This window comes from Festucalex cinctus, chromosome 11 (genome assembly GCF_051991245.1).
Source record: "Festucalex cinctus isolate MCC-2025b chromosome 11, RoL_Fcin_1.0, whole genome shotgun sequence".
Classification (NCBI taxonomy): domain Eukaryota; kingdom Metazoa; phylum Chordata; class Actinopteri; order Syngnathiformes; family Syngnathidae; genus Festucalex; species Festucalex cinctus.
The window spans coordinates 24,745,027-25,847,390 of record NC_135421.1 but is presented as its reverse complement, the minus strand read 5'-3'; the positions used below and the strand labels follow the sequence as shown (position 1 = coordinate 25,847,390).

Sequence of the window (1,102,364 nt, the reverse complement as noted above, 5' to 3'; positions counted from 1 at the left end):
TTTGGTCATGTCTGAGCAACAGCAAAATGGCTGCCCCGAGATGGACAAAAACAGGCAGATTTTGCTTATTGTTGTTGTGCAACTGAGACAAAATGAATCCTGTTGATTCAGCATTGACTATTTTCCATAGAAGAACAACATAATGTCAGCTATGGGGAGTTGCGCAACATTCATACGACCGATATTGAGATCAACAATTTACCAAACGAACCGCTGATCCCCTCGTTACAGTAAGTAATGTTCCATATTTATTTAAACCTCGTTTTAGCTCATCATTCAGACTTTTCTTGATTGAAGAATCGTGGAAAGATTCTCCGCCCACAAACCTGTTGTTTAAATTAGCACAGTAATGTGAAGCAGCTGTTGGTCGACCACAGTGATGTTTTTTTTTCTGAAACGTTTACAAGTTTGCCGCCATTTACGAAGTTTATGTGCCATATGTTCATTAGACACTGGAATTGGTTTTAAGACTGAACGGCACACAACAATCAGGCACAAACACGCCGTTCAATTAGCTCAATTACGTCCTCATTTGCCAACCCCTGCTTGTATATTAGTACGTATTTTTGGAGAACTACAATATTTCTTTGACAACTGAGCATTAGCTCTGCATTCGAGCGCTTGCGTGAATCTCTTAATGATCATCTTTGTCCATTCTGCATGGTTAGGGTTACAAATCAATATTTCTTTGCCTCTTCTGTTTGCATGTTGAAGAAAAACATGCATGCATGCATGTTGGATACTTCATCACCAATACAAAATGGGTGCCGCATGTTAAAGTCCTTATAGATGAGATTTCTTTTGAACAACAGTGGATGGTTATTTTATCAATTTATTAGTTTTTATTTCTATTTACATTATGTTTTGCATTCAATTTTTAAATTATTTTTTTTATATCCATTTTATTGTCACTTTATTTTTCTTTTTTGTCCTCCATACATACTTTTAAAAGGTGGCTGGTGTGGAATGACTCCAATATGACTTTGAATATGTGACGGTCATTTTAAACAGAGCCATATCCCAGTTATATGGGGGTGTGCACATTTCTGCAACCACATTATCCACGTTGTTTATTTTTGTTTCCCCCTGTCAATAGGATTTAAAACCAATATTCAATTGTGTTGTACAGGTTATAGATCATATTAATAGTGGAAAAAGTTGAACATATATATATATATATATATATATATATATATATATATATATATATATATATATATATATATATATATCGTTTGAACTGTAAAGTGAGATTTATTTGTGCAGAGGCTTTAATTGCATTTCATAAATAGCTCTGGAAACAGAAAGCGTTTTTCCCCATTTACCATGCCAAACATTACATATTTATTAGTGCATTTGTAAAGACACATCACGTCATTTTGCATTCTACAGCACAGCATGTGGACAGTGTGTGTTGCTGGAGGTGGGTGGGGGGACGGGGAGGGGAAGGGGAAGGGGGGCAGTTGTCTGGCAAATGCAGATCCCTAATGATCCTTTCTGGTTAATCTGTGAAGAGTCGAACATAGTGCAGCCTACACGCTTTTCTCTCTGGGAGCATGAACAGCTGCTTGCTCATAATTACGTTGTCATTCATTGTTTGGAAGTGGAAACTGCTTGTGACGGCTTGTATTATATTTACTATACTATGTATGTATTTATTTTTTATTTTTTTATTCTGACCAACAAAGGTGCCTCCTCGTGGAGAAAATGAACTTTACAGCCTAGTTTTTGTTGTTGGAAACCTTTCAGCTTTACTTTCTAAATGCATGCTGGAGCGATAAGCGACGTATATAACATCAGACAAACGCAAAAAAAAAAAAAAAAAAAAGATGTAAGATATGGATCGAGGTGGATATGTAGCGGCCTGATTACAAGGTGTCAAAATTGCCAGGAGCGAGAAGGTGAAAGCAATCAGGGGTGAGAAGATTGCGGCATTCGTGAGGGGCAACTAATTATCCCAGTCATTTGTGGAGGGAAGCGTCGGAGGCCCACCGACTGGCGACAGATTGGTGCGGAGGAGAAGGGGAGGTGTTAGAACAATGCGGCCCAGCTCCCCGTCATTACTGCAACGCTAATCGGCACTGCCGCCTGTCGGTGCTGGGAGGGCGACGGGGAAGTCAGCCAGAGGGGTTGGAGGGTGGAACGTGACGCACTACTGGCGCTCAGCTTGTTTAGTGCACAGAAAAACGCCTGTAAGTGTGTCGTCACACACGACACAGCATTTTTTTTGCTTTGATGGTCCAGTCATGAAATAACAAATTGTGAGCAATAAAAGTGTTTTGTGCTGAGGTTGAATCCCAAACACGCAGACACAAATAAGATTTTAACTCGTGGAATAAACATGACTAGACGAGAAACAACGAGAGCTGCACAGAGGAACAGAGGTAACAGAAGTAATAATCCGACAAAAGCACATTTCTCAGACAGTATATAGTTATACAGTTATAAAGACAGTGAATCGATCTGATTGGTTGTGGCTAGACATGTGGGTAACAGGACCGACATGGAATTATCTGATTGGCTGTTGACTAGATAGGGTGGCACGGTGGAAGACTGGTTAGCACGTCGCTTTGCGCTTTTGAAACCAACATATTTCGCATTATACCCACCATGAATGTTTTGACGTCTATAGCCGTGAATGAGTTCATCTAAAATGCTATTTGTATTGATGCGAATCGTTTTCAGGTCTGCAATATGGCCAAGTTTTACTAATCATTACTTTAAGTCACAGTTTGATTTTAACATGTTAAAATTGTCCAGAAAGGTTCCTGAAACGATACAAATGAATACATTCGGTATAGAATACTGTTTAAAAAAAAATAAACATAAATGAAATACAGGAGGTGAATTTATTCTACATGTTCTTTTTTGCCTCTATAAATGCAAACGCAAGTTTGCAATTGGTAAAGTAATAATAGTTTAGTATTTTTTTTTAAATCACAGTTTTTGTTTTAGTTTTCACTTTTTTTCTGACTCTGCCTTTTCTAAAACTCCTTTAAATGTAAAATCCGTCTTACATTTCTTTTAAAACGATTTAATTGCCTCAGATGTTGACAATTGACGCACCACTAACGGTTTGCTTTTTGCAACTAAGCCTCAACATGCACGAGTTCAGCGAGAATGTTGAAAGCAAACGGCGAGCTAGCAAGTGGATTGGGCGGGGGGGGTCACCTGACTCGAGTGCCCTCTTCACATCGGTGTCATCGAGATGATTAACAAGTTAGGAGGGAAGCATATTCCCTCTGTCTGTGCCCGGGTCACCGTTGGCATGAGCGGGTGCCAAGTCGCGTTGGCGACGCCAGCCCAGAGCGGGCGACGGCGAGCTCCTTGGTGTTCGAAAGAAACGTGTTGACGCCATCTTTGCCTCTGTTAAGTCTCACAACATCCACCAACCCCCCTCAGCCACCATTGTGGAGCGTGTTGCTCTCACATGAGGCTTGGGGCAAAAGATTTGGCAGTCACAGCTTACTGATGACAGAGGCAGTGGTGCGATCGCACCCACAACCCCAAAGGACGCTCACGTTTCAGGCGGGTGGCTGTTCAGTACGCATGCATTGCAAAGACATTGCTCATTGCAGGTCACACGATTCGCATTTGTTGAGAGCCACAACTGTTTTTTCTTTTTTTTTAAGCTTTGTCTTGGACGTGCACACCTATCAGCCGTGTTTGTAGCCGCTAACTCTTGATTATCGGTGCCGACATTTAACATTTTGATGAATGGCAACATCGTCCTTTTTTTTTTTTTTTAAATGAAATCTAAAAGCCGAACTAAGATTAAAAAAAAAAAAAAAAAAACTAATTATAGGGATAGACCGATTATCGGCTGGGCTGATTATCGGTGCCGACATTTAACATTTTGATGAATGGCAGCATCGGCCTTTTGTGTGTATTCAAGAATTAGCTCTTCCTTTCAAAGAGGTTGGTAACCCCTGGTTAAGGGTTTTTATTAAATAAATTATATTAGCAATTTCCCCCCTTATTAAGACCTCCACTACATTTGCACCCTTTTAAAATGAAACCTGATTGTGCTCCTTTTAGATGAAAATATTCTTCTTGAATAAGCTTCTTTCAATTGTTTTCGTTCAGGCTCAGCCATAGAAAATGTAAGCTTTTTTTTTTTGCTTTTTTTTTGGGCAATCTCAGCTATGAATGTTGCCGCCAATAGAATATTATCTAAATCAGGGGTGTCAAACTCATATTAGTTCAGGGGCTGCATGGAGGAAAATGTATTACTAAGTGGCCGAATCAGTAAAATAATGGTACATAACTTAAAAACAATTGCCTTCAATTATTCGCAGATTTTTGCAATTTTTATTCTTTTTTGCAGCCCTTTTTTTTAACAAACCATAACTTTAAGTTGTGTGTAAAATAATTACTTCCACGGCGATTCCGTGTAAAAGTTACATTACTCACCCGAGGACTGCTTGTGAAATTACAAATTTATATATTTGATTGTGACTGGCTGATTAACGCTTTGACCGCCAAAAACGTTTAATAACGATCAGTAAAATCACAACGTATATTGCCATAAACGTTAAATAACGTCAACAATTTAAAAAAAAAAAAAATTCTCAGTGCAACGTCTAAGTGCAGCACTGCCTGGTCAATGGGTTGTGGAATCTAAAACACTCGGATCATACCCCTTTGCGGGCCAGATCTGGCCCGCGGGCCTTATGTTTGACACCCCTGATCTAAATGATATTTCGAAAAATCATCTGTGTCTGGCCTCAACGTTTTCATTAACTCCGTTATAAGAAATATTATCAGCATAGTGCAATTCTACCTTCAAAACTGAAGCCTTTATTTGTTTGAATATCGTATTCCAACGATGGTCTTGTGCTGCACATAACGACGCGTCCAACGAGAGACATTTAGCTGCCAATTTTAGCACTCTTCGAAGCTTGTCTCAAGATGTCAGCAGGCCGCCATTTCTTTCGCGCGCACGCGGATGTTTGTTCGCTATTCTCGGCTTAGAAGGAAAGAATCCATTCTCGGTTTAATGACCTCGCCTCGCCGGGCGGGGCCGACAGGGAACGCGCTCTTGACTTGTACTAAATTTGCCAATTAACACCTCTGATAAGAGGCAGCCTCCAAACAGCGCCAGAGCCGTTTGTTGTCGAGATTTTTAATGACGAGCCTTGCGACGTCCCCGCCACGTCTTGCCGGATTTTTTTGCTTTGTGGCGATACGAGCCGCGGCGCGATTGATAATCAGGCTGGCCGTGATGTTGGACATATTTTCCTTCTCCGCATGCCGCTTGAATCCTTATGCGCTGGTTGGGCAGGCGATTTTTTATTTTTATTTTTGCACCCATATGTGCACGTGCAGCTTTGATGAAGCACATGTGCGGGACGGCCACGCTCAATTTGCGGCATCCTCTCTTATTGTTGTCACGCTTTGAGAAAAATACAACATAACAGCACCGTCCTCAATAAATCAGTCCTAAAAACGATCGTCCCTTTTCAAAAGACCCCCCTCTCCACCGCCTCCCATTGCAGTCACCCCTCTGGTGCCGCACATGCTTATCAGCCTCCCAAACAACACCTAGTGCAGGTGTGAATATTCAAATCCCCAGTGAAAAATCACCGTGAGCTTTCTTTGGTTGTCCTCAGAGTCCCCTTTACGTGCTGCAGCCTTGGGGGCCGCCATGCTGTTGGCTAACGGCAACTTGCAGAAACACCTTTGGCGAAGTGTAAGGTGGACGTCCGCTTACCAAATGCGCTTAATGACTGACGAAACCGTTCTCAATTGAAAATCAGAGTCTAATTGAAAAACAAACAAACGGGGGCTTCCTGCGTTGTCCGATTAAATTGCACTGAGCTGTCAAAATTATTCGATTAATGGACAAGTAATCGACAGCTATTTATTTATTTATTTATTTAATTGTCCAAATCCCCTGATATTCACCACATCAACAGTAGGCCTAATTGTAACTGATTTCTGTAGAACTTCATAAAAAAATATTATCTTCTGTGTTTCATCAAAACAAGACATTTGCAAACACCGTTTTTTACGTCGACCTTTTATTAAATCAATATACGAATATACAAAGTATGAAATAAACACCAATCACCAGTTAATAAACTGTAATCAGGGGAAAAAAAATCTTTTGCAATACATTTTATTGTAAAATTTAAATAAATCAGATTAGTCGATAGATTAATTTATTAAAAAATAATCAATATTGACGGCACTATACATTTTCATTAAATACACAACATATTAAAAAGCTGCATTATTGATGAGATTGAGTCATTTAGTTGATAACTCATTCGAATGCACATCCTAATTTCGTAGCACCTTCTTAGATGCATTCATTTTACATTTGCATTATTAATTAATCATGGTTGAACGCAAAATTTCAAGGCAACAAACTGATAAAATCTTAAATTGGGCAATTCAACAAAAAGATGTAAGTTTTGCTGCTGTGAAATTTGGTTTTCTCACATTTCACAATAAAGAAATAAGAATTTACTGAACTAATTATCCCTAGTATTGTCTCCCAACCTAAAGATAAAAGTAAAAACAAATCAGCAAATTATCCTGGAGCAAACAACTTGCTTATTTTTTGTTGTTTTGCCAAAAATGTCAACAATTTAGATCTTAAATTAAATGACCATTTTAGCCCCCAAAAATACAAGTGGTGGTGTTTTTTGTTTGTTTTTTTTCCTCCAGTGTGAGGAGACTCACAGCGTTCTTGCATCCTTTTCCTCTGAAGCCGACCACCTCGGTGTCACATCTTAATAGCGATGTGAGATGTGTTCTACTCAAATATTCAGTGTTAAGAAACCATCTGGCTTGACTGGAGCTGAATGTCATCCTGGCAGGCCACTTTTATCTGACTGACACCTCCAAGAATGAAGTGGGAGGACCACTTTCCCGTCCGATGACACGACGTAGCTCGGCATATTACCACAACCAACGCTGGAATATGACTACATTCGGCTGCGTTGCGATGAGTTCATCCTATTTACGCCGTTTGGTGTCACTTTTTGTGTTATTCCGTTGGAAGCCGTGAAAATGGCACGCCATATGTATAATACTCACTTGCTGTTGGTCTTGCCAATCCCCAGTAAATGAGTTCATTCCGTGCCAATGCTCCTCTCTTTGTCTTTGGGATTTAATTGCGGATTTTGCGATATTGCGGGATGTAGCAGGTGCCCAGTGCTTGATTTGACTCGTCTTGTGCATCTAATAAGAACTATATGAAAATTCTTTGCACATTTCATACTCATTTTTGACAAACTAAACTCAAGCGACAAATAGTGAATGCTTGTTTTTCTTTCCTTCTTCTTCTTGTGCGCAAAAACAAATTGGCAGCATATTTTGTTCACACCTTGGGTAACCTGGGGATCGCTGGTGCGGTTGTCTCTCGTCTTACCTATGACAACAAGCTGCAAAGTGCTCCCTGTGCCCTAATCTGCAATGTACTGTTGAGACCTGCTGCTGATGCTGCATGTTCATGTTGTTTTCTCTTTCCTTAATGCTGCCAATGAAAAATCCATTTAATGTCCAATATTCTTGAATCTTTATATCCGGTTTCAGAGGTGGCAAATCCAGGTCCAGAAAGTAAAAATCCTGCCACAGTTTGGCTTTAGCCGCTTGTGCTAGCTAGCTAGCTCCCTAGCAGGTAGCCGAACACCCGGGGAGCTAGCTAGGGAGCGTGCTAGCTAGCACATGGACCTGGATTTGCCACCCCTGTAATATGTTGTGTATTTAATGTCATTTCTAGCGTAATCCTTAAACTCCGAATTTTGTAGTCCTGTCACTATGCTGTTAGCGAGCTCCCTAGCTAGCTCCCCAGTGCTCAGATACCTACTAGTGAGCTAGCTAGCACACAAGTAGATGAGATGTCCACGTCTGTGTAATGCACTGAAGTTTTTTAACCTCAAGACGAAGTCTTTTTGTAATCTGACATTATCTGATAGACAGCTGACATTAACTCTGACATTAACTGCAGGCAATTACTCTCGAATGTCATACAGTAGTGGAAGGCATATATCAGGAAAAAAAAAAAACATTACTCAGTCTGAGAACAAAGAGTAGTAGTACATGGACTATAAAATGGATATCAAGGATATTGAATAAATGCTCAAAAGGCTCTCAATAGCTGTCTTTATGTTTACTCCTACCAGAATTCCCCCCCCCGACACACACATACTCCAAAAACAGCACATTGGCTTTCAAACGGAACCAAGAAAGGCCCACTGATCTCGAAATGGCAGTCAGATTGGGATTTTAGCATCAACAGATGGTCAGTGGATGCTTTTAAATGACTAACACCACTGCCTGCTTTTGGAGTGGGCACAAGCTAGCGTCCGAGTAGTACGCTACTCGACTGTCTCATCAGATCTGCCCGTGTGAATGATGTCACCATGAGAGCCATCCTCAGTGCTACTCACTCGTCCCGCCGGCCGTGGGACATCCCCGTCCGCTTGCATTATTCAACGGTACTCCTTACCTCTCCAAAGCACGAGGGACTGTTGAATATTTGAAATATATATTTGATTTGTTGTTGTTGTTGTTGTTTTTATTTAACGTGTATGGATGAATGCAGTGATGGTGGTGGTGGGTGGAGACGTTGCCAGCTGGTGTAGCCTGGACGGTCACCAAGGCAATTTGCCGAGTCTGTCGAACTGATCCGCTGGACTTGGCAGGCTCACGAGGGGACGTCGTGGACGAGCGGGCTTCCTCGAGCGCCTTTTAGTTTCGAGGAATTGATGGATCATTGATCGTTTTCGCTCTCAGCGCAATGCAATGAGCGCATTTGACGTTTGACGCGTCATTCGGGCGGACATGGACGGTGAACCCATGCTATGTTGCGTTATAGACCAAATTTTTAAATAACTGTTTTATACAGATTGAGTTATTGCTTATGTTTGTTAAAAATGGACAATTCCAAATGTTTCCGCAGTGCAACGCTTCATTTCTATGGGGTATTGCATTGCCTTGCCTGTGACTATACAAACCAAGCATAATGTTATAGTTGTCGTTTTATCACATTTTCAAAACAAAATAATCCTCACAAATGAAATTACAACGATCCAAAGTCCAATGCTTTAAAATGAGGAAAGTAGGAAACCGGATTCTTCCCATTCGGATTGTGTCAGTTCTGACCTCAAATTTAGACGATATTCTTGATACCCAGCGTAGAATTTATCGGAATCAGCCATCTTTCCTGTTTACATTTGATTTAAACGCTTTGAGGGGGGGGGGGGTACTGAGACACCTCAAGTGGGATAAATCCGACTTCAAATCCTCCTTGAATGCAGCATAAGACCGCCATTTTGACTTGCATATTTCTAAACAACTATTTATCCAGGTTATTTTATTGCTTTTGTTTATTAAAAAAAAAATACCCGAGAAGAGAACCTTAAAAAACTAACCTTTGTAAACATTGAAGGAGGAAAAAAACAGTTTTGTTTTTTTTAATTGTTCAGCTCTAGATTTCGATGCACGAATAGCCTTCGTGATAGTTTTACCACTACGCAATATAACAAGGCACACTCATTTATCAACACAATTAATGTTGTTTTTTTCAGCCAATTACCCCCCTGTTTATAAATAACACCACATCTTAAGCTAAACATTTTCTAATTAACTTGGTATACAGTTGTACAAGGACTGCTCCCATCATAACATTAGCATTGATGCTAAAGCTAACAAAACAAAAGATGGTCTGGCCGATGAAACAATGGCAAACATGCGTTCCTCTTTTTATTTCAAGATTATAATGATTTCAAAGTTGTCAACCAGAGGTTAAGTTTTTGGAAAATTCTCTTGGTCTGATCTGAGTATCATTTTTAGCCAAATTATTTTTTTTAATCTGCTGATTGGTAACATCTGCCAGCTAGTGCCAGCTCCTTTCAAAAATGCTAACAAAGCGTCATCAAATAAAACAAAAATAAAAACCCAAATGACTCCAGAAGCACAAACCAGGCGCCGTATCGATCCGGCAGCCTCTGATGACACCGTCATGTCACTTTTGTGTTTAAGTGTTATCTTGTTATTGTCAAATTATCAAGCTGTCAGGTCTGGACGAGGCCCGTACATGTGATGTTGCTTTGTCTCTTGTGTCACTCCAGCTGTTGCCACAGCTATCTGCTTCGGATGCAGCTTCTCGCTGCAAAATCTGATTAAACTTTATCTAAACAGTCATTTACAACAGGCATTAGCATTAGCGGAGTAGTTTTGGAGACCTTTACTGGTTTTGTGTAGCGTTGGTCCGATCTTCTTGGAGATGCTGCAGAATTCTGGGAACGGCGCACGCGTCAGCCAGAAGTTCACACGTACTGGCGTGGCTGTGAATTGATTGGCCTGTCCCGTCGTCTTTCCAATCAAATCGCCACTCGCGTTGTCGTTACGACGAGGCGCGCAAGTTTGTCAGGACACAACTTGGGTTTGTTTGCCAGTGACTCATGTCACATTTATTTCTTTTCTCGACTTGGAACGCCGTCCTGCTCCCAGTAGAATTGCGCACTGATCATTAACCTTTCCTTGCGTTTCCTCCCTTGCCTGGTCACATTTCCTCGCGATTTGCTTCCTGGCCCCCATATGCCACTTTCCGATTTCCTGCCTGCAGACAGCAGGGAGTAGCTCTATTATCACCTTCCTCGAGCTGTCTTTGTATGTGAGAGGCAATTCCATTTCACTCAGACATGGGGAGGAGGAGGAGGAGGAGGAGGAGGGGGAGGAGAAGAAAGAAACACATATAGAGTACTCAGAAATTGGTAGATGGTCACTTCTTTATATTTGAACGCGGCACTACTTGGCTTTTTTTGTTTTGTTTTGTGTTTTGTTTCAGGAGTTAAATTCAATGTGGTTGAGCTTTTTGCTTGAAAAGAATATACAGATACCCGTAAAAGGTAAAAACCTGCGACAAAAACTTTTTTTTTTTTTTTTGTTTTTTTTTTTTACACACGCTGAAGTTTACTATAAAATTGACACAAAAAGTGAAATAAACTTGGTGTATTTAAACACCAAAATTGTCAACCAAACTTTGTCTGATTAAAGTCTGTTAGCTTAATGCTAGCATGTCAAGTGATTCCCTGGGATATGAGTGACCAAACTCTGTTGTTCCGGCAACTATTTTGCTTTGACTTGAGAGCAAAAAATTGATATGTTAGCCCTCTCGTGGCAGTGATGTCAACTCAACAGCTATTCGTTACCTTAAAACCCGCTAGCTTAATGCTAACACATAATGGGAGATGCCATGTGCTCGCTAACGATGTTGTAGTCCCTTAAGCAATGGATATTCGAACACTTAAGGTGCACACTGAAGGTACACGACAATTTTTTTTCAGTAAACTGTAAAAATCACCAAAACAAATGATAGCTTAAAAATCTCTGATATAGCCCGGTGCAAACATTGGCTTTGTCCTTCCAAATAAGAGAAAAGTACGAAAGCATGGAACTGCCGATGTTCAGTGTTTTTGACTGGCGAGTACGTTTGAATTTGTTTAGAAATATGTTTGAACGTACTCGCGAGTACGGTCGAGCGTATTGTAGACTAAATGCTACTAGCGTATCAATACCCCGTCGCATTATGGGGGACAACCCGAACCGAAATCATGCACTGTTAACAGGTTTGAATTTATTGGTATAATGTGAGCCAAATACTTTTTTTTTTTTTTTCACTCGCTCATGCGCAAGTAATACCTCGAGGCATTATGGGACAATATGCCATGTTTGTAGTGTTTAACGTACTCGCAAATACGTTTGAACATACTCACCAGTCAAAAAAGTTCACTCCACATTGGCAGTTGAACGCTTCCGTAGAAAAGCTGCACTTTTCGCCAGGTTGTTTATCGTCAACTCTATTCAAAGTCGCCCTCTGAAATATTTACAGTGCCCAAGCAGCTACATTACACTGCTGTGAAGCTGTGCTAAACATGTTGAGGATGTCTCTAATGCTCCCATTCTCAAGTGTGTTCGCTCCATTTTGCGGCATTTGACTCCGAGCTCATGTTATTTTTGGGGGCTTTCCCTATTTGGTCTTATCTTTTCCTTGCTTTTATCGGCATCTTGTTCTTCGGGAGCACTCGGGCTTCTCGACAATATTGCCGCGGCATAAATTAAACATGCGCTACGCGGAGTGATAATCTGCAGGCCTCTCTATTTTCACGCTGCATTCCCAATGAGCTGCGGGTTGGCCTGGTGTTGTTGCCTGTGATTTTAATGACTATTATTCTCGCAATGCGACAGCCGCCTGCTTGCTCCTGCTCTCCTTTCAATATTTCCCTTTTTTTTTTTTTTTTTTTTTTTTTTTTTTTTTGAACCAGTTATTTTAAGAACTGGGCGCTTTGTCATTGACGTAATGAAGATATAAAGAAGCTACTGATCCAAGAAGACAACATGTGATAATACCTTGTTTTATTTTAGCATTACTGTGTATAGAATACTCAAAATAATGATAGTAGAGTAGTATCTTGACTAGTTGAATTCATTCGGTATCCAAGCGCTTACTTTACGTGCTAATCACGAGGCACTCTAAAGTTGACACGCCAGCAGACTGTTTCGAAAGGAAGATGTATTTTCAGGGAGTATGCATAGCCAGCAAGTGCGCTGGAAAAAAAGTGATTCAGTTCTGGCACCCTCTGATGGCTAGTTTTTTTTTAGTGCAATTTAATTTTCATTAGGGATGTTTTGGCCCTTCTATGTTTAAAATCAATACTAATTGTCAGATGAAGGGGAACGTAATATGCCCGTCAAGTCAATATGTGGAGGAACTCCATGTGTGCGTGCATTAACACGTAAGCAACTCAATAGGTGTTATTAGACATTGTAGATGGTTTATATGCATTGCTGTTATATACAAAAGTACGATATTGTGCTTTTTTTTTTTTAGTATGAGCTCTTTTTTTTTTCAATATTGTGACCTTTTGTATCGCCAACCTCCTCACAATAGCGTGATAATTATCATATCGTGAGCTTCATATTGTGATCATATCGTATCGTGATATTTTGATATCATTACATCCCTATACAATGGGAAAAGCAGAGTGAAAATACACCATGCAACTAATAGAGCACCCAGAAAATAAAATTGAGTCCATCGAATTGGTTGCAAAATTACAAAACCATTACAGTAATCCAGTTTGAACACTTAAATGACAAACTGGCAAATTCAAATTCACCATTGAAGGTGAGACTACATTCATATTCAAGAACAAAAAAAAAAAGTTTCTATTGTTTGTCACTTTGAGCAGTGATGTTGCATGGGAAACCTCAGAGGAGTCCCGAGGCAGTAAGTGCACACACTTCATGGCATGGCTACTCTTAAAATGCAACCGATGTCACTGCTAAATAATTCCAACGTTACAAACATCAGCCCCCGCAATCACGACGATCCGCCGATATTCATTTGGCATAAGTCAGTTTCATTCCGGCGCGCTTTTCATCAGAAATGGCCTGAAAAGAAGAGTCGGTGTGAATTTTTCATGGCCGGGGGCTTACTGGGGACAGTTGGCCGTGTTCTTCACTCGCAGACGTCTGACGGCGCATGGCAGCAGAAATAACAAAATGGTCACAAACCCCGGCCGAGCTCGCCGGGTCACACGGCCTCGTTAATTTTTCAAGGGGGACGGCAACAATCCCAACACTTGATAAAAGGTCAGGAGACGGCGATAAAAAGACGTTTTTAAGGCACATTGGGTCCACGTTGGAACTGTGAGTGATCCTGCGATTGTAGCTCGTCCTTTTTTTTTTTTTTTCTTTTTTTTTAAAGATGTATAATCTGCAAATCAGTTTTGGCTTTGGGCTGGTAGACGCCACATTGCGGCGTTTCACACGTGTTACTTCGCTGTAGTTGGTGAGAGACAAAATTCACACAGGTCTCAGTGTGTGTCTGTTAATGGGATTCTCCAGATGAAGAAACGCTACTACCAAGTCTCCGTTCAAAATCGGGTCAGATGACATTCATATGAACCCATGACTGCTGAGCTTCATTTTAGTAAGACATATTTCTTTTTGGCCCCAATGTTCGAATGACAATTTGTGTCTAACTGTTCAGTGTTCTTCTATGCCTTTCTGTTACTCTTCCAGTCTCTCTTCTGTAGCTGTGTTGCAACTTGCTGACGACACAAAGAGCTCAGCCGCCACTTTCCCCCAGTTTGATCAATTGTTAGGCATCGCCTTGGTCTCGTGATGTCACGTGATGAAGAGGACCGACTGTAAGGCAAGACAGCTTTATTTATATAGCACTGTTCATACGCATTGTAGAATTTAAAACGTTTAAAATAAAATGAAAAACAGAAACAGAAGAGTTTTTAAGATATTTAAAAGCAAAGTAAAGAGGAAAAAAGTAGTAAAAGAGTGTACAAGAAAAAGATTTTTGGGGAAAAAAAATATTCTAGAAAGATCTTGATCATGGGTATGGGAGGGGAAAGCACATTTTTTATTTTATTTTTTTTGTTTTTACCTGGCTTTAAAAGCATTCACACTAGTTTCAGTTCTTTTAGTAGCTTATTCCATTTGTGTGCAGCACAACAGCTAAATGCTGCATCACCATGTTTGCTTTGAACTCTAGGAACTACTAATTGACCCGAGACTGCGCTCTACTCAACTGGCATTTCTTTATTTACAAACCAATTTAATTTTTTTTTTTTTTTTAAGGAAATATATGGACATATGAGGATTCAGTCTAATAAGTAAATGCTCAGTGGGCTCAAGAACAGAGTGAGCCCTATGTTGCACAGAACGTTCATCTATATATTTTTTTTCAGCACACCTGAATTCTCACCACAATCACCTGCGCTGAGGTTAATTTGTGAGAGCTTTGCGGTGAAGCGCTGGCAGCGCCATTGGCCTGCGTCCTTTCAGGACACGACTCTAATGAGCAGGTGTAGGAGGGCACTCGCGCGTACGGACGCGTGTCGCCGCGTGTCCGGGGAGGCCGGCTAATGAGACTTTAAAAGCCACAACTGCCCACTCCGCCCCTTCGCCGGCCCCCAGCTGTCTTTTCTGTCACAGAGCAACGCCGAATCCCATTGACGCTCATATTAGCATAGTGACGGGATTAGCCAAACAACTTAATTAAACACTTGACATGCATCGTCTTGGAATCAAAGTTAAGGGGGTGGGGGGGATATTTCTTTCCTTTCACTTTGATTTATTGACGGAAATTGCAATGTGACATGTGGCAAACAACATATAAATAACTTAAGGGCCATCTTAAATGCATTCCCATGAAATTTTTAGTGCCACTGTAATATAAGCCACTACCTGTCATGAATTCCAAATAACCTTGGCTCTATCCTCTTAGTCCAGGCCCAGTGCGCCTCATTCCTTATTACTGGCCTGACAAGGAAATGTTTACCCATCCGACAAGAGACATGCCATTCCGTGGTTGCAAAAAAAAAAGAAAAAAAAAAAAGAGGCAATTTCACCTGACTGGAGTAGCGTGCGCGCCGTGTGTCCCCTCGCTGTATCCTTGCTGGCTATAATTTTGTTGTCATTTGCTGTGCTGTGATCATATCATTGAAGTGACAGTAGTGGGCATTAGGTAAAGTCCCCGAGCTGGTGCTCACTTTGGGCCCTTTTTCTCTCCTTGTCATTCACATTGATTAGATTAGACCCAGGTGGCCCGCACACATTCCTTTGGCACAACAGCAATCGGAATAATACAAGGAAGAAGTGATGCAGCTTGTAATGTAAAAAGGACACTTTAAATTAATATTTGAAATCTCTACGTGAGTTTATCTCTCTTTTCACAACACCCTAACGACATCCAATGCAAAAGCTGAATCCAAAAGCCCACTTTTAACTAACAGGATTAAACATACAGCAGAGAGACATGCGGTGCTTGTTTTAGACGTTCTATTATGTGGGTGCATGTCTTTATTTCTATAGGAACTAGCCGAAAAGCAATAATAAACATATTGATGATAAATTAATTACATCTCCGACAGTGTCAATCCGAACTGAGCCATTTTATTAGAGTGGCAAGGAATGTATTGCTGATACAGCTCTGCTAGCTTGTCCGCGTGTACCAGATGAAGCCACGTTGTTTACAGCTAGCAAGATTTGAATGTAGCATTGTATCACAAATCCCACCCTTGAGTCTAAACATAATGGCACGCGGTTAAGAAAGTGTGTAGTTGTAATATATTAGAACAAGTATCAATCCAGCTTTGACAAAATGGCAGCGCTAGCAATACTACACTAGCATTAGCGTTGTAAATAAGACGATGTTAGCCATGGCTGCTACGTTGTTAGCATGACATATTTGTAATGGAGTCACACAAAATGCTTTCGTTTTGAAGTGTATTTTGGGGTTGAATAATCAATTTTTAAAAAATGAGGCGTTAACTTAGATGTTAACAAAAAATGTTGCTAATTCTCTGTTAGCTGCCTCTCCATACCTCTAAAAAGGAAATTTATTCATTCATGTTTGTTTGATCTCAGGATCTGTCCAATTCCTTGTTAGCTTGTTGATAAATGATAGATGGGCACAACCCCCCCCCCCCCCCCCCCACCCCCCACCCCCCCCCCCCCCATTTATTTTTGGGAGGTGGCTATTACACCATGGAGCCAGTTTTTGTTGCATATAATGACTTTTCAAATTTTTTTTTTTTTTTTAGAAGATGCTGTAACACACACACACACACACACACACACATTTTGTTGGTGAGCATCTCGATTCTCTGGGCCAGTGGAATGAGATGAGCAACTCCCGGAGGCATCCAGGTGAGTTCTTCTTCCCCATTGGTCGGTTCCAGCCCGTTCATTGTGCTGATTAAAGATCAGAATTGGAAGTGAACCATAATCCTGTAATTAAGCGATCCGAGAGTAGCCTCCTCTCGGGTCCGCTCAGGTCCGGACAAGCCCGTGCTTGCACCTTTCACAGCAATAGATTACTGGACCCTTCAGCCTTACTGTATAATGACCTCTCGTTAGCGTCGAGCCACGTTCATTAGAGGCACACGCTCTGTACACCACCGTGCAGCCGCCAAGCCTCCTTCCTTCCCTTTTCCTGTTGAGAGTGCACTGACTGCCAATTACAGTGCTGTTGTTTTTATCGAACTGAAGTGAAAGTCTCTGAAAATCCCCAATGTAAGAGCGACTATAGAACAAAACAACAAAGTGAAGTATTTTTAACCCTCTCATATACATTGAAACTTACTGACTATAAATTGACTAATAAAACAAAATGGAGCTATAAACATTGTATATTTATTAAACAGCAAAATGTTCAACCAATCCAAACATAATGAAAGTCAGCTTGCTTAATGCTGAGATACAAAAATGTAACACAATCGACTGGCTAGCAGAAATTAGCATTGACATTACAGTAATGACAAACAATCAAGGAATGAAATGGAAAGTAAATGTTGTGTATTTTAAACAAAAAATATTCAAAGTACAATGTTACTCACAGACATGTATAGGCCAGCTATGGCGTTTCACATTATTTGTTAGCATTAAGCTAACATTCTTTTTTTATTTAGACAAAAGTACATGATTAGGTCGGACATTTCAGAGTTTAAATATAGTGTTTAGTTCTATATTGAAGTGAATTTCAAGAGGAAGTGATCAATAAACAACTTGAAGCAAGCACAATGTGCCTATTCTTATTTGGAAAAGGGTTCGGCAAGAGCCTTTTCCATTTTCTCTGGGGTTTTTTGGGGGGGGGGGGGGTTTCTGCAAGAAAGAAAAAAAAAAGCTTTAAGTAATTCATACTTTGAAAAAGTGTGTTTTGACATGTTTAAAAGTGCTTAGAGTGTATGAAGGTGTTTGTTTATTTCTTTATTTAGCTTGTTTTTGGTTTCTTATTACAGGTATGAAACGTAACCCTGCAATTAACTGCTGTTGACATATTTTGATTATACTCCTCTCACCACCGGACCCCAAACGTGCAACATTTCTGTCTCCCACAATCTGCATACACATTTGTTATAACAATACTTTCATCAATATCGTGCAATTTTATCATCTCTGCTGATTTCTAACTACTACTGCTTGATTTTATGCGTCCTAGTATAGTATGGGGGCGGGAATTTATCAGCTTTATGCTTCTTCCTGCCAGCCCTTTTTCTTTTCGGTTATTATATGTTATAATTGTATGAGGAAATGTCTGATTGTCACAATGCTGTCCGAAAGGAAAAATGAACAAATAAATCAAATCAAATCAAATCAAATCAAATCAAATCAAATCAATCAATATCGTGCAATCGAGCCAACCCAAAGAAAGAGCTGTATAAAAGTGTGTATGACATCATATCACCACGAGCACCCCCAAACAGCAGCGTGCGTTACCTTGGTAAGAAGCTTATTAGGCCGGAGAGCAAAGTGTTCACTTGTGCAGCCGCGGCTGCAGCTGCTCCCAATGAACTGTGACTTTGTCACCTCGACTACTGTTGCTTCTTTCTTTTTTTTCTTTTTTTTTTTAAATAACATGAATCATCCAGATGATAACTTTTTTTTGTTTTGTTTTTTACTTAAAGCTACTGCATTGACGACTGCTGTCGTCATATCTTGATTGCTTGGAATAAGTTTTTTTTAGGATGCTAAATTTGAGAGGTAGGACCCATGCACAATTGGTGACAACCTCACAACCATCAACTTAAAACAAAAACCACTATGTGATAAAAAAAGATCTGTTCAATTGTGCATGTGTACCTAAAGAAATGGCCGGTGAGTGTCCACTCAAACAAAATCAATGTGATTATCTTTCCTTTCAAATATTCAAAAGTCAACAGCCACCCCTCCGATGTGGAGCGTTTCCCTCGGATTAGTGTGCCATGTCCCCGATATCAGTGCACGGGCTCATAACTTCGGGGCCCATGAAATATTAAGCAGCCCTGAGACTCATAAACACAATCTTCAGTGCGACGCCGTGATTTCACGCTATATCACAAACATTTTAAGGCATCCCATGCACTAAGCTGTCATGGGCTGTCTGTCATTGATGTGAATAATAAATCCCCTCATGTCCGCGGCAGACATACTTTGGCACTCATGCCGCATAAATAGGTAAATAACGCGGGTAAAATAGCTAAACACTCAGATAAATAACCAACAGCTGAGTGGAAAATAACCCAATTATGGATCACAAAAGGCGTGACTGATACTGGGGTCAATTTGGTCCAACTTTTTCTTCTTTTTTTTTTGTATTTTTTTTTTTTTTACTTCACAAAACAACCTCTGAAATTGGATTGTTTTGTGTGTGTGTGTTTTTTTCCGCAAAATAAGCCTTGTTTTGTCATTGATTTGTGAGCTACTCATTTGGTTCAAATGAATAACCCAAAAAGTTGGGTCAGTTCATTTTTTTTTTTTAACCGGTTTGATGTTTGAATCAAATGCATATAGTCACAGATTTTGGGGGGTAACCAATTCAGCTCTTACAAGGGTTACATGGTGGTAGCGTGGTTGTCTCCCAACCAGGAGCGTGTGGGTTCATTCCTTATGATCGTTCGGAAGTGTCCTTGACCAAGACACTGAACCCGAATTTACTCCCAATGGATCTGACAGTGTTCTACCTGGCAACAGCTGACCACTGGTATGTGAATCAGTGACTGTGGAAAGCACTTTGAGCACCATATAGTGTAGATAAAGCACTATAAAAAGCAGCTCATTTATTTGTGGTCATTTTTTTCGGAATTATCATATTGTCTTTTTTTTTTTTTTTACCCAATCCCCTGGTGTACTGTACACTCTGAAAAAAAAGAAGTAAAAAATAACCCAATTTTGGTCAACAATTGAACTGACTGACCTGCTTCTTTCCAACTTTTTTTGTACAAAAACAAATCGTGTTTTTTTGTTTTGTTTTGTTTTTTTTTGTACAAAACAATCCATAGTTTGGGTCAATAGAGGATTTATTTATTTATGTATTTATTTATTTATTGATTGATTGATTGATATTGTGTTTTTTTTGTTTTTTTTTTCATTGCCCTTTGTCAACTGTGGTCATGTGAAGCTCTTTGAGACTTTTGTGTGATTAAGGACTATATAAATGAACTTGACTTGACTATTTATTTGTTTATTTTTACAAAATTGTGTTAATTAAAACTCATCAGGGGTCAAATGAAGAACCCAAAACTGCTGGGTTAAAAATAGCCCAATTTTGGTGAGCAATTTGACCCAACTTTTTTTTTTTTTTAATTTTTTTTTTTTTTTTTTAGATTATATACACAAAATTAGGTCAAAATGACCTAATTTGTGGGTCAGTCGAATTTGTCACCAATAATAGGTTATTTTTTACCCAGCAGTTCTAAGACTTAAAAATAAATAAATAAATACATACATACATACATAAAAAATAACTGGTCAAAAAGTATAACCCAAGAGTTGGGTGAAATGATGAACCCACAAAACAATTTTTGGATCCAGCTTTTTGTAGGCCTAACCTAAAAAGTCGGGTCAGTTCCCTTTTAACCTTATTTGGGTTATTTTTTTTATTTTTAGAGTAATATTCAAAGATGATTACACTATAGCCCTATACTGTTCAAGAGCTTGAGTTATTCGCGGATTTTGGCTTTGTGGCGGCCCGATCCCGATGCACATCTTGCCTAATCCTTAATTAAGAAGCTCCTAATTAAATTCCAAGCAGCTTCAGCCAATCAGCGTGCTGCTTTCATTAGAGGCAGTGACAGAGATGCGCGCGTTCCCGTGCTTGCATGCTGAATTGCTTCAAGTCGTCATCCTTTTTTTCCACTGCGTTGCATTGTGGGAGTCGTATGCTAATAGCAACAAATATATAGAAAGAGGAGACTATAAGGGGATCTATAAGTTGAGTGATGCAAGTGCAGATCTCGCCTCAGCCGAGTGACCCGTCCGGGAAGCGCGTGCACGCGAGCGGCGCACTTTCGGGCTGCGATGGAATGGACGCGCATCTTTCGTCCATCGTCTCCAAGCGCGCGGAGGGAAGTTCAGCCGTGAAAAAAAGCCCCCGGGAGATGACGAATGAGTCGGAGGCAGACACTTTCCCCGACCCCAAGGACGCGCGCGGGGGCAAACTCTCCCCTCCCGGCGGCGGCGCAGCGCACGGAGACGCCGTCGACGCCCGTCACGGTCACACCCTCCATGGAGCGGGAGACAAGTGCAACTTCTCTCCGCCGTCCGCCTCCGCAGGAGCCAACATGTTCCCCTACCCGAGCCAGCACGCCGCCTTCTCCATCGGCAGCCCCGGCCGCTACGTGGCCCACCACCCGGTGCTGGCCAACGGAGCCTACAACGGCCTGCTGAGCAACTCGTCGGCGGCGCCCGGCTACCCTCCTCCGCATCCGCATCCGCATCCGCATCCTCCGCCGCCGCCGCCGCCGCCCGCCGCCGGCTACCCGTACGCGCAGCAGTACGGAGCCGCGTACCAGGGAGGCGCCTTCTACCAGTTCTCCTGCACGGCCAATGCTGCCGGGCTGGTGCCGGGGAAGGCGCAGGTGTATCTGTGCAACAGGGCCCTGTGGCTCAAGTTCCACAGGCACCAGACGGAGATGATCATCACCAAGCAGGGACGGTGAGGAGCACTTCCAAAAATGAATAATAACAATGAAATAAAATCAGAAATAAAAGACTCTTTCACATGCTTGGCCCTTCTTTGTGTTTGATTAGGAGGATGTTCCCGTTTTTAAGCTTCAACATTTCAGGCCTGGACCCAACTGCTCACTACAACATTTTTGTGGATGTTATCTTGGCTGATCCAAATCATTGGAGGTTCCAGGGAGGCAAGTGGGTGCCCTGCGGGAAGGCCGACACCAACGTCGTAGGTAAGGTGCACTTTAGTCATAATAATGACGATAATAATATTTTTTAGTGCCTAATTTTTCCATTAGGATAAATTCATGTATTGAAGAGCTTTGCGACATTCTGTCTGTGAAAGGCGCAATACAAATGAAGGTTTCTTACTTGCTTACTTACGACAAAAAATAAAAATATTTTATAAGTACTTCAACGTCGGATTACATGTATTTTATTTCACATTTTAGTGCAATAACATGCAAATGATGATAAATAAATATTTTCAAATGTGCTCTTTGAATTTAACACACGAATTCAATTTAATGCAGTTAAATTGAGCAGTATTTGTGTTATTTCGTGCTGCATACAAATTCTACGATAATACATAGTTTTACAAATGCCATATTTTTAATTTTTTATTTTATTTATTTTTTTAAATAAAAGATGTTTTTCTTCCATTGAATTGGCACTTTTAATTGGTCGAGTTTTAAAATCGATGTTTAAAGTCATAATTTATTTTAATTCAAATTTGTCAGTGTAATCAAATAACTTGTAATTTTAAGTCAATATTGTTCTTCCACTGTTCAGTTTTAATTGAGAGAATTCAAACTATTTATTTTTATGATGCTTGTGAAACGACAAATATCGACAGAATAAGCCTCATTTAAAATAAGAATTTCAAAATGATCATTTTCTTTCTCAGAGTTGCATTGTTTCTCGTTTGAATTTCGAAGATTTTTGTTCTTAGGTAATCGAGTTTACATGCACCCGGATTCGCCGAACACGGGTGCACATTGGATGCGTCAAGAGATCTCTTTCGGCAAATTAAAGCTGACAAACAACAAAGGGGCATCCAACAACACGGGGCAGGTATAAGACGGCGTCTCGGGCAAAGCTGTTTTCCTGAAAAAAAAATTTTTTCAGCATGCACGACTCATGCATTTTTTCTCGCCATGTTGCATGCATGCGCGCGCTTGTGTGCTTTTTGGTGCAGATGGTGGTCCTGCAGTCTCTGCACAAGTACCAGCCGAGGCTGCACGTGGTGGAAGTGAACGAAGACGGCACGGAGGACGGCAACCAGCCGGGCAGGGTGCAAACGTTCACCTTCAGCGAGACGCAGTTCATCGCCGTCACCGCCTACCAGAACACCGACGTAAGAGCACAAAAAAAAAACAAAAAAAACATTTATTTCCATTTACTGAATGCACTGTGACAACCAAGCCTGCCTGCACGTTTGCCTCCAACAGATTACGCAACTGAAAATTGACCACAACCCTTTTGCCAAAGGATTTCGGGACAACTATGACACGTAAGATTTGCACAAAGTGTCCTTATTTATTGTAATCATATAGCTTGGATTTGTTTATTATCGGATATTTTTGTAACGATGCGTTTCTTACATGATGACGTCACTGTGAAACTCAAAAATGTGACTCTATCAATGCAATTCTTGACCATTTTATTTCTTTTATTTCCATCGCCTGCACCATATTTCTGCACACTTCATTGAATACAACCATACTAATTTTATTTTAAAAATCTAATGGCACCGATTATTATTATAAAAAAGCGCGCATTCTCGTTATTTTAAGGTTAAATTGTGGTGTATTGATGTGTGGGTGTGCCTAATCAAGTGGCCAGTGGTTGCATCTTTATACACTGTTGTATAGAAAGATGTTCATGCACAGTTTGTTAAAAATGAAACATTGTTAATGCCATGTGTATATAGCTCATGAATGGAAAACTATATAAAGATAAACAATTAGATGTTTTATTATTTAATTATTTTAGTGCAGCTGATGGTATGTGTGTGTTGGTGTACCTAATCAAGTGGCCAGTGGGTGCTTCTTGAGAGACCTGATGCAACGCTAAATATATTAGCATGATTTATTAAAAAAAAAAAATAAAGAAAGAAAAACAGATTCAGAAAACTGAAAAATATTGTGAGTAGCTAATAATGACTATAATGAGCTTTAAATAAAAATATACTAAAAGTAATAATTGAACTAATGATAAAATAATGTAAAAAGACAATTTAACTTGATTTAAAAAAAATATAAACTTGGTTTAGAAAACAGTGAAAATATTGTCTAGTCAATGTGTATAAAATAGATTAAATAAAATATTGTTTATTTTTTTAAATAATAAAACAGAATAATGCTATTTTTATTTTAGTGCAATTTTATTTAAAATATATTGTATTAAAAATATATTATTGATAAAATTGTACTACTAGTTTTAAAAATAACAACTGTAATAAAGTGCAACAAATATAATGAAAATGACAACCAAATAAATACATAAATAAATTAATAATAATAATAAGAGGTTAAAAATTAAATTAAGTGTGATTGCGGGGTAATATTTAATTTCTTTGAAAATAATTTTAAATGTTGTGTGTACCTATAACGAATTGTCCATTACACGCATTTTATTGCCGTGAACTTGTTGCATGCTATAGCCGGCATCAACCGTTCCGTCATGTAGTTTCTCTGCACGATTGTTTGTTTCCAGTGTGTACACAGGCTGCGACATCGACCGCCTCACTCCGTCCCCGGGCGAGTCCCCCCGCTCGCAGCTCATGGCCGGGCCCCGCTACGCCGTGCACAGTCCCTTCCTCCAGGAGCAGTTCGTCAGCTCCTACGCCAAATCTCGCTTCCATCCCGGCGTGGCGGCGGCGGCGGCGGCGGCGGCGGCGGCTGCTGGCGCGGACCGCGGCCTGCCCCTCGGCAACAGCTTGCAGAGCGACGAGCCCCCGGTGGGCGGCGCCCCGCAGCGCTGGTTCGTCTCCCCTGCCAACAACCGACTGGACTTCGCCGCCTCGGCGTACGAGGCCGCCGACTTCGCCGGCAACGCCGCCACCCTGCTGTCGTACGCCGCGGCCGGCGTCAAGGCGCTGCCCTTGCCCACCGCGGGCTGCTCCAACCGGGCCCTCGGCTATTACGCGGACCCTTCCGGGTGGGGGGGACGCACCCCTCCGCAGTACTGCGGGGGAGTCGGCGGCAAAGCGAGCTCCGTGTTCCCCTGCTGGCCCGCCAACTCCATCGGGGGGAGGAGCAACTGTCTGGCGGAGGAGGGCGACTCGGTCCCCACGCAGCGCTCGCCCGTCGGCTCGGAGGAGGCGAAAGTCAAAGACGTGACCTCCGAGTCGGCCTGGATCGAGACGCCGTCGTCCATCAAGTCGATCGACTCCAGCGACTCGGGCATCTTCGAGGCCGTCAAACGGAGGCGGATGTCGCCCTCCTCCACCCCGGTACCGGATGCGGTGTCGCCGCTCAAGTCGGACCTCCTCAGGGACGACAAGACCTGCTCCAAGGACATTGGCTACTACAGCTTCTACCCGACCAGCTAAATCAATCAATCAATCAATCAATCAATCAATCAATCAATCTATCTATCTATCTATCTATCTATCTATCTATCTATCTATCTATCTATCTATCTATCTATCTATCTATCTATCTATCTATCTATCTATCTATCTATCTATCTATCTATCTATCTATCTATCTTCATATCTTCATCCTTCAATCTTTCTCTCCATATCCTTATCCCTTATTCCTTTCTTCCCTTCATCCATTTACCATTGGACTCTATCCTCCCTTCAATCGCATTCATTCTAACATCACTATCCTGCTCCATCTATCATTCCATACAATGGGTATTAAAAAGTCTACACACCCTTGTTCAATTTTTTCATGATGTTAAAGGCCATGAGTCACTTCAAAAAGTTTTCCGCCATGATACATCGTAGCTGAAAAATTTCGAGTTCAAGTAAAAATAAACTGACTGATAACGTTGAAAAAGTGTTCACACCCGCTTGTTACTAGCATGTGGCTGTTTTCACAATTAGCCAGTCACATCCAAATGCATATTAAGCGAGTGTCAGCACACCCCTGCCACCGATTAAACCCCCTCTGATTAGCCCAAATAAAGTTCAGCTGTTCAAGTAGGCTTTTCCTGACATTTTCTTCCCCCCAGAAACTTGGAGGGTTTGTGCTAACACTGAATGCTGCTTCGAACTGTTCACAATTCCTTTAAACTGAAAATCAGAGGCACTTGAGATGATGGCAGGTGTGTACTTTCTCACTTTAACATGAATTTGGATGTTATTGGTTCATTCTGAACATACATGATCTATTATATTAAATAGCATAGATTACATTCATGGTGGATTTTTAAAAAATGATTTGTCTTAGTCTCAATTTTGATATCAACATAACCTGGCATTTGAACAGAGGTGTGTTTATTTTATTTTAATCCACTCTATCCATGTCTCCATCAATATAAATTTTGACAGTTCACTTCCACTGTTAATAGCCAAAAAGTGTACATTATCCACCATTCACTTCTTACAATCAGGGCCACTGTAAATAGGAATATAATTTATATATATATTAATATTGATTATTGGTGCTAGTGATTGGATGTACACTTCAAATAAGATATGTAGTGCCGAGTAAATATTCTGTTAAGTAGCCTCATGTGATATTGATCTATCTATATATACACACTGCATATACACGTATTAAGAATATGTACATGACATGTTTTTTGTGTAGCAAAACAATCGTATTTTGTACTCAATTCCAAATCGTAGTCTACCAAATGTGTACGATGTTAAACGGATCACTGCTACATTTGTGAGACGTGCTTGAAAACAACTTATACGTGTTTAATGTGATTTTAAAATAGAGGCTGTTTTTGTTGTTGTGAAGAGATCAGTCTCTGTTGGAATGTCATAGAAGAAGAATAAATCATAATCAGGCTATCACCAGGTTATGTATATGGTATCCCTAAACGCATCATCAATTTAAGGCACAGATCTTATTTTTTATTTACCAATTGATTATTTTGATTTTCTTTTCCTGTTGATGAGGGGTGGTTCCAAAAATTTGGCAAATAATTTAACAGATACAAAAATGTAATTTTAGAAGCCCTTCAAGTGTGGAGATCTGACACCAAATGAACAAGTGCTAATGCAGGCAGATGTTTACATGAATTTTATATCATCCAAACTAACAGGCCACTGTTGTTCAAATTATGAACAAACGAGGTCACATTTGGTTACGTGATAAGTTTTGGAATATTAACTTTTTTTTTTTTATTTGTTTCCAATAATATGTTCTATGTGCCTTGACTAATCAGTGGAATAAGAATTAATCAGAATACCGCTTTTTAGGCGGTGGCCATTTTTTTTTTTTTTTTTTTTTTTTTTTTTTTAACCACTCACTCACACACAAGCTTACTTCAGGTAAGCCACATGGGGTCTCCCAGGTGGAGGAGCGAACCCGCGCCAACCGGCACTAAAGACAGGTGACGGTTCAACTCCTCCACCTGGAGCCCGGCCGTTTTGGCTTTACCACCTACTGATGACTGAAAATGACGTCACAGGGCCAACGGGCTCAACTGTTTTGGATCACGTGACGTTTGCAAAGTGAGCCAAGGGCACTTTGACGTCACTTCCGTCGGTAGCAGGTGGATACAAAAAAAGGGGCGATTATTCTGCTAATATGCTAGTCCACAGAATCGTGTTAAAACAAGACAGAACTACTTTATCCTAGGTAAGTGATTTCTCAAATAAGTACTCGAATAACAGCAAGAAGTATTAGAACTGCTTTCAGTTGGCATTTAATGCTATTTCGTTGTCAAAAGTGATTTTCAACGGCGTGTGTGTGCCTATTTGAAGGAATGGAAGGAAGGACAATGGAGAAGTTCCCACGATCAAGCAGCAGATGGCGACAGCTGCACAGACGCTGCCGTGCCTCGGTGGGGTGGTGGACAACAACGGGTCAAATAAATGCATAACACGGTCATTTCGATTCATATATTAGGTGTAAATTGAGGATTAGCCTTTTTTTAAATTATTATTTTGCTTTACAAAGAGTCATATGGCATAATTGGTTAGCGTGTCTGCTTCACAGTTGAGAGGTCTGGGTTGTTAAACATTTTGTGCTTAATGTTATGACTACTAACAGAGGTTAAAATGTGTGTTCAAATCATGTTATTTCAAGAAAGGTTCTGTTAGAGCCACTTTTAACTAGCGTTGTTGTTGTTGTTGTTGTTTTTAATGACGTAAAGGCACCTTTAAGAATGAGTACTGGTCCAAAGGTTTAGTTCCAATTGTATTTATTGCACTTAGCAATTTTTCTGATTTGTCAGTGCAAAACTGGGCCAACTTCCAAGAAACTGAGCTTCACGTCCTGTAAAAACATTCTAAAATTAAGGTTCAGAGATTATTAGAAGATTTCGAAGGTTATTTATATGTATCTATGCAGTATATATTTGGATTTAAACCACTATTTTACCCTTCCCTAAATCCGATCCCCCCTTTTAGGCAACTTAGATGATACTGACCAGGATCCAACCTTAAAAAATTGAAGATAATGACCGTACCTTAGTTGTGGATAAAAGTAGTATTATATCTTATCAAAATCATTATTTTGAGAAAAAAAACAACACAATTATATATAGGCCCTATTTATTTGTAAGCAGAGTTATCCGGATATAAATCTCAGCCTTGAAACGTTAAATCACTTCCTGCAAAATGACATACATGGAATTAACCCACTCGAGTTCTTGAGCTCAAATTAACTGTATTCCTATAATAGGATTTTATATTCTTGAAACCCCAACAAATGTGATTGCTCACTATATTGACACCGGGAGTCAATGAATTAAAAAATAATCTAGCATTCAGAGCTGATGATTTCATCCGCAGATGTCCATGAATGAAAGGAGTAAATAAATGGTCAGCATGAACACGTAACCGCCTTGGACTTTCTCTCCTGCTTCCATTCACTGGATTACACGCTGGCCGGGCTCAGGATCATCATCATCATCATCATCATCATCGCCATCATCGCCATCGTCTCCATCGCCACCCACGACACGGCAGCATGGACATGCAGGACCAGGGAGTACACATGGAGCCGCTGCTACCCGCTGTAAGGAATTGAACATTTCTTTTTAGACAAAACAGGATTTGACAGACGCTCATGTTGAAAGTGCGAAAAAGGTAAAACGGGGACTCTGTAATGGGAACTATCAGGACATGGCAACAGAAAAATATTATCAGGGAGTAGAAAAGGAGTCTGAAACTAACTAGTTAATTTTTGTGCTATTGAATTGGAATAAAAAAATTTGTCTCCATTATTATTTCTATTGTTTTATATTTAATTACAAGGTAAGATATTCCTTCATTTGCAGCACATAGGGAACTGTACAGCATTTCCCCACCAGATGGTGCTGTTTTTCATTTTGTAACATACATTTTATAGTCAATACAGAGCTTTGATTAATTTTCTGAATTTTTATGCGTCAACTAATAATTTTCATACAGATTTTTGAGGACTAATTTCCTAGCCAATTATGAATTCTGTTGAGCAACAAGTAAGAAAATTTTACTAACAGTGAAATCCATATGCAAATTCACATTTTTTTTTTTAACCTATCCCTCGTTATTTTTTTGAAAATCTCCCCCATTCACTTTTTTTTGTGCTCAGGCCAACAAATTTAAACTATTGTCGCAATCTGGTGGAATTGTAATGTTTTTAGGATTATTGATTAATTGGTTTGTCAAAAGTGAATGTAACTACTGTCATTTTCTACAGCCTATTTTGCTGTTACAATTTCCTCAGATTTATTATTGCGCGTAAATGCAAAACAATGCAACTTATTGCAATTTGTCTAATGCGAGTTTGGTAATTTTGTTTGACTATGCGTGCTCACATCAGTTTGTGATCATTTATTTATTTTTTAATAATTTAAGCTGAAGCTGTGTCAGATAAATAATGTAACTACTGAATCCACTTTATGTATCATGAGTTGATGATTGCATACATGTGTTGATGGTTTATGATCCTCCACATTTGAAGTGTTTTACTGCCAGATTGTGGCATCTATACAAAGTTACAAAACCTTTTTATTCAATTATTCGCAGATTTGTGGGCGTGTAGCACTTTTCACAGAAAGAACTCACAAAGTTCTGTTCTCAATTACTTTTTAAAATTAAAAATAACCTTTTAATCATGCAAACATTGACAAAAAATGACTTTCTGCTAAGTAAAAAAAAAAATGCTGAATTTATAACTTTCTGCATTGACATAGAGGTTGCTTCAATTAATATTTACTGCAATGTATTTCCTAAATGAAGACCATGTTGTAGGTCATGAACTTTTGGCCAGTCCTGTTTGATCATTTTGATGGAGATTTGTTGTTATCAGCTCTTTGCCATTTACAGCCAAGCAGCTTTTTTTCCCCCTCCCATTTAGCCCAAGGTTTTAAGCGCCTGGCTTTTTGGCCGCAGAGCTTCTATGCTCTTCTCTAGAGCTGCGTTTGTGTGTATTTTTTTTGTGTGTGTGTGGATTTGGCGCAAAACGAAAGGTCAACTAAAAATAACATTTTACAGTTAATATGTCATGTGAAACTAAAATAAAACAAGGGCCTTAAACTAACCGTAAGGTTGTTTTGTCTTGCAGGTCAACTCCGCCTTTGACTCATCCGTTGGCCGTCGAAGTTTGGTGAGTTTAATGACACGTTTAACATTCGTGTGTTTGACATTTACAAGGACAACACAGTGGAGCAGAAATTGTTCAGATCACTTACTGTATCTATCCATCCATTTACTATCTATACTATCTCCAATTGACCTCTCCCATGTGTCAATTTTCAAAATCAAATGTGCTATATAGAAATCATCTGCCAAAAATGTGTCAGTCTGCATGGGAAGATATAGGCACCTCGTTTAAAGGCTGAACTGCCTTTTTGCGTCCCGCGTCGCCATCGAGTGTGCCTCCGCCATCTGCAGGGACGCCGGCCAAGTGTGTGCCACATCCTGTCATGTCACCTAAGCTGGGTGGCTTGCCAGCACTTTGACAACATTTTGTCACTCTAGTTGTAGTCATCCAACCTTGTTTGGTGCCAGTTATCCCATTTGGATAGTTGCAATGTCCTCGCGTCTCTTTTGGTCCATTAATGCTTGTATTAAAACTCAAGCTTTGTGCTTGTGCGTTTTAATAGTTTTACCCTACTCAGTCTCTTTAAACACACAAACTAAAAAATGCTGGCTTGTTTTCCTAATTTCCTAATTTCCACCCACTAGGTAGCTGTGAATTTTGAGCCAGGTTACTTTTACACAAGGTTGGGTTAAATATTTTTGACCCATAAGATTGGGTTGAGCCTGGGTTGGATTTGGGCGGGCTGAAGAGGTGAAGCCGTTCACTATTTTGGATAGTTTTATGCAAAAACTGTTCAACCATATCATGTGAGTGACAGAGGAAAATTTCTTCTTATTCTACTTCTTCTACAGTACTTCTTCTTCTACTTCTACTTTCTCTTCAATGTTAGTTAGTTAGTCAATTAATGGCTGGTCAAAAGTACTGATGCAATTTCAATTAAAGGGAGCTATTAAGTGTGCTGTATTATTATTATTATTATTATTATTATTACAAGTAGAGGCAGTGTAATCTGTCTATGCACTATGCAGTCAGTGCGTATTTGTAAACAGATTAACATTAAACTGTCTAGGCCGCCAGGCGACAGCCGCTTAAAAAAAAAACAAAAAAGTTCATTATGGAAATGCCTCGATAGTCAGCTGCAGGTCAAGATGGCTGGGGAGGCGGGGCAGCGGGTGGGTGTAGCTGACCGACTCCCAGCAGCAGGCTTTAAGGATTAAAAATCCCTTCTCTATTAAGTGCTTTGAATGTGTGTGTGGTTGCGTTGAGAATGCGCTCAGGACTATTTCGCGCCTTGCTCGGATTCACAGGAAATGACAGAGTTAAATGAGTTGACTTCCCAAACTTATTTCCGCTGATCACAGAGCTAATTAACTTGAATTAGGAATCAAGATCTTTATTTCTCACGCATTGTTGAACAAACAATTGTAGCCAAATCTCTCTTTGAACGTACGCAAACATTTAAAGACCCTGTGAAGTGAATTCAGAGACGTGTTTGTTCTTGAACGTGTGTTTGCGTGATTTTTTATTTATTTTTTTGGTTTTTAGAGGAGTGACGATGAAGCGGTAGTGGACAGAGGAGGAACACGCTCGCAGCAAAGCACCAACTTCGAGCCGGAAGATCTTGAAGGTAACACATGACAACACTTGGGTTCACAGTCTAATTACATCTAATACAGTAAAACATTACACAGATAATGACAATGATCAGCTTTAAGCTTCTCATTTATAAAAATGTGACTATAGTGGGAGTTATAGAGAGTGAGAGAATATCTGATATTAGTTAAGTAATCAAAATGCTCAGGAATGAGCAGAAATATTACAATACAACAATTTAATGGACTACCACAAAGAGGTTGTACTCATCCATGATGATTTTCTGTAAAGTTGCTCAACATCAATTGTCACATGTACATTAAGGACATTCCACTCAATCACCCCTGTCGGAATGCGTTTGCAGGCCACCGGACGCTGTACATCGGCGTTCACGTCCCTTTGGGCAGCATCAGACAGCGCAGCCATCGCAGGCACCGTCACCATGGAAACAAACACAAACGGAGGAGCAGGGAGCGGGCCCTCCCATTGGTGGAGGGGAGAGAGTCTCCCATCTACGGTACGACACATAATACCTTACGTATGAGTTTTATTTGATAAAATGTATTGAGACGGAGCCCTTCATTCAAGTTTGTTGAGTAATATTACATCTCCAGATTGCTCAAAGCAGACCAGGCGAAGTATGGACTTGATTATCGGAATGGTTTTCTGACTGGGTCACACAGCTGCAGCCCAATCAGAACGCTGCAATTCGGGAGAACCGTCCCAGTCCAGACCACTCGCTGTCATTTTTTGTCGTTTGTGTTCCCAGACACGCCCTCCCAGAGGGTCCAGTTCCTCCTCGGGACGGAAGATGAGGACGAGGAGCACATTCCTCACGACCTCTTTACGGAGATGGATGAGATTTTCGTGAGGGAGGGCGAGGATTCTGAGTGGCGGGAGAGTGCCAGGTAACTACATTATTTTCTTCCTGTTGGTCGCAGGTTAGCTGATTTTTTTATTTTTTTATTTTTTACCCTCAAGTGGTTGACTGCCAATCACATGGCACATGTAAGACAAACCATTCCCACTTTTATTCACACCTATGTGCAACCTACGTGGAGCCTTTAATGAACCTATGCATGTTTTTTTTTTTTTTTTTGCTGTCGTTTATGTTGTTGATTAAGATGATTATGATAAAAACATGGTTTGATTTCCGTCCATTTACTCAAAAACAGAATTGACAGTGCAGAAGAGGCACAAAATGTGAATTATGATTCAGGTACCGTTTCGGGCCGATACAGCATTATTTTAAGGTATTGAGTACTCGTGGAGGATGCCGATAGCCCCCGATACTCAAGGCAAAAAATAAAGAAATAAATCTAAAATCGAGTAAGTCCTCCTCAGCAGTAGTTGGCGCTATACTGTGGCAGTTTGACACAATTTTTTGGTCAGCGTTAAATGCAATTCGATATAGCAAAAGTACTAGAGTTATTGGTACTTGGTATTGGTGAGTACGCAGAGTCATTACTCGTACTGGTATTGGTCTGAAAAAAATTATATTGAACGGCCCTAAAATATGTGTATAGTTGCAGTCGTGGAGCAAACAGTGAATAGGCAGAGGAATGCTGTGTTATTGGAATGTCCTTTATCCATCCATCCATCCATTTTCTTTTACCGCTTATTCCTCGCAAGGGTCGCGGGGGATGCTGGCGCCTATCTCAGCTGGCTCTGGGCAGTAGGCGGGGGGGAATGTCCTTTAAATTAAAATATTCAAAGGCAACAATGCTCAATATCCATGCTTGAGAGCTTGAGCTGAGATTCAAACCCCGGGATCACTCAACTATGAAACAAACATGCTAACTACTAGTCTACTGTGCTACACCATTAGCAACTTCATACAAAAAAGGTTAGTTAGCCTTTTGTAAAGTCATAATTTTTGGGTGAAAACTTAGTCTCAAGATTGCTTTATAGCATGCATTTATCCACCAAACTGAGACATACTGTATTTACAGCTACGCCGTGACAAAAGGCAATACGTTGCTTCGCTAAATGAGTCCATGTGAGAGAAGGAGCAATCAAAGCGAAACGCGCGGCGCCTCGAGCAGATGGCACGTCACTTCGCGCCCGTCTGCCGGCGCCTTATCTGCGCGACTGTCGCGGCAGGTGGCTGAAGTTTGAGGAGGACGTGGAGGACGGGGGAGAGCGCTGGAGTAAACCCTACGTGGCCACGCTGTCGCTGCACAGCCTGTTTGAGCTACGCAGCTGCATCATCAACGGCACCGTGCTGCTCGACATGAGGGCCGCCACCATCGAGGAGATCGCAGGTAAGATATGGAGGAACAAAACTGCCAAAATTAAAAAAAAATTAATACTGATGTAAAAATATCATTCAAAAATCAAATACAACAAATATAAATGTATAAATAAATAAATAAATACATGTGGTAATAAATATAAAAAATAAAATTAAATATCAATCAATAAATAAAAACGCTCTGCTCTCACATTTATTAATTTCATGCTGCAGACGCTCTGTCAGCACAAAATGTTATTGAAATGAGGGGGCGGGCCTAAGCACGTCTTGGGTTGGACCCCGCCCTTTCAATGGTCGAGTGAGCGGGTTGGTGAACAAGGAAGTCTCGCCGGCTTGCATGGAGAGCTCCAGCAATGGACGATTATGTTGTCCACTGTCACCACAACTGAGAAGTCGAGCAAGTTGATATATGCAATTATGTATATATACATATTTTGTTAATACATAATACATTTATATTATTTTCTTTGTATTTAATTTTGGAATAATATTTTTTATATTCGTTTTTATTGTCACTTTTATTTATTTATGTATTTATTTATTTATTTATTTATTTTTATTTTGGCAGTTTTGATCCTCCATAATATAAAACTGTCCGGATACCCTCAGACCAGTTTGAATGTTTGAAGCAAAAACTTTGATGGACGTGACTACTGACATGCATGGAATAAGTTAAATGGATTAATAAGGGGAGCCGCTTCGCTTGACCGGGAGTCGGCTGCGTTCCCGCTCACAACAATGTATTCTATCTGCGCTAATATGAACATGATAATCTGGAAGTTAAAAGACGAGGGCAGTCAACCCTGCAGTTTCAAGAAAGGCATCCCTTTTTTCTCCTTGGAGTAGATATGGTACTGGACCACCAGGAACTGTACTCGCCGCTGGGCGACAAGCTCCGAAAGAAAGTGCACGAAGCGCTGTTGAAGCGACACCATCACCAGAACCAGAAGAAGCTGGCCAATCGCTTGCCCATCGTGCGCTCGCTCGCCGACATTGGCCGACGGACGTCAGACGTTCACCTGGACAAGAACGGTGAGGACGACACGAGACTTGATGTCTCTCCACAATAAGGGAGACTAATGCGTTCTTTGCGTCTTCTTCCAGGTCAGATGACATCTTCGCAGTCTCATTTGGCAGGTCCAGATGGAAAAGGGGACATCACCAGAGAAAACAGCTCTGTCGATTTAAGCAAGGTGTTCTTAGGACACTGCAATGATAAACTAATACACATCTCACTGGGGAATTAAAAAAGCTTGCTTCAAGCTCAGAGTTGAAGTTTTCTTACTCATCTTTATTTATATCGTGACCCACAAATGAAAGCGAAGCATTGTATAGTTAAACACAAAAATGTTCAAACTAATCATATCATGTTTTAATAACTAACATACAGTAGTAATCATCCTCCTCATTGTTAACTTTCTTGCATAATAGGCTTCATAAACAAAACATGATAAAACCTTGTCGATTGTTGTGCAACTTTGATTGCAATGAAGGAACAAGCAACACTCCAGTTACTGCTTGTTACTGCCACATAATTCTCGCTGAAAAATCAACACCTTCACTCTGCCAACATTTGTTGCATCATTTATTTGCAAGGCATTGAAAACCGGACAGTGGATTTTTTTTTTTAAGTGTGCTATTATAAAAGGAACCTTCATATTTCAGACATTATGTAACACGTCCCAAAAGAACATATTTTGATAGATGGTCCAAAATAGCTGTTTGTGCTAAATGTGAGGATTAACTCTAGAAATGTCGGATGGCCAAAGATTCATATGGAAAACAGTTTTAGTGTGATTTATTATTAATCTTTGAGGCTGTTATGTCTTCTTAAGCCACGTCATCAGTGGATTTTTAGCATGATTCTGGATCTTAAAATATTCCAATAAAGTTGGGATGTTGTATAAAACGTAAAATAATCAATAAAAACAAAACACACTGATTTTCAAATCATTTTCAATCGAATACACTACAAAGACACGATACCGAATAGGACTGCTTGATTATTAAGAAAATATTCATCATGATTATACTTTAATAATTGAAATCACAATTAGGGACTAAACTTTCTTTTTTATTCCAAAACAAGGAAACGGTTAAATGTAAAAAATATATTAAGACACATACAATTCTTTGAAACACTATAATTATGCAAGTTCAACAAAATTGATTACATTTGTTATTGTAAAACAAAATAAAACTGCAAATGTATCAATTTAAACAACTCAAAATTAGTATTAATATTTTTTTACGATTATGCTGATTTTGTAATTGTGAAGTGTAATAATTGAAATTGTAATTGAATTTCAATTAATTGCACAGCCCTAGTATCTAATATCCCAAACGATACCTGAAATTAAAAAAGGAAGAAGATCGTGCCTTGTGGGACACCTTGTATAATTGCTTGTCTTTACCGACACTGGTGCATCAATTTTTGGTGAATAAAATAGAAGAATGTCAAAGTGGCCCTTTGTTTTTTTATATATGTGGCCTTTGGTAGAAAGACTTTCAACATCTCCTGCTGTCCTGTTCATCCTCTTTCAGATGGACCTTCATTTCATGAAGAAGATCCCACCAGGCGCTGAGGCGTGCAACGTGTTAATAGGAGAGTTGGACTTCCTCAACAAGCCCGTGGTGGCTTTTGTGCGTCTCTCACCAGCCGTTCTTCTCAGCGGGCTGGCCGAGGTCCCCATCGCCACCAGGTGAGGTTGCAAACACGCCGCCTAATTTCCATCCAATCTTCAACGGCATGTTTTTGTCTTAGGTTTCTGTTTATTCTCCTGGGGCCTGTTGGAAGAGGCCCTCAATATCACGAGATTGGACGGTCCATCGCTACGCTCATGACAGACGAGGTAAGGAAGGAAGCGCACCAAGCAACCACATGTCACGTTTGCATGAATTCACAGTTGAGCAGAACTCCACAAGCTCCCAAAGCGATGGAACATTTCTCAGCATGACGCACAGATCAGAGCTTTTATGACAAGCTTTTGGGGATTAGTCATCACATTCTGCCCAGGATTTAGGCTCCTGTCCATCATCAGAGAGCATAAAATGGATTTGACGGATTCACAACTCTTTAATTCTTGACTGAATGTAAAAAAAGGGTACTTATAAGGGCGTGAGAGGTTTCGGTAAGTGACCTGGAGTGAAGGTCAATAAAGGATCACAGATGATCACTTAACAAGACGAGGTGAGACAAGAAAGAAACGAGACTGGACTGCCTCAATAACACTTGTTGCCTATCAGCGCCATCACTATTCTGTGTATGTACATGGCAGTACTTTGATTTACAAGGTCACTTTATTGAATGTCCTAGCTTGTAACTTAATTTACACGTGCAGTAAAGCCCCCATCACAGTCTCTCTATTTTGCAATTTTTTTGTGAAGTAATAACTATTTTGTTGTAGCCCGTGTTAGTTTTGCATGTAATTCCACTGTTGTCTTACAAAAAAATATTCAACGTTAAATCCTCTGTAATCCTGCTTTTTATATTTACAGAAAGCAATGGCTGTAGATCAATTTATAATGAACATCTTTGGACATGATTATGATGTGTAATGTGAGATGATAAGTTAGTTTAGACAATCGGGATGTATGTCTACTGTGAAATACATACTGTACAGTGTAACAATGTGCAATATTTGTGCTCATCTTTTGCTCTCTCCATCATTAATGCTACAAAAACATACCTAGAGAGTCTTAAATAAGGTAAAATAATAGATTTTTTAAAATAACGTATTTGACATATTATGGGGTTTACTGTATACCTTTATGGAATGAATTTTCTCAGTTGAAAAGAATTGAAATGCTATGAATCGGTTCCAGCCCCCATTTTAATAAAGGTAAAATAAGGCGGTATTATTCATATATTGGGTTCTTGCCTTAAGGGGCGTGAAACTTCTGCAAGAGGGTTATGGAGAAGATGCAATGTTGTGGCCAAACAATTAGGAAATAAGAATTTTAAATGGATTCTTTATCCATTTCTGTGCACCCTCTAGTTGCGTAACAAAGTAGGGAAACAGTGTGATTTAAAAAAAAAAAAAATTAGCATTGATATTACTGCAGAATAGTGGAGGAGAATGAGCTGGAGTTAATTACCATTCAATTTTTATTTTTTTTTATTTTTTTTTCTTCCAGGTTTTTCATGATGTCGCATATAAAGCCAAGGACCGAAACGACCTGATTGCCGGGATTGACGAATTTCTCGATCAAGTGACAGTTTTGCCACCAGGAGAGTGGGATCCATCCATTAGGATAGAACCACCTAAAAATGTTCCTTCTCAGGTAAGTACCATTTTTGGTTGTTTTATTTGTTGTTGGAGGATTGTGTTGTAGTCATGGCAAATCAACAATCTGCAGGTCACAACTTTCCATTTTCCACCAATCTTCAAATGTGCTAAATTATTGTTTTTGTTGGGACTACATTCCTTCTCAGATGTACGTGTACATTTTTTTTTTTTTTCCACTTACAAATCTGGTCAAACAATGAGCATTGTTTTACTTCATTCATACATGGAGCCCCAGCTGACCAGAATTAGTACCTCGTAACATGAAATTTAGTTCCTATAAATCCAGTGTATGTCTTTGTTAAACAGGAAAAGAGGAAGAAAAACACCAATCTACCAAACGATTTATCTGAAGCGAATGAAGAAGAGCATGAAGGCCACGGAGGTCCTGAACTGCAGCGCACGGGGAAGTAAGTCAGTGAACAAAGACTGCAGCTATTATTCTTTTTCTTTTTTGGTATTTCAATTTCCGTACATTCTTGTATATGCCCAGATGGTTTGGTGGTCTCGTTCTCGACATCAAGCGCAAAGCCCCCCACTACCTGTCCGACTACACGGATGCATTCAGTTTGCAGTGTGTGGCCTCGTTCCTCTTCCTCTATTGTGCCTGCATGTCCCCTGTCATCACTTTTGGAGGACTTTTGGGCGAGGCGACTGAAGGACGCATAGTAAGGCTCTCGCTATTTGGATCTTTGTGTTATATAACGATACACGGCAGAACGAGGGATCAGCATTTGACTCAAAGACTTTGATCAACTATGATGAAAATTGTTGATCAATTGTTCGGCCAATCTGTCCAAATATTTTGACGTTTCTAAACTTGTGTTTGACAAAAGGCTAGCATTATGGCTATTCTTGGTTCAAGCTCTGATTTATTGTAAATACAGAATAATTTACTGATTGTGTTTAAAAAAAAAATACATTGGAAGAATACCTTAAAAATATCACATATTAAAGGGGATGTCAACCCCCCGAAAAAAATAAATAAATCTTGGAAATAATATGTTCTTTGCAGCCCTACTAGTCTAAATGTGATATTCTGGTTAATATTGCGTTAGTGAAATATGAGTTAAATACAGCCGTTTTTATCAATATCAGAAGGCGGCCATTTTGCCACCTGCAATCAAGTGAAAATGACATCACTGTTGCTCGTGTCTCAGGTAACAACCAATCACAGCTCGTCTTCAAAAAAACAGGTGAGCTCGGATTGGTTGTTGACTGTCCTTCAACACTGATGTCATCTTCAGTCGACAGCAAGTGTCAAAATGGCCGCCCCCTGAGATGGATAAAATTGGCTGGATTTTGCTGCTTGACTCCAAAAGCTGCTTGATTCCAAAAGTGTAAGAATATTAATCAGAATGTCAACTGGTAAGGTCACATATAACATTTTATTGTCAAACTATGTTGAAGGTTGACTTCTACTTTAAATCTCAATTTGCAATATTGAGGGGGGAAATGGTAATTAGCTTATTTTTCAAAATCATTCAGCCCTAGCTGGTAGGAGCCCACCTCTCGGGCCAAAATCAGCTGAAGTCCCAGTGTTGCCACCTTCCCAGTAAGAAAAGTAGCTTTTGGTTGTCCTAAAAGTCTCGAGAAGTTGCTGAATGATGTCATGGTATAATTTGCATAATTGGTCATTTGCATGTAATAGTAAAGGATCCTGAGAGGATTAATGTCGTGGGAGAGGCAAAAAGTGAGTTAAAAAAAAAAAAAAACACCAGAAAAAGTCGCTAGATTGGTTGCTAGTCACTTTTGACAAAAAAATAAATAAATATAAATAAATAAATAAAATAGTTACTTGTAATCTAATTAGTTACTTTTAAAATCAGGTAATCAGTAAAGTAACTAGGTAAAATTTTTCAGCTAACTAGCAAGATTGTTTATATGATGCATATCCACTGTCCTTTCCCCTTTCCTAGAGTGCAATTGAGTCGCTGTTTGGTGCCTCGTTGACGGGAATCGCCTACTCCTTGTTCGCCGGTCAGCCGCTCACCATTCTGGGCAGCACCGGGCCTGTTCTTGTTTTTGAAAAGATACTCTTCAAATTCTGCAAGTACGTTTTTTTTTGTTTGTTTGTTTGTTTTTTTCTCAATTGAATGCAAGCAAACTCGCCCAATATCCACCCGGTGATTTTTTGCGGCCGGCAGGGAGTACGACCTGTCCTACCTGTCCCTGCGGACGTGCATCGGCCTGTGGACGGCGTTCCTCTGCATCGCGCTGGTGGCCACCGACGCCAGTTGCCTGGTGTGTTACATCACTCGTTTCACGGAGGAAGCCTTCGCCTCGCTCATCTGCATCATCTTCATTTACGAGGCCTTGGAGAAACTGCTCTACTTGGGGGACTACTATCCCATTAACAAGAACAACAACCTGGATAAGCTCTCCTTGTACTCGTAGGTGGACAGCTACTCACACACAAACACAAACAAAAGAGCAAGAGGACAGTGTCATTACGGTGCACTTCTTGGAGGACTTGTAAATCCGGCACAGATGTGGGGATTATTTGGACACCCAGATGTGTATGTGCGTCCGCAGATGTTCATGCGTTGAGCCTTCTGACCCCACCAACGGCACCCTGAAGTACTGGGAGATCAATAACATCACTGCGTCCGAGATCTACTGGGAAGCGTTGGAGGTCAAGGTACAAGTTTGTCCTGATTTGGGGTTAAAAAAAAAAAAAAAAAAGCATAAATTATGAAATTACAGAACACACTTTGATATTTTTTTCCCACCTTAAAGTGGCATGCTCTCCCAGATTGAGAACAGAGGAGATTAAGGGCATGTGGACAGGATTATATTGGATTATTCACTGCAAATCACCACCAAATTGCATCTTTTTTTTTTTTTTTTTTTTAAACTTCTATTTCCCGCGGAAATGGATGCTCGTAAATCCGACGCGTGGAAACTCAACTTCCGATTCCTTGCTAATCATAACATCCTGCACGATCTGCTTATCCTTTTGCAGGACTGCGTTGAAAAGCGCGGCGAGTTTGTGGGCAGGGCCTGCGGTCCCAACGGGCCTTACGTCCCCGACGTTCTCTTCTGGTGCGTCATTCTCTTCTTTTCCACCGTTTTCATGTCGTCCTTCCTGAAGGAGTTCCGCTTCAGCAGTTACTTCCCCACAAAGGTACAACACGTCATGGAAGGTCAGCACGTGAATGAATTCCGCATTGCTTTTTAACACACGTTGCATGAGATGGTGCAATGTTGCTTCCTGGTGGATTCTTGCTAGTACTACATTTTTCTGGTCACAGGCAGTGACGAGAACTTTTAACTCTCCTTTTCATCGTGGGGGTTACGTTCCAAATATATCCATGGCAATTATGCAAAGTGATTACATGTATACCAACTATCTTAGTTCTACGTTTCCTAAATGAATGGTAGGTACTGCATGCCTAGGTGGCGCTATTACGTGAATTTTATTGTTTTGCATTTTTTCCATTGGATATCATTCATTCCATTTTTCCATCTAAATGGATGGAGGGTACTTTCAGATAACACTTTTGCATATAAATAGGCCATTAGCCATGATTTTCAACAAGCCAAGTTGGCTCACATGTTAAATAATTACCTTCAAATCTTCAAATCTCGCTTGGGAAATATTTTATTAGCATTCAGCTTTCAGCATTCCCACGGAATTTCTGAAGAAATGTCATTTTCTCTAGTTTCTTAAAAAAAAAACAAAAAAAAAACCTCCAAACCTCCAAATGTTTTTTGTTTTGTTTTTTTTACACATTTTTTCTAGCTTGAGGGCTAACTTTTTTTTTTTTTCCCCCACTGTCTCATGTCCGAATTCAAAACAAATATGTGTACAAAGGTGGGTCAAAACGACACACAATAGCAACATATCTGATAAGTTTTCATTCCGATTTTGAACATAACTTTCTCCCAACAGGTGAGGTCCATCATTAGTGATTTTGCTGTTTTCATCACCATCTTCACCATGGTCCTGGTTGACTACTCCTTAGGGATCCCCTCTCCAAAACTGAAAGTTCCAAGTGTGTTTAAGGTGAGTGAGGATGATTGTTGTTTAAACAACCCGCCTCGATAGAAGGCCGGATTCCTCCCCGACAACCAGCAAACGTCAACATGAAACATGAAAGTGCGGAAAAAAAATGTCAAACTAATAAAAATCTGTCCGCATCTTTTAGTTATTGATACAGCATTTTCATAATAATTCCTAAATTTGAGTTAAAAAACAAAACAAAAGCAAAACTGTACTGTAAAAAAGCAAGTGATATTGATTTGTGTTGAGGTAATGTTTCTGCCACTAGATGGCATAATTGCATTAGCTCAGTGCATTTTTCTTTTCATATTAACAGCTATTTAATCTTTAACATGAAGTAACTTGTGAAATTCTGCACATTTTTAAAATACAAAAAAAATATAAAATTAAATAAAAAATACAAATTGATTGCAGTCTCCACAAGTATATGCATTATTATTAAATGTATTGCTGCTAAATTTCTCTGCGTTGGGACTGGGGTTCCCCCAGTACAGGCTTTCCAAGGAAGGGCTGGTCATTAAGCGTGCATTAAAAAAAAATAATAATAATAATTTTAAAAAATTAGTGTCATTAAAGGAACTTTAAATTAACTCAAAATTAACACACTAATTTTGACACCCCTAAAATAGACACATGAGCCTCCCTGCAGTTAAGCAAGAAAACATTTCTGGGCACTCCATGAGGAAAAACAGTATAAAAGTAAATTCAAGAAAGACAAATGGCTCCTGATGATTTTCTGATGTGCACTCGCCCATCCCGAGCGCTCCAGAAAACGGATGTATGGAAGAACCACGTGAGCATGATTTTATTTCTGATGCCTTCACAATTCCAGCCAACCAGAGACGATCGAGGCTGGTTCATCAACCCGCTGGGTCCAAACCCCTGGTGGACCGTCGTCATCACGCTGTTTCCAGCTCTGCTGTGCACCATCCTCATCTTCATGGATCAGCAGATTACAGCTGTCATCATAAACAGGAAGGAGCACAAGCTTAAGGTTCTTCCTTGCCTTGGCTGATGATTACGTTCCATTTGTGACCCAACAAGAATGACTTTGGCCAAAAAAAAATAAAAATCTTTATTTTTACTGACTTTGTAGAAAGGCTGCGGCTACCACCTGGATCTGTTCATGGTGGGTCTGATGCTCGGCGTGTGCTCCCTGATGGGCTTGCCGTGGTTCGTGGCGGCCACCGTCCTCTCCATCACGCACGTCAACAGCCTCAAGCTGGAATCGCAGTGCTCAGCGCCCGGCGAGCAGCCCAAGTTCTTGGGCATCAGGGAGCAACGTTTCACCGGCCTCATGATCTTCGTCCTCATGGGCTGCTCCGTCTTCATGACCTCCGTGCTCAAGGTCACATAGTATACAAAATATTTACAGGACTGTCTCAGAAAATGAGAATATTGTGATAAAGTCCATTATTTTCTGCAATGCAATTAAGTAAGTAAAAATGCCATACGTTCGGGATTCATTACAAATCAACTGAAATATTGCAAGCCTTTTATGATTTCCTCAGACCAAGTAAAAAAAAAAAAAAAAGCCATCATCAGCAATATTAAAACAATAAATGGTTTGCAATATTTCAGTTGATTTGTAATGAATCCAGAATGTATGACATTTTTGCTTATTTAATTTGCATTACAGAAAATAATGGACTTTATCACAAAATTCTCATTTTCTGAGAGTCCTGTAAATATGTTCTATTTTAAATATTGCCATGGTCCCAAAGACGTATTTATACATTTTTATATTTATTTATTTTTTTAATGCTAGAGCATACAGAAGGCTTCGATGCAGCTTCTGAACTGAAGAGAATGATTAAAGCAATGGTGGTTATCACAAAACCGGCCACCAGGTGGCAGCACAGTATAAGAGATCAACCAGTGCCATGTTGCAACAAGCTCTTTTTGCCAGTTTTTTAAACAGATTCGTGAATAATGATGAAACTTAGCTGTATTCTAATGCCATTTGATGCAAAATGGAAAAACATAAAAATACACATTTTTTTTTCTTGATGAAAGAAGGGATTCTTTTGGTGGGTTCCATATTTTTATATCAAAAGAACGCAATATTCTGTGGGCCTTACAAAATCAGTCAAAATCCAGTAAAACAGTCGGGAACGAAGGGGGTTGCTTCAGTGAAAATGGCTGCGAGTCAATGAGTTAATGTCGTTGTTATAAAGTATGTAGTTCAGCATCCAGTGTGATGTGGTCCAATGCAAAATTATTGTAAGTCTACAACAAAGTCGAAGCAGAGATTTGTTCAAAGCAAACATGGTGAATCAGCATTTAGCTGTTATGCTGCACACAAATGGAATAAGCTGCCAACAAAACTTCAGTCAGCCCCAAGTGTAAATGTTTTACAATCCATGTTAAAAACTATAATTGTGCAGGTGTATGTCATGAAATGTGGATTCCAAGTACAAAATGTGTTTTTTGTTGTCCTTCAGTTCATTCCCATGCCCGTGTTGTATGGCGTCTTTCTCTATATGGGAGCGTCCTCTCTCCGAGGAATACAGGTACGTCCACCAGTTTCACAAACATTTCACATAAACACTATTGCTATTTTCTACCATTTTTTCCATAGTTTCTTAAAACATCATTTGCAATGTTACCGCCTCCATATTCACATGCAAATGGGTAATAAGTCGTTCACGGCTGCAACTCCTCACACAGTTGTGTCCTTCCCCTCCCAGTTCTTTGACCGTCTCACACTGATCGGAATGCCGGCCAAGCACCAGCCAGATTTCATCTACCTGCGTCACGTACCCCTGAGGAAGGTGCATCTGTTCACTTTCATCCAGCTCAGCTGTTTGATTCTTCTCTGGGTCATCAAGACCTCCAAGGCCGCCATCGTCTTCCCCATGATGGTGCGAACATGAAAAGTACCATGAAATGTCCGCGAAATTGCTGAAAATGTCAGAGAATTGAACATAAAAGCTAGAAAAGAAAACATTTAAAAAGTAAACCATAAAATGTCCAAAACAAAAGAAGAAAGCTGGAAAATTACCATAAAATGTCTTTGTATTAGCCAGAAAAGAAAATGTTCAAAAAGGAAGAGATAAGCATAAAATTGACATAAAAGGTCCACAAAATTTCTGAAAATGTCAGATTAAACATAAAAACCAGAAAAGAAAATGTTCAAAAAGTAATCACAAAATATCCAAAAACAAAAGAAGAAATCCCGAAAATTACCATAAAATGTCTTTGGAATTGCTAAAAGTCTGAAATTTTTTTAAAGGCAGAAAAGAAAATGTTTTAAAAGTAACTATAAAATGTTCAAAAACAAAAGAATTTTTGAATATTACCATAAACATGTCAGAACATTTAAAAAGCAAACAAAAAGGCAGAAAAAAAAAGTCAAAAATAGCTATAAAATATCCAAAAAAGGAAGAAGAGAGGCAGAAAATGACCAAAAGATGTCTGGAAAGTTTGTGATATTTTGGTGTTGTTGTGCAGCTCTAATTAGCTCTTGGGCCATCAGTACCCGAGACTAACACAAACACATTTTTGCTTATTTATTTGGCCAAAAATGTCTCTTTTGGCAGGAAAGGTTGCTGACCCCTGACCTCCACCATCCGGCACTTCCTGTCAATCATTTTGAAAGTTTCCCGAAGCGCAGCGCACATCTTCAACATAATTGTGTCACTTCCTCAGGTGTTGGCTCTGGTGTTCATCAGGAAACTGTTGGACTGCATCTTCTCCAAGAGAGAGCTGAGCTGGTTGGATGACCTCATGCCCGAGAGCAAGAAGAAGAAGCTGGAGGATGCCGAGGAGGTTTTGTGCCGTTTTCCTCGTTTGCCTGCATGAAATTGCTAATTGCGTCGCTCGGCAAAACGGCTTCTACTCAATCTTCAGGAGGAAGAGCAGAGCATCCTGGCTGAGGAAGATGGCGCAGTGCAAGTGCCGCTGGAGGGATGCAAGTAAGCGATCGTCTGCCTGTTGTCGGCTCATTCGGAACCGATTTGAGCGTCTTTTGCAGGTTGATCGCTTTTCTTTTGCAGAGGATTACCCGTCATCAACATCACAGATGAGATGTCCAAAGGCTCTTTTGGAAACACTTGGAGCGTCACAAGCTAGGAGATTTGCAGCAAAATCAACGTGTATATATATCGTGGGAAATTTCATTTATTGCAGTACTGTAGTTCACCTGGAAAAATGGAACTTAACAAAGTGAAATATTTTTATTTTATTTTAAATAAAGCCTCCAAATTTGCCACTTCCAATTGACGTTTCCTGTCAAGTAAAAGATAAAGATAAAAATTGTCATGACAATACAATTGTTAAAATTAGGGGTGTCAGGCGATTAAAATTTTTAATCGTAGTTAATTGCATGTCTTCAATAGTTAACTCACGATTAATCCACAATTTTATATCTGTTCTAAAAGTAAAAAAAAAAAAAAAGATTTCCGGGGGCGCGCGTTGAAAAAAAATTAGTGGCGTTAAATTAACGCACTCATTTTGACGCTCCTAATTAAAATATGCGATATTAATGTGTCTTATTTCCTATGCTGTCAGGTGAGCACAACATTGCAGATTGTCCCACAAATGATTAGAAAGTGCGATGAGGAAACACTCGGTAGGGAAAGTCACTATACTGTCTCTATACTGCATCATTTATTTATTTGTTTTTGTAATTATTATTATTATTATTATTATTATTATTATCCCTTCAAATCACCTTGTAATCTAAGTGAATAACCGCACGAAACCATGTTAAATGCTTTGTTGAAATCAATCTTATTATAAGGGCACTTGCTTTGTATTTCTTTTGTAATATATTTTTGTTGTTTGCTTCAAGCTGTTTGTCTTAGTTGTCCTCATTTATTCAAAGGGAGAAAAGCCATAACGCAACGTGAAAGTGATGACAACAGTTACTGTATGTGCATGCTATTGTAACTTGTCATACTTTTCATACCTAAATTATATTTTGTGTGGTGTAATTTATATATTTGCTAAATGTATTCAATAATTGAATGTAAATAATCCTTTGTTATAGTTTGATGTTAGTTCAAAGATTTTGTGTCATAAATGTGTCATTGAATTAACCATCAGTCGGCTCCACTTGTTACAATCTATAAACTGATGAACAAACTTGACTTAATGTGGTGTCATTTTTGCTGGATACATTAGATGGCACGGTTGTTTGTTTTTTTGGACTTTAAAAATGTCCAATCTGAAATATTGCCACATGAACATTGTGTTTTAAGTTGAATTCTACCTTTTTCTATTCTCTACTTATCGACATTACAACATAAGTATTGTGAATCCGGAGAAAAATAGCTTTTGTGCAGACAAAACATATCAATCAAAACAAGGACTTTGACACATTTTTCCTTTAGTAGCACTGCTGCTAACATCTTAACAGTGGTTTCATTCTATAAAATCATTTATCTCAATTTTTTGGAATGTCTTAATATAGAGGCGTAGGTTGACATTAGGCAAGGCAGGCAATTGCTTGCGGCCCCTGAGCCAGCAGGGGCCCCCAAAGGGCCAACTTACTATACATGGTCGTTTTTTGTTTTTGTTTTTTTCAATAAAAATACATGGTCGTTTAAAAACTTACTATACATAGTCGTCTAGAAAAACGCCTTACTATACATGGTCATTTAAAAAAAAAAAAAAAAAACCTTACTATACTTGGTCGTCTAAAAAAAAAACGCCTTACTATACATGGTCGTTTTTTTTTGTTTTTTTTCCCCCAATAAAAGTACATGGTCGTTTAAAATAAAAACTTATTATACATGGTCGTCTAGAAAAAAAACAAAAAAAAAAACAACTTACTATACTTGGTCGTCTAAAAAAACAAAAAAAAAACGGCTTACTATACATGGTCGTTTTTTTTTTTGTTTTTTTTTCAATAAAAATACATGGTCGTTTAAAATAAAAACTTACTATACATGGTCGTCTAGAAAAACGCCTTACTATACATGGTCATTAAAAAAAAACAAAAAAAAAACAAAAAAAACGCCTTACTATACATGGTCGTTTTTTGTTTGTTTTTTTTCAATAAAAATACATGGTCATTTAAAATAAAAACTTACTATACATGGTCGTCAAGAAAAACGCCTTACTATACATGGTCATTTAAAAAAAAACAAAAAAAAACCTTACTATACTTGGTCGTCTTAAAAAAAAACAAAAAAACCCCCGCCTGACTATACATGTTTTTTTTTTTTTTCTTTTCCCCCCCAATAAAAGTACATGGTCGCTTAAAATAAAAAACTTACTATACATGGTCGTCTGGAAAAAAAACCTTACTATCCTTGGTCGTCTAAAAAACCCCCCCAAAAAAAACGCCTTACTATTCATGGTCATTAAAAAAAAAACAAAAAAAAACCTTACTATACTTGGTCGTCTTAAAAAAAAAACGCCTTACTATACATGGTCGTTTTTTTGTTTTTGTTTTCCCCCAATAAAAGTACATGGTCGTTTAAAATAAAAACTTATTATACATGGTCGTCTAGAAAAACAAAACAAAAAACAACTTACTATACTTGGTCGTCTAAAAAAAAAACGCCTTACTATACATGGTCGTTTTTTTTTGTTTTTTTTCCCCCAATAAAAGTACATGGTCGTTTAAAATAAAAACTTATTATACATGGTCGTCTAGAAAAAAAACAAAAAAAAAAACAACTTACTATACTTGGTCGTCTAAAAAAACAAAAAAAAAAACGGCTTACTATACATGGTCGGTTTTTTTTGTTTTGTTTTTTTCAATAAAAATACATGGTCGTTTAAAATAAAAACTTACTATACATGGTCGTCTAGAAAAACGCCTTACTATACATGGTCATTAAAAAAAATAAAAAAAATAAAACGCCTTACTATACATGGTCGTTTTTTGTTTTTGTTTTTTTTTTCAATAAAAATACATGGTCATTTAAAATAAAAACTTACTATACATGGTCGTCAAGAAAAACGCCTTACTATACATGGTCATTTAAAAAAAAAAACAAAAAAAAACCTTACTATACTTGGTCGTCTTAAAAAAAACCAAAAAAAAACCCGCCGGACTATACGTTTTTTTTTTTTTTTCTTTTCCCCCCCAATAAAAGTACATGGTCGCTTAAAATAAAACACTTACTATACATGGTCGTCTGGAAAAACCCCCCCAAAAAAACCGCCTTACTATACATGGTCGTTTTTTTTTTGTTTTTTTTCAATAAAACTACATGGTCGTTTAAAATAAAAACTTACGATACATGGTCGTCAAGAAAAACGCCTTACTATACATGGTCATTTAAAAAACAAAAAACGCCTTACTATACATGGTCATTAAAAAAAAACAAAAAAAACGCCTTACTATATACATGGTCGGTTTTTTTTTGGTTTTGTTTAGTTTTTTTTCAATAAAAATACATGGTCGTTTAAAATAAAAACTTACTGTATGGTCGTCTAGAAAAACGCCTTACTATACATGGTCATTTTTTTTGTTTTTTAAAATTCTTTAAAAAAAAAATAAAAATCCATGGTCGTTTAAAAAAATAAACTTACTATACATGGTCGTCTAGAAAAACCCTTACTTTACATGGTCGTTTAAAAAAAAAAAAAAAAAAAAAAACTTACTATACTTGGTCGTCTAAAAAAATGGGAAAAAAAACGCCTTTCTATACATGGTCGTTTTTTTTTTTTTTTTTTTTTTTTTCAATAAAAATACATGGTCATTTAAAATAAAAACTTACTATACATGGTCGTCAAGAAAAACACCTTACTATACATGGTCATTTAAAAAAAACAAAAAACAAAAACCTTACTATACTTGGTCGTCTTAAAAAAAAACAAAAAAAAACCCGCCTGACTATACATGTTTTTTTTTTTTTTTTCTTTTCCCCCCCAATAAAAGTACATGGTCGCTTAAAATAAAAAACTTACTATACATGGTCGTCTGGAAAAAAAACCTTACTATCCTTGGTCGTCTAAAAAAAAAAAACCCAAAAAAAACGCCTTACTATACATGGTCGTTTTTTGTTTTGTTTTTTTAAATAAAACTACATGGTCGTTTAAAATAAAAACTTACGATACATGGTCGTCAAGAAAAACGCCTTACTATACATGGTCATTAAAAAAAACAAAAAAAAAACCTTACTATACTTGGTCGTCTTAAAAACCCCCCCCCAAAAAACCGCCTTACTATACATGGTCGTTTTTTTTTTGGTTTTGTTTAGTTTTTTTTCAATAAAAATACATGGTCGTTTAAAATAAAAACTTACTGTATGGTCGTCTAGAAAAACGCCTTACTATACATGGTCATTTTTTTTGTTTTTTAAAATTCTTTTAAAAAAAAATAAAAATCCATGGTCGTTTAAAAAAATAAACTTACTATACATGGTCGTCTAGAAAAACCCTTACTTTACATGGTCGTTTAAAAAAAAAAAAAAATAAAAAACTTACTATACATGGTCGTCTGGAAAAAAAACCTTACTATCCTTGGTCGTCTAAAAAAAAAAAACCCAAAAAAAACGCCTTACTATACATGGTCGTTTTTTGTTTTGTTTTTTTAAATAAAACTACATGGTCGTTTAAAATAAAAACTTACGATACATGGTCGTCAAGAAAAACGCCTTACTATACATGGTCATTAAAAAAAACAAAAAAAAAACCTTACTATACTTGGTCGTCTTAAAAACCCCCCCCCAAAAAACCGCCTTACTATACATGGTCGTTTTTTTTTTGGTTTTGTTTAGTTTTTTTTCAATAAAAATACATGGTCGTTTAAAATAAAAACTTACTGTATGGTCGTCTAGAAAAACGCCTTACTATACATGGTCATTTTTTTTGTTTTTTAAAATTCTTTTAAAAAAAAATAAAAATCCATGGTCGTTTAAAAAAATAAACTTACTATACATGGTCGTCTAGAAAAACCCTTACTTTACATGGTCGTTTAAAAAAAAAAAAAAAAAAAAAACTTACTATACTTGGTCGTCTAAAAAAATGGGAAAAAAACGCCTTTCTATACATGGTCGTTTTTTTTTTTGTTTTTTTTTTTCAATAAAAATACATGGTCATTTAAAATAAAAACTTACTATACATGGTCGTCAAGAAAAACGCCTTACTATACATGGTCATTTAAAAAAAACAAAAAACAAAAACCTTACTATACTTGGTCGTCTTAAAAAAACCCAAAAAAAAACCCGCCTGACTATACATGTTTTTTTTTTTTTTTTCTTTTCCCCCCCAATAAAAGTACATGGTCGCTTAAAATAAAAAACTTACTATACATGGTCGTCTGGAAAAAAAACCTTACTATCCTTGGTCGTCTAAAAAAAAAACCCCAAAAAAAACGCCTTACTATACATGGTCGTTTTTTGTTTGTTTTTTTTAAATAAAACTACATGGTCGTTTAAAATAAAAACTTACGATACATGGTCGTCAAGAAAAACGCCTTACTATACATGGTCATTAAAAAAAACAAAAAAAAAACCTTACTATACTTGGTCGTCTTAAAACCCCCCCCCAAAAAACCGCCTTACTATACATGGTCGTTTTTTTTTTGGTTTTGTTTAGTTTTTTTTCAATAAAAATACATGGTCGTTTAAAATAAAAACTTACTGTATGGTCGTCTAGAAAAACGCCTTACTATACATGGTCATTTTTTTTGTTTTTTTTAATTCTTTTTAAAAAAAATAAAAATACATGGTCGTTTAAAAAAATAAACTTACTATACATGGTCGTCTAGAAAAACCCTTACTTTACATGGTCGTTTAAAAAAAAAAAAAAAAAAAAAACTTACTATACTTGGTCGTCTAAAAAAATGGGAAAAAAACGCCTTTCTATACATGGTCGTTTTTGTTTTGTTTTTTTTTTTCAATAAAAATACATGGTCATTTAAAATAAAAACTTACTATACATGGTCGTCAAGAAAAACGCCTTACTATACATGGTCATTTAAAAAACAAAAAACGCCTTACTATACATGGTCATTTTTTTGTTTTTTTTAATTCTTTTTAAAAAAAATAAAAATACATGGTCGTTTAAAAAAATAAACTTACTATACATGGTCGTCTAGAAAAACCCTTACTTTACATGGTCGTTTAAAAAAAAAACTTACTGTACTTGGTCGTCAAAAAAAAACAACCCAAAAACGCCTTGGTCATTTTTTTTTTTTTCAATAAAAATACATGGTCGTTTAAAATAAAAACTTACTATACATGGTCGTTAAAAAACAAAAAACGCCTTACGATACATGTTCATTTTTCAACAGCTTACCCTACTATACAGTTATCTTAAAAAAAAAACAACAACAAAAAAACCTTACAATACATGGTCTTTTTTTAATTTTTATTTTTTTAAATAAACGTTCTATTTCGTCCCTCCCGACCGCCAGAAGGCGGTGCTTTAAGCACTGAATGTTCCTTTCGCGCATGCGCAGTTCGAGTAATGCATACCAAATTAGTCACCTGTGACCCCTTGGTGACCCTAGAAGGGTATAAGTTCCGGTGTCACCCAAGGTTCGTTTCCTCTTTTCTTCTCGCGTGGCGTATGCATACGACACATTTTCGAAGAGTGTAAGAATTGGGATTTGTATTTATCCTCTTGACCGCGCCGCTTGGAGCCTTGTGACCGGATCGGTCGGAGCTGCGTAGTTCGCCCTCCAAAGGCTGCGGCGACGGTGTTTTTCTTTCCTTCGTTCGTGACCCGACGTGGTCGCGTATTCTAACCTCCCGTGGGGTAAGGTTATTGACTACTTGTTGTCTACTTTGCCGTCTAATTTCCGCGTCTACTGCGGTGTTTTGAGTTTTTTTGTGTGGCTAGCCTCGCGTTAGCGCCCTGGCTACCACGGCTCGTGGTTTACCCTATTTTCCTCCGCTGGCTTTGGCAGCGTTAGCGCTTCTCTCGGTTTATTAGCGCCGCTTTCTCCGACGGTGTTGCCGTTTGGTTGTTGCTTTTCTTTTTGTGCCTTTGCTGGTGAGGGCAGCGTCAGCGTCCCCGCTCCCAGCTTACGGCGTCGCGCTTCTCGCTCGATTGTTTGTCTTACTTACTTTTGTGCGTGCCCCGCCTGCGGTGCGCACCTGGCTTCAGCTGTACAGGTGGCGTTCGCGCCCCTTCTCTCAGCTTGTCGCCGCTTTCGCGACTGCTGTCTGCCCCTCCCGCCCGTCGGCCGCTCCGTGTGCGTCTGCTGCGCAGGTGGCGTTCGCGCGCCTTCCCTCAGCTTATCGCTACTGTTAACGACTAACTGTCTTCCCCGGCCCTCCGTCGGCTTCTCGGTGTACGTCTGCTGCGCAGGTGGCGTTCGCGCGCCTTCCCTCAGCTTATCGCTACTATTGACAACTGGCTGTCTGCCCCCGCCCTCCGTCGGCTGCTCGGTGTGCGTCTGCTGTGCAGGTGGCGTTCGCGCCCCCTTCCCTCGGCTTATCGCTGCTTTACCGGCTTACTGTTTGCCCCGACCCACGCGTCGGCTGCTCGGTGTCTGTCTGCTGTGCAGGTGGCGCTCGCGCCCCCTTCCCTCAGCTTCCCGCTCATCGCTGTTTGGGCCTCTTTGTGTTCACAATGGAGGACTCCCGTTGCTGCGTGGACTGTGGTATCCTCTTTGAGGCCTCCGATGTCCTGGACGATCGCTGCCCGAGGTGTCTTGTTTCTGACCGTGCCGGTGATGGCCGGGCCTGCAGTCCTGGTGTCAGTGACCCCAGTCCACTGGGTCATCTGTCGTCCTCCCAACCGAGGCGCCGGAAACGTCTCGGTGTGTCCTCTGCTGTACATGCCCCCCCCAGGAAAAGGGCGGCGCAGCGACGACTCGCTTCGGAGGTTGGGCACCTTCAGGCTGAACTGGCAGAGGTGAGATCTCTTCTGCAGGACCGTCACCCTCCCACACTTACGGGGGGGCCGGGACCACCTGCCCTGCCCATGCCGCGACCATCCACCCCGCCCATGCCAGTGCTTCCTCCTGAGGAGGACGCCATTTCCTTGGCAGCTTCGGCTTCCTTTTTTCATGACGACGACCGTGACCCGGGGTCTGTGGTTTTGGGACCAAACTCTCCAGCGTCCGCTCAGAGTTCGTCCAGTGAGGCGGGGGATGGTTCTATACGGGCTGTCCTGCGCAATGCCTTGGACCTCCTGCATTTGGAGGTGCCTCCACAGGCTCAATCGGCGTCTGAGAGCGCTTTCTTCCGGCGCAGGCGCCCTTCCTCGGCCTTTTCTGTCCCCGCATCTGAGGACTATCTGCGGGAACTGCATGCTTGCTGGAGGGATCCTGGGGCTCTCTCCCGCCCTTCGGCTGGTGGCCGTGATTTAGCATCGATGCACGATGCTGCTAGTGTTGGCTTGGACCGGATGCCTGCTGTGGAGCCAGCTGTCGCGTCCCTCATTGTGTCCCCGGAGGAGACCCTTCGGCCATCTGTGCGATGTCCTCGACCCCAATGTCGTGTGACTGACGACCTTCTCACACGGGCCTATGGCGCTGGTGCACGTGCTGGTCGCATTGGGAACTCTTTGGCTTACCTCATGCTTGCTCTCTCTACATCCCTGCAAGCGGACGGCGTGGAGGCTGCTGTGTCCTTCAGTGATGCAGCCCTCCAGGCTTTTGCCCTCATGACTAGGGAACACGGCCGACTCATGTCCTTCCTAGTGCAGGCGCGCCGCCAGGTGTGGCTAGCGCAGTCCCCCTTGTCGGAGGCCTCTAGGAGGGCCCTCCGTGGTGTTCCTGTGGAGCCGGGGGAGCTTTTTGGTTCTGCCGCTGTGGGTGTACTGGAAAGGACGGTTAAGGCTCATAAGACCAGGAAGCAGCTTTCCTGCCTCAATAGGACCCTGCCTCCCCAACAGGGTAGGCCTGGGGCACGCTCTGCTTTTCATCGCTTTCCTCAGCCCCGGCCTGCCGAGGCTTATGGCACCCGGCGACCCCCGCAGAGGCCCACTGGGGACTTTCACTCCTCTGCCCGCTTGCCTTCAGGGCAACCACGGGCTGCAGGCCCCACCCACCGTCCCTCTCGGGCCCCTAGGGGCCGGAGGGCCAGGGACTGTGGCCTTGGGGCCGGCCGTCGGACATTTTTCCCACCAGCAGCTCAGTTACTGGCCTGCTCGTGCCTCGGACCCATGGGTGGTCTCCATCTTGACCCACGGGTACGAGCTGCAGTTCCGACGCCGGCCTCCTGCTTCCTGGCGGGTCAGGGTGACTCATCGCCGACCCGGCAAAAGCCTCAGCTCTGGACCAGGAGCTGTCCGCCCTCCTGGCCAAGGACGCGATCGAGGCCGTGGACCCCCTGGCACAGCCCGGGGGCTTCTACTCGACATACTTCCTTGTCCCAAAGAAGACCGGTGCTCCCTCGCTCCGCGGGTCTTCACTCGGTTTGTGGAGGCTGCTCTGGCGCCCCTGCAGTCTGTGGGCATGAAGGTGCTGCCGTACCTCGACGACTGGCTCCTCTGCGCGCCGTCGCGGGCTCAGGTGATCCAGGACACCTCCGATCTCCTGTCTCATGTGGCCCGGTTGGGTATCAGGGTCAATTTGCCCAAGTCCTCTCTGGTCCCCTCTCAGCGGACGGACTTCATTGGTGTGACGTTGGACACCACGGTTATGAGAGCCCACCCATCTCCTCACCGAGTCGACGATGTTCTTCGCCTCCTTGCGCTCTTTCGAGGGGGCAGGCTGTTGCCTTACGTCGCCTGCTTGCGGCTTTTGGGCAAGCTGACGTCCATGACGGCTGTGGTCCCATTGGGTCTGCTGACACTGCGCCCACTACAGAGGTGGCTGAACGGCTTCCACTTGGATGCCAAGTGGCACCGCCACCGGAGGCTCAGGGTGTCCCGTCGGTGCCTCCTCGCCCTGGCACCTTGGAGGGAGAGGGCTTTTCTATTGAGCGGAGTCCCGCTGGGTGTGGCCCCGGCCCGCCGCGAAACAATCACCACGGATGCCAGCCTCACGGGCTGGGGTGCTGTCTGGCAGCACAGGACGGCTCAGGGAAGTTGGTCTGTGCGCGACAGGGTCGATCACATCAATGTGCTGGAGCTTCGGGCGGTGTACTTGGCACTCATGCACTTCTTGCCATACCTGAGCGGACGGCATGTGCTCATACGGTCGGACAACACCACGACCGTGTTTCAAATAAACCGTCAGGGCGGCGTCAGGTCCGCCCCTCTGTTGGAGACCTCCCAGCACCTTCTCAGGTGGGCTGCTCCCCGTCTGGCCAGTCTACGGGCCACCTATCTGCCGGGGGTTCGGAACCAGCTCGCGGACTCTCTCTCCCGTCGGGGTCCTCCTCCGGGAGAGTGGCGCCTCCACCCAGAGGTGGTGCGCATGATTTGGAGCAGCTTCGGCACGGCGGAGGTCGATCTCTTTGCCTCCGAGGACTCAACCCACTGCCCACTTTGGTTTTCCCTGAGCGAGGCCACCAGCCCTCTGGGTCTGGATGCTCTGGCGCAGCCGTGGCCGGAGTGCCTTCTCTACGCCTTTCCGCCGCTCCCTCTGATATGGCTGAGGCTTCAGAGAGTTCTTCAGGAGGGGCACACGCTGTTGCTGATGGCCCCCTTCTGGCCGGCCCGGACGTGGTTCCCCCTGCTCCGTCAACTGTGCTCCGGCGAGCCGTGGCGTCTCCCCGACAGGGAGGACCTGTTGTCTCAACAGGGAGGTCGGGGTTGGCATCCCGACCCTCGGCGCCTTCGCGTATGTGTTTGGCCACTGAGGGGCCCCAACCGCTGCTGACCGGCTGTACAGAGTCTGTCACGCGGACCATTCTTAATGCGAGGGCACCGTCCACTCGGCAACAGTATGCCAACAGGTGGAAATTGTTTGTGACGTGGTGCGGAGAACGCGGGGTGGACCCTGTTTCGTGTTCCATCCCCACCATCCTGGATTTCTTGCAGTCCCTCCTGGATAAGGGCAGGTCTCAGTCGACTCTGAAGGTGTATGTGGCAGCTATTTCTGCCCGGCATGTTGGTGCTGATGGCGGCTCCGTGGGGCGCCATGAGCTGGTGTCCTTGTTCCTCAGAGGGGCTCTGCGTCTTTGTCCCCGCCCGGCTCCTCGGGTTCCGGCGTGGGATCTGCAGTTGGTGCTGGACGGCCTGTGCAGGCCTCCCTTCGAGCCCCTGGCGGGGGCGGACCTTCTATGGGTGTCGCGCAAGACTGCACTCTTGCTCGCCGTTGCCTCCGCCAAGCGCGTCAGCGACCTACACGCTTTATCGGTTAGCCCTGAATGCCTGCGATGGCACCCGGATGGCGCCGGCGTCACTCTGTGGCCGAACACTGCCTTCATTCCCAAGGTGTTGTCTGGCTCTCGTTCTAACCAGCCTCTACGGCTTAAACGTTATGTACCCACTCCTGCTGATGGCGGGGACAGGCCGGAGCTCTTGTGTCCGGTGAGAGCCTTGCAGTGTTACATCGACGCTACGGCGGGCATTCGTACGTCTGCCCAGCTTTTTGTTTGTTATGGTGGTCCTACCAAGGGCTCCGCTCTCTCCAAGCAACGCTTGTCTCACTGGGTCGGGGATGCCATTCGCCATTCCTACCTGCTGTCTGGCCGCCCCCTGCCGTCAGGGGTGCGCTGTCACTCCACCAGGAGCGTTGCCACGTCTTGGGCCGCCCTGAGGGGTGTTTCCCTGGAGGATATCTGTGCTGCTGCCTCATGGGCGACGCCTTGCACCTTCTCCAGGTTTTATAGCGTGGATGTCGCCTCTCCCCATCCGCTTGGCGTGATCTTGGGTCCTGCTGGGGCTTCTCAGTGAGGTTTGTGTCTGAGATCCCTCGCGACTACGCCGGTATTAGTCATTCAGTGCTTAAAGCACCGCCTTCTGGCGGTCGGGAGGGACGAAATAGAACGAAAGTTACAACTGTAACTACGGTTCTATGAGTCCCGGACGACCGCCAGGGCGTCCTGTCGCTCGGAATCCTCGTGTTCACGCGAGAAGATTCCGTAGGAAACGAACCTTGGGTGACACCGGAACTTATACCCTTCTAGGGTCACCAAGGGGTCACAGGTGACTAATTTGGTATGCATTACTCGAACTGCGCATGCGCGAAAGGAACATTCAGTGCTTAAAGCACCGCCTTCTGGCGGTCGTCCGGGACTCATAGAACCGTAGTTACAGTTGTAACTTTCGCTTTAAATAAAGCTTTCACTTCATGATCAAAGTCGTGGTGAAAGTTTAGACAAGAGGAAAAGGGAGAAGCAACTGACATACGATGCAATACTGCCCTCCTTTGGATGACTGGAGTAACTACATTCAGGGTGGGAATAGGGTTGACTTGTTCGTGAGATGTTAACGTTGTATTCTTAGATTACATAGCGGACTACCAGGATGTGTATGTGGGAATTGAAAGTAATACCCATTAAAAAAAATAAAATAAAAAAATAAATTCATAACTAAAAGAAAGAAGTATCTGATCATGGGGGAGGGGTGAAGGCTGGGGGTGCACCTGAGCAAACCATCCGATTTTGGATTTCAAGAAGTGTCCACATCAGTGTACACATCACCTTACACAGCCCTAACCCCTGTACCGGTGGTACCGGGTTCGATCCCCGCTCTCTCCCTTATTTTCAATAATTTGAGAAACAATCCCATAAAAGCAAAATAGACCTGGAGTGCAAAAGTTCTAATCAAGTGAGCATGTTGTAGAATGATTTAATGGACAGTCAAAAGCAAACTGTCTGAAGCGCTTCACACTGAGATATCCTGTCCAAATGCAATATGAAAAACATTACCGACCGGGTTCAATCCATCTCACAAAAATCAGATTTCATGTGCTTACTGGATGGGCTTTTAGCCCCCCCAAAAAGGATTCCTTTTTTTAAAAAATGACTCATTTCGCACAGTATAGGATTGAATACAATTTTGTCGAATTTGCAGTTAAAAATCCATTCAAATCCTGCCAATTGTCCATCCTTTAGCACCTGTGAAGAAATGGAAGAGTTGAGTTTTATGGCAGAAGGACAATTTGAACAATTGTCTTATACATCATAGATAAAATGAGTACAATAAGCCTCCTATTAATAAATTATCTACTATTATTCGCTGAAATTGTAGCCTTAGTTCACAAAAAACACCTGTTGCATTGTTTCGAGTTGCTATCGTTATTCTAATTGGCCTATTAATAGAAATTATGACTGCGGTGCGGCAGATGTTCAACAAGCTTTCAGATGACAGCTAAAGCGGCGACGCGTCCCAAATGGCATCACGCACGTTATTATTTCCGAGCAGGCGCTGGAGTGTGACGACCTGCCGCTTGTTGGCCGGCCAGTTGGGAGATGATTGACAGGATTTCGCTTTTCTTTGCCTTTCCTGACGTCCCAGTGACAAATGCTGAAAACGCGTCATCATCCTGTCAACTGATTGTGTGATTTTATCACAATTCATGTAAACGTTGGAAGAAAAGATGCATGTCCATTTATATAAAAGTTACAATTGCTGTCTGTAATGAAAAATATTTATATTTTGATGTTTTTATTCTTAAAAAAAAAAATAGTAAAATGTACCTAATGCATTCAACGAGTCCTACCTACCTCGTATAAATATCCTTGACCCCACAAAAAGGTTTGTAAATGCCTATAAATTCCACAAGAAACCAAATCACTACTTTTATACTAACCAGGGATTTGCCTTGTCTCATATAGACGCTCCACCGCATGTGAACCTGGTTCCTTTGCACCAAGAAGCCACAAGATGGCGCCAAGTTCCAACTTACTTCAACGTCGTTCTTTTGGCACTGAGATGCCATGAGACGGAGCTCCTCAACTCAATTGAACATAATTCCTTGACAGCAAGATGCCACAAGATGGCAGCAAAGCACTACTTTTTTTTTTCATATACATTGTATTTATCTGTATAATCAGCATAACATACTTGAAAAAAAAATCTGCACAACAGATATTGAACTCAATCTGTTTTGTAGGTGGGAAAGATACAATAAAATATTTGAGCATGAGCGAATCCGACATTTCACTGACAGGATCACTCCTTACCCCATTTGTAAATCATGACAAATAATAATGATAATAATAATAATAATAATAATAATAATAAGACCACCAAGGGAAAACGTTGGTACACTTTGTGAAACATTTAATGATTGCACAGAGTCAGTTTGGCGGGGCGCGACGTCGTCGCGTCGGCGTCTACTGCCGTCTGCCTCGGCCGGCCTTGAGCCAGCTCACGAACTCCTTGGCTGCCTGGTCCTGCAGGTAGGCGCTCATGTCGCTGGTGTAGGTGCCGTCTGCGTGGCGCCGAATTACACTTCTGCTAAACATGACCACACACCGTCACTCAACTGACCTTCCAATTTTCACTTAGGAAAAAAAATGTAGATTTGGTCTGATGTGACATCAGACGCCCGGATGACGGTAAATAGGTTCTAGTTTCCATAATTCAGTAAACTTATTAGTAGTCTTAGTAAGTCAAAGTTACCCTTTACTCAGGATTTGACAATGCACTTGTGAAGGTTAAAAACATTCAGGAGGAAATAAACCTTAAGTTGTTTTCATAAAAATACATATACGCAGTAGATCCATCTGGAAACATCTGTACATCGCAGTTTCAAGGTTCACAGTGCCTCTATTTTACTTCTTTTTTGTACAGTTACTTAAACTTTTGGTTTAATGCTTGTTTGTATTGGATGTAATTCCACTATCGACCACCAGGTGGCAGCACACTTTAATGTGAGACGGTCTAAATTAGAACGAAGAACAAACGTTTTTGTTGAAAACATGAGGCTGTAGGTTCTTTTTTATAATGTACATATTTTTGACGTTTTTTATTAAAAGTGTCAAATAAGTTTGTTAGTTTGAATAAAACAGTAAAACATAATGTGAAACAGACTGAACATTGTTACACTAGAAAAAAAAAGTATTATCTATTGCGCTTGCCTCTCTAAATATTTTTATGTGTGTATAAAGACCTTAAAAAATAATTAAAAGTTCCATTAATGCTATTAAAAAACATGCATACATTTGAATAGGCATAACTTGGACTTCACCTAATGTAGGGATGTTGTGGTACGGAATTTACTAACAAATTCTGCCTCGGGAAGGTCTGGAAAATTCCAATCCTGATTTAAATTTGGTCACAAACATTCCTCTTACAACATGGCAACTGTCGCACATGTTGCAAAGACGACACTCACCCGTTTCGTTTTGAATTCTTGAGCCACTGAACAAAGTCTTGAGCTCTTCTCGTTTCCAGATATTTACTGTAGTCGTTGGAAAACGTTCCCTCGGAATGTCTCTTCATGCTGGAAGGCTCCACAGGTCCACTCGAAATGGAGTTCTCACTCAAGAGCCTTGAAAAAGGAAGATCAAGCAATTAACTCAACTTAGGTGGTATTTTACACTGAAATGTTCTTGATATTTCTTGATATTAATAATTGTACATCTTTTATTCAGATGGAAAAAACAGCAAAAACAAGTTAAGTACCTGTTAAATATTTAATATTTATTGTACAACATGACCATTTAAATGGTCCTCTCTCTCTTTTAATGTTTCCGTTACATGATGATTAGAGGACTACAGATGAAAACTAGCCATTGGGCTAATTCTGGCTTTTTAAACCATGTTTCATCATGTGTTTTGTGAAACCGCACTGTTTCCTTTCAAATAAACCAATCTCAATTTCAATCTTAATTTAGATATCATGTGACTTGTATCAGCCAATGACTGAAGTACAACATCTATAAGGAAAACAGTTACTGTACATTTACATAGAATGGTAAAAGTATGTTATTTGTATACTGGTAGCATTGTGTATATAGTATCAATTAATGTAAGCGCAAATTTACACATTTAAATTACTCCAGTTAAAAAAATATATATATCGACAAGATGTTACATTAAGTAATAATGATAGTATTATCTGTCATACGATTTTATATTATCTACAATAGATTGAATAAAATGTCTTTAAAAGTCAACATTTTTAATGTCGAAGAAGTTGAAATTGAATTGAGTGCAATTTGAGTGGTCCTTACATTGCGTTTGTGTCGTGGTCAGGCACCTGCCAGCTGCTTTGGATGATGATGAGGAGCAGGAGTCCGGCCAAAAAGTGAGCGTGTTCCATCCTTCAGGCTTCTGTCACAAGAGAACTCACAGGTTAAAAAAACAAAAAACAAAACCCCACCAAACCCATTGATATAAACGACATAAGTCTCACCAGTGGTCTTAATGTGTGACGGGGTTTTAATAGTTGCGGGGATGGCAGGCAGGCCTCCTTCTTCTTGCGGCGTCCTGATGCGTTTCATGGCCGATTCTTGGTGCGCTCGGTCTTATATAGCGGAGAGCAGGCGCACTCTCCCAGGTGACTCCTCCGTCACTGGAACCTCAACATCCTCGCTTTCACGCTCGGTCCATTAATCAGCTTCTGTCTCATTGGATCTATTTGACTCCAGCAAACATCACAGGAGCAATAAGAGGTCAGGAAAAAGCTCCGATACTCGCGTGTCATTTATTTGGACCTCAAAATGCGTTGTTTCGCTGTCAAGAATTACAATCATGTTCATATTATTTAGGTAAGCGCATTGTGTCATCGTAATGCAACATACTTCAAGATGTTTGTCCAATCATGAAAGACAGGAAACAAAAAAAAAAAAGTAGTCGAGCAAGAGCAAGAGCCCATTAAGCAGATTAATCTCAGGGTTGCCATTTTGGCATTATGTTGCCCTCTGCTGTTGACCAAAAGTGGCGGAAAAGCGCCTTCGGGCTCGTATTACTAAAGTCAAGGCTAAATCCACAAAGCAGGAGGAGATGTTATGAAATCAAATGAAAATTCTCCCGTTTTAGGTCAGGATTAGCAAAATTTTTTCAAAACGTTACTCAAATCTGATTGGCTGGAGCGAATTGGCACATATTTTATGAAAAATCAGCGATAACTGAATGGTCATCATTGTGGAATAAAACATTACAACAATCTTGTTCACTCCAGGTTTCACAAGACAGTGGGCTTTTTTTTTTCTTTTCTTCATTTTTATAATATTTTCAAATAATTTTTGGGGGAGGAGGTCATTATTTGGTTTTAGCATTTTTGTACCAGTTTTTAGGATTTATTTTTCTTCCCAATGCATTTCAATGGACGCCACCAATCTTCCCTCAGATCAAATCGCTGATCATTTTTAACTCAAATCTCAATCACACAAAGCCTAATTATTTCCTTTTGCTAAATGCCACAATAGAATTTTTTTTTCATAACTTTCTTGAAAAAGAAAATGTCGGCACTAATCCATAATCATGATAATCATCACTTCAATAACTCGAAGTCACCGAGTCTTAAAATTTCATTTATTCAAAATGTAAAATCACAAAACAATCCTCACAAACAAGCGTGTAAAATGTACATTAGTCAACAGAATGTTCCAAATATATGCATTCTTCTCATTTTTGGTCATCAACGAGACATTGCTGTAGGAATTGAGTCATGCGGGTGTACACGTGACGCCGGACGCCAGTCAGAGCGTGGTCCTTGTCCACGTACCACTGAAACCACAACAAGGAACGAACGCCGTCATTTGCAGACCAGCGAGAAAAGAAACAGCTTTCGCCACTTTTCCATCCATCCGCTTCCATTCATTCATGAAACCAAACATTGACGAGGTCAATATGACCTCATCGGCGCCACCATTTCCCTGCATGCGAATATTTACCATGGACTCGAAGATCACCTGCTCACTGGTCAGAGCACTGGTGAGCTGCGCAGCGTGCTGCAAGTGGACATTGTCTACGGGAAACACACGGATGATGTTATTTGCTCGTCCATTTTCCGTCCCGGTAAACAAGAGTCCATTTACTCAGATCCGAGAGCCTCGCAAGGGATGTTGTCAAAAAACAAGATCAGATCAACTCACCGTCCGCTGTGCCTTGGATAAGCAGAAACTTTGGACCCTTCTTGAAGTTCTTTGCTCGTCTTAATACTGAGGAATTCTGTTAAATTAAAACAACATTGACACCAGTATAAACTAGCACACCGTCTTATTTTCTACCAGAATTTTTCCATCTTTTAGTCGGAGTGAGTCATAATCCCGGCGGGATAACCAGTACATTCACATTTCACATCATTTTTTTACCTCATAACCAATTTTATTGTCAGCGAGTGTGCCCATGTAGCGTTCAGTGTACACGGCATCTGTGGGCAGAACGGTCAATGTTAATTCGGAACTTCTCGCCAAAAACATGCACGCATCGCTGACACAACAAATGCAAATCGACCAGAGTAGGTTTTACATTAGGTGAACTAATGCTGCATTCGAGGATGGTCGGAAAGTCGGAGTTTTCCGAGTTCAAATCAGGAAGTGTCTACGGGAACTTTAACTCGGAAGTCCCACTTGTGAATTTTGACACTTGCTGTCGACTGAAGATGACATCACAGCTGCTCAGGGTTCAGGCAATGACCAATCACAGCGCACCTGTTTTCTGGAACTGGAGCTGTGATTGGTTGGTGCCATCTGAGCAATTTTGATATCATTTTCACTTGACAGCAAGGGGCAAAATGGCCGCCTTCTGATAGTGATAAAAGTTGCTGGATTTCGCTGCTACTAAAATATTAACCAGAATAACATTTTTAGACTAGTAGTGTCAAGAAGTTATAGTCCCCTTTAAAAAACATTTCATTTCCTTATTTTTGTTTTCATTATCATTTGAGTGCTAAATATGGCAACTAATTTTTAGACATGATTACCAGGAAACTTGCCCAAAATGTCAACCTTAACTCCATACTGTTGCAACGTCAAATACGACACAGCACACAAAACAGGTGTTCCTCGAATGGAAAATGAGTGCTCTGCCAAGCAAAGTGGCAGACGCAAGTTGGCACCCTGCACCAATCAGCAGATGTCCAACAGCAGTTCAGCCCAATTGGCACCATTCACTTTCTTTATGGAAGAAAAAAAAAAAAAAAAAAAAAATGCATCTGGTTTGGGGTGGCGAAGCAATCCCGTTCGCTCCCGGCTGTTTCACTGGATTTTGACTGATTTTGCTAGGCCCACAGAATATTGTGTTATTTTGCTATAAAAGCATGGAACCTATCAAAAGAAAGATTAAAGTCTCTTCTTTCATCAGGAAAAAAAGTATGTTTCTATCTGTTTTCGTTTCGCAGCAATTAGCATTAGAAGAGAGCTAAGTTTCATCAGTTTTCACAAATCTATTCAAAATTGTAATTTAGCTTTTTTTCTACATGGCCCTGGTTGATCTCCTTTGCTCTGCTGCCACCTGCTGGCCGTTTGTGTAATAACTACAATTTCTGCAACCGTTCTTTGCAATTGAGAGGCTGCATCAAAGCCTTCTGTATGCTTTAGCATAAAAAAAAACAAAACAAAAAAACGTATAAATACGTCTTTGGGACACATAAAACAAAAAAAAAAGTTTTTACACGTTAATGGGAGCAAACGAGTTAATGGCTTTTTGTGAGATACTGTAGAAATACTGTATGTTATATACCCACCATAATATTGCCACTTGACGACTGGGGCAACTGCAATTCCACACTTGAAAAGACCAGTTCCAGCACCCAGCGCCATCGCGGTAACGTAACCGCCGTAAGACTGAAAATCAATGAGGGAAAGTAAGCCAAAAAAAAAAAAAACGAACTAAAACCAGGTAAAATTTCGTGTTGAACTTACCCAACCCCAAATGGCAATCCGGTCTTTGTCGACATAACGCTTGGCGGCAAAATGCCTAAAAAAACAAAACAAGTGAGTTTGCAGTGAGTTTGGACTCCAGTCACAAGTCGTGTTTTTTTTTTTTTTTTTTACCTGACGATCATGATCTGATCCTCCACCTCAAACGTTCCTAGACGCCGATAGATGGAGTGCATGACCTTGTCGCCTTGGTAACCGCTTCCTCTTCCGTCAAACCTGACGACGATGACCCCGTGGGTACTGGCCAGGAAGGTGCTCCAGCTCAGCTTGAAACGATTGTCCACCCTCTGACTACCGGGCCCGCCGTACCTGCACGGCGGCGCAACGCCGTCGGTCAAAATCCCTTTTTTTTTTTTTTTTGGATCCACGTCAGAGCCATTTTGTCCACTTACACGTCAAGGAGAAGAGGGTAGCTTCTGGATTGACGAAAATTAGGCGGGTGCAGCTCCTCATACCAGAGGGCTGTTATGAGGGGTGGAAAAAAAAAAGATCAAAAAATGTTCCGCCTCTCAGTGACTTTGATTGATCACCAAATTGGGGATCATCTTACCAAACTCTCGAGACTCTATTTTCATTTTGACAGAGTTGTACTCAGCTTTTGGCATTTGCAACTGACTGAGAATTCCCCCAATTTCTTTGTTTTCTTCAAGAATGGTACGCACTACAAAGAACAATGAAAAGTTAGACAGGGTACATAGCAGCTAGCTACTCAGACAAAAGATATTTACGTGTATATTAGCAAAAGAACAAGCCGTGTGTTTGCTCCAATTAAGTTTATTAGCGATTTGGACATGGATTGGTTCATGTGCATTCCCAACATTCCCCAGTGGTAACGATTAGTGTTTAATATTGTAATTTTTTATATAGACAAGAATGAAAACTCATTTGAAAAAATATTCTAAACGAGATGCGAAATATTTTTTTTCTGGTTCAGGGGCATTAAAGTCATCTTATTTTCACTCCCACAAAATATTGACTTTCTTGTTAACCCGTTTCACGTACGTAATTGTTATTTTGTTGCATTATCCTGACATATTTGTGATGTTGATGCAAAAAAAAAAAAAAAAAAAGAGTGAACCCAATGTGATTCATTTGTAATGGCTGATCTGCCAATGAGCATGCGGCTGGTAGACGTGCGCGTGCGTATACGTACATGGTTTTGCACCTGGGTTTTCATATGTATTGGCAACGAGCCAGAACTTGGGCAAATCCGGACCTGATCACACACACACGCACACACACTGAGGCTTAGATCAGATTGGGGAAAAAAAAACAAACAAAAAAAAAAAGTGTCAGAAATCCACGCTGTTGTTCACAGACCGCAGCATCTGCACGCAACAGGTGACGGTACGTGTCAAACGCGCGTCACTGACCGTAACAGTCCAGGCGGTAAAACGAGGCGTCGGTGCTGAAGTAAGCCGCCGAGTTCTCACACTTGGGGTCAAGTTTGCAGGTGAGGCACTCGAGCTTTTTGGCTCCGATCTCCAACCTGATACAAACGCAACGAATGAACCGACACGGGAAGAGGTTCACTTGATTTAAAAATAAAGGAAATCGCTTACCTGTAAACATGTCTCCTCCCAGGCTTACCGTCTTTATTACTGACAAAATATCTGTGAAAAAGGAGGTTACTTTTTTCCCCCTTTAATGATGCACAGGTAACTGAATGGAAATCTCAACTCACATGGCCTCGTTGGTCAGCTTGGTTATGTAGATGACTTCCCAATCGCCAGAAGTATTCGATGTGGCCACGCCCTTTATAAGATGGCTCAAGTCAGGTCAACATCTATAAAACGTAGACTGCTCGCTCACGTGAAAACAAGGATTTATTCTGTCCTTTGGTTTTGGTTTCTGAGCACACACGATGCCATTTTCAGCAAGTGGAAAAATGTATTTTTAAACGGTATTAATTGTACATGAAAAATAAGTTATCAAATTAATTCGATATAAAATATTAACTTCTTACTGCTAAAAATGTCTATATGGTTCAAGTATCCCCTTATGGGCATGAGCATCCTGTTTTTTATTTTTTTTAAATTTTGTATTGCTTTTTTTTTTTTTTCTTTCTTTTAACATTTGTTTAGAAGGAAGGTCGGTTGTTTGAGAGTTGTAGTTTACTATACAATACTTAGGTGACTTTTTTTTGACTTCATTAAAAAACTAAATACTTAAAACCCCCCAAAAATGGAGAGCTGTTGTAGAATTTTTTTGTTGTAGGAACTGTCTGAAGCGGCCAGTCTTTTTTTTTTTTTTTTTTTTTTTATAATTTCCTAACTCTCAAAATCAAAGCAGATGGTGAAAACCACAGACATTGCTTACATTGTTGATGAGATGAATATGTTTGTAGTCATTCTTGGTGTGACTTTGCACTTTGTAGAAACTGAGATTATCTTCTGCAAAGAAAAGCGGTGACGGTCCATACTGCAATGGGCGAAAAACAAAACAAAACAAGTTTTTACCTCAGTCTGCACAATAGTTACTGTTATGCTACTCGTAAAACTTACACGTCCAATCCAGCCATTTGTCATTATTTGCTCAAATTTCTACACAGAACGGAGACAAAAGTTGGATTTACTCAGAATGAAATCATCTTCAAATCACATCTTGTGACGGGAACGCAAATGTGACCTGCGAACTTTTCCAGTTGCTTCCATCGAAGTCGTAAATCTGCACCAGCACGTAATTCTGCTTCCTGGTGAGCCACTGCACCGCGATGCGCTCGTCGGTCACCCAGGTGACCGAGCTCAAAATGTGATCGCTGAACACAAGGAGACAAGAAATGAAATCACGCCAGAGCGACCGCCGCTCCTCAAGTCGGAAGATACAGACCTGGTTTGAAGTTTTCCAGGGGGCGGGATCAGTTTTGCGGCGAGGGATTTCTCGTTCATATTAACCACAAACAGTTTGACCTTGGTCAGTTTTGTGCCCATCTGCAAGAAATGGCACATTAATTAGCGACATTCCAAAAAAATGAAGCGTGATATTCTTAGGTGAGAGCGCGCCAGCGCACCTTTGGGTATGGAATGGCCACAGTTTCGGGGTACTGCCCTTCCCCGAACCAGGAAAAGTTCACTTTTTCAACTTGGGCCACATTAAACTCCACGTAGGCCAAGTGTTGTCCCGATGGAGACCACCACAAAGCACCATTTGAGGCAAACACCTCCTCTGCATTTACACACACATAAAAAAAAAAACGAGACGAAAATGATAATTTTGTAAGATCTTGTCTCTGCTAATCTGTCACTGTGACACACCCCCTTTCAAATCTGCAGCTTGCGAGAGCAGCATGCACAAACACATGGGGACAGACAGGAAGTGGATTCACAGTGTAAGGTTAAAAAGAAAAGGAAATGATATATGATAATTATATTAAATTTATTAATGAAAGTAAACTAACATAACTATATAACATAACAGCAATTTAACGCTTTAATGCTAATCTTACTGCTAACTAATGCTGGCTAACTTACTAGCTAGCTCGTAGCATGGTGTCAAAGTAGCCACTGTAATTATGCGTGAATTGTTTTTTCATCAAAAAAATGAGAACATTTTGTGTGAATTGGTTTTAGATCTGAAATTTTCAATGTAATCTGCTGACAAAAAAAAAAAAAATACAGATATCAAGATTCAGCACAAAATCGGAAGTGCTGAACGTTCCTCACCCTCATACACCCAGTCGGGCACTCCATTCAGGATCTGATCCTTCTTCCCATTGCTGGTCACTTGTACAGCTTCTTCCATGACGTTACTTTTGTAAAAGATGTTGTAGTTGTGCACGTAAGCCTGCAACGACAACAACACGCGGAAGAAACGCACGCGCGAACAGTTTGTTGCTGAAGTCGCTTCGCGCACCCACAAAAGTCGGGAGGTGAAGGCGCAAACTCACCATTTTGTTTCCCACCGGCGCCCAGCTCATGTACTGCACCGTCGTCGGCAGCGCCGCTTTTTCATTTTCAAGAAATGCGCTGCAGTCAAACATCAAGTGGAATTTGTTACTTTTGCTCTATCCAGCCATTTTATCTTTAGGGTAAGTCGAACCTATAAAAGCATTCACGTATAATACATCTGATAGAATTTATTATAATACAGATTAATTTATTGCTTGTTTGTTAAAAGAAAATAGATGGGAAGAGGACCTTAAAAAATCATAATAAATAATATAAATTAATTATATATATATATATATATATATATAATTTAAAAAATTAAAGAGTATTTGCAATATCAAGCTGAATGGCAAAATTCTCAATCAGTCAATCAATCAGTCACAGAAAGGCATAGAATGGGATGTTCTTGTAAATTAAAAAAAAAAATAAAAAATCAGCTGCAAACACTTACCAGTTGGCTATGCATATTTAAACAACTCAGAGGTACATTTTAGGTTCATACTAATTTCAACCAAAAGCCCAACATACCAAAAGACTACTGTATGTTATGCTTCATTATGATTACAAAGCAATGCAAGCATTTATTTCTTGGCACAATAAAAGATGGCTACTCACGAACTGATCACGTTGAAGATGCTGTAAGATGCTGTGTACGAGTGTCTCCATTGCTGGTGAATTGTAAACAGTAATTATTATATAATGAGCATATTGATGGATTATTTTCTATAGATTTCACATTGCAACGCTCGGTAACTTCCTTTTTTCTATATGAATATAAAACGGAAACTTGTAAAACTATCAAACCCATTCTGAAAAGTAAAACTACATAAAATAAATAAATAAATAAATAAATAAACTAGTGAAAATTCAAGGGCTGCAGCTAAGCAACATTTTGGTATTCAAATCTTTTTTTCTTCAGCATTTATGAATAACATCAAAGGCAAACTTAAAAATGAACAATCAATATTTTCCTCTCTGGAAACATTTGTGAGATTTTAGACAAATCCCTTGCAGAATAAATGCCTCGAGCGGATTTACTTGAGTGCGATAAAATTAAAAAATTATAACCCTGATCACGTGACATTCACAATGCGAGCCCGAGGGCACTGGGAAGTCAAAACAAAATGGCGGCGCCCTGAGATTGCTTCTTTGATAGATAATTGTAACTCACCAATTACTAAACGATAGCATGTACATGTAAAATTGTTGCTCTTTTTTCAAATGATTATTTTTTATTGCTAACAATAATAATCCAATAATGCATTATCTGAGGAGGTAAATCTGTGGTCTGCAAGTGAGGGAGCAGAACAACTAGTAGCATGCTGGCTCCCTCTAGTGGTAGGGATCTAACGCTATTCACACATCCCGATGCGATACTATCATGATATGAACGTCACAATATAATAATTATCACGATATTGTGGGGAGGTTGGCGATATAAAAAAGGTCACAATATTGTAAAAAAAGCAGCTCATACTAAAAAAACAAAAAACAATTATTATTTTTTTATACATTACAGCAATGCATATAAACAACCTACTATCTCTAATAACACTTAATATTGAGGCACTTGCTAATGCGCGCACACATTTGAGTTCCTCCACATATTGACTTATATTCCCCTTCATCCATTGGCGTGGATTTGAAACATAGAAGGGCCAAAACATGCCTCGTGAAAATTAAACTGCACTAAACAACTAGCCACCAGAGGGTGCTAGAACTGCACAAATGGAAATCAACCTGACGTTTTTTTAAACAGATGTTCTGCTTTGAATATAACGACATTGATATAGTGTGGCAGTTTTAATATCGCGATATCACGATATTGCCGATTTCGTTACATCCCTATCCAGTGGTAAGCAAAACAATCATTGCCGACAGTTCACAGTATTTTTTTTAGAAATACTGATTTAGTTTAGTAATTAAGTAATTAGATTGATAATTAAAAAACATCTTAATGAATGCAACAAACATCATAGGTCTCCTGATAAGTCGTGCTTTACCCACCCCCTGCATTAGTCAGATGTGAGCTGGCTCACCTTTTTGAAATTGCTTTCTAACGCAACATACGTGTGATCTCCTGACAACAGGTAGCCTGTGGCGCCCACGCTTTCCTATAAGAAACAGACAATGTTCAAAAAAGCCAGCAATGTTTGATGACAAATGTTCTTGTTGAAATAATAATAATAATACAAAAGTTGAATTGCTCAGGAATAGCGACTCCTCCTTTGTTTGCGCATTGTAGCGGAAGATATTCCCGTCCCTTGCTTTGTGTAGATACTCAGTATCTGCAGGTGTAAAATTACGCACTGATCAGGGTTTTGTTGTGACACATGGGGCTGACCTGGAAATGTTCTCAATCTCAATACCTGTTATCCAGTACATATTGTAGGATCTCCACGTGATTGTTTCATTCAAATAGTCTTCAAGGGTGAAAGGCCTTTTGGGACCTTCGGATTCTGAAAGAAAATGAAGTGAGGGGGAAGGAAAAAAAATGCATTGTTATCTTTGCGTCACATGGGGGCGCTGTTTGGGCTGCAGCTGCATGACTTTCAAGTCAGGGGTGTCCACACTTTTTCTTACAAGGGTATACATACAAAAAATCTAAGTATACAAGGCCCGGTTTGATATTAAACTTTTAATTAGATGAAATCAAATCAAAGCATTTTGATATGCATTGGTCAATCTATTTTATTTTATTTTTTAATAAAATGTGGACATTTTCTGTACTGCCTAATCATTCCTCACTATGGCCACAGGTGTGCTAGTATATACATTTTTGAAAAACATGGATAAACCTTACATAATCATTGTCAACAACTGTTGGTTGCCCACCAAATAACAAAAAAATACTTTAAAAAACATATTGGAGAAAAAAAAAAAAAAAGAAGCGCACATAAAAAAAAAAATTCTGACGGATGAACAGTTTTTTATATTACACATTAACGTTTTTGAGTTTGTGCTGGTAAAAAAAAAAAGACGCTAAAAATGCTCAGGTATCGGCTCAAAATCACGTGATCTCGTAAGACAATTTTAACACTAAGCTATTAAATTACTCTTTTTGCATAAAGAAAAACTTCTATGTTTTCTGTAATTGTTGCTGGACCATTTCTGTTCAAATAGTTAGCATTAAGCTAGCATGAAGTGGGAAATACGTAACATTTGTTGCTATAGCAACAACTTACAGCGAAGTAGCCTGAATCTTTAACCGGTTGCCCGCAATGAGTGCGAAATAAAGCATCAGAACATGAAGGCATCAAGGTCGCCGGCTGCGCATGCGTATGACGCAGAAACAACAACATTGCAATCATTCAATTAAACTCGGAAGATGGATTCCAAATGGACTTACTGTTCAACAAAACCGCCGTCAAGGTGACTACCGTGATGAAGGCAGACGCCCCCACCAGCGCCCACACCAACTGGCCCATGCAGCCCTGGAGATGGTCACACCATAAGTGCACTTTTCCCCCCTCACTAAAAAAAATACAATAAAAAGTACAAAAGTTTCCAATTAGTAACAAGTGACGCACTCGTACTGCCCACGAAGTTGATCAAGTCGACGCGCGCCTTTTAATGGATCCTCCGTGCTCCAAACTTGACAGCCTAGCTGACACTCTTCAAATATTCCCCCCCCCCAAATTCAATACATGTACAAAGCGAGCCCCCAAAACAAACGCAAAAGTGAGCTCCGTCCCGCGTGCGTCAAGTGGAAGCAGACTTTCTGACTTGCCGCCGCATTCCTGAGGAGAATCTTCATCACCCAGGCGGACGCATCGCATTGCCTTTTCTGCAACGCCGCTCTGTCAACACAAGGACACGCTCGCGCTCGCGCACGCCCCCCCCCCCCAGTAAACTCGTCAGATGCGTCAATCTGTGTCGAGTCACTTTGGGCTAAAAGAGAGCGAGCAAACGTGTATCTATAACTTTGTGGTTTTGCGTAACATACTTTGCACCTTTCACTCGAGTTAGTTCCTTGAAAAAAAAAAAAAAAAAAAAAAAAAAAAAGTCTATATGAACCGCTCTGACTCAAAACGTTTTATGTAGCCCATTTTTTGGAGCAAGGAACATGACTATAAAAGCAATTTTGATTAGGGAGAACAACTAATTAAATATCATGAAAGAAAAGTCTACAATTGAAAATATACAGCGGACCCCCGGCTATTCGCTGTAACAGTGCCGACCTGCGAATAGCGAAACTCCGCGTACAATTGACGCCTATTCGAAATACATTTTCTAGTATTTTCCATGAAAAATGGTAGTTAGTTGCCCCACACACCAATAATAATAATAATAATAATAATAAGTCAATTTCTGGCACCCTTAATCTGACAGTGTTGTTGATGGACGTTAGGCCTCATCAAGGTAGCAAACGCCTCAATAAAGTAACTTGTTTTCTCCGCTCAATTCGCTTTCCAGTTTCCTAGAAAATGAGGCAAGCCTCCATCAATCATTGTCATGAGCTTTCCATAAATATTTGTGGGCATAAACGTCAATACGTATGTTATCATCTTGCACGGCTCCCTTACAGTGATGCTAACCAGTAACCACTTATCTTCCAGCCTGTCAACATCCAGCCTTAACAAATACCACGCTAATTATTGATGATTTATTATGAACCCTCTGGTGCATCGCGGTTATAGTAGTGGGCAGCTGATTACTTTTTTGTGTGAAAAAAAACAAGTCGCTTTGATTAGACAAGGCAGCTTTATTTATATACGTAGTGCATCTCATATGCAATGTGCTTTACCTAATTAAAAGTGCAACACTTCAAATCCATCCCTTTCTTAAAACCCCCCCAAAAGAACTAAAGACATTTAAAAATGAAGTACAGAACCTACTAAAAGAACATTTTAGGTATTTGTATACCAGATATTCCATCAGACACCAACAACACCCAAATCTTGGGGAGCGAAAATGTGCCTGAGGTCAACGACCTCTGGTTTGATGTGTACCAGGGCTCTTTGCTAATACGAAGTTGAGGTGTCGCGTCTGCGCGTTGACATAAAACACAAACAGCACAAAGTGTAGTTTACTGCTTTGACGCTTGCTAGCTTTCATATCGCCTCGGATGTTGGTTAGCGTCAAGGAAAGCTTCACAGCTGTGGGCGCTGTCTCTTTATACTTATAGGACTAAATAATAGTCTTACAATGTTTTTCAAATTCTCCACAGATTTATCATAAAACTCAAATGAGTTAATTCTTTCATTTAGTTTCCATTGAGTGACACGACATGCCAGGAGTTTTGCATCCACAAACAGATTCGGTCAACAAACTGTTTGGACACGAGCAGGCACTTCTCGATGACATTCATGACACTCAAACACATTTCATTCTCACCTGGAAGAAGACAGGATGACCTGTTCCGATAAAACTAGAACTTCCTGTTCCTCTTTTGAATTGTAAACGACTCAAGGCAATTTGTGTGCTGCCATCTAGTGGTTATTACATCCCAATAGAGGAGAGTTACACCAAACTAGAGTACCGATCTGCGAACACACTGAATCGGCGATGGATCTAGAATGGAAAGGAAAGCAGTTTGAGCAAAGGAATCCCACTGAAGAGTTTGGTGTAATTGTTTCACGACTAAAAACGTGCAAAGTGTTGCAGTTCACTTCAGGCCTCTTCGTCATCGGAATCCTGAACCAAGTTGTTGGCGTGCTCGATATAGTCGAAATCCTGGAACTTGGTGGGAATCTCGTGCCACTTGGTGTATTTGCTGAACTTGTCTTCTTTGATCGTTACCACAAAGTTCTTCACATCCAGGCAGGGGCACTTGATTCCTCGGTACATCATCATCGTGCCCCATTTCTGCAAAACAAGGTTGGATGGGAGTTTTCGGAGCTGCTTGAGTCGGGTTTTTTCTTTCTTTTTTTTCTTTTTTTTTAAAATAACACTATATTTAAATTTGTTCAGAACGCAGAGTAGACTTCGGTAAAAGGTGTCAAATGCTGCTGCATGCTTGGAATGGGAAAAAATAGCACCATCTGGTGGATAAATGCAAAACTGAAGTGCATTTTTTGGGCTATTTTAAGGAACAGAGATGAAAATTCTGACAAATCACAGCAATAGTGTTTCAACACATCTTAAAAAAAAAAAGATGAATGGCACTAAATATCAGAAGGATCTCTAAAGTCAACTCATTTGCTCCCAAAAATGTATAAAAACGTTCTATTTTAAATATTGCCATAGTCCCAAAAACATATTTATACGTTTTTTTTGTTTTTTTTAAATATACTAGTAATAAATAATGCTTTGATGCAACCTCTGACCTGAAGAGGTCACTTAAAGAAATGGTAGTTATTACAAAAAATGGCCAGCAGGTGGCAGCAGAGTAAAACACATCAACCAGGGCCATGTTGCAACAAGCTCTTTTGCCCAGGTTTTAACAGGTTTGTGAATAATGGTGAATGGAGTATTCGAATGCCAATTGCTGCAAAACGGAAACAGATACAAACATACTTTTTTTTTTTTTTTTCCCCCCCGGTGAAAGAAGAGACTAATCTTTCATTTGGTAGGTTCCATGTTCTGATAGCAATAGAACACAATATTCTGTGGGCCTTGCAAAATGAGTAAAACAGCCGGGAGCGAAGGGGGTTGCTCCAGTGAAAATGGCTGGGAGTGAATGAGTTAAATGAGAGTTCATGCACACCATCAGGTCCGCAATGAACTGCATGGCATTTGTCAGGAATTCAAAACACTTGCTTGAGAGCACCTCAAATACAACATCTTTTCTTCAAGTTTGCTAAAAACACCTTTTCAAACAGGAAACAAAAAAAAAGTCAAATAGATTTTACCTCTCCACAGTTCTTGCATGCTATGGAGCCATTCGTTTCATATTCAAGAAGTCGTTCCTGAAGAGAAGGGTTTTCTTTCTCGAGGAAAAGTTCTCTGTAAAGAAATTGTACACATATCTAGGTCATCTCAGTGAGCTCTTAAATAATCTCGTAGTTTTTGTCTTTTGAAAAAATGGAAAATATTAAGAGTGTCACTATGTAGCCAGTAGACACGAGCCGATTACCGGTTTAAAAAGTCAAGGTTTCAGTAACCGCTACCACAGGCTATCACCACTCGTCTTTTTTGGGGGGGTCGACTAAGCAATATGATTGGCTGCTTGCAAAGTTGAGTAAATGTTACCTATGTTAAGCTAATTGACTCCAATTAAATTTTCCCCTTCCTTTCTGTGGAGGAGGGAGCGAGCAAGACAAGATACTTTAAACACAGATGCCTTTTTGCTCTGATGAATGTGCATTGTTCTAAAGAAATAAATACATAAACAAATAATTAAATAAATAAATAAAGACAAAACTAATTAAAAAAAAAAAAAGTGCCAGCTGATGGGACACTGACTTACCAAAAAGAATTATTTAAGCTTAATAAGATATTTTTTTTCTGTACTAAATATTCTAAATAAATTTAAAAAATATTTAATATTCTTTATTAAATATTATACAAAAATATAATTTAAATAATATTCTAAACGGGGCGGCACGGTAGTCGAGTGGTTAGCACGTCAGCTTCCCAGTTCTGAGGTCTCCGGTTCGAGTCCAGGCTCGGACCTTCCTGGGTGGAGTTTGCATGTTCTCCCCGTGCCCGCGTGGGTCTTCTCCGGGTACTCCGGTCTCCTCCCACATTCCAAAGACATGCATGGCAGGTTAATTGGGCGCTCCGAATTGTCCCTAGGTATGCGTGTGAGTGTGGATGGTTGTTCGTCTCCGTGTGCCCTGCGATTGGTTGGCAACCAGTCCAGGGTGTCCCCCGCCTACTGCCCAGAGCCAGCTGAGATAGGCGCCAGCAGCCCCCGCGACCCTTGTGAGGAATAAGCGGTCAAGAAAATGGATGGATGGATAATATTCTAAACAATTGAGAAAAACATTCTGTTTTTACTCACCCAAATTAATAGGTCATATTAGTGCTGTAATTTTAAGACTATAATAGTAATATTTGCTCACGTTGATCATACTGTCAGAATATCGGCTCACGCCATGTAACCACTTCAGGATCATTTGCAATTCCACAACAATTTCTACCTAAATTGTGGTGAAACGTTGACGTGGTGCATGCCTTCGATGATCTGGATGTCGTCACAAGTGCAGACAAACTTGGGGCATTTTCGGCAACTTAACTTCACCTCTGACGGAGGCTCAGGCTTCGTAGACTTCTTGTTTGTCATTTTTACCTTGTCCTCAAGAATTGCCTGTATTTGAAATCCTTCAATCTACAGTGAAAGGGGGTGGGGGTTTGGGGGGTAAACGTTATCTCATTGCGATGTCGGGGAGCGACAAATTAGTTAAAAGGAGACATCTGTACCTGTTTGTTATATTCCACAGGATCGAATGCTCGGATTCTAGCAATGGCTTTGGTCATTAAGTTCACGCGGTATTCATTGACACTTTCCTTCTCGGTCACCCCAGAGCCTTTCACCTCAATCACAATGTAAATGCTGTTCTTTGCTCGAGCTCTGCCTCGAGCCTGCAGAAGGTGACAAAATGGAGCTTTCTCAAGGCGACACATTTTACACAGTAACGAGTAAACAGTAAATATATATATATATATATATATATATATATATAAAATGCATATATTTGTGGAGACGGGGGTCAAGTTGTATTTTTTATTTCTTTTTTTTTGCATTTTAAAAATGTGCAGAATTTCACAAGTTACTTCATGTTAAAAATTTAGATGGCTCTTAATATGAAAAGAAAAACGCACTGAGCAGTCACCAATGTCTTAGAAATGCAATTATGCCATCTAGTGGCAGAAAATGACCTCAACACAAATAAATATCACACTTTTTTTTTTTTTTTTTTTTTACATACAGTAGGCCTACATCTTTTTAATTTTAACTCAATTTTATAAATAATTTTGGAATGAATATATCAGAGACTAAAAGATACAGACATATTTATTACTTTAACATATTTCCCACTTATGTTAACAAGAGAATGAAAGCTTAGAAAAAAATATTTTCTTGTACTTTTTGAAGATATAAAATTTGCGATTAATCATGTTGACTATTGAAGACATACAATTAATTACGATTAAAAACATGTAAATGCCTGACACCCCTAATATATATCTTTTTCATAGAGCACTTTATAGCTGCGTATTAGCTGACCAATTGGAAACATGTACATCTTAAACAAAATAGGTGACCCTAGATTGACCCTTGGGGAACCCCATAGCTCATAGCCACTTGGTCTGAATTTCAACAAAATACACGACAAGACCACTAACCTGTATCATGGCAATCTCATTGTTCACAAGGCCGTAGCAGATGATAAAGTTGCATGCCGGAACGTCCAAACCTTCCTGTACCACTGAGGTGGCAATCAGCAAGTTGACAGCACCGCTGCGGAATTTGTTCAACACATCCTTCTGCTCGGCCTGATTGATTCACACAAAACAGTTACAAATCAACAGGATTGGTGCGGTGCTCACGTTGTGCGACGTAATGTACTCTCACAGGCGTCATTGGTTTGACGACACTCTGGTTTCCACCTCCGATGACATACGACGCTTTCACGCCCACGTCGGCAAACTTGGGGTTCTCCTGAATCCAGTGACTGAGAGCGATGGCGCTTTGGCGCATTTTGGTGAAAATGATCCCCCTGGCCTCTTCCCTGGTGGTAAACTGCTGCAGAACATTTGTTTGTAGTTTTGACAAGCTGTCGTTTTCATATGATTGGTTCTCGGAAAGCGTCTCAAGTTCCTCCTTGTTGTCTGTAAGAAACGGTTTGTAAACAGTCGGTATGGACATGAAGATCTTGTAAAGTGTTTTATGTGCGGCTACCTTTGTAGAAATGCTTAATTCATTGCCAGCCCAGTTAATTTGCTCTTTAACGTCTATAGCCGTCAATGGCAGTGAATGATGAATCTCACATTATTGTCATTTTATGATGGGACCTTCTTAACTTTGTTACACTTGAGCAACAATTCCTCTGGTACCTTGAAATAAATTGAAGAGGACACGCTCAGTGTCCGTAATGTTTATGACGTGTTCGTCATCCGGGCTGTTTTTACTCTTCAACTCCTCATCGTGTTTTTTCTTCAGGAAATTGAAGGCATCGCGCATGCGAATGGTGTTGCTGACTATCAGCGCGTCGTTGTATCGTCGAAGGTGCTCCACGCAAATCCGCACATCCTGAGCTTCGTCTTTGGCGGCTAAAAATGAGTCACGGCGTTACCAGAGAGTGCAGAAGGGGGGAGGGGGGTGGGGGGTGTATTGGGGAAGCACAGAGATAGAGAGTTGCTCACCTTGTTGCTCGTACTGAACCACCCACTGCTCATAGGTCTGAGAGCCAAGCTCACAAGTGGGGCTCAGCTTGGCATAAATTTGAATAACGTTCATGATATTCTTGATGACATCACCAAACGGATTCTGTCAAATTGATGTGGTATGGCGCAAACATTAGGCTCGTAATTACACAGAAAAAAAAAATATATATATTTTTTGCTAACAAACCTTTTTTTTGTCTTGAACAAGAACAATCTTTTTGTCTGGCTCATTGCTATAATGGCCAAGATTCCCGGTCTGGATTTCAGAAGCATCCAAGTTGGCACAAATCTACAAAAGAATCACCGCGTTGGAGTGTAAATCATTTTGATTGATGGTATCTGAAGCACTATTATGCGCCAACATAAGCCAAAGAGGTGTTTTCAGTTTTGACTGGTATGTCAGTGAGGCACTTTATGGGTGCACATGTCAAGGTGGAACATTAGAAACAGCTCGTCGGACAAGGCACAGTTGAAGAACGACTAAAGTTTGTAAGTTAAAAGTTTGAATTCAACCAGTTTTCTGGATTAAAAAAACAAAAAACAAAAAAAAATCACACAAAACTTGCACAATATTATGCTTTTGCATATCTTGGAGGAATTGTGAAAACAAATCTACATATCTATAACGTAAGCAAGATAATGAACTGTAACAGTCGTTACTTACTCTACCCGTATGGCACAAATCAGCAAATTAATTTCCGGTTAGCCTCATCCATTTCAAATGGACAGAAAAATGTGAGTGCTTTAGCTACCAAAAATAAGTAAGTTTAATATGAGGTCTGCACTAGGTGGCTCAAAAGAGCATTCCTGTGTGCTTCTTTGACCCAATCGAGTTACTACAATAGCGAAATTGTCTTCATGTCATTTCTTGCCCTTTTGACACTCCACACAAATTTATGATATGGAAAACAAGTTAATATAAGTATTCTTCTCTTGCGCTGTTGAACTATCAAAACATATGTTGCCACTGGTGTAGTTCTTCCATTTAAATTCCAAAGCCAGAAGGTGACGCTGCAGACCCGTCCGTGCTTGTTAGCTAGCAAGCTAGCTGCTGGCTAGCGCCACTTGCCATGATTTGGAAATGACGAAAATATGAACATTTATTTTCGTGGCGAAAAATGTAGGAACGTGTAGGCATAAGAAAGTTGCTAGTTGAAGTCACTTTATTTTAGATGAACTAACATTTTTCAACAGCATGTGGTACATTTGGGAGCAGAGACAAAGATTGATTTTTTTATTATTATTTTTTCTCCATGATTTTCAAGCCTCATTTTATATACCTGTTTTTTTTTTTTTTTGTCATTCCGAATTTGGCAGGGTTTTTAACAACACTTCTCTCAAGTTCTCTGTGGTATGGCATTAATTTTCACTTTCCAAGGAAAAGAAACATTTAATCTAGATATTTGCACATCTCATTAAAATGTGAGATCATCTAAACAAGAACGTTTTTTTCTTTCTTATTAGACAATGAATTGTCCTTTTGTGACATTATTTTATTTATTTGTTTTGTCCTTACCTGCAAAATGTTTTTCTCTGCTTTCTTCAGATTGGTGGCGTCGCCTACCCCGAGTGAGGCAGTCATCCCCAGGATCTGAGGCAGCGGCACCGTCTCCTTCTGCTCCTTTTTCAATCTCTTGTTCCGGTTCTTTTGCTTCAAGTAACGCATCATCACTCGGTTGTAAACTTCACCCTTCTTAGTGTGATGGCACTCGTCTATTATAATCAGGGTGATATCTGGGAATAAAAGACAAAAGAAAAACAAACAAACACAGAAATGAATGCATTCAGAATGCTAAAGACCATTTTCATTTTTGGAAATAATAAATGCCAGGATACTTTCAGGTGGTAGAAAATTAATTGCCTATCAGTTGTAGCCACAATGAAAACATATCCTCGGAGGAAACAACGAGCGGCGGCTTGATGTTTTGTAGGTGATAGATGTTCTCATGTGAATTTCGTCAGCCACACACTGTTGGCTTTAACAAGCGAGGGAAGTGGATACCAGCAGGAGAGAAAAAAAAAAGGATTAAAAATAAACAAATAAATAGAAGAGCACAAGCTTTCAGGCGTTTTGACAAACAGCATATGTTCCACTTAGGTGGCTATTCCACCTTGGACTGTTGAGTGCCAACAAAAGCCAGAAGACTTTGACAAGATCCTGTCAGGTATCGTCATGGGAGGGGCTTTGCGTCCTCTGGGTGGCTAAATATATCCATTTTTGCACTTTTGAGTCTGGACACATTTTAGGTAAATGTTTTACTGAATGTAGTGGATCGAATTCTGTTTTGTACCAACCAAATTTGCTGTAATAAGATGAATGAGACAAAGGAAAGTCTTACTAACTCAATTGTAGATTGATTCAAATGCTCCATGGGCCTTACGGGACATCTTGTTGAGTAGTACAGTTTTCTCTCTAGATTTCTCATTAGCATCATCAATGCGTTGCTCTTTTTAGCATCAAATAGCTTTTCAGCAATAAAGTTACATTCATGATAAAGTAGTGATGGCGCGGTAGGGTTTACAGAGGTTACATTACATTTATGGATTATGGAATGTGTGCATGTCTGGATACAAATGCCCGAGAAGGGGACAGAGGTACAGTGTGTGCATTTAGGCTATATGCTAACAAATTCATGCTACTTACAGCGTCCTGTATGAAAACATACGTTCTGGTGTTTACAGTGCAATTCTGAAAAGAAGATTGTCTCAACCTTCAAGACATCCGGTACAAATTTAAGGACAGTACACACATTCATTTATGTCCTAAAATTAACACAACAATTGCCAGCTAAGAAACTTCTCATGACTCGGCAAACATCAACGGCTAACGTAGCACTGTGACTAGCTAGAGCACAACTTTTACATTTTATAATTCAGTGTTCATCTATAGCTATTTTTTTTTTCCATTTTAGAGACGCCACCCAACTAAGGTGGTGACGATGTAGTTTAGCTACTTTTGTCATTTTGTTGTAGCTTAGCTAGCTACATTTGTTTCATTGTTAGCATCAGCGTGGTTAAGCTCCATTCAATGTAAAATAGCTGAGTTAGCTTACTGCATTTTCCAACTAAGGTGTAACATTTGTTTCCCCCTCAAGAGTCATGCAAAAGTAAATTCAGAGATGCTGTAATTGTTTTGTTGAACAAATCTTATCACATAGCAAAGCATATGTTATTTAAAAAATTGGGGAATGCCCAGTGACATACCGTGCATTGGCTTTCTCGTTTGTTAAACAGCTGCCTCACAATCCTACTTTGAGATTAAAATTGTGGAATTCCTTACACAACAGCGGAGGCAAGCTCATTAAGACAGCAGTTTCAAATCCTACCCTTCAGATGCACTCCCTCGTCCTCTCCTTTGACCGATGACCTCTCCAAGTAATTTTCCAGAATCTGGGCTGTGCAAATGATGACGTCGTTTTTCTTCACAATCTCTGTGAAAGTGATTTTGAGCTCGGATTTTCCACTGACTCGCTCCACTTTGTACGCGTGCTTCAGAAAGCGATGGAACTCTGTGGCATAATGCTGCTCAACCAGAGGAACCTGTGGACCGCCAAGAAAAAGGACATTTTTTTGCAAGTTTCAACAAGAGTCTTAAAAACAAAATGAAGATGATTCACATTTTCATTTGGTTAGCAAGAAAGGAAGTGGAATTGCATACAAACACAATTCCCAAGGTGGTTTGTGAGTGAGAAAGCTATTCATCTGAAAAGGACAAAGTAGGGATTTTCTTCAATCATTTTTTCCAAAGTACAACACTTCCCACACATGCCAGACAGGAAAAGCGTGCAGGGAAACCTTACGGCATGTCATTTGTGGTCAGCTGACCCACATGTGCGCACCGACTGAAAGATTGAATGTTTTCTTTGGATAGGAGAATAGGAGGGGAAAGTGGGTCAATGATATAATGTTGTGAAGATGGAAATGGAATATTCGATACTTCAATATACAATATTTTCATACCATGTTCACCAGGATGATCACTTTGCCTGCTTTGCCCTCCGCCCGCCTGTGGTCCAGATGCTCACGGGTAATATAAACCGCTACCCGGGTTTTACCGCTTCCGGTCGGGAGGCAAATGATAATGTTTTTCCCCTCCAAGGCAGGTTTTGCCACGTCCATCTGATAGTCTCGAAGAACAATATCAGCATCATCGGGGCCTCCAGCAGCTGGGCCCGGGTCAGGCAGGTCTGTCATGCAGACAGACGCAATCATTTGGTCAATATTTACAGGCATAATAAATGCTCAGAAAAAACATGCAATTGTTTTGTTTTGATCAGATTGCTGCCTCCTTGCCACGTTGGAAAGATTAAAGTCAAGTGTAAAATGAATGTTTAAAAATGTGTGCTCTCAAATGCTGCGGCCGTGTCCACTGATAACGCAACTGTCAACTATCAATCAGATAGCAATTCTGTGGCCTAAAGAAATTATATTACTTCATCAAGCATCTTTCTTGCCTACACATAACCACATGTTTGAGCTGTGAAAAAAATTACACTGTATCTCACCATGTCATTTCAGGGCCTTCTCATTCCGAAACGACGAGGCGCTCTAAAGCGGCCACGCCAGCATGAAGTCCCTGCCCACGTGTTGGTTGTCACCTAATACTTTAAATTTACCAGTATTTTTTTTTTTTTACCTCACTTTTACACTTTCTCACCATGATGACATGGCTGACAACGAGGCGCTCTAAAGCCCCTATTCAAACGATGGCTATCAAGTCGGACTTGGACTAAGGAGAAATGCATTTACGCAGAGCTAGCTAGCTAACTCTGTCACAATAAAGTCCCTGTGAGCCACACCCCAAAAATCCGATAAAATTAATTGAAGTACTATATAGTACTTGGTCAAGTATCTTCAAACAATGCATCTATAAACACATTTCTGTATTCACTTTAAAGAGTCTTTCATTCTGCAAACAGGAAGAAAATATGTAACAAAGTAATATTTAGAGAAAGTTAAAAAGTGTGTTGAGGATTTTACATCATAAATTAAGCTGTGAAAGTGCATTTTGGATTAATTTCTTTTTTTGCTATTATTAAGAAATTAGCCACTTTAATCGTTATTCAAAAGTAAAATTTCATCGAGTAACTGTGTAAAAAAAAAAAATCTGATTGGGGGGGGAGACCGAACTGACATTATTATTTTTGTTTTATTCTTACACAGTTTGGTTTGGAATCACTGTCCTAAATGAAAGCACATTGCGGGTATGTCAAATACGGAGCACTCCTGAGACGCACCACTTGTCCATATACACCTTTGATGTGCACCAAAGCATGTCAATGTGTAGAACAGATGTTGCCTAAGCACAAATACGAAGGCTTTCACTATTCCAGGACGTTCGACACAAGCACCTCAAATGTTCCAGCAAAAGTGAGGCACCGCATTTTTCTGCAAAGCTTCCCATCTGCATGTGATTAATTAATGGAATCGATCGGGATTGTATGACTTCATCGCAATTTCATAATGTTGCCATGTAGTCAGATGGTTGTAATTCTTCTGCTTTGTTAAGTCGACGGTGGATAGCGAATGCAACTTGTGCCACGCACGACTTGTTCTCTTTCAGCTCGAAATGTTCACAAACAGGTTTGCGGCTGAGTCTAATTGAACTTGTCCATTCAGAAATGCCATTTAGCTGCTTGTTAGAGAACAAATTGTACAAAAATTACACAGCAAAAATGTAAGTGTTAAAATTTCAGGGTTAAATTTTTTGGGAGTTGATTTTAATTCCTGAACTGTAATTTTTAACATTTCAGAGGTAAATGGTGTCCAGAGTATGTGCTATTTTACAGAATTGGTCACCTAGTATTAGATCAGGAGTGATTTAATATTATTAATATTATTATTAATGACTTGTTTTGAGGGCTAAAAAATACAACACTATATGGAGTAATGTAGCGTAAAATCAACACTGACCATTGTTGGAATTAGTGTTAAATTTCCTAGACACTTTTGAAGCATTAAATTTAACTTTGTATGTGTTGAAATAATACTGCCGATTTTGCTGTGTACAGAAAAAAAAACAAAAAAAAACAAAAACAAACATGTTGGACATGTTTATAGAAGGTCAAATTATGTTCAGGTTTTTAGGTTTTGCATTTTTCACCCCTTTTAGGTTCAACCTGAAATTTCATCCGAAAGTCCACACTAGCCCCAACATTTTTTGGACTAAAAAGTGAAGGCATGATATTGGCAGCAGTAATATATAAAATAATCTTCCAATGGGCAGTAATCTATCGATATTGAGCCAACATATGCTTTTCATTTGATGTGCTGACGCTGTGTGCTTCATCACTTACACACATGAAACATTATTTGCTAGTAGTAGAGACCACCGGAATATTTAGCTCTCCCAGAAAGTCTACATTGGTTACTGTTCACAAAACCAATTTACAGTCTAACTACTTTGATTTTGGTTCATGTGTGTGGGCAAACAAACACCCAGTATAGGTTGTGTATTTAATTAAAAACCTTGCAGTCGAGGAAGTGAGTGTGAATTGTTCCCACCTGGTGGTAAGTGTTCTAAACTGCCGTTTAACTGTTGTGCGGCGTCTTCACCTGAACATTCACCTTGGTACAGGTCTGAGGAGATGACATAGCAGACGCGAGTGAGGAAGTTATTATATTTATATTGACTGCCAGCCCAGTTGAAATGGATCTACTTGGACTTCTACAGCTGTCAATGGCGGTGAAAGAGTTTTAAAGAGGGTTACCTGTGACGTCATCTTCATCAGCGTCCTCGTGATCCAAACGCTGACATGTAGAACTTTCTGGACTCTCCTTCACCGGGTCACTATTTGTAGTTTCATCTTTTACTAAGGAAGATAAAAGTCACATTAAAATGATATGGTAAAAGAGCCATTTGCCCAGTTATGGTTCGCTTTTAGTGTTGGGCGTTTTTTCTTCACGGTTTACTATACAGTATTAGGTGATGCGTGCGCACTCCTAGTGGTTACCTGCGGCATCGCAGCTCGAGGACCCTCCCATCAGTTCGTATAATTTCTTGTGTTTAGTGTCAAGCAGAATTTGGACAAAATCAGAGTACCATCCAGGTGGGCACCTGACTATTGTTTTCAGAAGTTCACGAGCCGCATCTCTGGATCCTTGATTGTTTGCTATGTGATGGATCTGGAGGATGAACAAGGATGATGGCGTGTTTGTCTGCCATCTTGTGGTTATGACTGAAACTCGCTGTTTTTTTATTATTATTATTAAAAGTCACACAGTGCAATCACAAAAAAATAAAATTACAAAGTGTACTCACTTTGTCTTTGTCATCCTGGGTGATGAGCTTGCGTGAAAAACAGCACGTGCACACCTCTTCCGTGCTCATGTCCACCAGACTGGGCACCAGGATGTCAATCATTCGCATGCAGTAGTCGTTTTCAGCCTCCACTTCGGGCTCGGGCAGTTTTCCCTGCACGTAGTTCGCCGCTTGACGACATTTCGCGTTGGACAAGGCGTCCACGAAGGCCTGGAAGAAGCCCTCCGGCTGCGGATCGCGCAGGACGGCGTCGAGCAGCAAGTCCACCGCCGCCGAGTTGCCGTCGGTCGTGGCCCTTTGTCGGATACGTTCCTTCTGCTCGGGTTCGAGGAAGTGAAGATGGTCCAGAACAGGCACCACCGCCACGTACGTCCGGAGCCTCGGCCGAAAGCTTTCGATAAGATTCTTTTTGGTAATTAGGTCGATCCCGTCGGCCTCCATAGTTAAGCCTCCTCACCCTAAAAGCGGATCCAGTTCAAGTGTTTCTTTTCTGACAAAACGAAAGTAAAATGTATCACTTTCGTTTTGCCACAGTTCAGCAACCAGTACCTTATTCGGCCGTGTGATGGCAGTATTGCACAGTAGACGTTCACGCAATGTAAACTACTGTAACTTTCAGCATAGTAAAGTACTCACACTGTGCTTTTGTAATGTGCTAAAGTAGTTGTGTGTTTTTTTTTAAACTGTCAATTACATTACATTACATTACCCGTTTTGATACCCCCTCTTTTTTAATTGCATAGTGACAACAATGGAAATCCTATATATTCACCATATTCATAGATGATTTTTTTGTATTTTAGAAAAATATCTATCTATCTATCTATCTATCTATCTATCTATCAACGCTACATTAGTTAATATCGATGCTTGCTTTACAGTGGCGCTTAAAGTCAGAACAGACCCAAATACAGAATTCCTTAAATACAGTATTTATAAAGGATTTGTCTGTTGCTTACATGCCATTAAAGCATTTACTGAAAAAAAAAAAAAAAAGTCATTCGCTCCAGTTTTTTTAAGTGTCTCCTTTTATTGCCTCTCCCAGTTTGAAAACAAACATGCTACTTTTTAAAATAATTAAGAGTAGCAGTAAAAAAAATAGATTTTTTTTTTTAAACATCTGGCAATATGACAATCTTCATTTTTAGTTTCTAGCAATATTTTAATGTACGTCACCAAAATTGTGCTGGGAAATAAAAGGACTTATTGATATGTCAAGAATATGTAGTCTGACGTAGCATTTGTATTTACGGTATAGGCACGAGACCCTATTTGGGGGCTGTTTATGTGCAAACACTAACTTTCTATCTGGTAAAAGAGACAAGTGTGCTGACATCATTATAATATGTGCTACTTTGGGCTAGCAAGTGGTGCAAAAACAATGACTATACAGATTAAAAAAACAAACAAAACAAAACATGCTTTTGTCTACAAATGATAGTGTCATGTACAGTCGGTGCACACCAGTGACCTAAGTAATAATGCACATTGTATAAAGAGGATTATTACAGTATTGTGGATACTGTAAACTGCAGTGCAATTGTCCGTAACCCCTGAGTCACACTTCAGAGAAGACAGGCATACAGCCAAGGATACAGAAACAGTTCTCATACCTCCGTGTAAATGCTGTATTACACCGATAACGTGCAAAAAAAATAAATAAAAAATACTTGGATGGGCTTACAAATTCTGGTTAAGTGTCATCCAAATGAATTAGAACCAAAATTATTATTATTATTATTATTATTATTATTTTTCTTTCTTTGTGACTCGTAGTACAGCATGCAAAAGTTTGGTTCTGTTATTGTATGCTAAATATGAGAAGAAAGATGTTTGGAATCCTGGACCTGCAGGATAAGTTGGATTTGATGAGCTCATCACGTTTGTGGCTAAACAACATTTTGAGAAGTTCAGATCCGTCTCCCCATCAGTCACAAAAAAAAAAAAATCCGAATTTAGTTGGAAATGCTACAAAATAAATAAATAAATTAAATAAAGCACTACATGAGTGACTGGGGTCTGTTGGGTGAAACACAAGTGACAGAAGAAACTTACTTCAGAATAGACTCTTTGACATTATATCATTTTTATAATTTGGGTTCCATGTAAGATATAAAAGTCTACACACCCTTGTTCAAATTGTTGTGATACAAAGAAATGAGACCAAGATAGGCCTATATCATTTCAAACGTATTTTTTTTCACCATTTATGTGACTTATAACCTGTACAAGTGACACCCCGCCACCCCAATAACTATAATATAGTGGTTGCAAAAGTGTGCACACCCCCTAACTGGGACGTGGCTGCGTACAGTATATGTGACCAATCATATGACGTGTCTCTCATGAACCCCAAAATAAAGTTCAGATGTTCTTGTAGGGTTTTCCTGACTTTTTTTTTGTTCTTTTTAGCAGAAGTTTGAAGTTTTTGTGCTAACACTGACTGATATTTGGAACCGTTCCTAATTCCCACCAAAACACATTTTGGAATTAGGGCCAAAAAGTTCAAACGTGGTTTTGACAACGTTCTCCAAACACATAAAAATGTCATGTCAATGTTCATGAGCGGCACATTCAATGATGGCAGGTGCTACCAACTCCCATTTCACGTGCGTTCTGAATATCACAAAAACGTCACATTTGAAGAGGGAGTGTAGACTTTTTTTTTTTTTTTTTTTTTTTTTTAAATATATCCACTAACAAATTCCACTTTCCATAAAATGGCAGAAATGTTGTACTAAAAAACACTATTAGCTCATTTCCATCCACATTTCTGCTCATTTCACAGCAGTGAGGCAATAACATTTCCATAACATTCATTTACAGTCTACTTATGGTGCATTATCTTTTGTAGAAAATTCTGCTAAATTCTCATGAGAACAGCTTGGAGGCGACTGCTGGTGAATATGTCATCTTAATTATCGCGTTTCAATCCTATCCTACTAGCTTTTTCATTTATCAAGCAATAATATTTATTTTACTCACCTTTATGGTTAAAACACGAGCATACCTCTATTTTTTTTTGTATTTTATAATTTTGTATTATACAGTACTGTACGTGTGAGGTTTTGCATATAACAGAATGGCTATTGGTGGTCTGTTGTGGCCTTGGTGGTGGTTTGCGCTCTCCAAGTGCATTTATATTAGAAATACATAAAGATGCCAGCGGTACTATAGCACCGCACGAACAGTATTTTATCCAAATGCATGAGAACAAACATTAAATATACTACCAACCAAGCAACTGCAAATCAAGAATATATATTTGTCTGTTGCAGCATGCTGATAAAAAGTGGCTACTATGTAATTACAGCATTACGACCCAGAGGTTAGAACACAAATGCTGAAAAGGTTTATGGCCTTGGTAGCTCCGGGTCCGAGTCAGGTCTGTGGAGTCCGGTGGTGTTGAGGTTGCAGTCGGATGGGGGCGAGGACGAGGAGGATGTTGGAATAAGGATCAACGGCAACTGTTGATCCTTGCTAATCTCTTGTTGTGGTTTTGCTTGTCTCTGTAAAAGCAAAGTTGAAAGGTTGTCCTCGACCGGCACCTTCAAGCTGGCCAAGCTCGGCACTGAGTCTTTGGATTCTCGAAAGGCCCTTTTCACTTTGTGGTTAGGACCCTGGGTGGGAGGATGTACAGGATAGAGAGGTTAACAATGGCACCGAGTGGGTGTGTGAATGCAGTTCTATATATCATTGCTAGGGTAGAAAAAAATGGACAATTTACACTCACACAAGTACATGTTTGATTTTCCTCACTGTGACAACGAGGCGCTCTAAAGTGGCCAAGCCAGCGAGAAGCTTCGTCCACACTCTGGCTGTCAAATCGGACCTTTTTTTTTTTTTTTCTCTCTCCGTATTTTTCTGCTTGACATGCATGCACTCACAACCAACAACGAGGCACTCTAAAGCGGCCACGCCAGACTTCAGTCCCGGTCCACACACTAGCTGTCAAGTCAGACTTTTTTCTCTTATTCCTTGCGCTTCCATCTTTCTATACGTGATGTGCGTGCACTCATGACTGACAACGGGGCACTCTAGAGCGCAATCTGCAGCCTGAGTATCCAAAGGGGAAATGCATCTTTGGGTTGAAGGCAAGACTCAAAAGTACACCACACCCAGAAAATCAGGAAAAATGAACAGTGTAATGACAGATCTTCACAATTCAGTACAACAAAGTTCTCGGCTTTTTAAATTTTTTTTTTTAATGTATTAATATTACAGTGACTAAAATATTTTTATCATTGTATGTCCAATTTAAGAGTCATAAAATGTTACTTCAAATAGCTGTTGATAATGCCTTGGCGACCTAAATTGACTAAGGTAAGTTAAATGACAGTCACAGAAGTGTTTAACCTTTTCTGGAGGAAAAAGCCAGCATCATTATCAATATAATTTGTCATCAGGCAGCACCAATATCAATATGTGATGCTATACGATTTGAACACATAACTTCAACATCAATATTTTTCCCCAGCTCAGTCAAATGATTTCCAAACAAGAACTGCATTAAAGGTTATCTAACCCAAGGAGGGGGAAGCGTCCGTTCAATCATCATCACGGCAATGGAGGCGACCTTTCGACTTTGACAGTCTTCACTTACTTGACTTTGCGTATGGCTGAAAAAATGGCTCGCTGTCAGGGCAGCGGGCTGAATCTTCACGGCAGATCCGTGATAGTCTGGACTGGCGGTCACAGTGCTGTAAGCTGGAGGACCCAACGTGGGCTGTCTCTGCAACAGCTGCAGGATGGTCTGAATGTCTGACGTTAGCTGAGACTCCAACCTGAAACACAACGTGCACCGTCAGAGCGCGCAGGCGGCACAATTAGTGCAGTGCATTTAGTTGTCCTACTAGTATGCCAAATTGTCCAACTAACAAACTGTGCTTGTGTGTATTTATTTATGTGAGGCTGATGAATATGGTCAGTAAAACAACATCTACGACGTTTACCTTCATCTATAAGCTAGCTGTTTGAAGCTAACTGTGAAGCTAAGCTAGCTAGGTTAGCTTGGCAGTTTAGCTTGCCAATTACTGGTCAAATATTAACCAAACTTGTCTGTTAAGTATTTAATTGACAAGACAATAAAGTGATAGAGACACCACAGATATTGTAATTATGGAATTTGCCATAAAAATATTGTGATCTAAGCATAGACATGTAAACATAGACACATTCATTTATTTGCCTATACTTTTTTATTCTACTACATATAGACCTTAAGATGGATATCAACAATATCGTATAAACGTTTAAACTGCTTTCCATACACTCAGAATATTAAATTACAACATAAAAAAAAACACACGCTATGATTCAATTTGCTTACTGGCCACTAGAGGGGGCTTTTGATCCATGATAGTGGACAGAGGTTTCTTTTATGGAAACAGTGAGCCAGTTAAGATGGTGTTTTTACCAGGGGTGATAATTAGCTTATGCATGGGAGGTGTGAATCTATTGTTTACTGCGAATAAGTACATAATTTCCATGAATGTAACTATGACTACATTTAATCAGGACACCTTGTTTAAAACCTACAGCCAAAAATTTGCCTACAGTTCCTTTGTGCAGGGATTGAAATAAGAAGTCATGTGCTTGCAGGTTTTAATCAATAATGGATATGGCACAATATTGAAAGTGGACTTGATGCTATTTTTTTTGTTTTACATGAACAACTAAAAAGCACATCCAGTCAGTTCACATCAGGATAAAAAAAAAAACAAAAAACGGGATTGATTGTATTGCAGGGTACAACATGACTTATTTGTGCGAAAATGAAACGAGCCAGACACATGGTGCTGATGCCCGTGTCATTCCCCAGCCAAAAATACCACCTGCTGTTCATTTATGCGTCACTCTCTCGTTGCCTGCTGGCTACAGTTGTGCTGTTAAAACTTTGCCTCTTGTGAAAATGACATCAAAACTACATCTGCTCACGCATTAATATCTGTTTTGTCACTACAAACAAAGCTGTTGTAGCAATTCATTATTGCCTTTTTGGATGAGTTATGGTTCTATCACCTTGAATCCCACCTACAGTATATTTAGTCCAACAATATAATATCTTTTGCCAGGTAGAATTTCTTCCTCCACCTTCTATATTTGTCTGAGCAAAATGAGACAAATCCTGGCAGGGATCTTGGTGTAAGTGTAGCTTACTTTCATTTGTGTGGGAGGTGACATTTTTTTTTTTTTTTTTTTTAAATCACACACGAATCATTAGCATCTACAAACAGTATATGGGTGGTTGGATTGGATTCTGAATCAAAATAATAATCACAATGTTTCTTCTGTAAAACGTTGGAAGATGATTTGGCTGTTTGCCTTATGCTTCATTTTAATTCTAGAAAAAAAAAAATGTCCTCAAGCTTACACAGCTCCAGCGTTTACGACCAATTAAAAGTGCTTTAAGGTGCTCGAGAATATTGCACTGATGCGGGGTCAATAAAAAATTTACTACATCAGTAGTTCTCAAACTTTTTACTATCTAAATAATAAACGATAAAAAAAAAAAAAAAACAACAACTCTCCAAATATTACCATCATGACCAACAACGGTAGCATAGTGAGCCTTAGCAGTCGTCAAAAATATTTTATTCTTAAAAAGTACATTAAATAGCATTATTCACAGTTTGGACATAAACACTGTATTGAAATATATTGGACAAAAGAATATTGACCTATCATTCGATGATTCTGACAAACCCACAACTTTTTTTTTAATGTATTTTGCACATCTGTGGTCTATTCACTAGTATCCAGCGATCACTTTACAAGGGAGATATTTATCCATGGGCAACCTCATCACTTAAAACACACTTAAACATAACAAGCACAAAGCCCTTTTCACACTGCACTTGGTTTTCTTGGTGTTCATTGCAAGGGCATTGTGTAGGGACGACGGCGCCCCAGCGCAAGCTTGCCCATATTTGGCAGTAATTGCTTAGCAGCCTACCAAGAAGGCTTTTCTACGCTAATTTGGTCGTGACAACTCATGACGTATTTATTACTCGGGCACGGCTGATTAATTGGCTGATATTAGCTCTTTTTAAAATAGGGAAAAAAAAAAAAAAACGTTTTGAAATTTTTTTTAAATTTATTTTCAAATTGTTCTCTTTTTTTCACATTTTTCTCAAATACTAAAAGACAAAGAATTAAAAAAAAAACAAATGTTCTGCCAGTAATTAATTTTTATTAATTGGTTATCAGAATTTTATCCTGCTAAATATCAGAATTGGCATCAGCCTAAAAAAATAAAAAAATAAATAAAAAATAAAAATAAAAATCCACATTGTTTAGGCCTATATTATTTATTATTATTGCCTTTATTGTCTCCAAGCCATTTACTGTATACTATTCTGCTACACTCTTTTGCTGGTAGCACGTTGAAGTCACTCTGCCAGCACTTCTCTGATTGGATGTGCCTTCTGACGTCACTGCACAGCCGCTTCTGAATAAACATATTTAAATTGGTGGTGGGGAATGATCGCACTGCTAAGTGCAGTGTGAAAAGGCCCTTAACATAACCAGTATTTATTTATTTTTAATTTTATCTAAAATATTCCCGACATGTTTCATATAAAGTCAATTATAAGCAAATGAAAACTGATTAAAATTGAATTTAATATTCATACAGTCGCTAGTGAGAAATGCTGGGATGACAGATTTATTTGCTGACACGACACAATCATATCAGCGCTTTTAATTGGCCACCCACAAAAGCAAAAACCATACCTGTTTAAATGCTCTTGAAGCTGATTTAAGCGCTGTTCCACCTCTCCGTAGGTAAGCTCGCTGGCCGAATTATCGTCTCCTTTCAGCTCGTGGAAGTGTGCTGACTCATCCAGGTAGTCTGTCGGCTTCTTGCACACCCATTTGTCACAGCACAGATCTGCAGAGAGCGCAAAAGTAACATGCATCCTTTACACGCACACATGTGGGGCAGATCAGCGTCGCCGCTGAAAAAAACAAAACAAAACAAAAAAATAAAAAAATAACCTTGCTCGTTAAAATAGTCTGTCATTAATCTGAAAAGGTTTGCTGAGTGTGGTGTCTCTGTTGTAATTCATCAGGCCTTTGTCCCAGTGGAATTACTACAGCACTGCTTTCAAGTGGCAAACGAATCCCCTTGTTATCACAGCTGGACACCTGCTATCATTGCATTTGCTTTGCAATCACGTGTGTCAGGAGCCCTTTTTGGAATAAAATAAATAAATAAAAAAAACTGGCCACTTGTATGGTTTGTCTATCTGTGGACGCAGTGTGCGCAGGTGGCTTTGTACCAGCACGATGAGCCATAAAGATACGAGGAAACCTGTTCTCTGTCGTGTGTCCCTTTTCTATGCGCTTTGTCCTCACACGGCCTCAGCATCCACTGAGCAAGCCAAAGGAACAATAGAAGGAAGAACAACACTGTTTTGTTAGAGTAGTTGAAGTAGAAGTAACATCATGTTTGAACTTAAAGCCCTGTCTAACATTGGGGACGTCACGGGACTAAATTTAGTTTGATTTTGGTCATCATTTTAAAGTTTGAGATTATTATTAACTATTTTTAACTCACCATAGTTACACCTCTGTACTATAAGTTAATGTGGATTTTATTTTATTTTTTTATATGCATTATTTTTTTTTTTTATTTAGGGTAAGTCAACCACCCTAAAAAAATTTTTTTGACAATATAATATGTTCTATGCAGCCCCACTGGTCTAAATATGGTATTCAGGTTTATATTTCATATACAATTATCCATCCATTTTCTTAACCACTCATTCCTCACAAGGGTCGCGGGGGGTGCTGGAGCCTATCCCAGCTGGCTTTGGGCACTAGGCAGGGTACACCCTGAACTGGTTGCCAGCCAATCACAGCATGTACAATTAATACCTTTAAAAAATATTTTTCCCACTTGCTGTCGACTGAAGATGACATCACCTGTGCTGAGGAAGTAGGTAACAACCAATCATGGCTCACCTGTTTTCTGGGTTTGGTCAACTGAGCCATGATTGTTCTTTACCTACTTCCTCAACACAGGTGATGTCATCTTCAGTCGACAGAATATGGAACAAAAAGGAAAAGTTTTTTAAAGGTATTAAATGTAGATGAAAATGAAGTTATCAAATAAATTCTGGAAAAAATATTAACTATTTACTGCTGAAAATGGCTCAATGAGTCAAGTATCCCTTTAGGCATCAAGAAAAGCCTGAATTCATTTTCTACACCAGTGATCCGTAATAGGTGAGCTGGCGCTTATCCAAGCTAACTTGGGGCCAGAAGCGGCATACTACCTGGACAGTTCACCTGTTAATCGTATGACACATAATTATTATATTTCATACATTTTATTCAACACATTTCTATGCAAGCAACATTTTATGAATGATCACTACTTTTTGAGAGCAAATACTGAATAGCAAGCAATCTAATCAAATCTTTTTTATTGCAATTCGTTCGAGTGAAACTTTGTGAGCAGTTGTAAAGTCACGCAGCAGAATCCCTGTCAGGTTATTTGGGAAAAAGTTGTAAAAGTGCACAGACAAAGTGAGGTGTTGCATACTGAAGCCGAGCCATCAAACCGCTACGGACGTGCATGCCAGCCTTTAAAAGGTACGTCATTGATGCACTCATTTGTTGCAGCCGCGTCCGGTTACAGCTGCTATTTACAGCGCCTCGGATCGTTAGCATCGGCGTGTGGCGCTTTTTTTGCTTGCTGCCTGTCCAAAGCCAGTTCTGAGGAGTCAGGTTCGAGTCCAGGCTCGGGCCTTCCTGGGTGGAGTTTGCATGTTATCCCTGTGCCTGCGTGGGTCTTCTCCGGGTACTCCGGTCTCCTTCCACATTCCAAAGACATGCAGGGCAGGTTAATTGGGCGCTCCGAATTGTCCCCAAGTGTGCTTGTGAGTGAGGATGGTTGTTCGTCTCTGTGTGCCCTGCGATTGGCTGGCAACCGGTCCAGGGTGTCCCCCGTCTACTGCCCAAAGCCAGCTGAGATAGGCTCCAGCACCCCCTGCGACCCTTGTGAGGTATAAGCGGTCAAGAAAATGGATAGATGGATAATTTTAGCCCTCGCACATATTTAAACACAGCTCATTAAAATACTTAAATACACATTTTAAACACATTGCATTTGAGACACGGGGACAAACTGCGAATATGAGGGGGCAACTTGATATGGGCTCGGCACGAACACGTCCACAGTGACGTTTTATGTCATTTGTACCGCAAGAGATCAGAATCAGCAGCGTGGAAGACTGCATGTATTGTGATGTATTTCTCACTCAAACCTTCTCTGTTGAATGCTACCGCAAAGAATTGATGTCGGCTGCGTGTTATAATTGGATTCTTCGCACCTTGCTTTTACAATGGCTGGCTCGCACAACAAGTTCAGGTACCGCCACTATCTCGATTTCAAGAAAGAGTAATTCCCTTTTTTTTTCTTTTTTTTTTCCAAAGGGAAACAAACGTGTTACCTTGAAAAGATGGACTTCTCCTCAAGCCGTGTGTGACCTCGTTGTGTCCGAGAAGATTAGAGTCGAGAACAGGGCTGCCGGGTGCCGATGGACCCCGGACTTCGGAACATCTCTTTAGGCACAGGTTTGACTCCCCATTTTCCAGTTCTGTACTGACTTCATTGTTTTCCGCTGGGGAACAGCAAAAATAACAATGCTTGTCCACTAAGCATGATTGGGGATGTTGTTGTTGTGTATTGATTCTCGATTGAAGACGTACCTTTGGGCGGCTCTGGCGTGAAGGAAATCCGTCTTTTAATACTCCTGGTGCCCTCGCCATCGGAATCACAGCCCTCGGGACTGGGAGGCTGCGTTAATATAAATATTACCGTACATGTTAAGAGCTCTATCACTGTGGAAAGTCATTTGTCTCGCATAGTTGAAGACCACATTTGGAGAGAGCAAAAGCCAATATGGCTAACAACTATGCTATAGCATTGTTTACTTAATTCATCACGCTTCAATTGAATAAAAATACTTGACATGTTGTAAATTCCAAACATTTTTGCCGATGAATACAAAAAAAAAAAGTTACAAAATGTATTGCCGTTCCACTGAGGTCCTGTAGACGACTCCAGTGCACTTTCACACTGTCGCTGACTGTCAAAATTGATCAAGGAGGCAGCATGCAATGTGCTTCTCTTAAATGTGTGCGCCTTCATCTGTGGCTGAGACAACAGGCGCATATCGACACTTCGGAACAAGACTTTAGCCGGCAGGCACAAATTGGGGACATCCAGTCCCTGCTTCAACTGTACAAGATCACTGTCTGGCCCGACCAAGTTTCTCTGCCTCTCAAACTCGTTACTGAGACAATTATCGATATAAATATAAAATTGTCTACCTTCGCAGACTCATCTCTGAGATTGAAGGTCAGCTCCAGGTTGGCAAAGAAGTAGTCTGCAAATTCTGGGTACATGTCCAACACCTCCAAAAGGTCCTCCCTTTGGATGGTGCTCAGGTCGCAGTAACTCAGAGCCCGCACGTCAGCGTTGGACTTTCCAGGTTTGGCAAAAAGATGGATCATTTCACCAAAGATGTCATTTTTCCCTGGTTTTGACCAACACCAAACACAAAAGATCAACATGTGAGCTCTAATTACATTGCATGTGTACTTTGTTAAACAGTTTTACGATGAATTTTGATGGCTCTGTATCCTCCTGACTACCAGCAATTCAAATTTGTCCACTGCAGTGGACCTTTTTAAACCTGAATATCTTCCACCAAGTGCATATGATTGAATTAACTCATTTTTGTGTTCTATAGAGGACATTCAGAGATTTCCAATGATAGCAAATATGTAGGGGTGTGGCTTTGCTACCTTTGATTGCGTCATAAAAGAAAATGGCTTCCCTCGTTGCAAGCACTTTTTAGGGAAGAGGAAAAGTAAATGTAAAACACTTTTTATTGAATAAATTTAGGCTTTAAATGTTGTTAGCATGTTTTTCACAAGACTCTTAAGAACACATTAAAGTATTGTTTGAATTATTTTAACTGTATTTGAGCCTAGTATTTAAGTTTTAAAAAATGTCCTCTGAAGTGGACACATCATAGCTTGAAAATAAAAACTTTTTTTTTTCTCAAAAATTTCTTTTGCAGTATTCTAGTTACTTCACAAAGATTGGGGAATATCAAAATAAACATGATTGGACAATATCTTTTTTTTCCCCCTGGTAGTCAGGAGGATAAAGGAACTTGAGCATCTTTTTGTTCATATAAATGGTTAACCGGAGCATGGTGATATGCAGTTAGCTCGCTTTTTATGCCTATATGGTAAAAGCAAAGTCAGCTGGGTTTGAGCTCCAGTTCACTTGTGAGTCGTGACCCTAGTAAGGACAAGCACTATAGAAAATGAGATTGATGGAAGTTACACTGTAGTGCAATGAAGCAAAAAGATTCAGATACAGGTCTTTTTCGACCTTTCTATTGAGTTAATCCAAAATGATTTCTTGGGCTCATGCATGAATGAGCATGGAAAAGTAGCCAATGATTGAATTTATGCATTGGTGCTGAAGTTGATCTATATCAGTAGCAAATGAACTGCTCATGGGCCATAGTTGAAGATGTTATTGTATACCTGCGCCGTGAGCACAATGTACAGTCTCGTTTGGCTGCAGGTGAGCCTCATACCTCATGCGTGGCATTGTGCTAAAATGCAGGTTTTCCCCCAAAGAAATGGAGCAAAGCGGTGCTGATCAAGCATGTTGTTGGCGTCACACTGTACGCTGTAGCTACTCTAAGTAGACTGATCAATGGGATCGGTGACATTTTCGCTGGGGATGTTAATAATGAGCGTGTGTGATTCAGCAGCCCGTGCTTAAGCCTCATTGTGTCAGGTTTGGCTTTAGGGAGCATTCATCTCGTGGACAAATGCACTTTTAATCCGAGCTCACCTGGCTTTACCTCGCCCATGAAAGGCATTATTAGAACGTGTGCAATATGCAATAACAAAATACGACAAATTCAGCTCAGGTGAAAAATGTTCACGACATATTGATATTTTTCTAAAATAATCCCTCGTCCTCCTGTGCTGTCAAGAATCGGCCGACAGTTGCCCATGCTCTTTTAACAACCTTTTATGGATCCACTTAATAGAAATGCCAGCGCCTCGCTCTCGCCCCTGTTGGCCAGAGGGCACAAATGGTGAGGGCGCCCGTCTTGTCAAAATGTGTTGACGTGAGGTGTTACAATTACTCAAAAAAAAGAAAAGAAAAGAAAAAGCTCTTTCTTTAGCCTATTGAAAATTCAAATTGAACCCTTTTCCACCTGATAATGTCATTGGGTGTATGCTTTTTGCAATTTACACTAATAGTAGCATTTCAAATTCACAATTTAATGGGATTGACGCTTTATTAAGATGATAATACTGAACAAAGGTTTGACTGACACTCACAGAGAGCAATTATCCATGTTGTGTCAGTATTATGATAAAGTGTCTTTGGTGTCCTAATCAAAATCACAAAAACGTAGCAGATTAAAGAAACTTAAACGAAACGAAATGGAACGAAACGAATCGAAAAGAAACGAAAAGGAACGAAAAGGAACGAAGACAAGAAAAGGAACAAAATGAAATGAAACGGAACGAAACGGAACGAAACGAAAGGAAACGTAAAGGAACGAAACGAAACGGAACGGAACGAAACGAAACGGAACGAAACGAAACATTATGTTTCAGTGACATTAAGACCATCCTTTTGCCTTTCTTCAATGGGGTATATGCCACGGAAGAGGCGGGACTGTTTTTGCACATCAGCTTTGGTTCTGCATCGGTTTGCGACGTGTGGACTGCGTCAAAATACTTGTGCTTCCGACTTTGTGCCCCTCAGTTGCGGGTTCGCAACCCGGACCGGAACCAAACTTGTGCAAAATCACGGAAGTCCCGCCTCTTCCATTGCATATACCCCATAGAGGCTGAAACAATGGTTAGCTACAGACAAGCTAATTACCCTTAACATTTTGTAGTAATGATATTATGTGTATAGATGTGTCCGTCATAGTAAAATATCAATAGTTATAAAAAGCTTCCAGAAATTAAAAATATATTTGTTAAACATTACACAGTTATCTTACTAAGTGAATTATGTTGCCAAGCGCATAATTTGGGTACCTATCCCTGCTGACTTGGCGAGAGGTGTGGTCCACCTTGCACTGGCCGCCATTCGAACACAGGGCACATATAGACAAACAACCATTCACACCTACTGACAATTTTAACATCTCCAATGAACCTCACGTACATGTTTCATGGGGAGAGCATGTAAATGCCACACAGGCATGAAGGCCTGAAGCTGAGATTCAAACCCTGGACACTAAGACTATGAGGCAGATGTGTTAACCACTAGGTCAGAACGCTGCCCAATAAGAAACAACGAGTTAAAAGTTTGAATGAATACTTTGCTTAGACTGTGAGTCAGAATGTGTGTGTGTGTGTGTGTGTGTGTGTGAATGACAGCACAAGCTGCTTGTACGGGATGTCAGCAGATTATCCAGTTATTACATAATGTGGCCAGTGAGTTTATCACGAACGTGGATGTCTGCCAACGCATCCCTAATGCACATGCTGCACCGTGAAATGTCAAAATGTCAAACAAAAACGGACCTTTCAGTGTACGTTTATCTGGGATATGACAAGTCATACGTATCCACTTGACAATAACACAATTTGGGGACCATTTTGTTGAGGGCAACAAAGTAAACAAGGTGAAAAAGAGATACAATTTACCCAAAATGGCCACCACAATGTCATCTTTCAGGATCTCAATAGAGCCGCGGGACAGGAAGTAGAGGGCAGTGAGTACGTCGCCACTGTGGACCAGAGTGTCCCCAGGTGGGGCGTGAGTGGTCTTGAAGTGCATCGCCAAGGCCCTCAGGCAGCCTTTGGTGGCTCCTTGGAACACTTTGCAGTTGTGAAGGAGGTTATTATTGAGATGAAGACAGATATCTGCCTGCAGGCACTCCGGAAAACCTTTGAGCACCTATGAGGAGGTCGAAGAAATGAGCGCACAATTCAAATCAATCACGAGCCCATGTGAAGTGCATTTTAAAATTCAAGTGAGAAGAATGTCAAGTTGGAATGTTGTCTAGCAGGGGTGACAGACAAGGTGCAGGCGATCATTGACTGTCCACATAGATGAATAACATTAATAACGTGTAGCTAATTGTAGTGATAGGCCGATATTCGGCACAGATATTGGGCATTTTGACGAACATCAGTATCAGCCTTTTTTCAAAATCTCACGGCTCAGGAAACTATTCAGTATAAGTTATTCTGTGGACACTGGAAACCATTTGAACCTTTTGTTTGTGTTCAACATTAAAACAAAGACATGTGAAAGTTTAAGATTTCTTTTTTTTTTTTTAATGTAGGGAAAAAAAGACCAATGTTATTTACTTCTTTAAGGGTCCATGTCAGTTACTAACGTATGGATAAACTTGGAAGTTCCCTAAACATTTTTTTTAAAGATATTTAAAATGAAGTATATTGTCTAAGATAAAAAAATATATACATTTTGAAAAGTAAAAAAAAAAAAAGTTCAATAAGCATTAATATTTTAAGACATTACAACCAAGTCAAGATTGGCATTTGTACTTTTCAAACAATTTTGACACTAATGCAACCCCCCCCCCCCCCCCCCCCCCCATTTTTTTTTAAACTGAATTTTACTGGAAAAAAAAATATATGGCTTCAAATATTGGTTATGGGCCTCCTTGACTACTAATAAACGTTATCGTCCCCAAATAAAACAACAACAACAACAACAACAAAACATATCAGTCTATCTATGATGTGTATGCAACTGGTAGCCCTTCCCATGTATTTCTAAAGCAACAGGTGTTTGATTTTAGAGGAAAACAATAGCTCACATTTTCTGCTGCACATTTACATTTTGTTCAAATTCAATCCTGTTCAGCATTAAGAATCCTATTGGTTGAACATTAGTATGACTACATGGACCATTCACCCCCAGTAATATAGAACGACATGTCTTGCCATAAGTACAAATACAATATGGCACTTCAGCTCAACTTGCACCCCCCCACTTGTTTCTATACCACAGCTATGGGGGTTGGGGATGTTTATTTCAAACCGTGCTGACACAGTGACCCACTTGGCTCTTGAATTAGACAAGATAATAAAATGGAATACGCACCTCCTGCTCTTGCCAAAGAAAAGACATCAAGTCCACAATGTAAAGCAGACAAAAAGAGAAAACACTTGGCCTTTAGATTTACGCATAAAATGCGACGAGTGGTTTTGTGCGCTTTTTACGTACCGTGTTCATGTCAATGCCGTTGGTGTAGGCCCAGGAGTGTTGGAAATACTCCTCCAGCCTCTGCCTCAGCGGATTGGGTATCTGATGAAAACGGATGAACTCTTTGACCCGTAACATTTGCGCGTGGTAGCGTGCCGTACCCGAGTACAACCTCTGGATGATGGCTGAGACGTTCCCGAAGATGCTGGCGTACATCAGGGCTGAAATACAGAAATTGCATTTTATTAACTCACTCAAACCCAAAAACGTATAAATACGTTTTGTATTACTCTGTCCTTCTCTCCCCAAAACGTATTTATATGCTTTTTTTTATGCTAGAGCTTTGATACAGCTTATGACATGAAGATGTCACTTAAAGCGGTAATTATTACATAAAAATGGCCAGCAGGTGGTAGCAGAGTACAAGAGATCAGCCAGGACCATGTTGCAACAAGCCCTTTTTGCCAGTGTTTTCAACAGGTTTGTGAATTATGATGAAACTTAACTATATTCTAATGCTAATTGCTGCAAAATGGAAACAGATAGAAATTACTTTTTTTTTTTCCTGATGAAAGAAGAGACTAATCTTTGTTTTGGTAGGTTCCATGTTTTTATAGCAATAGAACAGTATCTTCTTTGGACCTTGCAAAATCAGTCAAAATCCAGTAAAACAACTAGGAGCGAAGGGGGCTGCTTCACTGAAAATGGCTGCGAGTGAATGAGTTAATTGTGATTGAAAATCCTGTTGGGCGTTTGTACTCACATCCGATCAGCATGACACAAATAGAAAAGATCTTCTCCGAGTTTGTGTTTGGGGAAACGTTGCCAAATCCCACGCTGGTTAGACTGCTGAAGGTGAAGTAAAGTGCGGTGACGTACTTGTCCTTGATGGAGGGACCAGAATTGGGATCACTGTAGTTGTATTTCTTCCCTATGGACACTCCCAGATTGTCCAGCCAGCCAATCTTGTGCTCCAAGTAAGGCTTTTCCACATTGCCAATGGCGTACCAGATGCAGGCCAGCCAGTGGGCGATGAGGGCAAAGATGCACATTAACAGCATCAATACGGCGGCGCCGTACTCCGAGTAGCGGTCCAGCTTCCTGGCTACTCGGACCAGACGAAGCAGCCTCGCCGTCTTCAGCAGGCCAATCAGAGTGGTCGTCTAAACACATGGTGAGGGTTGGGGTTAGTTGGTTTTCATGAACGAGGTTCAGGTTCATAAAAGTAGAGAGTATATTGTGCGGTGTTTTCCAACCTTTACTGCGCCAAGAAATATATTCTGCATTCGAAAAATTCTCACGGGACACACCGCTAAACAAACGGGTCACAAAAAGTCTATGTATCAGCTACAGTAAAATCCTGTGAATAACACGTACCCGTGTATAATACGCCACCCTGAAAATGCAGGAAAAAAAATCTGCATATTAAGTAGGCCTGTGCAATTATTGGAAATTCAATTACAATTTCAATTACATTGCACTTCACAATTTCAAAATCAGCATAATTGTAAAAAAAAAAAAAAGAAAAAAAAGAAAAAGAAAAAAAAGATTAATACAAATTATTTTAGTTGTTTAAATTTATACATCTACACCTGTTTTTAAATTTTAAAATAACTAATTTAATAAATTTTGTTCCAAAAGGAACTTGCATAATTATAGTGTTTTAAAGAATTAATTTGTCTTAATATTTTTTACATTGAAACGTTTTCTTGTTTTGTACCAAAAAAGAAATGATCATCATAATTGTGATTTCAATTATTACCAAAATAATCATGATTAATATGTTCTTCATAATCGAGCAACCCTAATATTAAGTTGCGTTCATTAATAAACACACAGGGCTCTATTTTCAATGACTATTTAGTGCCAGGTCTGAATTTATACCTTCTCAGACCATGTCTAAATATTAGCACAGCTGGTCTCACACGATTTTGGTGAGGAATGTTCGGGGGAACACAGTCAATTTGGGGTGGGGATAGACACAGTACATGAGATCTCCAGACATATTTGAGTTGTTAGCGGTGATCACCTGACCCTTCTGTATTTAATGAGGGCCACCTCTTATGTTGTTGTGTTGCCACACCAGCAGAGATGTGACAACTCTCCAGTCAAGCCACTACTTTGATGGGACGAATGGAGTCAGCTGTGTTCACGCCATCAACGGTGCACATCTGCGGAATCACAAACACCTGGTCTAACATGCCTCTGCGTGGATTTACGCCACATGTCATGCCGAACTTGTGCCTTGGTGATGGCGTGGCCTATCGCCTATACATAAGCTACAATGAATGACAAGTTTAGTTATTATTTTTAAAATATTTTTCTTTCAGAAAGTTATATAGGCCACAACAGCTTGCCTTGTTGTCCTTCATCCAATTATTAGACTAAACTACACAGCTCTTCATCTACACGTGAGCCTTCCAGATGGTGCTGCTGACAACGAAGAAAATGTTATGTAGTAATATATTGTGAGTGATGAATGTACAGTAAGTAATCTGTTGTATTCTAACGATGTCACAAGGTTCCATGATGCGCTGATGACGGAAAACCCCATTCCCCAAGGGGGACAATAAACAACTGATATGAGACTACAGTACAGTACCTCTACGTGCCACAATCTATTAATTTCGCTGCACTTCACTGAGCTGACTTTTGTTGTGCAAACTGCTGCAATGAGTAGTAATGCATAGCAAGCATTACGGAATTGCATATAGTCATTATGCAGTATGACAGCAAACATACTTTGTGAGTTAATTCCAAGAAATGCAGCGAGGGCATTTGTGGCTCTGCAAAACAAAATTACACTGAGATTATTTTGTATTTCTAAGCCAACGTGGAATGCAGACAGTCAGCGTACTGTATCGTATGCACATACAGCTGAATTTGACCAGAACTAGTGCGCCTTTGGAATTATGGCCTGCTTTACTAGTATCCAGGACAGGTACACGTTTGAAGTTAAACGCATAAGCCATGACAGATGTAACACGAGTTCATTCACGTTTATCTGCACGAGGGATTACATCATGTAGTAGCTGAAGAGCTTCTCACTTGGGGAAAACAAACAGCTTCATGCATCAGTTTTCGATAACGCTTGTCCTCATTAGGGAGGCAGTGGAGCTGCGGCCCATCACAGCAGGAAAAAAGGCAGCGTTACCTCAGGACCAAGGTTATTATTGTTATTATAGAATAAATACAACTAAAATTGAATACAGCATTTCCGTTAATTAAGTGAAATAAAAATGAAACTGCTTTTTAAAAAAGTAAAACTAACCAATGTAAATAATAATATGATTACAGTGAAAATGTCCTTCGTTTTTGTCTTTGTCAATAATATCATAGATGAGCTTCTGGCCCCCCCGAATATGGGGTTCATTTAAAAATAATTTCTTTCGGTATTGCTGTCTATGCAGAAGAAGGAACGTTTGTGAATTGTAATTTACTGTAATTTATTTAAAAAAAAACTTTGTGACTTTGTTTGTTTGTTTATGAAAAAAAATAAAAAAGGTCAAGGCAAGATAAACTGAAGCTTAACCCTACACCTAATTGGTTAACTTCACCGTTGTTTTCTTCCTGCCGTTTCTGAAAATTAGAATTTAACTATAAAGCAGCCATCTTGTGACATATATGGGCATTTACAATACAGTCTAAAACTTTTTAGGGAGGTGTAAAATGACTGCTTTTCACTATTTGCGGCAGGGCTCAGTCACACACGACTATCATGACTGTTCCAGAAAAGTTGCCAAAGTATCAATGCTGCTTCGTCCACTCCAGGGTGTACCTGGCCTCTCGCTAAAAGTCAGCCGGGAAAGGCTCCAGCTCACCCGTGACCTTAGTAAGGATAAGCTGTATAGAAAATGGAAACAGCGCCATATAATCTGTTTGCATTAAAAGACAAATGATTCGCTGGCTGCCACCATCACGTGCACTCAATTTTCTTTAGGTGGGTAAGAAAAACATGGCAATTGAGATTTAACGAGACTCGCGTAGCTGACTCAGCAGTAGCAGCGTCGGCAGTGGTCAAAAAAAGATGATTATGGTTTATAATCAGGAGCTTTTCTGGTGTAATGGAGTGCCTACAAAGCACGATCAAGCACTGAAGTGGATCCAGAGCCATCAAACAAGCCGGCGAGCCTGGCAGCCAGCCTCCCAATGACTATCTAACATCTGCATGTAAGCTGTGCACACGGCGCTGTTGCCCCCCCCCCCCCCCCCTCGTCACATAAATGCATCAATGATTGCCATTTGGTAAGCCATTAATCCTTGTAAATGGATTCTAGAATGAGGACCATTCAAAAAACAAAACAAAACATGCAATTTAAAGTAATCCTTCCATCGCTGAGACAGAAAGACTTAGGCTTTAAGTAGTGGCTTGGGTGCCCAAGTCTGGACTCAATAAAGAGATGACTGTGCAGGGATGACTGAGGCTCTATGCAGTAATACTCGACTCCCTTAGGAAAGAGCGGGCAAAAAAAGAAAAAAAAAAGAAAAAAAGAGATAACAAACCTCATCTGATCCTGAGCCGAAGATAAGCAGGTCAAAGGGAATAGCCGCCACCATGTCTATTAGGAACCAGCCTTTAAAGTAATGGATGGCTATCTTGGCCGCATGGCTGACCACCTCCTCGTTCTGGTTCACGTACGTGGTCCTGAAGTTGATGAGGATGTCGATGATGAACATGATGTCCACGATGAGGTCCACCACGTTGAGAGGGCTGCAGGAGTATCCGCATTCACGCCTCCTCTGCTCCTCCTGGTCGTTGAGAAGAAAGGCGGCGGAGTAAGGCGTGAGGATGGCCGTGTAGATGACCAGCAGCAAGATCAGCCAGTCCCACACAGCTTTGAAGGGGCTGTAATGCAGAATGGTGAACTTGTCGATGCGGTTCGTCTGAAGCTTGTACTCTGGCAGAACATCGGCTCCCAGCGATAAGACCTGAAAAAGACAGAAAAGGATTGTTAAGTTTTTTTTGTTTTTTTTTCTTCCCTCAATGTGTATCTATTTTTAGGTGTGCAGCACTACAGCAAATCCCCTACACAGCGGGAATTATGTTCCAGACCACCACGATTAGTGAAATTCATAATACAGAAATACCCTAATTTAAATTCTCCTAACGCACATTTTTATAGCATTTATTGCACTTATTAAATGTTTTTAAACTCACATTAAAATAATATGACAAAATATCAAAAACATTTAATATATTGAGAGGACAAATCTTTTTTTTCCCAAACAAACTTATCATCTTACACTATACATGAAAAAAAATCGTGCAATCCAAAGATGTACGTCATAAAATGAGCCTAAAGCAGTTGCTTTCTGTAGGCACAAAATGCAGGATGATAGAGGATTGAGTCATTCAATGTCTTTTCTCATCGCTTCAGCAAAAATAAGGCTGATCTTGAAACACTTCCTGTTTTCTCTTCTTATATAAAATTTGTACAGTGTTAAACACAATTGCAAATTACACCACATTATGATCGACCACAAACAATTTTAGTCGATCAACCCCTAAAACAAAACGTACCTTGTTGGAACAAAACTTTTACGAGAATAAAGTCGGACTTTTCCAAAGTAATGTCATAATATTATGACACCAAAGTGAAAATTAACAAAGGAATTAAGTAATATTTTCAATAAGTAAATTTTAAAAATATAATTTACTCACATATTATTACACTTAGATGCCTTTGTTCTCATAATAATAAGACTTTATCATAAAAAATATCTTTTACACTAAAAAAATATGACTTATTTGGCTTTGCTAAATAATCACTCATGCAATAAAGTCAGATTTATATGACTTAAATAACAACCATACAAGTTTTTAATTGGTTTATTAGATTAATTGTTTGTGTTACTGATGTGCACAGTAGGTACGTACAGTAGCTGTCTGTCTTCAATGATATGAGATTATAATTGATTACAAATGATTTTGTGCATCAGGGATTCCTGTTTGAGAACTGCTGACGTACACAAAAAGCAAACTCATGCAGTTGCCGTGTGCAATCCTCGTTAATTAAAAAGTGGAATTGCAAGCTTTGGTAATACTTCTTTACCTAATTGTCCTCCCTGAGAGACTCTGACAAATAGATCAATGAGGGAAAAGCCAATGTGAGTGATGAAGCCTTCTGTGCAGCCGTCCACATTAGCAGCAACAATGGGCCGGCTTGGAAACGACTGTGGCGCTCCCGACGTACGCGCTCGACAATCCAAAAACAATTAGAGATGAGGGCGGAATGTTCGCCTGCGCTGTACAACTCGACACTGGCATTTATATATCAGTCCAAAATCTCTTCTGTCTGCTGCTGCTGGGTCCCAATTGTTGACTACCCTTATGTTAAAGCAGTGCTTCTCAAATAGTTTTTTACTGTCCTAGAATAAAGTGCAATTGCACCTCCACTACATTAGGGGGCAGTGGCGCTCTCATTATTGGCAGAGTATGCGCAGGGGGCATTCGCTCGGTGGTGTATGGGGTTTTGTTTGCACTGAGCATGTGTGCTTTGCACACAGAAAAAAAAAAATCAGCACAAATTATTTTATATATTTTTGTTTTGCAGGTTAAAGTTCTTTTTTTTTTAGATATTGTGCTCCTGAGTTAATGTTGGTTATCAGTTTGAATGCATTATTATTTATGGATTTTATGTAATTTTATTTTTTCCGTATCATATGGTTTTGACATGGTCAGTCAAAAAATGTTTTTAGTTTAATTAAAGATTTCATTTTATTTTTGAATTTCAGATGCACTTTAATTCATTTCTGTTACAATTAATAAAGCTATTCTTTGAAGTAAGTTGGTCCTTATTTTTTTCGTTTTTTATTCTCTTATACGTTAATAAGGATACAGTGTTATGCAGAGGTGTGCTTATAACGATTTTACAGACAAATGATACTATTTATAGTGCGTGCGGGGAGGGGGTGGGGGCGCGAGATGTTTTCTTCTTACTGGGGGGCATGACAGAAAATAATTGAGAAGCACTGGGTTAAAGTAACCAAATGTGCTCAAAATGCACACTACTCAGCGAGTGGGTTCGGAAAACAACCCAGCATTTTGTTGTGTGTAGTTTGCGGATTCCATGAAAGATAACTTTGGAGAGAAAAAACTCCAATAAAACTAAGCAAACATTAGTTTTAATTTGTCCCCACAAATACATTCTGTCTGGATCGTAAATTATTCAGTGTCCTGAGTCATCCCGTTTTTGGCCTAATAAGCCGTGGATGACAAAGACTCTCCTGTGCCATAAAAAAAAAAAAAAAAAAAGTGCAAAAGTGAAGCTGTGGGCAGCAGCGGGGTCTTTCTAGTCACTGCACATTCCCCTATGTTCAAGACATGAATTATACAACACACTCAAGAGGAAGACTCAGCGCTCATGTCTTGGTGGCGTCTCCTAACACTAAACTAAGGTCAACAGGGAGGAAGAGCGTTTAATCACGATGATGGTTTGTTCATTTATAGATGAGGGATGCTTGTTGTTTCGATATAAATGCTTTCCTCTGCTGACATCGGCCATCGCACCGAGCAGGATGACATCTCTGTTCAGCTGGATCCTTCAAAGTGCTTTTACATTCTGTGCAGTGGAGGGAATAATTATTTTGATCCTGTGCTGAATTTGTAAGTTTGCTCACTCGCAAAGAAAATAACTGGCCCCAATATTTATGGCTGTTCACTGGGCATGGTAACAGACAGAATATCAGTCAAAAAAAAAATGCGTAAGAAACACACAATATAAAAGTTATACGTTTTATTTAAACAAAATGATCATTGAACTTCTCAAGCAAAAGTTAAGAAACTTTAATGAGTGCAAACACTAAAAACAACAAAAACAAAAAACTTAACCCACTTATGAATAACCACACCACCAAAAAACTTTGGACACTCACCAAAAATACTTAACATTCATCAAAAAAAATTATAAAAATAAAGAAAATATCATAATCCTCAAACACCAAAAAGGGCTCATATTACAAAAATTCCGAATGACTCAAAAACTCTCACATAGCAGAAAAATCCCTTGATAAAAACTCAAGACATTTCTCGCACTCGCAAAAAACTCCCATAACCCTGAAAAAAAAAAAACACTAAAAAACCTTGCTTTAAAAAACCTCTCAGAAGAAGAATCATTCACCAATAAACTCTCACAAACTCACGCATGGTAACCTCTCACACAAAAAAAACTTACTCTGCGAAATCCTCCAGAATTTTCTAAAAATCTCAGCTCACAAAACACTCTTACAAACAAACAAAAATTCTCACAGTCACAAAAAAACTCTCACTATACAAAAACTCCCATTTGACCCCAACATTCACAAGGCAATAAAAACTCACCACATTTCAGGCAACAAAAAAATCTCACATATTCCGAATTTCTCTCACTTACGAAACAAACTCTCGCAATCCACCCAAGACCTCTCACGCTACAAAAACCTTCAACTTGCTCAAAAAAGTAAGCCAACAAAAAAACTCACATTCACCAAAAAACCCTCCCCTAACACCAAAATTTATCTCAATCACTAATAATCTCACATGCACCAATAAGCTTCTCTCACTTTACTTAAACCATAAGGTTTTTTTTTCTGGTAGGATGAGAGTTTTTTTTTGTTTGTTTTTTTACGTTATGGCACCTCAAATGTACTCCACTAAGTCCTAATTTATGTGTTGCTTGGGAATCATACAACTATTTAACTCATAAAATACAACAAGACAACAATATGTTATTTCCATATTGTATGTTTCCTATATTGTGCTTTTTTTTCTGTGCATTTTGACTGATATTTTGTCTATTACAATAATCAATTATCAAGCACAAAAAACTCAAGACTGTTATTATTTTTTTGCAACAGCAAATTTACAAAATAAGCAGGGGCGTTGTCCATTTATCTTGTCTTCTATGTATTAGTGCTGTATATAGTTATATGGATAAGTAGCGGCTGTAACCTTGCGGTTTAGCTTACAAGTCAAAATCAATTTGATTACATTGGACTTTTCTATATTAACCCCCCGCCTAAAGCACTGAATTGAAATGAGAATGCAAGTTTGAAATAAAAAAAAAAGTTTTTTTCAACTCATTATTATTCCTGTGCTTTCCAGGAACGACCCCTCTCTCTTCCTGAATGTCAGAGCTCCACCGCTGGGGCTTTGGCAGCTTCCCAAGCCCACAAACAAAGCGCCGCTAAGCCAGAGGCCCTGACTATTCTTTTCCAGGAAAGCTGTGAATTACCATCGAAGAGCTTTTTCAATAAAAGGTCGCTCGGGGGTTGATATTTCGCCATCAAAAATAATACACCACGAAGGGCTCACCTGTGTCACTTTTTCTGTGACGTTGTGTGTCCTGTCTTTGACCTTTGGCGCGATGATGGTTTTCTCCGATGTCGGAGGAGAGTGAGTCTTCTTGTCGTTTCCTTCCGAGAAGGTGAGGGCGATCAGGGGGATCTTGTTGATGGTGCTGTACTTGTTGATGTTGGAATCAGACGTGGAGCCGAGCAGGCTGGACTTCACGTGGTTAAATGGACCTGGTGATTAGGAACCAATCGCGTGAGGTTGTGAACAGACAGTTAAAATATTATTCTGTGTAGTGCGTTTGTGACTGGACAGACTGATATGGATTTGTGCATGTTAACTCATTTGCTCCCAAAAACGTATAAATACGTTCTATTTCAAATATTACCTGTGTCCCAAAGACGTACTTATACGTTTTTATATGTTAGAGCATGCAGAAGGCTTTGATGCAGCTTCTCAACTGCAGAGAACGGTTGAAGCAATGGTAGTTATTACAAAAATGGCCAGCAGGTGGCAGCAGAGTATAAGAGATCAACCAGGGCCATGTTGCAAAAACTTCTTTTCCCCATTGTTTTAAATAGTGAATAATGATGAAACTTAGATATATTCTAATGCTAATTGCTGCAAAATGGAAACAGAAATAGATTTTTTTTAACAACACAATATTCTGTGGGCCTTGCAAAATCAAAATCAGTCAAAATCCAGTAAAACAGTCTGTAGCGATGGAGATTGCTTCAGTGAAAATGGCTGGGAGTGGATGAGTTAATGGACAGACAATTGGATAGAAATGCATACCTTCATTTGTATGACGGTCCCTGAAAATGCTTTTGGAATTGGAACTGTAGCCTTCAATCTCGTGGACGGAGGACGCCCGCCTCATGCTCGTGACGCTTCCTCTCGGAAAGGTATTAGACAGGGAGGTAGAGGACTGGTGCACCTCCGTCTGGTAAAGCTTGTCCCACAGCAGTTTGGGGGACGAATGGTCGAGTGGTTCGGGAGCCACGCTGGCCGGGGAGGAGTGGTGGCTGGAGCTGATGAGGGCGTGGGTGTCGTTGGCCTCAATGGGACTGCAGATGCTCTTGGTGGGTGAGGGGAAACTCTGTAGGGCTACCGAGTCTTCGTTGTCTTTGGGCGAGTCCACCATCACGGCATCGGGGTCCTCTTGTGGAAGCGACTGCTTGTTGGTATTCATCAGGCTCAAGGCAGCCTGGCGGAAGCGGAAAAATCGGCCCCCTAAAAATGGGCAGGGATTTACAGGAAATCTTAAGTTATGTGGCAGAAAAAAAAGTTTAAGTTAAGTCTAAGTGAAGCTCCTCACAATAATAATGTGAAATGAATACTTCCCTGTCCGAGTCGATTAAAATTGAAAATGAATCCTATTCATTTCTATCATTTATTTGATCATGCTAATTGAAGTCAGATATGAGAATTTTGCTTGCCATTCCAAGTGAAACATTTGACTCATTACCAATGCAATAGTACAGGAATAAAAGAGAACCTCTCTCAGCATCCTCCTTACACACATAAATATCTTTCCATCTGTTTCAAAACCCTAAAGGCACTCATGTTACCACCCCTAAAAGTGTCTAACAGCGCTTGGAATTCCTGGAGACAGACTGATAGATTTTCGAGTCTGTGCTGCAGGAGATGAACCACTTGCACGGTCCCACCGGCCACGGCTACTTTGGATCTCTTAACGGGGGGTTTTGGAGGAACAATATACAGTAGAAAGTCAATTATTAGCTTGGATCTGGATCTTTAGCTTCTGACCATGTGCTTGTTGGTTATTAAATACTCATTTAACGCTGTTGGTTTGTTGTTATTTACTACAGTAATGTAAAGGTAAAACACAATACACAATTTATTCCGATTCTTGCTTTAAAACTATGTTGTTGCCCCACCTCTTGCCTGAAGTAAACTGGGATCGACTACAGCTCACCAGCCGATCGTAATGAGGATACTGAAAAAAGATGGATGGCATTTGGTCTTCACTCACTTGTCCACTAAGCTAATAGAGTCATGCGTAGAGTGTTTCGGTTCGCCTACAAACACCGCACTACATTTCCTTACATAGTGTCTATAGTAGAGAGACAACAAGGATACACAACACTATGGTGTGAGCTATATGTAACAGAACCATCAGCTAGCTATCAAAAAGGTAACGATTTATCTTGCTCTAGCTAGCTCAGAGCTACAGCTAGCTAGCTTCAATCGATCTGCTTATACTGTATAGCTAAATCTTGTTTTTCTTAATGATACATCTGTAAGTGTTTTCTATCTATCTATCTATCTATCCATCCATCCATCCATCCATTCTAATAAACTGCTCAACAGTGTCTGTGTGCAAACAATTGCGTCCATGAAATGAGGTGACTAATTACAGTTAAAATCAGGGAAATAAGCCATCTTTGCAGTAAACACTCATTTCTTAATGTCTTTCTGAATGAGCAATTAATCAACCACACGTATTAAAATAACGTTTGCCTTTAATTCTGCCAATTTACGAAGGATAGCAAAAACAAAGCTTTCGTACAGTATGCCCAATGGATACTCATTTAATCCGCCAATGCAATCTTTTACTTTGTGATCTTGCACTTTCCCCACATTCCAATCCTTAAAATTACATTTTGCTGCAGTTGGAAAAAAAAAAAAAAAAAAAAAGTATGAAAAATGATGCTAATGTTAGTGAACAACATTAATATGCAACTCCAAAGACACCTTGAGTGTATGCTAAACACATCATTTTGCATCAGAAGCTGTCCCGTCATCAACCCACAGATCCCCATTGCTGAAGTGCGCTCACAAGCAATCAAATGTGATTAGTCATGTTAGCTTTGCGTGCAAAAAAAACACGGCACGCACGCACGCCTATTTACATTCACAAGGCACAGCACAAACTGAATGCCAGAGGAGTTCACGCTGAATGAAGAGGATGGCTGAGATTCAGTCAGAGAGGAGATGCTGAGTGCCTCCAATCAAAAGAGAAGCTGGAGAAGGGTGCTCATTGATATTTAAACCTCCTGACATTCATCCAAGCAAATAATAAATACATAAAAAAATAAACAAGGGCTACAGAAGCTCCCATAAGACATACACTTGCAGATGGTATCATTAAGAAAAACACGATTTGGCTATATAAGCAGATCATTTCCTCCCTTATGTGCACACTTTGCATCTTTTCTATACAACATTCACAAACAGGATAAATAATGTAATGAGTTTTGTGAATAATTGATGCGAGATCATTAAAAAGCACTATTATGCTGTATATTTTTAGGGCAAGCAAAAACAAACAATGATGTGGCATTTTTATGATTTTTTTTTCAAGAATTAAATAATCATTTTAGTATAGCAGCCATTATGCTTATGAGGGAAGATTTTTTTTTTTTTTTAAAGTTGTCCAAGGGGACAAAATAAGAACTAATTATATCATTTCACAGTGGATCCTCAAAAGGCAAATCCCCCGTCAGCAGCTCCTTGTTGCTTTTCCTTTGGATATTTTTTGGACACAATAGTATATTGTATCTTACTACAAGTCAAGTCACAATACGCTTCAGTTTTTCTATTTCTTCTCAGGCATCATTCAGACAGACGTGAGGTCATCAACATTTGACCGCTTAGGCTTTGCCGTTTTGATAAGCATATCATTTCCTTGCCCATGGCTCACCACTTGACATTGGAGGAGCTTTTCAAAATTGACACCGTTTTTCTGTCCTCGACGGCAGTTTGAGCTTCACGGCTGTCAACCTGCTCCGACGCGTAATACGATTTATGATATCCATATCCATGACATCACAGTTGCTCAGGTCTCAGGTAACAACCAATCACAGCTCAGCTTCAGAAAACAGGTAAGCTGTGATTGGTCGTTGCCTGAGCCCCAGCAAAATGTGATGTCATCTTTGGTCGACAGCAAATGGCAAAATGGCCACCTTCTGATATTGATAAAAACTGATGGATTTTGCTGCTTAACTCATATTCCACTAACACAATATTAACCAAAATATCGCATTTAGAGTAGTGGGGCTGCATAGAACATATTATTGTCAGATTTTTGGGGGGTTGACTTCAAGTACACTATGTGAAATTCCCTTTTTAATGTTTAGTTTGAGACAGCTTGAAGCCTCTTTTTGATAATTGCTGCTTTTTGTAATTTACACTACCACCATACTGCGCCATCTTGTGGCGTCTTAGCATTATTATACAGCAAATAAGACAGACCGGGATCTGAAAACAGGTGAATTCGAGACTAGGCGGGGCTCCAGTCCGCCTCCTTGAAACATTGCATGTCACGAAGGCTTTAGGTGGCGACAGTTTGACACTGGAACGGATTACCACCGTTTTTTGGAGGTCAAAAGACCAGGATGGCGAAACAGATTGTATTCGACCTTAAACGTTCGGCTGTATCTTTTTTTTTTTTTTTTTTGGCCTGGGCTGGAATGTTTTGAAGGTGTTTCAGGATTATATCACAGTGGAGAGTTGACTGAATACTCACTTTGATCAGACTTTGTGGGCGATGCGGGGCTTATCTTCTCTGCGGAGTTGTCACTCCCCTCATCCAAAACGTAATCAAAATTCAGGATGAACATCATCACCACACCCTCTTCATTCTTCACCGGGATGATGTGAATGTTACACTGGAAGTCTGACCCTGGAAAAAAAAAAAAAAAGGAGAGAGAGGATAATGCTGACACCAAACACTTGGGGAAAAAAAAAATCCCTCCGGTTTCCTGTGGATCTTTGAGAAAAAAAAATGAGAAGTACTTGAACTGATTTAAAGGTCAACGCCTGCATGTCAGAGCCCGCGAAAATAGCCGAGCTAACCCCTTGGGGGTTAACCCATATGCATCTATACATATTTGGTGGCTGATAAGGCGTATAGAAATTTGGTGATTAAGACTTCATCCGGCGCAGATGATTAGGATTGATCACGAGCCAAAGGATCGGAGCCAATCTGGAGGGTTACAATGTGCTCAAAGGAACAATCACGACAAGTGAGCATCACGCCAGCCAGTGGAGCAGAAAAGCATCCGGCGTCTAAACTTAGACTTGAACCCGGAATATCCTCAATTCTCAACTCTGCTGTTACTATCCGGGGAAGCGAGGGCTTCTGATGCCGGCTGACGTGTCATCCAGCCAATCGACTCCCTGGAGCCTGAAAACAACAACAACAACAACAACACGATAGCTCCAGTGACACAGTGACACCTGACTTAATGAAGGAAGCCATTTTGTTTGAATTCAACCCATTTTTTAACTCTACTATCTGTATCGTAATAATTTGAATTGGCAGCTTTCAAAAAACACAAAGAAAAACGGTATATCATGTCAAACTCTGCTTTGTTGTAGCTCTCGGTCTCTCTTGTTTTGGCTCTCTGACCCAAAGAGGACACACACACACAAACGCACACGCGCACACGCATATTACCAGTGTTCTCTGTAATCTCCTCGGGGCTCAACAGACACCCTGCCAGTAGCATTCATTAGCAGTAGACTTGCTGTCTGACTAAATATAACAAGCTCGGTCTCCCGCTACATGCCAGAGTTGCGTTGGAAGGATTTTTGCCGTCGAAACTCCCAGAAGTGATGTCCTCACTGACAGTATGATAATGTGATTTGAAAGCGTGTGCACTAACAAAGTATTTTTGGAGATGCAGCCACAACCCGGCTTATTCATTTGAGTCCGTAGCCGTGTGTATCAGGGCGCAGACTGCGGGTGCAGTTGGGGTGCAATATTTCGCGCTATTACCGGACGCAGCACATTCTTAGTGAATATACCCCTTAGTTGCTTGGCACCAAGATTGCACGACATTGTGGAAAAGCACTACTTTTGTCCAAATGGAGATCCTCAACTCAATTCAGCTTAGTTTCTTAGCAACAGGAAGCTATATAAGGTGGCGTCAAAGTGCTACATTTGTCCAAATGATGCTCCACAACTCATTTCGACATTGTACCCAAGCACCAACCTGCCACACAATGGTGGCAAAGACCTATTTTTGTCTAAATGATGAGCTTCAACTAAATTCCTTGGCACCAAGATGCCATATAGGTGGCAAAGCAATATTTTTGCCCAACTAAAGATAATCAACTCATTACATCCTTGGTACCAAGATGTCACAAGATGGCGACAAAACACTTTTGTTTAAATGACACTCATCAGCTGACTTCAACATAATTCCTTGGCACAAACATGCCACATAAGATTTAATTTTGTCTAAATGATGAGCCTCAACTCAATTCGGTGCAATTCCTTGGCACCAAGATTCCAAAAGATGGCGTCAAAAGTGTACATTTGTCGAAGTGACGCTCCTGAACTCATTATGACATAGCAAAAATGCCACACTATAACAATAAAAACTGCTTTAATCGAAATGAAGCGCTTCAACATCACACAAGATGGAACCCAAGCAAAACTTTAGGTTCATATGTGAGTTTTTCAGCATATTAGACAGGATTTGCTACAAAAAAAAAAGTGAATTCCCAAATACCAGACCACCTATTGAATCTCATTAGAATGTGCAGGTGTACCTAATGAGACGCTGTTCTTGTTTTGTCTAACAACAAAAGCAACATTCGCAAATCGTCGTCGTTGAACACAATCTCGACATGTCGCCTGCACACGTGGGAAAAACAGATGCAGACGCTTCCCTTAGCACTGTTTTTCTGGCGTACACATGTAGCAGAAGTCTAAATATTGCAATCTGTCGAGGAGAACTCAAGATGACCCTGCGATGATGTCAAAATATCGTCAGTTATATACAGTAGGAAACGCATCCACATGCCCTTGATTGGCCTCAGACAGCCGTGACCGTGAGGGAAAATATTAAAAAAAAAAACAATCGTACGTTCTCACCGCAGCATTAAGCAATCGACATTAGAAATAATCTTTGCTTATCCAGCAATAAATGCCCTGTGCTATATCATGATTTACAAAGGTATTACAGTTGACTAGCCACTTGTGATATAAAATGCACCACTTTTCTATTAGCCAACGCGGCTGACTGTGCGGCGAATTAGTCATAATTATACACAATGCCATAACGCTTGTCATTATGCAGCCAAAGTGAAAATTGTGTTTGCTTGTTTTCTTTCCAGAAGAGGAAACAACAGTGCTGCTTAAAGGCTTAGCGACGGGGGGTCCCCACTCATCTGGTGTCCTGCTGAACGTCATCTCTGCCAAAATGCTTCAAAGCGACGCCTCTTTCGAGCTGCGAGAACTGAACAATCAGCGGTGCATCTGATCGCATAATATGTTGGGAAAAGGCACGGGGGTCGTTTAGTGTTTGCTCGTCTTCTATCGTTTTGTCAGCTTACATGTTATCATTGTGATTTCATGACCACGGTAGTCAATTCATTCCACGTATTCATACTTTTCCAAAGGATCTCAGCCAGTTTGTTATGGCTTGTATGAACATGAATATTTCACATAAAAATGGGAGTTGAATTAATGAAGCTAGCATCATCGCTATGGCAACCTTAGATCAACCTACTTTATTTGTCTTTAATGATGGTGATGTTTTTGTTCATTTATTTATTTAGTTATAAATAGCAGACTATTTATTCCAAGTTATGATGTAACACGAGGACTGGTTACAGTGGGTTTGAAAAGTCTACACACCCCTGTTGAAATGCCAGGTTGCTGTTATATAAGAACTGATATTAGTTTTAGCTCTAAAATGTACAAATCAATTGAATAAAAAAAAAAAAAATTCTTTCCAAGATGAGGGAAAAAAAATAACAGAGATAGTGTGGTTGCAAAAGTGTGCACACCCTCTTAACTAGGATGCGGCTGTGTCCAGCATTAACCAGATGGGAGTCAGCACACGTGACACCATTTAAGTGCCTCTGATTTACCCTAAACCTATTTCAGATGTTCTAGTAGGCTTTTCCTGCCATTTGTTTTCTTTCTTGAGGTCTGATGTTTTTGTGCTAACACTGACTGCTTTTGTGGCACATTGAAGTGATTGAGGCTTTTTTACTCGCAAGCAAAGAAAAATGTAAGTAAAAAGCCAAATAGAACATCTGAAATCTATTCTCGATTAACCAGAGGTACTTTAAAAAGTGATACGTGTGTGCTTAACTCCCATTTAAACACGAGTTTTTGATATGTTATTGGCTAATTTTGACCATGGCTACAATTCGAAAAAAGTGCCTTAATGGTGTCCGTAAGAGGGAACACTTAACCCCTATTCTGGCCTCTCTTCACTGGTTGCCCGTGACATTTAAAATCCACTTTAAGATTCTTCTATTTGTTTTCAAATCTCTCAATGGTCTTGCCCCACCTTATCTCACCAAGCTCTTGCACCCCTACACACCTGCCCGGTGACTCAGGTCAGCAGACCGGACTCAATTGGAGGTACCGAGGGCCAAGCAGAGGCTTAGAGGGGATCGAGCCTTTACTGTTGCCGGTCCCTCCCTTTGGAACGACCTTCCACTAAATATTAGGCAATCCTCCTCTTTTAAAACACATCTGTATTCTTTGGCTTTTGCCGCACCATGAGACTTCTTCCTGGTGTTTTGTGGTGTGTATGAGTTTGATGTTTAGTCTACTTATTTATGTATTTATTTATCTCTTTATTCACTACTTCTTATTTATTTACTGATGTAAAATGTATTTACTTGTAAAAAAATAAATAAAAATGTATTCCCACTTCAAAATGTTTGCTTTGTTCTTGTTTACTACAAAACTGATATTTATGTACAGCACTTTATATATAGCAATGCCTGTTCTTAAAGCGCTTTATAAATAAAGTTGAGTTGAGTACAGTGTGCACACGAGTGCAACCACATTATTTAAGTGGTTGATTTTTACTAACCCTCTCAAAAAGATTTTAAAATGCGTCTCAGTTGAGTAAAAGGCCACAAAAATGGTGGAACAGTTTTGAACTGAATCATCACTAGTCTCATATTTTCATATCACAGAAATCTGGTGTTTGAACAGATGTGTGTAAACTTTATATCAACTGTATGTTAGCGATGTTGGGAATATGTCTTAATATTGCAGTCGATAATAACCTCATCAGCAATGCTGACTTGTCAACTTATAATTGTCTCAGCCGACGTGGCAGCCGAAGTGTAACTGTTTAAATTCAATACTTTCTTCTAAATGGCTGACACTGCTGCATGCTGCACTTGCACATCGCACACAGAGTGGGAGGGAAAGTAATGAGATAATCAATTCATTGTGCAGTCTAATTGTGTTTACAACTGCTGGAAAGGTTCATATCATTGACAAATATACAAGCCCCAAAAAGAAAGAAAGAAAGACCAAGCCAAGCAAACGAAAACAAGACATTTTCCACCTGCCTGAGTCAACGCGGTGCATTGGCTTCCTTTTTCATGATGGACATTTCATTACTGTCGATTCTATTTCCATCATCAATTATTTAAAATGCCGCTGCGACATGAAGGGATCTTTTAGACAATGACTCACAGGCCCAAATAATGCCGTTGTCTTTGAACGAAGCTACTTTTAATTAATAATCAATACACTTGGGAATTCATTCCAATATTGCATTGAGCCCCCTCTTCCGGAATTTCAGAACAATTATTGTTTTTTTACATGATGAATAATACTGACAATTTTCCATATATTCCTGACCAAATCTTCATCGCAGTTCATTTTTGCTCTCCCCTCATTAGACCGTGATGTATCGTGGTCTCTTATTAATCTGCATAAGATGATACGCTTCAGGTAGAAACATGAGTAATAATGTTGAGCCTGCTTCTTGTTTATTCCGCTTAGTCCTCTTCTACGAAGGTTCGACCCAAAACGTGCCTGGACGAATTTAATGAATTATTATTATCCCGCTTAAGACAATACGCAATGTTCCCGAGGCGTGAAGGGTGTTGGTGGGGGGCGGGGCATGCAAGCTAGCACTTTGTATTGAGTCTTTGGGCCTTGTGGCTACATCTAACGTGCTCGCAGCTACACACACTGGCCTAATTTCATCTTCAATCAGTGTCACCGCGGCCATCGGGGGATAACTAGCAGCTCAATCCACATTACGTTTGTGGTCGCATTTATTGAATCATGATTTTTTATTTTTTTGCCATGCCATCTTTTATTCTGCTTAATTTAGCTCAAATGTTGGCAAGCCAAATGGCATGAATGGTAAAAATTTAAATGGGCGCGCAGCAACTGATTAAGGAGAAAAAAGACAGATGGTATGAAGGGGAATATTAGATTACTTCTTGCAATGCAAGCATCCCTGGAGATGAAAATTACTGTGGGTGAACATTCCAATCCAATAAAATGCAAGGACCTGTGTTGTTACATTTCCCAAAGCAAATAATTTTCTTTTTTTTGTGGGTAAAGACAGTAAAAAAATAGAACACCTTTTCCATTTTTCAAGCAGATAATTTTACATTCACACCTTATTTACTCAAATTTAAGCATTGAATAGTGGTTGAATCGATCAGTCCACACTATCACTGCACATTGACATTCAAAGTTACATTGTGAAGAGACATTCATTCGTGTTTCTAATTATTTGTTTATATTTATTTATTTATATAACGACAAAAAAATCTTGCAATTTTACCAGAATAAAGTTGGAATTTTACAAGACAACATTTTAATATAGTATTATGATATTAAAGTCAAAAGATTGCCCTGCGATTGGCTGGCAACCAGTCCAGGGTGTAGATAGGCTCCAGCACCCCCCGTGACCCTTGCGAGGAATAAGCAGTCAAGAAAATGCTTGGATGGATGGAAGTCAAAATTTAATGAGAGAATCAAAAAATAGTTTGTCTTTATTCAAAAAAAAACCCCCCAACCTTTTGTTCCAAAAACAATAGAACTTTATTCGTATGCCTTTTGCGTTTTGTTACTTTATGCTACAGTTATTAAAAGCTTTTACATAATCATGACTTCCATCAAATTACAACTGGCTGCAAATTTATTTCCCGGGAAATGTGCAATTTACAAGAATAAAGTTGGATTGACAACATTATGATATTAAAATTAAGTCAAGTTTAACGATGGAAGGAAGTTCCATTTAAATAGTAAATTTCAAAAATACAATTTTTTTGTAACATAATATTACACCTAAAGATGCCTTTTATTCTCTGTAAAATAGGACTTCATTCTAAAAAAAAATGTTAACACCTAAAAAATAATATCTCATAACTGCACAAACCAAACTTTTTATGGCACAAACAAAACACATGACTGTATTTCCATCAAATTTTGCGTTGGGGTAGAGGACCAACTTCATGCGCGCACTATTTGCAGCAAAACAAAAACAAAAAGTAATTTTTGTGTAAATAAATAAATATATAAAAAAATATTCATACAGGGATGTCAGACCGTATAGCATAGCATCATCTGACTGCTTTCTAAATTCCCGGTAATAACAAATGCTGTGCATGTGCTTCAGTGACACCGAAGAGGGCAGAGGGCGATGAAAAATAGATGCGCTCTTTTTGCATCTGAGGCATCCAAGTGTCTTGCAGCACACCTTGTGCTTCCTCCCGATTCTGTGCGCGGGCGTGCAGCGGACCCGCGCTCCAAACAAGACCCCTCGGCTGGCGACCCCCTCGGTGGGAAGTCACCTATGAAACCCTGCACCCACGCGTGCCGCATGTCCCAGTTGATTCAGCGCGGTTAGCTAAGCTGCCGCTGTTATGTAGTCATTATCCATTTAACTTCTCTCCGCCGCTCGGTGTCAGCTTCCTTTTGTTAAGACTTGCTGCGGCGCAAAGTATTATTACACCCGCTGGAATCGGATAACTTTATAAGGCCATCAAGGGAAAGCATTTATCTCATTGATTATGCATCGTCATTGGAAGAAGTCGGCGTATTTTCTGGATTGTCCGCGGAGAGGCAGAGCGAAACGAAAGCAAAATGCCTCCGAGGGCCCCGATGCTACTTTTTTTATTTGGAGGGCGTAAGCGGCTTAACATTTTGCCTCCTCATTGAGAAGAATCAAGGCTTTGTTGCCGCCGATATCGCATCGCTTCGTCAAATCCCGACATCACGTTTTCCTGAGGATTTCCCACAGCAAGCACTTAGTGAGCAGCGAATGAAAACGAGCGGCACAAAGCGGCGCTGCCTGCATGTTACACTGTGACATTTCAAGCAACAGGATGTAATTTGACCTTAACACAACACTGGTCCACTGGCTTGGAATAAAGAGAATAATGTAGTATCTACAGAATGTCATTGCCATGGTACATGAAGATCACTGACTTTATGATTATTCTGTCGTAGGGGTTAAATGGCTTTTAAGATGATTTGTAGTCGACTACCCTGTGGTGTGGTGAAAGTCGAGTTGAAGTCGAATAATCGTTGACGTCATTGATACATTTTTTTTTTTTTTAGCACTGGACAGCGATCCGATCTTTATTTGCACTCAAACTGTTCTTTTAATTGATTGATGACTGAATTATTGAAATTGGTGGGAGCCTTGCGCATGTTTTTCCCTTAGACTAGTCGACTAGTCTCATGTTGTGTTCAGTAAATAGCATTTTGTAGCCAAACTCAAAAGAAGTACCGGATTTTCTGCACTATAAGCCTTCAATTTTTTCAAAAGCTGACCATGCGCCTTATAATCCAGTGCGCCTTATATATGGATCAATATTGAGCCGCAACAGGTCTCGCTGTCAAGACGCTATCGGTGACGCGCATGCACAGAAGATCCCGCCATCTTGGATTGCTAGCTAATACTAATACTTTACCTCAGAGAAAATAATAAAACAGCTGTTTATTCATTTTGGGAGTGAATGGAGTTGTCAGAAAGCTGGTTTGTCATCTATTCATAAAGTTTGACTGACCTATCGGACTGTTTTGTTGACATTCCCTTTAGCGCAGCACCATCTAATGGATGCATAAAGTAAGACAAAATACATGAACCTGTAGCTCTTAATGCAAAACAATGTTATAAATTTATCTGAAAATATAAGCAACAAATATGAGAAACGGACTTGTATATTTGACAATATTGGTCGTTAAGCAGGCAAACCTATTCCTGTCCAAGTTCTATAATCAACAATATATAATCAGAGACCGTATTTTGAATTTTGGTCTTGAGTTGAAAAAGTGTGGGAAAACTCATTCGATGGTCCAATGAGGACACCCGGTCCTAACATCACTGCTTTAGAGTGGAAGCTTTCAATGTATTTACAGTATTAAAAAAAAAGAAATCAGATACATAATGACAAAAATCGAGCATTTTTTTTGCATCCGGTCATGAAGGAAAGACTGAAAATGGATTTCCATTTACCTCAGAGTCAAAAGTTATTGCCATGGAATGCTGGCTTGTAAATTTGATAGTAGCGTTAAAAATTACAGCCAATAGAGCATCCCCAGGGTAAAAAAAAAAAGACATCCATCTTACATAAATCCTCCACGAAACAGGAAGCACCTTTCTAAAAAAGAGACACAAACACAACGCAATAACCCCACCCCTTTAATCAAAGGTTGCGGGTTCATGGCCTCTCTAGTTTCACGGATTTCTTATTTACAGTTTCTATTTTGTTCTGCCTCCTGTTTATTTTGGGGTATGATTCCATTGTCATTCACTAGTTGGTGGCGTGCAATTTTGTAATTTTGAAAGAATGAAAAGAGGAAGTATTTCATCTCAGGACGTACCATCCTCTTCAATCCTGCTTTTTACGCCTACAGACTACAGAGAGTGATGTCTGTTAGGCTCATGTATGTCTTTGTGCATGAATATTGATATATCTATCTATGCTCCCGATCGCTCTTAATATTTTAAATAGTGTTCAAATTGTCTTTAAAGACCTTTAAAAATATTGAGCCATAAATGACTTTTCTATACCGCAGATTTCACTTATGACTTTTGTTAACAACCCGTCCTTGGCAGAGGTCCGTGCTCTAATCTAGTTTGATGTGCATTGTGCCGTGTCCGTGTGTGTGATTCGTGACAAGCATTAGGTGCAGGGTACACGAGGGGGGCTTTGGTACAAAAAAGATTAACTGATTTGAATGCGAAGTGATTGCTGGAAATGCGTTTGCGAGCGGGAAAACACGTTCAAAACCGTCGAGCGACTTGAATCAATAGGGTCGGAGGCCATGAATCTTTTATCGCCTTATAGTATGGCACCGTACCAGTTTAATGCATTTGCTCTGTAAGCTGCTCATTCCCAGTCAGTGCGCTGTCAGGCCTGCCATCTTTATTCATGAGCACACATGCGCCGTCTCAACTCCTCTGAGAAGTATTAAGAGTTGTGTCTTGAAGCCGAGGATTGCGAAGCGACAGCGAGCGCTGGTTTCCCAGGCTCTTCTTATCCTCCATGCTCATAGGCGCATGATGTTAAGATGGAGCAGGGCTCATGCATGACGGATTGGAGGACGATGGGTGGGGGGGTGGGGGGATTTTGAGGAGAAGTTGCTTGAAAATCCCGCTCGCCAAAAAAAAAAAAAAAACAACCTCCGAGACGTTCGTGCCTTCGCGAACAGGCCCTTGAGCGTTTTGTTTAATTGTCTCGCGTGTTTCCGAGACAATCTATTTCTGCTGCGTGGAGCAGCTGGCTCTTGGTTTTCCTTCCTCCCGTTTAACAAGAAGTGGGGAAAAGGCAATGCTGGTGGCGGTGGATGGTAGATTAAACATGTATCCATGGCCTAGAATCTAATCAAACTCACAATTAAAAATTGAAAGATCTGCCTTTGTATGATTAAATAAAATATCACTGCATTTTCGCCGTCATACATCACTCTTTGGGATACAAATTCACAGTGGCGGTATCTAGGGCTGAACAATTAATCATATTCAGATCAGCTTTATTTTGGTCGGTCCGACTCGGAAGGCTTTAAATTAGACTTTACACCGATCTGATCGGCTGGATTGGGATCAGACGATATGTTGCATTTTATGCAAAATCGGTGATCGGCTATTATGGCTTCACTTTCCCAATAGATCAATGACATCTAGTGCTGTCACTGTCGAATATTTTTAGAGTTGATTAATCTATCAATTATTCAATTGATTAATTGACTAATCTGATTAATTAAAATTTTGCATTAAAGTGTATTGCAAAAGCATTTTTTCCTTGATTATTGTTTATTAACCAGTTATTAGTGCTTATTTTGTACTTCATATTTGTATAGTGATTTAAAAAAAAAGGGGGATTAATGTTGTACTATGTTACCGGTTTGGTCATTGTTTTCCAAAGTAAAAACAGATATATATAAATGTCTTATTTTGACGAAACAGAGAAGATAATCAATCGATCTTCTTTCATGAAGGACTACAGAAATCAGTCAACAATTACTGTTAACATGCTGAAATCAGAGGATGTGGACAATTTTGAATTGGAAAACGATTAAAACGAAATCCAAACGATTACACGATTGTTAAAATAGTTGTCGATTAATTTGATAATTGATTACTTGTCGATTAATCGATTAATTTTGACAGCTCTAATGACGTCATTGATCGGCTCCACAAAATAAGACATTACATGTTATATTTAATGTTTATTAGCGTTTTTTGAGGAATTATTGAATTAGATGTTTCCACCTACCAACACACGTGATACTAAAGATCAGGACTGATATCAGGCATGCTAATCAGCTGATTATAGGAATCAGGTTTGCTAGTAGGCGGAAACATCTAAAACCTGCAGGACTCCGGACCTTGAGGACCGGAATTGGTGAAACCTGGTTTAGAAGGTTACCAACTTTAATTGAAGTAGATAAATAATATCCATATTGATTAATAGTTAATTTGCCTATGTTAGCATCAATCTAATCTATGAAACCAAAATATTCATATAAAATAAATCTGACGTTGTTTGTAATAATACAGATTCATCTATTGTTTGTGATTGTTTAAAAAAAAAAGAAAAAAAGAGATAGCAAGCGACTTTGTGAAAATGATGTTAAATCGTATTTGCATTATTGTGGGGGGATCGCCATAACACAAATGCATAAAACAAATGAAAAAGCATGTGGGTCCTATGTTATGCTGACCACAAAAAAAGCTGAAGCGAGAGCACGCCAGGAGGTGGTCAATATGCGGATTGGTGCCACTGAGCGGCAACACGGCATTAATTCGTCTCTGCGGTGCGCCATTCATGGGGCGGCTGGAATACGCGGCGAATGAATGACAAGCCGCCGCCGCCGTTACTGTCGGAGCCAAAAACACGTTTGCATTAACCGAGGGCATTTCTATGCAAAGCTGCCAGAGCTGGAGCCATCACATGCACGGCAATATTACAGATTAGTCAACTGATCCATGCTCTAATAAAGCTACTGTGCGCACTGGCTGAAAACAACATGGCTTAAACCATGGATGCTTTTGAAAAGCTCCATGGATGGATCCTGTTTGAGGTGTAAAAGGCAAAACAATGAACTGATGTGGAGACACTTGGCCTGTTTTCCTCATCTAAGGCATTTTTTATTTTTTTTTAAAACGTCAATCAAATCAAGAGTGCAAAATGATTTAAAAAAAAAAACAATCTCAGCATGTTCTCGCATTACCATTCATACACAGCAGGAGCAAACCTCTTAGGACATGAATGGGAGCATCCATATACCATATTCCACTTAGAGTAACATCCACTACTGCTGTGTGAAAATGTCTTCCTTTTACAAAGACAATACTCAGTTTCAGTTTGGCCAGAGAGGAATTCTTTGAACAAAACAGTACTGTTATTGCAGTGCTTCTCAAATAGTGGGGCGGGCCCCCCCAGGGGGGCGCAAGGCTCCATCAAGGGGGGCGCGTTTGACCTCGGTGAACATGCTTTTTTATGTTTTTATTTGGATTTTTATTTATTTTATTTTTTTACTGTCCTAGAATAAAGTGCAATTGCACCTCCACTACATTAGGGGGCAGTGGCGCTCTCATTATTGGCAGAGTGTGCGCAGGGAGCATTAAAAAAAAAAAAAAGGGGGGCATGACAGAAAAAATAAATAAATAAATAAATAAATAAATATATATATATATATATATATATATATATATATATATGATGATGTTTGACACCGCTGTGCTAGCGCATACAGAAGTAATTGATGCAGCTTCTCAACAGCAAAGAACGGTTGCAGAAATGGTAGTTATTACACAAACGGCCAGCAGATGGCAGCAGAGTATAAAAGATCAACCAGGGCCATGTTGAAAAAAAGCTCAATTACTTACAATTTTAAATAGATTTGTGAAAACTGATGAAACTCAGCTCTCTTCTAATGCTAATTGCTGCAAAACGGAAACAGATAGAAACATACTTTTTTTTTTCCCCCTTATGAAAGAAGAGACTTTAATCTTTCTTTTGGTAGGTTTCATGTTTTCATAGCCTGGCAAAATCAGTCAAAATCCAGTAAAACAGCCGGGATGGCTTCTGTGAAAATGGCTGGGAGTGAATGAGATAAACACGTTTGGTGATATTTGTCATTATGGCTTGACAGTAGTACTTGATGAATACCATCTATAAAAAAAAAACCCAAAAAAACAAAATCCCTGCACCTCTAATTTGGAATACATGAAACCAGCACACCTGAGAAAAACAACCAATCAGCGACAGAAGGCGTGACTTACGAGTTGTCACTCAAAGCAAGGTCAGGTCAGGTCAAGTGTGAGAGAATTATTTACTGATCTATTTTCATTATTATTTTTCATATTATTATTATTATTATTATTGTTATTATATACTTTTCCTAATGTAAATGGCTCAACAGAAGCGCACGAGATTGTGTACCCAATGTTGTGAGGACAGGCGAGTGTATGTCAGGACAACGGCCTGATACCAGGGCTTTGCCTATCTCGGTGATATCAATGTTCCCGCGGGACGTCATCAATGTTTGGGTTCGGGGTGAGAGTAAGCGATACGCGTCTTAATAGCGACACTCCGCTAACAGCGGCAATATCAGATCACTCACGCAGGGGACACCCTGTGCCTCTTGTTACTCATTCGGGACCGCGTCTCGTCCCGGCCCGACTGACAAAAGCCCGCGCTTGGGTTGCGTGCCCTGCGCAAAAAAAAAAAAAAGGTCAGTGACTCACCGTCCTTGCGGTAGTAGGTGAGCTCCACCTTGCGCTCCTCGGAGCCCCTGAGAGCCAGTTCCACCTGGCCGATGGCCTCCTTATCCGTGTGCTGGCCGTGGAGGAAGTCGCAGGTGCACGGCTTCTGCATGATGTCGGGCCTGGAGAAGCCGGTCATCTCGCAGAAGCCGTCGTTGCAGTATATGATGGCACAGTTTTCCACCCTGGCGTTGGCTATCACAAATTTACGGTCTGGTGGGGTGGGGGTGGGGGGTGAAAAGAAACATGAGAGCACTCCTGACCTTGGCAAATAACAGCCATTAAGGTGATACTTTCACCCTCAGACAAAACTACAGTGAAACATCCAAAACAAAAAAATATAACATTTCGAAAACATTCTATTCCTTATAACATTGCTCGTCATTTAACATTCCAAATGATACTTACTCTGCCCCTCGAATTTCCGGATAATTATCCCAAGAAATGTGTTTTGTGGAGCGACGTGTCCTCTTCTCACCGGCATGTTTACTCGCGGACAAAATCTCCCGGGGAGAACTTACAGATGTTGCCAGTTTGCGCTGCCCTCTCCCTCCGCAAGCATGCTCCGCTCCAGCTCCGGCTCCGCGCAGCCTCCCTTCCCTTCCCTTCCCTTCCTACCTTCACTTTAAATGACCTTCCCCACTTGTTTTATCCGGCTTGGATGCAGGAGCAGGTGAACGCTTCCTCTCCGACAAGGCGCGCGTACTCGCTCGGCTTTGCTCGATTTAATTGCATTTGGCCGAGCATCTCGCATTTAGGGAGGGAGGGAGGAGGGGGTGGGGTGGGGTGGGGGGAGAAGGAGAAGAAAGCGATCCTGACGTCCGCGGCGCGGCGGAGTGTGGGCGCGCGTTTCGAGGAGACTGGTCGATGATGCGTCCCAGCCTGGTGACGTCTCTCCCAGGGGGGCTTAGTTGCCTCCACCTCGCCTAGACGACTCCCACCCTGGTTGGTGCCGAGGCAGGATTATCTGCGTCTGCATATGCATTCCTAAGGAAAACAAAAAAAAAAACACTGAAATAAAAACAATTACATTTTAAATTGTTTGCATTTGTTCAGCATGTTATACATATCAGCGGTCCTCAAACTTTTGACACCATCTACAAAAAAATTAAGTAGCTCTCCATGTACTATGTAAAGACCAACATTAACTTACGGTTTCATGGTAGGCATCATTTGTCAAAAACAAAGATTACACTTGCATTTATTTTTGTAAGCGCTTAAATATAAAGGGGCGAAAAAACAGAAAATACTCTCAAAAATCATTCAGTTAAAATTTAGTACACATAAAAGTTAATTAAAAAAACGCATCAAATAATTCTTAAAAATTAAATGCGCATGCGTTGCACTTAAAAGTTAAATACTGAGCTTCAGATGTAAAAAAAAAAACATTAAAAAGAAAGTTTTAACCGGCTTTATGCATGACTACAAGCTTCATTCTAATATTGTTAGCCTAATAGCATAATTGCCCGAGCGCGTTCAAAGTATCCGTAATCGACGTATGCTTCAATTCATGGTAGTTGTTCTTAATTTTTTTAATCGAAAGATTAATATAGCTCTTTGCATAAATGGCTGCCTTTTATGTTGTTTACATAGTTCGTGGTGGCAAAAGTCACATTCGACAGTTCAGTCAATCATCATTGACAAAACAGTCAGATAGGTCAGTCAAACTTTATTAATAGATTACAAACCAGCTTTCTGACAACTGTATTTACTCCCAAAATGAATAAACAGCTGTTTTATTATTTTCTCTGAGGTAAAGTATTAGCATTAGCTAGCGATCCAAAATGGCGGGATCTTCTGCGCATGCGCGTCAACTATCGTGCAGGGTCACCGATAGCGTCTTGACAGCGAGACCTGTTGCGGCTCAATATTGATCCATATATAAGGCGCACCGGATTATAAGGCGCATGGTCAGCTTTTGAAAAAATTGAAGGCTTTTAGGTGCGCCTTATAGTGCGGAAAATACGGTAGCAAATAAAAATTAAAAACCTATTTGTCATGTCAGCAGAAGAGAACTGTGGCTGACTTTTTCAGACCTCTAAGGAGGGACATGAGATCGGTGAAATGATCAGTTTATTTTTTAAGGGATCGGACGATCGATCAGCCGATCGATCGGTTCACCCCTAATTACGATATTTTCTATACTAAAGCAGAATTAGTCAATAAATGCCAGCTGAGATGTGAACGTACGATTTCCTAACTGCATAACTGTTTGAAAGGTTCCCTTGAATCTATTAACAGCAACTTTAATCAAGTAAAGATCGTAAAATTAGGGATACAATGTCTTGTCAGCAATCATTTTCGATAACAGCTTTCTTAATGTCCGTTTCCTGGCCAGATGTATGCAGTTTTCCATCCATGCAAGGTTGAGTGTTGCGAGAAATCGATTGGAATGTTTGGCTATCCAGATTAATCACATGAAAGCCGCACGGGGCGTAAAGATAGCACAGTTGATTCTCAGCTACATATCGCAATAGTAATTCTCTAATGAGCGTTCCGCAGTCATCATATAACCTTCAAATGAGGTCATTCCCAGCTATGTGACTCATTAACTGTTTGATCTTCGTGCACATATGCCAACATCCTCCCGCCTTTAATGTTGGACTTTATGCATGTACAAGCCTTTATGCCCTCAAACTTGACGTAAATACATTTCTTTAAGTGCTAAACAGGTTGACACAAATTTAAGTGGTTGATTTATGCGCTTGCTCTCTCTGCTGATTGTGATTCGGGATCAGTTCATTAAGTTCCCCGACTGCTTTCAAATGCAAAACAAAAGTGCACTACGGTGTACGTGCTGTGGATTTTAAACGGCAGCTCTGATATTGCAGTCTTGAAGTTGTTCTTCAAATCGGGGTGCACACGTAAAAGGCAAACAGTCTGGACAGTCTTTGAACTTGATCGCACCCTCTGTTATTGATTAAATCCATGAACGCCATGTTGCCAACCAGCAGCTCTAGTCCCGCTATGTTAAAGTATAGGCTTGTATAGTACCTTTGGTTAGTTTAAATGAATTTCAGATTTTTTTTTTTCTTCAGAATTGTTCTGTTTTGTGGCTGCAGGCTGTTCCATTCACAAACACAGCATGTTTCTCAAAAAACAGGTAGAAAACACCTGTGCAAGATAAATGAAGAAATAAAGGTGTCACTACTTGCTTCCCCCCCCCCCCCCCTTTTTTTTTCCACTGCAAAAACACATCTGCCTAATATGAGATCAAATACACTTGTTCTTATCTTAAAATAAGCAGAATTATATCTGACAATCTTATTTTAAGTAAAAATAACTTGTCAGACTTTTACAGCATTTTAGCTTATTGTGCATAAAAATTAACCAATTTTAAGATTTACAAACTAAGTGAGAATTAAAAGACAAATAATCTTAAAACAAGATTAATAATATTGGAAATTCTGCTCTATATAATTCTCAAAACAAGACAAAGAAGTCTATGGCTTGATATAAGCGTTTCAGTCTAGGTTAGAGTTCAGATTTTTTTTTTTTTTTTTGTGTGTGAAGATTTTAGCTTATTATGCATGAAAATGAACTAAATTTAGGAAGAAATAAAAGACAAATAATCTTAAAACAAGATTAATAATCTTAGATATTCTGCTCTTGCATAGTAAATAATTCTCATAACAAGATCAATAAGACTTTATGGCTTGCTATAAGCGTTTAAGTCGACATTAGATAGTTTCAATTTGCCGTGTTCTTACTATTTTCATCTGTGCGAGCAATTTGAGTCACTGTCCATGGTCCTGTAATTTTTATTTTTATATTTTCTGCTTCCTCAGGCAGCAGGCGAACAGCTGGCATACTCCCCAGCAGAATGCAAGCAACACATGATCATCGCAGTGTAACTCCAATCACACTTTCAGGATATCACTCAGTCCAGCTAAGTGATAATGATTGCGGATCAATTCCACCTGCTGCCGTGCAAATGGGGAAAACAACAGGTGGAAAGTGGAAGCAAGACAGACACACTCCGGATTATTGCTCTCATCCTTCATCCTTGCATTTTTCAGTGGCTCCTCCAGGGTGTCCACAAGATTTACTGTGTTAAGAGCGTGGAAGAGATACCAGGAAACAGGTTCATTGGGGCGAAAGGCAGACTATGCCCTGGTATTGGCCGCCAGTCAATCACAGTAACATTTAATGAGTGGAAAGTGAATGCCTGTTGGCCGTACTTCATCAGGTGAGTGAACCACTACTCTAGCCATCGACACAATTCCACATTTTTCACCCAAAAATTCCCCACTCATTGCCTTTCAACATAACATATCATATCATTCCCAATCTAGAAGCTCACCACATTCGATTCACCTTGGAAACGACTTTAAACATCCCCGCGATTCTCACATAACAAAAAAAATACCAACATTTTCACCAATATATAGCCACATCATTTAGTATCATTCCACATCATTCTACTGTACATCTTTCAATATAAATCCTTATCATTCAATTTAATTCCACTCAACATATTGCACATTTTCACCAGTATCATCAAACATCATGATACAATATTATCATGACATGAAGGTCACGATATGATAATTATCACGATATTGTGGGGGTGGGGGTTTAGGACGAAATCCCCACCAAAGATTAACATAAACTCAGATGTGTTAGACTGAGAGAAAGTTTAAGTGTGTACATCATGTATTTAAAAAGTGCATTTTCCTGAGTGAATCCGGCAGACAGCCCCTTTAACACATTTATGTCGGTGTATGATTTAAATAATAATAATAATAATAATAACAATAAAACAAACCGTAACTTTAAGTTCTGTGTGAAATAATGACATCCAGGACGATTCCCCCGGACAAGTTGCATTGCTCATCTGAGGACTGCTTGTGAATGTACAAATTTATTATGTTTCGATTGTGGACGGCTGATTACTTAGTCCGACTTTACAATTTGAATTTTTTTTTAACTTTACGAAATCATGTCGCGGGCCGGATTAAACCCCTTGCGGGCCTGATCCGGCCCGCGTGCCGTATGTTTGACACCCCTGTTCTACATCATTCATTATCATTCTACATTATTTCACATTTTCGTCATTCAGCGTTCCAGCATTCACATGCAATACTGTATCCCCAGAAATCTCCATTTTTGTGGTGATTATTGTTATTGTGCAAGTGCACGACTTGTAAAACCAATCAAACCAACTAATAAGAAATTTGAAAGAAAGAAAGAAAGAATAATCACATCTGAGTGAACTACAGTAAACTGGCAACGTAATGCATCGTTCTTTCATGGATTTTGTCTGCCACCTGATCCACTTGGGTAACATCGTAAATAAATCAAGAATGAACTTTAGAATAAATTATGGAAAAATGTGGCATTTTTAGTGCAGCACGCCAGCCGTGTTTAAGAGGTGTTTTCTCCGGGACTCTCGTTTTGTTGCTGCAAGGGCTGTGCATAAATAATGCAGTTTGATTGTAGAATAGAGCTTATTTTGCTTTTTGAAGGCGGGAACTATGACCATGTACATTCATGAATATATTGACATCAAAATTAATACTGATTAATTTTGGACTTTAACATGAATGTAAAGCTGTTCTTTAAAATGTGACATTTTGTCCTCCTGCTTCTTCTCAGGAGCTTGACGGAATTGTAAACGTGTGCTACATAAATTAAATACAAATATGGTTTCACCTTTTTTCATAAACGTACAGTAGTGATTCACAAAGTGGGGCCCAGTGAGCTCACTAGTAGTACGTGGTTCCTCCCACATTCCCAAAACACAATGGGGTCTATTTTCCTGTCCAGCGCAAGTCCTGTGCGGTGTAACCCTGCGCGGAGGCAGGTTAGACCTGATACTGGTAATTTTGCAGATGGGAGCAGACTGGCGGATGCACAATCAAAGTGGCTCCTATAGTTCGCCATTGTTGTGCCACCTAATGTGATGATTTAAAAAAAAAATGTATTACAATAATTCAAAGGGTTTGATGCCAGATGTTCACATATTTAAGAATGAAATACGTTCAATTAGTTATGCATAGTCTGACGAGGCATAAAGTTTATTTATGATAAAAGAGCCCATTAGGTTTGTTTTTAAATTGACGCTTTACTTATTTAGCCATTCTTGGCAGTCAAACATTAATATTTTGCCTATAATATAAATTTGATATTTACATTATTTTTCATGTACAATTAGTACTTTTAAAAACACATTTTGCAACTTGCTGTCGACTGAAAATGACATCACAAGGGCTCAGGTAACCAATCACAGCTCAGCTTGTGAAGGTCACATGACCAAACCTAGAAAACAGGAGAGCTGTGATTGGTTACCTGAACCCTTGTGATGTCATTTTCAGGCGACAGCAAGTTGCAAAATGTGTTTTTAAAGGTACTAATTGTATGTGAAAAATAATGAAAGTATCAAATTAATTATAGACAAAATATTAACTCATTTATTGCTATAATGGGCTAAATAAGTGAAGTATCTCTTTAAAAAATATTAAGCCATTACTCAGTATAGATTTAGTCAGGATATCATGCCATGTTTTGTTTTGTTTTTTTCAATTTTGAACCTTAAAGATGGGAAGTCCGACTGTTACTTGAGTTATTATGACCAATGCGAGAAATATCGTTGTGAGTTTCTCACTTGTGGAAACATTCCTGATTCGGGATGGCAGATATGCTGACTGGTCAAAGTGAAGCGTGGCACTGCGTTGAGTTGAGGGCTGATATCTACTGAGAGCTGCACACGAGGGACAAGCAAACCTCCCCGTGGAGAGTTGCGTGCCCTGCGGTAAACACATCCTGTCCGCTTAGTCCAGCGTGGTTGCTCATTTCACTGTTGTCCCCTCCAATTCGCGTGAACCTTATGTCTTGTTTTTGGCTGCCAGAGCGTTTTACTTTAAAAAAAAAAAAAAAAGTCTGTCGGGTTAGAGATGCGAAAAGGAGAAAATGTGTGGTGTATTGCGGACATTTTTATTTTTTTTTTTAAACAGGCAGAATACAAAAAACATTAATTAGCTGCTTAATTCACACTTAATTGGCTGGCAAGCACTCCAGAAAACTATTTGTATGCAAGCCATTAAAAAAAAGTCAATTTTCCATGTTATTTCTTCATTAATGCCCCCATGTGCTTTGTGGGTGTTTAACCGCCCATATGCTCAATGATGTAATGTTTAGAGCGAGCTTTAAGTACAATATCTGCAATTTACAATCAAGAGGATAGGAATTTGGGATCCGCCCCCTGAAGAGCCGGGAATGAATTTTACTCCAAACCTATAACATGCTGGCGTTTTTATGCTGATGTTCAGAGAGCATTTAGCCACATTCAATTCCACCTTTATCCTTCAAATGAAACAAGATGCAAGACAATCTGCAGTCTTTTGTCTCCAACGGGAAGCTTCGCAATGATGACAGCATTTGCTATTCTGTGCATCCATTAGTAGTAATTACTGTGTTGGGTTGTCCTATTTTTGAGTAGTCATAAAAGGATGGTGCTTTAATGAAGTAAACTCACATTTTTTCGGATTGATGGGAAGGGAGGAATGCATTACATTCTGCATAATGTTGCATTTTTGAAATCTTAATGGTGTGTTTGTATTGCTTCTTGTAAATTACAGTGGTATCTCAAACTTTGAATGCACCACAGAGGATTTGGAGAAATCTACAGTGTTGAGAAATGTATTCATGTTTATATTTTACCATAGGTAATTAACAAAAGAAGTTTTATATGTGTCTGTATATGTCTTCTCCAGGTACTATTATTATTATTATTATTATTAATTCAATCTCTGGTGTAATAACCTTATTTATTGATTGATTGAATTTTTACTTTTTATTTTATTTTTATTTTTATTATTATTATTAATTCAATCTCTGGTGTAATAACAATGGAATCATTTACAAAGTGCGCCAGTTAGCTTCAATTACACAAAAGTAGTGCTTTTGCACCATGTTGTGGCACATCGGTGTTAAGGAACTATGTTGAAGTGAGTTGAGTACATTCTGTGAGAAAAGTGTATTGCTTTGGCGCTATTCTACAACGTTTCGGTGCTTCGGAACTATGTTAAAGTGAGCTTAGGAGCTTTGATTAGACACAAAGTAGTACTTTGGCACCATGCTGTGGCCTATTGGTACCAGCGAACTTTGTTGAAGTGAGTTGAACAGCTTCATTTAGACTAAAGTTGCACTTTGCCACCATCTTGTGCATCGTTTTTTCTGCAACACAACTTATACTACTCCGTCCTCAATGAGGATTTACAGTAAATGGAGAGTGCAAAAGTCATTCCATTTCTTCTCATTGTGATGAGTAGATCAGAGGCTGACATGCCAGAAAAATTGCGTTTGAGCTTTAAGGATCCACCAGCCTATGCTGAAAGTCTGGCTTACTGTATGTTTGTTTTGAAGAAAAAAAAAAAAACACTGGTGCTCATTCATTCATTCACTCAGTCATTCATTCACGGCGCATAATCTCTGGGAATCTAGAGCAATTTGAAAAACAGCAGCAGCCAGCAGCGGCAAACACAGCGCGAGGTCTAATCCGGGTCTCACGACAGTCGCTCGCTCGCTCACTCTGTCTGTCTGTTTGTCTGTCTCTCGTTCTGTCTTTCACTCCTTCAGCTCACCCCGTGCAACTGCAAGCTGCGCTCCGCGTCCGTCAATGCACACGGGCCTTACTTATTGTCCATTACAGGCCGGTCTCACCCAATAATCCAGCAACGTGAAACACTCGAGTGCTATTGCTGCCTTTGCTGCTGCTGCTGCTGCTGCGCCTTACCCCATATGCCACTGTACACGTTTTTCCACCATCTGCCCTCAGTGAGAAAAAATAGAGCAAAAAAAAAAAAAAAAGGGGCCATCCAGCACTTTTGGCTTAGTGACTTAACTATATCATTTAATCTGCAGGAGAGGTCAGTGCTTTGTCCCAACTGAAAACAACACAACTGTGTTGCAAAATGTCTGGAAATAGCGTCTTGAAATTACATAAAACAACCGTCACGTGAAAGGCAGGGGCGGACTTAACATTAAGCAAACAAGCAAATTCCTCAGCTGAAATTTCCAGGGCCCTGAAGTGCCTCGTGAAATCTGATGAATAAAGTTTTCTTTCATTTAAAAGTAATTATTATTGTTTTAATCTTAAATCACACACTTAAAACCACCTCAAAATGCATGCGCAACCTTGAGGGAGATGGTTTCAAGCTACAGTCTTGCTGAAGAAATTAGAATACTGGAATATATTCAAAAAAATAATAATTTTGTAAAAAATGCTTCTGAAGTATTATGTACTGTATTGTTTTATTTTCACAGCGAGGAGTCAAGGTACTTTTTATATACAAATAGATATACCATAGTTGTGCTAAATAAATAAATAAGAATATATGTCCTGTACATATTCAAAAGAATATATATTCTTGTAATTATTTAATAATTGTAATAATTATGTAATTATTTATTTTGTAATATATATTCTTGTATTAATTTGTTGAGTATGTTTGGCTATACAGTGCACAAAAAAAACAACAACTTTTAAATGCTTTTTAAAAAAAGGTTTTGAGGATTACAATAATGTATCATTTTATGTTTGATAGCAAGTTATTGTGTATACGGTTACAAAAAAATCGAATTTATAATAATAATAATTTTTTTTTTAGTATGACAATCTATACAATATACCATCCTAAACAAATAGAATGTATCAAGAGTATATAATAGAATAGTATGACTGGAACAGCATTACAAAAATACTGCAATATCGGTCAATACAAAATCCTCAACACAGACTTATGTATTTTATTTAGCTCAACAAATAGGGAAATTAAATTAGTCACATTTTTTAGTTGTTGATAATTTTGGGTGGGTGGGTGAATCCCAAATGACAAAATCCACCCTTTGTTGCACGGCGAGTGTTTTGAGCTACGTAGCACCCCGACGCCACTCTTTTTTTTCTTTTTTTTTGCAAGGTCGTAGATCTTGCAGCACAAACAGCAGCGAATGCAGCTGCAGTTTGTCGGAACGAGCAACATATGTTACCACCCACAAATAGGCTTGCGCAGTCACCTGACACTGAACCGTCCCCTCGTGTGGACGGCTTTGCCAATTTGTCCCTTTGTCCCCAGTTGTGATTCATTGCCGAGCCCCGCGCCAGCTGCAGGACATCCATCCATTGTTTATATGTTGAGGGGCAAATGAGTGTGAAAGAAACTCAACTGCAGGCAAAATGTATTTATAGCTTACACACTCTTGGGGTTGTACAACGAGTCACGAGGCGCAGTTGAGGAGAATTCTCCGTGATGGCATTTGTGTGTTTTTACGCATAACGATTACACAAAATTAAATGTAGGCTTCCTTCTGTTCACTTTTCAGTTGTCAACTTATTGTTGACTGAGCCCTACTGTATTGACTGAGCAGTAAGGGATGGGCGAGTACCGATACCAGGTATCGGTATCGGGCCGACACCAGCCTTTTTTCAAGTACTTGTGCAGTTCTAGCACCCTCTAGTGGCTAGTTTATTAGTGCAATTTCATTTTTATTAGGGATGTTTTGGCCTTCTATGTTTATGTCTATGTTGTATGCTAATTTTCAGATGAAGGGGAACCTAATTTGCTTGTGAAGCGATCAATATGTGCTTGCATTAGCAAGTAAGTGCCTCAATATTGTTATTAGAGATTGTAGGTGGTTTATATGCATTACTGTTATGTACAAATTCACAATATTGTACTTTTTTTTTTTTTAGTATGAGCTCTCTTTTTTTTCTACAATATTCTGATCTTTTTAAATATCGCCAACGCCCCACAATATCGTGATAATTATCGTATCGTGACCTTCATATCGTGATGATATCGTATCGTGATGTTTGGATATCGTTACATCCCTAATAAATAGTAAGTTGTTATTTGAAGGTGAATGGAAGAATATGAATGACTTTTTTTTTTTGTTGCTTCAAAGTTGATATTATGCTCTTCTTTTCCTCCACAACTGCAAACAGTTGTCTGAGCCTATGGCAAAACATTCCTATGCGCCAATTACTTATTCAGGGGCGCCATGCAAACGGCACCATCGGTGAACCTTTCGCCTGAGTAACACACATCACCAATATGAATTATTAAAATGTTGCCAATTAAAAGCCAAAGCTTTCTAACAGCACGACCATTTTGTATCATCTTGATGACCTTCTGATTTGACTGCGGTTTCATCGCCGGCAGCTCTCCGTTGTTCTGCGCTCCTACTACTGCTGCTGATGAAATTTGAGTCTTGGGACGTAATTGCTTTTAGAAGAAAAAAATACATTGCTTGTTATTAATAGCACTTGAATTACCACCAGTTACACATGAGTCACAATCCCCAGACAGTTCTCCAAGCATGGAAATGTCTCCATTGCCTTTAATCACCTTCCTTTGTTCCACAATGTGGGGAGATTACGGTAGAAGGAGGAGACTGATGTACATCATTTTTCATATATTCATCCCTATAGGAGCACTAGTATGTAATATCCTGTATGTATCAGTGGGGAACACTGATATACACCACCAACAAGTCATTCGAACTCTTGACTCGTTGAGTGAGGCTCAATGCAGTGAGTAGCTCATTTTATGTTGTCCTCCTTGTGATCTGTTGCCATGGAAACTGATGTACCCTATTGGTGTGCAACTGGCTCCAACTCCTGGTAGACTCCTTTTAATTGTTCTTTGTTGCACATTTGCTTTTGTGTTATGATTATATGGCAAGCAGATAGATCCAAGCCATAATATCATTTATATTATTTTAGTATGTTTATCTCACGGGCTTCACCAGATCATGAGAAAATCAACCTAAGAATTTTCCTTACAATAAAACGTTGTATGTGCCCCCACCAATCTAAACAACTAAGTCAACTTTAAACATTTCTTGACAATAATAATGTGACCTCATTAGTCTAAACATTACATTGATTAATATTACATTTGTGGAATATGAGTTAGAAGCAAAATCCAGCCATTTTTATCCATCTCAGTGAGCGGCCATTTTGCCACTTGCTGTCGACTGAAGATGACATCACAGTTGCTCAGAGCACAGGCAACGAGCAATCACAGCTCACCCTTTTTCTGAGGATGAACTGATTGGTTGTTACCTGAGACCTGAGCAACATTGACGTCATCTTCAGTCAACAGCGAGTGGCAAAATGGCCGCTCACTGAGATGGATAAAAACGGCTGGATTTTTCTGCTTAACTCATATTCCACTAACGCAATATTAACCAGAATACCATATTTTGACCAGTGGGACTGCATAGAAGACCTTTTGGGGGGGAAAAAAACAAAACACCTTTTTGGCGGGTTGACTCCCTCTTTATTAATATTTCATCTATTGCGGCCATTTTGTCACTTGCTGTGGACTCAATCACAGTTGCCCAGGGCTCAGGTAACGACCAATAACGGCTCACTATTTACTGAAGCTGAGTCGTGATTGGTTGTTACGTGATGCCTGGCAACTGTGATGTCATTTTCAGTCGACAACAAGTGACAAAATGGCCGCCTCTAAGATGGACAAAAAACACGTGGATTTTGCTGTTTAACTGAAATTCCACAAACACAATATTAACCAGAATACCGTGTCTAGACTAGTGAACGAAAACTTAGTAAAACTGCACTGTCGTTTCTCAGAAGCTAATTTAGGCTACTCAAATATTAGCAACAGCTCCCAGTATGATCCAGTGCTGTTTTAATCGATGCTGCTGCACACTACAACTGCAATGATCTTGTGTTTGACTGAACATCTCTAGGACAAGGTCAGTCAAAGGTCATCGTTGTTATCTTCACAGGGAAAATAGTCGATAACTGCTGTTAGATGGGATATCTCATTACATTGTTTAGCTGGTTCTAATGTTGTGGCTGAGAAGTCCAGTAGAGCAATGACTGAGGAGTGTGTTTTATCCCTGAGCTGATTAGGAGAGACTAACCTCAATTATTGCTCTTCGCTGTCTTCCAGCTCGTGTGAGAAACTCACACAAGGACATACATCAACTCTCTAGAGGGCGGCCGATACAGAAATGTGCAAAGTAAGCAAGCCTTGCACAAGCTGTCATGTAACTCATGCTCTACATTCGCACGGAATGTTTAATGACAAGAACAGCGGTGGGGTTGGGAGCTTCTTGTTATTATCATTAAGGCTCTCCTCACATGTATATTTACCACCAAAGCCTCCACTTTCAGCAAAAGGGTCAAGGTTTGTCTGTTTACCTCCATTCCCGCTGACGAAGCATTTTTTTTCCTAATGACTATCCCCCCCGTGCTCTTTCTCTCTGATCTGCGTGATCAACCATCGGTCTTATCAGGGGACGATGATGCACCAAAAATAAAACGGAGCCCTTTTAATTATTTAAGGTAAAGGAAAGACGAGGAAGCCCTAATTACCCGGAGGACAGCGCGCACGGAGCGTCTCAGTCCAGCCAATCGGGGTCATACGCGGAGTTCAAAACGAGGGTGATTCAATGTGAATGTGAAACGGCCGCGCAATCAAGATCATAATTGTGTTTCACTTTCATGCTGTGCTCGCTAAGAAGTGTTTGAGCCTTGTTTGGTCCAATATTGACCCTATGATTGCTACTTTTCAGCTATGTCAACAAGGTTAACCTCTGAGGTGTCAAGCCGGTCGACACTTTATTTTATTTTTTTATTTTTGCACATGCTGCAATTTTAGGTACGCCTGCACAGTTAAATAAGAGCTGTATCAGAAATTCTGCTCACCAAGAGGTGTTTCCAATATTTGACTGACTGTACCTAATGAGGGCTGTGTGACTCACACAGCACTCCAGAAATGTACAAGTACTGTTACACCATGTGACAAGTGCAAAGGATGAATGGGCTATTCCTACTCAACTGGTATGACGGCTCACCCAAATGGTGATATTGTCACAAAATAAATCATGCAATGTTTATTGCTTTGTTATCAGTGTACATGAGTTAGATGACACTAAATCTAAAAGCATTAGATTTTTTTTGTTATATGTTCAGAAAGTAAACGGTAATATGTCAAAAATAGATCTTTGCTGACATCTGGTGGTCGGTAAGGAAAATTACACTATTCATTCCATAACTGGCTCATAATTATCATCCATCCATCCATCCATTTTCTTGACCGCTTTTTCCTCACAAAAGGTCGCGGGGGTGCTGGAGCCTATCTCAGCTGGCTTTGGGCAGGAGGCCGGGTACACCCTGGACTGGTTGCCAGCCAATCGCAGGGCTCATAATTATCAGAATGTGCTTAATATTAAATATATTGGTTTGTCAGTCAATGTTATTTTTTGTATCATATAATACGGTAGCAGTAATAAATTAGTTCTAATTATTAGTTATTAACATTTTAACAAAAACATTTTAATTTACATTTGTAACCTGTATAAAAATATTTTCTAATAAAATATTATTATTATTATTATTATTATTATTATTACTATCATGCCTGAGGTTCTACACATGACTGACAAAAAACAAATATATACTGTACTATGATAATACATGAGTAAAATAATAGAGTATTAAAATATTAAGATATGAATAATTAGCATAATCTCCTTTATTTAAACATTCATTAGTCAAAATAATAATTATTAAACATTTATTATTATCATTGTTAATATTATGGAATTTCTTTTATCATTTCTTTAAATTAAAATGTTTGTTTTATTTGTTTTTTTTATTTTGCTTTCTTCACCTTGTTGATGGTGTTTAGATTTACAAAGTATCGGTACATACTGACATGTAATGTTGATGTTGAAAACTAAAACTCTAGCAATGAGTAATATTTTGTTCTCTTTTTAAAAGTATATTTTAAAATCCATGCACAACTTGGTTGATGGTGACCAGAGACATCTGATAGATAAAAACGTCTGATAACGTCTCCTGCATGATCCTGATTGCACGTCCCTCAATGATAAGAGTTGCTTAAATAAGTGAAATGGAAAATACATATTTATGACGGCAGATATAGCGTTATTGTACCGGAAGTGGCTGGCTCCAAGGAAGCAGGAGATTGAAAACAATGCCTGGTTGAAGCAGTCAGATTGTAACCAGAAGGGGTCAGTGTTGACCAAGTTATGGCACACCAAACGTTTTGATGTCTCTATTAATGCCTCACATTCAATTGACTGCCCTCTTGAAAGTGCAATTATGGAATATCAAATTGGAATTTTCTTTAGACATTTTTCTAACCCACAAATCTCACCATCAACAAGAATCTTGTATATTAGTTTACATTAATAATGCCAAAAATAGAGGGGAAAAAAGTCCAACTTAGACAATAAGGGTTTTGACAATTTTTTTTTTTTGTACAGATGATTTTTTTTTTCTTTTAACCACTGATTTCTGTGGTTCGAAATTATAAAAGTACAAACCCTGGTATCTGTGTATATTTTTATATTTGTGGATTTTTAGTCTACTTTGCTGTTACAATTTGACTAGCTAACAATTAAATTTACCGCCTAATGCCAAACGGTCAATTCAATGACTTAATATCTTGGTGCGCACATTTTATTTTATTTTTTTTGCCAATGTGTGATGTCATGTTAGCTTGTACTAGCGTATTATTTGGGCTAGTATGCTAGCTAATACTATTGGGGGGTCTCATGTGAAGATGGTTTGTATTGAATGATTCATCTACTGAATACAGTCGTTTATGTGACACGGGTTCATGTTTGTGTACATGCATGTTATTGATACTTTATATCCACATATGAAAGAGGCCTGAGTCAGATTTAAAAAAAAGAAAAGAAAAAAAAAGCAGAATTGCGCTGTTTGCATTAACATGAATGAAATAATCAGTACATGTCACATATGGGCAAAAAAAAAAAAAAAAAAGAAGAAAGAAACAGACCTGCAGTATGAACATTCCCTTAGCAAACTAAGAACCATAAGAATGGACTACTTAAGGGGACAATATAACAAAAAATGTGAGAGCAAGGTCAATAGTTTTATTTCTGTTTTTCATTTATACTGTAGCCTACACAATTCCCTCAAGCATTTTTGACAAAATTGTAGATGTGGAAAATTGATTTGTCTTCAGACAGCGTGAGAGTACATTGCTGGCTCCAGGATAGATTTGTGTGTCAACTTCAGTTGGAATCGGCAATCGCTTCAAATGAGCAAATAGGAGAAATTGAAGCAATTGAGGATGATGAGTGTTTGCTTTCAAAAATAACACAGGCGCGATCGCACTTGTGGGACAGTCTGTAAGGGCCGTTTGACCAAATAGTTCTTCACTGTCAAAGGGTTTAAAAGACAGATGGACGGACAAGACAGATAAATATTGAATATTGACGAATGGATGGACTAACTGTCAGTTGAATAGAAAAATGTGTATTAGGCTAGAGATTTTTTACAGGGCTGATACAATTAGTAGTCAAGGACGCAGATAACTATTTGTAGACAATATTCATTTTGTAAAAGGGAAAATATCAGCATCAAAATTTAAAAAAATACAAACTCCAGCTTTTAATTTTTTATTTTTTTATTCAACAACTTTCAAGGTTCGTTAAAAAAAGTTTAAAAAAAAATCTTATTCAATAGACATGTTTGTTTTAAAAATCTAACAACAATTTCAAAATAATTTAAAAAATACAAACTTCAGCTTTTATGTATTTATTTATTTATTTATTTATTTATTTAATTCAACAACTTTCAAGGTTCGTTAAAAAAAGTTTTAAAAAAAAATGTTATTCGTGTTTGTTTTAAAAATCAAACAAAAATTTCAAGTATCTGCCAGGGGCAGTAGCACGTTTTCAAAAGTTAAATAAAAACTTAATAGCTCCCTATTGTTTTCTACAGTAAAAAAGTTTTCCAAAATTTAAAAATATTTGAAGTACTGTATTAAAATTGTACTTATCTTAGTTTTCATTTCAAATAAAATGTCAGCATTATCTCTAGAAATGTAAATTAGATCTGTGAAAATGGATTGTGTAATCGGGCAGATGATTATTCAAAATGGCCGATGCCGATATTCGTCAAAACGCTAAATATTGGCACCGATAGTCGGCCCAGCCGATAATCAGTCTATCCCTAGCAGATGGACTGACAAATGTGAGGACAGAATGTCAATTGACAGACGTCTGGTTGGACAAGCCACCAGACGGCCGGACAGAAAGACGGACGGCTAGCGAGACGACGATCCTTGAAGCTCGTCTGCGATGAGGGAAGGCGGACAGTGTTAAAAGTCATCCTTAAGTGTGGCAGGGGCTGGGGGAAAAGTAGTTCTTGGCGCCACACCTATGTAACATTCATACCGCCTAAATTATGAATCACAGTAAGGAGAGCTGTGTTCAAAGTTGATGAATATTTAAAGGATGGAGTATACAGATCATCATATTGACAGAGCGGGAATATTAATGTCCTCCTCCCTGAGTCTGATTAGGGGTTAAGGCGAATGCAAACTGCATAATTCATTCTCATTCTCGCGCTTTTCTACCTTCTGATTGGGCTCATCGTCTCAGGTGTCGCAATTTTGTTGGGAGCCGTCGGACTTGGTGGACATTTGGATTTGCTGACCGTGAATCCTGAGCGCGGCGGCCCGTTTCGGTTAGCTAGCTGGTTAGCCGGTCTAGCCTGTGCAGGTGAGAATGTCTCACAGCGAAGAAATCAATATGATGTAAATTATTAAGAGCTCAGGAATGCATCTGACCCCTACTGTCTTGCAGCAGGCTGGGCTCTGAAGGCTGGCAGGTGGACGCGAGCGCCGGCTCCCCCCCCCTCTAACACTCATTAGTGGCTGGGAGCCGAGGCTCCTTGCGAGTGGAAAGGCAAGGATCACAGCGGGGAAGTGATGGCCCAGGCCTCTCGCAGCCCGGCTCAGCCTTCGCTCAGACTCTGCCAGCCTCTCCCTGGAAGCTCATTAGTAAGTGCACTGATGCATAAGAGCTCGTCATTAGCGGCGTATCCCCACCCCACCCCAACCCGTATTTCATCTACGTCCCCCCGCCGACACCGTGTCTGATCCTCAAGACCGGTGGCAGTGCTGGTCTGAAAAAGAGAAATCCACTTTACCGCCGTCTCGACATATGCTTATGTTACCGTTTCTTTAAAAGGTGCCTTCCCCGTCATAATCCATTTTTCCTTCCCCCCCACTGTTTTATGCATAACGTGTCAAAATGAGCCTGTGTGACGTTTATGCAGTTTGTGGAGTGGATGCAACAGGCTTGCAAAATTCTCTGAGTGGAATTCGTCACCATTGTGACGTCAGATCATTACCATGGTCAACAACAAATTTATTGTCCAAGGTTTTTTTTTTTTTTTTTTTGGATGATCCATTGGTTGTGCTCAGTCAGGTCAATTTTATGAACAAGGACTACGGTTGTTTGTTTTGCATGTTTATACACGTATTTTTATTTTCATTTTGTTGAACCTGTCAGATGAAAAACATTAGCAAAAATCAACCGTAGCGTCGCAAAAGTGTAATCGACTTAGTAAGAAAATAAAAACTTAGCATAAAAACCTAACCTGAACAAGACAAATCGAGGTCACTTTGGATTCAGCAATGCAAAATTGTCCTCAATAAGCAGGAAAAACATGATCAACTTACACTTTTTTTTTCTTTTTTTTTTTGGGGGGGGGTATGTTAACCATTGTTATTCAAATACGCATGTTACGACAATATGAGTCACGAAGGGTACATTTGGAGTCGGTTCAATTCAGCGCGATTACGAGTTGATTCGATTTGGTACGGTTGTAGCTTTTTGTCATGTTTAATGTGTAACAACATAAAATATCTCCAAAGCTCAAACTAGTCAAGTAAATTAATTTCAAAGAAACACAAAAAACACGAGCAACATCAAACCGATTTATACTTGGTGTGCATCTCGAATAAAAAACGATTCAATGTCTATCTCAATTTATGGGGTATTCAGGAACGGTATATTTAAAAAAAAATAAAATATATATATAGTTATGTAATTTTATTTTATGAGGACTACAGATGGAAACTAGCATTGTGCTAAATCTGGTGCAGCCATCTTTTTAATGTTACTGCACACTGTCCGTTTAATAAACTAAACTTCAAACTTCAAACAATTCCATTCAGTTCAGTTAAATGCTGATTTTCCAAATTCCGAAACACCCCTAATATATATGTATGATATACATTGAGACTCAGCATAACCATTGAGGTGGTGCAAGTGTTGCTGGGTAGAATTCCGTGATTTTTCAAAGGAACCAACACAAGTTGCCCACATATCGGGAACGAACAAATCAGAGGAAAGATGTTTCCCATAAGGAGAATCGAGACCCAATCGGAGTAAACCTTATTTACATATTGAACTTTTTTTTTTTAGGAAAGGCCGTTCAAAATAATATTTATTTCTGACCAATGCAAATTACTTGGAAAAAGGGGCATCATTCTCATTTCCAATCCAAATTATCTTGCAAACCCGATAAAAGGATATCATAGATGACATAAATATCTATTTTTAAATGATAAAGGAGACCTTTAATAAAAAAGGTGGCGGGATGAGGAAGTGTTGTGTCAATTTGGAGTCCTCGAAATTGAGTCCACATATAGCTTTGCAAACCACAGAGTAAACATTAGTTCTTGACCAAGACTTTGGCTCAGTGCCCCTTTTCCTTCCACCGTGCTTGGGTTTGATCTGGGGTATTTGCTTTTGCTGGCGGCCAGATCCCCTCAGCACCTGATAGCCGCCCAAGCTCGGAGTAAATAAGATCCCGGGCCCAGGTCTCTTTTGGGGCTGCTGGGTAAATAAGCTCTCTGGTGTGTGTTAGCGTGCCTGGCAGCAGGGTGAGCACTGGTGTGGAGGCCTCCAGAGACATCCCTTCTACACTTCTATATCTGCTTTATTCACACTGCTATCACACATTCGCTCGCGCACACACTCACAGTATATGATCAGATTTAACCGCGAATCAATTTTTTACAAAATCAAAAAAATAAATAAAACGACTCACGCTGGCTACAACATTAGGTACATAGTTGAGGTTGTAGTTTTCAGTGCTGTACTGTCACAATATATTGGACCTGTAGCTAAATGAATGGTTTTTTTTTTTGGTAGAATTCGGTTTCAGTTGTTTTATTATTGTTACTCGAGGGCCTTGAAAGGTTTGGGGTTCGAATCTGGGCTCTGGCTTTCTGTTTTATCTAAACCAGGGGTGTCAAACATACGGCCCGCGGGCTGGATCAGGCCCGCAAATGGGTTTAATCCGGCCCGCGAGATGATTTTGTAAAGTAAAAAGAACAAAACAAAACACATTATAATGTCAGACTAATTAATCAGCCAACCACACCCAAAACATACAGATTTGTAATTTCACAAGCAGTCCTCAGATGAGCAATGCAACTTGTACGGGGAATCGTCGTCCTGGATGTCATTATTTTACACTCAACTTAAACTGCGGTTTGGTTAGTTATTATTATTTTTTAACATATACATTAAAATTGTATTTAACACATATAGTAAATGTGTTAAATATGACACAAATTCAATTACTGGTAACACAAATAGATATGACAAGGATTAACGTCCTTATACCATCATTAACTGCGCCATGCAATGCATTCTGGGAACAATATATATGCAAAACAGGTAGATTTAACACGTCCGGAAGGTATACAAGCAAAGTGTTGCCACATTCCATTTGCATTCGTGTTATTTTTCGGAACAATATGATGACAGTTGAGCTCCGTAATTTAGGGCTGGTCCACAAAAATATGCGTATAAATTACGGCAATTGTTTTTAAGTTATATACCGCTATTTTCCCAATACGGCCCACTTGATAATATATTTGCAGCCCCTGAGCTAACATGAGTTTGACACCCCTGTTCTCAACTACTCTCACACTACAAAAGCACTGTTCAATATTTTAATGCTGTTGTACCTAATAAAGTGTCTTGCAAGATGCTCACGCTCATTCATTCATTTTTTTTTTCACGTGCGGGTGGACATGAACCACTAATAGAATGCAAAGTAATTAAAAGTGTTGGAACATCACGTAGGACAAAGCTCTCGTCTCGGAGGAACACTTTGGCATTTAGTACGTCTCTTAATGTCAGAAAGATAAATGATAATGATAGCACCTGTAATGACGTGATTGTGTTGCTGATGGTAATCTTCCAAGCCCACAAACAAATGGATTTCATATACGACGGAAAGATTAAACAATTTACCACCTGATGTCTCCATGACTTATTAAAACAAAGAGTGGTCACGGGGGACCAGCAAAATATTGTTGTGTTTATATTGCTCAAGGTACATAATGTGTTGCAACCACAACAGTGTACTGTGAGTGTTCCTATAACGTTTTACAGCAAAACAGTATCATTCTGTCGAAACCGATTTCATGGATTGTAGAGTGACAAAATCCACGTTTGAGTATTTATTCAATATGACTGATGGCCACCTTCCAGGCATTGTACTACTTATTTCTATTACTACTGACACTTTTGATGATATATGATATATGATATATGATATGATATATGATATATGATATATGATATATGATATGATACATGGCGGGAATCTGACTATTGCACAATTCGATTCAGATTTTTGGGTCTGCAATTCGCTTCAGACTCAATTTTCGATTCAAAACAATTTGATTGACAATGTTTACAGATTTAATCTATGGATGCAAGGAATCGTCATGATCTACTCCAGTCTGCTTGCAAAACAGAATGACAAATGGAGACAATAGTGTCTTCTTTTTTTTTTTTAATTTACATTTATTAAGTTTTGAAATGTAAGGAAAGTGCCTCATAACTGCTATTCTGTAGCTAGCTATGTATTTTATAGCTTATATAGTATAAAAATGAATAAAATCGAATTTTTGATCATTTTACTGATTCTGAATCATAGTAAATGAGAATCTTCCTCAAAAAATAAATAAACACACACACACACACACACATACATATATATATATATATATATATATATATACATATATATACATATATATATATATATATATATATATATATATATATATATATATATATATATATATATGATTGTATTGTTGTACCTAATGTTGTGGCCGAGTGGATCAACTGTTGACATAACAGATAAGCAGATTGGTCCCACGGTGTCACTCAGCCACCGTAACGAGGGATTTGCCTTTGTGAAAGTTGACTGAGTCAAATCTCGTCATCTTAATGTGATGTGGCGCAAGCCATGCTGGATGCACTGCTGCCAATTAATCCAGGTTGCAACTCTCAGACTCCTGCTGGACCGATTCACATCCACTGTTGATAGTTTTTGGCTCTGGGAACCTACAACCTTCCTTGTTCGAGCCAAAACCCCCCCACAAGAAACCCACCACCTCTTCCTGCCCCATCATATTGTTTCTTGATTGCCGGCAATTAGCTAAAGCAGGCGGGCCGAGAAACGACAAGACGGGGGCACGGCTATTGCAAACGCACGTGCGTTATTGGCTCACACGCCCGCTGAAAGCCCCTACAATGTTTGTTAACCCTGAGGGTCAACACTGATTCACTAGCGCAGGAAGGAAAACAAGATTTATGTAGCACAAATCAATAGCCGCTCCGACTTTTACCACTGCGGAGTGCAAAAAGCAGGCACTTCTCCCTATCCGTCTAACGTGACACTAATGTGTTTTTATTTCTGTTTAACCCGGCAAATGATGAATCGGTCGGAGGCAGACAGTGAGAGGCAGGCCGGCCCTTGATTGGTGGGGGAACACGAGGCAACACGCGGAGGCTGACGCGGCGGCGTGTCGCGAAGGCAATGGCCGATCAGTCTTTAGGCATCCTGCTGGGAGTTGTTTATCCGCCCTTTGAATGCAAACAGCAATTTACGTCCCAGCGTCTGACAGTGAATCAAATAAACTAATGACGGCGTTCTTAAGTGCTGATCCCATTCAGCGCCGCCTTAAGTAAATTAGACCCAATTCACTTCGCTCGAGTTCTTTTCCTCCAGGCGGTTCATTCACTAAGGTCCCTCTTTATTCTCTGGCGTTATGGTGTGAATGCTGAAAGGCAAGCATTCACGCTAACGCTGTTGTGCATCAATTCACAAAAAGGAGTAAATGCCGGCAGTCAAGCATTTACGCTACGACTATTGTGTGATTTTTTTTTTTGTCTTTAAGAATTTGCACATTCACAATAACATTAGTGTGAATGCTAATGGTGCTGCACACAATTAGTAAGCACACAATTCCACATTAAAAATTGATGAATTGGCTAATGATAAGTAAAATAACACACTTTACATGGAGGGCTGGGCGATAATGATTATTTTGATTTATATTGTAATCATGATTAATTAACATGATTATCGGTATTCATTCATTTCAAAACGTCAACAACCAGAAAATAAATCAATAACATAGTTAAATGATTATATACTGTATTAAAAAAAATAGCTATTTAAAAAATAAATAAATAAATGTTCCTGTTGTGCACACCTTGGTTTCTTAGGGGCAGTGTGCTGCAACACAATTCAACAATAATAAAAGTAGTAATATATACAAGTATAGACTTGGCGGGACAAGGTACTAGTTGTAATTTACAAAAAAAAAAATGGGCAGGAGTTAATGAGTTGCTAATGAAATGCTTTGCATTTTTTAATTAATTTACTCTTATTTTGAAAAGAAAATATACCGTTACTGTCACCATCCAACATGAAATGCTAATGCCACCTACTGGCAGAAAAATGACCTCAAAACAACTCAATGTTTTACTCTGTATAGTATATATTTTTAACTTCAAATAACGTCATGAATTACTACAAAATTATGGTATCAATGACCAACAGATACCATATTTGTATTAGGTAAACATATTTGGCCACTTTTATGTTAACGAGTGTATACATTTTTTTTAATTATTATTCTTCATTGAGAACAAATATAAAATGTGTGATTCATTTGCAATTAATCGTGAGTTAACTATAAAAATTATACAATTAATTACGATTAAAAAAAAGGAATCATCTGACGGCCCTAAAGTGCTACTTTAAATACTATATTCATTTGAGGTAATATTATCAAGAACACAATGAAAAAGTAATTCCATGTTATTAAATTATACGGAACAAGTATCGTTCAAGCATATTTCAGAAACCGTGGATCACATTTGCTTGAACTGTTAAAGACATATTTTGAAATGCTATTGAAAAACTTCTGTGGCATTTATTTAGTTACATCATCACTGCCAATTTGAGTCACCTAGTATTCTAAAATGGGAAACGTTCTGAGTGCTACTTCAGTATCACAAAATGTGTGTCTCGGATCGGTCGATACCAGCTTAATTTTTTGGATTGGTCAGGAAATAAATTGGTAGCTTCAATCTTCACTAGTAACAAATCTATTTTTTCCAAGTAAGGAGTAGTAATGACAGATTAAATGCAACACAGACGTCTGAAAAATCTACTCGAGTTCAGTTAGTTCTCTAGCCAGTAACAAGCTCCTTCAGTCCTGTGTTTGATGTCAGCATGGCTTGCGATTTCAGTTTCCTTGTCAGCCCAACACTAAAGGACGCACACCTGGCGGGAACACGCTGCCCAGTTAATGCACGTACAGTCGGGAGCCTCCTTTTACAAGCTGGCAGGCCAATAATGTAAAAAGTGTTTCATGTCTCCCCTGCTTACGCTGCTTAGAGGAGCAAATTGGAAAGTGACGAGAGTGACAAGTCGTGTTGCGCGAGCATTGAGCAGCAGCCACAATAGACGAGCCGAGCCGGCTGCCAAGCTCTATTTCAAGGGTTGCGTTCCAATTGATTAGGGTGCTTGTGAAACAAACGGCGCCGACACAAGCGCGACGACGGCCATGGCAACTGCCGGGCACCGTGCCAGCGACTCGGTCTTTTGCTCGCAGCGCTCTCACTTACTCTCTAATTCACACATTAGTGACACATTAAGGACACCCACAATGTGGCCACCGGGAGTACCATTGCCCGTGATGTGTGTGAGTGTGTTTGTATGCGCGTGTGTATTTGCATGTTTGACTTATAATCAATTCCAGGACCCACCAAACCTTCTTTGCAAAATTCTTGGCATTTCAAGGTATTCCTGGAGGAATACTTGATCCAGTGCCAGCATGTACTCAGTAACACGACACGGACGTTTGACAATGTGGAACACAGGAGAGGCGACAAGTCCAATATGATCGTCTGTTTGTATTATAAAAGGGTGGCACGGTGTACTTTTCGGATTATACGTCGCTCCGGATTATAAGTCGCACCAGCCAAAAAATGCATAATTAAAAAGGAAAAAACATATATAAGTCGCACTGGAGTATAATTCGCATTTTTCTGGCTAATTTATATGGTAAAATCCAACACCAAAAACATACGCCATCTTGAAAGGCAATTTAAAATAAAAATAAAATAGAGAACAACAGGCTGAATAAGTGTACGGTATACTAACGTTACATGCCTGACATGCCTGGTAATGTCAGTAACGACGTAACATATTAAGAGTTGGAGGCGGAGTGTTGAAGCACGGAGCCAAAGGCTGGCTGCCGTTTTATTGACATCAGCTTCTGAGGTCTTAACAGCAACTCCCCACTCAGCTAGAAGCTAACAGGCTAACTCCCCTTTTCCACATAACAAAACCAAAACGAAATCAAAAATGGATGTTTAAAAATCGATTCGGCTGCCCATTGAATCGATTCGAGAATTGCGAGCTGTAGTATCGCGATATATTGCCGAATAGATTTTTTTTTAACACCCCTAGTATATATACTGCATTATATATAAATACAGTGTATACAGGATAACTTCTGTGCGTAAATGTTATAGTTTTGGATTTTTCATTATAGTTAGTTTTTATTTCATGTTGATTTTATTTTATTTTTTTTAAATTGTGTTACTTTTAATTGGTTTTAAGCAGATTTGTTAGTTTTCATTAGAATAGATTTGGTCAAAAAAGCTTTAATTTAATTTCTTAGTTTTAGTATTAACTGTATTTGTATTATTATGAATATTTGTACTGTATTTTGTTAGTTTTCATTAACTATAATAACCTTACTACACACAAACACACTTACCTAATTAAACAGTATATTGTGTGACGACAAGTGTACCAAATGTTGTGTCTGGTATGTTAACGTGCATGCGCGTTAACGGTGTCATATTGTCTGTGTCGATCACCCAGCAATCCCCCCCCCCCCCTTTACCACAAGGTGAAGATGACGATCGCTTGAACAGTCTGAGTGCGGGTCATTGTTGTGGAAAAATGAAAGCATATGCACAATTTGCATTTTAATGAGCGAGCCAGCGCGTATAAAACAAACTGTTGAACAGCAACTCTCACAAATAAAGCTTAATTAAAGCAATCGGATGTATCATCAACACGTACTCAGCCGCATTCGTAGATCATTTATTTCATCAGAAACACTTGAAGGTGCTTTTATTTTGGCGGTGCTTGTTCGTAATATGCAGGGACGCACCATTCCGTTATTTTGCAGATAAGCTTTGATTGTGACATACTTGCGTAAGTCAGTCAAGCGTAAAATGTATGCATGGCCGATTGCGAAGGCCTGTGCCAAACAAAATGCTGTTCAATTAAAAGGGAAGTCATGCTATACTATATAATGGAGGATAACTGTGCATATATAAAGTGACAGAAAGGCATGATGGCTCATTCAGTCCTGCTATGTAATTTACTTAATGCGTTTCCCCGTGCTCTTTAAAACACTTGCCCATTCAAATTTGCCATCATAATCTCCGTGACAGAGGACATTAATTATGTTGGTTGGCTGATTGCTGTTTCTTCACAACATCTTTGATTAAAATTTCACACGTTGTAATGATGTGCTTCAGCGTTAGAAGCTGTGAAATATACTAAGCTTGTGAGTGCGTCTGCGTTATTGTTTGGAGGTTTCGCCAGCATGGGCAGAATGGAAGGAATTAGTGATTACGATTTTAAAACACGTATATATATGTTTTTGTATTCTATTGGGTAATGGTTAATAAACCAATAGAGTGGTGCCCTCAGTTGCTAGTTTGACTAGGTATCTTTCCCCATTGAAATGTATTGCAATGCCATTAATTCTCTCCAAAAAACCTTAACAATTTTGTCGTGTAATTGCACGTGAATGCTGGAATGCTGAATGAAAAACATGAACCAGAATAATGTGGAAAGATTTAGAACGATGTGGAACGATATTGGCGAAAATTTGTGATGTGGGAATTTTTGGAATGTTAAAAAATTGTTCCCAATGTGATTTGAATGCGCTGAACAATTTGAATTTCAAAATGGAAGGACTATGCTATGTTGTGTGTGTAATTAGGAATAAATGTTTTGGGTGAAAATGTGGAATTGGGGATTTAATCACCATTTTGTACCACCTTTTTATGACACACTGTGACTATTTCAAGAAATACAAATAGCACGAAGAAGACATATTAAGGGGCTTGAAGAAATGCTTTACTGTATTTACATTTACATAGCAATATATTTTAGCTAGTTGTTCATTAGCATTCTGTGCAAATGAGGGCTGCAACAAATGCAGTAACTTCTCTCTAGACATGTGGGCTTAAATTTCATGTTTGGGAAGTTTAATTAAGCAATAGATTATGTTTTGAAAGGAACGTTCACTTTAATGAATCCCAAAAGAGCACAGATAAACACTGCGATGGTATCAAAGCATTCATCTCTTTAATGGATGTGAAAATTGGGGATGCAAATAGCTTGGTGCCTTAGTTTTACTGCTCGTGGGAATAGTAACGTGACACTTATGTAACCTACATGATACATAAACTTTTAATTTTTCACTAATGGCTGGCCAATTTAAGGACACAACATGAAATACTGTAAACTTTCATTTTAATTAAACTTGATCAGCAGCAATAAATACGGCTATTTTAAAGCAACACTGTTGTAATTAAAGCCTAAAATTCAGCTTTGCAATCTTGTCAATATGGCAAGTAATAAGTAGAACGGCATTTCTGCTGTTGCCATGGAGACCCCAGATTGCCTTCTGGAGGAGTATATAATATTGTTAGGCTAGCCTGGACATCTCTCATTTGGTGTTATATGTAATAAAATGAAATTAATAATAAACTAAAAAAAGAAAGAAGGTGTGGCAGAGCACTATTTGATCTCAATGAAGCCCCTCAACTCACTTCAACATAGTTCCTTGGCAACAAGATGCCACTACAAGGTACGTCAAATGACCATTGTCTAAATGAAGCTCCTCAACTCACTTCCTCATAAATCCTTGTGGCACCAACAAGCTACTGTATGTCAAGCAGTACTTTGACTGCTTCGGCTTGAGCATAAAAATGCCGAATAACGGAGGATGGGTTCCAAAAAAAAAAAAAAAAAAAAAAAAAAAAGATTTGTCAAATGTGTGAAGTTGCAAATGTCAAACGGTAAATATGCAGGGGTTCACTATACGCACATTTCAAACGGATTCAAAACATCTTTTCCGATTCCCATCTTACGATAGAGCGAGCCAAGTTTGAAGGTAAATATATGGCAGTCTGTCCTGTGAGCTTTTTTTTTTTTTTTCGAAAGGATGTTTGGCCGTGCCTCTCTATTGTGCAGCGGTGAAAGCACTCCAGAGCCAGTGAACCCTGGCGCACGGTGTGATGGAGGAGTGCTACGTGCCCGACTCTCCCCTCCGCAAAGCCGGCTGTTGTTTATCCCCGTAATGTCCATTTTATTGGGAATCTCAGCGAGCCTTCACACTACCCGCTGTGCTCAGCAGTGTGGAGAAGCCAGCGCCGGCAGAGTGGTGGTCAGTGCCTGTCAATCACCATCACAAGGATCAGTTGGCAGCCATCAAGACGGAGACGCCGCACCAATATGTTGCCCGTCTTCCATCTTTTTGTGTTTGCGCTAACCCAACAGGACGCCGTACTGCCGGCTAGCCGTTCCCTTTTGATCATATTTAACATATTGTCGAGAACCTGAGGAACAGATGCAACGCTGGTGTTCGAAATGAGGACAAAATGCATTATTTTGATGCCCAAGGGAGACCGCATGCCGTTGTCTTTGTATTGGAGCCTATAAAGAGGAGGCCGGCGCCGGTGAAGAGAGCAGTCAGGGGTGATCAAACGAAACATGACAATACACTGCCGTCGCTGTAAAACAAACACCAGACATTGATTTTATCACCTTTACCGACACCCACGGATCAACATGCGTCGTGTTTACCCGACGCGGAGTAAACAGCACTTGGGCCGGACACTTCTTATCTGCATTTCATTTGCCGCCTTGCCCCCGGTATATGTTCGTCTCTGACCCGTTCCCGCGGATAATTTCCTCCATCGCATTCAGAGCGGAGCCTCCGACAGTCGGCTTCATTACAGCCAATATCTTAAATCACCTCTCGTGTGTTTCCCAACAGTTTGGGGCCCGGTCTCCTCTGAACGGCGGTCATTTAGATGTTCCTGCGCTGATTGCGAGTGCAGGTGGTAATACATTAAGGGACTGAGACAGCCAGTGGCACAGCGCTTGAAAGACCTTTAGCCATTTGCGCTAAGTTTCCACTCATATTCGGAGGCATGCCTTCTAATTAGGGAAATGGTTTTGACTATGGCCATATTCATATGGGACGGCTCACTTTAAGTTGTCCAACAAGGTTATTTTACATCACATATACTCTAGCGGGTCAATAGATGATGGCGAGGTCGAGGGAATTTCAAGAAGAAATTGTACATTAATGAAAGCAGAGAATGGCTACGCCGAAGATTTGCGATGGGGTTACTGCTTCAACCCCCCCTTCTCTCATAGTTTTTAGGTGGACCTCACGAGAGGTGACACATAAAATATAATCGAACATGCACCACTTTGTGACACGGGCTGATTTTTGACTAAGTACAAAAAAAAAAATAATAATAATAATTTTTACTCATTTGAAAGGCTTATTATTGAATGTAAAAGACTTGCTCTGGCCAAACTGGCCCTGTCAGGCAAATTTGAAATCTGAATGGTTAAAGAAACAGTCCTGTTGTTGGCCAGCATTCCTGACTTTGAAGGCCTTGGGCACATTACATTGACATGGCAACACAGAGACTGAAATCTGATTGGATGAAAACACAATAAATATGCATGCACCAGAAAGAGTGCAGCAAAGAGAAACACTACAAAAATGAAGACAGTTGACTGTTGGGAATAAATTGCTAAAAATGCACAGAACAAATATTAGCATTTAGGTTGTAAATGTTGGTCAGTGCATGTATCAAAAGCTATTATCTTGGTCCAAATGGAACCAAATGGAGCAGCAGAATGTTAAGACACAAAATGAAGAAAACTGCCGCATGTCAAAAAATATCAAACTCATCAGCAAATGTGCAAAACGGTTTTAGATTGGATATGAAGACCTATTGTGAGAGATAACAGCAACATTTTTAGCCCATCCCAAATTGACACTACAGAGCAACTGATTCTCTTTCTTTCAAAGAAGAAGAAGAAAAAAAGTCACTCTATTTGAATCACAGTGAGTTTTACCACTCGATGATGAGCTCTTCTTGCAGGTAAAGCTTCAAAAAGCCCCCTGGTCCATTTCCATTCTAGCTTCCAGCGGTGTGAGTGCTATGACAGCCTCTTGGGGCGAAGGGATTATCAAGATCAGGCCTCCCCCAGCTCTACGCCTCTGGCCTAGCCCGTCAAGCTGGCCCAGTCGGTGCCACAAGCGCCCCCCCCCCCCCCCCCCAACCCCCCAACCCCCCCTGGTGCCTTACAGAAGAGCCCACCAGGCGCACAGAGAGCAAAGAGGCACCGGGGACCCCTCTAATTGTCCATGCTCTGGGCAGCTCTCGGGCAAGCCAGCTTAAAGAAGGCTGCACGGTCTCCAGGCTGTTCCATCGCTCGGCGTTCCGAGATGCTACGGACGATACATCTGCTCTCGGGCTTTATGTTTCGAAAGCTGCCTCACACTGAAGATGGAAATGGGAGGAATGTTTTTGTATTCATGAAACGGTGCCCAGTTTAGCCAAGGCTAAAGCTACAGCAGGGTCACGTTTCCTATGTGTTAAATGAGTTTATTAGATAAGTGACTTAAATGTGAGGTGATACATGTTTTAAAATCCTTTTCAGACACAGCCTGCTTTTAAATGAAACACATTTACTTTGTTGATAAATCTTTGTATGTTTTAGGGCTCAAACTCCCAAAATCTTGATTTGCTATCCGTGCTAACGGCAGCGAATGACTTCCAAATGAATTCAAATCTAGTCCAACAAATGAATCCAATTTGATCAAAATGGTAAATAGAGAGCACTTATATCGCGCACGGTGCCTAAAGCCTTTTACAAAGCCTGACGAAACTTATCTACTGAACCGGAGAGTACAGCGACTGAAACTCTGGGAAAGTTTTGCTTTTGTAGTTTAAAATGGCCTATTCTATCCTGGATGCCACCAAAGGTAGAATCCAGTCCAATTGGTGTTGGGAAGAATAAATAATAAAACCTCGTTGCCGCGAACAAACTGCATCAGATAGCTAAGCTAGCAAGCTAGCTGGGCAGATGGTATTTGATGGGCTGATGCTAGCTTCCCACGCTCTTCGTTTGTTTCCATGCGTGATGGATGGATAGATGATGGCTGGATGGATGGATGGATAGATAGAGAGATGGATGGATGGATGGATGGATGGATAGATAGATAGATAGATAGATGGATGGATAGATAGAGAGATGGATGGATGGATGGCTAGATAGATAGATAGAGAGATGGATGGATAGATAGAGAGATGGATGGATGGATGGCTAGATAGATAGATAGAGTTGTCTTAACAAAGGTACAATGTATGATACAGGTCTCATACCGGATACCATAAAATTGTGTACCTAATGTTGTGGCCTGCAAGTGTATATAATCTATAATCGTGCGCATGTAAAATTAGCATAATAATTGGTACATTAGTGCTGTAAGTACAGCCTGTAATGAAAGCGTTTTAAGCCTTCACGCGTGCTTTGTCATTGCAATGTATTCTCTATACAGGGAGTCTTGGAGCTGGTGAAATGAGGCTGCGTTTAGCCTAGCAATGGATGCTGGATGAGGACTGACAAGGCCAACCATACAAAGGAAGGGCCAGACGCTTGTCTTGCAACAGGAGGAGGGGGGGGAGGGAGGAAAAAAAAAAAAAGTGGAGCCGCACCAGGATTCCCATTCATCCTTGGATTGCCGTCCGCCGCTTGTTGCACCTGTCTTTCTTCAACTCGCCTGCATACGAGCTATCCCCGAGGATGCGCAGGCGAGGTGGCCATCACGCTTGACAAGCGCATGGAATGATTTCAAGAAAGAATGATATCGTTTATAGAGTTGAAAATCACGAGGCGGCGGCGTGACAAGACAGCTGCGGCAATCTGAATGCATGATCAGCCAAATGGAACTAAAAGCAATTATGCACCACAATAACATTTATGTATGCATAAAGTTTTAAAGATTGACAAATGATTGTAATTACCGCGTACGCTTCAGCTCGGCATTAGCGACATCGTATTGCGCAAGCTCCTTAGCCATCCAATTAAAGTCATTTCCTTTTTCCCAAAGCAACATTGACAACGTTATGTGCAATACATGAGTGTGTTTTTGTGTGCGTGCGAGATTTTAACAATTTATAGGTGAAAAAAAGACGTATGAAAAAAAAAATAGGCAATGAGCTGTTTTTGCAATATAAGGTTTCACTTAACTGTTTACTCTCAGAAATAAGATCTTTTGTGAGCTTTTTTTTTTTTTTTAGTAAAACTGATCTGCGATGAGTGAGGTGAGGGTTGTTTTGTGTCAGATTTTAGGGTGAGTCTTTTTTTTTTTTTTTGGTGTTTCTGTGTGAGTGTGATTTAGAGTTTCTTTCTTTTGTGAGACAGTTTTATTGGGGTCCTGTGAGAGATGTTTTCGGTTTTATTGGGGTCTGCGTGTGAGAGAGCTTTTTGGTTCAAGTAGAAGTGTGTGAGAATTTTTTATTTTTTTTTTTGCGTAAGAGTTTTTGTTTTAGTTTTTTGATGTAATTTTTTGTGCGTAAAGAGAAGTTTCTGTGATTGTGAGATTTTTTTTTGTGTGTGTGAGAGATTTCTGGTGCGTATATATTTTAGGTGAGTGGGTTTTTTGTGGGAGAGGTATATGTAACAGAATTTTTAGTGTGTGAAGGTTTTTTGGGGGGGTGTTTGTGAGCGGTTTATTGCTGTGTGCGTGCATGTGTGAGAGAGTTTGATGTGTTGCACAGAGACTTCTTTTGTTGTTGAGAAAAATAAACTGTCTTTTAGTGTATGTGAGAGTTGTCTCTATTTTTCTGTGAGAGGTGTTTATTATGTATTTAAATGTGTTGTATAAGAGTTTTTGTAGTGTATGAGAGTCATTTTTTACCTGTGAGAGATGCTCTTTGGTATGAGTGAGATGTTTTGCAATGTGAGTTTTTTGGTAAGTGTGAGTTGTATGAGAGGGTTTTTTGTTGTGGATTTTTTTTGGTGTGTGAGAGTTTTTATGTTGAGAGGTTTTGCAAATGTGATTTTTGCTGGAAGTGTGAATTGTTGTTACATGTGAGAGATTATCTGTTGTGTGCGAGTTTTTGGTACTTTTTTTTTCTGTTGCAGGAAAGTTGTTTTTAGTTGCGTGTGAGTTATTTTGTGTGAGATGTTTTTGTATTTCTGTCATGGGAGGGCTTTTTTGTGAGTTTGGCATGTGAGAGGATTTATTGTGCGTGCGAGAGGTAAATATTACCTTTGTCTTCTGGGGCGTATTGTTGAGGAACCTGCTTCTGATTGAAACGTGTCTTTGTTAATTGTTGCAAAACGCTTAAAAAAAAAAGAAAGGATAATCTCAGTTATTGGCGCGGTTATCCAATAGCAAGGAGAGTCAGACACTCGCACCTTACTCGATGAGGCACGGCAATTATTGCGCGGACATAATAAAAATCTCTTTTCATAAGGTCACTCCTAAAGTGTAATTAAAAACGGCATTATAGATTATTTTGACGGACGCAATTAAATGCAAAATGTAATTAAACCGGGCGCGAATAACCGTGTTGGTCAACAGCATTTGTTTTGAAAAGGGGATTTGCAAGTCCACCCCTCCAATGTGCAAAAGTGAAAATATGCTTTCATTTTTTCTTTTTTTTTTCCACTGCTCTTACTGAGTGAAAGTTTGAATGGGATTTAATGAAATCTTTATCAAGAGTGATAATTGTTAGTAAGAGCTTGATTTGAATTATTATCTTTCTCCATGTGCCGAATTAATGAATGGCTAGCATCGGCAATGAGCGGTTTGTAATTTTGTTAAATTGGCCGCCTTATCAGCAGTCAAAGACTCGGGATTATCAGCGTCCTGACCACTGTGCCAAATTCCTTGTGGATGTACGTCTGTTCCCTGCACAAAGCCAAAATGAGAGATAATAACGCAAGGTTAAACTCCACAATTTTCTCTTCAAAGATGTAAAGGAGAGCTCGCGCGCGAATGTGCCGCCGCTTTATGAGGGAAATCAGACCGGCGGGTCTGCGGGGCATTAACATCCACTTGACTTTGAGAGCAGCCAACACATACATGTGGCTGACACATCAACTGCGCTGATCTCTGCAATTGTGTCAGCTAGCTGAATTCAGATGATATGCTAATGACCGCGGAAAATATGTTGCCCTAGTTAGCGCGCAGGCCACTTGCATTTCGCAAATTCCATTTTCGGAGGTGCGCTGGCGTATTTCTGAAAATCACATTCATAATGTAATTGTCAAGAGGGGGGAAAGGCTACACTCAGGTAAAAGGTAAGAAAAAAAATGAAGGAAGACATTCTTTTGTAAATCAAATATGGGTGAGTGACACTGTAAAAAGGTGCTCTCTTGAGTGTGCATGTCATTAATCAACATGTGCTCCTGGGAATTTAGTAGGAAATCGTACTATAAAAAAAAAAAAAAAGAAAAGTGCAGCATTAGCTTAGTTCCGAATGGAATATTTTCAAGCTTGACTGTGCCTGGTTGCGCTCGGTGCGCACCAACAAACCCCCGCGGCAGTGCACTGGAAAGAAATGGGGAGATCTGTGGCAACGCACGCCGCAAACGGCGCACATGCTGAGCTGAAAGCATCCCGTCAGGCCGGAAAAAGAAGAAACGGCATTTGTCATGTTGGAGAGACGCTGTCTGCAGACTACTTTCAAAAAATCAATACAAAAGTACAACATTGTATCTTGAATCCAACAAACAAGCCAGTTTTGTATGAATCGTGACGCAATTATACTAAAACCTTGCTACATTCCTTTTAGAATGTTATTTTTGAATGTTTTCTGTATAAAATCATACCAAATCATCCTTTTTGATCGAACACTTTTAAATACGAACACCCCAAAAATTTTGTTTCAAATGACAACACTTACAATACCACACTAAATTGTTATTCTTACAACATATTTAAACACCTCACGTCATTTTTTTTTTTTTTTAACAAATGAAACTAAATCTTTGAGGCAGCATATGACTTTTAGAGTACATTTACAATAATTTTAAGTCAACAAATCATCGAAAATTTATGTAAGAGCATGTTATCTTCTTCGATGAGAAATAAACTAAATTATTGTAAGAGCAAATGTGAGAGAGCATGTTTTCTTAAAAATATATTTTAAAGTCAGTTTTCAAGCAATTTTAGCACATTTTTTTTTTTTTACAAATTCATACTCAATCCCACAGATGGCATGTGATTTGCATAAAGTACATTTAAAACCATTTTAAAGAAACTGCAAGCAGATGTAATTTCTCTCGTAATTACACCACATTTTTTGCGATGTTTGTAAAAAAAATAAAAATAAAAAAAATAAATGCAAAAACATTTTTAAGTAACCCTAAAAAATGATAAATTTCTACTACCATAATCTCTAGAATGACCCACCACCACCACTTTTTTTTTATTTTTTTTTTTTTTTTACAAAATCACACTAAATGTATATGTGCAAGCATGTAGTTCTTAAAATACTGCTGACAATTTAATTTTCTACTAATTGCTATATTTTTATTCTCCAAATTAATATTAAGACGTAATGTGAGTTTCATAAAGTACATGTTTTTGTTATCCCCAAAATATGTAAATTTTCTTCTAATTACAACAGTTACTTAATTTGAACAAAATATAAACTTAAATGAAAAATTAAAACACAAAGTAAGTCAATATAGCTACTAATTAGAGTTTGTTTTTGTTTGTTTCTTTTTAAATAAAAATGGAACAATAACAGTTTCAAAGTAGTTCATTTTGGGTTTATTTTCATGAAATCAATTTTTAAGCATTTAATTTAAAGTAATGAAAAAATAAGTGTGAGTAATTTTACCATTTTTTAAATAAAATGCAAGGGTAGATTGATGGATGGATAAATAGATAAGCATTATTATATTTAGATGTATTTGAGTACAATAAATAAATAAACCGTATACTCTTCACATTAAAATTAATCTCTTCTTCGTGCTGTCAGTGTTTTAAAGGAAAACATGCTTATATTGTCTGTAAAGACATAAAGTCAAGGGAAAAGACAAGCAAATAGAATCAATTAATCTTACATTCCATCAAAGGCCAGCCCATTTTGCATCCTCCAGACTTGGGAGGAGGAGGAGGAGGAGGGGGTGAGGATGTGGTGGGGGGGCCAGTTGAGGTTTGACATCCAAATGTGCGATTTCCTTTTGTTCCACAGTCTGCCATTGGGCCTGTGAACAGCAGAGGGCAGCTTGAATACATAAATAAAAATGGGATACGTGCATCTCTCTATCATCTAAAGTGTGCCTTCATTTACATGTGCGGCTTCCGAGCCCGCCCGCCTGTCAGTTTCAGGCCCCTGGGCACCGTGATCGCCATCAGCGCTATCAGAGAGAGTACACCAATGTAAAAAGAAGCGCACGTCATTGACGAACAACAAGCCTTGTACTGTTTGATGGGCCGCTGTCACTTCTGAAAGTCCGCCAAAAGCGAAACTCTTTTGTCATTTTTGCGTCGCACCGAGTCAAAAACCTCAAAGACAAACGCTCTGCTGTTTTTATTGTTAAACCTGTGTTCAGCCACCCCCCTACCCCCCTTCGTCTTTCCCCCTCCCTCCCCTTCGCCGCGGCTCAAGACGAATCTGCCAGCGTGTGCCCGTGCTCTTCATCACTGTCAGATGCCCCATGGTGGTCCTCCTCCTCCCTCTCAAAGTGGGCACCGACTGCTGGCTGGAATTATTCCTCACCTCCAAAAACTCTCCCCGCCGTTTCCAGATAAATGTGGCTGTAGTGGCCGAGGAGTGTTGCTCATCCATCTTTGCACTGTGGAGTGTTTGCTGAAGTAGACACGGGCTCTAATAAGCTACACAGTCAGTGTCAGGATGGCTGCTATTGACTGCACCGCCGCAGTGGAAAAATGGGAGACATGAGCATTTTTTTCTTTTTGGCTGTTTTTTTTTTTTTTTTATAAGCGCAATGCTCCTCAGCTCTGTACAAGATGCAATACGATTGAATAGACCACCAAAGTGAAAGCATAACTCAATTTTGCTTTGGTTAGCACGCAAGTGGACATAATTAAAGTCTACACACCCATGTTTAAAAGTTTTTATGATGACATTGAAATTACTAGCTTGAAATGCTAATACAGTATTTGCTAATACTTGCTTGGCTTTATAGTTCACATAAAACTATCTGACTAATTAGGGAGAAAAAAACAAACCATACACTCGACATAAAAAGTATATAATGCCGTTCAAATATGTCAGGTTTTGTGCTAAATCATTTCAACACATCAATGTGACCTACAACTAAGCCTGACCGATTAATTGGTCTGCCAATTTAATCTGCAAAAAAAAAAAAAATCAGCCCATTTTCTTTTTGAACACACAAGCACATTACATCATACGACAAAGATAATGACATTTAAAAATCTATCCATGCATTATCCATAACGCTCATCCTTCCCCTCAAAATATATAATCCGATTTTTGTAAATTTATCCATCACTTGTAATGCTAAACCAAATTCTGCTAAATTCATGTGAGAAAAATCTTTTTTTTTCAAAAGTAGTTAATTTTAAACAAATAAATAATTAATTACTATATCAATATTTAAGATCAGCATATAAAGGTGCTAAATGACTTCCTTCCTGTAAGTCTCCTCACACTAACAAAAAACAGCTGACATTTTGTATTATTTTTGCCAAATTGTTGCCGCTTTAGCTATATTGCACTTAGCAGCCAAGACATTCCTCGCTTACAGGGTCCACCCTCCCATCATTTTGTGTTTTATTTTTTTTTTCAAAATGTTGGTCACTTTCCAGATTCAATAATCTCACATCACTGACACAATAGAGAGACCCGATTATTCATGAAGCATGAATACATCAACACCGCGTGCAAATTACAAAACAAGTCTTTCCCTGTTGCACTTGCTCATTAGCTGTTGTTTGGCTAGTTCAATTAGTTGCGTTAAGAGGGCTCTCTTGATTAATAAGGCGCTATTTTGGTCACCACCAGGCCGACTGTTGATGTTAAAGGCTTACAAAGCATCGCCCGTATGACTTGTGTGTCTGCTGGGTGGATAACGCTATCGTCTGAGATTTACGTCAACACCTGCTGCTCAACAAGTTGTGCAGTCTTGTCAATTAAACAGGATGCATTGTTTGTTTGTTTGTTTGTTTGGCTTCACATTTATTGTCCTTAACTTCCAGGCCTGGTTTGAGCTTATTTTGTGGCCGTTGTCGGCCAAATATAGGCTGCAGTTTTTTGTTTTTTTTTAATCATTTCTTAATTCATTAAAATCACATTCCAGCCCCACACTGTGTTCCTTCTCATGGCTTGGCCACCAGGGAGCAGTATTATACAGACACACGAAAGAGAGCTTCACAACTCATTGATGAGATGCTGTAGTAGTCGTTTTTTTGGCAGAGGATAAAGAATATATGCCTGTGAGTATGATATTTTTATATTTTTATATTTTCTGCCTACTGCATCATTTGGATTCAAATATCTGTTATACTGTCCCCCCGCCTACTGCCCAGAGCCAGCTGAGATAGGCTCCAGCACCCCCCGCAACCGTTGTGAGGAATAAGCGGTCAAGAAAATGGATGGATGGATATCTGTTATAGCACCGCAACATCATTGCTATTCATTAGCCCATGGTGATTTCGATTTGCATTGATTATTAGCATTATGCTAACATACTTTCCAAAAGCAAAAGTTACATGGTTGTTTTAGCGTTGCGCAATTAATCACATTTTAATCCTGATCGTGATGACGGTTAAATTAACCTGATTGTTCGTAGGTAATATTTACGTTCATACGTATAGTGTAGTTTCTTAACCAGAAGTCATCTAGCCACCAGGGGGCGAGCACATGTTAAGGCTTGATTAAGATTTACTCAGTTAGCCCTTGGCAAATTTTTTATTAAAATCTGAAAACAGAAAATCACATTTTTTAAATGTTAAATCCAACCTATTTTAACAAAATGTTATGTTTCAATCCAATAAATAAGATATAATTCATGCGTTTTTAAAAAGGCACCACAATAGCACCAATAGGTCTGATAGCAAGCCACAAATTTATTGTTGATATATTTCAAGTTTTGAAGTTGGAAATCCCCAAATCAGACAAAAATCATCACCCTTCGGTAGTTACACCACATTTGCAATAACATAGCTTAACTGTTTCAAAAAAAAAAAAAAAAAGGATGTGATGTGTAAATAAATGGCCAACATGGAAGCTAGGTCATTAAATTAAATATCATTTTCATTCACTATGGAAAATGAATCAAATTAAAGGAACAGTAAGAAATATACCGTTTGATTTGCTCCTCAGCTCCTCCAGCAGTTGTTCGTTAACATGTTTTTATTGACAAGACAATTAAGCGTAAATTGCTGACCAGTAATTTAAGCGCGAGATGCTAATGCTAGCACAACATAACGTGTCACAGCTGCCATAGCAACAAAAAGCTTGTTCCCCTTTTTAAAATGTAATTCAAATACACCTGAGGCTGTTGCATTAAGGTACCATATTGTCACTACAAAGTTCATTAAATGAGAATAAGCACCTGCAATACAACTTGATTAGCTACAAAATGGAACGGTCTTCAATTATATGAAAAGCTTCTGTTGATCACGGGCGATATTCGTCTTCCCCTTTTCAGAGCAAAATCTTAGCCAGTCACGATTAATATGCATTTTCTTTAACTTGGCCAACTTCATTTTTGAAAATGGTTTTGTAATTAACAAGTACTGTAAGCCAAGCTTTAAGATGTCACATTTATTGTATTTTCATATCTCTGAAATTCAGTCCCTGAAACAGAATGATGTGTGTTTTATAGCAGCTGTGATAAGAGGCTTACGCCGCCAAAATCTCTATATAGATCATTTGACCAACGTCTTTGGTGGCCGCTCGTTAAATTGGTTTCACCCGCATATTTGGGCCTTATTTAAAAGATATCTTTGAATAATGGTAAGCAGTTTAGCTCATCTGAAAAGAGAAGGGTGATGCAAATGAACTCCATTTCACTCGCTTTTGTTTAATCTATGATATTGTACATTTTCCGCTGCCATTTTATTTCCGACAGAGTTTATAGCTTTTACATTCTCGCGTGGATTAATACAGCTTAGGCGCACCTATCTCGAATTTAAGTCAGCCTAGAACTCCTTGTTGCACTACAAGGACATATGAGAGGACTCTTTATTAAGTACACCTGCACAATCTGATGAGCTCGGATATAATAAATTTGACCGACAAAAAGGCTCATAAAAAAATAAAATGAAATAATGATGCTGAGTTTGTTTGTTTCTAAATGTGCGATATGTTTGAAGATAATTGGTGAAAATATGAAACTGCGTTCAGACTGCGGTTAGATCCGATTCTAATCGGATTCCTCTTCAAATCTGTTTTTTTTTTTTTTTGCCTGTCTTTCCACACTGTTTTTAAACAAGTGTCAAATATCATCTGTGGCCCAGTTCAGCCACATTATTGACCCCATCCGACAGGTTGCTGTAGCAACGACGTCAGAACGGAGGCGTCGTCCAGCGCATGTAGTGTTTGACATCATAACTGCGACATTTTTTTTACTGCTCCGCATTTTCTTGTCTGACGCATTGGGTCTGAAACTAACTTCCGAATGTGCTTTCAATCCGTCTCGCAAAAATTGGATTTCATGTGACCGTAGAGATTCAATCTGGATTGGCTAAAAAAAAAAAAAAAAAAAAAAAAAAAAGGATTTTGGCTGAAAGTCTGAAACAAGGCCCGAGAACTAGGCACTACTGAATTGTGTGAACCGATTCTATGTTCCTAATTTTTGGGGTGTGGCTAAAACAGGCATTTGTGTGTGTGTTTTTGTTCCTCCTATCACATTACAAAACATTTTTAATAAAGGTCATTTGGCTGAGAGGAGCTCTGGTAGCTTGTTAGCTCGTGAGCTAGCTGGTGGCTAGCGCCTTTTGTTGGGACGCGTAAAGCTCCACAATGACCTGGCGGGCTACATTCCAGCCCCTTGGAAGCTTTATGCGACTGTACAGTAAATATTTTTATGGCTCAAACATGTGTCATAGCATAAGAAAGTTTTAATGAAGCAACCTTTATTTTTCAGCAAGGGACTTGAACGATATGTTTATTATTGTGGTTTTAGGTTGCAGCAGGGGTGTTTGAATGTGAAAGAGACAACATATCCTCTCAGTATGATGCAATGCACAGCAACCACAATACTAAACATTGTAGAAGTAATAACTCCCTGATAGTATGTTATTGACATACCTGTAAAAGCATGTCTTGGATCAGATTACATTGTGGCTAATTGAGTGTGCCCATTTCTTGGATTTACACCTCAATGAATAAAATATGATCAAGTGTTCCTCTCAGAAACTCATTAAGCTACTACTAATGCCATTAATATTTATTCAGCTAAAATATTTAAACAAACGTCTCATTAAACTAGAAGTCTCTCTGAAACGGTTGCTGTAAATACGCAAATGTGGGAACAATTGAGTTTTTTTTTTTTTTTTTTTTTTTTTTTTTTTTAACTCAGCCCAATCAAGATGTTAGCAGTCGTAGTGGTGGGCAGGTGAGATTTAAATGGCACCGACACTCTCCTGTGTTTAAGCTTGTCACACTCACATCTGTTTGGAATAACAATGTGCGTCTGCTGACAATCACTATATGTGAAGCAGCTGGATTTTGCTCACACACAGAACACCCGAGAAGAAAATGTCTTGAAAATGTAAACAGTCAATCACAGACAAAGAGCAGGATTGCGTAGTTTGAAAAAGTCCTACTAGAAAAAACAAAAAAATCTCCTAGAAAGTTTCTTATGCTAAGTTCAACTTAAAGTTCAAGTTTTTTTTCTTCAAAAACAACCATGCTTACAAACCAATCCTTGTTTTCATGAAAATACCATAAACAATTGACTCAATTATGATCTGAAACTGACTTCATAGGGAGTTTGGGTGGCTCATGCTCTGCTTCAGTAAATCACCATACATTTTGGCATTCATGGTTCCCTCAGTAAACTGTAGCTGCCCAAATACCGGCAGCACTCCCACCACCATGCTTGACTGTAAGCAAAAACACACTTGGTTGTCGCCACACACACATGACACCACCTGAACCAAATACATTTATCTTAGTCTCGTCAGACCACAGGACATGGTTCCACTATTACGGTAAACTAACTAAACTTATTAACACACAATTTACAGCAATAATGCCCAAACATGTACATACATCATATACCTATTGGCATGGCTTTCTGTAGGCTAAAAAAGCAGGATTAAATATGTTACATTGAATAATCTTCAGGAAAAACTAGGATAAGCTTGAAGCACTTCCTGTTTTCACTCTTGTTTCAAATTTACAATGTAATAGTGTGCCACGAACTAGTGGCCGTCAGTGGAATTACATCCAAGAACAAACGGGAGGCAAAACTAAATCGTTATAATCTGTAAAAATAAATAAAGGCGCCGGCCTTCCTGGGTGGAGTTTGCATGTTCTCCCCGTGCCTGCATGGGTCTTCTCCGGGTACTCCGGTCTCCTCCCACATCCCAAAGACATGCATGGCAGGTTAATTGGGCACACCGTATCGTCCCTAGGTGTGCTTGTGTGCGTGGACGGTTGTTCGACTCTGTGTGACCTGCGATTGGCTGGCAACCAGTTAGGGTGTACCCCGCCTACTGCCCGAAGCCGGCTGGGATAGGCTCCAGCACCCCTTGTGCGACCCTTGTGAGGAGTAAGCGGTCAAGAAAATGGATGGATGGATGGATGGATGGATGGATGGATGGATCGTGTGCCACCATTAGGGGTGGGAACCTCTGGATACCTCACGATACGATATGATCTGCGATACAAGGCTCACGATAACGCTTATCTCTCGATATGACGATACCGCGATTCAAGACTTCCCTACATTACCCCACCACTCTTATGAGGTGCTCCCCCTAGTGGCCCGTCAATGAATTGCTCAATAAGTAATGAACAATGGAGCCGTTATAGTGGCTAAATATTAACGACAAATATCGCGATACTTGTGTAGGCGTATCGACAACCTATCGGGAGGCAAAGTATCACGATTTATCGCGATAGCGATATATCATCACACTCCTAGCCACCATGTAGTGGCCGTCTGTGGAATTACATCCAAAGACAAACGGGACTACATTGTTATAAAGTAAACTGTATAAAATGAATAAATACATAAATAAATAAATAAATAAATAAATAAATAAATACATTAATTAATTAATTAAATCTGTGAACTAGTAGGACCACAAACCAATAACCTATGATGGACTGGAACATCTTCTATTGTTCTTTTTTTTTTTTTGTCAAATTTTACAATAAAATACAATTAAACTGAGAAAGGGGAATATTACTACAACATATTCTTCTATACTTGACATTCTCATTCTAAGTGGGCAGATCCTAAAATGGTTCCTGTTTTGTCAGTATAAGTGCACGTTTTAATGCATTCCTTTAACAAGTGACCTATTCAGTTAAATTTGTTGTGAAAGAACCTCAATTCCAAGCATCCACATCCAAATGTCACTTTTTAAAACCTTCAAAATATAACACTGACATTCAACATATTTGTAAGCATTTCAAGCACCTTAACACAGAATACATTACATAAATCTATTGCTGCTTGTTGTTGAACATCTCAAATCTGTGTCCAAATATTTTGCATTGGGGGGTTGGGGGGGGTTCGAGCGGGAAGCATTTTAGCCCCGCCGAAACGCTGGCTGTCAACAGAGTTCCCGTCATAAGCGGCAGTACCATCCAGTGCCCGGAGCGTGTGGCTGTGTACTCTCTTTTTTTTTTTTTTCCCCCTCAGCCAGAGCACATTCTGGCAGCCGCACGCATGCACACTGGCTGAGGTCAAAGCTGTCACTTCAGAGGGCATCGTGGAATCTCAGCCGGTGCTGGATAATGTGGGAGTGCTCCCTACAATCGCCCAGATGCTTCCAATCGGCCTCACCCCGAAAAATTCACAGGGCCACCGGAAAGCCTCCGTTAAAAAGTAGGCGTGGACGGCTGATTAATTGAAACCTCTGCTGACACCTTCACCTGGAACTATTAGCCTCAACTCGTCTCCTCGCATTTGCATTTTTTTTTTCCCCCTCGAATTAAATACGAAAAAACGCTCTGCCGATAATGAACCATTTGTGTGCGATGAAACTGATTTTGACTGTTTTACTGCAGGTTTCAAGGACATCATGTTATAACTTTCACACCTTTTCCAGTGCTAATTAGAAGAATTCTCTCAATTAGCAGAAAAAGAGGTTGCGAGTGAGTAAAAGTTTTCGACCACTGTTGATTTTAATGGCCTTTTTCCACAGCAGTCATTCTGACACAGGAAAACATTTAGCATAAAACACATATAAAGAAAAGATTGATGATTACTATCAAACTTTGAAGAGTGTGGGGTTGAGTAAAAATACTGTGATCGATTTTTAGAGCTTGTGTGAAACTTTTTGGTTGTGATAATTTTGTTCTAGTTGCTTTATTTGTTATGTTATTTAAAGTTATGAATAAAATTTCATCATTGATCTTAATACAGTAAATTAAAGAAATACTTAACTTATTTAGCCCATTATAGCAATAAAAAGTTAATATTTTGTCGATAATTAATTTGATACTTTCATTATTTTTCACGTACAATTAGTACCTTTAAAATAATTTTTGATTCAGTTCATCAAATCAAAAACAATTTTCCGATTTAAATTGTTTGTTTTGGTAAATTTTTTTTAGTTAAGACATTTTCAACACTCATTGATTGATTTTTTTTTTGTATCCTAGCCATGTGTGACGTTGACAACAAAACTGCTTAAAAAAAAAAAAAATTAAAAATCGCTTAAAATATCAGTGCTGTGTAATTTTTTTTAAGCGTGCAAAAACTGTGTTCAATAGAAATAAATCCATTGTTTGTGTTTAAATATCCATTCATTTCAGCAAGACATGAACTGGGTTTGTTCAAGTTGATCCTTGGCGTAGTTTGATATAAGCATATTACAAAACAAAATATCAAAACACATGAGAAATGTTTGCAATTGTGAAAAAAGTGCCCTACGTCTGTGCTTCCACAATTCTTTTGCGCTTTCTGCCATCACCTGAGTCGAGTTGTGGAATTGTATTGGCTGTACATAACGACACAACCTGAGGTGCACCCACAAAGCCGGAGGTTGCATAGCAGCAGGTGAAGGGTCAATCGGAACACTTTTTTTGGCCAGCAGCCCTCGATGGCGTTAATCCTTCCATACTAGCGGCGCCATTGTTTCCAAAGAGGGCATGAAAGTCAAATTTTTTTTTCTCCTCTTCCACTGGTCAGTCGCTCCGAAACTCAAGATAAATGCTACTTTTTCACCGTTGTGGAAATTCCAGCTCCACGTGAAAAGAAATAAATAAAGCAAATGTGATGGATGACAATATTTAATTCTATATACTTGCACTTCACAGAGCATAAATGAATCATCCTTGACTTCACCACAGCGAGACAAGGCGTGCCTTTTCCGCCGAATGCAAATGACTACAATTTGGAGTGTTGTATTCAGCGGGAGACCGCCGCTAAATGGTCATACAAGCTCGTCACAGATATTAAAATAAATTATGTCTGATTTGAATTTTAGTCACGCCACATTAACTAATAGAAAGTTATTAACATTTCAAAAGAGGAAGGGAGAAAAAAAAAAAAAAAAAGCTTTTGCCTGCAAAATTAACGCTGGCTGGGCTGACCTGCGTGCCATGCAGCCTGATCGGCGTAATGACGGCATAATGGCATATTTACATTAAAATCTGGCCAGCTAATATGGGATTCAGAATGGGCGGCTCAGTCAAGGATTATTTAGTGTGGCCCGGTGGCCTCTCGCTCAGTGTTTCAGTCTTAACTTCAATACAAAGTAGAAAGTTCTCATTTCATGACTATTTATGTGCTTGGTCTTCTGTGGCTTGTTGCCCCTGTGCGATCAGCCCCCTCAACCCCACCCCACATTACGCCCCTCAAAGTTCTCTTTAGTTTCAACCGTTTATCTTTCATCTCCTCTCGCTTTTCCCCGCCTGGCTCTTTCTTGGCAATTATCTTGACACTTCACAAATGTCATAATCCGACTTCAGCTATATCTCGATGAGCCTTGTTGGGATGAATGAAATTTCTCACCGCAAAGATGAGCAGCTGAAGTGCTAATCTTCTGACAGAGCGCTCTTTGAAACAAGGCAACCGTTTCCTTGAATCACATACGTTGCTTATTCACCGCTTAGATAATTTTTATTTGTATTTATTTTTTTATACTTCCATCCATCCATTCATTTTCCAGAGCGCTTGTCCTCATTAAGGGTCGCTGGTGGTGCTGGAGTCCAGTACAGTTTGCTTTGAGCAAGAGGATGGGTACACCCCGAACTGGTTGCCAGTAGGGATGTAACAATAAGTGCAATATCGTGATATCGTGATATTAAAACTGCCACAATATCGTCATCCTCATATTAAAAAGCAGCACATCTGTTAAAAAAAAGTCTGGTTGGTCTGGTTCCATTTGTGCAGTTCTAGCACCCTCTTGTGGCTAGTTTTTTTTAATGTAATTTAATTTTTATTAGGGATGTTTGGACCCTTCTACGTTTCAAATGTATACCAATTGTCAGATGAAGGGGAACGTAATATGCTTGTGAACCGTGTCAATAAGTGAAGGAACTCAATGTGTGCTTGTATTAACAAGTATGCACCTTAATAGGTAATAGAGATTATATGCATTGCTGTAATGTACAAAAGCACAATATTGTGCTTTTTTTGCTTTTTTTTTTTAGTTTGAGCTCATTTTTTTTTTACAATATTGTGACCTTTTTTAAATTTCACCGAACTCCCCACAATATCGTGAAAATTATCGTATCGTGTGCTTCATATCGTGCTAATATCGTATCGTGATGTTTGGATATCGTTACATCCCTAGTGGCAGGACCGTGCTCGGCCCACGGGCCTCGAATTTGACACCTGTGCATTACAGCCAATGTTTTTGGAAAGCATTTTCTTTTCTTTTAGATCTATTATTGTCACACTGCCTCTACTTGACATTCTGCAGGTGGGAGTCGGCTCGTCTTTTAAAAAAAAAAAAAAAAAAGCAAAATGACATCTTCTGTTGAGCATTGCCGCTTGTTTCCCAGACCCGGCCGGGTTCGACCTGACCATCTGCTCCCCTGCTCTGATGGAGCTCCGCTTTTGGCAGCGCTCGGACTTGCTCCATTGGGCTCCATCTCAAAGGACAAGCTCTATCATCAGATTTCTGTCGGCCACTCAAAGCCAAAAGCCGATAGCGGCTCGCTAAGAATACGCCGGGAGGAGGAGGGAGGAGGGCTTGCGGGGACAACGATAAACGCGCCGTCTCGCCGGCAGCCAGCTACTGTCACGTTACAGATGGAATCACTTCACAAACGCCGAGAATTAATATCCTAATGAAGCTTGGAGTGGCCATTAGGTTTGTGTAATGTGGCTCCGGGGGCCTGGGATGGATGTCAGGCAGCTCGGGGCCCTTATTTGTGCACAGTCACCTCCGTGGTGCCTTTTATTAGGGGGGGCATTAGAGGAAAAGCAAGGCAACAGACAGATAGCGCTTTATTACTCTTGTTCCCAGGGAGCCATGCTCTACCTGTCACGGGTACACAAAGCATGCTGTGTTAGTTCATTTTACAGCTAAATATCTCTTTTACAAATGTCTCTGTCCATGTAATCCGGTCAGGCGGCCCCACGCGACGCCCGCAGAGGGCCCGGCCAATTACATGGGGGCCTCCGTGCCTACCCCAAGTGTCAAAACAGGTGTCACTGGCGGCAGGCTGGTGTTGACAAAAAAAAAATAAAAATCAATATTTGCACACAAATAAATGAGAGTGAGGTGCAGAGTACATTATGTTCATAAAGCAGACTTTTGTTGTTGTTGTTGTCGTTTTTTTTTCCCCCTGCGGACATGGTGATTACTTTTACATGAAGATGAAAGGGGCGGGCTGGCGGGAGTTAAATAATCTAATTAGAAAAAAAAAAATAATGATTGGAATGTAATATAACATCTTAAACAATACGTAAAATGCAAAAGAAAAATAAATCTTTAATATGTGTTTTTCTTTTTTTCTTTTTTTTGTTTTTTTTTAAGGAGAAGCTAAATAGTGTATGTTATTGCCATGGCAACATCTAATTACCTGCCTTATAATATCGGTGGACCAAAAATGTACTGAAAGACATGTTGGAGCACAGGTATGTCCAACTTAAAAGCTGGAGGGGGACACACTTCCTAAACAGATGTATGATTTAAAAAAAAAAATCCACTTTAAATTGGCATTGCTCTTTATATATTTAATATTTGTTTAGTATTTGATAATACATTTCTTCATCCATATGCTTATTTATGTAGTATAGGGCAGTATAAGACAAAAGTCTGCCATCTTGTGGTGAATGGTGATATTACAACTTAAAACGACTGCATATTTGTGGAGCTGCACCCATGGATTCACATATTCATCCATCCATCCATTTTCTTGACCGCTTATTCCTCACAAGGGTCGCGGGGGCTGCTGGCGCCTATCTCAGCTGGCTCTGGGCAGTAGGCGGGGGACACCCTGGACTGGTTGCCAACCAATCGCAGGGCACACAGAGACGAACAACCATCCACACTCACACGCACACGCACACCTAGGGACAATTCGGAACGTCCAATTAACCTGCCATGCATGTCTTTGGAATGTGGGAGGAGACCGGAGTACCTGGAGAAGACCCACACGGGCACGGGGAGAACATGCAAACTCCACCCAGGAAGGTCCGAACCTGGACTCGAACCGGAGACCTCAGAACTGGGAAGCGGACGTGCTAACCACTCGTCTACCGTGCCGCCCGGATTCACATATTGTCTGACTTATTTTTCTTCTTTTATTTCAATATTTATTAATATTCATCATCATTCTTTGAAGAATTGTACGTGTTGTGGGAAAAAAAATTGGGGTGGGGGGGGGCTTTGATTTGTTGAAATATATTATAATAAAATACTATATAAATTAAAAATTCTAAAACAAATTACAAACATTAAAATATATATATATATATATATACACATACACATACACATATATTAGGGGTGCACTGATCAATCACTTGAATGACTTTACATCTATGCAGCAATGTTCTTTAAATGAAAGAATATTAAATAAATGTTGATTATGAATCAATACGCAATAAAAGGGGATCCTAAAAATTATTGGTGAATTATGATTGTTATTTTTTTTTTTTTAAACAATCCATTACATAGATGTGAATTTGTTTTAAAATGACTTTTTTTTTTTTTTTTGCATTAAGTATCACATTGGATCGCGAATGACAATACCAACTTGAATTTCGCTTTGCATCATATCAGAAAGCATCATGACCGGTTTCAGATCGTGAGAAGGACGATCAGGACCAGTTTTTGGACAAACACCCGACTTGTCTGCTCCAGCAGCGATCGTAGATGGCTTCATTTGTGTAATGGCGCAAAATTGATGTAATCGTCTTTCACGTGCAACTGATCTTACACTGCGAATTAATACACTACACGTTCATCCCATTTTCCATCTCCACTTGCGCTGACAGGCGTGCGCCTGCCTCTGCTTTTAATCTCGAAACAGTTTCGGGGTATGATTCGCTCTCCTCTGTCACTTGGCTGCGGCCGAGAATTCATTTTCAGTGGGTCAACTGTTTCAGAATGTCATCTTTGACAGGACGCAGCCAGCGCAATGAATACCAGAGAAGACATGGGCTGCCTTTTGTGCGTGTGTGTGTCTGCGCGCACAGTCACACCATCTCCATGCACAACAAGGCACACAGTGTCCATGTTAAAATCAATACTTAATCAAAACACTCCTCACTCATGAATAACAACAACAGAAGTGTTAAAAAATTGTATTGGCGAGGGAGGGGGCAAGAAAGGGGGGGGGGGGCTGGGGTGCTGCTGCCACAGTCAACTAATGAAGGTTATGTAGCATGGCAGAATTCAGTAATTGCAGCGCACACGTGAGGTATTAGACAGGATGTGGCTAATGGAAAACAATCACATTTAACATGGCTCCTTGGTTGGAGCTGCTCAATAAGTGAGCAGCAGGCTGGCTCATAGCAAGCGGGAGGTGGCCATGTGGGGGGAGCGAGGGAGGGGGTGGTTTTAATGTGATCGGACTATAACAGACAATCTATTTACAGTGTGCTCTGGGGAGCTAATAAACAAATGTTGAGTAATTTCAGCCAGCAGTAATTACCCTTGCAGCTGACAAGGAGAGCGCGCTACTCTCTCCTTCACCTCCGCCTCAGTCCAGGAGGTGCGGGGCTCCTCCGAGCGCTCCGGCGGCGTGTGGCTGGCGGCCAGCAGTCAAAAAGCAGAGTCGTGCGATTCCACCGCTTCGCTTCGGCCTGAGCGGAAACATAACAAATGGTTAAATGCATGGGATTTGCCAGTTGAAAGGCTTTTTTTTTTTTCCTTTTTTTTTTCCCTCCGCAAAGTGTTTGAACATTTCCCACATAATCCAATTAAACAGAAACTCAGGCAGCAGAAGTTTAACTGCCTTTATGCTAATTAATATGTGTGCACATCTTGGCTCCCTTCAGCCACGTGCTTTTGAACTCTAACCCCATTTATAAATCAGTGGAAAGCAAAGAACAAATATGAAGTTTCTGGGGGGGAGCAGAAGAAATTAGGCGGCGGTTTGGATAGGCAAAGAGGGGCCGCAGACATCTTTATCCGAGGAGCTCAGCCGTGATCCTTCAGTTCCGGTCAAATAGATTTTTATGCAAATATGTGCCTATCGATCGTTGAGCCTTTCCTTTCACGGAACAGGTCGCACAGGACCTCATTTAATTAGTTAGAGGTAATCATTACAAAATAATCAGTGTTTACATCAGGAAAAAAAAATGACGAGAGACCAACACCATTTCTGTTTACATATTACTCTAATCATGTCAATTTGAATGTTTGGGTATTAGTGACCACCGCCGTATCGCGGTTCATCATCTGTGACCCTTCTTTATCGCATGTTTAAGTAATTTAGAAAATTAATCCAATTATGATTTGTTTCCTCAATATTGCAATTTAATATGCAATTATTTTTCCAAGGTGTATTTTTTTTAAACAAACACAAGCAATAAATTGACCTGTATTACAATAAACAACGCCATATTTATTATGAGGGATTTCAATACCAGTTTTTTCAGGCCGATGCCAGCACGAGTACTCAACTCTTGAGTAGTACCAAGTACCAATGCCACTGGTACTTTTGATAGATAAAATCTAAGAAAAAAAAAATTACAGATAATTTTTCCCTCAAAATTGGATGAAATTAAAGTCAATTTTCTATCTTCTAATTTCTCATTTTAAGTTCCTAACTGTAAAACCAGCACAAGAGGGCAAGCTGACATCACAAGTACCTTGAAATAAGGCGAAGTTTCAGCCAAAAACCAAATTAATATAAAATGCAGTTCATCTACTTAGATAACAGTTGTTAACTCACTAAATACGTTCACTTGCAGTCTTTTAAGAATTCACTATGACAACAAATTTATTCAAAACAAGTGTGGTGTAATCATACTAATCAGAAATCAGTAAGTAATAAATCAGATAAAAACAATAAGGCACACAAATCTGTGGGTTTATTACTTTAACTTTTTAAGTGGTGAACTTACTGAATCAAGACGCACAATAAATAGATAACATGCATATGAAGCCAAAATAGGGCAGTTTGTTTTCCTCCAAATTGTAGCCTTTGCGTTGTGAAAATTGACTTCTACTACATCACAATTTTGAATTGAATTCGATTAATTGTCCAGCCCTAGTATAAAGGCAAGTCTTAAATTGGAGTTGCGCAGTGTAAATTAAAAAGTAAATGAAAAATGAAATGAAAATAGATGAACAGCAATCCAAACTTTAAGTCGTGTGAATTAATGACTACTTAAAATATTATCTAGTGATACTGCAAAGAGCACTTAAGAATAAAATATAACTAACACAATATAAGAATTTAAAATACAGAGATATAAACGTCTAACAGCTAGCATAAACATAACTTGTAAAGTACATCTTATTTCCCAACTCACAAACTTACCTTCTCACAATATACATAAAAAATCATCCCCAAAGATGCAACGTATAAAATAAACTAACATTTGTTGCTTTCTGTAGGCGTAAAAAGCAACATTTTTAAAGGATTGACATTCAATAATCTTCAGGGGGGAAAAAAGCTAGGCACGAAACTGTGAAGGACTTCCTGTATTACTTCTTCTTTAGTCCAATTTACAGCGTCTTACAAAATAGTTTGGCGCCTTTTAGTGGTCGACTGTTGAATTACACTTCCACCCAAAACGGGAGGGGGAAAAAATTGAGTAAGAAACAGTACAAAATAAGCTTGTTTAATATATTTGAGATGTTTAAATCTCAATGTGGGGATATAAAACTATTTTTTAAAGTGTTTTATATGATCTTGGCCTACATAAATCTTATTGAATCTCAACAATCAAAACAATTTGAAACTAAACCACAAAAGGTAAACAACCTTTATGAATGATGTCACTCCAGACGTTAGCATACCTCGCAAGACTTTTACTTCAGCGTATCAGTAGGCCTATGTGGTTGGCTTTTCTTTTTCTTTTTTTTTGTGGCATTTTATGACACTTGCTCTAGATTTTTGGTTAAGCATGGGTGAAAAATGATTTGATTTGACCTGCATATTAAATCATATCATTAGCAGTGTCCCGTACCGGCCTCAGCAACAGAGACGCGGCCTGTGCAATGTATACAGTATAGGCAGGTACTATTCTGCTGCTAATGCGTGCCGAGAAGCGTCACGGTCCAGCGGTGTTATGCTCTGTCGCAGCTTCCAGTGCATTAGCCTCAGTCCAGCCGGCCACCCACCCATCCCCCATCTTTTTCTGACCGGTATGGCACAAACAATGCCACACATCACATCCCCGCGTCCTCCCCAGAATAACAAGGAGGGGAGTGCAGGGAGTGCACGGGCGTGAGGGTACTGACAGACGGACGGTGAGCCAGCCTGTCCCTTCCACTCAGACGGGCAGATGTCCCTCTTTCCCATGCAGCGTGGCCGGCTGCTGACCAGGGGGGAGCCAGGCGGCTGCTGAAATGAAGAAACTTGAGAGCTCCTCAGGGGGGTGAGCTGGTCATTTGATGTCCAGCACCAGGGCAGGGTGAGATACTGAATGAGCTGAGGGAGAGAGAGGTAGCCTCTGCAGTCTGTCACAAAAGGCCCGGCCTGACGGCTGGGAAGGAGGGAAAAATACTGAGCACAGGCAGATCATTACTGCATCACCTTTTTTTTCTGTGAGAGGAAGTGATTGTGAAGCTCATGTAGCCTGAGAAAAACAAGAGATGGGGGTGTCACAATACACAAATTTGATAGCAAAGTACCTGTTGAAGACACACACATATATTAGGGATGTACGAAAACTCATACAGCATATACTCTGTGTGTATATTAGGGATGTAACGATATCCAAACATCACGATACGATATCATGATATGAAGGTCACGATGCGATAATCATCACGATAATGTGATCATATCATTATTATATCATACTAAAAAAAAAAAAAAGGACAATATTGTGCTTTTGTACATAACAGCAATACATATAAACCACCTACAATCTCTAATAACAATATTGAGGCACTTGCTTGCTAATGTAAGCGCACATTGATTGCTCCACAAGCAAATTAGGTTCCCCTTCATCTGACAATTAGCATAGATTTTGAACATAGAAGGCCAAAACATCCCTAATGAAAGTGAAATTGCACTCATAAACTAGGCATTAGTCCACCAGCTAGCTAGGTAACTATCATCCATCCATCCATCTTCATTTTGTTGTTTTATACAAAATGTTATTTTATGACCAAATGAGGGGGGGGGGGGGGGGGGGGAGGATAGAAAATGACCATTTATTTCAAACAATTGTACATATATCAACTCCTCAAGAGTTGGTCTGAAAAAAGTGACATCCAACCCTTTCTTCAGGTTCCAGCGATTATCCTGTAACAAAAAAAAAGAAAAGAAAGTTGCTCCCCAATTGAAGTCACTGAAAAACTTCAAAAAAAATAAAAAATAAAAATAAAAAATTAGGCCTGCCTACACTACTATTAATGCTTACCTGCTCCAAATTCCGTCTAGCAGCTAGTGGAGAGTCCTCTGCAGGCTAAATAAAGCTGGAGATCAACCACTCCAAAGTGCCAGTGCCTGAGTGTTGTAATTAATAACCGGCCATGTGTCACACGTCCGTCCTGCAGCCCTGCCCCTCGTCTCCCCGGCGACAAAAGCCGGCGGTCACCAGACGTGGGACAGCGCCGAGCGCTTGTTTCCATTTCTTTTTTTCTTTTTTCTTTTCTGAGAAGCGGCGGTGGCGGCGTGTGCATGCGTGTGTGCATGAGGATGGGGTGCTTAGGGTGCATAAGCCATCGCTATGTACCTTTCATCTTGGAGGAGATTTGGAGAGGTTTCAGACCACAGAGACTTCTTAATTCTCACTAATTCATTTGCGTTCCAGATTCCCTGGGCCCGGGATAACCTGAGAATGATAATGAACCCGCAAGGGGAGTGCGTGCGTGGTCCCTTGCCTTTGAATGTGCTCGGAATAGATTCACATAATCTTTACCGCTCAATCTTTTCTGGAGAAGACTCTTATTAAGAGTGATTTTTTTTTTTTTTTGTCTTGAGGTGTCCTACAAGTTGGAGAGCTTTAACTTTGTCGGCGTCCGCCTGACACATGGCTAGCATGAAATTGCAGCCATGCAATGCAATATTGATGTAACCGCAAGAAAATAGGTGCAAGCATGTTTTCTATTCGGACTTTAGAATGAATATTTATCTGAGAGGTGGACAACGAGCATCAATCAATAAATTCGACTTCGGGAAAATTGAGCTTGATCCAAACAATATATTATCATCCAAAATGAGATTTACATGCGATTTACATTTATGGATTCAAATGACCCATGAAGTCATTAATTGTACGATTCATAAGATCTTGTTTGAAGTTGCGGAAAACCAATATGTCCGCGCACAAGATGTCAGTTTTAAAAACAGCAGTTGTTTGTTTTAAAGTTTGTTGAATAACGTTTTAAGATTGTCACTGTATGTTTGTTGTTGGTTTTTTTTTCGTAAATTTTGTAACCTATTTTCATTTATTTTTTTTCCCTCTAAATGTTAACTATTGTTTGTTGACGCTTATGTGTTGCCTTTCCTTGTGTAAAGCACATTGAGTTGCCTTGTGTATGAAATGTGCTATACAAATAAACTTGCCTTGTCTTGCCTGTATTTGACTTGTTGATGGTTGTTCATCTGCTTGATATTTTTAAAAATATTATCTTTTGCTGAGAATACGTACTGTGACAAAAAAAGAATAAGTAAATAAATAAATAAATAAATAAAAGCTAATACTAAAACTAATAAAAACTAAACTAAAATGAAGCATTCTTTAAAAAATAAAAATGATTAAAAACTTGCTTTAAAATCTAATAAAAGCTACCTGAATTTGAAAAACAAAAATAAAAATAACTACATTGTAATGAAAAATCCCAAATTATTATGAGTCAAACCTGTAACCTCGAACTGACATGCTACATGCTAAGAACTAGCTCACAGCGCTGTGTACAAAAACAAAAAACATTGTATGATGCTGCCATGTAGCCTACATATTTCTCAAACTGTAGCGCTCGGAGCTTCCGCCGTCCTGTGTTGGCAACAAATCAATCGCGCGGTTACAGTGAGTGGCTGTCAATTGCTGACCATTTTACAACCGTTGTGTCCCTTGTTGACTTATCATCAGCAACTCTTTTCTTCTTTTAAGGGATTTTCTGGAGGTTTACGGGTCTGAGGGGTAGACTGCAAACTCCTGTGTGAGAAAAGGCAGGAGAAAAGCCGCCGCGCTTCCCGGCCGGTCTCATCTTTGGTCAAACAGAAGTGAGCTTAATTCGGGGGGTCTGCCTTTGGGAATTTCAAAGGAGAAAAAAGCTTTGAGTGACGCCGAGCTTGAGCTCCCTGATGTTGGTGAGATGAATGAAAGCGGGGTCTAGAGGCGAGCGGCCTTCTCACACTCCCACATCAGTGGAGGTCTTTTAAGATCTCATCAAGATAATTATATATAGCTTGCTGGAATACTGTATGTATGGCAGCGTTTTAGGCCAGTCAGGAAGTCGATCGATTTCGTTCGATGTTGTTTATAGTCGCATCAAAATTATGTTGATGGCATGCTGATGTCTTAAAAATTTTTTTTTTTTAAAATACATCAGTAATCTGCATTATGGTTGTGCTCAGTTCTGTTCTAAAAATAGCCAATCAGTTAGGGGGACATTGTGATTTCCTAGGAATGTTGTCAAAGAGATCATTAGAAAATGTAAAGAGTGGCAGAGATTCATAGAATGGGATCAAGGTTATTAATTTAGTTCACGAAAAAAACAAAAACTCAAAAAAAAATAGAGTTAAAGAAATAAAATAAAAATGAAAATGCTTTAAAAAAAAAAAAGAAAAAAGAAAACTAACTATAAATTATAGCAAAAATGTCCTTCGTTTTAGTCTTTGGTAATTAATTTAATACATAAACCTTTAGGGATGATTTTAAATGTGATTTTAGGTACATTTAGTTCAATATGAACCGGAATAAAGACGTTTGAAAATGTGACACAGGGAAGTGATCTAGCAGCAGCTAAACAGAAAAGCACTTTCGCTCGGTAAGAAATGCGTTACTGTTTTCATTTTCCATGGTGTTTATTAAATATTGTGCACGAATAATACATTAAAAAAAATAATAAAACTGAACATAAAAAAAATAGAAATAATAAAAACTAACCGAACCACCCTGAAAACTAATTAAAACGAACTAAAAAAACAAACAAACAAACAAAAACAACTCAAAACTAAATACAAACTAACTAAAATGAAAATTCCATAACTATAATAACACTGAATGGGATTACTGGTGTTGATACAAAAGTGTGGATCAAACTAATCACACTGATAACTAACATGAAAAAGCTCTTATTTTTCAAAAAAAAAGTTGAATCCCGAGCTTTCATTTTGGTGGACCAGCCAGGACACTTTGCCTGTTATGTTCCAGCTAGCATCGGTTGCTAATGTTACTGTCGACTTGTGTAAAGTGTGAAAACAATGCTGCAGGCCAACAACGAAAATGATAACCTTTGCCAAGGAGGTTATATTGTTTCCACTATTCTTTTTGCTTTGTTTGCAGGATTACGCAAAAACTGCTTAAGTTATTTGTTGAAAACTTTGTGGAAGTGAGGGCCATGGGCCAAGGGAGAATCCAATAGAAAACATCTCCTTGACGAAAAACGGACCAATCTTAATAATAAAATTCAGGCATCTGCAGGAGTTGGCATGTATGAAGGTGTTCAGTTTGGTCCTGGTCCAATGTAGGATTTTTTTTTTCCTCTTTTTTTTTTTTTTTTTTTTTTACCTTTTGACTTTTACAAGAAAGACTTGAGAGAAGAAATCATCCCAAGAAGACTCAACCGCCTGCAATTGGCTGGCGACCAGTCCAGGGTGTAACCCGCCTCTTGTCCAAAGTCAGTTGGGATAGGCTCCAGCTCACCCACAACACTCTTGAGGACAGGAAGGACGATAGAACACGAAAAAAGTCATTTGAAACTGTTGAAAAGACTGGGCAGCACCGAGTCTGCTTCACATATACAGTATATATATCATGCCTTGCAAAAGTATTAGCCCCCTTGAACTTACTGACCTTTAGCCACCTTAAAGACATAAAGATACAAAATTTGTTAGTATGTTCTTTTGGTGATGAATTAAAACCAAGTGGGACACAATCATGAAATAGAACAAAAATTACACATTATAAACATAGGGCAGTTGGGTGTGTGAAATTATTCACCCCCTTTTCTCCCATCTATCTATCTATCTATCATCCATCCATCTATCCATCCATCTGCATCCCTATCCATCCATCCATCCATCCATCCATCCATCCATCCACCCATCCATCCATCCATCCACCCATCTATCCATCATAGAAAGGAGTCTCTTACTAAATAAAAAAAAGGAACAAATATTCCTTCCTCCACATTTTTCTTCAACAAAAGACATATGCTTTTGTACAAAACAATCTAGCCTTGCAAAAGAAAAGAATGTGTTGATATGTTTACAAGATTTCTTATCAAAGACTCTTTATTCACAAACAATTCAACAATTTTAACATGCCGACTACTTTAATCAATAGAAATGTTTGTGTTTATGATATATCCTCTTTATGTTTCTACAACCAAGAATGGGACGAGCTGCCTTTTCTTTGCCACCCTCCTCGCCCACAATTGAGTGTTATCAGTGCGCTGGTTGTTGCAGTGCGTACTAACAAGCCCTATCTGATCAGCCTCTCAAGCCAGACACATGATTAGGTACGGCAAACAAGCCTGAAATTGATGACTCGGCCCCGGGTGACAGGCGAGTCTGTTTGTATGGCGACAGTATCCGTCGAATGTGACTTATTTCCCTCGTTTAAAGACAGCCATTTGTAATCTGATTACATTTCCCGATCTGGCTTGGCTCACATCTGGCAATCAGCCATGCGAGTGAAGGCGGGTGAAGGGACACGCACGCAGGACGGCAACGCAAGAAGAAGGAGGAGGAGGGAGAAAAAAGAATGCTCGGGGCAAATCATTCCTGCCAGTGTGCTGGCAGCTGCACTGTTGCTGTCATTTCAATATGTTTTTGTGCACCTCAAGCTCGCCGACAATAACACCACGCCTTGCTGATGTCATCACATTTTGCCAAACTTCACAATTGCTTCTGACCTTGATTTAACCATCTGCTTTCTAATGTCTTTTTTTTCCTTTTCCGTATAGTGAAACGGCGCTCAGATGCAATCATTCAGAACTTCAATCAAAGTTTTCGCTTTTTCTTTGGCTTCCTAAACAACTAAAAGAAGAAAAAGCCTGTGTAATAATGATTTCTAATCATCCAATTTCACTTAAGATGTCCCAAAATTATTTAATGACCCTACAAATAATTTATCTATTCATCTATCTATGCCAGCAATATATAATGACATTCACCTAACAAATATTGGCCCCAGATTGAAATCTAGTCCCAAGTAAATTTGTGAGTAAATTGTGATGAGCGAGTTACTTTTCAATCAATTTTAATTAGCATATATACATTTTTATAATATTTACAGTATGTTACAGTATGTGGTGTTGTGCCGTGAGTTTCTTGTGCTTTTGTTTAATAAATATTGGGAAACAATGCTATAGAATTAGAATAACCATCTATCACAAGTAGCCGGAGCAATTTACACCACACCAGCTAGCTAGCAACGAACTTCGGCTGGCTACTAGCGCGGCTAAACACATTATGGAGTCATTAGCAATCAATGATCGCCTTTGTGGAAGAAAATAAGCTAAACTTCTGAAAATAATCGTTCTAAATAAGAGATTACGAGGAAAGATGGGGAAACCATGCTAATTCTTGTGCTAACCAACATTTGACATGGCTAGCGTATTTGAAATTAATGCTGCATTTTAGGAAGATTAGCTTAGCAATTAGCATGGCTTCCCCGTCTTTCCTCGTCATCTCTTATGCTGCATTCGAGGAATGTTTGAAGTCGAACTTTTCTTACTTCAAACCAGGAAGTATAGCTGAATTTGAGGAAGGTGTGAAGTCAGACATATTCCACTTGAATTCTCCCAAGCGTTCGAGGAAAATGAAAAACAAAGATGGCTGATTCCGATGCATTGTTTGTTGTTCTGGTTAACACAGTCAGTCGAAATTACGTTGGGTTACGTAAAGTTACTTTTTGAATCACTAAATTAAAGTTCTAATAACAAATATATAAATATTTTTATAATTGTGCAATTGATTATAAAATTATGACTTGACATTCATTCATTGTGTCATCGGGGTTCGCCAATGTCCAGTGACATCAGATTGAAATTGGTCGATGAAGTCATATTTGCAAAACTGCTCCGCAAAAAAATATACATATTTCAAGCTTTGTAACTTTATTTCTACTTAGTCCTCTTAGTTGCCACCTGTGCCAAATACTAAGCTATCATAATATATTCTCTGCAAGTAGTCAATGTGACATTAAGAAGTATCTTGTTTCACACATCGTGATGAATAAACAACCCTCTCCGGTGAATATAAACCCTCCACAGTTTGACATTTGTCTCTGATTTTCCTATCTGTGCTGGAAACGACAGTCCATGGAACACGTAAAAATGCCATGGCAGATGTGAAATCAATTTGCATTTCCCCCAGTGCCGGGATAACATGGCCCCTGTCAGAGGACTCCGCCGATCTGCCGGCGATAATGACGTTATAGAGGGCGGCGTGCGCGCCGGCAAGGATGAAAGTGAAAAAGAGTGACGTTCCGTGTTTCCCATCATTGCCTTGACTGGGCGGCGAGCGGCCAAGGAGCATGTGCTCGTCTATCTTTGCTCCCCATTAGCTCCTCTTGTTCCCTGCCAGGAGGGTGAAGACACGCATCTGACCAGTCAGCTCTTTCCTTTCTCACAGATGCCATGTTTCCACCCCCTACCCAAATAACTAATTAATTAAATCCCCCCTACAGGTCACTCGATTGAAGCCTCTAAATTTGCAACGACCTGTGTTAGGGCTTCAAATATGACCATTAATTAGATATTTCATAATTAATGTACTAATGAAATATCTGGTATCAAACAATTATGCAACTTTTGATGCTAACCAATAATTGCAGACGCTAATTAATACACTGATTAAAGGGAAGATAAAAGCAATTAATAGAAAAAAAGCGAACAAACGGTCTTACTTAGCATACATTTACTGAAGTAACTTTTTGGATAAATTAGACATACGTTTTATTTTATTTTATTATTTTTTTTATTAAAAGTGAAGTCAAATTTAAAAAAAAAAAAATCTTTACAATAATATGTAAAACAGTATTCTAATTAATATTGTTTTTGTGGAATATGAATTAAGAGAAAAATCCATCTCAGGGTGCGGCCAGTTTGAATTTTACCGCCACTTATTGTCGACTGAAAATGACATCACACTGCATCACATGATACCAAAAAAAAACAAAAAAAAAAAACAAAAAAACAGGTGAGCCATGATTGGACGTTACCTGAGCCCTTAGGGGCTGTGATGTCATCGTTGACGAGAAGTGGCAGTACAAGAGAAAATGCCCGCCTCCTGAGATGGATAAAATTATAATTTTGTTGCTTAATTCATATTCCACATACGCAATATTAATCAGAATGCCTTGTTTGGACTCGTGGGGGCACATTGTAAAGGATATTTTTGACGATTTCCCCTTTTTACATAAGTCGTATTTTTCCATTGTGACCCTCGTGAGGATTCAGAAAATTGATGGATGGATACATATTAGTTTAAAGTAACAATACTCTTACTCGAGTACAAGTTTTGGTTTCTCTGTCCACCATGAGCAGGCGTCGCCATGACGACTGACATCCTATCATCTTGTTTCAAAGACCGCACACAATAATGGCTGCCTTTGCAGTATTTTGTGAAAATGTGGCAAGGAATTATGGGAATAGCAGCGATCACACGCTGCATTTGTGTTAAAACGCACAACCCAGAATGATTGTGGATAAAAAAAAAGGGGGGGCGGGTTCAAAAATACACAACACAAATCTAAACGACATGGTTCCGTCATTTCGGTTTATTGGATCCACTTAGCGCACGTCAGATGGTGTCAAGCTGAAAATATACACTTGGATGTCTGAAAGGAAAATGGCGCCTTCCGTTTGACCTGAAGACAGACAATTTCACTTTCTGTATTGGCTCAAATAACGGCCCCCGCTCTGATAAATCCAAATTAGCCACTGCGTGCATCATTGACTGACCTTTTTTTTTTTTTTTTTTTTTAGCTGTAAATAATCTTGTCACGTTTCTAGTCCGGTTTGGTTCACTTTGTGTGGGAACCCTATCTGATTTTGTTCGTTTCCACTGCAGGTGTTGTTATGGTCCATGTAAAATTAGCAGAAATAAACAAAATTGGATCATACTTTACGACAACAAAACCATGAGAACAGAAAAAGAAACAACTCATTCAGTTAATAAAAACTTTTCAAAATCAGCCGTTTACGACTGAGATCGACTGTGCACTTTTGCATGCCACGATATGGGGTTGCATCTTAAACATGTTGGGTTTCAAAATTGTCGATGACATCATAATTTTCGCATCCCCTGATTGGTTGGTGGTTAGAGTGGGGGGGGAGGGCCGGGTGAACGTGTCAGCTGCGTGATGTCACTGCCGCAGCAATTTGAAAGCACGCATGGATTATTATTTTATTTTTTTTCACTCACTCACTCACTCACTCACTCACAGAAGCTTACATGTGTGAATGAGTGAGTGAAAAAAAAAAATCCGTGCGTGCTTTCAAATTGCTGCGGGAGTGACGTCACGCAGCTGACACGTTCGCCCGGCCCCGTTTGCGACACGCCCCCCCGCTCTGCGATTGGCTGGAGGGGTGTAAACACTGTCTTTCCACAGAAACGTCCCGCTGTTTACAAAACAAACACAAAATGGTAAAATACAGGCAGGGGGTGTGGGGGTTTAGAACAAAATCACCCCCACACGTTATGAAAAGCCCATATCTATAAATTGAGAAGTAGTTTGTTTTTTTTAATCCTGTATTTAAAAATTGCATTTTCCTGAGTGAAACCGGCAGACAGCCCCAAGCACAATATTACTCATAATGCCGCGTTTCGACCAGTGGGGGCGCATATCGTAAAGCGAACGTTTGACTTGACTTCCTTTTCAACATTTCCATGCGATTTGCTCGTCAATTCTCCCGAGAACGGGTTGAACAGTGCATTAGGACAAGCCAGTCACGTAAATTACGGGGTCACACTTGGAATATATGAAGGAGACAGTCAGATAATGAGATTTCCCGGATCTAATCAACCTTTTAAATACCTGAAGAGGCGCAGCGATGCGTCGACGGCCTCAATAACAAGTCTCAATTTGTCCAAAAAACATCACTTGATCGGCTTCTTCTTCGGAATTACGCTCGTCTGTCGGGTTTGTTAGCACTCGAGAGATAAAACTTTACATGTTGCTCCCAATTAGCACGGCAGTGACCATGCGCCGTCTCCCGCGCGCGGCTTTTTCTTCTGAAGAGGGCCAATTTATGTGAAGGCTCATGAGAACGCGAGAAGGGAGGGAGATATGGACTTGCCAGATAGCGCGCGCGAGGCAAGCGGGGGAGTGAACGCCGGCGATAGAGGGAGAGAAAGGCGGAATGGGGAATGGCTTAAGCCTCCATTCTGAGCGGACAGACAGGTCCTATTAACATTTAACAGCATTTGTGCAACTTGCTGCCGAGGTTATGATGCAAATGAGGAGAAATTAAAAGTGGCCAGAGGTTTGTCATTGATGGATTGCAGGCTGGCAGCGCTCGCACTTCCTCGTGTCCATCAGAAGAGATTACTGTGTAATTAAACCTTATTTCTGGACTCTCCGGCGCATAATTACTTTGTGAATGTAACCATCATCTAAAAAGCGGCCAAAATGCTTTAGCATTTAGCGGCGCAGTCAGTAGCGCGGCTTGTGTCAGATATAGCCATCAGACGCCGCAAAAAGAACTGTCACTTTTAATAAGAGGAAAAACATTAAATGAAACAGTATGCTTATTATGGGGGGGGGGGGAATTAGGCTTTAAAAGTCCTTTCTGCCATTTGCATAATTTATGCCCCCGCCAACCCCCCGTCATTCACACGCGAGCTGCGAGCTTTGGACAATTTCCCCTCGCATTTAAATAGATTGCACATTTAAGGCTACTTAAGGAAAATTATCACTTTGCATATTTTAATTGTTACGAAGGAAGTGATTTGAGAGAGGTCTGTGGCTCATCCTCTTGAGCCATGCGGTTTTGCGAAGCCGTCTGATTCGGCGGCTCGGCGCTGCGGCTCGCCAGATAACCTCCGAGTTCACGCACATCCACTCCAGTTTCATCAGAATGCAAATGAAGCGCAGGCCGCCGTGGCGTGCGGATCTTTTGATATTTACAAAATAGCCACTAATAACTCCCGTGTAATTTGTTGGACTCAACTTTACTTTTTCTCTTATCGCTCCTGATTGGCTTTTCAAGTCCAATCGCTCTTGTTTAAAGGCCACGTTCGCTTCCAGCCTTTCCCAGATATGCCGAATGTGGTCCACACAAAAATAAAGAAATGACTACTGTTAAATTCCCATTTTCAGTCAAGTGTATTTTTTTTTGTCCGGCACAGATGTCATCCTGAAAACAGATGATCAATAATACATGCCCTGGTATTGATGTTCAACAATATGGGTTAGCATCTCTGTTGCATGATGCTGCACTCTTCAAACAATTGGGTTAGAAGCAGCTCAAATTGCATAAAGCGCTAGGACTGATGCTGGGTTATTTTACCCAGCGCATTGCGTTGAGGATTTGGGGCAAGATTTTTATCTTGAGATAAATAGCTAGCATACTGATTAAAGCTAGCAAGGAATGGGTTACCGGAGTTATCAGAATAACTGTGGTTAAAACAAAAAACAAACGAACAAAAAATTCTTAAAACTTTTTGGGGCAGAATTAACCCAATTTTGGTTAAAAAAAAAAACAAAAAAAAACCCAAATGAACAAACCTGCTTCTTGGGTCAATTTGACCCAATTGTGTTATATCAAAATAATGCCTTGGAATCCGCTATACTAAAAAAACTGGGTTATTTTGATAAAAAAAAAAAAAAGTTGGGTCCAATTGATCTGTGAAGCAAATTGCCCCAATGGGTCAAATTGACCTAACTGAATAAAAAAAATTGTTATTTTGATTATCAAATGGACCCAATGGACGGATCCGTTACTTGGGTCACTTTGAAACAACTTTGGGTTTTCTATCAAAATATTTTTTTGTGTTGGGTCAAATTGACCCGGGTAGAAAATCAGCCAATGGGTAAATTTGACCCAACAGAAAATAATTGGGTTATTTTGATTATCAAATGGATCCTTTTTTATTTTTTATTTTTTTTGGGGGGGGGTCAAATTGACCCAAGTAATGGATCAGTCCAATGGGTCAATTTGACCCAATTGAAAAAAAAAATAGGGTTATTTTAATTATCAATTTTTTATTTTTATTTTTTTTTATCAAAATAACCCTTTTATTTTTAGTTGGGTCAAAAAATATAAAATAAAATTGGTTTTCTTTGTGGAAAACACAATGTTGGGTCAAATTGACCCGGGTAGTGGATCCGCCCAATGGATCAATTTGACCCAACTCAAAAAATTGGGTTATTTTGATATAAAAGAACCCAAAGTTGGATGAAATTGACCCAAGTGGCGGGTCGGTCCAATTTCTTAACAAAATTGGGCGTATTAGGTTATTTTCGAGGACGAAGCAACTTTTCCCTGTCAGAAGCTGTGACACTCACTCACATATGTTTGGCACCATTTTTACACCTGGTGCCCTTCCTGACACAACCCAGCCATGGTTACACTTAAAAACAGTTGAATAAAAAAGAACCAATTTGGGGGAAACAAAGGGACCAATCCACAACTTGAGGGTCTCTGGGTTGATTTGCACAAAATATCCCCAGAATTCAATTATTTTTGTCCAAAATGTCCCCCAAAATTGGGCTGTTTTGTACAAAAGCACTGAAATGACAAAACTTGATTGAAAACAATCAATTGTGGTCTTACCTTAGATGTGCTTGATGTGAATGTCGTCATTCTTCTTCTACTATTGAAATGCGCTTCTGTTATGCTCCCATACAAACAAACAGAATTTTTATGCAACATTACAAATTTCTCATACGATCTGGCTCGCTTTCACTAAAGGTGATTTTTTTTTTTTTTTTTTAAAAGAGTAGTTTGCATAAAGTACTGTATTTAGCCAGATTCTTTGTTGCGTAAATGCCAGCCTGTAGCATTAGATCAGCGAACACACACAGAGAACAAAACCCCAACTCATTATTATGTCTTAATTAACATGACATAACATTTAAAGAGCCGCACACGTTTTTATGTCTTGGACTGAAATATCATTATTGACTCGCCTCTTTCACAGCGTACTGACATCGTGTTTTTCATCCAAAGGATAAAGTCATAAAAGCGTAATTGGGAAATCTATTAAGTGGCTTTAAACAACATTTATAGGCGCTGTGTGGTTATGCTGGTTAAAGTGTAAAACTGCAATTAGTCTCCGAGATTAGCTGCATTTATTCCATATCAGTGCTTTATTTGGTCATAATAATAATACTGATAATAACGAGCCAGCTTTATATGGCATTGATTAGATGTTGTAGATTTACAATGTTGCATTATTTTGATGCAAATTTGATTTATCCACTTATCCATTCCGACCACAAAAAATCAACAAAAATGGTTACAATTTATTTATAATGTGGGAAATAGCGCTCCATAATCTCGTAGAATAAAACCAGAAATAAATACAATCTTCTGGTGTGCATGAATTGGCCACCAGGAGGCAGTATGGCACAGTTATGAAGACACAGACGAAGACGACTCTCACAACTACTGGAAGTGACTCATTGTTAAGTCGTTTTTTCACAGAGGCTAAAGAAAATATGCCTGGAAGTATATCGACTGTCTGTCTACATTAAATATTAAATGACATAGCCATTGCTTAATTTGAAAGGTTATAACAATGCAAAAGCTATCAATGTCTTACTTTGGCGTTTAGCATTAAGCTAGCTGCTTGTTTTAAATATTCAGCAGATAGTTCTCTTTGTAAACTTTCACAACCATATTATATATATTATTTATTAATTTGTTACTTCATTAATATTAAATTGACCAATTATTCGGTTATCATAATTAAATACTGCCAAAAATCAGAATAGGCATCAGCCCCCCAAAAAATCCTATTAGCCGGGCGGAGTCATCAGTTATGTAACAATCTGATGTACTAAAATAAATACATCAATTAACTCATTAATTAAAAAATATTTGTAAATATCAGTTATCCTAACTTAAGTCTGCCAAATATCAGAATAGGCATCAGAACCCCTAAAAATCATATTGGCCGGGCCATAGTCAACATTTAATGTATTAATCTGACAAACTCAAATACTGTAAATAAATTAATTAAAAATATTTTTTTAAATCCTCTGGATGCAAATTTGATTCCTTAAGTGTGTATGTGATTTTCTTAAAAAAATAAAAAAAAAAAATAAAAAAAATAAAAAAGAACCAGATCTTCAGGGAAAAAAATGAGACGTTTTTATTTAGTATTTCAAAAGCCTCCATAAAATTAAAATACATTTAAGTCACTGTATTATGGCAATACATACACACGTATAAACATGTATGTGGTGCTTTTCATGTACTGTCGGCCGAAAGCAAAATGTACAATAGGTACAGCTATGTGCAACTTGGTTGTACTGTACAAGGATAAGAAAAGTCCAAATGTGGCCCCTCCCTCTACATTGGCACACCCATATACACTGACATGACAATAGTTCACATTGGAGTGGATTTTTTTTTTTTTTTTTTTTAAGGGTTGTTCACATTTCACTCCAAAAACACTTTTGAATCCAATTCTGCGTTTCTCCTCAGTGATTTGCGCTTATCAGTGTAAAATAAAGACAGTCTTTACTAGGTAGATTGTTCACTTGCGAGGGCACACTTTGCTTATTTTTTGTGTGTTTTTTTTGTGTTGCTATTTTCCCACAAAAGCATGACAATAATCATAAAAAAAAAAAAAAAAAAAAAGACAATCTACAACACGTAGCGATATGAGGTAGAAATGCATTTAAACAAAATCACCAGCTCCAACGACATAACCGGAACGGATGGAAGGCAAAAAAAATATTAAGTGGAGGGGGAAAAAAAAAAAAAAAAAAAAAGCGTCAGCGTGGAGGGATTGATGTGCTTTATCAAAGATTCCGCTCAAGTACCGGCGGTGACCACGGGCCCTTCTCGGCGCGTCACCCTTAATAATGAATGACAAATTATTAATTCCAACATTGACAGCAGGTGAGAAACGCGCACGGCCCCCGTTTGAATCAACGCAGAACCGATCTGACTGTCCTCGTTTTGAGAAGCGAAAACAATTAAAGCCGCACAAATGCGACTCCTTAGCCTTGTGCCGTACTTGAGAAATATTTAAAAAATAAGAAAAAAAAAAAACACTTTTGAGATTATTTGGCTTACAATATTTTCTTGAAGCTTTTGATCCCTTTCTAATGGCACTTTGGGCTTCTCGTCACCAATAATAGATTTTTACATCAATGCTCTGGAAATGCAGCCAAATATTTCCCATCCCATGACAAAAAAAAAAAGAAAAAGAAAAGATAAATATAATAAAAGTGTCAATTTGAAAATATCTACACGCTCCACAGCTGTTTTGAGCCTGTCAAAAAAAAGCTGTTTTACTTTGGCCTCAATCAAGAAAAGTGCAATTATTCCTTACATTGTACTTTTATGTTTCAATTCAATTTTTTTCTTTAACTGCAAAGGAAAATTAGAGCTGCACTGAAAAATACACAAGTGAATAATGGATACATTAGGAAAACATAGTAACAATGTACCATTTCTTTTCAATGCAACTTTAATAATCCTTGTTGGTAGTTGGTAAGACATACAAATTGTATTCATGATTTTTTTTTTTTTTTTTTTTTTTTTTTAATGAAAAATGCATACAATATATATTTTGACATTATGTGTTCCTGTTAAATGAAGAAATAACAGCAGTGAAATACAAACACTAATATACATTCTATTCAAGTGAACTAAAATAATAAAAATAAGTGATGCCCACAATTGCCAACTTGGTCACCATCTGGACTATTTTGTGCATTTCAGAATGCATCTTTAAGTACACACGTAGCTTGCTGTGTCGTTATGTGGCCACTAGGGATGGACAATCGTCTCCTGCTACTCTCAGTCCTGTTAGTCAGTGTCAGTAGATCCAAACAATGGCGTCAAAAAAAATAAAATTGAACACATGCTGAGTAGTTCAATGTGTATTAACAGATTTGGAGTTGAAAAAAAAAAAGACAAAAATTTGAATTTATTTTTAGAGAGTTACAACAAGCTAAAGGCACCGATTCAGTAAACTGGCCCATATATATATATTTTTTGTATCAGGGACAGTACACCTTAATAAATATTTCAGTAAATATGCCAGAATTAGCCAAAAGGCTATTATAAATGTTATTACATTGTTATTACATATACCGCTCAACTAATTGTTCAAATTAGTGAAGTCAATTTGCAATTTTAATGGGGCCTTGAGTTTTACATCTGTGATCTAAAAGGATTTAACACTAAGACCATCGAGGGAAATGGAACAACGCAAAACAACATAACATCCCTAGTAGCCACACTTACTTATGCTCTGAGATCCAATACAAGTTCTGCAAAAACCTCTCTTGGATTTAATGCAATTTCACACAAGACACTTTGAATGTTTTTTTTCTGACAGACTCCATCAAAACTGAGCTCTTGTATTCAATCTCATTTGTGCATAATGATGCCGCATGTATGCAAGTTGAACTATATAATGATAATCAACTTCTAACGGTAAATAGTAACAAAAAAACAAACAATGGGACCTCTGAAAATAAGTTTAGTGCAACAAAACAACAGTGCTATCTACTTCAGTGCCTTTCTTTCTTTTTTTTTTTTTAAATCACTGTGCGAGTGTTTGAGGCCAGAGGGCATCATACATTCAAATGTGCCAAACTCACCTGTCAGCTTGCTTTTTAAAAAACAAAAAACACAACCTTGTTTGGATTATGTAGCGATTAATAACAACAAACAGGTATAAATAAACGTCTAAAAATAACACGTTTGTCACATCTTGCCACTTGGCCTCAAGTCAAAGGAGTGCCACTCAACTCATGGATGTTACAGTTATAGACTGAGACAGTGTCACAGCACGTCTTCCATAAACATTCGGATTTTTTTTTGTGTTGTTTTTTCTTTTCAAAGTAACTACGCATTTTAAAGCGGGAATAGATCAACATTGTGTGGTATCGTGATATGTTGGAGCAACCATGATCAGTGGTATTCCCCTTTTGGAGTGTTATCACATTGTAAAGCCCATATACAGTGGTTATTAAACGTCTACACACCCATGCTTGATGCCATGTGATATGAAAAAAAATGCTAATCATTCCAAGAAGTTTTGTTTATGTAGCCTAAAATGTGTGCCAGCTAGATAAAAAATCTTTGACGTCTATAGTCGTCTATGGCAGTGAATGACTTTCAAAGAAAATTACCTTTTGAGGGGCTAGTAAAAGTGAAATAATATGGTTGCTCAACTGAGCACAAAATCTCCCCAAAACATTGGAAATTTTTGGGCCATTGTTCAAAATTAGGGATAGGCGAGTACCGATACAGATATCTGCCACCCTCTTGTGGCCGTTTTACAATCAGGAACTAGAAATTAGAAGAATAGAAAATTACCATGAGCTTCATGCAATTAAAAAAAAAAAAAAAAAAAAAAAAAAAAAAGTCAGGAAAAGCCTACTAGAACAGCGTAAATGTATTTGTGGTTAATCAAATGTGTGTTGACCATTTAACAAGAATGTGATTGGTTAATTCTCAACCGAGCCAAATCCCTAATATAAGAGGGTGTGCACACTTATGCAAACACTGCCTATTTTTACTTCCCCATTTGAAATTAATATTCACTCCCAGCCATTTTCACAGAAACAATCCCGTTCGTTCCCGGCTGTTTTACTGAATTTTGACTGATTTTGCAAGGCCCACAGAATATTGTGTTCTATTGCTATAAAGGCATGGAACCTACCAAAAGAAAGATTAAAGTCTCTTCTTTCAGCAGGAAAAAAGTACGTTTCTATCTGTTTCCGTTTTGCAGCAATTAGCATTAGAATTTAGCTACGTTTCATCAGTTTTCACAAATCTATTTAAAATTGTAAGTAATTGAGCTTTTTTTCCTACATGGCCCTGGTTGATATCCTTTGCTCTGCTGCCACCTGCTGGCCGTTTGTGTAATAACTACCATTTCTGCAACTGTTCTTTGCAGTTGAGAGGCTGCGTCAAAAGCCTTCTGTATGCTTTAGCATAAAAAAAAACAAAAAACAAAAACGTATAAATACGTCTTTGGGACACTTAAAACATTTTTAAAAAAAGCGTATTTACACGTTATTGGAAGCAAATGAGTTAAAAACGCACACTAAACCATTTGAACAGAGGTGTGTAGACTTTTTATAGCCACCATATTTTGCACATAGCCAAAAAAATAAAATAAAATAAAATCAAACATCCCGGCGTTCCATCCAAAACATTTGCCGGCGTCGTTAAAACTTTTGCCTTTGAGAGTTAACGAACAAACTGAGGTAGAAACGCAACTGAGGAGACACGTAATCCTTCGCTTTCATTAATGATAAAACAGCAGCAGGATGGAATGAAATGGCTCCAGGCAGTTTTTCCTCGCTCAACCCCAAGATGTTTGTCGGCACCTTTTTCAAATTCTACGCGGCTCCTCGCGCCAGATGTACAGCTGAGCCTCCGAACGGGGCGACTCGAAAGAGCAGAATCACCGCCGATGATTTTCGGCGCGATAGCGCCTTGAAAAAAATAAAAAATAACGACGGAATTAGCCGCAGGCAACAATTCAAGATAAATAACGCTTCCGTTCTCTTCAAAGGCAAATCTCTCATCAGGATACAACGTTGTTCCATTTCAAGGAAACACCAAAAAAATCAGATTACTGTTTGTCTCGCAAATAAATCAAAATGAATTATATACATTCATTGGAGAAACCATTGCTGAGGTATTATAGCCGTATATGGTCGCTTGATACAATTTCAGATGTAAGTCTTCTTGTGGTGTGGCGGGATGGAAACGTACAATTGAGCCCAAAATTATGCATGCCCTTGCAAAATGTTGCAGTAAAGCCGATTGTTGTTTTTTGAGGGGCCATCTTTTAGCGGGAAATAAGCCAAAAAGACGTAAAACAATCATTGAATATTTTATCAATCAAAATATCAACGTTACCTTAAAAAAAAATATGTTATATAATTGCTGGAAGCATTACAAAGACCCCCCCAGCAAAAAAAAAGTTTTAATTTATTATATATTTTTTAAATTAATTGGATGAATAATCCATTATCAATTTTTTTCTGCCAAATATGAAAATAAAAAAAATCTGAGCATTTTAATCAACTTTATTTTTTATGTCGATGATATAAGAGTCTTACGCAATGTTTTTGCATCATTTTCAGCTTAAAGGGATACTTTATTTATTTAGCCATTTTTTGGCAGTCAAAATTAATATTTTGCCTATAATAAATTTGATATTTTCATTATTTTTCATGTACAATTAGTATCTTTAAAAACACATTTTGCAACTTGCTGTCGATTGAAAATGACATCACAAGGGCTCAGGTAACCAATCACAGCTCACCTGTTTTCGAGGTTTGATCATGTGATATTCACAAGCTGAGCTGTGATTGGTTACCTAAGCCCTTGTGATGTCATATTCAGTCGATAGCAAGTTGCAAAATGTGTTTTTAAAGGTACTAATTGTACTTGAAAAATAATGAAAATATCAAATTAATTATAGACAAAATATTAACTTTTTATTGCTATAATGGGCTAAATAAGTGAAGTATCCCTTTAGAGATCATTATTTTAATTGACGGCTGAAATCGAAAAACCTCCGCCTCAAAGATTCGCAGTGATCGTTTTTTCCACGTGGATTAAGTTACTGCCGACTCACGCGCCACTCTGTGCACAAGTAAGTTGCCGTGAAGGCGGCGAGTCACAAGGAAAAAGTGCATCATTGTGATCATTTCAAACTTAAGAGGGCAAAAGGGTATGAATAATATCAGGCTTAACTGTATTTGATTATTATACTGTTATAATTTTCCTGAGTATTGAAAATAAAGAACATTGGATGGTGTCATTTTACATGTAGGTCAAACACTGAATTACAACTAACGACGATTACATAGTAATTTACTGGGTGAAGCCACACTGTAAAACAATATTCACCCTTTAAGTCGTATCTACATCGGAGGAGTGAAAAAAAAAATCACCTTGCTAGAATCTTACTGGACAAAGTGAATATGCAAAGTATGAGTATGTAAATGTTTTAGTTTTTCCCCCCCTGTAACTAAATCATTTACATATAGAAAATATGCCAGAAAATGAAGCTGAAATTATGCCCATAAAATTTAATTTAGCTCAAAAAAAGTGTTCACAAAGAGCACACAGACACAGCTGTTCTAATGGAAAAGAGAATGTCTCATTTTAAAGCTTTTTTTTTTGTTTGTTTGTTTTTTTTTTAAACGCACTATTAGCACATGTCACCAATGAAGATTGTGAGGCAAAAAAGAAAAACTTAAAGAGCACCACCTCAGGCACTTGATAGCAACTAAATCTCAAAATCAGCAGTAGAGTATAGTCATATATATGTATGTATATACAAAAACAAGAAGGGGGAGTGGCTATCCTTTACAAGTCTTTTAGTGAGCTCATTACTCCTCCCATGTAGCAATTTATCAAATGACGAACGGGTTGGTCATTTGACATCGAAAGCACTCAATGCCAAACCCTTAACCACATGACGTGTTCACGTTTGTGATGCTCACAGCCCAGTGCACGATGACACGACCACCCAAAAACTTTTTGAGGAATCATCAATTTCATTGACTGCAACCAAACGTTTTATTCCATTCCGTGTACGTGTCGAGTTCTTTTTGTGAGATGCTAGGCTGGAATTTACAAAAGACGTTGTCAAAGTCTTGAAAAGAAACGGGTCTCATTTGTCTCGGGTGGATACTGGACAGGTCAGAGCCGGGGACGCCGTGAAGCGCGCCCACCGCGGCCTCTTGACAAAGCTGAACCACGTCCAGTCCTGAAAAACCTTCTGTCCTCTGAACCAGGAGCGACATCTCTTTGTCACTAAGACAGTAGTTGTGCGGGGAGAGCACTTGGTTGATTATCTGGTGGCGTGCCGTCCCGTCGGGTAAGGGGATGAGCAACCGTTTGGTAAAGTACCTCCTCAGGGACTCGGGGATCTCTTCGGGTTTACTGGTGGAGCAGACAACGAGGACGTGGTCCTCGGCGGAGGACGAAATGCTATCGAGCTGCATGAGGAGTTCCGCCTTCAGTCGGCTCACGGGGCTGTCCTCGCTGAGCTGGGCCGACAGGAGTAGGTCCACCTCGCTGATGAAGACCACCGCCGGCTGGCGACACCGAGCCACCAGGAAGGAAGCCTGGATGATCTTGTCGCCCTCGACCAACCACTTGGTCACCAGCGCCGAGCTGCTGAGTCGCAAGAAGGCGGCCCCCAGCTGGCTGGCCATGCAGCGAGCCATCAGCGTTCGGCCCGTTCCCTGAGGTCCGAATAAAAGAAGGTGACGAGGTAATGCGTGAAGTCCGCTGAACATATCCGGCCGTAAAATGGGCCATAGTATCTCCTCCTTGATGGCCGCTTTGGCCATATCCAGTCCGGCGATGTCGCTCCAATCCACCGGAGGGCACTGCTGAAGGATTTCTGCCGTCACCATGTCCACCAGGTTGGGGTCGCTGCTCTTCAGTTGCTCCTCCGCGGCGAGGATGGACGAGGTAGGCGTACCGACATCGGGACCCGTTAGGGAATGAGGCAGGTGCTGTCTGTGCTCTTCGCTTGGTTCGCTCAAAATCGGAGAGCCAAACTTGCCGTACGTCTCGCCGGCTCGGAGATCGTCCACAGAGCTTTTGGACGATCCGAAGGACGGGGGAGTTAGAGCCCCGCTGGAGTGTATGCTAAATTTTCTTTGCTGATCCGAAGATATTGTCTGTTTGGTCGTCTTGAATGCCAAGGAGGAGGCCTCGGCAGTTCTGTCAAAGCCATTGCCCCTGTTGGAGTCTGGCACGCTGCTGTCTGCTAGTCTGTACATGGGACTCTGAGAAGAGCGCTGCTGGTTGTAGTTGAAGTCACCGTAGCTGGAGTCCACTTCGCCGTGCCCGCTCATGTAGAAAGCCTTCCGTTTTAACGAGTTGGACGTGCTGCCGTTCAAAGGCGCCGGGGCAATCGGCGTATGATTGTGGGACTGGTAGGTGTAGCCAGGCAGAGTGGAGGGAGGGATCGGCGTGGGCGCCGCGATCCCGGACGGCAGATAAGCAGAAGGAGGCGGCGCTCCCCCGGGGCTATAACCGGGGCCGACGGCCGTTTGAGAGGGATACCCTGTTGGCGGATAATTGTAGTTGGGGAGGTTTGGAGACGCGCCGTTGTAGCTGGGCACTAAGGTAGGGGGAGGGGGTGGCGGCGGGGGCTGCAGGAGCCCGGCGCTGTGCAACGGAGAGGGATGAGGGGAAGGGAGGGCCGGGGTGGTCTGGCCACTGTAGCTCGAATGCAGGTAGGAGCCGTTGTAGCCGGCGCTGTATTCCTGAGAGGGAAGGCTCGAGTGGAGAGTCGTGGCCGTGTGGCTCCCGCAGTTACTGCTGGAATAGCTCGGCTCAGACAAGCTGCTCGCCACCCCCGGGGAGCTGCCGATGCTAGCTGACGCATCTGTAGGGGGTAGGGCAGCTGTCATTCCAGCTTTGCTCACAGATATAACATCTGGAGCACAGTTCATCGGGTAAATCCCCTCCTGCCAGGGCTCGTTCTCCGACTTGCGTCCGTTCAAGAGTCCGGCGGTGCCTTCCGAGTAGGAACAGAGGAGGGCTCGTTCGTTGGGGCCTTCGAGGATCCCCGAGTACTTCTCGGCGTACTTCTTAAGCAGGTTGGAGGCAGTGAGCGCCGAGATATCGTCGTTTGCCCACGCGTACTGGTACGTTCGCTGTAGGTGTCCCCGGTAGGCCTCGACTTTGTGCGCTGGAGAGCGGGTAGTGGATGAGATGTCAAAGTGTTGTTCTGCCCATTGTGTGTGCTCTGGGGTCCACTGCATCTTTAGACCTGGGTATCACGCATAAGGGAAACACATGTCAAAACAAGCAGTCACTAGGATAAGTCATGAACTGAACTGAAAACAATGCGGTTGTTTTAAATTCTACACGACTTGAAAATGTTCAAATATGACCAGTTTTGTTTGATTCAGTGTGTTCATGAAACATGATTATCAAAGGTGGGCAATTTTGAGAACCCTTGAGTCATTATTAGTCCATCATTTTGTTCAAGCTGAACCAAGCTTCAATCGTCAGTCTGTCGTTTTATTTTACTTACGCTTCTGTCATTACCTTGCCACCGCTATTTTAGAACTGACAGAAAATCGTGGGCATTACGTCAGTCCGTAATTCATCAGTTGTCAACAAAGCGCCTGTACGAAGAACCACTTCTGTCAGTGCTTAGTTCATCACTTTTTTGAAGTTTCTCGTCATTCGTCAGCAAAACGGGAGTCCGTCACCGTCAGTACCCAAGTCTGATGATTATGTAAATTGATGAACACTTTCAAGGGTATTATATGCATACATACACAAATATATCGCTGGCGTTAGGCTGAAACATCCTGTTACAATTTGGTAAATTTCATAGGCTTTCACAAATCTATTCTATTGGTCAGTCTACATGTGTGGGTGGTTTTTTTTTTTCCCCCCCGCAAATTATTGACCAATCTCAAATGTTGAAAATGTTTTTTCCTAAAGCAATGTTAATGGTTGAACAGGCCATTTTTGGGTTCTCCTGAAAAGTGATGATTTTGGAGGCATGACAATTCAATCCGATGCCATTATATATACCATACCGTATACACCGTATATACACATACATACATGCATACATATACGGTATATGCATATATACATACACATTCTGTATACATATATATTTAGATGTGTATTAATATATATATATATATATATATATATATATATATATATATATATATATATATATATATATATATACACTTATATACATATGATTTATGTATACTGACAATATATATCTATATATCTACATATACATGTATACATATATACTTATATATAGACATAGAGAAACATTATATATATATACACACGTTACGCAGGTGTACATGTATATGTACATACATACATATACGCATATTTACATACATACGTATACGTATAATATATGTGTATATACTCGTTTACATATATACGTATGCAGTATATACTGTATGTAGAGAGAGAGAGAAAGAAATGTTTTCATTTAACTACAACTGTAACCATAATAAATGTTTTTCCATGTTAATTTCATCTTTTGAGTCCAATTGGCTTGGCGTAATCCCACTGCCCCGTTTAAGTTACAAATACGGTTCCTTGCCCAATAGAGGGTTAAATACTGGCAGCGCGGCGTTCACACGTGTCCCACGCGGCCAACAAACAACACGACAGTCAGACGAGATGCATTGATGAGGATGTGAGACGCGCTTGCGCTGTAATCCAGCCAACACGGAGCGGAATGACACAGACGGACATGGCGGGTCAGTCCATAATCCAACTCTCATCTGAAGCATTTCGGAGACAGTTTCAAATCTGCTCGGAGGAGCGCAGCAAAGCAATCTTCCTTGGCAGCGCTCCGTTGCTTTCATCACACAAACCCCTCAGCCCAGCAGGAATTACATCCACATCAAGTCTGCCCACTGCTTCCCATCCAGAGCGAGGGGGGGGGAGAAAAAAAAAAAAAACACATGCTTGACTGCGAACGTCACCCGGCCTATTCAGCCTTGAGATGTGAATGACATCAAGGATCAAGTTAAACCCCGACGTCAATGCGCAAATAAATGTTTTCATGCATGTGGTAATTTCTGATTTTGTTGACGGATTATCAGACGATTTATACCCTCAAAGAATGTTTCATAGACAGCTGCTCAAAACAGGCACCGGAGGACGCATCCAAGCAGATGTTTTACTTCCAAATGCAATTATTGCGCCTTGGCCGAGCAGGTATTGCAGTGCTGCTTTCCAGTATTGCAGTATTTGCACACATGATTGAAGAAGCGCCGGGCGGCTGCAGCGCCAGGCGCGCGCGCACCAACAAGAGCGGTTATTGTCTGGAAAGAATAACGGATGATTCCCTTCCCCGTCTGACTCCATCTCCATCATTGGCCCACCCACCACACCAGGAGCTAATTAGCAGGATTACGCTGCACTAATTGTGTTAATTTACAAGGTTTTAGTCAAAGAGATCCATGCTATGCCTTACATGCTTGTCAACCATCCAAGCTAATGATGAAGGGGGAGAAAAGCCCAAGGCAAAAAAAAAAAAACAACCCTGGCAGACAAATTTAGGCACAAGCTACTGAGGAGGACAAATGTTCAAATACATATATAAATACTTGGACTGCAACTACCAATTATTTTAGTCATTGATTATTTTGGCAATTTAATTGAGGAATCAGATTTACATGCATTGAAATACGTAAAAATGTTTTCAATCTGCTTTTATGGCGGAGAACTCAAAGAATATTTACTATCGAGATGCTGGAATTACAAGTCCTTAGAAAATGTAAAATTAAACAAGGTCTCTAAACGAGTAATTGATAATCAAAATATTACTTGATTAACCGCTGCACATTTTTATAATACAAAAAAATATGACAACAAATGTGGATGATGAAAATAATGCACTACCTTTGAAATAGCAAAAACAGACTATGATATAACTATTTTTGCACGTATATAACCAAAAGTACAAATCAGGTGAGCCATAACTATAAAAATTTAAAATAGGAATGGAACACTTCAATAAACACATTCAATAAGAGAGAACCGTCATATTCTTCCACAATGTTAAATGCTTGTTGCACTGGATATACGGCTTAAAGTCTGCTGCAAATCCAACTCTTCCTTTCTCGAAAAATATTCCCCAACCGGCTTTTCCATTCTGTATCACATTGTAATGATTTCAAATAGCAGAAACAAGTCATTTCGACTTCAAGCATTGTCTGCTGCAAAACCCTCCAGAGTGAAACATTCCTGCCATCATCCACTTCAAGTAAATGCTCGGCGCAGATTTGGCCAATTCTGTTGTGTCGCAACGGAACCACGTGCGTCCGCATTGATGTAAATATTACGTTCTTGATAGCGTTCGAGTGTTTATCTCAACACGAGTTGTCGCAGCGACAATTAACTGCGCTATGTCGGATCGTTTCAAATATTCTCCCACGGATGAGGCGGAACGTGGCGGGCGGCAAGCGGCACTCCGTGAACCGGGAGAACCGGCGATGGATTTGGTCAAAATGGTTCATTAACACTCAAGCCGCGTTTTGTCAATGGCAAAATTGCATGGGGGCTTATTGAGTGCGATTCCTCTGTTATTGTTAATGGCCTCTGAACAATGTGCCACTTAAGGCAATCAAAGAGGTGCTACTTTGCAAAGTGTACTTGTCGTCCACGAGCATCCCGGTTTTCATATAATGAACCATCCAAGATGATTACCTGAAGCCATCGCGCCGTCAACGCTCTCCGTGTAGGACACAAGCAGCACACAAAGGATTTTGATTTGCGGACCAAGATGATATTTTAGATTGAATGAAATGAAAATAAGATTTCATGTCTGGGTGCAATGAGTGAAATCACTTACTTTAATGAATAACCTTTTTTTGCAAAATAAATCTTAATGAGAAATGAAAAATTTTCACATTGTTTTTTTGATGTTGATATAATCACTGATTTATTGTGCATTTTATAAACAACTTAACTAAATATGCTTCACATACTGTAATTAGTGCAACATTTAAAAGCAGCTAGAGTTATAGAGATTTAAAAGCGTAGTAAAGATAGAGAAACTAGCTGACTAATAGTTCTAAAAGGGCCTACAATTTGGGAAAACATGATTGTTTTTTTTTTTTATTCATTCATATGATTCACTCTGACAATAAAGGAGAACTGCAAATTGCCAGGGGTGTTTGTGACGTATTATACACAGGTACAGAGGGGAAAAACATGGCCTTTTATGGTGATTTATTTATTTATTTATTTATTTTTTATTATACACGGGTCCAGGGGGAAAAAAAAACGTCTTTTTAAGCTGGATTTTTTTTTTGGCTGGGGGGGGGGTTGTATTATACACAGGTCCAGAAAAATCAAAACAACGGCTTTTTATTTATTTAATGGGGAGGAGGGTGTAAGCTTGGGTACAAAGAAATGGCTTTTTAATGGTGATTTTGGGAGGCATATAATGTGATTGTGATATAAGAGAAAATATCCGTAGTTTATACGGGTACAGAAGAGAAAAAAGAAAAAATTAAGCACGATTTATTTTTGGCGTGTGGGGTATTATACATGAGTAACAAAAGGGGGGGAAGGCTTTTAAGGGGAATTTTTGTTTAGGGGGCATTTTGCACACAAATATATAGAAAAAAAAAAACATGACTTTTGGGAGCGTATTATATACGGGTACAGCGGAAAAAAAACAACGGCTTTTTAAGCATGATTTGGGGACATATCATACATTAGGTAAAGAGAAGAAAATTGCTTTTTTAGGGTGGATTGAGAGGAAGTATACATGGATGTATGTTGTTCATGGGATTTTACAGTACTTTGCTGTTATTAATCAAGTCTACGATTAAGACAACATGATAACATTTCTTTCATAAAAGGCTCCGAGTAGTAAATGTATAACTCACCACACGCACGCGTACGTTTTTATGTCAACGGTTCCCAGAGCTGCCAAATTCGACATCCACAGGTTCCTTTGTTTTATGCGAGGAGCTCTAATTAGATGCAACTTGTTTGATTATTGCAGATAGCCCGAGGGTTGAAGATCACATTCCACTGATCGGCCCACATCAAATGCAGCCTTTGTTTGCCAATCATGGTTGACAATTTCAAGCTTTCAGACAACAATGTTACAAGAGAATGTGTTGGGGGTTTTTTTCTCCCCATCTCATGGATGAAACTGTGGCGATGCGTCATAAAGCGACACGCTGGTGGGTCAAAACGAGCATTTGACACCGCGATGGCACGCCGATACGCGACGTTACGGTGTTTAATTTCCAAGTTCAGTGATCAGCACGGATGAAACAGAAATGTTGACCTTTTTGGGAACTATTAATCTGGTCGCCAGCACCGTTTTTTAAGCAAACAAGAGTGGGCCTTCCACTCTGTCCATCCAATTTCCCAGTGTGTAAATTGGACCGCCGCTTGGACAATTCTCTATTCATTACAGTGCGGCTGAAAGGAAGCACCGAGGTGGCGGCACCGTTTTCTTTTTCCTTTTTCTGTGTGTGCGCGCGTGTGTGCGTAAGCGAGAGAGCGAGCGCATAAAGAGCTGGACTTTCCTTCCTCTGTTTTTGGCTTGGGGGAAGGGAGCATTGAGGGAGACGGGGGGAGGGAAAGCTGTCATAATTGAAACGTGGCCTAATCAGAGTCATTACCATTTTTACCAATTTGCACCACCCAAGATGCTTATTAGGTAACTGTGTTTAATAAGCGCCTCTTTAGAAAACTAACTGTAATGAGCTCTTTAAAGGCAGACTGGAGCGTGATTATGCACTGGAAGCCAAAGCAGACTTCTTGGTAAAAAAAAAAAAAAAAAAACAGTCCACATTTAGTGGCGCACAATGTCATTATTAAGCCGCACAAACTGTGGACTTCACAGCGCACAATAGCCTCCAGTGAGGCTGCAGACATGCTGAGAAATATTTATAATTACTGATCATTACAATCCTGGGATATTCATCTCTGGATGTAAACATAATTACGCGAGCTTTTGCTTTTATTCCGCGCACACGGGCCACACTTGACAGGCGTGCAAATATTGCCGACAGACAGTAATTACGTCGATGGTTAAAAAACAAGCTCCTATTCAAATCGACTGGAGGGAATGGGAAGAAAGGGCGGGGCCAAGCGTTGTGGCAAATCATCCGGTTCTCATTCATGCCACAAATGAAGTTAAGATGACTCCAACGCCAACGGATGGCTCCATGAGGCAGTAATTCCAAATCTTTCGATGGCAGGCTGCCGTTTAACCCCTCATTTGGAAAAGAGATGTCTTCTTCATTGCGAGTATTCGCACGCCTACTGTCCATAAATTTCACAGTCTGACCACCAGGCTGATTAATGACTAAACGTTCGCACGCTATCAAGCGCATTGATCCCAAAGGGCTGTCCGCACCGAGATGCCGACGATAACCATAATGACCACGACTACATCATCTTCAAAATCGCTCTGCAGGCATAATGGACAAGGGGATGGCGGGATTTGGACAATGGATTGCAGAAATAAATGGGATATGTTAGAGCAAGGTTCACTGGAATGCAAAAACATTTTTATTTTAATTCTTAAAGGGATACTTCATTTATTTAGCCCATTATAGCAATAAAACATGAATATTTTGTCTATAATTAATTTGATACTTTCATTATTTTTCACATACAATTAGTACCTTTAAAAACACATTTTGCAACTTGCTGTCGACTGAAAATGACATCATAAGGATCTCAGGTGACCAATCACAGCTCACCTGCTTTCATGTGACATTCACAAACTGAGCTGTGATTGGTCACCTGAGCCCTTGTGATGTCATTTTCAGTCGACAGCAAGTTGCAAAATGTGTTTTTAAAGGTTCTAATTGTACGAGAAAAATAATGAAAATATCATATTTATTATAGGCAATATATTAATGTTTGACTGCCAAAAAAATAAATGGCTAAATAAGTAAAGTATCCCTTTAAACTTGTTTTGAATTGTATTCAATTCATCTCAGCAAGTTATATCTATTTATACTGTACATTTATACAGTCATGAAAATCATAATAAAGTATGTCATAGTCATCAATATTTATTATATTATTGACTTGTACCTGTATATTAACTACAGGTGCAAGGATTAGTCGTCAACTAATCAATTATGAAATTTAGGGATAATTATTTAAATAATCAATGTTTAATTTAAAATGGCCTCAGAATTTCAGCCTTTAAACAGAAAATAAAACAAAAACTGTTACGTGTGTATTTTTTTGTATTATTATTAATATTATCTTACAAAAGTTGAATCAAGGCAAATTGACTTTTGTCTGTTGAGTTTATTTACAAATTACTTTTGGCATTTATGCTAGTAGGCTAACGCTATTCCTGTTGAACAATTATTCACTTTTCTGGAAGAAAAAAATAATACCGTACATTATATTTATTGTCATTATTCTAATTCTTATCGTCACCATCATTATTATTATTATTATTACTTCATGAATTTACATTTTCATTCTATTACCTTAGTGGCAAGTAGCCAATATGGTTCGATGGTCCGTGATAATACAAGTCTACATAACTTAATAATATCGCCCGTTGTTATGGATGCTCTCATTATTATTGGAAGTCTTTTTGGTGAGCCAGTCAATTTGACAACTTCCTGCGACATGAGCTCTGATGGACACTCATCTGACACGTACTGCATTGCAGCAATTGCGGGGCGCCATTTTGCTGTGGAAAAAGAAAATGGTCAGCTAGCCAAGGGAAGTTGAGCAACATCCACGCTGACCTCAGCGCTGACACGTCCTAAGGGCAACATTATTCTCCTTAAGACAAGACTGGCATCAAAAAAACACGTTGAGAACATTCGGGGAGATTCTCCCAAGCCATTAAAATAACATTCAGCCATTTTAAAACCCATTGTCTCACCTCATCAAGTAAATTTAGTCGTATGCCAGTTTCTAGTTTCAAGTAATAACACGAATGATCTTTCTCAGTTCTACAAACCGATATAAACAAAGTAACAGCTCATAACGGCACCTGTTATATGTTCGTAAGTAGCACAGAAAATAACAGTCAATGCTAATATTGAGGTAAAAAATAATCACAATTCCATCCCAATAAATGAAAGTCCAGTACAGTAACAATGAGGAATGTATTTTCCACCCTCACTTGTAAAGTGTTATTTACTTTTCAGCGTGAGCGAACAGCAACATGTCTGATCATTTCAGCCTGCAGCAAACTATGTACAACTCTTAAAAGTAACATTGGCAAGGAGGCAACCATTAACACAACATGACAGGAGTCTTGGCTGGTTCGCAGCTAAAGTAAGTGATCCGTGGTCACCATAGCAACGCAATCTTTTTTTTTTTTTCTTAACTCATCTCCACCCACTGACATGATATTGAGGCTGTTCATTTCGAGTAAAATCAACACAATGTGACATTGATGGCCACTGTATTAGTATTACACTCAAAAATTACAAATTACATTACGAACACTATTAAATAAATTATCAATAATAATCATTAAAAATGCAAAAAAAATTAAACCGTTCATAATCTTGATAATTCAGTGGGCATGGTGCTATCCCTTCTGGTGTGTGCATCTTGGCCACCAGGGGCACTATAACATAACCAGACGTACTACACGTAGTTTGATGATGGAACACAAAAGAAGATTCAAGATGCAATAATATTGGTCGTTTTTCGCACCACTATGTCAATCAATGCAAGTTTCATTAGCTTGTGCAATTCTATGTGTTATGTTTAGATGTCAATCAAGCAAACATCGTCCACGTCCATTGCCATCATAGCTAAGATAGCATTTTTGTAGGCTAGAACAATATAAAAAAAAATAATTGCAGTTTTTAACTTTATATATATATTTTTTTAAATTTTATATTCATAATTTTAAATAATATAAGAAATACTGTTATATAATAGAAACATATATTTAGAAAATGCATATATAAATAATATTAATAAATATTTTTAAATATTTTGTATTTATAATTAATTTAATTTGAAGTTTTTTTTTCAATACTGCAATCTAATATGTAACTATTTTTTTCAAGGCCCTCTTACAATTTATTTATTTTGGACAAACAAGCAATAAATTCTGTATTTCACGAAACAATATCAGACTAATCGGCTAATGCTAGCAACAGAGGAAAGGGATATGCCAGAGCTGAGTTAGCTTGGCGCTAACTCGGATAAACCTCGTACCAACATAGATAGATTTAAAATGGGACCAAAGAGAAAACACATTCTTCGTTCTGTTGTTGGAGAGAATCCGGTGCGGGATTGCGGCAGTTAAAATAAGTTATACTAAAGTATAAAGTTTAAACTTTCCGTGTGTTGCTACACTGAGATGAGCGCTACACTCTGATACGGTATGATACGAATGAGTTAAGTAAAAACGACTTTGTAAACAATCTAAAGCGCTATACAAGTGAACTTCATTTACCATTATGATTAAATTGGATTTTTCATTTGGTGGACTATGATGAGGGTTTTCAGCTGCAGTACATTGAGTAACCCATTCCGAAAAAATTAAACTAACCTACCAACAGGGCAAAATGAAGCAATTTTTGTTTGTTTAAATTCTATTCCATTCATTTATTTCTAATACAGACAAGCTACACTGTGGAAAAACTTGCTGATACATAGCAAATTCGTGATTGATTTTTAATGTACCGGTACATAAAACCACAGGTGCCTTTTAATTTTTTATATGTATAAATCTTAGGTCTTAGTAAAATCCCCTGGATATTTTTACTCCCCGTGAGGTTTCATATGTGGAGGTAATAGTTACGTCTAATGGCTAGAGGGGATCATGTATTTCTCAATTTTCCCTTTAATACAGTAAATCAGGAGGTTGAGAGAGTCGGTGAGCTGTCATTTCTCAGTTTCAGTGATGCTCATTAAAGCATGACTCTCCGGGCCAAGAGGCCCCCGAGGCTACGTCTCCCATTACAACCCTCCGTGTGGCTAAATCCACACAAACGCTCAAAGAACAGCCCTTGACACACAAGTTCACCCCACGCAACCATAAGACAATTGGAGGAGGCGGGACTCATAATGTTCTGTTGTGCATGCTACGGATGACAACTCAAATGTCTCGTCGGTTAAGACAAAACAGCCGTTGGAGTCAAGTAGTCGGGGTTTAATGGTGGAAAGTCCAGTAGAAGCAATGATTATTATTTTTTTTTTTTTTGTAGACCTTTGTGGTTAATCTGCCTCTCGAGGGGTTAAATACTCACACAAGGGGTTAACTTACTGCACACACCAAAATTTGAGAGGCGCTTTGTGACTAAGGATGTAACGTTATCCAAACGTCACGATATAATAAATATTAGGGGTGTTAAAAAAAAAAAAATCAATTCGGCAATATATTGTGATATTACATCACGCAATTCTCGAATCGATTCAATAGGCGGCCGAATCGATTTTTAAACGTCCATTTTTTATGTAAAAATGTTCTTACTTAGGGTTAGGGTTCACACCATAATCATGGAAAAATGTTATATTAATGAATGGAACATTAAGACAGATTACAGAAACAGATTACAACATGTTTGTTAAATACAGTGCTCACAGTTATGACTGAAGTTTCAGATAAATAAATAATACATTTTCATACAAATCTTACAGTGTACATGTACAAGTTTCCTAGTTAGTATTTTCTAAATGTGAGTAAAAAAATAATAATAATAAAAAAATCGCAACAATCAACTTCTAAATTCATATCGGGAGTAATCAGTATTGAATCGAATTGTGACATATGAATCGTGATACGAATCAAATCATCAGGTACTTGGCAATTCACACCCTTAATAAATATCACGATATGAATCTCACAATACAATAATTGATGATGACGATGTATGCCGCCATACATGTTAAATGACGTCAACTAAGTTTTTTATCAATGGGAAGGGCAACATCTAAGTGCAGCGCTGCCTGGTCAATGGGTTGTGGAATCAAAAACAGTCACTAACGATGGCCAGCAGAGGGCAGCATTGTATCTCTTTTCAATGGGCTGCTTGGTGGGTACATACAGTTGTCGGGACAGTTTTAAACTCCCTCTTGATCAAAATGGTATTTTTATATTCATATTTGTGTATTCTGGATAATTTTATCACTATTAAAATCAGAATGTGTCAAATTTGCCACAAATCGTATTTAAAGTTTAGAATCTACTCATTGTGTTGACTCCTAATTCATTCAATGCCCAGCCCAGTTCAAATGAATCGTTAGACGTCTATAGCCGTCAATGGCAGTCAATGAGTTAATATCTTGACATGATGATGACGATATCATGGCAATTTTAATATCGCCCTTATAACCAAATGCTACTCTGAACTCACTAACATCTTTATCCCCAAATGTCCTGTTATCCTTAAAAAAAAAAAACCCTAATCACTCATCACATATGCAAACTGTAAACAGCAGGGGATGGAAAAAAAAAAAAAAAAGAGCATTTTATGTGTTTTTGCGGAGTTCTATTCTATTTAGCAAGTGCTGACGTTTACTGTAATGAAGCAATTTAATGGCGCTGGGAGGCAGTCGTCTGGTGCACAAACCAACAGGGCCAAGCCTCATTGGAAAGGAACAGGTTATCTTATTCACTGATCCCATTCCCAACCATTACTTTTTATAGCCGCGTTAACCTGGTTAGGATAGCGGGATATCGCATTGTAAAGGAAGCTCATCCTTCACGGTGTGATCACGGGACGTACATCGGGCTGATATAAAAAAAAAAAAAAAAAAAAAGTGTTTTCACAGCCTCTCTTATTACCTCAACCTTCATGTTACTGAGGCCGACTTTATAGGCATTAAAGGATTGTAAGGGTTGGACAGTATAGCTCCGACCACATTTGATATGTCTGCGACTGCATTCATACAGCGGCAAGCAAATAAGAAATAAATATAAAAGGACGACGCGATGAAAAAGTCGGGGACATAAAAGAGGATGTTTACGTGTAGCTGCTGGCAGCTTTTGCGCCACAAGGATCTGAAACAGTTCACGTCTCAGAGAAGGTCGTTTGTCCAACACAGGCAGGACAAAAGGTGAAATGAGACAAGTGAGGCAATCTTAGATCAATATGACATGGGCATCTCGCTGCTAGATTTGTCAGAAACTTGCTGGAGACAAGTTATGGGAACCAAAAAATGGGAACTTCGACATGAAAAACAGAGTTGAAGGAAGTGCCGCCGAATAGTTATAAGGCATCTGCATCACTGAACAGGATTTACTCAAATTTACGGTTGACGTAAAATCCCGTGAATAACACAAACGTGTATAATACCAAAATCAACTTTTGAAAGCAGGATTTTTTTAATCAGCTTAATTTTTTCCATTTTTTTTAATTTATTTGTTATTTTTTTAATCAGATTAATCAGCTGATTAATTTAAAAATATATATAATGTGTAACATATTTTTGTCCCCAATGTATTTCAATGGTTGTCAAATATAGGTGGATTTGAAAAGTTTGACATGTTTAAGGATACAAGGTTATTGTGTATTTAGATTTGGTTTATTTGTTTTGAACATATACAGTAAACAAAATCACATTACAAGTGTAAAATAATTTGTCAATAATAAATTCCATAATTTACATGTTCAGAGGAGTAGGACGAAGTACAAGTACTTACGTAGTCCTACTCATTATTTCTATCATGTTAATACACGAATAAGGTATTTCCCGTATGTGTAATCAAAAATGACAAAAAATGAGTGTTATTCACATGATTTTACAGTACTAATTTGATATTTAAGTGTATCAAACACCGAAACAATACTTGAACCAATCTAAAAGACATATTTCATTTGTGTCATTTAATCTGCCATGTTTGAAGTCCACCCATCGACCTTGTATGCATTTTCACGAGTGAGAGAAAGGCTTTGAAAGCGAGCGGAAAGTGTTAATTAGAATTATCTGTACAACAACGTGAAGAAAGGATGGTGGGCGCGAACCTTCAAAGAGCGGAATTGAAATGAGAAAAGGAAAGGGGAGGTTGCCGGGAAAATGATGGCCGAGCATTTCTTAAAGGCTATGAATAGCAGGAAATGTTAACCCGTGTCAAATATGAAATGAGTGGGAGGGAAAGTACCGAGACTTGCCGCATTCAATGTTGTTTTTTAACAATGTGATAATGATCAGGACTAGAATTCATTCTGTAGAGGGTAGCGATCCGCCAAGGCCAAAATGTTAATAAAGTGAAAAACATTTGTGGGGCAATCTAGATTTTTTATTTTTTTTTATAATTAGATGGGCTGTAACAATACACCACAGATAAAATTCAATGAACATCAATCGGATTTGTAATACTTAAATTAATTTTGGGAGGCGCATGAACATATTCGATGTGACTCGGGGAATTTCATAGAAGCAAGTCTTGTTTCCATCTCAAATGCTAACAGGATGCTGACCGAAGTGCGGTTGGAGGGTTTGCAATTTCAGGGTTCTCCAGTCCGCTCTCCTCATGTAGACAGAGCAGAACTAGCGTTAGCATTAGCATCAACTGAACGCCACTAAACATGTAGTTAATAGAAAATAGAAAAGTGTGATGCCATTTCTCAAAATAACTAGACTAAGCGCAATTTCTGGAGAAATTGCGTGGGAATGCTGAATGCTGAACGCTAAGATTTGAATGCATGTGGAATGCTTAGGAAGCCAATTGAGAGATAAATTATTAAATTATAACCTTCTGGTTACTGGACAATGCACTTTACCAATTGTGCCACCGAGCAGTATCAGACACCTGGTAATGATGATAAGTTATACGTATGGAAGTGGGCGTGGAAAGTGATACTTTAAAAAAAGTTCAATGTCTGTCCCAGTGAAAATGAATGGGGAAAAGGTTGATATTAAATGTTAAATTGTGCAAATACTGTAAGTAATGTGGAATCAGACAATATATACGGGAGGGATGAATTTTTGAAGCTAGTTGAAATTTGAACAATGTAAATTGGGAAGTATTATGTGGGAGTTGTTAGGCGGCAAAAAAGTGTGGAGAATAAAAATCACAATAACATATGTGGGAATGCTGAAGCATTCCCAAATTTCCCACATATGTTATTGTGATTTTCTACAACAACAAACTAAAATGGCACATTTGTCTAGTTTTTGTTCTCATAGTGGTGATCCAAATAATGCGCGGGACGGATCTTCTCTGGTGGGTTACATGGCTTCGGACAACACCCCCCCCACCCCCAAAAAATAATTTTTAAATTCTGGAATGGACTTGATGACGTACTGAGGTTGTCTACTTCTCTGTTGTGGTTTAAGAAAAATGTAAAATAATGTTATTAATTTGTTCAAAAGGGTGTTTATGGTATTTTTGCTGTGTTATGTATGGAGCCAATTGTCGAAATAAAACCAAAAACAATTCATTCCTATATACATACTTCTATTCTTCTGTATGCAGCCCTCGGAGGAAAAAGTTTGGACGCCCCTGCTAAATGAATAGATAAATCAAATATACATAATATACAAACAAAGCCAACAAGCAGTTTTTTTGCTGTTTTTTTTCAAATTGCATTTTTTTTCCGCCCGATTTGAAAATTACATTCTACTACACCGCGATGTCGATTTGAATTCGATTAACTGTTCAACCCTAGTGAGAGTATGTAAAAGGTCCTAGTGGGGCAGACCGGTTCAAAGAATCTTCCTGTGGCTGATGCGAGCTCCCTTGATCAAGTGTGAAAAGCTGTCAGTGAAGAATCGAAATCTACCGGCCCACTTTGCACGGGGCAATTTGTACCGTCTGGCTCATTTGGGTATGCGTGTAATAACAATATTCTGTTGGGAACATTGAGAGTTTCAATCACTGGGGGTCAACTACACAACAAGCGGATTCCATCCGCGTGGCCATCCAGGTTTGGAATCTACCTCCCTCCTGGCCGGGTGACGTTGCATGTTCTATTTCCAGACCGAGGGTTGAAGAAAGGCTGCGGGGAGTGTAACACTGACCCGCGTGACCTGTGGCCTAGAAAAGCCGCCTCGAGCGCCGCGCAACTCCTTGCCCATTTGCGGCTCGCCTTTTCAAAGCCAAACAAAAACGCTCTCGCGCAGAGTATGTCTTGTCTTGCCAAATGATTTGCATCCGTTGTTTTTGTGTTTTTTTTTGTATCCGCGCCTTTGACTTGTTGTCAATGTATTCGCGGCTGCCGCTGCCTGGTCTCAAGTGGGTACGAGACGGGAAGCGGGGCGGGCGAGAAGTGCTTTCCTTTCAGGCCCCCCCGTGTCTGCGGGCCGCACGTCTGCAGTCATCTGTCACGAGTTTACATACGTGCGATGACACTTTCTCTCTCGCTGGGAAGCCATTGTCACCACTTGGCCGCCAGCGGAGGCTGACTGGGTGCTAGATGGGTCTCCCCCAGGTACCTCCAGGGAGCCGCGTTAGGCCTAACTGACAGCCTGACAGCGCTCACATGCCTGGCCCGGGCGGGCGCCAGCAACTCTAACAGCACATCAACTGGCAAGGTCCCAAGGCATGGCACGCTTTGCATAAAGCAGCGTCTTTGCCATGCACCACCACTTTTTTTTTTTTTTTTTTTGGTATTATTATTTTTCACCCCTCTAGCCTCTTTGTGCTCTGTGTACGTTTAGAAATGAATAATGGAAACAACGGAGCTGACGACTCATGGGATGCATTTAAAGATGTGGAAGAGGTAGACAATGGCTAAATGAATGTACTATTGTTCTCTAGCTTACTGATATTTTGCTATAAAATGCTAATTTCCGATGATATTTGAGGCTACAAATACATAAATGAGAAGCAACAATGACTTTTTTTTTGAAAGTGCCAGGACATTGTCAAGCAGTTCGGAGGTCAAACTGGCACCAAGCAGCTGGCACAGGCAAAAAAAAATTTTTAATTTTTTTTTTAATTTATTTATTTATTGATTTATTTTTTTAACTTGGGCAACGTTGGAGTTGTGTTTTTTTTTCTTTGCAAACCAGTGAAGGGAAATTCCACCTACTCTGTGTCATTTGCATCCCCAGGAAATCAAATGAATAAAAATCAATTATTAATATTAAACAAAGTATCCTGCAATTGTGCTTCCTAAAATTAGACTTCAGCATGAAATATGAAAAAGTAAAATTATTTAAATTTAAATTTACACTTTAGTCATATCCCTGGCTTTTCACTCAGGCCTTTTCCCCCTCAGACAAAAAAAAACAAAAAAAAACTGGAATATTCCACAACTCACTAGTCCACACAAAATTGCATCATTCAATCTGCTGCAGGCAATGTGGAGGCCAAAAATGAAAGTTCTCTTTTTTTTTCTTTTTCTTTTTTTTTTATTATTCTGTATGTTTTACAGACATTTAAACTAGGGGTTAAAATCTCCTACTGTTACCTACATATTTTTTTTTTTAGGCCTTAAGTGATCATGATTTTTCGGCCAATCACCAAATAATGAGTTAAAAACAAAAAAACAGTCATCGATTTGATCAGAAAAAGAAGCAATATATCTATTTAAAAAAGTTTTATATTTAGTCTACAGTCAACCGTTGCTGTTCGCAGTGGATTGGGATTGGCCCGGCACACGAATAGCGAAATGAAATTGAAATGCACGGGTGGGGGCACGGGGGTGTGGAAATAACCCTCCAAAATATTCCAAAAAAACCTGATAAACAATGACATGTAATATCTTCGTGGAGCCAATCACATGAGGTCATTGATCAAGCGGCCAAATTAAGACATGAGAGCTGATCACTGATATTGCGTAAAATGCAAAATATCATCCGATCCAGACCCAGACGATCAGATCGGAAGCCTACTTTTTTTTTTTTTTTAATTACTTGTTTTTGAAATATATTTTTCTTTTTAAATCACTGTAATCTGCTTTGTGTCAACAAGCTATTAGCATAAATGCCATTTGACTATATTGTATGTACTATTATTATTATTTTGTATCAAAGCATGAAATGCAATGATGACCACAGCGGGAAATAAAAAAAAACATGGTGCACGCTTGTCCTGGCTACTCAACAGAATATGAGTAAAGTGACAATACGTTGGCATGAAGAGAAAAAGAAGAATGAAATATACAGTGCAAAATCAGCGGTGTTTACTGTTTTTGCATAGAAAATGACCTTCCAGCCAGACACAGCAGCCTTCTAGGATCCCCTGTCTACACTGTGGTATACGCTAAGCAACTGCCACTTGGAATAAAAAAACAAACAAACAAAAAACAAAACAAAAAAAAAGAGTGCAAGATTATTTTACAATTGTATGTATAACAGAATGTTAACGATGTTCCTTATGATGTATATATACAGTATTGTGTTCAATGTTAGAAGCACGACTGTAGTGTACAGACAAGCCAATGGCTGTATTCCAACCGTGTTCGGCTTTTCTCAGCAAAATCTTAGCTCGGCATATCCGCCCTTCGTCACATGATGCTCCTCCGTGTGGAAGTGAGCGAGCAGGCAATAGGGCGATGTAACCGTAACAGCTATTTCAGAGCGTGCAGTCAACATAACTCCCAAAGGTGATTTCCTGTTAATGAACACAAAAGGAGCTTCAGCCCTCTACAAGCTCTCGGATGATACGGAACTCTTGAGTGCTCATTTTTTCTTACATGTTTTCTCTTCTTGTTAAATTAATTGAATTCCGGGTGGACTTTGAAAGGCACAGTCAAATAGGCCACACGCATGACTAATAATAGTGACAATAAAAATACAGCGGTGCCTTGAGATACGAGTGAGCCGACTTTTTCTGAGCTGTCGTTTGGCGGATTTTTTCACAACAGGGAGCAGTTTGGCACATACTGAACAGTTTTTTCATTTATTGCCACTCCCGGTTGAAGAGTACAAACTAAACATAAAAAATGACTTGTTGTGTTTTTATAAAACAACACAGCTTCACCTTTGGCTAATAAGTCTGTTTAAACCTGATGCTAATAAGAGATACAAAATTCCGTAGCTAGCAAATAGAATCTGTGCCTGGCTGTTATAACCCTTTAAGCAATAGATATTTGAAGACAACACATGCAGAAAAATACTCAGAGTCGAACTGCACAATCAAATTGGAAGTATTTAATTTGAATTAATATTTAGTCGGCTACATATCTAATCAAGCAGATTCTTAACCAGTAGTTAGCCAACCAACAATGAACCCTTTGTTAGAGCTTCATTAAGCTGCCTAAAAATCAAAAGAGTAGACTCGGTAGTCTGACATAATGCGAGCATGTCAACACAAGAAAGTACAGTTAAAAAAAAAAGATTATTCAGTAAATGCTTGGTAAGTTTTAAATTCTTGGATCAATTCTAAATTTATAAATTGTTTATTATTTATTCATTAGTTTAATTTTGCACTGAAACTGTTTATCTATTCTTTGTTGAAAAGTAGAGCAATAAAAATACATTTTTTAAGAATTGTGAATAATAATCGTGATTTCAATATCGATCAAAACAATTGTGACTATCTTTACCAAAACTGTGCAGCCCTAACTCACACGAATATATTCTTTATCCTCTGCAAAGAACTGCTAATATTACCACGACAACACAATGCCCATTTAATAAAGCTAATAAGAATAATTGTGATTACAATATTGATCAAAATAATACTGATTATCATTTTCACCACAATCAATCAGCCCTAACAACCATTCTTTATCATCTGCGAAGAGCAGCTCATATTAACACAGCTTACTGAGTACTGACTGTTTTGATATATATATATATGTTTTGGTCTGTATTACACTGCCCCCAAGTGGCCAAGACATGAACACCAGAAGGAGCAGCACAATGTCTACTGAATGTAGCAAAAAAATAAAATAGAAATGTGGCAAAAACTGTACGATTCTTGAGGATGAACATTCCTATTAAGTTACAAGCGTGGTCATGTCACTAAATGACATCCGTACGTAGCTGCATGACTTAACTGAAAGGAGATATTTGCGATCCTAGCAGTTGACTAACACAGCCTGCCTGCAGCCTGATAAGCTGGTCGGTGTAAGGAGCCGAGCGACAGTGCTGGCTGCTGTAGTCATGTCACAGTGTCACTGCAGATACCCGCTGCCTGGCTGCAGTCGAACGCCTTAAAACTACACGACAGCAAATACGAGCCTGGCCGCCCCCCCCCCTCTCATCCCCCTCCCCCTTCCCTCCTCCGCTCATCACATTCCTCGTCTCCTCTCCACTCCGTCAGGCAGCATACAAGCCCTCCACCCCCCTCCTGCCCTTCCCATCCTTGGCACCAAGCCCCCGCCCCCCCCCCACCCCGCCAGCGTCTGGCATTCTGCCGACCCGGCGTCAGGTGATCTGCTCTGCGCACGATGAATGAATTGTTAAGGACCTCCTTTGCTGCCATCTTTCCTGACCACGAGGAGTGTAATTTCAAGTGAATAGTCATACATACGTCTGGATGCATAACAAAATTATCACATACAGTATATGTATATTTACAGCATTAGAGTGCATATTTGTCGATGCATATTTGAGTGTATCTGTCAATATATTAACGATTTGATGGTTTATTAAATCGGCACAGCAATGAAGAAGACTGCCATTTTCAAATTGGGAGATAAAAAGGTTCATTTTGGTCAGCCAGTAGGCTTGATCTCTTAAATATGTATTTATATTTACATAGAGACATGTTTACATATTGACACCTTCTTAAAACAATCACTCGTCATTTTTTTTACAGATTTTTCAGGGAAACAAAAAAAATTAACAAACCATTTGTATCATGAGGAGATGACTTACGCAAAAAAAAAAAGAAGGAAAAAAAGACGCAATTATTTTAAGAGGGTGACGATATTGTTCCATGAAAATATGAAAAGCTGAAGTGAGAAAGCCACAGATTTGTTTGCATTGCTAAATTCTTACGTATGCCACACTTATTTGGTAGAATTTTGTGAAGATATTATAATGAACGCTAAAAACAAAACAAAACTGTAATTCAAGTAGATAAATCAACTGTCAGTCATGTTAATTCATGGTTCATTTGCATAACCTGTAAGACATAAACATTTATGTATAATAAATCTGATACTGTTTATTGTAACAGATGAATGTATTGCTTGTGTTAGTTGAAAAGTGCATGGGAGGAGGACCTTGAAAAAATAATCACATATTAAAATCGCAAACAGGGTTGAAATTGCAGTTACATTATTTTTAAAAATAATTCAGCCTTAGTACCAATACCCTGAAAACAGAAAAATGAATTTTGATAAACACTTTTCAACTGCAATAGTCAAGCCGTTATCAAAGAATGTAAAATTAATGTCATTTATTAAATTAATAATGAAACGAATGAAAAGAAAAATAATGTGGACATTGCTATGCCGGCAATGTTATGATTCACAGTAATGGCTGAATTTTTTAATCAGTGATGGTCAAGGTTTTCAGCTATAAATTTCTATGACCACTCTTTAATGAAATTAAAAAGGCTTGAGTACATACAGTACAGTACATGCTTTAAAAAAAAAGACATTAATTACTTTTTCCCAATGAAATTCTTATGAGAGCCACTTCTGCAACATAAATGCTTAGATTGGCTTGTAAAAAAATGTCAAAACGGACTCGTTAAATTCAATTTGACAAATAACGAAGAAACATGAGGCCAGTGATGGTCGCTTCACTCGTGCTTGCATATGCACCAAATATCAGCATTATTCAATAAACAAGTTAATACTTGCATATATGTTTCGTAATCACTGAGTTGCATATTCCAATATGCAAACGACGACATATTGTGCTAGAGCAAGATAAAAACGAGTGACATTGATGCTACATTAAGTCCGCCGCACCCTTCGTCTGCAAAAAATTAATTCAAAGTGAATTTCCAACCAAAGTTGAGCTTCTATTCAATTTGTCGACGTGAAGCCAGGGGTATCGCTCTCAGGCTTGCGGCTTGTTGAAAAAGAGTTCCAAACACATGCTAGCAGGACTTGCATATAATGAAGCTGACAAGTGTGGTGAAATAGTGATGTAATAGCCTCCGCTGGCGCACGAGCTTTTCAGTCCGGCTCCGAACGGCGGCCTCGATTGCCAGATTAGTCCGAAACCATATTGTGAAAACACAGGAGGAATTTCAATACGGCCAAATATTGAGTTTTCTCTTATCCACTTGTGAAAGGCTTACTGCATTCTCCCAATACAAAACTCCCCAACAGCATGCAATAATGAAACACCTTGGAAGAAGGACAGAGGAGGAGAGGAGGGGAGAAAAAAAAAAAAAAAAAGGAAAAAAAAAAGCCTCCCTTCACCAAGGTTACTCAATGATAAGCAACTCAGGCGCACAATGATGGCAAAAAGAGCTGGCTATTATCAAAAGTCACTCAAGTGCGGATTCTGAGCGACTGTAAATAATTTGGACAAATACCTTAACCTCTTTTTTTTTTTTTTTTATGCGCGTCTTTATAATGCGTTCAAAACATTCTTCATTCAGCGCACAATTATTATTGTATTCCATTTGAAGCACACGTTTCAAACTCGGCCTCGTCGCGCGCCGTGTAAACATCGAACAAAAGCGCACCGAGGTGACGAAACAGACGATTTCGGAAGGGGAGGAGACAAATGAAACCTGGCTGGCTTGCACCGAGGAGATGATAATTACCACCTTTATGAATGCACATGAATCTCCCCCATTAGAAGCCTCAATGCTAAACCTACTTTGGCACACCTGGGGGATTTGTCTATTCTGGCCAATCCCCAGAAGACATTCCGCTACCTTGACTCCTTCTGAGACGAAGAAACATCTCGAGTAAAAGGCAAAGCGCCAATGTGGTGACAATAAAGCAACTCGGAGCATGTTGCTCTCACGCACCAGCCCGCCATGTGCAAGCACGCTACACATCACGGCGCGGATGGCAATAACATCATGGAACGTGCGCGGCAAAGATTAGCCGCTCATAAAAACAAATAGAAGGAGACAGAAAGGGAACAAGACATTCGGTGCACCCTCAAGGTGCTTGTGTGGGGGAGTGGTCGGCGGCGGCGGGGGGGGGGTGACGAGCACAAAGAGAAACAGACGCACTCGGGCTCGTAAAGTGCATGCAAACACATTATCAATGACGGGATCATGTGCGATTAAAATGGAATAAAAGGGAGGGAGACGGTGAAATATCACGGAAGTCAAACAGCTTGGAGACATTTTCAGTCAGCGTGTATTACAATTTCCTTCTCAAATGTTTCATAGTTTTACATAGCAACAGTTTAGGACACCGGGTTTTTTGGGGTTTTTTTTTTTGGGAAAATGCATTAAAAATTAAAACAAAAAAACAAAAAAACATGGGTGCCGGGTGAAATTAACCAATTTCATGATATTTGTCTGAAAATTACTGTAAAATCTCATGATAAACACAATTTTATTTTTTTATGGCACAATAAAAAACTAACAAAAAAACAAACAAACAAAAATGGAAAAAAAAAAAACAGACTTAATACATAACCGGATGAAATTAACCAATTTCATTATAGTTGACTTATAGTTGACTGAAAATTACTGTAAAAATCCCATAATTAACACTCAATTTAAAAAAAAAAAAAAAACGCAACAAAAAAAAGGGGGCTTAATACAGTACCGAGTGAAATTAACCAATTTCACTTTGTTTAAAAAAAAAAAAAAAAACATACAAAAAAAAAACAGAGGGCTTAATACAGTACCTATAGGCACTACCTAGGCATTAAAAAAAATTATATATATATATATATATATATATATATATATATATATACATACACACACACACACACACACACAAACGTAACTCAGTGATTCACATACTATAATTAAAAGTACATTTAAAAGTATTTACAAATAGTTGCAAAGTAAAAAAATACAAAAAAAGATAAAATTATTTAAAAAGACTACAATTTAAACCTGGATTTATCACATTTCCACTTTATTGGTATGTTTCAAATCTTTTTTTTTTTTTTTCCCATTTATATTATTCACTTTAAGTATACTAGCAAATCGGGGGACCATATTATACTCAAGTACAGAGAAAACAAATAAGGGTTTATAAGGGTGACTTTGTGGGCACCTATTATACATGGGATTTTGCAGTATTATTTCTCAACTACAGTTATATTTTTGTTCAAATATCAATTCCAGCAATGTATAGGAATAGCCAAGAGGTGCAATAAACCTGCTTCTCCACCTGTTGCCATTCATACGCGTACAACCGAAGAAGTCATGGCTTCCTGTGAGTATATTCATCTTTGTGTTCAATTAAACAGGCCAAATGAAACATTTTTCCACCGACTGAATCAATCTGTGAGAAGATTGAGAAGGCGTCATTTCAGTATTCCATCTTTATGTGACATTTGTGTTGGTTTTCTATTGCAAACATGAACATAACACACGAGAACAAAGCAGATTTTACGTGACTTCAGACGAGAGGGAAATGCCAAAGATTTACTCTTACAAACTGTTGTCAATGTTAGCAAAGTGGCAAGAATACTATCCAATCAGCAATGGAATTGATTGCGACATCCATAAGCAGTGTACACATCTCTGTCCTGGCTGCTCAGCACAATCTGGTCAACGCGACTTGGAAGTCCTTTTAACAAGCAGAAGCCAACTAAATAAGATGAAAGCATAATCGCTCATGACTAGCACAAACATGAGCAGAGAAGAATGCATTTGGCAAACAACAATATGCAGTAACAACCTTCTCCAACAGTGCATATGTTATAAATTTGATCAACAATATAGTTTTGAACTCTACCGCTCTACCGTGGTAACAACATCATATCTGCCTCGGTCGGTGTGAAAATGCCTCCAAGCACGTCGGACCACAAAGCTGGAGAAGCTGCCAGCACCATTTTTTTTTATTTTTTTTTATTTATTTATTTATTTTTGCCAGCTCCGAGCTGTATATACAATCGGATCGCAAAACACCAGTACACTTTTAACTGGCTGGAACAGAGCTACAATGGAGAGTAACCATCTATAAACAACACATTAACACCTAAATTACTGTAATAAGTGAGAAAATAATAAAAGACAGTAAGCACACGGCAGGTCCAAAAATTGAGAGCAATGTTTTTTTTTTTGCTTTGTTTTTTTTTTTTTTTTTTTTTTTTTTTGCACCATTGAATTGATTAAAATTTTAAACTTAAGTTTATAGTACAGTATGATACACACAGTAACTGTTTTATGATTTTTAGGCACACATCTCGAAAGAGCTATCAGTTACAGACACACAAATTATTCTAGCAATAGCTATAAACTAAAAAAAATCCAAAGTATTATGTAGTTTTGTTACCACATATCTCAAACCACTGCCTGAACGGTTATTAAAAGGTTTTACGACGGCGACGCGTGAACTCAATTTACATTGTTTCCTAAGAGTCCCAGAATGGATTGTGCGTCGACAAAACGATGCAGCGAGAATGACTAATTAGGCAACCTGGTTTGTTTTGTCTGCCTAAATCTAAAAAATCAAATGCCGCTCCTCTGAGAGAGAATATAACACGGAGACATACAAAACGGATGCAGTTTAGACCCTATGCTGTCACTCAGAAGACAAATAAAAGAGTGGGGTGGGGGACAAAAAAAAAGTGAGTGGACAGTTGCATGTGTCTAAATGAGATGGTGGGAGGGGGAGGGGGAGGACGGGGAGGAAGGGGGGGTTAGAAAGAGAGGATGTCAAGGATTCACGGTCCTTCATCTTCGCAGTAGAGCAAACACATCCCTCAGTGTAGCAACAGACAGCTGCCTCCACTTTCCGACGCGGCCCAACTTTAGATCACCGCAGGAATTGTCAGCGTGCGCGCACATAACACGGCGAGCGGCCACCGGGGAGGAAACGAGCGGCCATGTCGAAAGAAAGCAGGAGGAAAAGGCGGCGAGGAATACGTTGATGTGTGGAGTGTCACGCTCCCACCGGGGACCTTTCTTTGCGCTTTTTTTTTTGTATAGTCAAGCCGGCCGTTTAACATCTTTAAGACGACAATCCAGCACTGATCTCACAACCATGCAGTCAAAGGGCTTCATGTCAAACAGATCCATCTCCAAAGATGAACATTGTATTGATTTACAACAGCAACAACGACATCCCAGGGGCTGTGCTTGCTTTTCTTTTCTTTTTTTTTTTTAAATTACACCACAAGGTAATCACAAGCTTGTCACCATTAGTGCACATCCATGGAGTGTCAGTGTTGATGTTTACAGCTCCCTTATAGCGACGCTGTGGGCCGGCGCTTGTCAATTTACACCATCACTAATGGTGTTACACGCTGCCCATTATGGGCTGATCGTTCAGAGGGGGCTCAGACGCCGCACGGGAAACACGTGTGGCAATCAAGTCTGAGGTGGAATCAAACGCGCATATAATACAGTAATTCGTCTATGATCACGTCACATATGCTGGGTACACCTACACAACACAAAAAAATGGCCTTATAGGTAATCGTTTGCAATATATTTCTGTTCCTTTTCAGTTAACATCGAAGAATATTGTTTTATATTATATTGTCTTTTTTTTTTCTTTTACAAATGAATGTAATAAATATTTTTCTATATTATTTTTATTTTACTTTATTTACTTTTTTATTTTTCATTTTTGCCATTTAGTTTATCTTTGACAATTTTCTACATTAAAGTAAAAAAAAATGGCAGTAGTAATATTGTATTGAATTGTAATATTGTAGTAGTAAAATTGTAGTCATTGGATGAACATTTAATCCAATTATACTTTTTTTTTTTTTTTTTTTTTTTTTTTTTTGCTGCTGCATTGGATCTCAGTTGCACTTAACACTGGGGACAGTGAGTCCATTTTGTACATAACAGATTTTAAATGAGAAATATTTTCTAGTACTGTACCTCAATTTCCACACATACAATATTTGTTTATTTAGCTACACAAGAGTGGCAAAAAAAAAAAAAAAAGTAAAAAAAAAAGAAACACTTCCATACTTGATATAACACACTTGTGTGATTACATGTTGTGGCCACAAGTGTAATTGCATTCATTAAAAGCATTTCAGGGAATTTAAATTGCAGCAAACTGCAGGTTTTGCACATAAATAATAAATATGTTAATAAAGCATGGAGAGAAAATGACATTTCTTCTCTCCTCCACAAAGGTGCATCCTCTATTTTCTCCAAGCGGTTCGCGTCAGCTTCTTGTTTCTCGTTTAGCTGCAGCGTTTGAAAGTGTGAACGCGTGTGACATTCAGCAGAGTGGGGGAGATGAAAACAAGGGGCGAGCGCTCTGTCATCGCGTTACGCCGCCGAGCTTCACATCAAGCAACAACTTGGATTAATATCTTCATTTCAGATGTGACGCGGCTGTCATGCACACTGGAGGTGCCTTGAGCGAGGTTAAGTAAGGACCTGTCACCTCTAAACACTACAGGGACCCTCGTAACCCCCCCCCCCCCCCCCCCCCCACCCCCACCCAGTACTTGTGGGCTGGCTGGACACTTCATTAGGTACACATGGGCGCTCTAATTGCACCCAACACGAGAGCTGAATTGACAATGATGCCTGTATAAAAAAAACAATCATTTATTAATAAATGCTACCGTGGCTGTAGTTTGCAGTGGTGTGGAACTGCACTCTATAAATAAATAAAAGGTATAACAATACCAAAAAAAAAAAAAAAAAAGTCACGTCCAATACAGTGCAGTTGTACACCACAACAAAAATGAATATATTGTTGGACAGCAGCAATCTAAATTGAGCATTATAATCTCTTTTGAAAAGGTGGAATTTGATATTATGCTTAATACCGTGGCCGCTAAGTGTATTATGAGGTACTCAATAATTGGGATATTAAAAAAAAAATAATTGCCATACAATGCACTACTATTTTGGATTACCTTACATTTTGTATTATATTCAACATTCTATGCGCATTTCCAATTACAAATGCAGGTAAAAATTACTGGAGAGAAAAAAACAAGTATGATTTAAAAAAAAAAAAAAAGAAGAAGAATCAAGTACAGCCTCAATAAAAACTGAACAACAAATTTAAAACCCACTTTACAACAACACATTAGAACTAAACACTCCAACATAATGGATGTACATTTTTTTTTTTTTTTTTCACGTCCTCACTGAATGACGGGTGCTGGAATGCTGTTTTTGTTTTTTCAAGAGGAATGAAAACATACTTGAGCTCATTGCTGATGATGCTAATTTCCTCTGCAGAAGCAGGCGGAAACATGCAAATGAAATGTTGGAATACAATTAAGTGCTTTTGGTCGATGGAGGTGGACGTGGTTGACTTTGGACAGACTGCTTGCTAAAGCACACAACTTTGTGCTCACTTTACGTGCATTTACTGGTTTGCCGTAAACACTTTACAGTCAAATCAGCAAAATATGCTTGTGTCTTTTTTAAATTATGTATCTTTGCAAAACTCTTTCATTTAAATATGTAAAAAGTATGGATGTATAATTCATGCATCAGTGTCAAAAATAATACATGAGCACTCGATACCTTTGGTTGTAAACTTAATTTTAAGCTAGCTTTCTGTTGTATGTTTTGAATTCGGAAACTCATATCATGCATGCAGAGCACCTGTAATATTATAAAGGTAATTAATTTCCCCACAAACTCAAGCATCTGTTTGAATTACACCAAATACAAAGTGTCCTTCAAAGCCTATTTGTTTTTTGAAACACACGTTAAAAACGTCCCCTATAAATGATTTCATATTAATTCTACATACGTGACAGTAAGTGATTTGCGAGCAAAAATGAGAAAGGAAAAGTTGAATTGCAGCAAGAGCAGAAATATAATTAAACGTGGTTCTAGTCCTTTAGTCTTCCTAATGAGCTGTACTTGGGTTCTAATTGATAGTGTCACATCTATTGATTAGAAATGGAACATGACTTTCCACAAAAGGTCTCAACTGACACATTTACGTGGGGGGGGGGAAACTTTGAATGCACACGTACACAAATGCAATCCTCTTTTTTTTTTTTTTAAGGCTATAAAGATGAAATAATAGCACAGATAATAGATGTGAATTTCAAAAGAGGGACATACCATAAAAGCTGGTGCTCGTAATCATGTCTTCACGCCTGGAAACGAGAGGAGAAGGAAGACAGCAGATTCGCAACGTTCACCAGGTGGAATTCCAACGGCTTGCTTCTCATTGCAGCCACACGAGATCTCCTTTCACAACTTTCACACAAACACACACACACACACGAATGATTTTTTTTTTTTTTTCGGCTCCCTGTTGTGTCCACGCAAATCAGCGTGCATGCATGCGAGGAGGAAGAGGAGGACAACGAGGATTTTTTTTTTTTTTTTTTTTAAAGGAAGAGGGCTGCACAGGAGTGTGACACTTCTTGCAAGAGCCTGACGAGACACACTGAGGATGACATGAGACACACACACGTTCCTCATGCCGCCCATTCGAGGAAGCGCCCCCCCCCCCCCTCCTCTCCCTCCTCCCCTTTACTTTTTTTTTTTTGCAAATAGATAACCGTACTTGCAAACAGTTGATCTCGCGAGTCATCGCGTCCCGACGCCTTTAAATGCGTCAAGTTTTTCGTCCGCTTCCCCCCCCCCCGTCTTTCTTTCAAATCAACGTGCGAAAACTTGTTGTTTCAACTTATTCAAATGCAGACGTGCGTCATCATCCTGCAAGCCGCGTCGTCTTGTCATGCTTTTTTCTTTTTCTTTTTTTTTTGGAGGCGATGAAAGCTGCATTCGAATAGATGGCAACGGGGAAGGAGACTCGCGTGTGGAGCGTGTCATAATAAAAAAAAAAAATATATATATAAATATCACACGGAGGGAGGATGGAGGCTTACCTGTGTAGGTGACAGGGCGGCTGCGGGCTTTTACGCGAGCATCGATCCGAGTGCGGAGGTCTGGTCGCTGTCGCGGGGCGTTAGAGGCTGCCCGAGCCGCGGCTCGACAGCGGAGAGCATTCCAAGTTGCTCGTGCGAGCGAGACTGACCACTGCCTCTGCCATGTTGGAATTCCAAGCCCTTGGACAGCTGCTCGGCCGACTGGAGGGGAGGCAGGCGCGCTGCACACTGCGCATGACCGCTGCAGGAGAGAGCCAAATTCAAAGAAGAGCCCCTCTAATGAGCTGCGCGTTCACGAGGAGACTCGCTCGCCGCAACATTTGTTATTGGCCCGAAAGCCGTTTTCACATATTGATATTCTAATTACTAGGGGTGTGAATTGCCTAGTACCTGACGATTCGATTCGTATCACGATTCACAGGTCACGATTCGATTCGATACCGATTAATCCCGATACGAATTTATAAGTCGATTGTTGCGATTTTTTTTCATTCAAATTTAGAAAATACTAATCAGTAAGCTTGTAGAGTGTAAGATTTATATGAAAATGTATGATTTATTTATCTGAAATTTCAGTCTTATAGAGGTTGTAATCTGTTTCATGTTTGAACAGCATTAAAATAAAATATTAAGGCTTAATGTTCCGTTCATATAACATTCTTCCATGCTCAAGGTGTGAATCCTAACCCGAAGTTAGACGTTTTGTTGAATATTTTTCCATTAAAAATGGAAGTTTAAAAATCGATTCTCACACACACACACACACACACACACACACACACACACACACACACACACACACACACACAAAAAAGAAAAAAAAAAGGCAATGATGATAAGACGTTGAATCGGTAAGACTACCGAATGAACAATTCAGAGCTCTTACAAAAAAACAAAAAAAAAAAAAACGATTTTTTTTTTTATTGAATCAATTCGAGAATCGCGCGATGTAGTATCGCGATATATCGGCGAATCGATTTTTTTTAACACCCCTACTAATTACTATTGTATGCACACATTGCACTGGACTTTAACTGTCTCTGTATCACATAGGGATAATTGTGCATTTACGGCTGTCAGAACAACATTGATTACCAAATGAGACCAAAATAAATCATTTCAAAACATTTCCCACCATGAATGTGCCCTATAATCTGTAAAGTTCAAATGTTAAAAAAAAAATAAAAATAAATCTACCTGCAAAAGTGTGCACACCCTCTTAAAACTGGCAATGTGGCACTGTTCAGAATTTAGCAGTAACATTCCAACTCAGAAGGTTAAATGTGAATCTGCACACACCTGCGACCATTTAAAGTGCATCTGACTAAACCCAAGCAAAGTTGAAATGTTCTAGTAGGCTTTTCTTGACATTTTTGTGGTTACAAGCCGGCTCTCAAGAGCATCAGATGGATCTCATTGTTCAAAAGTATCAGTCAGGAGAAGGGTGAAAAGGAATTCATATGGCATAAAACAAAACGTGGAACACAATTGAGACAGTCATCAAGTGGGGTGGGCGGAGGGGGCGTTGAAGACAATAATGACATTACCTGGACATCTCTCGAAAATGTACGAAAAGATGAGAAGAAAATTGGTCAGGGAAGCTGCAACATTTGAAAGAGCTCCAACAACCACACCTAGCTACATTTTGCAAAACCATTTAAAATCTCTCAAATCAGGTGGGGAAAAAACTTTCAGACACCTGCTATAGTAAGCAAGACAATTTTTAGGAAAGCTTACCAGAACATCTAAAGTTTTTTGGGGTTAATCAGTCACTTTAGATGGTGACTTTTCTTTTTAAAAATAAAGTGATACGATCAACATATAATGTGACAATTAAGTCCCACATGTTAACATTAATTATCACATTTTAACATGAAAAGTTTCACGTTTTAATGTGGTAGGCCTAAGTTTTGTGCCACACATGAACAATTCTACGTTAACGTGGTAGGTTTCACGTTATAAATATCACATAACATGACAAGTTTTCACATTTTAATGTGATAAGTTTCACATTTTAATGTCATGTTAGCATGTTACAACTTAAAACATAATATGCCAGCGCATTAATTCTCCTCTATAGATGTCAAAAATACATTTTAGCTGGGTAGGCAGTTGAATGAGTTAAGTTTCACATAAAAACACCAAGTTTGACTTGCAGTTGAAGTCACTGTTGATGTTCTTTTTGTGGTATAAATCGACGTTACGAGCTGCATTACTAGGCTGCTCTTCTGCTATGCTGACAAGTGTTGAAAAAATACTTAAAAGAAGACATTTAGCGCTAGCTAGCTAGCTTAAACTACGCTGCTCTCCTGCTATGCTGACAAGTGTTGAAAAAATACTTAAAAGAAGACATTTAGCGCTAGCTAGCTAGCTTAAACTACGCTGCTCTTCTGCTATGCTGACAAGTGTTGAAAAAATACTTAAAAGAAGACATTTAGCGCTAGCTAGCTAGCTTAAACTACGCTGCTCTCCTGCTATGCTGACAAGTGTTGAAAAAATACTGACAAGTGTTGAAAAAATACTTAAAGACATTTAGCGCTAGCTAGCTAGCTTAAACTACGCTGCTCTCCTGCTATGCAGACAAGTGTTGAAAAAATACTTAAAAGAAGACATTTAGCGCTAGCTAGCTAGCTTAAACTACGCTGCTCTCCTGCTATGCTGACAAGTGTTGAAAAAATACTTAAAAGAAGACATTTAGCGCTAGCTAGCTAGCTTAAACTACGCTGCTCTCCTGCTATGCAGACAAGTGTTGAAAAAATACTTAAAAGAAGACATTTAGCGCTAGCTAGCTAGCTTAAACTACGCTGCTCTCCTGCTATGCTGACAAGTGTTGAAAAAATACTTAAAAGAAGACATTTAGCGCTAGCTAGCTAGCTTAAACTACGCTTCTCTCCTGCTATGCTGACAAGTGTTGAAAAAATACTTAAAAGAAGACATTTAGCGCTAGCTAGCTAGCTTAAACTACGCTGCTCTCCTGCTATGCTGACAAGTGTTGAAAAAATACTTAAAAGAAGACATTTAGCGCTAGCTAGCTAGCTTAAACTACGCTGCTCTCCTGCTATGCTGACAAGTGTTGAAAAAATACTTAAAAGAAGACATTTAGCGCTAGCTAGCTAGCTTAAACTACGCTGCTCTCCTGCTATGCTGACAAGTGTTGAAAAAATACTTAAAAGAAGACATTTAGCGCTAGCTAGCTAGCTTAAACTACGCTGCTCTCCTGCTATGCTGACAAGTGTTGAAAAAATACTTAAAAGAAGACATTTAGCGCTAGCTAGCTAGCTTAAACTACGCTGCTCTCCTGCTATGCTGACAAGTGTTGAAAAATACATTTAATAGAAGACATTTATAGCTAGCTAGCTAGCTAGGTCTCTTGCCAGTGACCTGAACCAAAAAGAATTGCTTTGTCTCGTTCTGCTGAATACATAAGCCAAACATATGTTTCTAGTGTGGCAGCAATAAGCGTCTAACATTGTCGAATTCACATGCATAACACATTCCCAGTACAAGCAGTGAACTGAAAATTGTGCTGAAATATATTTTTAATACACTTCCACAGATAGGTGGCCACGATTTTACATATGACTAAAAGGCACTATATTATTATTCAATATTTATTTCATTCCTACATTAGAGTGGGACATTGCACTGGCTGCACCTCTTCATTATGTGTCCGTGGCCTTGACAGAGGGAGGTAATCTCTTCTCCTTTGGGGAAGCAATGCAGGGAGACCCTGGTTAGACACATGATATGAGCATCGGCACCAAAAGTCCCATTATGCCTTCTCATATCCATAGCCAAGGCCCTAAGAGTGATGCATTGATTCAACCTCCACCACTCCCCTGGCTGCACCATGCTAATTCAAACTCGATGAGGTCTTCGGAGAAATCCGACGCCGCTCGTTCGGCTACTCCAGATAAAGAGCTGTCCGGCGGTAGGTTCTATGTTACTAAAATATTCTACGTCACTTCTTCAGTGAGCGTTTTGACGTCAGCGGCAGATTGTAAAAACAGAAATCATTACATTGTGCTTCTGCAATAATGGGCCAAGTGAACCGTCGGCACGTGCGAGAGCAGCCTGTGGAAATCTCGGCGTGCTTTTTAGAGGTCACGGTGAAAAACAACAGCAGTGCATTTCCAGGTGTAGCCACAGCCATTGTCTGCTTCCTCATATGGGCATGTTGAGACGGTGCCTTTGTCCTTGTGTCAGCAGGCAGGACATTCTAAATTATTTTGCTCAGCTGCCTCCCTGAACCCTTGCTACAGCACGTCAACGCACACATCACGCCGACACCCGCACATACCGATTCCGAGATCACAGTTCATGTCCATCACGAGCTGAAATCCTGCCCGGGAACACGTCAAAAGCTTGACGATTTGAAGGAGGATATTAGTAATTGTTGTTTTTCGGAGGCACAATTATGCTTCCGACCAATCTGACTGATGTCAAAATTGACCGTTTAAGTGAGTAACGCTCAGTGTTTTATAACATTTAATTTAAAGGATGGGCATAATAATCGATTAGTTGATTAAGTGACCGTTAAGAATTGTGCTAATTGTGTGGAAGTGATCGCCTCTTGAAGCAATTGAGGCAAAAATGAAGTCTACTACTTGGATGCAACCAACCAAAGCGCTGATGATTTCACAGTAGAATAGAAGCCTCAGTTCAGAACATTTTTATACAAAACACACATCAGGAGGTAAGACACATTTGTTTTTATTTACGTTTCCTTGTTCCTCGACTCGTTTCGGGAAAAATTCACTCATGAAGCCGTCGTGATTGTTGGTGAGCAACAAAATTTATGTTATTGTGATGTGGTATTCTTCTCAAAACCACAAGAGGCTCAAAGGATAAACAACAAAATAACCCGGGAGATGGTATGCCAAAAGCATACTATGTGGAAAAAACTAATTAATGTGATGGGAATTATTTAAAAACAAACAAACAAAATCACTTAACAAAATACTTAACAATATTCACAATTCTATTTATCAGCCTACCAGTGGCTGAGTAGAGAGGTTTGTAGTCTTAAATAGGGCTTGGGTGTCGATTCTAATTTCCTCAATCAATTCGATTCCGATTCACAAGAGATCACTTCGATTCATTTTGATTTTTTTCCAATGCAATTCGCTTCACTTCAATTCAATCTGATATCGATTCATGATAGCACATCAATTCGTCTGAAATGACATGATAAAAACTCTACAAACATTAAATTCCAAAGTACATTTTGCGGAGGCAGTAACTGGTCAAATGATTTAATTTATTATTAATAAAAGTAACGTGTTATCATCACTTATGGGGCATATGCCACGGAAGAGGCGGGACTGTTTTTGCACATCAGGTGAGGTTCCGATTCGGTTTGCGACGCGTGGGCTGCGCAACCCAGACCGGAACCAAACTCACGTGCAAACTCACGGAGGTCGGAAGTCCCGCCTCTTACGTGGCATATACCGCATTGTGTTACACAAACGTTGACATCAGCAAGGATGAGATGAAAATATTTTCATAATCTAATTCAATAATTGTACACATCAATTTAAAACATTCTGAATTGTCTTAAAATGCAATAATAAGTCAGGTCTTTCATAAATGCAAGAAAATACTTTTAAATTCATGTCAACAATAAAATTTAAGAAAACAGTAAGATACAACAAACTTCTTAAGAATTTAGAAAAACAGACATAAAATAATTGATTCATGGGTTTATGAATCAATTTCAGGCTTGAAAGGGAAAATCGATTCAATATCAATTATTATTATTATTTTTTATTTATTTTTTAATACCCAGCAAGTACGTCACATCACTGGCTGATCGCCGCTTAAAATAATATCCACACCCACGGCCCAATATATGTTGTGATTTAAAACAATAGTTAACATCATTTACATATGTATGAAATGGCACATAACTACTCAATTGAAATAGATAAAACTCAGTTAAACGACTACACATTTTGACAATTTTTTTTGTCATAATTGTGTATAATACTATTTGAAAAATCAATTATTATTAAAAGAAATTGTGTTACTTTTGCCATAATTTTGCACCTTGTACAACGTGTGTACAATAAGTGCATATTGTTGTTATGTAAAGTGTTTGTTGCTATAAAAGTAGAGTGAAAGCAACTCTTGGCCATGAAATCCCTTGCATGTTTTTAAAATATGAGGCAAATGAATATGATCCTAACTCTCTCTATGATTTAGTCCTGAAAAAGACTCATTTCTCACATTATTTCAAGATGCGTATCCAAGTGCGCCCATCTACCCGGACTTGAAGTCTTAATAGGGCCAAGCTTTGCAGTGAATAGAGCCCACGGAGGATAAGCTACTAAATCTCGCAATAAAAGCAATGTGATTTACAGTAAATTCCACAAGGCTGACAGTGCCACAGCTGAGGGCATAAACATTCCTTTCAGTGCCTGTGCCTCAATTCTGTCCGCCGTGAACTACAATCACGCAGGCACGCCGCTCGGCGCCGCTGACTTTGATAAATCGCCAGGAAGTCTTACTGTTGGCACAAAACTACAACTTGTTCGCTCGCATTTCTGCATTTGTCGCCCCCCCTTTTTAAGCGCACGTGCAAGTGCAGTCATCTGTCATTGATTGATTAGCTACGGCCAAATCTCATTTTGACTCACATTTCACAGCGACTGTATTATTTATAGGCGCTCTATCTCAAGGAATGGGCTGGGTTTTGAGTCAACGTGGTTCCCTATTTACCTGCAGCACAGGTATGCAAGTCCATTCCATTACTTGACCTGACCACCAGTAAACGAGATTAGAAGTGGAAAGCTTTTTGTAGGATTTCACTCGTAAAAGCAACAATGTGTAACAATTTTACCTGTAAATAGCTTCAAAATCATTTTGGTGTCCACTTGTCACTCTGCCGCTTCCATGAAAATATCTATGTAAACAGCGACGTTTTGCTGAATTTAATCTACTAGATAATGCCATTTTTGTTTCCCATTGCTTTGCTTATGCTGCACTTCGATGTTATGTGTTAGCTAGCTAACAGCCAATCAGATCCGACACCGTTTTGCTTACTGCGATTAACTCCTTTGCTCCCAATAACGTGCGAATACGTTTTTTTTTTGTTTTAAGTGTCCCAAAGACGTATTTATACGTTGTTGTTTTTTTGGTGTGTGTGTGTGTTTTTTTTTATGCTAGAGCATACAGAAGGCTTTGATGCAGCCTCTCAACTGCAAAGAACGGTTGCAGAAATGGTAGTTATTACACAAACGGCCAGCAGGTGGCAGCAGAGCAAAGGAGATCAACCAGGACCATCTAGGAAAAAAAACTAAATTACTTACAATTTTGAATAGATTTGTGAAAACTGTTGAAACTTAGCTATATTCTAATGCTAATTGCTGCAAAACGGAAACAGATAGAAACATACTTTTTTCCTGATGAAAGAAGAGACTTTAATCTTTCTTTTGATAGGTTCCATGTTTTTATAGCAATAGAACACAATATTCTGTGGGCCTTGCAAAATCAGATATGATATCATATGCCAGATGAGCAGTCCTGTCCTGCCTATAAGCGGAGCAAAATTTAGACTTAGGACACCTTCTATGTTAGCATGGTGCTATCAGTGCTGTTGGGTCAGTGTAATACATATTTTTTAATATATCTAGAGACATAATGGGATAGAATAGATGAGTTTTTTTTACCCCCATTTGACGTCGTTAGACTCTGACCAAATGACGTTTATACAGTAGAACCCGTGAATTTGTCCAAGTCAGAAGTTGACCAAAATTGACATTAGCATATCGTTCAAAACATCAAAGATATTATTTCTGGGCATATTGCCAATTCTTCAACATGTTTTGTTACTCCAGTTAATGTCTTTTGTTGCTTTTACAGAGGGTCAACATCTTTTTACACTTATGTGATAACCAAGAATGTTAAATGACTGAAATCATCGCCGCAAAACAACCTTTGTCATTTGCAATGAGAGTAAAAGCAGACTGTTTTTGCATTTGTGACAGTTTTTTAACTGTCAAGATTGTTTTAAACGTGACTGACATTGACAGTGTTGCCTGTAAAGTTCATGAAGTTTTTATAATAGTGACCCTGGAAGGAAACATTTCTAATTAATTCCTTTTGTGAAAAATGCATTGAAATGAAAAAAAAGAAATGAAACCGAAGAGGTTGCGCTGCATTCAGAAGTGAATGTGTGCAATCATTAAAACGCATCTATTTTGAATGTGATAGAATTGGTTGACAAATCAATATGGAAAAAGTGGTTTGTATTGATTAGTCTTTTGGGTAGATCCATTTTAATTAAAATGTAAGAGTGCATGGCACTGATAGCAACTGTTCCTTTTTTTTATTCTGTTATTTTTAAAGGCACGGCTGAGTAATGCTTGCATGGTATTATACCTTGAGTACTGAATTAAAGCTGGGGATACATATGATGCATTTTGTATTTCAATAATGGACATAAATAATAATTTAGTTACGTATTTAAAAAAAAAATGGTGTGAATATGAACAACCGTGCATGCATTTTAATCGAGGCACTTAAATGGTAATTATTCCACTCAGCCTCAAACGTAGGTAACAAATGGAATTCAATCAGTGTCCGTGCATAATGATGGTCATTAGGAGAAGGAAAATAATAATGACATCCTCTCTGCATTAAACCTGGAGACACTTTACACAATGATCCCGCCGCCGTTATTGATCTCCATGGAGATCGGCAATTGTCACTTTTCTGCATTATGCTTGAATGTTAAATACAGCTCATTTTGTTTTCCCGCAAAGTGTTTCAGCCCGGCGTTAAATGTTTCGTTCCATTGACTTGAAATCCTTGCTCTCATTTGACATGATTTTAATTTGGCACATTGTTAAAGCTGCCTCTCTGGTTCTCACATATTTTTTGTTTAAAAAAAAAAAAAAAAAAGTAAATAAACACCACTTCTGCTTTAGTTATAGTACAATGCAACAGTTGAGAAATTTATGCGACTATGAATTTAGCAGCGACTGTTGCCACCCCCTCGTCAACACCTTCATTATGGTATCAACATAAAACTTAGCAGTGATATGCCAAATGGTTGAATCAACACTATTTGCTAATTAAGGCTCAGGGCTGTATCCCTGTGCCAGATTTTTAATGCAAAACCTAAATCCATTTTTATCAACAACTATACGTGAAATTCCAGTCATCGTGTTTTGTCGATTATCCCAACAGTTGCTTACACTTATCGTGCACGAGACGGCATGAATTGAGGCTTCTCCGAGACAGCCACTTGGTCGAATAATTAAATAAGATCTCCAATCAAATGATCCATGATTTGCATGCCGTCTGCTGCCAACGAGCTCCATCTGTTTGGCTCCGAGAGCTCTGACACTCTTGCTCTTACGAGTGAGACAGCAATAACGTAATTGTGGACGTGACAGCTACACCAGATGATGCAGGGACTGTTCAAAAGTCTGGTCCAAGACATACTGTACAAGCTCTGTGTCATATGGTCGGCAAGCATGACAAAAAAAATAATAATAAAATAAATGGCGCAATGTCGAGCTCCTCTTAACGGCTACGTTGTTTCTTTCTGCACACGCATGCAACATCAACTACCTTTGCAACACAAAGTTAGTGTAAATAATTGAATAGCAGGAAAGCGAGCGTGGAACGGGAGGTGGGAGTGAAGGACAATAGTACTTGTGCCAGTTTGGCCGGGCGCCAGTGGGCAAGGCAGTGCTGGACTCAGCTCTCGGAAGCAGGCGCAACTCAAGGCTGAGTCAGTCAAGACAGGCGTCCCCGCTTTGATGGGTCTGTCATAGCAGGCGGGGTCTGCCTTCACTGAGGGTTCAGGTGTTCTCCATCAATACATGCTGTCAGGGTGAACCTTAATGAGATCCAGTACAAGAGCCGCATCAAGGATAATCAGAGAGTGAAGCGCCTCTGTTCGCGGGGTAAAGCGAACGAGCCCGACTGCCAAAAATGAATTTATGTGCATCACTGACATGTGATATACTAATTGCCGATTAATACAGTCGTCCTGATTTGATCGGTATCAGGTGAAAAAAATAATCCTGAAGAATAAAGATACTGAGAAAAGGAACAGCAATAGCTTAGTTTTATGTTACACAATGTACTATTTCGGGATTGTGTGGTGGTGAGAAAAAGATGAGAGGCACAGAAAATTAACTGTTGTATCGGATCAGGACTCGGTAAACACTCAAAATCATGTTACTTGGACTCGAATGCAAAAAAAAAAAAAAAAAAAAAAAAAATGTAGTCAGGACATCATTAACCAAAAATATTTATTTACTACAGTAGCTATCTTATCCTATCTATCTATCTATCTATCTACGTACATATCTATGTATATAGCTATATCTACAGACAGTATCTACCTACTGTCTATTATCTACGTATCGACCCAACTATAACCGTTTGAAATATCTATCTGAAGTATCTATGTATTTATCTATTTGCAGCATCCATCCATCATTAGTATCTATTTATAGTACCTAGATTGTCTACAGTATCAATTTCCATCCATCCATCCATAGCCTGTCATGTGTTATGAGGAATTTAACTCAAACCTAAGGCAGAAATTAAATTAACAGTGATGTTGTAAATACCGATACATTTGTTTAAATGAAACTAAATAAATAACATTAACTTGCACAACAATCTTTTTTTTTTTAAGTTTACCAGCAGCATCTAGTCTAAAAATCAGTGATTATAATCCAATATACCTCATATCAAATTTGATGAACATTCTATTTAGCTTTCATTTCTATACGGATGCAAACACAACAAAATCCAGACTTCACCCCTGGTTGTGGATGTGAAACGTACAAGTAATTTAAAAAGACAACCAAGTTGCCCCAACAACAACATTTTCCGTCAGGCACTCTCACTCGTCCAGGATATCGCCAGAGCAACACGGTGATATGAATTAAATGTGAATAACATCGGAGATGCTACCATGCCAACCCTGTGTAAATAAAAAATAAAAAAATCCACTTGTTATGGAAAAACTTCAGATTCTCTGTTTGTGCTTGTCTACTTTACTTTTCACCAACATTGGGCATCCTATTCTCGCAAAATGTCAAAAGAGTTTCGACAAACAGCAATATAATACAATTAGTATTACACTGGCATATTGTTTGGAGTAACATGGAAGTGAGACAAGATGGGGAATATACTTATATAAAAAAAAGAAATATAAATGTTGACACTGCATTAAATAAACAACAACGCAAACAATGAGCTAACAACACTCCATTCACACCCCGCTTTGCCATATGCTTACTTATTGAAACTCTTACATGGCAAAGAAGAGAGCACCACTGTATTTCTTCAACCAACATATGCAAAAGAATCACTTCAGGACAAGAAAAAGAAAAAGTTTATTGAAATTGGCTAGTGGCCAAAGTGGTTTTCCCTCTTCACCACACAACTAAAGTAATGTTTAAAACAACTTGTTTTTTTTTTTTTTTGTGAAATTTCTAAAGTAGGAGAGCAAGCATTCTATGTAGCTCAGCTTTGTCGCAAACTTTGAATATGTTGTTTGTTGCTCATTTCCAAAGCAGTAGGAGCAGGCAGGAGAAACATATGTAGACAAACCCACACAAGTCGCAACTGGTGCGCAGGCCCTGCGGAAGATTCTCTTCCATCGGTAATGGCAGAAGTATAGAAAATTCAAGATGCCGCCGACGCACTTTCATCCGTTTACTGAACGGGACATACAATCAAAAAATGAATACACTCGTAAGATGCTGCTGTAGGCCACAACTAACACTCGGACGTTCACACTAAACGGTCAAGCCAACTCCAGCTCATAAAGTCACTCACAAGGCCACGCCCCTTACGGCATGCACCTAAAACACAAATACAACAGGAAGTACAATAATGGCAAGTTTTTTTTTTTATACTTTCATTATATTTTTTACACAATACAGTGATGTTTTATTTAATTGCTGTGATTAATATAAATAGCATTACAATGGAAAATATTGATCTAATATACAAATAAATTCTTTTCTGGTCTTCTTCGCAGAACAAACTAAACTCAGGTATCGCTGTATTCACATTTCATTGAGCAGTTGTTTTTTTTTTGGCATTCAACAGTACAGTTGTTGAATCTGTTTGATCAAACTTTGAGTCAAGTGAGAATGTGAATAGTAATAAAAACAAAACAAATATAGATAACAACATGAAGACAAAACGCATGAGTAGTTAATAGCCTGCGGAGAGTTCCACTCTTATTATTTCTTGATTTTTGAGAAGCCTACAATAATTTAGTAAGGACCTTCGTCTCGTAAAAAGTTTCAACACTCCAGGAGCATTCAGTGCCTTTATTTTATTTTATTTGGTGTCTGCCTTTGAGTACCATCCTGACCACAATGGCCAAGGTAGATTTTGTTTTGTACAAAATGAAAACGTTGCAATGCCTTGAGCTTGGTAACTGTTCGCAAGTCTCTTGAGCTTGTTGAATCCGATTCAAAGCAACCGCTTCTGCCAACAAAATTGAGAAAAAAAAAAGAAAAAAAGAATCCCGGATCTATCGTTTTTCTTTGCAACATGGTAACAGAATGCAACAAAATGAAATGTTTTCAATAACTTTATCTTAAACGTCTTATGATGAAACTACCAAATTTCAAGGACAATTTGATACGTTTTTGTAACAAGAGCTAGTTCAAAAATCACCTTTATAAAATGGCAAAAATTGGCGCACAACTCCAAAATAAATGTAACATTTAAAAATTAATTTCATTATTTTAAAAAAGTCTTTTATGGGTTTTCACAATATAGTTACTGACTTAAATGACCTTGCATGCGGGAAAGGCAAGTCACAGTATTTAATGCAGTTTTTAGACGTTAATGAACGCCAGCAGAAGAGCAACAAAGATCATGCGCACGCAGAAGCTGCTGTGAACTCAGCTCACGCCCAGAAATTCACATGCAGGTCCAGATCCCGCCTTTTAAAGGTACATACACAAATATTACAAGATAATCTTTTGTAATACATTTTATGTTTTTGTTTGTTTGTTTGTTCAACTGATTTTTAATACTATATTAATTATTTTAACTATTTTAAAAGTGTGTGAGATGGGCAAAACTTTATTATTAAAAATTCATACATCTATGGTGGATTGAGAGGTTACACTCAACCACAATTAAGCATCGTTAACTTGTCACGGTAGAATTTTTCAAACCACTTTTCTGTGTCTACGAATCAGGCAAGCAATGCAACAAAAAGTGTGAACGCCTCGCAAGCTTTTATTATCCAAATCAAATGCTGATTGTGGGAATCCTCAACATGTCTCCCAGGATCCACTCACAGCCGGCCGACATAAGGAAACCGGACTCCTCCACGATTCAAGTTGCCTTCATTTTGCCAGGCTTTCGCCTTTCCAAACAGCGCCAAGACTTCCTGATCGGCTGTAATCCGCCGCTTTCGCACACGCGCGAGTCATCGAGAGCGATGGAGTCCCTTCTGTTTACTCACTCCAAACCAAATGATCTTTCACAAGGAGACCACTTCAGTTGTGAAATGGAATTTGCCAGGGTGTTCTATTCCAAGTCTATTTCTCCCTTGGCTTTACCAATTCCCAAACCGGGTTCAGTCGCTCACAGATAATGTCTGTGAGGATTGAGCCGGGCTCCTCTGCTGTTTTAATGGCTCGAGGGAAAAGGCATTTGACAGAAGTGCGCAAAAAAAAAAGAAAAGTCCCAGCACATACACACAATCCCATTTCTATTTAGTCAACACAATATATTAGTGAGACAGTCTTATGTCAGCATGCTATTCATTTAACATAATTGTACTAATATGGTGATATAAACTATAGTGCAGACTGTAAAAACACATATAATTTACTTCATAAAACAGCAACTTACTCAGTCGCATGTTGGAATTACAAGGGAATAAACGGGCTGATGGCTTTATCTCCTTAGCGGGTGACAGTGTTACTGCTTTGCTTCGTAGTTATGATAAATGGTTGTTGTAGGAGGGCTGCATTTACTTTGTAGAGTCATTATGAGAATATTATGTATGAGAAAACAGCCATTAATATTCATTATAATTGCAAACCACCGAGCTGAATGCTGATGCGCTCAGATGCCGACACAGGACACACGACTTTTTCCCCGGCCTGTAGTCCTTCTTACATCCGTGCATCAATACGTGCGGCAGAAAAGTCATGGCGATAGACAGTAAACGCCCCTCTCCATTGTTATGTTCCAGACCACCCCCGCAATAAGTGAAATCTGTGATATGGAATCACCCTATATACTGTAAAATACTCTCCAGGCATATTTTTATAGAACTTACAGCACTTCCTATTTTTAAGGTCTTTTAAAATAATACAAAACAAGATTTAAATACCTAATATATTGAGAGAGAGAGAGAGAGAGAGAGAGAGAAATGGATTGCACAAAAATATCGATCAAGCAGTGTAACAGTGTGCCAATCCCTCTTGTGTTTATAGTAAATCCCTGTTTTCCAAACTAACGAAACCTATCTCACAATATACATCACTAATCGTGCCCAAAGATGTACATTGTGAAATAAACATCAACTGTCACTTTCTGTAGGCTTAAAAAACAGGATTACAGAGGATAAGGTTCAACTATTTTAAACAAAAACTAGGCTGAAATCCAGTACTTCCGGTTTCGTTCTTCTTCTTTGAAACGTCTCAAACTAAATAAGTGTGCCGCCATCTATTGGTTGGACGTGAAATGTGCATCCAATGTACAGGAGAGTTAGACCAAAAAAGTGGAGAGGATTTTACGCTAATCCAGTTTTTACCTTGACTACGGAGCGGTCATTTACTCCTCAGGAACAGAAGTGTATTTGACCCACTTTTGTCGAGTCTGGTTCATAAGCTGAACTTTTATTCTCTAAAGGATAAACTGTTCTTATTGCAATACATAAGAGCCGTGATTTTGTTGGTGTCTGGTAATTGGAGCCTTTGTGAAGGAAGGATCACTGATACATTTCCCAGTCTACGTGTGAATGAGGCTGTAAAGGTCAGCGCCTGTTCGAGCCTCCATCCCCCAAGGGCCCTCAGCAGTAGGGGCCAGAGAACACCACAAACAATTAAACGTGTTGCTCCTCGGCGTAGAGCAGCCGGACTCTTGTCGGCTGGTGAAGTTTTTTTGTTTTTTTTCCCCTCTCGCTACCTCCGTGAGCTGCTGTTGGTCACTCTTCACAGCAATAATCTGTAGGTCTGAGCAATCAATACGAGCGCGACAGCCTCAGCCTCCATTAGCGCGGACATCCCTGGAGTGCGTGATGTATTCAAGCTCATGCACACATTCGCACGGGAGGGCACCAAAACGTGGAAGGCGAATAAATCGACACATTAAATACTCCAAATGTACTCACAAAACATATTGTGATTAAAAGGAACAGCATAGTGATTGCACCTACAAAAAAAAAAAAAAAAAAAAAAAAAAATCAATGTGAAAAATAAAATTGCCCATTTACACTAACCTACTTTTAGTGCCCTGTAAAACTGTGGCGAGCCCACGCGCTCTTGTGTTAGCTTTAGCGCCAATGTCATTTATAAAAAGCGTTTAGCATGTTAGCAACGGTATTTTGTAACATGATTAACTTAAAACCATAACAAAAATAGATACAGAGAACATAGGTTAGAATTAATGAGTTGTTTGGCAAATGGTGAACAATTCTTCAAAAAAAAAAGAGGCTTCAAGTTATTTATTGACACTCCCAGTTAAAGTTTATTATCAAACTAAATGACCAAACCAAAACAAATGTGTCAATTAGATGAATGAACCTAGCGGGCTCTAGGTGGAGGAGTGGTACCGTCGCTTGCTTTTGGTGCAGGCGGTGTGGGTTCACTTTCCTGCCTGGGAGACCATGTTTGTATGTGTGCGTGCTTGTGTGAGCGAGTGAAAAAAACAAACAAAAACAAAACATGCTAGCACAAAATGGAAACACACCATCGACGGGCTAAAACTTAGCATCGGTGGAGTGATACCGACACATATACAGTATATCTTTAGCCTCTGAGAAAAACTAGAAATATTAGCACCTTACTGAGGCACAATAGTTAGTTGACATACTATTTTTCATTTGTGCCTGTCTGTATTATACTGCCCTCCGGTGGCCAAGTCAAGCACATCAGAGGGAGCAGCACAATGAATTGAAGTCTTAAATCATGATGCCCAAACTGCATAACTCTTCACATTATTTTAAATTAAGTTATTACTTTATATGTGTATAAAGTACAATATTATTGTGTTATTGTCCTTGAAAAAAAAAAGTATTTTTTGCAGGGCTAGAGGAGAATGGAATGGATTAATGTAATTTCCATTCTTTTCAATGGGGGAAAAAATTATTTGAGATAGGTGTGAGCGTGCACACAAAAATTTAAATTGCAGCTCAAGAAGGCATGTAATAAAATATAAAAATATTCTATTTTTTTCTGGGGTTAAATTTTTTTATTTTCATTGAATGAGTGTCCAATAAAGAATTGTTTAAATGTTATATCACTTTGTAGGTTGTAAAGGGGCCAACTTTTTGGGGTAAAAATAAATGTGAACTAAGAGTGTGATAGTAGTGAAAAATGTGAAATTTTGACCTGAACAGATTCCATAGTGCATGTGTTTTTATTTGTTCTTCCCCCACTGTTAACATGCACATTACATTCCACTGTGAGATGAATAAAGCATGATCTTTTCTATCAAACATGACTGAATGCTTCCATTTAATATTTTTCCCCCTTCCAATAGAAACTTGTCTTGACCTACTGTTAAGTGTCGTATTGGATTTTCTGTACCATAGGTGAATGGAACTAAATAAAGACCGGGTTTTATCATATTATCCCATGTTTAAGTGGAAAATTCATTACTAGTTTGTTTTGACAATATTACTTGTAAGGCCACTGAGCACTATGCAGCCAAAGTTCCTCCTTTTCGTGTTTGAGTAGGGCTTAAAAACGACTGAATTGCGTCCTCTGCAAAGACGGCGGATTAATAAAAGGAGAGCAATTGTGAATGTGAAAAGAACTCAAGGTTGGCGTAGAAGCCGCTGTTTTTCTTTGACATTTTCATCATCACTAACGTGATCACTGTATTGAAAACGAGGAATTGAATGGCGCCGTGAGGGTGAGCAGGATACACGCCGCGCCATTACACGTTTCTGCACCAAGCGGATAATACTTAACAAATGCTTCCGCATGGTTAAACTGCGGCCAGTAATATTTTACATTACTATACCACTCCACTAATATCTTTGCTAAACTTTGTTGGTATTCTATGCGACCAGTACATTCAGGTGAGACTGTACTTTTCATTTGCCATCCACGAAGTAATCCAGTGAGCCTCTGCACGCACTCGCCTGCAGGTTGAGCTACTTTAAATTGTCGAGCGACCTTCCTATACCGCAATTAGCTGATGAGTTTCATCGCAGTGCCGATCAGTATCATTAGGTTGCAATCACCGCAAACACAGGGAAGCTTTTCAGAAGAGCATCTAGCTTGATGTTCAAGCACCCTTACCTTATTGGACAAATTATAATCATCAAAAGGTTTTTTTTAACGAATATCACAAGGCAATTTTCACAAGTCTGGGATGGTGAAGGAGTGAACTGGAACACGAGTTGTATCAAAAAATGAGATGAAGTGTACGGTAATATTCTACAACTGAAATCAAAGAGTTTACTGCCACCGATGTATAATGTGTATATACGTCAAGTTTTTCAACTGGTAGGTGTGAAAGGGGGCATTGCTTTGGATTTGACAGCAGCACAGCGATTAATTGGAAGTCGGACAAGTTGAGGCACATCACACTCAAACTAAGTACAAATATGTACGTATAAACAGTTTGCGTCACAGTACGGGAGTACAGTGTTGTGATCAAGGTTGAACTGGTAAAAAAATTAATTAAAAAAATCGGCCCTGGCAATTTGATTTAGACCGGCCAGTTATATTGTAAATCGATTAACGGGTCTTCTCCCTCTCTTGGGGTAAAATAAAATTAAATATCACCGTATCAACCGTATAAGACATCGGCCCACTGGACATCTGCCCTGTATGCCAGATGGCCAGTCCAGTCCTGGTTGTGATCATGAGAAGAAAAAAAATGACGCATTTCATGTAGTGAATGACGAACGGCTAGTAAAAAAGCCAATGACTTGAACCATGTGTTGAATCACAAAACATAATTACATAATAACATGGTTAGAAAGATATTTACGATTTATTTATTAAAACATCAATGTAGTTATTAAAAAAAAAAAAAGGAACCACTCATAACCCGATGTAATTTGGATTCACTCCGTTAAACAGAACAAACATTTTTTATTTTATTTTTTTGTTTACATTTGCCGCAGACGCTTTGAGGTCGGAAGTGGTAGAATCCAAATGGGAGATATCCGCCTTCCCATCGTCCTTGAATGCAGCATGATTCCACGCCAATTTTTCCATAACGAGCTAACTGCCAAGCTTGTCTCCATTTTGAACACACATTTTGGGGACAAAGATGCCACCAACACAAAGCACTGTATCAAAATGTTGTCTGTGCTGCTATGTGTTATCTTATTAAATAATATCTTATTAGATTGTGTGCCAAATGTTTTGGTCCTATATTGTAAATGTCAACAGTAACAGTAGACCAAAACACATTTCAAGATGATTTTATGTTTGTTAAGCTCTACTAGGGCAGCTTTAACAAAGACATTAGTGGAGCTAATGTAACATGTCATAGCTTTAAGCAACTAAAGCAAGACAGTAAGGGCTTGACTCAGACAGTATTTACCAACTAAAAGCCTCCATTTGCTCAAATCATAAAAACCAAAATGTGCTGTTGGCTGCATGCTGCCGAGAAGGGAGTGGGTTCGATCATGGGGTTTAGGTTAAAATTATTGTTATTCTGCAAAGAAATACACTTTGTCTCACTGGTGGAAAAGTGAAAATCTCTCCAACTCGCTGCTGACCCACGGCTGAAATTAGCAGTCACACAACAGCCTGACACCGGGAAGGCACTCTTGCCAATCATCTGCCAATCATTGGCAACAAACCAACACAGTTTTAAAACAAAGTTTTAAAACAAATTGCTGCACAGTAGATGGTGTGGCGATCCAATTAGTCGCTAATGAGTGATTTTTTTTTTCAAATAAATTTGCCTCTAAATAGAATCATTCCATGTAACTCAAAGCATACACATATTTTAAACATAAGAATCCAACTAATGACTTAAATAAGTGGTCATAATTACACTTGCTTTTGTGTTTTGACTTGTAGCCTTGGCCTCGGGGTTTAGAGAGTGAGACAAACAACAGGGTGCTCTCATTACTGACCGAAACAACATTACGACTAGTGTTTGTGCAGTTATGAAGGTTACCATCTTTATTTACGGGACCGATTGGGCAGGAGAATTTTTGCTGCTAATAGATTTTGTGCAGACATATTTTCATGATGCCGCTATCAGACGGGTGACACATGTGTAACCTCGGTCTCCAGCCTGGTCCACTTAGGGGCAACCCTATTGGGGGGGGCGGCGGCGCTAAACAACCCCAATGTGCTGTTTTTCCAGCCAGCGAGGCTGTCATTACTGCGTTACCATGGAAAAGATGTGTCACAAATACAGTTTTAACAAGGGTGGTTAGCTCCGAACGGCTCGAAATGGGCTAACTGGGCCTTGCTCCGCCGCTTGTGTAATGAATTCCATATCGGCTCCTTTCCACAGTATATAGGACATATCTAATTGTTCTCGTGATGTGGCGACTGGCAGAAGCTAATGGACAAAGCGCATCACGTCCGCCCACTGTTCTCTCCCCCACCCCGCCCGCCCGGGTTGTGTTCGTCTTTTAAAACCGCAATTATCAGGCGATTAACACGTTGATTCTGCCGCAACAGGGTGTGCTGTGAAAACGCATGTTGTTTCCAAAGGCGCTTGGCTGCTTACCATCTCTCAAGGTGACAGAAATATTGCAGATCTTGCACGACAGTGAAGGGCGCCGGACAGGCCGGGCTGTGTGTGGCTTATGAATGTGAAAGTCACTGCAGTTTGGCCTTCCTCTCTGTTTTTACTGCCCCACGCCGGCAGATCAGCTTTACTCAGCAGATTCCTCTCCGGTGGGAAACACAGGCGGGCTGCAGGTGGCTGAAAACAGTCTCACATGGCTAAATCCCTACTGTCCTAATGTTAATTATTGATCAGTTGATCAAGAGAGATGAAGAGATTTTTTTTTTTTTGTAAGTGAGAGCTCTGACTTGTCTTGTGAGAGCTGCCAAAAGATCAATACTTTCAATCATGCCAGAGAGCTCTTGTGTCAGTCACGCTGAGTAAGGTGATTACAATTGAGTCTTAAGACAATGAAGAACTTCACGGGGCTTCCTCAGGCACACTCAGCCTCCTCTCAGGGAGCCTGATGAAGTCAGAGCGGCTAAATAGACCTGCAAACCACTTAAACGCGCACACTGAGAGGCTGACACCAGCCAAACTGTCTGGTTCAAGCCTGTGCGCAAACACAATGTTGCACACGAACCCGTAAGAGACACGAGAACAAGATGTGGGTCGATATCGCGATCACGCAATCATCATGAAAATGCAGCTGGATAAATAAGCTCTGAGGCCAAACAATTACACACGTAGGAATTAGGGCTGCACAATATATCGAAAAAACATCAATACCGCGATATTGGCCTATGCAATATGTATATGGCAAAGACATGCAATAAGTTTGAAATGGAATTTTATGCTTTAATCTGAATTTGACCGTCAGACTGGCAGGTTTACCCGTTTGACATTTATTAAACATGACAAAAAGGAGAGAAAAAAAACATTCATAAATTTTTTATGGATTGCTAAACCATACAGAACGCTTTGATGCAGCCTCTGAACTGAGGAGAACGATTGATTACGATTACGATTACGATTACAAAAACAGCCAGCGGGTGGCAGCAGAGTATAAGAGATCAACCAGGACCATATTGCAACAAGCTGTTTTCCCCACAGTTTTAAACAGATTTGTGAATAATGATGAAACTTAGCTATATTCTAATGCTAATTGCTGCAAAGAGGAAACAGATAGAAATATACTTTTTTTTTTCCTGATGAAAGAAGAGACTAATCTTTCTATCGGTAGGTTTCAAATATTTATAGCAATATTACACAATATTCTGTGGGCCGTGCAAAAATCAGTTAAAATCCAGTAAAAGAGCCCGGAGCGAAGGGGGTCGCTTCAGTGAAAATGGCTGGGAGTGAATGAGTTAATACGTCTTTGCGAAATTGCGTCTAAGCGCAGCATTTCTCGCACTGGATCGAATCGTACCATTTGTGATTAAAGTAAAAACTACAAGCCCACGTACTGGACATCAACAATCATCAACCCAAACGACAATGAGAGGATGCCTCGTCTCTCCTTGTAAGCGAGGAAACAAAGATGCACTAATAGCTTTGTGTTGCGCATGGTTGTGTGTCTTTAGCGTTGCGCTGTGTGTGTGACACCAGCCTTTCACGGAGCAGGTGACTTGTTAGTACTCTAAGCAACAACGGGAACAGATGTGTCCCTGACAGTGGATGGATGGTCAGGGTCCATCTGGTCAGTGCAGCCCTGGACAGGAATGATGAATACAGCTTCATCAGTGAATAGCTGTCATCAATCGCGGGGCCGTGGCGACGGCCGCTGACAGCCGCGCGCCAGCGCCGGGCCCCAGGTGTGGCGACGGGAGAGCGGACGGGCTCTGGAATGCGGGTCAATCAGCCCAGTTATATATATATCGCAATGTAAAGCAAGTGAAGAGCATTCCTTTGTATGGCGGGTGGGCTTGTTGGTCGACAGAAGCGCAGATTCGGTCTTAGATTTATTTCAATGAAGGGGCTGTTAGCGCGCTAAGGACGAGCACCGGGCGTCTAGACAAGTCATGGCTCCACATTGTCTTCGCCGGCGGTCCCAAATGAAATGTGCTGCATCCTTGTCTGCCTCGGTGCATAGACATGAAGAGGTACTAAAACGGCGACCTTGCACAACGCCATTCTGAATATGTTATGGCCCCCGCTTTCCTTGAACTGTCACAACTTTAAATCGACCACTTCTAATGGTTTCATACACTGCGTGCTCATCTTTATGCAGGACAGCCCACCTGCTCTTAGCCTTGAAGGAATGCTACATTAACACACTGTACATACTTCCAAATGTTGTTGAGAAAAGACAAATAGCCTAAATAATTGCGGCAAATATCTTCTACCCATATGGCCGGGAACCTTGTGGTGGGTGTGTTGTATGCCCTCGATGTCAATGAGAAAAACAAAATGTACTGAATTTTTCCCAGGAAACTACAGCTAAAACGGGGAGAAATACAGCAAATTCATGGTCTTAAAGTTGCAATTCTACGGACGCGTTATAAGCGCATTTGAAAATTGGAAAATTGTTCATTGTTTATTCGTAACTTTTATGATTTATTATTATGTCTGCAATGCATGATTTATGTTCAGCATTTTTTTTCCCATAATGCAACGGGGTATCATTGACTTGCGCAAGTAATAGCTGATGGGAAAATATGGTATGTTTGTAGCATTTAGCATAGAAGTACAATCAAACGTACTTGTACGTTCTCAAACGTATTTAAATAGGTTCAAACGTACTCGCAAATGCGTTCAAACGTACTGGCCAGCCAAAAATGTTTACTCCACATAGGCAGTTCCATGCCTCCGTACAATTCAGTAGGATCTTTATATATATATATATATATATATATATATATATATATATATATATATATATATATATATATATATATATATATATATATATATATACTAGGGGTGTGAATTGCCTAGTACCTGACGATTCGATTCGTATCACGATTCACAGGTCACGATTCGATTCGATACCGATTAATCCCGATACGAATTTATAAGTCGATTGTTGCGATTTTTTTTCATTAAAATTTAGAAAATACTAATCAGTAAGCTTGTTGGGTGTAAGATTTATATGAAAATGTATTATTTATTTATCTGAAATTTCAGTCTTATAGAGGTTGTAATTTGTTTCATGTTTGAACAGCATTGAAATAAAATATTAAGGCTTAATGTTCCGTTCATATAACATTCTTCCATGCTTAAGGTGTGAATCCTAAAAAAAATAAATAAAAAAAAAATAAAAAAAAAATATAAAAAAATCGATTTTGCCGATTATTGAATCGATTCGAGAATCGCGCGATGTAGTATCGCGATATATCGCCGAATCGATTTTTTTTAACACCCCTAATATATACATTTTAAATTGATTTAATATCGGCTGTCAGATATTTCCAAAAAGACCAATGTCATTATTCATCAAAATGCTGGGAATTTCGGGAGTTTGCAAACGGCCGGCCCATTCCAGGCCGGAATTTTCTTTCGCGCATCAAGCTTGCAGTACAACATTACTTCCTCTCATGTGGCATGGCTTAATTAAATGCGGGAATATATATTCTTTGCATCGCAGCTCAAATAATTATAAATTGCAGATATTTTTATTACCCAATACAGTATATTGATTTTAATACATTTTAAATGCTACCATCATCTCCAAATACAAGCAAATATTTTGATGAATTCACTCTTCAAGTGATCAAAAACGTAAGTATGGGTTAATTTGCTTCAGTTGCACTCTACATAATGAGTACACACATTAAAGTTATGTAGAGTGCGTACCGTACATAAACAAACGCAGCCGCAATCTTTCTGACAATATATGTTGCCTTTCTATGCGACCAAGTAACGGCATAGAAATAGCTCAACTTATATTAAACTCTTATTGCAAACCTTGATCAAACATCCACTTAAAGATGTGCCTGTAGGTCAGCGCGTGCATGTATAGGCGGATTTATACTTTGTGACAGCCCCAGTTTAGTTGATGTGCTGCTGTGTGACGTTTCTCTTATAATGGGCTTGCTGGGGGTCGCCGGTGTTTACATTAAGCAGCACTACTGGCTCTAATTAGAGTTAATTCCAGAAGCATTTGTAGGAAGTGCTCGTGAATGACAAGCAAGCCCATTTTACACGTGTTTACAAATACAACTGATGGGATTAAGGAATAGATTGTGTACGACCACCATTAGGTTATAATAATCCTTTGTTGGGGTGTAATTCGAAAGCGGGATGCAATGCAAACACATTTTAAATCTGTTTTGTTTTTTTACCTTTAAAATGACCATTGTGACATTTTTTTTCCTTGGTATTGAATGCTAGCAGCAATATTGATACACCTACATTTGAATGACGTCCAACTCAAGAGCTGAATCAAAAGCTCTGCACTGACAAAGATAGTTAAAATGGCAGCATTGAGCTCCACCAAGGTTGAACCGCCAACAAAAGCGATTTGTGTTAACAGCTCACTTCCTGGTTCACCAAAGAGATGGCAAATCGATAGAACCAAGCTGTTTTTTTACATTCTGAGATAAGTGTTACTGCTCCATAATGACTCTAACCTCAAAAAGACAACATTAGGTAGCAATGTGTATTTTTCGCTTTATTATCCTATACCTCCTGGTTGGCGGAGAATGAATTAGGGCAGTGACTCTCAGAACTCAAAAGAATTCAATGTTCAAAAATGTGTATAATGTAAAAGAGTTTGAACTTTTTTTTTTTTTAAATCTAGGATAGTACATTTGTTCGATTCAGTTCAATTGTTTTTATATTTAATACACATTTGCGTACATTTCTGAAAAAAAATTAAGTGCAGTTTTTATTCAACTTTAATGTGCAATTTAGTTTTAATTGCATCATCATCTAAGAACATTTTTCCCCTAAAATATAGCACAAAGTACATTTTCAAACTGTGCATAATGCTACAGTGGCTTGCAATAGTATTAAACTTTCTTTTTTCTTTTGAAGAATAAAACATCCACCTTGTTTTTTTTTTATGCAAAACGCATGACACACTGTAAACGCGGATGCATTTTAGCTCTGTTGATTAATGTGCACTGTGCTAAAAAAAAAAAAAAAAAAAAAAAAAGGATGCCAATGGGTAATAGTTAGCCCCAAGGACGAGTAGCCCATAGATCTATTTTACAAATATCTCACTCGTGACTTACTAAGAATAATTAAAACAGAAGAAGATTTATGTATGTATGTATTTATTTATTTGTTTATTTATTTCCACATAACTTGGTGCATGTTTCTTAATGTTCCAAATAGTCTGTATTTTGTTGAAAATTTGTTTTTTATTGTGTTCAATGGGGGGGGGAATACTGTTATATTATGCATATAATTTCAAAAAAGGACATTTTGGAGCTGTAATTTTAATGCCGCAACATTTTTGCTCACAGTTATCATACAGTGAAACTGTAATATCGACCCATGCCTTTGTGCAAGTGCGTTTTACTGTTCTTGTGCAAAAAATGTATGAAAAGTGGATCAGGGACGTGACTCTCCTTTCCCACATGTGAGGGCATTGCATGAAGTAAGTTTGCTGTAAAGCTCCATTCAAACGGCGCAAACGCTGACAGAATCTGCAACGTGTGATTGGGGAAAAATAATGACAACGGAATAGATGATAGTTTGTGGCATTACCTAACCTAATTAGCATCACAGTGAGGATTAATAAAGCGACTGTTTTACCACTGTGCGCTACTTCAGCAAAGAGAGGCTGTGTAAGCCGGCAGAGAGGCGGTTTTGTACATTTCTGCTGCCCTGTCGTTTTCTCTGCGGGGTGTCTCCTGGGAAAATCAAGGGAAGGGGGGAGGTCGCGGGGGCGGGGGGGTGGCCGCTCGCTCTGCAAACACACATGCACAGGCATCGCATCTCTAAAAGGCATCGCAATGTCGGCACGCTGATGCTGCTTATGTGTGATTAAGCATCTGCCTCCAAACAGCCCATACGTCTGATGACCCTGTTTGGTGTGTATCTCTGAGGCGTTGTAGCACTCTCTCTCTCTCTCCCTCTCCTGCAACCTTCACCCCCCCCCTCCAGCATGTTTTTCCCCCCGCACCCCTCCCAGATGCCACGGACGACTGTCTCAACAAGAATCGCTCCCATGTAAGAGGCGAGGCATTGCAGGCATTGCTTTGTGAGGCTGCCAGAAACTGACATTAATCCACTTTTTCTTCAATAGACTGACAAGAGCATGGGATGGGAGGTGTCACACTTTGACAGTGCGGAGGGAAACTTGGGCTCTGACAGGCCTGCTAAAGCGCCGCCGCCGCCGCCTGTAACAGTCAGAGAAACACAAATTGGAGATCCAGGGGAGATGATCTGTAAAGAACGTACGCGGCCGTAGTGTTAAAGTACAGCTGACTCAGAGAGTTGGGAGAAATATAAACCCAAGCGCTGGTGTGTTATATTTGTCCTTAAACACTCAACGACGCTCTTTATGTGACATTATTAAACCAGGATTTCTGGTGGTGAAGGAATTTATTTCAGTGAAATTAAGGATAGAATTACAACACATTTTGAAGTTAACGAATATTCATTGTATCGGACCAGCATAATATCAATAAATGAACCCAGTATGGCTTTACAATTACATGTTACAAATTTTAGCATTACTTTAAAGGGATACTTGACTCATTTAGCCATTTTCGGCAATAAGACATTAATTTTTTTATATAATTTGATATCTTCATTGTTTTTCATGCACAATTAATACCTTTAAAAAGACATTTGCCACTAGCCGTCAACTGGAAATGAGATCACATCCAATCATGGCTCAGTTTGTCATGATTGGTCGTTACCAGAGCTCCGAGCACCTATGATGTCATTTTCAGTTGACAGCAAGTGGCAAAATGTGTTTTTAAAGGTTTTAATTATATATGGAAAAATAATGTTATAAAACTAATTCTAGATAAAATAATAACTTTTTATTGCTAAAACTTAACTTCTCTGCTAATTTCCCATGGCCTGTCTATGGAGTTTTGAACTATTTGTTAGCATTACGCCGGCAGAGTTTCGTTTTACGGATTTACATGGTTTGCTTGAAAATTTATGTTTAATTCTCATATGTTTTATCTGTCAGTTTTTACTTCAACTCGGAGTGATGCATAAGAGCATTTGAAGAGCCGAGCGTGCGAGTCTTTTCTTCTTTTCCTCAAAGTGACATTTTATGATAGTAACCCATTTCTTGCAAAGTGCCAAGGTGCTAAGGAATACTTTAGAACTGTTTTAATTGTGTTTCAACAAGTTTAAATGTGTGTAAAGCACGTGCGAGTGGTCAAACTTTTTTTTAAAGTTTTTTTTTTTTTTTTACGGTCTCTCTATATCATAAATTTTCAGCTATCAGAGATTGTTGTGGAACATAACACACTGTGTTCTTTTTCGTAATAAACCCATCACTTTACAGCCTTGAAAGATGAATTAGATGTGAGTGTTGCAAAGCTCTAAACACCAAAAGTGGGACACAACATGAAGTTGAAAATATGTTGGTGATGTTTCAAACAAGCAGATCAACACCTAAGATCCACACAGTAAATAATACTATTACAATATCTTCATTGTTGCTATTGGATCTGAATTGTGGCAATATAATATATAAATGTATACTATGTCTTCCCCACCTCTTCATTTGCGACATTTAAAAGGTTAGAAAAAGGATGAAACTGTTGTTCTGAATAAGATTCTTAGAATTAAATGTATTAATTAGTTATTGGCAAATGAGGCCCATTTTCTGCCATTCAAGCAAAATTTCCAGGGTGAAGATTCCAAACTGTTTCTGTTTATAATTATCCAATGAAGGATGTAAGACGTTGGAGGTAATGTGCTGTGTAATCTGAAGCCACTCAGCTGTTTGTCAAGCGAGAGTGTGTCACATCTTGGTTGGCTTCAAACAAAAAACGCTCCATCTCGCTGACATGTGCAGGAATGTTGAGTTTCACCAGGAGCCCTTCAATATGTATTAGACCATGTGGGGACAATTGCTTTATTAAGAGGAATTTGACCAGGTCAGATGCAAAGATTAATTACATGCGCTATATGAGCAATTTTCCTCAGACAACCACATTATGCAGCAACATAACTCAATTTTCACAACACCTGTGCAGCTGCCGGGCTGTAATGATGCAGGACTCCTGTTTTTTTAAAACATGGACGTTTACTCGATTACTTTAAAATCCATCATTCGATTAGGCCACAACATTAGGTACATGCCGGTTATCTAATCTAATAAGTCATGTAAAAAGTGTGCCTACATTAAAAATAATAAAGCTGCTAATAGTGTGAGTATGAGTGGCTTGAATTAATTGAATTGATCAACTATGTGGAAATGAGTGATTCATTCATTCATTCATTTAAAATTTTTAATGGGATGGACCACAGGGGAGATCTTACGTCATCTTGCTCACAAACTATAGTTGCAACTGAACAACAACAGTCAAGTAGTGTGCTCGATTTTTCCTCAATTGTTTCAAGACATCATTAATTAATCAATAATTCCTTATAATCGACAAGATTCTGTGCCAAGACAGAGCACATGGATGTCTTCACTTTGCTGCTTACAGCCCGTAGGGGACATATTGGCACCGTATCTGGGGAATGCTGTGATTAATTCATTGGCATTGCAGCTCTTAATTATTTTCCTTGGTTTGAGCTTTGCCACATTTCTTAGCATTCGCGCAATTCGGACGGAACGGTAAATTCTAGGGCTGGGCATGAATGACAAATTGTGTAGCTAATTAGCTGGTCAAAATGTGTCATAACATGTTCAGAGACAACTGTTTGGATGGTCCTTAAGTCTCCATACGTATGGCATACCGAACACGGTTCATTCGAGCGAAAAACCGAAAGTAGTTATGGGAATATTTAGCCGGCTAACATTGTGCTAGCAACAAACAAAAGCGAGTTTTGCAAATTTGGGCACCAGTCAAGCTAGCTTAGCGCTAGCTACGATGAAGTCAGCAGCAACATACTGTAGCTGGATTCAAATTGTGACAAAGAGAAAAAGCATCCTTTGTTCTATCGTTAGCCAGCAAAAAGACAAAAAATGTAAGTTGTTAAACTAAATTGGTTAACTTTTCTATGTAGGCTACACTCCAATACGTTTCAATGAGATGAGTGAATACAGCTTTGTCAACATATGATCAAGATAAAGTGCTCTATAAGTTTCATTTACTATTTTGACAAACTGAATTGTTCCATTTGGGGACTATGATGGCTAATGGCACTAAATTCCCTTCAAGCTAGGACCATCAGCGATTTCACTTTTGATACCAATATTGTGGTGGTTCAAGCAAATATTTGGAATTGTCATGCGTCATTAATTGAATTAAAATGAATACGCGAGCACCCCTGCTGCTGATTTGAACTGTTATATATTTTCCATTGTTGCCTTATTCTCCGTACCCTGTGGGACACCAAGAACGTTCCTCGCTGCACAAAGACCAACTCGACGCCGATGGCTCGAATCAGTTGAGTCATTTGGAGGCTTTGCTTATCTAATGGTCGGGCGATGGCAGATGCCTTCATCCTGCATTAAAGTCACCCTATGAGAACGAGTGGCTGGCTCGAGACGACTACAGTAAAACCGACAATGGCAGCTCCGTTTTTTTTTTTTTTTTTCCTTCAACATTTATAGCGCCCAGCAGGTGTCAGCCACAGCAGTCGCTCTGCCCCCAATGACACCCCATGGCTGGCCATCTCTGACGCATGAAAGAGAAGCGAGGAGAGGGATGGGGCTGGGCGGGGGGTGTTAGCTGCCGCCTGGGATTAGGTACCTGAGTCTAATCTTGAGGGGCAGTGGGCTCCAGTGGCGGTAAAGTGTTTTCTGGGGGAAATTTCTCGCCGTCTCCACCAGCTGATTATTTCCAGATTTTAGTTCTGCCTGAGCGGAGATGAGATCTGCACAGTTTTTGCCAGGCGTGGTTAAGAGTTACACTCAGATGAGTTGCAAGCAGCCGTTCGCACTAGCCGTTTTCTAAATGTTAGCATCTTAAATTCTAAAGTGTTGGGGTTAAACGCGGTATGGAAAAAAATAGGCATTCAGCTCTATATGCCTTCCCCCTTCCACCCGTGTCAGCACTGCTCTGTCTACTCTTGCTCATTAACCTTGCTTGTTCTTCCACTTCATAGAACTGCTAATATGCCCGCCACCCCCAACGCTTAGAAGTCTCAGGAATCCTTTGAATGAGGGTAATACATGCAGGCACTCAAATACTGGGGAGATATTTGCCTCCACCAGAAATCACCGACATATGAACCGACGCTCACCAGTCACTTCATTAGGTACACCTACGCAAGAGTTGGATAAATAAGTCTCCTTACAAATATTTAAATAACAGTGTAAAAGTTGACTTTGAGTAGCAAGTAATTAACTTGTTTACTAAAGTAGTTTAGGAACGAGATAATTGTGGGTGCAGTGCAATTATAAAAAGTGTGATTTAAGCTATTTTTAAAATTCCATTTGATATTAAATTTAAGACTATCATCCCAATATCCAGTGTTGTCACTGTTTTGTTATCACAAGACTCAATTGGTAAATTATCTTTAAGAATCTTAATTTTGAGATTTCAGACTATTAAAATCCTGCTTACCATGTGTTAACATTTTTTTTATAGACTTTTGAAATCTTGAGTTAAGACATTTTTATGCCAGTTAAGGCTGTGTTTCACGGACGAGCAAAATCTCTCACAAGATGATCAAGACGAGAACTGGACACTCTCACTTTGTTAAATAATTACGTGCCAACAACCTTGGATAACGGATGAAGTGATTTGAGCAGCTGACTGACAATAAAATTATCATTTCACTGATCACAGTCTGATTGAGGCATTTGGATAAAATGAGGACAATAAATGAACCAATACATGATCCATTTAGCTTATTTTAATGTAAAATATATCTGATGCAAATACAGTGGTGCCTTGACAAACAAGCTGATTTTTTTTTCCTTTTTTCAACATCGTCATCTTTTATACAAACTGAGAAAAGCACCAAGTGCAGAAACAAGCCAGCTGCTGGTGCTCAACCTGTCTAAATAACAGTCAGTTTGAAATTGAAATGTGACATAGAAAATTTATATTGCACATTAATGGAAAATACATTTTGCTTCTTTCACACACAAAAAACAAAACAGTGTACTGCGCACACAATGCGGGAAAATCGCTAATCTCACAAAGGTACAAAACATGCAACTGCTAGTTACCATAGGAACTAGACTAACTATATTCATGCCCTGTTATTACAATTAACCCCTTTCAGGTCTTTGACTGTTATTTATGTAACGATTTGGATCTTGGAGTGAATTAAAATGGTAAATTTGAAGCCTCAATTGATGAGTCTGGTTTTCAAAATGTTGAGCAGATTCTTTTTTCTTATTGATTTCTAAATTACCCTTAATTATTATCATTACAATTATTTATCCCGACGCCTCACAAACCTTTTAACCACGTGTTCCCCCCTGTTTGTTCTCCAATTTGTGTCATTCTGAGCCAATCAGCTAACTAGGTTGAAATTAAGTTACAGCAAAGTCCAAATACCAATTTAGTGAGTTATAGAATGATATGGACCTTTAATTACAGTTTTTTTCAAATGTCTTAATTACATTTTGTGCAACAGTGTTCAAGATGTAGAAATATGAAATACCAATAGCCACTTGAAGGGGCGATTACTGTAACCATGACAACAAAGGAAAGGTCCTATAACTTTATTAAACTGGGAATATTAACGCCACAATCCCTCACAGCCCAACAAAGGACATATTTGATTGTAAATCATGCTAACTTTAACCAACCCACATTTGCGTCTAGTAAATTATGTTAGCTCCCTTTGGGAATGGGGGCTTAAAGTAGATTGTATATACAGTACGATGTCTTGGTCTACATGGACGTTTTAATCACATCATTTGCAGAAGATGTCGTGTTACTACGAACGCACATTTCAGGGTAGGGTCAGTTTATTTTAAGATTGCGTCAACATCGACGGGGACGAATTCAAACGTTTAAATCAACAGGAGAATGCTGGGCTTGTCTCAGAGGTCTGAAACTCATTAATTAAGCATTCAACTACTATCAATTCATTAATTTTCTATTAAAATAATAATAATAATAATAGTAGATATATATATTATACATTTACAGTATTTGAAAAACATTTTTCTATAGCTTTGCAAACAAGGAAGTAAAAACAAATTTGATAATGTGGTTGCCAAAGTGTGCACACCCTGCTAATTCTTTTAAATCATTTATTTCATTCATTTGTAAAAGGAGAAAAAAAAAACAATATAAAGCAATATTCTTCATTGTTGAATAAAAAGGAGCAGAAAGAAAACAAGTCATAAAAGGATGTGGCTCTGTTAAGAATTAAGCCAACCACATTCAAACTCATGTTCAATGGGAGTCAGCCACAATTTGTAGCCTCACCCCAAATAAAGTTCTGGTGTGCTAGGAGGCTTTTCTTTTTTTGCTGAAGTGTGAAGGTTTCCATGCTAATTGTGGCTGCCATTTCCAACTCATTCCAACTATTGGCCCAGATTTCCTAAATTTCCGGGGATTGGTGACCATCCGATCCCTGAAAAATAAACCGATCTTTCCCACCGATCCAATCTCCCTCTCAGAGGTCTGAAATAGTCAGCCACTGTCCTCTTCTGCTGAGATAATTAATTTCAAAGCTTTTTTATTATTATTCATGTGCAGTTAAAACAACCTGTTTGTATTATTTCACAGATTTTGTTCAATGTTTTCTAATGAAAAAAGATTGGAACACTGAAGGTGCATGCTGCTTGTTATGAAAAACAGAAAAAACAAATTCGAGATCGACTTTTTAAAAGATCAGGGATCGGTGATCAGATGGCAAACTGTGATAGATGCACCCCTAGTGATTCGATTTTTTAATATCAAACATACATTTTGGAATCAACATCGGCCTAAAAAAAATCCTTAACAGACGGGCCTTAATAATTTACAATATTATTACGTACAAAGGAAGATATTCTGCTGCAGCGATTTATTTTCCAACACTACTAATCACTAATAACCAAAGTTTGGGTCACACGTTGAGTACAAAGATTCTTGCTTGATTTTTCTAAGGACATCGTTTTGTTCTGTCTCCACACAATGCCCACAGTGTGTGACCATGGGTATTGTTCATAATGATTTGCTCACTGAAACACATACGGCTAACTGACTTGAGTGGGTGCCCAGACAAAAGAATCTAATTAGTAGGTGCAGAAAGAAACAGAAGGAAATCAGAATGACCCTACAATCATCGGACAAATACGCCTCCCGAAGCTTCAATTCTCCCCTTACTTAAGCATCAAGAGTATATCAAAGCTCTTTGTTGTCTCTATTCATCGCCATTTGATGGCACGTTCAACACTGTAAAACCCTCAGCGCTCGCTCTAATGATGACAAAGGAGGCCAACGTGGCAGCGAGATCCAGGGGAATTTAACAAAATCCTCATTTAAAGGTCTAATAATTAAGATATTGATTAATTAGTACTACATTGATTTACAGTCACACTTTATCAAACCATGACGCTCTAATTACAGTGCCATTATGCCACAGGCTGACCTACTCCCTTTTTTTTTTTTGTCACATGTAATGAAAAAGCATTTCTTTAACAGCCTTTTAAATTTTTGACCTGTAAAATTTTAATGGGGACTACGGTGGGTGTTGAATGTGGATTGGCAGTAAAGTCATGGGTGGCTAATGTCTGTGAGGCTGGTTAAGTGGCTGTACACACACCGGGGGCTGAAGAACCTCTCGAGAGGGATTGGTCAGGATTGCGCTGCTTCAACAAATTAGTATCCGCAAAAATACATTTCATGGTCATAACAAATCCTGCCTTTTGTAGTGTTTACGTTTCAAAAGGATGAAAACAGTAATGGGTGTACCTGCAACATGTTTTGAAGATGCGCCGCTTGCGAAAGTTATCTCAAACATGGTGAGTGGTGGGTAGTTAATGAAGAGGTGTTGAGCAGGAATTGAATATGAGGCTCCACTCCAGTGTCATAAAATGGCACTTCACCCACTCAGGAAACCACATTTTCCTCCTGAAATTCCAATGGGGACATGAGAGTGTGGTAAAAACCATCAACGCAGTTTTGCCTAAACATTGGAAAGGATCAGGGAGGGACAATCTGGGAATGTTGCACTTTTCGTGATGCCCGCTTGGCCTGCTAAGTATCAGGGAGGGACATTTTCGTCAACCCTCCTGCTGTCTGTAGGCGGAAACAAAGAGACAACCTGACTACAGGATGTATTCTTAATTTTTCCTCAACGTGGTTAACTAATTGAACGGGAATGTACAGATTTTCCATTTTCCAAAGATTTGCCTTTGCTCTTTTTGTCCGAAATACTATATAAAATGACCACAAACTAATATCAGTATTTTTTTTTTCAAGGAGCATTTTCTTTTGACTCACATTTCCATTTAAATCAAGTCCCCAAGGTAAATTTTAAGTTTCAAATAAATATATTTGCAATTTAAATGTAAATGAATAAAACTGGAGATGAGTTGCTGGTTAGATTTAATTAAAGCACAATGTGTTAGTATGTCATAGTTTTGCCCTCCAAGGTAAAAATAAATAAATAAATAAATTACTTAATTTCAAAAAATAAATAAATAAATAAATAATAATAATAATAATAATAATAATAGTTCCCATTAATCCAGATTATGGATGTGATATCACTCTTTTTGAGACCTTGAGAGCCCCATGTCAGTCTGTTTTGGAAGTTTCCCTCCTCCAACACACCTGATTCATATAATCAGGATCATCATCAGGTTTCTGCAAAGCTTGCTGCTGAGCTGATCATTTGATTCAGGTGTGTTGGAGGAGGGAGACATCTGCAACAGGCCGGTTATGGGCTCTTGAGGGCGGGACTCAGGCACCCCTGTGCTAATAATTATAATAAAAGTAAATTGAGGTTTTTAAAAATAAATATATATAACTTGTTTGGTATCTGTGCTCAGATCTTTTTTGTCATTTGTGACCAGACAGCAAACAAAAATTTCCTGTAGTGTTAGCGTACAGCTTCTGATAAGCAGGATTTAAACACCATAATCAATAACTGACATCGTGACATGAACACGAACCAATGAAGTTGGCCAATAAATCATCTCTAGGGTCAGAACATACAACAAGGGGGAAAATGCCCTTCAGGAAAATTATGTTGGTGCTGTTTATGTCTCTGTTTTCAGAATGTGCATACGTTAGCAACAGGGCGGCTAGCTTAGCATGACAAAACTCAAAACATTTGTCAGTACTCACCTTGAAGATGTAACATGGTTTCAGCACAGCTTCACACAACACGCTCACACCTTGCGCTGGAGCAAATGTATGTTATTATGAGCAATGTAAAATCCCACCTGGTATTTTAAAACAGAGAGAAATAAGTTACCTTGTGTGGAACTTGACAGCTAGACTTTTTCTTCAGTGGACGGCTGTAGGAGAGTATTTAATACTTCCGTTGTGCTAGGCGCCATCTAGTGGCGTGGATCGCGACTGATTTGTACTTCCCAAAAGCAGAATGAAATAAAATAGAAATTGGGCTAATTGATTAAAATACTTTTTTTATGTTTAGAAAATCAAATTGTTGTTGTTGCACATTGATGCAAATACATTTAATGAGAAAGAAATGTGAGGTGAATGTGCTAACCGCTTGTCTACTGTGCCACCCTGAGTAAGTAAGTAAATTTGATTTACTCTATATTGTTATTCGGACAGAGAGGACTCACAGAGTGCTTTACAAGGTTATAATAAAATAATACAGTTAAAGCTATATGAGGTCGTGTCAACAAACACGCACTAACCATTTATTGCTTGGTGGACCAAAATACGCAGAAACTTGGACTGGATGTTGGCCATATGCGAGTTTACTACTTTCTGTACATTTTTTGATAGTTCTTATGTTTTAATAACATGTCTGTGACGTGCATGTATCCAAATCCCCCAAGGATCAAGAATTATAGCCACTTTACATCCTTTTTTTTTTTTTTTGTCTTGCTGAAATCAATCCATTTTCAGGGGCTCTAACTATTTTCCAGCCTCAGAAGTCGCTCACAGTCATGTGTTTTTAATGGCAAGATTTTTACCCAAAACTCACCCGAGCATGCTTTGATGAATCTTGTTTACTGCACTGGAGCTCCATCCTGTTGGAACAAAGCAAAACCAAAAAAAAAAAAAAAAAGAAGCATACGATTGTGCAACAACAATAAAAAACCAAGATGAGGCCACACTTTTAAACAAGTTTGGCACGTTCCACTTTAAGTTGTGCCCTCTTGAGTTCACAAAACTCTCTGGTGTAAATGGAAACCCTTCAAAGACCGTATTTATTGACATTAATATAACATGAGGGAAAACCTTTACAGGTTAAAACATAATGGAGCACTTTCACATAAATATTCTTCACTTAAAGCCACCCACGTAGTTTTAAATGCTTTCCAAATGCATATTACATGATCTATTGTGTAGATAGATAGATAGATAGATAGATAGATAGACAGCATTTAAAAAGCTTGAAGCTGATATCGTTTCATATTTTAACGAGCATGATTTTGCTGCATCAGAACCTATATCCACCCCACCTTTGTTTGCACCCCGTATTTGCATTTCAAAGGCTGCCCCTGGGAAGCCGCTTTGCATATTTACATCTGATTAGCGACTTTAAATGAACATGTCAGAAAGCGAAAAGTGTTCACGGCTGACATAAAGAGGTGCCCGTGCCGGTTCCGTACCACAGGCTGCGGGAATGCTGAAACGCAAGGTGGGATTCATTATAGGATATCAAATTACACATCTTGGAGTAACAGTTTTATAACAAAAGCTCAAGTAGTAATGTAAAAAAAAAAAATGTCCTCTTATACCTTAAGAAGTGCAAAGTGCCATATTTCCTCCTGGCCTTTTTTCTGCTTCTGAAGACATACGAGACGTTTGAAGTTGAAGTAAAGCATCCGAGGAAGGTTTTACTTGAACAAATGCTTGTGTAAGAGTGGAGCTCGACGCCGATGGGAATCGAATGTCTAACTGCCTTCACAGCATCGTCTATCGCTTATTGTGTCATATTATTCTTGATTCCCATCAATAATGCATCACGCTCGGGGCGGTACTAATTGTTTCCTGCTCGTTCCGTTACTGTCAAATATTAGAGCAAGCGCCCCGGCCAAATTACGTTTATGAGTTGGCCGGGAGACCGCGATCGTGCGTGTTTTGTTTGACGTATGTTTTATTAAGTGGGTGGTCAAATAAATCAATCAATAAATAAAATGCTGGTATTCTAAGAGTTCTAGGGATAATTCCAGAGTCATTAAATTTTATTATTATTATTTTTTCCAGATTATTTCCACATTCGCTATAGGCTATCGTTATAATGTGTAAAGGGTTACTTATAATAATGTGTTCTATGTGCCTCCACTAGTCAAAAGACCGTATTCTGGTCAATATTGTGTTTGTGGAATAAGAATGAAACATATTAACTCATTTGCTCCCAATAACGTGCAAATACGTTGTTTTTTTTTATGTAAGTGTCCCAAAGACGTATTTATACGTTTATTTTATTATTATTTTTATGCTAGCGCATACAGAAGGCTTTGATGCAGCCTCTCAAATGCAAAGAACGGTTGAATTTTGGCTTTACACCGGCCTCTACTGTCAACTGAAATTGATGTCATAGTGTCTTCGGGCTCGCATTGTGGACGTCACAAGACCAAACCCAGAAAACAGGTGAGCAGTCAACACTGTGTTAGAAAGTGTTTTAGGCTCTTAACACATTATGAAGGTGTACATATTGTGGCCATTTTGTGGCACATTTAAATTTGAAATATCTGTATTTCTATTGATGGTTGTCTGTCTGTGTGTGCCCTGCGATTGGCTGGCGACCAGTTCAGGGTGTACCCCGCCTACTGCCCATAACCAGCTGGGATAGGCTCCAGCACCAGCATGGATGGATGGATTTCTATTGACTTAAATCCAAATGAAAACATAAATATTATAATAAAAGAAAATGTTATCGTAACAATACCCTCCCATTGTTAAGCGGAAGTATTTCCTGTCGATTCCTTTGTTCTGCTGAGCTCCCTACTTGGTATAAAATATGAAATAACTATGTGATTATTAATTGGGTCCATTGTAATTTGAGGGTTGTGGCTTGCATATTGTTGGCAGCTCTCCACGGGCTCTGTCTGCGCAGGAACGTGTCGAGGGGGTACCAGCCGCGATGCCTCAGCCATTTAGAGAGCAGCTCGCCACTCGCCCATCGGCATACCAATGAGCGGGGTTAAAAAGGCACGGCTCCTCTCAGAGACAGCCTTCCTTCGCTAGCTCGGCTCCAAAGGGTCTCCACGGACTAATTTCCAAAACCACCTCTTAATGTGGGCTTGTGTCAATCACCTGAACAGACAGCTTCATCCCCTGATGTGGAGTACTCACACAGTGCAGCCCGGACCACCAAATGCACCCGGCGCTTCTTTGACAGCGCAAAACCATATGGAAACATAAAGCTCTTTAATGGTATCAACGCTTGCAACGCAGCGGCTTTGCTCGCATTTCCATTTTGTCATTTGCATCACTGTGATAATGGACTTTGAGTAGAACGCGCGTGGACGTTAAAACTTTTAATCCTCGATCAAACAATTATTTCTGGCTGACTCTACAATGTTGGTACTTGGAATTGAATTATAAACACTTCTATTTGCATTTTAATAGATGGAAGTGTAGAAAGATTTACTACAAGTCCATTGTTTATTAGGTTAAAGCTGTTGATGGGACTGAAACATATTTTGGATTTTTTATTTTTTTTTTTTTTAAAGGAACGAAGCTGTTAAAAATATGTGAGCATCACTCTCAAATACATCAATTAGCCAAAAATATTGTTGAAGCATTAAAAACGTTTGTTAAATGCTAAAGTAAAATTTACCGATCAGCTCAATTGCAATTTACAGAAGCTAGCAAAAATTTACAGAAACAGTTTGTGAGTTATGTTACAATTACTCGAACCATTTCTACCACTATTTATACCACCACTAACATGCTAGCTAACAAGCTAAGTTTACAGAAGCTAGCAAATTTTACAGAACAGCTTGTGAGTTGTTTAGTTATAATTACTTGAACCATTTCTACCGCTACAACATGAGGTTAGATACAAGCTAAATTTACAGAAGCTAGCAAAAATTTAAGAACAGCTTGCAAGTTAGTTACAAATATTTGGACTATTTCTCTCACTAGCGCGCGGTCGTTTAACATCATTTAAATTTTCAGCTGAGGAGCTGAACCTACAGCCGATGCTTTCTAATAAGGATTAGAGTGGGTGATATTCACTTCCCCGTTTTTTTTTCCTTCCTCTCTCTCTCTCTCTCTCTCTCTCTCTCTCAAATTTAGACAATCTAAAAAAATAATATGCTACCATCTAGTGGTCAATTTTGGAATTAGACTTCAAAAATAGGCAAGAATTGGGTATATGCCACGGAGGAGGCGGGAATTCCGACTTCCTGGATTTCACACATCAGTTTTGTTTCCATTTCCTGTTTGCACGTGTGGGCCGCGTCCCAGTTCTTGCGCATCTGTCCTTGTGCCCCTCGGTTGCGCGTTCCTGTCGACCGGTGCGAGTGTGTAATGTATCTGTCTCGGTTGTCCGAAGTATTTCAGAAAGCTGAGATGCCCTCCGTGCTCATGCGTTTTGGAGGGGGGGTCTTCGAGTGGGGGAACACGGCCGGAAATGGTGCTGATGTGTAAAAGCCGGAAGTTGGAAGTCCGTGGCATCTATCCCATTGGAACAACACAGAGTTATTTAAAAAAAAACAAAAACAGCAAAACGGTATACTGTATTTAGGATTTAAAGCTAAACAGTCAAATGTACAGTAGCATAGCAGTGAAGCATTTTCCAAAATAAAGCTGTCACAAACACAAAGTCCTCAACTTATCTCACACTTCACGCTTCTGTGGCTTTCCGGCGCATTGAATAGCGGCCGAAACCATCCCTCATACCGAGTTTTACCTTTTTGTGTTCCCATCGAAGATGACATACGACACGCGAGATGATGAGAAAACCGCGGGGAGGCTTCCAGTAGATTGATTCTCCCATCGCTTCATTCTTTTCTAGTTAGTCTTTTATTGGTTACAAAGGTAGAGGCGTTGCGAAGCGGCGTGAGAGACGAGTGAACTGGTCTGCCCTGTTTAATCCACGGGGGTATTGAAGGAGGGTGATCACTTCTTAAGAGCACAAAGGCCTACAAGGAAATCATTGGCGTCCGTGAGATCCCAAAGCTGATTTAAAGCAGAGATGTCCCAGCTTGGGCTCGAGGCCTTTAGCGGGAATAAGGCCATTCTGTAGCATAACAATCTAAGACCCCAGAGGAAAGCTTTATTCATGGTCAAATAAAGTCTCAGGTTTGGATGTCCTTTATAGAAATAAAGACCTCTTACAGGAAGAAAAAGAGCCGCTGGAATTATTGTCCGCTTACAGGCAGATCAAGTCCATCTTTACTCAATGCTGGATGGATGAATAGCAGACAAGCTGCTTGGAAATGAAATCCCCGCTATCTTGTATTTAACAGTAAATAGGAAGCCGAAAATGTTATATTAGTTAACAAAAACTAATATAATAACTAAAACTAAAATTGGGAAAAAAAATTGTCTTTAAAAAAAAAACATATGATGTATTGGGGCTACATATTTAAAAAAAAAAAAAAAAAAAAAAAAAAAAAAAATCAGCAATGGGGGGTAATAATGCAAAAAAAAAAATTAAGTTTTTCTCAGAAATTTGTGATTTTTTTTCTCATAAATTTGCACCTTTATAATATCGCAAATATTCCCATTTATTTTCTCATAAATGTGTGATCTTTTTTCTCTGAATATTACCGCTCTCTCTATATATATATATATTTAGATGTGGCCCTAATACACCATTGTGAAAACGACATTGCTTAAAAAAAAAAAAAAAAAACCCTGAAACTACATTTTACGTTTAAGAAAACTAACAAAAACTCACTATAACTCTAGTGAAAATGTGCAAAAATTGAGAATTTTTACTGCAAAATACTTTTTTTTAAATCTTACAAGAAATACATTTTTAAAATTTAAAACTAAAACTAAAAAAAAATCTAAAATGAAACCAAGCATTTTTTGCAAACGAAAAAATACATAAATAAAACCAAACAAACCCGCTCTGAAAACAAATCAAAGCTAACTAATTTTAAAAAACAAAACTCAAAATTTATTTTCTTTAACTTTTGTATCCAGCTATAATCAAAAATTGCGAAACTATAATAGCCCTGGTTTACACATGCATTGGTTGCAAAAGAGTTTGTCAGATAATCAGCGTGCTGCTTTTTTTTTTTTTGCTTTTTTTTTTCAGGCCGTTTCAATTCAAAGCTATTGATTGCACTTAGGAGCTTTTTATCTCCCTGATGATGTGCATTCAGTCAAACAATGTTAACATTATTCCACACTGATAGTTCCCTTTATAACTTTTATTGAAAATAACCCTCTGTGCACAGGCAGAAAACTCCAGCTCTACATTTCCGAGTTTTAAAGACGGAGTGCATAATTAATAAGAGGGAACTCTGACTTTAAGTCAATGAAAATATGTCATTAATGTTATTATTCATTCACCTCTGTGGTGCAGAATTTATATCACAGAGAGCTCATGTGTTGAATTCTGATTGCATATATTTCCATTTTTCCGACATCGGGGGACCCGAGAGCGGGTAGGGGGACATCTGGGATGTTCTGGATGAGAAAGGCTTGAGTGACGTTGGTGTAAATGAGTCTGGAATATTTTCATTTCCTTTGTGCTTTACTTTACACATTTAAGATGTTCATCTACATGTGACCTGGTTTTTTTTTTTTTTTGGCCAACTATTAATTTGGTTTATGCATCGTATTTCCTTGTATACACTAAATGGTCACACCAATAGGTGTAACCACAAATTCTAATGAGTATAAAAATAAATAAATAATTACCACCGTAAAGATAATGCTCACTTTTGACTGACAGTGTCGGCGAGGCATACCTTGAATAATAATAATCAACAGTATGTATATTAAAGCAGTGCGAAGGCCATCTTGGAATTACTGTTTATTATCATTCCTCCGATGAACTAATCGCCTTTTAGGGGGCTTTAACATGCCTGAAATTATTATTATTATTATTATTTTTTTGTAAAAGCGTACATACAAAAACCTCATTCAAGGCACAGTAAGGAATGTTAAAAAAAAATCATAAAAGTAATAAACATACTGGTCAAAAGTAGGCAAAATGCTATAAAAAAAATAATAATAATCATAATAAAATACATAATGTGGGATTTTTAGTATTTGGCCTACATTTTACATTCAAACAACTTTACCAAGACATTCTAACGATTTTACAAAACGTTCAAACTACTTTATCAAGACGTCCAAATGGCATTGTGAAACGAGAGCAAGACATTTTTAACACCACTGAGCCATGCCAAAAAAAAAAAGAAAAGACATTTTTAACACATTAGATAAGCCCCACCCACACCCACACAGTATCTATTTGTTTAAAAAATATATGAAATTGGCCAAATTTGAACATAGGAGGCATCTGGCAGGAAATGGCGATATATAAAAGAGAGAATTTCAACCTATTACAGTTAATGCAAAAACCCCCAAAACAAAACAAAACAAAACACGGTAATCAAAAGAGATAAAAACCAAAACAAATCAAGGACAAGTCTAAATGGAAAGCTTGCATAAACTTTATTTTGTCTTGTATGAGTAACATTAAGTAAAAGGCTGCAAACTGCTTGCTGAGCAAGGACGAATATTGGTGTCCCTTGATGATGTTAGTCAAAAAGTAGGAATTACAGTATCAACTCTGCCAAGTGTAAATGCAGGAGTTATTTTGTTTGTTGGTTGGTTGGCTTGCAGGCATAAACAACACAACCGATATCCACTGCTGAGGTTGGAGAAGTATCCATAAAAAAAATTAAAAAAATAAAATAAAATAAAAACTGGTGTAAATCTGGATCAAAATCCAGATTGGGCAATTCACTACATTTACACTATTTTTTTATTGTCTTACGCCATTTTCCAAAGCAGCCTGTGCGGACAAGTCAAACTCTTAATCCAGAATGTTCTGTGCAACTCACTATGCTGCTTACATTGCAAAATGCAGCGTTATACCATCAAGATTTGAGCACTGCTCAATTTTTAAGCCGTGATGCCTTTGAGAGCAAACTGATGGAGTTGAAGATGTACTTCAAAGCTATATGCCGCTGTAGTGGCTATAGAATGCACTGTTTAAAAAATAAATAAATAATAAAAAAAAAAACAATTTAAATGATAAGAGCTATTCTCCATGTATAGTATTTTATGTGGCTTGCTACTGTTTACAAGCTTACATGCACAGTATGAACCTGGCTATTATTTACTGTAAAGATATATTGATATGAGGTTTAAAATATAGTACAGACCATTTTCTTTATAATAATGTATTCTGTGCACCCCCACTAGTCTAAACACGATATTCTGATCAATATAAGCAGTAAAATCCACCCGTTTCTATGCATCTCAGAAGGGCGGCCATTTTGTCACTTGCTGTTGGCTGAAAATGACATCACAGTGCCTCAGGTTCAGGTAACGACCAATCATGGCTCAGCTGTTTTTTTTGGGTTTAGACATTTGACACAAGCTGAGTCATGATTGGTTCTGATTGCAACTTAATTGTGGGAAAATATGTACTAAGCAGTCAAATCCACTTTTTTTTTTTTTTTTTTTCTTTTAATCTATCTCAGGGGGTGGCCATTTTGTCACATGCTGTTGGCTGAAAGTGACATCACAGTGCTCAGGTAACGACCAGTCATGGCTCAGCTGTTTTCTGGGTTTAGTCACGTGACACAAGCTGAGCCGTGATTGGTTCCGATTGAACTGTGATGTCATCTTCCGTTGACAAAATGGCTGCCCCCTGTGATGGATAAAAAAGGGGTGGATTTTGCTGATTAATTCAAGGCAATATTAATTATAATGTGTTTAGACGAGTGGGGGTGCATAGACCATATTATCGTAATGACATTTTAAATTGTATCGATTGCTAAAAGACATATTTATGAAACTTTTGGGTAAAGATCCAAAGGGTGATAAAAAGCTGCTTTTAAGGAAGCGGCGCATTTCACACGAAAGTCGTAAAGAACGTAGCAGATTTATTTATTTATTTTTTACTTTCAAATCTTATTTTCTGTATAGCTTAGCAACCAGTCGACATTCGCACACAAAAAAAAGTGGAGGGTCCATAAGCGCCTCTCGCCCGCGTTTCAGTCTTTGCGGAAACATGACAGCAATTACTCCGGCAGCTCTGCGAGTTGACAACCTCTGCAAAGCATTACACGTGAATATGTTGTGATCCCCCATGTTCAGCAACGTGTTACGGACAAAGATGAATTCCTTTCCTTTTAGCGTGCAGACATTTCTGAGGTCAGGGCCGTTGTGTCCATATCCGATTTCCCGGTGTATATTTAGCCAGCCAAGCAAGCGGCGGGCCGCAGCCGAGTCTGAAGTCTTCCTCTGTTGTCGGCTGCATATGACGGGTCAAAGAGGAATCTTTTGAAAACACACAGATAGGAATATCGTCCGGCGCTAAATGAAAAGGGGTTTACAAAGCTGTGACTATTCTCCTAAATGTCTGACCAGAGCAGAGACATATTCAGGCGAAATACTCAAATCATTCTTACATACACCTACTCCATCGCTTTTGTACCTTTTAGAAATATGGAAGCATCTGGAAGTCAGTCAGTACACAGAGATTCAATTAACTTGTTTTATAATAAGGGGCACAGACCGGGAGTAAGCCGTGCACATCAGAGGGCCAAAAGGTACGACCGACGCTAGTTTGCAATCAGACTCAAAGTAAACATGAAAAAATAAATAAATAAAAGCACATACCTGTATAGAATAGTACCAAAAAAAAAAAAAAAAAAAGCGTCTCGGAGACTTGAAATGGTGTTGGGCCACTTTTATAAACTGCCGGCCACATCGCGACGTGTGCGCACGCATTGTGGAGCGGCTGATAAATTGAATAAGCTCGTGTGCTGTAAATCTCCCAGATGAAGGACGAGCTGTAGCTCATACTTGCCACTATCTGAAGGAGGGGAAAGCTTCAGCGTGATGATAGAGAGTGAAAGCACATTGAATTCAATGTTTCCTTTCTTTATATATTCATGTCAAAATGGAGATGAATGCAAACTGTTTTGTATTATTTTTCTTTGTCAGCGTTCGAGTGTGCCTGCGTGTTTTGCGGTTGCAGATAATAGCGGTTGCTTCCAAACAGGTTGTTGTTGAATACATCACAGTGTGACATCTCGTCCTTTTTCAAGTTTTACATGACAGAGCGGTGTGCAACAGATGGATATGTTGTGTTAAGTGCATGCTTATGTTATATGAGTGTAATCTCATTATTAATTTGTTCATTCCCGACTGCGTGTTGGGAATTAATATGCAGTACAATGCACAGTGGAGACTCCAAAGGTAAGCTAAATATCCCTCAGGTTGGATGAATCGGAAATCAAGCAACGTTTTTGAGGAAAAATAAGATTATATATTGACCTCCTCGCAAGTGTTAATCATGGTGGAGTGTTGGAGTTTTTCCTGCAACATTTATGATCCCGCCATGAATCTGATGCAGACTTTCCAAAAATAAACAAAATATATAACAATGTAATAACACAAATATACTATACAGTTTGCCACATTTTCAATTCAATGGACATTATGTTGTGCACATCTTGGCCACGTGAGGGCAGTACAGACACAACGTTAGTAGCTCTTCACAGATGATAAAGAAATTATGCGTATCCTCCTGACTACCAGCGATTCAAATTTGTCCTCTGTAGTGGACCTTTTTAAACCTGAATATCTCCCACCCAGTGCATACGATTGAATTAACTATAGAGGACATTCAGAGCTTCCCAATGCTACCAAATGTGTAGGGGTGGGGCTTTGCTACCTTTGATTGCATCATAAACGAAAATGGCTTCCCTCAGAGCAAGCACTTTTTAGGGAAGAGGAAAAGTAAGTGTATAACACTTTTTATTGAACAAATTTAGGCTTAAGTGTTGTTAGCATGTTTTCTATAAGGCCCCTAAGAACACATTAAAGTATTGTTTGAATTATTTTAACTGTATTTGAGCCTAGCATTTAAGTTTTAAAAAATGTCCGCTGTAGTGGACAAATCATAGCTTAAAAATAAAAGCTTTTTTTTTTCCCAAAAATTTATTTTGCAGTATTCCATTTACTTCACAAAGATTGGGAAATATCAAAATAAACATGAGTGAACAATTTTTTTTTTTCTAGGTAGTCACGAGTCAGGAGGCAATGAGTAGTGCTGAACCATTTTGAAAAATAATCTAAATGTGATTTTGTCATTCCCCTCAAAATTGCAATACCCCCCCCCCCCCCATGCTCCTCTTTCCATGTATTTTTGAACAAAAAAACAACAACAATATTTGTTTGTCATCTCTGTACATGTTTACATTTTCAAATATAGAGGTTGCTATAAGTGAATTCTACCATATAAAAAAATATCCTACTTCAAAACTGTTAAAAATACAAAAAATATTTCTATTTTTTACAGTAAAAAAAATTTTTTTTTCCCCCAAACTAACAACCTTAAATCATTATCTCATAGTATACATAAATAATCATGCCCAAATATATATCAATCTCTTTTGTTACATTGTGTTGGCGTAAAAAGCAGGATTATATAAGATGACAATCAAGAGCCTTTAGCAAACTGTACTTGAGTACTTCCTGTTATATTCTTCTTCTTTCATCTTCACACCATCACAAACTAAGTATGTGTGTTGCCATCTAGTGGTTGTCAGTGGAATTACATGCAATAAAAACAAGCTAGGCCAAATAGACTATATCAACTGTACAAAATAATTGCGGTCAAGTGATCACTTTTATAGCATTTCCAGGATATCCCAATGTCCCATCACTGTGAGCCATTTTTGGTGATCCTGCTCTACATTGTCAATAGCACCTGATAGGCTTCCAATCAAATTTCTCCGATCTAATCCTGGACATTTTCATGGTACTACATGTGATGATGCATTACCCGGTATTATGCACCACTAATACTTAATTCATGAAGTTTTTTTTTCCCCAATCGAAGCCCTACCCCAGCATTTCCCCGCATTATCCAAAGAAATGGAGCTGGAACCAGTGTGATTTTAATTTGAACGAATGTTTCCTGAGCAGCGTCGTTTGTAACAGCGCGGCGGCGCAATGAAGCTGCGGGAGTACGCGTGTTGGATAACCACATGGCCTCACCTCTCGGCGTGAAACAGCCACTCCCCGCGGTTGCCGCGTTGGGCCGTGCCATTAATGTGTCACCGCGCGGGAACGAATGGCTGATCAGCAGCTCGTGTAATATGATTGCGCTGTGTTGATGCCCCCCCCCCCCCCCCCCCCCGGCCAGCATCAGTCACTGATACGTGTGATTAGTCAGCAAAAGTCTTAACATGCAATAGAACGATTGTTTACAAAAATGTGGATGATGTGCTTAGTTCGCCATTGCTTTAAACATTTTCATTCATGGTCACATAGCGTGTATGCTTACGTTGGTTTACAGTTGACAATAAAAGTTGATTAATTAGTTATCACTGTCACTTTATAAGTTATTGTGTGGCGAAGAAACAATGCTCACTCACATAGTTAGTTATTGAACATTAATAATTATGATAATATGAGCCATTCCACCAGATAGATTTATAAATAGAAGATAGATTTATAGATAGATAGATAGATAGATAGATAGAAAGATAGATAGATAAAAGTTGCATGTTTGTATGCACTAAGTAATAAATATAGGATGGATGGATGGATAGAAAGATAGAAAGATAGCACCAGATTCCATTTGCATCCTTAGGAAATAAAATGTATAAACGTACGACAAAATTAACTCATTCACTGCCAGTCATTATAGAAATTTTTTACATTTCCAATACTCGCGTGATATTACATTCAATAATTATATATAAACCGAATCTACCAAATAACAGAATAGACTCCCTACTTTTTGTCCCGTCCCGTTCTTTTATAATTGACAGCAGAAAAATGTAGGTTTGCCAAAATACAGCCATTTCTCCCATGGACTCTGAAACTGTGTTTATTTCCTATAAAATGGGGCAATGATGTCATCTACCGGTGGTTGGGCATCAGTAAAGTTGTTTCCAAGTTTGATATTTACAGTGGAGCATGCTCAGATTCGCCCCCATTTAGCACCGCTCTAAAAAATACAATTGACAAGTATACTTGTCAAAGGCAGTGAATTAACTGCGTCTACATATTTTTTTTTAATCAAAGTGACCTGGACATTGACCCTTAAAGATGAATTAAAACTATCTTGAAGATTGGAATTTTTCAATTTAATTGGATGTTTATGTAGTCAACAAACCAAGTTGGTGCCGATCGCTTCCCCGGCAAATAAAATGCTTAGAATGCTTACTAAAATGAACTGTGAAATACATATTTTACAAAGTAAACTGCCCTAAAAAACTACCTTGAACACTGTCAAAAAATATATAGTGCCTAAAATTAGACTCTAACATGAAATATGATCATTTAAATCCTTCAGAAATGTTATATTTTTCTACATATGGAATGTTGTAAACTACAGTTGAGGCTACTTCTCATCCCAATTATATTTTATGTTGACCTAAAATAATTTCATTCATATCATTCTGTCTTTTCACAACACATGCCAAATTTGGAATAGTCCACGAGTCACATGGTCCACAGGAAGTTGCATCACAGATCATCTGCAGGCTATGGGAAGACCAAAGTAACTCATTTATTTTTTCTGAATTTTTGATGATGAATGTTTTAAAAAATAACTTGGCTGAAAATCTTGGCACAGTCCTATTACCATTTTTTTTTATATATATTTTTTTAGAACATTTTTTTGTGTTGATTCACAACAATATGCTTAGTGTCAGCATGCTATGTGGCAGTATTTAAAAAGATCATTATTTATTTTTATTATTAAATATTATATTTTATATATATATATATATATATATATATATATATATATATATATATATATATATATATATATATATATATATATATATATGTATGTATTATTATTATTGTATTTATTTATTTATTTTAAGGAATTGGCACCGATTTGCTGAAATGAACAAGTACTGCTTGCATGTTACAACGTACACAACTACAAGTACCTGATTGAATCAAATTGAATTTATTATATTTTTTAATCTTTTCACTCTTGCGCCAGCCAATCGCAGGGCACGAATGGGCAAACAGCCACTCACACTCACACCTATGGACAATTTAGAGACTTGGCTTAACCTAAGAAAATTTTTTTTTGGAATGTGGGAGGAAGCCAGAGTACCAAGAGAAAACCCACGCAAAAGCACAGGGAGAACATGCAAACACCACACAGGAAGCCCCAAACCAAAATTCAAACCCTTGCAGGTAATCAAATATTTATCAAATGTGCGTTTGTTTGTTTTCTTGTAAACATGACAAATATGTCAATTTAAGAGCGTGCATATTTGAATATTCTGTGCCCTCTTGTGGCAGCGTTTGTAGTCTGAAAATCCTGGAAGAATTCCTTCCGTCCTCAGTGAAAACATCTGAAAGGATTTGCATCAAATAATGCCTGGAGGCAACGATCAGAAATGAATGACAGTCAAAAAGGTGATTTCCAGAATGTACTGTTAGAATATAAATCTGGTATTAATGACAAAACTATGAAACATGTACATTCCAGCTGAATGATTAAAGGGATACTTCACTTAGTTAGCCCATTATAGCAATAAAAAGTGAATATTTTGTCTATAATTAATTTGATACTTTCATTATTTTTCACATACATCACAAGGGCTCAGGTAACCAATCACAACTCACCTGTTTTCTCTGTTTGATCATGTGACATTCACAAGCTGAGCTGTGATTGGTTATCTGAGCCCTTGTGATGTCATTTTCAGTTTACAGCAAGTTGCAAAATGTGTTTTTAAAAGGTATTAATTGTACATGAAAAATAATGAAAATATCAAATTTATTATAGGAAAAATATTCATGTTTGACTGCCAAAAATGGCTAAATAAGTGAAGTATCGCTTTAATTGAATTCAAATCAACATCACAGAAGACACTCGGCAAGTTAGCTTTATTGTTTATATATTTATTGTATTATTTGTATGTTTACATGACATTGTTTCATGAAACATGAAAAGTTGAAGTGATAGGGCCACAGATTTGTTTGCATTATTATTGTAATCTATCTTTTTTTTTTTTTTTTACTTACATTTACATATCATTTGTTTGGTAGAATTTTGTGAAGTTGTCGCAAACATTTAGAAGACAAGTCAAAGTGTTTATTTAGTAAGTTGCCATTTCTTATTGAAATATATAAATAAACTTTCATGTAAATTCCTGATTCATTTGCCTTTACTTGTATTGATTAGCGTAAATGTCTGTGTGTAATAAATAGGGATGTAACGATAAGCGCAATATCGTGATATTAAAACTGCCACAATAGCGTCGTCGTCGTCATGTTCACGATATTTAAATGCAACAAATCTGTTTTAAAAAAAAAAAAAAAAAAAAAAAAAAGTCAGGTTGATTTCCATTTGTGCAGTTCTAGCGCCCTCTGGTGGCTAGTTTTGTAGTGCAATTAAATTTTTATTAGGGATGTTTTGGCCCTTCTATGTTTAAATTCGACAATAATTGTCAGATAATAATAACAATATTATTATTATTATTATTATTATTATTAATATATATATATATATATATATATATATATATATATATATATATATATATATATATAAATAAAAATATGGGAATTTTGAATTTTCTTAATTTCTTAAGTCAAGAATAAAATAATTTGTTTACTTGATTTGAACCTTTGCTGACGTACAAACATACAAAAAAGCTATCATGTTGGGAAGAAAAAAAAATGGATGTTTCGTAATGCATTGCCAATGTATTGGATCAAAACAAACAAATGATTAGGACTTGCGGGGAAAAAAAAAGAAAATGCAATCAGATCATCTCTAGTAATAAATCTAATATTGTGTATTGTAATTCAGATGAATTTATTGCCTGTATTTGTTCAAAAATGCACGGGAAGTCCTTTAAAAAAAAAATAATCGCAATTTTGAGAGGGGTGAAAATTCGCAAATAGATTCTTTTTGAAAAGTACTAATGTACATATCGTATGAAGTACAACGCAAACATCTGCATCTCAATCGAGCCCCCTTTTGACTGCTAAACTGGAAACAAAAGAGTCGAATAGAGACATCAAAGTATGTACACAAGCAAGAATAGATTACCATAATTTAGAATCAACAGCATTCAACACGAACACAGATTTTGACTCTGAGCCAGATTATATGGAAAGTGAATCTGTTCGCAAATGCCCAGCAAAAGGTCACCATGGTATTGGATTTTTTTTTTTTTTTTTTTTCCCTCCACATATCTTTCAAAAATACCTCCTGGCATTGCAAATACTTTTGACCACTGTGTAATTCTACGGGGAAGGATGAATCCCCACTCTTCCATGCCCCCATCCCTTTCTCTCTCTCTCTCTCTCCTCTTCACACACGCACACACACACACAATGGCTGCCAATCTGCAGTGAAAAACATCGCTCTGGGTTATTCATCGATTGGCGAATGAAATGCCAACATAGGCTGCTCTGCTTCTACTTCAGTGTGCTCTCAAAAATGGACCATTTCCTCATTCTTCCACAAGGCTTCCCACTCTGTTCAGGAGTCACTCGCACACAATGTAAATGAGAGTGGGAAAGGGAGAAGAAGAAAAAAAAAAAAAAAGCAGGTGAAGCGATCCAGTATGTGTGCAAATGCGCTCATGCCCATCTAATTCTGCGGGAAAAATACATCTTAAGATTTGCTCTTTGACCCCGGCGCATTTCTTTTCACGCGATATAGAGAGCATCCCTGAAGTTATAGCCGACCACGTTCCAGCAAACGCCGCACTCGCTTGGAGGATGCGGCGAGTTGTGCTGAATGCTGGGAGACAAGCGCGTTCGTGGCATGCCAAAAAATATTGGCTGGATTAGGGTTGAACCATTTTGAAAAATAATCTTGTTGCGGTTTGATTTCTTCGATATTGCGATTGCAATTTATATGTCATTTTTTCAAGGGCATTTTCGCTTGTTTGTGTTTCTTTTTAAACAAACGAGCAATAAATTAATCAAGAAACGCAAGGTGAACTTAGTTTTCTAAAAACTACACAGCCAGCTTCCAATGCCTACAGAAACATATTGCATTGACTTGGAATTTTTTCCTTTTTTTTTTTTTTAATAAACTGTCTCACTAATTTTTTTTGTGGGACCTTTTGTTTGTTTTGCGTATTTTTTTTTTGTTTTAATTTTCTGTTTTTCTGAATTTTCCCCGCCATTTTAGTGATTTTTTTTTGTTTCAGGAAAAAATATTCAGAAAAACATCAGGAAAAAAAAATACTGCTATACGGTTCCGTACAATGCCGATCAAAAATTGTTGGATAATAATGAGTAGGGATGTAACGATATTCAAACACCACCATAGAATATTATCACAATATGAAGCTCACGATATGATAATTATCACAATATTGTGGGGAGATTGGCAATATTAAAAAAAAAAGGTCACAGTATTGTAAAAAAAATAAGGTCATACTAAATAAAAAAAACAAAAAAAAAAAACAATATTGTTCTTTTGTACAGAACAGCAATGCAAATAAATCACCTAGATTCTCTAATAAGACTTAATATTGAGGCACTTACTTGCTAATGCACGCACACATTGAGTTCCTCATACTGACTCGGTTCAAAAGCATATTACGTTCCCCTTCACCTGATGATTAGCATGGATTTTAAACATACAGAAGGGCCAAAACATGTCTTGTGAAAATTAAAGTGCTCTTAAAAAAAAAAAAAAAATAGCTACCAGAGAGTGCTAGAACTGTCCATCCATCCATTTTCTGAACCCCTTGTTCCTCACAAGGGTCGCGGGGGGTGCTGGAGCCTATCTCAGCTGACTGTGGCGGGGTACACCCTGGATTGGTTGCCAGCCAATCGCAGGGCACACAGAGACGAACAATCATCCTCACGCACAAGCACACTTAGGGACAATTCGGAACGCCCAATTAACCTGCCACGCATGTCTTTGGAATGTGGGAGCAGACCGGAGTACCCGGAGAAGACCCACGCGGGCACGGGAGAGAACATGCAAACTCCACCCAGGAAGGTCCGAGCCTGGACTCGAACCTGAGTCCTCAGTACTGGGAGGCGGACGTGCTAACCACTCGTCCACTGTGCCACCCAGTGTTTGAACTGCTCAAATGGAAATCAACCTGACTTTTTTTTAATATCGTGACATGACAACGACATTGTGGCAGTTTTAACATCGTGATATCACGATATTGTTGTTATCGTCACATCCCTAATAATGAGTGAGTGCCTTGTTGTACTGTCACCCAAGCTAGCATTTAGCATTAGCTAAAGCACCGGCCATCACCTGTTGGCCAAGATTGAGCGTCCAAGTTTGTGAAAATTTGCTCACCCTAACTACATCTTTATCACGGTACTTGGATAAGCAGGTTTTTTTTTTCTCCAGTGTCCTAATACATCGAACAGACTTTGGCCGTAAACTGCAATTTGTTGTTCTTCCAGCAATCTCCTTCCCAAGTGTTACACTGTCAAACATCTCAGCTTAACTTTGTGTTTTTGTCTTGTTTTTTCCCCATGTCTGGCTACCTTTCAAGTCAGAAAAAGTTTCTCTTCTCCGAATGAGACCCCCTCCTGGTTTTACCCCTGTCGTTTTCCTTTCCCAAGCCGGCCGTTTGATGGCCTAAAACATCAGTCCATCACCACCAGGAGCTGCGGTTTACGTCTCCCCGCTGTCCATCGCTCACTGTCTGCCTTCCAGTGTGAGCTCCTCCCCGCTGAGCCGCGAGAAGTGAGCAGGGTTTTTTTTTTTTTTTTTCTCCCCCCCACTCTTCTTTTTCTGGTTTTTGCACGGAGGAGTGCCCAGTTGCTGGGAGGCCACACAGGCTGCTGCGCTTCACAACCGCTGTTTGTTCATCTGCGCGTGGCCTAACTCATCCGGCTCACTCCCACGACCGCGCGCATCGTTTCCAACTCAACAATTTGAATCAAACGACAATTGCGCACGTCTTCATAAATGTCCGGATATGCCGGCCCGTCATGTCAACAACGTTCGGCCCGCTGGGCTGCGGCTGCCTCGGTCTGGCCAGTGGAGGTATGTCTTTCATATGAGGATTATGGGTAGGGGGGTAAGGGGGGGGCGTGGCCTCAATAGGGCTCCCTCGGAGCCAAGCCAGTCCTCCCATGTTAATTTTTTCAAGGACATGAAGAAGCTGTGCAGTGTTTCAGCTTTGAAGGTGGGCCCGACAATACAATAACAGGAACCCCGCTGAAGAAGGAGAATGCACACAGGGATTCAATAGCGCTTCATCTACCTGTTGCTAGGATCACAGAGGACAGTTGGAAGGTGTTTTTTTTTTTTTTTTTTTTTTTTTTTTAAGAACAGCAGACAAAAGGAATACAGTCCTGTGAGCAAGCTTGCAACTCAAAGCTCGTATTTTAAATACTTCCTCACTGAAATGATTGGAAATGCCATTAATCAAACCATGTGGGAAAAAAACACGTATCCATTTGTATTTTATTCTATCAAAAGCATTAGTACGTTCCCACTTCATCTGATGATTAGCATGGATTTTAAACATATAGAAGGGCCAAAATATATCTTGTGAAAATTAACATTATTTTAATGTTTTGGAGACGACACTGAATGCAGCCAAAAATGTAAAAAAAATAATAAAAAAATGAAGAAACAAAATGTACGTATGTGTTTTTCAGATATCCCAAAAAAGTAAAAAAAAATAAAAAATAAAAAAAAAATAGCAGCGACAATAATTAACTCATTTGCTCCCAAAAATGTATAAATATGTTTTATTTTAAATACTACCAGTGTCCCAAAGACGTATTTAGATGTTTGTTTGTTTTTTATGCTAGGGCATACAGAAGTCTGATGCAGTTTTGAACTGAAGAGAATGACTGAAGCAATGGTGGTTATTACAAAAACGGCCAGCAGGTGGCATCAGAGTATAAGAGATCAACCAGGGCCATGTTGCAATAAGCTGTTTTCTCCAGTTATAAACTGTGAATAATGATGAAGCTTAGCTAGATTCTAATGCTAATTGCTGCAAAACGAAAACAAATAGAAATATATTTTTTTTCCTGGTGAAAGAAGAGACTCAAATCTTTCTTTTGGTAGGTTCCATGTTTTTATAGCAATAGAACACAATATTCTGTGGCCCTTGCAAAATCAGTCAAAATCCAGTAAAACAGCCTGGACCAAAAAATGGCTGGGAGTGAATGAGTTAAATAGAATATAAAAAATAAAATAAACTACGGACCTTTTTTCCCCTTCTAACAAAAGCTGGGTCAAAATTAACCCAAATGTCAATTAGGTGAAATAACTAACCCAACACTGGGCCCAAATGGTACCGATCCAATGCTAGGTTATTTATAACCAGTGCATTGGGTTGAGGATTTGACCCAACATGTTGGGTCAAGATTGTGATCCAATATTGGGTCAAAAATGACCCATTCTGATGAGTTATTAAAAATGTGGTTAAAAATATTACTAATGTTACTACCAACATTTTCCAAGAATGTTACATTTAGCACACAACAAAACAGTCCAAAATGGCCACCAGTTTCATCTCTACTGCCCGCCCAAATGCATTCGTCAACCCAAAATGCTGGGTCAAAAACAACCCAATTTGGGTTAAAAATTGGACCGACCTGCTAACTTGGGTCAATTTGACCAAATTGTCTGGGTTGGTATGTGCAGTACAACCTTTTATTTTTCTCCTTGTACAAAACAAGCCACAAAATTGGGTTATGAAAAATTGACACAAGTTAATGGGACGATGCCCAGTGACTGGGTTAGCAAAACAACCCAGCATTTTAATATTGTATCGATAAGTTAAACATAAAGAGGTTGTACTTTGCACCATACGGCATCTTATGTTGATGTTTTCTAATAATTATTGTGAAAAAATTGTGTATATACACACTCAAAAATAATTATTTACATGTAAATAAGACGGCCAAGTTTGTCTTCTTTGTATGAGCCGACGTGGATGTTTCATAATAATAATAATCATGAATAAAAAATAATGTTAGGACGAAAAGATGATCTGCATTTCTGCTGTAACGTCGTCTTTCTTGCCGTTCCCGCACGGTTCGCATGAAATATGAGCGTTCATCACTCTCTGTCTGAAACAGTTATTTCACAAGCCGCACTGTCTCGCTCTAATTGAGCCACTTTACATTCTAATAAGGCATCAAAATGCACAGGATCAGGTCAGACTCGCTTCCCTTTATGTATTCGCAAAACAGGGCTGTGGATTTGAAAAGACGAGGAAACGAAAAAAAAAACAAAAAAACCACAGCGAGACTCCACAGAGACTTGAACGCCGGTGATTGATTATCAAAACTGGAAATTGCAAAGCCACATCCATTATTTGATGAGTGGAAATGTTGTCGGTGTAATTAACAACGCTCGCTGTGCGCCCATTTACAGCAATTCAGAGGACTCTCCGAAAAATATATCAGGGTCTTCAGACAGGCAGTTTATAGAGCAAGAACTGTCTGGGCAATTATCTGAGACATAATAAATCTGCCGGGCTCGCAGTGGAAGAGCCCTCGCGCACCTTCTGCACTGCTTAAGTGTTTATGAAAAGCATTAAGAGAAACCTCTACGCTTTTATTTATTTTATTTAAAACAGCATCTAACCCAGAAATTTCAAACTGATGAATAACACTTTCGCAAGCGCGCATTTTTCTGACCAATTACCCTGCATAGTTGAGCTTAGATTACTGTAGTTGGGGGAAAAAAAATAAAAAATAAATAAATAAGTGTGACGTGGATAGTGAGCGTCACAAATATGCCTCTCGGTATTCATTCCTTCAAAGAATGACAGTGAAGAAGCAAGGAGAACACGTTTGTGTGCGCGCGACCTCATCGTGACCGCAGCGATGATGTCTTTAAACAACATGATTGTTTAGCCAATAGCTATTAAAAAAAAAAAAAAAAAAAGCCAATAATCGTAATTGGCAAATAAAAAGCACTTGAACCGCACGCTATTGGCAGCAGTAGCAATAGTCGTAAGAATGCAATCAATGCCGTTGAATGTGCGTTTCCATTGCAATCGCAAACTTCAGAGAATATATTGCAATGTACTGCTGGATTCTTTGTAATTTGACATCATTACCATTGCGGCTTAGGAGTGAACTGCAAATGTCAAATAGGAGTTCATGGTAGTAGTAGTACAAGTAGTAGTATTTGCAACAGATCTGATAGACTTAAAAATATCCCAATTATGGGTGAAAACTGGACCGACAACTTGGGTCAATTTGACACAAATGAAACAAAAACAGTAGTGTTTTTTTTGTTTTTTTGTTTTTTAACACATTCACTGTCAGCCCAGCAAAAATCACTTGACGTATTTTTCCGTCAATGGCAGTGAATGAGTTAAACAAAACAGGCAAAGTTTGAGGGTTGTTCATTGGCTCCAACATTTCAATGAATAACCCAATAAGTTGGATCAAACTAGCCCAGTGCTTCTCAAATAGTGGGGGGGCGCCCCGCCCCCCCCCCCCCCCCCCCCCCCCCCCCCCCCCCCAGGGGGGCGTGAGGCTCCATCTAGGGGGGCGCGTTTGACCTCGGGGAACATGCTTTTTTATTTTTATTTTTATTTTATTTTTTTACTGTCCTAGAATAAAGTGCAATTGCACCTTCGCTCCATTAGGAGGCAGTGGCGCTCTCATTATTGGCAGAGTGTGCGCAGGGAGCATTCCCTCTGTGGTGTAGGGGTTTTGTTTGCACTGAACATGCGTGCTTTGCACACAGCAAAAAATCAAAAAACAGCACAAATTATTTTATATTTTTGTTTTGCAGGTAAAGTTTTATTTTTTATTATTATTATTGTTTTTAATATTGTGCTCCTGAGCTAATGTTGGTGATCAGTTTGAATGCATTATTATTTATTGATTTTATGTAATTTTATTTTACGGTATCATATGGTTTGACAGGGTCAGTCAAAAAAAATGTTATAGTTTAATTAAGGATTTAATTTTATTTTTGAATTTCAGATGCACTTTAAATCTTTTCCTGTTACAGTTAATAAAGCTATTCTTTGTTGTAAGTTGGTTGGGGGGGGGGATGTTTTCTTCTTAATAGGGGAGGCATGACAGAAAATAATTGAGAAGCACTGAAGTAGCCCAAGTACTGATATTCGAGTTGTCAACTTACTGAACATTTTTGATTTGCAGTATTTTAAGCATTTACAATAATAGCTTCTCAAAATGATACCAAACGAGTGTGATTTATCACTTCAACTTTTCACGAAACAATGTAAACAAATAAAATATACATCTAGAAATAAAGCCTACAGAGTGGCCACGTTTTTTTCCTTGAGAGAGAGAGAGAGAGAGAGAGAGAGAGAGAGAGAGAGAAGGCTTTCTTAGCTGGAAGAAATGCAGTGTCCACAGGCCGTTGGTGCTGGATGAATTCATTAAAGGAAGCGCCTTCTCTCCCAGCTGCCATCTCTCCCCCTGCAGCCAGGCGCCGATCAATGGCAGGAATACATCCAAAACAACATTTAGCACAAGACCTAAGAAGCAGGGGTACATTTAAGACTTGTGTGTTTGTGCACGTCTCCCCTGGATGCGAGCGCTCCCTTTCAAAAAAAAAGAAAAGAAAAAAAAGAAGAAAAAAAACTGCTATTGAAGTGGAGCAGGAGAGGCGTCGGGGCACTGCATTTAGATCACAACAAAGAAGCTTGTTTAACACGGAACGTTTCCACACCAGACGTTTTTGCCCGTTTGCGCCGGGGAATCATTTGCGCCGTTTACTCAAAGCGGATGGGAAAAGAAAGAAAGAAAAAAGAAAAAAAAAATCACACTTAAGTGGAAGGATGACTCATTACTTGCACTTGTAAAAATTGTACACATCCTTCGAGAAAGGGAAATACGTGCAAGGCCTTTTTAGGGGTTGAGAAAGTGAATAATAGGAAAAATAGTAGAAAAAATCTCAAATTATTTGACTGTTATGTTTATTATTATGAATCATATCCACATATACCTAATTTTGTGGCTAGAAAAGTAACCTCACACTGTGTATTGTCAGCAATCACCAATGTTAAATGCCGCAACTTTCGTCAACATGAACTTCAACTGATGAGTTGACTTGAAACGTCCAACTGGAACAGAGCCAACAAAATGCTTTTACTACCATCTAGTGGTCACAAGATGACCTGCACCCTGGACGCCGCCATATTCATACCTTGTGTTGAGCTCCACATATGTTATGAATGCTGCATATAGAATATAGTAAATCACATTTGGCAGACTGGGTTAATACGTAGTATTCGCATGCAATATGGAGCAACTAAATTTAACTATAAGGGCAGGCCGTTAAATAATAAACTGTTTTCACTATAAATAAGTGAACAAAGGAGCGAGCAAGTGTGTCAGGTGAAGGTAACGAGAAATGTATAATGCAATTCAATGCACTGGGTGAAGTCTGAATTTAAAATGTCCACTTCAAAATAAAATTAGATTATACATGATTTATTCTGATCTTTTTTGTTTTTTCCCTTGGTCTTTTTCAATTCTTAAAAAATAAATCTTACATGCCATTTGATGCACAGTACTTGAGAATATTTGACGAGGAAACTTGAAATGGAAGTGTGATTCACAAAATGAAATTCATACGATATACACATAAATAATATAGAAAAATATTTTGCAGAAGGCAAGTTCTTACCTAATTTCCACATGGAAAATAATTTGCTTGTTTGTTATGTAATATTTAAATTTCTTGAGATTTTGCGTTTTTGTTAGAAGATAAAAAAAAATTGAAAAAAAGAATTATTTCACTCTGTGTAGGGAATATAATATCATATCCACATTTTGCTTTTGAATATAAGTGCAGACATTCTAATTTATTAACATGCACCTGTACTTTTTAAAATATATATATAGTTTTATACAGAACCACATATTTAAATATATTGATATATCTATACAATATATGAATAATTTTGTTGCATTTGATTACATTTTATTATCTGATGAAAGGCCACAATAGAGCTGAAAAAAAAAAAATTCCTACCTTGCACCTGTAACAATATTTTAAACAGTTGACGTTCACTGAAAAAAAATAAAAAATAAGTGATGGACAATAAACAATTATTCAAAGATATGTTATATATATATATATATATTTTTTTTTTTTTTTTTTATAAAAGATTTTTTTTATCCACAGATAATGAATATAAAATAGAGTGGGGTGAACCTTTGCAAACCATTGCAAAATGCATACCTGAATACGTAATAATAAAATACAATCATTTGATGTAATACAGTGAGTGGCGACAGTCACATAAACGGCGTCTCATTTTGTTTCGTTGACGCACCTTGCAAGCCTGTCCAGTCTTTGCATAATTTGGCATTCACTGTGGGCGAGCGTGCAGGGAGGAGGCCTCCGAGCGGGTTTGGCCGCCGGTGGTCTGGCTCGCTCGTCACAGGGTGGTCCCGGTACAGTGTTGTTTGAGTCTGCAGGGCAGCACGCCGCGGTTCAGTTGATAAAACTCCACCAGCTGAATCAAGTCGGAGAAGCGCGTGTGACCGTCGTCCAGGCTGTAGGACAACTCCCCGGCGTCATCCACCTGCCGGGATCAACATGACAATCAGTGAGCAGGAAGTCAGAAAATGAAAGATTCATAAATTCTTTTATAAATGAAGTTCATTTCAATTCGTTTTTAGAGCAGGTTTGTTGTATTATTGTTACAAAATTGCTACATTTTAGTTGGTGTTTTTTTTGGTTATTTTTTTTTAAATATGATTTATTTTTACAGTAATACCGAAATAAATGCTTATAACCTCCTGATTACCAGCAATTAAAATTTGTCCACTGTAGTGGACCTTTTTAAACCTGAATATCTCCCACCCAGTGCATACGATTAAATGAACTCCTTTTGTGCGCTATCGAGCACATGCCGAGGTTTCGTGTAGGGGTGGGGCTTTGCTACCTTTGATTGCATCATAAAAGAAAATGGCTTCCCTCAGCGCAAGCACTTTTTAGGGAAGAGTAAAAGTAAGTGTACTGTATAACACTTTTCATTGAACAAAATAAGGCTTTAAATGTTGTTAGCATGTGTTCTATAAGACTCTTAAGAACACATTAAAGTATTGTTTGAATTATTTTAACTGTATTTGAGCCTAGCATTTAAGTTTGTCCTCTGTAGTGGACACATCATAGCTTAAAAAAAACAAACTTGTTTTTCAAAAATTTCCTTTGAAAAGCTGAGCTGTGATTGGTTACCTGAGCGACAGATCATAACTCGAAAAGGAGGATTTTGTGCATATTGGGTTATGTTTACCCAAGGTTGGGTTCATTATTTTGACCCAGCAGATTGGTTTGAAAATTGGATTCAGAGCCCTTTGTTGAATCCAAATCTTGACCCAAGCCGCTGGGGTCAAATCCTCAACCCAACATGGCTCAGTTCCTTTATAACCCAACGCCGGGTTGGCTAGTTCACCTAATTCGGTTTACTTTGAACCGAGAGCGTACGTCGAGGCACTCGTGATCGACACCACTGCATGTGTATGCTGCTCAAGTTTGCAAGCAGACCCCAAGTGGACTTGACTGAACCCGACAGTTCAACCTGAACGAGCGTCATAAAAGTCCGTCCACGGTACTCACGGGTAAGATTTGGAAGTGTTTGACTTTTTGCATGTGGCACAGTGACAGCACAAATGTCTTGGGGTTGCTCTGGCTGTCCCTCAGAAGAAATAACCTGAGAACAAAAGGATTTTTTTCTTTTTAAACAGTTGTTGTGACAGCGAGCCATAAAGTGCTTTCTTACCCATCAATGGGACCCTGCTGAGTGATCAGACGCTGAGCTTCATCCCGTGACAGCTTGCCGTGGAACCAGGGCTGAGCTAAATGGAGAGCTGAAACAAGACGCTCAGATCATGGCTGGTTGGTGGTTGGTGGAAACAAAATTAAGAAAATGATGTAAACCCAACCGATATTTAGCGAACTCTGCGACGCAGAAGGGCTTCCATGTGCACTCAGGCGGTGGCAGCTTTTCCTCTAAAAAGAAAGAAAAAAAAAATAGCATAATTCAGATGGCATCTCTTTTTTTTTTTTTTTTTTTTTTTTTATTAACACATTTGGAATGTTTAGTGGTGGACTGCAACTGACCCTCCACGCCAGGCCTTCCTGCACGGCCACGGAGAGAACCTCCGACGGGTTTTCGATCACTCGGCTCTTCTGGCCCGAGAAGTCCATGGCCACCAGGGAGTTCTCGGAGATGCTCCGCTGAAACGACTCACCAGGTTTCATTTCAACACTTTTGAAACAAGTATGCTGAATGTTACATCAGTTGCTGTCTCCATTCATTTGTTGGGGTTTGAACTGGATGCTGTTTTTACACAGATGCTAACCCTCCAGGCGTGGAGGCTCATCATGGGGATATTTGTGGCTACTGGGCATTGGTTATTTTATGTGTATTAGTGTCTGGACTCACAGCCCAAATCAGCCATTGCAATTTGTTTACCATTTAACCACCAAATCTCAAATCAATTTGAATGGATGAATCAAGTCAAGTCAAGTCAAGTCAAGTCAAGTCAAGTCACTAATTGCAATGAAAATCCAATTTGATCATAATGGTAAATGGAGAGCACTTACATAACGCTTCATCTACGCCAGTGGTGTCCAAACTACGGCCGGGGGCCATTTGTTGGCCCGCCGTCCATTTTTCAGTGGCCCGCGACATATGCTAAAAAATGGCATTTGACTCAGTTCAAATAAAATAAACAAAAAAACAAAAAATGTTTGGAGATGGTCAAAGTAAGAAGGGAGGGTATCGAAAAACAGGTTAAAGGTTATTTTAGTTAACTAAAACTAATGAAAAAAAACTAAAATTCAAAAAAACAATATTGTTTCAATAAAATAAAAACCAAAACTAACTGAAATTACATTTTATGTTTACAAAACTAACTAAAAATAACTATGATTATAGCAAACATGTCCTATGTTTACTCTTTGGTAATTAATTTAATGCATGAGCTTCTGGGGATGATTTTAAATGTCATTTTTAGTAGATTTATTTTGATATAAACCAGAATAATGACGTTTGAAAGTATGTCACACAGAAGTGACGTCATCCAGCAGCAGCCAATAGAAAAGCACCAAAAGATGATGTTGCGCCCATGGTGTTTTTTAAATATTGCGCACAAGTAATACACAGTTAAAAAAATAAATAAATAAATAAAATAAAAAAATAAATAAAAAAATAATACTAATACTGAAAGTAACAAACTAAGCTAAAACTAAGCATTTTTTTTAAGAACTAAACTAATAAAAACTAAGAGAACCACCCTGAAAACTACTAAAAACTAACAAAATCGAAAAATTCCAAAACTATAGTAACACTACTGCCATATTACAAATAAATTTTTTTATATACTGTAGCATTTCTCTAAGTATGCTAAAGCACAAATAAATTATTTGTACAATTTTTAGGACTAAACACAATTTCTCTTCATAAAATTATGTGGCCCTTGCGTCTTTTTGATTTTCTGTATGTGGCCCTCAAATGAAAAACTTTGGACTCCCCTGAACTACGCCACACGTTGTCCAAAGCGCTTTTACCAAGCTTCATATTCAGCTTTTTGAAAATCATAGTGTAGCCCCAGTCCCATTTAGTTTAGCATTTACTGTTTGCGGCCAATGTGCTAACACATCCGCGTCAAACTGTTTTACCAAAGTTTTTAGTTTAAAATTAACTTGTTTATTTTATTTATATATATATTTTTATTTTTATTTGTATTAATTTTCTTTTGGTAACATTTTAAATCCATCCATGTCGTGTTTGTCATACCAGCTCGCTAGCACTAAGCTAACATAGGCTTCAGTTAGCAAAACCGGGAGTCGCACACGTTGCCAATACAATACAAACATTTCTTTGACAATATTACAGCTATGATTGCTTCTGTCTCGAACCTGAAACTTCTGATTCGACCAATTGGCATCTCAATAAGAGTCACCACCAATTTGTGAACACCCGTAACATATACACATATATGCACATGATTTGGGAGGAGAGGTGACGAGCTGTCCGATTAGAGAGCATCTGATTATTATTTTTAGAAGGCGGAGGGTTCATGAACATACTGTATCTGTATGCTATAAATAGACTACGTTCACTCGCGCCAGCTGGGTCTAAAAGCTATTCTGAGATATCATTAACTTGAAGGTGCCTTTGGCCTAACTATTTATACCAGTACAACAACTACTACTACACTGCGTCGCTAATACTTATTTGCACTTCTAAGCATATTCCCCATGATATTTTATTTGGCACAAGTGACACGATAACATGTTTGAAAAGTTCATGTTGGGAGATAAACGTTGGTGAATGCTGTAAAACAGATTTAAAAAAAACAACAACAAACATTGATACAATTAAAATCAATGAGAAAATCAGCTTACCATTGGAGAAGCTTTTTGTTTTTGGTGTGGCTGCATGAAGTTTTGGTACAGTTGCATCCCATACTGAAAAAGAAATGTGTGTCCGTGAATATGATCGATATCCTAAAAGCCATTTCTTTCAAAAAATTATACGCCGTTAATTCATCGTACTGAAAAGAGCTGTAAGAACCAATGAGGAGTACTCGGTAATAGCAATTAGATACTTGAGCAGTGCATTTCGTCACGCAAGAGTGGCAAAAATGTTTTTTATTTTAATCAAATATTGCTCAAAATAACAAAAGACAAACGTTTTGTTATGAAGTAAAAAATGTAAAACACAACTTGTCATTCCTGACATTTTAACATCCAACTGCATGTTTTTCCCAGCTAAATTATGTCACATTGTAAACACTAGGGGGCACTATGTAAATAGTACATATAGTACAGTGGACATTAGTACCTATCCAGAAGTAGTCGTAGTAGTAAAGTGCTATTGAACAAACATCTTAACATATCTAATAGCTATTTGTTACACATTAGATTAGCCACTAATTCACTAGCTAGCTCACTTCACTTGAGTTAAAAAAAATAAATAAAAAAAAGAAAAAGAAAAAAACCTTGAACAATCGCACAGCTGTGATCCAACACGTCCTGGTCTGCTCATCATCGGCACACAACAGCTTCATATCCCGGGATGAAGTGCACTTCATGGACTGGAAAGACAATTTTATGACAAAAAGATCATCATTTATTTTTTCTTTTTTAAAACCAAGAAAGCAAATGGCCACGTATGACTCAAAACGATACCTTGACGCAGAAGCCAAAGTCAGTCGGAGCCCCGTGCGCTTTTTTGGCTGCCAACAGCGTGTAGACGTTCGAGTCGGTCAAGTCGGCGATGAACTGAAGATGCCATGGCTCCTGTGATTAGCATTCGAAATGTTGACATTCATTTACATCCAATTAAAGGCAAGTGTATGATCACAATCGTTCATTATATAATAAATATCTATTGTTTTTATTTATTAGTCATTATTTATTACGACGGCGTATTAGGGCCACGTGCAAATATATATATATATATATTTTTTTTTAGAGGGCGGGGTCAATATGACGAGAAAAAAAAGTGGCAAATTTGCCACTTTTTTTCTCGTCATATTAAAAAGTGGCAAATTTGCCACTTTTTTTTCTAGTCATTTTGACCCTCTAAAAAAAAAAATATATATATATTTGTACGTGGCCCTAATACGCTGTCGTAATGAATAATGACTAATAAATAAAAATAGATATTTATTATATAATGGCAAATTTGCTACTTTTTAATATGACGAGAAAAAAAAGTGGCAAATTTGCCACTTTTTTTCTCGTCATATTAAAAAGTGGCAAATTTGCCACTTTATTTTTTATCATATTGACCCCGCCCTCTAAAAAAAGAAAATATTTGTACGTGGCCCTAATACGCTGTCATAATAAAAAATGACTAATAAATAAAAACAATAGCTATTTATTATATAATGGCAAATTTTCCACTTTTTAATATGACGAGAAAAAAAAGTGGCAAATTTGCTACTTTTTTCTCATCGTATTGCCCCCGCCCCCTAAAAAAAAAAAAAAATTTGTACGTGGCCCAAATACGCCGTCGTAATTTATCGTGCTCTATATATATATATATATATATATATATATATATATATATATATATATATATATATATATATATATATATATATATATAATATATATATATATATATATATATATATATATATATATATATATATATATATATATAAAAGTTGAGCTGAATTAAAATAAATGAAGTTAGATTTAAACATGTAGTAGTAGAGTACAGTATTAAACTGCGACAGACTCATCATTGGCCAACACTTCCAAAGATGAATCTGTACAGAAAAAAACCACACACTCACAAAGACTCCCATTGTTCAGCTTTCATGTGACACATTCATGTGTTTCCCCTCCCTCCCTTTTCAAGTAATAGCGCAGCATTTTAGTGTTTGCGCTCGCACAAGAGCGATAAACTGGCACTGACAACAAAGGTCCACTGTAGCAGGTTAAACGATTTGTAGGCATTTTTTTTTTTTTTTAATGACCTTATCGTGACCTGCTGTGAAATTCTTAATGTCAATGCCTTTTATGAGCACGCTGTGGTCAGATGACTACACATAAGCAGAAACACAACATCAGATGCACGTGCACAATCAAATAAGGTCCCAGTTGATTGTCAGAGAGGTATTTATTTTACACTGTTTTTTTCTTATTGTGGTTGTAGAACTGCACTGTATCATACTGACATAAGCTTCTAATATTTTGATGATCTTTTTTAAACAACAAGGGGAAATAGACACATATAATGAATCATCATTATTTTCTGAAGCTGACGAGGCGAGTCAAGCGGATATAGTAAATTCATTTTGCCACATTGTAAGTATTTCATGTTGTTAACATGTTTCATTTTAATAAGGAAAAATGTGAAACTGCCCATGTGGAGTAAACATTTTTGACTGGCAAATACAAACGTATTTTAAAGTACGTTGAAATGTATTTTAACGCATGCTCAAAAGTATTTGCAAGTACGTTTGAACATACGACCCATAAGAATAATTTTCCCATAATGCCACTGGGCATGCATATGCACAAGTCAATACCCCGAGGCATTATGTGAAAAAAAGTAATTAGCATTTAGCCTACAAGTACGTTCAAACGTATTTAGAAATATGCTCCAATGTATATGCAAAAATAACGTCTTTACAGGTATGTTTAACTTCAAACATACTACCCATAGTAGTAGTAATAATAATAATAATAATTATTATTATTATTATTATTATTATTTTCCCATAATGCCACTGGGTATGCATATGTGCAAGTCAATACCCAGTGGCATTATGGTGGAAATGCCATCGCTAAATTAGCATTTAGCCTTCAGAAATATGGCACTTTACTGTACTGTACTGTATTTAATTTAATTTGATTTATTTAATTTAATCTCCGGTGGAATAACCTTATTTATTGATTGAATTTATTATTATTATTATTATTATTGCAATCTCCGGTGTAATAACCTTATTTATTGATTGATTGAATTTTTATTTTATTACCTGTTCTTATTGCTGCTGGAAATGTAAATTTCCCAGAGGGAGTCAGCCCAAAGGGATCAATAAAGTCAAATCTAAGTCTAAGTCTAAGTCTAAGTATTTACGAGTACGTTCAACCATACTACTCATAAAAATAATTTTCCCATAATGCCACTGGGTATGCATATGTGCAAGTCAATACTCCTTGGCGTTATGGAAAAATATGCTAAGCATGTACTATGTTCAAACATATTTATTTGCAAGGACGCTCTAATGTATTTTTTACAAGTATGTTTGAACATACTTGTAAATACTTTTTATTTGCGAGTCAAAGATGTTTACTCCACATTAGCATTTCCCTGCTTCCATATTTTACCACCATTTATGTAATTGTGTATTTTTATTTCCAATCAAAAAATTTCTCGGCCTTGCTATTTTACACTTCCTTTCCATGTTTCCAGCCGCATTAAAAAAGAAAAAAAAAAAAGCCTGTCGAGAAGTCATCAGCAGCATTCCGTCTCTTCTTAATGCCTTTAGGCTGCTGCGAGGCAAATCAAGTTCAGCCCGTTCCACTACTCCCTTGAAACATGACCGATAGAACACCAGATGAACTGCTGACCTTTTGTGTCGACAAACTAGAACAACTAGAACAAATCTACCCAGATAAAAAGGAAGATGTTTTTTTTTTGTTTTTTTTTCTATTCCTGTCCCAATGTTTGGTCTATGAGCAGCCGGTAATGTGCTATCTCCTCAATACAAACGCTTGAGTGATAATGATGAGGCATTCATTTAAAAAAAAAAAAAAAAAAAATGCACTATAACATACTGAGAAGTATTTTTGCTGTCCTTGTGGCGCACCAAAATATTAGAAACGGCTCTCGGGATGATGCTAGCGCCGCAATAAACATAATCAAGTCAGCGTTATCTCCGTCCACGTTGGCTCACTGACCTTAGAAGTTCCCTTACTGGAGACGTAAAGCCCTGACCTCCGCAAGATAAAGTACAACTTCTTCCAGGACTTCTTGCTTGGCTCCTTGGCGTGGAGATGTCCGTGAATTTCTGGGCAGGTGCTGGAGCTGAGAAAGATCTGGTGGCGCGGACAGAAATTATATTTGTACCTTAAATGAAGGCTGAGAACGTCAAGATAAAGAATGACTACGTACGTACGGTTCCGGTTAAGTTTGAGCCATTTTGACGACAATAAATTCACATTGAAATGAATGGAAATGGCATTCGTCTGTTCAAGCATCACAAATATATACATAAATCATTTGAATAATACATTTAATTTAAAAAATAAATGTAAATAATTTTAAAATAAAATAATTTAAATAATAAATTTAAATTTATTAAATTACATTAATTTTTTTATTTTAAATTTAAATTGTAATTTTTTTTACATGAAAAAAATAGTACCCTAATATTGTACTGTCATAGGTAAATAAATACCAATACACTGCCACAATATTAGTCATTTGTCACAAGATAAGCTATTCAGCTAAGACTGAAATTGGAAAAACATTTTTGTTAAAGAAATAACATAAAAACAAAAATGCTTAAAAAAAGAAAACTAACAAACTCATTGATTAACCACCAAAAAAATATGGCATTGATCACGTATTAATACACTATTAATTTTGACTGCAGATAATCCTTTCGTTTAGACAGCGGATGGTTACGTTAAAGGTAGCGCAGGTCGAGTTTGAACAATAAACAATTACATGCAAGAAAAGCATTTAATAAATGTTTGCCTATGATAATCAGAATATTATTTGTTCTAGTCACACTACTCGGGTCGTTTGTTTTTTCATTTTAAATTATGCAAGTAATTAATTTATCAGAAGAGGATGAGAGTGCATGGATCAAAAAATGTTGACGACGTCATAACATTAAATAGAGAAAGAATTAAAAATTTGGTGGGCAAAAAATGTTGATAATTACGTGATTTATTATGATTAATCAAAATTCAAAGATGTGTTTAATCTGATTTAAAAAAAAAAAAAAATCATTTGACAGTGTAAAACCAAAGAAAATGGTGGAAATCTTAAAGCTGTAATACTGTAATACTGTATATGCCATAAATATGTATATATATATTTTTTATTTATTTTTTTTTGGGGGGGGGGGGGGGCAGTGGTGACTGAACCCTTCGAGCAGGCATTCATGCAAAGCCTGTGAAAGTCTATCTGCAGCTCAGCAGCATGCTCGGCGGATGTTTTTTGAGAGTGATAAAGCTGCACCTGTAGACTTTCCTTCTTGCTGAAATGTTGATTAGTCAGCCAAGCTATTAACTCATTCACTCCCAGCTGTTTTACTGCATTTTGACTGATTTTGCAAGGCCCACAGAATATTGTGTTCTATTTGTTATAAAAACATGGAACCCACCAAAAGAAGATTTAGCATCTCTTCTTTCATTAGGAAAAAAAAAAAAGTATATTTTTATGTTTCCGTTTTGCAGCAATTAGCATTGGAATGTAGCTAAGTTTAACCATTATTCACGAATCTGTTTAATACAGTGGGGAAAAGAGTTTTTTGCAACATGGCCCCGGTTGATCTCTTATACTCTGCTGCCACCTGCTGGCTGTTTTTGTAATAACTACCTTTGATTCAAGCATTCTTTTCAGTTCAGAGACTGCATCAAAGCCTCCTATATGCTCTAGCACAAAAAAAAACAAACAATAAACAAAAAACGTATAAATACGTCTTTGGGAGCAAATTAGTTAATACACTTTGCATAGATCTGCAGTTCTTACAAGTGAGTAACATGTGAGGGATAACGTAAGAGTTGATACCTCTACAAGTTGAGAGTAATCCACCACCCCATTGTTTTCACCGGATAAGGACACCATGTGGTCAGGGAAGAAGTCCTACAAACATTTGCGCAGCTGTTAATATTGGGACAGACGCAAAGTGATGGAAATGTCACAAACTCACCAAGGGTTTGCGGAAAAACTCATATTTTGCATAATTCTTCCGAAAATGTAGCCGGTTGTCTTCGTCCATCCCCCAGCTGGAGATCACCTCCATAATCGACTCGTGGTCCTCAATGGTTCGCTCTAATCAGGACAAGATGGAGTCACGTCATCAATTGTTTGTTTGTTTGTTTGTTTTTTTCTCTTTCAACTATACATATAATGCACAAAATAAACATAACCAACTGAAATGTCAGATTTGCTAAGACTTCCCACCAATAGTTTTATTGGATGATTATCCTTTTTTTTTTTTTTTAGCCTTGGTGTAATTTCCACATAAAACATCACCTTTAAGTCAAGGAACTCTGCATGATTTATTATTTGATCATCTATTCAAAACATTTGGTTAAGAGTTTTATTTATTTATTTTTTGAATGTTCACACATCCTTGCTTCATGTCGTCAGTAACTAATTAAGATGCCTCATATAACATTGATATTAGGGGGCCTCCATTCAAATATATTATGAATGAATTAATTCATTCTATTTAGTAAAAGAGATATATAAATATAGTCAGTTGAATCGGAATTGCTTAAAAAAAAAAAAAGGACTATCACGATTTGAACCGCATGCAGTAATTGTACTGTTTAGAATGTGAACATAAAGCAAAAAATAAAAAAATTAAAAAAATCCCAGCGCATAATAGTGACCAAATTTCTCAGCCAATGACTTCGCATTCGGCTTGGTGAAGATCCATGTTTAAGCACAAACATTGTGTGAAATTATGCAGAATCGCTCACATCTTCCACAGGTGCAACACCCAAAAACCAAAAGGTAAGCAAAGCTGCAATGGCTTTCATTTGAAAACACGGATTAGCCTTAGCTAAACTTGATTGATCCATAAAGGCACTATAAACAGTAGTAAATGAAGTGCTGCCTCCACGAGTGAAAATTCTTTTATCATGTTTATTAACGCTAACCCCCCCCCAACTATGCACTCGGCTCTTCCAAGTCAACTCTCCGCCCCTTGTCGTCATGGCAACAAAAGCCGGACCCGACATTGCCGAAGAATTATACGTAAACGTTGTGCGGTTTTCCGTGCGGTCAAGTCTCACCAATTCCCAGATGGGAAAGATGCTCGTAAAGAGTCAAGCTGTGTTCATCGATGCAGTGGCTCTTCAAGGCAAACAGCTGACATATGTCCCGGGCGACAATGTCACTGGGGACCTCCACCGCCCTGCTGGTGTTGTCTTCATTATAAATCTTAATTACCTGCAAACACAAGCAGTGGAAAACACGTTTTTTGTTGCACAGGAGCTTTTCTTGTGGATGGATGGATGGATGGATGGATGGATGAATGATTGATGGGTGGATGGATGGATGGATGGGTGAGTGGATGGGTGGGTTGGGATGGATGGATGATAGATAGATAGATAGATAGATAGATAGATAGATAGATAGATAGATAGATAGATAGATAGATAGATAGATAGATAGATAGATAGATGGATGGATGGATGGATGGATGGATGGATGGATGGATGGTTTAACATCCTCTGTCCAATCAACTTGCGGCTTCGACCTTCTAAAGTCACACTAAGAGCTTTTAAGCTGCTCTGAGGGACAGCAGACATGATTAAAAAAACAAAGAAAAAAAAATTCAGGCAAGGACAAGTAGTCATACGTGCATGTAAAAGAGAAGCGACATAAGTGAAGTGGAACAAACGATTTTGATGGAAATACACTTGAAGCAAGGCGAAAAAGTGGTGAAACGAAACCAACGATAGATTCCCTCAGGTGGTGGCCTTCACTTTAATAGGCAGGTAATTATTTGTTCCGGTGGATCGACCACTTGAACAAATAAACGTCCGCTCCTCTAATCGATGCCTCTTTTATCCCTCCCACCACCAATGGCGTCTGCAAAGCCGCCATTGTGTTGGAGTGGAGTTGAAAGAGAAGGTGGAGAATTCCAGAACAAAAGTTGCCTCGCTTGAGGGAGGCCAAAGAGATTTTCAAGTGGATTTATTTTTTGTGGGATGAACACTACCAAGTCATGTCCAGAAAAATGATTTAAAAAAAAAAAAAATAGAGGACTACCTTCACTGAGTGAAAAAAGGTCATGATTGATTTCATCCATGTGTTACTGTTTTGTTTTTTTTTGTTTTTTTTGTTGGATGAATTGCCTTTTGGAGTCCTCACATGAATGGAAATCGAATCATTTTTACAAATCGCATGTTTCTTGGTGGACATGTATGTTTTTTTTTAGGGATCCAAAACATGACCCAACAAAACTACCTCAGTTGTGCACCCTGGAAAGTCAGAGAATAATTTGGGTTTTACACCATGCCAGCACATTTCTAAAATGAAACAAGGATGTCATTATTACAGCATCAAATGTATATAGCTTAAATTGGGTTACTTTTAATCAAAATAGTTTTTTTTGTTTTTTTTACCATATGGTAATTATTTTGAGTAGATTGGGTTGAAGATTGGATTCAACAAGGTTGTGATTATTACAATATGAAGCTATACATAGCTATGAATTTTGATCAGCTTGGGTTACCTTTTACCAAATGTTGGGTTAATTATTTTGACCGAGCAGATTGGGTTGAAGATTTGATTTGACAAGTTCGTGATTATTACATACCGTCGCTGTGGATTTTGAGCAGATTGATTTATATTACCCAAAGTTGGGTTCATTATTTTTGACCACAACATTTTGGGTCGAAAATTGGATTTGACAGTCATCATCGCAGCAGTGGCGAGCGGTCATAATAAAGCTATTAATGCGCTGGGATACTTTTGACCCAGCTGTTTTAAGTTACTACCTACATAAACCGTGCTTTTAAAAAAAAGAGCATTATTGCATTACAATGGCAGAATTGTTGAAATACCAAACAGTGCAAAGCGGCGCGTGGTGTCAACCGGAGGAAAACAGTCGGCGCGCCAGCTAGCAAAGCGTAAATCTCCACATTGCGAGCGCGCGCGGCTGAATGGTCTCGTTGACCTTATCTCAAGGATGGGACAGTGTGAGCCACTTGGCCAATTAGACTCGTCTGCTTTCACCTTGAACCGCACCCCCCCCACAGCTGCAGCTCTATCTGAGTGATGGCGAGGAGGTGGCCTCCAGCTTTGTCTAGCCGCACAAGCAACTGCGAGCGAGTCGCCGCAAAGACGCTGGGAAAGCAAATAACCTTTTGCTTAACTGCCCCTTTTCGCTTTAATGTCGCCTATTTTTTTTTTTTTTTTTTTTTTTTTTTTTAGCGCCATCAGTCAACCACAGCTAAGTCACACTCCTGACATTCAAGCCAATTACATAGAAACGTGCATACTGGTACCTTGACATGCGAGTATGATTTGTTTCAGCCACCACCCCAAGAAAACAAAAAAAAAAATATTGCAATGTGATTTTGACAAGCAAAATAACACTCATCTCAAATAGGATACAACGTTGCAGATCTGTCCCGACATATCCCATTTGTATGTAATAAATGGTGTGACTACGATGGCAGACCAAAACAAAAAAACAAAACAAAAAAAATCCTAGTTGTGAATGTACATTTCACTGAATAAAATCAATTGTGATTCATTTTTTGCCAAAGTTAGCACATCATTTGCCACCTGAGATCCTTGTCATGTCATTTTCAGTCGACAGCAAGTTCCAAAATGTGGTTTTAAAGGTACTAATTGTACGTGAAAAAAAATGAAAGTATCAAGTTAATTATAGACAAGATTTATTGCTATAATGGGCTAAATAATTGAAGTATGCCTTTAAGTAAATTGCTGGTTTATTCCTCTAGGAAATTTTACATTTTAAAACTTTCCAAGAATTTTTTTTAACAGAACATTATATAACTGTATACACAGTAGTATATTTATTTATTTATTTATTTGTTGTTGTTTTTTTGACAGTTTGGCAAATAATCAAACCATTAAATGACTGCTTTATTCTAACTTAGCAAATTTTTTGACACTTTGGCAGCATGGGAGGGGGGAGGAAAAAAGTTTTGATGGCTGAAGTGAATATTTTCATGATTACCTAATATAAAATCATTCAAAATGTAAACAAACAGGTCAGCTAGCATTGCAGAATTCAATTGCGTTGTTTATTATTGTGCTGTGTAGACGTGCATTGCATCATAGTAATATAACATGCGCACACATTGCACAACAGTACTGGATCTTACGTCTTTCTGTTATAATAATATAATATAATATAATATAATATAATATAATATAATATAATAACAGGAATCCCCAAATATGACAATTGGAATTACGGCCTTCATTGTCAGTCTCAAAAAGCATTTGGAAAATTGTCATAATTAAATATTAAATTAAATATAACTGAGATGACTGAAGTTTGGTGCATGAATGAATTTGATTTCATACAGTAACTACCTAATGACTTTGATGATATATTTACTCAACTATATGTCCGACAAAAAATAAAAATAAATAAATGAACCTCACATGATAAATATTGAGGTTACTCATCAAGTCAAAAGTTTCGGTTCCTACCCGCTTCTGCAGACTAAGAGGTGTGATGGCAGGCAAGGTTACTCTTCTTGCACGGAAGTTCATGCTGCAGTCTTCAAGGACAATCCCACAAAACATCCAGACATAGTCACGATTTCCGATGATTTTCGTTATCGACTACGTGCAAACGGTTCTTACGATCCTCCCTGTGCACTCGAGCGGCGCTACATTCAAATGGGAGTGAGATGTGTTGCAATTTAAGTGTGAGAAACAAGTGATGTTTCCTCCCCAAAACACAAACTCCTCCTTTGCCCTTGGAAAGCAAAAGCTTCCCATTCGCAAGTCTTTCTTTTTTTTTTTTTTTTTTGGAAGCCTGACGCAAACATCTTTTTTATTTTCATTTTATGTAAGCATACAAGGCCACGGAGGGCAAAAGAAATTTGATGATCGTTCGTACACGCTTTAGTGACAAGTCTGCATAATGGAAAGTGACGAGTGACGTCGACTAGTTTTCGAAAAGTCATCAAGTGAGCGATACTAGTCACTGTCGCATCGTATACTCACTGGCCATTTCATTAGGTAAACAATGTCATGAAAAGCCCCACGAGAGCTGTACGGTCGAGAACCTAACAAAATTAACAAGCCTGCTTCACAAAGAACAAAAAAAAAAAAAGTAGATCTTATCAGAGCAAGCGAACCGTATCCATGATAAGTACAAATATACACACAGAGAACTAAACCCTAAATGACCCTTTCCAACCCTTTATTAAATTAAGTCCTGAAAAACAAAACAAAACAGGCACTCACAACATAATTTGTAATGTTTTGACAAGTTTGCCCAAAGCAAAAGATAACAACATTATGTTCAGCGCCCCAAAAAGCAAGTTTTAATGCAGGAAGTTGGAATGAAATGTAGTCAGTCTTTACAGAGGATGAAGAAAATATGCCAAGTGAGTATTGTTATGAAGTCTGTCAACGCTTTTAGCACACGTTTGTGTTCAGGTAGCCGTTGCTTAAGCAGCGACTCTCAACTGGGTCACGGACGCAAAATAAAAAATTATGTACAGACAGACGACTTACTGATTTTTCATTAAATTGTTTAATATCCTTTTTTTTTTTCTTTTTTTTTTTTTTTTTAAATACAAATACTGTATTTATTGTCATTGTGACTTTACTACTGTGTTAGCATGTGCAGTATGCGTAAAATATATTTTTTTAATATTAATTTTTTTTCATTAATTGTTCCTAATTTATATAAAATTTATTCGTAAACTTTAACAAATAGGAAAACGTTGGTCCCAGCGTGACGACACTTGAGAACCACTGCTATTACTATATATGCTAATTGTTAGTTTGCGTGCTTATGCTGCCATCTAGTGGTGGGAGTCTGAAGCATATTTCACATTTTCAGTCAAATGTTTGTCCCTAACCCAATTTTTCAATGTTAAAAATGACAACTATTGTTGCACAAATAAATTGTCAATATTTTTTGACATACAAAACATCTCTAAAGATAATTCAAAATAGGTCTGCTCCATTATGAAGAAAATATTAACTCATTCACTCCCAGTCATTTTCATTAAAGCAACCCCCTTCGCTCCTGGCTGTTTTCCTGGATTTTGATTGATTTTGCAAGTCCCACAGAATATTGAGTTCTATTGCTATAAAAAACATGGAACCTACTAAAAGAAAGCTGAGAGTCTCTTCTTTCATCAGGAATAAAGTATATTTCCATCTGTTTCCGTTTTGCAGCAATTAGCATTAGAATATAGCTACATTTCATCATTATTCACAAATCTGCTTAGAACTGTGGGAAAATCAGCTTGTTTTAACATGACCCTGGTTGATCTCTTATACTCTGTTGCCATCTACTGGCCGTTTTTTTTTTTTTTTTTTTTTGCAATAACTACATTGCTTTAAGCCACCTCTTCAAGGTCAGAGGCTGCATCAAAGCCTTTTGTATGCCCTAGCATAAAACAATAAATAAATAAAATAAAATAAAAACGTATAAATACGTCTTTAGGGTTCAAAACATTTAAAATAGAACATTTCTACATTTTTGGGAGCGAATCAGTTAACCACGATTATTTTGATAATAAATAAAATCACGATTAGGACGATTAAATATTTTTTGGTACAAAACAAGAAAATGTTTAAATGTAAAAAAACAAAAACAAAAAAAAACTAATTTCGCAAGTTCCTTTTGGAGGAAACAAAATGTATTAAATTAGTTATTTTAAAATTAATAATAGATGCAAATGTATACATTTTAACAACTCAAAATTAGTTTTAATAATCTTTTTTGACGACTATGCTGATATTGCATTTTTGTCACCAGACCCCCGAAATGCACTTGAATCTATTTTTTAGCATGATCCTCCCTCCTTGCACCCAAATATAGCACACGTCATATATTTAACCCCGTGAACGTTTGGCACCAATCATGGTCCACCCTCATCACTCATAAGACTTGCAAGCAGCAGCAGCAGCAGCAGAAGAAAGTGGAAGGAGCAACCTTCCTTCCCATAACAGGACTGACTTTTATCTCCCGACGCAGCACCCGGACTGGTGAGAGTCCAGACAGGCAGACGCTGCCACTTATCACAGCAGCTCAAATGAATTGGAATTAATGGAGCCCACATGATAACAAAGTCGCCACTACTCCCATAACACGGGCGGTCCGAGACGCTTTGTCCTTGACCGGTCTTGATCCAACCCAGATCCCTGGGCGGGGTCAATTAGCAAGACCGTCACTGACATGTATATATGCCTTTTCATTTTGAGATGTTTGCAGTTCCAGGGATTACGATTTACTATAAATAGCCTCCTAAAAATAGTTGAACTACAATTTAAGCTGCCGCAACAATATTGCTTCAGTTCAGCCAAACAGTGCCGAAGAATGTGATGTAGCATCCATTTTAATACGATATTTAATGTCAAACAAGACTTGACAGCAGACTGATTTACATCAAGTATGTATGGTCGCTCCAAAATTAGAAAGACATATTGCATGGAATCAGCATCTAATTGCAGTTCATGTGCAGTAGCGTGACAGATTCGAGCTTAGTACAACATTTACAACCCTGGGAAATGACATACAGCAAGCGGCATTTAAACTGTCAGAGAGAAACATACGTAGTGAGAGTGAGGCTGGTTGTGAGTTATGGCTTACAATATTCCTCTATTGTTGGCACATTTGTTTTATTTTTATTCGCAATATAAATTTGATTGTAGCTGTGAGTTTGGCCTTAAACTGACCCAAACTCAAACTCGTGTACAGTAAACGCCCTGACGCTAATTTGTATTTGCACAAGAATGTAGAAACATACATTGAACTTTTTTTTTTTTTTTTTTTGGTACAAATGTATCACCTTATGACAACTTGGCAGTCTGAGTGTAACTGCTCGACCTAGTGGGGAAATGGGTCAATTACAGCATCCCCAAGCATTCAACCTTTTGGCCAACATTAAAAATAAATAAATAAATAAATAAATAAATAAATAAATAAATAAATAAATAAATAAATAAAATAAAAATTCATCCAGTTTAGAAAAAAAACATAAAAAAGTGAAGAAATAAAAAAGTAACAAATTAATAAATAATAATAATAATAATAAATATTTAAAAACATGACAAATTTTCATTACCATCCCCAACACAACTTCTTACACTTTATTGCTATCCTCGTGTCATTGCCAGCCAGAAGATGCACAATAAAACAACAAGCTAGAAACTATTAACAAGCAGCAAAAACTCCCCCCCCCCAGAAAAAAATAAAATAAAATAAATAAATAAATAAATAACTGCGGAAGTAGTCAGGCAAATAACTACAATCTCAGTGTATCTAAATGGGATACAATTATTTCCCTCAAACACTCTTGATTTTGTAATGAATGGCAACTACAACTTTAGATAATATAATAATTTGTTTTCACTGAACCCAATATTTTGGGAAAATGTTGGAGGAAGCCAGAGTAACCAATTAATTAAAGGATGAAACAGTTCTTACCTGAGTTGCACTCGTCTTGCTCCAAGGTAATACAGCGTCAGGGGCGGAGTGCGAGAGAGTCGGCGCAACCCGTTCAGGAAGAGAAGGTGGACCAGGTGACACTTCTCTGGACTCGTTTTTCAACCTGGTCAGCACAACCACAGAGACCAAGAAATACAATCACGTGGGTCTAAAACAGTTGCAATATTTCAGTCATTTAAACACACAAAAAAATCATAGCTTCATTTTGCTCAGTCAGTAGGTGTTATTTATTGTATTTATTTATTTACGTAATGTCTAGTTAAGTCAAGTGCTTAACAGGTGTCGTCCACGTTTCCATATAATCACAAACCATGAAAAGTTTGAAGTGATAAAGCCACAAATTTGTTTGCATGATTTTACCGACTCATGTTTAGGCGACGCTTATGTGGTGGAATTTTGTGAAGTTGTCATAGTGAACACTTATAAGAGTACAAGTAAAAATGTTGAAGTTATTAAGTTAACAACGCTTATTGAAATAGATCAATAAACTGTCTCATATTCCTAATTCCTAATTCATTTTTGCATAATAATGTAATTATTTAGTCCAGAGGTAGTGAACGCGCTGGTCCTCGAGAGCCGTTGGTTTCCATGTCTCCCTCCTACGACACAGCTGACTCATGTTATCAGCTCAGCAAGCTCTGTCAAAGCCTGCTAACGATCCTGTTCATCAAATCAAGCTGTGTTGGTGGAGGGAGACATGGAAGACGGGCATGTCAGTGGTTCTCGAGAACACCTGTAAGAGAATTAAAGTCGTTTTTATTGTAACTTTTGGCTTTTTGTAGCTTGGGTACAAAAATTGGCTAACTATTATATGAATTGACTTTTTGTTTTGTTTTTTAACTCTAGCTGTCAAACGATAACGTGTTTTAATCAGATTAATCACATCTTGGAATTTTGATTAATCATGATTAATCGCTTAATTAAAAAGGCTTTTTATCAACATTTTTTGCCCGCCAAATTTAAAATGCACCCGTTATGTGTTCAACTTCTTCGGCATTTAATGTTAAGAGGACGTCGTCAAAAATTTTTTGATCCACTGCACATGCTCATCCTCCTCTTTTTCTAATCAGTTAATTACTTGCATAATTTAAAGTTGGAAAAAATGACCCCAATAATTTGACATGAACAAATATTCTGAATGTCACACGCAAACATTTATGAAATGCTTCACTTTAATGCACGTTATGTTTATTGTTCAAACACAACCTGTGCTACCTTTAACGTAGCCATCCGCTGTCAAGCTAAAGGATCATCTGCAGTCAAAATTAATTGTGCGATTAATCTGCGCTAATACATGATTAATGCGATAATTTTTTTGTGATTAATGAATTAGTTAACAATAGGGGTGTTAAAAAAAAAAATCGATTCGGCGATATATCGCGATACTACATCGCGCGATTCTCGAATCGATTCAATAATCGGCAAAATCGATTTTTTTTTTTTTTTTTTTTTTTTTTTTTTAGGATTCACACCTTAAGCATGGAAGAATGTTATATGAACGGAACATTAAGCCTTAATATTTTATTTCAATGCTGTTCAAACATGAAACAAATTACAACCTCTATAAGACTGAAATTTCAGATAAATAAATAATAAAATTTTCATATAAATCTTACACTCTACAAGCTTACTGATTAGTATTTTCTAAATTCAAATGAAAAAAAATCGCAACAATCGACTTATAAATTCGTATCGGGATTAATCGGTATCGAATCGAATAGTGACCTGTGAATCGTGATACGAATCGAATCGTCAGGTACTAGGCAATTCACACCCCTAGTTAACAAGTTAACTTTGACAGCACTATTTTTTAACGCAACATGTTCCTCTCGACTCTGCTGGCCGCTCTGCAAACAGCGCCGTTACTGAGTAACTCATTATCTCCCGCTGAGCAACAGCTGGTGCCAGCTTTGTTTCCAACACGGTCAACGTTCGCTGTTGAAATAATTCCTTGATATTATCCGAGTGCATGACAGGTGCAACATCTTCAGCGTCCGTATTGGACTTCAAACCATCAACAGTCAAGTGATGATGTCATACCTGTTGCATTCGCAGGATGTTCTCGTGACACTCGATGTCAGCAAAGGCTCTCGCGAGGAGACGACTTCTGCGCTCCCATTACTTCGCCCGCTCTGGTAAATCTCCGCGTTGGCTCCAAGGCTTCCAGATAAGTCATCCGGTGCGTTATTCATATCACCACTCTTAAATCCAAGGCATCACCATCTATGGAGGGGAGGGGGGGGGGGGTGGGGGGCGAAACAGGGTCAGGCGGGGCGGTCAGACGAGACCAGCGGTTAGCAGCGGAGTGACTGAGTGCGCTGTAAGTGATTGTGCAAGGGCGCTCCTCCACTCACGCATACTGTATACATGAGTCATGTGGCTCATCTGCCGCCACACAAGGCGGCCTCAGTAGGGCAAGCCGACCCCTCCCACGCAAATGTGATCCGTCCATTACAATCAAGATATTTTAGACAGAGCGCCCACTGTGACAAAGCAAACCAGTGAAATTAACTTCATTTATATTTTTCTTTTTGCACACAGTGAATAAACAATTGCACAATTTAATGCAGAGTGCCAACCATTTAAAGTACTAAAAGTCATGGAATATTATTTATTTATCTTACCCGTAGGCAGTATTGTGACCCGTTTTGGGCTTTTTGATGGTTCTGACTTATTTCAAAATAAGATACTGCCTCCGGGATACATAATATATGAAGCATTCTCACATATGTTATTGTGATTTTTATTCTCCACACTTTTTTGCCGCATAACAACTCCCACATAATACTTCCAATTACACTCTTCAAATTTCAACTAGCTTAAAAAATTCACGTACTTACAGTATTTGCACAATTTTACGTTATATATGAACTTTTCTCATTAATTTTCAATGGGAAAGACATTGAATTTGGTCCAAGAATCACTTTCCACGCCCACTTCCATACATATAACTTAACATCATTACCAGGTGTCTGATACTGCTTGGTGGCACAGTTGATAACGTCCATTGCCCAGGAACCAGGAGGTCATCATTTCATAATTTATCTCTCAATTTACTTCATAAGCATTCCATGTGCATTCAAAATCTTAGCATTCCCACGCAATTTCTCCAGAAATTGCACTTAGTCTAGTTGGTTCAATTCAACTGAATTATATATTTTTTTCTTTCAACATTAAAATCAATTACAAATGTAACATGTCGTTCAAAAGTTCCTTTTTTTTTTTTAAATTAAAATTCTAATTCACGTTTCCAGATTTTTGTTTTATTTATTTGTTTTTTTTTTATTGGAATCTGTGCTTGTGTAATTGCTGAAGACCACACCCATTTGTGGATTTGAGCTCAGGTTAAATTAATAAAAGTATTGCTTTGCCGCCATCTTATGGTATCGTGGTGCTAAGGCATTACAGTGGCTATATTAAGTCTACACACCCCTGTTCAAATGAAAGGAAAAATTAGACCAAGCTAAATGATTTAAAAAAAAAAACAATGTGACTTATTACCTGTGCAGCTCAATTATTTATTTATTTTTTTAATCTTGACAGTGCAAGTAAGTATAAATGACCCGCCAAAAAAAATGGTTGCACAAGCATCATTCTTCAGCTGGAAGTGAACTGGGGCTGTAGCGAAGGTGGTGGGAATTATGAACAGTTTGAAATAGTCTCACGATTAACACAAAACCTTCAGGCTTTTCTGATTCAAGATAAAAAATAAAAAGTAAAAAGTCATGAAAAGCCTACTCGAACATCCGAACTTTTTCGGTCAATCAGGAGCACTTTAAATGTTGCCAGGTGTGTTCCGACTCCTCCTTTAACATGCGAATGAACGTGATTGGTTAATGCTGACGACAGTCATAGACCAATTTATTAATAAGAGGGTGTGCACACTTGTGAAACCGCAAATATTTTACTTCCATATTTAGCCTTTTTTTTTCGGTTTCAAATCAATCAAGTTATGGGGTCATGTTAATGGCTGAAAAGTTTTTAAATGGTCACTTGCATTTGAACAGGGGTGTGTAGACTTTTTAATATCCATGTAACTGGCACACAAACTCTCAGTATGATGCAGTGCACTGTACAAACTAGTGTACTGTAATCCCTTTCTGTGCTGGACTTTGCACAAGGATTCAAATTGCCCTTTATGCCTACAGTATACTTATGAGGTAGTATAAAAATAACCAGCTCAGCAGACAGCCTGTGTTTTGGGGGGGGGGGTTAGTTTGCAGTAGGACAGGATATTTACAAAAAGTAATGTTTTACAGGACAGACCAGCTTTTTTTTTTTTTTGGTCTAATGTCTAATGATTAATCAGTCTGGATTGACGAATCAATAAACGTTAACCAGTGCATTGCATGTGTACCTATTAGCTTTAAATGCTAATCATGACACTGCACAGAACATGTTGACAAGCGCTACGATCACGCAGCAAAAATTAATAAGAGCATTATCAACTTATATAAACAGACAGTTGGCTATAAAAGTATTGGAACAGCAAGGTCAATTCCTTTGGAGACATTCGGGGTTTCAAATCAAAACATGAATATCAGACAAAAGTTCAGAATTCCAGCTTTTATTTCATGGTTTTTCATGTCAACTCAGGACAGAGAAACTTTTTTTTTTTTTTGGCAAACGTATAAGAACATGACTGATGGATGGAATGTGCAGAAAAAGGGAAAAAAAACAAACTGACATTGCTAATGTCACAGCTCACCTGTTTTCTGTTTGGTCACATGACTTCGGAAAAATCAGGGAAAATGTAAAGTTTTTCAAAATAAAAGCAAATGTTTGTGAATATCTTTTGTTGTTTAATACAAAAATATTCACTCTTCTTTCATGGAGGACTTCAAAAATTGGATATTTACAGTGCGAGGCTGAAATTTAGACTATTTCAAATTAATTTGATAGTCAATTAGCAATTTTGTTGGACGTCTACTACTGTAAACTTATTGTCACATGACAACTCTTCTTTTTGGACTTGTGGTTTTGTTTCCAGTCCAGTACCCCCCCAAAAAATGAAAAGGTGACATATCTTGTCCCTCTTTAAGTGGTGTTTCCCGTAGGAAGTCACATCACCTCGTCGGCGGTGGAGAATGACCCCCCCGATTGAGTTGTCAGGTGCTTTGACCGCAACGCGAAATGAGTCACACGCCTTGCTGAGTGTACACTCGATTGTTTGCAGTGTCCGATTTCAGCGATTGGTGCAGGAAAAACCTGTCGCCTTGTACACACATGCACCAAGGACTTCCATGGGAGCTGTTGAAATGATAAAAGCTTTATTGCTTACAACACTGCGCGACTACAGCGACGAGTGTAGTTCGGCTTTATTAACATCAACATATGAAAACTCAAGACTTTTTAAATATTAACAATGCAAACTAGGGGCATTTAGTACCACAAGTCAAACCTGGTCTTTTCCCAAAAATCATAAATCAATATGTAGATACGACACAAAATAAAAGATCATAAAATGATATTATTACATCTTTATAATTTATAGAATTGCTCGTATTTCATATCCTGGTCCAGGCCAAACAGTAATGCATTTAATGCAAGACAGCATGTCACACAAAATAAGAGATACTGAATATTAAATTATGAAAGAGGCTGTTATTGAAATGTGAGAAAATAAAAACAAAATACAGCAATTATTAATTGTCAAAATACATTACATCTAACTGTATGTACACCTGCCAATCAAAAGAGGTAAAACAAAAAGACTGTTTGGCTCTCGTGCCGAAAAGGTTTCAGGAACAAAAAAACAAAAACAGGATGTTCCCCTCCTGCAAGAAAGAGAATTGACAAATTTAGGAGTGTGATGTGATTTGCCAACATTTTGAGTTAAGTCACACAGAAATAAAAAAAATAAAAAGTTCCTTACAGTAGATCATATTTCGTCATAAGGCACTGCTACGGTTGACTCTGTCCTTTCGTCTATCTGCACCTGCTCACTCGCTGACGTCTGTTGCACTTCCACTCCTTTTTCATTCACCACCTCATCGGCCTGCGTTGAGAAAAACACCTTGACGTCAAGATTTAATTACACGAATGAAGTCCTAATATTAAAATATTTTAATGAAAAATAAGAATGACTTTTGTAACAGCATCAATTTTATTTGGATTTTGGCACTAATGACTTGCTTTGTTTTGTCCTGAAAAAAAGTCATTCCAGGAAGCCTTTTTGTTTTTCCAAAAAAATAAATATTTACAATTTTTCAGCATAATTCATTTATAGCTTTACACAAATACAAACTACACCACAAATGATACAAAAGCCTTTTTTTTCCCTCCTACACAAGTGATTTCACCCTTCTAATTATGAAGGCAATTCCAATTATAAATAAAAACAAAAATCACAATGGAATGACAATGATAAAAGTAATGTAAATGTAAAACATTTCTGGGGTTAAAAACAAGGAGTGATTGATGCCCCCAAAAGGCTTATATTATGCATATATATGCCACAAGATGGCAGCAGTGCTTTCTTTAGTAAAGAGCACTCCTGCATCAGATACAGTCCACACATACTCTGTAATTCCTTAGCACCAAGATGCCACAAGCTGGCAGCAAAGCACTACTTTTTGTCTCAATGAAGCTCACTTCAACATAGTTCATTGGCACCAAGATATGGCAATGCAGTGGTGCCTTGAGGTGCGACTTTAACTGTTCGGTGGCAACACTCAAATCATGTTTCCCCACTGAAACACAACGAAATGTCAATCCCTTCCAGTGACCAAAAATAAATGTTTGCAATGTGTTTTTAAAACAAAAAAAATAGCACTTTGTAATTTATTTTCATTCTATATAATTATGCCATTACTGTACATTTTAGTTGTAGGATATAAACATTATAGAGTACATGGAGACAGTTTTAACTCCTCACGTAAGATGCGGTAATAGTTCTTTGCAGAGGACATATGAGAATCTATGGATGTGTGACCTTGTTGATCTATTCTACAGATATTGCTCTACTGTTCGCCACTTGGATCTCAAGGCAACACTGCTACTTTTCATAAAAATAACAAAAAGAAATCAGTGAATCTGCGAGTGTCAAATGGTGAATATGCGATGAATGCGGTCCCTAATACTCACCTTGAAGTTGATCCCTGCGTTTTGCCCGACGAGCGAGTAGCGATTTGCAGCAGGAGAACAGGGCGACGCCGGAGGGCTGGATGATTTGGGGTTGTGGGACAGCGAGTTGCTCCGTTTGACGGCCGAGGACACGGCCTGGGCGAAGCGGGACGGCGTGGTGGGGGAATAAGGCCTGGGGGCCGCAAAGCTCCTCAGCTTCTCTAAACTTAAGCCCAAGTTCAGCTCTTTGGCCGGCAGACTGCCCTGCCTCGTCATGTGCGTCAACCGTATGGCGGTCGCTTCAGCGTCGCCCTGCACGGGAGGGACGGGAGGAGGCGGCGGCAACGTTGCTCTGTCTACTTGATCCCCCGTGTGGCCGGAAGAGGAACTGCCACCTGGGCTCTTCTCTGCTGCCGACGTGACGTAATACCCGGGTGTCTTTTTGTGCATTGACAAGCGGAAAGATCCGGGTTTCGGTCGCGTTGCGGGCGGGATTTTAGTGGCCTTGACCTCTCCTGGCGAACCTGCTTGAGAGGAGGGCAACGTGTCATCTGCTTTCGGCGAGCTGCTTGGTGATGAGGCGTGAGTGGCTTCGGCGAGGCATCCGTTGACAGTGTTTCGTGCGGTAGTAGTCGTGCTGCTCAGCATTTGCTCCCTGGGCGGATGCGAGGACTCGCCGACGTCGCCCGTGGCAACGGGGGGCGTCTCCAGTGTCAGTGCCACTTCAAAATATCGCAGCTTGTCGCTGGATTTGGGAGGCACGATGGTGTACGTCGTCATCCCCACTTTGGGGATGTAGTCCCTGGTTAACTCGTTGGAAGGCTTCGGCTTCAAATCGGGGGACGAGGCGGCGGCGGGCGCGGATTTCGGGGCGGCGGGCGGCGGCGACGATGGCGTCTCGGAGGTTTGGCTGCATTTGAGCGGCTCCTCCGTTGACGTGGCGATATCCTCCTCGCCATCAGTCGATTCCAAACAAGGATCCTTGGCAGAGGGCGGAATTTGATCTTGTTCCTGTTGTTGATGGGGCGGCTCAGGGAGAGGCTGGAAATCAGTTTGCACTGGAGCGTCCTCGCCAGTTGGACAGGACGCGGCGATAATCTCCGAGCTCGTCGACTCCTCTTGGGGGGCGCTGATGGTTTCCTGAACACAAGCCGTCTGGAATTCGTCTGCATCGGGCCGGAGCGCCTGGAGGTCATTTGTTACATCGCCACCGTCGACTTTTATACTCTCGGTCGCAGGCGCTTCGCTTGTGGACTCAATGAGCTCACTTTCAACTTGACCCGAGACGCTCTCTGTGTAAAGCAGAAACATTCACCACGTGAGACGGCTTATAGAAACCGAAAAGCAGATCACTTATTTTTGGAATTCTTCTATTTTTATTCACTACTGGTTCTTTTGTATTTATTATCACTGACATGTCATCATCTAAGAGACATGTATTATTATTATTACTTTTTTTTAATGGATATTCCAGAACTTTCAAACCGACTTTCAAACCATTCCAGTGTCAAAATGTTTGTTGCATTAAATTTCAAAGAGGTGGCTCATTTTGCTTACAAGTCCACTTATGAAAAGAAAATCTCATTATTGATGACAAATATTATTCACGGTTATTGAAACCTTGACTTTTGAAAACTGTCAAACTTGTAATGCTTGTTTAAATCATCGGTTCAACTACGGTATTTTTCATTTCAATTTTGACCAGCCCAGGGTAGTACACTTTATTTAAAAAAAATATAAAAAATTCTATTAACTACCTTGAGCATTTGCAATAGAAAGGTCATTAAATTACAATAAACACACAAGTGAATTGACAAAAAAAAAAAAAAAAAATCCAAACTAGTCTAATAATAAGTACAATAAAAGCCATACCAGCCAGTTGAGATGCGTCTCCGCCACCCGGTGTCCTCTCATCAGTCTGAATAATCGAATCACTTGTGGTGCTCTGTGACTGACTGCCAAAATCAAGCACATTTTAACAATTAAAAGTATTCTCAAAAATGACTTGGGAAAAAAAAAACAGCTAAGTTTTGCTTTGAAAAGTTCGTACGTGCCATCTGATGATAGATCACAAGACGGATCTTCCACACAGCCGTTGTCAGACATTGAGCTGACACTAGGATCTTCTTTCTGGATTTCACTTGCAGCTGCTGATGTCTCCTCCATGATCTCCTCCAGCGTTTTCGCTCCTGCGGAGTCTGTGAAAACGCATCCTGTGTGTGAACGCACGAAAACAGCTGTGTGAACTTGTTTCAGCCGATAAGTACCAACTGTTAAGCCAATTTGCTTGAATTTGTTAACAAAAGAGGACTCGGATCAAATTTACATGCAGCCATCTGTGTGCATAATGCATATAAACAAAAAACTCACATTTGCACCTATATGCATATCGATTCCAATTTGTATGCATTTAAGTTTCATCAGTACAGTAGTGAGGGGTCGACAGGTTGATTCATTTGTTTAGTGTTTCCTTCTTTATGAGCCTGTGCATACTCTTCCATGTGATCTCAAATTAGCATTTTGATGAACGGGATAAGAAAAGATCATAAGCGCAGAAGCAATTTCAGGACAACTAGAACAAAAGCAGAATGTAACCACCATTTTTGCAGCACAAAACTAAGTCATAAACATCAGAGGAGGAGACATAAGGACAAGTTGAGGAATGTCATTTCGGTGCAGTGAGGTCAAACTTCCTCTAGGTTAATTCAGGGTGGCGACATCGTTTCCCCCCCCCCCCCCCGATGTAAACACACCAAGTTTGTTTGAAAAGATCCAGGCTGAAGCGTTAAATAGAGTCTTATTGTTGCGTTAAATTGCTTTGTGTTCAGTCCGGGGTGGAACTTCCCTCACAGGACTATACAATAATGGTAAAATGTGTGTGGACAATTACCGGAAAGTAACTCCAAAGGTGGCCAATTCCACCTCGGAAAGATACAACGGTTTGAAAACACGCTGTCCTTTGAAATTCAAGGACAAAAACTGGCTTCAAGAAATTCCTTATTTTTTGCCATCTTCCATTAAGTTGCTTTTAATATTCAACATTTTGTATTTTCATCAAATTCTCTTTCAGTGAACTAAATGATACAGACATTTTCATCAAGGCTCCTTATCAAAATGTGATTAAATTACATTTTTTATGGGTTACCATAAAAATCTAATTTATTAAAAGGTCAAATTAACTGTTGAATAACGTCCACCAGGGGGCACAAGAGTCACATAAAGAATCCAAACAAATGAGCTGCAGGTAAACATTTTAGAAGATTCATTAGTGGGCAACAGAAAATTTTATTTAAAAGGCTGTATGCATACCCCAACATATTTTTGACACCAATATAAAAAATGTATCAATTTTGTTCCCAGTACATCGTTTTGTTTTGTTTTTTTACACATATTTTCATTTTTTGTTTTTAAATTTTGACCCATAAAACTTTTGCAATATTAATTCTACCATTCATTGTAATTTATTGCTATGATGTTTCAAGGGGGGAAAAAATTTCCACCAGTTGTTGAACCTAATCTTAATTCACTAATATTACTAAAAACTACTGTTATTATGAAAACTTGATTTTCTAGAGAATAAAACGAGGGCAGAGTTTGGAGCAAAAAAATTTTTTTTTTTAAATTAAAAAATAAATAAAAAACATCTAGAAATGATAACTACCATCTCTGATTGAAAAAAAAAAATATATATATTAAAAATTGGTTGACCACTGTTAATAAGTAATGGATAGATACAGTACACAATACAACAAAGACAAACCTTGCACATTTTCTTGAGAAGGAACCGGTTCTGGGGTAGTATTACTTGGGGATGTCGGAGGTTGAGGAGCCTTGCGCTTGGTTCTCTTCAGTGAAGACTCTGCTGAGGAGCCACGACTTAAACCAGAAACCTAAAACACATTGAAATAATAAATAATAATAATAGTATTGCGTTAATATTTGAAAATTGGGTTGACCAACCTCACAGTCCGCTAGTGTAGCCGGTTCAGAGTAAAACCTCTGGCGAGTGCTGATGTCTGCGTGGCAGCTTTGAGACACGACGATGGGGGGCTGAGGCGCCCGTCTCTTCTTGGGCGCGTCACCGGCGGGCGACGTCGGAGACGTCAGCGGGGGCGAGGAGGCGCTGGGCAAGGCCATGCTGAGCGGTCGAGGCTTGCTCACCAGCACCGGAGAAGCCGGGGCACTGGCCACCGTGGACTTTAAAGAGCAAACATCCAATCAGGACATGATAAGACCTCTGCTCCAAAACCACATGGTCCACCAATGGAAAAGCTAAGTCAACAAACCTCCCTCTCAATGTTTACATTTAACTAACTCCTATTGCGGAATCGTAACCTATTGCTGGTGCGTATGTGCACGTCACAGTCACAAGACCCAATTTTAACAAGCCTAAAAGAAAAGAGTGCTACTTGGGACAACTTGTTTCACTAATACTGCCCTGAAAATGTCACCAAATGAGCATTAACTTTGTATCAAAGCCTTGTTTAGGTGTACCTAATGTAGAGGCCAACGAGTGTATAGAATACTTGCATACCTGCTCAGATGGTTTCTTGCTTTTCCTAAACTTGCTGAAGAGGCCCTTGTTTTCTTTTTCTTTCTGATTTTTATCTTTTCCAGGCGTCACTGCAACTGGAAGAAGACATTTGTGACGGGGAGGAGTTTCAAGTCGGAAAATAGAAACAGAATCGAGAAAATGATTAAAACAGATTTCCCCCCCTACCTGCTTGTGTGGGTGAGGCTGGACACGCAGGAGAGTCGGTGTGTCCTGCAAGTGAATAAGGACACGGTTACTAAACAAAAGCGAGATGGCGTCAATACATGTATGACAAATCCCCAAAAAGTCATGACAAAATATGTTGCAAAGTTTGCTAGGTTTACCTCTTGTATCTCTTGCGTAAACCTCCCTGATTGCATAATCGTTTAGGGAGCATGACAAGTCCAAAGGGGCCAGTGATTGCACATCTCTCAACAGAATAGTCGTCTCCTCTGCAAATTCACATTTCTCACAGATTGCGGGTAAGAGTTCAGTCAGGGGAATCTGAGGATTGACTCTTAAAATAGCTTTCTGGGTTTTCTTGTAGTTGATCACCATCCGAACAGTGGCCTGAAGAACACAGAATATTTCATTAAGTGGAAGTACAAAAACATAAGTGTGATCGGGGTGGTTAGATGTACCTCAGGCTTTTGAGGACCTGTCTTCTTATTTTTATCATCCCCTTCCCCTTTAGGTTTTAGTAAGATCTTCTCGGCATCCAAGGTCCCGATGAGAGCGCTGGGCTTGAGTTTGACGTTGTGCCGGCCAGCCGTAATCAGTTCCAAGGTGTAACTTGACGGGTTGAGGTGATACCTCGCACAGAGAGTCACTAACAGATCCATTAGAGGCTTGCTGAAAGACACGCACAGAACACAACATTTGCATGGCGTATCGGAAAGACAAGTGCTGAAACCTCCTATACCAGTTATAACATGCAAAATTGTGCGACAAAAGCAAATGTGGTCTGTGAGTGATAATCTTTCACTCTGGGCCCGCTATGCCGAAGATTAATTTGAATCTTCATTTGAAAAGAAAAAAAAAAGAAAGAAAAGAAAAAAAAACACCGCTCTTTTCTTAAAATGGAACAGCAGATTATGATACAATGAAAAGAGCATATGCCCTAGAATTGAACCCTGTGGAACACCTTTTTTTTTTTTTTTTTGGCTTGCTGAGCTTGACATAGTATGAGCGTTAAAGGAACATTAATAACTCAAAATTAATGCCCTAATTTTGACACCCCTATTTTTATTTTCTTAACTGCTGCATCACACACAAAATATCTTTGAACGCAATCCACAAAATCGCAATCCTCTAAACTCTGTGAGGGTGCTAAGAGCAGCTTTTAGAGGGAGAAAAGAAGGCAAGGAATTTGATGGGTAATCCCTTTTTTTTTATTTTTATTTTTTTATTTTATTTTTTTTAAATCGGGATTGGTGTGATGTTTCTTAAGAGGTCGAGGAGCAAGTGATATATCTCGGAAAGGTTTATAAACAAAGTGAGGGAGATAGTGAAACTGTGGGAAGACAAACGGTGTATTGACATAGTAATGCTGTTAGCTCACAGTTAGGAGATGCTCAGTCTAAACTTGACTGGAGAAACTTTGGCCATCTTGTGTCAGACTATCAGGTTATTGATTTGATCTTTCACAAAACGGTTGAAAACTGCATGTGTAATGTTTGTAAATGTTTTTTTGCAATGCATTTACCTCCCATGCACCGTGGTCATCTTTTCCACACCATCCGGCAAAACAACCACTAAAGAGAGATCTTTATCGACCAGCTTGTCCTTGTGGTCCATGGTGAAAGGAGCGTTTCCTGGATACCACTGCGAGAAATCAGAGGAATCCAAATTCTTCAGTCCCGGCGGGGATGGGGCTTTGCTTTTGGTCGACACCCTGTTGTTGAACAAAAACGGGTTTAGTTTTGAGTCTTAAAATTAGGAAGCATTCTGGTAATTGCTTCAAGGCAGCCAACACAACAACATATTTTGGAAAAATTAATAAAGGCTGGGGCTCCATCACAAGACAGACCACTGAGGTTAACGTAGCAAAAGTAGTCACAAGGCATCAAGAGGAAATATTTACTGTAGTTACTCATTCAGCCTGAAGACAAATGGCCACGTGACCGACACTATAGAGGCATGATAGATATGAAGAACTGAGAATGGCTCCATGTGCATTATATGTCTGTAATAAACTGCCAGAACTGGCCAAGATGCACACCAGAAGGTGCACTGAAGCAAGAATTGTGTCAAAAACTGTATTTAAAACTTTGTATGAGTAAATATAAAACTTGAATCTCCAATGTCATTATGCAATTTGAAAATTTGCAGTGTTAAAACATACTAATAGATAAATTGTACTTTAAAAGGGATACTTCACTTATTTAGCCCATTATAGCAATAAAAAGTTAATATTTTGTCTATAATTAATTTGATACTTTCATTATTTTTCACACACAATTAGTACCTTTAAAAACACATTTTGCAACTTGCTGTCGACTGAAAATGACACCACAAGGGCTTGGGTAACCAATCACAGCTCACCTGTTTTCTAGGTGTGGTCATGTGACATTCACAAGCTGAGCTGTGATTGGTTACAAAAATAATTTAAGTACCAGATTGATTATAGACAAAATATTAACGTTTGACTGCCAAAAGTGGCAAAATAAGTAAAAAAAATAAATAAATAAATTAAAAAAATGCCGAAAGATTAAATGCAAATATATAACAAGTGTGACCAACTGTGACAAACGTCACAGGAAAAAAAATGAAGTAAATCATTGCTCATCTGGTCACATCAGTCAATTATAACCAGGACACTTTTTGTAAGAGATTTTTAATCTGTTGCTGTTTTCTTCCCGGCTAAATAAATGTTAAATAAAATTATCACAAATAAAACTAATTACAGCTTTTTTCCTATCGTGATTTTGTCACTCCTCATTTACATACAATAAAATTGCATTTGATGGAAATCTAATTGTTCCCATTGTAAAACCTTTTATTAATAACTGTACAGGGAGTAAACAATAAATGATAGTAGCATAAAACTCCAGTTGAACCTCATTTAATTTCTTTCTACTGCAGGCAGCAGTAGAAATTATCGACAGTGCTGACACATCTAAACATCTCTAGTAAAAAATAAATAAAATAAACAAAAAAAAACTAATACTAATACTAATAATGCTAACTTACTGCCAATTAAGACGCACAATTTCATATCCTTTCAGTATCCTCTCATGGCCCCTGCGGTAGGAAATTGGACTAGCCGAGCATGTAGTGAGTGCAGCCACAGATGAAACAGGTTTTTGCAGACCTCTTGCCCTGAATTATAGCCCGTTCAAGTCTCATGTGGGGGTACGGAGGAATCCGAGCAATGCGAGGTCACAGGCTGTACTGAGGCATGTCTAGCGAGGGATTATTAGCCTTGCTATGGGGGTCAACAGTCCTTAAACACTATCATGTACACGAAATCACTCACTGCACTCAATCACCAAGGGATGTGGTCATGTGCATATGCCAATGTGACAACAAACTATATCTTATCCGTTCATCCCTGAGTGACTCAGGACTGACGGGCATTTTGTACACTAAAATAAAAGGATAGAGATCAACCACGATGAATACGTGCACATCACAGGATTAAGAAAGTCTGAGTATTGTCTGTGGAAATATCCATTGATTAAAGTGTAAATAACGCAGCAATATTGATGCTAGTTTCCTTCGCTCGTCTACTGCGTTCTGTATTGTGTTTTAGCATTAAGCTAGCTCATATTGGGCAAAGTTATTATTATTGGATTGATTTAAATAGTATGTAATTCTCCTTTTTCATCTTTATTTTGACAATTAACTAACTGGGCGTGGCAATAAAGCGAGGAAGGCCTTGGCTTGTGCGACAAGCACATCTGCAACTTTATTTTCCCATTGGAAAACAATTATCGACCTTGTTCATTTAAATAAGGAAAGTTATTAACTCATTCACTCCCAGCCATTTTCACAGAAGCAATCCCGTTCGCTCCCGGCTGTTTTACTTTGCTCTGCTGCCACCTGCTGGCCGTTTGTGTAATAAATACCATTTCTGCAACTGTTCTTTGCAGTTGAGAGGCTGCATCAAAGCCTTCTGTATGCTCTAGCATAAAAAAACAAAACAAAAAAAACGTATAAATACGTCTTTGGGACACTTAAAACATAAAAAAAACATTTACACGTTATTGGGAGCAAATGAGTTAAAGACTTTAAAATGCAGTTCAGAAGAACTAACTAACCTAAAGTAGTCAAATTTACATTTCTTTTGAACATTCTGCCAAATATAATTCAAAACCCAATATTTACTTCCTGTTACTAATATTTTTCTGATGAACTTATTTTAACCTAGGTTGCACTTGTGCGACTCAGGAAATTATGTGATCCTTTGGGTGTTTTACAAGGGCGCCCTCAAAAAATAAATATGTTTTCCGACATAATGAAAGTCTTTCACGTCGCTCTAGGGCGACAGACACAATCAGATCTGGGTTGAAGCATGTGCCTCTCACAACTGCGGCAACAATACTAGCTAACTGTTAGCACACAAAAGCAGCAAAGTTTAACAGGCGTGAAGTAAGAAAACTGGGCCTTGTGCAAATGTACACAGTGCTTAAGGTTTCTTCATAGCAAGCAATGAGTTTAATAAGTCAACTAAATATCCTGGAGTATAATAGTCTCTCTGACTGTGTCCCATTAAAGGATTAAGTTTAATTATTTCACATAGTTAACAGCAAAGTACTCCACAGCCACTTCAATGTATTACTGACCAAACAGGACAAACGAAAACAGCCAATGCGGAATTTATTTTAATTACTGCCTACTTTACTAATAAAAATTAAATATACAGCTTGCAGGCCAAAAAAAGAGCAAACACAAGAAGTACTGTTGCAAACATTTCAAATAGAGCCGCATCAGCATTTCTGTGCACTTCAATTCAACTAATGCAGTTGAGCCATTTTCATGCATCGCATCACGCTAGATGTCAACATACTCCTCAGGACTTTACGACATCTCGAGAGAGCACACTTCAGCCAGCACTGAAGGATTAATTGATTGATTGATTGATTGATTTTTTTTAAACACGGACTTATTCCAAAATAAGAACAGATATAAACCAGGCGAGTTAAAGAATTTGTCAACACCATTTACAAAGTCCCTTAAGGGTTTATCCACAAATGAATATGGAGCGCTAATGATGTCATGGCTCAACTTAGCAAATATGGTTGTTTCCATTTGCCAACAAAAAACTGGAATGTTCAGAAAAGTTAGGTGCGGTTGGGAAGCATCACAATATGTTGGTGAGGAATCACTAAATATGAAGAATGACAGGAAATTGAAAAGAGAAGAGACAGTAGCACAACACAGCAAATATTTCCGCCCTGAAAACATCTCGTCTAGTGCAAAGTCCTAATTTCAAGGCCCTACTTGTTCATTTGACATTGGCTTTGGAATTATTTGTTGAGTGGTTAGCACTTTTGTCCCCCAGTTCTGAGGTCGGGGGTTCGAATCCATGCTGTGGCTTTCGCATGATCAACATGCTGGTGTAAGTTTTCTCCGGCCATGTTGAGGTGTGAAAATTAGTGTGAATCTGCGACGGTGTATCAGGGCCACGTATATATATTTTTAAACAAATAGTTGTGACATTATAAAGTGGAAAATGTGCGAGAAAAAAAAAAAAAATCACAAAATTACGAGAAATAAACTTGCAGATTTGCAACATTATAAAGTGGCAAATTTGTGAGATGGTGACATGATGGCGTAGTTTGAGCACTGCCAAAAAGTGTGAATGTTTAATATTATATGGTTTATCTCTGCTAAAGTAATTACTATCTCCGTATTTGAAAACCTGACCAAAAAGTATATTTTAATGACTTCTTCCACCGTATGCATTTTGCACACTTGGGAATTGTGTCTTGGCACAAACATCCGAGTAGGGTACTTGTACTTGTACTTCTCACAACTTTCTGAGTTTTTTTTTTTTTTCTTGCACACTTGCAAGTTTATTTCTTGTAAATTTTTAAATTTTGTAAATATCGGAGTGTGTTGACTAGAATTTTTTTATTTTTTTATTTTTTTAACAATGTAAGTGAATTTCCGTGACATCTTGAGCAGGTGACAGCCGTTTAGATGAGGGCATGAGCAATTTAATGCTCCTGTATGGTTTTTTGTTTTGTTTTTTTGTTTTTTTTAGCAGGCAAGACATGTCACAGCTTGACTGGGCTGATGCCTCCTTGAAAAGGGCCTCCCATGCTCGCAAGCAAGTCTGTTCAATAGCATGTAGAACATGGACTTGACTACATACCAGGAAGTCGTACGCCTCCTGTCATTGTGTCGCCCTGTTGCTTTCATCACTCAAGGATCTGCTACGCTTCAGTAGTGCAAACAATATGAAAACAAACATGCTGGTCGACCACACCAAAGAATACAAGAGTTGTCGAAGAAAAAATGCTGCAACTGAAAAATTAAAGTGAATTATTGTAGATAAAAGTTTGGATCGTTTGTAAATCATCATAGAGATGTGTATGGTTTATGTATGTATGGAAGCCTAAATTGGGTAAGAGGAGCTTTTGGAGTCTTCATCCAAAGTCCTCACATTCCAAACATTTGGTTCCAGCTGGCATGATCCAGTCTAGTCAGTGTTTTTATTTAAAAATAACAAAATATTAAGAAATAATAAAGATTCTAAACCTCTCATTTTCCCCATCATTCACACCTTTAGACAGCATTTTGTTTTCAAACAGGATAATAGAGTACACCAAAGCTGCTAAACTACACAGCACAGGCTCCAACACGTCACAGTCTGAGTCAAAACAAAATTCAAGCTCTCCTGCAACTTGAGGAACGGTTGCGTGACTGCCGAGCCGCAGCATTTCAGACATAACGTGCAAAAAAATGTGGACAGCAGGTGTGAGCGACCTTCTTTTCCCCCTGACTCTGCCAACATTTCATTCCAATCTCTTACCTCACGCTGCCTCTGCTCGGATAACCTCCATGATGTCGCTTAACTCCCGCGAGCTGTCAGATGGACCGAAGGCGATCGAGCGGAGCCTCAGAAGGCCCACCTTAATGCCACGCCTGAGCCGCGCTATCACAAAACGCGTCTCCTCCGCCTAAATCCTGCTAGGCGGGCTTGGGAAAAGCTGCGAGCGCATGTATGTTGATAGCACTCCCCCGCGGTCACGACAAGAAAAGGTGTAAGCAGCTTTGTGCAGGCATGAACCTGTGGGCGGGGCCACCGGAGCACTGTACATTCCAAGCACGTGGCTCTGGATAAATACTATGTTCATTTGACCACGGCACTCTTTTCTAATCATTACTGACCTAATCAGGTCAGAGATGATTACGTTAAATCGGGCAAAGGGGACTGAAGGTTTAAAAGAAAACTTCACCTCCCTCCAATTTAATTGAATCAGAGGTTGTTTAGAATTTTTCATTGAGAAACAATTTTTTTTTTAAAAAGCCACACCTAATTGCTGAACAGTGACTCACTCCGAAATCATGTCGAGGGCTTGTCTATTGAGCAAAGACTGGCACAAAAAAAAAAAAAAAAAAAAACACATATATGAAATTATGATCCAAATACACTCAAAACAAACGCTTACAAAGTATGATTTAACTAAAAAGCAGCAACTAGCTAACTACTAGAGATGTTCGATACCCCTTTTTTCAGAGAATATTTACTCTCGAGCACTAACAGATACCACTAATACTTTTGACACATACAATTTCAATTAACATAATGACATGTTATTGAGAACAAAGACCTCTTTCTTTCTTTCTTTCTTTCTGACTGGTCTCGTCTCACCAGTGTTTAAGTTACCCAATACCCAGTCAGTTAAAAACAGTTCAATAAAGCTGCAATAAAGCTTCCAGCTGAAGTTGAACATTCTACTGAAACACAGTGCGAACGTGACACAAAATATCGGCGCTGTACATACAGTACAAAAAAAGTAAGCCACGTATATCGCTCTGTACAGTACACACAGCTAAATTAAAAAAAAATATAAAATAAAATAAAAATTATGAATGTACTGAATAATACTAACAATATGTTATTCAAAGTTGAATCAAATGCAGGTAAATGTTTAAATATATGCATAAATACATAACGCAGAAGCTAGTCATAACAACCAATTTTTGGTAGCAGCATACTAAAAAAAAAAAAAAAAAAAAAAAAAAATGCACTAAGCACGACTATAAACCTTATAAACAAATGCAGGCAACATTAGGGTACGTCTGAATGTGACTATGACGAGATGGAAAAGGATGCAATTCACACAAGAAAACATCAGCCATGCATGTACAGGTATGTTATTTAAAGAATGCAATGCGATCTTTAATGTGGTTGTAAATGTAGTAAAAGTACATGATATTCTGTTTGACTTGAAAGATGGGTTAAAATGCTCGAAATCTGCTCTGGCACTTATGGTTTTTTTTGATAACGTGGCAGTAGAAGACTTAAAACTGAACATTGAAAAAAAATTATGTACGGTGAACCCCTTGCAATTTGTTGTTTTTGTTTACAAGCAATACTTTTGTTGTTTGGGCGCCAATTTGTGTCATTTTGGTGCCAAGGAAGTATGCCGACGTAGTGCTTTGACGCAACCAACTATTATCGCAACAATCACTATTTGCAGGGCTCGGTCCTTTTCCCTCACCAATAGTGGTGGCTCACTGTATTTCAAATAGGATGTGCATGTTTTTCCACACTTGCCACAAATGATCATTGGCAAAGCCTTGACTAGGCAGAGTGAGAACTTGATCTTGATCAATCACGACTTGCGAATGGCCTCCTGACAGATGACCGCGTGTGCTTGTGAGAAATTGGGGCCGGAGGTGGCAACGCGTGAGGTACAACAGTGTGGGGTTAAGATAATTCAATTTGGATTAAAGATGGATTAAGTTGCCCGTGAGCACAGCAAGAGGAGGACATCGGTATGCAAGCTCACATCTACAGGCAAAAGTGTGTGTGTGGGGGGGTCTTAAAATAATAAAAGTCAACCTGGGCTGGACCAATCAGAGTGCAGATGACTTGATGGGATATGTTTGATCGCTGAAAAGCAGTCTTTTTTTTTTTCTTTTTTTTTTTTAAGGGTTACGATTACGAAGTAAGGAATACTTGAGAAATATAACCCATTTCCAAATTTGATTTAAAGGCCTATATCTTAAATACTTCTATCAAATGGCATCAAATGAAAGGAGAGTAAGTGTTGAGAGGGGAGTGTGGGAGTGGGTCAATGGGGCGGAGCTTAAGAGTCACTCACACACAGCGACTGGCAGGAAGGTGGTTGATCCCTGAGGAAAGACACAACACAGCGGGACCATGAGCGGCAGCTGGTAAATTGGTGAGAGGTCACTCACAGTAAACACAAGCTTTTTAAAAAAAAAGAGGTCTGCAAAGGCCATCACTTCATAAATTGTGGAGGGCGGAAGAAGATTAGTGAGGCGGGAATCAAGGGACCAAGGAACTCTGGAGGAACTTGAGACTTCCTGTGAACTGTTTTTGCTCTCACAGTCTTTTTGTTCCGTTAAGAATGGATGAAATCTTTAAAAAAAAAAAAAAAAAAAAAAAAAAAAAAAGAATGGATGAAATCAATAACACAATATGAGCTATGATCACTAAGCAAGAGACCTAAAGATACATTACACCTCTCAGAGCAGGACCAAGGTTATTTTCGTTAACGAATTATTTATAAATTAAAATGATTTAAAAATAGTAAAACTAAATGAAACTGCATGTGATGTTTGCAAAAATGTACTAGAAATAAAATTAGGGATGCACGATAATATCGGTGGCCGATAAATATTGGCAATTATCGGCCAAAATTTGACGTCAAACAGATGAACCAGATAATAGAGAAATCTGCCGATAATTATCGGCAATTTGAATTCAAATGTCCATGTTCACCTGTTATCATACATGGGCTTCATTTTAAATCGATTGATTTCCGTGTACATCTGCACATAGAAGGAATGTCAGTTGTTTGAGAATTATAGTTTACTGCACTTTATTACACCATATTTGGTGACCATTTTTTTATTTTAATTTTTTTTACCTTCAACAAATATGCCAAACAGAAAACTAAAACTAATGCTAAATCTAATAAGTAAACCAAAATGATGCATTTCGAAATAATAAAAAATATATGATAAACTAAATAAAACTACCTGAATTAAAAAAAAAAAAAAAAAAAAAAAAAAGTACAATCAAAAGTAAATGAACAAAAGAATTAACTATACTGAAAAATCCACAACTACTATTATAACCCCACTTGGTGAAGTCATCCTAATCGAGCCTTATTTAAGTCTGCTCATCGACTCATTGGTTCAACCCCTACAGGTTACATCAACTAACTACCTATAGTTTAAATCAATAACTAGAATAGTGCTAATCCAACAACTAAAGGGTGGCTGTTAGGTGTTCAAATCTTTGAGTGCTCTTCCTCACGTTATCTATTTTACTAAGAAAACTGCATCAACAAAAATGGCTGAACTAAAAAAAATAAATAAAATTAAAAATTAAAAAAAAAAAGTCACGTTTGACCAACAAGTGCACAGAAAAGATTGTGATTACATTGTCCCTTTAGCTACTGGTGATTTGGACATAGCTTAGCTTTTGGAAAGTTGGATGATATTATGAAATGTCCTTTCACCAGGAATAATGCAATATTGCTTACAACACATCTCAGGGTGCCTTTTTCTCCCCCAATGCTTATCACATGAAATGAGGTTAGTTCAAGCTAAACTTTGACTAAAAATCGTATTCACGCCGAGCTCAAATCCACAGCTCAGGGGTTCACAAAGTTTGTGAACCTGACCCCAAAAGACAACAATCAAGTCTCCTAGTACTGAAAACGGGACAATTACAGAGTCTCTGACAGCACGACAAATCAAATAGCAAAGAATGTTAAGTGGAAAGGTTTACATCCCATTTAATGGCAGAGTTCTGCATTTCACTCAACCCGAGCCATGACTGACACGTTTATCTGCATAAATATCTCCTCTACACACCGATAATGAAGGTCAAATCAATTCTGATAAATGTGTTGTGTGAAGTGCTGGAATGTTATTGCAGATAAGTGAACATGTATATTAGCAGCGCACAAAGGACCAATTCATGCTGCATTGTTCACAGGCCCGAGAGTGGGAGGAATTTAACTGTCGCGCCCTGGAAGAGATTTGTTCCAGAAGTCGGATTGTGCCAGCGTTCAACATCGATCTGTGCAGCGGGTCAAAAGGATCATGGGCAAAGTTGGAGTATTTAGAAGGAGAGAAAAAACATTTTGATCACAGGCAAAAAAAAAAAAAAAAACTGCTGTCTTGATAGCGTGTGATTGTGAACGCCACACAAATAAGTATTTACGGTCAATGCGTTGGCTTCAGCGTGGTGACAAAGGCGAGCCATTATTCCCAGTCTGTTGGCTCACTGCCATGTTGTCTGTTTAAGTCCTGTGAGGCAGAATGCGCCCCTGACATCAAACAACCCTCCTTTCACTTACTGTACTCTCAAAGCTGAATGTGCCTTTTAGGAACAATGGTTTTAACAGCCTCAAAAAAAATATATATATATATTTTCAATTGTATATTTGCTTATAAAAAGGAAAACAATGGAATGGCAACTTTGGATCACCTCCTTTAATGGTGTGTAATATTAGCGGACCGGCCTGGACAGCTCTCATGCGTGATACCGCGAGCTAATGTCAACGTTACTGTTCAATGGTTTGTGCAAGGCTTGTACAAACTTTGCTGTGCACTACAATTATCAGTCAGATCCTGGTTCAAGATGTACCTTATGTTCATTGGTTTGGCTTCTTTTTTTTTTTTTTTTAGCTACTACTAAATAAAAATAAATAAATACAAATAAATAAATTAAAAATGTGATTTTTCTGCCTGTCACTACTATTATTCAGTAATTATAGTAAAATCATTTTTGGCCCAAATTAAGTGCAATTGGATTTAAAAAAAAAAATCTGCAGCACATCTAATGATCTCTTAAGAGTCTAGACAGAGTTGAGAATGGTATAGTAATATGTTTCTGAATATTGTGTCTCATCTCTTAAAAAAAAAAAAAACAAAACAGCAGAGAACTGTCATTCGTCAATAAAAGGGAAGTCTACCAAAAATTTTCTTTACAATAATATGTTGTAGGGGTCCCCACAATGTGATTAATATTGCTTTTGTGGAATATGATTAAGCAGCAAAACCCACCCGTTTTTATCCATTTCAGGGGGTGGCCAATTTCCCACTTTCTGTCGATTGAAAGTGATGTCACAATTAAGCCTCATGTAATAACCAATCAGGACTCAGCTTGTGAATGTCACATGACAAACTCAGAAAACAAATGAAGCCGTGATTGCTTTTTACCTGAGAAACTGTGATGTCAATTTCAGTTAACGGCAAGTTTAAAAAAAAAACAAAAAAAATAACACACAAAAAAAAAACTAAAAATTATCCCCAAAATGCTAATAAACATTAAATGCATGGAAAATGAAAAAGGGAAAAATTACCAAAATTGATTTAAAAAAAATATTTAAAAAATAATAATAATCCAACTGTATATGCTGGGAAATCTTGGATTATAAACAATTGCAGCCCAAAACATCCGAGGAGTTAATGCAACTGTGTTTGTTGCAAGGTCTTATTTTGCAGGTTCAAATAATCGATCAGCAAAGTATGACATTAACACCAATTACTAATTTTGCATAAAATGCAAAATATTTGACGATCCAATCCAGTCGATAGAATCTGTGCAAAATCGAAATGTTTCATAGCATTTCATTTCGATAACCAACATCTCTGACCAAACACGGACATTCGACTGTAAACTAAAGTGAATTTGAAATCCGACTCATTAAAAACATCGCCATTCCAAGTACACTGTTGAAGTAACACTGGCCAACAGCACTACTAATTTTGAAGGTCATGGGTAGATGTGATTGACAAGGCTGAAATCTGACTGGACCAACTTACAAAAAAATGCAAACATCCACATTCACTTATTAGAAGCAATGAATTAAGAACCACGACGAAATAAAGAGAATAGACTGTTAGCGATAAACGTTCGCATAAAAACAGGTTCAAGTGCAGACAAGGCACAGCTGGTCGAACACGAGGACAGGTAAGGAACTGATTAGCGGCACATGACAACACCAGGTGAAGCTAATCACAGAAAATGAGGAGTGCAAAACCGACACAGGAAAATCTAATTACCAACTGTGGTAAATAAGGTCTAACAGAAAATAGCACTGCAAATTCAATGATACGCTTTAAATTTAACACTAGCGAGAATAATGTTTGCGATATGAAGTCATCGCCGTCTCTTAAAACAAGCCAAGTCGAGCTTGAATCTTGTCTCTTACCACGAAATGCCCACAAGCTTTTGCCCGCCTCTGTTTGGCATAACGCACGTCATGTGGGCAGCTGTGCGCTCGGACCGCCCGCGCGTCTCCAAACAGCTGTGAGGATTCAAAATCCCTTAACGAATTCCACGTTCTGCCCTGAGGAGAACGAACCGGCGCTAGTATGTGAGATCATGCTTTAGTTTAAGGTTCGTCCAATTAGCTCGTGCCAAGCCGTCAACAGAGACTTTTGGACGGAGGAGTTACAGTGATGGCAGACAGTCATAGCGTCACACTCAATAAATAGCACAAGCGTCAAATGAGGCTTTCACAGGGATGATGGTTGTCACTTGCGCAGAAAGACATCTTGAAATAACTAGACCTACATATTCCATTTAATTTTATTTCTTTCTTTTTTTTTCCCAATCACATATCCGCCACTACGTGTTGTCATGTCAATCCAATCTGCCCAGTGCCTTCAGCATTAGTAAACTCTTCCTTCTAAGGCTAGCGATCTCGCTGTTGATGACATCAGTGTGAATACTCATACAGGTATCTGTCTGGAAAAAAAAAAAAAGTGTTATCGGACATTTCTAATAATTTTTAGTTTTTTTTTTGCTTACTTTTGAGTAGTCGTCCATAGTATCGATACTTGATAATACCGTTATCTCTTGAAATTGTGATGAAAATTAGTTCTACAAACTTTTTAGGCTAGTATTGACTAGGGATGTAACGATAAGGGCAATGTTGTGATATTAAAACTGCCATAATATCGTCATCGTCATGTTCACGATATTTAAAAGGAACACATCTGTTAAAAAAAAAAAAAAAAGTCAGGTTGATTTCTATTTGTGCAGTTCTAGCACCCTCTGGTGGAGAGTTTTTTTTTTTTTTTTTAGTGCAATTTAATTTTCATTTGGGATGTTTTGGTCCTTCTATGTTTAATTAATAGAATATGTCTGTGAACTGATTCAATATGTGGAGGAACTCAATGTGTGCGTGCATTAACAAGTAAGCTCCTCAGTATTGTTTTTAGCGATTGTAGGTGGTTTATTATGCATTCCTGTTATGTACAAAAGCATGTGCTTTTTTTTGTTGGTTTGAGCTCTTTTTTTTTTTAACAATATTGTGACCTTTTTCAAATATCGTCAACCTCACCACAATATCCTGATAATTATGGTATCGTGAGCTTCATCTCGTGATGTTTGGATATTGTTACATCCCTAATATTGACTTGCCAGTTTGCAAAATTACAATTTGTATGCCCCCCACTGGGGGCCCAAGTACCAAAACGCACGTCCCGCCACTGCCCCTCTTACATAACACGTACAAGCGCGAACGTGCTAGCGATTAATGCGCCCTGGAGTTGAGCCAACCCGGTGGTTCTGGTTGGCCGTGTTCACTATTTGGACAATAAATGAAGAGTAACTTTGGAGGATGCATGCAGTCTTAACTTGACGGCCATCCACAAAATATTGGCTTCAAGTTCGGCGACCACAGAACATGTGCCATCCCGTTTATAGAAAAGGGTGGCTAACTTCTCTAAATAAACCGCAGATTTTGCCTCTCTACCATTCCTCGCTGATCTGAACGGACTGTGCGAGCAGAAATCAAACTGAGAAATGATTTTAGTCAACTGTAACACTTTCATTGTATTTTTTCTGCATGTTGTCACGAGACTTGACAAATTAAGAGAGACTGTTAACGCTTCAAAAGGATTGTTTCCTCTGGGTCTGTTTTGCTATTTTAAAAGACGGATCGCTGACAGGGCGTCAAACGAAACCTCAGCATGCTTCATGGCGCGTGTTTTTCTTTTTCTTTGGCTTTCTGTGCCTTTCAATGACAGCCACTTGACTTCAAAAGTTGCCCAAATATAATGATGCCAGTTATCCTGGAACAAATTATGTACTTCTCCATTATTTCCTCTGGGGAAAATAGTGTTTTTAAATCCAAAGAAAATGGATGTGGACTAATAATCCCACAATGGCTTGTGTTTCTTCGAGGATCCACTGTGTGAGACATACAGTATGTGAATGGAAGATCCTGTATTCTTAGGCATGGAAAGTTTGCATCAGTCAAAACCTCCTACTCTCACCTTCAATTTAAACACACACAAAAAAAGCTGCTATATCTTCCAGTTGCCAAAAGAGCAAGTAACAAGCTCTGGAAAGTCACTCCTTTTTTCTTTTTTTTTTTTTTTAATGATTTCAACCGCTGGAATACAGGCGGCTGACATCATCTCCCTGAACCAGAACTAATGGGAAATTCCATCATGTCCTCTGCTAAAACTATCGCATGTGACAATTTGGGATTTTGTTTAAGGATACACAAGTAAGCATATAATTTATACAAGCAAGGTGGTGGGGTGGTGGGGGGGATCATCCGGTTTATCGCGGTGACAGAGGAGGCAAGAGTGTTGTGCCTGCTAAATATTTCCCATGACCTCAACATATGGTCAAGGCAAATTCTCACTCAAACTGGGAGAGCAGGAAATGGGGGGGTGGTGGCGCTAGGGAAGGGGTTGTTCAAAGATTGTTGAAAACATCTACAACAACTGTGATTTCGCCGAGATGCGCTGTGTGGAAGGAATGTTAGTCGTGTCAGTGACCTTTTACTGACAAAGGTTGCATTGTGAAGGCGCGCGCGGCTGAGGATGGCTCAGTGGGGGTTTGCAGGGACACACCTATGCACTTCTCATTTCGTCATAAATAAACCGGGCCGCGACAGGAATGACAAATCTCTGCTGATGCTTACCTCTTAGCGGAGTTGCGTAGATGGGGCTGTGATAAACGATCATCCATGACTAAACTCATCGGCTTGACGAGATTTACTGGACTGGGGGGGGGGGGGGGGGGGGAGAAACAGAACAAGTCATGTCCAAAAAGAGAAAAAATTGAGGCACTCAAAGGGTTTGCACCTGAAAGGCCTTTATTACAAGATGGCCAGTTGATTGTAATAACGGCCTTTCACGTGCAAACCTGTGACATGCTTTGTGGATCCCTTTACTGTGAAGAGCACCAAAAAGACATTTTTTCAACAAATCCAGGACATCCTAGAAGTGCTCCTGCTTGCTCTGATTGTTTGACAGAACAAGTCATGCTTAATTTTCAGTTTTGATGTTGCAATAAGACCCACTTTTTCCCCACAATAGACCGATAATGAGGGATATATAGTAGGGAAGAGATACTGTATATGTTGAGATGGAGAGAGAAAGTGAAAGTTGGAAAGAGTTAGATACTGTAGAGATACGAAAGATACTGTAGAGATACGAAAGATACTGTAGAGATAGATAGATAGATAGAAAAGAAACGCTTACCATAAATGCATACGTTTTCCGTGGCGTTTCCCCACATCCATGAGTGGTCACAAGGATGCGAGTTTGCTGTCGCCGCCACCAACATCAATTTGGGGAGGGAAAAAAGGAGCCTCATTCGTCCTAGTTCGGCGTTTTTCGCCTCTTTAAACAAGCCATCCCTCTTTTGTTGTTCACAGTGTGAAGTCTGACATTCGGAAATTCAACCAGTACTGTTGTACTCGACTCAGTCAACTTTTTTTTTTTTTTTTTTTATTACTGCAACTTACATGATCCAGACGAGGCTGCCTGCCTTGCCACACCGCAATGTTAGGCTGTAAAACAAGGAGTGGGGCGTCCCTCCGTGCGGTTTGCGTCCATCCTGACGGGGTGTTTTCATCAAATCGTGAGTGTTGCGAGGAACTCACAAAAAAAAAGCGGGGCGTCGCGCAACTTTGGAAATGTTCACGCGAAAAGAACAAAACGTGACGTTAAAGAAGATAAACAAACACACGAACAGTCGAACAGCAAGTCTTCTTTGCTGGTTTCCTTTTTATGAGCGCGTTTGTGTGTCAACAGTGACTCCTTGTGGCAAGTACTGGAACTAATATATCACTCCCCCTCAGTTTACTGTCAATAAATGTTCCCCAACCTTTATTGAGAAAGTAAGTGAAATTTCACGATAAACTAAAATCAATTACATTTACTGATGACTTAATTTATCTTAACTTTAATTTATCTCGAACTTTTTTTTGCCAACTTCAAAAATACACTTTAGTCTCCAAGTACTACCGTAACCCGAATGATCAACAATTAAAAAAAAAAAAAAAAAGTCATTTAGCCCAAGTAGTATAGTAGCATAAAAAGGCAATGGATTCATTCCTGATAATTATATTTATTATCATTGTAACATTGTGCATAGTTTTAACATTAATGAATATAGCATGGGGAAAAATACTTAAAGATTCAAATAAATAATAAAATAAAAAGTATTTCACAGTTAAATAAAATGGTACCTAAATAAATGTGTGAAAACAACATCCTAAGATATTAAATGCAGATGTATTGCACTCAAAATGGTTAAATACAACTGACTGTCATGTACTGTACCGGATTAAAATAAATTTAATCAACTGTATCATTCAGTTTAAACATTTAATTCAGCAATTCTTTTGTGTACCACTAGAGATTTTAGTACAACAATTTGGAAATCACTAGCTTGCAACAGAGAAACAGACTTGAAAAGTCACGGAAAGACATAATAATTCATTACATTATATTACACATAGAAGTGGACATTCTTGGAAATAATTTGAAAACACCGGTTGTAAATTTTGCTGTTTAGCTCCTTGTTGGAGAACAGCAAGTTGTGTAAAAAGGTACTGAAACATTCATATTACACCCAAAATCCCAATATCTCTAAGTATTTGTGATCATTGTGTATTGTACAGTAAAAACATCCAAAGCATACCACCAAACAAAAATGTCACGAAAGTATATGTACAGAACTTATAATCTCATCTCAGTTTACTGACACATTCACTTTGTATGAAATGTGGGCCTGGTCACTAAAAAATAAAAAATAAAAAAAAATAAAAATAACTATCATTGTATTCTACTGTGTGAATGGCAAAAGATGGATCCACATGTTAATTGTACTGCCTATCATCCGGTGCAAGAGCATTTACTAGGAAACCAAAAAGCAGTCCAATCATACAATTAGTGTGTTAAGTGTCCTCATAAGTTGCCATCATGCAGGCGGGAGAGTGGCGGAGACGTTGGCATCGGCGCAGTAGAACATCTCCACACCGTGTGAACAGTCTTGAGGGTTGAGGCCCATCATCGTCAATCCGGTTATCATGACGAACACCCCGACAACGATCAAAAAGGTGGGCATCAGGTTTTCACTGTGATACCAGCGTCCAGGGGAGAGTTTGAGGAAGCAAGCGGAAGGGATGATGAAGATCAGGGGTGTGGCGCTCAGAACACCCTGTTTGGTTGAGCAGAACAACAATGAGATTTAAAAAAAAAAAAAAAATCTAACAAAAAATAAAATAAAATAAAGCTTCATAGAAAAATTGGGAGTCATTCATGACTTACATTCAATTCCAGAACAATTCCCAGACAGTCGTAGGCCAAAGATATCGCTGTACAAACTGTAACTATGATCACCGTTACAGACATATGTTCCACTTTTGAAAGCTCCCGATCACAAATTGAATTTGAAATCACCTGAGAAGAAATGTGGATACACATGAATAGCAAGGAAGCATTTCTACTACTTCTCATTTGTTGCTAAATCAGCGTGTTCCTCTCATTTCACATAAAATCTGTAAGCCTGCCAAAATTGCACTTGATCTTTTTGTACTTTAATAATCCCTTCTTAACATACACACTTAAAGCTGCTCGGTTAAAAGTAACCCAAGTGAAATAGCTAACCCAGCACTGGCTCCAAAAAAGGTGAGAAAGTTGGGTTATTTATACTCAATGCATTGGGTTAAGGATTTGAGCCAGCACACTGGGTCAAGATTTTAGTAACATGAGAGAAAAAAAAATATTAATATAATATTTAATTAAAAAAAAAAAAAAACTATACTACCCTCTTAAAACTACTGCTTTAAAAGTAATCCAAACTGAGTAAAAAAAAATAAAAATAAAAATAACAAATAAGGATTTGACCCACCATGTTGGGTCAAGAATCTGCTCCAACAAGAGGTAAAAAAAAAATAATAATTACCCCTATTGCACTCATAAAACTGCTAAGTAACAATTAACAAAACAAATTGAGTAAAATAGCTGACACCAAAAAAGTGAGCCAATGCTGGGTTATTTATTGGGTTGAGGATTTGACCCAACACTTTGGGTCAAGCTTGTGATCCAACAAGTGGTTAAAAGAAAAACTACACATATTGCACACTTGAAACTACTGGGTTAAAATGAACTGAAATTAGTTAAATAGTAAACCCGCTGGGTCCAAACAGGACAGAGTTAGGTGATTTATGACCTGCACATAGGTGGAGGATTTGACCCAGCAATTTTGGTCAACTGCCCATTTTTATCCAGGCTGGTGTAAATTTTTGAAAGACACTGTTGTGGACAATTACCAATATAAATATACATATAAATGTCAAATTTCTAAATTGAATATGAATATAAGTGCAAAATTTAAATAGAAATGTTAAATCAAAATTCAAGCTAAATGTTAAATATAAATAAAAATGCATCAATTCCTCTGTAATAGTACGGCTTACCTCTCGAGCAACAAAACATTCCAGCGGAAACGTTGTGATGATGCTGAGGCCAAAACAGAAGCGAGCGAATGTTGCCAAGTTATCATTTCTGCAGTAGTTCTCAAATATGTCTCCTAGCCACACCAGGACAAAAGGCATTCAGCGCGCGGCATCGAGAGCAATCTACCCGATATCCCGATGTTCATACACACCTTGCGTGTAGCCCGTAAAAGTGACATACCCTGCCAACGCAAACGTGGCGCTGATTATTAGCGCTGAGCCAACCGAAATGTGAGTGACTCGAGTCCAGTTGGTTAGCGTGGGCTGCTCCAGAGAGCCGTAGATCAGAAAACTGTTGTGGTGACATATGAAGGCTGAGGAGAAACACGGGAGCAGAAAATCACAACTTCAAATAGCCAGCAGAATTCAAACAAAAACAAAAACATATGGTGCTCAGTGTGGGAAGTAGCAAGGTGCAAAGAGTTTGTTCGTCAACTTAACTCATTTGCGCCCGATAACGTGTAAATAATTTTTTTTTATGTTGTAAGTGTCCCAAAGACATATTTATACGTTTTTTTGTTTTGTTTTTTACGCTAGAGCATACAGAAGACTTTGATGCAGCTTCTCAGCTGCAAAGAACGGTTGCAGAAATGGTAGTTATTACACAAACGGCCAGCAGGTGGCAGCAGAACAAAGGAGATCAACCAGGGACATCTAGAAAAAAAGCTAAATTACTCACAATTTTAAATAGATTTTTGAAAACTGATGAAACTTAGCTCACTTCTAATGCTAATTGCTGCAAAACGGAAACAGATAGAAACAAACAAGTGTGCCACTGGGCCCCCTTTTAGCAAAAAAATAAAATAAAATAAAAGGGTTTACGCTATTTCTCCACAATTGACTATTTTTGCTTATATGTGTCCATAATTAGTCTTTCATATCCATAATGCAAAACAGTTTGATGCCTAAAAGGATTTAGCACATGTTTTTGAAATCTTGTGTCTTGTTGACGTATAAATTGCTATCTGTCAAAGCGTGTTTTTTCTTAGGGCAGCCTCAGGACGAAGAGAACTATTCCTGCCTCTGTATTCTTTGCAGGAATTTGTTGTTTTCTCTTTGCTGCAGGCAGATCCCATACTTAATGTTTTACCATCAATGCATTTGTTTCATGGTCGTTATTCTCCTTGAGGCTCAAGTGGCGATAGCAGAATTTGCAATGAAAAATAATAGTGAATGAAACTCTCTGTAAGGGAAAAACGTGTTGTTTTTTTTGGTCTCGAGTTTTATTTATTGCAATTTGCCATTGGCGATTTCAAATTGGTAACATGGTTTTGTTTCTTTGCAAAACATTTGATGTTTTTACAATAGCAATGCATTGGATTTTTTTTTTTTCTACAAATCCCAAATATTCCTCAAAAAATTGCTGACAATCAGTCGATATGTGTTTTCAACGAAACATGGGGGGAAATGGAGATGGAAAAAAAAAAAATGTTGCAGGGAAACTCACCAAAAGACATGACGCCGACTGCTTGAATTGCATTCCATTTTGCAAAAAGCCACGCATCCTTTGTCGGGGGACTATAATAGGAATCCACATTTGTGTTTAGTCGTCATCATATTCTCATATTGCATTTTGGCTAACAAATGGGACCATTTGTGTAATCATACATTTGAGGTCCCAGTGTGGCTGCTCTGATGATGACAACGACGAGGATGATTACTGTCAATATCATAGACAGGAAGGACACCTAATGACAGACATGGCAACTAAAATATGTACATAACACTTGGAATTGTGCTCTAAATGCACTCACCTTTCCCAGGCGCTCGATATTTCGATAAAGTGAGAGAGGCAGCGTGCATAAGACGGTGGACATCACAATGACAAAATGGCGGTCGGCGATGACGTGATCTGGTCCAACTGCAGGCAGAAGATATTTTAAGCACGTTTGGAGTTGGGTACAAAGTCTAAATTGGATCAACTGGAATATTGGGCGGTGTACCTCCAGGAATTCTCTGGAATACTTTGGTCAGTGTGTCCCCTGTTGTTATGTTGTAGCTGATCATAGCTGGGGGAAAGAAAAGAGAAAATTAGTCATATGTAGATATTGAACTTCTTTTAGTTTTTTTAGTAAACGTTTTTTAAAATGTCTTTACTTTGCTTTTAAATGTCTTAAATTTGTTTGTAAATGTCTTTTAATGTTACATTTAGAACTATGTGAAGCACATTAAGCTAAATGTGCTGTGTAAATAAAGTTGCCTAGCCTACAGTGGGCTCATCTATGTTTTCATAATTTGTCGTACAGTATTTACATCTGGCTGGCTAACGTTTTCCTGCTGTCAACCAACATGTGATTATATCTTCTTTTTTTTTTAATACTATGTTCTTTATGTAAAAAATAAATAAATACTTTGCTTTCACAGTTCGTGGTCGTGCATTCACATTATTTCTGGATTTTTTTAGTTTTTTTTATTCCACATTTTTTAATATATTTAATTTAATATTTTTAATTTAATATTTTATTTATTTAATTTTATTTAATTTTTATTTTGTTTTGGGGATTTGGGTCCGCCTCCCATCTCCCACCCTAATTTAGGGGGAATGTCAAAAGATAATTTTGGGGGTTTCATTTTTTTATTTTTTATTTTTTTATTTTATGAATGACGTATGCGCAAAGCAACCACTGGATAATATAACAAGATAGAATCAATCAGCATCTCAGAAGAGATAGCGTTTGACGCTTGGTTCCACTGGACAAAGAATTATTTGGTCTGAACTTACCAATGAACGGATAAAGGAACTGCAGCACTGATAAAACCAGAAATCCCGGAAAACCAAATGTGCTTCGGACAAGCGACTGATAGCTGTTTGTCCCTGACAGATTGCCTCCTTTAACGAGTAGGATGATTGTGTAATCTGCAAGGATACACACAAGCATACCGTCGCTATATAGTTTAATCAAAATGATGATTTTAATGGCGGAAATGCTGCATTCACTCACCTGTGATGAACCCAACAATTATCAGGAGCAAAAAGCCTAAAGGGAGCCCTGCTTGGTTCAACGCGTACGGTAAACCTGGTTTGAAATTAAAATACACGAGTTACAAAAAAAATATATTCTGTTATATTGAGCTGATCAACTTTCATAGCAATTGCAAATAGTTGTGTGTGACTAACTAAATATGTACAAACAAGCCTTTGTGGTCACTTTTAATGATTCCCTGCTTCCAGTGTTGATTTGCCTCCTTTAAAACTGTTTTTGAGGATTGTTATTACTGTGTCAGAATGGGGAAAATCACATTTTTCAGAGTTTAAAAAGTGGTTTGAACCACATTATTACAATGCATACGTTAAATCAAATCTCAGTGCTGCTGCTTATTTGGCTTAAACTGGGGCCACGGAGATTGTGTGACTCAGCAGTAATTCAGCACTTTTTTTTTTTTTATTCTTTTTTTTTTTTGGGTGCAGCCGCGGGTCATATGATCAGCAGCTTTTACCGCTGCACAGCCTAAATGTTATGCAAGCTTGTTTTTACAAACCTAGTTAGTATACTGGATATTTAAAAAAAAATGCATCACAGACATAACTAGTAAAAACAACATAAATGAAGTTGTGAAATACATTTTTACCTATTACCCCAGACCCGATGATGGAATTGACAAAATTGAAGCATGCAGATATCATGGAATATCTCGCTTCCCTTGTGGCTTTTTGTGAGGAAATTAAAGTGATTCCTTGTTCATCACTTAACTGGAAAGTGGAGAAACAAAAGCAGTGATTAAGACAGAAAGCACCCTTGTGTATTTTGTCGTATATTTAATTTAAGCTTACCTGCTGAGCCATTGGGAGCACCTGCTGTTTCCGTGATGGCGCTTTTCTTGCTTGTCTGAGTCTCTCCGGTGAGGAAAATGTCACATTCATGCTGGGAAAACTTCCCTTTTAACGCCGCTGGAGATTTTTCGAAAACGTCTCTACAGCGCCCCCAGCAGGCCGCGAGCGGAGTCAAAATGTAAACCGAGGTCAAACAAGACGTCACCTCGCAGCCGCTGCATTTTGCAACCTTTTAGGAAATCAAGGAAATCTGGCATTACATGATTAATAATATAAGTGTATTGCAAATTTGACAACGACTTGTTTCAGCTCAGAAACGGGGAAATAATTGGATCAAATCGAGGACTAATGGGACAAAGGGGAAGTGTTTCCCCGCTGAGAGAATTATTATGTGAATGCTGAGAGGATCAGCATGCACACTAACATCATTCTGCTATATCTCGACATTTGACATGATGAGCTTATGGATACACGAAGCACTGTTGTTACAATGATGTCATGGTTTTACTGATTATTTGCTAGAAGCCAGGGATTAGTCCAAAAAATGTATTGATTTTTGTAGAAATAATATATCATGTGTTCATCTATCTATGCCAGTGATGTATGGTGAACAAATAAACACTTTTCCACAACATTGCAAATGGTAACGTGTAGCCCACCTGTTGCCATGTGTACATTCTTTTCGTATATTGTGCAAATTAAGTTACCAAATAGGCATTGTATCCCTTTAAAGCAACACTCGTTTAATTTTAAATTGTTTCGAATGAACATAATGAGGTCATTTAATTGTGTTTTTCAGGGGAGTTGCATCTACAATTTCAACCAGGTACAGTATACTTACATTTATTGTCACTTAGTTATACTTCACAACTGTTTTGAAACGGGAAAATAGTTACAAAACTGTAATAAATAAATAAATAAATAAATAAAATTGAGGCATGCAGGTTTAAATAATCAACGTAGCATGTTGAAAACACATTTTCATCTCCCAACAATTATTAACAACTGAATTCAAAAATTAAATATAGAAGGAGGGATTGAGTTAATTAATGTCACGTGATTTATTTTATAAAGGCCAGAGAGTGCTAAAAAATAATCAGGTCATTTTATATTGTGTATCCACTTTTATTTATTTATTTATTTTTCAAAATGTGAACTGTGCCTTATTAAGTGGTAGGAGGCTCCCTCTAGTGGTCTTCAAAAGAATCACTGAATTCATTGTTCAACCACTGTTATTTATTTTAAATCTAGTCTATACAGCCATTGAGTACATTTCAGTTGTTTTTTAACTTTAAGTGCATTTACCTACTTAGAAATGTATTATTAGTATGCATTATTTATATAGATTTATTTTATTTCACTTTTATGTGCAATATATTTTAATTGGACCATTATTTAAGTACAGTTCATAATGTCAATTATCAAGCTGCATACTGTCAGTGGCTACAAAAAACATGACATCTGCTTTTAGGTACCAACACCTCGTTTTTGTATGAACACTTGAGCCCTACTGCATTTTAATTTATTGGTGGTAGAGTATTTTTTTTGTGTGTGTTAACACCAGCTGTCACCACCAGATGGCGACAAAATCACTGACGACGCCTTGAGGAGATGAGCATCCAAATTATAAAAGTGCTGCAAAAGCGCCCGTTGTGCAACAAATGTTCAACTTTCTTGTCTTACACTCCTTGATTTGGTCGCCTTTCAGGCAAAATCAAGTACCGTTCACTGTTACATGATATTCTGATCTTTAAAAAAAAAAATTATAATAATAAGATGAGAAATGTTTTTCTTGATTATGTCTATATTTTGTCTTGTACTCACACATGGTCAAATATTACGTAGTAGTCTATTGGAGTAGAACGCGAGGAGTCGTGCTGGTGTCTCTGCCCTCTTTTGGTACCCAGAAAGCTGAGAGGTCCAGCAGTCAGACAGGCGCACGGAGGGCGGATGAGAGGCTCTCTCTGGCTCTCTCTCTCTCTCTCTCTCCTTCTTTTTTTTAATAGGCTCTTTTCCTCTTGGCAACCATTGAAAGCAAACGTGCTACCTCCCACCAACACGGGACTTATTTGTTTCTTTTAAAAAACGACTTTATTTTTCTTCTTCTTCTTCTTTTTTTTGTGGATCTCTGAAGTTCTAAATAGGGCATTTTCTGGAATGTTGGTCATTTGGAAATGATGGGAAACTAATGGTGAGTACATGTCAATTTGTTTGAGTTGATTCTATCTATCTATCTATCTATCTATCTATCTATCTATCTATCTATCTATCTATCTATCTATCTATCTATCTATCTATCTATCTATCTAAATTTATCAATATATATACATTTGTATTATACAGTATTATATTGTTTATTACTTTACAATATATATGCAGTATATAATAAAGAAAAAAAAAAAGCTGTTTGACCGAGCCCTTCCTACATTAATTTTTTTTGGTCACTGTTTACTTATCCTGCTTGGTGGACAGAAATAAAAAATAAAAATAAAAAAGTGACAAATTAGTCTCGCCTCCAAATTCTTAATTCTTGTCCAACCATGAAGAGTATAGTGCAGTTGTTAATGGGCATGGCAGCAGTTCTAAGGCCACACTCCAGCTCGGAGCACTTCCTGTTTGCATGGCTGTCAACAGCCTTATTAGATTGCCGTCAATTACAGCTTGTCCTGTTTGCTTCCTTGCCAGACTGTAGACATCTGTGCGCGCCGTTGCCGCCTATGGAAGCTGGCACGTCAGACATCTACGCGTAGGGAAGCGCGTGTTGGCGCTTCCCCGTCGCCAACGCCCTAAATGAGCCCCGTCTTAATCGTGTTGTCTGCAACGAGGCAAAGCATTGGTGGGCAGCACTTAAGAGAAGTCCCGCAGGAGGTTACAGATTCAATACAGTGATCATCCTGGACGGGGTTTGTCATAAAAAAGCGCATTATTTCATACTTTTGTAGATAAATGTCAAGACTAGCTGCCACCCAAAGCAAGAGGGGTGCACGGAAGGTCATTTGCGCATTTATTTCATATTTATGTAGTAGTACGCTCTTTGGCTTCACTAGTAAGACAATCATCTTACTACATCTAATAATCTTAATTTTTGTATACTAGTAAAACAGCTTTGGCATACTAGTTACTATACACTACTAGTACTACTATTTAAGCAGTAGATGTTGACTAGCAGAATTTTATATCAAAAGTAGTACTAGTAGCATGCAGTTATCAGCTTATGAAGTTTTGCCTACTAGTAGTAAGACCGTTGTTTACTAGTGCACTGAATTGCCTTATTAGTGAAGAAAAAAAGCCTACTAGTACATTGATATTAAGCTGGATATCCAATAAAGTGGGAGGCCAACTTTGGCATACTAGTGCAAAACTAAATTCTACCAGTAAGGGAAAACTGTGCACTAGTGCCACCAGTGGCATTATTAAATTCTACTAGTCAACATCAAGCGTGTCAAATCGTAGTCGTACTTGTAGCACACAGATGTCAACTAGTACATAGTAGTAATACAGTTGTTTACTAGTGCATTGAATTGCCTTATTAGTGGGGAAAAAAAGTCTACTAGTACATTGATCTTAAGCTGCATATCGAATAAAGTAGGAGAACAACTTTGGCATACTAGTACAAAACTAAATTCTACCAGTAAGGCAAAACTGTGCACTAGTGCCACCAGTGACATTATTAAATTCTACTAGTCAACATCAAGCGTGTCAAATCGTAGTCGTACTTGTAGCACACAGATGTCAACTAGTACATAAGAGTAATACAGTTGTTTACTAGTGCACTGAATTGCCTTATTAGTGAAGAAAAAAAGCCTACTAGTACATTGATCTTAAGCTGCATATCGAATAAAGTAGGAGGCCAACTTTGGCATACTAGTGCAAAACTAAATTCTACTAGTAAGGCAAAACTGTGCACTAGTGCCACCAGTGACATTATTAATTTCTACTAGTCAACATCAAGCGTGTCAAATCGGAGTCGTACTAGTAGCACACAGATGTCAACTAGTACAGTTTTGCCTCATTAGTAATGTAGTTGTCGTAATTTTCCAAAGTGAGCTAAAATGTCATACAGTAGTGGAAAAAAATATTACCAGTAAGACAATGCCATTCTACTAGTCCGTTTGAATTTTATAAGTGAGGACAAAGAGCATACTAGTAGCTTTCTATGCATGCCTACTGAGCTTAGTCATGTTTTTAAAGTAGAGCAGTTGTGAGGTTTGTAATAGTAGGCTAAAAGTGGCACTAGTAGTAGAAAAAAAAATTCTATTAAGACAGATGCTCTCTGGTTGTGAACTGAATTGTCATATTAATGAGGACAAAAAGCACACTAGTAGATGGGCCTTAAGCTGGATATCATACAAGCTTTCATTTGACCACTCTACTAGCATGCTAGTGCATGTATACTGTCTTACTCTCTTACTTGGCAAACAAAGAGCATACTAGTACATGACCATAAGATTACACACTAGCTGGGCCTGGTAGTTTTTCTAGTGCAGCACGATAGTTTACTTGTAAGGTTTAATTCCATGTTGTGCTAGTAGGCCAAAAGTGGCACTAGACAGCCGTTCTACTAGTTCCCTAGTGTGGAGTTGTCATAGTGAATGTTAAATGTTAACAAAACTAATTGAAGAAGACAAACTTTCATATTAATTCATGGTTCATTTTCCCCCTATAGGCTAAGACCAGATATAATATTTTATGTATAATGAATCTAATACTCTGCCCGAAGCCAGCTGGGATAGGCTCCAGCACCCCTTGCGCTCCGAAAATGGATGGATGGATGGAGTCTAGTACTGTTTGTTGGAAAAACAAACAAACATCATAAATAAAACACGGTAAGTTGACCTTGAAAAAGTAACCGCATATTAGATCATAATTGTAAACATTGAGTGTTTAAAAAAAATAAAAATAAATAAAAATCTCATTAGATTGCTTTTCAAAATCACTCATCCCTTGTTAAGGCGTCATTGTAATGGATCGTATTGCTGTTCCTAATAAATCGGGTGGTGGGTGTATACAGAATCAAACTATAATTTCCAATTGATCCATGCAGATACGTCGTAACTCTCCTGTTGTATACTCTGCTCTTAACATTCAATTTCAGACCCTGCCGAGTGCAAACAAACCTCGCAGGAAGGTCCGAAAACTACACTAACATTAATTTCATCTCATTAAATAGACGTGTGTTCCTTGTCAACAATAATTTGCCGGTGTTGACACAGGCCACAGCGACAGTCTTCAGTAACTGACATTCTCCTTACTTCTTCTCACTACAGTCTCCAAAATAATTTTGATCATCCATTTCATGGGTCAATTTGCCCGTCAAATGAGTGATTTGTTTTAAATATTCAACACTTGCACTGCATGTTTTATATTCTAGCAGGCTGGGGGAATTTTTAAGAGGGTAAGTTTAAAAAAGGCATATACAGTACATTGTGATATATATATATATATATATATATATATATATATATATATATATATATATATATATATATATACATGCTTAAAACAATTGAAAAGTGTCAGGTGAAGTTCTGTACATTGCGCTGTGATGATTGTTGAACGTACGGTAATGCTTGGTCAAGTCGGTGATGCCGACAAGTTGCCGATAAAGCGGAGTGGCTCTATTTGAAGCTTCAAAGCGTCAGCGCGTATCTCAAGTGGAGTGTAATGAGTTGCTAGCGGACGAATGATGCATGCGTCCTGTCAAGGTTGACCCCGCTTTTGCTCTTTTGAAATGTAATCAGACGGCTTCAATTGACGCTTTTCCCGCTCTGTCAAGTCACTTGCAGGGGTATTTATTAGTAGTCGTGTCTACGCTGTTGGCCAGAATTGTATATCCAAATTCACTGCTTTTCAGGGAAACAAAAAACAATCTTGTTTGTGTTAACAAATAACATTACAGCATATTTAGTTAAATATTTTTTTAAAATAACGCATACTCAAATGTATCTACCATACATATTTTCCTCATTATTGTTTGGTAAAAATAAAAAATAAAAATAAAATGGAGTCTTTCAATCTTGAGATGACATAATACTGCACAGCTCCCGTGGAGTGAGGAAGGGGTGGAGTTTTACAATAAAGTGTCTAAAAAGTTAATAGACTTCTTCTCGTGCTATTTTCAACACTAATTGGTTAATAATAAGTTCGATTATAGATTGATAGATAGTAAATAATAAAATAAAGTTCTATTCTATTCTGATGAGTAAAAATAACAGACAACATACGGAAAAATAAAAAGTATTAACTTGAATATGAAATTGACCATAGTTGGTGAACAATTATGCAGACCCATCCATCCATCCATCCATCCATCCATCCATCCATCCATTTTCTGAACCGCTTGCTCCTCACAAGGGTCGCGGGGGGTGCTGGCGCCTATCTCAGCTGGCTCTGGGCAGTAGGCGGGGGACACCCTGGACTGGTTGCCAGCCAATCGCAGGGCACACAGAGACGAACAACCATTCACACGCACAAGCACACCTAGGGACAATTCGGAGCGCCCAATTAACCTGCCATGCATGCCTTTGGAATGTGGGAGGAGACCGGAGTACCCGGAGAAGACCCACGCGGGCACGGGGAGAACATGCAAACTCCGGCCTTCCGGACTCGAACCCGAGTCCTCAGTACTGTGAGGCGGACGTGGTAACTACTCAACTGGCAGATCCAAAACTGTATTATTATTACGTTTGTCAAATGGTGTCCGTTTCGTTGACATTCACTGACATTTTGCCTCTCTCATGTAGCTAAATAGCTAATCATGAAATGCTGTTTGTATGTAACATAATACAAACTTCAACAAATATCTACTTTATGATTTTTGACCCTTTTTACAAGGATAAACTCCTGACTTTGTTTCTGAGAGGGCCCCACAATAACATACACAACACAAATTACTTAAAATACAATGTACAGGACAACCAATGAAAACACAGTAGTTAAATATAGTATACAATCCAGATAAAAAACATTTTCTAAATGAGTCACAAGTTAATATCGTTGTTATCCACTTTGACAAACACTACAATACATATTGAAAGTTTTCATCTCTCACTCTGCTGCTGCGATTATGTCACACATGTGCAGTCCACTGCTGTGGGCACTTGATTGACCAGCTTTGTTTGTGATTGATTTCTTGCTTCGCGATGCAAAGTGTGGAAGTATACTATTACACTATTAAACCGAAGGCAAAAGCTCTCAGTGGCAGAGCGCTGCAGTCTGAAGTGCATTCATATTTAATAGAGCAATGGGCTCCCTCACACATCACAGCAGTCAAGCCTATTAGGAGGATGAATCTTTTTCATGCTGCTAAGGGAGGGAAGTCTCACCTGCGATCCATCATAGTCATGTCAAATCTTAATTTTATCCACTGAGAGGGGGTGGGGGGATATAATTAGGTCTAATTTTACCTCCCTTGGTCGGAATTTGGATGTGCCCTCTCTGGATCATGGCTACTTAAGACGATAGCCTCTGATAAAGGAATTGAAGGCATCATGCCTCTGGTTTGATCAATTATTTTTTGTCTTATTAAGAGGTGTTTGAACATGTTCCTAATCAGATATGTTTTTGCTTTTGGAATATTTAGAAGATTTGCTAAATGTAGCAGACACAAAAGCGGGCTAGTGGTTAGCATGTTACACAGTTCACAGTTCTGATGTTGTGTATTTTCGGGAAGATAAGTTAGGCTTGAAACGGGGGGAAAAACAAGTAGATCTACTCTTATTTTTTTCATTTGTTTGTTTTCCTGTATAACGCTAATCTGTTCAAATCGTATGTTAAATGAGCCAATCGCTGTGCTAAAATGATAGCTAACAAATGTATGGTATGGATTAACTTTGGATCTAGTATAAACATTATAAACAGCTACTTAAATTTTAACCTAATTCTTTGTTGACAACTTAGCTTACTCTAGCTAAAACAGTACTTTCCTAATTAATATTGGCCTCAAGGCTAGTTAGCGCTTAGCATTTTAGGAGTCAGTTGTCATTCTGTTATTAAAGAATCCTTTATTTCTGACACGAATGTACGTTTTATATGACACCACCGCAACAGTTGATCGGCATCCAACATAGGATAAATATTTTATAAATCTCTGTATAGTAGGCTACTCAACTAAAACTGATATGTGCACTGTACATTTTTTAATATTGCTAGATGTTTAAACTTGCCTTCAATAAAGTGTTCATAGCAAACAGCAATGTATGGACAACTATAGCCTGAGTGAGTCTTTTTCATGACAAAAGCGCAATCTTTTCTCAGTGATTGAAAACTGGCGCTGATAAAGGATGAAAAGCCAGTTCGTCACTCCCACCTGTACTTTTGTAGTCAAACGCCGCACAGTGATTCACCAGTGTTGATGTTAGCTACCCAAACACTCAAAAAGCACCATAACAAAACAATGTGTTGACCTCCAACATGGCGGCTGCCGGCCTGGGACAGCATGGGAACTCGGATGGATGGATGGATGGATGGATGGACGGACGGCTGGACGGACATTAACCAGGAACAAATCCCAACTGTCCTTAGATTTGAGCGGTGTGGGCCGATATTGTCTTTGTTATCATTCAGCAACAATTGGATTCTTGTTTTGGCACAGACAAAATACTCACCTAAAAGCAAGATTATTCTAAATTTGAGCCACTGAGAACTCGAGTGTGCTGGCTCCATATATGTCAGTTTGCAAGAGAGTGATTTAAAGTTTTATAGCTGCAGTTAAATCTGGAGGATTTATATTTTGGTGATTTATATGACAATGTCTGGAGTTGGGCATGATTTGCCATGGGCTACAGGGGAGAGAAAGAGAGAGAAGTGTGAGGCAGACTCATGAGAGTCGTGTCGGGTGAGTTGGCTGTTGAGAGGTGTGACCACTTTAGTTGATTGCACTCAGTTTTTACTCATGCAGTAGGGTGTTGGCCTCCAGTGTTGGTTTGTGACACAAAACGTGAATGTTTGTTGTCAACTTAATAGAGACTGGCAAGCCTGCAGTGACTTTTCTGTGACGGCCATTTTGCTTTTTTTTGTTATGAAGCAGATGATTACTTAAAAATACTACCTGCGTGTCTGTGCGAGGCAAACTCATGGAGCTAGCGAAACAGTTCTGGTTACTTCTTCTGGATACTTGTTTTGACAGAACATGAGTTGTTGTTTTTTCTCTCAGATTTTAGTTAATTCCTCTTTCAAATTGGTGAATATTTCATAAAGACAAACAATAACATTCAATTCTACTAGCATGCTGTTGCACTGGCACCCAAGCTAAAGCACTATGTACCACAGTACTTTATTTTGTCAATCTCTGAATTTCACTTTTTGGGATGTTTTGATGGGAGGATTTCGGTTACATCTGCTTGGCCATCTTATTTATTTATGAATGCCTCTGGTGGCTGGAATATATCCCACTTGGTCATTACAGAGCTTTGCCTGCCAAGATGAGAGGAGATAGCTACAAGCTAGCTTGTGAAGCTAACAGGCTTGGGACTAGCAAGAAGAGGGAAATAACTCACAATTGTGCTAAAAACCACTGATACAAATGAAGGCACTTAAGTTATTATTGGTTTTTCCCAGTTCCGACCAGAAAGCGTTCGAGGTGAAAGTAAAAAACCAAAATGGCGGACAGTGGTAATTTAAAAAAAAAAAATTATTTTGGTTCTTAAATCTCCAGCAAACTTACCTTCTCGCAATTTTACTTCATTTATTGTTTTTATCTTATTTGATAAGCATACCATACAGTTCAGTAGTTCACCGTATAATTTCATGCAGGGAGATTACATGATTACGTGAAGTTATGTCGAATATTTATGAATGAAGAAAGCTATTTAGTTTTACACTCAAGTAAATTCACAGTCTGTGTTTCTAAAGGGGTCACCATTGTAGAGTGACGTCACTTGTAGTCCGTGGGTGAAGTCGGTGTCCTTTTTTTTTTTTTCCGACTTCGCAAGTCTTCAAGGGGGTGTTCCCGTACACACTTCCGGGTTTGAACTCGGAAAAGTGCGACTTCCGACCATCCTCGAATGCAGCAATAGATGGCGTAGGAAGGCAGACCCATGCCCAATGCCCAAGTGTGTCACTGGTCTCCTATTTAGCCACACCCCAGAAATCAGAAAGTTTTTGCTTGGAAGTTTTGATGGATAAAACACCTGTTGGGAATTGTGTTCACCTGTAGGCCTAAAAATTTCACCGGTAAGCACAGTATCCCAAACATTTTGTATATAATGCATATATAGTATGTATCAATCAGCTGTATAGGATATTTCAAAATGCTGCTACTGGTCCACAAATGACAGAATGGTTTGGGTCTTGCATACATTAAAGAACTGCTGATTGATTATAAACTCATAGCACTCTGAGATCTGCAGACTTTGACCCAGAGTTTAATGTAAACATGGTGAAGCTGCATTTAGCAGTTATGCTGCACGAAAATAAGTTGTCAACAGAAATGAAGTCAGCCCCAAGTGTAAATTCTCGATTTCTTTAGTTTTTTTTTTCTTTTTGATGTATTTTAACGTTGTCAGTGTATGTTCTTTTAGTAATTTTTGTAAGCTACTTTTGTTTTCTCTGCTTTGGCTGCTTCTAGGTGTTGCCTTTGCTTTTGTGAAGCACATTGAGTTGCCTTGTGTATAAAATGTGCCTATCAGTCGGCCTATCATTATCAGAATTGAAGGAGATGAAAATCAACTGGGTTAAAACAAAATGTAAAGTTCTTCTGTTTTAAAGAAACAACACTTTCCGTTCCAGGCCTTTTTCTTGCGGGAGGCTAGCTGTGCGCTCTGAAGGTACAGGATGAAAAGATGGCGCAGCTACTTGTACCGCCAGGACCAGGAAGCTTCCGCCGCTTTAGTCGCGATTCCCTCGCCGCCATCGAGAAGCGGATCGCCGAGGAGAACGCCAAAAAGCCAAAGGGAGAGAAGAGGAAGCGCAGCGACGAGGATGAACCCAAGCCCAGTAGCGACTTGGAGGCGGGAAAGTCCGTCCCCCTGGTGTACGGGGAGGTCCCCAAAGGAATGGTCTCCACACCGGTGGAAGACCTGGATCCCTTCTACAGTAATCAGAAGGTAGGTTTGTTCAAACAACATACTTAATTCTGGTTTTGGCTGGAGGAAAGTAGTAGTCAGGACCGATGTGCCTTGACAAGAAGACCAGTAAAAACGAGACATGAATCAGCAGTCTCCAAAATGTGATTAGCGATTTGTTGAGTCTGTTCAGTGAACCACAGCGCCGAGTGCTCGTAAATTAGCTGCAAAGTGCTGATATGATTGGTCGACTGTCTTTTGTTTCCCAGACGTTTATAGTAATAAACAAAGGAAATTTCATCTTCCGGTTCAACGCTGCTCCCGCCTTGTACCTCCTGAGCCCCTTCAACCCCCTTAGAAGAATATCTATTTGGATTTTGGTCCATTCATATCCTTTTGATAATACTAACTTGCCTATATTTCTATGGTAGATTGTGTGAGTGTAGCTTGAGTGTTGATTCTATGACGTGCTTTTCCTTAACGCCTGTTTGCAAATTGTTCAGCTTGGTGATCATGTGCACGATCATCACCAACTGTGTATTTATGACGCTGAACCGGCCGCCTGACTGGGCAAAAATTGTCGAGTATGTCGTTTCCCTGGTCACACATTTAATCTAATGTTGGAAAGTGCTGATAAACTTGAGATGAAACCTTCTTTGTTTCCAACAGATACACATTTACTGCAATCTACACGTTTGAATCCCTCGTTAAAATTTTAGCCCGAGGGTTTTGCATAGGGAAGTTCACCTTTCTTAGAGATCCATGGAACTGGCTGGACTTCTCTGTCATTGTCATGGCGTAAGTATGTATGTACGTACAGTGCATCTAAGCCCCAGCATTTTTAGAGTGCCTCGTAGTTGACCATGAGTGTGCGCGCATCTCGCAGAGGAAGATGGAAAAGCCAGGACATTTTGTTTTGAAAGTCCGACTTGACAGCCAGCGTATAGACTCAAGTTCTGGGAGGCGTGGCCCCTTTAGAGCGCCTCGTTGTTGATGAGTGCGGGCATGGCATGCAGAGAAAGACAAAATTAAGAGGGGCATTTTTTTTATTTTTTTATTTTATTTTATTTTTTTTTTAAGGCTGACTTTACAGCCAACGTGTGGATTGGAGCTTCGGGATGGGATGGCCACTTAACTCATTTACTCCCAATAACGTATAAATATGTTTTTTAAGTGTCCCAAAGACTTATTTATACGTTTTTTTGTTGTTGTTTTTTTTAATGCTAGAGCATACAGAAGGCTTTGATGCAGCCTCTCAACTGCAAAGAACGGTTGCAGAAATGGTAGTTATTACACAAACGGCCAGCAGGTGGCAGCAGAGCAAAGGAGATCAACCAGGGCTATGGAGAAAAAAAATTACCGCTAATTACCGCAAAACGGAAACAGATAGAAACATACTTTTTTTTTTTCCTGATGAAAGAAGAGACTTTAATCTTTCTTTTGATAGGTTCCATGCTTTTATAGCAGTAGAACACAATATTCTGTGGGCCTTGCAAAATCAGTCAAAATCCAGTAAAACAACCGGGAGCGAACGGGATTTCTTCTGTGAAAATGGCTGGGAGTCAATGAGTTAAGAGCGCCTCATTGTCAGCTCTGAGTGTGCGTCACAGAGAGAAAGGAGGAAAAAGGCTTTTCATACTTGGCATTCTTTTTAATAATTCAAATTTGGCAGAGCTGTTAACACCCTTTCTCTGTGGTGTTTCTTTTTACATACTTTACGGGGCTTTTCATACTGATTGCATGTTGTTCTGCTCGTTCTTTCTCAGTTTTTAATTCTAAGTTCCCCGGCAGGTATGTGACAGAGTTTGTAAATCTTGGCAGTTTCTCAGCTCTGCGCACATTCAGAGTCCTGAGAGCTTTAAAGGCAATTTCAGTGATCCCAGGTAAGCTGTGAAGGCAATATACATTCACTTACCTGCATGATATGTTTACTGCCACTGTTTACACTAGAATGCACATTTTGCTAGCTGACATGATCTAACAACGTCACTGCATTTGGTAGGATTGAAGACCATCGTCGGTGCGCTGTTCCAGTCAGTAAAGAAGCTTTCTGATGTGATGATCCTCACTGTCTTCTGCTTGAGCGTCTTCGCCCTCATAGGGTTGCAACTGTTCATGGGCCATTTAAAGCAAAAGTGTGTGTTCATGCCGGTACACAATAATTCTGCCATCAATGGCACATTCCTTAATGAGACCTACATGTACGGCATGGACAACAGTACCCAGGAAGAGACTTTCAACTGGACTGAATACTCACTTGATGATCGTGAGTATTTGAAGCTACTCTTTCAATCATTCTACTCGATCAGGTGTCCAAACGTTTTCATTTGAGGGCCACATCCAGAAAATCAGAAGGACACAAGGGCCACATAATGTTATGAACAGAAATTGTGTTTAGTCCTAAAAATTGTACAAATAATTTATTTGTGCTTTAGCATACTTAAAAAAAAAAAATGCAACAGTATATAAACCAATTTATTTGTAAAATGGCAGTAGTGTTATTATAGTTTTGGAATTTTTCATTTGAGTTAGTTTTTATTAATTTTCAGGGTGGTTGTGTTAGTTTTTATTTGTTTAGTTTTTAAAAAAATGCTTAGTTTTGAGTTTAGTTTGTTAGTTACAGTATTAGTATTATTATTTTTTGTGTATTACTTGTGTGCAATATTAAAAAAAAAAAAACACCATGGGAGCAACGTCATCTTTTGGTGCTTTTCTATTGGCTGCTGCTAGATGACGTCACTTCTGTGTGACATACTTTCAAACGTCATTATTCCGGTTTATATCAAAATAAATTGACTAAAAATCACATTTAAAATCATCCCCAAAGGCTCATGCATTAAATTACTTACCAAAGACTAAAACGAAGGACGTTTACTCTTAATTATAGTTAGTTTTAGTTAAAATGTAGTTTCAGTTACTTTTCTTTTTTTAAAAAAGCATTTTAAAGCCTTTTTTATTTTATTTCATAACAATATTGTTTTCTGAATTGTAGTTTTTGCATTAGTTTTAGTTAACTAAAATAACGATACCCTCCCTTCTTACTTTGACCATCTCCAAACATTTTTGTTTTGTTTATTTTATTTGAACTGAGTCAAATGCCATTTTTAGCATATGTCGCGGGCCACTGAAACATGGACGGCGGGCCAGCAAATGGCCCCCGGGCCGTAGTTTGGACACCCCTGTACTAGATTAAAAACACACATATGAACTCTGTTATGTGGATGTGAATATTGTATTGGACATTGTATAGGTACAGGTTGGCTAACCTAGAATCTAGCTAGCTTAGCCGCAGGTAGCAGCTATTGGATTTGACCCAGTGTTTTGTCCTCTTTATAGATAGATCATGACAAACTATGGTTACCAACAATAACAATGTGTGACATAAACATTAATTATTTATCAAAAGCGTCTTGCACTGCAACCACTCTACTTGTAAGCTGCAATTATTGTCTCTCCCAGGAAATTACTATTACCTGTCAGGCAAACGGGATCCATTGCTTTGCGGAAACGGCAGTGAGGCTGGGTAAGTTGATCTCAAAGTCACACCCGAAGGAGCATCACAATGAATTGAATTGAAGCATTAAATCATGACGCTTGGGTTGATATTCTATTTTTTTTTCGAAGAGCAATATGATAGAGTGCTGTTTTTCCTTTTTCTTGTCTTTTGATGCAGGCAGTGTCCGGAAGGGTTTTCATGCATCAAAGTGGGAAAGAACCCAGACTATGGTTACACCAGTTTTGACTCATTTGGATGGGCCTTCCTTTCTCTCTTTAGACTCATGACTCAGGATTTTTGGGAAAACCTATACCAGCAGGTAAAATGTAATATCTGACTATGACAACAAAACATTTGATTTAATCTAATTTTGATTGGGACACTGCAATTTTATATAAGATTGATGTGACTGCACAAAGAGTCCAAGTATATATTAAATACATCGAGCCCTTTTCAGAGCAGCTCTGTTTTTGATCCAAGCCAACGCTTAACCTTTTGGGTGAAGGATTTTATATCTAAAATAATTTGATTTCATTTGGCAATGATTTCCAAAGCCTCTCACAGAGAAGGTTGATTGCTCAAATGAAGAACTTATTGCTTCATTTTAATGTTTATGGTTCATAGGTTAATGGATGAGCAGTATTTGCTCTTTCTGTTTGTTTAAATACAACAACAGCACAGGTTGTCCTCTGTCAAAGCCCTCTCACGTTACACTATTTGAAAAATACATTTCGAAGATGTTGCTCAAACAAAGCTCGACATGATGCGCAGGTGTGTCTTAACCAGAATGAATAAAAACGAGTCAATGCTTGTTTTGTTTAATTTCACAACGGAGATAAAAATTCTGCCATTATAGGGGTGTTTGAACATCATTATCTATGACTTATGTTGTGTTAATGTGTAAAAAAAAAATAAAATATATATATATATATATATATATATATATATATATATATATATATATATATATATATATATATATATCTTAAAAAAAATAGTAATAATTGGCAATAAATTCGGCTGATTTTTGCCAATTATAATTGAGATAATACTGGCAAATTATTATGCAATGTATTCATTAAACAGTACAGTCAGCTAAGTGAAGGTCCACCATGTCATTTAAATTAAATGCTGACATCAGCCAAAAATGTCCACGCTGTCAGCAAGCTCACACATTAATAATGCTGTTTGTATGTACTGTATTTTATTTTGTTTTGTTTTTTTTCTGCTCAAAAGTCTCAGGTCTCAAAAGCACCAGTAACTGTAATTCTCGTGGCATTGGCAAAATGACAATTTACCTATAATTCATCGTAAATTGCCTAATATGACATTAGTCATTTGTTTGCTCCTCGTAGACATTACGCGCCTCTGGAAAGCCCTACATGGTGTTCTTTGTGCTGGTTATATTCCTTGGCTCCTTCTACCTAATTAACCTGATCTTGGCTGTGGTGGCGATGGCGTACGAGGAGCAGAGCCAGGCCACCATTAAGGAGGCTCAGGAGAAGGAGGAGGAGTTTCAGGCCATGTTGGAGCAACTCAAACGACAGCAAGAAGATTCTCAGGTGGGTCCAGTGTTGGGAGTGAGGAATTACAAAAGAGTTGTAAAAAATGCAGTGGTGCCTTGACTAACAATTGCCCCAATTTATGAGTTTGTCTAGTTATGAGCTATTACCGTATTTTCCGCAGTATAAGGCGCACATAAGTGCCTTCAATTTTTTCAAAAGCTGACCATGCGCCTTATATATGGCTCAATATTGAGCCGCAACAGGTCTGCTGTCAAGACGCTATCGGTGACCCTGCACGATCGGTGACGAAGATCCCGCCATCTTGGATCGCTAGCTAATACTAATACTTTACCTCAGAGAAAATAATAAAACAGCTGTTTATTCATTTTGGAGGTGAATGGAGTTGTCAGAAAGCTGGTTTGTAATCTATTCATAAAGTTTGACTGACCTATCTGACTGTTTTGTTGACATTCCCTTTAGCGCAGCACCATCTAATGGATGCATAACCTAACCCCAGCCTCTACTTTAGCGACTTTATATGGAAAAAGTTTTAAAATATGTCATTCATTGAAGGTGCACCTTATAGTGCGGAAAATACGGTACTTTATCTTTATTTTGTTGCGAGTCGAAATTGGACTTTTCAGCACACTTCAGTAAAATATCGCTGATGCACTTTCAGCCACTTGTTGAATGAGATGCGGAGGAAGAGAGAGGGAGAGAGAGAGAGAGAGAGAGAGAGAGAGAGAGAGAGAGAGAGAGAGAGAGAGAGAGAGAGAGAGAGAGATCGAACCGGGTTACCGAGGTCAATGGCAAAATCTTTCATGCGGCGTCTGTATTAAATAAATTAAATAAGAGGCTAATTAGCAGATGTCGACAAAAAATTTCGGGCAGCATAATCATGCGCTCACCAAGCTTTGTGCGCCCATGATAATCAAGATGCCACTTTTTTTTTTTTTCTTTTTTTTTTTTGGTGAAACTAAAGTAAACAATTTTCATCGAAAGTACGCCTGTTAAGACTGTTCCCATTTCTACTGTGTTGTCTTGTCGTCTTGTTAAAGGCCATCAATCTGTTCATGCTAAATGTCATAACATATAATCCAATAACAAAGATCCGTTATTGTGTTACTCGAGATGAAATTGCTTTTCCAAACTGATGTCAAACGCGCCGTTTGAAAATCTGACATTTCTCCAGGCCGCAGCGGTGGCGTCTGGAGAGCACGGTGAGGTCAGCGACCACGCCGGTGGCACGGAGAGCTCCTCGGAAACCTCCAAGCTGAGCTCCAAAAGTGCTAAAGAGCGAAGCAACAGGCGGAGAAAAAGAAAAGACGAGGGCAAGGTCCCAAAGTCCGAGTCTCAGGAGAGTTTTAAGAAGGCCCGTTGTCGCTTCTCAGTGGAGCCCAATGTGCTCAACTATGACATGAAGTTGTCCCCATCCCACCAGGTTCAGTACCATTCAAACGTTGATCTGTTGTTCTGTGTCGTCTTGCAGCGTCATGTCGCTCTCAAGGGCCTGATTTACTCAAGATTGGTGCGCGCAAAAATGGGTGCAAAGTTGATGTTGCACGAAAACAAGATGTGGAAGCTGATTTACTCGCATCCACGATTGAGTCTTACAGGAAAAATCACCGAGACAGATCAGACAATCTCGATTCCAGCGCCACAAAATCACTTCACCTTGATTTTAATTAGACTTCATTTTATACTTTTCATGCTCTGCCAAATTTCCCGTCACTGCTGCCTATATGACGGTCACCAGCACTTTTGCACATTTGCCGACACGGCCACCAACAGCAGGCGCAATCTGTTAACGTGAACATTCAATTTAGCGTCCACTTTTTGTTATCTTAGTAAATCAGGCCCTAAATGTTGAGATTTTAGATGGCTGCTCTCGTTCTGCTGTGAGCAGCAAATTAATGAAGACTTGTGACTTATGATAAGTCAATAAAAATGTAAACATTATCGTTCCGAAAGAGCTTCTCTATAAATGAACTGCATTGCATCCAATGAGATCCAATATGTGAGTTTTATCAAAAATTAGCAAACCCTGGACGAAACGTCTTCCTTTACTAACAACTTTATTATCACTCCATTGGATTGTGTAGGTGTAATGTTACGTTTATAGAGTGATTACATTCTTTCAAAACGCTACTGTGCATCTTTTACTGATTTGTTGTGCATTGCATGTCCATGCTGTGCCTCAGTAATACACGCTGTTGTTATTTTCATTACAATCAAGCCTGAAAAGTAAGCTTCTTTACATGTTTGTGGCGCATCATCATCCAAATCCAAATCTTCTTCTCAACTCCTCATTGCTGATGATGTCACCAATGATGCTTTTTTTTTTTCCTTTTTCTTTTTTTTTTCGCTCTCCTTGAAACGCTTTTCACAATTCCGGCCACCATCATTACCAGTTCCTTCCTTCCTCCACCTCATCATCATCGTGGTTTTCAGCCATCGCAAATACGGCTTTTAATTTGCTTTGCTTTCAATGCTGATTGCGCATTGGTCATCGTCACGCCACTTTTCATCCCCCCCACTGAAGCCCCGTCAGTTTCATATGATTGTCCTAAAATTGTTTCTTCTTCACACTCCCCGTGTATTGCGTCCTTGCTACTGAAGAATATCTTTCTCTCTTAGTCCTTTCTGAGTATTCACGGACCCCCATTCTCATCCAGACGGAACAGCAGGACCAGCGTTTTCAGTTTCCAAAGCCAATCGCGAGATGCCGGCTCAGAAAATGAGTTTGCCGATGATGAGAACAGCATTTTTGAGGACAGCCGGAGTCGAAGAGCCTCTTTGTTTTTGAGCCGGGGGTGTGACCGCCACAGCAGCAGTATCAGCCAGTCCAGCTTCTTTCCACATCCGCTGCTTTCACCCTGCAGGATGAAGCAGAGCACTGTAGACTGCAACGGAGTAGTGTCCTTAATGGGTGTCGATTCAATCCCGTTATCACCTATGGGGCTCTTTCGTCCTAAACTGACCGTAGATATGACCTCCAATAGAGACAAAGTAAGAAAGGGTTGTCCCATCTCGTTTCAACTCTGCCATATCATCAGTCGTTAATTCTTTGCTTGTTGTTTTGTTGTAAAGCATGCGGACCTTAAAAGGGGAACTCAAACCAATAATTCCTTGACCATAATAAGTTCTATGCAGCCCCGTTAGTCTAAATATGGTATTCTGGTTCATATTGCATTAGCAAAATCTAGCAGTTTTTAGCAATATCAGAAGGCGGCCATTTTGCCACTTCTTGTCACGTTAAGATGACATCATAGTTGCTCAGGTCTCAGGTAACAACCAATCACAGCTCAGCTTAGAAAACAGGTGAGCTGTGATTGGTCGTTGCCTGAGCTCTGAGCAACTGTGTTGTCATCTTCAGTCGCCAGCAAGTGGCAAAATGGCCGCCCCCTGAGATGGATAAAAACGGCTGGGTTTAACTTCATCGCTCCAGAAATGTAATATTAATCAGAATATTTAGGCTAGTGAAGTCACATATAACATATTATTGTCAAGAAATGTTCAAGGTTGACATCCTCTTTAATCAATGAAATGTGTATTTAAATTTCTCATAAAATCCCAAGATACCTTAAATGCATATGAGGAGTATAAAAGATGTTTCTTGCGGTACAGTCCAGTTCAGTTCATTTTATTGCGCTTCCATTTCAAAGGGTTCCAGAATATCCAACTGGAAACTGACCACTTTCAATATCCATTCGAATACCATCCCAAATACTCTTAACCAGGGAAAACTGAACTGAACTGTAAGGATCTTACGGTAATGGAAAAAAAAATCAGAATAGCCTTTGGACTGGTTAGCTGCCATCTCACAATGTTGTTTACTATTTGTCACTTTTATGATGCTAATTCTCACTCAGCATTTACAAAAGAGCGTTCGTCCCACCAGGCTGACACCACCGACACCGATGGAAGAACGAACCAGGAATGTCCCGACTTTCCCGAGGACCCCGGGGCCAGGGATAGAACTTATAGCGTGGCCAGTGTGATAACCAGCACAATGGAAGGTAGGTTGCGGATGCTGCGATAACTTTTGACCCAGACCAACGGCAATCCTATCTTTTCTTTGCAACAGAGCTTGAGGAATCGAGACAGAAGTGTCCTCCCTGCTGGTACAGTTTTGCAAACACTTTCCTCATCTGGGAGTGTTGTCCGGTCTGGCTGATGATCAAGAAGGTGGTCAGAATCATTGTGATGGATCCATTTACGGATTTGACCATCACTATCTGCATTGTACTCAACACCTTATTCATGGCTATGGAGCATTACCCAATGACTGAGGATTTCCAAAGGACGCTAAGTGTGGGCAATATAGTGAGTTAAAGACTCTGTATTGTGGATTATTTATTTTTTTTCACCATCATTTCATTTCATTTTGATCAGTCGGCCTTCCTACACTTGATAAAAACTTCAGCTTCTTTGTTTGTATCAGCAGTTATCCAGTGCAATTATTCCCGTGGGGTAGTCTACTGCCACTAGCATAGCCACTTTAGAGCGCCTCGTTGTTCGTGATGAGTCACAGAGAAAGGCAGAGGAGATCCATTTTATTAGTGCTGGGTATCGATTCTAATTTCCTCAATCGATTCGATTTCAATTGCAACAGTTCTGTTTAATTTTATTTTTATTTTTATTTTTTTTCTATTCGATTCAATTGATTGCAATTCAGTCCGATATTGAATTAATTCTAGAACATCACATGATAAAAACTTCACAAACATTAAATTCCAAATAAATTTTTTGGGAGGCAGTAAATGGTTAAATAATTTAGCTTACACAAATGTTGACATCAGCAAGGATGAGATGAAAATCTTTTTATAATTCTAATTCAATAATTGTAAATATAAATAAAAAAAACGATTCTGAATTGTCTTAAAGTGCAATAAGTCACGTCTTTCATGAATGTAAGAAAATAATTTTAAGTTCATCTGAACAGGAAATTTCAAAATACAAAAAAAAATGGCCTTTAAAATTCTATTTCCTTATGACTTTATTGGAAAAATAGATATTTCCATAATCAATTCATGGTTTTATGAATCAATATCAGGCTCGAAAAGGAAAAATGATTTGATAGATTTTTATTTTTTTTTATTTTATTTTTTTTAAACCCAGTCCTACATTTGATATACTTTGCAATGCAAGGGTTGGTAACAACATTAATCCCTGCGGTGTGTCACATAATAGTGACAATGTTTATGAAAAGAGTATTTCTTTTTTCCAAGGTATTCACTGGCATCTTCACAGCTGAAATGGTCTTCAAAATCATCGCTATGGATCCGTACTATTACTTCCAGGAAGGATGGAACATTTTTGATGGAATAATTGTCAGTTTAAGCTTAATGGAGCTCTGCTTGTCCAATGTTGTTGGAATGTCGGTCTTGAGATCATTCAGATTGGTGAGTTTCGACACGCAAAACATTCTGTGAAAGCGATTGAGGACTATTTTTCAATCCTCGTCTTTTTCTTTTGACAGCTGCGAGTGTTCAAGTTGGCCAAGTCATGGCCTACTCTCAACACCCTTATCAAAATAATTGGTAACTCCGTGGGGGCTTTGGGAAACCTGACGCTGGTGCTGGCCATTATCGTCTTCATCTTTGCTGTAGTGGGCATGCAGCTGTTTGGGAAAAAATACAAGGATTGTGTGTGTAAAATCTCCCAGAGCTGCACCTTGCCCCGCTGGCACATGAGCGACTTTTTCCATTCATTCCTCATTGTGTTCCGAGTGCTTTGTGGAGAGTGGATAGAGACCATGTGGGACTGCATGGAGGTGGCTGGACCAACCATGTGCATCACTGTCTATATGATGGTCATGGTTATTGGAAACCTTGTGGTACATTTTCATCTCTTGTGGTCAATTCATGAGTCCAAGTCATCCAAATCGATAGGTCAAGCTAATTGATGCAAACGATAGATATATAGGGATGTAACGATATCCAAACATCACGATACGAAGGTCACGATACGATAATTATCACGATATTGTAGGGGAATTGGCGATATTTAAAAAAAGATCACAATATTGTAAAAAAAAAAAAAAAAAAAAAAAAAAAAAAGAGAGCTCATGCTAAAAAAAAAAAAAAGCACAATATTGTGCTTTTGTACATAACAGCAATGCATATAAACCACCGACAATCTCTAATAACAATATTGAGGCACTTACTTGCTAATGCAAGCACACATTGATCGCTTCACAAGCAAATTAGGCTCCCCTTTATCTGACAATTAGCAGAGATTTTAAACATAGAAGGCCAAAACATCCCTAATGAAAATTAAATTGCACTAATAAACTCGCCACTAGAGGGTGCTAGAACTGCGCAAATGGAAATCAACCTGACATTTTTTTAACAAATGTGTTCCTTTTAAATATTTTGAACATGACGACGACGATATTGTGGCAGTTTTAATATCGCGATATCACGATATTGCCCTTATCGTGACATCCCTATAGATATATAAACATACTATTGCCTTACAATATCCCCTACGTTGATCTCATTGGTCTCGTGATCTACTAGGTGCTGAACCTGTTCCTGGCCCTGCTACTGAGTTCCTTCAGCGCGGACAACCTGGCTGCCACCGAGGACGACAGCGACACAAACAATTTGCAGATCGCCATTGCACGGATCCACAGAGGCATCGCCTTTGTCAAGTCCCTGCTTCAAAGCACCTGCAACAGTGTCTGTCTAAGGAGTAACGGGCAAAACCAGGGACAGGACAGATCATCCCTAGAGGATTTCCATAAAGCTTCAGGACCCAACGGCGTCCCGAACCATACTATTAAAGAGCTACCAAGGAACGGAAACGGGGATGTGACTGGAGTGGACAAAAGTGGGGACAAGTACATTGTATGCAGCAAGACCGATGATTCCATAATGTCTTTCATCAACAACCCCAGTCTGACTCTCCACGTTCCTATCGCGGTGGGGGAGTCCGACTTTGAAAACCTCAACACGGAGGACTTCAGCAGTGTCTCGTCCGATGTAGCGGAGTGCCGTGTGGTAAGGATGCGCTTTTACATTTTCTGGGTTCTGTTTGAGGTGTTCGTCCTGAGAACGAGTTGTCCTTGCATCTTGTTGTCAAGTGCTTGCTCAGACAGTATACGATGATCAATTGTTAGGCATAATTAAATAGCAATTTTAGTTAAACCAGTAAATGTATTGGTTCATAAATAGATTAAGTTGTGGATTTTGCCATTCAGCTCTTTGCAGCTCCCAAAATGAAACTTAAAACAATCTCACAGTTCAGGTAGGGAGGGAACACAAACGTGAGTGCGGTTTATTTGATCCAACCACGCAGAGACAAAATGAACTACTGCTTGGGAGGATTGTGGCTTTTGTGGTCGGAAGAAGACAGCTAATGGAAAAGGCACAACAACAACAAAAAAATAGAAAATAATTCAAACTAGATAGTCAATGCCAACAGAATTCCAACCCATTTTTCGTCTCCAGATAATGTCCTTTTTTAGTTCATCATCAGGTTATATTGTGTCCTCCTGCCATGACGTCACACTATTTACATAGACACAGCTAACACAACCCCACACAATGTATGGCAAACACAAACAAGAACAGAGTTTGCCTTTGGAAATCATAATAGAAATGAACTGTACTAATGTTGCCTGCGGACTAAACTAACCACGTTGAAGGGTGCAAATAACAGTTTTGGCCCGGTTCTCAAAGAAGAACCAGAAGTTGTTGCTTGGTGCTCATTTTCTCCCCGACCCACCGACATTACTGGCAGTGGCGATTTTAAGATGTATTACTATTCATTATTATTCAGTCGAGCTCAGCCGTGAGCTGGTGCCACACGGCGCCAGCCCACCTCAGAGAAATTATGTCTTGTCATTTGGTAATTTGTTCTCCCTCACAAGAGCGCTCGCCAGTTTGGCTGAGTGAGGGGGAAAAGAGTATTTGGAATGAGAGCAGCTAAAACAAATAAAACAAGCGCACCTCTTCACTCGCTTCCACTTAGGCAACATGTTGCACTTCGAGCCCCTGCTCGGATAAATCTAAGCAAAATTCTTGGTGTGCAAATGTGAAGCGACAGACTTTAGTCTGGTGTGTATTTAATATTGTATATTGTCTTGATCTAAAGATATTATTGTTCCACCAATCCCATTGCAGTAATAGATAATATGGCAGTGATGGTGATAACACCACAAAACCCAAGTCCTTAACTCATTCACTCCCAGCCATTTTCAGCAAGCAATCCCATTCGCTCCCAGCTGTTTTACTGGGTTTTGACTGATTTTGCAAGGCCCACAGAATATTGTGTTCAATTGCTATAAAAGCATCGAACCTACCAAAAGAAAGATTAAAGTCTCTTCTTTCATCAAGAAAAAAAAGTATGTTTCTATCTGTTTCCGTTTTGCAGCAATTAGCATTAGAAAAGAGCTAAGTTTCATCAGTTTTCACAAATCTATTTAAAACTGTAAGTAATTTAGCTTTTTTTTCCAGATGGCCCTGGTTGATCTCCTTTGCTCTGCTGCCACCTGCTGGCCGTTTGTGTAATAACTACCATTTCTGCAACCGTTCTTTCCAGTTGAGAGGCTGCATCAAAGCCTTCTGTATGCTCTAGCATAAAAAAAAATAAATAAATAAAAACATATAAATACGTCTTTGGGACACTTACAACATAAAAAAACGTATTTACACGTTATTGGGAGCAAATTAGTTCAAGTTCCTGTAAAGTGAAAATAAAATGAAAAATCTTTTGAATTTAATACACCACAGAGAAGAGTGTAGTAACCAATCCCACCAAATTTGATTGAAGAAAAAGATCCAACAATGCATTAATGACGTACAACGAGGCACTCTAGAAAGTGGCTACAACAGCATGAAGACTTAGCCCATATGCTGTCTGTCAAGTCAGAAAAAAAAGTTTTATTTCTCCATCTTGCTTTTCTGCTTTTGTCCCCTGTGTGACATACCAGCACTCATGGCTGACAACGAGGCGCTCTAAAGTGGTCATGTCTGAAGATGCATTTTCAGGGGCCAAAGTGCGTCACTGCACGATGTTGTAGCCACGTCTCGGCAAAAATCAGGAAATGTGAAAGTGAAAAGAAAGTTTGATATTTTATCTTTCCAATTGAGGACTGCATAGTTGTTGCGTATTTTCAAGTATGATCTTCAAACACGTATAAAGTATCTAAAAAAAGATGGATCTCATATCACATTATGTCCCATTTCGATCTAAAGGCCCAATTTGTTTTGAGGCAAAGCTTACATTACGGAGGAAACACTTATAACCTTGTTTAACACGTTAACCCAAAATATTTGGCCGCACAACAATATTGAAAAAGAAAGCTTGTAAGAGCACTTTAGTGTACTTTACACTCATAATGGAGATGTAATCACGCAAAAAAAAAAAAAAAAAAAAACCTTTCAGCTGACTGGCCTTTTTCTTAACTTAATTCACCTCCAGTGTTTGTCCTCAGCGATACTGCTGCTATTTATTTGTTAATATTTTCTCTTCACTTATGCTGAAATGTCAGCTGTTTTAATACTTTCAACAGAGAGTTATACATTACATATAATGTAGTATAACATCAATCGCTTACTATTTATTTGTGCACAATTTTATCACAAATAATTGACAGATTTCGAGTGTACATTTAAAGCTTAATTGGTGGCACAAACACATTAACTTTAGTGCTCAGAGCATATCACAGTTACATGCTTACATCATTCCCCGCACTGCATTAGCCAGTCCCAGGACGGTCGAGGGCCCCTCCACTATTCACCAGGAAACCTTTCAGGCTGTTCTCAGCCTCTAACTCTTAGCAGACACGCCCTGTTGCAAAAGGCTGGCAGAGAGCAGCGCTGCCTGGACACATGCGCCGACATTACGAGTGCCACGATTAGATGTTGGATTTGATTTTGTGCCTTGACAGAGAGAGTAATACGTACTACTTTACTGTATTAAATATATGATGTGTCTAGTATTGTGCTGATAGTTTACCTTTGTGTAGAACTAAACTGACAATTGGGACACTACATAGGAGTGAAAAGTAAAAATTAAGAAAATAAAAATACAGATGTCACAAAGTTTTCCAGTGTGTCTGTGGGATTTTTTGTTGCTGGAACTGAGAGACGCTCATCTGAAAGGTGTTTGATGGGTTCTAGTTCAGAGTTCCGTGCGCTTGCTTTGTTTTGCCATCTTGCTTGAACAGAAAATAATTTTCCACAAACGTCTCCACAAGCATTAAAGTTGTCCTAAATGTCTTGGTAAGATTAATAATTAGGTGGCTGGGACAGGTCGACTCCAACTCCTGATTGATTATTTAACCAATTAGGAAGTTTGTCTGGATAATTTTGCCTAGATTGTGTAGTTTACCCAGGTCTTCAGCATAAATGTTTAATGGTTTATATTATGCCTATTTTTACTGTAAGCACATTCTGTGCTGTCCCACAGGCTACAGAAAGTATTTCAGTATTGGTAGAAATTGTTTTTGTTTTGTTTTTTTAACACAGCTCATAAAATCATAAAATGAGGGGGGGGACATTGAAATATACATATTAGGTATGGATACCTTTCACATTTGAACCGGTTCAGTTCTGAATGGTGCTGGTTTTCGGTATTTTTGTTCTGTGATTGTGTTAATAAATGGCCATTTATTTAACAATCAAATCTTAAAAAAAAAATAAAAAAAAATACAATCACTCACACTTATTTACCGTCTTTACCGTCTTTGCTACCCACCCCTAATACATATAAGGTAGGATACGCGCTCAAGGCAACTAAACACCAACTAAAGGATGTAATATTTAACACCGTACCAAGATACATAAGGACATTGACGTTATCTAAAAGGTTTGGGCAAGATGGAAACGTGATTGTGTATTAAGTTTTTTTTGTCTTTAATTTAAAGGGCAAAGATTATGTTTGCAGACCGACCGTTCTGTGTTGCTCTAATGTCAGATGCTTGTTCGCCCTGATCCATTTAGACCATCGATGACGAAGGCCAGCTCAGCACCTCTGAGGGCAGCACAGTGGACTTGGGGGAAAAAGACGGAGACTCTCTAGACTTAGAATTAGAGGAATCCATGGAACCTGACGCCTGCTTTCCTGATGGTATCAGTTCAAAAACAACCACGACTAAACTTTGCTTTCAATTAAAGCCGTGCTCGTGATTTGTTCCCTTTTCAGGCTGTGTGCAGAGGTTCCAGTGTTGCCAAGTAAATGTTGAGGTGGGCAGGTGGAAAATATGGTGGACTATCAGAAAGACCTGCTTCCGAATAGTTGAGCACAATTGGTTCGAGAGCTTCATCATCTTCATGATCCTGCTTAGTAGCGGCGCTTTAGTAAGTTTCTTACTGTTTGAGGAGTTAAAAAAAACTATTATTGTTTAACTGTTTCCTTCTCAAACAGGCTTTTGAAGATGTCTACATTGAAACCAGGAAGAACATTAAAGCAATGCTGGAGTACGCAGACAAAATGTTCACCTACATCTTCATCTTGGAGATGTTATTGAAGTGGGTGGCCTACGGCTATGCCAAGTATTTCACAAATGCCTGGTGTTGGCTTGACTTCCTTATCGTTGCTGTAAGTTGACCTATCTTGAAGAACTGTTAGAATATCGGGAAAGAGTAGATGGAATTCAGTTAGAACTTGAGCCTATTTATTCTAAAAAAAAATAAAAAAATGTTTACCATCAGATACCTCCAGTATATGGCTCCATTTTGTCATTGTATCTAACAAGGAGACCAACTTTATTTAGAGAGCACTTTTAGAATAACTACGGTTGAAACAAAGTACGGGGCAGAGTGTAGGGCTGACACGTTAAAAGATTTAAATGCAAATAAAAGATTCTTAAAATTGACTCGTGTGCAAAGGCAGCCAGTGAAAGGAGACCAGATTTTCAAAATTAAAAACCAGGACACTACAATTTCGCTGAAAATCAAGTGCAGCTACAATAAATTCCTACCAGGAACTATTTTTGACAAATGTAATCGCTCGTACATATGGTGACTGTTGGTTTTGTTATTGTTTTAGCTAACGCTAAATGCTATCTTGGTTGACAGTTCAACAGCGCTAAACAACCAATGCACATTGGGACGCCGGAACAGGAACTTCATGAAAACGTGACAAACAATGGGGCTGACGAAGTCCTCGAGATATAGGGCTAAAAACTGAGACTATCCCGGTTAAAACAAAAACGTCTGGTCCCAGCATTTTGAGCCAAGTCACTAAAAATGTTTGATGTTGGACTGGGTGACTCCAAAATTAGCAACATTACAGTTTTCCTGTCAAGATTTGGTAAAGGAATGGATTACTGTTTCCGTAGGTTTCATTGGTCAGTCTGGTAGCCAACGCTATGGGATTTGCTGAACTTGGGGCCATCAAGTCTCTGAGAACCCTGCGAGCTCTGAGGCCCTTGAGAGCCCTTTCAAGGTTCGAGGGAATGAGGGTGAGTCTTTCGCAAAACTCAGCAGCTCGATGTCATACGACAACCTTACTATACATTTTGAAAGACCTTGAGAACACTTTCTCAAACAAAATGACACAAGTAAAACCATGCTTGACCAACAACGCGCAAACTTTCAACTTTTAACTACATAAATGTGGTGCTCTACAGGTGGTCGTCAATGCACTACTGGGGGCGATTCCTTCCATCTTCAATGTACTGTTGGTGTGCCTCATCTTCTGGCTCATCTTCAGCATCATGGGCGTGAACTTATTTGCGGGCAAGTACTATCACTGTGTCAACAGAACCATAGATGAGCCTTTCCTGCCCAGTGACGTAAAGAACAAGACAGAATGTGAGGCCTTGGGGAAGGATGTTGCTCGTTGGAAGAATATTAAAGTCAACTTTGACAACGTTGGACTGGGTTATCTTGCGCTGCTACAAGTGGTGCGTTACGGTCACATTCACATCTGATTGCTTGGAAATGATGATTGATTTCAAATGACTAATCTGCAGTATGTACGCAGGCTACATTTAAGGGCTGGATGGACATTATGTATGCCGCAGTAGACTCCCCAAGCAAGGTGATAACATTTTACATTTACAATGTTTATACTGGATTCCGTTTTTTTTTTTTTTCCTATGAACTCAAAACCCCAAATAATGGATAACAAATGTTCTCTCTTATACTCTTTTAGGTTGAAGATCAGCCAGCATATGAGATCAACCTGAAGATGTATATGTATTTTGTTGTTTTCATCATATTTGGCGCCTTCTTCACACTCAATCTCTTCATTGGTGTCATAATTGACAATTTCAATCAGCAGAAGAGAAAGATAAGTATTTAGTATTTTAAGAAAGTATTTTATTTTTATTTTATTATTATTATTATTATTATTATAAAAAAAAATTTTTTTTTTTTTTTTGTATTTTTTTTTTTTTTTAGTTTTTGATTTATTTATTTTTTGGAATGGAATCTCTCAGGACAAACACAAGCCATCCAGGACACTGGTCAATTTGGATTTTTTATTTTATTTTATTTTTTAAGAAAGAAAGTATGTGGTGTGACAATATTAGCCTCATGGCCCCATATTTCAAGGATCTCTACATGAGATCTGAAAGCTGAAAACATTCCAGTTCTTGTATGACGACAAATATACTAACCGGGCGTGTCACCCAACGAGCATGATTGGGACGTTCTGGATTGGTAAACACAACAGCGTGTACAGTTCCTGCCAATATTCAGCAGTTTTTGCACAGCCATTAAAGAGGAATTGGTCAACAACAACGTGATGAAATACAAAATGTTGGATTTTCTGAAGACTCGTGAGATATAACAGAGGTGCACGGCACTAATTGAATTGCTGTATTTTTTGCTGCAAGACATATTTTTGTCAATCTCCAAATAGTACATCGGATGTGGTGTTTGACTTTTGAGCAATTCCAGAGTATTTGCACGGAAATTAGATTTTTTGTTGTTGTTGTTGAGAACGTACACTTTGCAGTGATTTAATGTACCTCACATCCCCTCTATACTTTGGAGGCCAAGACATCTTCATGACTGAAGAACAGAAGAAATACTATAACGCCATGAAAAAGCTGGGCTCAAAGAAACCACAAAAACCTATTCCCAGACCTTCGGTATGTTGCTTTTAAAATCTACTCGTCATTCTAAATATTTGTATTCCGTATCACCGTCATTTTTTGTTGCGTCTTCCATTTCAGAACAAGATCCAAGCTTATATATTTGACATCACCACAAAACAAGCATTTGACGTTGTGATCATGGTTCTCATATGGCTGAACATGGTTGCCATGATGGTGGAAACGGATGACCAGTCAGATAAAAAGAAAGAAATTCTCAGCTGGATCAACGGGGTGTTCATTTGCGTCTTCACGGGCGAGTGTTTGTTGAAGATGATCGCACTCCGCCAGTACTTTTTCACAAACGGTTGGAACGTGTTTGATTTCATCGTCGTCGTTCTCTCAATAATTGGTACGAGCCATTTTGTAGCATTCCAGTGAATCCTGGTTAGTCAATCAGATTTTCTGCACAACTAACAAATGTTTCCTTCCATCTTTAGGTATGTCTCTCTCTGAGCTGATTGAGAAATATTTTGTGTCGCCAACTTTGTTCCGAGTCATCCGACTGGCTCGAATCGGACGAGTCCTCCGCCTTATTAAAAGTGCCAAAGGAATCCGCACCCTTTTGTTTGCCTTGATGATGTCACTTCCTGCCTTGTTCAACATTGGCCTCCTGCTCTTTTTGGTGATGTTTATCTACGCCATTTTCGGCATGTCGAACTTCGCCTACTTGAAGAAAGAAAGCGGCATCGACGACCTTTTCAATTTTGAGACGTTTGGAAACAGCATGATCTGCCTGTTTCAGATCACCACTTCCGCCGGGTGGGACGGCCTCCTGGCGCCCATTCTCAACAAATACGAAGACGACTGTGACAGTACCATGGAGCATCCCGGCAGCGCGGTCAAAGGAGACTGCGGCTCTCCTTCTGTTGGCATCGCCTTCTTTGTGAGCTACATCATCATCTGCTTCCTTATTGTGATAAACATGTACATTGCCGTCATCCTGGAAAACTTTGGTGTAGCCACTGAGGAGAGCGCCGACCCACTGAGTGAGGACGACTTTGAAATGTTTTACGAGGTTTGGGAAAAGTTTGATCCAAGTGCGACCCAGTTTATGGAATACAACAAGTTGTCCGAGTTTGCTGACGCCTTGGACCCACCGTTGCGCATAGCCAAGCCCAACAGGATCGAACTGATCTCGATGGATCTTCCCATGGTGAGCGGCGAACGCATCCACTGCCTGGACATCCTCTTCGCTTTCACCAAACGGGTTCTGGGCGAGGGCGGGGAGATGGACATACTAAGGGCGCAAATGGAAGAGCGATTCATGGCCTCCAATCCGTCCAAAATGTCATACGAACCCATCACGACCACCCTTCGCCGCAGACAGGAGGACACGTCGGCTGTGATCATCCAGAGAGCTTTCAGAGAGCATCTGAGGAGACGGCCGACTGACGAAACCTTCGTAGAAGCCAAAGACGACATTCCAAAGGATGAAAAGCCAGTTGACAAAGAAGATCCAGTCACGGACAAACTCAATCAAGTTTCTAGTTCTGACATAAAGGAGCCTTCAACCTATCAACCGTCTGAGAATGACAATGCTGAACTGGATGCCACGGGCAAAGACAGCACTGAGCATGATTCATAAGAATGTCAGAGATGCCTCAAAGACATTGTAAGTAATGACAAAATGTTTACAGTGGCATTGGACTCCTTCTCATAGTATGGAAATCTATGCCAAACTGACTTTAGCTCATGAGCCTAAAGGTTGGTGCCTAAAAGGGAAAATTGGCTCGTTCAGGCAGCAGTGAAACCATTTTCTAAGAGCGAGACTGTTGGAAGAGGATGGGCAACATTTCCCAAGTGTTCGAAAAGATCCGGTAGTTCGTGCTTTACTTTCTATTGCAGCTAGCTCTGCTATACAGTGTCTTGGATTATAACTATATCACTGACTGGTGTATTGTTTTGTCTACGTTATTATTGTGACGTCATTTCTTTTTGAATCCATCGATTGCCTTTTCATACACTTTTCTTTTTTTTACTTTTGAAACAATTGCTTTAATGCTAGCTGTGTCTAGAATACTTGAAAAATCCAACCGACGGTGTCAGTCTTGCTGCAGCCAATGTGGATTCACATGAATGTATTTTCAGAATTATGCATGCAAGAGCATATGGTGTGGAGTATATTTTCATCAGCTGCTTGCTTCGTGATGTGAAGCAAATAATCATGACATGGCTTTTTTTTTCTTTCTTTTTTTTTTTTTTTTAAATACAGTGCAACATTCAAAGGTGACGATCCATTCTGTCACTTTGGTTGACTTGCAAGCCAACAATTTTCCATACCATTTAATATAAAGTGAACACATTTGTTGCAAAAATTGTAACTGTACAGGTGTTTTTTTGTTTTTTGTTTTTTAATAACATTTGTGATACAATCTTAAAGGGGACTACATAATAAGTTGCTAATTTAACGCTAGCAAATTTTAATTCCAAGTTGCCTGACTTTGGAAGAAGTCAACTTTGAATGTTCCACTGTATCATCCACGTTAACAGAAACATCAACTCAAGACAATTGATTCCCAACATTTATTGAACCAAGGCACATTTTATACTAGAAAAATCTCACAGTAAACTGCAAAAAAAAAAAAAAAAAAAAGTCCTTCTGCCTTCTAGTGGAAGAGCATTTCTTTGCTCTTCCTCTCAGATACATTACTTGTAGTAAATAAAGCAAAAACTTCGAACTAAGTGCAATTGGATAATTCCCCCCCACACCCACACAAACACCGGATGATTTCATTGGTTGGGAATCACTGCCTTAGGCTAATGTTAAAACACGTCCATCATGTTGACCTGTGATCTGCGTCCGATCAGTCACACCTGGCCTGCAAAACTTTTGCACATTCAGTTTTGTTGCATCATCATTGCGATTATCTCAGGTCAACTGTGTGTTTTTCCGGCGCACCATTTTCCATAATGCTGATTACATGGAACCTGTATCATGAAATTACTAAGAATAGACTCCAGGCAGACTGATTATCAGTAATATTGTCTCAGTTGGGCGTCGGTGTCACTCGTCAGTACTCAAAATTGTTTGATACGCGAAAGCCTAGAGCAGGTCCTCCTTCAGGTCTTACCGCCTATTTTTAGTTGTAGCTAATACAAACCACCATATTTAATGACTATAAAGTTATGGATTCTGCATAATATTGGTTACTTACGACATACACCAAAATATTTGTTTTTATTGAGGCAGTCTGAGATTTGAACAGCGAGCAGAAGCTGTGAATTACAAATGCTCAAGTCATTTAAATGTCACAAATTTTTCCAAATAAGACACCATGATTATTTACAGCTGCTTATTATTTTTTATTTTTTTACATTTAATTGAAGCGTGTGATAAATGTTTTTGTCTGACACTGAAATGGATTTTTGTTTTACCTCACTATATTTATCATGATATCAAAATTAGAGGTATGCAGGATTAAAAAAAAATAAAAATAAAAATGATTGTACATGGGCGAGTTGTCACAAATTCAACGCTGGAGTGGTTTCCTACTTGTGTTTACATTTTATTGTGGCATTTTTGTCATTGGGTTGTTGTTTTTTTTCCATATAGCAAAATACATCTACTGTTCCATGTTATGAGAGCATCATTACATGAATGTGAATATGTTTTGCATGTAATTAAAACATTCGATACATAAATTGTTTTGATCATGATGACAAAAGGATTTGATTACAGACTCTAATATCTCCCATCATTAATATGCATAATGCTTGTAGTGTATAAATATACTGCATGCAAAACACTGCTATAACCCATTTCAGTGACAAGCCAAAAGAATAAAGACGAAATGTACCTCAAGTATGCCTAATAAATTTATTTTCACATTTAATGCCAATTATTTTATCCATGTGTATGTTTTTCAGACAGAAATAAACTCAGATTTAATCGGATTAACCCAGCAACCCCCCCAAAGCATTTTTGTTTGTGTTCTTTTTAACATGGAAAAATAGTAGTAAATAATAATGATATATTGTGAAATTAGTTGACAGCTAAGAAAAAAAATGGTTCGAATGGTGGCTTGTATCTTCAAAAACTTCTCACCACTCTACTTAATTGTAAAAATCATTTTACAAGCAAATGCAACATCCAGTAATCTACTTTTTTTTTCCACTCATGCTTGATTAATATTATCTTATTAATCAAATGTGCCATATAAATCAATATTGAAAAATGTGCTATGACCCATGTTAATCATCAAGTTTATTTTCAAACGTATCACATATCTGACATATTGTTTTTCATACTCGTACCTATCGTGTACGTATTATGTTTCAGCTAATCTCTCTTGAAGGAGCTCTATTCTGGTTTGTGAGTGTGTTCTGTGGCTTCTGCCGGAAACAATTAGGGTCTTAAGTGGGTTGAGTATTTTATTAATTATTAATAATAGTCAAAATATTTATTACAGCCCGACATCCCTTTTACTGCTTGTGACAGCTAAACCCTGAGTACAGTAAACAAAAGGATGGTGACCAATTATTGATTGTATCAAGTGTCCCGTCTTACATAGAGGATTGTTATACTGTAGCTGCCGCGGGAGCTGAGCCATGTCCCGTTATTATTTCTTTTAAAGGGGACTTCCAAACATACAGTACAGGCCGAACGTTTGGACACGCCTTCTCATTCAATACATTTGCTTTATTTTCATGACTATGTACATTGTAGATAGATTCTCATTTGAAGGCATCAAAACTATGGCGACAACTTCGACAACTAACAAACACATGTGAAGTTATGTACTTAACAAAACAAAGGTGTAAATGATAAAATAAATACATAAACAAATAGCCACCCTTTTCTCAGATTACTTTTTTGCACAATTATTTGCATTCACTCAATGAGCTTCAAAATGTAGTCACCTGAAAGGGTTTTCCAACAGTCAATTAAGGAGTTCCCCTAGGTAAGAATGCCAAGAGTATGCAAAAAAAAAAAAGTAACCGGATCAAAGAATGGCTATTTTGAAGAATCTATAATCTAAAACATGTTTTCAGTTATTTCACCTTTTTTTTTTTTTAAGTACATAACTCCACATCAGTTCATACATACTTGTGATGCATTCAAAGTAATCAGTCATGAGAATAAACCAAATGCATTGAACGTGCGTCCAAACATTTGGCCTGTATTGTATAACACTGAAAACGGGATTTTGCTGACCTGCTCAGTAGCAACATGCCAACTATTCTGTGTAGGTCTGGATTATAGTGAAATGTAGGAACTACTAAGTGAAAGAATGCCTATTTGGCCTCGGATCATGCCACTAGTATGGAAGGAGGGGCACAGTTAAAAAATAAAAAATAAAAAAATAAAAAGAGAGAAATACGAGAACGCAACCCATAAGCGCTCTAATTCTATTTGCCTAAAATGGGAAGACGATTCCATTAGATTAGGTTGTGGTCAGTTCCTCTTAACCTTCTCTATGTCCATAGTGACCCACACACTCTCTCTCTCTCAACCACTAAATCACCATTTCAATTGAGCAACTTCCTTATTTAAAAAAAAAAAAAAAAAAAAAAAAAAAAAAAAGTCACTCACGGGCCCTTTTCCAGTTTAAATTCAAAATCATACCATTATAGTGACTTGGCAGCTGGATGCAAACAGTCTGTGCTAATCGTGTGACACGTGCGGGGAAAAAAATAAAAAATGAAAGAGTTCATTAGCAAGGAAGCTGGCTGCATCATTGAGTATGACTCAAGAATGACGTGATCAATAATGGCCCATACAAACCACAATGGAGATGGCCATTAGAATGCTACAGCAGTACAACCCGGGGCGTGCATATTCCACAGCCTTTCCGCTAAAAGCTTTTCAGAAGCATTCTTTGGAAGTGCAGCAGCACATATAATATTTATTGCTTTTCGCGATGATGACACCTCAATCTTGTAACTACTCTCTACATGGTTAATGCTAATTTGCTCATATGATTGACAATATCTACTTCTCTCGAAAGGCTTGCGACAATATCTAATCGTGTCTGTGGATTGCACTGTGAGCTACGGGATACAGACAGCTGCCTCAGCTCCGCACCAATGTGATTTACGCTTCCATTGATGTGTGCTGCAGAGAGTTAACGATTATGTGTCACAGTTAGTGGCTAAATAATATCTGACACGGCCTGGAAATGTCTCTCCTGGAACAGTTGCACCCGTGCTGGACACATGCTGCCCCCCCACTATTGAATCAACTCTGTAAACGTCAACAGTTCAAACTTATCAGTCAATGCATGCCGTTACATAATGCTGGAGCAAAAAAATAGCCATGGATGGATGGAAATATAATTCCACGGTTAAACAATGCAAAGCTCGACTATATTACATTACTAGACTCTGTAAAGTGAATAAAGATTTGTTTCGAAATACATTACAGTACACAAGTGTAAGTTTCAGAAATGAGTAGGATTTAAGTTACCGTATTTTCCGCACTATAAGGCGCACCTTCAATGAATGAAATATTTTAAAACTTTTTCCATATATAAGGCGCTACAGTAGAGGCCGGGGTTACGTTATGCATCCATTAGATGGTGCTGCGCTAAAGGGAATGTCAACAAAACAGTCAGAGAGGTCAGTCAAACTTTATTAATAGATTACAAACCACATTTCTGACAACTCCATTGACTCCCAAAACGAATAAACAGCTGTTTTATTATTTTCTCTGAGGTCATGTATTAGTATTAGCTAGCAATCCAAGATGGCGGGATCTTCTGCGCATGCGCGTCACCGATCGTGCAGGGTCACCGATGGCGTCGTGACAGCGAGACCTGTTGTGGCTCAATATTGATCCATATATAAGGCGCATGGTCAGCTTTTGAAAAAATTGAAGGCTTTTAGATGCGCCTTATAGTGCGGAAAATACGGTAATTTGTTAAAGTACCTACTATACATTTGTATTTCCAGATTTATTATTTACAGATTTAGACTTTTTTTTTTTTTTTTAAATACAAGTAGCTAAGTTTTAAAATGTGCAAGGACTAAGTCTATGTAGTCTTGAATTGTTGTAATACAGCAAGTTACTTTAGTTATTGTTTTACTATAGGCTCATTTCTATCACTACATGGTGCAGTTAGCTAGCTATACATACTAGCGCTCAATGAATATTTGACAATATTCTTTTTTTTTTTGTTAACAACTAATTCACTAAGGCATCTCTTCTACAAAATATGCAAAACAGCCTGTCATTCACAAACACAATGATTGCGCAATGCTCTTGCTCTGTATCTCTCTCTCTCTGTAAATGTAGCCTAAACATAAAAAATGTAAGACACGTTTTTACATACATAGCAATTAGCGATAAAACACTGGATGCAAAAAAAAGTTGCTGGGAGAGTACCGGTACTAAAAAAAAAAAAAAAAAAAGACTTATCTTCTGTAGGGATATTAAAGCGTCTTCAGCTTTGTCAACCCTATTTTGCCAACAGCATCAGATAACGGCAATCTTCTGAAAGTGCATATAATCCATTCACTTGGTTGGCCCATGGAAAAATTAAAAAAGACGTTCTGTTGAGCATTTGAGGGGTAAAATGTATTTAACATCATAAAGCTTTTTCGGAAGATGTATCAAGAAACAGGCCGCTGTTCAATGACGAACGTACAATATGTCAAATGTTTTGTTTTTGACAATAGGTTCTTTTCATTGGACAGCGAGGATGAGGGTTCTTTTTTTTTTTTTAGTACACAAAAACTTTGAGGTGCGATTTGAATTTGCTGATCTGGCTGGAAGTACTGAGGATTTTTTATTTTATTTTTTTTTCCATGGCAGACATCTGTCTATTGTGATGTTTTCAATGCGTTGGCAGTATAGGGAAGTATAAGTACTGCTAAGTACCTGGCTTATGGGAGAGAGCATCAAGTAGAACACTCTCACAGCGCTCGTATTGCTTCATCTTCATCAGCAACTCGGCCAGGTCACATAGCGCAGGAAGTTCTGTTGTCCGGTCATCAGTGCAGCTTCATAATAATGTAATGCCTTGGTTACAGGATGCGTGTGTGTCAACACTAAGTTCGCTCTGATCTTAAATGTAAAGATACAAATTGCCTACAAAAAGTGAATGATACAAGTACAAACCTTGTCAAAATAATGAGCCTTGACCAGAAACTTGCCATATTTGCTGACTAGAGCTCCATCTTCTGGGCTTTTCTCCAGTGCATGACCATAGACCTCAATGGCTTTCTCTGGCTGAAAGTACAACCATTTTAAGGTGAGTGGCAGCACAATTTGCTGTTCATAAATATTTAAAGCCTTCTTTTTTTTTTTTATCTCATTTTTGTCTGTGATGACAAAAGATATGCATTCAAATCATATTGAGTTGATTTCACTTCAATTTCAATTTCACTTATGTGGTCCCAAAATTATTACTCTACAACAATTAATGTGTTTTTGTTCCTCTATCTATCTGCACCGTGGTGACGCAATTCTAAACACACAAACACGTTCACTCAAATCGATGAAAAACGTAATAAGTCGACTTACAATTGCTGTGTCTTTATTCTCCATCTTGACTGGCTTTTTAGTTAACAGGAGATAATGTTATTTTGTGTGCTTAAACGGCTCTTCAGTACACGTATTACGTTTAACTTAAAAGTTAATTTCTGGAAATCCCGTGACGAGTCGATAAAAGGCAGTTACCGTACACTTCTAAAGACATTTAAATGATTTTTTTTTGTAGTAACAGTCGCGCCAACCGTGCTTGTATTTTCCAACTGGCCCACTTGGGGGCGGTATTTAGTTTGTCGCCAAAACGCACAACGAAGAAGAGAATGAGCTGCAGGTTACTAAGCAACGCGAGAAGAGGGAGCACAATATGGCGAAGACCCTGCAACACGACGAAACATGACTGTAATTGTTTATCACAAATGTCACCACCAAATGGAAAAATAGGTTCTTATTCGCATTTTCAATTATTGCACACGCTCAGCGTTTCTCAGCCGAAATGGAGAAAGAAGAGACTACATTGGTGAGCGAACATTTTAAACTCGGTTTACTTACTATTTAACGCATTAGTCGTAATAGCAATGATGTAATTATCGTTAAAACGTTTTTAAGAAAATAGCGCTCATGATTTTTGTTTTTTTGTTTTTTTGAGGGGGCATTAATGCGTTTGCAATGGTGGAAGAAATTCTCACACTCGATTTACCTTTGGGTAAAAAGTAGAAGTACTGATTTAACTCCTTCCCTGAGAGTAGTGGCGTCCAAAGTCGATGTTTCCCTGCTTCAACGCACCTGTTCCAATGAACAGGATAGTTATCAGGCTTATGCAGAACTTGCTTATCAGCTTCAGGTGTGTTGGAGAAGAGAAGCATCTAAAACCAGCAGGCCTCCGGTCCTCAAGGACCAAGTTTGGACACCACGTTACAGTAAAAACAAACAAATACAGCCCAAGTACAAAAGTGAAAATGAATCGTTACTTTTAATTATTTACAATACCCATGACACCTTGTCACCTTGATGGAGAGTAAAAGTAAAACGTCTTGCGAAGTAAATACTCGAGGAAACTTACATAGTACTTAAATTTTTTTTACTTAAGTACAGTAACAAAGTAATATGCACCTCGTTATTTCCCACCACTGGTATACTCACTATCTGGTGTTGTTCTCAGGCTTTAATCAGATATTATTGCAACGAAAAGTATTTCAACCATGCTGTGACCGCTGCAGCAGCTGCTCTGACAAAGTTCAGAGGTGACCCTGTCCTCGGTTTCTTCCATGGATATGGCACTTTAATGCAAGGTAAACCTGAACACAATAAGATTGAAATATGTATCTATTTACAGTAGTCTCATTTTTTTAATATGCGTACCTAACTCATTAATTCAACTCCAACTTTTTTTTTCTGAAACGAACCTTAGATTCAATTCAAGAAGCTACAGCAGAGTTGGGCACCTTAAAAGATGCACAAGATGTGTCTCTGTGCACGCTAATGGCGCTCGTCTATGCTGAGAAGAAAAAGACAAAGCCTGGTAAGACAGCAAAGTCATTTTATTGATTAACAATAAATACACTTGAGTTTTGTTAATATCTGAATGCATGCTGTACTCTCAGACAGAGAAATTGTTCAAGAACTTGAAGCTAAAATCAAGGAGGACCGCAAAAGTGCATCACCCCAGTGTCTTTACCATGCTGGCATGTTTCTCTGGCTATTAGGCCGGAATGATAAAGCAAGAGAATACACAGAGCGAATGATCAAACTCTCAAATGGCTCCAAAGAGGTAAGACCACCATGTTGTTGTTAGTGCAAGAGAAACATTCATGATTTTGTCTATGTATGGGGGCGGGGACCCGCGGGTATGACAAATTTGTTCTGTAGGGGATAATCTTGAAGGGATGGATAGATGTGACATGCGGGAAGGATGCACACGCCAGAAAGGCTGGGAAATACTTTGATGAAGGGCTGAAGGACGGACCAGATGTTTTCGCTCTGATGGGAAAGGTAAGCTAGCGAGAATACTATTATTGAATTTCATTCTTCAGCCACAGTTTAAACTGTTGTGATGCATGGATTTGTCCCATTTTCCTAATTAGTGTATATCCTTATACTGTTATTAAAGAGATGTTTCTTTTGTCCTAGGCACAATACTATGAATATCGTCAGAACTACTCTGGAGCATTAGATGTGGTGAACAAGATCATTGCCGGTTTCCCTGGGTTCTTGCCCGCTCTTATTAAGAAGATGAAACTCTTTTTAAACCTCCAAGACTGGGAGCAAACAACAGAGACAGCAATCAGGTAAGCAGTGAGATTTTTGCCTTCCTATCAAGTGCTGCATTCAGAAACTCATCAGAATTTCACCAATGTCATCAACTACGAGATACAACATATCAATCTGCATGTTGTGTATAATTTCAGACTTTTACAAATGGATAGAAACAACCTGGACGCACAACACATGCTAACTCTGCATTCTTTATGTAAAAATGGAGATATTGCTGAGGTAAATTCACACAATTCCAATCTGCACGTGGCGTGACGAGCCTTATGGAGTTACTTGTACTTTCTGTGTATCTCACTTGGCAGTCAACAAAACATCTTTCCAACCTCATCAGCAGTGTGCACATGCTGGAACCACGCAACCCTGAACTTGCTTATAGAATGTCTCTTGCATTCACCAGAGTTGTAAGATATACTCTTGTGTTTTTTTGTTTGTTTTTTTTTATGTTAGTTTTGTCATGGAGAATTTCACAATTTATTGTCGATTCTTGATAGTGTGGACGAAATGAAAAAGTGCTTGATCAGGTGTTCCGAATGCTGGAAAAAGCATACAGTGTGACAGAAGGGAACTCAGATTTGGCCACAGAGTTGGGATACCTTATGGTTCTCCAGGGTAAAATCAAGGAGGCAATAAAGTGGTACAAGACAGCCATGACTCTGGATGAGACGAGCCTCCCTGCACTGACTGGTAAGTTGCTTGGGAACTACCGGGGGAATGTTGGGCGCTAACTAACTATCCACCAACCACGAGCCGTGAATAGCTTGCTCTTGCTGCTTGCCCTTTCACTAATCTCCACCACCATCAGCTACACAAGTATTATCATCACTAAATGAAGACAAAGACTAGCTACGTAAATATGCGACATTCCGAGCAACAAGAGAAGATAAGCTATTGCTAACTACTAGGCTAACTTGAAATGAAACACTCGAATAAGTGCTGAGGTTGTACACTTTTAATAGCAGTGTGGCTGCAATCATGTTACAGCGGCGAGTAATTAATGGTGAACAGCAAATTAGCAAGTACATTAATACGGCTAGAGAGAAAACAATACAAGAGCTACACAGCAAGCACACAGGTCCAATCAGCAAGGACAAACATAAGGTCAAAAGTATGTAGTAAATGTTTTGAATATCAGAAAAGTTATTTGTGTTTAGTTGAAATACTTTGCGCCATAAAGAAAAAAAACAACATTACATGTTTGTTTTTTAGGCTTTTCTAAAGGACCGTATAACCCAGTCCTACTCACGTGTTAATTGTATTTTTGTTGCACAGGTATAATTCGATGCCAGCTGATAGAAGGCCGCCTTGACGATGCAGACCAACAACTGGAATTCCTCACGGAAATTCAGCAATCCATAGGAAAATCAGGGGTATCATTGAATGCTCTTTTCCATAACTCTTTTCAGAGGACTTCTGCTCCTGCATGTTTATGTCTTTTTAGCATCTCAGCTAATCCCCCTCCCTCCCCCATCTCATTAGGACCTTATCTACCTGCGTGCACTTGTGGCAATACAAAAGCGCCACCCTCAAGAAGAGGTCACCAAGCTCCTGAACGATGCCGTGGAAACCCACTTCTCTACGCTCCAGGGTCTCCCTTTGGGTGTGGAGTACTTTCACAAGTTGAACCCTGACTTCCTCTTACAGATTGTCAAGGAGTACCTTGCTCTGTGTCCCACTAAGGTACAAATGATCAATGCTAAGGTTTAATTTCTACCTTGAAGGTATGTGTGTTCAAATGGTTGTCCTAAAATTCTCTTCTCGACTGATGCTGTTTAGCCTCCAACTCAGGGCCAGTCTCCTGCTCCTCAACTCAGGCACTGTGCTGCATTGTTGGATACAGTGGTCAAGATTGTGCCAGGGCTCCTTCAAGGGCTCTTCTTGCAAGCTAAAGTCCGATATCAGTCCGGTGAGTTATAGCATTTTAATTAAATGTGCTGGCTGCTGCTTCTAACTGACTTTTAACGCTTGTACATCTGTGTCCAATCAGGTGACGTTGACGCTGCTCAGAGCAGTCTGCAACACTGCCTCGATCAGTGTCCTTCTCATACGGACTCTCACCTGCTCATGGCGCAGATCCACTTGTTGCGGGGTAGCTTCACTTCGTGCTCGCAGTCGCTTGAAGTCTGCCTGAGCCATAACTTTGAGGTCAGATTATTAGTGATGTCATAACAATTCTCTACAGTGAACTCTAATGTGCAAATGAATCCCCTATTTGTAGGTGTATTTTATTTTATTGATTTTATTTTATGTATTTTTTTAATTTAATTTTATTTATTGACATCTTTGAGTATTAAGAAAAGCCCAATACATATTTTGTTTAAATTATTTAATTATTATAATTTGTTGTTTTCGCGTGTCTGTATACTTCACCAGGAAAATTACTGTACAATACTGAAATTATTTATACAAAGTATGTCACTTTGAAGAGCAAGTATTGAGACATCTTCGTTGGCTTAATGCAATCACACATTGTAGGTGTGGGTTTTTTGGGCGGGCTGTTTGTGGCTAGCTGTGTCCGTGGTGAATGTCGACAGTCAGTAATGCAAACCTACATACATAATACACACTTGGAAAAGAGTTAGGTACAACTTTGTTCTGCAGATGGAACCGATTAATTGCATAGCCATTCATTTCAATGGGAAACAATTTACTTTTCTAAGAATTCAGTTTGTTAATGAAGATCAAATCATGTAACATTCAATATTTGACCTTAATTATCTACTTGTCCATTTCAGATCCGAGAACATCCCTTGTATCTCCTGATCAAAGCTCAGGCAAAGAAGAAAATGGGTGAACTGACCGAGGCTATTCAGATTTTGCAAATGGCAATGAGTCTTCCTGGGTTCTGCAGGGCAGGATCATCAGCTAAGTCCAAAAACAAAAAGATCGACCTGAGTTCCGCAGATTGTGTCTCTGTCTTCTTGGAGTTGGCTGAGGCCTTGTGGCTCAATGGAGAACAGGTAAAAACAATGCACATTTGTAATCATTATTGTATTGTGTGTAGACTCATATACGAATTTAATTTTACAGCATGAGGCAGCCAAGGTAATGCAGGATGCCATCAATGAGTTTTCTGGCACGACGGAAGAGCTCCGTGTCACTATTGCCAACGCAGATCTGGCTTTGCTTCGAGGTGACACAGAGTTGGCACTGAGCATGCTCAGAAACATTACACCTGAGCAGCTCTACTACATCCAAGCCAAGGAGAAAATGGCAGACATTTACCTCAACCACAAAAAGGATAAGCGTCTGTATGTGAGTTGCTATAGGTGAGTAAGCTTGAGGTGAAAGTATGAGCAAGTATACAAACACCTATCTATTTAGTATGTGAGGGACCTATTAGATGTAATAGCTTTTCCCTGTTTTACAGGGAAATGGTGGACAAGATACCTGGTCCTCAAACATACGTCCTACTAGGGGATGCGTACATGCACATTTTACAGGTAAGTAGCACAAGTAATTTTTTTTTCTTTATTCAGTAATGACGTACCGTAAATCAAATTTCACATTTGAATGGTGAGCCAACATTGGTGTCCAGTTTGAGTTATCATGGCCACCTACTGTCACTTTTCGGTTCTACGTGTTGAAGTTGCCTTCGTTTCCGCAATTGGCACATCTGATAGCTGCATTGATATTTCGCCAAGGACAAAAGACGCCAGCCACATTTGTCATTCATCTGTATGGGGTTTGTTATATCTGCCATATTAATAATGGATATCTGCATCAGACTAGTAGGTATCTATAGCTCAATTCTGTGATATCAAGTTGTTTCTGACTATATTCCAATCTATAATTCTCCGGTACTTAATTCTGAGCAGACACTTCAACCCATATATTTTACGCTTAAATTTTACGACTCACTGTTTGTTGTGTTTATCCTCAGCCAGAAAAGGCCATTGAGGTCTATGAGCAGGCCCTGGAGAAAACCCCCAAAGATGGCACTCTTGCCAGCAAGTTCGGGAAAGCTCTGGTCAAGACTCATTATTACGCCAAGGTTTGCATCAATATTTGCAGAGATGTGCATGATTGCCTCTCAGAAGTATCTCACAAAGCTTCTTATTACACAGGCAATACATTACTATGAAGCGGCACTGAAGTCTGAGCAGCAGAACTTCCTGCGCTACGACCTGGCTGAGCTGCTAATGAAGATGAAGCGTTACGAGCACTGTGAGAGACTCCTGCATGACTCTCTCTCCCGTGAACCAGGTGCAATTCTCCTCACAACACAAAGGGCTTCCGGTCGGCTTTTTTTTTTTAACAACATATTGATGGAGCTAATGTTTTACATTTTCTATCTCCCAACAAAGTGAATGAACTGACAGCCCTCTCAGATGATTGCCGTTATCTAATGCTGTTGGCAAAAGTCCAAAATAAGGTTGACAAAACAGAAGAAGCCTTAACAACCCTACAAAGGGTAAGTGGGTCGAATTGTTTGGTTCTCTGTTAAGATTTATTTATTTATTTTTATCAAAGGTTTATTGCCATTATCTCTAAGCAAGTCTACAATAGAAAACAACAGACATGAGTATTTCTTTTAATGTACATACTGCATTTAACTCATTTGCTCCCAATAACATAATAGAAATGTTCTATTTTAAATATTGCCATGGTCCCAAAAAACATATTTATACATGTTCTATATATATATATGCTAGAGCATACAGAAAGCGTTGATGCAGCTTCTGACCTGAAGAGGTCACTTAAAGCATTGGTAGTTATTACAAAAGAACGACCAGCAGGTGGCAGCAGAGTATAAGAGATCAACCAGAGCCATGTTATAAAAGACTCTTTTCACCAGTGTTTTCAACAGGTTTGTGAATAATTATGAAACTAGCTATATTTTAACGCAAATTGCTGTAAAACGGAAACAGATACAAACATACTTTTTTTCCCTGATGAAAGAAGAGACTATAATCTTTATTTTAGTAGCTTCCATGCTTTTATAGCAATACACTACAATACAATATTCTGTGTTAAGTATTAATTGCAATAGTACTTAAATGGTGTTTGTAATGGATTGTCATTGATAAATGGTTGCTAGGCCCGCGATGTGCAGGCCAAAGTGCTAAAGCGGGTGGAATTAGAGGAGCCTGACGCCATCCCCATGCAGAAGCAGCTCGCTGCCAAGATCTGCTCTGAGATCGCTCAACACTACACGAGCCAGAGGGGCTATGAGAGAGCAATCAAGTTCTACAAAGAGGCTCTTGTTTACTGTGAGACGGATCACAAGGTCTGTACTACTGAATCAAAACGTCCTATGTCCTCCCTGTTGCAGCTGTGCCTGACCAGCCTGAGCATCTTTTACAATCTCATCCTTGCATGTGCATAGGATTGATGTCTTTTAGAGGAATTCACAAAACTCCTCTTTCGTAGGTGATGCTGGAGTTGGCCCAAATTTTCCTCACCATAGACGAGCTCGATGCGTGCCAGGAACAATGCAGTGTCATCTTGAAGAACGACCAGTTGAATGAAGATGCAACTCTGGTGTGTTCACTGCATATTTAGCTGTTAACTTGTGAGAACTCTTGAGGACAACTTATTTTCAACACCTGTTTGTGTTTAGATGATGGCTGACCTCTTGTTTAGGAGACAAGACTATGAGCAGGCTGTCTTCCGCTATCAGCAACTCCTGGAGCGCAAGCCAGGTGCAAAACTCAACTCAACTTAACTCACCTCAACTTTATTTATAAAGCGCTTTAAGAACAGGCATTGCTGTATACAAAGTGCTGTACATAAAGATAAATATCAGTTTTGCAGTAAACAAGAACAAAGCAAACATTTTGAAGTGCAATACGTTTTTGTTTTGTTTTTTTCAAGTAAATACATTTTACATCAGTAAACGCACAATTTCGTTTTGTGTTGTTGTTGTTGTGTTTTGTTGTGTTTCCTTAAGGAGGATATTTTTTGGGAGAAATATCTAATTTGCCATTTTTATTCAAACATATATTTTTGTCAGTAACTCAAAACTAATCTCTGACATATCCATGATTTTTTTTTTTTTTAAACACATCGTATACTGTATTTGTGGTATCTATAGATTGGTGAATGGATGATTGGAAAAGCATAATCATTATTTATTTTATTTTTTTAGTTATTTATATATATATATTTTTTAGACAACTACCCAACATTGTCCCGTCTCATTGACTTGCTGAGGAGGGCAGGAAAGTTGGAAGACGTTCCCAAATTTTTTGATAGGGCCGAAAAACATTCTTCCCGGGCTAAGTTTGACCCCGGTTTTAACTACTGCAAAGGACTTTATCTTTGGTGAGTCCGATTTTGCTTGAGATTTTAGTATCATCTTTTTTTGTGAATGTTATATACGGTAACTAAATTTGTGCTTGTTGCTCAGGTACACAGGGGAACCTAATGCTGCTCTGCGTCACTTCAACCAAGCGCGGAAAGACAACGATTGGGGTCAAAATGCAATTTATAACATGATTGAAATCTACCTAAATCCTGATAATGATACTATGGGAGGAGAAGTATTTGAGAATTTAGATGGTGAAGTTGGGTGAGTGGAAAATGACTAATAGTGTGAAAATTATTTCCTGGACAGTGGTGCCTTGAGATAGTTTTTAGTACTTTATAAAAACATACAGTATGACATAACTGAGTGCACATTTTGTTTGTGACATATTGACGCAGATATACGTGTAGACAGAGGAGTTGTCACAACTCCTCAGCTGCAATTTTAGTTGTTCTTTGCAAAGGATAAAGAATATATGACTGACTGCGCTGTTATATTGTCTGGCTACATGATTTGCCCTCTCGTTCATTCAAGTATCTGTTTTCAGAACACCATGTTGTAGATGCTAATATTTGTGCCTATGTCGTTTTATATTATGTGTTAGCTTTAGCATTAAGTTAGCCGACCAAAAGTTATTGACTGCATGTAAACGCTCACAAGTCTAAGAATATAATCAGCCAAACGACGGCAAGGAAAAACTCGTCGGTTCACTCTAATCTCCAAGCACCGCTATACCGTATCCGCTTAAAGATATAACTGAAAGGTGACTCGGTTGCAATGCTAACATGCGTCAACCTATCTGAATCAGAAACTCGACAGAGAAGCAAGAGACGGAGCAGGTTGCAGTGAGAACAGCTGAGAGGCTGGTAAAGGAGATCAAGCCGCAGACACCCGGCGGACATGTACAGCTCCGTATCCTGGAGAACTACTGCTTACTGGCTACTAAACAGAAAGCCAATATAGAGAAAGCTCTCTCTGTTTTCACAGAGTTTGCAACCAACGAGGTGAGTCAGACATCAAGGTATGCTTGGACGACGACATTCTTCACAGTGTAAATAAACATAACAGCTGTGGCTGTCACCTTCCCTTATCAACCATTAAACTAGGGCGGGTAAAAATTGATTTTCTAACTGCCTTCACAATGTTTTATTAAACCGAAATATTTATTAAACACTTATATTTATTATTTAATGATTATTTATTATTATGTATTTATTACGAATATTTATTAAATCGAAAAACAGACAAGAAAGGGAGGGGGAGGCGGTGTTGCTGCCTTGGTCCTGTTTGACCAGGATGTTGTGTTTGACTTCAGAAAGATCACGTGCCAGCACTGTTAGCCATGGCAACGGCGTACATGATGCTGAAACAAACTCCTCGAGCTCGGAACCAACTGAAGCGTATCGCCAAGATGACGTGGAATATCGTTGATGCCGACGAGTTTGAGAAGAGCTGGCTGCTACTGGCCGACATCTACATCCATTCGGGGAAGTACGACTTGGCGGATGATCTCCTAAAGAGATGTCTCAATCATAACAAGGTCTGTCATGGCGGGAATATAAACGTACAGTAGGCCTGAACAGTTCATTAAATTTGCTTGTATCTGTTCAAATAAAATACATGGGAATGGGACCTGGAAAAATATTGCACATTTAAATGAAAAAATATTTATCTAAAATCCTTCAGCCTTAATCTGCAGGGTTGTTTTTTTTTAAATCAAGAATGTATATTATTAAAAATGTAATTCACTCTTTTCTCTGCAGTCATGCTGTAAAGCTTATGAGTATCGGGGTTTTATAATGGAGAAAGAACAAGCATTCAGAGATGCAGCATTCAACTATGAACTGGCTTGGAAATATGGAAATCAGTCTAACCCATCCATTGGTATGCTCAATTAAAATGTAAGGTTTGCATTAAGAATATTATATTACAAAGAAAATTTCTTACATTCTTCATTTCAGGATATAAGCTTGCATTCAACTACTTAAAAGCAAAGCGCCATTTTGACGCCATCGATGTTTGCTATAAGGTGAGTTATCTCAAAAATTGGAAAATCTTCCATGATTTTTCTAATCAGAAATTGTTCTCTTCCATTCGCAGGTTCTCACTGCTCATCCAAATTACCCAAAAATGAGAAAGGACATTTTGGACAAAGCGCGCGCTGCCTTAAGGCCATAAGTTCTTGACCGCCTGTTAAATTATGGACAAATGTCAAGAACAAAAACACTGGGTCATGGTTTAAAGCTTTGTCCAACATATTGTGTTTTATTTTTATTTTTTATAATAATATAAAAAGTCTACACACCCCTGTTCAAATGCCAGATTTATGTGGTATAAAATATAGACCAAAGTAACTCCAAAACTTTGACAACCAATAAACAGTCACTTTATTTCCATCAACAATTTGCAATGAAAAGGCACAAATACAACACAACACATAAATATTATTTTTGTATGATTTTGTGTCATATTTTCAAACTGTCTTTCAAGCCTTTCTGCATAAGTTCTTATGAGATTCAACACAATCTCTGTCAAAATTAGGTATTTACAAAGATAAAGTTATCTTATTAAAACTTCGAGTTAGATCTCATTGATGGGTAGTCTTAGCCAGATGGCAAAATACATTTTAGATGTTTTTTTTTCCTGTTAACACTGATGGTTTTAGTACTGTACATTTGCATTACATATAAAAGTGTTTATTGTTTACACGGTATTTATTATTTTAATTGAATAATTATTTAAGTAAAGTGTTTTCTTATATATTTAAGCACAATGCCAAGTCTTACAAGAATAATAAATGCACTTTTTAGGGTAGGGTGGGGCTTGTTTTTGGTGAACAACTTTAAGTTCGTCACGATTGTAGTTTTTTTGAAGAGATAAGTATTTTTAAGGTTTAATGTGAGGGCCACTGAAGTACTTGGACGGTTGCAGTGTGAGAACCAGTCCAGTTGAAGGCAGACACACTCCACCGAAGTGGCCGTGGGCATTTTCCCCACGGGTGGGATTCACGTCGCTGCTCCTCAAACACATCAAACTCTACATCGCGACCACTGAAGAAAAGAGCTGGGAGATTTGTGATCCATCCACTGGTAAGTGTCGGGATATGAAAACAAGAAACGAATTACATTGTTTAGGGTTTTTTTTCTTTTATTTATTTGTTTTAACTTTAGCCGAATGTTGTCAAGAGAGGCCGATTGGATGCGGTTCAGGATAAAGCGCGTTCCTCCGCTATTTTGTATCCCAGCAACTCCGTGGATGAATGGAGCTCTTGAACAAACCCCACTGGTACCATCCTTCATTTATTCATTTCACGTGAGCGGCTCCTCCAAACACACGCTTACGTTTATAACCAGCGACTTTAAACTTCTTGAAAAAGCCACCGCGTGTGTATAACTTTTAACTGATTTTGAAAGTTGGTTTGCCTAAGAAGACACTCGATATTTGTTTTTTGTTTTTTTTCCCCCTCCTTTTATTGCAGCCATGGAGGTACACGCGAGGTTTCGGCTCTGCACATGCGCATCAGTTGGCCCCCGCCTCCTACCTGAGAGCAGCGCACCTGGCTCCAACGAGACGGAAGTTTCGTGAAGTACAAATCTTTTTCGTATTTTGTACTCTCCCCGACCAACAACAGCTTTTCTTCGGCGTCGGTGTGGGCAGCGACGCGTTGTGCCGCCGGAAGAAGACATGAATTCGGCCCTTGTGTTTTTGTTGGACTCGATTTTGAAGCCTTTTTCTTTTTGCTGCACGTCTAGTTCACTGACTCATGGTAAGTTTTTTTTTTTCCTCTCCTTCCTCCTGACGAAACCCTCAGCCATTTACTGATTGATGACACATTACCATTTAATCACTTTGTATTGAAATAGTTGTGTTTAACTGCATTAGAATTGTGTCAAGTTTCCCTGTTTTGTGTCTGACACTAACACCATGAAGTGCCTTTGAAACTTCCCTGTTTCAACCCCAAAAAGTTGTGACTTATCATTGAGCTTTATAATATTAAGTTAGGAATGCATTGGAATATGTGATTAAAAGTTTAAAGACCAAATTAGAAGAGAGCGCTTTAAAAGATGATTCCATTGATATTATATAGTGTGAATGTTTAAAGCTATGATCATAGGAGTAGCCTATATTTTAATATATATAAATATAAAAAAAATATGTTTATTTATTTATTTATTTATTTATTTATTTTATTTTTTAATGTTAAAGGTCCTGGCTTAGTTGGTACTTCTCATTGGCATTATGTTTGTGGGTGATGCTGATGCCTAAATACTCTAGCAATTGTTTTGATATTTTCAGAGGATGAAGTTGACATGAGTAGAGATGTGCATGTGAATATTGGCGACAATTCATTAATAGCATTTTTGTGTCATCAAATGAAGTTTAGCTTTTGTACATTTAAAGTTGTGCTTATAAGTTTACATGCCCGAATGTAACAACTGTATTTAAAAAAAAAAAAAACAACAACAACTTTGCTTATATATGCGTCACTCACATCATTGTTTTTTATGCTTGAAGATTAGGATTTTATTTTTATTTTTTTAAGCCCAATCAGCGATCAAGTTTGAGGGGGGAAACCAATCATCGATACGATGAGAAGATGGAGCAATATATCTATTTTAAAACGTTTATTTACTCTACAGTCAACCTTCGCACTTATAATTGATGTCAATTGAAATGCATACAAATAATAAATAAAAAAATTGATCCAGTAAATTGAGCCATTACCATTGATCACCGATTTCAGATCAGCCAACACTGTTGTGGTCGACTGATCTAGCAGAAAATGGCTGCTAAGTCTAGCAGAAAATGGCTGCTAAGTTATTACCGTTTCTTAACTTACCCAACCACTCAATACAAATACTGAAGCTGACGGAGCACTTTGTTGGGCATCACGTCCAATAAAAAAAAAAAAAAAAACAAGACTCAGTTTGCTTATTCTGCTACATTTTCATGAGTGATTCTGTTGACAGAAACAGAACTTCATATGATATTGAGCCTGGAGGTGACACTGACTTTTTGCACTGTCTATGAATGTATTCCAGTTGGGACTGCAGTTTAAAACCAGCCTGTGTCTCCACCCAAGAAGAATGACAATACTGCGCAGAGTGCTCCGGCGACGACTGCACCCTCTCAAACTGGTCGCAGTGGTCCTGGTCTTTGTCACGTTTGTGTTCTTCATACAATGGGAAGTGGAAAGCCAAAGTTCACGGGAGGACCCGTGGCTAAAGGACATCAAAGAGAAGCGGAATAGCATGCTGGGCATGGTGATGGGAGCGGTTCATAACTTGAGGGACGCCATGCCAAAGATGCAGATCCGAGCGCCCGTGCATCAGAAGCACAGCGCGATCGGCGCGCCCTGTTTGCTGGGTCGCTACACGGCGGCGGAGCTCAAGCCGGCCTTGGAGAGGCCTCCCCAGGACCCGCTCGCTCCCGGTGCCGCTGGCAAGCCCTTCCGCGTGGACTCCCTGGACCCGGCGGAACAGAAGAAAAAAGAGGCGGGCGAGGCGAAGCACTGCTTCAATCTGTACGCCAGCGATCGCATCTCCCTGAGCCGAGACCTGGGCGCAGACACGAGACCGCCAGAGTAATGTTTGCTCGCGCACTCTTCATCCTGTTCATACAAAAAGAGCTCATGTTTGACTGGATCTTAAACTCGATATGGAGTCGGCGATGTTTGTGCAAACCAACTGTTGCTCACTCCTTTGCCAAATAATTGTTCAGCATCAAAGCTGCAGTCGCACCTACTTGTTGTGCTGAGCCCATTTATAACTCAATAGTCTGATAATGGTAATAAACTAATAAAATTCGACTGGCACGAGGGCTAATATCACAATGTTACAAACTTGACCCCCCCCCCCCCCCCCAAAAAAAAAAAAAATGCCACATGTAATTCTCAAAAAATACCACGAGAGATCATCAGGTGAAGTTATTCAATATCAAAAAAAAAAAAAAAAAAAAAGAAGCTTTTGTTCATGTATCTATGCCAACCATATACTGTAACAGACAAAAGGATCAAATGCTCTTCCAGTAAATGACAAAACGTTTATAATTAACCTGTACATCTACTTTTTTGTGACTTGTTTTGCTAAGCGTATATGAGCCTTGTCTCAGTAACGGTTGGGAAACAAGTTAAACCGTTCACAGAAGGTTGAGGAAATTGGCTGAGTATTTTTTTTTTTTTTAAGGCAAACTGTAAATGACAAAAGAAAAATAAACAATGGAACCTCGAGATTCCATGTTTGTCAAGGAAAATAATGGCGCTTACCAGTAATTGAAAATAATGGAAAATTAGTAGTAGTGGTAGTAATTAGTAGTAAACCCCGCCAGAAACTTGCTGCTTTGAATGCGAGTCGGCTTCGGCTTACTTCACTGAACTTCTGTTGAAAGTGAAAGTCAACCCAAATAATTTCTTTCCAATAATATATTGTGTATGTCCCAAGCTAGCTAGCAACACGGCTTTCTGATTAATATTGTTTTTGTAGAATATTAGTTAAGCAGCAAAATCCACCAGTTTTTATCCATCTCTGGGGGCAGCCATTTTGTCACTTTCTGTCGCCTGAAGATGACATCACAGACTTCCCTTTTTAATCTTCTGGTTTATGTCTCAGGCTGCCCCTTCTTTAGAATGTGTTGAAAAAAAAATGTCATCAGAGGTCTACCGCAATACATTATATTGAAATCTTATTTATTTGTTTATTTATTTATTTATTTATTAATAGTTTATTTCATTATTTATTAAACAGAGATGGGGCAGAAAGCCAAACTTATGTAATCCACGAAAGTGGGACATCTTGAAGTGTTAGAAAAATCAAAAGAAAATTTGAACTTTTTTTGGTTATTGTGGAGAAAAATGTCTTTGCATAACATAGATGGCGGCATGGGGGTAATACAAAACTAGAGTCTTAACTCCAACAAATCCATCATGTTTGGTTTTTGCAAGTGGAGTCAGACAAAAACCACAGAGATGATTACTCTCACCGAGACTTGGCTTCAACATGCCCACCCGGTTGCTATGGCTAGCTCGAGCAAAAGCATTTGGCTAATTACAGCCCCCTCCAATACGCCCCATTTTACAATGCATGTCAGTGCAGCACAAATTTCAGCTGTAAAAACATTAATTTTAATCTCATTGATTCAAATCATTTTTCTCACTGCCCATTGGAAAAGAAAAAAAATGACACCATAAACGGGGTGTCACAGCAGTAATGGAACACGCCACAGAGGAAGCCTTCTGGACCACTCGGGACAAACAGATCTTTGTGCTTCTCTCTGCAGATGTATTGAGCAAACCTTCAAGCGATGCCCGCCCTTACCAACCACCAGCGTGATCATCGTGTTTCACAATGAGGCCTGGAGCACCCTGCTAAGGACGGTGTACAGCGTCCTGCATACGTCCCCTGCCATCCTCCTCAAGGAGATTATCCTGGTGGACGACGCCAGTGTTGACGGTAAAACGGGCCCCGTTAGGAGCCAATCATTTTCTTTTTTGCGGGCTTCGGTTCCATGCGGCGTGATGAGGAGGAAGCCCCTTTTTCCTTTTTGTAGCTCGAGGAAGTGGAAACTGGAGGTGAATACTTTCCTAAGACGACTTCACAGTCGGAGCTTAGAAAAGACTCTTGCAAAGAGGGGCCTGCTGGAGGGAGGTAACAGAATCCAAGGGGAGCGTTCATCCGGTCTCGAACGTTGGATTCTGTTACTTAAAGGGAGCCCAGGCCACAGGTGGTGCCCGGATCTGCGGCAGCCTTATTCTGTGGAAACTGGTTTGACCAAATAGCTGGCCATGTCGAGGATTAGCTGCGAAGCTTGCCCTTTTGTTATTCGGGTTGAATCATGCATGCCGAGGATTGCGATTGTTATCCAGTCATCACCTTGACAGTCCCGGCGCCTTTATGTAGGACTAATCCAGATGAGTTTCTAAATGTAAAACTCATTCACTCTTGACCTTTTGTATTTCAGATGTGCTGAAGGACGAGCTGGACGAGTACGTGAAACCACTGAGTATCGTACGGGTCGTCCGGCAAGTAGAGAGGAAAGGCCTCATTACCGCTCGGTTATTGGGCGCATCTGTGGCCACCGGTGACACGCTCACTTTTCTGGACGCCCATTGTGAGTCCACAACATTATATTATTTTATATTGATTATTGTTTTTGATATCCTTTTTTTAAATTGTTTTTATTAGTTTGCGTTTTTTTAAACATGTTTTCGTGTTAGTTTTTTTTGTTTTGTTTTAGTGTGAGTTCCATTTTTTATATATATGAAGTTTAAAAATATATATATATATATATATATATATATATATATTAGGTTATAAATTACAATTCCCAAATGACAATTTAATCCTTCCTTCTCCCGTACAGTAATACTGAAATAAATATACTAAATTTTAAAATAAACCTCCTAAAACCTCACATGTGAAATTAATTGACCGGGGAAAAACAAATGTATTTATTTTTACAATAATTATATTGATTAAAGTAACGTAAAATGTAGTGTCAGTTGATTTACTTTTTTTCTTTTTTTTTTAAAGCAACCGTTTATATTATTTAGCACCCTCTAGTGGTAGACTAATCATAAAAAAAACATGATTAATTTCAATAATGTGCAAAATAAAATGCATTCACATCAATGTACATCTTTTTTTTCCTTTCTCTTTTTAAAATATAATCATAGGTCAAGTAATTGCTAATTATATGACATAGGCTACCCCTTACATGACATGTTTCGTTGCCATCTTTCTGCCACGGATTCCCGAAGGAGAAGACCTTTTGTGAATGTGGTTAGCTTCTGGTGGTGCTTGCAGCTAATGTCAGACTGGGAATGTCAGAATGGGTCGACTGCTGTTTACCTTTCACAACTGGGACCTGAAGGTGGTCGTCACTGTGCCCCCCCCCCCCCACCATGATTCAGGCCCCCGCCGCTTGCCTCCCTCTGCTTTGCTCTCGCTAGCTTTTGCTAGCTTCTCCCACTAGCCGTTCACTCCAGCTAGTTCTTGCTAGCTCGATGGCTAGTAAATAGCACTGTTCCATGTAAAGCGCTCTCATTTTTATTTAGTGAACGAACCCCCAATTTTGCTTATTTTGCTTGATTTTGTTAACTCGGTTTCTTGTGGTTCCCAGGCGAATGCTTTCACGGATGGCTGGAGCCACTGCTTGCCAGGATAGCGGCGAACTCGACTGCAGTGGTCAGTCCTGACATATCGACCATCGACCTCAACACCTTTGAGTTTATGAAGCCGTCCCCGTACGGCCAGAACCACAACCGGGGTAACTTTGACTGGGGCTTGTCCTTTGGATGGGAGGGTCTTCCGGATCATGAGAAAAAGAGGAGGAAGGATGAAACGTACCCAATTAAGTAAGCCGAGCATCCTCACAATGTTGACTTTGCGAAAACTTTTTTTTTTTTTTTTATTAAATATGAAGTGTTGTGTAGGACTCCCACATTTGCCGGAGGACTGTTTTCCATCTCGAAGGAATATTTCTACCACATCGGAAGCTATGATGAGGAAATGGAAATCTGGGGTGGCGAAAATATTGAAATGTCTTTCAGGGTAAGGAATGCCAAGCCATAAACTTTTATGTTTGTTTGTTTATGTATTTATTTAGTGATGTAGTTCCTTTTAAAAATAAATAAATAAATAATAATAATAATAATAAACAATCCATTTTAATTGAATTATTTAAGTACTTTTTTTATTTTATTTTATTTTTTTTAATTCAAACTGCATAATATCACAATAACCATTGTATGGTGTTTGGGTCTGCGTGACGTGTGTTCTTTTTTTTAAGGAAAAGAAAATGAGTGCCCCCCCACCCCAATAGTCCTTCGCTTGGCTCATTTTCTGCATCAAACATGTATCATGACACACATTTTCAACACATTTATATTACAGGATGTTCTGCTCTCAATTGGCAACATTTTTGTGTTTCTGACCTTGCCCTTGCAACATTGTTGCAAAATTCAAGCATCAACACCTTCAGCTCTCATATTCCCAAACATTTTACCAAAGATGGGAGTAAGTTAAACATCTGTGAATTTCAGTTCATGTATCACGTTTCAGACTTGATCACAGACTTTCACATAAGCGTTTGCTCATGATGGTGGTACTTTTGAGAGCTACAAATTTGTCATATTGGGTGTAAAAATGTTTTTAATAACCACTGTTTCAATATTTATTGTAGCTGACATAGCTATTGCTAAATATGTGATCCAATCGGTACCAGTGCAAACAAACTGAACTGTCGCACTTGGTGAAATGGGGCTTGAAGTGTTTTTATGGCGTTGCCGTGTCACCCGCAGGTCTGGCAGTGCGGCGGACAGCTGGAGATCATCCCGTGCTCCGTCGTCGGCCACGTTTTCCGCACCAAGAGTCCCCATACTTTTCCCAAGGGCACACAGGTGATCGCCCGCAACCAAGTCCGACTGGCCGAAGTCTGGATGGACGAGTATAAGGAGATCTTCTACCGCCGTAACCAGCAAGCAGGGCAGATGGCCAAAGATGTATGTGATACCTCTCATCAGCATTTTCTCACTTAATCATTTAAAAATACTTTCACACGCTGTTTTTTTTTATTTTTTATTTTTTATTTTTTTAACTCTTTTACTGCCACACGTTATCAAAAAAAAGAAACAAAAAAAAAGTGCCAGCCGATTACGAGCATTCATCAGATTATTTCATACACCGGCAGCACATTGAAAAGAGACACAATGCTGCCATCCGCTGGCCATAGTTAGTTTGTGTGTTTGATTCCACACCCCATTGACCAGGCAGCGCTGCACTTAGCCGTTGCACTTCCCATTGATTAAAAAAATAATAAAAAAATGTAGATGACGTCATTTAACGGTATATGGCGGCATACATTGTGATTTTACTAATCGTTATTAATCGATTTTGGCGGTCAAAGAGTTAACATGGGCCTTATAATAATGGTTTAGGCGCTCTCTTCTCAAGGCAAGTTTAAACATATCCTTCTGTTAATTACCTAGCAGCAGCTGTCCGTCTCAACGCGACTTTTGCAAGGTGAAATTACATTCTTTAAGGTCAAGTGTAGAATTACAAAGAGAGTCCAAAGTACAGCGTTTAACTCATTCAGTCAAAAGGAAGTGCATTGTTTGAAAAGAAAAAAAAATAAATGGCCGCCATGAAAGCTTGCTGGCAGCAGGCGGAGACTTAACAACCTGGAGGAAGGCAACACTGGTAAATGACAGAGGCTGTTCGTATTTTCCTGACATGTGGTCTCATGGGTGCCATAAAAAGCTCCCTCAGGGCTCCACCTCAAGCAGCCTTCGAATGCGCATTCCTCAAGGAGTCATGCGCATTAGTCGGAAGTGTAGAAGAGAAGAACTAGCATCATCTTCATGTGCTTGAGCAACCTTATTCCAAAATATCACTTTGATTAGTCTTTGTTGTTCCTCCAATTCCTTATTTTTTTTCCATCTTCCTCTTGTCATTCAACTCCCACATACATCTGATATGATATACACCGTTTCAATGTCAACATGCTCCAAAAATTCACACCTAGCAGGCTCACATTGTCATTGGTCTTACATACTGCACAATTTAATGTTTAATATACTACAAAAAAATATATATAATTTCTCAGGTGTTTGAATAATGCCGTGGTGGGTCACTTGTTAGAGTCGATTGTACTGTGACCAAGGGGTCGGCGGTTCGAATCCCATTGTCCATTGTAAATGTCTATTTACGCAAGACCCAAAATATATTTATATGCATATCATAAAATGAATTACTTAATCACATAAATTAAATCCATTCATCTTCAATATCAGCTTTCATCTTGTTCCACATCATTCAATACGATTGCATACCATGTCACAGATTTTCATAAGTTGGTAGTCCAGAGGTTAAAGCAAATTACTCGTGCGTGGGAGACCAGGGTTCATATTCCGGGTCAAGCAGATTTTAGTCAAAGTTCAATTTTGTATAATTCCACATGCATTTAAATATTAGCATTCAGTGTTTGGCATTCACGCGCAATTTCTAGTTTTTGTATACATCTTCTTTTTTCTTTTTTTTTTTTCTTTGCACATGGGCATGTTGACTAGGAATCAGAATTTTACCAAATGTACTTAAATCTATTGTTGTTTCTTAATATTTTCTATGACAATAACAATTAAATGGGAAGTCAACCCCCAAAATTTCTTTACAATTAATTTGTGCCCCACTAGTCTGAACACACTATTCTGATTAATATAATAATGTACCTTTTTGCAAGATGCAGACACTTTTATATTTGATGTTATTCTGTTTTGTTTTTTGTTTTTTTTGTTCTACAGAAAAGCTTTGGCGACGTCTCAAAGCGACTCGAACTCCGTGAGCGTCTGCATTGCAAAAACTTCTCCTGGTATTTGAAGAACGTCTACCCAGAAGTCTTCATGCCCGACCTGAACCCTCTGCGCTCTGGCGCGGTAAGTGTGGGCGCCGAGCCCTGTCGGCTCCTCCCCCCCAAAAAAAACTCTTAATCCTCAGGGCTCAGCGCAGCCACTGCGGGTTTCTACTCGGGACCTCCAGCGGGGTCCGCAGCAGTTCCAATTTGACTCTCACCAGACACTCAAGTTGTTTGAACAGCTTGCTCGGGTTTGTTAGCTTTTCATTTTGCGTCCTTTCTTTGTGTTTAGATGAAAAATATGGGCAAGGACTCGTGTCTGGACGCGGGTGAGAACAATGACGGGGGCAAACCACTGATCATGTACCCATGTCACGGAATGGGAGGGAACCAGGTTTGGAAGAAAATGCCTTCTATCACTTTTCAACAAAAATCTAAATTGCTTGCAATCATTTTTCTTTCTTTCTTTTTTTTTTTTCTCTGCTTGCACCTGTAGTATTTTGAATACTCCACGTATCACGATATGCGACACAACATCCAGAAGGAGCTGTGTTTGCATGGAGCGGAAGGGGCTGTCAAGCTGGAGGCTTGCCAGTATAAAGGCGGGAACACGGCGGTCGGACCCGAACAAAAGTGGGAGCTGCAGGATGTAAGTTGATGATGATTGCAATTTAATACAGTGGAACCTGTACTTACGAACGTCTCTTCATACGAAATTTCCGAGTTATCAAACGCCTCAATGGGAAAATATTGCCTCTTGTTACCAAAGAAATTTCTAGATACGAAAGGTAAAAATACATTACCGAACGCAATATACAACATTTCATCTATGGCTATTACCGATCTATGAGCCTAGATAATAGATCGGTGTCTATACAGCATCATTCATCCCGCGGCCCATGAGGTGTTCCAATAGTTTTTCGTAAATGTATTAACTAACGGCCGACGAATTTGTGCAAAAATGCAAACAATTGGTGATTGGTGAAGGCACGGTAAGTTTTTAATTGCGACGAGACGGGCCTTTTTTGGAAAAAGATGCCTCGCCATACTGGATGTTTCGGAATTTGTTTAAAAGAATCAACCAGAAAAAGTGTTCACCAGTCGGGCGTTTGCTCACTAAGATGATGTTTGCCTTGGACATTTTCGGGAAAAAAAAGAGAAAAAAAAAAAGCAAACATCCTTGGATCAGTTGTTTACAAAACACCAGGCAAAAAAAAAAAAAAAAAAAAAAAAAACACTTCTGAGAGAAAATATGAACCGAAGAGGGCAAAAAACAATGAGGACAGCAGTTCAAAAGGTAAATGACCATCATTTTTATTCTTTACTCTATTCTTTGTTTGTTACATTATGCACAACTCTCATTTATTGTGCAATTATCTAATTGTAACATGTATTTGTTACATGTTTTGATGCATTTTTCTGCTTCATAAAACATTTATGTCTGAATTTTGGGAGGCTTGGAACGGATTAGAGCATTTACATGGAAAATGTGTCTCTACTTACAAAATGTTCTACTTAACAACTTTGTTCCAGAACCAATTAATTCCGGAATTAGAGGTACCACTGTATGTGATTTATTATTTTCAAGGTCTTCTTCCCATGTATTATTTAAAGGGGAAGTTGACAACTCTTTAAACAATTTTCAGCAGTGAAGTTATTTTGTCCAGAATGAATTTGATAACTTTATTTTCATGTACAATTAATACTTTTAAAAAGTATTTTTCTACTTGCTGTCGACTGATGATGACATCATCTGTGCTGAGGAAGTAGGTAACGACCAATCATGGCTCAGTTTATTGACCAAAACTAGAAAACAGGTGAGCCATGATTGGGCATTATTTACTTCTTCAGCACAGGTGATGTCATCATCAGTCGACAGCAAGTAGAAAAAATACTTTTTAAAGGTATCAATTGTACATGAATTCAGTGGAATTCAACTTTTTACTGCTGAAAATGGCTCAATGAGTCAAATATTTCTTTAGTTAAACAATTCTTGACAAAAAAATGTAATATTTGACCTCACTAGTCTAAACATGACATTTTGATTAATATTACATTTGTGGAATATGTGTTAGGAAGCAAAATCCAGCCATTTTTTTTTTTATCTATGGAAGGGGCGGCCATTTTGCCACTTGCTGTTGACTGAAGATGACATCACAGCTGCTCAGGGCACAGGAACAACCAATCACAGCTCAACTGTTATTTGAAGCTGGTTTTTGCTGCTTAATTCGTCTTCCACAAACACAATATTAACCAAAATACCATATTTAGACTTGTGGGGCTGCATAAATCATATTATTGTTAAGGAATGTTTTGGGTTTGACTTCCCCATTAACAAACACGAAATAAATAAATAAAATGTTTTGTTTCTCTTGAACTAGAACCTGTTAGTCTACATGCCCGGAAAGAACATGTGTCTGAGTGCTCGTTTGGAGAATCCCGCCCTGGCTCCCTGCGACCCCTCGGACAAATACCAGCTATGGTCCTTCGTCTGAATGTGACGTCTTTGAGTATCCCTTTTTTATACATACCAGGCTGCAATGAGTTTTAATTTATTTTTAACACATGAAAACAATCGTCGCTGCTTCAAATTGTGAATGTGGGGAGAAAGCACGGCGGGGCCACTGCGAGGAGGAAACGTTTGACACGTGACTTGTCCTCCATTACAATGTGAACTCAAAAGATGCTTGGAACGATGAAGATGCACTGTGCTGACTCGTGCCTCCTTTTTTGTGTGTGTGTGTGTGCGTTTGAGATTAAATGTGTGGACGAAAGTTTTGGGACACATGGCTATTGCATAACTTGGCCCAGAAGCTTCCACTCTCTTGGGGTTGGCCCAAAACAGAAACAGCTCCCACTTAAATGGAAGCATGTGATTGTCCGTCATTAAAATGAAGAATTAAAAGGGTAAGTCAACCTTAAACATTTCTTAGCAATAATATATCATATGTGACCTCACATTCTGATTAATATTACATTTGCGGAGTATGAGTCATGCAGCAAAATTCAGCCATTTTTTATCCATCTCAGGGGGCGGCCATTTTGCCCCTTGCTGTCAACTGATGACATCGCAGTTACTCGGGCAACGGCCAATCACAGCTTACCTGTTTTTCTGAAGCTGAGCTGTGATGTCATTTTCGCTCGACAGCAAGTGACAAAATGGCCGCCTTCTGATGTTGATAAATATTGATGGATTTTGCTGTTTTTAACTAACGTAATATTAACCAGAATACCATATTTAGACTAGTAGGGCGGCATAAATGATAACCCGGTGTTCCCAAGACTTAAGTCCTAATGTACTTCTCCTCGTATGTGTATTGTAACATGCCAATGAAGCCAATCCTGAATTGAATATCTTTCTATTAAATGATAAATAAAAAATGATCAAATTAATGGTTTACAATTAGTGCGCCAAAGAGACTGAATAGAAAAGCTGAAACACAAATGAGAGTATCGTCCTTTTTTTAAGAATCTTATTTTTATGACAACTTTCTCCAGTGCCTTAGGTTTCATTTTATTGTGTGCGAGGTGAGAAAGGTGATCTACTGCATGAATGGGTGGAAGTTTGCAAGGAATACTGTTGTTGTTGTGGGTGGGCATTGTTTGCTTGGGATGACGTTGGCTGGCACTGAAACCACCTGATGCAATGCCCCTATGCTTAGCTGCAAATGTATGATTGTATTTGATAAATGATGATTACCAACACACTGCTGTAAAAGAGGCCAAAGCCCGCAACTCATTTGTGGTATTTGTCTTCAAACTGCGACCTTTACCAGCCTTACTGTATGACTTTCATGTCAAATGGGGACTAGAAAAATAAATATGCGCAGTCACTTGTCTACTGCTTCGCAATTTTGGTGTTTGTGATTGACGGGTGACGTGGACGTCCTCAAAAAAAAAAAAAAAAAAAAAAAAAGTGACGTAAATGTCAAGCTCATCTGGCCTCGAGAGGGCGCCGTATCCTAACATGACATTCAAACGTTACATCATGAAGACCAAATGACATTTATTTCAAAACCATGTAAAAATGAAAACTAAGCAAATTCTATCTTACAGATAAAAATCAAACACAGAAAAATGTATCACTTTGTGCAAAACGTATGCATTTCACAAAATCCAAAAAAAAATGAAAATGAAATCAGGCACATGAAGCTTTTACAACTCACAATCAGCATTTAAAAACAATACAAAATAAAATACCATTTTGAAATACTGAAGCAATTTACTCAATATTGACTGACCACAATAAATACATGTTTAAATATATCATTCATAAATAGTGGGGGGGGATAATTTGTGACTGAATGCAATATCATAGTGTCTCACCCTTACACTGTACTGTATGAGTTGGTCAAATAAATCAGTACTATAAGGACTTTGATTCTCTCCATTGCATGAAAGCAGTTTGTAGCCACCCACATAGTCCCAACTTAACACAAAACACACACACAAAAAAGAAATAATAAATAAATCCTGCATTAGCAGCTGAGTACTTGATTTCTTTTGTGACTTGTTTTTGGAAATTAGTGCTTATTTTGCAATTTATCTGCTTAGTCATTTTCCATGACTCAATTATTACTATGATCTAATATCAAGCTTTGATTGTCATCCATTTTTAATGTATGTAATGGCAATTATAAAGAAAAAAATAGGCAGCGTTAAGCCATAGATGAAACAAAAAAAATAATTAGTGGAATACTTTTTAGTAGATCACTATTGCACACAACAACCTCATTTAATGAATCAACATAAATAAACCTCATTAAACAACCAGACAGGAATATTGGTTGTACTGTCTTCTAAACCGAAAAAAAATTAAATAAAATAACCAGAAAAGACATTACATAAATTTTAGATAAATATTTAGTAGTTACTTTCAGTATGAATTTAAATCAGAGCTTTTTGAAGACATTTCAAAGTGCTTTTTAATTAATATCCCTGTATTAATGAAACACTTCATGTGGCGACGCTTCACTTTTTCACCATTCAAGTATTGATTAAAAAAAAAAAAAAAAACGAAAACAAAATACAACACTAGTCCCAAAGGTTACAATCGGACCAATGACAACTCAGGTTTTTTCATGCTTTTCTAAAGCATGTAATAGTAAGGGAAAAAAAACAAAAAAACAGCACTTTTTTTTTTTTTTTTTTTTGTATATAAAACAATAGCATTTTTCTTCCCCTTAAATACTGCTGCAATTCCCAAAAGAGCATGCGTATTATCAAAACTTTTACAATATATACTGTACGTATACTTCCTAAACAATAAATAAACTCGACGGTAATCCTTTTTGCACACATTTGGACACACACGATAGACATATAAAAGTTCCATCAACAGTACAATATTTGCTCGAAACTAGAACTTTACATCTGAAATTACAAGATAACATTGCGAAGCGCGACGTAATTAAGATTTGTTCCGCGTTGACGTTGATGCGAGGGGCTCCGAAACATTCCCAAGATGAAACCCGTGACGACGGCGATGAAAATGTGCCACGGTGCCGTGATCTGCTTTGAAATTGAAGTTTGGACGATGCAAAAGGCCATGAATGCAATGTGTTTCCTAAAAAAAAAAAAAATAAAATAAATAAGGTAGAATCTGTCATCCAGATTATGGTAATCCACGAAGACTGAATTGAGGCAATTGCATTTTTGTTTGTTCAAGATGTTTCACCTTTCACCCGAATGGCTTTTGTTGGTCATGAATTTATTTATTTTAAAAAAATATATACATATAAGGAGGAACTTGAAAAAAATAACAGCATATTAAATCAGTTTTTTATTTTTTTATTTTTTGAGTTCCTGTGTATTCATGTGTGCCTGTTTGCTGAGGTTTTTTTCCCTCTCAAATCCATATGGTGCTTACAAGACCTTATTGAGGCTTTTATATAAAATAAATATATAAATAAGTAATAATAAAATATATAAATATAATAAATATATAAAATAATAATAATAAATTAGATTTTTCACTCAAATTGTAAGTACATTTTGCAAGGAGAGATTTTAACAAGATTTTACTAGTTCATTTAAAAATAAAAAAAATTAGAGCGGTCAAACGAATTTAAAAAAAAATAATCACATCTTAGAATTTTGATTAATACGCGTAATCGCTTAATTAAATAAAAGGCTTTTTTTATCAACATTTTTTTGACTGACAAATTTAAAGTGCACCTGTTATGTGTGACATTTATCGTTATGAGGACGTCTTCAACATTATTTGATCCACTGCACACGCTCATCCTCCGCTTTTTCAAATCAGTTAATAATTACTTGCATAATTTAAAATGGAAAAAAAAAATGATCCCGATAGTTTGACATGAACAAATATTCAGAATGTCATACGCAAACCATTTATTAAATGCCTTCCTTTGATGCATGCTTATTCCTCAAACACAACCTGTGCTACCTTTTAACGTAACCATCCGCTATCAGTTAAAGGATCATCAGCGATCAAACTTAAGTGTGATTAATCTGTCTTAATTTTTTTTGTTTGTGATTAATTAACACTTGAACTTTGACAGCACTAATTAAAATAAAATAAAAGCTACTTAAGGGTTGAGGCATGAACTCATGACCAACTGAACTTTACTCTATATAATTTACTGTATACTTCTTGTTCAAAATGTGACCATTATCATTGCCTCAAAAGAATGTCCATTTCTTTAGAGATGTAAATCAACTGCTGAAACCAAAAAGACGCTCGCCTATGTTGAAGGCTGCTTGGTTTCTCCCGAGATCATTACACTCGTCACGACACTGCCCTGTATAAACACCCTATTGTGACGGATTAAAGGTGACATTTCTTGAACAAACAAGAAAAATTCCGTCGCCTCAATTCAACCCTAGACGTAAACGTGGCACCTTCTACACGGCCGGTAAAGAGAGATTCTTGGTACCGGTTGCAAGTAAGTTCAAGTCGGGGTGTCCGTTCACGTTGGCCTGCTGCGGCGGCTCGGCCGCGACGCACGAGCCGAACGGAGCGTGGGCGTTATTGTTCAGGTAGTTGTGAAACTGGTTCTCGGGCGCCTCCGCAAAGTCCGCTTTGGATGGCAGCTGCTTGTCGTTCTCGTGGGCGTAGTGGTTTCCCGTCAAGTTAAAATTCGTAGCGTATTGGTCCACCGGCTGATTGGCGAAGGCGCCCTGCGTTTGGGTGCCGTTGATCGGCTCTTGGAATGCTAAGGACTCCACGTAGGGTTCGCCCGATTGGCCGTTCGGGCCGCTGGGGGCGGGGCCAGAAGTCCCGAGCTGATAGTACTCGGCCGATGGGGAGTTCATTAAATAAGCGTTCCCGTTCACGTGGTTGTCGTCGTCGCCGTAGCACAGCACGGAGGCCAAGGGGACGACCTCGGTGTGACACAAGTTCTCCGACCTGTCCTCATCCTCTTCCTCGTCGTCTTCCTCCTCCTCTTCCTCCGAGTCACTGTTAGCTAAACTCTGAGTGCTGGAATCTGAAAGCCCGCTGAAAACGCTGCTGCTGTCCTCCTCGTCTTCATTGTCCTCTTCCTCGTCGTCCTCATCCTCCTCCTCCTCATCCTCATCCTCCTCTTCGTCCTCCAGAGGCTCGTCCATGTCGCCGGCCGGCTGCAGGTGCACGCCGGCTCCTTGCGGGACGGCGTCGGGCAAAGCGTAGTCCAGCCGGTGCTGAGACTGAACCAGGGGGTTTGAGCTGACTGGCTCGTTGCCGTGGTAACCGTTGGCGGGGGAAGCTTGCTCCTGCTCGCGACTCTTCTCCAGCTCCAGCTTCATGATGGTGTGCAGGAAATGGGTCCGAACGCGGATGGGGTTAAACTCCACCCTGCCGCTCGAATTGCTGCAGCCTTCTTTTGTGCAGCCGCATGGAAATGACATGCGGTCCACCTACAGGGAACAAACCACAAAGAAAAGAATGAAAGAAAAACAATACTCCGATGCCATGTTTTTAAAAGGGATACTTGCCTCATTTAGCCATTTACAGCAGTCAGAAGATATTTTATCTACAATTAAAGTGATAACTTCTTTAGTTTTCATGTACAATGAATTTAAAAAAAAAAAAAAAAAAAAAAAAAAAAAAGGTAACACATTTTGCCACTTTCTGTCACTATCAAATGACACCAAATGACATCACATGTACACAGAAAACAGGTAACGGCCAAACCCAAAAAACTGGAGCCGTGATTGGTTGTTACCTGTTTTTGTGAGTACCTGTGATGTCATTTTCAGTCGACAGCAAGTGGAAAAATATGTTTTTAAGTTATCAAATTAATTCTAGAGAAAATAACTTTTTACTTTTGTGAAAATCACGAAATGAGTATCCCTTCAATGTTTTTCTGATTTTTTTTTCTAAAGGTTGAAATTAATTTATCCATTCCAGCCTATAAAAAGTGTTTTTGTTTTGTAATGAGAAACATATAGGCTACACTAAAAATAATTTCACTGAAAATAGAAAGTCGTTTTTTTGTCACACCATGGCCAATGTGCTGCTGCCTGCGTTGGCCACCTGGGGGCAGTATAAGACAGCGTCCTGTAACGTACCGTACATTGACGTCTGCACAATATAAACGTTTTAGTTCCTCTCAGCTTTGAAAAAGGTAAGAATAGATGACCGAGTACTGTTATGACTGTCTAAATGTCCATCCATCCATCCTAGGAATAAGTTCAAATATGCTTTTCTTCTTATGTGTTTCTCATTTTGTTAGCGTTAGTATTATTAAGCTAGCCTAGCAAACAGCTATGTCGTTTTAAATACATGAGATGTAGTTCTCGCAGTGTTGTGTATAGTTTGACAGTAAACTTCAACTGGTAGTCACATTAAACAGCTTGAAATTTATTATTTCTGGGTGAATTGTTAACCATTTGCCAATATGCTAATTGTTATAAAGTGAGCTGAGTTCAATGCCACCATATCGTGCTCTTCAACTCGGCGGCTGAATGAAGGCTTGTGTTTTGAAAAATTTTGTATAGTGTTAATAAAGTAATAATTTTTCGTGAATCAGTACCGTGAGTCAGAAATGGACATAAATCTTCATTCTTTATCTATCATTACAACCTTAATAATATGATGAGGTAATGTATATGTTTGATGATATATATACTGGTCATGTTTGTCAAACTAATGATTTTTGTCCTGACTTACCTGGCACTTGATCCCCGCATTGCTGCAGGCGCAGGTCTCCGGCTCGCAGAAGACTCTGCAGTCGCACCCGCAGTCCTCTCTGGACATACGGATGGCTCGAAGTTCATGCTTCTCTTCCACGTCAATCTTCTTGACCCCGGAGGTACGGAGCAGGGCCCGCCGCTTTTTCGTAGTGAGAGGCTGCAGGAAGAAGTACTCGTCCACCTCCGTGTTGTCCAGGTCGATGTCGTCGTCGGAAATGTCCTCGGCGGTGAGAGTGTTGGCCTCCTCGGACTCGACTGTTCCGTTCTTGGTAAGCTAGAAAGCAGGAGGGAATCGTCAACGTCATGTTTTTTTTTGTTTTGTTTTTTAATCACAAATCTGTAAGATTGGCATGTTCCATCTCGTCTGTAATTTGCCTAATGTAAAAAGTGTTTCAAATAGCTTGAGAACAAATCTAACTCTTGAACGGTCAACTGCCATCGAAGTGTAGTAAATCTCCGCCTTTTCCCTCACTAGGTGGGAGCTGTGCTGTATTATGTTGCCTCAAGATTGAAAGTCTGGTTGTTTCTTAGAGAGGAAAACGTGAAAATAGGTAAGATACATTTTTATAAATCTTTGTTAAAAACGAATTGCTGCAATATATAAGTTACTTAATTTTTTAAAAGGTCTTTCAAGACACTTTTAAAATAGTACAGACACATTTAAATACATATAATATATTGAGACAAGAGCAATGTAGCAAGACAAAATGGATAAGTACCAATCGCTTTGTAAACAAATCGTGTCTGGAAAAAAATATGTTAAATATATTCAACTTTATTTCGCCAAGTTGTTGCACACAATAAAATCATCGTGATCCAGTGACATATGTTATGTAAAATGTATCTGGAGCCAGATCATTTTATTGTGTGCAACTACTTAACAAAATAAAACTGAGCACCATTTTTATCAGTGTAACTTATTTTACAATAATCATGGCCAAATATGTACATTATCTGTAGGCATAAAAAGCAGGATTACAGTTGATGATGATCAATAATTTTCAACAAAAACTGGGCTGTAATGAAATATTTACACTCCCATTCTTTTTCCTTTGAAATTTACCTGGTTTCGAATTAAGTGTGCTGCCATCTAGTGGTGGACCTACACACAATTTAAACAAGAGTTTGACGAAAATGGACTCATTAAGGGTGGATGTTGTTCTAACACCAACCTGAATGATCCAGCGTTTGATACCTCAAGCAAGATTTTTTTTTTTTTTCACGAATTCCACCCAGCCGCGCCGATATTTGTTATTTAAAGTGTGCCGATTATTACCCCAAAGCTGCAAATTGAGGAATGAACACATTTTAACCTTGAGTTTGATGGAGTTGAGTTTCTCCTCCTTGAGATGGTCCCTCAGCATGTCCCTGTGGATCCTCTCCTGCTCCATGGCAAACTCCCCGAGGGAGTACTGCCTGACCCAGCTGTGCCTGTTGGACATGCCCAGCGTGCTCCCGCCCTGGCTGGGCACGCTGGTGAAGCCCTGCCTCCGACTGAAGTAGTACACGGTCACCTTCTCAAAGTGCACCCTCCTCGTGCACAGACGCTTCTCTCGCTTCAGGATGGAGCCGGCTGCTGAGGAAAACACAGGGTTAAAATCGTGCCGTTATAAATGTCAAGGGCACATTTTTTAAAAAAAATTTTTAAGCACGTTTTAAAGACGTTAAGATTACATCCATTTTGGACTCAGGTTAGCTATTTGACCCAATTTAGGTTAGTTTTGCGCGGACCTCGCAGTTTTAGCCTTGGTTATACTGCCCCCAGATGGCCAAGGCATGCACAAGAGTTGCAAATCATGATGTCATGGGGCATGGTTTTGCTGAGAAAATTGTCCCTAACAGCGTGAAATATGAGAAATGCTTCTTCAAATTAGGATCTTTAAATGACTGTGTTGTGAAAAAAAAAAAAAAAAGTCATCCCTGTTCTGTACTACTACAGAACGCTTTTGAGGGGGTGCAACATCAGATTAACAAAAAAAACAAAAAAACAGAAAGCTCTGAGGGGGAAGAAGGCAACAGTGAAGTATAAATATTCCCCCGGCTGGCCCAGAGTTGAAGAGTACTCCACAATATGTACATCCCCTTATCAGACATTAAAGTTCTCCACACGGGACAACCCCGCCCACTTCACCTCTCCAGGAAAGCAAATGCTAATGAGCTCATTTTCGCAGATGTTACAACTAAGCACGTTGTAAGTGCGCCCGAACGTTTGCAAGTGACTCACTGGATCTCCTCTCCATCATATGGCGCCGCATAACAACCGACAGAAGGTCAGTCTTAGCGGGCCCCCGTCCGCTGGCAGCTGCGGTTGACAGAAGCCACGCTCAGACCCCGGGGACTCTCTCCTCTCCTTATGTTGGGGATTTTCTTGAGAGCATTGGCCCTGACACTTTCTGTTGTAATAAAATGGCCTTGTAGTCAGGAGGCATGTGAAAGCCTTTGGTCAACAAAAATGCAACCTTTTGACAGTTCAAATCAAGATAATTTCCTAAAAGAAAAGTATTAAAATATTGCTCAAGTGACGCTTAACTCATTCACTCCCTTCGCTCGCGGCTGTTTTACTGGATTTTGACTGATTTTGCAATGCCCACAAAATATTGTGTTATAGTGCTATAAAAACATGGCGTATGATGTGATGAAACCTACCAAAAGAAAGATTAGATTCCTGTTTCCATTTTGCAGCAATTAGCATTAGAATATAGCCAAGTGTCATCATTATTCACAAACCTGTTCAAAACACTGGGGAAAAGAGCTTGTTGCAACATGGCCCTGGTTGGTTGATTTCTTTATGGACTGTGCTGCCACCTGCTGGCCATTTTTTGCAACAACTACCATTGTTTTAAGCAAGTTCAGGTCAGAGGCTGCATTAAAGCTTTCTGTATGCTCTAGCATAAAGTATAAAATAAAAAAATATACGTTTTTGGGACCATGGTAGTATTTACAATAGAACGTTTTTCTACGTTTTGGGGAGTAAATGAGTTAAAAGCTAGCCTGGCAAGCCACACCCACTTTCTTGAAAGAACGAAAGTGGGTCTGCACAGGTTTCCATTGACCGCTGCTTGGCCCGGTTCTTTTGCTGTGACGTATTCTTCATGAATAACATGCGGCGGCGGTCCACCCATACATTTTGAATAGCGCACGGGAGAGACGATAGTTAGTTTCCTTCAGTATTGAACTCAGTATTAAATGACAGTTATTAAAAGCCAACGCAGTTGATGACCCTGAAGCATTTATTTCAAAAGAAGACGTGTGTCAAACTTGACTTATATATGAATGGACTAACAATTCTGCTTTACTAGCCGTCGCGAGATGAAGCCACCGGCGGCCATCTTACGTTGCCTCTCACTAAGGCTGCTCAATGTGAATACATTGATTTCTCTGCTGCGTTTTCATGTCATTTTTTGAGATGTAACGATATCCAAACATTACAATGTGGTAAATATCACAATATGAACCTCATAATATGATAACTCATGATACTGTGTGTAAAAACTCACAATTTTGCCCCCCACACCCCCAAAAAAACAATTTAAATATGTTTGTTGGTCTGACTGATTCATATGACAGATAACCGCCACAGTGGCCAAAACATTCCTAATTAAAATTAAACTGCACTAATAAACTAACCACTAGAGGGTGCTATAACTACAGAAATGGAATACAACCTCACCTTTTTAACATATGTGCTGTTTTTAATATCGTGACATGGCATTGTGGCAATTTTAATATCGTGATATCATCATGTTGTCATTATTACATCCCTAGTTTTCTGTCAGTACGGCAAAAATGGCAGTGATAAGACTGTGGGACGCACTACATGCACATTTTATTGGTAAGAATGTGATTACACAATCTGAAGGTCAGCTATATTTGTTTGGCAACTACACTAGCTGAAAATGAGGGGTTATATAGCACTGCAACTTAGCCGCTATGTAGGGTTAGCTTAGCATTATGCTAATGGACTGAAAGTCTAGATACAGAAGGTGAAATTCTCTCTGTTTCGTTGAACATTGAACTTGAACTGGGAGTGGCGTCAAACAGCTTGAAGCCTCTTTTATGAAGCATATAGTATTTGTTTCATCTCAAAGATGAATTTAAAACAAGTGTCAAGAAAGTGTCTTAGAAAGGGGGTTACTGGGTACATGCACAGCACAGCTTGAGACGTCATCGCCTCATTCATCTGGCTGGGCTAGCATGCTGACGCTAATTCCTAATAAGGGAGGCTGCCTGCGCATGCCGCCTTTCTATTACGCCAGTGGTCTCTCAGCATCACTTAGCCTCTCCTCTGCACGCCTATGACTGTGCATTCATATCACACCGCCTCCGACGAGGGCCCAGTTCAGACGCGCAGCATTGGAACAACACCATTAGTTCCATCTTGATTAAAATTACCTCCTTTGTTTCCTCCCGCCTAATGAAACGACAGCGTTTCCCTTCTCCCGGTTTGTTAGCGGCGGTGAACGACACTCACGGGTGAAAGGGCCAGAGGCGGACGGGTTGACGCTGTCGCTGCTGTCCCCGCTCTCGCTGCAGGATACCTCATCATCAGACTCCCTCAAGGAAGAGCACGGGGAGGAGGAGGCTTCCACCTCCTCGAATTTCCTCTTCAGTATTCCGCTCATGGCCTGACACATCTGCACCTGAAACACAAAGACGGCGAAAGGGGCCACGCATTATTTAATATCCAGTTTAGGAGGCCTCTGTAATCCTCAATACACTCAATTAGCGCCACGCGCGCACAGGCATAGACGCGCACCCCTCCCCAACCACACCTCCAGCTCTCCCGCCGCTCTGCCTGGCGCTCCCCCGGCAATTGATCACCTTGGCACAAAGGAGTAGCGATGGCCAGCGAAAGCCGCTAATTACATTCTCCATCTGATGTAGAGGAAGTTCATTTTGCTTCAGTAAACGTGCGGCTCAAAAAGGAGGCTTGACCAACATTTATGACAACGGCAAAGCTCATTTATGGAAATATGTGTTGTGAATATTGAGTACATGTTGTTTGTACTGAACAGGAACAGGATGCAAAATAGGTTAATGTTAGTTAGACTGGGCATGAAACTTGGGCCCCATGTCACCAGCACATAAAGGAGTACAAACAACCGATCTGTAGTTTGGGCATCACAACCTTTGACAATATGAATGCAATATGCAATGAAGCCAATATTTATTTTCAGTAAAAAGGGGGTTTGGGGGGGGATTTTGCGCCGACTCCAATTTTCTTTCACAAATGTGCTACATGTCATGTTTTGATGTGGATTCAGAGACCTCACTAATCCAATATTTAACTAAAAACTTTAAAATTCAATGAATTTATTGGAGTTTATAAACCGCCTTAAAATAATGTATAAAGTACATTTTAAAATTTTACCAATTAACATGCAAATCAATTTTTTTTTTTTTTTTTTTAAAGGGAAAGTGAGTACAAATTAAGAGGAACGGATATTTTTTCTAAACGTAAATACAGAACAAAACAAGAGATGTATTTTAACTCAAGGTGTCAGTTGGTAGAATAATCTGGATTATAAAGCTAAATCATCTCAGTCCATTTGTATTTTAAAAAAATGTATAAAAGCTCAATTACTGGGAAAAAAAAAAAATAGTATAAGGTGTTGAATCATTTTGTTTAATTGTTACCATGAAAGCATCTTGACTGCTTACTGCTTATTTTTATTTTATTTTTTATCAAGGGTAGATATAAGTTTTACTTCTTTCTGTCCCCTTTCATTTCTTTTTTTAAAGAATTGAATAATTTTGAATTGAATACTGACTTCTTCTTTTTTTTAAATACAAATGACAAGTTTTTTTTAAATTTTTTTTATCTTAGACAGACATCCTTTTAAATTTCTAACAAAACGCTCAGAAGGTTATTAGTACATCTTAAAAAAGTTAATTGGGAAAGTTAATCAAGTAAATGTCATAGCTCTCGATAGTTTTCCACAAGTAAATATTTTTTCCCCAAAATTTAAAAATACCTGAAATCTTAAACGTTCACATTTCTTTGTTTTAATGTCAAACAAAAACAAGTGCTTCAGAAGGTTCTCAGGGGTTAGTAGCATCTCTGAAAATGTAAATAAATAGCTCCCTGAGATTAAAATTTTTAAGATTTACCTTATATCAACTGTCAGATTTTAGAAAAGGTTGATGACAATATTTGTCAAAATGCACAATATCGGTTCTGGCCGATTATCGGTCTATCCCCCAGTTTAAAAAGGTCCCCGCTTGAACAAATCTGAGTCCCTGATAACCTGGGCAGAACAGCTTTCGTGCACGCAATGACTGGCAGCTTGGAAACAGCAAGAAGGGCCGGCATCTTCGGCGAGCCTCATCCTGTCTATCCGTCAGAGCAGCTTGTGGGGGAGTTCCATTCACAGACGGCCGGCGCGTTTCATCTGGGGCTCTGCTATCGAGTCATTACAGATGCAAATGCTTCCTGGGAGACGCGCTGCCTGAGAGAAGAGATGCGAAGTAGAGGTGCAGCCCAGATAGGAGAACCACCACTGCCAGAAAGAGAGGCTTCATTGTTCCCCGGGGGTTAGGATTGTTTTTTGCGGGGGTGCCACAACCACCTCCAGCCTTGTGGATTAACCATCACTACCCGAAACAGAGGCGTGCATTCCAACATTTGAAAGTAAAGCTGAGTCAAGTCAGTTCCCTTTTCTAAATTGGAAAACAATTCAAAATCTCAAGTGCTCAGTCCCACGGACGTCACAAAGAAACATTCACGCTTAACTTGTAGTTGTGGAAATTTCCAGCAGAAATAGCGTGGGCAGCTTCCGTCCGAAAGGTTTCAAATTAGACACCATTGTTAGCAACCTATCTATGTGTACGCTTTAGCTCTCCGCTGAGTGAGGCTGCGTTAGGCTTTGATATTAAAAAGTGGTTTCCATGGAGATTCCAGTGTACCCTCACAACTAGCGCTTTCCCCATGTGACACTGTTCGACAACAACAAATTGCACAAGGTCCCACACAATGCGGAAATCCACACACATATACGCTACTTAGTGTATGTATAGACATGTATGTACATATATTTTTGTATTGTCAATATTAAAGTCTTTGTCTGTCTTTCTAGTAATGAAGAAAACTTAAACCAAGTCACAGACTAATTTTTCAACATTTACTAAATGAATGTAACCATATACAACCTAATTGAAATAAAAGTGTACACACCGTCTTATAACTGGGGATGTGACTGTGTTAACCAATCACCGTGTTAACCAATCACATTCACACTCATTAAATTTGAGTCAGCAAACACCTGCTACCATTTTCAAAAAGTTCTCGTAGGCTTTTGCTGACATTTTTCTAGTCCCATCTTACAGCGCAAGCGATAAAATAGAACACTGCAGAATTTACAGTTTCTCTTTTTGTGCATGTATTAGGAGTGTGACAATATATTGATATCGCAATATTTGTAGTTAATATTCAGCCACTATAACGGCTCCATTGTTCATGACTTATTGAGCAATTACTTGGCAGGCCACTAGGGGGAGCGCCTCATAAGAGAGGTGGGGAAATGGTCGGAAGTCTTCAGGCGAAGAAAACTCATGAGCTTAGTTTTTTTTTTTTAATTATTATTATATATCCATCCGTCCATTTTCTTAACTGCTTGCTCCTCACAAGGGTCGCGGGGCGTGCTGGAGCCTATTCCAGCCGGCTTCGGGCAGTAGATGGGGTACACCCTGAACTGGTTGCCAGCCAATTGCAGGGCAATTATTACATATATTATTTTTTATTATTATTATTTTATTTATATGTTATATAATATCTATTTATATATTATATTATGTATTTATATTATATTTATATTTATTTATATTATTTTATTATAATATTATGAATTTTTTTTTTTAATTATTTTTTATTTGTATTATTATTATTATTATTATTATTATTTTATGAGTTTTATCGTAGATTATCGTGGATTTATTACCTGCCCAATATCAATAATCGCCGTGTCGTCATATCGTGAGATAATTGTTATCGTGAGCCTTTTATCGCATGTCGTATCGTATAGTGATGTCGCCAGAGGTTCCCACCCCTAGACACAGTACACAGTATACACATATACAACACAAACTAAGTCGACTCAAAATCGAAATGATAAGATGTGATTTTTCATCACCTGAGCCAATGCTTAATATTAGAAACCGAAAAAACCTCTCCGATCCTCAAATCAACCGCCACTCCATTTTCCACACCCATTTCTATTCTCGTAATTGAAAATGAGATGACAACAGGCAAAACATGCATGCGGCATCACGGCAACTCCCTCTGGCGCCGGCCGGCCCGGCCCTCGCGGGAACCACTGACCTGCATCCACTGGCGGACTCTGACTCCTTTCAACCTCTTCTCACAGCAGGACCGCTACGCTATCATTAATGCGGCAATTCACACATGATAAATGAAGAGCTTCCCATTTTGTCTCAGTCCACTGACTTGCAGCGGCCCCAGAGGTCCATCAGCATGAGGTTTAAAAAAAAAAAAAAAATGAGACAAAGAGAGGGGGATGCAGCCTGACAGATGAGGCTGTCGATACTGTATGCTTTATTACAAGAAGCAATCAAACAATCTTTCACACTTTAGCTCCCTCTTTGTCATAGTGTTGCTCTCCCTGCCACACAAAGGCTCATTAGCGGCAGCCGGCTGGTAGGCAAGGAGGCTGAATGGAGCTGAGGCACAGTCAGCCTGAGAAGTCACATGGGTGGATTGTCTGAGAGCGAGCAGTGGAGAGAAAGAGAGAGAGAGAGAGAGAGAGAGCGTGCCTCCTCTCCTGCTGTCTGCAGATATTTTTACCAACATGGTAGATGGGGAAAGGGAGGGCGTGTGGGCAGGGGCTAGCAGTGAGGGGGGGTGCAGGAGGCAGAGTTGTGGGGGGCGGGGGTCGTCGGGGGAATGTCAAGGAAACGGATGAGGAGGCGTATTTGAGCGAGATGGCGTTAAAAAAAATCAAACAAACTAACCATCTGATAGGAATATAAAATCACAGAACATTTGCATTCAAACGGCACACACAAGAACTCCAAGATCCAAAATATTGTGACACAAGAAAAAAAATTATTATCATTATTATTATTATTATTATTACTACAACAGGTGTTGGAGAATTTTCAGTAGTTAGGCGAGATGAATGAAACCATTTGGAAAACAATGACATTTGGGTTTCTTTATATTTGAAGCTTCAAATTATCATGAGGAGATTTTTATGCAGTCTGGTTAGGTTTTGGGAGGAGAAAGGGAGTTCAGCTAGACAGGAAAGCAAGCAGTCTGTTCCGAGCAGGCTTCTTATCAGTCAAGGTCACTTCAATATTGCTTCATGTACAGGAATTGAAAAGCCCTTTGTGAAAGAAAATGCAGGTGTCCACAATACAGTATAAACTTAATACGTGCTAAATAATTATTTTCCATAACACAGGAAAACTTGAAGCCTGGAGAAGTTTGCCCAGAGCCAGTTTACAGTCACTAAAAACAATCCCCAACAAAAATAAATGCAAATTGCTTGAACATGTCATAAATATAGCATTTTTACATGTTACATTTATTTTTTAATTCAATCTAGAGCAGCACGTGTTGTAAAGCCCCAAAAGGTTACTACAGGTAGTTAATGCCGTGTGTGCTGATGTCAATAATGGCATCGTGATTAAAAACCAATATTGCTCTCATTATCTCTGCTCTTGGTCTCTCTTACTCCCCGGGGTACCGTCTGGCTCTTTAATGGCGAAATTCTGCACAGTTCTCACCAGGCAGCCACTAACCGTGTCGTTTTGATGTGGTGCAGGTAGTCAGCTTTTAGTGCTTTTTTTTGTCAGAAAACAGCTGCTTGCCGAGGCCAGAGAGCACGCTGTGAGAGCGCTGAGTGTCGACAAAACAGTAAAGTCACAGCTGGACGGATCAACACAGAATATTGTTCGAAAGTTATCAAAAGCTAAGCCAAGATGATGGTTCTTGCGTCCGTGCTACTGGATTTTCTATATATGACTAAAGGTGCCGATATTTGCTGTGTGAAGGCTGAGAGAAGAGCATCCAAGCATTTGTATCCGTTTTGTTTTTTTTGTTTTTTAGTTAACACTACTAATGTAACAATATCCAAACATCACGATATGAAGGTCACGATACGATAATTATCACGATATTGTTGCCGATATTTAAAAAATATCGCAAATTTGTAAAAAAAAAAAAAAAAAAAAGTACAATATTGTGCTTTTGTGCATAACAGCAATGCATATAAACCACCTACAATCTCTAATAACAATATTGAGGCACTTACTTGGTAATGCAAGCACACATCGATCGCTTCACAAGCAAATTAGGTTCTCCTTCATCTGACAATTAGCACAGATTTTAAGCATAGAAGGCCAAAACATCCCTAATGAAAATTAAACTGCACTAATAAACTAGCCACTAGAGGGTGCTAGAACTGCACAAATGGAAATCAACCTGGCGTTTGTTTTTTTTTTTTTTTTAACAGATGTGTTCCTTTAAAATATTGTGAACATGACGACGACGATATTGTGGAAGTTTTAATATCACAATATTGCCCTTCTCGTGACATCCCTAGTTAACATATAAAGATAACATTTGTAAATGTGATAGATAAATAGATCAATTAAGCAATGAAAGGGAGACTGCATAAACAGTTTATTGAAAAGGGGAAATGCCTTTAATCCATTCCAGCAGAGGATAAAGATAATATAATACGCATGTGAGTATTATTATCTGTTCATTTATGACTATTATTTTCACAATGTGCACCAACACCTTGTGAAAAGTCTTCCCAGGAAAGATACAAATGTGCCTTCATAGTTAATTTTTTTAGGTGTATGGTGTGATGTCCCAATACTTTTGTCCACATTGTGTACTTCATAGTAGCAAGATTTGTTTTTTGTTTTTGTTTTTTTCATAAATGGTCCCCCCCCCCCCCCACCCGGTTGCAACGTCCTCTTTTAAATATGCAGTTTGAAAAGGAGGCCAGAGGAAGTGCACCGCTGAGCGCTCCAAGATTACACGGCTGCATCACAAAGAGCAAAGAGCAAGTCAGGCTAATGAGAGACGTGCAGCGGGCAAAATAAGAAGACGCTCACTGTTGTTTATCTGTTGATGTAAATCAACACTGTCTCTTTACTACAATGCTATCACTGGCTTAGTGTGCTTAAAAATATTTTTTTTTCTTTTGTCTGCTTCCTCTAATGGGAATTCAGTATAGGAAATCATTTATATCAGCTCAGAAATTCCCAGTGAGCGCTTGCCTAAACAATACAATATACATGATATAACCATCATGACGCTACTCGTCTTTATTGAATACTCGTGTATACTTGTTCTTGCTGAATCTATCAAATTCAATTTTTGTTTGATATCTCTATGATCCTGCTGCATTTGTAAATACAATGTTTCGTCTGTGTTTTGTACAGGTACTGCTAGCCTCCTTTAAAACATTTTCAATGCATCCAGAGTGTCAATAATTCATGTTTTGCTAGTGGAACAAAACATATATCAAATCCTAATCTACTATTCTCCGGTTGTCTGGTCAATTTCTCTTCAATTTGTCCCTGGAAGGCACCTTGTGCACGTCTGTCTGTCTGAGTATCACATTTATATTCTGTCCTATTACATAAGAAGCAAACACTGGGGGGATGCCATGCATTGGCTTCACCATGCGCTGACCTATATTTCTTTTCCTTAAAACGATGAACTGAAGACGGCAATCGTACGCAAACGAGCTTAAAAGAACAAATGTCTTGTGTAGTCATAATAATATTGAGGTCATATGCAAAACAGTTGGCAACCTCCCACTGTGCTGGATAAAAGGTGCATTCCAAAACGTGATGATTGGAATGCTCTCCGAGCAAGCAAATGAGGATCACTTGAAATCCACTCCAGATCTCCTCTTTGTGCGAACGGTGCTTTTAATGCGAAATACAGTGGTGCCTTGAAAAATGAGTCTAATTTGTTCCGTGAATAAATTATCTTTCCCCGTTTGAAATGTATGCAAACGTCATTAATCCTTTCCAGCATGTCAACCCCTTCCACAGGAAAAAAAATAATCAGGAATTGTTTTGTAACTTTTATCAGAAAAAAATAGCACACTACAGCATTGTACTTAATAACAGCATACAGTAATACCATAATTAAATAAAAGGTACAAAAATTAAACAGCATGACTTCATGCTTCAATGCCCATGGGCATCGTGATGTTAAGACACACATATTACACAAGACAGTTGCAATAAAGTGGCTCAGTAAGATACAGTAATATTAGTTGATCCCCCCAAATATAATTGTCAACCTGCATCATTTGTGTTCAAATATCCCTTGCCTAATGGTTATTATAACTACAATAAAAGTGATACTAGTTTTGTTAGTCTGTTTATGCCATTTTGCATATTGTGTTAGCATTAAGCTAGTGAACATTAGGGAACATTCAGTTCACGTTGATTATGGCGGCGCCATATGGGCAAAAGCGGTATTGTTATGACTGAAGGAAGACTACATTTCCCATGAGGACAAGCGCATTGTATCCTTTTTTTTTTTTTTTTTTTTTTTCCCCCTTCTTTTCAGCAGCTCACTCCAGCGAGTGAAAGCCGGGCCAATGTTGTTTCCTGACCGTCCTTTCATCCGGGTAGCTTCCCATTTTCTTTTTTGTCTCCTTAGACAAAACTTTTCAGTTGTTTTGCAGCTAATCGTGCGTCGACATTCAAATTAACTTCCGTCTTTGTAATGAATGGGGAAAGGTGGAAGTAACGTATGCCAAAAAGCAGTCTGCACATTTGTAGTTTTTTTTTGTGGGTGGCAGTGTTCCTACCATCCTCCTCAAAGTTGCTATAGTGCCAGTACAAATGATACAGACCCCTTCAGGCCATGTTAAAAGGTACCATTCAACTAGTTTTTAAGTAAACGTTTCATCAGAAGAGTTATGGACATATTTTTATTAAGGTTGAAAATTTCCTTAGTGCTACTTTAAATACACAGTATGCAACTATTTTTGCTTTTTCTGTCTAGAGGACAACTGCATGCTACTAGTAACAATTTACTAGGGCTATGCACGGTTTAGTGGTGATTCAAATTGAGATTCGAGAGTATTCGAAAACTGGCTTAAAAAAAAACAAAACAAACAAAAAAAACTTGTGATGTAATCCACAAGTAAGTCGCTTATAGTGGAAAGCAGAAATGGGGAGGATGTATTTGTGCATCCTAGTCAACTTAATAGTGAGCTGAATTATCTTACTAGTGAGGACAGAGTGTACTAGTGCATGGACTTTAGCGCGATAACAATACATGCTTAATGCTTTTCAATGTGAAATTATGGTACTATTGTACTAGTATGAGTAAGCAGGGCGAGTTTGATGTACTTAGCGCTTTCTTAGCCACGGTTAGCTAGGGGGTGTTTTTTCAGGCAACCCAACTGCCTGGAAATGCAATGCATTAAAGCACTTCATTATGATGAATGGTTGATTTATGACAGTTGGTCAAAACACATTTATGAAATATTATATGTCCTACGTTTTCAGTTACACACCGTCAGCAAATTAATGATCGAAACTTTCGAAACATGCTCCCGAGGGAGTTTCATGCCTCCAAGGGTTGCGTGGAGCATCTCCATAAGAGAACATCTAGGAAATATTTTCATGATTCATCAGAACAGCCCATCTCGGCATTGTGGCTCCTTGTCAGCGAGCATTTCACGGTGCATGCCTGCCGTGGCCAAAGTAAGCAGTACATCAGAACAGCTTAGGATTCAACATGCAGTTAATGCTGAAGCCGGGAACAGGTGAACTGCCACCCACAATTAAAACACGAAAGGTCGACGGTAAGGCCTTGTCAACCAGGCGAGAGAGATTTAAAAATGTTCTCATGGTCCTAATCAGGGATGGGCTCTCAGTGGTCCCTCGATTATTTATTTATTTATTTTTAAAGTTTATTTTTTTGGGGGGTGAAGAATATTTAAAATTGCATTTTTGTCATACATCTGGTTAGAAAGTGTGCGGTCCTCTTACGATGCTAGGCGCAATATTGTATAATATAAAGACTGTTTGGTGAGTTACTGTGCAATTCACACGCCTAACATCAAGTAGGGATGTCACGATAAGAGCGTGATATTAAAACTGCCACAATATCATCGTCGTCATGTTCACAATATTTAAAAGGAACACATCTGTTAAAAAAAGTCAGGTTGATTTCCATTTATGCAGTTCCAGCACCCTCGAGTGGCTAGTTTATTAGTGTTTTTTTAATTTTCATTAGGGATGGTTTGGCCTTCTATGTTTAACATTATGCTAATTGTCAGATGAGGGGGAATCTAATTTGCTTGTGAAGCAACAAAAATGTGTGCTTGCATTAGCAAATAAGTACCTCAATATTGCTATTAGAGATTGTAGGTGGTTTATATGCATTGCTGTTATGTACAAAAGCACATTATGGTGCTTTTTTTAGTATGAGCTCTTTTTTTTTTTTTTTTTTTTTTTACAACTTGCCAACTCCCCCACAATATCGTGATAATTATCGTATCGTGACGTTCATATCGTATCGTGATATTCGGATATCGTTACATCCCTAACATCAAGCTCCGCCATTCTACCACATCATAAACAACTTGTTTTTACACAGAGACACGCCATAATATATAATTTCTTTTCTTTTTTTCTTTTTTTTCCCCACTTTCACACTTTTTCATTCCCGTACACTCCGAGAAGCCGAGGGTGCATCCCAGTGGAACTGGCTGATAGAATTGCGGCGCCTTGAAGACAAAACCCTGAAATCACAAAAGAGCCAGCGTCGCGCCGCACAGCCAGCCCGGGCTTGCGTTCGACCCCATCCATCACCTGTGTCGCGTTTGGCCGTAAAAGGCAGCCTTGGAAGAGGGAAGAGAGAGAGAATGAGAGAGAGAGCGTGGCGGAGAAACTGATCAAAAGAGATATAGAGAGAGAACATAGGTCTCAGCTGGGCTCCACTGAGGCCGAGGCTGATTATATGCGGCAACAGATGATGTCAGTGGAGGAACCAAAAGCTAACAACGCACACGCCGCTCAGATATTCATCAATGCTGTTTTGTCGAGGCTTGTTCTTAAAATAAATGGCACGGGTGTTAGTGAGAGGTCAGTTGGTCTTCATCTGCATACATTTACATCACATCTAGGAATGGTGCATCTTATTTACACCATCTGAATTAGTTTACAGTGACTCCTTCGGATAAGAGTGACCTGACTTACAACTTTTTAATGATACATATAATGACATGTCGTGTATTTCAAACAATGCCTTATAATTGCCTGAGGATTTTTTATTTTTATTTTATTTTTATTTTTTGTGTTAATCAGGGGCAGATATAAGTTTCACTTCTTTCTGTCCCCTTTCACTTCTTTTTTAAAGAATGGAAAAAAAAAATTGAATTTAAGTCTGCTTAGCATAATGCTAACAAACAATGCAAAATGCCATAGACAGGCTAATGAATAGCATTTGTGTCATGACATTAGTATTTTTTATTTTTTTTTGTTTAATTTACGCAACAAATATTTGAATCCGCACGCTGGACAGTTAATATAAAACTACACACGGGCATAAATTCTTTATGAATAATGGTGAATATTACTGCAGCTTACTGAGGAGTTGTGCCCATTTTCTCCATCACCAAAAGGAGTTGCACAATTGCAATGAATTAATCATGATGCACAGACTGCTTAATTCAATATCTTATATTTAGTTATCTTTTTTATAATGTAAAATACTATAGAGTGCTACTTTTATTATTTAAAAATATATATATATCAGGATGGAACACATTGATGCCATTTCTATTCATTGCAATGGGGAATGATGATTTGAGCTTGGTAAAATTTTATTTGTACCAAAATTCTCATCATCATCACCATAAATTAATATCATACAGTTACTGTACTCTATGAGTGTTATTAATTTGTCACATCATGCACACAACACTCATACCTGACAATTTATGCAAAACGTGTAGTGGGCAGCGTTATCCCGGCAGCGCGATAAAAATCAGATGGTGCAACTGAGCAAATAATTAAGCAAACTTGTCAAACGCCATCGTCGTCAATCTCAGTCGAGTTCTGCAAACGCCAACGACACATATCCATTCCCCCAATTACACACAAAGGAATCCAGTTATGGAAATGGGGGGACATCTACGGATTTATGCAAATGAGGCTTCACATGCTCGCTGTACATTTGTTAACTTGCACTAGCCCCAGGCTGCAGACAGATCTGAAAAAGGAAGGGTGGGGGTAGTGATGCGCGGGTGCAAGTGTGCTGCTGCTCAGCACTCACGGACGGAGGAGCCGCAGCCTCCCTCCCTCCCTCCCTCCCTCAGCGACGCTGCACAGTGCTGGGAACCATTGATCTGCTCTTCCTCCACTTCCAGCAATAAAGGAGAGGAAGCATGGCTGCGTGTTATGTACACAACTAAGGAGCAAAGATGACCACTGTGGCTTCGGATTACAGCCTTGCATTGTAAATAACAGATTTTTGCATGATGTACAAACAAGGCGCGATCACACGTCAGAAAGCGGTCCCACAGTCGGACTCGTGTTTTTGATTTGCTCTAATTCCAGTCACAGCCACATGCAGCCCCTAATCAGGAACCCTCAGCCATCACGTCAATCACAATGCCCGACTACATTATTCATGCGTCGATTTCTTATTTATGACTGTATTTTCCCATGTTATCGCAAAGTTCACAAAAAGCAGGCTCGCTGGCAGAAAGCGAGCCTGCCAAAGCAGCGTTTCATGGAGACGGGGATGCTTTCATCTCGCGCACAGGCTGGGAGGGCTGTGGGATCGGGGGTGGGGGGGGGGGGGATGTTCACATTCCGCAGACAAGCTTTATGATTTATATATAAACTCTTATCATGGTGTGAATTTGATTTTTTTTTTTTTTTAATGGATGTAAAAACACTCATTGCAAAATATAGTATTCAAAATAAATGGGGGCTGATTTCCCCTAATAACGCTGATTGAATTCACTGTTCTGTATTTTGTCACATGTTGATTCATAAATGTTTATATCAGTGCTTCTCAAATTATATTTTGATACCCATCCCTCACCAACTCTCCGGCGCAGCTATAAATAGTCGCATTTGTCTATAAAATTGCTGTTAGTCAGGAGCTAATACTCCTTATGCACTGTCTGGCAATGAGAACACCACTGCCACCTACTGTTGTGGATGTGCAATTACAATATATTCTAGTACGACAAAAAAAAAAAAAAAAAAAGTTCCTTGGGGTCACACGCGTCTCCTGGCCTCTCACCAATTTAAGAAGGACTGGTTTAAAATGCATGTTTACCATTGTCAATTCAATTTTGTTGGACTATGTTCATTTTGGGTGTGATTCCACTGTTGCCCACAAGATGGCAGCACTCTTGTTTGAAAAGTGTTGCTTAATCTCTTGATTTATTCCATTATTTTATCAATAAATTGAATAATTATCTGTGGTAACATTTTATGTTGCATTAAAGTGCATTAGAAAACTATCTTCCCCCTGATAATGGTTTATCAACCAATTATTGTTTATTTGGTATTGTTTAGTGATTTAAAAAAATAGCTAACCAATATTACGAGAGTAATTGATGTTGTACTCACCAGTTTTTTTTAAACTGATTCAGTTGCTGGTTTGTCAATTATTCTCCAAAGTAAAAGCAGATGTTTGCAAATGTCTTCGTTTTGATTAAACACAAAAGATAATCAGCTTGCTTTCATGAAGGACTACAGAAAGAAATCAGAGGATAATAATTACTGTTGAGAGGCCAATGACTGCATCCAAACTCTTGTGTCTGTGCAGTGCCTGCTCAGCACCCCACCCATCGAAAGGGAAATGAACAAAGTGAATCGCTTGCAAGTCTCTCTGAAACTCCATGTTACGCATCCATACCCACCTCAGGTGCATCCTGCCTGCCATCATGTCAAAGCCAAAAGGTAAGCAGAGCTGCAATGAATTTGATTGGTTAGATTAGTTAGGTTAGGTTCTGGTAAACTCATTTGCATTATACAATGACAAAAAAAATGCTAATGGATTAGTTATTGAGGTTTTTATATCATTTGTATGCACTTTTCTCAGGTAGTCATTAACATTTTCTCATATTTATCCAATTTAAACACTGTCAATGTTAAAACATTTACAGATTTTAAAAAATAGGTAGACTGCTGTTCAAAAAAAAAAAAAAAAACATGCACAAAAGGGCCTCGACACGTCAACTGCGTTATAGCGAAGGAATACTGTAATCAATTTGACTGTACGCCATGTACAATGACGAACTGCACCAGGAATGAGCTATGCACCAACTTAAAAGCAATACAAAATTATACATTTTGGAATAAAATATTCTACAAATAAACTGATAAAAATGGTTTACTGGAAATCAGGCCTTTATTCACATTTCAGGGTTGGGGGACTATTTAAGCACTGTGTGCTTTTGGTTTAAACATGTTACTTCATATATGACTGTTTTATATGGTTATTTTTGTGTTTGACTAAAAGTAACTAGCATTAGCGATAAATGCCATGATGCTGTACATTAGAGTTATTTTTCAAATGCCCATGTTGTAGAAATTTGTCCCTACTCAAGGAAATGAAATGAAAAATGGACTCTTGAGATTGAAGAAACACAATAATAATTTTCTATTTCAGAGGTATTGGTGGGGGTTTTACTTTTACCGCTGCCTAATTTTAGGAGTCCTTTTTGAGTAGGTGTGCGATCATACTCGACTTCTCACCAATCCACAAGTACCAAAACATAACACACGTTACCTTTCAGCACCACGCACAGAAACAGTTATGATTATGTTCCATTTTGTCCCCGTGAAGAGAAAGACCCAGTGTGCCGAAGAAAGTTACATTCAATTTACTTCAATTTCAATGCACAACAAAGCTGTCCAAAATGGCGTCCGGTTTCAGCTCTGCAACCTGACCAAATACCATCTTCAAGACAATCTGCTGGATCAAAACAGTGTAATTAACCCAACGTTGGGTAAAACTACCAGCAAGTGGGAATACAACCCAGCCTGTAGCGATGACATCACCATAACTGAGCAATCTCTTTATGACAAGAAACATCTTGATAGACAAACATGTTTAACTGCTCGTCTTTTAACACTCCCCCCCATAAAAAGCTGAAACATTTTCATGTCACTGATGTTTGATTCATAACAAGCTCGGCATATCAAACTCACAATAAATATTCCAAAGAGTCTCCTTTTTTTCTTTTTTCTTTTTTTTTTAATGAGCGCGATATCAGAGGCGTCTCTGTGGTCTAATCCAACGAGACCGGTGCAGATGTCTGTGTTGACTTTACACTGCATCAACATCACATCATGTCGCGTTACCACGGGGTCCTTTGAAGCAGCCGAGCAACAGTTTTTTTAGTGTGTGCGGTTGCACATGTAATCACCAATTCGGCCTCGTGACAATTCGATCTTACCTTTTAAAAAATGATATTACACTGCAGCCGCCTGCTTCTGTCCTGTGGAGGATACAGAGAGAGCGAGAGAGAGAGAGAGAAAAGAATCACCATTAGCTTCTGAAGCAGGTTGCATAACGTAAGGCAGAAAGAAGCAACCTGATGTAAGACACGGAAATAAAGAGGAAATCACGGTAGGAAACTTTGGCACTAATAAGGGAGATGATAAGGGAGATGGATAGTGGTGTTGTTGGGGGGGCGGATGGAGGAGGGGGGGGGGGGGTGTTAGACTTCCTGTACTGCAGTGGACTCTGCAGGCTTCCAGACTCACTTCAGGAAGCTGGCCTGGCTTGCAGCAGTCTTATGTCAAGGCAGGGTGGCACACATGTGCACTCTCTCCATAATTATGGGGAGGGAGGGGGAGGGCTATGCAACACTGACACATCTATTGTGCAGAGGAAGCAAAAATGAAGCACAGTTCACAGGCAAGACAAAGAAAATGTGGCTGCAATTTTGGGGGACAGACTGAGCAGAGTTTGGACTAATGTCACGTGACAAAAACGTGAAGTGTCATTTTAGAGCCTGGTGCGAAACGTTACATGCAAAGACGGTGCCGCCAACTAACTTAAAGGCTAATTGTGTATAGTCTTGGCTCCACTCACCATTCATGTCGCTGTGCAGCCAGTCAATTAAGTCAACGCCCCTCCCTCAGTTCCACGCAGCGTCTCGGCGTGTCTTCCATGCACGCGGTGCGGTGGGCGCAGAGATCGTTCAAGCAGGGGCGGGGGGCGGGTAGACGAACCGGTCCGGGTGTCTTTTCGGTATCGGCAGCAGCAAGCAAGCAAGCAAGCAGCCTTCCTTCCGGCTGCCGGGGAACAATAGTGCGGCATCAGACTGACAGGCTCTCGGGCCAACGTGACTTGCTTCGTCCAATCAGAGCTCAAACACCAGGAATCAGCCGCAGAGTGCTTTCTGCACGCGTTTTGTGTGTGCACCGGCGCAAACCTGTGCACGTTTGGATACCAAGTACAGTAATTGTGAAAATAGCAAAGAAATTCGCTACTGTTTATACCTTTTTTTTTCAGGTGTTTGTACTTTACTTGAGTACTTCATTTTCTTTAGACTTTTTACGCATCGTATTGTCAAAGTAGGCTTATGCAGTGTAAAAAGACTACCGTGAGATTTTGGGGGCTTATAAAGCTTAGAAAACACAAGTATGCAATGGAGGAACGTGAATGAGGGAGCATGAACACGATGATGCAACACCTTCGGGGAATCAAGATATTCCCCATCCATATGGCTTTATGTCAGAGTTGTATGTTGCGACTTATGCTAGTCAAGGAACCACATGGCATTGAAAACAATTCTAAGAAAAAAAGACATTACAGACAAAAAGACAAAATTATTACGACTAGCTAATTTAGAGTGTTTTTGTTTTGTTTTTATTTTGCTTTGCACACGCACTGAAATGCTGTTAGTTGAATCATTATTAGAATTTCACTTGGAGATTTTTTTAATCCTGATAGATAGATAGATAGATAGATAGATAGATAGATAGATAGATAGATAGATAGATAGATAGATAGATATCCCCCATTATACAAAATGCCTTTATAATTTTGGTAACACCGACAAACGAAGCTAGTTTCTTTAGCGGTAGGTTTATTTTATTCAGGGTACAAATTACAAAATGTTTCCTTATCACAGATGTTTCCTGCCGAGCACCGCCACCCTCTGGTCAAGTTGTGGCATGGCAACTACAAAGACCATGCTCATTCATCATGCATGGGTTTATTTCTGAATAAAGAGGTCATCAGCGTGGGCGGCGGCTGGTGTTTATGTCCACACGTCTGGTACTCACATACATTATGAATCAATTTACATGAAGGCAATAGATCATTGATGTTGCTGAAAATATTTGGAAAGGCCTGTTGTTCTCTTCGAGAGCAGCAGATGGTGCTGACGTTATACTGGGAACTAGCCAGCAACGAATGCAGTATTTTATATTATTGTCACGTTTGATTGCAAAAAATGATTATAGTTAGGTAGCTAGCTAGCTCTCAGTAGCATGATACTACAACAGTAAATATTGTTAAATTGTTTCCTCTGACAAAAACTGGGTGTTACTAACTAGAATGTTTTATGTATTGGATTGGATTCTTGTGAATGTGTTCCTAATGAAGTGGCCAAAGACCAACAAAATCAAGTGAATACGACCAATTTTGAACTTGAATAAGTTCTAGCTCGCTCGTAAGCCGTTTGAGTAAACGTATTGAGAGATAACACGATACATTAAGACAATAGAAAAAAAACGGTTTGCTATATGTCCTCCAGTAATTATCTTTAGTTGAAATGTTGAATATCTAACCATGGCAAGGCTATTCTCTGAAGGTTTGGACAAAACTTTTGTTTTGACATCCTATTAGCGCTAATGAGAATGTAGTGCTCTGTGTAAAAGCAGACCTTTAACCAGCAGAGGAATTTTACTGCCAAATGTCTTCACTTGTTTCCGCAAATCATGTTGCACTGTAGCAGTTTTTTTTTTCTTCTCAGATTACTGATCAAATGTCTTGGGCTACCAAATGATTTGTTGTTTTGGCAATGCGGTAATGATCATTTAACTCTATGTCACTCAGTAGATCGCAGACCACTGCCAGGGTTCAAATAACAAAAGTGAAAATGAAATAGAAATAGCATATGAAGGGTAGGCTATATTAAGTGTTTCTTTGTTAGCGGGGCAGTTGGCTAGTTGAGGGTGATGATAAGCGGTTCCGTTGATGCAATAGTGATTCCTATTAAGAATATGTTTACGTTTATAAAATCATAGTCCTTGTTGCTCTGCATTTTGAGTTAAAGTAGCCATTACAGTGTCTGTTAGCATTAAGCTAAGCGGACATTACCCAGGTAAAGATATGTTGTGGTTGGAAGACATTTAAATTTACTTTCTAAAACAATTTTCTGTTTGTTTGACTTGTGTCTGGTGTATTGTAAGTAGTACTTTAATTCAACAACAGGCCACTTCCCTCTCCTCCTTTCTGGCTTCCTGGATCGTTTAGTAAGTTTCCAGGTGCTATCTCAAGCCCATTGAAGTTTCTCAGGTAGCGCAGCCCATCCAAGAGAATTTTTTTGCGGTGTAAAGAAGATATGCCACTACCGGACCAAGGGTTTGTGGGTGGGCAGCGACCCAGCAACAGGAGTGCTCCTTATCTTCTCCTTTGTGAAAAGAGGAAAGTGATCTTCCACCCGTGTAACCTGATGGCTCCTGGATGAGCGAGCAGGCTTTACATGACACTCCACCGTGGCCTCATCTGAATAATGCAGCTCTCAAGTTAACACGACTCATTCGGCATCTTTCAACACAAGCACTCTGTGCGACGGAATTTAAAAAATAAAATAAAATAGAAGTCATAATAATCAGCTTTGTTAAATGATCACGCATTGTTTTCTTCGCATTACATGTCAGTTTGTGTTATGACTGTTTGCCACGCTCACTTTTAGGGCCACTAAGTGCGTCTCTTTAGGGCTATTATGTGTCTCTAAGAGCAGCTGCGAAGAAAGTGGAAGCCTGCCGGGTGTGGTGACCTGTGCCCTCTTCCTCCCACAGTGGTCACCCTCTGTGAGACACTCGCACGTCTGTGGAAACTCCAGCGAGAGATGAGAGAGACCAACGAGCGACATGCTCCTGGAGGCACTATTTTAACGAGGAACTTGAAACATTTGAGGAAAACAGCAACTGTGAGTATGCTTATTGTTGTGTTAATGTACAGAATGTGTGTGTTTTGGAATGAGCTGATGACGAGGAAATCGGTTCATTTGACGTTGCCGTCATTGAGTATTATTGGCACGTCAGTCAATAATCGGAGCAGTTGTACACATAAATGTACAGTCCTTTATGGTATTCTTTATTAATTCACAATTTGGAATGACCATTCGCTTCTGATGTGTTTTCTGCAAGGAATCGTTCAAGTTAAAATCATTTTTCTCCAATTGTCATTATGGCTTCCCTCAGAGGGATATGATAACTGAAAATTGTATAAATCTATAATAATCTCATCACATTGTACCCAATTGCCCCAGTATTGATTGTTAACATATTCTGTATTTTTTTAAATAATAAATTGAATTTAGGGTTAATTAAAATGGTTTCTTTACTGTGTGCATTTAAGCTATTTTTATTTATTTATTAAAGTCAAACATGAATATTTTGCCTATAATAAATTTAATATTTTCATTATTTTTCATGTACAATTTGTACCTTTAAAAACACATTTTGCAACTTGCTGTCGACTGAAAATGACATCACAAGGGCTCAGGTAACCAATCACAGCTCAGCTTGTGAATGTCACATGACCAAAACCTAGAAAACAGGTGAGCTGTGATTGGTTACCTGAGCCCTTGTGATGTCATTTTCAGTCGACAGCAAGTTGCAAAATGTGTTTTTAAAGGTATTAATTTTTCGTGAAAAATAATGAAAGTATCAAATTACTTATAGACAAAATATTAACTTTTTATTGCTATAATGGGTTAAATAAGTGAAGTATCCCTTTAATTAATTAATTAATTAATTTTTATTTTGAATATGCTTTAAAAAAAACTCATAATTAAAAAATATATAATAAAAATAACAATTGTGAAGCCAAAACTTGTAAACAGCAAATAATAATAATTAAAAAAAAACATTTGAAGCAAACAAGAAACAAAACTTAACATCATATTAAGCAACAAGAGATATCAAGAAAGACAGTCATCATCTAAGTGTTTTGGTAGTAAGTTAGACATATATGTTCGAAAAGGAGGAGGAACAAGTATGTGTAGCGTATTTTACTTGTACTTTAATAGCAATTCAGTTTTGTAAGTTGGCATATATAGTGAAACTGGACGAGAATGGATGTTTGAAAGAAGTCCTTTGATGGGGGGGGATATGCCAAGTGATGCTGTTCCATTGCAGTCCTGTAGGTGGCAGTAGTAAATCACATTGCAGTGACAAAGTGGGTGCCAACTCGTCACACACTCACACACAGCACCGCCCCCACCCCATACACACGTGACTGTATGTAATGGGGTTCCTCCTTGACCCGTGCACCAGCCCTCTCCAGTTTTATGATAATTGGCTAATGAAGTCACCAACGGTGCAGTTGTTCACCCAACTGACCTCCGTGCAGGCAGCCTGCGTTGACGATGAGGGTGTGAGTCGGAACATATGACTGGTCCAAGGTGCTGTCTGTCAGCCTTTCGAAAACTCACGTCAGCTCCCTGTGACCCTGAACAGAGTAAACGATGTAGAAAATGGATGAATGTACGGGCTAATCCTGCTAAGGTAACCAATTAAAAATAAGTGATCAAGTTCTTCCGCGGTATATCAAATACGTTATTATTACGCTATTTATGTTATTTTTTATGTGTGTTTTTGTGTGGATATTTTTCTTTTTTTATGTAATTTATATTTGCATGATGGAGGTTTTCATTGTTTAGCACCTTGAGTTTCATTTTAATGTATGAAAATGCCATACAATGGTGCTCCTCAAGCCACTTGATTTATTGCCATCAAGATGCCACAAGATGGCAGCAAACAAATCGTTCATCTCAATAAAGCTGACCTCAGGATAATCTTTTTGACGCCCAAATGCCACAAGATGGCGGCAGAGCAGTAAATGAAGCTCCGAAGCTCATTTGGCACAAGACAGTGGAAAACACATTACATTAGTGTGAATGAAGCTCCTCAACCCACTTCAACATAGTTTCTTGGCACCAGAATGCCACAAGATGGCAGCAAAGCAATATTTTCATTTAAATGAAGCTCCTCAACTCACTAGTGCATCTCTAGCCTGTAATTTGTCATCCAAATATATTTCGGCATCAGTATCTGCTTTGTGAGAATAACGACGACTGCCACACAAGTTAACACGTCAACATGAATGATTTTAAAGGATGCAGTTACAATCTGGCAGGAGCCATAAATTATATGATTGTCAGCACTTGTGTGAGCCAGCGTGTTATATTCCAGCACGGGGCGGGAAGGGGGCGGGGCTATAAGCGTATCCATGACAACGTTTACAAATGAGCTTGTGCGTTAGCAGTCAATCATCTCTCAGCATGTCGGAATCAGCGTGAACGTCAAATGGGCCATGAGACATATTAGCATCCCGGACTGACACGTTTCGCACCTCCGCACGATTGCAGCCACTGAGTGAGTGTGTGTGTTACATAAATAATGAAAGCAGAAGTATTAAAGTGTGTGGGGCCGGCTGAATTATTATTGTTTCATCAGACTGGACGAGGCTCATTTGTATTCCGATTCTTTAGCGTGAGGAAGGAGACACACGAAGCACAGAAGGCTTTCGTTTGTGCAGCTCGGTCCTGCTCTGTGATTGTAATCGTTTTATTCCCTCAGTGCGCGCTTCATTTGATGCTGAATGATGTGTACAAGAAAGTCCTTTAAGAGGCAGGAGAGTCATTCAACGGGAAGGAATTAGCGACACCCGAATGTCATTGAATGTCTTTTTGCCATGCCATTAAAATACTGTGATAACTGGATTCAGCCACAAGATGGCACACATTATTCAAAAAGTCAACTTAGTGAATCTTTAGGCAAAAAAAAATAAAAAAATAAAAATCTTATTTTACAAATGCTGTTAGAGAACATTTCTAAGCATCCTGGTAACTTCTTGAATAATCTAAGACATTCTTGTCAACAGTAAATTTGGAATGTTAGACATAATTTTGAACGGTGAACTATGTCTAAATGCTTAAAAAAAACATTAATATAGAAAATAAACTACTTTACTAACTAGACTAAGTGAAATTTCTGGAGAAATTGTGTGGGGATGCTGAAAGGTGAATGCTAATAGCTGAATGCTGAAGCATTCCCACAATAACATGTAACATTTTACACGCTTTTGCGCCCTCATTTCCAATTGACTTACCCATTCAACAAATAATGTATTTTTGCTGATAAAATATTACATTTCTACTAAGTGCTGTATAGGTTTAACTCCTCTCTAGATTGGGAAAAAAAAAAAAAAAAAAAAGTAAAAAAAAATCCTAGAATCACTCAAATTTTGGGGGTGCTTGGATTTACTTTACAGGTAATTCAATTCAAGAGGCTACGCATGCCCATATATGGACTGCTGTGTGTTAAATGACTATTCCACCCGATAGAATGATCTTAATCTTTAACTACAAGAACAAAAATGCATCACAAAATTTATAAGCCGCACTTCTAATGAGAGCGAATATAAATGGACAAATATTTTCGATCCAAACAAGCACGACGATAATCCAACATTAATTTAAAAAACAAACAAAAAAAAACATTCATTAATGCTGGGCTCCCGGCTGCCTAACTCTGTTATTAATCTCTAAACCACCACTGGTTTTGTAGCCTGTGTGACCTATGATTTAATATGCTTACATTGCAAGGCCCCCTGCGGCAGTAGAGATTAATTAAGCAGGATACATTTTGCATAATATCCGCTCCAGTCTAATAAAGAGTTTTGTTGAAAATAAATCACTATTGGTTCACTGGTAGTTATGAAAAGGAGAGAAAAAAAAATATGTGGGAAAGGTTTTTGAATTCTCAGTCAGTGTTGGGGGGGCGAAAAATGCTTTGTCATTGTATGGACAATAAAAAAAGTTGTTTTGCAGCTGCTCCATTAGCAGCACGAAGGTGAAATTAAAAGAAAACAGATCATGAAAAGTCATAAAAGTACAGAGTTAAATATGTAGATGAGAAGAATGGGGAGTCAAGTGTACGCTCTGTTGCAATGTTTCACAAACCAAACTTTAAATTCCACGACACACCTGAGATCTGCCATCTCGAGGGAAACATTTGTAATTTAGTTACAGCTGATAAAGCTGACAAAAGCGTGTACTGCTACGTCTATAGGAATCGGCTTTGATATGACCAAGAATGAATGTGTGCAAGGATGAAGAATATGTCTTTGAGCCGTTTGTGACTGTGTGGTCAGGGACACGAACTTTGATGTTATTTTCCTTGCCGGCTAGTCGAACTTGTTTACGCGAGCTACTGAAATCTGCTTCTTGCTGTGAAGGAGAAAAGATGCTGTGTGAAGATGGAGCAATAGTTGAAAGAAGTTCAGATGCAAATTGTTCATTCATCTTATGTAGGATACCTTCATACCGATTTTAACAGCCGTCTCAAATAAATGTCCATTGTAGTACCAAGTTCAACCTGTGGGAGGCAGCATAAGGATTTGCGATGAAACAATCGTTGCTATTGTTCGTTTGACCATTTTTTTAGCAGAAAAATCACTGTTAGCGCACCCCACACCACAAAATAATCACTCAGGATAATCTTTTAGATACATCCGACAATCATTTGGAATCATTTTGACAACACAGAAACCTGTAGTGTTCCCCCACTATTATCGATTCCCTACGTACGAACTCCACTATTGGCAGATTTATTGATTGATCATCAATAATTGACTGAAAGCTTGATTATTCCCTATGTAGAAGAATTGCGTACATGACATTATACGTTTGATTAAATCTAACCTGATATTACATTATGTATAATACAGTACATTAACATATAATGTAACGTCAGTCCTAAAATAAAATAAAAACAGCAATGTTTTTATCTCCATCTGCCTTGTCTCTCTGTGATTTATTAAAAACAAACGTCTCGTGACTCACAAATGACGGCTTACAGTCATATGTGAAAACAAAGGTGACGTCGGCAGCCCTGATTTGCCGACGCTGTGCGCTGAGGTTCAAGAGCAAAAATCACAGCTTTCATTTTTCCACTTCCAAACTGTTTCAGTTGCCAAGCGAATCTGAAGAAAAATTAAATAAATAAATAAAAGCTGCATTGAACACAAAAGTACAAACAAGACCCAAACAACAACAGTGTATCCTGTATTTGCTTCTGCTGGATTCTTGTAAGGAGATTCATTTTTATTCAAGAGGTACTCCTCTTGAATCCAAATTAGGGCAGCGAGTTTTAAAGTTCTAAACAGCCATTATTGGAAACCTTGGAATTCTTTGTACAGGCTAAATTAAGTTTTAATCTTCTGAAAATCCGTTAAAATGTGCCACTTTTTGTTCGTAGGATTTCAAAGGTAAGATAAATAGTAACTAAGGTAACTAATTAGAAGTAGCGTGTTTATAGAAGAAATGCAAAACATGGCCTTTAGACAGTAAAAAAAAAAAATGTTTTACGTAATATTTGTTGCTCACCCTTTTGCAAGGGCGACTACCACTTTTTTTTCCTTTTTTTTTTTTAACAGGAATTTAAACGCTTTAAGCACAAAGCAGCTTGCAGAAGTTTAGATTTCAACTTTTTCCAAGGACTTTCTTGTATTAGACTGAGGCTAAGACTCTCACTGTGTAGGCTGTTCCAGTCTCATGTTTGTGTCCTTTTTGGTCTTCATTATGACTTTCCACCTGGGGGAAGGCTGGAAGAATAACAAAAACTGTTGTAATTTGTGCGAATGAGGAAAAATAGGACTCCATAACATTAATATCATACTTTATATTAGACTTTACACGGTCTGGATTTTTCACCCAATCACTGATCAGCGGATTTGGAGAGAAAAAAAAAGAAAAAGATAATGATCACCAATTCAATCAAAGATGGAGCAATAATCTATTTAAACAACTTTTCCATCTACTCACCATTCATGTGTGATAGTGACTGGCCGTCATATAATTGACAGCAATTGAAATGCATAGGAAAAAAAACACTTAACTCAAAACATTCTTCAAACAGCACTGATAAACATTGAGTATAACAGGGAATGTCTTGTTTCGCATAGCCGATCAATGATGTCATTGATCGATTCGATCGGGTAAATTAAGACATAGGCCAATCTTTTTTTTTTTTTTTTTTTTTTTTTTTTAATAAAGATCAGATTGTTGTAAAGTTTACTTTATACAAACATTCAGTATTGACCTAATTAAATACAGTAGAATTAAAAAAGAAGTAAACAATTTTTGTGCCTTACCCACCTGGGGACAGTAGTAAAAGCACCGTAGCATTGATGCTATTTAGCGTTAGCATTAAGCTAGCAGACTAAAAGGCTAAGCTGTCTGCGGTTTCTTTAATTACACTAGTTTAATTATCTTTGTTTCATGCTTGATAGTAAAATTCAACTGGGAATGGTGGTAAAGCCTGTTTAAAAAAAAAAAAAAAAGCTCACTAATTATATCAAGATGAATCAAGAAAATGCAAAAACTCTGAGAAGAAACCCTGAATGAAACTCAACTCAATTTTATTTATAAAGCGCTTTCAGAACAGGCATTGCTGTCAACAAAGTGCTGTACATAAACATAAATATCGGTTGTGCAGTAAAGAATAAGGTAACAAAACCAACATTTTGCAGTGCATATACAAGTTTTTTTTATAATTGTCACCTGTTCTTGACTTCATGAGGTGTTTTGTTTACCGATAAATACAGACGAAAGCGAAATCAAGCCATGACTCCCCCCACGTGTGCACATTAACAAACGAGGCTTTAATGTGGCGGTGACATGAGCATGACATGTTGACAAGGTGTCAACTTGCTTGACACAGCAAGAGTGACGACCAGAGAAGAACAAAGACGCGTAAATTTAATGTTTGACTTTTGACTATATCCACCCCAATGTTGCACCTGAGCCATGAATCATTCACTTGTTGAAGACACGCAACTTCTACATGGCGTCCAAATCGACTCCTGCCTATTTATTCGGTTTGACCTCACAGCGTACTGCAAAGTGGGTCAGCCTCCTTTAAGTCATGGGGCTTCTTCTTTTGTCACTTGAGACATTTATTTTTAGACTTCTTCAGCGTGTCCGTGTGGCGTCTTTGGGCGCCGATATTGAGTGTCAGATGTGACGATGTCATAGCCCTGGCAGCTGCTAAATATATTCGCTGTTGCCACCAATGTTGGCCGTGTGTGTTTTGCTTAGGCCATTGTTTCTCAGAAGCCATTTTGTCATAAGAGGCACATTCTGCCGGCTTGTTGGCCGTTCGCAGTTGGGGAACGTGTCAAACGTCCGGCGACTACGGAGCGGTTGATGGAGACGGCGCGGAGCCACGTGCGGCAATCGGATTCAGCCTGACGTCAGTTGTCACATAGCTGTCATTCAGTTTGCGCTGCGTGTGGTCTCTGCTCAGAGGTCACCACAAGACGTGTTCCAGACGTCAATTGAAAACTGTCAGGAAGGCTTGCAAAAACATTTTTTTCTTGACCTCTGAAATTGGCAATAGCCCCCTAAGTCCCATCTTTTTGTCACTATTATATTCTCTTTATTCAATTTGAATAATCCTTTGACAAAATCAAGTCCCTTTACTTGTAATCCCCCTTTAAATGGTACAGATCTAATTAAAGTGAGAACTGTCTTGGACGTTCTCCTTGAAGTTATCGCTGCTGTCTTAAATGTACTGCCTTTGAAAAGAAATGCGGTGACTGGAAAATGAATACAATGTCAGTGCATACAAAGGGAGCCAGGATTAACCTTGGAAAATAAAACAACAATTATAAGAAAAATGTTGAAAATTGGTTCCAAAGACCTCCGTATCACTTTTTCAAATGTCTGTTATCTTTGGTTGTGCTTGACAAAGAGTTTTTCTTTGGAAACATGCTGTTTATACAAACCACTCTGGCAGATGGAAGGACCAGCTATTCATGTTACAGTCCCATCTGGTCAGTTGACTTAACCACAGAAGAGTTTCAGTTGAGAAATTTCTGTATTTTTGTCCCACACTGTCTTAGTACGGGTGTTTACCGTTCTTTCCAACATTATACATTGCAGCATTGTTGATTCCAGCTTTCTGTACAATATCAACAAGGAAGTTTCATCACTAAAAGAATGAATACTTGTGACTAGGTCGTGTCACTATGTATAATGTATATTAGTTTTAGGATCAATAAATCTGAATCTATCTATCTATCTATCTATCTATCTATCTATCTATCTATCTATCTATCTATCTATCTATCTATCTATCTATCTATCTATCTATCTATCTATCTATCTATCGGTATCTGGTTAGCTATCTATCGGTATCTGGTTAGCTAGCTGGCTAGCTGTTAGCTGCCTGGTTAGCTAGCTGGCTAGCTGTTAGCTGCCTGTTTGACAGTATGTGTGTATACATATAAACACCGTACACTTTCGTGAATAACAGACACCCTTAAGGGCTACAGAGCAGTTTTTTTTCTCTGTACTTGTGCATATAACAGGGCCATAAAACCGTAAAACTAATACCAGTACTTTAAATGTTAAACGAAGCATTTTTTTAACTTAAAAGATATAACAATCCCGCTCTAAGAACAAATTTAAACGAACTGAATTTGATAAACATAAAGGCGTAAAAATGAAACAAAAGCTGAATATAATGAGAAATCAAAGTATGTTAAACGTGATCTGAACTTTTGGACATTTTACAATCCCATCGAGATTTCTACATCTCCCAGAAGTTGGAATTCATTCATTTAACCTGATAGAAATACAACTTTCGTTCCCGTGTACTATCCTTGGTCTGAGCTCAGCAATTTCTGACTTTTCCATTTTTCTGGAATTCAACATATCGCGTGTACCTGGCCTTGTTAGTTTGCCTTGCAGCTCCTGTGTCAGCCAATTACACACCCTTGTGTTCCCCCAACTGTGTCTGCTATGATTAACTGCTCAGTGCAGTCTTTAGTTGGATTCTTGTCGCTGTCCTCTGCTGTTGTTCTTGTGCTCCCTTTTTTGTTGTTCCTTTCCCTGTCCAATTTTGTTTCAGGGAAATGTACCTAATGAGTTCCTTCCAGCATTTTTTGTTTTTTTTTGTTTTACATTCATATTCCGCCTGTCTCCACCAGTTTTGCATAAAATCCTACCACAAACAAGTTGAGCAAAATACAGTATAATTTTCTTGGGCATATGTTAGGATGTTATAGTCAACAATCATTGCAAACGTTCTTTGTTGATTGGTTTTATTTATAGCTCCGCTAAATAAAAATCGACACTTCTGTGGTCTCCAATTGCTCAATTTTAATATGATAATATATTTTCATATGGTGTTTTTTATTTTTTCCTTACGTTCATTAAAAAACTCCCCAATAAAATTTCCTCTCGCTGGATTTAACGTTGGACAGGGGTCATAGCGCTCCACTCTCTTTAGTTTTATTCTGCAACTATAATGAAATATTAAAATATATGGAAAATTAATACAATTTTTAAGTAAATAAAATATCCAATTCCTTTGAGAACGTTGGTTTTATGTTTCAGAGAGAGGTCAGGAGGGTCGTCCTTCCAAAATCATCCCTCATTCACTGTGTAGATTGATGTGTGCTCTCTCTCTCTGTAAAATCTAACATGAGCGCTGGAGGCTAAAACGCGGTCAAGTCTTTAGAAGCAGTCGAAGCCAAACAACTCTTTTGACTTGGCAACATGGATGAAAATCAATGTGTGAATTCTGAAGTGTATATTTTATTCAAAATGATTTTCTCAATGTCTTTCCATTCCAGGAAATCTTCAACTGAGACTAAAAGCCTGATAACATATTTTTTGTGTAAATTTGTATGATGCAATTTCCATTTTCTATAGTGCTGCCTACTCAAAAAGTAATTTAACCAAAATATAGACATCCCCAATTTAGTAATTGCTGATATAGATAACACATGTAGACATATAATATAACTATATTCATGCATATATTCTTTATCCTCTGCGAAGAATGACAAATACTACTGTGGCTAATGAGACACTTTGACTGACTCCATGTGGGAATATGTTTGCAATATACTGCCCTCAGGTGGTCAAAGCATGCACACAAGAAGGAGCGGCACACTGTCAATTGAATTGAAGAAAAAAATGTGATAAAACGTGTACTCATTAATAATATTTGTTATTGCCTGAGATTAGTGTTATTATTGATATTATTAGCAAGAAGGAAAGAAATGTGTAATAACTCGTGTTGACATTATAAATTGCTGGAATTAATTTAATTCCGTATGTGATTACTGTTTGACCAAATTTCGGCATCATTTTTCATCTTACTCCATACATTTGCTGTCAATATGCAAGTCAGCGATCACTATTTCTTTTCCCGCTATCCGTGAATGACAACATTTGGGTTTGTCCACAGCCCGTTCAGGTGACTGACACAAAGCTTCCCACTACTCTGCATGAGTCCCAGTCATGTGAAAACATCAAACAGGAAGTTCATTAGCATATGTCCAATCAGCATCCCAAACACGGCACATGAACGCAAGGACAGAATTGTAAATGTGTCACGCCGAGTATGTGAGCCACAGCGCTGCCTACGCTTTGTTCAAAGCACCTGGTTGTGTTTGTGTGTTCATGTTCTGGTGTTCATTGCTTGTATGACCATAGATTTGTTTCATTATTTTTGTAATCTGTGTGATTTACTGACGTGTTTACGCCACACTTGTTTGGTAATTTTAGTTTGAAGTTGTCATAATGTGTGTGCTGGTATGCGTCACAAGTAATCAAATATACTTTCTAATATGTGATTCATTTTCAATCACGACTCTACATCTGTAGAACGCTCGCACGGGCTCGTTACCATGGATACGTCGGCTCACATCTTCCAAGGCCATTCACATAAACACAACATACTCTGACCATAACATCATCAATCGGGAAAGTCACACACAATTACACACAGTTTAATTATGTCATACAAAACATCACATTAGTTTGGGTAATGTAGCCGTGCAAAAGTCAACCTGTTTTTATCGTAAAAAACGTTAATAATCTGAACCATGGAGTATATAGCGTTAAACTGGTTTCTCCCAATTCAGTTTTTATTTTTTGACATCTCCCTCACTGGCTAAGAACTTGCGTTCATTTTTGTAGTTAATACATAGAGGTAACATGGAATCTATAGACAGTATTGTAATTCTTCTTGTTTACATCTACATAGTGCCCCCTAGGGTTCAAATGTATTTAAAGGGATACTTAACTCATTGAGCCATTTTCAGCAGTAAAAAGTTAATATTTTGTAACTTCATTATTTTTCATGTACAATTAATACCTTTAAAAACTATTTTTTTCCTCTTGCTGTCAACTGATGATGATATCCCCTGTGCTAAGGAAGTAGGTAATGACCAATCATGGCTCAGTTTACTGAGCAAACCCAGAAAACAGGTGAGCCATGATTGGTCGTTTTTACCTACTTCCTCAGCACAGGTGATGTCATCATCAGTCGACAGCAAGAGGAAAAAATTGTTTTTAAAGGTATTAATTAATTGTAAATGAAAAATAATGAAGTTATCAAATTCATTCTGAACAAAATGTTAACTTTTCACTGCTGAAAATTGTTCAACGAGTGAAGTATCCCTTTAAATTAATGTGTAGACAACACATAAGCTCCCTAATAAATTAATTAATCACACCCCCCCCCCCCAAAAAAAAAAAAAAAAAAAAAAAAAAAAAAAACATCCAAATTTAAAAACTCTAAGAAGTGTGAATAATAATAATACGAGGTTGGCTCCCTAAAATAAATACATAATTAATTAAATAAATGAATGAATAAATAAATAAATCATTTATTTATTTATGTATTTATTTATTTATTTATTTATTTAATTAATGAATCCCCCCCACACACACACACCCCTCCAAAAAAAACATCCAAATTAAAAAACTCTAAGAAGTGTGAATAATAATAATACGAGGTTGGCTCCCTAAAAATAAATAAATAAATTAACCCATGCATTTATAGTGGGCGTTAATTATACGCAGATTTTCACTACTCGTGGGCCAAATAGGTAATGGTGGACCAATGTCGATTCTCGTGTATAATCCTGACCAGGCTGTTGTATATTAACAATATTTGAATGAAATAAAGCACATGCTCAGTTCATTACAATTGCAAGAAATAATATCAATATCAGGTATCGGAATGCGGTTCTAAATTGGAAGTACTTGCACTCAGTCTGAAACAAATGGTATTATTGATGCATCCCTGTTTTCACTTCTTGTTTTGTTTTTTTTCTCTTTGCAAACTAGTGCAGGTGTGTAACCTTTTCAAGGAAATACAATTTGCAACAGGGGCTGAATCATTTTAAGGGCAACGGCATAAACGGCCGCAATGTTTTGGTCGGGAGTCTCGGAAGATTTCCTTTATTCATCGGGCTGTCGGCAGCGCCGTAATGAGGCGCATACTGAACAGTCGTTGACTTCACAGGTAATGAAAGTTTAAAATTTGGCTTATTTGCATTGCTAATGTCATTGTGCAGAGGAAGCAGATGTGCAGCCGGCGAGAGCGCGAGCTGGTTCGGTGCTCAGTGCACAAATGTTAGCTAGGTGACATCACTGAGCGGTGATTTAGTGTGGACAAGGCGGCCTGGCAGATTCCTTTCTCGAGTTGTCGCTTCAGTCCTTCACACCACTATAAACTGATATACAGTACGTCTCAATCTGTACACTACACAAGTGAAAATGTTACATTCTTGTTGGCAGTTTGCAAAGGCTTAACGTATTCATGCCCTGAGCAACAAGACCGTTTTTTTTTTTTTTTTTGGTGTTATCTTTAGAGAGACTTAATGAAATCACAGTGTCGGCTTGAAAATAAAATACATTTTGATGAGCGTGAGGAAGTGTACGGCACCGCAATAATCCTCCTGAGATCATTTTTTTACTCCGCATTTCCTGTCCCTGCATCTCTTCTCATGCAAGAGTTTGAGGGTTAAAACTTGATTTGAGAAGTTTTCTTGCTGCCGCTTGCACGCAGATGGATGACACTGCCTTGACTTCAGATTTCTCTTATCGCTCTTAGCATCTAAGCATTTTTTTTTTTTAATTATTGTAATTGCGGGGGGAAAAAGCTTTTTAAAATGTAAAAGTTTTATAGCCCTGGAGTGTCGAATATCAGCTAACCTTAGTGATCATCGTCTTTTTGACGCCCCCAAGAGCATTTGCATAAATTACAATAGTAAACAGTACATTTTTTTTTTTCAGTTTTACTTATTTCTGTGTCCATAGATGTTGCAGTGCTTTACACATTCTTGTGATTATTTTAATAATTAAAAACATTCATTAAGGAAGAATGGTGGGTTAGTGTGTTGGTATTTGAAGGCCATTTGAGTTCTATGGAACTGGAAGTGTACATTGCTTATACCTTATTTTAATTGAGTTTAATCATCCATCCATCCATCCATTTTCTTGACCGCTTATTCCTCACAAGGTTCGCGGGGGTTGCTGGCGCCTATCTTAGCTGGCTCTGGGCAGTAGGCAGGGGACAATGGATGATTAGATGGATGTAATTATGTGATGGATGGTTTTTAAAATTAAAAGAAAAAATAAATAAAAAGAAAATGAATGTAATTATTTAATGATGGTTTTTAAAATAAAAAATAAATAAAAAGAAAATGGATGTAATTATGTAATGTTTTTTTTATTTAAAAAATAAAAACAACATGGATGTAATTAATGGATGGTTTTTAAAATTTTAAAAATAGCTAAAAAGAAAATGGATGATTAGATTAATGTAATTATGTAATGGATGTTTTTTTTTAAATAAAATAAAAAAAAACAAATAAAAAGAAAATGAATGTAATTATGTAATGGATGTTTTTTAAAATAAAAACTAAAAAGAAAATGGATGATTAGATGGATGTAATTATGTTTCTGAACCCACAAGTGTACATTTTAATGAGTCCACTAACAAGTCCAAATTATCCAATTTGTGGGTTATGACCTTTTTTTATATATATTCTGCTGCAACAACATCATTCGACTTGCCATCCTAATGCTCCTCTATTATCCATTTGTCTTTGCTTGTATTTCTGAGGACAACCACCAAATGAGTGTTTTACTTGTGTCTGTATTCAATCCGTGTCACGATAATTACTGTCGTCTACATTAAGCAACTTGTCAAAGATAAAAGCCTTGAAGATAATGAACAAATCGCTTCCTGTCATGCTCGTTTTACATTGTCACACCATTGGGCTCTTCAGCAATGACAGTTGGACATGGGCCTTCCATCAATGTGCTGCTTACAAGGCGGTCGACCAGCACAGGGTAACGTGACGTCATCTTTGTTGCAGAATGACCACACACGCACACAAGCGCTTTTTGCAGCACAACACCGCCATCATTCTTTCTGATCTACAGCCCTCGCTTCACGTCTTTTACTACCGCACTCCAGACGATCCAAATAGGAAATTAATTTTCCAAATGCTTGTATGAAAGCGGACACTTTTTTTTTTTTTTGGTCAGATAGCCACATTATCGTTGAATTAATTAAAGCTCAGTTGGCTATTCAAAGTACCCCAATGCATCAGTGCGCTAAGTGCGGGGCGCAGATAAAGAAGGAGAATAAGAAATTGTGTTGCGGAATGAATGGAGGCTTTGATCGCGGCCTCACTTCGGCTGCCATCTGCTCGAGATGCGGCTCATTGACATGCGTCCCGTGACGCATCTGTCGGCGGGCCGCATGCGGTGCTCGCTGGAGCACGCGGCGGAAGTCATGCAGATTGTACTTTTAAAATTCATATTTCACCCCCCAAAATATACTGCATAAATAACTTATTTCATATTTTTTGAATGGGCATCACATTTCAAATACATGGAGTTTTCTTTTGTCAGTTATGGGCAAGATAATTCTGAGAAGGTTGTGCTCAGTGTTGTGATAAGAATCTGCGAGTTGGATGACCGTGATGTTCATTATCTGGGGTTTACCATATTTCGAGAATGATCATTGTGATTTGGTGGCAAGCAGAGGAGAAGCTAGTAAGCTACACAAAGGAGTTTCTATAAAAAGCATTTTCATGACATTTTTTCATGGTCACGGAATTTAATCTGCCCAAATATAAACGATATTAGTAATGGGACTGTATCGTTAAACAATTAGATTTAAAATTTGTCTGCGAGTACAATATTATAGTGTTTTTTTTTTTTTTTTTTTTTTTTGTGATGCTAGAACGGATTAAAGGCATTTCCATTTAATTGAATGGAGAGAGTTGATTTGAGGTGTTTTCAGTTACTTAATTTGTATTTTAACTAAGGCACCATTGTACTCGTGAACTGAATACTCGGCTCTATTTTCGTGACCAAGTCTGGCGTGAGCCAAGTTCTCAATCAGCATAGGGGCGGGCGAGACTTTGTTTTGGTATTTTCGCAGAGACACATTTGCCGCCAATAGAAGCGGCTCCCCTCATTACCGTTAAAATTGGCGCACTAGAGGCTCACAGTCCTTTACGTATATACAGTATATAAATTGATAATCTGTTTCCTCAGTTTACGAATCCGTATTCCGTACCCACAGGCAGCGTCCGAGATGGCAACACAATGTAACAGTTGGATTAAGCGTGGGTCGAGGCACAATGTAACATATAGAAAATGTAACCGTTGTTGTGTTAGCGTTTCAAAGGAATTACTGGGAACCTTTTTTTTTTTTAATTTCCATCTATCAACGTGTATTATTATAGTTTGCAATCGTATCAAATTCACCGCACTTCACATTGACCGGTGTTTCTCATACACTATTATATAATATAATGAAGGCAGCTGTTGTATCTCATTCCAGTGTGTACATAATGTTGTGACGGGTTAGTTTAAAATACATTCTGCGTGCTATGAAGCCAGATAATTCAACCATCGCATGTTAGCCAGGCAAAAAAAATAAAAAATCTGACAGCTACAGTGAGCGAGTGAGTATCCTCCAAGCACGATGTAAACAACTCCGAGGCGTCTCTCTCTGATTTCATCTTTGACAAAGAGCTCACGGATAATAACAGCAGCAGACGGAGTGAGTAAGAAGAGCGAAGATTGACTCATTCACACTTTAAGTCTCTCCAGAAAACACTTATGTTTGGGTATTTAGTTGGAGGGCTGCGAGCCAAAGCCCCCAAAGCTGAATCTCGAAAGCTTAGACGATTTATTCACTATTGAGACCAACCACGTTGATCAGAATCGGAATTATCCTTACTGACCATGTATGTTAAAACTCGGGGTGTCAGCCAATCGCAGAGCGGGGGGTGGCGTGTCGCAAACGGGGCCGGGCGAACGTGTCGGCTGCGTGACGTCACTCCCACGGCAATTTGAAAGCACGCACGGATTATTTTTTTCACTCACTCATTCACACATGTAAGCTTCTGTCCCGTTTGCGACACTAACCCCTAACCCCCCGACTCCCCCCCCCCCCCCCATATCCCCCCCACCCCCACCCCACCCCGCTCTGCGATTGGCTGGAGGGGTGTAAACACTGTCTTTCCACAGTAACGTCCCGCTGTTTACAAAACAAACACAAGATGGCAAAATACAGGCTTGGGGGGGGGGGGTTAGGACAAAATCACCACCAAACGTTTACATAAGCCCAGATGTGTAGACTGAGAAGTAGTTTGTTTGTTTAAATCCTGTATTTAAAAAGTGCATTTTCCTGAGTGAAACAAGCAGACTGGGCCTTGAACACGAGTATGAAAACTTCGGGGAGGATAATTGTACATTTGGAACAGATGTAACATTTGCGATTAATCACGATTAATCGCCTGACACCGTATCGTTCAAACACAATTGAGCCACTGAGAAGTAGAGTAGCCTTACCGGTACGCCACTGTCGTCATTTTGCAAGAGAGTGAGTTTAAGTTTTATAGCTGCAATATAAACTAGATGATTTATATGGCAGTGATTACTTCTTCTGAATACACGAAAGATTTGAACCCTGAATCTCACTTCGACTTGCGAGGCAGACGTGCGGACCACTAGGTCACTTGGAAATGATTCCAAACCAGCACTTTGAGGTAATTTTAAAAAAAAGTTTGCTCATGAACATGTTTTGCTGTTGAATGACTGCTTAATGCTATTATCACACTGTATATATAATAAAATACAAATGTTTACAAGGTTGCACTTTTTACTTGTGTGACATTTAACCTTTGTCCTCAGCCGCAGTGCTAATCGCCTCAAAGCATGCTGAGTGTTCCTCACACATTGCTGTATCGTTTAAAACTTCACAAGGTCACCGCGCAGCTAATCTATAGAAATAACAGTTTAGTGTGCGCGTGTGTTTGCCTCACGGCCCAACTTGACTGCGTTTCAATGGCTTGTTCGGTGCAAAACTGCATAAATCAGGGTCATGATGAAAAGAAGATAAGCCTGCAAGTTAATGATTTTTTTTATCCTGCATTTAAATCCTCTCTTGTTCACACTCTAATTGGTTGACTAAATCTGAATAGAATTCTAAATGTCAGGAGTATTGAGACGGCCTTTTTCATTCCAGTTAAAAGAATCACGGGAGTGCCATTAACAACGTTTGCTTTGACGACAGAAGCGTCCTTGGCTGCCTTGAAAGGCGTTATATAAATCTACCTAGGAGTATTAGGACACGTGTAAGAAAATGGATGGATGGAAAATGGATGCTGCATCGTTTAGTCATTGATACAGTAATTTCATAATAATTCATAAAATTGAGTTAAAATTCAAAAAGATGTCCTGTACCGTAAAAAGCGAGTGTGACATTGATTTGTGTTGAGGCAATTTTTTGCCACTAGATGGCATAATTGCATTTGTAAGACGGTGACAGCTCAGTGCATTTTTTTTTCATATTAAGAGCTATAAAAGTGGATAAATCTTAAACTAATAGAAATTGCTGCATCTACAGCTTCAGTAATTTCATAATAATTCCTAAAACTGAGTTAAAATTAAAAGATGTGCTGTACTGTAAAAAAAATAAAAAATAAAAATAAAAAAAACTTACGATATTGATTTGTGCTGGTCGTTTTTCTGCCACTAGATGGCATAATTGTATTTGTATTTTTCTTTTCATATTAAGAGCTATTTAATCTATAACATGAAGTAACTTTTGAAATTTTGCACATTTTTAAAATTGTAAAATACAACTCGACCCCAGTCTCTACAAATATATTATTGAATTTATTACTGCTAAATTTTGACGTGGACGTGTCTGCTACGTTGTGACTGGAATTCCCCCAGTTCAGGCTTTCCAATTAGGGGGCGGTAGTTAATTGTGCGTTTAAAAAACAAAAAGACAACATGCCATTAATTAAACTCAAAATTAATAATTAATTATATTATGTTATTATTAATAATTCTGAATAATTTATTATAAATTAACTCAAAATTAATGCACTAATTTTGACACCCCTAGAAGTATCGGTGCCAGTAAACAAACATAAAGTCAAGAAATAGGTTAATGGGATTGAGGTCAGGGTTCTCATGTTTTTCCACACCAAACTCATCCAAGCATGCCTTTATGGATTCTCCCTTGTGCAAGCCCAGTCAAGCTAGAACAGAAATGAGCCTTTTGAAAACTCAAGTTGAATTAGCCCGTGTTTAATATTTCTCAAAACAGGTGGGCCATTAGAATATTTGCGGATCCTCTCGCCGGGGGTGTTCAGATGCCTGGCAGACACGAACGTTAGTTTTGCCTTTACAAGATACCCGAGGCGGGCTGGCGCCAGCGTCTCCGTCTGGACCAAAACAAGATGAGCTGCCGCGCACTCAACACTCGAAGGTGTCTCGTCTCGGATTTACTGGCCCCTTACGCCCCACTGGCTTTAACATGACATTACATCATCGGCCCCATTTGAGAGGCGCCGCACAGCACAAAGCACATTTACCGTCACCTGAATTGACAACTGGCGGGCGTCCATGTTGTGCGGTGTAGGGATGAGCATGATGGATGGATGATGCAATTTTGTATATCATGACGGACTGTGACAGCTGCTATGCGATGTGGAGAATGATTAGTGCTGGACAATTGATGAATTAACTCATTCACTCCCAGCAATTTTCAGTCAAGAAACCCCCTTCGCTCCCGGCAGTTTTACTGGATTTCGACTGATATTGCAGGGCACGCAGAATATTGTGATCTATAAAAACATGGAACCTACCAAAAGAACGATTACAGCCTCTTCTTTCATCAGGGAAAAGTCTATTTCTATCCGTTTCCGTTTTGTAGCAATTAGCAATAGAATATAGCTAAGTTTTATCATTATTCACAAATCTGTTTAAAACAGTGGGGAAGAGAGCTATTTTGCAGTATGGCCCCGGTTGATCTCTTATACTCTGCGGCCACCTGCTGGCCGTTTTTGTAATACTACCATTGCTTTGAGCGTTCTCTACTGTACAGAGGCTGTATCAAAGACTTCTGATAGCTCTAGCATAAAAAAAAACGTAAAAACAAAACGTATAAATACATTTTTGGGGCCTTGGCAATATTTAAAATAGAACGTTTATATATGTATATACAGGTATAGGGAACCGTGTGTAATGCTTCATATGCTTGGCGGAGCCAGGAGACAATGACGGCTGTTTTTTCTTCCAGGTCAAGTATTTTAACCTTATTCGTGTATTTAAAAACAAAAGTAACGACCTTGTTTTGTTATGTAAAAAGTACAGAAATAAATAAATAAATAATCAGGAGTACTCAAGTGCAGTAACTCTACTTCTCTACTTCGTTACTCGCCATCTCTGCGGCCAGCCCAGTAAAAAATCATTGACGTCTATAGCCGTCTATGGCAGTGAATGTGATTAATTAGTTTGATATTGCTGCTGAGTTGTTGTTTCTTTAAATTTATTTAAGTTGGATAGTTTAGTTTTGGCTTTGGAGAGCTTTTACGTGTTGTAACACATTAATAAACAGTACATTATTAAATGTTGGGTACTCATGAAGACTACTGATACCAGCCAATGATACTTTGGCAAAAAAAAAGAAGAAAAAAACAAACAAACAAACAAAAAAAAAGCAAAATCAGACATTGATTAAGTCCTCCTCATTTTCCATGAAATTTTCTATCTCAAAAGCACTACAGTTGCTACTCTGTATCGGTGAGTACTCAAAGCGTAAATACTCGTACTAATATCGGCCTGAAAAAAGGTGGGATTGAAAATCCCTGCATGTTTGGTCCAATTTTGTGAAGTGATGAATGCTGAAATGACAGCAAGTCAAAGTGTTTAGTCAGTTAACAGCTCTAATTGAAGTAGATAAAGTGTCTTTTTAATTCATGGTTAATTTTAACACAAGCCTAACCTACTACCACCAAAAATATGTATTATAAATCTGGTATTGTTTATTGTAATACATTTTAATTTATTGCTTGAGTTAGTTAAAATAAACATGAGGAGACGACCTTGAAAAATAATCGCATATTAAATAGCAGTAATTTGATTATTTTTCTACAATCATTTAGCACGAGTCGTGATGATGCAACTGGGACGACCTGCTTATCTGTAGGGAAAATACTTTTTGAATTTTTTTTTTGATTTTTTTTTTCAAGGGGAGGCTCCATGTTATGGGAGTAGGTGGGCGGAGGTTCCAAAATAAAATCAGCTGTCACTCTCCATTGGCCTGACAGAGGTGGACGCGCTGCTGGAGCTGGTCTCCAACGCTGACTGGGATTTGGAAGGACCCTGCTGGTTGGGGGTGCAGTGGCCATTTGAGTGGGATTCTACCTGTTGAGATTTTTTTTTTTTTTTTTTGTATAGACATAACTGACCTTCTGTTTTTTGTTTTTTTTACCTGGTAGGTCATGAATTGGATTTCGCCAAATGTGAATTTGTGTCAGCACGTTTGAAATTATGAATGTTTTGACCCGCTGGGAAATAAACAGCGACTAAACAGAAAATTAACTCAGCAATTTGAAACGCCGCCTCGAGGAGAGAAGTGATTTATTCTGCTTCCAAATAGACGCAGCTCTGCATTACTTGCAGGTGTTGCGACGCTGGACGGCGGACAAACTTGACAAGCCGTGAAATGGGCAGCACAGTGGAGTCATTTCCAATAAAAAGCCGCGTTTACCGACGGCGAATGTAGCATTTTTCAGAAAGCAACGCTGTGACCTCACGGCTTTCCTTAAAAGCAACATGGCCCTTCATGGTTTGCGTTTAAAATAGGCTACATTTATTTTCGTAAGGCGCCTCGATTACTTCACTTTCTTGTTATCTGAGCTTGCTACACAGCATAACGTGTCATTAGATAGCCGAGGACTTTTCTGGCTTTAAATTTTACTATCTGCTCTAACGTTTAATAGTTTCTATATATACAGTGTGTCCCCTCAAGGGTTGACCTGGAATTTGTAGCCAGTTATTTTGTAATTTAGTTTCATTCAGTTATTAAGTTTAAATGTCCGATTTATACAACTTACATTCCTCCAAGGCGAATCACATAATTAAGCTGCTAATTATTAATGACCTGAAACTTTAATTAATTCAATAAAAAGAGGCTATAAATGGTGCAATGCTTCAATGCACTAGTGGTTTTGATTGTTTGTCTATTGACTTTATTGAAGTTTGAGAACTTGATGTTATGTGCAATTTTGCTACAAAAAAAAATACACCTAAATTAGAAAATCTATACTTTTCCATTGTGTCTGCTTTTAATTATATTATCTTTGCTGCAATTAATAACGATATACTGACAATGTCCAAAGTAAATTATACTCTATAGGCTATTTCTTATTTTAAAACAGACTTCTGGTTTATTGGCATGATAAACAGAGTTGCAGATTATTAAAGTAGTCAGGAAACATTATTGACAAAAATGCAGTGGTGCCTTGAGATACGAGTAACTTGACATATCCTCCTGATTACCAGGAAAAAAAAATATTGCCTAATCATGTTTATTTTTGATATTACCCAATCTTTGTGAAGTAAATGGAATACTGCAAAAAAAGTTTTTATTTTTAAGCTATGATGTGTCCACTACAGAGGACATTTTTTTTTAAACTTAAATGCTAGGCTCAAATACAGTTAAAATAATTAAAACAATACTTTAATGTGTTTTTAAGAGTCTTATAGAACACATACTAACAACATTTAAAGCCTAAATTTGTTCAATAAAAAGTGTTATACACTTACTTTTCCTCTTCCCTAAAAAGTGCTTGCACTGAGGGAAGCCATTTTCTTTTATGATGCAATCGAAGCCCCACCCCTGCACGTTTGCTATCATTGGAAAGCTCTGAATGTCCTCTATAGAGCACAAAATTAGTTAATTCAATCGTATGCACTGGGTGGGAGATATTCAGGTTTAAAAAGGTCCACTACAGAGGACAAATTTGAATTGCTGGTAGTCAGGAGGATAGACAGTATGATATTGATATATATATATGATTTTACAAGCAGTTGGCTTCGAGCTGTTGATGTTTATTGTCAAACTAAACATAAAAGTCCATTTAGCTTAATGCTAACAAACAATGCAAAATGCCATTGATATAACTACCGGTTAGCATTGTTACTTGCGGTTTGCGAAGCAATGGATATTTGAACACAGAAAAAAAGGAGATTTTTGTCTTCTGGGTTTGTTATAGTCTACGGAAGCGTGGCAATGAAAATGTGGAGTAAACATTTTTGACTGGTGAGTACGTTCGATATTTACATTGAGCGTACACGCAAATATATTCAAACATACACAACATACTCACAAATACGTTTCAAATTTTAATTTGCTAAATGCTACAAACATAGCATATTTCCCCATAATGTGACAGAATATTGATCACCATGGTATTATGGGAAAAAATATGCTGAACATAAATCATGCATTGTAGATAAAACAATAAATCATAAAAGTTAGGAATAAACAATGTTTTTTACTTAATTTTCAGACGTATTGGTATAATACGTAACTGCCTAAAAAAGTGCTATTGTTTTTTCCTACACTCATGACAATCCGTATTATGGGAAAATATTTGTAGCATTTAGCCTAGAAATACGTTAGAACGTATTTGTGAGTATGTTTGAACGTACCCGCAAATATGTTAGAACGTTCTCGCCAGTCAAAGATATTCACTCCACATTGGCAGTTCCATGCTTCCATAATTGTGATGTGGGTATTTCCAGCCAAATCACGCATGACGACTCCTATAAACAAACCAAAAAAAAACAAAAAAATGACAACAGTTTCTTGGCTGTGTGTGTCTTCAGCTGCTGGCAGCACGCGTTTAAGCCGAGCAGGACCTCCTGAAACATTCTAACCAGAAGAACCAAACGCGGACCCACTGTAGGGCCATCATGTACCAGGCTACTGTCACCCAACGAGCGGACAACACCATCCCAAGCAGGGTACTTTGTGCATGGGCGTTTCAGCAGCATGGAGCCGTCATTAAAAGTGATGTTTTGTTTTTTTGTCATTGTTTGTCAGCCTCGAGGGCTGCGAGGTAGCTGTGCAACAATACTCTCGCTATTGTCACCTTTTATTGCTGATGTTGTCATGCTGTATTCGTGGAGGTGGTGACAGTCATGCAGTGGGGGGTGAGTCGGCAGGGGGGGTCAGCAGCCTTTCACAGGCAGCACAAATAGAGGAGAGTGTAAAAATAGGAAGGAAACAAGACTCTCAGTCGCTCTTAAGGACAATGCTGAAAAGAGAAAATGTTTCTTTCACTTTTCAAGGCTTTTCCGGAGAAAAGCAACTGTGTAACCTACGAGATCAAACACAATCTGTTCTGGGACAGTGGTCAACCTGCAATTTGTTTGTTTTTATTGCCTAGAGGAAACTTTGCACCGTAAGCTGATCATAAGCATTTTGAACGGCGATTGTAATCTTAGTTGAACAGACAGAGAAAATAAAGTGAAAGTATCCTTTACACCAGCAGTAGCAAACACTGGATCGGTACCAGGCCACATAGTGAGCCTGGACTAAACATGTTTTATTGATCATTAGTTTGACAAAGGTGTCATTTAAAAAAAAAAAAAAAAAAAAAAAGGTTTGTCTATCTCTGTACTCTGGTCTCTGTCATGTGCTACAATTACACATGATAAGCTTGAATAAGCTTGATAAGCTTTCTTAAAATATATATATATATTTTTTTTAAGAAAAATATATTACTGTACAACGGTAAAACTACTCAGAAAATTAGTAGCTATTTTTCTTCTTTTGTGAAGTGACGAGTGGCGACAAACTGTTAGCCATGCTAGCTAATATGCTAGTCAGCTAGTTATCTGCCTCAATAGCGAGTCTGTAGTATTTATTTCACCAATTGTAGACATAGCTGGTTGTAAAAATCCGTTTTAAAACAGCAATTATAGTAATAAATGTATGTTAACGTTAGCTAGAATTTGTCAGAGTGGTATTAGGTAGCACTCTCGTAAATGTGACAAGGGCAAAAGTTGTGAGGCTCGGACTACATGCGACGTCAAAAAAAAAAAAGCAGCTCCTGAAAAGCTTAGCTGTTTTGAAACTGACTGTTTGAAAATCATGGCTCATGCCTTGAAACAATATTTTTAAAAAGTAAGCCTGCAAGCTAGCAAAAATGAGTACCACAAAAAAAACAAAAAAAACAACTATTGCAGGCCAAAGAATGGAACAGAAAAAGGTTCTACAATTTCCAAGAAAAAGTGAGGCAATATCAGCAGTCCTACTTAAAATACGGTTTTATCACAACAGGCGATTTTTTTTACTCAGTAGCTCGCTCTGCGTAATATGATCAAAACTCCCTCAACAGCACCTTCCATTTCTAACATCTTATCTTCGTGACGCACAATTTTCTGCAACGATGATGACCAAAACCAATATTAAACAGTAGAGTGAACTCGGGTTTGAGTGTCATCTCTCCTTTTAGCCCAATGTGACTGGGTTATTGAAGAGAAACAAATGACTTCACCACTAATAAGTGTAAATCATGAGCTGTATTTTTACTCATTTGTTTTTACTTGTTTCTACGGCCTTCCTTTGCTTGAAACCGGGTCTTTAGCACCCAAATGGTTGGAGACGTGCGCTTTACAGCATGATTAGCAGGCTGAAGATGATCTCGATGTGAGGTGGAGCCCACTAATGATATTCCCTGCTTCATTAGGTCATAGAGGAGTCTGAGATCTCTTCCGTGCCTGGGGGACTCGCCAGTGTGAGGAAACAATTTAAGACCCAGGAAACGAGCTCTACTACCACATCACATGTAACCCACTTCCATTTCCAGCACAGCAGTGCGCAGGTACACATATTACAGGCCAATTTGCCCAATTATGGGCACCAATGCATGAAAGAGAATGAGATATCTGTCATCAGGTGAGGGGGGAGGGACATTAGCGCAGACAGGAATCCTGATGCCTTTGCTTTCATTTAGCTCACTAACACGCATGGTTGAGCCTCACAAAAATATGCCATTTATTCTGAAAATGAACATGGAGGCTTGGGATACATCTGACCTCATTTGCACCAAACAACACAAATTTCCAGCGGTCTGATTTTCTATTATTTTGCACAGTCTGAATGATGTTGTTTGTCATCCGGTCGCTATCTACAGAAGTCATACTGCATTGCATTAACTGTCGCGTCCTTGCTTGATTTCTTGCTTGATAACACTTCAGCATGTGGAGCTGACTCACAGGGGGCATGATCAGATGTTTTTTTTTTCTTTTAATGTTTAGAAAAACATATACAGGCATGTCATCTATGTTGACATAGTTGCAGAGTGTTGAATTATATTACAATGAAACTCTGTATATTTGCGTTTCGGCATTAGCGAAGTCACGTATTTGTATCCTGCGGTGTTTTGATGCCAACTATGTTGAAGTGAATTGAGGAGAAGAAGTAGTTCAAAATGATCTGACATTTCTAACTCATAAGCCATTTTGTTACTTACAGCAGTTGGTGACATCCACAGCAACTGTTCCACATACTGACCATTGCCATTGTTTTTACCGTTGCAGGAAATGTCACACGGAGAGGTCTCTGTGTCAAGTGGCGGGCAACAGGTGGTCAAAGGCAGTCAGCAGCTACAATCCAACCAAGAAACAATGGTATTTTTCTGTTTGGTTCATCTGTTAGAAAAATAGGTTGTTCTGTGCCTGATTTAGTCTGTTAGATGGATGTTAGTCATGCATTCATTGGCTGCAAATGCACCGGCACAATCTAATGATGAAAACGTTCAACCAAATCATGTAATTGTGTAGTATGTAAGTCAGCTAGCTTAATTCTAACGCGAGGTAACATATCATAATGTAATACAGAATGCCAATGCTGGGCAAATAGAAATTTCCAATGATAATTTGCATCACAATAGACATTTTGCCATTAATTTATAGTCTGATGAAATGCTGATAGCTTAGTGGTGTTTTTTGGTAGGCACAAGCTACCATTTTATTATTATGATTTTGTTTGTACTGAGGACTAATTATTTGTTTCTCGTGTTAAATATACGTAGGTGTCAGACAGTGGCAATTATTTGCATCACAGTGATAAGAACCATGAAAATGAAGGTAAGGCATTGAGTCTCATTGTACCTTCTAAACATTGCTCCCAAGCAAATAAAAGGTTCTTTATTCTCTTTTCAACGCTAATAAACAGAAGAAGAATTTCCGAGGTACACAACAAAAGAACTGAGGGCTCACTTTGAAAGAACAATCGAGGAAGCAGCCCCACACAAACCAATTAAGGTAATCATTTACATTTATACTCAAAAACAGATTTTGCTTTACCATCCAGCAGAATAATAATAGTTCAATATGATAAAGTTCCAGAAGTCTTTTAACTTGACAGCTATTCTGCTTTGGAAAGATTGTGTCACTTGATTAATGTTTTATCTGAAGGTAGAATTAATGACATGGAATAATTACCTGTGACTTTTCAAGTAACTTACCCACAAATGTCACTTTTGCTCTTTAAATAAGCCTGGACGTGACATCAATCGGTCAAAGTGGTCCTCCAATGTGACCCAGACCAACACAGTGACTAATGAGGTGCACCAAGAGTCAGCGGTGGAAGCAGCGGAGGACACGCAGGACGCCAAGATAGATTACGAGGACTTTCCACCACCACCGCCACCAGCCATAGAAGATTCTGATTACCTTCCGCCTCCACCGCCGGATTTACTCCAAATGTCATCAGGCATTGAAAATATTCCCGTGACTCAATACACATCGGAGGATCCTCAAGCATCAGTGACCTCGGCCAAAAACCTTCTCAGCAAAGAGGCTTACATCAATCAGAGGAGCATGTCTGAGTTGAAACGTCTCTACAAGCACATACATCCCGGGGTTCGGAAAAATATCGAAGAGGAGTTCTACAATGAATACAACGAGACTGTCAACAACCAGCGTGCTAGTCAACCGTATTTGTATGAGGATGAAGGCGATGCCACTGATGAGGAATACGAATGGGAAGAGATTCTGCCTGGAGATGTGCAGGCAAGGCGCTGGATGTTTGAAAATAAGCCACTAGATGCCATCAAGGATGAATCCCAGGATGGAGATGAAGACAATAACAAGATTACAGAGAAAGAGATGATTCTCGGAAAGGACGTGAGGCGCACGGCGTGGATGTTCGAAACAAAGCCGATGGACGAGCTGGGTCCATGTGAGACAGACTCGATGGAGTATAGGAACAAGTTCAACAAGTTGGATAAGGGAGACGTCCGAGCTGCGGCGTGGTTGTTTGAAACCCAAACGATGGACAGCCTGAATAAGATGCACGAGGAAGAGGAGCTCACCAAAGAGGTCGTATTCACAGAAGAAGACGGAAACGCCACCATTTACATGATTGACAACAAGTACATGGAAGGCCTCGGACACACGGAGACAATCGATGAGAGCCATCTGCTGAGCTTAAGATCGGTCGTGGAAGAAATCAATGATGAGGAGAAAACCATAACAAGCACCTTTGACACTCAGTTCAAATGCTTCATCATGGGGCAATCCAGTCAGATGCTGGAGATTATATCTGTGCGCAAAATCGAAACCGAGCTGGAGAACTCCATTGCTTCACGTTGGCTGTTTGATACCCGACCTCTTGATACGAACAAACCGCTTTCATCCTTTAAGCTGCTGTGTAGTCTTTCCATGGAAGACAGTAACCGAGGAGACTGGGGCCGGTGGTTGTTTGAGATAAAGACATTGAATTCCCTTACCGAGTTGGAAAACTCAAAAACTGAAGAGGTGATAGGGGCGGACGTGCGCAAACACTGCTTAGTGTTTGAAACCCAACCAATGGATTATCTGAAGGATGACTCAAATGCAGCGATTCAGTCTGTTGAAGAAATTATCGGGGGTAATGTTAGATCGACAAGAAACTTCTTTGAAAGCAGCCCTCAAACAGAGAGAAAGAACTGCCCTGAAGTGGGGAAACTTAAAAAGGCACTGCTGAATGAAGAAATAAAAGGTGATGTGAGGCATCAAAAGTGGCGCTTTGAGAGTCAACCTCTGGAGCACATACGTGATGAGAAGAAAGACATCACTCGCACGGTAAACATCGAGCAAGACCTCACGCAGGAGGATGGCACAAGTTGCAGAGCAGATGTTCGTAGGAATTGCTGGGTGTTTGAGACTCAGCCAATGGACATGTTAAAAGATGACTCAAATAGTCTCCCCTTGACAAAGGAGGAAATTATCGCAGGCGATGTCACATCAGCCAGGCATTACTTTGAAACGATCCCAATTGAGGAGCCTAAGGAGCTTGCAGAAGTAGGCAAATTGAAAAAAATGGTGATGTCGACTGAGGAGCCAAAGGAGCTTGCAGAGGTTGGCAAACTGAAGAAAAGGGTCGAACTCGATGAGGAGAGGGGAGATGTTCGACACCAGAAATGGCGATTTGAAAGCCAGCCTTTGGAGCAGATTCGAGATGAAAAGAAAGAAGTCATCCGAACAATCGACTTGGAAGAAATCGACAAAGTGGATGTGTCAAACTATAAGCATATTTTTGAGAGCACAGATTTAAACAGACGGGACGAGTCTCAAAAGATCCAGGTCGAGGGTGTCACAAGTGGTTCGGTGCAATCTAACAAAAACCTGTTTGAGTCCGGCTTGTTGTACGCCATGCAGGACAGCTCAGGCCACTTCCACGAGTTAAGAACAGTGCGCCACGAAGAAGTGGTGAGCGGAGATGTAACAACATACAAATGGATGTTTGAAACACGACCAATCGACCAATTTGATGAAAGCATTGACAAATACCAAATCATCAAGGGCATATCCAAACAGGAAATAGAATCCGGTGATGTTAAGACTGCAAAGTGGCTGTTTGAGACGCAGCCTCTTGATGCCATCAAGTACTTCAGCAACATCGAAGACGAGGAAATACAAAGTAAAAATCACGACATCGTGAAAGGAGATGTAAAAAATTGCAAGTGGCTATTTGAGACACAACCAATGGACGTCCTGTATGAAAAAGTGATTATTAATAGTGAAAATCAGTCTGAAGAAATGCCAAAGGGAGACGTTAAAACGTGCACGTGGCTTTTTGAAACGCAAGCACTTGACGCCATACACGACGAGACAGAAACTGTATTGAAAACATGCACTGTGAACCAAGAGGACATTCAAGGGAAAGACGTCCGAACGGCATGTTTTCTCTTTGAGACAGAAAAACTAGAGAATCTTTCTGGGGAGGACGCAGGCTCGTTTAAGCGCATCACAGAGATTGACATCGCATCCGGAGATGTGTCAAGAAAGAAGCAAATTTTTGAACACGGCACATCCGATATCATGACATCATCGTCGGAGGAAACGATGCAATATCTTAAGAGAGTCCAGAGCGAGGATATTCAGAAAGGAAACGTAGTGACCTGTAAATGGCTGTTTGAAAATCAATCCATAGACACTATACATGACGGCCAGGAGGAAACACAGATGAGCCGCACGGTTACTGACGTACACGGGGGGGACGTAGACAAAGGCCGCTTCATCTTTGAGACCTTCTCCTTGGATAGAATTAAGGAGGCAGCGTCTGAAACAGAGCTATCCACAATGCAAACAATTGCTCGCAATGATGAAGAGAAGGGCGACGTGAAGAATTACACAATGCTCTTTGAAACTCAGCCTCTTTACGCTATTCAGGACAAGGAGGGCCATTACCATGAAGTTACCACAGTCACCAGCGAAGAGGTGACACGTGGAGATGTAATCGGAACGCGGTGGTTATTTGAAACCAAACCCCTAGATGCCATCAAGGACTCCGATGAAGTTTACATAATTAAATCGGTCACACAGCAGGATGAGCAAAAAGGAGACGTCACCTCTGCAAAGTGGAAGTTTGAGACGCAGCCTCTTGATAGGATATCTGACGAAAACAGGACTCTCATAAAGACTGTGGATGACATTCAAGGGGGCAATGTTAAAATGAATAAAGATCGTTTTGAATCTGATACTATGTCGCAGGAATCCGTCAGAACTGTCAACGTAAGTGAAATACAAAAGGGTGATGTCAGGTTGGCCAAATGGAGATTTGAGACCCAGTCAATTGACAAAATAAGAAGCCTGAGCTCAGAAAGCCTGATTGAGACGGTTAAAAAGGAGGAGGTGGAAAAGGGGGACGTGAAGCATTCCGTTTGGCTTTTTGAGAAAAATCCTTTGGACCACATTAAAGAGGTTGATGAAGATGAGGAGACACGTGTCACTCGAGAGGAAATTGTCAAAGCAGATGTAAAGTCAACAACGTGGCTCTTTGAAACGACACCTTTTGATGACTTCAATGAGACAAAAACAGAGAAGACAGAAATTGTGGGCAAGAGTGTCAAGGGAACGCTAGAAGAGCTTTATAGTCAGAAAATGGTGACATCGAAAGGCATACTCATCGAATCTGATGAAATTGGCGATGTTAGGATGGCAAAATACAATCTAATGAATCAGCAAGCTCCTGAGATTCAGCGGGAGGAAGTAATCAGGGGAGATTTGCAGACTATTATGATGAACCTCCTGAACCGACAGGAACAACATGGGCGGCAGGTGGTCATTGAGTCAGAAGAGAAAGGTAATATCACTTCAACAGTGCAACAGCTTTTCAACCAAGAAAGCAACAAAAGTATTGAAAAGGAAGAAATTATACGAGGAGACATTCAAGAGGCCATACATAACCTTTTCAATGACGGGGGCTCCGTCAAACATGGACTTCTCATCCAGGAGGATGAGAAAGGCGATGTACGGATGATAATATATTCCCTTCTGAACAAAAAAGACCATGTTAGCATAGAAAAAGAGGACGTGGTAAGAGGAGATATAAAGAGTGCCCTGCAAAGACTCTCCAGCCAAGATCAGCCTGATCTGACTAAGAGGATAACGGTAGATGAAACTGAGAAGGGAAATGTGCATTTTTATTCCACATGTATCGAATCTGGGGCCCTCAGTTATCTAAAACAACTTAATTCTGAACCAGATGAGGCGTCACCTGACACTACTGAGAAAGAAAAAATAATTGGGGGTGACATTCAGGGCATGAAGGTCATCCTTAGTTGCAAACAAACCCAAATAGAGCGCACAGTGGACGATATCATACCGGGTGATGTTCACAGCACAGTAAAAGTTTTCATGACAGAGCCCGCCGTTTCATCAGAGGGTATCCAAAAGGAGGAGATCGTCAAGGGGGATTTGAAAGCTGCATTGACCGCGTTGTCAGAGTCGGTAAACCAGAAAGTTGTTGTGGAGAAAGAGGAGGTTGTGAAAGGCAACATCCCCAAAACAATGCGATGCTTGGAAAGGGCACAGCATCGTCACAAGGAGGTAGAGAAGCCAGATATCATCCCTGGGAACATCAAAGGAGCTCTGAGATCACTCGAGAAATCGGCAACTTCCCGAGTCGAAGCCACCACGGAGGATCTTGTTCCCGGCGATGTTAAGGCTACATTAAGATCGCTTGAGCTGGCAAAGCAAACGGTGCGCGAGGTGGAGAAGGAAGAAATTGTGAGGGGTGACATTCACACAGCAATGCAATGTCTACAAGATGCTTCTTCTGAAAAGAAAATATGTCAGCAGGAGGTAGTTGTCCAGGGCGATGTGAAAGGAACAATACAGCTCTTTATGGAGCCTCCATCCTCTCCCAGAATCCAAAGAAGCTCGAGCACTGAAGAGGAAGAAGTGAAAGGTGATGTCAAGATGTCGATTAAGTCATTATATGAGACCCAAGAGCAAACTTGGGCAGAGAAAGAAGAAGTGATAAAAGGCGATGTGAAAGGCACGATTAAATCACTTTTGGAAACGGCACAGCGTGAAACTCCCAAAGGGAAAGTCGGCTCCTACAGAAGAGTCAGAGTTAAGCAGAGGCCTCCTGTTAAGAATTTAAATGCTGAGACACAGAGAAACGCACAAAAAATCAAAACGGCCGTTTCAGCAGCTAGTCAATCCGTTGCTAACGAAACAAAAACTGTACAATCCAAAACTTGTACCGTGAAAAGGAGTACCACACAATCAAAAACTGTTGTAGAGCACAAAACGATCACACAGACTCACGGCATCAAAACATTAAAAACAGAATTCTGCAATCTGAAGCCAAAAGGAATGATACGGTTAAATAAAACTAAAGTGCAAACAGATGTTTACACTCCCAAAAGACAAGTGCCGGAACTTGATTTGCCTCTTCCACCTCCGCCTCCACCTGTGGTAGACATTGACCTTCCTCCTCCTCCTACGCCGCCTCCTCCGTGTGTGGATTCTGATGTTGATCACCTCCCTCCACCACCACCACCGGCTACCAATGAACAGGACTTCCTGCCACCACCATCACCACCACCACCACCTCCGCGACAACTGGAAAGAATGCCAAAACAAGCAGTTCATGTCTCACCGGCAGAAGCCAAAAAGATGATGGTGAAGAAAGTCAAAGTTCCAACTTTGTGTCCTGTCCCAAAACTTGAGACTAAAATGGAAACATACCACGTAGAAGGGGTCAACCAGTCCATAACTACGACACGTACGTCTAAAATAATTGAAGTGCCGCCACCACCAGAATCGCCACGACCACCGCGGAAAGTGTGCATCTCCCCTGTAAGATTCACCCCACCTCCTTCCCCGCCTCCTCAAACAAGACCAAAACCAAGTAAATTCAACACCCCATTAATAAAAGCGGAGGAAAAGTACCGGAAACATAAAGAAGATCTCACTCCTCCAACCACTCCAACGCCACCTTTTGTGAATGACTCACTTACGGCAGCTCTTCAGATTATTGCCGCTGAGGATGTAAAGCAAACAAATAACATGCCCAAAATAAAACCGGCCGCAGCTGAAAATGCAGCTTTAGTGCTTAATTTAGACTCTTCATCACGTGATGCATCCAAGCAGGTTGTTATTTCCAATACCATTCAGAGCAATGTCGGCGCCAGTCATGAAAGAATTCTCGCAGGGTCTGCCACAATATCATCTGCCAAACAGGAAATACTTTCTAATGAGGCTTCTAAGGTTGTCTCTGTTCAAAAGAGCTCTTCCGTCACTGCTGTGAGACAAACCGCGCACACAACGAAGCAGAAAATGGTTTCCCTTTCCTCCCAAGTGACGACTCAAGCTGTCATTTCTGACCAAATTCACACTAAAGTCACTGATTTTGCGGGAACTACCGTTCCGAAGAAACATGGACTGAAAAATCTGTACGCAGGGGGATCTGATATAGCTGAAAGAAAGATGGACGATGGAACATGCATGGATAATTCAAGAGGCCTTGTTAAAATTGTGAAACCTGAAACCACTGAACAGAACTCAAAGAAATCCCAATCACAGTCCAAGAAAAAAGAGAAACCAGAATTACCCACTGATCCATTTATCACAGATGAACAGAAGCAAACAGAAAAAGCAGAAGCTATCGGGACTTTGAAAACTATCAAGATAAACCAAAAGGTAAAAAAGAATAATAAGCAGGAAAAGCAAGTTGATGCAAATATGGAAGAAGAGACAAAGACAGAAGTGCAAGTGAATGGTTCCACTGAGCTAAAAGTAATCAATGAGTCAAGCGAGATAAAGACAAAATTAAAGCAGGTGACAACAAAAGTGTCTCCAGTTGATGATGTTACGATGAACGTAACTGACAATCAAACAGCAACTTCAGCAACAAAGAAGAAAAAGAAGTCCAAAAAATCGAAAGGGGTAACACAATTTAGTCAAAGTCAAGACGCTGGCACAGAATCAAAGACGGCCATCACAGAATCGTTAAATGAAACAGAGGAAACGATTCCTGTTTCTCACATTCACACTAGTGTCACAAAAGAGAACATTCAAGAAGCCTTGAGGACAAAAAGCAAAGAAGATGAGAACTCCCAGAAATTGAAAGCACATCAAAATCATCTGAAGGGATCGCAAAAGAAGAACGAGGTGACAGTTAGTCAGAAGACTGTAGAGATGTCACTGGAGGAAAGCTGCGCGGACCCAATTAAAGTACCAGTCAAGTCAGAACAAAATGAAATATTGGAATCTCAGAAACAAGAAGTGTCAGGCTTAATTTCTTATATCACAGGGATGCAAACAGTTTCGAAAACTAGGCTTGGCACATTTTCAGATTGCCTCATAAGCCCAGAGGGGCTTCAAAAACCAGAGGAGTCTGTTCCAGAGAGAAGCATAGCTCAAAAAGTTGATACGAAGAAGAAGCATGAATTGGAATCTGTTGCTGAGACAACCGCGTGTGCTAAAATGTCCAAGATCACCATTGGTTCTACCAAAGTCCAGAAGCAAACAAAGAACATGACCTTCAACGAAAGCAGGAAAGAAGAACGAATTGACCTTCGAGCTCCCTCGCCCTCACTGAGAACCCGAACACCCTCTCCCACGTTTATCACCATCGAATCCATTCGAAGGACCGACTCACCCCAGAGAGTCACCCCCTCGCCTACGCTGCTCCACAGGCCGGCCACACCTCCCACGCCGCCGCCACGCCGCTGCGACACCCCGACGTCGCGACTCACGAGGATCACGCCCTCGCCGACGTTCGACCGAGCCGAAAATTTGCCGCGACTTAAAGACACCACGGCCAAGCTCTCGCGCGGCGTCACCCCGCCACCGTTAATATCCCCGCAGCTTATATCCGAGAAAAAATCCGAAATCGTGGAAACGCCTTCGTCGTTCCATCGGCAAATCAAACGTGAGGCCGTTCACGGCTCCGATGAGATGTCCGAAATGAATGTAATAGAGAAGCTAGAAAAAGATACCTCTGAAGCTCCACAGGCTTTAAATGCAAATGAAACCCAAAGTCACGCAGACATCAAACCGCCGCTTTGTAATGATGTTCCTGAAGATACCTCAGAGCTATCATCGGCTTCAGTTAAAGAAAAGAGGGAGTTTTTTGAGGAGGCCCAAAAAGCTGAAATGAATAAAACCTACATCCGGAAGGAACCAATCGCTATCCCCGAACGGCTGGGCCCAGACCTGGAAGAGAGCGATGAGGAAAATGTGCGCAAAGAAACGGAAGATCTACCGAAAGCGGACTTGTCTGGTCTTGTAAATAAATTTGAATCAACAGATAAAACAATCAGCAAGGAGTTAGTACCACTTGCGGAGTGGTTTCAAAACGAAGGTGGAGATTGCATCAAAGAGACGGAAGACTCCGAGAGGGTGTTGCCAGCTTTCGACATGCAGGCTCTTAAGAATGTTTTTGAAATGAGTGAGCAAAGATTCTCGTTAGATGAGCAGAAAGGGGATCAGGAGGAGCCGGCGTCAAGCCGACGAGAAGCGTCAGTCGACACATCAAAGCCGCAAAGTCCTCCTGAGATGCAGGGAGGCTTAAAGCTGAGCTCTGCCCTGCCTCCTCATGAAAATGTGCTCGAAACTGTACGGACGGATCCATCAACCCCGTCTGAGAGCAAATCAATCACGGAGCATTTCTCCAACGTTGATGTGTTCGGGAGCAAGGTCACGACGACAAGTGTCAGTCAGCAGCCTGGCATCTCGTCAAGACAGCCGCCGCCTTTCTCTTATGCTGACGCCGTGAAAAGGAAAGCGGTGGCAGTGAGGCGAACGCAAACCTGCGACCAAGAGGCCACCGAGAAAATGCTGAAGAACTTTCACCAAACCCAAAATGAGAGCGGGACGGTTTTCAAGAGTCTCGGCTACGCTGTGTCAGAAGTGATGACGTCACAAGCGGTGTCTCATCAGACGACTATTGTCTCCGGTAAAGAATTATGAAGCATGAGCTGTGAACAAACTGAGGCTTGGATGGAAAACTTGCTTGTGCTTTGTCAAAAAAAAAACACACAACTAACCTGTGAATTATGTGGAGTGTGCATTTGTTTCATCCTCTGATTGACTGAACCCAGATACTGCACATATTTACATCCTTTTTGGGGGGGTTCTGAAGAAAGTCAGCTTAGCACTTAGCATCTTTCCCACTCGAGATAGAAGTTTTTGCTGTATAATGTTTCTTTTTTTTTTTTTAACTCAAATCAGTCAATGGGATGCATTCCCACTAGGACCACAAAATACAGTCGTGTGATGTTACTATAGGAATTATAAATTGTGTGCATATACATATATATTAGGGGTGTTAAAAAAATCGATTCGGCGATATATCGCGATACTACATCGCGCGATTCTCGAATCGATTCAATAATGGGCAGAAGCGATTTTTTTTTTTTTTTTTTTTTTTTTTTTTTTTTTTTTTTTTTTTTTTTTTTAGGATTCACACCTTGAGCATGGAAGAATGTTATATGAACGGCACATTAAGCCTTAATATTTTTATTTTAATGCTGTTCAAACATGAAACAGATTACAACCTCGATAAGACTGAAATTTCAGATAAATAAATAATACATTTTCATATAAATCTTACACTCTACAAGCTTACTGATTAGTATTTTCTAAATATGAATGAAAAAAAATCGCAACAATCGACTTATAAATTCGTATCGGGATTAATCGGTATCGAATCGTGACCATTCGTATCGGGATTAATCGGTATCGAATCGAATCGTGACCTGTGAATCGTGATACGAATCGAATCGTCAGGTACTAGGCAATTCACACCCCTAATATATATATATATATATTTGATTGGGGTGCAAAATGATTCAAGTATGGATTGATTTGAAAGTGTAACAATTCAATTTGGTGCAAATGAGTGGGATTACGATTCGATTCAATAACGTTACGGCTCATTTCTAGAGGGTATGACGCAATGAATTTTTTGTTGTCATTTTACATACTTATGAATGAACTTGTCAGTACTATAAATGTTCCATTTCCTTTTTAATATATATCTCTCCAATAAAAGACGATTTGATACGGATATCGATGCACATACTTTTAAATTTTCCAGTTCAAACCGTTTTTGTTTTTGTTTTTTTTTCTTCTTTTATATATGACTATAGGAACACTAGGTAGATATTTTGGCATTGAAAAGTTGAAAAATATTACTTTAAAATAGTCTTTTGTTCTTCAAAACGATTAATTATGGTTTAAATAATAACGTCAATAATTCAAATAATCAAAATGACATTCAGTAGGATGTCTATATTATTATAAAAATGACCCTTTTATATTTTGTATGTTTTTTTTCATGAGACATACTCGTCTATTATGCATTTTGTAGAAATTTGCAGATGAGCAATGCATGTTTTGCTATGCATGTGCTCACGTAGTAATCCAATACAAATTGGACTAACCCATTTTATCCAACCATTTATGAGTATTCTCATTTTCCCACCCTAACAGGTTCGAGTTCCAAAGTCGGAGCTCTGCACAGTGTGTCGAAGGAGGGTTTATCCGATGGATGGATGGATAGTGGACAGAAAAAAGTACCATAAGTCCTGTTTCTTCTGTGAGCAATGCAAAAGTAAACTAAGGTAAACGTGGCCTGTCCTCAAATTACACACAAACGCGCCGTTTCATGCTGCGCCGAATGGAGGATAACTCATGTCTATTGCAGCCTGGGAAATTACGTCTCTCTTCACGGACACTTCTTCTGCCTGCACCACTACAAACAACTCCTCAAGTCCAAAGGGGTGTACCACAATGAACTCGGCCAAAAAGCTCCCGCAGGAAGTGGCGGATCCATCCCGCCAGACCCGAAACTCGAATGGAGATATTCAACAAGCAGCCTCAGTTCAATTGACAGGAACAAAACACACCGTGGTGAGATTGAAACGACAAAATCATTTGATGAGAGCAAACCGCGGGGCAGCAAGATATCAGTCGTTTGGCCCCCGCAGGCCGATTCCCCCAAGAAAGCCTTTAAAATAGAGCAAGACATTCAACTAGCGAAACCACAGTGGCCCCCGCAAGACAATTCCCACAAGTTAAGCCAACAGCAACAGGAGGAGACTGTTCCAAGAAGTGTCCTGTAATTACCTCCGTGGGAAAAAAATAAATATAAATACTCGCAAAGGTCCAATTAAGGAAGTAAAAGATTCAAGACTTTTGAATTTAAATGACTGAAAAGATGATAAGAAAGTTGTTCTGTAGAAAGGATGCGAAGTTGCGTGAGCAGCTAAGCATGTTTAAATGTTGTAGAGGGAAGTTAAAGAGGATGTGACAAGAAATCCAATTTCCACTGTAAGTTTGTATTATTCATTACATATATTTGGATTTTTGATCATGCTAAGCAAACAAGTTATTAATAATTGGAAGGCATAGCAAAAATTTATTTGTTTTGCTGCTGTGGGGATTATGGAATTAGATTTTCCTCTTCAAATAATTGTTTCCTTCCATCCCATGCGTAAAAAAAAAAAAAAATGAATTGAGCTTTGGAATTATATTTGACACAGTTTAGTTGTCACCAATTATTATTTTTTTAATGTAAAAATAACCGTGCTTGGCAGTGAAATGCTTTTTTGGCTAAAATCACAATCATGCAGTATTTATTTTTTTTTTAGATTAGCAAAAATATTTTGGCACCTGGTGTGCAGACAAGTAAACAAAATAAGGAAATATTTTATTTTATTACGTGTACATTTTCTCCAAGATAAACTGGTAATAGTAATACATTTGTATCAAAGTTTTAACAAAAATATTTTTCAAATAAAAGTTGTCATTTTTTTTAGATTATAATAATTGAATTTGTAGTCAATTCCTGAATTTGTCGAAGCTTTCAGGCTGGTTCAGTTACATGATTGTTAATCAAAGGCAATAAATGTTGTTGTTTTTTTCTGTCTGGATTTTTCTTCTTTGTTTCCATGTATCACTTAAAATATGATTCTGTGTCTTATATCATCACAATATTGGTCTATTTATCTCACCAAGGCTGTCCACAGATCACTGATTCATCAACAGTCCAGTAACATTTCGTGTGAAATCACAACCTGCTGAAAAATCACTTTCCTGAAGATAGAGTCAAACTTTTTACAGTTGTGTGCAGAAGTAAATGACAATTATTAACTTTACAAAGAAATAACGTGATGTACTATTTCTATTTTGGAAGTTTTTTGCCCCCAAGAAGAGCAGCTACACTTAAAAACAAAACAATAATTCTTGTCATTATTATTATATTTAATAATAAAAATAAAATTTCACCTTAAATAAACTACCGTTGAAGGAAAAAAATGACAGCAGTGGCATAAACCTTACATTTTGTGTTGCTCTAATAATTTTGTTGAGGCTGTACATTATTTAAAAGGCGGGCCAGCACGTCGTCAATCTACCTTGCTGTCTGAATCCGGCGGGAGGCGGGTCTTTCCGCTGACGCCGTGAGGCGATTGGCCGAGCGCTCTGCGGCTTTAAACGCCCATTGGTCGACGCCGCTTACGTCAAGGCAAGTGCTGCTCACAATCGTGTTTTTGTCAGCGTGATAAGCGCGCTGCAGGATGCTGCTTGTGTGTGTCCAGGATGAGGCGTGCTGTGGAAAGGATGGAGCCGCGATGGGGTGAGGTAGGCACGGCTAAACATGCTCGCTTCATCGTCGCATGACGGCAAGCTCCTACTTTTAAGGTTTTAACCGCCGTTTCGCCCTCCCGCTGACTATGAAATGTCCTTGCTGTCTGTGGACTTTTCCACGGGGGGTTCCCACGCGTACTGTGATATTTCTGCCCATTTTAATTGCCCTATTGTCATTGATGTACACTTGGCTCCGTCCCACCGATGCTGCGTGGGAAAGGCTGTCAGCATCTCAGTGCACTTGCTGGAATGAGTAAGACCAGAATAACGAGGGAAGCTGAAAGTTGAACGAATCGGTATCAAAACTTTAGCAGACGTTTCTATTCATTAATTTTGAAATGATGTCATGTGTGAATAGGTGGTCATTTCGAGCATACGTTGCTCTTTATTGTTATTCCTCCTATATCAAATTGGCTGGCATGGTGACCAAGTGGTCATCAAATCTACTTGACAATCGTGACAACTGAGGTGGGGGGTTCGAATCCAGAGTTCGACTACCAGCGACTCAACTGAGGATAGCTGGTACAGATGATGGATACATTTACCCGTAAGGGATTATAATGAGTGCAATAATGCTATTTATGATAAATACCACTAACTATGAGTGATCACTGTTTTCACACAGCTGGTGTCCTGCGCTAACATCCTTTAATATTGAAATTAACAATTCTTCTTTAAACAAATACCAAAAACAGAAATGTAATGTAATAATGCAGTGTTTCACTTGCCTGACTTTAAACTAGCTTAATGCTAGCACTAAATAGCATCTCTGTTGCGGCGCTATAACCCTTTGAGCAATGGACTGAACAGAAGCGGGGCAAAAAACATTCAAGCAGACAGTATAGCAGTACTGAGTCATGCCGGTCCACGGCGCAACACTGGGGGGTGCTATTGACAATTCTGAACATCCGGGCATTTCTGATATTTCCCCACTGCAACACAATGCAAGTGCTTCCTTTACGCGGGGAAAACAAACATTAAAGTGTATTGCTTTTGCCTGTGACTAGCATACAAACCAGGCAGATTATTATAATAGTCAAACATTTCATCCCATTTTAAAGTCAAAATAATCGTCACAAATCAAATCACAACTATCCAAAGACCGATGCTTTTCAATGAGCGGAGCGCTTCCTTTCACTGAGTTAGACCGCCATTTTGACTTGTGATGTAAGCTCGGAATTGTCAATATTTGTCAAGGCAAATATCCAATAATCTCCCGTCTGATTGTTTTATACGGCCCCCAGGTGGCCAAACCGGGCACACCATAAAGAGTAGCACAACTGCCAAATTCTTTTGGGGTCAATTTAATTATGTCATGACTGTATTTTTCCCAATTAAAATCTAAATTACAACCTTTTTTGCTGCTGCGACCAATTAATATATTCTTATGTCCATCCATCCTTACTCAGCATCCACCCAATGAAAGCTGTGGATGCTGAGAGTAACGCGTATCTCGGACATTTTCACATCAGTACCTGGATCACAAGGCTAATCTACTTTCCCTGTTCCGCCACATGGCGGTTTTCGATTACATGTCCATCTGGCTGAACAGGGATGAAGGTCCAAAGCCAGACTTCCTGTTTATCTTCAAGAGTCTCCTCTTTATTTTATTAGCCGTTGAGCTTGCGCACACATGCTCTAACAACCTGGTGCGTCTCTGTCGGTGTCCTTCTTACTCTTGCCGCTCTAATCACATTTCCGCAAGGTGTAATTAGTTAAGCGAGTTGAACACCGTAATCCTCGGTTCAAGTGTCGTGCGTCTGTGCTTAGTCAGTCTTGCGCACATGGTGGTAGCGTCTCGTTCGAGCGGCATGTACGGTGCCAGCTCGACCTTGTCCTCCATATTATTTCAAAGCGGGGATGTTTATGCACAACATGAGAAAAAAGACAGGAAAGTGATAGTGTTTACAGTAGGGCTGCAAGTATCAAATATTTTGGTATTCAGGTAGCCTTCTGAAAAATGTGTTGAACAATTCAGTATTCAGATGATTATTTTTAGATAACCAACTTTTTTTTTTAAGTTAAATTTAAACTACATTTTCTTCTCAAGACAAATCGACGTCAGAACCACAATTGGGATTTTGTTGGGTCAACTAAGCGGCACATTTGTGTAAGCCTGGTTTTGTTAAAAATGATCTGTATGAACTGCAACGTTGTCAGGCTCTCAGCATCAAAGTATGTAATCATTCTTGTGTGTTTATTACCTTTGAAAAGAAGTCTGACGGCGCTTAACAGCCGATATGGGGCCCTCACTTAGCGGCTAGCTGCTAGCTACTAGCACTAGCAACAATTTCAAAGTACCATACAATGAGAGTATATTAATTTTGTTATGTTTTGTTTTGTTTACACCCTTAATTAGCGATTGAACATGATTTTGGGATGATGTGTCGATGTTAGTGACAACAGTTTGATATAGCAATTTAAATATCACCATGCGTTGCCACAAACACACGTCTATGTCTATCTTTTGAGAATGATTATGTTTTTAGAGCCCCAATGTTTTTCTACAGTTCTTGTATTCTCCTTGGATTGTTCTGTTTTGACACTTTTCCCTATAAATGATTAAAGCTGAGATCCATCATCAACAGATTTTATCTTTGGTCTATTCGGGTTGCTTGATTTTCCTCGCCTGGATGATGGATAATACACTTTTGTATGTGAAGATACAATACAAAAAACAAAACAAAACTGAATAATCATTTGCAGAATGAAGCTTCCATACTGAGCAGATGCTGCCTGCTAAGTATGGAACTAATTAGTCATGTTGTGGCCTGTGCAGCAGATCTTAACCCAGCTGAATTGCAAGATCTATTCAAATAATGGGATCATCATCCCACGTGTGTAAATGCATTGAAGCATTATGTTTATGTCAGCTGTTGCCCCCCCCCTCCAAAAAAATCAATTTACCATTTATGTTTATATTCTGCGCTTTAGTCATTCTGAGCCTCCTGCACAGCTGCCACAATGACTTTTTCAATTCATGATGGGACTCGGGCAGCTCGTTCTGCTTCAGCTACAAGCCAAAGTTAAAATGAAGGCGACAGTGCAGATTTAGGGAGCTCACTTGAATGCCGCAAATTAAAAGGCAATTTCAGTTGCAATGCATTTGCTTCGCAGCCTCTTTTATGTATGTTTTTTTTTTTTTTAATGTACTTCCTTCTAAATAGGCTTTAATTAAATTACCAAATTGGAATGGACTAAAGGGCGGCACGGGGGCATGTAAGGTTAGTGTGTCTACTGCTAATGCTTCTTCAGTTGTTTGGGTTTGAATATCGGCTCGGGTATGTGTGTGCGCAGTTTGCATTTTTGTTCTGTGCTTTTGCAAATTTTTTATCAATATTTTGTGGGGTTTTTTCCTTTTGTTTTGGAGGGCAGAAACCCTCAGTTTTTCATGGAAAATGTATATTGTAGATTTATCAGCATTTTATTGCAGAATTTTTGGGCTTATAAATTACTATAAATCAACTGCATGCAAATGTGTTCAATTGCGCGCCTGCAGCAGTTCTCATTGTACTTTTATTTTCCTCATCAGTACAACAGATCTCAGAAAACAGACTGAGTAAATTATTTATTATCTTGAGAAATTAATTAGCCGTTTGTTGATTATGCCCTAGAAAGGAAAACAATAATAACAACTCCAAGTGTAATCAAATAAGCAGTCTCTCAAGCAGCGATCATGATTTAATTCTCTTGCTATTTTTTGGGGGGCCAAAAACAATTCTTCCGTAAGTTTCCAGTCGAATCGGCCCGGTGAGTCTCCACAGTTGAGCTGTGATGCGATCATTCAACACTTTCTGACTGACGCTCCGTCTCAGCCCGCCTGCCGATGAGCATCATACGCCGGAACAGCCTGCAAGCGTAGAACGGCGCTTCTAATATTGCGAGCGCCTCAAAAAGCCAACTTGGACATTTGGAGGACCCAGACTCCCCTTAAGGGTTGAGGGCCTGACGCAAAAATCTATGCCGAGATTGTAAATCTTTTATCAGTCTATGATGAATAAAACAAGTTCATGCTTGAAGGCCTCAAGCTGCCGTCCTTTCATTTTTTTTATTTTTATTTTTTGGCTCTTACATAGCAAGTAGCATTTCGCGCGCCATGCGAAGTAACACAAAGACAAAAGTTGTTTTTCATTCTCCGTCAAGTTAATAACAATAGCGTCGTTCTTGTTGTGCTGATTCAACACGGGCTGTTTGGAAATGATAGCCTTGAGTTAGACGTGCATATTTTCATAGGACGCAGTATGTGATCATTGTATAAATTAGCTGTGCCTTTGCCAGCAGGAATTCACTTCCCTGTGGAGTCCCGTCCCCTCATTTCATCCCTCGTTGTAATCACAACACACATGGCGGGAATATGAATATGACATACAGGGAGTCCTCGAGTTTACGTCGGAGTTACGTTCCTACGCTAGCGATGTAACCCGAATTTCGACTTAAGCTGAATTTCCTCATTAAAGTCTATATTTACATCAAAATATTTTGCATGAAAAATCTAAAATACATAAAAATAAAAACAAAAATTAATTTAAAAAAACCCAAGATGCTGTCCGATTGAAGCCCAAGTTTTTGCCGATGTTCGTCTGTGCCTCTCCTTTCTGTGATGTTTTTATGTCTAGTTTCGTTTCCATGATAATTGCTTTTCTTTTGGCTGGACCAACATTGAAAAAAGACATAGCGTTCTTCTTTTCGGCCATGATGGGGAAAAAAAAGAGGGCGAAAAAGCCAAAGATACTCCCACAAGTGCACAAGCGCTAGCACTAGCTAAGGGCTAAATTGCGGACGAGGGGAAAACACTCCGGGCTAAAAGGCGTACGAGGAGCCAAAATGGCGGACGGGGCCAAAATGGCGGACCGGGCGTAACATTTGTAAAGTCGAATCGCCTTAGGTCGGTCGAGTGCGCCTTAACTCAAGGTATTGCTACCCAGTCCACTAGAAAAACATGAACGATTAATTTTTTTCCCCTCTATACTAAGTAGTGTACAGTTAAGTCAAATATGATTCATACTCTGGCCAAATTTTGAATTAAAGTGAATATAAAATAGTGATGACGAAGTGATGACTGATGCGTCTAACATTTACAGGCTTGTTTGGCTTGAAAAAAATGACGAACTGATGACAACGGAAGGTTGCCCAAGGTGCTGATGAATGATAAATGACAGACCAGCAAAATTTTGTAATTTACCCACCTCTGGTTAAAAATAATACAAATTGTATTCATGGGATCTAACTGGTCGCTCCTGTCTCACATCACTGTCATAAAAGTAACACACGCTGACAATGGCAAACATAATGACTGTTCCCCGTGAAAATGTTCTGTCGTCGTCACGGCTTAAGTGCCACGATCGCCGGTTCCCGTCATGTAATGCAGGTGTGTGATGACGCTAATTTGGTTAGGCAGGAGTGAGACGCTACAGGCAGGCGAGCTGCAGGATGAATGCAATCAAAACGTTCCACCTCTTAACTCGTCGAAAATGGAACCTTGGGAGCAGAACTGCGATGTTGAACGATGTGCATGGGCAGCTGCTCGAGATATAATGTCATTGTTTTATGATTGGCGCATGTTCAGGATACATTCTTCAACATCTTTTGTTGTTTTGATGGTTAAAATCAGGTAAAGAGCACTAGCCACACTTTTCTAAGGCTTGTTATTTTTTTTAAAGGGCAACCTATAAATAATTGCCGACAATAGGGCTTGGCATGATAAATAGTAACGTGAGGCCAGCAAGTGTGCAAACTAGTTTATTGCCAGGAGATGCTGTTAAAATTTAAAAGTTTCAATCAGTCAGGCCATAGCCCTGTCTAATAGAAAAATAGTGTTTTGCCACCATCTTCTGGCATCTACAGACAATGTCAAGTAAATGTAGCTTTTTGTTCTGAGACGGAACTTTTGGAATAGAGATCGACTGATATGTTTTTTTTTTTTCAGGGCTGATACCAATTCCGATTATTAGTAGTCAAAGAGGCCAACAACCGATATTTGAAGCCGATATTCATTTTCAGTAAAAAGGGGGAAAAAATATTGTCTTTTTTTTTTTTTTAAATACAAATGCCAATCTTGACTTTGTTGTAATATCTTAAAACATTAATGCTTATTGAAAAATTTTCAGATTTTTCAAATTGTAGATTTTACTTTTATCTTAGATAATATACTCCATTTTAAATAAAAAGAAATGTTCAGGGGGCTCCCAATGTTGTTTTTTTAATGGAAACTGGAAACACTTTTCTTTGTTTTAATGTCGAACAAAAACAAAAGGTTAGGTGAAATTGAAATGGTTTTAGCTTTACCTTTTATCGGCCGTCAGATTTTGAAAAAGGCTGATACCGATATTCATCAAAATGCCCATGATCGGCGCCATAATTATCGATTATCGGTCTATCCTTATTTTGGAAAACTGTGACAAAACTCAGTCTTCAGACACGGTTTGGAAATATCTGGTGGATGTTTTGCTTTTTCAAGCTTTTGATTATCTAAAACGATATGGAGAAAGAGTGTATCTTCGCCTCATGGGTCCGTTAGTCCAAACTATGAAGCATTACAAGTTAAATTGTGGGTAGATGTCATGTTCACTAAAGGAACAATGTGTAGACCCACCCTAATTCATCACTTTGGTCGCAGTTGCGAGTGGCAGGTGTATGTTAAGTGTTTTCTCTCTCTAGCCTCCCAGCTTCGCCTTCTGTCTTAAAAACCCGCATTAGCTTTGTAAATGGAGCAAGTGCTTTTCCATACCCATATATTTTTTTTTGCCTGTGTCATCCAGGGTTGCTGAGTGCCAAGTGGACAAAATCAAAAAGAGTGTTTGAGAATATAGACGGTAGCACAAAGGAGTAAACTCATTTTCTTTGGCTGTGTGTGGAGTGATAATGATGTAAACATCAAAATCAACACCACTAAGGCTGGGGGGGGGGGAATTCAAATCACAATATAAATGGAATCATTTTACGTTAACGATATCTGTTGCGATATAAATAAGCGTATACTGAAGCTATTTCTGAATTGGTTATATTGTCCTTTAGAAAAGCTAAATTGATAAAAACGGTAAATTGTATCTTGAGTACATTTCGTGTGCTATAATTTTGACCTTGATTAAAGTCTCCTCTTCCTGACTGACGTGCGATAATGTATTGATTCTGGGTTTTTGGCTGTATTGTCGTGTGTGCCTACTATGTAGCTCTTGTATTATTTTCTCCTGAGACATCTAATTTATCTGCTAAATCACTGTTCACAGTTGTTTAGAATGTTCAACGCAGATGTACAACAGTGCACTATGCCACGTAAATGACTTCTGCTGTTTCGCTACATTTCCCATCAGCCTAGCGGTTAGCATGGCTTGTCTGTTTTCTTTCTTCTTGCTCGGCGTGTACAGGATTAGCTACTCCTTGTCCAGCTTTAGTGACAAGTTTGACAACGATACTTGACTTACAGGAGATGTGGTAGGACAGTGTTTGGCCAGCAAGTTAGCTTAGCGCCTAGCATTCTCCCAGTAGTAGACTGACACAGACACACCATTTTTTTTTCCTAACTAGCTTGGAGGTAATGACATCATTACTAATTTAATAAGCATTATCGTGGCCGTACAGTTGGGCAAATTTATATAGGACTGTATAGCGCATCCCTGTAGGCGTCACTATCTCAGCAATCTTATCCTTTCAAAGGAGAATACGATGACATTTTCATGATTCCAGTGCTGCAAATACCGTCCCTCCCACCCATCCCCACACACTTTGCTGTGGAAGCCTCGGGACGCCTTGTGTGAAGGTGACACCCATCAGCGCCTCACACAGCCTGCCAGGGATTGATAGCGCTCAAAAATCCCCTGGCGATTATTGAAGTGGAGTCTGAAGGAAACATTTGAGGATTGGCTCAGAGGGATAACGGCAGCGCCGCGACGTGATTTCTTACTGTTTGCGCGTGAGTGTCTTCAGTGCACCTCAAAGCACCTTCCTGCCTGAAAGAGCGTTTAGCATGAACCTGAGTTGAAAAGAAGTATTTTAGCTGAAGGTGTCGATAAAAATCTCACCACTGAATCAATCCCTAACGGGATTTTTTTTTTTTTTTTTCCTTTTTCATTTTCTCTTTCTCTCTCGGGGGTTCAGTGCCTCTTTTGCTTTTCATAGTCGTGTTCACAATATTAAGTCAGTGATATAGTAGCTGATGCATTGGCCCAGTCAATGTGTTGTTACATGGCGGGTGGCAGTGTGTCTTCAAACACAATCAGGACAAAATTACAGAGCCCCTCTGGTGTCAGGGTCTGAATTTTTTCTTTTTTTTTTGCTAATCTGTACCCACAGTTTACCAATCTGTACCCACAGTTTAGATCTTCTGTGGAGTTATGTAATACGCATGCACATGCAACGTTTGTTTTGTTGTGCTCCGCAATTAATACGCCATACTTGGCTAAAGAAACTTCATCTTTCCGTCATCCATTCATCTGAATGCATCGTTAAGATGCCAAAATCGTTTAAGATTAAAAAAAAAAGAAAAAAAAAAAGCAGCTGTTCGCTGCTAATACTGCTGTCAAGCAACCACTCGAACGTTGCGTGCGCATGCGTATTACATAACGCCACAGAAGTGCTAAACCGTGGGTACGGTTTACTAAACTGTGGGTACAGATTACTAAACTGTGGGTACAGATTAGCAAAAAATAACTAAAAATTCAGACCCTGACACCAGAGGGGCTCCGTACAAAATTGAGATTTAAAGTGCAGGTGATATTGACTTCATGTACTGCACTTCATGGAAAGCAGCATTGTGCCGTATTTATTTTTTTTCCTCCTTGCAAGTGTCGTTATTACTTTGTCAATAAAGGACATTAAAGTCGTAAAGGAGAGCAAAAACTAAATAGTGAACGCAGCAAGATGTGTTTTTCTCTGGCCTTGATGAAAGACTGTTGGCACATTTTCTCTTTCTTTTTCTTTACACGTAGCCAGGGGCATTTTTCCTAAACTTTTTTTTTTTTTTTTTTTTTTTTTTAAACAATGTATTTTTTCAATCTAATCTCGTTTTGAAGCTCTTGCAGGGCATGATTGCTTTGGCCTGCAGGCGCTGTTAGGAAAATGCATTTCCACCAGCTCAAATCAACTTCCAACGCACACACACAGATTAAACTGATATTTATCAAAACATTCTGCATATTAAAGCAAGTGTCGCAGAGGAAATGATCATGTAAGCTAAACGACATTTAAAGGGTTTACCCCATTAAAAAACATGAGTAAACCAAATAAGTTAACTTGAAGGATGAGGGAGCGAAAGGTTGCAGATGACGGAAGGAAATGTGTTCTCTTCTGTGAGGAAATGTGGGCGGCAGGTGTGACGTCCTTTGGGACCAAATCCAGAATTTAGGTCAGGATTTTGGTCAACGGAACTGGAGATATGAATTTAATTTCCTCCGTGACCATGCTTGTAACTCAAAAGTCAAAGTGCTCAGATATTAAATCATCTTTCCCATTAAAAGGAATGGAAGAGAAATTGCATTTTCTAATATTATTATATTAACAGTTTTTGTCACTTTCTCGGCTTACTAACATTACATGACCAAAGCGAGCAAACAAGTGAGGCACTGTGATGTCATGTTCGGTCAACAAGTAGCAAAATGGCCGCCCCATGAGATGGATTTTGCTGCTTAATTCAGAATCCACAAGCGCAATATTAATCAGAGTGCCATGTTTAGACAAGAAAACGTTTGACTTGACTTCTTCACAAAAGGATAACAACACCTCCACTTAGGTGCTAATGGTTAGCATTAAGCTAGCGGAGAGTGGAGACGTTGCAGTTGCTTTAAACACACAACATTTAATAAACATTTGTCAGTAACCCTCAACTAAGAGAGCTAATAAACAACTTGAAGCCTCTTTTCAAAGTATATTTATTATTTTTTATCTGCAATACTGTGGCTTGTGTATGGCATGAAAGCTGACTGCAAATTATGCTCTGTAATATGGTCAAGAGGAAGCGTGAAGCCGAGCAATTTCAACGCGAGCGATTTAATTAAAAACCTGAGGAGATTTACTTAAAGACATACCTTGGAGAGAGCACAATTGCCAGAGAAGACAACCCACTGCGGTACTGAGGGGTTGTTAAGTTAAAGTGCGGGAAAGTGCTTACAGCAGAATGTTTATAGCAAGTCTTATGTTGCCATGTTCAAAAGAAGTTTTTGTTTTGAACAATATTTGATTAAAACATGACACATCTTTGAGTATCTGCATTTGGTAACTGAGTATTCAAATACTTTCAAGTACTTTCTTGCACTTATTAAGTGTGCATCGCATTGTCTATTCTTTCTTTTCCCGGCTTTGCAAATCAATTATTTTCTCTCGCATGACACGTTAGATGGAGAATCACAACAAAACCGAATGAAAGTGCAGGTGAAATTGACTTCTTGATATTGATTTCATGTACATCAAGTCATGCATCCCTGCACTGCATTACGGCATTTGGAGATACGGTACATGCTTTTCATTGCATTGTAGTCAGCAGAAATGTCAAATTGAGTTTTGAAAAATGGAAGGGTGTCGGTGTAAATAAAGCCTGGGAAGTATTCCACAGGGGAGAGTTCATTGAAAATGTGCTTTAACATTTGGATTTGACTATTTTTGCTGAAAGATATGCCTAAAGTTGTGCATAACTTTCGAGTTCATTCCACCTTCGTGCATACGAGACCTCAGTAAATATCGCAAGACCTTAGCCAGGAAGCCTCAAAGGATAATATGACGTTAAAGACCATTTGGAAGAGTGACTTCTCTTTCATGAAAATAATCAAATTCTTCACTGGCAGGACCGTTAAATTGTAGCACTCAGCTACATTGACATGCCTGACTGTGACGAGCACACAAACAAGCACATTTGAAGACATCTCCTTGATTGATAAACAAGAAAAATGTACTCATTTATCAATTAAGCATTACCTTTACATGACACAAAATGTGCAATCTGAATTTCAAAGTGTCATATTGTAATTTTCCAAGACTTGTTTCGGAATTCTTAAGGAACAAGACGGCTGAGCTCAATACTAAACATTTTTAAGGTTATGAGATAGCGGTTAGCCAATCGCATGCTAACATGTTTACTAAGTGCTAACTATGACAGAGAGAAAAGCACACATAACGCTAAAAACCGTAACAATTGTCATGCTTATATATACAGTAGTTATACAACGTAAAATATGTAAAAATAGTCATTGGGAAACAGACTCGCGATTCGCACGAGTGTAACTATCCAAAAATTTAAAAAGACAAAAAAAGTACACTAGCGTAATGCTAACAAATAATACGAAACACCCCCAGACGAGCTAACAGAAATTAGCAGAAGTATTACGTTAGTTCTAAACATTCAAACAACTGCTACTTTAACCCACAAGGAGCAGCAACACATACAAGTAGAACTTAAAACAAAAAGAGGATTAAAAATTGGATATTCAAACACCAAAATGTTCAACCAAACCATGTAATATCATCAAACAAAAGTCCACTAACGTAATGTTAACATATAATGCGAAACACTCAAGAGGAGCTCACAGAAATTAGCATAGAGATTATACTAGCTATCAACATTCAAACAACAGCTACTTGAACACACACGGCGCAGCAACTCACTCATTCGAGCAGAGCGCACGACGGACATTCTGCAACCTCATGCACACGCTTCACTTTTTGATCAACCAGTTATCAGCGCAAGCTGTAATTACATTCTGTAACCATCTTAAAGTGTCGACTTGAATTACCCTGTGGGCTCTATTTCACTCCACATTGACTGTCATTGGTGCCAATGAATATCTTGATAATGAGATAATCTTAGGGACAATAAAGTAAGTGAGATTTCAATGAGGCTTATTAGGAGCGAGGAGTATCTTAGCTATGCAATGTATAATTTAAACGCAAATTGCTGCTTCTTTCTGGATGTGTTCTATTCATAGATGCTCCCCGCATATACGTAAATATATGTTTGTCATTTCAGGCAGGTGAAGCAGAAAAAACATCCAGCATGTGATTACATTCACCAAAAGTGTGTTTCTGTGACATTTAATTATTCAATGTCACATTGGTTGCAGCTAAAAAAAAACAAAAAAAAAACATTGAGAATGTTCCACATGAAAGTCATCATAAGGAACCAGATGATTGTTCACGTTATCCTTTCCTTTTGTAAAAGGATAATTGAAAAGATGAATATCAGATGCCTTGACCGTTCCTTTCAAGAAACCTCAACATACTCAATGGGATCTTTTCACCTTTAGTTTTGCCTGAGCTGTAGAAAAAGTGTTATCGACTCAACGGGGTGACGTGAAAGCAGAGAATGAAAGATAATGGACAACTTCTGAACCAGATTAGCTCTATTGATGTCAACAGAGCCACGCGCTTACACACTCGCAGCAAAATATTGACATTTTCTTTTTTCTTTTCGGGAATGATGATGAGACACGGCACTGCCACTGTGTTGCAAGCCATGAGAAAATCTCGTTCGAAAAGATTACATGTGAGGGACAATTATGTTAAAATAAAAAAGATTATTGCAAGGCATTGTCATACTAAACATTGTGTTTGAATTTATTATATATAGTAAACATTGGAATTCTGTATTTACTTTTGCGTGTAGGTTATAGTAATTAATATTAAAATCAGCCAATACTAGCTTTTTTTTTTTTTTTTAATTGGACGATTTTTGCTGATATTTTTCACAGTACAACATAAACAAGCATGATGACTTTCAAACAAACAATAATTGTCCAAAACATTTTTAATTTTTTTTGCAGATTTTGGTCACATTTACACATTACAAAATAAGACAACGATAACATTCAAACATTTGTTAAATAATGGCAAAAATTGGCCAATTTTTGAATCTTTTTTTTTTAATTAAAAATGTTAACTTGTTAAACATTTTTTTTCTCTGCTATAGGTGAACAAATACAAAAGGAGCAAGTATATCATACTGTAGTTTTTAAAAGTCTCGCTTTTGTTTAGAAATGTACAACATTTGCATCTAAATATTTTCACCCCAGATTCTGTTTCACAGATACACCAAAACATTTCAACAGATCCTGTAGAAAGCTCACACAAACGAACGCATTTTCTCACAGTCAGTCCAATGCATCCTAATTAAGGCACCATAAGCTCGGTCTCGGAGGCACGGCGTCTCTGGAGGATTCTCACCAGAAGTAAATTTGGGTTCATCCTTCCCCTGGGTGAGCTTGGAACACAGCCAAGCGAAGACAAACATTAGCTAGCACTTTCCAGCGCTAAACTGTTTCAGTTCTGTTCTCCACTTTTGTATTTGCAAAGTCCATATCTGACATGACAGGAACATGGTAGCCATTTTTTCCGCGTGAGCAGATATTTAAATGAGAATAGGGTTGTTATATGATGAAAAACAAAGTACCACATTAATTATGAAGTACATTGCTACCACTCTGTACTGCAGTTCATAGTTTGCATATTTTTTAAGCAATCTTTTTTTTTTTACAGCACTTGTAATGCTGTCTCTATCTATCTATCTATCTATCTATCTATCTATCTATCTATCTATCTATCTATCTATCTATCTATCTATCTATCTATCTATCTCTAGCAGCTAGCTAGCTAGCGAGCTAGCTAAATATCTATAGCCATGCAGCTAGCCCATCTGATCCTATCTAATCTATTTTAGCGAAAAGTATTAGAAACACACTCACTAACAAATCATGTACAAGCAAGATATTCAATGACATTATTATATTGTTATATTACAAAAAACATTGCTTCAGTTCACGAACAGAATTGGCACACATGAAGAACTTTCAATTGTGTTTTGCTCACAGTTCGCTACATAAGTCAACATATTTCTGTAATCTATGTTTTGTGCTGTAAATAATCCTACAGTGTGGCTCTAAAGAAAGTGAAAAGTTCAAGTGATACAGCTTTTAGGAAACTAATTTCAATACATCTTTTAAATAAATACATAAAAGCAAAGTAAACAACTTGGTTATGTGGCTGGCTCGCACTTCCTATTTCCATTCATTTTAAAGGCAAATATTGCTTCAGTTTGCAAAACATTTCAGTTCGCCAGCAGTCTCTCAGAACAAATTAAGTTTGTGCTGTCAAACTCCTGAACATTAGACAGTAGATGCCACAATAAGTGTCAATCTGTCACATTCAGATGTTCTTCAGGCGATCAAGGGGTCATCTCCCAACCTAAAGGTTGCGGATTCGATTCCCTGGATGCTGCTTTGTTTTAATCCACATATCCGCAGCTTCTTTTTTTTTTTTTTTGCTGGCAAATAAAACACTTCCCCGTTCTGCGGCCAACAGATATGTTAATTGTATTACAGTAATTTAAGCAGAAATGTAAATACACAAGGGTGTTCAAGTGTAACAACACAATCGCAAATAATTGCATCAGGCGGACAAAATCCCGGTGCACCCAGAATCCAGACGACAAACTTTATTTTTGAAGTCTTTAATTTCATCACTCTCAAATTGCTTTCCGTCGTCTTTCTTTTCTCCACACTCTTGCAGTTACGTAAATGTGTTGAATTAAAGGTTTGAAGTAATAATTGGTGTTTTTGCGGTGTGCTTTCTGCATGAGTTGAAGTCAAGCAAGGTTGCTTTTTATTCATTAGGATGCCAATTGGAAACTTCAACTATTAAATTGACAGTCTATATTCACAACATACACTTGAGATAAAAAAGAAAAAAGAAAAAAGAAAGCTTGATATCCTTCATTTTTGTTTACTCTAGGTTTCGAAATGTTCCAGTTCTTTTGTAGTTTAAATCCAAACGGAGGTTGATCCAGTCAAGTTGAGTTATGGCAAGTGTCGACTGCCTTTATGGCTCAGACCACAAAGTATGTGTATGAAACTAATAAAGTTTTTGTGATAACAGAAAATGCATTCTCTATTGGGTTTTCCATTTGCTAAATAAAAAGTTGAAACTTGCATTCAAGGCTGTTAAATCCTACTTTGAAACACTAACCCAATTTGAAAATCTATTTTGGAACCCTATGTTTATACTCTAACCCTATTTTGAAATACAAATACTGCTTTGAAACCCTAACCTTGATTTGAAATCCTACATTGAAAACCTAAACCTACTTTGAAACCATAAGCATAACCATCCATCCATTTTCATAACCCTGCCAGGAAATTGCATTTGTTTTGCAGATACATTAATTCCAAAGAAAAGCGAGCCCAATGAAGAAATCCGCTCACCTTCTCACATTTGCGCTGGATTCATTTACTGCTCAAATTGCTCTTGTTTGACCTTGCACAACACGAGCAACTTTTTTCGGGATGCTCACTTGCGCCTTGTTAGCTTCCCACATCCTGCTCCTGTAATAGAAGCCGCACGCTCCCCCCATTAACTCCCCTTGCGTCTTGCCTGCTGCCCTGGAGACTCAAACTGTTCTGCCAGCTTCACGCTTTGTGGGAAACCAGACAAGGTACATGATAGGAGAGAAAGAAGAGGGTGAAAAAAAAAAAAAAACATTGGTTAGTTCTAGGGATGGACATTGACTAGATTCCCTTGATTGACTATGGTGAAAAATGATGATCGATGAAGTGTTATTTTCCTCAAGACGTTATTTTTTAATGGGATGAGAAGTTGCCTGTGAGTTTGTAACTTTCAACAGTTTGGAACTTTGGACACCAGTGTCATACTGAGAAGAATAATGAATCCCTGAGGAGTTTTGGCACAGTGTGGATGTACACTCAAACTTAACCTCCCATTACTGATGTCATGTCGGTCTTCTTTCTTTTTCACAAACTAGTTGCAGCCAAGTAGTAAATTCTATTTTTGCATTTATGAACAAGATGAACTCCTACAGTGAGCACAACACTGTAAGACACAAAAACCTTTTGAACTCTGTAAAAATACACTTGGTTAAAGGTTAATTTCAAATTAAATAGTCTATGTGAATCCGAGTCCCTTTAATCATAAAATTAAAGCCAAACATTAATTATCCAAATGCAGCCAAAGAAAATTGCCATCTGCTTCTGTCTTCCGTTCCATCTTCATTTTATCACATGTGGACTGTACTCAGTTATCAGCTTGAACTAATTAAAAAGGACCATTTTTAATCATGTAAAATGTATGAAGTAAACCCACCCCCATCGTGGTGTTGCTATGTCGCAGATTTGTTTTGTCCACGTGTTACTCAGTATTTGGGGTGTAATTCCACTTCTTGCCACTGGGGGAGGCATGCTTTTGTTCAACACTGTAAATTTGGAAGAAGACGGGAACTTGCTTTTTTGAGATCAGCCTCTTCCTTCTGTCCAAAGTTTTTACAAACTGTACTTTCATTTTATAATGGATATCTTGGGCCCTGATTATTGATTTTTTTTTTCTTTTTTATGTTTGTTAAAGGAAAACACACTTATTGATTAGAACATGCCAGACTTCTATGAAAAGTGTATTGTACACCAAAGCACTTTTTCTGTTCGGTGACACATTAGCTTAGCAATTAGCATTGGCTTCATCTGTTCTTTCTTGTTTGCAACATGCTGAGCCTACTTCTCATCCACCTTTAGTCAGAATGCTTGATAGAACTGTAGTTTATTTTCCTGCCACAGAGGTGAGGATTAATTCACATAGAGGAGAGGATGTGCAGGATGTTTAGCAGCGCCAGCTAGCAAGCGCAGTTTGTAACTTGTGCCTTGGTGCTGCGCATGCTAGTGCCAAATTTTGACGAGATATTTTTTTTGTCCAATCAAATTTTACCATGTTAGTGTAAGATAAAAAAAAAAAATCATTCAAAACAATCCAATTTTAAAATCAATTTCTAATAGGTTCTTCTGAGCAAAACTTGCGACAGCCGAGACTGTTTAGTAAACAAGTTCTACTCCGTCCTAAATGAAGAGTAAATTAATGAAAGGATGCTTGGAGCTAAAAGGAAGAAGTGTTGACTACTGGGACTGACAAAGGAAGTGTCCTGTTCCGTTGCTTTCCGTGGTTGCCAACATATTGAATGTGAATGCATAATTCATGGCAAAGCTTTGGGAGTGAGGAGGTAGTGTGCAATGAAGGGAGACTTTTTTTTTTTTTTTTTTTTTTAAACACAAGTATACACTTCAACAAAGGAGTGTCGTAAATGCCTCATGTCTTGAGAATGTTTGCAGTTTGCATCGCTTTTCTTGTCGGTCGATGATCGTTGAGCTCCGCTAGCCCCGAGGTGTCAAGGCCTCAATTTTATAAACAATATGTGCAAAGTCTATAAAAGGTCGAAACAGCAATCGGCGGCCATCTGGACCAGCAACATGTGGGCTGTGCTAATTTTATAAAGTGACTTGTCAAAAGGCATAATTGTTGTAAAAAAAAAAAAAAAAAAAAAAGAGAGCGAGAGAGCATGAGCTCAAGCTGAGAAGTCGTCCGACTGATTGTTCATCAGACATGTCGATCCAATTTTTGGACACCAACTGATAACAGTGTCCAAAGATTACGTTCTGATTCTCCTCACAGTTGCTAATGGTTACCGGCTATCTCCTCTCAGCACTGCAGTCTCCTCTGTGTGGGCCGTTTGAGACTGGGGAACAGTAGTCAGAAGTAATGGAGTACAAATACTTAGTTACCATATTTAAGTAGATTGCCGCTCTGCACATATTTGCTTTTCTGATTACTTCTTACTTTTACTCACTAATTTTTACATAATTTCTCCATTCTCTGCGAAAAACAATTAATATTACTTGAGCCCGACCAATTTGGATTTTTTTTTTTTTTAGGCAGAATTAAATAATGATAACTTATTAATCAGTGTGATTGGCTGATTACAGAGTTGAGTTGAATTAAGGAGGGAAGAAGCAAGATGAGAAGCATTGCAACCGCAGACGCCTTTATGCTCTGATTAATGTGCAATGTCCTTTAAAAAAAAAAAAAAAAAAAAAAAAGGGGGTTGGTTTAGCAGGTACCAGTTAGCCCCAGGAGAACATGAGTAACCCACGGTCCTGTTCTAAAAATAGCTCACCAGTGAGCTACAGAAGTAAAACAGAAGAATTTTAATACTTGTTTATTTAAATGTAACATGGAAATAAATAATAATAATAATATTTTATTTATATAGCACTTTTCAAAAGACTCAAAGACACTGGACAAGAATAAAACTAAAAATGTAAGCAAGACTTCTAAAAATTTGGTACACCTTTCTTCGGTCATAAATATTCTATATTGTGTTTACAAATAAAATAGATTGTGTTCAATTAAGAAAATGCTGCTGTATTTACCCTCTGATTGTGATATCACGGAATTTGTGTTCATACCATTCATCAGAATCTAATATCGGCCGGTGCATGCCTAATTAACAGAGGGAATAATAATAATAATAATAATAATAATTTTAAGAATTGTGCATTTTTTTTAATGGTTGAATATCATTGTTGTCCTATGTTGTGTGTTAATGTGTTTTAAAAACAGTCATCAATTTGTTTTTTAAATACAATAAATCAGCTGATCATAATAAATCAACGGATTCAATTGGATGGCCCATCAATCAGTCATACCCAAATATGACGACAGTTTAAAGATTGGAGAAGACTCATGTTGAATTATATGCGTCGAGTATATTCACTGTTGTGTCACAATAATGTCTCTTTCCAGGGAAACTGTGTCTTACTGAGAAACTCTGGACGACAGCAGGTTTTAGAGTAGACAGTGCCACGCTAGAAGTGACCCATAATTTGCTGCCCTCATCTAGCCAGCCATCATTTCTGCCATGCCTTCTGCGTCCTGTTTCATCCCGAAATCACAAATGTGGCCAAATGAAACCTAATCGGTGTTCAGCAACCCGAAACTCCATTTTATTCCTGGCCTCCTTGCCAGGTTATTTGTAAGGAAATATGGCGTCCCATGTCATTCAGATGCTTCACAAGTCTCACTGAAGGACTGCTGGTTTCTTTTTTGCTCGTCATTTCTCCGCATGATGCAGTTTGCGATGGAGAATAATAATGGAAGATGGTTTCTTTCCGCTCCGATGACGAAGGAGCTTTCGAAGAAAGTCGCCTCGTGAGACGACCTTCCCACATCAAGACGTCATCATTTTGTCACATGCGAACGTTCCCTTTTCTCATCGGATGTCATCCTGCACCTTTTATTACCTTTCAGCTCAGTTACTGCTTTACTTTCTTTGACGTTTTCATTTTGCGTGACATCCGTCTTCCCGTGTGGGAAATTGCGTTTGCCGCGTACAAGTTGCTTCTACGGCTTTGTGTAATAAGAAACCTTGCCTGGCACTTTTATTGGTGAGTAATTCACAAGCCGGCGAGCCGCTTAAGAGTCTCGCTGCCATCAAGCCGATAAGCTTCCTGCAGATTACTGAAGCATATTTTGCATTTCTGACTTTACTCTCGGACATGGCGCTGTAGTAGAGAAGCCTCATGTATTTAAAAAAATAAAAATAAACACTTTCAAATAGGTCAGTGTAGTCCAGTCCAATCATCCGCAGCACCATCTGTCTCTCGAATGACTACCTGACTTTTGTATGTGATACGCTTGGCTAGAAACGCTTCTGCAAACGTCTTCTCGTTATGTTTTTACATTTCTGATACGTGATCCGACGTGTGTGTTATAATTAGCGTTTCCTATCGTGCACAATCTTCAAACGCTGTTGTGATTGTTGAGTTTCCAGCTCTGGAATTTGTACATAAAAATTGCTGGACCATAACATACCGATGATCTTCAAGCTGACGCAAAGTTATGATGACAAATTGGCGTTTCAGTATGACATTGGCTCACAATATTTTTTAATTTTTTTAAGGGTGTGATTAGGGTGAGCAGCGTTAGCCATTAGCTGTCAAAAAGTAAAGGTGACTACCACTACTACGACTAATCTTTACTAGCTATGCAAAGAAAAATACATTTACAGCTAAAATAGAAACAAAACTTCTCAATATGTTGAATGAGCCCCAACTGGTCCACAGACTGATTAATATTCTGTTTGTGTAATAGGAATTAAACAGAAAAATCCACCTTATATTGGGCGGCCATTTTGTCACTTTCTGTCGACTGAAAATGACATCACAGTTGTTCAGGGCTCAGCTAACGACCAAATGCAGCTCACCTGTTTTCTGTGTTGTGACATTCGCAAGAAGAGCCGCGATTGGTCGTTACCTGAGCTATCTCAAGATGATTCTGTTCCTCAACCAATCGAGAATCGAGTCTAACAAGATGTCATCAAATAATAGAAAGAGAAACCTCGCAACAAATGAGAAACGTGGGAAATGAGCGAATGATGACATAACAGTAACACCTGTTTAATGGTTTACTTTTATATTCATGAATTCAACTATTACATTGAATGAACCCTAAAAGAAAAAAGAAAAAAAAAGCACCTTCACTGTGTGATTGAAGGTAAGAGTAGTTGTTGTTGAAATCAAGGTTAACGTCATTGAAATGTTTTCTCTCCCGGTCATTTTTGTAGCTTTTGTGTGAACTGCTTAAATTGAATGTGGCAATGTATTAGGCGAGAGACGTTGTTATTGGAAAAACACTTTGGAGGGCTGTCTACCGACGGCCTTGCAGCCATGACTCAAAACATTTTTGTTGTGTGTGGAGTCGAGTATAATAAGCCTTTTAGAAAGCGCTCCGCCAAACCGTTCGGCCAGAGGCTCCCAGAAAGCAATGTCACGTTTTGATGAATGTTTGTCTTTATTCGCCTCTCCCGGTACGACTCGGCTCTTGCTATATCATAAAATGTGATCAATTGCCTCTCTTTTGGCACTATGGGCTAATTATTCCGCTCATTCAATCCGATCTTGTGTTTTTCTCCAAGTGTGTGCTATGCCCTTAAAGTGCAAGCAAGTACACCGTATGGTATTGACTGCAGACTTTATGACCGACTCTGAATTTGACATCCAATATTGCGGCTGATTGGAATAATGGCTCCGCAAAGCTGGAGCGGCTTGCCCGAAGGCTCGGCTCGATGCTACAGTAATCTACAGCCTTAATACCTGCTACGCGTGCTTGAACAGCCCTCAAAACACCAACAGTCAGACCTGAGGAGAAGAAAGAAAATAATTCGCTGGTGGTGTGCTGATAAAAGGGCTTTGGTGTCCTTGTCATCATAACGACTCTGGCGTCATGAAAATGTAGCAGATGAAGCGCGTATCCCAATGAAGGGTGACCATTTGTGACGCGAACCAAGGGTTTGTTCAAGGTCGCAGCATTTCCTAAACGTTCTCTAAACGGTCTTAATGGTTCTCAAAACTGTTTTTCTTGTCTCAAGCAAATACCAACAAAGCCCTTATCCTACTGAGAAATGAACGTTTGTCACGCTAACGAATGTTGATTTCATGTCAGGGTTCGTTCAAGGTGTCTGCATTTCCTAAACATTCTCTAAACTGTCTTAATGGTTCTCTAAACAGTTTTAATGGGGGGGTTTTTCTTGTCACAAGGAAATACCATTAAAGCTCATATCCCAGGGAGGGATGAATGTTTTTGGCACTAACGAACGTTGATTTCATGTTGGGGTTCGTTCCAAGGTGTCATCATTTCCTAAACATTCTCTAAATTGTCTTAATGGTTCTCTAAACAGTTTTAATGGGGTTTTTTTCTTTTCGCAAGGAAATACCAATAAAGGCCATATCTTACTGAGAAATGAACGTTTGTCACGCTAACGAATGTTGATTTCACGTCAGGGTTCGTTCCAAGGTGTCTGCATTTCCTAAACATTCTCTAAACTGTCTTAATGGTTCTCTAAACAGTTTTAATGTTTTTTCTTGTCACAAGGATATTTTGAACATGTTCATGACAAGAAAAATCATTAAAGGCCTTTTCCCACTGAGGGATGATTTCACGTCAAGGTTCGTCAGGATTCGTTCAAGGTTGCAGCGTTTCCTAAATGTTCTCTAATCAGTCTTAATGGTTTCCTAAACAGTCTTAATGGTCTTTCTTGTCTCAACACATTGTGTTTCGACACATTGCTCTGCTCACTACATTGTGTGTAATAAGTCATTAAAATATGGATTTTTTTTTTGTACATGGTTTTATTGTCCACAAGTCATTTTGATGATGCATAATAATATTACAGATTTAGCTTCGCATTTTTGGGGGATAACAGAAGTTTGGCTTTCACCGTCCTAACTATAAACATTCACGTGTGTGTGCGTGTACAAATAAGAAACCCAGATGAGCTTTGAAAGAGTTTTAGAAAATCCACTAGAGTTTATGTTTGACTCTCTGGCACCCAGAAGGAGCTGCCACATAAACATTGGCTCCGTTCTGTCTCATAAATTATTACACCCCTGTGTGCAAAGTTAAAATTTCAACATGAAACGCAAAGCAGCTCACTTCCAGATGGCCTTCATTTTTGTGTACGTGCGCGTGCGTGTGTATGCAATGCACACTTCGTTGATAGCGTTGCTCATTTATTAACCTCACAATAAGCAGATCCCCGCTTGGTCTTTCCACTCTGCCTGACCTCCAGTATTGGCAAATGCGAACGAACGCCTTCACGTCGAATTGATAAACACGAACCCCGCCAGCATGAATTATGGTTTCGTTATGCAAATCCTCGGAGAAATAAGAACCATTTCGTTCGAGGGGAAGTTGAAATTTAAAATGAAAATTATTTCCCGCTCAAGTGCAGATTGATCCGTCATTTACCTACAAACCAGACACTTGAATTGTATTATACAGATTTTCAAATCATGTTATTATTATATATCCATATATATACCCTGATTAAATGAAAACTGATGACTTAAATGTGTGCAGATGTAATTTATCTGATCGTTCCTGTGCCCTAATATTCGAGACAAACAGACATCATGTATGCATAGAAAGGCAATTCTTTGAATTCATGAAAAATGGAGCTTACATAAAGAATTTCACTTGACCCAATATAGTTAATTTATTATAAAACACAGAAAATATATATTATTATCTACGATTTCACTGTTATCTACAATTTAGGACCTCTATAATTTAGGCCATACATCTAAAGATATGAGGCTAACTATTAGCTAGCCTGCTAGCTAGCTAGCTAGCTACACAAGTAAAAATTACAATGTTGAAAAAAAAAATAACATTTTTTTTCCCATGTCATAGCACATGATCTCCAAACCTAAATCTGCTTCAATTGCTTCTTTACTGTCTTGTGGATGATACAAATTCCTGCCTTTCAAAATAAAAGCCCCAAATTGGTTATTTCTTTTTGTTCGTGTCACATGATAATTCATAAAATTGGCATCATTGGACAAATTTATCCGTCAATGACCCATATAGCGCTGTCACTATTGAATATTTGTAGAATAGATTAATCTATCGATTATTTAATTGATTAATCGACTATCCATCCATCCATCCATTTTCTTGACCGCTTATTCCTCACAAGGGTCGCGGGGGCTGCTGGCGCCTATCTCAGCTGGCTCTGGGCAGTAGGCGGGGGACACCCTGGACTGGTTGCCAGCCAATCTCAGGGCACACAGAGACGAACAACCATCCACACACACGCACACCTAGGGACAATTCGGAGCGCCCAATTAACCTGCCATGCATGTCTTTGGAATGTGGGAGGAGACCGGAGTACCCGGAGAAGACCCACGCAGGCACGGGGAGAACATGCAAACTCCACCCAGGAAGGTCCGAGCCTGGACTCGAACCGGAGACCTCAGAACTGGGAAGCGGACGTGCTAACCACTCGACTACCGTGCCGCCCATTAATCGACTAATTGGATAAATTTTAATTTTGCATTACAGTGTGTAACAAAAGCTTTTTTTCCCCCTGATTACTGTTTATTAACCAGTGATTGGTGTTTACTTTGTACTTCGTATTCATACATTGATTTTTTTTTTTTTTTTTTTTTTTAAAGAGGGATTGATGTATTATGATACTGGTTTGTTCATTGTTTTCCAAAGTAAAAACAGTTGTTTGCATTTACTTATTTGGAAGATATATATTATATATTATTATTATTATTATTAGATATTATAAGTTATTTCGTGAAGGTCTACAGAAATCAGTGGACAATTACTGTTGATATGCTGAAATCACAAGATTTGGGCAATTTTAAATAAAAAAAAAATGCTCTAAATTATTACTCGATATTAAAATAGTTGTCAATTAATTTGATAATCAATTACTTGTCTTTTAATCGATTAAATTTGACCTATAAAACATCACATATTAATGGAGTGCTTGTTTTTGTCTTTCAGGTATAAATGGGAACGCTGACGATAAACCGCCGGACATCCCTTCATTTTTTTTTTCCTTCCCCAGCTGCTTTGCATTGAAATGCAAACAGCATCAGGCGTATGTAAAAAAATCTTATTAGCGGCAATTCATGTCAATCTGCGCACCGGAGCAGCTCAATGCTGCCTTGCTGTGTGGGACAGCGCACACGGACAGATGGCCTTCTGAAATCCCGCTCATCACAATACACTTAAATGCATCATAATGCCTTCAAAGGTGTCCTGTCTTTACATCCTGACAGTGGTGTGCTGGGCGAGCGCTCTGTGGTACCTGAGTCTCTCTCGGCCCACGTCCACCTACGTGGGCCACATGTCGCTGCCCGTGCGCAAGCCCGCCAAGGCCGCCAAAAACGCCACCTTCGGCAACATCCGAACGCGCCCGCTCAACGCCCACGCCTACGAGTTTGTCATCAACGAGCCCGAGAAGTGCCGGGGCGCCGCCCCCTTCCTGGTCATCCTCATCAGCACCACGCACAAGGAGTTCGACGCCCGCCAGGCCATCCGCGAGACCTGGGGCGACGAGAGCGCCTTCAGCGACCCGCGCGTCCTCACCATCTTCCTCCTGGGCCGGAACACGGACGCCGTGCTCAACCAGATGGTGGAGCAGGAGAGCCAGATCTTCCACGACATCGTGGTGGAGGACTTCGTCGACTCCTACCACAACCTGACCCTCAAGACCATGATGGGGATGCGCTGGGTGGCCACCTTCTGCCCCAAAGCGCAGTACGTCATGAAGACGGACAGCGACGTGTTCGTCAACATGGACAACCTGCTCTACAAGCTCCTCAAACCCGCCACCAAGCCGAGGAAGCGGTACTTCACCGGCTACGTCATCCACGGGGGTCCGATCCGGGACATGCGCAGCAAGTGGTACATGTCCCGAGACCTGTACCCCGACAGCAAGTACCCGCCCTTCTGCTCGGGCACCGGCTACGTCTTCTCGTCGGACGTGGCCGAGCTGATCTTCAAGACTTCGCAGCACACCCGACTGCTGCACCTGGAGGACGTCTACGTGGGCTTGTGTTTGCGCAAGCTGGGCATACATCCTTTTCAGAACACCGGCTTCAATCACTGGAAGATGGCCTACAGCCTGTGCAGGTACAGGCGGGTCATCACCGTGCACCAGATCTCCCCCGAGGAGATGCACCGCGTTTGGAACGACATGTCCAGCAAGAAGCACCTGAGATGTTGAAAAGAGGGGAATGTCGGCCCATCGCTTTGTTTGCCTTTTGCTCCTTTTAAAAAAAAAATAAAAAATCATCTGCGACATATTGAATGATGGAACGACAAAAAAAAAGAAATAAAGAACAAAAAAAAAAAAAAAGCCGAGGGCTGCTGCAAACCGGATGAATTACGGTGAATGTTCATTTATGTGTTTATAGACGTGACGGTATGGAGGAACAAAAATGCCAAAATAATAACTAAATAAATAAAATTTTATATAAAAATGTATATAAAAAATATTCAAAAATCAATACAAAAAAAGTAAATATAAATATATATTTTTTGTTTTTTTTCTATTTATTTTTTTTAATTTACTTTTTTAACGATATTTTTATATTTGTTTTTATTTTCGATGTTATTTATGTATTTATTTTGCATTTGCCATCTTTGGACCAAAAAAATGCCAAAATTGAAGATAAATAAATAAACAAAAGAGAAAATAAAAACGGATAGAAATATATAATAAAAAATAAAATCAATGGAAGTAAAAACAACCGACATAAACAAATAAATAAAAGTAAAAATACATACAAAAATAAAAAAAGAGAAAAAAAAATAAAATATAAAAATAAATGTGGAAATAAATACAAAATAAATATATAAATAGATTAAAATATCAACAAATAAAAAGGCTCTGCTCTCATATTTATTCATTTCATGTCACCGTGAATTGTGTCATGAAATGTTCTTCAAATGAAGGGGGCGGTCCTAAGCGTGTCTTGGGTTGGACTCCGCCTTTTGATGGTAGAGTGAGCAGGTTGGACAACAAGGAAGTCAGCAGCATAAAATAAATAAATATGAGAGCAGTGTTTTCATTTATTGATTGACATTTAATTATATTTAGATTTTTTTTATTACTATATTATATTTATTTTTACTTTTATTTATATTTATATACACCCCCATTTATGTTTACTTGCTATTTACTATTTATTTTCACTTTTATTCATTCATTTTCTTTTGGCATTTTAGGTCCTCCATACTTGACACATCCCAGATCATTCAATCATCAGTCTGAATAATCTTTCCAGACATCTGGCAAGTGAAGACGGCGGAAAAGGGGATCCATCCAATCCCGCCTGACTGTCGGTCAATGCACGGGATGATTCACAGTGTTGGTATTTGCAGTCAATGTTTTCACAAGGTCAAGTTCCAGCAGAACATCCTTCACCCGCATCAAGCCAATAAGTGCTTTGAATTCAAATGTTGGGTCACCATTTTTCAAGCGTTTGCCCTTTTGAACATCGACGGAACTTTTGGTCTCTCGTCCATTTTCAACGTGTCCATTAAGGCTGGCGAGAAATGTGAAAGGGGAGTTTGAGGTTGGACTATCAGCGATTGAATGTTGTCTTTGCAATTAGATGCATCATTAGAGGCGGGATTTACATTTACATTGCGGGTGCGGCGGCTTCATCTGATGCTACCGTCGCATTGGCAAATATCTGATCTTGTTGTTTTGTTTTGTTTTGTTTTATCATCATTGTGACAAAGCCTAATACAAGATCTAAATTGTCTCACTTGAACCATGCCAAGGAAAATGTAGCTGTCAATCAAAGTGTAATTTAATGAACATATCCGCGACAGCTGAATTGAAGGCAAGGTGACTTTTCTTTGTGGTTAAAAACACGTCACCAAAACGCTTCTTCAGTTTTGACCAGCTACCAAAAATCCTTGTCAGCATTTGTATGCAAGCCGAACACTCGGCAGACAAATTTTGGGGAACAGAAGACTCCCTCCCATGTGAGCACCCTGAGGGTTCCCCTTTCAAGTGGAAGTCTTTTTGGAATGGAGATTCGTCACAATAACATCCACTTGCCTTCAGTTCAGCTATCATTGAATGCAACAAAGTGAATTTACGAGGAATCGAATGTCCCCTTTTGATGTGGCTTAGCAATGTCATATCAGGTGCATTCAAAACGGGAAATTGATTATTTTGGGCAAGGATGTTGTTAAAGTTTCCATTAATATTCAATATGGATCAAATGTGCCAACTTTTTTTGATGGAAAGTAGCTCTATAGCCACCTTGTTGGGTCAGGGAACGTCGAAATGTTGAGCAGCATGCTAATTAGCATTTTAGCAACTTTGTCTCTTTGGACAGATATTACAACACATACATGCAAATCAAGTTAAGTAAGGAATTTGAGACAGTCAGTGGCAGGACAAATCCATATTATTCCATTTTTACTTGCTATAGGTTTCCCAATATTTTTATCCACAAAGTGTTGATCAAACCTTGGCAGCAAGCTGAATTCTCACGGTATTTGTTCACAAATACTACCAGAGTCCATCCTGTACTGTTCCCACTGACAAGCAGACTTTTTATTTTATTTTATTTTATTTTATTGCGCAGAATCGCCAACTACGGCAACAACAGAGGTCCAAATATGTTCACACACGCAAAATTAAAACAATAATTGCGAAAGGTACAGAAGTGTGCGAACATGGTGGCGTATGTGCCCGCAGGATTAAATGAAGCTCATTTAAACACACACAACCGCAGACTTACTGTAAAGTACAACATTGCAGACTCACTATAATGTAATGAGTTATAAAGTAAAATGTTAATCTTATAGGACTATATATTACTTAGTTACTTTAAAATGCATCAATAATCTGTTTTTTTTCACGTTGTATCGTGTTTTTACTAACCCGCATATCGCGCACGCATATCAAGGTATTTGTTCTAGTGTGTTTGCCGTAGTTGGCGATCCACAATGGCCGATCTTCTGCGCGTGCGCGTCACCGATCAAGCAGGGGTCACCGATAGCGTCTTGAGTCTTGACACATGCAGCTATGGAAACCAGAAAGTGCCGACGCATCCTTGCTGGATGTTGAATGTTGAAAAGCGAGAGGTGCTTCGTGCATTTTTATCTGGTAAATATGTTTGTGCTTTTTTTTTTTCTTCCCTCGTAAGACGAAACCTAAAACGACAATGTCCCGCCTTTCCCAGGCAAATCACCGTGGAGCAGTCCCAGATTGATAATGTGAGGAACTCCCTTGGGTGAATCACAATTATCAATTCGGTTAGTGTTGATCAATAACTGGGTCACCTCTCTTCTTTCCTTTGCTCACTCAAACCAAAATGAAAAACGCTCTTATGTAATCAAGCCCCCCAAAAGACAAGTGCAAACATAATTATAATAATCAAACCGCCAGTGACTTTGTGATTATGTCATCATGCCGCCGTCTCCAATCTGAATCTTCAAATGTGTATTTTAGCCTCCAAATGCCCTTCTCATCATTCTGTGCCTCAATAAAGCGGCTGCATGGTGGCAAATTGATTTGTGCAACAGTTGCTGAGAGCACTGCAGGATATTGCAAATATACAGTACAAGCAGAGTCGTAGTTTTCCATTAGGCGAGCGTAACAATACGCAATGTGGCACCGCGCCACTGGGTGGCGCCTCCTTGTTTTTGTTGTGCATATGCAGCACTTTTGGCAAATCAATGTTTTTGACGCGGCCGTACAGGTGTGCGATTATTGTGACTTGTGGTGGCGCCGGGAAGACCGCTGTTTTCTTTTTTTGTTTGTTTACTTTTAATAAAGTGAGCCTGTGGACTTCCAGTTCCTTTGTTGTTTTGCAGTTTTTTTGCTGTCCGGCTGCGCCGTCCATGGCCGATCAGCCATCGCGCGTTCCACAAGGCAGGCAATTGCTTGGGGGCCCCTTATTCAGCAGGGCCCTCCAGAGGGCCAACAGATTTGACACAAACCGCATATCCTTCACATTAGCAGTGCAGCAATGACAACTCGTCACAAACTCCCTGAGTCAGGTGGGTTTTCTTCTTTAAAACTGGTTGGCTCTTTTGTAGTCTGAACAGTCTCAAAGCACATGAAATATGATTTTTGCGAGATGGATTGAAAACCATCCCCCCCCAAATCTCAAAGTTGTGCAAGAGTCCAAATGCTGTGATTGGTCAGTTTATTGTCGAACTTTCATTTTACATAACAAAGATTAGGTTTACTTAAGATGGAGACTTTGTAAATTCAAAAACTTAAGTTAAAAATGAAAAAAAAAATGGACCAAAAGAATAAATGGCATCAAGTTTAAATAGCAATTTATTTGTTGCTCCTTGTCACAAACCAACAGGTTACAGGTCATGAACAGGTGAAATATGTGGACATGTTTACACATACTGTACATAAAAAAAAAAAAAAAAAATTATCTAACGAAATTTGGTTATTTGGTAAGATTTTGAACACAACACAAAAATAATTTAGAGCTAATGCACACGAGATGGCATGACATTTCCATATTGTCGTCAATCGTCTGGTGCACACAGTAAATTTTAGCAACTGTTTTTTTTTTGTGGGAGTATTGCGTCTAGTTGTGCAGCAGGTGAGAGCAATGAAATGAAAAGCCAGTCTGTGAAAATAGATAAACCAGATCCGATCACGTCACATCACTACAACTGCAGTTATGTGTGGGGGAAAAAGAAAGAAATTTTTTTTAAAATAAATCACAACTCGTCTCCAAGGGCGAAGGCATCTGCTTGTCGGGTGCAGACACATCTCAGCCCCAAAAAGTGCATTAACATTAACATGCTTGGCTCGCCGTGTGTTGTGAAATGGAAATGGGCAGACTCGGCTTTGCTCTTTTAGCATTTGTGTGGTCTCCCTTTGACAATACTGTCTTAGGCACATGAAAATGAACAAGGCACCTTGAGCGTATTGAAGCATTTAACACTGTCGTGACTTGAGCAGCAAATCAAACAGTAGCGTCCGGGTCTTTTTTTTTTTTTTTTTCCTCCCCTTGACACTCAACCCTTGTTGTCCATGTTAAGATTACGAAGAAGGATTATTAGGGCCACACTGAAAATGAATTAGGAAGATAAAGACTGGTAATAACACACTTTTAATATTAGAATATTGCAACAAACGAGAGAAATTGAACGAGTATTTCTGCTGAAGAACTATTGGCCATTTGACATTCATGTCTCAAACTTTTTTTTTTTTTTTTTTAAACGACTATTTTCGCAAATCTTTTCACCGTGGCCCGAATAATCCTTCGTAGAATACAATCTGTTGTCTTTTTCTAAAAGACATTCATTGTGTTATTTTGAAAATGTGCTTGACAGTAGAAACTTGGTGAAAGTTGGGCTTTTTTGGAATGCAAGTGAAAGAAAATTTCATTTTTGGCTGAAGTGGGAAAAAAAAACAAAAAACTCAATAAATAATAAGAGCTTTGCGTAACACGAGAGGTAACGTGATGTAAAAAAAAAAAAAAATTGAGGAAATCAATAAATAAAACATTCAAAGCTACATCTCATATCACCTTCTTTCACATCCTGAGTAGGTTTTCCTGGGCTTCGTCCTGATCCCTGGTCGTGTGCTGGGCGGAGGAACGCAGGGAGGTTTGGGTGCTTTGGGGAGTTCGGGCGTGTTTTTGGAAGGAGGATGTTTTGCTGGAAGTGGCGTTTTTTTTTGTTCCTCAGCATGTCTACCCTGAACGACGTGTGGGCCCCCGTCTCACCTGCTTGAGGCTTGAAGGGAGCATCAGCTAAGGCTCAGCTGCGCGAAGCCGATCAGCTTCACCTCGTCCGGGAGCTCCGTGTCGTCACAGCAGGACGCCTGGTGGGTAGGGGAGAAAAAAATAAAAATAAAAAAAAAATTATAATCCATGGAGACATATTTAAACAGGAAGTCAAGGTTAAACATTTCTTGACGATAAATATGTTATATATAATCAAAATCCAGATGTTTTTAATCCATCTCAGGGGACGGCCATTTTACCACTTGCCGTCGACTGAAGATGACATCACACTCACTCAGGCAACGACCAATCACAGCTCACTTGTTTTCTGAAGCTGAGCTGTGATTGGCTGTTTCCTGAGACCTAAGCAACTGTGATGTCATTATCACTCGACAGCAAGTGGCAAAATGGCCGCCTTCTGATATTGATAAAAAATGGCTGGATTTTGCTGCTTAACTTATATTCCACTAACGCATTTGTTAGATTTAGGGGTGGTCTGACTTCCCCTTTAAGGACATCAACTAAATGATCAAGTGGAACTGCTTTCCACGCTGCAGGACGAGCGCTATAGAAAATGACTGATAATTCAATCTTTGCCATAAAAATAAGCTTTCAGAGACTTGGCATAAACAAAATATAATGTATATTAAAACAGTGTGCTTGCAACAGAGTGAGTGCAAATCAGGTCTTATTACTCAACGTCACTCCTGGGAGCGTTTAGTGCTCCAAGTCCCAAATCTTGCGTGGAGATTAATTATCATTTGCACTCTAAGGATGAGATGTGAATTAAAAAGTATTCAAAAGACTGCAGCGAAAATAAGCATGTTTAATTAAACCCTAAAACGGAGCATTCTTATCTTCATAAGTTGTGTCCATTTTGTGTATATCTCGGTTACCAGAAATGAGACGATAACGACGAGCGGGTCAACATGTTGTTTTACCCTCATCCATAATTTACACGCGCGTAAAAGCCAGTCACATTACCAATTGCATCAATATCATGAAACGATCTTTAATGCGCCATTTAAAAAAAAAAAAAAAAAAAAAAGGATGATTTTAAAAGGGCTTCATTCACAGCATGCAATTAGTCTTTGAACACACCGTGCCCCGCTGTGCCCACTGAAGAATAAAGCGGAAAACAGTGTGGAGGCTCTGCAAAGCTATCGCTAATTAGCAAAAGGGGAAACTCAAGTTAAAAAGTTGCGTGTGGTAAAGCATGACAAAAACATTTTTTTTGGTCTTGGTCGTAAAAGGGAACACATTCTTACTAACGATATAACGATATTCAAACATCACGATATGATATCACAATATGAAGCTCACGATACGATAATTATCACGATATTGTGGGGAGGTTGGCGATATTTAAAAAAGGTCACAATATTGTTCAAAAAAAAAAAAAAAAAGGGCTCATACTAAAAAAAAAAAAAAAAAAGCACAATATTGTGTTTTTGTACATAAAAAGTGTTGTGTTATTATTATTATTGTTATTATTATTATTATGTTATGTTAATGTACACACACAGAGTTCCTCCACATATTGAATTGGTTCACAAGCATATTACGTTCCCCTTCATCTGACAATTAGCATGGATTTTAAACATAGAAGGGCCAAAACATCCCTAATGAAAATTAATTTGCACTAAAAAAAAAAAAAAAAAGCCACCAGAGGGTGCTAAAACTGCACAAATGCAAATCAGCCTGACTTTTTTTTTAACAGATGTGTTGCATTTAAATATTGTGAACATGACGACGACATTGTGGCAGTTTTAATATCACGATATTGCGCGTATCGTTACATCCCTAATTCTTACAAGTTGAAAAATTAAAATAAATCTTAGCTTTAATATGGAGAGTTATAATATAATTTCTATATTGGTTGTGTTTTGTTTAAAATAAATACATATGATGAGGAATTTATTTTACAAAAATAATGAAAACAAAACCAACAATTAGATCATTTTTTTCAATGTTTAAAAAATACTAAATATGAAAAATAAAAAAAAATTAAATTCCTTTCATGTGTAAACTTTTTTTATTTTTTTTATGTCTCTGCATATCCCGCAGTCATATGCCCTCTTTGCATTTTTAATCCGTCTGTTTATAGTCCCCTCAGCGGGGTTGTCAGCCATCAATCATCTGCAAACTCACCAGCTTAAAGGTCAACACTTTGTAGGTCGCTGGGTCATCGACAATCTTTTGAAGGTTAGCAGCAACTGGAACACCCAAAGTGCAAGACAACATAAAATGTCGAGACGCAAAGCGGGACAAACAAAAGCAAATTTCAAAAGGACACGAAAAGTAAATACCCGTAACCACATCGTGCCCGTTGACGAGACCCGCCGAGAACAACTCCTGGGAAACGCCATCGGCCGTGTCTGGTAAGCGAATAAAAACAAAATACTGCGCGTTCATTTTCAGTTCACATGTAGACAAAATAAACATCCAGCAACAACTCGTACCTCGTCCGGGAGTGAATTCAAACCGGATGTCGTTCAGTTCCTTTTTGGAGTTCCTTTAAAAAGAGGACGCCATTAACCTCAATAAACCCATCAGTAACATTATGTAATTGATGTGTAACCAGTGATAAAGATAAAGAGAGAACAAGTTGGCTCAAGCAAATACTCGTTCGCTGTCTTGACGGCTATAGATGACAATATTTTTATTTATTTTTGTCTCATCATATTTCCATGTTAATCTAATCTTCACAGAATCTTCAGAGTCAGTCGCGCTGGCCGACATAAATAGTCGAAACTAGCGAGAAATGAATTGACAATAATTTTCCATCGCCTTGGGGCTTTTCTAAAAGGCTAATTGACAGAAAGTGAGGCTGAGCAGGATTACTGTGTTCAGTGCGCAGAAAAGAGACACGATGTTAAGCGTAGTACAATGTTCTGCCATGTTACGAGTTTTTTTATTATTTGAATTTTTAAATAGGTGAGGTGATTAATTGCGGAATAACAAAACTGTTGGTTCAGAAGGCGGTAAATATACAAACCCACGCAGACGCAACCAAATTTGAATATAGAGTCAATGTTACAATTTCTTGATCAATAATCAATTAGAAGATTTTATTCCAGTATTAAATTCACAAAATTACAGTTACTACTAAGACAAAGAAATTAATAAAATTATTGCTCATATAAATCTGCACAGATTAGTGCTGCCACTATGAAATATTTCTTAGAATTAATTAATCTATTCATTTTAATTTTGCATTACAAAAACATTTTTCCCTGATTACTGTTTATTAACCAATAACCAGTGATTGGTGTTTATTTCATACTTCGTATTCGTATATCGGGATTTAAAAAAGGGGGGATTAATGTTGTACAATGTTAACAGTTTTGTTATTGTTTTCCAAAGTAAAAATCAGACGTTTGCAAATGTCTCATTTTAATTAAACACAGAAGATAATCAGTTTTTATTTCATGAAGGACTACAGAAATCAGTCAATAATTACTGTTGGTATGCTGAAATTAGACAATTTGGACAATTGAATTAAAAAAAAAAAAAAAAAAGGCTCCAAATGATTTCTCAATTATTAAAATCATTGTTGATTAATTTGATAATTACCAGATCAACTGAAACAACCAATTCTATTCTTCTATTACTACCCGATATCTACGACACAGATTTCCAGTAAATTATTTGTATGTTACATTAATATCTGAACCGTCAATTTTCTCTTGACATTTGTCAAGCTTCTGCCTCTGCTCTCTAAATCTAAAAAAAATAAAATAAAAAATACATGGAAATGTCATATCTTGATGAAACAATAGAATCAATTTGGATATGTGCTTTTTTTTTTCCTCTTCTCTTTTGGGCTGCAAATGAGAAGTAATATCCTAACGTCCTAAATTCTCCTTCAAAGTGGTGACAATGGGATTCTCAAGAGGGCTTTAGTGCCATCACAGAAGAGGGGAAAAAAATCCTGAATTACAGGCAAGTGAAATGACAAGAAGCCAATTATACAGCGACACTATCTCAAGTCAGTCCCTTGATATTATCATAACTCACGCTAATCAACTGCAACTCCCTGAGCAGTCGAGACCAAATTAGCTGCCGTTTGGCTCCCACAAATACAATTAGTGTCAAGAAAGGCTTCTTTGGAAATGGTGTAGTCTACACGATTCCTAAACATATGTGACCATATTAAATTACACAGCAGGTAACCCCAAAGGTCGCCTCGAACATTGGGACGTTTGCCGTGCATTTGTCAACCAACAAAAATCAAGCAAACAATGCACATGGACAATCACCAACAAAACTGACGACATTGCGTAATACTTGAAAAGAATGTAATACAAATATTACACATTGAGCTTTATATATTACACATTCAGCTTTATCAGTGATTTCCTAGTGGCCAGATGGTCTTGTCACAGCCTGCTGTGAACCATTAGGGAACACAAAGCAGATTTTTTTACCAAATACCTTTCACCAGTCTATTGCTAATTCTGTTCAATGTTTAATTTGAGAACATCCTCAATGTCAACAGTGAACTGCATGACATGGTGCCAAACATGTGTTAGTCAACTCCCCTCAGTGAAGTGATTCATTTGGAAATTTACACATAAACACAAAAAAACAACAACAACAAAAACATCTGCCTCACCTTAGTCGCAGGACCAAGTTCACAGCACCGTGAATGTAAAGCGAATCCGCAAATGGCTCCACCTGAACAACAACGAGTGAGATGAGAGATTTATGGTACACATCACGATTGTACGTAATGTTTATAATGGTAGTGAGAATACAGACAGACTGTGACTTATTACAAATGAGCACATCCCTCCAGGAGTCACACATGCACATGTTAACGTATGCAAAAAATAAAAATAAAAATAGGCACTTCGAGACAATACGACAAATGAGTGCAGCTGCTCTATGCAGTATCCCTCACCTGAGGATGTTGGTTGGATAAACCATCAAAAGGAACATTCTTGACATTCTCTTCATTCTGCAGGCGACAAAAAATATGAGAGGGGATTAGCAGTGAAAATGTTGCGTACGCCAATCACATTAAGTCCCAACCAATTAAGACAACATGGTAAAAGTCAATTGACAGCAGCGACGTGCTTGCAAGATTCGAACGGGAGCTCGGGCCGCTCGGCTGTTGAGTTCAACAAATTGTGTTAAAACAATAATTGCCTTTACAAAACCATTTGTCCAAGTGCTGTCACGGTGCAGAATTAGTCAGGGAAAAAAAAAAGCAGACCTATTCGTCTATGTCGGCTTTTCACCAGAATACAAAGCAGTGTGTGCATGTTTTAAAATGAAGAAGAAGAAAAAAAAACTTACTACTTTGGAGTCGTCCTTGACCCGCCGTGACTGCATGGAACAAAGAAGCAAAAATTTGATTCTTCCACACCAGACTCAACTTCTTGCGGTCAAGTTAAGAGTCCGTTTTTTTGTCAGTCACACAATGCTCATAAGTGCCACCATCTTTGAAATATATACAACAACAACAACAACAACAACATGCATAAACACACGTCTCCCTTACATTCATAACATGTTAAAGAGGAAGTCAACGTTAAACATTTCTTGACAATAAGTTCTATGTGACCTCACTAGTCTAAAGATGACATTGCTATTAATATTACATTTGTGGAATATGAGTTACGAAGCAAAATCCATCCATGTGTAACCATCTCAGGGGCGGCCATTTTGCTACTTGCTGTCGACTGAAGATGACATCACAGTTGCTCAGGGCTCGGGCAACGACCAATCACAGCTCACCGTTTTTTTGAAACTGAGCTGTGATTGGTTGTTACCTGAAACCTGAGCAACAATGATGTCATCTTCAGTCGACAGCAAGTGGCAAAATGGCCGCCGCCTGAGACGGATAAAAACGACAAAATGTATATATTCAATCAGTATAGTCACTAAGTCATCACAGTATACTGTAACGTCTTGCACAAGCTTATTCTCAGGCGTAAAGCGATATTTGTGCGATCACTTGGTCCAATTATTACCACTGACAAAGAGGCTACATTTTCATTTGTGCGGTTTTCTTTGTTGCTTTGTTTGTTTGTGTGCAGCCTCCTTTGTGACTCTTTGATCTACTTACAATAATGTTCCACTTCCCAATTAATTTTGGTGGGCTTTCACACAGATAATGACATAATTAAAACATCCCTTTTCATGAGGGAGAACATTTAAAAACTCTTATCAGAGATGAACAAAAGCTCCCAAGCTGTGCGCGGGGTACCAAACTGTCATTTCAACTGGATGTGCACCAGATTGCTCCTATGGCGCCAAATCCCATTTCAACATTTTCAAATGCATCTGTCACATCTCATCAGATGAGGTTGTAATTTGTTGCGCTTCTGCATGATGTTATTTTATTTCCACCCGTTGGATTTGGATGAAACTCCTTTTAGCTTATTAATTTATTAGATGAAGCCATTCACTCATTGATTCTGCAGGTGACAAATGTTAAATCCTTGGAGAGCTGAGCGCACTTGAGTGCTCTTGTTTTCAATTTGTTAAGTGGATTTCAGATGAAGATTGGATGGCTCGTGTCGTATTAAACGAGCTGAATCACAAAAACTGACACCAAACGCGACGCAAAACACTTTGCAGTGTGTCGTCATGTTTTGCGTTTCCTCCGGTACAAAACAAGTGAAGATTAAATGGTACTTTACTTACCCTGCCCTGGTTCACCGCCGCCTTGCCTTCCTCGCTGCCTTCGTCCAGCTCGTCGTCGCTCCACTCCCAGTCGCCGTCCTCCGTCTTGTGCAGGTGGCCGCTGGAGCCTGGAACCCGCCTCACCTGCGACACCATACATTTCAATAACAATGTTTTGTTTTTTGACATATCTATTCACTATAATAATACTTCCATTTTTTTAAAGTGTTAACTTCAGGGAACTAATTTAAATTTAAAAAAATAAGAATACATTTTCCAAGATACTGCTGACCCTGGGAACACTCTGCACCTTCTGTTTTTGTTTGAAATTAAAACTAAGATAAGTAAAAATTTAACACTTCAGATACAGTATTTCGATATTTTGCAATACATTATTGAGTGTAGAAACAATTGTTTTTAATTCAACTTTTGAAAACATACTACTGCCTTGAAAGATCCCGGAACTTGATTTTAAAAATATTGACTAAGATTAAAAAATAATAATAATTTTTTTTTTACTAACCCTAAAAGTTACTCAATAAACATATGCTTTGAGAGCTGTAGTTTGTATTTTTTTCCAAATTTTGATGCCAATATTAGCCCTTTTTAGTGAAAATGATTATCGGCTCCAAATATCGGCGTCCTTGACTACTAATAATCGGCATCGGCCCCGGAAAAAAAAAAAAAAAAAAAAAAAAAAAAAAACATATTGGTCTATCTCTAGGCAGTATATTATGGGATATTTACAGTGGATTTTTTTTATTTCTTTGTTTTGATGTACTACGTTTGTTATATAATGTTCAATCAATATTTGAACAAAGAAACATGCTAATAATGGATTGACTGTATGAGATATTGTATGCATTAAACTAAGAGTGTTTTAATATTTTGCTTACTTGCAAATATTAAAAACGAGGTACTTCAAGAGGAGTTCTACACAACTATTAAAACTACAACCACAACATACATATTGGGTTGGATATTTGACTAGATTTCCTTGATTGATTAACACTACATTTAAAAAACATTCTCATTTTAAATTTATTCTTTTGATCACTTTGCTCCAGTCTTGAACTCTTAAAAATATAAAAATAAATATTGCTCACATATTGATAATTATTATGGCCATACCTAGCTACATGAATTCCTCCCATCTTTGTTGGTGAAAACATAAGCATCATATTCTTATAGTAAGCATAATTTTGATACCCATTGCAATGCAGGGTCATTAGATTGTGGAGGCATGGCAAGTGTTATGATCATATAAAAAAAAAAAAAAAACTGTTCAGTGTGGAGTTAAACGAAAAAAGCACAATTAATAAGAGCATGACGGAAGCAGAAACTAGGAATGAAACGTATCAAATATTCAACCCACTACTAATCTAAATTCTTCATAACAACAAAGCAAATAAAGTTTGCCTTAGATTTCCATTCAAGACAAGAGAAATGCAAGCAGCAGTTGGCTCATAAAAGCAGCATGAGGTCCAGTCAGTTATGAGAGCACTGCAGTGTTACAGGCGGCACACAAAATGCTTCGGTTCGAGGCAACGATCATTTTAAAGAGGCACTACCCCTCTGGTGCTGCCAGCTATAGTTTCCAAACCTGACATAGAACCCAGAGTCCCCCGGTTCCGCTCTGGCGCCTTCAGCAAAAACAGACACAGATCAAGTCTCAGTGCCCACCCTGACTGACATTCACATCATGAAAATCATACCCCAAGAAAAACAAGATTTCTCATCTGAGGTTTGAACAATTGGTAGAAACGTGTGACAGTTATCGAATAACTTCATATCAAATTGAATTGGAACGATTAAGGGGTTAATTAACAGACTCTCGTTTGCTCTTTAAAACGAAGTCTTTCTTTTTCCCAGTTGCAACATGGTGGATTGGTGTAAGGCTGCCCTCTACTGGTTATTCATCTCACACGTCTAGCAATTTGACATAATATACAGTCAAGCACTGCAAGGCAACCCACATGAAATGATGCTCTTAAGAGTCATGCATGACACTCCCCTTAACATGCATAATTCATACTTTTAAAGATCTAACAAACAATTTGAAGCTACTGTACTAAAGAGTCCACTACATGATTTAATAAATGATGTTTAGGTCCCAAAATATCAAGTAAGCAGATATTACTATATACTAGGATCTGTCTTTCTGTCTCCTCTTTTAGACCCCTATGCCACTTGTTTTCCCCGATAGTAGCAACGCATGCGTTTACTATGACGATAGAAACCCAAAACAGAAGAGGGCAGACCACAAGGGTGAAACACGGAGCAAATATCTTGTTCACTCCGAAGAACGTAAGGACATTCAAGGTGCTTGTGTGTATATGACCAAACTGAACAGTTTTGCAGATCAGAGAGGTCATGCCATCCTGATCCTGATAATGTTCCACGAGCATCGCCTGTCGCTGCAAGCTTTGACAAATATTTGCTGAGTATGAAATCTCGGTGGCAGCATTTGCCAAATCAGCACAAAAACACAAGGTCATTATCTTTGTCTTTGGCTCGTTAGAACTATAAAAGCCACATAGTCAGTCAAAGGATAAATGTCCAATAACATTTTTGAATAATATATACAGTACTAGAAGGGCAAGCTAGCATTTCATTGGATGAGAAAATTGGGATGAGGCAACTGGCAATATAGTCTTAAACTGTTTACCAACTGGCGCAATTGCTACATGCTAGCGAGCTATGCCAACGTTCCAAAAATGTATCGTCAATTCAGTTTTCTGACATGGCTGCTTTAGAGCGCCTCATTGTTGGCAGTGAGTGCACGCACAACACACAGAAAACATTTTTTCTGAGTCAGACTTGACAGTCACTGTGTGGAGTGGGTGCTTTGTGCTGGCCTGGCCATTTTAGAGTGCCTCATTGTCGGCTGAGAGTGCATGCATGTCACGGACAGAATGGGGAAGAGCCAAGTACGCTTTAGAGCGCCTCGTCGTTGCATGTTCTCCTTATGCTCCTATGTCATTTTCCTCCCACACCATAAAAGCATTCATTTATTGAGGCCTTTGAAAACTCTTAAGTGTGAATAGTTGCTATCTATACAATATATCTATATATATATATATATATCTATATATATATATCTATATATATATATCTATATATATATATATATATATATATTTATTTAACCTTTATTTAACCAGGATAGTTCCGTTGAGATTAAGAACCTCTTTTTAAAGGGAGTCCTGGCCAAGGGGCAGCAAAACAGTTTACATTACAGTTACAAATAAAAGTTTCACTTACAATCACATAAAAATTATATAAAACAGTTACAAATCAATGAGGCCGTCTCAAGTGCTCTTAATCTGGATCTAAAATCGTTCAATGAAACAAGTTCCGTTAGATTCCAGTCCTTTTGCAACATATATGTATGTATATAATATATTTTTAGATATATTTATTTACATTTTTATTATTATTATTCTATCAATTATTTTATTTTTGATTATTAATTTTTTTAGTATTCATTTTTTTTATTATTATTATTATTATTATTATTATTTTAAGATTTGTTTTATCATAGACTATCGCGGATTTATTACCTGAGCAATATATTGATAATCGTGGTATGATCATATCGTGAGATAATCGTTATCGTGAGCCTTGTATCGCTTATTGTATTGTATCGTGAAGTAGTCACAGGTTCCCACCCCAATAAGGAAATGCGCTACATAAAATGGATGCTGGATGCTTATCCCGCAAAATATCAATGAACAAAATTCTGCCATTGTTACAAGGCAGCAGTATCAACGGGTGCCCCTCCCCTTTATTGGATTGTCTGTGGTCATGTCATCCACAATGGCAACAATGCTCTCCAGGATGCCCTCCATTTACTGTGAAACGTGTCAGTGTTTTTCCATCCCGGCACTTAACCACTCTGCCTCCCGGCAATCAGCCTCTGCTGACCGACAAGTCAAACTCTTAGATAAAGCCAATATTATGTGAAGCTGTGTCTTAAAACTGCACTTCCTCACTTCCTAAAGAGCAAAGATTAAAGTTAGCAAGCAAGCTTCTTTTTCCGGAGTCAACAGTTTCATTTAAACTTATTTTCCTGCAGAATGATACACTAGGGGTAAAAAAAACAACAACAAAAAACACAAAAACACACATCAGTACATCGACACGGTGTGACTCTTTTGCGACACAGGCCCATATTTTCGCTCTATCGACAAAACAGTTCGGGCAATAAGTGTTTGAGGTGTTACAAAAGTCCATGAGCATCACTCATGTTGACTGTAAATGCAACATTGTGATGCAGGGACTCCACTCAATCCCGGCGATCGCATACAATTTGTTGTGTTAGATCAGTAACAGAGTTATGTTACAGAGAAGAGCAAGTGTCAACATACCTTCTTTGCTCTTTGCGCAATCTTTGGAGCCCGGCACAATAGCTTTTCAACCAGATATTCTTTGTTCTGTGTGACAAATGTGCATCAAAACATCACTTAGAAATTGGGTAATAGACAAAAAGTAGCATTCTGGATTTTAATTAATGACATCCTGTTGAAGGATGTTCGTAAGTTAGATGTAACGGAACTTGGTCGGCATTAGCAGCTGAAAGTTGTTCTCCTAAGTTTACATACCCTGGCAGGACTTGTAAGAGGTCTACCATTCTTTTGAGAAAACATGAGTGGTTTGGCAGAACACATTTGTATTATTTTTAATGGGATTCTAATGAAAACTATGCGGCAGTATCATCAAACAAAACAAAGCAATAAAGAAAATAATGAACTGGTCCCTGTTCAGTCATCAGTATTTTCCATAAAATTGCCAATATTTCACAAATTTTATACGGGTATGGAAATCTAGGAGCACAACTGTACTTTATTCAAAATATGAAAAAAATACTGAAAGTAAATGCTCTGAGTCCATATCTTAAAACTAATATACAGCAATGTAATGACAGAGCATATTCAACTTTTTTTTTCTTAATTTAAATGACTATTATTTCTTGACCGATGGAGAATAAGTTTTATACATTATTGATCATTACAATCTATAACCAGCAAGGACATAGCAAATAAAATACCATAACACCAAATAGGGACTATAAAACTTTGGGAGGAGGACAAATAAATACCTTAGCCTTTTGGAAAATTTTACATTTCAAGAGCTCTGCAGCTGTAGGCCTGGAGAGAAGAATTGTTAGAATGTATTAACAAAATATTTCCTAACAAAATAAAACTTCATTCAAAGCCTTCCTCACAGACTTTCACTTGATAATTAACTAGACGCAAGACCAACCTTTTAGCAGGATCCTTCTGAAGGCACATAGTTATTAGCTTCCTAAACGATTTGCCGTACTTCTTTAGCATTTCCTTGTCCTCGATATCAGTCTCCAGATTGGGCGGATCGTTCTGCAGCGTCAACATTAAGACCTAAGCAAAGGGCACAAATGGCTTTCATCGGCAGCAGCAAAAAATACTGAACGTTGACAAGAAAGTTCTAGCAGGAAACAGTTTTTAAAGGAACTGTCGTGTGAAGTGAACACAACAACTTCCTCAAACTTTTTGTTTCCTTGTGAAGAAACTCCAACAACAGACAACATGGCATAGGGGTACAGGGAGTCCAGTCATACATTCACAAGACTGACCTTCATAGGGGGGTAGCGGTGATAGGGCGCAGACCCCGTTGCCAGTTCTATGGCCGTTATTCCAAAACTCCAAATGTCCGCTTTGAAATCGTAACCTCGTACCTGTGGGGAAAGAATGGGACAAAATATTGGTCAAATTAGCTGGTTTCATTTTTTTATTTTATTTTTTTTATTATTATTTTTTTTTTAAATATGTCATACTAGCTCAGTGAGGACCCGTGCAAATCTTTCAAATTAGTCATTAAGACACAAATCTTGTGTATTTATTTACCAATGTTTCCAAAATTAATTTTTGAATACTTGCTGCCCCCTATGGGTTGGGAGTATCATTAGCTGGTGACGATTTGCCGTGAAAATCAGCTGAGATGAAACTGGGACGTTTTTAAATATGAAATATAATTATCATAATAAAGATTTTATTGGGATGTACCTGTTCCATCACCTCTGGTGCCATCCAGCATGGCGTGCCCACAAACGTCTTTCGAACTTTGTTTCTTGTCATATCGCCCCCTGTGGCTAGGAATGCACTTACGCCAAAATCTGAAAACAAATTTAAAATATAAAAACTAATCCTTCATATTCGATAAAGCAGTCACTGCCTACCACCGTCAATAGGTTGGTAAACACAGATGGAGGCTTAAAAATATTGTCCAAAATGCACCTTTGTATGAAAACACAGGATAAGAAATCAAATACAGCATTTCATTTGTTGTCGGCTGCAACAGGATTAAAAATAACACAAGACGCGTGGTGATGGATGATAACCGTCGTACTTGGGCAACACACCTGCAATCTGAACAGATCCATCTTCTCCCAGCAGAATATTCCCGGCTTTCACATCCCTGCGGCCAACAAAACACACTGGCAGTCAGTCAAATGGTGAAAACATGCGGCACGGCATCGATTCTTCCATCCGCAAAAAACAGGGCCATAAACCGCTTGCCGCCATCTAGCTTGTTGCCCAGGGGGCCGATAAAAAGGTCAAGCCTAGTTCGCGGTGACCTTGATGTCCAGGAAGTTTACATCACAGCTGCACAAATGCAGATCAATAAAGGGAGGTTTACGTCAAATGTCAACCATTGAATAGTTAACATGGGATACATATACTGTATCGGAACAAGAAATAAACACCAATTGAATAGTTATACATTCAAAACGGGTAGTATAGTACACAGTATGTCAGAAAAATAGTATTACCGGTGTATCTGTCCATTTCTGTGCAGGTAGTCTAGTCCTTCAAGGACTTCTTTCAGAATTGAGGCGATTATTGGCTCATCCAGATTTTTGTCCTCTTCTTTGCTTGTGTGCTTGATAATATCCAGCATAGAGCCTACAAAATACAGACCGTGTACTCTGTATTAGTCTGATAAAAATAAAGAAGTTAGTTAGCATATGTCCCATCTAAACGCTGCTGTTTGTGGTCAGAAACTTGCGGGGGGGGCTTGTGTTATGAAACCAATACATATTCTACTACTGGCTACTAGATAAGGAGAAATTGTAGAAATAACTTCTTTTTTTTTTTAACAGTTTAAGAGTCGACTCCTGCCTTTGATAGGTTCACTTACACTGTCACCGAAGGAAATATTCTGTGGGTCTTGAACGGTCAGTCAAAATCCTCTAAAATGGTTGGCAAAATGGGGAGTTGCTTTGAAAGAGTTGGCAGTGAATGAGATAAACAAGTAAACTTTTGTCTTGTTTGCAAGACTTGAACGAGCTTGTTAAAGGCTACACAAGGAAGATCTTTACAAGATTCAATATGCTTTTTGGGTATCTATTACATCAAGGTTTTCAAAGTCGTCAACTTGCTTTTATACTTGCCCCTGAAAGTGAACTCCAGCTTATGAAATTGTTTATACACAAAGTCAGGCGTAGCATGAAAGACATCTCAACGTTTTTGAACCACTGCGGACCTCATTTAAGGTGCTTCATCTTGCCTGAATGCCAATTGCCGCTTAACAGGTTAAACTTACCTCCGCTAAGAAGCTTCATGACTAACCACAGTTCATCCTTCACCACAAAGGAAGTGTAATAGGTGACAACATTGGGATGGTTGCATTGGCTCATTGCTTGAATTTCTTTCTGTTGGGAGAAAAATAAAATTATTATTGCACATGTTCAGTTTTTCCTGCTAATTTACATATATTAAACATATCATGGAAACTAGGGATAGTCCGATAAATGGGCATTTTGACGAATATAGGTATCAGCCATTTTTAAAAATCTGACGGCCGGTAAAAGGTAAATCTAAAACCGCTTTTAATCTCTGGGAACTAGACATTTAAAATTTCAGTCAACTTTATCTTTAAAAAGTGTTCACAGACGGGAGGGCGTAGCACATGACATGAGGCACTAATAAGCCTCCCGCTCTGCTCGGCAACACTCGGTCGGACAAGTTGAGATAACACTGGTGTGACATCGTGCAAAAAAATTGGCTTTTAAAAAATAAAAGCACGCCCGTATAATAACGGTTTCACCACACTTTGTTGGCCTATGTTGGCTTGTAGTCGCACTCAAACTATTTTGTGCTTGATTATTACACACAATTGCCAAATAGGGCCACAATGTCATGAAACTGTTATTATAATGCTTGCTTTTACTTTGAAAGTCTGAGTTTTGACAGGATGCGTTATGCGGATGCCGCCTGCAGTATGCCGGGAGAGTTGCTTTGAGATGTTAGATGAAAAAAGTTGTTGCAAAACGAATTCAAACATTTAAGAAAAAAAATGGGGCTTAGAAGATCAGAGGAACATTTGGGAAGGGAGACACAAGCACCAGCACAACTAGAACAGACTTAGCCCTTATTTATTCTACTCACCAGTAATTCGTCCATGCTGGTCTGGCATTTTTCCAGGTTGATTCTTTTGATGGCAACACGCTCCTGTCTGGGCGAACACAGCGCTGCCTGCACCACCGCTGTGGCCCCGCTACCTGAATCACAGCAACCAAACAGTACAATAATAAACAAGTAAGTTCATTACAAATCAGGCCACATCTAAGTGGTGAAATTCTTCCCGCCGAGACACCGTGACTGTGACGCATTGCTTGTCAACTGTGAGTGACAGATTAGCAGAAGCATTGAGCACATGTGATGGAACTTGTCACCAGTTGCTCATGAGATCAGAGGTGCGCGCGGAGTGCGTGAGTGTACGTGGGGCGGCGAGGGGGCTCTTTCGCCCGCCCGTTCCAGAGCGCAGCGGACAGCTGTGGCGCTGTTTCTTATCTAGAATGATAAGACCTGTCAGCTGGAGGGAGAATGCTTCTGCCAAGAGTATTCAGGCAACTTCCGTTTGAGCTTTCAGTATTTGAGGTGTTGTCGCTTTTAATATTATATAACACAATGACGGGATTGATGGCACTGAATTAGCATGTTATAAACTTAGACCTTAGAAGGCTTAAATTAGTACAAACCATGCAAAGTCTGAGACTGATTGTAAGAGTTGCGTTACAGCTAAAACTTTTGGGGAAGATTGCAAAATGTATGTACTCAGAGTAACTCTTGTTTTGACTGTTTCATAAAAGTTAAAAGTTACGTGACAAATTAATTATAAACAGATCCATGTATGACGCAAGTGCTGCTCTTCACACCAATAAAAACTGCTCAATGAATTTGGATTACAAACTAATAATGCTATTTGTATTTTATTTTTGTGTGCATTTTTTTTTTAAAGCTTTCTCAAATTGGATCTCATTGTCTGGCTGTAGATAAGGTTGTGGTTAATGATGAATATTACTGCATCACAGAGCACAAAAAAAAATACTGTGCTTGCAAAAAAATTTATATATATTTGTAGATTCTAGTAATCCAATTCATAGCAAGCAATCCAAATCAAATGTTGAATTGAGGCTGGAGTACTGGACTCTTAGATGCTATTAGGCTAACTAACAAAATGTCAACTACAATAGGCCTGCACTGCCCTTTTAACCCACAACTAAGTCATGTTACTTTTTACTTAATTAGCAGTCCTATGCTTCGCTTATGAGGCATTTTAAATTCCTAATCGTTCGCTCTGGTCTCCTCGCTCGCGTGCCATGTTCATGTCATAAGGCAAGCACATTGTCCACTTGGTGCCATCACATCTGACAATGATGTCATTTGACGTGCAGCATCTGCCATGTAGCGTGTATTAGTCATCTAACAAAGTGGGCGTAATGCCACGACTCAGCATCTGTGTGTCCACTAGGAAGGAAGCTGTTAATTCAACGTGTCACGTTCTACCACGGAGCGGCTTTTAGTTTCAGTAGAATCCGCTTCGCCAGTTGCACGTGTGATGTAAACCGGTACCTTGTAAATGAGTTCACAGCCGCAGTGCTTACTTCACGTGGAGATAGAAAAAAAAAAAGCCGGTGGGCCTTCTAGTTCGCGTTTACTAGTAGCTCGATAATGGTATGTGTCCACGATGGTACAAAAGACCCCCTTGTACTAACCAATGACTTCCTGTAGCTCGTACGACTCCCTGGTAATTGGCCAGCTAACCGTCGGCGGCGGCTGGACGGGAACCGGGGCTTCGCCTTGGTCCGCCATGATGGTGGTGGAGGTGGTGGCGGTGATGCTTCTGCGCCGGCTAGCCGTCTCTCGCTGACACGACCGAGCGACAGACACGAAGGGAGGGCGAACGAGAGCGAGTCAAGCTTTGACCTCCCCTCGTCAGCGAGTGTCAGCTGGCAGCCGCAGCCGAACAACTGCCGCCTGCGAGGAGAGCAACCCGGAAAATAAAAAGGCTAGTCAAGCGCGGGTGCACACACACGCCAAGCGCGTTGCAGTGTTGCCAGATTAGTCACGTTTCCGCACTTTTTCTTTTTTTCCCCAGGATGGTCCTCTAGTCTGTACTAAATATTAGTATAGTACTTATGTTAGAGAGTAGCACAAGTAGATATACTGATTCAACTCCTTTATGCAAGAAGTGATGTGAAATAACGAGGTACAAATACTTTAGTTGTGGTGCGAAGTAACCAAGTACAACTACTTAGAATCAACTCCTAATGGAGAGAAGAACATACACAACTCCAGAAAGTTTACGGATTCAAGATTTTACTTAAGTGGAGGGGCATTAAAAAGTACAAGACTGCACTTGAGTACAAATACTGATTCAATTCCTCTACTTAAAGAGGAAATGTACTATAAACATCGATTTATGTCATTGTGAGTAGTAAATTATAAATATTGTAAATACTGATTCAACTACTGTACTAAGATTCAACTGATTCAACTCCATCAGTGCTGAATAACAAATACTTTGTTCCTGTACTAAGTACTGATTCAACTCCTTAAACAATGGTAGGAAGTAACAAAGTACAACTATTCTTTTTACAGTATTTAATACTTGAATAAAGTAGTTGAATCATTATTCCTACTTTTACCAGTATTTCTTTAAAAACAAGTACTTCTACGTACACAGTATGGTTGTTCGTCTCTGTGTGCCCTGCGATTGGCTGGCAACCAGTCCAGGGTGTACCCGGCCTACTGCCCAAAGCCAGCTGGGATAGGCTCCAGCACCCCCCGCGACCCTTGTGAGGAGTAAGCGGTCAAGAAAATGGATGGATGGATAATTCCCTGCGTGGGTATCCATATTCTGTTTACTGACGGTTGACAAACACACTTTTTTATGCATTAGCGCCATCTTCAGTTTAAACTTCAGTGTGATGCTCATTTTTAAGGACCCAATGCAAATAATTTCAAATATACCAAAGAAGTAATGTGGAATACTAAGTATAGCAATTTTAAAAAAAAAATCGATGCATAATATGCCTTGACTCATGACAGCAGTCAAAGTAAGACAACTACAAGTTCCAATACTTTAACGATTTCTGTTTTTGCCTGATTTGTATATATATATTTTTTTTTTACTTGAGTCTACATGCTTTAGACAAAGCGTCTTTTCATTTTAATTCTTTTTTTTAAATATTAGTGTGCAACAGTTGAGTGAAAAAAACACATTAGAAAGTTTATGACCACCAGACTTTATTCTGTATGCATGGTGACTTAACTGTCACTTCCTCTCAGCTTTGCTTCCAAACTTTGACTGCGAACATGATGGCGTACATATTAGCCTACATCAGTCCCATTGACTATTAAAATGTTTTGTTTTTTCCCCCCGGAATATCTGAGAAGGTTATCTTTTTCCCCCGACCCTTGTCGGGAGTAAGCGGTTAAGAAAATGAATGGTTATCTGTTTCTTTATCTTTTTTTTTTTTTTTTACCGCAGCTAACTAACAAATACTGTACATAGGTTTTTATTCAGGTGTAATACAAAAATCTGTCGATAGGTGTCATGGTTTACCAAGTTTCGTTTTGCGTTGAAAATAATGTTCAAAAATACGTAATTTCCTTCATGCCACGTGTATTAAAATTAAGAATACATCAGAACTATAAAAATACACAAGGGTTCATCACTTTATGGACATACAAATACGACTATTTGCGTTCCAAGGTGTGATTAAGCGTAATAGAATTAGACACATCCATTGGTTCATTGCGAGGGTGAGTCCAGGGACAAAAACAACTGACTATGTCCTGGTTTGTTGCGTGACATCTGAACGCACCAATCACGTGCGAGGAGCCGACTGGATGCACTTCCCCACACTGGAGGAGCGGACACCGACGGCCGGCGATTCAGCACCAGTCAGTCAGCCCGACATCATCATCGTCGTCGTCATCGTTAGCCGCAGCAGCCACTGGGCGAGAGCTCGATCTCATCTACAAACGTCGATCGGAAATTCGGAACACTGGTGACCGTCTGTCGGCGTGAAGAGATGGCCGGTATCTTGGCGTGGTTCTGGAACGAGCGCTTCTGGCTGCCCCACAACGTAACGTGGGCTGACTTGAAGAACACAGACGAGGCGACGTTCCCGCAAGCCGAGGACCTCTATCTGGCGTGCCCTTTGGCCTTCTGCATCTTCATGGTGCGGCTGCTCTTCGAAAGGTGAGACCTTCAGTTTTTTTTTTATTATGTGCACCCCCCCCAATTTATTTTTATTTTCCGACTGCTGATGGTGCAGCTTCTTCCACTTTAAACAATGGCACCCTTGACTAGTGCTTTTCGCTGCCGCCACCCCCCTCGCACCGGCGTGCTATATCCCTCCTGCAGGCCCGCAGCAACGCGTCGCATTGGAGCTCAAAGTAGTTGTCCCATCATCAACTTGCTGTGCACTCTGGTTAAAATGTCGCCCTCGCGCACACTGTTGACCGCAGGCACCAGTTTGAATGCGTGCACGCTGCAACGTCTCATGTTATTATAGCCTATTTATCTTGCAGTCGGTAATGTGGCACAGAGCAATGATGGCCATGCAAATGCGATCAGGACAGTGAAGCTTTGTTGCTGTTTAGCTTTGCAAAATTATTCAAACTCTGATTAGAAGAAAGGATTAAAACCGGCTGATAAATGTTGTATTAGCTCTGTTGTGCTACATGTTTAACTGACGTAGCAATTTGTCCATTATTCGACTATCATCTGACCAGCCAGATCATATTTTAGGCATTTACTGTGCATCACAGGTATTAAACTCAAGGCCCGGCCTGCCACATCAATATGGACGGCCTGTTAAAGCAAATGATACTTAATTTTTTCAACTAAACACTGGCCCAAATGTAAATATTATCTTCACTTTTAATAACTTGACACTGTGAGTGTGAACATTTTTTTTGTTAGCAAACCCCTTTTGCTAACAAGTTGAGCAAACTAACAACCCCCACCCCCCACCCGCCACCCCAACTTCTGACTTGTTATCCATCAATTTGTTGTGTACAATATATTGTGGTGCTTTAAGATAAGAGTTTCATTCGTTCCATGACCACTCTTGTAACTCGAAACACTCATCTCAAATTATCAATCCCCATAGGAATGAATAGGATTTCATTAATCCGCTTCAGCCCACTCCACAAAAATTTGCAATGTGTTAACAGAAAAATAACATTCATAATTTAATGCTTCAATTCCAACTATTGTGCTGCTCCTTCTTGTGTGCACCATTTTGGCCAACGGTGGTCATAACAACTTAAATGTGAAGAGTCACCATTAAATTCAGTGTTTACGTAAATGCAATTATTAGTCATTCTTCGAAGAAAATAACGAGTATATGACTGTGAGTATTGCAATATTGTTTGTCTCAAAATAAAATATATTCATATAATATATTAAGTATAAATATAAATAATCTGAATCTGCATTGGCCTCAGAAAATGTGTCTGTCATGCCTTAAATTATACTTTCATCTTCTGAGTTAAACCTATCATGTGAGAGGATGATTTCATTCACCAACAAACAGACTCAGGCCTCCTGCCCAAAAAAAAAAAAAACTCTAGCACTGAACCCCCATTATATTTGTGATTAAAATACTGAAAAGTACAGGTAACAAAAATTGGTACCAAAAATTTATATAACTATTGTATTTTTGAATCACAGAGGACTGTTGTTGATGACTCATCTGATCCTTGTCCTTCTATTTAATGCCATAATCATACCACTTTCTATTTCAGGTTCATTGCAAGGCCTTGTGCTGTGGGCCTGAAGATACAAGCCAACGGGCCACAAAAAGCCCAACCCAACGCTATCTTGGAGAAGGTTTTCACCGCTATTACCAAGGTGGTGCTTGCGCAACATCATTATTGTCACTAGTGGGCTAAAAATATATATCAATAATAATCTGCGCTCCATCTAAAGCATCAAATATCCGTTTCTTAACCAGCACCCAGATGAAAAGAGACTGGAAGGATTATCCAAGCAGCTCGACTGGGATGTCCGAACCATCCAGCGCTGGTTCCGACAAAGACGCAACCAAGAGAAACCCAGCACTCTTGCCCGGTTCTGCGAAAGCATGTAAGGCCTATTTCAAGACAACGTTTAATTCACTGAATGATATTCCGTCATGTGATAATTTTCTCAGTTTTGCACTTTTGTCTTGGTCAGAAATGTCTATTTTTACTTATATTGTGCAAAAGGCCGCTATTAACTTTTGACTCACTCATCCCCTACCGATTATCCTGTTAAGGGTTATGAGTGAGCTGGAGCCTTGATCTTTTCATGCTTTAATTTGAGCTTTTACTGTGTATATTTTTAGACACTTGTTGACTTAGTCATGCAGCCTTTGAAAAGTTTCTACCATACTTTTAACTGCATTCTGTGACAAAAGTGTAGTGTAGTGGATGCATGCGAGGGGGAAGAAACCACACTAAATACTTAATTACATTTTTTCCACTCTATGTTCATATTATATTCTACGAAAGTGTGGGACTGCCACTATGGAGTAAACAATAATTTTGACTGGGCTATGTCGTCTGAACGCACTGCAAAGTGGTTTGAACATGTTCATAAAGTCATTCAAACATTATTGAAAAGTTGTTAGAGCGTATTGGTAAATGTAGGCCAAATGCTAAAAACATAGCATTTTTTTCCCCAAAATGCCACACGATAGTGACATGTGCATGCTTCAACCACCTCACAGATGGACAGGACGAAGCTCACCAACAGTGAAAATTAAGTAAACATTTTTTTCCAGAAAATGATGCTAATATTGAATGTTGCTCACCTGTGAAGTGGTTGTAGTGCACAATCGAGCATACGCAAGTCCCCGTGGCATTATGGGGAAAAAAAATGTCATGTTAGTATTTAGTCTACGTTTTACCAACATGTTCGAACAACTTTATCAATGTACTCAAACCACTGTCATACATTCAAATGAGTTTGAACAGTACATTGAAACCACTTTACAATACGTTCGAATGACATCGCCCAATCAAAAACGGTTTACTCCACATTGGCAGTTTCCATGCTGCCGTAGAATTCTAATAGAGACAGTGACAAATGGTTCTATAGGGTCACTAGGGTTTGGCTTGACACATTTGCAAAGTACTTTAAGCTGCATAATGCCTTAAGTCTTGACACCGTTCTGAACCAACAAAGCCACCCCGGCTGTAACAGAGAAGCGGCTAATCTGCACTTGGGGGGCTTTGCCATCAGGGAGATCAGGAATTGTAAGCGGTGTGATATTAAAGACCGACAAATGAGGCTGTCGGAAGCGTCATGTCTGACACCAGTGAACCAAACGTGATACTTTGAGTTTGAGATACACCTCTGCTCCGACTCTGGCCAAGGCTTCTTTTTACTCAAAATCTCCCTTTGCTGGACTACCTACCTACTAGGGGTGTGAATTGCCTAGTACCTGACGATTCGATTCGTATCACGATTCACAGGTCACGATTCGATTCGATACCGATTAATCCCGATACGAATTTATAAGTCGATTCTTGCGATTTTTTTCATTCAAATTTAGAAAATACTAATCAGTAAGCTTGTAGAGTGTAAGATTTATATGAAAATGTATTATCTGAAATTTCAGTCTTATAGAGGTTGTAATCTGTTTCATGTTTAAACAGCATTAAAATAAAATATTAAGGCTTAATGTTCCGTTCATATAACATTCTTCCATGCTCAAGGTGTGAATCCTAAAAAAAATAAAAATAAAAAAATAAAAAATAATAAATAAATAAAAAAAATAAATAAAAAAATCGATTCTGCCGATTATTGAATCGATTCGAGAATCGCGCGATGTAGTATCGCGATATATCGCCGAATCGATTTTTTTTTAACACCCCTACTACCTACCTACTACAACTTGCAGTCTGCGGTCCTATTAACACAGGATTTGCGTTGTTTTTAAACATAGCTTATTTCGCCAAAGTGTGTTCCTCACAAATCATAACTGGCTGTACTTTTAATATACTTTCTCAGTTGTTTTTGGCTAGTGTCCCTCCCGCAGAAATTCTGTTCTAATTAGGCCCACGTACACAGCTGTCCCAGAATGATAACATTCTTTGTGTCTCATTTGTAAGAATCTCTTCATTATCTGAGCCCTGTGTGGCAGTCCCACTTGCTCTGATTATGATGAAGTCAAGTTTTTGTCAGTGCTTTGCTTTGTTGCAAATGTAGGTGAGAATAGTCCCTACCAAATGAACAGAAAGCCTCTTTAGTTTCAGATGAATTGACAGGATTTCCATTTAATTGTTGATAACAACTAGTAAAAGCGCTGAGACTGTTGTTGGCATCGAGTTTTACAACATTATCTTTTAAGCATGTTTCCTTGGTCAAACACGGAAGCAAAATAATGCTATCCTCTACTAGTCACTTTTGTTTCAGACCGTCTTCCTCAATGTTCCATTTTCACCACTACGAAGGAATGATCAGAAAGAAATTATCTCAGTAGAGCAATAATCCTCCCAAGGTTATGGTTTCCATCCTCAGCCTTTGTTGCCAGGTCTAACTGTCCTTGAGCAAGATGCTGAATTTCAAATTGCTTCTGATGCTGCGTCATCAGAAGGTGCATGAGGACAGTGTTAAAGCGCTCATGGTACTTCGAAGGTAGAAAAGCGCGATACAAGTGAAAGCCCATTTACTCATCATGACACAAAGCTCTTTTTCTAGGATGATCTTTACATTCTAACCTTGAAAATAAGTCAGTAGTTTTCCATTCAATGTTAGCTTTTAACTTAAGTATAGTAAATTACTTACGGTATTGTGTTTCTTATGCCCAATAGAGAGATTAGATACAATAGCTAGCTATAGTAGCTAGCTAGCTACAATAGCTGGCTACCTTGATAGATACAGTACAGTAGGGGTGTTAAAAAAAAAAAAAAAAAAAATCGATTCGGCGATATATCGCGATACTACATCGCGCGATTCTCGAATCGATTCAATAATCGGCAGAATCGATTTTTTTTTTTTTTTTTTTAGGATTCACACCTTGAGCATGGAAGAATGTTATATGAACGGAACATTAAGCCTTAATATTTTATTTTAATGCTGTTCAAACATGAAACAGATTACAACCTCTATAAGACTGGAATTTCAGATAAATAAATAATACATTTTCATATAAATCTTACACTCTACAAGCTTACTGATTAGTATTTTCTAAATTTGAATGAAAAAAAAATCGCAACAATCGACTTATAAATTCGTATAGGGATTAATCGGTATCGAATCGAATCGTGACCTGTGAATCGTGATACGAATCGAATCGTCAGGTACTAGGCAATTCACACCCCTACAGTACAGTAATAGAGATTATAGAATTAATTAGAGGTGGGAATCTTGGGGCACCTCACGATTCGATTGCGATTACGATTCAGAGGCTACGATTCGATTATAAAACGATTATTGATTTCCCCCCCAGGCAGCAGAAAAAAACAATGTATTTTGGTGCTTTTAATGTTTCGTACATTAGTTACAAAAATAGTACAAAAGTCAGTATCAAGTTAACAGTTCAAAACAGTAAATAAAATACTCAAGTTCTCATTCTGTAACAACAGCTTTTAAGTATATTCAGTCTTCAACAGAATAAAACATAGCATTGAGCAAAAATATATTATTTTTATCCACTCAAAAGTGCACTGAGATATAAATGAAAGACAATGTGAACTACTACTTCAATACAAATGCCTAAAAAAAAAAAAAGGTGCTTTCCTGCTTTTTAAGTTGTGTAAAGATGAACATGTAAACATTAAAGTTTCTCAGAGGTACAAAAAAAAAAAACTCAAGTGCTTTTCTGCTTTTTAACTTGTGTAAACATGAACGTGTAAACATTAATGGGATCGTTCGGCTTTTTTAACATGAATCTCAATTTGATCCTCACCTCCCGTGTGTGCGATCAGCGCTGACTTCGGCGTTGGACGAGAGGAAAATAGTCCAGCAAGCTGGCTGGGGTCTCGGAAATAAAGCGTTTTTCTTCTAAAAACTATTTGTTTTCAAAAGCGTGATACATTTCCACCACAATACTCTTTTCTGAATAAAGTCAGACGCCATTACCGCCAGCCACTACTTTTCTGTTCGTTCGTTCGTATCACTGCGCGGCGCCCTGTAGAACGCTAACCGACGCACTGCAGCCAGCTAGCTGATACTTCCGCCTGAAGTTGTTTGCCTTTTCGGAGCAGGTCTGATCTCACGAAGAGGTGGGTTGGTCAGCTCAGCCATGCTTGTTGTTGTTTTGAATCTCGAGGCGTGAGTTGTGGATGTGTACTCTCGGTCCGTCCCAAAAGCGTCCCGAAGACCGCGCGCGCTACTGCGTTTCAGTTCCGCGTACTTTTCGCTCCGGTTCACTTTAGTTTCGCTTCCCTTGGCATATTTATATAATCGGAATTTGGACGTTTGTGAATCGTTCTCGATTGTTCCACGGCCGAATCGTGAATAATCTAAGAATCGGAAATTTTGCACACCTCTAGAATTAATACTTAATCTTTAAAGTTTTCTCTCCCTTAAAAACGGATGTTTTGCATTTGTTTGTTTGCAAAAGGAATAATTTGCTGCGGACTTCAAGCATCACAATAAATTAACAGGCTAATCACATGCCTTTCATTTGCTTTCATAATGCTGTTATCAAATGACAAGTAATTAAACCAAATTGGGGGGTTGTTATCTGTGTGAAAAGAAACATTTTTGTTTTTTGTACAAAGACGGACGGCCATGTCTTTTAAAACAGTATCTTCAATCTCATATAATAAACTTGCCTATCTGACAATAACCATAAATGAGCACCATTACCCCTTTCAAGGTAGATCCTTTCATACCGTTCTTTATCCGAAGCTCATTACAGTAGATTATGTAAATGTACCAAACGCCGTAGCAGGAGGCCTTATGTCCTGCAATCTAACCTCAGCCACTCTCTCTGTAAAAATGTAGTCAACGACAAAAAGATCTGATGTCTGACATCAGAACAAAACAAAGACTATTCGTGGCAAAGTGAGTGAGTCACTGTGATTGCACACATATAGCCGCTATTCAGCAGTACTTGGAAAAAAGGGGACTTGATGGCGGGCTTGACGAAGCAGTTGCCATGCAACAGTCTTGACTGTGTGCCAGGTAGACTTGCCCAGTTAATTTTCTTTACAATGTCCTTTAATCTAGCTCAAAGCGTGTGCATCGCCTACACGTGCCACAGTTCATCAACTCTGGTAAAAATACTACTTTATCGAGTCTGTGGTGTACAGAGACTCGTTCACACATTGATTGAGGCGGAGGCCAATTAAAGTGTTGGCCGGGTGGCAGTCAGGACCACAATCAAAGCCCCACAACCCACAATTTCAACTTAAGTGACAATGGAATGTTAGGCATAAACATAAGCAGAAGAAATCAGGTCTAACAGGGGTGTCAAATGTATTTTTATCACGGTTGAATTGTAGCTCTCTAGGAAATTGAATACAGTGTCAAACTACTGTTATCATATGATAAGACATACAAGTGTTACTCGTTTTTTTTTTTTCTCATCACTTGCCTAGACCTTCTAATCAATTTTCCATAGCCCTGTGTATAGATGTGGTTACTATAGGTAATGCACGTTATATGCAAGGCTAGCTTCTGTATACTGTAAAGATGCAAGCTGTGCGATTCAACCTTGCCTCTGGGAAGTCAGATCTCACTGTGCACTACGGACATGTTTTCATGTGTGCTTTTTTTTTTTTTATACCCAAACCAGACATGTTACAAATCTATAACTCTGTAGTGTATTTAGAACCAAATGGTATATGGGTATAAATACGTAGTCATACGTTGTAGTTGCTGTTTGCCGTGTTGTAGCTGTTTCAAATTATTTTTTGCTTGCCATATTTAGCTCAGGCTTGGATGAAATGCATCTGCTCTACTAGATGTGTAAAATAAAAAAAACTCACTCAACTCGTATTTTTATACTAAATGTGTTTCTTGTTTGTTTACAATTCTTTCAGGTGGAGATTTACATTTTATCTCTACATTTTCACCTACGGAGTGCGTTTCCTTAAAAAGGTAAGACAACTAATAAATGTACATCTTTTGCCGTGGATATTTTGTGTAGAGGGGTAAATTAAACCCTCCGCCCTCTTCAGCCTTAAATGAGAAATTACATATAATACATGGCTATTATAGTAGATACCCTTCCCACCCATTCGGTTCAACCAGAAGGACAATCTAAACAAATGATGACGAATAATTTAATAAACTTCTACTTTTAAGTGTATCGAAGTAAAATACTTATTTTCTTTGTCCATAGACACCCTGGCTGTGGAACACTAAAGAATGCTGGTACAACTATCCTTACCAGGTTAGTTTTTTTTCGAAACATCGATCAGATTTACAACATCTAATGGTCCATTTTACCTCCAATCTTTTTGACCTTGTGCTTATGTGTGTTCTTGCAGCCACTTACTGTGGACATCCATTATTACTATATACTGGAGCTGTCTTTCTACCTGTCCTTGCTCTTTTCCCAATTCACTGACATCCGAAGGAAGGTAGGAGCACATTATTGCATGCATTCTATTGTTTTAGGTTATTGTACTTGTTCCGTATTTTTTTATTTTTTTTTTATTCAAACAGCTAAAAATTATCCGGTTACTCCTGTGTTATTTTTTTGTTTTTATTTCCTTTTAAAATGATGGTAGTGGGGCTGTTTTTTTTTTTTTTTTTTTTTTTTTAACAATAAAAATATCACTACATATACTGCACTTTAGAATACTAACAAAACTTACAGAATGAGCTAAACAGATTATTATTATTATTATTATTATTATTATTATTATTATTATTATTATTATTATTATTATTATTTGTGCTTCACTTCAACTGACACTGTGCGCCTTGGCCACATGAGGCCAGTATAATACAGATTTACAGTACTTGGAGATGATCAAAACTCCTGAGTAAGCTGCAGTAACATAAGCCGTTTTTCACAGAGGATAAAGAATATATACCTGCGACTGTGAGTTGTTATATGATGACATGAGGTTGCTCCAACATTTGTATTCAAATATCCGTTGCGGGTTATTACGCTACGACAATTTAGAGATTTTTGATGCCGTTCACCGGACTTCACCAATCGCCCAAATTTCAGGGAAATGAGTATTCAATAAATGCATGGAACACTGTCAACCCATTTTCAACCATTTTTTGTCTATTTTTTTTAAAATCATAAACGTGGCCACTTGCATACTGTATTTCGTTCGTGCACTGTTACTTTGCATGCCTTCCAGCCATGATTTGATTCCCGTCTCCAGTCCACTCCCCGCTCCCCCGCCAACTCTGTCTACCCTGACCACAACACACGTGATGCCACAGCGTGTACGCCCTCACTCTGTCATCTCTGTGTTGACTCTCGGCATGTTGTCTGTTTTTTGTTTCTCCTTTCAGTTTTTTCATGCACAGCACTACACTGAGGAGGTCCTCTGCATCCCCTGCCAATTCCAGTATGTTATCCCCGCACTTCTCTCGTCTTGCTTTCATTCTGTGTCTTCTACTCTACATCCTTCTTGTCCTTCCTTCTCATTCTCTCGCCATGCTGGCTGGCCTGGTTCTGGTTGCTCTGAATGCTGACATTTCCGTTGCTAAGGTTTGGTCGATGTCTGCTTCCTTGCCGGCCATCGTTTTGAAGCTTTACAAAGCTGGACGTTGTGGTCAATATTTTTCATAAAATAACATTACACAAATCTTATAACTATTTTTCTACATTACCGTATATACGTATAACCATGGTATACAAAAGTAACTAATAACTAACAGATCTAGTTTAGATGGTGGTGTTTACAATGCTTTGGATTTGAGATCAGAATATGAAATCTTGGCTAATCGCATCCATTTTGACAGAGCGAAATGCCAACATGTTGGAAGTCGGACAAGCTTCGGCACCTCGCACCTGAACATTGTATATGGTGTAAACATAATATTTGTCGCGGTAAGTGGAAAGCGTATATATCACGATTGTGAGAGATGATGGCACAGTTCATGGGGTGAAGTCAGCGTCGCTCAAGGTGCCCTTTTTTGTTTTATTATAGTTTGAGGTGTCACAAAAACAAAGCAAAAGCAAAATATGGAAAAGGAAGTAAAAATGTCCTGGTAAGATGAACACTTGCGATTTAGGAGTAGCCAAGATTAATCTTTGATTAAGAGATTTTGTCCAATTATTGTCCTCATCAAAATACCAAAAAAGATCCTGTTTTTTTTATCTTTTTTTTTTTTCAGAGATGTATTCATAAAATGCTCTCCAAATATAATGTAATGCTTCTTCAAACCTTTGGTTCTTAAAATAACCTTCAGATTATAGGATATCGATAAATGCCATGAGGTGTGAGTGACATGTTTTTGCTGACACTGTTGCGATTTGTATCGACAGGATTTCCTGATTATGTTACTTCACCATGTGGCAACCATCTCCCTCATCACCTTCTCTTATGTCAACAACATGGCGAGAGTGGGAACTCTGGTCATGGGTCTCCACGATGCAGCTGACGTCCTGATAGAGGTGAGGGTGGGTTGGACGTTGTGGGTCATATCTTAAAAAAAAAAAAAAAAAAGTTGGATCACCCGCATTTCAATGTACTGCTATGTAGCAAATGCTAAGTGGTATAGTAGGTGTAACTAATATTGTGTGTAAGATAAGTTTTTCCAGTATTTTTTATTTTTTTATTCCGTTATCATCAGTACTCACTTGTATGAGTCTTGTGTTTTTTTTCCTTAGGCCGCCAAGATGGCTAACTATGCCAAATGTCAGATATTGTGCAACCTCCTGTTTGCAATGTTTGCAGTCCTCTTCATAAGTTCCAGGCTGGCAGTTTACCCAGTGTGGTTAGTGTCACTTTCTTGTGAAGCTTACAGTTGTTAGCATGCACTTGATGGCTCACGGCTGGCTGTCGTGTTCGCAAAAAGTGGAGCAAACATTTTCACGTGGGCCGATAATACATGACAAAGGCTCCTTTGTATCATCGTGAGTCGGACAAGAGCAAACAAACTCCTAATTGTGATGTTTACTTGCAGGTTTTAGCTCATCCTTGAAGTGAAATGTTTGTCTTTTAAAGATTTCACTTCTTCCCAACACCTCAGACACATGTCTGTGAATGTTGTTGCTAAGGAATAGTTACTATGGTTACGGTCTCTCAGCGAGTCAAAGAACTCCGTAAATGAAAAGAAAATGATTATGGTTCATGGCTTGAGAAAAACATAACAAAAAAAAAATGTGTGTAGTGGCCAGAGCACAACGAAAGGGTTCCTTTGGGTCCTTGTTGTGTCCTGACATTTTGTTGTGAATGTCACATTCGTCATTTGGGTGGCATTGGTGTTTTTCATGAGGGGAAACGTGATTTAGTGTCTAGTTCCTCCATCAATGTGACACATTGTTTTAAGTTTTAATCAGAAATGATAGCCCATTTAATCACTCATCAGGCGTTGTAGCGGTCACATCAACCTTTTAACACATTTCTGTAGACACTGTAATTTTCTTTCAGCCACTACCACACTAATTGTAAAAGTTGTCACTACTATAAAGCAGTTGCCACGATGACACCATGTTCAGCTTGATTCTGACAGCCACGTAAAATAAATGGCTCAAGGATTTTATTACATATAAACGTCACCTAAGCAATACATCACCTTTTTTTAATGTCCACTCTGCTCACTGTGTTCCCCATTTTCCTCTATGTGTGGTAGGATTTTAAATACCACCCTGTTTGAGAGTTGGGACATTGTTGGGCCCTACCCGTCCTGGTGGGTCTTCAACCTGCTTCTAATCTTGCTGCAGCTTCTTCACTCCTACTGGTCCTACCTCATAGTGAAGACGGCATACCAGGCCATCTCCAAAGGAAAGGTAAACGTCACACTCACAATTGCTTAGCAGCCTCCATACTCTGTCATTGTTTGTTACAGTCAATAAATAGCCTATTTGGCAATAGCCATCTCTGACTTCCCTTTTCTACTCTCTCCGCTAACTTGCAACCGACAAGGTGGGCAAATGGAATCCTTTACATGTAAGTAGTGACGCTATGGTTCATTGTTTGTGCACTTACTATTTTGTGTGCTTGTTTTGTTTTGTTTTGTTTTAATGATAACGCTATGCTATGCTATCCTAGCTAGGCTCCAAAACGCTACACAAAGCAACACAAGTTTTGTGACGTTGGTGTTTTTTGTATGATAAATTAATTTCTCATTTGTATATTATTGGATATAACGTTTCGGGTGGTCCCAGAATGACTGTTCTAAGACGAGTGCCAGTCAGACTAGCTAAGCTAGCAAAGGGAGGCTAACTGCTTTGCTAATCCACAACCAGCTTATTGTACTCTTCAGACTCACACAAACCAATTAATCATGTCGATAGCAGACGGGCAAGTCAAAAGTCCTTTGTAAATTGGCTAATTGCAAGACAAAACATCAAAAATGTGATTAGCGATTAGTCAACTGAAAGCTTTAAAACGGTGCACATTAGTCCTTATCGACAAGTCGACCCATCGATTCAACCCCAAGTTCGCTACAGTTCAATTAAGATGTCTTAATTTAAGAATACAATTTTAGCTAGCACCAGAGAATCCATTTTTACTAACCTACACCATTCATACGTTGACCAAGGTTCATCAAAACATTAATTAATGTTTCCGAGCCATACATGCCGTTTAAATGTCAGTTGTCTTTTCTTCAGGTGTCAAAGGACGACTGCAGTGACATTGAGTCCAGCTCGGATGAGGACGACAGCCCTCCAGCCAAGCAGAAACACCACAACAGCGCCACCAACGGGACCAACAAATCTCACGGAACCAACGGCTACCTGACAGGAGCCTCCTATCCTGATGAACACTGACTTGCATAACCGTCACAGCACCTGAGCTACGTATACATCATCCATCCATTTGTGTTCATGCGTGAGTGTGGAGACGACATCACTTATTGCATTCTCGACGTTTTGTATTCAGTTGAATCAAATTCCTTTTGGTTTCTTCATCTGCATATTCGCATCAGCACTCCAAATCAGTCCATCAATATATTTTCTCTTTTTTTTTTTACCGCTGTAAGCATGCTACGTCGATACGCAGTCGTCTGGCATTCTGGGGGTTGTGCGTCCGATGTTTGTGTCTTTTTATGTTATTTATTTTTCACACGTTTACTTTCAACGCTACACCCCCAAAGATTTGCCAAAATGATGAACGGTGAGCTACGATGTGTGGAATTGGCTCACCTTTTCTGGGGGGAAGGAAAAAGACTAAACATTGTCCACTTAAGCTGTATATGAGATGTCAACAACAGTATTATGTGTGTGCATCAGATATGACTAGATGCTGTATTCCCTGTTGAAGCATTTTGTTAAGTCGTGCGGCGCATCTCTGCTCGTCTGCCTTGTACGAGGCAGTCATGAGTCGTTTGAATTATTCAATAAATGAACATGATATGAAATATTGCATATTTGTGTGGGTCATTTTTATTGAGTGATAAATACACTGTACAAGACCAGGCTGGGTTGGTTTATTCAACTAAACTGAAACCATAAAAAAAAAAAAAAAGCAGCAGTTGTAACAAAGTGATTAGACGTATTGCATTATCAACTTAATTTGACATAATAGCGTAGCCTTAGCTGGAATTTTCCTTTGTAAAGTCCAGTGACAATAACTCGGGTGATTTCCGCATGAGTGACTTTAGGAGGAGGTGGTCAAGGTCCAAAGTCAACAAACGGCTTCAGTCTTTAAGATGAAGGACTATATCAGCAGCTGCTGTGTGAGTATCTGCGTCGAACGCTTTTGTTTGCAAATTGCGTGTAATGTTTATCGACATGCAGGTGTCGATTTAAATTCCGTTTTGTGTGCTATTGTGTTTCAGTATAACCAACTCTATCAAAATGTCAAACGGGTGTCGAAAGATGGCGAGTATTTCAGCAAAGAGCTTATGAGCGTTCTGCAGCAAAGGTAGAATAAATGCAGTGGCGCACTTACAAATTACAGCTGAATGACTTCTAAAGTGTTTGACTTAACAATTTTTAGGTCAGAACTTGACCACACATATGCCAAAGGCCTCCAAAAACTGGCTGCAAAACTTATGAGGGCTTCCAAAGGGATGACAAACAAGTAAGAAACACAGTCTTTTTTTTTCTTTTTTTTTTATGCCGTTTAATCGAGGGCTGAATGAGTTTGAAAATTAATTTCTTTGATTATTTTGTCTAGATACCCTGCAAGCAATAAATTATCAGTATTACAATAAACAATATCGGATTTAGAATACATAAATGTTTTGGTCAGGTTAGGCTTCTGCTATAATAAAAACAGATTAACCATGAATTACTATGAAAGTGTGTAAATACTTATAGTTAACAACTAACTTAACACTTTGATTTAGTCTTTTAACTATTCACTATGATAAATTAATAAAATTCTACCAAACAAGTGTGGCGTAAACAAGTCACCAAGTCATTAATCAGATTACAACAAAAATGCAAACAAATCTGTGGCTTTATTGCTTCAAATTTATTGCTACATTGAGATGTCGATATGAATGTGATTAATTGTTCAGCCCTAGTTTAAACTTTTGCCACAAATAATAGTGCCATGGGACATTTTATGATGGAATCCCAGCAGACGGGATCAAAACACAACCTATTCATGCTTTCAGCTCTGTCTACAGTGCCTGGTGTCAGGTGTCAGATGAGATGTACTCCCGGGCAGATGCCCACAGGTAGTCTTGATTTTAAAGCCATTACGATGTCCATATTAATACCAAAAAAAAGGCTCCTCAATGTTGCCTATTTTATTTTTATTTTTTTTTTAGATCATTGGGAAATGCATTTCAGCAGGAGGCTATTCTGGAATTGCGTCAAGTCTTGGACGAGCATAACAAGAGAAAGAGGCCTGTGTGTGTTTTTGTTTTCTTTCAACAGTTGTGTCTTAAGATACAAGTTTAAATTGTTTCATGATCACTCACATAACTCAATTGCTCATATCTAAAACTGTCGTTTCCCATTGAAAGGAATGGAAATGCTATTAGTCTGTTCCAGGATTCACTGTAAGAAATAGCACACCATAGTGTGCTTTATTTATATTAAAAAAAAAAAAAAAAAAAAAAAAAAAAAAAAACACCGTAATGACGCAAAAAAAAAAAAAACAGTTTTTGCTTCAATTCGATTGACATTGTGTTGCTCCTTCTGTTGTGTCGGCAACACACAGTAAATGATATCAATCATAGCGCAATAATAACCATTCTTTGCAGAAAATAAAGAGTTTACGTATGTGATCATTTTAGGCCCATTTGTGTTCAAATATGCATTAAGATGGGCTATAACTATCATTCCTATTCATTAGCCCATTATGTGTTAGCATTAAGCTAACAAAAGACAAAGTTGCATGAGAATTTTTGTTTTATATATTAATTAGTCTGATAGTAAACTTTAAACTGTGAGTGAAAATAAACAACTTGAAGCATCTATTTTGAAGAATTATTTACAATCTGCTGCTTTTGTGAAGTGAGTTGACTGCCATTGTACAGCACTTATTAAAAAATAAAAAATAAAAAATCAGATCTAAAGTCAGGTCAGTCGTATCTCAAGGCACCACTGTATACAGTATATTAAAAAATCAACTCAACGTGACACTTGATAAACGCTCTCTCTGCTTTGACAGCTCGACAACACCATTGAGAGAACAGGAAAACTTCTAATGACCAACTGGACTGAGCAACTCAAGGTTAAGTCTATTCAAACACTCTATGATAGTGTCAGAACTGAATATTATAGACTTTTTTTTTTTTTTTGCAGTGCTTGTCTAGTATCAAGTAGTCAGTGTATATTATGAAAGCTCTGCTAGACCTTCAAAGTAAAAAAATCTAATAATAATAATGGGGTAAATACAGGGCTGATTTTTTTTTAAGGCCTCATTACATCAAAACTTCATGTCATACAACCTTCCTTTACAAGTGTATTAAAAAAATAAAGACTTACATTATTAGTAAAGGTAATTGCCTGAATTTGCAGACCAAGAAGAAACTGGTCGGATTAACACGGGAGCACGAAGCTTTATTCAACTTTGTCGAGCGTAATAAGCACATATCCACAGAGAAAGAGAAACAAAAGGTAAGCGATTTCTTAAACGCAATATATCATTTTTTTGCGAGCCACAATGGAACGATTTGACCTCCCCGTTCTTGTTTGCAGATGCTAAATCGGCTGACAAAGTCGGCGGAGGTACAGGCGCGCGCGGATGAGGAATATTTTCATACCAACATGGAGGGCCAACAGATGAGACTCAAGTGGGAAAATACACTTAAAAACGGCTACCAGGTGACCAAACATGACGTACATTTCATTATGGAGGAGAGATAACAGTTTCACAAATAACATAAGTATGTTAGTAATAGGGGTGTTAAAAAAAATCGATTCGGCAATATATCGCGATACTACAGCACGCAATTCTCGAATCGATTCAACAGGCAGCCGAATCGATTTTTTAACATCCTTTTTTGATGGAAAAATACTCAACAAAATGTCGAACTTTCACACCGTCAGCATGGAAGAATGTTATATTAATGGAACATTAAGCCTTAATATTTTGTTTCAATGCTGTTCACACATGAAAAAGGTTACAACCCGTTTGTTAAATACAGTGGCTCACTGACTGAAGATTCAGATCAATAAAAAATTTCATTTTCATACAAATCTTACAGTGTGCATGTACAAGTTTACTGAATGGTATTTTCTAAATTTGAGTAAAAAGTCGCAACAATCGACTTGTAAATTCATATCGGGATTAATCGGTATCGAATCGAATCGTGATACGGATCGAATCGCCAGGTACGAGGCAATTCACACCCCTAGTTAGTAACTAATTTTATTCTGTATTCTTTGCCTTTCAACTATTTGTGAGGATTGACCACTTCAAAGCTCTTATGTGAATCAGTCAGTCAAACATCACATTTCTTGTACAGCTCTGATTATATTGTACTTAACATACAGTAACAGTAAATCTATGTACTTTACAAAATCATCCAAAACAAAATTCTTTGTTTCTTTTGCAGATCATTCAGGAGCTAGAGAAACAACGGATTGAAGTTCTTTGCAACATTCTAACCCGGTACAACCTGCACATGTCCAGTTTTGGGCAGACCCTCAAACATGTAATAATATACTCTATTGTCGTTAATGATTCTTCTCATGCCATTATCGATAATTTAATGATTATGAATGTGACCGTTCCAGGGCCAAAAGCAGATAGAGCTGTTGGTCCAAAGAGTGGACATGGATAAAGACATACAAACATTGGTGGAGGAGAACAACATCGCGACAGCAGACGACAAAGCCGAATTTTTGATGATGGATTATTTTGTAAGTTGGTTTCCTAATATTATTTTAGTCGTTTCTGATTAAGTCAGACCCTGCTTGTACCGCACGCATCAGGAGGAAGACGGCAAATCACTGATGTGCAGAGAGCGAAGAAGAGAAGCCATGAAACTTAAACTCCATCGCTTGGAGGAAGGGATCTTAAAAGCAAAGAAAGACTGCGAAGGCAACCTGCACTAATTACGTCAATTCATTGTAATCGAGTAGTAGTAGTTAGTTAGTTCAACTGAAAACGTCTCCATGATCTTTTCGCAGGGATTGAAAAGCTGATGAAAACCTATGCGGAAAACCCTTCCTTTTCGAATCAGAGGAACTTGGAGGAGACCGAGCAGCAGCTTGATGAGGTGTGCGACGCGTCATGTGTGTTCTGGACTTTGTGGGTGATGAATGAGAAGCTCAGCGAGTGGTATCTTGTTGCATCCAGAACACACTGAAGCTGGATCTCCTGGAGGCCACGCACCATAAACTCTCTGTAGCGTTGGATGAACTAGAAGGGAAGCCCAGGTCCTTCCACCGATTTAAGGACTGCATTATCAAATGGAGAGATAAGGTACTCTATGCGTGGTTATTGTCAACAGTTAAAATTCATTGAATGATCTCAGGGACATAAAGCGCTGTACGTAGAAAATAGATCAAGAAAATATCTTGGATGGTACACTGGAAAGATGACTAACAGTCATAGCCCCATTCCACATCACCTACTTTGGTAGTATAACAGTAAGACAAGGTGTCAACTCAAAATACTGTTAGCCAATTAAAAAAAGTTGTTGATTTTCATTTTTTAACGAGAAAAAAAAAAAAAAACTTATTGAATACTACATTTGAAAGTGATCCAGCTTTCTAAAGGTCAGCAATAAGTCAAGCATATCAGTTAACCACTAAAACTAACGTTTTGGTACTAAATTACTGTATATTTAACATCTTAATTGGGAAATAATGACATGCTTTTTGTATAACAATTATGTTTGACCACTCAAAATAACATTTGGGTTAAAGAACTTGCATGTGAAGAAGTGACTATATTCAGACCCAACAGAAACATAAAAACTGATTTTAGTAGTTACATATATGGTTCATTTAGGGCGTTTGTGACAAATTCGACCATGCATGGTGGGCTAATACATTCTCTAAGCACTGTAGGTAACAATACTGTACTGTATAGTATCATATTAGAGTTTCCACCATTCACAGAAGGGTAGAATCACAGTGGTGTCCTTCCTTCTATTTTTTTTTAACACTACTTGAGTGTTGTGACTGGAATAAATCCACTCTAAATGCTAATGCACCACTGCATACAGCAGCAGTTTGTCTTTAAATCCCACCATAAAACAGCTTTAAAACAGCTTCCTGCCTGTGGATGCCATGCCATCCACAGGCAGGAAGTTAAGCTCAACTAAAATAACATGAACATGGAATTGAATTTTGATATTCACTAGGATTTCTCTATTAATATACGCATTAATTCGATGTCTTTACAGCAAGGACATTGTCACAGTTATCTAAGGAATCTATTACCAAACATATTTTATACAGTGAACGTCTTGTAAATTCTTCGACAGCTTCTTAGACTAAAGTAGTTCGTTGCTGCCATCTTGTGGCAACAACAGGAAATTACAGTACCATAGTCAATTATTCAGATTTTTTTTGGGGGTATAGCAGGTGGGGTTTGCTGTATTAATGATACTGATCATCCCGTCAGGACGGTGAGCACAGTGTGGTGCAGCTTACTCGGTCGGTGAAACTCAGGAAAACTCCCTTCAGAACCAGACACTCCTTGAGAGCTTCGATCATCTACAAAGGACCCGTTCAGACTACAAAATGTCCGACTGAAGAGCCCACATCCGGCGGCCAGGTCGCTGGCACCGCACCGTTACAGGAGTCAGAGGACCTTGTTCAAACCCCAGCACATGCGCAAGAGCCTAAAGAACATGGTAGGACTTTTATAGAAATCAGGCGTTTATTTGGAACATTATGACCAATTACGCTTAACACCAAACTATTTACAGTTCAAAGAACACCAGACGTTTGCACTGTGGGGCAATGCAAGGCCTTATACAACTTCACACCTCAACGCAGTGATGAATTAAGTCTGAAAGAAGGTATGGGGGTTATAAATGTATACAAACGTGCCAAAAAAAAACCAAAATAATATATGTAAACTACGTATTAACAGGGGATCTACTAGACATTTACACAAAAGAAGAGAATGGCTGGTGGTTTGGTGCACTCAATGGCCAAACGGGTCATTTCCCCTCCACCTATGTCGAGGAGCTGCCTGTGCTAAGCAATATCCAATCATCTGAAGCCTGACTGTATATGCAGCTTCCAAACAAAATCAGCATAACATGTAGACCTAAACAAAAATGTAATAATGTCTTAAAATTGCAAAGACAAATAAATCCAAGTTCTGATTTGGTGTCTATTCTTTTGCTTCCAAGTGCTATTTGACAACATATGAATGTGCTGCAAAGCTTTTTATCATCCTTGATATTTTCCGCCTTCTTGGCGAGCTTGGGAGATGAACTGCTCCCTCGCGTTTTTCAGGAAAACTGCTAATTTGTTGGTCTCCTGCAGCCATCTCTCCAAGTCGGGCAGACACTCGAGTGCGGGCTTGCTTGACACACCTACAACATGGGAACTTTTCAGGAAATATCAAAATAGCCTATTTACAGGTAATGACAGTTGACTGGTGGTGTTTCAAAGACTAGATTTTGTTATTTTTCTTGATATGGACTTCAATTGTTTGTCATAATTAACTTATGTGTCATGACTTTACTGTTTGAAAGTGGATGGAAGCACAATTACAGTATATTATCTTGATGATAAGTTTTCTCAACACTTGGTCTAAACATTTCACAAATCAGGCCCCTGTTGGGACCTTTTTTTTTTTTTTTTTTTTTTTTAAATACAGTTTCATGACGGGGCTTACTCTGATATGATCCCTCTTTCGAGAGTTCCACTGTGATGACGTATGGCCTGTTCGGATGAGCTGGGTCGATACTTCGGAACACAAACTGCAACCGGTCATCTTCACAAAAGCAAAACAAACTCAGTTGCACAAATATCAGGAGTCATTTAACAACTAAAACAGGATGGTGAGACATTAAAAGGAAATACAAGAAATGTACAAAGTGAAATCAGGAACAAATCTGCCTTGCCATCAATTTTTCGCATTTCCATCCTCAAATTTTCCTCAAAGAATAATCTGGCTTTTTGCAGATTCTTCAGTCTGTCCTTGTTTGTTTTATGTTGGGACTCAATCCCTGAGAAAGGAAAAAAACAGGCGGACATGCCAGTTTAAAATAACAAAACAAAAAAAAAACATCATTCAGACTGATGATGCCAAAATGAAACATACATTCCTTTGCCTTGTTTTTTTCTTCTTGAAGTTTCTCAATCTCCTGGATAAAAGTCTTTTTCTGCATTTCCTTCTGCTCAATATCAGATGTAATTTGTGTCAAAGTGCGCTCTTTCTCCAGCAATGATGCATTCTTGTGATGCTGATCTGGACATCAAGACACATGTTGATTGGAATACAATAAAGGGAAAAATGCAGCACAATTTTAGTTGCAATCACATCACACAAATCGTACTTAAATTCGATTCACGTGCGTCATCGATCGACACGGGTTGGCTATCGTGCAATAAAGCTTGCTTCGACAATATGTTTATGCATACAGAACTTAATAACCTTTGATATCGCCACTATCATGTCACAATAAATACCAATTATAATAAACAGAAATCATGCCATATAAATCACCTGGTGTAGTTTACAATCAATATGTATCTAACAACATATCAAAAACATAAAACATGTCAATGAAATACATTAACACTCACCAGGGATGCCGAGTCTTCCAATTTGGCCGTATTTTGTTACAGGCACAATGCGCTCGATGCCAGCGATACGTGAAACATTTCTTAACTTTGTCCACTCAATACCACCATACGATTATTATTATGATCATTTCTCATTTTTGCTGCATTTACTATAATTCTATTGTATCACCATTTATTTGTTAGCCATTACAGCTAACTGTGAGTTAGCTGCTGTTTTTGTCTGGCTGGAAAATGTTTCAATGTGTCAATATTAAAGCCAAGGTGCGACTGAGAAGCTCACCGACTGGATGACCATTAACAGTTTTTAACATTCTAAGTCCACTTAGGACACCGAGAGGGAGGAGCAAAGGCAGGATTTTTAAGTATTAAAGTTAATCTTGAGCATTTTATCAACTAAGTCCAAGGTCCATGTATGCATGTATTGTTACTGTTGTATCAAAGCTGTCTTGCCATGAAATGAATAGGATTACAACATTTTTTTTAATCCAATTCATTTCACTTTTGATATGGTTCAAATTTAATTTAATCAACCTAGATTTGATGGTTTAGTTACTTTCCTTTAAATAAAAAAAAAAAGGGGGGGGGGTTACACTTCTCTTTTAGGAACACAGGGTTTTAGGAACACAGGGATTAAATTGATTAACAATGCAAAAAAATTTGTCGGATGGTCAGAACTTTAGCACCCCTGCTGTAATCTCACTCAAACAGTGAGGATGGTTTGTCAGGAAATAAATCCAGCAACAACCTTCCTTGAGAACCACACCAAAATTGGTATGTGCACCGTTGGGTATTGTCAATTTTAAGATTGAATGATCAGCTTTTTTTTTTTTTTATTGTCTCTCACTAACTTGTGCAAGCATTTGACCAAAGACAGAAACTCTCACCTGCTGTAAGCCTCTCAATGGTCTCAAACAGTATCTCATCATCAGCACATTTCTTTAGAACTCCATCTGTGCAAAAGTAAACGGAAAACAGTCATCCATTACTGGGCATTTATGTCCGCCCAACAAGCACAAAGAGAAGAATATAAACCCATCATACCTCGAGACATTCTGACAAACTCCCGATGAGCGTGGGTCAGCTCAGAGCAAATGTCTTTCATCTCGGCGAATTCTTTCAGCTTTCTGTTATGCGCTTCTGTCCTTTTTTTGTCGAAACTAACAGTGACCTCGGGATCATCTATTGATACCATGTTTACGGAAATCTGTGGGTGGATAAGTACAAGTAATAATATGCAAACGGAAAATATTTAGGTGTATTTAACGCATACGTTAGCATCCATGCCATTAGCACGTCGGCTAATGTTAACGCGAAACAACAACCTTACTCGTTCGCGGTGGAACGATTTACACTTTAACAAATGCTCCATTTCAACTAACTTACATGCGAGTATTTTAAACGTATATATGATACTTACGTGGTGAACCGTTTGTTGAAACAGTCAAATTAGCGCGTTCAGCCGTTCGATATTTTCAAAATTTCGCGGTTTGCTTGGTCTGTTTGTGGGCGGAAATTGTAGCCGGAAATACGGAGGCGGGACATATTTCTTCTTCGTTGTGTTTGAGGCTGTTTGCAAACTATAATAATGCATTACCGCCATCTACTGATCTGAAACGGTTACTTCTTTGACTTGCAATCGTATCTGCTCACTTGCATTTATAATGCAATTAAAAAATGTAGCAAAATCAGATTTAAAAAAAAAAACTTGAAATGGGTTGGGTTTAATCATTCTTTAATCTAGTCGTGGCTACTTATTTTTATGTTTTACTCATTATACCAATTATTTAATTTGCTCCTTGCTCTTATTTTATACTTCAAATTTAATGTTCTAATCACTTCATCAATAGAGAATACAACATTAGTCCTGGAACATAATCTTCTTTATCTTTGCTTCTTTATGTATACATTACTTGCCTTTAATTTGTTCCTCTTTCATATTTTTGTCAATTTTTGAAGTACGTTCCATTTCATAACCTATTTCACATTTTCATGTCCATGATTACAACAAAGAGATCTGCATTTAGTCAGGAGTTGATGCTACACATGTTTTTCAGTGACTCCTTTCTCACCGAAGCTTTACTTTTATGTTCCGAATGGTCAGATAAGTTCAATATCGGTTCAGTATTATGTCATTGCCTATACCCTCTTTCAACAATAATGAAAAACACAGCTATTAGATAATACACATTGTGATGGTTAATCATTTCTGTGTACCAGCTGTGCGAGGAAAAAAAGAAAATAAATTAGGCTGATCCAGGCTCTCTCTTTTCGTGTTTACAGTGGCTAATATTTAACAATAGTAAAAGCAATGACGTGTAACATATCTAATGGCTGACAGTGAGGGCATTAACAGTTTTGTAACAAGTTTAAGTGCTGCGCCCTCATGACTCCGCATGGAACTCACTTTTTTTTTTTTTCAAGATTTCTTGTGTGTGCACACTGAAGAGCTTGCCATTGTTGCCATGGCACCACTGAATGATTTATTATCATGACTGAGGGTTGACATATAAAGCTATCCGCGATGCACTTTAGTGGTTATGTTGCTTTCACTGGTGCTGGAGAAGTCACTCTTTCAGTTCTGGCCACAGAGAATCAACCTGAGATGGATTTTGTCCACAGTAGCGAGGTGCTGGTTATTCAGCATCTCCAGAACAACTACGGGGAGTACCGCAACTTCCTCGGCTTCATTTCAACCGTGGGCGACCCAAGAAATATTTTTTCAGTTTATTTCCCACTGTGGTTCCACCTGAGTCACAGTGTGGGCACCAAGATGATATGGGTGGCTGTTTTTGGAGACTGGTTCAATCTCATTTTTAAATGGTAAGACATATAAATAACTTTTAGGTCTGAATAATTTTTTGAAGATTATTCTAATGGTGATACCCCCCCCTCCCCACCCCAATATTGCAATTGTGATTTAATATCTGATTATTTTTTTTCAAGGTTCTCTTCCCATGTATTTTTTTTTTTTTCAAACACAAGCTATAACTTAATCTGTATAACAATAAACAATATCACATTTATTATACATCAGTGTTTTGGTCTTATGGTTTATGCTAAAATAAAGGCAAATGAACCATGAACTAACACAAGATGGTTTATTTATTTTCTTCAATTAGAGCTAATAACTTACTAAATTCTTTTAAGCATTCTTTTAAGTGTTTTACTAAATTCTACTAAACAAGAGTGGCATAAACATAAGTCTTTAAGTAATTATAACAATAATGTAAACAAATCTGTGGCTTTATCACTTCAAACTTTTTATGTTTCATGAAACAAACGTGTAAACATGTGGACTGCGCTTCTTAAGTACTTAACTTAATGCGATGCTAAAAATAAATAAAATATGCATATATATGCAAATACTTTTTTTTCTGCATTATATTACACAACGCTGTCAATTTGAATTGGATTAATTGTTCAACCCTAATAGACTAAGATCAAGATCTTGTGATTTTAGGATTCTCTTTGGGCAGCGACCTTATTGGTGGGTGCATGAAAGTCACCTTTTCCACAATGATTCGTTCCCTCATTTGCAACAATTTCACATAACGTGTGAAACGGGGCCAGGTAAGTTTCAAGACTGTTGTTGACTCACCACAACAAATAACTCAATTTCTAGCCTTGACCAAGATTAAGCAAAAAAAAATCTAATCTAATCCAGCTCTTGTATTTAGTTTGTATAGGTGTACAAAATGAAGTGTCGGGTGCCAACCTGTTTTCGGTGCAGGTAGTCCATCCGGTCATGCCATGGGCTCATCATGCGTTTGGTATGTCATGATCACGTCTGCTCTCAACGCCACTCGGTCCTCCACTTTCACCATGAATAACACTTCTAAGAGGTGCGTCACTTTTCATTTCATACACTTTAACTGCTTCAAGTGTAGCTGATGTAGACCTACATTCATTTTGGTAATAAACCTAATATACAGTGTGTGATTTTGGATTGTGGGAGGAAGCAAGAAGACCCAGCGAGAAAACCGAAGCAAGCAGCTCCTCAATTCTAAACCAAACTAAATAATTCAAGTCTCCACTCATTTATTGTGTCCAGATTTTGGCTTCTGAGGTCCTGCTTGTGGGCTGCTTTTTGGATCATTCAGACAAGTGTTTGCGTCTCCAGGGTTTTTATTGCCACACATTTCCCGCATCAGGTCATCCTCGGCCTTCTAGCTGGTGAGTTTTGTCACAGGTATTCTTAAAATTGTGTTTTATTATACGCTATAAATTACTCACAGAAAAAGTTTTACAGGACAATTTAATTTGACCTAAACTAAATTTGAGTACACATGTTGGGATGGCTGATCAGCCATGGATGTTTTTGTTTTTTTGTTTTTGCTGGATAGCAAAATAAAACAAAAAAGGGACCTGAAGTCAACAATTTTACTTTATTAATAGGAAAAAAGTAGATTCCTTGACCCATACCACGCGTCATGATTACGCGTACAAGTCCATGGCATCAAATACATTGACGGCAAAAACGAAAAAGTGCTGCATAGGCAACAAAAAACAAGGAGGCGCCACCTTGTGGCGCGGTGCCATACTGCAGATTGTTACAAAATGTCTCAGCACTTTACACAACTTGCCGTTCTCTAACAAAGAGATAAACAGCAATATTCACAATTTATTTTTAAGGAGAGAGAGAGAGAGAGAGAGAGAGAGAGAGAGAGAGAGAGAGAGAGAGAGAGAGAGAGAGAGAGAGAGAGAGAGAGAGAAAGTGTAAACATTCAAGGACCATACATTTTTAAAGTGTAACCTATTTTTGATTCAAATCCATTTTCTTTACACCCCCAATGATCTTTTTGGCAAATTGCAGGTATGTTGGTAGCAGAGGCGTTCGAACACATCCCCTCAATCTTCAATGCAAGTTTGAGAGCATACATCCAGACCAATGTTTTCCTGTGCACCGTCGCCCTCGGTTTCTACCTGCTGCTCACTCTGGCAGGCGTGGATCCGCTGTGGTCAGTCACCAAAGCCAAGAGGTGGTGCGCTAATCCAGACTGGATCCACCTGGACACCACTCCCTTCGCCGGGCTGGTGAGGAACCTGGGAGCCTTGTTTGGATTGGGCCTGGCTGTCAACTCTGAGATGTTCATTCAGAGTTGTAAGGGCAAGAATGGCCACAAGATCCGATTTAAGCTCATGTGTTTGGCAGCCACCCTCACAACCCTTCAAGTGTATGATGTAGTGAAGATACCGACTCACACTGAGGCGCTTTTTTACGTTCTGTCTTTTTGTAAGAGCGCCTCAATTCCCCTTGTCGTGGTTGCTCTGATTCCTTACTGTGTTGGCCTGATGATGGGAGAGGAGGACAGGAAACTTGTTTAAAAGGAAAGACGTCTTGTAAAATGATTGTTTGGATTTAATTTGAATTCAATGACAGATTAGGTCATGTACTGTTTTATACACAAGTCTAGGATATTTTTTTTATTCATGTTTTCATGTGTTTTTATTTTATTGGTAAAAGCACAGCTACATTACATGTTCAAAAGTTGTTGTAAATGAGTGTTAATAAACTGTGAATTTTACAATGACTTTCTGATTTAATTTTCACAATATCAAATTAAAACTCAGTGAGAAAAGTCTCAACCAGACTGATTTAATACTATAAGATTAAACAATAAATAAGCAAATCTAAATGTAGCAATATAATAACTTATTATATTATTTGGACATCCCTTTTTTTATTCATTAAAGAAATTAATTTATTTTTATTTATATGCTACACATTACACACAACTTGCAAGCACTGATGGAAAAAAATGACATTATTCATACATCAAATTATGGGAGCCTTGTTATGGATTCCTTGTTTCTCCTTTAACACCTGTGCTTGTACTGTTCCTGGTCCTGGGTTGCCAAGGTTGAGGTATACATTTTCCAATTAATTAGCCAATGTGTGACAAAACCGAAGGGGATTTCCTATTTAATGAGATTTGCATTTGACGGATTAGCGCATCTACCCATCAGCATCCATTTGGGGTCTTTCCCAGCTATAGTTGCTAGGCATCGAGTGCGACCAGAGCTTATTACATAAGTGTCCTAAGTAGTCAGGTGATTTGTTAACAAACAAAGCAGCACGTACAGGTACACTATCTCCTCCGTAATGGTGAGTTGTCCTCTCATGAGTGGAAGTAAATCACTGATTTCTGTGGTATAAAATAATGAGACCTAGATAAATAATTTCAAAACATTTTCCACCATTAATGTGACCTATAACCTGTACAACAAAATTGAAGAAAGTACTCGACAACCTTTTAATCTCAATAAAAATGGGCACAATTTTGCAACAGAACAGCATTCTTTCTGGGAGCGTCTGGGACTAGCTGATGGGAGCTCCAGTTGTGACCAGTTTGTAATAAGCGGCAGTTTTGGCCATGAGTTCATCATGCGTGCCTTGTTCTATGACGACGCCATGTGACATCACTGCGATGATGTCTGCATTCTGGATTGTGGAGAGCCGGTGAGCAATGACGATGCTGGTTCGACCTTTTCTCGCCTCATCCAGAGCTGTCTGGACCGTCTGTGGGGAAAAAGCAACCCGTGATGTCATCGCGTCTTGACCGTATACGGATCATCTGGTGGAGGTTGTCTTTTTAAATGTGCAAAAGTGACTACCTTCTCGCTCTCTGTGTCCAGAGCTGAGGTGGCTTCATCTAAAAGCAGGATCTTGGGGTTCCTGACGATGGCCCTGGCAATGGCGATACGTTGTTTTTGTCCTCTTGATAGCTGGGAGCCTTGCGCACCAACCTGGGTTTCATATTTCTAACAATTTTTCCAATGTACATATTCAAAGATTGAGAGAAAGACAAATGGCTCATTGTTAGCAATGCAGAATCTTACAATGTCTGTCATAGGAACATATATGCTACATCTCGTACAATATAGGCAGTAATGGCTGGTCAATATAGGACACTCGGGCGCCACCTAGGGCTGTGTCTCAAATAGAAACGCGAATTGGCAGTATACAAAGCGAGTTCAGCATGTGAACGGCAGACTGGAGTCGACAAACAGTTTAGCTTAGCGCTAGCTAGCGGGTATGACTCAAATTACAACACTGATGGATTTACTAGACCAAATCAAGAAAAACACCCTGGATTTCTACCACTAAGTAGGGTATGATGAGGGATCCTGGAAGTTGAAGTTCAAGTAAGCTATTTTCAACTAAAAAGGAAAACCTTTCTGTCAACGTTCCAGTGTACACTCCAGTTCAATATGTAGATACATCTTCAGAATAATTCTTCCTTTCAAAGTGTATGCGCTGTCTGCTGGAAATGCTATTTATTTATTTCAAGTTTTCCATCTCATCATACTTGTGCAAATTTGAAGATAAGATTGCTAAAATTGTTGCTAGCTTACCCTAGATAGTCTTGTCAATGACGTACTGTTTAAAGTCAGAAGGTTGTGGAATTAAAGATGGTGAATTTTAAGGTTTTGCTAGCGATAAGCTATAATCAAAAAGATTATTAAATAAATAACATTTCATTTGTACTTAACTCATTCACTGCCAGTCATTATAGAAAATTTTTACATTTCCAATACTCACGTGATATTACATTCAATAATTATATATAAACCGAATCTACCAAATAACAGAATAGACTCCCTACTTTTTGTCCCGTCCCGTTCTTTTATAATTGACAGCAGAAAAATGTAGGTTTGCCAAAATACAGCCATTTCTCCCATGGACTCTGAAACTGTGTTTATTTCCTATAAAATGGGGCAATGATGTCATCTACCGGTGGTTGGGCATCAGTAAAGTTGTTTCCAAGTTTGATATTTACAGTGGAGCATGCTCAGATTCGCCCCCATTTAGCACCGCTCTAAAAAATACAATTGACAAGTATACTTGTCAAAGGCAGTGAATTTAAAAGAGTTACTCACATTTGGCAGCATCATCACAAAGTCATGAAGGTAGGCTTTTTTGGCCGCCTCCACGATTTCGTCCATGCTGACGCGGCGCGTGTTGTCCCCATATTGAATATTCTCAGCTATGCTGCAGTCAAACAAGACGGGCTCCTGAGACACGATGCCAATCTGAGATCTCAGGAAAGGCACATTCACTGACTGAGATGGGCGACCGTCGATCAACTGTAATCACAACCAGTCGGAAGAAAGTGTTGTCTCATTTGGAGATTAAGATGAGCATCCCCAAGAGTGTGCAGTACACACCACTTTCCCTTCATCCGGGTCGTAGAACCTTTCCAACAGTTGAACGCTGGTGCTTTTACCGCAGCCGCTGCTGCCCACGAACGCCAACGTCTGACCAGGCTTCACAGATACCAAAAGGCCTTTCAACACGCGCACGTCCGGACGCGTTGGATAGGTGAACTCACAACTGACAAACTCTATTTCACCCTTGAAATTCTCCTGGAGATGACAGACAAAAATTCATAACAATAGTCTGCGTGCAACTCAATCAAAAAAGTACACCTGCGCTGTTTGACTGATTTTAAACAGATGACTTCCTTCTGACTTTCAATTGTTAGTCTGAGATTGTGAAAATCGTTAAGTGTAAAAATTTTTGTTGAAAGACAAGAATGAAAGGGGGATAAACAAATTAAGATACAAAACATTTCTTAGTTTTAACATAGCATTTCTCTTGTTTTCTATACAAACCCATTTCTCTCCATCCGTGCTGCTTATGCTGATTTTAGGAGTTCGATCCAAAAGTTTGAAGAAATGAGCAGCAGCCGTCTTGGCTTTGGCGTAATCTGGAGTGAAAGAAGAAGCTCTGCCCAGTGCAGTCCCACTGATTACTACTGCCGAGATCACCCTGGAGTAAGAATATATCAGAACCAAATTTGTTGGTGATCACACCACATCGCATATTATGGTTGGGAATACAATTGGACAGAAGCAGAAATAATTTTACCCACCTGAAAACTATGACATAATTCAGCCCCTCAGCGTTAACAAGATAGCCTCCATATCGAAATGAAGCAGCGTATGCCATGAAGATGACACACTGCGACAAGCCGAAAAAGAGCCCGTAGATGTTGGCTCGCTTCTTGGCGGATTTATATGGACATTCAAGTTTTTGCTCGTATGACTCTACAAATGAGCCCTCTTTGGTCAAACCCGCAATAGTTCTGATGTTGGCAAGAGCTTCACTGGAAACCTGCAAAAATTGGTCAGCTTTAAGGAAAATGCATTGAAATCATTCTGGGAATTTGGTAGCAGCACTTACCTGGCCAGCGTCCTCCATTGCTTTTTTATCTTCATTTGCAAAACCTGTCAACATCTTGGCTTGCAAGAGTCCAGACAGACCGATGAGAGGCAGGAAGCACATAATGACCAAGGTTAACTTCCAACTAAAGTAGAAGGCGATGATGAAAGAGGCTCCGATGTTGGTCAGGGAATTGACGATCATGCCCATCTGAGATCCTGTAGCCTAAGAAATGCAAAACAATTAAGAAGCTACAAAATCCTCCTGGTGCTGTGCAGAAGTCACCATTGGATTGGTTGATCGAATGAAGTACTCACTCCCTGGACCATGGAGGCATCAGTGGCCAGTCGGGTAGTCAGAGCTCCGGGGCTGTTTTGGAGGTCATCAAACCATCCGATGTCTTGTCTCAGCATGGCCTGGAAACCTAATTTCCTTAGACGCCGGGTCAGCAACTCTCCAGACTTTGCAAAGGCGTATCCCTGCAACATTACATCAATGAGACTTCTTTTTTTTAGCATCTTTCTTGCTCAGGTTTGAAAATCTATCAGTTTTGAATGTTTGTGCAAACCTGTAAAAACTGTGAGAAGACACTCGTCACGGCCACAACGCAAAACAGAACACATATCCCGTTGATCTGCTTCCTCTGCTCGTTTATGTCCACTAAAGCAAAGGTCTGTGTGAACAAAACAAGCAACATCTTCAGTTCCCGAAGCGAAATACTGACCAGATGATGAGGACGCTCGTCATACCCCTAATATTTGACTGAACAGCACAGCATAGATAGGGTTAACCGATCCGTTGACCGCAGCACCCAGAGAGCCCAGCAGCATGTAAGGCCACTCTGGCTGGTTGTACTTAAGGATCCGCGTGATCGGGGCCGGTTCGAGATGTTCGTCTTCCTCTTCCTCGTACTCTGGCTGTTCACGATTCACATTAGGTTATTCCAGTTCCACGTGACATATAACAGCAAAGTTTTAGAAAAGCATACAATGTCTGGTATGGTCTTCTGGCTGGAAAGGATCCGGAGGCTGTTTGATACGGTTTCAGGGCCAAAATCGCCAGACAAGTTGCTATGAGATCGCAGCCGAACTGAGCTCCTTATTGGGAATAAAATCAGTCAGTTTTGTATCAGATAATCTCCTTGATATTGTCTTCTTCTTTGTTTTGCGTGTTACTGCACCTTTTACTCGACCTACAACTGCTTCGGCTAAAAGTCCTCGCTTTGGTTTCAAAGTTTTCCTTGGCAACAGCTCCGCTGGCAGTACCTGGCAAAAGAAAAGTCATCAGTCAACTCATCCTCAGTTGATATGAAGTAAGGCTTTGAGAAATTGGATAACCTTACTCCAGTTTGAACCCACCATTAGCTGTGTTTGATACAGCATGGTTCTGCAGGGTGACCAAGGTGAAGTAGACGCCTTCCTTTTCCAGGAGCTGGCTGTGGGTTCCCTTTTCCACAGCCCGGCCACGTTCAAATCCGACGATGACATCCGCTTTCCTGATGGTGGATAGACGGTGGGCTATCGAAATGGTGGTCCTGCCCACGCGCACCTTTCATCGACAGATTCACAACAGATAGCGTGTTCGGTGAGGTAGGTAACGTAAACGAGTACTGACATTTACATACCTGGTCCAACGCCTTCTGGACTACAGCTTCACTCTCGTTGTCCAGGGCTGACGTAGCCATATCCAACAGCAGAATCTTGGGATTCCGGATCAGAGCTCGAGCGATGGCAATCCTCTGCTTCTGCCCTCCACTCATTTGACCTCCACCCTCACCCACCAAAGTATCAAATTTCTAGAAAATGGGTAAACAGGCTTTCACTTGAAAAGCGCTTTCCCACCTAGAAGGCACCTCAGCATCTTGTTCGAGGACACTTAACTTCAATATAGCTACAAGGACCAAGGATTAATTCCACAACCACTCTACCACTGTGCCATGCCACCCCCATGTTTTACCAATCGCTCTTCACTGTCTTCAGGCTAATGCTAGCATCTGTGTTTGTACTGTTTCCAGGAAAATATATCAGCATTAGTGTGTCTACCACAATAAACAGGCACATTTTATTTGGGGACAAAGAGGTTAGCAGCGCCAAGAAAACAGATGTAAAAGTGAAGATTGTGTTATAACAAAGCAGCAACCATACAGCTTAATGTCAACATTAGCATACGTATCATTCATATCTACTCAACCAATGAGGGACCAGCAATGCTTTACGTCGCTTGGAACCACAACTGACCAGCTAGCTATTACAAATCCAACAACTGTGACACCGGAAACTACTATGTAGTGGATAAGGGACTTGAAAATACAAGATACTAGGGGTGTTAAAAAAAAATCGATTCGGCGATATATCGCGATACTACATCGCGCGATTCTCGAATCGATTCAATAATGGGCAGAAGCGATTTTTTATTTTTTTTATTTTTTTAGGATTCACACCTTGAGCATGGAAGAATGTTATATGAACGGAACATTAAGCCTTAATATTTTATTTTAATGCTGTTCAAACATGAAACAGATTACAACCTCTATAAGACTGAAATTTCAGATAAATAAATAATACATTTTCATATAAATCTTACACTCTACAAGCTTACTGATTAGTATTTTCTAAATTTTAATGAAAAAAATCGCAACAATCGACTTATAAATTCGTATCGGGATTAATCGGTATCGAATCGAATCGTGACCTGTGAATCGTGATACGAATCGAATCGTCAGGTACTAGGCAATTCACACCCCTACAAGATACATTTATTTTTGAAGTCATAAACAAACCTGTGGAAGATCCATGATAAAATTATAGGCATTGGCTTCTTTCGCAGCCTGGATGACTTCCTCCATGGTCACCCCAGATTTCCCAAAGCGAATGTTGTCTGCAATTGTTGTGGCAAACAGTACCGGCTCCTGCTCTACGATGCCGATAAGTGAGCGGAGCCACTTGATGTTTAAACTTCGAATGTCATGGCCATCCAAAGTCACCTGCAAATAAAATTCTTGCCGTCAAAATATGGCACTTAAGCCCAACGTGTTTGTTTATTTTTCCTTACCATTCCTTCCTTCGGGTCATAAAACCGTTGGATGAGCTGGACTGCTGTGCTCTTTCCTGATCCGCTTGGTCCGACAAAAGCGGTGGTTTCATCTGATTTCACCTGTACGCTTAGGTCATTTAAAATCTAAGAAAAAAATGTATTCTTATTAAATTAGAAGTGAATGTTGCGTTCATCTGCTTGATCTGCTTGAACTGTTACCATGACTTCAGGTCTGGATGGATAGTGGAATGTGACGTTATGGAACTCAATGTCACCTTTCACTTTGTCTAATTTATAACCATCGTCGGACAAACAATTAATTTCTGATTCCTGTGAACACAAAAGAGTGAAATTTTGTGTTAATCTTCAGCAATGAATGGTTAGCATGAGCTTAGTTTAGCATTTTTCAACAATAGAAGCTAGATGTACCCTGTCAATAGTTTCAAAGATGGTCTTTGCAGCTGCACGGCCTGAAGCAAAAGCCTCCAAACAAGGTGAGGCCTGACCCAGGTTTATTGCTGCTATCAGGACTCCAAAAAACACCTGTAAATATGAACGGCAGTCACATGGCTTCACGGGTGTGCAATTACTAAGAAGCTAAAGGTCAAGTTCCTTTTCCGCACCTGAATAAGTGTCCCAGGCGACAGCTCCTTGGTGTCGATAACCAGCTGCGATCCATACCAAAAGGCCAGAGCGAAAGTAAGGAAAATGATGCACCAGAGATATCCTTGGAAGATTCCGATAATCGCGCCCTTTTTGACTCCCCAGTTCTGAGCTTCCACAAGGTTTCGGTCATACCTGGATTATTTCTACATTGAAATCTCACATGCGCTCCATATAGAAGGTGCTTTTGAAAAAGGACTATCGGTACCTTTTAGCCTCCTTTTCTTCGCCACCAAATGCTGCTACTGTTCGAATGGAGGACAGGACCTCGTCAGCCACGGCTCCCGCCTTTGCATACGCCTTGAGCTCCCGTCCCGTTAGCCTAGCCACAGCCTATAAGAGCGAAGAAAATCACACCAATTAGTTTAACCTATTTGATCGGTTTACGAAAGGTTTGTTTGTACAAAATCTACAAACAAAATGTGACTTTTATGCGGTTTCTGGCGATAGACTGCACTCATGTCCCACTTGTTCTCCCCTCAGACAGTGTGTCTATCATTTCATCTGCGTCTCTTGATGTCTCCCTGATCCGGTTGGAATTCAGATGTATCTGGGGTTGGTGAAGTGTTCGGGATTTGTAACTCTGTTGGTGTCTGTGGATCTCACTTTGTTTCATATTTCCTTCCTTTGGTCCTTCCTCTGGTCTCCTGACAAGTTCACGATTCCGGCGGGACTCTGCTGTATCCGGTGAAGGCTCTTGAATTTATAACAGGTTTCAGATCAATTCAAGAATGCGATGATGATTACGACATGTTGACTTGGGAAGTCTGCCGAATGAATAATATTTACCCCTCAGGAAAGAAAAAAAAAATGAAAGGGTTTCTATACTGTATGTGTGATTCAAACGCGCTCATTGTCGTTGGCTTGCCCCTTCCACTAACACTTCCAATTCCATCACTTCAAACTTCATTTTGCGCTTGTGGTGCTCTCCCAAATGTTCCATGGTGAAAAAGATCAAAACAATCTAGTATCGTAGTATCTGTTTCTTAGCCAGAACCGTACCACTGCCATCAGTCCTGCAGCGACACCGATCAGGGGGCTCACAGCGACGACGACCAACGTCAGCTTCCAGCCGCCGATGAAGCCCACCATGAAGCCAAACACGAAAGTGGAAATCCGCTCGATAAAGAAAGACGCCTGGTCGGCGATGGCGTTGTTGAGCTTGTTGATATCACTGAGGAGGAGGAGAACAGTTTAATATGTAAACCTCACAACTGGTTCTGGTCCAATCGGCAGGTAGAGGCCTCACTCAGATAATCTCGTGTTCAGTTCACCAACGGAGTTGCAGTCAAACCATCCGATCTCCATTTGCATGACTTTACGGAAATAAGTCTTTCGGATTCGCTGAGTCTGTCTCGCAGCGGCTGACACCCAGAGAACAATCTGGAGGGGAAAGTACATATTGATCAGAAAATTACCACAGTATTATACCGTAATAATACTATTTTGTTCTAATTTGGTAATGTGTAGAAAACTTACTTGAAAATAGCTAAGAAACAAAACTCCGAGTCCGATTCCAATATAGTAGTATGCAAACATAGTCATCTGGGCTTCAATATCTACCCTGTCAAGGGAATGCAATCACAAAGTCAAGATGAAATGGTTCGGACTTAGAATTATATTTTGCTAGCAAGTCAAAGCAAAACAAAAAACAAACAAACAAAAAAACATCCTAATAACGTCTTTATTTTCAAAAATTCATCAATTCACCATCTTTTTTCTGCTGTATTGAAAAAAAAATTGTTTTACGACAGATCATTGAACTTACTTGCTGTACCCAAGCGACCATTTATAACAATAATAAATGATTACCACTGAACTGAAATTCACTCACCCACAGACAACAGTAACGTTTTCGGCGTTCTCGTAAACGGAGCCATTTGTCCAGTGGATGATGTTGTTGAGGCACGTTTTATTTGGGTCTTTCAGTTCCTGAACCTCCATCTCATAAACTACAAACGTGTTGGTCATCATGCCGTACACAAGGAGCATGAGTGGGCCGGCGGCACCATGGATGAGCGCGCACACGCTGCCCACCACCATCATCACAACTTCCTTCCATGTGGCAAAGCGAAACTGTGCAGGAGAAAATACATAAAAAAAATCATACAACCGAATAAAAATAGGCCAAATTTAGATATTATATGTGTTTTGTTTTGTTATTGTTGTTTTTTTTACCAGTTGAAAGTATCCAACACTGAGCGTGCTCTGTTCTTTCTTTGGTTTCTTTTCATCCCTGTAAACATAGTAACTCAACATTGTTGCCTAAAATATTATTTATGTGTTGAAATCAGTCACACAACTTACCTATCCTTTTGCTTTGCTGCAAAAGAGGAAAATGATTTAAAAATATGAGAAAAAAAAAATGCTTTTTATAAGTTGATCATCACAAACGTTAGTTTCACCATAAAGTACCTTTGAGACTTCCACATTCTACACTATAAATTTAAGATTTTCTGCTGAACGTCATATCTATTGAGCAGATGTTATTCTGTTATAAATGTATATTGATCAAGCTCACAGATATTTTTTATAAAGTAACTGCAAGCAGGCAATGTACTCTATATTGCTGACATGGTGGACAATGACAGGTTGGACATTTCTAGCTAAAGTTAGCATTTTATTAGCGCATTAGCATTAGCGCAAAATGATTCAGTTGGCAAGCTGACTGTGTACCATTTAGCAAATGTATTTTGAATTTCTTTCTTCTTGTTACCATTTTTATAATACAGCATGTATAGTACTTGGCATTCAATAGAAAATAAATAAAGATAATCCTACATTTTCACGATGACTGATTCCAACAAGGACACCAAAGACACTCTAAAGTGATAATGACCGCTGTGCACATTTATTATTACTATTATTATTATTATTATTATTATTTTGTGAATCTAATGTGAGGTCACTCACCTGTGTCTGTCACACTTGGTGGCGTAAACTTCATAGTTTTCTTCATGTTGTCTGCTCTGGAAAAGAACAATGTAGTACCATCAAAAGGGTTAATACATAAAAATGAAACAAACAGCTTCTAATCATCGAATTTCACAGAGCTCAACAAACATTATTGAAAATGGTCAACTTTTAAGAAGAAATGTTCTTTTTCTAGAAATACTTCTTCCAGTACAGTTAATAATTGACGATATTGACTTGATTCCTTTTATATAAAGTAGATGAGTTGTGAGCTCGTGCTCTCGGTGTTCTTTTTCCATCTCTTCATCCATTACTAGACTAGCGCTTGTGCTAGTCGGGGTCAGGGTGAACTTGAGTCCATCCCAGCGAGAGGTGGCGTTCACTCAATCTCGGGGTCCATAGAAGCAAGTAATAGTTCACACTCACATTCACGCCATAATTTAGTCTTCAATCAACTTAACATCCTTTTTTTATTTATTTTTTTAATTTTTTTAAATGCCTTGAGGAAGATGAATAGCTGGCCACACAAGCACAGTGAGTACATGCAAGGTAAAAGATGAGATTTGAACCTCGAACATTTGACACGAAAAACAACCAACTACATCAACAGACTTCATCATAATCAATGTATTTTAACAATGTAAACAAGTAAATTGTTACCTGCCAATACAATGAAGAATGGTACTGGGAAGAAAAAAAATACTGTACCTGAAGAGGGCAGCTCCAAATGAATGTGTGGTTTCTTCAGCAATAACACCGCAGGAGTTAATAAGGCAACTTATGCCCCTCCCCTACTACTATTATCTATAGCTCCATTATACTGATAAGCTTTGCGTCAGCGTGATGGCACGGAACAGTCTGAATTCTTCAGACAAAATCAATATAGAAACAATCAAATTATTGATTTCAAACTGGAAAGCCAAATAATTTTTTAATATATAAGCATCTAGTGGGATTTTTTTAAATGGGAAGCGAACATTATAGTATTTATCAATGTGCCTAAGATGTTATCAACGGTGATTGTAAAATGAGTTTAATGACCGCAAGGCCATTAGTTGTGGTCAAGTGCTTGAGAACGCAGATGGTCCAGTATGTGAAAGGACATTTGACTTTTAATGATTAAAATGATTTCAATCTTTGCCCCATTTAATCGCGCATCACCGAGTTTAATGAGAATACCAGATTTGATTGGGCACACGTCGCCGATGTAAATCCCCTGTAATGTAATATGAGAACATTTTTTGTAAATTCTTCCATTCAAATTTGCTCTGGGACTCCTCAGACAGTTGACTGATGATGGAAATCACATGAAGCTATTCAACTGTAATCATTTATTTTACATAGTAATCCTACTTTAATTTTATTAATGTACTTGTATTTCTTTAATAAATAAGAACACAACTTCTTTATTTTACTTTTTATGTGCTGTATGTCTTTTCACGGGTTACACAAAACAGACATACATACATACATACATAATATTGTATGTAATGTATTTTATACTGACTTTTTTTTTTTACCAATTAAAAAACAACAACAACAAAAAACGTTAACGTGCCAACAAAAGGTCAATGCCCGCATGGATGTGTTTGTATTTGGAATTTGCTCTCTCTTTAGAGATGTTCTGATACTGTATTCCCAACACATGTGGTTGATAATGTTACAGGAAGGTGGGACTCCAGTCAAAGACAACACCGCAATAAAAAAACAAACTCTCAGGATCTCCTTCACAGAGCTGGAAGTCACCATGCAAGTGGTATGGATTGTCAATATATTCAGTTACACTGCGGACAACTGTAAAAATGGAACAAAACATGAATTGGATTCTTCTTTTGCAACTTTTTTTTATTTTTATTTTTATTTTTTATACAAAAGGGAAGCATAATAGGGTCTAGACTATGATAGTATTTAATATCCCGTCTTAAGTATTAGTGTAGCAGTATTTTGTTGCATTGTGCACAGTTACTGTGTCATACGTTAATTCCAGCAGGTGGCGCTGGTCACTTACTTTTGTACTCGTAAAAATTGGATCTAAACAGGCAGGCAGGTAGGTAGGGAAAAAAAAAAAAAAAAAAAAAAAAGTTAAAAAAAATAATGTACCACGCCCATACAATCCGTGCGTTCCGTTCACTCAGTGGAGCGACTGCTTTTGTTTTGGGTCTCTGACAAGAAATTTACGAGTACAGTAAGTGTGAAAAACCTTACTCGGTGCATGTTGTTTAATGTTAATTGTGTTCATTGTTCAAGTTAATTACGGTGCACTTGAGGCTACGTAACGTTTGAAATCGTACAAGTCGTGAATAAACATTACATTGTAGGACTTTTGAATCTTGATTAGCAACTTGTCAAACCTGTTTTTTTGTTTGTTTGTTTGTTTTAACCACGCCCTGTCGTTGTGTAGTTGTAGTTGGCATTCAACACCAAACAAAATATCACAAACAAATAGACTGAAATGATGACTGGCTTACTACTTATGTGAACTCTATCTAAGTTTGTTTAATTAAACAGAAAACTAAGACTTATTCATGTTGAAGCATGCAAAAGTAACCGCCTCAAGTGTCGGATGCCGTACAGTGCCAGAGGTGTCAAACTGCATTCCTCGTGGGCCGCAGTCCTGCAGGTTTTCAAGGTCTCTCTACTCCAGCGCACCTGATTCAATGAGCAGGATAATTTTCAGGCTCCTGCAGAGTTTGCTGATGAGCTTAAATATGAGTCAGCTGTGTTGAAAGTGGGAAACCTCGACACACCGCTGCCATACACAAACCCTTTTAATTAGGAGCTGTTTCTCAGGCCTTACCGAATTGCTGTTTATTATTCTCAACATGCCTAAAAAAAAAAAAAGTTTGCCAGCGTGTTTGTTTCAAATGTATGTATTTTAGAGGTCTTGAACACCCCCCCCGCCCCCAAGAAATACTAACACCCGCACAATACGAAATCCCATGATTTTTCAAGTTGGAGCGCAGAGGCTGCAAATACAAAGAGAAGAGCAGCGGCCCTAAAATTGTACCCTGTGGGACCCCAAGCAGGACTCAAAACTATTGTACTAATGCGCACATATTTTTGCCTGTCACGCAGGATTTAAATAAATTCATAGCGCTGCCACTAATACCCACATGGTGCGACTGTATCAAACACTACAGTTTCTACTCTTATTTGCTCCTGTAGAGAGATGTTCCTGTACATCGTGGGGCTGCTGGCCCTGTGGTTTGTCTGCAGGTGGTTCAAAGAGTCCAAACGTGTGGCAAACAAGGAAGACAAACATGTCTACATCACCGGCTGCGACACCGGCTTCGGGAATCTCCTGGCCAAGCATCTGGATAAGCTGGGCTTCCGGGTCATCGCCGGCTGTTACACGGAAAAGGGCGAAGACGAGCTGAAGAAGGCCTCCTCGGACAGACTCGCCACCCTTCATTTGGACGTCACAGACTCTGCTAGCGTTGGGCAGGCCACAGCTCTCATCAGCACTCTTGTAGGCCGGAAAGGTAAGGAAACAGAAGTTTTGAATGAATGCAATTTTGTTTTGATCAATCAGAGAGAAAAAAAAAAAAATACCACACACAGGTTCTTCATAAAATAGAAAACGCAAACTGAAAAGGCATAGGCTGAAGCTCACGCGTATTTTTGCCTACCCTTTTTACAAGATCAGACCACTCAAAGCCACTCAAAAAAAAAAAAAAAAAAAAAAAAAAAAGCGCTTTATATAAACTGCCTACAATCTCTAATAATATTGAGGCACCAAATTAGGTTTCCCTTCATCTGACAATTAGCATAGATTTTAAAAATAGAAGGCCAAAACATCCCTAATGAAAATTAAATTGCACTAATAAACTAGCCACTAGAGGGTGCTAGAACTGCACAAATAGAAATCAACCTGACTTTTGTTTCTTTTAAATATTGTGAACATGACGACGACAATGTTGTGGCAGTTTTAATATCACAAAATCACGATATTGCCCTTATCGTGACATCCCTAGTTGGCAGTGGTATAAAATTTAATTTTATGATGATATTTGTGGAGAATAGTAGCCAGGACCTGCCATGAATAGCAAAAAAAAAAAAAAAAAAAAAGTCATAAATGATGTCCTCCCAAATCTTGATAATTTCCTGAATTAGTCATTTAAACTGTTACAAACACTTTATCATTAAAAATCGAAATAATTTCCACCCCTTTCGTGAAACTTACTAGACGAATGAATATGTCCGACTGTCCACATGTTTTCAGGACTGTGGGCTGTTGTGAACAACGCGGGCGTCTCTGTGCCAGCCGCCCCCGTAGACTGGCTAACAGTTGAGGACTACAAGAGCATGCTGGACGTCAATCTGGTGGGCGTGATCGACGTGACCCTGAGCGTCCTCCCGCTCATCAAGAAAGCCCGAGGCAGGGTGGTGAACGTGGCCAGCGTGTTCGGGAGGATCAGCCCGTTCGGCGGCCCGTACTGCGTGTCCAAATACGGCGTGGAGGCCTTCAACGATAGCTTGCGGTGAGCGCTAACTCAACAGCTAACATGTTTTCCCTCTCACATCGATCTCATCATCTCATCTTAATCGCTAATCCAGTTTGAATTTGGCGCCATTTGGAGTTAAAGTGTTGTGCATCGAGCCTGGCTGCTTCAAAACAAACGTCACCGACACAAAGATCTTGGCGAAAAATGCGTGGACGCTTTGGGAGAGATTGCCGCAGGATGTAAAAGATGACTACGGACCAGACTATTTGGAGTGTTGTAAGTTTTTTGAGCTAGTCAGAGTTAACTCGCACTTGCTTGATTAATCTCACTGTATTTACCGTACATGTTGCTTATTCTGTTAACAGTAACACATGATTTGACATTATTAAAAACAAAAACGGAATAGTGACTACTTTGTGTGTACTCCCATCTGCAGCGCTCCAATCCCTTAACGCAAAATTTAAAGCCCTGACTGATAGCGACCTGATGAAGGTGATCAGCTGCATGGAGCACGCCATCGCCGCCGTCCACCCCCGCATCCGTTACTCACCCGGTTGGGACGCCAAATTCATCTGGCTGCCTCTGTCCTACATGCCCTCCTTCATCACTGACAGCTTCTTCCTTAAATCTACCCCCAAGATTAAAGCGTCTGCGTTCTAAGATTCAACGGGAGTGTTGTGACTATATCCAAACGAAATTTAGTCACTAAGATAAGCAGACGGGGCTCTGTGCTGATTCCAAGATGGAAACTTGAGGCCTTTACTGCAGTTTGTAGGTGTTTATTTGACTCTTCCAATAATATATACTGTCTATGAACTATTACTGAAGATGAACTTGCAGAGTGGGACAATATGGTGGTCAAATCTAGCGGTCAACAGAACATAACAGCACCCTGCCTCCTCTCTTCCTGTACAAACAAGCAAACATTTTCAGGAACACAGGTGACATTGATTACGCAATCACTCTACCTTTGTGACACACCCACACACACAGCTCCGCCCACGCATACAAAAACACACAGCCACCACTGACCCCTAATGGCATCTCAGAAAACATATCCCTGCCTCGACAGGGAGTCTTCCCTTGGTGTTGCCATCGTTTGAATACAAATTATTATATCACATTATCTTGTCTCATAGGCGTTTGGTGCACCATTGTGTCTTTATTTCCTTGTATTTCATATTCGGTAAGTAACACTACTCTCAAGGTGGGCAGGAGGCTTCTCAAACCCTTTACTTTGTCATTTCTACTACCTTTGGGAGATCCCGGACTACATTTAATTATCTGCGTTGCTGCCCGGAGCATTAAAAGTGTCATAGCCAACCCCATCTGAGAGCACACCAGAAGTAGGACAAATACATATTACTCGTGAAGTAAAATTGTTCTATGATAGTAGTTATCTATTATTAGTGCTTTAGTTCTGCTAAATCTTAACTAGAATTTTATGTCACTAATGTTGTAATACAGTTGTTTAGCCACGTAGAGGTGCCGTTTCTACTGTTTCTTTTGCCCAATCCAGCGATTTTCAAGTGCAAGACATTTTGAATCCACTATGCACACAGTACACAGTTTTCCATTCGAACACAGAATTTTGTGAGGCAGACGCGCTTATTATGTATGCCGCCCACTATTATGGAGCACAATTTTCCGGCAGGGGACGCCACTCCCACGCAATTTGGTAGACTAACTGGAAGGTGCCTGGTATGGGAAATATGTGAAGGAAGAAAACAATTACCGGTACATCTAACTTCGTGATTACCCACGCCGAATGCTGCCCATTAGTCTGCTTGTTCAGTAAGTGGAGCCTTCACTTCTTTTTTTTCCTCCTGAAACTTTGACGGGACATTTGCACGTGAGTTCAAAAAGCTTAACTCGGATTACTTACATGCTGTTAAATGTTAATTGTAGTCATATTAATTACGATGCAGTTAGCACGTAACGTCTGCATTATTACGCGAGTGAAGCATTATTTAGATTATCAACTTGTCAAATTTGTTTGTTTTTTAAACATTGGCCTCGGATCCATAATTGACAAACTATTAATTCTTAAAACGGAAAAGGTAACTGATTCAAACGTAATGCAATTACCATTTTAGAAAGACAAAATTATTAACATTTCTTGCTTAATAACTTAGTTGAATTCATTGATGTTTATAGTTAAAGCTCTATATAAAAAGCAGGCCATTTGCCATTCCCCCCCCTTTGAGTATCAAATATCGTATTTTCTTCACGTTCCTTGAACGTTTACTTAGTTGGACGCAAAACCGAAAGTAAAGTTGTGTTTTATTTTGTTTATCTTTCGATTTTGTTTTTCAAACTTGTAGTGATTCATTTAATATATTTTAGATTAGAAAAAAATATCACAGGACACCACCAATAAATTGTCATAAATAGTATGCGTATTAAAACGGTGACGTACGGTGGTACTGAAAGAGTGATTTTTTTTTCTTTCTCTGTCTTAACTGTTTGTCGCTGACATAAATGGATGAACAAAGATTAATTATTATGTAGTAAATACATAATTTTTGGACCAAATAAATGGAATTGGATAATTTACAGCACGACACCTGTTGATGTCTCATGTCACAGAGCGAGATGTTCCTGTATATCGTGGGATTGCTGGCCCTCTGGTCTGTCTACAGATGGTTCCAGGAGTCCAAACGTGTGGCAAACAAGGGAGACAAACATGTCTACATCACCGGCTGCGATACCGGCTTCGGGCATCTCCTGGCCAAGCACCTGGACAAGCTGGGCTTCCGCGTGATTGCTGGCTGCTACACGGACAAGGGCGAAGATGAGCTGAAGAAGGCCTCCTCTGACAGACTCACCACCCTGCATTTGGACGTCACCGACTCCGCGAGTGTTAAACAGGCCACTGCTCTCATTAACACTCTTGTGGGGCAGAGAGGTGAGACGCCTGTGAATATTCTCAGCCATCCAGGTTATTTCTTTCATTATTTGAATACAACAATGCCAATTTGTTTCTGACACGACGAGAGGAGGTAGGACTCAGACGCAGGTATAAAGTCGGCCAACAAGGCTGCAGCTTTAATGACTGGAAACTCAAATCGCCTCTTAACTCATTCACTGCCATTGACGGAAAAAGTCGTCAATGTCAAAGCTTTTACTGGAGTGGCAGTGAATGTGTTAAAGAGGGGAAAAAAGTAGTGATGTGCTTCTCGGGTCGAATCCCTGAAGCGTGTGCCGAGTAATGTAGATGAGTGGTTCATGAACGGCGATTCAATGCGTGTGTCGATGACGTACGTGATGACGTTTGAAGCCCCGCGAAGCGGGTGTACCACGTGACTGATTCAGGAAATGATTCGCTAGGTTTGAGTGTAGTTCGAAATAAAAGCGACAAAGAAACGCTATGGATTCCCCTTCACTTTTTGTGTTTTCGGGTCCCTTACTGCGGTACTTCTTTGCATTTTGCATTCGATTTGACCGACGACGACGAGCTTCTTTTTTTGCGATGGAGTTCAAGGAACCAGCAAGAAAGAGAAGAAAATATCCCCAGAGTTGAAAATCCCCTTCAGTACTGGGAATCACAGAAATATGCGCTTCCAAGTTTATACAAACTTGCTGTCTCATATCTATGCACCCCTGCTTCATCAGTACCATGTTAAAGAGTTTTTTCAAAAGCAGGTGAAATTCTATGCACAAAAAGAAACCGCCTGAGTCCAAAAACTTTGGAAAAAATATTGTTTTTAAATAAAAATGAATAAGCACTTTATTTTACCTCATTTTTTCCACATTTTCACTTGTTGCATAAGCACAAACATAGACAAAGTAACACAGAACAATTCATGTTAAAACACTCTTCAAATATATATTCTTTTGTATTTAGAGCATGATTTACACCCCCATTTTATTGCATGCACCAAGCATGTTATACATTTTTCTGTCCACATGATGGCGTAGTCGAGGAAATGAATCATCTTGAAGCCCCTACGTGTGTGTGAAGCATTTCACTGCAGGGCTTCATTGCTTTACGGGGCTTCATTTTGCCATCACTAGAAAAAAGGCTGAACAAAAAGAGCTGCAAAACTGAAGATACCAAAAGGGCACTCAAAAACAGGGACAACAGAAAGCGCTCCACTAGGGAGGAAAACAAGGGGCAAACTAAGGGCGCAAGACAAGGCAAGGCAAAGCAAAGCAAAGCGTAAAACAAGGACTGTGGTACGAGGGCTGTGAGGACGCTTCCATGCACTGAGATGTGACACTTCGGCAACTGAGGGGAGAATGCAAGTGGCTTTTATTGTCTGGGTTGATTGGTAGCAGGTGGTGATGATCATGGGTGGGGACCGGTAATCAGTGAACTGCAGGAAGGGCAAGTGACCTGGGGTGAGAGGGGAATCAGAATTTCAGGGTAAAACAGGAAACATGGTTGTAAAAATAAAAGCATGGGCCGTCACGCCGGTGGCGGCGTGAGAGTACCCCCCCCTCAACGGCCGGCTCTTGACGGCCCTTCAACACAGAAAGTCCAAAAACAAGGGCGGGCAGAAGGGGGCACGGAGGTGGGAACACGGCCCACCCATCCGTCCCAGACAAAAGGTAGTTCAGGAGGGCGTCCACGACGCCAGACGAGAGTCCCGTCGGGACCGTTCAGGATGTTCCTGACAAAACTTCTTTTTTGTTTAACGAAGGATCAGATTCGGAAAGTACCACGGGAATCTCGTGGACCGGTTTGACTTGGTAGACTTGGCAAGGCGTGGCAGACCTGACGAGGCGTGGCAGGCTTGGCCAACCTGACGAGGCGTGGCAGGCTTGGCCGACCTGGTGTGGTATGGTAGACTTTGGCGAGGGCGGCGTGATGCAGAGACTTGGCGTGGCTCAGGGTCTTGGCGCTGCGCCCGGCGAGGCTCGGGGGCTTGAGGCGATGCCTGGCGAGGCTCGGGAACGAGAGGTTCAAGAGTCAACTGGTTGACTGCGGCTGAGAATGCACTGGTCGCTGATTGGTCCAAGACGTGATCCATACAGTCCTTTCCCCATTCCAGTATGTTCCCGGAGTTCCAGTCGATTCGGGGGATGTGTTGACGTAGCCAAGGGTGTCCCAGAACCAAGGTGGGTGACGAAGCTTGGATTACATGGAAACTGAGGTTATCGATGTGTTGTCTAATTCGTACTTCTAGGGGTTCGGTGATATGGGTGATGCAAAAGAGTTCCTTGCCATTAAGCACGCTGGCCTGGACGGTTAGGGGAAGGGGTTCGGTGGTGGCCCGTAGCTGTTTCACGAGGCCCCAGTCCATGAGGCTCTCGTCGGAACCGGAGTCGATGAGGGCTGGCAGGTCTATGGTCATAGCATGGTGGCTTATCCGGACTTGCGTGATTCTTTGAGTCTTAGCAGGACGGGGTGACGGGAAACTCACCGGTGGACCTCTTTTCACGGTGCAAGATCCCACCAGATGACCAAGTTCACCACAGTAGTAGCAGCGGCCTTCTTGGCGGCGACGCTGTCGCTCCTCGATGGTTAGCTGGGTCCGACCAAGCTGCATGGGTTCCTCGTCATTTCCACTGACCTCCCTTGCGGTGGATGACTGGGGAAATGCATATCTTGAAGACTCACTTGCCAGTGGATGCTGGAGGGGTCCCGAACCAGGTATCCTTTGGAGTCCGCTGCTCTGCTTGAGCTCCCGCCTCCGATGATCAGTGCGGATGGCAAGCGAAATCAATGAGTCCAGGTCGCCGGGTAAATCACTTGGAAGCAAGAGTTCCTGCATGGAGGTTGTGAGCCCCTTCAAAAAGTGGTCAAAAAGAGCTGTGTTGTTCCAGCCACTCTTGGCTGCTAGAGTTCGGAATCGGATGGCGTAATCTTTAACCGATTCTCTGCCTTGTCTGAGATAGCTGAGTTCTCACGTCTTCTCTCGATCCATGTTGACTGGATCGAAAACTTGGCGGAGAGTCATGCAAAACCCGGCTGCGGTTGAGCAGGTCGGGGAGTTTCGTGCCCATTCCGCGGTGGCCCAGTCCCTGGCTCGTCCAGTCAGGTGCGAGATCATGAAGGCCACGCGGGAACGGTCTGTTGGAAAGGCCTGTGGTGAAAGTTCAAAATGGATATCGCATTCAGTCAGGAATGCCTGGCAGTGTCCTGGTTCTCCCGAGTAACGCTCCGGGGGAGCCAGTCTCAGACCTACTCCGGCCAATGCTGGAGTTGTGGTCGGTGGTTCAGCGGTGGTTTCCTGTCTCGTGGCGGGTAGCGTGGAGTGTTGCAGGTGGCTCATCAGCCCCTGCACCTGTCCAGCAAGTTCACCTATCCGGGTGGCCATGGCTTGCTGGATCTCCTCCAGGTGCGACAAGCGAGTGGCCTGCCTCCGCAGTGCGGCCTCCAACTTATCTGCTGAGTCCATGCTGGCCGAAGTGTACTGACACGACGAGAGGAGGTAGGACTCAGACGCAGGTATAAAGTTGGCCATCAAGGCTGCAGCTTTAATGACTGGAAACTCAAATCGCCTCTTAAAGAGGGAAAAAAGGCTGAACAAAAAGAGCTCCAAACTGGAGATACCAAAAGGGCACTCAAAAACAGGGACAACGGAAAGCGCTCCACTAGGGAGGAAAACAAGGGGCAAACTAAGGGCGCAAGACAAGGCATAGCATAGCATAGCATAGCATAGCATAGCATAGCATAGCATAGCATAGCATAGCATAGCATAGCATAGCATAGCATAGCATAGCATAGCATAGCATAGCATAAAACAAGGACTGTGGTACGAGGGCTGTGAGGACGCTTCCATGCACTGAGATGTGACACTTCGGCAACTGAGGGGAGAATGCAAGTGGCTTTTATTGTCTGGGTTGATTGGTAGCAGGTGGTGATGATCATGGGTGGGGACCGGTAATCAGTGAACTGCAGGAAGGGCAAGTGACCTGGGGTGAGAGGGGAATCAGAATTTCAGGGTAAAACAGGAAACATGGTTGTAAAAATAAAAGCATGGGCCGTCACGCCGGTGGCGGCGTGACAGTTTCATGTCTAACTCAAATCACTCGTATGTCAAGTCATCGTTCCGCATCGAAATGAATGGAAATGCAGTTGATTCGTTCCAGCCTCCCTAAAAAAACAACAACACAAAATGTTGCAATGTTTCTCTGCTGAGGGAAAAAATGCTTTTATATGAATGTACTTAACAAAAACGTATACAAAAATGACATAATTAGACTTCAAAAGAATTAAACAGTTGTTGCCACACTTTGCATCACATGAATGGCCATTGTGCTTCTGCCCGCCTTGGCCACCGAGAAGCAGTATAAGGCAGACAGACAGATACACTGTACAAGGACGCCTGTACAGTATATATGTCTCAGATCATCTCATCTCCTTGCAGAGGATAAAGAATATGTTACTGTGAGTACTTTTATATTGAATGTGTGTTTGTGTTCAAATATCAGTTGCTTAACAGGATGTAGGTATATCTTTTCCATGATGTGCTAGCATTAGCATTAATCTAGCAGACTAAAGGCTAAGAAAAATACAACACGTTTATCCTTCTCCGTTTGTCAGTAGTTTGACAAGCAGTGGCATTAAACAGCGTGAACCTTTTTTTTTTTGGGCCCTTCATCTGTTATCAGGACTGTGGGCTGTTGTGAACAACGCGGGCGTCTCTGTGCCAGCCGCCCCCGTCGATTGGCTAACAGTTGAGGACTACAAGAACATGCTGGACGTCAATCTGGTGGGCCTGATCGACGTGACCCTGAGCGTCCTCCCTCTCATCAAGAAAGCCCGAGGCAGGGTGGTGAACGTGGCCAGCGTGTTCGGGAGGATCAGCCCGTTCGGCGGCCCGTACTGCGTGTCCAAACACGGCGTGGAGGCCTTCAACGATAGCTTGCGGTGAGCAGCGCGCTAACAAGGCAGCTAGCGTGTCTCATCTCATCTCAACTCAACTCATCGTTTCTGCTTTGATGTCTGCTTCAGCTTGAATTTGACGCCCTTTGGAGTCAAAGTGTTGTGCATCGAGCCCGGCTTCTTCCGAACAAACGTCACAGACCCGAAGATTATCGAAAAGAACGGGAGAAGGCTCTTTGACAGACTACCTCAGGATATGAAAGATGCCTACGGAGCAAACTACGTGGAGCGGGGTGAGTGCGTTTTTGTAAAAGGTCTCAAGAAACATCCGCCATAGTCAAAGTCAGGCAGTCATCCGGACAAGCAAGTTATTTAAAAGAATTCAAATCACATACCCATCTAATCACAACATCAGGTCCACAAGTTTTTTTTCATAGCACCACCTACCTGACAATCTTACTTATCAAGTTTTTTTTTCTTCACACAGTAATGCGACTGACACGAAGTCACAATGTTACAACTGAGCGCTAACTGCTTTTTGTGCGCTCCTTACCCAGCGCTCCAAACCATTGTGGCTAAATGTCAACTCCTGACGGACGACGACCTGATGAAGGTGATCCGCTGCATGACGCACGCCGTGGACGCCGTCCACCCTCGCACCCGTTACACGCCAGGATGGGACGCCAAGTTCATTTGGCTGCCTCTGTCTTACATGCCCTCTTTTTTAACTGACTTCTTGGTCCTTAAAATTAGCCCCAAGATTAATGTGGCTGTGTTCTAAGATCCAACGAGAGTGTTTTTTATGGGGTGTTGCCTCTGTATCAATACTCTATTACTGGTTAGTTTATTTGGCACCCAAACAGAGGGTTTGGGGCCACAAACTGTCACATAAGAGTGACTAATAAAAGTGTTTATTCATACCATGCCATATCCATACCATAAATTTACGGAGCACAAATAAAGATTATTGTTAGAAGAACATTGTCGTGATTTGATGTGGGCAAAACGGCTGTGTTTTGAGTAACAGAGACCCCAGTGAGTCTACGTTTCTTTGTTGTTAAAATCAAACAAAAGTGTCAAAAGTTCAAAAAAAAAAAAAAAAAAAAAGGAAGCAGGAGTCCGAGCAGGTCTGCACGAAGAGTTTATTACATGTACAATACATTTTCTCGCGCTCTGATGATGCTTTCTAGGTTTACTTCCTCTCTCTTGAAAAAAAAAAAAAAAAAGTTTACTTTCTAATGGAGTAAGGATGACTAATTGGCTTGCTATGCGTGAGTCATGTTTATTCGAGTCATGATTATTATTTGTAGTCTATTTTCTTCTTTATAGGAGCCACTCCTTAGTTTGAAACAATTGTTGATATCAAGTGTCAACTGATTATAATGGAATACAGGATTTGTTTTTTTTTTAACTCAGGATAATGTTACATTTATGAGTACAAGGAGATTAATAAACAAATCTAGAGAGCCCTAAAAGGAATACAGTACAATGAACTGTATAAATAATACACTGTAATCCAGTATAAACAACTACTGCATATCAGATTGAAGCAGATTTGTAATGCGCGTTCCTGCCCGGAAGATAAAAAGCGATGCACGCAGCCACATCTGCCAGCAAATCGTAAACAAACTACAAGTACAGTTTGGGACTAAGAATTATCCTAAAAAAAGGTACTGCATGCGCAACCAAACCAATTGTACAGCACTCAGTCATCTATTCGACTTTATTAGAACGGTTGCTTCTTTACTAGCAACGTTTTTTTTTTGTTTTTTTTTCTCTCCACAGTTGCATGACATTTTTATATATGTGTAGACAACTTTGGCCTACTCGAGTCGTAACAGGACTACTACTAAGGCAAAACTGTGCACTTGTTGACGTCATGCGCACTAGTACTAGTGAAGTGCTAGTAACTTGCAGAATTTTGTCAAGTTCTTACTATTTACTTTGAATGTTGCAGTACAGTTGTTGAGCCACATAGGGGTGCTGTTATTTTCCGAATACAGTACTGTGATGTGTTTGCATGGAATTACTTGGGAATTTGAGAAACTGGGGACTATTTATCTGTAAAATATATATATTATATAAAATAGCAATGACATCCAGAGCAGAGACTTAACTACACTGCTTTTCTCTAGGAGTTGGCGTGTGGCTGAAGCACAAGGCCGTTACACTTAATTGTCCCTTAACAAAAAATAAATAAAAATAAAAAGTAAATAAAAAAAATAATCCTGCCCCTTAACCCCCCCCCCATCCACACACTTTGCATTTATGTTTTGTATGAAATTTTTTAACCGACCCATGAAATTACATAATTCAGTCAAATAAAACAAAGTGGACTTTAACCCTTTTAATCAAATATTTACTAACCATAAAAGGCGCTGTAAAGCCACGTGATTGCTTTGAAAACGCAGATAGCGCGACAAGTGTTGGTCTTTTATTTTCTTTCTCATTTGCTCCTCTAGAGAGATGTTCCTGTACATGGTGGGACTGCTGGCCCTGTGGTTTGTCTACAGATGTTTCCAGGAGTCCAAACGTGTGGCGAACAAGGGAGACAAACATGTCTACATCACCGGCTGCGATAGCGGCTTCGGGCATCTCCTGGCCAAGCATCTGGACATGCTGGGCTTCCGCGTGATCGCTGGTTGTTACACCGAGAAGGGCGAAGATGAGCTGCAGAAAGCCTGCTCTGAGAGACTGACCACTCTGCATTTGGACGTCACCGACTCTGCCAGCATCAGACGGGCCACGGCTCTCATCGACACTCTTGTAGGCCAGAAAGGTAAGTTACTATCAGGCCACAGCATTAGCTACATCTTCAGTTTTCTGAGTGAATAATGGAGGCTAGGTTGCATCATTTAAAAACTAACCTGTGAACGTGTTTTCAGGACTGTGGGCGGTGGTCAACAATGCCGGCATCGCTGTGCCGACCGGCCCCACAGACTGGCTCACGATTGAAGACTACAAAAGCATGCTGGCTGTCAATCTGGTGGGCGTGATCGACGTGACCCTGAGCGTCCTCCCGCTCATCAAGAAAGCCCGAGGCCGGGTGGTGAACGTGGCCAGCGTGTTCGGGCGCATCAGCCCGGTCGGCGGCCCGTACTGCGTGTCCAAATACGGCGTGGAGGCCTTCAACGACAGCTTGCGGTGAGCGCCAACTCGGCAGCAAGTGCGGCGTCTTCATCTCAGCTTAATCTCTCTTCTTCAGTTTGAACATGGCGCCATTTGGAGTCAAGGTTTTGTGCATCGAGCCCGGTTTCTTCAAAACAAACGTCACCAACACGCAACTGTTGGAAAATAACCTGAACAAACTTTGGGACCGATTGCCTCAGGATGTGAAAGACGACTACGGACCAGACTTTTTGGAGCACGGTGAGTTTTTAGAGCCGTATTATCATTGTCGCATGAAAAATACAGGCATTATGTCATTTATAGTTTTATATTATATATTTTTAATAAAAATCTAATTATTATTATATCCTCCTGACTACCAGGAAAAAAATATTGTCCAATCATGTGTATTTTGATATTCCCCAATCTTTGTGAAGTGGCTGGAATACTGCAAAAGAAATTTTTGAAAAAAAAAAAATCTATATTTTTTTTAAGCTATGATGTGTCCACTACAGAGGACATTTTTTAAAACTTAATGCTCGGCTCAAATACAGTTAAAATAATTCAAACAATACTTTAATGTGTTTTTAAGTCTTATAGAAAACATGCTAACAATACTGAAAGCCTAAATTTGTTCAATTAGAAGTGTTATACACGTACTTTTCCTCTTCCCTAAAAAGTGCTTGAACTGAGGGAAGCCATGATGCAATCAAAGGTAGCAAAAGCCCCACCCCTACACATTTGGTATCATTGGAAAGCTCTGAATGTCCTCTATAGAGCACAAAATGAGGTAAATCAATCATATGCACTGGGTGGGAGATATTCAAGTTTAAAAAGGTCCACTACAGTGGACAAATTTGAATTGCTGGGAGTCAGGAGGATATTTTGAAATTACTATTATGGCGTATTTTGAAATTACTATTATATACTATTATGTAAGGCAGTTATTCTAAGTAGTATGTGAAAATAAAATAACTTTACACTTACATAGAATTAAACTTGAAGTTCAAATTTAAATTAACTGCAGCTATGTGTATAACCTGTTTAAACTTAAATTGTTTTTTTTATTTCTCAAATACAGTTCACTTGTAGAACAATAAAGTTAAAAATGTTATTTACGATAATATGTAATAAACAGCATTCTGATATTGTGTAATAATGTGTTTGTAAAATATGAATTAAGTGGTGGAAATCAGACGGAGTTTTATGATTAATTATTATTCCACAAATACAATATTAATCAGAATACTGTGTTTAGACTAGTTGGGTCACACATAGAACATAATATTGACGTGACCGCTTTAAAAAAATAAAAAAATATTGTAAAGACTCGCTGATGATTTCTCTGTGTCTGCTCTCCACTTCAGCGTATCAAACGATGACGGAAAAATTCAAACTTCTGACGGACAGCGACCTGATGAAGGTGGTGGGCTGCATGGAGCACGCCGTGGCCGGCGTCCACCCTCGCACCCGTTACTCGGCCGGGTGGGACGCCAAGTTCTTCTGGCTGCCTCTGTCCTACATGCCCACCTGCATCACCGACAGCTTCTTCCGGAAATCCAACCCCAAGATTAAAGCGTCTGTGTTGTAAAATACAACGCGAGTCCTTCCATGTGGTGTTGCCACTTTTTTTTTCTTCCATACTTTATCATTCCTATATTTGTGTCATGAGCAGGTGACATAATCTTGCAATATTGCATCATGAAGTCAATCCAGTTTCAATTTATGTTTATGTTAGACGTCAGTGCAGACAGCTGACCTCGCATTCAGTCTGGATCTACATTTCAATGGGCTTAATATTCAACTTGTGTTCTTATTGGGCTTTGGCTTGACATGGGACTCATTAAGGTTCGAGGCCACCTGTGGACCCGGCGTCATAACATTTCAGCTCAATGTGCTGCATATCCATATCATTTCATATTTTTATGTTTTATCGGGCCATAACACATTTCCCCAGTCGATTTTGCTACTGTGACATTAATGGTTTTCAAGGTTTATCATCTTGTCTCATTTTTATATACATAATCAGAAAAACCTGACACGGTTGTGTCGACTTTTTATATCCACAGTTGTAGCATGCTCAATTATATCAGCCTTTATATGACAAAAAAATAAATAAAAGTTTTATTATAAACTGAACATTGAACTGTGTTTGTTACCCGCATGGTGTGACGTCGCTTAGTTCATTTTAGGTTAAGATCCTATCAATGTGCTGGTCAAAGAATGCAGGTTGCACAATCCCACACTGGTGAAACATTGAAGGGATTGTCTCTGCCTTCATTCAGTGTTCCTAATGAGGAGACGACCACATTCCAACTTCTGTAGACATGGTAGGTTTGTTGATTTTTCCAACCGTAACCTTAAAGCTATTCAGTGTATGCAGTGGCGTGACCATTAAAAGTAAGACGGAAACAGCACAACACAAACGGGTAAAGTATGTTGGGTGATTGGGAATGTTTTGATGTTTGGATTTGTTTAAATGCATTATTAAGTATGAAGTTCTTTTATTCGGGGTGGGGGGTGGGATATAAATAAAAAATATTCACAAGCTGCCAAATAAACTTAATACAGTACTGTACTAACTTTCAATGTTGCAATACAGTTGTTTGTCCACAACGGGGCGCCATTTCTACCAAAATAATACTTGTCCCAGACGGGAATGTCTGGAATGTCTTGCAAGCATCGGAAGAACTTTGACACAAGGCCAGAGTCCGGATTCGAACCTACAACCTCTGAACTGTGGGGCGGCTCTGCTAACTAAACCGCTTGTAGAATTCCACTTAAAAAAAAATTGTGTAATTTGTTGATACAACTTTAAATTAAAAAGGTGATGTTTTTACTTCAACATTTTTTACTTAAAAAATATGAATGAATACCTTTATTGTCATTGTAAATAGATAAATACAACGAAATAAAAAAAAAAATAATTATATATTATTTTTTAATTTAAAAAAAAGTATTGACATTTCTAATAAAAAAAATATATATATATTCAACGTAACGTGCATTCAAATGTATCTAAAGGGGAATTTGTTCTAAAACATTTGCATTGAAAAAGATGCCATACTTAAAAAAAAGAAAAAAAAAGAAATCAGATATCTTATTTCATTTTTATTTGTAATTAGAAAATGATAAACTTTTTTATGTAGGCTGTTTAATTTTATTTTAAAATGTATGTACTTGAAAACATTTTAAATAACTTTATTCCTAGAGCATGATGAAACAAAATAGAATATGAACATAATGAAATGAAATACATCAAGTATTATTTTTTTTTCTAATTAAAATACTTCATTTCAAACTAAACTCGTGCAAAACCGCCATTGAGCAAATGTTCAAGTCGTTATGTTGGCCACCTGCTGTTACGCCAGTGGCCTGTTGGTGGTCTCGTGCTGCATGAGGTTGTGGGAACAAGATGGAAGGGTTGCATGATGCGTTGAATGCAAACAAACAACTGCAGCTGTTAGTTCATCCATCGTCAAGTAACTTCACATTAAGTCATAAGAACTCATTTTGTTTTTGCCCACTCAGGTAATTGAAGGATTAACTTCAGGTATCTTGGAGGTATGTTGATGTTTCCTATTTAACTCATTCTCTCCCAAAAACGTATTGATACGTTTTTTAGGTTTTTGTTTGCTAGAGTTTTTGTATGAAGGCTTTGATGCAGTTTCTGACCTGAAGTGGTCGCTTAAGGCGATGGTAGTTATTTATAAAAAAAAAAAAAAAAAACGGCCAGCAGGTGGCAGCAAAGTATAAGAGATCAACCAGGTCCATGTTGCAACAAGCTCTTTTTCCCAGTATTTTCAACAGGTTTGTGAATAATGATGAAACTTAGCTAATTGCTACAAAACATAAAAACAGATAAAAAAATATACCGTACTTTTTTTTTTTTTTTTTTCCCTCCCCCTGATGAAAGAAGAGACATTTTTCTTTTGGTAGGTTCCATGTTTTTATGGCAATAGAACATGAAAAAGGCTGGGAGTGAATGAGTTAATGATAAAAAAGGGCTGAAAATGTTTTCTATTAAAAAAAAAAGAAGAAGAAGAAAGAATGAAAGAAATATGATGTATTTCAGATCCTAGTGACCCATCCGGCCTTGACCTCTTTCCTACTTGTGGCCGCCCTGGCCGCCACATGCTGGTACATCCGAGACTCCTACAAGATGGACGCCTTCAACCTCAAGCACGTGCTCATCACAGGCTGCGACAGCGGCTTCGGCAACCTGCTGGCCAGGCAGCTGGACGGCAAAGGTTTCCACGTCATCGCGGCGTGCCTCACCGAGACGGGCTCGGCGGAGCTGGCGCGTTCGGCCTCCCCCAGGCTGAGGACGCTCCTCCTGGACGTAACGGACGGCGAGAGCATCGGGAGGGCGCGGGAGTTTGTGAGCAGAGAGGTGGGAGAGCGAGGTGAGCCGGTTGGGGGGCGGAGGGGGGAGGTGGCGGGCTGATAGAGTGCCAGTCCGAGTGAGGCGCCGGGAGATAACCTGGACTGACACCCTGCCCCCCCTCCCCGGCTACTCCTCATCATCAAGTCTTCATCCTCCTACTGACACGTCTGATAGATCCTTGTCGTGCAATGTGGAGGGAGAGAATAACCATCCCACACTTTTCACAGCACGAAAAGACCGTTAAATTTGAGTTTTGTTTCTTAAATTGAGTTAGTTTTAATTAGTTTTCAGGGTGGTTCTGTTAGTTTTTATTCGTTTTAGTTATTAAAAAAAAATTGCTTAGTTTTGTTTCGTTTTAGTTCGTTTCAGTCGTAGTTTTTTTCTTTGTTTGTTTTTTTAAACGTATATTACGTGTGTGCTATATAAACACCATGTTAAAATGGAAAAAAAAGTGACTAATTTCTTACCTAGCGTTGCATTTCGGCAGAGTTAAATGAAAAAGCAGGTCAGCCAAGCCATTGCAGCAAAAGTCAAGCACGCCAAAGGATCATACGTCCTCTGAAGGTGCTTTTTCTATTGGCTCTTTGATAGATGACGTCACTTCCGTGTGGCACATTTTCAAACGTCCCTATTTCCGGTTAAATAAGAGAGAACAAACAAGTCCGAAGAGAACAAATACTGAAACAGTTTGACTTTAGCCACAGGTGCTTCTACTCAACAGGTGAGCTCATTTAGCTGCCATGTTAAGTAGAAGCACCTGTGGCTAAAGCCAATCTGCGGTAGGGTTTTTACTTTCTGGACCTGGATTCCTCAACCCTAATAAATACATTTAAAATCACATTTGAAATCATCCCCAAAGGCTCATGCATTAAATTAATTACGAAAGACTAAAACGAAGGACAATTTCGCTATAATTATTGTTAGTTTTAGTAAACATAAAATGCAGTTTGTTCGTTTACGTTTTAAACAAAAAAAAAAATCGTTTTTATTTTATTAACAAAATTGTTTTTTAAATGCTAGTTTTTATTTGTTTTTGAGTTTATGTTAACTAAAATAAACTTGTCAACAATACAAAAAGAAAACCTCATAAAAACTACATTTATAATACTATCGAAATATTGATATATCCTCTCTTATCTGCCGGCTTTGTTCGTCGCCAGGCCTGTGGGGTTTGGTGAACAACGCGGGCCGATCCACGCCCATCGGCCCGGTAGAGTGGATGCACTTGGAGGATTTCACAGCGGTTCTGGACGTGAACCTGCTCGGCACGATCGATGTGACGCTCCACTTCCTGCCGCTCCTGAAAAAGGCTCGTGGTCGTGTGGTGAACGTGGCCAGCATCATGGGCCGACTGGGGCTCATCGGGGGAGGCTACTGCCTGTCCAAGTTTGGGGTGGAGGCGTTCTCGGACAGCCTCAGGTATGCGGATCAGGCGTCACTGGTCATAGTGTTCTTCATAAGTTTTCATAAGGAATGAACTAAACAAAAAACTGTATTTCAAACAATCGCATAGCCTTATGATGATCCGTTTAGCTTTATGCTAACAAACTATGCAAAACATCATAGACAGGCTAACAAATAGCATTGGTATTGAACAGACACGATTAGACAAAACTCACAGGGACATTTTCTTTATTCTTTCGGAAAATTACACATTACTGCAGTCAGTTGAGAAACTCTTCTTCATATGTCTGTATGTCTGGATTATACTGCCCCCAGGTGGCCAAAGTGCACATACCAGGAGAAGTGCAATGTCCATTGAACTGAAGCAAGAAAATGTCAAACAAAACCGGCTGAATTATTTACATTTTATTTAATTATGTCATTATGGATGTTCTTATAAAATATGTTATACCGAAACATTATGTTTATTAAATGAACTGTTGTGTCCGTTTTGACTAGGCGGGACATGCAGCACTTTGGTATTAAAGTGAGCATTATTGAACCTGGTTTCTTCAAGACAAACGTGACCCGTTTGGATCTCATAGAAGCGGACCTCAAAAGGCTCTGGACTCGTCTCCCTCAGCAAACAAAAAACTCTTATGGACACACGTACTTTGATGACTGTGAGTAAAAAGTGGGCTTTATGAGGTTGGAAAAAAAACCCAAAAACGTTTAACTCTCTCGCACACAAAAGCACTATTATATATAATTGTTTATTTTTATTTTTCGTATGTGACATTTTCTGTTATCTGTGTACAACAGTTTTTGTTTTTTTTTTGTGTGAGAGATTTTTGGTGAGTGTGAGTTTTTTTGCTGTGTGTGAGATGTTTTTAGGTTTCACGTCTTTTTTTTTTTTTTTTTTTTTTTTTTTTTTTGCGTGTGAGGTTTTTGCTGGGTGAAGGTATTTAGTCATGTTTTCGTTTGTTCCGTATGAGTTTTTTTTTTTTTTTTTTTTTTTTTTTTTTAAATGTGTGAGAGGCTTTTGGGTGAGTGTGAGAAGCTTTTTTTGTTTCGTTTGTGTATTTTTGGATGTACGTGAGCATTTTATTTTTTTCATATGTGAGATGTTCTGGTATGTGTGAGGTTCTTTGTCTGTATATGAGGTGTTTTGATGTATGTTTTCGATTGGATGTGAGTTTTTTTTTTTTTTTTTTTAATGTGTGAGAGAGGTAAATACTATTTCTATGCTCTCTGGCACCTCATTGTTGTCCCCTTTAATTGAGTCAACTAAAATCCGCCCGACGTTGTGACCTCTCGCAGCAGTGAAGTCGCAGGCCTTCTCCATGGACATCCTTTGCAGTCGCCGCATCGCCGTGGTTACGAGCTGCATGGAGCACGCCTTGACCGCCCGCTTCCCCCGCACGCGCTACGCCGCCGGCTGGGACGCCAAACTTCTGTGGATCCCGTTGTCGTACCTGCCTTCCTTTGCGTCCGACTTTGTCATCGGCTCGCTTCTACCTTCGCCTGCGGCGGCGAGGAGGTGATGAAGAACAACGTCAGGATGGCCGCAATTTTATTTATTTTTTTTATTCCGTCACATCTGAGCAGCAGCTATTAAAAAATGTCAAATGCGATCAGAGAAAGCAGGTTTTATTTTGTAATCATTTAAGATGTGAAACGCTTTCACGCTGGATACAAAATGACTCATCGGCATTCTTAGGTCATGCGTGGCTCTTGGAGATAATCAACATAAATTAACATCAATCTTCAAGTATTGCTTCAAACAATTGTGTCTGTTATTCTCACATCATTGCTGATAGAAAAAGACATGATCACAATGATTAAAAGTCACAAAGTCAGGGATCACATAAGAGTAAAAAAAAAAAAGTTTTGATTCAGACAATTGCATTATTTAGCTCGCATATGTTGAAACTGCATGTTTGATAAATTCGTTCCAATCACCCTGAAGGTACTGAGGTGCATAATATGTAGATTATATATTTATCATATGGCAAAGGCAGAAAATCATGACGATATTTTTCCTCTCATGACAATAGAGGTACTGACTGTACATTGCAGAATGCATCTCACCTTGCACAATGTGTATGAATGCACATCTATCTATTTCAAAATCTCCTTCAAATTTACAAATTGTACAACATATTTATCAACATGTTCATCAGCAGCGTCAGTCCAAAGAAATACATATTGTACATCAGAATAAAGACGAAACACAAACATGAGAATTGGCATACGTAATGTCACAAGGCATAAACTTTCTTCCTTATTCTATAGGAATGTACAGCAGTGCCTTGAGATACAAGCTGAATTTGTTCCGTGGCTACACTCATAACTCGAGAAAATCATGATCACGATTGATATGAACTGAAATGGAATTAATCGGGTCCAGCTTCCCTTACAAAAAACACATTTGTAATGCTTTAAGGGCAAAAAATAGCAATTTACTTTATAAAAGTCATTGTCAAGTTTGTTGTAACATAACTCAATAGAATTATACTGTTTGGCCACCAGGGGGCAGTATAATAGAGGCATTAAGACAAATAAAATAAACTACAACTACTGTGATATTAGTAACATGAGTCTTTTTTTTTTTTTTTTTTTTTTTCTTTTCCAGAGGATGGAAAAAATATGCCTGCTATGCCTATTATTCGTTAGCCCTATTATGGCATTTTGCATTGTGTGGTAGCATTAAGCTAGCTGAAGGCAAAGTTGTGTGTGTGATTTGCCTCTTATTTATTTCCTTTGTTGATTTTTAAGAATTCTCATACTGGTATTTTGAATTTTTACATTCAAGTCGATGGTCCTAAAAATGGCTAATTTCTCCAAAAACTTCATTTGTGTCACTCGTCATATCTCAAGGCATCACTATACTGGATATCTCTTATGAATATAACAAATGTATTTTTTTTCTTCCACAGGCTGCATTAAAAAAATAAATTCTGTGCAAAGTGTGAATCCCCTTTCGGTGAGGGCGGGGTTATACATCACTGTCCTCTTTAACCAGAGTGGCCGTATCTTTGAAACTGTCCTCGGTTGGTGAAAAGGTGCTCGGACGATGATGATGATGGTGATGGTGATGATGGTGGTGATCCCGCCGTTGAGGTTTGGGGGGTGGGGCAGAAGGTTCCGGTGTCGATGGATCTCCGCCTCTGCTTCCTTCGGACTTGTCGTCCCTCATCTGTCAAAAAAAAAAAAAAAAAAAAAATTCTTGTTATTTTCGTTTTGTTGTTACATTTCTAATGGACTTTTTTTTTCTTCGGATTTTAAATCTCGTCTAACTCACCTTGGCGTATGATTGGTTTTCAAACGTGCTGCTGGGCTTCAGTTTGCGCTTGAATAAGCTCCACGTTGACTCCTAACAGAAAACGCGCATCATGCATGAATTGATGTACTTTGTACATACTATACTAGCACACTGTCACTACAAAAAAAAATGGTATATTATTTCATTTCAGCAAATTTATCTGCAGGAAAATTTGACTCGGCAAGGTTTCTTTCATAACTCACTGATTTTTGGGTAGGACTGGGTCCATATCGCACTGCAAACTGTTATATTGTTGTTATATTATTTATTATTATTATATTATTCAGATTTTTTTGGGTAGTGTATTTTGAGCAGAACTGGGTCCATAAATAAATTATATATATTATATATTATTATTATTATTATTATTATATGATTAGTTAACTTCATTTTAATTTAATGTATGATTTTATTTATTTATTTATTTATTTGTAATTATTTTATATTCATTATTGTAGAATTAATTAGTTATAATTAATTCATTATTATTTTTTAAATTTTATTTATTTATGTTTGTTATTTTTGATTTATTTAATTAAAAAATATCAATGGATTTTTTTTTTATATTTATTATTATTATTATTATATTAATTAATTTTAAATTTAATTAAATGTTATTAAATTTAACATTTTCACACTGTCACTACAAAAAATTGTACATTATTTCATTTAAGCAAATTTATCTGCAGGAAAATTTGACTTGGCAAGCTCTCTTTCATAACTCACTGATTTTTGGGTAGGACTGGGTCCATATCGCACTGCAAACTGTTATATTGTTGTTATATTATTTATTTATTATTATTATTTATAAAAAATAAATTAAAAATATGAATATATTATATATGATATTTATAATTAATAATAATAATAATAATAATAATTATTATTATTATTATTATTATTATTAATAATATTATATTGTTATATTATAATCCTTATTGTAAATAAACTTCCTCATAACAAAAACTTATTTTGAGTAAAAAAAATTAATAAATCTATCCAATTTCCATTTTCTGTGGTGCTTATCCAGGATCGTGTCGATGGAGTCTGGATGCACAATATATGTAGTACACACAAAATAATTTTTTTTGTAATTAAGTATAAGAAGAGATTAACCTCAACAGGTTTGGTCCTAACAGACGACGTGTTGACAAGGCCCCCGCTCATCTCTGCGTGGTACACCGGGTTCACAAAGTTGTTCTGCAATTTCTCGCCACTCACGTTAACGGTCACCTGTACGTGAGCAAAAAAAAAAAAGTGAAACGTTACTTTTGTGTGGTCCAAATATTGTTACTGGGTTGTTAGACATTTTTAAAACATTCAAGTGACTGAAATTATTTCAGTAGGATTGGGTAGACTTGTGCGTGCGTACCTGCGAGGCGTGAATGACAGCTGGGTCAGCGGCCATGGCGGCCATGTTGGCGTATAACGGGTTCTCGAAGGTGACGGGATGCCTCGCCGCTTCCATGGCAAAATGGTCATCCTGTGCGGACAATGAATTGCCGTCATATGACGAATATCGCAACACAACGAAAACGGGACCGTGAACTCGCCATTTGCATGGCGCTATCGATGAACGACACTCCGATGCGCGTCGGTCCGAGATCCACGTTATCACCTGAGTGGAACGTGACTCCATTTCCTGTGTCGCTCGACTTCACCAGACTGCTGAGACTAGGAAAACATATGATGATGTCATTGCTTTGACTAATATTACTTTTGCAAGCATGAGTCAGTGCACAATATGTACATTTGAATACGACGGGAAAATTTAATCTACCTGGGCAGTTTGGGCATAGAGGGGATGAAGGAACCGGTTCGTTTGTAGTTGAGGAAGACCCCGACTGCCAAAGCTCCAGTAATGATGATGATGATGGCTGCCAGTAGAACTGCCACAGCTTGAGACAGAAAAGGTGGATTATTAAATCAATTTTTCACTGAAACGCATTTGAAGAGGACATTCAAATTCAGTTATTTTAATAATGAAATAAAACAAATGTAAAGCACAGACCATAGGACTAAAAAAAAGAAAAATAACATTATATTATTTCTCACTAGTTGTGAATGAAGTGGTGGTTAAAAAAATAAAAAAAAAAATAAAAAAAAGCCGTGGTACCTGTTCCCGTTGGAGCGCTTCGTGACTTGCCCATTTCGCAGTAGCTGCCCAAATAACCGTTAGGACATCTTTGTAAAAGACAGGATTATGAATTACTGGGCGAACTCATATGGACTGCTATGAAACACGCAGCAACACTCACTTGCACTTGGGCAGACCCGCTTCATCAGTGTAGCAGGTCCCACCATTCATGCATCTGCATGCAAGAGGCATTGCAACAGGCGCCTCAATGGCTGTGGCGGGGAGAAGCCAGGGGCAAAAATAAAATGAAGTCAAAATAAAACAAATTCACACAAAAAAATCAAACCACGGGGGAGCAGCCAGACATTTGAGGATAGACGTAGGCGGGAGCGGTGGCGGCGCATATGCTCTCGGGCTGTGGCGTACCTGCGTCGCATTCACCCGAATCGAAATCCAGCGCGGAGGAACCTTGGGGGCAGGCACAGGTGTAGCCACCTGGCCGGAGGAGACACAGGTGACTGCACACGTTCTTGCAAGGGTTGGGCACTGATGAGAGTGAAGCAGAGTCACTTAAATGAGATAACTGATGTTGACATTTAATAAAGTCACATGACAGTATAATGTTTAATTAATCAATTTCTTGGTCAACTTAAGTTTATTTACATAGCGCTTTATATACAAGTACTTCTAGCTAGCTTTACTCTATCTAGTTCTTTTAGCTAGCATTAGTTCTAGCTAGCAATCTAGCTTTACTCTTATCTACTTCTAGCTAGCATTAGTTCTAGCTAGCTAGCTTTACTCTAGCTACTTCTAGCTAGCATTAGTTCTAGCTAGCTAGCTAGCTTTACTCTAGTTCTAGCTAGCATTAGTTCTCGTTAGCTAGATGATAGATAGATAGATAGATAGATAGATAGATAGAACTACTGCATCAGTAATTAAATTAAATAGGTAGCTAGCTATGTTAGCTAGCTATAATAATAATAATAATAATAATAATAATAATAATAATAATAATAGCTCGTTATGATTCTAGCTTTGGCTCCATGATGGTGTGAAGAACAATTTCACATACCACACAGCCACACTGTTATACTAAATACATTGATAGTGATCATTTACTGAATATAATTATGAGACGTATAATGAGAATCATGACATAAAATGTACATTGTCACAAACTCGGTCTTAATCTCTGATTTATGTGACTTTAGCCTCTCACTACTGTCACCCTTTGCCACACATATCCATTAAAAAAAAACAAAAAACAAAAAGAACAATTATGTCTTTAGTATTACAATTTTTCAACATTTTTTCCTTGTTTGTCACAGATTGATCAGCTTCACAAAGTTATATTTCATTACACGTGAACTACAAATTTAGCATTTTATTTTATTTTATTTTTAAACAATACATCAAATACAAGTTAAGCAGTATCAAAGAATGTGCTGTGCGAGAATACAAGTTGAGTTTTCGAGAATATGGTGCATTATTTTAGTTGTGTGATTGCGGACTGACCTGAGTGGTTGTGTCGGTGCTCCTGGTAAATGCGAACCTGAGTTAGCCAAGGGTTGATGGTTAACACTTTGACTTTGTTTCCTTTCCCAAACTTATTAGTCCGCCACACTTCCCCTTTCTCCTTTGTTGTCCAGTACACATGGCCCTCAAACAGATCCAGACTGTATGGATTCCCAATATCTGGAGCATGACCACAATACAGGTACTGTATCATCAATCTGCATTGTTTTATTTAGACCAAATGTATTGGATGATTAACACATAGCTCTGACCTCCTGATATGATGACCTTTCTGTCTGTGCCATCAGGCTTCATGGAGCCAATTATGTTTTCTTTGGAGTCGCACCAGTAGATCCGGTGTGCATTCAGATAGTCGAGTGCCAGACCGGTTGGCCAGCCCAAGTCTTCTTCACTGACCAGCACCTGCCTGCTTTGGCCATCCATCCACGCCGACTCTATTTTGGGTTTCCGACCCCAGTCCGTCCAGTACATTGTTCTGCCGAGACCGCATTACTTTATCAAGCTTTGTACAACACATCGTACAATAACCACCAAGTAAAGCATCCATACCCAAGTGCTGGATTGACAACGATAGCAGCGGGCTGGTCGAGGTCAGTGTAGATCAACCACTTCCTGTAGCGCCCATCCAGTTTGGCCACTTCAATGCGATTGGTGCCGGCGTCGGTCCAGTAGATGTGCCTGCAAAACGCAAGTGGAAATGCGAATCAATGATCGACTGGGCCAAAAGGAAACCCGCCAAACAAGCCCGGGCGAATTACCCGCCAACCCAGTCAACAGCGATGCCATCGGGATTGGCCACATATTTCAGATTGAGGTCCATGTCTCTGACTGGATTGTTGCCGTGATCGTTGAAGGTGGTCATATAGGCCCGTTTGATGGAGCCAAACGCTGATCCACGACCCACAACTGTCCAGTACACAATACCTAAAACAAGATGGTGGTCATGAAGGCAATGCCAAAAATTAAAAATAAATAACCCTCAAAATTTAGTAAATTCTTACTAAGGCCTTGTTTGTCTGCGTCCCACAAGTAGTCCAAAGCTTGGATATGCTCGGCGTTGTCCACATAATCTAAATACTGCTCCGATGAAAGATTGAAACGACGGATGCGGACGTTATCCGGCAGGAGAAGCACTGGTGGGTTTCCTTTTATTACACAGAGAAAGATACTTTTAAAAATACGCTTCAACACTCAAATTAAGTTCAACAATTTATTTTTTGTCTTTGCAGAGCTTTTTTTGTATGGAGTACCAAAAAAATGCCAAAAATAATAAATAAATACATAATAAATAAAAGTGAAACTAAAAATTGATATGAAAAATATAATTAAAAAATTAAAACCAAAAATGTAATATACTTATACCAATATACATAAATAAATCAAAGTAAAAATAAATTAAAAAATGAGATAAAGAAATAATAAATAGAAAACAAAATGTGGAAACATATATTGTATATCAGTCAGTAAATAAAAATGCTCTGCTCTCATAAATGTTGATATTCATTTTTATTTTTTTCAATCTCATTTTTTATTTTTGTATTTATTTTTACCTTTGTTTATTTAAGTGTATATATTTAGTTCTTTTTATTTCCATTTATATTATTTTTTTGTATTTATTTTCTCAATTACATTTTTAACTCAGTTTTTATTTTCACTTTTATTTATTTATTATTTTGGTATTATTGGTCCTCCATATTTTCATACCTTGTGCTGCACACTGGGTCCCATGTGGCTCGCTAAAGGAGACGAAGCCTTCAGCGCAGAAACACTCGTAGCTTCCCTTTGTGTTCTTGCACTCTTGTGGACAAATCCCGTACACCTCACACTCGTTGATATCTTTCCCCCCCCAAACAGACAAAATAGAATGTAAACATAAAAAAGAAAAATCACTGTACTGTATTGTGAAAACATATCTAATTTCCTAACAAGCCGTGCATGAAATGGTAACGTTTGACTCCATTGTATCGGATGCTAATACCTTCACAGGTGTGTCGTTCGTCGCTTCTGGCCCGGTAGCCTGGCATGCACGAGCACAAGAAGCCCCCGTCGGTCAGGTCGGTGCAGTTGTGTTCACATAAGTGGGCGCTGCAAGAGTGTGCGCTGTGCTGGTCTGATGGGAGAACATGCAATCATGTAAATGTGCTGATGAGCTGAGTTGTGCTCTAAATCGTCACGTACGGCAGCCGAGTTCGTCCGACTGGTCCCCGCAGTCGTCGTAATCATCGCAGGCGTATTCAAGAGGAACACATTGCCGATTACTGCATTTGTACTCCTCGTCAGTGCAGGGTCCATGTGTGGGGCTTTGGCCTGGACAAAAAAAAAGAAACGTCAGGCTCGAGAACAATAAAAGAACAGAAGCTTCAAAGTCAGCTTACAGTTTTCTTTTCTCTCATCCGAGCCGTCGCCACAGTCGTCCACAGAGTTGCAAAGCTCGTGGCTGTAGACGCAACGGTTGTTGTCGCAGCGGAAACGGAACTGCGTCTCACACTGGACCGTCACTACGGACGCAAAAGTTGATAATGAAGCCCAACTTATAGATGGACTTTATGTGCGCGCGTTCCTCTTACAGCAGAGGTGAAGCTCCTCGTCGGAATTGTCCCCACAGTCGTCGTCCCCGTCGCACTTCCAGTGAGGCTGGACGCAGACGTGGTTCTTGCACTCAAACAGGAAGTGGGGGCAGTAGGTGCCGTTTGGGAAGCGCGGTGCTAAAAGTCAAGAACAGGATGTTGAACTTCATATGAGACTTGTAATAAAAATGAATAAAGTGTTTGTAATCCAAAGTGAGCGTCAAAATGTCCCAACTCACGACATGACGACTCATCCGTGAAGTCCACGCAGTCGGCGTTGCCGTCACATTTGAAGCGGTCGGCGATGCAATGTCCACTTCCGCACTGGAAGTAGCCGGGGTGGCACGTCCGGAGCTCTGTGACACATGTTCATTGCTAAATCACTTCGCAATATCGGATAAGATAAAGGAAGATTTGTCATACATTTTTGTATTATATATATGAATGGTGCATGTATTTTCAATCTCAAGGCCCGGGCCAGATCCGGCCCACCATATCACTTCATTTGGCTCACTAAAGCGAACAAAGTGTGTATAATTCATCGTTGTTGCCCTTTTTTTTTTTCATTGTACCTGAAAATATGGACAGAAATTTCAATATTTCCTCACTTTTAACAGATATTACAAGATTTTTTCTACAACTCCATTGACAAACTGAAAAAATAATTGTGTACCTAAATATTTGCTTGCCCCATTTTATTATATCAAATTCAATTTTTTAAGATACTATACAGTGTAGAACAATCAATATCAACACTAATATGTAATAATATTCATAGACAGGCAAAGCACTCGGCGTATAAACTGGCGCATCTTCATTTCTCACTGAATCTTTTATATTATATTATATTATATTATATTATATTATATTTTTATATTCATGGCTCATTAGCCTTTATTTTTATAGCTGGGTTTAAAAAAAACAAATGATCAATATCAAATGGATTTTCCTTTTCGAGCCTTACATTTATTTATACAACATTGATTGATTGATATCAGAAATTCATTCGAAAATACAATTTAAAAGGCCAATTTTTTTTGCATCTTACGGTTTTCTTTAAATTTACTGTTCACATGAATTTAAGAATGGGGAAAAAAATGGAAAAAAAAATGGAGTTGAACTGTTGTGAATCATAATTGAATTGATTGAAGAAATTATTGTCAATATCCAGCCCCATTTATTTTAGCATTAGCATAAAATATATAGTAAGACCAAAAAAAATGGTATAATAAATCTGATATTGTTTATGGTAATACAGATGAATTTTTTGCTTGAGTTTGTTGCAAAACATATGCAATGCCCCCTCCATTGAGTGCAAATCTTTTTAATTGTTGGAACTTGGCAGCATTTCTTATTATATGTACCTGCTTACGTTCTATAATCAAGTCTTAGTGTGACCTGCTCAGCAATTGTCCCCGACTCTACTCAAACTGTACGCATGGAAGCTTTGATTCTGTCTAAATAAAAGACGCCAGGTGGTCCCGTCTGTCTGCTCTGCTAAAAAAAAAAAAAAAAAAAAAAAGCCCGTTTTATTGGGTCTTGGCATGGTGGTCCACAGTTACTCGCAAACAGCCAAAACAAAGAGCCTCCACCCACCACAGTCCCTTTCATCCGAGTTGTCTTCACAGTCGTTGTCATGGTCACAGACCCAACGGTCGGGAATGCAGTGCAGATTGTTGCAGCGAAACTCGCTCTCGGTGCACGCGCGTGGCGCTGAGGAAAAATGAAGGTCTTTATTTTCACAAATTCCATCACTTGAGACACATTTATCAAGTGCAAAGGAACACGTTAACATGCTTTCAAGGCCTCTGTATTATTTTACTCCTTACAATGACCCCAAGAAAAACACCGTGGCCTCTTTAAGTCCAGCGGCACCGGCCAGACTCCAAATCCCAGACCGGTTTCCTCCTTATTAAGCAGCACCTTCTCAGCCATGATTTAATTCTGTCGGGGTCAAAGGTGACTGACTCCCTCTCTCCTGAGGACAGACTGTTTCTCAAGCTGTTGATAAGCTCGCTTGTCTCCTCTTACGGCAGCCAGCTGTCAGCACAAGTGTGAAGCCTCTTGCAAAATAGCACCCCCGATAAAAGCATGGCGGGAAGATGTACTTGCCTCGAGTGTCTATTTTTACACATTTCTCAGGAAGAGACACAAAGTATTAAGACAATGGTTCTTAAAATTTTTACCTCGAGTAATATCGCAAAAAAAAAAAAAAGTTTGGTTCTTAACATAATGCAGTTTGATTTATTAACACTCTGCTTGAATATTGGAAAATATAAAAAAAAACGTAATTAACTCATTCACTCCCAAAAACGTATATATATACGTTTTTATTTTTTTAAATGCTAGAGCATACAGAAGGCTTTGATGCAGCTTCAGACCTAAAAAGGTCGCTTAAAGCAATGGTAATTATTACAAAAAAAAACGGCCTGCAGGTGGCAACAGAGTATAAGAGAGCAGCACGGGCCATGTTGCAACAAGCTCTTTTTCCCAGTGTTCTCAACAGATTTGTGAATAATGATGAAACGTAGCTATATTCTAATGCTAATTGCTGCAAAACAGAAACAGATAAAAAATATACCTTTTTTTTCCCTGATGAAAGAAGAGACTAATCTTTCTTTTGGTAGGTTCCATGTTTTTATAGCAATAGAACACAATATCCTGTGGGCATTGCAAAATCAGTCAAAAAATAATAAAACAGTGAAAAAGCCTGGGAGTGAATGAGTTAATGATTCAATTAAAATGAATGAAAATTTTAAATAAAAATTGTCCCTACATAAAAGTTTGCAAGATTAAATGCAATACAACTAACCAAACTTCACAAATGTTCTATACTAGATTTAAAAAAACAAAAATTCAAGACACTTAAACATTTAATTCAGAGATGTTCGCATACCACTAGAGCAGTGCTTCTCAATTATTTTCTGTCATGCCCCCCCAGTAAGAAGAAAACATCTCCTCATCATCCTGTTACCAGTATATTGTCTTTTTTTAAATTGTTTTTTATTTAACAACACCCTTGTCCCAGGTATTAACACCAAAGAAAAGAAAAGCTCCTCAAAATTACTAAATTGCTCCTCAAATGAAGTCAATGATGAGCAAAATTACTCCTCAAAGAAAAAACAATCCCAAGCCTTGTATTACCACATATGTATAGTCAAAAAAAAAAAAGAAGGTAAAAATAAATAAATAATTCAATCTCAGTTTTTGAAATGGCTATTAAGATTGTGGAGGTGAATGAATGATGTGTTAAGCATATCATCTCTGTCTCTCGTCCCTTCTGTTCAAAGTGTGGCGAGGACTCACTGCAGCGGCGTTCATCCGAATTGTCCCCGCAGTCGTCGTCGCCGTCACAGCGCCACCTTAGCGGGATGCAGCGATGGTTGTCACACTGGAAGTCCCCGCTGGCGTCGCAGGTCACCTCATCTAGAAGGAGAAAAAGATTATTTATCTTTTATCATGAAGGTGAAAACGTGAGTTGTTTTTTTTTTAAATGGTTTTGGAGCCTCATTTTATATATATATTGGGGGTTTTTTTGTTTTGTTTTTTATTATTCAAATTTGGTGGTTTTTATCTGTACATTGATCCAAAAATTGTATTTCTAAATGTGCACATGGAATGCACAGGACTGTCTCAGAAAATGAGAATATTGTGATAAAGTCCATTATTTTCTGTAATGCAATTAAATGCCATACATTCTGGATTCATGACAAATCAACTGAAATACTGCAAGCCTTTTATTATTTTAATATTGCTGATTATGGCTTACAGCCTAAGAAAACTCAAATATCCTATCTCAAAATATTAGAATATTTCCTCAGACCAAGTAAAAAAAAAAAGAAGTCATAATCAGCAATATTAAAGCATTAAAATGCTTGCAATATTTCAGTTGATTTGTAATGAATCCAGAATGTATGGCATTTTTGCTTATTTAATTGCCTGACAGAAAATAATGGACTTTATCACAAGATTCTAATTTCCTGAGACAGTCCTGTATGTACTGCACGGTAATGTTTTCTTAAGATCCATTAGTTCGTTTCATTGCAAACTTCATGATTCTTATCAGGTTCACCACCTGTGACACCCAATTTAAATGACAGATTGAGCACTGACATTCCACTCTCACTATTTGGACACACATTGAGATCTTAGCAAAGCCCTCACCGGCTTCATAACTTCAACGTCGGGGGGGGGGGGTCTTAAGAAATACCGAAAGTTTGAAATGAAAGGCATCGCGTTTCTTAATTAAATCACAAAAGGGGGGCGGGGGGGAGTGGAGGAGCGTGTCTCGAGACAGATGGCTGACCTGCAATTCATGCTACGTGCGCGCCCGAGAGGAGAAGCGGGAGGAGAGCCGCCGGCGTGCGCCGTCTCCACCACACGGTGCCGGGTGTCGAAGATAGGGCGAGCGCTGCCCTCCTCGTCCTCCACCTGGCTCATTTGCTGCATTCTTACGGGAAGATTAGCACCGCTCTCCCCTCCTTGCTCGGGCATGGCACTAATGGAGTGAAGATAAGAGGCGGGAGGGCCGCCCGCGAGCGTGCGCCGACTACAAAGCTCCGTGTGTGAACTGATGCCCCCCCCCCCCACGCAAGGGCAGAGCAGCAACACAGACACGTAAATGTTGACCTACACTAACCAAACAGCTCATAAATTTGCTTTGGACTAAGAGGGGGCGGTGAGACCCTCTTGTCATCACGAAGTGTAATTGTGGACTGGAAGCTGAGGTGCCGGCTAATTGCAACCCACATCTTTAAACGCACACACGCAAGTCAATGATTTTGTGATTTATGGTTCAGTTCAGCTCGCCACAAAAGAACTCGGATCGAGACTTGGTTTGTGTTTGGGCTGAAGGTTGACGTAGTGTCAGCGATGGAACTAGTGTTTTATTTTTATTTATTTGTTTATTTATTAGTTATTTTTTAATGTATTTTTTTTTTTACTTATTGTATTTCAGTATTTTTTTACTTTTTTTATATTTATAGCTGGTTTTACTAGATTTTATGTGTATGATAGTATGTGGGTCTCAATGTGCAGCATTCTGCAAATACTTGCTTACAAAATGTGTTCTCGAAAAAATAATTGGATTAATGTGACATCATTGCAGCCTAAAACGATTCCACAATAAAGCAAATGTGGAGGTACCTAATAAATTAAAATATAATCAAGTATTATTGCAAAAACGAGTGGAAACCTTGTGTGTCCAAATATGGTCAATAACCTTGCGGGAGCCATGAGGCATTATGTCGCCTCAAGATTTGGAAGTCTAGATCAGGGATGGGCAACTTAAACGATGGTGTTGGGGCAAAATTTTTCATCAGCGCTATTCAGGAGCCACATAGAGGGGGATCATGTACTATTTAACCAGATGTATGGCAAAAAAATAAATAAACATAAAAAAAAAGACAAAACAGTGAATAGTGACAAATTCTGACAATCCATGTATAATTAGGTACCCAAACTGCTTCAGTTCCAGTGTACCAAAAACTGAACCCAACTGGAGTGCTTGGTGGAGATTGGGCTTTAGTAGTCCAACATAAGGGACCTAATCAATCTTAGAAGTTGTGTATTTTTGTATAGGAAAAAAAAAAATCACTGTTGTGCTGCCTCTATTGGACTCACCGCAGCCCTGCTCATCGCTGTTGTCTCTGCAGTCATTGTGGCCGTTGCATACAGCCCAGAGAGGCACGCATCGGTAGTTGGTCTTGCAGTCAAACTCGGTGTGGTTGTCGCATCGATACGCTGGACCCACTTTGGGAGAAATGTGTTAGTTACGTCATATTGGGAAAAGAAGGGTCAAAGTTCACTTACTGCACTCCTCCAAAGGCTCATCAGAGTTGTCCCCGCAGTCATCATCGGTGTCACATTTCCAATTTTGGGGGACGCAGCGTCCATTGCGGCATTTGAACTGGCCGGGACGGCACGTCCTGGCGGAACAACGGGAAGCGTCTTCATCGGAGCGGTCGCCGCAGTCATCCTCGCCGTCGCACTGCCACGACTCGGGGATGCACTGCTTGTTGGCGCACTGCCACTGGTGAGGCTCGCATTGGTGCATCGCTGGAGGGCAACGGGGCGTTTTCAATATCGCGCTCCAAGTTGGCGGACACTTTTGGGGAATGGGAAGTGAAACTAACCACACAAGACGGGGTCTTCGTCTGAGCCATCGTGGCAATCCCGCTTGCCGTTGCACAGGAAGTGCGGGCTGGTGCAGTTGCCGTCACTGCACTGAAACTGTCCGAGTCGGCAGTGGCGCCCGGGGCAGGTGGAAGGTTCGTCCGAGCCGTCTCTGCAGTCTCGCTGGCCATCGCACTTCCACCAGATCGGAATACAACTGTTGATGGTGCAACACGGGAAACATTTTAAGGCCTTTTGACAAACTTTGATTTACATTATATTAACTCTTTTACCGCCAAAAACGTTTAATAACGATCAGTAAAATCACGACGTCTGCCGCCATAAACGTTAAATGACGTCAACTGATGTTAGTTTTTTTTTTCTCAGTGCAACGTCTAAGTGCGGTGCTGCCTGGTCAATGGGTTGTGGAATCAAAAACACCCACTAACTATGGCCAGCAGATGGAAGCATTGTATCTCTTTTCGTGAATGATCAAAGCCTTTGTCATATCAAAAGTTTTTTTGATAACGTGTGGCGGTAAAAGAGTTAATGTTAATTTGATCTGCCATTTTAAAATTTAGTCTTAGTTTTAGTTATGTAGTTTATAGTTTATAGTTTAGTTAGTTATGTGTTGTTATTTTTTTATGCTAGAGCATACAGAAGGCTTTGATGCAGCTTCTCAACTGCAAAGAATGGTTGCAGAAATGGTAGTTATGACACAAATGGCCAGCAGGTGGCAGAAGAGTATAAGAGATCAACCAGGGCCATGTTGAAAAAAAGCTCAATTACTCACAATTCTAAATAGATTTGTGAAAATTGATTAAACTTAGCTATATTCTAATGCTAATTGCTGCCAAATAGAAACGGATCGAAATATACTTTTTTTTCTGATGAAAGAAGAGACTTAAATTTGTCTTTTGATAGGTTCCATGTTTTTATAGCAAAAGAATACGATATTCTGTGGGCCTTGCAATATCAGTCAAAATCCAGTAAACAGCCGGGAGCGAACGGGATTGCGAAATGTGAAAGTGGCTGGGAGCGAATGAGTTCATGAGGGCTTTAGTCTAGTTTTCGTCCAGTAAAAAAATGTGTATTGATAAAAATATTTTTGTTTAGTTTTCGTTAACGAAATGAACACGATATTATATCAACAACTATTTGAAGGAATTATGTTGGGAAAAGTAATGTGATCCAAAATCCGGACAAACCGTTCATTGTTGGCGCATCTGTACTGGGTGCTGGTGCACATGGGAAGACATCTGGTCACTCCTCCTATTTGCATTGCCAGGAAGTGGTCTGGACACTCGCAGGTGTGTTCCCGCCCCCCGTGACGGATGAGGCACAGGTGAGTGCAGCCTCCATTGTTCACCGCGCAGGGATTGTGTACTACCAGCGGAAGAAGCGACAAGTGGTCCAAACAATCTCGGTTTACAATAGCTAGACAAATACAAGACTCGGATTGTTCGGCCGGTAATCGAAACCTGAGTAAATAATGGCGGAACTCACCAATGGGCTGCCTGTAAGGATGGCACACGTGAATATCAAACGGTCTGTGCGTGGTGTTGACCAGAACCTGGCGAGCGGAGCCGTCATATTTGTTGCCTTTTTCCACCGTTCGCGTGTTCCAGTCCGTCCAGTAGACGGTGTCCTCGAACACGGTGAGGGCGAACGGATGAGGCAAAACGCCGTCGTACACCGTGTGTCTGTGGCGACCATCCAGGTCCGAGTACCTGAAACAGCGAGGTGGATTCAAGATGTAAGGTTCAAAAGTTTCTTTTGTAATGCGAGAAGAAAATGATGGACTCACTCGATGTAGTTCAAATGAGCGTCGGACCAGTAGAGTTTGTCATTGGTGTAGTCGATGGTGAGTCCGTTGGGCCACTCGATCTTCGTGGTGATGACCGCCACTTTGTTGGTTCCGTCCATTCCAACTCGGCCTATGAAAGCTTTGTCACCCCAGTCGGTCCAGTAAACATAACTAAAAAGAGGGAAAATCTGAATGAGAACTCCTAGGATAAACACAATCAAACCCTGTTTCAAATGTGCATGAGATTGTTGTTTATCAAATCAAGTCAAGTCAAGTCAAGTCAAGCCGTCTTTATCTGTATTGCGCTTTCAAACAAGGAACTCCCACATCTGATGAAAAATAACCAATTAGAGACAAAAGGTGTGACTGTGTATCAATCATCAGTAATATAATACAGACATATTGATTTACAGCTCCTCAGTACGGCAGTAATATTGCTTAATCTTTGCAGAGGATAAAGAATGTATGCCTGTGTGTATTGTTATGTTGTCTTTCTCTAGCTCTACGATTTGTGTTCAAGCATTTGTTGCTTCAAGAGTTATGCCATCATACATTGTTAGCATTAGCATAAAGGCTAAGCTACTGCATGTGGTTGTTTTAAAATACATGTACTTTTAACTCATTGACTCCCAGCCATTTTCACAGAAGCAATCCCGTTTGCTCCTGGCTGTTTTACTAGATTTTGACTGCTTTTGCAAGGCCCACAGAATATTGTGTTTTATTGCTATAAAAGCATGGAATCTATCAAAAGAAAGATTAAAGTCTCTTCTTTCATCAGGAAAAAAAAAGTATGTTTCTATCTGTTTCCGTTTTGCAGCAATTAGCATTAGAAGAGAGCTAAATTTCATCAGTTGTCACAAATCTATTTAAAATTGTAAGTAATTGAGCTTTTTTTCTAGATGGCCCTGGTTGATCTCCTTTGCTCTGCTGCCACCTGCTGGCCGTTTGTGTAATAACTACCATTTCTGCAAACGTTCTTTGCAGTTGAGAGGCTGCATCAAAGCCTTATGTTTGCTCTACCATAAAAAAAACACACAAAAAAACTTATAAATATGTCTTTGGGACACTTAAAACATTAAAAACGTATTTACACGTTATTGGGAGCAAATCGCCTGACACCCCTATTTCTGTTTTTTTTTTTTTTTTTAACGATTATGCTGATTTTGTAAGAATTTAAATTGTAATTGAATTTTGACTAATTGCACAGCCCTAATTGTACGCATATAACGAATGATCAGTCAGGCTCAATGGCGACATCTCATCTACTCACCCTTGTTTGGGATGCAGCACGATGGCTCTGGGGTTCTCGAAGCAGTAAGTGTTATTCGCGTCGACGCAGTGTTCCGCCAGTTTCCTCACAAAACGACCGTCCAGTTCCGACACTTTAAGGCAATCCATGAAACTGTCCACCCAGTAGAGTTTCCTGGCGATCCAGTCGATGGCGAGGCCCTCGCCGTGCAGAACCCCGTTGACCACCACTTCTCTGTCGCTGCCGTTGAAGGCCATCCTCTCAATCACCCTGCGGCTCACGTCGATCCAATACAAGCGCTTGTCCACGCGGTCAAAGTCCATCGCCACCGCGCTGGTCAGTCCCTGGAGTATCAGCGAGTAGGCCCGCCCGTCCGTCGACAAATTCCTGAGGTAGTAGCGGTTGCTGAAGATGAGGTAAGGCGGGATGTTGCTGTTGTGGCGGCACCTGCGCCCGTCCGGCTCTCGGAGGAAGCCCGGCGCGCACTTGCAGACGTACGAGCCCACCGTGTTCTCGCACACCTGGCTGCACACGCTCGGCGTCTCGGCGCACTCGTCGACGTCGTCGCACGTCGTCCCGTCCGACATCAGGCGGTAGCCGCGGCGACAGGTGCAGGTGAAGCTCGTGGGCGTGTCCGTACAGTTGTGGTCGCAGCGGTGGGTGGTCGGGTCTGTGCACTCGTTGATGCCTGGAATTGGACAAACAAGCAGAAAAAATATGATGCATTGAAACTGTCAAATTCACACACCTTCCCCGAGTGACACGTCTTCAATTTGCCTCATTTTTATTTCATTGTTGCTTTATGATGTCAAAAGAAAGAATCTGAAGTTTGAACCTCCCAGCTCAAATAATTTTCGAGTTGTGGCCGTTTAAAGTTTGGGTCAGTGCCACGCCCACTTTTGTAATACGGGAATTAACAATTTACACAAAATTTAGGACCATATTTGGAAGCTCACATCTTTTGTTTTAGGGTAGGTACAAACCTGTAATTTGTTCTATGTATTCTGACCATTTTTATCGGAATCTGCAAATACAAAAAAACCACAGGTGTGCGATTTTTAAAGATATATAAAAGGGATACTTTAATTATTTCGCCATTTTTGGCAGTCAAACATTAATATTTTGTCCATAATTCATTTGATACTTTCACAATTTTTAGTGTACAATTAGTACCTTTAAAAACACATTTTGCAATTTGCTGTCGACTCAAAAGGACAGGTCACCAATCACAGCTCAGCTTGTGACATGTCACATGACCAAACCTGGAAAACAGGTGAGCTGTGATTGGTTACCTGAGCCCTTGTGATGTCATTTTCAGTCGACAGCAGTCTTATGGGCCATAAGAATGCCATCCATCCATTTTCTGAACTGCTTGTACCTCACAAGGGTCGCGGGGAGTGCTGGAGCCTATCCCAGCTGGCTATGGGCAGTAGGCGGGGTACACCCTGAACTGGTTGCCAGCCAATCGCAGCCCATAAGAATGATCACATTTAAAAAATATATAGCCACATAGTTGGGGCGATAATGGTTATCGGGATATCACGGTGAAAACTAAAAATCGGATACACAACAGTAAATCTTCATCACACTTACCACATCCTTTCTCGTCACTGTTGTCGGAGCAGTCGTCGTCCCGGTTACACACCTGGCTCAGCGGGACGCAGTGCCCGTTGTCACATCTGAACTCTCCCGGCGGGCACGTGGGCGGGGGAGCGCGGCACACGTGCTCCAGCTCGTCCGACTCGTCCCCGCAGTCGTTGTCCCCGTCGCAGACAAAGTCGTGCGACACGCATCGGCCGTTCTGGCAGGTGAACTGGTGCTGCTGGCACGGCCGGTAGGCGCAACCCCGCTCGTCGCTGCTGTCGCCGCAGTCGTTTCGCCGGTCACACCTGATTTGGAATAACGTCATGACGTCGCGGCGCCGTCACCGCAAAACCGGTTCGATTCGGCGTCACACCTGTAGGAGCTGCGTATGCAGAGGCCGTTGCTGCAGGTGAACTCGTTGACGCCACAGGATCTCCGCGAACAGTTTTGATGCTCATCCAGCGCATCCGCGCAGTCGGCGTCCCCGTCACACACCCAGTCTCGAGGAATGCACTTGCGCTGAGGCGGTTGGTTGCGCGCACAGGTGAACTCTGCGCTTGAACATGTGCGGTTGGCTGCGTGCAATCAGAGAGACCAACGTCCGCAGTAATGAAAATTTCAGTGAGTGGCAGAATGAAGAAGCTGATCATGATGATAAATAGTATCGCGCATACCACAATTGTGCCGCTGGTCTTCATCACTCATGTCACCGCAGTCGTTGTCGCCGTCACAGATCCAGGAAGTGGCGATGCATCTGCCGTCGTCACAAGGGAACTGATCTGCATTGCACGTCCTGGCTAGCGTGGCTGCAAAGACAAATTGTACACCAATTCAACGTTATGTTACGGCGCAATTCTGCCAGTAAAAAAATGGGCGTAAATCTCATATTTTTCCCACAAATTTAAAACTATTGCTCCATCCTCACGTCGTCATATTTTTACATATTATTCAGCAATTTAAAGTGTTGAAAATAGCTTGGGAACAGATCAGTTAAATCTCTTGAATGCTCAACTATCTTTTTAAAAAAATCCTCTTTTCTCACTCTGTGGGAGTCGCGTGGCATTATGTTGCCTCAAGATTGAAAGTCTGGGGAATTTTTGACAACAAATGATAACAATTAGGTTATACATATTTGAGTATGCCAGTTTTGTTAAAAAAAAATTAAAGTAAGTGTGTGCAGATTAATTTCTGAAACTTAAAACTGCTTAGTCAGCTCATTGCTGTATTTATTGCATCACTCGTGGCTCTAAGACCTTTGAAAAAGCGTTAAGATGATGATGTAACCATAGCTTGATTTTCTTTTCTTTTTTTTGGGCTTATTAAATTTACAATCGAACATGATTTTGGGTTGGCGTATCGATTTTGGTACTTAACAGTATAACAATATGAAGCATAATACCAACATGAATGACGTCGTTTTGGTAACTTAAGATTGTTTTTCTTTTATTTGCTGAAAAGCAGTGATTTTGGAGATGCGAGGATTCCAACTGTTAGCGATTTTTAGAATTGACACATTTTTCATTAAAGATAAAGGAGGCAATCCAACGCTTTAAAAAAAAAACTATCAAAATAGCCCGAGTAAGTCCACATTCCCATGCATGGCGAGCTAGCTAAACAAAAGCCAAAGTGAAGCTAAATGACCCCCACAGGACAAAAGGAGGTTGGAGGGGGTGCGCCACAGTCGAATCCAACACACAATGGGAGGCCTGGCTGACCACCTCGTCAACAAAGAGATACACCGCACGGACTCACACTCTGTGCCGCATCACTCACCACTTCTTAGATGGGCGGACAGGCACAAACACACAAAAAAACACCCAAAAAAAAAACGGGGGAAGGGGGATGTGACGGTGGTGATGAGTTCAGACACACAAAGCCAGCAAAGGCCAGTGGAGCCATTCGAGGTAAAAGAGTTGTCTGACACTCACTGCAGGAGAGGGGTTCATCAGAGCCGTTGGCACAATCGGCCCCTCCGTCACAGTACCAGTGGGCGGGGATGCAACGACCGCTGGAACAACGGAACTCGCTCTGGGAACATGTGGATGTAGCTAAGGTGGGAAAAGCGAAAATGTCAAAATCATGTCAATGAATTGTGAAAATGTTTCCCTGATTAGTTTTAAATTGTCATAACACTATTCACCACTAGATGGCAGACATTGTTTAATAGCAATCACAGGAAAAGATGAGCCACGCCATGGTGAAAAGCAGGAAATCGTGTCTTTCAGGTAAAATAGGAAGCAGTTTAACAATGCATTCAACAAATTTAAAGCAAGCATGTGTGCCTAATTTGCTTACAAACTCTTATCAGCCATGTAATGTTTTGTCATCACATCATGTTAACACAAAGATATGTATATAAGATAAGTGTATACTGTATGTATACTCAAATTACACAAACAACAGCAGGAACTGTTGACAGCTCATTTGAAGCCCAGTTAATTCATTTGCTCCCAAAAACATATAAATGCGTTCTATTTTAAATGTTTTTAAGTGTCCCAAAGACGTATTTATATGTTTTTTTTGTTTGTTTTTTTAATGCTCGAGCATACAGAAGGTTTTGATGCAACCTTTCAACTGCACAGAACAGGTGAAGCAATGGTAGTAATTACAAAATCGGCCAGCAGGTGGCAGCAGAGTATAAGAGATCAACCAGGGCCAATTCGAAACAGATTTGTGAATAATGATGAAACTTTACTATATTCTAATGCTAGTTGCTGCAAAACAGATAGAAATATACTTAGTTTTCTTGAAGAGAGTCTAATCTTTCTTTTGGTAGGTTCCATGTTTTTAATAGCAAGAGAACACAATATTCTGTGGGCCTTGCAAAATCAGTCAAAATCCAGTAAGCGAAGGGGGTTGCTTCCTGTGAAAATGGCTGCGGGTAAATGATTTAAAATTCAATTTTGACGTCTCTAGCCATCAATGGCACTGAATGAATTAAAATTTGTTTCCTCCAAAAACATCTAAGACTAGAGAATCCTTATTAGATAAAAAGTTAGTTGGCGTTATACTCACCACAGTGCGTCGGACTCTCATCACTCATATCTCCGCAGTCGTTGTCTCCATCGCACAGGTATGAACGCGGGATGCAAATGTTGGTCGACTGGCACTTAGTGTGCTCCGGCTGGCAGGTTCTTTCAGCTAAATAATCAATTCATACATTATGGTTGTATAATACGTATATATTAATTAAGTAAGTAGGTAATTTACAAATAACCGTATTTTACTTACGGCAATTTAGCTCGTCTGAGGTTCCGTTGTCATAGCAGTTATTAATGCCGTTGCAAACATACTCCTTGGAAATACAGCGGCCATTGTTGCAGGCGAACTCCGTGCTGGGGTCGCACTGCCTGAACAGACAGCCCACCTCGTCGCTGTTGTCGCCGCAGTCGTCGTAGTGGTCGCAGCGGTAGTGGTACGGCACGCATCGCCCGTTGCCGCAGGTGAACACGGTGGGGTCACACGTGTGGAAGGCTAACAAAATGGAACGTGTGACTTGCAAGAAATCGCGTTCGACGCGCATACATCGAACGCTCGGGTTACCTGACAAGGCTACAAACGATGACAGGAACTGAGGGACTGCATGCAAAGATGTAAGCGGTTGTGATTAGTTTTGATTTGTTACTAACGGCTTGTTAATTAAATTCTAATCAAGAAGTAAGCATACACACCAACATAGTTGAAATCAGTCTTGACTCCTAAGAAGCAATTATTTTTAGAGCGAAAGACAGTTTGTTAGTGAAACAAGACTTTGACAGTGAAGTTAATTTGCAGTCATGAGCAAACAAGGGAGAAAATCAACACAACGGACGTCCTACCACAGACTCTCTCCAGTTCATCACTGCCATCTCCACAGTCATTGTCATTGTCACATTTCCACTGGGAACGAATGCAGCGGCCATTCAGGCAGGTAAACTGACCAGGCTGGCACCGAGTACCATTATCAAGGATGCAGTGCTTGTTGTCGGCGAGGTACCATTGGCCCTCTGATGGACAGCGACACTCGGCTCCATTGGGCCCTAATAGGATCACAATTCATGTTTTGTTTTTTTGCAATTAAGTCATTCACTGCCATCCCAGGAAAAATTGATCTTTGACGTCTATATCCGTCAGTGGCAGTTAATGAGTTAATATTATGCTTGAAAGACAATAATAACAAAACATGCATACCTGGTGTACAAATATGACTGCAGCCTCCGTTAAACTGCTCGCAAGGACTGACACACTGCTGCTGCTTCCCGCTGGCCATAACATGGACATCCATCGGCCGAGACGGAAGGTTCTGAATCATCACCGTGGGGTCGGAGCAGTCGTGTTTGTTGGCGCGGTAGATGCTACGTGTGTTCCAGTCAGTCCAATAAATAAACTGCCCGAACATTGCCATGGCGAACGGGTAGATGGCCGTGCTGACAATGACCTCCCGATGCGATCCGGTCAGAGAGGAGCGCTCAATTTTCTGTCTGATGGCAGAGCAAAAACAACAAAGATAGCAATACTGTGTGAGGAAGACTAAATAACTGGTTGGGTGAAAAAAATAAGTCAGAACACAAAATATGATTTAGTCTTACAAGCTAGCATCAGCCCAATACAGCCTTTCCTCTTCATAGTCTAAGCTCAGTCCATTGGGCCACACCAAACTGCTGTTCACAATCTCTCTTCGGAAGTTCCCGCCTAAGGTAGCACGCTCGATCTTTGCATGGGTTCCCCAGTCGGTCCAATACATGTAACTGTTTCGACAAGATGGGATTCAAGTCAGGAAATTCAAAGCAAAACGTCAAGAAGCAATCTACAATGCAAGAAAGCCTTACCCCCTGCAGGGGTCCAAAATGATGGCCCTCGGCCTGGACACGTGTGCAATAATAGTCCTCTGAGATCCATTCACAGACATAGAGCTGATGCTCTGGTTAGCATAGTCGCTGTAGTAAATCCGTCTATTTATCCAGTCGTATGCAATGCCATCAGGGGCCCCTAGATCTGTCACATCATACAATATGAACCACAATTACATTTGAAAATCACCGAGAAGGATCTGAATGTCCAGATCTAAGGGTATTAATCTGTCACATGGTGTTCCACAGGGTTCTGTTTTGGAGCCCTGCTGTTTTCATTGTATTTACTGTCCCTGGGCTTCCCATAACAACTTAATTTTTTTTTTTTTTTTAAATTCAATTACCCAACTCATACAAAATTTTTCAGGACCGACCCAACATTTTCTGTTATGCACTTAAACAAAAAAGTTGGGTCAAAAGAATAACCCGTTTTGTGGTTGTTTTGTGGCTTAATAATTAGACCCAATTTAATGGTGAAAAGGATTAAGCCAAGAAGTTGGGTCGGACACTTCCGACCCAATTCGGGTTATTTTTGACCCAACTGTTTTTAGAGTGTAGAGTGTGCTGAAGTTCTTTTGTAGTAGGGGAGGGGCTACTCAGGTCCAGTGACACATTTTAGTACCGTTTGAGTTACGCCCCAAAAAGTCAGGAAAACCCAAATGGTGAAAAGAGTTTAAAATGCTGTATCTGCACAAGTGTGCTCGATATAGACCGATATTGTTTTTGCAGGCCTGATACCAGTGCCTATTATTAGTAGTCTAGGAGGCCTATAACAGATCCCCAAGGTTATCAGCGCCTTTAAAAAGTTCAATGGAAACTTAAACAAGTAAATACCATAGCTCTCTATGTTTTCTACAAAAATAAATTTTTCCAAAATTTAAAAATACCTGAAGTCTTAAACATTCACATTTCTTTGTTTTAATGTCGAACAAAAACAACAGGGTCAGCAGCATCTCTTATAAAGACAATAGTTTTAGATTGGCCTTTTATCAGCCGTCAGATTTTTAAAAAAAGGCCGATACCGATATTCGTCAAAAAGCCCAATATCGCTGGGTGATTATCGGCGCCAATATCCCTAAAGTGTACACAAGTAACTACAAAGTTACTCTTCAGTCTTTTTTTATATTTAGAAATGATCTCTAAATTCACTTGACATGGCCTTTAAAGAAACTAAGTAAAACTGTTGCCTACCTGAAGCCACCACGACTGGAGCTGAAGTGGGAGAATACAAATTGATGTAGCTGATCTTGCTAGCTCCTGCACCCGAACTCTGAGTGAAGTAGATCCTTCGGTCAGCGAGGTCAAAATCCAGCGCCACGGAAGTGCGTGGCACGTTGACCACGGGGAAGGGCACGGCATGGTCTTCCGGGTCGAGGCGCAAGCTGCGCACCGTGCTCTCCGTGGTGTAGATGAGATAGTCGTCCTTTGAAACCGCACAGCTCTCACCATCCGCTGCGAGATTCCCAAATGCGCACGCGCACTTTCGGGATGCGTTGCCAATGTCAGCGCTTGGCAGAGCAAAGCAGAATTGGGCACAACCTCCGTTGGCGTTGACACAGGGGTTATTGTTAAGCTCTTGGGCTGTGGACGGCTGCAAGCGCCGGTCAAAAATGGTAACGTCCCTCAGCATGTTTATGTTGTCTCTTATGACAGCAGGTTGCTCTGTGCTGCCGGGTTCTTTGCTTGCTTGGAAGACCTTCTTGAGGTTTCTGTCCACCCAAATGATACTCCCTTGAAACACGGTGATCCCGTAAGGAGTTGGGTAGCGACTGCCATAGCGCACCACCTCGGTTTCCCCTCCTTGGGGGCTGACTCGGGCAATCATATCCAGAGAGTCGTCAACCCAGTAGACGTATCCGCTTTCCTGGTCCAGAGCGAGACCCCGCGGGGTGATAATTCCCGATGATACTAAAATTGTGCGGTTGGTTCCATCCAAGAGCGCTCGTTCAATTTTGGGGTTTTGGCCATAGTCAGCCCAGAATAAGTATCTATTTCGAGGGTCCACCACGATGTGACGCGGCATGTCCGCCTGGGTTTTTAACAGGACCCTTCGGAACGCGGTGTCCAGGCGAAGAACTTCAACGTATGTCTCCGTCAGGAAGGCGTTGGTGAAATAAAGGTTTCCTGGGGACAAAGTTAACAGATTTCATGAATCTATTTTCATCATCATCATCATCATGCAGAGACTCTTACATATATACATTTCTTTATTTGGAATTTATTTGTCATTACACTGTTTTCAACAATAAAGTATGTTTTTATAGGATTTGAACTGCAATTCTATTCTTAAAAAAAAAAAAAAATATATATATATATATATATATATATATATATATATATATATATATATATATATATATATATATATACACACACACACACTTTTTTAAAATTTTAAATAAAGTAGTTATGTTTCCATCTTGAATCTGACATTTAAAATGGTGCCTTGAAATACAAGTTTAATTAGTGTCATGTAGGACAAAAAAAATAATCAAATTCAAATCGACATTGCATTGTAGTAGAATGCAATTTTCAAAAAGCAAAGGCTGCAAATAAAAAAAATCAGTTTGTCAGTAGTCTGCATTTTTTTATTTATATAAAGCTTGTTTACATATTTATTTATTTATATAGTATGTAGATAAATTCAGTGCTTAAGAAGTGCGGTCTATGTTTACTTATTGTATCATAAAACATAAAAACAGTTGAAGCGATAAAGCCACACAATTTTTGCATTATTGCATTAATGTGACTTATGATTTAATGACTCATGTTAAAGACTGTGTGAAGTTGTCACACCGAACACTTAAAAGACTGCAACTCAAAGTGTTTAGTAAGTTTACTTTAAATTAAAGTAGAAAAATAAACTCTTTAATATGAATTCCTAAGTCACTTTCCTTTATTTCAGCGTGTTACTTGTAAAACCAAATTATTTATGCATAAATAATCTGATCTTGCTTTTTATAATACAGATGAGTTTTTTTGTTTTTTTTTTGCTTGCTTGTTAACAAATACTTGGAAAGTGGACCTTGTAAAAAATAATTGTAAAAAAGTGAAGAAAAAAAAAAGTAATTAGATTACTTTTCAAACTCGTTCAGCCCCAATAAAGAGTGATGTATGTCTATGGTAAAAAAATAAAACTGCATACCTGCAGCCCAGTCCACAGCTATGCCACGTATCCCGTTGCGTCCTATCCCACTTGTCACTACACTACGTAATCCCGAGCCGTCTGACTTGATTCTTCTGACCCCGTTCTGTGCTGTGACCGTGCTGCTGAAGTCACACCAGTAGATGTAACCAGATGCCATGTGCACATCGACGTGTAAAGCATTCCGGCCTGAAAGAGCACAGATAATAAACTCATTCGAAGCCATGACATGAAATGAGCTGAACGTTCCTTTTTTAAAGTCAAGCATTATTACGACAATATCTAAATCTTATGTCACAAACAGTATCAAGAGTTTGGTCCCATTCTGAAATATGAAAAATAATAGCCACTCATTTGGTTCTCTACACAAGTTTAGAATTTCACACGAGCCAATGACTGACCTCGGCCTGCCACTGGCACCATCGCTTCCGAGTGGTCCGTCCCTTCGAGACTGAAGCCTTTGATAGCGGACAGCGTGGAGATGACAACGAAGGACTCATAAGGGGCGCAGGTGGAGTTGTCAGCGTTGAGTTTAAAGCCCGTGGCGCAGGCGCACGTGAAGAGGCCCCGCGGCCTTGGCAAGCACAGATGCTCGCACGCAGTCACGTTGTTGGTACAGCCGTTTGTTGTGCCAGCAGAAGCTGAATATGGATAAAATCAATAATCAGCAATTTACAAGAAAAATTGACAGGTTTTTTTTATGTACTCTCTTGCCACGATACAGTGGTGGCTTAACATAAGACTTTAATTCGTTCCGTGACCATGCTCGTGACTTGTATGTCAAAGCATCTTTCACCATTGAAATGAATGGAAATTCCATTAATCCGTTCTAGCCTGATCCCTCAACGACCCAACATGACACGCTATTATATTGTACGTTACAAAAACATACAATATAATGATTTAATGCTGCAATTCAATTAATTGTGCTGCTCCCTCTGGTGTGTCCATCTTGGCCACCAGGGGGTAGTATAGAAAGGATATGCAGACACTGTCAGTGACTCCTCCGTAAGATGGTGTAATTAAATAGGTGGTTCGGAAAATGAATGAATGAATGAATGAATGAATGAATGAATGAATGAATGTGTTGGTCCACAGTTTGTGTTTGAATATCCATTGTTTCTTAATAACGCACTATTGATGCTAACTATTAGCATACTGTATTTTGAATTAATGAGGGGATGAAAAATGGTTAATATATATGTGACATTGTAATAATGACTTGAGCATTGTCATCATTGTAAAAGCTTAATTTTGGATACAGCAGTTGTACCAAATGTTTTGTCTGGTGATTTTCTTTCTACTCACAATCTCGGTAGTGGACTTTCAGCACTCTGAGTCCAGACACATTATCCCGTATCACAACCCTGTTGGCGCCTGTCAACTTGTCCGTGCGCTCTATGACCTCAAAGTCGCGGTCGGTGAAGTAGAGGAAGTTCTGATAGACGGCGACACCGCAGGGGTGAGCCAGACCTGACACCAGGCTGACGCGGTTCGTCCCGTCCGGATCCCCACGTTCAATCTGTGGATATTCACAATTAGTGTCTGTGGTTGTCTTACAGGATGTAGAAAATGTGTCTGTGTGAAGACTGACCATGCCAGTGCTTGTAACAGCCCAGTACAGCTTGTTCTCTTGAATGTCCACAGTAAGGAACTCGATGTGGTCCAGGTTATTGGTGAACAGCGTGACAGGGTTCAAACCATCCATGTCTGCAGACGCCACCTTGGCAGGGATGCCACTCTCCGTCCCTTGGTCGGTCCAGTATAGTTTGCTTAAAAACGTGTTGTAGGAATAATTGTCAATAATAAGTAATCATACATTTTCTGCAATGAAGAACTGCTTCTGCTTGCAATGAAGAATGCTTTGCACTCACGTTCACATAACCTAGCCATATATGTTATCATATATTTGCTGCAATGAAGAACTGCTTCTATTTGCAATGAAGACTGCTTTGCTTGCAAAGAAAAATTGCTTCCGCTTGCAATGAAGAATGCTTTGCTCAGTTCCCACTCACATTCACATAGCCTGGCTATTTGAAGATGACTCAAAAATCTGAGGAGCCACAACATCTAACGCAGCAGAATGGTTCGAGCCAGTCTGCTGAGGTCGCCTGTTTCCTGTTAAGAAATGATTGCAAACTTGACCACACGTACTCAGTAATCTTCTGTGTTCCAACTATACCTTGATTTGCATTTTTAGGGTTGGAACACCCATCTAACTAGGGGCGTGGAAAGGGCGTGGAAAACCAAATAAATTGAGAGGGTGAGGAGAGGAATCTTCAGAGAGTGCAGGAGTGAATTGTATCAGTCAGTTCCTCTTCTCTCTCCTCACGAGCCCTGAGCTGAGTGTCTTCTCTCCTTTTTGTGTCGTGTTTTATCGATATCAAACAGGTAACCCTGACACATGTAATGGATGAAGTTTGTCATGTGTACTAGTGGGCTAGCCCTTGTCGAGCAATTGAGAAGGCTCAGAGTAAGTGTGGAAGGCTTGTTGTGAAACAGAGCTTACCCACGTGCCGGGTCCACAGCAATTCCAACAGGACTGCCAGCGCCAGTTGGAGAGCCATTATTTGTGATGAGAGTTTTTCTGTACTGGAACTCTCCTCTCAGCTTCAAAACCTGCACAAGGGTCTTACTGTTCTTCTGTTCCTAATCGCGCAACATAATGAAACAAACTCAAGTTTTTGTACATGGTCTCACTCTCACCTCAATCGACTGTGTTGACGGGTTGGTGTAGTAGAGGTTTTCTGATATCCAGTCTAGGGCCAGACCCACAGGAGACCCCAGAACGGCTGCAGGTGCAAACTCTGTCCGATTGGTACCATCTGACTTCACTCTGTGGATCTCACCCTGAAAGGCAAATAAAGATACGTGATGATGATGTCACTGTTGTCACATGCACAATTCTATTAAATGCAATAAATAAAAAAAAAGATACCTTTAGCAAAATAATCTTGCTCAGTTTTGATTGACACTGCCAGAAAGTGGATCCATTTAATATTTAATATCTAATATTAATATTTAAAGGGGGACTTGACTTATTTAACCATTTTTGGCAAACATTAATATTTTGCCTATAATAAATTTGACATTTCATTATTTTTCACGTACACTTAGTATCTTTAAAAGCACATTTTGCAACTTGCTGTCGCCTGAAAATGACATCACAAGGGCTCAGGTAACCAATCACAGCTCAGCTTATGAATGTCACATGACCAAACCTAGAAAACAGGTGAGCTGCGATTGGTTACCTGAGCCCTTGTGATGTCATTTTCAGGCGACAGCAAGTTGCAAAATGTGTTTTTAAAGGTACTAATTGTATGTGAAAAATAATGAAAGTATCAAATTAATTATAGACAAAATATTTTTTTATTTCTAGAATGGGCTAAATAAGTGAAGTATCCCTTTAATATGAGGCTGTTTTTTTTTTTTTCCAACACCAAGTGGGACACAATCATGAAGTGGAACGAAATGTATACTATAGGCCTATTTTAAACATTTTTTTTTTTTAACAAATAAATAAACTGAAAAGTAGGATGTGATATTATTCACCCCCTTTTCTCTCAGTGCAGCCAACTGTCTCCAGAAGTTCCCTGATCACTTCTGAATGACACAATGTTGACCTAAATGACTGATGATGTTAAATGTAATCTAGTCGCCATATAAAAACAATAACTTCAAGGGGGGCTGATATTACCTCAGGCACAGTATTACCTAAGGCACCGTTGACAGTATTGTTTAGCAAAGACATAACAACCAGTGGATGACTGGACACATGGACTGCAACTCACTGGGTGCTCGACCCAATAAAGGGTCTGTTCACTGTCATCAAAGTCAACGTCATAGCCGTTCTGAAGCCCAGCAACGGGCACCATTGCATCATTGCTTCTGTCATCCGGGTTCAAGGAAATGCCGTAAATGATGCTGTCTCTCACCACCACCAAGAAAGGATCCTCAACTATGAAAAGGAATTGAAAAATACATTATACATTTGTTGTAAGTACACATTTCCTGAGACTTATCATCTACTGATGAGTGAAAGTATGCTCCACAATCTTATTTTCTTAGTCAGCACAGATTAGAATCAATCAGTTGTTGAGGTGCAATTTCATTCTTGGATAATCATTGGCCTCTGGGGAGACCGTGTTGGCTTTCATGTCCTGAAACCTGAGATGAGCTAAGCTGTCCACATAAGAAAATTCCTTGGACTAAAGGCTCCTTGTCTCCTTAAGACTTTGGAATCATATAGGCGCATTTTTTGACGTAGCTAGCAAGTGGTTCCTAAATTAAAAATATAGGGGAAATAAGCCAGACTGGCATTCACTTTTGATCAAGTAGCACAACAATCTACTTTTCTACTATTACTACTTGCTTTTAAAATTTTGAATAAAACTTTAGAACAATACAATTCAATACAAGCACTGTCGGATGTCACACTAGAGGTAAAGTATACAGTACGTCACGATTTGGCCATCTCATGTAGAAAAATAAGCTAATCAAAATAGCCAAGTAAATACAGTTATTATCTGAACACAGACACGACACATACTTTTGGTACACGTGACTTGATCTGCTGCCAGCGTCCACCCCGAAGGACACGCACATGAGTAGAACCTTGGTCCAATGGCTGACAGCAGGCAGATGTGAGTGCAGGGGTTCTGGGAGCAGTGATTGGTACCTACAAGTGAATGCAGTTTTTTTTACTGCTCTCCAAAATGATTCGCAAATAACATTTGGACCCAATTTATACAGAAAGTTCGGCAATACTTTTTAAGGTGTCAAACTAATTCAACCTGCCAATGAGAGAGGCTACAATGCGGTGCGATGCCGCATGTCTTTGCCATACCTGCTGGCTGTCGGGCTGGATGCATTGCCACAAGACCCATGGGCTGAGGGAGGTTGAACAGCATCACTGTCTGGTTATCCCCATGCCACTTATGGGCTCGCATCACGCGATTGATGTATCTGTCGGTCCAATACACAAAATCCTCAAAAATGGTAATCGCGTGGGGATGTTGAAGAACCTTTTTTTTTTAATAGAGAGTAGCAAAGAAACAGAAGAAAAAGTGTCTTAGAATATTCAATTCAAAACGTTTATGCTTTGACTAGGCATAAAAGCATTGGGCCGCTTTACAAACAATCCTGAATTTATTTGGCTATATTGGCTGAATGTATTGACCCATATTAATTAGAACAAAACTGTCAGGAAGGTACTGGTCTAAACATATATTGGTCCATCAGAATGCACTACAGAGGCACTGCATGGAGCTGGTTGTCCATGCAAACCCAAATGCAGTACATAATGTCTCAAAAGTCACAATACACTTCCTTTCTTTTAAATTTAGCCTAGGAATCATTCAGGCAGACATGAGTCAATCAGCGTTTGACAATGTAGGCTTTTCAGTTTTCCATCACTGATGAAATTCTAAACTCCTTGAGCAGGCACTCACGCAAAGCCAAGGAAAAAGTCTTTACGGAGGGTTGCACTATATACAGCTAGTCTTCAAGGCATTCGAATGGGGATGCAAGAAGTAAAACTGCAACGACTCCTCCGACGATACTAAAAATATGAATGAATTTGGTTTCTTTCCTGTAAATTTTGCACTGCAATTAGCTGGCAACCAGTTCAGGGTGTACCCCGCATACTGCCCGAAGCCAGCTGGGATAGGCTCCAGCACCCCCCGCGACCCTTGAGAGGAAAAGTGGTTAAGAAAATGGATGGATGGATGGATGGATGGATGGACGGACGGCTGGACGGATATTGTAAATTTTAGGAATTTATTAAAAGTGAAAAGTGACTTTTGGGACCCTCTATGTATCATGTAGGTAAGAGGACTGGATGAAGCCTCAGAATTCAGTATTGTGGCCCAATACTTTTGTCTAAAATGTGACGAAGGTCATGGACTCACCAGGTCACTAGCCAAAACTTGTTTCCTATTCTTGCCATTATAATCGCAGTAGTCTATGAAATCCAAGTAGGCGTCAGCAAAGTACAACAAATTGTTGGGATAATCTATGGTAAGACCGTTTGGCCAGTAAAGTTTGTTGCTTATGATAATCGTTCTCAGTTTTCCGTCCATGCTGGCCCTCTCAATGTGGGGGTTCCTCCCCCAGTCCGTCCAAAACATCAGGTGAGCGCTGCAAAGAGAAGACTTTTAAAACCAACTTTTTGGATAATAACACATTGTCTTTGGTTTTGCTCTGACCTGTCTCTTGGGTCCAGCACCAGGCCTCTGGGGTTGGTGATGTTCTCGCTCACCAACACGGTCCGGTGACTACCATCTAGTCTGGAAACCTCAATTGTCTCCAGAACGTAGTCGCTCCAGTAGAGGTTCCTGCCCACCCAATCCACAGCAAGGCTCTCCGTCACAGTCACCCCACTGTCAAATATCTGTCGACACACGTCTTTCATTTAAGCCAACGTGTTTACGAGAGCGTTGACTAGTGATCAACACGGAGGATCAAAACTCACCACAGTCCGATCACTGCCGTTTTTATGAGCGCTCCAGATCCTGTCCTGGCTTGTGTCGGACCAGTACACTCGGTCGGTGACCGAATCAAAGTCAAGGGCCACGATGTTGCGTCCGTCCCGGATTATCGAGTGCACCACGTTGGGCTGGGTGCTGATGTCATCTTGCACGATGTGATTCCGACTGGCTACCAGCAAGAAGGCTTGACGGGAATCTGTTAAACAGACATCGTATACTTTCGCATGTCTATTCTCATGCTAATAGGAGCGCTTGTTAGCTTGCGCATGACCACTCAACCCTACAACAGGGCTGGTAAATAGACCCTTCTCAAATGTCCACCCTTGGGGAATGCACTTTTGCACAAATAATGAGAGCTATTGTGTTACAATTCCTTTCAGCGGGTTATCTATGTGCAAGAGGCACGCTCCCCATAAACAGTCCTTTGTTGATGATAATGTCCTAATTACACCAGTGATGAACGCTGACTGACATATACGTTAATTATCTCATCTAAAGGAATCTGAGCAGCAAGGACAGACAAGAGGGAAGAAATTGGCAAAGCACCCCCCTTGTATTGTAGCTTATTCCTGTAAAGTTTAAAATGAAAAAATATGGGAATCGTCACCTGAGGCCTTGCAGGTCCGTCGGTCCTCTTCGAGAGCGTAACCATCGTGGCAGTGGCAGCGGAAAGAGCCTCTTTCGTTAAAGCATTGCTGGCTACATAGTCCAGGAGGGTGACATTCGTCGATATCCTCACAGGTTTTGGAGTCGTTACTCAGTTGGTAGCCCACAGGGCAAGTACACTGGGCCCCGAAGGGCCCTTGGATGCAGCCATGGGTGCATCCAGCATTGTTGTCAGAGCAGCTCTCCTGATCTAAGTTGGATGAATGAAACACCAAAAAAATCAGAACCAGCATGGATATAAATCCTTGTAGTGTACATGCATTCACAAAGAATGTCATGCATGAAATTGTGTTCTATTTAATAACACAAACACAGCCACAGACACACAACTTTATTATATACCCAGTCAAGAAAAAGCGATCAACTGGGTTTAACCATGTAAAAACCAAAAGCACACTATAGGATCATTTCTGCAGTGATTATATTTCAGATGTTGACAAGTTATTTAACCCCAACTGATGCAGTGTTGTATTCTATCAACTATAAAACTATTTCATTGGTCTGTATCAAGCAAAGAAAAATTGAATGATATTGATAGGTGGTCATCCAGAGCAAAAATCCATTTCGATTTGGCTAGCGACGTTTACAAAAAGTTAAGGCCAACCCACTACCTGAAAACAACAAAATAACATTGTTTGCTATTAATACATTTATTCTTTCCTGAATCCTGATGGCATTGGAATTAGGACGTTTTATTTCATTTAACTCAAATAAGTCAAATTTAGGAATCATATGACAAATGAGAATATTGATCATAATCTACGGTTAGTACGTACAAGATCCTGATGAAGGAGTGTGGTGAAATCGAAACAATGTCTCAGGGAAATGTGTGCCAGAATCATAATAAAAAGCTGTTCAAAATCTTTCATTAAAGTCTGTGACTTCTTCTGGACTGGGCATTGTTATTAATGAATCAGCATTTCTACTAAAATGATTTGAGTTTTTGTTCCTACCTGGCAAAGGCTCGTCTGAAAGTTGTGAGAAAAGCAAGAAAGGAAAATCACAAATCATTTTCAGGTTAACGCAAGTCAAATCACACACATGCATGATTTGAACAAAGACAGACAAATAAACACCGTATTTTTATGAAATGATACCTTTGCGAAGTTTTTAAAAGGTGACTTACTGCACAGCGGAGATTCGTCGGCACCGTTCGGGCAATCGGGAGAGTTGTCACACACCGCGGTGATGTTGACGCACATGCTGAAGCCGGGGCACTGCCACTGCCAGCTCGGGCATCGGAAAGGCGGCGTGGGGCAGTCCCGCTCGTCGCTCAGGTCCCTGCAGTCGTTGTCGCCGTCGCACAGCCAGCCGCGCAGCACGCAGTTGCCGTTGTCGCAGCGGAAAAGCGAGGAAGGGCAGGTGCGGGGCGGGCAGGCGTGGTGCTCGTCGCTGCCGTCCGCGCAGTCCGAGTGGCCGTCGCACTCCCAGGTGGACGGCACGCAGCTGCCGTCTGACTGGCACTGGAACTCGCTCTCGTGATGGCACATCCCTGGCGGCCTCGTCGCTGCGAACATGGAATATATTATATCTAAACATGAAATGTTTTCCAAACTGGCTACAAATCGAAATGGGGTATGGGCTAATCTAATGAAGGAAGACGAACATACAATAACCCGGATTAAAGAATATTCAGTGGCTGCTGATGAAAAAAGGTTTAATTATTAGGTAGGAAAAATATGTTTTTATGTCTGTCTGCTAATTTAATGGCAAATCAATTTGAAAATCTTACTCATGCTACACTCTAAAAACAGTTGGGACAAAAATAACCCAATTAGGGGTTTAAAAAAAAATGTACCGATCCACTTTATGAGTTCATTTGACCAAATTTTTGGTTGTTTTATACAAAATGGCAATTTTGGGGTCAAATTAATCCAAGTACAGGATCTAACTCAACTTTATGGGTTGTTTTAATGACAATGACAATTTTTGACCCAAATTTGGGGCAAATTAACCCATTGATCTGACCCAACTTTCGGGGCTGTTTTATACAAAATAATAATAATAATAATAATTATTATTATTATTATTATTATTATTATTATTATTATTTATTTATTTTGTATTCATTTATTTATTTATTTATTTATTTATTTGTTTGTTTGTAAAACAACCCAGAAGGTTGGGTCCAACTGACCCAAGTAGATGATCTGACCCAACTTTCTCAGTTTTTTATACAAAATGACCTAATTTTTGTCCCAAAGTTGAGTCAAATTGACCTAAGTAGATGATCTGACCCAGTTTTCTGGGTTGTATTATACACATTGACCCAATTTTAGACCCAAAGTTGGGCCAAATTAACCCCAAGTAGAGGATCTGACCTAACTTTCTGGGTTGTTTTATACAAATTGACCCAATATTTGACCCAAAGTTGGGTCAAATTTACCCAAGTAGATGATCTGACCCAATTTTGTATGGGTTGTTTTATTCAAAATTGTTTATTTATTGATACAATCCAGAAAGTTGGTTCAAATGAACCCAAGTAGAGGATCTGAACCAACATTATGGGTTGTTTTATACAAAAATACCCCCTTTTTTATGCAAAACAACCCAGAAAGTTGAGAATTGGTCCATTTTTGACCCATAGTTGGATTATTTTTGACCCAACTGTTTTTAGAGTGTAGTGCCTCACAAACCATGATTGCCACTGCACATCATCGGTTCATTATTGTGCTTTTGTGTCAATTTTAATTCACCTCGTTATTGGCCCTCATTAGATTGCCTATCTAATAGTGTCAAGTGGGCAAGAATAAAACATTTCATTTCATGTACTTACGACAGCCTTGCTCGTCTGAGCGATCCGTGCAGTCAAAGACACCGTCACATCGGTAGAAGGAGTTGACGCACTGGTGACCGCGGGAGCACTTGAACTCGTTGGCAGTGCAGTTGTAGACTGCAAAATCCAGTTGAGCATAGCAAAGCTTAAAGTCTGACCTTTGTTATTTACATATGCTGACCTATATTGTTGTGCAATAGCGGAAATGAGCTCAACAAACAGTGCTTGTTTTGTTTTACAGAGGCTGGAGTTGACTGGTAAAAATGTGTGTGGAAATTAACGTATGCATATGAACGGACTGAGTCTTAGCAATATCATAAATATCCAGTCTAATGCAAACAGTGTTTCCTCTAAGAATGAACGACTACTCACTGCATCCTTGCTCATCAGCCCCATCCACACAATCGCGATCGCCATCACAGACATAGCTGGGGGCTATACAGCGATGATCTGGACACTGAAACTGGTCTGGATGGCATGTGCTACTCTGATCTGTGGACAAATATTGACCTTAATGTGAATCTCAGACCAAAATTCTATTAGTTCCCAGGGTGAAAAATGAGAAACTCACGGCAGTCCGCTTCATCTGAACTGTCGCCGCAGTCGTTGTCAGTGTCACAGCGCCAGGTGAGCGGGATGCAGCGGTGGTTGGCGCAGACAAACTGATTGGCCGGGCAGGTTCCAGGCACATGTGTCGGGCAGTCGGACTCGTCGCTGTCATCCAGACAGTCGTTGTGGCCATCGCAACGCCACTTGGCCGGCACGCATCGCCGATTGGCGCAGGTGAACGCAGAAGGGGAGCAAGTGGTGTCTGGAAAGAAATCAAAGTCATTATATGGAAGTGAAAGTATCAACATGAAAAACAGTTTTGGCATTAAAGGGATGCTTTACTTATTTAGCCATTTTTGGCAGTCAAACATTAATATTTTGCTTATAATAAATTTGATATTTTAATTAATTTCCATGTACAATTAGTACCTTTAAAAACACATTTTGCAACTTGCTGTCGACTAAAAATGACATCACAAGGGCTCAGGTAACCAATCACAGCTCAGCTTGTGAATGTCACATGACCAAATCTAGAAAACAGGAGAGCTGTGATTGGTTACCTGAGCCCTTGTGATGTCACTTTCAGTCGACAGCAAATTGCAAAATGTGTTTTTAAAGGTACTAATTGTACGTGAAAAATAATGAAAGTATCAAATTAATTATAGACAAAATATTAACTTTTTATTGCTATAATGGGCTAAATAAGTAAAGTATCCCTTTAAAGGGAAAACGTTACTGTTGATGCCACAGTTGGCCTCATCGCTGTTGTCATGGCAGTCGTCAACACCGTCGCATTGGTAGTTGTTTGGGACGCATTTGCCGTTGCCACAGGAGAAGGAGTTGGCGCCGCACTGCAGTGTTGGGGGCTCGCTGGAAGGGTCTTCCACACACGTCTGCTGGTTAGGGGACAGCTTCATGCCGTACGGGCACCCACACACTCGGTGGGAGTCGGGGGCGGGGAAGCAAAAGTGGCTACAGTCCCCGTTTGGATTTGTCGGACGGTTGCACGGGTTGGAACCTGCGATGGGGTGGAGTCAAGTCAGGAACATGCTAGTACGATGTGGAATCAATATGACTGAGCTGTCGAGAAACACACTGACCGATTTGAGAGTTGGAGTTGAAAGATTTGACGTGCATGATGTGGCTGATCCCCCGTCGGATAACAACCATCTCCCCACCGTCAGTCTTGCGGACGCGGACAATTCCACCCAGGCGCCAGTCGGTAAAATAGGCATAACCTGGACAAAGAGCAATACAGCATTTATCATTTGATTCTTCTATATAAATATGTATAGAGTTGTGTTCAAATCATCTTTCCCAATTGAAATGAATGGAAACGCCATTAATCCGTTTCAGCCACTTTTCTCTCTCTGGTGTGTGCGTCTTTAGCAGTATAATACAGTCATTTGGGCAAAAACAAATAAGAGTTTCACAACTACATGACTCAGTAATCTGCAGTAATAAACATTTTTTTTCATAGAAGATAAAGATTAATGCCTGTGAGTTTTATAACACCGCCACATAGATGCTATTTGTTAACCATTCGATGTCGGGTAACATTGTGTGTTAGCATTGAGCTAACTGACATTCTTTTCAAACTACTATTACAAAAATTTTTATGTTCAGGAACGTAAGAAATTACAAGTAAATAAATACATCTTCATCAATAAAATAATAATAATAATAATAATAATAATAATAATAATAATAATAATAATAATAATAATAATAATAATGTGCTTTTACTATTTTGTCTTTTTCCGTGTATTAATAATTTTGAAAGATCATAGATAACAGTAAAAATATTTTAAAATAAAAATAAAACAAACACAAAAATCTAAATAAAAATATATATTGAATAAAATACAATAAAATAATAAAATACAATATAAATCACAATAAAAATTTCAGTTAAAGCAATGAAATAATGTAGCGAATTAAATTACCATTACTAAAACAAACATTTCAACAATTACGAATGCTGTCCATTTATGTCAACAGTCACATCAAGTATTACACATGGAATGGAAAAATGCTGAATTGTGCTATATAAATAAAGATGACTTGACTTGACTTGACCTTTAAATGTATACCAGGGCTAATTACCTTCAAAGATGGTGAGGCCAAAAGGATGGGACATCTGAGTAACGCGGTCCAAAGTAATCCTGTTATGTCCATCAAAATTACTGTGCTCAATTTTGTCAAAGAAGGCATCCACCCAATACAAACGCATTGTGCTGTGTGGAGAGGAAATATTAGGCATGAGTGAAAAATAAATACAGCTTTCAGTCAATTAGATTTTGCTGGCCCGGGCCGTTGCATGGCTCACCTCCAGTCAATAGCGAGACCATTAGGCCAGCCAAGAGTGGTGTTTACAATAGACAGGGCATGTGACCCATCGCCCCAAGCTCTCATAATCTTTGCTGGCCGGTACCAGTCGGTCCAAAAAATATATCTGGAAAAGAAACATAAACAAGTAGAATGGATGTGCTAAAGTATTTGACCTGGTTAGCAACAACATTCAAATGAATTGCAATTCCACTTTTATTTTTTTATTATAATAGTGCGTAAGCCCAATGCCTGGTATTACTATTACAATACCGCCCTTCATGCTACGCTAATCTCTTCATGTGGATGCAGAGGCCTTATGACTTTGAGGCTGTTGGAAATAACAGCTTGTGCTGAATAAGAATTTCTCCATGGATTTATTTGAGGGCATTTTGTGAATAGGTAAGCGCCACTGACATGTGGATATGCTTCATAGTGGAGCCTACAACCATTCGTCCATTCATTTTCTATATTGCTATAATGATTTTCTATATATGCAAGGCAAATAATCAATTCACATCTACGGATATGTGATTGATTTACCCAACAAGAGGATGAACCACGATGGCCCTCGGGTTGTTCAGGTTCTGAATGATAGCCCGTCTGGACTTATCCGTGACCTTCATGACAGATATGCTCCGGTATCGCGGGTCCGTCCAGTAGAGATTTTTAGAAATCCAGTCGTAAGCCAGGTCTTCCACGCTGTCCACTCTGTTGGCCGCCAGCACCTCCCTGCCTGTGCGGATCAAAGCAGTTAGACGACTCTTTAACGCAGAGATGAAAGCATGAGCCACATTTGAATAAATATGCTGTCAGCTTGCATTTTCTTCAAATGGACCGGAAGGGAAAAACGAGAGCTGTTCCAAAAACAACACGTGTAATCAGAGCAGTGGAGCATCTTTTTTTTTTTTTTTATTTAAACTGGTGGATTTGCATGTTTATACGCCTACGTCTCTACTTACAACTATGTTGTGGGTCAAATTGACCCGTTTGGAAAATCTAAAAAAAAAAAAACTTTGGTTCAACTTTGTCTGCTGGCCTTCGTTTTTCAATTTTTGTAAGATTAAAAACATTGCATTGCGTTAAGTGACATTTCTTTATGATTAAACATTAGAATGGGTCACATTGACCCATGAACATTGTTAAGAAGCAAACACAACAGGAGGGCTGGTACAAGCGTGACAATATAGAATCACAAAGTGGGTATAAACTTAACCCTGCTCAGACCGTGTCAAAATACTGTCAGAGCGGGTCTAACACGATATTGATGAAATCGATCGTGGCACAGGTAGACAGATTCTGAGCTTCATGGACATGTGTGTTGGAAATTGACTGTATTTCACTCATATGGTTGTGAACAGTGGTCACCAAACCCTCTGAAACATTCAGGGCGCAGATGTGCTTAAATGAAAGGACCCGCTTTAATTAATAATTGCAGTTGGCTGTGACCACTCCCACAGCAGTGCAGATCCATCCGGGCTGCTCTTGTCTGCAAAATTACCAACATCAGGTCTAACCTGCCTCTGCGCAGCGATAAGCCACGTGCAAATCTCAATTTCAAATCATTTTTCCATCTTTACATTTTGGACAGATTAGCAATGACTATTAAATGTGCTTTAGTGTAGTCCATCTGCCATACTTTTGAAACCCTGAACACTTTTTTTCAAGTAATTCTAGGTTCAAGCTGAGCTACACAACATGCAAATGCTCACCTGTCCCATCCACTTTCTGTTTACAGATCATATCTTTGGCCGTGTCTGAGAAGAAGATAGCGTCATCCTCGGCACTAAAGTCCACCCCAACAAAGTAGGATGGTAATCCGGTGATGGGAAGGATGATGTCTTCCTGAGAGGAGAGGTTGAACGGTATCCCTCGCACAGCCAGCTGACTGGTGAAGAGCAGAAACTGCCTCACGGCTGGAGACATCAGATCAGAAAGCCCGCCATATTGGAGGATTATTGTGGTCATTGCAGTTTATATACATCATTAGATGGGACATGTTTTCTCTTACCAAGACATCTCTTGCCATCAGTGTTTAAGTCGTAGCCTATGCGACACTTGCATCGATAGCCTAACCCTCCATTGTCACTCCTGTGACTCAAAACGCAGATCTGGTCACACCCGCCTCTGTTTATACCGCAAGGATTCGCCACTAAAGAGAAAACAGCAAAAACTCACGTTAGAACACTTGAATGAGTGAAAAATCCATCAATACGTACACTCACCACTTTACAGGCTTACCGTTTGGCTGCTTGAGATGATGTATCACTGCTACCCCATGTGGGGTCTGCGATGTCGCGTAGACCACCTGAGGGCTTGCGTCTGTGAACTTGTTGGCTTTCATGACCGCCATTTTTGTCCAGTCGGTGAAATACACGTTGTGCTCAAATAGGCTGATCCCAAATGGGTGTGGTACCACCGCACCTCCATGAGCAACAGTTTTTCTATTCAAAATATTGTGTATTTTGATTAATCAGGATTTGGCAAAGAAACATCTTGATATAACTTGTTTTCTTTGAGTATTTAATTAAATATCACATAGCAAATAGGTAAGCCTATTATTTGTAACATTTTAATTTTTAAAAAGTAATAATAATAATAATATATAACATATTTTATAATAATATAAAAAAAAAAATATTTTTTAATGCTAAATAAAAGTGAAATAAAAAAAAACATTGATTGAATATCTAAAGAAGTTCACGAGCAACTGTCATATTTACCTATGAAGACCATCATAGGTTGCCGTTTCAATGTAATCATAGCGACTGTCAACCCAGTAAATGCGCTTGGCCTCGATGTCTAGCGTGATGCCAGCTGGCCAGCCCAGTTTACTTCTGATGATCCCATAACGGTTGGTTCCATCCATGTAGGCTCGCTCGAGGCCAGGTTGTCCGTTGAGGGCCTCCCAATCTGAGAAGAACATATAGCTGTGGAGGGGACATTTGAATTAGGACTCCTATAGCCACAAAAGAAAGAACATTAATGCGAATTTTAGCTTTTTTTTTTTTTTTTTTTATGTGAAACAGGGAAGTTTCAAAGGCACCTTATGGTGATACAGTTTCAATTAAAAATGAACAAAATATCAGCAGCCACCTGTCTCTACCCTCCCTTGAATTGGATTACAATTAGGGTCATCACTTACATTACGTCTCGCTAATCTCAGTCAGACGCAAGCACACACGTTATTCTGTGCCAGTGGAGCACAAAATAGTATGTGGGCCAGGGCAGGACAGGTGTATGTGAATGGGGAGATGTGCTTACCCGACAGTGGGGTCCACCGCCAGTCCTCTAGGGTTACCCAGGTTCTCAGTGATGAGCGTGACCCGGTTACTTCCATCCAGGTCCACCATGTCGATCCTGTTGACACTGGCCTCCACCACATACAGTTTATTGTTCACCCAATCCACCGCCAGGTTCTCGGGGTAGTCAACTGATACATTTAAAACCACCTGCAGATTGGACCCGTCCATGCCCACAGAAAACACCTGTGAACAAAAGACGGCATTGTTGGTGGGAAAGTAGCTCCAAGGTGCTCGCTGTTTTCATAAAAGAAGATGCGATATTATTACCTGATAAATGTGATAGAGGCAGGAAAAAACAGTCAACAGTACCACCACATAAATGCTAATTGTTAGCAAGTATGTTAGCATTAAGGTAGCAGAGGCTATTTGGTTGTTTTAAATTCACATGTAAATTTCTTTGTTTTACATTTAATGTGAAACTAACCTTTAACCAGCAATAAATATCTTAATTCTTCTTTTTTTGACTAATATTTACAAACTATAACTGCCGAATTGCCGCTTGTCATGAAGCGTGCTGAGGCACCAGCCAGTCCATTTGAATGAGAAACTGTAGATGTGGTCGTCGAACCTTTCTGGTTGCATTCACATGCCCTGCTTGCACTCTGGATACTTTAATCATGGAGCTACAGATGCGTTTAATCGTGGAGCTACACAGGCATTCAATTTACAAAGATGCCTTTTAAAAGATGTACCCTGACCCTTCAACCTGGCAGCTGCCCTTCATTTTTTTTAGTGATAAAGAATGCGTTTGGAGGGACGGTGCCACTGAAAACAAATACAGCATAATTACTCAAGCGAGCTTGTATTACAAAATTGCGCCCTGGTATGTGGCCATCATAGCTGCTTATCAGATCGGTCTAAAGATAATACACGTGGATTTGTTTTCACATTTTACAGAGCTTCCCCTTCATGATGACCCCCGCTGCACAGGGGCCAGCGGCCGTCGCTTAATTACTGTAGCAACCTTGCAGATATTTCAAGCGATAACTTCTACGCAACATCAACAGGCAGTGATGCATGACTCGTAAAGACTTGACATTAAAGGTAAAGTATGTGCTGTGGTGATTCTTTTTCCTGGCTCAACAAAGAAACAGTGGAATCTTAATCCACAAGGTGCAGAATTTAGCATACAATTATGGTGTCGAAAATGGTATGTAAGTGAGAGTGAAACCATGAATGCAAGCTAAGTAGAAAGTATGTTCTGAAACATTGTGAAACACTGTTTAAAGGTGCTGTAACCTCCTGACTACCAGCAATTCAAATGCAAGCACTTTTTAGGGAAGAGGAAAAGTAAGTGTATAACACTTTTTATTGAACAAATTTAGGCTTTAAATATTGTTAGCATGTTTTCTATAAGACTCTTAAGAACACATTAAAGTACTGTTTGAATTATTTTAACTGTATTTGAGCCTAACATTTAAGTTTTAAAAAATGTCCTCTGTAATGGACACATCATAACGTAAAAATAAAAACTTTTTTTTTTTTTTCAAAATTTCTTTTGCAGTATTCCAGTTACTTCACAAAGATTGGGGAATATCAAAACAAACATGATTGGACAATGTTTTTTTTTTTCCTGGTAGTCAGGAGGATATAAATAAAGATGACTTGACTTGACTTGACTTGACTGTTTACAGGTCAGAGACTGGTAGATAAAAACAAGAGGACCACTTTAAGAACAAGAAAGGTTTGATTCTGTTTGATAACAGATCAAGGAAGAATATGTCAAGCTCCACTGCACTAAGGAGTCTGTCCATGTGTGACCACCAAAATAATGTCAAAATTAAAAAATAAAAATAAAAAAAAATCTGGAAAAACTTTCAAACCGGATCCCTCATATCTAAAAGGTATCAATGGATTGTCACTTACCTTATTCTGAATGGTGTCAGTCCAGAAGATCATGTGACGATCAAAATGAAAGTCTACTCCCGCTGCAATCCCTCTGTTCCGTGACTGTACCAAAGTGCGCAGACTGTTGCCATGGATGTCGCCTATTAGTAGGTCTCTGCCATTGGAAAACACTAAGGAAGGGACTCCAGCTGCAAGAACAGCGAAGTAGAACTATTCACAAACAGCAGAAGTATAAAATTGTTTCTGATTACATTTGTCAATAGTTAAGTAAATTTTTCTGGTGTGCACATGCAAAGAGTGGAAATTTTACAGAATGTGGCATGTTATTACAGAAAGGTAAAGTGCTTTTCATCCACTTTCAATACACACTCCTCTCAGTCAGGCTAAAGCCAAAGAGGTCAGACTCTCAACTCCACAAAGCCGAGACTTTACTAAAACAACAATGTGCATGCCACAATGCACCAGGAAGGAGAACATGCACCCACGGGGGTCATCTACAGGGAAGGGGGTTATGCTAATGGACATTGTTTTGATGGCTCATTCAAAGATTTCAAGAGCTCACTGTGTGTAAGACGGAGAGGAAACATCGCACTTACACGAGATGTCGGCTCGGCAGTATCTGTGCTGCTCCAGGATGTAGCCCTCCCTGCAGCTGCAGTGATGAGAACCGACGCGGTCCTCGCACAGCTGGTCGCACGCTCCCCACATTGAGCAGTCGTCAAAGTCTTGAATGGAAACAAAAACCCACTATATTGACCTCAAAAGCACCTTGGTTGCACTCAGCTACAGTTAACACATGAATAAAATGTACCTATACACGTGCGACTGTCATTGCTGCTGACAGCGTAACCCGAAGGACAGGAACAGGTTCCTCCATCAGGTGAAGGATGACAGCGATGCTCACAACTTAGAGGCGAACACCTCCAGACACCTAGCAAATAGGACATAAGTGAGTATCTACTAGTGCTGTCAAAGTTAAAGCGTTAATTAATTAATTAATCACAAAAAATTATCGCATTAATCATGTATTAGCGCAGTTTAATCGCACTATTAATTTTAACTGCAGATGATCCTTTAGCTTGACAGCGGATGGCTACGTTAAAGGTAGCACAGGTTGTGTTTGAACAATAAAAATAACATGCATTAAAGTGAAGCATTTAATAAATGTTTGCATGTGACATTCAGAATATTTGTTCATGTCAAACTATTGGGGTCATTTTTTTTCCAATTTAAATCATGCAAGTAATTAACTTATTAGAAAAAGAGGAAGATGAGCATGTGCAGTGGATCAAAAAAAAAAAACTGACGATGTCCTCTTCTTAACGTTAAATGCCGAAAAAAATAACACAAGAACTTAAATTTGGCGGGCAAAAAATGTTGGTAAAAAGCCTTTTTTATTAAGCAATTAATCGTGATTAATCAAAATTCTAAGATGTGATTAATCTGATTAACATTTTTAATCGTTTCACAGCTCTAGTATGCACACGCTTTGCATTTTTGCAAATGTTTTAATATATATTACTTTGCTACGAAGGAAAATGGTCAGTGTGAAGCTTGTACAACTTTAAATTTACTGTCCCCACCAAATAACTCAATATACACAGAAATCACAACTGCTGGCAACAAAAGTGAGTACAAACTTAAAACACATTTTAACACATTAGTGAGAAATAAGCCTTTCATTTAAAGACCTTCATGAAAAATAGGAGCACGAAAAAATTTATTTTTCTGGTTGTATTTTACACACACTACAGACTGATTTGTCACCAAATGGAAATGCTGACTCATGTTATTTTGAAATGAGAAGAGCCTGACATGGGCGTGCTTGAACAGACAGACAGACAGACTGCAACGGTACTAACTGCAATTGCGTCCAGCAGTTGTGTTGGTCTCGTCCTCTCCTTCAGAGCAGTGAGGCGTCCCGTCACACAGCTGATCCATGGGGATGCACACACCAGTCGACGGGCATGGCCATTCTCCTGGGTAACACTCATGCACTGCATTTTCTGTTGAACAACAAAAATATACTACCACTTATTTACAAATAAAACCATCAACAACACTTGGTGCATACAACTCCCCCCCCAAAAAAAGAAAGAAAGAATGTGACACTGTTCTTGACAAAGTTGTACCGATGACGTCATTGTCAGTGTAAAAGAACTGTTGCTTTAAATCAATGCAGGGAACTCTGAGGGGGTCACGGGGGCTTCTGCAGCCCATCCTCTAAAAACACACACTCTTCACAGCCATGTGGACAAATTCTAAAGCCCTCTGGTGGGATTGGGGGTGGGGGGGGTTTAGTCAAGGGTGGGGGGTCTGTGCAATTCCGTGCCACAAAGAGCCAGTTGAATGACACACTTGGACGAGCACAGGAAAAGCAACTTGGAAGTCGCCTCCAACTTTAGATACTGGAAATCCATTACAGACACTGTAAAGTGAATTCAGAGATTTTTTTTTAAATATGTTATACATGACATGTTATACATAACTGCTGAAAACGTACACAAAAGCTGAGAACTAGAAGATAGTACTAATTTGAGAAAATGTATCCCAAACTGTTTTTTGTTGTTGTTGTTTTTTTACCATTTGAGTTTCATTGATATGTATTAATTAATTAATTAATCAATTTATTTATTTATTTATTTATTCCTTCATTCATTTATTGCTCTCTTTGGTATGTCAAATTTGGAAGACATTTATTTTCACTTTACGGGGACTTTACAAATTGCTAAGGTTGTTCGCCCTTTTATCACGCTTCTGGTTCTAATAGTCAAGTTGAATGACAGCCATTTTATGGCCAAAAAAACTCAAAGACAGATTTTAAAGGATTCAATAGTCCCCTTAGTTTTTTTTTTTTTTTAAGTTTACTTCAATTCAATATTTTTTTTCCATTCGTGTACGTGTAATGGCCATGGTGTATCATAAGGTGCATAAGATAACTGATGTAAATCCATACCGCAGCCTTTTTCATCCGCATTGTCTTCACAATCGTCTTCTCCATCACAAAGCCACACTTGATGAATACAGCGACCGCTGGGGCACGTGAAGTAATTGCCCCTGCATGGTGGATATGCTGAAGATGAAGGTGACACTTTTAGTAGTTAATAAAGTAAATAAATTCCTAGTGTCGCCGGTGAGAAAGCTAGACAATAGAGGTGTAGCCCTGCAGCTGAGGCAGGTTAGACCCGGTGTTGGTAATTTTGCAGACGAGCGTAGGTTGGCAGAACTGAGAGAGGGAAGTCTACACCATTGCGGGAGTGATTACTGCCAGCAGATTTTGACATAGCGGAGGACAGAAGCAATTTTTAGCATGGGCAAAGTGCAAAACATCCGTGCCATGAAGTGGGCAGTTATCGACCGTAAGTTTAGATTGCTTTTCTACCATCAATCTAGCGCATCTCCAACGACATTCCCTCTGTTAAATCAGGATCTGCCACCACGATGCGTTATTTACGAAAATAGAGCCCTAGAAGTTAATTCAACGAGAAAGTAGAAAAGAGCCATCCTACTGCAATTCAGTTCGTCACTTCGATCCCCGCAGTCGTCGTCATGGTCACAGATATAACGTTGAGGAACGCACATCCCATTATGACACGGATACAGGCCTGTACTGCAGTGCTGTGCTAAAGAAAAAGTGCAACACACTTGTCATATTTTTGTGGGGTTGCCACCAAGGACATATCAAGGTCTACAAATTGGACTTACTGCAGTTTGCCTCATCGGAGCCATCTCGACAGTCAAGTATGTGGTCACATCTCTGGGTCCGGTTGTAGCAGGCACCATTAGCACATTTAAGATCTGTGCACTGGGGATAATCTGAAAGATTAGATCATCATCTGAGCAAAGTAATGCACACGTCAACCTGACGGCGTGACAGTAAGTGAAAAGCTTGACGCATGGGAGGAATTATAGAGGACCAAAACTGCCAAAATTCAAAATAAATAAATAACTAAATAAATACACGAATAACTAAGAGTGAAAATAAAAATGAATATAATTTGAAAACTATATCCGAAAAAAATAAATATAAATGGAAATAAATCAGTTTTCAGTTTTCGTCATTTATTTACTTATTTATTTAGTTATTATTTATTTATTTATTTATTTATTTAGCCATTTATTTATCTATTTATTTAGTCATTTATTTTGTCATTTATTTATTTTGAATTTTGGCAGTTTTGGGCCGTTCTGCCAAGTCGAAATGTTATTCAAATGAGGGGGCGGTCCTAAGCGTGTCTTGGGTTGGACTCCGCCGTTGCAAATAATTTTGGCAGTTTTGGTCCTGCATAAGGAATAAGCAGGGGCAATTTAATGCTGCCATTTGCAGCCACATTCTTGAAATTGTGGGATTCTCATAGCGTTCAGTGCTTTGAGCGGCATAGCAGTTGAACTTCATCTTGACTAATCCACCGAGGAATCCCCAATCAAACTCTGACAACAAGAAGCATATTGTGGCCCGTTGTGTCCGTCAGCGAGCCTCTTAATCTGAACAAATTGAAACAAATGCCAGAGGAGGATGGCGATAAAATATGGGGAAACCACCTTGGGGGAGGACTTACTGCAGTTTCTCTCATCTGAGCCGTCGGTGCAGTCAGACAGATGGTCGCATCGGTACTCAGCCGGGACGCACGCGCCGTTGCTACAGCTGAACTGCCCGCTGGTGCATGTTCTGCCAGCTGAGGACGGATTGGAGACTTTTAGCAGTTAGTAAAAAGTTTGAGGCAATATCAGCATATCACGTTTGAGACTATCCCCCAAAAGAGTAGAGATTTTCCATCCAAACTTGCACATTCGTTGGATAAAGTAGTTAGAAATGCATATTGGTCAATTCATCTATATACAGGGTGTTCCAAAATGTTTGACCCCATTTCGTAGGCCAATAATTTTGACAATTTTTGTTGGAATGACCTCAAATTTTCACAACATGTGTAGAAACGTTTCAAGTTTTTGTGTGTAACATCGCGCTTACACAAAACACAGGAAAGGAAGTTCTGAACGTCCTAAAAAGCACTTGGGCTGTAATTCAAAAATATAACCTGCCACTTGGTGTTGAACATTTATGAAAATCTGTCATAGAACCAAAAAATATTTGTACTTTTCTTTGTAAATTTAACCAACAAAACTTATGACCTTCAACATAAAGTGTATTTAGTTTCATTAACATCCATCAAGTAATTTCCGAGATATGGGCATACAGAATGGGGTCAACCATTTTGGAACACCCTGTACATACATTTACGTGCAAACAGTAGATGAGATGTCCGACAAGGGAGACAATGACAGGGTGGACATTTTTGGTTAATGACAGCATTAAGTGAGAACAGATTGGACCTTCACCTAAAGGTGATAAGGCAAATAGTTTACGATTTTTCAGGATCTTGGGGTGCACTGACAGCAGTGTTTTATAAAACGCAAACTAGGGTCGCAAGACGGATAACTTACGACAGTTTTGCCTCTCGTCTGAACCGTCTTCGCAGTCCTCTTCATCATCGCACACCCACACATTTGGGATACACTCGCCGTCACTCAAACACTGGAAGTGACTGTCATCGCATGTTATCTGAGCTGTAAGGCAGAGAGGTACACCGACTGTCTCTGTTTTCCACAACACTTTATCATTGCTAATATGTATAATAAAGTTTAAAAAGTATGCAAAAATTTGCAATAGGCAAGGTATCAGCTGGTATACAGCAAAGCAGTAATTAAACCCTTCCTGGACAAAGCAATAGCTCAATTGTCAGCTTGTGAGTGGGTTAATAATGACTCACGACATTCTTGTTCATCCGAGTCATCCGAGCAGTCGGATGTCCCGTCGCAGTGCCAGTCCCAAGGGATGCATCGGCCTGTCCCGCAGCGGAACTGCCCCAGTTCACATCCTATACACACACACAAACGTACACACATATGACTAGAATTTTACTTGGTAGAATGGGGGACACATTGTATATATTATTTTATTCATTTTAAAGGTGAAGTCAACCTTAAACATTATGTTCTATGTGACTTCAACAGTCTAAACATGATATTCTGATTAATGCTACATTTGTGGACTATGAATTATGAAGCAAAATCCAGCCGTTTTTATCCATCTCAGAGGGGCGGCCATTTTGCCACTTGCTGTCGACTGAAGATGACATCACAGTTGCTCAGGGCTCAAGCAACGACCAATCACTGCTCACCTGTTTTCTTAAGGTGCGCTGTGATTGGTTGTTACCTGAGACCTGAGCAAGTGTGATTTCATTTTCACTCGACAGCAAGTGGCAAAATGGCCGCCTTCTGATATTGATTTAAAAAACTGCTGCATTTTTCTGCTTACTCATATTCCACTAATGCAATATTAACCATAATACTGTATTTAGACTGGTGGGACTGCATAGAAAATATTATTGTCAAGATTTTTTTTTTTTTACTTCCTCTTTAAGTAAAATAATAATAATAATAATAATAATAATAATAATAATAATAATAATAGATTATTTTGTCAGTCTAATCTTTATTATTGAAATTAAGTAATTTGTTGCAGGTTTTGTGATGTCAGTTCTACTAATAATGCAGTAATAATGTGGGCAAAATAAAGAAGAAAGTGGCACAGTGATTATACAGGTCAGTTGCTTAAGAGGATCACGTCGAGGGGAAAGAAGCTGTGAAAAGTGACTGGTGGTTCAGCGTTCTTTATAATTATCTACAAATGATCACAACAGGTTTGACTCTGTCAAGAAGGGAGGCCCAAAGTAAGTATGAATGCTAAGTATTCCATAGGTAATGAAAAAATAATAATCTTATGAGGAGTGGAATGAAACGTGCTGTTCGCGCCGTTGATGAGTGGTGGAGACAGGCGTGCCATCCACCCCCACTTTTCCCAGGATGTTACGCAATTCCTTTCTGCACACATACGAGCCTCCTTTTGATGTTCCCACTGAGTGGCATTTGTGGAGATAAGGTACCACTCTCTGGCATCTTCCAGGTCGGAGGGGGGTCGATTCAGGCAGAATAGCTGAGTGTCAGAACACTCCATCACAACTATCCAAACAGGAATGAGCGTTTCAATCAATTGACTCTGTTAGCCTGAACTATGCAACACACTGATCATGTCCACTCTGAGATGTTAGGGAGGAGAAGTGATGATTGGTAGAAAATGCTTGAAAATCCACTACATGGGTAAAATTGGATGAGATTTGTCTAATACAATTAAACGGTGAACACTAAAACACTGTTCCGGCAGGACAGTGTCCCAATGCAAAAAAAAATATAAAAAATAAAAAAAAAAAAAAATAAATAAATAAAATAGGTCCATTAAGCGGACTTGGATGAGTTTGATGAGGAAGAAACTGGCAGCCTTGATCTCAACCACATTAGGAATGAACTTGACCCTTCACCTTATGCGCGTTTCTTGACGGCATAATTTTGGGTAGTGAAGACAGCTGTCATCAAGTGGTTAATAACGCAGCCTCTATAACCAAAGCTTTGGTTCCCCTAACCTTAAGCATTAATTAATAATCCAATTTCCTGCAATTTATAGTGTGTAAATTCTTGACGTAAATAAAATATTTGTTTAATTACAGATCCAAAGATGGAAGAGGTTTTTTTTGTAGTCGACTATAATGTGAAAAAAAGTTCATTTGAAGTTAGTTGATTAATCAATGTGTCGTGTTGTTGGGCGAAGGATTCAAGCGACACGTCGTGGAGCAACTAGATCGCATTTATTTTTCTTCTGCATCTCTCAACATCACAAACAAGCCAGTACACGGCCACCTTTGCACTTCCTGTTAAGCCTTTCAAAATAAAACGTCACTGACTTAAACAGAGTACACCACAAATGATGTCATTGAATTTGATTTTTTAGCACACTTCAATGGTTCGTCACCTTTTTTACAACACAAACAAGTTTCAGAGAGAGACATATTTCAACAGACTAGCATAGAAGCAAATAAAAACAAATGATTAAAATATAACTCAACAATATTCGGAAAGTTGCTGTTAATAGTGGGAGCCCAGGGATGTTTCTTTGTCAATGAGCAAGCTGCTTTCATCGTTTTCTATAGCGTGTTGTATAATGGGACATTGTTGCCAGGCCCCTAAAAAATAGACATTTCTCTGTTTCAACGTTTCTACTGCACTTGCGCTTCTATTGTATTTAAGGGTAGGTAATAGGCTAGCATAATTTGCTAGTGACATGTGTTGTACGTACATTTTTAGCCATTCTGTTGCTGGTCTGAATATTTTTCGACAAGCAGTAATTGGAATAGCTAAAGCTAGCGAGACTAACCGCTATTCTAACGCCCAACAATCTTATTTTTGTACTCTAGGACCTGTGGAGATGTATAAAGACGTCACCTTTGACCTGTTATTTCGCTGATTCACAGAGCTAAATCATCTATTAATTGGCTGATTTGAAGACACAATGCCAAAAACACGATTAGGTATCAGTTGACTTCTAGCTTTAAACGTCGATGTGGAGTAGTAAAGTCAACTTGTCGACTAATCGGTTCAACCCCTGGTGATAATATGAATAGAGAACAGAGATTGTGAATGCCAAAATTTGTTTTTTTTTGTGTAAGTCAATGTTTTTCTTTCCCTTTTGCACGGCTTTGTCTTTTCTTATTGCAACTTAAACCCACAGCAGGAGACGACACTGCGGCAAAGATCTACTCGGCACTACTCTGAGAGAAGAACATTAGAGGAATTTTCATTCCAATGAAGCCCCTCCCCAAGCCCACTATGGAATCACAATGGCACAAAAGAAGCGCCAGTAGGGATGTAAACTCATAAGTGGAAGTGTCACCCTGATGGAGCGCAATGCAGCGCGGTTGGATCTGTGGAGAAACCACACCTGACCCCTGAAACATCTCTTGCGGCGTCGTTAAGCTTTCGCCAAACGGTGCTTGTTTTGGCGCAGGCCTGCGCACCCACCGAGCGGCAAAGAAAACGTCCGCTGGCTGCATGAAACGCCGGAGCTGTCCACGCTGTCAGAGCAAAGTGCTGCGGCCCGTTTCATATGGAAATGCATGCAGCAGAATGCAGTCAATTGCCAAACAAGTGACTTTGGCGCTTAGTGTTACAAACAAAACAGTGAAAGGCCTGACTGCTTTTTGGCACTGGCGTGGAAGCCCTGAATGGAGCACGGACCGACAGCCTTCATTTGGTTAGAACTGAAAAATCCTCAACATTTTTTTTTTCAAGAGAAGGGTGGGGGTGTATGTTACTCTGCAAAACGTGATGAGAAATGAAGTGATCACATGGCAGTTGAGACAGCTGCATTGTCACAAATGTAAAAAAAGATCTATTTGTGACGACGCCTGTTTTCTAAAGTAATGTTACGGCTGTACAAGGATTTAGGCGGCTGCGCCGGAAAGGGTGAGGTTTAACATGCAGGCGCAGTCCAAGTTTGAACATAACAAAAGGTGTTTTTTTGTCAACACAATAAAGCGCAATCCAACCTCCCACCATCACATGACAAAAATATGTTTACAATAATGTGAAATAGTAATTTATAAGCTACACGTGTCAAGCAAATGTGAATGAATGCAGATTATCAACTGCTATACATGTCCAAGGAGTGAAAAATTATTCAGGAGAGTTAATGAACCGTGACCATTACTAGCATTTTTGCAGTGTGACGAAGCCTGGATAAGGCTCTACTAAAGGTTATGGGGGGGCTTCATTTTGTTGGGGCGGAGAAAGTACCCCAAACTGTCACAGCAAATCTAATGAGTAAGACATTACTGAGCACTTTCACTACAATGCTGCACTGCGTGAATTAATTCATTGAACATTTAAGAAGATCTTTATTTTGTTACTGTTAGGTGGCATTTGATTTATTCACTTTTTTTAAAAAGATAGTAATTTGTTCTGATTGTTATTTTGTGCTGCACCATTAATATGCTATAAGTTATTATTCCAATACTTGCCATATGAAAAAGGGACCATGTTCAAATTCCTTCGTTCCTTTTTTTTTTTTTTTATTTGAATTATTGTGGCAGTTTGGATGCACTGATTTTAATATTGTGTGATTGCTATAAAACATGGAACCTATCAAAAGAATAGATGAGCATCTCTTCTTTCATCAGGAAAAAAATATATATTTGTATCTTTTTCCATTTTGCAGCAATTAGCATTAGAATACAGTTAAGTTTCATCAATATTCATTCACATTCACAAAAAGAGATTACTGCAACATGATCCTGGCTGATCTCTTATACTCTGCTGCCACCTGCTGGTCGTTTTTTTTTTTGTAATAACTACCATTGCTTTAAGCCTCCTCTTCATACCAGAAGCTCCATCAAAGCCTTCTGTATTCTCTTGCATTAAAAAAAAAACCCAACAAAACGTATAAATCGTTTTTGGGAATGAAGGACAAAACGATTGTAGGTTTGAATGAGTTAATTAAACTTTTTCTAACATTACTACAGTCCACTGACATGCACATAAAATAATTGAATGATGAATTTGACACTTGTAAAGATAATGCACAGTATTGTTTTGGAATTATTTTATAAGCATGTTTACCATTGTGGTCGCAGTTTCCATTGGCGTACTATAATTTGACTCTTTCAGGTCTAGCTGAAAAACTAAAATATTAGAAATGACATTGTATGAATCTTTACCGTAGTACCCCATTGCATTTTATCAAATCAAAACATGTACATGGAATAGATTGTGCAGGTGGCTAAGTCAGTCAACATCTTAGCACTAATGATAAACATGCTGACAAAGTCACATGACATGAGTCATCATTTACATCTCAAATATCAGCAAAATCAAGTACATTATTCACACTGTTACTGTAAGCGCATCCTTATCTCAGCTATTAAGCATCTATTTTTGTCTGTCAGACAACCGGTGAGGTGAAATCACCCCCAGTTTATTCTAGGGCATATCCAAGCAGGGAAGCTGTGGCTCTCCAAGCTTTACTTAGGTAGAAATGCTTCCATTCTACAGCAGCTGCAGTGTAATTAGTAGCCACATTCACACTAAGAAGCTTACATCCTAAGGGTTGAGCAAAAAGAAAGCAGATTACAATTTGAGAAGCAGGATCTAGCTGGGCTACAAACACAAGAGACAAACACCAATCTAAAACGTAGAACGAGTCGAGCTGGAGCAGTCCCGATGTCTCGGCCTTATCAGAAAAGTCACTTCTATTCCTTGAGTTGAAGTTGCGGTTCGTTGAAATGAACTTTTTTAACCAGTACCTCTCAGTACTTACAGATTGTAAGTCACATGCTCTGTTCTGTTACCTAGCAACAGTAAAGCTCAGGCAAAAGTTCCTCCAGGAGAACTTCCATTCTGACTGAGTGGGGCTTTGTGCTCAACCTAAGTAAAAACACTGAGTGGTAAAATCCATCTTATTCCACCTGTTTGCATGTCAACATTCTACTCACGTAAAAATAGCCTTCCATCATTCACTCACAAGTGTTTGTTTTTATTAATCACTTCATGTGTTGGACCAATTTCATAGTATGAACCGACTTCAGCAACAAGTGAACAAGGACCCCCGCATAACAATCCAAAAACACATCAAGAGAAAAGGAACAAAACATACTACTAACCTTCTAATTGGCACAAAGTAACCCAGCAGAATAAGAGGAGAAAGAGTTGGAGTGGCACCGCTCTCCACATTCTGGCTGGTCCGTCCAGCTCCACTGTGCAGATGGAGGAGCTGCAGGGACTGGAATGGGGGTCTGGGATGCTGTTGGCTCTCCTCTCACTGGGCTCCTTGGCCCACGACTTGATCAAAAGAGGCGTGCGCAAAGTGCAGGACAGCCGCTCCCCCAACCCTGTGGATAAATCCCTCAAGGCGGGCCGTGGAATCTGCATAATGATATGCAGCTCCCATGACTACAAACCTTGCATCACTGCTTATGCACTTTAGTTCTGTGGAGAGATTAAAGACCTCACTCAATTAACTGCAACAGATATTACACAGTGATTAGTGGTACATAAAAAAGTTATACAAAATGCACATTTTAATCAGCCCTCCTATCACATAATTAAGTTGAAAATTAATAAAGTTCTAATAAAAGTTGGAATTTCTATTAAACCATAACTGCAGTCACCATGTGTTTTCATTGTTTGTAAATTAATAGTGAAAGGCTGCCACGTAGCGGCCATAAAGCGATACTACATGCACCTGTTGCCATGACGTGGTTTCCAATAGCAACCGAGCAACTCAAACTTGGACATAGGGAAAAGTTTATCAGCTTGTTTTTGTGTGTGTAGTTAGTATGTACTTCTTTCAGGCTTATGTGACTCAAACTCATAGTACATAGCTATTGAAACAGCACACCTGAAATTTGAATTGTCATTACCTGTAAACAATTTCTGTCCATTTTAACGTTTATCCGTTTAAAAAAAAAAAAAATAACGACATGACGACATATCACTGTAGCTCTTTTACCGTAACGACGCAAAACATAACAAAACCAAACCAAACAAAAAAAGAATAGCTTCTCCCAGGAATACAAGAATTTTTCATTTTGGTGGCGTGCTTACGGCACACTCACGAACTGGTGACGTCATGAAGTCTGTGGAGGGTCTTCGTGCTGTCTGGAAGTTTGAGTACTGCAAGTACACAAGTAGTTTAAGTCTATCGTCTAACTAGCATAAAAGTAGGAACTTATTAGCATACTTATGAAAACGCAAAGCAGCTAAACGAGTCTTTTGAAAATAACATAGTCGTGAATATAACTCAAGAATACATCAAGAACTTCGAAGGCTTTTTCTTAATTATTATTATGTCGTCTCAACGGAGAAAGTCCGAAAACGTGAGAAAGAAAGTGACTAAGTCCGACGACATGTTACTTTCTGGACTGTCACTCAACGTTGCCGTAAGTATTCTTACTCTGTTCTGGTTCATGTTCAAATCATTGTTTGTCTGTTGGAATTGATTTTGGTCAGCATGCTAATATTATTGGAGGCTTACGTCACTTATTGAGACGTTGTTTCTAAATCTTGTATTGTCAATAAAGTTGGCATTAAATTCAATGCTGTGAAATGTTCAAATTCCATTTTACTCAATTTATTCTCAAGCAAGCCCTCAAATTTCAGTGAAAAAAAAAAAGATTTAGATTTAATACAGAAGGCTTGCTATTTATTATTTTTGATGATTTAGGAAGTACACATTGATTATATTTCAACAAGATCCTGCATTGTGTAAGAACATTCAATTTTTCTGTCACTATACTTCACTGTCATTGATAGTTGGAAACCATTTGTAATTAATAAATAATTGATCTGCAGCACCCTTAATGAATACTTAACAGTGACAAAAAAATAACAACAAATATTTTCTTAATAAATATGTTGGTGTAGCCAACACTGTGGTCAGAATCCTGGATGCTTACCACCATCACCAAACACTTTGTCTTTTCCATAGCAAATGGACATCAATCAGAAGACTTTGGAGAAATGCAAGGACCTCACCGCCGCCGATTTAACGGAGACAGTACTGCTGCAGTCGAGAGTAAGAGAACAAGCCAATCTGATCTGTGTGTTAAAAGACAGGTCGGATGAGCTGTTCAACCAATGCCAAAGCCTGCAGCAGGTCAAGGCCCAGCTGGAGAAGCAACTTGACAGCTGTCAGAAAGAAGTGGTGCAAAAGCAGCAGAGAGTGGAGCTAGTAGAGAAAAGATTTCTGGATTTAGACGCCAACAGCCGAGCGATTATCGTGTTCATGGAGGAGTACAAACACCAGAATGCGCAGCTGAAGCTGGAAAACAAACGGCTGCAGACGGAAAATGACACGCTTTTCTCCCAAAAGTTACATGATAAAGAGCTGACCATTAAAAAGATGAAAAAAGAAATCAAAGCATTGACGGATGCGTTCTCAACTAAGGAATCTACATACAAGTAAGATTTTATTTTATTTTTTAATACACACACATACATATATATATATATATATATATATATATATATATAATGACAGCAACAAATTAATACAGCGGTGCCTTGATGTATAATTTTAATTAGTTAAGAAATCATCTTTTACCATTGATTGAAGGAAAATGACATCAGAAAAATCCTAGTTTTTTTTTTAATAGGGAAAACAGCACTCTATAATATACTTTATAAAAACAAAGTAATAATAAAAAAAAGAGTTTTTGCATCATGATTTCATTTTTCAATTTCTATTCATTGTGCTGCTCTTTATGGTGTTCCTGCATTGGCCACTGGGGGCAGTATACTATCAAGCAGAGAAACGAAGAGTACAGTACTGTAGTTTCTCAAATATTGTGACTCAGTAAATTGCTGTAATCAGTTGCATAATGGATGCTAAGATTATGTGTTAGCATTAAGCTAGTGGGGCGTTATAAAGGAATGTTTTTTTTTAGTTATTTTAAATACAAAGATGTATTGTGTTTGTTTTGTTTGATAATTAATTTCATTTGGAAGTGACAGTAAACAGTTTGAATCCTCTTTTTGGGAGAATAATTTACTACCCACTATGGTCAACTCGTAATTCAAAGCACTACTATAGTTTCAACAGATCAACAATAGCTCAACCTACACTACTTTGTTTATAAGGGAGAAAATGGCCCAAAGTGAATCAACATCCTTGAAAAAATTAAAAGAGCATAAAGAGATGGAGGCATCATTACTCGAAAAATTGAATAAATCTCAGCAGCAACATGAGCTCACCGATCAACTGTGGAGAGGTAGGTGGAAAACGAATCAGTCCTGTATATCCACATGCAACATATGAAGCAACTGAGGAACTTTTGTCTTTCCTCCGTCAGCTGTAAAACTGAAACTTCTAAAAGCCGAGGAGCAGCACGCGTTGAGGGAAGCCACGATGAACAAAACCATAACAAGCCTCACCAAAGAGAGAGACAAACTGCTGCGTACCTCTGTAGAACAAGAGCACACCATACAGGTACATGTGGGAAAATAGAACGTATCATTTTATTTTAATACGTATATGTCATTACAGGAGAAGACAGAAGAACTCCGCCTTCTAGACCTACAGTGTAAAGAGCAGAGGAGATCGCAGGCAAAAGCAGAGGAAAGGTAACCATGCTTGCTAAATTTGTCTGCTGTGAGAATGTAACGCCATGTGCCTTTGAACTCAGGTTTAAACAGGAAGTACAGGCCGTTAACACAGACACAAGAGTCAAGTCGCTCAATTTGGCCCTGGAAGAAGCCGGGAGAAAGTATGAGCAGCTTAAAAAGGTTTGTTGTGAAGACAAAAATGTTCACATCCTATACAAGATCGTACTTAATGTTGACATCAATATTTTACAGGATTTCAAGGCATTCCGAGAACACAGCTGCAATCTGCTTACTAAGGAAAGGGAGCTAAATAAGATACTGCGACACTTGAGGAACTAAACCTTCAGATATGTTTCAATTAGAAAGATTAATGCACAAAAAAGAATGAGCATTGCTTTATCACAATGTCATCTTTAATCTCATTTAAGCTTGCCAGAGCGATACCATGCAAAGCACAACATACTTGGCGTGACACGTCCGAACTTATGTTCCTTAAATAGAAATTATACTGTACAAATTATAAAGACTTCCATACACTGTCATTTAAGAGTGTTCCTCAGCCAGTTTCTCTGCCTTTTGGACCACTTCTTCAATAGGACCCACCATGTAGAAAGCCTGTTCGGGCAAGGCATCGTATTCACCTGAACAAGAATAGGGGAAAGATGTTTTTGTTGTTGTTATTTTTTTTTGTGGGAATATATTCCTGTCAGGCACTACCTGCTAGAATGCTCTGAAATCCTTTGATTGTTTCCTTGAGAGGCACCAGCTTCCCCATGTGGCCGGTGAAGACTTCAGCCACCTGGAAAGGCTGGGACAGGAAACGCTGGATCTTGCGAGCGCGAGCTACAGTCAGCTTGTCTTCCTCAGACAGTTCATCCATACCCAGAATAGCGATGATGTCTTGTAATGACTTGTAGTCCTGAAAAAGACGTCGACATCATTAGATCTCGTTTTGATTCATCCCAAAAAAAAAAAAATGTTGACATAAGTCTTGCCTGGAGAATCTTCTGTACACCTCGAGCGACGTCATAGTGCTCGGACCCCACGATGTTGGGGTCCATGATGCGGGAGGTGGAATCCAAGGGGTCGACGGCGGGGTAGATGCCCAGCTCAGCGATGGCACGGGACAGCACGGTGGTGGCGTCCAAGTGAGCGAAGGTTGTGGCGGGAGCGGGGTCGGTCAAGTCGTCGGCGGGCACGTAAATCGCCTGCGACGCGAGCACGTTTTCGTTTTGATTCCGTCAACGGAAGCGGCCGCGTTAATCGCAAACAGCCATCTTACTTGTACTGAGGTGATGGAGCCTTTCTTGGTGGTTGTAATTCGTTCCTGCATGGTACCCATATCGGTGGCCAAGGTAGGCTGGTATCCCACGGCTGAGGGGATACGACCCAACAGAGCAGACACCTGAAGGACATTTATACAATCAATCGGTGCCAAATAGAGAATTGCAGATTGGTACAAACGCCAAAACGTTAGGGATATTCTACTTTCAGATCAAATTTATTTTCAGGGGAACTTAATTTGACTACTTTAAATTTTGCCAATCAGATCCTTGTTAGAGAACAACAAACGTTAAAAATGTCATCCCTAAGTTGAATATCCTGAAAGTTTTGTGAATAATGTTTGTTACATTGCATACCTCTGATCCAGCCTGAGTAAACCTAAAGATGTTGTCAATAAAGAGAAGCACATCCTGTCCTTCTTGATCACGGAAATATTCCGCAACAGTCAAGCCGGTAAGAGCGACTCTGGCACGAGCGCCTGGAGGCTCGTTCATCTGACCGTACACCAACGCAACCTGAAAACACAAACGTTAAAACAATAGAATGGAGTTTGGTGTAGTTTGTGGTGATGCAGAAACTGCACTGAATCAGAAAACTGTTTCTAATATTTTGTCACTCGAAACTTGCTACTAGTGCCTGGCACAATAAAGAAAACAAATGCATGTAAATAACAAGTTATCATTCCCAGAAAAAATATGTCCATTTTATCTATTGAATGGTTATCATGACAGGCCTTTCACATTTCAAATTCAAACTTCACTGATGCACAGCCACCAGTAGATGGCAGCAGTCATCACAATATCTTGTTCTTGAAAAAGTCAAAATGCTCTAAAATGGCTGGTAGTGAATGCGTTTTAAAGGTGCTACCTTGGAGGTGGTGTCCTTCAAGTTAATGACGCCAGACTCAATCATTTCATTGTACAAATCGTTGCCCTCACGGGTGCGCTCTCCAACTCCGGCGAACACCGAGTAGCCACCGTGCGCCTTGGCCACGTTGTTGATCAACTCCATGATCAAAACTGTCTTACCCACGCCGGCGCCGCCAAAAAGACCTGGCACACAAAAGGCACAATAGTTAGATGCTTGCTCGCGTAAAAAAAATTCTAAATATCTTGTTACTGACCGATTTTTCCACCCTTAGCGTAGGGTGCAAGGAGATCTACCACTTTGATGCCAGTGACCAAGATCTCCTGCTCCACACTCATGTCAGTGAACTCAGGGGCTTCAGCGTGGATAGGAGCAGTCCTGATAGACAGCAGAGGTTATTTTAAACTCTCCATTTTTGCTATTTAAAAACATCTATTAACTCACTTGCTCCCAAAAACGTATAAATACGTTCTATTTTAAATGTTTTAAGCGTCCCAAAGTCATATTTAGACGGGGGGTTTTTATGCTATAGCATAAAGAAGGATTTGATGCAGCCTCTCAACTGCAAAGAACAGTTGAAGAAATGGTAGTTATTACACAAACGGCCAGCAGGTGACAGCAGAATATAAGAGATCAACCAGGGCCATGTTTAAAAAAAAAAAAAAAAAAAAGGTCATTTACTCACAATTCTAAATAGATTTGTGAATAACGCTGAAACTTACCAGTATATTCTAATACTAATTGTTTCAAAACGGAAACAGAAATATACTTTTTTTCCTGATGAAAGAAGAGGCGCTAATCTTTCTCTTGGTAGGTTCAATGTTTTTATAGCAATAAAACACAATATTCTATGGGCCTTTCAAAATCAGCAGCTTCGGTGATTGCTAAATTAGGTTGTTGATAAGTTACACTTTTCTGCTGGTATTGTGGCACAGCTTGTCTCGAAGAGATCCTTTTTATGTTGCAGTAGAATTATTTTGACAATGATTTTTTTTGCAAAACAGCGAGGTAGACTCACTTTTAAAACATATTTTGCTCATTAGACAAAAAAAACAGAAGAGTCTAAAATGTGGCCCGAGAAAACTTACTGTTTAGTGCTAATAGGACCACGTTCATCAATGGGTTCTCCAATGACATTCATGATCCTGCCCAAGGTCTCTGGCCCCACAGGGATTCTTATCGGGGCCCCGGTGTCAAGAACCTTCTGCCCACGGATCAGACCCTCCGTGCCATCCATGGCGATTGTCCTGACAGTGTTTTCACCTGGATAAAGACAAGTGTAGAGAACAATTATTTGTGGCTTCGCTACACCGTGCTTCTATTCCGGCATCATATTTAACTCACTGACCAAGATGCTGTGCCACCTCAAGCACTAGCCTGCTCTCACGGCCCGCCACTTCCAGTGCATTGAGGATGGGCGGGAGACCTTCGTCAAACTGGACATCCACAACAGCACCGATCACAGCCGTGATGCGTCCATTGCCAAGAGCTGCCTGAGTAGCGGGGCTTGCATAGCCTCTGCCTGAAATGACACAATAACGCTCAATTGGTAGTATTGGACCACTCAGGAAGTTCAAGGATTTAAATGAAAGCTGTATTTTACAAACTTTAAAAAAAAAATTATATATATATTCCACAAGACACTCTTTACTGACAAATTTGAATGAGCTTACTGTGTTTGACTTACATTGAAAGGTCATCAAAGTGGACATGACAAGGTCAGATTAAAACGAAATAAAAACGACCAACAATTTACTGCCGAATATTCAACACAAACATAAAGAAAATAATTTATTCGTCTTGAAATCAAACATTTGAGGGGATGAACGTAATCAATACAATGGGCACAGTTCAAGAGGACATTTTAGCAATGACAGTCCAGCGCAGTGGAAACAAAACAACTCACCCAAGTTTAGGCTCACATTTCTACCGCCGAACGTCTTCAGTGAGTTGACACCGGGTTTAAAAGCTTGCAAAACCCCATGACAGCAGCGTCCTACTGTACCCAGCATGGTTAAGATGGCTGAAGGTGAAGCCGCTCAGAGGACAGCTTCAGTATCAACTGCTGAGCAGTCGGAAACCGGTACGCATGCGCAGTGTGTCATTGCTTCAATGCCCTCTTTTGCCGCACGAGGGCGGTACTAGAATGACTGGGGAAACTATTTAATGACGTACATCCGGTGGGAAAAAAAAGTGTCGCGTAAAAAATGAAAAAACATTTTCATTTGGCAGTGCAGATTTACTTTAACTTTAAATTTATGTCACGAGCACATTTTTTTATTAGTTTCTCTTTGAAGCTTAACCATGTTTATGAACATTTATTTTGTGTTTTTGTTTGATTAAAATAAAACACTTTTTCATCACAAGTGCAAGACATAATCAAGTATTGGTAATTTGCATCGGCGAGTTCTCAAAAGTTCTTGTTCTCGGTCTGAAAAAAAAGTAGTAGATGTGCATCCCATGTTTAATAAGCGCATTAAACAAAGTGAGTGATGGATGCTGGAGTGATGCATGCAGGCAGACATCCATTCACATCTCCAGGTGTACAGAATGTTGTAAAATAGTGTAATCATTAAAATCGTCAGGACCACAAAACAAGAGTGTGGTGTTGAGAATGGCTATTATTATTTTTTTCTCAACCAAGAAATACTGTCACAGCAAAGATAAATGGCTGGATGTCGTTTATCAAAGAGTAAGGTAGATTTTGTCAACCTATCATTCAGCAAAACATTCTTTTGTGTCACACAGTCTCCTCCTCTAATTACTTCTTGCCTGCAGCTTCGCAATACAAATCCTCCTCACCTGGATAACAGTGGGCAGCAAGCTCCTTGAATGCATCGCCCGCAGTGTACACCGGACCAACCACAGTGGGCGGAGGACACCGAAAGGTCAGTGATGGTCATCTGTCGAGGTTGGAAGGTGAAAAGAAGGCCTGTAGCTGTTAAACAATACAATCTTTGTTTTTGATTCATGGATTTTTGAAGGAAGCAAAGTCAAGTTTAGATTCCGAACACCACGAATAGTTTCACCAACTTGTGTTGGTTTGTTTTTTTACCTGGTGCACCCAGTGGCTTTTTAAGATTAATTTAACACCTTCACCTTTTTAACCTATTCTCCAGGCAGAACTGTTCGGGTCTCAGTGCATAGGTAACTAGGTCATTGCCAGGTTGGCCTCTTAACCTTTGAAATCTCCCAACTGAGGAATGTATCATTTTACCACTGGGCATTTTAGCAAAGAGCTATTTATGTTTTAAATCGTTTGTTTAACAATTATTATTATTTTTTTAGACAACATATGTGTATGGTAGTGTGTAGCTTATGTCTGAATATCAAAAAACTCATGTCGTCATTCATTAGTGTAGAACTAACTACACTGCATTATACTAAGAGGTGTTTCAAATATTTTGTCAGGTGCTGACCAATTCAGGTCTACGGCTAAAGCCAGCCAGGATCGGCAAGCGCTCTTAAAAAAAACTTGTAGATGGATGGATGAATCGATAAACGGTAACCAAAATGTCATAAACAACTCCCACGATAATGCACGCACATCTGACAGTTTCAATCAATATGTGAATCTGGCTGTTCTGAACTCATTGAACTGTACAGTGAGAGTATATTCAATGCTCAAGTCCTTATGGAGCACTGAGTCATTTACAATCACATTACAACCTTTTTATTTCATTTATGTCCAATAAACTAAAGTGAGAAAAAAGTTGATAATTTCACATTTCAAATGTGGAATTTCAAGTGTCTTAAATTCCAACTTCAAAACACGTCATGGCTGGGAACATATTCCTGCCTTCTTGTGCCTTGAGGCAAGAGAGGGGAGTCTGCATGAGCAAGAATCCATTCAATTGGTTGGGTGGTTCTTCTTTATAAAAGAAGTGCGCGCACTTCAGGTTCTCTGACACTGCTTCCAAGAAGGACGACATCGCCGTTGCTGCTGATGGATGGTAAATGATATAACCGGTGCTTTTCATACAACGTGGTCCATTTGCTGGTCCCGTAGATCCAAATACTGAAATACTGCAACATCTCAAAGTAGGTTGAACAGAGAAGACGGGTTTCCATTTGTATGCGTTTTGTTTGGCATTGACAAGCTATTCTTTTATTTGTAGTAGAGACTAGGATGTTCCTCTTTTTGGAATCAATGCTGTTGGCCACAGCACTGACTTGTGTCTGGGCTCAAGATCTGCATGGTAATGGAAGAGCCAAATCTTACACAAAAACAATGGCTGCAAATATTTATGATGGGCAAGGTAAGCAAAATCTATCTATCTATCTATCTATCTATCTATCTATCTATCTATCTATCTATCTATCTATCTATCTATCTATCTATCATGTATGTTATTTTAATGAATGAATGTGGGAAATCTCTTAAATATATAAGACCAAACCTATTGTTTATTTTACATAAGAAAAATCTCATGTCACAATGAGAATGAATGTACTTGCTCAGTGCAACCAGGGCCTGTTTAGTTGAACGCAAATTTAGCATTCTGTCCAATGAATGGCAACATGTGAAATGAAGGCGAATTTGACCTTCTGCCATCTAGTGGAAGTGCATTTAAATTGTCTGCCTGTTGTTATACATCACTGTCATAGATTGTATAGATTATAGAAAGATATAGTGTTTGTAGTAAAGAAAATAATTTTGGTGAGAGTAAAATAATAGTACTTTTATTTTTATCTATCTATAATTTCATGTCCAGTATATTTGTTGATCATTTTTGACATTTCAGCCTATAAGAACTCCATTTTGATGCAGATTAATTAAGTATTTATTATTGTTTATGCTTTAATGTTTTTAAATTGTTGGGCAATATCTGCATTTGCACATTCCTGTTTTGTAGTTTTGACTATTTTTTATTACTACTCCGATTAAAAACTCATATCTAATTTGAATAAAATTTTTCCTACTCTGTTCATGGCACACTAATAGTGGTAGTGATTTTACTGGTTTAAGTAACCTAATTTGATAACTTAACCTTGAATAAAAAGTGTTTAAAAAAGACTCCTCTTGTTTGTTCACGCAGCCATCTTGGATGAGGACTGTAGCTTGGAGCTCTCCTTTCTGCTGGACAGTTCCGAGAGCGCCAAAGACAACCACGAGCAGGAGAAGCAGTTTGCAATGAACTTGGTGGATCGACTCCAAGGCCTGAAACTGCAGACGGGCCGCGGCTTGAGTCTGAGGGTGGCGCTGCTCCAGTACAGCAGCACAGTCATCACTGAGCAAAGATTTACCGACTGGAGGGGCACGGAGAACTTCAAGAACCGCATCGCTCCCATCGTTTACATCGGCCACGGCACCTACACGACGTACGCCATCACCAACATGACCAAGATCTACCAAGAGGAGTCCAGCCCGGGCAGCGTTAAAGTAGCTGTGCTCCTCACCGATGGCTCCTCCCACCCGAGGAACCCGGATATTTTCTCTGCTGTCGCTGAGGCCAAGAACCAGGGAGTCCAGTTCTTCACTCTGGGCATTACCAGGACCGCCAACGAACCCTCCAACGTGGCTCAGCTCCGCCTCCTCGCCAGCTCTCCTTCGTCCCACTTCCTCCACAATTTGCAGGACAAAGACATAGTTGAAAAAATAGCTACTAAGATAGTAAGTATATGTCTTTGAAGGCACTTTTTTTTTTACTTTCAATTACAGCAGGCTTGTGTAGATATTTATTTATTTATTTATTTATTTATGCACAGTTTTAAAAATAGTTTGCTATCTTCATGCTCTTATTTATAAAATTTATAAAAAAAAATATTAAAATTAATATATATAAAATTTATTTTTTTAAAGTTGTGTATGTCAGTTTCTATGTCTAGTTTTATGTATTACTACTTCATTTGTTTTAAACAATAATCTACTGTATGCTGCTTAGCCAACACTGCTCTAAGACCGGAATTTCCTGAATAGGAATCATTCATTTATCATTAATTGTGGGTCAATACAAACTTATCTTAATATAAGTAATCAATACATGAATATAAATGCAATTCAAAATTATGTTTTCTTTTATTTGCAGACTGACCTTGCTGATGAAGGCGTAAGTATCGCTTCCCTTTGCTAATAGAAATTGGGCAGAATCGTAAAATATTTATTCAAAAGCTGACATTATGTATATATTCTCTCTTTTTTTCTTCTTCTTCTTTCAGTGCCCACTGACTCAGAAGTGTGCATGTGAGAAAGGCGAGAGGGGCCTCAGTGGGCCTGCGGTGAGTAGCAACTTTTTTTTTCAAGTGTCAGAAGTCGACATGCCCTCAAGACAGTTTTTTTTTCCCCCCCCCTACGTTTTTTGTATGAATGGCAATTACACTTGTTTCTACAATCACTGTAGGAATTTTACAAAAGCAATATATGCCAACCAAAAGCAATACACAGTCTAATGCGTTACAATGCAGGAAGTGGTTCACAAATCCTGCCTTTACAAAAATATACATTTTCAGTTTTGATTGATACTGTCGGAAGGAGTGGAAACTATTTTTTGATTGCCAATATTTACTAATGAGAACAATAAAACATTAGAAACACCTCAAAGTACTGTAGTCTAATATAGGTATATACAACTGTAAACTACAACATCCATCCATCCATTTTCTTGACCGCTTATTCCTCACAAGGGTCGCGGGGGCTGCTGGCGCCTATCTCAGCTGGCTCTGGGCAGTAGGCGGGGGACACCCTGGACTGGTTGCCAACCAATCGCAGGGCACACGGAGACGAACAACCATCCACACGCACAAGCACACCTAGGGACAATTCGGAGCGCCCAATTAACCTGCCATGCATGTCTTTGGAATGTGGGAGGAGACCGGAGTACCCGGAGAAGACCCACGCGGGCACGGGGAGAACATGCAAACTCCACCCAGGAAGGTCCGAGCCTGGACTCGAATCGGAGACCTCAGAACTGGGAAGCGGACGTGCTAACCACTCGACTACCGTGCCGCCCGTAAACTACAACAATAAGACAAAAAATGTACTGTAATACCTTTTACAGTATCAAAACTAGGCATTATCATTTTAACATTAAATAGGCATTGGCAAGTATTGAAATACGGCTGAAAATTGGGATTTAACACCCCTCACTATTGCGATTGTGATTTAATATGCAATCATTTTTGACACAGCCTACTCTTTTTATGTTTTGTTTTTTTTAAAGGCGTGGTCTTCCATTATCACTCAAGAAAATGCACTATATAAATATAGGATGTATACCCATGAACTCCTTTTCAATCTACACCTCTGGGCTTCTGTTAATGTGTGGTGGTGATTTTCTTTTCCCCTAAAAAGCCTGTATTTTGCCATTTTGTGTTGTTTTGACGTTTCTGTGGACAGACAGTTGTTTACGCCTCCAGACAATCGGAGAGCCGGGGGGGGGGGGGCAACTTGACAGCATGCACGGATTATTATTTATTTATTTTTTTTATCACTCACTCACTCACTCACTCACAAGAAGCTTGTCTGCAGACAGTGAGTGACACGCCCCCCCGCCGCCTCCCGCTCTGCGATTGGCTGGAGCGGTAAACAACTGTCTGTCCACAAAAACGTCCTGCTGTTGACAAAACAAACAAAATGGTAAAATGCTTGCTGGGGGGTAGGAAAAAAATCACCACCACACATTAACAGAAGCCCAGAGGTGTCGATTGGGAAGAAGTTCATGGGTATGCATCCTGTATTTATTTAGTGCATTTTCCCGAGTGAAAACAGAAGACCCCGCCTTTAATAAACACGAGTAATAAATTAATTAAGCTGTATTACAGTACAGCAAACAATATCACATTTATTCTGCTTTGTTTTGGTCTAATAAATGAACCATAAATTAATATTAAAGACAGTTGATTTAGCTACTTCAATTAGAGTTAACTTTGGGCACAAAGTCAGCTGGATAGGCGAACTATAATGAGGGCAGGTGGAACAGAAAATTGATCAATTTATTCATTTATTTATTTATGTATTTATTTAGTTCCATGCTCATACCTGGTGTCCTTGCCTTGGCATCAGCATGTGCAGACCTATGCATTAATAGTTGCCTTTGTGCGTGATCGCACTAGATTTTCTCAACCGTGCACTTGCACACCCGCACAGAGACGGAGACATGTAGAGACACTTATGCAAACTTCCATTCAAGCAAGCTGGCAAATAATCACGTTACGCTGACAGACAGTTGCACCACCATTAACCAGGTGCTTTCTTCACGGAGAGATTCTTGAAATTCCGCTCAGACAAGGCTGCTCTCATAATTGCTCTTATTGGTTTAATGGTCACGAAGCGGCAATGTCTGGAGGATAGCAACTGACATCCATCCAGGTGCGTTTCAACGCAATGACCCTCGGCCTCGGAGGGCGAGACCACTCATGCCCTATTTATGCTCCAGATGAGAAGTGACTCACGGTGTTTAATTGCACGCACTCAAACAACAGTACATTATCTGTCTCGGTGTTTCAGCCTGCCAAAAAATGCACTTTTTTTTCTTTCTATGGCTGCAAGTGAATGTATTGTATTGCAAGGAAAGAGTGAAACACCAGAATGAGCCGCCACATCTCAAATCATGATTCTGTTTCCTTCTTCAGGGGAAGAAAGGTCGTCCAGGAGAAGAGGGAGCCCCCGGGCTGAAAGGACAAAAGGTGTGCGCCTAATTCACACGCATGGTTGCACCTTCTTGGCTGACAAGCTCTTAAAAAAGTTATTTATACCTTTATCTCAGACTCCGTGTTGCACACCTGAGATCATATTTTTCAGTTTGAAGTTATCTTGAGGTTGGTTTTCGAAGACTCTGAAATTATTATTAAGACCAGAGGAAACATATTTCAGGTTGAGAGATATTACGTACACATTTTTTTATTTATTTTTTTAATCAAACACAACTGTCTTAACATGGAAAATTGATATGTAGGCAAGTAAACCGTCATTTGGCCTGACTTTTGTGTTTTCACCATCTAATCATGCTGTTTGATGAATTTACCCTGCAATGGCAATAATTATGTAAACACTTATCTATTGATCAAATGACTCAGTATCATGATGACATTTCAGGGAGAAGCCGGAATAAGTGGTATACCTGGCCGGGACGGTGCTGAGGTAACCGACCCGAACATTCAATTCAAATCTGCACATTTTGACTGCATCTTACTCTTTAATGAATTAATCAAATACTGTATAATGTTCAGGGAAAACCAGGTTACAAAGGAGAGCAGGTAAGTCATCGTGATAACAGACGAGCGGTATTAATTTGATAAAATTCTGTTCAAGTCTGAAATGAGCATCAACTTCCATCCACAGGGTGAACGGGGAGAGTGCGGCACTCCGGGACTCAAAGGAGACCGCGTACGACAACATGAATAGCTAATTATAATATATATATTTCTAAATTAGCATAATTTACATGTCTATTGTCATGTGACCTGCTACAGGGTCCTGAAGGGTTGATTGGTGGAAGAGGACTTAGAGGACTGCAAGTCAGTAAATATTGATATTTGTGATATTATTACGACAACAGGGAATAAGAGCTCATGACGTATACAATAATTGTCTTGTGAAAGTAATTTTAGACAACTTTTTCTGGGTAAACATTAGAATTAGGCCTATGTTCCAGGTAGTAATCCAATTTTTTATGAATTGTTGATTTTTGTTAATAGGTCTTTTTTTATGTGTACGTAATTTTGCTTCCTGGATGAGTTAATTCCATTTTTTTTAATCACCAATTTCTGGCTTATTTTTCCATAACTGGACTACATAATGGATCTAACTTGTCTCACATTAGGCAGTAGTACTATTGGGTTTCTCCTATCCAATCAGCAATGGAGAAGAAGAAGAAGCAATAAGTATGTAAAGCTATTATAACAAATGTTGACTTGTACCTGCTCCTCAAAACATGTGGATCTTCCTTCTCATTCAAACATACAAGGTCAGATGCACACATTTTTGTTTTTAATTGTATATTGTGTGTCCAGGGGCTACCAGGACCACATGGGGACATTGGACCAGAGGGCCCACAGGGAAAGCAGGTTAGCAACTTTTTTTTTTCTTTTTTTTTTGTGATAGCTTGTAACAAGGGGTAGAAATTTTACAACCGTTGTGTGTTAACATGCAGATAAAAACCCCTGGTGAGCATTTGGTGATGTTCCCCTTCATTATTATAATAGCTCATGAATGAACCATCAGAAAGAAATTGTTCATGTTTTTCACCCTGGCTTGAATCCAGTTCTCAAATCAGGAAGTGCCAACGGCAGCGTTTGTTTTAAGTATAACATGCAGTAACAAAGTACATAAAATGTTCTCACATGAGGACACATGTACAGCATTTCCACAGACATAAATCATGCTGCTATGACGCATTTTGAATTGTGCTGGGAAGAATATTTATTTTATTGTATTTTCCTAACTAATGTTGTTTAATTCAAATCTTGTTACTATTTCATGGCCCTAAGTCAGTACACTACAATTCTTTACCGTCGGTCATAATTTGACAGACCTTGAGATACGAGCAACCCGACTTATCAATTTTTTTTTAGGTAAGAGCGCTGTATGGTGGCGGTGAACTCAACTCATTTCACAGTTTGCCAGATAGTGAACAATATTAAAAAAAAAAAGAAGAGGCTTCAAACTCAACTCCCAGTTGAAGTGTCGTGTAAAAATAAGCAAAGAAAATTACAAGTTGTGAACTGTTGCTTATAGTCTTCCATCTTCAGGCTAACACATAATGGGAAAAGGTCAATGAATAGCATCTACGTCATGGTGTTATAATGGCCAAATATTCTTTATCCTCAGAAAAAACTGACACTACTGCAACTTCCTAATTCACTTACAGTAGTTGTTAAACTCTTCTTTCTTTGTTTCTGCATGACTGAATTATACTGCCCCTCGATGGCCAAGTCACTCACAGCAGGAAAAAAAACACAATTAACTTTACAGTGTGTTGGATAGGAAGTGTTATTCATTGGCTGAGTAACCAAACTGAACAATTACAATGATGTAAGATGTAATTCAACTACAAAAGAGCTTCCATAGTCTCTAAAATATGCCACAGGGTTGTTGTTTTTTTTAGACCAAAATTGCACAGTAGATGTCAAGAGCATTTTATCTTTTTATGCACTGACAGACCTTTTGATGTTGTGTGTCAAGGTTATATACTGTATATGCTGAGACATTGTAACTTGAGGGAAACTGACAGATTGAGCTCAAAACCTGTCCTGACTTGTGAGGAGACGACTGATAACCTAAATTTCGACGACAGGGGGAACGCGGACCACCCGGGCCTCCAGGTATTCAAGGAGAAACTGGCATTGGGATTCCTGGACCAAAAGTAGGTCATGAAGTCTTTTCTTTAGCTTCGTCTATTCGATCTAGAATTGTTCATTTGCGGTTACATTTCCGAGTGTGTTAATACAACCTTTTTACTTACGTTTTCTAGGGTGACATCGGATTTCAGGGGCGCCCAGGTCCTCCTGGTCCGGCAGGCGTTGGTGCACATGGTCCACCAGTGAGTTTGCTTTTATGAATTGTCTTTCATGTAGAGTATATTTGTGTGACAGCCAATTCTCAGACCAACACTCTGTGTCTCATATGAGCAATGATTTTTTTTACAGGGACCTCAAGGGCCTCAAGGTGTTCAAGGGGAAAAAGGACCCACGGGGGAGGGCCTTCCTGGACCAAAGGTACAGAATTCTTTAACATGCAGTACACATCTGTTTCGTTACTGCCAGCTGCGTATTCTTTACATCTACATTTCAATGGTATTGGGAAAAAAAGTCCACTCGGGGGGACTCATCCTGACAGGAGATGGAATGAATGGAAAAATAAATACTAACTTCCATTCCATTCAGGTAGGATCATCTGAATGAAAGTGCGAAACAGGATCCAACACGCTCCTGTCTCGGTGGAGAACAATACAAACTTGGCAAGGACCCAGTAAATATCAAGTGGCTCTGATGTAACTAACGCCGCATGATTTTTGCTCCGTAGGGGGATCGAGGGCTTCCAGGGCCGAGGGGATCGAGAGGACAACAGGGTGCGGGAATTAAAGGAGAACGGGTAATTTAATATCACTATTATATCATATATCAAAAATATTCTGCATAAAATTTTGACAGAAGAATATACCGGTACATGCTTAATGTAAACTACATATGGTATATCAAGAACTAGCGACAGACATTTCTTTAGTACCAAAATGTCCATAATAGCCATTATTATAATCAACTTTAATACATTAACATATCAACAAATCCAGATTTTCTAACTTTTGGCCCATAAACTTATTTTTGGCTTTTTCCAAGTTGATAAAAGTACCTCTATCTCAAGAAACCAAAAAGATGACGAAATTGAAAGGAAAAACAAATATTTTGGTAGACATCTTGCATTTTGAGGCCACCATCTTGGAATTTTACATGGCCATGAGCAGTATTTTTTTTTTTCTTTTTTTAAAGAGTGAGATTTTAGTACTGCATTTGTTCCAAACTTCACGCTTGTATCTCCGTATGAACTTTGTTTTTGTTTTTGTTTACTGATCTGACGCTTTCTTTCCAGGGTGAACTGGGGCCCCCGGGTCCTCCAGGGCTCACTGGGCTGACAGGAGTGGGTCTACAGGGAGAGAAGGTCAGCAAACACAATTGACATCTTCATCAGTTCACACCCTAACGCATGCATTTAGCAGTTGGGATTACTGAAATTAACCATGCTTACTATCCAGGGAGTTGAGGGTCCAAGGGGTCCACCAGGAGTAAGAGGGCTTCCAGGAGAGGGTTTGCCTGGACCTAAGGTTTGTGGACATTTAAACAATAAATGCATACCCTGCAGTCTTTATACCATTTTTGAGGCCCAACGTTCTTTTTCTTTCTCTAGGGGGATCAAGGTTTACCTGGAGAGCAGGGTTCGCCGGGAGAAAGAGGTATTGGTGAAGCTGGTCCGAAGGTAAGACAACACAACTCCTTTTTTTATTGATTTATTTTTGTCAATGGAACGACTATGATATCATTTAGCTGCATGTATCATCACATAGGGAGAGCCTGGATCTGCTGGTTTAGGTGGCTTACCGGGTCTTCCAGGAGAAGATGGGGCCCCAGGGCAGAAGGTACAAAACATTACCCCAACCCAGGGTTTAACCTATCTACCAAAAAAAGGCTCTGTAGCTCATCTTTTTACCCTCTCAGGGGGAGCCTGGGTTACCCGGTTCAAGAGGTTCTGAAGGACCACCAGGAATTGGCACTCAAGGAGAGAAGGTTCGCATTTTGGTTTTGGAGTTGCTACTTAGCATCTTAAATTGCAGCACAGATCAGTCATGGTATGTGTGGTATTCCTTTAAAAGGGGGACCAGGGTCTGAGGGGCATCCGTGGGTTGCATGGACCTCCAGGGATCTCAGGACCCTCTGGTCCTAAGGTAGAAACCAAGGAATCATGATGAAGTTTCTGTCATAATAATGCAAACTACGGCATCCATTTGTTAGGGTGAACGTGGGGTACCGGGACATCAGGGCATTCCGGGGCAGCCAGGACGGTCCGTAACTGGTCCAAAGGTGAGTGACAGATCGTTTGTTTAGTAATCAAACTGTACACATCTTGGTTAACAAAATGTGCTTGTTTGATCTTTAACTCATTCACTCCCAGCCATTTTCACAGAAGCAATCCCGTTCGCTCCCGGCTGTTTTACTGGGTTTTGACTGATTTTGCAAGGCCCACAGAATATTGTGTTCAATTGCTATAAAAGCATGGAACCTATCACAAGAAAGATTAAAGTCTCTTCTTTCATCAGGAAAGAAAAAGTATGTTTCTATCAGTTTCTGTTTTGCAGCAATTAGCATTAGAAGAGAGCTAAGTTTAATCAGTTTTCACAAATCTATTTAAAATTGTAAGTAATTTAGCTTTTTTTCTACATGGCCCTGGTTGATCTCCTTTGCTCTGCTACCACCTGCTGGCCGTTTGTGTAATAACTACCATTTCTGCAACCGTTCTTTACAGTTGAGAGGCTGCATCAAAGCCTTCTGTATGCTTTAGCATAAAAACAAAAAACAACAAAACGTATAAATACGTCTTTGGGACACTTAGAACATAAAAAAAACGTATTTATACATTATTGGGAGTAAATGAGTTAAATGCACTGAAATACCTTACTTACAAATAATACTATGGCTTCAACTTTTTTGTCTTCAGGGGGATCTAGGTCCTTCTGGTCCCCCTGGGCCGATTGGGGAAACAGGCCTTGGACTTCCAGGTCCAAAGGTAAATGCAACTGGTATAACTTGAACTTCAAAATGAATGGAACACATCACAATGTGTTACTGTTATCATCTCCACTGGGTTTTGTTCCATCAGGGGGATCGAGGTAATACTGGGCCACATGGTCCACCTGGTCCAAAAGGTGAAGGCAGCCCAGGACCTTTGGTTTGTAAAACCATCGACTAAGACCTACTCGCTCTTAGCCGACCTTTTATATTGCTAACTAGTAGACATATTTCTTTTCCAGGGCCTCCCAGGAATGCCAGGTTTACCAGGAGAGCCTGGACCAGAAGGGATCGGAATACCTGGACCAAAGGTTTCACTTTATATATTGATCATTTGGAATTGTTTTGAAAGGATTACTTTAAATCAGTTTGGTCATGTCTATTCTAGGGTGACATTGGCTTTAGAGGGTTGCCAGGCTTGCCCGGCCCACCTGGAGAAGGAATACAAGGACCTCCAGTGAGATTACCACTATTTAATACATATTTTCTTCAAATTGTGTGATTGCTGTGAAATTTTGGACCGAAAATCTGATTTTAAAAAAGGAGAGCATTCACATTCCATAACCAATTCTGAACAACAATTTTCCGGATAAACATTGGAATCTGACTTCTTGTGTTTTGTGAAAATGTCTTCCAAGGGTAATGTTGGGAGGGCAGGACCACCTGGCCCAAATGGACCACCAGGAGAGGGTATTCAAGGACCAAAGGTAAACATTACCAATGATCATTTGTAGGACTGAGCCTTACTAACGTGAACGTCTATCTACTAATTCAGGGGGATCCTGGATCTCAAGGTATGACTGGACCAAGAGGGCCGAGAGGAGATGGATTTCCTGGCGCTAAAGTAAAAGTTTTCATTGATTTTGACCGTTACTCATCATCTACTCTACCGAACTTGCTGATTTCTGATTGATCCTTTACAGGGTGACCGCGGGTCTCAGGGTGAGAGGGGAATGAAAGGCGCAAAAGGAGATTTAGGAGATCCAGGATTGCCGGGTGAAGCCGTGAGTAAAACTCTAAAATCCAATTGATAGATGAATAATTACTAATAATATTGATAACTGCGATATGTTTACATTTACGTTTAATCAAATAACAGGGAAGACCAGGAAGAAAAGGAGACGCGGGCCTTACAGTAAGTTCATTTTGAACCATTTCTGACTGTTCTGACAAACATTAGATGTTTAGTTCTAATGCTGTTTTTGTTTTTTAGAGAGAGGATATTATTAAGCTCATTAAAGAAATATGTGGTAAGTGTACGTCAAATTAATGTCTGTATTAGGAATATCAGGTAACATGCAAAGGGATAATCAAAATGCTAACTGTGTTTTGCTGTTGTCAGGATGCGGCGTCAAGTGCAAAGAACGACCAATGGAACTCGTCTTTGTGATCGACAGCTCCGAGAGCGTCGGACCTGACAACTTTGAAATCATCAAAGATTTTGTCACCAGGCTGGTGGACCGGACCACAGTGGGACGCAATGCCACGAGAATCGGCCTTGTCCTCTACAGCCTGGACGTCCATTTGGAGTTCAACTTGGTCCGCTACATGAACAAACAGGATGTGAAGCAGGCGATCCGAAAGATGCCTTATATGGGGGAGGGTACCTACACTGGAACTGCCATCAGAAAAGCCACCCAGGAGGCTTTCTACAGCGCCCGGCCAGGTGTCAGGAAGGTGGCCATCGTCATCACCGATGGGCAGACGGACAAGCGGGAGTCTGTTAAACTCGATATCGCCGTGAGAGAGGCCCACGCCGCAAATATCGAGATGTACGCTCTGGGGATCGTCAATTCTTCGGATCCGTCGCAGGCGGAGTTTCTGAAAGAACTCAATCTCATTGCCTCTGATCCTGATAGTGAACACATGTACCTTATTGATGACTTCAACACTCTACCAGGTGATCATGGAATGTTGTGGTAATTGTTCGGAAAAGAATATACTGTAACTCACTGAATTTGGGATACCAATATAAACAGCCCCACCGCAAATTGTGAAAATCCGCCATAAGATCCACGTGAAGCTCCTAAACGCATTTTAACATGGTTCATTGGCACCGAGATGCCACAAAATGGTGGCAAAGCACTACTTATTTCCTGATGAAGATCCTCAACTAACTTCAATATAGTTCATTGGCATAAAAATTGATCGATTTCTATGTTCAGATACAGTATACATTAATGTGACATTCAGTGATCCCTAGTGCCAATCTGTGATGGTGGTGAACTAGTATTTCATTCATTAAAAAAACAAAAAAAACAAAACAATGACCGTTTATGTCAATAGTATGCAAAAAAAATATATTGTACCGCATAAACATATTTTTAACTCGTGATTCGGGCCCGTCACTTGCCACATTCTGCTTTGCTTTCGCAAGCTTTTACTAGCTTTTTTTTTTTTTACTAGCTCCTCACGCTAGCCACTTTTGCTAGCCACTCCAGCCTATGGATCTGACTAACTCCCACTAGCCGCTCTTGTTAGCTGCTCCGGCTAATTCCTGCTCGCTCGGTCTTTTGCCGTCATTCGCCAGGCTTGAGAACGGCTCCCAAGTTGCTCGCCGAGATGCTCGTTTGCTCACTCAAAATAATATATTGGTGGTAGGCTTGCGAAATCTGGTCTCTCTGAGCCACCGTAGTGTGCATGCTCCTGCGTGCTTCTAATGCTATTCTTTGACCACTAGAGGACGCTCAGGACTACACATTGGGTCTTTAAAGCATAGGTGTATGAATTTTTTTTCAACTTTTTACTTTCTGCTTCCAGCACTGGAGTCTAAAGTCATCAGCCAGTTCTGCGAGGATGAAAACGGCGCCCTCATCTACAATCGCATCACAAACGGGCACTGGAATGGCAACAACGGTGTTGGTATCAATGGAAATAACGGATATGGACAGCATACTAATGGATTCAACGGTTATGGAAAAACCAAGAATGAAGTAAATGGGAATGGTTACAAAGAGGAGATGACAAATGTGAGACGTGGCAACAGCCGAGTCCGTGGAGACACTTTCGCGCTTCCAATCAGTGCTGATCCACTTCCTATTCAGGTCATTTCTCAGATTTATTTGGCTTTACACAATTTAGTGATAGACCGATATGGTTTTTTCAAGGCCGATACCGATACAGATTATTTGTAGTCAAGTTGGCCGATAACCGATATTTCAAGCCGATATTCATTTGCAGTAAAATGGGGAGGGGGGGGAATTCTTTCAAACTATATATAATTTCTCACTGAGTAACAAATTCATGTGAATGTAGCTCATTTGGGGTTTTTGTTAGGGTTCGTAAAAACGTTTCAAAAAGATTTTTGCGGTGAAAAATTGTGTGAATATGTTCCAAATGTGTTTACGACAAATAAAAACTGACTGCGAACATCTTACAAATCCTGATGAAAACCCCAAATTCGCTACGTTCGCAAGTATCCCCTGCTCAGTGAGCTTTATCGGCCTTCAGATTCAAAACATGGCCGATGCCGATATTTGTCAAAAAGCCAAATATCGGCGCCGATAATCGGCCCCGGCCGATTATCGGTCTATCCCTATAATACACATACGGATGGATGTCAGAAATAAACAAAATACTGATATTTTTTGTTTGTTTGTTTGTTTGTTTGTTTGTTTTTGTCTCACTCAGGTGGAAGAAGATGAGGACGGTGAAGATTTAGACTTGAGGGCCCATGTGAGGGCCAGCAGCAGCGTGGTTGTCGTGAACAAAACAGCATCTTTGTCACATGTGAAGGAACACGCTGTCTCCAATGAAGCAGTCTTATCATCTTCGTCATCGTCATCTTCCTCTGTAGCATCTTCAAACTCTAATAAGTTGCAGCCTGTGGTGAGTCCGGTCCTGCCTGAAGGTGAGTACAGCGTGCAATTAATCCCACCTGACTTATTATGCATTGTTTGATCACAAGGAGTATTTTTTTGCCCCTCCTTCAGAGGTTCCAATTCGCGATCCCCGCTGCAATCTCATCTTGGATCAAGGCACCTGCAGAGCGTACAACATCCGTTGGTATTATGATAAGCAGGCAAATTCTTGCGCACAGTTCTGGTACGGAGGCTGTGCTGGAAACGACAATCGATTTGAAACCGAAGATGAATGCAGGAAGACTTGTGTTATATTGAGGACAGGTATACAAGATGTTTAACATCAAATATGTGCATTTGTAGAATTTATGATCCTCCATTAAATGTCATATTCTGATTATTCCAGCAGGACTAAAGTAAAAGAAGAAAAGCAGACATTTTACAATACGATCAATCTTTTCTACATCAAAGTAATATGGAGATATTGCTTATTCAACCAAATAAATTGCAACAAAAATACTAATATAATTCACACAGTGTGGCATTATAAAAAAAAAAAAAATGTCCAACAGCCTCCGAGCCATGTGTTTTACTTTGAAATGTATGCTATTGGTGTCAGACAAATTATTTCAATGTCTGGTGTTACGCAGCTGCAATACAAGGACACTTATTTTTAAGATACGTGTGCAGAAGTCTACTGAAGTTGTCATCAGGTGAGAGGTGATCCTGCTCTCTTTTATAATGTGTTCATAATCCCTCCATGAAATGTGTTACTTTGGGCTGTGTTTGGCTGTCTTTAGTTGTGTTTTTATTAATAAAATAATAAAACTGTTGTTTGTTTGCTTTTGTCCATAGTTCCTGTGTCGGCCCTTTACACGTTGCATAATAAGTAGCCACGTTGTTTTTGCCTTAGTGAAGTCCATTTAGCTTAATGCTAACAAACAATGCAAAACGCCATAGGCAGGCTAACAAATACCATACTATGCATTATATAACCCTTCAAGCAATAGATATTTGAACACAACTGCCTACATGTGTGGAGCAACATATGTAGGCAGATATATTTACACACAAAAAAACAAAAAAAAAACACAGACACATTGTATGTCTGTATGTCAAGGCCCCTAAAGGACAATGCATTGCAAGTCAAACAGTATAATTAAGTGGCAAATAAAGCAAATAACAGCAGTGAAGTCACAGCTGAGCATTGGAATTTATCACTTTGCATTACTTTTCCAGCAAAACTGAATTTTGATATTTGGGGAAGAGAAAATATACTGTTTTGTGCACCTAAATGGTCACAAATAATGTTACAAAGCAAAGGCTCAATAGCAGGAAAATAATGCCTTCCTGACGTCACCCCCGAGTCCACTCCGAAGTAATAATTACACTAAATCGAATATTATCAATGCACTATACACTTTTTCAATAGTTAAATTTTAAAAAATTAAATCTGTAACAAATTATTTTCACTCGTCTAATTGTCTGTAGCCGATATCACTTAATTTGTCCCCTCAATTTTGCCGTCTGTTGCCATGGAGACTGTAGCTCAGTAGAAGCTTCTCAGATTAGCAAATCTGCTACTTAGCCAGTAACTCCTCCGGTTTTATCAACAATTATAATAAATAAATACGCTCGTCTGACAATTTTTCAACCATGGCATCCATTTTAGATGGTCTTTGGGAGGACAGAGATGTTCGTTTCGACATAACTGCACAGTAAGTTACACTTACTTGTTAGCTTTGCTGGTTAGCTAACCAACGTACAGCCTTGCCTTTTGATATCGTATAGCAAATTTTGCCCACAGGGAGATGAAAACTCGCCCTGGTGAAGTACTGATAGATTGCCTGGACTCAATTGAAGACACGAAAGGAAATAACGGCGATCGAGGTAGTTTTTGTGATAAAACTATGAGGACAAGTATTAATACATGATATCTATCTAAAGGATTTTTTTCCCCCGTAGGACGACTCTTGGTGACAAATCTGAGAATCATTTGGCATTCTTTGGCTTTGTCCAGAGTGAATTTGTGTGAGTAATTAAAGCTATTAGTAATCAGCAATGTCATGCATTTTGATTGTTGTCATTCAATGGTTTTACTTGTATATAAGTAAATTTTATTTTTGTTGCACTTACGGTTAGTACAAGAATAAACAATTCTGTCTGGAATGCTTGTAAACAAATGTACATTTTTTCTTTCTTTTGTCGATAACCACTGTCAAGGAAGGTCATAGCTTAAAAAACAGACTGAAATGCTCTATTAACCAGTGCAATCTCTTAATTTCGTTTTTCAGCTGTGGGATACAACTCCATCATTAACATCACAACAAGAACAGCAAACTCAGTAAGTACACGTGTTTTATCTGCTGTAAGGTCTTCTTTAATAATCATTGAAACCTTTTCTCCTAAATGAAATAATGGAAACAATCAAACACACTACACTTTTCCAGACTTTCATCATCACCAAACTTTTAACTGTTCATGCACATGTTTAAGCAATATTTTAACAGTTTTAACTGTCATACAGTGTAAACACAAGTTAATCATTGTTAAAAGTGAACGCTAAAAGAATGTAATGACAAATGCAGCCTAAATACAAGAAAGCAGCCAGATAAACAAGCAAAGTCATAAACTTAAAACAATTCTCTTCCAGAAACTTCGAGGCCAAACCGAAGCTCTCTACATCCTGACTAAGTCCAACAACACAAGATTTGAATTCATCTTCACCAATGTGGTTCCAGGCAGTCCTCGCCTCTTTACATCCGTCATTGCTGTGCACAGGTAACAAAGAAAGGGAACTGCTCAACACAGTTGTACTAAATACTGTACTACAGTAATATTTCATGCGTTTTTGTTTGTTGTTTTTTTTTACACAGGGCCTACGAGACGTCAAAAATGTACCGAGACCTGAAACTGCGAGCAGCGCTTATTCAAAACAAGAACCTGCGACTTTTACCTCAGGAGCAAGTCTATGACAAAATCAACGGCGTCTGGAACTTATCCAGTGATCAGGTGCTTGACTGACTTAAAAGCTACAGTACTTGAATTCCTGACCCGCTATAAGAACAGATGGACAATTTTGTTTCAAATGTTTGTTAATTATTATTTTTTTGATTCTATGTACCTTTGTGTCTTCTAGGGGAACCTGGGAACCTTCTTTGTCACCAATGTGCGGATTGTGTGGCATGCCAATATGAATGAGAGCTTCAATGTCAGCATCCCTTACCTCCAGATTGTACGTAGATTGGATTTAATGAACAGAAGTACAATAATTTTGCTCAGAGAATAGCAAAAATGATATAGTTAATGTATCATTATCATTTTAAACATTGTATATTTGATTTAAATTACTTACAATATAATCACAAGTGATCTCTAATTTAATTCATTTGCAGATTAGTAATAATATAAATGATAGTAATAACCTGTTTTATGCACATGTTTCTATATCTTCCTCTCCTAAAGTGGTCAATCAGAATAAGAGATTCCAAATTCGGCTTGGCATTGGTGATAGAGAGTTCCCGCCAGGTAAGTTTATGATAATTTACAGTTAATTTCGTTTTACGCTTCTAAATGACAAATGTCAACCGGGTTTTTGTAGAGCGGCGGCTACGTGCTGGGATTTAAGATTGACCCTGTTGATAAGCTTCAAGATGCTCTTAAAGAAATCAACTCGCTACATAAGGTATACTCTACCAACCCCATATTTGGAGTGGACTACGAAATGGAGGAAAAGGTATGCAAACATAAATGTGCCTTTCAGTTCATTAGAATATTGTGGGGGGGGAGTTCAATCTAAAAAGTGAAACTCAAATATGTCCGTACAGAAAATTGAAGGTTGACCAGTAGTTTGTGAATTGTAGATGACTTTTTTTTTTTTATCTTGCATTCAACACAGACTCCCTTTATTTATAAAAAGTTAAAACTAATACTAAAACTAAAAAATACACATGTATTTTCTTTTTGTGGGGGAACTAACAAACCCACTCTAAAAACTAATACTAACTGAATTAAAAAAAAAAAAAAGTCAAAATGTAAAAGCTCACTATAATGAAAAATCCAAAAATGATCATAACCCTGGCTTGTCCTCATAGTGATGTTTGTCCTAACAATACTTGTAGCCGCTGCCATTGGAAGAAGTGACACAGGAGCAGCCTCCCGACGACGTGGAAATCGAGCCGGACGAGCAGACGGATGCTTTCACTGTGAGTGCTGCCGTTTGCTTTCGTCACTCTCGGCACCCCTCCTTGGGGACTCTGTGGTTTAGCGTTCCAGCTCCAAGAATAGCTGCTGACCACTGACATGTACCGTCATGAACACACAAATGTATTCAACCTGTTCTAAAAGAATAAAGTTAGAACACAAAAACAGCTAACTGTAGGTTCATAATTTAGAAAGCAGAATGCCACACTGGTTGTTTTTTAATCTAAAAACGTATAACAATTTAATAGGTCTTCAGAAAGTGAGAGATCTCATTTCTAAATTTAAAAATTCGGAATACAAGTAGGCTACTGTATCCAGCTATAGTTCTTCCTTTTTAAAAAAAAAAACCCATCTCAATTGTTTGCCCACAGGCATACTTCGCCGACGGCAACAAGGTAATATCCCACAATTAATTTTCCGTGAATTTGAATTTAAATGATAACTAATATGCTTTGGTACTTGATGTCACACATTTTTGATCACATGCTTCCGTTTTCTCAAGCAACAAGACCGCGAGCCCGTTTTTTCGGAGGAGCTTGGCCTTGCCATTGAAAAGCTGAGGGATGGCTTTACGCTTCAGGGACTGTGGGAAGTCATCAACTAAAATATTCTATATTTATGTATCATCAATGTATAGATATTGTGATTACAGAAACCAGGTTTACACAGTTGTATAGTTTTTTTTTAAATTACAATTAATTTATACAAAATATATTTATTGTGAGTATACGTCTATATTATGTAGATAAAATTGTATTTGTGATTTTTAAAGCAAATAAATAGCTTGTACAGTTCATCTATGTATACTGTAGTTTCATTACTAATGCATATACGTGAGAGGAGCAGTGTCTAAACACAGGTCTCAAGTATTTTAATAATGCTAAAAGAGGACAAAGTGTCATCGCCGATACAGTAGTAGCAGCTGTTCACTCAGTGTACTGTGCTTACATGCTATAACTGGTCACCAGTGTCACTGATTTATGGCCTCATGTCCCTAAAATGCCAAACATGGCCAATAAGTACCAAAACAAATCTGACCAGTCTTTTCTGTTTCATTGACTTTGTTGGAAATCTAACTTGTCAAAATTACTCTGTAGGCCCGAGTTAAAAAGAAATATGCAAGTGTTAAAAAGAAGGAAACAAAGGAAAACCCAAGTAAAAGTTATTACAGATATATAATAAGCCTACCGTTTTGATAACTTCATTAACTTCCATAGTGCTTGCACTGAGAAGCTGTTTCACGTGCTACCTTGCACTGGCTCAACTTTTATGCTAACACTCTGAACTGAGGAACAAACATGCTATAGTTATAATACGTTACTATTAATTGAATGTCAGAAATTTGTGTTCTTTAGGCAAAATTGCCACAAATCATTCTTGTAGCTCACAATTCTCTTAAATAAAGGTCATGGTTGGGATCTTTCTTCTTCTAACTGTATTGTTGTTACAGTTACAGTAAAGTAACATGTAATGTAAAAATAGATGTCTTCTAAATTTGATATATCACAGCGAAGTGTGTTGTTATCAATGCTTGCTAGCTTGATGTTTAAAAGGCTTAGCAACAGGCTTGTCCACATTGTCACCTCCTCACTTGGAAGTTGATGTTCGGGACGTAGATATAGCTAGCTAGTTAGCTAGCTAACTGAACACTGTAGTTGTAGAATTTGGTCTAGTAATATTAACTAAGTATGGTAACTCGCAATTGAGCTGCATAACCACCACTGAACAAAGGCGCTTAATGCCAGAAACACGTTCGTCACTGGATGCCATTTAAGTCACGCCCCCAAAAAAATCAGGAAAACTGAAACGGTTAACAGTTCAATGCTATATTAGAATAGTTTCATCAAGTCACTGAAAACTATGTTATAGGTCCAACAACATAGTTCTGTGTTTTCATCAGTTATCTTCAAACATTTAAAAATAAAAGGTTAGCAAAAATACTAAACAGACTGGAAAAGCTTCTTAAGTACAGTAAATTAGTCATATTACTTTGTCACGCTAGCTAGGGTAGAGAAAAAGCTCATAGGTTATTTTTGTGAGGGCCACTAACAATGCTGATTACGAATCACCAGGGTGACGAGGCTCCTCAGTTGTTTTTACTCCATGACAGCTGTGTGTGGGCTCTGATAGGGCCAAGCTGAATTCTTCCTGAATGGGGCGCCGAGCTAAATTTAGGGCAGCACACTTATATCGACCGTAGCCTCAGATCTGACCAACCTTAAAACTGTGCTCCTTCACCGTGGCCAGTCATATTCACACTGCTGCTCTTCCGATTCATTTGTGACAACAATGGACTCTCGAGGGTTGAAGGAAGATCTACGCCTCTTTCAGAGCACCTTGCTTCAGGACGGACTCAAAGAGCTCCTGAATGAAAATAAGTTGGTGGACTGCATCCTGAAGGTGGGTGACAAGAGCATCCCCTGCCATCGGCTTATCTTGGCCGCATGTAGCCCTTATTTCCGGGAGCTTTACTTCTCCGAAGATGGCAGGGAAGTGGACCAAAAGGAGGTGGTTTTGGAGGATCTGGACCCCGCTGTTATGGAGGCAATTGTAAATTACATGTACTCAGCAGAGATTGACATCAATGATGACAACGTGCAGACCGTCATGGCGGTTGCCAGTCGCTTCCAGATCCCCTCGGTTTTCACAGTGTGCGTGAACTTTCTCCAGCAGAAACTAACCACTAAGAACTGCCTCGCCATCTACAGACTTGGGCTGATGGTCAACTGTCCCAGACTGGCAATAGCGGCTCGAGATTACATCGCCGATCGATTCATTACCGTCGCCAAGGAAGAAGACTTTTTGGAACTTGCTCCTCCTGAACTCTTCGCTCTTATTGGAGCGGACGCCCTAAATGTGGAAAAGGAAGAGGTGGTGTTTGAGACTCTCATGAAGTGGATCAGGAAAGACAAGGAGAATCGCATCAAATCCTTACCAGAGGCCTTCGAGTGCATCCGTTTCCGATTACTCCCAGAGAAATACTTCAAGGAAAAGGTAGAAAAGGACGACCTCATCAAGAGTGATCCGGAGATTGCCAAAAAAGTCAAAGAGATCAAGGAAGCATTTGCGGGGAAGTTGCCCGAGAAGAAAAAGGGCGATGCGGAAGGCGAAGAGGCCAAGTTGGCCGGCTACCTGAATGATACACGCAGATACGGAATGTTTGCCAAAGACTTTGTGCTGATGATCAACGACACAGCTGCGGTGGCCTATGACGGCCAGGAAAATGAATGTTTCTTGGCCGCCATGACTGAGCAAATCCCCCGAAATCACGTCAGTCTGGTGTCCAAGAAGAACAACCTCTATGTGATGGGAGGACTATTTGTAGACGACGACAACAAAGACAACCCACTGCAGTGTTACTTCTACCAGGTAGGGATTTATCTTTCTTACAACTATGAACTTTTAGGCCGGTGAGCTAGTGGTCAGCATGTATGCCTCCCAGTTTAAATTTTGGGTAAAATCTAGGCTCCAGGCTCTCTGTGTGATCAAGTGTGAATTATTTTTTAAAAGGTATGTCAGAGTAATTCAAGAACTAGTGTTCGCTTTTGCCTCACGGTTTCTTAGATGAAAAACAAGGAGGATAAGGGCCCATAATCTACCGTTTGTTATCCTAAGGACATTGGCTCTGGCATTATGAAAATGGTTTGTAATTCTTCATTCAGGGGGTACAGTATCTTCTAGAGGTGACAAATCCAAGTCAGGAAGTCGAAACCCTTTCAGTTTGGTTTTAGCCATAGGTGCTTCTATTTAATACATGACGGTTGAGTAGAAGCACCTGTTGCTAAAGACAAACTCTGGTCTAGGTCCAGGTCCAGAAAGTAACAACCCTTCCATAGTTTGGCTTTAGCCACAGGTGCTTCTATTCATTACCTGCCAGCTGAGTAGAAGCATCTGTGACTACAGACAAACTCTGGTCCAGGTCTAGAACGTAAAACCGCTGTTATATTTGGGCATTATCCAGAGGTTGGGTAGAAGCACCTGTATCTAAAATGCCATGGTTTGAAGCACCTGTGGCTAAAGCCAAACTGTGGCAGGATTTTTACTTTCTGGACTTGGATTTGCCACCTCTGTCCAGCCAACAATGAAAGGTAAAACCCGCAGTTTGTACTTTGGGTTTGTTATGTGTCTTTAGTGACACACCTCGTATCACTTCCCTTTGATGGACTGGTTGATCAGTCTATCGGGGTTTACCCAGAAGTCAGCTTCTTCTTAAAATGTCTTTCTGCTGTAGATGGACAATCTTGCTGGAGGTTGGATTGCATTGCCCCCCATGCCCTCTCCCAGGTGTTTGTTCGCCATGGGCGAGTTTGACAATCTCATCTTCGCTGTGGCGGGAAAAGACTTGGAGAGCAACGAGTCACATGACACAGTTATGTGCTATGACACAGAGTAAGTCATGCCATCTTTATCATGTTTTGATTTGGTTTATGTTTTAATTAGTTCTTCAATCTGCCACTTTCAGAAAGATGAAGTGGACTGAAACAAAAAAATTGCCCCTGAGGATCCATGGACATTGTGTGGTTTCTGAGAACGGGCTGGTTTATTGTATTGGTGGGAAAGCAGATGATAAGTAAGTTGAACTTTTTTTTTTTCTTCCCATATTTGGATTGTATTGCTATTAAATCTGATGTTTAAACAGCAAAGCCACCAATAAGATGTTCGCATACAACCACAAGAGGTCCGAGTGGAAAGAGGTGGCCTCCATGAAGACGCCTCGGTCCATGTTTGGGGCGGTCGTCCACAAAGGGAGGATCATTGTGGCTGGAGGAGTCAATGAAGAAGGCCTCACTGCTGCCTGTGAAGCGTACGACTTTTCAACCAACAGGTATGTGGATCACACACAGAATGTAGTCAGTTTTAGGTTATAATTTCCATCATGCGGGGATAGCGGAATCACCTCGATGTGTGCACGTCTTATTGCAGGTGGTCACCATTCACAGACTTCCCCCAGGAGAGAAGCTCAATCAACCTGGTCAGCTGCGGAGGACTCTTGTATGCCATCGGAGGCTTCGCCATGGTGCAGAATGACAACAAGGAGTGCGAGCCGGCTGAAGCCGTGGACATTTGGCAGTATGTGACTTATGTATACGGTTGTGCAGTGCTGCACGCAGCATTCTATCGTGACTGTACTCTGAGAATGTGCTGGCTCATTCCAGGTATGAAGACGACAAGAAGGAGTGGACGGGGATGATTCGAGAGATGCGATATGCGGCTGGAGCTTCCTGTGCGTCCATGCGCCTCAACGCAGCACGCATGGTCAAACTGTAACAGCTGAGGAACATATTTCAATTTATATTCATATGCTGATACATTATAACAATAGATTTTTAATGTTGACACTTTTCTGCTATACGTTACTAAACACTCTCTTTGCTATTTAACCCCTAAAAAGAATTTGACTCTTGATAATAAAATATATATTGCAATAAAAACTATTTTTACTCTAGAAAAGCAAATATTCATGTCACAGTCATGATGAATATGAAAAAGTACTTGATGAAACTGTTGAAAAATGTATAAATGTCATTTCAATAAATAATGCCTTCAGGGCAAAAGCTCTGTAAATATTTTTTTCTTGAGGTATTCCTTCCAAGCATCCAGTGTTGAAAGCTCCATTGAGTTCCATTCAAAGTGAGGAATCTGGAAAAGGATCAGACAACAATGATTGAGTCCATGTTGACAGTTAAGGTAATGTACAACAAAAATATATATTTTCTTGCTTGACGTTTAAAAGCCGTCAATAATAATAATATACATACCTGAACAACACGGTATCCCAAAATTTCAAGATGCCGTTTCCTCATCAGGGCCTCGCCTTTTATATGGTGGGAGTTTTTGCAGAAGGACTTGAAATCAAGGAAGTTGATCGCGATGCTGCTTGACAAGTAACAGCGGTAGAAAAACAAATGAAACCAATAAATTCTTATATAAAAAATATATATAGCGGTCTTTATCATTCAGTAGTTTGCTACCGCTGTGCTCCAGGTGGAAGCTCGTTCCTGATGTTCTGCAGTGAGCTTGAGCTCCAGTGAATCTTTCCTTCGTCCGAGATCTGCAGCGTACTCGGTTCGCTGTAAGGCAACGGCTGTAGCTGCTTGTCCAGAATGCATTCCAAGTCTGGGGAAGGCGAGAGGACTCAGTCAAACGAGAAAACACTTTTCACAGGTCATTTTGGGTTTTCTCAATCCTAACATTTTGTTTTTTAATGTTCAATGAGGTTTCTTTGTTGGTGGTTAATCTATTTTTAGACGTGCGTTTCTACACTCCAAAAACACAAAACAATTCGGGGGGGCCATAAGGAGAAAGATTTGCCCTTTTCATTTTGGCAGAAAATCTCCAAAATTTGTCTTCACTTTTTACAGATATTAAAAGCATTTTCCCACCAAATCTTCTAACATAATCAATAGTTGTTTAGTTCCATGATTGCTTTTCACTATATTCAATGATTATTATTTTTTTGTTTCAAATCAAAGTCCACGTAAAGTGAAAAGAAACGTGTTTTATACATTTGGCACACCACAGTGAAGTGTGAACAAAGTTATCAACATTGAGTGATTTTTAAAAAATGTCGAAGTTGTATCTGATCTTAAACATTACATATGCTTAAAGCCTCTAATAACTTGAATATATCCCACCAGGTTGTCCACACCCGTTAGTTTTTTTTGTTTTTTTTTCCCCCTCTCACTCTTCAACCTTCTCTACATGACGTGCACACACTCAAGGCTGACAATGAGGCGCTCTAAAGTGGTTTAAGGTCCAGGTCCACACTCTGGCAGTAAAGTCAGACTTTTTAAGATAGAAAAAAAAAAAAAAACATTCCCCTTCCTGGCTCTTCAGCCTTTCTTGATGGTAAGCATATTCTATTTCCATTATTTCCTATTGGGAAAACTCAACCAGAGTAAATTATATTTAACCTTTGGAGTCCAAATATTACTTACCTACAGTATAAAAATATGGCGTGACCTCTGCGACCCGGACAAATTTAATACCACCAAGCACTTCAGCCAACATTTTGTGGATCTGCTTTTGCACAGGACTGATGCCGCTCCCTGGTGAGAGCGATTTGACAGATTACGTCCAACAGCAACTTCCACCACATCCATCAACAACTTTTCCTTACCTTTCTTTTGCATCATCTGGCAGTAGCTCTCGTGGAACCACGGGACCTGAAATTCGGGACACTCGAGGCACACGGCGCGATTGAGCTCCATGAGACGCATGCGGGTCCGCATGTTCAGGACGTAGGATAGCGCTGTGCGGTTCACAAATGTCAAACATATGAGCTGCGTTGAGTAAGTGTGCGCTACTTCTCGATCGCTTCTGTATGAGAGTACTGTAGTTGCTTTATCCATGTACTAGTTAAGTTCGCTTTTTTGGCCTTGCTGCTTAGACAGTTTAGTGCACTTGATGAATGACTGTCTTACTTAACTCATTTGCTCCCAAAAATGTATATATACATTCTATTTTAAATATTACCATGCTCCCAAGAAGTATTTATGTTTTGTTTATTTTTTTTTGTTTTTAATGCTAGCGCATACAGAAGGCTTTAATGCAGCCTCTTAACTGAAGTGCATGTTAATGGCAATGGTAGTTATAACAAAAACGGCCAGCAGGTGGCAGCAGAGTATAAGAGATCAAAAAGGCTCTTTTTCCCCACCGTTTTAAACAGATTTGTGAATAATGATGAAACTTAGCTATATTCTAATGGCAATTGCTGCAAAACGGAAACAGATAAAATGTACATTTTTTTCCCTGATGAAAGAAGAGACTAATATTTCTTTTGGTAGTTTCCATGTTGTTATAGTCGGGAGCGAAGGGGGTTGTTTCACTGAAAATGGCTGCGAGTGAATGAGTTAATTGTAGGGTCTGAAAAAAATTTGTAACACAAGTAAGTAGTCGTAGTACCAAAAATGCTCGTTATAGTTTTGAATCACTATTAACATACTTTCCAGCTGGGCGTCGAGCTTTCCGAGAAAATCAATGCTGAAGATTTCTCTGACCAGTTCTTCTGGAAAACAGTCTGCCACCGCCAAGGAGTGGGCCAGCAGAACCAGTAGATGAGGGTCAAAGGAGCCTATATAGGGTTACAAAATTATTTTTCAAAGTTGGGACTTTTGATGGGAATTAACTGGATTCATGGGACTAAATAAAATAAATCTGAAATGTACTAAACTGAAGGTGGCCCATATTATGGATCTTAAATATAGAATATATTGTACATAATGTTGATTTTCATGGATAATAACAATAACAAAAGACATGAAGAAATGCTTGTACCACAATATAATAATTATTGAAGATGTAATAATGCCTGATGTAATAAAATTTATACTTAATGTGAAAATTTCACCAATAATGTAATAAAAAAAAAAAAAAACATTTATATCATAGTAACATTTTGACCGATGTAATAAATTATTGGTGATTTCTTACATTTTCAGTCCAAAGTTCTTACTTACCGATATGAGGAGTGAGGCGCTGTATGCAAACATTGTATAGCTCGTCTGCTTTTTCCGAATCATAATTGAGGGTAGAAAAGGCAAGCAGGGTGGCATATGTTGTATAGTGGTGAATCTTAAAGAGAGAAACAACCATTAAAAAAAAAAGTAACCTCAATTGATCCCACACATGAAAGTCCACCGCGTTTACTGAAACACAACCAGTGACAATAGTTGTGAATAATAATTAATACGGTATGAACCGAGCCCTGCTGCAAATAGTGGAAATTTGTGAGTAGTTTTCGCCCCTTCTATAAAGGTTTTGGGTGGGGGTCTGAAAAAAAATAGGTGCATTTGCGAATACAGAGGTTCACTGTTGCACTATTGGCAAAGCACAACACACATTTTGTCAATACAGACATTGTCACTGTCGGGCAGAAGACTTGTATGTTCAAATATAGTCAAATTCATATATATATTTTTTTTCATATCCATAATATGAGATATGAGAGGACGTCTGTATGCCGCCTGTTATTTTTATGCATTACGAACCGATTTCAAGTGTTAAAAATAACTTCACAACAAATTGTTTTTTTGTACACTACGTTTTCATTGTAGGGTTTTTTTCCCTTTCATTTTCACTTTTTTTTTTTTTTATTCAATTAAGTTTAATTGATGTTTAGAGCAGGTTTGTTAGTTTAAAACATGTTTTAATGATTTGTTTTAGTTTTTCTTAATTTTAGGCTTAGTTGTAGTTTTTTTATGTTATATACTGTATGCAGTATTTTTGAGTGTATGGACATACAGCAATCAAAATAATATATCTTCACTTTTTCATGACTCTGCGGAAGCTGTGCAACGTTATGTCGTCTCAAGATGGCAAGTCTGGATGTTTTTCCAGACATAAAAAAAGTGAAAATATTTTCATTTTCTTATTTTATGTTCACTATGACTTGTGGCTTTAAGATCTTTGAATAAGATTTTGGGAAGATGACACAACCACAGTCATTTGCTTTTGCTTTTTGGTTCGATGTGAGTGCAGGATTATACCATTTAAATCAATGACAGCATAATATATTCATTACTTTGTAGGTATATTAGAGATGCATGGGCAAGTACTCCTAATATTGGCTTCGGCTGATATCAGGCCTTATTGCCAGGTACTCTTGAGCCATTTTATGGTCAGGAATTAGAAAATATACAAATAGAAAATTGCCATTAATTTTATGCAATTTTAAAGAAAAATGCTATATTACTAAAATCCAACATAATGCTCCTGTAAATCACCTTGTCGATGTCTCGAATGGCCACGTCTGCAATACGCTCCATTAAGGGAGCGCAGAGATGATTTGTCCTGTATAAGAAGAGCGACAGCTCTGGCATGTTGGTCCAATTTACTTGGTCCATCATCCTCTGCAGCGTCGCCATGGTCTCTTCCAGCAGCATTTCCTCGAACCAGTCCCCCGAAATGTACCTGAGCTCGTCAAGCAGCGGGTCCAGCCGCTCGGCCGTCTGCAGCCTCTCGCGGGCGCAGCGGTTGAGTCTCTGCAGCAGCCGCAAGTACCTGCTGGGGGTGTCGTGGCGGTACGACGGCTCGTTGCGGGCAAACTTGGCGAGGGCCGTGGAAATGCTGCTGAGGTCGTTGAGGCTGCACTGGGACACCATCGCGTCCACCCGCGAGATCACGCCTTCCTCCAGGCGCGGCGAAGGCAGCGTGGACAGGACGCGGGTCAACATGGCCACTTCGTAGGGGAAGACGCTGCGCTCTAAGAATCTGAAGAGTAGAAAGGATATTTTAGGAACTTCACAGGGTGATGTGTTGTTTTGTTTTTAAATAATATTGAATATTAACTTACTTGACTAAGATATTTCTTAAATTGGTGAAGAATTCCGGATTCCGATAATGCAACAGATACATGGCTTGTGTGATTTTGCCAACCTCCATTGGCTTGTAGACATCAAGGTTTCTTTGGATTACTGATACAATCCTAGAAAAAAATAATAATAAAGTGGTCAGATGAAAAAGTACAATATGAATTGTACTGATACAACGGAGCGCACAGGGTTAAATTCTGGGGCCTCTGCTGTTTTTGTTGCATCTGCTACTCTTGGGCTCTATCTTAAAAAAAAAACACACACAAAAGAAAAACAGCAGTGCTTGTTTTACAGTGCTCTATAAATATACAGTTCATTTGAGTGACGGGAGTCAGTGTCCAAACTACATGATTTGCAATGCAAAGTTGAGCAATTCTAGTCCAGCAAGGTCAAGAAGAGTGTTATCGATTAACTCATTCAAACCCAAAAACGTGTAAATATGTTTTTAAATACTTTGTCCTTCACTCCCAAAAAACACATGCATAATTATTTTTTTAGTTTGTTTTCCGCAAGAGCATACAGAAGGTTTTGATGCAGCTTCTGACATGAAGAGGTGACTTAAAGCAATGGTAGTTATAACAAAAAAATGGCCAGCATGTGAGCGATCAGCCAGAGCCATGTTGCAACAAGCTCTTTTTGTCAATGTTTTCACCAGGAATGTAAATATTGATTAAACTTAACTTTATTATAATGCGAATTGCTGCAAAACGAAAACAGATACAAATATACTCCCCCCCCCTTTATTTCAGTAGGTTCCATGTTTTTTATAGCAATAGAACACAATATTCTGCGGGCCTCGCAAAATCAGTCAAAATCCAGTAAACAGTCGGCAGCGAAGGGGGTGCCTTCAGTGAAAATGGCTGGGAGTGAATGAGTTAAATGGCTACTCTAAAACAGCTCTAAAAACGGACTGTAAAAAACAAAAGGCAAAACAAAATAAAAACTAATTATCATGAACTTCAAAACTATTGCATGATATGGACTCACTTGCTTATCAAGCTTAGGTTCCTGCTCTGGATCTCTTCCAGTGTTTCAGCGATGGCCAACGCCTGCTGTGCACTGAACTCATCAGCCAACAGGAGGGCTGTGCTCTCCAACCTAAAAGGAACAAAACGAGCACACAAATAAATAAAATTACAATCACGAGTCTTTTTCCACTTATGATGATACAAACCTGTCTCTGATCTCCGGACTAGAAATGGGCGCCAGCGCAGCAAACAGTTTGGTAAAAGAAATCTGGTCCGTGCTTGAATCGATGAGTTCCATCAGCCGTTGTTTCACAGCCAGTCTGAAGTCGCAGTTGTTAAACTGCAGGGACTGATACAGCCCTATGAAAATGCTGATGTTCTCTGCGTCCAGCCTGGGAATGTTGCGCAAGAGGATCTGGTTGCATTTCTCCAGGAGAGGCCTGTAGCTGTACTTCATGTTGCGCAGGAATTGCACCACTCTGCGAGCGCTGTTATAGTCGAACGGATTATTTTTGTCCATAAGGTGGTCCGCCCGGCTAATCAGGGCATCCCGTAGACGAGGCGACACCAGGGATGACACGCTAATGAGTAACGTAGTTAGGACCCTGCAGGGAAAAATACCATCGGACAGGTTAAATACACAATATGGGCTGTTTGAATCTTGGACATTCGCATATAACCTGGCTTCATCGATGGATGACAACTTCTGATCCACTATATTGGTAATGTGGCCCATCAGAGTAGTTTGTTGAAGTTGCTGATCACTAAGGCAGATGGCAAACTTGGACAGGCATGGCAATGGAAGTCTGCAAATATGCAAAAATGATCATTTTAAACTCAAATAAAGGAGAGACAGGAACTATGAAGTCACTATGATGAATAAAAAATACTCACTTGTCTAATCTTAACCAAGCCTCTGAAACCAGCTGCTGAACAAGGGAGTCATGAGGATCCACATTCAGCCTAAAAAACAAAACAAAACAAAACAAAACAGTTAAATAGCATGTTGCGTTTGTGCCAGCTGTACACCTATTTCTATCTTCATACTGATTGTTCATTTCACACACCTGAGGAAACTATACAATAAGTCCACCAACATAAAATCATCCATGAGAGCAATTTTGTTCTCAGCCAGAACCCGAAGTGTCAGGAACTGCGGATGATTCTTGATGAGATGGACGGTTCTCAACATGTCCGGTTTCTCTTTCTGGAAGTGCCACAGCATCTTCACGGCCAAACTCACGTGGTCCACGTTGAGCTTGGCCTTGTTCTTTCCCACCACGTCAAACACATGGTCTTCGGCAGAGCAGATCCGCAACTGATCCAGGACCTGATCGCAAGTCACTGGGACTTTGTGAAATAACCTTCGAAAGCAGGCTCTCGCACCCTGGAGCCGAAACATCATCTTGGGCGTCAGCTCACAATTAACCTCATTATATGTTGAATTACCAGTGCCAACTACAATGTCACAGTAATAAAGTGGGTCACACCCACAAATAACAGTAAGGAGGTGGATGATGTCCCTAGATGAAGAAACAAATGTATACACAAATACGTAATTAGTAATCATGTATATAACGTAACCAGCTCAAATAATATTAAAGAGATCACTTGCAGTCACGTTAAATATGAGAAAATTCCTTCAATCAACATTGAATTGGGTAATCAGTCTTATTTGCACGCAGCAACAATTACAACACAAAAAAACTTTAAACGGCAAAAATTTTCGTTAGCGTTCATTGAAAAATAAACATAGCTACTAGATTCGCATGTGTACAATAAACGAAAAACGGAGAACAACCATTAAAATTCATCCTTGGAAAGTCAAACTCACCATGCGGACACTACTTCCGCATTGAGTGACGTTGTCGATTACAATTGGTGCGGCTGGTTTGAATTGCAGTTTGTGAGCGCCTTGAGGAAAATTATTTTATCTTGGTGAATAAAAATAATAATAATAAAAAATAAATAAATAAATAAAAGGAATAGAATTTGATTTCGAACAATTACACAACATTAATTTCACCCCCTGCAAAGTTTGCATCTCATATTGTGTTGAAAAGTATCAGATTCAGAAGCTTTTTTTTCCTCTTTTAATAAATAATACAGAACACCAGACATCCTGTTCCTTCCCTAACTGTTGGGTATGGCATATACACAAATGTCGATAGCCGATACGTTATCAGAGACCTATTTTTTTTATGTTTGCAAATGAAGACAAAATTGGACAATCCACAAATGTGAAAGTACAAAGTATTTTATATTTGGGTGATCTTTATATTTTTGTAATAAAGGATTCTTAGATTTTTATTTTTTTTTCTCCTCCTAGCTGTTGTTTATGTATGTTTAGTGTTCATAAATAAAGTGAATTTTGAATTGTTTATGTATGTTTAGTGTTCAAAATAAAGTAGAGCAGTTGATGTGCCGTAAAGTAGTGAGCATCTGCCAGAAAAAAAGGGAAAAAAAGTGTCGTACGATTGCTTCTCGAAATGCAGTGACGTGACGTTTTCATCGCGCCATCTTCGTAAGCGGACGAACAGTGGACGTTGAATGAAAACCCGTGCCTTTTGAAAGAAACGCCTGCTGCATGGAGTGATACTGTTGCTTTTTACAGGTGATGCGAGGGTGCAGGCCACACGTATCGACTATGCGTACCATACGTTATATTGTCCAAGTTGAGTGTGTTCTGCCGGGAATCCATCCATGTTGCTTGGCTAATTTGGCTAAGTGTTAGCAGCGAGGCCTGTTCAGATACCTGCTGAAATCAATGTCAGACCCAACAATAGAAATCAACGAAATTAATTTTGTGGGTTTTTATTTATGGCTCGCAAGATGCGCCGATTTAGTGCATAAACGTTTTCCTCCGTGCAGTCTAGGTACTTAGAACGAGCCGCGTGGGGCTCAAAATGCTAGCTCGGCTAATGTTAGCATGTCAATTGGAAGGAAACAAATGGATACGAGCTGGCACTACTTGTCTGACCTTAAATCTTGTTTGAAATGTGATCATGAATTATCACCTCAAATTTACAACTTTGTTATTCACACTCAGTCTTTTCTATAGGGCTAGTGGAGAAATTAATGTAATTGTGACTTATGTCTAGTAGTGACTTTTAATTGGTTTTATTAATGTCTGACTGTTCCTTCAGGTGGTTCAGCAACTCCTGTCATTATGGGTATCAAGGTTCAACGTTCACGCTGCTTCCTTGACGTTGGAATTGGGAATGCATCAGGTAAAACAGTCCTCAACCTGAATGTTTGGAGGATCCTATTTGGCCAAAATTTCTGCCATACCAAGGGCAATGCACAGTTATGTTTTGTACTGTGATGCAATTCTAATATTTTGCCACTGAAAATAATATTGTATTGATTGAAACATCTGAACATATTTCTGAAATGCAACACAATCTTCCTTTACACGGTGAAAACAAACAGTATTGTATTGCCTTTGCATCATTACTAGCATACAACACAGGCAGATTATTATCGTAGTCAAATGTCATTTCATCACATTTTGAAATTAAAATAATCTTCACTAATCAAATTACAACCATCCAAAGTCCAATGCTTTTCAGTGGGTCATTTCACCGACTAAGACCGCCATTTTCACTTTTGAGATATATTCGGAATTGTCAAGATATGAAGCATGAAGCCATGATGCACAAACTTTACATTTTACATTTGAGTCAACTGATTATTGGGACTAGCGCTTTTAAAATTGCCCCCACCCCCCCCCCCCCCCCCCTTTAAATTGTTTAATTGGTTGTTTGTTTTTTCTGTCTTGTAAAGTTAAATAAATACTAAAGGACAAGGTGATGTAAAACATTTGCCTGTAATTCATATCTTTATTGTTGTAATCATTAAGGGTAAAAAATAAGTTATTTTATTCATTATACAGTATACTTTTTCCCCCACTAATTGGCAAATTAGTCATTTACTGGAATTTTATTTCGCAAACTGTCAAAATCAGCATCGGCCTCAAAAAGTTCTATTATTGTGTATTGTTAGAAAGTACAAAGCAGATTAAAAAAAAAAAAAAGTTACAAATGTTTTTTTTTTTTTTTTTAATTGATTGAGTTTTAATTGTGTTTTGAGTTACGGAATCAATGTTCTTTTCAGTCGGACGAATCATCATCGAGTTGTTTACAGACATCTGTCCTAAAACTTGTGAAAACTTCCGATGCCTTTGCACAGGTGAGTTATGAAAATTCACTACAGTCATATTCAAACAAAAAATGTGTCTCATTCCCGCAAACACTGTGTTTTCTTCCAGGTGAAAAAGGTGTTGGTAAAGGAACCCAGAAACCTCTTCATTACAAAGGATGCCTGTTCCATCGCATTGTCAAAGACTTCATGATTCAAGGAGGGGACTTTAGTGAAGGTGATATAAATGTGTTATAAATTATACTCAAGATCATCTGTGATTTGTTGCGTTAACCTGCATTGTTACACATGGCTAAAATTGATATGCCAGTGAAATTAATACAAACATCTGCTGATCTTTTTCTTTTATTGTAGGCAATGGAAGAGGAGGCGAATCCATCTATGGAGGCTTTTTTGAAGGTAAAGATTTTGCTGGCTTACCAAATTAGCATTGGCTTGGAAATGGGTGTACAATTTTTGCAATCCCTATACCCTCAGACGAAAGCTTTGCTGTGAAACATAACAAGGAGTACTTGCTGTCTATGGCCAATAGAGGAAAAGATACAAATGGATCACAGTTTTTCATGTAGGCATCCAGAGGTTTTCTCAACATTACTGAATTGATGTCATTATTTGCTTCTGAATGTGTGTCGTTTTCTCTGAATCTTCTCAGAACAACAAAGCCAACTCCCCATTTGGATGGGTAAGGGCCGTACAGTTGCAATTGTCTGCAAATTGCACAATACACACACTTCAAGCTTTGCTTTGTTTTGTTTTGGCAGGGTCCATGTGGTTTTTGGTCACGTGATTTCAGGTCAAGAGGTCGTACAAACCATGGAGAGTGAGAAAACTGATCCCAACAGCAGACCGTATGCCGAAATCAAGGTTTTGAACTGTGGTGAACTCGTCCCCAAATCAAAAGGTTTGTTCCCAAAAATGAACCAGAGTATTTTCTGCATTGCGAAATGTGTTCCACCTTTGCAGCTATTTTGATTTCAACCAAGTCTTATGTTTTCGTAGCAAAGAAACATGACAAGAAGAAAGAGCGGGCCTCATCAAGTTCCAGCAGTAGTTCCAGTGACTCCGACTCCTCAGAATCCTCCTCTGACTCTGAAGAATCTGACAAAGAGTCAAAGAAGCAAAAAAAGAAAGCCAAAAAGCAAAAGAAGAAACATAAGAAGGAGAAAAAGAAGTACGTAATTCATCCTCACACTAATTTTAGCTTATAGTGTTTGAAAATCAGTGTTTGACACTTTGTGGTGATTTCACAGGTCGGAGCCTGAAGTTGTGGAAGAGAAAGAACAAGAAGAGGTGGTCACATCCACGGTGCGTCCTGAAGAAATACCTCCCATTCCTGAGAATCGATACCTGATGAGACTTTCACCGGTAGAGAGAAAAAAAGAGGAGCCCGAGAAGGAAAAAGAAACCAAAGACGAACGGTCTCGAGACAGGTGGGTGAGACTCGCAAGCCTCCGAATCAATTTGAAAAAGAAAATTGATTTTAGAAAAAAAAAAAGGGGGGGGGGGCACAATTCTTGCTTTAAGATGCTTAATTCCACTCCCAGTTGACATTTAAACCAAAGAGCATTACACATATTTAATCAAACATGACTAAGTCAGGTAGCTTAATGCTAACACGTAAAGCAAAATTCCATAGACGAGCTAATGAAACTAGCATTGATGAGAGTTAGAACCATTTTAACTCATTCACTCGCAGCCATTTTCACTGAATCAACCCCATTTGCTCCTGGCTGTTTTACTGGACTTTGACTGATTTTGCAAGGCCCACAGAATAATTGTGTTCTATTGCTATAAAAACATGGAACCTACCAAATGAAAGATTAAAGTCTCTTCCTTCATCAGGATTAAAAAAAATAATAATAAAAAAAATTATATTTATCTGTTTCTGTTTTGCAGCAATTAGTATCAGAATATAGCTAAGTTTTGTCAATAGTCATATTCCTGTTGAAAACACTGAGAAAAAGAGCTTGTTGCAACATGACCCTGGCTGATCTCTTATACTCTGCTGGCTGTTTTTTTTAAATAACTACCATCGCTTTAAGCCACCTTTTCATGTCAGAAGATGCATCAAAGCCTTCTGTATGCTCTTTGATTTAAGAAAAAAAAAACATGAAACACATGTGGACACATTTTGGGGAGTGAAGGACAAACTATTAAACGTTTTTACACGTTTTTCCTGGCAGATCTGGCGCGCAGTACAATTCTCAGTCAATGTATAACAGAAGATTGGTAATGACACGATCCGGCAGGAAGATCAAAGGCAGGGGTCCCAGGGTGAGTGTGTGTTCCACAGTGTTTACAATTTGTGTCTCTTCACCTGCAAATGCAAACAATTCAGTGTGTCTTTTCGCCCTCCCACAGAGATACAGAACTCCTTCACGTTCTCGCTCAAGATCCAGAGATCGCTTTCGCCGTAGCGAAACTCCGCCCCACTGGCGTTTTGAGTTACAACGTCAGAGGATGCGGGCAGTCACGGGAGAGCGTTGGATTAAGGGAGACAAGTAAGATGCGAGTGTTTCTTGTCAGGCTGGATACTTGGATTAACTTCCTTTTCCTTTGCAACTTGATTGAACCGTGTCAGCTTGCTCTCAAAGATCCGAATTTCATTGTCTTTTCCAGAGGTGACATGAGTGAGGACAAGGACGAGGCTGCGAACACTAAGAGGGGAGAGCAGCGGACCTCCAGTTCTAAACGCGAGCACACAGACGAGGGTAAAAAAGATGATAAATCTCGATCACAGAGATCCAAAAGCAAGGAAGGTTCTGGGGAGAAGGAAGGCAAGCAGAAGGAAAAGAAAAGGGCCAAGTCTAAAAGCCGCAGTCGAAGCAGAGAAAAGAGCAGAAGGTCCAAAAGCAGAGAGAAGAGGAGACGATCCAAAAGCAAAGAGAAGAGTCACAAGCATAAAAGTGGCGACAAGAAAGATCGCTCCAGGAGCAAAGACCGACATGCGGACAAGAAAGAAAAAGAGAAGGAAACCGAGAACAGAAAAGAGAAGAACAAGGACCAAGAGTCCAACAGCAAGAAGAAAGAGGATTCCAAAACGAGCAACGGCGAGAGAACGCGGACAAAGTCGCCAAGCAAAGACCGAAGTTCCAAAGACCGACACAGATCAAGCAGCAGAAACCGTGAGAAGGGCGGACGTGACGAAAAACGGGACAGAGATCGAGAGCGGGGCAGGGAACGCAGCAGGAGCGCGCACAGGCGACACGGCGACGACAAGGACGACAAAAGGCGCCGAACGCGTAGTCGGGAGCGCAGGAAAAGCCGGGACAGAAGCAAGGCCCGAGATTCGTACAGAAGCAGGCGCTCCCGAAGCAAGAGCAGCCGGAGAGGACGCAGCAAAGATCGCAAGGACAGCCAAAGGAGACGACGGCGACGCAGCAGCCGCAGCAGCTCCAGCAGCAGCTCCGACAGAGACGACAGACGCAAGCGTCGCAAGAGCCCCGATTCCAAACGGAGACGTTCCAAAAGCGCTTCCAAAGACAGAAAAAGAGAAGACGAAACAAAAGGCAAAAGCAGCAACAAGAGGAATCACTCACGTTCGAGCTCTAATAGCGACTGATCCCGCCCCCTTAAAATTAGCTGCATTTTTTTTTTTTTTATCCTCTCCTGGATGTCCTCATTTTATCGGCATGCAGCTCCGTCCTCCAACAAAGAGCCGCACATATTGAATTTCCTAGCCACTTCACAGTTCGTCCTCAACGCCACTTATGAATTCCCTGACAGCAGACGACTGCGATGCTGGAAGAGTGAAGAGGGAAGCGATCAAGCGAAACCAATAAAGTGCAGCAACAAAAAGACCACTGCATCTCGTGAGCCAAGGACTCGGTTTGAGCACTAAGCAAGAATGGTTTCTATGGCCGACTGATGGCATGCTGAAGCTGACGACTAAAAACAAGATCACACTTGGAATACTTGGTACAACCCAAATTAAACATTTTACTGTAAGACATGTTTTTTTTTTCTACTGAAGCTTGTTTTGTTGTTATTTGACAGCATTTTTGGGAGTGGCAAATGTGACTTAAAGGGATACTTGACTCATTAAGCCATTTTCAGCAGTAAAAAGTTAATATTTTGTCCAGACTCAATTTGATAACTTCATTATTTAAAAAAAAAAAAAGGTTAAAATTTAGTGCTTAAAGGTATTAATTATACATGAAAAATAATTAGTTACCAAATTCATTCTAGACAAAATATTAACTTTTTGCTGCTGAAAATGGCTCAATGAGTCAAGTATCCCTTAAAAAGACAAAAAAAAAATAGAATATTTTTTTTTTGCATGGCTTTTCCAGACTTTGAGGTTTTATCTTCACCCTTTCAATGAAGTTTTAAATGACTTATGACTTCTACCTATTCTCTGTATTCTTGTCAAGTTTTTGGAATGGAGAAAAAGTCCAACATAAAATCAACTTGTGCGAAATGTTCTTCATGCAAGTTTAAGAGCTCCCCTCTGCGTAGAATAGAATAGAATTAAAATACACCATTTTGATTTTAAAATACCGCTGGAATGTTCAGTGGTTTGTTTCTTATTGGTTCTTAGCCTTCCAAATATGTGCAGTATGAGTGCATGTGTATGGTGTTCCACAGGGTTCAATTCTGGGTCCTCTGCTGTTTTTCTTGTCTGCTGCCACTGGGTTCCAAACATAAGAAAAGAGTGGTTGTTTTATCATGCTCCATAAATATAGATACAAGTTGAGTGATGGTACTCAGCGTTCCATGATTTTACAATCCCAAATTGGGCAAATCTAATCCAGCACAACTAGTAAAACACTTTTTTTTTTTTTTTTTTTTTTTTTTTTTTTTTTTTTTAAAGATGCATGGAGATAGGAAATACAAGAATACAATGCTTTCTGAATTCAAAGTGAAAAAAGCCAGAATCAAGTTCTTCTTGGGCCTTCTGCGGGTGTTCTATAACCACATAAACCCAAGCCTCTTCTTGGCTTCGTCAATATCTACAACCTCGTGAATCTTTTTAATAACCTGCGTGCTCTCCGAGACGTATTTAGGCATTTGGGCACCACTGCTGTCTTGTACGAGGTAGCGAGGTCTTGCTCCCGTGAAGGCGGGACCGCCTGTTGCCCCCTCCTTGACGGCCTTGTAGAGTGGAAGCACGCTGCGCTGAGCGGCGGCGGCTGCATGGACCACAGCACTCGAGTACTGCTGGAAGCCAAGCTCCTCTTCAGCGAGGAGCTCCATCTTCTTTGTTTCAAACTCGTGCTCCGCTCGTTTTACTTGATGCTGCCTGGCTCCTTTCTGAGCCTGTATTGGAGCGAAATCAGTCAACTGTGAAGTAAACGTGAAGGTTTGCCTTCATTTTATTTACCATCTGGCATGCATTGAGGTCCTGTATCTTCTGGAGCTCCTGCCGGACGCTTTGGACCTTCTTTCGCTGTTCCTCGCAAAATATTCTGTCGCCTTCTTGTTTTGCTTGAAGAGCTTCTCTTTCTTTCTCCTTTCTGATCAGTTCATGACGCTCTTTCTCCTGGATCTGTTGGGAAAGCGTGACAAGTTTGCCAGAGCTTAATGAAGCACTTCAGCAAACATTCCAGAACAACACAACACATTTTGTTACCACGTGTTCCCTGTGAGCTGCGATTGACTTTATCATTTCCACCCTTTTCTGCTCCTCCTCCCATTGCTGCTGCATCCTCTGTGCTTCCTGCTCTGCGACAACCTTGGTGATGTTCTGCTGATTCTGCTCCTTCCGTTCCTGTTGAGCCAATATCAGCTTGTCCAAGATCGTCTCTCTGCGATTCTGGACCTCCCTGAGCAATGAAAACAAAAACTCATGCACCGTGGTTCTCTAGTCCGGATGACACGAAGCAGGAGATGAGATTTCTTCTCGCTTCTGTGCTTTTAACCACCACTGACCTCAGAGGTGGCAAATCCAGGTCCAGTAAGTATAAGTATAAATACCCAACCCAACCTTTCTTTTCTCTTTATTTCTTTTTTTTCTGACCTTTTCTCTGGTCTCCTGACCATTTAAACCTCACGACTCTGGCAAGATTCTGAAGTACCTGGTTAAGGCGAAGGGTAATGGGATATTTATAAGGTTTTAGGTGAATGAATGAGTATAAATTTATACGTATTTGCACGCACGCACGCAAACGCACGCACACATACACACACACACACACACACAAAAAAAGAGCAATGATGACAAGACGTTGAATCGGTAAGACTACCGAATGAACAATTCTGAGCTCTTTAAAAAAAAAAAAAAAAGTATAAATACCCAGCCACAGTTTGGCGTTAGCCAGAGGTGCTTCTACTGAACTGCTGAGTTGCATCTGTGGCTCAAGCCAAACTATGGTAGGGTTTTTGTTTCTGGACCTGGATTAGCCACCACTGACTCATTATTCAGTGAAGTCTGGCCGTAATTGTGAAAGGCTTATGCAGAACCCCAAATGTTCTCCAGGTCAGTCATTGCTTGGCAACTAGTCTACCACGTATATTATCGTGAGTCACTCGCGACCCTACGAGGATGCTCCGGGCTTTGAGAAGGTCTGCTAATTGTTACCTGAGCAACTCCTTCTCTTTATCTCTTCTTAACTTCGCCATCTTCTCCTTTGCTGAAAGGAACAGTTTCCTTTGGGCCTCCTCCGCCTCCTGTTTTTCCACATCCGCCGCCTTATTAATGTCTCTTTGAGTGAGATGCTCCTATAAAAAGATGTCAGTGTGTCATAAACGGACCACATTTTCTCCCCCCCCCCCCCCAGTGTTCTCGAATCTCCCCACCAGCTGAGCTTTCATGAAATCACTCTTCCGCTTGGATTGTGCCTGCTCCACCATTTTGTGCTCCAAATGATGGAGTTCTTGAAGCCGTTGAATTTCCTCACCGTCCTTCTTTGTCTCCTGCTTCTGTTGCTCTCTTTTCAGCTGATTTTCCTTCATCCTACAGGACACGTCAAAAACAAATTAAGCTACATATTCAAGGAACTACAGATAAACATTTGAACGAGACTCATTGAGGTCCTTATAATCAAAGTACATGAACAAAAACGTTGACAGCTCATTTGAATGGTACTGTAAGTTTTATGCATGACAGCCAAAATACTGTGTAAAAAAAAAAAAAGACATGCACATATGTAGTCCATATTTAAAAATGACATTTTGGTCATCTGGTAACGCCATCGAAAAACGACCTGCTTTTTCACCTACTGCTTCTGCAGTTCTTCAGCAAAAGCTTTGCCCTCCTCTTTCTTCTGTTGTGCTCGTTCCTGCTCTTTTTGGAGAGCTTCATCCTCTCTGGCCTTCACCATCTCCACGTAGTCTTTGTCCAAGTCCTTGGAGGTGTTCTCCCTCCTTTGCTTCAGCTCTATCTGGGCTTCCCTTTCCTTAAGAACTTCTGTTAACAAAAGTGCGCGCTGTCAGGAGAAAAAAAGAAAAAAAAAGACAGTAAACACAATTGCTGTTGCCCTTCCAAATGTTTACAGTAATTAGACTTTACTACAAATGACTGTTACACTGCTATGTTATCCTCAGATCTCAGCATTCACACAGACTTTCTAGGTCTCACATCAAGTGTACCCCAGAAGAAGAGATGTGCACGATACTAACATGTAATCCTTTGACTCGCTCCGTTTCATAGTAGAGCTGCTTCTTTGCCTTCTCGATGTCCTCTTTCCGCTTGTCTTCACGATATTGGGCCTCTTCCATGTCGATTTGTTTCCTTTTCTCCTCCTCCATCTGGTCCCGGAGCTTCTTGGCCTCCAGCTTCTTCTGTCTTTGACACTTGGAAATTAAAGCACAAGCCGTTTTTGACATGTTCGTCTTGCAACCTTGCAAGGAAGCAGGGGTGGCATTTTCTTCAGATAAACACAGGCCATTGCATCTAAACGTCTTCTAAAAGCAGATTAATAAGTCATCTGCTATTGAAATAAGTCCTAATTGAAATGCTTATTTTGAAATCAAGACAACCGTCAATGTGTTCAGAGGAGGGTGCAGGAGAAATGAAAAGGAGTTGACACAAAGTGACGATCATGAAGATGTGAGTGAAAAAAGTTTGAAATACTAAACTATGTTGATCAATTTTCTTATTAATTACAGTAAAAGTACAATTGATTCTAAGTTTAGATTTTTACATATTTATCTGATCTCTTGCTTCCACGTTTCTTCACTGATTAAAAATATTCCAATTTAAACAGTAAGTTCATTCCAGTTCCCGCAGATTTCAAAATAAAAAAACAAAATTAAAATAGCACGTAATTACCGCCATTCCCCAAATTTTCTAATTAAAAGACCCAAAGGAAGACAATGCTTAATATTTACCGCCTGCACCTCCAATTTCCATTTTCACCTCCAATTTTCAAAATCCACCCCCCACACACAATTATAACCCATTTTCATTTTTATGTCTAACTGCCACATTTCTTGACTTGATTCAAGTCCTTCCAACTTCAAACTGTTTAGCTCATTCCCAGTATCCAAAATTAACCAATTTTCAAAATAAAAAGCTCAAAATCAGGACATTTTTACAGACCTCCAATTTCTACATTTCTTGACCGACTCAAACCATTTCAACTTCCAACTGTTCATTTCATTCAATTCCAGAAATTTACAGACTTTCAGAACTGCCCCAAATTAAGACATTTTTAAATAATTACATCTAATGTATCAGTTTCTCACCAGATTCAAACCTCAAACTCTACATTTAATTCCCCAAATTCGTTTTTTTTTGTTTTTTTTTTTAACAAATCTCCAAATTAATACCTCCTCCCCTCTTCATCATCATTTCTTGACATTTAAAGCTTTGCATTCCATGCAAAGAGCTCCTAACTGTTTGTTTTTGTAACCAACTACAAGCCGACTTACAGCAAGTGTGTTGGGCCACATTTCAGCCATCTGTTTGGATTTCACGTGCAGGGCCTGCCTCTGCCTGGCGGCCTCCATCATGCGTTCCTTCTCTTTGTCCACGCGGTTGATTTCATCCTGGATCCTCAGCCAGTCAGCCTTGGATAAAACGGTGACCTGACGGAGATCCGGAGGCTGGATTGTCTCATTGGTGTCTTCAGCTGAAAGGACCAAGAAAAATGAAATAATTTACCAGTACCATTTACCATCAAGTTTTTTGTTTGTTTTTTTTTTGTCAGAATGCACGAAGAATTATCATTGATGCTCATATTCATATTGTTTTAGGCAAGAGACCACCCAAGACTGGTCGCCAGCCATTCATCGAGCACATTTAGAAAAACAAGCTTTGGACAATTTAGAGTTTTCAGTGAACGTAACCAGTTAAAACACCATGCAAGCATGATGAGAATGTGCAATTTTTTTTCTGTGAGATGGACGGTCTAAATACTGGTACACCGTGCTATCTTTGAATTTTTATATATTGATGGAAAATTAAAATCTATAGTGCTGTATAATTAATCAGGAAAAAATACAATCAGCTCTCACCCCTTTTACTGGGTCCTCTCTGTTGGACATGTTGAACCACTGATGACATTTTGTTTTTGTTTTTAATTTCCCCTGATTATAATTGGTTAAGTTCCTATAACTAACGCAACATGTTCTAACTTTTTCGTCGTCACAGTTGAATCATTTGTTGCCTCGTATCCAAGCAACCCATTTGAGGTACTCCCGCTTGCTGACACAGGAGGGTGCTGTTGGTCAAGATTCTACTTGTGCTTCTCGGAATAAAAAAATAACGATCTATAATCTTAGTTGGAAAAGAGTCTTTTATTAGCATTATTATGGCTGCTGTTTTTGTTTGGCAATTTGTAGCAAATGCAGGCAGAGACATGCCTTCAATTGGTTTTCATTCACACATGAAAGACCAACATTTTAAACCATATTTGTTGGCGACTTGTTTTTGTTTTATTTTCTTCAAATTGTAAATATTTTTCCACAAAAAAAAATGGGGGCGAAGCGTCCCCTAGTCCCCTATTACACCGCTGCCCCCCCCCCCCCCCCCCCCCCCCAAAAATGCTTATTGGCGGTTTGTCATTGTTTTTGTTTTTCTAGAATTGTTGTTGTTTTTTTGTGGTTTAAAAAAAAAATACAGCATATTGAATCCGCCCCCAATTCATTTAGAAGTTTTTAATGTGATTTAATGTTTACTTGACTTATTCGTTGTTGTTGTTTTTTTGTTTTTTTGTTTTTTTTTTTGTGTACGGACGGTACTAACAAAAATAAATACAGTTACAATGAACCCCTAGCGCTCATGTATGATATTAATTGACAAAGATTAAAATAAAGGACATTTCCGCTCTAATTTTTGTTAGTTAATTTTATAAACATGAGATGTACAGTTTGAGTTCATTTTTATTTTATTTAATTAACGGATTTTTTCCCCACGTTTCAGTTACTTTGTTAACTTTCGTTAACTATAATAACCTTGGTGCAAACCAGTCAGCACAATTCTATTTAAGCCCTGGGGCCTGACCGTTTATTTGCCAATGCGCAGATCTCACCAGTCAGCTGGTCACGTTGGTGAGACGCACGCTAGGGGGCGTGTTTTCCTCCAAAAAGGGGGCCGTCTTTCACAGCCGCCCGGCCATTCAAAAGCAACGAGCACGAGCAACTTCCCGGAGCCTCAGTGGTCGCAGAAGCCGTCTTGCAGCACTCCTCCTCTCCAGAACTAGTTGTCCATTCATCAGCAACCCTTCCTTCACGGGAGACCTTCTTATACAACACACAAACCCCCACAAAGATGGCCCCCATCTCCATTAAGAGCGTTCTGATCAGCGAAAGCGTGGACCCTCGATGCAGGAGCATCCTGGAAGAAAATGGCATCCGAGTAACGGAGAAGCACAACATGAAGAAGGAGGAATTGATCGCCGAGATCAAGGTAGGAATGCCATCGGATGTCTGTATTGCGTAACAACCTCTTCCAAACACTGTATCCTCACGTATGCCTCGGGAGGGAAATGCATTCAAAATGCATCTCACCACTTTGCAACTTCCACACTGATATATATATATATTTTTTAAGCTGACTGTAGTTCAGCTGTAGATGAGTTTGTTTTTATTGTGTGCAGTGTGTTTGGTAAGCACCGCCCTACCCGGACAAGATGATGCAATTCAGCCCATCACTTTCTAGTAGAGCTGCTGCTTAGCCTGGCATAAAATGGTGCACGTGACTCACACACTCAAGTAAAAATATTTCCTTTTTGACCACAGCAGCCACGCGTATGCAGTGTAATGCTGCATCCTGCAGCTGATTAAACTTAAACTTATTCAATTGAAACCAGAGCTGGTAAAAGTACTTAAACTCCTTACTTAAGTAAAAGTACTTATTCTTGTGTAAATAATAATCAAACTGGTGAAAAAAAAAAGTACAGTGCGGTTTCAACTCCTTTTAATTAAAGCAAAATATGAGATTTATTATTCGTGTTGATTATTCAACAACTAATCCATTTTCAAATTAGTATTGTTTTGGTATTCTATGTAGCGAGCGAATGTTGTAAATATTACACAAATGCCTAAAAAAAAAAAAAAAACCCATTAAATTATGCATGTCCTTTTTTGTGGTGGGGGATGAGGGGGGAACCAAAATTTGAGGTTCAAACAAGCTTCAGAAAAGCCGCCACTTGGCTGAAATAGTAAACAATCGAGCAATTTAAGCTACTGTAATGCCCTCACATTATATGGGCAAGGAGAGCCACAGTTATCGAGGCACTTTCAGCTCTTGTATGGGACAGAAGGGGCTGCTGCAGGCTACAACTCGAGCCCAGACGCTCACGCTGAACGAAGTTGCCAGACGAACCCCAGCCACTGATGTCAGTCACATCACAAATATTACAGTTGACACAGAAATTACATTTTATAAAAGTAGTTTATTATTATTATTATTTTTTTTTTTTTTACATTTTCTTTCATTATTGTCAGTGCAATTTTCTTAAATGGGAAAGTCAACGCAAAAATATGTTTCATTCGCCCCCTCTATTCTAATACTGCGTTTTTGGAATGTGACAAAACAGCAACAAAATCCACCTGTTTTTATCCATCTCAGGGGGCGGCCATTTTGACACCTGTCGACTGATGATGACATCACATTCGCAAGCTGAGCCATGATTGGTCATTACCTGAGCAACTGTGATGTCATTTTCAGTCCACAGCATGTGGGGCGGCCCGAGATGGATAAAAACGAGTGTTTTTTGCTGCTTTATCATATTCCACAAGCAAGGTATGACTTTGTGTGTATACAAGTCATTAAAAAAGTCATTTTCCTACAATATTTCTTTTTTAAATTAAAGGTTAAGGATGGGGTCTCTTAATAAGGCCCAGTGATAAACAGACGGCAGTTCAGCTGTGACAAGATGGAGGTGTAAACACAAGCAGCAACTTCACACTTTAAACTGCGGGCTAAGTGGCTAATACCGGTTTTCTGTGTTGACCTAGTGGATCAACCAGCCATGCGTGTATGAACCATCATGATATTGCTCCTCAGGACTACGACGGCCTGGTGGTGAGATCCGCTACCAAGGTGACGGCCGACGTCATCAACGCCGCCGGCAATCTCAAAATCATCGGGCGAGCCGGAACCGGCGTGGACAATGTGGACGTTGACGCCGCCACCAAAATGGGCGTCATAGTCATGAAGTAAGCGTGCGTTGATTGGGACAAATTTGTTGTTGAGATGGTCAGCGTTGTGAGCTAAACAGATGTCGAACATGTGGTGCAGCACGCCGAGCGGCAACACCATCAGTGCGGCTGAGCTGACGTGTGCCCTCTTGATGAGCCTTTCAAGGTATGTAGTTGTGTAGGGGTGGGTGGCCGATGGGAAACTTTAAATGACTTTAACTTTAACCAGACGTATGACAAAAATGTAGAAGAGTATCTTAATATATTTTATTTCACTCTTCAACTACAAAGGCTTAAAAGCAAACCAAAAATAACCACTTTGCTGTGATTTTTTTTTTCTTAAACACCCTGTGTTGTGTATACAAAGAGGACACTAACTGCCAGACAGCAAACCAAAAGAACAAGAACTCGTTTTGTGCTTGTTTTCACAAAAATCAATTCACTCAAAGATTTTAATTATATGTTACCGCGTCTGTCTCGTGTGTCATACAAAAATCCCCAAATTAATAGGCTGGTTCGAAGACTGTGAATGGTTCTTGTGAAAAACAAAGAAGATATCTGTTGTACTTTTGAGATTCTGGATAAAGTAAGGCAGATTTGTGTTTCATTTCATTGAACATATATCTGCTTTCTACTTTACCTGAGAGACGACATCTTCTTGACCTGTTTTGGTCACAGACTTATATATGACACGAATATCAATAGGCTCAAACCAGAAGGCAGCCATCTTACGTTGCCACTGTTATCGAAAACTTTTTTTTTGTTTTGTTTTTTTATTTGCTGAAAACACTGTTATCATTGTGTGTTTCACGCCAGGAACACTGTATGGAATAATGAGAGCCTCTCAAAGAACAAACGTCACTATTTGCATCGAACATTTAAAGAATATTATCTCAGTATTACGAATTCTAGCTGACAGAGGCTACGTTTACATTACACGGTGAAATTTGTCCCGATAGGCATTGCTTTGATTTAATTGACAAATGAATCTTTGAGAAAGACTCGGCGATACAGTGTACCTAATAATAAGAGACATTTTTAAATTTCATTCTTACCAATGAAATGTACACGTAGCGCTTCTCTCATGCTTATTGGTACAACTAAATGCCATTCATGGTGGGATTTTCGCCATAGAGACAGAAAACAACGTGGAAACGGCGAAGAGAAATCAATGTATTCAAGTTACTGTACATGGGCTTAGCAAGTAGCAAGATGGCCGCCAGTGGATTCACCTCCTTCTTCTTCTCTGGTGGGCAAATAGTCTTGAGGTTCGAGGCATTCTCAAGCGACGTCTGCCATCTAGTGGTGATCACTATAACTCAAAACTCTTCCGATACAGTAAACCTTTATTTTTGATTCCAATAATTAATTGAGGGCTACAATACTCCGACTGTGGGCCGCCAGTTGCCCATTCCTGATTTACATGATCAAGTCATGTAGTATAGTGGTACCTTGAGTTAGTCTTTAAACATTTTTTTTAATTGAAAGGAACAAATAGTCAAACACACAATTACAAAACAAGAACATTGGCAAGGAGCTGCTGTAGGTCAAAACTCACACCTAGATGCTCAAACGCATACTCGCCCGTCACTTTCCTGATATTACTCACTAGGCCACACCCCTTAAAGACACATATGCAACACTGGTTGCTGTTGTGGTTTTCGATTTCTCTCAAAATACAGTAATTATGCTTTTTAAAACCTGCTTATTCCTTTACATTCTATTTATTAGGTTTCGGTATACGTTTATAAAATTTTAATTCAAAATGCATAACAAAAAAATGGACTTAATTCATATTTTGTATACTCTTCAACTTTTTCAAGTTTTTCACTCATCTGCGAATGACCAAGCACATCTATTTATGTTAAAATTGTCACTCCTGTGTGTCCACTTGCAGAAATGTGCCTCAAGCAGCAATGTCCATGCGAGCCGGCAACTGGGATCGCAAAAAGGTGAGCGAGAGGCCGCGCTGCTGGCTGATTCTTTTCAGCCGCAGTGACGGATTACAGTCGCATGGCCGGCTCCATTGTCCAGTCAGCCGTCAGTAATTGCGACGCGGCGTTCTGATTCTGTGGCGCTTTTGATTCACTCAGCTGGGTCATTGTCAAATTTTCAAATGTTGCAGTTCATGGGTGCTGAGCTGTACAGCAAAGTGCTCGGAATAGTTGGACTTGGAAGAATAGGAAAGGAGGTGGCCAATAGAATGCAGGCATTTGGCATGAAGGTCGGTCAGCTTGTCACCATGTCACCATTCTAGTCGTACTCTGTGATAATCACATAAAGTGCAAAGGTAAGTGGATTTTTTTTGTTTTTGTTTGTTTTGTTAGACTATCGGCTACGATCCAATCACTCCAGTTGAAGTGTCAGCCAGCTGGGGGGTGGAGCAGATCTCCCTGGAGCAGCTTTGGCCTCTCTGTGACTACATCACGGTCCACACACCATTTATGCCCTCCACTGTTGGTGAGTGCCACCTAAGACAAGTTGCTAGATCCAGCAGATGACACACACGCACATCAGTCCCTAGTGTGATATTCAAATATCCTAGTGGGTGTGTCTCACATCATTTTCATGGCAATGGGACAGTTGGGATTGAACCTTAGACTACAGCAAGTGGTTTTACAAAAGTGTGAAAGAATTACCTAAATTCTGTTAATCTGGGTTTCTGCGTCTACGAGAGGTGTATACTATTAATATGATAGTGTTGTTTCTTCACTTTCAGTTTGTTGTGATGTTTATTTTTGATGCTATACATTCATTTAAAAGATAGATGGATCAGCCAATCAGATGTTTTTACTTTTTTTTTTAATATTTTAAAATATGTAATATAAAGCAATGAATGTGGATGAAATGCTAAATGCACAGAAAAATACAGTATGAATCTATGAAGAACAATGATTATGATACCAGAAATTTCATAATTATTTAATATTTCCCACATTAATAGAGAGTACTGTAGTTTTCTTGTTATGTAGCCAACTTATGTGATAGATGACTTGCTAATTTCCACAGTCCTTGTAAAGTGAAAACAAAAGATTTGTACATTTGACAAAAATTGCTAGGTATATAAAATGAGGCTTTAAAATCTCTCTCAAAATGCTTTGGGGAGGCTGCAAGTATCCCACTGGGGCCTCGTGGGGCTTTTCACACTATAACAAAGAGCCGCTAGCCACAAGCTAGCTCGCGAGCTATCAAGCTTCCGGGGCTCCTATCGATCTGCGAACGGGTGTCAGGCTCGTCGATGACATCACCTCCTCTTTGGGAATTTAAATAATGATACTGAGGTGTTCTGTGAATTGTGGCATCCAGGGAAGATGTGTTTTTGGGGTGAAGGCTTAGCTAGCTAACTAGCTAGCTAATTGTACGCTGTAGTGATAGAAATTGGTGACTCGCAATTGTGACACATAACCGCTAATACAAACTAAGGTGCTCAAGTTCACGAGATGCGGGCGTCACTTTGCCACGCCCAAAAAGGAAAGCAGAAATGGCGAAAAACAATTTTAACACCATATCTCCAAAATCTAGTGAGTTCTTAGTATTCTTCAACCATGAATAATGTATTGAGAAACAAATCTCTAAATTCACTCAGGGTTTGTACTAAATATGAAAACACAGACGAATTGTTCTTCAGTCTCATTTTTGCTGTTGCCCCCCCTCCCAAGGTCTACTCAATGATGAGACCTTTGCCAAATGCAAGAGAGGCGTAAAAGTGGTGAACTGCGCACGCGGTGGCATCATCGACGAAGCTGCCCTCTTCCGAGCTCTCGAATCCGGACAGTGTGGAGGAGCCGGCCTTGACGTATTTGTGGAGGCAAGATTAGCTTCAACTTGAGTCACTGTAACATTCTAATTCAAGTGAATAATCACATAGATTATGTCCTAACTACACAGCAATTGCAAAACATAGAACCAGTCGAGCTAATTTAATTATGTTTCCTGGTCATGTGGCACGTTTTGGTGCCGACATGTTCCAAGGCAGAATATACAATATTGAGCTCACTCACTTGCATATGCCATTTTGATCTTTATGACGATAGAAATGCAATAAAGTACAGCTGGTTTGTGCCACAGGAGCCCCCGCAGGACCGCTCGCTGGTCAACCATCCCAACGTGATCTGCTGTCCGCATCTCGGCGCCAGCACCAAGGAGGCGCAGGCGCGATGCGGCCAGGACATCGCGCTGCAGATCGTCGACATGGTGAAGGGCAACAAGCTGGTGGGAGCGGTAAGTTCGACAGTATCGTTTAGACCAAATAGTCTCCACACATGACACACAGATGTGTGAAATTGTAAATGTGAGTGGTTAAGTCATGTGGTAGATTGATCGGAAAAGTTAAATTTAGTCAGTGATGTGCTCTTGTGAAAGTCATTAGTTTTATTTGCTTATCCAATTTTGAAACATGAACACCACTTTGGACTCCCTGACTCTAAACTTTTTGTGTGTATTTTGCATGTCTTGGTTAACACTTATGAAGAAAATAACTTTTTAAATTGCAGACTTGGGGATAGTGTGAGCTCAAAATCTTTAGCTATTTCTTTTTTTTTTTTTTTTCTTGCGCAGGTAAACGCACAGGTTTTGGCGAGCACTTTCTCCCCGGACTCTTACCCGCTAATCAAACTCGGAGAGGCCATTGGAGCTGTGCTGCAGTCTTGTAGCGTGTCAAAGAATCCGCTGAGCCATGTACAAATCACTTCTGAAGGTGAATACTACATTATTGGTGTGTATATATATATATATATATAGTAAAACCCCGCCTCTTTCCGCATTATGTGGCCTCAAGATTGAAAGGAAGGTTTTTTTTTTTTTTTTTTTTTTTTTTTTTTTTAAAAGACAGTTGCTAAGCCTGTTTTGATAAAATCTGTTAGTGTGAGTACACTTTGCTCAAACCATTTGTCATCCTCTCATGGTGAAACTAGGATAGTACCCCCTCTGCTGGTGGGAAACATGCACTACATTTACTCTAATAGTAACTGATGAAGCTGTAAAAATAAAACTTTGTTCAACTTTGCTGTTTTGTTTTCTTTTTGATCGACCAGGAGACAGCATGAAGTCATCCGCCAGTTACATGACGGCCGCTGTGCTGGTCGGCCTGCTCAACGGAAAATCCGCCTCTTGCCCAAACTTCATCAATGTGCTGAGTCTCGCTGAGGAATCTGGAATCACGGTACAACTTTGACTCTTGTACAAAGCATCCTGGCGACCATAAATTGTGTAAATTGCGGCTTTTATCTGCTTCCTCCTCCAGGTAAACCAAAGCCACAGCGTGTCAAACGAGGCTTCTCCCGACGCGTGCACGGTGGAGATCACGGCCGACGGCTGCAGCTACAAAGCTAGCGGCACCGTTCAAGGTGGCAGACCGGTACTGCTGGAGCTGAGCGGCAGCGTGTTCAGACAGCCCGTGTCGCTCACTGGGAATCTGCTGTTCTTCAAGGCTTCTGCCAGTCCTCAGATGCTCGCATCGGTGGCTGGTGAGGAAGCTAGGAGGTCTAGTTCCGGGCTGGTAAACTTTTGGGCTCAACAGCCACGTTTGCTGTGATTTGATTTAAAAAAAAAAAAAAAAAAAAGATGGGTATTGTTTTTGTAAATGTGAGTTTAAAAACAAACAAACAAATATTACATGTAAAATAGTTCATTTGGTTACTAAAATTGAAAAATGAGTGAGTTATTGAAATGAAGACGTACATATGCATTTAAAAAATCAGTTTTATTAGTATTTTTTTTTTGTTTATTAATTTCAATTTACTTTAAAAAAATATATATTTCCAGTTTTTCATTCATTTAGCTCTTTTCCATAAAAGTTGGTTCATAGTAAATGTAGTTGACTTTTTAAATTTCATTTCATTTAATAATTAACTTATCGTAATGAATAAAATAAGTTATGTTTATGAAATCAGACATTTTACATTACATTAGAATTGTAAAACTTTTTATCCATTAATTGGTTATGTAATTTTAATTTAATCATAAAGAATAAGACTTAAGTATTTTCTTCAATTCATTTTAATTACATTTTTAATAATATATTTACTATGTTGCATTCATTTAGATATTTTCTTAACAATTAATTAAATTAAATGTATTGATATTTTTATAATTCATTAACACTGCATTTTGGGCTAATTAATAAAATAAAAGTAAAAATAATTACTTTTACATATACATTTAACATTTTTCATATCTATTTTGTTTATAAATGCTAAAATAAAAATGAGAATGAAATATTATCATAAATTTAAGTACCAAATATTAAACCAAAATATTTGATTTATAGTAAAATTATAATTACAGTACATAAAATAGATTAACAAATGTGTGAAAATATATATTTTACTTGTTTTTTGTTGTTGTTGTTTTTAAAAAAAAATCATATTAAACAAGTTAACCAGTCGTTCAATAAGAAAATTCATAATGTTTTAATTAACACTACAATTTTAATGCAATAGATATTACAGGACTCTTGATTATCTAAACGTCTGTTGGGGTGGATTAAAAAATGGTTTGTGGCCACCGCGGGTCTGCTCTCTATATTGTGCTACTGAAAATTATTTGTGACAATTCTTAGTGTGGTGCATACAAATTAGTTTTAATTCCATTATAGATTAGATTCAGGTGGCAGCACAGTATCCTAGTGGTTACCACATTTAGACACATACCATGGAAAATAGATGGATGTCAGTTTTAGTCTGGTCTTAAAAGTGACGACGTCAAAGGGCTTAATTCTAGCGTTTGTATTGATTTATTTCTCCTTTAATTGCACACCAATTTTCTCCCATTTTCTTCCTTTTAGGCCTGCTGGCCACAGAGGGAGTACAAATCGAGTCTTTCAGTGCTCCCGCCGAGCGCTTCGGCGATAGCTGGTACTGCGTGGGGGTGTCTTCTCTGCTGCGAGACCTCTGTACCTTGAAGCCGTTGGTTCAGGAGGCGGCTCAGCTCAGAGCTTGAAGCAGGACTGCCGCACACATTTGTGTCTTACTGATCCATCTTTGCCTTAGCTTTCAACAACTAACATTTCCAGAGCCAGTTGCAACCGACATTCCAGCGTTAGGATGTTTTTCACTCTTTTGTCAGTAAAACTGATGAAAAATGTGCTTCTTGGACTGCTGTGTTGAATTATTATTTTTTGTTTATAATTGTACATGCTTACAAGATGTGTCTTTGTTTTGATGCACAAAGAAGAAATATTTGAAGTTTTTTTTTTTTTTTAATGAAGTAAATAGATATGCAAGAGGTTAACATTTACACAAAATATGCAAAATATAAATCAGGTAACCATGAACGTAGGTATAAATTATAATGCAACTCAGCAGACACCATATTGGGATGCAACTGCCCAAGCTGCTGTATATGAGAGCTGTTTCTAAACGTTTGGCTATGTAGCTACTGAAATGATCTTTCAAAAATAATACAGCTTTTGGGTCCTCGTTTTACGACATATAGATAAATTTATATAGGGCGATAAACGATTTTGTTCGTAAATCGGAACTCATCAAAAGTTACAGCTATAAACATGCCCTGTATTTTGTATAAAAACATTTCAAGACGACATTAAAACCCTTCGGCGTTATTGTGACCGGTTTTCGGCTTTTTGATGGTTCTGACCAAGTCATTTCAAAATAAGATTATGAGTCAAACGAACAACCGTAAACGTGCCGCGTGTTACGACGGTACGCGCCGTTCGTAACGTCGAGACGCCGCGTAAAGAGGGCTGACAGTTTCATTCAAAACATATTTAATGCCATTGTAAAGCAAAAGCATATTTTCTTGATTCTGCAGGTGTACCTAATGAAGTGGCCGTAACGAAGAAAAGTACTGTAAAATTGATTGATTTAAAAAAAGAAAAACATCTCACCAAATGTTGGAGATTTCTGAAATTATATTTTATACCGCTATAGTCCGAAGCAATCTCATGTACGGGTCACGTTAATCCCGTGGGATTAGGTCAAACCTTGGCCACAGTGGAATTAGATTCACAACACCATGGCAACGACGAGAACGAGAGAAAAACACGAGTGGGAACTTGGCTTCGGAAGGGGGGCGCGCTCATTTGTATACGATTTGTATTCCAGGAGGGAGACTACTTGGCTGTCTTTGTATGGCGCAGCGTGGTCACGGGACCGTGGAGGTTATATTTAGGAGGTGAGAGAAAAAGAGAGAGAGAGTGCACACTGCACATAGCGGTGTGAGTGGGGTCGGGACTGTCTTTTTTTTTTTTTTTTTTCAAGGGCGTGCAGCAGGGAGAAGAAGAGAGGTGGGTTGTGGGGGGGGGGGGGGGGGGGGGGGGATGGCCGCTGTTGCATTGCACACAACCACCAAAATAGGACAGAAGCACCCGGCTGTGACGTCCCTGCGTGCTCTAAATTGAGCCCTGTGGGTTTTTATTGTGTTTATGGAGAGGAGCAACCAGAAAAGACAGTCATCGAGGAGCATTCATGGACAAAAGAAAGGTGAGTTTGGGATTCTATTGTTGAATACAAGTGGCAATGCTGTGAATAATATATGATGTTGAAGAGTATTTAGGTTGGCAGTATGGTGGACTGTCATATAGGTTCAGAGTTTGAATCTCTCACATTTAGTTGTATTTTTTTTTATTTTTTTTTATCAAATACAATATATCATTGTTGAAGGGAACAGTATGCGATTGATAAATTCATAAGGAAAAATTTTATATCTTCATTAAAACGTTAGTGGAACTTTCCCATAATCGTAGTGAGAACAAGCAGGTTTGAAAATGGATAGATGAGTATTGATGCTATCATTTCATGAACTTTGTCGACTGTTTTTCGCTGCAGATACAATGTCACACCAGCAGAATGAGGGCTACACCTACGAGTTCTGCGACCCAGACCACCCGGCCGAGCTCCTGGATGCTCTCAGGCATTTCTACCTCAATGGACTGTTTACCGACATCACCCTGCAATGTGCCGATGACTCTGTCCAGGTTTTCCGCTGCCACAAGGCGCTACTGTCCGCCAGGAGCTCCTATTTCCAGGTCATGTTCACGGCTGATATGAAGGAAAGGTCCAACAGTGTCATCAAGCTGGTCGGGGTGGATCGCGAGGTTCTGGCGGTTCTGATCGACTACGTTTACACGGCTCGAGTGAGCATCACGGAGAGGAATGTGCAGAGTCTGCTGGAGGCCGCCGACCTGCTCCAGTTTATCTCGGTCAAACGGGCGTGCGAAGACTTCCTCGTTCGCCTCCTGGATGTGGACAACTGCCTGGGCATGCACGCGTTCGCTCAACTCCACCTGTGTCCTCGTCTGGAGCGCGAGGCCGGCAGGGTGATCCTGAGCAGGTTCGCAGAGCTGATCCAGCAGGAGGAGTTCCTCGAGCTGGATCCCGATCAGATTCAGGCACTACTGGCTACTAAGAAGCTTAGCGTGCCGAGGGATGAGCTGCTGATTGACGCGGTGGCCAAATGGGTGATCCACGACCTGGAGAACCGTATCCGTCACGCTGTGGACCTTCTGCAGTCAATCCCTCTGGACCTGGAGCTTGACTTCAAGGCTACTTTGGACCTGAACAGGCAGTGCTTAGCAGGTAACGTCGAGAGATTTAAATCAATAATCGTGCAGGCTTCAAGACCCAAAAGTAAAACGATAAGCACAGATGGAAAAACAAGCTTGTACATTATTGGAGGTTACTACTGGCACCCTCTTTGTGAAGTTCACATTTGGGAGCCTACAAGCGACACGTGGCTGCGAGGAAAAGACATGCCGGACCACGCGAGAGAGAGCTACAGCGTCGCTTTACTAGGGGCAGATGTCTACGTGACAGGAGGCTACAGGACCAACACAGTCGAGGCCATTGACACGGTTTTTATTTATAACTGTGATTATGACGAGTGGACGGAGGGTTGCCCCATGATTACAGCCAGATACTACCATTGTTCTGTTGCTTTGCATGGCTGTATTTATGTCATTGGAGGCTACAGAGGGGGCGCTCCGGAGCAGGAGACAGAATGTTATGATCCACTAAAGAAGAAATGGTTCCCTGGGGCAAGAATGATCCAAGGTGCGCATTAATTGCTTGTTATCATATGAACGGTGGCAAACAATGCGTGCAATGCCGTGCACAATTAAATTCATACCTTGTCATCCCACGTGGATGCCAACGTAAAGTACAATGTGTCACAAATTTGTATATAGGTTATATAATTCCTAGAACTTTTCTGTCACACCTTGTAAGGTATAAAAATGTGAATAATGAGACTAACCTATAAGGTAGCAAGGTGTATTTGAGAAAATCTGGTCTCTATATGTATCGTTTACATGTCACATGCAAGTTTTCCTCAAGTACACAGCTCAATAAATGCTGCATCATTTGGCAAAGACAGATGGTTTTCAAGTGGGACACTCACTGTCACAACAAGCCTTGTGCTAAATTGACAACACGACCTTTACTTTGTAAGTGCGAACGCTACACAAAAAAAACAAAATAGGACTCTTACTGTACTGCCATACTGCTAATATAGCGGAGACCTCCAAGGCTGAATTAGAAGTAGAACGTTTTCATTTTAATCATGGCATAGCAGGATAAATTTGTGGTAAGCATTCTGTATCCGCGCCGACAAGCCCAGCAGACACATAAATCCTGGTGCTATGTAAAATATTGTCATTAAAAGTACAACATGAGCGAAACAACGTAAATCACAGAAATATGTGGTAGCTATATGGAGAATGATGTTTCCATTTTGACTTAAATGCCAAAGAGAGAAATAACAAAAGTTAATAACTGCGCTATGTGTTTGTTCGTGCTGTATGTTAGCTAACAGGCTAATTCTACTTCATGGAGACGTTAGGTCTGAATGTGATCACACTGAACGCTCAAACAGTCCAATTTTTGGAGGAAACTACTCATGCTGCTTATAACTAGGCTTGGCGGCCACCCATTTAAAAATTTTAGTGAATTACTCTGATTAAGTTGGATTCACTTTTACCATTGAGTTTTTACGCATTTGAACATCTGCCATCCATCAGAAGAGTTCAACTCTAATGTGACAAAACTTCTGTTAAAATAAGTTAACATTAGTAATGCTGACATGTCGACGCCGAGCCTTGGTTTATAAAGGTGGGAACATGTGACCAAGTACTAACCAAGTCCCCCAAACAAGTCAATTACAGTGTTGAATAGACACATCTTATCTGTCAAGCTTGTGATTGACAGGTAATCTATTCAGCGTGTACCTTGCCTCTCACCCTAAGCCAGCTGAGTCATGTTTGCTCTATTTTCTCATCCACTAAATGGTGTGATGGTTTCCTTTGTTGTTGTTGTTGTTGTTTTAAGGTGTAGGAAATGCCACTGCCGGTGTGATGGGAGACAAAATCTACGTGACCGGAGGCCACTATGGATTCAGAGGGAGCTGCACGTATGAGAAAATCCAGGTCTATAGGCCAGATATCAGCGAGTGGAGCATTATCACAATAAGCCCTCATCCAGGTATCATTAAAAAAAAAAAAAAAAGGGAGGTAATTCTGTATATTTATTTTACATTATCATTTTTAAATTCCAACCCTCATTTTTCCAGAGTATGGACTATGTTCTGTGTCGCTTGAGAACAAACTTTACCTGGTGGGCGGACAGACGACAATTGCGGACTGCTACGACGCGCAGAGAGAAGAATGGAGCTCGATATCAGTGATGAAGGAGAGGAGGATGGAGTGCGGTGCTGCGGTCATAAATGGCTGTATCTACGTCACGGGGGGCTACTCCTACTCCAAAGGGACTTATCTGCAGAGCATTGAGAAGTACGACCCGCAACTGGACACTTGGGAGATTGTCGGGACGCTTCCTAGCCCGTCTAGGTCACATGGATGTGTCTGCGTGTATAGTGTTTAATGTTAGGATCGTTTTCATGCTCTTATGAATTGTTGCCAATTTAATTGGAACAAACAGAAGTGTTCATTGAATACTATGCAAGTATTAATGACTACGTACTTATTGAATCTACAAGTTGAAGACCTGTTACTTACCTCATATTATCACGAGACACTTTGTGTTGTTCTATAAGGGGCATGTAACAACCACTGAATTGGATATTAATTTATTCAAAAGAAATAGACTTTATTTATCAGAACAGCAGTGACCTCAATTGACTTTCCTGGGACTTTTAAATTGATTGTAGAAAACCAATTGCACTGCACTGAGATATTATTGTGTGTGTGTGCGTGTGGAAGAAATATTGATGATTCAGTTGCACATTTGTTCACACCAAAGCAATTGTTGCCGTTGGGTTTATACTCGAGTTATTTAATCACTACACTGCACTATACAGTTTATGTATGTATTACTTGATTGCTTCCTTGAAGGTGTTAAAGCAGGACGCTCGAATGGTTCATCATAATTTATTCAGTGAAACAATTATACATTTCTCCCTGCCACATTTGTTCAATTGCCATAAATATTTAATTTGTATCTGGAATATTGAATTGGGGTGTACCGGTCCCCTCAGCCAAGATGGGATAGGGCATAGGCTCGTATTATCTAATAAGGACAATAGTAAAGAATGGATTGATGGAGTATTATACTGTATATTGTGCTTATTGACACTGGTTGAAAAGGAGATTGTAAATTATATATATATATATATATATATATATATATATATATATATATATATATATATATATATATATATATATATATATATATATATATATAAAGGGGGCCTGGATATTTGAAGGCATGTTTGCTTGAGCAAAATACAACCCCCTATTAATTTGGCCCACTATTTTACGTTGTTAGTCCTGTAATACAGTATCTGCTTCAAATTTGTTCATATAAATGTGTTTATTCAATTTTTTAAATAATAAAATACAATAGGCTAGGCTCCATCGTGCAACCACAACCCCAATGAGACAGAAAAACTGACAAATGGATTCATTGTAAACAACACAATGTACATTTTATTTATTTTAAACATTTTTAATTAAATAATTGGTGAAAAAAAATTATTTAACACCACCTGTGATTTAAGAATGAATTATTATTTTATAAAGTTACTGATGGTGTTGTGCTACATGACACGGATTTGGTGCAGACAGCGCGAAGCACAAATATGTGAAAAAACACAGTTCATTATTAATAATTTACTAAAATAATTCAGAGGGAAAAACACCAGTGGAAGGTAAGAAACATGCAACGGTATAAACTTGAAGACGCCACACGCTAAATCACATTAAGTGACATTTGTGTGACGGCAGCGACACCCTGCGACAGTTCGTGACAATTGCATCTTTTGGATGTACTGACTGAGACGATTGCATTTTGTTCCTCCGGGCTTTCCGTAACACGCAGTCCCACATGTACAAACTGGTGACAAAGTGAACTCCTTTGGTTTGAACGACTTTTTTTTCCCTCCACCGGCGTGTATCAAGTGTATCGTAAGTACAGTAGACCCCTCCAATGTAAAATGAAATATCACTATATTTTTAAAGGTTCTCCCGAAAGATTTTCTTTGTTAATTTAAACACGACGCCCATGTTTAGCCTGTTTAAGCAGCGTGCTGTCTGTCGATAGAATGGAGTCACATAGTTAAACTGATTAAATGCGTGCTAAAGTTGTATAGCTACACTAATATTATCATAAATTCACGTCGTGGTATCAATATGAACGTAAATGATTTTTCTAAATGGGACCATCTATGGAGGAGAACGTCGTGTGGCCGGTATGCAACTGCGACATGATAGCTTGCTAGCATGCTACAGCACAAACGCAATAAGAACGTCAAGCCTCACGCCACAATGAGTAGCTCAGTGTTGGATTTAGTTTTTTGTATATATATATATATTTTTTTTAATGAGTACCCACAAAGGCTTTTCTTTTAGGGGCATTTTAATGAAGCTAAACCGCTGCTGCGGTTTTTCCATTTTGACAATTTAAGACATTGGTAATCCATTTTGCAAATTTAATTGTCATGTTTCCATTACAGGAGGAGACTTTATAATACTCACGCCATAATTATTATGTTCACTGCCATGGAGCCATATACCTATATATTTATGACCTGTTTAATACAAATTAACTCAAGCAAATATGATTAAATTAAATTCAATATGGAGGGTATGAAACTCAAAGTTGAGTTATTGGTCCTCCACTTGGAGAGGAGCCAGATGAGGTGGCTCGGGCATCTAGTTAGGATGCCTTCCAGGTGAGGCACTCCGGGCATGTTCCACTTGGAGGAGTTCGAAGACGCGTTATGTCTTCTGGTTGACCTGGAATGTCTCGGGAAGAGCTGGATGAAGTGGCTTGGGCAAAGGAAGTCTGGGCTTCTCTAACTTGTCTCGTGACCTGGCCTCGAATATACGGACGCAGGTGGATTGATATATTCAATATGGCAGCATAGTGATGTCACAATTTTATTATTATTTTTTTTAATGAGTTTTAATAGGCCCAAAGCTGAGGCAGAGAATAAAAAAAATGTATGTTTGTTAATGGTGTACTGTGCCAGTATTTTTTATTTTTTTTTTAATTATCCAACATAATATATTGCACATTATTTTGTGAACTCCAGTTTGAGAACCACTGGTTTATATACCGTGCTTGCTTGTATTTAATAAAAAGACCAAACTTCATATTAATTTGCATCATTTGTTTTGTACACAGACCAGTCATGTCTGAAGAAATGTCTCCAGTTGAAGTGAAAGTAGCTCGACAAGTTGAGGTAATCTATTATAATGATAATCATTATAATCAGTATGCCTGCACTGTATTCAGGCCATAAACATTCTGTATTATAATTTTAACGTTTACTGCTGTCCATTTCCTGCCTGCAGTACTACTTTGGGGATCACAATCTTCTGAGAGACAAATTTCTCAAAGAGCAACTTCAGCTTGATGATGGCTGGGTCACTGTGGAGACAATGCTCAAATTTAACAGGTTTGTGTGTTCGTTGCTCACTCACATTTCTTTTCCAGGATCCTTGTAATATTTAGGCTACAAGTTTGTTGTTGTATGTTTTCTATTGATGTAAAAAAAAACAGTTCAGCGCAGCAGTGTTTAGTTGTTACTGTGTATGTGTCAAATTAAAAAAAGACTTTTGTCCAGCCATGTTGAAATCTTAACATTCTCTTCACAGACTGAAATCTCTAACCTCAGACGCCAACGTCGTCATTTCCGCTCTCCAGAAATCAACAAGCAGCCTTTTGGAAGTCAGCGAGGACAAGACAAAAATCAGGAGGTGTCCAGAAAAACCTTTACCTGAACTGAACGACGAGTACAAAGACGCTATCAAACACAAATCTGTCTACGTGGTAAATTTTTAAAAATGTGTTGTTCAAATTACCGTCAATTAATTTATATTTGTTGCTACCCCCCCAAAAAATATACAATTTACATTGACATCATGTCATCCCAGTCTTTCACAATGCACATTCATTCCTCCAGAAAGGTTTTCCCTTGGGAACCTCCCTTGACGAAATCCAGGAGTGGTTGAATGGAAAAGGCAATGTCGAAAACATACAAATGAGGAGAGATATGGAGAAGCACTTCAAGGTAAAGTTCAAGTTCATTTAAAGTTGATTGTTGGGTCACATCATGCAATTTAGTGATGTGTGATAGGAATTAGATATCTTTTGTTGACAGGGATCAGTGTTCATCTGTTTTGACACGGAAGAGTCGTCCAAGCAGTTCCTCGAACGTTCTGACATCAAATCATTCAAAGACAATGACATGCTTGTGCTATCAAGGTAATGTATTACTGGATTATTAATTATTTTTATTATTATTTATTATAATGTAATATAACATAGTAAGTCATTCCAAAGTAGGAATACATTTTAACGATATATATTTTATTTTTATTTATTTATTTTCAATCATGCAAAATGACCTATGGATCATGATTGTCTAGCGAGACCTACAAAATAAAATGTTCTTTTTTGCTTTCAGGGAAGCCTACCATGCAAAGAAAGCAGAAGAGAGAAAACAACACAAAGCAGAGACAAAAGCAAAAGTGAAACAGTGAGTACACCACAGGTTTTTATTTAAAAAAAAATAAAAATAAAGTTTTAAACTAACATGCTCCTTACAAAATGTTTTCTCAGGGATAAGGAACAGCAAAAGAAACACACAGAAGAGAAAAATATGGTATGATCCCTCAATCGTCAAACAAGCTCAGTTGTTGGGAGGATTGCTCCAGCTAATGACTCGTTGCTGGCTTGCAGGACCAGCTGTTAGAAGAATACTCAGGTTCCTTATTAAATTTCTCTGGAGAGCTGCCAGATGTTTCCAGAGAGGACTTCCATGACGTGTTCTCGGGGCATGGACGAATCAAGTGGGTCGATTTTGCAAGAGGGGCCAAAGAGGTAAGTCAGGCGACTCGAAAAGTATTTGATAGTTGCAGCGTCAATCGTTTGGTTAATCAGATACGTTCCGACTCCCGACAAGGGCACCCTCCTCTTCGATGGAAATGCAAAGGAAGCATTTGAGAAGGCCAAAGAGGCAAATGACGGCGAGCTGAAAGTCAAGAATAACGTTGTCACGTGGAAGCTGCTTGAAGGAGAAGAGGAGAAAGAGGTCCTGAAGAAGATTATTAAAGCGCAACAGGAATCTCTCAGCCGGGGTAAAGAAAGAGGTAACGACTTCAGTCAAAGCAGCTGATCAAACGCAGATCGTTGCTTTAATTACAATATTTGGTCCGTGTTAAAGGCAGGGGGAAATCCGGCGGCAGAGGAAGAGGAGGTCGCAGAGGAAGAGGGGGACGAGATCAAGGCAAAACTCAGTACCAGGGCAAGAAGACGAAATTTGATAGTGATGATGAGGCTGAGGATGGTAATTATTTATTAGGCATATTTTTCAAGGGTTGGCTATAAACCGTATTTGTTGGAAATAAGACTTTGCGACAACTGTAATTTATTCTACTTTCCGTCTAGCGCCCGCTGCCCCGAAGAGAGAACTCGAGGAAGCTGATGGTCCTGCGGCAAAGGTGGCCAAAACTGAAAATGGATCTTAGAAAGGCCACACCGCGACCCATTTCTTTTGGACAAAACATTTATTATATACAAAGGAAAACAAGTCCATTCCAATCAAAAGCTGCAGGCTTTGGAGAAGCGTAGGAAGTCCACCTGAATGTCAACCTAGAGAACAATTTGCAAAGCTTGGTGTCAGTTTTCTGCTTTTGAAGTCCTTTCATGATGTTTCTCTTCAGACAATTTGATTTTTATGTATAACTTTCTGTTCTCGGAATGTAATTGAATTTCAACAGACCATTTGAGTTAGTTTTATAAGACTCCTTGTGACAAAAATCTGCCACTGTTTTCTTGTAGATTCCCTACTTTATTAACCAAAAAGCTTTGCTATTTTATGTTTTCATTAAGAGTTGCAAATAAGCCATGCATAACAATTTAACAGTTTTAATGTGCCTGTTCAGCAGCTGTCCAGATTGGGGAAAAAAAGAGTGTGAAGAGTATTTAAACTCACCGATTTCTTTTTGTGAAACTTGTAAGACGCTGGCAAGTCGTATCTCAGTTCTGGTTAACAAAAAAACAAACAAGAAGTCAAATACAGTACTTATTTCAGCTTTTCTGGTGTGCTTATATATTACCTGCAATGACTTCCATTTTCACTCCCCAGTCATTTGCCTTCTTTTGTATGTGCTAGAATGGGATAAAGGACATAAAAACGTGTCACACAGTTGCACTTGCTGTTTTTATTTATTGCCTGAAAAGTGAATAGTTTGCCAGGATGGCAAGAATTTTCCAACAGAATGAATGGACAAAAAAATTCCTACAAGATTTAATTTAATTAACAGTAAATACATGAATTACCAGCAGCCTAAAAAATGGCGTTCAGACAACTTTGAAAATAGTCTCAGTAATTGTACAGTGATGTAATTATTTTTTTAAATCACTTTCATCAATGTGTCTTATTGGATAGTTAAATGTTTCTTAAAATGTTGTCCGTAAAATTCTGACAAAACTAATTTTGGAGAGCAACAGCTCTTAAAATGCTATACTTACCTCGCGTGTTGATGTTTTATGGAGTGAATACACAGCTGTCTTTGCCATTGTTATAGCAGCTCCCAAAAACTTCATGTCCATACCTGAAGGAAAAGGGGTTCTAATTATGACTAACATTCTAATATGAAACTCATAAAAAGGCCATTACATGCATTTTAAACATTGTACTTAAGTCACCAATCGAAGATGCTTAATTGTGTGAAAATAGGTGAATTGCTTCCTCACCCTGGTTGTGTTTTGTTCCAAAAGGAGGATTCATGATGACTGTGTCAAATCTGTTGTAATTTTCAGCATTCAGTGAACACAAGTCACATTGGACCAAATCAACGTTGGAAAGCTCGAATTCATCCGCATTTCTTCTGAAAATGTCCAGGGCGTCGTTGTCAATGTCGAAGCCAACGCATAACCTTTAGAAGACATATCAGTGATGCTTACCCAATGATAATTCAGTATTAATATTCAAAAAGGTGGTGACTGACCCTGCTTCGAGCATCGCCGCTCCGATGCTGAGAACTCCACAGCCACATCCCAGATCTGCCACGAGTTTAGCCTCAATGTCATCAAACGTGTTATGTATCGTGTAAAGCATGCATGCTGCGGGAACAAAAAAATAAATAAAATAAAAAATTGATTCATTTCAAGAAAAGTAAACAAACGTTCCAGTGAGCGCACGTTGTTTACTCACCAGCGATATGTGCGCTAGTTGGATATTGTTCCAGAAGGATTTTGGGCTCTTCAAATGTATCCACTTGTTGTAGACAACTTTCCAACTCTTTAAGTTTCATCGCGTACAAAGTCCTAACTTGTTCATAGAATAAACCACAAGCTGATACTTTCCAGTTTAATAAAAAAAAATTCTCCGTAAATAAGACAACTTCCTTTTTGGTTGTATCAACCAAAACATACCGACTTGGAACCAAAACGCGTGAAATTATTTCCGCGCTTGTCGCATCACATAAAACTAGGAAATGACTCACTCTAATAATAATTTAAACGAAATGAAAAAAAAATAAATAATCAAAATGAAATAAAAACTATAATGAAAAAGCAAAATCTTCCATAACCCTGACAATTCAAAACAATTCAAGCATTTTAACCCAAATCATGACCCATATTATATTATTATGAATTATTCTATTTCAGATTATTTTTTTATTGTTATTATTATTATTATTATTATATAGGCGGGATCAAAATTAGGCCGTCTGTCCTGTTGCCTAGAAGCACAAAACAAACACACTGATATATGCGTCTGAACAATATTGGGAGGCAATTAAGCGTGTGACAAGCGTGTGATAGTCATTCGTAGGCTGCGTATCCATTTTATATTATATAAAAAAAAAAAAACGACAAACGCAAACAACGAAAAGTATCGCGAGAACCCGCGAGAACATGGACGCAAGACAACAAAAATAAATTTGTGGACAACAAGCCAGCGAATGATGGCGGCGTCGCTGTTGCGCCGGGATAAGAAAGCTACTGCCGCTCACCTGAAGGCAGACTTAAAGCGGACTGACAACAGCTCTGCGGTCCGACAAATTCACGAGCTCCTGGATGACGTGCTAAATCCCGAAAAACCAGCGACGGACACCGAAGCGCTTGACTGGTGTAAATGTCTAATTGCAGGGGGCGAAGCATTCGAGGAGTTCTGCAAAACGGTCCGGTCTTATGACAACGCGACCCTGTGCGGATTGGTATGGACGGCTAATTTCGTGGCGTACCGATGCCGGACCTGTGGAATCTCCCCTTGCATGTCACTGTGCGCCGAGTGCTTCAACAACGGTGACCATACCAGTCATGACTTCAACATGTTCCGGAGCCAGGCTGGCGGGGCCTGTGATTGTGGAGACAGTAATGTCATGCGAGAGAGTGGGTAAGCCAAGTTTTCGGCTAGCTAAGCTAAAATATGCTAAGCTAAACTAAGCTAACCTATGCTACAGTGACAGGTGCTGTTCTGAAGGGAGCTTCTCGTTCATATTCAAATGTCGTGACCCACGTCACCGATATTTATGTCATTTTGTGCAACACTTAATTTCCAAATTACTACAAAACGACGTCGTCAATTTATAATTTCGCCTTTCCGGCAACTAATGGGTTAGCATTGACTCAACAACTCCCAGTATCCAACCATTATGAGCATCACTCAGCAGCTTGAAGTTGATCATGACTGTATCTTATAGTTATGTGGTTGTTTGGACATGGTCGCAGAGTTATATCGCTGATAAACCTGTTTTATTAAAGCAACACGTCAAATTGTGGTAGTGAATGGTTTGAATGATGTTGCCTCATCGTAAAAGAACGATTGCATCAATTCTGCACCTGCTCTTCCCGATTAGGGAGTGTTCCCCAACAACAAACACTCTAAGCCAATAATTATTCGTAAGTACGATAACAAAAAAAAAAAAATGCTACTAAAATATTTTGTTGGGCTGTCAAACATTTTGGAAAAATCCTACATTTTTATAATCTAAATAAAACCAGGGTATCAAGTAAATTTACAATAGTCTGTAATTCTGTACATCTATAATTTATTTAAAAGTTTTCTCCTTGTATGTACATTGCCAATAATTAGTAGCTCAAATGCTTTAAGCTTCAAAATATCCTTCAAAAAAGGTTTAAACGGTGTTCAATCCACTAATCTAAAAACAAGGTCTTAAAAATGCTAACACACATTAAGGTTGTAAATAGTCTCAAAATAAGTTACCATTCTTAAAAAGAACATTTACTGAATGGACTTCTGATAACATGGCACAATCACGATTGCGGAACCAACAAAACAGTGATGCGGTCTTAGTGCATGCTCTTATATGCATGTCTTTGCTACAATAATATATATATATATATATATATATATATATATATATTTATTTATTTATTTTTTTTTACAGGTTTTGCAGACGGCATCGGTTGAGAACAGGAGAGAACATCCCGTCAATTCCCAGAGACCTTCTGTTGATGTCAGAGTTGGTTCTCCCTCGCTTTATCCTGTCTGTCATACAGTATTTGAGAGATGGCTACACAGAACCAGGTGAAAACTAGTTATTAGTTATCGATAGGTAAATAAAATATGTACTGTATGTGACCCAGTCAATTAATGGAAGTTAAGTCTGAGTTGGAACCTAAGCCATAAACACTGCAATATAATATCTTATTATAGTAAATGTGGTGGATAAGTTGTGCAAGCTGCATACAAGCGTTATGGTCTTGTTTACATCCGGTGTCATGTTTACAAAGAGCTGAGAGTCATAACTTTTATTTATTATCTCCCTGCACTAGACAGCTCAGCTGAGAGAGATCTACAAAAGGTTCTTCAGCAGCTGGAGCCTCAAATCTCCTTCTTGGAAGAGCTCACCAAAATGGGCGGAGCAATGCGGACTGTCCTAACCAAGATCTTGACCAATCAGCAAACATTCAAGGAGTTGAGCATGGGTAAACTTCTCATTCACTTACATGGCTGGTTTGTTTTTTCTTTTGTTTACGTTTGCTCTTAATGGTGTGAAGCACAATTTTATTAGTAAACATAATGTAGAAAAGAAAAGCCAGCAAGTTGCACTATCATTGATGAAGTGCTATTTTCTTTTTGACACTTCTGCTTCAGGCCAAGAGGATAATTTGTTCGCTAAAAAGAACTACGACAAGTATTTGGCAGCATTGAAGAATTCTGGCCTGGTGTCTGTGGAGGATAAGACTCAAAGTGCTGCCGATGTTGGTGCGGAAGGAGGAGCTGATGCCCTACTGGGTGAGATTTTTATATTTTTTTTCTGAATGTTATTACCTGTCCTCATCAGAATATTTATTCAAAATTCGATTGTAGGATTTTGATTATCCGTCAGTCTGATGTTCAAATTTTAATGTCATCGTAAAAGCTTGAACACTAATCTTGAAGGTGTTCACTTTTAACTTTAAAATGTGCGACATTTCTTCAGTCACTTGCTTGGATGTAATGTTTAACGACCATGGTGAATAACTCTTAACAGTCTTCATGAACTTGCTATGCCCAATTTACTTTCACTTTTAGGATCCGCAGCACCAGGGAGCCCAGATGAGTCGAGCAAAGAGGTTTGTACAAAACTGATATTGTTTTAAAATGTTACAATGGAACGTCTGAGGTCAAACACGATTTGTTCATGCATTCTGGTCTGATGTGGACACTTAATTTTCACATTGAAAGTAAAATAAATCTGTTTTAGGGTCAAACTGTTGCTATAATAAAACATTAATTAACTGTACAGCCAATTTTTAACATTAGCGATCAAACAAGTTTGAAAAGAAGTTAACTGGTGTTAATATTAAGAATAGACACAATAAAACAATCTTAGATTTAATAACCAATTAAAAAGTGCATTAGATGTATGTACAAGGTCACATTGGGCAAAAATTTTGGGATCCAACTGCAGACTTGTTGCATAATCATCTTGTCATGTTCGTCCACTGAAATAAGTGTCAAATAAAGCAAGAGAAAAATTTGTGCAACCAAAGCAACAGTTTTACCAAAACTTGACTTGATGAGGATCCACTGTAAAGTTCTCTCTCTCTCTTTGTTTTTAACTTTTTAGCTTGTAAATTAGATTTTTGTCTTTCTTTTTTTCATTCCCAGGAGGACCAAGACGCGGGCCAGTCCGTCGGTCAGAGAAAGAGGGTTAAGCTGAGTAGCAGTACAAAAGGTAATATGAAGGAAATACATATTTTTGAACCGCTTTTCTTATTGTGTGTCTTTTCTTCCCTCAGACTTGTCTATTATCGAATGTTTGAAGCATAAATGTTTTTTGGAGGAGCTCCTGTTTTGGACAATCAAATACGAGTTTCCTCAGAAGAAGGTCACCTTCTTGCTAAACATGTTGCCAGATCAAGATTACAAGGTAACTCTCAAGTAACAATTTATCATCTAATTGTTGTGCAACAATTTAACTCATGTTTTTTTTGTGTTTGTTTTGGCAGATCACCTTTACAAAAACATTTGTTCAGCATTATGCATTCATCATGAAAACCCTGATGAAAAGCCACGAGTCGGACACAATGTCCAACCGTATTGTACATATCAGCGTGCAATTGTTCAGCAACGAGGAACTGGCTCGTCATGTGACCGAGGAGTGTCAACTGCTGGACATCATGGTCACTGTTCTCCTTTACATGATGGAGAGTTGCCTTATTAAAAGTGAACTTCAGGGTGAGTGCTCACCATGGCTCTGTAAAATAAAAGCTTCCGGATGTTATGACCTGACCTTCACTGGTTTGAATCGTTTCGCCTTTCTCAGACGAAGAAAACAGTCGCCATGTTGTGGTGAACTGCAGTGAGGCTCTGTTGAAGAATAACACATACTGGCCATTAGTTAGTGATTTTATCAACATCTTGTCACACCAAAGTGTTGCAAAAAAGTTCCTGGAAGATCATTCGTTGTTGATGCTGTGGATGAGCTTTGTTTCATTTTTCCAAGGTAAGTCCTTATAGACTGTGAAGTAGCTGCACGTTTTTGTTTTTTTTCCCCCTACTGTGCGGAAACGTGACATCACACTTGCAATAGTCGTTTAGCTTTCTTAAAGAGGAAGTCAACCCACCAAATTTTTTGACAATATGTTCTATGCAGCCCCACTAGTCTAAATTATGTTTAATATTGCATGAGTGCAATAGGAGTTAAGCAGCAAATTCAGTTGTTGTTTCCCCCCCCCGTCTCAGGGGGCGGCCATTTTGCCACTTGCTTTAAAATGAAGATGACATCAAATGTTGCTCAGGTTTCAGGTAACAGCCAATCACAGCTCAGCTTCAGAAAACAGGTGAGCTGTGATTGGTTGTACCTGAGCCCAGAGCAATATTGATGTCATAAGAAAGTGGGGTTTTCCCCAAAAAAATGGGGAAAATGTGTGAGTTTGCTCAGGGCTCAGGCAACAACCAATCACAGCTCACCTGTTTGCTGAAACTGAGCTGTGATTGGTTATCTGAGACCCGAGCAACATTGATGTCATCTTCAGTCGACAGCAAGTGGCAAAATGGCCGCCCCCTGAGATGGATTTAAAAAACAAACAAACAAAAAAACAAAAACAAAACAGGTTGATTTTGGTGCTGAAGTCATATTCCACAAGCACAATAGTTTAGACTAGAGCTTAATGATATGATCCAGAACAGTTTATATATGAATTAATTTTATGGAACCAAAGAAGGATAAATATTCACAATTTGACCATTCCTGCTTGCACAAATATACCCTTAAATGTGAGTCATTTGTTTTTGTCATAATGATTGCAGGTGAACCATGGCACATATGAGCCCGTGTCACTGAATTAGAATTGTGTTTTATGCTGCTCACTTGCCATGTGTAGTCACAACACTAAAAATAACACCCCCCCCCTTCGCTCAGTGGGTTTGAGTGTCTTCTTGCTGGGTTTGTGCGCACAGTCGCGCTACTACATTGTAGGCCTGTCTCCTACTATGAATACTCAAATGTACAGTCCTAATACTGTCCGGTCACAAAAAAACATTTTTCTCTCGACTTGATATTGTTCTGCTGTGACAGGAATGAACCTGAATAAGCGGGAATTGAATGAACATGTGGAATTTGAGTCTCAGACATACTATGCAGCTTTTGCAGCTGAGCTCGAGGCCTGTGCACAACCAATGTGGGGGCTTTTAACTCACTGCAAAGTCAAAGTAAGTTCTGCCCCTTTTTTTTTTTTTTCTCTCACGCTTGACTCTTGACACTTAAAACTGCGACTCTACAGCCATATAAGGAGTTTGAACATATTGAACTGTGTCTCTGCAGGAGACTCAGGAATATACGAAAACTGTAGTCCGCTACTGCTTGGAGACGCTTCAGATCTGGTTTGATGCCATCAGCTTTAATGATGAGGTAGTTCGAAAGGCACAGTTCTCGATATGCAGACAAGCCGTTCCCTCTTCAGGTGTCTAATGGCTTATGTTTCTCTTCTAGCCTTTGCCAAATCAAGTGACATTTCACTTGCCACTCCACCGCTATTATGCCATGTTCCTCAGTAAGGTATGGGATTTCAATGCACCGTACAGATCACGGTCACATAATTCACATATTTGCACATTTTTGAGCAACGGGCATTTTCCGTTATTTGCCTAAACCTTGGGTATTTTCTTTTTTGTGCCCGTTACCCTCGCGCCACCTGGAGGAATCTTGGTGGTGTTATGTGAATTTAATTCAGACACTGGTGTGTCTGACTAGGGTTTTTTTTTCCGTTGTGTTGTTTTGTTGGTGGTTGTGGATTGCACCTTGCGTACATTGAAGTGAAACTGAGAATATGTTTCTTCTTCTCTCCCGATGAAGGAACTTATTGCTCGTGTTAGGGCTGCTCGATTATGAAGAAAATGTTAATCACGATTTATATTGGTAATAATTGAAATCGCAATTAGGATGATCATTTATTTTTTTGGTAGAAGAAAATGTTTAAACGTAAAAAAATTTTGGAGCAATTTTTTGTGTGGAAAAACTATAATTGTGCTAGTTCATTTTGAATGAAACGAAATTGATTAAATTTATTTTAAAATAAAATAAAAAGGTTGCAAATGTATAAATTAGTATGAATAATCTTTTTTTTTATTATGCTGTTTTTGTATTTGTGGAGTGTAATAATTGAAAATGTAATTCAATTTCTATTAATTGCACAGCCCTAGCTTATGAAGTTAGTTGACTTTGCAGATAAAATTTAGTAAATTCAACACACCATTTTTTTCAGTGTGCAGTACATTAAAAAATGGATCCAGAAACATTTTAATTAAATGTATTGTTTACTTTAAAATTCTTTTAAAAATTTGTTATTTTGTGCAACCACTCGACAAAATAAAATTTTGTAAAAAAAAAAAAAAAAAAAGTGATCTTGTGGCATCTACACCCAATTACAAACCCCTATTTCTGTGAGGGCGGGGCATCAATTATTTGCAGATTTTTTTTATTTTTAATGTATATATTTACATTAGGGCTCGCTACCTATCTTCTGTAAACAGTGGGTGTTTATTACATGGTTTATTTGAACATTCCCAGGCTGTGAAGTGCCAAGGCTTGGACCTGGACAGCCTCCTGCCTGATCAAGAGATGCTGATGAAGATCATGGTGCATCCATTGCAAATTCAGGTATAGCATGCTTGGCTTTTTCTGAAAGGTTCTGCTTTTTAGGCTTCTTCTAAGGATGTGATTACCTCCAGATGATTTATAAATTTATTAACTGAAATGTTTGATTGTAGGCATGTCTGTCAGAGATCCATAGCAACATGTGGGTCAGAAATGGCTTGCAGATAAAAGGACAAGCTATGACCTACGTGCAGTCACACTTTTGTAACTCCATGATTGACCCTGACATCTACCTGCTACAGGTTAGGATAATTATTAGACATATTGCTCACATAGGGAGGTGGTGGTTATATGTCGAATATCTTCCGCTTGGTTTGTAGGTTTGCGCATCAAGGCTTGACCCTGACTACTTCATCTCGAGTGTTTTTGAGAGGTCAGCTCCAATTTAAGCACATTTCTGTATCTTTTATATTACATAATGCTTAGAAGAAATTGTCTTCCAATCCGCAGATTCAAAGTGGTTGATCTTTTAACCATGGCATCTCAACATCAGAACACTGTGTTAGACTCTGAACAGGAAAGACCCATGCTCGAAGGCGCTCTGACTTTCTTAGTCATACTGACAAGCCTTCGCATTCATTTAGGTAAGTGGTCCAACACACGTCATAGAGCTGACACTGCCGCTCTCATGGTGAATAATGACCTTGTGATGGCTGATGATAAAGGGAAGTGCGTTGTTGTGTTGTCCATCAACAGTTTGTTGTATTAGTTGAGGCAGGAAGTGGTTAGGGTTAAGAAGTATAGTGGTTAACTCCCCTAAAGGTATGGAGGACCAAAACTGTCCAAATATAAAAATACTGGTACATAACTAACTAACTAAATAAATAAATAAAAGTGAAAATAAGAACAGATATTGAAAATATATTTAAAAAAAAAAATACAAAAAATACATATAAATGGAAATAAAAACAACCCAAAAATATATATCCCGAAAAAATAAATATAAAAATTATAAATGTGATAAATAAATAAATGTCAAAATAAATGTAACTATAATTAAATGTCAATCAGTAAGTAAAAATGCTCTGCTCTCAGATTATTTATGTCATACTGCAAACGCTCTCTCAGGTCTAAATGTCATTCAAATGAGGACAGTCCTAAGCGAGTCTTGGGTTAGGATGTTATATATTTATTTTTGTATTTATTTTGACATTTATTTTTATATTTATTTTTATTTTTAGAATCCCGTTTTTTATTTTTTTAATATTTTTTTTAAACTTTCATTTATTTATTTAGGGATATATTGTTTTTATTTCCATTTATATTTTTGTATTTTGAATTTTGGCAATTTTGGTCCACTATGGGGCTTCTGTGTTTCGCCCTATGTAATTAAAAATAAATAAATAATTCTTACGATTGATCACTGATATTTAGTCAACTGCCTGTCCATAATTTTAATGAAGGCGAACGTGAGATAAGCATAACATAGCCATATGCATTATGTTCTCATCTAATCATCTCAATCATCTTATGTTTAGCTATTTAGTTTTCATGAATCCAACCCAAAATAGAAGCATTCACGAAAGCTTCTCACGTTCTGCTCCTCACTCTTACCATCAGGGATGACGGATGATGACATCCTTCGGGCTGAGATGGTCTCGCAGTTGTGTATGAATGATCGCACTCACAGCTCACTACTAGACCTTGTATCCTTTCAATAAATCCAAGAGACGCCACATGAAAGCTAATAGACTTTAATCCGTCACCAACTTCTTCCTTAAGAAAATTTTCTCAGATTCCTGAGAATCCCAACCCAAAGAGTGGCATCATACCAGGAAGCTGTAGTTTTGAGGAGATGCTCTCCGCTGTGGCTGATTTCAAGGCACCGGTGTTTGAACCAGGCGGTTCCATGCAGCAGGGCATGTACACACCCAAAGGTAGGATGCGCTCAGGAAGTCAGGTGATCAAATGATGTGTGTGTAAACCTGGATTATGCTTCAAAGTAAATTAAAATGACCTGATTTGAGCTGAAAATTATCTACTTCTACTTCTTCTACTTCTAATTATGCATCTTTGTTCAGTGTTGTTTAGTGCCAGACCAAACGATTAAATCGTCTTCCATGAAATGGCAGAAGGAAGACGTTTTGTTTTATGAAAATTTTGTACTTTGGCTCAACAAATTGGAAACGGTTGGCCCTCATCCGACCACTTGGTGGCAGGCTTGCACTACTTGCAGAAGCCGAAGTAGTTATGAGGGAAAACACACTAATGTCACTTTGGAGCAGCTGTTCCAAAGTACAACTCATCCTTCACCCTCTTTTTTTTTTTTTTTTTCTTTCTTTTTTTCCCCCCAAACAGCGGAAGTGTGGGAAAATGAGTTTGACCCCATCATGGTTGTTCTCCGAACTGTTTATCGACGTGACGTGCAGTCCGCAATGGACCGATATTCAGCATTGTAAGTTGAACCTTACATTTCCCCTAATAAATTGTACCATTTTGTTTTTTGTATATTTAAACTAGCGTTAATTTTCATGTTAAGTCTTCTCTAGCTAAACAAACGCATCATGCTCTATCCACTTATCTCATCTGTTCATGAAAGGACATAAGAAAGGTCAGGTCAATTTGGGTGCTGGAGTTGCTTCCAATTAAATAGCTGTCGAGAAAAATCAATATTTCAGGCTAAGTTGTAATAGAATAGAGGAAATCTCCCTCGTTTGGTTGTGGGCCTGAGACAAATGTGTCACTTGCACTGAAAGAAGAATCCTTGGGGTTCACCTTCCTCAGGGTATTGGAATGAATGGCAATACCATTACTACTGAATAGTAACTCAGGTTGTGTGTGCAATGATGGTAGGCAAGATAACCTTTGTATAATGGTTCTCCTTTGGGTGTACATGTAATTGAAAGTACAGATGGATCACTGATAGTTGTTTTTCCACAATGCCGTCACCGTTTTGAAGCTTTCAATGTGCGACGTGTGATGGTTGGCTCTGATATATGGAATCATGTTAAAAAGAGTGTGAGACCCAGTGGCTCAGTGAAAAACAATTTCACCAATGTTGTTTTTGTGTGATGTCTTGACAGTTCTTGGACGTTTATGGGTCATTAGCCTACATTGTGTTTCAATCAATGTTTCAAGTCAAGAACATAAATAGAATTATATTCCATATAATTAGCTTAATTAAAATGTAATAGCATTCTAGCTGAAAGCATATTCCAGTCATTTATTTAGTTGGCGTTGCGGCTTTTGCAAACTGTGCAAAGTTGAGATTTTCCGGCACGTTTTCGCGCACAAAGCTGTCAACTGCAGAATTGTATTCTCAGCTCTCAGACTGTTCTTTCTGCAGGTTTGCTGACTTCAACTGGCTTACTTGTCAACGTTTTATTTTAAATTTAAAACCGGGTTGTCGTTTTTGTTGACTCGTGTTGAATCTCAGAACATGTATGCATATAAATAATAGGTGTCTGTTGGCGGCGATAGTTACAAGATGGAAGATTTTAAATATTACAATTTACAATAATATTTGTCCTATGCTGTTCTTCTTTTCCTCTGGGGTATTATGTCGACCAGTTTAAAGCAGTCTGGCATGCACACGGGTAACCCATGGCCTCCGTACAAGGAGAGGACCCCCCTGCACCCGTGCTATAAAGGCCTAATCAAACTATTGCACTGCAAGACCCTTCACATTGTGATATTCACTCTGCTTTACAAGGTAAGCCATTCAACAGTGATTCTGTATGTTGTACCTCTCATTGTGCTGAGACTCTTTATGACAATTAGTGCTTAAATGTTGTGCAGCAAGTTTTCGGTACTCATGTGTTGTCACATATCAGGAGAGACAGGATGCAAAAGATGGAACATTTTGAAATGGCAGCATTGCACACATATTTTATATCGAAATAAGCTTAGGATATAATGTACCTTCATTTTTGTTTTAGATATGGATGGATCATCAGAATATGTCCGAACATGTGCTGTGCATGGTGCTTTACCTAATTGAGCTGGGCTTGGACAACCAGGTTCAAGACAGCAAAGAAGATGAGGTAAGGTGCAGGGAGGGAGTTATTTATTTTTTATTTTCTTGTATTTATTTATTTATTTATTTACTTATTTACTTATTTATTTATTTATTAAAGACATTTCCTTAATCGTACTGAACAGGATAAAAAAAAAAAGGGTAGATATTGAATGGATGGAAAATAAATACTCAATAATTAATTATTTTCTTATTGAAGTCCTAATTCCAAGAATTCCTTTATCTTAACAATTGCAACTCCTATTAACTGATCCCTAACTCCCTACTTGAAATAAAAATGATTAGAAATCTCCTGACCATAAAATACACTAGACAACTGTAAATGAATGAACTTACTCCAGCACTCTGATTTTTGAGACCAGTGAGCATGCATACACAATCAGGGGTTCACTGGCTACAAGCACTCACTCCTCAGGTGCAAACGTTGTAGTTTGAAATGGTCCAAACTACAGCTCATTTCTTCCTAGTGAGGCAGCAAGCGAGATAGGCCTGAAGTAATTGTGTGTAGTTGCTACCAATAAGTAGTTGAAGGCCTATTCACCCTTGGTGATCAATTTCCACATGATCAACAAATGTGTTTGGTACTCAAGTATTCATTTCTAAATACGCAGCCCAGTTGTGACCCACAAAGCATTTCCACCATATTTTCAGGAGCCTTGCATTGAGGAGCACTGTCATGACAGTTGGTTCCCCGGCACCAACCTCATCTCCAATCTGCATCATGTCATCAACTTTGTGCGAGTTCGAGTTCCCGAGACGGCACCCGAAGTGAAGCGCGAGGCTCCGCCCAGCACCAGCTCAGAAGCTTCAGCCTATGGGCAGGTAAAGGACTGAGCTTGGTGGAAGCAATTTGATGGCCTCGTTTCAATTATTCTATAAAAAAAAAGAGAGGTTGGGATCTCCGTTTCATCATTATTGTTGTAGTTCAATGTGCTATCTTCACTTCACAGAACTCCAGGCGTCTTTCAGCCAATTGGAGAGAGGTAGCCGCTTGTACCCTTTGCTGATTTGAAAACGTCTTTGCGCATTTGTTTGTCTTGCACATTTTAAAGTAAGCCTCCCTGGGTGTGCTGTGGTTTGTGTATGACGCCACGCTTCAGCAGTTCCCCGGTCTCTCAACTGTTGAAACTAATTATGTGTGTAATACAGGTTTGGGTAAACGCTTTTTAACTGCATGTCAGTGTGATTGATGTTGTGTCTGGAGAATATGATGTATGTTTATTTAACAGTGCGGCACAGGTTCTTTTGTCAGGTCAGGTCATGGCAATCCTTCAGATGGTAGTACGCTTCATGATGACTCCCTGGGTAATGGCTCTGTCTGTAGCACTATCAGCAAGGATGATAAAAGAAATGTTGGCAGACTTCTTATAACAGTTAATTTGACTTTTATGTGCATTGTACCCATTTGACTATGGTAATGAAGCATCCTTCCAATCCATCTAAGTCCACTGGTTTATTATCATTGTCAGACTTCGGCGAGATGGTGATTTCAGGAGGGCACTCGGGTGCAGGTGCAATAAGAAGTAGTGTTTGCTCTTGGTATATTTTGTGCTGCTGTGAAGCATGTTATGTATAAGATAAAAAATAAATAAAAATAAAAAAAAATGTGAAAGAATGGCAGAATGTCCAAAAGTTTGAGAACATTCCCCCAACCCAAGAAAAAAATAAAATAAAATATAATACTTTAATACCCCCACAAGTGGTTAACTATAGACATATCCACGGTGTACTTTTAATCACCACACAGACTAGGTAACAGCTAGTTAAGAAGCAGCCGCTAACCAACAGTAAACTCAGCACTCCCATACAGACTCACACGTCACTCACCAAGCCAGGCCCCACCTTTTTAAGCCACACACATTCAAAGTCAGAGTTATTATAGTGTCAAACATGAAGATGGCGACTCCAAGTGGACAACTATAATCGTTGAACCTCACAAACACATTTTTTTGTTGAATGCAAAATAAATTTGTATCCGAGATGGGATAATCGGTAGATTCTAAAAATACTTGATAGGTGCAGCTATATTTGTCCGCAGAGTTTGTTTTTTTTCTTTTTTATCGTGGGACACTAAATACACTCAACAGCCACAATATTAGGTATTATGAGATTGAAGAATTTGAAATTGAAGACTTTCAATTCATTAAAAAAAAAACATAATTCGCTGTCATCTCAGAACCTGCGTGAAGCCCAGGTGTTCAGCCTCGTAGCGGAGCGCCGAAGGAAGTTCCAGGAGATAATCAACCGCAGCAGTTCGGAGGCCAGCCTGGTCGTCAGGCCCAAGAGTTCGTCGACGCGCTGGGTGCCGCCAGGTACGCCCCCGCAGCTGGTGACGGAGATCCTGGAGATAAGAGAGAGCATGCTGTCCCTCCTCGTCAAGCTGCACCAGAAGCTGTCGTCCAAGCAGAACTCGCTGTCGGAATCCTGGCTAGATGATATGGACGCGAGCCGTCACGCTCACGGAGACGGCATTACAGCCATCGAGCGAATCCTGACCAAGGCGGCCACGCGGAGCTGCCAAATCAAGCGTAGCATCCAAGACATTTGCGGAAAGGTCTGTCCTCCTGTGCCACCCAAAAAGAACAGTCCAACAGACAAGAAAGCCATGGATAAAGAAGAAAGGTAGCACACAGTTTGCTTCCATTTCTAAAATAGATTTTCATTAATGCCATTTGGTATTTATTGAACACTGCACTTTATCTGGCTTCACTTTGAGCTCCCCAAAGGGAGGCACTATTTGAGACTATAATCAAGATCCGGAATTGGCTTTGCAGCAGTTATGTAATGTGAAGGAAAAAATTTTTATTCAGGTCCATTAAATATTATCTGGTTTCGTCAAGCCACTTGATACGTTTTCATAGGCAAATATGCACCTTATCTTTGCTATTTCAACACTGAAAATGCATTATGCAGAATTCCCAACTTTGTCAAACCAAGATTAAGATTCAGTCAGGGTTAGCGGGGTTGTCATTCCACAAGTAAAATATATACACTCTCCATTTAACATCGCCATTTTTTCCAACGACCACCATCAGGTAGCAGTGCGTTAATTCCAAAGTGAAATGAGGAGCCACTCATGAAGCCATCAGTGAAAGTGATTGAGCTGTCAGTGTTTTTAAATCCCCAAATTAGAGACTTAATTTAAAGTAAGCATCTGAGTTTATAGTGTGGATCTTAATCCATCTCAACTCAACTTTATTTTTAGAACACTTTAAAAACAACCACAGCTCCATTTAAGGTGCACTACTGTCGGACACTTTAGTTTGTCAACCTTTCCAAATTTTTGTTCTCAAAGTGTCAATTTAATGCTTAAGAGACATACTCTCTTGGGTTTTGTTGCCCATAGGAGCCATCTATTAGTTTAATTACATTTCTTTCCTTACTCTAACGTTCAGGCGCCAAAGAGCTCGAGAGAGACAACAGAAGCTGCTTGCTGAATTTGCCTCCAGACAGAAGAGTTTCATGGAAACGGCTATGGATGTCGGTAAGGAGAATTCTGATCCCCCCATTTTTAATGGTGTGTACATGACCTTAATAAAGCACACAACACAAATGGCAAACCCAGGCAAGGTGATGCGAGGTGGGCTTTGACAACTGCTGGCCTGTTAAAACAAATGGAGAAGTGAATTCTCTCGTTGGAGGCCGCTGGTGGAGGGCACAGGGGATCTTTGTGCTAATAGTCAGCTGGACACGCAGGGCCCCTCTGACACAATATGGTTAGTGAATGAAGAATGACTGCTGTGGTCAGACGGGGACTATTGTCACCTCTGTGTAAACACTTCCTGCTGAGCTGGGACTTTATTTGAAGCCCACTATGCTGCGTTTGCATCCTTGCACCAACGTGTCATCAAAATTTGATGAGGTGGAGGTGGGCATCATTTTTGCATAAACTATTGTATTAATAATTATTAATTGATATTTAACCACAAACCCATTTTCCCGTTCATGTTTACTGTTTAAGTTTAGTTTTAGATGGCGCTTTAAAATGTAATCTGAATACATTGAGACAAATGATAGCAATATTCAGTGGCTATACAAGACATGTTTAGTCAATTCCATTAACTACACAAGCACTTTCAACAAGCTTCGCATAGAGACGTATCCAATCTATTGCATGAACAACACTTGTACACTCTAGAGGTACGCAGCCTTGATGCTGAAAAAATACAATTTGTGTTACCTTGTCATTTCACCTTCAGTGGGTGTGCACAAGCACTCAGGCAGCCTCAGGCAAAAGCTGCCACAAGTGACCTTTTTGTTCAGTTCCATTCTCCCTAAGAGACATTAATCAACACAAGGTGACATTTATGCTCAATATTTACTGGTAAACACATTTCTTAACATTTAAACTCATTTAGATAATCGAATGTCCAGTCAGGTAAAATGTGTGTATAATTAACTAATCGTTTGTTGCATCAGTGGGCTATCCAGTGAGTTGGGAAAGGTAAAGATAAAGTACACGTCAGGTACATTGAGATCCAATACAATAGGTGGAGAACAAATGCAAAGTTTTATAATGCTGAGTTTTTATCGGCATAAAACTTCTTGTTAGATGGCGTCAATTTCTTTGAATCATTTCGTTTGTGCCAGAATCGCCAGAAACGGATGCAGCCATGGACCTGGGAGCGTCTGAGATGATGGAGTCAGAAGTTCTTTATGACTGCGTGATCTGCGGACAAAGCGGACCCTCCACAGAGGACAGACCTACTGGCCTAGTTGTTCTCCTACAGGCCTCATCGGGTACTACTGCATCATTTTTTTCCCCACAACACATTTGGAATAATAAGGATTTGCATTGTTTTAGCCTATGCTTAGTAAAACTACTCACAATATGGGGAAACGATGGCCCATGCTAATACTAATATTATTTTTAACACATTATAAAATTGCAGTATTGCAATATTGATGTGAGTGAATGAAATTTACAATTCGCAATAAATGAATAGATTTGCATATTACTGCACTTATTCAACCAGCTACATTAATGTCCATAAATATTGTGAATTTGTGACATCCAGACAATTCTCATCTTTTGTCCTCTAAACACCGCTACAATGGATTTGAAATGAAACAAACAAACAAGATGCACTTTCACTGCAGACTGAGCCAGTTTTGCTGCTGTTGCTTGAACGTTACAAGTTTTGATGTCAAAATAATTTAAGAGTTGGCTCAAAATTATGTCATTTGTTCATTTCTGAAGCTCATTAATATTTAAAGCATCCACAGTATTTAGGTTGAAAAGTTAAAATGCATACAATCGACCAGTATAAATCTCAGTAAATATTTTTAAACATGTCTTTCAGTGCTTGGACATCGCTGCAAGAGCGTAGAGGCAAAGAATCTCCCGACCAGTGACGAAGAACACATTTATTCTGCTGACACGTGTGCTGTGGCTCATGACGTCCGACTCACCCTCTTACAGCGGTTCTTCAAAGATGTGGGTGACTCGGAAAAGCAGCATTAGCTTTACTCAGGAAGAAATTGTGTAAAAAGCACTTGGAATGCTTTCAGGCATTTGGATTTCCTTTTATAAATTACAGCTCAATTTAGAGAATGCATTAGTGTTTTTATTTTGTAAGAAAATTAACAAGATGACTTTCGGGTTTGATGAAGCAAAGCTGCATATTGATGCGACCTTTTTCCTCTCAACGCTGCAGAGCTCCTGTCTGCAGTCGGTGTCAATAGGTTGGGACGGGGGCGTCTACGTGCAGACCTGCGGACACACTTTGCATATAGATTGCCACAAGTCATACATGGAGTCTTTGAGGGTAATGTGAAAATGCTTGTCCTCAAAATGCCGATTTGTCAAGCTGATGGATGGAAATAGAATCAATAATTGTCGATTTGTAATGAGCATCATGAATCAAGTTATTGACCATAGATTAGGTAGTAAACCCATAAGTTTTAATGAACAACCCATGTATTAATCCTCTTTTTTTTTTTTCTTTTTTTTTTTCCCACTTTTATTTTTTATTTTTTAGAATGACCAGGTTTTGCAGGGATTCTCCGTTGACAAGGGTGAATTTACTTGCCCGCTATGTCGGCAGTTTGCCAACAGCGTCCTTCCCTGTCGACCCGGACGAGGCTCTGAGGCTGGCGCGTGGCACTCTCCCACAAACAAGAAGACCAGTGTGCTAATAAAGGAAGTAGAAGCTCTTCAGGACAATCTAGGCCTTTTCCCAGTAAGTCATTTGTGACTACGTGGTTGACCTCCAGCAGCTTAATCGTGCTTATGCATGAAAGAGAGTTGTTTTGATTTTCTCAGACGGAGTCCAACTTGAGTAAAGAGATGGAGTTGGTCATCAAAGACATTAAAAACACTACCCAGAAGAAGTACATGGATTACGGCAAGAACCCTGGCTCCCCTGACAATGATTTCCTTTTCATGTACTCTTTGGCAAGGTAAGAATCTTGAACTCTGTGACTTACTCTAAATGGGCGGAATTATTTGGACGGCTGACCTTTGCATCCACAGGAATCATCCACTTAACGACCACTACATTAGGTACAGCTTCACAACAAAACATATCTTTACAAAGTTACTAACCACCAAGACCTTTTGCTCACCTAATGCTGTGGTTCCCTTCACGCTGAATACGACAATACATATGGGTGCCTGTTGGCTTCTCTGAAGTTCAATGAACAGCGGAAATTGCCTGAGGAGTGGAAAATTCCACTGTCACAGGGGCGCTCTTATCAGCAGAAGCCAGATGGAGCTTCATTGTGGCTGCATTATCTATCTGAAATAGCTTTTTTTTTTTCCCCACACTCTCAGGAAACTCAAGAATTTGCCCCCACTTTGCTGGCCAATAGAAATGATTTGTGTGAGATATGTACAGATCACTTTTATTTTTGTAGCACCTATCAGTCTTGAGCATCTATGGACTCTTAAAGTCGGGTTTAGCCTTTTCAACTGTATGCTTACCGGTGGAGTTCAGCATTAATGCTGCTTCCAGCTACAATTTTCGTGTAGGTCAACAATGTCTGTGCAGGTGACTGATTGTCGCAGAGTTAAGAGTAAAAACTGCGTTAAATGGCAACATGACTTGCCAGCATTTTTCATAGCAAAAATACATTGCAGTTTAGGAGTCATTTTCCCTTTTAATGTGATATGTAGAAAATGTCAAATGCAAAGTGATGCCAAAAAGAAAGAAAGAAAGAAAAAAAAAAAGTCTACATGTCAATGTAATTTGTGTCTGTGGCAAAAGGATGATGAATGATGTAATGTATACAACTTGCTTCTTGGATTGAGTTATGTATTTGTTTACATGTGTACTAAATACATAAATAAATTCTCGGTTCACTTTGTGCTTCCGTAGGACCAACCTGGAATTAGAACTTGTGCACCGAGGAGGCAACCTTTGCTGCGGTGGTGCGAGTGCCTCCGCCAAGCGCTCATGTCTCAGTAAGCTTTTACTCGCACGCTCTTATGATACTTCTGGTTGACAAGAGTTACGTGGATAAGGAAGTTTGACATTTTAAGTCTCCATGTAATAATGATGGAAAATGTATAGAGAACGTTGCTAAATATCTCTAGATCCGAGTTGCTTAATACTGACTAATGTCTTTGACTTAGTGTGCTTCCTGTTTGATTAAATCAGAGGATGGTGAAGTCAAGAAAAAAAAATATTACCGGGATAATATAAAAAGATGTTAATCAAAGCAGGTATAAAGGAGAAGCTAAAAAAAATAATTATTGGTATGTCATGTGATTTCATTGTTATTGTAATCCCTTCATACTATGTCGAGCAAAAAAACGTGACCGGACGAATATGAGCAATATGAATTCACACGTAACGGAACGTATGGTGTTCTACAGGGTTCAATTGTGGGGCCACTGCTGTTTTCATTCTGCTGCCCCTGGGTTCCATTTGAAAAAACAAACAAAACAAAAAAAAACAGCAGTGATTGTTTTGAAGTGCAATATAAATGTAAACCTGATATGTTTTGTCTTGAATTTGAAAAAATTATTTTATTTTTCAATAAAGAAGGGTTTAGTGAATGCACTTAGAACGAATGCCTTAGATTATCTCTAGCTAAATTGCTTCATTAAATGTTCATTAATTATTAAACTAATCATTTTACATCTAGTAAAGTGCAAAATTCCCCGACTGTACATTTCCCCACTGGCCTCTGCCTCGTAACAAATTGTCAGATTGTGTGATCCAACTCATCCATCCGTGTCATTCCTGAGCCATAAAAAGACAAAAGGAAACAAAAGATCCATTTACAAAGGTAGTCAAGGATAGATGCTATCCTAGCTGATGGCCCAGGTGTCATGGTTGACAAGGGTATATAATGGAGAAGCTAGATCCAAGCTGAATCTTAAAAAGCTTTGCTATCAATACAAACATACAGTCATGACTTAAATCTCAAAGCTCAATCAATTGCGAACGCACGCGCAGATAAATGCGTGGACGTTGCAGGTGATGCGGGCAGGTGAAAACATGCTTCACACACTATTTTTAGTTTGGAAATTAACCTGTCAAAGTTGAGGCTGCCGCAGACAAATGGCCTGTCATCCTTGAGTGGCTGCAAGGAGGTTCATAGCGGAGCCGTCTGAGCTACATTAACCAAGCAGCCATGCCCACAGACAAATTTTGCTCAGTTACTATGCATTAGTGTTCACTCTTCTTCATGCCACTGATTTGCAGGTAAATGGCTGGGATGCTCCAACGGTGCCTTGTAAACTTGTTGCCAGTGGATAAATTGTAGATCATTTTTAAAGGCTCCAGAAAGTTTTGGTAAATTGTCCTGTTGAGCCAGATAGCTGAACCACCAGTTACGCCTGATGTTGCATCAGAGGTATGATGCAACATTGTAAAAGACCTTGGTGCACTTTTTACATTTTTATTTTTATTTTTCTCCTGACCAGGAATTAACAATAACAATGTAATGCTTGTCTGTTGTCTTGTTTTATTTCTTCCTGCTAAATTGACGTAATTTTACAGCTCACTTGACATGGCATAATGCTCTTTTGTTGTATTTTTTTTTTAATCTGAAAAATGACGAGGCCTTTTGATTTTGTGCAAGGAAAAACAATAGTCCTTCACCTATTTTGAGTGTCATTTTAATTCTTAACAAAAGTTGAGGGGGAAAAAAAAACCTTGTGCTTTTAGTTGTGCCTAAATGATCCCGTGGGGGGCAGTCTTGCTCCAAGTATTGGCGCTTTGCTATTGCAGAGCCCATTCTGCAGTCTAGTCGCATACATCCTGTGAAACACATTTAAGAAAAGATTAACATAGATGGGTGGTTGTCTGTTTGTGTTGCCTTTAGGCCAATGGTTGCACACCTGCTGAATTACTTGATAAAAAGTAATGGAATTGTACTCCAACCACCCCCATAGTTCAATTTACTTGGTTCACAGTGATAAATTAGGCTCTCGGTTATTGGTTATAAGTGCCATCCAGTTTAGTTATTCTAATCCGTCTGAACAGATGTTACCAGTGCTTATAGGATTTATAAAAAATATTTTATTAATTTATTTGTTGGTAAAATAACAGTTTCTTCTTTTTATTTGCCCTTCAGATCAGCTGTTTCACGTGTTGGCCATGCACATGCGTCTGTACAGCATTGATTCAGCCTACAACCCCTGGACGAAGTTGACTCAACTTATACAAAGCAGAGACACAGAGTGAGCAATGTTCTTTTCTAAAACACTCTGACAAAATCACATCTTACCAAAAAATAAAAAATCCACCCCCTCTTTCCAACCTTCCTGCATTGCACCCTGACATTATCAAGCAATCAAAGGACCGTTCTTAAAACACCAGCACTCCTGCCCCCAACAGATTTTCCATCACACAAAGAGGAGCTAAATCCAGAAAATGGACCATGTACAGTTTCCATAGCTACCGATAATTGCTACATCTGGCAAATTACCGGGCACTCCACAGAGAGCGAAACGACCCCCGTCTAATTCACTGCACTGCGTGTTCACCACCAGCGCAGCACTTCGGGCCCCAATTGTGCACCTCGCTCTATAATGCATTCAGCAAAAACACACAAGACACCGTCTTGCTATTTTTTTCCCCCCATCTTCTGTCACAGGTGTGCCACAGTGCATTATCATGTTCTCAAAAGATGTAGCCGCTCTTACACTTGTTATGCTAAAAGTGCTCACAGGCGTGTATTCTCACAGGAGCCATTTGCCGTTTAAAAATACTTTGTCGAGGTTTTGGGAACGAGCTGTGTCATTGACACCTCGAGGCAGCCAAGATGAACCAGTCGCGCTAAATAGGACAGAGAGAGTGAGATGTTTTCAGCCTTTTTTTTTTTTTTTTTTTTTTTTGGGACAGTAGGAGAGGAATGAAAAAAAAAAAAGAACAAGTACGACACATACTGTGCGCTGTGGTCGTAGCAGCGTTGAGAGCTCCATCCATAAAGGCTTTCCGTCAATGCACTGTGGAATTAACCGCTGAGTGCTTTGGTAATGGAGGGCATTATACCTTAAGTGCAGTCCCTTCTCATTCAAAACTCCTGAGGCCTCTCAAGAGTGCAGAGTTTAATTGTCAACAGAAAAGAAGACAGTTAATTGGAAATGGCACATAACAAAACTCTACAAGGGATGCATTCGGCAAACACTTTGATTTGATGACGTTTTGGTGAAGAAAAATATTCAAACAGACCTCAGATCTCTCACATCTTTTAAGATAAAAAAAAAAAAAATGTGATGAGTTAAATGAAAGAGCTCTTATTTGTTTTGCAGTGGTTTTGATGAAGAAAGACCTGAAGTACCCATGCTATTTCGAGACGTCCCATCCCTGTTGATTATCTTTGTGCTCACCATGCCGCAGCCTCTCCGAAAAGGTACAGAGTGTGTGTGGTAGTTTTTGTATGTATTTTTTTCGATTCACAAAAATATATTTCCAGTTGGTTTTAATATTTATTAGGTCTGAGGCAGAATCATGGCTTGTTTTTCCCCATTGGAACAAAGTAGTAACAAAGCACTTGCAAGACACCTCATTAGGTACACCTACACAATCTAATGAGATTTTAATATACAATGAACCCTTAAATATATGCTGGCAATTGTGCGTGAGACCTGCTGCATACCACAAATGTCCATGAGGTCATTGATACTCACCCAAAAACCTTTCCATACTTTGTTCCTGTTCAACAAGGCCCTGTATGACTAAATGAAGCACCTTACATAGTTCAACATGGTTGCTTGACACCAAACTGCCACCAGAAGCCAAAGCAATATTTTTTTTTATGTTAAGTATGTTTTTTTCAGGACCGATATCAATTATTGGTAGTCAAAGAGGGTGGTGACCTATATTTGGAGCTGATGTATTTTTTTTTCTTTTTCTAAAAATAGAAATATTTATATATAAAAATGTATATATATAAATATAAAAAATAAGCTGTAATAAAACACATTTTGATAGTGATTGTTGATGTAATTTAACAAAGCATTATATGTCATGAGTCCCTGCAATTGTCACCTTTGTGACACAGCAACTATAGACTGATCATATTTTAGCTACTGAACAGCGTGTCACATTTTTTTTTTTTGCCACCAATTCCAAAATCCAGACACGACTACAGAATTCCGCCCTTCGCGTCTGATTCCGCAGCTCCTTGGCGTGTCCTTCTTCTCAAGCTTGTCGCAGTATCTCCTCCATCGACCACCTCAAGAGCTCGCTGACAAGCTGCAGTCATGTTTAATGACTCATTTCATTACTGCCTCAATTTGATTGACCGCTTTCAAGGACGAGCAGGATTCTTGGTACATAGGAATTGGAGATGCATTGGGATGAAAGTTACAATTATTCAAAATGGAGTTCATATGTAAAATCATAGCTCGGATATGCAAAATCCACCAAATTGGAAAAAACTTAGTGAAGTAAAGCAATTGAGTGAAAATGAATGAATGGTACCACAATGAGCTAATGAGCAAACTCATAATAATGGAATCACAAGCTGTTCTTTGGCCATTAAATGTGCCTTATGTCACCTTTACTTGTTATTTGACTGTCTACTTCTCCCCTTTAGAGCACTTCACCTGTGTGGTGAAGATGCTGTACAACCTGCAGTTCATCCAGGCTCTGGCTGCACTCTCAACCAAGCTGAGGCCAGAAGAAAGGCAGGCTTGGAGCTCATCTGGGGCAATCAAAAAGGTAAAAGGGAAAATGATCCTTTTTGTTTTTGTGCGGTCTGAAAAACCGCCTTTCAATCTTTGTAAATCATTGTTTAGGACTTGCTATTGAGACGAATGAAGCCCTTTCTCATTTAAATTTTTTATTTTTTTTTAAATGTGGACCATATCGATCATCATTGATCTTGAATGGTGTGACTGTTGACGAGTGTTGCATTAATTGGCTATTTGTCTTCACCCAATGAAATCTGAATTAGTGTGCAGCTGGCTTGAATGTCAAAAGACCCATAACTGAACCACTCCCCTATCGCATGTTTATTATGTGACTGCTGCGGAGCAAAGCGGGCACATATTATCATCCTAGAAAACGGCCCCGGCGTTTATAGCGGAATTGTTGAACGTACCGGCACAAATGAGGTATCAAAAGATGCGGCTCGATCTGACTCGGCGGGGAACCTTTTTTTTTTTATTTTTTTCCCGGAATTCCGAGTTACCATGGCAATGCAATTCCCAAAAACCCCCGCCAAAAAGCCCCATAGGAATGAATGGAGAAGGGGGGAAAGGGAAAGGGGGGAGCCACAAATTAAGCACTTTTTTTTTCCAAGCCACACTGTGCGCACATACATTAACCGACCGATATAGTTTTTAGCTCATTTTGTTGCAATTTTTCCCATTTAGCATGCTAATGCTGGCTTAGCAAGTCAATGCTAAATTAGCACGCTAACAATAAGTTAGCATATGAATGCTAATGCTAACTTGTCATATTAAGGCTAATGCTAAGTTAGCCTGCTAATGGTAAGTTATCATGCTAATGCTAATGTTACGTTAGCTTAGCATGCTAATGCTAGCTTGCTGACTGATTGAGAGGTAAAGTACACCAACATTTGGCAAACTGTTCAGTGCATTCGGCTTTTTTTTTCCACCTTGCAAGAGTCAGCAGTCACATCCAAAATTTCCGCTGAAATTTTTCCAGTTCTATCTGTAATGGCCGATAATCTCTCTACTGACCAATCATGAATATGATACAGGCATTAGCATTCCTCTTTTAGGATTTTGAAGCCTTGTAAATGTGTTGATAATGCGGTTTCAAGAAGACTCCGGTTCTGGTGGTTGGATTCTATAAATCTCTGACAAAGGACAGCAGATGCGATAAGACGGCTGTTTTATATTCTTCTGCCTTCCGCGTGATGAATGCTTGCAGCGCTTGCTTTGTACAACCCGCCCGCCCAGCAATGTGATTTTTATTTCGAAATGTACACATTATTGACCGTGTATTATATATCTGGCAACCATTTGCAGTACATTCTTTCAACCACCTACTGAATTAACGCGTACCTCATGGAGGTACATTATGCCGCTCACTTTCAATATGATGGACCGTAATGCAGTTGTGCACAACCGCAAAGAAAACAAAACGTATTACACCTCATTAGATGTGACTGGTGTACTTTGAAATGGATTGTTATAGTGAATGTAAGGATCGCGTGACAACTTAGAATTTTATTTCGTTCTGGGTTACGCCTCATTAGGTGTGAAAACCTTTCAAGGCCGTCGTGCAAGTGCTGTCCAGATATGTCACAGTATGATGACTCGCCTATTGAAGGAGTCATTTGAGAAATAAATTGAGTGGATGGTGCCATTATCACATTTTAGTTCTTGATTTAGTCCAACATTAATTTCAAGTTCGTCTATTCCTCTAAAAGAGTTTTCTCTGTATTTTCATTCAATCAATCCACTGTGATGGACGTTACTTGTGATTCGTCTTATTTTGTAGATTAGATGAAGACGATTGATTTATTTCTTGCAAGCAGTAGAAACTGTCTGTTGATAAGATCTCAGTTGATGGATGTTTTTGTTTTGATTTTTAGGCCCATGCAAATGCGGAGATGTCTTTTGAAGCGCTGCTCGGTCACGTTATCGGCGAGTTGTCCAAGAGAAACAATCTCTATGCGGTCAACATGGAAGATATAATGGTGAGTTACTAAACTCTTTCTTATGTAGCACCCTTGATTTTTTTTTCCCTCTCCCCATTCCCCCAAACAATAAATTTCAGTTTCTACAAAGACAGTGATTCAGCTAATACCTCACTCGAAGATATTTATCATGCTATTATCACCAAGCTGTTGGCCGGTTATTGATCGACTGTTGCTGTTCGTCCCCCTTCAGCTGAGCTCCAGTGTGTGGTCCCCGCAGTCTGTTGAGTTTAGTCTCCAGCAGTACTGCCTGCCCTTCCTTCGACTCGCCTGCCTTCTGCAGCATCATCTCTATGGGGACAACCTCACTGGCTGCTTGGTGCGTAGTCCTCAGTGACACCATTTTACGTTCTCTTTTATGTTTTCCCACAATACAGTGCTATTTCTGGTTGTTGTTGTTTTTTTTGGTTGCCAGACTGGCTTACCGTAATAGCATTTTTTAAAAATTCATATCAATGAGGAAAATGGACTACAAGTACCGTATTTTCGGCACTATAAGGCGCACCTAAAAGCCTTCAATTTTTTCAAAAGCTGACCATGCGCCTTATAATCCAGTGCGCCTTGTATATGAATCAATATTGAGCCGCAACAGGTCTCGCTGTCAAGACGCCATCGGTGACCCTGCACGATCGGTGACGCGCATGCGCAAAAGATCCCGCCATCTTGGATCGCTAGCTAATACTAATACTTTACCTCAGAGAAAATAATAAAACAGCTGTTTATTCATTTTGGGAGTGAATGGAGTTGTCAGAAAGCTGGTTTGTAATCTATTAATAAAGTTTGACTGACCTATCGGACTGTTTTGTTGACATTCCCTTTAGCGCAGCACCATCTAATGGATGCATAACGTTACCCCAGCCTCTACTGTAGCGCCTTATATATGGAAAAAGTTTCAAAATATGTCATTCATTGAAGGTGCGCCTTATAATATAATGCTGAAAATACGGTAATTAGAATTTTTTATTTTTTTTAAATACTATTTTTTTCAGGAGCAGGAAGAGTTCTCGTCCCTGGCCGTGTGCTTGGGGCTCGCACCTGCACCCTGCGTGGCTTCAAATCCTGTGAACAGTGCCTCGTGTCTGGAGTGGGCGGTCAGCGCCTTCGATTTGGTCACACAGTGGTGTGCTGAGGTCAATGGGCTCGCTCAGGTGCAGGCAGAGCAGTCGCTGGTAAGCAATCTTGGACGATGTGCAAATGAAAATTAACTTAAGTTAAATTTTGAAGGAGATGAAGTAGGAAAAAAAACAAACTCCAGGACAAAATGTGGAGTCGCCTAAATCTCTTTTCTCCTCCCTCTCATTTGTCTTGTGCGAAGACCTTGCTAGTCCAGGATCCTCAGTGGGCACCGCCCCGCCTCCTCCAGCTGCCTGACAACTACAATATCATCTTCCAGTACTACCACAGGAAGGCCTGCACTGTTTGTAAAAAGGTGCCAAAGGACCCCGCGCTCTGCCTTGTCTGCGGCGCCTTTGTCTGTCTCAAGGGTGTTTGCTGCAAGCAGCAGAGTATCTGTGAATGTGTTTTGGTAAGTTGCTCTGTGGTTAGCAATTTAAAAATGCTATCACAGCCTCATTGGCGTTGTTGATGGTGTTCACGTCTTGCTTTTGTAGCACTCCCAACACTGTGGCGCTGCTACTGGCATCTTTCTACTGATTAACGCCTCAGTCATCATCATCATCCGTGGACATCGCTTCTGTCTCTGGGGTTCTGTTTACCTTGACGCCCACGGAGAGGAGGATCGCGATTTACGGTACCACGCAGCACACACAGCTGATAATGACTTGGAATGTATTTTCGAAATGAAGGCGTTGACTTTGTAGCGCCTTAATTCCACACTACCGTATTTGTGCATCATGATATCATGCTTCAATGCTCATTGTTAGGCTACATCTGGTGTGCACGCCCTTGGGCACCAGGGGGCAGTACCAGGCATGCATAAGAGATGTTTCGTAACTACCTTTGAGGACTGATCTGAATATATGACTGGATAGTGGATAGCTCATACACGCTGTGCAAGCCGTTGAAGCGACAGGGCGGCCATCTTGCTCCTCCCATCTCACGAGCAGACTGCTGTATAAACTATATTTATTTATTTATTTAACTCAACTGTGACTCTTGTCTTCCCTCCCTGTTTTTATTTTCCAGCCGTGGAAAGCCTCTCTTCTTGTGTGAAGAGCGATATCGAGTGTTGGAGCAACAGTGGGTTTCGCACACCTTTGACCACATCAATAAGCGTTGGGGGCCTCACTATAATGGACTCTAAAAATATAATAATAATAATTTAAAAAAATCCGTTAAAGTCCACTTTAAAACTGCAGCCCGTCACAGAGAATAAGCCTATTTGCAATTTGTGTCATTTTTGCCGGAGTGTCTGCCACGTTTGACAAAAACTTCCACTCGACGTATCGGTGCCATGATCTCGGTTTGCGTGAAGTTTGGTGTACAATCACGAGCCTGAAGGATTAACACGTGTGTGCGTTTCATTATTTTATCATGGAGTTTTCAACACGGGGAAAGAAAAAAAAAATCACAGTTTGGACATATCAAATTAAAACAAAACCAAAAAAAAAAAAAAAAGCACAACTTTTCCCAATGATGTACTTGGTTTGAGGTAGGCTGTAGAAGGCTTTGGTATTTATTTGGATATATATAAATATATATGAAACGTCTCGAGCTGATTATCCTTGCAATAATGCACCATTTATGATGATGTTAAAGCATATCCCTTTTAATTATGATTCTGGTTTGAGTTTCAAGCTCCTGACGGGTGCAGACGCATTACTACTACATGACATCAACACACTATGGCGTTTTTGTTTTTGTTTTTTTGTTTTGTTTTGTTTTGCAAAAGAGCAAAAAAGGCTCTTTTGATGGGTCTAGTTGCAATCCATCCTCAGGAATTTTGTTGTTGTTTTTCTTTGCTGTTGAAAAATACATTTTAGATATTTAAATAAATGCTGCTGCTCATTGTTCAAGTAATTTTTAACTTTTTGTGAAGGTTTTTCGCTCAGATCGCCGGGAACGTCGGCTGACGCGCGCGGTCACTTTGTTACACTCACTGAAGTCAACCACGTCCTGCCTGAGCTCTGCTCCGCCCCCCCCACCCCCGCCCTGAATAAACTCACAAGTAGGGCTGAATTATTTTGAACAATTGTTTTTTTTTTTTTTGGACCCTCAATATTGCGATTTAATATGTGATCATTTTTGTCAAGGTCCTCTTCCCATGCATTTTTTTTTTTTTTTTAAACAACTAATTTAGATTCAGACTTTGAATGTCTGCACCCCACAAAAAAATGAATTGGCTACATTTTACAGCAAACTCAAAGGAAAAAATAAAAATGTTAGAACTCAATCTGTGATTTGTAGTTGCATTCCGATATTACGTTGAGATTTTTTTTTCTTTTTTTTTTTTTTTTTTTTTTGAATATCCGCTTTACACTGTGCATGCCATCTTTTGAGCCGCTCTTGAAGTGTCTTAGCTCAGTCATTCATTCATTCTTTTCAATGAACTTTTTTTCTGGAGCAGAGTAACTTCATCCAGTCGTGCCTGTGAGATGTTTTGATCAGAGTGAAGCTAAAGCTGGGCTGCCGTTTTTTTTTGTTTGTTTTGTTTAAGTTGACACTTGAATTAAAAAAAAAAAGAAAGCAAAGCTTGCCGAAGTCATGCATGCTGCGTTTATGTTTACTAAGTTTCACTTGGTCATCACGTTTGCAGTACCCACTTTGTAAATGACCGCAAGCAAATAGTCAATGAGTGTAAATTGTGATTTGAAAGCTCTTGTGTGTGTTCTCCTGTGTGATTGAAGAGAGAATACAGTACATTACTGTAGGTGCAGAATCAAACTTTCTGATTTTGGCCAGAAAGTATGACTTGGACATTTAATGCAACATGTAATATATGTGAATAAAATATAAGCACACTGCTCTGTCTTTTCTTTTCTTTTCTTTTTTTATGTTCATATTTTAAAAGAAGATGGAACCCTGGGACAGAAGATACAATAAAAAGAGCAGAGGCCCCAGAATTGAACCCTGTGGAACACCAAACGTGAATTCATATTGCACATATTTCTCTGAACGCGTTTTCAGGTTAAGAACCACTGCTCTATTCATTGTAAACTTTTAATTACTATTGTTCTGAGTAACTGTAGATGAATATGGATAGCTAATAATTACCGTAGAAAATATTATCCTAACTACTTTTAAATTCTTCCATTTTTCACTTATCACTTAAAGTGGTCAAATTTCTGTAGTGAGTTACTCCATTTCATTGTTGGACTGTAGCGTGGCCTCGTGCCCTTAAAACAAATTCCTCTACCATGTGACTTGTGTATTTTCTGGATAATTGGGTTGAGCTTTGATAAACAACAGAGGCCTTGTGGGTAACGAACGAGAGCCACGCTAAACTTGTGATTTCAGCCAACTGGACCAAAGCCCGGCCAGAGGAGAGGAATGCTACCTGGAGAAAGAGAGAGGAAAAAAAAAAAAGGTGAGCTCAGCAATTCATTTACTCCCTTCCTCATCCGTTTTTCGTTCCTGCTCAGGTGAGTGCACTGATGTCTTTCCCTGTGCAGGTTCAGCGTGCTCTACTCAGGTGTCCATAAGCTCATTATTAATTATTAAACTCCCCGACTGGCTGAAAGGGCAAATCAGTTTGGATATGTTGCGATGGATGGTAAGACTTGAATTTTATTTTGGAACAGGTGATGCATGAAAGAATGCAAGTGAGTTGTTGTTTTTTTTTTTTGTCCTTGTTTTGTAGAGTGCAGGCATGGAAATGAGGCAACAAACAACAAAGGGTAAGAATTAAAACTTCCTTGTCCGTAGCATTGTAGCAATGTAAAAATGTAAAAAGGCAAAACATTTTTTTATTATTTTTTTTTTTTTATGTTTTTGATGTGATCGTGGTAGAAATCTAATTTGAATGCTGTGACATTAACTTTATATATATATATATATATATATATATATATATATATATATATATATATATATATATATACAAAGGTAAGGTAATTTATAGGTATGTTTGTATGTAGACTATAGATGGACTATATGTATATTGCATAGTACAATAGTTCTCAAGCTTTATAATAAAGTACCCATTTAAAAAATTCAACCAATTAGTAGGCCCAAATGTTAATCAAAATCGCCAGATTTATCCACAAAAAAACTATTTAATATTATTGTAAGCCACTATCATGCAAAACAAATTATTTATTTTTTATTTATTTTTATTTTATTTATTTTTTTGCTTTTTCCATTTTTAGAACATCAATGTAGCATAGAAATTAAAACAGAAAAATAATGAAGGGACAAGGAAAATAACATAAGGCACAGTCAATTTTCAATTAAGATCAACTAAAGATGATTCACAAAAAAAAATGCTAGCAAGATTGCGCGTATGCTAGCGGTTCTAAGCTAGCATTAGCACCCCGTAAACAAGTTGACACATTAGCCACAGCTGTTATGTTGATAGCACGACTTGTAGTACAGTATTTGTAATGGAGTGTTACTATAACACATTTTATTTAATTTTTTATTTTTTGGAATGTAAAATCAAAAGTTAAAAAGAAGTGGCAAACACATTGCTAGTCCACCATAGAAAAGAAAAAATAAATAAATCCTGAAGCCCAAAATAACAGCTCAGCTGCAGTGATTTGCTTGCTATGAGTGCAAAAGCGACTGCATGAGAATGATTGACACTTCATCAGTCATACCTTGACTGTTTGACTCTGGTTGGTTGTTTTTCCATTGGTGTGGTGGTTTTTAAAAAACAAATCAAAGTAGGTTACAAGATGGGGCCAGATTTTTTTTTTTCCGGAGTAATTTTCTTCCGATACTATTCCCAGGTCATACGGATAATTTTAACATTCGGAAAATGCTATTGTTAGATACTTGGAGGGAAAAAACAAAACAAAAAACTGTTTCCTTGTTCATGTGAGTCTTTCGGTTGTCCAGGGTGAGAGGGCAAGTTGCTGCAGCCTTGTTGCTCGTGGCTGCTAAGGTTTACTGCAAAGCCTCTTCATATCCCCTTAGAAAGGATTATATAGTTCGCAGCTCTTTTTTTTTTTTTTTTTTTCACAGATTTACCGGCCATTTGACAATCTGGTGTTCCCACAAGGCTTGAAACAGAAAGTGACAGAGGTTGAAAATTAGATTCGATTTGATGTTCATTTATTTTTGTTTTGAATAGCACTGTCAGAACGAATGGAATTATTATAGCTAAATAAGACAATTTACAGCATATTCGCTACTATATGCAGGACAAGCAATTTAATTTCTGTCCCCACAAATATTGACTAATATCCTGAAAGATGGGTGCTAGTGTCTTGTGCTGTTGCAGGAAGGTAAACAATGAAGGGTAACGTGAGCTTGACCATGTGGGGTCACCGGTGTCTTGTTCTCAATCAACTGCACCTGACTTTTACCTCTCAACAAACAGTTTCTCTTGATTTCTGCACAGAAAGCAGTTATGGGGGGATTTTATTTTATTTTATTTTATTTTTTGTTTTTAATTCAACGTTTGCTAATTAAATGGTTGATATCAATGTTGTAGACCACTGGCTTTGGATTTTTTAATTAGTTTTCATTTAGTTTTTACTTATTTTTTTTCAAATTTTGTTAGTTTTAAGTAGTTTCTAGAGCAGTTATAGCTCATTATATGATATTTATTGACAAAGAGAAAAACAAAGGACCCTTTTTTTATTTTTTTTTTTTAGTTTTATTAACAGGGTTTCAATTAGTTTTTGTTTTTCTAAAAGCATTCTCATTTTTATTTTGTTGTTCATGATTTATGTGTGTGTATAAATATAATTTTTAAAAATTTTATCTAATTTAATTTTAAGTATTTTTTTTAATCTTTTTTTTATGCACAGCACTTTATCGCTGCAGCTGTTAAAGCTTTAGAAATAAATCTGAGTTATCATAATTTCCCATTCTCTTGCTTTTCACTGCTTGATGTGCGTGCACTCGGGGCCAGTAACGAGGCACTCTAACACAGTCGCACGAGCGGACTCTCCAAAGGGAAAATGTGTTTTCCGGGTTTAGCCATAACTAGCTTGCTACCTACGTTACAAAAAAAAGAAACGTAGTAGACTTCGGCCAAATGTTTTAGCCCCCCCCCCCAAAAAAAATAAAATAAAATAAATAATAATAATAATAATAAATCTCCATTGTTCAATCTTTTCACAGATTTTTTAGAAATTGTCTTTGAAATAAAAACAAATTGCTTAATTAATTTTACATGGTCTTTAAGTACCTTGGAATCCATTATTAATTGTATCATTAGTATTATTATATACTGCATGATGTGCTCATATTTGTACTTCGTATTTAATCTTTTATTCTACTGTAACAACATTCCTCTCTGAATAATTCACGCAAGCAATACATTTAAACTTGTGAGCTGAAATGACAACCACCGACGGAAAAAATGGGGGCTTTGTTTACATCAGCTTGCCAGATCAGGGGGGAGTCATGTGACCTGGCAACTAGCGTGCACTTCCTGGTTACCGACGTGCAACTCGAGACGCATCATATCAGCGCCCATTATGAGAGCATACACCTGCCACTTGAATATTTTAACTCCGCTGCAGATCAGGTCGCAAATTGACGGTCAATTATTCATCCTCATAGTTTAGTATGAATAAAGTCGGCGTCATTTTGGAGTGGGACACTTTCAAAGACGCGGGTATGTACGACTTTTGGATGTGTTTTGAGTTTTGAATTCTTTTGTGAGGTAGTCTATCAAAAAAAAAAAAAAAAACTTTTGTTGACTTGCTGCAGATTAATGATGTTATGGTGGACCGGCTTGCATTTTGTTGATTGATAAGCTAAATGCAGAGCATCATTCAGGAAGCGTTTTAAGGTAGGCGATTAACTTTTTTTTTTTTTTTTTTTTTAAGCATTGATGGATAACTCGAGATGGTGCAGGATTAGCAGGCAATTATTTAAATACATCAGCATGCAGACTGCTCGTTGAAGGACAGCATGAAGGATATTTGTTGGATTGCTGCATCTGTGAGACGAGCCCGGTGGTGTACCTACATGTAATATCGGCATTACTCACCCCGAGTGCCCCGTCGTTCATAAATGTGTCCCCACGCCGTTCGCGTGCGAGTGGCCGATGAGTCTCCTGTGGGTTGATAACTGTTCCCATCAAGCCGTCAGGGTCATGCCGCCTCTGGCAGATTGTCCACACAAACATCCCTCCTCCATCATGTTTCGTGCGACGATATATATCGCAGTGTGGAATATCACGACACGTTTCACGATAAATCATATCGTTTGAGGACGTTCAGGGCCTTTTTGACCCTTCGGACTTGGCATCATTGGTCACACGCGGGTCCAGTGTGATTCATGCTGGTGCTTTTTTCATGGCTGTTGACCATCAATCCTGGCCGCTGTCATCATCATGGACCGGTTTCACATAAAGCAATAGTTTGATGGAGCTGCGTTGAAAGAATTTTTTTTTCTTGTTTTTTTTTGCGACCAGATTCCTTGAGCATGCCTTTGATAGTTTGATAGCAAAAGAGATGATAAATAACGGGGATTTTTAAAAAAATTTTTAAACGCAGATTCCGATTCCGATATTTTGGCGGAGGATTAATTAAAAAATAATATAATATGACTAAAATATATATATTTTTTGGTCATAAAGATAAATTACAGCCATAATATTTGACTATTTTACAGTATCTCGTCCTTTGTATGTATTTAGCTTTGCAACAGAGCAAAAAATTGGCCAATTTTTTTATTTATATTTTTTATTTTTTTATTATTTTTTTTAACGCAGATTCCGATTCTGATATTTTGGCGGAGGATTAATTAAAAAATAATAATGACTAAAATATTTTTTTTTGGTCATAAAGGTAAATAAATTACAGCCATAATGTTTGACTATTTTACAGTATCTCAAAAAATCGGCCGATTTTTAATTTATATTTATTTTTTTTTATTTTCTTGGTTTCGGTTTTTTTTTTTTTTTTTTTTTTTAGTGGAAAGGAATGTTTGAATGTCATTATCTATGACTTATGTTCTCATGTGCAAGTGTAAAAAAATAAGAATAATCAGCACAAAATTTGCCAATAATTACAAATTTTAAAAGTGCTAATATCGGCCGTAATGACTATCGTACTTGACGTTAATAATTAATTAGGTTTGAGTGCTTTCATCCTCCCGGTTAGTGGAAAGCTGAAAGGTTTTTTTTTTTTTTTTTTTTTTTTTTTTTTTTTTTTAATATTGTAAGAGCAGTTATTAAGCCTGCATGTCTACATTAACGATTGATTGATTGACTGATACAGCGAGTGATACATCGGTTTCAGATACAGTGCTAGATTGAGATATGATTTGTTTAGTGACCATAATAACACTAGTAGCTCAAACAATCTCATTCCAGCTTTACAAAAAAACAAAAAGTCTGTTTTTAATTAAAATATATATATAACTATAATATTGTATTCTACTTAATAAAAACATACAGTATGACAAAATTAGATTTTTTTTTGTTTTGTTTTGTTTTTTTGGTTCAGCTCAATACATTATACCTCTCCTTGGCCACCGGGGGCAGTATAAGATTACATGGAGACGGTCACAACTCCTCATTAAACTGCATTAATATTAGTCGTTCTTGTTTTTACAATTAAATCTGACTACATTTTGCTCTACGATTTGTTTTCAAATATCCGTTGCTGAATGTGTTAACATCACCGCTTATAAATGCTATTCAATTAGCCAGTGTATTTGCATTCTATGTTAGCATTAAGCTAAACAGACTCCTCTCAGTCAAGTCAAGTCATCTTTATTTATTTAACACTTTCAAACAGCAAGCAAAGCTATGTGGTTATAGAAAATGTCTTTCAGAGACTTAACTATCAACTCTGTGTGTCCCGAACCTAAACATCCCGCTAGTCGTGGGCCGCTGATTCAACAGACCGTCAACCTTCCTTTCAGAGTGCGTGCAGTGAAAGTTTACCACTCATTCACAGCGCCACTTGTCAGGCTAATGCCATCCAATCCAATCCATCTTGAGCAGATTGCACTCGTGCGGGGAAGGGGAGGAGGGTGAGCCGGTGAGGCGTCCCCGTGGACAGCGCTAAGCTCGCCTCAGTCCGACGTCGCTTGTTGCTCTCCTGTCGTTCGTATAATGGTCGCAAAGGGTTACTTTCCATGTCATTGTTCTCGGCGCCAATGAGTGAGAAGAAAGTAACATTTGCCATGTAAGTACACTGACACCTGGTTGTCACCCTTACCGTTGCTGATTTGGTGCCAGGCGGATTTGTTGTTTGTCAGTGAAGCCTATGTGAAGGCCTTGTGGGAATAAAATGTACTGTGCTGCTGGTCGTTGCATGTCCCACTGCAAATATTTTATTGCTTTCATTGCCCGCTTCTCTTTTGTTTTATGTCGTGCTGTTAAAGTCTTTCTAGTCTGCAGTTATTTCTATAGCACAGCAGTTTTTCTATGAACTGTGAACATCCATTTTTGCCATACAGTCGGAAAAAGTCACAACAACAACCTTGCAACAAAACATGTAGCATGAAAACCGCTACATTTTCTTCCTTAGATACTCAAAGTGCTTTAACCCTGTTTCCTCATTTTAACTACCGCAATAGGAGCAACTGTGGGTTCAGTATCTTGCTCAAAGACACTTCGAAATGGTCAGAATGGCCAGGGATTGAACCCACAAACACTGGGTTGGGAGACCACCACTCTACCACTGAGCCATGCCGCCCCAAAGCAGATGATTTTGTCACGTTTGAGAAATTGTAACGGTCATAGTTAATTGATGTTAACTAAATGTTTCTTCTTTAATTATTCAGGACATAGGGATGAGGTAACGTGTACTATAGGCTAAAAATAACATTTATTTACCTCTAATTATCACCCACATTCACAAAAAAAAAAAAAAAAAACACATTACCAAAAGATTGCACTCTTGTTGGCACACCAAAAAATGAAATTAGACTTTCACTGAGCCGTTTTACTTTCTGTCCCCCAGGCGGTCATTGTATGGAGTATATCCCTACAAGTGCAGCATGATTGGCCTGGAGAACCTGGGAGATCCGTCCGATAACTGGGACATCGTGGAGACCATCGGCAAAGGGACGTACGGCAAAGTCTACAGGGTGACCAGCAAGAAGGATGGAAGCCAGGCGGCAGTCAAAGTGCTTGACCCCGTCAATGTAAGTCAGACATGAAACAAGATTTCCAGTTCCTAAATTATGTTACAAATATTTTTGATTTGCTCGTCGAGTGTATACGTTTTGTATTTGACCAATAAAATTTCAAATACGTAGACCCTTCCAGCTGACGTCACTGCTTAGCTTTCGTTTCGCCTCACGGAGGGCAAACATCCCATAACAAATGAATGTACAGAGCGTCAAGTGTCAAAAGAAACGTCGGCGAGTAGGACACTACATTACCGCGACTCATTGAAACCAGCCGTTGGCTAGCTACAAAAAAATTGAGCTTGTTGGGGGGGCGAAGTGGAAGTGGATGTTGTTTTTGCTTGATACGGTACGTCGATCACTACTTTCATGGTGTAAATTGTCATTCATTTAATCGTTTGTGTCCGGATATACTCAAGTTTTCAAGCTATCTTAGCTAGCTAGCTGCTAACAAACAAATTGACGCCCTGCCCTCCACGTGAGGTCACACTCGAAGGGTCTATACAGTGGAACGTCAGAGTGAGGGCTCTACTTTTTTCATGCCTACATAGCGTGACTGCGTATAAAGCAGCCATTGATATAAAATGGTAGATACATCATGCTCATTTGAGCTGCGTGCTAACACCAATGCTAAGCTAATTTACATGTTTTACCATTACCTTTGATGGCACAGTTGCCCCTGCTAAGATGGCTGTCATCGTGTCACACATTTTAGCAAACTCTATCTGCCAGTGTGTTGATGGCACCACAGCGCCATTTACTGGCCATTTCTGGAACTAACAAACAAAGCGAAAGAGAGAGAGAGAGTGCGTTTTGTGTGGACTGTCTGTAGAAATGTTTAAATTAAGTTGACCTGTAACGGTTTTGTGAGTCGTGTATTTGATTTGACTCTGCTCATACTGAAACTTTTGAAAAACTGCCCTATCTCAGCATACAAGCCACACCAACAGAGTAAGTTTCGTGTACTCTGTGCAGTTGTGTCCCCCGTCTCTGACTCATATACATTTATATCAAGTGTTGTTCTAATTCAGCTTCACCCAAAAGTGGTAGTTCCTGCTTTAGCTGTATCCTCTCTATACACCTGCTCATTTGTTTTGTGTGATAAGGACTCCTCAGTGTGTAGCTTTAGACTCAAAATGTTGGACTGAGCGGATGAAGCCATCCTCTGCCTGGCACTGCCCATTGGGATGCAGAAGTCTCCTGTCTCATCACTCTGCCTGACGTTATCACGTAGACATCCAGAGAGGAGTTAGTTTGCCCTTCTCTCCTTCTGACTTTCACTTTCATGGAAAAGTACTCGTACCTGCAGAGGTTGTTGAGCTTACCATTTCTTTTATATGTCCTTATTTTTCAATCATCAATAGATATATACAAGAATGTACTTGGAAAATTGACTTAAGTTAGTAATGAATTTGTGTTTTGTCAATTTTATGTGTTTTTAAACCAAAATGAGTAAAGCATAGCCCGTACCATACATTTGGTAAATATGACGCATCAATCAACCTTTTTTTTTTTTTTTTTTTTCCCTGATGTTGCCAAAAGGACGTGGATGAAGAGATCGAGGCGGAATACAACATCTTGAGGTCGCTGTCCAACCACCCCAATGTGGTCAAGTTTTACGGCATGTTTTATAAATCTGAAAATTTAGCGGGCGGCCAGCTGTGGCTGGTGTTGGAGGTGAGCACCGTACCAGCGATGTCCAAATACAGCTTTAAAAAAACACCCGCACATAAAATGTATGCTAATAGACAGCATTTGGCGGTGATATGTCACTGTCTTTCCGGCACAGCTCTGCAACGGTGGTTCTGTCACGGAGCTCATCAAAGGCTTGCTGATGCGAGGCCAACGTCTGCAGGAGCCCGTAATAGCGTACATCTTATACAGCGCCCTCCTGGTAAGCCGCTAATGTTAGCCAGGAGGTGGGATTCAGAATGAAGAGAAAGAACATGCTGAGCATTCATTGTGACAGGCCAGGATCAATGGCTTTTATTCTCATCATGTGCTCTAATCAATGCTTGCATGGGTCATACGTGTTCTCTCTCTCTCTCTCATCTTGAAAGGGTCTCCAGCATCTGCACAACAATCGGATTATCCATCGTGATGTCAAAGGCAATAACATCCTCCTGACAACTGAGGGAGGAGTCAAACTGGTTGACTTTGGTACTTTATTTCTGACATTTCTCCTCAAACTCAAGTATTCGTTGTTAAGCTGTCTGATATTGGGGGGGGGGGGGGGGGCGCTTTAATGTTTTCATCTGTTGCCAAGCAACTATGTTCAACTGAGAGGAGGAGCGTCATTTAGTTATGCTCCAGCCTTGTCTAATAGAAAAAACAAAACATTCAAATTTTTTTACCAGCATATTTTTACTCAATATATCCACATCATTCCATATCATTCCACATTTTTTCACCAATATATTGCACATTTTTCACAAAAAAAGATTCCAAGTTGTTCAATATCATTCCACATTTTTTTGCGAATATATTGGACTCATTCCCCAAAAATCATTCCACATAATTTCCATGTCTTTCAATATTGTGCCACATTTTCCCACCAATATATTGTAGATTTTCACCAATGTCATTCTACATCATTCCGTATCATTCCATATCACTCTATATGATTCCACTTTTTTTTACTTACTTACATGCTGCACATTTTTCACAAAAATATCATTCCTCATTTGTCATTCCTAATTTTTTCCACCAATATATTTCACATTCTCCACAAAAAAGCATTCCATGTCATTCAATATCATTCCACATTTTTCCACCAATATATTGCACATTTTCACCAGTCATTCCACGATTCCATATAGTTCTGTATCGTTCCATATACTCCATATAATTCCATATTTTTTTTCATCAACACATTGTACATTTTCCACGAAAAAACAAAACAAAACAAAAAACCAAAAAAACATTCCATGTTATTCAACATCGTTCCACATTTTTTTACCAATATATTGGACACATTTCACAAAAAAATATTCCACATAAATTCCACATTTCAATATTGTGCCACATTTTTTCCACCAATATATTGTAGATTTTCATTGTCATTCTACATCATTCCATGTCACTCCATATGATTCCACTTTTTTTTTTTTACTTACATACTGCACATTTTTCACAAAAAATATAATTCCTCATCATTTGTCATTCCACATTTTTTCACCAATACGTTGCACATTCTCCACAAAAAACATTGTTATTCAATATTATTCCACATTTTTTTTACTAATATATTAGTGTTCACAAAAAAATCATTATACATAAATTCCACATTATTGAATATTGTGCCACATTTTTTTCAACAATATATTGCACATTTTCACCAATGTCATTCCACATCTCTCCATATCATTCCACTTTTTTTCCAACATGCTGCACATTTTTTCACAAAAATAAAATTCCACATCATTCAATGTCATTCTACCTTTTTTAATCATTATATTGCACATTTAACACCAAAAGTCATTCCATTTTGTTTGATATAATTGATTTTATTTATCAACAGTGCACATTTTGACTTTCAATATCATTCCATGGGGCACTCCATGTTCTTCCATTTCATTTAGTCCATATTTTTTTTTCCCCGATTCAACATTCACACACAATTTCTCCAGAAATGGCATTTTCTATGTAATATCTTAACAATGTTAATTATTTAATAATAAACATTGTGCTGGTGCACCGACTGAAGTGAGTTTGTAAATAAATCCAGAATGAAAATCTATTGCAAGGTCCCCTTTGCCACCGTGACGTCGTTCGATTTCATGGACTGTAGCCTTAACCCGGGGCTATTATTGCTCATTTAAATTGCATTATTTTGCATATTAAAAGAAAGCTGTTGTGGTAAATGACTCAGAATCCCTCAGGCGTGTTTATATCCTCTGCGTCGTGGAGATGAAGTGGACTCCTGCTGATAAAAATCTGTCCTACATAATTTGAAATGATCACAGCTCTTTTGTTGTTACTTTCTTGGCAGGCTGCCGCGGTAAATCATAAGCCGGCATTTATTATTTAACTCCAGCATTTGTCTCACTGCTTTTAAATAAACATTCCACTGATGTTTTTTTTCTTTCTCCTCTTTTCAGGAGTTTCAGCACAACTGACCAGTGCACGATTGCGAAGGAACACATCCGTCGGGACCCCATTTTGGATGGCTCCAGAGGTCAGAGGATGTTCCTTGTGGCCCTAAAATGTCCGCCATCAACCGTTACAAAGGCGGGGGAAGTGAGAGGTCGAGCTATTTCTGTTCGTCTCTCCCCTGCGTCATTATGTATTCCCCTCCACGGGAGAGCCTCTTGAGGTCGTCTCAAGGTTAATAGCTGGGAGACCGTGGCCCGCCAGTTTCTCCGTGGCAGAAATGAAGTGCCATGATGGGGGCTGTAAGAAAAGCACCTCGGGGGCAATTAGAATAGACTCAGCTGTGTAATGTAGTGTCAATTATAATTATTGACTGGCAAATGCACTGAACTGGGCAGTAAATGCGCAGTTTGTCTTTTGTGATGCTTGCGGGGGCTTTCATCATAAGAATGTAGTTTGAAGTAGGCTTGGGCGATATGGCTAAAATATAAAACTTTGATTTTATTGTATTTTTTTTCAGTCATTCATTAAGATTTGAATCCAATAAACCCAACAATTGTTTATTTAAAAGTATAATTTATTCACACAATTCTAATTCAGTTTTAACATAAACTTAACATTCATAGTTTGTGCTTAATTGCCACAATTAAGTAATTGATTTATTATCGTAAATATGTCTCGTAACCCACCAATCCATCATTCTGTCACTTGTGCAAAATTCCAACTCACAATAACATCCGGATGTAACAGAACATAAGAACAACAACTTTTAATAATCCAAAAGATACAACTTTTAATAATCCAAAAGATAAAATTCGATTTCATGAGTTTGCAAATTTTCAACAATTCAATTCTCAAAATGGCGATTGATCATATTAATTCGGTTTATTGCACAGCCCTAGTTTGAAGATGGATTGTTTTGGTCTACGTAGGAGTTGTTTTTGTTCTTATATAAGCACCAATATATGTCATAGTGGGGAAAAAAACGACATCTCTATAATCTCTATTTTGAAGTTCAGTTGCTAATTTACCATTAATAAGATGGGGCAAATTCATCTTCATGGTTTCAGTGCACATTTATTATTTTTACATGAATACATACATTAAATCCTTCCCCTTTCATACTAACCGTTTGTGTTTATATGTCATTACCAGAAAATAATTATGTGTATTTATGTTATTGATTTCAATTCAAGATTTTTTACACAAAAACTAAACCATTGAATAGCTTTGTAAGCAATATGGAAAATGTTAAATATTGGAAACGGACTGTTGCCTACCACAAAGTCAAAAATTTGGAACCTCCCCAACCAAGTTTACAACTACCTTTAGATGCCACAAGATGGCGGCAAAATACCGCTTAGAATTTCCAAAGCTCCTTGGCACAAAAGATGCCACAAAGTTGCAAAGTTTTATGTTGAACAAGGCATTGGCCGGCACACTTAACAGCACAAAAGAGGCGAGATTTTCAGCAACTAACTAAAAATGGACTATAAATGGGTACATATCTGCCAACGCTATTATTTATTCAGCTCTACATGTACCTAATGATGTGCCTGTTGAGTTTAGACTTCATAGACAAGAATAATAATCTCATGTGATTCCCATATTGCTGCCTGTATGTTTCCAGGTGATAGCCTGTGAACAGCAGTATGACTACTCGTACGACGCCCGCTGTGACGTGTGGTCTCTGGGCATCACCGCCATCGAGCTTGCCGATGGGGACCCCCCGCTGGCCGACATGCACCCAGTCAAAGCCCTCTTCAAGATCCCACGGTGAGACCACTAGAGGGAGCCGCTGGCCTACACGTTAGAGATAGTGTTGTCTAAAAAGATATTGGGAGGGATTACTGTAGATACACACAGATGACTTTTTTTTTTTTTTTTTTTTTTTTTTTTTTTTAAATCTGTACAATGGCGCAATCATCTCCCTGTGCCCGTCTGATTGCAATTTGCATCGGTGATTAGTTCCATTCACACCGAGTTGAAGAGCGGCAGATGGAATACAGAATTTCATCACAGAAAGTGACATGATGGCCTTAAACACCTCAAGTGTCATCTATTATTATTGGATTAGCCACATTAGCTAACACAATTTCACAATTTGTATCTGATACACAGACTGGGTTATAATTCTGCCTTTGCAAAGAAAACAAAAGAAGTCAATAGAGTCTAGAATTCTGCTACTGCTGAACACCCTGTAGGGGGCGGTAGTGCCTGCTGCTTTCTGTGAGTCAGTTTTCAAATGATAATTTTACATTGTGTATTTGTGTGCATGGTTATCTGGGTCTCCTATAGACCAAAAACAGCAGAAATCTGTTGAGCAGTTTCTGAACAGAGAACCGAAGTAGCAATGGGTGGTTTGAGTTGAACAAAATGCATTCCTGGACTGCCCATATGCAACGCAAAGCACTGCTTTTGTCTAAATGGAGGCTTCTCAACTCACTGGAATGTAGTTCCTTGACAACAAGGTGCCACAAGATAGTGTCAAAGCAATACTTTTGTATAAATAAAGCTCCTCAACTTACTGCAACATTGTTGCTTGGCACCAAGGTGTGTCGCAAGTAGGTGGCAAAGCACTATTTTTTGTCTAAATGAAACTCCTCAACTCATGTCAACATTGTTGCATGGCACCAACGCGCCACAAAATGGTGGCAAAGCACAACTTTTGTCCAAATGAAGCTCCTCAAACTACTTCAACATAGTTCCTTAGCACCAAGTAGTGCTGCAAGTAGGTGTCAAAGCACTACTTTTGTCTAAATGAAACTCCTCAACTCATGTCAACATTGTTGCTTGGCACCAATGTGCCAAAAAATGGGGTCAAAGCACAATTTTTGTCCAAATGAAGCTCCTCAATTTACTTCAACATAGTTCCTTAGCACCAAGTCGTGCCGCAAGTAAGTGGCAAAGCACTACTTTTGTCTAAATGAAACTCTTCAACTCATATCAACATTGTTCTTTTGTACCAAGGTGTGTAGAAAGTTGGTGGCAAAGCACTACTTTTGTCTAAATGAAACTCCTCAACTCATGTCAACATTGTTGCTTGTCACCAACGCGCCACAAAATGGCGTCAAAGCACAACTTTTGTCCAAATGAAGCTCCTCAATTTACTTCAACATAGTTCCTTAGCACCAAGTAGTGCTGTAAGTAGGTGTCAAAGCACTACTTTTGTCTAAATGAAACTCCTCAACTCATGTCAACATTGTTGCTTGGCACCAATGTGCCAAAAAATGGGGTCAAAGCACAATTTTTGTCCAAATGAAGCTCCTCAATTTACTTCAACATAGTTCCTTAGCACCAAGTTGTGCCACAAGATAGCGTGAAAGCAGATTTTTTTTCTAAATGAAACTCCTCAACACGTGTTCAAAATAGTTGCTTGACACCAAGGTGCCACAAAATGGCAGCAAAGCGCTAATTGTGTATACGTGGAGCTCATCAACTGGATCAAAAAAGGGCAAATGAGATGGGTAAAAAGAAAAAAAATCCACGACACCTAACCATATTTGACTGTAGCTAATCTTCCAAAATTGTCATGAATTTGTCAAAATTGAAAATAAACACTGGCTAAATGTGCGAATGGCTGTTTGTCTATATGGCCTGAGATTGACTGGCGACCAATCCAGGGTGTACGCCGCCTCTCTCCCAAAGTCAACCGCGATCCGAATGAGGAATGAGAAAATGGCCGGCTGGCTGAAATATACTTCTTTGCTAGTACCTGCTGGAATCCAAATAGATAGTTTGCCCTTTCGCAGGGAAACGGCGACCGTGCGGAGACGCTTGCCGTTATAAATCACCGCCAGCGTGTTTGAACCGTGAAATGATTCTGTTAACATGTCATTTATCTGAAATATATTTTGCCGCCGCTGCGTCACGGCGGACGAAATGGCCAAGAAATCTGGTGTAAATGATGACTCCTCTATGAATGACTTTCTAAATAGGGAAATGCATTCCACCTTTGAGTTTGAAGTGGAGCTGCGGATGATTTATGACCGGCTCGGATGAATTCCATCTTGGCAGCTTTTAATGACTGTAAAAACTTGAGCTTTTTTTTTTTTTTTGCGTATCCGATGCGTCACAAGGTATTAACAGAGGGGCCTTCTCTGAAGTAAAGCACTAAAACGTGCCAAAAAAAAAATTCTTATCATTGTTGTATTTTACAGTCGCACGTGTGAATGTGTTTCCAGAAGACACACTTAACTGTCATCCTCATCCACTATGACATGCTGAATGTCTGGAATATATGTTGTAAAATTCTACTCAAAAAATACACAAGTCAAGTTCTTGCTATATATTTACTGGCAGCTCCTGTCAAACTGCTGTATTTTTTTGCACCATAAGTCACATTTTTGTCATAGTTTGCCTGGTCCTGTGACTTATACTCAGGTTTATATATCTTAAAATTAGAGCACGATTTTTGTCCAAATAAATTTCCCCCACAAATGCGCCTTCATGTTCCCCAGTGCAACTGGTTCGACTCGTACTCCAGAGTAATTTATAGTCCCAAAAATGCCATAAAAGCAGCTTTAAAATTATGATGGCGCATATGTACCAGTACAGTACACTTATCTAGCCGTGTTCCAGAAAAGTTTGTATTTTATGTTGTGAACAATATTTGATGTAAAGAAACAAAAACATATTTTCATCGCAATTCAAAATAAAAAGGTCAGTCACAATGTAGTTTTGATTGTTGTTTCGGCTTCTCATAAACAATTATGTTCATGTGGGAGCAAGTTCCTATGTTGAGAAGTGTATTTAAATGCAAGACATACTTTGATTCAGAAACATCACCATTGCTAATGCTAGCAGTGAAGTTTCGTTGACTCGCTCATAGAAAATTAGCATCGAGTTCCAGCACTCATATTCCTTCAAATAACTAATATTCACATGCAAAAACTGTAGTAACACATCAAGACAGGTCATATACAAATAGTCACAGTCGTATATTCTTTCTGATCTGTGAGAAACGAGTTATATTTAATAAAGTTCAATCGCAACCTTCTTCTATTACCAGTATAAATGTATTCGTCCACACTGCCCCCAAGAGGCCAAGGTGTGCACAACAGGAACAGCAGCTATTTCTTTTTCTTTTCTTTTTTTTAAATGGCTATTATTTTAACATCATTATTTTGCTTGGAAATGTTTAAGCTCATTAATAATTCTGGTTATTTTAAGTTGTATTTAAAATAGATTTTTGCTAGTTGAATACAAAGTTGCTGCTGGAAGACATCACATGACCCTGTGATTACAGTATGTAATAACATTGTTATGGTTGCACGATGGGAATTTGTGCCCAGCTGCAAGTGACTTTAACCCCAGCAGGCCATAAACATCCTGTGAGCTCCATGAACTGGGGTCACCTTCGTGCGTGGTCTCTTTACGCCTCTGAAATATGAGCCGCTTGGAGAACATTCTCGCGTCTGCACAGCACGTTAAAACGACAGCTCGCCCCGGCTGCTACATCACCGCACTTGAGCGGACATCTTTCCCTCCATTTCCCGTCTTTCCGCCTCTATTTGATTAATTGAGTGTGCTGCGGCGTAATTGACAGATGCGAGCTCATAATATCCACGAGTGACGGTAATGGAGCATGTCAGAGGGTAAAGTTGTAAAATCATCACCTGCAAAATTAATTACAAATACAAATATGGCCCCTTAATATCGCGAGTCAGTTTTCTCTCCGGTGCGCCGCCTCGCATTGTCCATGCAACATCAAACCAAGGTGTATGTGTGTATAATATTGTGTAAAGGTGAGAAGCAAAGGTGGCCAAGGTTGTGTTTGTTGGACCAGATCCTAGAAGAAATTAATAACTCATATGTATCTATTTAAGCAGATGTCAACATGGGGTTGGCAGGCAACAAATTAAATCTTAAATGGAGATTACGAAACATAAAACCAGACTCGACAGTGTTATGAGTATTTTAGTGTGCAGCAAAGCACTCCACAAAAGGCAATCACATGTAATTTCCTGGGGCCCCCAGATTGCAAGGGGACCCCAGGAAAGCAATTAATATCTTAATTCACATGCTTAAAAACAAATCAAAACATTTAATAAATCCTGATTATTTTAAGAGCTCTAAAGAAGTATTAAAGTGACTTTACATAGCTCAGGAAACATACAATAAGTAATATAAAAATAGCAAATATTTTTTTTAAAATTAAATAAATTCTAAATATATATATATGTACACAAAAATAACTATATAAAATATAAATACATAAAATTCTATTATAAAATAATAAATATTTTATATGTATTTTTATAATAAATCTTATTCCCACATATGTTATTGTGATTTTTATTCTCCACACTTTTTTGACGCCTTACAACTCCCACATAATACTTCCCATTTACATTGTTCAAATTTAAACTAGCTTCAAAAATTCTCGCCTGCCGGGGTATATATCGTCTGATTCCACATTACTTACATGTGCACAATTTAACATTTAATATTGACTTTTCCCCATTCATTTTCAATGGGACAATCCTTGAACTTTTTCTAAGTATCACTTTCCACGCCCACTTCCATATATATAATTTATCATTACCAGGTGTCTGATACTGCTCGGTGGCACAGTTGGTAAAGCGAATTGTCCAGTAACCAGGAGGTTATAATTTCATAATTTATCTCTCAATTTGCTTTCAGCATTCCCACGCAATTAAATCGTTAGTCTAGTATCGTTGCGTTAGTTTAGTATATAAACATTAATAACATTAAATATAAAACTAATCTACAAATAAATAAACCTTTGTCTCAAAATGGTTTGATCCACGCCATCCCTCCCACCTCCTTCACTGACTAAAATGTGAAATCCCCAATACCCCCGCCGACCGAATAGATCCCTATACGATGTGCTCTGGCACCCAAAACTATCACCACCCCAAAATGTCTGACCCGAGAATCACCCCTGGAGGGCAATTGTTAAAATGTGTCTTCATGATAGTATGACATATTGTTTATGGTTTGTGACCTAAATTCCTAACCTGATTCAGCTATTGAAATGTCATAAGAAGATATTATATATATTACTTAATGCTCTATGTTAATATGCATAGTTTGTAAAAAGGCCACCCTAATTTGCCAAAACTGTTCCAAATATGATACAATGCAATCAATACCTTGTACACCAATGCAAAGTACATAGTCAATCAAACAATTAAATACAAACATTAATTATCTTTGCCAAGGCAGATTTGTATTTTATTTTTTGGTAATGAAATGCACACATTAAATAACAGAGCTCGAGATGCACCATCCTGTGGGATGTGGAGGATTATGAAAGCTGCATACTGAGTACCGCACTCAAATATTTCTTTGGTCTCATTTCTGTCTTTCTGCGAGGCTTAGCGCCAGCCGTCAAGCGCCGTTGACACCTCTCTGATTTCGCCTCAATCCACGGCAAGGAGAGACTTGACAGTACGCGCTCTGCCCGGCCCGCCATTTGAATAAGCCATTCATGTTTACAATGTGAGCCTCCACTCTCACCACGCTACTCAAAAGATACAAATAAAAGTGCCGGAATTTTTTTCCCCGGCACAATAAGCACGCTTGAGCGTTATCGGCAGCGTGTTGTGTGTGCGCGTTTCGCTATCGACGTAGTAACGTATAAGTACTGTGTTACGACATCAAGGCGAGAACATGTCTGCAGGCACATTTGAGATGTTCCATTGAAGCAGTCACTTTGCCGCCTTTGATCTGCACTTTGCAAAGGATCGGCTGCCTGAATTCTTTATGGTGCCGAGCTGTTTAAAATGACAGATTTTCTTCCCGAAAATGAGTCACTGTAAATGAGGAATATGTATTCCTTCCTGTGTATTTTTGGGGGGACAATTTCCTCTAGCAGATTTAGTTTTGTTTTTTGTTTTTTTTTAACTGAAATAAAATTGTATGTAATACAGTCATAAAATACATTGGCCAATCTTTTTGTAGCGTGAGCTGGACCTATTCCAGCTGACTTTGGACTTTGAGGACCACACATCAGAACTGCAAGATTTAACCACAAAGCCAATACTGTATGTCGACTATACCATAAATTGATTGTATGAGGTGATTTGGCTCTGCCGGCGTTTTTTCTAGGGCCAGACCGATTAATTGGCTGTCCAATTTAACTCATTCACTCCCAGACATTTTCACTGAAGCTCCTGGCTGTTTTACTGGATTTTGGCTGATTTTGCAAGGAACACAGAATGATGTGTACTATTGCTATAAAACATCAAACCTACCAAAAGAAAGATTATGTCATGACTAGGGTCATGCAAGGGTTATGTTTATTGTCATGACTAGGGTCATGCAAGGTTTATGCTTACGGTCATGACTAGGGTCATGCAAGGGTTATGCTTACTGTCATGACTAGGGTCATGCAAGGGTTAAGTTTACTGTAATGCAAGGGTTCTGTTTACTGTCATGACTAGGTTCATGCAAGGGTTATTTTTACTGTCATGACTAGGGTCATGTAAGGATTAGGTTTACAGTCATGAATAGGGTCATGCTTCCTGTCATGACTAGCATCATGCAAGGGTTATGCTTATCGTCATGACTAGGGTCATGCAAGGGTTATGCATACCGTCATGACTAGGGTCATGTAAGGGTTATGTTTACCGTCATGACCAGGATCATGCAAGGGTTATGCTTGGGCCATGCAAAAGACTGGCAAAAAGAGCTTGTTGCAACATGGCCCTGTCTGATCTCTTATACTCTGCTGCCACCTGCTGGCCGTTTTTTTTGTAATAACTACCATTGCTTTAAGCGACCTACCATTGCTTTAAGCGACCTCTTCAGGTCAGAAGCTGCGTCAAAGCCTTCTGTATGCTCTAGCATAAAACAAACATAAATAGGTTTTTGGGAGTGAAGGACAAAGTATTAAAAAACATATTTAGACATTTTGGGGTTTGAATGAGTTAATTGGCCAACTTTTTTCAATCTGTTTTTATTTTTTAGTGAACACACTTACTGTACTTTCTAGGTGCGTAACCTAAATGGTGATAAAATCCCCACTGTTCCTGTCACGGGGAGCACGTGAAGAGTGCGGGCCTCATTATAGATGGCCTCCGTGAATGCTGCTGACAGAGGCGAGACTCGCTCCCATAACTTAAAGCTCCCAGTCACAGATGCCGCCTGCCAAGTACACACTGAGTCACTTACGAAGCTGGACAGCCACCAACTTCTCCCCCGCAAAGTCCCTCTGAGCTTGTGCCAGTCATCATTTGTCAGCTGACTGACGATACTTTGCTTCTGTCATGTCACCGGAAGGCAGTTAGTCCAGTCTGACTCACCAAAAAGATGATGATCGATTTAGATTTTTCTTCTCTGATTTTTCTTTCAGAAATCCCTCACCCACGTTCCAAAATCCGGAGCAGTGGTGCAGGAGCTTCTGCCATTTCATCGGCCAGTAAGTGTCATCAAGGCTTTCCGTTACTTTCTGCAGGGATCAGTAGTAGGGGCCTGACTGGTTAATCGGACGATGTTAGCGCTTTTAAAATTGGCAAAAATCAGCCATTTTTTTTTCTTTTCACATGAACACATTACAACATAAAAGCTTCAAATCCCCAGTCTGCCAAAAAAGAAGCCAATTTTTGCCCATTTTTCTCTCTGTTGTATAGTTAAACAAATACTAAAGGGACAAGTAATGTAAGACAGTCAAAAGGCACCAAAAAATCAATTATTTTATTCATTATCTATCCATTATCAAAATAACTATAATAAAAAAAAATTTCATCCTAATTGTGTATATGTGGAAAACGACACACTTTTGCTGTTCTTACATTGACAGAATATCTATGAAGAACATTAATTAGAATGTTGAGTTTTTAATCCCCCCTGAATTAACAACAATGCGCATTTCAACGCGACAAGATCCTAAATTGATATTTCCCAGGCAGCTTCTATCAACCTTTGGTAGCTTTGTGTTCATTGACTTTTCATTTGTGTAAATCTGCCACAGGGGAACAAAGTCATTCACGTGAGTTATCACCTCCATCAGAGGCCAATAAATAACTTTTCATTCCCTCGCTAACGCCGCGTTAAAGCTTATAACATCAATGCTGCCGTGTACCGGCTGCTCCAAATATATAACTTTAATGTCCGTCTACTACATAAGTGTGCCGGTCAAAACGGGAATGAGGGAATACGAGTCCATTTGAGTGGAGAATTATTTGATGGTTAGTAAGCGAGCAAATTACAAATAAATACTGTCTGCCTTATAACAGGCTGTTTGCTTTTGTTTAATATTGATTAGTCAGGACACAGTCAAGGAGTGTTACACTTTCAATACTTTCCACACTATGCTGTGTCATTGATACAATTTCCAAGGGGATCCAAGCCACTGGATTGTGTGATGTCACCTCAGCATTCATCTCATCAAACCAACAAGCCCAACAGAATTCAATACGAGAAGGCTGGACAATGTTATCAGGCCCCTGCAGACCGTTTGTGAAGCCTATCTTGGATGCATGTGTACAGAAACGTGCGTGTAGGCCGTTTTTTCTTTTTCTTTTTTTTTTTAACAGAATAATAAATCCATCAGCCGTGTCTGCACTTGTGCAGCCAAGGAGCTGACTCGCGTGACAAAGTGGCTCACCGTTCACAATAGCGCCAGCACCGCTCCGCTAATAGCGGCAAACCTCGGCTGCTTAATGTCCTGACACTAATGAATTCACGGAATTAACTTTGAGAGCACAAAAAAAAAAAAAAAGAAGAGGAGAAAAGGAGGAGATTAGGTGTTTTGAATTCGATTGTTGTTTACCTGCTGTCTTGTGTCTGTCTGGTGTTGTAAGAGTCTTTAGCCGCACAGGTGAATGAACAACATAAAGGTAGATTTACTCTCTCAATATTCAAAAGTAAAAAAAACAACAACAACAAACAAATTTGTATATAATAATAAATAAAAATAGTGTCCAGTGCACTTAAAACCTCCCCGTTTTTAGAGACGAGCACTAGCGAATGGACGTGGCAGCCATGTTGGCAAAAGCATGGATATTAGCTTAGCATCGCTCAAAAGGAATGACCTATCTGTACTTTAATGAAACAAACTCGTCATGTACTACGTGTCATGTATGTTTCTTGAACATGCTATTTTTGGTACAATACACAATTGTGCTTTTTTCAAGCCTCTCGCTAATGGCAAGGTGAACAAAACGAAGCTAGCTAGCTAACATGACAGCTAGCTAGACATTATCACTCTCACAATTAAGCACCAGTGAGGTAAGTTTGGATAAACTTCTTAAACATCCAGCCATCCATTTTCTTAACTGCTTATTCCTCACAATGGTCTTTTTAAACAATTTCAATGTTTTTGTTTTTATATTATTTACAATAAATTTGTACCGTAGTTGGAATTTTTAGCCCACGAAAAAAGAAGTTTAACGGGCAATTAATTCTCTAACATTATTTTTAGTCCCTTAAAATCAAGGTTCCACTGTATATGTAGCTACTTTAAAATGACTGTAAAGTAATAGTCATAAAAAAGTATATATGGCGGTTCCTTGATGTAGCTTGGTTTGTTCTGTGACTATATTGGTCATATTGATCATGTCATTTTAGCTGTTTTGTGCTTAGGCAAGAGCCCTGTCTAATGTCAAAATATGAACAAAATGATGGCATTATGGCAAAATAATGCCAATCAATTACTGAGGTTTCTCTATAGTATACTCACTGTATCTATGCCAGCAAAGTATAGTGAAGGCAAAACAATAAAATGCTTCTTGTTTTCTCGCTGTCCAAGTGCCACCATGACAGACAACAAATACAGTAAAAATAAATAAATAAATAAATAAATAAATAAATACAAAGAGTGAGGTTTTAGCCCTAAAAAGTATGTTTAATGGTAAAAACACCTAACTGGACTTAAAAACAAATGTACTGTACTTAAGGAGTACAAAACATACTGTACATGAAGAGTAAAATAAAATAAATATATATATACACCATAAAAGATTTAAAACGGTTTAATTGAGCTATTGCATAGATAAAAGCTTCATTCTTATTGTGTTTCATTTTTTCAATGCTGTCCATTTTTATTGGTATTCTGCACATTTGCCACTGTGCAGTTGTGGTTTAACAAAAACTCTGCTCCTCCTTTACTGTATTTTAATCGTAGTTGTCTGTCACATGAGCCAGAATGTGTCCAGTTTTAACAGTTTTACATGAGCACATATACAAGCCATAAAGCAAAGCTCAGGCAAACACTGCACATCCCAGATAGGAAGTGCCGCGGGGCCCTGGCAGAGCTTGTTTGGACTGCGGGGCCATGGCGACAGCGGCCATGTGGCGCTCTCTGACCAGATTAGCCACTCGCGCTTTTAAGGCGCTCACCCTCTGCTGTTAAAGTCTGTCCAAGCGACGGCACATCTGTTAGTTTGCCACAATGTTCAGGTGATTTCTCATCAGCGCTCGGCTTGCTCTGCACCGTGACTCCAGCGAGGTAACGTCTTCTTTCTTGTGCCCTCGAGGTGTCTGATAAAGGATTTCGAGGCGCGTCCGTCGGTGACTCACCTTCTGGAGCATCCCTTCATCAAGCAGGCCCACGGCAAAGATGTGGCCCTTTGGCAGCAGCTGGCGGCTCTCATCAAAGAGCAGCAAGAACTGGGATGCGCAGCCAAAACCAAGTAAGCGTTTTATTTTCAGCGATATTTGCTCTCATTCAAAACATTGGAACAAACATAACCATGCTGCCCTCTCACGAAACTCACCTGTGATCATATTTTACTCCAGAAGGGGGCAGCCTATCATCTTTTTTTGTGCTTTTGGATGATGAGAAGCCCGGTAAATGACATCACAGTATGTGATTAAAAAGAAGTTAGCTGAGTGTGACTAATTCAGTGCCACTGATTGTTGCTGACTAACCACACTTTAATAAGTAGACTCAAGCAAGTGGACTTGGCAGACATTAGTACAAAGAATGAAGCTATCTGATTGTGTAATGACATTTATATCATCTTTAATAGAGGTACTTATTTTGTTACTAGGTTATGGTGTGTAAAGATTTAAACGAGATCACTGACATGATTATCATGACAAAATGTCTTTTGGCACACTTACAGTATTTAATGAGATACAAAAGTTAAATTAGATTGATTTTATTTTATGAATGTTAGCTACTACACATATATTAGAGGTGCAACTATTAATTACTGACTTATTGGTTATGAAATTAATCTGTGAATACTTTGTTGAGTAATCACTTAGAGACCTTGTACAATTTAATAAAATTGTACAAATCTTTGGAATTTCAGTCACTCAACAGTACATTTTCCCAGATTTCTTTAGTCCTCCTGTGTTGAATCAAAATAAAACATTTAATCTGATTTTAATTTGGTATACAATCAACATTTTGGACTATTTTTAGACATGTTATGAACCAAACCAATAACTGAATAATACTTAATTTACTTTTATTTTTTTGAGAAAAGGATGGAAATAATTAATCAAATGATTTCAATAGATAACTCACAATCGCAAATTTTATTTAAGTTCTAAATTTGCTAAAAATGTACAGTATTTTTTTTCCAAGTTTCATACTCTTGTTACCATAAAAGTGGGAACAAATTAAACTAATAGAAATATGGCTGCATCATTTAGTCATTAATACACTCATTTCATAATAATTCATAAAATTGAGTTAAAATTAAAAAGATGTGTGATATTGACTTGTATTGAGGTAATCTTTCTGCCACTAGGTGGCATAATTGCATATGTAAGACATTTGTGACTGCTCAGTGCATTTTTCTTTTCATATTAAGAGCTATCTAATCTTTAAAACATGAAGTAACTTGTGAAACTCTGCACATTTTTAAAATTGTAAAATACAACTTGACCCCAGTCTCCATAAATATATGCATTATTATTATTATTATTATTATTATTATTAAATTTATTCCTGCAAAATTTTGAGGTGGATATGTCTGCTGCATTGCGACTTTCCAAGTAAGGGGCAGTCATTAATCGCACGTTAAAAAATTAGTGACGTTAAAGGAACTTTAAGTTAACTGAAAATTAATGCAGTAATTTTGACACCCCTGGTATATGTGTACATGTATTTTGATAAAATCTAAAATGCATTATTCATAATATTGGATTTGATTTGCTTCATTGTAAATTAACAATTGTTTATTTTATGTAGTGGCCTTGGCGCCAAATGGACACAACATTATGGATCTCATTAAATTGTGCAGGAGGCACAACAAAATGAGTCTTTACTGCCTTTTAAAAATCTAATGTTCACTTAAGTCTAATGACTTCTTGACCACTGCAAATTAGAACCATAATAATAGCAAACGTGATACTTCTTGGGCTGTGTTAATCACAACTCAGCATATATACGGTGGACGTTTTGATGCACCGAGTCCATTGCATCTCATTGAATTGTGACTCGACAGCCATCTGTCTTCCACTTAAGAAATCCCGATATTTGCGCTGCTTCCCCCTCGCGAAGGCGTTTCGCTGAGCCTGCCCTTGACTGAGTGTTTTGATGTCGTGCCAACTCTGTTTACTCCCGAGAGCATTGCAGCCGCAGCCTGAGCCTGATCTGGAATTCCTGTCCTCAGTGAAAGTGGATAATGGGATTAGCAGCTTGTAGGGCGAGAACTGGGCTCGCCCGGTTGAGTCTCTCGTGCCACCGATCGGGCGCACAATGAGTCCAGATAAGAAGAATAAAGACGTGGAGGGGTTAAAAGTAGCTGCTGTAGGTGCAAAAAATTGAGATCTTCTTCAAAGCAGAGGAACAGCACAAGTCACGTGATGAGCATTCACTTGATCCAACTGCTTTGTATCTACGCGGCTGCATTTGCACGCCTTTAAATGCACAGCGGGAAAGCAACACATGACCTCAAGCTTGAATTCGCGCTGTAGACAAGATCAAGACATTCATTCTAGGTTATAATTACATTTATCATTTTTTTATTTTAATGCATACGATTTTGTGTAATCGTTACGGAAGTTTTGAATCTTGAAAAGTAACCAGGAAACACCCAAGGCCAGTCTAATAAAATCCAATATAAGAGCTTTATCATCATTCCCACAATATGTTATTGTGATTTTTATTCTCCACACCTTTTTGCCACTTAACAACTCCCACATAATACTTCCAATTTACACTGTTCAAATTTCAACTAGCTTAAAAAATTCACACCTCCCGGGGTATATATTGTCTGATTCCACATTACTTACAGTATTTGCACAATTTTAAATGTTTAATATCAACTTTTCCCCATTCATTTTCAATGGGACAGACTGATCTTTTTCTAAGCATCACTTTCCACGCCCACTTCCGTACATATGACTTAAGCGTCATTACCAGGTGACTAATACTGCTCGGTGGCACAGTTGGTAAAGTGTATTGTCCAGTAACCATGAGGTCATAATTTCATAATTTATCTCTCAATTTACTTCATAAGCATTCCACATGCATTCAAATCTTATCATTCAGCTTTCAGCATTCCCATACAATTTCTGCAGAAATTGCACTTAGTCTAGTTCAATTGTTGTTGTTGTCATTCGATGGTTCCGGTGTTCCTAATATTTTGTCCGATGTGCCTACATGGACAGCGGGTACATTTGAATGCCTATTTCACACATCCTGAGCTCCCTTGAGCGTTTCTCAGCTCCACACTGACCTCTACCCGCTGTGAGGAATCCAAATGAAGTGCAGCTGGAGTGTCTGTTCACTTGGCCTCCCCAGGGAGCACCGCAAAGGGCTTCACGCAGAGGACTGACCCATATGTCCCATTCAGCTTGCTCAAAGTGCACTCGTGTCATTTGATGGTCACTTAAGAGTCACGTCCTCGCTTTCATACCTTGCAGGCACGAACGGATCAATACTCGTAAAACCCTCATCATAGAGAGCAGTCCCGATGACGATCTGGTCAAGCTGGAGTTCTTAGACGAGGTGAGATTTAAGGTGTTTATCTCAATGCGCATCGATCGGACGCAGATGGAATGTTCCGTGAGGTAACGTGTTCGAGCCTATTTTCTGCAGGAGAGCATTATTGGCCACCTCCACAAGAGGTACGCCGAGCTGCAAGTGTACACGTACGTGGGCGACATCCTCATCGCGCTCAATCCTTTCCAGAACCTCAGCATCTACACTCCACAGGTTGCTTGCACGTTAGTTATGTTTCACTACTTTTATTAAGCATGTTTTATGTTACAGCGTCAAATAAAAATGCCACAAAAATTATTTATATTCGAATACAGGTTATGTAGATTCTGTTGTTGATTATTTAATTTGCCCATCAGCATAACTAACCGGGATGCAAAAAAAATATATACACTAATAATATTTATCTTATTTTATCTAAAAAAATAAACACATAACTAGAGATGTTCCATACCACTTTTTTTGCAGACCAACTCTTGAGTAGTGACCGATCCCGATACCATGTATCTATACCACGAGTACTTTTGATACATAAATTCCCCCCAAAAAACAATGACAAATCATTGTTGCTTCAGCGAAAATGGCTGGGAGTGAATGAGTTAACATAAATTTAAATGGGATGGGTAATTCTGAACACAGCCACATCCCAGTTATAAGAGGGTGTGCACACTTTTGCAATCTCATTATTTCAGTTTTTTAAACACTACCCCTTTCAAAATTTATTTTATTTTTTTTACTGTGTTCTACATGTCACAATAATGGTAGGAAAAGTTTTTAAATGATTTATCTTGGTCACTTTTCTTTTTATATACTGTAATCGCAAAAATCTGGCATTTGAGCAGCGGTGTGTAGATTTTTTTTTTTTTTTTTAAATCCACCGTGGGTAATATAGATAAACAGAAGCTATGTCGGTCGGCAGGCTAGTTTGGAATCACTAGCTCTTTATCTATAAATGACTTTGTTTTACATTTATTTTCTATTAATCGATTTCAACACAGCATTTCATGTACCAACATTTAAGTTACGTCTCTCAATAAAGATAAGTTTCTTTGCATCTTGCGTATAATTTACTGTCCCTTTGTAGTTTTCCAAGCTGTACCACGGCGTGAAGCGGGCCGACAACCCTCCGCACATCTTTGCAACGGCCGATGCAGCCTACCAGAGCATGGTGACTTTCTGCAAAGATCAGGTATATAACACGTCATAACGTTGAAACACACACTGGCAGCGATTCTCAAATTCTTTTATTTGTATCTTCCTTTGTTTTTAGTGTATCATTATCAGTGGAGAGAGTGGCGCCGGCAAAACTGAGAGTGCTCATTTAATTGTTCAACATCTCACCTTTTTGGGAAAGGTACGGAATCTTGGTCGCAAATAGCCAATTATTGTAAATGTCTTCACAAGAAAATGCCGTTTGACAATCGCAGAAGGTATTGAAAAAAATACATTTTGGCGTCTTCAGGCAAACAATCGGTCTTTGCGTGAGAAGATCCTGCAGGTCAACCCTCTTGTGGAGGCCTTCGGGAACGCCTGCACGGCAATCAATGACAACTCCAGCCGCTTCGGGAAGTACCTGGAGATGAAGTTCACGCCCACCGGAGCCGTCATCGGTGCCAAAATGTCCGAGTACCTGCTGGAGAAGTCGAGGGTCATCAAACAGGCCACGTCAGTGTCATTCACGATTCGCTATTTTTAATAAAAGTATTGCATGGTGTCAAGGAAATATATTCAAGTGAGTTGAGAAACCTCATTTAGACAAAAGTAGTGCTTTGCCACTATCTTGTGTCATCTTGTTAAAGGGATACTTTACTTATTTAGCCAATTTTGGCAGTCAAACATTAATATTTTGCATTATTTCATTATTTTTCATGTACAATTAGTACCTTTTAAACACACATTTTGCAACTTGCTGTCGACTGAAAATGACATCGCAAGAGCGCAGGTAACCAATCACCGCTTAGCTTGTGAATGTCACATGACCAAACCTAGAAAACAGGTGAGCTGTGATTGGTTGCCTGAGCCCTTGTGATGTCATCTTCAGTCGACAGCAAGTTGCAAAATGTGTTCTCAAAGGTACTAATTGTATGTGAAAAATAATGGAAGTATCAAATTAATTATAGACAAAATATTAACTTTTTATTGCTAGAATGGGCTAAATAATGGAAGTATCCCTTTAACAAGGAACTATATTGAAGTGAGCTGAGGAGCTTCATTTTGAAAAAGGTAGCGCTTTGCCGCCATCTTGTGGCAACTTGTTGCCAAGAAACTATGTGGAAATGAGTTGAGGAGCTTCATTTAGACAAAAGTAGTGATTTGCTACCATCTTGTGGTATTTATAGGCAATTATAAATCTTTTTATGGAAACAACGTCCATTACTCACAGATTTTCGGTATTTGCAGCACAGTACATACATTAATTTTCATTTAATGAATTATTTGCCTAATGGATTATATTTAAATTAATTAATAAATAATATGAGATAAACTGACAATTATGTTATGGCTGAAATTAAACTTTTTATTTTCATGTTTTATAACTTTTTTTTTTTCTTCTTCTAATTTCCTGGCCCATCTGTTCCTTTTAAAAAATTATCTGAACACTTGAACACAAAAATTCGTCCATTGTTATTGTTATTGTTTTTGTTTTTAACCTGTCACTTGTGTTTTCTTTCAGGGGGGAAAAGAACTTCCACATCTTTTATTACATATACGCCGGCCTTTACCACCAAGATAAGCTGAAGACTTACCGGTTGCCAGACAGGACAGCTCCCAGGTTGGTGCTGCATTCGACATGCTGTCAAGTTCCTCTTACAATGCTAATACGGATGATTGCGCAGGTATATTGACAATCAACACTGCAAAGTCATGCAGGACATTGTCTCCAGCAAATTGTACAAGGAGCAGTTTGAAGTCATCCAGGAATGCTTCCGGAACATCGGCTTTACCGAAGAGGTATTTTAGCCATGAACATTTGCTGTCTTCCCCTCGCAGATGTCAGTTGTATCACCTCCTCTTTCTACTGTATTTTAGGAAGTCAACTCTGTTTACAGGATTCTCTCGGCCATATTGAACACTGGCAACATCGAATTTACCGCCATCACGTCCCAACACCAAACCGATAAGAGTGAAGTGCCCAACTCGGAAGCCTTGGAGAACGGTGAGATTTAAAGACTCCAGACTTGAAGGTGTGCGTTGACTCATTGTATGCGCTCACTGACCACAAAATTAGGTACCAACTACTGCATACTACAGAACATATTCTGTCCTTTAAAGTCATTTGCTCCCAAAAATATATAAATACTTTATATTTTTAATATTATCAGCGTCCCAAAGACGTATTTATACGTTTTATTTTTATTTTTGTTTTTAGGCTATAGCATACAGAAGGCTTTGATGTAGCCTCTGAACTGAAGAGAACAGTTGAAGCAATGGTAGTTATTGCACAAACAGTCAGCAGGTGAAAGCAGAGTATAAGAGATCAACCAGGGCCATGTTGCAACAAGCTGTTTTCCCCACAGTTTTAAACAGATTTTTGAATAATAATGAAACTTAGCTATATTTTAATGCTAATTGGTGCAAAACGGAAACTGGTAGAAATGTACTTTTTTTTCCCCTCCTGATGAAAGAAGAGACTATAATCTTTCTTTTGGTAGGTTCCAAGTTTTTATAGAAATAGAGCACAATATTCTGTGGTCCTTGCAAAATCAGTCAAAATCCAGTAAATCAGCCGGGAGCGATTGGTTCTGGGAGTGAATGAGTTATAGATAAAATTGCTCTATTTTGATTGACATAGGCAAATATAGATGTATTAGTTTAACAGTATTTGTCATTTTGTTGTAATTTGCGGTATTACAATTATAGACCTAAATGTTCTACTGCAATGAACATCAACTGGAGCATTTTACTACATAACATTCAAAAAACATCTTGTGTGCATCTGTTACACTTGAATTTACCCCGTGAGGGCGTCATTAAACATGATCTTAACCTTAAAAACATAACAAAATTTAATAAAATATATCACACTTAGCAGAGATACTGATTATTAAACATATCGCTTCAGATGTTTTGCTAATCAAAGGAACTTGATCGTACGTTTTCCTCTGACCAGCCAATCAGAGGACAGAAAAATGCTGACATCAGCTCACTGGCCATATGAGGACAAATTTCAAATCTGATTAAAGAAATATTATATTACATTTGCTCATATACTTTAAGTATTAGATACTGATTCTGAAGGTCCTCGGCAGATTAGATTAAAATGGTAGCACACAGGAGCTGAAATCTGATTGGACAAAAAAGAAAAAAACAAACATTATTGGAAGCAGTGACGCTTAGAGAAATAAATTGGTAATAAATGGAAGTTAAAATGGATACTTGACTCATTTAGCCATTTTCAACAGTGAAAGACCTTCTGATATTGTTTACAAAATGAAATAAAATAAAATAAAATGAAATATTTATCTATCAAAGTCTTCTTCTTTGTTCGTGTCCAGCCGCTTGCCTGCTCAACATCGGGCCCGAGGAGCTCCAGGAGGCGCTGACCTCCCAGTGCGTGGTCACCAGGGGCGAGACCATCATCCGCACCAACACGGTGGACAAAGCGGGCGACGTGCGGGACGCCATGTCCAAGGCGCTGTACGGCCGCCTGTTCAGCTGGATCGTCAACCGCATCAACACGTTGCTGCAGCCTGACATGAACATCTGGTGAGCGCGCAGGTGATGAGCATCCGCGCGGACGTCCTCCGCTCCCACAAAGCGCCAGTGACCTTTCGTCTTCAGAGCGCAATGCAAACAGGCAGAGGAGAATATAAATGCGAGGCGAAAAAAGAAGTTTTAATAAATTTTTGATACCGATTGCGTGCTGTGAAAATCATCTTCAGATGATTAAAAAGACTTCAGAGAGACTACAAAGAGGCTGTTCATTGATCCGAAAGAGTTCCTTCATAAATATCTGCGTCGGACGTCAAAGAGTCTAAAAACTAGATCCCGTCTCCTCTTTATGTCTTATTGCCATTAATAACCAGATCGCGATGGCAGAAAGTGACCTCAGCGGAGGACACATTATGATTCAAGCGCTACTAAACACACTAGGATTCAAAATTTGTACATCTTGCAAATGACTCAAGGTTAAATCAATACACAGAGAAGCAGAAGCATTGATGATCCGCTGATTTTTATTTTATTTTTTTTATTTATATATTTTTCCCAGGCTTGTGTTGACTTCCCAGCAGCAGGCAAAACATTATTTGGGTTGAACTTGGATTGTCATGAAAGTTTTATCAACATAAATGGCTGCTGGGATTTGCTCGCTGTGTTCTAATAAGTTTGTTTGTCCCGCTTTTTGTTGCTTTGAAGCGCCGCAGAGAGCGGCATGAATGTGGGAATCCTGGACATCTTTGGCTTCGAAAACTTCAAGAAGAACTCCTTTGAGCAATTGTGCATCAACATTGCCAACGAGCAGATCCAGTTTTACTTCAACCAGCATATATTTGCCCTGGAACAGGTCAGGTTGACATCTTATACGTTGCTTTAAATTGCTGAGTTATGTTTTTGGCATTTTTGTAAATACGGTACTAGTACTAGTGTAGATGGGATGAATGGGTCTAAATATTTCAACCCATATCCCACTGAGGGGTGAATGTGAGTGTTAGCAAGTGTTAGCGCTCGTCAGAGATCGTTCAAAGTTCGCAACTGTTTGACTCGAGTTTTAATGTTTTTTCTTTCTTTTTTTTCTTCTTTTTTTCTTGCGACAAGGAAATACATTAAAATTGTTTTGAGAACCATAAAAACGGTTTAGAGAACTTTTAGGAAATTTGTGAAACCTGATGTGAAATCAACATTAGCTATAGCGTCACAAATTCGCCCCTCAATGGGATACAATTTGAGCAGGGGTGTCAAAACAGTGTTAGCATTAAGGTAGCAGACTTTCATAAGTTATGTGGTTAAATTATGGTAAATAGATAACATTCTTTTTTTATGTTTAAACTTGGCAACAAACAGTTTAAAGCAAGCTTTTGGCTTTCTTTTTTTAAGGAATTGTTTACTGTCTGCGCCACCTGTTAGCAATTGTAACACAAGTTTTTACTCTCACAAAGCCATTTTTTTAGCATGTTACATATACAAAAGGTGATTTGACCTCCCTTTTCCTTCCATTATTTTTGTATGTGAGCCATAAAGTGTTTTAAAAATCCCTTGTATCTACTTCAGGTCCCTAAATCAGCCAAGACATCGCTTGTTGTGTTAGCATTAGCATCATTGCTAACATTGCTATTCAGATCTGTTTTGTGATCCAAACGTCATTATTTTAGTTTGTAGCCTCTACGGTACAATACATTCATTAGAGTGATTTCGTCATCTTTCTTCAGCCTTTTGTTGACTATCTATAAAATTGGCTTAAAAAGTGAATTAAGACAAAGCACTGCCAAATGTTGATCTTTGTGAGACATATTGCTCATATCGGTAAATAATCTAAACAAATAGCTCCGCAGGCCAATGATCCCTTAACGTTGTATAATTAAACTATACAACACTTCAGTCTTTCTAAAGTACTCCCAATGAAATGCAGGATTGGCACGTTTGTCGTTTCCGAGATTGTATTTCAAGAGATAAAGGCATTTAACAAAACAGGAAAATACAAAACCAACAAAATCTGCTTATCTTCTGTGAAAATAGTGTGTTCTTACTGCACCATCAAAACAACTAGTAGGTGTTCTCTCAACTATTACATAATTATTTCACTGATCAAGCCTCGAGCGATTGTAAAAAGTTTCTTTTCTATAAATACTTGACTGATGTAGGCCTTGTGCTCAGCGCAAGAGGGATTTTTTATTTGTTGTGCTTGTCTCCAGTATTGTTGCTCACATCCACTGAGTTTATTAATGATTTATACATGAGGATGGTTTAGATCCATTGGTTCCACTTTATTAGTCAAAATATATATTTAAAGCAACTTTTGATGTGAAATTAAATAGATGCGATAATATGATGGGACTCTGGGTTATTTGCAAATTGAAATAAATTATGAATAAGTAAGTGGCACTATTTGTTAGTTCAGAGCTGTGTTATGCATTCAATAAGAGCCCATATTATGCTGTCACTCCAGCAAGCTGTTTCACTTGATTAAAAACTTGCACAAATCATCTTTGTTTAATTGGGTCATTTGGAGAACTCATTAACGAGATTTTCGGCTGTTAGATGGAATACCAGAGCGAGGGAGTGGATGCCAGCCTGGTGGAGTACGAGGACAACAGGCCCATCCTGGACATGTTCCTGCAGAAGCCCATGGGCCTCCTATCCCTGCTGGATGAGGAGAGTCGCTTCCCGCAGGCCACGGACCACACGTTAGTGGGTGAGGATGCAGCTAACCGCCTAAAACACCAAAAAGAACGACAAGGTCAGTGTCCTCTGTTGAACATAATAGATTTTTTTATTCTGTTGCATCGTTTGCAGCCAAGTTTGAGGACAATCTGCGCTGCAAGTACTTTTGGATACCGAAACGTGTTGAGCTTTCATTTGGGATTCTGCATTTTGCTGGAAAGGTATTCAATTACTATCTTTGTGCCCTGATCATTCACTGCCATTGACGGCTATTGACGTCATTTCTACCTAGCAGTACAGGTTCCTGTGGAATGCAAGTGGCTCAATATGTCTAATACATCAGCCAGCTCAAAAATGTCGCAGAGTAATGAAAACTCTGATGTCTTATGTAAAGTGTTATGATTTGCAGTCATCCATGCATTTCTGGGTCATTTGTGTGATCATCTGACTCTTCAGGTGATGTACAGCGTGAACGGATTCCTGGAGAAAAACCGAGACACTCTCCCCGCAGACATCGTTGTGGTGCTGAGAACGTCGGAGAACAAACTTCTGCAGCAGCTCTTCTCCAGTCCCTTAACTAAAATAGGTATGCTGCTAGTTTTAAGGGCAAATATTGACGCACAATTCCTAAGCACCGTAGTACAGTACATTCATTCATTAATTAATTCATTCATTTATTAAGCAACCCCCTATTTATTTATTTTATTTATTTATTTAGCAACGCCCGTTTTTGTGTCAATTATAAGATGATTTTTGCTATTCTCGAACAGACCCCCCCCCCCCATCTCTGCAAATAGTGTGGGTCCACTGTATTCTTTATCCTCTATGAAAAATGACTGATAATACAGCATCTTACTGAGTCACTTAGAGTACAAGTAGTATTACTTGTACTATCATTTTCTATTTGTGGCTGCATGACTGGAGTATTATGCTGCCTCCCGGTGGTCAAGGCGGGCACAACAGGAGTAGCACAATAAACTAGATTGCAGCACAAAATGTTTAATTATTTACATTCTGCTTAATGATGTTTTTCTTTGTTTTTTCAGAGTTGAATATATTAACTCATTTGCTCCCAATAACGTGTAAATACGTTTTTTTAATGTTCTAAGTGTCCCAAAGACGTATTTATATGTTTTTGTTTTTTTTGTTGTTTTTTTTAATGCTTGAGCATACAGAAGGCTTTGATGCAGCTTCTCAACTGCAAAGAACGGTTGCAGAAATGGTAGTTATTACACAAACGGCCAGCAGGTGTCAGCAGAGCAAAGGAGATCAACCAGGGCCATCTAGAAAAAAAAGCTCAATTACAATTTTGAATAGATTTGTGAAAACTGATGAAACTTAGCTCTCTTCTAATGCTAATTGCTGCAAAACGGAAACAGATAGAAACCTACTTTTTTTTCCTGATGAAAGAAGAGACTTTAAATTTTTCTTTTGGTAGGTTCCATGCTTTTATAGCAATTGAACACAATATTCTGTGGGCCTTGCAAAATCAGTCAAAATCCAGTAAAACAGCCGGGAGCGAACGGGACTGCTTCTGTGAAAATGGCTGGGAGTCAATGAGTTAAAGTACAATTTTGGAGAGGTCTGAGGGTTTGAGATGCAAGTGTTTTGGTTTACAATCATGGTCACGGAACAAATTAAACTCTTATCTCAAGCCACTAGTGTATCAAAGTTTTGGCTGAGACAAAGTATTGCCATACAATGGCTGTATTAGTGCGTGAATCGTGCTGACGTCTGCAGCCTCCATACATGTGCAGGTAAGTGGGTTTCTTAAAGAGGCGGAACCCAGGCGCCTCCTGGTCCCCCTTTTCATTTTGAGCCGCTGCGCGCCGTCCTCGGATAAAGCTGCACTCGCCGTTATCTCCGGAGAGGCTCAGCTCTCGGCGCGGCGCTCTGTTTTTATTTTCACTAAGCTGTCCCCCTTGGATTCCCACTGCTCAACGCTGGGATATTTTTAAGATAAGGGTTTCCGAATACCCAGGGGATGAAGAAACAGTATTTAGTGAACACAAAAGCAACTCTTCCCACCTCTTTTTCTGGCGGTTTAATAACGGTAGTAATGTGCTCGTCATTAGGCCCTCGTGGTCACCGAAATGCTCGTAGATGTGTTCAATTATTAGGGTTGCACTCCCGCCTTTTTATTTCAGCTAAAGCCGTGATATGTGATTTTCTTTCTTTTTAAGGAGCCTGTAAATGCCCACTTTCGCTCCCGGTGGCATTTAAAGAAAAGCTTCCACCTACAAAAAACACTTTCGCAGAGACTCAAATCTCAGCAATGTGCGCGTAAACTTCAAGTGCTGGGTGTGCACAAGGGAGCCTTCAGCCAGCCCTTCTTTTCTTGCAATTAACGGCTTCACAGGAGAACAGCCCATAAACGCACAAAAGGACTGAATGCGGACTAAAATGTGCTGTAATGTTTATTGCTGACACCGTGTCAATTAGGTCTAAAAGCCTGTTTATTTCATTCGCTGCCACTTTCCTTTTGCTTTGCCCTTGTTTCTCAAGGAGGTGATCATTCAAGAAAATTAAAAGCGGCCGTTCCCGTCTGATTTCGGTGGTTTCCAACCGTGAGCAAAAAAAAAAAAAAAAAACGTCCCACTTTTATGACATTTTCACTACCAATTTTATAATATAACATGGAGTTGGTGATTCAATTGTCTGCTGTACTTTGGCTGAACAATTAATCTAATTCAACTCGACATCATTATGTAGTTGAATGCAATTTTCAAATCACAAAAGCTGCAATTTTGCGGTGGGGCGGGGATGAAACCTCTTCTATATTTGACTCGTTTCAGCAAGCTTTATTTGTATGCTTTAAAAAAACAAAACGTAAACAGGACCTAGAAAAAAAACTAATCACATATTAATTCGCAATATTGAGGGGGAGGGGAATCAGATTATTTTTCAAAATGGCTCAGCTCTATTTCAAACCCATCTTATTTATTTAAAAAACAAAAAAAACATGAAAGACTTGACTTTATCACTCCCGCAAAAGATCGTCCGGCATTTCAAGCGAGAGATACGAAGAGAATGGAGTCTATTCTTCAGGGTACATTTTCCATGGGTAGGGGAGGGGTGGATTAATTTGCATTTTCCCCCATATTATAGATTCGCTGTTATCTGTGAAATTAAGATTATCTGAGAGGGGGGGGAATCCGATGAAATCTGTTTTCTAAAACCAGGGTGGCTGTCTTCTCACAGTGTCGCCACTAGGGGACACGCATCCTGCAATTTTGCATCATGGGAAGTCAAAAAGAACACTCGCAGATGTATGCAGTACACATATCAAACTGGACTCGTTAATTCCCCTCATCGCCGTATACATTAAAACTGTACGTGATTGTATGTCATTTTCTACCTGCTTATTCCGCATGCACGACTCACGGTGATGTTGCGGCTAATGACACAGCAGGCGAACAGCGGGGGGTCATGGTTGGCGGGTCTGGGGGGGGGGGGCATCTTGAGCGGCGCACAATGTGTTTCCTTGAAGCTCACACATGTGGTGCTGTTTTGTCAGAGGAAATGGGAAGTCTTTGCATGGACAAATTCCTGAGCGCTCGGATCAGGGGGATCACAAAGTTGGAATTGGCCGGAGATTGTTCGGGCCTGCGGAATGTGTGTGTGCGTGCGTGTTGCCTTGCGACTGCCTGGCCCTGCTGTTTGTAGTTCAGTCTGCAAATACGCACTCTGGGTTAAAAGTAACCCAGATTGGGTGATGTCGATCACCCAACGCTGGGCCCAGAAGGGACTGAGCAAATGTTGGGTTATTTATACACACAGCACTTGGGTTGAGGTGTTTGACCCAGCATTTTGGGTCAAGATCATGTTCAGCAATTCAGCCCGGCCAAATCTAAGTCAAAATAATTAACCCAACGTTTGCTAAAAGTAATCTACTCAAAATGGAGTATTTTATGCTATGTTTTAAATAGGGGTGTCAAAAATCGTGCATTAATTTTGAATTAATTTAAAGTTCCTTTAATGCCACTATTTTTTTAACGCGCGATTAACCCTTTGACCACCAAAAATTTTATATAATGTTAATATAAAATTTGCGATTAATCGTGAGTTAACTACTGAAGTCATGTGATTCATCACCTAGTTTAAATGGACACAATCGTCGTCCACTGCTGGATTTCTCCATTGCAAGCCGACGAGACTTCCTTGTTCGCCGAGCTGCTCACTCGACCAATGACAGTCAGTTTCAAATGGCGGAGTCTAACCCAAGACACGCTTAGGACCGCCCCCTCATTTGAATAACATTTTAACTTGGCTGTACGGCGCAAAACTGCCAAAATTCAAAATAAATAAATGACTAAATAAATAAATAAATATATGAATAAAATAAATGACTAAATAAATAAAAAAATAAATAAATTACTAAGAGTGAAAATAAAAATGGATTTATTTCCATTTATATTAATTTTTTTAAGATATAATTTTCTAAAAAAAAAAAAAAAAATTATATTCATTTTTATTATCACTTTTAGTCATTTATTTATTTATTTAGTCATTTATTTATTTCGAAATTTTGGCAGTTTTGGTCCTCCATAGTCGAAGGGTTAAAACTACACTTAAAAAAAAAAAAATCTATGCAAATTTTCAGCCACTGCTGCTGAGTCTTATCAAATCAAACCATTTCTTGCCATTTCAAACCTATTCAAGAGAAGTCGGGGGTTATAAGTTCAAGCTCGTCGAGTGTGTTGAAGAATCTACAAAGATTGCGTGTAAAGATGTGACAGTTGTAGCATGCCCTGCTTCTCCTCTTGTCTCTGTCCATGTTAGGAGACCCCTTCTATCCCCCTTTGTGTGGAAATGACAAGCTTCATCCAGCTATGACACATTTGACGCTTTGTTCTCTCGCAGTGAAACTTTTCTTTATTTTTCTATTCCGGAGTCTTTGGCAAAAAAAAAAAAGAGAAACACTCCCCAACTTCTGCTTTTATTCAATTTCTTCTCCAATTTAAGTCACATGGTGGTGCAACATCCTTTTGATAAACGCAACACTTGTGTTGTGTCATTTAAAGCCAATTACGCCACGCGTTTTTATGATTGATCTGCTCTGACAGTGGCGGATGCCATTTAAATCAACAGCCCCCCGGAGCCATCTCCAAGCTGGGGGGGTGTCGGCAGCGTGGGTGACGGTGGGGGCGGTTTACGGCCGCTTTAATCTCATTTGCTTGGCTGCTGAGTTGAGTTTCCAGATCACGTGTTCCAAAAGAGAAGCGGGAGAGCGCCGACTTTTGAGCGTCTTGCTCACTCAGCTAACCCTCGCCGGTGCGATTGTCCCCCGTGTCGACAGCTCCGTCCCCGCCTTCTGAAGTTACAAGGCGCGCACTGGCAACCATAAAAGCGTGCAGGGAGGTGTCACATTCAACGCTGGGATTGCTTTTTAATCCCACGCACATTGACTATTCTTGTCAATAGGACTCCAATACAAGTGCCGGCCTGAGCTTTCTGTTGCCCCCCCTTTGGGATTCTTGCTAGGTTTCATTTTCAAAGTGAACACGCGGATGCCAACGATGGCGTTTTCTCACACTCTTCCACTTTCCCCCACTGAAACACTCTTAGTGCTGTGTTCGGCTTGGAAGTGCAACATGATGAAGGGCAAATGTTCTGAATTAAGGCTACATTTACACAGTGGCAGACAGTCTTGGGCGCATTACCCTCAAAAAGTAATTTGCTATAGTTACAAATTACTTATTCTAAAAAGTAATTCAGTTATCAATGGAGTTAATGCTTTGTAAACGTAAGTAAGTACTCAAAGTAACTCAAGTAACTAATATATTTCTGTTTGTGTCGCTGTCATTTTAACCAGCGACTCAGATTGCCGCGTGCTTCGATGGGGGCGGGGGAAATAATTAATTCCATTACTACAAAATTAACACTGTTACACTTTAACACAGTTATTCCCAACACTGCTACCTGGACCTAATCCACCTCTTAATACTAATGCTGTCACATTATTGTTATAGAAACCTTAGTCAAGTCAATTTTGTTTACATTTGGCCAATTCACATCAGAAACTATCTCAAAGCATTTAACACATTGAGCATGTCAAGAACCATATTCCGTATATGTTTTAAATGTGCAATATATAAGAAAACTAACTGAACTCTACTCTACATCAGAATCGGATTTATTGGCCAAAGATGTAAAAAAAAAAAAAAAAAAAAAAAAACGCGTGGAATTTGCCCTCACAACCTGTCTGAGAAACATGAAAAACAACAATGACCAACAGGGGGAACCAAAACGGGAAGCCTGGCGGTTCGCGAGTTAGCACCCCAAGTTTCTTAGATGAAAAACACAAAAACATGAGGAATTTGTGAAGGGGAGCACATGGACCTGAAAAAACAAAAACAAAAACAAAAAAACCTCCATGCACGAGACTGTACAACTGAACCTTAAAACGTGCACATGTGGAACGTGGGTAAAGGAAAAATACAAATGTCACATGACCAAACCCAGAAAACAGGTGAGCCGTGACATTCGTAGCCGCAGTACAAGGCAAAATGGCCGTCAGATAGATAAAAACAGGAGTCTTTTTCTGTTTAATTTATGTTCCACAAACATCATGTGAATCAAAAATGCCGCATTTAGACAAGTGTAGGTGCATCGAACATATTACTGTATTTTTTTTTCTTTTACTTGACCTTTACTTCCCCCTCACCAGCTCTCGTCTTAGCTTTTTCATCATTCCCCACTTTTTTTTATTTTTTTATCTTCATTATTAGATACTTCAAGAACCCCCTTTCCCCACTGTCAAAGGACAATTCTTCCCCTTTTCAGACTCGCCTGTGTTTGAATTCTAATAATCCACCTCATTAGGAAAGTTCCCGTCTGGATCTAAATGAGGAGGTCTTCATTCAAGCCGGACATCACAGGTGCTCCCTGGGTTTCATGTCTCAGGAGGCAGACATCTTTGAGGATGCCGACTATTAACCCGCGCTCTAATCATCTCGTCGGGGGGGGGGATAGGAAACCCGCTAGCAAGAATGAATTAATGCGACCCGCCGAGGAATACGGCAAGGAAGCGCGCGAGTGTCCATTTGTCAGGGCTTAGGTACCACCGTTGGAGTCGGGCCCCCTTCATCTCGCCTTGATGGTGTCACGGAAGTGAGAGGCGTGAAAGCGCGCTGACACTCGGCGAGCCCGTTCCACCCGCAGCCGCTAATTCATCATGACAAATGTGCTCAGATGATCTGGCCCAGCAGCGCTAATGGGGAAGAGGGGAGAGCGCGCTTCATTTGCACAAGACCCGCTCCAATTAATCCAAGCAGCTTTACTCTGGGCTAATTGGAGCGGGGCCCTCCCTGCCCCGTGTGTTGCAAATATATCCGACACGGGTAACTCGCTCCTCTTTTTTTTATTTTTTTATTTAATTTATTCATTGTATTTACACTGGAAGCTTGAACACGATCTGTTCTAGGACAATGGATGACCTCTCATTCGTTACATTCTCAAAACCACTGGGTTATACAGTAAGTAACCCAGGTTAGGTGAACTAGCTAACCCAGCATTGGGTCCAAAAGGGACATGCTGCACTCTAAAAACAGCTGGGTCAAAAACAACCCAATTCAGGCTCAAAAAGAGACAAACTTATAACTTGACTTGGGTCAATTTGACCCAACATTTTGGGTTATTAATTTGACTATTCAAATGACTAGTCCAACTTTTTTTTTTTAACTATTTCTTTTAACATAACTTGACTAGATGAGAAACAACGAGAGTTGCACAGAGGAACACAGGTAATAATCCGACAAAAACACACACTTCTCAGACCAGTTTATATAGACAACGAATCAATCTGATTGACTGTGGCTAGACATGTGGGTAATAGGACTGACATGGTATTATCTGATTGGCTGTTGACCAGATAAAGAAATTAAATATTCCTGACATCACATAGCTTAAGACCAGTTGAAACTAGATGCTGGTTACTTCAGTTCAAAACAGACACTTGACCTCACGGTCATGACCCAAACATAACCCTTGCATGACAGTAAACATAACCCTTACATGACCCAAACATAACCCCTGGCATGACCCAGTACCCATGACAATTTTTGGGTCAAAAAAAAAAAGGGGGGGGGGGGGGTTGGGCCGCATTATTCATGTTGGGTCAAATAAAACAATACCCAAAGTTTTTGGGTTATTTATATGACCCAACATGTTGGATTAAATGAATCACCCAAGCAAATGAATAGGCACGCTTTGCAATTGTTTTGGGCTTTCCTTTGTGTGTGTTGTTAGTGCATTATTTAAGTAATCTAAATTGAGTTATTGACCCAACATATTGGATTAAAATGACCCCCCCCCCCCCCCCCCCCAAAAAAAAAAAGAAGAAGAATGAATAAATACACAGTTAGCAGATAATGACGTCGGAGCGTTTGATACCCTTTTGAAGTGCGCTCACTTTCCTTGTTTGGCCTTGTTGGTGTGCGATTGTGTGTTGTCTGTGTTTGGTATTAAAACAACCTGATCCACTCTAATATGATTGCACTATCTATATTTTGATTGACATTTGTCACACAATCTCGGATTGGGGAGCAGTCGCTGATCCGGTCTTTCAACATTTGCCACAACCTGTACTTGAGACGCGTCACAAATACAAAAGCAGCTCACCGCGTGCGCTTGGGCAATTGTTGCCCTGTCACTTATGTTTCATGTTCCAAAACTTACAAAGGTTTTCCTCATCACCATACGCGGATGCTGCCTCCTCTGTGTGTGTAGACCTTTTTTTTTCACACACCCCCCACTCCAAAGGTGTGTGTGGCACATCTGTGCAGCTATTGTTTATTCATGGAGTAAACCCTTTGAAACGTGTTAAGATACTTCCCACTCATTATAAAAATCCTGCCACCCATGGATTAGGACTTTGATGCCACAATCCTGCTTCAAAGGCTGCTTTCACTGCTATTAATCACAGTTTAGCCTGTGAAGATATAGCCAGGGAAAACATTTGGACATCTTGTGCAGAAACTTTGAAAGGTTTGAGACTGTCGTGCATGTGCTGCCTTCATAATATCCGCGCAGCTGCGTTTCTAACTGCGTTCAGCCTCTTTGGAATTGTCTTTTTAGCAACATGCTGGAGTGTAAGTACACATCCATGAATGGATACTCACGGGACATTGCATTAGGTACAGCTACATGATCAAATGCAAGCCAATACAAATTGTCGGCCTTTATAAGGATAATACTGCACAGTTAGAATTAAAATGTCATGTTTGAAATAGTTGGTGTGAGGGCCAAATGTTAGAAAACCCATGCAGTGCATCCAAGTTAATGCAATGAAAAAATAAATAAAAAATGCACCCAAACGTATTGTGCTGTGTAAACCGTACCACACAATGAAAGCATTTGCTCTAACAGAAAATGTGAGCATAAAGCATGTACCTTTTGGCTTTTCTTGTTCTTCTTCTGTGGTGTTTATTGGCAGTTGGCAAACTAGCTTAATAACGCAGTAGCGCTACCAAATGAATCTGTACAAATGACAACTATCACTGGAGCTTATTTTAGAACACTGGAGATGCACAACTTTCAATTTGGAGAAGGAAAAGAAAAATCACTTTAAAATCTGTGATATAGTGGGAGTATAAAGGAAGTAGTCATTTGTGTAGAACATGCTAAATGCTAAGCTAAGTGTGACATTGAAGGTGTGTTTAAAAAAAAAAAGGAATAAAAATGTAGTATTTTTTTTGTTTATTCAAACTTAATACATAAAAAAGTTTGGCACTTTTGTTAACTTTATTTATTTATTCATACATTTATTTGTTTGTTTATTTGTTTATTTTTTTTTCAAAAGTAATGCAAGTAATAAAAACTGAAATTCTGGAAACTCTATACTGTATTGACACTTATGACAAGCTGCTTCGAATTTATTTTAGCACTAGATAGTAGCAAAATATTCGGGCCACTAAATATGTACGTACATGAAGGCATAATTTACTTCTTTTCTTGTTGTTGTTTTTGTAAAATAGATAAGTTTATTGCCAAAGGATATTTTCTGGAAGTTAACTATGCCAAAGCATTTTACAGACAACTGAAAATGTTTGCTCATTTTGGATTTTATTTACTCTGCAGCCAGAGAAAAAAAAATACTTATTGACACAGTGGAAAAGTTCATCATTTCGAAATGGAAATCAAGTCTATTGCGAATTTTTGGCCATAATGCATTTCGGTTTTGGCATGACCATTCGTTTAAAGATCTCAGGAGATAAATTTCTCAACAATATTCCCACTGCCAATGCTACACTGCCAGCCAATACTCCTCAAAATTAACAAAATATGATGATATGACTAATCAAGTTTTGTTTTGGACAGGGAATCTGGCCACAGCCCGAGCCCGAGTGAACGCCGCCTCTCGATCTCTGCCGCCGCAGCTCAACTCGGGACGAACCAAGGTGAGACTCCTGACGCCCAACGTGTCTCATATGAGATTGTTATGCTTTTTATGAGTTGCTCACAGGCATTGCCGCCATACGCAGCACTATATAAAAACAAAAAAACAAAAAAAAAACAGTGCTGTGAAGCGTAGCCACATTAATAGACTACCCTGTTATGTTTGTTCTCTTGCTTGTGGTGAGGCAGCATCGCCATCTGGCAGTTCGTGCGAGTCGCCTAAAAGGAGTTTTGCAACTTTTCTGATGTTTATGGCCACTTAAGGAAACTTTGGTTTCCCCAAATTAGAGAGTCAACATGCCTTAATCGGTGGTCCTAAGCATACTTTCAACACCCGTCCCTTAGCGGTTATGATCTCATAAAACTAATGGACTTTTTTTATTTATGTTTCTTGGGAATGGGAAACACACTTTCTCTTCCATTCGTCCATCCATTTTCTGTGCTTCTATTAGGGTCACAAGTCAGCTGCAGCTTTTTACAGCTGACTTTGGGCAAGAGGCTGGACTGGTTGCCAACCAATAGTTGGGCACAAATAGGCAAACATTCACTCCATATATTGCATATGAGAATGTTCTCAATTTCCTTACTAGGATAAATAAAAGTTAAATAAACTCTCAATATAGCAACAGTCTTTTATGTTGTTTTTTTGTTGTTGTTGTTTTCTGTTTTTTTTTTTTACAGTTTGACTACTTACTGTGATGCCCCTGCATGTGGGAAAGGAGAGCCATAGTCACCGATGCAATTTCAGCTGTTTATTGAACGCCAGGAGAACTTTAAAACACAAATTTAAGGAGCATGCTTACACAGTAGCTGCTGTCGCCCACAGCTCACGCCCAGACACTCCCGCATGGTGTGCATTTAAATACACTTACAGTGTGTTTAAAAGTTTTTTAAAAAGTTGAAATGTGTTTAAAGCTTATGGAGCCCCTAAAGTGACATGGGAGAAAAAAAATTAAATAAATATGTTTCTTGTCCGGACGAGAAAGTAGTAAAGCATGTAGAAAATGTGAAGAGATTTTTGAAAAATAATAAATGAATAAATACATACTTGAGTAAATAAATAAATATGGAATAAAATGAAAATAATCTGTCTATATTGTGGATTTTCACCAAATCTAAACTGAGGGTCATTGTATTATAATTTTAGGTAAATTTTCCTCAAGTGCTCCAAATGTCATGTTCTGAAACATACTGCGGCATATTATTTAAAAATAATAATAATAATAATAAGTCACAACATACAGTGCCTGTTTTCTCCTAATTACAGAGTGTTGCCTCTGATATGAAATCCTATTAAATTCTAGTTAGAAAAACCTTTAGGGTTTGGTGGTAGAACGTGAGTGTAGTTTGTTATTGTGGTTGACAATAAACACCCTGCCGCAGTTGACGTTCCACTTGTGCTCACATTTTTCAACCACTTAAATTGTGGGATCCGACAGCAGCCTCAAGGTGGTCGTTGGCTCACCACATCCCTTCAGATTTCACCGCTATTCACCGTCGTCACTTTTTATTTCGACTCGTTTGCAACTGGACAAATGAGCGCAATGTGTTTTATCTAAAGTTGAAGAAAAATGAAAAACATTTGCATGCACTTTTTCTCTTTTAACTCTTTGTCTGCCAAACATTATCCAAAAAACAACCCCAGCAGTGCAGGCCAGTTTCGAGCATTTTCACTCATCTTTCAAGGCAAGCAAAATATTGTGTGCTACGACTACATAAACCTAAAACAAGTATGTTTCTACCTTATTCCGTTCTTTAGTAATCACCATTCGAAAATAGGTCATTTGAGTGACATTGAAAAGATACATTTTTTGCACAACAGTGATTTAGACATTTTTTTTTGTTTATTGATGCTCTGTGAATGAAATTTCATGTGACAAAGGCTTTGATCATTCACGTCATCCTTGAAAACGTTCAATTTCATCATATCATTTGTGTTTCATTGTAATTTCATATACCGTGAGCCCATTGAAAAGAGATACAATGCTGCCATCTGCTGGCCATAGTTAGGTGTTTTTGATTCCACAACCCATTGAGCAGGCAGTGCTGCACAAGACATTGCACTGCCCATTGAGAAAAAAGAAAAAAAAAAAAACCTTAGGAAACGTCAATGAATGTTTATGACGGCATTCATTAGGATTTTAGAATACGTCATTAAACGTTTTTGGCAGTCAAAGAGTTAAAAAGCACTTCATCTCAATTTTTAAAACGACTGTGGTTTACTACTTCTTGAAACTTCTTTCTCTTTGTTTGCATGTTTCCTGTACTCAAAGTCTCCCAAATACCTCTTGAAGGTAAGACTTTGAGGGAACGTCATGCCCATAGCTTTTAGTCATATTCGCACCAGTGCGGATCCGTTATTGATGTATTATTTTGCTATCCTTCACATGTTGTGAACAATTGCATACGATACCAAACGTGCGTATAGAATTCACATTCTTCAACTTTGAACTATGTTTCTCTAACTTGAAATCTGATCCAGTCGCACACTTCAATCACAATCTGTCTTCTGGCAACGAACCTTTTCAGATATTCCGGAAACAAGAAAAGACATTTTAATAGTCAGTGGGACTGATGTAATATGTACGCCATCGTGTTCTCAATCAAAGTTTGGAAGCAAAGTTGAGAGGAAGTGACAGTTCCAACAAGTCACCAGAACAAGCGGAATAAAGTCGAGCAAGTCTTGTTAAGCTATTTTAACTGCAAGTCAGGCCTTTGTACTTGGGAATGATCAGAAATTCTCAAAGGCGTCCCGCGCTCTTGTCGCTTTTTCCGACGTACCTTTCTTTCTCTGTTGAACTAAAGTATTAAGATATGCACTTTGCCACGTAGGCTTACCATAAAATATCTATTGCTTCATTAATTTTGATGAAGCCATGAACTGCCAAAGCCATTAGAACGCTTATATTGTGTCCTCGTTAATCCGTCGTAGGGGTGGCTGTGCGCTTCATGATGGCTAGTCTCATTATTCAGGCTGCTCGGCAATTCTCCCGTGCCCCACAGCAGCGCCCGCTTATTCTCTAGATTGTTAGCTTTAATTGTTTATGGGCCCGTGTTATATAGACGCCACACTTAGTACAGCTGCGCGTTCCAAACCGGGCCATTTGGAGCTGCTGTAATGATACCTTTATGTCTCCAGAGCTCACCGTCGACATTTGCAAATAAACAGCGGCCGACTTCAAGGCAGCTAGGCTGGCTGCTTCGACTCATCAACGCGCAAGTGCTCACTGTACATGTTTGCGTTCAGGTGGACACCATGGAGATGATACGTCACCCGGAGGAAACCACCAACATGAGGAGACAGACCGTGGCCTCCTATTTCCGTGTACGTTCTTTTTTCTGACACTATGAAGATGTTCAGTAACCGTCCTGCCACACAATGCAACGTGATTGATTACAAGAGCGCCAGTCACACCATTGCTTCATAAAACTGAGACAGTCATTCTGGAGGTTATTCCCTCAATTTAGCTTTTTCTTTTTTTGTGTGTGTGTTTGTTCAAACACATTTTGGCGGCATTTAAGTCCGAGCCGATGCACAGTAAAAATTATTTAACTTTTCTCCTAACGTGCAATTTTAAGAGTCTTTTACTGAAATACATGAGTTGAATCCATAATTGTACAAGTCTTTTCTTTTAGCTTAAAGCAGTACTTCACTTATTTAGCCCATTATAGCAATAAAAAGTTAATATTTTTGGTGTATAATTAATTTGATACTTTCATTATTTTTCACGTACAAATAGTACCTTTAAAAACACATTTTGCAACTTGCTGTCGACTGAAAATGACATCACAAGGGCTCAGGTAACCAATCACAGCTCACCTGTTTTCTAGGTTTGGTCATGTGACATTCACAAGCTGAGCTGTGATTGGTTACATGAGCCCTTGTGATGTCATTTTCAGTCAACAGCAAGTTGCAAAATGTGTTTTTAAAGGTACTAATTGTACATGAAAAATAATGAAAATGTCAAATTTATTATAGGCAAAATATTAATGTTTGACTGCCAAAAATGACTAAATAAGTAAAGTATCCCTTTAAGTATTTCTACTTCTACTACAGCATAGTCCATATGTTTACCACATACCTACTGTATGTACCAAATGTTGTGGCTAGTGAATGTTTGACTGACTTCCTTTCTGAAAACTTGTGACACAGACTTACTTCAAATGCGTATTGAATATGAGAACACTTGTTTATACATGACTGAGTACCCAAAGATTTCCAAGCTGTCTTGATTGTCGTGACTGCTCTATCAATAACGCCTAGTAAGAAAAAAAAAACATAAACTGAAATGAACATGACGAGTGGATGTTTTACTATCTAAGGTTTTGTATAAAATAATAATAGTAATCGTAATTTGTTATGCAATAAAGAGTAATCAATTTTTAACTCCACATGATAATAGAATAATCAATATCGTTAAATTAGATTCAATTTTAAATATGTATCATAATAATGACATTTAAAAAAGTTATTTGTGCAAAAAAAGGCTTGAAATGCTTCTTCAACTTTTCTGTTATTTTTGCAGGTTGATCTGGATTGCATTTGTTTTTGTGGTCTTCCGGTTTTATTTGCTTTTGTTGACTGCTTCGTGTAATGTCACGTAATTTGTACACATTTTGGATGAGCTCCTCTGTTTTTGTTTTTTTGTTTTTGTTTTTTTGTCACACCCATGTCAAGGTAATGGTAGAAAGAAAATAAAATATCCTTATTTGAGAAAAAAAAAAAAAAAAAAAGGAACTCAAAACTTGACAGGCTTTATCTCGCCCCCCCCAAGTTTCATGATTTGCGTCATCCTGCTCACAGATGTTTGGATAAGCAGACACGAGCGAGCAGATGTGTGTGTGACACAGGTGATCATCCCATCAGCACAAAGTTTGTGAGCAGCCAGTCAACACAGTAGAACAAGAACCAAGTAGAACCAATGGAAAACAAAACAAAACAATAAAACAGAATTGTTCACCAGACACTTACTGGCCACATTATTAGGTACACCTACACAATTTCTGCCTCGACAAAGAGTTAGAATTATTGTATATTTAGTATTTTGGTCAAATGTGAATGACAATACTTGTCCCTCTGTTGTCATTCAAACTGAGCTCAGCACTGTTGATGTTAATCACTATTGTGATCTTTTTTTTTTTTTTTTTTACAGTACTCACTGATGGATTTGCTATCTAAGATGGTGGTGGGTCAGCCGCACTTTGTCCGCTGCATCAAGCCCAACGACGACAGGCGGGCGCTCTGCTTCTGCAAGGAGAGGGTGATGGTGCAGCTGCGCTACACGGGCATCCTGGAGACGGTCAACATCCGCCGACAGGGCTACTCGCACCGCATCCCCTTTGCAGAGTTTGTCACCAGGTATCTGCTCACAGGGGAAGTCTACCCCAAAACAATTTCTTGACAATAATATGTTCTGTGCAAGCCCCCCCACTTGCTGTCGACTGAAAATGACATCACAGTTGCTCAGGTCTCAGGTAACAACCAATTACAGCACAGCTTCAGAAAACGGGTGAGCTGTAATTGGTCGTTCCCTGAGCAACTGTGATGATGTCATCTTCAGTCGACAGCAAGTGGCAAAATGGCCGCCCCTTAAAATGGATAAAAAACGGCTAATTTTGCTTTATAACTCATATTCCACAAATGTAACATTAATCAGAATGGTCACATATAACATATTATTGTCAAGAAATGTTTGTGGTTGACTTCCCCTTTAAAATACAATACAAGATTTACAGCATGAGCACAGCTTAACGAAGTCATATTCCCCATATGTTATGACCCAGCACCCAAAATAGATCAAGTAAAATGAAACATAATAATCGAATTTAAAAGAGATATTATACTTTGAACTATTAAATGATAAATGTACATGTATACTTAGGTGACCCTTTGGGGGAAAAAATGAAAGGATACAATATTTTAATCATTTCTCCTTCTGTAAAATATTCCAACCACCTCCAATTTTTTAGTCTTTGAGGTGATATGAAATGTAATTAACGAGACTTATAATGTGTTTGGGTGGGGGGGAAAAAAAAAAGAAGACAAACTGAGATGATTGCTTAGTGTGTGCTTTAGGGAGACTTTAAATGTGCACTTCATTTTTGACTGTGTCCTACTTTTAGTCCATAGGAACCCAATTGGAGTAATGACAAATGATTCGGCCCTTTTTGTCAAAGTAGGACAATTGTATTAAATATATTTATTTGGTGTTCTACTCTCTTAGTTGTATTGTTTCAACTTATAAGGGTCATATTCTTTCGTAGCAAGAACCCTATTAATCTTTAAAAATACAATTAATAGTCACAAATTCAGTCAAACTCACATTATAGTATTTCACTTTTCTTTTTCTTTGTTTTTAATGTGGTTTGTTGATTTCGAAACTATCCTCCTGATTTTGAATTGCATCAGATCCAAAATGCTTGAGATAGCAGAGGTCAAAGGACATCTTTTTTTTTTTTTTTTTTTTTTCTCACCTGTAATTTCACCATTTTCCTTCACGCGTGAACGGATCCACTTTATCCTGTCTTGAGTCATGCAGACAGTCCGAACGGCTAACCTCCACTTTGAATCAAACCTGATTTAAACGCGCGTCCTCCCATTTCAAAGGCCTGTCTGATGTTGTGAGCGGTGCTTTGTATTTATCATCAAAGACATACGAGGAGGTATCAACAGGAATAAGAAAATGAAGGCTCAGGCGTAGGGGCGTCATTCAAAGAAGTTTGCCTCCCCGGTGTTGTTTCCCAGCAAAAAACGAAATAGAAGAGATGAAGTACGTGCTAGTCTTTCTCTTTCACGTCACACTTTAGTGCCACTTTGTCCCGTGCTGGTATTAGGTAAACGCTAACAAGAGGATGAGCAGAGTGAGGGCTTGGCTAGTATTTGGATGCACAGTGATGTGAGCGGAAAAACTACGGAAGCGTAGAGCTACCAATGTGGAGTAAACATTTTTGGCTGGCGAGTATCTTCGAACATACTCGCGAATATGTTCGAACATAGTCGCAAATACGTTAGAACATAGTCGCAAATATGTTCGAACATACTCGCAAATATGTTCGAACATATTTGCGAGTATGTTCGAACATATTTGCGAGTATGTTCGAACATAGTTGCAAATACGTTCGAACATAGTTGCAAATACGTTCGAAATAGTCGCAAATACGTTCGGACATACTCGCAAATATGTTCGAACATACTCGCGAATATGTTCGAACATAGTCGCAAATACGTTAGAACATAGTCGCAAATACGTTAGAACATAGTTGCAAATACGTTCAAAAATAGTCGCAAATATGTTCGAACATACTCGCAAATATGTTCGAACATACTCGCAAATATGTTCGAACATACTCGCAAATATGTTTGAACATAGTTGCAAATACATTCGAACGTATTTGTGACTATGTTCGCACATACTCGCAAATACGTTCGGACATACTCGCAAATACGTTCGGACATACTCGCAAATACGTTCGGACATACTCGCAAATATGTTGGAACATACTCGCAAATATGTTCGAACATATTTGCGAGTATGTTCGAACATATTTGCGAGTATGTTCGAACATAGTTGCAAATACGTTCGAACATAGTTGCAAATACGTTCGAAATAGTCGCAAATACGTTCGAATATAGTCGCAAATACGTTCGGACATACTCGCAAATATGTTCGAACATACTCGCGAATATGTTCGAACATAGTCGCAAATACGTTAGAACATAGTCGCAAATACGTTAGAACATAGTCGCAAATATGTTCGAACATATTTGCGAGTGTTCGAACATAGTTGCAAATACGTTCGAACATAGTTGCAAATACGTTCAAAAATAGTCGCAAATATGTTCGAACATACTCGCAAATATGTTCGAACATACTCGCAAATATGTTCGAACATACTCGCAAATATGTTCGAACATACTCGCAAATATGTTCGAACATACTCGCAAATATGTTTGAACATAGTTGCAAATACGTTCGAACGTATTTGTGACTATGTTCGCACATACTCGCAAATACGTTCGGACATACTCGCAAATATGTTGGAACATACTCGCAAATATGTTCGAACATATTTGCGAGTATGTTCGAACATATTTGCGAGTATGTTCGAACATAGTTGCAAATACGTTCGAACATAGTTGCAAATACGTTCGAAATAGTCGCAAATACGTTCGAATATAGTCGCAAATACGTTCGGACATACTCGCAAATATGTTCGAACATACTCGCGAATATGTTCGAACATAGTCGCAAATACGTTAGAACATAGTCGCAAATACGTTAGAACATAGTCGCAAATATGTTCGAACATATTTGCGAGTGTTCGAACATAGTTGCAAATACGTTCGAACATAGTTGCAAATACGTTCAAAAATAGTCGCAAATATGTTCGAACATACTCGCAAATATGTTCGAACATACTCGCAAATATGTTCGAACATACTCGCAAATATGTTCGAACATACTCGCAAATATGTTTGAACATAGTTGCAAATACGTTCGAACGTATTTGTGACTATGTTCGCACATACTCGCAAATACGTTCGGACATACTCGCAAATATGTTGGAACATACTCGCAAATATGTTCGAACATATTTGCGAGTATGTTCGAACATATTTGCGAGTATGTTCGAACATAGTTGCAAATACGTTCGAACATAGTTGCAAATACGTTCGAAATAGTCGCAAATACGTTCGAATATAGTCGCAAATACGTTCGGACATACTCGCAAATATGTTCGAACATACTCGCGAATATGTTCGAACATAGTCGCAAATACGTTAGAACATAGTCGCAAATACGTTAGAACATAGTCGCAAATATGTTCGAACATATTTGCGAGTGTTCGAACATAGTTGCAAATACGTTCGAACATAGTTGCAAATACGTTCAAAAATAGTCGCAAATATGTTCGAACATACTCGCAAATATGTTCGAACATACTCGCAAATATGTTCGAACATACTCGCAAATATGTTCGAACATACTCGCAAATATGTTCGAACATACTCGCAAATATGTTCGAACATACTCGCAAATATGTTTGAACATAGTTGCAAATACGTTCGAACGTATTTGTGACTATGTTCGCACATACTCGCAAATACGTTCGGACATACTCGCAAATATGTTGGAACATACTCGCAAATATGTTGGAACGTACATGTAGGCCACATGCTACAAAGTTAGCATACCTTCCCATAATGCCACGGGGTATTATTTGCGCATGCGCGAGTGAAAACAAAACCCCTTTTTTTTTTTTTTTAGGCATTTGGGCCACATTACCAATTCATTAGAAAATTTAAGTAGACAAAAAAAACAGTGTTCATTCGTAACTTTTGCGATTTATTATGTCTGCCGTGCATTATTTAGGTTCATCACGTTTGTTTTTCATGTTTTTTGTTTCCGTAAAAAACAAAACAAAACAAATGAACTTCTATGGAGTGAACAGGAGAGTTTCAAAATATGCAGTCTTGATTGATGTCTGTTAAATGGAGACATATTCTCCACCAGATCTCGATCTCGGGAGGTCAACACAATAAAAACAAGAGAAAGTGAGTCGTGAAAGTTAGTGTGATAGGCTGCTAATGCTCCCTCGCTGACATGTAGCGACAGACAACCACTGCTGTCAAATCCAAAAATGTGGTCTTCTCTTCTAGATACTACTATCTTGCATTCCGAGCTCACCAAATGCCAGAAACCAGCAAAGAGAATGCAGCCACCATACTGGAGCGAGCCAAACTGGAAGACTGGGTGCTGGGAAGGACAAAGGTAAGATGATCATTTTGACCATCTGTTACTTTGGGCCAAAGATGAGATTCTTGCATTGGCTTCCCATCTTGTCAGGTGTTTCTCAGGTACTACCACGTGGAGCAGCTGAACCTGCTGCTGAGGGAGGTAATAGCTCGGGTGGTGGTCATGCAAGCCTACACCAAAGGCTGGCTCGGGGCGCGACGTTACAGAAAGGGCAAGGAGAAGAGGAACAACTGCGCCACTGTCATCCAGTCAGGTACGCTCATGTTACTGTGATCGTGAGAAGGGTGGAATTGGATGGTACCTTTCCTTGCAGGAAGATGATTCTGATAGATAATAATACGTCTTTGTGACCCATTAAACCTATGAGACCATTTTGTATCAATTGTACCTTGAGAGACAACTCGGGTATGGAGGACCAAAAATGCCAAAATAAAATAAATGAATAAATAAAATTAAAATGAAAGTGGATATAAAAAATATTATTCTAAAATTAAAGACAAAAAATGCATAGAAATATAAATTAAAAACAACAAAAATATATATTCATATATACATAAATAAATGTAATAATAAATATAAAATAAATAAATAAAAAATAAAATCAAATAAAAATAAATATAATAAGTGATTCAAAAAAATTAAAATAAATATAAAAATAAATGTGGAAATAAATACAAAAATAAATATATAAACACAATTAAAGTAAATCAATCAATAAATAACACCTTGCTCTCATAGTTATTTATTTCATGCATGCATGAAATGCGTCATAAAATGTTATTCAAATTAGGGATCAGTCCGAAGTGTGTCTTGGGTTGAACTATTCACCGATCGGTTGATCAACATGTCAGTCTGAGACGGACTGCCCGTTTCCACAGCAAGGGAGAATTCACACTCACGACAGAAACAATGGACCTTGTTGTTTACAGGAACTTGTGTGAAGTTGTCGAGCAACTCAAGTCACAAGTTGTGGTGACAGTGGAGAGGATGGTTTTGTTTAATTTAATTGTATTTATATATTTATTTTTGTGTATATATATATATATATATATAATGTCATTTTTTACAACAATTTTTATTTTCACATTTATTTATTTATTTATTTTTATTTTCACATTTTTGGTCCCAAGTAAGTGAATCTACACATCCAGGTTTTCCGTTCTGGACTAACCCCCAGTGGATTGTTTACTGATAAATCATGAATGGAATACATTTGATAGCCACAGCTTGACCTTGAGAGGGTTGAAAGCAAAGCTTCAGAGGAGACAATAAGACTTCAGAGAATTCAGAGGGATCCATCGCTGGGCCACCTGCTTGATCCGTTGTTTTGAAGTGGGATCTTGTGTTTTGTGTGTGCGCGCGCGCCTACTATTGGTTTCACACAAACACACAACCTTTTTGTTTCTCACCAGCATGGAGGGGCTTCGTCGCACGGCGGAACCTCAAACAAATTAAAAAAGAGCGGGAAGAGGCAGCGGTCCGTATCCAGTCAGGTAAAAGAATTTTTGACAAGTTTTTCCCACTTTGGAATTTCTCACGCTCCCGGTGTTCGCTGGAAATGGACTTTTTCATACATTTTCAAGTAGGGGGCAAAATAGTGGAGTGTGAATGAAGGCTTGCAAAAAAAAACATCTTTGTCAACCCGGTTTTTGATCTCTTGAGTAGCCTCGGAAAAAGTCGTCATAATTAATTAATAATGCATTGAGCGATCCCTGTGAAAGTTTTTGGGCAGCAGCATTTGGTCCCCACGTTTTCCAGAAGAACAGTGCATACTGAGATCAAGTCTTCCCTTTCATCTCTTTCCCAGTAAAGGCGAGAGAGGGGCTTATCCCTTCTGTTTCCTCGCCACTTCCTCTCTCAAATTCCTCGCCCATTACACGGCCCGCGCATACCAGAAACAAGATGCCTTTTTATACTGTCAACCTTTTCATCTGAAATGTAAATTAATTCTTACTCACTGTGCCTTGACAGAGATCAAAGTGGGCACATTAACCTTCCTGCTCCCCCCTCCGCCTCTCCTCTGTGGAGGACAAGAGCGGGTGCCAAAAAGGGGCAGGATGGAGGAGGGCAGGGGGAGGAGATCTGGCTTTGTTTGGCCTCCTTCTCTAAGGGCTTCCCTCATCTGGCGCACGGAGCACCCCGGTAGCCCGCGCGCACCTTTTGTTGAACGTCGCCCATTAACACGCTTGTAAATACGACTGCAGAAAGGATAAACAGGATTGCGGTGTAAGGAAAAGCCTCTCTGCCGCGCGCTTGTGTGTGGCCGCTGGCGTCGACTGAGGTGGGGTTATTTGGAGAACCTGAACCTGACATAAGTGGGGCCCCGGGCCACCACCGGCACGACACTCCAACGCATTCACATGATGTGTTCGCTGCAGCTTAGAGCCTTTGAGGTGGGCTGCATTTGCATTTGGAAAATAAACAGATGCCTTTCAAATACATGAGCCTTGTGGCCCCTCAGATCTCGGTTGGGGGCCCCCCTCAGGGGACACACTCACCCATCGATTAGATAAATGTAAAATACGACCGTGTTCCAACTGTGTAGTCCATTTTCATTTTCGTTTTTAGATCTGTTCTAAATGTACAATAAATGTATGATAAAATATTTGTCCTAAGTTTTCATATACTTGCTAACATAAAAGTGGAAAAAATGTTAAATTAATAGAAATATGGCTGCATCTTTCAGTCATTGATACAATAATTTCATAAAAATTTGTAAAATAAAAAAATAAATAAAAAAGTACTGTAAAAAAAAGTGATATTGATTTGTGTTGAGGTCATTTTTCTGCCACTAGATGGCATAATTTCATTTGCAGTGCATTTTTCTTTTCATATTAAGAGCTATCTAATCTATGACATGAAGTAACCTGTGAAATTTTGCACATTTTTAAAATTGTAAAACACAACTTGACCCTAGTCTCCATAAATATATGCGTTATTATTCAATTTATTACTGCTAAATTTTGACATCAACGTGTCTGCTACATTGCGACTGGAATTCCCCCAGTAAAGGCTTTCCAAGTATAGGTCAAAAAATATTAGTGGTGTTAAAGTAACTTTAAATGAACTCAAAATTAACGCACTCATTTTGACACCCCTAGTGAGGACATATCTGAACTTCATCTCCCGTGCAGCATACAGGGGCCATCGCGTACGTCAGGACTGTGGACCTCAGAGGCGGAGATGTAACCCCGAGGCCGGAGGGAAGACCACCAAGGAGGACCATATGGGGTGAGCCTCCACATCCTCTCCTTGAGGCTTTCGTCTTCTTATGTGTGCACACTGCGCTAAAAAACAAGACTCATAGTGGAGCTGGAGAGGGCGTATATAGAGCAAAAGTACTTTCACTGCCTCCCTTTGCTTTCTAATGTGCTGTTGTCTCAAGCCCGTCAGACGGCTCCTCCCTGCGCTCCTCCTCTTGCACTTTTACAAATGAGATAAATATCTTTCCACCGGCCACAAATAGGACTTTAAGCACTGCGCTGTTCTCCAGATGTACGAGCCAGTTTTGGTGTTTATCCAGCACATGGGCAAGCCAGTCAGGAAGTAAGCGCAAAAGCAGGAAGGTCGACCCTTGCTTGGTAACTTCTAAGCCCCATCTGGACAAACAATTCTCATTAACTTGATACGAACGTATCTAACATAGAAATGCGAAAAGGTTTTGAATCAGAAAGAAAATGTATTTGCATTTAACACTGCAATCTTATATGACTTTTTGGCCAACTCTGAGCATCTCCTAAACTCCCCAATTCTTGATTTACACATCTGAAAGTGTTATGCAGCTTGCATCCTTCAACCAAGCAGAGGCTCATCGGGGATTTTTCTCTCCGTGTTTACAATCATATTCCTTGGTGAGACACACTTCAAACCTCCACTTAACAATTCTGTTTAATCAGCGCTGGAATCTCTCCATATAGATTTACTTTGACATGATCTGGCCCCTTTTCCTCCTGCAGGGAGCTCGATTCTCACCTTAACGTGCTGTTTTTGCGTACACATTCACTGGCCTGGCCACGGCATTAGGTACACCTGCAGAATAGCAACAAAGCTAGCATGAGCAACAAAAAGATAATGATGTTCTAGTAAGTCGTATCAAGAAGTGATGCTATACGGAGTACAACATTGCGACATTTAGTGTGCGATTGCGTTTATACAACATTTCTAGAAGCACCATTTATTAGTTGACAATAAAAAGCAAAGTTATGATTTGATTATTTAGTCAGTTATTTGGCTCCATCAACACCAATAGCAGCAAAGTTGTTAGCGCAACATGCTAACTTTACAACGCTTCAGCGTCCACATTAACCAATAAATAAATAAACAAATGAAGCTGTTTTTCTGTCTCACTTTGATACAGCGAGTCATTTTATGGTGGGCTTTCACGACAAACAAAAGTTAAAGAAAAGAGTTTGGAAAGGCAAAATAAAATGTAGCGCTCGTTAGCTGTGTTAGCATGTGGGGCGAGTGTCCGCTAATATGTCACTGACATGAACACACTTGGGAGTTTTTGGCTTCTCTCCTTGTCTTTAAACTCATCGATGACCAGTCATACTTTAATCAAATCTGTCTTTGCCATGCTAAATTATTAACAACCCACGCTAATGTTAGATAACCATTGATAGTTGATACAGGCCTAGTTAACTGTTAACTAGGCTAAGTGATATATAAAGTGATAAGACCCAGTGCTTTTACTGTATATTATTTTCACACTTAGTAACAACGTGAATGTGAATGGTTGTTATATTATACGCCGCTTTCAAAATGTTCGATACATATTTTAATTGCTGACGTTTTTTAGCAGATTTACATAATGTAAGTCGTCATAATAAACTTGAGCTATTTTAAATTAAAGATGGCCCTTCATTAACCGCACTCTGCCTGCATGATGTTTTATAATATTTTCATTTCTGTTGCTGTCGCCTACAAATGTTTTCTTGCTTTCACAGCTCTCAGAGCCCGAAGAACCTACATAAGGCAAATGTGAGTACAGGAATATCTATCAAATGAGAAATTGGCTGACTTTAGCCCTCTACTTTTAGCCGTCTATCTCAAATAGCACTCCTCTTTAAAGCTGCAGATTATTCCTTTGGAAATGTTTTGAGTCCTTGAGACAAAAAAAAAAAAAAAAAAAAGTGTTCTCGCGCTTCAGCCTCCATCTCAGCGGAGAAGACAGGGTGGTACGGGAGCGAGAGAATCAAAAAGCTGGAAATTCACGGCTGAGAATAAATGCTCGCTCTCCCCCCGAGGTGATTTGTCTTTGCGCTCCTCTTTCTACAGATGTTAGAGCCCTTTTTTTAGTAAAGACCTGGGGTTCTTTGGTAGCACTTTGATATCCTACTCGGATTCAATATGTGAAATAGAAGAGCCACTCCGTGACTTGGAGCACATCACACTCTTTGAAGTCTGATCCAATTTTTGCTGCTCACCATTTGATGTTGAAAGGATGAAATGAGGGAAATGTACAGTTTTTGCCAGTAACTCTGCAGAGCATATGTAAGATTAAAAAAGCAAAATCCTTTGGAGGATGTACTTAGAAATGTTAAGCAGATTAATACTTTCCTATACCTTTTTTTTTTTTTTTTTAATTCAAAGATAAAATTAAATATGAGAGGAATTCTATGTGCTGTTTGCTAGGAGCGCAACTGTATTAGCATTTGATTAACAATAATAGGTGGCACTTGTACAGTACGCTTGCTAAATTGTGAATAAACGGATGCGGCGTATACATGAGTCGATTTCTAGGCTGTGAGCGCTTGTTTCTGCTTCCCGCCCCCCCCCGGGGGGCCTTCACTGACATGGCTCCTTTGGGTGTGTTTACGCCTCTCGTTTCAAGGTCGGCCCCGACAGCCGAGACAGACACGTGAAAGACGCCAAGAGAGACAAAGACGGTGTGACGAAGCCTCGCAGGGAGACAGGCAGGCTGCGAGGCGCGCAGTGTAAACAAGGTAAGCCTGCGCGCGATGCCGGCGGGTGCAGGTAATTACGCCGAAATCCCGCTTTACTGGATAAAGTGCCATTTTTAATGCAAGGGGGGTGGGGGGGGGGGCCTTTTCCACCTCTCATCCCTTCTTCCAGACGTATTCCCGTGGCGTTTGCATTAACGCAGGTCAGCTCGTCATAAACGTCTCGCAATGACGTGCAAAGTAGCGCTGACGTGAAAATACACAGACTCTGATTTGTTCAACATATGTTTGATTTGTTTGCCGCCCCAGGCCATGAATTACATTAATTCCAGTGCCCGCCAGGCTGAGTGGGTGGCTGCACAGTGGGACCGCTGATTACACACTCCGCCACTAGGGGCAAAAGGCGGCCCGGCCCCTCATTAGTGTTATTAGAGGGCTACGAGGTAAGTGACGGAGGTGGAATAGCATTTAGCTGCGCGGCTGGGAAGATTACGGGGATTAGACATGATAATGTAACACAGACAGGGCTCTCCGAGCGGGCCCGGGATTAGTGTCAAGCACACCACAGCAGGTCTGGGTTAGATAGCAGCTAATTCGCTAATGCCGCATACAGGTGACCCCCGCTCCCAGGCATCACTGCTACTCAAGTGTCTGATTTGGAACGTCAGAGTGATTACGGAAGGAGACATTTCAATGAGAATGCCACTTTGCTCAAACGTGCGTTTTTTGTCAGGAATCGCTGCGGCTTTCATTTTGACACGACACAAAGCATCCCAGTTGAGTTATTTCTTCATTTGTTTTTGTTTTTTTTCTGTTTTTACCTCCTCCAAGGACGTTATGTTTTCATCACCCCTTGCTTGTTTGAAGTATTTAACCAAGTTACTTTTCGTTAAAGTGAGGAGAATTTTTCAATGTTTTTCTTAAATTTCCAGGGATAGCGTGTATCTCATAAAACTACGATAGAATACCATTCTGATCTCCGGATCTTGAAACATGCAAAATATTCCATCCATTCCATTTTTATATTGCTTATCATCAGCAGTTGTGGCATATTCCGCCAGCCAATCACAGCACACATACACCCATTCACTTTCACATTCAATATTTGGGGCCAATTTATGTTCTGGAATGACCCTAACGTGCATTTTTTGGAATGTGGGAAGAAGCCAGAGTACAGCGGGACACAGGAAGTCGGGATTTGAACCCTGAAATTCAGAATTGCGAGGTGAATGTGCGACCTATTCCACTTAAAGTGTGAATAAATAACTACATTACATACGGGACATCTCCATGGCTGCTTTTGTCCCTTCAAGGCCACCTTACTTGACATACAAGACAGAAAAAGAGAAATATAGAACATAATGCTTGACCAAATTACGATTCATCAGTCATAGTTAAGATCTGTGCCCCACTGTGTGTATAGTTCACTTTGGGGTCATCAAAGCACTCCTTCATTGATTGGATATGAACCGAGTTTGCCAAGTGTCCTCGAAAGTTGTACTCTTTTTAACGAAAGGTTGAAACGTATCTTCACTGTCCTCCTATATAACAAACAGATTTCTGATATTCTTAGTCACCGTTCTCCCGCCTGGTTTATGTTGTAAAGATGACTGCTTTCAGGAAAGTCCATTTGAATAAGAGACCAGGGTGGCTCCGGCACCAAGGGCACACTTTGATCTGTGCACATCTGAGGGCCTTTTTTTCCCCCCCCTGTCTTCTTCTTCTACGTCTTTTTTCATGAGAGCCTCGCCTTGCCAGATGTCTAGAGACCGAGCTCCTTCCTGTGTCTCATCCTGCTGTCGCCTCTGGTGATCGCATCAGTTCTCCTGGGCCGGAGCTCGACCCGAGTGTGTCAGGATTAGCCGTGAGAATCGAATTAGCGCGCCCCTCCGGACTCTCTCGGAACCCTGCTTCCATTATTGCCACAACAGCGGGGCGTGACCTGGAAACTCTTAATGTGTTTGACGGGCGTAGGGTCGTGTGGTGGCATTTTGCTGTGGTTTTGTTTGAACTTGTGTCCCTGAAGTGAAAATGTTGCCCTTTTTTTTTTTTTTTTTTGCTTACTCTTTAATTCTGCATGGAAAACCCCACAATGTTGCCATTTATCACAGTTGGCTAAAGTACTCAACTCACATTTTGTACTTAAGTAGAAGTACAGACAGAAAGAAAAAGATTCTGCTAAGACTCAAAGTAATGATTTAATTGAGTAAAAAAAAAAAAAAAAAAAAAAAAAAGTACAAATTTACCAAATATGTACTAATTTGTTTGTCATATTTGATAAGACTGTCACTATGAACTGAAAGTAGTAACCTACATTTATTTTAATGAACTGTTAAACGAAATCATCGGTCTCTAGCCCCATCTTGTACCTCACTAATTTGACGTTTAAGAAATAGTGCCTGGAAAAACAAAACAACCAATCCCAGACAAAGGACCTGCCACATGCTAATTTTGCTAGCAAACTGCCTCACTAAGTACAAAAGTAAAAACTAATTTTTAAGATGGTGCATTCCTACATATGAAACTTCAAACAAAAACATTTTATGTTATAGTAAAACTTCATTATAAGTCATACTACTGTTATCAATGAATGGAATTAGTGAAGTGTGGCTACATGCTAATCTTGCTCGCAAACTGCCCCACTAAGTACCAAAGTAAAAACTAATTTTTAAGATGGTGCATTCCTACATATAAAACTTCAAACAAAAACATTTTGTGTTATAGTAAAACTTCATTATAAGTCATACTACTATAATAACGAATGTGATTAGTGAAGTGTGGCTACATGCTAATTTGCATCTCTCCAATAAATCTGTTCAATTTGATGTATTCACATCTTTGAAATAAAAAACGATTTTTGGTTTTCATTACAACCCTAATACTTTTTCAAAGCAACAGAAAATGTGTACTTTGCTACTTTCCGCCATTGCTGCTTCCAGTGGGAAAAGCATTTTAAAACTCCAGGCAGTCAGACAAAGCGACCTTTGATTTCCCGTGTTTTGTCAGTGGGAAAAGTCTCACGTATGCCGTGTAGTCGTGTAAGCCCGACGCTCCTAAAGACGGTGTCACCTCTCGTCACCTGTCTCCCGAGCATGAATATTAATAAATACAACATGTTTGGAAATGAGCCGCCGAGGTGCGCGAGCGCGAAAGGACGACTTTGCTCCAGCGAGCAGCCGATACGATCAGAGCGCTCCTCAGCGTGGTAAACAGGATGGTGCGGCGGATCAGTCAAAGCTGACTTTATGCTTTATGAAAGCTGAGCTACTTATGTTTAAAGGCTGTTTGAAGATTAGGGTTGTGGTAAACATACATGTCAAGTGAGAGAGAGAGAAAGAGAGAGATTGCGCTAAAATGGAGCAACAACACAGAGACCAATTACCTCTGCACTTCGGAAAACACTTTTTTTTTTTTTTTTATCTGCTTTGTGTGATGAAACGAAAACTTAATATCGATGTATTGGTTTTACTGTGAGAATTGTGCAGTGCGAAACGGGGATACAGTAGGAATCGATGATTGATTTGTTGCCCTGTCTTTGTACTTTTACAAGCTCATTATCAATATCTATTTTTAATCCATTTATTTGGTCACCTGCACATAATTTCACTCCACTTCTCGCTCCAAAAATTCTGACATAGTGAAAAATGTTATCTGACAAATCTGAAGGCATCCAATTCAATTCTATTTGCACTGCTATGAGATGTACACAAATTGTGCCACTTGAGAACAAAAAAATAAAAATAAAATTGCAATTGTGTCACTTTTACCATCTCATGAAAATCCAGCCTAAAAGATGATACTAGATAAGACCAGGCAGGGCAAGCACTTGGTGTACATTTGGGGTATGTTGTTTTCCATACTGCCAACTACTGGTCGGCATGCATATTACAGCATTTTGTTTTGAAGGCTTGTTTAAATGGACAATGTTGTCATCTGTACTTGAAACTTGTCCAAAGTGGGAGGGAGGGGAAAAAAATCCTGTTTTTGCTAGATTTTTGATGTAGTGGCATGGTCAGAATCAAAATCCAATTTATAGGCCAGCCATGTAAAACACACACAAAAAATTACTCCACAAAGATGGAAGACTGGCAGTTCTCTCGTTAGCGCCCCATACATGTGGTACCAAAGCCTTCTTTCGAGACTTTGCCAAATAGTAAATAAATGTGCTGATTTCGCCAAATGTTTTCTTTGTCAATTTTGGCTATCCACCAGGAAAAAAAGTATTGTCCAATCATTATTTTGATATTCCTCAATCTTTGTGAAGTAACTTGAATACTGCAAAATAATTTTTTGGAGGAAAAAAAAAAAAAAAAAAAAAGTTTTATGTTTAAACAATGATGTGTCCACTACAGAGGACATATTTGAATTGCTGGTAGTCAGGTGGCTATAACAAATTTTGTTATAACCAACCAATCAGACCACAGTAAAAAATGGTGATGTCATCAAGAGCTCTGGCTCTGGGAGAATAAATTTGAAATTTGATTAGCTAAAAAAAAACAAAAAACAGTCCCATTGCTACGATAGTTTTTCGGTTAGCGTTACTTATTCTGAAGGCCGTGGGCAGATTAGATTGACATGGCAACACAAGGAGGCTGATATCTGATTGGACGAACTGGAAACAGTGCTGCCAGCAGAGATGGCTGCCATTGGTTGGAGTTTTATGCTTTCTTGAGTGCGCTGGCTCAAAATGAGGATTTCTGGCACACTGAGGTCAGTTTCACCGCCGCGTCTCACTTTCCCCTCCCGCGGTTTCCCTCCCCGAACTTGTAAACATCTTCCCACATGTGTCCCCCCCCCCCAACAACTACCAGGTGCCGCTCCACATGCGTCCATCACCACAGCCGCAGCTTCCCCATCTCAACACGCATCTGCCAGACAAACGATCCACCCTTTCCGTGTTCCCGAGACAAAAACTGGCCCTCCCTCTCGCTGTCTCGCCCGCTTGATCTATCCGTCAGTCCTGGCGTATCGCCGTGTCTCCGCCGAATGCCTTCAGTTTTAGGCAAATTACGGGCTCTCAGCATTAGCGGCAGGCAAGATTTGGAAGGGATAGGGAAAGACTCAAGTTGCAGGGAAGGAGTTGCAGCTTGTCTGACGCTACCTACGTAATCTCCTTAATGTCAGTGGGAGTCGTTAACAGGATGTACTTCCAAACTAGTCATCATCCATCACGATTTCAGCCCCATAATCTCCGCAGACGTCGAAGGGAGGCGGAGAATAATACTTCAAGTTCTGCGGAAATTTGCACCAGCGGATTGAGTCGTTTGATTTTGGGGTAGCAAAGTTTTAACAAACAAGATTTAGAATATGTATTCAAATGAACTATATTTAAAGCCTTGTTGGACCTATAGTGAGGGTCCTTCTTTTTTCTGTCCACACTGTCAAAGTTCAGCTGCTCTAGTAGACTTTTTCCTGACTTTTTTTTTTTTTTCCTTTGCAAGATAAGAGTTCAATTTTGCCAACCTAATCTACAGCTCAGACATATGAAGAAGATGGCAAATTGTATTATCTTAAACCTTTCCGAGGGTTGTCATGACCATCTTTACTGTGTTCCATGGCATATTGTAATGTTTTGTCAATTCTTTTGTCACTCAAATGAGCTCCATGAAAGAACGCTACGAGCCATGTTTTGCTTGTCCTGAAAGATGTGCCCACAAACATATCAGGAAAAGCCTAATAGAACATCAGAACTTTATTTGGTTTCTTAAAATGGCGGCAGGTGTGCGCTCACTCCAATTTACCAGGCGTTTGAATGTGATTGTTAACTCATTTGCTCCCAATAACATGTAAATACGTTTTATTTAATGTTGTAAGTGTCCCAAAGACGTATTTATACGTTTTTTTGTTTTGTTTTGTTTTTATGCTAGAGCATACAGAAGGCTTTGATGCAGCCTCTCAGCTGCAAAGAACGGTTGCAGAAATGGGAGTTATTACACAAACGGCCAGCAGGTGGCAGCAGAACTAGAATTAGATCAACCAGGGGCCATCTAGAAAAAAAAGCTAAATTACTCACAATTTTAAATAGATTTTTGAAAACTGATGAAACTTAGCTCTCTTCTAATGCTAATTGCTGCAAAACGGAAACAGATAGAAACATACTTTTTTTTTCCTGATGAAAGAAGAGACTTTAGTCTTTGTTTTTGTAGGTTCCATGCTTTTATAGCAATAGAACACAATATTCTGTGGGCTTTGCAAAATCAGTCAAAATCCAGTAAAACAGCCGGGAGCGAACGGAATTGCTTCTGTGAAAATTGCTGGGGGTGAATGAGTTAATTATGACTACAGGAACATTATCTCACTTGTTTATCTTTTACCACTTCCGCCTTGTAAAATCTTTCTTTTGTTTTCAAGTGAGTTGTACAGGTTATAAGCCACATTAATTGTGCAAAAGGTTTTGAAATGATTTATCTTGGACTCTATTTTTTACATCACAGAAACCTGGCATTTCAACAACGGCGTGCTGACTTTTTATATCCACTGCATATGAAATATAATGTAATAGATCCTGTCCATGAAGATAAAAATCCTTTTCCATGAATGAGTTCATTCCATTGCCAGCCAGCTTTTGTTATTCGCTGATCCCTCCTTTCTGCTTACCTTTGAGTCATCTTACGCGATCGCAAACTGCATATATTATGTCCAACTACTAATGGGCGACTTCCGTAAAGACTTTTCATCCACGCAGCCGCTCTTTGAGAGCTTTCTTATGTTCCATATTTGTTGTCAGTGGAGATGATTGATTTCAGTGTGAAAAGCTGGATGTAAGTAACAACATCCTCCTTCCGCGTTATTGAAAACAGATGCAGGAACTCCCCCTCCTTCCCCCCCCCCCCCCCCCCCCCCCCCCCCGCCCGACATTATCTGCAGGAGGACTTGATCATTTTGTCTTCTAATGCAAAGCACATGAGTTAGCGTTTATTGTCCCAAATGATAAAAGGGGTAATAAATCTCAGGCGCTCGGCAAACGTTCTGGAAAATCTCTTTAACTTCAGATCTGTTTTTTGTTGTTGTTTGCAGCTGATGAAAAAGACCTTTTTTTTTTTTCTTTTTTTTTCTGTTTTTTTAAATACATGTGCCATGCTTGCGTTGTGCATGTGTGTTTGAGAAAGGAGGCAGTTCTAAGATAGAGATGAGCCGTCTGGGTTACACGTTCTTCATTTAGACATCAAACATCAAAAGGCCCTCCTCCCCCACTGATGATTTTATAATCTGCCTTTTTGAGTGTCTGCCCACTCCGACCCTTTGCCAGCCCCCCAAAAAAATGAATAAACAAACCCAGAGTGTGGTCAGGTGATCCCAGTGTATGATTTTTAAAAAGGAAATCAATACATCTTTAATTTATTCCAGTAAAAATCCCTTTTAGCGACCCTTTCATGTTGTTTCTGAGGAGCGTTGGGATTTTCGACAGATCTCCAAGTGGCATTTAGAGATGTAATGCGAGTCAACTTGCGGCTCTTTGAAAAAGAAAAGAACACCTATCTCCCGAAGAGATTTTTTATTTTTTTTTTATCTCCCGCCCGGCAAACATTTGCAACATGTACGATGGGGAAACTCTGCTGGCTTTCTTTTGATAGAGAGGAATCAATATTGTATGAACCGTGCGATACCTCCTTATTCCCAGTCCACCATTATCCCTCCCCACCCCAAACAGCATTTGGGAACCCCCAATCCAACCCCCCGCCGGTGTCAACCAGCGTCTGACCTCGCTGTGTTGTCCAGGCAGGCAGGCCACGCCAGAAGCCAGCTTGGCAGCACCCCTGCCTGCCTGCCGTCTATCTGCACGAGCAGCATTCCTCTGGGGCTCGCCTGGATCAAATGGCAGCGATTTTCCCAGAGAGAGGTGCCTAGATGGGAAGCCTGACCCGTCCTCTGATCTGCAGCACGCTCCCATCGCTGCGGGGTCAGAATGGATAAATGGCGATGCGGAGGAGCCAGCCTAAAGATTATTGCCCAACACTTTGAGGAAAATAGTCTAACGGGGATTTAAATGGCAATTACTTCGCTTCAACCACAGGTCGGAACGATTGCTCTTGATGGTCTTAAACGATGATCATCAAACTTATACAAGCTGTTTTAAAGAAATAAGTCTGAAAAGTTCGGGTTTGTAAGCCTTGTGGAGCTGATTGGTGATTAATCGTGGCGAGTAGAGGCACTACTGGTGAATCAGTGTCAACTATTTCGTAGTCAAAAGTAGATCAGACTGTTTGTTCCACCAATTAAGCACAACACCATGTGTGCCCCTAAATGTTAACATTTCAACCTAAATATGCAAAACTCATTTCATAGAAATAGGCCTAAAGACCCTGTAGAGTGAATTCAGATATTTGTTTTTGATACATGAAAGTATTTTCTTACTTGTGTATGTTTTATGGGTATGGGAATGTAAATTAGCTGTATGCTAACAGCGGCACATTTACGCAGGTATTGTACCAGTGTATCAATGTGCATTGTCACTTTCAAATAAACAGTAAATAAAATAAAAATGAAATAACTTGACCAATTTCTACAACTACAGCATAGAGTAGGCTAACAACCCAGAAAACAAAAACATTTTCTTGGACGAAACAGTTCGGTCTTGTTATTTAAATTCCCAAGTGTCACATCTTTTGTAGCTATTCAAGCTAACGTAAACAGCTAACTTCCTTCAAATTTTCTTTCTTCATGTGTCTCTGTTAAGAGATCCTACACAAGGGCACAACCATGCTAGTCATTATCATTTGGACGCATGTTAGCATGTGAGCTAGCTAGCTAGCGCGATATATTGCTAGTGGCTAGCACTAAAACTTAAAACGTATTTGATTGACAGTTCACAGTGAGGTGAAGCGTGAGAAGAGAACATCTTATTGTTTAACCATTTTAAAGCAGAATGCTTGATAAGACAAACGGACAAAGTGAGTGGAATTATTTTTAATATGATCCAAAAAAAAAAAAAAAAGTGCCCAGTGGAAAGGCTGTCATGGAGTCAAAGCGGAAAAGCAGCTCGAGAAGCTAAAATACTGTAGATCTTCATCTTTCTAGGTGTTTATCAAAACCAATAACACCCGATTTTTGCTATTTTATTATAGTAAAAGGATTCAGCATTCAGAATGTTGATTAGTTCAAGTGGAGGTTGGGTTGCACAAGGACTCGCATCATTTATATTCCACGCAACACTTTTGTGTGTCCACAAACGAAACAAAAAAAAAAAAAAAGATAAGCAAAACAAGGTCTGTGGAGTGTGCAGTCTGCTACATTTTGATCCTCTTTCCCAGCTTTGTTGAAGGATGCCCGAGTTCATTATTTGCGATTGAGCACTTTGATGCATTATCAGTGGAATAAGTAATTTGCTTATCAAACCCATTTTGGAATTATTAATATTAGTAGATCATATGTTTATATTTACCCGGACTTTTCTTTAAAAAAAAAAAAAAAAAAAAACTTTGTCAAGACCATGGAGTCAAAAAGAGGCTTTAGGTATAACTTCCTGCTGACAAATCATGTCAGTTCTTTTCTTTACAGTGCACATATCCATTCGGTATGAAATACTAAAAGGGGCCATGGTGTGCACCTTGGATGCTGGCAGAGAAAAGATTTGCTGTTAACGTTAGCTGACATGAACTTTTTGGCCGTTTACAATGCGCGACTTCAGTTAAACCGAGCGCTGCTTTGACTAACATTAAGAAAGCCGGTGGAGAGATTGGGGGGGGCGCTTTGATGTATATGACTGAGATGCGATGAGGTCTCTTCCGAGCGAGTACAAAGTAGCGTCGAGATGGAAAGAGCAAATTCAGCTTTAGTCAAGGTAAAGCGAGGCCAAGCCACGATGAAGAAGCGTTCTCACCCGGAATGTCAGCAAAGAAGCTGAAACATTATCTGCTATTAAATATGAATGCTTTATTGTAAAAAGTATCTGGCTTTAGAAGCGTTTGTAACCTTTAAAAGCCCGCGCAAGGTGTGCTCGAGCGGATGGATGAGCAAAATAGGTCTTAGGCATAAACAGTCCGGTTTTGACTGAACTTTTAATGGAGCTGTTGTGGGGGGAAAAAAAATCTTCAGACAGTTTTGATAGCTGATATCATAAAGCATATCTTTTTAATCTTTACAACTTGAAGCGATTTTCAACCAGTGGAATTTAATGTGTTTGATTATGAATTGTGTCTTATTGAAGTAAGAGAGTCAAAATACAGTGGTGAATTGTAATAAAGTTAAATAACTTTAAGTTTTTTTTATTTATTTATTACTTACTTATTTACTTATTTTGAGCAACCGTTACGCTTCCTTATCCGATAAAGGCTGAATGACTGTAATTGTAAATGACTGAAAATGAATCTGGCGTCAAGATTGAACTGCTATTGGTTGTCCTTTTTCTGTCATGCTCACATTGATGCTTTAGTTTTTGTTTTGTTTTTAGGGGATTTCACGCTAATGCTGAATTGGACCCCCGCCCTGCTCTTCCTCTGTTGCAGGTCCAGTGATGAAGCTCCAGCAGAGGACCCCTCGCCGGCGGGGCCAGCAGCCCAAGCTGCTTAACAGCCCCGAAGACAGCCTGTACTACAACCAGCTAAATGTGAGTTCAAAGTGTCCATAAAGGCCTTTGTCTGACTTTGCTTGCACATGATAATACAATTAAAGCTACCTGTGCCAGAGCCTGGAGCCCCACCCCCCCCCTCCCGACGTCTCTGCGCCTCTTGTCTTGAACATGTGCTTATGCTCTTTATCTGTTGCTTTCATGTCAGGATGTCTGCCTTCACGGTGAATAATTGATGCGGTTTATCAAAGCTGAGCAAGATGCATGCTTCATCAGACTCACTTGAGCCCTTTGATCAGGGGAAAAAAAATTATGCTGTGACTTCTGATATTATCAGCATCTGCTCGCATTCAACACAAAAATCACTTTGAATTAAAAATTAATGACTCTCGGCTCATCTTTTGACTGTGTGCTCTTGGCCCTTTCCTCAGAGAACTCTGGATTACCAGGGGAGCAAGAGGAAGCCCAGAAAACTTGGGTAAATAACTGCTTTCCAACTGGCGCGCGGCAACTGGAAACAGAGCAGGCCCTTTGTGGAATTGGAGAACCCGCAAATGGAGTTGTTGTCTTGTAATGTAAATGGAGCGACCAAAATAACAAGCTTGGTTTGAGCTTCCGCGCTCCTCCGCGTCATTAGAGAGATACATCTTACGGCTTTGTCAGCATGACCATTTTAATTCTTCAAGGTCCGAATTGAATTTGTTCTATAAATGACACAGCGGCGCACGTCGTGATTTACAAACTCTCCTGATTTTCTTTGACGACAGCGAACGCAAATCCCAACCTGTCGTCTCCCTTCCAGTCAAATCAAAGTGCTGGACGGAGAGGATGAGTACTACAAATTACTGTCAATGGCGGAGTCCATCCCTGAAGAAGAGTACGAGAGCCCGGTCCCCACCCGCCCGCCCGTTCTAGCCAGCGCTCAGCCTTAACATCGCGTCAGCCGGTAAGACAGACACTCCAAAAAACATCCTCCTTGTTGGACGTGCGGTGCCATGCACATGGTTGTTAATCCTCTCTGATCGCAGAGTCTGCGGGGACGACTCGCTTACGGATCACATTTAGACTGTGATGTCACTTTTTCGGCGCAGTAAATCACCGCCGGCTTGTCACAAGAGCAGAATCAAATATGAAAAAGGGGGACATCAGTTTACAAGCAATAGGGATGTAACGATATCCAAATGCCATGATACGATATTATCACGATATGAAGCTCACGATACGGTAATTATCACGATATTGTGGGGAGGTTGACGATATTTAAAAAAGGTCACAATATTGTTAAAAAAAAAAAAAAAAAAAAAGCTCATACGAAAAAAAGATTTTTGTACATAACATTGTTATTAGGGGTGTTACAAAAAAATCGATTCGGCGATATATCGCGATACTACAACATCGCGCGATTCTCGAATCGATTCAATAATCGGCAGAATTTTTTTTTTATTTTTTATTTTATTTTTTTATTTTTTTTTTTATTTATTTTTTTAGGATTCACACCTTGAGCATGGAAGAATGTTATATGAATGGAACATTAAGCCTTAATATTTTATTTTAATGCTGTTCAAACATGAAACCGATTACAACCTCTATAAGACTGAAATTTCAGATAAATAAATAATACATTTTCATATAAATCTTACACTCTACAAGCTTACTGATTAGTATTTTCTAAATTTGAATGAAAAAAAATCGCAACAATCGACTTATAAATTCGTATCGGGATTAATCGGTATCGAATCGAATCGTGACCTGTGAATCGTGATACGAATCGAATCGTCAGGTACTAGGCAATTCACACCCCTAATTGTTATTATTATTATTATTTTGTTAATGCACAGACATATTGAGTTCCTCCACATATTGACTTGCTTCATAGGCATATTACGTTCCCCTTCATCTGACAATTAGTTTAAACACAGAAGGGCCAAAACATCCCTAATGAAAATTAAATTGCACTAAAAAACTAGCCAGCAGAGGGTGCTAGAACTGCACAAATGGAAATCAACCTAACTTTTTTTTCTTTTTTTTTTTAACAGATGTTCCATTTAAACATCGTGAACATGACGACGACGATATTTTGGCAGTTTTAATATCACGATATCAAGCAATCATATGATAGGAGCTAAATTGTCATATGACTGTCGCAAATTGAGGACACACTATTTACTAGACTTACCTCCGATCTGATCAGGTAGATTGGTCAATAGTTTGCATAATAATAATATGCAAATTTCGAGATCGTAATCAAATGACGTCAGTGACCGGATCTGTGAAATGAGACATTACATCCATCTCAATTTCTCAATCTTATTTACTTATCTTATTTACTGCCATCGTGTACGTCTATTTTAAAGCTCGTCTATTTTTAGCCTTTGAGCTAGTAGGCGGAAGTTCCGCCTCTGCATCCTTGACCATCCAATCACAGCGTAAGAATGTTTGCGCTAGATTGTAATAGATGTGGTAGCTAAGTATAAAAATAACTTTGTTTAAAAAAAAAAATGCAAATTACGTTATTTATTGATTTGTAGTTAAAATGAATGAGAATACCATTTTTTTTTAATTGACAATATGTTCTATGCAGTCCCATTCGTCTAAATGTTGCATTCTGGTTAATATTGCGTTAGTGGAATGAATATGAGTTAAGCAGCAAAATACAGCCAATTTGATCCATCTCAGGTGGCGGCCATTTTGCCACAGCGCACTTCAGAAAACAGCTGAGTTGTGATTGGTTGTTGCCTGAGACCTGATCAACTGTGATGTCATCTTCAGTTGACAACTCGTGGCAAAATGTCCGCCCCCTGAGATGGAGAAAAAGTGCTGGATTTTGTTTCATAACTCATATTCGACAAATGTAATATTAAATCAGAATGCCAAGTTTAGACTAGTGAGGTCACATATGTCAAGAAATGTTTAAGGTTGACTTCCAATTTAATGCGTTCCGTTTCTATTGAGTCGAAGCACAACTGAACACAGCCCTTGCTCCTCTTCACTGCTACAATTTATTAATATAAATGCTGACATAATTGAATCAAGCAAAACAAGTTCAAGCAATTCAGAAGAAAAAGTTTGTTTTTTATTCTGTGATCATTGCAACACGAGGCCTCAAACACAGTGGTGTTAAAAGCATTACATTGAACGTCTTAACACAGATCCAAAGACAAATCCTTTTGAAGCTCAAAACTCTCAGCACATGTTCTTCTCACTGAGATCTCTCAGTAGTCACGAGAAGCTTTCCTCCCCCTCAGCCGTGGAATCACCACCCGGACAGGACCCAAACTCACTGCCAATTCCTCCCTAAATACTCAAATTTGTGTGTCGGAAATTTAGGCCTGGCGAGTCGATTTTTTATTTTTTTTTTCCCCCCCTCTTTCAATTTGCATATCATTTACTGTATCTCTCTTTGTTGACACCCGGGGGCCTGAGAGGAGATTTTGATCTTAATAGGAAGAGTAGGGTGGTATGACTGAGGATCTGATCTTGCTTATATTCAGAGGGGAAAACATTAGAGCTCTGCCTAGATAGCGAGGCCGTCTTCACTTAGCTTGGGTTTAAAGTGGCCTGAGGTGATCACCCAACTCCACTTTTTAGTACTGCGGAGGTCAAGCACAGACTCAGTGCCTTTTACAACTGATACTTTTGGACAGCAGTACGGACATAAAAACACTTTCTTTTCTTTCTTCAAAAGATTTGGAACAAATAAGCAACAAAGAAATTGAGCACTTTCATTCTTGTTAATAATTAAAAGTTCTAAAGTTAAATGACACTGAAGTTGCACAAAACAAGCAAGAAGTTTTCCTTTTAGTGATGGCAAAGAAGAAATCTGTGGTCATGTCATAAGAGCCTGAAAGATAACTTATGACTTATTGTGGGAATGCTGAAGCAACAACTGGGTATAAATAACCCAGTCTTGGTTCAGCCCTTTTTGGACCCAGCAGTGCGTTAGTTCGCTATTTCACCCAATTTGGTTTGCTTTTAACCCAACATTATTAGAGTGCAGTGGTACCTTGACTTACAAGTAATGTAAATAAGTAAATTGAGTTACGAACATGGTCACAGAAACAACTTAAACCTGTTAAGTCAAAAGTACCACTCTACACACTTCAAAGTTGATTTTTTTTAGTTCCAGTGTTGAGAAGTGGCAGCTGCAATTAAATTGCATAAATGATAGCACATGGATCTTCTTCGATTTAAGGTCATATTTAAAGAGGCAAAAATAATTAAAAAAAAAAAGTCAAAGCGTAATAGTGCAGACCACTAGCAGTGTTATAATGTGGTGTCATAGTTAGTTGAGAAGCTTTTCACCTCCGGTTGTAGTCACACAGACTGCAATAATTACTCCCTTGCTGGGATCGTTGGTTCCTCTGAAGAGCAGCCGGAAATAGGTCACCCCAGCACCCTGTAGTGCATCTTAAAAGTACACTGAATCAATTAAGTGTGATCATGCTCCCCTGATTAAGTTTGGCCCTGTTCTACCACGGAGAGAATTTCAAATAGGCCCACTGGTTCTGAATAACAAGGTTGGACCGTAGTGACAAACGGCGCCAGTGTGGGAGTTTCTTGGCTGCCAAATTAACACCCTGGATGATTGCCTGTGTTAGCATATGAGAGAAAATGAGCGGAGGCGTCATAGATGAATGTGTGACGTGAACCGACAAATGTTATGAAATATGGTCGGGGGGGTTGTACAAGATTCTGGCGTGCTGACAGAGATGGCAAACGTAATCATACTCTGTACCTAAGTAGAAGTACAGATATATTTGTTAAAAATTTAAAAAAAAAAAAACAGTTGAAGCTCTGTGGTTTATTCTTTTCAAAAAGCCTGACTAAAACTACAGCAAATATTACTTCAAAAATAATATCAAATAATGTAAATTTACTTCAGTACAACAGTACAAATTAATTTTTATACATTTTCACAATAAAAAGAAATTCTTCTCAAAATAGTTTCCATCTTCTACTAACTTGTGTGTTTGTACTTGGAGGGGGGGGGGTCCAGTTAAATGTCATGTTAATGCTTCAGAGCTAACTAAAGTTGCTTGAATGTTATGCTAGCAAAACAACGTGGTACCATAGCTGTGAACTGACAAAAAAAAAGTTAAATTAGCTGAATAACGCACGATGTATAAAAACCTCCCCGCAAAAAAATTGTTTCCCTCTTGTATTAACTTACCATACGTAGTGCTCGTACTTAAAAAAAAAAAACAAAAAAAAACAAAAACAAAAAAAAGTTGTTTCAGTTCTATTAACTTACCAAACGTAGTGCTGGTACGTTACCAAAAAAAAAAAAAAAAAAAAAAAAAAAAAAAAAAAACTGACTGTTGTTTCAGAGTTAGTTAATGTTGCATTTATGCTAGCAAAGCAACGTGTTCCCATAGCTTTGCTAGCACTGTGAACTGACTAAAAAGAAAATGCTAAATTAGCTGAACGCACAATATATAAAAACCTCTGCACAAAAAAAATTGTTTCCCTCTTCTATTAAATTACTGTATATACTGCTTGTAGTTAAAAGAAAAAAAATGATCCTGTTGTTTCAGAGTTAGCTAATGTTGCTTGATTTTATGCTAGCAGCTTTGCTAGCACTGTGAACTGACTTTAAAAATATGCTAAATTAGCTAAACAACACAAAATGTAGAAAAATACTTCTCCACACATGAAATAATTTCCCTCTACGATTAACTTGCATATAGTGCTTAAGAAACATATGCTACATGTCACTTGATGTTATTTAAGAGCTAGCTAGCGTAAGAACGGCTTTTATGCTATCTAAACAGCACATTCTCCTATTTTTGCTAACATTGTAAACTAACAAAAAAAAACTGTTAAATTCGCTAAAGGTAACTGAAAAACACACCTATATGTTTTTTCATATTAGTTGGAGAGTTTTTAAAAGCCATATGCTTGTAGTTTTTTGGCTGCCATGCAAAATAACGTATTCACCACAAATTGTGCTACAAGAAATCTTAAATAAGGCCATAGATGGAGTTTTCAAATGTGGGGAATAAAATTAAAAAGTTATTAGTAACGGGAAAAAAAACAAGTAAAGTACAGATACCTGAAAAAACTGCTTGATAAAAGTTAGGTACAGGATTTTTGTTACTTTCCACCACTGCAAGCTGAAGCTTTGGCAGGTGAACAGAGAGATACAAGTTTGAAATAAAACACGTTTCATTTTTTTGTTTGTTGTTTTTTTATACATCATCATAAAATCGTGTTCCTTCTTGTTTTTACTCATTAAAAGTGCCAACATCTGGCATGTGAGAGGGCGTTACTTTAATATGGCTTACACTACTGCCGGCGCTATTCCATTCACTTCAACTGTATGTTCTTCCAGTGGTTTGCTCATAAGAGCTCGTATGCAATACAGCACTGATTCATTTCCCTCCCCAACACTTTTATCCAAAGTTCCCAACAACCTTTATGGAAATCGCTGGAGCTGCAGCCCTAACAAACGATGAAAAGCTTTTTTTATTTTATTTTTTTTTATTTTGTGAAGAAGTATACTTACCTTTTCACCTAATAGTGATGTCTTACTTCAAAGCGAGGACACGATTAGGCCGACATTGTCCTGTCTCTGTATCCTCTCAGTTCAAAGGGAGAGTTTGAATACCGCCGTTTCATGTGAAGCCTTTTCAAACACTGTTTTAATGCACTTTACCTGCTTTTGATATCCAGATGAGCCCGATTTTCATCACACTGGGTTGTGCTCTACGTCATTGTTGTGAGCAAGCCCCCATTTCCGAACCCTTGCGACAACGTACCAAAATGCAAACTTGTCAAACGTCAGCATTGAATCCATTTACATGAACTGATCTAAGTTTGCACTTGATCCCAAGCAACAATTAGTTCTGGGAAAACGTGAGTGGGTAAGATACTTTAGTGGAAATGACACGGATGAAGGCAGACATTGCGATTGCTCTTTGCTGCCTCGTGGTCGCAAGCGAACAAACGGACAAACACGAGCGTCAGCCGGATGCCAGATGTGCGCGGAGGGCTCTGAGCGAAAGAACATTGCCTGCAGACAGTATTAATGAAGAAAGTGTCGGAGTGGGGCGGAGAGAGGGGAGGGTAAAAAAAAAAAAAAAAAGAGGCGTCGAGCAACAAGGAGATAAAAAAGAAGCTGTTGAGTTGCATCAAAGGTCTGCTAATGACAAAAGATGCCATTGGGGTTACACTGGCTTTTGTTTCCAGCTTCCTCACACCTGCAGTCAGCTGAGGGGCTTCCAAGCGCCGTTTTGTTGTTAACATTAGCACGGGTATTAAAAAAATAAAATAAAAAATAAAAATAACAAAGTTTGCTACTTGCTAAACTTAGCTGTGACCAAATGTTTCACCCCAAGAACTACAGAACAGTGTTTGCAGTGTGCGACCTGGCCACCGGGGGCAGTATAATACATATGGCCAAAAACAAAAGAAGGGTTTCACAACTACTCTCAGTGACTTGGTAAGCAAAGAGGAAAACGAATATATGTGATATATTGTCTGTTTACATACACTAACAGTTGAAAATTAAATGTGAACGTATTTGAAAATGTATTGTACTTAACATTGAATTGTGTACCACTGAACTATTCTTAAAGGGATACTTTACTTATTTAGACATTTTTGGCAGTCAAATGTTAATATTTTGCCGAAAATAAATTTGATATTTTCATTATTTTTCACGTACAATTAGTACCTTTAAAAAAAAACATTTTGCAACTTGCTGTCAACTGAAAAATGACATCACAAGGGCTCAGGTAACCAATCACAGCTCAGCTTGTAAATGTCACATGACCAAACCTAGAAAACAGGTGAGCTGTGATTGGTTACATGAGCCCTTGTGATGTCATTTTCAGTCGACAGTAAGTTGCAAAATGTGTTCTCAAAGGTACTAATTCTAATTATATGTGAAAAATAATGAAAGTATCAACTTAATTATAGACAAAATATTAACTTTTTATTGCTATTATTGGCTAAATAAGTGAAGTATCCCTTTAAACATGGGTATTAAAAGTAGGGGTCTCAAAATTTTGTGCATTAATTTTGACCACCCCTTACTTGGAAAGCTTGAACTGGGGGAATTCTATGCGCGACGCAGCAGGCACATCCACGTCAGAATTTAGTTGTAATAAATTTGATAAATATGCATATATTCGTAGAGAGGCATATTTCTATTTAACATTTTTTCCCACTTTTATGTTAACAAGAATATGAAACTTAGAAAAAAATATTGTACATTTTACTGTGCATTTAGAACAGTTCTAAAATGTGCGATTAATTGTGAGTTAACTATTGAAGTCATGGGATTAATTACGATTAAAAATTTGCATCGCCTGACACGCCCATAAATTGTAAAGAGAAAAACAATTAAACAGGCTGTGTGAATACTGACAAGCTCCATTCTGATATGTTTATTTTTGTTTTGAGTTTTAAATCTTGTATCGGAATTTTATTCAGCGATTCTTTCACATACCACTAGAGGGAGCCCACATACCATTAGAGGTACTCGGACCGCACTTTGCGAACCACTTCTCTCAAACAATCGAAACGGTACGTGAACGTTGTTATTCTGCCGGCCGTGAAAATTCACCAACTTGAAAGTTTCCTCGCTGCCTCCGGTGCTGGAAGGGGACTTGACAAATCAGAGCGTGAAATTGTGATTCGCCTCTCTCCGTTTGTAGAGCGCGGAGGGCACGAGCAGACTTGGCATGGCCGAAGGTGGAACCGGTTTTGTTTTGTTTTTTGCCCCGCCGCTGCGTTCCCAGATGGAGCGACCAGCTGCCACTGAATAAACACTGGACGGGTAACAGTGTGAGAAGCGCCCGCCGACTTGTTTTGGTCCGGGATGCAGAACGAAAAAGTTGTCATAGCCAAAGGGTGGAGGGGGAGTAACATTTGGATTGGAGTCAAAGATAAAATAATGGAGGGCGAGATTACCAATTTGGGTACGTGCATAAAACCTCGGTTTTTGAACATAATCCGTTCCAGAAGGCTGTTCCAAAAGCGAATTGTTGGAAATCCGAAACAATTTTTCCCATTATAATTAATGTAAATAATTTTAATCCGTTCCAAGTCTACAAAAACTTTTTCCAAGTTTTTTTTTTTTTTTTTTTTTTTTTTTTTTTTTTACTATTTTACACCATAAACTGCACTGTATACTGTTTACCATAAATAGAAAAGGGTAGAAATAGACACTGTTTTATTTTAATACAAGAGATCCTATCTAAATTAAAAAAAATAAAAAATAAAAAAATAAAAATTAAAATAAAAAAAAAACATACTTGCTTTCTTTGGACCCATGATTAGGGGCTACATGATGCAAAACTAAAAAAATAATAATAATAAAAAAAATAAAAATAAATAAATAAATAAATAAAGATTTGCGTAATTAACAATGAACAGGTCTGCTCCGAACAAACTTGCATTCTGGGCATTCGAGTTAGCTCGGCTCTTTTTCCCGGGTGAGTCGCGTTCAGGTACGCTCGGCTCTTTTTCCCGGGTGAGTCGCGTTCAGGTACGCTCGGCTTTTTTCAGTTTGGTCGATTTTTTTTGGACGGGTTCTGAGACATAAAATTCTCGAATTTTCTGGTCGAAACCCGATTTGGTCGAGAACAGAAGCATTCGAAAACCGAGGTTTGACTGTATTTATACTTAAAATGTTACTCTTTAAAAAAAATGCGACGGTAAATTTAAGGTGCGTCGCCTTAATGTTGGTCCCACCGTGAACTGTAAGTGTGTCCATTGCGGTTCCCCTCTTTAAGTGTGGGATTATGGCATCCAGGGTGGGCTGCTGGAAGGTACAATGACCCGCCCCGCCTATACGTGACCCCCGGGCCAAGCTGCATATTGCTTTTTTGCGGGTGAACATGCACACATCTCCCACTTGATCAAGAGGGGGCGAGGCGGGGGTGGACTTGTATCGCGTTGCAGTGGAAATTAGGGGAGAGCAAAGTCGGAGTTTGTGTGCGTCGGGGGGGCCGCGAACAATGGCGGCTTTCTGTCAGACTGCGACTTCAAAGGTCTGCTGAGTGACTGCTCCGAGTTCCACTTTGTTGTCGATCACTGAGGAAATTCACAGATGTTTTCTCGTACGAAGACGCCATTATAGTGGTTCAAGTACCGCGTAGCCTCCAGCGTCGCCCCACCCCCCCAACCCCACCCTCCCGCCCTCTCAAACACACCCCTCTCCTCTCTCACACAGGATGTGAGACACCCACCCTCTAACTCCAATTTCTCTTGTCGAAGAGAGAAAAAAAAAAAAAAAAAGTTCCACGGTTCTGAGTCTCATAGCAGATAATACGGAATGTTCACGATATTTATTTTTTATTTTTTTTATCACAATGTCCGCAATCAAGTCATACTATACATATATATCAGGGAGTGCATCTCTCCGATAAGACGATTTGACACGTATCTTGACACATAGTTTGATATGATTCAAGGACGATTTGGTTCGATTCATTGGGATTTCAGTTCGATATAGTACGGCTCAGTTTGACAAGGTACGATGCAAGTTTTTTTTTTGGCATCATTTTCATAAACTTGTCAGTACTTTGTTTACCATTTCCTACAAAAATATATATCTCCAATCAAAAACAATTCAATATGTATATCGATAAGTTGAATTGATTTGGTTTGATTTCATATGCTCACATCTTTTAAATCAAAACCCATTTTCTGATCAAATTTTTTTTTTGTTACACCCCTAATATATGTGCAGAAACATATAGTACATATTTACAGTATATACTTGTACACATATATACATAACAGAAAATAAATAAAATGGATGGATACCAGTACCCCAACTAATGAGTCACTTGTTCTATTTTATTTTATTTTATTTTATTTTATTGCTTTGCCTTGCAAGCTCATTTTTAAGTTATAACGCATATATATATATATAACATTTAAGAATTACATACATTTCATTTACTGGATTTAAAAAAAATCTTTTTCCATTCATATTTGTTTCATTTATTTTCACTTTTCCCCCAAAAATTGGTCTCAATTTAAAAATGTAAATATCATATGATCTCATACTAAATATCACATTAAACAGATTGATGGTGAAAACGTGTGCAGGTGATTTGGGCTAATGTGACTTTGGATCTTTTTTTTTTTTGTCTCCTCTGCAGATTGCCTTCTTCGCCAGCAAAGTCGACCTGAAACCAAAAAGCGTCAACAAACTACATCTCTTGCACATTTGTATTTATTTATGACAAAACTGATGTTTTATATGGCACAAATAAACGTGGTTCTATTGTGATTTGGTTGCTAATGTGCCTGTTTTTCTCCATTTCGTCAAAAAGGGGAACGATACCCTCAGAAGTTGCCACCTGCTGTTTCTTAGATGAGGTTTGTGCAATCTCCGTTGTTTCGATTGCCACAGCCAAGACTGCACATTTAATATGTCTTCAGGGCAACACAATTTTGCCGTTATTTGTGTCTTTTATGTCCAAGACCAGTGGCAAAGAGGTGGCACCTGTTGAATATTATGGAGGAAATAGTTTGCTCGTTTTGCTCAATTAATCATCAGGCCAAAGTACAAATAATAAGTTGGAATACATCAGACGAGAGTTGAACCCACTCAGACTTTTCCCGTGTTTTTTTTGGCACTCCTAACAGCAGCTTCACCCCTCGTCTTAAATCGACTCCCCGTTTTGCTTTTTAGTATGCGCCAGGCAAACTTTGACTCGAGCGATGTGACCCTGTCAAACTTGAAGCGTGGCCGTAAGATGGTAAAGGTTTTCCGCAAGTCGATTACCTCGGGCGCCGGACATTGTGTTGGAGCACATACTTGGGGAATTTCTCCCAAAACTATTTCAAAGCGCCTGCCCGGCCAAATCCGTCCCTCAGCTGGAGTCCCATTGAAATGCATGAAAATGTAAGAAGTCGAATTTATGTGCTGAACCGAGTTTCTCAAAGGAAGATATCAATTATTTGCCAATGCTGCTGGTTTGCGGTGTCAATGTACTTAACATGTATGATCCAAATGCAGCTTTTCTAGCGGAGAGGCTCACATTTGATTGCAATTTCAATCTGGTATCGATTTAATTCATTGACTCGTAGCCTTTTTCACTGAAGCGACCCCCTTCGCTCCCGGCTGTTTTACTGGATTTTGATTAATTTTGCAAGGCCCACGAAATATTGTGTTCTATTGCTATAAAAACATGGAACCCACCAAAAGAAAGATGAGCGTGTCTTCTTTCATCAGGAAAAAAAAAAATGTTTGTTTCTGTTTTGCAGCAATTAGCATTAGAATATAGCTAATCTACATCATTATTCACAAATCTGTTTAAAACAGTGAGGGGAAAAAAGCGTTTTGCAACATGGCCCTAGATCTCTTATACTCTGCTGCCACCTGCTGGCCATTTATGTAAGAACTACCATTGCTTCAACCATTCTCTTCGGTTCAGAGGCTGCATCAAAGGCTTCTGTTTGCTCTAGCATTAAAAAAAAATAAAAATAAAAAAACGTATAAATACATCTTTGGGACATATTTACAAACAAAATAGATAATTTGAGACAAAATAGAACGTATTTATACATTTTTGGGAGCAAATGAATTAAGATAATCTGAAAGCGTGACTCTTCAGGCCTGATAGAGGATTTAATGCCTAACTTTATCTTGTCTTATATATTGTCATATCTTAATGTGTAAAAATAAGAAGAATGAAACAAAAATCTGGGAAAATAATAATAATGAACAATAAATACTAAAATAAATAAATCTGCCGCTTCTAAATGAGCTAACATCAAGCACAACAAGCACAAAAGCTTCAAGTGATGGAATTGGAAGTGTAAGTGGAAGAGGCAAAGATACGACATACTTACATATTTATAAAAAATACATTTGCTACTAAAATATGCGGGAATCCCAAAGCCAATTTTTGGATGTGTAACGTTGCATTCAGAACTTGGGATAGCAACCCCCCCCACCCCAAAAAAAAAATAATAAAAATAAAATACAATAAAAAACAGTTCTGGGAGATACCGACACCAAAATCAAGTTAAAAAGACTTTCGAGTGATGCGGCATGACTCCTTCTTGTGATTGATTCCAAGTCATTCCTTCAGAACCTCAAAACTTCTCAAAACCACTACTAACCTCAGTGACCCAAATCATGCTTTGCCTTCTCAAAATCATTTCCTTTTCGACTGCTAAAAACCTCGTCCATGCATTCATAACCTCAACTACTGCAATCGAATCTTCCATGACACCTCATCCAAATCATCTATCATCAACAATATATGGATTTTCATTTTCCATGTTTGGAGTTCATCGAAAAGTCACCAGTCACTCCCATTCCGAATGTTTACGAAACGTTGCCTCGTCGCTTTGCCTCCACTTCATGTAAACAAGCTTAATCTGCGCTAGTGTTCATATCATTCGGCCATGTGCGTGCTTCTTGTAGTTGTAGCTTACATGGCTCCAGCCCAGCAGGACGACCCCCCACCCCCCAACCGCCCACCCACCCGCCATCTCTCCCTCATGACTGTGTGTGGAAAGCCGTGGGAGAGGACTAAGAACATTAATCCCATCAAAGGAACACATCTAATTCAAAAATCTGCCTCTCCAAACTAGTTGAGTGTACAGTGATTGTTTCGGCTGGGGGAAGCTTGATAACCATCGCCGAGCTGATATTCACAACTATAACAAGTTTTATCGCCTGTTTCAGAAAAAAAGTACTTTTGACTTTATAAAACTATGACAACAATACTGGGGAAAAAATGCCATCATCATCATCATTGACTCATCTTTTAGATGAAAAATAGCATGTTTACCCTTTATAAAATGGACAATGGTTTCCTGTTTGTGCTGTGAGCAACCATAAAGACTTTTTAATCAAGACATCACTAATCGAAAGGAGAACTCCCATCTGGGACTTCAAAGATGCTGGAACGTGACTTAAAAAGAAATCTCAACTCACTTCAACATAGTTCCAAGATGCCACAAGAGGGCGTGCTCGCGATTGTCATTTTGGTCTCACCTCTGCCATCTAGTGGAAGAGAATAATTAAGTAAAAGTGCACTTCTGGCGTCGGGAATAAGAAGCGAATGACTCCGAAACACATCTTAAAAGCGATAAAAACCCCACTATTGAAACGACTGAAGTGTAAAACAGCAAAGTAGAACAGAGACGCCGATTTCGAAGAGATGAAAAAGTCGTGGCGTCAAGTCGCTTGATGTATCCCCCCATCGAGTTCTCGGAGATCTCCGGAGATAACAATGTCACATTGTGGCTCTGCGTTCTACTACAAATCCTTAATTACAAAAAGCGGATCAGATGACTGGGACGGCCAACGGTGGGCTCTCCGGGCGGCATGTGGGGGGGCTTTGATCGGGGAAAATCCAATTATTTGTCTATATACATTTCCCACATAGTGATTACTTCATTAATTGTCCCGCCTTTATCTCCTCCCTCCCCCGCCTCCCCTTGCTAATAATCAGCTCCTTTATCCCACACCACAAACACACCATAGCAGCTTTGTGGATTCAAAGGATTTGCTTGCTTCTCTCACAGAACCGCCATTCTTTGATGATTGGACAGCGGCAAACTTCAAAGTCTGCCATCTTATTTGTGAGTGGCTGGCAGCCCACCAAAGTGCTTATCACGTTCTCTCAAGTGATCCGCCGCCGCGTCAGATAGTGCAAGGAGATCCGCCGGAGAGGAAGGCGTCACGTCGGATGCTCGCTCCAAACTGACTTGTTTTTGGATGAGTGGGCTTATTTTACCACCGATGAGCACACTTTTGTTGAATTAAGACACTTTTTTTTTTTTTTTGGGCGCGTTTGTATTGCGCGTTTGTTGCCCAGGCGGAGGAGGAACATGGCAGCGGTGGCTGTTCTGCGGAACGAGACGCTTCAAGCTTTTCTGCAGGTTCGTTTGGAACAACTTTGGGGTCACTTACTTTCTTTGCATAAATATGATAACGTATTTTTTTTTTTTTATGTATTTTTATGGGTCAAATCATCGTAAGAAAGTTGAGAATAAGTCCTAATTCAAGTCGAAACTTTTTGAGGGACAAGCAAACAATCTGGTCTGGCGGTACACCTGCCCTGAATTATCTGTTAAAAATCGGAATTTACTGTATTTAACTTGTTTTCTTTTTTAAGTGACTCGGAACCACGACGTTTTAAATACATTTATAGTTAAATATTTGAGCTGTATGTAACTGTATGCTTTGTTTAGTTAGTGTATATCGTAAAGAAAATCCGTTTCTGCTCATTACCTCATTCAGCTGAGACTGAGAAACTTAATAGAAATTCGATTTAATTTTATTATTCATGTAGAACTCCTCTATATCGTCAAGAGAGTAGCTTGTGATGCTTTGTTAAGCAAATGAGACCAACAAACTAGTATAAATTCATTTTTTTAATTATAATTTTAAGAGGCTTTGCTTCAATATATGTACATTTTAGTAGAGTAAATCTTCAAGAGTTGTTTCTCAAACTTTCTCAGCTAATAAGACCGACAAACAAAATGTAACAATATGTTGTATTTTTCCGCTTATGAGGCAGACAAACTACAACAGAAAGTAGCGGTGGACCTATTGAAGTGGCCATGTCAAGTGTCCCCCCCACCCAATCTGAAAAATGTCTCTCACACGTTCCAGGACCGCACTCCCAACTCTTCCCCGGAGAACTGCAAGCACTCCCCGCTGGCTCTCCTGGCCGCCACCTGTAACCGCATCGGGCACCACCACCACCACCACCACCACCACCACCAGCCGGGCTCCAGCCCCCCCGACTTCCTCCAGGTCCCCTACGACCCCACCACGCTGGGCTCACCGTCGCGCCTGTTCCACCCGTGGACTAACGAGACCAGCCCGCCCGGCAACCCCACTTTCGGACTACCCTCCAAGCCGCAGCCGCTGGGCTCGTTCGGCCCCCCTCACGAGTTGCCCCTCACCCCGCCCGCCGACCCCGCTTACCCGTATGACTTCTCGCCGGTGAAGATGCTGCCGTGCTCCATGCAGTCGGCCTGCCCGCCCACCTACGTGCCGGCCGTCAGCTACGCGGCGCCCGCCCCCATCCCGCCCGCCGTGCCCACCTTCGCCCAGAGACAGCTGTCGCCCAACCCGGCCGAGGACATCCCGTGGTGGAGCCTGCAGCAGGGCAACCACGTGGGCCACCCGCACCGCTTCCAGCTGCAGCGCGGCCTGGTGCTGCACGGCCACACGGCCGACTTCGCCCAGTACCAGACGCAGATCGCCGCCCTCCTCCACACCAAGTCGCCCCTGACCGCCGCTCGCCGCTGCCGCAGGTGCCGCTGCCCCAACTGCCAATCGGCGTCCGCCTCCGGCGCCGCCGACGAGCCCGGCAAGAAGAAGCAGCACGTGTGCCACATCCCGGGCTGCGGAAAGGTGTACGGCAAGACGTCGCACCTGAAGGCGCACCTGAGGTGGCACTCGGGCGAGAGGCCCTTCGTGTGCAACTGGCTCTTCTGCGGCAAGAGCTTCACGCGCTCGGACGAGCTGCAGCGACACTTGAGGACTCACACGGGCGAGAAGCGCTTCGTGTGCCCGGACTGCTGCAAGAGGTTCATGCGGAGCGACCACCTGGCCAAGCACGTCAAGACGCACCAGAACAAGAGGAGCAAGTGCGGGGACAAGGCGGCGGCCGAGCACGTCAAGCGGGAGGACTCCAGGAATCTGTTTCTGTGACCCTCGTGTTCAAAACACTACAAAAATAAAAAGTTAGTGCAATACTTTTGGGGGCGAGCTGTTTTTCTCCATCACTGCAACATTTCTGGCTGTGTTGTGTTTATGACCACAGAGAGGTTTGAAATCACTTCAACATGTCTTACAGTGGAAGATTTGCCACCCGCCCCCTCCTGTAAATACTATTTAATAGCTTTTGTTGAATGAAAGTGTAAAGTTTTTAAGCATGCTCTTGAGAAGGTTTGCTATTGTTGATATGACCCAAATACAATGTGAGAATAAAGAATATAACATTTTTTCAACTGTCCGTACAATTCATTCACCTCACAGTTAAGTTTTGTGTTAAATGGGCCTGGTTATGTGTGAAGATCTTTCGATTTTTTTATTTTTTTTTAACTTTGCTCAACTTTTCCACAGGACAATTTGAAGCATTGTCAATCACTTTGGGGTGTCAAACTCATGTTAGCTCAGGGGCCGCATGAAGGAAAATATATTACAAAGTGGGCCGCATCGGTAAAATAACGGTATATAACTTAAAAACGATTGCCGTCACTAATACGCTGATTTTCTCTATTTGTGTGCCAGCCCTGAATTACGGAGCTCAACTGTCATCATATTGTTCTAAAAAAAATAATAAAAATGCAAATGGAACCCGGCAACACTGAGTCCTGGATGTGTTAAATCTACCTGTTTTGCATATATATATATATATATATATATATATATATATTGTTCCCAGAAAGTATTGCGTGACGCAGTTAATGACGTTATAAGGACGCTAATCCTTGTCATATCTATTTGTGTTACCAGTAATTGAATTTGTGTCGTATTTAACATGTTACTCGGTCTATGATTAAGAAAAATAATAATTAAACAAACCGTAACTTTAAGTTGTGTGTAACATCATGACATCAGGACGATTCCCCCGTACAAGTTGCATTGCTCATCTGAGGACTGCTTGTGAAGTTACAAATTTTATATATTTTGACTGTGGCCGACTGTAGTCCGACATTACAAATTATTTTTTTTACTTTACAAAATCATCTCGCGGGCCGGATTAAACCACATTGTGGGCCTAATCCGGCCCGCGGGCCTTATGTTTGACATCACCTGGTTTAGAACAATACAAGTTTTGTTGGTGTCTGCTCTTCAAATGTAATCATACATCATCAAACCACAGCATATAGCTCTATATAACCACATATAAAGTACTTCAAAACAAATATTGTGCCTCGGCAAAGAAAATACTTACAGTATGTCAAATATTTTTATTATATTATGAGAGGTGTTCCTAATAAATTGGTTGCCACATTTAAGGGGGAAAGACAGCACTAATCTTTGACAGTCGCTCAAAATTGATCATGACGACGTAAAGGCAGAATATTTGGAAAAAGTACTTGTAATGAATATTGTGCAAGTGGTCAGAATATGATTCATGAAAAGTGGGTCAAAGAGCAAAGTATCCACTTTCACTCGAGATTTATTTTTTTGGGTGAAAATGTGAATTTTCCATGTTTGGATTGATATTTAATTGGGTTGTCAGGAAAAAAAAAATATATACATATATATATATATATATATATATATATATACATACATGCTACAAGAGCTAAATAACAGAAATTGTACTTAACCATCACAATCTTGTGATCCAAAACAAGATGTATTTAAAAAAAAAAAAAAAATGCAAGGATACAGATGATAATATTTAATTCACAATGCCAAAGTGTTTTAAATTTGCCTTCTTGTTGATTGTGTTCGAAGTTCGAACAGAAGCTTCAGTCAACTTGTACACCCCGAAAACTACTGGGTTATCATAACCCATATTGGATTATTTTTAACCCAACAGTTTTAAGGGCGTACCTTCTGAAACAGGTGCGTAAATAATGCATATAAGTGATTTATAATCATTCATTGAAAGAAGTTGATTTTAACACGAGTATCATTTCAACCATTTCATCTGCTAACCGGCTTTTTCTTTTTCTTTTTTCCCAGTGGAAACCCTATAAAAGTCACATGTTCGAAAATCAAATGTATTTCCGAACACCGGAATCTCAATTGAGCATGTCAGCCATCTTCTGTGCATGCCTGAATTATCTCTCGTTCTCCCCATCTCGTGTCCGATCACTGAAAGAAAAAAAAAAAAAAGACAGCTTGAAGAAAAACTTGTGCCAACTGTTGAAATGTCATCTTTTCCTTGCCTCAACAGCGCCCCCCCTCTGCAAGTGGTCACAATGGCTCATTGGAATAAGTTGGCCAAACTGTTGCTCCGTGTTAAAGCCGTCATTTTATTTGCGGTAGATGAGCACAGGTAGCAGTGTAGGCACTGCTTGAACCTCTCCCTCACTCACTCATCCTTTTAAGCACAGTTCTAGGTGATTAGGTTGATGGTGTGGAAGGTCGTGTGGTTTTTAATACTCTCTCAAACATACACATACGTACATTGATTTCGCAAGTAGCGTTTCAGCTATAAAGTTAGCAGCATAATTTATGTCAAAAACATCTCCCACATCCTCCATCCACGGCGACGAAAGGACACAAGGTTAGTCGCTACAACTATTATGTTTTATTTTTTTGCCAAAATAATAATAGTAAATAAATAAAGCATTTTTACAATGGGTATATTCAAACTTTCAAACCACTGGCACTAGTTGTACTTAAGCTGCATTGAATGATCATTTTCTAACAATGTCTTCTTGTGTTTCAGCCCTCTTGAGAAGAAAGAGACAGCACTTGAGTTGACCCGCAGAGAAAATCACAGTGTCCTCTCATGTCTGCATTTGAGGTAAAATGGCAGGAACAGCCCTGAGGTCAACATATGAGTCGGGCGGTGACTGACAGGCCTGGACTGGCGCCTCGAGCAGGAAGCTCAAACAAAACTTCAAACCCCCCCCCAAAAAAAGCAGACTGAGCGAACTTTTATTTCGAGAATAATTTCCGTATGGCTCGCTATTGTTCGCTGATACTACAAGTCCCAGGATGCTGTGCAGTATGAATAGCGGGTGTGATGTCACTATGTGGATAAAAGTTGAGGTTTTTGACCATATGTTTGGCACAAACACAAAACTGCTTATCACCAAATTGTCCAATTTAAGCTGGAACTGTGGAGAGAATTAAGCACAGTTCAAAATAGCTGTCATTATTAGTCAGCACAAAACCTTCATGTTTCTTTCTGCGAGAAAGGCGACAAATGACAGGAAAAGCCTACTAAAACATCTGAAATCTATTTGGGGTAAATCAGTCACTTTTAGTGGTGGAAGTTGTTTGCTGGCTGCTGACTCATTTAACGTGGACTTGACTGTGATTGGTTAATTCTGAACTCAGCCACAACCCCAGTTGTAGCAGGGTGTGCACACTTATGCAACTGTTATTTCGATTTATTTTTGCTTCCGTCTCAAAATTGATTTGAAAATAAATTTAAAATGAGTTTTACAGGTTATATGTACAATTAAGGGTGGATTTTATTTTTTTTAAATGATTTATCTTTATCTCATTTTAGTAGTTTTTAATTTATACTTTTGGTTGTAAGTTTAATTTTAGTTTTGGTAGTTTTAGTCTTAGTTTTACTTTTTTTGTAGTTATGGAGTATTTGTTGAGTGTAAGATTAAAAAAAAAAAAAAAGTCATGAGTAGTGTGGAATGAAGTAACATAAACGACAAGTTTATGACCTTTTGACCTTCCTTCTTCTTTACGGCTTAACAGGAATATCAAAATAAATGAAAATTAAAATTAAAATAAAACCCGAAAGTTCATCTTTAATATAGACAAAGATGAAAATGGACGTTTTCGCTTTTATACTATTATTTTAGTTAGTTTTGTAAAATGTCGTTTCAAAACACTCATTTCTGTTTTATTAATGGCAATGTTTTTTTGTTTTTTTGTTTGTTTGTTTTTTTAAATTGTTAGATTTGATTTTACGTTTTATTTTTTATTTTTTATTTTTATTTTTTTATAAATGTACTGTAATAGCTATTGGACTTATCGTTTTTTGACGTCATAAAACTGCATTTATACTCAAGGTTTGACATGTGTAAAGTATATCTGTGATATACTTTAAGAAAATAACAAAAATGCACACTCGACTTTATCAGGCAGTACAGTGACGCCTAAAAAAAAACAACCTCCCAATTGTAAGGATTTTTTCCAAATATTCTGATCCTATTATGAAGCGAGCGCAGCCTATGGATGGATATTTTGAACGCAGGCAGACTGGCCCCGCTAAAAAAAAAAAAAAAAAAAAAAAAAAAAAAAGTCTTTTGTTTGCCTCCGACTTCACGTCATTGTCCAATCAGAAGCGCATTCTCCAGCACTGCGGGGGGGGCCATAAATCCCGACTCCTCCTATGGTGCGGCTTTAACTGGATTTTGCCTAACTTAACGGAAGATCTTAATGCCAGAGATTTTGGAACATAAGTTCTGAGGAGCACCGTTTTCTTTTCTTTTTTTTCTTTTTTTTTATTTAATTCATCACAAACCTCATTTGCATAAAATAAAAGCAGATTCATTTCATTCTACTCTTGGCTTATTCTGTGGTCCAATCAAGGTGACCTTTTTTTTTTTTTTACGTCCTTTGTTTTATACAGTGGATATAAAAAGTCTACACACCCCTCTTCATATGCTAGGTTTTTTTTAATCATATGACTTTTTTTTTTTTTTGGGGGGGGGGGGGGGGGGGGGGATGATATATTGATCTACCTGCACCCTCAATCAAGTCCAACAAAATTGGATTTCACTACCTGCGCCAACACTTAGACGTGGTTCTTTCAGCCAAGCTCGCTTAACTTCCATCCTGTGGCTACGAAACATCGACACCGTAAATACTCGGAATCATCACGATGACCTCACACAAGTACAACCATCTGTTTTACTGCTGCTAAGAAATATGCACTTCTTTTAGTGCTTGATGTTTAATAATTCCCTTAATTGTAATCAGCCATTTTGTGTCATTTACATTTTTATGAGAAAATTAAAGGATTTTATTTGCGCATATTTTAATTGGTTTTTAAGCGGAGGGGGGGGGGGCTATTTAAAGCGTGAAAAGGGTCCAATTGGATTCGAGACTTGTCGTCCATGAGCATATTTCTGATTAAAACGACGAGTGGCGAATGAAGGTTGGTGTAAAAAGGGGGTCAAGCGGAGTCGGTCTCACGCTGGGTGACGTGTTTCATACATCAGCGCTCGATGATTAAAGTCTAATTAAAACGTGCCATTTTCCTCACAACTGACTGACGTCTCTTTATTGATTACATAAATATGCTTCAAGGATGATTGTGAAAGTAAGAACCCTGCCACAGATTGACTTTAGCCACAGGTGCTTCTTCTTAACTGGCAGGTAAACGATCCGTTGAGTAGAAGCGACTGTGGCTAAAGTCAAACTGTTTCAGGGTTTGTTCTGGATGTGGATTCCCCAACCCTGCTTACAACAGTCCAGGGTCCTATTCGAACCTTAAACTTCCTAAAGCAATCTGCCTTTATAATATGAATGTGATTTGCACTTTTAGTCAACTGCATGTTACTATCGTGCTTGATGACGTCATATGAGGTCAATGCCAGTCAAGTGGCTGCTGTTTTCTGATCTCACTCTCATGCTCCATTTGGATTGTGCTCCATCTTGTGGACATTCTTGTGAACGCAGAAATAGATTCAAACTCACTTTTGTTGTCTTCTTCGCAGCAGACAGACAAGAGATTGATTGATTGGTTCCGCCGGCAGCCTTTTGAACAAAAGCCTCCTGACTGCACCCTTGCAAGATGGCTGGTGGAAAAGCAAATACGTGATTGACAAAACAAAAACAAAAACAGAGGGCACATGGAAGCTGGGTTTGATGAAGGGTTAATTGAGTCAAACAGACAATGAATAGAAGTGATGAGGACTTTGTCTGGTCAGCATTGATTTAATATGCTTAAATTACGGCTCAACGAGGTTGAAAAATAATCTAATTGTGATAGTTTTCCGACTAGTGTGCACAAATATCATACAATAGTGAAACAACAGCAGTACGAATAAATGCTAGTAATCATAATCATAAATATAAGACACTATTACGGCATGGAATTGTCTTTCTAGTTTTCATAACTTAAGACACCTTTAGTAACTTGTAGAACTACATGCTACTAGTGATGCAAAACTGCACTACTTGACAGCTGCGTGCTACTAGTACTATTAGTGACATTATAAATTTGTACTAATTATCAACTAATGCATTGTTTTTGGCTTATTAATAGCATGTGGTTGTCTACTAATTAACATCTAGCGTTTCACTAGTAATACTACTCATAGAAATGTGAACTAGTGTACAGTTTTCTTTCACTAGTAGCATGTATTGTAGTTAAAGTTATCCTAGGGCACTGAATGTCATACTAGTTTCCATAACTCACTTGTAGCTAGCAGTTCAATAGAACTACTAGTAGCACATATAGGTCAACTAGTGCATATTATGTGGTTGACTACTAATTAACATCTAGTGCTTCACTAGGAGTTCTAGTTGCATGCAGATGTCAAATAGTGCACATTTTTGCTTCACTAGTAGCATGTACTGCAATTAAAGTCGTTACAGTTGTCCTAGTAGTGTGCAGACCTCGTACCGGAAGGCAGTAGTGGAGAAAAAGTGTACTAGTGCAACCTATTGAACCAAGTGGTTCAATTTTAAACCTTGTAGGTACGTAACAAAAAGTTGTACATTGAAGAACGAAAATGGACCCTTATTTTCTGACAGTGTAAAATGAAAATTTCGGACTGCGCATGTGTTTTAATCAACCCATTCGGACGTCACATCGGACGCACTGGAGGATTTCCTCTTTCCACATCATGTGACCACTTCCTGACTTGTCATTGGAGCATTTTTTGATTTGCGCTCAGGTCACATGATCGCTATCGCTTGGATGCTAATGCTAATGCTAATTCTAATGCAATAGGTCAACAAGGTTTTTTTTTTTTGTATGTAATGGGGATTTTTTAAAAGTTGTCACCACATTTTGCATTTCAAATGAACTTTGACCTCCTCCAATAGAAATTCTAGTGCATGTATATTCCCAAATAAAATAGGAACGTCAAGGGGCCTCAAAGAGAATTATTGCCGAAGTTTCACCTCGTGGGTGTGGAGCTGTCCAAGTGCTGAAAACACAGCGCAAGCCTGAAAAGTCCTTTTCTGTGTCACTTCACTGGATTGCTTACTTTTCAGCATGTATGAGAGCGTTCAAGATTCATAATTAGCACCACTAGAGTATTTAGCCTATGATTGGGGTGTAGAATAGCGTGAGAGATGTTTGGGAAATTATCCGATATTTCTGTACTTTGGTCCGAAAGTTATGTATTTACTTCAAATTGTATCTTTGTACCTTTGCTAGTGACGTATAGCGACAAGCATTAAGATGGAAGAAAGCGCAGAACGAACCACCCCCCCCCGCCAATACACGTTGTTTTTTATTTGTTTTGTTTCTAATGTTCCTCGACTTCAAAGAAAGTTGGTGTGCTGGTTGATTTTTGGTTGCTTACTGCCATCTAGCGGATGTTATAAAACTGACACTCGACAAAGGTGACTGAAATAACACGCTAAAGTGAGAAGCACGTCCAAAAATTAGGGGAAAAATGATGACGTCATCTGAAGAAAAAAAAAAAAAAGTGTTGTATTTCCTGGAAGATTAATGACTGTTGATAGGAAATACGAGGATGTGGGAGGGGCATGAAATGGTAAACGATTGAAGGTTTGATTGTGACTATATGTCATCTTCTTTGTGTTTTCACCCTCCTCACTAACACCCCCACCCCATGTGTTGCTCCACCAGCATCAAACTTGAGGTCCGTGACGAGGACTCGGAGGAGAGCATCAACAACCCCCCCCCCCCCCCCCGCCCCCCCTCCCAAAAAAAAAGTCTCACTGGGCTGAGAAAGAGAGCTACCTGGAACCAGTGGCGACAAACACACACAAGGACGGCTGAGGATGAATCCTCATTCGTGGGCTTAAATGTCAACTCCAGACCGGACAAGGTCACCTTGCGTGGCACCGCAGATCGAGTTTGGATTGCGACTCGATCGTCAGCTCGTCCACGGTAAGCGTGCACGCAAACTCAAGGAAATGAAAACCAGCTTTATTATTTGTGGATGTGCTGTAACAGGTGGTGTCATCGAACTCGCTTTGAAATCGGATTTAATATAGTTTGTGCAAATAGATAGAAAAATTGATACGATTTAAGGGTATTTTTTTAGGATGCATGTTGACTTTTTTTTTTTTTTTTTTAATGGTTAATTAATGGCCTGTATCGCGTTTTAATCGAACACTGATGAAACGATTGTTGCATCCATGCAACTTGAATGAGTGCAATTTGAAAAATCATTTCTTAAATGCACTGAAATGTGTTTTGTTAAAGCAGCAAGTGGATTGTCTTCTCTGCCGACCTGTGAGTCGCTCCTCTCTTCTTGGATATAGTCCTCCACTGACAAAAAAAAAAAAAAAAAAAAAAAAAGACGAGGATATTTTTGTTGTTGTTTTTCTTTGGCTTTTTGGGAGTGGGCGGGTGGGGGCAACGGAGGGGAGAAGCTGAGGACTTTGGCTGCCGGGAGTCTGCACTGGATTGATGGCGTCTGCACCGTCCTCGTCGTCCGATGGCGATCCGGATCCCAACGCGACAAATTTACGGCCACCGGGCTCAAGTAGGTGCTCGGCGGATAAAATAAAATGCGATTCCACGCGTGTTATTTAGGCCCATTTCGTGGGTCATTAATCATTCCCATTCAAAGGGGGGGGGGGGGGGGGGGGGGATGTTGAAAGACGTTCTTTCTTTGCTGCATTACGGACCCCCTGGACATTATTATTATTATTATTATTATTATTATTTTTAATTTTATTTTATTTATTATGTATTTATTTATTGTTTTTGCTGTCTGTCTGTGTTGTATCAGCGGCCACATGCAGGGATGCAGGCATGTAAAAAGAGAGAGAGAGAGCCTGTAAGTGGCAAGCAATTAATTGAGCCATGTTAAATTGGCCTTAATGGAACATGAGCATTTTGCAGGCCGAGGAAATATTTCCAAGAACAAAACAAGACCAGTGAATAGTGATGTATTCTGTCATGTGTTTGTTTCAGTCAGTTTTGTTCGTGTATTTTAAATAAATAATAAATAAATAAATAAATAAAACAGCTGAGCACAGGCCAGTGATTTCTGTGATGTCTAATGAGCCAAAGCAGAGGGTTAAAATGTCGATTTGGTCCCACCTTCATCACTAAATTGCCTTTTTTTTTTTTTTTTTTAAAGAACCATTTCATTGCCTGACACCCCCCCCCCCCATACCCCCCCCCCCCCCTATCCAAAGTGCCCCCTCCCCTCCACGCTGGCGTCTGTGAAGCCACGATAAGGCTCCGCCGTGTTGTCTTGCATCTTTTTTTCTTTTCTTTTTTTTTTCTTACTCAGTGCCATTTTTCAACCTGAGAGATAATTAATTTAAAGTGAATTTAGGTAAGTCATGGGGGGTTCAAGTGTAGAGGGCCATCGAAATGCTGTTTAAACTTGCTTATTATTGCGTTAGACTGTCAATTTATTCCGATTATTTTGAAGCACTTTTATATGTATTTAGGCTATGACGCTTGGTGCGGAGTTGCTCATGGATGTACAAGAAAACTGGGGATGAAGATTTGTGGTAAGTGTACACAATATATATTTTTCCTAAATGTAAAATCCGCACAACATGAGTGATTAAGTTCAATATCGCTGCTGAGTGGAAGCTGATGAAATCAAAGGAGAGAATTAGCGATGGGTTTTACAACGTACTACCCCCGAGAGTCTATTTCAGCCGCTTGATGCGAGCTGACACATCCCATAATAGTGACTGTCACGCACCGGTGGGCTGCACACTTTTTGACCGACACGTTCCGCCGCTTTCATCAGGAGCGTTTAATTAGCCGGCAGTCTTCATCTGCATCATAAAAGGACTGCCATGAAAAAAAAAAAAAAAAAAAAAAAAAGCCCATCAATAGATTTGCAATAAATGTCCAAAGGAGCTGCACGGTATTGAGATTGTAATTTTCTGATTTATTAGCACCTTTTTTTTTTTTTTTTGTGGCTGATCTGGGGTCTGCTACGTGTTCACTCAAATGTAACGCGTTAGTACGAATTGTAGCAGCGGTTTGATTAGCTGCTGATGTCGTCATGTTGACACCCCCCCACCACCCCCCCCTCCCTCCCTTCCATGACAAGGGGCCTCTTTAGGCCCAGTAAGGAGCAGAGTTGAAAAACAGTTGCAGGCGCAAATACCCATCATGTATATGCTGCGGACTTTTCTAGGTTTCCTGCAGAAGAACAACAACGTGGAGGACCGCAGCAGGTTCGCGGGAACGTTCAAGGAGCGCGCGGCCAGGAGCTTCATGCACACCTGCGACAACGGCGGCGGGGGCGCGCGTTTCACACGCACGGAGAGCGACTTCTCCAACTTGTTTGCCAGAGGTGGGTGGAAAAAAGTCATTTGGACACAATGTCTGGAAATTGAGAGGGGGTGCCAAGTAAAATGAATGATAGGGCTTGACTTGTCACTTGGTGGCCACTATCGCAGCCATGATAGTGTAATAAATGTGTAATAAATGTGTAATAGAGTGTAAATGTATAATAACAGGAAAAATACTGCTAAATGTAGAAGATCTCTGAAATATGCTGAAGTATTAAAGTAAAAATGTGTTTTTTACTGATAATTTTGTATAATTCTTAATTTGATAAATTGGAATGATGGGGAAAAATGCACAAAACAGTCCCCATTTTCTATTAACTTACATTGTGCTTGTACCAAGTACAAGAAAAAATATGTCACACGTTATTGTTTTTTTTTTTTTTTTTCTTTTTTTTTTTTTAAACAAATATCTAGCTTGAATTGGCAGGACTTTTATTAAATCAAAATGTCCTTTGTTAATCGAGTAACAAATCATGCTGAAGATTGCAGACTCTGAAATGTATTGATAAAAGTACTAAATGAAATTTGACTTCGTCTATTATGCATTTTGACAACTAGGCACAATGAGGAAAACATTAAATGTGGTTGTAGGGTTTGTTTTTTTTGTTTTTTTATAATATCAATACAATATGCTTCACCAGTTCAGGGTGTACCCCGCCTACTGCCCAAAGCCCACTGAGATAGGCTGCAGCACCCCCTGCGACCCTTGTGAGCAGTAAGCAGTGAGGAAAATGAAGGAATTAATACAATATGCTTGCATAGCTTTGCTAACATTGTGAACTGACTAATAAAAAATAAAAATTAAAAATGCTGAATAAGCCATATGATAACAACTCGAAAAAAATGTAACTTTTACCTGTATGGCTTATTTCCAGATTAGGCAGTAGACTCACATTAACTACAGATACTTTAAGTACACTAAATGTTGTCAGTTGTCAACACTGGCCTTCTTAAATTAAACTTGCAGGCCCATTATCTTGCCCAAGCTCATGCACTTCCAGGGGAAATGATTATTAAACGTGTTTATCATTGTGGCTGTTCACAGCAGGCTTGAACTTAACTGCGTCATGAGAGTGACAAACTATTAGAAACAGCATGACCCAATGTAGTTCTACTACCCTGAAATAAATTACGTAGAATTAATGAAGAAATTATTTCAAAAGATGTCAGTTGACATTAGATTTATGCAAGTGTAGCTAATTTGTAAATGGGAGACAAACCAATATTATTTCTCAAAACAAAAGCAAAACTGTTGACATTTCCGCGCGAACAAAACTAACACAAGTGGCATGTGGGCTCCCTCTTGTGGTATGTGAAAGAATTGCAGTTCAGTTGTGTTTAACTTTTACTTCCTATATTGTGTTAGCGACACACAGTTTAAATGTTAAAAGTGTGCATAATGTTACAGGGACTTGCAATATTATTACATATTAGGTGAACATTGCATCTATTAGATATACTGTGGATATAAAAAGTCTACACACCCTTGTTCAAAGTTTTGGTGATATGGGGGGGAAAAAAGAGATCAAGATAAATCTTTTTTCTTCTTTCTTTTTTTTTTTTTTTTTTTTTTAACCCTTAATGTGTTGTTGTTTTTTTTCATTTGAAGCTAAGGCCAAGATCGCTAAAATTGCAATGTCAGCTCAGGCCCTTCATTTGAAATCAAAAAAAGAAAATGTCAGCAAAAGGCGACTAGAACAACTGACAACTTATTTTGGGATTTATCCGAGGCATTTTAAATTGGCCCTCATTTAAGGTTAATTTTGAACATCGGCAACTTCCAAGTGATGAGGGTGTGCACACTTATGCAACTACATTATTTTTGGTTATTTTCCATCTTGAAGAGGTCTCATTAATTGTGTCAAACATTTTGAAATTATTTATTTGGGTGAAATTTGTTTTATATCACAAAATCCATTTAACAGGGGTGTGTAGACTTTTTATATCCCTTGTGTAAAACACTGCTTCATAGTTGAATCTGATTTTCTATTAGGGCTGTGAATTGCCTAGTACCTGACGATTCGATTCGTATCACGATTCACAGGTCACGATTCGATTCGATACGATTAATCCCGATACGAATTTATAAGTCGATTGTTGCGATTTTTTTTCATTCAAATTTAGAAAATACTAATCAGTACGCTTGTAGAGTGTAAGATTTATATGAAAATGTATTATTTATTTATCTGAAATTTCAGTCTTATAGAGGTTGTAATCTGTTTCATGTTTGAACAGCATTAAAATAAAATATTAAGGCTTAATGTTCCGTTCATATAACATTCTTCCATGCTTAAGGTGTGAATCCTAACCCGAAGTCAGACGTTTTGTTGAATATTTTTCCATTAAAAATGGAAGTTTAAAAATCGATTCACACACACACACACACACACACACACACACACACACACACACACACACACACACACACACACACAAAAAAAAGGCAATGATGATAAGACGTTGAATCGGTAAGACTACCGAATGAACAATTCTGAGCTCTTAAAAAAAAAAATTCGAATTTTTTTTTTTATTGAATCGATTCGAGAATCGCGCGATGTAGTATCGCGATATATCGCCGAATCGATTTTTTTTTAACACCCCTATTTTCTATTATTTAAAATTAGCCACCACGCTCGCCAAGTGAGTTTTTTTTTCTCCCCACGGCAGAGCTGTTACCTGCCAAAAATGGAGAGGAGCCCACCATGCAGTTCCTGCTGGAGGTGGTGGAAATCCTCACCAGCTACATCCGCAAAACCTTCGACAGATCCACCAAGGTGCTGGACTTCCACCACCCGCACCAGCTGTTGGAGGGCATGGAAGGCTTCAACCTGGAGCTCTCGGACCAGCCCGAGTCCCTGGAGCAGATCCTGGTGGACTGCCGGGACACTCTCAAGTATGGCGTCAGGACAGGTGAGGGCGGGACCAAGAGATCCAGAGAAGCTCAGTCGTTAGCGTAGCATTTACCTTCTTCCTGGTCTCTTTTGATTGGTCAATGTGCAGGTCATCCCAGGTTCTTCAACCAGCTGTCCACTGGGTTGGACATTGTCGGCTTGGCAGGAGAGTGGCTCACCTCCACGGCCAACACCAACATGTGAGCATTATACGCATTCAAAAGTGCACAAAGTCACACAAAAACATCAAATGTGCCAAAACAAGATGCCAGTAGAGCCACACCACCCACTTTGGATCGTCCCCATTGGTCTGCCCTCACTGTGTTCACATGATTCCGCCCTGCAGGCCAACTAAATTACATATTGATTCACATCCACAGTGGTGGCGTCGTTTCCTGATGTGTTGCTATAGTTCCAGTGGCGTAACAATCCCAGAGAGAGGCGATAGGACGGGACGGCAACCTTAAATAAATAAAGTGAAGATAACACAGCGTATAGATTTTTGTTTCGTATATATATAAAAAAAAAAAAAAAAAAAAACTACAGTGTGTTGCATTTATGAAATCAATAAACTACTACAGAGAGCACAATTTATTTCTACATCCACCAAAACATTTTGAACTTTAAAGAAAGGCGCTTGGTTAAAGCTTATTTAATACTTTCAAATAACATCCCTCTCATATTTATGAAATGAATAAACGCTTAAATTATCCAACTTAAAAAAAGTCATTTAACAAAATTAATAATACAGTATAATAATAGTATAATAATAATAATAAATTTAAACTAAATAAATAAAAATAAAATAATATATAATAATAAATAAATAAATAAATAAATAATAATAATAATAATATTTAATGTGATTTTGGGTCTTGAACCTCAGCGCACAGTATCGACATATCAGGCCTGTTGTTCATGTAGCACATATCGTTCATTACTTATTAAATGTTTGTTTTTTTCATCCATATTAAAAGCTTTCTTTTCTTTGACTGTTTTTGGGGGGGCGGATTGGCCAGGTGTTGCGCAACAGCACTTGTGGTGCATATTTTGAGCAAAAAAAAAAAAAAATGTTTTATTTAATTTGTTACAAGACATAATCTTTGGATTTAGAATTACAGTTGTATAAATAAATAAATAAATAAATAAATAAATGTTAATGTGCAAAACTGTGCACTGCACTGCTCCAAAACGGGTCAGTGTTAATCAGCTGCAGTATTCATCAGCTGCAGAAATTTGATATTGACTCTTCTCTCTCACCCCTGGTGTAAGTATCGGACTGATACTGGTCTTAACTTAAGGTATCGGGTACTCGTGGAGGGTGCTGTAACCAGCCACCAATACTTAAAAAAAAAAAAAAAAAAAAAAATCTGATATTGATTCCTTCTTGGCAGCATATGATGCTATGCTGAAGAAGTTTGACTGAATCATCATCTGTGTCAGAAAGAAATATCTATTATTAAATGAAATTTTACATACTTGGTATCGGTGACGGTTTGAAAAAAAAAAGTGGCATCGAATATCCCTACTCGTGAATATTTCACAACAAATGTGGTATGACCCGTGTAGAAATCCAAGATAGCAAGGATAAGAATGTCAACTTTTTTTCTTTTTTTTCCCCTCACCAGTTACATGCATTTTCCGTGTCACAGGTTCACCTACGAGATCGCGCCCGTCTTCGTCCTGATGGAGCAACTGACACTGAAAAAGATGCGAGAGTTCATCGGCTGGCCCGAGGGGGAGGGCGATGGAATATTTTCTCCGGGTAAGAGCGCGGCGCTCGTGTCACGCTCGAGCGGACTCGCGACTGCTGAGCGAGCCCGTCTGCTTTCCCGCAGGAGGAGCCATCTCCAACATGTACGGCGTGATGATCGCGCGTTACAAGTTCTTCCCCGAGGTGAAAAGCAAAGGCATGGCAGCTGCACCCCGACTGGTTCTCTTCACCTCTGAGCATGTTCGTCCGACACGCTGACCTTTTGATGCCGCGTCACGTAGATGAGATGCTGATTGAAACTCTCTTTTGGCAGAGCCACTACTCAATCAAAAAGGCCAGCGCGGCTTTGGGTTTCGGAACGGACAACTTGATTCTGCTCAAAACAGATGAGAGGTTGTTAATTGTTTGTTTATTTTTTTTAGTTCGTTTTTATGGAAGTGTGGACCTGCCAATATGGAGTAAACATTTTTGGACTGGAAAATATGTTTAAACATACTTAGGCTAAATGCTAAAAACTTAGCATTTCTTCCCACAACGTCATGGAGTATTGATTTGCGCATGCACACGCAAAAAATTATTTTTATTTTTTTCGCATTTAACCTAGATTATATCAATATGTTCGAAAAAGTATTATAACTGTAGTGCATCATTTCAGTTCAGCATGATGTCACAGGGTATGCGCATGCGCAAGTCAATGCCCCGTGGCATTATGGGAGAGAAAATGCTTTTTTTTTTTAGCGTTTAGCCTACAAGTGCGTTCAAACATATTTGCAAATACTTTTGAATGTATTTAAATATGTTTAAATGTATTTGCAAGTATGTTCGAAAGTATTTGCCACCCAAAATGTTTCCATGCTTGAAACTTGAGTTTTTTAAAATTCGGTTAGTTTTAATCAGTCATTACAGCAGATTTATTAGGTTTTGTGTTTAAAAAAAAAAAAAAAAAAAAGCTCCACCTTAGTTTAGTTTTTAGTTTTAGTGTTAGTTTTAGTTTAGTTTTAAACATACTTGCAAATATGTTTGAGTCATTTTAAATATGTTTGAAAGTATTTGTCACTCAAAAATGTTTGTCTTCCATACACTTTTACTTTAGTTTTTAAAATTATATTTGTTTTAGAGTAGGTTTGTTAGTTTTTTTGTTTTGTTTTTTTAATGGCTGAACACTAATACTGAAATTAATACATTTAAAGTAATCTCCAAAAGCTCATAGATGAAAACAAATGACATTTTTACGAGAATTATAGTTGGTTTTATTTTATTTTATTCATTTAAAAGTTTTTTTTAATGCTTATTTCTTTATTTTTCATCAACTTTAATAACCTTGCTGATAAATGAATGTTTTTTTTCCAGAGGAAGAGTCATCCCTGCTGATTTGGAAGCCAAAGCAATCGAAGCCAAGCAAAAGGTAAGAATTCCCGATCATTTTCTAATTGGCACTCAAACTACAGCGTATAGAAACAAATGTTCCCATTGGAAATAATGGAAACAGAATTACCGTAAATAGTGAAAAAACACAAGCCCTCTTAAAAAGTTGTCTAATAGTAAACATACTACAAACTATCATCCCAAAATATACTACAAGTCTGTTTAGCTTGATGCTAACAATGTAAAACAAGCTTGCAAATAGCATTGGCGTCAGTGAATTCTAACTTTTTAAGCAGATTATATTCTATAGCTTCTATGTATATTCCTCACCACTCATTTCTCAAATCTTACTGGATATCAGCAGATGTTTCCTGTGGTTGTAGTACCAAAACAAAAGTTTACTGAGTCTTTCAGGCTGGAATAATTTGCTCAAATTCAAACTGCTACTGTATTTTTCCATCCAGTTTACAATGAGGCACTCATCTACAGTCTGCTGCAGTTTGCCAGGGCAAACGAGGTTATATTAATAATGCCTTGGGTCCGCTCTCATATGAGGCTCCTTTGGAGCAAAGTGCCGCAAGTCATTCTTCAAGGCAAAGTGATGCGAGGGCTGGAGGGGGCGGGCAAGCAATTTTGTTCAAACCATATCTGCAGAGAGCAGGAGTGCATGATTACAGAAATGCTCCATCCCGTCGTTTCGATGTCAGGGAAAGAACATCATTAGCGACGTGTTGTTCCCTTGCAGGGCTTCGTCCCCATGTATGTGAACGCCACGGCCGGCACCACCGTCTACGGCGCCTTCGATCCCATCAACGAGATCGCTGACATTTGTGAAAAATACAACATGTGGCTTCATGTGGACGTAAGGGATTGTCACTAAGTGTACATTTTGAGAGTATGTGTTGCGATTAGTGCAAGAATGTGTGCAGGGTGCTTGGGGAGGAGGTTTGCTGATGTCGAGGAAGCACAGACACAAGCTGAATGGAGTCCACAGGTAAAACAATAATACACTGGTAGAGTTAGCACTGAACAAAGATTATGACTGGATGTTTTTCCGCCACAAAAAAATATGAAAACCATTTATTTAATTTACGATTTCAAAGATGTTAATTTTACTTTTTAAAAAAACTGTTGTGTAAATCAAACGTGTCAACAGGCTACAGATATTTCAGATAAAAGTAAAATGACCAAAATGTACTTAAATTAAGTAAAAATGTATGCATTTAAAAAATGAGTAAAATTGTCGGTATCAGAAATAAAACCTTTAGTTTTGTAGCAATGGTGTTCCATGGCTTTGAACCCAAGATTTTTTTTTTTTTTATTAATTCATTAATTAATATGAAAAACAAATATATACATTACAAAATCCTATCAGGAACCAGAATACAACAAATGAAATAAAAATGAATTAAAAAAAACACACAAAAAAAAACACTAGGGCTTTTAACATGTATTTATCCATTATACAAACAAGTTTCATAGCATTCCTATTTTTCATCCATTTAAGTCTTTTCGAAAAAGAAACAAACTCGTTGTGAAAATGGTCGAAATTTGGTTTCACCTTCAAGAATTTACATTTGTGTATAATTTTTTTTACCCAGGATAAGAATTGCGTTAACCAGATAGTCATCAATAACATCTTATAAAACAACACCAAAAGATACATCTTCTTGAGAAAATTCTCTTAATTGGAAAACTTTCGGATGAAGCCAGTCATGTATATCAATCCACAATGTCTGTGACCACATACAATCAAAAAACAAATGTACAGTCGTTTCTACTTCATCACAAAAAAATACATTTACTTGTTTCAATACCAAATCGCTGTTGCACCGTCATTCGATGGATAAACACCATTCATAACTTTGAACACAAGATATAAATACTAGATGGCTCATCCGCTCTGTGAGCCAATGGGAAGAAACGTAACCACAGCGCGGCCATCTTGGGACAGGGCTACTTGATTATTCAGAACATTACAGTCAGTGGAGCATAGACTTTAAAATAGTTTCATTTTAGTTGTTAGATACGACACAAGAGATGACACGAACAACTATGCCACATTTAAAAATTAAAAGGAAAAAAAAAGAAAAAGAAAACAATGCTGACTACAGCACATTGAACCAGAGCGATATCCTGTCCTAAGATGGCCGACAAGCGGTTACATTGCCAACTCTAGTGTTTATATATACGCTTTGAACTACAATAAAATATTTGCGTTTTGTTACTTCCCAATCCCACCACTTGCTCTCTCCCAGTCAGACCATCTTACTTTTTGTAGAAAATCCAACTTCAAATTCTCATGACAAGCTGCACTCAACCGCAAACATCTGACAGGTTTTATAAACTACCAACATTACATTCTCCCCTCGCGTGTATCGTAAGCTTTAGTGACTATTGATCGGTCCGCGGCAAAACAGGTGAACAGAGCTGAACTCATCGAAGTTCTCTGATGTGTGCAGAGCCAACTCAGTAACCTGGAACCCCCACAAGATGATGGGGGTGCCGCTGCAGTGTTCCGCCATACTGGTCAGAGAGAAGGTGAGAAAGAGAGCGAAAGTTTGTTTTCCGTTTTGGTGGTCTCTTGTACTTATTTTGATCCTCTTCACGCTTCCAGGGCTTGTTACAAGGCTGCAACTCCATGTGCGCCGGCTACCTCTTCCAGCCAGACAAGCAATACGACGTGGCGTACGACACGGGAGACAAGGCCATTCAGTGCGGTCGCCATGTTGACATATTCAAGTTCTGGCTCATGTGGAAGGCAAAGGTGCCTACATACACTACTGTGTATTCCTATTTTCTATATTGGTATTCATATTTTATATAGATCATGGAAATGTTGTTGTTGTCTTGTGACTTCGATATTTATCCGTTTCCTACCTTGTTAAATGTTTGTTGATCATTATGGTGAAAAATGATCAATGATCATTGTCTTCACATAGATAATTATCATTGATTATTATTAAAGCAGACGTCAACCGTAAACATTTCTTGACAATATGTTATATGTGACCTCACTAGTCTAAACATGACATTCGGATTAATATAACATTTGTGGAATATGAGTTATGAAGCCAAATCCAGCCGTTTTTATCCATCTCAGGGGGCGGCCATTTTGCCACTTGCCGTCGACTGAAGATGACATCACAGTTGCTCAGGAAACGAACAATCACAGCTCACTGGTTTTCTGAAGCTGCGCTGTGATTGGTTGTTACCTGAGACCTGAGCAATTGTGATGTTGTTTGCACTCGACAGCAAGTAGCAAAATGGCCGCCCTCTGATATTGCTAAAAACTGCTGATGAACTCATATTCCACTGACGCAATATTAACCAGAATACCATATTTAGACTTGTGAGGGCTGCATTGAACATATTAAGATTTTTTTTTTTGATTGACTTTAACTTAATCAATCCCAAAAACATGAAAAAAACGTTTTTAAATACTTTGTCCTTCCCTTCCAAAACTGTTTACACTTTTTTTTTTTTAAATGCAAGAACATACAGAAGGCTTTGATGCAGCTTCTGACATGAAGAGATGGCTTAAAGCAATGGTAGTTATTACAAAAAAAAAAAAACGGCCAGTAGATGGCGACAGAGTATAAGAGATCAGCCAGGGTCATGTTGCAACAAGCTCTTTTTGTTAAGTGTTTTCACCAGGAATGGGGAAAATGGCTAATTGGGCCCAAGTTCAACATTTTCACTTAGGGGTGTACTCACTTTTGTTGCCAGCAGTTGTTGAGCTGTTTTACAACTATTTTAACAAATTTATATTGTCGGAACGATGTCATAAAATATCAACAAACACTTTTTTTTGTTTTTGTTTTTCCTTACCTCAAAAGGGAACTGTGGGATTCGAACAACATATCGACAACTGTCTGGAACTGTCATCGTACCTTTACCACAAAGTCAAAGACAGAGAAGGCTTCGAGATGGTATTTAACACAGAGGTGAGATCATTTCTCCAAAGCGCTACAACACTCCCATGTAGCAAAAATTTCTATTACTGCGCTCGTCTCGCCAAATTGCAACAGAGGACCTAATGTTGCGTCAGTGTGAGCGCATATCAGCTTTTATTACAAATGCTCCTTCTCTTATCAGCCGCAGCACACCAACGTATGCTTCTGGTACTTTCCGCTGAGTCTACGTGACATGCCTGCTGGTAAAGAGAGACAAGAGAGGTTGCACAAGGTAACCACTCATTAATCTGCTTCAAAATTCATTTCCGAGAGAAAGTCCAACGCTTCTAAAGAACCTTCGATTTGGAATCTAACCAACATTTTCTGGAAAAACAACTAACTAAGCAAGTCATATCTCAGTGTTACAGTTCCAAAGGGGCATTGTGAACATATTGTGTATTTGTGTCAATCTCATTTTAAGTTTTGGCTCCATTTGTGGGAGGCTTTCGAGGTCCCACTGATCGGATGTGAGTTTGAACAAACATGATTTCCTCCAAAGGTGGCGCCAAAGATCAAGGCCATGATGATGGAGTCCGGCACCACGATGGTGGGCTACCAGCCTCAAGGAGAGAAGGTCAACTTCTTCCGCATGGTCATCTCCAACGCGGCTGCTACGAGGTCGGATATCGACTTTCTGGTGGAGGAAATCGAAAGACTCGGGCAGGATTTGTAAGAGCGAAATGTACTTCATACATACGTGCAAATACACTGGAGGACACATCATTAGGTACGCTTGCGCAATCTGGTGAGCACCAGTACAAACACCATATCAAAATGTCTACTTGTAATTTTGTTTGTGTTTGTTCTCATTGCGTCGTGTACCTAATGTTGTGACCTGCGATGCTTACTGGGAATATGGAGCATTTGCTCTTATCGACTGATAAGTGACCACTAAAAATGTCATGTATTCTATGCAGAATAGTTTAGAAGACTGATTGTACGTTTAAAAAAAAAAAAAAAGTGACAAAAGAGCACAACCTTAAAGCATTGACATGTAAGTTATGCATAATACAGTATATATGTACCTGTACGTTGATGGACCATGTTGTTTATGCTCAAATCAATCATTCCCTTGGACATCACATTGGTGGTAATTTCAAGTATAAACAGTATGATGCAGTCAATGTAACATGTATTGTACTTATAATGGCTGTCTTTTTAGATATTTTTGGTGTAGATTGTGTATAGTATTGTTACAAATTGTGTTTTACGGTGACAGAACCTTATATGTAAATCAGCCATACTCTGTAACAGATGTATTACTTTAACTATAAGAATATAATTGTGACTATTTAATCTGCTATACTTTTTCATGTGTAAAATATTCTTTGTCATGTTTATTTATTTATATATTTTTTATAGATCATCTTTTATGTGCTTTAGTGAACCAAAGATGGGTTGAGTTCCATTATCGAATGTGTTCGTTGCCCTTAAGGATAAAATCACGTTTATAGAAGATTGCTGTGCAATACGTGTTGTGTTAACTGTGCAAAGTCTTTTTGTTGGAAGAAAAGCACAATGCTGAAATGCTAACGACAACGATTGTTTCTACGATTACGTGTTCGTCCCAGCAACATGCTCGCCAAAGGCACATTTTTTTTTCGTGGAGAACTGAAGGAGTGTTTATCATGAAGAATTTAACTCGCACAGTGTTTGCTATTGTAATAAGAACTAAACAACATTCCGGAATCAGATAAAATGTCAATTTAGGCACTTTAACTTCTCATTTCCAAAGTATTACTGTTGTGACCACAGTTTGAATAAAGATATGAGCTGTCGAGCGTCTGTGGAAACGTGTTTTTCACCTTTAAATACTAATCTAGGTTATGTTGATTATCAAAACCTTCTTAAAATAATGGCCTAAGTCATCTTTTTCTTCATTTTTTCCCCCCAGGAAACAAAAACTGGACCAAACACTAATTTTATATTTTATTTATTCATAATTTCATTTCAGGGGTAGAATTAAATTATCTGTAATGATTTAGGTGATTTCATGTATAGTATAGCTAGCTAGCTCCTTGCTAGCTATATGTAGTATAGCTAGCTAGCTAGCTACCTAGCTAGCTATACTATAGCTGAAATTAGATAGATAGATAGATAGATAGATAGATAGATAGAGCTAACTAGCTTATGTAGCTACTAGCTACAGCTACATACGGATTTATATACTTGTACAACAGCTAAAAAATGTTACTTCAAAAACAAAGCTAACTACAAATTATAAAATCCTACTAAATTAAATGAATGACATCAAAGCAAACATTCTAACACATTTTAAACCTATATTCTAATTTTCAGATGTCAGAATGTTCTTTTAACAAATACAAGCATCACAATTTTGTTTCCATAGACCAAGACTAAATTGGTTAAAAATTGTCACTAAACGGTACAAAATTATCTGCAGTTATTTATGCAAGATATCGCCCCTTGTCGATTTCTCCACAATTCTTTCCTTACTCCTACTTTTAGAGATGTCTCATAAAACGCATTAGACTGTTTTCTTTTTTTCTTTTTTCTTTTTTCCGGGGAGCCTATTTGGTGGCTGCGCCTGGCTGCATTTTATTTTTGGACACTGGAGCGTTAGATGGACTGGTTGCTTGTGTGGCTCCTCTCCCATCCTCCCTCCTCCAGACAACCCTTTGTTTCATGGTTGAGCGCCGCGATCGTTAAGAGCCTGCTGTCCCCAACTGCTCCGTGTACTTACATGCAGCACAATAAAACACACACACAAAAAAAGAGGTTTGTTTGGTTTATGCATGTATAAAAAAAAAATTAAAAAAAAAGTCAAAATAATCACTAAACCGTTTCGTCTATTCTGCATGATGCATCATTTTTGCAGTACTTCATATGTCAGGAGTCTTTGGAAGCCAAATCAAATTAATGATCTACAAACCTCAATTAATCGGTTTGCTTAAGCCAGTGAAATAAAAGGAAGACAACGTGGGAGTTTGCATTATGCTTGGGCTCGTGTCTCTGGAGGGTTGACTGCTGGACACCAGACCGTGAGACACTTACTGCGCATGCACCAGTCTGCTCCATTTTGCAACAGCAGCTTAATTCTCATTCAAGTAAAGTAAGAAAAACTATTTTGTGTGTTTGTTTGTGTGTATATATATATATATATATATATATATATATATATATATATATATATATATATATATATATATATACAAACAAACAAGTTTTTCTTACAACAACAAAGCCGAGCTAACACAACTGATCATTGACTTATTGACTTACTAAAAGACCCACAAACTGTCTAAAGAAAGATCCTGCTAGCTTAATGCTAACATACAACGAAAACACCATAGAAATGCATTCAACATTCAACTTTCATGAATGTATTGTTTGCACTTGTTAAAACACATCCGCACGGACAGTCCACGCCCACTTCAAGATCCTTTTCGCCTTGACAGAGCATTGTGCACTTTTGCAGAAGTTTCAACTCCACCAAATCCGGCCGATAAATCTGAGCGAGCTTTTTAGAGCACAATTACAAAGTTCTGAGGTGTCAGCAAGCTTCTGCTGCAGTCAGGCTTTATTCATTGGCTTGTTGAAAGAGGACCTGCCAGCAGGTGAAGTACATCTCTCACTTGCCGGTTGAATGATGCCGAACACAAAAGATGCCGATGGACTCGACTCACACCATAAAATCAGTGCTTTTTTTTTATATTTAATCTCAAAACAAATGTTGTTGAATGACAGTTGCATAAAAATGAAAATAACATACTTTGCCGCTCTCTTATTGTAAATGTGACCAGTTTGACGGCAACTCTAAGGTTAGGATTTCAAAGTAGGGTTTCAAAGGCTTCAAATCATTTAAGACTTTGGTTATTACAGTTTAAAGCTAATAAAATATTTAATAATAATATTAAAATAATAATAATAATAATAATAATAATAATAATAATAATAATAAATTTATTTTGTTTTAGTGGTTGGGATTTTGTTAGGCGTCCCCACCAGCCATTAACACCATCAGACACTTCTTTCTTTAAGTTATTATTCTTTTTTTTATGGGTATAAGACCAATTCCCGCATCCACATCTTGGTAGTCAGCTATGCAATCTACTCAAGTACCAATCCAACGATTGTTGTATATATTAACTATACGGAAGTAATTAACATCTCATGAACAGGTCAATCCTATTCCCACCCTGAATGTAGATACTCCGGTCATCCACACGAGGGCAGTATAAGCATCGTGTGTCAGTTGCTTCTCCGTTTTTCGTCTAAATTTTTACCACGACTTTGATTGACCACCCACACGGATTCTTCTTGGGTTTTTTTTTCGTTTTTTTTTTTTTTTTTGTTGAACTATATTTCCTTGGTGGCTATAATGATGACGTTTAACGGCACGCTTATTGTTTTTATCACATTATTGAATAATTACAAACGACTTTAACGTCACCCTACCATGGAGTGCGCCATCTGCTGGGGACATGTGACACTGCACCCAAGCCACTAATTTCTATGTGGAGGACTTTTTTTTCCCCCATAACTTTTGAACCCTGGTCCTTCGGGTGCACTATCGAGACCGTTTTCCATGTCTCCATCTTCCAAAGCAGGTGAGGATCGTTATCAGGCTTCTCTAGAGCTTGCTGATGAGCTCTCATTGGAATGACATGCTTTGGGAAAAGTGTTGGTCAACACAAACCACACCACATCTAGCTCGATTAAATAGTTTTTATTTGCACAAAACCGTGGTCGCTACACTCTGACGTCAGTTTTAGTTGACAGCAGGGGGCGGTGCTGTATTCTCATTTACTCTCATTTTCTTTTTTTCTTTCTTTTTTTTTTGACAGCATGTGACTTAGTGCCAGAGCCTGTCAAACAAGAACAGAGCAGGCGAGGAAGAGCTCAGTCACCACATGCATTGGAGGAGGTTATTCGCATGGCGGAAGTTAATGTGTTCCAGCCAACCAGGAGCCGCATACGTTGACGTGCAAATGATGAACAAAGTCTTGTGACTCGTCTGAATCCACGACAAGTGCGGGCAAACTCAGCCCACCGAGATAACCGAGTAGCATGGGGGTCTTCACAAGCGTGCAGATACCAAAAAACATAATAGCACCTGGAGAAAGTGTAGGCTACCACGTCCTCAAAGTAAGTCCTTAATTATACAGCAAGTGGAGATAATTAATGTAAATTGCACGTGTAATATTGAATGGACAGTCAATATTTGATTAAGTTTGCACATGAGTCTATAGAGAAATTTCATTTACTTTGCCATCTTTATTTCAAAGTGACGTGATTTTTTTTAATTTATTTTTTTTACGTGGAATCATCCTGGTAATTCCGGAAGTTGCCAGGATAATGTAGAAACTTCTGGACGAAACTCCTTTGATCCATTTTATTTTGATGACAAGCTATAAATATAAAGTTTTTATTTAAATTTGTAGAGTGAGCGTCGTGCGCGTTTAAGTGCCCTCGGATATGCGACAACTTTACAACCAACACATTTTCACACGAGTTGTTATTTTTAAGCACTTTTTCCCCCACGATATTTGGTTAGAAAATGATATCAGCGATTGCCTCTTCGGGAGCGCCCAGATTTTAAGTAGTTGTGAACAAAATGTTTCAAGAATAACCGGTATGGCGACTTGCACGCGTCGATTTACGCCGGTCTGATTTACTGAGTTGTTAAGTGCAGCACTCCTGTACTTATGACACAGACCTGCATGGTTTCATATGCTACATTCTAACTTTTGAAATCAGAAAATACTATAAAGCAAGTATCCAGTAGTTTTAAGCTTTTCATTGTGTCAAATTCGGCATAATTTAATGTGGGCTATATCTGAGATTTTGTTTTCTTTTTTGTGTGTGTAAAATCCAACACGGGCAAACAGCTTTACTATATTATTATTATTATTATTATTATTATTAAATGCAGAACATTTATGAACCAAAGAAATAAAAAGTAGCTTTCTAACATTACTAAAAGAACGCATAGACTACAATGAAATTGAGTTTTGAAATCATTTAAAAGACATAAATCATAATGTATAGTACATCATACACATTTCTAGATGCGGATCAGGCCTATAAAAAAAAAAAAAGTATTAATGTGCTTATTGTTGCTGTTTTCCCAGTTATGTTCTGACCAATCAATCAGAGGACACAAAATGATGTGTTCGAAGCTAGCGAGACAAGTGTAAAGGTTTCTTTTTATAATAACAAATCAGAAATGTAGTTTCAAGATTGATAATTGATAAAACTTTACAATGTTTTAAGACACATTTATTTATTCTATGATGTAGTCCTATTGCTAAAAATCGGCTGCAAAACTATACTGGTGACATTAGACAGAAGCTGAAGTCGTGTGATTGGACAAAAAATATTTAAATTAAAAAAATTAAAAAAAAAAGTCCATATACACTTCCTGGATGCAGTGCAGTTGAGAAATAATACTGCTGAGAATAACTGTGTACAATTTAAAAGAAAAATATTTTAATTTGGGTTCAAATCAAGTCATCTTTTTTTTTTTTTTTTTTTTTTGGTCAGGTTAAGAAGAATTCTCCAGCTGACCGTGCAGGACTGGAGCCGTTTTTTGATTTCATCCTTGCAATTTGTGACACTCGACTAGTAAGTTAAACCGACATGCACAGTCAAAAACGGGTGTGGCCATATCATATATGATATGAAATGTACGTGTGCTATATGTGACAGAGCCAAGACAACAACACTTTCGATAACCTGGTGAAGAATAACGTGGGCAAAGCCACCAAACTGGTGTTGTACAGTAGCAAGACGCAGGACGTGAGGGAGACGGAGATCGTACCCAGCAACACGTGGGGCGGCGCAGGGCTGCTGGGCATCACCATCCGATTCTCCAGCTTTGAAAAAGTTCGAAGCAATGTTTGGCACGTCTTGGTGGGTAGAAGCGGTAAAGAAAACATTTTTGTTATTTTGCTGTGAATTCTGATTCTGTGCATCAAAAGCCTGAAGAGATATCAAGTATGCATGTAAAAAAAAAGAAAAAAAGACCAATACCAAAATGTAACATTTTTTAGTAAAATTGAATGAAATTAATGGAATTTTTCTATTCTCATTTCTCGCTACTGTTTATAAAACGGCCATAAGAGAGCAGCTGATACTGGTATCGACTGCATGATCCCGATACCAATACCTGCTACCGGTACTCGCCCATCCCTAAAACAAATGAAAATGTTAAACAGCACACACGGCTTTGCCATAAAGGTGACAAACTGTAGTTTGCACTAATAACATGATCAAAAAAAGTTCCAAAAATTATAGCACAATTTTCACACGAGTACGTCATGCTGAATTTTAGGCCGTTTGACAGGCAACCAGTGGTGAGAACAGATTTCATCACCATGACAACCAGAGGCAGAGCTTATCTTACCAGCCTGTATCTTTCAGAGATCATGTTTTATTTTATTTAATTTTTTTTGGCTATCAGCAAACTAATCTTTTCCTCGGAAAAAAACATCGCAGCTCTGCTTACCTGTTAGTTGCTTGTGTTTTTCCCGCCCTGCAGTGCTTGCATGAAGCACCACTGGAAACATTTTAAAGTAATTTTATTTTATGATATAGTGAGCTCCCATTCATTGCGACATTATATAGGAGATCATGTAAAAAAATAAAAAAAATAAAATAATAATAATAATAATAATAAATAGTGTACGTCTGAGCAATTAATCAAATAAAAATTGACATTGGATTGTATTTTTTTCCCCCCTAAATTGCAGCCTTTGTGATTTGAAAATTTGCATTATACCACATTGCAATGTCAATTTCAATTTGATTAAACAACTCTATGGTTCATTTGCTTTTATTTTTATGTAAGACTAACATATAAGAACAAAACATTTATAATAGTTTGTTGTAATACAGATACATGGACCTCGAAAAAAATAATTGTATAATAAATCGCAATCGCCATATTAAGGGGAAAAAAACAATTATTCACTCATTTCACCCTAATTCAGTTTTTTAGCAATTGACTTCCTAAACATAAAATCTCCGAATTCACGTTCCAGATTCTTTAATTGTGCTTATTAATCAACCAGCTTGCGCTGATGTCATCCGCCATTCTCTCAACATCTTTTATTGTGATCTGGATGTCCAGGAAGTGCAGCCAGACTCTCCTGCAGCCGAGGCAGGACTCAAACCTTACACCGACTACATCATAGGAGCTGACACTCGCCTGTACATGGTAGTCAATTTGGTCCTTCAATGGGCGTGGCCACGATGGCGAGAGGCTGACCCGCTCTTCTGTTCAAACAGAGCAAAAGTCTGTTCGAGATCCTCCATATCTACGAAAAGAAGACGCTCAAGCTCTACGTCTACAACACGGACGCGGTCGAGTGCCGCGAGGTGAGCGTCAACCCAAAACTGCGCTGGGGCGGAAGGGGCAGGTACGCCAGTCACCGTGGAAACCAAGCTACTTCATTTGGATGAGGCTCCCGCGGGAGCAGGTGTGACTGACGATCCCAAAATGGTTGCCTCTTCAGTCTAGGCTGCGGGATCGGCTACGGTTACCTGCACAGGGTGCCCACCAAGCCTTCAGACAATAGCGAGCCTTCGCCACCACCTGATGACGAGGTAGCGCAAGCGTTTGACGTTTGGGAGGTTTTCAAATATTAACTCACCAAGATGGAATCGTTGTCAATAGGAGGCGGGTCTGACTGCTGTCGTTCCAACCGCTCCAGTGTGTCTCTCCGCTGGGTCAGAAGAGACAGACACATCTATTGACCTCATCAGTGTTACAACAGGTACAAGCTGTCAGACGGCCATTGTTTTGACTTGCAACTTGGCACATGTTGGTCAGTTCAAACTAGTCTCCAAGCTGTTTATTGTCATTCTCAGCTCAAGTCAAACTAAACAAAACTGAGACAATTACAGTGTATTTAAAAACAAAACATACCCTGTGCTAGCTTAATGCTAAAATTAAGCTAAACTTAACAAGTACACAATCAGCTTCTATCTTGGTGGTGTTATACCCTCGACGTAAGGAGGACAGACAATGTCACAATACTCACGGCATACATTCTTTATCCTCTGCAAAGAATATCCGTATGTCTGTCTTCTACTCACACCAGAATGGGCAGCACAACTAAAGGAGAAAGTGTGGAAAAAATTATGTAACTTGAGCAAAATAAATAAATAAATAAATACATAAATAAATAAATAAATACTACATATATTGTATATTTTTTACCATTAGTGATATACAACCCCCCCCCCACACACACACAAAATGATTAAAAAAAAAAAAAGTAACATTACAAATGTTGGCCTGGAGTTGCTATTAACGTGTTCCCATAGCTTTAACAATGCAAACTGAATTAAAAAAAGAAAAACAAAACAAAAAAACCATGTGAACAAGTGGGGGGGGGGGGGAACGATTTAAAAAAAAAAAGTAAACAAGTAAAGCTAATATTACCATGCAAAAATAAATGTGATTTTTTTTTTCCCTTCAAAGTACATATTGTATCTGTTTACAATGGGAATAAGAGAAACATAATAAAAAATATATATATACTCATGGAAAGTACAGCTACCAGAACAATATACATACGTGTGATGTATATGTACGCAGCTGAGTTATCTTTAGAGTATAACAGCTTATTAAAATATATATAAATTACAAAAACCGTTGGCATTCTTATAGACAAATACAAATATTCACTAAAATGTGAAACAGATCTCGCAATATAGTATAGTTCTACAAAATTCGCACATGTATAAGCATTTTCTGTCTAAACATGACATTAGTGTACATCAAGCTGGCTGTTTTCAACTATTAACAATCAGCTTGATTAGGATTGAAAGAAATAAAAGATTGAAAGGTGAATATTCAAACTTGAGCTTGACCTTATGTATTGTGTGCCTCCAGATGTTCCACCTCCAATACAGTCGGTCGCAGTCTCCGCATCCACTCAGTCTTCATCGGAACCTCTCCCAACCCCCTTTGCAGATGCTGCCGTCGAACAGAATAACGCGTTGACCACTACTGTCGTCCAAATACATAGTTCGCCGAGCAAAACTTCATCATCAGTAATCAACTTTGACTCAGTAACTATCACTATGCCTTCAGGCTCATCTTTGTACCCGGTGCTTGCAGTGGAAAAAAAGTAAACGGCAGTTACTCGACTGTTGCCGGGTAAATTAGGTGCCAGGTTCTCTGACGGCACTTTTGGAGCCACTCCGACATGTATGGATCCAACTGTTTTCAACCAATGACTGTTTAGTGGTATTGACAAAAGGGTCATCGACTGCATGGAACCGTGCTCAATGACTGGATCAATAACTACTTTCAAAGCATGCCAACATTGACATTCATTCATTCTCAGGGACAGACCAGTGTACATTAGCATAGCCATAGAAGTATATGAGTATGACAACACGCAAGAGAAACAGAACATGCTCAGATGAAGTCGCGTGCTATTTTGTACTGATGCGTACCGACCCATTTAAAGCACTGTTTGAGGACCAGAATGTCCATTAGTACTTCCAGAGGTTTTATGTACTTTTTATGTTAAAAGTATAAATAGTTGTAAACCGAGCTGTCTATATTAAACATTTATAATTAAAAGTTGCTTGTGTGCATCTTTGTTCAACTGTCAGTTGATTGTAGTTCTCCGCAATGCCACATGGTGTCACTTCACTCAAATGGATGACGTATGAATGAAACGGAAATGAAGAGAACTCCATATACTCAAGTTCACTTTGGAGGGAACAATTCCTGTCATTTATTATTCACTCTTAGTGGAACTATACAATTTGTACCCGAAGTGAAATATACAGCCCTTGAAAAAATAAGAGCAACAAAAGCAGCAAAAGGAATCCACCCAAAAAGGCCTTTACAAGTGGACATTAACGCTTTGTACATGTTTACTGCTGCATTTCGAAATTCAAAGACAAACTGTACAGAATACACTTTTCCAAGTTATCTGTATTAATATTCCTGCATAGGATTTGATGCCACAATTCTACATTTGGTTACTTTGTGCATGAAACGGAAGTACTGAAAGCTTCCCCGGCCTACGTGACACTACATGCCCCTTGTATGCTACACATTACATTCTCATGGCTAACAAACTCAAATTAAAGCCTAACGTAATGGGAACGGAACACGAAAACAGTAATTCTACTTGGCGACTGTCCTCCATAAACGTAAATTCATTTCAAGCAGCTCAAATATTTATCCTGGTAACTGCTGTGACATTAAACCCTTAAACAGCAGAGTCTCCCTCAGGCTCCATCCATCTGCAACGTTTCAACAGTGTCCACTCACATTTTTCTTCAAGGTACGGAGTCTGTTTCAGTGCTTTTGTCTTATCAAAGCGGCTGACAAGCCCATGTCCTTTACTCATTGAAAAAAACAAAACTAAACATTCCTTTCCTGTCCATCTGTTGATCAAGTCAGACGAGGCCCGGCAGGTGAGACATGGTCATCCCGCCCTTCCTGCTGCTTCCTGGGCTCGCCGAGAGCTTGGTCAGGCTGCGTCACAGTATCAGGCCGTCAGTATGAGATGATGCTGGATGAAGCCGGTCCTGAGCCAGCTGCATTCATCTGGAGATTCCCGGAGGAGCTGGACCTCCGTATGTGAGGGAGCAGGTAGGGCTCACTTCCCATCTGGTGAACGCCGATCCGGTCTTCCTTCCTGTATGCTAGGCAGCGCCTTATAAAGGCCTGAAAGGTGTCAAAATTCAGTTTTGTCAGGGGTCAAGGTGTAGTTTGGGTCTTTTAGGGCCCAACCGATGAGCATTTTTTGAGGACGATACCGATTTTTGGCAGAAAAACAATACTGATTAATCTGCTGATCATTTAAAAAAAAAAATATATATATATATATATATATATATATATATATATATATATATATATATATATATATATATATATATATATATATATATATATATATATATATATTATATAAATTATCCGCCCCCAACCAATTCCTTTTCAATGGGAGTCACGCACAAACTTTCGCTATTTTTATCTTGTGTTATTTTCACAATTCTTGGGACTTACTGGGCTAACCTGGGACCTCGGGGATTATATTTCGTGCTATGTCATGTGGAAATGTGTTAAGACAAAAAAAAAAAAAGCCTTGGATGTTTGTATCCTTGAATTTTGAGAATAATAATAATCGAATCCTTGAACTATCAACTTTAAATAACTCGAAAGGACAATTTAAAACAATAAGAAAGCGAAATAATAGAATAAACAAATAATAGTAACTGAAAAAAATAGAATTAACTAAAATAATAGCAACTAGAAAAACAGGAAGAAAAATTCTGACTGTTCTTGTGCGTTTTAGCCTCTTGGAGGCAGTGTGGTGCTGTGCATCAAAGTGAGTACAGATGTTGAGATAGAATTCTATTAAAATAACTCATTTTTCACACATTGGGAAGAATCTGTGCCTTTGCGTAGTGTTATCTTACCTGTGGGTATGTGTACCCACAGCATTTGTGTGTGAATATGTGTTAATTGAAGGAAAAACACTCCCCAAGTCAATGCTAACTTCCTGCTAGCATTTGAATGTGATCTTCCCTTCACTTTTAGTATTAGCGCTAGGCTAGCGATGTTTTAAAAACGAATCATGTTTTGTATTTAACTATTCAGAGGATGTAATTCTTATCGGTGTGTTTTTAGTTTAACAGTTAAACATCTTAAAGAACGCTTAGGGACAGCAGAATAACCAGACTAACATACACTATTATTATTATTGTTACGCAGTTGCTAATGCTACGCACACAGAGTGGTGCATTCAGGGTACTTTCACAGCGTTGTAAACTTCGGTATTCTTCGATGATAACGTTAAGGAAAAAATAATCTGCCATGTTGGAAGAGCAATAATCAGCTGATTATAATTGGCGGCTGATTAATCGGTCGGGCCCTAGTAACAAAACCAAGTGTGGGTTATTTTATTTCAATGTATGCAATTTTCATTGGCTGACTAAAGAATAAACAAAAACACACCTTAGCTTCATTACTTGAAACAGGTTTCACGGGGAATTGGACGTCAGTAGCTTTGAGTATGGTGTTTTCCTGAAGGATGTCTTGTTGTGACTGATTGTGGCCAAATGGCTGAAGAGGAGGAACAATTCTTCATCACACATTCAAAAAGAGGAACAAAACTATTTTGCTCCTCACCTTCTTTCCGTACAGACACTGGAAAAAGATGACACCGACAGACCACACGTCCACCTTGTTGGAGATCTTTGGAGGCTCTTTCCCAACCACGAAACATTCAGGAGGCAAATACCTAACACAGAATTCAGATTCAGGGCGTGTGCATACTTTGGCTCACCGGTTTGCGTTCGAATTGGACTTGTCATCTCACCAATAAGTCCCCGCGCCCTGCGACGTCAGGTCCATCCCATCCACGCCGTAGTTGTCGTCATCCATGATTTTGGATAAACCAAAGTCAGTGATTTTAATTTCGCCACATGCTGTCCCATCCACTAACAAGATGTTACCTTAAAACAGACAAACAATGATATATATCAGCTTTTGTTTTCAACTAAACAGGTCCAGATTTCACGCGATGAGATCATCATTTCACTACAGCAAATATACTTTTTATATTTACATGATTGTCTCAGAAAATGAGAATATTGTGATAAAGTCCTTTATTTTCTGTAGTGAAATTAAATAAGCATAAAAATCCATACTGCCAACTGAAATATTGCAAGCCTGTTATTGTTTTAATATTGCTGATTATGGCTTTTTTTTTTTTTCTAATATTTTGAGATAAGATACTTCAGTTTTCTTAAGCTGTAAGCCATAATCAGCCATATTAAAATAATAAAAGGCTTGCAATATTTCAGTTGATTGGTAATGAATCCAGAATGTATGACTTTTTTTTTTTTTTTAATTGCATTACAGAAAATCACAATATTGTAATTTTCCCGTCCTGTATATATATATATATTTTTTTTAAATTGATTTAAAGTACCCATTAATTTAAAAACCGTGTAGTTTCTGCATTTATTGTTAATACAGTGAAAATGAAAGGACTTGAATAATTAATTTCCAATTTTTTTTAAATAATTTATTTATTTTTTTTGCAATCTCTGGGCCGCCAGAGTGCTTTTATTAACCAGTTAAATGGTTCTGTGTTTTTTTTTTTTTTGTTGTTGTTTTTTTTTAATTCATCCCACGCATGGGTCCACACACCAACAAAATAATTGTTCCAAATTCAGGCGTGAAGATTTACCTGGCTTAAGGTCATAATGGATGATAGGGGGTTTAATGTCATTCAGATATTTTAGCGCGTTCACAATCTGCATGACGATGGACCGAGCCTCCTTCTCCGACATGAGCTTGTGCTGCTTCAAGTAGAAATCCAAGTCGTTGCCGTCGCAGTACTCCATAACAGTGCAAAACCTGTCAGACGAGACGGCGGAGTAAAAAGGTCAAGTCCAACCACAAAGCCAAGCATCAGCCCTGCTCTGGATTCGAAGCAGTATTAGCAATTTACGAGGTGACTAACGTGTCTGTGTCCAGTGAGAAGTAGTCATAAAGTTTCACGATTCTGGGATGGTCCAGCTCTTTGTGTATTCTGTACTCTCGACACGCATGCCTGTAGAGGAAGCCAGCAATTAGAAGATCAATTCTCCAGGCAAATATTTCATACTGAAGGTGACGTGTATTTCAATGTGAGCCCACATACTTATGGTAGTTCTCCTTTTTCTCCTCTCTCCAGTTTTTGTTGAGTTGGTGGATTTTTACAGCGGCATATCTTTGCTCGATCAAGTCAAAAGCCTGCATGACAAGGAAGACTGTTATATATATATTTTTTGGTCACAACCAGAATTTTCTTCTAATAACTTGCCTTGTAAACTTCACTAAATCCCCCTCTCCCGAGAAGGTGCAAGAGCAGGTATCGTTCATTCAACGTAGGGTGATCTTTAAATCTGCGGATGGATTACAAACAGACAGAAAACACGTTACGTCAATCAAAGACCGGATCAGTAGTAAATAAATTGATAATAATATCACCAATGTAATGTGCAGTTATTAGTGATGGACCGATATGGCTTTTTCAAGACCGATACTGATACGATTATTAGTAGTCAAGGAGGACGATAACCAATATTTCAAGCCGATATTCATTTGCAGTAGAAGAGAAAATATTAGTGTCAAAATAAAATAAATTAAAAAAAAACGTAATTTTAAACTATATTGACAGCTTTTCTTAAAAATTATTTAAAAAAAAAATAAAATAAAAATTGCAGGGAGCTTCCAGGCTCATCAGCGTATTATTCATTTGCAGTAGAAGAGAAAATATTACTGTCAAAATTTAATTAAAAAATAAAATCTTTTAATTTTAAGCTGTACTGACAACTTTGTTTAAAAATGATAAAAATTGCAGGGGGCTTCCAGGGTCATCAGCATGTGTTAAACTAAATTAAATACTAAACAAGTAAATAGTTCCCTAAATTTTTGAACTGTAAATAAAGTTTTCCAAAATTTCAACATTTCGTTATTTTAACATATTTTTTTTTAAATAAAAAGTGTAGGGAGTTCCCAGTGTCAGCATCATTATTTATAAAGTGGAAATTTAAACAATAATTAATTTGGGGTTTTTATCAGGGTTAATAAAAGCTTTCAAAAAATCTTCGCAGACAGTGAAAAATGGTCTGAATATGCTTTATCGGTCTTCAGATTGGTAAAAAGGCCGATACCAATATTTGTCAAAATATCAGCGCCGATTAGCAGCCCGGCCGATAATCTGTCTATCCTTAGCAGTTATGTGACTAAATAGCCAATAATAACTAAAACCTTTATTTTACCTACAACCTCTTATTGAATAGCTTTCTGTACTGTATATGATGGATAGACACTTTATTAATGCTAAGGGAAATTCTATTATCTAGTCATATTGACGTCTGCTGCAGATTATTTTTATTTAGTACAGCCAAGTGAATTTCACATACTGCTGCTCCATTTGTTTTTATACTACCACCTAGAATGATTTGGGCCATAAATATTGCTAGTTGAATTGTTGGTCCTGAACACCGGCCTTGTGTGAATGCCAAGTTCTTTTGGTGTCAATGCAAAGAGCCATTCATTCGCACTCACTGCGAGCTGTCTTCATTATTTAATCTCTTCAGTTCCCGAATGTGAAGGTTGCGGACCCTCTCCAGACGCTCCAGCTCCGCCTGGATCTCGGCTTCTTCCTATAAAAGATTCAAGTGCACAATCACATGACACTTCAGAGTAGCGACTACAAGGAGAGGGGCTCAATCAAAGGCCGCTTGCCCGCAGCTGATGAGCAGTGTTGAATATTAACGAATGGCTTGGGTACAGCCTTGTTTGTTCTCACAAAAACAATCGAAACTTCTCCAAAAACCTATGTTCAACTTTTCTGATACTGAAGACTTGAGGTGGTTTTTCATCACGTTTTGCTTGCCGCAAGATTATTTAATTACAGACATGGTCACTGATTGACAAACCTTCTTGAGGTGTCCAAGTCGCAGTTTGAAGATCTCCTCCTGTTCGTGGTACTCAGCTAGTGTCAGCCTTTCAAAAAGATAGAAACAAGAAGGGAAAAGAAAGACCATGTTTATTTACATTACAAGTAGAGCTGTCAAACATTTAATTTCTTTTTAAATCAGATTAACCGCATCCTAGCATTTTGATTAATTACTTCATTAATAAGGCTTTTTAATCAACATTTTTTTGCCCGCCAAATTTGAAGAGCACCTGTCATGTGTTAATTCTTTCAACATTTAATGTTATGAGGACGTTTTCAACATTTTTTGATCCACTGCACGCGCTCATTCTCCTCATTTTCTAATCAGTTAATTACTTGCATAATTTGGAAATGGAAAAACAAAAAGAGCTGAGTAGTTTGACCTGAACAAATATTCTGAATGTCATACACAAACATTTATTAAATGCTTTACTTTAATGCATGTAGTTATGTTTACTGCTCAAACACAACCTGCGCTACTTTTAACGTAACCAGCCGCTGTCAAGCTAAAAGATCATCTGCGGTCAAAATTACAGTGCAATCAATCTACGTTAATACATGATTAATGTGATATTTTTTGTGATTAATCAATGTGTTAACATTTTAACTTTGACAGCATTAATTACAAGACTAATTTACTCAGTTATGTTACAAATTACAATTAAGCAGCCAGACCTGTGAAGATGACTGAATTTGCTTTACATGTGGTACACAAAAAAAAGGTACGCAAGTACCATTTTCAATATCTTTCGGCCTTGGACTGTTTTCTAAAGTTGAAGCCAAAAATAGCCACTGACTCAAATTTTGTGTCACTTACTTTCTACTTTTAGCATTTTAGCATTTAGTGCTTTGAGGGCCTCATAAGGTGGAATAGCACTACATAAATGAAGTACCATTTACCATTTACTAAAGAATAGTTTACAGATTTTAGCGACCCGTATGCTGAAAACAAAACTAAACATTTTCTATGTTTATTAGGGTGGCGATACATCACCATCAAAAATGTAACAACGTATCTTTAGTACCGGTACTTCAGCACAGATATTGAACAGTTCTCAATAAAGAGAGGTGGATCTAATTAATCACTTCTTCAAATATGTAAAGTATTTGCATGTGGAACTAAAACTGGATGAGTGCACTGTGGCGTACCTTATTCAGTACAGCATTTTTTTCTGCTTTTACTGATGTTTTAGTTTTTTCGTCATGTTATAATTACAGTATCAGTAATATAGAAGTGCTTATATAGGTCTCGTCTAAATGTCAGAATTTTGGTTATCGTGACAACACGAATGTTTTCAATGTTGAACTTTCTCCCAAAACATTGCGACAATATTTTCTCAGGCATACCTGTGTGAAAGCAATGTGAATAACAATCACAGAAAGAGAAGTGAAAGTGAAGTTTGAGTCACCGCCCTGTCCTAACCGCGCGTTACTTACAGCTGAGGTAGGCTCGGTTTCAGGAAAGGATCACTTTCTGCTCCATTCACTGCCTTGGTTTTGCGTTGCTTTGGCTCAGAGTTTGTCACGGGCGCTTGTGAGTTGTTGGACGAAGGTGGTTTCCTCTTGGCAAGCAGTTTTCTCTGCCTCTCGATGTCCTCCCTTTGTTGATTGATCGACTCTTGCTGTCTGAAAAGGAAATGGGATTTTGTTTGATACAACTACACGTTTAAGACTTTTAGACAGTTAAAAAAACATACTAAGAATAGCAGTTTGTTCGACAATATCTACAGCATTTGTGATTGCAATTCTCAGCAAATGAATAATAAATGAAAATGGTATCAGCTCAAGGACATGCGCAATGTCAACACTGTGTCTCACTTGACGAGGTTCTGGAAGGCGTAGCCGTCTGTCCACTGTTCGGTGAACGATGCTCCGTGTCTCACTGTGGTGAAATGGCCCAAACGGAGACGATCCTGCATGCTTTTCTCTCGACAGGCCTGCTTCTCTTGGTTGCTCTGCCGCGCCATAACAAACACGTTAGCAACTAACGTTACACAACATCAAACGTAGAGCCAAATTGCCGTGTACCTTTTCTATGAGTAGTTTCTTGCTCATGGTGATGCATTTATTCAAGCGTTCCTTGTATTTTTCAAGTAATTTTTGTTGTTCGTCTATCTGTCTCCTGAGATCGCAGTTTGCCTGTAAAGGAGAAATTATTCATTACGCACAAATCATCAAATCATACAGTTTTGTCATTAAAATAAATAAATGTTTTGTTTTAGCAATGTGTCTAAAGTTGGCTGCATACCCGTAACAAATCATCTATTCTCCCCTCCTTCTTCTCAAGGTCGAGATTCTTAGTGCTTTCAAGGGCAGCCAGCTTCAACACTGTGAGGTCAGTCTGGTTGCCGAAGGAAAAAAAAAAAAAAAAAAAAGTGGAAAGCGTTCGACAAAAGTAGCTTAAAAAAACTGCGACGTGGGCATGACGACCAGAAAGCGTCTCTCACCTGAACAAACTTAACGCCTAGTTGTTTTGGATGTGCCATGTGGTCACCAAGAGACAGACTGGTGGGAGAGGAGCTATTTTGTCTACCCTGCAACTGAAGAGAAAACATTTGTGTTGAGAAAGCCAAACTCCAAATGGTTCACAGCGCAGATGTGTTGGACAAAACTTACAGCAATGCCCTGAGCGGAGTGCGAGTGAGAATTCTGAGGGGAACGGATCGCAGGTGGGAGGCCTCTCACCGGGCTGGACCCGTTCCCTCCCTGGAACTACAAGGACAAAAAAAAAAAAAAAAATAGGACAAAGACTGAACAAATAGCATCATTGACAACACTTGAGTAGCAGATCTGCTCGTGCTTCTTTTTGCTTTGCCAATCTGCTTTTTTTTTCCCTCTCAGCATTTCCTTACAAACACAATGGAAAACTTACGTCAAAATAATCACTTATTTTGGGGCAGCGCACAGTTGTCTTTCCTAGGGAGAGGAAAGCAAATGGAACGTGATGTTAGACATATTTATTTTTACATACGTTGTAATGAGAGAGTAACAAAAAGATACTTGCCTTGGCTACTCTCTGATTGAACGTCAGGTTTTCTTTTTCTGCCTCTGGGTGTTTCAGACTGCTTCTTCTCTGGAGTCTGAATAAAGATACATTATTTCATTTAAAAAACAACAAAAATTATGACACAGACTCTCTAAACTTTTTTGTCACACACAACCGTCATGTATAACTACACATGGGAGCAGCTTCGCAATGACTTGCTTGTCTTTTTGAAAAACAACAGTGCTGCTTTAGACTGATTCTTCTATAACAACACCTGCGCCAAGCTGCTGGGTAATTACCTACACTTTCCCTGGCAAACTCATCAGTTATATAATCGTAGTTGATGTAAACCTGCACTAGAGTGGAAAAAAAAAATAAAATAAATAAAAATAAAAAAAATAAAAAATAGATAACATTTGTTTTCCTTGTGGGAAGCATTGCTGATAATTCAAAGTGAAAATTGACATTCAGTTCACCATTAAAAAGGATGACTGTATTTTATAGAGTGTGAAAACAAAAGATTAAGCATCACTTTAGGCTCATGCAATTAAGGATATATTTCATTCTGACCCTGAACTCACCGAGTAAGCTGGTGAACCGCCTCTTTTCACATCTGAACCCTAAAAATAAAAGAAACAACAGATGGAAGCTCTATTTACATCACATCTTAAATCCATTTCCAGCTTCGGTGGTCGTCTGCAAATTATCTTAAGAAAAATCTACCACCATTTCATGACCACAAAATCAAAACAAAACCTTATTTGTCAGCTCATTTTAGTTCAATCATTTATCATGTATTACTAAATTGCAGTTTGAAATTACCATAAATAAATGAACATATTGTTCTAGAAAGTCAATACCTGAAAATAAGTTAAGGAAGTATTACTTGGCTTGATGAGGAAGTTTCAACGCTTAGAACTCCAAACCACAACATGGTTGTTTTGACAGGCACACAAATAGACGTGAGCTAAAATGAGTTACACACGTAATGGTGGAGGAATTGAAACATAGGAGGAACCGGAGCGCCACAATTCATTGACGTACTGACCATAAATTCAAAAATAAAACTTAAAGTTGAAGTCAACCTTAAACATTTCTTGACAATAATATGTTACATGTGAGCCTACTAGTCTAAACAATGTTAAGATTCATATTACATTTGTAGAATATGCGTTATGCAGCAAAATCCAGCAGTTTTTATCCATCTCAGGGGGCAGCCATTTTGCCACTTGCCGTCGACTGAAGAGGACGTCACAGTTGCTCAGGCAACGACCAATCACAGCTCACCTGTTTTCTGAAGCTGTGATTGGCTGTTACCTGAGACCTGAGCAACTGTGATGTCATTTTCACTAGACGGCAAGTAGCAAAATGACCGCCTTCTAATATTGATAAAAACAGCTGGATCTTGCTGCTTAACTCATATTCTACTAATGCAGTATTAACCAGAATACTATTATTATTAGACTATTGGGGCTGCATAGAACATATTGTCAAGATTTATTTTTTGATATTTTTTTGGTACCTCTGATTCTTTGTCGCTTGAAGATCCCAAGCTTCCAAAACTATGGTTTGAACATTCGTTATTGGTCAAACCCTAGAATGAAAAGTGTTGTAAATTAGATCACACACCATAACAAATGATCGAGATCGTTTTATTTTATTTATAAGAAATAATTTAAGGTCTCACTTTGGTTCCTCCACTTGCACTACCAGTGCTGCCACCAGTGCTGCCGCTGACCCCGCCCATAAATCGAGCCTCCAGCAGCTCCTGTCTGCGGGGGTCCAGGCTGTGTAGCTCCTCCATGGCGCCTGCAAACATTAGCGACAATAAACAGCACATCTGGGTTAGCAGAGAATATTGTTTAATTGGAGCCCTGGAAAACACACTCAAGAGCAAAAAGCAGACGACCGCAGCGTTGTAATAAAAGCAGTAATAAGAACGCTTCGCCATCAAGCACGCTTTTTGTCATACTGTCTCCTGTTGACACTGCAAGGTGCACGTAACAAGTCACATTGCTAAGCACAAATGTCTGTGAGGTCCAGGACCAATGTTTCGACAGCAAGTCAAGGATGAATAATTAATTCTTATTAGGCTATTGCGTGAGCTCCCAGGGCACCAGCATCTCTGCAGCCTCAGTAAACCTGTGTGGTAATGATGCAACCATTTTGTATCTGCAGATCAAGCTGGACAGTGGCTTTGCAAAAGACTAAGCTTTTTTTAAACTTAAAGTATACATATCTCAATACAATACAGTGCAAGTTACCTTTGGATATATTATTTCATCATTATTACTAATTTTAACACTTTGACCTGTGTTCTGTATGCAAAAATATATCAGCAGTGGACATTGACAGAAGAACAATTATTCATCCTATATATGCCTCTGAGTATTGGTTCTCTCAATAGTCAACATTTGTTGTAGATTATGTCAAACCCTATTCTACTCACATCCACATTGTTTTTGTATATGCAAAGCAGTCAACTTCAGCTCTATTGCCAATTCTTAAATCACCCGACGACCGCTGAGAGCACTCTCAGCCTAGATTTACCATGACTACATAATAAATCACACACTCATCAAAGTTGACAAAAGCACTTGAATTTTATACTTCATGACAGAAACCAAGTCAGCCCTATTAGTTTGTGATGTAAACATGCTTTCCTCAGATTGTAAATCATCTGGTATTATTCACTTTGAGCGTATGAGGTAATCTTTTGGATTAAGATACTTTTGGCACATTGCAGACTATTTATACCCTACTCACTAGTGTTATCAAGTTATCAATGGACTCCAATTTCTAAATTCCACTACTCTATTACCAAATGAATTTGCAGTCTATATTGCTTGTGAAACCATCAGCTGCAGCAGTGTAACACAATGTACACCACAATTTAAACATGATCACTAATATCTAAAACAATAGGCAGGAGGAAAACCAACAAACTTGGGGCAAGGACAATGTAATTGAGGCTGATAAATCTTACAACTAGTACGATTACTGAGTGGGGGGGAAAGGTACAAGCCACCTTGTGTGTTTTTTTTTTTTTTTTTAATTATCTCTGTTGCTGTTTCAGTGAGACAATGGAAAGAGTAGAAATTTGTTAAATGGGGGATGGGTGTGCATATTCACTTCTACCAAGATTTCTAAAGAACTTGCTGACTCATTATTTTGCTAGCTACTACAGCGGTTGCAATGATTTACAACTGATACGACTAGCGATTTATGCTCCTAAAGTCAATAGAACTGCTCCAGGTTTTCTTGTGAAGGTTTTTATCTGAACGGGTTAAAATGCTGTTTATATGGCGGAGACAAAGATGCCATTTTTACACTTTCTCTAAGGCCTCTTCAGTGCAACTGAAGCTACAATGAGATAGGAATACAACACATTGCCTTTGACCCAGTAAGTTTCCGACACATTAATACAAACCAGCAATGTGTTTTATAAAGGTTTACCCTGAAGGCCTCTCTGTGTATGAGAATTATCTATATTCAAGCCCCTGCAAGAACAAGCGGTTGAACCCTTACAAGCCATGGCTGTGAATGTCATTTTAACTCCATGCTGCTCAGCACAGTGACCACCTGTTTATGGCAGAGACACTTGAGAAAGTCCTAAAAAGCTCTGGCATTAATTAATGGCCAACTTCCAAGAAGTTCATTGCATTGAACGTGTAACTATGATACAACGAAATGTCATTGTTTAACATAACTCCATCTTTGGGATATGGACCGGTAATGTCATTCAGAAGCCCCCATTTGTGTCAACATTTACAGGAAAGGATGCAAAGGCTAAACGTGTCCGCTTTGAACTTAAAATGGTGTTAATTTGTGGCTTTGTAGCAGTGACATCCTATTTAGCAAGTAACCCCTGGCAGCTTTGATAAAAGGTCACGTAAGGCTAAAGTCATTTATTTTAGCATTAGCCACATGTATTGTTAAAATGCCGAGCATGGTGCAAAGTGATGATAGACGTCATGTTGTGGCACGACAAGCGACACACAATGGTGCATGTCCTATATACAAGCATGCCAACTGCTGATAGATACATCGGTAACCATCAGCACAGACATTGCTTTGTCCCCACATTTTTTCCCCTTTACCTTCATCGTTAACTTGACTAGCGCATGCAAAAGGTGCATGCTTAACATGGCTGCGTGCATCCACAACAATCGCAACCTTACCTACTCATTAAAACCCGTCGACGGTATGGGTGCAATTCTTTGACAGGTAATAATCACAATCCCGAGCTCTGGAAAAGACGATGCTTTGGTGTCGCTAGCTAGTAGCCAAAAAGCCTCAATGGACTTTGGAGCCGACATTCTGCTTACATTCACCACTAAGCGTATTCACTCCGTTGTCTCGCTACAATTTCCTTCCCGATCTGCCATCCCCTAAAATCAAGACCCAGGGGGAGAAACACACATTAATCACCACGCAAAACGTTCCACAATACCTTAAAGGGCCTTCAGCACCGCGGTGATATGTTGCTGAAAACACGGTCCGTGTTGAGGACGTGGAGAGCTGGGACCAAAGATGGCGGCCCCTCCAAACTTCCACTACTTTGGACACTCATCAAGCTACTTTTCTCCGGTGGAGTTGACGCCTCCGGGCCGGTACATTCCCTCACCCGCCGGCAGTGGAATTACTAGTCGCGATTAGGGGCGAAACCACCGGAGAAAGGTGCTAATTCTTAAGTTGGTTAGTGTAGTACAAACCACTTCACGACTCGGTACGTGTACTTGTGTGTCGTGTCGTGGGCTACCTCTCTCGGTCCTCAAGTGGAAGACGACGTCACGCATCGTGTGCAAAAATTAAAAGTTCGTTTTTGTTTTTTCCCGTCTCAACAACAACAAAAAGATGAAACAAATTCAAACAATCACCAAAAATAAAAAAAAATAAAATAACTTCATTGGTAAAATAAACTATATAAATATATCTTGTGCAGTTTGATTTCACAAGTCGGTTCTAAAGCACGCACAAAAAATACTTTAAAATATATAATTTTAAAATGTAACATTTGCCTTTTTTTTTTTTTTTTTTTTTTAATGCTTGCTTATGCTACAAGTCAAAATGGCGGACTTACTCGGTGAAAATATGATTTTGGATTGTTGTAATTTGATTTGTGAGGATTATTTTGATTTCAAAATGTGATGAAATTACTAGTCTGCCTTGTTTGTATGCTAGTTGCAGGAAAAAGCAATTCAATGTGCCATTTGGTTTGGGCAGCATTTGCATTGCGTTACATTGCAGAAATGTCAGAAATGCCTTGATGTTTGAAATTGCCCATTGATCAGTCTAATAGTAACTTTTACACGTCACTGAAATGTTAATGTAAAGTCACACCAAAGTAGTAAACAAGTCAACATTTTTGATAACTACTTTATTGAAGATAATAAAAGGGGGGTGTCCAATGGCATTGAGCAGTGGTCACCAATCCTGCAGCGCTTCTACTCACAAACTTTAATGTTGTTCTCGTTAGCGTTGTATAGCACCATATTATGTGTTAAATGTTGCCCACACGGCATCCATTGCAGCCTATGTGTTAACTGGATGTGATTTCCTATACTTGCTCTGCATCCACACTCGGTGCATTGAAACTTTTTTTGCTCTGTTAACTTGAATTCGCCGATCCTCCAGATTCTGAACTTCTTCCAATCCAGCATTGGAAAATAATCTATGAACTTCGTCTGTGAAGAAGAAACACAGTCACACAGGGTTGTAGTATATTAATTTGAACAAGGAATGCTCCAGTTTCCACGTTTTAGTTTTCTATACCTTTTGTGAAAAAATAAACACAGGTTCCATCTCTTCGCACATAGAAATTGTCGGACAAGCACCGACCTAAATGCAAAAAGATACCTATTAATAGACTACATCTACACAAGGCATTATATAAACGGGACTGTCAAAAGCGTGACCAACAGTCCATGACTCACCCTTCTTAAACCTGAGTTGTGACATGTCATATCTTCCATAATCACGAAAAAGGAAAATCCCTCCAAATTTCAGATAGGAGGACAGCCGATTAACGACCCCTTGCAGCCTGTATAGATGAAGTTTTATTTATCTACAAACATTAGCTACAATGTACACAGCAATTAATACTGCATTTTTCCAGTAATTTTCACCCACCTGTCTGGATGAATGGAGGAGAGTACAAAAACTGCAAGAATAACATCCAGACTCTGTGGAGGAAAGGGAAGGGAGCCCTCACAAATATTATGCACAAACGTGTGGCACACAGAGTGGTCGTAGTCGGGATGGCTCTGTGAGAGGGGGACAAAATCAGTTACCGGTATGTTCAAAATTAATCCAAAATTGTATTCATTATCATCATCATCATCATTTATTATTATTGTATTCATTCATTTAACATAAACTTCATTGGTCATTAAAGTCTAACTCTGGACAGTATAGCATTAATTGAACCTTTCATCCCAATGATTGTTCATAGAGCACTTTGTGCTGTATTGCTTGAAAGGTGCTATATAAATATATTTATTATTATTATTCATCAAATGCAGATAAGTCATATATTTTCAGCAGATATTATAAATGAAGATGCTGTTTGTTGTACTGTACTGATGGGTAACACTGATATTTTTTATCCAAGAATATACCATAATGCATGTACAAGTTAAAAAAGCTACTGTATATTCAAATTATTACTACAACATGTAAATGTAACAGTGTCCTTACCTTCAACAGCTGAATAGCATGTGGGGAAAAGTCACAACAGTATAAAAATGCACCGTTTTCCCTGTGAACAAAATTAAAAGTTAATTATAGACAAGAATATTATGCTCACAATATGTCAAATATGAGATTAGGAACATACAAAACCTTGTGAAGACGTTAAAGTAATGTAGATTTAAGTACGTTTTTATGCAACACTTACTTGATATTATTAATAATTGGAAATACACTGTTGCCAACCCCACATCCAACCTGTAAAGATATACAGTATGTTACACAAAGTGCATACTGCACATTTATTTAACAAAAAAATGTTTTCATTTGACTAATTATTGTAATTTAACTTGTATCCCTGGGTGTAAAAATATTCATTTTCGATACTGCTTATTCTTGTTAGCATAGTGGGTAAGCTAGAGCCTACGCTCACATTTATACTTAGGGACAATATGCGCAAACAGCTCATCCACCGTACTGACATAAAAACAAACTAAAAATAGTCACAAAATAATATTTTGCAAAACCTCCAATATCCTAAAAGAGGCGTGTTGTCCAGGGTAAGAAACCCGCAAGGCTGCTTCAATTGTTTCCAGTTCTGCATCTTGACACATGCGCTGATGGTTTGAGGTACAGTCAAAGTGTGTGTGACTGCGGTGTTGCTGAAGTCTGGTATCCACCTCCCCATCAAAGCCATTCTCTTGGCTTTTTGAATCTGACGCGAGCAGTTCTGGGAATTCCAGAAGCAGCCACTTGCGATCTTTGAAGAATTTACGCTTGTGTAGTGCATAAAACTTATCCCAGTAGTCGCAAGCTTCTGTATCATATTTGCCTGTGGACAAGATATTTAAGAATAATGTCACACCTTTTGAACCAATCTGCTAGGTAATGGCTTTGACATTTTTATTTAAACACATTCTTGCCTTGTTCTGCTAATGGAATGTGCACCTTGGAGTTTTCGGCAGCTTTCAACTGTGCATTATCTTTGTCCGCCTCTGTCCATTGCACATGATCCCTAATCATTCAGAATTATGCAATTAAAGGAAAACACGTTTCACTGATTAGATTTAAAAATACATTGGATATCAACTTTGAACTTCAATCACACTTCCTCAATAAGACTCAAATACAATAATATTTTAAAGATTCTGGCTCATAATGGTCCAATGAATCACTGACCACATATTGTGCTGAAAGATGTCATCAGGATTGGTCAGAATCCTCGAACCCAGTGGAGCTGAGGGTCTTCTTCCAGTGCTCTTCAAACGTGTAAACAGTCTGCTGAAGACTTTCTCCAGTGTGGCTAAATAGAGGCTCCGAAATTGATGCATTTAAACTGCAAAAAAAAACAGGAAAACATTTAACATATTTTCCCCAAAAACAACGGGCACTGTGTTTTATTGCAGTATACTGCTGTATAGGCTATGTACTCCTGAAAATGTAAAAAAGTAGAGACAGTAATGTAACATATTTTTCTACTGTGAGTTATATATGATTACTGTTTTGATACATATTGGATATTTTTTATTCTTTATTTTTTGTTACGTATTTGAGCAAGTGAGAATCACATTTTTTATTTATGCTGTTACACTTCCTTCCAGTTGGTGTCAATAGTGAGACTTCCGTTGTCGCGTTGCCGTGTGACGATGAAAGTAGAAGACGGCCAGCTTCCAAAACAAGACGATAGAGGACAATAAACTAAATCATCCGAAGCTGGTACGGTAAAATATATACGTCACCAAGTGCACTTTTACCATCGTCTGTTTTCGTAATCTTTCTTGCTAGCCTGGGTCTAATAAATGCGATAGAATGCATTTCGAATTAGCTCAACCCGGCGACAAGTTAATGCCTCTTCTTTCTTTAGCTAACGTCGCTAAATTAATCTAGATATATTCGCGATCTCACGACAAGAGTGTTCTCAGACCTGGGATATTTCTTCCAAACGCAATCGGTTATAAATCGTCAAAGTGACAAACAAAACAATAATCACCCCCGGTTTGGCTGTAGTATTGTGTGGAGTAGCAATCACTTGGAGCAGGAGCCAGTGCGCATGCGTACATGGTCTATCGTTTGTGTTGCCTGGTGGACGATTGACTCCGTAGTATAGTGCTAGTGTAATACTCAACTAATGAAGGTACACTTTATGACGACGAACACATTAACTTCCATGGAGAAAAATTACATTAAAAAAAAGGCGTGATTTTTTTTTTGATTGATGGCTCAAATGAATTGAGGAATGAATGTTATGTCATAGGAACACAAGGTTGGAGGATTCTTTAATGACGATGATGGGCATTTGATTTGTGCGTGCACAGTAGTTTCCACTGACTTTCTTTTTAACCCTGTAGTTAAAAAAGTACAGTACTTGCAGAATTGCATTGCAGTGTTTACATGCCTTAGCTGCATGCCTTTAGGTGTCCACTGAGTGTCACAAATGTTGTATGCTTGCTGTGTTGATTGCTTTCGATGCGTTCAATGCAGAAGGAAATTGGAGCTATTAGGGGCATTAAATTGTTTCTTGTTTTCTTGCAGATGCTCTCTTGAAAGGTTGAGAGATATGCCACCAGATGATGGCACTTTACTGGAGAAAAAAAAGGAATGTAAACGCTGCTGAGGTGTTGAGCTGGAGAGGACGAGGTATCACAGATGGTGGGACTCTCACAAGGCTCAATACGAAGGTCCTAAGAGGCATTCTTTTAGAGGTAATGGAAAACAAAATGCAGTGCTACTTAAATGTAGCTATTTCTGTTTAATTATTTTTTGTCTGTTGTCCTAATTCAGGATAATAGGGATTTTTGCAAAGTGTGGAGCAAGACCTCTAAATCCACAATATTGTATGAAAATGGTAAAATATACCTGGAAAATTACCTGAAGTGCTACAGCTGGTGAGTACAAATCTTTGTCGTTAGTGGTACTAATAGATATCATGCTATATTTTATCATAACATTTCAAGTAATATCAGTTTTTCTGCTCTAAATGAGCTGACTGTCATGAATATATATAGTTTGCATATTGTCAGTATAATTTAAGTTTTGAATCATGTTTTCACATTTTGTTCTTTTGATTAAATGGATGCTAAATTGGAAAAGAAAACTTTATGCTTAGCTTATTCATTGTGAACTAACAACAGTATTATAACTTAATGAACTTTTCAGTGTCCATTCCGAGCCTCATGCGCTCTACAATTTGCCTAAACGATCTAAAATTGATAAATTTGAAGACACCCTGCTGTGCCAGAGTTCACTTGTAAGTTGATGCCAATATCATTACATTGTTGTTGTAGTACCTTTATGTTGACTATAAGTGCAAATTTGTTTTATTGGCAGGAAACCACATTAGCATCTCCTTCTGATCACAAGCCCAGTCTCTTGTTTTTGACAGCCAATAATTGGTTGTATCGCTTATCAGACTCAACAGGACAGGAGCTGGAGAGAGTTTTTCTCTCTTCAAAACACACGTTCAGGTAAATGGAAAACATTTCGCCTTTGGTGGTTGGCTGTTTTGTGCTGTATTTGCGCTTCATGTTGCTATTCTTTTTATTCTTAAGGTACCTGAGCTGGGATGTTTCTCAGGAGATTTTTTACGTTAAATCTGTTCAAAACAAAGGCACACCACTAGCACAGCAGGTACAAATTATGTGTTTTTGACAATGCCAAAATTTGTCTCTGTAATTTGTAGTTTGGTTATAATCTGTAACTGTGGACACAAGTGTCATAATCACAAAGTTAATCAAGCGCAGGGTGATTAACTGCACTATTTTTTTTTTGTCTTCTTTTACCAGGCTGGTATCACCCAGAATACAGTGATGCATCTGGCCATATTTGAAGTTTTCCCCTTACAAATTGTGGGGATGATGGAAGTCAACAAACAGGTTTGTATGTTTGCCCTCTTAACATGTTTTGAATAGCAGGGGTGTGGTATGAAGATATCCATTTAAATCTTTCAGGTATTCGGGAACGGCATTATTGACGTTGATTTATCACAGGGTGTCCTGGCTGTATCCTATAGCAGAAAGGCAATGAAGCTGTTTAGCTTTGAGCACATTGTGCAAAAGGTGTGTATGTTCTATCTTATAGGTTATTGTAATCCTACATTTTTTACTTAAAGTATTTATTCAAATAATGGCCTCTTTTTCTTTTTGAGGAAAATAATACCAGTTGGTGCCATTAGGTTGCAATAATCTATAGCTGTAGCTATCGAATATATTTAGACTTGATTATCATACCGACTATCCTGTTGATTAATTGAGTAATCTGATAAACATTTACTTTTGCATGTTCATGTATAGAGCAAGTATTGTTGTCCGCTGTTTCCATCCACATTCTGTGTCTTTCTTTGAGTGTGTAACTTTTTAAGGTGGGTCCTAGCCTGGTGAGTGACGTGGGAGTCAGAAAATAAGTTTGTAGGGTTGGCTCAGGCTGTTGTGAGCACAGGTTAGCAGCTGGATGTTAACTGGCTGACTGTCAGCCAATCTTGATACTGTTAAGTGATAGTAGTTCAAATAAATTCTACATGCACTCAGGTGGATGGCCATAGGGCCTCCACCCTTGTATCGTTAGCCTAATAGCATAATTAGTCATTTTTAACTTACTGTCATAACAGCAAAAAAATATACCACCATGCTTGCTAAAAATTGTTTTTTCTTTATGTCTGTGTAGAATATCAGTCATCCAACTCATGATAATCCACCAAGGTTGGATCGAGGCAACGATTCTTGTTTGTTGATAGTGTTTTTATCCCTTGTTTTCTGAAAAAAGTTAAAAAAATAAAAATAAAAAAAAAAAAAAAAAAAAACGGTGGCAATTTTGCCATCAGGTTAAATCTACATTTACTGTATAACATATATTTTAGTAAACTGTTCTTTCTTTTTGGTCCAAATGTCTAACACCAAGTAAGTGTTTTCTTGTGTAGTACCTGGTGGAGAAATTAACGCTTGGAAAGCCAAGTTCACTGCTCAATGGCAAAACAGTGGGAGATGTTCCATTTGGCATTCCCGTAAATATCCAGATCACAGGTACGTTTCATATAGTTTGTGGTAAAAGATTTGTTGTAGATCCTTGGCCACCAAATAAGATTTTTTTTTTTTTTTTTTTTTTTTTTTTTTTTTTTTTTACTCTGATGACATAGATTGCCCTCCGGTGCTTTTTGAGGTGTCCTGCTCCAGTAATGGTGTGCAGATTGGAGGCTTTCCTTGGCATTATATTCACACACCACCACAAAAACGTCACCAAGGGACTCACCACTTCCGCTCACTCAAAGACAGCACTATGGTATCAGAAACAACATTTTAATAGGAGGAAAATTGGGACATATGATTAAACATTATACAAATTATTACTGTTTAGCTGGCCAGGGTTTTCCGTGTATTTGTACTATAATACAAAACCAATGGTGAATTGGTCAGCACCCAAGGAAAATGTCAGCTTAAGTGGGTGAGGGGACAGTTGTTTTTGACATTTGCTTTTGTCCCTCTTCTCAAAGCTGTTCCACTTCTTTCCATTTACTCTGGATCCCTTATTGAGTAGTTTCCTCCTTAATCTACACTGTGCACTTCATAATGTGGCCGAGCTAAAAGACATTTTCTCTTTTGAAATCAATCTAGGCCATAAATGGAATACAGAATATGAGCTGTTACTCTCTAGAGAGAGATGCCATTTTCTTCCATCCTGATGACTCAGGAAGAATCATTCATGCGGGGCCCAGCACTATAAAGTGAGTAGTGCAAAGAAACAGCCTGCACAATCTTAATGAGCTTTAACACAGACAGACAACTGGAAATCTATTCTAATGATCATCTTTGAGTGACATTGTCAGAAAGTTGTTCATTTGACGTAACTCTGTTTTGTTGTGGTTTTAGTCCCTTTGTCGTTTAATACTTTAAAATAAATATTAGATCCCTCAATATGACAGTGCAGGTTTCTCCGAATGCAAATTCCAAGTACATAAATAAGCATATCGTGAATTTAAGACCTCTCTTTTAGTGTCAGTTAAAAAAGAATAATTGAAAAAATACATTTTATTGTTCTCATTGTCCTCTGATGAAATATCCAATAAGCATTTCTATAGTACACTTCAGAAGTGTACAGTTCATTTAGCGGCTGTTGGTATTTTTTGCTGAATGGAATTTTTTTTTCCTCCTCCCAGTGTTCTTAAAATCCTTGGTGAATTGAACAGCGGATTGCCATCAAAAGTAGTAGAAGACTTCTCAATGGTAACTCATCGGAACAACATTGTAAGTGTTTTGCTTTGATATGGACTATGGATGAATGTTTTTCATTCACTTAACGCTCCTTAATCTTAAAAATATCATATTTTTGTTTTATTATATGAACCTACTGCAGTCTACCTCGCAAGTCAGTGTCACCTCATCAGGTCGCGTAGTGAAGAGAAGATCCCAACAGCTCGATGATGACCCTGATCAGGAGGTATGAAAATACTTTTAGCTCCAGACTGATAGCAATCAATGGCTATTTTGAGTTCTTCTTTTTACAAACAATCACGGCAGCTGTTGTTTTCATTTCACCAAACTCCTTTCTGATGTTCTTGTAACAAACAAGACTCAGAGACAGCTTCTTCCTTATTGTATTTCGTGTTATGTAAATTATTCTTCATTTTTATTTTTCAAATTTCTTCTACTGCATTTTGCTAATTTGCCATAGTTTTCCTCAAAAACAGTTGGGTAAAAAAAAAAAAAAATTAGTCAAAAAGGCACCAAGTTAGGTCAAATGAATATATATATATATATTTTTTTTTTTACGATTTCTTTTTTTCTGAATTTGGTTGTTTTGTACAAGCCACCCCAAAAATTTAGTTGCTTTGTACAGAACAATCAAAACAAAACGATTCTGCAAAAAAATTTTTGTTTTGGGAGGAAAAAAAATCTGCCTAAAAATTGTTTTGTGGTTTGTTTATTTATTTAGCCCAACTTTTTCGGTTAATTATATAACCCAACAAGTTGTCTTGCTGTCTTTATGGCCCAATTTGGTTTATTTTTGACCCAACTGTTTTTGTTCGGGTTTTTATTCATTTTTTCCCCCTCCAATCAAAACAAGGAGTAGCATTCCAATTTGGTTGTGCACCACAATCACAATAGAGGCTATTCTATTGTGTTCAATTCTATTATAGCCCATTGCATCATCCATCACCTATGAAATACTTTTGCAGCTCTTTATGTTGCCAATAGTCATTTGGATTGGAAGATGTTAATTCTACAGAATTTTTTTTTTTTTTTTTTTTTTTTTTTGTGTGTGCACAACTAGATGAAATGAGCGTTGCTTTCTTAAAGTCACATGATTCATCTGTGTGCCTTAGGGGCACATAACTGGTTTGTGGGGGCCAGAATTATTGCTTATTGGTAGGATATCAAATAAAAAAAAGACAGCTAAAAGTAAGTTATAGTCGCATACATAGATGCACTGTGTTTTGGTCTACATGGGATTCTGAAACAAATGGACCAGGTGCTACCAGTAAATAAATCATGTTGACAGAAAACATTAAAAAAAACAAAAAACTACAACAAATGTTTCAGACTTTCCGTACGGTAATATATGAGGACGAGCTGGACCTTTTGGCAGTGGTGGTCACCAACGGTACAGACGAGGAGGGAAAAGCTCAGGTCCGACTGCATGACAACCAGAGTGGGCAGTTACTGAAGACTGTTGATCTGTTGGAACCATGGGATGAGGTGAGTAACTAACTACACATAAGTGTGTCAACGTGCTGAGGTGAAACGTCATCTTTGGTTTCAGACTTACCGACATGACCTGATCTTCGACAAGGACACAATTGTTCATATTGAACAAAAGAACACCAATGTCTGCTGCCACATTTACAAGCTCAAGACACCTACCAAATAGAACCAACTGTGAAATTTGAGATTTCTTTTTTTTTTTTTACTTTTTGTTACAATATGTTACTTTGTACAATGTTAGTTTCGTACATTTGGATTGATTTTTTTTTTTTTTTTAATAAAAACATTTTCTTTTAACCATAATTATTTTTTTATTCTAGTTTTTAATAGATTGATTGATCTAACAATTTGTCAATATATTATTTATTTTTAAAAAAGGAACAATGCAACCAGTCCAGTTAATGTGCTTGTGTACATACATACATGACCTCCCAAAAAATGTTAGGTCATCTGTTCACGCTAAATATTGCGGTACACTGCACATTTAAAACTGGGTAAACTGGGTTCTGACTTAAGCAGGACTGGTTACTACCCAGTCATAGGGCACATATAGAAAAACAACCATTTATGATATAATTCATACTTATGAATAATTAAAGGCCAGGAAAAAACAAACAAACAGATGAGGACCACATTTTGTTCTGCTTTTTTTTTTTTTTTTTTTTTAAAGATAGCTTGTGTCATAAGTGGCAGACTCCGCGTTAGGGGATCGGTTACAAAAAATAGCAATTTTGCGTTTTGTAAACTGCCAAATTAGAAAACGCCCCACCTCCGAGCATTTGACACAGCAGCGCGTCACGTGACCAAGTCTGTCCACAACAGACCGCGTAACCCCAGCGATCCAGTTCAGTTCCCTGGACACGGACAACTATGGAGAACTACAAACTCTTTCTTTTCACCTTGTCATCTGCCGCCGTTGTGGGCATTCTCGCCATCATATTCGTTTTAAGATGGGTTCTTCACTTTCAACCGGGCCTGGGCTGGAACGGAGGTCTGGCAGAGTTCAACTGGCATCCGGTGTTGAACGTCTGCGGATTTATAATCCTGCAGGGTCTGGGTGAGTTGTAGTTTCCACTCTTTTTTTTTTCTTTTTTTTTTTCTTTTTTTTTTCTTTTTTCTTTCTTTCTTTCTTCACTGGTCAAAGGAATTCAAACCATTTGAGGTTAATTAAGATTACACAAGTCATACTTTAAGACAGTGTGTAGCCTGTACACCAGGAGGCGTGCCTGTAAACTCAAGTGGAAGTTTTGGTTTTTGCACACAAGTAAACACGTGTGTAACACTGCAATGTTTTCAAACGTGTTTGTGGATGAGGTGCTTTAATTATCGCTTTGTCTCAAGACTGTATAATTACCTCCCAGTCCCACATGAAAATAGCCTTTCATGAGAATGTGAAACTTGAAACATCATGCAACTGGAATGGGGAGATTAAGGTACAAGCAGAACTCACTTATAAATGCCACAGGGTTAATCTGCTGATTTTGTTTCTCCTCCACTATTGTTCAATTGTGATACACTAAATTAACAATAGGACTAAGCAATATGGCCTTACATTATCTGATTCCAACGCCCCTCCCAACATTTCTGATTATGACCTTTATTTCACGTTTTTTTTTATTTCATTCTCCTGATACCAAACAACACAACCCCCCCCCCCCCCCCCCCACACACAATTCATTCTCCTGATACCAAACAACACAACCCCCCCCCCCCCCCCCCCCCCCCACACACACACACATGTCATTATATTGCATCAATTTACACAGTAGTTTGCTGTTTTTGTTCTACTGATAGCAAACAAGCTTCGCAGTCTGTCTATCTGCACAGAAATAAAAGAAATATGTAAACATTTTAAACATCTTGTGGAAATAGGTGGCCTTTGTCATATCTTAGGTATCACATGACCCTTAATAAATCAATATTTAAAATGTTTACCATAATAATATAACCCATCAAACTGGATGGCTGTGCTAGTCCATACTGTACTCTATGTCTTGTAGAGTTAGTAGCATCTGCTCCACAAATATTTGCATTTTTGAAGCAGTTTGCAGCCACGGTAGAGGGCGTGCTAAACACCTCAACTAAATGACGATCTTTCTCTCTTCCAGCCATCATCGTATACAGACTACCTTGGAGCTGGAAACGCAGCAAACTTACCATGAAGATTATCCATGCAAGCGTGAATTTGGTGGCCTTCATTTTTGCTGTTGTTGCAACGGTGGCGGTTTTTGACTTTCACCATGTTGCTAAAATCCCCGACATGTACAGTCTGCACAGCTGGGTGGGCCTGGCAGCTCTAATACTGTACTGTTTACAGGTAAATGCATTCTCTTTTATTGGCTTTTTTCCCCCCTGACAATTATGCTACGCTAATTATGTTTTTTTTTTTGTATAATTGAAAAAAACTGATGTTTTTATGCAGCTGGTTTTAGGGGTTGGCCTGTATTTGATGCCTTTTACACCTATATCCTGGAGAGCTGCTTTTATGCCCGTCCATGTGTACAGTGGCTTGCTCATTTTCACCTCCGTTATAGCAGTGGCACTCATGGGCATCACTGAGAAACTTATATTTAGCCTGTAAGTACAGAAAAAAACAGCTTCACTAAAGTATTTAAATCACAATCCATGTGGTGTGCTAATACATTAAATGTAACTTTGTTTTATTTATCGCCTCCCAGAACCAATCCAAAATATAAGGACTCGCCCCCAGAGGCAATATTTGTGAACATTCTGGGACTCTTTCTGGTGGTTTTTGGAGCATTAATCCTTTGGATTGCCACTCGACAGTCTTGGAAACGGCCCAGTGAGCAGACCTTGCATAGTCTGAATTCCAATGGAGGTGACGAGGATGGCACAAAAGTGTCTCAACTCTCAGAGGGAACAGAGGCTGAAGCCTTTGAGACGATCCGTCAGAGGAATAATAAATGTGATGATCAGGTCAACTGAATTTCAATATAAATTGTCTCCAATATAAGATGAATGTACACTCTTTTTATTCTTTTTTTTTTCACTGGTGAATTATGCTGTATTTTGGTTACTATTTAATCTTTGTTTCATATTTTTCTTAGATCCAATAAATGTTGATTGTATCCTGATTGTGTATAGGCAGGATTCATACGTAATGGTAATCATAACAAACTTTACCACAATCCTCTGATTCTCCTGTATTGTTCCGTCTATGAATTGTTCAGATACCCTTTTACATATTTTACAATAAATATCTGCAGATTCTAAAGTGAGTCTCTGTCATTACTGTGGAATACAGTATAGGCCTAGCAACCTGGGTTGTCATTGGATTTTTCACACAATGAACAAGACACTATGAAGCTGTCAAGCCAGTACGAGGTCCACTCCCTGCTCTTTGATATCTTTCTCTCTGTGACTTGTGCCCACTCCAGGCCAACAATGAGGCACTCTAAAGTCCTTACCACGCAGAGGACTTCATCAAGGGACTTTGCATTTTTGAGGTGCCGGCATAGCTAGCTAACTTTATGTCACAAGTTTGCCGGATAACCACTGGTTGCGAACTAAGGTGCTCAAGTTCTTATAAAGTGGCGGCAGGGCAAATTATGCCAGACCCCAAGTTCATTACTGGTCACCATTTTAGGCACACCCATAATATTAGAGCGGAAATGATGAAAAACAATTTAAGCATCCATCGCAACAGATGAATACCGTACTTCATAGCTCTGTCTTTACACATTTCAGTATTTACCAACTTACTATCAATAGAATGTAGAATATTTAGAAACAAACTGCTGCATTCACTTTTCCCACCTAAAATTAGTTGTCTAATTTAAAAAATATTAATTGCTTTATTGAAACCAATCAAATAATATACATTTAATTATCTGTATATATTACCAATTTTACATTGTATTAAATAATTCTAATACGTTATTCACCATAATAATAAATAAATACACCATTTTACGTTTTAAACCCATATATCGGTGGCCCCCAGTACAAAGCTTTGCCCATCCCTGATCTTAACCAACCAATATTAATTTAGTTTGGATATTAATTAATCGGAGTATGAGTATTCATTTTGCGCAATTCATTTACTCTTTACTGCCCCAGCACATTTTATGCAAGGGGGAACTTCCGCACACATCGACTGACGTAAAATTTGTCCTTCAGCGGGAGCCGTACTAAACTGAATCTGGTTTGTTTTGACAATTTTCGACAATCCCTCCGGCTCGAAAGCGAATTAAAGGTTTGTATGATTCCCGACGTTTCGACTCTAGTAGCAGAACACGCTTTTATATTTAAATGCATTACATAGTTTGAGTAGGTGAGGAGACTTCATTTACCCGCGGGTCAGTAGAGCTGTTAGCGCATGACAGCTCTGAGAACCTAGCTAGTTGTCACAGCTAATTGCTAATTAGTTAGCTCACCGCTACATCGACCTAGCTATGTATGAATGGTTCGGTTGCTTAAGATACTGTTTTATTTAAATACCAAGCTTCTCTTGACATGTATGTGCGTTTTGTGTTTTAGCACGATTTGCATTTACTGCTAAATTAGCCAGTCATTAGCACGGAAGGCTAACTGTTGCTGTAGTCGAGACACACTGAAGCTGAATTGAAGCGAAGTTACTTGTAATTTTGAATATTCGCTCGAACTTGTGTTGTGATTTTAACAAGTAAGAAATACACGTTATCCACAGTGTCAAGTGAAAAACAGTCTTTCAAGGAGCATAGCAGTGGCCAGATTGTAACAGAGTTTGGCTTTAATCATAGCTGTTTTCTAGAATTGACTGGACTTGTCCTCTAGTTGTGTATAGTTGTGAAATATATATAAGGAAACTTAAATTTATTAGGAACACCTGCACAATCTAATGAGATCCAATCAGAACAGAATAAAAGAAGCTGCCTTTGCAATTTTTAGTTGCGCATTGTTTATTGTGGCTTTACAGGAGTTTGCACACATTGCATCCCACGAATGGATGCTTCTCATTTTGGTAAATAATGTAACCAAATTCCATGTTTTATCTCTTTCGCAGCTCCAGCATCATGTCTGACAAAAGCGAATTAAAAGCGGAGCTTGAAAGGAAGAAGCAACGCTTGGCCCAAATCAGAGAGGAAAAGAAAAGGAAGGAAGAGGAACGCAAGAAGAAGGAGGTATCCTTAAAGAGAAAGTGTGTGGAATTTAATGCCACCTAGTGGTGAACTAATAATGTGTTGATTTTTAAAACCCACAGTTAATTTTAATAATATGCAAAAAAAAATTTTTATATATATAATCGTAGGTCTAGTAATGTCTAATTATATTACATAGGTCGTGCTGCATCTTATGAGAGGCTGACATGTTTTGGCACCATCTTTCTGCTCAAGATACCCTAATTAGAAGAACTTCGCAAATGTAGTATTTGGTGGTAGGCTTGCGAAGTGTGGTCTCACCGAGGCACTTAGAACTGAGGTTGTTGCATTCCATTAGTTCACCACGAGATGGCACTAATTATGCACACTGCCACTTTTATTTTTTTATGCATTCCATGGATACAAAATAGATGTAAGAAAGTAGCCTGGTGCCTTTTCACATTAGTTTGGACGAAAAGTGATCACAACAAAATAAATCTAGCTTTGCTTATGATTCAGAGGAGGAGATGTGTAAATTATTTGCGGCTATGCTTTCATTTGGATTAGAGTAACAATTTTGTTGTTAAATATGCTAAAATCTTGTTTCTAATAGTTTCAACCAATCTGGTATTTTCAACATAATGGAGCTCTCTGTCTCTCGCTCAAACTCTGTGATTTGAGTCCAATTGTTTGAATTTTGAGTGGCTTGCTTACAGACACGTTTCATATTTGTTAGGTGGAGAGGTTGTATTTGTATAAAACAAAAGTAAATTTTCAATAATATTCTGTTGGTGACATCTCAAGTTTCTCTAATTCAGGCAGAACAACTGAAAGATACTTCCATTCACCATGAAGAGTCTGACTTGGAGAAGAAGCGGTATGAAGCTGACGCTCTGCTACAAAGTTTTGGCATAGCCTCTGAAGTCTCCGTTGGTAGGTGGCTTATCTATAACTGTCTTAAACTCCGGGGGAAAGATCCATATTTGTTTCACCTCAGTTCGACGCCCTTGGTGGTGCATTCTGGTGTAAAAATAATGAACATTTGACTGCACAGCAAAGCTCAGGAATTACATAAATGCTGCCACTTCTGGTGTGAGCTGTACTGGTGGGACACTCCACCGCTTTGTAGGCCTCTGACTCCAAGCGACATGGCAATTTACTGCTATAAATCGCTAGCACTTCGTCGTTTACTGACCTGAAACAACCGGATCTATGCAGTGACGACACAAACTGCCAGTTGAAGATAAATTTTGCGCTCTTATCGTTCTGCTGAGCTGTTATAGAATACACTGCTTTTGATTCTATGTTTATCACCAACAGTAACCATATGTTGTCTTAATTAAAAACATGCTACAAACCAGTAAATATTGCTGTATATATAGTACTTTGCCACAAAAATAAATTTCAGACTTTTTGCCATTACAGGAAATTCCGAATTGGCACATTTTTGTGGGATTAATTTGTGAATGCCAAATATGCGAGTCAATTGAGGTATTCTGTCAAGCGTCAACCTGAGCTAAAACACTGTCGCTGTGCCAACAGCAGGTGGCAGAAGAGATCCATTAAAAAAAAAACCTGAGCAGTCCCATGCATTGCAGTCAGCCTTAGCATAGCTATAAAACACAAACTAGAGTCTTGTTTTATTATTCATTTTGGTATTATGACATTTCTTTGAAAACCAAATTTAGATTGGCACTAGTACAGTACTGCATTGTCACAGTCCCATTGTGTCCAGCCGTCTAATACGGTAATCTTTTTAATTGAAATGTCTTATTGTGTTTGTTTCTCTCTGTAGTCCCCCCTCCCATGTCTCCAACTGCCAAATCGGCAGATACCCTAAGCGAGACAGGGAGCCAGGACTCTGATGGAGCTGTGGGACCAAGGTACATGCACAGTGCACACCTACTTATTTTTTTCCTTTCCCTACTGTACAAAAATGACACAATAGTAGGAGCAATGCCATGAGTTACAGTGATAGATGATAACTTTATTGCAGCCGAGTGCTTGTTTATTTGATTTATGTGCCGTTGATTTAGCGTGATCCTGAATTAACAATAAAACAGCAGGCTGTTGTGATGCCTGGGGGACTTCTTAACCCCTAATTAGAGTTCCTTCCCTAGGCTGAAATTCAAGCTCCCCCCCAATGTCCCATCAGGCCTAGAGAGCGGCTCCCCCCCTCAACGCATTGACTCATTTCCCTCACCGACTCGGCCATTTCCTACACACATGGAGGTCATGTTTTCTCCCTGAGGCTCAGCACGCCACTTGGCCCCCCTGCCTTTCTACACAACTCTCCGAGCCTTTGGTGTGACACAATCTTGGCTGCACATTAACACCTTGTTTGACGCACGGTCTGAAGTTCTCTTATGTATTTTATTTATTTATTTATTTATTTATTTTAAACCGGATCCTCCCATCGTGTGTGGGTGCATTCACACCATGTCAATCAGTGAAAAAGTGTAATTGAATTTTCAAGCAAAAATTACAATGTTCAGATTACAAATCCCAACATCCCCATTGTGTGCTATCTGCTATGGAAAATAAGTATCACAACACGGTCATAGGCAGTTTTCCCCCTGCATTCAGCTTTCCTGCTCCCAGTGCTATGACACATTTTTTTGTGTCTTTATGTTATACTCCTACACAAACCTGATCCAATCAATGTGCCTTATTTCTGAATGTGCACATTCCTGTTATCAAGCAAAGATATAGGTGCAAGAGAAAGCATAACCTGCTGGGTGGAGATTTAAACTTTTTGCATTATGTCAAGTCAGTAATATTGAAAGTTGGCATTTACATTTAACTGATTTCTTCCTTGGGAGCTAATCTTTTCAAAATAGTATTAGGACCACACTAAAAAGAAAACATGAGAACAATATGAGGATAAAGTAGAACAATGCAGCCATAATTATTATTAAGCTATTATGAGAAAATAGGATGGTCAGGGGAATGCCAAAATATTACAGTCATAAACAAATACCTGAGGTAAGATGAATGTTGAGGATGTCGCCAAGTTACACTTTAAATTGTTTCACAAAATAATGAAATAGTCTTCTACATCTGCATCATCAGTATGGATAGTCATTTAATGTGACTGTGTAAACATTTTGTTAATGAGAAAGGACTACACAAGTTAAAACTTAATTCTCACAAATTACAACTTTACTCAAAGGTATCCTCTCTCTTTTTTTTTCTTCTAAAATTTTCAGTGTGCCCCTAATACTCCCTTCTAAATGTGCATGTTATACACCCATGATACTAACGTTTCCTCTCCTGGTTTGTGGTGGCCTGTGTCTCTCACTAATGCGTCCTTGTTGCTGTGACACTAACCAGGACTCTGCACTGGGACTCTGACCCGTCCACGCTTCAACTTCACTCTGATTCTGAGCTGGGGTACTGGACACTCTCTTCTCTCCTTTCCTGGTCATTTTCCCTTCTCTCAATCTATGGCATGATTACTTGTCATGACTCAATTAATCAGCAAGTTACGTTTTGCATGTATAAGAGGTCTGATAATTTTAACATTGGCTGTAAAGCTAATCTGAGAAATTTGCCATTCCATCCGAGATTTTTCTGGTAAGGAGATGAGATTGTTTACTGTTGTTCTGCCTCGTGTACTGTTTGAGTCGTTTTCTGCTTTTAGGCGGGGCGCGTCGAAGCTTGGAATGGCCAAAGTCACTCAGGTGGACTTCCCTCCACGTGAGACTGTGTCTTATACAAAGGAGACCCAGACGCCAGTCATAACACAGCAAAAAGAAGGTAAAGTGTAAAAGTACACCATTTTTGAAGAATTCTTGTGGAAAAATTGAAAGAAAACATTCTAAGAGGTTTGAAAGATTAAGCGCATTTAAAAAAATTAGGTCAATATTCAAAAAATAAGGATGAATGCCGATGTTGTATTTCTTAAAAAATGCTGATACACTTATACCATATATACCTTCCCAGAAGGTGAAGTAGGAGCCATGATGTCAGCAATATTATAAAAGCAACACTAAACACAATGATGGGATAATTGTCAAGTTAATTTAATGTCACATATTTTTAGTCTGAAGTAATAATGACACTTGAGTTTATTTCATAAAGAAAGGACACAGAAATCCTATTTTATGGCAAATGAGCATGTGTGTTCCAGAAATGACTTAGCAAGTGCTAAAATGAAATGAAAGGGGTGGAGAATGAGGTCAGAAAACAATGGAAGTCAATGCAGAGGTTCAATTCCGGCAAACACTGCTCCTCTAAAGCCTAGATGCAGCTTTGCATCCAGCTTGGCTTTGGTTCTAATAATTGAGCAGGATGTGAAAACCATAACAGGAAGGAGAAATAAGATTGGTATCGAAGATGAGAAGGACTGTGCATATAATTGTAAACTGCCTCTGAAGCTACACAATATGCATTTACATTCGTTTTCATGCTAAGCCTTTCATCAATTTCATCAATATGAATAGTTAGGAATTGTCATTATCCTCACGTATCCCCACACTCTAATTTGCAGTTGACTTGTTTTTAGAACGGCAGTGAAGAGCATGCTCAGGTGAATTTTTGTTCTTGTCCCCCCCCCAATCCTCTCAAAGGATGTCTGAACCATCCACAGGTCTTACAAATTCACCATCTAGTGCAAGTATGTCATTATGGCTGTCTGCTTGATTCACTTGCATCATTGAACACATCCTTTTTCGGCATCCTTGAACGCCTGCTTAGGATTTTAAACAGTGTACACATCATCCAGGGCTGTCAAGTGTTATGTAGAAAGCTCGGCGGTGACCCAGCAAGAGAGAAAAAGATAAAATTGTATGACATAGTTATTCGTTCACCCAAAAAACGTGAAGAATTCACATAGCTCTTTACTCTAGACTCCTTATGGGCATTGTAAAACATTGTTAAACAACGATGGATTCTCCCAGCTGTTCACTTCGCAGCCACTCTGTAATCATTTCATCAACTCCCTTGCTTCCCTGTTTTCTCCCTCTGCCGCACGTAGCAAAACTCATCCGGCGACGCTGTGCATTTTCGCGCCATCGCTTCTGAGGCGCGCATCCACCTCGCCGCTTGCTCACTCGCTCCCCTCTGCGCATTTCGATGTGCAGTGTAGCGTCAGGCCTGTTTTCTGATTGAGCGATTTATCATGTTGTCAGAAGGAGGTGACATGACACGGCGGCACTCTCAAGGTCAGCGGGCGGTGGCATTAGAGGGAGCGTACAACGAGAATTCCCATTGTCTTAGTACAAGGTGGCTTTGAGAACAGAGGAACAGTTTTAGGATTGAGACGTCATCTGTTAAGAGCGAGCGTTTAGTGTCACGGTGGCCAGACAATCTAGACAAAGCTAGTTTGAAAAAAAAAAAAGTTGCTGAAAACGTGCTTATGTTGGAGATTTAGCGCTAAACAGTTTTTTTTTTTTTTTTTTTTTTTTCCAAGGGATACATAACTACAACAGTGCCTTGTGAGGCACTTTGGAGTCCTGCATCTATTGCCCCGACCCCTCTATATAAATACTTGAGCACCTTTTATACATATCAGCAGTTACTTGATGCAATTGCGATGTTCAGTTAGACAGCTAGCTGTTTATACACCCTGAAAATGCACCTTCCCTTTGGATAGTCCATTGGCGTGTCCGCATTAGAGCACTCCGTTGTTGTCCGTAAGTGTGTGCATGTCATGGAGACAAAGGTGAAAGAGTGAGCGAGAAAAATAAATTATTCAAATAAATTCAGCGTGATAGCTATCGTGTGGATGGATGTTTGGCATGGTCGCTTTAGAGTGCCTCGTTGTTGCATTGTATAACAGCGTTGTTGGGTAGAAATGCCCATCGGCGACCAGCGGAGTCTTTAAACGGATCTATTTTGGCGACGTAAACATTTAGGAAAAAAAACAAAACATTTAGGAATAAGAAAGATGCTAGACGAAATAGATTTTTTTCCCTAGTCGTAGTAGTGGTACAGTATTTGATTGACAGCTGAGTGGGGTGTGGCTTCAACACATTCAGCAGACACGCCCACAGGGTTTGAGAGGCGGGGAAACAGTTGTTTTTTTCACAATGCCAGAGATACATAAATATTATATAGGCTACTTGGTTAGTTTTATAATTATTCCTAGTTTTGCAGAGTTGTTTACAACACTCCTCTCTGTGGTGTGTCAAAATTAGAAGGTTTATTTTTAGTTTCACTTTACGGGGATTTTAATATTTTAAATGAAGGCTCTCAGCAGAGTTGAGAAATTCCTTAATTAATACCTCCAAATTGGTCAATTTCTCTTTTATGGCGTTCCCAGACTGCACCAGTGATTTACAATGCGCAGAATCAGGATCCACTCTTTAACAAGAGGCTGTAATTACTGACGTAGATGTATTGCAGGAGTATGAGGTGCTAATGGCGTGGTGTTGTAGGCTGGTCGGTCTGTTGCAGAGCCACAAAAGGTTCGCCATACTTAGAAGTACTACAGCAGTTTAGTAAATCCAGTATTTAATGGAATGGGATTGTTTTAATCACTGTCGATTCAGAGCAAGGTCACAACTTGAAATCACAAAAGCCCTTTGTGGCCTTCTCATCTGAAGTGCCACTTTAGAGTTTAGTTGCCTTTTATGCACTTAATGATTAAATACCTATTGTATGAAGAGATGTGGGTAGGCACTCGCTTTGCAATACTGTTATGATTTACCTATCAGTAGTGCACCCTCATGCTCTGTGTGGCTGTCCATCACCACTTTTTTTTTTTTTCTTTAAATCAATTAACATGCTTCATAGGAGCAAAAGCTTTGGGCCATGTGTCTTCCATCAGGGTCCCTGAATTAAAATGTTGCTACGAACTTTGAGGGGACAGTTTGGGGGAGAGCCTTTCCTGCTCCTGCTAACTGCCCAAGTGCACAAAGCAAAGTATTTTCTTCCATTGGTATGTGTCCCAATAAATTTGGCCATATTGAGTACTCGGAAGACATTAATAGCCCCATTAAAATCATTGAGTCTATTTGACTGACACTAGCACAAATATTTGACCACTTAACTCCATGCTTCATGTCACAAGAAGTGTAAAAAAAAAATATCCAAGTGTTATTATCCCGCCAAATGTCCATTTTCTGTTGTGAAATTTGCAGTGGCTTTTTTTTTCTGATCTGTAAATGTTGAGATGTACCATTTGAACGAATTAATCACCGCTTTGTTGAATGTAAGAAAAGTGGTGTTCAAGGCCTCCCATTTCTGGAAACAAGCAATGATCTTCCCCACTGTATGCTTCACTGATTAGCCTGGATGGCAAAGGTTGCAAAGTAAAAGCCTGTGGTCTTTGCAAAGTGGCTTGCATGTGCCGCTTTCAGACTTTTGTGATGTGTGGACTCCGAGGAAGAGGAAGACACCTGCAGCTCAGGGCAAAGGTCGTTTCGTTGTATTCGTGAACATCACTGGCCACGTTTGTCTTAATATGTTGTGCAACGGGTAAGACCAATCATTACCCTACAACCCCCCCTCAAAGCCCAGCTTTGCGCTTGCTGCCCAAAAAAGCTTTTTTTATTTCTTAAGTGGTGCAAAAGCCATAATAGGGCCCTCTTTTAGAGGAGCTGTTGGTTTATAGGACATTGATGATCCGGGTGATTTCTGTTAAATGTAATCACCACCACCCGCCCTCCTCCCGTTTTCCTTTGCCAGCCACCTTTGCTAGGCTCTACAAACCCCCCTCCTACATATCCCCAGCGGGGTCACCAGGATCACTAGCTTTTCTCAAAATGGCCATTTTGCCTGGCAGGTGCATTATACCCTTTATTTTCAGATTGTCTATCCGCTCCTAATGCCTGGCAGGTTGATTGCTCCGGCTGCCTCACCAGGGAAAGGGCTGACGAGCGCGGCCCGGTCCGACTGAAAGACAGTGATTACTGTTTTCCTTTAAGCCTGATTGAGCCCCTTGAAAGAAAAGATTTTAACCTTCTCCTGTTGGTTGTAAAGCGTATAGCCGTACATTGAAACGGCACGTGTGTTCAAACTAGTAAACTCATCAGTGTGCTCAATAATGCTCTTCCCTAAAGCTCTTCTTTTCTATCTGAAAAGGGGATAAATCACTCCATGGACAAAGTGACAGATGACATTATCATTTAGATTATCTCAGTGGGAAGTAAATTTTGCTATGCGGCGCTGTCTTACATTAGACGAGTGGTCTCCAACATGCGGCTCTGGAGCCATGTGCGGCTCTTTGTCAGAGAGACGAAAGCTAGATGAAAAAATTTTATTTTAAAAAATTACCTTAAAATCTTAGAAAAGAAAGACATAAAGCAAAAATACTATAAAATGTCAATGAAATTGACAAAAAAATGTCAGAATTAAATTTAAAAAAAAAGGCAGAAAAGAAAACTTTAACATTTAACAATAACATTTACAAAAAAAAAGAAAAAATCCTGAATATTGCCATAAAATGTCCACAAAGTCAGAAAATTGATTTCAGAAACGGCAGGAAAGAAAATGTTCAAAAAGTAACCATAAAATGTCCAAAAATAATTAAATGCCCAAAATACCATAAAATTTCCCAAAATGTCAGAAATTGATAGCAAAAAAGGCAGAAAAAAATTAAATTAGCCACAATCTCCAAAAAAGTAGGACAACAGAAAATTATCAATATGTCCAATTAAATTGCCAAAATTTGTCACAAATATGACAGAAAGGCAGAAAATCTAAAAATGCATGAAAAACAACAAAATAGTAAAAAAAAAATACAAAAATTAAATAAAGGAAAAAAAACGGAGGATGGAAGGTAGAAGAAATTGAATCCCAAAGTATTGGATGCTACATATTTTTCTGTTATGGTGCATCTCTAATTACATCTTGGGCCCTCTAGTACATTAGACTAACACACTAACACACTGATTCCTTCCTAGTTTACAGTCTTCAAATGTTTTGCGGCTGCAGACTGATTTTTTTGTTGTTGTTTTTTTGTATGTTTTCCCCTGCTTTTTCTTTATTTTTTTAAACATTCAAACATGGGCTGTATGCTGTTTAAAAAAAAAAAAAGTGCTTTGAAAGAACCTTTGAGGTATAACCAATGTGCAGTTTGCCAGCTGGTCTGGCCTGTAGTTTGTTGTACATTATCCGAGCTTGAATAGAAGTTTCAGGACCTCCTGCTAGGATCGTAATTACACAGGCTTGCCATTCATGGGCGGGGGAATTCTTGTCTCGGCGCATCCGAGCGGAAAACCTCTGTGCCCGTCCCCATGCCACCTTTTGAAGAGCACGAGACAATCCCGGCATCACCATCTGCCTTTGCACCATGCCGTCATCTAGCCGGACCAATGGGATGGACCCGGGCACCTGCTCGGCCCCCTCTGCCCTGTTGCCCCGTTGCCTTTTAGAAAGGCCCAAAACGTGGCTCTTGGACACAGAGCAAACAGCTACACTGACAACTAGGCTCGCCTTTTGAATGGCTGGAGTCTCATTAACAGCTGGGAAAAAACGGCCTGCCTGCGACAACAAGACACCCGCTGTGCTGTGTCCGTTTAACACAAATGACAACCTCCCAGCTTTTCAGACGCAGCATCCCTTTGAAAGGCGACGTCGTGCTTGACAAACCTAACAAATGCAAGGCAGAGATACAAAATCAGATACAAAAGTCTTTTGCAGTGGCCATAATCACCGGTGGAAGCTTTTATTGAAAGAAGAGAATAGAGGATGTGAAAGACAGGTGAAAATAGGTGTCAGACGTACTTCTTCTTCAGAGGCACTACATTGTTTGTATATAATCATGGCCTACATTTTTATAAAACATGCAGCATTTATAATAGGAACATGATTATGCTGCTTTATAAATCAGCCTGCATGAATGTTGTTTAAAATTCCCTTTCTGTTCAGCAGATGAGGAAGAAGACGAAGAAGTTGCTCCGCCGCAGCCAGTAGTCGAGACTCAGATTGAGAATCCTGACATCAAAGAGGAAGAAGAAGGTACAGTACTCTACTATTAGTGGCGAGGCATAGTTAATTGACACATCAATCACAAGATAATGAGATCTGGTATGAGATCATCATAAACAATCCTGCTTATACAAGACAATAAAAGATAAGAATGTGCAGTTTCGTTTGACAGATTGATGAGATGCTTTGTAGTTTGTGAATTGTTTGGACAACTTCACCCAAAATATTAGCTGTCTGTATTATTCAGCACAGTTGTAACTCACTACAAACTGCGACCGCAATAATAAACATTAGGGGTGTGAATTGCCTCGTACCTGACGATTCGATTCGTATCACGATTCACAGGTCACGATTCGATTCGATACCGATTAATCCCGATACGAATTTATAAGTCGATTGTTGCGATTTTTTTTCATTCAAATTTAGAAAATACTAATCAGTAAGCTTGTAGAGTGTAAGATTTATATGAAAATGTATTATTTATTTATCTGAAATTTCAGTCTTATAGAGGTTGTAATCTGTTTCATGTTTAAACAGCATTAAAATAAAATATTAAGGCTTAATGTTCCGTTCATATAACATTCTTCCATGCTTAAGGTGTGAATCCTAAAAAAAATAAAAAAAAAAAAAAAAAAATAAAAAAAAAAAAAAAAATTCGATTTTGCCTATTATTGAATCGATTCGAGAATCGCGCGATGTAGTATCGCGATATATCGCCGAATCGATTTTTTTTAACACCCCTAATAAACATATTGTTGAATTAATACCGCTTTATCATTCATACATGACATTTATAAATTCTTTTCAGCCACTTGTATTGGACTGCATGAAAAAAAAAAATAATCCACGTCCGTTGAAATACATTAAGGTTGCATCCTTAGCTTTGTCAGGGCTGAATGTGTTCTTTTGCATTAATTTTTATTCTCTTGATTTGTGACACAGGGATAATTACAATAATTTCATGTAATTTAATTAATGTAATAATTATAATAATTATTTTCATAATAGTTTTGGAAGAGTTAAGTTGTAGTTCAGCCAGTTTGAAACATTTACTATGACCTTTGTAAAGTGTACAGCAACCTCTGATGTCTTGGAAGTTGGCATACAGACGGAAGATCATTTATGTAAAACAAAACATAATCGGACCTAGGATTGAGGGATACCTGTGACAAGCTCTTTGAAAGTAGATTGCGTATTATGTATTTTGACACACTGACATATGATCTAAATCAATTAGAAATTGACTGGGAAAATTGAAATTGATCAAATTTAGACTGCAGAGTATTATGATTAGCTATGTTTATTGTGTCTTATGTGATTATTTAATAGTGTCGCCTGTGTCTGTGCGTAACATTTTCATCCAAGTTCCTCCTGTGCGCAGTCACCCTCCACGAGCTGACCGAGGAGGAGAAACTGCAGATTTTGCATTCGGAGGAGTTTGTGAATTTCTTCGACCACAGCACTCGCATCATCGAGCGAGCGCTGTCGGAGCACGTGGACCTCTTTTTTGACTACAGTGGTCGTGACCTGGAGGAGAAGGAGGGGTAATGAATGATGTCGTCATGAGTTTGTTCACCTTGTGTTTAAAGTGGGATTTAATGGTATGTTGTGTTCTCTCCTTGTTTCACAGTGAAATCCAGGGCGGAACAAAACTTTCACTCAACAGACAATTCACAGATGAACGCTGGTCCAAGCACCGGGTTGTCACCTGCCTGGATTGGTCACCTCAGGTCTGTTTTATCAACTGATCCATTCAAGAATTTAGAGAAGAGAATTAAGAATCAGTGGGCGTTAAGAAATGTATCTCAACTCTTTCAAGTGATTCGTTAAGAATTGTTTCCAAAAACATTTGGCCATATTTGTGATGGTTTTTTTCAAGGCCGATACCAATTATTAGTTGTCAAGGAGACCAATAATTTATATTTCAAGCCGATATTCATTTGCAGTAAAAAAGAAAATATTAGCTTCAACACTTTTAAAAATTACTTTTTCCTTTAATTAATTTTAAACATGTTAATTTAAGAATTGACGGCTTTTTAAAAAAATTCAAACAAAAAATGCAGGGGCTTCCAGGTTCATCAGCATGTGTTAAGCTAAATTAAAAACTAAGTGAGTAAGCACTCAAGTAAATTTTTCTACTGTTAATAATTTTTTTCCAAAATTTCAATATAATTTCTTAATTTAATAAAAAAAAAATTAATTTTTCGAAATAAAAAGTGTAGAGTTCCCAGTGTCAGCATCACTTTTTTTTTTTTTTTTTATGAAGTGGATATTTAAATAAATCCATAAATGAAAAGTTCCCTTTATTTAATTGAGCGACAAATGCCTATTAATAGCTAATTTAGGGTTTTCATCAGTGTTTGGAAAAGCTTTGAAAAGATCTTCATAGATTTACAAATCCTGATGAAAACCCTAATTTTTGCTACATTCGCCAGCATTTACCGCTCGGTGAGATACCAGTTTATCGGCGTTCAGATTTGTAAAAAGGCCGATGTCAATATTTGTCAAAATGCCAAATATCGGCACAGATAATCGTCCCGGCCGATAATCGGTCTATCCCTCGTCTTTCTTTGCCCAAACAGAAGTAGTTCATTGTGTACGAAGCCGCAACTAATTGGCTGTTGAAACAACTTAACTTTTCCCAGCCATAATGCTTTATGATTACATAGCTGGAGTTTGACAGCGTTTACTTTGAGCCGCAAGTCCCTCAGGAATGAAAGTAATGTCCTACCCAAATTGTCACTTAGTCAGAGACCGTAATGATTTGTTTCCTTTGGCGCCCAGAGTTATTTCATGCATGATTCTGCAATGACTTGTGACACTGATTGAACGCCAGCTTTTTGTTCACGGTATTTACCTGCCCAGTGGGAAAATCCATACACTGATAATTTGTGATTGTGCATCCGAACTGTGCATTTCGCATTAATTATTCAAGGCAACAAAAGATTAATGGGTTATTTACACCAGGCAGGGTTTTATTCTTAACCTTCCCCCTCGCCCTGCTGAATGCTTCTCTTTTAAACAATCCTTAGGTTCAGATTTAGCCTGCGGCAAATTAAAGAGGCCATAAATCTTACGGAAACGGATTCTCTTGAAGGGCCTTCAACAGCACAACTCAGAACTGTCGACCACATGGGTCCAAGCCTGTGTGCCCCCCTCCGTTTCAGTCTTCCAGCCACTGTGTCATTTTGACTCATTTGATCCTTTCTTTAGTACCCTGAACTTCTGGTTGCCTCCTACAACAACAACATGGACGCTCCTCACGAGCCGGACGGCGTGGCCTTAGTGTGGAACATGAAGTACAAGAAGACCACACCGGAGTATGTCTTCCACTGTCAGGTACTGAAAGCACTTTAATCCCCACCCCCCACACCCCCATCCGCACATGTGGCTTCCTCCACTACAAGTGGGTAGTCATGGCGACCACCCCCCCGCTCCCCCTCCGCCTCCCTCCTCAATCTGCAGTGTGAGTTCAGTATGCTGGCATCCACCTCCACCACATCCATCCGCACACGTGTGCTCCCGAGGCACCGGAAAAAGCGCAGGCCTTGAATGGAATCCGAGAATCGCAAGCTTAAGCGTGCGTGGGGCGGTAGTGGTTTGTCATACGCATCCAAACAAGGGCCACAATGTTCCGACGAGAACTGCAGCGGCGCTCTCGATGCTGTCCAACCTTATTATGCGGCTCGCCTCCAGGCTAACTCCTGTAAGACGGGCTGAGCAGAACCACATGTTGGTTGCCGACAGAGCGGATGCGGTCGCAGGCTCAGCTGAATGCAAGCGAACAGAAGTGTGAACACAAACGTCTTCATGCCTCAGAGTCCGTTTTAAATGAGGTTCCATGCGCTGCGCACATGCCCTGATAAGTCACCACTGACCTCCAGGAATTTATGCTACACTTAAATCACACATCCTAGATCATATCAATATAATATTTCTATTTTAAAAATCTTTTCGTCATAGTATGGTGGAATTAATATCAGAAGGCGGCCATTTTACCACTTGCTGTCAAGTGAAAATGACATCGCAATTGCTCAGGTCTCACCAATCACAGCTCAGCTTCAGAAAACAGTTGAGCTGTGATTGGTCGTTGCCTGAGCAACTGTGATGTCATCTTCAGTTGACAGCAAGTGGTAAAATGACCGCCCCCTGAGATGGATACAAACGGATGGATTTTGCTTCATAACTCGTATTCCACAAATGTAATATTAATCAGAATGTCATGTTTAGACTAGTGAGGTCACATTATATAACATTGTCAGGAAATGTTTAAAGTTGACTTTCTCTTTTTGTGCACCCTCTAATAATCTTTTGTTCCACTCTTTTGACAGTCTGCCGTTACGTCCGCCGCCTTCGCCAAGTTCCATCCAAACGTGGTGGTCGGCGGAACATACTCGGGCCAAATAGTTCTGTGGGACAACAGGAGCAACAAGAGGACACCGGTGCAGAGGACACCCCTGTCTGCAGCCGCACATACGGTACCTGTTCAAAAATAAAGTTGATGTTTTGCCTCATTTCACAAGCTGTTTTCTTAAATCATGCCACCACTCTAATTGCAGCACCCGGTCTACTGCGTCAATGTGGTCGGCACCCAAAACGCCAACAATTTGATCAGCATCTCCACTGATGGCAAGATGTGCTCCTGGAGCCTGGATATGCTCTCTCAGCCGCAGGTACGACTGCTGTGTGTGTGAGACTTTCCTGCATGGGTGTTGAGTGGAATATTTACATTAACTCTTTCATGCCAGACAAGTAGAATTCGCCTTATTGCCAGCCATTTTCGAGTACTTTTACAGTTTTTTTTTTAGGACCCGCAGAATATCTTGTTTGGTAATCAGCAATGGAACATAGGTTGGTTTTGTGACATCTCAAACTACGAAATGTCAAAAATAAGATTGGGACACAAAAAGAAACAATAGAAGATGGACCACTACTTAATCTGTTTAAACTTGTTTATTTAATGTATAGTCAATCCCCACTCCACAAATAGCCAAAATTCACATGTAATTGACACCCTTTGAAATGCTTTGGGAAATAAAGAATAACAGTTAAACCCTAAAAATTCTTTCAAAAATGCTAAAAAGCATTCAATACATGGAAAATGGGGCAAAAAAACCCAATGAAAACAAATAATATATAGATTTTAAAAAATGTTGGAAAATAATTGGACTTTATACTGTCAAACCTTATCTGATTTTTTTTTTGTCTGAACATGTTCAATAGCATTTTCTTGCTCAATGTGAACTAAACCATTTTAATCATAATCCAGATTAAACCTGGTTTGACATCACCCGCCATACACGCATTAGAATTGCCTACATTTTCTGTCCGTATGAATCTTTCTATCTGAACAGTTGGACCAAATTCCTTCACTTCAGCCTCCACTTCTATTATTTTCTCATTTTCTTTTCTCTTATTCATCGTGCAAGCCAGACTTTTTTTTTTTTTCTTTCCAGCTTTGAAGGAAATTAACTTGGCTAGCTCTGTCATTTCATCTCTGTTGCCAGGACCCACGCATTGTCAGACTTGAGATATTTTTTAAATAGTGTCAGTTGAATTTATATTATGCAAACATAAATAGTCAAGTGATTTTTTTTTCATTTTCTTTTTTCCGCCTCACTGAGCGTGTGTTGACAAAAGCCTCCACCTCCCACAGGACAGCATGGAGCTGGTGTTCAAGCAGTCCAAAGCCGTAGCCGTCACCTCCATGTCGTTCCCATTGGGAGACGTCAACAATTTCGTGGTGGGCAGCGAGGACGGCTCTGTCTACATGTCGTGTCGTCATGGAAGGTGCGTCCATCAGCAGCCTCGCCGTCCAAAAAAAATGGAACACTCGGAGAGTCAAATAAACATCTCCGAGCAACACAAAACTCCCCAAAGTCCATCTCCTGTTGTTTTTTAGGTTTTTACTCCTGCCAAGTGGCCATGTTTTTCTTCTCCGCCTGTCAGTTGGCCACATAAAACTCGTTCAACATTAACAGGGTGCACATACGAGGAAGGAGGTGCATCAGTTTTTCCCTTTTAAACACTGAGAAACTTATTTTACAGCCCGCCGTCCCAGCGGGAATTTAACCTGCAGCTCATCCAGCGCTGTTGTCGTTAAACAGTTGCGCTCATGCCGGATGATCCCCCCCCCAGCAAATGCGACTTAATCCGAGCCCCCGCTGAGATGCGCATTAGCCCGAGACCAAATAATTGAAATGTCCTGCAGTACGCCGGGAAAGCGCCGAGAGGTGATCGTCGCTCGGCTAACGGATTCACCTCCGTAATTGGCCCGGTTATTTTCCACCTCATTTGTGATCGTATGATACCGTCATTGCGGTTTAATAATGCATAAGTATCACTCACGCTGAGTATTTACCTCTCCGTGTTAATTATCCGAGCTTCATTTGGATAACAGCTCTGCGGTGTGCGATGGAGGGGCGTCATCTGCGACTTGGATTTAGGTGGAATGTGGTAAATGCAGCGGAATCTCTGAAATGATCCTTGGGTTATACAAATGGGAATTTGACTTTTGATACGCTTCTAAAATGGTCGCACTGCCATCAAGTGTAACATCACACAAGACTGCCAATACTAACCTAACCTAATCCGACACTGACCATAAAAGGAAAAAAAAAAAGCTCTCTCAAACCAAACAAATTTGAAGTCTCTTTCTACTTGCTCCACAGCAAAGCAGGCATCAGCGAGATGTTCGAGGGTCACCACGGGCCAATCACAGGCATCCACTGCCACACGGCCGCCGGGCCGCTGGACTTCTCCCATCTCTTTCTGACCTCCTCTTTTGACTGGACCGTCAAGCTGTGGAGCACCAAGGTAGGAAAAATGCAGTTTATTGAGCCAAGGCACATATTTGACATCAGAAACATCTTCAGAGTCCCAATTTGTCCAAGAAACAAAAAATAATGACGACAGAGGGAGACAGAAAGGGTCCACTATCAGTCACTTTTTAAATTTATTTTACTCTATTATCACAACAGAAAAAAAAAAAATTCATTACAGCCGTGATTTCCACACTCTTATGCGAGAGATCATCTGTCATGCCATGGGAAATTATTCAATTGCACCTAATTGTTTTGAATATTATTCATTTACTACAAAAAAACGTATCCATGTTCATCTATCTATGCCAGTGATATATATTGAGGCAGAGCAATTACATGCTCTTCCACTAGATGACAGAAGAAGGCCCGGTTCGCTTGCTATTCAAACAACTCTAACAATTACACAGACCCACATTGACTTAGTAAATTTGTTTTTATATCTATATTAGTTGTACATTAATTGACCTTAAAATGACGTCATAATCACACATAACAGTAATACTTTGACGCCACGCTATATGCTGTGTTGTTTGCAGAACAACAAGCCGCTCTACTCGTTCGAGGATAACTCGGACTATGTGTACGACGTCATGTGGTCTCCCACTCACCCGGCTCTGTTTGCTTGCGTGGACGGCGTGGGCCACCTGGACCTGTGGAACCTCAACAATGACACGGAGGTGCAACAGTACCACCGACATACTAGATTTGATGTCAAACTTATCTACATGCACTTGTGCCTTGAGAAACGAGCGCTTTATGGGGCAGTGACCTTAATTCAACTCACTTAAGTAGTTTAGCAAATCGGCAACAATTCTTCAAAAAAAAAGAGGCTTTGAGGTGTTTATTGCCACTAAACAGAATTACATCTTGTGTACTTGAAACAGCCAAACTGCCTGAAGAAAGGCCCCGTTAGTTTAATGCTAATGCTAATTAGCATTGATGTAGCAGTGTTTTTCCCCTTTAAGCAACAGAACACAGTTTATGAAATAAAAGCTAAAATGAAAAAAGCATTTTGTTTAACAACACAAAATAAAAATGAGTGTTTTTGAAAACAAAATGATAACTGAATTAAACTATGTTTTTGCATTTGCAAAATTAATTATACCAAAGATGTCTGTCAATCTCATGGACTTCAAAGTCTGCAGACTTGTTTTATAATGTTTGGTTGATGGTTGTTTATGTGCTAGTTTATGTTAATACATTTGTAAATTATATATTTTGTATAGTTTTATTACGCAATATTTACTGTGATCTTTTTTTTTTAAATTATATTTTACCCAACAAAAGTCATTTAAAAAAATGACAAACTGATACTAAAATTAACAAAAGTTAAATTCAGATTAAACATTTTTTTTAAATAAAATATGAAGTAACAAACCCACTCTAAAAATGACTTAAAACTGAATTTAAAATAATAGCAGGAAAAATCCCAAAAGAGTATTAATCTGGTTCAGCCTACAAATACAAGAGTACTTCAGCCCGACCTTGCCTTGCCCCCGCACACTTCCCAATTTCACCCTCGTACCCGGGGAGGGGGGGGGGGGGAGCTCGTAATCACCCCTGGACAGCTCAGCCCGAGTACTACAGTCATACTGTATATTCTTTATCCTCTGGGTAGAACGACTAATATTAGTGCCGCATTGATGGGATCAGAGAAGACTTTAAATGTTATGAATACTACTTGAAGAAGTACAGTATTTTGTAGTGCTATACACATCCCATTTTTATTTTTTTTTGCTGGAGCAGACACCCATTTCATCTGTGAGTCAAAGTACGATGCAAGTCACTTGAAATGATGCTTCCTTTGAAGACTTGATTTTTTTTTTTTTTTTTTTTGGTAACCACTACCTGTCAGGTCCCAACCGCCAGTGTGACCGTGGACGGAAACCCGTCACTCAACAGGGTCCGATGGGCTCCTTCTGGAAAAGAAATCGCCGTGGGAGACTTGGATGGACGAGTCCTGGTGTATGATATTGGAGAGGTGAGTTGACTCTTGTCTTGAACATTTTACTCTTTGAACATTTCAAGCCAACTGTAGTTTGTTTTCCTCCTCAGTGCGCCGTTTGGTCAGGTTTTAAGTTTACTGAGATTACTGAAAAAATAGTGAATTACTTAAATCAAAGTAGCCATTTATGATCAAATGGGCTCCACCATGTCAGATTTATCCAGTGCTTTCCTAGTTGCATTGAAAAAGTACATTTTGATAAAGCAAAATCAGTTTTTAGACGGTGAATTGATTGGTTAATCAGTAGAATACGCAATTCTGAAGCCGTTGCGCCCTCCTCCCCAGCAAATCGGCGTTCCGCGGAACGACGAATGGAGCCGCTTCGTCCGCACGCTGGCCGACATCAACGAGAACAGAGACGACGCAGAGGAGTTGGCAGCGCAGCGCCTGGCTGTGTGATGTCACCACACGGCGCCGTGTTCAGGGACCACCGGCGGGCTCGTGAATACGAACCACGCTCCCGTGACGGTTTGAACGTTCCCCGTCGAACAGACGAGTCAGCTGATCATTTCCCACTCGTCTTTTCGGGACAGGTTAAAACATCAGAGCAACACTCGCAAAACACCAAACAGTTTTTTTTTTTTGTTTTTTTTTTCCAACCAGATGCCTTAAATATGAAATTCAAATCCTGTCTTTATCTTTGGCATGTTGACATCCGCCTTACATGAGTCCTTTAGGCCAAATATGTTCTCTCTGCACCATGTTTCTTCTTTTTTTTTTTTTTTCCCCCATTTGACCAAAGCAGTCACATCTTTAGATTGTAATGTTGCTCATGGACTTCATATCCCATCTGCATGATTGACATGTTCAAGATTCCAAACTGTTCCATATTGTCTGACGTCATGTTTACTTAAAGCTCTTTAGACCGGAATGTCCTCCATGCATAAAATGATCATCTATCTAAACACTCAGTGATTCAAATATCTATAAAATAAGTTGATAAGAACTCCACAGTGACTGTTTGTGTCCAGAATAACCAATACTAAGGAAAAGTTAGTGTTTTATACTGTATTTCTTTTGGACAGTTAGAATAAAAATAGTAACAAAAATAGACAAAAAATATTAAAAGGTTATGACGTGACAAGATGAGGAAAAAAACAAAAATAAAATCCCATGGTAGGAAGAAAAGTTATCCTTTAGTGTTAAATTTTTAAATAATTACTTAAAAACAATCTACCAAATGTAAATGTGACATAGTAATAATAATTCATTATTAAAAAAAAAAAATTAGAGGTCATAGTTTATCAAAATATTTTTAACAATCTACAAATTACCAGGCTCATCTTTTCAATTTAAAAATGCCACCCTAGGTCTAAATGAAACTCCTCAACTCACTTCAGCAGTTCCTTGGCACCAAGATACCACCGGATACCACCGGATGGCACCAAAGCAATACTCCACAGGAAATAGCTAAATATGTCAGCTCATGGTGAGGACACATTTTATGTTGTGTCCCCCCTCTCTTCAATGGGGGTTCACTGTATTTACTTTCTTAATGTATGCTAGTGGTTGGGCGAGTGGGTGACCAACCTCAAATCTTCTTTTCACACATCAGAAACAGTTTAAAAACATTTATTCCAATAAAATAAATACATTTAAAACGGTTGCCCCAGATGAAAATAAACACTTTGAAAACATCTGTACATAGCAGACACATGCACCAACATCACCCAAGCACTTTGGCATACAAACGCAGTAACAATCTTTTGCAATGTCATAATGTTCCTCTAGAAAGAAGTACAGTATGTACAAGTTGTGCAAGCCTTGCAAAAATAAACACCAAAAAAAAAAAAAAAAGCTATTCTCATGCAGCATTTTCAAAGGAAGTCACTTAAAGCCGTTTTGCAGGAGGAAGCGTCTCTTGGAGCCACATAGCAGCTCACAGTGCTGAAGCTTTGGCGGCCGCTTGACCGGAAGCTTGAAACTTGGGCAGCTGAAGGCCGAACTTCCTCTCCACGCCCGCAAACGTGGCGGCCGCCAGACGGTATCCACCCACGTGGTCTGCGCTCATGGGAGGAAGGTCTTCAGATATGGGGGTGGGCTGCGATCTCGCCGGATGACTGCGGGAGGGAGTCGAATTAAGAGTTGGGATTTTTGTTTTTTCCCCATTAATTGTTCAGCTCTAGTGATCGAAGTACTTACTGTCCACCAAAGTCAATGTTAAACCATCTCTGGAGCAGTTCGTAGGTCACCAAGGTGACGCCGAACTGCGGCGAGGATCGCAAGACTCGAGCTGAAAGACACACCACAAATACAACTCAATTTTAAAAACGTGGTAAGGGATTGATTGTGAATATACCAAATGTTAGCGAGCATTCCCTGTGATGTACTCAACAAGGTATCCTAAATCAATATGGCTGACCTCCCGCGCCCTTCCAAAAGGCCCGGAAGCCTTCCTCCCTTAGGATCTTCCTGAAGCAGTCGATGACTCCGTTGTACGTGGTCTGGCCCGCTCGGGCCGCCACCTGCAGTCTGGTCTTGATGACATCAGCGGGGGTCACCAGCGATGCTGCCGGGACGCCTTTTAGGAAGCAATTGACAAAACGGGAATCAAGTGGTGATGCATTCAAGTGGGCTGACTGTACACTTATTGCTCATAATATTAGGTACAGTACACTTGTGAAGTATAATGTGATACAACAACTTCATCACAAAAAAAAATCCTCATGAAAATATTTTTCAATTTAAACTGACACTGTCTTATAGAAGAATGTGCTTTGCTGTTGTTTTGTGGCTTCTTAAGGAATTACCAACCTTTAAATTACTCTGTACTTTATTACTCAGTGTAATAAAGTACCACATTTTGCTGTTTTTATATTAGAGAAAATCTTTGTTGTATGGTCCAATACTCTGTATGCGTTGCTGTTGGTGATTTAAAAAAACAACAACAAAACAGTTGTTTGAAAGTTATAATTGCCATAACATCTTTGCTCATAAATTTACATTAGTTTGTCTAGCATTTTATTATGTTAGCCTTATAAGCTCAGTGCATTGGCAATTTAAAGTCACATTTTGAAGTGTGGAAAAAATGTTTTGAAAAGAAACAAGGCTAACCTCAACAACTAGCAAGCAGAAGCAGAGCAAGAGACAGCAGCTGAAGATTAAGACGTGATGTGAATTTCTGCTCAACGGGTACGTTTATCACTTTTTTTTTTAATTATTTTAGTTTAGTTTTTTTAGAAATTTATAATTGACTGTAAATTCCCAAAGCAATCTTTTAAACATAACATTTAGTGTTGGTAACACTCATGAGTAAGTCAGGCTACCAATGTTAGCACCATTGGCTAACAGGCTATACTAGCTCAGTATTGCTACTTTGTTTTAGCTGGACAGCGTTTTCTTCTTTTTTTTTTTATTATATATATATATTTTTTTTATCACAACTATGCACTTTTCATAATAGCATGCCATTATGAATGGGCATGTTTGACAATTGTTTGCCTAGTAATGGAGAGGTTTTGAAACAAACTTTAGTTTGGTTAACTATTTTGGCGTTTGAATTAACAATGTTTTGTTATTTTTGTGATTTTTACAGTAAATTTCAACTGGGAGTGACAAATTGACTGAAGCAAGCACGCTTGGGTTTCCCATTTCTTGGCAGTGAGTAAGAAAAGCGCAAAGGAATACAGAACTTTCAAAATATGTTTTACTAAGTGTGCAGTGGACCCCAGATTTTTCTTTTTTTTTTTTTTTTTAGGGTTAAGAGACCTTAACTTAAAATGCTAAAAACAAAATGTAAAATTTAAAGATTTCAGGCTCTTGGGGGTAAATATTCTCTGATTTCCATCCTACATGAAAGCAGGCCAATTATCTTTGTGTTTAATCTCAAGACATTTGCAAACAACAGATTTTTTTTTTTTAACTCTTTTTTTCTGACTAGTTATGAACCAAACCAACTGAATCATTGAATCATGTGTGCATTTTCTGCCAAAAGAATGTTTTTTTTTTTTTTTTTTTAACAAATCTGAATTATTGAAGATAATAATTGATAGATTAGTTTATTATCAAAATAATGGTTAGTTGCCTTGCCAAACTGCCACCTATGACCTATTGTAGCATGTGTACCAAACGGGGCTTTGCTATACCTGCAATGGCTCCAGCAGTTAGCATCTGCAGCGCCCCAGGTTTTCCTGTGTCATCTGAAAGCATTTCTTTGGTGTGGGAATACACAGGGAAGTAGATGGCTGAGAAGGGGATGTCCCTCAGGAAGCAGGCTTTAGCTCCCTAAAACACAACACATACAATGGATCATTTGCAATATGTGCAGGATTGCTTGGTGGGCAAAATGGGAGGGGTGTTGGGTGGTCTGTTGTCTTGGCGATGAAGCGGTCTGGGGGCTGTCTTGTTTCACCTAAAGGCAACTTTAATGTTGATGGAGCCAAAGCTCCTCAAGGCAGAGACATCCATCACACTTCGCTGTCTATGTGCAGCCTCTGCCAAGAGGAAGTCAGCATTTTTCACAACTATTTTTGTGCGTGTGTTTTATTACGGGGGGCACACGCCGTCTGCTCGACGTCAAATTACGAGTGCGTGACTTGGCCTGCTGGGGAAGCCGCAAGAATGTGGAAAAGCAGCAGCAGCAAGTAGCGAGGAGCGTGGAGTCCCTTGCTTATTTGCTGCGTTGTTTCTTTTTGCATGTTCAACACTGTTTGGGAAAATTGCAAACAGCACAAGTGGCGTTTGATGTTGACATTTGAAATTCTGATTGTTCTCAATGCCGGAAGACGCAAAGTGCACAACAATTGCGCAGCATTAAGCATGAAACAAATGCGAAGGCGTAGTAGTGACATGCATAAGAGTTTGAAAAATAATCTAATTGCATTTTTTTTTTTAAACTGCTCAGTATTGCGATTGTGATTTCATATGTGATTTTTTTTTTCAAGGTGCTCTTCCTCTGTGTTTTTAACAAACACAAGCAATAAACTAAGATGTAGTACATGAAGAAACAGTATCAGATTTAATGTTTTACTCTTATAGGTTACATTTATCAATTTTCCCCCTACAAATTGTAATCCGTGAGCTCACAATAGTTTTGTTGTTGACATGGCGTGGCTGGTGAATAACCGACCTTACCCCAGAGGACACAACTCCTCCATACATAAATATTAAATAGTAAGATTTCATACTTAAAAAATAATACAAAACAACTTCAACAACAAAAAAAGGAGCCCCATTGTCTGAAATCAGCCTTTGCAGATTTTGTAAATCTACACAGACAGACTTAGTGTAAATGCCCCTCGCGAGTGGGGAAGGAGAGTCACACGCAACGATGTTCTTCTCAGTTGTTTATTAAATGCAGAGACAACAGTAAAACAAACAAACAAGCTCGAGGCACACAATCATGCGGAAGCTGCTGTCCGCCCCAGTTCACACCCAGATGCTCACACGCAAGCTCGTTCATATCATGACATGCCACGCCCACCCCACCAGTCCAAGCCTCTTATAGGCATAAGCATATAAATGTGCACCAAAATGCGTACAGTATATTTATGTTTGCAGTTTTTTTGGTTGTAATATGGTTACAGTGAATTAATTAATGCTGTCACTATTGAATGTTTTAGAATCGATTAATCAACTAATCAAATTCATTTTAATTTTGCATTAAAGTGCATTACATGTATTTTTCCTCTTATTACTGTTTTTTAACCGGTGATTGGTGGTTATTTTGTACTTCATATTCGTGTAGTGATTAAAAAAGGGGGATTGATGTTGTACTATGTAACCGGTTCAGTCATTGTTTTCCAAAGTAAGAACAGATTTTTGCAAATGTCTTATTTTGATTAAATACAGAAGATCATCAAGGACTACAGAAATCGGCAAACCGTTAATGTTGAAATCAGAGGAAAAAATATATATAAAAAAAAAAGAAGCTATTACTAATAAAAAGCACAATATTGTACTTTTGTACATAACAGCAATGCATATAAACCACCTACAATCTCTAATGAAAATATTGAGGCACTTACTTGTTAATGCAAGAATGCATTGATCGCTTCACAAGCAAATTCGGTTCCCCTCATCTGACAATTAGCATAGATTTTAAACATAGAAGGCCAAAACATCCCTAATGAAAATTAAATTGCACTAATAAACTAGCCACTAGAGGGTGCTAGAACTGCACAAATGGAAATCAACAGATGTGGTCCTTTTGAATATTGTGAGCATGACGACGACGATATTGTGGCAGTTTTAATATCACGATATTGCCCTTATCGTTACATCCCTAATAGAAACATGATGCTATTTATAGTTACAGCGGAGAGTTGGGGATGCACGGAATACACGGAACCAAAAATAATTAAGAAGCGCTGCTTTACGTGGACTAATTTTACTATCTCAGTACCTGTATGTTCCCAAAGTGCACCATGTAAACTCTTGTTTTTGTCATGTGTGTCCTCCCTGCCCTTGTGTGACAGACAGCCCGACGCAGGTTTGCCGACCCACCTTGTAGAGGCCAAAGAAGCCCAGGTCTCGCACAACATTGAGGGCGCTGACCCTGGGGCCCGTGGTGATCTCTCCGGCCACCTGCAGGCGGATCTTTACGATCTCCAGAGGGTTGGTGAAAATCACCTGGGAGCCGCCGGCCTGTGGGATGCGAAAAAGGTGATTAAATGTTTGCAAATACAGCAGTAGTTCAACTTTGGCGGTTAAGTGTGTTTGCGCGCCGACGTGTGAAGCTGGTAATGATGTGTAAGCCTTTGCCCCTAATTGAATTTTGTAAATTATGACAACACAAAAGCCACTTTTCATCGCCGTCGCGGATTCACGCTGTCAGTCGTCGGCCTTGGGAGGAGTAGGAAAAAAAGCAGGCATTGATAGAGACGCGACAGGGGTCAGGTCAAAGCAGACGTCGGGTGAGGAGCGGCCCCGGCTCACGCTCGGGAGGCTGTGACCCTGGCACTGGCCCTCTGCCCTCTCAACTCCCCACCCGAGGCACCTCCTGTGGCGGGGGCCAGCCAGCCCGACCTTGCCTTACCCCCGCACACTTCCCAATTTCACCCTCGTACCCGGGGAGGGGGGCGGGGGGGGGTGAGCTCGGAATCACCCCTGGACAGCTCAGCCCGAGGCACGGCGCCCTGTGACTCAGGCGCATTTATCAACCCCTCCCAGAAAAGCTAATCAGGCCTCAGGATGGCCGCTGGTGACATTTAGGGCAGGGGTCTTATCTGTAAACATCCGAGCTAGGATCTAAAAAAAGCATGGCCGCATTTAGTCATTTTTAAACTGGAAGACGGAGAAGGCGGGCGGGGGGGGGGGGTGTACATCCGCTGCTCTGAAGATGGATGCGCTCACCCCTCGCTTTTATCTTCACTTCTGCGATGCCAGCCATCATTTCAAAAGATGGGTTGTGGCAAAATCCTACTAAATGAATGACAGAAGTGCCCAGATGGGATGTATCCTGTACACGGTTTGTACAAGAAACATCCTGCGGTGTCACTGCCTGCGTTGGCGGGCTTCAGGTATGCACGACGCTGTCAAACTCAATCACAAATGAGCAACAACCGACTTGGGCCGGGGCCCTGCAGGGCCTCTCCTCCAATTACACCCTGACAGGGGTTGCGACCCCGCGGACCCCGACGGCAACCTGCGGGGATCTTCTCCGCAGCCAGCCTGCTTCCCTTCACGACCGGATGGCAGAAACACTGCTTGCGTCTCCAATACGCGTAAAATTGGTCGGAAAGAGTTTGAAAAAAATAATCTCATTGCAAATTTTGTTTCCCCCTAATATTGTGACTTAATATGCAATTACTTTTTCCTCCTAATAACTGGTATCGATGTTGGCCCTGAAAAAAACAAACATATCTGTCTAGCGATTCCCCGAGCAATGGATTTAATAATTGATTCTATATTTGTCTGTGACAACCCAAGTCCAGATTGCGAACGGTTCAGAACTGAATAAGGGGGAAGGGACTAAATACACAGCCACAACTTGTAATGCTAGCACATCTTCAGATTCAGAAAAAAATAATTTACCAATGATTCTACTGTAATGACAATTATACACCATAATTTCTCCTGATATACAAAAAGCTTATGTAAAAAAATAAATAAATAAAAACATAAATGACCTAAATAGCATTGTTGAATGCATGTGTGCATTTTTGAGATATAAATGATGGAATGTGTAGGTTGCAATCACTTAAGCTAGTGCTGTATGTGACAAAATATCAGAACTTCAAGCATTTCACATCTAAAAGACTTAGTTCTTCCTTTTCACTGCACACCGAATATAAATATTAAAGTTGTGCTTACACATCCACCAGCTAGCATTTCCGCAGCCAGAGGGATGGAACCGTCTTGTTTGGTGAACTTGTCTCTGACGAAATCATTCATCTGAGAGGAGGGAGGGGGGGGGGGGGGGGGGGGGGGGACAGGACACACACACACACACACAAAGCAAATGAGACGCAATCCCGCCCTTGATAGCGGAGCATTAACATGAACTTGTGCTTGGAGCTGTGCCTTGATTGCAAAGTGCGCCCGCTCCCATGCATGTTTTTCATCCACAAAGCCAGTTCTTCACAGCAGCATTTGGACGCACTCTAAAGCGGCGTTGAGGGAATGACTTGCCGTGAGTTTGATGGCTTTCTCCGGGGCCACGCCGATGAGCTGCGGGAGGAGACCTGCAAAATATTCATAGATGTCATTAGGAGAGATGGCAGTGAAACATCTTCGGTTGTACGATTCACAAAACATCCCACATCAAAATCACATCAAGATTAACTCGACAAGTTGTGTTTAGCGTTTTCTTTGACGGAAGTGATGGCAAAAGAGGAAAATGCGATGCTAGAATATGGAAAAGTAGACCGGAATACAACAAAGTGAGTTGTGGTGTCTGTGTGAAGAGACTCGACTCCCAAACAACCTCAGTAATATCCCTTTGCACGTTGGATGATTAGCACCAACTGTGTGAATATGCAATATGGCCTCAATTCAGGAGATTTTGGTTGTATTTGAACGATTGTCTCGATTTAAAAAAATAAGAATTAATTTGAAGAAATGAATGGTCAAAACAGAATTTATAACATACTTTTTGGGTCCAGAGATGATCTATGGTACCTCTAAATGCAGGAATTGCTGCCAAAGATTTTTTATTTTTTTTTAAATAATAAAAAAAAATAATGGCAAAAGCAAACAATTCATGTGACACTAACACATTCATATTTTTTAAGAGAGAGAATAAAGCTGTATTTTATTTTTTTTAAGATATATATATTTTTTTGTCAGGATCAAAAGTCACTTTTCCAAGGTAAGGTGTAATATTATATTAGTCATATTTTAACAAGTGAATTTAAAAAAATGCATCTTTATTCTCACAATATTACATCTTTTATAAATAAGAAAAGACACCATCCATCCATCCATCCATTTTCTTGACCGCTTATTCCTCACAAGGGTGACGGGGGTGCTGGAGCCTATCTCAGCTGGCTTTGGGCAGTAGGCGGGGTACACCCTGGACTGGTTGCCGGCCAATCGCAGGTAGATAAACTCTTTCATATTAATTCCACGTTCATGTGTGGTTTATTTTTGTGTAAGCCTAAAACATCAGAACAAAACATTTATGTATAATAAACCTGATAGTTTGTTGTAATGCAGATACATTTATTGATTGTGTTTTGTTTTTAAAAAATACAGGGGAAGAGAACCTTGAAAAAATAATCGCATATTAGAAAACAATATTATTTTTCAAAATAGTAACTAATCTTTCAACGAATTCTAACCTCGCGAAACTGCACGCATTGAAAACTTGAAGCATTTTTGTCGATATTATGGAATAGCATCAATGTGAATGCTTTTGACTCCCTCAGCATTCACACAGTGAAGAACTGTCAAACAATGCACAGCCTGGGTGGGTTGGGGGCGCCGCGCTGTTTCATCGTGCGTCCTTCATCAAGCTGGCTCGACTTGTACAGGAGCTGCTGAGTGACTGCTACTGGGACGCTGCCAGAAAAACAGGCCAGCGCCTCCTTCTCAGTCAATCAGCCTCCTCCATCAAGTGAGGAGGAGGAGGGCAACAAAGAGCTGCGTCGGCGGAGGCAGCAGTAGGTGGCAGTCTTGACTTCTTCCACGTGAAGCGCCCCAGGGTGAGAGTGTTGTGTGTCGCCGGCCCCTCAGCGCCATTAACGCCATCCGGTCCGAGCGAGATCACACGGCGCTGCTACTCTGCCGCTCATTGTCCTCTTGGGGGGGCGCGGGGGGGCTCGCCTTGGACATAATGAAAACGCGACCCCTGGGTGTTGCTTCATACGCCGCTGAAGCGGGAGGCCAAAAGGTTTCTGGTATCAATTAGCAAAGCGCGCCGCCAACATTAGCGCCTTGACACTTTTCTGATGCATTCACTGCAACTGCTGTTTGTTGGCCACATGGTCTTTCACGTAAAATAATAATGAGCTATCGATTACCTCGGTAGAATCCGAAGACGCCCTCGTAGCGCAGCACTTTCTTCGCACAGTCGAAGCTGTTCTTGTACATGAGCTCGCCCACCAAGGAGCCAGTGGACCGCTGGTTCTGCATGCGAGTCTTGACCAGGTCGATGGGATACACAGCTGTGGCACCGGTGGCTAGAAAACGTGCATATTAGTCCGCAGCTGAATATTTGGTGCCGTATTGACGTGTGTTTACAATTACGTGGACTATGCGTTTAATTGGCTTGCACTGGAATTTGGTATTGGGGATTTCATCCACTTGGTACCATCACTATTACATTGAAATTATAGAAAACATACAATTATATGTACATTATTTGGAGCGGTTCAGAATCAATATTATTAATCAAATAACATGACTAAAATGTCAATAAAATACATCATACTCACTAGAGAGGCAGATTATAATTTAGTTTATTAATATACCTTGATCGCTATAGGCATCTTTAGCTAGTCAAACTTGATTGGTTCTGACAACCAATCAGAAGGCAGAAAAAAACTGACATCATCAAGGGCTAGAGTTCTGGTCAAAATTGAAATTTGATTATTTAAAAAAAAAATAATGTCCAATTGCAATTTGCTAATATAAATAGAAACTGTCAGCACTAATTTTGAAGTGTGTCATGCTTTTTGGGTGTTTTTACCATGTGTGTGACATCACCACAGAACAGTACCAGTGATGGTAAAGAGGGAAAATTTTACACTTGCATAACGATCAAGAATGCTAAAATGTTACTTAATACAATATCCCACTGACCCCATTTCTACTTCCCCACATTTTTAATGGGAGAAAATAAATAAGGATTTGTGATTTTATCCATATTGTTTTATGAGTAATATTATGTCATTATGCTATTGTCATTTTAATTGCTGTTTTTGTTGTTTTGTCAGCAAATGTACACAAAAGTGACTTTGTGGAAGAAATGAGCTGGTCCCAAGGAAGAACCCATCACATTTTGATGCAGATGCAGATAGAGGTAAGGTTCCAGGATATTTTTTAACACCCTCTCAACATTGTGATTTACCGTAAATTCTCAGTGGACTTACACAATACAGTATGAGTATCTATAAAGAAGTAGAATTTCATCCAGTTCAGGACAGTGGCAGAATAAATTAAAAAAAAAAAAAAAAGAAGAGGGAGGGCTTGCACTGGAATAAATCCTGCTTGCAAACAGCACTGAAGCTGAGAAGTGGCTCATTAACGTCCAAAACACGTGGTGGTTTCATCCAGTTCAGTGATTAATGATGTCTGCTGCACTGATTTCAACTGGTTTAAAGCTCTACACACACACGCGCACGCGCTCACGCACAAACAATCAGCTCCTATCTTGGGGCCGGTTATGGCAGAGGTTCCTTGTATCAATTCCTCCCGGTGTAATTAGACAAGGATTCCAGGGAGCGCGGTTCCGGAAGATTTGTGATATTCCAAAGCTCCGGCTCCCAAACGACAGCCTGGAGCCACCAGTGGCACGGACGCACAATGCGGGAGCCTCAGATCACGGCTCCTCGCCCTGCAGCACAATGGCCGGCCCCGGAATCTCGGCCTCGTCCGTCTGGACGGCTTAAGTTACCCCCTCGGCGGCAGACGTGTCACTCACCTCCAGCAATTGAGCCCAGGGTGAACCTGTAGGCAGATTCTGCAACCTGGAGCCAGACAGGCCGGGACGATTCATGAGTATGCTGTGTGAGAGCGGGGGGGTGGAAACAGCAGAGGTCAAATGAATGTGGAGAATGATGAAGATAATAATAATAATAATAATAATAATAATAATAATAAACGGGGGAAAAACAGCATATTGTCACTTCTGTGTGATAAATGCGTCCATTTTTTTTCCCAATATCCCCAAAACACAAAAATGTAAAAAAAATAAAATAAAAATAGACGTGTTTTTCTTATAGCAGTGACAATATGCTTGTTATGCTGATCTATGCTTTTTTTTTTTCTTTTTTTAAAAAGCACAGTCTGCTACCTGTACAGAACCAGCAACAGCGTGTATTGAAAGAAGCTCAACAGTAGGTCGTACAATCCCATTCAGGATTTAGTAATTGACCACCTGACCTGGAGTTTTCCCTCAGAAGCTACATATGGAGGGCCTGAAGTGCTTTTATTTTCACAAAGCATAATTTCATTCTTATCTGCTTGTCTGGCCGCATGTTTGATGTTGAAAACGGGGCCTCTTTGTTTTCACAGCAATGCAGGGGAACGGATTAGCCCTACAAGCCTTTTCCATGTTCAGATAAATATCTATAAGTGTGTTCATGTGTTGACATGGTGAGTAACTTCTCCCAGACATGAGCACAACATATTGCTCCCCCTCCCTCCTGCCAGATGCGGAGTTGCATGCTATCAAGATCCAGGACTTGATCAAAGGTTTAAAACAATTAGCGTACTTCCGCTAAGGGCTGGCCTTGGGATGGTAGCAACGCCCCGGAGGAATCAAATTCCAGACCTCTGAGACATCCCGAGAGCGCCGCTGGCCTGCGAGTTGTGACCACAGAGAAGCATGTTATGCAGTGACGGCGAGATTGTTGTTCTCTCAGCCACCTTGATCCCCCCTTCAACTCCTTCATGCCATTAGCAGACCTCGCTAAAGGCCTCTAAAATCCCTGCCTTTTATCAGCCGCGCAGATGCGAGACTGCAGTGGATGTGCGCGAGGAGAGCCTTTCATGGAGAGGTGCAACAATCCATTCCTCTTCTGTAAATGTAATTGCTGTACTTTCATCTGGGAGTTTAAGTAATGCACTTCACAAGGGGAGAAAAAAATATGGGCACTCTGCTAATTCACTTACGGAACATCCTCTTTAGGCTTTTTTTTTTTTTTTTTTTTTTTTTTTAAAGTGTGTAAGAAGGAGCCAGAGGTCTTGGAAGAGAAGCCCAGATAAAAGGCGTCAGAAAGTGACGTGAGGTGCAAGTCAGGCTACCTGTCTTTGGGCCTCGGCAAGGTGGTAAGGCATGTCTCCTTCTTCCAGCGGCGCTATCCTCTCAATGTCGCTGTGGTTGAGCCGCCTTCGCACAAAACAGCGGGGAGTTAAGGCAGGAAAAAGTACAGACTTGTGTCTCGTGATGTAACATTTTCCAGAAAACTTTTTACTGGCTTGAAATTGACACATACCAGACAAGGTGGGTGAATGCCACAACAAAAGTGTTTTAATATATAGGCTAGACTCATCATCATAATGCTTGTAGGTTTTTTTTGTTTTGTTTTTTTTTTGTTCGTAAAGGCTTTGGTTAATGTTTGAACACAATAACAATATAACATAGCTAATAAGTCTGGACAAAAATATATAGCAAAAATTATCAAATCTGGATAAACTGTACTAGCACACTCTTAGCATAAATTTATGCATAAGATTTAACAAATTGAATGAATACATTATGGCAAAATTCTGCTTGTATTTACATGTTGAAAGAATAAATTGGTATACAAGGTACAGGTAATTACAAGCACTAAGAATAATAGGTGGTGTCTAGTACACCAGGTTCTGCTTTTGGATGAGGTAGTTCAGAAGATGATTAATTGGACACATACAAATATAATGGATATGCTGAGCCAAAATTTTGTTTTAGCACAAAAAGACATAATATTGACATGTTGAAGGTTGTGACATGAATTTCCCAAAATGTTATTAAAAATAAAAAAAATCAGTCAGTTAACACCCAAATCACAAATCTAAACATTCCATTTCAATATCCTACTAAATTCTTGTGACAGGGGTAGAAAATTGTGTCATTATTTGGTATAACAGCAAGGTGATGTATAGAAGTTAGGAAAAACTGCAACAGATGCAGTACAAGTATCAAATGTGAACATTAAGACACCCTCTGAATTTCCGCATGCATTCCAATACACAAATGGTTGAAAGCTTAACTAGTGAATAGTTACTCTACCCAGTGGGATCAGGTTTAAACGAAACATGTCAAATCTGAAGAAAGAAATACCCTTCTGGCCCATGCTGAGATCTCAGGAACTAATACAAACAACAAGAAGTGAACATGTTTCAAATAAAACCACGACACACCAAATTGGCATGACACATAGCAATAGTAATAGTTTACGGAAAACCTACCCCGAATGAGTGTGGAGGCCTGCTAGTTGGTACAGGATGTCAATCTCCATTGGAGTGATCTGACCAAACTTATTGGCAGCGTGGACAAACTCCTCTAAAATGATAAAAAGAGAAAAGGGTGTCATAGATCTTCATCCCAAAAACATCAAAGTTGACATTTCGGTTTATATACGGGATAGTATTTGCAAATACAGTTCCTTTTCCATGTAATTGTACAGTATATGGTAAAGATGCTGTTTACGAAATGTGTACCGGTAGTACTTTAAATCAATATGTTGAGCTACATTTCTTAAGGCAGTACTTGCTACCGATAGTACTTTAAAAAACGTTCATCTGTAATGTTTCTATTCCATGAGTGCCGTAATGTTTTTTTTTTTTGTGACTAAAGTTACTTCAAAGCTCCACTAATTCAAACTCAATTATTTGCAAATACTACAACGGGTGGGGGAGGGGACAGAAGTGGAGTATCTTAACAGGTTTTAACACTGAGGAGTAGATGGTGGCTGACAGCACGACTATCAGTTACACAGATCTACATGTAGGGGAAGTGGTCTGATTGCCAGGTTAAACGTTTTCATTTACCTTAGTAATTTAGTGCTACAGAAAATGTTGCCTGTGTGGTCACTCACACCATTCTGTCAAGACAGTTAAACATGATCACAAAGCTACAGAACAAAATCCATGCTGATTATTATTCAGTCACGACGGGCAGCACATGGTGTCGGTGGTGAGGTGGCGAGTTGGATGGGCGCTACCTTTGGTGACCAGCGTCTCTTTGTATGTGCCGGCGAGGGTGCGGTAAATCTTGCGGATCAGCTCCATGTTGTTGAGGAGGGCGTTGAAGGCGTTGAAGTAGGAGAAGCTCACCATGTGGGAGGTGCTGCCACCAGCCGCCTGGAAAAAACATCAAAATTTGTCAGAGGCCATGCTAGGCCTTTTATTTTGAACAGGCATCACCAAATCTAATGGAATGCTTTTTAATTAATGCAACTTCAAACTTATTTAATGCCCTTAATATACATGCATGCAAACACATATAACACAATTTTTTTTTTTAAACGGAATTAATCGCATGATTTCCATTAACTCATGATTAATCATAAATTAATCACGTGTTATCTTTTCTCAATATACAATATAATGTATTTGAAGTTTTTCAGACGCTTGTCAATTCAACTTTATTTATAAAGCACTTTAAAACAACCATTGCTGTATACACAGTGCTGTACATCAGACAGAAATTGGTCGTGCAGTAAAGAATAAGATAAGAACAACATAAAGGTGGACAAATATGATTACCAAATACAAATGCGGTTCTATCTTTTAGTTCATTGATGGAGTAATTTTATAGTAAGTAATTCATAAAGTTAGTTACAGTTAAAAGAAGTGTAAAACATTGAAACATAGATGTGTGATGAGGTAATTTTGTTGCCACTAGGTGGCATTAGTGTTTCGTGTTGGACGTTTGTGACAAAAAGTAAATTGTTCTTCCACTTTCAAATTCTGAACAATTGGTATTTGGAACATGGAGCAACTCATGGGCTGCAGGCCATTTTGTTCATTGTAAATTACAACTACTCACCAGTCTCTACAAATACATATATTTTTTTAAATTTATTATTGCTAAATTGTGTTTTAGTGACTCCTTTTCACATTAAATGTTTAATGCCTTTTAAGATCGTATTTAATGCTTCTTAATAGCATTTAAGGCCTTAATATGAGCAAAAAACATTTAATGACTTGTAATGATTTTGAATAACCCGCGGAAACCCTGTTTTGACGGATGGTTCCAACATTTAAAGCTAAATTTTGCCAACTGACAACCAATCAATCATTTATTAGTGGACATATTCTACAGTATAACACGTGTTTGAATCAAGTCATTTTTTGCTAGGTTATGGACTTACATTTTTCCTACAGCAGGCGACCGAATCAGCAGATTTTCAAAATAAGATTTCTTTCAGACTCAGGCCTGGTGGCTGGGGACCACTGTCATACTAGCCGGGGTACAACGTGCTCTCCAACTCACAGAAACCAGATTCTCCTCCACAAATGGAGTCAGCATGTGGTGCCTGATGGTGGCCATGATGTCGCTGAAGTCCAAAGCCGTGATGGTGCCACTTTTCCCTTTGTCTTTTTGGGCGAAAGCCTGGCGAGCATGCTCCAGCTGCAGCTCCTGCAAGCAATGGAGGGGAGACAGGAAGAGAGCGAGTGGGTCACGCTGACAAAAAAGGGCGACGAGAGAGGGTTCCTGTGATGAGGAGCAACACACTATAAGTGAGCTGTGAAATGGAACCTTGAAGGAGGGAAGCGTAATAATGTCAGCGTTGTGCAGATGTGAAAGTCATCTGATGTGACAGTGAGAGACACTGGCTTTGGTAATCACCATGTCTCTCTGGAGACTAATGGAAACCATGTCCCGAGAAGCCTGATCCCGGAACAGAGTGGAGCGCTTACTGAGCCGACTGGCAGGTGTGTGTGCGTGTGCGTGTATGAAATGATTCGATATGACAAGCATGCAATCAGAAAGGGATGCAGAGGAAGGCTGACCCTGGGCCAACGTCTGCTGTCGAAGCTCATGTAACCAGAGCATCACACAGCGACGCAATCTCCAGCTGTTACTTCATTTTTGTATCGCTTCTCGTTACCTAATCAGTGGATTGTGGTTTAATAATTCTTCTATCAAGGTTGATGATTATTTTGAGACACACAAATCCTTAGAAAAGCATTGAAGTTCAGGTTATGTGGAATACGACCAACCACAATAAGGCAGCAGTTGAGAGGCCCGTTTCGATGACATACAGCTTCTTATTTAAAGGTAATTTAAAGTTGCTCTTTGTAACAACTTGCCAGAAAATATCTTTACAATAGCGTTTTTATTTGACCATTTATGACTGAAACATCTTCTAATGAGTAGATTAACACCTTAGCTTAGCATAATGGGTACTCCTGCAAGCCTCTGGCCAATAGTTTTCATACTGGATTCGGTTCGAATTTCCCACCCTCTGTCTGCAGATGTGACGTCATGTGAGATGTACGTTAAGAAGGGTGTGTGCAGTTTCATTTTTCGGCCACAGGTGGCAGGAACGATTCAACAATTACAGAGCCGTATTGGCCAACTGGTTTCAGAGCTACTACGCTGTGATTGGTCAATTGCTGGTCACATGACATATGGACATCAAGTTGTTTGAACATATGTTATGAACACACTGATACATTTCCAGCACTCACAAGCGTTGAAAATCCAAATCCATGTACAGAAAATATACTATATACTAGTAATAGCTTGTATCATACATGCAGTGTATTCGTTATATTATCAGCTTGTCAAATACATCAAAGGTTAAAAAATAAAACAAGTGGAAAATATAAACTGCATAGTTTGTGAAAGAGCGTTATTTTGCGTGCAAAACGCGAGGCATGCTCATGCGCTACACGCGTACGCCCCGCCCTGTAACCGAGGGTAACAACATGGCGTCCGTGTTTTCAGTTGGCCAGACTCTCTCTAGATACGGCTCTGGACATTAAATGTTCTATGTTCAGCTGCTTTAAAAAAAAAAAAAAAAAAAAAGTGGTTGGCAGTCAAGTATGATAAACCACAAAGTGCCCCAGAGGGATCCCAGATTGCAGTGGAGTTGGTCCGTCTCACTGTGGGACCGCTCGGTTTTCTGTCTCATAATGTGAACGCAAAACATTTTAGATTGCACTTTAGTGACTCAAATGGTACTGCTAACTATTGAGTCACTGTATTTATCCAGATCCTAATAAAAAATGTAATGTGTTATTCTCATCTGCGGTGCGGCACAGTGGCTGACTGGTGAGCACGTTCCCCTCCCAGTACTGCGGGTAGTTTTTGGAAAGTAACACGTGTGATAAACGAAGGGAACACTGTATTTTACCTGCAGAAACTGGGTGAATTCTGTATAGCTGAGGTTCTTGTTTCGCTCATGGCCGAAGTGTAGCCTGATGAATTCACAGTCCCAGTTGAAGGGAATGTGGTGATGGACTGTGGTCTGGCTGAAGATGTCACGAACATTCTCTGAAAGTGTGAAATGCCGGTGTTACAGACGAAAAATCTACGGCCAGGAAAAAAAAAATCGCGACCAGGTGCTAACCAGGAAGCTACCCAAGTTTGTGAGTTCAACAACAAAAACGAATAGTACTTTAAGTGTGTATTCAAACATGGAGATTGATTGACTGATACAGATAGTTACTTGTATTTACATATTAAGTTATTTATTAGTGCAAACACACAGGATTAGAATTTATAACAGCTCATACAGTACTGCACCCTGAGCACAAAAAATCAGACGAAACCTAGCTTCCACGTTTAAAGTAAGTATTGACCAAAGTATTCTTCACTTTTGCTGTCAAATTCTCAAATGCAAGCAATGGCTGACATCAACCCCTGGACAGCCTCCTGGTCGCAGATTTTTCTTGCACGACTTAAACGGCACTTGCAAAAAAATCCTGGAACTGAGAAAGCCGTATAGATTTGTAATACTCTTTTTTGTCAGGTGCATTTATGGAGATGTTTTGCTCAAATAGAGCCGCAGTTTCTTTGTGTTTGCAGACATATTTATTACTGCTCTTTGAGATTGTTAACAATGTAAAGGTGCATGCTTTTATATCAACACAAGGGCACACAACACCTTATCACATTTTGCGAGACTTCAATTCACTAAGTAGTTTTCTTTTACTCTTGATTTTTTTTTTTTTGTTCTTTTGTGACAGTGAGAGCACAGAGGAGAAAATGACGATGACGTCCATCGCACCAGAAAAGCAATGTTCAGAGCTGCCACGTGACAATTATGAGTGAGTACACAATTACTTGTAGGTTTTAATAAGAAAAGTTACTTTAAGAATGTTAAAAAGTTGACTAGCTTTTCAATGCTTCATATATTGCAGTTGCTAATAAGCTAAATATCTGTCACGTATCACAAGATGAATTAAACATGTTTTCTCTTTTATATATAGCAGTTTAGTTATTCCTACATTTAATAAAGTGAATTATGCTACCAAAAACAAAACCTTTCCAGCACAATTAATTATGCTGTTATGATGTAATGGTTTCACTGTCTAACGTATTAATTCTATGTTCATTATTCCCTAAGGGAAACATGGTTTCTGAATTCTAACTACAAATGTGGCATTGCCCTCTGACAACCAAAAATGTTAAATGGCCTGAGAAAAATTTAGATAAATGAAGCTCTTGGTATTACCATAGCAACCACTAGCTGCAGTTAGAGCCAGATCATTTAAACGTGTGTCCTCATGTGTCTCTTATAAGAAGTAATAAAAGCCATTAATACATTCCTAGAGGCATAGACAGTAATAAGCGATGTGCGCATTTCGAAATCAAGGTGCATTATGGGTAATCCAAGGTGTATTATGGGTAGCGGCGTGGTGCATTGTGGGTAGGCGAAACTACCAAACGGGAATCAGCTCTGATAGTAACGTTTCAACCGCTGGAAAGTTGCTGTTTTTTATTAACATGCATAGCATGTGGTTTGCTGACATCGGGGAAGTTGACTTGCAAGTTTTAAAGTGTACAGTTATGCAAAGATTGTCACCAGTCTAATCTCCGCCATTCAAATTGATAAGGCAGTTGGTAGTTTCGGGGGGGTTTTCCCCCACGCATGCGCAAACTTAATGCGCACATCGCTTATAAGCAGGTGCTTTCCTGCACACAAACCCGTCAGACTACTTATATGTACATACCAAAAGAAATGTTCCCCGTGCCGGTCTTGTCGAACAGCTGAAAGGCAACTATGAACAGGGCATCTGGGGCGCATAGAACTGACTCAAAGGCCAGAAACTCCTGGAATGAGATCAACCTGTTGCGACAAAGTTCATTGACTTCACATACACTTGGCAGACATCTTCACAAGCAAATCACTTCCAATCCAAAAACTTTACAACTTGCTTACACATGATCAGCGACCTCATCTTACATTCAGCGCAAAAGTGAAGCATTGGCAACAAACATTTTAATGTCTCACGTTCGTGTTAACATTCTAGCTAATTCAAGCTCATTAAACTAATTACAGTTTTATGTGTTGTGAGCAATTAGTGTAACGTAATGTCTGCGTAACATCGCTTTAGTACAACAGGTTCATTAATTAGACACCTTTTGTTGGTGTCTTTCCCCACCAGTTCATACTTTTGTTTTCTCATGTAACAGCAACATTTTTCTATTCAGATCCGTCCTAGTGAGAACTGTCTTAAATATTTTGAATGATACGGATGATGCTGATGCTCCTCACCCATCTTTGGTGGTGTCAGCCACTCCAGCGATGAGGCCCACGGTTTTCGGGTTATGTTGCGGTTGTGTTTGCAGACCGAGGTAGCGCTGCACAAAGTCTTTGGGTGTCATGTAATGCTCCCCATCCTCCACCACGCTGGCATACTGCACACATGACAAAAGATCCACTTGACAACAAGGAGCAGCAAATTTAATGTCATCCATTTGGATTTTCAGAATCAGGTCATGGTGGGCAGAATATATTAGGCGCCCCTTTGCCCAGTAAATTGCCACAGTCCTTGAATGGGAAAGTAATACAGTGCATGTGTAACGTTCATGCATGAATATTTAAAAATAATATTCAAATTTAATTGGTAAATATTTCAAGTCTTGAGGGAAAATACTGACTTTTTTTTTAACAACAGTTTGGACAAGAACAGGATCGTAAAAGCAAAAACATATCACCATAAAGCTTGCATTTCTGCAATTTAAATTCATTTGTAAAAAGCCAGCAGTGAGAGTTACAATGTATCACACTTCATGTTCCTCTAAGGCTGCAATAATGTCTTGCACAAAGCAGTAAAATGTAACCATGACATATTTACGGTAAAGGGGTAGCCCTAAATTATCCCTTACAGCTGTTCCAAATGAAGTCGATTTGTTCTCATTTGTCCTTACCATCGTGTAAGTCAAATTACAAGAACATATAAAGGGTAGGTGAGGACACAGTGTCACAAGGCGCCATCTATTCCTGTGAAAGATGATCAGCTGTTCAAGTAGGACTTCCAAAAATACAATTGACTCTATGTTTTGTGTCTATGGAGTCTATAAATAGTTTTAGGTTTAATTATTTTAGAGCAGTTTTTTCCCTATTGGTTTTAGTAATTAATTTCATTTGTTTTCGTTAAAATTAACCTTGATGATGACACATTTTATTGAGAGGCATCAAATCACTCGACTACAAAGGAGTATTATGGCCATACTGACATGCATTATGCTTCCAGGCATACCATAGACGGTTTTCAGTTGCTAATCACTAGGTAACGCTCAAGTCACGCCATGAATCACTGCATCGTTGGTTTGACTTTCTGGTATGTGAAAAGCTTGAGGCTGAGGATCCTACCTGTGGAATAGAGTAAATAAAACCAAAATATGTCTATTTATTTGACGGCTATTCATTGTTATAATAAGCTTTTATGTTGCCTTTCCTGTACCAGAAAATGTTGACCAGCCCTGTGCAGTATTTAAATGCATTGTGCTTTGCTAAGGAAAACACTCACATTTTTGAGATTCTAAAATCTCAGCTATGAACTTCCTGTGTGGACTTTGCTTTTGTCTACCACCTCATAGGTTTGAGTATATATATTTTTTGTCTTTATGCGTCCTCCAACTCGTTGCTGGCCAGTTCAAGGCGTACCCTGCCTTTTGCCCGAGAGTCAGCTCGGGTAGGCTCCAGCTGACCTGTGATCCTCATAAGAATAAACAGTAGTAGTACATAATATGGATTGAGTTCAGGGCTCTCAAGTTCTTATAGACCAAACTCATTTAACTCATCCGAGCATGCCTTCACACGCCTTCTGTGCACTATGGCATAGTCAGGTTGGAACAGAAAAGAGCCTTCCCTAAACCATTCCCACATACCATGTATGCAATTGTCCAACATGCCTTTAGAAGACAAAATAAAGATTCAGAAAAACTAAGTGATCCTTGTACCGATAATTGCAACGACAATACATGAAGTGTCTTATTTAGGCCAGTAAAGGCCAACCGCACAGCACAGCTGAGACCTTTGGATGTTAAGGGATGGCACAGAGATACTTTATCCCACTAGCGTGACTGCTAAACCTGCAACCAATGTATACAATGCAACTGCTTGTCAACGATGGTGGACCTTCACAAGACACTTTAGAATTCGACCCAAATTAGTTACATGAGAACTGAGTGGAAACATTCAAATAGCATTCAAAGCACTAAGGGTTCTATATTCGTAGACGCAGACGGAGCTGTGACACAAAATACCTGTTTTAAATTGATGATTTCCGTTGTTTTGTTTTTCCCTAACCTAACTCCATGTCCGCATTGAACTACATGCCCTAGGCATTACTAACCAAGCTGCATGTGTCCGCGAAAATACCAAAACAAAGTCTAGCCTGCCCCTGTGCGGATTTGGACCACAACTCGCGCCAAAATTGCGCAAAAATAGATTCCAAAAGACTCAAGTGATGTTGTGACTTTGCATTTTACTACATATTGAACTATTATTTAAAAAGGGTAAATTCTTTTTAAAATTGTTTTACAGTCAATAATGTTAATATTAAATGTAAAGACTTTCTGATGACAAACCTGTAACTTGTAACAGATCTTTCCATTATTTTCTAATAGAAAAGGTTTAGAATATGGGATTTGATTGTGATTTTGTCTCTATTCAGATAGCATTAAATGGTTTATCAAGCAGATGGAAATGTTTTTTAAATAAAGGCTCTTTATTCCAAAATAATATAACATGCTGGAAGGCATACCCTCAACAAAAGCCGTAAGCGTCACGGCCCTGTTGTCCTTCAACACTCTGAAGCAAAAATATGCACAAGCTAGCACTGCACTGTTCTAAACTTAAGACCTCAAATGCCCCCTAAGACTTGCAGTCCATTTTAGAGTCGGGGTAGAGTTTCAAGCTGGAGCAGAGATAGCTGAGGGAACACAAGCACCGCATGAACTGGCATGGCAAAAAGACTCGAAGACAGAAAAGCTGAGCCAAGAAAGACAGAAAGGGCTCAAGATAAACAGAAACAGCGAGGGTAGAGTGTTTCATGCCAAGTGTTTTCATTACTTCCATCTTATTGCACTGCGCTGAATTAACGTATAAAGAGAAAATATTCATTCCCGGCAATTTATTGCTGTGCTGCCTTTTCTCCATCACATTATTATTGTGTTTCTTCTATTCAGCCTCACAGTAGGCCTCTCAAGTAGTTCTTAATCAAATTATACAGGCAGTCAGAAAGAGATGGCAGTAATTAACTATTGCACCTGAATGTGGATCACAAATTACACAGTCAATCCTCTTGTGGCAGAGTGAAGACCATGTGGAGACTTTCAGGAAGTTCACACTCCAAAATTCTAAAAACATAATAGTCATGAAGACACAAAGACATTTTTCAACACGACTGGAAGTGACGCGACAGTAATATTAATCTATTTTTATTTATTTTTTTTGCATAGGATGAAGAAAATGTTCCTGTGAGTATTATAAATATGTCTGTCTAGTGTCTACATGTGTTGCCTAACCCAAGTAAGTTGAGTTAACTGCCCAAAAGTGCTCATCAGACTTTTTTCCCCCAACGTTTTATTAGCCCGGCGGCCCACCAGGCTTTCCTAAATAGCCGATCGGATGGGGGTAAAATTTACTTCAAGTTACACACTCTGACATACTGTTGTGACTTTCGGCTTGTCCCAACATAGAGTAATTACACTTTAGTAAACACGTATATTTGTTGAAATTAGACTTTATACAGTCGGCTGAATCAGGATCGTACTAAATGTTGCATTTCATGCAAAATCGGTGATCAGCTGTCATGTCTTAATTTCCCCAATCGATCAATGAAGTCATTGATCTGCTCTGCGAAATAAGACATTACAGGTTATATTTTTTTAATCGATCCTTTCAAACTAGTTAATCACGGATCAACGTGATCGTCTGAAAAACACTGACCATGTAAAGTTTACATCCTATTTCATTTTGTCTTTACAGTTCAACTTTTTCTTTATTAAAAATATCAACACAAAAATTATGGAATTGCTGGTGTTGTAGCTGGAATGTATTAAGGAATTTCACGTTTTGTTGCAGAGTCAGCCAAGTCATCCCAGCTCATATGATGTGGCCCACAACAAAGTTTGACAGTGGTGCTTCATTGGATACCTATTCAACAGTGGGATTGCATGTTGAAGCAATTCCAAAATTAGTCAAAGCATGTGTGTGAACTTTGAGAAAACTATGTGACCCATAACACAGAAGACAGTACACACCCTCAGCAAAACTAACAAAAATGGCTCTTACCTTGAGAAAAACTGCCTTCAGCTCATGGGGGTCGGCTCTTTTTGTTATTTGCACCTGTAACACACAAGCCAATTTCAGACACTATCGTGTTGCATCTCCAACAAACCCTCAAGTTGTTCAGCCGGTTCATCAATGAACTTTTTGCTCTTGTGATTAGCTAAGATCTTATCGAAGCAAGCACGGCGGAACCGATTCAAAACATCCCGGGAGCGGCAACACGACCCTCCAGGCGAGAGCGAGCCAGCCGGACTAAGCGGTGGGTGGGGGGGAATAAAACACAAAATTCGTCTTGTAGTAAACATGACAGCCGCCTCAAGACGTCTGCAAGAGGCCGCCGGCGGCGATGCGATGCGAAGCGATGCGTCCCTCCGGGAGGTGCGAGCGGCATGTAAGCGGCGTCCAGCTGCATTTCTGACACACGCCCTGAACGCTCCACGGTCCCCGCGGACGACAGCGGAATACACACGCTCGCTCTAGCGTCTTTTTAAAGTTAATATCTGATAAGAAGCAGTGACGGAGTCACCTTGACCGCCATGCTGGGTGTGACGTCAGCTGTAAGGAAGTAGCGCAGGCGCCGAAACGCACTTCATCCAAATCGTGGAGGGTTCGGCTCAGGGCGTTGAGACTGGCGGCGGAGCTGGATGTTCTCACAGTTCCTGTTTGTCGGGTTCAAGCGAGGATACGCTCAACGTCGCCTCAACGGACGAGAAAGCAGGAAGCTCGGAAAGCGCCTGGCGGTCACATTAGTCGATAAGGAATCGAAAGTGCACGTGCGCCGTCTCAAGTCACGGTTACAATGATGAAACTTAATGATCATGTCTACGATTGGTGACGTCATCTTTGTTTATGATTACTGCACTCCATCGCAGTAGGTTTTGATTCCAATCTGCAGTACACAGTTTACAGCATAGTGAAATCAAATGAATTGAAATTCCACGAATTTGTTCCAGCCCCCTAAAACCACATTTTTACAGCGTTGTATAAAAACAACGTCAAAAAATTAGAATATCCTCAAATAGTTGAATAATTTCTTGAATTCCATTCAAAAATTCAAACTTTCATAGATTATAGATTCAGGACCCACAACCCAAGTGGTTTCAAGTATTTATTTGTTTATTTTTATTTATTTTTTTTACATTATTTTGGCTTCCATCTCATAAAACCCATGAAAACAGGTTGTCAAAAAAATTAGAATAATGTGAAGAAATCACCATGCATACTTCCCAGTGTTTTGCATGGGGAATACAAGATGGATGGATGGATGGATGCCGTGGCATTACCTGGGGGTCCTGGAAGCACAGGCTTTCTTGATGCACCCAGTCTCTAATTGACTGATAAAAAGTTAGACTTTTTCAATGGAATTATGGAAATTATTCATTTTTTGAGGATATTCAAAATTTTTGACGAGTACCATTTTCAAAAAAAAATAAAAAATCATTACTCATCAACACGGCTAAAATGGCCATCTGGCACAGAAGCCAAATGCCCGGTGGCCGGCCTCTATTGGGCCTGATGTGGTGCTATGATTTATTATTTTCCTCCAATTTTCCCCAAGTGGCCGGCCCACATTTTAGAGGGAGCAACCCAGTAACATATTCACAATATAGACAGCAAACTGAACCAATAAACATCAGTGGCAGAGCTACGTAGTAGCCATGGGTTGCTCAGGATATCTGAATACAAACTATAAGAATCTGTCTTTGAGTAAAATGTTTGGCACTTAAGTCAGTGTCAATTATATCCATTTATTTTCACACAACAGCATGACCTGATGACTTATCGGTGATAAGTCATTGTTTATCATACCATGATCACCGGCAGAGATTTTTGTGGGAGGGCACAGGAGGACCCGCTGAAGCAGACAAACAGAACATATAAATTGAGTACCTACACGGGATTCGAACCGCAGACCTCAGTGAGGCAGATGTGCTAAAAACACAATATGCGTTTTATGTGGTTATGCTTACAATAATTACATAAATTCACTTTTTATTCTTACGAGCTGACAAGGGTGTATTTTTTTTTTAACATGACAGATAGTGATGAATGTTATTTAAAAAAATAAATAAAAATATATATATATATATATATATATACATACATATATATATATATATATACATATATATATATATATATACGTTTTTTTTGTTTGTTTTTTTAATTGACAAAAATTTAATCAAAAGCCAAACATGTCAAATACAACACACACAAAAATCATCACACAAACAGTAAAGAGAAAGGGGAAAAAAAGAAAGTATACATATATACGTGAAAACAAGACTGTATGCCGAAAAAGAGTGACGAAACTACATCCGTTTGTACCGGAAATACGTAACCCCGGAAGTCCTCATGATTGCGCGGTCTTTTAGGACAACACACTTCCCTCAACCAGTGCCCACAACACTGCAGAAATGGCGGGTACGTATTTGACTGCTTCGTTGTATTCGCTCCGGTTTCAATCAACTACCATTTATATCCACCCGGGCGTAGACAGGCGCTTTTTGTACGAAACGTTTAACTTGCAGAGAACACTTTCGGAGTACAGTATTCGCAACGGGGGCCTGCCTGCTATGTTAGCAGCGTGCTATCAGGCTGTCATAACATGCTGTATGTTTAGCAGCACCGTCTGGGCTTGTACGAATTATATAGCTTTTTTTTACGTCGAGGTGCAAAGTAACAGGCTTAATTTTAGTCAGCGATTGTTGCCGTTATTATGCATGCCAACCATTTTAGCTATAATGCGAGACGTGAACTAGCTCAATAGCTGTGTTGTTTACCTACATGTAGTATAATTAGGTTGTTGCCAGATCACGTGTACAGGTCGTACTCTTGCCAGGCTGCATTCAAACCTGCCACAATCAAAAGCTCAGCTCTTTGTTGCTTTCGATTTCCCTCAGAAAAGCTGTTTGAATAAACTGATCAATTGTTGTATTGCTTAGTTTCGTGCACCGTTTTGTGTACATGGTCATCCCCCAACCCCGAGGTTGTTGTGGGTTCGATCCCATGCCATTGTGATCATGTCGAAGTATGCTTGAGCAAGATACTGAACCCCCAGTTGTTCCTGATGCTGCGTAATCATTAGTAGGTGAATGGGTAGTCGAATGTAAAGCCCTTCGAGGACCCTGTAAGGTGGAAAAGCACTGTAAATGAAGTACTATTTACTGTGGAAAGTGTATCCTTTAATTAACATAATGTGATGTGTTGCCATAGGAACAAACAACATGGAAAAGAAACTGGCTGAATTTAAATGTGACACCAACGAAGCTGTATGCTTAAAGCTAAGTATGTATTTTTTTTTTTTTGCTGTAAATGAAATATTTCCCCAATTTTATTGAGCCAATGTGTGTCATTTACAAAAGAAAACTGCAAACCTCCAAACAAAAGCAATGATCTCATCTCAATTCACTCACAAATTGAGTGCCATAGGGTGATAATTGAGTCTGTTTAATTGAATACATACAGTACTTGCAGGAAGCCATGGCCTATTCTGTGAATACAATGTTTTTGTTTTTTGGTTTGGTAGTACCTTGTAACCACTTAACCGAAAGCATGAACATACTCTTCTTTACTCAGTTCGCTTTCCAGAGGATGTTGATGATGATGGTACTATATTCCACCCGGAGTACAGCCATCAGATTTTTGGAGATGAGTAAGTATTTTCTTTTCAGTCATTGTGTAGATCACCACATCAGTTTATGAAGGTTCTCCCCTTGCATATAAAAGTTTATACTGTAGTTTATTTGGGTTTATGTTATCAACTAAACTAGTGTATGAATCATAAGAACCAACCTGTTGCAGTAACATTTGTAGTGTGACAAGTCAAATTTAAATACTGTTTAAAAAAAGAAAAAAAGGTGAATAGTATGAAAAACAAAAACTGATAGAGTGAAATCGAGTTTGTGATTGGATGGTGACATGGTCTTACTTGTATGCAAATTACACTTTCAAGTTCTACTTTATTATTATTATTATTATTATTATTATTATTACACTATATTATTGCAAAGCATTCTCTCCCGCTTGTAATTATTTAAAATGAAATACAGTGTTCCCTCGTTTTCCGCTGGGGTTAGGTTCCAAAAAATACCTGCAATAAATGAAAACCGCGAAGTAGTTAGCTTTATGTTTTACAATTCTTATAAATGTTTTAAGGCTCTAAAATCCCTGACCGCACAATTTATACACTTTTCTCATTGAGGCATTTACATGTTCTCACATTTCTCTCTTGTTCAAACTTTGACAATGTTCAAACCTTCATAAATTTTATAAAATGGGTATATTACTGTAAAAAAAATTATGCAAAATTGCACTTAAAAAAAAATCCGCGATACAGCGAGACCGCGAAAATTGAACCGCGTTATAGCGAGGGAAGACTGTACTACTATTATATTACTGTGGGAAGTAGCAACTCTGCAGTTGTTACGTGAATTGCTGTTAGTTTTACGATTTCCGACTGTCAAGTATTGATAAATTGTAAACTTGTAGATGTTAGGAACAGTAATCCGATGTATTTGATCCTTACATTTTCTAAATTACAATGAACTGCCTTGATTGATTGATTGATTGATGAATGACCATTTTTTACATGTACCTTAATTCCATTCCCCACAGTGAAGTGGCATTTGGATACAAAGGTCTTCAGATACAGCTCTTTTACACCGCTGGAAGCCTGACCACACTTTATAAAGTCAAGTATTCCTCCAAAGTCACGGACACATTTGACTGTGTGGAGGTAAGATTTGCTTGTTTGCATAATTTGTTTGTTTTGGTGCGATATGTTGATGTCATGCATTATTACCGGTACTTAAATGTTTGTGATATTGAAGGCCTATTTTCCTTGGACATTTTTGAAGGAATACAAATTTCACAACCTTTTAGGGATTATGAGAGCTTCCACTATAAATCTAACCCCAAATATTGAATTTTTAAGCAACATAGGACACAAAATTTGAGTCAGTGTCAATTCTTTTGGCCACAACTATAAATCATTACTAAAAGTTGATGAGTTGAGAGTTTATAATGCACATATGTTGAAAAAAATAAATAATAATAATTGTTTTATATCACTTGATAATCTGATAAGGGTGGCAAGTGAGACAGTAAGTGTCAATAATTTTATTGGAACTGGAGAACCATTTTCTGTTTTGGAAATTGGGAGCCAACTTTGAAGCCACATATGATGCTCAAGATGAAGCATGACCATTGCCTGACTGCCAACGTGCGCTCAGCGTCGACCCCGATGGCGCTCTGAACGTCGAGGGTTTGAGTGCAGCTGGTGTCAGGGTGGAGAGCGAGGGGAGTCGTTTAGTCTGCGTCTGAAGAGTGTTTGTCTCCCAGTCCGAGTGCATGTGGACAGTCGGGCAGCTGGTGAGAAAAAGGACTTTGAATTTAAGCAGCTGCAACATACACTGGTCTCTTATAAAAACTTTTTTTTTTTTTTTTTTTTGTCAATAACGATAACTAATTTAGACTTAAGGTAATTTTCAGCATGTCCGCCATCTATCTCTATGTTTTGACTCAAAATTAAGTCTTTGCTAAAAATCGCAGTTAAAAGCTTCATGTTTTCCATGTAGTAAAACGTCCGCAGAAGCTTAATCAGGCCATCACCACAAATTAGATTATTCATCCCCCTTTGTGCTTATTTGTTTTGGAATCAAATGCATGAACAATGTTCTGACGGTGCATTGTTAAGTTATATTCATGACAAACTAAGGCATCTATTCTGAAAGGCTGCGCAATTTAGTGTCTAGTATGTCGAAGAGTGGCTGGAACAAAAAGGCTTGTTTGTCCAAGGCCTTTTAAGCATGCTCCTTGTTTCTTCGAAACGCGGCCGAACAATTGCAATGCTGGAGAGGCATTCAGCTGCAGGTGCATTACCTCCAGTTTGATATTAGCTGATGTCTGAAAGGGGGAGAATCAGCAGTATTTTGTATTAGCCTTTTGTAGTGCATTTTGCCCCGACCTTCTTCATTTCCCTGTTTTCAATGCTGAGCAGCGAGGGTCTCTGTGGCGACATAATGCCCATCACACATGTAAATGGTGTGAAAGGGCTGCTTAGCAAAGTGTTCTCATGTCAATCCTTGTGGAAATGGATACAATGCAAACATTACAGCTGAACTAACCACAGCGTTGCGTCGAGTAAAAAGTCCGAGGGTTGCGCCCCTTTGTCTCCGAGGCCCTTTGAAAAATGCGGGGCCCAATTCATTTGATTGGGTTCACTTGGCAGGATTAGAGGGAGGCCGCTATTATGTATGAGCAAAGGTTTATTAAGTTGAGATCAATTCATCAGGTTTAATTTCCCAGTGAGTGGCAGAAATGCCTTATTGTGGCAACTTCATCACATATTCATGGTTTAACTTGAAGAGTAAATGTACAGATTTAAGTGGTCTTTTTTTTTTCACTGCGAGAGGGGGGCTGCTGTGGCCTCTGCTCAGCTGACAGTTTTAATTGCCTAATGGTCTTCTTTTCATTGGCACACACACACACACACACAGCATTTGTGTTTTATTTGTACCACCAATTTGATACATTTCTTGCAGCCTTGCTACGTCTGTGAAAAGACAAATGTTTCTTGTCGTTTATCTGGAATATAGTGGGGCCTTGAGGTACACGTGACCCAACTTAGAAATATTTTTGGGATACATGCTATTGATCGAACAAATTATTTTTCTTTTTTGCTTTGACTTGTCAGTGCAAACTTGAAAAATGAGCACTTTGTGGTGGCAGGTGACACCAACAACAACAAGTGGTTTGGCAGATATAATTCCTAAATATTGTTTTTTTTTTTTTTAAAAAAGGCTTCAAGCGCTTTAACACTCATTTATTTACTTATTCATTCATTTGTTTATTTATTCATTTATTTTAACAACCACATAGCCCCCGATACCTTTATGCCAACATTTAGCATGAATCTACACTGAAACACTAGCTAACAATTAGCATCTATGGTGGTTCTATTGTTACACTTTAAGCCAGTAGTGAACAACCTTTTTGAAAGTGAGAGCTACCTTTTAGGTACTGATTAATGAAAAGGGCTATCAGTTTGAAACAAGGATTTCTCGCAATAATGAAAAAACAAATGTCATTGTCAATATTCAAGAATTTATTTCTATAAATCTCTGTCAGTGTTTGTTTTTGAATGATCACATCCCTACAAAATTACAATGTCCCATTGCTGAACTATTTTAGAACCGGCCTGATGGCACCACCTTGGTGACTCCAAAGCAGTGGAAAGCTGAACACTAACAGTACGTCAAAACACATTGGCGGACAATATAAAAATATTCCCAGGCGTATATTCTTTATCTTCTGAGAAGAACGACTATTACTGCAGGGAAGCCAGAGAGGAGCGGAGTTTCCCGCAGGTGGCCATGGCATGCACACAAGAGAGCAGAAAAATGTCAGATTAAGGGGAAAGTTACAATCAGGTTCAAGGAACTGTTAAAACTCGAATCTCAAGGCTCTACTGTATTTGAAAGCGTATGTATTCTTTTCATAGTCCTTCACTGTTATCTGTATTCACATTACAGCCCGATAATGTTGATGCAAAGATCCGAGAAATTGTTCCCGCTGGGTTCACCTGCAACACTGATGACTTCATCACGCTACTGGAGAAGGAGGCTAATTTCAGGCCCTTCGGCACTTTGATGCACACGTACACGGTGCACAACGAGGAAGCCGGAGAGCTCACTTATCAGATTCACAAGGTGGGAACGCTCATCTTTTGCCCGCGTCAATTATCGTTGAAAGCTGCACAATTCTTACCTTGTACCGTAATTTTTCTTTCCTGTCCTACCTGCTGTAGGCTGACTTGAGCTGCCCGGGATTCCGAGAGTACCACGAGCGCCTGCAGACCTTCCTTATGTGGTTCATAGAAACTGCCAGTTTCATTGACCCAGATGACGATCGTTGGGACTTCTTTCTTGTGTGCGTGATCTCTTTAATTGACATTCTCCCCCTCAATGTGCGCTCCCCCTTCCTACCCTAAACTATCCTAAAGCCTATATTGTGTCATTGAAAAACAAAGCCCCCTTTTGAGGCGCTTGTGGCCAATTACCCGGCCGGTTTTGATTATACTCCTCTTGTAGAAGAATTGTTGATCAGGCAAGGGCTTCTTTTGTGCAAAAAGCCCTTTTGAATTTTTTTTTTTTTTTTTTTTTTTTGGGCCTCGGGCAGAATTGAATGCTGTTGTCTTTTGAAACATTGAACAGTGTCTTAACAGTAAAAAGAGCCTCTGCCAGTGTTTCCTTTACCTTGTCACCTATTAATACCGACAATGGGCAAAATGGACTGAAGTGATTTTTGAGGACCTCAGTCCCTCTTTCAGGCTTTTCTCTTCCCCTAAGTTGCAGTACTCCAATTAAGTGCATAATGTATTCAGGTTGCAGCAGGTGTACAGATCTGGCCTGGCTGCTCGAACTTGATGCCGCTGTGGAAGGGGGGGGTTCATGGAAGCAAAAATGGACACTGCATGAAAGTGTGCTTGTAATTGACCTGTCTGCATTTGTATTCTATCTACAGATTTGAAAAGTACAATAAGGATGGGGAAACCCTCTACGCAACCATTGGCTACATGACAGTTTATAATTACTACGCGTATCCAGACAAAACCCGGCCACGTGTAAGGTAATTGCTGGGGCAGCATGAGCTGTCCCATTCTTTTGTATGTAAAAAGGGAAGAGGAAAATTGCACATTTCTTTATCCTCTTTCCAAAAGATAAAGCAAATTACTGGCTTAGATCACCAATCATTGGTTTCATGATGAAACAAGGGTGATTTGTGTCTGAAAACAACTTCATAAATAAGCATTTGATGTGACTGAATTAATTGCGCTAATGGATTAAAGGGACTCCGATCAGTTTCTTTTCCTGTGCTACTTACTTAAATATCACAGACACCCCAAAAAATCTTTGCTTGAGCATTTTACAAATCAACAAATATTTTTAGCCCATTATCTTTCCTTTTTTGTGTGTGTGTGCACTTTCACAAAACAGCCAAATGCTGATATTGCCGCCGTTCCAAGGAGAAGGTCACGGAGCGCAACTGTTGGAAGCTGTGCACAAATTTTATTCGAACATTCCAAAAGTACAAGACATCACAGGTGAGGGATTTACCGTAAATATACAATGATTACAAGCTCTTGTATTAGATCCCATATAATATGTGGTTGTATTTGAAGTGAAATGTTGCAAAAGGAAAAAGTGTGGTTCAGACAAATGCTTGGATTGATTTGTCAGTGCTGTGACCGTATCATGTGGGGAAAGTTAATTTGGTGAGCTGGCATGAAAACTGGCCTGCTGAGGCTTTATAGAAACTTACTCAGTCTAAGTTGTTGACATCGCCGTGTGGGAACGGGGGATGAATACTAAAGAGGTATTCTGCATTGGAATTTGGAATGTGGTCCAGCGCCACCAAATGTGGCAGAGAAAAGGCTTCATGTTCCTGCTCACAGGCTAACAGTCCAACCGAAGAGATTTCTATCATTCTTCCCTGACTGTAATTTTCTGCATTTTTAGCTGAAGATCCTTCTGAGAGCTACGTGAAACTGAGGGACTACGTGCTGGTCAAGCTTTGTCAGGGCCTGTCGTCTTTTGCTGAGGACAAACTGCACCAGGGGCTGTCAGCCGAAATGGTCGAAGAGGCACAAGCGAAACTGAAAATCAACAAGGTGCTCTGTCAATGGTCTTTGGTCATTTCCTTACTGTGATGAATGTCGGAAAAATATCAACAGGCTAAAGCAGTGAAATATTGAATGAACAAATAGAAGATGTTTTTTTTTTTTTTTTTTTTTTTTTTCTCTCCCCTTCTCTCCTCCCCCACATTGCTTACCGGTTTACCAGTACCTTGGGGTTGTGTAGGGGAGGGAGGGTAATTTATAGTGATTTATAGCACATTTCATACATAATATAACACAATATGCCTTACGTATGTACTGTAATTAAAAGTACATTTAAAACTAGTTACAGAGTTGATTTAAATAAAGAAAAGAAAAAAAACAAAAATTGCTAAAAGATCTATAGTGCAAGAACAAGATTTCAAAAGCGTGATTTTAAAGACCTTCATCATTGGTATGGGAAACGAGCATAGTGCTAGCTTTTAGTGCTTTTAGCTTTTTAAGTGTTTACACTTAATTGGTTTATTTCAACTAAGGTACTCTTTATTCATTCATATTATTTACATTTATAATAAAAGATACCAGCAAATTGGGGACTGTATTCAATCATAAGGTAAGCTTTGAGTTAAACCTCTTAACCCATTAAATCAATGTTACTTCCACAGAAACATGCAAGAAGAGTGTATGAGATCCTGCGTCTGAGGGTGACAGACATGAGTGATGAAGAGAAATCAAGAGCGTACTGCTTGGCAGTGAAGAAGAGGCTGTTTGGACCGTACAGGGTGAGTAAAGATGGATTAAGATAATAAAATAAAGCTTTCATCTCTGTAAAATGGAGTGTATATGCTGTGGATAAATGATCAGAAAAGCTACCCAAAACACACACACACATAGCAAACTTATTTCAAGGCTGCCAAATGACTACATTGTTGCTGACACAACATGGTGTAAGAGACTCCATCATCACTGACTATTAATGTGCAGCATTTGTTAGCATCTGTGCAGCTTGGCATAATCTAGGTGGAAATTGTTTAAAACCACTTTGTCAAGAACCAAAAAAATCAAAACTGACAAAACTAAAGTCTAAATATTAAGGCTTTAGTTTTGTCATTTTTTTTACATTTATTTTTTACTTTTTCATGTTTTACTTTGCAAGCTTTTTGTACAACTAAATAATAATCAATGAGATGCACATTATGAAATCGTGGAATAGAGCTCTGTGCCCTAACATAACCTCCTGCATCCTGTTTTCGTGTGACGTTTTCTGTAGGAGTTGTTTTGCATACCAACCATCAGGCATTCTGTTCAGCACAGAAACCCCGCCTCCAAAGAGGCCGAGTAGGACATGGAAAAGGTCCCACGGGGTAAATTGGCAAGTAGAGATCTGGTGGCCAGATGCAGCTTTTTTTTTTTTTTTTTTTTTTTTCCCCCTCCCTTCCCTGAGGAGATTTAGCTAAATGTTGGATGCCGCCAGTTTGTAAATGTGAGGGAATTATAGCTGTGCTCTAAGAGAGTTTCTTTAAAATGCCTAAGAGACTTTTTCTGCATGATTGTATAATTTTATTGTCATCGCTGTTTCAAATGCCATTCATCAATATTTATAATTGTGTGTGGCATCTTATCATTTGGGTTGGACAATCTTTTTTTTTTTTTTTTACTTACTCTCAATGGACACTATAGTCTATACTGGGTGTTACATTAGGCCTAGAAGTCAGGATTCAGGTGCGTCATATAATGAAAATTGAGCGACATTCATGCACATTTCAGTCAAGTACATGCTGCACACGTTATATACATTTGTACTTGAACTTACGAGTGCACTAAGGTGAGACAAAAGCTTAATGCCCATAAAATCGGAAATACTGTGGCAATTGTGATATTTTCAGAGGTTGAAGTTGACATGAGTGCGTGTGAATTTTGGTGACGATTCAGAGCATTTTTGTGTCATTAAGTGACATTTAGTTTTTGTACATTTACTGATGTGTTCATAAGTTTACCTACCTACCTATAGGGTAGGTAAACTTCCAAGCACAACTGTACATCAACATGGCTGCCGAAAGTAGCGGATGAGGGGCCTTGATTGGCCTGCCTGCAGTCCCAAAAGAAGAGTGGGATGCATTTTTAAACAAAAAATGTGACAAGAAGACTTGTGTGCAGAATTCTTTGAAGGAAGAACGGCAGATAATTACATCTTAAATGCTTCACCGCTGCATCTTCAGACCCTAGTCAGCTGAAGTTTTGAGAAAAGAAGTGGCATCTTTACAACCCGGTAATTTTTTATTGTATTTTTTCCCTTGTTTTTATCTTGCAATGGTTAATCCACTACAGGTCAGCGTTTACGTCCTAAAAGTCTAAATTACAGTTTTCACCTTTACTGACATGGCCGTTGATGTTTGTTTCTGTCGAGCAGAAGAATCAGAGGGAGCGAACGAAGATGACAAAGTGCCTGCGGCTGGAAGAGGTGGTGTCCCACTTGGGTCAACTGGACACCCAGATGCAGCACGAGGAGCTGGAGAAGAGCTACCAGGTGGTTTTGGGAGACTACCGGAGAATCATTGAGAGGCTTGCGGCACAGGCCTGATTAGTAGAGACCACACTTGGCAAGAGCCCACCCTCTCAACTGTGTGGTCTGTGTGTACAAAACCCTCATGAACTCTCACTGCAACCCAAGAAGAGACACTCGTTAAGATGCACAATCCAATCACAGATGTAATTGCAGTGTTTTTACAGTAGCCGAGTTGCGGGCTGCAGTGGAAAGCAGCCATTTTGTGTCCCAGCTTGTGTTGGTACACTGGAGGATTAGTGCAGCTTGATGCGGCTTTGTCCCACATTTGCAAGACCAGTCTTTGTAGATCTTTCTCTTCAACATTGCCCATTGTTCCACTGTTTTGCAGCGCTTCAAATAAAAATGGAATTTTTAGTTGCTTTGCATTGCACTTTTTTTTTTTACAGATGCAGTTGTGAAATAACTTACGAATAACCCAGTTTAGGAGTTTTTCATTACCAATTTTCAATATCGATTTTCGATGGTGGAAGTGAGCTCAACTTTCGTCTGTTCTCGAAATGTAAGGAGACAAGTTACAGACTGCTGCTCATTCAGCCCCTGTTCTGATTAATGCTTTTTCCAGTATTTTTATTTTTTTTTTAACACTGCTGGAAATGTCACTTTATTCAGGAACCCTCTCGTGACTAATGCAACTTCTAATTGCCACTGTGGTTGAGTGCCTCTATGTGCTAATGATTATTATGGTGTTCAATTGAAAACCTTTGTGTCCCTATTTGTGCAGATCAACTGTAAATACCCATCATACTTTATGATACTTTAGCACATTGTCACTAAATAAGGACTGCTGGGTCAATTTTACCTTTTTTTTTTTTTTTTTTTAACCACCATTTCCACTTGTAATAAGACAAAACTGTGAAACTCTTCACATCATGTAATGCAGCTTGATTGAACCCACTCATGCACACAAGAGGCCTCATCTCACTCGTTCACATTTGCTACTGCGTGTGAACACTGTGCATTGCACTAAGCTCATCTGACAGACCTGCTGCTGGTACATAGCGTTATTAAGCTGTAGAATTAAGTCCAAAGTTACTTACTTTTCTTTTAACTTTAAACAAAAACTGAGAAGCATAATATTCAGCATGTCAATTGACTTTCTTGAGTCAATCACCCACTTGGGTGCCGAGAAGGCGGCGTGCTTTCTTGTGGAGACGAGCCATTCTAGCCAGTATAGCAGTGAGTCCTCAATCGCTGAGCTTTTGTTCAAGGGGGGCACAGGCTGTCTATTATGTTGCAAAACTGCTGAGATGTGGGAGGCGGATTTGTGTGTGAAGTTCCCAGTCAGTCAGATGCACTCTTTCATATTTCTGAAGACTCAACATTTGCAGTACCCTCCCCAAAATCATGTTTCAGCATGTTTAATCATGCGAGCGATGACTATGATACTGCCGACGAGACTTAATAATTGTGTGAATGGAAGCAACAGTATTGAGCTCGACTGGAATATTTGGTTTCACCTGTGGTATTTGGGCCTTTATGGCGCCTCCGGCATCTCTGCGCCGAGGCAGACAGTCAGAACTTTGGACTGGAGCCCAGTTGCGCTGACGGACCCGCTAAATATGATACCTGTGTGGAGCAACGGCATCTTAGCTGCCAAATTCCCAGGAGAGAATTTGCCTAGAAAGAACGGGCACCCACCTCTATTCCCCTCGAGCAATGCTTCTCTTATCATGTTCCCTCTTCTTTTGTACTCCGCATTCCCAGTGACTAGCAGGGCACCGACCTGGTCCCCTTTCACTGCTAAACGGGCCCCCTCTTTAAGATAATGTTTGATGCTCTGACAAGCGGAGCCAAAACAGTGTAAAGGAAACCAAGTTTGACATCTTTTAATTGTGTGTCAGAGGGCTGAGATGGAGCTTCTCGGGCCGCATTCAGATGGGCCGCTGATAAGGTTGCTTGTGAAAGTGAGGGATGTGATGTTGAAAAGTGAAGATCGGCCAGTTAATTTAACTGGTGGTCTGTATATCCAGCAATAAACAGCCGAGAAGGATTTCAAACAAATTACAGATGTGCAGATGAAGAGAAGTTCTTACTTAACTGTGGTCGCATCTCTTGACTGTGATTTGAGTTTGGCATCTCACACTGAGTGCACATTAAACAAAAAAAGTGATTTATAATGATTAATTCTTTTGTTTATCTTGTTAGTGGACTCTGTAAGGTTTAACACTATCCTATCTTGGTCACTGGTCGAACTCCAATTAGTCCAAAAATAATCCCCAAAGGAGATAATTAATTGAAATAGAAACGATCTGTTCCACAAGTCCGAGAATGTTTCTTGCATACCTTATGTTGACAATGTCGTCTGTTGAATGAGAGTTCAAAGTTTCAGTGTATATTCTTCTCATAGTTTTACTCTCTTAACACTTGCTGGTGCTGTTCCATTTTGGAATAAGTGTCAACAGGCCAAAGAAAAGACAAACTTGTAGACTTCAGTTAATTGAATGTGAGGTTTTCTTGCATGATGGACGTTAAAATGAGAAGTTTATAGATATATATCTGGAATATTTTGGTCAAATTGCATGATGCTTGATGCTCTACCTATATTTGTGAAAGCCTGACTGAGAAAAAATAATAATTGCTGCCAATGCTGGAACAGGAAGTGGATGTTTGACCACTTTGTGTCAATCAAATTTCTTTGCAAGGATAGAGTTCAAGATAAAAATGTTTTTTTATTAGTGTCCATACTGTGTTAAATGCTAGACTTTTCAGAGCACATTTCAAAGTACTTTTATAAAGATACGCTACGAGCTATTCTTGGGCATTACTTATCAGAAAGAAATATGTAATGCTTAGTTTTGAGTGAAGAGAGAAGGGAAGTGGCAGCAAAACAGGCCCAAATCTAGATGTCTGAGTTTGAGGCATGTTCACAGCCTAGGTGTGTTTAAACTTAAACGTGAGAGTGTAGAAATAAATCTTAAATCTAGATTCAAACATTTCTATGGAGTCATAGAGGCCGAATGAAGAATGCTCTAGAACCTGGTAACTTTTTTTTTTGATGAAGCTCTGTGAGCCATCAAAAGACCAGCTTGTTGGATGGAACATAAGAAGTCAATAAGTCACGTAATAGTTTATGAGCGAGTCTGAATGTGCCTTTAACAGAAATGAATAGCATTTGTGTCTAAATAGGAAACTCACAGCACAGAAGATTGGACTTGGTTTCATGTTGTGAGCATCACATTAACAGCCTCCTTGTCCTGCTGTTTTGGTCACAACTGACCGTCACTGTACTCTTGGGCCCAGCCTGTGTATTAATCTCTTAAATGAGCCGTGCCGCACTTGGATGACCATGATGTGCTTTCCAATTAAAACCGCCCCATTAGTGTGTAATTGGTGCTATCTGAGGCTGCGAGCGAGCCGTATGGGGAGCGGAGCGAGAAGCCAGTCTGATGCTATCGGCTCGGAGGAGACAGGAAACCTCTGTGTAATCTCGTCAAGTTGGAGATGGCGACTGCGATCGCGCGCGGCGACCCGGTTCGCTGACGTTTTCGGCACTGTGGTTTTGATGTGAAAGCAACTGTGGTCTGGCTTTCTGTAAAGACCCTGGGGAGAGGGAGGGGTGGCCTCGTAGAACAACGCCAGAAATGGCAACTTGTGAGAACAGGTTGCTTCTGTGACAGATTTTGTAGGAATAGTGGTTCAGTTTTTATCCCAAGCTCCTAAAGTAAACAATCTGGAAGAGTGATTTCTTTTTACTCTTCTGACAACATCCCTAAATAGGGGCTATACACCATGCAGAACAGTAATGCATACATTATGTTTCCGGTGTGTGTATATGTCCCATTTTCAGTCAACACTAACCACACACCAAAATCTGGATTGGAAACACGTACTGTTAAAATCCGTGTCACTCACAATACGACAGCAACACGCTTCCAGACGCGTGTGAAGCTCTCACGCAGTTACTCTCCAGCTTACCGAGTAAATATGCACACGGACACACCATGACATTCGCCAGATGCTCTGGGCTAATTACAGCCAAGTATTCCCTGTTGTCCAGAACCTTTAAGTGCACTGCTGGCAAAGCTACACAACCTGATTAGGGCCGAGTCTTTAATTGGAACGCTTTAACATAATACATTATGCAGCAATAATATTATTAATTTCCAAAACAAGAAAATAGAATGAGGTGAAGTTTAAAGAATTTCTTGTGAAAATTTAGTAGGAAATTGTACAAAATGTTCAGCAACGGTATTTATTATTTATATGATTTTTTTTTTTACACCAAGTACAACCTAAAAATAAACGTAACTCTCCAAGTACCCCAGTACTAACCAACATTAATATACAGAAGCATAGGCGCCCTAAGTGTTCATCTAAATGAGCCGGATACGTTATTTAAAAAAAATATAGATATTACAATCTATCCATCCATTTTCTAAACCGCTTATTCCTCACAAGCTCGCTAAGTTCGCAGTTAAGCCAGTAAAATGTGGAAGAAAAAAAAAGCTGAAATTGTGATTCATTTGAAGTTTATTGTACATAAAACTTAAATAAAAATTGTTTCTAAATAAATGTTTGAAAACACAAATCTTAAAGAGTAACTGCAAATATTTTGAACTTTAAGTACAACTGAACCGTATTTAGGCCATGATTCTTTCACATACCACTAGAGGGTGCGAGCATGCCACTAGTGGTACTCGTACCACACTTTGAGAATGGCTGATTTAGGGTTTAGGCTGATTTTTTTCATTGATTTAAAAAAAAAATAATAATAATCTGTTTGTTAAGTAACCTCCCAAGATGGGGCACCTTGACTAACGAGTTTGAGTCGTTCCGTGACCAAGCTCATAACTCAAGTTACATGTTTTTAACCACAGCTATACTGATAACCTGGTAACCCATTGCTTGGTAGTTTTAACTCATCGGGATGGTTAGTTTTGATTAAAATCTTCGCCCAACGTGCTGGGTTAAATTCCCAACCCAATGCGCTGGGTATAAACAGACCGGCTCGGTCCCTTTTAGACCCAGCACTGGCTTAGCCATTTCACCCAAATTAGGTTATGTTTAACATATCAGTTTTAAAGTGTGACTGCAAAGCCAGTAGTAGATGTTGGTATGACTGTACACCCTTAAAACTGCTGGGTCAACAACAACCCAACCTCATTTTTGGGGTTGGCTTGTAAACATGGTTCGATTCAATTTTTGACCAAATTTGGCTTATTTTTAGACCAGGTACTTTTAAGAGTTTACAATATTGGACTAGCGCTTACTGTACGCATCCCCCAACTTTCCTCAACTCCCCAAAGTGTGCTAGAAGAGGAAATGACAAGACCTTAGAACACCACCCACCCACCCACCCACAGACCCTCTCTTCTACCTTAGCCTCCTCACGCAGCTCTCCCAGGCTGCAACAGGTCTCCGCGTCCTGGCTCCCGTCCAGGGTCTGGTGCTGTGATGGGGAGGGTCACGCTTGTGTCTGACCCCGGGGCCTTCATGCTTGATGTTGTTATTATTAGAGCACATTGGCCCCCGGGCAGCCGGTCCCCAAAGCAGGGAGAACTCTGGAGAGGCTCTGGACCTGGAAAACAGCTGTGCGGGTTAGAGGCTGCGGGGGCCCCTTTGCACCCTGCAACCCCCCACCTCAATAGTCCCCTGAGATCGCCTCTGCACTGGCCCGCCAGGAGGTGCATATGTTTGTGTTAATTTTGAATACAAGCTGCATTCACCTGGGCTGACGTTTGCTATGAAGGTAAAAAAAAAAAAAAGCAAACACAATACACTTTGAATTAGTGTTAATATTTGTATTTTTTTTATGTGGCTACTAGTCACAAAAATAAAGACTTGTTTTTTGCTCATGTAAGGCAACAGGTGCTTCTAAAAAAAAAAAAAAAACAGCCCCATTTAATAAGTATTCGTAGATTGCCGGTCACAATAAATGAGTTAACTCCAGTAAAAACGACTATAGATGTCAATGGCAGTGAGTGATTGACATCATGTCATTAATTAAACAATGTGGTTGTTATTGTGATTGTAGTTGGCCTTTTCCTGTGTGGGTGTTGTTGATATTTTGCCATTTGTGTAGCTCAACTCGGAAGCCAATATTAAAAGGGAAAAAAAACAAAAGACACCTCGGTATGATTGTGGCCAAAGAATGGTGGATTTTTAGAGGGTTAAAAGCCATTTGTGTCTACCATCTTAAATCTACCTATCCTTGGCATTTCTACTAGGGTGGGTTGAGTTTGAGGGGAGGGGGCTCCTAACTGTGTAAATAGGGCTGAAAATTGCACGTGGCCTTTGACTGTCTCTATAATTGCGAGCCTCTCGCAGTATTTTGCTTGGCAGCCTGAGAGGTTAACCCCTAAGGGTTAGAGGCCTGGAGCTCTCCGTCTGACTGGCAGAGGGCTCCTCAAAGACTCACTTGTTCACGTCTCAGCCTGGGCAACGCTAAGCCTTAGCTGATTATCTTCTAGATCAGAGAGAAAGAGAGACGCAGGCTGCTGTGTTCAGATTTGCTGTTAACGGGCCCACGCACCTGGGCAGGCGCTATTGCCGGTACGGTTTTGTCACCTCTGCTGGAAAGCACACGTGCAAGTTTCAGCCATATTTGTGATCCTAACTCATTGGCCACAAAATTAGAGCTGTATTAATTTTAACAATCAGCAAGATGCTACTGATATTGCAGTACTTTCTGCACTACTATCAACTAATGTCACTTATGTAACTAACTTCAATTAAAAAGAAACCGTTTGGATCAAAAATGAGCATTTTCATCCATCTTTTGTTTTGTCTCTAATTTGAAATGTATCCAAATGCCCCTTTGAAGGATCAGAGCCGGAAGCAGTGTTGTTGTAATCAGACGTGGCTTCTTCCCATCCCTCCATCATGCCTGTGACTCTGATTAAGACCTGATTTCGTGGGCCTCAACTCCCTGCACTGTAGGAAACTTACAGCGCTGTATACATTCATCTACATTTTCACCAGGGCTTTATTTAGCTCCCACTGATTTATCGTTGACCTGTGGATGCTCAAGTTGCCCCAAATAAACAAAGGTAGCCAAAGTCAGGACAAGTAACAGTGCGCTATATTTTCTCTGCTTCTAGTTTGGAAAATATGACGATTTTTGTGAAGGACGCCGCTTTAAATGTAAATTTGTAATTATCACAAATATGACCACAAAATTCCCAGTACTTCCCAGTATTTTTTTCCCCTTCGAAACATGCACACGAGTGCCAAAATTCACAAAATCTAATTAGAATCGAAGTAACTTAATTAGACTGCATGCACTGTGCCAGCTTTTTAATATTTTGTCACTTTCAAATTGCATAATTCAAAATTAAAGCTCATCTTATTTTAAGTTTAATGCACATGATCCTGCCCATGGTTAGTTTTGAACTTTACTGTACATGTATGACTTAAACGCAATTTTGTAGAATTACGGTATGTCTTACCAAAAACAAACAAATGAATAAAATTATTTGGGGGCACGTTTTCAAGAGGAAAAACTTTTGTATGTGGGACTGGCATAGGAGTATGCAACTGAGGACGTCTCCAGGTGTTTTTACAGCTCTGTGTGAAGTTAAAAAATAAATAAATAAAAAAAGTTTAAAGGAAGGCTCCTTTAATTTTACATGTATGGCTTGATTGGCAGTAAATAGTTAGTATAGCTACGAAACATGCATAAGAGCTGAAGAATACACTCCTATATTGATTTATTTAACTTTTTTCAACATAGAAGTACTTCCGTGTTGCAACGCCCCCAAATGGTGACGTCACTAGTGTGTATACTCGCTTGGGGAACAGTAGTTCACGCAGACATAACAACGAGGAAGACACAAACGTCAGTTATGCCTTACTGTATTGCAAAATTTTGCAAGGCGTCGGCAAGGAAAAACCCGCGAGACCCCCCCCCCACCCCCCCCCCCAAAAAAAAAAAAAAAAAAAAAAAAAAAAAAGCTACTTGAGTAGACAATGGTTTGTTTGCTAAGTGCTGTCAACCTCCCGAAGGACAAGCAGGCGTGCGCGCAGCGAACATTTCAGGCATGAGGACTTCGAATATATGTTACAATTTGAGATGGGGTACGCCACACGCCTAATACTAAAGCCCAACGCAGTACCGAGTATCTTTAAAGAACCAGACGTGGGAAATAATCAAGCCGATGGAGGAGCCGCAACTGCTAGCAACACGGAGCCTTCACTCTCACAACAGTCGGCACACATCGAGGTCTTACTACGGCCACTGAAAGATCTCGGAGAAGCGAAGCAAATTTAAAGCGAAAGGTAGGCATGTTTCGGGGGTGGGGGGGCATTGGTTATTATACTGCACGGACTGTTTTATTTCATAATTCATTTGAAGGTGGCCAACGCAGGGGCACGTCGGCACGTTACCGTAATGCACAGTATTAACAATCGTTGGGGCGGCTGGCTTGACTTCGTCTTTTCGAGTGGCGGCTGGCCTGACCGCATCGGGACGCTACGCAAAAAAGAAAAAAAAAACAGCTAGGGGAGGTTGGGTGCTGTAACGACGATACATTTAATTTTACTATTTTTTCTTTTTCCTGAAATATTTCGTCAGTTCCACACGTTTTGCATTGCTCGTACTGTGTGTCACTTTACCTGTTGGATATTTGCTCCTCCAAGACTTTTCTTCTTCACATCTTTCATCGCAACCAAAGCTATCCTGAGAATGTCTATTTAGTATTGCCATGTTGAATGTCTGATGTTCCAGGATGCAGTTGAGATTGTCCGCAAGGAACCGATCCTCGAGTTCTTTCATTTCCAGACAGCACACATTCATTAGCGGATTGTCCATTCCTGCAGCTCCCGCACGAGCACCACTCACCCCCCGCCTGATTCACTCGTTCGTCAAAGTTTATTTTGTGCCCGAAAAGACCATCTGGCGCCACAACTTTCACATCCAAGGCAGACTTTCCTTCGGTAGTGTTATTTTGTCGTGTTGGCTCGAAGCGATAAGGTTTAATCCTTCCGGGTTTGACGCTAGATGCACGGCTGCGTTGCATAGTGCTTCCATAGTGTAGCGTTTACACACTAGTGACGTAAACATCCGGGTTATTTAGTCACGTGTAACAAACATGCCGGCGTTCGATTCATTTTAACAATGGTTTAAAAGTTATTAAATGTACATAAAAAAATAATCACGTCACCAAATTAATTATTGAAAAAGTAGCAACTTTTTGCTGCTAAAAATGGATCAATAAGTAAAGTGTCCCTTTAAGTGCTGTTTATTAGCTCATTCTCCTGAAGTCAAATGTAATCTATATGACTATGTATGACTGATATGAATGTTAAATCTTACATAAAACATAGCCTGGAGCGTTAATAATTTGACTCTGGAAAGAGATGAGTTCTCTTTCACTGATCTACCCACGATAGATGAAAATCTACAATTTAAAGAGATCACATTAAAAAAATAAATGATACTTTCACAACATTTTGCAACATATCACAAAGCACGTAATAAGAGTTGAAGCTTGCTCGCGTCAAGTGGTTTAAAAACTGTCACTTGTCCCCTAGCTTAATGCTAGCATAGAATGCAAAATGCCATAGCCAGGCTAATGGATAGTAGCATATTGATGTTACAGTAATTATTAACCTTGTTACGACAGACATTTTAACACATACAAAGCAAGTATTGATATAATATTGCATTGTTTTAATTGCCCATTTAAAGCCATTGTCTTTGCTGAGAACATCTCCCACAGAGACCACATCTATTTATTTATTTTTTTTTAAGTAACAAGTGGACTTTGTGACATAACAGAGGAAGCGTCTCGTTTCAGACATGCAGACGCTTCGCGGTCCCCGTTGAGAGCACTAAGCTCCACTGTTGTCTCCGCTCTCACTGTGGATAACTGCCTCTCCAGCCCAGGTCCACGACCAGGCTGCCTGCAGCTGCTGTCTGCGAGGCTGATTAGTGCGTGGTGATGAGAGCATGAGGGCAGGGGAGCCCCCAACACACACACACACACCGAAAGGGTTAAGCAGTTGGTTAGGGAGAGACCTGCTCTGTGTCCAAGATGTTGAGTGCTGTGGCACGATGGTGTGCTGTTACACTGCATGTGGCCTCGTCTCCACTTGATTGGGCTCGTAAGATCACAGCCAGCCCCCACCCGTCCTCCCTCTCTGCCAACCCCCTCCTCCCCGAGGGTTTCTTTCGCCACATCCTCCTTGCTGATTATCACCACGAGCAGAGCTGACTCTTGCACTCCAGCTGCTGTCCACACTTTGGCTCTGGGGCTAATTCTAACGATGCTGCGTGTTGGGAGCAAAGTTTCTCACAGGGTCCATACAAGCATGCGGCTGCAGAATTCAGAACCCGCTGCCAATGGTGGGCGATAACAAAGTACAGAAACCTACAAATACTTCGTTACCATACTAAGTAGCTTTGACGTTGCTGATGATTTATTGTTTCTTTGAATTTTATGTCCTTAAATCAGGGCCGGCCAGAGGGCAGGGCCAACAGGGGCGTTGACCCCCACACATCCACCTGACCGAAAAAAACGAGCTCATAGATACACGTGGCCAAAATGAATTTTGTTCAAGTTGTCAGGCCTCTGTAGCTTAGAGATAAGGTGATAAGGTCTCACTCAGGACGATCAAGAGAAAGCTCGAGCATCTGTTTCGGATGCCTCCTGGTGTGGTGTTTCAGGCTCAGTTTTTATATGAGCTAATTTAATATTTTTTCTTACTCAACGCACTGTTGTGAAATTTGTTGTTTTGATTGCATAGAATACCTACGCGAGCTATCTACGCTAGCTAGCTCTTGCTCTTAACGTGTGACCTGTCAATCACGTGATTTTTCTTAGTACCAAGTGTTATATTTTTTTTTTTACCCCCCAAAAAAAAATTTCACAAAAATGGGCCAAGTCATACGGTAATTACTTTTGTAACAGCCAGCGCTCCAATACCCAACTAATGCTCATCCCAAGCCATAATTAAAAAAAAGAAAAGTTGGTTGTGTCAGGAAGGTACGCCGGCGTATTCGGGCTACGTATAATTTGTATTTTTTTAATATTCAAAGAAAAAAAAACTCGACATAAGTGGCAAATTTGTGAGAGAAAAGAAACACAAATTTACAAGAAATAAAGTCACAGATTTGTGACCTTACAAAGTGGCAAATTTGCCAGAAAAAAAAAACTCACAAATTGACGAGAAATAAACGAGAATTATTTTTTTTTGTCCAAGTTCGATTTCATATAATTTTCCAATAGTTTAACATCATTATTTTCAACGTAATTTTAAATTATTATAATAAAGCATTCTGCATGCATTAATTTATTAGCATTAATTTGCAATTTCTCAAGAAATTTCCCATTTCTAGTTAAGTCCAAAAGTTGAATCAGTGCTACTACTTTTTTTTTTTTTTTTTTTTTTTACACAAGTATCTGCCCCTCTGCCCACTACCACCATCACGACTGCAACTTGCAATATGCCTTTCAAACGGACTCTCCTTTGTGGCGCACGTAAACAATATCCAGAGCTACAAGTGTTCAAACGGAGAGCAAGGTCACAGTCTTGCAAACGAGCTGGAGCAGCCCAACATGTGTTGCTCTCTGCAGGTGTTTCCTCTGAGCACGAGCAGGACGCTCAATGAGGAACACTGTGCATCGAAAATATCTAACCATTCGTCAGGATTGTTGTTGCATCCATCTTGTTCTTTCAGCCTCAGTTTCAAGATTGAAGAAGGAGAAAAATCTCTTCAATTTGAAATGCTGCCCCAGAATGTACCAGTGATGTTGACTAGAGAACCACAAATGGAAAGAATTGCCATTGTGGTCGAATAGCGACAAAGTTGCTTCACACATCTTGTTGACAATAAGAGTAGACTCGCCTAGCAATTAGCACAAGCAATAATCTCACACTGGATATTTGGCACTGACATCGGAGTTAATGGTGAGTACAATGAGGTTAACATCTTTGTCAACTTTCATCACGATCTATCGAAATCTGTCTTTTGTTTTTTGTGGCTGCAGATATCAACATGCTGCCTGGCCACTTGCCTTGCAGCTCTGGAGTGGAGCCTCTTCTCATTTGGTGCCAAAGCAGTATGATGTGAGTGTTGATGGGCAGGAATTCTATGTCAGCCTGGGGCGCTCTAGTGTCTCTCTTGTCACACAGTGAAACAAGGAGCACCCCCCCCCCCAATCTGTGTTAAAATGCCGTATTGTAGATCACATCTTCATGTACGCTTTCTTTTTTCTTTTTCTTTTTCTGCAGTCTTGCAGAGCTCAGACTGTGATGACAACCATTGTGTCCATAAAGTTGAAAGTTTCTATTTCAGCACAGGCTTTCATTGTCTGTAGTACATGTGTGGTTCAGTGTTTAACAACTTTTAATCCTGTGCGTGGCCCTGCTGCGGCACACTCTGAGTCAGGTGGTAACAATTGATTTGATCACATTTTTGCGACCCCCAAACCCCCCCCCCCCCCCCCCCCCCAACAAGAATTCAATTATGGCATTAGGAGCAGTAGTCGAATGTGTAGCTTCCTTCACACCAGGTGGTGTAAATTGCTGAATATCTCCAACCTAAATCCGGGGAATTAAAGTCATTCTTTTGTTATTGGAGATTTGCAGGGTGAGGCCTGATTTGAAGGGATTAGAATGTATGATCTGAATGTTTGCTTTGAATATTGATGAACTTTTGTCGTCTGAATTTCTCAGGGTTTTGACAAATAACTTTGTAACTCATTTTGTGTTTGTTTATTGTAACAAGGTTACAGTTCTACTATGGTTTGATGACCTCAGCCAAGGCCAATCAACAGTCGGAACAAATCATAATGGCGCTCCACATTTATTTGTCCGTCTGTCTGCTAGTTAGCTAGCAGACTATTTGCTGATTTATTGAGACAAAAAGTGACATTGACGCCGTTTCAAACATCGGAATTATTGTTGGATTCCAGATCCGGCCATTTTGCCACTTGATGTCGACTGAAGCTCAGGCAACGACCAATCACAGCTCACCTGCTTTCTGAAGCTGAGCTGAGCTAATTGGTTGTTACCTGAGACATGAGCAACTGTGATGTCATTTTCACTCGACAGCAAGTGGCAAAATGGCCGCCTTTTGATATTGATAAAAACTGCTGGATTTTGCTGCTTAACTCATATTCCACTAACAATATTAACCAGAATTCTGTTTTTAGACTAATGGGGCAGCATAGAACATATTATTGTCAATCAATTTTTTAGGGGGTTGGCTTCCACTGTTAAAACACGATTTCTATGACAGTGATTTTGCCGTTTCTCCCCACACAACAAAGAAGTCCATACAATAAATAGGTGCTATTATGTCCCCAACATGAAAGTACACATGGAGGCAGTTCAAGTGCATATACAAATAATTCACCCAGGTCAGACTTTCATCCTCTTATTCTGCCTCTCAGACCGCCAGCCGTGGCAGGAAAGGCAGAAGATTGAAAAAGCATGACGGGCTGTTTACCCTCGGCCCCGGCAGCTGGTTAGCCAGCGCTTTGCCGCTTTCCACCCCCCTGGGTTGCTTTTCAATTCCAGCCCGACTCCTGACTGCGGAGGCTGGAATATTGCGCGTCGGGGATCAATGCGTCCCGAGTGAAATGTCAACGGCGCCGCTGCGATGCGTCAGGCTGTGAGGGACTTGTAATTGCTATTGATCGGCCGCATGCTTAACGCAGGGCTGGCCCGCCACCGTGCGAGGCAGCTGCAGAGGAAGATGTATGCATCAGATGAGATAAAACGGAGAAAATAGAAAAGAAAGAGCCGGCCGTTTTGTCCCCCTCCTTGCATCCCTCCCTCGCTGGCAGCAGATTGATCTTCCTCTTCCTGCTGATTCTCGCTCGGGCCTGTCATTATCTTACTCTGTCATTAGGGGCTCCATTGACAGCCTTGCTCTGTCTGTGTCACTCTATTGAGACAGCCACACTTTTCCCAGGCAGTGTTCTCTACTTTTATTCAAATCTCTGACAGCCTCGGCTTAGCTTTCTCGATAGTGCTCCTACTGCTGCTCTGTAATTGAATGTGGCGTCCACCAGTGTCCCTGGCTGGTAATATCAGCCAAGTCTAGCTGGTTTGACTGGTTTAAACCACACTGCGGCCTGGCCAAATTTGGGCATCTGCACTGAGCAGTGCAAACTAAAATGTTAAGGCGCAGTATACAAGTAGCATGCCTGTCATTCCCACCACCTATTGCTCTACAATGGTTCTATAAACTCTGTTGTGCAATCAAATGATCAGAATGATACTGGCAGCTCAATCCTCATCATCCTTTGACCAATCTACTCACTATCGCTCCTCTACTTGTGTCCAAACCATCTCACTAACTAACTAACTAACTAACTAACCCTAGGCTTTATTAAGGTGTGCTGTCAAAGTTTAGACCCATTTGAAGATGGCTTTTATTTAAAAAAATAAAATAAAATCTAAAAATTCCTTTTTTTCATTTGGTGTTCCACAAGGTTCTAATTTGGGGCCCCTGTTGTTGTCTTTGTAGTTGCTGCTCCTGGCTTCCATCTTAAGTCAACATGGTATTTACTTACTTTTCAATGTGGATGAAGGTCAAATATATGTCTGGCGGACAGGAGCAACCCCCCCACACCCCTTTCCACTTTTAAAATTCATCTTAAAACTCATATTTATTCTATGGTTTTTGTTTCAGCACGAGACTCAGCATTGGCTGGCCTTCTGTTAAAAGCTCATTATTAATTCTATCCAATCTGGTTACTCCTAAAGAGATCCTCAATATCTTCATTTCTACCACCTGCAGCTCGGCTTCCTGTTGTGTCTTCAGTGCCGCTATCTCGGCCGGCCTTACCAACCGTCCTCTTCATCTTAGCAGAGATCCCTCAAACATTTTCCTCCACCCTTTCCAATCTGATGGGTCTGTTTCTTCGCCGCCATACTTGCCATTGCGTTGGTGTAGTTGCTTTTCTATTGCTCTCATGAGTGGTATTTTAGCACACGGTCTTGGCGCAGACTGATCCAGCTGTCTCAAGTCTGAATGTTGTCTTCTCCACACATCCTATTGTGCCTCTTCCTGCTGATATTCTGCCCCTATTGTGAAACCTGAAGGAGCCTCTGTTATGTTCTAGGGTTGCTTTGCTACACCTGGCGCCAGGTGTCTTAAATCTATGAAGGGAATCTGAATTCGCAATGCCTACTAACAGAAAGTGTGGTTGCAGGTCATGGGTCCGCCCAACAGGACAAAGAGCACATACAGCTAAAAACATCCAACAACAACAACACGTCCTGGTGTGCACAGGTATGTGGCATTCATAGAGACCGCAGGGATGTGAGCCTCACCATGTTGCAGACAACACAGTTAATGCACCAGACTGAATTGAATGGAACCTTAAGACTGTAAAGTTGCCTGGCGGGTCTTTGAGGATTCACCGGACAATGGGTTTAACTTTTGGACATTTATTTCAAGTATGTATTTTGTATTTAATACACATCCAATTATTGCTCACTTGTCTTAATCCTAATGATATCCTTAAAGTGTTGTTTTTGGACTGTCAGGCCCTCAAATTGCTCTCTCCGTTTTGAATTGGGTTAATTTAAGGAAGATTGGAACTGTCAAGTGACTGAAATGTTTTTAATTTTAATGTTGACTTTTTTTTTTTTTAACCATCAGTCTAATATACTGAAAATAATATTGATGTGTTACATATTTTGCTGAGGCGGCACGGTGGATGAGTGGTTAGCACGTCCGCCTCCCAGTACTGAGGACGCACGATCGAATCCAGGCTTCGGCCTTCCTGGGTGGAGTTTGCATGTTCTCCCCGTGCCCGCGTGGGTCTTCTCCGGGTACTGCGATCTCCTCCCACATTTCAAAGACATGCTTTGCGGTTGGCAATATTTAAATAAGATCACAATATTAAAAAAAAAAAAAAAAAAAAGCTCATACTAGAGAAAGCACAATATTGTACTTTTGTACATAACATGCATATAAACCATCTACAATCTCTAATAACAATATTGAGGCACTTACTTGCTAAGGCAAGCACACGTTGATCGCTTCACAAGCAAATTAGGCTCCCCTTCATCTGCCAATTAGCATAGATTTTAAGCAAAGAAGGCCAAAACATCCCTAATGAAAATTAAATTGCACTAATAAACTAGCCACTAGAGGGTGCTAGAACTGCACAAACGGAAATCAACCTGACTTTTTTAACAGATGTGTTCCTTATAAATATTGTGACCATGACGACGACGATATTGTGGAAGTTTTAATATCACGATATCACGATATTGCCCTTAACGTTACATCCCTACTTTTTAGGTGACTACATATGAAAGATTTGCAATATCACCGAGTTAAAAAAATACTTTGTTTGATAAAGTGCAGGTAATAACTGCTATAAACGACAATAATCATATTGTTGGATTATGTTATCTGCTTTTTGATATAGCTCCTGTATTTGATAGTATTTTGATTATGTTCATAATATTGTGGCCTTTTGTATGATTTAATACGAACTGAGGCATGGAATTATGATTTGATTGTAAAATGTCCTTTCTCGCTAAGATAAGGTGATGTTTATTCCAATTCATTCAGTATTTCAATTCCTTCACCATAATGCCTAGTAGCTAAATTTTGACTCTATATCAGGTTGCCTCGCTCATGCCTGACAAATTTGTTTTTCTTTTTTTTCTTTTTTTTTTCTTTTTTTTTCTTTTTTTTAACATTAGAAAAAAAAAAAAAACACCCACAGACAGACGTAAGCGGCTGTGTCTATCTGACTTTTATATATATATATATAAATATATATATATATATATATATATATATATATATATATATATATATATTTTTTTTTTTTTTTTGACAGATGAAGAGGCTGTTATTTACAGAAATGTCGCACTTAAACTTGCATGGACTCTCAGCGTTTTAATGCAGTCTGCAGCCATCTCCGAGCAAAACAAAACACACGCTTCAACATAAAGGAAAAGCTTCCAAATGATTCTTCAAGCTTTCTGTCGGGCATGGAAAGGACATGTCAGTCCTCCTGCCTGGGAGAGAGGGTAATTATCCTTTTCCTGTCAGAGAACAACAAATGATAGCCAAGGATTGGGGGGGTGGGGGGGGGGGCGTTTATCGAGGCTGAAATTTTTCAAAAGGAATTTAATTCTGAGGCAGCTGCATATATACTTTTATCCTCCTTACTTTGCTTCTTTTTTTTTCTCTCTCCCATTGAACCATTTTTTTTTTATCCATTCACATGAGCTATTTGTTTGCATCTGTGAGCTTCTTAGGGTGCATTTAACTGCCCCCACACCTATTTATAGGCCCTCACTTTCTTGCAGTCATCTTTTTTCCTCCTTCTTTTCTGTTGTGACCATTTCAACCGATTACACATTGTCTGCGTAATTTCCCTTTCAGCGTCTTTTTTTTTTTTTTTTTTTTTTTTTTTTTACCTTTCACATAAAGAAGTGAATGCAGGGAAAATTATCACAATTACTCATATAATTGAGCCGCCTTTGTAGCAAGTGCAGCTTCGGCAGTCACCCCCCCCCCCCCCCTTTTTTTTTTTTTTTTTTTTTTTTTTTTTTTTTTCCATCAGCCAAAATGGTTTCATTATATGGCTTTTTCATATTCCCTGACACAGGGCTCCTCTGAGGGTCTGGCGCGTGGATGAAATGCAGAATGAACAGAGCGCATCATTAAGGTCACAGTATGAATAATTATACCGGCTATGGAAAGAGCGTGGACGGCCCCGCCTCAGTACAAATGCAACATCCGTGCCTTTTAGTCACAAAGAACTTTGTTTCAAATGGAGCTTCTACCTTCTACTTATACAAAGACGAGAGGGGGGGAGCAAGACTTGTATCAACATGACAATTTTCCATCATTAGGCCTAATGACGGGCGCAGACTGTGGGGATCAAGGGGAAGCAGCCAAAGGAGAGGCGCATTCAGGTGTTGGCTGAGTGCTGACCTCCTTCCTGTCTTTGTTGGAGACTTAACTCGGAACAAAAACTCAAAAGGGGACTTGCGGACTAAAGGCGCCGCGGTGGCAGCTGAATGTCAAGCAGGCCGGCCCTCCACGGACAAATGGCTTAATTGGCAAATTTGCATCTCGTTTCATTTGCGTAATTCAATAAGAGCAAACGTGTTTTTTATCCTAACGCATAACGTCAAAGAATATCCCATTGGTCAGCTGCTAACTTGCTTTTTCTTCAAGGTGTCTCGTTTCATTTTACAGTTAAGTCGAATTAAGTCAAAAGCTATATTTTTCCAAACTCGGACTTCACTGTGGTAATTGGTCATTTTGCAGCCCATTTCAGGAGGCTGACTTGCTGGCTGCCTTGTGGCCTGACCCCTGCTGCTGCTGTAATGGGCGACAGCATTTCTCCCAGTTTGCTGGAGGCCTTTGCACATTCTGACCCGCAGCCCGAGAGCGGCCTTGCGCTGGTTGGGAACATAAATTAGGACATATTGGCAAAAGCTGGAATATGGATTTTTGATGTAGTGGAGTTAAAACAACTTTTTTTTGGTTGTGATCAAATGTTATTTACATTTTCTTCTTCATAAACAGTGAAATACATGGCAGAAAAAAATAACAGACATAAATAAGCTTCAACAACACATAAATGTTTGATCTTTTTTTTGTTTTTTTTCTTCTTTTCTTTTCTCTTCTCTTTCCTTCAGACTGATACTTGTACGACTACTCAACCCGATACCGATACCAGAAGTACTTCTACTGTAAAAATGAGGAGTGATATTTACTTGGAAAGGTTGATGCACTCAAGAATTCTGAGGAAATTTTTCAAGGAGTTTAACTAGAATTTCTGAGGTGAAAAAACATTACTGGATTTTTTTCAATTAAATATCAATCCCCATTTTTTTCAGTGTAATAAATAAAATTAAAAAAAAAACACAATGACAGATAATTTTAAATTAAGACCTACATATATATCACAATACAGCATTTTTAAAATTTCATAAAATTAATGCAATTTTTATCATATTTTTTCATAAAATACATGTTTTTGTATGGAATGCACAATAAAAAGAATTTTAATAAATAAAATGAAACAGTGAAATAGTGCCAATCAAAATGGGGCTTTACATCTTATTGGGCATCTGTCAGACATGTGCGCCTTTAGTTCCTGATTATAAAACGGCCACAAGATGCTAGTTAGCAGCCGCCATTGCGAGTACCGATACCAGGTATCGGTACTCGGCCGTCTGAACGGAAATACATGCATATACGCATACTTTTTTTTTTTTCTATTTTGCTATAAATTAGGGCCGTCGATATTTCCAAATAAATAATATCAAGAAAAGGTAAATACCAATAATAGATATTAAGTGTATGTGGCAGCTATTTTCAAAACACTTCAATAGTACTATAAGGTGATGAACTGCAGGTTGACATCAACATTAACTCGGGTTTTTGTCTGTGCTGAGTAATACAAAGCAGCATTGTAATGGATAATAAAACGCTATCAGGTAATTTGAATGTAATGGACTGAAGCTTTCTGTCATCTGCTGAATCATGAGTCATATTTTTCATCTCTTTCAGGGAGATAGAAGTCCAAATGTTGCCATCTTAAAGTAGACCTACACTTTCTTGAAACAAAACACATCATTTTCTTATGAAGACAAGTTTTACACCTTCTAGTAGAAATAAAGAAATTAAATTAACTACCCAAGAAAATGTGTTCTCTATTGACACGGAAAAAAAAAGAAAAAAAACACCTAGCATGCCCTCCTCCATGTGAGTTTTATTTGAGACTCATAACAATCATTTAGCGATGCGGTTGCTCGCTTTTGCGTCTGATGTACGCACAAAGCAAATCAATTTCACATTTTGCCGCCACATTGAACATGAAAATAGACACCGAATCCAGTTAATTGTGTCGCATCTACTTTGGCTCACTGGCGCCTGAAATTACAGGATGGGAGCAAAGAGACTGGAATAACAATAAGCCAAAATAAAATTCAATTCCATTTGTTTAACCCACTTGGAGAATGAATTAAAGGCACGTCCATCATGCCGACTGATGGTGAAAAACACGATTCAATTCACTTACAAAATAACCAATGGATGAATAAATGAGCCCGTTTCAATGGAAGGGAAACTTTGCAGTAATTAAGCAGAGTTGGCGGGAGCTTTTTTTTTTCGGCACTGTGGTTAGAATGTTATTTAGTGGCTGCTCAAATGTGGCTTTGGACTGAAGGTGGTTAAGGGGCAAAAGTGGGGGTGGAAGGGTCCGTCAGTAAATTCAAATGAAGTCCGTGACATCTTGCCCCCACCCCTTTCTCTCTCTCTCTCTCTCTCTCTCTCTTTCCAGCTCCATTTTTTTTTTTTTTTTTGCCTCTCTCCCCTCAGGTGAAGAGCGGCAGGTGTTAAAGCCCCCTCAGCCACTGAGCTACTTTATTCCAAATGAATATCCACATGTGGAGGACTTTGTTTTTTTTTTTTTTTTTTTTTTTTTAATTAATCACATTGTGGTCAGTTAGAGGCCCACTAGAGACCACAAAAGGAGGCCTTCCACATCAAGCTATACCTTGATGATGTGAAAATAAGGGCTGAACAATTCATTGAATTCAAATCGACATCAAAATGTAGCAGAAGGCAATTTTCACATCGCAAAGGCTGCAGTTTGGGAGGAAAAAAAATGCTTCCTTTATTTATTTTTATAGTGTCTAGATAAGGTCACTTCTCAAGACGTGCAATTTACGCATGTTTCCATATTTGTACATGTCATGTTTACATATTTCTGTTTCATGAAACATGAAATGTTGAGGTGATAAAGCTATATTTGTTTACGTTATTGTTGTAATCTGCCTTCTGAGTTTACTGACTTGTGTTTACTCCACACTTGTTTGGGAGAATTTTGTGAAGTTGTCGTAATGAACACTTAAATTAAAAGACTGCAAGTCAATGTGTTTATTTAGCATATTAACAACTCCAATTGAAGTAGATAAAGTGACTTTCAGATTAATTCATGGTTCATTTTACTTTATTTTAGCATAAGTCTGGCCTACAAAACTATGATAAATATTTTGTTTATTTTAAAACAAAAAAAATACAAGGGAAGAGGAGTTTGAATATTTTTTATTTTTTAATTCTCCAATATTCAAACCCAAGGCCATGTACGTACTACCATTTAAAATATTGTTAAAATATTACATTTCCACTAAGTACTTTTCTAGCTTTTTTTGGGGGGGACACTTGGATTCACTTTAAGGGTGCTTGAGCACCCTCAAAAATGAGCTAGACACGCCTCTGATGTCATGCTTGATTAATTTCTGACGTCCCAGAAGCCAACCATCAAATTTGCATATAAAATTTGAGAACTCACTGAAATCGAAAGTCTGCTTTAAAGCACTTTGTGATACTTACTGGGTTGTCTCGACTAACACTGGTCAACAATTTTGTACTATTTATTTATTTTTTTTAATCAGAGGCGCACATAAACATTTTTAGATGACCTACTGAATGATTCTGAATATGAGCTTGTGGATTTTTTTTTTATATATATATATATATATATATAGCTATAAATTAAAACAAAGTTTGAGCTAGGTAAAAAAAAATTTGTAGCACAAGTGACATCGCCACCTATTGGCCTGGCATGCACATGATTGTTTTTAGAGGTTGAAAATCCACCGAAGACTACATTTGCTTTCTCGTGAGGGGGGAAAAAAATGTCTTCATTACCCTTCATATCATTAGTGTCACTACTTTATTATTTCCCAATTTCCCGGCACTCTGTTGTGCGCGCGGCTCCAGTTTGCGGATACTGTAATCGTGGGAAAAATAATGACAGTTATCAGTCGCACCCACCAAGTGCCCATAAAAATGTGTCCTCTGTTCTGGAAGATGATAATTATCGGTTGTACTGTCATTATCATTGTTGATAGAGGAAGTCTTGAAGCATTTTCCCCCCTAAAGTAATAATCCCAGAGAAATCACTTCAAATTGGCCTATTTTAGGGAAGAGGGGGTGGGCAGCAAGGGGACCAGTTTTGGTTATATTTGAGAGAATCCTGAAATTCAGGCAGCACAACTGGCATGTGTGCACATCAGGCTCGCGCGGGCTTTCGCAACTTGCCGCTGCTTTCATTTCGACGCAATTATGTCATTGGGCTGCTAATGACGAGCGAGGGAATTTAGCAGGCTTTAATGAGTTATTCAGGTGGAGATGGAGGCTGCAGGCTGCCGGTGCATCAGCTTCGTGCTCCGTGCAGAGCTGCAGCCTCGTGCGCCACAAAGCCGGACTGAAGAAATTATACTTTTTTCTTCTTGGCGTGCAAACAAACGCAGACCCGCGTGGCTTCATTTTCACCTTCTCAGCCCATCAGTAAGTATACCCTCTATTATTATTATTTTTTTCGATTTTTGTGTATGTAATCCTGCATTTTGTTTGTTTCGTCAATTCAATTAAATCAGATTTTCATGTTGTGGGAGGTTGGCTGCAACCCCTCCCCCACCAAAAAAAAAAAAAATGCAGATGACAGAAAAAGATTCAATAAATAATTGATAATGCGGATCATCATTTGTAATATATGAATGCATTAAGCTCAGACTGTTTCGATTTATGCTTGTACATGACTAATTACCGGCCTACTTATGAAAATTGAACTCTGTGTTATGCTAATACGGCACATTGGGAGCTTTAATTACAATGACATTCATCAAACCGGTCAGCAGCTTTAACAAGCTTGTTTTCTTCTCTTTACTACAATAATTACTACTTTTTATAATGTACTATATTACAAAATCACATCAGTTCTTACATTTATTAATATTGTGATGCATTGACAAAATCAATGACACTGTTTTGGCTCATTTGATTTAATCACATTTAACAAGACAGAAAATTGCCTAATTATATTTATGTTTATTGTCGCGTTTATCATACCTCAAAATAAGTAATAATACGTGCATGTTATGATTCTAATATCTTTAATAATACGTCATCAGATGAGGTGACCTAAATCCGATTTGTATCCAAATAATAACAATCGTAATGTGAGCGTGCTAATTGTTGTGATAATGACGATTTGAACATCTCTGAGGTTGGTTGCGGCTTCATCTTGCTCGCTCAGGTCGCTCGGAGGCAGCCGGGCCAATGGGCTCGCCTCTCGCAGCGAGTGGACCAATCAGCGGCCGCCTCGGATGAATATTCATGAGTGGCAGATTCAAACCTTTGGGGGAGTTTATCTGGGCCTGCAGCATCATACCTGGGACTTTTCACGGGAACAAACTGCATTTTCTTATGAATGGAAGGAGAAAAAAGCGGTTCGACTTAAATTGGGAGCCCTCCCGGTCTGGACTCAAACAACAAAACCAGGAGGAGGACGGAAGCCGCCGGAAGAGATGACAATGACCGCGATCCCAGAAAGTCTTCACAGTCCCGCCTCGGGGAAAAGCGTTTTCATGGAGTTCGGGCCGGCGAGTCAGCAAATGTCGCCGTCCTCCATGTCCCACGGGCACTACCCGGTGCACTGTTTACATTCTGCAGGCCACGGACAGCACGACGGCTACAGCCCGGCCCCGAACTTCCCCCGAACCCTGACCTACCCTTACATCAACTCGGTGGGAAGCCATTCCAACGGCGCGTACCTCAGCTCGGTCCAAACGACGTATCAGAACAACTCGACCCTGCCTCAAACCCGGTTAGAGGAGCCAGGTAAGCGAAAAATCTCCATCGGATCGTATTGCGTAACACAGTTAGCAATGTTTGCAATTAATGCTAATTAGAGTCCATTTCCACCCCCCCACACACACACACACGTGCGTTCATTAAATTTTCATTTCAGCACCGGAAGCGGCCAAGAACGCGGTAGTGGAGGGAGGTGAGGTGCGCTTCAACGGGAAAGGGAAAAAGATCCGCAAGCCGAGAACCATCTATTCCAGTTTACAACTTCAAGCTCTCAACAGGAGATTTCAGCAAACGCAATATTTGGCCTTGCCGGAGAGAGCCGAGCTCGCTGCGTCGCTGGGGCTCACGCAGACACAGGCAAGTTCACTTATTATTTTGATTCCCTTCATATATTAGAAATCGATTATATTTCATTCTCCTCAATTTGACCTGCTTCTCCTTTCAAGTTTCTCATCCGATTTTCACCATTTCAACGTCAACATAGTCCAAAAATTCACACCAGTGAGGCTTTTATTCTCATTCCAACATTTCAATTTTCTCACATTTTCACGTTTCATTAATAATAATAATAATAATTCCCAATGACCCTTTACCATGTTCACATCAGTCACATTGCTCATTATGCATGCAGCACCCTGGAAATAATAATTTACTACATACTAAAAATTCCACATTTTCACCAATATAATGCCATGTTATTTTATATCAGTTCACATCATATATTTCAATATAATTTCATGTTTTCCCCTCCACACATAATTCCAAATCACTCAATATCATTCCATGTTGTTCCATATGATTCAATTTCATTTCATATCATTCCATATCACGTCACATGCATGACACCATATTTTTTTTATTAATTTAATATCTCCATAAATTGCATTTTCTACGTATAGTTAAAATTGTTATTTTACTTTATTTTATTGCACACTTAATTAAACCTTCCATTCTGTATTTGTAGTTCATTTGAACAAAAGTAATATTCTGGGGAAACATATTTTTTTTTTAAATTTACAATCACGTGCCAACACGCCCTTTTTTTTTTTTTCTTTTTTTTTTATCCTTTGGATACCCTCGCGCAGGTGAAGATTTGGTTCCAGAATAAGAGATCCAAGTTCAAGAAACTGATGAAGCAAGGCGGTGGCGCTCTTGACACGAACGTCTTGGCCTCAGGCCGCGGACTGTCCGGCGGTTCTCCCACGCTGGCGCCCGCCTGGAGCTCGACGACCGCCGCAGGGAAGACGTCGGTGGGCGCCTCCGCGGGGTCCTACATCCCGGCCTACACGTCGTGGTACCCGGGCGCTCACCAGGAGTCTATGCAACAATCCTCCCAGCTCATGTGAACTCACGTCGGTCACTTGCTTGGAGCGTGGGCGTTTGCCCCCCCAACACGAGTGGGCGCCTCATTCCGGAAGCAGATGAAGAAGAGGATGGAGATGAAGCTGAGAAACTTGAAGGAAGAGATGACCTCGTATGAGCTGAAATCTTTCACAAGCAGATTTTTTTTTAAATTAGATGTCATTGTTTACCTTTCAATGACGTCACTTTTCATTCATTAGAAGGACCAATCAAGACCAAATTATATTGATATTATTGATTCACCTATATTGTACAAACTCAAATGTGTTTAATATTTAAGTTAAATTATTGTGTTTTTTTTAACTTTTTTTGAGGCCAGTCTTGTGTTCATTTGTGTTTAAATTTGAGACAACAACGACGTCATGTTGTTAATGATGCACTAACGCGAGCAAAAGCTTTTCGACGCCCACAATTTACGTGAAGAGGAAGGAAAAAAAAAAGAAATATCAATTTGTCACTGTATTTTGTAGATAAAAAAATTGTTTTGTGCTCTACTGGCTGTGAAAGGTTTTAGGCTTGTTGTATTCGTCCACATGTGTTTTAGTCTACATAGGAAAAACAAAAAAAGATTTAGTTTTGTATCGATCTCTTTAATTTATTGGCTATATATGTACATACTGTGCACATTTTCATAAAGCAGTAAAAATGATTTAACTTATGTGAAGAACCGCGTATGTGTGTGTGTGTGTGTGCTGCACATTTATGCAACCAAAAAAAATGACTGAAAAGATGATTTATGATCATGTTTGGCTGGCGGCCTGTTTTGTGTCGCTGCTGCTGTTGCTGCTGCTGCAGATGTTGTTGTCAAACCTCAACAAAGTGACAGGGAGGGGGGGCGGGGGGGGGGGATTGTTAGGATTTGCCACCAGAGATCTGGATTAATTTAACAGCTCGGTTTCTTTGCAGCTTTTCCCCAAGTATTGGCAAAAAAAAAAGAAAAGAAAAAGTGAAAAAGGGACGATGCTGGCTTGGTTGAATAATTGCTCCTGCATGCACAAGCAGCTGCTAAAGGACAAGACAAGCAACCATGTTGAGCTTTTTTGGGGGGGGCCTATAGTTTATGAAAATATAATTTTGTAATTTTTAGAATTTTATTTGTCCCGCAATATTTGCAGAGCCCCACCAAACAGGGTGTCAACAGTAAAACAAGCAAAATCATTCATAATCATGACATATATGACCTCTATTTGCTCTAAACACACAAGTCATTTCCATCCATATTTGAACATAAATAAACAAACCCCGCCCCCCATGGACAAGCTTCATTAAGAGGATATCGCATGATAAATGTTTTACAATCAATAAAACGTTAACATCAGAAATGAAATTAATTAGAATACTTTGCTTCACAAAATGAAATACAACATTCATGTATTTCGTGGTACAATTACATGTACAATTAATATTATTAATTATGTTGGGGGTTATGTATCATCCTCCATGAGCATATGTTCACTGTTAAACATTTGGTTAATAATTGCGCCGACGCATTATTTGGGTCAAAACAAACCAATTTTACAATCCAAAAAGTGGGTGTTTGTAGGCCTACTCTTAAAACTGCCCGGTCAAAAATAACCCAATTTGGTAAAAAAATAAATAAAAATTAATAACGTAAATAAATAAATGGACTGGCCCACTATTTAGGTACTTGTAACCCAACTTTATTTTGTATAAAACAACCTCATTTTACAACCAGAAATTTGGGTCTACTCTTAAAACTACTAGGTCAAAAATAACCCAATTTGGGTCAAAAATTGAACCGACAAAAAATTGGGTTAGTTCTGTATCAAAACAACTCATATTTGTGTGTGGGGGGTAATTTCATTTCAAGGATTGTTTTTGACACAGTCGTTATCTCAATCAATTACAATTAGTAATAGATTTTTTTTAATGTATTTTTATTATTTTATTTATTTATGTATTTATTATTATATTTAATTATATTATATATTTTTTTATTTATTTTTTTATTTTATTATTTCAGCATTCCAGTAGCCTACATGATATGATTATGTACACCACACTATTGTCCGAGCATAATTTAGGATGTTTATTAAATCTATACCAATAATTTACACAATTTTATCAACATCCTAAATGTGTGTCTGCGTATGCTGCACATATATCCTACAATTGAAATATTAATATTTAAACACGAGAGGTAAAATTAAAATGAGCGAAATTAAATAAAACCGTATTGTAAATGTAATTTAATAATAATAATTTATGTTTTTCCCCCTTCTTTGTTTCTTTTCAAGGATTGAAGGGGGGTATATAAATATATTTATACATTATTTTTTCAATCGTCATATGAATCGGTCAAGCCCCAATTTAACCCCGGAGGGGACCAAAAAAAAACAAAAAACAAAAAAAAATCCTGGCTGGAGTCGTCCTGCTTCCGCTTGATCGAACTTGCGTGTCCAAAGTCCTTGCATGTGTTTTTCTGTCTCTGCTGTCCACACATGAAGCAAGCGCGCACGCGTATATTGTTGCGCTGTGCGAGACGTCAATTTTTGTGTGTTCTTGTACTTTGTGTTGTGCAGCCAGAAAGGCGCAGCTGCTCATCCAAGAGGGTCAGCGTTATTTCGCTGCATTCTCTCCTTGATTATACGAGCCGAGCCCATCAAACCCGACATAATTACAGTCATTTCGCCCTTATTTATTCTAATGCAGTTTCCCATCTCTGGGGTAATTATGAGCAATTTTTTTCACCCCCCTCTCTCTCCTGTCTCTCCCTTTTCCTTTCTGTGTCTCTCGGAGGATCTTTTTGGCGCCGACAAAGAAATGAGACTGAGCTGTGAAAGAAATGTGCTGGTGTAAAATAGAGGTGTGGGGGGGTAATAGGTGAGCTGCCATATATGCGGGGTCTTGCCTGGCAGGCTGGCTTGGACGTGCAGTGCGCAAATTGCTTGCAGGTGGAGGCTGCAGCCAGTTGTCAATGCGGGACAAGCTTCCAAATGACACAAAAGGATGCAGAATATACACGCAGACTGGCTTGAAAAAATGCATTAAAAAAAAATCTCAAAATGCAGGACAATGGAAATATATGGTATAACTCACCTTTCAGTTCTTGAGAGATGAATCCGCGTCCGGTAGCTCCAAAAAGCGTTTAAATACCCCAACAAAAACAAATAAATGAATAAAAATCCGTCCCCTCGTGCATGTTCTGCTTCAGAGTCTCGAATATGACTGGAAAATCATCTGCTTTATTCCCCCTCTTTATAGCAGATGGGGAGAAAAATGCAGATTATTAGCATAAATGTTTACTCCTCATTACGCTGATGACATTGTGCACTCGAGGTAATCTTGGTAATCTTTTTTTTTTTTTTGGGGGGGGGGGGTGTGAATTATGAGTAATTTTTCCGTTGGAAATTTAAAGCAGCAGTTATTACGCAATTCAGGCTAATTCAAATGCAATTTTGCTCGAGTCAAGTTACTTGTAGGCTGCAAACTGGTTTGATATTGCCGTTTATTATGTACATACAAGTTGGACATCATGTTGATGCTCGATCGAGACCGCCTTGGGGAAAAATGACACCCGGTGTTAGGACGGCTGAAATGGTGCCGAATTATGGGCGTAATTGCAGTTTTTTTTACAATGAGTGGAATTACAGTACAGTAGAGGACAAATTAGGAAAAGCGAGTGTGACGTTTACAAGTTGCACTGGAGAGATTAAAAAAAAAGGGGCGGGGGCACTATTAGAGTGGGAATAATTTAATAACAGGCATGTTTATTATTGGGTCAGTATCAGTATAAAATGCCTACATTGTCTGCAATAAGTGCTTAAGTGATGATATATTACATATATTTTATTGTTCACAAGTCATTTTGATCATATTCTATTTTCATAATCATGTTAAACATTTTCCAAGTGTCCTTGAAATTGCTGTCCACCCTCTCATTATGGGGTAGTCCCCTTTAAAAAAAACAAAAACCGAATGATTTCAGTGACGTCATTATCAGCATATTTTTGTTCTCACAGAATAAATTATTTAAGCAAGGCATCTTTATTTATATGGCACTTTCATGTTGGAATAAAAAGTAGCTTTAACATTAATAAAAGAGCGCAAAAAGAACTTATTTTAAAATGATTTATAAGACATTAATTATAAAAATGGGGGTATCATTTTTTTTAATTAAGTATACTTTGGGCTGACTTGATTTCTGTTGGCGGCTTATTCCATTTGTGTGCAGCATAACAGCTAAATGCTGCTTCACCATGTTTGTGTTGAACCTCGGAGGCCTACTGGGTTTTTATATTAAATTAGCATTTATTTAATGTACTCAAGGTCTGAAGCCAAATGGTTATTTTCATCGTAATTTTTGTGTAAATGGATGTCAGATATTTGCCAAGCTTAATATGTCCACCCTGTCATCGTAAAATATCATCTATCAATCTAATCTAATTTTTATTCATCTTGCTAACAGGATGCTAAGTGAAGGTCCACCATATGCTTTTTAAATGTAAATATTATACAAAAATATCCACTCTGTTATTGTCCACCCTGTCAGCAAGCTGCAGATATTTTTGCTGTTTGTGTTTCCCGCTTACAGTTAATGTAGTCATCTATACAGCCACAATATAACAAAACGACATATTACATAATGCATGTGTAAAGTATTCCAAACATTTTATCATAACTTTGCCATTAAATGATGTGCAGCCAAAAGTTCACACAAAAAAAAGTTTTATACATAAAATGGAGAAAATAAACATAATTTGGATATGCTCTTCAGTGCTGCTATTTATGTGCTCAAAATGGTTCAATGTTGTTTACAAATTACAAGCAGAGTCAACATGGTTCATTTAATACGAAGAATGATATTCTGTTTTGTGATATATACATTTTTAATGCAGGTGTAATTTCTGTCCTGATTCCCCTTCAAAAAAATACATTCAAAACTATAAATGTAGGTCAACCTGCTGAAACGTTTATATGTCACAATATATCCATAAAAATTGGGCTATAGTGATTTATTATTTCATCATACACATTAATTTTATGTTGTTTTTATTCTTCACTTAGGAGCCATACAAAACCTAAATATTATTATGAGTATGTGATTTAGTCAATTCAAAATATAAAAATGCAAATTATATCACTAACAGTTATTTCACATGTGGAAGAATTGGAGGCGTTCATCACAGGAAACATGTTTATTTAAATAACCATATATGGAGCACTGTAAAAAAAATAAATAAGACAAAACCACAATTAAGTGTGATACAAGTCAATCAGATGTAAGACAATCAATCAGTAGCTTGCGGTGGTAAATTGATTTTTGCACCAATCGCCTTTCAAAATTAAAGTCGAGAGCTATCAAAAAACAATATTTACAGACATTATTTTGAATATTCATGCGGAGGGGAAATTAAAAATGAAAGACTGCAAGATTAGCAGTTTTTTTCTGATTTGCTGCAGATGTTTTATTATTTATTTCATTAATTATCTTTTGGGGGTATTATATTTTTTTCCAGAGCTGTATATCACAATAATATCATGAGGTCAAGTAGGAAAAGGCACGATACAGTTGACTTGTGCTACATTATCGACGGGCGAGGTTTGATTTTGGGGCAAAAAAAAAAGAAAAGTTCAGCATAATAGTGGTTCATTCATTCATTCGTGTATCCCTAGACATCAACAAAATAAATAAATAGAAAAATAACTGTCAAAATGTGGGTTTGTGTGTGCCAAAACCTGGTAAACGTCCACAATTTTGCGATGCTTCCGCGCGTAAAAGTAGGACCCACTCAAAATGGACGCACGCGTTTACATTTTTCATCACCACAGTCCCATTTCTTTTCTTTTCTTTTCTTTTCTTTTTTCAGAATATCGTCCCGGCGGTGATGGCCGGGTTGTGGTGAAGCAGGGGGGGCTGCAGGTGGCTCATCGAGTTCGTGTTGGAATACCACGAGTAGTTGGCCAAAAAAGAAGAGGACGATGAAGAGGAAGAGGATGATGAAGAGGAAGGCGCGCCGCCGCCGCCGCCGCTGCTGTTTGGCGGACTGCTGCAGCTTGGAGGTAACGTGGAGCTACTCATGCCTTGAGTCTGTGGGAAGTCCCACGCACTCGGCGGGGACGTGCACGGGGGCGACTCGCTGGTGGGGACGTGCTGCTCGGGCGGGATTTCGCCGTTTTTCCACAGCTTCTTGAACTTGGAGCGCCGGTTCTGGAACCAGATTTTCACCTATGGAGCAGATGACACGTTTATTGCGGCGCTCATTCCCGCGTGGATGTGGCGTGTTTTTTTTTTTGTTTTTTTTGTTTTGGCAGTGGCCCACCTGCGTCTGCGTGAGACCGAGCGACGCCGCCAGCTCGGCCCGCTCGGGCAGCGCCAAGTACTGCGTTTTTTGGAAGCGCCTCTGGAGCGCGGCCAGTTGGAAGCTGGAATAAATGGTTCGAGGTTTCCTGACCTTCTTTGGTTTTCCATTCACCATCCTGATTTCTGGCTCGCTCTCTTCTTTTTCTGTGGGAGAACATTGGAATGCACTTTTAGGACGGTTCTGGCACTGGGTGTGTAATTTTGGATTTGTGGGTAGGTGGGGATGGATCACTTTTTTTTTTTTTTTGCATGGGCGTGTGCAAGTTATAATTTGACACTTAACATTGTGTTTAAACTGAAGTGTGGAATGTATCGTATTTTTATTGCTTTATATGGGCGTGTACATGCAAGCAAGTTTGACTTGAACATTAATGTATTTAAACTATGTCGTGGACTGAATTATAATTTTCTGGTCTTCATGAGCGTATGTGCAAGTTATATTTTTACACTGGACATTGTGTGTGGGCTGTGTCCACTTGTTTTTTTTGTTTTGTTTTTTGTCAAGCGTGCCGCATAAGATAAACAAAAATAAGCTGTGGGAAATTTGCAAGAATTAAGAAATTGAAAAAAAAAAAAATCATGCAAGGAGAAAACTAAAATGTGATCACTGTAATGCATGTAAAGTTAGAATGACAATTATAATGTAAAAATAAATAAATAAATAAATAAATATACCAATATCATTTTTTTATAGGCTTCTATAATAGTCTACTTAACGTGTTAGTTTATTCAAACTAATGTGTGGACTCAGATATTTATTTTTATGCATGCAATTCTGAACATGAATATGTTTAAAAACATTTTTTTTTATTATTTCTACTATCTATAGGCACATATACACATTCTAATTTCATACCGAACAATTAATAAATATCGCATTTGTGCGTACAAGTTACATACGATAATGTATCGCACAACCGTGTTATAAATTCCCATACCGAAGATGATCACAAAATGTGCATTCCATACCGGTCTCAGCAGCAGTAGGTGAGGAGTTGGGTCCAAAGCTGCCATAAGAGTAAGACGAGCTGAAGCCCGCCATGTTGTCGTATGATTTTGCGTTGTACGGTACCGCGCCTGGCCCACTTCCGTACTGGAATGAACCGAGCGGTCCAAAGGGCGAGCCGTGCCCGTGCCCGTGCCCGTGCTGCGGGCTGTTGTAGTAGCTGCTGTCCGTGGCCGTGGACACCGGCAAGGTGGGGGACTCCTGCGACTTGTGCAAGCTGTGGTAGTTGTTGGAGGTCATCTGGTTGGCGTGCATATCAGTGCTGAGGTTCTCCAAAACTCCTGTCATGGCGAAAATAGGCGCAAAGATGAAAACGCGTCCGCGGGTCGTCGTGCTATTGTCGAGAGTGGGGAAGAAGCATCCCAGGGTGGGGGAGAGATTTTCCTTCCCACGGTGGCCTGTGATTTTTCTGCCAAGGTCCGTGGAAGGAGCGCGCTTATGAGAGGGAGGCTGCGAGTCAGGACAACCAATGACGAAAGAGGAACACCAGAATGCTGCACGATGCTTCCTCCCTCCTTTTTTTCTTTCTAAGCAGTCAGGGGAAGAGAAGAACTATGGCTTGCTTCTATTCTTTTTCCCCACTCAATATGTGATTTAGTATGCGATCATTTTTCGAGGTACTCTTTTGAAAGCATTAAATTAATCCAAACATTAAAATACAATTGTAGGCCTCTGAACTCATACAAAAACGAAGCAGCTACACCCCCAAAAAAGTATATTGGAAGCCACTATAATATTGTGTTACTTTAACATTCATATCGTACTTAAATGCAAACAAAATGGAAGCTCGCATACAACATGAAGAGAATCACTTTTTCTGTTCCATTCACAGCGTTATTTTGATTTTTTTTTTAACATAACCATGCTAAAGTTTTTATTGGGTGAGGTTTGGGGTAATTCTATTTCGGTGTTTAAAAAACAACAACCTTTAAAGCTTTGATGTACAAAATTAAAAGGTTAAATTCATGTACTGCGGCTGTGCTTCATGGAGGTAAAAGCAGGAGTACCAAAGCAGCTCCCTCACGTGGTCAAAACCGGCATTACATCTACAGTATTTGTTTTCTTCTTTTTTCTACGTTAAAAGAAGTGAGGACTGAGAAGTGACATAAAAATGATAACATCCTCCTATTTTTTAGGGTGGACAGGGTGGAAAAAAACTTTCCCTACTGTGAAAACTTTAACTTGCTGATGAGCACGGATGAATCGCAAGTCTGATTTATTCTTTGAAAGTAGACAAAATGTTATCTTAACTTCTTTTTTTTTTCTTCAAGTGTTCTGTGTTCACTTCATGCACTTTTTCTGATCTCGGCTTTGTGTAAATATATATGGGGGGGGAAAAAAGTCCTCCACACAGAAACTAGTGGCTGGTGAGCAGTATCATGTATAACCAGCAGATGGCGCAACCCATGGAAGGGTGACGTTGCAGGTTAGTATATCTGGGTTTCGTCTCGTTTGTAATTGTTCAATAATGTGATAAAACAATAAGCGTGCCGTGATAAGACGTGCGTCATTAAAGCCACCGAGGAAATATAGTTCAACAAAACAAGAAGAATCGTTGAGAATCCGTGTGGGTGGTCATTTGGTCTGTCAAAGTGGTAGTGAAAGTTGAGAGGAAAACGGAGAAGCAACTGAGATACGATGCAATACTGCCCTCCTGTGGATGACTGGAGACTTGGATTCGCACTCGAGTAGATTACAAAACCTTACTTGACATGTTTAGTAGCAAGCAAATTTATGATTGTGTGTTGAATGGTACCTCCAGAATTTAAAGTTTCAACTTGAAACATTTTAAATGACTCGTTCCCATCTTTTACAATTATTGTGAGGAATCATAAACATGTTCGGTTATCCGACCATCATACGCCAGCAAAACCTTTGACCGTTGTTTTTTTTTTGCCACAAGATGGCAGCAAATCTCGCAGACTTATTGAGCAAACTTGCCAAGGCATAATACAACCAACCTGATTATCTCTCTGTACACTTTTAGTATTAGTCAAGGCCCTTTTAAATAAAATAAACCAAAACAAGAATAAGTTAACACTCCTGGTTCACAAACCAAATCACAGAGAATGTGATGTAGGCCTAATCATTACAGGTACATTGATTTGAAGGAACCTGCAGAGGAAGCTGATAAATACAAGCTTTCCCTCATTTTAGAGGGCCATCACGTGGTTGTGCAACTACTGAAATGTCGTAATAGTTCCAGTCCAGGGAGCTCTGCGTGTGTCTGCAGCAATTGTTCCCATGAAAAGCTCCAGCCCATTTGGACTGCATGTCACTGCTCATTAGTGGAGCATGTCTGCTCATTCAGTCCTTCAATCATTCACTGGGGCTGAAATGAGCGGAATTACCCAGTTTGGCATTTTACATGGCAAGATGTGTTTCAAATGTATCTTTTTTTTTTTTTTTTTTTTTTTTCACTCGTATAGTTAAGTGTGGGGGGGATCCAGCATGTTTGTGAAAGAATCCCAAGCATGCAAATGTTTCCCAAAAGGAAACAAAGATGAAAGAGCACAAAAAGTACACCTGCACAATCTAATGGAATCCAGTTATGGATTGTATTCCGCCTTCCAACTGTTTTAGAATCGGCTTTCAGTCCGAAGCAAAACGCCAGCAGGTCTTATCATGTTTAAAACAGCAGTGGAAGAGTTCTTGCTCAGTAAAACTAAAGCGATGTGACGGCGGCTCATCTTGTTGATCTCCTGCCGTGAGAATTGAAGCATTTGTCTCCATGGCAACACACTTTTGGACAAATCCTATTACCACGCCATTTCAGCTTTGTCAGTTCAAATAGTTTTATGATACAAGCCAAAGGTAAAATTCAGTCACTTAGTGATTCTTCCATTGTTCCTCTTTAGACAGTCAGCAAAATTGCTAGCGTGCATCCATTTACTTTCTTGTAAACATGGAAATGAGCGGCCGAGTGTCCCTTGACCGCTTTGTTTGAGAGGTTGCGTATGTTCTGCAGCACTCCGGACGAGCGCTTTTGTCAAGGAGCGTCCACCAGTATTCGCCATTGAGCACGTGTTTCCGAACAATCAAGTCACAATCGCATTATGTACTGGGGAGAAGTTATTCTTAGCAACAAAAAGGCTGCGAGACGACAACAATTGGAAGGAAGTTGAAGTTAGCTGTTGAAGTAGCAGATGGAAAGGAAAAGCTTGGAGGCTTGATTTCATCAAGAGCTTCTAAAAGAGCGTAAAACCCCTCCATGTGATCATCATGAGATAGAAATCTGGGAATCCACTTTTCACCCCGACAAAATGACGAATTTGCGGGGGAAAACAAAGGAATCCCCCAGAATTCCCTGTGTCATCTGTCCGGCCTGAGAAAGAATTCCGTGAGGTCCGCGAGGTCCCGTTCCCTCCATTGTTGAGCCGGTGGGATGGCACGACCCCCTCCCCTCTATAAAATGGCAGGCAGGCCTTTGTGTGGGGGGAGTGGAGCAGATTTAGTGCGCATGGTCTCCCGACAAAGGAGAGCGGCGCTGTCACAACAGGAGCGGGATCAGCTGCTAGCACGCCGTCATTTAACGCTTCACTTCACGCGCTGGCTCACAAACACACAATTGACATCTCGGCATGATGACGACGATGATGATGATGATGATTCGTACTCCAAGACTGAAACGTTCTCATGCTGGGGTGTGTCTGTTTCCTGGATTGCGTCTGTCCATCTATTTTTTCTTACTTCTTTTTGTTATCCTTTATCCAGTCATCCTTCTATTCTATCATTCCATATATCTTACAGTCTTTCCACTATATCATCCACCTACCTTCACTGTATCATTCTATACATCCTCCTGATCATTCAGCTGCCTCTTAGTCCATCAATCAATCAATCATCCATCGTCCATCCATCCATCCATCCATCCATCCATCCATCCATCCATCCATCCATCCAGTTTCCTCCCATCCATCCATCCATCCATCCATCCAGTTTCATCCATCCATCCATCCATCCCAAATCACCTATCCATCCATCCATCCCAAATCATCCATCCATCCATCCATCCAGTTTCATCCATCCATCCATCCATCCATCCATCCATCCATCCATCCAGTTTCCTCCCATCCATCCATCCATCCATCCATCCAGTTTCATCCATCCATCCATCCATCCATCCGTCCATCCCAAATCACCCATCCATCCATCCATCCATCCATCCATCCATCCATCCATCCATCCATCCATCCATCCATCCTGTTTCATCCATCCATCCATCCCAAATCACCCATCCATCCATCCATCCATCCATCCATCCATCCAGTTTCATCCATCCATCCATCCATCCATCCATCCAGTTTCATCCATCCATCCATCCATCCATCCATCCATCCCAAATCACCCATCTATCCATCCATCCATCCATCCATCCATCCATCCATCCATCCATCCATCCAGTTTCATCCCTCCATCCATCCATCCATCCATCCATCCATCCATCCATCCATCCATCCATCCATCCCAAATCATCCATCCATCCATCCATCCAGTTTCATCCATCCATCCATCCATCCATCCATCCATCTACCCATCCATCCATCCATCCATCCATCCATCCATCCAGTTTCCTCCCATCCATCCATCCATCCCAAATCATCCATCCATCCATCCATCCATCCAGTTTCCTCCCATCCATCCATCCATCCATCCATCCATCCATCCATCCCAAATCACCCATCCATCCATCCATCCATCCAGTTTCATCCATCCATCCATCCATCCATCCCAAATCACCCATCCATCCATCCATCCATCCATCCATCCATCCATCCATCCATCCATCCATCCATCCATCCATCCATCCATCCATCCATCCATCCATTTTGTATGATAGCCACCGGTATCTCAGGTCAAATGTTTCATTCCACTGGACTCTACTGGCTGCAAAGGCCTCGTTGTGCATTCAAGAACTTCATTGATTTTGGAAGCGATCCAATCCAGGATGCTTGAGTTGAGGTCGTTCCGCTCTGTTAAAATTCCTTCCCCACTGACAAGGAATTCGCTTTCCTTTTCACCTGAGTGACTATTTAACTGTTAATGCAAGATCACCTAAAGTGAATAATTATATGAGTGCTCGCCATACTTGACAAGGTGTTTCACAGACACATACCCTTCTTGACCTTTTGAGGCCACACAGAAGAAGCCAGGCTTCACTTGACTGCAACAAACGAGCTGCTAATTCGAGAAGAAAGCACTCGCCACCTGCAGGCGGTCACCTGATCGGCCATCGATCCCCTCTGACCCGGCACAATAGAACCCTCCCGAGCCAGCTCCTGTTACGCCGACTGCCTTGGGACAGAATGTGCATGAAAGTGCTCTTTTGTGTGCTGGCTTGAACTCAGGTGAAGGCACTTACACGCCGCTTTGGTCACACACACAAAGGAATTGAAAAAAAAACACAAAACACAGACAGCAACAAGTTCACCTCAATGATTGGGACAAGTCGAAGCGTCTCTCAGTGCAGTTCAACATCAATGCAAAGCACTTGTGAACATTTGTCCTATGTTGCAGCCCAACAGCAAAAGTAAGCACTTAAGATGCTGTTTTCTTATGATACGTTTAATGTTGTGGCTTTTTTTTTTTAAGTCAGCGTAACTTATCTGTCTCATGTAACTTCCTGTAAAGATATTAAACTGTCTGTACATTTGTCTGAGATGCTTTTTCAGGGTAACCAACATACACCACAAGGCAGCAAAATCTTTGACCAGTTTTTCATTTCCGCTAACTACTCAGAGCAAAAGCTACACACTAAACATTTTTAGCCTGTCCAAGCTGCAGTACAAAACTTCATGCTCTAACATCATGCTTTCATTTATGTTATTTATTTATTTGTATTTTGGACACACAAAAAATATACCGGAGATTTCAGTCGGAATTGAGCACTTTCAATTTAGCTCGTGTTTTACACCTTGAAAATGCGTCTTGCTTTCAGTGGTGTGGCCACTTAAGAGTGCCTCATTGTTAGCAATGAGTGCACGGACATCACGCAAAGAATAGCAAAATAGTGAAGGAGAATTTTTATTATTATTTTTAAGTCAGATGTAAAGATCAGTCAAGCACGTAGATCGTCGCTTTGTGCTGGCTTGGCTGCTTTAGAGTGCCTTGTTGTTGGCTGTGAGTGCACACACACAGTATTTTTTTCTTTTCTTTTTTTTTTTTTTTAAGTCATACAAACCTGAGTGGAATTTGATCATGTGATGACGGTTGAATGGAGCACAGTTTATTTCATTAAGAAGACACACCCACTTTTGAGAGCATTTTTTTATACGATTTTATGGAGTTGATTTTTTTTAAATCTTTAATTTGGCAATGTCGTTAACAAAACACTTTTCGGTGTTGTCTTAAATTTACCAAACATATTTATTTTGACATTACAACAATTTTAAATAAGTTAGATATTGTAATTAACGTGTTAAGTGCTAAAAAAAATAATAACTTTTTATATTGTGCTCATTTCTGTTCAGTGAATAAGCAGTGTAATGAATAAAATAATAATGCTGATAGCATGGAATCATATGCTTTTATTGTAGCCAGTTATTTAGATTCATTCGCCTGATAATAATTAATATAATTAATGTAAAATTAGACTTTAATTAAGTAAAAAGTTGGCAGCTATACATTAAGTAGATTTCTGGCTCCCTGTCTCTGCAAATGTTACATTTTTAAACAGATTTTTATCACAAACGAGTCACTAGTGCACAAAGTCGTCATCCAATCAGATCATGGCGTCGTTAAAGAGGCCTGTGAGGTAGTTAAGTGTGACGCATCGATGAGCAAATTCACCACGACAAGAGATGACATTCAAACATTTCACACGAGAGCCCGCCAAGTCATTTGCCGCAATTAGGGATGTGGTCGTACTGACACACACACATTTGTTGACAATAGCCACTTTGTGCAATGTCACGGCCTGGATCGCTTAAACTTCATGTCGTCGTCACATTTCAGCCGACAGACGAAGAAAAATGCGGACAAAGTTTGCTGCAGGCCACAGAAGAGCAAAGATCAATGCCAATGAAGGGGTTGAAGAATGAAAGATCCTCCGTTCCATCCTGTTGCTAACCCTTACACAACCCAAATTGTTTTTTAGTTAAACTGTGAAACACTCCAGGCACATAAGTGTCTAATGACTTATTAACCAGCATGGCAGGTGCGAGCAGCGAGGTTGCACATTCATAATTGATGCCTTTTTCCTTAGTCTGATGATTATTGCATCAATAATGCAGCAATTGAAATCAGTGCCGCTAACCTGAGTTTACAGGACGTGACTTCAATCCCAACCCTTTAAACTGCCGCGTTTCGCTCCTGGTTTGGTGTCAAAGGAAAAAGTTTATTTGGACAGTTGAGGTGACCTAAGTGCCTATTTGTTTGTCCACCCTTAAAAATGTTAAGTATGTCTCTTTTCAGATTGTTATGCATTTTGTACCCCGGGAAAATCTTTAATTATTGTCTTTTTAACCATCTTTTGTTGGTTTTATGCAATATGCAAAAGACTGATATACAATAAAACAGCTGAGCAGAATATACAAATGAACCCTTTGCTGTTACGCCTCCCCAGGACCTCATCAAAGTAACAGTGAGACAAAGCATATCAAACAACTCCAAAAGTCCATCCATCCATCCATCCATTTTCTTGACCGCTTATTCCTCACAAGGGTCGCGGGGGCTGCTGGCGCCTATCTCAGCTGGCTCTGGGCAGTAGGCAGGGGACACCCTGGACTGGTTGCCAACCAATCGCAGGGCACACAGAGACGAACAACCATCCACACTCACACGCACACCTAGGGACAATTCAGAGCGCCCAATTAACCTGCCATGCATGTCTTTGGAATGTGGGAGGAGACCGGAGTACCCGGAGAAGACCCACGCGGGCACGGGGAGAACATGCAAACTCCACCCAGGAAGGTCCGAGCCTGGACTCGAACCGGAGACCTCAGAACTGGGAAGCGGACGTGCTAACCACTCGACTACCGTGCCGCCCACTCCAAAAGTCAATAAACAAAATAAAATGCCTTACAAAGTGAACTTATTATACAAGAATATGTTAATTTATACATCCAGCAGCTGTCTTGTGTAAAATGCAAATTCCTGATTGGCCAGCCTAATTGTTCAGAGTGCTTCAACTAATTTCTAAAAACACGTTTTTGGACTACATCACTTACATTTGCTAAATTACTTTTATGGATTTAACATGATGTAACAAAATGCATTAATCAGCATAACTGAGTTTTTGAGCATTTAAAATATCTAAGGAATTTAGCAGAATTTTGCACAAAAAGCTGCTTTGTTTGTTTAGAAAAATGTGTGCACTTCCTGAAACAGACATTTTGTCTGAGGAATTTAATATGCAAAATAAGGCAAAATTAGTACAAAATGACTTATTAGTTAGATGTAATTTTTTAAATCAATTTTACAACTGTTTGCTCTCACCAATTTAGTACGATTGTCAAAAAAAAGGCCTAAAACGCCAGTTTTTTTAAAAATTATTATTTTTATTTTTTAAAGCTTTGTTTCTTTGTTTGGCTGCCGCTTGTCTAACGGTCCATTTAAATTGTTCATTGTCTATTTTCAGATTATTTTGTAGCAATATCTATTGTGTCTTTTTTTTAAATGTTTGAATTAACTTAAAGCACACGTTTCTTAAGGCGCTTTAAGAAATATATGTATACATGGAAATAAGATGCTGTGACACATATAATTTTTTTTTTTTTTTTTTTTTTTTAGCGTTTTCGAAAATATAGATCACAAGAAATTAGTAAATTTTCTTACTAAACTGTGTTTAGAAAAGTTGCTTGCACTTCATGATGCTATCTCTTCAGAATTTGGGCTGATTGTGAAAAAGCGTTTTAATTAGTAGAAAAATGATTTATCATGTGTACTATTTATTTATTTATCTATTTATTTATGTATGTACTTATTTATTTATTTATTTATATACATTTGTGGTCTGCTTTTTTCTGGCGCTCTCGTTTGTTGTTGTCCCTTAGTATGACCAAAGAGGGCGCTGTAGATGAGATCCCCCCTGCCCTGAGGGCAATCAACCGAGAATCAACCGGCGGCGGCTTCCAGTGTCTCAGTCGGCTGAGCTGAGAGCACTACAGGGATTGATCTTCTGCAACTTTGCACTCAAAACACGCGCCGGGATGCTGACGCGAGGAAGACTTTGTTCGGCACTTTTGTACCTTTTGAAAGCATCTCTTGTGCTGACCTTCAACCTGGACACCAACTATGTGATCAGGAAAGACGGAGAGCCTGGGAGTCTGTTCGGATTCTCCCTCGCGATGCACCGGCAGCTCAACCCGGACAAACGAATGTGAGTCTGTCATCTCCTCTGGAGGGAATATTTTAAAACACACACACACACAAGTGCGGCGTTATCAGCACAATTGCCACTTTTCCCATTTGCAACATTGTAACAGCATGATGCATTACTTCCCTTTTTAAAGAGTGATTCAGCTTTTTTGTTGTAGCCTAAAAAGTACTTTCCTTTGTGTGTATTTTAACACCGTGTTATTGTGATGTATGCATGAGAAGTGAGAAGCATGCAGGCTGAAGACAAATGAACAAACAATGGTGACAAGTGTCATGCAAATGTGCTGTAAGGTCAAGCCGGGTGGCCTCTGGAGGATGAGCTCTCAACTTTTCTCCACACACATTTTAAATGCTTCAATTTAAGGCCTGTTTGTTGCTGTTTCATTGAAATGTTAAGAGAATAAGTAGATTAATGTTGTGTAATGCTCCATTGTTGCAGTTATTTCAGAATGAGTCTCTCTAAGCAAGTGGCAAGTGGCATTTGGTACCTTCAGGAGGGACTTACACATCTTAACACCATGATCACGTTGCAATTATAGACAGCAACAACTACAGAAAAAACTCACAATAACATAATACAAATAAATATACATCTATAATTATGCCTAAAGATGAATAGTACAATTAACTTACTTCCGTTGCTTTCTGTAGGTGTAAAAAGCAGGATTATAGAGGATGCTGTATTTCCGCTTTTGTTCTTCTTCGTTCACATTTCAAACTAGTGTGCTGCCATCTAGTGGTTGATAGTGGAATTACACCTGAACTAAAAAAAAAAAATGGTATAACAAATAGTGCTGTAGGGTGTAATGTAGTTAATCCACACTACACACAAACATTTTCATTTGCATTTTCAAGTGTATTTGGCTTGACAGTAAAAGAAGCTAAGCAGCTAAGATACTAATGTAAAGTTGTAAAATTGTTTTTTTGTTGCCGTTTGTTTTTAAGAATCCTCTAAGACAAGCCCAAGGCAGCAGGAATGCAGGCATAAGGCTGTTTGAATTCTGTCTAAACTGATTTGAGGGATTATTATCTTTTCACCTTCTTCTAGCTAGCAGAACCTCGAGGGTTGCAGAAGGCAGCAAGAGGGTCAGCATGTTGAAGCATGCGTCCGGTGTTTGGCTGCACACATGCTGACCCTGCAGCAGTGCGAGCGGAGGCGGCTAGAACGACAAGCCCTCATAACGGCAGTTACTGAGATTTCACAGAGATTACAACCTGTGGAATTTTATCATCGCTGCTGTTTTGACTGTGGTGGGCAAAGGCAGCTCATGCAGGGTGCAAGCAATGGGAGTTTTTTTTTTAGCATAGGTTATTAGGTTGTGTTATTGGCTTGACTTTTAGAGGGAAAGGAAATATATTGGCAAGATCACAATCAAATTATTTGCAGTGAAGAAATGTCATTTCAAATGACACTCGGATTTCAATATACAGCAATGCCTTGGGATTAATTTGCTCTGTGGCTACACACGCCTCAAATCGTCTTTCCACTTTGAAATGAAACAAATTGTAGGTTACTTCGTCTTCTACTGCTATTATAAATGACTCAGTAAGATACTTCTACTACATGTTCAAATAGCATGCGACTATCAATGCTAACCATTAGCATGTCAATCACGTTTTGCATTGTTTGTTAGCTTTAAGCTAAGGGTGTGTTTCTATAACTGTAAAGAGCATTTAATATAAAATGATTGAGATTTATAAGTTGTGAATTTTAAATTGGATATCTCAAACAAATAAGGCATAATGTCTTCCTGTTTGGAAGCATGTGCTGTATGTTCTTCCCCCGTGCTTCCATGTCGTAACAATACACGTAAGCGCAGAGGCCTGTGCTAGCCCAAAGTCTTGCTAGTTACACTTTTGTCAATTCTTCCCATCTTTTATGGCCAAGGCACCTATTTGGCATTAGAAAAATCCCACAGCACACCACCAAACAAAAATGTGACAGAATGAATATTTAAATATTGAGCGTTAGTGTGAATGGTTGTTTGTCTTATGTGCTAGCTAGCTAGCTCACCTCCCAAATCATTACAAGCGCTGTAGAAAATGGACGGATGGATGACTCGTCAAATGAGAAGGAGAGTTAATGGCATATTTCCGCCCTGAGGCGCTCACTTCAGATGACTACAAAACGAGTGTTGAACTTTTCACTGTTGCTTCCATGATGTCAGCTCCACAGCTGGAAGCGGTCAGCTGTTCATTAGCTGGCTCTGCGCTCAATGAGCTTTCACTTGACTTGTCGGGCTAATTAGCCGCCGAGTCACATGAGATGAGCTCATGTACAAAAGCGGATGTGCACCAACTGCTTGTTTCTTGAGAGCAAGAGAATTGTGTTTAGTTTCACGACAAAGCATGTGAAAAATGATTAGCTAGCAGCACGCAACTCACTGAAACGGAAACAATTGGACGATTAACGCATTACGTAATATTTGCGTTGCGTGAATGCTGAAAGTCAAACATTCACTGTGAGTTGTTTTACAAAGACTAGTAATGACTTTTTGTGTTTACATCTCTCAGACTCTTGGGCCATATTTGCATGATATGCTATGATATTGCGGATTGTAGTCCAAATTTTAGCAATCTGGTGTCATCTTTTTTTTTTAGGATTCACGTTAGGATTCACACACAATTGCAGTTGAGTTTGTTTAGCGTATTTGGTAAGTTAAAATAATAATAATAAAAAAACAAACTATAATGAGTAGGGGTGTGAATTGCCTCGTACCTGACGATTCGATTCGTATCACGATTCACAGGTCACGATTCGATTCGATACCGATTAATCCCGATACGAATTTAAAGTCGATTGTTGCGATTTTTTTTCATTCAAATTTAGAAAATACTAATCAGTAAGCTTGTAGAGTGTAAGATTTATATGAAAATGTATTATTTATTTATCTGAAATTTCAGTCTTATAGAGGTTGTAATCTGTTTCATGTTTGAACAGCATTAAAATAAAATATTAAGGCTTAATGTTCCGTTCATATAACATTCTTCCATGCTCAAGGTGTGAATCCTAACCCGAAGTCAGACGTTTTGTTGAATATTTTTCCATTAAAAATGGAAGTTTAAAAATCGATTCACACACACACACACACACACAAAAAAAAAAAAGGTAATGATGATAAGACGTTGAATCGGTAAGACTACCGAATGAACAATTCTGAGCTCTTAAAAAAAAAAAAAAAAAAAAAAAAAAAATCGATTATTTTTTATTGAATCGATTCGAGAATCGCGCGATGTAGTATCGCGATACATCGCCGAATCGATTTTTTTTTAACACCCCTAATAATGAGCATTGTAATGACATAAAAAATTATGAATGATTTTATGTATCGTCTAGAAAAAAAAAGTGGTATCGAACAACCATCAGTCATGAGGTAGACACAATTCCTTTTGATAGTACTCCTCCCTTTTGCATCTCTACCTGATTGAACTATTACGCAGATGTCAAAATCAAGTATCCCTTCTTGACCTTGCGTGTCAACGTCCATGATTCTTACTAAAATCTTTACCAACATTTCAAATTGGCATACATGATAAATAATAATGTTGTAAACCTTTATTTGTTTTACAGTTGAACAACAGTTGAACAAAAACAAAACATAACTAGGCTATCATGTGGCACACAACAAAAATGAAGTTGGCATGCCTCGGTTGGATTGAAAGATTTAGTTAGCGTAAACTGAGAAAAGAGGCATCGACTGGCCGTGCAGGACCATCTGCGCATGTGTAACCTGATAGATGAAACACAAACGAATTATCATCAGTCAAGACATTCCTGGCTGACTGTAAAATTTGCCTGTTTTTGCTTTAACTTTGTGTCATTTCTAAAGGGGCATAAACACAAAGGGCTTTATTTTTATTATTTGTTCAAGTGTTATATGGCATGTGAATGCCGTGCACAGCTGTGCCACCACTGCTGCACACGTGTTAACAAAGAGCAAAGTTTGCAGCCACTGTGTTTCCGTTCTCACTTACACCGCAGTGACAGACTGTGACGTAACACGAAGGCGGCAAAGTGGAGTGTGTGCGGTGCGCTTATTGTCACGAAATGAATAGCTTTGGTCCAATTTTGGTTGTGGACACAGTGAATCAAAATGTGTTCTGCAATTCATTGGACTAGATATAAAAATACGCTCTACTTCCAGGTAGTGAAAGTGACTGCATCAAAGAATGGCCTTAGAGGATTAGCAAGGGATTTAATAGCAAAATGTGCTACCGTAAGACGTTTTGGTTTGCGTGGAAGATTTTGAATTCTTTAGAACAATGAGGTCAATAACAATACATCATGAGCACACAAAAATGCTTGAGAAGGAAACGTGATTTCAACGGACCAGCTGTGGTCTCAGTCCCATAGAAACCCCTTGAAAAAAAACATCTAGACTGTCTTGGATGAAAGAAATCATGAATTTCATGTACCTAGGAGAGCAAACGGCTGCTTCACTAGTCAACCAGAAGGCCGCGTTGCACGTAAATGTCAATATTAACCCTCAGTTACTTGCTAAATTCTACAACTTTCCCCAGGAGCTCTGCTTAACAATTGTAACACTGATGTGCTTTTCCACATCTTGTACAGCTCTCGAGTAAGCTAGTGTGGCCCCCATTATCGTTTTGATACCATGTAAATGTCCCAGAAAATTCTCCTTGTGGTATTACAATGCACATGGGCAGCTGAACTGCTGTAGTTCAGCTGCTGAAATGTCAACATGAAGGTAACTTTGTAGCTCTTGTTTATATTTGCGTGTCGCTGGTCTTTTGTTTGAGCACAGACTTTGCAGTTTGCTCTTGGGTCTCTCTGCCAGACATCCCCAGGAGGTGTGTACTTGTTGGGCCAATGGAGAGCCCACAGGCATGCTGGTCTATAAGATCAATAGAAGGATCACCGAAAAGCCCCATGAGGGAAGAGTCGAAAAGTTAGACAGGATTTCCTTTCTGTCCCTTAAGGAAATTCCTGCAGTTATTATGGGCAGTGCCCACATTGTCCAGCAGCTTTCAAATGCATTGTACTTATGTGTTGTTTACTTCAAATCACTACGGTATACAGATAGAAAGTAGCTTACCTTGTCAATATTGCGTGAGAATTGCTGTGTTGCTTTTTTATTAGGGATAGACCGATTATCGGCTGGGCCGATTATCGGTGCCGATATTCAGCATTTTGAGAAATATCGGCATCGGCCATTTTGAAGAATCATATGTCCGATAATAGATCCTTTTTTATTTATTTTTATTTTTTTTAAGTGTTAACTTCAGGGAACTAATTTAAATGTAAATTTAAAAAAAAAAAGTTTTTATTTTCATTTTTGTCGACCCTGGGAACTCTCTGCACCTTCTGTTTTTGATTGAAATTAAAACTAAGATAAGTAAAAATTTAATACTTTGGATATTTCGAAATTTTTGAAGACTTATTTTTTGTAGAAAATAATTGTTTGTTTTTATTTAACTTTTGAAAACATGCTACTGCGCCTGGGAGATCCCAGAACTTGTGTATTGACTAAGATTTTGGGGAAAAAAAAACAACAACTTACAAATATTTTACTAACTCTAAAAGTTGCTCAATAAACGTGCTTTAAAATAAAAATAAAAAGAAATAAAAAAAAGATAAGAGCTGGAGTTTGTATTTTTTCCAAATTTTGATGTCCCTTTTTAGTGAAAATGAATATCGGCTCCAAATATCGGTTATCGGCATCCTTCACTACTAATAATTGGTATCGGTATCGGGCCCAAAAAAACCTTATCGGTCTATCTCTATTTTTTATTATGCAGTGTCATCTCCTCGTGACGCTATTTGGTCAAATATATAAAAATAATCAAGGTGGCGAGTACTCACAGTCAAGTGAAAATACTCACAGACAAAACAAACTGCCTTATCAAACATGTTTTTTTGCTTGTTTGACTGAAACACAATATTGTGGGCTGCCTAACCTTGTAAGCTAGGAGAGGGATGTTTTCAGAGCAGTCTCAAATGCAGAATATGTATTTCCCCGTTCAGTTTGTTTTGTTTTAATGTTGTGTTTTTGGAGTTTTGTAAAGAGCGATTATATTGGTTGTATCAACTGACATTATGCAATATTTTTAACTGACCAATTAATCGGTCAGCTGATTTAATCAGTCAATATGAGAGCCCTTGTCAAATCTGTATGTGGGATTTATTTTTTTTCTCCCACAATCACACATTACAACATATGACAAACATAACATTCAAACAAACATTTTGAATCTATTGGGGGTGGGGGGGAATCAGCCAATTTTTGTTCATTTTTCTCTCCGTTATAAAGTTAAATACTAAAGGAGAAAGTATTGTAATATGGTCAAATGTGTGCATGTGATTCATTCTCTATTGTTTGTAAGCATTATGGGCCCAAATTAGATGTCATTTTTGTCGTTATATATTTTTTTAAATTAATCAGCTGATTATTATTTTTTTTCCTGCCTTATAACAGAATCAGCATTGGCCTAAAAAAAAAAGGAAGAAAAAAAATCCATATCAGTGTAATCCAAATATACAATAATTTTTGCTGATGAAAATATCCCTAAACGATCTGATTGAACATGAACACAAACACTGTGAAAATGGAAATATGCAGAAATTGAATTGTGAACCTACAGGAAGTTGTTGTGGTTGCTGTGCCGTCTGTCACCTTTTTTTTGCTGTCTCTTTTTTTTCTTTTCATGCATAGTAGTATCCATATCACATTGAGATAATGGAATGAATGAATGAATTAATACAATTTAAGGGCGTGTGCATTTGTTTTCCATGTTGCAAGCAAACAAAATAGTTCACTCAGCAATTAAAATACATATGTATTTTTTATTATTATTTTTTTTATTCCTCAGGTTGTTGATTGGTGCCCCCCGAGCCAGAGCTTTGGGGAAACAACATGCCAACATCACCGGAGGACTTTATAAATGTGACATTAGCTACTCTCCTGATTGTGAGCGCATTTTATTTGACAGCGAAGGTAAGCAACGATGTTCTTTGCTTACGAATTAGAGGGCGAGTCGGAATCAGGCTCTGAGGAAGTGTATGAAAATCAGCTGTGTCTACCAGTGGTTCATTTTCCATGTCCCACCCAATCTTGTCTATGTAACCCCAGTGATGGCACCTGAGTTTCTATTGTGTATGTTCACGCCATGGCTTTGTCTTTGTCTAAACTTTGAAAGAGGATATCCGAGTTGAGAACAAGGAGAACCAGTGGATGGGGGTCACGGTACAAAGTCAAGGACCTGGGGGAAAGATTGTGGTCAGTACTTCCAAGCATCCATGTAGACATAATCAATGGAACTAACGAGAAAATCTTCAACTTCAGACGTGCGCTCATCGCTACCAGAGGCGCTGGTTTGTCAACACGCCCCAGGAGGCCCGCGACATCACAGGCCGCTGCTACGTCCTGAGCCAAGACCTGACGATCGACGAGTCATCCGACGAGGACGGCGGCAACTGGAACTTCTGCGAGGGCAGGACCAGAGGGCACGAGATGTTCGGGTCATGTCAGCAGGGTCTGGCCGCCACTTTCACCAAGGACTACCATTATCTGGTCTTTGGAGCGCCCGGAGCGTATAACTGGAAAGGTGTCGACATCTTCAGATCACAACTGGTCACGAGGTTGGGCGTGTCTGACCGATTGACTTTTCTCCCCCGTTAGGCATCGTACGCGTGGAGCAAAAAAACAACACCCTCCTGGAGATGGGCGTGTACGACGACGGACCTTATGAAGTCGGCGATGAGCACGTCTTGAACCCTGAGCTCGTACCTGTACCTGCCAACAGCTACCTCGGTGAGACACAAAGCAAATTGCCACTGGCAGCACATAAAGGGAAAGTCAACCCCCTCAAATAAATTCTTGACAATAAATTGTTCTATGCAGCCCCACTAGTCTAAATACGGTATTCTGGTTAATATTGTGTTAGTGGAATATGAGTTAAATAAAAAAATCTAGCAGTTTTTATCATAAGACGGACATTTCAGGTAACAACCAATCACAGCTCAGCTTCAGAAAACTGGTGAGCTGTGTGTGATTGGTCGTTGCCTGAACCCTGAGCAACTATGATGTCATCTTCAGTTGACAGCAAGTGGCAAAATGGCCGCCCCCTGAGATGGATAAAAACGGCTGGATTTTGCCACATAACTCATATTCCACTAATGTAATATTAATCAGAATGTCATGTTTAGAACTAGTAAGGTCACAGATACTATATTATTGTCAAGAAATGTTTAATGTTGACTTCCTATTTAATTCTTGAATTCCTTCTACATTTAGGATTCTCCCTGGACTCTGGTCACAGCATCACCAGGAGGCGTGGCCTGACTGTGGTGGCCGGGGCACCCAGAGCCAATCACAGTGGAGCCGTGCTGCTGCTGAGGAAAGAGAACCACGGCTCGGCCCGACTAGCTGTGGACCACACTCTGTACGGGCCTGGGCTGGCGTCTTCTTTTGGATACGATGTGGCCGTAGCAGACCTGAACGCGGACGGGTGTGTTGCATTTTGACAGTATGAATCGACCATTTTATTCTGTTTCTTAGGGTTATTTATTTATTAATTTTTTTAATGGGTTTTAGCAATAAATATGCTATCTTAAAATACGATCTAGCATAATCTGCTTTTCTTCACCTCCATATTATTCGCTAAGCTATGGCGTTCCATTTGTAACAGTGACAAATGCATATTGCCAAGCTATGGGCTACTTTAAATACTAACCAGCAAGTAAAAGGCACCAGGCTACTCTCTGTTTGGTTGCTTAGCAACCAGCAAGGACAAACAGTGCTTTACCAAAATACTGATATCGTGTCTATTTGACCCAGATGGCAGGACATAGTCGTGGGAGCGCCCCAGTTCTACATGAAGGACAAGTACGTTGGAGGGGCTGTTTATATCTACATCAACCAGGCGGGTCGATGGCGAGGCGTCGCACCAGTCCGTCTCAACGGGACCAGGGACTCCATGTTTGGTCTGGCAGTGGAGAACATTGGAGACGTCAATCAAGACTCTTATGAAGGTCATTTACTGTCGCTGATGTGTTTTGTTGCTTTGTAACTGGTATATTTGTTGCATTAACTTTTTTTCCGCCCTCAATCAGACATCGCCATCGGAGCACCTTATGATGATGGCGGTGTGGGAAAGGTCTACATCTATCACGGCTCGGCACAGGGAATAAACACACGCCCGGCTCAGGTTGGTTTGATTTATAGTTCTCACTTTTCCAGCACAAATCAGATAGAGACTCAAAGTGTCATTTATCAACTGTTTTTGTTTCAAGTTGTTTCATTGGAATTACTTCAAAATGTTTTTGTATTTGGTGCCAGATTATTTCCGGAACAGATTACAACATCCGACTGTTTGGCTATTCTCTGGCAGGGAACATGGACCTGGACAGCAACTCTTATCCAGACCTCGCCGTGGGCTCCTTGTCAGACTCAGCACTCATTTACAGGTTTTTAATATTCCGATTCATTACTCTGTATTTTCACAAACATGGGTTGGGAGCATTTATATTTACAAATTTCTTTTTTTCTCTTTTTTTTTTTTTTTTCAGGGCAAGACCAGTCATTAGTATCCACAGAGTTGTCAAAATCTCCCCCCGGGAAATTGACCTGACAATAAAGAACTGTGGAAACCACATCTGGTAAATATTCCTTCAACATTGCTTCATAATGGAAACTGTACAGTGTAGTTTAACAGAAAGCTTTTTTTTCTGTCTTTAGCTTCACTGTGGATGCTTGCTTCAGCTATAAAGCAAACACTGCATCTTACAACCCGCGAATAAGTATGTAAATCATCTTTGATTTTTTTTTTTTTAATCCACACGGAGTGCTTCTTTTGTCTCATATCTTGTTTCGTCCTATTCCGCTGCAGCTATCAGCTTTTCTGTGGAGGCGGACGGAATTCGCAGGAAACAAGGCTTGCTCTCAAGAGTCGTGTTTGTGAACAAATCCAACTTGGAAACAGAACACCAGTTTAATGGCACCGTGGACCTCCGAGCACAAAAGCAGGAAACATGCATTAAGATAAAAGCCAAGTTAAAGGTGGGGGGGGGAAAAAAACCTGTAGATGATCATAAAGCATCAACAACCATACATCTAGCATGCACACAATCATGAATCCATGTTACATAAAAGACATACAGTCTTATGGTAGTTCAATTGTCCAACATGAAACAACCACCATCACAAGGCTCATCAATATTATTAGCTAGCATACTAGCCAAAAGAATACGCTAAAGTACAAAGTGATCCGTCGCTATCATATCTGCAATTTCATACTTGTCGTCCATGTTTTTTCAACATTACTTTATTTGTAAAAAAAACAACAACAACAACAACAAAACTTAATGCCTTTGTTTTGAACAGGACAACATTAAGGATAAGATGCGAAGCATTCCCATCGAAGTGTCCGCACAAATAGTTGGTACAAAGCGACAAAAGGTAAAGAGCGGCCTCCCGCAGCTGATGCCAATTTTGGACTCTTCTCATTCGAATAAAGAAACTGTCGAGGTAAATCAACAATGAATTTTTTTTAAATATAAAAGTGAGTAAATATATCACCATGACTCTTTTCATTGTTTTTGTAGGTCAATTTTGTCAAGGAAGGATGCGGAAATGATCATATTTGTCGCAGTAATCTGATGATGGAATACAAATTGCTGTACAAGCAGAGCAATCAAGACATTTATTCACCTTTGCCCATGTGAGTAACAGAACCTCTTAAAAATGAGATAAGATAATCGAGTAATAATCTTCAGTCGGGAAATTCACGTATTACAACATCAAGGGTCAGTGTTGTAGTGTATGACCAAATCATAGCATTTATGGAAACAAGCTAGCGAGCATAATGATGATTAGATAATTTACCCCAAAAATATTTGGGCAAATTTGTTTTTACGGTGAGTATAAAACTTGGTAGCCCTTCACAGTACCAAAGTGGTTCTCAGTTTTAAAAAGATTGGTGATGACTGTATTGGTGGTATGTGGGCTCCCTCTAGTGGTACCTGAAGGAATCACTACCTAAGTACACTTTTGACTTAAAGCGGTATTTTACACCATTTGTCCACACTCATTTGATGTACTTCTATTTGCACATTTCTAGACTGATTCTCACCATTTCAACTTTAACATATTCCAAAATTTCGCGCCATGTGGGGTATTATTTTTCTCATTTAAAAAATTTTGTTTTCCCACAATTCCACTGGCACGTTCAACATAACAGATTCACACTGTGCTCGTTCAAATTTCTCAATGTTCAGCGCATTCACGTCAACTTGGGAATGATTTTCAACACGCCGAAAATTCACTCTGAACAAAGATTCGCCATTTTCCACCAACATATTACACATATTTTTCCCTCAATATAAATTCCACATGCGATTCACCTCTCCCCCAAAGTCATCTAGGATAGGCTGCAACTTACTGGTGACCCTAAATGAAGACAAACACTAGAGAATGGAATTCAATTCGTTCAACAGCGGTATGCATTTATTCGGAAATAAGTGCTTTTATTTGTGCATCCCCAGCACAGACAACATGTCCGTGTTTCATCTGACGTACGAGAGGAAGGATTTGGCTCTGCGTCTGACCGTCAGCAACCTGAACGGAGACGACGCCTACGAAGCCAAGCTGATGGGGTCGTTCCCCGACACACTGTCGTATTCGGGCGTCCGCTCACATCGCACGATGGTAAAGCCGAAGGCCAAGGGCTGTGTTATTTGAAAACTGCAATCAACCATCAGCAAAATAATGTGACGTTTACTTATGCCCACTTCAACCTCTGAAAATATTGGAACAATTGCGCCATTTTGGTTTTCGTGCAATAACTATACTCTCCTGAAGTGTTTTCTAACTTTCCCGTAGGTGGACAAACAGGTCATTTGTGTCGCTAATCAAAACGGCTCTCAGGCCGACTGTGAGCTTGGTAACCCGTTTAAGCAGGGCTCAGAGGTACGAACTCAGGCAACACATTCCTTATGCAGCACTTTTGAAGCTTTTGTTATATTTGCATTTGAAACAAGAAGGGCTTTTCCCACTCAGGTCACATTTTACATCATCCTGAGCACTGTGGCAATGACACTAGCGACCACGGAGATTGACATCAACCTGCAGCTACAAACGTAACCACAAGCTCACCTTCAGCTCTGCCGTGTTGTGTACTTTTTCCTGTATTTACACTGTTCACTTTACTTTCTATTCAGAACCAGCGTACAAAATTTGGCCCCTGTGACAGTCAGTGCCAAAGTGATGATTGAATTGCCGTTGTCGGTTACTGGGTACGTTTGTGTATGACCGCAAGAACGTGAACAGAACATGGATGTGAAGGAGGTCGTTATTATTTTGCTCATCTCCATCAGGGAAGCCAACCCTCCCCGGGTTTCATTCGGAGGAGCGGTGAGAGGAGAGAGCGCCATGAAGAGTGAAGACGAGATCGGCAGTTTGGTCAATTACACATTCAGAGTATGTTGAGATATGATGACCCGATTATTTGACCGCCATTTCCCGGACGAGGCCTCCTAAATTTCAACAAATTGAGCGGTGATGGTTAACATGAGGGGATGATTTTGAATGCTCTCTGTTCTACTCTGTATGAATTTTCTGAGGCCAGTTGGCAGAAAAAAAATTCTGATATCATAATAATCAGCTAATTAATTAAAAAAATATATGTTGAGTAAAATAATGTATTTTTTGGTCTTTTAACAGACAGACCTTCATTTATACTCAAAGTAGCCCCTACCTTGAGGATGCTACCCTTTTTTTAAAAGAGACAAATAGAAATTACTATTTTTTTTTAATTTTTTTTTTTAAATAAAAAAACTGAATAAGTTAGGTCTAACACTGGTTCTTTTTTCCCCCTATCAGATTAACAACTTGTGGGACGCATCCATCAAATCCTCACTGCACATCCAGTGGCCCAAATCCAACAACAATGGCAAATGGCTTTTGTACCTGGTGAAAATGAATGCTAAAGAAGGGCCACGCGATGTCATTTGTACACCAGAGTCTGAGATCAACCCCGTAAAACACATCCAGGTACAATTTAATACAAAGACCGCTCAGACATTAAAAAAAAATAAAAATGCTCCCTTGGTGGTGACAATTAATGTGCTTTCAGGAGAGCTCTGCATTCAGGACAAAGCGTGAAATTGCACAGAAAAAAACAAAAGCCAAGACTTGGTCAAAGTCAGACAAGAACAAGATTTTGGTGAGCATCTTTTTCCTGCATAAAATTGAGCAAGCTATTCAAAAAGATGAACTCAAGTCAGCCTCCTGAGATGGATGAAAATGGGTGGATTAATATTGTTAATTCTTATTCCACAAATGCAATATTAATCAGAATACAGAATACTTTTGGACTTGTGGGGCCATATATGAAATGATTATAAAGAACATTTCTGACTTGAATTTCCCTTTACAAGGGGGTCTAACGCACTCTTTCCTCTTTAGACATGTGGGAAAGACTTGCAGTGTGTGGTGCTGAAGTGTCCCCTGCATGGACTTGACGGGTCCACAGTGGAACTCAGAGCTCGTCTGTGGAATTCGACCTTTGTGGAGGTATTGCTATCGTCAATAGAATGCTGAGGTGGCAAAAGTAGTTACACTTCAGCTGTGCTTAAGTACAAATATTTACAGATGCATATTTTTTTATGAAAATTTATAAGCTTCAACAATATTTATTTTTATATATACAAATTTTTTTTACTTGCTGGATTGTGGAGGCTTAGATCAGGGGATGTTACTAATATTTGTTACTGAAGTTGTTTGTGAAGCCCTTTTGAGATTCTTTTGTGATTAGGGGCTCGGACTATTCAAATAAACGTAACTTATTTTTGTCTTGAGTTTCCCTGTAAAATAAAAATGTACTTGATTACTTACCACCACTGATGGAATCACACTCACCTGGTTTTGTTTTGACACAGGATTACACTTCTCTTTCATCCTTGGACATCATTGTGAGGGCTTCACTGGTGCTCCACACTCAGGCCACAAACATGATCCTGAGAACTCCTGACACCGACGTAAGACACAAGATGTCAAGGTGGGATAGGTTGTGGTGTCTACACTTAATTAACTGTGTCTTGTTGCAGGTGACGCTTACAGTGTTCCCAGAGAGTGCCGTGGCCCAGTATGGTGGCGTCCCCTGGTGGATCATCGTGGTGGCTGTTCTGGCAGGGATCTTGATTTTGTCATTGTTGGTCTGTCTGCTGTGGAAGGTGAGTACTCATATTTATGGCACTTTTTAAAAGTGTCTTTAAACACACTTTCTGACAATACAAACACATTTAATATATTGAGAAAGAGAGCAAGAGCAATGGATAACACAAAATATTGTACAGTGTGCAGTAAACAAATCGTGTTTTCTTCCCAATTAATTTAATTTATCATCTGACAATATATATCAATAATCATGTCCAAAGATTTAGACTATAAATTGAACCTACAGTACAGCCGCCACTTTCTTTCATCTTAAGAAGCACGATTATAGTGGATAACGTTCAACAATTTGCAACAAAAACTAGGCTTTTTTTTTTTTTTTTTTTAAACAAGTTCCTCTTCTACTTCTTTTAATTTGATACCGTCTATAATATAATATAAGCGTGCCGCCATCTCGTGGTCAATAGTGGAATTACGTAAATGGCGAGACCGTGAACCATGTTTTATTTGAGACACAAATAACTTTATTTTCTGATTAAAGAAAAGAAACTAACAAAATGTCGAGACACATGCTTTGCATTGGACAGTTCAGGAAAAAAAAAAAACACCACACCAGGGTGACTTTTTTTTTTTCTTTACTGATTTAGTTTGTGATTGTTAATTGATCCCCCTTGCTCCCCCTTCCCTTCAGTGTGGTTTCTTCAAGAGAGCATCCAAAGAGCAGTACGATGCGGCCTATCACAAGGCCGAGATCCATGTTCAGCCTTCTGACAAAGACAAACTCTCTGCTGAGGCCTGATTTTATGCTCTGAACAGGTTCAAAAACAACAACAACAAAAAAAGCCTTCAGCATGTGCTGCAACTAATGAACTCACCACGGCAGCTTTGTTATGGAAGCGCAGACACAGAGCCGACCCAAGACACCTGCTTAGAGCCTGCCAAGAGAAATTAACAGTTAACAATGCCTAGAGGAGTATTTGTGTTTACTGTAGTGTCAAACTAAACAACAAATGAAGTCAATTTCACATTGTGTGTTTAAAAGAACCACATAACGGTTAGCTTAAAGTCTGCTAGCTTAATGCTAACAGATAATGGAGATAACCAGATGGGCTACCAAATAGCATCAATGTCATGTTATTGTAAAACTTGTAACCGTTATGTGGCAAATGGTTGAAACAGTGGAACAACCCGTGAACAAATGATATATCAATACTCCCGGGCATATGTTCCATAACCTCTGCAAAGTGCGTCTTAATACTACTATCCCAATATGTAATTTTTGGAGGCTTGGGTCGACTCTGCACAGATTTAACCTGACACATATTGCACACAACCAAAACTAATTGCTCTTGTGCGCTACATGTCACAAGATCACCGTTGTGTAATTGTGTGCTCTTCAGGTGCCTTGGCTGACATCCGCTTGGCTTTTGGAAACATGCAATGAAATGCGAAAAGCATGCATAACATTGTTTACCGTTACTTTGTCTTTTTGCACAGCCAGCCGCACTTATTGCATGTTTGTTTTGACCTTCTTTATATTTTCACCATGTTTGTCCACCCAGTGTGGATTCTTCAAACGCTCCAAGCAGGAGGACACCGTCCCTCAGTATCACGCCGTGCGGATCCGGAAGGATTCTCCTCACGACGAAGACGGCAGAGTCAAGCTGGATCATTTTGAGAAGAAGCCGTGGATGACAACGTGGGTGGACAATGAAAGATACTCATGAGGTTTCTTCAAGCTTGGCATCCGGGACAACTTCCTGACCTAAGGCACAATCAAATGACGATACAAAAGCTGTAAAGCTTTAACAACAATTATGGTCAAATAGGTTTGTGAGGGCAGATTTTTTTCATTTTTATATTGTATGTGAAGAACACAAGCCAGTTAAAGACAATCCTTTGTCATTTTCTTCCTGTGCTCATTAGTCTTTGTACACTGTATAGCTGATTTTTCTACATGGAACTTTTGTACATATTTTCCTGCACATTGTATATTTATTTTGGGATCAAACTTGTATGGTGGAGCCAAAGATGTCCAGTCTTTTGTGTGCACTGGATGAACATTCATTACAAAATGAACTACTGATCTGTTGTGGTACTGTCGCATTGAAGCCTTTCAGAATTTTAAACTATGCAAACATGGCACTGTGAACAAATGTTTTAAGGTAGCATCATCACTGGGGGGGAAAAAAAAAAAAAAAAAGTCACATTTTGTGTCTGAATTTATAAGGACAGCAAAATGTCCTGAATTAGATTTTTCAGGAATGTAAATATTGCATTGTCAAGCCGAATAAAGACAATTTTTTTTCTTTTTAAATTGAACTTTGCTGCTGTGTTTGTATGCTGTTTTAAAGATAGAGGGATGAATGAGGTTTTTTGTTTTGTTTTTTACCTTAAGGTTCTGTAACATAATAGGTAAAATCCTTTTCCCTCCCCAATTCTTTTATTCACCCAGAACATATCTTCTTAAAACATTGATTCAACATTTTGAACATTGATATGGGAAGAGATAACTTTAACTTTCATATATAAAACACAATCTGTCGAAAACGATGCATCCTGGATGACAGCTGACAAAAAAAGTAAACAATAATGATGAATTCTTCGTTCAGAAATCACACTGACTGCTATACAACAAACTGAACTGTTTTTGTTGTTGATGGTGATGGTATGGGTCAGTCGAGGGTTAAACGGAAGGTCTTCTCCTGCTCCTTGCGTTGGTTGTCACACAGTTTGGACACCTCCTCCACTCGCCTCTGCAGGAGAACCGAATTCTGGTCGATCCACTGCAGGGAATCCATGTGGGCGTTGAGAATTTTGCAGATCTGTTGGATCTGAGGATGGGAAAAGGGACATGTAAATGTAGGCTCAACAAAATCTTATTCAAGTTTAATGTGTTCCAAGCACTAACATTGAAGTTTATAAAAAACAGAATAAAAACAGAGTAGAATCCCTACTTAGGAGGACCGAGGTGTTTACTTTGCGCCACCTTACCGGGTCGCTCGTGTCAGCCGGGCCGCTGTACGTGTTGAGGTGCTCGATGATCTGCTTGAGGTCCTGCGACATCCTCTTGAGCTGCGAGTCCACGTTCTCCGCCAGCTTGTACGTCCTCTCGCGCTCCTCGTCAGCGTTATGCATGTAGATGGTGCTGCTCTGCTCCTTCACCGACTCCTCCAGCGAGCACAGCAGGTCCTCCAGTTCCTTCTGCTGGGACAGGGTGAAGTCCAGCTCCTGGTTTAGCCTCTTCTGGTCCAGCTTCACCTTCTCCATCTCTTTGTGCAGGGACGTGATCTTCTCGCCGTTCTCCACCAGCATGCGGTCCCACGCGTTGACCTGAGTGGCCTGCTGGAGGAAATGTCGCTCTTGCTCATCCAGCTCCAGGCTCCATTTGTTGATGAGGGCCTCCAGCTGGGCGTAGGTCATCACGGTAGGAGCGGCGGCGGTCGGAAGGGTGGTGGCGACTGTAGATGCAGTCGTGGTGATGGCGGGTTTGAGTCCCAGTGAGAAGCTCGACGTGGTGGTTGTGGTGGTGGAAGCCGGGGCGGCGGTGGAGGCTGCTACTACGAGAGGTTTCAGCGTGAAGGGCAGGCCTCCGCTGGCTGCGGTGGTCGTAGCAGCAGCTGGAGTCGGAGCGGCACCAAAAGTAAAACCAGAACCTGTGGCAGGGCCAGCCATTGTTGTTATGGGGGTCGAGAACAGAGATGGAGCCACCGGGGTCACCGCAGGGGGAGCTGGGGTTGATGTGGATTTAATCCCCGAGGTGAAACCTGTACTCTGCGGAGCTGTTGCGACAGTGGTGGAGGTGGTCTGGGCGCCCAGTGTGAGGTTTGGTGCAGCACTTGAGCCAAAGGAGAAGCTGCTCCCTGGTGCGCTTGTTGTGGGTGCCGGCATAGTGACTTGGACCTTGGTTCCACCAAAACTGAAGCCTCCAAATGTGACGCCTCCAGGTGCACTTGTAGTGGGTGCTGCTGCTGCTACAGGTTGGGTTTGACTTGTGGCCCCAAAAGCGAAGCCTCCCCCCGCAGGTGCGGTCAAACCCGAGCCCAGGTTGAAGCCAGACGATGCCGGTGCCGCGGTGGAGCCCAGGGCGAGACCTGCAGCCGGGGTGGATTGAGGAGTTGAACCCAGGGTGAAGGTGGTGGCGGCGGCGGTGGTACCGAAAGGGAGGCTCCCGACTGCAGCGGTACTCTTCGCTGGGCTACCGAAGCCAAAACCGCTACTCGGGTTATTATTACTAGCCTGCGCGGATGAGCCGAAAGCAAAACCGCCACCGCCGCTTCCGGAAGCTACGGGAGTGGACGTTGTCATGAATCCCGTGGTGGGTGCCGCCGCAACTGTGGTCGTTGGCTGGCCGAAGTTAAAGCCGCCACTCATTGTCGCTCACCGGACGATGGGGGTTGACAAAATGGTTCACGCACCTCGCTGGATTTTTGGCGGGACGCGGCTGCAACTTGCTCAAAGTTGAGTCCGGTGGTGTTTGATGCGCTTCCTACAGGGCGGAACTTGTAAGAAAAAGGTCACGGGTTAGGTAATTAATACAATAAGTAACGGCGAACGTAAACTAATTGCACATCACTGTCAAAAACATGGCTTCTACATTCGTGCCATCGTCACATAGGAAGATGTAGCATGCTATTGCTAGCGGAAATGACGCCGATAACCCGCTTCAGTTTCCTTCTTCTTCTTCGTCGGTTTATTAGTCGTATATTTTTGAAATGTTGCCCGAATTTTTGTCTGTAGGCACTTAAGAGGATAACGGATAAAGGCGGCTTGAGCATTTATTCTGCATTCTTCATATCCATGTACGTTTTCCCTCACTAGTAAAACAATTCAGTTAAAAAGTATAACGACTGAAACAGTGAAGACAAAATCAGAACCACAGCGTGACAATCCTTTTGCATATGGTTGCCTGACAACATAAATCAGAGAGAAATTACGGTTTGGATTCGATTTTTTAAAATATTGTAATACTTTGTGATTTTTCTTTTAAAATTCGAACTCGTATTATCCTTTTTTTTTCATTTCATATCCGTATTAGAATATAAAGTTGACATAAAAGTACAACGTATGGAAGGAAAGAAGTGCCGTGCGCCTCCACCAATCATGGATCAGTCTCAAACAATCTTTTTACGAACCCAAAATTCAGATGACTCTCTCACTGGCGATCTTCATTAAAGAACTACAACTCAAGTCTATTCACTCCATACACCGACTGAACTACCTGACCCACCGATCTCTGACCTGACTTGACAAACGTTAACCTTTGCCGACCCATCTATCCTGAAAGGTTCCATTGCTTTTCCATATTTGAGTGTCCAGTGCACTTGTGTAAAGCGGCCATGAGTTCCGTGAATGGCGCTATATACATCAAATTTATTACCATCATTATTATTTGAGGACATCACAACCATACTCATAACAATGCGATGGGAGGTTGGAAAAAGCAAATAAAGAGCAAAGTTTGGGAAAACAACGTTATACTGTAAGGGAACTGTACTATCTCGACGCCACTTGGGGTCTTTAGGACTATAACAGTGTCCGTACATACGCACTAACCACTATCGGCTTGCCTTGCATACTTTAGGCTTGCATGTCTGCATTAAGTAATACCTTACTAAATGGGAAACACCTCGCGGCATTAACAGGGACTATGGGGCGTTCACACCTTTCACCAAACGACACGACAGCCATTTTTAGATGTTGTTTTCGATAGTATTTTTGCATGATAGAATCTCGTTAGCAATGGAGCTGATAGAGGTAGATTAGCACACAGTTAGCCGACCGACTACTGTGAGGCCCGGACGGACCACAACCATCATGAGATTTTTAAGGTTTCTGCGGAGCAGCGTGTCCATAGGGAAGGACATAGACTATTATTCCAAATTTTCGCCTTCTCCTTTGTCCATGAAGCAGTTTCTGGATTTTGGTAAGACGTGAAAATGTCACGTAAAATTGCAACAACACAATGTTTTCATTGGGGTCCTCAATTTACGACGCACTATCCGTTTCAAATGCGGCGACCAATTTGTGCGTCAGTCGGAACGCACTGTTGTATCACGAATGCAGTAATAAAGTCGTAATTATCGTGAACATCTGTATAGAAAACCTGTGCAAAGTACTTACTTTGAACCTTAAACTGTCAATGTAAATCTAGGACCCTACAGTATCAGTCAGTTGTTTTTTGTTTTGTTTTTTGGTTCGGCCTTAAAACATTTAACCTTATTGAACATCTACCTGAAAAAGATGTTTACAAGTGCCTAATAAAGTGGCCAGCGTGTATAAAGATGTGTCTCCCTCAACCCAGGTTCAGAAAATGCTTGTGAGAAAACGTCCTTCACATTCCTCAGACAGGAGTTACCTGTGAGGCTGGCAAACATTATGAAGGAGATCAACTTGTTGCCAGATAACCTGCTAAGAACGCCATCTGTGCGCCTGGTACAGAGCTGGTATGCACGAGTTACATTTTCTTGGTTGTCATTTTTTTTTAAGTTTGCCTCTTGATATAGACATATATGGATTTGAGGGGGGGCAAAATAAATTTACAGTTAATTTGCATGAAACAAATTGTGCCTAAATAATTCTGAAATTTCATTTTTATACGTGCAGGTATGTCCAAAGTCTCCAGGAGATCCTCGAGTTTAAAGACAAAAATGCAGATAATGAGAAAGTGACATATGAGTATGTTTTTATTTCACTGGACTTCACTTTTCCTCACAACTCCCCATGTCTCACGCAACACGTGTCCTCCATCAGTTTCACGGATGCTGTGATTAAGATCCGAAATCGTCACAACGACGTCATCCCGACCATGGCGCAGGGGCTCGTGGAGTATAAGGAGGCGCACGGTACCGACCCGGTGGTTAGCCAAAACGTGCAGTATTTTCTGGACCGGTTCTACATGAGCAGGATCTCCATCCGCATGCTGCTCAACCAGCACAGTGAGCATCCATTATCCATCCATCCATCCATTTTCTTGACCACTTATTCCTCACAAGGGTCGCGGGGGGTGCTGGCGCCTATCTCAGCTGGCTCTGGGCAGTAGGCGGGGGACACCCTGGACTGGTTGCCAACCAATCGCAGGGCACACAGAGACGAACAACCATCCACACTCACACGCACACCTAGGGACAATTCGGAGCGCCCAATCAACCTGCCATGCATGTCTTTGGAATGTGGGAGGAGACCGGAGTACCCGGAGAAAGCCCACGCGGGCACGGGGAGAACATGCAAACGCCACCCAGGAAGGTCCGAGCCTGGACTCGAACCGGAGACCTCAGAACTGGGAAGCGGACGTGCTAACCACTCGACTACCGTGCCGCCAGCATCCATTATCAATTGTCAAAACTTTTAAGACATTCAAAATATTAAACTACTATATTACTTTTCCTGTGTGAAATTGTATGTCAGCTTGCACTTATTTATAACTTTTGTGCATTTGCAGCGCTCCTTTTTGGTGGCAAGGTGAAGGTAAACCCAGCACACCCCAAACAAATCGGCAGCATTGATCCACACTGTCGAGTGAGTGAGGTTGTAAAAGGTGAGCACAATTCAATGGAAAAAAAAAAAATGCTCTTACTGTCTACAATTGTTTTCATGTAAGTACTTAGACTTATTTTCCTATTTAGATGCGTATGAAAATGCAAGAAACCTTTGTGACAGATATTACATGAACTCTCCTGAGCTCTTACTGGAGGAATACAATGGTAACTATTTAAAAAAAAAACAAAAAAACAATTTTTATTGGTTGTTAGTCTTTGTTATTGATCGTTGGCTTGTCCTGACAGTCAAAGATAAGGGAAAACCCATCACCATGGTCTACGTCCCATCTCACTTGTACCACATGGTGTTTGAACTGTTCAAGGTAGGTTCTGCTTTTTGCCAAAGGTTAGCCGACCACGTCACCTGTTTTCACATCTTCCACGATATGTTCTGAGTGTAGAATGCCATGCGAGCCACCATGGAACTCTACGGGGACACCATGGATCATCCTCCAGTTCGTGTTCAGGTCGGTCTGGGAACTGAAGATCTGACAGTCAAAGTGAGTGGGACAATGGACATCATTATCTTGTCAGGATTCAATTTTTGAGGACCCAAGGTTAGAAAAAAAAAAAAGAAAGAAAGAGAGCACGGAACAGAAACTGAGCACAATTATACACTAAAAACAAACAATGTATTGGGTCAATATATATCAGCTATATACTCAGAAATCCTTGTTTCCAACAGGTAAGCGACCGCGGAGGAGGCGTTCCCCTGCGCAAGATCGACAGGCTCTTTACGTACACGTACTCGACAGCGCCGCGGCCGAGCATCGACGGGTCCCGGGCTGCTCCTCTGGTGGGTCATTTTGATGTCCAAAAAAAAAAAAAAAAAAAAAAAGAGTCTGAGAAAGTGGCTGCTTTTAGGCTTGGCAACAACTGGCCTGGGATCTGTGCCATTGAGCACGATTCAATTTTGTTTTGTCTGTCGGCTTTTTACATTTTACATTTTACTTTATAAAGATTTTAGGTAGATCAGTCGATTCTAAAATGATTTGATAGTTTGGAATGTTTGCCAAAACACAATTTTTACGTTTTTCCATGCAGGCCGGTTATGGATACGGCTTGCCCATCTCTCGACTGTACGCCCGCTACTTCCAAGGTGACCTCAAACTGTACTCCCTGGAGGGCTACGGGACTGACGCGGTCATCTACATCCGGGTAAAGTTCTACATTCGGCTTCATGTCTCACAAATGAGGGCGAGCCGGAAGCGTGACCCAGCAACTTCCTCGCGACACTTTTCCTCTCAGGCACTGTCTACGGAATCCATCGAGAGGCTCCCGGTTTACAACAAGTCGGCGTGGAAACACTACAAGACGATACACGAGGCAGACGACTGGTGCGTCCCGAGCCGAGAGCCCAAGGACATGACTACGTTTCGTCGGTTCTAGAAGAGAGCAGCCTCTTATATAGCTTAGTGTCTTTGTCTGTGCTGTTCGTGAATGGCGGATGATAAGGGAAGACGTGTGAGCAGATTTTCAATATCCATCTTCGGATCTATGTAATAGTTGGCTCTTTGTCACGACTAGGGCGCGCTAGGGGAACGACCGTGTCTTTCTAGTGCATTTTAAGGCTGGATGATTTGATGCACTCACATTTTTCAGGTTTCGTTACCCACAATATCAAGGCTATCAAATTAATGCTGAAATGGCTTTAAAGGGGAAGTCAACCCACAATTTTTTCAATGAAGCTCGATTATGGAAAAAATAATCATAATATTAAGAGAAATAAAATTCTTTGAAACACTGCAATTACATAACTTTTGGATGAAATACAATTTATTAGTTATTTTAAAATTAAAAAAACATGCAAATTTATAAATTTAAACAACTCAAAAATTAGTATTAAGTCTTTATTTATGATTATGCTGATTTTGTAATAGTGGAGTGTAATAATTTAAAGTGTAATTGAATTTCAATTAATTGCACAGCCCTAATGTGGTCTATGCAGCCATACGAGTCTAAATATGATATTCTGTTTATTAATATTGTGTTAGGTGAATAATGAGTTAGTAAGGATAATACAGCCATTTTTATCCATCTCAGTGGACAGCCATTTTGCCACTTGCTGTCGACTGAAGATGACATCACAGTTGCTCAGGTTTCAGGTAACAACCAATCACAGCTCAGCTTCAGAAAACAGGTGAGCTGTGATTGGTTGTTGCCTGAGCCAAGTGCATGTGGCTTCATAACTCATATTCCACAAAATGTAACATTAATCAGAATGTCACGTTTAGACTACTGAGGTTACATATAGCATTATTGTCAAGAAATGTTTATGGTTGACTTCCACTTTAAAGCCGTTTGAGTTTGTATTTAATATCTTTAATATCGAATAAGTTCTCAAACATGACCTAAAGGTGGATATGAAGAACAAATGCTCAAACTGCTTTCCATAAGTTTGTGTGTCTGATGTGCAATTTCAAGATTTTATCTGTACACAAAGTAAAAAAAAAAAAAGAAGTTACAATACTGTCATGTAATATTTCAGAGAACAACCTGTTTTCCTTAGGTTTTTGTTTATATCTCTTACGGGAACTATTTTACTGTTTTTAAAATGTCGTCATGGTGACATACTTGAGGCAGCAAACAAGTCTCTTCACCGTGTTACAGTGGTTACATTAGGAACTCGGATCAATGCAGGGGCACAGATTTTCTTTTATGTTCAACATCACTAAATGTTACCAATGTCTCACCATGTTACAAAATGCTGATAAAGGATGTTTTTCATCAGCGTTACCGTTTTAGAAGTCCACTTGGTTCTGCCATTTTCATATTGTACAATTTGCTTCCGCTGTTTAATAAGAGCAATATGTTTAAAATGACTCATTTTCCATCTGTTCTCCATTTGAAGTTGGTAACATTTTAGAAACTCCTTTTAAAAAAAGGCAGTCCTTCAAAGATTTTTGCCTAAAAAATAAACTTTAGTCTGAGCCGGTGTTGGATACATGCAAATGGGATACATGCGTTTCCTTTTTAAATGTTCCAGGTCTGCCGTTTTGAATCCAGAGCAGTGAAATTTATTTTAACAGAAAAGTTTATTTGAAATAAAACTAGAGGGGGATTAACTCTGGAATATTTTGAACTACTGTACAGAGTGACTGACACATTTGACAGTACATTGTGAACTAGAAAGGACAATTTCCACAAAATTCTGAAAGATGAGCTGCTTTCGGAAGCCAAAACAATTGGACTGTACAAAGTATTCAAAATGATCTCGATGACAACGGCATATTGTTCTAGCCAAGAAAGACACACACAAAGTAGCCCAAAACAAAAATTCACTCATCCTGAATTATTCCGTTTTTTGTAAAAAAAATAAGCGATGGCTCTCAACAGTGTAACTCAGTATTTGTAAACTATTAGATAATTTTGTATTGATCGATTGATGACAGTAGCAAAAAAAAAAAAAAAAAAATGCACTCGCAGTGAAGTGCAGTCAAATGTAAGCAGCAGCGTTTCCACTAAATGAGCCATTGGAAGTCGATTACAATAATTATTAATGTTCAGCCAAACCAAATCAGTAAACAATACTGTTTAACGTGTTTATTGATCGTGTTTGTACCATGAAGTGTTTCACTGATTCCGAAAACTTTTCTTGACGTTTTATACAAAAGTGTATGAAGAAGAGAAGAAGCACTTGGCTTGGCTGTGAACAGTCATAATTCCTACAGTCCTTTTTATCATAGGCACGCGTTTACCGTCCAGCGGACCTTGACATGAGTTTTTATTTTATTTTCTCCTCATGAATCCGGCAACATTTACACATCGAGGGACAGAAGCAGAGCTGGCGTGATCATTGATTTGTTTATCTGGCCTAACTATATTCTACTTAGTAGAAAACATTAGATACTATAAAAGCAACAATTATATTTATATGAAAAAGTAATGCAGATATTGGCACATGTATAAAACATTTATACATTTAAAACCTTGTCATTCATGTAAGCTTAAGAGACAAAATAGTGCTTTTGACTTCACTGTACATTACGAAGTGTTGTACATAAAACAGCAATGTTATACTAACTAGCAAAAATATCACGTTTCCATAGCAGTACACATTGGACTTCCATTAAAAGAGAATTGTGCATTGTATATCTGACATACTTCATAATTATCACTCATAATGTTATAGTGGTAAAAAATAAAATAAAAAAAATATGTCGGGCCTTCAGGCCACACATGAAACAACATTGAGGTTTCCAATTTCATGATAAAACAAAAAAAAATGAAGTTAGTGTTATAATGCTGCAAAATCAGGCGCTGAAGTATGAAAAAAATAATAAAAATAAGTGACAAGTGGCACCTTTGTCCGCTCAGCGTGGGCACTTAACGGTGTGGGACGACAACATCAACCTTGTCAATGTCTTTTTTTTTTTTTGTGAGCTACCTGGCCCGCTTCAGCAGACGGAGTCCGTATTGATCGGCAGCCGCGCGCTACGGCGGATCTCCTTCTCTCGTTTCTCTCTTTGCTTCTCCAGCTTCTCCTGAGCCTTGCGCATTTCCTTCAGCTTTTTCTTGATGGTGGAGCGGTCGCTCTGACTCGACACACCCAGCACCTGAAGGACATTGTGTGGATTTTAAAGGAAGAGTGGACAACTCCAAACAACTTTCTTTTCAATTAAGCTAAAGTCAGTTGCTGTTTTGCTTGATTTTTTTTTTTTTTTAAGATTGAACAACACACAAACAATGCATACTTTTCTGTTTGGTTTCAAAGCAAAATTACACTATTAACTAAAATTACATACCGAAAAATGGTTCCTTCTATACATTATAAAATGTACTGAGGTGGACAAACTTTGGCCCATTGCACCAATACAGCCCACTCCATTATTTAATCTGGCCCACCTTCTATTTACATTAGGGCGAGTCCTGTAATATTTGTTGCATTATTTTAGCCCACCCCCTAAAATTGGTTAGTTCAAATTTCTCATTTATCTCAGTGGCATGTAAAGTTTTGTACTCAAGGGCCACATTTGAGAGACATATGGCTCAGGGCACTTGTAAATAGGGTGTGTGTGTGTGTGTGTGTGGGGGGGGGGGGGGGGGGGTTCTTGTACATACTACTTTGTGAGGACCAAAATACGTCTTTATCCAACAGAATGAGGACATTTTTGTGAAGTGAGGACATTTTGGCAGCAAAAAAAGCATACTGTATCTGACTTTTTTATTTTAGCAAATAATGTGTTAATTAATTATAGCTCGATGAATTATAAAATGAATAATGAGTATACATAATTATTATGAGTTTAAAAACACCATTTTACATTTGATACTTTATTTATTTTAACTCATCTATGAAAGCTTGTCCATCAGTCCATTTCACATCTCAAATCTGGCCCTTGAGCACTTAAATTTACCAACCCTCTACTCAAAGGTACGGTTCTAATACAGTCATGTAAAATATGAGCAAGCAAAAGCAGGGAACACAAACAGCCACGAGATGGCAGTCTCACACAAGCCAATGGCTAAATTCAGGACGACTCAGCTACAATATTTGAATTCAAGAATTTGTACCTTCAACCTGTCGCTGTCCAGCTGCAAAAGCTGCTGCCCGTCGACTCCCTTGGATGTGAATTCAGCCGTGTATTGGTCCATGTTCATGCCCATTAACCAGTGACACACCTGTTGATTGGTCCATTCGGCGACAGGACGGTTCTGCCACTGATATTCTTTTCCTGTGGCCACTGGCTCATCATCCAGAGTCTACACACAGACACGGGCTATTTGGTTAATACTTCAATAAGAAATGCTTACTTCACAAAGCTTTCATGTCCTGGAAGCCTTCCTTCAGTGTCATGTATGATCCTAGAATGGCGAGATACGTGCCAACGCCATGCGTGATGTGCAACAAGGATGCCAGTTGAAATGCTAATGAAATTTGCTCTTGTTGAGACAGTAGAAGAGTGCAACAAACAAACAACCACACATTCTACGAAGACAACATGCTGTGTACAATGTTCCGAGCTAGATGCCCAACCAGTGTGCTATAACTACAAACCCTAGCAAAAAGTATGGAATCACCAGGCTTGGACAAGCACTCAAGACGTTTTATTCTGTAGATCAAACTCAGATAAAAAGCATGAAACAGGTTGTAAGGTCATTCCAAAGTGCAACATCTTGGCTTTCAGAAACACTAAAAGAAATGAAGAAAAAACATTGTGCTGGTCACTAAATGTTACTTTTATAGAGCAAGTGCAGGGGAATAAATATGGAATCACTCCATTCTGAGGGAAAAAAATATGATATGGTATCACTCCATTTTGAGCAGAAAATAAGGACACACCCAGGACTGCTGGACCAAATGGCTCCAACAAGGGAGATGTCTCTTGAGACCAAAGATAGGATTATCAAACCTCTTGAAGAGGGTAACTCTACATGTATGGTTGCCAAAGATGTGGGCTGTTCACAGTCAGTTGTATCGAATATCTGGACCAAGTACAAACAGCAGTGAGTGGAGTGATTCCATATTTATTTCCCTGCACTTGCTCTATAAAAGTAACATTTACTGACCAGTACAATTTTTTTTCTTCATTTCTTTTAGTGTTTCTGAAAGCCAAGATGTTGCACTTTGGAATGACCTTACTACTGCTTGATGCTTTTTATCTGAGTTTGATCAACAGAATAAAACGTCTGAGTGAGTGCTCGTTCAAGACTGGTGATTCCATACTTTTTGCTAGGGGTTGCACTAACTAAGATGCAGTAGGGGTCATAGGAGTCAACAAAGCAGTCACAATTGTTCGGCGGACCACCAACGCCAAAAAGAACAGAACGTGAAGCGCTAGTTTATGGCACATAACAAAAGCTAGGTTGACTTGCAGTAACCAAACAAAACGGCTTTGATACACACACATACACATGCAGTTCTCTTCTATTTCCTCTCTATTCAGGCTTTAATCACAGCTGCGTGGGGGAGGGGCCCTAAAGAGCATGCTTGAGAGTGTCCCCTTTCAGCCCCATCCAGGCGTCCCACACAGCTTTTGTGACTGCGCAACAAGGAGAGCACTCACCTCGCTGGAAGAGAAGATTAAAGTGTGTGAGCGCCCAGACAGATTGGGTTCAGCGACTAACCCAGAGATGTCTGAACTGGGACTGGCGGGGTTACAATCATCTATGACTGACAAACTCTGGTGGAACAAGCGGAGACAAGGAGCGCATTTACAACACAACACATCAACTGTTCTGATACTGTCTCAAAGCTACAAGACGCAAAGGACTACGACTTCATCACACGATACATGATTGGAGTGTGGAGGCAAGCCAGGTCACTTGGTACTAGGGCTGAACAATTAATCGCATTCAAATCAACATTGTAAGGTGGTAGAATTAAAATTTTCAAGTTGCAAAGGCTGCAATTTAGAAAAAAAAAAGCTTCATTGTCATCACTCAGTAACCATAAACAGTATTTAGTAACTCTAATTGAAGTAGTGCTTTTATTTTATGTAACCCGATACAACCAAAACATTTATGTATAATAAATCTGATGGTTTATTGTAATAGATTAATTTATTGATTGTGTTTGTTCAAAAATACAAGGAAAGGGAACTTTAAACAAAAATTGCATAATAGCAATTGCAATATTGGGGGTGGGGGGTTGAGGAATGGTGGTCGCATTTAGATTATTTTTTTCAAAATTGTTCAGCCATATTCAGCACTCAATCATTTTTTATTTACATGAATCGACCTTTGAAGTTCTAGACATTGGACTGCCAGCAAAAACTACACAAACTTCTAAACTACTGTACATTTAACAGACAAAATACAGCTGAGTCAGTATCATTATAAAGCGCCTTTGTGTCATCATCAGAGTTTGTGTCATCATGAAAATGTAACAGAGTAATGTAACTGAGATCAATTAACTCATTCCCTGACTGTCCAGTTAAAATGGATTTTTAACATGTACGCATCAATGGCAGTGAATGAGTTAAAAGTGGCCAGACATTTGCATACATTCCAGCACAATATGTCTTCAAAAGTGTTTCCTTCATTTGATACCATTTTCTTTTATTGATTTGAACGTAAGGAATTTCGGCCCAACGTTATCAATCCATTTTTTTACGCGAGTACTTTATTGTTCGCAATGTTACTTCGATTTTCATCATCATAATTTAAAATTCTGCATGTTTGCTTTTCCACCCTTTCACTATGCGCCTTAATGAAGCTTCTGATGTTTTCAGTGAAATTACTGCTAGCTAGTCTGCTAGCTAATGGAATCAAGGGCCACAATGTGCACATTAAGTTAACATGAACCAAAAATGTCCACCCTGTCAGCAAGCTCACAAATTAAATTTTGCTGTTTGGATGTACATTGTCTGCTTGTAGTTTAATATTTAAAAAAAAAAAAAAAAGTTGTGTGAATGGCCAATATGCATTTCTAACATCAAAACAACTAAATAATTTCCATGGAAAATCTCAACTTTTTAAGGGATGAATGGTGAAGCCTCAAAGGCACCTTAATTAAGGTGATAGTGACTCAGTTAATGTAAAAAAAAAAAAAAAAAAAAAGTTTGTTTGCTAAGAAAGTCAATTATTTTGTCAGAAAACTGAGCTGTCTCCACTGCAAGCAAGGCCAAGAATCTTTCTTTGGCCATGAGCAAATATTGAAATTAAGTTTGCTACCACATAACCATGACTAGGAACTAAGGAAGAAAAAAATACTTTTGGAGGTAAAGAAAAGTCAGCACTAGATTTGTTAGTAGCGCTATAACGTGGACAAAAAAAAAAGTGCATACTGTACCAAATCTAATGAGCGACTGAATAAAGACGACCAGGAGAGATTTGTCTGTTTAAAGGAAAACACGATGGTTGGTTGAGTCAGACGCATGTACATGTACCTAAGATGTAGCAGCTGTGCCTAGCCATTACAAATCTTGACTTGAATTCATGAAAATGTGGCTGAAACACTTGTCAAAGCATGGTGTGTGTGTGTGCCTCTTTGTGAACGAGTGAGACAGAGCGAGCGAGTCAGTAATTTGACTCGATGCGTTTGATGTGTTACCCTTTGCAGATGAGTGAAAAGTCACCAAATTCCTTGCTGCTTAGCTCTCAGTGATGGCCAACATGTGGATCCACTTTGTGTGGCTTTTGCATTATGTATTTGGATGCTAGGTCAGTCAGAGCAGATGTGTGGAAGTGCATATTAATATTGCCCATTCAAAGACGATGGCGTGATGCAAACGCACAGCCCGGAAAGGGATCAAGTTTTTGGCTTCACTCATGTTTTGTCAAGTTGAAATTCATTACATGAGAAAATAGTCCTGCATTAACTCTGTGATGGGTACAAATAACTGCGCTTCAGGGGAAATTACAAAAATCTTAATACCTTGTTCTTGCGATCCTGGCTTTGCTCACAGCTGCTCTCAGCGTACGGCAAGCTGCTGCTGGACGAAGACGGCTCCCTGTCTCGGTCCTTCTCTTTGTCTCCAAACCAAGAGAAGGGCATACAGGTTGGGATGGAGGTCATAGAATCTGCGGGAGACAGGTTACCGACAGATTCTTCCAGTAACTCTGCTGACCCCCTACACATAAAGGGAAAAAAGAAGACTTCACTGATAAACAATCAAATCATATTTAGGAAACAATAAAATCATGTGTGTTGGACAAATAGGACCATAACAGTGGTTAATTGGGACTGATTTGTAAAACCATCAGTTTCCTTATTAGAGCATTACTTGTACCAGCACTATTCCATTCCTCAGTAAAAAAAATAAAAATAAAATAATTTACATTTTTGTACTGTACAAAGATTAAAATAGGCCCCAAATATAGCACCATTTGTCATAGAATTAAACTGTTTATACTATTATACAGTAGACATTTCATTAAAGAGGAAGTCAACTTTAAACATTTCTTTACAATAACATGTTGTATGTGACCTCACTATTCTAAACATAACATTCTGATTAATATTACATTTGTGGAATATAAGTTATGAAGCAAAATCCAACCGTTTTGATGCATCTCATAGGTCAGCCATTTTGTCGCTTGACATCCCAGTTGTTCAGTCTCGGGTAACAACCAATCATAGCTCAGCTTCAGAAAACAGGTGCGCTGTGATTGGTCGTTGCCTGAGAAATTGTGATGTAATTTTCACTCGACAGCAAGTGGCAAAATGGCCGCCTTCTGATACTGATAAAAACTGCTTGATTTTGCTGCTCAACTCATATTCCACTAACACAATATTAACGAGAATACCGTATTTAGACCTTAGTGGGGCTGCATAGAACATATTGTCAAGAAATTTTGGATTTGGATTTGATTTGGATTTGAATTTTTCTCATGTAGAGTACCTGCTGTCCAAAGACATTCTCATTGCCTCCTTCTCATGTTTTCTTCCTTTGCCTCCCGACTTTCGCAGGCCCCTAACATGGTATTGACCAATTCAATGTTAGATTACAAAAGTGCAGTTGTGACAATGATGCACCAAATGTTGAGGAATTGTCCGAACATACCCAAAGTCTGGAAATCGTCTTTTAGGTTTGGTAGCTGATGTGGGTTCAATTAATTCATCTGAAATAAAAAATACCTAATTTTAATAAATAAATTCCCTAGTCAACCAGTAACATTGTGACAAAAAGCTTACCTTTGAGCACTTTTTCCTTGACTTTAGACTCCCGCTTTTTAACATTGTGCATAAATCCAGACGGGGATGCTGTTAATGAGGTGTCATTTAGAGAGGACAAAGACTGATCTCCACTGCTTTCCATACCGTCCCCCTGTGATGGTGATAAAGATGGGCTGTTGGAGAGGTCGGCCTTGCTCTTCGGCTCTTGCTCTTTTGTCTCGGCTGGGTCATCTTTTTGTTCGTTCTCGGGATAGAAGACAGGCACCGGGAGAGACAGGCTCTCTTGGATGGAGCTCCTTCTTGGAGGTTCCTGCTCCTCCCGGTCATCCTCTTCCACAGCTTCCTGTTGGGACATTGTTGATTATGTACGAGGACAATGCAAGGAAGAGGAGATATAAGCTTTTGTATTGACTGACAGATTCTCCTCAAGACAAAGTGCATTACGCAATTCAAAATATAAGCAACGTGTATGAAAAATGGTGATCACTAATGAGTTTTTATTAATATTCTAATGTTTTTTTATTAAACATATTTCTGACTCATCAGGAGTTAAAAACAATACAGAATTGCTCCAAGCCATTGAAGTCAATCAATTGAACCCACTTCGAAGATTTCATTTGTTCTCTAAATAATAATGTGCATATTGCATTGTCACTGTATTCCACTTGCATTCAGATGACTGAGGGTATCTTGTCGGACCTGTGAGAGGCTCGGGGACACTGTGAAGCTCTCCTTCAGTTTGTTTCGAGATGGACGCTGACGTTTTGCCTTCTGGGCTAACAGGCCTTTTGCTTTGTGTGCACTGGTGTCCAACAACTCCGTCTCAGGGACCAGCTCGTTCCAGTCTTCCTCTAGAGAATAAAAACACAAAACAAGTAAGACCTTTCTGCTTCTAAATAAGTCATTCCAAGACCTTTCTTCTTCTAAATTATTCCATTATAAATTAAATTATATTATACCTGCAAGTGAATCCTCTGACTTTTTATCTGTGACTGGGACTTGGAAGCAAATGCTATTCTTCAAATCCCCTGAAGCTTCCGCAGACTCCAGGACAAGTATCTGGAAACAAACACCAAGCATTAATATCACTTTTGTTTATCGGTTTGATGTAGTGTATAAGCATGTTTTAATGCTAGTGGGGGGCTTTTTCTTACCCTGTTCTGCAAGCTCTCCAGCTGTTCTTTGTATAACCTTTCTTTCTCATCTATACTCTTCTTCAGCTCCTCTTCTTTCTTTACAAAGTCTATCTCTCTGAAGAGGATGCAGTGAAATAAGGTTACAGATTGCAACACTTAATTCCACATTATAATATGGCAATATGTACAAGATATAAAGTATATAAACAAAGAAATTTTTAAAAATGAGTTCCTTCAGAAACAAGTCACTTCACCGAGAGGAGAAAAAAAAAAAAAAAAAAAGTCATAATGCCAAACCAGGCCCTGCTTTCTATTCAGGAGTCACAGAGACAACTTTTCTGGAAAGTGTTTGTGTGCAGGTATGTCTGATGGTGGGGGTGTCTATTAGGGATGAGACCTTCATTTGTTTAACTTTAAACACATTTATCAAATGTTATTGGAAGATTACAATTTATGTCAAGTGGGCTGGACAAGATTAAAAGGTTTCTTATGGGGAAGTACAGTGAACTGAATAAATGAGGTAGTGACGTGACAACTATAAGTCGCTTAGCTCCCTGGAACATAAACATGAATGCACACCACAATGAATAAGAGTAAAGGATGTTATGTCCTTATAGTATTTAAAATGGTGTAGTGAACTTGTTTACTGAAGGCTTCAGTGCTGCATCTTAGGTTTGCAATAAAATTCACATGGGCTCAACTATTTAGTGTGAACATTAACATCTACGAATAACAAATCATGAAGGTTACTATTTTCCTCCTGACAACAAAGGAGGCTTTTTTAATTGGTGCATACAAAAACACTTGCAAGTAATACATAAAATGTGAGAAATTCAATTTGTTCAAGTGAGCCCATGTAACAGAAAATGTCAAATTATGAGTTTATCTTAAACAAGTCTTAAGTAAACGACCATTCCAAACAAACCGACTCATTCCGCAGCTGATTGTAATCTAGTGCAATATAAACTCACTTCTGCTGGTAGTCTTTTAGAAGCTTCTTTGCCTTGTTGTACTTCTTGTCCAGCGTCTCATACTGGGCTTGAGTTTCTGCTAACTGTTCGTTTATTGTCTTGCACAAAGCCTGTGTTTCCAGCCAATAACTCTCCAACTTGAGGATTTTTTCATTGCTATCCTCAAACTTTTGCTCCAGTGCAGACTCTCTGGCTTCCCACAGTGATTTGTCCTCCTCACATTCCCTAAGCTGTGCAGACAAATGTAACGTTAACATTCCTTAATAACCAATATTTCACATTTAGGTGAATAAATGTATTAATTTATAACACCACAACAAAAGAATGCAAAATGACTACTTTCCCGTCCAGAGTAACTACCAGTGCTGTTTTTAGAGTTTTACAAGTTTTACCTGATTTTATTGTAGTCATACCTTTTCCTTCAATTGAGCAATTTCAGCTGATGCAATGCTGTGTTTGAGCTGCAGCTATGGGAACAGAATTACATTTTGCATGATGATTAGGATATGCAATAACTGAATGTCTGTAAAAGAGGAACTTTGATTTACATTTGTAGTACAGTTACAGTTGAATTGTAGGAGAACAGTGTACCTCTTTAAATCTGAAGGCCATCTGAGAGCTGTCCATATTAGTCGGCATAAACAACGCCTCTGAATCGGGCAGCTCAAATACCTCTACTTTCCGCCCTGGAGAAAAATTAGAGCCAAGAATCCTCTCATTCACTGTGTCGTCGTCCTCAAAGCGCTCCTCCTGAAATATGAGATCACGCATGGCATCACACACGGCAAACAATAACACACCCTACAGGCCCGGGAACATGCTCTGCATGTGTCAACAACACTCCCAGTGGCACAGTTCAACCGCAGTCCGGAAGTAAATTCTGGAATGATATCCAAACATCGGCAGGCTGGCACACAGAAAGCTTAGCAGGCGCTCGCCTGCACATTTGCAGCAAGTCTGTCACATCGACTTCATCTCTGTGAACACACATTTGTACCTATTTTGCTTGCCACAAGTTGAGCATGAATCATGCTTCTTCCTGCTACCAGTAACTTTGACAAATAATCACAGTTCCACCATAAAGGTAAATGCCTGCCTGCAGTTGGCTGATCCGCAGAAAGCAAACATTCCACAACTTGGGCAGACGGTCAGCAGCTGAGTGAACACCTTGAAAAACAGCCACGGCACCAGGCTAACTCACTTCCCTCATTAGTCATAAAGTGACTGGATTGGGCTTTGTAGGAGGATGAAGGAAGCTTTCTATGGACTCACCTCCTCTGTGGAGTGATCATAGGTTTCATCCAAGTGGTGTTGCTGGTTCTGCTGCTCTTGGTGATGGTGATTCCTCTCCTGCTCTAGTGTCTCACTGATGAGGCGGGCTACTTCGCTCTGTGTCCCTGGCTTTTCACGACCAATAAGAAACCTATTAACAACAATGTGGTAATATAGTAAATGTAACTTAGTTAAGCCTATCACGCATCAATCGTTCATGCCATAATGATAAATCATTCACATGGTGCTACACTTTGTGTTGCCTCATGATTTGACCTGAATGGCAGGCAGGGAGTTGTTTCTCATCGCAAGAGATAAGAGGCGCAATCTTGTATAGGAAAAATAAATCAATCTTTGGAATCATTAGATTTGAAATATCAATGTTGAAAAGGCCTTCGGGCTAACCTCACTGTGCCTTTGGTGTTCTTGAGAACAGTTGCTGCAAACAGCTGGGTGACACCGACCAGACTGACGCCATCCACTTCCACTATCTGGTCATTCACCTGAATGCTAAACAGAGAGAAGACGGGATTATTTGGAAATATGTTTGTACAGCATTTTCCTTTAAAGAGAGGAACGCCGTTCAAACAGTTATGAATATACACGGTATGAAAAGGCCCAGGAAACACAGGAAGTGAGATTATTTTTGTTAGCTTCCTTGAGAGGTTATAAATAGTAGTGGTTATTTGTGTCTTATGGGTCTCTAGGCCTCTACTAAAAGTAATAGGCATAAGGCTGTGAGGTCATTCAAGCATGATGCTGGAGCGACGACGTGGACATTTTGACCCACCGTCCATCTTTTTCAGCTGCTCCCTGCTCTGTTATGGTCTTTACAAAAATGCCAAGCTTCTCCAGTCCCTGGTCAGCTCCCACGCCCATTCCAATGATGCTGATGCCAAGACCATTGTCCCCTAGATGCATACAAATCAAAACATAAAAAGTTGCATGGAAAATTACGTGCAAATCCGCCTAATTTTAAATGCACAAGCCTTCGACATGATGGGAAACACTCATACTCTGTTATTATTATGTTTGGAATATGGAATTTGATGAATCTGGCAACAGACTGAAATGTCAAACTGAAGAGACGCCCATAAGACATAAAAAAGGAAAGTTTCCACCCCTTGGCTTTGCTCAGCAGCTTTGAGTAAAATCTACTTCTGAAATGGCCTGATTGTTTATGACTCAAGGGGAATTTGCTTCAGTGTCATTAAGATCACCTTTCTCAATTTCCACAGGGAATACATCCATCTTCTCCACTCTCTTCTCCAGCTCATATTCAGCAGATGCAGAAACGGGGTCCACGTCATCGTTGCGTCGATCATACTCCTCATTAGAGAAGGTACTGAAGACCTGTGAAGGCCAACATACAGATGACACAAAACCTCCCATAACCATGCTAATTCATTAACTTCTAGACATTTTTACAAGCATGTGGTGATGTGTGTGTGAAGGCTCTATGCATTCCAAATATAACCATGAAATGAATCTTGATCAAAGTTTCTAATAAGCTGTGAACTTTTCAGCCAGGCCCCATAAAGCTCTGACTAGGTCCCTTAGGCTATTTTCTGGTTAGATTTATATATCTATTCTACACACTCATACACACCGCTGTATGGCACAGCATAAGCAGGGGAGAAAGTAGGACACAGCTGGGGCGAGCTAAGAAGCGGATATAGTAGGGATCAATTTTCCAAGACAAGTGTTAGCACTGTTTTATCCCAAAAAGAAAAAGTGAGTAGTCCAAGAAGAAAAAAAATATTCCACAGTCTCCATCCAAATGGGCTAGTGCTCAACTCAAGCCCCAATATTATAGCAATCAGATGTGTTGATTTAGAAATTCTATAACGAGCACATACAACTACATGTCTACTCACTGATTACGGCAATAGAGGATGGCAAAAAACTACTGTATTATTTAAACCTTTAGGGAACTATTAATTCTACTAGTTAGTTACCTCTTTTTTGCATGTCAGGTGTGTTTTGTTTTTTTTGTATTAAGAGTATTGGAGCAAAATGTCTACCTGTGGTATTCAATCCAAGATGCTTAAGAAACTTCAGGTGAAAGGTCATATTTGTAACAAACAGCGCTAAGCTTTTACCTCAGCCTTCCACACCGATTTCCTCAATGCTAATCATTGATCCCTTCACTAAGCACTGTTTGCAGTTTTCTATTGATATTAAAATCAGTTGCAAGTGATTAGGTCACATTATTTACTATATTTTTTTGTATTTAAATTGCTTACATTGTCATTCCATTTTATAGTGGCCACTATTATATTAGTTTGGTTAACTTAATTAAAAAAACAAGTACAGTAACAAAAATGTCTGGTCTGGCCTTTAAAGTTTGACATCCTTGCCGGGATACAGTGGATTGCCAAGACTTGAATAATCAGCCTCTACTAGTTTTCACCTTACAGCTTGAAGCAATGTAGTTTTGGGTTAAGTTGAACAGTTTTATCAAAAATACCCACCACTCTTTACACATTTGTATGTGCATTTGCAATGAGCTATTTTCTACTATTTTGGCACACTCGCAGGTACACTGCTACTGTAACTTTTCAAGCCAAATGAAAGAACCCAGAACACCCAAAAAAAATACACACTCTCCACTGGCGTTGTGGAAAACGTAGGAATGCTACTCATGGGGCCCTCTGCCCTCCATCAACCCAAGTGCTCATACTTCAGCATTCACTTCCTTAGTCTTTAATCCTTCAGATTATGTGCAAAAGTGCAATATATTTTTTTTAAAGTAAAATAAATACAGACGACAACTACTATTCACTGGATGTTATTACACACATACATATAATAAAATTCGGCATGTCAGCAAGGACTAGTTTACACATTGGAATTTGGAAAGTGGGTAATTAGGTGAACGAAACAGAAAAAGCTGCCCTGGCAGAATCTGTGGATTCAGCTCCCACTATTATCTCCCCCCTGACGTTCCCCCCAACTCCAATGCCTTGACTGTTGCCATGGACTCCCAGGCTTTTTATTTCAACTATGTTCTGCCGTTGCTGTAACCTAATCAACCACTATCTTCCCTACAAGAGGAAAGGTCAAACAAGCTGGCAGAGGATGTGGTAGCATAGCCCCAAAAAAAAATCTGTGCGCTCACTGTTTCTAATGCATTTCTTTGATACCCAAATAAAGTTCAGACAGGGGTCATCAGACTGCTATGCTAGCTTTGCATTTCTTCCAAAACTACACCCAGCAGTATGTAACAACTGCAGCGATTTGGCCTCACCTCAAATGCAGATGTACACACTAAACTGTACCCTAAAATTATAACCATTGCCATATTCTCGCCATTCCCCTCCCTACAACAGAATACCAATGTGGGAAATGAGTTTGCAGCAGCAAGGAAAGCGAATGAGAGAAAGAGGCGGGCTGACCACGGGGCGGAGGAGCTGGTAATATAAGCAGATGTACAAAACATAACTTATCAAAGTACTGTATGCTGTAAAAGCTCACTCTAAGACAGGCGTGGCTGCCTGGTGCAGATCACAGCGTAATTGAGGAAAAAAAAAAAAAGAAAAAAAGTACAGTACTGTACAATTATACTCTTGGCTAACACAGACTGACAAACTACAATATTTATGTATGACCTAAAGCAAAAAAGGTGACGCTGAACAAGACCAGAGCGCCAGAATAGAATCACATTTTCAAAAGAAGTGTAAACTTGAGCAGGCTCAACAGGTTTGCTTACAAATGGCCCACACAAGCTGCTTTTGTCCCGAAGCGTTTGCTGAAATTTTGAGTTAACGTATAAGACATAGTCCTATTTGTCTCTGATGATCACAACGAGGTCCAAGTTGCCTAAAAAGTAGCATCAGTATTCCTCCACCGACAGTTTATTAGCCACGATCCAGGTGCCGGGAAGGAACCCAGAATGTTTCTAGCCAAGAGGGGGAGAAGCCCTGCCAGAGTTTTTGACAAGAAGCAGCACTTTTGGGATGAGATGTTGCTTCGACATTGGTCATGAACAGTTAGTGAGAGCAAAGATAATCAGTCCACTATTTCATTGTGCACTACAAAAATCAGATTTACTTTTGAAAAGCTGAAATTTCAAGCATTGGGTTTCAATTAAAACTAAATATAAATTATTCATATCAGAAATAATGTTTGAATTAATTTTATAAGTTGATATCTAATCCAATTAGTTGCAGATTAATGGATGCATAGTTTCACCCCTATTTTTAGACAGTATGTGATTCTAAGTACATCATCAATTGACATCAGGGCTTCAGCAATCGAATATTCTTAGTATTCTGTTGATTATCCATTAATCAAGTAATTTTACATTAGAACATCAAACGTATTAATGGACAACTTCTGGTCATTAGCAGGATTTTTTTGTGACAGACATTTCATATACATATACATATACATATACACATATATATATATATATATATATATATATATATATATATATATATACACATATATATATATATATATATATATATATATATATATATACATATATATACATATATATACATATATATATATATATATATATATATATATATATATATATATATATATATATACATATATATACATATATATATATATATATATATATATATATAAAAACAAGAAGGTCAGTTCAAACTTTTATGAATAACTGGTTCCTCATTCCCAACATACCTACACATAAAATCCAAGCCAGCCAATGCAAATAGCCTGTGTGCTGCCATAACTCTTCAGTCTTTGTCCCCTAGATAACACACCTGCAGCCGACTGTGTTAATCATTCAGTAACTAAGTTCGAGCGCAAAAATCTTACATTGCAGTCATTGCCTACAAAACTGTACATTAAACAACAAATAGTGTTTGTTTTTTCTAGGAAAGATTACTGCAATTTGGGTGAAACTTAAACCCCAGATTTAACATAGGAGAAATGGAGCATTTCATTTACAGATGAAATATGATGTTGGTATTTGGTATTATACAGAACAGAAGATTTTCCCCCAGCTTTGCCAAAACACTGTTATTACTCTATGACTAATACTATGTAAGTATATGTTGATTGTTGTTGATTTCTAAACCCATCAAACCAGTAGGTCAGATTTTAAAACGATACTGCACATAAGTTACAAATAACAACAAGACCACTCGTTCACAAAAACAATCCTTTCTTTGACTTGTAAGAGGACTTGAGTTACACTGCTGGGACCTAATCCAGCTTTGGGACACACCACAACGCAATCCCTTTCTACCAGTCAGTATGCTTGCGCAGCTTCACATGCTTGCACAAGCTTTCGGCCTATTTGCTCACTTTTTCCTTTCCCAACTTGTGAACCTGGCCTGAGCTAACGGCCAGGTAAACAATGTAATGTTAAATCAAATGCAACTTGGCCAACAGCAAAACCAGGTAGGCTCCATGGTGTAATTTAAAAATAGCTGATATTTAAACCAAGGCTACAACTGTGCATGTTAAAAAGCAGCATGTGCCAAAGGACAAAAGTGTTCAAACCGCTAAAACTATGGCAGCACTTCATATTCCTACAAAAATAGGGACTTCACAGCAGTCGCTGTTCGGGCCCCAACAAGCCTGTTTTGTCAAATGCATCACTTATCATAGAGTCTCTGGTACGGAGCTTGTGCAAAATTCAAAATCTAGCAAATTGTTGTTAACTAACAAACTATTTAACTCTGTCCCTACTTGACTAACTTTTGTTTGTGTGCCCTCCAGTAGGTCAGCTTCTCATCCCCTCTCCCAGGACCCCCTGCCAGGATGAGTGAGAAAGTAGAGGATCCACACCCAGTGATAACAGTACATTTTACAGCCTGGATAAACAAAATGTTCATAGCAGCGTTGGATTGCACTCCAATTATTATTTTTTCCCTTGTTTTATCAAAAACGCTGATTAGATATCATGTATAGAGAAATAAAACTGTGAAAATACCAAAACAGATTACATCTAATAGAAAATGACTTCTGAAACGATAAAACAGAAAAAGTACATAAATGCTCCTATCTCAAGTCCCATATGTGTTAATACAGAAGTATCAAACAGCTATCGTACAACTGCAACGTCACTACACCCCTTGCTCTCTTGTCTACTACTACAAATTTCAGATAAGTATTTTTGCTTAATACTAACCACACGATTTATATATTGTGTTTGATGCCATTGCTTATTTAGTTTGATCAGAGCATTAACAGTATTTAGAAAGACGGTGTTGTGAAATGTTTTCGTTTACAAATTTAAGCAATCTTTCGGCAGCATCAAATGTTATCTTACCAGAATGGGGTCTGTGGAAAACTTGATTTTTCTCTTAGGTGGAGGTGCCTCTTCATCAGACAGTCCTGGGGCCTCATAACAGTCATCATACTCCCTGTACATTTCCTCCTCCTCTTCTTCCTCCTCCTCCTCTTCCATGAGGACCTGGTCTACATCCTTGTCATCCACAAAAGCTGCATTCTCAATACCGTAAACCGGGGCTCCATTTACGACTGTCTTATCGCCCGGCTCCTCTAGCTCTCTCCCATCATGTTCATCGTCTTTGTCCATAGGCTTCTCTTTAATTCCGTGTTGTACATTGCCATCAAAGACAGAGTCAGCTGCTTTCTCCTTGGCGAAGACCCTTGCTACAGTGTGATCAGGAAGGTTTAGTTTTTCTGGTTGACGTTTACGTGTTTGATCTTCTGATGAGAATTTGTCTGTTTGGATAGCAAACACATTGTCTTCAATATCCTCGTCTTCATTCTCCTCACTCTCAGAAGATTCATTCTGAACCACCACAAGCTCTGCCCGAACCACGCCTACCCCTCTGGAGTTCATTTTGGAGGTCTTTTCCCTGGTAGGACCTTTCAGTAACTTGTTACTTTTGGCCTTCTCAGTGGTGTAGGTGTTCTCAAAGGCACCCATGTGATGCCTCACATCACTTGGGGGTGAATTACAAGGCTTGTTTTTATCCCCAACAACAGATGTCTGACACAATCCATCCCCGGATGACGAGTGTCGCTTGTAGCCATGGCTAACTGGGCTTGTCGGCTCTGGTGACAGGCGTTTGGGAATGGCATCAGTTGTCGGGGAAATTGATTTGTAAGCTGCGTTAGTAACTGGGACTGTGGATTTAAGCCCAACACTAGACCCTGAGGATGCAGTTTTGTTTATGACACATGTTGCATTAGATGTGTTTTTGTTGACGCCATCAGCCACAGATGAAGCGTTAGTGGCTTCTTTAACAGAAGTGGCTTTGTGTAAGCTGCCTCTTGTTGGAGACGTCTGGAGTGAGTGTTCAGTCATACTGTCTGATTTAGCAGTCATCGTTCCCCCTTTGGCAGCAGCTATGCTGTTATTCTCTGAGTCATTCCCAGCCATAAAATTCTCCAACCTTTTTGACATGGGCCCTGCATTTAGTGACACTCTCGACACATTCTTTTTTTCGTTATCAGCATCCGGTCGAGATTTAACCCCCGATGCAGTAGTTTGCTCAGGTTTGAAAGTCTCTGAAGATCCCGATGCTCTGTGTGCAGTTTTCCCCTCATCAGAAGAACTTCCGAGAGACAGCCGGTTGACTACTCTGCTTGGTGAATGCTTATCAACAGCAGGCTGCTCAGTGATGCCCCTCTCAAATATTTTCCTAGTCACAGAAAACTTCTCTGCCAAAGTCACCTTGTCGATCTCCACATCTTCCCCTTTGGGAGTTTTATCTAAATTGAGAGATTCTGGGCTTGTCAGGCTGTTGAAGTTAACTCTGTGTGAGCTGACTGGAACTTGAGGCTTTGGTGGACTCATCTGGGGAACATCGGACTTTAAAGTTGACTTCACGTCCTGCTGCTGCTCCTCTTGTTGCTGGCCGTCCATCTGTAGGAATATGTTCTTGATCTTGTTAACCCTGGTACCAAATGGCCTCCCTCGGGAGTCCTCACGGGAGTCGCCGCTGGATCCATTTGTATATGACTTGGCAGCACCTTCTGATTTTGAGCCATCAAAGGAGCATTTGATAGCATGGAAGTCAGACTTGTATGCATTTCTGTGGGGGGAGGCGCTCCTCAGGGTCCTCTCACTTCCTTTACTTTCTGCTTGGATCATGTTGGCGTGTTTTTTTGTTTTAATTCAGCTTACTTTCAATTCAAAAGATACTTGGCGGTGAATTTATCCCTCTTCACCTCAACACAGGCTGTCATGGGTCCGCCAGAGCTTTTTTTTCCCGACTAAACACACACAGCGAGGGCATCTGAAAAGGAGAAGGAAATATCAAGTTAGCTACTATAACACTATAACATTTATAGACAAAATCCCAATTATGAGGTTTTTTTTGTACAGCAAATGTCAGCAGTGGATGTTTTGCCATGACCGGCAACTCTCCTGCTGCCGTTTATTTTTGCCGTAATCGGCTCTGATTGGTCTGAGTCATACAATGGGTGTGGTTCCTGCCCCACTTCATCCCCTTTTGTGTCTTTTCAATAAGTTTTCATTTTGTTTTACCACCGTAAATAGTAGGGGTGTGAATTGCCTAGTACCTGACGATTCGATTCGTATCACGATTCACAGGTCACGATTCGATTCGATACCGATTAATCCCGATACGAATGGTCACGATTCGATACCGATTAATCCCGATACGAATTTATAAGTCGATTGTTGCGATTTTTTTTCATTCATATTTAGAAAATACTAATCAGTAAGCTTGTAGAGTGTAAGATTTATATGAAAATGTATTATTTATTTATCTGAAATTTCAGTCTTATAGAGGTTGTAATCTGTTTCATGTTTGAACAGCATTAAAATAAAAATATTAAGGCTTAATGTGCCGTTCATATAACATTCTTCCATGCTCAAGGTGTGAATCCTAAAAAAAAAGAAAAAAATCGATTCTGCCGATTATTGAATCGATTCGAGAATCGCGCGATGTAGTATCGCGATATATCGCCGAATCGATTTTTTTTTAACACCCCTAGTAAATAGACTGTTATCCTCAGAGGAGGAAGTAAAGAGACACACTTTGCGTCTTTTCAAATGCAGCTAGTTTTCTTAAATGTGGAAAATTCAACAACTTGTTCAATTTTTCAAGAAACACGTGAAACAAAATGGCTCGTTTACAACTCCTGATTGGCTGCAAGAAATTAGAGGGGGAAAAAAAGCACAGATTAGAAGTTGTGACCTAGCACTTTTAGGGCGACCGCTCTTACTATTCCACAAGCTGGTGCACATTTACTAGCACAGAATTTGTACTTATAGTTCTCGCATGATTCACGGCAAAATACCACCTAGCTGCCGGTCATGGCAAAATATCCACTTAGTAAAAATACAACTTTTGGTGAAATGGGACTATTTTGTCTTTATGAGACTACTTTCTTTCTTTCTTCATTCTTTTTTTAATGTAACTACAATTTTTCTTTTCAGTTGATTTTATTCTTGCTTGTAATTTTGCCCCCCTTCTTTGTAGTTATCGTTATTATCGTTGGCTGGTAGTGATACCCGGCCACCATTAACCTATTTTGTTCGTTTTTATTGACAAATTAACACATTGAATCATTCGTTTACATTTTTATATCTTTAACATGTTTACTGCAAATGCAATTATTTAAATTGAGATAAGACTATGTTAATTTATTACTGAACATTTCATTGCAACAGCACATCGATAAATACTTTTGTCATCCCGTGATTTATAAAAGAGCATAAATAACATCTCATCGTACTCCCCCAGAAGGCGCAAAATTCTTCAATTAATATGCGAGATGTGTTTTACTACTCACAAATTAAGTTAAACATTATTGAAAGTGTCTCGTAACATTAGGCAAACGTTAACTATCGGTGCATTTTTGGGCTAGCTTACGAAGACTTTCGTCACTTTGGTTAGCTTTGGGTTAATCGATTGTTATCTACCGGAGAAGCTAAAGTCGTAACAATAAAAAGTAACTTATGAAAGCAACAACTTTATCCATCAATCATTAAACTCGATTTGATTGTGGTAAAAAATGTAGACGTAACACCGAGTAACGTATGAAAGTTTCTGGGCTAATAGTTCAAAGGAGCGCCAATGTCTCCGACGCTCATTGAACAATCCACTTGGTGTGTGTGTGTGTGAGTGTGTAGTTTTCAACCACGAACATTCACAAAACTAGAAAAACCGACCTCGCGAAAAAAACAAACTAAGCGAAACAAATCTCACCTCCGACTCGCTTCATGGCGTGAGGCGCCGAAAGCTCGCCCACGACGTCGCTGTTTCACCGTGTCAAAGTTGTCCCTTCTCCCAGCTCAGCGCCATCATTCCCCGAAACGTTGTCCTGCCTCCTCCAGCTCACAGCAGACCTGCCGGCGGGCGGGCGAGCGAGCGCGCACTGGGGTGGAGGTGGTGACGGTGGCGGGGTGGGGGAAAGAGCCTCGGGAGCGCGCGCGCATTCCAGGACAGAAGCCGCTAGGACTCGACTGTGCCTGGTTGGGCCCACCTTCCAGCTCTCCTTTTTCTCCTCGGAAACGCGACGAGTTGCAACACAAAGCGTGGGAAAGGGCTTACTGTAAAACACAGCTCCCCCCAGAATCCCACACACAAACTTCTTGAAGTATAGTGGCCATACCAAAAGATTGGAAAAGTACTCCAGTTACTCGAGTGCAAATAGTTGTGTTAAAACTACTCTGTAGAAGTACTGATTCATTTTGATAACTTTGCACACAAAATAGTTGCTATCTTTTCTTAACTTCAGTACTGAAACTCTGTTTCTAAGTAGAAGTATAACTTTCTTGTGTGTAAAAAGGCTCTGCTCCAGGGATGGCGCTAAATCGGGGCTAAGGGGGGGCGAGAACCCCGTCAGAGATCTGCGTAGCATCAGTTTAACCCATCCAGAATTTTATTTGTTATTCTAAGTATATTTACAAATGTATCGGTCAAGCCCGCCTTTAGGTCCGGGAGCGAAAAAAAAAAATCCTCAACTCGAAGTACTCATTCATCCACTGTAGCTTAGTCAAAGAACAAAGTAAGACTGAAATCAAATGTACCTAAGTACAAAATTAAAGGTTTTATTTTTAACTACAGTATTTTACCTAATTACCCATTTTCATAACTTGACACAACAACAACAACAAAATAGCAAACAAAGCTTTCACTCTTTGATTAACTTAAATATAGGACACTGTTAGTATAGTACGAATTTAGCTTAACAAATAAGTGAGAATGGTCAAGAGTCCTTTGGTGGCTGAGAACCTACTTGGCAAAAATAGCACCCAATCAAAATGGAAGGAAAGTTCATATTGTTTGTTGGATTAAATATTTAGCCCCATCTGGACCTAACAAAAAAAGCTAACAAATAGCTCAGCATTATCGGCAACTTATGTAACACTATGCATAATGGACTTATTTGCTAAAAGTGGCATAACCAGATGGTGCTCTATTTAGTTGCCATGTTTTGCAGGGCATGGCCGTTTTTTTTCACACCCCGGAGGCCTTGTCCAATCTGCATATTTAATTGCAAAATGCATGAAATATGGATCCCTCATCACACTTCTTCCATACACATTTTCACTTTGAAAATTGGCATTGTTATCAAATTTGCTTTCAAATATTGCTTTTTACACTATTTCAGCCCATCAGTTGCAAATGTTTTGAATTGTGAGCCAGACATCTCTGGAAAAGGCTCAATTTGGAGGCATTTCCGCTGGTTTTTATCTGACCTCCCATTCCAATTGAGACAAACTGATAGGCCAAGATTTATGTAGCACATTAAAACAGCTCACGTGTATATTATTTCTCAATGTGTATTGTCTTTTTGGCTTTCTACATTGCTAGTCCCATTCTAGTGTAGATTCAAAAGTTTAGCCGCCATCAAACTGTCTGGAATGAGAGGAAAATATCTGAGCAGCGTCAATTATCGCTGTTCTAAACATTTCCTTTGGAATTTAGACCAGCTCCTCTCAAATAGGACATATGTATGTAAATAAATAGATGTTTTAAAGTGAGTTCTGCAACACCATTGAACATCTCAAGAGTTGCAATAAAACGCCTTTCACAAGATAATACGCTGGAGTTTATCTTGACACTGCCAGAAGTAACTAAATGCATGTTATGAAGGGAAACTTTTCTCAGTCAAATGTATAATTTTGGGATGCAGGCCTGTGTGCTTCACATGTGGTCACGATGGCTGAGAGGTTAAGGCGTTGGACTCGAAATCCAATGGGGTTTCCCTGCACAGGTTCGAATCCTGTTCGTGACGGCTTCATGTTTGGAACAACTGTCTCAATGTGGCCATGGGGAAAGAACACTAAAGTTTCTGTTGTGAACTGTGTTGATGCCCTTTACTCAAATCACTGACATTTCAAACTCCATGTAAACATGTTGAATAACTTGGTCTTGGTTTGGTTCTCTATGCAGACAGTATGAAAACGTTAGAGACTTGTCTACATATTTATTGTTAAAGATAGTTTCATCTCTATCATATATCTTTCCAAATGGGAATTATTTGATATACTGCCATGTTTGCACAATCATGCATGCGCCCTTGTGTTTACTATTTCAAGCTTTCCTAGCAACAGTGGGTCTGAACGGCCATATATACTACACAGTCAGTGGGCTTTCTGCTTGGGGTAACATTGCATGCTATGGCCATGGCAATGGTTCCTATGGCAACCACTCACACAATGTTGAAAGAAAAGATAAAAAAAAAAACAAAAAAACAGGTGATGATATCTGATCAGAATCAAATACTGATAACATTTCTTGGCCTTCTGTCTTTGGAAGCATGCTGTGTGTGATTGATTTCTCCAAATTGCTCTGGTTGCAACTGTGCGTTTCATACAACTGTCTACAGACTTTTATGGTGGTATGCAGCATGACAGGAATACAGGTACTCTGTTATTCAAAATATGCCCCAATTGAGCTTAGGCTTCCATGCCTCAGAACAGGTTTACGTTACTCAATGGGCAAAGCAGTCTTCCACAATAAATCTGAATTCAAAACTTTTCACTCAAGGTTAAATCAGATGATCCTTTTACAGTGCGAATGCTGCACTCTTTTGGCAGACTGGCGTAGTGCATTTGATTTATTGGTTTCTGAAATAACGAAGAACAGATGGCCATACAGTAAAGTAATACAGAGCACCTATAAAGTGTCGACCGACAAATACTTTGGCAGCTATTCGTGTATATATATATTTCATAATAAAATATGTCATAAAACACTCTTTATTTAATCAACAATGTAGCAAAGGAAAATATAAGTTCCATGAAAATAGCTCTTTCATTGAACTTAGAATTTCATTGAACGTTTGTCAAGTTTTACACCACTATTACTCATCCACCGGTGCTGCTAGCAACATGATTGCCTCGAATGCCTCGTGCTATTTAAACTGGAATTAATCTATTAAATGTGAAGTCAACCAGATTTCATGCAATGTTTATCTTACAAACGTGAAATTATTGATTCCTGATTACATTGTAGCAAATTAAACAGTCGGTTATGCTCCTTTTTTTAAATTTTTTATTTTTATTTTTTATTTTTTTAAATGTGATGAGAAGTGTGACAACACTGCAACCACTATATTAAAACACGTGTTAAATCAATAATAAAAAATTGTCCTGTCCTGCTCTTATTGAACTGTAAAAGTGTACCTAATGTTGTGGCCAGGAAGCATTACCTCTATTGGAGGAACAATGTGAAAAGAGATAAAAGTAACTTTGGCATGCGTACAGTTTTCTTCACAGTGTCGGCAGCACAGAAGGTTATGTGGAGTTGCGCCACTTAATCTAGCTCTGTTGTTTGTTACCAAGGCAACAGCAAGACAACAATGCTTTTTTTTTTTTTTTTAAGTAGAAGGCCTCTTAATGCAAGGCATCATTCTCACAGCTGAGGCTAATTTGTACTACCTGTAAAGACAACAGGGAGTAAAGTAGTTGTACAATGTCCGTCCATCCATCCATGCATCCATCCATCCATCCATCCATCCATCCATCCATCCAATAATTCAATTGTGCTGCCACCAATTGTTTGCAGACATGAACTTTTGTGTGAGAGAACCATATGACTGAAGATTTCTCCTGTGTTGACAATTAATGTTTGTTTAATGTGCAACAGATGGGCAGAAGTAGGGATTGAATTAAAGCCATTCTAAAAACATACAGCACCGTATGCATGTGGTAATTTGAGAATGGGGAGGCAGGGAACAAACTTCATGATCTAAGTTCTGCTTAAACTGTCGACACAAATCTGTCTTGAAATTGTTATTCACTGTATTTTTCTTAAAAAATATTAGTATCACATCTTTCTCATCTTAAATTGACAATCTGTGTGTTTGTGTGTGTGTGTGTGTGTGTGTGTGTGTAGTGTTTTTCTTTTTCATTTATCCTGGTTTGACGTTGGGATTTGATCTTATACTTTTTTATTTTTTTTAATTGAAACTTGATTGTTAATTCTTTACCTCTGTAAAGCACTATGGACTTCCTTGTGTATGAATCGTGCTATTCAATAAACTTGCCTTGCTAAAAAAAACAACAACAAAAAACACAAAGTGGGCCCCAACTGTAAAATAAATAAATAAATTAATAAATAAATAAATAATAAATAAATAAATAAATAAATGGCCAAAAATGATAACAAATAAATAAATAAATAAATACATACATACATAAATAAAAAAATAAACAAACGTGAAATTATGTATTCAAAAGCAAGCACTAATTAAGAATGGTGAATATATTATGTATATGATGATTCCAAAAAAACTTTTCAGTTTTGATGCAAAATGGGGTATTATTTACGTATTAATCCTTAAAAAATGACATTAAAAAAGGTACCGGTATTTATTAAACTGCTCGTCGTGCCTCCACGGTTCCCATTCAGACAGAGCAGTTACAAGATGGTAGCAGCTCCCACTTCCTCACAGTCGTCTGAATCTGCCGAGTGGATTGTTTGCCTGGATAAAAGGTAACGCGCGACCTCAATCCAATCGTGTTATAAGCACTTTTGAATCGACGCCTAACAAAGGGTCGGTGCAGTTTTGTTTTTTGTTCACGAGTAGTTGTCGACGTGCTCGGTATTACGTGCAGCAAAATAACACAGTTTCGATTCTAGATTCGATCAAGTGTGAGCATTTTTGATCATTATTAGGAACGATAATTTATGGAAAAGTTGAGTATTACGTATAAAACATCAGTGTGGCACCTTTCAGGGGCAAGGGTAGCTAAGCAGAGCAAACATTTCAGATTTTAGTTTGCTTGGACGTTTGTGAAATGCAAAAATGAACTGTAGGCTACATCATTATGTAAAGTGTTTAGTCCACGGTAATTCAGTTCCGTGTTTGCATTTCAGCTGATCATCAATTTGGACACAAGACTATTTAAAGTATTGAAAAATTATTAATCTACATATAGTTTTAATATTACATATTATTCATGGGTGTCAAATGAGATGTTGTTGATGTTTAATCTAAGATGTAAACAAACTTGGATGGGGGCATGTTTGCAGCGAGCTCCTGTGACACATTGTCCCTGCATGTACAGTAGGGATGAATAATTTTTTTTTATCCTCAATATTAAGATTCACATGATAAATTACTAAACAATTCAGTACCATTGACAGAAGTCTTTACAATCACAAAACACTAAACACTTCTAAGGCAGAGTCAACAATCCACCTACTAGACCAAATATCTGACACTATGGTCTGTATATATTACCTATTTGATTATGTTTTTCCCTCTTCTACAGACCTATAGAACGCTCAGGGAAAGATGTCAATACCATCCTGGCACATCTGAAAAACGTGAAGCTGTTTAAACGCTTCCATCCTACTTTGCTCCACCAGATCTGCCTCTGTTGCTTCTATGAAAGCTTGGAGAGAGGCATCACATGTGCGTTCACACTGGAAAACAAATTTATTCTTGTTCAGTGCTCATTAAATGCCATCAACAAGATGTTTCCTTTTTACTTTTTCTAAATTATGCTGTATTTTTTTTCCTTTCCAGTGTATTGCCAGGGAGACATTGGCACCAACTGGTATGCTGTCCTCTCTGGGTCACTGGATGTTAAAGTGTCAGATAAATCAAAATATCAGGTACAGTTAATGTGGTTTCCTGTACTCTATTGAATGTACAGTAAAGCATTCATGCTGTTTGCACGTTACATTCTTTTTGCCCTGCTAGTAAATAGTTCTACACACCTGCAAAACTTGCAAAGCACAATGTGTGTTTCTAACGTATAGGATGCCGTTACCATTTGCACACTGGGGACTGGCACAGCGTTTGGGGAGTCGATCCTGGACGACACTCCCCGACACGCGACCATTGTCACAAGGGAGTTCAGTGAGCTGCTGCGCATTGAACAGAGGGAATTCAAGTATCTGTGGGAGGTGAGAAGCTGTATTCCTTGTAAAGTATAATTTCAACGTTGCAGCAACATTATTTTTCATCGCACATTAGCTCCACAACCGCCTACAAAAGGTGAAAATTCAAGCTATAAAGAGACCATTTAACAAACGTTTTTATAATATAGATCTAGCCCTCCCACAAGCTTTAGACACATTTAAATATGTTGAAACACCCTTTTTAATAGTAGTATTTCATGGATCATGTCAAACAATGATTATTGACTCACTGCATATATACAACAAATAGATTTTTAGATTCAGATGAATCAGTTCAGCCAAGTTTTGTGACATAATACATTTTTCCTAGTGTATTTGAAAGAATGAAAATATGACCAAATCATCCTTGTCTAAGCCAAAAGTGTGGGTTGTGTATAAAGCCATTTGTTGGCTCCATAATTCATCCTATTTACCTTTGTTTCAGTTTGAGGCTATGGCCACTAGATGGAAGTAGTGAGCTTTTAGAGAAGCACGCTGCTTTAGTGTGTTAGATTTTTGTGGGTGCATTCTTGTCAACCAAAACTAGATTCAAATCTCATTCTTCTCTTATGATATGAATTGCATATAACAGAAGAGTTGAGACTTAAAATTGTGTTTGGGATGTCTGTTGATTCTCTTTGCTGGTGCTTCTGTTCTGAATTGGTTTCCTGAGTGAGCCAGCCCATTTCCTCTGGGACGAAGTGCACAAGAGCTGCTAAATTACAGGCTGTGTGCGAAAGTCAGTCCACTTGTACCTGTAGGTCTGAATCCAGCTGGATGTTTGGCTGCGTCTTGCGTGGAAATAACAGGCTTTGTATCACCTCTGCCACCACCGGAGCAAGGTTTGTTTGACTTGAGAGGTTCTCATTCATCAGTGTTGTGACATGCTCCGAAAAGATCCTGCTAAGATTGAAGCTTGGCACATATTGAGGAACTGTTTTATTTTGAAGTTGTTGCCATGTTTACAATTTTGGCAGGCAATGCCCTGGATGTTAATTTGACTTTTCATGCTTATTTTTTTTTGTTTGAAACAAAAGTAATTTGTTTCAGCAATATCTCCGTTCTGATCTTTTAGCCCTTTGGTTCCACAAAGTCTGCGTCCAAAAACCATGACAACCATTTACAGCTTTACTTTGATTTTCTCACGACTAAAGTGCTACCAACTGGAAATCTGCATAATTTACTCGTTTGACTGATCATCATTTGGCTTTCGGTGCGGGGAAGTTTTCCTGAATAATTTTCTGGCACACGGTCTTATTAACTCCTGCCAGTTTCACGACAAAGCACAAAAAAGGTCTTCTTGTGCCTGATGCTATCAAAGTTGAGATGGTGGCTGCCAGTTCTGATGACGAACTCCCTCCCAAGCCGCTCCCCAGGGTGACATGCTGGCAATTACAACTGTTTAATTTGCAGAGGCCTTGAAGTGTGGCATTATTTTGAACAGTGAATAATCGTTTTCAAACTGCACACTAATCCCTCGTATACAGTATCTTCACAATGGTCATACTCTATTACCATCCACAATAATGGGTGCACATGCACAATAATCTTTATTAAGTAATAGTAATAACACAAATAGTTGGAGTAGATGTATTTTAGCATAATGTAAAACAACAAGTGTGTGTTTGAATTTGATATTCTCTTCACTCTTATGGAGTCTCCAATTTGGAGTATTTTCAAAATCAGTCATTGGGATATTTTATTATTGGGTTCATTATTTTAAGTAGATTGTGTTGAAGATTGGATCTGGGCAGGCTGAAGAACTGAAGCTGGTCGCCATTTTTGACAGTTTTATTGTGTGCTGAAGTCTTATAAAGTCTTATAAGTCATAAAGTTTTCATGTTGGTTGGTTGGATCAATAGGTCCCCAGGGGTTGGGGTTCAAATCTTTTTTTTTTTTTTTTTTTAATTCTTTCTCATATTGCCAGTAATATAATGCAGAATATTTGTGCCTGTGGTTGAATCCTTATGTCAGAGAAACCACTGCATTGCACTTACACCGGGTTATTTTATTTTTTTCTGTGCAGCTTAGCATCAAATTACAGTAAATTCACCTTTACAAAAACTCTTCTTATTCTTATGTTTTCATGACTTAAGTGCAGTTCAGTGGTTCTGCATTTAGGCTTGCAGTTCTAATATATATATTTGTTGCACTGGTCACTGCTTCGACTACTGTGACTAAGGTTTTTGTGCACCTCAGCTTGTGACACAAACAGGACTCTGTCTATTGCTCGTGAGTGGTCACGTGACTTTTTATTTTTATTTTTATATATATATTTTTTTTATATCCAACAGAACAGAGGAGCTGAGCATTGCGTGCGTCACTTTGCTTCTCACTTAGCTTCTGGATGTAAGGAAGCACATGGCAGGGCAGAGGAAGCTTTGATATTTTGCTTTATATGTCATAAAATACTCAGCATTATATATGAGTTAACAATGCTCATAATGGTATGTTACTCATGTGTTTATGCTTCGGGCGTGACTGAGAGAGTGGGTGGGGGTTATTGTGTTATATGTCACTGCCATTGGTCCATATATAAGCAGCCTGCAGGAAAAGCTGATGAGAAGGAAATGGCAGGGACACCGTGTGCCGTCTAAAGATTGAGTGGATGGCAAGGTTTGTGGGTGTAAGAAGCCGGTCACATCCTAGGCCACAGTCCTTCCGAGTGCATGGCAAGAGCGGCACGATTCTATCTGTAATATTTCCTTATCTCCATGAGTTGTTACATCATCAAACGACCCAAAATCTAAACTATAGATAAGGAAATGACCATCATTACCTTCAAATAATACAAATAGATGGCAAAAAGATTCATTGCACCACACCCACAACAACACAAATAGTTTAAAGTTGTCTGAAAAGCTGCCACATGTAAAAGAAAAAAACAAAATAGAGACTTTTATTCAGTCTGCGGTCTTTGCCCATCAGCTTTGGCTTAAATGTGCCAGTTGAAGCTTTGATCAACCAAAGTCAGGCTCTAATCTGTAATAAAAGGTGATTATCTTGTAGTTTTACTGATTAAATTGAAGCTTTGATCAATTAGAGTCAAGATCTAATCCGTAATAGAAGGTGATTATCTTGTAGTTTTTCTGATTCTGATGCTGCTCTGGAACATATGGTGGGTGCTTTGGGGAGGAAAAAAAGCAAAAAGCTAGTAGAAAAAACAAGCAATTGACGTTACTTATTGCCTAATGATGCCACAAAGTGGCGTCAAAGCACTAGACGAAGCTCCTCAATTAACTTAAACAAAGTTCTTTGGCACCAGTATGCCACATGATGGCAGCAAAGCAATACACGGCGCTCCAAAACTCACTTCAACCTTATTCCTTGTAACCAAGATCCTGTAAGATGGCGGCAAAGCACTCAATGAAACTCCTCAACTCATTTCCTTGGCACTGAGATGCCACAAGGTGGCGGCAAAGCGGTAGATGAAGCTCCTCAACGCACTTCAACAATAGTTCCTTGCCATCAAAATGGTATTCAATTTCTTTAGAAGAACGCTTAATGTTGTTTATTTTGAACTTTCGAGCCTTGATGAAGCAAGGGAGGGAGAGAGAGAGAAACAGAGAGAGGGAGGGAGAATGTGTTAAGTAATCACCTAGCAACCGCTACTCAGAAGCAGCCTACTGGCTGCACTCTGAGAATGACACAGCCAGCTCACTTTGCTCTCTGAGTGACAGAGGGACAAGACTGGATGTCACCTATAATCCGTGACTTGCTGTGTGTCTTGGATAAAGAGGGCGTGTAGGATTTTCCAGTCAATATCATCACGAACATCCGTTGGTAGCAGGTGAGCAATATTTTTGCAATTTGTCACTTTTCAAGAGTAGTAAATTAAAATGCATCTTTTTTTTTCTTTTCTTTTTTTTTGCTAGCATGACACTGTCTTATGGTCTATTGAGTGTTTTAGTAAGCTTTGAAACTTGGGTTCAATTCACAGCACAGAAGAATTTATCAAATTCAAATCAACATCGCCATGTGCAATACATGTTTTAAATTGCATAGGCTTAAATTTTTTTGGGAGGAGGGTAATATGCTTCTTTTCAGTGGGTCAGTATTTTTTTTTAACATATATATTTTCTGCATTTATTTATCAAGTGTCTAGATAAGTTTAATATTTATAGTGCGGTCCACATTCTTACACATTATCATAGTCTCATGAATAACGAAAATCTGAAGTGACAAAGCCCAGATTTGTTTGCTTTATTCTTGAAATCTGATTTATAACTTATTGATTAAAGTTTACGCCAAACTTGTTGGTAGAATTTTGTTACATTGTTATAGTGAACGCTTAGACTGCAAGTTAACAACTCTTTGTACTTTCATTTAAGCGTAGGAGATAAAAACATTTATGTATAGTAAATATGATATTGTTCATTGTACTATAGGTAAATTCATTGATAGTATTTGCTAAAAATACATGAGATGACCTGAAAAAAAAAACTAAGATATTAAATCGCAATTGCAATATGATAATTTTTTTAAAATGAATCCAAGTCTGAGCGCATAGATGGGATGCGAATTATCTTGTCAACTGGGCTAGAGTATTCAAAATCAAGTAGTGCAGTCACGCACCGTGATGCTCACAATGCAACAATGTGTTCAAGCATGCAGGAAACCTGAGCTAAACAGAACAATGCATAACAGTTTCTCCTCTTCCAAGTATGTGCATCATCTGGAAATTCTAAGTTGTATGGGTGTGCATATATAGTGATTTATTTAGTCTTTTTTCATCAGGGTTCGTTCAAGCTCGCAACGGGTCGCAGACGTTCGCTAGACATTCGCAAACTGAGTTTTTATGCTTGCAAACAGTTTTTCTGGTTGCCATCGAATTTTCAACAAAATTCAAATGTTCAAACGTTGAATTTACTATAACATAAGCACTATTTAAACTTCTATGTCAGCATATTTAAGATGTTTTTGCTTTGATTGTGTTTTAGGTGTGTCGCTAGCTTAATGCTAGCATTCAATGTAAAACCTTATTTGACTTGCTAGCAAAATTGAGCATTAAATTAAATTTAGCAGGGAGAGGTTTACCTTAAAGCAGGGGTGGCGAGATCCGGTCCTCGAGGGCCGCAGTCCTGCTGGTTTTGGATATTTCCCTTCTTCAACACAGCTGATTCATGATCAGCTCATCAGCAAGCTCTGCAGAAACCTGAACGAGCCTGTTAATTGGAATCCGCTGCACTTCGAGTAGGGAAATCTGCAAAACCTGCAGGACACGGGCCCTCGAGGACCGCAGTTTGCCACCCCTGCCTTAAAGTAACGAATATTGACGCTGGAGAAACATGCAGTCAGGTAATATAGTAATACTCACGGTCAAATATTTCCTAATATGTGAAAAAATAGTTATATTAATACAGTTCACCACTTTCTTCCTCTACTCATATTAATGCATCTCCATGTGTGCACCACCCCACCAACCACCACTAGTTTTGGTAGCTTGTACAGTATAAATACTGAGTTTTAAAATCAATGACTAGTCGTGATTTCAATATTGGTCAAAATAGTTGTAATTGTTACATTTGACGTAGATTTATCAGAAAATGAGTTGATCTGGATGCTCTCAAAGTAGGTCTCAATGGATACGATGCGTTGAATGACACATAAGTCGTTATTAAGAATAGGAGATGAGTGCTTTTTGCACAAGTGACAAATTGTTGTAATCCTCCTTGAAAGTAAGGGAAAAAAACAGTCCCTGGTTGAGAGGTTTGAAGCTTTAGGGAGGGCAGCTTTATTGGCTCAGTGGGTTGAGTTCATTTGTTGAGGCGTTGTTTGGTTTTACTGCACCTCGCTAATCCAAAATCCCTTAATTGTCAATAAAGACAAACTGGCTTAACAAAGTGACTGTGACGGCTTCGTTTCCATTTGAGTGCAAGTATTGATTAACGTTGACCAATTAAATCGATCCTGTGATTGCGCACAAAACCCCGAGAAACAGACCATGTTCATCTGTTGCAAGGTTATATTAAATTATTTTAAATGTCTGTTCATTTGTATATTAGACTTGAATACATTTTTAATAATACTTTTAAGAACCATAACACCTGTGAGTCTACTCAATGTTTGTCCATTCAATCATTTCTTTGCCTGCTGCACTCACTCGGGTCCTTTCACAAGCGTGCACGGGTTCGGCACGATGCTCATTGCATAACATCTGTGATGACTGCAGGGAACAATGATGTATAAGACTCAGTGCGGTTGTACCGTCATGCTCTGATGACTCGGTGGCTCTCCGCATCGCGAATGCCATTAGAGGGCTACGCGCTCACTGAGAGATGCCTAATCTAACGGTTGCGTAACAAGATGAAAGGAGGACTTGAAAGTAGTTTCCATACCGGATGTATCGGTGGAGATTGGTGGACATTAGGGATGGACATTAAGGTGATGCTAAAGGCTTGTTACAACATGAAATAACATCACTGTTGCGTGGAAACTTTAGTATATTTTCAAATAAGATCAATTTGATATTTTTACACAAATCAATGTGGATATTCAGTCCACACAAATTATTTGCCAATACAAAGCTTTGGAAGTAGAAAATATTCAACTTGTTTTGTTAAAAAATTGATAGCTGTAAAACTTTTATTGTAAAAATGAGAAAGAAGCCCATTAGCCACCAGCATGCTGACGTAAGCACAGTCGTTAGCTTTTGTTAAAAGAGGTAGTTTGCAATTTTAAAACTGCTTGCAGATTTGAATGTAGCCTCACTTCCTCCCCATTTCTTGGTCATGAATCTTAAAGCCAACGCCTAAACTAAACATTCAGTTAAGGCTAATGGGGCTTTTATTGCTTTGTTTACCAAAATTGTATTTTCACAGATAACAATGGTGTAAATTATTTTTAAAATTGACATATTACCAGACTTATTCTACCTCTTACTAGCACCATTATTATGTCACTATTAGAGAAACAATCACTCTTACTATGATACAAAAAACACAATATTATCACATTAGCTTGGATGCTACCAATGATAGCATCCTGGCTTTCTTGTTCCTTATTTATTTATTTATTTATTTATTTTTATCTTGACAAAGTATCCAGTATTATGTTTTGAATAAATACATTAATGACACTTCATTGTGAGATAATGTTTTTCACCACTTCAACCACACACACTGTAGTGAATTTAGTAGCCAACATTCACAAACATAAATGATAAGACATTTAATATTTATAAAATGTCTTCCTAGCAAATGGAATTTCACTTTTTTTGTATACTTACGATTATGCTGCAACAGTTGTACATTATTTGTACTTTTAAAGAGGAAATGTATTTTTTTTTTTGACATTTTATAAGATGGTAAATGCCAGATTAACCATAAAGGGAAAAAATGAGACAGTTTGAGGACTATTATGCTACTCAGTTGTATGACTGCTTATTTATTTATTTATTACAGAAGTATCATCAGTGCATGGCTGGAGTCCTCGTCCCCCCCTATGGTGTGATGGAGGCTGGTGCGGACAGTGAGTAACCACATCGTCATTGTCTTCTCTCGGACACTTGATTCATCACTTGATCACGGTATTTGTTGAAGCTCACGCTGAGGCTTAGTTCATCTGAACTTCTTCAAACGTTGAAAATTTTTTGATTTGTAATATCTGGAAGCTCTGCAAGAAAGAAATTGACATTTAAGCGTGACAGTCAAGCAGCATTGTGATATTTTGCACACACAATAACATAATAAAACTCAGCGGAACCAGACCTCCTGTCTGCCAGACCTCGTCTATCTGCAGTCGCTTGCATTGTTACAAAGGCTGATATTTTTTCTTAAAGCTTTCCTGGTGCAAGTTAACTTAATATTGACTCAGCTTTGCTCAAACAAAACTCTTACAGAAGCTTTGCGGTTGTGTACAATGAATGTGACAAATAGCTGCTATTTATTTATATATTTTCACAAAAAGTTGACTCAATTCAAGGTATTGCATATTATGTTTCATTTTTGGATTCTCTGCATTATTTAGCAATTGTGAACATGTTGTTTTCATTAGTTACATTAATTTTCTGAATTGTATCTATTTTGACACGAGCTAACAGACACACAGACAGACAAAAAATGCTTGTACATTTTATATTTAGATATAACATTTGCTTGAGATATTTGGATTAACAAGTGTTATTTATCACTTTTTCATTTAACCTTTACTTAACCAGGTTGTTCAGGTCGAGATTAAAAACCTTTTTTTCAAGCGAGAGCCAAGACAGGCAGCAGCAAAAGAACACAAAGTTATTAAAATATTCTAATTTAGTATTCATTATGAATGTTATGTCACATTGAGTAGAGTGTCCCCGTAGGAACTCCACTTCACTATTTCGCCACTGTACAGTGAAGTACTTCACATTATGCACTATGCATGAATACATTAAGAAATCATACAAGAATCATGCAGTCGGAGGCTGTTGCGCTCGATCCTGCACTTTACAGTTCAGTCTAATTTTCTTGTGTGTGTAAATTAAAGTAGAAGCATGGACACCGCACTTCTACACCACCTTTAGTTGAACCAATATGACTTTTTTTTTTTTTTTTTTTTTTAAAGATTTAAAGAACAAAATGCACTCATTGAATGTTTTACCATCAAAATATTAAGTAAAGTCGATCAAAAAACTGTGATGATATTTCCTCTTTGATATGACAGTGTCTATATTTTATTGGTCTCCCAAACAGGAATGCCGGACAAGGAGAACATAAGTAACAATTTGTTTGCTTCTACCTCCGAACATCAAAATCAGGTACTTTCTCCTTTCTGTCTCGCCACAGAGTCCAATCAGAAGCTTGTTCTTATCTTCTTGACTTTTATGACAGGCTTTCCGTATCATCTGACGTAACAGCATCCTTTACAGTTACAGCATAAATAGAAATGTTTAAAGTTGGTTTAAATATAAATGTGATGGTTTGTCCAGTCTTCCATCCTGTCCCACCTTGCTGTTGTTGTCCTTTCCTGCCTGCCTTACATAACGTGACATGCCAGTTGATTGATAGTCTTGCAGAGGAAATCGTAACTAGACTACTTTGGCGACATGTTTATCGCACAAGGGAAATTCAAATCTGTAGTTGCCCTATTTAGTTTCAGATTTACTACATTCTGTCTGTAAGTAAAAATGAGAACCTCAGGCTTCTCTGGTTACGTTATTGTATATGAATAAGCGATGACGCTCAGTGCACATTAATGCATAATGCGTATTTTAGTGACAGGTTTTCTTTTTTTCTTAACTGTATTTTACAGGAGTCGTTTATTGACAGTCCAGCTAAAGGCCACACTATACGTCTCTCCCAGGTAGGAAACCAAACCAACTGATGCGGTGTACCATGACGACTCGGGCTGAAACTCAGCCATAATGACTGCAGAATGAATCGTACTATACAGTACTGGACTTTGGTTTGACATCTTTGAGTTCAGGTGCCCTCTGAAAAGATCCTTCATGCGGGGAAAGTTCTCCGGAACGCCATCCTCTCCAGAGCGCCTCATATGATCCGAGACAGAAAGTACCATCTGAAAACATACAGGTGAATTAAACACATTCATTTGCGGGTGGACCTATACCAAGGCTTTTTTTTTTTTTTATAGGTAATTCTAAACACGATTTCTTTGGTCCTAATCATCAGCACTGTGTCCCCGTGGTTTGCACATCTGCCCGCACAAATCTGAGGTTCAGTGGTTAGAATCTCAGCTCTGGATGCTGATCCACTTTCACTATTCAATAATGAATGTTTTTAGTACAATATTGTAGTGCGTTATATATTTTCCCTAAAAACACATTGCAAAACAAAATGTGCAAGTTAGTGTACCACCGTATACTGGAAAAAGATCACTAATAATCATTAAAAATAAATAAATACATAAAAAATACACAATAGAGCAGGGGCACAAACGATCAACAGTGATATAGTGGGGGAATACTGTACTTGTTATACAGTAAAACACCCTCTGTTACGGGGGTTACACTCCAGACCATCCTCGCGATGAGACCTGCTATATAGAAATACCCTCTTTAAAACATACTCTCTAGGCATGTTTTTATAGCATTCACTGCATCCTTAATCCCTTTAAGGTCTTTAAACACACTTTTAAAATAATACAAACAAATTTTAATCATATTGAGAGAGAGAGAGAGAGAGAGAGAGAGAGAGAGAGCAAGATCAATGGATAACACAAAAATGTTGCACAGTGTACCGATCCCAATGTTTACAGTAAACAAGTCGTTTTTTTCAAAAAAAATAACTTGTCTCATAAAACACATCAATAATTATGCCAAAAGATGTACATTATAAATTTAACCTACAGATGTCGCTTTTTGTAGGCCAAAAAAGCAGGATTGCAGCAGACGACATTCATCCATCCATCCATTTTCTTGACCGCTTATTCCTCACAAGGGTCGCGGGTGGTGCTGGAGCCTATCTCAGCTGGCTCTGGGCAGTAGGCGGGGGACACCCTGGACTGGTTGCCAGCCAATCGCAGACGACATTCAATGATTTTCAATAAAATACTTCCTTCTAAACTTGCATGTCAAACTAAATAAGCATATTGCCATCTAGTGATTGACACTGGAATTACACCCAATTTAAACAAGAGTGTACACAAAATAATTATTATCAGTATAATAGGGGTGTTTGTTGTAATAGTTTTTAGTTGAAACAGGTCATGACAGTTGTATGCAAGGTCCCACATAGCCTTGGCGTGTTTTCCCAGGCTGTGTTGCGTGGGAACAGAGATGGTCGACTGGCAGATGCAGCACAGCTCCTGCGTGCACTCTCGCCTTCAAGCTGTGGCCATGTGGCAGGTGCTTCTGGAGGAAGGCGTTCTCTGCCATGGTGAGACTCTGTGCGACGCCCTCTAAAGCATCCATCCCATCATTGTACTGTATGTTCATTGAATGTGACCTAGTGGACCAGGAGCCAAGCTTCCAGGACAAGTACCTTTTCTACCGCTTCCTGGACGATGATGAGGAGCAGCCCGCTTTACCTAGCGAGGAGGAGAGGAGGGAAAGCCAAGAGGAGCTGCAGGATACTTTGCTACTCCTCTCGCAGATGGGGCCCGACGCCTACATGAGGATGATTCTGAGGAAACTGTAAAGTTTTGCAGCCAATTCATTTCATTTCTGCGTGATGTTATAATAACCTCATGACATGTTTTCTATTTGAAGGCCGTCTGAAAGAACAGATGATGATTTAGAGATCATATATGAGGAATTGCTCCACATCAAGGCCTTAGCGCACCTTTCCACCACTGTGAGTGCGCTTTTCTTTTCCAGTATTAATCCTGCACTTTTGATTGCGCAATAAAATTATTACTTAGACTATTAAGAGCACATTAAGTGGTCTCAATTTCAGTGGCAACACATCAAATATCTAATATACTTTGTAAGAACTCTACCAGAAATTATGCTCCTACAAATATTATCATGCTTAGTTTTAATTCTGGCTATTTTCACATGCACTTAAAAAAATAAAATAAATCTGAAAAAATAAACGCAAAAATAAAAAAATACAAAAATACTTAACTTGATTCCCTCTAATAATTTCAGACATTCCAGTGCTTGATTATTTTATTTTATTTTATTTTTTTACTTAATTAAAAAAAAAAGTTATGGTTGAACTAAAATTTTTCAAGGAAGCAAACTTCAATAAAACTTAAAAAATAAATAAAGTACTGTCATGAATATCACTCAAGCTTTTTGATATGTATTTTGTATTGGGTGTTTTTAAATTGTGATGGGATCCCTACTTAGGTGTCCCCTAAGTGTACATTTATGCAACGCAACCTGTGCTCCCTTATTGTGAACGCAAATAAAAAAAAAAAAAAAGTATCATAATTAAATATATCCAGAATAAAGAGAATTTAAAAATAAAACTTAACGTATAAACAATGTCACTCACTTTTTCTACATTACTACCTCCTGCACAACATTGAGAATGACTTTTAGTATAATCCCCATCTCCACATAGGTCAAGAGAGAGCTGATGGGGGTGCTCATATTTGAGTCCCATGCCAAAGCAGGAACAGTGTGTAAGTAATATAATAGAATGAATGGCACCATTCACTAGTAGTTCTACATCGCTGACTTTAAATTCCTTTCCCATTTTTCTCACCGATCTTGCAGTGTTCAGCCAAGGTGAAGAGGGCACATCATGGTACATCATCCTAAAGGGCTCAGTCAACGTGGTCATCTATGGAAAAGTCCGTTTTTAATCAAATCATCAGTGCTGTTCTGTTGTTTGTTTGAGCTAACTTGGCGGCTTTATCTGACAATGTAGGGTGTTGTCTGCACACTGCATGAGGGAGATGATTTTGGGAAGCTAGCTCTTGTCAACGACGCCCCTCGTGCCGCCTCTATTGTGTTGAGAGAGGACAACTGTCACTTCCTGAGAGTGGACAAGGAGGACTTCAACAGGATTTTGAGGGTTTGTTTCTTTTGGATGCAGCAGCTTGCCGCTCCCACACTCGCTTGTACTGATAAGCCGCAGTGCCCTCTGCTGGCAACAAACTGTTAATGCGAATCTTACTTGACTGAACTTTTGACAGGAGTAATCCCTTTACTGTACTAATATTTTTAAAAACACGTTTGTTTGTTTTTTTTACAGTAACTTCATTCACACTGTTAATTAATATCAAGCAGTCATATAATTGTATAGCTTGTGTTTTTTTTCTCTTTTTTTCTCTGCAGGATGTGGAGGCCAACACAGTGCGCCTTAAGGAGCATGGTCAGGACGTCCTGGTGCTTGAGAAGAGTCTCAGTGGCAGTCGAACCTCCAACCATGGAGCCTCAACCTCCCATTACAAGTGATTAATAACCTTTTACTTATTATTATTATTATTATTGTTATTATTACTCGTATGATGTTCTTGTCGAATAATGACCATAACAAAAGCTGTTGGTGTTGACTCCTACATGAGTTGAACGTCTTGCACCGAGCAGAACTTTATCTGCACCTGGTCAAGATGTTTGTGATTATCATCTGGATAAAGCAGACAAAACAAATCAGTGGAGAAGTACAGTCAAAGCTATTATGCATTAAAAGCTGCTGTTTTTCGATGACTTTATTTTTTATTTTTTATTTTTTTAATGTGTTGCTCCAGGTACAAGGTAATGTCGGGGACACCAGAGAAAATTTTGGAGCACCTGCTTGAAATGATGCGAATGGATTCTCAGTTTTCAGAGTCAGGTAAAGTCTGTCCTGTGGTGTTTTAGTATGTAAAAAAAAAAAGAAAAAAAGGCCACTCAACAAGGCTATAGCCTAAGAAAATGACAAAAGTTAAAGCAAAAGAGATGGAATTTCGCATTCATATTGATTTCAAAGCGGAGCTAATTTTGTCCGTTTGCAACACGAGTTGCCAAAAGTTCAAAAACAAACTATGACTTTTCTCCTTAATGTGGGCCAGACGATCAACCAGCTCACTTACAAAGAGATTCTGCGGCGTTTAAGAGCACAAATTTGTGGCAGGACATTTTGTGCTTCCTTCACCATGACACTGCGCTTGCCCCGAGCATCTGACAGTTCCTGGCCAAGAAGGCCATCACTTTATTGGAGCAGTTCTCTTTATTTTTTATTTTTATTTTTATTTATTTTTTTAGGGGGAGGGGGTGGGGGGGGGTGGGGGGGGTCTCCATCTAGTGAGAAAGTGAATCAGACTCCAAAGAGATTACTTAGAAGAGAAAAACTTCAACTTTTGATTTCAAATGCATCCCTTGTGACACCAAGTAACAGAACTTCCCTGGCACCTTGTAAATAGATACTTTATTACTTTATTAATCCACAAGGGACATTCACTAAATAAGGAAGAGTGATTTCACTTGGCTTTTTCACAAAATATTTGTTCTTATTGGTAGCCTAGAATCCAAATTACGCTGCCACATACTCGAGCTGTTGGCGCATTGCCCTTATGCAGACACTACTACTGTTGATAAAGCATTTTTTTCTGAAATATCTTTGCTGTCTAGTTGAAATTTGCAATTGACTACACACCTTTGAATGGTTGCATGCATGAAAACCCCGTATTTAATCTGCCATTTATTTATTCATTTATTTCCATATTTCTCTCTGCCAGATGCCGCCATAGATGATTTTGTGCTCATGCACTGCGTCTTCATGCCAAACATTCAACTGTGTCCAGTGTTGATGGCTCAATATCCTTTCCGCACTGTTGACGCGTGTTTCTAAGATCATCTTCCAGATCCTCAACTCCTCTGCTTGCTTACCCGGTCCTTAACTGGCGCCCACCTACCATGCGCAGGCCTCACAGGGATCCGAGCAGGAGAAGCTGGATTATACGCTCAACAACAAGCGTCGCGTGATCCGCCTGGTCATGCAGTGGGCCGCCTTGCATGGAGATCACCTGCAAGAGGAAGACACCTCTGTCGGCTTCCTGGAGGTCAGTTGCAGATATAAATAAGCAATGTCGTTTGATATTCTCGGTATGAGAGAATAGAGTGGATTTCAAAAGTCTACACACCCCTGCCCCAAATGACAGATCTTGGTGATTGAAAAAAAATAAATAAATAAAAGAGACCTAAATGCATTCAAAAATGTTTTTTTCATTATTACTCTGTTGAACCACAATTCTTCCTTCTGTGGAATTCTTTTATTTTGATTTTTTTTTTTCATGATTTCTGTTCACATTTTGTTCTTGTATGCATTAACATTTGTCTTTTGCAGGACTTTCTTGTGGCTGTATCTAATGACGCTAAAGCACTTCCACCACTCAGTGACCAACTACCAGAGCTGGAAAAAATTGTAAAGTACAAGTATGTTTTATCATTATAAAGCTTAAATCTTAAATTTTATGATTAAGACTACTATATCAAATCTGTCCAATCAAAGCAAATTGTGGCTGGTTTGTTCCATTTTTTTTTCTTCATTTTTTAAACATTTTATTTCAGCACTGATGATGCCAGAACTTCACACAGAAAGGTACCTCTCAAAGGATATTATTCTGATTCTTATCATAAATTATTGCCCTTAAATGAATCTGTTAAACTCATTCACAGCACAAAGTCCTACTAGAGCAGTTCAACTGGGGGGATGACAAGCTGCAAAAGTGTGAGCCTATTAGGAGCAACGATGAAAGTGAGTCTCTAGATTATCGTAGTTGACTATAATGTGAAGTCGATTCTTGTGTAAGCAGTATTTACACATCTTTGTTTATATAATATAAAGACAATGTTGTATATGTCTCGCCACTGCAAAAGAAATACGTTCTCTATTTTCTAATGACACACTTCATGCTCTGATTTTATTAGCCACAGTGAGGATAATGTAATATCAAATCTTGTTGATCTTACAAACGGCCGCATTAATTCAATAGTACATTAAACTGCAATTTTCTTTCTCCCTTGACCGTGTTTTCCTCTTTTGTCCTCAGTTCTGTTCCGAGTGTTTTGCTGTGACCACACTTACGTCACAATCCGGGCCCTTGTTTCTGCCTCGGTCGGGGAGATCCTGCATGCTGTGGCCGACAAGATGGGCTCAGTGGAGGACCTCCTACTGGTCAGTCTCAGCTCAGCTGGAGGTGAGAGCATGCAGCTCCAAAGGCGTTAATCTAATTGGGGGCATTTATCGTCCATCTGTTGTGCTAATGTAAAAAACAAAACAAACCAGTTTTTGTTCTTCATGTTTTTGTGAGCAGATAAAGTCGTGTTCAAGCCCACTGATGTGTCTGTGTTCTCCACGCTCACCATCAATGGACGTCTCTTTGCCTGCTACAAGGATCGGCTGGATTCTTTAGTATGTTTACAAACTATTCTTCTCTATTTTGCGGTCTTTCAGTTTTGACTTCACATTAATTTTATTTTTTTAATCTAGACCCCGCTGCCCGAGCAAGAGGGCCCATCTGCAGGCTCTTTGTCGAGTTTTGAGTGGATGAGCACAAAGGATGTTGCTCACTATTTGACGTTATATGACTGGGAAATTTTCAACTGCGTTCATGAGGTTTGTTGAGAAACAGAAAATTGTCATTTAAAACCACTCATATTTTTTTTTGTGCTTGTTCTAAAACATCCTAAAATGCCAACTGATGGTGCCAAAGCCTTGTCTAGTAGAAAAGTAGTGCTTTGGTGCCAAGGAACTATGTTGATGTGAGGGAAGGGGCTTCTAGACAGGCGCCACCTTGTGACACCTCGCAATTAATGTGGTGCTTTGAGATACGAGTGATCTCAATTGTTTTTAAAATATTACCTGTCATTGGCATTTTTGTTTTGCTTTGACTTGTGAGCAAAGCAACATGTCGCAGACAATATTATATTCAATACTTTATACTCTGTGTAAAACGACTAATATTACTGTGGCTTAATTTGGAGTTTTGACCAGCTCCATGTTTACCCATATGTCAGTATCATACTGCCCCCAGGTGGCCAAGAGGAGCAGCGCATGTCTATTAAATTAAAGCATACAATTCTTTTTCATTCTTTTTTCTCCTTAATTATGTAATTACTCTATGTTTTTATAAAGTATCATTTTAAAGTTCTATTTTTCTTTTTCTTGACAGCTTGAACTGATCGACTACATCTTTGGGAGGAAAAACGTGAAGAAAAGCACTGTGAACCTGGACCTGTTCCTAAGGCGCTTCAATGAAATTCAGTTTTGGGTGGTCACGGAAGTCTGCCTGTGCCCCCAGCTCAGCAAGAGGGTTCAGCTTCTCAAAAAGTTCATCAAGATCGCTTCCCAGTAAGAACATTCACGTCATGTTGTCTCGCCAAATTGAACTGTGTTTAATGACCACTTTTGTTGTGCGCCAAAAGCTGCAAGGAACACCGGAACTTGAATGCCTTCTTCGCTATCGTCATGGGATTGAGTAACCCAGCGGTGAGCAGGCTGAATCAGACCTGGGAGGTTGGTTGTTGGCATGGCTCATTTTTTTTCTCCTTCCAATACTCATTTCTCATTTCCTGAAAATGCATGATCATGATATCATCTTTATGTTTCCAGAAACTTCCCAGCAAATTCAAGAAGTTCTATGGAGAATTTGAAAACTTGATGGTAAAGAGAGGCAGCTTCAGTCTTTTTGAATATGAATAAATAAATGAAGAAAAATGAAATGAATGAAAATAAATCAAACTGAAGTCAAGGCGAAACATAAAATAAAATAAAGTCCCATTGAAAGAAATTAAATTGGATGATAACATAAATTTTGTTCTACTCCTTAACGTATGTTTGCATGCATAATTATTATGGATCAGTTTTAACACAGTGGCTGTTTGGACAGGACCCATCCAGGAACCATCGAGTGTACCGACTGATGGTTGCCAAACTCGAACCTCCCATCATCCCTTTTATGCCGCTATTGATCAAAGGTCAGCAGGTGTTTATTGACACAGAACGTCAACATTTTTGGACTCAAACTCTGCTTCTCTTTTTCTCTTCCTCCAGATATGACATTCACTCACGAGGGCAACAAGACGTTTATTGAAAATTTGGTCAATTTTGAGAAAATGGTAAGGTTTTAGCTGATTTCAATGTACTGTAAATGCTTTTAGTTACTGTTGGTAATTTGTATTTTGTCACTTAGCGGATGATCGCAAATACGGTGAAGATCGTGAGATATTGTAGGAGCCAGCCATTCAGTAAGTTAAATCAAATGTAACATATTGTAGCATTTGTACAATATGGATCTTCTTAGATTGTGTCGATGTACCTAATTATGTTTCTGCCATGTCCACATCAGTGGACAAGAACACTTCATTTTCTATTTCGAGTGACTTGTTTCATTCTTTTTGTTCTCTGCCCTACAGGTCCTGAGTCACCAGTGGTGAACAAGAGCCACCCTGACATGCGGCGCTATGTGCGACACTTCAGTGTGATTGACAACCAAAGAACGCTGACCCAGCTCTCTCATGCACTAGAACCTCGTAGATCTTGATGCCCATCAGGGAAGGCTGCGTTACACGCAGCTTCACTGCTGCTGTCCCTTACACAGACAATCACTTGAGGATGTAATCAGAGATAATGAGGTGCTGTTTCCAAATATTGAGCTTTTTACTGCTATGTTATTTGCACCACAGCCACTCTTGCCAAACAAAATATTGCTCATAGAGAAGATGAATTCAGGAAAGCAGGTAAACATTTCTCTGGGACCTTCTGTAAATTTCAGGTATAAACTTTAAGTGATGCGTTAATTGTCTTGATATTCCTGATATCATTTTATCTTTTTGTATCAAATATTATTTATACATATTTGTGAGCTTGTTCTGTGCTGTAAATTATACATAAATATTTATTTTGGCATTTGCATGCAGAGGAATTGGTTTGACTCGTTATTCTAATCTTGTGGCACCCTACTTGTTTCACATTAAGGGAAAAAGTGTCGGACTCAAATGATTTAATGGTTGATGTCGACATCTGTATTTCCCCCTTCAATATAACATTCAGTCTGAGCTATATTACATTCATCCTCAATTAACACCATTGAACTTTTGGATTTTTTCCGCGAAAAAAATCCAAAGATCATGGCTATTGGCTGGGTATCGCCTTTAATGGGGAATATTTGCTATTTATATAATACTGTACCGGGACAATGTGATCTGGTGAATTATGTTGTAACAGTGTTAGGGCATCCGCAAGTTCCAGGCACCCTATTTTAATGGTTTATGCACAGTATTTTGGTCTATGATACTGGAAATACAGCAATATACCTTTGTTTAATTGGTTTTCCATTTGAGTGGTTTATAATTATTGCCTAGCAGTGGTTTTCCATACGTATAATTACTGCAGTTATGATTGACCTGTTTTAATTTACGTGCACATTCACGTTATGTCGCCGCCATTGCGGAACTCTTGTCGTAAACCTGAGGAAGCCTTGAACTGTCGCGAAAAAGTAGAAACACGTCATTCTTGTTTCTAACCAAAAGGGAGCGCTGTTGTCATTAGAAATAGTTGACTAAAGAGGCCGGTCCTTCAAGTCAAGTCGAGAAGTTGTGTAACCAGTACAACCACCGTGGGTTGAGCACGTGAAAATAAAAAAAAAGGGCAAGTATCACTCGATTTCCTGGAACATTTTGGGTTCTTCACTTCCACTTTGTGCCACTTCAACGACGAGCCGATTGACGCCCTCCGAAAAGTTGATGTATGCGGTACGTATGATGAGGGAACGTTTGTGTACGGTATTGCTTTGTTTTTGTGTGACTCGGCATCCTCATGTACGTTATTTGAAACTTTCAACTCTCAATCAAAGCCCGTTCTTTACGTTTGGCTCTAGAATTGCATATTAGTGATGTCTGCGGTTACTACTACTACTACTTCTGCTGCCGCTACTACTACACAACCATCATTACACTTACCTACACGTTTATGAGGGAATGTCCCTCACTATGAGTCTGTCTGTCTGTCTGTCTGTCTGTCTGTCTGTCTATCTATCTATCTATCTATCTATCTATCTATCTATCTATCTATCTATCTATCTGTCGAAATTACTCAATTGAATTTCAGATAATTAATGGATGGATGATTAAATGTAAATGTATATCAACTCAACTTTATTTATAAAGCACTTTAAAACAAGCAATGCTGTATGCAAAGTGCTGTACATTAAACAGTAACCGGTAATGCAGTAAAGATAAAGAGTAAGGTAAGTAAAATGAGAACAAAACATTGTAAGTATACAAGGTAATATAATTGACATCAATACATTAATAACAAGAAGTAGCACTATCAGAAACACCCTGTAAAGTAAATTCAGCAATTACTTGTCAAAATGGTGGTTAACTCTGTGAAAGGAAGCTCTTTGCTCATTGAAAATCGTTGGATTTAAGATCATTGTAATTTGATTTGTAAGGATTATTCTGATTTCAAAATATAGTGAAATGTCATTTGACATTTGATAACAATCTCTTGTTTATATGCTAGTAGTTACAGGAAAATGCAATACAATACGCAGTTTATTGTTTACACACCATATAAAGGAAACATTTGCATTGCTGAAATGTCAGAAATGCCTGGATGTTCGGAATTGTCAATAGCAGTAAACTATTTTTCAGCATTTAATTTTTCCTGACTTTTCGCCCCCACCTGTAGACTGTATAAGAGCTTGGGTGCCTTCATTCATATCAGCATTTGTCAGGAACAACTTTGTTACTCAGTTATTACCTGTTAGCTCGCAATCTAGCTGATGGCTATCTCTTTTTAGTCCCGTAAATCACCGATACCCGGTTTTGTTTGCTGTTCAAAAGCTGTTCCCAGCCACTGGAAACTTTAAGCGGATACATTTTCACAGCTCATGTAGGAACGTGTAGACATAAGATACAAGAAGAAGGAGCATCTATTTTTCAGTGGGGTGTGCTTTCATGCATTCAGCAAACATGCCTACAGAATTTGAGAGCGGAGATAGTTGCTCAATCTTTCACAATATTGAAGCCTCTTTTTTTTGGATGGAAGATTTAATTGGCCACAGTGTGTTTGTCTTGGCTTCCGCTGAACCCTTGAAACGTGACTCACCAACCACGGAACTATAGTAGTACCCGTACCACATTTTGAGAAGCAATGCCATAGAGTGAAACCATTCGCCAGATGAGATTCTTGAGTACGTGGTTCTGGAAATGTTGCTTGAGAGATTTTTGGTGTAAATAAATTGGTGAATATGAAGAACTGCAGTACAGTAAAGTCTTTTGTCTGACGTTTTGAAACAATTTTCCCATTGGTGTCATGAAGGTTTATTCAAATCATGCTAACTGCCAAGAAAATATCAACCATCTACCATCTTCTACCATCCAAATAGTCAGATGAAATCAAAAGTCATAAACTATCAAATCCAGTTCTCCTCAAGTTCCTGTTAGTAGACTGCATGAATGGGCTAAATGTGGTAACCTTCCAGTAATTAAAAACGCTTGTCACCATGACGCCATGCTGGTTGTTCATCACTGCAACCTACAACCACACCTGTGATTGTATGTGAGGACACATCAACCAGCATCCTCTGTGACTTTAGTATTGCTGTCACGCTTCCAGCTGTGTTTGCTGTTCAGTAAGAAGCGTCGAGAACGAGTGGCGCAATGTCACCGGTCCCCCGTGACCCCGCTTGAGTGGGCACACAATGCAGTGGGCCGTCCCGCCGAGCAGCTTCCTGCGAGGGCTGAGTGTAGCATGAATACGCGTTAATGGTCGCACAGCAATGGCTCCCCTCTGCGACAATTGAGGAAAATCCATTCGTGGACAGCAATCCCAATGAAGAACAAGGTAATAGCTTTTTAAAAGCCCGAATGGCTCAGCTGCAAATTGAGAACGCAAGGAACAATAACAGAGCTATACTTTGCTTTAATGATAGAATTATTTCCTTCATTTTTTTTTTTACTTAGTGCTTTTATCGACAAACAAAAAGGATAGAATCATCAATCTATCTGGAGTTGTTTTTTTTCCTGCTGTTACTTCATTTTTTGTGTTTGAGCCATTTTTCCCTCGAGCAAAGAGATTGGGAACTTTTGGTGCTGTTACGTGACATATCAGTCCAAAGTGGTTCAATACTTGCAGGCACACTCAAAGTGGGAGCAGCAAAAAATAAAAATAAATAAATAAGAATAATAGCATTTAGTGTGAGTAGTTAAAATTTATTACAGCTAAGCTGCTTTTCAGGGGTAACAAGTTTCTAATGGCCTGTAGATGCTACAAGATGGCAGATTTTTTTTTTCTTCTATTAGATGGTGGATGACTGGTTAGCACCTTTGCCTCCAAGTACTGAGGACTCGGGTTCGATTCCAGGCTCCGCCCTTCCTGGGTGGAGTTTGCATGTTCTCCCCGTGCCTGCGTGGGGCTTCTCCGGCCACTCCAGTCTCCTCCAACATTCCAAAGACATGCTTGGCAGGTTAATTGGGCGCTCCGAATTGTCCGTAGGTGTGCTTGTGCGACCAGCTTCCAAGTCGGCAAAACCCAACACACCATCTGCCAAAGCTCCATTATCAGAAGAGAAATTGCCAAAATCAGAGTCTTCTTCTTCATATACACATTAAACAGTAAATGAGTGAGTTTTTCATCAAATGAGAGAGGATAGGTTCTCAAAAAATTGGCAAATGCAAAATAACACTGTATTTCTTTTTCATATGTACTGCAGCAATTATTGCATTTTCATGACAAAACAAAGCTCAATGTGAAATTCCACCTTTCGTCCTTGTGCTTTTCCAGAAGCGGTGTCAGCGCCAAGCGTCAGAATGAGATGTCGTCTCATAGCGGCTCCTTTGTGCAAATCAAGTTCGATGACATCCACTTTTTCGAGAACTGTGGCGGCGGCAGCTTCGGAAGCGTGTACCGGGCCAGATGGATCTCACAAGACAAAGAGGTGGCGGTGAAAAAGCTGCTCAAGATTGAGAACGAGGTGGGAGTCATAATTGCCCGGGGCTTTTCATGTACGCTTTTGTACTTTTTAATTGTCACTATAGTAATCATTTTAATTGCGAGCCCATTTAGTGGGATGTGGTGACTTGCACACACATCATTCATGGTCATTATACTCCCCCACCACCACGAGAACGGTGTTGCAAAAGAAACATTATTGGCAAATCCTATTTGCCACAGTTACGACACAAGGTTGCCCCTGATTCAAGCACAAGCCCATTGTCTTAAAAGACATGAAAAAAAAAAGGAATCATCTTCATTTGTCAGCCTCTGACAGTGTATTATGAGTATCTTTTATGAAACTCCAGTGCAAGATCACAGACTGAACTTCAGTCAGTGTTGCAGGGATCATCATTGGTAAAATTAAAAGTGTCATCTTTTAAGTGGGGAAGCAATTGTTTGCTTAATGACAGTGTTTTGCTACAGTTACTCTTAAGTGCTTTTGTCAGGTTTCTGTTCACGCTGCTAGTATGCTATATCACTATAATACCGTATGTATTGTTAAATCTGACACCATCATTTATCCACAATAATTAACATTTCATACAGTGTCAATCAAAAGTGAACATGAGTATCAATAATGTATTATTATTATTTTTTTAAATTGGGTTTTATTTGATTAAATGGGCTGAAATTTTGTTGGAAGACGTCTCACTCTCGCAAGTTCTGGGTTTGAATCTCGGAGAGGCTTGCGCGTTCTCCTGATGTATGAGTGGGTTTTCTCCAGGGACTCGGCTTCCTTCCACATTCCAAGAGCATGCATGCATTTCAGACTCTAGTTTGAAAAGAATCACACAATTAGATTATTTGACTAAATCATTCTGACCTATTTTGTCTAAAACATGCCTCTTGTTTAGATCCAGTGTTAGAAAATATGGATGTATTTAATAAGGCGTCCAGTGATTGACTATATTAATTCTCCCTGTTTAATGCATACTACTTGTGCTTTGTGTGTCAACCACCCAGGCTGAAATTCTCAGCGTCCTGAGCCATCGGAACATCATCCAGTTTTACGGCGCTGTCGTCGAGGCTCCCAACTATGGAATCGTCACTGGTATGTGACATAAATATTTTTGTCCTGCAAACTTTTACCTGTCAAGTTTTGTTACTACAGATACCTGATAGGTGAAATACGTTTGCCAACTGGACTAAGTGCAATTTCTGGAGAAATTGCGTGGGAATGCTAAAAGCTGAATGCTAATATGGCATATGTATTTTAAAAATAGCCATCTAATGAAAGCCAACGTGCATTTAATCATTTCAGTTGCCAATTGACATATTTGCAATGTATAGTCGGAGCTGGGATTCAAACCAGGGACCTCCTGGACAAACACACTTAGAGTATCAGAGAGCTCGTAATGATGATCAGTTGTATGTATGGAAGTGGGAGTGGAAAATGTGACTTAGAAAAAGTTCAGTGTCAGTCCCGTTGAAAATGAATGGGGGGAAAAGTTGATATTTAGCACTGTATGTAATGTGGAATCAGGCCACATATACCCCGGAAGGCATGAATTTTTGAAGCAAGTTGAAATTTGAATACTGTAAATCGGAAGTATAATGTTGGAGTTGTTTCTCTCCAAAAAAGTGAGGAGAATAAAAATCCGAATAACATGTGGGATGCTTTCAGCATTCCCACAATAAAAATAGTCAATAAAAATATGAGGGAAATGTGTCATTAGTTAGACACAATAATGCAGAGTATAAACAGTAAGCAGCAAGTGAAGAAACATTTCCAACTGCTGCTGTGGTGTCCATCTTGAGAACCAACATGGATTTGCTTTAAAGTACCTAGTGGGTGTTTGTTTATTCAAGTGCGAATCATATTACCAGCAGAAACTGTAAAGTGTTTATTGATTATTCTTTGTAATTTCCTGTGTTGACACAGTGCTCCAACAGCTAATATGTACACGCGCTTCAGCATACACGCATACAACGGTCTCTGTTTATTACGCTACTAATAGGGGCAAAGGTGCTTTTAAGTGTGATGCCAGAGATGAGAAAATGAGTCAAGAAGTTATTGAATGCCACTAAAATGCATGAGCAGCTCATCTGCGCGCATCCCAGTCATATTATCTGTGGAATGTGGACGCAATATATTCAAGTGCAAAGTGCAGTCGCAGACAGGCATTGACTTGTTGTCGCTCGTTGTTGGTGTTTGGTCTCTGTGACGTCTGCTAATTCATGTATTAAACATTCTGAATAACATGTACACTAAATTAGCAGCACTAGTTAGTCAAAGAAGAAGAATACTGCTCCAACAACTTTTCTATATACCAAAGCAAGACCTGTTTTAATATGTGTATTATGTATTAATCATGAATCACATTATACATATTAGGTCTAAGTCATATCCAAAATATCCGAGCTACACGTAACATATTTTAAATACCCTTTGTATAGGTAGAAAAGCAACAAAACATCATATGAACAATACTACTGTATTAATTTGATTGTGCTTCTTGGACCTGCCCAAGAGTGTTTATTTCTGTGCTTTCCTGTTTCCTGGATAGAATATGCCAGTGGCGGATCACTGTATGACTACCTCTCGTGCGATGAGAGTGAAGAAATGGACATGGGCCACATTATGACATGGGCTACAGAGATCGCCAGAGGTGAGATAAGTCAAGTTATCCATTAAGTCAGCTTGCACTAGTTCGGCCAATTTTTGTTTGAAAGCACCTTAGAGTAGTGCAGTGCTTCTCAATTATTTTCTGTCTTGCCCCCCCTAGTAAGAAGAAAACATCTCGCGCCCCACACCCCCGCGCGACTATAAATAGTACCATTTGTCTATAAAATTGTTATAAGCGCACCTCTGCATAACACTGTATCCGTATTAACATATAAGAGAATAAAAAAAGAAAGAACATTTTGTAAAGGTCCATACCTTACAACAAAGAATAGCTTTATTAACTGTAACAGAAAAGATTTAAAGTGCATCTGAAATTCAAAAATAAAATTTAATCCTTAATTAAACTATAAACATTTTTTGACTGACCATGTCAAACCATATGATATGGAAAAATAAAATTACATAAAATCAATAAATAATAATGCATTCAAACTGATTACCAACATTAACTCAGGAGCACAATATTAAAAAAATAATAATTTAACCTGCAAAACATATATATGTGTGTGTATATATATATATATATATATATATATATATATATATATATATATATATATATACATATATAAAGTTTAAACAGGTTGTATGCCTAGCAGCTATAGATATTATTCTAATATTTGTTATGTTATTATATATATATATATACATATATAAAGTTTAAACAGGTTGTATGCCTAGCAGCTATAGATATTATTCTAATATTTGTTATGTTATTTTGCATTTAAAATGTAAATTTTATTTTAACTCATTCACTGCCAGCCCAGTTAAAAATTGATCTTTGACGTGTATAGTCGTCAATGGCACTGAATGAGTTAATTTAATCCAGGGATTCTTTCTTACCACTTGAGGGAGCCTGTGTTCCTCAAGTGGTAGTCATACCACAGAGTTTGTCTTTGTAACATCAGGCTAAGTCATTTCAACTATAACAAAAAAATAATTTCACTATAATTATGGCTAATAATTCACTCTTCCCTTTATTTCCACTTCAGGAATTCATTATTTGCACTCAGAAGCCCCTGTAAAGGTGATCCACAGAGATCTGAAGTCAAGGAATGGTAACTAAACTATTTTCTATGTCTCAACTAGTTTACACAGCAGCCAAAACATTAGGTACACCTGCACAATCCAATTCGATCCAGTCCAAAAGTTCTGACTTCCATAATGATAATTCCCAGTTTCACCAGATTTCTGCAGGTGTGCCAAATGTTGCACCTGGTGAGTGCATATTGTTAATGTATGAATTTTTCATGGATGCTTTGTCATTTTTAATCACAGAGAAAGTATGATTTGTCTTTCAGTTGTTATAACGGCAGATAAAGTCCTCAAGGTAGGTGAAGTTTCAACTGACATGTATAACAAGCAGGCATTGACTAACTACATTATGTGTAAACTAAATGTCGCTTAATATATAGTTAGCCGGGAAAAAAATCTGAGCAATTCTTTTACATCTAATACATAGTCAAATTAAAGCTATTTCAGTTGTGATTTTGTTTTTGTTTTTCTTTTCAGATTTGTGACTTTGGGGCCTCCAAGTTTCTGACCCACACGACGCACATGTCTTTGGTGGGCACCTTTCCATGGATGGCACCTGAGGTCATCCAGAGCCTGCCAGTGTCCGAGACCTGTGACACCTTCTCCTACGCTGTGGTGAGTTGCAACAGCCAGGGATGAAGCTGTCAAGAAATCGTATGCGTGTGCGCTAGGCTGTATCGTAACAATTTTAGGATCCCGAAGGCTCGAAGAAAGTTGGCAGATTTGAAGTCTTTCTAAAGTTGGGTTGCAGCCACACCTCATCCTGGGTGTGACGCCCCTGGCGATGACCACAGTTTAGGAAGTCACATGATCATGAGTCAGCTTTTGAGTGATGGCTGAGGATGGAGCAGTTGGTTGCATAAGACTCCATTTTCACACAGAGAGTGAAACTATAGTATGTTATAAAATCTTTTTTTTTTTTTTTTTTTTTTTTTTACCAGTTAACCATGCCAGTAAAAAAGGTTCAAATTGTTTAGCCACACGAGATAACAATTAGCATCTATAAGGTGTTTTTGTTGCATATCTGAACACAAACACATGTAAACATATAACAATAGTCACAGACATATCACTGGCAAATTTAATATTTTCTCAAAAATCTGTACTGTTGGTCAGTCCACACGTGGGGATGTCATTTTTACAAATTATTGCCCTCTCGTTAGTGTTGAAAATGGCTTGCTATCTTTGATCATGCAATGCCAATGGTTGAACAAACATGCTGTTTTTGGAGTCTCCTGATAAGTGACGATTTGCTTGAGAAAAATTTTTGTGTGTGTTTTTTTTGTGTTTTTCTTTGTTTTGTTTTTTTTGTTTTTTGTTGGGGGAATATGGGACAGATTAACAGCATTTCCATTCGTGTCAATGGCGAAAGATGTTTTGAGATGGGTTTTGGTCACGGAATGAGTTGAACTCATATCTCAAGGCATGTAAATGTTTAGTTTGATGTCAAACATTGATGGATGGAAAATATATGCAATATAATAATACAGTATATCGTCGCTGCTATGTGAACAACACATATGACTTGATTATGTCCATTTTTGATTTATTTTTTTTAACATTTTTAAGTTTTGGGGATGAAACTGAATGCAGACATCCCAAAACATTTAAATAAAAAAAAAAAAAAAAATGGAAGCAAAAAATGGACATAGGTGTTTTTCACATAGCAGCGACAATATACAAATTTATGTGCAGTTCTAAAAATGCATGTTAATTTTAAATAATCTATTTCAAGTTTTCAACTAACAATAGTTACTTTGCAATTGTACATGATTATTGTATAGAATGCATAACATTTATTACCATAATTAACCATTATCCTAATTTCCATTAAAATACACAATTTAAAAATGACTTTTTGTTCCAGGTGCTTTGGGAAATGCTGACACGTGAGGTACCATTCAAAGGCCTGGAAGGCTTACAAGTGGCTTGGCTTGTGGTGGAAAAGGAGGAGGTATTTTATCACCCATCAGAATAATATTTGAAGGAGCAGCACAATATCCAATAAACTGAAGCAAAAAAATGTGGCGAAAATAATTGAATTCTTTGCATTCTATTTTATTATGTCACTTAGTATTTTCAATACTGTTTGTTGTACAAAATTGTAAAAAAAATAGATAAATAAAAAAACAATAAATAAATACATAATACAATAAATAAATAAATAAATAAATAATTCAAGCTATTAAGTGACCTTATGGTCATAATAAAGCTTCAAACTGCAACTCTTTGACCGCCAAAAACGTTGAATAACGTTTAGTAAAATCACGATGTATGCCACCATAAACGTTAAATGACATCAACTACGTGTTTTTTATTTTTTATTTTTTTTTATCAATGGGCAGTGCAATGTCTTAAGTCCAGCGCTGCCTGGTCAATGCGTTGTGGAATCAAAAACACCTTCCAACTATGGCCTGCAGACGGCAGCATTGTATCTATTTCCAATGGGTTGCTGGTGTATGGAATTACAATGAAACATGACGGAATCTGTTGAAATCGAATGGTTTCAAGGATATCGTAAATGATCAAAGCCTTTGGCACATTAAACCGAATTCATAGCACGTCACTAAACAAACAATAAAATGAAAGATGAGTTAAAATGCTCGAAATCGGCTGGCGTTGTGGCTTGTTTTTTGGATAACGTGGCAGTAAAAGAGTTAATCTCCACATTAAACTACACCACATGGCATTTTTGTTCAAACCCTGAGGTGTAATAATTGCCGGCCAATGGGAGGTCATCTACTGTCTGCGTTTTTGTGCTTCAGAGGTTGACTGTCCCCAGCGGCTGTCCTGCCAGCTTCGCAGAACTCATGAGGGACTGCTGGATGACGGATCCAAAAGTGAGTGCTGCAACTACTTCAACTGGCACTCTGAGCCGCAACATGTCAACTTGTCCCTCGATTCAGGGGAGGCCAACGTTCAAGCAGATCCTGTCTACTTTAGAGGCCATGGCGAACGACAGCCAACTTCCCCAACAGTGCAACTCTTTCCTCCACAACAAGTCTGAATGGAGGTAACGGAATGAGCCAACTCAATGTATTGAGAAGTCAATATGCACTCAGCCTAAAGGAAATGGCAAAGAATGACATGGAAATGTGGCTGACGGGGGTCGGGAAATACAAAAAAAGAAGTGGAGATGGTTCATATAGATCTTTAATGACTTGACTGATGGTGACAGAAAGGCATAAAAACCTCCAACGAATCCTCCATCTGGATATATTTCCTCTCTTTACCCATAAGGCCCTAAAAATAATCACCATCTTTTTCAAGTAGAAGTGTTTAATTGGGCTGTGTGAGCAGCTGGAGTTTCAGTTGATGTTCAGCACAGCCTGAGTCTCAGCTGCTACTTTATTCTGCCTCAGCCCCTCGGCAGGGATGGCGCAGCGCGGCTCCTTCTTCTTCACAAAGTCGCGCTGGCGCCGGCGCGTCCGCGCAGGTGAGGCGGGCCCCAAATAGCGCACAGGTCGTGTGCGACCGGTACAATCTTGGCAGGCTCCAGGTGGGCCGAGAGCTGTTTGTGCTTGTATGAAGTTTCTAGAATATTGTTTTTGAGTTTACTCTCAGAAAAAAAGTGTGTTCACTAATCCTCCAGTTGATTTTTTTTCTGTAATCCTGTTAACTACCAAACCAACCAACCAACCAACTAGAAACATCAAGTATAATATGTATCACATACACATAGTATTGTTGAGACTTTTTTTTTTTTTTGTGTGTGTGTGTTTGGTGTTTTAGGGGCGAGATTGAAGCCACACTCGACAGGCTGAAAAAGCTGGAGAGGGACCTGAGTAGCAAAGAGCAGGAACTGAAGGAGCGGGAGCGCCGTCTGAAGATGTGGGAACGCAAACTCATCCAACAGTCCAACAGCCCCGTGAGTTACTCCTGAGCACTTCTTCACCTTGCCACAACCTTGGTGTCAAGTGGCCTCAGCGGCGCCCCCTCTCTGCCATTGATTGAAATACACATTTTTTTTCCCTCCAGTATGTGGAAGAAGGCAATGCCTTAGAACAGGGGTGGCGAGATCCGGTCCTCGAGGGCCGCAGTCCTGCTGGTTTTGGATATTTCCCTTCTTCAACACAGCTGATTCATGATCAGCTCATCAGCAAGCTCTGCAGAAACCTGATAACGAGCCTGTTAATTGGAATCAGCTGCACTTCGAGTAGGGAAATCTGCAAAACCTGCAGGACTCCGGCCCTCGAGGCCCGCAGTTTGCCACCCCTGCCTTAGAATAATACTAAATGCCGTGTAGATACGCAAAGGCCAAACAAGTCCAATTTGGATCTCAATTCAACTTAAAATATATCTTTTTAAAAATCATATTGTTCCTAGAAACACACAAGTGTAAGTAATAATAGTGTTGGAGCACTTTGGTCAATACAAGATCATATTGGCTATCTATGCCAGAAATTTGACTGTATATACATACAATGGTCTTCGTTTCATGTGTCACAAATATGTTCAAGCACTGCCCATACACTCGTGAGCACCACAAAAAGGCTGGACCACCAACAATATAAACCACTGATCCGGGGTTGCCAATTTGCCATGGCAGGCAATAGACGGTAACATGATTTAGAAGCTGTTATTTAAAAATCAGTTTCAAATGTATGGAATATATATGTATTGCATTTGATGTTTTTTTTTCTTTTTTCTTTTTTTTTTTCTTTTTTTCTTTTTTAGTTTTTTGATTTAATTTCCTGTATTATTGAATTTTTTCCGAGTAGATTTTTTTTCCCTGTTTTTCCGAATATTTTATTTATTCTGTTCCTCTGAATATTTTTTTTAATGACAGACAAAAATAGAAAAAAATGTATTCCGAAAAACACTAAAAAAATAAAAAATCAATTATTTTAATTATAGACAAAAATGTGAAAAAAATGTATTCTGAAAAACACACAAAAATATATTCTATTATTTTAATGATAGAAAAAAATAGAAAAAAAAACACTAAAAAAATATATATTTTCAATTAAAAAAAAAAAAAAATCCCCAAAAATGAGTCTGAAAATCCGTAAATTTTTTTTTTACAAGTAAATGCAATACGTTTATGTACAAATGTATTTTTGCTTTAAGATACTAGTTTCAAAGTAACCATTTTCTTACTGTATTTAGATTGTCCCTGCTCTTACCCGAGTGATAAGCCAAATAGATCTCCTACACGGTGCTGTCAGTCAACTGGAATTTCAACTAATGCAGAATTGATGTTGTGGAACAACTTGTTTCTAGATTAATGACTTGTAAACCATTAGCTATAATTACGCACCATAAAAGCACTACTTTTTTTTTCTTCATGTATTTAGTCTGTCATTCAGAAAAAGAGCCATTTGACAGAGAAATAAATTCTCCATGGAGTCTTCACCCTATGGACATTATGGAAGTCATTTACAGTATGCGTGATGTGGCATGCTGTGAGGAAAGAAGCCACAAGTGGAAGGCCAATCTTTTATGATGAAGTGACATTTTGCTGACATTAAGATTGGCCAATTTGTTCTGAATGTGCTGGAGTGCAGTTGTTGCGGCAATCTCTCACTTACTGAGATGTCCTCGGGCCCTTGTGTGAAGTACTTAATAATAAGGGCAAAAATAATTGGATGTTTTAATAATTCTGCAGATTTGACACAAAAAAAACACTTATATGTACACATTGTTCTGTTATAGTTAAGTCATTGTTCACATTGGAGTCTGGCAGCTTCAAATTGTGGAAACACTTTGACCCCCCTTGTTCTCATTTGTCTTTTAATATAATATTCCACAAAAAAACTATTTACAGATTTCTGTATTGTTTTGCCATCATGTGAGATATCCTAAACATTCTATAATCACCCTCAAATATTTCACACTAAGTACCACTTAATTATTATTTTTTTTTTTATATAACAGTGTTGTTCAAAGTTTTCATCAAAAATGATTCTGAAAAAGTACATTAGGGCTGCAACTATAAAGATAATAATCAATTAATCTGTCGATAATGTCTATTATCGATAAATTGGTTTAAAAAAAATAAATAAATGTTCACATTTTCATCCTTTTGTTAAAAACAGAACATTATTTCAAATTGACAGTCCATAAAATGCATAAACAAAAATCAATTATTAATGAATTAGTGGTTGGGCCTCGGTCGTGTCTGAAAATAAATGAAAATGTTGATCTTTGTTTCCCAAAGTAAAAGCAAATGTTTTATTTTGAGTCAACACAAATATAATTTGTCCACGTACATGGAGGACTACATAAATTGGGCAATATTATTTACTGTTGAGAACCTGAAATTCCGAGCATTTGTAAAATGTTAAATAAAAAAAAAACGGGTCTAAGCAATTTATCGATTATCAAATTATCAATTAATTTGATAATCGATTAGTTGTCTTAATGTTTGCATTTCTAATTTAATATTTAGTCATTCTAAGTCACTGTAACATTATGCAGTTTGAATATAGGGGGAAAAAAACTACTTAATGATTCATTAAATGTATTGCTCTCAAAAGTTAAAAACTGTACCTATATATTTTTAACAAATAGTTCAAAATTATTCTATGCAAATTAATTCTACTTAAAAGTTAAATACTATCGAACATTACAGAAATATATACTCTACTGGTAAAAAAAAAAAAAAAAGTTTAAGTCACTATACTGTATTGTAATGCAGTTTGAAGATTGAATTCAGTGATCCATTTACCTGCCACTAGAGGGAGCCTGCGTACCAGCACACTTTGAGAATCACTGTTCCATGCCATCACTGGATCCTTTCTGTAATGGGACAAAAAAAACAAAAACAAAGAAAATCTCATCTTAAATCATACTTTACAGTTTTGTTCACATAACATTGGAGTTGAATTCTAAGTTGTCGACATGATAACCGCACGTGATTATGCATCCACTTAGAACTTGTTTCAGATTGGACACAGAGAAGATATATAAATACCATATAGGGAACATCTTGCATTCTAAAAAGCCATCATGGGTCTCATTACCCAGCATGTGTTTAGTCCACATGGAAGCAAAAAAAAATGGTGCAAATTCCACACAACGGCAAGTGACAAGTTTGAAGAAAGACGAGCAGTCCATTTGTTTGAAAAGTGCTGTTCAAAATAAGATTGCTTCCAAAGCGCAGCATGGAGGAGGCGAGAAGCGCCGGCGTGTCTTTATGAGACCAAATGTATGGCAGCAGCCAGCCAGTGTTTATCGAGGCCCACCGCATTCAGCTCTTAATCTGAAGGAGACGCTGAAAAGAGACGACTCCCTCACTTAGTCATCTTTCCTCCAATTTTCCGCGGCAGCGTTTCTGTCATTACGCGCCATTCTACCCATCACAATGACGGAGTCTTTATTTTGCCCGTCAACTTTCTGCCTGATTACATTTATTGAGCAATAAATGATTTGTCATTCAAATAGCTGTCGGCGTCAGATGGACATTGCAGTCTGATAAAGACCATTAGAGGCCCGATGCAAAAAAAAAAATGCTTGATTGAAAATGTGTCTGTTTTCCATTTGTATTTGTCATCGTGTTGTTTTAACTTGTTTGTGTTTTGCAGCTGCTGCCGACGCTCGACATCTACACGTGGACGGAGGAGCATGTGGTCAGTGTCGTGACTACACAACAAACGTGCTTGATTGTTATTTACAGCTAACATGTGACCGTTTTGCTACGCAGTATTTCTGGATGCAGCAAATATTTGGTGAAGGTTTGTATTATATTTCTTCTGATGATTTGCAAAAATGTATTGCGAGGACGATGACGTCGTCATTTGATCTTTTAGAGAGTGGCGCGTGCGGGATGCAACTGTATGCTGACCTATTTCGAGACAATCACATTACGGGAAAACGGCTTTTATTGCTGTCGGAGAACGACATGCGGGACATGGGCATCAAGTCCAAAGGTCACGTCATGCACCTGAAGGCAAGGGATGTTCCCATGATGCAATGGAAACGCTTGCTGTCGTGATTTATGTCATGTTTCCTCTTTGGCAGAGTGAAATTGAGAAGCTGACCAATGATTACCTCGGGTTGGTCCACTTTCCGCCTCTGCTCAAGGTAGAATGGGTCAAGTTTTTTGTTTTTTTTTTTGTTTTTGTTTTTCTCGTTAGCCTGTTTGTTGCATCATCATGTGAGGGTTATTGGAAACTATAAGGAGTTTTTGTTGGGAAGGTTTTGCAAACTACACCTGGACAGCTCCCCGTGACGCTGTACAGGTTGTGTTGTTATAAAAATTGTTGGATGGATGGTATAAGCAGACGTAATAAAAATCTGTCAATCAGGAAAGAGAACAGGGAAAATATTGTTCATATTTTTTCTAAGTAATTACGTCATTCTCATGACTGTGTTCCTAATATTGTGTCCTTTGAGTCTCACTATTTTTTTTTTTTTTTCAGGAGGAGCTTGAAAATAATGTGGAAAGCAGCAAGAGTGTGAATCTGGAACTGGTCTTTGGCTACCACTGGAAGCCAGGAACAGGAAAATCTGTAAGTTTCTTACTTGACTGCATTTAAGTTCCTGTAAAGTGAATTCAGATATTTGTTTTTAATTATGTTTACTATTTACTGTCAATTATTTTTATTTTATTTTTTGACTGTTTCAGTTGCGATGCGCAGGTAGTTAGCTACTAGCGAGCTATGCCGACACCTTAAAAAAAAAAAAAAAAAAAAAAAAAAAAAAGTACCTTACCTTCATATAGGCCGTAAGCATGGCTGCATTAGATTTATCGCAGATTGTAATTCTGATATATGGCAGAATTACGACGGCGTATTAGGGCCAAGTAGAAATGTATTCTGTCAAGTCAATATTCTGAGGAAAAAAAAGTTGCAACAATTTTGCCACTTTTTTTTTCCTCGTCGCATGGCTGTGTCGTGCTGGCAAAAAAAATAAAAAAAAAAATATATATATATATATATATATATATATATATACATATTTCTACGAGGCCCTAATACACAGTTGTATAGAATAAATTTCTGGTAACCAATAGACCAGTTATTTTAAAAAAAAGAAAGAACTAACTTTCTTTTTTAATCCATTAACGCTTCCTGCAATAAAGACCTGAATTAGAGGCAGAACATTTGACTGTTATATAATACTTTATCTCATCTTAATTGTTGACCTTTTTCAAACTTTTATTTATTTCTATATTTTACTGATTTCCAATTGAGGTGTGACTGTTTGAATGTCATTGTTTTTATCTTGTGCTGCAACAGGCTTTCGCCCCAGAAAATTAGCTAAGCCTGGCGGTCATGGACAGACTGGAAACAAATTTAGTCCCAGAAAAAAATTGGGAAAGAAAAGCCTGGCGGCCCGCCAAGCCGATAGAGCAGTGGGGGAAACCCTGCTTGTAATGTATTAACGTGTCAAGAAAATCTACAAAAAACAGCGGCTTTTAAAAAAGATAATAATCGGCTAGAGCAACTTATTGTTAGTCATGAGTGCGTGCACATCATGGTCAAGAGCACGGAGCGAATTGCACGTATTATAGATGCATGTGTACCTAATAAAGTGGGCAGTGAGTTGAAGCGTCCACAAAGAAGGTGTCCAATCAATGACGACTGTTTTATGACAACATTGATATGCGGCGGCAAGACTGCCTAATGATAGCTGTTACGGCGACCATTACAGGCATCACTATACAGGTATAAAAGCAGACAAATAAACATGTCATCCTCCATGTAGCACATCCAGCACCACTCACTCGCAGGCCTTTGTGAGCGTGAAAAAAAATAAAAAAAAGGGTTGGCTCTTCACTTGCCGTTCGAATTTAATCAAAAATAGCCCATTTAGCCAGAAGTCGTTTTCTTTTTAAAAGGAAAACGTTATTTAATCTTTCAGCTGTTCATTGTCCCATCATAAATAGTCCTCTTTCAGTGTGTTCGGCAGGGCTGAAACGAGCCTGCTAATTGCCTCCCATTTCTTCTGACATGTGGTGGTTTAGTGGGTCGAAAACACAGCGGGGAGAAGGAAACAGGAGGCTGAGAAAATGAGAGCTAATTATTTTCCCCTGCCTGGTGTCAGGTTCCGTGTCAGCCTTGTTTTTACAAACTGGAAGTTTTTTTTTTTTTTTTCTGTGTGTGTGTGCACAAAATAAAACAAACCCACACTGCATTTTTCCCCTCCTCTTCGCCCCTCTTTGCTGGCGATGTCATGGAAGCAGCTGCACTTCTCAAAGACAAAATGAGGGCCTTTGCGATTGAGCGGCCACCATCTGACAGCCACTGAGGGTTCCCTGCTAATGAGGATATCACCGTGCAGCCAAGTGAAAGGTGCTGAATTATGTATGAGTTGTCATTATATGCACTCGGGTCCAAGGCGTCATTACGCCACATTGTTTCTGCCGGAGCGATTAGACTCGCGGCGACGCCGGAGCCCCCCGGCGCGACCGTCCCGGGGCCAGCGTCGAGGCCGCTGGTGTGTTTCCGAGCCAGCCGGATTTAAGACCCCCCCTACTCGCCCCCCCATGGGAGAAGGCTCCTCAGACGAGTGTGTCAGCAGCACCGCTCCTCTGATGTCCTTCCCTGTGATCAGCGCACAATGGATTGGCCCGCACCCTGAACCCCGTGTGGTTAAGCGGTGACCTGTGGCTCCGAGGCGGCCGTTTGGGGAGCGGCGCAATCATTACTGCTTCGTCAGCATGTAGCGGGCGGGGGGAGGGGCTGCGCCATTGTTTACATTTGGACCCCCAGTGAGGGTGTGAAGTGAGGAAGAAAAAACAAGTCATTTTGAGAATATTTTACATGCGCAATTCACTCCGTCATTAGGAAGTAATGCACGAAATTAACGAAAATGTTACGGGCCTAAAATTGATCCCTGGGGAACACCGTGGCTCAGTGATAGAGTGGTCATCTCACAACCCGAAGGTTGTGAGTTTGATCCTCAACCCTAGTGTCCGTGTCTAATTTGCTCCTAGCAGGCTCCTCCCATTGGTGTATGGAATTGCTGTGTGATTGGGTGAATGTGAGGCTTAGCTGAAACAGTCAATATTTACACTTGTGTTTTGTAATTTTCATTTCTCAACATGTCCACTCTTGTCGTATATCAATTGATATAAATCGCTTTTGCCCTGCGAGTGGCTGGCAACCATAGCCAGCTGGGATAGGCTCCAGCAGCCTATCCGTGACCCTAATGAGGAGCAAGCGGTTCAGAAAAGGGATGGATGGATATATATGTTATCTTGCTAGCTTAGTTGTATTATGTTGTCCATCATGTGCTAACCTTCACCAAAAATGTCCACCCCGTCAGCAAGCTCTTTGCTGTTTGTAGTATACAGCACTGTGCATTGGTTGCATAATAATGAAGGTAAAGTTCAATGGAAAATCTCTTTTTTTTTTTTTTTTTTGTGGCATTTCAAAATCACCTTATTTTGCTAATCCTCCATGACTGCCTTGGAAAGCTTTCCCATTTTACTTAGGTCCATTTAATTCCAAAGCACTGCGACAGATTTCCTCTAGGTTGTGCTGTTGCTTCACATAAAGAAGTCATCAGAGAAAAATGGCTTGCTCATTTTTTTTTTTTTTTAATTTCATGCTATTCCTGCCTGCCCTGCCTTAGAATGAATTATTTCCCTGTTCAGGACTGCAAGTGGAAAATGTTCCTGGAACTTGACGGAGATGATGTGGCCTTAACGTACATCAAGGATGTCATCTTCAGCCCCAATCGACAGGATGTGGAGCCCATGCGGATGACGAAGGTTTTGTGTTTTAGGATAAAGTTACAAAGCGTGCCCACTTCATTCCATGTGCTTCTTGTTTGTATCACACTCACGAACAAATTCCCCTTATAACGCAGCCGCCGTTTGTGATGGACAAATGGATCGTCGGGATACAGCCCAACCAGAAAGTGGACTACACGGTCAGCTATAAGGTGAATGATGGACACCTGTCAATCACTTGTCGTTTTCACGAAGCAATCACACACGATTCAGTTCTGCAACCTAATTCATTGGGTTTTCGTTGTCGATGCCAAAGCAATTGATCCAATCAGTTTTCAACGCCATCTTGTGGCATCTTGGTGAGGAGCTTAGTTTAGTCACTATTTATGTGAAACTCCTTAAATCACTTCAACATAGTTCCTTGACACCAAGATGTATTAAAAATGTGCAAAAGCAATACTTAAAAACAGCAAATAATTGATTTTTTATTTTATTATTTTTTTTTTAAAATAACCCAATAAGGGACTGATCCAACTTTTTGAGATATTTATTTAACTTAGAACCATGGATCAAATTAATAATCTATAAAATAATTCCATTTAATGTTGGGCTCTGTACAAAAAACAAAACGACACAGTTATATTTTTTGAGTTGTTTTGTGGGTTATTCATTTTTGACTCAACTTTTGGGGTAAAATGAATAACACAAGTTTTTTTGGAGTCAATATTGGGTTATTTTTCATCCAACTGCTTTTAGAACTTAAAAAAAAAAAGAAAAAAGAATAAATAAGCAAATATGTGAATTTGTGAACGCCAGACCACAAATATTCTTGAAAACCAGGGACAAATTTTGAATTGTTCATACAGCAAAAAAGGACTCAGTCAATCCTGCACTGTAAAAACAATTTGGATAAAAAAAAAGGGACTAACGGCTACTTGGGTCAATTTGACCCCTTTTTTTGTACAACTTAATAAAGGAACCCAATAAATCGTACTTTTGTACAAAAGAACCCAATTCCTTGGGTTGTTTTGTGCAAAAACTCCAAAAAGTTTGGTCAATTAGCTTTTAACCCAACTGTTTTGAGCATATGTGTGTGATTCCAAGCCAAACCTGGAAATGTCTACTGTTCTAAATCCCACCGTAGCAAAGTGACCTGTAGTTTTGTAGTTTAGTTTTGTGTAAATATGTCTCAAGTGTCCTTTGTTAACATGTCAATCTAGAGTACCGTCAGGTTACCAAAGTCAACTCGGCACAGCTGCCCCTTGACGTGGTGTCACACTGGTGGACCGGATGCCATCAAAACAGTGGAGCTCATCATCGAACCGACACCTGTTCACTTTGACTTGAGCCCCAGGACTAACTCTGGTAAATATGTTAAACAAAAAGTGTCCGTCTTTTTATCTCTTTTACAATAAAATAGGTGTCATGTGTTTTAGACGTCGACGAAGCTTGGATGCACAGCGTGCGGCTACGTCAGATCGTCCGGCAGAAAACGCAGCAGCCCACCGCCGCCCTCCCCGCCCTCACCAGCTCAGGAGCCCGCACTCTTCCTCAGTTCCTGTCGGTGCACGAAAGCCAAGCGTCGTCTTACGCGGCGGCTGCGCGCCGCTCGCCCGTCCGCGCCCCCGTCAGAACCTGGAACGACTCGCGCAGCTCCTCGCCCGGCTCCTCGCCCACCGCCGGCCTGTCGGCCAAACTGTCGCCGCTCTATTTGGGGTCAAAGGGCAGCAGCCCGAGCAGCACGACCTCAGAGAGCATGTCGGAAAGAGAGCGGCCCCTCAGCGCGGGCGTCGTGCTCGAGTACAGACGGCCGGGCTTTTTTGCCAGCGGCGCCGGCCAAGGGAGGGGCAGTTTGAGAGCAATCCAAAGCGTCAATAAAAGCAACAAAAGCCCTCGACAGCCAGCGAGGCCGCGGTCCCACAGTTACAGTGCCACGGCGCAGATCCGCCCGTGCGTAATACCCGGTATAATGTCAGTGACGGAAATCCCCAGCGAGGAAAACGAGGGGGCCAAAGTCAGCAGTGACGGCGGCTGGATCAAAGTGGAGCGCCACAAAAGGTCGCCGCGACAGGACAATAAAGCGGTCAGAGGTCGGCCAAGGAGAGGAGGGCGAGGAGGACGCGGTGCGGGGGGGAGGACTTAATATGGCATGCAACAATCGTGCCATCAACTGAATGTGTTTACTATGTATATTATTTTAATACATGCTCTAAAAGGAACTGTTCCTATAAATGAATTGTGTCTTCTTTTTTTTTTAAACTGGCTGCTAATTTAAATAATGCTCAGAATATATTTATTAAAGTTACAACATTCCTAAGAGTTGTTGCTCTTTATTTACTCACTGTACTAATAATGCATTCTAACATGCTAGCATGCATACAAAGCAGACATAAAATGTACTTTTTAAATTGTTTTAATAACATTCTATTTGGAGATACAGTTCATGCTTGTTAGATGGAAAAATTATATATTTATTCAATACATACAATTTATTCGTTAATTTAAAACAAATGGCAATTAAATTGTTCTTCATACACTTCTCAAACCATTCCAAATTAGAAAACACTTAAATAAAATAAAGTTATTTGCTCCGAAATCTTCTGTAGCGTAAGAAACATTTATTCGAAATTGAAAGTGCACTCTTTGGGGCAAAATCATCCACCCAATAAAATACTAAACCTCTCATTTTGGAGTCTAAAAACAGGAATATAAAGTTGGAGGGAAATCACTCTTTACCCGCCTTGTATGCAAATTTAAAAGTGAAAAAATTCGCGCCACGCCGTAACACATAGAAGATACATACAATTTAATATGATGAATAAAAGCTTTTTTTAAGCTCTGTTACTCAGATACAAATACATACGCACATGTTATCGTTACTAAGGTAAATACGGCAACAATTTTCTGTCATTACGCAGCGAAACACGAACTATTCCCTTTAAACGATTTATTTATTTTAGTCAGCTTCCAGGACGTTCTAGTGGCGCGGGAAACGAACGTGAATAGCGCGCGCTCCCGGAGCCGGATGTGCATTGTTCACTGCAGAGCTCAAGAGGCGAGCAACAGTTCGGATCCACTTTCTGTCTGCGTGCAACAACTTTGAAGGGAAAAAAAATGCCTTGCACACGCTCCCAGGTAACACCAAATATTTACTTGCTTGTTGCGTTTATTGTATTACGCCAAACTACGTTTGTACTTTCATTCGTTTTACACGATCCAAATTTGTGTTTTTACTGACTTATTTCATTCCAAACTGCTTCACGAATCTTGAATTTGTGGAACCCTGGCAAAATTAATAGCGGTGGTTCTTTTTGCCGTGACCGGAAACTCGCCACGTAGCGTTGTTTTGCCGTGAATTGCGCAAAAACTACAAGTACGACATAGTGCAGTTCAAAAGTTGGAGGCTCCTTCTTTGTGAAAGAAAAGCACATCCTGACCAAATTCTAGACATGATTTCTTACTTAAATTAGTCTTAATTGGAAAAAAAAAAGTTGTACTATTCTTCTTAAAAGAAAAAAAATATTTAGTGACCCTTACATTTGAAATAAGTGGTACCCAAGTTCGGTCCTCGATCCTATCTAGTCTCCCTCCTTCAACAGCTGATCAGCTCATCAGCAAGCTTTGCAGAAGCCTCCTAACGATCTTGATCATGAATCAGGTGTGTTGGTGGAGAGAAACATGGAAAACAAGCTGGATAGGGGCTCTCAAGGGCCAAACTTGGGCACCACTGTTTTAAACCATTGTTTTTACATCTCTACATCTGTACAGTTGTGCTTGTTTACATAACCTGGCAGAATTGCATACATTTGGACAGTTTTGAAAACCCATTTAAAAAAAAAAAAAAAAGTGGTTTGCCTGATCACTCGTATTTTCTTTAAGTGATGGTAGACATCTTTAAAAATCTGCCAATAAAGAGATTCCTGTGAGAAAAGGACACTAGGTGACCCGTAACGTTTATTTGTATCCATGAGATTAAAAAGTGGAGTTATGTGACTGTGTTTCTTTACCAGAGTGCAGCAGCCCAGCCTCCCTCCACCAGGATGAGTTTGAGGAGCTTCCGCAGCGTCCCCCTGGTTACCATGGAGACATCCTCCTCTTCCTCCGACGACAGCTGCGACAGTTTTGGCTCCGATGGAGGCTTTGCAAACACGGTAATAACACGTGTGTTGTTACCAGGCGGTGATTATTGTGAAGCATCTGAGCAGTGGCGCTAACAACATTGTTTTGTCATTTAGAGGAGAAGCTCCCGACTGTCGAGGCGACTGCTTGACAAGCCGAAAGTTCCGGAGGCCGCTGCGGAGGAAGACGCGCGCACCGGGTTCGAGGAGGAGCTCATCAACACTCGGATGAAAGCGATGGTGAGTTGTAAAGAAGGGACGGGTGAAAATGTTTCATTTTAAGATAGAATGCTCAAAAATGTTTCCTCCCAGAAAGTAGATCCCGATTCTGAGCCTGCAAGACGTGGACGCAGGTCCAACATTTTGAAGGTGGCCATTGCTTTCCCCGCCCGGAAGGCAGGCGCCAAGAGGCCTGCGTCCGAACCGCTGCCTCAACCTGAAGTGCTGGACTCTGATGAGGAAGAAGAGAACTTCATGGCCAAGAGAGCCTTGAATATTAAAGAGAACAAAGAAATGGTAAGCGAAGATCGCGTTTACTCAAAATGATCAGACTTTTTTGGGGTTTGTGACCACTCATCCCTGTTTTGTTTCAGCTGGCTAAGCTGATGGCAGAGCTCAACAATGTACCAGGTCTCCTTCCCAAACGAATGACCGCTGCAGCCACAACGGTAAAATAACACCCTCGTCATCCAATAGTGCATACGTGTAGTTCATATGCCACCTGCAACAGGTGAAAAATCAGTGAGCAAAAGGTTTTTTCTTTTTTTTTTTTTAAGGACTTTCACGTCTTCAACACACCTGAAATATCTTCTTAAACACATTTAATTGCATTAAGACACACTTAAACATTTAGAATACAGTTTAAAAGTCTATTCCCAGTCTTCATACTCCATCTAAAGTCTGCTAGCTTAACGCTAACAATGCAAAACGCCATAGACTGTCATTAGCAAAGCTCTTGGTTTTCCTTCAAACTGCTACTTTAACGCATATGGAACAACAACAAAATGGAATAAAAAATATATTGACACACAGCCAACTTGTAGTATTAAATCCAATGAACGTCTGCTAGCTTAATGCTAACATAATACGACACGCAATAGACAAACAGAAATTAGCATAGATGTTAAGAGTTGTAAACCTTCAAACAATTGCTAATTTAACACACTCGTAGCAGCAACACATACAAATGGGGAGTACAACAAAATGAACATAAACATTGTATATTTAATTAGAGACCACAATGTTCAACCAAACCAATAATTAGGTCCAACAGAAGTCTGCTAGCTTAACCCTAACATCATGCGAACTGGACAGAATTAGCGTCAGTGTTGCAGGAGTTATAAACCTTCAAACAACTGCTAATTTCCAGAGCAGCAACACACAGCGCATACAACACAAGCAAATTAAACATTATTTAAACACAATATAGTTTGGTCCAATGAATTTTTGCTAGCTTAATGCTTACATGCGAAATGCCAAAAGACAAAAAAGTAAGTATAGATTACATGAGTTTCTAAACCTTAAAACAACTGCTACATTATGACACAAAGAGAGCGGTCAAACGTCTGCTAGCTTAAAGCTAACATTTAATGCAAAACGTGATAGACAAGTGGAAATTAGCAAAGATGTTAGAACGGGCATTTATTCTTTGTGCCCTTAAAAATAACAATAATTTACTGGCGCTTACAGAAGAACTCCGAATACTTTTCTGATCCTGTGCATCACTGTCATCACTTTTCAGGCCCGATGTGCACCTCGACGCTCCATGCCCGAAACTTTGAGGCGTAGCTCGGAGCGTCTGTCTCGACCGCACACTCGCTCCCGCACGCTAGTGGACGGCCCGCCCAGCCCGACGCCGGAGGAGGAAGAACCCGAGGACAAGTTCAGCCTGGTGCGACGGAGCCGCTACTACGAAGAAGTGGACGAGCCGGTAATCTGCGTTTCCGTCTCTGTAAGTTGTCGCCAACGCTCCTCTCAAAGCTAACGGCTAACGTTATTTTGCCGCGCAGGTCCGCCGCCGCTCGTGCAACGGCATCAAGGCCTTCCCTCACGTGGTTCGACCCGTGGACGAGGTCACGGAGGTCGAGCTTGAGCGCATTTGCTACAACGTGAGGGAGAAAGTTTACAACACCATCACTGTGAGTCCAGCAGGAACACGACATCCGTGAAGACGTTTTATACCATTTCTACCAATACCAAGCAGAACAATAAAATGCTCTTCCGCTAAATACAAGTATTAACCTGTGTTCGTCTGCGAGAAGTCGACACCACCAAAATGTTTTTTAACATCCATTAGATGCATTAAGGTGGTGACAAAGCACGACTTTTACAAAAATGAAACCCTTCAACTCAGTTCAATATACAGGAATTCCTTGGCAGCAAAGCACTAACTTTGTCTAAGTGAAGCTCCTCAACTCACTTCAATATAGTACCTCGGTGACAAGATGGCGGCAAAGCGCTACTTTTTATCAAAATGAAGCCCCTCAACTCACTTGAACATAGAGTAAATCCTTGGTGACAAGGTGGCGGCAAAGCACTACTTTTGTCAAAACGGAAGTTCTTCAATGCAGTTCCTTGGACACAAGATTGCAGAATGCTTCACTTTTGTCCTCAACTTCATCGTAACTCCTGCCACCATGATAGCTGAAAAGCACTAATTTTGGCTAAATGAAGCTCCTCAACTCACTTCAACTTATTTTTTAGGCACAAAATAGCAGCAAAACTTTACCCTCAACTCCATAATTCTTTGGTTCGGACCTAGTAAAAAAAGCACTAGTTTTGTCTTAAATGAAGTTACTCAACTCACTTCAGTGCAATTCCTTGGTCCCAAGATGGCGGCAAAGCTTTAATTTTGTTAACATAATTGCTGCACCCAAAATGGTGGAAAAGCACTACTTTTGTCTAAATGAAGGCCCTCAACACAATTCATTGGTTCCAACATAGCATAAAAGCACTACTTTTATCTAAATTAATCTCTGCAACTCACTTCAACAGAGTACTTTTTATTTATTGCTATTGTGGGAGAGGGTATTTATGTATTTTTCAAAAAAAAAAAAAGCCTTTTCTCTGTGTCCGCCTTCCAGGGGAGCACTTGCCACCAGTGTCGGCAGAAAACAATCGACACCAAAACCAACTGCCGCAATCCCGAATGCGTCGGCGTCCGGGGTCAGTTTTGCGGGCCGTGCCTTCGGAACCGCTACGGGGAGGAAGTGCGAGACGCTCTGCTGGACACGGTGAGTTCCGTCAACATTGCGCGTGTTTGCGCGCTCGCCAAAGCGTTGTTGGGGAGTCTCACGCGTGCCTCGTCGTCCCCGCCAGGAGTGGCGCTGCCCGCCGTGCCGGGGCATCTGTAACTGCAGCTTCTGCCGCGCCCGCGAAGGCCGCTGCGCCACCGGCGTGCTGGTCTACCTGGCCAAATATCACGGCTTTGACAATGTTCATGCCTACCTGAGAAGGTGAGACGTTTGTATTTATGGTCTCAAATGGTGATTGTGAATATAATATATTGTCGTTTTTCTCTGCAGCTTGAAGAAGGAGCTGGAAGAGATCAGCCAGGGATGAGCAGCCAACGGAGACGCTCGACGACAAACTTTTTGACACTTTTGTGCGATCGCATTATCAGGTTATTAATTCTTGGATTTGCATTTGAAATGAATACGCGAGTTGATCATCTGAGATAACGAACCAGTTTTGATAAACTACTGTTTTGATTGGGGGGAAGAAAAAAAGAAAACTGCTTTATGGCAATGTTTAGAATGAACTGCAGTTCAAAATGCACTTGCACAAATATTTGCTGCATTTTAAAGTTCAATAGCAGATTAAGGCAAGATGCATATTAAGTGTGCATTTTTTATAATCGATGTTTAATGAATACAATTCCAAAATTGTTAACAGAGGTTGAATGTAATGGTACAAAAATTTGTTGATTTTCTTTTTTTCTTCTTCTTCTTTTCACTGCTTCATTAGCTTTGGTTAGATGGGTAATGTCATTACTGCTTTTTCTCTTTTTTTTTTTTTTTTTGTCTGTTTAAAGGGGAAGTCAACCTTAACCATTTCTTGACAATATGTTATGTTACCTTACTAGTCTAAACATGACATTCTGATTAATATTACATTTGTAGAATATGAGTTATGAAGCAAAATCTCATGGGGAGGCCATTTTGCCATTTGCTGTCGACTGAAGATGACATCACAGTTTCTCAGGCAACAACCCATCACAGCTCACCTGCTTTTTGAAGCTGAGCTGTGATTGGTTGTTACCCGAGCAACTGTTATTTTCACTCGACAGCAAGTGGCAAAATGGCCGCCTTTTGAAATAGATAAAAACTGCTAGCTTTTGTTACTTAACTCATATTCCACTAACGCAATATTAACCTGAATACCATATTTAGACTAGTGTGGCTTCATAGAACATATTATCGTCAAGGAATTTTTTTTTTTGGGTTGACTTTCCCTTTAATTTTTGTGTAAACGTGTTTACGTGTGAAAAAGTGAGACCCGTTAGCTTGTCCTTCGACAGGACGCAGGTCGGGGTCCACTGCCCGCCACGTGGCGACGGCGAGGAACTTGGTGTGATGTACTGTACCGCTCGTATCTCCTTCATTAGATAACCGGCGCTAATGGCGTGGAAACAATTAGCGCAGTCTAATGGGAGTCTTGTACCTGTAAATCATTTCATCCTTCGCTCTGCTCTGGCTCATTTTGTGCTCATCCTCGTGATTCTGGACACGTGATGACTGCAAGTCAAGTCTGCTGTATCACTCTGCTTCAAAGCTAATTTCTTTCGGCTCAGGTTGGGGAATTTCTGGTTTGGTTTTAGCCCACTGCTTGTAACGTGTTGACTTAACTGTACATTTGTATTATTAAAGTCATAATCTTTGCAGAAACAAAGCGTCACTTGTGTTATTGACAGAGGCGTAGCTTGCCATTCCCTGATTCAGTTTATTTTTTTATTAAATTTTTTTTATTTATTTTTTAATAAAACAACCATGTATAAATAAACAGTAAGGCTGATTATTATTTTTTTTGTAAATGATCATAAATAGCAGTAAAGCATTTATTTAAAAAAAAAAAATGCCCTGCATTTTTAAATTTGTAATGGGAGTTTATACAAATATTGTACAATTGTCTATGACAGACGGCAAAATTGCATCTAAAGAAATACAAGCACAACTCCTGTCAAAACGTAACATTTCCAAACCTATGATTGGTATAATAACGATGCACTTGAGAATCGTGCTTCCTGTTTTAAATACCAATGATCTTCCACTTTGGGGTGATGAATATTTGGCCAAGTAATTGTTTACAACGCTTCAGCGTTGAGCTGATCTGCTAATCACGCTATGAAATACAATATTTATTCATTAGAGCAGATTTAATGAGGCCTCGCGGTGCTAATTATGAAAACCAGCGTAGCAGTAAATGAGCAGCGTGTGGCGGCGGGCTGCGGGGTACCACTAACCGAGGGACGGGGGTGTCGGGGTTGTGTGTGGGAGGGGGCGGGGCTTGGAGGATGCTTGAGGTGGCCTCGGTGTCATGGCACACATCACATGACAGGTCACAGATGGGCCCCGCTTCTGCCACAAACAACCTTAATGTTGGACTAGGTGGCATATTAGTCATTATACAGTATGTTATGGGTCAACAGATCCTCATGATAATTCACAGATCTTCCCAAATTGTATTAATATAGCATGTTTGATGTTAATAAACGCAACGCAATGCCTTCGAGTGTGGCCGCACATATCGCTCATGCCAAAAAGCATCCACTAAACATGGGTAATATTTGACCTGGAATGACCTCTCTCAGTGTAAAATTTAGAGCAAAGAAATGATTTTCCAAATATTGACATTTTTGTGTATTTTGGTTCACGCCAGGTAAAGTCATCACATGTCGGAGTGAAAAGAACGACATCATAAATCCACTTGACGTGACACGCTGCCGGCCGTGGAGCTAAAACGGGTTTGGTAGCACCGCGGCTTGTATTTGTATGCACGTGTGGAGATAAGCGGCGCTTTCACAGCATAATAAAGATTTTTGATTGACTGATATTTTCATTAACGGCTGCAGGGAAACGCGGAGAACTGCTGATTTGCCTCAGAGACCTGCAGGTCCACGCTGATTTTAGCTGAGAAGAAAAGCGGAATAAATGGAAGTCACAAGCTTTGGGTCAGAATCAACTGATTCATTGTCATTTAGTTTGGCAGGCCTCTGTGTTAAACACCTTTTTCTGTTAAGGAAGTTTTTTTGGGGGGGGGGGACTTTCAGGTGAAAGTTAAGTGTCCTACAACCTTTAACAGGTGAACTTTAGTAACCTTCTCTACACATTTGAATGCACAGGAGGATGAAAATGACATGAAAACATCGGTCAGTCCGCAAAGCAAAAACCTCCAGCGGCGTGTGAGCTTCCGGAGAGGAGGCCCATGCATAGCGAGTACCTGAGACTGGCAGGAGGCTCCGGGCGCGCTCCTCTACTCCTCCTCTTCCCATCCAGCCTGCAATGCGATGGAAACACCACTCCGCTTCTGCTGTCTTGGTGACATTATCAAAAGCAAAGAGCTGTCTGCAGTTGGTCCATCTCGCGGGAAATTGCCAAGTCACCCTAACAAAGGAAAAGCACAAGTGCACTTAGCGCTGCTTTTAACAGGAAAGCGTGATAAGGTGAAATATGCAGTTGTGCATGCGAGACGTTGGACGGCAGCGGATTGTTGATTTTCAGGTGGCTGGCTTTCCGATATGTACGGACATACATACATACATTTATGACATTTTTTTTTTTGTTTTTTAAATGTAACTGTATGTACATATACTACGGGTGTCAGGGGATTAAATTTTTTTTAAATTGTAATTGTGCATGACTTCAATAGTTATAAAGCCGAACGTAGCATATTAAATACAAAACATTTTGAGACCTCCATTTCATGAGTAGAATATTTTTTCACAATTAAAACTCTGATTTATATTATCTGATAAATGCATTGCACGGATAAGCCATTAGAGGGCAGTATGCTGATGGCTTTTATAGCGACCTTGCAAGATCGCCCCCAATTGAGAACGGGGAAACATCTATACTGACTAATAGTGGGAAATGTTCCTTCTGACTTTTGGAAATACCAATATGTTTGCTGTCTATTATTATTTTTCCACAGTAATAAATGTGCAAATTTAAAGCATTGTGACCGGATGTATCAAATATGACACAAATCAAAAGTCATATGTGGACGTTGATTTTCTTTTTGTTGTTGTTCAAAATGACTACTAAATGCTCTATTTACAAAGAATCAGAACTTTCCCTCATATATTTCATGGTTCAGACTTTATAGGGTTAACTCACGATTAATTGCAAATTTTACATCTGTACTAAATATACAATAAAATATTTTTTTCTAAGTTTTCAAATACTGTTGTTCACATATATGTGGGGAAAAAAATCAATGATACAGTAATTTCCTAATAATTCACAAAATTGAGTTAAAATTAAAATGATATACTGCACTGTAAAAAAAAAAAAAAAGTGTGATATTGATTTGTGTTGAAGTAATTTTTCTGCCACGAGATGGCATAATTGCATTTGTAAGACGGTGACAGCTCAGTGCAATTTTCTTCATATTAAGAGCTATCTAATTTTTAACATGAAGCATCTTGTGAAATTCTGCACATTTTTAAATAAAATATAATAATATAACATAATAATAATATAATAAAAAAAATACAACTTCACCCCAGTCTCCACAAATATATGCATTATTATTAATTTATTTATTACTGCTAAATTTTGACGTGGACGTGTCTGCTGCGTTGCGACTGAATTTCCCTCAGTACAGGCTTTCCAAATAACGGGTGGCCATTAATCACACGTTAAAAAAAAATAAAATAAAATAAAAATTGTGGCGTTAAAGGAACTTTAAATTAATTCAAAATTAACACACTAATGTTGACACCCCTAATATATACATATTTATGTATATATACAGTACATGTATACTGTTTATATGTATTTATATGTCAATAAACAAACAAACTGATTTTCCTGCATGGCCAACACAAGATGAGAATTTTCACTTCATATTATCCATTTGATGAGAAATATAGTCTTTCCGATATACAATTATTAAATCAACTAATAAATAGTTGATACAATTACATCAAATAAAGTTGCCAAGCTAAGCTAAGGATGATTTGAATTAGCACATAACACAATTACTAATGCCACTCTACTTTAACATAAAAGTCTATTTCCCATCCCAGATTTTTTATTAGAACTGTCATTCTCACTACTACCTAACGGGGGAGCTCTAATACAGGCAACTCAATTGCTAAACTTTCAGTTGGCTTTGTCAATAAATTTACCATAGTTGAGACAGCCAGGGGAAGACTTGTCAACATACACATCTGGACGGTTCGCTCTTGTGGAGCATTGTTGTGAAAGTTCCCAGCAGGAACATTTTAGTTGCAAGAGGGAGAAGGTTGGGGAGCTAATTATGACCCGGGGAACACTGGGCGGTAATCTGTAAATCTATTCCTACCTCCAGTGAGAACTGGTACATTAGATCGATTTTATTGAGATCATACATTATAAATGGAGCATGGAGGAGCTTACGGCCTTGATATGGTTGGTGCTCACGTGCTTCATTAATTTTTACTTCATTAAGTCCGTCGGACCCTTTGTCACACGAGTCGCCGTCGTGCTCGTGAATCCGGGATACAGGACACAGGGAGGACTTTTACAAGAGTGGGTACATATTGTCCAAACAAATCCGTAAAATGGAGCGAACAGCACATGACTTCCATGAAAATGACACTATCAATACATGCGTTTATTGGAATAACATCAACAATGAAAAAGTTACACTGAGCAGCCCTGATTTCAAAGTGTAGAAGTGCATGATGGGGAAAATGTATTACATTGTTTTAGTCTATTATAAAACCTGATTCAAGCCTCTGCGCTGTCAAGAAAGTTGATTTGAATATAGGTGAAGTCAAAATTGTTGTTTGTTCAAAGGCCGGGATAACTAAAAAGTTCTTCAAGGATTTAAACTTTTTTTAATTAATTGTTAATATTAATATTTCCAGGACATCTCTCTTGAGAGAATTACAGGTTGAGGTTGTGTATATAAAACAACCACATTTTGCCTTAAATAAGTTACCTTAATGCTAACAAAATATGCTATATGCCCTAGCTAAGCTAACGACTAGCATTAGTGTCACAGACTTATGGTGTTAAAATATAAATGAATGAAATTAAAAGAATTAAATTGTGTGTTTAAATACAAGTTGTTAAAGAGTTTTAAAGCTACCACGTTATCAATGCTAGTTTTGTTAGCTCGTCTAAATGGGTTCTCATTATTTGTTAGCATCAAGCTAGTGGACTTAAAGGTAAAGTTATGTGGTTTGGTTAAATACACAGCATGGACTAATTCGTTTTGCTTTATGGTTGGCTTTTGTTGTAAACTTCAACTGGATGTGTCAACATCTTAAATCTTTTTTGAAAAATTGTTCACTATCTGCTAAACTGCAGCTTGTTGTGAAGTTGCAACCATTATTTCGCCCAGTTTGGGTTACTTTTCCTAGCGTCATAGAAAGCGGATGGCTGGAACTTTGAAATCCAGTACAACATGTTGATGAGCTAAAGCTGTGAATCCGTTCACTTGTGAAACTCTCACTGCGCATGAGAACATCGCACGTGAGCGAGCAGCCGCTAAGTGAGACGGCACGGACTCCCTAATATTTCAAATCTGTTTCGACAGCTGTCCTGAAGAAAAATGGTTGAAATGTGTCTGCTTGAAAGGATCATTACATCTGCCATCTACTATCTCACATGGCAAAATGTTGAGGCTGGCTACCTCTTAAAAACAACACAGGGAAAAAGAGAGAGCTCAGAGATAATTAGCGCCAGACACCACTTTATAATCTTGGGGATTATTTGCACCACTTAAAAGCAGCACACATTGTTTGCAATGTGGCCGGGCATCATGAACAACACTTGAGCGCATTTGAGTCTCCATTTAACTCCAGCTGGAAAATGTTGGGGGACATGTGCGCCAAATTCCCAGTTCCAAAATCTCTGAGAAAATGGTTTCCTCCCAAAAAAGCACTCAAGAAAACCAAACGCTGCAATTTTGTTGTCAACTGCTATCATGCAATCTTATTTTAATAGTTAAGCACAAACATACGAATATAATATTCCTAAGTCATAAGTTTTAAAAGGGGACTTTTATTTTCAAATAATATGTTCTCTGCGGGTCCACGAGTCTAAACACGGCATTTGTGGAATATGAAGGACGCAGCAAAAGGAAAAACCTGTTTTATCCATCTTAGGGGGCGGCCATTTTGTCATTTGCTGGCGACTGAAAATGACATCACAGCACCTATGTGTTCAAAACAACCAATCACAGCTCATCTCTTTTTTTGGGTTTGATCATGTGACGTTCGCAAACTGAGCTCTTCGGCACTGTGATGTCATATTCAGTCAACAGCAAGAGATTTTAGCAAGATATTTATTGTAAAGAATTTTTTTTTGCTCGACACGACTAAAGGGTTTACAAACATTTTACGTTATAATTTGTTAAATTCATTTTGTTGAAGCTTGTTGAAGCTGCTATAAATCATTTGTAGTGGAAATCTCAACATATGCGAGACAGTTTTACTTTCTCTTAAAATTGCTAAACTTCAAAAATAAAATTTGAATTTTATTAATCATTTTAAAATTCTACAATTCAGATCCCGTTTTTCAATGTACCTAATTATTCAAGGTTAGCGATTGACATTCAAATAAAAATGATTAAAATTCACTTTCTGGTTATGAATATTTTATCCTTCAATTTGTTGTCTCACCATAATTATATGGTGAGGTGGTTATACATTTATACATTTTCATAACAGCCCTCTGAAGGAAATTGTAACCACAATGTGGCCCGTGACATAAACCACTTTGACGCCCCTGATTTTAGACCTCTGTAATAAAGAGACATGACCTCAAAACAATTTATTCTCCTTTGCAGCACATGATGAGTTCCAATAGAGTGAAATTAATCTCTAAATTCATTTTTCTGCAGATCCCCTCAGGCACTCAAAGGGGCTCCCCAGTTTCACTTTTGGGGGATCTCGTTAACAAAATAATCCCAAAAGCTATTTTCATTTAAATAACACTTTGTATTTTGTGGAAAATCTTTGCCTAAATATAATTGGCAAAATGTAAAACGTGACCCTGGGGCTGCTTGCTTGGGCCGCGCTGCTTTGCGCTGCTCGGGCTCAGTCACGGAGGACACGTCTGGCACACAGATTGAATTTGTTCTCTCTCATGTCAGCGGCAGGAAAACAATTAACCGCACGTTGGCGTGCGTACCACTTGACACACTTTCTCACCTCACTGGGGCAATTGTCGGCGGAGAGGACGTCATTACTTAGCAGAGTTTCACAAAGACGGCATTGTTAGTTTTCGGATTTGGGAACGTTTCAATTAGGCGGCTGATGGAACAATAAACGGCTCCTTCCGCAGTCTTTTCCTCAACGCGACGTCTTCGTTGCAAACACGAGAAACAGCGCAAAGTTTGTCGTCAGAGATGATCAAACGGTCCCACCGCTAATGGCGGCGGGTGACATGGCCGGTGAATACAGATCAGCTTTAATTGCGGTGCCTCTCACCGCCGCCGCCTGTCAATGCGGGCCTTTCAATCGGCGACAATTTGCTCTGTTCCGTCTCTTAAATGCTGTTTCCAATTAAACGCTTTACAATTCATGATCTTCACTCAAGGTTAAATGAAAGCAGTTATTCCTGTCAGGGAGGTGATTAAAGGCTGCCCACACTAGGCACTTTTGTGTGCGAAAGAAAAAAAATAAAAAATTAAACTTGCGATCTTTATTCATTATATGCAGCCTTGCGACATAAATGCCCAGCACAGCGGCTCTTAATCACCTTGTTCACTTTAAATCTTACTTTAGGCTTCTAGCAGGAAGAATGCTAAATTAGTGTGCGTTAAATGTTCAAATTAGCTTGTTGAAGCTAACACAGGATGTAAATGAAACATGTTTTTGTTTTAAGTTTTTTTTTCTTTTAGTAAATAGTTGTACTTGCCTTTAAGATTTCCCCATTTAACCCCCGAAAATTTGAAACTCCCACACTTTATTTTTTGCTAATGTGAGATTAATGTTAGCATAAAATGACGCGGGGGTCCTACACTTAGCAAGGTAACTGTGTTATGTATGTATACAATATAATTGGAATTTCTGAAAGACATTTTTGTTTAGCTTTTTTTGCGAGTAAAACGTAGTAGTAGTAGTAGTACGTGCCTTTGAAACTTTCACATTTAACCCCCAAAAAGTTGAAGCTCCCACACTTTGTTTATTGCTAATGTTAGCATTAAATGAGCACACGGTGGACCTACACTTAGCAAGCTAATTGTATGTATAACAAATATAATTACATTTTTATTAAAAAAACGTTTTGTTCTATACTATAACAGTATGGACATGCTGAGCTTGACAACATCCAACTACGCAAAATATGAAATAGAGTGTAAAAACAATTTAGCTAGCCACAGTTTGAGCCTCCACTAAAGGAAAACTGCTAGTTGTCATTCCACTGAAACTAGAACATAGATGAGTAAAATGACTAGTTTTTATCAAGTAGCTTGTTATGGACCTTAGAGTTGATTTATTCTGCGATATTTCCATGACGACTGAGTGCTTCTAATGAGGAAACCATGGCGCATTATAGTGATATTAACACACTCCAGTAGTTTCTTATCCTGATTTCTTGTTATTAAAAGTGAACTCTTTCCCTCCATCAACACAGTAAATATTCAGACAATTGAGTTGATATTTTGCCAACTCTGGAGTTGAACTTTGTAACAGCAAGATGAATTGTGGTAGCGTGTTATTAATGAGTGAATAATGTGCTTGTAAAAGTGGCTTTGAGGCGTCGCTGTGATGAATGCGACAATAGAGGTGAAGAGCTTGTTGACTAATGACTATTGTCCGGGGATGTCACCCCTGTGCCCTTTGAGGTAGACAGCCACCGTCTGCATTTCACACTTCACATGATGTCTATAATTCACGAGCAGTCACGCCGCTTGTTTAAGAAATCATTCTGGCATTCTCATGTACCTTTTGGTTTGATATTAAATCACGAAGAACATGTTACAACTTCCATTGTTCTTTTACTATACATGTGGTTCTGTTGCACTGATTTGTTTATCCAATCACTTTCTGATACCTTTATTGGCTAGTAGATAGAGGGAACTTATGAAACCACCAATTAAAATGAAGCGTGGTTAGTTTTTATTCCATTCTAACTTTTTCGGTAGTTATAACATTTTTTTTTTTTTAAACAAAAAACAAAACAGGTAGCTTCAATTAGCTTTTAAATGAGGTTTAATTAATTGTTTTTACATACTTTGTTTTAGTTTAGTTTTTATTAGTTTTAGTATTAGTTTTTTTGTTTTTTTTTTGTTTTTTTTGTTTTTAAGCATATTGAGTGTTTATCGAGTGCAAGATTAAAAAATTAACAACAATTCTCAAACGACTGTCTGACCTTCCTTCTTGTGTACGGACATACAGAAAAACCCCCACAGTAAATACATTTAAAATGAACCCTGAAAGTTCACGTATAATATCATCTTTGTTTATATTTCATTCTGTTATCCAGAATGTTTTTGTTTTTTCAATTTTAGCATTACATTAGTTTAGTTTCATTTAAATGGATACTTTACTTATTTAGCCATTTTTGGAAGTCAAACATTAATATTTTGCCTATAATAAATTTGATATTTTCATTATTTTTCCATGTACAATGAGTACCTTTAAAAACACATTTTGCCAACTTGCTGTCGACTGAAAATGACATCACAAGGGCTCAGGTAACCAATCACAGCTCAGCTTGTGAATGTCACATGACCTAACCTGGAAAACAGGTGAGCTGTGATTGGTTACCTGAGCCCTTGTGATGTCATTTTCAGTCGACAGCAAGTTGGCAAAATGTGTTTTTAAAGGTACTAATTGTACGTGAAAAATAATGAAAGTATCGAATTGATTATAGACAAAATATTAACTTTTTTTTTCCTATAATGGACTAAATAAGGGAAGTATCCCTTTAACTATAATTACTTTTTGTTAACTATAATAAAGTTGCGTGACATTGCTGATGTGTAAAAGGAGATTATGACCCATGTAAAAAAGAAA

At 39.3% G+C, this 1,102,364-nt stretch overlaps 60 protein-coding genes, 5 long non-coding RNA genes and 1 other non-coding gene across 136 annotated transcripts; 39 read left to right on the top strand and 27 right to left on the bottom strand.

The window, feature by feature from the left end:
* The first annotated feature begins 20,710 nt into the window (after nt 1-20,710).
* tbr1b (T-box brain transcription factor 1b) lies at nt 20,711-26,320 on the top strand. Its single transcript, XM_077535958.1, has 6 exons — nt 20,711-21,451; nt 21,547-21,701; nt 22,421-22,542; nt 22,667-22,825; nt 22,920-22,981; nt 24,187-26,320. Exons 1-6 carry the CDS (start codon nt 20,736-20,738, stop codon nt 25,022-25,024), a joined length of 2,052 nt encoding a protein of 683 aa, XP_077392084.1. The 5' UTR covers nt 20,711-20,735; the 3' UTR covers nt 25,025-26,320.
* Nucleotides 26,321-27,119: 799 nt separating this feature from the next.
* slc4a10b (solute carrier family 4 member 10b) lies at nt 27,120-47,363 on the top strand. The gene is made up of 27 exons (XM_077535957.1): nt 27,120-27,236; nt 27,362-27,441; nt 28,500-28,619; nt 30,153-30,194; nt 31,677-31,758; nt 32,089-32,241; nt 32,494-32,632; nt 33,828-33,988; nt 34,825-35,010; nt 35,083-35,171; nt 36,523-36,680; nt 36,743-36,830; nt 38,116-38,262; nt 38,574-38,674; nt 38,758-38,932; nt 40,184-40,317; nt 40,412-40,657; nt 40,800-40,905; nt 41,230-41,391; nt 42,160-42,273; nt 43,103-43,264; nt 43,367-43,618; nt 44,715-44,783; nt 44,961-45,134; nt 45,922-46,041; nt 46,123-46,187; nt 46,269-47,363. Exons 2-27 carry the CDS (start codon nt 27,364-27,366, stop codon nt 46,342-46,344), a joined length of 3,399 nt encoding a protein of 1,132 aa, XP_077392083.1. The 5' UTR covers nt 27,120-27,236; nt 27,362-27,363; the 3' UTR covers nt 46,345-47,363.
* Nucleotides 47,364-60,232: 12,869 nt separating this feature from the next.
* Nucleotides 60,233-63,271, bottom strand: gcgb (glucagon b). 3 transcript variants are annotated; one of them, XM_077535991.1, is made up of 4 exons: nt 62,330-63,271; nt 62,148-62,247; nt 61,307-61,462; nt 60,233-60,426 (listed from the first exon to the last, which is right to left on the bottom strand). In XM_077535991.1, exons 2-4 carry the CDS (start codon nt 62,234-62,236, stop codon nt 60,303-60,305), a joined length of 369 nt encoding a protein of 122 aa, XP_077392117.1. In that variant the 5' UTR covers nt 62,237-62,247; nt 62,330-63,271; the 3' UTR covers nt 60,233-60,302. The 3 variants fall into 3 exon arrangements, with proteins under 3 accessions (XP_077392117.1, XP_077392120.1, XP_077392119.1); XM_077535994.1 differs by having other exon boundaries at nt 60,233-60,423; XM_077535993.1 differs by having other exon boundaries at nt 62,148-62,244.
* A 162-nt stretch (nt 63,272-63,433) lies between these two features.
* On the bottom strand, nt 63,434-73,530 carry fap (fibroblast activation protein, alpha). The gene is made up of 26 exons (XM_077535990.1): nt 73,256-73,530; nt 73,038-73,162; nt 72,058-72,147; nt 71,882-71,976; nt 71,728-71,802; nt 70,304-70,356; nt 69,688-69,766; nt 69,464-69,584; nt 68,812-68,966; nt 68,631-68,731; nt 68,430-68,559; nt 68,306-68,344; nt 68,121-68,222; nt 67,486-67,556; nt 67,364-67,414; nt 67,175-67,290; nt 66,955-67,017; nt 66,352-66,462; nt 66,194-66,263; nt 65,916-66,110; nt 65,784-65,838; nt 65,606-65,705; nt 64,233-64,291; nt 64,014-64,089; nt 63,813-63,886; nt 63,434-63,645 (listed from the first exon to the last, which is right to left on the bottom strand). The coding sequence occupies exons 2-26, from the start codon at nt 73,114-73,116 to the stop codon at nt 63,544-63,546; spliced, it is 2,262 nt and encodes a 753-aa protein (XP_077392116.1). The 5' UTR covers nt 73,117-73,162; nt 73,256-73,530; the 3' UTR covers nt 63,434-63,543.
* An 843-nt stretch (nt 73,531-74,373) lies between these two features.
* ifih1 (interferon induced with helicase C domain 1) lies at nt 74,374-87,777 on the bottom strand. 4 transcript variants are annotated; one of them, XM_077535986.1, is made up of 16 exons: nt 87,225-87,777; nt 86,917-87,151; nt 86,674-86,775; nt 86,468-86,542; nt 83,924-84,150; nt 83,290-83,503; nt 81,480-81,697; nt 80,151-80,252; nt 79,943-80,066; nt 79,634-79,849; nt 79,152-79,408; nt 78,923-79,072; nt 77,996-78,157; nt 77,716-77,903; nt 76,483-76,576; nt 74,374-75,496 (listed from the first exon to the last, which is right to left on the bottom strand). In XM_077535986.1, exons 1-16 carry the CDS (start codon nt 87,663-87,665, stop codon nt 75,302-75,304), a joined length of 3,000 nt encoding a protein of 999 aa, XP_077392112.1. In that variant the 5' UTR covers nt 87,666-87,777; the 3' UTR covers nt 74,374-75,301. The 4 variants fall into 4 exon arrangements, with proteins under 4 accessions (XP_077392112.1, XP_077392113.1, XP_077392115.1 ...); XM_077535987.1 differs by having other exon boundaries at nt 86,519-86,542; XM_077535989.1 differs by having other exon boundaries at nt 86,531-86,542.
* Nucleotides 87,778-90,469: 2,692 nt separating this feature from the next.
* Nucleotides 90,470-183,325, bottom strand: kcnh7b (potassium channel, voltage gated eag related subfamily H, member 7b). 6 transcript variants are annotated; one of them, XM_077536187.1, is made up of 18 exons: nt 183,103-183,324; nt 181,267-181,417; nt 167,096-167,239; nt 131,137-131,715; nt 130,711-130,941; nt 117,240-117,395; nt 113,543-113,980; nt 112,769-112,980; nt 107,980-108,405; nt 104,240-104,639; nt 103,498-103,697; nt 101,946-102,198; nt 98,568-98,773; nt 97,944-98,031; nt 97,685-97,855; nt 94,959-95,115; nt 91,828-92,008; nt 90,470-90,844 (listed from the first exon to the last, which is right to left on the bottom strand). In XM_077536187.1, exons 4-18 carry the CDS (start codon nt 131,210-131,212, stop codon nt 90,578-90,580), a joined length of 3,462 nt encoding a protein of 1,153 aa, XP_077392313.1. In that variant the 5' UTR covers nt 131,213-131,715; nt 167,096-167,239; nt 181,267-181,417; nt 183,103-183,324; the 3' UTR covers nt 90,470-90,577. The 6 variants fall into 6 exon arrangements, with proteins under 6 accessions (XP_077392313.1, XP_077392309.1, XP_077392314.1 ...); XM_077536183.1 differs by lacking the exon at nt 167,096-167,239 and having other exon boundaries at nt 101,946-102,200; nt 103,497-103,697; nt 183,103-183,325; XM_077536188.1 differs by having other exon boundaries at nt 101,946-102,200; nt 103,497-103,697; nt 130,711-131,715.
* A 1,613-nt stretch (nt 183,326-184,938) lies between these two features.
* LOC144031016 (uncharacterized) lies at nt 184,939-194,122 on the bottom strand. The gene is made up of 3 exons (XR_013287404.1): nt 193,955-194,122; nt 188,477-188,621; nt 184,939-185,040 (listed from the first exon to the last, which is right to left on the bottom strand). It is a non-coding gene; the product is annotated as an uncharacterized LOC144031016 (long non-coding RNA).
* A 9,467-nt stretch (nt 194,123-203,589) lies between these two features.
* Nucleotides 203,590-270,667, bottom strand: fign (fidgetin). 3 transcript variants are annotated; one of them, XM_077537703.1, is made up of 6 exons: nt 270,576-270,667; nt 270,446-270,501; nt 269,066-269,224; nt 235,332-235,572; nt 234,556-234,693; nt 203,590-206,874 (listed from the first exon to the last, which is right to left on the bottom strand). In XM_077537703.1, exons 5-6 carry the CDS (start codon nt 234,578-234,580, stop codon nt 204,638-204,640), a joined length of 2,262 nt encoding a protein of 753 aa, XP_077393829.1. In that variant the 5' UTR covers nt 234,581-234,693; nt 235,332-235,572; nt 269,066-269,224; nt 270,446-270,501; nt 270,576-270,667; the 3' UTR covers nt 203,590-204,637. The 3 variants fall into 3 exon arrangements, with proteins under 3 accessions (XP_077393829.1, XP_077393830.1, XP_077393831.1); XM_077537704.1 differs by lacking the exon at nt 269,066-269,224 and having other exon boundaries at nt 270,446-270,613; XM_077537705.1 differs by lacking the exons at nt 235,332-235,572; nt 269,066-269,224; nt 270,446-270,501; nt 270,576-270,667 and adding an exon at nt 235,007-235,067.
* Nucleotides 270,668-294,822: 24,155 nt separating this feature from the next.
* Nucleotides 294,823-319,399, bottom strand: grb14 (growth factor receptor-bound protein 14). Of its 3 annotated transcripts, none has more exons than XM_077536595.1 (15): nt 319,292-319,399; nt 316,304-316,488; nt 314,243-314,366; nt 306,870-307,026; nt 305,777-305,898; nt 305,635-305,709; nt 303,792-303,929; nt 300,558-300,668; nt 300,368-300,463; nt 299,772-299,834; nt 297,480-297,596; nt 297,302-297,368; nt 297,139-297,226; nt 296,976-297,069; nt 294,823-295,938 (listed from the first exon to the last, which is right to left on the bottom strand). In XM_077536595.1, the coding sequence occupies exons 2-15, from the start codon at nt 316,453-316,455 to the stop codon at nt 295,792-295,794; spliced, it is 1,551 nt and encodes a 516-aa protein (XP_077392721.1). In that variant the 5' UTR covers nt 316,456-316,488; nt 319,292-319,399; the 3' UTR covers nt 294,823-295,791. The 3 variants fall into 3 exon arrangements, with proteins under 3 accessions (XP_077392721.1, XP_077392722.1, XP_077392723.1); XM_077536596.1 differs by lacking the exon at nt 319,292-319,399 and adding an exon at nt 316,618-316,972 and having other exon boundaries at nt 316,304-316,486; XM_077536597.1 differs by lacking the exons at nt 314,243-314,366; nt 316,304-316,488; nt 319,292-319,399 and adding an exon at nt 310,276-310,537.
* Nucleotides 319,400-319,514: 115 nt separating this feature from the next.
* On the bottom strand, nt 319,515-343,066 carry cobll1b (cordon-bleu WH2 repeat protein-like 1b). 4 transcript variants are annotated; one of them, XM_077536591.1, is made up of 15 exons: nt 342,803-343,066; nt 342,537-342,720; nt 341,975-342,055; nt 327,568-327,756; nt 326,504-326,714; nt 326,207-326,432; nt 326,049-326,093; nt 325,863-325,957; nt 325,289-325,525; nt 325,089-325,218; nt 323,379-323,541; nt 323,201-323,283; nt 321,350-322,620; nt 320,139-320,261; nt 319,515-320,040 (listed from the first exon to the last, which is right to left on the bottom strand). In XM_077536591.1, exons 2-14 carry the CDS (start codon nt 342,575-342,577, stop codon nt 320,145-320,147), a joined length of 2,889 nt encoding a protein of 962 aa, XP_077392717.1. In that variant the 5' UTR covers nt 342,578-342,720; nt 342,803-343,066; the 3' UTR covers nt 319,515-320,040; nt 320,139-320,144. The 4 variants fall into 4 exon arrangements, with proteins under 4 accessions (XP_077392717.1, XP_077392716.1, XP_077392718.1 ...); XM_077536590.1 differs by having other exon boundaries at nt 342,537-343,066; XM_077536592.1 differs by having other exon boundaries at nt 323,379-323,526; nt 342,537-343,066.
* Nucleotides 343,067-343,486: 420 nt separating this feature from the next.
* On the bottom strand, nt 343,487-351,505 carry slc38a11 (solute carrier family 38 member 11). Its single transcript, XM_077536998.1, is given in 14 exon segments — nt 343,487-344,502; nt 344,613-344,744; nt 345,764-345,876; nt 345,955-346,116; nt 347,250-347,325; nt 347,327-347,385; nt 347,388-347,490; nt 347,557-347,663; nt 347,746-347,811; nt 348,525-348,659; nt 348,745-348,819; nt 349,373-349,493; nt 349,575-349,803; nt 351,399-351,505. Coding segments are annotated over 13 exon segments (1,479 nt in total). The 5' UTR covers nt 349,665-349,803; nt 351,399-351,505; the 3' UTR covers nt 343,487-344,262.
* Nucleotides 351,506-351,534: 29 nt separating this feature from the next.
* On the top strand, nt 351,535-383,442 carry scn1laa (sodium channel, voltage-gated, type I-like, alpha). Its single transcript, XM_077536551.1, has 27 exons — nt 351,535-351,765; nt 360,303-360,619; nt 360,847-360,965; nt 361,072-361,161; nt 361,247-361,375; nt 362,369-362,460; nt 362,580-362,843; nt 364,037-364,100; nt 364,251-364,392; nt 365,429-365,635; nt 366,771-367,019; nt 368,216-368,587; nt 369,480-369,597; nt 369,666-369,904; nt 370,810-370,983; nt 371,061-371,417; nt 372,103-372,585; nt 376,534-376,660; nt 376,736-376,890; nt 376,958-377,131; nt 377,874-377,996; nt 378,165-378,440; nt 378,521-378,577; nt 378,692-378,829; nt 379,530-379,634; nt 379,719-379,989; nt 380,078-383,442. Exons 2-27 carry the CDS (start codon nt 360,356-360,358, stop codon nt 381,223-381,225), a joined length of 5,937 nt encoding a protein of 1,978 aa, XP_077392677.1. The 5' UTR covers nt 351,535-351,765; nt 360,303-360,355; the 3' UTR covers nt 381,226-383,442.
* Nucleotides 367,732-388,912, bottom strand: LOC144030341 (uncharacterized). Of its 2 annotated transcripts, XR_013287236.1 has the most exons (4): nt 388,769-388,912; nt 387,700-387,810; nt 387,460-387,600; nt 367,732-368,454 (listed from the first exon to the last, which is right to left on the bottom strand). It is a non-coding gene; the product is annotated as an uncharacterized LOC144030341 (long non-coding RNA). The 2 variants fall into 2 exon arrangements; XR_013287235.1 differs by lacking the exon at nt 367,732-368,454 and having other exon boundaries at nt 386,057-387,600.
* Nucleotides 388,148-398,899, top strand: ttc21b (tetratricopeptide repeat domain 21B). Its single transcript, XM_077536546.1, has 29 exons — nt 388,148-388,588; nt 389,231-389,360; nt 389,480-389,590; nt 389,673-389,839; nt 389,938-390,060; nt 390,199-390,356; nt 390,477-390,561; nt 390,645-390,743; nt 390,834-391,026; nt 391,612-391,709; nt 391,819-392,019; nt 392,116-392,245; nt 392,327-392,484; nt 393,075-393,299; nt 393,370-393,608; nt 393,710-393,782; nt 394,223-394,333; nt 394,407-394,545; nt 394,647-394,753; nt 395,381-395,569; nt 395,713-395,823; nt 395,903-395,984; nt 396,456-396,606; nt 396,692-396,853; nt 397,398-397,593; nt 397,905-398,129; nt 398,353-398,473; nt 398,551-398,618; nt 398,690-398,899. Exons 1-29 carry the CDS (start codon nt 388,565-388,567, stop codon nt 398,765-398,767), a joined length of 3,954 nt encoding a protein of 1,317 aa, XP_077392672.1. The 5' UTR covers nt 388,148-388,564; the 3' UTR covers nt 398,768-398,899.
* An 828-nt stretch (nt 398,900-399,727) lies between these two features.
* galnt3 (UDP-N-acetyl-alpha-D-galactosamine:polypeptide N-acetylgalactosaminyltransferase 3 (GalNAc-T3)) lies at nt 399,728-412,786 on the top strand. The gene is made up of 11 exons (XM_077536547.1): nt 399,728-400,355; nt 401,632-402,173; nt 403,865-404,037; nt 404,546-404,695; nt 405,707-405,941; nt 406,020-406,137; nt 406,887-407,087; nt 408,885-409,016; nt 409,227-409,328; nt 409,431-409,583; nt 411,316-412,786. The coding sequence occupies exons 1-11, from the start codon at nt 400,353-400,355 to the stop codon at nt 411,427-411,429; spliced, it is 1,923 nt and encodes a 640-aa protein (XP_077392673.1). The 5' UTR covers nt 399,728-400,352; the 3' UTR covers nt 411,430-412,786.
* A 134-nt stretch (nt 412,787-412,920) lies between these two features.
* On the bottom strand, nt 412,921-438,448 carry csrnp3 (cysteine-serine-rich nuclear protein 3). 3 transcript variants are annotated; one of them, XM_077536550.1, is made up of 6 exons: nt 438,153-438,448; nt 437,512-437,553; nt 422,547-422,715; nt 419,389-419,651; nt 418,053-418,349; nt 412,921-416,797 (listed from the first exon to the last, which is right to left on the bottom strand). In XM_077536550.1, the coding sequence occupies exons 3-6, from the start codon at nt 422,707-422,709 to the stop codon at nt 415,805-415,807; spliced, it is 1,716 nt and encodes a 571-aa protein (XP_077392676.1). In that variant the 5' UTR covers nt 422,710-422,715; nt 437,512-437,553; nt 438,153-438,448; the 3' UTR covers nt 412,921-415,804. The 3 variants fall into 3 exon arrangements, with proteins under 3 accessions (XP_077392676.1, XP_077392674.1, XP_077392675.1); XM_077536548.1 differs by lacking the exons at nt 437,512-437,553; nt 438,153-438,448 and adding an exon at nt 426,393-426,746; XM_077536549.1 differs by lacking the exons at nt 437,512-437,553; nt 438,153-438,448 and adding an exon at nt 426,393-426,746 and having other exon boundaries at nt 419,389-419,648.
* On the top strand, nt 417,332-479,092 carry xirp2b (xin actin binding repeat containing 2b). The gene is made up of 13 exons (XM_077536545.1): nt 417,332-417,507; nt 418,081-418,344; nt 418,551-418,626; nt 435,876-436,009; nt 441,095-441,225; nt 466,200-466,334; nt 467,053-467,142; nt 467,547-467,601; nt 467,690-467,778; nt 468,013-469,800; nt 469,858-477,193; nt 478,732-478,862; nt 478,946-479,092. Exons 4-12 carry the CDS (start codon nt 435,949-435,951, stop codon nt 478,821-478,823), a joined length of 9,777 nt encoding a protein of 3,258 aa, XP_077392671.1. The 5' UTR covers nt 417,332-417,507; nt 418,081-418,344; nt 418,551-418,626; nt 435,876-435,948; the 3' UTR covers nt 478,824-478,862; nt 478,946-479,092.
* Nucleotides 479,093-480,772: 1,680 nt separating this feature from the next.
* Nucleotides 480,773-509,818, top strand: b3galt1b (UDP-Gal:betaGlcNAc beta 1,3-galactosyltransferase, polypeptide 1b). Of its 4 annotated transcripts, none has more exons than XM_077537591.1 (2): nt 480,773-480,882; nt 504,994-509,818. In XM_077537591.1, the coding sequence occupies exon 2, from the start codon at nt 505,235-505,237 to the stop codon at nt 506,219-506,221; it is 987 nt and encodes a 328-aa protein (XP_077393717.1). In that variant the 5' UTR covers nt 480,773-480,882; nt 504,994-505,234; the 3' UTR covers nt 506,222-509,818. The 4 variants fall into 4 exon arrangements, with proteins under 4 accessions (XP_077393717.1, XP_077393719.1, XP_077393720.1 ...); XM_077537593.1 differs by having other exon boundaries at nt 480,800-480,877; XM_077537594.1 differs by having other exon boundaries at nt 480,807-480,942.
* A 474-nt stretch (nt 509,819-510,292) lies between these two features.
* On the bottom strand, nt 510,293-528,755 carry stk39 (serine threonine kinase 39). 2 transcript variants are annotated; one of them, XM_077535959.1, is made up of 19 exons: nt 528,400-528,755; nt 526,790-526,902; nt 525,945-526,053; nt 525,172-525,304; nt 524,761-524,816; nt 524,405-524,514; nt 523,975-524,076; nt 523,626-523,759; nt 523,462-523,510; nt 522,731-522,796; nt 519,932-520,003; nt 518,382-518,504; nt 517,029-517,058; nt 516,631-516,687; nt 516,343-516,404; nt 514,187-514,239; nt 514,034-514,102; nt 513,876-513,940; nt 510,293-511,822 (listed from the first exon to the last, which is right to left on the bottom strand). In XM_077535959.1, exons 1-19 carry the CDS (start codon nt 528,494-528,496, stop codon nt 511,748-511,750), a joined length of 1,575 nt encoding a protein of 524 aa, XP_077392085.1. In that variant the 5' UTR covers nt 528,497-528,755; the 3' UTR covers nt 510,293-511,747. The 2 variants fall into 2 exon arrangements, with proteins under 2 accessions (XP_077392085.1, XP_077392086.1); XM_077535960.1 differs by lacking the exon at nt 519,932-520,003 and having other exon boundaries at nt 528,400-528,753.
* Nucleotides 528,128-544,146, top strand: cers6 (ceramide synthase 6). Its single transcript, XM_077535962.1, has 12 exons — nt 528,128-528,692; nt 528,783-530,894; nt 532,448-532,553; nt 532,657-532,787; nt 538,682-538,739; nt 538,984-539,034; nt 539,132-539,224; nt 541,099-541,227; nt 541,444-541,550; nt 542,409-542,565; nt 542,702-542,725; nt 543,391-544,146. Exons 2-12 carry the CDS (start codon nt 530,725-530,727, stop codon nt 543,547-543,549), a joined length of 1,185 nt encoding a protein of 394 aa, XP_077392088.1. The 5' UTR covers nt 528,128-528,692; nt 528,783-530,724; the 3' UTR covers nt 543,550-544,146.
* Nucleotides 544,147-544,368: 222 nt separating this feature from the next.
* nostrin (nitric oxide synthase trafficking) lies at nt 544,369-550,466 on the top strand. Its single transcript, XM_077535964.1, is given in 17 exon segments — nt 544,369-544,393; nt 544,396-544,457; nt 544,560-544,645; nt 544,721-544,804; nt 545,346-545,408; nt 545,502-545,583; nt 546,350-546,412; nt 546,700-546,798; nt 546,880-547,005; nt 547,740-547,838; nt 547,921-548,046; nt 548,119-548,227; nt 548,317-548,405; nt 548,486-548,611; nt 549,761-549,992; nt 550,068-550,160; nt 550,235-550,466. Coding segments are annotated over 17 exon segments (1,701 nt in total). The 3' UTR covers nt 550,372-550,466.
* On the bottom strand, nt 550,000-553,448 carry spc25 (SPC25 component of NDC80 kinetochore complex). Its single transcript, XM_077535963.1, has 7 exons — nt 553,322-553,448; nt 552,946-553,108; nt 552,789-552,854; nt 551,420-551,566; nt 551,220-551,324; nt 550,991-551,089; nt 550,000-550,685 (listed from the first exon to the last, which is right to left on the bottom strand). Exons 2-7 carry the CDS (start codon nt 553,094-553,096, stop codon nt 550,540-550,542), a joined length of 714 nt encoding a protein of 237 aa, XP_077392089.1. The 5' UTR covers nt 553,097-553,108; nt 553,322-553,448; the 3' UTR covers nt 550,000-550,539.
* An 834-nt stretch (nt 553,449-554,282) lies between these two features.
* LOC144030475 (glucose-6-phosphatase 2-like) lies at nt 554,283-557,229 on the top strand. 2 transcript variants are annotated; one of them, XM_077536822.1, is made up of 5 exons: nt 554,283-554,724; nt 555,365-555,474; nt 555,635-555,710; nt 555,932-556,077; nt 556,718-557,229. In XM_077536822.1, the coding sequence occupies exons 1-5, from the start codon at nt 554,426-554,428 to the stop codon at nt 557,227-557,229; spliced, it is 1,143 nt and encodes a 380-aa protein (XP_077392948.1). In that variant the 5' UTR covers nt 554,283-554,425. The 2 variants fall into 2 exon arrangements, with proteins under 2 accessions (XP_077392948.1, XP_077392947.1); XM_077536821.1 differs by having other exon boundaries at nt 555,635-555,746; nt 555,956-556,077.
* Nucleotides 557,230-558,183: 954 nt separating this feature from the next.
* abcb11a (ATP-binding cassette, sub-family B (MDR/TAP), member 11a) lies at nt 558,184-567,820 on the bottom strand. Its single transcript, XM_077536193.1, has 27 exons — nt 567,680-567,820; nt 567,074-567,089; nt 566,945-567,002; nt 566,601-566,842; nt 566,246-566,330; nt 566,016-566,149; nt 565,769-565,940; nt 564,975-565,099; nt 564,727-564,901; nt 564,533-564,646; nt 564,323-564,433; nt 564,122-564,247; nt 563,850-564,053; nt 562,695-562,865; nt 562,429-562,618; nt 562,251-562,335; nt 562,059-562,167; nt 561,820-561,987; nt 561,639-561,743; nt 561,388-561,549; nt 561,092-561,295; nt 560,781-561,022; nt 560,521-560,677; nt 560,074-560,271; nt 559,786-559,992; nt 558,520-558,666; nt 558,184-558,424 (listed from the first exon to the last, which is right to left on the bottom strand). The coding sequence occupies exons 1-27, from the start codon at nt 567,723-567,725 to the stop codon at nt 558,224-558,226; spliced, it is 3,954 nt and encodes a 1,317-aa protein (XP_077392319.1). The 5' UTR covers nt 567,726-567,820; the 3' UTR covers nt 558,184-558,223.
* Nucleotides 567,821-569,780: 1,960 nt separating this feature from the next.
* LOC144030314 (retinol dehydrogenase 7-like) lies at nt 569,781-572,791 on the top strand. Its single transcript, XM_077536504.1, has 5 exons — nt 569,781-569,864; nt 570,845-571,161; nt 571,902-572,160; nt 572,237-572,400; nt 572,561-572,791. Exons 2-5 carry the CDS (start codon nt 570,849-570,851, stop codon nt 572,782-572,784), a joined length of 960 nt encoding a protein of 319 aa, XP_077392630.1. The 5' UTR covers nt 569,781-569,864; nt 570,845-570,848; the 3' UTR covers nt 572,785-572,791.
* Nucleotides 572,792-573,173: 382 nt separating this feature from the next.
* LOC144030313 (retinol dehydrogenase 7-like) lies at nt 573,174-580,880 on the top strand. 5 transcript variants are annotated; one of them, XM_077536502.1, is made up of 5 exons: nt 573,174-573,310; nt 574,714-575,032; nt 579,688-579,946; nt 580,031-580,194; nt 580,459-580,880. In XM_077536502.1, the coding sequence occupies exons 2-5, from the start codon at nt 574,720-574,722 to the stop codon at nt 580,680-580,682; spliced, it is 960 nt and encodes a 319-aa protein (XP_077392628.1). In that variant the 5' UTR covers nt 573,174-573,310; nt 574,714-574,719; the 3' UTR covers nt 580,683-580,880. The 5 variants fall into 5 exon arrangements, with proteins under 5 accessions (XP_077392628.1, XP_077392626.1, XP_077392629.1 ...); XM_077536500.1 differs by having other exon boundaries at nt 573,251-573,976; XM_077536503.1 differs by lacking the exon at nt 573,174-573,310 and adding an exon at nt 573,603-573,918 and having other exon boundaries at nt 574,767-575,032.
* Nucleotides 580,881-581,019: 139 nt separating this feature from the next.
* LOC144030312 (retinol dehydrogenase 7-like) lies at nt 581,020-585,148 on the top strand. Its single transcript, XM_077536497.1, has 5 exons — nt 581,020-581,571; nt 582,364-582,680; nt 582,787-583,045; nt 583,107-583,270; nt 584,377-585,148. The coding sequence occupies exons 1-5, from the start codon at nt 581,462-581,464 to the stop codon at nt 584,598-584,600; spliced, it is 1,074 nt and encodes a 357-aa protein (XP_077392623.1). The 5' UTR covers nt 581,020-581,461; the 3' UTR covers nt 584,601-585,148.
* Nucleotides 585,149-585,270: 122 nt separating this feature from the next.
* rdh1 (retinol dehydrogenase 1) lies at nt 585,271-590,808 on the top strand. 2 transcript variants are annotated; one of them, XM_077536494.1, is made up of 6 exons: nt 585,271-585,339; nt 586,541-586,573; nt 587,085-587,415; nt 588,557-588,815; nt 589,299-589,462; nt 590,100-590,808. In XM_077536494.1, exons 1-6 carry the CDS (start codon nt 585,337-585,339, stop codon nt 590,321-590,323), a joined length of 1,014 nt encoding a protein of 337 aa, XP_077392620.1. In that variant the 5' UTR covers nt 585,271-585,336; the 3' UTR covers nt 590,324-590,808. The 2 variants fall into 2 exon arrangements, with proteins under 2 accessions (XP_077392620.1, XP_077392619.1); XM_077536493.1 differs by having other exon boundaries at nt 585,315-585,438.
* LOC144030315 (uncharacterized) lies at nt 586,934-588,073 on the bottom strand. Its single transcript, XR_013287229.1, has 2 exons — nt 587,864-588,073; nt 586,934-587,573 (listed from the first exon to the last, which is right to left on the bottom strand). It is a non-coding gene; the product is annotated as an uncharacterized LOC144030315 (long non-coding RNA).
* lrp2a (low density lipoprotein receptor-related protein 2a) lies at nt 590,414-647,296 on the bottom strand. 2 transcript variants are annotated; one of them, XM_077536489.1, is made up of 82 exons: nt 647,278-647,296; nt 646,519-646,843; nt 640,741-640,848; nt 640,415-640,537; nt 639,532-639,648; nt 638,678-638,788; nt 638,482-638,595; nt 637,929-638,045; nt 636,835-636,978; nt 635,784-635,903; nt 635,569-635,697; nt 634,991-635,160; nt 633,084-633,307; nt 632,543-632,749; nt 632,061-632,263; nt 631,831-631,971; nt 631,532-631,735; nt 630,363-630,555; nt 629,821-629,946; nt 629,598-629,728; nt 628,592-628,729; nt 628,228-628,509; nt 627,514-627,753; nt 627,315-627,434; nt 626,943-627,059; nt 625,293-625,673; nt 625,120-625,134; nt 624,108-624,356; nt 623,485-623,696; nt 623,219-623,403; nt 622,922-623,150; nt 621,859-622,036; nt 621,562-621,690; nt 620,804-620,970; nt 619,719-619,862; nt 619,522-619,631; nt 618,607-618,784; nt 618,321-618,534; nt 617,414-617,653; nt 617,013-617,201; nt 615,059-615,991; nt 613,847-614,012; nt 613,607-613,765; nt 613,209-613,498; nt 612,857-613,057; nt 612,710-612,736; nt 612,582-612,617; nt 612,270-612,512; nt 612,054-612,179; nt 610,967-611,086; nt 609,713-609,844; nt 609,412-609,613; nt 609,048-609,343; nt 607,476-608,142; nt 606,206-606,376; nt 605,905-606,128; nt 605,607-605,784; nt 604,419-604,615; nt 604,096-604,341; nt 603,907-604,035; nt 601,591-601,710; nt 599,881-599,997; nt 598,524-598,640; nt 598,285-598,422; nt 598,093-598,215; nt 597,896-598,024; nt 597,696-597,827; nt 597,422-597,553; nt 596,719-596,862; nt 596,476-596,641; nt 596,267-596,395; nt 595,969-596,192; nt 595,697-595,876; nt 594,608-594,727; nt 594,363-594,453; nt 594,221-594,288; nt 593,885-594,002; nt 593,658-593,778; nt 593,477-593,587; nt 593,221-593,337; nt 592,084-592,155; nt 590,414-591,978 (listed from the first exon to the last, which is right to left on the bottom strand). In XM_077536489.1, the coding sequence occupies exons 2-82, from the start codon at nt 646,784-646,786 to the stop codon at nt 591,778-591,780; spliced, it is 14,280 nt and encodes a 4,759-aa protein (XP_077392615.1). In that variant the 5' UTR covers nt 646,787-646,843; nt 647,278-647,296; the 3' UTR covers nt 590,414-591,777. The 2 variants fall into 2 exon arrangements, with proteins under 2 accessions (XP_077392615.1, XP_077392617.1); XM_077536491.1 differs by lacking the exons at nt 640,741-640,848; nt 646,519-646,843; nt 647,278-647,296 and having other exon boundaries at nt 638,482-638,590; nt 640,415-640,442.
* On the top strand, nt 647,160-650,676 carry LOC144030311 (coiled-coil domain-containing protein 89). Of its 2 annotated transcripts, XM_077536496.1 has the most exons (8): nt 647,160-647,796; nt 648,345-648,431; nt 648,510-648,817; nt 649,496-649,626; nt 649,708-649,844; nt 649,902-649,978; nt 650,041-650,140; nt 650,213-650,676. In XM_077536496.1, the coding sequence occupies exons 1-8, from the start codon at nt 647,704-647,706 to the stop codon at nt 650,297-650,299; spliced, it is 1,020 nt and encodes a 339-aa protein (XP_077392622.1). In that variant the 5' UTR covers nt 647,160-647,703; the 3' UTR covers nt 650,300-650,676. The 2 variants fall into 2 exon arrangements, with proteins under 2 accessions (XP_077392622.1, XP_077392621.1); XM_077536495.1 differs by having other exon boundaries at nt 648,345-648,817.
* On the bottom strand, nt 649,850-654,215 carry LOC144030309 (ATP synthase F(1) complex catalytic subunit beta, mitochondrial-like). Its single transcript, XM_077536492.1, has 10 exons — nt 654,018-654,215; nt 653,460-653,633; nt 653,200-653,374; nt 652,368-652,489; nt 652,112-652,296; nt 651,601-651,759; nt 651,243-651,365; nt 650,956-651,168; nt 650,678-650,879; nt 649,850-650,601 (listed from the first exon to the last, which is right to left on the bottom strand). Exons 1-10 carry the CDS (start codon nt 654,121-654,123, stop codon nt 650,504-650,506), a joined length of 1,557 nt encoding a protein of 518 aa, XP_077392618.1. The 5' UTR covers nt 654,124-654,215; the 3' UTR covers nt 649,850-650,503.
* Nucleotides 654,216-654,380: 165 nt separating this feature from the next.
* Nucleotides 654,381-670,960, top strand: col28a2a (collagen, type XXVIII, alpha 2a). 4 transcript variants are annotated; one of them, XM_077537299.1, is made up of 39 exons: nt 654,381-654,808; nt 654,890-654,999; nt 655,523-655,615; nt 656,011-656,152; nt 656,230-656,370; nt 657,151-657,725; nt 658,141-658,161; nt 658,271-658,330; nt 660,683-660,736; nt 661,146-661,190; nt 661,280-661,306; nt 661,392-661,436; nt 661,523-661,567; nt 662,063-662,116; nt 663,346-663,414; nt 663,523-663,591; nt 663,698-663,766; nt 664,074-664,142; nt 664,638-664,706; nt 664,801-664,869; nt 664,953-665,021; nt 665,110-665,181; nt 665,261-665,329; nt 665,416-665,487; nt 665,555-665,623; nt 666,258-666,326; nt 666,420-666,488; nt 666,571-666,639; nt 666,717-666,785; nt 666,967-667,035; nt 667,104-667,172; nt 667,252-667,332; nt 667,428-667,463; nt 667,542-667,578; nt 667,671-668,228; nt 669,089-669,372; nt 669,959-670,178; nt 670,261-670,452; nt 670,538-670,960. In XM_077537299.1, exons 5-39 carry the CDS (start codon nt 656,241-656,243, stop codon nt 670,546-670,548), a joined length of 3,654 nt encoding a protein of 1,217 aa, XP_077393425.1. In that variant the 5' UTR covers nt 654,381-654,808; nt 654,890-654,999; nt 655,523-655,615; nt 656,011-656,152; nt 656,230-656,240; the 3' UTR covers nt 670,549-670,960. The 4 variants fall into 4 exon arrangements, with proteins under 4 accessions (XP_077393425.1, XP_077393422.1, XP_077393424.1 ...); XM_077537296.1 differs by having other exon boundaries at nt 654,381-654,803; nt 670,261-670,960; XM_077537298.1 differs by having other exon boundaries at nt 654,399-654,500; nt 670,261-670,960.
* A 677-nt stretch (nt 670,961-671,637) lies between these two features.
* Nucleotides 671,638-675,127, top strand: bbs5 (Bardet-Biedl syndrome 5). Of its 2 annotated transcripts, none has more exons than XM_077537311.1 (12): nt 671,638-671,846; nt 671,936-672,018; nt 672,094-672,159; nt 672,423-672,472; nt 672,782-672,909; nt 673,005-673,140; nt 673,268-673,363; nt 673,594-673,656; nt 673,730-673,864; nt 674,250-674,333; nt 674,703-674,726; nt 674,834-675,127. In XM_077537311.1, exons 1-12 carry the CDS (start codon nt 671,785-671,787, stop codon nt 674,933-674,935), a joined length of 1,029 nt encoding a protein of 342 aa, XP_077393437.1. In that variant the 5' UTR covers nt 671,638-671,784; the 3' UTR covers nt 674,936-675,127. The 2 variants fall into 2 exon arrangements, with proteins under 2 accessions (XP_077393437.1, XP_077393438.1); XM_077537312.1 differs by having other exon boundaries at nt 671,658-671,846; nt 671,920-672,018.
* Nucleotides 675,128-675,287: 160 nt separating this feature from the next.
* On the top strand, nt 675,288-679,901 carry klhl41a (kelch-like family member 41a). Of its 2 annotated transcripts, XM_077537307.1 has the most exons (6): nt 675,288-677,700; nt 678,563-678,720; nt 678,794-678,901; nt 678,971-679,156; nt 679,255-679,401; nt 679,488-679,897. In XM_077537307.1, exons 1-6 carry the CDS (start codon nt 676,621-676,623, stop codon nt 679,597-679,599), a joined length of 1,791 nt encoding a protein of 596 aa, XP_077393433.1. In that variant the 5' UTR covers nt 675,288-676,620; the 3' UTR covers nt 679,600-679,897. The 2 variants fall into 2 exon arrangements, with proteins under 2 accessions (XP_077393433.1, XP_077393432.1); XM_077537306.1 differs by having other exon boundaries at nt 679,255-679,901.
* fastkd1 (FAST kinase domains 1) lies at nt 678,392-687,520 on the bottom strand. 2 transcript variants are annotated; one of them, XM_077537301.1, is made up of 16 exons: nt 687,447-687,520; nt 686,680-687,135; nt 686,507-686,575; nt 686,293-686,418; nt 685,819-686,217; nt 685,632-685,742; nt 684,626-684,757; nt 684,057-684,543; nt 682,791-682,905; nt 682,277-682,405; nt 681,452-681,583; nt 681,270-681,380; nt 680,304-680,448; nt 680,091-680,205; nt 679,229-679,971; nt 678,392-679,126 (listed from the first exon to the last, which is right to left on the bottom strand). In XM_077537301.1, exons 2-15 carry the CDS (start codon nt 687,015-687,017, stop codon nt 679,876-679,878), a joined length of 2,505 nt encoding a protein of 834 aa, XP_077393427.1. In that variant the 5' UTR covers nt 687,018-687,135; nt 687,447-687,520; the 3' UTR covers nt 678,392-679,126; nt 679,229-679,875. The 2 variants fall into 2 exon arrangements, with proteins under 2 accessions (XP_077393427.1, XP_077393426.1); XM_077537300.1 differs by lacking the exon at nt 687,447-687,520 and having other exon boundaries at nt 686,680-687,440.
* A 540-nt stretch (nt 687,521-688,060) lies between these two features.
* ppig (peptidylprolyl isomerase G (cyclophilin G)) lies at nt 688,061-694,270 on the top strand. 3 transcript variants are annotated; one of them, XM_077537304.1, is made up of 13 exons: nt 688,061-688,226; nt 688,759-688,842; nt 689,729-689,803; nt 689,883-689,990; nt 690,128-690,172; nt 690,251-690,338; nt 690,426-690,455; nt 690,535-690,674; nt 690,773-690,944; nt 691,024-691,203; nt 691,957-692,047; nt 692,135-692,274; nt 692,393-694,270. In XM_077537304.1, the coding sequence occupies exons 2-13, from the start codon at nt 688,782-688,784 to the stop codon at nt 693,333-693,335; spliced, it is 2,073 nt and encodes a 690-aa protein (XP_077393430.1). In that variant the 5' UTR covers nt 688,061-688,226; nt 688,759-688,781; the 3' UTR covers nt 693,336-694,270. The 3 variants fall into 3 exon arrangements, with proteins under 3 accessions (XP_077393430.1, XP_077393429.1, XP_077393431.1); XM_077537303.1 differs by lacking the exon at nt 688,061-688,226 and adding an exon at nt 688,245-688,287; XM_077537305.1 differs by lacking the exon at nt 688,061-688,226 and adding an exon at nt 688,275-688,418.
* Nucleotides 694,271-694,580: 310 nt separating this feature from the next.
* Nucleotides 694,581-699,302, bottom strand: cfap210 (cilia and flagella associated protein 210). Its single transcript, XM_077537309.1, has 9 exons — nt 699,173-699,302; nt 698,588-698,787; nt 697,334-697,507; nt 696,935-697,140; nt 696,512-696,668; nt 696,294-696,433; nt 695,346-695,538; nt 695,097-695,261; nt 694,581-695,032 (listed from the first exon to the last, which is right to left on the bottom strand). Exons 1-9 carry the CDS (start codon nt 699,219-699,221, stop codon nt 694,682-694,684), a joined length of 1,635 nt encoding a protein of 544 aa, XP_077393435.1. The 5' UTR covers nt 699,222-699,302; the 3' UTR covers nt 694,581-694,681.
* A 956-nt stretch (nt 699,303-700,258) lies between these two features.
* On the top strand, nt 700,259-709,386 carry phgdh (phosphoglycerate dehydrogenase). Its single transcript, XM_077537310.1, has 12 exons — nt 700,259-700,565; nt 702,168-702,319; nt 702,402-702,467; nt 704,199-704,253; nt 704,427-704,525; nt 704,629-704,761; nt 705,961-706,109; nt 706,370-706,522; nt 706,859-706,997; nt 707,335-707,462; nt 707,544-707,766; nt 709,086-709,386. The coding sequence occupies exons 1-12, from the start codon at nt 700,428-700,430 to the stop codon at nt 709,238-709,240; spliced, it is 1,590 nt and encodes a 529-aa protein (XP_077393436.1). The 5' UTR covers nt 700,259-700,427; the 3' UTR covers nt 709,241-709,386.
* Nucleotides 709,387-710,590: 1,204 nt separating this feature from the next.
* On the top strand, nt 710,591-714,897 carry klhl23 (kelch-like family member 23). The gene is made up of 4 exons (XM_077537308.1): nt 710,591-710,742; nt 711,088-712,311; nt 713,584-713,736; nt 713,825-714,897. The coding sequence occupies exons 1-4, from the start codon at nt 710,685-710,687 to the stop codon at nt 714,133-714,135; spliced, it is 1,746 nt and encodes a 581-aa protein (XP_077393434.1). The 5' UTR covers nt 710,591-710,684; the 3' UTR covers nt 714,136-714,897.
* Nucleotides 714,898-715,526: 629 nt separating this feature from the next.
* On the top strand, nt 715,527-719,932 carry ssb (small RNA binding exonuclease protection factor La). The gene is made up of 12 exons (XM_077536275.1): nt 715,527-715,679; nt 716,902-716,959; nt 717,072-717,175; nt 717,375-717,549; nt 717,683-717,790; nt 717,881-717,984; nt 718,187-718,258; nt 718,342-718,384; nt 718,462-718,602; nt 718,685-718,871; nt 718,946-719,068; nt 719,170-719,932. Exons 2-12 carry the CDS (start codon nt 716,909-716,911, stop codon nt 719,247-719,249), a joined length of 1,188 nt encoding a protein of 395 aa, XP_077392401.1. The 5' UTR covers nt 715,527-715,679; nt 716,902-716,908; the 3' UTR covers nt 719,250-719,932.
* mettl5 (methyltransferase 5, N6-adenosine) lies at nt 719,270-721,358 on the bottom strand. Of its 2 annotated transcripts, XM_077536277.1 has the most exons (7): nt 720,941-721,356; nt 720,735-720,849; nt 720,481-720,662; nt 720,256-720,338; nt 719,841-719,892; nt 719,717-719,766; nt 719,270-719,373 (listed from the first exon to the last, which is right to left on the bottom strand). In XM_077536277.1, exons 1-7 carry the CDS (start codon nt 721,038-721,040, stop codon nt 719,323-719,325), a joined length of 633 nt encoding a protein of 210 aa, XP_077392403.1. In that variant the 5' UTR covers nt 721,041-721,356; the 3' UTR covers nt 719,270-719,322. The 2 variants fall into 2 exon arrangements, with proteins under 2 accessions (XP_077392403.1, XP_077392402.1); XM_077536276.1 differs by having other exon boundaries at nt 719,270-719,766; nt 720,941-721,358.
* A 244-nt stretch (nt 721,359-721,602) lies between these two features.
* On the top strand, nt 721,603-750,314 carry ubr3 (ubiquitin protein ligase E3 component n-recognin 3). The gene is made up of 39 exons (XM_077536274.1): nt 721,603-722,128; nt 723,144-723,283; nt 723,532-723,684; nt 723,854-723,994; nt 724,274-724,314; nt 724,853-724,919; nt 724,984-725,114; nt 725,194-725,422; nt 725,511-725,690; nt 726,765-726,898; nt 727,011-727,097; nt 727,179-727,244; nt 728,256-728,345; nt 728,456-728,584; nt 728,663-728,715; nt 728,793-728,926; nt 729,903-729,988; nt 730,078-730,219; nt 730,641-730,737; nt 731,853-731,994; nt 732,221-732,325; nt 732,970-733,140; nt 734,495-734,940; nt 735,714-735,802; nt 736,909-737,058; nt 737,622-737,755; nt 737,976-738,086; nt 738,300-738,500; nt 738,584-738,720; nt 739,638-739,723; nt 741,847-741,952; nt 743,027-743,127; nt 744,316-744,440; nt 746,287-746,391; nt 746,585-746,710; nt 747,381-747,560; nt 747,707-747,916; nt 748,002-748,141; nt 748,537-750,314. The coding sequence occupies exons 1-39, from the start codon at nt 721,695-721,697 to the stop codon at nt 748,652-748,654; spliced, it is 5,517 nt and encodes a 1,838-aa protein (XP_077392400.1). The 5' UTR covers nt 721,603-721,694; the 3' UTR covers nt 748,655-750,314.
* A 625-nt stretch (nt 750,315-750,939) lies between these two features.
* myo3b (myosin IIIB) lies at nt 750,940-832,703 on the top strand. 9 transcript variants are annotated; one of them, XM_077537406.1, is made up of 38 exons: nt 750,940-751,063; nt 751,151-751,187; nt 757,389-757,572; nt 758,488-758,508; nt 759,100-759,234; nt 759,347-759,451; nt 759,618-759,717; nt 761,658-761,734; nt 763,280-763,425; nt 770,972-771,037; nt 774,096-774,251; nt 777,445-777,529; nt 777,620-777,736; nt 778,605-778,709; nt 778,791-778,874; nt 778,983-779,185; nt 780,195-780,293; nt 780,358-780,472; nt 780,551-780,677; nt 782,017-782,227; nt 782,879-783,026; nt 784,718-784,871; nt 784,973-785,061; nt 785,297-785,426; nt 795,161-795,240; nt 797,512-797,532; nt 798,486-798,563; nt 800,392-800,597; nt 804,900-805,011; nt 805,087-805,249; nt 806,409-806,489; nt 808,098-808,227; nt 809,943-809,976; nt 810,830-810,941; nt 821,345-821,445; nt 821,838-821,884; nt 822,209-822,352; nt 832,524-832,702. In XM_077537406.1, the coding sequence occupies exons 1-37, from the start codon at nt 751,057-751,059 to the stop codon at nt 822,336-822,338; spliced, it is 3,996 nt and encodes a 1,331-aa protein (XP_077393532.1). In that variant the 5' UTR covers nt 750,940-751,056; the 3' UTR covers nt 822,339-822,352; nt 832,524-832,702. The 9 variants fall into 9 exon arrangements, with proteins under 9 accessions (XP_077393532.1, XP_077393531.1, XP_077393534.1 ...); XM_077537412.1 differs by lacking the exons at nt 750,940-751,063; nt 751,151-751,187 and adding exons at nt 755,981-756,608; nt 758,664-758,805 and having other exon boundaries at nt 832,524-832,698; XM_077537405.1 differs by lacking the exons at nt 750,940-751,063; nt 751,151-751,187 and adding an exon at nt 755,980-756,608.
* A 3,140-nt stretch (nt 832,704-835,843) lies between these two features.
* On the top strand, nt 835,844-838,710 carry sp5a (Sp5 transcription factor a). The gene is made up of 2 exons (XM_077537640.1): nt 835,844-836,268; nt 837,005-838,710. Exons 1-2 carry the CDS (start codon nt 836,218-836,220, stop codon nt 838,052-838,054), a joined length of 1,101 nt encoding a protein of 366 aa, XP_077393766.1. The 5' UTR covers nt 835,844-836,217; the 3' UTR covers nt 838,055-838,710.
* Nucleotides 838,711-845,909: 7,199 nt separating this feature from the next.
* On the top strand, nt 845,910-860,189 carry gad1a (glutamate decarboxylase 1a). 2 transcript variants are annotated; one of them, XM_077536911.1, is made up of 17 exons: nt 845,910-846,098; nt 846,420-846,699; nt 847,622-847,684; nt 848,329-848,487; nt 851,153-851,395; nt 851,486-851,576; nt 853,029-853,141; nt 853,215-853,330; nt 853,404-853,483; nt 854,441-854,495; nt 855,201-855,317; nt 855,385-855,449; nt 856,918-856,996; nt 857,073-857,222; nt 858,295-858,402; nt 858,554-858,643; nt 858,911-860,189. In XM_077536911.1, exons 2-17 carry the CDS (start codon nt 846,624-846,626, stop codon nt 859,082-859,084), a joined length of 1,779 nt encoding a protein of 592 aa, XP_077393037.1. In that variant the 5' UTR covers nt 845,910-846,098; nt 846,420-846,623; the 3' UTR covers nt 859,085-860,189. The 2 variants fall into 2 exon arrangements, with proteins under 2 accessions (XP_077393037.1, XP_077393038.1); XM_077536912.1 differs by lacking the exons at nt 845,910-846,098; nt 846,420-846,699 and adding an exon at nt 847,375-847,503.
* A 2,736-nt stretch (nt 860,190-862,925) lies between these two features.
* LOC144030919 (Golgi reassembly-stacking protein 2-like) lies at nt 862,926-868,969 on the top strand. Its single transcript, XM_077537584.1, has 9 exons — nt 862,926-862,982; nt 863,220-863,520; nt 864,919-864,999; nt 865,084-865,287; nt 866,507-866,593; nt 866,665-866,795; nt 866,892-866,982; nt 867,053-867,152; nt 868,277-868,969. Exons 2-9 carry the CDS (start codon nt 863,443-863,445, stop codon nt 868,516-868,518), a joined length of 1,014 nt encoding a protein of 337 aa, XP_077393710.1. The 5' UTR covers nt 862,926-862,982; nt 863,220-863,442; the 3' UTR covers nt 868,519-868,969.
* On the bottom strand, nt 866,190-868,555 carry LOC144030921 (uncharacterized). Its single transcript, XR_013287390.1, has 3 exons — nt 868,255-868,555; nt 867,420-867,493; nt 866,190-867,101 (listed from the first exon to the last, which is right to left on the bottom strand). It is a non-coding gene; the product is annotated as an uncharacterized LOC144030921 (long non-coding RNA).
* Nucleotides 868,970-869,103: 134 nt separating the features above from the next.
* On the bottom strand, nt 869,104-882,646 carry tlk1a (tousled-like kinase 1a). Of its 2 annotated transcripts, XM_077536194.1 has the most exons (22): nt 882,314-882,646; nt 879,548-879,669; nt 879,383-879,454; nt 878,442-878,480; nt 877,879-877,954; nt 877,747-877,790; nt 877,491-877,586; nt 877,322-877,414; nt 877,123-877,215; nt 876,903-877,013; nt 876,693-876,829; nt 876,312-876,500; nt 874,855-874,921; nt 874,481-874,578; nt 873,231-873,312; nt 873,069-873,160; nt 872,889-872,978; nt 872,613-872,782; nt 871,737-871,872; nt 871,547-871,658; nt 871,373-871,480; nt 869,104-870,076 (listed from the first exon to the last, which is right to left on the bottom strand). In XM_077536194.1, the coding sequence occupies exons 2-22, from the start codon at nt 879,662-879,664 to the stop codon at nt 869,906-869,908; spliced, it is 2,193 nt and encodes a 730-aa protein (XP_077392320.1). In that variant the 5' UTR covers nt 879,665-879,669; nt 882,314-882,646; the 3' UTR covers nt 869,104-869,905. The 2 variants fall into 2 exon arrangements, with proteins under 2 accessions (XP_077392320.1, XP_077392321.1); XM_077536195.1 differs by lacking the exon at nt 878,442-878,480.
* A 583-nt stretch (nt 882,647-883,229) lies between these two features.
* Nucleotides 883,230-886,660, bottom strand: mettl8 (methyltransferase 8, methylcytidine). 2 transcript variants are annotated; one of them, XM_077536198.1, is made up of 10 exons: nt 886,475-886,601; nt 885,730-885,886; nt 885,474-885,565; nt 885,078-885,382; nt 884,759-884,808; nt 884,560-884,620; nt 883,993-884,126; nt 883,797-883,903; nt 883,636-883,701; nt 883,230-883,547 (listed from the first exon to the last, which is right to left on the bottom strand). In XM_077536198.1, the coding sequence occupies exons 2-10, from the start codon at nt 885,879-885,881 to the stop codon at nt 883,396-883,398; spliced, it is 1,119 nt and encodes a 372-aa protein (XP_077392324.1). In that variant the 5' UTR covers nt 885,882-885,886; nt 886,475-886,601; the 3' UTR covers nt 883,230-883,395. The 2 variants fall into 2 exon arrangements, with proteins under 2 accessions (XP_077392324.1, XP_077392323.1); XM_077536197.1 differs by having other exon boundaries at nt 883,232-883,547; nt 886,541-886,660.
* On the top strand, nt 886,156-892,540 carry dcaf17 (ddb1 and cul4 associated factor 17). Its single transcript, XM_077536196.1, has 15 exons — nt 886,156-886,266; nt 887,083-887,252; nt 887,332-887,435; nt 887,707-887,797; nt 887,878-888,014; nt 888,099-888,177; nt 888,333-888,422; nt 888,498-888,605; nt 889,463-889,565; nt 889,679-889,821; nt 890,154-890,263; nt 890,696-890,783; nt 890,893-890,976; nt 892,080-892,235; nt 892,300-892,540. The coding sequence occupies exons 2-15, from the start codon at nt 887,118-887,120 to the stop codon at nt 892,405-892,407; spliced, it is 1,536 nt and encodes a 511-aa protein (XP_077392322.1). The 5' UTR covers nt 886,156-886,266; nt 887,083-887,117; the 3' UTR covers nt 892,408-892,540.
* Nucleotides 892,541-892,911: 371 nt separating this feature from the next.
* cybrd1 (cytochrome b reductase 1) lies at nt 892,912-895,476 on the top strand. The gene is made up of 4 exons (XM_077536199.1): nt 892,912-893,298; nt 894,350-894,558; nt 894,664-894,818; nt 894,920-895,476. The coding sequence occupies exons 1-4, from the start codon at nt 893,112-893,114 to the stop codon at nt 895,185-895,187; spliced, it is 819 nt and encodes a 272-aa protein (XP_077392325.1). The 5' UTR covers nt 892,912-893,111; the 3' UTR covers nt 895,188-895,476.
* An 843-nt stretch (nt 895,477-896,319) lies between these two features.
* LOC144030012 (dynein, cytoplasmic 1, intermediate chain 2a-like) lies at nt 896,320-916,973 on the top strand. Of its 3 annotated transcripts, none has more exons than XM_077535888.1 (17): nt 896,320-896,457; nt 897,247-897,364; nt 898,141-898,255; nt 899,118-899,205; nt 900,656-900,715; nt 900,966-901,081; nt 907,142-907,228; nt 908,580-908,742; nt 908,829-908,928; nt 910,412-910,537; nt 911,530-911,676; nt 911,758-911,871; nt 912,855-912,988; nt 913,870-914,014; nt 914,559-914,699; nt 915,878-916,003; nt 916,313-916,973. In XM_077535888.1, the coding sequence occupies exons 2-17, from the start codon at nt 897,257-897,259 to the stop codon at nt 916,424-916,426; spliced, it is 1,884 nt and encodes a 627-aa protein (XP_077392014.1). In that variant the 5' UTR covers nt 896,320-896,457; nt 897,247-897,256; the 3' UTR covers nt 916,427-916,973. The 3 variants fall into 3 exon arrangements, with proteins under 3 accessions (XP_077392014.1, XP_077392013.1, XP_077392015.1); XM_077535887.1 differs by having other exon boundaries at nt 900,656-900,745; XM_077535889.1 differs by lacking the exon at nt 900,656-900,715.
* A 610-nt stretch (nt 916,974-917,583) lies between these two features.
* LOC144030011 (electrogenic aspartate/glutamate antiporter SLC25A12, mitochondrial-like) lies at nt 917,584-941,580 on the bottom strand. Its single transcript, XM_077535886.1, has 18 exons — nt 941,342-941,580; nt 940,819-940,872; nt 936,790-936,932; nt 936,245-936,360; nt 934,423-934,562; nt 932,553-932,699; nt 931,279-931,417; nt 930,524-930,617; nt 929,378-929,462; nt 928,053-928,134; nt 926,431-926,589; nt 924,599-924,651; nt 924,281-924,361; nt 922,472-922,612; nt 920,113-920,251; nt 918,390-918,548; nt 918,170-918,260; nt 917,584-918,087 (listed from the first exon to the last, which is right to left on the bottom strand). Exons 1-18 carry the CDS (start codon nt 941,351-941,353, stop codon nt 917,907-917,909), a joined length of 2,016 nt encoding a protein of 671 aa, XP_077392012.1. The 5' UTR covers nt 941,354-941,580; the 3' UTR covers nt 917,584-917,906.
* On the top strand, nt 935,316-953,354 carry hat1 (histone acetyltransferase 1). Of its 3 annotated transcripts, XR_013287168.1 has the most exons (12): nt 943,102-943,239; nt 944,032-944,103; nt 944,395-944,470; nt 945,433-945,553; nt 948,351-948,527; nt 948,626-948,747; nt 949,342-949,446; nt 949,815-949,921; nt 950,337-950,488; nt 951,100-951,216; nt 952,592-952,703; nt 952,845-952,994. XR_013287168.1 is itself a non-coding variant. In XM_077535891.1 (11 exons), exons 1-11 carry the CDS (start codon nt 935,335-935,337, stop codon nt 953,013-953,015), a joined length of 1,224 nt encoding a protein of 407 aa, XP_077392017.1. In that variant the 5' UTR covers nt 935,316-935,334; the 3' UTR covers nt 953,016-953,354. The 3 variants fall into 3 exon arrangements, 2 of the variants coding, with proteins under 2 accessions (XP_077392017.1, XP_077392016.1); XM_077535891.1 differs by lacking the exons at nt 943,102-943,239; nt 952,592-952,703 and adding an exon at nt 935,316-935,338 and having other exon boundaries at nt 952,845-953,354; XM_077535890.1 differs by lacking the exon at nt 952,592-952,703 and having other exon boundaries at nt 943,103-943,239; nt 952,845-953,354.
* A 21,574-nt stretch (nt 953,355-974,928) lies between these two features.
* On the top strand, nt 974,929-978,565 carry dlx1a (distal-less homeobox 1a). The gene is made up of 4 exons (XM_077536711.1): nt 974,929-975,240; nt 975,989-976,572; nt 976,703-976,902; nt 977,631-978,565. The coding sequence occupies exons 2-4, from the start codon at nt 976,059-976,061 to the stop codon at nt 977,889-977,891; spliced, it is 975 nt and encodes a 324-aa protein (XP_077392837.1). The 5' UTR covers nt 974,929-975,240; nt 975,989-976,058; the 3' UTR covers nt 977,892-978,565.
* Nucleotides 978,566-983,051: 4,486 nt separating this feature from the next.
* Nucleotides 983,052-1,008,536, bottom strand: dlx2a (distal-less homeobox 2a). 4 transcript variants are annotated; one of them, XM_077536712.1, is made up of 5 exons: nt 1,008,434-1,008,536; nt 994,427-994,575; nt 985,202-985,519; nt 984,192-984,376; nt 983,052-984,097 (listed from the first exon to the last, which is right to left on the bottom strand). In XM_077536712.1, the coding sequence occupies exons 2-5, from the start codon at nt 994,437-994,439 to the stop codon at nt 983,735-983,737; spliced, it is 879 nt and encodes a 292-aa protein (XP_077392838.1). In that variant the 5' UTR covers nt 994,440-994,575; nt 1,008,434-1,008,536; the 3' UTR covers nt 983,052-983,734. The 4 variants fall into 4 exon arrangements, with proteins under 4 accessions (XP_077392838.1, XP_077392839.1, XP_077392840.1 ...); XM_077536713.1 differs by lacking the exon at nt 1,008,434-1,008,536 and adding an exon at nt 996,571-996,641; XM_077536714.1 differs by lacking the exon at nt 994,427-994,575.
* itga6a (integrin, alpha 6a) lies at nt 994,302-1,011,010 on the top strand. Of its 2 annotated transcripts, XM_077536705.1 has the most exons (26): nt 994,302-994,557; nt 1,001,388-1,001,512; nt 1,001,715-1,001,794; nt 1,001,861-1,002,122; nt 1,002,197-1,002,328; nt 1,002,812-1,003,025; nt 1,003,355-1,003,548; nt 1,003,630-1,003,724; nt 1,003,856-1,003,983; nt 1,004,086-1,004,175; nt 1,004,255-1,004,316; nt 1,004,406-1,004,575; nt 1,004,900-1,005,043; nt 1,005,121-1,005,236; nt 1,006,060-1,006,222; nt 1,006,397-1,006,483; nt 1,006,574-1,006,653; nt 1,006,735-1,006,809; nt 1,006,891-1,006,993; nt 1,007,396-1,007,566; nt 1,007,649-1,007,738; nt 1,007,981-1,008,088; nt 1,008,454-1,008,552; nt 1,008,622-1,008,747; nt 1,009,380-1,009,504; nt 1,010,251-1,010,393. In XM_077536705.1, exons 1-25 carry the CDS (start codon nt 994,388-994,390, stop codon nt 1,009,485-1,009,487), a joined length of 3,192 nt encoding a protein of 1,063 aa, XP_077392831.1. In that variant the 5' UTR covers nt 994,302-994,387; the 3' UTR covers nt 1,009,488-1,009,504; nt 1,010,251-1,010,393. The 2 variants fall into 2 exon arrangements, with proteins under 2 accessions (XP_077392831.1, XP_077392830.1); XM_077536704.1 differs by lacking the exon at nt 1,009,380-1,009,504 and having other exon boundaries at nt 1,010,251-1,011,010.
* nup62l (nucleoporin 62 like) lies at nt 1,010,958-1,013,367 on the bottom strand. The gene is made up of 2 exons (XM_077536706.1): nt 1,011,683-1,013,367; nt 1,010,958-1,011,522 (listed from the first exon to the last, which is right to left on the bottom strand). Exons 1-2 carry the CDS (start codon nt 1,013,060-1,013,062, stop codon nt 1,011,364-1,011,366), a joined length of 1,539 nt encoding a protein of 512 aa, XP_077392832.1. The 5' UTR covers nt 1,013,063-1,013,367; the 3' UTR covers nt 1,010,958-1,011,363.
* Nucleotides 1,013,368-1,013,403: 36 nt separating this feature from the next.
* On the top strand, nt 1,013,404-1,019,156 carry pdk1 (pyruvate dehydrogenase kinase, isozyme 1). 3 transcript variants are annotated; one of them, XM_077536710.1, is made up of 11 exons: nt 1,013,404-1,013,490; nt 1,014,993-1,015,134; nt 1,015,295-1,015,366; nt 1,015,442-1,015,626; nt 1,016,130-1,016,225; nt 1,016,314-1,016,391; nt 1,016,473-1,016,549; nt 1,016,628-1,016,726; nt 1,016,912-1,017,022; nt 1,017,271-1,017,384; nt 1,017,475-1,019,156. In XM_077536710.1, the coding sequence occupies exons 2-11, from the start codon at nt 1,015,067-1,015,069 to the stop codon at nt 1,017,613-1,017,615; spliced, it is 1,041 nt and encodes a 346-aa protein (XP_077392836.1). In that variant the 5' UTR covers nt 1,013,404-1,013,490; nt 1,014,993-1,015,066; the 3' UTR covers nt 1,017,616-1,019,156. The 3 variants fall into 3 exon arrangements, with proteins under 3 accessions (XP_077392836.1, XP_077392833.1, XP_077392835.1); XM_077536709.1 differs by lacking the exon at nt 1,013,404-1,013,490 and adding an exon at nt 1,014,169-1,014,614; XM_077536707.1 differs by lacking the exon at nt 1,013,404-1,013,490 and adding an exon at nt 1,013,958-1,014,614 and having other exon boundaries at nt 1,015,295-1,015,626.
* A 598-nt stretch (nt 1,019,157-1,019,754) lies between these two features.
* Nucleotides 1,019,755-1,040,576, bottom strand: ppp1r9ala (protein phosphatase 1 regulatory subunit 9A-like A). Of its 4 annotated transcripts, XM_077536702.1 has the most exons (21): nt 1,040,312-1,040,576; nt 1,036,429-1,038,370; nt 1,031,387-1,031,519; nt 1,030,957-1,031,077; nt 1,030,572-1,030,676; nt 1,030,167-1,030,317; nt 1,029,486-1,029,644; nt 1,029,308-1,029,361; nt 1,028,895-1,029,124; nt 1,027,942-1,028,038; nt 1,027,747-1,027,846; nt 1,027,487-1,027,638; nt 1,026,932-1,027,130; nt 1,026,806-1,026,874; nt 1,026,675-1,026,732; nt 1,026,513-1,026,584; nt 1,025,546-1,025,741; nt 1,024,961-1,025,005; nt 1,023,234-1,023,350; nt 1,021,741-1,021,929; nt 1,019,755-1,020,782 (listed from the first exon to the last, which is right to left on the bottom strand). In XM_077536702.1, the coding sequence occupies exons 2-21, from the start codon at nt 1,038,223-1,038,225 to the stop codon at nt 1,020,624-1,020,626; spliced, it is 4,203 nt and encodes a 1,400-aa protein (XP_077392828.1). In that variant the 5' UTR covers nt 1,038,226-1,038,370; nt 1,040,312-1,040,576; the 3' UTR covers nt 1,019,755-1,020,623. The 4 variants fall into 4 exon arrangements, with proteins under 4 accessions (XP_077392828.1, XP_077392826.1, XP_077392827.1 ...); XM_077536700.1 differs by having other exon boundaries at nt 1,026,806-1,027,130; XM_077536701.1 differs by lacking the exon at nt 1,024,961-1,025,005 and having other exon boundaries at nt 1,026,806-1,027,130; nt 1,040,312-1,040,575.
* Nucleotides 1,023,121-1,036,255, top strand: LOC144030424 (uncharacterized). Its single transcript, XR_013287255.1, has 5 exons — nt 1,023,121-1,024,282; nt 1,027,463-1,027,662; nt 1,031,405-1,031,508; nt 1,033,499-1,033,582; nt 1,035,876-1,036,255. It is a non-coding gene; the product is annotated as an uncharacterized LOC144030424 (long non-coding RNA).
* Nucleotides 1,040,577-1,042,264: 1,688 nt separating the features above from the next.
* Nucleotides 1,042,265-1,042,346, top strand: trnas-cga (transfer RNA serine (anticodon CGA)). Its single transcript has one exon. It is a non-coding gene; the product is annotated as a tRNA-Ser (tRNA).
* A 2,564-nt stretch (nt 1,042,347-1,044,910) lies between these two features.
* On the top strand, nt 1,044,911-1,064,698 carry rapgef4a (Rap guanine nucleotide exchange factor 4a). The gene is made up of 31 exons (XM_077537220.1): nt 1,044,911-1,045,051; nt 1,045,834-1,045,976; nt 1,046,091-1,046,179; nt 1,046,327-1,046,473; nt 1,053,871-1,053,937; nt 1,055,137-1,055,201; nt 1,055,696-1,055,746; nt 1,055,870-1,055,976; nt 1,057,160-1,057,281; nt 1,057,355-1,057,538; nt 1,057,614-1,057,698; nt 1,058,416-1,058,476; nt 1,058,571-1,058,647; nt 1,058,725-1,058,871; nt 1,059,135-1,059,250; nt 1,059,548-1,059,633; nt 1,060,517-1,060,595; nt 1,060,690-1,060,840; nt 1,061,125-1,061,213; nt 1,061,349-1,061,379; nt 1,061,457-1,061,535; nt 1,061,831-1,061,977; nt 1,062,095-1,062,192; nt 1,062,271-1,062,396; nt 1,062,953-1,063,131; nt 1,063,206-1,063,296; nt 1,063,393-1,063,443; nt 1,063,670-1,063,757; nt 1,063,834-1,063,898; nt 1,063,973-1,064,027; nt 1,064,196-1,064,698. Exons 1-31 carry the CDS (start codon nt 1,044,984-1,044,986, stop codon nt 1,064,321-1,064,323), a joined length of 3,072 nt encoding a protein of 1,023 aa, XP_077393346.1. The 5' UTR covers nt 1,044,911-1,044,983; the 3' UTR covers nt 1,064,324-1,064,698.
* Nucleotides 1,064,699-1,065,331: 633 nt separating this feature from the next.
* Nucleotides 1,065,332-1,086,384, top strand: map3k20a (mitogen-activated protein kinase kinase kinase 20a). 6 transcript variants are annotated; one of them, XM_077536041.1, is made up of 20 exons: nt 1,065,336-1,065,533; nt 1,068,571-1,068,760; nt 1,069,747-1,069,834; nt 1,071,291-1,071,392; nt 1,072,402-1,072,467; nt 1,072,711-1,072,739; nt 1,072,922-1,073,059; nt 1,074,312-1,074,398; nt 1,075,210-1,075,284; nt 1,075,351-1,075,457; nt 1,076,177-1,076,312; nt 1,079,971-1,080,015; nt 1,080,090-1,080,120; nt 1,080,196-1,080,335; nt 1,080,407-1,080,469; nt 1,080,808-1,080,897; nt 1,083,990-1,084,106; nt 1,084,205-1,084,279; nt 1,085,288-1,085,432; nt 1,085,488-1,086,101. In XM_077536041.1, the coding sequence occupies exons 1-20, from the start codon at nt 1,065,529-1,065,531 to the stop codon at nt 1,085,943-1,085,945; spliced, it is 2,187 nt and encodes a 728-aa protein (XP_077392167.1). In that variant the 5' UTR covers nt 1,065,336-1,065,528; the 3' UTR covers nt 1,085,946-1,086,101. The 6 variants fall into 6 exon arrangements, 5 of the variants coding, with proteins under 5 accessions (XP_077392169.1, XP_077392167.1, XP_077392164.1 ...); XM_077536038.1 differs by having other exon boundaries at nt 1,065,337-1,065,533; nt 1,085,504-1,086,384; XM_077536039.1 differs by lacking the exon at nt 1,065,336-1,065,533 and adding an exon at nt 1,065,686-1,066,027 and having other exon boundaries at nt 1,085,504-1,086,384.
* Nucleotides 1,086,385-1,087,063: 679 nt separating this feature from the next.
* Nucleotides 1,087,064-1,093,071, top strand: cdca7a (cell division cycle associated 7a). Its single transcript, XM_077536045.1, has 10 exons — nt 1,087,064-1,087,202; nt 1,088,078-1,088,218; nt 1,088,303-1,088,425; nt 1,088,498-1,088,701; nt 1,088,779-1,088,853; nt 1,089,927-1,090,115; nt 1,090,195-1,090,323; nt 1,091,269-1,091,418; nt 1,091,504-1,091,640; nt 1,091,710-1,093,071. The coding sequence occupies exons 1-10, from the start codon at nt 1,087,182-1,087,184 to the stop codon at nt 1,091,744-1,091,746; spliced, it is 1,206 nt and encodes a 401-aa protein (XP_077392171.1). The 5' UTR covers nt 1,087,064-1,087,181; the 3' UTR covers nt 1,091,747-1,093,071.
* Nucleotides 1,093,072-1,102,364: the final 9,293 nt, after the last annotated feature.

Bases quoted from the DNA above. Each gene is read 5' to 3' on its own strand.
- cers6 (XM_077535962.1), top strand. From the start codon at position 530,725: ATGGCCGGTATCTTGGCGTGGTTCTGGAACGAGCGCTTCTGGCTGCCC. The intron at 532,554-532,656 runs GTGGTGCTTGCG...TTTCTTAACCAG, and splicing joins TTTTCACCGCTATTACCAAG to CACCCAGATGAAAAGAGACT. The intron at 541,551-542,408 runs GTTAGTGTCACT...TATGTGTGGTAG, and splicing joins CTGGCAGTTTACCCAGTGTG to GATTTTAAATACCACCCTGT.
- fign (XM_077537703.1), bottom strand. From the start codon at position 234,580: ATGATTACGAGCACCAGCTTTTATG. The intron at 206,875-234,555 runs GTATGTCCCTCT...CGTGATACCCAG, and splicing joins TACGAGCACCAGCTTTTATG to GTCTAAAGATGCAGTGGACC.
- mettl8 (XM_077536197.1), bottom strand. From the start codon at position 885,881: ATGCATCAATTTCGGAGCCTCTATTTAGCCACACTGGAGAAAGTCTTC. The intron at 885,566-885,729 runs GTCAGTGATTCA...CTGAATGATTAG, and splicing joins ATCTTTCAGCACAATATGTG to GGATCATGTGCAATGGACAG. The intron at 884,809-885,077 runs GTTTTGCAAAAT...ATATCTTTACAG, and splicing joins CCTCTTTTAGGATATTGGAG to GTTGGATGTGGGGTTGGCAA.
- scn1laa (XM_077536551.1), top strand. From the start codon at position 360,356: ATGGCGCAGCTACTTGTACCGCCAGGACCAGGAAGCTTCCGCCGCTTT. The intron at 365,636-366,770 runs GTGGGTCCAGTG...ACATTTCTCCAG, and splicing joins GACAGCAAGAAGATTCTCAG to GCCGCAGCGGTGGCGTCTGG. The intron at 372,586-376,533 runs GTAAGGATGCGC...TGATCCATTTAG, and splicing joins ATGTAGCGGAGTGCCGTGTG to ACCATCGATGACGAAGGCCA.
- sp5a (XM_077537640.1), top strand. From the start codon at position 836,218: ATGGCAGCGGTGGCTGTTCTGCGGAACGAGACGCTTCAAGCTTTTCTG. The intron at 836,269-837,004 runs GTTCGTTTGGAA...CACACGTTCCAG, and splicing joins CGCTTCAAGCTTTTCTGCAG to GACCGCACTCCCAACTCTTC.
- slc4a10b (XM_077535957.1), top strand. From the start codon at position 27,364: ATGGAAGGAAGGACAATGGAGAAGTTCCCACGATCAAGCAGCAGATGG. The intron at 40,658-40,799 runs GTAGGTGGACAG...GTGCGTCCGCAG, and splicing joins GATAAGCTCTCCTTGTACTC to ATGTTCATGCGTTGAGCCTT. The intron at 46,188-46,268 runs GTAAGCGATCGT...TTTCTTTTGCAG, and splicing joins GTGCCGCTGGAGGGATGCAA to AGGATTACCCGTCATCAACA.
- LOC144030314 (XM_077536504.1), top strand. From the start codon at position 570,849: ATGTTCCTGTACATCGTGGGGCTGCTGGCCCTGTGGTTTGTCTGCAGG. The intron at 571,162-571,901 runs GTAAGGAAACAG...ACATGTTTTCAG, and splicing joins CACTCTTGTAGGCCGGAAAG to GACTGTGGGCTGTTGTGAAC. The intron at 572,161-572,236 runs GTGAGCGCTAAC...TCGCTAATCCAG, and splicing joins GCCTTCAACGATAGCTTGCG to TTTGAATTTGGCGCCATTTG.
- xirp2b (XM_077536545.1), top strand. From the start codon at position 435,949: ATGTTACGCATCCATACCCACCTCAGGTGCATCCTGCCTGCCATCATG. The intron at 436,010-441,094 runs GTAAGCAGAGCT...TTCCTCCCACAG, and splicing joins CATCATGTCAAAGCCAAAAG to TGGTCACCCTCTGTGAGACA. The intron at 467,779-468,012 runs GTAATCATTTAC...TCTTTAAATAAG, and splicing joins CCCCACACAAACCAATTAAG to CCTGGACGTGACATCAATCG.
- cdca7a (XM_077536045.1), top strand. From the start codon at position 1,087,182: ATGCCTTGCACACGCTCCCAG. The intron at 1,087,203-1,088,077 runs GTAACACCAAAT...TTTCTTTACCAG, and splicing joins TGCCTTGCACACGCTCCCAG to AGTGCAGCAGCCCAGCCTCC. The intron at 1,088,702-1,088,778 runs GTAAGCGAAGAT...GTTTTGTTTCAG, and splicing joins TTAAAGAGAACAAAGAAATG to CTGGCTAAGCTGATGGCAGA.
- ubr3 (XM_077536274.1), top strand. From the start codon at position 721,695: ATGATGGCGGCGTCGCTGTTGCGCCGGGATAAGAAAGCTACTGCCGCT. The intron at 727,098-727,178 runs GTAGTTCGAAAG...TTTCTCTTCTAG, and splicing joins CCATCAGCTTTAATGATGAG to CCTTTGCCAAATCAAGTGAC. The intron at 741,953-743,026 runs GTGAGCAATGTT...TTTGTTTTGCAG, and splicing joins ATACAAAGCAGAGACACAGA to TGGTTTTGATGAAGAAAGAC.
- dcaf17 (XM_077536196.1), top strand. From the start codon at position 887,118: ATGATGGCACTTTACTGGAGAAAAAAAAGGAATGTAAACGCTGCTGAG. The intron at 887,798-887,877 runs GTAAGTTGATGC...TTTTATTGGCAG, and splicing joins TGCTGTGCCAGAGTTCACTT to GAAACCACATTAGCATCTCC. The intron at 890,264-890,695 runs GTGAGTAGTGCA...TCCTCCTCCCAG, and splicing joins GCGGGGCCCAGCACTATAAA to TGTTCTTAAAATCCTTGGTG.
- stk39 (XM_077535959.1), bottom strand. From the start codon at position 528,496: ATGGCGGACCAAGGCGAAGCCCCGGTTCCCGTCCAGCCGCCGCCGACG. The intron at 523,760-523,974 runs GTCAGTCTTGTG...CCCTTTGCTTAG, and splicing joins ACCGCTACCCCCCTATGAAG to GTCTTAATGTTGACGCTGCA. The intron at 513,941-514,033 runs GTATTTACTTTT...TGGGTGTTCCAG, and splicing joins CGGGCACGATGTGGTTACGG to TTGCTGCTAACCTTCAAAAG.
- cybrd1 (XM_077536199.1), top strand. From the start codon at position 893,112: ATGGAGAACTACAAACTCTTTCTTTTCACCTTGTCATCTGCCGCCGTT. The intron at 893,299-894,349 runs GTGAGTTGTAGT...TCTCTCTTCCAG, and splicing joins TATAATCCTGCAGGGTCTGG to CCATCATCGTATACAGACTA. The intron at 894,559-894,663 runs GTAAATGCATTC...GTTTTTATGCAG, and splicing joins TAATACTGTACTGTTTACAG to CTGGTTTTAGGGGTTGGCCT.
- klhl41a (XM_077537306.1), top strand. From the start codon at position 676,621: ATGGACTCTCGAGGGTTGAAGGAAGATCTACGCCTCTTTCAGAGCACC. The intron at 677,701-678,562 runs GTAGGGATTTAT...TTTCTGCTGTAG, and splicing joins TGCAGTGTTACTTCTACCAG to ATGGACAATCTTGCTGGAGG. The intron at 678,902-678,970 runs GTAAGTTGAACT...ATGTTTAAACAG, and splicing joins GGTGGGAAAGCAGATGATAA to CAAAGCCACCAATAAGATGT.
- col28a2a (XM_077537296.1), top strand. From the start codon at position 656,241: ATGTTCCTCTTTTTGGAATCAATGCTGTTGGCCACAGCACTGACTTGT. The intron at 663,592-663,697 runs GTGAGTTTGCTT...TTTTTTTTACAG, and splicing joins TTGGTGCACATGGTCCACCA to GGACCTCAAGGGCCTCAAGG. The intron at 670,179-670,260 runs GTGAGTACAGCG...CCCCTCCTTCAG, and splicing joins GAGTCCGGTCCTGCCTGAAG to AGGTTCCAATTCGCGATCCC.
- cfap210 (XM_077537309.1), bottom strand. From the start codon at position 699,221: ATGTCATCAGTGGTTCAACATGTCCAACAGAGAGGACCCAGTAAAAGG. The intron at 698,788-699,172 runs GTGAGAGCTGAT...TGGTCCTTTCAG, and splicing joins GAGAGGACCCAGTAAAAGGG to CTGAAGACACCAATGAGACA. The intron at 696,669-696,934 runs GTAGGTGAAAAA...CGTGTCCTGTAG, and splicing joins GCTGAAGAACTGCAGAAGCA to GATGAAGGAAAATCAGCTGA.
- nup62l (XM_077536706.1), bottom strand. From the start codon at position 1,013,062: ATGAGTGGCGGCTTTAACTTCGGCCAGCCAACGACCACAGTTGCGGCG. The intron at 1,011,523-1,011,682 runs GTAAGGTGGCGC...TCCCATCCTCAG, and splicing joins CGGCTGACACGAGCGACCCG to ATCCAACAGATCTGCAAAAT.
- ssb (XM_077536275.1), top strand. From the start codon at position 716,909: ATGTCTGAAGAAATGTCTCCAGTTGAAGTGAAAGTAGCTCGACAAGTT. The intron at 717,176-717,374 runs GTTTGTGTGTTC...TTCTCTTCACAG, and splicing joins ACAATGCTCAAATTTAACAG to ACTGAAATCTCTAACCTCAG. The intron at 717,791-717,880 runs GTAAAGTTCAAG...TTTTGTTGACAG, and splicing joins ATATGGAGAAGCACTTCAAG to GGATCAGTGTTCATCTGTTT.
- LOC144030011 (XM_077535886.1), bottom strand. The intron at 929,463-930,523 runs GTAGGTTTTCCG...TTTTGTGCGAAG, and splicing joins GGCCTCCACACTCATTCGGG to GCGGCTCAACCACAGCGACA. The intron at 924,362-924,598 runs GCAAGTCATTCC...CCCTCCTCTCAG, and splicing joins AGAAAGCCATCAAACTCACG to ATGAATGATTTCGTCAGAGA.
- gad1a (XM_077536911.1), top strand. From the start codon at position 846,624: ATGGCGTCTGCACCGTCCTCGTCGTCCGATGGCGATCCGGATCCCAAC. The intron at 847,685-848,328 runs GTAAGTGTACAC...GGACTTTTCTAG, and splicing joins ACTGGGGATGAAGATTTGTG to GTTTCCTGCAGAAGAACAAC. The intron at 851,577-853,028 runs GTGAGCATTATA...TCCGTGTCACAG, and splicing joins TCCACGGCCAACACCAACAT to GTTCACCTACGAGATCGCGC.
- fastkd1 (XM_077537300.1), bottom strand. From the start codon at position 687,182: ATGATTACTAATTACGTATTTGTGTATACATTTGTTTCTTCATCTAGG. The intron at 682,406-682,790 runs GTAAGTAAGAAC...AACCCTATATAG, and splicing joins GCGCCTCACTCCTCATATCG to GCTCCTTTGACCCTCATCTA. The intron at 681,381-681,451 runs GTAAGGAAAAGT...CGCTCTCACCAG, and splicing joins CCAGATGATGCAAAAGAAAG to GGAGCGGCATCAGTCCTGTG.
- tlk1a (XM_077536194.1), bottom strand. From the start codon at position 879,664: ATGGAGGAGCTACACAGCCTGGACCCCCGCAGACAGGAGCTGCTGGAG. The intron at 879,455-879,547 runs GTGAGACCTTAA...TTTTCATTCTAG, and splicing joins GTGCAAGTGGAGGAACCAAA to GGTTTGACCAATAACGAATG. The intron at 871,873-872,612 runs GTAAATCTTCAC...GTCTGTTTTAAG, and splicing joins CCATTATGACCTTAAGCCAG to GTAACATCTTGTTAGTGGAT.
- myo3b (XM_077537405.1), top strand. From the start codon at position 756,559: ATGTCATTGTTCTCGGCGCCAATGAGTGAGAAGAAAGTAACATTTGCC. The intron at 780,294-780,357 runs GTTGGTGCTGCA...ATGATTGCGCAG, and splicing joins CCAGACAGGACAGCTCCCAG to GTATATTGACAATCAACACT. The intron at 798,564-800,391 runs GTACGTTCTTTT...TTTTTTTTACAG, and splicing joins CCGTGGCCTCCTATTTCCGT to TACTCACTGATGGATTTGCT.
- dlx2a (XM_077536712.1), bottom strand. The intron at 984,377-985,201 runs GTATGGAATGCA...GTTCTCCCACAG, and splicing joins ACCTACTGCTGCTGAGACCG to AAAAAGAAGAGAGCGAGCCA. The intron at 984,098-984,191 runs GTGGGCCACTGC...TCTGCTCCATAG, and splicing joins TCGGTCTCACGCAGACGCAG to GTGAAAATCTGGTTCCAGAA.
- rapgef4a (XM_077537220.1), top strand. From the start codon at position 1,044,984: ATGGTAGCAGCTCCCACTTCCTCACAGTCGTCTGAATCTGCCGAGTGG. The intron at 1,046,180-1,046,326 runs GTACAGTTAATG...TCTAACGTATAG, and splicing joins CAGATAAATCAAAATATCAG to GATGCCGTTACCATTTGCAC. The intron at 1,058,872-1,059,134 runs GTTTGTTTCTTT...TTTTCTCTGCAG, and splicing joins ACTTCAACAGGATTTTGAGG to GATGTGGAGGCCAACACAGT.
- ifih1 (XM_077535986.1), bottom strand. From the start codon at position 87,665: ATGGAGGCCGACGGGATCGACCTAATTACCAAAAAGAATCTTATCGAA. The intron at 87,152-87,224 runs GTGAGTACACTT...ATAAAAAAACAG, and splicing joins CCCAGGATGACAAAGACAAA to CGAGTTTCAGTCATAACCAC. The intron at 79,073-79,151 runs GTGAGAGTACAT...TGAATCAATCAG, and splicing joins TCGTCAAACCAATGACGCCT to GCCGAGCAGAAGGATGTGTT.
- hat1 (XM_077535890.1), top strand. The intron at 944,104-944,394 runs GTATGTATTTTT...TTCTTTACTCAG, and splicing joins AGCTGTATGCTTAAAGCTAA to TTCGCTTTCCAGAGGATGTT. The intron at 950,489-951,099 runs GTGCTCTGTCAA...TTACTTCCACAG, and splicing joins CGAAACTGAAAATCAACAAG to AAACATGCAAGAAGAGTGTA.
- fap (XM_077535990.1), bottom strand. From the start codon at position 73,116: ATGGGCCAGTTGGTGTGGGCGCTGGTGGGGGCGTCTGCCTTCATCACG. The intron at 68,223-68,305 runs GTAAGTTTTACG...CGCCCATTGCAG, and splicing joins CAAATGGCTGGATTGGACGT to TATGGACCGTCACCGCTTTT. The intron at 65,706-65,783 runs GTAAGTTCAACA...ATTGATTTTCAG, and splicing joins GGATTGCCATTTGGGGTTGG to TCTTACGGCGGTTACGTTAC.
- LOC144030309 (XM_077536492.1), bottom strand. From the start codon at position 654,123: ATGCTGGGTACAGTAGGACGCTGCTGTCATGGGGTTTTGCAAGCTTTT. The intron at 653,375-653,459 runs GTCAGTGAGTTA...GTCTTTATCCAG, and splicing joins TGAGGTGGCACAGCATCTTG to GTGAAAACACTGTCAGGACA. The intron at 651,366-651,600 runs GTATGCAATGTA...AATGTCCTTCAG, and splicing joins TTACTCAGGCTGGATCAGAG to GTGTCTGCTCTGTTGGGTCG.
- b3galt1b (XM_077537591.1), top strand. From the start codon at position 505,235: ATGCCTTCAAAGGTGTCCTGTCTTTACATCCTGACAGTGGTGTGCTGG.
- mettl5 (XM_077536276.1), bottom strand. From the start codon at position 721,040: ATGAAACTTAAAGAGTTGGAAAGTTGTCTACAACAAGTGGATACATTT. The intron at 720,850-720,940 runs GTGAGTAAACAA...TTGTTCCCGCAG, and splicing joins AACTAGCGCACATATCGCTG to CATGCATGCTTTACACGATA. The intron at 720,663-720,734 runs GTCAGTCACCAC...TGTCTTCTAAAG, and splicing joins GCGGCGATGCTCGAAGCAGG to GTTATGCGTTGGCTTCGACA.
- ppp1r9ala (XM_077536700.1), bottom strand. From the start codon at position 1,038,225: ATGATCCAAGCAGAAAGTAAAGGAAGTGAGAGGACCCTGAGGAGCGCC. The intron at 1,030,677-1,030,956 runs GTGGGTCAAAAT...CTCTCTGTTTAG, and splicing joins GCAGCTGAAAAAGATGGACG to CATTCAGGTGAATGACCAGA. The intron at 1,027,131-1,027,486 runs GTCCGACAAGAT...ATGTCCCAACAG, and splicing joins TGTCCCCGAGCCTCTCACAG to GAAGCTGTGGAAGAGGATGA.
- dlx1a (XM_077536711.1), top strand. From the start codon at position 976,059: ATGAATATTCATGAGTGGCAGATTCAAACCTTTGGGGGAGTTTATCTG. The intron at 976,573-976,702 runs GTAAGCGAAAAA...TTTTCATTTCAG, and splicing joins AACCCGGTTAGAGGAGCCAG to CACCGGAAGCGGCCAAGAAC. The intron at 976,903-977,630 runs GCAAGTTCACTT...ACCCTCGCGCAG, and splicing joins TGGGGCTCACGCAGACACAG to GTGAAGATTTGGTTCCAGAA.
- phgdh (XM_077537310.1), top strand. From the start codon at position 700,428: ATGGCCCCCATCTCCATTAAGAGCGTTCTGATCAGCGAAAGCGTGGAC. The intron at 702,468-704,198 runs GTATGTAGTTGT...GTCCACTTGCAG, and splicing joins CTCTTGATGAGCCTTTCAAG to AAATGTGCCTCAAGCAGCAA. The intron at 706,998-707,334 runs GTGAATACTACA...TTGATCGACCAG, and splicing joins TGTACAAATCACTTCTGAAG to GAGACAGCATGAAGTCATCC.
- csrnp3 (XM_077536548.1), bottom strand. The intron at 419,652-422,546 runs GTGAGTGTCGTT...TGTTTTCCTCAG, and splicing joins CGCCTCTGGCCCTTTCACCC to CAGCCGGCTCCATCCTGAAG. The intron at 416,798-418,052 runs GTAAGTCAGGAC...TGTTCCCTGTAG, and splicing joins ATGCGGGGATCAAGTGCCAG to GTGGACCGCATGTCATTTCC.
- cobll1b (XM_077536590.1), bottom strand. From the start codon at position 342,577: ATGGATGTGGGGAAACGCCACGGAAAACGTATGCATTTATG. The intron at 327,757-341,974 runs GTAAGCATCAGC...GTTCAACAACAG, and splicing joins CTACGCAACTCCGCTAAGAG to GGTGTCGACCAAAAGCAAAG. The intron at 326,715-327,567 runs GTAAATGCATTG...CGTGTCTTTCAG, and splicing joins ATGACCACGGTGCATGGGAG to CAAGCCTCTAATGGATCTGT.
- LOC144030012 (XM_077535887.1), top strand. From the start codon at position 897,257: ATGTCTGACAAAAGCGAATTAAAAGCGGAGCTTGAAAGGAAGAAGCAA. The intron at 910,538-911,529 runs GTACTGAAAGCA...CTCTTTTGACAG, and splicing joins AGTATGTCTTCCACTGTCAG to TCTGCCGTTACGTCCGCCGC. The intron at 914,015-914,558 runs GTAGGAAAAATG...TGTTGTTTGCAG, and splicing joins TCAAGCTGTGGAGCACCAAG to AACAACAAGCCGCTCTACTC.
- grb14 (XM_077536595.1), bottom strand. From the start codon at position 316,455: ATGAATAACGCACCGGATGACTTATCTGGAAGCCTTGGAGCCAACGCG. The intron at 300,464-300,557 runs GTATCGTTTTGA...TTGTCTTTCCAG, and splicing joins ACTTTGGCTTCTGCGTCAAG to TCCATGAAGTGCACTTCATC. The intron at 297,597-299,771 runs GTAAGCTGATTT...GAGTCGTTTCAG, and splicing joins AACAAAAAGCTTCTCCAATG to CGGAGCATCTCCGAGAACTC.
- map3k20a (XM_077536038.1), top strand. The intron at 1,068,761-1,069,746 runs GTGGGAGTCATA...TCAACCACCCAG, and splicing joins TGCTCAAGATTGAGAACGAG to GCTGAAATTCTCAGCGTCCT. The intron at 1,084,107-1,084,204 runs GTTTTGTGTTTT...CTTATAACGCAG, and splicing joins AGCCCATGCGGATGACGAAG to CCGCCGTTTGTGATGGACAA.
- abcb11a (XM_077536193.1), bottom strand. From the start codon at position 567,725: ATGAAGAAAACTATGAAGTTTACGCCACCAAGTGTGACAGACACAG. The intron at 560,272-560,520 runs GTTTGTATAGAA...TGTCATCTCCAG, and splicing joins GCACGGATGGAGAGAAATGG to GAGAATTTCAAGGGTGAAAT. The intron at 559,993-560,073 runs GTGTGTACTGCA...TTGTGATTACAG, and splicing joins ACCCGGATGAAGGGAAAGTG to TTGATCGACGGTCGCCCATC.
- bbs5 (XM_077537311.1), top strand. From the start codon at position 671,785: ATGGCATCCATTTTAGATGGTCTTTGGGAGGACAGAGATGTTCGTTTC. The intron at 671,847-671,935 runs GTAAGTTACACT...TTTTGCCCACAG, and splicing joins CGTTTCGACATAACTGCACA to GGAGATGAAAACTCGCCCTG. The intron at 672,910-673,004 runs GTAACAAAGAAA...TTTTTTACACAG, and splicing joins TCCGTCATTGCTGTGCACAG to GGCCTACGAGACGTCAAAAA.
- lrp2a (XM_077536489.1), bottom strand. From the start codon at position 646,786: ATGCAGATTCCACGGCCCGCCTTGAGGGATTTATCCACAGGGTTGGGG. The intron at 638,046-638,481 runs GTAGGATGGCTC...CTTCATCTTCAG, and splicing joins AAGTGACGAACTGAATTGCA to CATATCCACCATGCAGGGGC. The intron at 627,060-627,314 runs GTGAGTAGTCGT...TGGATTTTGCAG, and splicing joins GGCTGATGAGCAAGGATGCA to TCTACAACTGCACTGCCAAC.
- spc25 (XM_077535963.1), bottom strand. From the start codon at position 553,096: ATGGTATCAATAGATGATCCCGAGGTCACTGTTAGTTTCGACAAAAAA. The intron at 552,855-552,945 runs GTATGATGGGTT...ACTTTTGCACAG, and splicing joins GTTTGTCAGAATGTCTCGAG to ATGGAGTTCTAAAGAAATGT. The intron at 551,325-551,419 runs GTATGTTTCATT...TTCCTTTCTCAG, and splicing joins AAAAAACAAGGCAAAGGAAT to GGATTGAGTCCCAACATAAA.
- pdk1 (XM_077536707.1), top strand. From the start codon at position 1,014,506: ATGAGATTTTTAAGGTTTCTGCGGAGCAGCGTGTCCATAGGGAAGGAC. The intron at 1,015,135-1,015,294 runs GTATGCACGAGT...TTATACGTGCAG, and splicing joins GTGCGCCTGGTACAGAGCTG to GTATGTCCAAAGTCTCCAGG. The intron at 1,016,392-1,016,472 runs GTAACTATTTAA...TTGTCCTGACAG, and splicing joins CTTACTGGAGGAATACAATG to TCAAAGATAAGGGAAAACCC.
- itga6a (XM_077536704.1), top strand. From the start codon at position 994,388: ATGCTGACGCGAGGAAGACTTTGTTCGGCACTTTTGTACCTTTTGAAA. The intron at 1,006,484-1,006,573 runs GTACGAACTCAG...TTTCCCACTCAG, and splicing joins CGTTTAAGCAGGGCTCAGAG to GTCACATTTTACATCATCCT. The intron at 1,006,994-1,007,395 runs GTATGTTGAGAT...TCCCCCTATCAG, and splicing joins TGGTCAATTACACATTCAGA to ATTAACAACTTGTGGGACGC.
- ppig (XM_077537303.1), top strand. From the start codon at position 688,260: ATGCGTACCATACGTTATATTGTCCAAG. The intron at 691,204-691,956 runs GTGGGTGAGACT...TTTTCCTGGCAG, and splicing joins GACGAACGGTCTCGAGACAG to ATCTGGCGCGCAGTACAATT. The intron at 692,048-692,134 runs GTGAGTGTGTGT...GCCCTCCCACAG, and splicing joins TCAAAGGCAGGGGTCCCAGG to AGATACAGAACTCCTTCACG.
- tbr1b (XM_077535958.1), top strand. From the start codon at position 20,736: ATGCAAGTGCAGATCTCGCCTCAGCCGAGTGACCCGTCCGGGAAGCGC. The intron at 21,452-21,546 runs GTGAGGAGCACT...GTGTTTGATTAG, and splicing joins ATCATCACCAAGCAGGGACG to GAGGATGTTCCCGTTTTTAA. The intron at 22,543-22,666 runs GTATAAGACGGC...TTTTTGGTGCAG, and splicing joins CATCCAACAACACGGGGCAG to ATGGTGGTCCTGCAGTCTCT.
- galnt3 (XM_077536547.1), top strand. The intron at 404,038-404,545 runs GTAAAACGGGCC...TTTGTATTTCAG, and splicing joins GGACGACGCCAGTGTTGACG to ATGTGCTGAAGGACGAGCTG. The intron at 409,584-411,315 runs GTAAGTTGATGA...CTCTTGAACTAG, and splicing joins AAAAGTGGGAGCTGCAGGAT to AACCTGTTAGTCTACATGCC.
- ttc21b (XM_077536546.1), top strand. From the start codon at position 388,565: ATGGAGAAAGAAGAGACTACATTG. The intron at 390,562-390,644 runs GTAAATTCACAC...CTCACTTGGCAG, and splicing joins AAAATGGAGATATTGCTGAG to TCAACAAAACATCTTTCCAA. The intron at 392,020-392,115 runs GTACAAATGATC...GATGCTGTTTAG, and splicing joins TTGCTCTGTGTCCCACTAAG to CCTCCAACTCAGGGCCAGTC.
- kcnh7b (XM_077536183.1), bottom strand. From the start codon at position 131,212: ATGCCGGTGAGAAGAGGACACGTCGCTCCACAAAACACATTTCTTGGG. The intron at 112,981-113,542 runs GTATGCATTTCT...CCTAATCACCAG, and splicing joins GGACCGTCATACAAATGAAG to GTCCATTTAACCACGTGAAG. The intron at 98,774-101,945 runs GTAAATTGTATC...GGTCAAAACCAG, and splicing joins CATTGTGGTGGCCATTTTGG to GGAAAAATGACATCTTTGGT.
- LOC144030313 (XM_077536499.1), top strand. From the start codon at position 574,705: ATGTCACAGAGCGAGATGTTCCTGTATATCGTGGGATTGCTGGCCCTC. The intron at 575,033-579,687 runs GTGAGACGCCTG...ATCTGTTATCAG, and splicing joins CACTCTTGTGGGGCAGAGAG to GACTGTGGGCTGTTGTGAAC. The intron at 579,947-580,030 runs GTGAGCAGCGCG...TGTCTGCTTCAG, and splicing joins GCCTTCAACGATAGCTTGCG to CTTGAATTTGACGCCCTTTG.
- klhl23 (XM_077537308.1), top strand. From the start codon at position 710,685: ATGGAGAGGAGCAACCAGAAAAGACAGTCATCGAGGAGCATTCATGGA. The intron at 710,743-711,087 runs GTGAGTTTGGGA...TTTTCGCTGCAG, and splicing joins CATTCATGGACAAAAGAAAG to ATACAATGTCACACCAGCAG. The intron at 713,737-713,824 runs GTATCATTAAAA...TCATTTTTCCAG, and splicing joins CACAATAAGCCCTCATCCAG to AGTATGGACTATGTTCTGTG.
- gcgb (XM_077535991.1), bottom strand. From the start codon at position 62,236: ATGGAACACGCTCACTTTTTGGCCGGACTCCTGCTCCTCATCATCATC. The intron at 61,463-62,147 runs GTAAGGACCACT...TCCTTTTTCAAG, and splicing joins GACCACGACACAAACGCAAT to GCTCTTGAGTGAGAACTCCA. The intron at 60,427-61,306 runs GTGAGTGTCGTC...GGTCATGTTTAG, and splicing joins AAGAATTCAAAACGAAACGG to CAGAAGTGTAATTCGGCGCC.
- LOC144030475 (XM_077536821.1), top strand. From the start codon at position 554,426: ATGCACTTTAGTGGTTATGTTGCTTTCACTGGTGCTGGAGAAGTCACT. The intron at 554,725-555,364 runs GTAAGACATATA...TTGTGATTTTAG, and splicing joins TTCAATCTCATTTTTAAATG to GATTCTCTTTGGGCAGCGAC. The intron at 555,475-555,634 runs GTAAGTTTCAAG...TTTTCGGTGCAG, and splicing joins AACGTGTGAAACGGGGCCAG to GTAGTCCATCCGGTCATGCC.
- LOC144030312 (XM_077536497.1), top strand. From the start codon at position 581,462: ATGCGCGTTCCTGCCCGGAAGATAAAAAGCGATGCACGCAGCCACATC. The intron at 582,681-582,786 runs GTAAGTTACTAT...ACGTGTTTTCAG, and splicing joins CACTCTTGTAGGCCAGAAAG to GACTGTGGGCGGTGGTCAAC. The intron at 583,271-584,376 runs GTGAGTTTTTAG...TCTCCACTTCAG, and splicing joins ACCAGACTTTTTGGAGCACG to CGTATCAAACGATGACGGAA.
- rdh1 (XM_077536493.1), top strand. From the start codon at position 585,337: ATGGTAGGTTTGTTGATTTTTCCAACCGTAACCTTAAAGCTATTCAGT. The intron at 586,574-587,084 runs GTATGTTGATGT...GATGTATTTCAG, and splicing joins TAACTTCAGGTATCTTGGAG to ATCCTAGTGACCCATCCGGC. The intron at 588,816-589,298 runs GTATGCGGATCA...CGTTTTGACTAG, and splicing joins GCGTTCTCGGACAGCCTCAG to GCGGGACATGCAGCACTTTG.
- LOC144030919 (XM_077537584.1), top strand. From the start codon at position 863,443: ATGGGGGTCTTCACAAGCGTGCAGATACCAAAAAACATAATAGCACCT. The intron at 865,000-865,083 runs GTAAGTTAAACC...TATATGTGACAG, and splicing joins CAATTTGTGACACTCGACTA to AGCCAAGACAACAACACTTT. The intron at 865,288-866,506 runs GTGGGTAGAAGC...CTGGATGTCCAG, and splicing joins GCAATGTTTGGCACGTCTTG to GAAGTGCAGCCAGACTCTCC.
- LOC144030311 (XM_077536495.1), top strand. From the start codon at position 647,704: ATGTCGTCTCAACGGAGAAAGTCCGAAAACGTGAGAAAGAAAGTGACT. The intron at 649,845-649,901 runs GTACATGTGGGA...ATGTCATTACAG, and splicing joins AACAAGAGCACACCATACAG to GAGAAGACAGAAGAACTCCG. The intron at 650,141-650,212 runs GTTTGTTGTGAA...AATATTTTACAG, and splicing joins AGTATGAGCAGCTTAAAAAG to GATTTCAAGGCATTCCGAGA.